This window comes from Zalophus californianus, chromosome 10 (assembly GCF_009762305.2).
Source record: "Zalophus californianus isolate mZalCal1 chromosome 10, mZalCal1.pri.v2, whole genome shotgun sequence".
In the NCBI taxonomy this organism is placed as follows: Eukaryota; Metazoa; Chordata; class Mammalia; order Carnivora; family Otariidae; genus Zalophus; species Zalophus californianus.
In genome coordinates, this window is record NC_045604.1 from 62,410,034 (window position 1) to 63,563,466 (window position 1,153,433).

The 1,153,433-nt window shown below is 40.8% G+C and overlaps 4 protein-coding genes, 2 long non-coding RNA genes and 1 pseudogene across 29 annotated transcripts; 5 read left to right on the top strand and 2 right to left on the bottom strand.

Annotated features, from left to right (window-relative positions):
* Nucleotides 1-152,076: 152,076 nt before the first annotated feature.
* On the bottom strand, nt 152,077-289,391 carry CEP170 (centrosomal protein 170). 11 transcript variants are annotated; one of them, XM_027610392.2, is made up of 20 exons: nt 289,109-289,388; nt 248,076-248,221; nt 234,577-234,666; nt 221,200-221,278; nt 211,982-212,040; nt 211,723-211,885; nt 210,744-210,878; nt 204,390-204,866; nt 199,932-200,095; nt 199,452-199,745; nt 188,404-188,553; nt 185,818-185,941; nt 180,570-182,402; nt 173,303-173,429; nt 168,911-169,088; nt 166,745-166,915; nt 162,605-162,693; nt 156,887-156,980; nt 156,100-156,151; nt 152,077-154,408 (listed from the first exon to the last, which is right to left on the bottom strand). In XM_027610392.2, the coding sequence occupies exons 2-20, from the start codon at nt 248,178-248,180 to the stop codon at nt 154,119-154,121; spliced, it is 4,674 nt and encodes a 1,557-aa protein (XP_027466193.1). In that variant the 5' UTR covers nt 248,181-248,221; nt 289,109-289,388; the 3' UTR covers nt 152,077-154,118. The 11 variants fall into 11 exon arrangements, 10 of the variants coding, with proteins under 10 accessions (XP_027466193.1, XP_027466192.1, XP_027466191.1 ...); XM_027610391.2 differs by having other exon boundaries at nt 168,992-169,088; nt 173,303-173,537; XM_027610390.2 differs by having other exon boundaries at nt 168,941-169,088; nt 173,303-173,537.
* Nucleotides 289,392-289,452: 61 nt separating this feature from the next.
* SDCCAG8 (SHH signaling and ciliogenesis regulator SDCCAG8) lies at nt 289,453-522,018 on the top strand. Of its 8 annotated transcripts, none has more exons than XM_027610401.2 (18): nt 289,502-290,285; nt 302,848-303,000; nt 303,713-303,798; nt 306,940-307,053; nt 322,568-322,693; nt 330,516-330,656; nt 336,903-336,967; nt 340,264-340,452; nt 349,575-349,713; nt 361,159-361,311; nt 369,102-369,236; nt 372,112-372,228; nt 405,569-405,711; nt 437,689-437,816; nt 439,894-440,002; nt 449,610-449,741; nt 488,363-488,497; nt 489,856-489,887. In XM_027610401.2, the coding sequence occupies exons 1-17, from the start codon at nt 290,039-290,041 to the stop codon at nt 488,490-488,492; spliced, it is 2,307 nt and encodes a 768-aa protein (XP_027466202.1). In that variant the 5' UTR covers nt 289,502-290,038; the 3' UTR covers nt 488,493-488,497; nt 489,856-489,887. The 8 variants fall into 8 exon arrangements, with proteins under 8 accessions (XP_027466208.1, XP_027466202.1, XP_027466203.1 ...); XM_027610402.2 differs by lacking the exons at nt 488,363-488,497; nt 489,856-489,887 and adding exons at nt 458,500-458,633; nt 512,560-512,582 and having other exon boundaries at nt 289,505-290,285; XM_027610400.2 differs by lacking the exons at nt 488,363-488,497; nt 489,856-489,887 and adding exons at nt 512,560-512,686; nt 521,675-522,018 and having other exon boundaries at nt 289,518-290,285.
* A 1,644-nt stretch (nt 522,019-523,662) lies between these two features.
* On the bottom strand, nt 523,663-840,580 carry AKT3 (AKT serine/threonine kinase 3). Of its 6 annotated transcripts, none has more exons than XM_027610408.2 (14): nt 840,518-840,580; nt 829,675-829,832; nt 706,885-707,010; nt 679,343-679,454; nt 665,237-665,381; nt 657,485-657,616; nt 631,416-631,481; nt 630,025-630,093; nt 599,953-600,075; nt 591,592-591,720; nt 580,111-580,325; nt 573,644-573,731; nt 532,333-532,435; nt 523,663-527,265 (listed from the first exon to the last, which is right to left on the bottom strand). In XM_027610408.2, the coding sequence occupies exons 2-14, from the start codon at nt 829,718-829,720 to the stop codon at nt 527,180-527,182; spliced, it is 1,440 nt and encodes a 479-aa protein (XP_027466209.1). In that variant the 5' UTR covers nt 829,721-829,832; nt 840,518-840,580; the 3' UTR covers nt 523,663-527,179. The 6 variants fall into 6 exon arrangements, with proteins under 6 accessions (XP_027466209.1, XP_027466210.1, XP_027466213.1 ...); XM_027610411.2 differs by lacking the exon at nt 523,663-527,265 and adding an exon at nt 527,335-527,816; XM_027610409.2 differs by lacking the exon at nt 630,025-630,093.
* On the top strand, nt 534,136-535,679 carry LOC113932036. Its single transcript, XR_003522946.1, has 3 exons — nt 534,136-534,405; nt 534,570-534,918; nt 535,572-535,679. It is a non-coding gene; the product is annotated as an uncharacterized LOC113932036 (long non-coding RNA).
* LOC113931989 lies at nt 564,355-566,785 on the top strand (annotated as a pseudogene).
* Nucleotides 840,581-1,026,371: 185,791 nt separating the features above from the next.
* Nucleotides 1,026,372-1,035,321, top strand: ZBTB18 (zinc finger and BTB domain containing 18). Of its 2 annotated transcripts, none has more exons than XM_027612873.2 (2): nt 1,026,372-1,026,506; nt 1,031,429-1,035,321. In XM_027612873.2, the coding sequence occupies exon 2, from the start codon at nt 1,031,443-1,031,445 to the stop codon at nt 1,033,009-1,033,011; it is 1,569 nt and encodes a 522-aa protein (XP_027468674.1). In that variant the 5' UTR covers nt 1,026,372-1,026,506; nt 1,031,429-1,031,442; the 3' UTR covers nt 1,033,012-1,035,321. The 2 variants fall into 2 exon arrangements, with proteins under 2 accessions (XP_027468674.1, XP_027468673.1); XM_027612872.2 differs by lacking the exon at nt 1,026,372-1,026,506 and adding an exon at nt 1,027,139-1,028,998.
* Nucleotides 1,035,322-1,102,330: 67,009 nt separating this feature from the next.
* Nucleotides 1,102,331-1,107,428, top strand: LOC113933651. The gene is made up of 3 exons (XR_003523413.1): nt 1,102,331-1,102,388; nt 1,103,779-1,103,866; nt 1,107,289-1,107,428. It is a non-coding gene; the product is annotated as an uncharacterized LOC113933651 (long non-coding RNA).
* Nucleotides 1,107,429-1,153,433: the final 46,005 nt, after the last annotated feature.

A 1,153,433-nucleotide genomic window follows, 5' to 3' on the forward strand; every position in this document is an offset into this window, starting at 1 on the left:
TCACCAGGTCCCACCCTATCAACTCCACTGATTCTAAGTGTATGTGGTTGTACTACAGTCGCCTAGTACAACAGAAACAGGGATCAGTGTGACTAGGAAGAGACGCTTCAAAGGAAGATTTGTGGAGGGAGGGACAGAAACAGGAAGAAAGGAGGGAAGTGAGAAATAAAAGCAGGATGCAAAACACTAAAACGATGATTACTGCTTTAAAAGAAACAAAACAAAGCCAAACAAACCCCACCCCGTCACTTCCCCTTTGTTCTTCTGCTCAAACGCTGTGGATTTCATTCTCTATTTCTACACCGCAAATTACCACAAGCGGCAGCTTAGAACAATTCTCGTTGATTCTCTCTCTATTCCGTAGGTTGGGAGTCCCAGCAGGGCTCAGCCAGCCTTTCAGCTCAGGTGTCAGGGCCATAACCTTGTGTCTCTCTATCATTTGGATTGTGTTCTTAATTGGAACTAGGGGTCCTTTTCCAGGCTCACTCAGATTGTTGGGAGAATTCAGTTCACCGTGTTGTGGAACTCAGCAGTTTGTCTCTTCAAGGTCTGCAAGAAAGTGTCCGTTTTGCTTTGACTGTCTCTGGCTTCAGGAAATTCCCAAGACCACCCTTTTTAAGGATTCACCTGATTAGGTCAGGCCCACCCAGAATAATCTTTTGAAATTAATCCAGTCAACTGAACAGTAACCCAATCATGTGAGTCATATGCCATCATATTCACTAGATCCACTACACTCAAGGAGAGAGGACTATACAGGCTGTTCACACCGGGAGGCAGGAGTTTGAGGGGCCCCAGGAAAATTCTGCCTAAGCCAGTCCACCCTCTGGCCCAATTATTTTTCTTTCTACCAAGTACAAAATACATTCACCTGCTCCCAGGGTTCCCAAGACTCTCCTCCCACTCTAGCATCTGTTCAAAGCCTAAAAAGTTTTTCCACTTACTGATTTTCAAAAAATGAAAGTGACAATTCTAACCACCTGTAAGTGAAACAAAAGTAGATTTGTTACTTTTTTTAAAAAAGATTTTATTTATTTATCCAGAAAGAGAGAGAGAGCACGGGGAGGAGCAAAGGGAAAGGGACAAGCAGACTCCACACTGAGCACAGAGCCCAACTCGGGGCTCCATCTCAGGACCCTGAGATCATGACCTGAGCCAAAACCAAGAGTCAGATGCTTAACTGTGCCACCCATGTGCCCTGATTCATTACTTTTAATAAAAAGATATTTGTTACCCAGGAATACCACACCTGTCTTCAAAGATTGCTTCTGGTTTACACCCCGGAAGTGCTTTATTAATTCTTCCCAGTCATTAGAGACTTGGGCTCCCCAGAGTCCCAGAACAACAAGGACTTCAAAGGCTGCTCTCTGTGTGACACACACGTCCAGTCCCTGGCCACAGGACACCACCAGCTGCCTTAGGTCAGCTTCATAACCTGTGGAACTAAAAGGATGTCACTACAGATTGTCTCTGCCCCTTATTCACTGTCAAAAACAAGTTCCTCCAATTCCTGTGATGCAAGGAAGTGAGTTGGCCAATGGACCACACCTGAGGCAGCAGGGAAAGCCTAGACAAGCGGCTACCATTTGCAACCAGTGTTTAGATTCAAAGCAGGCACAGGAAGGAAAGTGGAGTCAGTGATAAAACACCTCCTGGTTTCTATCTTTTCCAGACACCTTTCCCTTATATCTGTCTGGGCTTCACCAGCGCTCTTTTCTTTTTTTTAACATCTTTCATAGCATACCTGACATATAACATTATATTAGTTCCAGGTGTGTAACAGGATGTTTCGGGATTTGTACACATTGCCAAACAATTGTCACAATAAATCTAGTTATCATCTGCCACCATACACAGTTACAAAATTCTTTTCTTTAATGAGAACTTTTAAGATTTCCTCTCTTAGCAACTTTCAAATATGCCACAGAGTATAATGACCTCTAATCACCAGGCCATACATTACATCCCCAAGACTTACTTAATTTTATGATTGGAAGTTTGTGCCTTTTGACTCCCTTCACCCATTTGCCCCCACCCCCCACCAATGGCAACCACCATTCTGTTCTCTGTGTGTTCTCGGTATGTTCTGTTCTCTATGAGCATGTAGTTTTTTCATTTGCTTGTTTTCTTTAGGAGCCACATATAAGGGAAATCATATGATATGACTTTCTCTGACTTATTTCACTTGGCATAATACCCTCTAGGTCCATCCATGTTGTTGCAAATGGCAAGATTCCATTATTTTAATGGTTACATAAAGTTCCATTATCTATCTATCTATCTATCACCTCACATCTTCTTTATCTAGTTACCCATGACGGGCACTTCAGTTGTTCTGTTATCTTGACTATTGCCAATTTACATTCCCACCAACAGTGCGCAAGGGTTCCCTTTTCTCCACATCTTTGCCAACACTTGTTATTTCTTGTCTTTTTCTTTTTCTTTCTTTTCTTTTTTTTAGATTTTACTTATTTATTTGAGAGAGAGAGAGAGAGTATGAGTGGGGGGAAGGGTAAAGGGAGAGAAAGAGAATTTCAAACAGTCTCCCCGCTGAGCACAGAGCCGGATGCATGGCTCTATCCCAGGACCCCGAGATCATAATGTGAGCAGAAGTCAGACACTTAGCTGACTGAGCTACCCAGGTGCCCCTCTTGTCTTTTTGATAATAGCCATTCTAATAGCTTCATGACCATTACCCTGAACTCTTTGTTAGGTAAATTACTGAAGTCTTTCTCATTAAAGGTTTTTCTCTGAGGTTTTATCTTGTTCTTTTGTTTGGAACATATTCCTCTTTTTACTCATTTTGCTTGCCTCTGTGTGTGTGTTTCTACATACTAGGTGAAAGAGCTACCTCTCCCAATCTTGACAGAGTGGCCTCACATAGGAGATGAACCTTATTGTTCAACCTTGCCCTAGCTCTTGGTTGTCTCTAGAACCTCTGTGATTATCTAAGTGACCTGATTTCTTTTTATTAGCTTCAGTTTTTGAGGGTGTGCCAAAACACACTGGTGTTCCCAAGGGAGGGATCTCAGCCAGCACCTAGATTGAGGCTGATTGGAAACCAGACGCATAGGCAGCAGTTTTTAATTTTTTTAATTATTTTATTTATTTATTTATTTATTTATTTATTTGAGAGAGAGTGAGAGAGAGAGAGAGAGAGCATGAGCGGGGGAAGAGGCAGAGTGAGAGGGAGAAGCAGACTCCCCACTGATCAGGGAGCCCAACATGGGATTCAATCCCAGGACCCCAGGATCATGACCTGAGCCGAAGACAGATGCTTCACCGACTGAGCCACCCAGGTGCCCCTCAGGCAGCAGCTTTTAAAGTAGGCAAATATATACAGTGGGCTGAGATTGTAAAGTCTGCTGGCCTCCAGACCAGAAGATCTGGAGGTATCACCTGTGCAACTGTTGCAAAGATCTGGGCTCAAGACATGCAGAATCTCTGTTCTGCGAGGTACCAGTGAGCTGTAGTGAGGCAGAGGGATGGCACAAAGAGGCATCCCCTAGCTTACATTCCCTGAGAGCACCATTGTAGCTCCTAGATGTGGGGCAAACCTGAAGCCTGCCCCCTTGCCTGAAGGTCCAGGACAAGAAGGTAGGACTTCTTCCCAGAAAGGCTGGGAATATGTTTCAGTCTGCTATCTGTGCAATGTCCTGGGGGTGGGAGCCTGCCAAAAACTCTCTCTCTAACTAACCATCACAGTTTCATTGGACCCAGGAACATGAGGCTCCCTGCCCCCCCTGGCCACCAGAGCCAGAGGTTCAAGGGGTGTCCTCTGGGCTGCTGTTGTAAAAACTGGGGCACCAGACATGAAGAAAAGCTCCCCGCCATCGGATACAAGCACTGTGGGGCATGGCAGAGAAAGAGAATAAGGACAGCACCCCCAGGGCTTCGAGAGAGAGAGGCTCCAGCTGCTGAGTCCCTCCCAACTGTGTGTCACACAGCTTGAGTGGGGTTTTAGGTGAGACCGTGTCTCAGCCTCTTGGCATCTGGACGTGGGCTTCTTCTCATTTGAGGTGAAGCAGCTGCTCGGCTAGTTTTCAGGTCTTTTTCAGACAGGATTGTTCCATATGTAGACTGGGTGTGTCCGTGGAGGGCGTGAATCGGGATCTCCTTATGCCACATCTCCCAGTGCTCCTTCCCAGTGCTTCCCTCTTCAATATTATAGTGCCCAGGGAGGTATGCAAGTCTCTAGCTAATTTCTTTTCAACCAGTAACATTCTGATATTTTGGTTGTTTAAATATTCATGGTTGCTATTATATATTTACTCTTTAAGATGAATGTTACAACCATTTTTTTGAAAGTGGCAAAAGAGATACCATTAGAGTTGACATCAGGATTGAATGAGATTATCAAGATTTATTAGATTCATTTGTGAAAACTAGGCACCATGAAAGTGTAGAGTCTTGCTCTTCAAATAAAGATATGTCTCTCTATTTATTCAAATCTTTGTTTATATTCCTGGAAGGAGTTTGTTTTCTTCATATAGATCTCTTCTCTTATTTAAGTTTATTCACAGATATTTTTTGATTTAGTTATTATTTCAAATGGAGTCATTTCTTAAATTTCTAACTAGTTATTGTTGCTGGAAACCAGAAACACTGACTTTTTTGTACCCATTTTTAGCCAATTACATTATTGACCTCTCTTATAGTTGATACTAAAAGTCTAGTGGCTCCCTTAGTTCTGCCTCGCATATAATCATACCATCTGTCAAATAACAATGTTAAAATTTATTGTGTTTCTTTCATCTAATTATACTAGCCAGTATTTCCAGAATCAGTGAAAGAGTAGCTAAATGAAAGTCAGACAGTGATTGGTCTTGTCTCAATAATCTGAGATGCACATTTTTAACTGAGTTGAGAAAATACTTTCTTACTTTATTTTGAAATCATAAGTAAATAAAGAACCTTATCAAATATTATTTTGTCATTGGGATAATACATTTTTTTCCTTCCATTGAACTATTAATAGAGTGATGTACAGTGATTCATTTCTTTTTTTTTAAGATTTATTTATTTATTTTAATGAGAAAGAGGGAGAGAGAATCTCAAGCAGACTCTATGCTAAGGGCAGAGTCCAACTCAGGGCTCAATCTCATGACCCCAAGATCATGACCTGAGCTGAAATCAAGAGTCAGACACTTAACCAACTGTGCCACCCAGGTACTCCATGATTCATTTCTAAATATTGAACCATTCTTGCATTCCTGGAATGAATTCCATGTGTCACACTGTATTAATCTTTTAATCTACCACTAGATTCTACTGACCAACATTTTGTTTAGGGGTTTTTACATCAATATCCAAAAGTGTGATTCATTTGTAATTATCTGCGCTATCCTTTGTTTTTGGTAGTAGGTTTCTATACTGGAATTATGCAAATAATAAGGAGAATTTTTTCCCTATAAACTCTGGAAAGGACTGAATCACTGCAATGATCTGTTCTTTTAAAGTTTGAAGGAATTTAGAGGCAACTGGGTGGCTCAGTGCGTTAAGCATCTGACTCTTGATTTTGGCTCAGGTCATGATCTCAGGGTCGTGGGATTGAGCCCCATGTCAGGATCTATACTCAGCACGGAGTCTGCTTGTCCCTCTCCCTACCCACCCCTTGCTCTCTCTTTCCCTCCGACTCTCTCTCTAAAATAAATAAACAAAATCTTTTTAAAAATTAAAGTAAGTTTGAAGGAATTTATTTATGAAGTTATAGAAGCCTCGTGCGTTCTGGAATGGTAGATCGTTTTTTTTTTTTTTTTTTTGGTTTAAAGATTTTATTTATTTACTTGAGAGAGAGAGAGAGCAAGGTGGGGAAGCAGAGGGAAAGAGACAAGCAGACTACACGCTGAGTACAGAGCCTGACTCAGGGCTCGATCCCAGGACACTGCGATCATGACCTGAGTAGGATGCTCAACTGACTGAGCCACGCAGGTGCCCCTCTGGCATGATAGAGCTTGACAATTTCAAAATGTTTTTCACAATAACTGGTTTATTTGTGTGCAGTAAAGAATGTACTCGGCAGGCATAAATTATCTAAACCCTGCACATTCCAAAGGTCTTCAGGACTAACGCTTGACCAGCTCCTGGGACATAACCTCTAAGCCCTTTGGATATTCTGCCTAAAAAGAGTGTGTCTGGACATCTGAACTCTCAGGCCATGCTACAGAGTTTATGCTAGCAATGCGATTTAAGGTGAATGCCTATTTTGTCCTGGACCATGCTGTGTCAGTTTGACCTCCGAAGGGTCTGAAAACTAAATATGAAGGTCAGTCCCAGGGGCACTCCAGGCCTGCATGACTGAGTCTCGATGAAAACTCTCGACACCAAGGTTCAGGTGAACATCCCTAGTTGGCAACACTCTGCCTGCCTGTGCCATCCCACACAGCTGTTGTCCACGGGAGTCCCTGGGAGAGGACAAGCTGACAAGTGGTTTCTCTTAGACTCCATCTCATTCACCTTCTTCCTGCGCTGATTTTAATCTGTGTCTTTTCATTGCAATAAACAGTGTTTCTGAGTTCTGTGAATTCTTTCAGCAAAATCATCAATCTGAAGCTGGTCTTAGAGACACCTGACACATTTGGTTTTGAATTTCTTCTTGAGCCAATTTTGCTTATTTCTAATTTCCTCAAAAATCTTCCTTTTCATTCAGTTACAAACTTAAGAGCAGAACATTTCTTAAAATTATTGTAATTTCTTTTGTGACGACTACAATACTTCTTCCCTTAATCCTACTTGTGTATATTTGTGTTTTTTTCTCTCTGTTTTATTTTTAAGATTAAGGTCAGTGTTTTAACTACTTTTATGGTTGCTTTATATTGTTCTTGAGATTACTTCTTAAATCTGTGGGCTGGTTTATTTTATAATTCATTAATTTCTGCATTTATCTATATTATTTTCTTCTACTAATGTTTGTTAGTCTCTTTCTTAATTTGTGAATTCAATGCTTAATAAACTGACTTCTTTTTTTTCAAACAAGTGTTCAAGGCTCTGCATCTATAGGTTTTGATATTCAGCATTCCCATTCTCATTATTTTCTAGTTCTCTGGGAATTGCAACTTTTATGTCTTCTTTGATCCAAGAGTTATTTAGGAAAGGGTGTTTAAATTTGTGACGGGAGGTGTGAACTCTACTTTCACTGTTTCTTTCTAATTCTAATTAATTCAGTTCAGGGTGTATAGCCTGTACTGTTTTATTCTGAAGAACTTATTAACTTGTTTTATGTCATATCTGGTAAATGTTTGTAAACATTTCATCAGTGTAGAAAAGAATTTGTATTTTCTGTTTGCAATACATGAGGTTTGACATAAAGCTTTAAAGTCGGCATCAAGACTCCTACCACTCATATGTCATATTTCCCTTTATGTGATCCACCAAGTCTGGCGGTGGGGCAGGGGGCGGAGTGGAGTGTTAAGAACAACCACAACTATTGTGCTGCTACCAGTTTTCACTTATATTTCCAAAGACATTTGCTTTTTGTATTTCAAAACCGTATTTATTTTTTAGAATTGTGTTATTTTAATAGCCTCACTGAGGACTGAACCCTCATTGTCAATGACCCTCCAACTATTTAATATCCTCATATTTTTCTGGCAAACTTTTGTTCACTGTTTCCTTCCAAAGTTTCTGAGTCACTTCATTTTAGCTATGTCTCTTTTAGACAACAGATTGCTGAATGACCATTTTTAAATCCATTCTCAGAGCCTTTTTCTTTCGACAGCTAAATTCCCTCCTTCTGCCATTAAAGGAAGTAAGTTTAGTTTCACTATTCATTTCATGTTATATTTTTTAACTCTTTTCTATTTCTAATTCTTCTTTGTTGTTTTCTTTATATTTTATTTTTGTTCCTATTATTTTATGTTTTATTTCTTTTCTTGATATTTTGAAAGGTCTATAGTCTGGGTTGGGTTCTACATGGGTTTAGCTTTAAGTTATATGCCCAAAGCTATGCTACTGCATACCTCAGTTTTTTTTTAAGATTTATTTATTTATTTGAGAGAGAGAGAGAGATGGAGCATGCGAGTGGGAGGAGGGGCAGCAGGAGAGGAAGAGAATCTCAAGTAGACACCCTGCTGAGCACAGAGCCCTTCGTGGGGCTCAACCCCACGACCCTGAGATCATGACCTGAGGTGAAATCAAGATTTGGAAGCTTAACTGACTGAGCCACCCAAGTACCCCCTGAGAACCTCGACTTTTAACACAGGAGTAAAAGCAAGGGAATAATTCACACAGAATCCAGGAGAATAATTGTTTTTGCGGGGCTAGGCAGCTGGATGGGATAGAGTAGAACACACAGGAAGATGCAAATGATGGCTACTTGTTCGAGATTCTATGTTGGGTGGTGGGCTCCCAGCACTCATTGTACTCTTATACTTTATAGCTTACATATATAGTATATTTATAGTCATGCACATAGCAACTGTTATTTAAAACCTAAAAGTAGGGGTGCCTGGATGGCTCAGTTGGTTAGATGTCTGCCTTGGGCTCAGGTCATGATCCCAGAGTCAGTCTCCCTGCTCAGCAGGGAGCAAGCATGCTTCTCCTTCTGCCTCTGCCCTTCCCTCCGCTCATGCTCTGTCTCTGTCTCTGTCTCTCAGATAAAGAAATAAAATTTAAAAAAAAAAAAGAAAAGATTTAAAAAAACCTAAAAGTCTAATTTTAAGTATTGACCTCCTCCACTCTCTTCCCAGTTTTTTCTATTAGCCCTGCCCTGCCCCCAATTCTCAGCATACCATTTTCTATTTTTTTTTTAAGATTTTATTTATTTATTTGAGAGAGAGAATGAGAGAGAGAGAGAGCATATGAGAGGGGGGAGGGTCAGAGGGAGAAGCAGACTCCCTGCTGATCAGGGAGCCTGATACGAGACTCGATCCTGGGACTCCACGATCATGACCTGAGCCGATAACCATTTTCTATTGTTATCCTCTTGACTTCATATCCTGTTTGTTTTAGGTGAACTACTACTTTGCAACTACGTAACTTGTGGCACACATACAATGATTTCAACATTACTAAAAAATACTTAGAAATCATATAAAACAATTCCAAAGAATAAACCACAAAAATGAGACAATTTTATGTTAGTGTTGTGGGATTACGTAAGACAAATTTCCCTGAAATTGTTCTTTGCTACCTTGTCATTTGACTTAAAATGTCAGAAAGAAACAATAAGTGTAAGTATAGGCTTCTTATAAAAGCAGTGATGAAAGTATCATACTACCTTTTTTTTTTTTTACATTTTGTATATTGTGTTATACTCGGAGATGTTTTAAATTTTCAGAAGAAAATAGTCAACAGTCTCTTTAGATGAATGGCTCTAGCAGATTACAAAAGCCTAAAGTTGTTGGCAAACTTGCACCTACAAAGGTAATTTGAGGCTAATTAGCTACTTAAATATGCAAAAACAGGTGAAGTGAGAGAGAGGTACAGAAGAGAAAGTCAGACCTGTACAAATAATAACAACATACAGGAATGCAGATATTGCAGAGCTGCAGGGTTAAAATATCTCCTAACAGAACAAAGGGGAAGAAACACTTTGAAGTCTTTGTTCTTATAAGTATGGAAAACCCACAAATTTGAAAGAGCCTATCTAGCAAAACATTGCATTTTTAAAAACTAGTTCACGTTTTACCAATCAATTTCAAATTAGCATACGAGTGTTCCTACCTAGAGTGGAAATAATTCCAGTCAAAAGTAGGAACACTTGACATTTTAGTTGGCCAGAGGAGCCCGTCATGGGTAAACATGTAGGCTCCTTTGGGATTTTTGAGGTTATGAAAAACAGCCCCGGACCCTCCAGTCCAAGGCTGGAACCAGAGATGACAGCAGACTTGGCAAATCACACTTCTATCAGCAACAGCAAATGTTACACAGACCCAGACCACTGGGAGAGCTGAGTGCAGGTGGCTGGCATTATTTTTACCTGAACCCACTATTCAAATACCGGTGGCTCTCTGAGGGTTGCCAAAATAACCTAAAGGCTCCTTATGGAGAAAGCTTAGGTCATTTTGTCAATGTGTTCAATGTAAGAAACCTAAAACTGTCTGCTGGGCTTCTTCACCTTCCTTGAGACTCAGTCACATTCTTTTTCTTCCCAAAATAATTCTGTTCCAGAACAGGGCAGAAGAGAGCAGGACATCAGGACTTCAGTTGGGCTCTTTCTCCCATCTTCCTTCCCCTCCCAAAGGGCAGGAATGCATCAAAGCTCTGAAGTTTCTAATGCAGCTTTTGACTCAGCACCTGTTCTTCCATGCCTCGGTTGTGGAAACGCTGCCCCCTTTCTGACATCCCTCACACCTCTGTGCACCCCCTTGGTTCCCAGCTGTCTGCCCTACACCAAGTATCTCCTGGTGCTCTCCATGGCATCTGCACAGCACTGAATCTCGGAGTAGCTATCAGACACAAGGCAGGCGCTGGGCACAGACAGGGGGTTGTAAGGTGCATAATATACAAAATTAAATCACCTCAACATAAACTAGATAACAAGGAGGGGATTGAAGACAGTGCCTTTGGGCTCAGAGAAGGAGGAAGAGATTATTTTGTGGGAATCTAGCAAAGCTCCATGTAGCAAGCTGTATTCTAGAATGGGAAGGACCGACTCAGAGAAATAGGACACTAATGGATGTTTGCCAAGGAGAGGGAACCAAGGAGAGGCTCTAAAAGCACAGAGATGCTCGGGAGATGACTGGGAAGGAATGTGTGGCCCAACTTAGCTAACGTGTAGTGAGCTCAATGGGAAAAACTGAGGAGGGTTGTAGCATAGAGTCTGTCGCGGCCCATAGTTTCTGTATCTTCCAAGGAATACATGTAGGCAGTTGGTCCCATGGAAATTCCAAACTACTTTCCCCCTTTATCTAAACAGTGCCACTTCTCTAGGGCCCAATTTGGGTTGTCCTCTCCAAATGAAACAATTATAGAAATGACTAGTCATCTTGTAGGGGTACTGCATGCCTCTCTCTCTCAAAGGACTTGATTTAATCTGACCTAGCACTCTTTCCTCTGGTTTTTCTCCAGCTCTGTTGGCTTACATCGGCCTCTTTAATGCAATATGCAGGGCTGTCCTCCAGAATGATTATATTATGAACTGCCACCAAAACCAAAATCAAAAGACAGCCCAGTCATAAGGAAGAGCAATGGCGCAAGTTGACCTGTAGAAACGTTCAACAAACACAAGCACAGAATGTCATTCGATGTGATGGAAAATTGTGTCCTGGAAGAGCCACCAGTTTGGCGTCAAAGTCAAGCTTCCCTCAGTAAAGGGAAAAATAACTTCTACTCTGGGGTCTACATTTGACGGCAGGGGGCTGGGAAGGAGATATGAATGGATAACAATAAAAGTAGGTGCTTGAGCCATGACAGGAAGGAAGGGATAATTTAATGAGAAGCATGTGAATGGGCACAAGTGTACAAGCATCTGATCGGCTGAGAGAAAAATATGATTTGTGTTTATTGTCCTATAAACAGTTGGTTAAGCATCTGACTCTTGATTTTGGCTAGGATCATGATCTCAGGGTCATGAGATCAAACTCTACATCAGGCTCTGTGCTCAGTGAAGAGTCTGCTTGAGATTCTCTCTGCCTCTCCCTCTACCCCTCCCTTTCTCATGGGCTCACGCTCTCTTTTTCTCTCAAAAAAAAAGAAATCAAAGAATAAATTTTTTACATCACAAAAAGTCTCGAAAGAACCTACTTGTAGAACATTAATTCCATTTCTTTCTCTTGAAAGACACAGAAACTAGCCAGACTCTTCCCATGTATTCATCTATTGGATAAAGTATTAATAATAGGGCAACTTTTTAAAATTTTCTCTAAAGAATGATAAGAGGGATGCTGACAGCTTTTTAAAAACACTTTCCTACAGTAAGAATGGTGGTGACTCATTCATTTATCCATTCCACAAGGATTTATAGAGCCTACATTTTGCTAGGCATTAAATACGTAAAATTAAATAAAAAATGTCACTTCTGAACTGTAGAGTGGGAAAGTGCTTCCACAGTCAGAAGGCTGTGTGAGCCAGAGAGCTCAGCAGGGTGATGAGAGCATGTATATAGATGCTCTGGGAGCATGAAAAATATTTCATCTGTGCTGGAGAGAAAATGGTGTGATGAGGCTTCCAGATGTGGTACATCCTAGGCCAAGGGTTAAATGGTGAGTGGAAATGATCCAAGCAAAGAGCAAAAGAAAGTACTTTCTGGGCAAATGCTTACACCATCATGAAACTGCCTGTGGTTGAGTGAGAAAATGGGGCAAAGACAGAGGGAACTGGTGGGCTGGAGTCCCCTCCGCCAACAGGCCTTACATGTGACCGCCAGGAGTCCAGACTTGGCTAAAGGCAACAAGGAACCAACAAACAACTTCAAAAAGGTGAACCTCACATTCATAATTGCCTCTCATCCATCAGATTTGTGAAACATGGAGACTGTGATCAGGGAAAGGCAAAAGCATATTTGGAAAAACATGGTAGGAAGCAAATTGTAATCCTAACAAGAGCTGAACCAAAGTCTTGGCAGTGAAGATACAGAGGAGGATACATTTGAGAACTGGGGGAGCACAGCTGGAGGACTTGGTCTGAATATGGAGGGTAGAGGAAAGGGTTTGGGATTGAGGAAATTGGGATGGTGGTGTGACTTGTCACACGCAAGGTTCTCCATACAATTACTGGTGGATTTCTCAGCAGAAGTTTTTCAGGCCACGGGCAGTGGGGATGATCCACTTAAAGTGCCGAAAGAAGAGAACTGTCCAGCAAGAACTCCATATCTGCAAAACTGTCTGTCAAAATGAAGACAGAATTAAAACATTCCCAGTCAAACAAAAGCCAAGGGAGTCTGTTATCATGAAACCCGCCCTACAAGAAAGTCCTTCAGGTTGGGGTGAATGGCAAATTATTATTTAATGGGTACAGTTTCTACTTCAGATGATGAACAAGTTCTGGAAATGGACAACAGTGATGGTTGCACAACACTGTGACTATATTTAACACCACTGACTTGTACACCTAGAGACAGTTACAACAGCAAATTTTAATGTATGTGTATTTTACCACAATAAAACAAAGAAAAGGAAAAAAACACAGAATGGTGCTTATTTATTAAAAGATTTATTTATTTAGGGGCGCCTGGGTGGCTCAGTCGTTAAGCATCTGCCTTCAGCTCAGGTCATGATTTTGGGGTCCTGGGATCAAGCCCCGCATCGGGCTCCCTGCTCAGCGGGAAGCCTGCTTCTCCCTCTCCTACTCCCCCTGCTTGTGTTCCCTCTCTCGCTGTCACTTTCTCTGTCAAATAAATAAATCAAATCTTTTTTTAAAAGATTTATTTATCTTAGAGGGGAAGGGACAAAGAGAGAGGGAGAGAATCTCCATGCAGACTCCCCACTGAGCAAGGAGCCCAACATGGGGCTCAATCCCAGTACCCCAAAATCATGACCTGAGCTGAAATCAAGAGTCAGATGCTTAACCAACTGAGCAACCCAGGTGCCCCAAAAATGGTGCTTATTACCTTCACTTAAACCATGACTGGCATACAAGTCAACCAGCTGCCTTTCTTAATTCAATCAAATTAGCCATCATTCATTTTTTTTTTAATCTATAAATGGGCTGAATCATCAGCTAAGTCAAAATACCCCACCCGGTATTTCTGTGTATACAAAGTCTGCAGGTGTCAATAAGGTGCCCACCAATATCGAGGAACAAAAGTCTTCCAATAACATTACTCTCAAGAATCCAAGGTGCTGTATGGGATTTACATCTTCAAATCAGCCACATCTTACTTTTATTCATTTATTTATTTATTTATTTATTTATTTGACAGAGACACAGCAAGAGAGGGAACACAAGCAGGGGGCGTGGGAGAGGGAGAAGCAGGCTTCCCACCAAGCAGGGAGCCCGAAGTGGGGCTCAATCCCAGGACCTTGGGACCACGACCCAAGCCGAAGGCAGACGCCTGACTGACTGAGCCACCCAGGTGCCCCCACATCTTACTTTTAATCACTTTCTACAGCACTACTGACAAATTGTAGCCCACTGTGAGAGCTACAAATGTCAGTTCTTTGTGACTTGACTTTAGGAGTCTCCTGTAGGGCTGTTCCTTCTTGTTCACCTCACTGTCAATACTTTGGAGGTAATCTGAGATCAGGGGCATCTCTAGTTCTTTAGGGCCTCATGCTCCCTCAGTGGATATAACTTGTTTTATGAAGCCATGGTTATCAACTATCACACAGCACCAAGAAGGCAGCTAAGGACTCAAGCAAGTGAAATGTGTTTCCCAGGGGAAGGAGCTGGAGAGAAAATGGTGTGATGAGGCTTCCAGATGTGGTACATCCTAGGCCAAGGGTTAAATGGTGAGTGGAAATGATCCAAGCAAAAAGCAAAAGAAAGTACTTTCTGGGCAAATGATTACAAAAGATGCCCACAGCACCATCATGAAACCCCAATGGAGGGCCCACTGAGAAAGACATCGGTGAGGAAGTACCTGAGGTATCAAATACCTAACCAGGACTCAAATGCTGGTTCTACCACCTACTGCTGTGAACATGAGAATATCTTCAACTTTGGGGCCAAAAATAACCCTAGAGTTATTTTTGGTTCAAAAATAACTCGGTTCAAACTCAGCTTCACTGCAGATGTCCCCTCCCAGCATTCCCAACAGGAATGAACCCGTTCTCAAACATTGGGTGCCTACTGGAACCACACACTGGTCCAGGGGCTGAGGATTCAATGATGATCAAAAGAAAGTTCCTGCTCACATGGAGCTTATATTCTAGGGGGGACAATGGAAACTAGCAAATAAATACATACCACATCAGGTGGTGACGAGCACAGGGAGGTAAAGAAGGATAAATTCACAGAGGATGATAGGAAGCAGTAAGCAGAGCAGACAGAGGAAAATGCACTGAGCTACACAGACACATTGGAACGGTTACTGAGGAGTCTAGCTAAAGCAGGTACACTTCTAAATTCTCAACACAGATTAACTCTTTTAATCCTCATCAAAATCATATTCTGTGGGTGCTGTGATTAGCCTCATTTTGCAGATGGGGAAGCTGCAAGCACATAAGAGCTAAATGATTTGCCTAGCAAGTGGCAGGGGTGAGACTTGAACCCAGGCACGCTGGCCTGAGACGGTGTGTTTACCCCTCACACCACACCAACCTGAGGATGGAGCGTCTCAGCTGGAGGGAAAGTCTGGTAAAGGCCCTGCAGTGAGGAGAGGGCTTACCATGTCTCAGGAGCAGCCACAAAGTGAGACAGGAAAGACTTATCCAGGAGGCAGCAGGGTCCAATCCTGTAGGATCTTGAGGACCATCACTGGACTTGGGAGTACTGACAGCAAGCCCAATACCACTGGAGGTCTTCAGCAGAAAAGAAACATGATCTGTCCAAGGTTCTTAAAAGTTCCCTCTGGTTTTTGGGTGGAGAGTAATTCTTAAGGTGAGTGTATTACTTTTGCACTGCTGTATAACAAAGTACCAAAAATTTAGTGGCTTAAGACAACACAAATTTGTTATCTTACAATTCTGTAGGTTAGAAGTTTGACACTGGTCTCACTAGGCTAAAATCAGAGTGTGGGCAGTGCTGCATTCCTTTATGGAAAGCTCTAGGGGGCAATCAATTTTCTTGCCTCTTCTGGCTTCTAGAGGCCACCCAAATTTCTGAGTTCCTGGTGCCCTTCCTCCATCTTCAGAGACAATAATAGTGGGTGTAGTCCCCATATCTCATCATTCCCACCCTTCTGCGTCCCTCTTTCACTTTTTTTTCTAAGAGAGAGAGTGTGCATACATATGTGAGCAGGTGGGAAGGGGCAGAGGGAGAGAGCGAATCTCCAAGTGGCTTGATCTCACGACCCTGGGATCATGACCTGAGCCGAAATCAAGGGTCGGATGCTCAACCGACTGAGCCACCCAGGCACCCCTCCCTCTTCGACTTTTAAGGACCCATGTGATTACAATGGACCCACCCAAAAAGTCCAGGATGATCTTCTCATCTCACGGTCCTCAACTTAATCACATCTGCAAGATCCATTTTGCCATGTAGGGTAACGTCGCCACAACTTTCAGAGATTGCAAGCTATTGCAATAGTGCAAGTAACTAATGTTGGAATAATTATCTTGGACATTTATCCTTAAACAATGCACATTCTGCATTTTACATATACTATTTCACTGAAATCTTATAACAATAGTCCAAATAGATATTGTCATCATCCCTGCTTTACAGCTGGAGAAATTAAGAGTTGCGCCTTGTCCAGAAATGCACGGCATTGGAGAACGCTAGATTTCACACACAGGCCTGCTTGATTCTATAGCCCTGCGCCTTTCCTACCACATTATTCCACTGCAGTAACAGAAGCAAGGACAAAATAAGACTATAAACAATCATTTTAAAGTGTTTTTGAAACCTATTACGGGATGGGAAGTAGGAGAGCACGCATAGTGAGAAGGAGGAGAGCCAACAGTCTTCACGAAGGAGTCATTTTCTGAGCAAGGATTTGAAGGGCAATATAAGGATCCACACAAGGAAATCAACCTGGTTCCCAGCACCCTACACTTCCAGATGATTCTACCGTCATGTTGAAAACATTACATACAGGTATCGTTATTGGTGTTAACACTCTAATGGTAATAGACCACAGAGCAAAAGCTTTCTGGACAGCAAGTTGGACACAAGGGATAGAGGGAGAGTGAATATATAAATATACATTTTCCCTTGACCTATTTCTAACAAGCCATTCATCAGTTATTTCAATAGAAAACTCATTAAGGATTTTCTTTCCCAATAGACTTTTTATAAATCTTTCTCTCTGCCTGGCCTGCCCGTTCCTCTAATTCATAGCTGCTTAATGTGTTCGGGCTTCAGACTACAGTGATGCGCAAATCAGATCCAATAATGCCTCAGTCACTCATTTTCGAAGCCTTCCTAATTAGGACACTTATTTCCTCTCCACAGAAATGCACCATTTGCTCAAGGAAGCAACACAGGTGAGTCAGCCACGGCCCCCTAGGCGCATGGCAAAGCAGCCGTGTGTGTGTGCGTGTGTGTGTGTGTGTGTGTGTGTGTGTGTGTGGTGGTGGTGTTGTGGAGGAGGCCTGGGGGCCGGGGTCAGGGGCATTTTGCTTTGTTTTGCTTTGTTTCCTTGTGTGGCACTGCTCACACTGGGGGCACAGAGCAGAGTACATGGGAAGCCCCCACCTGATGCTGTTCTTCATTGACGTCTTTTCACTCGGCAGGAGAAGAATGAGGTACCTATCTGACTCGCAGGGGCAAGGGTTCTGGAGTTTGAAAACTCACGACGAATGATCTTGAAACCGCTCTGTTCCTGCCTAGAGTAATTATTATTCTTGAAAATTAGAAGCCAAGCCCACCGAATTCAAGAGGATTCATTTCAATTCATTCCTTGGAGCGGGTGGGGTCACAACTCCGTGTCCTCCCTTGTGCTCTCTTAGGAGGACTACTTGTGCAGTCTCCGGGTCACAGCCAGAGAGGGAACTAAGTGCTCCCAGGGCCAGCACCCAGCTAGCACTATGGGCGGCCTCCTTTCTTGGGTGGGAAGCTCAGGGTGGGTGGGAACGTGGAAATTCACCACCTTCTCCCCACGGTAACCTCAGTGTTGGGAGCCAGTTCCGTCTTCCAAGCTTGACTCAAACCCAAGTATAAACAAACCTTCCAGAAGATGTCTGCTCTCAGCTCTAAGAATACCGAACTAACAGAAAGCTGGGAGCCACGCAACTCAGTTGTGTGTCTTCAGAGAAGCCGAAGCTCACGCTCACTGGGGATACAATGGACTGGTCTGGTGTTGTCTTGTTGGCTGGCCTGAAAGAGCGAAAGGACAGGTGATCACTTCATGGAAGGCTGTGCTGGAGAGGACAGAGCCCTGTCACCTTAGGAGGGCAGGAGCCAGCAGCCTAAGGCATCAATTCACATAATTCAGTTACAGGAGATTCCTTCCTTGAGGCAGAGCAGCGGAAAGGTGTTTTAAATCTACATTGTTACTACTCTCCCAGTTTCCATGGAGACCAAGGTAAAGCTGCGGCACAGATTTTCCTTGTGAAAGGCAGAGTGACGCCATGGCTCCCGAGGAGACACTCAGGCCTACGTCCCCCCTCCTCAGTGCACTGCCCGTCCTGCCCCTCCCGGGAAATCCAGTGCAGGAAGCTGCATCTAGAAAGTTCTATCCTTCCTTCCACGGCCCCTCCCACCTTGCAAGTGAATGTTGCTCTAAGTAAAGCAAAATTAAAAATTTTATATTAACTGGATCAATTTTACTGCTCCCCTTTATGTTGTCCGTTTTTGGAATGCCCCTCTGAAATGCAAACATAAGGAACAACAGGAAGAAAGGAAATAATAGGGTTCCCTCGGCACCTGGGGTTTCTTAAATGCCGTTTCCTTTCTTTGTTGGAAGCAAATTGTGGTTCGAGTGGCAAGCATGGCCTTTGGGGCTCTCGGTGCCCTGTTCACTCAGCCTTGGGCCTCAAACTCACGAACCCCCGTGCACCTGTGACACGGGACCCCCTAGGCTCTTCGGCTCAGGGCATGACAGGGAGCGTGGGGCACAGAACGGCCGGCCACCAATCATGTATCTCCGCTCCGCCCCTGCGCATGCTCCCTGGCCCCAGCACCCTTCACTCACGAAACACAAGTTCAAGGATGAAATTACTCCGCTATTCAAACTGAGGGCAGTAGAGCATTACACCCTGCGTGTAGAGCCCTTTAGCACCCAGGGGTGCGTGGGAGGGTGCTAGCCAGTGAAAGCGGCGTGAGTTGGCGATCTGGGCTCTCCCTCTGATGCCTCACATGGGCAAGGCAAGTTTCCATGGAAGCTTCTGTCTCCTCCGTAAATTGAGCGCAGAGCATTAGGTCCTAGGCGGGTGCTTCTGGCCTTAGGACCAACCCCGGCCCTGAACGCTGGTTTAGAGGGCCCAATGCAGAGGACTGGAGACTGCCACTGCCCAGAAATAGCCTTGAGCAGCTTTACCAGCTAGATGTGGAAGCACCTCGTAATATCTGGGCCTCCCCTCCCCTCCATAGATGACCCTCCCTGCCATCCACCTCCCACTGCAGCTCAGCTGGACAGACTTGCCTGCCTTAGGACCCCTGGGGAAGAGGCGGAGCAAGATGGTGGAGGAGTAGGAGACCTGGATTTCGTCTGGTCTCAAGAATTCAGCTGAATAGGGATCAAACCATTCTGAACACCTATGAACTCAACAGGAGATCGAAGAGGAGAGTAGCAACAACTCTCTGAACAGAGAAGCGACCACTCTCTGGAAGGTAGGACGTGCGGAGAAGTGAATCCGAGGCAATATTCAGGAGGATAGACGGCGGGGGAGGGGGCCTCCGTCGGCTGCTTCTGGTGGGTGGTGGAGCCGCGGAGCACAAAATCGGAACTTTTAGAGGTCGGTTCCACTGAGGGACGTCACTCCAGTGGCTAAGCGGGGGGTGGAACCCTCACAGGACAGTGTGGTCTCAGAACCCTCGGGGTCACAGAAAAACCGGGGGTGCCTGAGTGTGGCAGAGCTCTCAGGTATCGGAGCGGGGAAGCCAGCTGCAGAGACGGAGCCGAGGCGCGGGCTCTCAGCTCGGTGTTGCTATAAACCATGACCGGTGACAGTGGGGCCACTGCTCCTCCAGCAGGGACCCAACAAGCGGCAGAGCCGGGGAGACTCCCCTTCCTCCCCTGGGAGGAGCGGCACGGGAGCGCACTGCAGGGATCTGCTGGGTTTGGAGACTCCACCACGGGGTCGGATGCCAGAGATAGAAACGCTTGGTCACAGGCCGGGTGAGCACGGAGTGTGGCCGGAGACCGGGGAGACGGGAGTGACTGCTTTTCTCTGGGGGCACACTGAGGAGCGGGGCCGTGAGTTCTCAGCTCCTCCGGGCAGAGATTGGGAGGCCACCATTTTCACCCTGGTTCTCCAAAGCTGTACCGAGAGCTTGCAGGGAACAAAAGCTCCTGAGAGCAAACCGGAGCATCTTGCTTAGCCCGGACTCACAAGGGCGGGGCAATTCCGCCTTCGGCAAAGACATTTGGGAACCACGGCAACAGGCCCCTCCCCCAGAAGATCAGCACGAATAGCCAGCAAGCCAAGACCAAGTTTACCGATCAAGGAGAACGGGAGAACTCCAGTGCTTCGGGAATATTGCACATAGAATTCATGGCTTTTTTACCCTACCTCATTAGTTTTTCAAAGTTAATTTTTTTAACTGTTTTTTTTGAATTTTTCTTTTTACCTTTTTCAAACAACATCTTATCAATCCCTTTTTTAAAAAACATTTTTTATTTTTCATTTTTAGAGTCATATTTTTATCCCTTCATAGTAGTTACCCTTATTTTTGGCATATATACATAAGTTGTTCTCTCTTTAAAATTTTGAGATACAATTTCTTCTAACAGATCAAAATATACCCTAAATCACTAGTATATGGCTTTGTTCTATTCTCCTACCTGATCACATTCTCTCCTTTTTTTTTTCTTTTTTTTCTTTTTTCTTTTTTTTAAATCTTCTTTCTTTTTAAAAAACAACTTCTTATCTTATCAATTCCTTTTATAAAATCTTTTATAATTTTCATCTTTACAGTCATCTGAAATCCCTTCATTGTATCAACCCTTATTTTGTACATATATAAGTCTTTCTTCCTTTAAAATTTTAGCAGGCACTTTCTTCTAACAGACTAAAATATGCCCAAAAACTAGTGTGTGGCACTGATCTATGCACTAGCCTGATCATATTTGATCATATTCTGTTTTTTTGTTTTGTTCTGTTTTTGTTTGTTTTTATCTTTTTCTTTTTCCTTTTTTTTTTCTCTCTTCTTTCTTTCCCTTTCTTGTCCCCTGGTTTCAGGTCTTTTCTGATTTGTATAGAGTATATTTGCTGGAGACATTGTTAACCTGTTAGCATTCTGTTCTCTCATTCATCTGTTCTCCTCTGGACAAAATGACAAGACGAAAAAAATCACCTCAGCAAAAAGAACAAGAGGTAGTACCATCTGCCAGGTACCTACTCAATATGGACATTAGTATGATGTCGGACATAGAGTTCAGAATCATGACTTTAAAGATACTAGCTGGGCTTGAAAAAAGCATGGAAGTTATTAGAGAAACCCTTTCTGGAGAAATAAAAGAACTAAAATCTAACCAAGTCGAAATCAAAAAGGCTATTAATGAGGTGCAATCAAAAATGGGGGCACTAACTGCTAGGATAAATGAGGCAGAAGAGAGAATCAGCGATATAGAAGACCAAATGATGGAAATAAAGAGGCTGAGAAAAAGAGAGATAAACAACTACAGGATCACGAGGGCAGAATTCGAGAGATAAGCGATACGATAAGATGAAACAACATTAGAATAATTGGGATCCCAGAAAAGAAGAAAGAGAGGGGCAGAAGGTATATTGGAACAAATTATAGCAGAGAACTTCCCTAATGTGGGGAAGGAAAAGGCATCAAAATCCAGGAGGCACAGAGAACCCCTCTCAAAATCAATAAAAATAGGTCAACACCCCAACATCTAATAGTAAAACTTACGAGTCTCAGAGACAAAGAGAAAATCCTGAAAGCAGCTCAGGAGAAGAGATATGTAACCTACAATGGTAGAAACCTTAGATTGGCAACAGACCTATCCACAGAGACCTGGCAGGCCAGAAAGGACTGGCATGATATCTTCAGAGCAGTAAACGAGAAAAATATGCAGCCAAGAATACTATATCCAGCTAGACTATCATTGAAAATAGAAGGAGAGATAAAAAGCTTCCAGGAACAAACAAAAACTAAAGGAATTTGCAAACACAAAACGAGCCCTACAAGAAATATTGAAAGAGGTCCTCTAAGCAAAAAGAGAGCCTAAAAGCAGCATAGATCAGAAAGGAACAGAGACAATATAGAGTAACAGTCACCTTACAGGTAATACAATTACACTGAATTCATACCTTTCAATAGTTACGCTGAATGTAAATGGGCTAAATGCCCCAATCAAAAGACGCAGGCTATCAGATTGGATTAAAAAACGAGACCAATCGATATGCTGTCTGCAAGAGACTCATTTTAGACCCAAAGACACCCCCAGATTGAAAGTGAGGGGGTGGAAAATGATTTACCATGCTAATGGACACCAAAAGAAAGCTGGGGTGGCAATCCTTATATCAGACAAATTAGATTTTAAAACAAAGACTGTAATAAGAAATGAAGAAGGACACTATATCCTACTTAAAGGGTTTATCCAACAAGAAGATCTAACAGTTGTAAATATCTATGCCCCGAACATGGGAGCAGCCAATTATATAAGGCAATTAATAACAAAAGCAAAGAAACACATTGACAACAATACAATAATAGTGGGGGACTTTAACACCCCCCTGACTGAAATGGACAGATCATCTAAGCAAAAGATCAACAAGGAAATAAAGACTTTAAATGGCACACTGGACCAAATGGACTTCACAGACATATTCAGAACATTCCATCCCAAAGCAATGGAATACACATTCTTCTCTAGTGCCCATGGAACATTCTCCAGAATTGATCACATCCTAGGTCACCAATCAGGTCTCAACCGGTACCAAAAGATTGGGATTATTCCCTGCATATTTTCAGACCACAATGCTTGGAAACTAGAACTCAATCACAAGAGAAAGTTAGAAAGAACTCAAATACATGGAGGCTAAAGAGCATCCTACTAAAGAATGAATGGGTCAACCAGGAAATAAAAGAAGAATTTAAAAAATTCGTGGAAACCAATGAAAATGAAAACACAACTGTTCAAAATCTTTGGAATGCAGCAAAGGCAGTCCTGAGAGGAAAGTATATAGCAATACAAGCCTTTCTCAAGAAACAAGAATGGTCTCAATTACACAACCTAACCCTACACCTAAAGGAGTTAGAGAAAAAACAGCAAATAAAGCCTAAACCCAGCAGGAGAAGAGAAATAATAAAGATCAGAGCAGAAATCAATGAAATATAAACCAAAAGAACAGTAGAACAGATCAACAAAACTAGGAGCTGGTTTGTTGAAAGAATTAACAAGACTGATAACCCCCTGGCCAGACTTATCAAAAAGAAAAGAGAAATGACCCAAATCAATAAAATCATGAATGAAAGAGGAGAGCTCACAACCAACACCAAAGAAATACAAACAATTCTAAGAACATATTATGAGCAACTCAATGCCAGCAAATTAGATAACCTGGAAGAAATGGGTGCATTCCTAGAGATGTATCAACTACCAAAACTGAACCAGGAAGAAATAGAAAACCTGAACAGACCTATAACCACTAAGGAAATTGAAGCAGTCATCAAAAATCTCCCAAGAAACAAAAGCCCAGGGCCAGATGGCTTCCCAGGGGAATTCTATCAGACATTTAAACAAGAATTAATACCTATTCTCCTGAAACTGTTCCAAAAAATAGAAATGGAAGGAAAACTTCCAAACCCATTTTATGAGGCCACCATTACCTTGATCCCAAACCAGACAAAGACCCCATCAAAAAGGAGAATTACAGACCAATATCCTTGATGAACATGGATGCAAAAATTCTCACCAAAATACTAGCCAATAGGATCTAACAGTACATTAAAAGGATTATTCACCATGACCAAGTGGGATTTATCCCTGGGCTGCAAGGCTAGTTCAACATCTGCAGATCAATCAACGTGATACAATACATTAACAAAAGAAAGAACAAGAATCGTAGGATCCTCTCAATAGATGCAGAAAAAGCATTTGACAAAGTACAGCATCCTTTCTTGATCAAAATTCTTCAGAGTATAGGGATAGAGGGTACAAACCTCAATATCATAAAAGCCATCTATGAAAAACCTACAGCGAATATCATTCTCAATGGGGAAAAGCAGAGAGCTTTTCCCCCAAGTTCAGGAACGCGGCAGCGATGTCCACTATCACCACTGCTATTCAACATAGTATTAGAAGTCCTAGCCACAGCAATCAGACAACAAAAAGAAATCAAAGGCATCCAAATCGGCAAAGAGGAAGTCAAACTCTCACTCTTTGCAGATGATATGATACTGTATGTGGAAAACCCAAAAGACTCCACCCCAAAACTGCTAGAACTCATACAGGAATTCAGTCAAGTAGCAGGCTATAAAATCAATGCACAGAAATCAGTGGCATTCCTATTCACCAGCAACAAGACAGAAGAGAGACAAATCAAGGAGTCGATCCCATTTACAATTGCACCCAAAACCATAAGATACCTAGGAATAAATTTAACCAAAGAGGCAAAGGATCTGTACTCAGAAAACTATAAAATACTCATGCAAGAAATTGAAGAAGACACAAAGAAATGGAAAAACGTTCCATGCTCATGGATTGGCAGAACAAACATTGTGAAGATGTCAGTGCTACCTAGAGCAATCTACACATTCAATGCAATCCCCATCAAAATACCATCCACCTTTTTCAAAGAAATGGAACAAATAATCCTAAAATTTGTATGGAACCAGAAGAGACCCCGAATAGCCAGAGGAATCTTGAAAAAGAAAAGCAAAGCTGGTGGCATCACAATTCCAGACTTCCAGCTCTATTACAAAGCTGTCATCATCAAGACAGTATGGTACTGGCACAAAAACAGACACATAGATCAATGGAACAGAATCGAGTGCCCAGAAATGGACCCTCAACTCTATGGTCAACGCATCTTTGACAAAGCAGGAAAGAATGTCCAATGGAAAAAAGACAGTCTCTTCAACAAATGGTGTTGGGAAAATTGGACAGCCACATGCAGAAGAATGAGACTGGACCATTTCCTTACACCACACAGAAAAATTGACTCAAAATGGTTGAAAGATCTAAACGTGAGACAGGAGTCCATCAAAATCCTAAAGGAGAACACAGGCAGCAACCTCTTCGACCTCAGCCACAGCAGCTTCTTCCTAGAAACATCACCAAAGGCAAGGGAAGCAAGGGCAAAAATGAACTATTGGGATTTCATCAAGATAAAAAGCTTTTGCACAGCAAAAGAAACAGTCCACAAAACCAAAAGACAACCGACAGAATGGGAGAAGATGTTTGCAAATGACATATCAGATAAAGGGCTAGTATCCAAAATATATAAAGAACTTATCAAACTGAACACCCAAAGAACAAATAATCCAATCAAGAAATGGGCAGAAGACATGAACAGACATTTTTCCAAAGAAGACATCCAAATTGCCAACAGACACATGAAAAAGTGCTCAACATCACTCGGCATCAGGGAAATCCAAATCAAAACCTCAATGAGATACCACTTCACACCCGTCAGAATGGCTAAAATTAACAAGTCAGGAAAGACCGATGTTGGCGGGGATGTGGAGAAAGGGGAACCCTCCTACACTGTTGGTGGGAATGCAAGCTTGTGCAGCCACTCTGGAAAACAGTATGGAGTTTCCTCAAACAGTTGAAAATAGAGCTACCATACGATCCAGCAATTGCACTACTGGGTATTTACCCCAAAGATACAAATGAAGGGATCCGAAGGGGTACGTGCACCCCAATGTTTATAGCAGCAATGTCCACAATAACCAAACTGTGGAAAGAGCCAAGATGTCCATCGACAGATGAATGGATAAAGAAGAAGTGGTATATATACACAATGGAATATTATGCAGCCATCAAAAGGAATGAGATCTTGTCATTTGCAACGACGTGGATGGAACTGGAGTGTGTTATGCTGAGTGAAATAAGTCAATCAGAGAAAGACATGTATTATATGACCTCACTGATATGAGGAATTCTTAATCTCAGGAAACAAACTGAGGGTTGCTGGAGTCGTGGGGGGTGGGAGTGATTGGGTGGCTGGGTGATAGACATTGGGGAGGGTATGTGCTATGGTGAGCACTGTGAATTATACAAGACTGATGAATCACGGATCTATACTTCTGAAACAAATAATGCAATATATGTTAAGAAAGAAAAAAGAAGAGGAAGATAGCAGGAGGGGAAGAATGAAGGGGAGTAAGTCGGACGGGGAGACGAACCATTAGAGACGATGGACTCTGAAAAACAAACTGAGGGTTCTAGAGAGGAGGGGGTTGGGGGGATGGGTTAGCCTGGTGATGGGTATTAGAGAGGGCACGTTCTGCGTGGAGCACTGGGTGTTATGCACAAACAATGAATCATGGAACACTACATCAAAAACTAATGATGTATGGTGATTAACATAACAATAAAAATTATTAAAAAAATAAAAGACCCCTGGGGGACATGTGTTGAAATGCGATCCTGAGCCCCCCCCCGTACGGAACAGCAGGAGGCGGCTCTGAGTAGGCAAAGGCTCAGTAGCAGAGATGAGGCTAGCCTATATCAGCGGGACAGTAAGGGGACTCCCTGCCTAAGGAGGAAGTCAAGTGACCTCACTCTGGGTCACAAAGAAAACAACAAACCACACCATCCCCCACACAAGCCTGAAGCAGCATCAGAGTCTGAAAGGGGTTTTACTTTCAATTAATACAAAACTCCAGTGAAGTTTCTTCCAGGTAAGCCTGCTACATGATCTAATTGCTGGATTTCTTTTCCCCCTGGTTGATCTGTAATGTAGGCGAAAGGTGCTCTGGCTTAAATGGACTAGTGGATGTGGGCAAAATCTTACCTCCTTCAGTGGAGCAGAACCAGTAAAGTGGGTCCTTTGGTTTCTTCGTCTAAAGACAAAGGCTGATGGACCGAGTGTTTCACTTTGAAACCAACTGGAGAGACCTCATGTAGACACAGCTTAAGACTGTTCTTTGCTAATGTCCCTTCTCGACTGGTAATGCCTCTAGAGGACTGACTGAAACCTCTTTCCAAGAAATCAATACCAAAAAATGAAAGAACGGGGACAGAGTAGAATGCACCCCCCGATCCCTGCACAGCTCCAGATCAAGTACAGATGGAGGTGAACCTGCCCAGCGCCTTCCCCAGGATCGGGGACACCCCACATTCCCCAGATAATGACTTTTACTAAACTCATGTAGCAGAAACCCCGGTCAGAATACATACCAATTTGTCAATATTGTGTTTGTCCCTTAAATTGAAAAAGAGCTCTGCCCACGTGTGCTATATGAGTTAAGGAAGGGGGTGGGTAAGTTATAGAAATTTTGTAGGTAGGGGGAAAAACAAACCCCCAGGGAGACTTCTTTGTAAGCATTTTGATGACAAAACTCTTAGAGGAGACTGAAGGTAAAACTCATCCATGAAACCCTATTTATGCTATTACTAGCACAAATTTACCTTTTGCATGGAATGGTAACTCCCTTTTGCACCCCTGTGCTTTCTCTTGGAGAAGAGAAAATCAGTAGTTAGCTGTTACAATTACAGCTGTAATTTTGCTCATTCGCGCTACCAGGTTTGACCTTCATTCACCTAGTTACTGACTTAGAGCTGAAATTTATTGGAAGCAGAAACTCATAATAAAAAGAGAAGCTTGTTTTTATAGCCCAATTTTATCATATTCCCCAAAGAATGAAAGTTATTATCTCAGTAAATTTCTGCACTTTGCTTTCAGTATTAAATATTAAATAAATATTATAAATTAACAAATACTGACCATGGCAGAAACCTCCACAGCATCATACTAAGCATGTATTCAAATCTGCTAATTTTGCTATGAATTTGTTCTTTTGGAGAGTTATGTTACATAACCACATTTTCTCTGTTCCTGGGTTTACAGTAGCAGCTTACGTCCTTAAAATAATTCAGGTTTAAGATACTGTGCCAACAGCTGTTGGATTATTTCACCCCAAATCTTAACCCAGTTTCCTATTCTTGCATTGCTTTCTAAGTGATAAAGAGGGCCCATTCTTCCAATAAGTAAGTATTGAGCACTTACTATGTGGCAGGTGCAATTTTAAGCATTGTAGGATACACAGGGATGAACAAAACAGATTAAAGTCTGTTACAGTCTAGTGAGGAAAGGTGAAATAAACAAGTAAATGAAGTTGTTAATTTCAGATAGTCATAAACGTTTTGAAGAAAATAATACAGGGTGATCCCAGCTTTGATTCTCAAATGTGTTTACATGATGATATGCATAAAACTGGGTACCATCATAGGAGAAGAGCATTCCAGGCAAAGGAAACAGCCCATACCAGAGCCCTGAGGCAGAAAAGCCATTGGCAAGTTTAGGAAACAAAGACTTGTGAGCTGGGGGATGGTGAGCAAGAGAAAGAATGGAAGGCAAAGAGGGGAGAAGTAGCCAGAGGCCAGCTCACCCAGGAGCCTGTAAATCATTGCAAGGACTTTAGATTGAGGGGTTGCAATGGGGAGCTGCTAGAGGGTTTTCAGCAAGAGTGACATGATCTGACGCACACTTTCATTTTTTTCTTTTTTTTTTAAGATTTTATTTATTTCTTTAGAGAGAGAGAGCCAAAATGAGTGAGGAGAAGGACAGAGGGAGAGAGAGAATCCCAAGCAGGCTCCACAGCCAGCACAGAGCCCAACTCCGGGCTCAGTCTCACGACTCAGATCATGGCCTGAGCTGAAATCAAGAGTCAGAGATTAACTGACAGATACACCCAGGCACTGCCCCCTTCCTCCCCTTTTTTGAGTATAGTTGAAACACAATGTTACATTAGTTTCAGGTATACAACTTAGTGATTTAACAAGTTTACGCATTATGCTGTGTTCAGCAGAAACATTGCAACCAGCGGTCCTGTTACATCACGATTACATATCATTGACTGTATTCCTTATGCTACACCTTTTATTCCAGTGACTTATTCATCCCATGTCTGAAGGCTGTGTCTCCCTCCCCTGCACACAATTTTGTCCAACCCCCACCCCCGACACCTCCCCTCTGGCAACCATTCATTTGTTCTCTGTATTTATGGTTCTGATTCTGCTTTTTGTTTGTTTATCCATGTGTTTTGTTTAGATTCTACCTATGAATGAAATCATATGGTATTTGTCGTTCCCTGTCTAACTTATTTCACTTAACATAATATCCTCTAGGTCCATCCATGTCATCTCAAATGGCATGATCTCATCCTTTTTTATGGCTGAGTAATACTCAACACCTTTTTAAAAAATTTTTTATTGTTGTTAATCACCATACATGACATCATTAGTTTTTGATGTAGGGTTCCATGATTCATTGTTTGTGTATAACACCCAGTGCCCCAAGCAGAACGTGCCCTCTTTAATACCCATCACCAGGCTAACACATCCCCCCACCCCCTCCCCTCTAGAACCCTCAGTTTGTTTTTCAGAGTCCATCGTCTCTCATGGTTCGTCTCCCCCTCCAATTTCTCCCCCTTCATTCTTCCCCTCCTGCTATCTTCTTCTTTTTTTTTTTTAACATATATTGTATTATGTGTTTCAGAGGTACAGATCTATGATTCAACAGTCTTGCACAATTCACAGCACTCACCATAGCACATACCCTCCCCAATGTCTATCACCCCACCACCCCATCCCTCCCACCCCGCAGCACTCTAACAACCCTCAGTTTGTTTCCTGGGATTAAGAATTCCTCATGTCAGTGAGGTCATATGATACATGTCTTTCTCTGATTGACTTATTGAATGACGTGGATGGAACTGGAGGGTGTTATGCTGACTCACACTTTCAAAGGTCATTCTTGCTGCTGTGTGGAGACTAGGCTGTAGAAGGACAAAAAGGGAAACTGGGAGACCAGCTAGTGAAAAAGAATACTCCAGTCAGAGTATGAGAATTTTAATCCCAGTCTCCTCTACAAAATTTGCCCAAGACTACTAGGTGTATGTTTTACAATCTATAAAATGGAGATACAATAAACTTATGTATCTGCAAGAGGTATTGTTAGAACCAAATGAGATCTTGTGAGAGGACTTGAAAAGTACAAAGCATTTCATGCATCTAAGGATTAAACCACCCATTTCCAGTCTCCATAAACTCCCTGAAACACCACATTGGATGCTACTTTTTATAGTATAAAGTATTGTGCTAGAAATGCATAATCATGGGACGTGGTCTTCATTTGCATTGCTTGAAAAATACATCTTTATCAGGAAGGATAGTGTGTTTGGCTCACCACACAGAAACTGGATGACACCAAAACACCATTCTCCACCATAAGATATGGGAAACATACACACACACACATACATCATACATTCACCCACCAAAGATGCAGAAATTTCTTAGAGATCCATAAAAGTAAGCATTTCAATTAAGAACTCAGATGACTGGTGTCCTAACATCCAAAATTCAAATGTGTAAAGAAACAATCCAGCAATCAGAAAAAAATCCACAATGACTTGTCTTAATTCTGTCCTTAAGCCAAGCTCAAGGCTCACTCATCCACAAATTTATGTATGCCACCAACACTTCCCTTGGTGCCATTTCCTGCACTGTCTTCTCTCTTTTAACTTACACATAACCCTGTTGTGTGTGACATGATGGCCATTTTCCCCATTTAACAGGTGACAACACACTAAGGCTTTGAAGAGACAGCTGACTTGCCAAAAGTACCCTTCTAGTTAGTATACCACTAGTTCATGGTAGCGTGAGATTCAGTCTCAGGTACTCACAACACCCAGCTCCTGTGTTTGATCCTCTGTGTGGTCTAGACCATTGCGGCTTCTAACTGCTGCTGGTCCAGGGAAGGAGCCAGTGGAAAGAAACTCAAAAATCAATTGCAACAGGAAAGAATGTCCAATGGAAAAAAGACAGTGTCTTCAACAAATGGCGTTGGGAAAATTGGACAGCCACATGCAGAAGAATAAAACTGGACCATTTCCTTATACCACACACAAAAAATAAACTCAAAATGGATGAAAGACCTAAATGTGAGACAGGAATCCATCAAAATCATAAAGGAGAACACAGGCGGCAACCTCTTCGACCTCAGCCACAGCAACTTCTTCCTAGAAACATCGCCAAAGGCAAGAGAAGCAAGGGCAAAAATGAACTATTGGGACCTCATCAAGATAAAAAGCTTTTGTATAGCCAAGGAAACAGTCAACAAAACCAAAAGACAACCGACAGAATGGGAGAAGATATTTGCAAATGACATATCAGATAAAGGGCTAGTATCCAAAATCTATAAAGAACTTACCAAACTCAATACCCAAAGAACAAATAATCCAATCAAGAAACGAGCAGAAGACCTGAACAAACATTTTTCCAAAGAAGACATCCAAATGGCCAACAGACACATGAAAAAGTGCTCAACATCTCTCAGCATCAGGGAAATCCAAATCAAAACCTCAATGAGATACCACCTCACACCCGTCAGAATGGCTAAAATTAACAAGTCAGGAAAGACCGATGTTGGCGGGGATGTGGAGAAAGGGGAACCCTCCTACACTGTTGGTGGGAATGCAAGCTGGTGCAGTCACTCTGGAAAACAGTGTGGAGGTTCCTCAGAAAGTTGAAAATAGAGCTACCCTATGACCCAGCAATTACACTACTGGGTATTTACCCCAAAGATAGAAATGCAGTGATCCAAAGTGGTACATGCACCCCAATGTTTATAGCAGCAATGTCCACAATAGCCAAACTATGGAAAGAGCCAAAATGTCCGTCAACAGATGAATGGATAAAGAAGATGTGGTATATATATATACAATGGAATATTATGCAGCCATCAAAAAAACCCCCGAAATCTTGCCATTTGTGACATGTGGCTGGAACTAGAGGGTATTATGCTGAGCGAAATAAGTCTATCAGAGAAAGACATGTATCATATAACCTCACTGATATGAGGAATTCTTAATCTCAGGAAACAAACGAGGTTCTGGAGTGGTGGGAGGTGGGAGGGACGGGGTGGCTGGGTGATAGACATTGGGGAGGGTATGTGCTATGGTGAGTGCTGTGAATTGTGTAAGACTGTTGAATCACAGACCTGTACCTCTGAAACAAATAATACATTATATGTTAAAAAAAAAAAAAGAAGAAGATAGTAGGAAGGGAAAAATGGGGGGGGGGGATCAGAGGGGGAGACGAACCATGGGAGACTATGGACTCTGAAAAACAAACTGAGGGTTCTAGAGGGGAGGGGGTGGGGGTATGGGTTAGCCTGGTGATGGGTATTAAAGAGGGCACGTTCTGCATGGAGCACCGGGTGTTATGCTCAAACAATGAATCATGGAACACTACATCAAAAACTAATGATGTACTATATGGTGATTAACATAACATAATAAAATAAAATTTAAAAAAATCAATTGCAACAAAGGAAGACTGCAGACCAGAGGACAGCTAAGAGAAAAGAGATTCTCTCCAAAAAACTTTGGTGTCTGTTTCTCTTGCAATGCGCAGAGGTAACTGTAAGAATCTGAAAATGAGTCCAACATATTTCCTGTTTTCTCCTTTCTGAGTGAGTGGACACCGACTGAGCAAACCAATCCGTATGCTTCTGGTTGAGATTGTGGGTGGATATTGATACAGCCTCGGAGGACAGAGGACACTCTGCCAACACAACCCGCTCCTCCCAGCCTGGCCACTGCTCACACGGGCACTGCTTCCTCTTCTTTGAACACCCGGGGTGAGAAGCCCCAGGCGCAGAGCCAAATCAGGAAGTGCCGTTCAACTTCCACACCCCCGCTGTCCTTGCGCATCCCTCCCCCGGGGTCCAGTGGGACGGAAAGAGAGGACTAGAAACTCATTCAAACGAAACTTCAGGGACGCATTAACGCTTAAAACGTGACCTTGGCAAAGCTCCTTTCTTAATGTGTTCTGCTGTCTCAGGAATCGGAATCTAAAGGAAATGTCCTGCTTGGCTGGTGAAAGGGAGAGAGATTGCTCTGCAAGGCTGAACGCTGAGAAGAGCCTGGAAGGGTGTGTTAAGCAGCTGCTCTGGACGGTATGGTGGCTCCTCCCTTCTCCGTGGGGGATGCGCTCCAAGACCCCTAGTGGATGCTGGAAGCCCGGGATAAGGGAGGGACTGCCATACTCCATAAACCCACCCACTGGAGATACCCGTCTGGGGAGGCAGCACCGGGACCACTCAACTCCTAACACCTGCCTCCGTTGGCCTGCAGAGTTCCCTCCCTGGTCCTGTGGGGAAACCCAGAAATGCAGCTCCCTTCCCTTTGCTTCTCTGTCCTCGTCTCACTTTCTGGCATTCTCTCTCTCCACCCGCACCCCCACAAAACCAGCGATACCAGATGTGTTTCAAGACCCTCAGTCTGTCTTTCTCCAAGTCCGACACAGCTAATTGAAAATCTCCAAAGAAGGGGACAAACAGCCATCCTCACTTGGTTTCCCTACCCCGGATCACACGCGGATTCCTCCTTCCCACACGCCCCGGCAGACATTGGTCATCACTCTGGGGCTGCCAGTGGGTGATTTTGGTCTTTTAGGAGGCTAGCTCAAAGCTCTCTTCCAAAATTCGCTGCTCTAAGTTCTCATTTCTAACCCACTCTTTCACACTAGCACTTAAAAAAGGCAATAAAAAGTAAAAATAACTCCAAAGACCCGAGAGATTGATAGCTTGGCTATTTTGTGGCAAACGCGTTGGCCCGAACTAGATTTCCGTGTCTCCTGTCCGAGGTGTTTAGAAAGGCACATCTTTCAGTGAGATAATTATGTGAGGGCAGTTGGTGTCTGGATAATGGATTTGAGGCCTGGTATCCCTTCCCGCCCTCTCGCATTCTTCTATTCGAGCATTAAACAAGGTCACGTCCAACACATCCACAGAAGAGCTCTTATGTTCAATACGTTTTAAAGTTGCTGCCAGTCACTTCCATTGGCATACAAGATCTCATTTTGGCTGTAGATGCTTTCCCCTCTTCTCTCAATCCAAAGACATCATTTTTCAAGATGAAGTTTTAACCAGAATGATACACCCCTAGTTTGTTGGGTTCCTTCAAGGCCTCCTAATGCCTACACTTTCCACCCTGCCCGACTGACCCTTCCTCTCATTAGCCAGTTGTTCCAAGAAGCATCTCCTGGGCACCCCCTGTGTGGTAGACACTGGATAGTCCCTGGGTCATGAAGATGAATCCTCTTCATGACCTGAAAGCAAAAAGCACCCAAATATCAAAGATTTGTCAGAAGCAATAGAATGTGTGCAAGCCACTGCTAACTCTGTAGCTATAATAACACCGGCACAGGCGGAAGTAAGTTGAAGTTAAATGTAATAAATATGATGCTTTGGGTGGTTCAGAATCACAAGGGCATCTTTCATAGCCAACTAATTATCATTTAGAAGATCACACATAGAAACCTGATGGTTTACAAAATTGTTGTCTGCATCATGGGAGGTAGCATGGGGAGAAATGCTTTATAAACCATCAAGAATCCTTTACAGAAAACGGAACACATAAATTGTTAACAACCCCTTTAGTCTGTTTGGGGTTCAGAGGATGTGAACGGGTAGGTTGCTGTTTCTAGTAGTTGTTTACTTCAAACATCTCGGAGGGAAATGTTTCGCTAATGAAGTGATGGGCGCAGAGGAGCATTTTTGTGGGGGAGAGTCACTGACTTCGGTGTTCACCTGTTAATGCGGAGGTGCAGGTAGGGAAACTAAGCCAGGAAGCTGGACAGACGGACTGCAGCTTGAGAAAGATTAAGGCCAGCTATAGATTGGGGCAATATCTGTGTGCAACTGGGATAGACTGCTGCTTATAACCCACAGTCTGCCCCCCAAATGTCTTTGAAGGTTGCCCATGGTAGTTAGGAAAGGTGCTTCGAGTTTCCATCTCATGTGCTGTGGGAAACCCGGGGAGCTCACTGCTTTGGTAGATTCCCAAGACAGGGGATGTACATGCCATATGCCATATAGTCATATGCCATCTTGACTACAACTTTTCCTTTCATTGAATTTTCTAAGATCCTCATAATTGGTTTATTTTGACTCCCCAAAGCACCCCTAACACGATGTTCCACAATTCTGTGTGTGGTGGGGGAGGAAAATAAAGCCTAGCCCAGAACTAGCTTCACCTTGAAAGCTGGACGTCCCACCCTCCCCCATCACAGAGCATTTCACCCCGAGGGGTTGCTCTCAAGTGCTTGGCTGGTTCCTGGCTGGCTGCACCTGCACCCCACCCCCCCTCCCCCGCAACCCCGCTGGCCACACCTCCACCCCCATCCCTACCCCCGCCCCCATCCTACCCCCACCGCCACCCCCACCCTGCGGGCCACACCTCCACCCCCACCCCCACCCCACCCCACAAGGTTCTTCCAATCCTGCTGGCTCTTCGCTCCTCCTTTCTAGACTGCAATCAAATCGAAAAATTCCTCTCCCTTTACTGTGCAGGTGAATTCGGTTCATGTTGCCCAACAGGCTGTGTCAAGGGGGCTTCGCTTGTCCACCCACACAAGGCCCCTCAGGTTCCACCAAGGTGTGTTCTTAACCTCTGGGAAAACCCACCCCTGAGACAAAAGATCATTCCTTCTATAGATGACAAAAGCGGTAGCACACAGCAGGTATTTCTGGAAAGACATGTTGTCTTCCTACTAGCAGAGAAGCCTGGAATTGTTTAAGGATTATATTATTGCCAGCATTTCTAGAGCCCATTGCACAGGCTGAGCTAAGAATTGTGATGTGTCTTCTATGCACTGCACTGATTGAACCTTGCAACAATCCCACTCTACAGAGGGGGATACTAAAGCTCAGAGAGATTAGGCATCGCACCCAAGGTGACACAGTTACGTCAGAATGAGCTACATCATTCTCCGGGGGCTATACCCTCACGCTGTACTCAGTGGTATGCTGGTAACTGTTAACAACCCGCCCCACGGAAGAAAAATCCCTCCTTTGTTCAGTTTGCCAATTTCCATGGTGAAAATGCTCCCACTAAAGCCTATTTCAGGCTACCAACATGACATCACAGAACACAGATTGGGGAAGGAATGAACAGTAAGTACCGTGATATACTAATTCCACCAATGGACCAACAACCCCAAGAGCATACAGAATAGCAAAATGTAGTAAGATAATTAGAAAGTAACACATTTTATGTATTTATTACCTGTTTTTTAATGTTACTTAATTGTAAGCTTAAGTAATTTTTTAAAAATGTTTTATTTATTTGAGAGAGACTGAGCATGAGCTGGGGGGAGGGGTAGAGGGAGAGGGAAAAGGAGACTCCCCGCTGAGCAGGGAGCTGGCCCGCGGTCTGGATCCCAGGACCCTGAGATCATGACCTGAGCCAAAGGCAGCCACTTAACCATCTGAGCCACCCAGGTGCCCCTAAGCTTAAGTAACTTTAAGTTTTCATAATAGCTGTGGTGAATGATCAGCTTGCAAAATTCCTGAAAATTTACCAGTTAGGTCTAGCAAGCCAATATGAGCGGCTTCTAGAACACACAACTACTTCTTCAGTGTACCCTAAATATAATGCAGACTTGGAGGAACTAGAGAAGGAAATAACATCAGGATGGAAAGAAAATCAGAAATGTGTTCTATAATGAAAGTAGAAAATTTCAGGAACCTAGACTAGAATTGGGGAGGGCAAACATTTGCTGTTAAATAAGACGACAACGCTTGGAGTTTGGGTACATTTGCCAGAGTTTCAGAATTTGGCTCAGTAGACAAAATGATTGGGAGAACCATGTGGTTGCTTGTTTACTGATCACAGCGAAGTTACAAACAAATTAGGAGCCTGTTGACTTCTCATAAAGGAAAGAAAACAGAAAAGATAATAAATGTCATCACTGTGGATTTAGGAAATGTTTGGCTTGTTTGGGGAAATAAAATATTGAATCAACTCCAAATCTCTATTAGTTGATTATCAATTTTGAAACGTTTTCATATGGGAACATTTATACAAGGATTTTATAGCAGCTAAAGACGGTAATTCTCCAAAACTTTTCACATTCATTCCCTTAGGTGTGCAGATTAGGAACAGTGCCATATATGCAACTCCCACTGTCCTAGCTGGGGAAACAGACCTCAGGCTCATGCAGACAGGCTCACACAGGAGCCCAGGACCAGCCTCTGCTTTAACTTTGGGACAGGTAACTTGACATTTTCCTGCCTCAGTTTACATGCCCCCAAGATATTGATAATCCCATCTGCTCTATCTGGCTACTCCTTTGTATGTAGTGATTATAATGGTAATAGGAGCCAAAGTTCTTAGAATCCAGCTCCCCTTGAGAAAGATGGATTGGGTGCACAACTTCTGCCAGGCACTGGGACCACAGTAATGGGCAAGCCAGACAAGGTCCCAGCCCATGAGGAACATTCGGTCCACTGGTAAAGGGTGCTTAGAGAAGGAAAATCTACATGCGGTGTTATGCATTCCTGTTGTCATTTCTTGTTTGAGAACATACATTGGCAAAGTTGAGATGTTTAAAAAGAATCCACGAACCCCCAGAACTTGCAGAATATTCTACATAGCCTCCTGAAATTCATTCAGTGTTACACCACCAGGCTGGATGGGCTATCTTGGTGTAATTAAAAGAAAGGGACAGGGTTTCACTGAGCTAGTGATTTTTGTAATAAGAAGGCACACCGTCAGTACCAGCTCCAAAACCAAGATAAGTTCTATCTCTTTCTTGACAATGGTTTTCTTTGTCATTTTAAGAAAATCCATTCATTGCAAATAGAAAGCATTTAGAAGATAAGTATGTGGTGAAAACAAGTCAAGATAAAAAGCCTTTTTCCTACTCTCTTACAAAGCCAATTGTTGGTGACAAGGTTAGTTTTAAGCTGGAATCAAGGTATTTAACCTTGAATGGCTGGTTTTCATTTGCATTACAATAAGTTCTGGCTGTTGTGCACTCTGTCCAAATATCTAAAAATCTATTATTACTTGGCTTAATGGCCTGTGTAACATAATTTAAAATGGAAGGGTGAACTTCAGGTTCTCTCTCGTCAGTTTGCTGTGAAGTTGGTATTAGCATATTATTGTGTTCTTGTATTTATCCCAGATGGTTCCTTCAGTGGGAAGAACCTGCCCCATCATGGTGTTTGGTTCAAAGGTAGGTGGTTCCACCTGCCCAGACGGGCACAGGGGTAGGGGTGGAGGCAGGTAAGGTGACATAGTAAACAGTACATGGAGAGACTGTAGGCTTTAAAAGGCATAGAAATGTACATTTTATTTTATTTTATTTGAGAGCAAGAGAGAGAGCATGAGTGGGAGGGGCAGAGGGAGAGAGAGAGAATCTAAGCAGGCTTCACGCTCAGTGCGGAGACCAATGTGGGGCTCCATGCGGGGCTCGATCTCATGACCCTGACATCACGACCTGAGCTGAAATCAAGAGTTGGACACTTAACCAACTGACAACCCAGGTGCCCCAGAAATTTACATTTCAATCTAAGTTCTACATCTCACCGATGACGATGTGCCCTCGAGCATGTAATGTGACCTATCTGAATTTAGGTTGCCTCCTCTGTACAATGGGAACAGTGACTAGTAAACAGCTCCAGGGAGAGGGGTCTTCCCTGCATACACAGTGCTATGAGTCCCTGAGAGCCACGTCTGTAGCAAGCCATATTTCCACATGTGCCTCAACTGACTCATCCCAAGGTGACACCTGACTCCATAGAAAGCAACTCCATTCTCTTTTCTGGAAGTTTTTATTTGCATAAAGACACAGACACATGGAGTCTCTGGTGCCAACAAAAACAACACCAATAATAATAATAAAAAACAATAAAGCAAACACAGATAGGGTTTACTGGGTACCAGACACCATTCTAAGCTCTATTACTGTTTGCATCTTCAGAACCCATCCATGTAGATGTACTATTACCATTGTCATCTCCATTTAACAGATAAGGAAACAGACCCAGTGATGGGTCTGTGGGTAGAAGACACAAGAAGTGCTGCCTCTCAGACCCCTGGAGACGCCCAGCTCTGACCTCTTCCACGTCTTCATGGTTCAACAGTTTGGAATCCATGGGGAATGTCCACGCACCTTCCTCTTTTTGCTACAATTGCCCAGTAAGTGGTTGTTTGCAAACAAAAAAACTAAAATCTTGATGAACGCAATATTTACCATCAGGATTGCTAGAAATAGCGTAACTAGAGCAGCTAACAAAGAGCCTAGCCTAGTTATGAGAGGGATTCTAGAAGAATTTATCACTGAAGGATCTCAACTCACCAAGGCCCTCTGGACCCCAGGAGATAGCTACAACAGTACCACTAGTAACGGTTGCTGAAAGGTTGTTTCTGTGTTTGGCACCACGCTGTGCTTTTTGCTTGCATTATCGCCATTTGAATTTGGGGAGTTGCCTGTGAGGCAAGGACCTTACTTCTCTTTGGTCCATGGTAGAATACAGTTCTGGTTCCTTTCATCCCACCCGCCCCCCACTCCGTCCTTCCTCCACTGGGTGGAAAGAAGTTTTGACTTAGTATAAAGAGCCAGAGAGTTTGTGCTTGTTAATGTCTCTGAGGATCTGACCAACATCAGCGAGAAAAAAGTTGGCTTGTTTTACAGATACTATGATTTACAGCATGTGACAGCCCTAAGGCCGCCCGTATCTAGAGTAACCTGAGCCAAAAACATGCTCTCGGAGACTGGAGGCACCCACCAGAGGGAGCTGGGACCTTGAAGTGGATAGAGTGGAGTGAACAGGAGAGGAGATGAGAGGCAGAACCGGGGAGAGAAGAGGCTCCCAACACTGCCCACGGCCAGCCCTGAGACTTGATGGGGAAGGAAGGGCCATCATCTGGGTGCTAGAGTACCCACCATCAAAGCCAAGATGGCATCCTAGCTGGTCATGAACACCAGAACCCACAAGACACTGGGGGCATGGCTGAGAGTTTTCATATAAATGAGGGCACTTCAGCTGAGATAGGTGAGGTAATTTGCTTGAAGTCACAGAACCAGAGTAGTAGAAGCAGATGTGCCACCAGCTGGCTGATTCTGGAGTCCATGCCCTTAACCCACCTCAAAAAGCTATTGTTCTAGATTTTACACCTTGGAGCTTTTCTTAGCTTATGCTCACATAAATGCCCCAAACCTCTTCCAAATCTTCCTCAGCCTTCAAAGCCAGGCTCAGATGCCACCTCTTTCCCTGCCAAGCCTTTCCCAGTCCCTCAGGCTTCAGCACCCCCTCTTCCTGACCCTCCATGGCACTTGACCTCTAAACATACAATATGGATTCTGCTTGGCACAGAGTTGGGTGGGCATGTCCAGTCTGCCCTGCTAACTGAGGTTCTCAAATGCAGAGGTATTTTATACATCTTGGGCTTTCCCCCACCCAACCCCAATGCCCAAGGACACTGCCTTGCAGCTGGTATGCAAGAAATACATATTATAAATAAGTCCTGGGGATCTAATGTACGGCATGGCGACTGTAGGTGACAATACAATACAATATCATGCACTTGAAATTTGCTAAACATCAATGTTAAGTATGCTCACCACAAAAAAAAATAGGCGGTGATAACTGTGTGGGTGATGGATACGTGAATTAACTCAACTGTGGTGGTCATTTCACAACGTAGATGCAGATCAGATCATCATGCTGTACGCCTGAAATGTACATGATTTTTATTTGTTAATTATACCTCAATAAAGCTGGGCAAGAAAGAAATGCACATTGAAGGAGGCAGGCATTCAGAGGCTTCAAACAACGTGCACACCACAGCCTCAGAGAAAATGTCAGAAGCAAGTCTCTGCTCCAGCTCCCTTGGTCAGGCTGGAAGGGCAGCATGAGTCCCCCGAATCAACCAGTTGCAGGAAGCTTCTTCCAAAGACAGGGTTATGGCATCTTATGAATAAGTCATCGGCTGACTCACTACATGGGAATAATTTGTTATCTCATTTAAATGCACCAAAGAGAAACCTGGGGGCACCTGGGTGGCTCAGTCAGTTAAGCATCTGCCTTTGGCTCAGGTTATGATCTCAGGGTCCTGGGATCAAGCCCCACATTGTTGACCCTTGACATTGGGCTCCCTGCTCAGTGGGGAGTCTGCTTCTCGCCCTCCCTCTGCTCCCCCATGCACACTCTCTCTCTCTCAAATAAATAAATAAATAAATAAATAAATAAATAAATAATATTAAGAAAAAAATAAAAGGAAAGAAAAGAAACCCGAAGAAAGACAGGATCTGTGTTCCCCTAGTGGAATCGATGGGATTTATCACATTACTCTGGTAATTTCCCCTGGTACCAATTTGGTCCAGGAATTGCTTTCCCAACCCCATTGGCCTCCAGCTCCCCACCTTCAGGAAGCATCCCTGGGCTCCAGGTTCTTCAGATGGACTGCATGATTGCACTTTCCTTGTCGCACCTACCTTCCGTCTGGTAGAGACGCAGGCTGACTGCAGATGCACCTGTCCCGTCCTTCCGCATGCCTGCAGATTCTTTCAGGATGCAAACTGCCCTCCTCACTCGCACGAGTGTTCCTTGATGGCTAACCCCCAGGTTCCCAAAACCCAACTCTCCATTTCCTATCTCTTTTGAGCTCTGTCAAAAAAAAAAAATCACCCCAAAGCCCAAATGGAGCTGGACCTCCATTTCCGTGAAAGAGCATTTTTTTATAGCCCACGTCCAGCAACACCCAGCAACCAACCCCCAAACCCAGGATTGGCTGTTCACCACAGTCCTGAGTAATCACTCTAAAGTATAAGTATAACAAGCATAACGCCTACCTACCTCGCGTCTAGTCCTCTGGGAAGGAGAAAGAAGGCAAACCAGATGCAATGATGGAGGGCGGTTAAGCCAGCTACAGGCCGTGGGGACTGCAGAATTCAGACAAGAAAAGGAAGGGAGTGAAGCTGGGAGTCAGGAACATGTGGACCACAGACTGGACTTGAGCTAGAACTAGAAGAACGGAGAGGCTGCACAGTTGGGGGAAGAGCATTCTAGAAGAAAGGAAAGCATGAAGATGGGAGCAAGACCAGTGAGCGCGTGAGGCTGTGAGGAACAGCTCTGAGAGCTGAGATGGACGGAATGTCACCCCTTCCTGGGAACAGGTTCTAGAAAAGGAGCGAGAACTCAGAGGGGCTTGACAAGCATCCTTGGTGATTTAAAGGTGCCAGACAGGCTTTTCCAAGATTCCTTGCCTCTTTGCCTAAGGGGACCAGCTCCTTTTTACATTTTTAGATGTATTTTTCACTTAAATACGTGACACCTCACTAAAGCATCAATAAACACTTGTCGAGTGTTGGCTGTGCCAGGCACCCTGCCTGGGACTGGAGAGTCGTGGATGAAAATCCTGGTCACGTGGAGCAGACACCATGGGGTAGAAGAATGACCGGTGGCTTTTCTTTTCTTACTTGTAATTAAAATGTTTTTTCCAATTTCCTGCAAAGAGAAAAGATTACATTATGATTAAAATAGCAATAATGTATCTAGAATATCTGATGTGATAGGTGATACGATGGGGATAAGAAACAGAGTGTTTGGGGGAAAAGGGATGAAATTTCCTTCATGCCCAAAAAATAAAAATAAATGAATAAAAGCTGAAGAGCCTGAGCCAAGTACTTTGGGAGTAAGATTATGCTCAGATGTGTTCTTGCAGAGACACTGCCGAGAAAAGTTCTGAAGTTAGCCAGGAGGAAATGACTAGGGTAGGTATTCTAGATGTACAAGCCTTCCCGGGTTGAGACAGAGCCCAGGGGTCTGCTGTCTGAGATGAGCCAGGCTCTGGGCCACCAAGCCTAGGAGGCAGCAGTGGAAGCCAGCGACCCAGTCCCACCTTCTCTTAGTAGCTCTGTGAGTGGCTCCTGCCTTCTACCCTCTGCCAGCACCTGCAAGGGGTGGAGAGATTTTTAACTCACACCGCCAGTGTCCCTGGGGACGCTGTGACCTGCAGCCACTTCCCCAGAGGACATTTCGTCCCCCCATGTCCGTTCCACTCCCTTCTCTCTTTCCCCTCACTTGCTCTTCTAGAAGCAGCAGAAGAAGCTGATGGGGATTTAGGCTGGGCTTTTAGAACTGGACTGCTTTCCAGCTCCTCCACCTGCTGCTTCTGTGGCCTCGAGCTACTTATTAACCACTCTAAGCCTCTGGAGCTCATTTTTACCATCTGTAAAATGGGTATGTGGGTGGGTGGCAAGACAGATGGACAGAGATATTCCAAACTTATTCCTTTTCTTTTTTTTTTAGATTTTATTTATTTATTTCAGAGAGCACACAAGCATAAGCAGGGGGAGGAGGTGGGGCAGAGGGAGAAGCAGACTTGCCGCTGAGCAGAGAGCCTGACTTGGGGCTCGATCCCAGGACCTTGAGATCATGACCTGAGCCAAAGGCAGACGCTTAATGACTGAGCCACCCAAGCGCTCCTCCAAACTTATTCCTAACCAGTCTCCATGATTCCCCCACTACCCCCAATGTCATTTTCTATTTAATCACAGTTACACTTGCACATACTTAAAAACAACAACAGACAAATCTGCAAGTCTTCTTACCAAAAAATGGCATTCCCCAAGCATCTCTTTACCTTCCATTTCCTCCTGTCTGAAAGAAGCCACCTGCAACTCTTTGAATCTGTGGTATTTACTTGCATATCTCTAAATAGATTGGTGAGCTTTAGGCATTCACTTGATCTTCCAAGGTGAAGAATAAGGCTGTGGCTCTTGTATGTGCCCCCGCCCTTGTCCATGAATGCTTAGTCACGCTGTCTTCCCAACCTACTAATTCTGATGTGATTAATAATTAGGATTTCCCTTATGATGACTCAGTAAAGGAGTGACTTTCAACATGGCTCAGTCACAGCTCTTACAAGGGAATTTGAATGTGGAGCGGCGTTTGGTTTATCAGCATTGGGGGGCAAGGGGCTCGCTCAGTGGCAGGGAGTGGGTGAGGGCCAGGGATGCTATAAGTCCTGTGACATGAGCACTTTGCTGTACAACAGTGTCCAGATGTCAGCAAGTCCCTCCTGGGAAGTGGTATGTTCTAAGATGCCCAGCGGTTGAACTGCGGACTGTACTGAACACTATATGTACTATGTTTTTTACCCTGTATGTACATAACATAATTTATAAATGAGGCACAGTAAGAGATTGACAACAAGCAATAATAAAATAGAACAATTATCACAATATACAGTAATAAAAGTTATGTGACTATGGTCTCTCTCTCTCTCAAAATGTCTTACTGTGGTGAACTCACCCTTCTTCTTGTGGTGATGCGAGATGATAAAATACCTATGTAATAAGATGAAGAGGTGAAAGACTCAGGTGCTAGGACATAGCCTTGGGCTACTATTGCCCTTCTGATGAGGTGTCAGCAGGAGGATCATCATTTCCAGACTGTGGTTGACCCCTGGTCACAGAAACCAGGAAAAGCAAAACCACAGATAAGGGGAGCTACTGTGTAGAATCAAACTCTTTCTCTGGCTTACCACTTACAAAATCCTTTATTACCTGAGCTCTGATAAATCTTTGGCTTCATCTTCTACTCCCTTACGTCTTATCCACTAGGTCCCAGTCATGTTGGCCTTCTGGTTATACATCATGCTTGCTTCCACCTCAGGGCCTTTGCACTTACTATGCTCTCTGTTGGGAAGACTGTTCTCCTACGTCTTCTGTCACCTCCTGAGAAAGACCTTCCCTGACCACCAATCTAGAAGAGCCATCCAGCCACTTACCATCACACCACCTTGTTTGAATTCTTCCATGGGGATCACAGCCTTGATCATTTTGATATCTTTCATGTGCACTTGATTGTTTGCTTTGTGTTTTATCTGTCTTACTCAACAAGAATGTAAGATCTGTGAGATCTTACAATCGAGGACTTATTTTCTTGTTTACCACTTTATCTCGACACCTAGAACAAGGTTGTATTAGTCGGTGTTCTCCAGAGAAACGGAACCAATAAGAAGTGTTTATTATAAGGAATCGCTCACACCATTACAGAGGCTGAGAAGTCCTGACCCAGGAGAGACTATGGTATAGTTCCAGTCCAAACCCAAAGACCCAAGAAGCAGGAGAGCTGATGGTGTAAATTCTGTTCCATATCCGAATCCAAAAGCAAGAGAAGACCAATGTCCCAACTTGAAGACAATCAGGCAAAAAGAATTCCCTCTGCCTTTTATTCTATTCAGGACTTCAGGGGACAAGGCCACATTGGGGAGGGCAATCTGCTTTACTCAGTCTACCTATGCAAATGTTAATCTCATCCAGAAGCACCCTTACAGACACTCTCAGAAACAAAGTTCAACCCACCCACAGCCTGGTCAAGCCGACACATAAAATTAACCATCACAATGCCTGACATTGTTCAATAAATATTTGTTAAAGGAACAGATAAATCAATTCTCTGATCCTAACAGGGTCAGACCCTGTTCAGATGTACTTGAAAGTGAGTGGAGACTGTCCCTTTGTGTTACCCCAACCCTACCCACTGACAGGATGCTTCTACCCAGTGGGGAAGCCACTGCTTACAAAATTCGTTCCAGGCCTCTGCTTGGAATCAATCTGAGACTGCTCTTCTTCCAGGCTCCTAGTCTCTGCTTTGGCACTGCCATCATGGTAAGCTCTTGAGAACGTTCACTAGAGCCTGACGTTGAGCCTGCCAGTTTCAATTCAGTGATTCCCCTGCCCATACCCATGCCCCTGCCCACAGCACTAGAGAGGAACATACGGCAAGAGAGTTTGGTACCTCTGAGTTTCAGATGGAGCCTTCTGCAGGGATGGAAGGAAAGTTTTGGAGCATGGCAGATTTAGAATGGCTGAAAATACTCTGGACCAGAGTGTGACCTTGGACAGTGCACCCCCACTGCCCTTCCCAAAACTACCACCAAATGGTCTCCCCTCCATAATCGACAGGTAAGAGTACTTCAAGAGAAGCCTCTGACTGACAGGGCAACTCTCCACCATCATGCCTTCCAACTGATGTGCCACACATCAGTTCCCTTCTTCCGGCTGTTTATGGAACTCTGACTCCTCAGGCTGCCTGATCACTGATCAAAGTGGTGCCATTTAGTTACAGTGCTACTGGGGAAGAAATAAAACATCCCCTCCAGTTGCAAGATCAAAACTCTTCTGTTTGCAGGATACAATCCATCACTAAGGCCGTGGTAGATTATGCTCCTAGTATTTAACCTAGCTCACTGTTGCTGGGCTGGAGAGGATGGAAGATCCTGGAGTAGGGCGAGAACTTCTTGCATGTGACTAATATACCTAAGAGACAGGTATCTACATAATCGGTGACTTCAGTAATCCTCCAGGGCCTGAAACCTGAGCCCTTCAGGTAGCCCTTTGTTTTTGTTTTGTTTTGTTTGTTTTATTCAAATTTAATTAGTCAACTTACAGTACATCATGAGGTTCAGATGTAGTGTTCAATAAATCATCAGTTGCGTGTAACACCCAGTGTAGTCCTTTGTGATGAAGCTAGTGTTCTAGCATTACTTTCCATGCTATGGAAATGTTCTTCCTAATGACCCGGGGTTTCCCGCATGGCTGTTATCTGCAAAGGACACCAGTCCTTTAAGTCTAGGGAAAAAGGTTTCAAGGAAGCATCTCCTTTGGGCTTTTTACCTTTACTAGACCTTCATCCCCACCCCAGCACAGCATTTACTCCAGTGGTTTATGATGGGTTGTCTATTTCTTTGCCTCCTTCACTAGAACTTGGGAGAGGACACAGGCTGTGCTTATTCATGGTAATATCCCAAATCCATGTTTATGATTTCATTAGTAATCAATTGTGACGGTGAATCCAGGCAATAACCATAATAAAACTGCGGATAATAAAATTTGGGGCAGTCTATAAATAAAATAACATACAAACTCAACTATTTTTTTTCATTGATAAGTGGCTATTAAGCAGCCTTAGCAATCATGTACTAGGCACAGAATGGAAAATTGAAATAGCATCTGTAGAAACAGTACATTTTATTAAAATTTGCTTTAGAACAGGAAGGAAGTGCTGGTGGTTGTGGGAATGGAAATGTTCTGGGGACGGGGGGGTGTCATGATGATGGTGAGGTTTTGGTCAGTGGTTTCAGACTCCCCAGTGGCAACTCCACACACATTTGAACCACAATAAACAGCCACACATTTGGAAGGCCACCAATCATTTCATTACTCCTCCTCCCTCCCCCATCTCCCAAGGCACACACTAACTGGAAGGGGTACCCCTTGCCTGCCCAACGCCTGATATCACCACTTACTTCACAATTACTGTGTTGCTGACATTGCATCTATGCAGAAGGGATCCGAGTGCAACCTCTCTCAGACAACCCTAATTCACAGCACCCTGAGTTCAGTGACCAGAAGTCAAAGTGCTTTTTCTTTTTAAAATTTAAGAATCCTCTTCTTTCTGACTCTACATTTCACAGGAAAATTATGGGTAGCCATTCAAAAAGAATGACCCGGCAACTTATTTCCTAGGGCATCTACTTGTTCAGACCGTAAGACTCCACGCCTTTCCTTCATTAGCTGCATATCCGATCAAGCTCTCCATTGAAGTCAGTCTTGCTGTTTGTTACTGCTCTTCATTGTCCACACACATAAAGGGCAGAAGTCGTGGATACTTTTGCAAAACCCTGGCACCTGTTTCAAATCACACCTCCCAGCACTGTTTCACCTGAGTATGACTAAGAGAGATTTGCTCTTCTTTCCCTCTCCCTTAACCTGTTATCTAACTAGTGGTTATTTATTGAAAAATAACTGAAAGGCAGGCTGGTAGAAGAAAATGAAGGAAGAAAGAGCTCAAATGAAAGAAGCTGGTTCCTTGCCCCTCTAAAGAGTTACTCCCTCAATGCGTGTGAATGGCAATGGTCTTTTGACTCATTCGCTGACTGCACCTTACCTGACATCTCCTGTCAGAGAACTCGTGCTTTAAACAGTGATACCCACAGATCTGTGCAAGATTCCTGTTGTCGCCCCTTCTCAGAGAAAGATGCCAAGATGGACAGATTTCAGCCTAAGTCGAGACATAGAAGCTCAGAAAATCATCTTCTATCAAGTGTACCTTCTAAAGTCAGCCAAGGCTGTGCGGGCATGGATTTCAACTCTGAAATGTTCTTATGCTTTGTAGAACATGCAAGGGAGCCAGGGAGAAGTCAGCCTCCTCTATTTCTGTGAAATTAGAGCACAGACCTCGCACTCCTGGGCAGAGCCATCAGAATGCCAGGGAACTCCCAGCAGGAGTTCATTTGCAGAGAAAGATACACTTCCCTCGGCCAAGGGGTGAGGTTCTCTTTGCAGGCTAAGGTGGTGCTGGATACACAGAGGACAATCACCCAGGGAGTGCTATTGACTAGCAAATAACTTGAAAAGCGGTCTAAATGCTCCTGGAATTGGTGATTTCTTAACCCCTGTCTTCAGATTGGCATTTGAAATGTCCCCCTTGGGACCTCTGTTTTAAAGGATTGGATCATTGTGGATTCTTTTAGATTCTTAAGATGAGAATGTGGATGTCTTGCTTTTCAAATACTGTTGCTGGCTATCCACTGGGCACTCCTGTGAATGCCACACTGGGCTGACCCTGGGTCACTAGGGAGCTCAACTTAGCCGTTAGAGGCTGTCACACTTTTGTCCAAGTCTACGGTGCCCGTTGGAAATGTCTTCAAATGCATCGTGTTGTTCTATTTATCTCAATGTTGGTGAATAAGAGGCTCCTCCTCAAAATTTATTTCTTGTCTGAATGTTGGGCAGGAAGCCTAATCCAACCCTCAAAGATTGATTTTTTTTTAAGATTTTATTTATTTATTTGAAAGAGAGAGAACATAAGCGGGGTGAGGGGCAGAGGGAGAAGCAGACTCCCCACTAAGCAGGGAGCCCGATGTGGGCTTGATCCCAGAATCCTGGAATCATGACCTGAGCTGAAGGCAGATGCTCAACCAACTGAGCCAACCAGGCACCCCAAAGACTGATTTCTTTTTTTTAATGTAGGAGAAAACTTCTGTGATTTCCAAAGGTTTTGCTGATTAATTTTAGAACCTGGGAATGTACTTCATATATTTATTTCTTTATATAATAGGCTATAATCAGATCTCAAAACTCTCAACTTATTAACTCATTCTCTTTTTTTGATAACAGCTTTATAGAGATACAATTCACTTATCATATAATTCACCAATTAGAAGGGTACAGTGAAATGATGTTTAGTGTATTCACAGAGCTGTGCAAACATGACCACAATCAACTTTAGAATATTTTTATCACAGGCAACAACTATCTACTTTCTGTCTCTTATAGATTTACCTGTTCTAGACATTTCATATAAATAGAATCATCATTTGTGGTTCTTGTGACTGACATCTTTCACTTAGCATAATGTTTCACGTTGTAGCATCAGTAATTGTGAAACTTTCTTGGCCAGATAATATTCCATTGTATGAATATACCACATTTTGTCTATTCATTTGTCAACTGATGGACATTCAGGTTGTTCTTACTTTTGGTTATTTCAGCTATTGTGGGTAATGATGCTATGAACATCCATGTATGTGTTTTTATGTAGATATATGTCTCCTTTCTCATGGATATATACCTAGAACTAGAATTGCAGGGTCATATGGTAGCTCTAGGTTTAACTCTTTGAGGACTGGTCATAATGTTTTCCAAAGTGTCTGCAGCATTTCACCTTCCTACCAGCAGTGTATGAGAGTTCAATTTATCCACATCCTCACCAACACTTGTTTTTACCTGACATTTTTATTATAACCACCCTTGTTAGTATGAAGTGCTATCTCATTGTGACTTTGATTTGTATCTCCAGGATAACAAATGGTGTCAAGCATCTTTTCATGCACTATTGGATATTTGTATGTCTTCTTTGGAGAAATGTCTATACAAATTCTTTGCCCATCTTTTAATTGGGATATTTGTTTTCTTATTCTTAAGTTATGAGAGTTTTTTTTACATATTCTAGATATATATTACATATGTAGATATTTAGATATTTTATTTATAGATACTTAGACATTTAGATTATGATTTACAAAATCTTTTTCCCATTTTATAGATTTTCTTTTCAGTTTCTTAATAGCATTCTTCGGAGCACCAAAGTTTTTAATTTTGATGAAGTTCAATTTGTCTATTTTTTCCTTGGTTGCTTGTGCTTTTGATCTATCTAAGAAATTTTGCCAAATCCAAGACTGTGAAGATTTACCTCTGTTTTTTTCTAAGAATTTCAGAGGATTAGCTCTTATATTTAGGTTGATTCATTCTGAATTAATGTTATATATGGTGTGAGGCAGGGGTCCAACTTCAGTTTTTGGCATGTGGATATCCAGTTGTCCCAGCAATGAAGACTATTCTTTCCTCATTTAATGGTCTTGACATTCTTGTTGAAAATGGATTGACTGTAGATGCATGGGTTCATTTCTGTATACTCAGTTCTATTTCATTGATCCATATGCCCATAATTATGCCACATACCCTTGGTTACCATTAGTTTGGAGTACGCTTTGAAATCAAAAAGTGAATTCTGCTACTTTGTTCTTTTCAAGACTATTTTGGCTATTGGGTCCCTTGCAACTCCATATGAAGGCTAGAATCAGCTTGTCTGTTTCTACCAAGAAACCAGCTGGGATACTGATAAGGATTGCATTGAATCTGTAGATCAATTTGCCATCTTAATAATATTCCAGTCAATGGAAATGGACTATCTTTCAATTTGTGATCATCTTTCATTTCTTTCAACGTTTTGCAGTTTCCAGAACATAAGCTTTGCACTTTTTTGTTTAATTTATTCCTAAGTGTTTTATTCTATTGTAAATATAATTGTTTTCATTTTATTTCATTTTCAGATTGTTCATTGCAAATATATAAGAATACAATTGTTATTTACATGTTGGTCTTATATTCGGAAACATTGCTGAACTCATTTGTTATTTCTAATAAGTTTTTGGTGGATTCCTTCAAATTTTCTACATACAAGGTCAGATTGTTTGTGAATAGAGATAGTTTTACTTCTTTTCCAATCTGAATGCCCTTTTTTCATTTTCTTGCCAAATTGTCATGTCCAGAACCTCTAGTACAATATCAAATAGAAATGGTGAGAACAGATACCCTTGACATTTTTTTCCTAGGGGAAACTCATCCAGTCTTTCATCATTAAATATGATGTAGGTTTTTATAGATGCCTTTTATTAGGTTGAGGAAGTTCCTTTTATTCCTTGTTTGTTGAGAGATTTTACCATGAAAGAGTAGTGGTTTCTCTATAGAGATGATCATGTGCATTTTGTTCTTTATTTTATTGATATAATATATTACAGAAATTAATTTCAAATTTTAAACCAACCTTGTATTCCCAAGACAAATATCACTTCTTCATGGTATATCATCCTTGTATGTGTTGCTGGATTTGGTTTACTAGTATTTTGTTGAAGATTCTTGCATCTATATTCATAAGAGATATTGGTCTATAGTTTTCTTTGGATGTCTGTAGTTTGGCATCAGGATGATACCAGCCTCACCAAATGAGTTGGGAAATGTACCCGCCCCCCATTCAATTTAATGGAAGAGTTTGTAAGGACTTGGTTTTTAATTCTTCTGGAAATGTTGGATAGTCTTCAATTCATTTTTTTACTCACAAATATTTGTTCGGGGACTACTAGGTTCAAGGCACTGGTGATACAATGATAAATTAATTCCTGCCAATTTTTTGTTTAGCTAACTAAAACATGAATATTTGGTTTAGTTGTGCCCTTCTCCATATTAACAAGATTTTTAAAATGTTTTTAAAGATTTTATTTATTTATTTGAGAGAGAGAGAGCACAAACAGGGGGAGCTGCAGAGGGAGAGGGAGAAGCAGGCTTCCCGCTGAGCAGGGAGCCCAACGCAGGGCTCAATCCCAGGACCCTGGGATCATGACCTGAGCCAAAGGTAGACACTTAACAGACTGAGCCACCCAGGCACCCCTCATATTAACAAGATTTAACAACAAAAAAGTATGAAGTAAGGACATAATTAAATTTTGTATTCCAATTCCTGTGGCCTCCATTTACTCTCTCTCTCTCTCACACACACACACACACTCCTTTTCTTCTTCCCTCTCTTTCTTTCTTCCTTTCCCTCTCTTTCTTAATACTAAGCTCTGCCCTGATCCCTACCCTACCTCTCTATTGACACCTACCCTCTCAGTCTAATACAGGATTCTAACAAGTATGAGTACATTACCTAAAATAATTTCTGCTACTCTGAAAACCAGCAAATGTGTCATCTTAGACTTCTCAGTCTTTGAGAAGTGTGCTCTGTGGCACAGGGGAGATAAATTTGGGTGTGTGGGGAGTGTCAATGGCTTTCTTTATCACTCTATTCACAGCATTTTGACAATTTCTACTACAAATATGACTTGTTCTGGCCTTGCCTATAAAGATTTCCCCTAGGGGTTGCAGGAACTTATTTGTATTCAAAGCCAGACGACTGGGTCCCTGCTAAGATTCTGGGGATGGCCAGGGCTACCCAAAATCACTGAGGCAGTGAGGGACCTTTCAGACTGTATGCCCCACGAAAGAACATGACTTGTCCCCATCCAAGAAAGAGAAGGGAGTTCAACAACCCCAAGCAGACACATGACCGCCTATGGCAGATTGATTTATTTAATGCTCTAAGTCAATACTCTTCTGGACAATATCATCATCGGTGGCCTACAACAGTACTGGTAAGTGAATCTTTAGAAGTTGACCCAGAGTGGGAAGCAAATCTCTACAGAGGTGACCATTCACTGCTCTAGTGATCACAGCCATGGAGCCAGTAATGTATTACTTTTCTGCTACCTACAAACATGTTGATCACTTACTATGTGCCAGGGACTGTGCTGAGTAATTATGAAGATTATTAAGAAGAGACTCTGTGCTCCAAGTGTCCAGACTTAGTAAGGAACTCCAGCCCAGTGGAAAGCACAGAACAGAGTTCTCTTCATGCCACCAGAGATCTAGACAAGACCTTATCATGGCCTGAAGTAATGAGATGCATTTAAAGCTTCAATACAATGTAGCCAGCATAAAGATAGAAATATTTCCAGGAAGCAGTTACATGACCTAGAGTCCCATAATAATGTAAATAAATATCTGTGAGTGTCTCTATGTTCCAGGCACTCTGCCAAGTGTTGGAACACAATGTTGAATAAGACAATCCTGTTCCTTAGAATGGACTAAATGTAATTCACTAACTCGAAAAAGACAACAACTCTGTCAAAAGTGATGAATTTCTAAAAAAGCCAAAGAAAACTATAACCCAAAGCATTTACTGTTACAAAACATGCTAAACCCCATGCTAGGCACAACTTACTAATTAACAACATTCTATAAAGACTAATGGTCTCTATCATTCCCCAACCAAGTGTCATATTACTCCCTGAATTGATCTGTTTCTTTTTAAACCCAAAGCATGACTGGAAAGACATCTTCCCCAGATCCTTGTAGCACAAGCCATTCAATATCTTATAATGCAGAAGATAATGTAAAAAAAAGCCCCTCACAGCCAAAATATGTGGTAAACACAGTTGAGGTGTGTTTTTTGGGGGGGTGGGGGGTTAACTTAGACGACTTGTCCCAACTACTCACCTTATGCCCAGTCCAGCAATTGTACAAAAGTGCTGAGTGCTTGGAAAGAGCAAGAGAAACAGGTTAAGTGATGAGGTCCCAGTTTTGGGGGGGGCGGGGGTGTCTGTGCTGGGGGTACAGAATGATTCAGCCCTGGATCCTGCCCCTAGGAGGTTCCAATCTGGGATGAGCATGAAGGTATAGCCATGAATATTATTTCGGGTAGAAAGCAAGTCTTGGTTAAACTCTGTTAGGGCAAGGAACTAATAAAGGAAAATAAACGTTGTAGTCAAAACCATAAAATTGATTTTCGCATGGTTGTAAATGTACTCTTATTAGTTGAGAATCCCAGCTCATGTGTGAGAAGGCTACACACACACACACACACACACACACACACACACACACACACACAAAAGATATTAAAACACACACGATTAGCTACACAGGGATATATATATATATATATATATATATATATATATATATATATACACGTAACTTCATAGGGTGACTGGAAGATTGCCCCATTTGAGCTCAAGCCAGGCAAAAGCTTGACAGGAGAGGGGGCCAGAGAAGTCTCCTGGACCAGAAACCACATCCTCTCACAAGGAATAACTAGAATTAGAGGAATTAACCCGACGGGAGAAAAAAAAAGTCTACAATGCTAGTGATCATTTCAAATGTATAAACACCCATGGCTCATCACCAGCCTTGACCAATCCCACACACTCCCCTCCCCCAGCCACATAGGCCTTCTGGTTCCCAGATGTGACCAGCTTCCTCCCCAAGGGCTGCTCCCTTTGATGGAATATTCTTTTCCCTTCTCCCCCTCTGGCTAATGGTTTCTCAGTTTAAATGTCACCTTTTCTAAACTCTTTTCTTGGAGTCTTCATTCTAAACAGAATGCCTCTGCTGGCCTTTCTTGGAAGAAGGAATATAGATTTGCTTCCTGACATTTATCACAGTCTTTGGTTACATATTTATAAAAATATGTCATATATATATATTTGTATATCATCTATCCTCACTTCCAAATTACCTAAATGAGGGCAGGAAGGACATCTGTTCACCACTATGTACCACCACCCAAAGATGAGTGATAACCAAATAATAAGTGAACATATAAAAGAGATTAAGTCACTTTTAGAGGTCAGGGCACCTGGGTGTCTCAGTCCATTAAGTGTCTGTTTTTGGCTTAGGCCGTGATCCCAGGGTCTTAGGATCCAGCCCTGTGTCGGGGTCCCCACTCAGTGGGGAGTGTGTTTCTCCCTCTCCTTCTGCCCCACCCCTCTGTTCATGCTCACGTGCTCTCTCGCTCTCTCTCTCTTTCAAATAAATAAATAAATAAAATATTTTTTTTTAAAAAGCTATTTTTATAGGTCAGAACGAAGACCAATAGAAAGGAGATGGTTCCAAGACGATAAATAAAGACTTTTTATTTCTTTCTCATAATTTTAACCTATATTGTATTCATAAGTTAATTAAAATATTTATGTCCTAAATTATATGGCCTAGTCATTATGCTGAGTAAGGAAATTGCCATGTCAATCAGCAATGAGCTGTCAGTCACCAGAAGTGTCTGGGTGAAAACAAAGTTGGCCGTGCATGTCCTATGTGCCAGGCTCTTTGCTAAATGTTGAGGACCCAGAATAAAGAAGATTCCTGATTTCAAGGAGTGCCTAGTTGAAGAGAGCTCTTAGAGAAGGACTTTAGACCACAAGGCTGTAATAATTCAGATGGGAATTGGTTGATCAGCTCCTGGTTGTCACCTAGCAGACTCCAAGGGGATGGGCCAAGAGAGAGGGCAGCCAAGAGGGGGCTGTGGGAAACTTGAAACAGCATCTTCCCCACGTCCTCAAGCTGGTGACAGCCTCTCTTACCTGGGTTGGAGTCAACAGATGACCTCTGCATTGAATCAAAGACGTGCATCTAGACCTTGGGGTCCTGCCGGGTAGAGATGCCCTCAGAGGAGGCAGTTCTGCTGGGAGGCCTGGAGGCCAGAGAGAGTCAGATGCCCCTGGTTGGGGAAGATGAGGAATGTGTGTTAGTTTGCTAGGGCTGCTGTAACAAATTATTGCACACTGGGTGGCTTAAATGACAGAAATTTATTTTCTCATGATCCTGGAGGTTAAAATTCCAAGATCAAGGTGTTGGCTGGTTGGTCTCTCCCAAAGCCCTGACTTGTGGATGGCCACCTCCTCTCTGTGTTCTCAACTGGACTTCTCTTTGAGTGTGTGCATGTCCTAATATCCTCTTCTTATTAGGTCACCAGTGAGATTGAGTTAAGACCCAGCCTAATGACCTCATGTTACCTCTTTAAAGACCCTATTCCCCCCTACAGTTATGTGCTGAGAGACTGGGTATTGGGACTTCAGCATATGAATTGGGGGCAGGGAGGTTGGGGGGAGAAACACCGTTCAGCTCATAACACAGAGAATGCAGAATATTGGATCCAAACCTCACTTATTTCCCAATTTTTACTCTAAAATCAACGTCCGTCCCTTATCCTTAGTCCTATCCATACCAAAATGGTGCCACTGCCCAGAACAAGCACAGAAATCAGAAGCAGTTCTGAGATCATACCCACATCATTAAGAAGGTAGAACATGGTGGCCCAGTACTTCCCAACACCTAGCTCATCAACAGAATATATTAGATATTTTTAATCCAGATAATTAAGACCCATCGTAAACCAATGAATTAGGAATATCTACAAGTTGGGCTTTTTTTTTTTTAAGATTTTATTTATTTATTTGAGAGAGAGCAGGGAGAGGGGTAGAGGGAAAGGGAGAAGCAGACTCCCCTCTGAACACAGAGCCCGATGCAGGGCTCGATCCCAGGACCCTGAGATCATGACCTGAGCCAAAATCTAGAGTCAGATGCTTAACCAACCAAGCCACTCAGATGCTCTAGGAATGTCTCTAAGTTTTAAGTAATTTAGTATTTTAAATCTCCCTAGCTGTTTCTAGTGATTAGTTAAGTCTGACAACCACTGCTTTTGACCGTCTGACAAAACTATGGCCTGATTTCATAGAAAAAGGGTGTCATGTCCTTCCCATCTTAGGCCTCATTTTTGTCTTTATTCTCAAGGAAACCCTTCAGATAAGTATAAATAATATAATGATGTGGATTGAACTTTATCATTAAGCTTACAAATTAGCTTTAGGTTAAAATTCAAAGAATTTACATGGATTCATCCAATCATTTCTTAGAGTCATGTTATATTTTTATCTATATTTTATATATATATTTCAACTTATTGATAAATAAATTGTTGTAGAGTGCTGACTATATGTCGGGCTTGGAGCTAGATGCTGGGAATGGAGTGGTGAACACATCATGGTCCTTGCTTTCCATCCTGCCCCCTATATATTTCTGTGAACAGAGTCTCACAGGCTGAGAGAAGGCACTGGAACTCTTTAGCTTCCAGGTGCTACCTTATGATGAAGCTGGTTTTAGAATCCTTAAGGCAAAGAATGTATTTATTGCCAGGGTAAGTGGGGACTTCTCTTCAAGGTTACAGCCCAGCTGGAAAGCCAGTCACAAATCATGTTCAGGTTGATAGCACCCTTAAGAAATAAATTCTATCCCAGTCTTATTGGCTGGTTGGTGTTGTCAAAAGGACATTAATTCTATCCTCCCTTTAATCACATACCAGGACCATATATAAGCCAACTGGAACAATAAAGCTAGCTCTGCAGCTGGACATACCAAATTGTCTAAATGACAGCTTTTCTGGGATTTTTCCAATGCTCACTGGCATCTATGAATCCATTTCCAAGTCAGGTCTCCAGGGAGCCACCAGGCCAGACCTGCTGGCCACGGGTCAGAAACAGTGGTGTGGCGTTTCACCAAGCTCTGTTCCCCTGCTGATTGCTGCCTCCGGTGTCCACACTGCAACTCTCTTGCTCCTTCCCTAGTGATGGGAAGTTAAGGTTAAGTACAGTCCTACCAACAACCAAGGACTCTAAGATACTCCAGATCTTTAGAGACACCAAGCAAGGGGGCACCTGAGTGGTACAGTGGGTTAAACACCCAACTCTTGATTTCAGCTCAGGTCGTGATCTCAGGGTTGTGGGATCAAGCCCTGCATCAGGCTCAGTGAGGAGTCTGCTAGAGATCCTTTCTCTCTCTCCCCTTCCCCTGCTTGCATATGTGCTCTCCCTAAGTAAATAAATAAAATCTTAAAAAAAAAATAATAATGAAGACACCCAGAAAGTACTGAAAGAATGATGAAAGCAAAGTAGCCTCATCTGGGATATTGCTTTGTAGACAAGCCTTCATATTAATGGGATGCAGATTGCCTCACGGTTTGAGACTTTTTATCCCAGTCTCGCTAGTGCCCACAAATGAGGAGATTTTTCAGCACTAAACAAACAGGATCCCCTCTTATCTGGGCCCCGTGTTTATCACACAGCTCTCCCCTTGCCTTATGAAGTAGATCCTAGGACTGTATCCCAACCTGCCTCTGCTTTGGAACTTGCTAAGAGTCTACTCTCTCCCCCTCCACTCTGAAACATTGGCTCTCTCTCTCTCTTTCTCTCTCTTATGTACATATCCTTTCCATTATATGACAGGTTAAAAAACAAAACTAAACAAACCTATTTAACTTTAAGCCAATGACTCTAGAGGAAGCTAACTAAGCTTTGTCCTTGCCTTGGCCAAGAACTCTTTATTTTGGGACCCTCAATGGGCCAGAGGAAAATGGATTTCCAGTAGAGCCTGGAAAAATATGAGTATGATTGTATCATCGATGATACAATCCCACTGTTTTATCAATGACAGGTTCAGTCTCTCTCTGACTCTAACTTGATGCAAATACTTTCATACTCTTGTTCAGCTAGTCGAATGCATGCTAGTCCCTCACACCTGGGGAGAGCATTGTGTCCTTGAGAGAAGCTGGGACGTTCACTCTCTACTTGTCCCCATGAGCGCTGACAATCGTAACCATCAGATGTAAACCCGTTTAAAGTCCCACTTACACTCTGCAGATCCTGACTCTCAACAGTGAATTATAAGAATAAAGAGCTGTCCTTTTAAGAGCACAATTACTAGTTAAACGTATTTATTTCTAATCTCAATGCTCCTCTCGTTATCAGTGTTTGAGCTCAGAATACTGAAGTCAAAGAGGTAAAAATACATGTAGCTGAGATTATATAATACCATTCTAATAAAGTAATAAACCAGTGTAATAAACTCCCTGGCATTTAATATTCAGAAGGACAACTAGCAATCTCCAGGATTTAAAACTCAGACATTTCCTTTGGCGATGATGAGCACGTCTGTGGACTTGGATACCTATTTACATTTCACTGTGATGTGGGAGGGTTTGCTTATAAATTGAGAACATGAACTATATCCAGGTGGGCCAGCTGCAGGAGACAACGGGAAAACAAACCTACTTACATTTGTTTTTTTGAGTGGAATGGAAGGTTTCAGTAGAGTGGCTGATTCATTCCGGGTTTTGTTTTGTGCTTCTTTGTTTTAATTGCAAAGAAAAGAGAAGGGGGAAGAAAGGGAGAGAAGTAAAGCCCACTGCTCTTAGATCACAAAACCCTCAGGACAATCTTTTTCTTGGACACATCCATTTTTATACAACTAAGCACCCAAACTGGGTTTGGGCTTTACTAGGAAATGTGTCCAACAACCTGCTCACTAACCAGAAAGCATAGACTGAATGGGTCAGAATCTGACCCATATATTTCATTTTTTTCTTATTTTTTTTAAAGATTTGATTTATTTGTTTGAGAGAGAGAGAGCGAGAGAGCACAAGCAGGGGGAGGGGCAGAGGGAGAGAGAGAAGCAGACTCCCCGAAGAGCAGGGAGCCCATGGTGGGCATCGATCCCAGGACTCAGGGATCATGATCTGAGCCGAAGGCAGATGCTTAACCAACTGAGCCACCCAGTTGCCCCTGACCCATACATTTTAAAGGTATCTTTCAAAGAATCTCTTTAAAGATACTCAGTTCTCATGGCGATTCAGCTCAGAGGACAATGGTCCAATTCAGCTGTCTACTATCTTCTTCCATAAACCATGTCTCAGCAGTGGTAGGCGGGGTAGCATCACTGGTGTTAAAGGAGCCCCACGGGGACTTCCTCTCTGGCTTAGGATGTAAAAAGTCATGAGAGAATGTCACTCCCACCCCAACAAGCCACAGTCTACAAAAGAATAACGTTTCTCAGCCTCTCGGGGAGCAGACGTTGTAAAGTAACCTAACGAATCCCGCTGTCCCAAGGAGAAAGGGCCATACAACTCGGTCACTTCCACCGGCAGGCCAACAATGGACACAACCGTCAAAGAACAAGGGAGGAAGAAACATCAGCAGGTTTAGTCAACGTTTCCAAACTTCCCATCAAGCTAATACCTTTTAAAAAGCCTATTGCTTATGTGACAGTTGTGCACTGATAATAATAGTAGCTAGTGTTTAGCATGTGATGTGTCAAACTTTGCATACTGTGCACCTTTCAGGTCTGAGTCAACCACTGCAGTAAGTAAAACTGTTTTATAGCTAAGGAAGGCAAAGCTTGGCAAAGGGAAATGATTTCCTCAGTGGAATCTGGGTCTACTAGTCCACAAAGCCTTTAGTCTTTGGATCATATCATTCTTTCTTGAAGCTTGTAAGGTGAGAGTAAAAATCAAGGGGTGTTTATATTGCTACAACTTTCTGAATATCTGGGGCAAACTTTTTTTTTTTTTAAGAGAGAGAGAGGGTGTATGAGGTGAGGGGTGGAGAGGTGCAGAGACAGAGGGAGAAGCAGACTCCATGCTGAGCTGGGAGCCTGATACTGGGCTCAATCCCAGGACCCTGAGATCCTGACCTGAGCCAAAATCAAGAGTCAGACACTCAACCAACTAAGCCACCCAGGTGCCCCACTCCCATTTTTTTTTTTTTAGAGAGGATTTTCTTTTAAATCCTAAGAAGTTACTCTGTCTATTCCAGGGGAATGTAAAACACAACTCTTTTAAACATATGCCCGTGTCAATTGTCCAAAATCGTCTTAACTGGTTATTTGAATTCTTGACGAGGTTGTGCAGGGAATTAGAGACACAGGAAGACCACATGTGCCTTGAGAGGAACACGGGGATGCCTAAGCCCCTGGTGACATCACGTTGGATTGCTTTTCCTGAGATGATATATTTCTAAAATCATGAAAGTTATTACTACAGGTAGTAGAATTCAAAATGTGAATATTCATTTCACATAGGCCTTTTCTAGGACTGTTACAAACATTTAAGACAAGAATAATCTATATTAGCAATGATGTAACATGCCACTGATCAACTTTTATATTTCAAATGTAACCCAATTTCTATGTCAATAAATTAGTTCAGGATGTTATTGTCTGCCCTCCTCACCTGGACAGTGAAGACTGCTCAAAAGGAGAAAACATATTTCCTAAAGTAGGTACAAAAGTAAGCATTTTGTGCCTTTTAAAAAAGATCGTGCTTGGGGCACCGGGGTGGCTCAGTCGGTTGGGCATCTGCCTTCAGCTCGGGTTGTGATCCTGGGGTCCTGGGATCAAGGCCCACGTTAGGCTCCCTGCTCATCAGGGAGTCTGCTTCTCCCTCTCCCTCTATCCCCACTCATGTGCTCTCTCTTGCTCACTCTCTCTCTCAAATAAATAAAATCTTTAAAAGAAAAGTTATCATGCTTATTTGGCAGGTACATGTTTCCATTGCTTTCATAACGGCTTCCCATTCTTTACCAGGGCACAGGGCTCAAGGGACCTTGCTGAGCTACCCGGCTGCTGACCAGCCAGCAGGATGATGTCCATGGGGATGATGATGATGGATCATTGCAAAACCTTTACCCAATGCTTCATATCAGATCCTCTGATTTAAATGTCACAATAAGATAGTATTGTTATTGTGGTTCAGAGCAGCATCCATATGCCACCGAGCCTCGAAGCCTCTGGTGAACACCATAATGAAGACAGTCTCCGGAACTCCTGGTGGGAACTTGTTAAGAGAGATCTTTGGCGTACTAGCTTGAGACTTTGGGATCCTAGCAAGTCCCACTCATGGAAATCAACGGTGTGGATAAGCGAAATGCATTGTGGTGGGGATACTGGTTCCCCTGGCTCAGCTACCAAGTCAATGCATTGATGAGCAGGTGCTTATTGCAGGATGCACCTGGAGCCGGGTGCTAGGGAGCACTCCTAGGTCAGGTCTTTAGCATCTGCTTAGAAAGAATCATTTTAGGGTCACCTGGGTGGCTCAGCTGGTGAAGCATCTGCCTTTGGCTCAGGCCACGATCCCAGGGTCCTGGAATCTAGCCCCCATCGGGCTCCCTGCACGGCGGAGAGCCTGCTTCTCCCTCTCCTCTGCTGCTCCTCCTGCTTGTTCTCTTTCTTTCTCTCTCTCTGTTAAATAAATTTAAAAAAAAAAGAATCATTTTATAACTGGTTTGTAAGTTAGAAATTCCTTGGAGACATTTTCTGAAGCAAGCTCATGCCATCAAAACAACAACCGGGCACTCAGGTCTCCAATGTTAAAAAAGAATTTTTTTAAGATTTATTTATTCAATTTAGAGAGAGAGAGAGAGTGATAGCACAAGTGGGGGGAAGGGCAGAGGGCTAGAACATTCGAGCAGGCTTCCCGATGAGTGTGGAACCCAAGGTGGGGCTCTATCCCATGACCCATGAGATCATGATCTGAGCTGAAAGCAAGAGCCAGATGCTCAACTAACTGAGCCACCCAGGCGCCCCTGGAAAAGAATTTTTAAGAACATGATCGTGTCCTTTTTTTAAAAGACATTTAAAAAAATGCTTGAAATGCTGTCGGTTCATGAAGCCCCTATTACAAGCTGCTCCACTCTAGATCATTTTGAAGCAAATCTCAGATACCAAGTCATTCATCTGTAAATTTTTCAGCATGTGATAAAGAAGTCAAGAAAAAAACAACAACCCAGAACTGAATCTCATTATTACACTTAAAAATTAATAATGACTCATTAATATCAAGTATTCAATCAGTGCGCAAATTGCTCTGATTGTCTCCTAATTGTTCTTATAGTTTGTCTGGATACTATGTTCTTCTTTATCTTCTTTATGGTTACAACGGGTCATCATTTTCCAAAATGTCTTCCCTGAGATGTTAACTGATGTTATGCAATTTAAAAATAAACCTCATAGGTCAATAAATCTAGCACTGAATTAAAGTGAAACAGATTTCTTTACTGTGGGGCTTTCCTAAACCTTCAATATGTTAGTGTGCATTGAAACCCTCTAAAAAAGGGATCTGGAGTGCAGTTTTACCAAATCTGTGGGAACATGGGTTTCTTTCTCTGATACAAGCCCAAACCTTAGGAAATACAACTGGAGGCAAGTCACTTACTTTTTGAGTCTGTTTTCTTTCCCCTGTGTAACATGTAATGGGATTGGTTTTGTCTAGAAGTCTTAATGATGATCAATATGGTCTCTCCAAAGCCTGCATTCTGTTACTAACTGAAATCCAGGACTGTAGTTACTAATAAAGGTAACATGTGGGCAGACCAATGACCACCACGTGGCTGTAAACAGAAGTTTAATATATGTGCGACCCATACAGGGTCTAAATACATGGCTACAGAGATGCAGAATATTGAAACCAGCACTGCCCTTGGAGCTCAGAGCATGAGGTCAGATTTTCTGAGCAAACGAAGCTGTCATCTATCAGGGAAACAGTCCCAGTGTTTCAACATCTGTGGTGACACACTTCCCCAAAGCCAATAAGACAAGTGTATTAAAAAGGAACTTTGTATCACAAGGGGTTGGGGATAAGCCACCTGAGAAATATAGATTCAATTTCAAAACAAAGGAATATCCAGGACGTCTTATCAGTTTATAGGAATAACAGGGCAGAACAGAAATCTCCAAAAGATTTGCGATGTGCTATGGCCACGTGGAATTATCTAGTTCAAGCACTTACTTTTTCATTTCTCCTGAAGTACGTGCTAGCATTCACTCATAATCCTAAAAACAATACTGTAGGGAAAAAGTGATCCAACTTGTGTTTTGAAATGAAGAAAGATGCACTCTTTTCCATCGCCTGACAGTGGAAGTTAGGGAAAGAATGGAAGGCTGACAAAAATATTAGCTTAGGATTACTCTTATTTGGTCCAAGTGACCCTGATGTTTTGTAAAATCCCCCAGAAACCCAACCTCCACCAGGGCTAGTTATGAAAATGCCCTCTATGTAATGGAATGGTACATATCTGCCAAGAACCTTTCCAAAAATCTCTAGCTTTTAGGACAAATAGAGTTCAGTACCCCAGGGGTTATATTTTATTTCAAGATCTTACTTTGCTGACTTGCTTCACCTTGAGCAGAAGCAGCAATCAACATGAATGATGCTAATTGGGATGCTGGTTGATTTCTGTTTCCTTTTGCATTAACTGGGAGCAAAGTTAGAAAAGTTTGTTTTTGCTGACAGGCATTGGGAACACGACTCCAATTACCACCCACTCATCTTCCAAGCTAGGGCTATAAAGAGTGAGAATGTCCGTGTCTCCTTTCATTCCAGTAACACTTGGAATTGCTAGTCTGTGCCCGTTTCTCTCTTGCCTCCTGATTAATGACTAGACATCTGTATTGAGGCATGATGGGCACTGGGCTTGTTACAGGGGCTGGGCAGGTTCAAAGTGGACCCCAGACCTCCAGGGTTTGCAGTCTAATTGAGAGATAAAGCTAAAAATTCATGGCACTTGTAATCTCCTTTCTTTCCAACTTTTTGTAATGAAAAATGTCAGCAGTCTCAAAAGCTGAAAGATAGTGTATACCAAGCACTCGTATTCATCACCTCTATTAAAAATCTAACATCCGCTGTTACTTGCTTTATCACTGTGTGTGTGTGAGAGAGAGAGAGAGAGAGAGTGAGAGGGAGATTGTTGAACAACTTGAAAGTAAGCTACAGATATCATGACACTAGAAGCCCCTAAATAGTTCAGCTACCTTTCTTAGAAGAACATTCTCCTCCCATTTAACCACAATAGTAATATCATATTTAAGATATTTTATAATAATTCTATAATACCATCTAAAATCCAGTGTATATTCAAATATCCCAACTTGTCCCAAAATATGTTTTTTCTGGAGCTGTTTTGTTTTGTTCTCACCAGGATCCAGTTGAAATTGACACATTAGACTTGGAGGTTACATTTTTTTGGGGGGGGAACTTCTAACCACCACCCCTCTTTTCTTCAGAACATTGACTTACTGACTTTTTAAAGAGGTCAGGCCAGTTATAGGTTATCTCACTTTCTGATTATCTGATTTTTCTGATTGCTTCCTCATGGTGTCCATTAACATTTTTCTCTGTCAGTGTTTCCTGTAAACTGAAAGGTTTGATTAAACATGTTTGACAAGAAAACTTCACACTTTCATACATTGCTAGTGGGAATAGAGGATGGTACAGCCACTTTGGAAAACAGTCTGGCAGTTCCTCAAAATAGTAAACATATTGGGAATGAGGCAAGATGTTCCCTCTCACCACTCCTTTTCAACACCAGACTAGAAGTACTAGACATTGCAGTAAGACAAGAAAAGGAAATAAAAAAAAACTCAGATTGGGAAGAAATAAATAAAACTGTCTTTGCAGATGACATGAACATCTATGTAGAAAAGGCAAAAGAATTGACAAAAACTGCTGGAACTGATAAGTAAGGTTGTGGGACACAAAGTTAATATACAGAAATCAATCTTTTTCCTATATACCGTCAGTGAACAAGTGGAATTTGAAAATAAAAACACAATGCCATTAACATTAGTACCCTCCCAAAATGAAATACTCAGGTATAAATTTAACAAAATATGTATAAGACCTATATGAGGAAAACTACAAAACTCTGATAAACGCCATCAGAGAAAAACCAAATAATGGAGAAATATTTTGCATTCATGGATAGGAAGATTCAATATTGTCAAGATGTCAATTCTTCCTAACTTGATCTATAGATTCAGTGCAATCCCAATTAAAATATCAGCAAGTTATTTTGTGGATATCAACAAACTGATTCTAGAATTTATATGGAGAGGCAAAAGACCCAGAATAGCCAACACAATATTGAGAGAGAAGAACAGATTTGGAGGACTGATGCTACTCAACTCAAGACCCACTATAAAGCTACAATAACCAAGGCAGTGTGGTATTGGTGAAAGAATAGACAAATAGATGAATGGAGCAGAAGAGAGATCTCAGAAATAGATCTGCATAAATCCATCACAATGGAGAAAAGATAATTTTTTCAACAAGAGGTACTGGAACAACTGGACATATGCTCACCAAAAAAAAAAAAAAAAAAAAAAGATTCTAGACACAGACCTTACACCCTTCACAAAAATTAACTCAAAGTGGATCACAGACTTGAATGTAAAATGCAAAACTATAAAACTCCTGGAAGATAACATAAGAGAACACCTAGATGACCTTGGGTCTGGTGATAACACTGAAGACATAAAATCCATGAAAGAAATAATTGATAAACTAAATTTCATTAAAATTTAAGACTTTTTTTCTACAAAAGACAACTCAAAAGAATGAGAAGATAAGCCATAGACTAGGAGAAAATATTTGCAAAAGACATTGGATAAGGCTGTTATCCAAAATATATAAAGAACTCCTATGACTCAACAATAAGAAAAAAACAACCCAATTTAAAAATGGGCCAAAATCTTTAATAGACACCTCACCAAAGAAGAGATACAGAGGACAAATAAGCATATGAAAAGATGCTCCACATCATATATCACCAGGGAAATGCTAATTAAAACACTGAGATACTACTGCACGCCTATTAGAATGACCACAATCCAGAACACTGACAACACCAAATGCTGGTGAGGATGTGGAAGAACAGGGACTTTCATTCATTGGTGCTGCGAATACAAAGTTGTACAGCTACTCTGGGAGATGGCTTGGTGGTTTTTTACAAAGATATTTGTAAATTAAAAAAAAAAAGATATTTTTACAAAAGATATTCTTTTACAAACATATTCTTGATATATAGTTGAGCAATTGTGCTTTTTGGTAACTATGCAAAGGAATTGAAAACTTACGTCCACACAAAAACCTGCAAACGGATGTTTGTGGGCAATTTATTCATAATTGCCAAAACTTGGACACAACCAAGATGTCCTTCAGTAAGTGAATGGATAACTGTGGTACATCCAGACAATGGAATATTATTCAGCACAGAAAGAAATGAGCTATGAAGTCATGAAAAGACATAGAGGAACTTTAACACACATTACTAAGTGAAAGAAGCCAATCTGAAAGGGGCATATGCTATAGGACATTCTGGAAAAGGCAAAACCATGAAGATAGTAAAAAGATCTGTGGTTTAAGGGGTTGGAGCGGGAGGGAAGGATGAATAAGATGAACAGAGAGGATTTTTAGGGCAGTAAAAATACTCTGTATGAGAGGTGCCTGGGTGGCTCAGTCGGTTAAGCATCTGACTCTTGATTTCATCTCAAGTCATGATCTCAGGGTCCTGAGACCAAGGCCTGCATCGGAGCTCCGTACTCAGCAGGGAGTCTGCTTGAGATTCTCTCTCCCTCTGCCCCTCCCCCACCACACTTGTGCATTTGTGCACAGCCCCGCCCCATAAATAAATAAAAACCTTTAAAAACCACTAAATTGTACACTTTTTAAGTGGGTGAATTGTACAGGGTGTGACTTGACCTCCGTAAAACTGTCAGAGATGGTGTCATGCATTTTGTATCACATCACATCAAGAGACCCATAATTTCAGGTTGTCCCTCCACGAATGATGCTCATTTTGACCTCCCAGTTAGAATGGTGACCCCAGATCTCTCCAGAGTACAGGTATGGTTTCCCTTTGCAAATAGTGAGCAAACCGTGGCATGATGGATTAAGAACACACAAACACCTGCTCCCCGACACCTTCTCTCCTAATGTTCAAGGGTATACTGATGAGCCTTGCCTGCATCAACCATTTCACTGAGGACTGCAGAATAACCAGCACCAATTTTGCAGATTCAAAATCTCGGATGCCTTGACAGAGTTTCCAGGGTCACTAGGTATGTCGGTGGCACAAAGGAGACTCATACCCCAGCCTTCTTGTTCTAGCCCCCTGCTCATGCCATTGTTTATCTACAGCTGTCATTCTCCTGCAGGGAAAGACAGCTTCTGACACAGTGTGGGCCAGAAAAGTGTTGCAAGGATCCAGGAGCAAAGTTATTGCCTTACCACCAGGAAGGAATTCCTGAAAGAGGCCAAACTTGCTGTTGGTTGTAAAGGAGTGAATTAGGAGTACACAGGAGGACTCCAGGCTGGGGCACAGCACAAGCAAAGACCACCCCCACCCAGGAACAGCGTAAGCACTGAAAGGAAAGCATTGTTGGTGAGCAGAATTACCATTGGTACCAGGCTGGTGCCAACAGTCATGAGCTCTAGAGCCAGATTGCTGGGATTTGAACACCAGCTCCGCTACTTACGATCCATGCAACCTTGAGCAAGTTACATAACCTCTCTGTGTCTGGATTCCTTGGCTGTAAAAAGAGGATCGAAGTAATAACCTCAAAGGGGTTTTGTAAAAATTAAATGAATTTGGGAACAGTTCCTGGCAACAAGAGTCCTCAAAAACATTGGCTATCATCACATCTCACAAAATTTTGGATTGCAATTTGCAAAGAATAGGATTCGCAGAGGCCAGCAACAGCCAACTGCCTTTTCCTCTGAAAACATGGCATTGTCCCTGCTCCGTGGGCCTCCACTGGAGGTGGATGCTCCCGCAAGAGGTAAGAGGCAAGAGGCAGAGTAGACTCTGGAGAGAGAATTCAGCATCGGAACCAGGAAATCTGGGTTGTCATCTCACGTCTGCCACCAACCACCACAGGATCCGGAGTGAGTCCCTCTCTTCTGTAAGTCTCAGTCTCTACAATGGCAAATGGAGAAGTTGGACTAGTTCATGTCCCAGTGCACTTTCCACCTCTGACTGCGTGATTCTGGGAGTCTCGAGTGGGGGCCACGGCCAGTCCATTCTGCACAGGGCTGTGAGGGTGTAGAGGGCCGGATAGAGAGCTGCCTCTTGGGGTGGTCAGGCATTGTTCCTCTGAAGCCAGAGCTGGCACACATCAGAGCACCCGGGGTTACCTAAGGTCACCTCCATTTACTCATTTCTCAGAGGTATAAAGGGAGCCATGCGAGTTCATTAATCTCACAGGCAAGTATGTAATTGTTTAGCACTTAATATTATTGTGAGCCATTTATGGCTCACTGTCATGATGTCACAAAATTTTTGGTAATTTTCTTTGGTTTAGTTTCTACTTCTTACTTTGTCTGCAACGTCTCAGCAAGAACGTCTGGCCAGAAAACAGAATTTGTGGGGAAGGACTGTCAATCTTTGGCTGCGTGAAGGTCTCTTTGGTGTTCATCAGTACATAATATGAAGCATATCTAAATATGTCCATTTATGATTGAGAAATACCAGGTAGAAACAATAAATTCGGTGTGTACTCAACTAGACATTCCATATATAAAATGTTCCTTCTTTGTGCTGTCCAAGACATGGTAGGCACTCAATCAACAAAGACCACTGGTCAACTGACTGAGATATTATAGCATATCATGGGAAAAGTGACTAGAAAAAATGTCTCCAAGCTGATTCATTGACATCGATTGCTAAAACTTATGAGCCATATGCTGTTTAAATATTCATTATTTCCATTACTCCTGGATCTTCAGGGCCTTGACCGGTGCCTGGTACAAAGAAGGTAATATATCAATATTGGGTGCTGTAGTAGTTTTAAAATACACCCACAAATTCTCTGATGCTCTTCCTTGCAAGAGGTGGGATTTAATTCCTCTCCCTTTGAGTGCGGGCTGGATTTAGTGACTCACTTTTAAGGAAAAGAACAAAGCAGACGGGCTGATGTATGGTTTCAGGGACTAGATCATAAAAGGCACTGTGGCCTCCTCACTCACTCATTCTCTCTGAAATTGCTCGCTCTGGGTGGAGTGAACTGACATGTCATGAGCAGCCCTATGGTAAGGCCCACCTACTGAAGATCTGAATAATGAAAAAGCAAGGCCTCCAGCCAACAGCCATAACAGTGAACCATCTGGAATGGAGTTCTCCAGTCCCTGCAACCCCATGAGAGACTCCAAGCCCAGAATCAGCTAGCTACGCTGTCCCCAGATTCCTGACCTCCAGAAACTTTGTGAGATAATGAATGACATATCATAAGCCACCAAGTTCTGGAATACTTTTTTCAGTTAGCAATAAGTAACTAATACAGATGCACAAACAAATAAATAGAAAGTGTGTTACCTATGTAAGTACCAGAGGAATGTCAATAACTAGACACCCTTCTTTTTTTCTTATAAATTCTCTAATTTATTCCTTACTTGATTGTGTCCTTATTTGATTGAAGCCCATGATTATTCTGTGGCAGAACTGTCAAAAGTGATGATCAAACTATAATGAAATATGATGTGATCCGACAGAGGTCAAGTTAAAGAGGTGGAAACCCTGGCTAACTGGAGGAAAAGCCCAGGAAGATCCCACTGACAAGAAGCAAAATACTCTTCCTTCTTTGTCTTTTCCACGCTCATACATGAGCTGCCAGGCCTCTTTCCCTTCCCGTTGTAGGGAGTAATGTTGCTTCCTGCTCCTTCCTTTTTGCTTATAGGGGGAATAAAAAAAAGCAAGCTGTAGATTTTTCACAGCAGCAACCAGCTCTAGAGTAAGCTATGTTATCTATGAGAAACAGAAACATTTCAATCAGGGCTAAGATGATTTCTTTAGGGATAAGGGCCCAAATACATCTCAACCGGAATTTTCCAGGAGAGCACGTTGTGAGTCCAGCTTCCTAGACTCAGAAGCCAGGATTACTGCCACCTCTCTTTTGGACTGGCTTAGCTAGTTTAGTTGGTCTCAACATGGCATAAATAAATCCCAGCTTCGGGTTTACTAAGTGCAGTAAGTCAAGGTGACACTCACTGCTTCAACAACAACAAATTCACCCCAAAAGTGTAAGGATTCAAACAGAAGAGAAGGTTGTTTCTCACAGCCACAAAGTCCGACAGACATGTTCTTGGTGAGCAGGAGGCTCTCTCTTCTAAGCCGGTCCTTTTTTTCCATCTTGTGGCTCCATCTTCAGCAGGATGTGGCTCCCAGTTCACCATCTTTGTCTGCATCCAGCCCATAGATGCAGAGAGCACACAAAGAATCACACGCTAGGTAACCTGTGGGCTCTGTGAGGAGGCAGCCCTCGTGGCTTCTGCTCACATTTTATTGGCTGCAACGCTGTCGTGTGGCCTCCTGACCATAAGGGGAGCTGTTATGCCCAGGAAGAAGGGGAGACGGAGTTCTGAACAACTAGCAGTGTCTGTCACATTAACAGCACCACTTACCTCCTTATGGCTGCAGGTCACCTCCTCGCCTGGCACCTCCTTTCCCTGTGCTTCTAGAGAATGCCACGCACCTGTCCCCACTGTATTAACTCTCACCCAGTTTATTGATCCGTCCTTCCACTTCTCCATTAGCATCTGGGGAGCAGACAGCGTCTTTCTGCGTGTGTATATCCACAGTATGTGGCAAAGAGTAGGGGCTCACTGAAGGATGACTAGTATTTACTCATAGTAGACCAGGGACGAGAAAATGGGTGGTCATGTGTGGCGAGCACTCTTTGACAGAATGTGAACAGGGAATATAGGAGAGAGCTCAATCACGCCATGTCAGAAAGGGCCGTGTTTCTGGCTCTGTAACCTATCCGTGGAGTACTTACAAGTGCCAAGAAAAAGTCAAGAATTCAAGCATTTATTAAAGTCCGATCATGGATAATGTGAAATCTCCCTTTAAATTCACGTTTTAAAAGGATCCAGTATTGGGATGCCTGGGTGGCTCAGTCGGGTAAGTGTCTCCCTTCAGTTCAGGTCATGATCCCAGGGCTCCGGTTGGGGAGACTGCTTGTTCCCCCTGCTTGTGCTTGTGTGCTCTCTCTCTCTCTTTCTTTCTCAAATAAATAAATAAAATCTTTAAAAATATATATATTACAGGGAGACTGGCTTTGAACAACAGGGAAAGGACACTGGAGTCCATGTCAGGAGCTCCAAAGTTCTCATGTTGATTCTGCCCTTGACTGGTGGTATTTCCTTGGATAAAGCATTTGATCTTTCTGTGCCTTCGATTCAGTTGGTAGAGCATGTGACTCTTGACCTAGGGGTTGTGAGTTTGAGTCCCACATTGGGTGTAGAGATTAGTCAAAAATAAAAAAGAATCTTAAAAAAAAAAAAAAAACAGTGAGAGGTAGTTACTAATACTATCCATGCTTTATAGATGAGGAAACGGATGCTTACAGGAACAAAATCACTACCTGAACGTCATCCTGCTGCCCAGTGGTGGTGTCAGGATTTGGGCCAGGTGTGCTCTCTTGCTCCATGAACTGAATTAGAAATCTTGCTTGAGTCAGAAATCTGTGTGGACTGCCTTGTGGGGTTGCTTCCTCCTTAAAGATTTTATACAGTAAGAATTCGAGTGCGTGACCTGGGAAGGAGAAAAGGGGAAACCCCTTACCAATCTCACCCCTCATGTTTTTTAGGATCTTATCATTACATTTCAGTTACCCAGAAGGGCTATGATGGGTCTAGGAAAGCTTTCTGAGCTGGGAGTTGACCAAAGTAAACTGCAAGGGCTTTGGAAAGTCCTCTGCTTAGCGACAGTGTGTGGAGCAACCAAAGCTCCGTGTAACTGATGGGAAACAAGACTTGAAATGGCTCTATTTTGGTGGTTTACTTCTTCATTTTTTTGCTTCTTTTTTAATGAATGAAATTGCCTTTTGAGGCTGCCATTGCCTCCAAAGGTCCCAGGCACAGATCAGCAACCGCTCCAGAGGGGGCATTGACACCCTTCCTTGTGCGGAGCCCCAGTTCCGGGAGACTGCCTGCGCTCATCTTGACCATGCACATGGGGACAAGGACCCCACCCCCTCAACAGCCCATTCCCTTCCCCGAAGAGCAGGAAGAGCAATAGGCCCTGCCTTGATAGGGTTGCCAGAAAGAGGGCATGAAGGAAAACATGCCAGGTGCCAACAATGTGGCTGGCACATAATGGATACTTAATACAACCATTCCCTTCAGTTTCAAGGTGGCAATGGGTATCTTATTTTTTCACCATTTGGGACCAAGGATTTGGGAAAAAGAGTCATCTCAAAGTCATAAAGTAAAAGCGTGGCAGAAGTGGATGGGCAAGACCTCACTCAGCAGCCAGGACCATTCCAGAGTCACCTGAGCTGGGTTTCATAGGTGCCACCAGCCCAGCCAGTCCATCCCTGACCTGCCCTGATGCCACAGAGGCCCTTCCAAATAGCCTCTACCTCAGAAAACAGTTTACGATTCAGCAGAGAGTATGCTGTGGTTTTTTTTTTTTTTTTTTTTTTTTTGAGATATGTCCAAATGGATTAGCATCATTGTTGAAACTGTTTTCATCACGTTATGGAACTTAAGAAAGCCTAGGGCTGTATTAATAAATTCAGTGTTGATAGGCACATATCTATAAAGTAATGTCAGGCATCATTCCTATATATTAATGGAAGCTGGATTCCAGGAACAGAGAACATTCCCAGAGGGAGCTGGCCCACTTCAATATTTTTATGTAGGTTCAGAAGTTATTTATTTCTCAGGTATGACATGAAATGATGCTTTATGCCATCAACCATAATGCAGGCACACACAGTCATCCCATTTCCCAGAGCAATACAAGCAAGTAAACCTGTAGGCAACAAATGGAAATACGTTCCCTCTTCTCTTGCAGCCTTCCTTCGTGGAGCAGAATTAGCAGATTTTCCCAAGAGGAGGCTCTGCTCTCTCGGACTACATCCTCAGTCCCAAAGGGATCAAGTCCCCCAGATATTTCAAAGTCACAGGGCTTTGAATTCATTAAGATTCAATAAGAGGACTCAGTAAAGGTTGTGCTGACATGACATCAAACATGAAGACTCCCTGCAGATGACTATTTTGCATGATGGAAGCCAGATGTCTTAATGGCTGAGTTAATGACTTCAATGTCCATCTGTGTGCATACTTTTGGTGCTGTTGGCCACTTACATTCCAGCTGAAGCACTCCTCATTTCTGAGCAACACTGTTGGAGCAAGCAAGGGCTCCCGGGGGTTGCCTGCACGTTTTGCACCTTAATTGAAGGGACACAGCAGCAATGACCTGACATTTATGAAAACTTCCTTGGGTTCTGGTCTCCCTGGAATTCTTTCAGTTTGTTTTATAAAATCCATTTGATCCTATTGATTAAAAAGGAAGTCATATAATGGATTCAAGAAAACAGACTTATTCCCAAGCAGGTGGTGTCGATCAGGCCTGGGAGCAAACACAGAACATCAATCCCTTGCTCATCTCATTGTCCACCCAAAAGTAAAAGCAAGCAGACACAAACCCTGATGGCCACATTGCGCACGGTACTCACACGAGGATGCAAAGGTTCGCCTATGCTCCCTACATGTGCTCTTTCCCCTGGATGTCTGAGTCTGATATGCATCCTCTGCTGAAGCCCTTGCAGTGATTGAATCAATAATTTGATGTGCTGCTTTCTGTAAGATGCCAAGACACTCCTGGAAACACTATTTTAAAAAATCTTATTTCTGTACACTGGATGTGCCCCTTTTGTTCACAACCAATATTGGTTCTTTGGCCAGAGGACCAAAGACAGCCCCGTAGGATACTGAGAATGTTCTTACGTGTTTCAGCAGCTTTAGACCCGAACCCAAGACCTAGGTGCTATGAAAGGCCACTGCTGGTGGTCCCTTGGGCACCATGTGGGACCAGCCCCACTGTGGGATCAAGGGGGGCTAGCCAGAACCGTGGGCCTCTAGGCCTGCACCTCCTCTCTCATCACCCATACTTCTTTCTCTGCTGAATTGGGCTTTCAAATGGGGCTGGGTGCTCCCACCCAGAGAAAACTGGGGACCTCCCAGAATCCAGAGCTGAAAGTCCCATTCGCCCACTGTTCCTCCTGCTGTCTTTCCAGAAGTCCCTGGGCAACATCGGTGGGGCCTCGAGAGAGTCCCATCGAGCCCCGATCACCTCCCCACGTCCTCCATCCTGGAGTGAGGGTAGAACTCCGGTCAACCGTTGGTAATAGTCCCTTTAGATCTTAAAGTTTAGGGGAAGCATCCATATTTTGTCCTCTTCCCGTCATTCTGACACATGGGTTACTTGATATAATCCCATTTCAAGCATCCACAGATGTTCCTCCTTGGACACATGGAAAGCAAATTCCAGAGCGCAGGCTCCACAGCTGCGGAATGGAAGGAGTTCAGGGCCAAACTGTGGGGTCTGTGGTGCAGCTCCCACTCCTGGTATGAGCTTTGCCCAGGCCCCCGCAAGGGAGACTCGGCAGGACAACCTCAGCCCCGGCTCCTGGTTGTTCAAATGTATACACCTGATCACCAATCAGGGCTTGGCATCTAATTAGGGTTTCAGAGCTTTTTGGGGGGTACAGTCTCATTACATTTGCCCTGTTGGGAATATCCATCCTCATCCCATGGGTATGTTCTCAGTGGAAATGTGTCTCCACGCAAATAGAGGTGAGAGAAGGTAAGCAGCTCATCTCCCCTCACACGGTGAAAGGCAGACAATAGGACTACTGCCAAATTGCCTCCTGAACCCAAAGCAGCACTGGCTGCCCAGAGCACAAAGGCAGCCCCTGACCAAGGCTCCTTCTTTGCTTGCCCCCTTTTCATTACATCTAACCAGAAGGGTGGGGAATGGACTCTCAACCTGGCTTCTCCCCGGGAGAACAAAGTACAGTCTCTTATCTTGCAATCAACTCAGGCCCACCAGCCATTCCCTTTGAGTGCGGCGTGGTGGGGAGTGAATTAACCTGAGCTTTTAAGAGTTTGAGTGAAATCACCTCTGATAGAAAGGAAAGGTTTTTAATAAAAGAGGTTTCTTCACCCTTCGTTGTGTCTGAATTCAGCTGCTCATCGACCACTCTGGATCTCAAAAGAAATGTGTTGTGCTTCTGGGCTTGGATATGGGTAATAATGAAAGGCAGTCGGTGAAGGGTCCAGACAACGTGCACAAAAGGGATAAATGGATATTTGCTCCCTAGGATCACTTGGCACTCGTGTCCTCTACTTCTGGGAAAAGCCTGCAACTTTCATCTGGGAATGTAACCACAAACACCTCGGTCTATATGTAGACCACCACCACACTCTGGTCAATCAGAACTACTCATCTTTCTGAGCTCTGTTGACAGGCTCAGGGATGCACAGGTAACCTCATCAAAGCCAGAGAGAGTCTATAAGACTTTGATGGGAATTCTGGACTTGAATTTTCTACCAGACATGAATCTGAGAAGGTATAATAAGATCGAGAGTCCTTGCAGCCATTCCGTTACCACGGGGTCCATCCTTTTGAAGAGTGGAGCCAACATGAAAAGTGCAGACAAGTGAAGAAGCAGAGGAAGATGGCCTCCTGATAATAGAGTGTGTGCCTGGATCAAGCCATACCTGAAAGCAGTATTTTCCTGAACTTTTACAATAAACTGTCTCTTTGCTTAAATCATTTTGGATTGCATTTTGTTCACCTCTAAGTAAAAGTATACTAATAATACAAGGGAGGGCATGATAAGTGTTTAAGACCTAGAAATGAGCAGTGTCCAGCAACTGAGTGTAAGCCAGCTAGAGAATCAAAGAGGCAGGCAGCATCTGAGAGGCCTATGCTCAGTATCCAAGCTCCATATTGGTGGTGGTCAAACCTTAAGGTGGAGAAAAACCCATGGAGAACATAATGACAGCATGGATTCCTAGCCAACCCCTGGCCAATGCTCAGCTTTCCAGTCCGGAGGTGGGGCAGTGGCAAGAGCCACACAGGAGAGAAGTCTAGGCCAGCACTTAGCACAGGACCGCAGGGAGACACGCAGAGCCCCAGCAGCTCAGCTGGTGATTTGTGCGCATGGCGAGGAGCCTGCAGGTCATGAGCAATGATTCCAGAGTTGGAACATCACCCATTAGTTCAGAGACGCAGAAAACATGGTCTGGTCAGAAGTGCCATAGGAAGGGGTGCCTGGGTGGCTCAGTCCTTGCTAAGCGTCTGCCTTCAGCTCAGATCATGATCTTGGGGTCCTGGGATCAAGCCCCGCATCGGGCTCCCTGCTCGGCGGGAAGCCTGCTTCTCCCTCTGCCCCTGCCTCTGCCCCTCCCCACTGCCTGCTCTCTCTCTCTCTCAAATAAATAAATAAAATCTTTTTAAATAAATGAAAATTATGTTTAAAATTAATATAGATTCAACATAAGAAAAAAATATTTTCAAAAATTTCATCACCTATAATTAACTACCATCACTATTTTGGTGCAAGTCCATCTAGGTGTCTTTAAAAATAAGTCCAGGGGTGTCCAGATGGCTCAATTAAGTGTCTAACTCTTGATTTTGGCTCAGGTTATGATCTCAGGTTTGTGAGATGGAGCCCCGGGTCAGGCTCTGTGCTGGGCATGGAGCCTGCTTAAGATTATAAAGATTCCCTCTCTCCCTCTCCCTCTGACTCTCCCCCACACTCACGTACTCTGTCTCTCTCTAAAAAATAAGTAAACAAAATAAAATAAAAGTAAGTGTAAACATATTATACATACCATTTTTATAAGCTGCCTTTTATTGTATTTACTGTAAGTCTCCTTCCATGTCAAATATTTAAATGCAAAAGAAGGTTAATGTTTAAATAATATCTCATTTATCATGAAACAATCCCTTAGTGTTACAAATTTAGATTGTTTCCATTTTGTACTATGATAATCTTAGTACATGTTCTTAATTAAATTCTTTTTTTTAAGATTTTATTTATTTATTTGAGAGAGAACGAGAGTGAGAGAGAGAGCATGAGTGGGTGATGGGCAGAGAGAGAAGCAGGCTCCCCGCTGAGCAGGGAGCCCGAAGCGGGACTGGATCCTGGGACTCCAGGATCATGACCTGAACCAAAGGCAGACCCTTAACCAACTGAGCCTCCCAGGTGCCCCTCTTAATTAAATCCTTAAGAGAAATCCCTAGAAATGTTATCTTGGGGTCAAACAGCCTGGCTATTTTTTACACACCTTATATACATTGGGAAATTGCCTTTCAGAAAGGTTAGGACAGTTTACTTGGTCCCAGCAGCAGCAGACCTGCAAAGTACACAGTACCTAATGTTGAACTCTTACAGATGTGAATTTCTACCTTCTTTTTCACTCAGAATATTTCTCCCACTCCCTTGTCAGTGTCTCTTCACATGGATAAAACAGTTGGCAAATGCCAATAGTTCACAGTTTGCAAAGCACTTTTACGCACTTTTAATCCCTTAACAACTGTGAAAGGATTTACCACTATTATCCCCCTCAGCACTCGCGGCGTAGAGTGATTTCTCTAAGGTCCCGTAGCCAAGAGAAGAAAAAGAAGGTCACGTACATTCCAAGTCCAGAGTTTTCTTCCACAAAGGTGGCTCTCCATCCAGGCTGCGCAGGAGAATTTACCATCCCCAGGGCTTCTGATTTAATTCACCTGGTGTGAACGTCTGATGGGTGAACCCCCTTCTGAGAATCCAATGAAAATGATGGATCTTCTTCCCAGAAAAAAGGATATGCATGCATGCACAAAAATTGTATATATAATTTCAGGAGGGAATCCAAAAGACCGGCACCCATAAACAGACCCAGGATCCAATGACCCAAAGAGAAGATTTAGTTAGCACATTATTGATTAACACTGTATGGTAGGCAGAATTCTAAGATGACTCCAAAAACCTTCACCCTTATATAACCTCCTCCTTTTTGAGTATGGGTAGACTTGTGCATCAATCCCAGGACTATGTTATGGCCAAAGAGAGATCATCTTGGGTGGGTCTGACCTAATCATGGGTCCTTTAAATCCGGCCCTGCAAGTCAGAGATGCAAAGTAGGAGAGAAATCCCACGCAAGAGAAATTCTCCTCCTGGCCTTGAAGGTAGGTCAGACTCTGTGGCAAGAACCTCAAGAGTAAGTGGCCTTTAGAGCTCCAAGTCACCCCTGATGGACTGCCAGTAAGAACACAGGGACCTCAGTCCTACAACCACAGATGAATTCTACCACCACCACTACAGGAAATGAGCTCAGAAGTCAGCCTGAAGCCCCAGGTTAGAATGTAGCCCCCCCCAACCCCTGATTCTAGCCCTGTGAGGTCCTGAGCAGAACATCGAGCCACACCCGGCCCAAGCTTCTGACCTACAGAAACCGTGAGATAATAAGTAGATCTTGTTTATGCCACTACCTTTGTGATAATTTGTTGCACAGTGATAGAAAACTCATTCAACCTAATACATCTGAGCACCGGCTAGCTTATTAAGATCCCTCTTGTAAGCGATAAAAGGAATCTTTTTATTTCTGTCCTTCCGTCTATGAGCATCTACCTATGAACACACACATACACACACACAGACGGACGCTAGCCTTAAAAAGGAGCCTGCTATGTGGGGCGCTATAACAAGGCTCAAACCCTGATTTGGGAAGCCACGAAGAGGGGCCCCACTGGAGACCACTGACCAGCAGCCAGATGACTGTGAACTGGGCTTGCAGGGGGTGGGGGACAGGGACCTGGGCAGCTGTGGGGCAGGGGTGTTCTGGGATGGAGACCACAGGCGCCATCTCCCCAGAGACAGAGGCCTGGCAGAGGAACACCTCAGAGCATTTTCAGGAAACAGAAATTAACTCAACCTTTGGAAGCCCCAGGTAGGTGGTGGGTAAGTGGAAATAATACTAGAGAGATTGAACTGGGGAGAGGTTTGGACCTTTGAGCAAGAGGTCTGAACATCACCTTGTCCAGTGGGAAGTCATGGAAGGTTCACTGCTGGAGTGGTTTTTGCAGAGGTGGGATTTAGGAAGACTGCAGTGATGTGGGGGGTAGGAGAGGCCATTCCAGAGTCAAGGCACATGGGAGATCAACACATGAATGGCCTTCTTGTTGGTTTGTCCTTGTGGTTTTCTTTGCCTGAGGAAGTGGGGACGTGCAGAGTAAGACAGCCATGTGGAGCTCTTCTCCTTCCCCACCTAAATCCCCACTGTCACATCCATGTTCACTCATCCATAGGGGGGTCCCTAGAAGAAACACCCTGTCTGTCCCAAAGTCACTCCTCAGCAGGGCTGGTGCCTCCTCCCTCCGGCTGGTGGAGCCATGCCCTAGTCCAGCACTCTGGAATCACTGCGTTTCAGCATGAGGGGGTCTCAGTGAAGAGCGCCACACTGTCCCACCCCCGCCAGCCCGAAACACATCCCACTCCCCCACACACACAACCCATGTGACACCCCCTGTTTTCCCTTTCCTCTCTGTCCATCTTGGCTAAATGAGAAGAGCACTTTCTCAAGGCTCAGCAGATGATTTAATCTTCACAACTGCTCAATGAGAGCTGGGCTCAGCTGAAACCCAGGTGGAAACTTTGTAAAGCATTGCCATTGCTTGCCCCATTCCATCTGTCTTGCGCCAGACCATGGAAAACAATAATAGCACATCAGAGTTGACAGGTAAAGGGGAAGGTTCTGCCCACCAGCACCGAGGACTTGTAACTAACAGGGGTCAGTTCCAGAGCTGTGGGAACCAATGTAACTGGACTTAGGGTTGGGAGTTGGCTCTTTGAAATGAAATTGGATGCAAAAGCTCTAATTTGTTCACCCTAAGGGCTATCTTTGGCCAGCTGCCCACTTACAAAGCCAGAGTCAAATTTGCACTGATCTCCCCTCTGCTCTAAGGATGGAGTAGACTCCTCAGTACTCGTACACACAATTAATACCCTTTCCAGTCGGGTGCCCTGGGGGATTTTGCCCATCCTCTGTGCCTCAGTTTCCTTCTCTGTGAAATGGGCATGAAAGCATGGTTCATAACATGGCTGCCTCATGCTATGCCACAAAGGCAGGTAGTCTCTCCCCCGACAACACCATGCTGTTGTCTGTAGAGAAACAGAGGCGAGCACGCATTGTGCCTCTGCAACCCTTCGGGCTGTGTTTTCGTCTGTGTTTGTGGATTTGGGAGACCAGCTCACTCTTATGACTCTCAGGATAGTGGTTCCCCAAATTTGTCTGAGCATTGGAATCATGCGGGGAGACTTTTAAAATTATTGATGCCACGGGGCGCCTGGGTGGCTCAGTTGGTTAAGCAACTGCCTTCGGCTCAGGTCATGATCCTGGAGTCCCTGGATCGAGCCCTGCATCGGGCTCCCTGGGGAGTCTGCTTCTCCCTCTGACCCTCCCCCCTCTCATGTGCTCTCTCTCTCTCTCTCTCTCTCTCTCTCTCTCTCTCTCTCTCTCTCTCTCACTCAAATAAATAAATAAAATCTTTAAAAAAAAATTACTGATGCCTGGCACCCTGAGATTCTGAGTTCCCTGGTCTGGGATGCAGCCTGGTCATCCGGGTCTTTTAGACCTTTCCGGGTGATTCTGATATGTAGGCAAGCTTGAGGATCCACAGAGACAGGGTTAGCAGTGCTGCTCTGGGCTGTGAGCCCGGTGGTAACCGGCCTCACTGAATCCGCGACCGTGGTCTCATCAGCACCCACTGGACCCCACCGCACACGAGGAGGAGGAGCTGGGTTAGGTGATGTCCCTGGGGACCTGAGGCAATGGAGAAACAGGACCCCCACCTGGAGGCTATCTTCACACAGCCTTCCACCTGAAGGCACCAGGCCGTGGGTTAGCAGTCCCTGGCCTCTCCTTCACACTCAAAATCAGGGAGGATTCTTCCCACTGGTTAAAATACAGAGTTGCTATTTAGAGGCCCCATTAAAGTAACAGTAAACCAAAAAATTTTTAAGAAGTCCTCAACAACTTTAAAAAGAAAAAAGCAGTGTTTTCCAGGCACGGCGTGCAGTGTCCCAAAAGATTCTGGAAACCTATCTTTTCTGAGATGTTATCGTCTCCTTGTTGTTTTTGATGATGCATTGCAACCGGAAGTTCTATAAACAGGTGTAGCAGCTCTGCGGAGTGGGCTAATTATTCAGGTTTGACGCCTGTTTTTATCACTGTCATGCTCTCTCCACTGAGATCCTGAATTAATAGAAATGCTTTCTTAGCATGAATTTTAACTCAGCTACTGATCATGCAAGGATCGCTCCCGACCGCTCAGAGTGCGTGAAACTTCCGAGAATCTGCGATTGCTGCTCCCAGGCTGCGTGTGTATGTGTGTGTGTTTGTGTGTGTGTGTGGGGGGGTTGTTCCTGTCAGGTGAACGCGACTCTGACCCCCAGGAGCTGCCCACCGCTTCCCTTCACAGGCGCACACACTGCCTTCCAAAGGAGCGGTTAAGCTTTTCGCTGCCGGCATCACCGAGGCTTCCAGCAGCTTTGTCTGCCACTGTGTCCCCTTCTCTCCAACAAAGCCCCCCCCAGACAAAGAGACTGCACGTGTTTCTATGAAGTGCTCGAGATTCTCCAGGCCAGAGTACAGCTGCGCGCGAGGGTGGGGATGTAGCGGGAGGAAAATGCACAGCTGATGGGCATAAAACAAGAAACAAGGAAATATGCTGTCACAGATTTTACTACTACTACTATTACGCTCTGTGTTGTAAAATCCCTGAGAGCGAGGACTTTGTTTCTTGCTGTCTTCCAAGAGCCTAGCACGATGCCTGGCACATGGTAGGTCCTCATTAATGTTTGAGATAGGGAGGGAGGGAAAGAGAGAGGGAGGGAAGGTGAGAGGGAGGGCTGAGTACATGGACTGTGGAATTAGATAAATTTAGGTTTAAGTCCTTTCTGTAACAATTCTAACTGTGCAAAAACACAGATGTGTTATTCACTTTCTTCAAGTCCCTTTCTCATATTACCAATTACCAGGGCTAGTGTGAAGATCTGCAATATTATCTTCTGATAATATTGTATTGTACATATGTAAAGCTACTAGCGCTATTAGGCCATCAAAACATAGGCGCTCCTAACTGTAGAGCAAACTGCTGGTTACCAGAGGGGAGGTGGGTGCGGGAATGTGTGTAAGAGGTGATGGGGATTAGGAGTGCAGTTGTCATGGGGCAACTGGGTGACTCAGGCCGTTGGACGTCCAACTCTTGATTTTTGGCTCAGGTCATGATCTTAGGGTGGTGAGACTGAGCATTGCGTGGAACCTGCTTAAGAGTCTCTCTCTCCCTCTCCCTCTGCCCCTCCCTCAGGTGCATGAGTGTGTGTGTGTGCACGCGCGTGTGTGCACGCGCATGTGCACATGCGCATGGGAGCTCTCTTTCTCTCTCAAAAAAAGAAGAGTGCACTTGTCATGATGAGCACCAGGTGTTGTATGGAAGTGCTGAATCACTATATTGTACACATGAAATATTACACTATATGTTAACTAGAATTTAAATAAAAACTTATTTAAAAGTGGGAGCTAATTATAGACTTAGATTACATGTAATAATATTACTACTAATAAGTAAAGTTCTGAACACTAATAAAGATATGAGTATTGGCACCTAATCAGAGCTTCCCGGATGAGGGACATTCCCAGTTTGTCTCTGCTCATTGGGTGAAGGTTCTGTCTTTATCCAGCAATACATTTGTCTGTTTTCCCAGTTTAATGAAAAGCTTAATCTCTCCCCTTTACTATTATCCTTCCTGCTTTGTCTCGCCTACTATGGGCCCCATCCTTCCTCATCACATGCGTATCCCAGCAATGGAGCTCACCCCACTCCTGATCTGACCCCAGTCCAGGATACTCAGATCTGGGAATAAACCTCAAGTCAGCCATGATGAAGAATAGCCTGGTTCTGCCCTTGCTACCTCTGACCAGGTGGCTGGATCTGACAAGTCTCAGAAGATTTTCCCCAGTCTATTTTGTTGAGTTGTCAAAGCTTACATTATTATATAAGCACATAGAGAATGTGTGTCAAAAATTTATTTACTTCATAAACTAGAGAAGCAGAAAATGGTAAAGCTATTTTCATGTAGAATATGAAGGCCAAAGACTTAGATTGACTTTATTTATCCATATATAAAATCTTCATCCATTCATCAGTTGATGGACACTTGGGGTTTCCATAATTTAGCTATTATAGACAATGCTGCTATAAACACCAGGGTGCAGGTATTCCTTTAAATTAATATTTTTTTATTCTTTGGGTAAATACCTAGAAGTTCAATTGCTGGATTGTAGGGCAGTTCTATTTTTAACTTTTTGCAGAAACTCCACACTGTTTTCCAGAGTGGCTGCACCAGTTTGCATTCCCACCAACAGTGCAAGAGGATTCCCCTTTCCCCACATTATCACCAACACCTGTTGTTTCTGATGTCATTGATTTTAGCCATTCTGCAAGGTATGAGGTGAATTCTCATTGTAGTTTTGATTTACATTTCCCTGATAAGTGCTGTTGAGCATCTTTTCATGTGTCTGTTGGCCATCTATATGTCTTCTTTGGGAAAATGTCTATTCATGTCTTCTGCCCATTTCTTAATTGGATTACTCATTTTTTAGGTGTTGAGTTTTATAAGTTCTTCATATATTTTGGATACTAACCCTTTATCTGATGTGTCACTTGCAAATATCTTCTCCTATTTTGTAGGTTGCCTTCTGGTTCTGTTGATTGTTTCTTTCTCTGTGCAGAAGTTTTTTTTATTTTGATGTAATCCCAATAGTTTATTTTTGCTTTGGTTTCCCTTGCCTCAGGAGACATATCTAGAAAGAAGTTGCTATGGCTGATATGTTCTCTTCTTGGATTTTCATGGTTTCAGGTCTTACATTTAGGTCTTTAATCCATTTTGAATTTATTTTTGTGTATGGTGTAAGAAAGTGTCCAGTTTTATTCTTTTGCATGTTGCTGTCCAGTTTTTCCCGCACCATTTGTTGAGGAGACTATGATATGCCTTCCTTCTTTGTCAAAGATTAATTGACCATATAATTGTGGGTTCATTTCTGAGTTTTCTATTCTGTTCCATTGATCTATGTGTCTGTTTTTGTGCAAGTACCATACTGTTCTGATTACTGGAACTTTGTTGTATAATTGAAGTCCCGAATTGTGATACCTCTAGCTTTGCTTTTCTTTCTCAAGATTGCTTTTGCCATTCGGGGTCTTTTTGGTTCCATATAAATGTTAGGATTGTTTGTCTAGCTCTGTGAAAAATGCTGTTGGTATTTTGATAGGGATTGCATTAAATGTGTAGATTGCTTTGGGTAGTATAGACATTTTATAGATATTTGTTCTTCCAATCCATGAATATGGATTGTCTTTCCATTCTTTGTGTCTTCAATTTTTTTCATTAGTGTTTTAGAGTTTTCAGAGTCCTGGTCTTTCACCTCTTTGGTTAGGTTTATTCCTAGGTATTTTATTGTTTTTCGTGCAATAGTAAATGGGATTGATTCTTTAAGTTCTCTTTCTGCTGCTTCATCATGTATAGAAATGCAACAGATTTCTGTACATCGATTTTGTATCCTGTGACTTTCCTGAATTTGCTTGTCAGTTCTAGCAGTTTTGGGGTAGAGTCTTTCAGGTTTTCTATATAGGTATCATGTCATCCGCAAATAATGAGAGTTTGACTTCTTCCTTGCCAATTTGGATGTCTTTTATTTCTTTGTGTTGTCTGATTGCTGTGGCTAGGACTTCTAGTACTATGGTTGAATAAAAGTGTTGAGAGTGGACATCCCTGTCTTGTTCCTGACAATAGAGGAAAAGCTCTCAGTTTTTCCCCATTGAGGATGATATTGGCTGTGGGTCTTTTGTTTATGGCCTTTATTATATTGAGACCCACTTTGTTCCCTCTAAACCTACTTTGTTCAGGGTTTTTATCATGAATGGATGTTATACTTTGTCAAATGTTTTTTTGTGGATTTGACAAAGTTCTGCAATAAAAGAAAAGTTCTTGCCCTTTCTTTTATTAATGGGATGTATCATGTTGATTGGCTTATGAATATTGAACTGGCCTTGCAACCCAGGAATAAATCCCACTTGATTGTGGTGAATGATTTTTTTAATGTGTTGTTGGACTTGGTTTGCTAGTATTTTGTTGAAGATTTTTGCATCTATGTTCAGCAGAAATACTATAGTTTTTTTTTTGTGGTGTCTTTATCTGGTTTTGGTAACAAGGTAATGCTGGCCTTATAGAATGAATTTGGGTTTTCCTTCCTTCTCTATTTTTTGTAATAGTTTGAGAAGAAGAGGCATTAACTCTCCTTTAAATTTTGGTAGAATTCACCTTGGAAGCCATCTGGTCCTGGACTTTTGTTTGCTGGGAGATTTTTTTGTTTGTTGGGAGGTTTTTTTGATTGCTGATTCCACTTCTTTGCTTGTTATTGGTCTGTTCAAGTTTTATTTCTTCCTATTTCAGTTTTGGCAATTTACGTGTTTCTAGGAATGTATCCATTTCCTCTATGTTGTACAATTTGTTGGTGTATAGTTTTTCATAATAGTCTCTTTTGGCTGTTGGTATTTCTGTGGTGTTAGTTGTTATTTCTCTCATTTGTGATTTTATTTATTTGGGTGTCTTCTCTTTTCTTCTTGATAAGTCTGGCTAGAGGTTGATCAATCTTATTCTTTTTTTTTTTTCCCAAAGAACCAGCTCCTGCTTTCATGAGTCTGTTCTATTGTTTTTTTGGTTTTTATTTTCTATATCATTTATTTCTGCACTAATCTTTATTATTCCCTTCCTTTTGCTGCTTTAGTTTGTATATGTTGTTCTTTTTCTATCTCTTTTAGGTGTATGGTTAGGTTGTCTGAGATTTTTCTTCCTTGTCTGTATTGCTATACACTTCCCTTTTAGGACCACTTTTGCTGCATCCCAAAAGTTTTGCACTGTTGTGTTTTCATTTGCATTTGTTTCCGTGTACTTTTTAATTTCTTCTTTTATATCCTGGTTAACCGATTCATTCTTTAGTAGGATGCTGTTTAGCCTCCATGTATTTGTGGTCTTTCCAGGTTTTTTTCTTGTGATTGACTTCTAATTTCATAGTGCTGTGGTCAGAAAAGGTGCATGGTATGACTTCAATCTTCTTGTATTTGTTGAGGCCTGTTTTGTGGCCTACTATGTGATCTATCTGGAGAATGTTCCATGTGCACTTGGAAAGAATTGTGCATTCTGTTGTGTTAGGATGGAATGTTCTGAATGCGTTAAGTCCTTCTGGCCCAGTATCATTCAAAGCCATTGTTTCCTTGTTGATTTTCTGTTTAAATGCTCTGTCCATTGATGTAAGTGGGGTGTTAAAGTCCCCCATTATTATTGTATTACTATCAATTACTTCGTTTATGTTTGTTTTTAATTATTTTATGTACTTGGGTGCTTCCATGTTGGGTGCATAAATATTTACAATTGTATGTCTTCTTGCTGGATTGTCCCCTTTATTATTATATGGTGTCCTTCTTTGTCTCTTGTTACAATCTTTGTTTTAAAGTCGAGTTTGTATGATGTAAGTATTGCTATTCTGACTTTCTTTTGACATCTATTTGCATGATAAATATTTCTCCAGTCTCTGACTTTCAATTTGCAAGTGTCTTTAGGTATAAAATGGATCTCTGGTAGGCAGCATATAAATGGGTCTTGTTTTTTTTCTTTTTTCTTTTTTTTTCTTTTTTATCCATTCTGTCACGCTATGTCTTTTGATTGGAGCATTTAGTGCATTCACATTCAAAGTAATTATTGATAGATATGTATTTATTGTCTTTTTATTATTTGTTTTGTGGTTGTTTCTGGAGATTTTCCCTATCCTTTCTTGTCTTTCTCTCTTTCACGTTCTGTTGATTTTCTTTAATGATATGTTTAGATTTCTTTCTCTTCATTCTGTGCAGGTTTATTAGTGGTTTTTGACATATGGTTACCATTAGGTTTGTATATAACCTCTTCTGCATATAGCAGTCTATATTAAGTTGATGGTCATTTAAGTTTGAACCCATTTTTTCCCCTTTCCTCCCCATGTTTTAGGTATATGTTATTATATTTTAATCCTTTTTTGTGAGTTATTTGACTTATTTTTTACAGAAATACTCATTTCTACTGCTTTTATATGGTCACTTTTGGTCTCTCTTTTCTATTCCAAGAATCTCCTTTAATATTTCTTGCAGGGCTGCTACAGTGGTCATGAACTCCTTTAGGTTTTGTTTGTCTGGAAAACACTTTATCTCTCCTTCTCTTCTGAATTACAGCCTTGCTGGATAGAATATTCTTGGCTGCAGATTTTCCCATTCAGCACTTTGACTATATCATGCCACTCTCTTCTGGCTTGCCAAGTTTCTGTTGAAAAATCTCCTGCCAGTCTATGGGTTTGCCCTTGCACATTACATTCTTTTATCTTGCCTTTTTTTTTTTTTTTTTTTTTTTGACTGCTGGAGAAAAGTTTTAAAAGATGAAAACTTTATACCACCTTTGTTACATTATACTTCCATTTAAAATCTGTAATCAAATATCATCAAAGATTACCAGCCGTATTATGTGCCATGATTAGCTTTCTATAAAAAACTTTGCTTTCTATGAACAAATCAATGTCAGTGAAATAAAAAACAAAACTGTATACTAGACAAAGAACTTTATTAACCTTGTTTCAAACTTTATTCCCAGGCTTCTTCAGCTTAATTAGCTGCAAAGAATGAATTGTATCTAAGCAAAAACAGAAAAGAGTTGTAGTGTCCAAGAGGCATACACTTAACAATGTTTAAGATCTAGATTTTATCAGATCCATGAACAAAAATTTAAAAAGCAATCATAATACAAAATAGCAGCTGCCAGTAACTTCTTCAAGTTTTATCATCTTCAGAAGTTGACTCAATTCAGTTTGCTTCATTCTTGGAAGCTTCATCAAAATTCTCCACAAGATCTGAAACTTCATCATCATCATCCTTTCTGGTAGCAAAGGGGTGCTTTTCCAACCACAGATTGTGTAGGCAAAGCTTCAGCCAGTCTTCTAGAACTAGTCAGACTATTTGTACCAAGTCGGTTTAAGATACTGGGTAGGATTTCTGTCAGCTGCTTTGTCTCAGCATGGCCTGGAATGGTGAAAGTATTTGCTACCAGCGATGCCTGAACTTTAGGGTTGTTAAAGTAGATCATAGTTCCTTGGTTTGTGAACATATTTACTTCTTCAATACCAGAGATATTGTTTACCCCTAACTTCTTTAAGGAGAACTGAAGTTTTGTTTTTATCATCTGCTGTAGCTGTTCTATGAGTCACCTTCTTCTTTTGGTGAGCAGTTCTTTTCCCACCAATGCACACTTGTGCTTGCAGCTTGGTGAGTTTCTCCTGGTTTGTAATGGTTTCTTTAATCTTGTAAGAGCAGAAGTGGGAATGCCCAGGGGACTGGGGCTGGCACTCAGGGTCTCAGGTGGACCAGTGGGATTGTCTTGCTGCTTTTAAGATTTTTTTCTTTATCACTATATTTTGCTAATTTAAGTACAATACATTTTGATGTTGGTCTGCTTTTATTGATTTTGATGGGAGTTCTCTGTGTCTCCTGGATCTGGATATCTGTTTCCTTCTCCAGATTAGGGAAGTTCTCAGTTATGATTTCTTCAGAGAGATTTTCTGGCCCCTTTCTCTCTTCTTCTTCTGGGACTCCTATAATATGAATGTTATTATAGTTGATGGAGTCTCTAAGTTCCCTAAATTTATTCTTGCTTTGCATAATTCTTCTTTCTCTCTTTTATTCGGCTTTATTGCTTCCCACTACTTTGTCTTCTAGGTCATTAATTCATTCCTCTGCTTCTTCCAGCCTGCTGTTCATTGCATTAAGGATGTTTCTAATCTCATTTTTCTGCACTCTTCATCTTTCGTTGATTCTTTTTTAGCTCTTTTTCTTTGTGGTAAATGTCTCACTGATGTCTTCCATTCTTTTCTCAAGTACAGTGAGTGTCCTTATGATCATTGCTTTAAATTATCCATCAGGCATGTTACTTATATCTGTTGCACTTAGATTTTTGGCCATGGCCTTATCTTGTTCTTTCATTTGGGATAAATTCCTGTCTTCTCATTTTGTCTAAGTCTCTACCTTCACCTCTGTGTTAGGAAAGCCAGTTATGTCTCCTGCTACTGAAAGTAATGGCCTTATGAAGAAGACATCTTGTAGTTCCCAGGGCCTCGTGCTTCAGGGAGTATCTCCAATGTGTGCTGCATACACTTTGTTGTTGTGTTCTGACTTCTCTATCCTTTAGGCGAGCCATCTGCTAAGACTCTGCTTGCCTGCTTGCCTGCAGTTTCATCTCTGGCCTGAATGTGGTGAGTTCTAACTAGGTGTGCTCTGATCGGCTTGTGAGATGAGATGTGTTACCACTTCCACTGGAACTGAGGCCCTGCAAAACTCTTGGTTGGGAGACATAGTGTGGGCAGGGGTTTGCGTGGTTTTCTGGAGGGCCAGCCACACTGGGACTGCAGCGTGACTGAGAAGCACAGTTCCACCAGAATGCAGGGGGTGGGCTTGGTGTAAGCAAGTTAGGCAGCCAGTGTGGGCACTGGGCTGCTTCCTCAGGTGACTCTATATTTATGCTGAGGAACAGGGGACAGAAATGGTTCTGGCCAATTCCTTTGTTCCCAAAGAGATCTTTCATGAATGCTGCCTCTCAGGGACATGCTCTGAGAAGAGCAAATAATCTCCCCACTCTGTGCACCAGGCACTCCTCAAATCGCTGTTTCCATGACATCTGACCTCTGGGTTGTTTGCCTGCTGTCTTTCCCGGAGTATAGGTCAGTGCCCTTGGGGCTCTATCTCAGCCAAGCCCTCTGACCTTTAAAATTCCAGGCTTTAGGGTCACCTAGGTGGCTCAGTCAGTTAAGCATCTGCCTTTGGCTCAGGTTATGATCCTGGGGTCCTGGGATCAAGCCCCACATTGGGGTTCCTGATCAGCAGGGAACCTACTTCTCCCTCTCCCTCTGCCCTTCCCCCTTTCTTGTGCTTGCTCTCTCTCTCTCTCTCTCTCTCTCTCACATTCTCTGTCTCTCTCTCTGAAATAAATAAATAAAAATCTTTAATTAAAAAAAATTCCAGGCTTTAAGTCCCATTCTCTCCTTGCAAGAACTCACAAAATTCAGCCCCTCTTATTTTCCAAGCCAGTGACTATGGGGAAACGTTCTCATGCATTCTCCTGTGTGCTCCTCTCTCTCACCCTTCTCCACAACCATGGCTCCCTCCCCTCTGTAGTAATCAGGATCTCTTTCTCCCCTAATCCATGTCTCCACATTCCCTCTTTTTCAGTGTGTCTTCTTCTTTCCCTTTCCTTGTGGAGTTTGTTCTGTCAGCCTTCAGGTCAATTTCTGGGTATTTAGGATGGTGGGACAAGCAAGCCTAGGGTCCTCCTACTCTGCCACCCATCATCTTCCTCCATCCTTTTCTTTCTGCAGATTGATTTCTCTGTCCAGTCATCCATTTCTGGGCCTGTCAAAGTTCCTCCAAAATGGCAGTCTGATCACTGAAGTCAACAGAACCTTGCAGCTCAATTCCCACCATCTCCCAATCCCCAGTTGTCAGTCAAGGGCATCTGCCCCAGATGTTCATCCCTGGTCCCAACAGCTGTGCCCAGGCACATATTCTCTGGTGTTGGTAGGACGGTTTCTCTGAGAAGAGTGTGAAGAAGGGGAAAAAAACTACAATTGAAAGAGAATCATGAACGCCAATATCCAAGGGCAGGAAAAGATAGATGTCCCAGCTCAAGAGGAAAGAGAGAATTTGTTCCTCCTTCATCTTTCTGTTCTATTGAGGGCCCTCAGTGGTGCCCACCTACATTGGTTAGGGTGGCTCTCTTTACACAGCCTACTTAATCAAATGCTAATATTTTCCAGAAATATGACAGACACACCCAGAAATAATGTGTGATCAGCTATCTGAGCAACCCTTAGTCCAGTTGAGTTGACACATAAAACTAATTATCACAAGACCTAAGACTTGGGGTCTGGCAAACCTGAGCTCACATCCAAATTCTACCTTTTATTACCTGTGTGAAAAAAAGTCTCTTGATTACTTTAAGTCTCCCTTTCCTTATTCATAAAAAGTGTCTTTGTTGTGGTGTTATTATGAAGATGCAAAGAAATTAAATGACATAATACACCTATAGGACTTAGCAAGAGCCCAGTGGGTAATAAGCAGTCAATAAATAGTAGCAAGCACTATAATCAGCCTCCACGAGGAAAGCAAATGCTCTCAAGAAAAATTTTGCAGAAAGGTTCATTTTCAGTCTACCTCCTTCCCAAATTCCAGGATCATAATCTGAGAGAAGGTGGATATAACGGACAAGAAAAAAAAGAAGAGTGAGCATGAAATACCACAGATGTGCTAACAATAACGTCTCTGGGTCTGTGTTTGCCCATATCAAAAGTTTAGCCTTGGACCAGTTATTCTCTCTACACTCACTCTACACCCATCACTCTGCACATGCCATTTGCAGCATTCATGAGATGCACTGTGTTTATTATGATGCACCTTTGTTGTCCTGATAGTCTGAGAGCCCCTGGAGACCAGGGACAGTGTCTCATTCATCTTAACTCCTCAGCTCCTAGATTGGTATCTGATAATACTTATTACTGGGTAATAAGTATCTGTTGAATAAATGGATGATGAAAGATATGAAAGGTATGAAGGAGATGGGGTTCAGACTGGAAGCAATCGCAGCCACTCTGCTTGGGCCCCAAGTCATCACTCTGGGGGCAGGCCTACCATTGTGTAAACTCAATCTCCTAGAGAGTGCTAGGCTTCCCCTGGGCTCTGCAGACCAGACACAATGGAAGGCTGGGCAGCTTCTCTGGACCCTCCAGGAGCCAGCTCCAGGCAAGGCAGGATTGAGTTCTGAGTGAGCAGGCCCAGGAGCTGCTGGCTCAGCTGTCAGAGCTTCCTTACTTCCAGGAATGGTCAGCTTCTGACCCCAAAATATCCTTTAATTTTCAGACATGAGTTGCTAGAGCTACTGTTCCAAAGAGATTTAAGTGCCTCTGAGGGTCAGTGCAGGTTGGGATCAGATTCCTCCCCCCCACCACGTCCCCCCACCTCTTCAGGCCCAGCAGCTCCCACACTGGGCATTACAAACTCTGGTCATCCACCTATGATTTCATTGGGAAAAGAGTGCTGATATCTTCACTGTGTTTGGAACTGCTGCACTAGAAGAATGTCACCTCACGTTCTCTCCGGGAGACAGAAAGACAGAGCTTCAGGGATGCTCAGAGGGATGGCAGAGCCACTAACAGCACTCTCTGCCCCTCTGTCTTCACGGCCCTCTGAGGCAGACATAAATAGCCCCCCATTTTCAGGAGAGAAAGCCAAGGCTAAAATTTCACACTCAAGGGTGCTTTGGAGAGATTGAGGTCCAGAGAGCCAGCATTCGAACCCAGGTCTGAAACAAATAGAACGAAGGCAAGAGGCAAGAGGAACAGAAATTCTAGTCCAAAAAATAACAGTTGTTTCTTCAGCTGGCACTTATTGAAAATCCACTTTGTGCCTACCCACATAATCTTTGAATTCGCTTCATTTCTCCGTGAATGACTGGGAAGCCATTCTCATAAAGGAAGACCTCAAACGAAAACCAGGAGCTGATCTTTGACTAACTGTGTACGTCCTTTCTGAGCCAAATGGATTTGCAAATAAGAACATTAGTGAGACTTCAGCTCATGGAGAGTGACAGGCATTCAAACCTCGCCTGCTGGCTGATGACCCCTATGCAATTTCAACCATGGTTTCCAATATTTCACTTAAAGTCAGTGTGGCTTAGGTATGAAATTGCTTCTCCCTTAAAGCAACCGCAAGGCCTAAACAGTAACTGTGACCATAACCATGACAGGGAGGCTCTTGAATTTAAAATATATTGACTGTTCACAGCACACCTTCCAATTTCATCTCAGGATTTCTTAGCGATGGAAGTGCACCTCGTCGTATATTCCCTTCAGTGCTGACCCCCCGGACAGGACTCTGAGCCGCCCCGCTGGCTCCGGGTGGATCCTTCAAAATGGCCGTTTTCCCTTTGGCACCGCCACCTGACCTAAAGTCTGCGAGCAGTGAGATTATCTTCTTGGATGGGACTGGATGGTTTAATATAAGAAGATGCCAGGTATTTCCCCTGAAGCAGAACTTAGTCCTTTTCTTTTCTCAGCAGTATTTCTCAAAATGCTTTCCATGCAACATGAGTTCTATCAAGCGCTCCACTGAAGGAAGAGCGTGCTGTGCAAATAAGTAAGAAACCCTCATTTGACAGAGTCGGCAAGCCCTGAAGGGGGAGCTCTCCCACACGGACTACAGGCCGGAAGAAGGAAGACAGAGCCATTTGCACAAGGGAGGGCGCTGTTCCATAGGACTTCACTCTCTGCATTTAAGAGAAGGAAGGAAGATCCCTTCCGGCCCCCGCAACAACGCACTAGCCACGGCTTGCAGCCAATGAGGGACCACCACAACCTCAGAGTCTCCTTCTCAGATAAACTCCGGTCCAGAACAACCCTCCGTAGGCTCTGCCTAACACCAAAAAGCTGGCCTTCCCTTTGTCTCTTTGGACCCTCTGCCTGTGGGTCATCACAGCTTGCTTGGCCCAAAGTGCCATTCCTCTGCTATTCCTGAATACACTCTTTTTTTTTTTTTTTTTAACTTAAATAAAATTGCTCTTTGCTCTGTTGAAAGTTGACGGTGATCTAATGAATTTGGCAAGCTGGGAAATGCCCCTCTTGGATATTTGCTGCAGCCACTGGGTTTCTACTAAATACACAGAAGTGTATTTGGCCTACTTTTGAGTGATATCTATTACCAATCCCTCCTGTGAGTGTTCTATGGGATGCACTTTGGAAATCCCATTGTTTAAGAAAATGCTGGAGCATGGGGGCACCTGGGTAGCACGGTTGGCTGAGCATCTGACTCTTGGTTTTAGCTCAGGTCGTGATCTCAGGGTGGTGAGATCAAGCCCATGTGTGGGGCTCTGTGCTCAGCCCTGAGTGTGCTATAGATTCTCTCTCCCTCTCCCTCTCATGCTCATGCTCTCTCTCTCTCAAATAAATAAGTAAATCTTTTTTAAAAAAAGAAAAGAAAATGCTGGAGCATGAAAATTATTTACAATAAACCCACTCACAAAATCCCACCAAATATCTGAAACCATACCAAAAAGCTCCTGGAAAAAGGTCAAGTTGCCCACTTCAGAAATAAGGTGATTCTTTTTGTAATAATAACTATTGTTTAGAGCACCTGTTGTCTCATTGAATCCAAAGAACTATCTCACAAAAGAAGTATAGTTCTTTTCGCTAAACTGGTAAGAAAAAAGGCTCAGAGAAGTTAAGTAACTCACAGGACTGGGAAGAGACAGAACCAGACTTCTTCAGGTAATCTCAAAACATAAGCTCTTAAACACTCTATTGTTGTTGAACTTTCCCTGTTGGAGCAGACCCTCCCTGACACCAGAGAATGTCCCCTCCTCGGACAGCCAGTCAGGCTTTCGCCCCAGAAAAGCTGGTGGGACATACACATCAGACTGCCGCCCTCATGGGTGTCCAGGCCAAACGGAGCTTACAGGAACTACAGCCTCCCTCCCTCGGCCAAGACCCACGCTCAGCAGCTTCCCAACGAGAAGCCAACAATGAAAGCTTCAAGCCGGTCCCCACCATATGATGGAGATCAACTCCACAAACCCAAGGAATCGGGTCTCAGGCTAGGACTGGGACCTCAGGACCCCACAACCCAGCCTGGCTCGGGGCCCTGCTTAGAGTGGCTGAATTCTTTTACGGGCACCACATTTACGCTAAAATTCCTTTTCCCCAGTCCTCCTGGCCTTGACCAAGCCGAGCCCAGCACACTTCATCAGGCACCAGATGTTTAATGAGCCCCTACTATGTGTCAGTCAGTACGGAAGGTGCTGGAGCTCCTAAGGGCAGATGACAGCAGAGATCCCCTCCCTCACGGAGCTTCTTTTCAAGGAGGGGGACGGTTTGTATAATATGATGTCAGGTAGCAATAAAGACTTTGAGGGAAAAAAAAAGCAGGGTGTGAGGGTGGGGGTTGCTGTCGGAAGCTCAGGGCAGGACTTCACGAGAAGCCACGCGCTTGGGCTGAGACCTGAACAGGGCAAAGGAAGGTCTGGGGGAAGGCCAGCCCCCTGGACTTGGCCTGCGCTGCCTACCAGGGGCAGGGGGTTGACTGGGTGCAGCCCTGCAGGGGCTGGCACACACTAGGGCCCCGCCTGGGGAGGGGGACAGCCTGGAGGGCCGAGGGGAGGACCCGACTGTGACTGCTTCCTAATCCGCACTCATTTGTTTGGGAGCGGGGCTGGGAACATGGCAGGAATTCAGTGGCTGAGACTTAGTTCCACTTGGCCCTTTGCAACTTCCTACAGGGTTGCCAACACCCAGTGCCGGGTGGGTTGGTCTGGGAACCACCTTGCCTCCATGGAGTCCCGGCTGCACTGATCCCAGCTTGGCAAACTTGAGCAGGTTACTTACCCTCTCTGTACCCCAGTCCCTCGTTAACAAGATAAAAGGGAAGAGTAATAGTATTGACTTATGGGGTTTTGAGGATTAAATAAGCTATTATATATGAAATATTTAGAAGCAGTGCCCACTACATAAGAAGTTCTTAACACATAGTAGCTTTTATTAATATCCTTTGTGTCTGCGTCAGAGGGAGTGTGTGTGTGTGTGTGTGTGTGTGTGTGTGTGTGTCAGAGAGAGTGTGAGTCAGAGGGAAGGGGCTAGGTGAACAATCTCTAAAGTTCCTTCTGGCACTAAAAAGAAATATGTACATATATATAAATATATAATAATATAATTAATATTATATAAAATATGTAATTAATATTATGTAGCATTAAAATACATAGTATTACATAATATTAATAGTACATTAAATATTACATATTGTCTGATACTTCATGTTTGTAGCTGTCCCAGAGGCTATCAATAAGACCTGTTAGCAGGTCTTACTCCCGTTTCCCTCTCCAATCTCACAGGAGAGAAACTGAGGCAAAGTATGGACTTATACTAAGGAAATTGATAACCAGGTTGCTAATTGCACTGATCGTTGGTTGGGACAGCAGCATCAGGACAAATTTGAAGTCACTTGATGTACAGAAGAGTGATTTCCCACAGTTAAAATGAAGCTCTCTTTATTTGCTTCTGCTAATTAAAAAATCAGAGCTAAAGATAAATACTACAGTTAAAATGGCATGGCTCTCTATCGGCTTAATGAATTCCCTCATGAAATCAACTCAAAAATGTTACCCCTTGTACATAAATCACAAAACGCAATCTTCCTTGTTTGCTTATGAGCTTCACGGTTAATTTTTAAGATCAGCGTTTACATTTTTTTTCCTCTAGGTTATTACAATAAACTTCTGGCAGAAGAAAATAAAATTCTGGCTTTCTGACTTACACAGGTACTTCTTTTAACCAGAAAGAAAAAATACTTTTTATTTTAAATTGACAATTATTGGGGTGCTTGGGTGGCTCAGTTGGTTAAGCATCTGCTTTGGGCTCAGGTCATGATCCCTGGGTCCTGGGATCGAGTCCCGGGGCGGGCTCCCTGCTCAGCGGGGCGTCTGCTTCTCCCTCTCCCTCTGCCCCTCCGCCTGTTTGTGCTCTCCCCCTCTCTCTCTCTCAAATAAATAAAATCTTTAAAAATAAATAAAAATACATAAAATTGACAATTATTGGTGGCTTCAATTTTATAAGTTCACCTCCACCTCTTTAGAAGCAGGCCTCAGTATAAAGCTCGTCATCATTCTTTGGCAGAATGCCTCCTCCACAAACCGCGCTTACATAAGCACTGAACTCCTCACCTGTCCCTCCCAGCATCCTCCCCAGCCAGGAGCCTCTGCCTCCGCGGTGACGTCACCCTCCACCCGGCTTCCTCGTCCAATCAGCAAGCCCCACCAATTTCCCACTTTTAATACCTCTCAAATCTTCAAATCTGCTGGCTTTCTTCCGACACCTGCCCCGATCCTCAGCCCACATCAGTTCTTAAATAGATTGCAACAGCTTCGCCATGGCCTTCCTGTCTCCAGCCTTCATAACTGCAGATCGATTCTCCGTGTGGATGAGTTTGCAGCCGTGATGTTCCACAGTGAAAATCTGACCGTGTTACTCTCTTGCCTAGACTGCTATGGCTGCTTTTAACATTAAGTTTAAAGGATGGATTGCAGGTCAGGTACACAAGCAGTGGTCAGAACACAAGGCCTTGTGTACCTAACCTGCAATCCACGCCACTCCCACAACCATATTGTGCTAACCGTGTGAGCCATTGCGCGGCTCAATTATCTGTTGCTGTGTAATCATCCCCAAACTAACCACACGATTTACTTTTTGCGTGGGCTCCTTCATTTGCCTGTGTTCGGTGGAAAGGTCTACTGGGCTGGTGGGTCTAAGGGGGCCTCACTCATGTGACTGGCAGTCGATTGGGAGCCTTGCTGCTCTTCCATTGACCTCCCATTCTCTGGTAGGCTAGACTCTCTTACTTACAGTGGTCACAGGGCAGCATTTGAAGACAGCAAGTAAATGCAGAAGATCCACAGCCTCTTACAGCCTAGCCTTGAAAGTCACCCAACATTGCTTCCTCTATATTTTATTGGCAAAACAAGTTCCAAGGCCTGCCCAGATTCTGTTAAATAGGCTCCTGCTCTTGATGGGAAAAGTGACAAAGTCACATGTGCATGCCCATGCAAAGGGACATGCAGACCAGGTTAGGAATATGGGACTGCATTTGGCAATCTGTGGCATGGGCATAAACTAAATGCTTTCCGAAGGTGATGGGGAGAGACCAAAGGGACGTGACCAGTCTGTTGACCCTGATGATAACCGGGAAGCTGAGGAGTGGGCTAGCCTGAGGCAGAGAGAGGGTCTGACACTAGAGAAGATGGACCTAAATGCTCTTCTTACAAGAAGGCACCATGGTTTTCTTTTATAGTCACAATTCTCCACGTGCTGTGAGCCAGGGCAGCCACCAGGAGGGGTAGAAAGGATGTAACCAGGATACATTTCTACTCTCTGAACCTGTTAATCGCATGGAACACTTCTGTGTTGAAAATTTCTAGGGCTGAAGAAGTAAAACACCTATCAGAGTAAATACCAGTTGCATTGCCCAGAATGTCCAGCCTGGATTTCTACCTATCAGAAACAACCCAGGGGCACCTGGGTAGCTCAGTAGCTTAAGCGTCCAACTCTTGACTTTGGTTCAGGTAATGATCTCAGGGTTGTGAGATCGAGCCCGCATCGGGCTCTGAGCTCAGCACAGAGTCGCTTAAGATTCTCTCTCTCCCTCTCCCTGTTTCCCTCCCCCAACCCCTGAATGTGTGCTCTCTTTCTTTCTCTCTAAAAGGAAAGAAAGAAAGGAAGGAGGGAGGGAGGGAGGGAGGGAGGGAAGGAAGGAAGGAAGGAAGGAAGGAAGGAAGGAAGGCAGGCAGGCAGGTGGGCAGCACCATAACATGGGGCAGTTTCTGAACAGCATCTTGTATTTACTGACGCACACCCTCCACAGAAAGTGCAGGCAAATCTAAGGGAAAAAGCAAATGTCTCCCATAATCCCACAGCCCAGAGCTAACCACTGTAAAGAGCTGGGCATGTAGTCCAAGTTCGCTTAGAGGTTCCCTCCTTCCCGAGTCCCAGCGTGAAACGTCAGCATCCCAGGTTTTGCCAAGGCTGCAGGTTTCTCAGCCTCTGGCATCTGCTTAAGTCAGGGTCAGAGTCAACTTGGGAGCCAAGGCCAAGAGTCAGGACGCCCAAGCCACACTGGGCGCGAGAGAGCAATCCCATCCAAGGACATTCAAGGACAAGTCAAGCAAATGAATTCAGGGGAGACATGAACACCAGTCACCAGTGCTGCCGTGGGGCTCGGTGTGACTGGGAAGAGCAGCAGGACACCATCCAAATTGCCGGAGGGCCTCCTCCTCCCCAGAACCTGAGAACTTCCTGCTGCTCAAAAGCTAGGGGGAGAGACAGCTCGAATTAGCCACACCTCCTGGCTGGACTGTGGGGCGCCACAGCCTTGGGCATGATGACAGGCAGCTTCACAAATAAGCCGACATCAAACCAGAAAGTTTAATAAATGCTGGAAGATTTCTAAGCCCCAGAAAAATGTAAACTGTCAATGAGGGGAAAGAGCCCTGACAACGATCTTATCTTTTGTATGAATCCTTTGCTGCCTGGAAACTGAGATTTCCTGGGGAATGATATGGTCACAGGATGGATGAAGGGCAAAGGGAAGCGGCCTCTGAAGGCAGCCCTCGGCACACCCTGAGACAGAGAGGACGCGAAGCAGGTGTCTGTGTGTGCCAGCAGGTGGGCGCTGGGCTTCAGATGTCTGTGTGTGCTGGCAGGTGGGCGCTGGGCTTCAGAATGTTTCCATTTTGCCCTCATTAGATAACAATGAAAGTGTGATTTCCCTCCTCACTTAGAGTACGAGAAATCTACAAAGGTAATTTCTCCATACCCTTTGCAGGAGAGTTGGAGAAACACAGGAGGTACAACTGCAGTGAGTTATAAAAAACGGCTTTTCGGTTTGAGCCATAAATTAGTTCGGGCAGACATTCTGAAGGGCGAATAGGGACTCTGTACTTTAGAGCTGAAGCCAACACGTCTGTTGCCACTGGGCTGAGAAGAACGCACCAAAGCCTCTGGTAGTTGCCAAAATTGGCTCCGAGCCTACTTTTCAGAAGATTAGCACTAAACTTCTTCAGGAGTAAAAGAGCTTGTTCGATTTGTTACTTCTCTTATTAAAATGTTTAACATTACATAAACAGTTATAGGTTTCATCAGGCTAAGTGGGTGAAATGAGTTTGGGTTTTTTGGGTTTTTTGTTTGTTTGTTTGTTTGTTTGTTTTTTGCAGTCTCCCTAAAGAGAAAGTAGTTTGGAAGACTAATTCCTGAAAAAAGCCAAGTTGCCAACATGAATGAAATTGCATGAGCTGTGTGTGTGTGTGCTTGCACGCATGGTTTCAGGCCCAGGAGGTAAGACAATGTGAAATGAAGAATGGGAATGTTCAGTCGAAGGTCTTCCATGTAACAGACGATAAGCCATAAGAAATACTAGTGCCATCTTGATCCCCAACTATATTTCAGCCCAAGGTTATACTTTTTTTTTTAAGATTGATTTATTTATTTGAGGGAGGGTGGGGGAGGGGCAGAGGGAGAGAGAGTTTCAAGTAGACTCAACGCTGAGCGCAGAGCCTGATGTGGGACTCGATGTCATGAACCCAAGATCACGACCTGAGCCAAAACCAAGAGTCAGACCAGCTAGGCAGCACCCAAAGATTACACTTTCATAATCACACCCTGTGCTTGTTTTTTGTCACTTTTTAGGTACTTCCTAGACAGCCTGAGAACCCACAAGAGCTATGTACATGTCCCAGTTTTCAGTAATAATGCTACCAGCAAATTGTTTTCTGAAGGAACATTGGCTATGTTTATGTGATACTTGAACTATTTATTACACTTTAACATAGCAATATAGCCAAAATCAGATCAATTCTGGTTTAGTGATGGCTATCAACTTGTTTTCACTGTTTTACAATTTATTTAATACATAGTTGAATTGAATTGTATTGATACCACAATTGTTTTTGTCTCAATTATCTTAAAATGTCATTTAAATTTCTCCATTGCTCTATGTTATTAAAATTTGAACCTCATTTCTCAATAATTCATTTTATTGAGGAGATTTGGTCCATCAGTAAGAATGTGTAATAGATAAGCCTATCAGTGCTGAGAGAAGGCACATTAGTCGGGGTCCTAGGTTGAAAGTCTCAAAATCTATTCTGAGAGGTCTGGATAGATTTAAAAATAAGGGATTGAGGGGTCCCTGGCTGGTTCAGTCAGTAGAGCATGCGACTCTTGATCTCAGAGTCATGAGTTCGAGCCCCACATTGGGTGTAGAGATTACTGAAATAAAGAAATCTTTAAAAAATAAATAAAAATGAAAATAAAGGGTTTATTTGAAAGTGTAGGTGGAGAGACTCACAGAAATGATGGAGAACAAGGCTTGAAGAACAGGTCAGGACAAAGGGATGCCCCGACAGGGCTGGGCAGCGGAAAATACCGGTCGCCACGCGAACGTTTGAGTCTACTTGCCTCTGTGTAGCAAGACTGCCCTCTCTCATTCACTGTTCAGAATCCCACTGAGAATGTCCAGGCAGCTAAAACCACATCACCTGCCCTCACCCACACCAACAAAACTGCCCACGGTGCAGAATTCCCGATGAAAGGAGATCACTGTGCTGACAGGAAATGTGTGGATGCCTCAGGGCCAAACAGAGGCCGAAATGACAGAAGGAGAAATCCTCAAAAGGAAGTTCATCATTTGCACTAGAACTGAGGCAAGAAGTTAGCCAGCTAACCCTCAGAATTCCCAGCCTCCTGCCATCCCACCCTAATGCAAGAGAAGCATCTCCTGAGCTGCTTCTTCAACCAGGGATTTCCCACAGAACCCCGAGCTGCCAGATGGCTCCGTGGAAAGACCACACTCGCGTTTCTCCTTCTGCTATTGCTGCTGACTCACTACAGCTTTTAAAATACCTCATTATCCAAGAACCTCCTTTCTAGAAAGGTCATACAAGTAATCTCAGGAGGCTACCTGTATTCCTCCAGCCACCTCAGGAGACCGACTGCAACAGAGAAAAGCAGCCTCAGAACTACGACCTGGCAGGTTAGGCTGCTGAGGTGAAGGTCTTTGTAAATGCAATTTTCTGTCGGTAGTCACTTCTTCTCTAAGTGGCATTTAGTAAATATCATTGACTGAAATTGACTAAACATAGCCATTTAACTTCATAAAGAAAGAGTCTCCTTAAAACTAAGGAGTGCCCTTTTCCTGGCATTTAATATGTAAGAAAAATGACTTAAAAATAAAGCAGAGCTGCTTTAATTACTATTAACATAGGAGGGATGCATTGATGGGCCTTCCTAGTAATGGGTTTCTCTTTTTTTTTTAAGTCAAATATAAATGAACTTCAGCGTATACATGTGTGTGTGATACATAAGAACGAAGTCTATTGTACTATATTTAGGAAAAATGCTCCCAAGGCCCAAACAAAAAAGTGTCACTGTGACGGCCTTGGAAGGCTTGGGATTGCTTTTATAGCCCATTGTGGGCACAGTGTCATGTGGTCCTGGGGAGTATTCTACGCAAAATCTGGAAAATAATGACAAATATTCAACACTGATGTTCTCAGAATAGCAATTAACAAATTCAGAAATTCCTTGCTGGCTTGCTTTTCTTTAGTCAAATATAAACATTTGTTAAAAGATACTTTTCTTTAACATTTTTGCCCCAAGAAATAAACAGGTGTTTGAAATCCATATTACTGTTTGAACCTCATACCATTTCATCAGTCCAGGCACCCAGATTCGGTTACAGAGTTTCACGTGAGGGTGAGTGTTGGTTAATAAGTCAATGTGAACTTGGAGGGGGGCAGGGGTTGTTGGTGGAGTGTCCCAGGGCTCTCCATCTGATCACATATGGTCCATGCTTTTATTGGAAAGTGAAGAGTGGTGTCAAAGTGCCCCCAAAAGGGGGCCAGTTGGCAGATCACCATCACAGGCAATGTCTAGAGAATTCATAAAGTTTTAAGTTCTGACCCTCAGCCTTGTAGATGCAAAAGCTGATTTATCCACATCTAAGAAAGGGTGAATATTTCTGGAAGTGAAATTATCACACTAAGAACATAGAGAATATTGTATAGAACTAAGATATCAAGTTATCAAATTATACTGAGATTTTTGCAGTACATGGGCTGAAATGTTAGCATTGTCAAGCCTAGCACATTCTTTCCCTGTAGCTGGAATTATATGAAATGCTGAATTATAATCAGAATAGTGTTTGGTGAGCAAAGAATCACAACACGGGAAGTTAATTGGATAAATTTTTAAGAAACGTGCCTCAGCCAAAACAGCTCAATACAGTACCCCTCACAATAGGGACAATCTTTTCCAAGGGGGATATTAATGTTGAAGATACTAAGAATGGCCCTGGACTTTGGACAGTTTCTGGGCTTGAACAGTCTATTGGCCTTCTTATAAATCTTATGTAAGACCAGAAATCAATTTGTCATCCTAAGGGAACTCTTCATATCTATTCTCTAATTCTGTGATTCACAGAGTTCAAGATTCAGTGTTCAACAAGTAAGGAAACCAAAAATCTAGTTCCTGGAGCAGGGAGCTGTCCCTGGTTCTGAACAACTATTAGCAACCCTGGGGTCCCGCGGAATCTTAACTAAATTTCTCCCTGGAATTTAAAAGCTTTGCTGTTAACAACACCCAGCCGGATTCAAGGGAGGGGGGTGGACAAAAATTCTATAAAAGGGTAAAATCCAAATGTTATGCACAAAAACTGTATGCATGATTTTTTATGCATAAAAGTTTCATGAAGGTGAAACTTTTGGAAATGCAAAGAGATATAGAAAGAAAAATAATGCTAAGTGAGGCTTTTGCTTACCCTCTAATTTCATGATAGAGAAAAAAGGCTGCAAAGATAATATACAGAGGCCCTAATACACATACATAATATTATAGAGCAAAGCTTATAATCAGAAAACAGAAACACTGGATTTTTACATGTACACGATATATTTATAAAATTGAACACATTAGACATTTCCCCCACCAAAAAAAAAAATCTGAGCAAAGTAGAGAAGGTAGAAATGCTTCAGATGACATTATTTGATCATAATGCAGTAAAGCTAGAAATTACAACACAGAGATTTAAAATCTCTCTCAAATAACTCTTATGTCAAAAAGAAATCAAAATAACATTTGCAGAATATCTAGAAAATGGTGACAGTAAAATACTACCTATGAAAAATAGCTATAGTAGAATGAAAATAAATATATTCAGTGTTGAATTAAAAAATAGTAAAAGATAACTAATTACTCCTAGGGAAGCAGAAATAATGCATTAATAAACATGAAGCAGAAATCAATACATAAAGAACAAAAACATAAAACTAATTAATAAATTAAAGTACTATATCTTGTCAGGAGGGAGGAAAATTTTGAATTAGGGGAGGGAAGAGATGATTGGGGCAGAGGAGAAAGAAGACAAATAACTCAATGAACAAAGAGAGTTGGAGAAGCAAAGCCAGAGGTCAAAAAATATATATGTATTCAAATTGCCATCTTTTCAAATGACAGCAGGTCCTTGTAAAATTATTTTGCTCACCATGGAAGTTTGAGGGGCAGTTCTCTTTTCTACTCCCCTTCCCTCACACACATACAACACACACTCACACACACTCAGACACACACACTCAGACTCACATTCACACACACACACACACACACACACACACAGAGGCAGAGAGAGAGGGAGAATTCATATCCCTCTCATTCTATATTTACATCTCAACTGTTTCTTATTTCCTTTATTTCTTTGTAGGATAGTTCACATTTCTCTGCTGTATACAAAGCTACAAATTACCAGATGCTTATTGTGGGCCAAGTGGGATATGACAGCTTTTCAGACATTTTTGCTAAACTCACACCAGAATTTTCAGGCATTACGCCTATCTTATAGATGAAGAAATTGAAGTTCGTGAAGTTTAAGTAATTTTTCCAAAGTCACATAGTAATTCAAATCTAACTCTATCTACACCAAAGTCAATTTTTCGTGATGATACTATACTGCCTCTCCATGGATAGACGTAGAGATCACATATCACATACTAATAAAATTTGTACACAGAAAATTGTTGGGAAGGAAGGCTAAGATAATTAATAAAATCAATATCCAAATGATCTCAGCGATCTGAAATGACTAACTGACCCTAACATGAAGATCTCCCTCAGGGCTAGGTTCAAAGTACTGTATTTGGGGAGTTAAAAAAATAGTTTTACACATACAGGATCCAGAAGATCTGGTCTGGTGCAGTTCACTTGAAAAATTCCTTAGCATTTTAGTGCCTGTATGCTTCTTATACCAGTCCATGTCCCAGCAGGAAATGGTGGTACTGTCAAAGAGTTTAACTAAGAAGAGTTTAATGGAGGAAGTGTCATGGCAGCTAACTAGTAATGGTGAATCACCCAGGGACTGGCACCATGGCTTCCCAACAGGAGCTGAGGCCATAGGTAGAAGGACACACCCTTTTCTTTTTTTTTTTAAATGGTTCAATACCTTTATGCTCTTACCTTCAAGACTCATGCTGGGGCCTCCCATTGTCCAAACCCAACCAGAAGCTAGAGAGCAAGGCAACCTGAGGGAGAGATACATTCCTTAGAGATTAGTCTCCTAATCTTTCAGGGAGGACAAGGCTGGGGAACCAATCTGGCAGGGAAGCAAACAGAAAATAATCAGCACATTCATGCTCATCCAACAGAGTGACGCAGATGCTAAAAAAAACAAAGCTAGTCCAGTCTCAGGTCTATTAATATATATTCTAGGTCTTGAGCATCAAAGATCTCAGCCCTACAAAGCCCAGTACTTACCTGGAGATCATGCTCAATCTGAGTGCCTCAGAGAGAAGGAAATATATGCAAGAGGTGATCTCAAGAAAGCCAACTGGGAGATCAACCCTTCCAAAACCTAGGGCATTTATTCTACTGTAGAAAGGCTCCAGAATGACAAGCCAACATCAGGCACATGCAAGAGAGTTATCAGGAAGCAGGAATTAGCTCAACATAAGCAATACATTCCTTACCTTTAGACCTATATCCTTCAGTGACTTGGGTTGCTGCTTAGAGTAACCCTCCTCCCCCATCACTTATGGAACTCAATCATAGGCTAGGCTGCCACCTGCTGTCGGGGCTGCTACAGAAGATATTTCTGTGCTTCGCAGAACATTTCCTCACACCTCTAAGACTCACACTCAGCAACCTGATGCTGGTAACTGAGCCCACTACTTAGTCCTACTTAAACAAATGATTGTCCTTCCCTCAAAAGACCGTGTAAGCAAAACCCAAGATCCTGAATTTATTCAGATGTCTTCCCTGCTACTGACAGAGACATTAAAATCTTAATCTCTCCATAAGCAATCTGAATTGTGCCACTTCTGAAAGAGGCTAATGGGTGATGACCGAATATCCTGAAGCCCAGAATGCTTCTACGTCCTATGCAAACAACAAAACATTCATCAAAAAAGAGCAGTTCTGCACTTAATTTTAGGCCTCATCTTACACTTCCTTTCTTGGCCATAATGACAGCCAGAATAGCTCTTTCTTTGTTTTTCTTTTTTTTTTTTTTTAAGATTTATTTATTTATTTATTTATTTATTTATTTGTAGGAGAGAGAGAGAGAGAGGCAGAGAGAGTGAGCGCAGCACAAGCAGGTGGGAGCGGCAGAGGGAGAAGCAGGCTCCCTGCTGAGCAAAGAGCCCCATGTGGGTCTCGGTCCCAGGACCCTGGGACCATGACCTGAGCCGAACGCTTCACCGATGGAGCCACCCAGGCGCCCCCATAACAGCTCTTTCTAACAGACAGAATAAAAGTCTGTTAAAAGTATGGGGGTCTCCAGATAGAGGAGCAAATGCCTGATTCTGGAAGGCCTTCAAGAAAAAATGCTATCGTAATAAATGTGCATAATGTATTCAGTGAGAAAAGATTGTGAAACAGTATATATATATATATATAAGTGTGTGTATATATATTATATATGTATATTAATATACACACACACACACTCTCTGTGCATATATGGTCTAGAGACTTCTGAGTATACATATACCCAAAGAAATTGTACTTATCTCTAAGTAGTGGAATTAGAGTTGCCTTCTGTTTTCTTCTTTTTGCTTACTATGTTCTCTATAATAAGTGTGGATTTTTAACCAGGAAAAAACATTTATGTTGTGTTATTTTTTTCCTTTCAGAGCGAGAAGGGCTACAAAACTGTGTGGCTAGGTAGATTTCTTAAGCTTGACTATTTTGGAAGGTTGATATAGCCATATTTCTGCCATCATTTGGCTTCTGACCTAAAGGGGACATAAAAATCGGCTTTGAACCCTGGCTTGGGTGTGCCATTTCACTGTGAAAGCAGTTTCATGGATCATGAACCACAGAAGTGACTTCAGCCATACAGAGCCTGAAACCCAGAAAGCACACACGCAATCCAAACAGATGATGGAAAAGAAAGAGCAGGTCACAAAAAGCAGTGGCTTTTGAAAAACACCGAATTAATTACCTTTTGAGATTAAACTGAACTCCACTCTGCTCCCCAAACTCCCTTATGTAATTGTAACTTAAAAGGACTTGTTTTATAAAGCCCAAAGGTCCTCCAGTAATGTACCAAGGGCAGGGTGGAGGGTATGGTCAGCTCCCATGGAGGCAAGAGGGCAGTGTCTGTGGAGAATTTAAAAACAGTAATAAAACTGAGTAAAACTGTGTCTGCGTTTTAAAAATCACTATGCATCAGCAATGCCACCCTGTCCTTGGCACGTCGCTGAGGACTTTGTAAGTGTCCCAATGAAGGATTCATGGATGGGACAGGGAATTTTCTTCTCCTGCCTTGAAGAAAATAACCTTTTAGGATCTTTGGTATGTACCTCCCTTCCCCGCTTTCTTCCTTTCTTAACTCCTTTTCCTTCTTTATGTTTATTATTTTGGCAGGGGGAGGGTGGCCCAGAGAGGATGGGGGAAGAGCAGATAGGAATTCCTTTAAATAGAAATGGTGTCAATGAGTCACCTGTGTCCCAAAACCCTGGCAAGGGACAGATGTCAAGATTGGATGATTTCTGTTGATTTGCTATTCTCATTAGATAAACATTCCATCTTTTTTTTAAAGATTTTATTTATTTAACTGAGAGACAGAGGGAGAGAGCTTCCGCCAGAGAGAGAACGAGCAGTGGCGGTGGTGGGGGAAGTTGGCAGGGCAGAGGGAGAAGGAGAAGCAGACTCCCTGCTGAGCAGGGAGCCTCATGTGGGGCTCCATCCCAGGACCCTGAGATCATGACCTGAGGGTGTCAAAGGCAGATGCTCAAGCAACTGAGGCCCCAGGTGCCCCTAGAACAACATTCCATCTTAACTGGATTGTAGGGTCGTACTGTCTTTTCTCCATTTAGTGGCAACCTTTGCCCTCAAAGTTCCTTAGTTCTTTGAAGAACTAATTTTTTTTCTTCTTTTATTCACTCCTACAATTATATGGAACTTTTCTGCAAGTGTTAGGGCTTGTTCACACAAGGACAAACACTTTTTAGATGAATTTTCTTATATGCTGTATATTACTTCCCAGGTGTGTTATAATGTTTTTATGCCATGTGCTGTTAGAATTACTACCTTGGTCTGTGCAATACCAAGTACTTTTTGTATGACATCTCTGATTGTGTATGGTTAATATGCCTACAAATTTCACGAGGATTGAAATACCTTAAAAAAATATGCACTCTCTATTTTTAGTCATATGGTATTTTTAGTTTTGAAATTCCTTTTAGGTAACGTCGAATCCCAAGTACTGAGGAAACGCCCAAAAGAGCAATTCTATTCTTATAATCTTATTGTTCTAGTTCAACTGGATTTATCTCATTTGAACCACAACGCAATTGAGACAGAAAGGATTAATTTTGATTTATAGACTTGTATCAACTCCAGAATTCTGACAGTATACAAATAGCAGTGGGAAAGACCAAAGCATTGAAAAATGCTAGAACATGAGGTCCATTTTTATCTGGTTTTAACTCATTTTAAAAATCACCTTTTATAGCATCATTTCTCCCAGTATTCCTTGTAGATAATAAACGAGGGTCTCCCCAGGATCAAATGTATAATCAAGTAATCAAGGAAAGTGCCCTAGAGAGGTACAGTCACATCGGCTCCAAGGCCTCTTTCAACTGAACTGACTTATGAAAACCAGCAGTACAGTGGGACCATATGTTTTCAACAAAGTTATTTAGTACAGTTTTGTTTTTGTGAATTTTTATCGGAGTAGTGAATGATGATGTAAATAGCCAAAGCCTCAAAGTTATCACAGAAACCAAGAGAGTTTCAAAAATAATCTCCCTTTTAACACCACTCTATTCCTTGACAGACACATGTACAAGTACCCTCTAATCATAAAATATTATTATAAAATTAATAAATACCACTTATCGGTCACATATTACATGCCAGGCATTGTATTGAGCACATTTTATATGCTGTCACATTGAATTCCCACACAAATTCTGGGAAGTAAGTATTATTGAGCGATGTAATGGATGAGGAAAATGAGCTATTTTTATCCATGGAAACATATTTCAATAATGACAGGAGTTCTCTTATTCACTTTCTACACTTAATAATACCTCCTTATAGAGAAGATATTATTCTTTCATTATCAAGAGACAACCACGCAGACATTTCAAGTGACTTTCCCAAATGTTACAAAGCAGATCAATTACACAGCCCTACCTCTTACCCAGTACTACAAGTACTCACAGGAGTACTGTTTATCTGTAAAATATATAACTATTAAAACAAAAAAAAAAAGCTTTGGATATAGTGCCTTATAGTTGTGATTGATATACATATCTCCTATTTGCATGAATGTTACTGAGAAATCATGTTCCACGATACACCGAGAAATCCACGTGTGAATTTTTCTGTTTTAAGACGCAGCGGCAAAGGCTGCCATTTGCTTCCAATATCCACTCTCTCCATGTTTCTTACTAACAGAACCCTGATCTTGGGGCTGGGCACAGTGACACCTGGAATAAAAGGTTAATTTTCTAGGATCCCTTGCAGTTAGACAAGGCCATTTGAGTAAGTTCTGCCTAATGGTATATAAGTACTGTAAGGGACTCCTGTGAAGTTTCCTTTAGGGATCTGGCTCACCCAGGGGGTCATTGTTAGTGGCAGTAACAGATTATGATCCATTGAATAAAGTGTGGGTTTGTTACACTATACTAATATAAATAATAACTGAAAATATTGAAATTTTGAGGGGAATGAGATATTAATATAGCCCTAAAATAGCTGCCCACAAATTACATATTAATTACAAAAGGGAGAAGCACAGCTTAATAGGTCAGAAATCTGGAAGAACTACTTCATTCCAAACTGCTCTAATCATCCCAAAGACAGAAAGTCAAAATCATGAGCCAACCAACAGGATACAATGAGAAAATAAAGCATCACTTCTGTGATATACCTGCCAAAGGTGCATAAAGTGAGTCTAATGATGAGGAAACATTAGGCAAATCCAAACTGAGGGACATTCTACAAAACAATGCCTGTAATCAAAGTATCAAAGTCATGAAATCCAAAAAAACTGAATGTACAGAAAGTTGCCCTAGACTAAAGGAGACTAAAGAGACATGGAAATTAAATGCATAATTCCTCATCTTTCTTTATGGAGGACATTGTTGGGACTGTTGATAAAACTTGAATGGAATCTGAAGATTAGATGGTAGGTAGTAAGCTAAAGCTTTTTCCCTGGTTTTGATGGTTGCACTATGGTTTTGCAGAATGTCCTTTTTTGTGGGTAATGCATACCAAACTCTTCAAGGGTTATAGGACATCATGTCAGCAGTTACCCTGAATGGTTCCGAAAAAAGTTCTTTGTATTGTTATTGCAACTTTCTGTAAATTTGTGACCGTTTCTCAAAAAAGGAATTTTCCAAAATAAATGAAAGATACCAAGCCACAGATTCGAAAAAGTGCTATAGCACTCAAGCATGACGAGGACATAAAAAACTGTACTCAGGTACTTTCTACTAAAACCTGACCTCACGGTTCCATTCTAGCTCCCAGCAGCAGGTCCCACCCCCATTAACAGGAACTTCTAAACATCTTTTCACCTTGGAGGTATAAATCCATTGAGACATTTCACTCTATTGAGAGGAAAAGATCCTTCCCCTTTCCTTCCCAAGCTTTCCTCCTTTGCTGCTCCCAGAACTTTGATGAACAGGACATCTATATTATTCAGTGTACTTCCAAGTCCACAGCCCAGACGCCCAGATAACTCAATCACAAAAATGCACGGTAGATGTCCAAAGGCTGGAGAGTTCAGTCTGCCATATTCCTACCTTTAGAACTTCCAATAATATAGAGCTGCACCAAATCCAACACCATTCCTCATCAAGGACTTTTTCCTTCACCTTGAGTTAAAGAAAATATCAGACCTTTACAACCCTGTTGCTATATTTCAGCATGTTGTTGCACCCAGGAGCAAATTCTTAGGTGAGACAAAGACACAGCCCTCAAAGGCAAGTCATAATTTTTCAGATATATGTAGAGGAATCACTTATCTCCATTTGCCCAGGACAGTCCTCATTTACACCTGTTGTCCCAGCACCAGCTTTCGCTCTCAAGGTGGCCACAGCTTGGATTATAAATTACATGGTCACTAGGGATGGTGTAGATTAAAACAAAACTTGGAGGGAAAATTCTGTATTTGGTAGATACTTAATATTTGAAGTTCTTTGTTTAGGTGGTTGACTAGTTGTTATTATCTTGATTTCCCAGGATCAGAAACCCATTCTATGTTTGGAAAATCCACCATTGTGTGGGTCTTAGAGCAAGACAGGGCATAGGCAGGCATTTGTTCTCATGCTCTAAGCTTGGTACGTTACAGAGTCTTTGCCAGAACTTGAAATCAGAAGCAAACGACAAGGCAACATCATTAGACCTTACTCTGGTGGTAAGAGGGACAACTTCCAGGGACTACTGTCCAGAGCAATAGGGGCAGCTGGCAGTAGCCAGGCCCTCTGGTGGCCGTGGCTTCTTAAGCAGGGTGTTCTTGTGTTATGACCTGTCTGTCAAAGTACCTGTCAACTACCTGAATTTCCTTAGTTCGTAGATATTCATTTTTCAACCTTGATTCTCCAACTTTTCCATTAATTCCATGAGCTAGTTCTTGAGCTAGCTAGCTTTTTCTAATTCATTTTCTCCTGCTGCTCACAAGACTTGGCTTCTACTATGTGTAACCAAGAAAGTGAATAGACTCAGCTTACAATGCTAAACAGAATTCATACCTTTTTTTTAAGGAAGTCTGTCTCAAAGGTGAATCAAATTCCCCTGTTCTGGTTCAGAACACTGGTGGAAACTTTTAAATGGTAGTCACCTGGATTTTTTTTCTCTTTTTCTTTTTTTTAGAGAGGGAGTGGTGGGCAGAGGGAGAGGGAGAGAGAGAATCTTAGGAAGGCTCCATGCCCAGCGCAGAGTCTGATGCGGGGCTTGATCTCATGACTCTGAGATCATGACCTGAGCCAAATTCAAGAGTCAGACGCTTAACCAACCAAGCCACCCAGGTGCCCCTGCAGTCACCTGGATTTTAAAAAATATCTCATTCTCAATGAAGCACCTGATTTCATAAACAGCATTCTGAGAACTGCTAGTGGTTGTAATGTATCAGCCACAGAAGGGTGTCTGTATCAAGATAGAATCAACTTGCTTTGCTTTGTCATCTGATTTCATAAATTTCATGTTGTATGCTTGAGTCTTTCCTAAAACATCCATAGAAAAAGGGAACAAACATTTCCCTTTGAGGGAATAAAAATTACAACCCTCCTCCCCAGCTTACATACATACACACACACATGCACACACAAGCACATGCACAAGACATTTTTTTTAGGAGATATTTTGACTTAAGTCAATTAGTTCATTTGCTTCGGCAGATTTTATTATTTCTTTGAGCTGAAGTTATTTTCCTAGGCAACTCTACACTGTCTCCATGGAACATAGAAGTGTCAAAAGGGCAAAGGGCTTTGCTTCAAATCAAAAGTTGACACCACTCTACCAAGAAATTCTGAGTCCAGCAAAAATAGGGCAGGCATTCTTTCTGAGCTGACATTGCTTCCCTGCCAAAGACTTACCCTGATAACTCCTTCTAGATGAATGTTCTAAGACTGGCCAACATAACCCACTTGGTTAATCAAATTCATCTCACACTTTGCACCTGTTCTGGGCCTACTGAAGGCACTCTAAGCATTTCTCACTTGCCAATTACTGAGGAAATCTAAGTTCACTTGGAAATAGGGAACCCAGCCATGTTTAGATGTTGATGACATTCTGGGAATTCTGAAGACCGTGCCCTTTCTCCACATTTTATTTAGGTTTATTCCCCTGCCCCTGTCCTCGGGTCATCCCCATTGGCAGCCCATTAGGCCCCACTTGCAGGGCTCAGTCTCAATGCCTGTCAGACAACCCAGTGGGCTTGCACTGTCTCCTGCCCATCCCACTGACAGCTAATCTACGAGGTCGTTTCATCTTGAATCTGGATTCCAGAATGCATATGGGACATTTTTCTTCCTCCCTTTCACTCTTCTATCCCCTCCTGTCTAATGAAAATAGATCAAACTGAGAAGGGGGAAGACAACGGAATACAATCCATAACCTTCAGGCTTCAGTAGGTGTCAAATTTCTTATGGCTGTATTATCGTTTATAACAATATTACATTTATTGAGCAACTAGTCCATGCCAAGCACTTTATAAAGTTATTTGTGGGTGTTGTGAGATGTAATTCAGTCCTTGTAACCACTCTATAAAATAGATATCATTTCATAAATATCATTTTTATCAGCCCCATTTCACAAACGGGGAAACTGATGCAAAAGGAAGTTCAATCATTTTTACATTTTCATAACAGACGGTTAAGTCCCTGAAATTCTTGTGCTAACGATCCCCAGATTCCTCTGCAGGACTACCATAGCATGTGATGAGCCCTGTAAGTGGGTTGGTACAAAGGGCCATGGAGCGTCAAGGACCCTGAGATACACAGAAAAGTGTCCCCCCCCCCACATCCATGTGCTAATCCCCAGAACCTGTGAATATGTTAGGTTACATGGTGAAAGAAAATTAAGGTCCCAGATGGAATTAAATTTGCTAGTCAGCTGACCTTCAAGTAGGGAGATGATCCTGGGTTATCTGAGCAGGTCTGATCTAAGCACACTGGTCCTCTAAAGAGGGAGAAAGGAAGAAGTTCAGAGTCAGAGAAAGATTTTGAGTTGCTCCCTGACCGGCTTTGCAGATGGAGCAGGGGAACCACGAGGCAAGGGGTATAGGCAGCCTCTAGAAGCTGACAGAGTCAAGAAACAGATCCCTCCAGAAGGGATCCAGCCTGCCAACAAATTTCTTTTAGCTCAGTGAGACTTAACTTTGACTTGTGACCTCCAGCACCATAAGATAATACATTTGTATTGTTTTAAGCCACTAAGTTTGTGAAAATTTATTATGGTCATGATAGAAAACCAATACAGATGCCCTGTCCTGGATGGTCAGGGGCAGATAGGAGATGGTGTCTGAGCAAAGTTGGTAAAATGTGTAGCAGCTCTCTGGGCAAGAAAGAAGCATGGAGAAAGGGATTCTCAGCAGAGAGAAGGACAAACACCAAGGCTCAGAGCATGACAGCATGTGGGCAGGAGGCAGTGGGTGTCCTAGTGAGGCTGGCATAGGGCATGAGCTCAGAACAGCAGAGAGGACTCCAGATGGACCTGATACACCAAATAAAGAGCGAAGATATTATCTTGCAGAAAAGGATAACTGTTACGGCATTTCTAATAAAGACAAATTTTCATTTCATTTCAGAAAGAACATTATTTAACAATAACACTCATCAGATATTTGATGAATATGGAGAATGAGCTAGATGAGGGGTGGCCTGGACACTAGGAGAAAAACTCACTATCTACGCAAGAGATGATAAAGGCCAGAGACAGCAAGGTTGGAGGATGTAACAGATTTGAAAGATACTTAGAAGGTACAATTCATAAGATCTGGTGACTTGTTTGATGTCAACAAGCTTCATAGCTTCGGAGATTAAGAGGATGCTGCTGTTCACCAAGAACAACAACAACAAAAAAAATGGACAGCTACATTGGAAAGATGGAAGCCATTTTGTTTTCAAACAATAATGACAATTACAATTTATTAAGTGCCTATTATGTGCCAGTTCTGTATGTATATCACCTCTTGTAATACTCATACTAACACTGTTCTTATTATTTTCATTTGTCAGATGGAGAAAATGAGGCTCAGGCTGGTTAGAAAGAACTTTTCCATGGTCACAGAGTTAACTGTCTGAACCATGACTCTGCTCTGGTATAAGAACAAAGATTTTCTTACAATAAACCAAAAATTTCTCCCTCCATTCCACCACTCTGCCATGTGGTGTGGGACATGCTAATGAGCAAAGGGGCTTTATGATGATGTCCAATAAACAATTCAAAATTCAAGTCTAAAAGACCTGGACTAGGCATTTAAAGAAATTGGCTCTCATCTGCACACAGGCTGAGGATGGCTGAAATCACTTAGATTAAGAAGAAACTAGAACTCGGGCAGGAAACTGGAAGGACACATTGTTGAAGGGATGGGCTGAGGAAGGTATTATGCCACATAAAATGAACTGTAAGTAAGTCTCATCTAAGATGAGACTCTGAAATGATGTGACTATCCCAGAGTTGTAGCTAGTGTGAGAGGGCCAGGATTCAAACACAGATATGAATCCAGAATTCGTGATATTTTCACCACTTCAGGCCCACAAAGCTTCTTATGTAGTGTCTCTCTGAGGGCAAAAAATCAGTTACTCACAAGGTCAATCTAGGGCCAGTAGGTGACACTAAAAGGTTGGGAAATACCTGTAATAGGGTAGTGCTTATAACATATTATGCTGTTAGAAAAAAATTATTGAGAAGGACTTTGAAATTTCATGAGTATCCTTAGTCCATCCATCTGGGTTATCTTCAACTTTCATGGTGTTTGACCAGGTTAAATTACAACTTTGTGGAAATGGATATTGGCTGTAGAAACCCAACAGTAATCAAATAATTCCTGCTATAGAAATGCAAATTCTGTCCCAAAGAGGTTCAGCTGGCTTCCCTCCCCATTGTGGAGGAAGCCAGTTCACTTTGCTTTTAATTTGCTTAATGCAAATACATTTCTACATTCTTAATGGCTTATAATTGTGTCTGCTCTTTGGATTCCTCCTTTGAATCATTTGTAACAAATTCTTGGCTCCCTCATTAATTAATGAGTTAAGTAAAATCTTTGATGTGTGTTCATTTTATATTTGTGTGAAAGTCATGATTTATCCTCCTTTAAACATGTATTTTTACCCGTGGCTGTCCCTAGTTGCAAATTATAGTTGCAAATTACTCCACAATAAAAGCTACATCCAGCCTACCCAGGTCATTGTTCCTTTCCAGCATCATGGAAAGTAGCCATGAAGATTTAGGCTGTGTGTCTGAAGCTTGTGTCCCTGGGAAGAAGATGGAAGAGAGAAAGTAAGCCTGGCCCTTTTCCCTTGGGGAAGGAAAAGGGAGGTGGATTGAGCCTAATATGGTGATGGGGCTGAGGAAGAAGTGAAGTATGAAAGCACCCAAGAAAACCAGTCAGTTTCCCTGGTTGCAGGATGGAGGGAGACTACAAGCCCTTCCTGGAAATCCCAGGTTCAGCTTCACACAGGTGCTAAGGAATGATGCCGGGAAGGGGAGAGTAGCTTTATCTGTGCATGTTGAGGAGAGGATCTGGAAGTTCCCTTGGGAAGGGATAGAGCAGTGCTGTGGGGTTGCCACATAATATACAGGATGTCTAGTTAATTAATCTTAAATTTCAGAAAAACAATAAATAATTTAAAAAATATTTTTAGTTCCATCCTTATACTAAACATTATTTGTTGTTTATGTGAAATTCAAATTGAACAGGGTGTCCCATATTTTTATTTACTGAGTCTCACAATCTCAGCTGAGAGATCACACTCAATCTTCAGAAAGCCAGAGAATACAACAGAGCAGCTTCTCAAGGCAGAGGACAGTGGCTTTCCAGAGCCTCCAGACCCAGAGGCTCCTTCCACTCAACCATCATGGATGTCCCAGAAATATACACCCAGACACCCAACTGGGTAGGGACAATTGGGAGCAGATGTCTGAGAGCCAGTGTGATCCAAACAGGATCATCTAAAAGGGATGAGGTTTTATTACCTTCAATTTCCAGGTTTAAAGTTGTTTCCATCCTCGCAGATAAGAACTTGTAGGGGAGGAAAACTTTTCCCTCTATGTTTATAGGTTCTTTTGGCTGGTCAATTAATCAAATTGACATAAGACAGATTAACAGGGGAAAATCAAATTTAGTTATGTATGTATGGGACCCCATAAAAAATATGAGACCAAACAAGTTGGTCATATGAGGCTTATATGCCATCCTGAGCTAAGGATGGAATAAAGGTCTGGGCTTCAAAAAGGAGAGGATAATTTACAGGACAATAAAAAGCAGCTGTTTGGTAATTAGATATTTGCCCTGCCATACAAATAGTTCTTTCAAATAAAAAGTTATCTCTGGTAATAGCTCTCTTTCTAGGGCAGGCCCCTGTTAACAAACAAAAACTCAATGAATAAATTTGAAGATCTAATTATTCTTTATTAAGTAATTTAAGAATCAGGCAGCATCCTACTTAGCAAGAGAGAGATGCTCTGAGGAGTTGTACAAAACAGAAGGTTTTTATAGATTGGAGGGTGGGACAAGGAAGTTATTAGCAAAAGGAAAGATTGTTTCAGGCAAAGTCACTTTCCTTTAGGGGGAAGAGCATGGGCTCTTACCATGCAGAGGACCTCATCTTCCTTTAGGGGATGGAAAGGGCCCATGCAAGTGATTACCTCATTGCTGCTGACCAGAAAATTCCTGACTGACCAGTGAAGACCACATATCTGGGGGAGGTTGAAACTGCAAGTAAGCCTCATTTTGGTGATGTGGCCTAGCATAAGGGACTCCATTTTGGCATGGGGTTTTCTTTTTAATGATCAGTAACTAAATTTTTTTAGGTAGTTAAGGAAGAGGAGAAAGTTTTCTTGAGTCTCCTGTGTCTTGATTGCCTTCAGCTCAAAATAATTCACATGCCAAAGTGACATATTTAGGGATCATATATTTTGCTTCCTCTCAGATTCCTAGAAAAGATTAATTACATTAGTTATAAAGAAATAAAGAAATGTGGGGGAGGAAAAATAATTTTCCCTCTACCTTTCTAGGTTCTTGGCTGAGACACTCCAACACTGCCCCCCCCCCCCCAACTGAAAGACAGGTTAACAGGAGAAAAACAAGCAGAAGCTTAATAACATATATTCCTCCAGTATACATGGGAGAGACCCAGGAAAACTGTGCAACTCCCTGAAATGGCCCAAGCCACCACCTGAAATACTGTGTCCAACTAAAGACAAAAGATGTTGGGGGTGGGGAGGATTGTGGAGCCAGTTATGGGAAGTTTCCAGGCAAAGCACAGTAAGTGAGGTTGTGGTTGTAATGTGGATTTAAGTCTCTGTTTTCTTCATTGATAAGAGTTCTAGAGATTTAGAGTCATCCTTCTCTTTCTGGTGTAAAGACATCTTTGCAAATGGAGATTTTCCTTCTAAATGTAAATGTCTCTTATGAGAAAGTGTAACTTTTACTGTTTTCAGAGTTTCTCTTGTGTCTGCAGTTTCTTAAAAATAACCACCTTAAAATAATCCTAATGCCTACGAGGCATGTTTTGGGGTGACCAATTCCACTCCCCTTTCAGAAGCTATGTTTTCCTTGCACATACATCTAAACAGTGTGGGTGTTAAAGTTTGATTCCACTATGCTGACTGAACAGATGTTGGGCATAGGAATATGGACAATTCCTAACAACAAAGGCCAAGAAGAGCACCTAGTCCCCTACTGAGAGTAGTGCTCAAAATTCCAGTTACACCCCAAGATGAGGGGCAAATGCCTCATGTGCATCCCTACTTATATCTGTTAGGATACCCAGAAAACATTGGCTTCCTATCATGAAATGGTGAGGATTTGGTCCCTGGTTTTGTATATCTTTTGCTTTTGCATATGGCACATTCAGAGGACCACAGAAAGTTTTGACAAATGACTAATTGAGCAATTAAGTCAAATCCAGCAACTGAAATTTCCCTTAAATGAAAACACCTGAGATCCTCTCTCCAGGAAGGAATTATGCTTAGTACTTCACAAAGATTTTATGAAGATTAGTAAATTGCTGTTTTCAAAGGTGTTTGAGAACTCTGGATAATAGTGTCTGCATTGCATGTTTTAGAAATTTATGAAGATTTGCATTAATAAGGTATTTATTTTGTACCTAAAAAAAAAACAAACTAGAGCAGCCCTTTCTTATGGCAGCTACCTGCCACATGTGGCTTTTGAGCACTTAAAATATGACCAGTGTGACTGAGGAACTGAATTTTAAATTGTATTTCTTTTTAATTAATTTAAATTTAAATAGCCACATGTGGCTAACCATGTCTTACAGGAAGCAACATTAGAACAATGACAAAATAGGAAAATTTAAGATTTAAAGTAAACTCCTAATGGGAATGACAATTATAATGGCATTATTATTATAAAAAATTCTAACATCTACATCAGAGCTTCCCAAATTAGTTTTGCAAATAACATTTTCCCCCCATAGGGAATAAAATGGTCGATTAAACAAAGTGGAACAGAACTTGTCAGATCTTTAATGTTAACATGCATTGTGCATACCCAGGTATAAGACATTGTATTCAGGCTTCTTCAATGTTTCTCCCAAACTTATTTACTTCCAGAACCACTTTTACCCACAAAGTACCTATTCATATCTGCAACTTGTGTTTGAGAAATCTCCTGGAACATGGTTTGAGAAATCCTGGTGTGGAGACAAGGGACACAACAAAATTAAGACCTTGAATGTACACAGACTGCATTTGAAACAAGCCTATATCCAGACACAGCATTAGGACCCGATGCTATTCACCTTTTTGGGTTGATGCCCTTTTTCTACCACTATGCATACCTCATTCCTGAGTCTCAACTGCCCCATCTGACATTCTTTCACGACTGCAGCTACAAAACGGTTTACATTTTGTAAACAGTTGTTTTTTAACTTTTTTAAAGCATAGGAACATGCTCTAAAAATGAATTCTTACAGAAGATGCTACAATCTCTATATATAACAGATAAAAATAGTGTCTCGTTACTATAAATGTGTTTTAGACATTCATCTTTACGTTAATTTGTCAATAGTAAATAAAATAATATAATAATATAAATAGTAATAAATAAATAAAATAATAAATAAATATATTTAAATAAATAATAAAAATAAAAAAATAAATTTCTTGTTTGGGGGCTATGGACATTAATAGGCATCTTACATCATTCTCAGCATGTAATTGATTTTTGTGTTTTGTTTTTGTTCTAAACAAATATATTTTAAAAGCATGACTTACACATATAAGTAATTGTATGTGGAACAGAGCTTTTTCTGTATTTTGTTTTATTCTTTTAGTAGCTGATTTGCAATTACAGGATACTCTTAAGCAGACTTAGCAGGAAAAACTTCCTCTCAAAATGCATTTACATAAATTGAGATTTCCACTTCCAGTCAAGATGCAGTGAAAAGGACCAGATTTATTCTTCCTACACACCTAAAAACACAGATAAAATACAAGAAACAAAGGTATTCAGTCATTGGATGTCAGGCAGCACAAGAGAGGGAAGGATACAATTTGAATCCTACAGATGCCACAGCTTACTGGCCCAAGAGAGTTTCTAGGCTGCAGCTCAGAGAGAGGGATCCCCGGTGGGCCCTAGCAGCCTCCCAGACACAAGGAGACGTACCTAGGAGTCCAGGAAGACCAAGGTAGGTGAAGTTCACAGAGCAGAGTACCAAGAAAGAGAGAGCCGAACAGAGGAAGAGTAGAAGAAATCTGGGGAGGGTCCCCTTGATTCTTTAGGGGAGTACTGACCAACACATATGTAGGAGACGCTACCCTAGGAGCTCATGGAAGGCTGGAAATGGAGGCGTATCTCAATTTACTGCACTTTGCTTTATTGTGTTTTTTACAAATTGAGTATTTGTGGCACCCCTGTGATGAGCACATCTATCAGCGCTATTTTTCCAACAACATGTGCTCACTTTGTGTCTCTTGTGTCACATTCTGTTAATTCTCACAGTATTTCAAAAGTTTTCATTAATATTGTATTTGTTATGGTGATCTGTGATCAATGATTATGACTTATTGAAAGCTCAAGTGATGGTTGGCATTTTTTTTAGCAATAAAGTCTTTTAAAATTAAAGTATGTACATTGCTTTTATAGACATAAGGCTATTGCCACTTAACTGACCACAGTATAGTGTAAACATAACTTTTATATGTTTGCTTGACTTGCTTTATTGTGGTTTTCACTTTATTGCAGTGCTCTGGAACTGAACCTTCAATATCTCCAAGGTATGTCTATAGTTTGTGTTTCCCCCAGCCAGAGTAGAAAAACCTCTTAACTCATAGGACATTGGGTAGATGAATAAAAGGACCTTTTCCTAAATAAAAAAAGAGCAAAATTGGTCCTAACCTAACGACTGTTTCTGATTCCACCTAACAAAACTGATTCCACCTAACAAAAGCAAGCCTCAAAAGAATCAATTTTTTCAAGTAACTAACTACATCCCAGGGCCAAGATCAAGAATACTTAGAGGGATACAAAAATACCCAGCAGTATCCAGTCAAACGTTACCAGGCATGCAAAGAAGCAGGCAAGTATGAGCCATGATGAGGAGAAAAATTAATCAATAAAAACAGACCCCAAGATGACAATGATTATAGAATTTATAGACAAAGGGCATAAAGCTGTTATTAAAACTATGTTGCATATGTTCCAGGCAGTAGAGGAAAGATGGAGTATGTTAAGTTGTCATGAAAAAAATAAAAAGATATATTTTTTAAAAGACCCTTATTTTATTTCTTTTTTAAAAAGATTTTATGTATTTATTTTTCAGAGAAAGAGAGAGAGTACAAGCAGGGATAGCAGCAGGCAGAGGGAGAAGCAGGATCCCTGCTGAGCAAAGAGCTCAATGTGGGACTTGATCCCAAGATCCTGACCTGATCATGACCTGAGCCAAAGCAGACGCTTAACCAACTGAGCTACCCAGGTGTCCCAAAAAGACCCAGATTATATTTCTAAAGATGAAAACTATAAAATCTGAGATGAAAAATAGAAGGATTAATGGCAGATTAGATGTTGCAGAAAAAAAGATTAGTCAACCCAAAAACAGAAATAGAAACTAGCTAAAATGAAACAAAAAAAGACCAAAGAAATGTACATAGCATTAGGACAATTTTAATCAGCCTAATGTCCATGTAATTAGAATACCAGAATAAGAAATGAGAGAGCTGGAGTAACAGAATTGCCATTTGAAGAAATAATAATCAAAATTTAGCTAGTTTGGTGGAAACCCTAAACCCACAGATCCAAGATCAAAACCTCCAAATACTAGAAACATGAAGACTACACTAAAGCACATCAAAATCAAATTGCTTAAATCCATTTTTTTATTCATTTCTATTTTTTTTTAAGATTTTATTTACTTATTTGAGAGACAGAGCATGAGACAAAGGGCAGAGGGAGAGGGACAAACAGACTCCCCACTGAGCAGGGGGCCAATGCGGAGTTCCATCCCGGGATCCTGAGATAATAACCTAAGCCAAAGTCACACACTTAACTGACTGAGCCACTGAGGCACCTCTTAAGTCCAGTTTTGAAGAGAAAAATCCTAAAAGCGACCCGAGAAACAGGAAGTGGAAGAAGATCCAGCCCAAACTTGGGAAAATGCAGTCAGCATCACAACACCTGCCAAGGCTCCTTGCCCTTATCCAGACTTTAATATGCTCCAAAATATGACCCTTTGCCTTTCCTCTTCAATACTTTTCTTCTCTTCAACTGCTGCTTTCGTTGGGAGACATTTGACCAAAGTCACTGTATCAGTCAAGGGTCAATCAGAGAAGCAGAACCACTAGATTTTATAGAAGATATCATTCCTTCGGGCAGGCAGCCGGGAAGGGAAGACAAACATGGAGTGCGGGAGAGCAAGAACAAGGAAAAACGCAATCTCATCAGCTCAAACCCACAGAAATGGATGGGAGTCTTTGTCAGTTCTTGTTGCATATGATCCTGATGATGTGGATGTCCTTCAGGAGCCAACACCCTTCAACACTGAGCTAAACACACCCCCAGGCATGGAAGAAGCTGAAGGAGAATCCTGGGGATGGTGGAGCAATTTTAGGCCTGACCCCTTCCTCAGGCTAACAAGGTGAACCAGAAGACAGTCAAGAAGGTGTGTGAGCTACAAAGTGGCTGCCACTTCACATGCTCCCCCCAAAAATCTCCTATAAGAATCTGTCTAGTGGTCCATCTTAATCAGAACCCAATAGGAAAGAGATTTCTAGGAAATGTAATCCAACCACATTGACACATTAAAAACCACCGCAGCAACTAAAATAGCATTTGTGGGATAGCAGAGAATTTAAATGATCCATGCTCTTTCTGGTCCTAGTTAAAACTGATCATCAAAAATGTGTCTATGGATGGTCAATCCTAGCTTAGTACCTAATGAATTGTTCTATAGTCTCCTTTCTTTGTATTTAGAAAACCTGCCAGAACACTGTGAAGAATACAAACCTGCTAGGTAATGCTAAAGGAAACCTCCATCTTGAGAAACTCCCCCTCAGTACTTGAGGTCACAGAAAAGAGGCGAGGGTATCTGCTCTCAGAAAGGAAGATGTTGGCAAACTAGAGAAAAAGCCAGAATGAAATTCGGTAGTTAATGAACTTAAACCTTGGCTGCCTCTAAAGGATGATTTTCCAAGCATGAGCTCTTGAGGTTAATTTCGTGTAATGCTGAAAAGAGCTCAATGGTGACAAAATAAGAGGCAACAAAATCTTTCCTGAGGGTACTCAGAGATCATTTTCCCTGGTGAAGGGAAAATCTGGAAACAGCTTATTTAAAACCTCAGAGTGTTTCCATGGTACTAAAAACTGATAGGAATGGCAGCCAGAGTTCTGCACAGACACAGAGGGAAAGGGGCTTCATTTGTGAGAGCCAGACAAACTCCAAATAGTCTCCAGTGAGTACCAGTGGAGAGCGATCCTTAGTGGTCTGAGAGGAACAATACAGAATCTGGTAAAGGAAAACCTGAGGGAAATAGGACCAGAGTGGAGAGCAGCTGGCAACAGAGGGGGGTTGGGGAATTCTTTTTAGAAACAGGACTTCTGGAAGCCCATATACACACCATCATCACCACCATATAACCACCACCACCACCACCATCACCACCATCACCACCACCATCACCATCACAACCATCAACATTATGATCAGCATCACCACCACCACCACCATCACCACCATCACTATCATCCACAACACCACCACCATCACCACCACCACCATCACTATCACTACCACCATCACCATCACCACCACCATCATCACCACCATCACCACCACCACAATCACCATCACCACTACCATCACCACCACAATCACCATCACCGTCACCAACACCACCATTACTTCCATTCAAGGGAGAAAGGACACTATAACAACAAGGGCTTCCAAGTTCTAAGTATTGACAATACTGAGTACTGCTCTTTCTACTTTGATTCCCCTCATTAAAAAGATTTAAGAAACCATAAAGATGAAAAAAACCTATATTAGTTCATTCAAAGTTCATTGAGTTTACAAGAGATCCAAGGACCTTTAGGGGTTTTTTGAGCTAATGGAGCTAAAGTGGAATTCTACCTTCCGAATCCTGAACTCCAAATATTTCTGCACTTTCAATTTCTTCTCTCTGGGAGGTTTAAGGTTTCTGCCCCAACTTCTTGTTCTCTGTAATAATGATGGACATACCATTTTCATCCTGGCAACACTCCTGTGGAGTAATCAGGGAGTGAGATTTTCAGAATTCTCAAGCTGATAAAAGCAGCCATGGAGAGGTGCTGAGAATTCCTGCATGATGGAGTAGCCCCAGGTCAACAACCAGCATCAATCAAGAAGAACAGGCAGCCTGCCTCTTAAACACCATTATGGATTGGAGACCCGCACTTCAAGATGTGCAATGAGTTCTGTCTGTTGACATAATTGCCTTTGCCCAGAAAGCAATAATGGTTTCTCAGGATGAGAAAACTGTAGTAAGATATGAGATGCCTGTTTATGGATAATTGAAGATTAATGAGACTTTCATCAAGTGTCAAATCACAGACAGGTCATTTGCAGGCATAACTACATCAATGCTTGGATTTCACATCAATTCTCCAGAAGAAAGGTGTGAGTATGGACAGCCATTGTTTTTCACTTCTCAGGCAAATCCCAGAGAGCGGCAAAATATGTGAACTAAGAGTACTCTTTTTCTGTCCTCTGCACTTAAAACTATGATTGGCTCTTGACATTCTTACATTTAGCTTGTTAGAGAATGTCAACTGTTATGAATTACCTAATAGTCTTCATCAAGCCAACAGAGGTTGTAATTAGTCTTACATCAGGTTTCTTAATGGATCTGTAATGTCAGTAATTCACTGCCATATTGAAACTGTCTTGCTTCCCCATTTCCCCAACTATACACTCCAGCAAATATAAAAATGTGCTTTGTTCATGTTCACTAACTGGTAGATTTAATTATTGCCCCCAATTGTCCATCCTTCCCTGGACCTATACTTTTTGCCATGTAAATATGCAGTTCTTTTCACTAAAGATATAAACTTTCCCCAATCCATAACTTTGAGTTTGCTCATGTAATTTCCTTTGCCTAATTGAATGGGGGCAAAGTAATAGTCTGCTAATTCTATATATAGATTTTAAGAGATTACATGTGTTTTCCTTTTCCCTGTTGGGCTTCTACCATTGCCATGAGCAGAAGATGCCCCAGGTCACCTGCTAGTCCAAGGACGATGAGAGACATGTGGAGCAGAGCTGAACCCCACCTGCAGCTTGATAGCCAAACTCAGCTGAGCCAAGAGTAGATTAGCCCCCCCACCCCAAGCTGGCCCAGGGATTCCAAGCAAGATATTTGTTTTAAACCATTGACTTTGGGGATGGTTTGTTAAGCAACAAAAGCTAACTGATCAATCACTTACTGAGCCCCTACAGTATTCCAGAGATGGGTTAAGAACAGGGCAGTCAGAGATATGCAAAATGTAAGTCCTTGCCCTCAAGGGAAGTCTAGTCACTTTGCATCAAGATACTGCTCTGACTGGGAGGAGGTTACAGAGCCCCAGGCTCTCTGACTCCAGCTTCAAGTCCTGCCTTATTTTATGCACCCAGAAGTATTAATGTAAACAGTAACAGCAACAGTGCCAATACAGAAATCTAGTAAAAGAGTTGAGGGAATTCTTATTGAAGTGTGGGCTTTAGTTCAAACTTTAGCAGCCACTTTTCAAAGAATGTTCACAGATAGATTAGATAGAGTTAGATAGTTTTTTTTTATTTACAAAAAATGTTCACTAAAAGATCTCTTTAAAAGAGATATGCATAGGATTTATGATTAGGGGTGGTTCAGTTGGTTAATCGTCAGACTCTTTGTTTGGCTCAGGTCATGATCTCAGGGTTGTGAGATTGAGCCTCAGGCTCTGCTTTGAGCATGGCAGCCTGCTTGGGATTCTCTCTTTTCCTCTGCCCCCCAGCCCCGCCAAAAAAGACATGATTAGAAGTGAGTCTTTTTATTTTCTTTGTGAATTCAGAATCCTCAGGGACTCCAATTCAGTAGGTCTGGGATGGGGCAGCTGAGTCTGAATTTTTCATGCCCCTCCCCACCTTTTGCCCCTCCAATTATGATGCTGTAAGTCTACAGACCACTCACTATGTGAGAATTTCTGTTCAAAATTACAAGCTTCTTGGGACATTCAAAACATACTTTGACATGAATTCACATGGACCCTGTGTCAGGTTTCTTATTGGCAGAGCTCCGGCCAGTTCCTAAACTTCTGGAAGCCTTCTTGCTCCATTCTTCCCATCATCTCACCTTATTTCCTGATCCATACCTCTTGATTTGGTCAGCCTGGGTTCTGGATATTGCTCTGCACTTAGTAGGTGTGCAACTAACATTTTATGAATGAGCCATATGCTTGTCGCTTGCCTGGACCCAGGCTCCTGTCAGCCCTTCCTTGCCCAGCTGACTCCTAGAGATCTATCACTGCTCTGATGATGGGAGTTGTCCTGTCCCTTATCGTGGTTCTGAATCCTACCCATTCCTTCATGAAGGACCCCAACAATTTGTTTTCTTGGACACCAATGCTCGGGGCTGACAATCTCTGAGCTTTATGGGGTTTTTTGGGGGGGGTTTAAGATTTTATTTATTTATTTATTTATTTATTTATTTATTTATTTATTTAGAGTGTGCAAGTGGGGAAGGGCAGAGGGAGAGGAAGAGAGAATCTCAGGCACTCTCCATGTAAGTGCATGGAGCCTGATGTGGGGCTCGATCTCACGACCCTGAGATCATGACTGACCCTGAGATCATGACCCAAGCTGAAATCAAGAATCTGACACTTAACCAACTGAGCCACCCAGGCGCCCCTGAGCTTTATGTTTATTGGGACCTAGTGCAGTTGGGAGATCAGACCCCAGACAAGACCTTTTATTATCATTAAGACTGGCCTGAACTCCCCCAGCTTCAGTACATCTTAGAGAGGAAGAAAGATGGAGGAAGCAGAAAACAGGTTTATGTCTATAAATAATGGCCTCCTGGGAACAGGCCAAGGCAAAACAGAATCAAATGCCATTCCAGAAATGTCAACAGTCCCAGGGAAGCAAGCAGGTTTACAATGCAGATCTAAGTCATTTAGAATCGCTGAAGTACAGTCCAGAATATGGAGCTGCTGGTTGTTTAATAGGTATCAATAAATAATCCCAGCACACAGCAAAATTACAACTCTGCACTTCCATCTGGAACTTGATGTTCATGGGCTGATTAGAAACCAGCCACCTGGTGTCATTATATTTCTCCCTTGCCTATTTTAAAAGAATTTCACAATATCTCAGAGCATAAAAGAAATGACAAAACACACAAGAAAGAATGAGGTTCCAGTTTGGTCTGCATGTTTAAGAGTTGCTCTCAGACATAGAACAGGAATTTCATTTGGTTTAGTTTGGTTTGGTTTGGTTTGGTTTGGTAAATGGAATTCTTCATTTAATAGCCCTGCAACCCTGGGATTCTGCCTGGTAAGATGCTGCTTACATTAACTATGAAATTCAATGCAATTTGAGAGCAAATATAAGGAGCTTATGGAGTGACATCTTTCACCCAGTAAATATGTGGCCAGAGAATTGCATGTAAATTCCATTGTGACCGATCAAATGACAGTTTGAGTTCAACCAGGAATGCTACCGTTTAGGGGAATCCTATGGCAAATTTTCTTGTGAAACCAAAGATTCTCTTAAAGTATTAAATGATAATTACCCTTTGTATTTTTTTTTTTTTTGATAAATACGAATTTCACATGAGTGCACAGAACACTTTTCCATACCTCTCTGTAGGCACATGTTGCTTTCGATCTGCTCTGGCCCTTGTACTAGCTTTCTTATACCCTGGCTAGTCTATTCACTCTCTGATCATGGGCCTTCCTGATATTTGAGTTCTGTGAACACCTATTTCATGCACTGAGCAAGGCAGGCGCCTGTATTTGTCACCTGAGTGAATATCTGGAGAGTACAATTTATGTTGTTTATTACAGCAGCCAGCACAAATTCCTCTCTTTGCTACCAAGAGGCAACAAGACTGAAAACATGAATCAACCTTGAAAAGGTTTTACTGGATCCAAAGATGGTATTATCAAAATGACATTGCCCTGAATTTTAGAGGTTAGTTAACGTTTTCTGTCGTAAAATCTCCCTGTGTCATTGTCAGAGAAGGAATCTGTCATTATGCAGAAAAAGTGTTTAAACATTGGGTGTTCTTTGCCTTATTAGGTCCTCAAAGTCATTTACCATTTCATTAGCTATAAGCACAAATAAACTGTAACTATTTCCCGCAATCTGGTAAGCCTGCGTTTCCTCACAAACATTTATTGTCCTATCACTGATAGCATATCACTGCAAGAGGTGAAATGAAATGGGGTCATTTATGTCAAGGATTTTTAAAACGGAGCTGGGAGGCCATTAAGGAGATGGGCCTTATGCACATCCTCACGGGCAAAGCCATGAATTTTGACCTGAGCCAACCATGAATATTCCAAGGACTCAGCCCGAAAACCTGCAATTTGCTATAATAAGGCTTTGCTTAGTGACAGCCTTAACAACCAATGATCCTCAGCCAAGATTACTGTTCTGCCACCAACACCAATTGAAATCTTTTGTAAACAACATATGCAAGCATCCCCTTTTGTTTTTAAAAACTCCTGGCTTTTGTTCCCTGGGGCAGGGAGGGAGCACAAATTGGGATCCTGTCCAAATCTCTGTTCCACAGATTGCAGTTCTGAGACCCAGATAAATGCTTTTGTTTTTTATTTAACTCAGCCTCTTTTCTGCATTAACATCACCAATTGTGGCAACTCTTTTATGGAATCAGAATTGTTTTTAACTTCTTGAAGTTAGGGACTATCGTAGGGTTTCTGTTTTTTAGGAATTTTGTTTTTTATTACATGGACAATCATGGTTCTGTGTGAAAAATAACCACTCAAGATGTATGCAGGGAAGATGGCGGAGGATTGGAGACCTGGATTTCGTCTGGTCTCAGGAATTCAGCTGAATAGGGATCAAACCATTCTGAACACCTACGAACTCAACAGGAGATGGAAGAAGAGAGTAGCAACAACTCTCTGAACAGAGAAGCGACCCCTTACTGGAAGGTAGGATGTGTGGAGAAGTGAATCCGAGGTGATAGTCGGGAGGACAGATGGTGGGGGAGGGGGCCTCCGTCAGCCGCTTCTGGCAAGTGATAGAGCAGCAGAGCACAAAATCGGAACTTTTAGAAGTTGGCTCTGCTGAGGGACGTCGCTCCAGTGGCTAAGCGGGGGTGGAACCCTCGCGGGATAGTGTGGTCTCAGGACCCTCGGGATCACAGAAAGACCGGGGGGTGCCTGAGTGCAGCAGAGCTCCCAGGTATCGGAGCAGGGAAGCTGGCTGCAGAGACAGAGAAGAGGCGCGGGCTCTCAGCTCAGGGTTGCCATAAACTGTGATCCGCGGCCCAGTCGGGCCACTGCTCCTCCAGCAGGGACCCAACAAGCGGCAGAGCGGGGAGGCTCCCCTTCCTCCCCTGGGGTGGAGCAGCACCGGAGCTCACCGCAGGGATCTGCTGGGTTTGGAGACTCCACACGGCGTCGGGTGCCAGAGATAGAAATGCTTGGTCACAGGCCGGGTGAGCACGGAGTGTGGCCAGAGACCAGGGAGACGGGAGTGACTGCTTTTCTCTGGGGGCGCACTGAGGAGCGGGGCCGTGAGTTCTCGGCTCCTCCGGGTGGAGATTGGGAGGCCACCATTTTCACCCTGGTCCTCCAAAGCTGTACCGAGAGCTTGCAGGGAACAAAAGCTCCCGAGAGCAAAGCTGAGCAGCTTGCTTAGCACGGAACAACAAGGGCGGGGCAATTCCGCCTCCGGCAAAGACATTTGGGAACCACGGCAACAGGCCCCTCCCCCAGAAGATCAGCACGAACAGCCAGCAAGCCAAGACCAACTTTACCGATCAAGGAGAACGGGAGATCTCCAGCGCTAGGGGAATACTGCACATAGAATTCATGGCTTTTTTTTACCATGATTCATTAGTTTTTCAAAGTTAATTTTTTTAACTGTTTTTTTAAAATTTTTCTTTTTCCCTTTTTCAACCAACATCTTATCAATCCCTTTTTTAAAAAAACATTTTTTATTTTTCATTTTTAGAGTCATATTTTATCCCTTCATAGTAGTTACCCTTATTTTTGGCATATATATATAAGTTGTTCTCTCTTTAAAATTTTGAGATACAGTTTCTTCTAACAGATCAAAATATACCCTAAATCACTAGTGTATGCCTTTGTTCTAGTCTCCTACCTGATCACATTCTCTCCCTTTTTTTTTAAATCTTCTTCCTTTTTTCAAACAACTTCTTATCAATTCCTTTTATAAAATCTTTGATAATTTTCATCTTCACAGTTGTCTTCCATCCCTTCATTGTATCAACCCTTATTTTGTACATATATAAGTCTTTCTTCCTTTAAAATTTTAGGAGGCACTTTTTTCTAACAGACCAAAATATGCCCAAAAACTAGTGTGTGACACTGATCTATGCACTAGCCTGATAATATTTGATCATATTCTGGTTTGTTTGTATTGTTCTGTCTTTGTTTTTATTGTTTTCTTTTTCTTTCTTTTTTTTTCTTTCATTTTTCTTTCTTTCCTTTTCTTTTCCCCTGGTTTCAGGTCTTTTCTGATTTGTATAGAGTATATTTGCTGGGGACGTTGTTAACCTGTTAGCATTTTGTTCTCTCATTCATCTATTCTCAGGACAAAATGACAAGATGAAAAAAATCACCTCAGCCAAAAGAACAAGAGGTAGTACCGTCTGCCAGGGACCTACTCAATACGGACATTAGTACGATGTCGGACCTAGAGTTCAGAATCATGACTTTAAAGATACTAGCTGGGCTTGAAAAAAGCATGGAAGTTATTAGAGAAACGCTTCCTGGAGAAATAAAAGAACTAAAATCTAACCAAGTCGAAATCAAAAAGGCTATTAATGAGGTGCAATCAAAAATGGGAGCACTAACTGCTAGAATAAATGAGGCAGAAGAGAGAATCAGCGATATAGAAGACCAAATGATGGAAAATAAAGGGGCTGAGAGAAAGAGAGTTAAACAACTACAGGATCACGAGGGCAGAATTCGAGAGATAAAAGATACGATAAGATGAAACAACATTAGAATAATTGGGATCCCAGAAGAAGAAGAAAGGGAGAGAGGGGCAGAAGGTATATTGGAGCAAATAATAGCAGAGAACTTCCCTAATGTGAGGAAGGAAACAGGCATCAAAATCCAGGAGGCACAGAGAACCCCTCTCAAAATCAATAAAAATAGGTCAACACCCCAACATCTAATAGTAAAACTGACAAGGCTCAGAGACAAAGAGAACATCCTGAAAGCAGCTCGGGAGAAGAGATATGTAACCTACAATGGTAGAAACATTAGACTGGCAACAGACCTATCCACAGAGACCTGGCAGGCCAGAAAGGACTGGCGAGATATCTTCAGAGCACTAAACGAGAAAAATATACAGCCAAGAACACTATAGCCAGCTAGGCTGTCACTGAAAATAGAATGAGAGAAAAAGGCTTCCAGGACAAACAAAAACTAAAGGAATTTGCAAACACAAAACCAGCCCTCCAAGAAATATTGAAAGGGGTCCTCTAAGCAAAGAGAGAGCCTAAAAGCAGCATAGATCAAAAAGGAACACAGACAATATACAGTAACAGTCACCTTACAGGCAATACAATGGCATTAACTTCATACCTTTCAATAGTTACCCTGAATGTAAATGGGCTAAATGCCCCAATCAAAAGACACAGGCTATCAGATTAGATTAAAAAACAAGACCCATTGATATGCTGTCTGCAAGAGACTCATTTTAGACCTAAAGACACCCCCAGATTGAAAGTGAGGGGGTGGAAAACCATTTACCATGCCAGTGGACACCAAAAGAAAGCTGGGGTGGCAATCCTTATATCAGACAAATTAGATTTTAAAACACAGACTGTAATAAGAGATGAAGAAGGACACTATATCCTACTTAAAGGGTCTATCCAACAAGAAGTTCTAACAATTGTAAATATCTATGCCCCTAACGTGGGAGCAGCCAATTATATAAGGCAATTAATAACAAAAGCAAAGAAACACATTGACAACAATACAATAATAGTAGGGGACTTTAACACCCCCCTGACTGAAATGGACAGATCATCTAAGCAAAAGATCAACAAGGAAATAAAGACTTTAAATGGCACACTGGACCAAATGGACTTCACAGACATATTCAGAACATTCCATCCCAAAGCAATGGAATACACATTCTTCTCTAGTGCCCATGGAACATTCTCCAGAATTGATCACATCCTAGGTCACAAATCAGGTCTCAGTCAGTACCAAAAGATTGGGATCATTCCCTGCATATTTTCAGACCACAATGCTTTGAAACTAGAACTCAATCAGAAGAGGAAAGTCGGAAAGAACTCAAATACATGGAGGCTAAAGAGCATCCTACTAAAGAATGAATGGGTCAACGAGGAAATTAAAGAAGAATTTAAAAAATTCATGGAAACCAATGAAAATGAAAACACAACTGTTCAAAATCTTTGGGATACAACAAAGGCAGTCCTGAGAGGAAAGTATATAGCAATCCAAGCCTTTCTCAAGAAACAAGAAAGGTCTCAAATACACAACCTAACCCTACACCTAAAGGAGCTGGAGAAAGAACAGCAAATAAAGCCTAAAGCCAGCAGGAGAAGAGAAATCATAAAGATCAGAGCAGAAATCAATGAAATAGAAACCAAAAGAACAGTAGAACAGATGAACGAAACTAGGAGCTGGTTTTTTGAAAGAATTAACAAGATTGATAAACCCCTGGCCAGACTTATCAAAAAGAAAAAAGAAATGACCCAAATCAATAAAATCATGAATGAAAGAGGAGAGATCACAACCAACACCAAAGAAATACGACAATTATAAGCACATATTATGAGCAACTCTATGCCAGCAAATTAGATAACCTGGAAGAAATGGGTGCATTCCTAGAGATGTATCAACTACCAAAATTGAACCAGGAAGAAATAGAAAACCTGAACAGACCTATAACCACTAAGGAAATTGAAGCAGTCATCAAAAATCTCTCAACAAACAAAAGCCCAGGGCCAGATGGCTTCCCAGGGGAATTCTATCAGACATTTAAACAAGAATTAATACCTATTCTCCTGAAACTGTTCCAGAAAATAGAAATGGAAGGAAAACTTCCAAACTTATTTTATGAGGCCACCATTACCTTGATCCCAAAACCAGACAAAGACCCCATCAAAAAGGAGAATTACAGACCAATATCCTTGATGAACATGGATGCAAAAATTCTCACCAAAATACTAGCCAATAGGATCTAACAGTACATTAAAAGGATTATTCACCATGACCAAGTGGGATTTATCCCTGGGCTGCAAGGCTGGTTCAACTTCCACAAATCAATCAACATGATACAATACATTAACAAAAGAAAGAACAAGAATCACAGAATCCTCTCAATAGATGCAGAAAAAGCATTTGACAAAGTACAGCATCCTTTCTTGATCAAAACTCTTCAGAGTATAGGGATAGAGGGTACATACCTCAATATCATAAAAGCCATCTATGAAAAACCTACAGCGAATATCATTCTCAATGGGGAAAAGCAGAGAGCTTTTCCCCTAAGGTCAGGAACGCGGCAGCGATGTCCACTATCACCACTGCTCTTCAACATAGTATTAGAAGTCCTAGCCACAGCAATCAGACAACAAAAAGAAATCAAAGGCATCCAAATTGGCAAAGAGGAAGTCAAACTCTCACTCTTTGCAGATGATATGATACCGTGTGTGGAAAACCCAAAAGACTCCACCCCAAAGCTGCTAGAACTCATACAGGAATTCAGTAAAGTGGCAGGATATAAAATCAATGCATAGAAATCAGTGGCATTCCTATACACCAGCAACAAGACAGAAGAGAGACAAATCAAGGAGTCGATCCCATTTACAATTGCACCCAAAACCATAAGATACCTAGGAATAAATTTAACCAAAGAGACAAAGGATTTGTACTCAGAAAACTATAAAATACTCATGAAAGAAATTGAAGAAGACACAAAGAAATGGAAAAACGTTCCATGCTCATGGATTGGCAGAACAAACATTGTGAAGATGTCAGTGCTACCTAGAGCAATCTACACATTCAATGCAATCCCCATCAAAATACCATCCACCTTTTTCAAAGAAATGGAACAAATAATCCTAAAATTTGTATGGAACCAGAAGAGACCCCGAATAGCCAGAGGAATCTTGAAAAAGAAAAGCAAAGCTGGCGGCATCATAATTCCGGACTTCCAGCTCTATTACAAAGCTGTCATCATGAAGACAGTATGGTACTGGCACAAAAACAGAGACAGAGATCAATGGAACAGAATAGAGAGCCCAGATATGGACCCTCAACTCTATGGTCAACTCATCTTTGACAAAGCAGGGAAGAATGTCCAATGGAAAAAAGACAGTCTCTTCAACAAATGGTGTTGGGAAAATTGGACAGCCACATGCAGAAGAATGAAACTGGACCATTTCCTTACACCACACACAAAAATAGACTCCAAATGGTTGAAAGACCTAAACGTGAGACAGGAGTCCATCAAAATCCTAAAGGAGAACACAGGTAGCAACCTCTTCGACCTCAGCCACAGCAACTTCTTCCTAGAAACATCGCCAAAGGCAAGGGAAGCAAGGGCAAAAATGAACTATTGGGATTTCGTCAAGATAAAAAGCTTTTGCACAGCAAAAGAAACAGTCCACAAAACCAAAAGACAACCCACAGAATGGGAGAAAATATTTGCAAATGACATATCAGATAAAGGGCTAGTATCCAAAATCTATAAAGAACTTATCAAACTCAACACCCAAAGAACAAATAATCCAATCAAGAAATGGGCAGAAGACATGAACAGACATTTTTCCAAAGACATCCAGATGGCCAACAGACACATGAAAAAGTGCTCAACATCGCTCGGCATCAGGGAAATCCAAATCAAAACCTCAATGAGATACCACCTCACACCAGTCAGAATGGCTAAAATTAACAAGTCAGGAATTGACAGATGTTGGCGGGGATGCGGAGAAAGGGGACCCTCCTACACTGTTGGTGGGAATGCAAGCTGGTGCAGCCACTCTGGAAAACAGTATGGAGGTTCCTCAAACAGTTGAAAATAGAGCTACCATACGATCCAGCAATTGCACTACTGGGTATTTACCCCAAACATACAAATGTAGGGATCTGAAGGGGTATGTGCACCCCAATGTTTATAGCAGCAATGTCCACAATGGCCAAACTGTGGAAAGAGCCAAGATGTCCATCAACAGATGAATGGATAAAGAAGAGGTGGTATATATACACGATGGAATATTATGCAGCCATAAAAAGGAATGAGATCTTGCCATTTGCAATGACGTGGATGGAACTGGAGGGTGTTATGCTTAGTGAAATAAGTCAATCAGAGAAAGACATGTATCATATGACCTCACTGATCTGAGGAATTCTTAATCTCAGGAAACAAACTGAGGGTTGCTGGAGTGGTGGGAGGTAGGAGGGATGGGGTGGCTGGGTGGTAGACATTGGGGCGGGTATGTGCTATGGTGAGCGCTGTGAATATTGCAAGACTGTTGGATCACAGATCTGTACTTCTGAAACAAATAATGCAACATATGTTAAGAAAAAAGAAAAAGAAGAAGATAGCAGGAAGGGAAGAACGAAGGGGAGTAAGTCGGAGGGGGAGATGAACCATGAGAGACGATGGACTCTGAAAAAGAAACTGAGGGTTCTAGAGGGGAGGAGGGTGGGGGGTGGGTTAGCCTGGTGATGGGTATTAAAGAGGGCACGTTCTGCGTGGAGCGCTGGGTGTTATGCACAAACAATGAATCATGGAACCCTACATCAAAAACTAATGATGTAATGTATGGTGATTAACATAACAATAAAAATTAAAAAACAAAAACAAAAAAAAATAGCCACTCAAGGAATATACATCTATGGGTTTCGTTGAAAACAGACTCTGAAGAAAACACACCATGGATGAGATTTATTTTTTTAATTTAATTGTTGCAAGCCATCTGGATGACTTTTCATCACCACAGATAGCAGACACATGTTCTAGTTCTTGGTCATGTAACACTCCTCTAAAATATTTTTGCATAGTAAGGAAGCTATATTAAGGAGCACTCCATAAATGGCATTGTCGGAAAGCTAATGTTGGAGCAAACATGTCTGTGGTGATAATAGTGAGGCAGTTAGTGCTGGAAGACAATTCTCCCTGCGTCTTTCACATTTCCACATGTGTTGAGAGCAGAGGCCTTTCTTCTGGAGTTCGTGTGGGGCAAACAGCCTTAGGAAAGAAATACTGTCTCCTCGAAAAAAGGGCAGATTTTCTCACAGCCTTGGAAGATAGAGATGAACAACATTAATTGTTGTTAAGACAATAAAATGTTTCTATTAGTTGGCATTTGTCACAAACATTGAAAGCCATGACAGAGGTCCCCAAGAGCCATCAGGCATATTCCTGGGGGTCTCAAGGTTTTCACATTTCCATAGGTAGGAGAGCAGGTAAGGAAGAGGGGCACATGTGACACAGCTGACGGTCTGGTCACGGTCACATGGAATTCTCACTCATCTTTGAGTCCTCAAAACTGTGACAGTGTCGGTCCTCAGCAGACCTTCAGTAAATGGTCTATTCCTTCTCTCCCTCCTTCAAAACACCGTTTTCCTTCATAATGTCTTTCATTTCATCAAACTCATTTCATTCTCTTTCCCCTTCAATTTCTCTTTTTTCCTCTTCAATTTCTTTAACAAAAAACATAGATTTTCATTCTCAATTATTTTTAGGATTTAAAATAATTTTGAAAGAGGTAACACTTAACCTAAATTTACTGTAAGAAATGAAAGATTGATGGGGCGCCTGGGTGGCTCAGTCAGTTTGGCATTCAACTCTCGATCTCAGCTCGGGTCTTGACCTCAGGGACAACAAAAGTTCCTAACTTTATATCCATTCCAGAGTTTGTTTTAAAATTTAACTGCACATTAAATAATTCTCAGAATCAGTAGTTATCAGGGAAATGCAAGTTAAAACCACATGAACTCTTCTAAAAAACCAAAGTCCCACAATGATATATGTCTACCCAGCTACTAGAATGTCTCACGCTAGAAGACTGACAAAACCTAGTGTTGCTGAGGATGTGGACCAATTGGAACTCTCACACATTGCTTGTGGGAATGAAAAATGATGCAGCCACTTTAGGAAGCAGTATGATAATACTTTGTGAAATTAAACATACACTTTCCATGTGATCCACCAATCCAGCTCTTAGGTCTCTCCCAAGAGAAATGAAATATGTCCATGTAAATATTTGAACATGTAGGTTCATATTGACATTATTCAAAACCAAAACAATCAAAAGCTATAAGCAAAACCAAAGATGCCTGCTTTCACTACTTCTATTCAACATAATATTAGAGATTCTAGCCAGAGAAATTAGGTAAGAAAAAGAAATAAAATCATTCAAATTGGAAAAGAAGAAATAAATTATCTCTGATCACAGATGATATGATATGTAGGAAAACCTAAAGATTACACACACACACACACACACACACACAAATCTATTAGAACTAATAAATGAATTCAGTAAAGTTGCAGGATACAGAATTAACACACAATAATCAGTTGCATCTCTATACACTGACAATGAACAACCCCCTCCAAAATTAAGAAAACAATCTCATTTACAACAATATCTAAAAGAATAAAATAGGAATAAATATAATAAAGGAGGCAAAAGATTTGTGTACCAAAACTACAAAGCATTGCTGAAAGACATTAAAGAAGACATAAATAAGCAGAAAAACTTCCCATGTTCATGGATTGGAAGGCTTAATATTATTAAGGTCACAAGACTACCCAAAATGATCTACATAGTTTTCCTAGGATTCCCATGCAATCCCTATCAAAATCTCAATGGTGTTTTGTTTTGTTTTGTTTTCAGAAATAGTAAAAGCTATCCTAAAATTCATATGGAACTTCAAGGGACCCTGAAGTGCTAAGACATTCTTGACAAAGAACAAAGTTAGAGGACTCACTTCCTGGTTTCAAAATTTACTATAAAACTACTGTAATTAAAACAGTGTGGTACTTATATAAGGACACATATAAACCAATGGAATACAGTCAAGCAATAAACCCAAATATATGGTCAACTGGTTTTTGAAAAGGTGCCAAGACTATTCAGTGGGGGAAGGACAGTCTTTTCAACAAATGGTGCTAGGAAAACTGGATATCCATGTGCAAAAGAATGTAGTTGGACTCTATATCAGATAAAAAATTAACTCAAAATGGATTAAAGACTTAAATATAAGACCCGAGGGGCACCTGGGTGGCTCAGTCATTAAGTGTCTGCCTTCAGCTCAGGTCATGATCCTTGGGTCCTGGGATCGAGCCCCTCATCAGTCTCCCTGCTCTATGGGAAGCCTGCTTCTCCCTCTCCCACTCCCCCTGCTTGTATTTCCTCTCTCTCTGTGTCTCTGTCAAATAAATAGATTAAAAACTCTTTAAAATAAATAAATAAAGACCCGAAACTGTAAAACTCCTAGAAGAAAACATAAATCTTCATAACATTAGATTTGTCATGATTCTTGGATATGACACCTGAGCACAGGTGACCAAAGAAAAAATAGATAAATTGGACCTTATCAAAATTAAAAACTTTTGTGCATCAAAGGGCACTATCAAGGAAGTAGAAAGACACCCCAAAGAATGGGAAAAAATATTTGCAAATCACATATCCACCACTTATCCACCACTTAATATCCAGAAAGAACTCTTACAAGAAAAAGATAAATAATCCACCTTAAAAATAGGCAAAAGACTTGAATAGACTTTTGTCCAAAGAAGACAGGCAAATGGCCAATAAGCACATGAAAAGATACTCAACATCACTAGCCTTTAAGGAAATGCAAATCAAATAACAAGCACAAACTTCACACCCACTAGAATGCTAATATAAAAAAGTAAAAAAGTAAAAAAAAAAATAAATAAATAAATAAAAATTGTTGGTGAAGATGTGGAGAAATTGGAGCCCTTAGGAGTGTTGGTGAGAATGTAGAATGGTGCAGTCCCTGTGGGAACCGGTTTGGCAGTTCCTCAGGAAGTTAAATATAGAATTACCACATGATCCAACAACTCCATTCCAACTTCTATACCAAATAGAATTGAAAGCAGGGGGTCAAAGAGATCCTCATATACCAGCCAAGAGGTGGAAATAATCCAATGTCAATCAATAGATAAATGGGTAAATAAAATATGATGGATACAATCAATGGAATAGTATTCAGCCTTAAAAAGTGAGAATCTGAGACATGATACCATGTGGGTGAACACTGAATACATTATGGCAACATGAAATAAATCAGTCACAAACGGTCAAATACTGTGTAATTCCACTTATTTGAGATACAGAGAGTAGTAACATTCATACAAACAAGCTCAGGGGAGGGAAGAATGGAGAATTAGCATCTTTTGGGTAAAAGTTTCTTTTGGGGGAGGATGGGAAACATTCTAGAAATGGATTGTGGTGATGGTGGCACCACATTGTGAATCTACTTGTCACCACATAATTGTAGACTTAAAAAGAGTTAAAATGGTAGATATTATGTTATGTATATTTTAACACAATAAGATAATTAAGCAAAAACTATCTACAACCCAAATGTTTATCAGCCTGTGAACAGATAAACAAATTGTGGCTCTCTGTTCTTTGGAAAACTATTCAGCAATGATAGTACAAAACATTACTTACTCAAAAAAACAGGATACTAAAAGAAAGAAGTGAAACACAAAAAAACAGTGGGATTCCATTCATATGAACTTCTAGAAAAGGCAAAAGTATAGAGACAGAAGGATGATCAGTGGTGGTGGCCCTTGGCTGGGGGCTGGGGAAGAGGATTGATGGTGTAGTCAAGGCAAACTTGATGGAGGGATGGAACTCTTCTATATCTTGACTGTGGTAGAGGTCTGTCACTGAAGACATATATCAAAAATCACCAAACTAAACATTTAAAATTAGTGGATTTTTAATGCAAATATACCTCCGTAAAACTAAAAGGTATGATCCTAAAAAAATAGTGTTAGTGATGACAGAAGTTCAATGGTCAAAGATAGATCACTTGTGTCATAATGATTTTAGAAACATATGTCCAATTCTTCCATGATCCAGCTTCTAGAACAAGGGTTAATTAATAACATGGGTTATTGGCCAGTGGATGGCTGACTCTTTAGTCCTTTTTCCAATTATTCTAGAGGTGTGGGATACACCAGTGAGCAAGAAAAACATAGGTATCTGTTAGTATAGACAAACTATTCCAAAATCTCAGTCGCTTCTACCACAAAGGTTCATTGATGACTCACACTACCTGGATATTGCTAGTTAGCTCACGTGTCATCAATCAGAGCAAGTCATACAGCAATGTTGGATGTCAGTGGAGTGGAGGAGGTCTAATCCTCTGCCAGGGAGTGTCAGAGAATATATCTGAATAATGATAGAGTTTCTCTGTTACCTACTATAAGATTATATAATAATAATAAGGCAGAAGGAAGAAAAGAAAAAAAAATAGAACAGAGTTAAGGACGTCAGATGCAACAGTATGGAGCAGAACGTAGTATCAAAGAGTTCCCAGGGCAGCCCTTGGTGGGAAGCAAAATGGTGGTGGAGGAGAGGGAGCTGGCCACACAGATGCTGGGAAATAGCACTACCAGGAGAGACATCATCTAGAGTAAAGGCCCTGAAGTCAGAACGTGCCTGGAATTCCAGAACAGTAAGGAAGCCAGAGTGGCTGGAGTGGAACAGGAGAGCATAGTTGGAATGGAGGTGATCAAGGCAATGGGGTGGGAGCAAAGAGACAGAACTTTGTAGTCACTGCAAGAACTTCAGCCTTTATTCTGGGTGAAACAGAGAGACAGTGCAGGGTTTTAAGCAGAGAAACTGTTGACCTGACTTATGACCTATGTTCTATCTTAAAAGGATCGCTGTGGTTGTTATATGGGGACAAAGGCAAGAAGCAGGGAGACCAACTGCTAGAATTGCAAGAATCCATGCAGGTGATGAGGGTGACTCAGACCAGCAGGACAGCTGTGGAGGGAGTGAGAAGTGGTCAGATTCTGGATATTTTTCAAGGTAAAGTCAGGAGGGTTTTGTGGGTGTGAGAGAAAGAGGAGGGCGAGAATGCCTCCAAGGATTTTGCTCGTTTGTTTGTTTGCCTGGGCTGGAAGAATGTGGTCCCCCTAATCGAGGTGGGGAAGGCTCTAGGTTTAGCAGTTGCCGTGTAAAACGAGAGATCAGATGTTTAACTTAAAACATGTCAAATCTGAATAGTCTGTGGGCAGAGAGGCAAATTTCCACTTCACCCTTGGTGAAAGTGACACAGGTGTCGCTTTTCCATTGTCTGGTGTCTTGGAAACCCCACCGGAGACAGAGCCAAGAGAAGCAGATGGCAATGCTGGCCGTACCACTCGGAAGATCTTTGACCTTGGGAAGGTCACTCGCACACTTATCTCTCCTCATCTAAGCACTGAGGCAATAAAACATGCCCACGGGGATATTATGAGCATTCAAGGACCTGTGAGTATGGCCATAAACTCAAACATGGAATTGAAAATGGCCTCAGTGTCGCTGCAGCTGCTGATTCACTGGGGTGGTCTCATCAAAGGGGTCGGCTGGCTGCTTTGGGATGAAACACAGTGCATGAAGTAAACCAGAGTCTCAAGATCCCAGGTATCTAAAACCACAGTTTGGAGACACTAAAGTCACTGAATCTTTTTCTTCCTTTCATAGGCCGATTTTTCGTTCCAGCCTAGTCCATTCTGGGATAAATCCTTGAAAAATTCCTTGAGAAACGTAAGCTCTTTTGGTGCGTCATAAAATCAGAAATTATATAAAGCTCCATGACTGCGCCTGGAAGCCGTCCCACACCAGCTGGCTGTTGGGGCTGGGTCCCGGGCCCTCAGGATCAGGCAACACCGAGGCTCAGCTACCGCTGAACTCCCTGCTCCATGCTCTGGAAAGCAGTGGAGCACAGATGGGGGCCAGCCCCAGTGTGGTCTGGAGGAACGGGAAGACACTTTGAGACAGACGGGCCTGGAAGTGAGGAACAGCTTTCCACTTAGCCACATGACCTGGGCAAGCTAAGGCTCAGCTTCCGCCCCTGCAAAATGACAGCGATGACCTCACCTGACCGAGGTTGTGAAGGAAGGATGCCATGAAACATGGTGCACAAGCGCCTGCCACAGGTGGGGCATTCCGCAGTTTAGTCCCACCCCCAGCTCAGGCACATGGTCGGTCTACCCAGTGTTGCTCTGTCTTTGGGATCATGGGAGTACACCATGGGGACAGCATCCAGTCACCTTCCAGTTGTCAACTCAACATATCCTAAAGCATTATCTTTACCTCGAAAATCCATTATGACTTGCTCATCCATGGATAATCTGAACTCTTTTTTTTCTTTTTTAACGATTAAACAGGTTATAGCTCCATTCCATATATCCCCTTTAGTGCAATGAGGCCCTTACATTTCCTGCTTAAGCATGAAATAATTCCCCCAGTTTTTGTGTTTGAAAACTACCTCTCTCAAGCCTCCAAGAGTTTCTCTTCATACTGCTAATCTGGAGTTTGGTGAACTTGCTCAGGCTCCCCGCACTTTGGAAGATGCACTTTGGGAAATGTTCTTCCGTGGTCTTTTCCGGGACCCAACAGCTATAACAAGCAGACAGGTGCACACATGCCTAGGGACTGACATTTCAGGTAGGTTATCTCAGCTATTTGTAAGACAGGCTTAATTATAAATTAAGCCTTAATTATTCATTAGGATATTGGGTCTAGGAGAAAAAAAAAATCTTCAGATATTTTGTTTCTTTCTCCAAACCCAGCAAGAGTGAATCTTTGCTACTCAGAGAACCCAAAGATGAATATTGAGATAAATAATGCAGTTTAAGCAATACACTGCTCTGAGGGAGCCCTGTGACATTATTATCCTTATAACACACCCTTATAAAATAAAATGTGAAGGAGAAAAATAGTTTCTTTTTTGCTTATTACTTTAAGAATGAGAAAACCTTAATGGCCTTTAGTGAACAGCATCTTCTCCAAATGCACTATCAGAGGACTTCTGAGGGATTCTGGAATGGATTCACTGGTTTCTCTGAAAACCAGGGCATGACCTATTTCTAAACAATCTTGTTTTGATTCAAATGCATAGCAATGAAACAGTAATTTCCAATGCTCAAAGCCAGCGACCTTGATGTACAATTTTGCTCCCTGAGTGTTAAGATGGAACAACACATGGATTTGCCCAGTATTGTCTCTTGTGTGGTTGGAAAAGGGTAGGTAAGTGGGTTTGTAGTTCTCCCAGCCCAGGAGATTACCATTTTTGCAGTGACCACCTGCATGGGATAATCCTCTTTGACCTTCTCTTGCTCCAGCCACTGCTGCGGCAACCACAGCATCGAACGGATGTCACGTGGCGACACCTGCCGTCTGCCAACAGCCCAGCATGGAGCACCTGCAGGAGCAGGCCAGCACTCCCACAGGCCTTGCCTGCATGCACAAGGGACGCTTGTACAGCGGGAGGTGGGAGCTGGTGAGCAAAGGCTCCTCCCACCCTTCAAGTGCCCGGTCTATTCTGAAGCATGGTCTACACAGCTCATTAGGTGGCCTTGGTGGGATCAAGCCTAGGTGGCCTGGAAGAGATGACCTGAGAAGGCATCACTGACCTCCCTGTTTCACTCTCCCCAATTCCTCACTCCTGTTTTCTAGGAATACTTTCCCAAAGGAGAAAATTCTGGAAGCCAACTAAGACAATGAGCTAGACACATATATTAAGGAGCTCGTGATGGATTATCAAGGGACTCTTGGAGGGGTGCAACCCCCCATCCTTCCCCCCTCCCCGGGATCTCGCTGAGACCACAGCTAAGTCACCTACCAAAGAACCAGTGTATTTTAAAAAAAGCCACAATTCTCTGAAAAAAGAAATTCTGAAATCTTCTTTAGTAATTCCATTAGGGATTCATATCTTCATTGCATATAAGTTTTCCTAAATAGGAGGTGGAGTAACAGAGGCCTGGATGTTGGATGTCAGCTCAGTGTCTATAATTTCATGAGCCAGTAAATGAGTTCAGTGGCCTTTGTTCTTTTCAGGAATGCTGGTTCAGGTTCCGAAGAGAAGTTCACTGCCAGTTTAGGTCTCTTTACGTTTCGTCTCCTTCAAATGTGTGACAAGTCGATCTGAGGAATGACTGTCCTTGTTAGACACGCTGGGAATTCAGCATCGGTTTTACTCTTTTAACTGATTGATGTTCTGTGAGCACATGTCAAATAAAGGAGGGAAAGGAAATATATCTCAAAACATTGTTTGTTGAACTTGACACAACTCGGGCATGCAAACAAGCACAAAAAGTAACAAGTTTCTAGAGCATACCATCAAAATGAGACAGTTGTTAATACTTTATTTTATTTGCCTTAAACCCACCATTTCAGTAAACAAGAATGATATTTTTAAATAAACAAAACACAACAACCCAGCTAAAGACTCACCCAGTGTTCATCTCCCTCTTCTCTTCATCCTCAGGGATAACTCCATTCAGGTATTGGTCTGAGTCATTCCTATCTATGCTTTTGTTCTTCTGCAAGCATATGCACCCAGAAATAATTAGGTAGTCCCCCGCATTCTAGCTCTTGCTGTTGTTGGGAAGTCTAGTTGCCGTTCTTGGTGAAAAGAGTCTCTTCTCTCTTTGATTACTTTTAAGATTTTATCTTTGACTTTGGTGTTCTACAATTTCACTACAAGGTAACCAGGTATTTAAGAAAAATGTATCAGGCTTGACACTGACTGCAATTTATAAATCCAAGGATCCGTGTCATTTCTGGATAAAAGATCCTCTATTCTCTCCTCGGACAATGCCTTTCTCATGCCCGGTCACCCTCTCCTTGAGCTGGCTCTTGTGAAAATCTCCATTCTGACTGCCTAGCATGCACAATCGTTAAGTGACACTCATGTCCTTCCCTTGCACCCAAGCCCCTGGTCACCAAATACCAGTGACCAGCAATCTCTCTGCAAGACACAGAATCAGCTCTGTATTTCGGCTTCTTTTTTAATCCTTGGCCCTGGGAAATTTTGAATTAAGTTATGCTACTAAAACCATGTTTGTTATACTTTATCCAGTCTTTTTAGGTGTTATGAGGGAGAGAGATTTTACGTCTGGTTGATATTAATTAGAAGGACAGGACGACACATCTCAAAATACATCTTCTTGCAGATTCCTCTCTCCCTCATGGTAGACTGATAACTCTACGAGGGTCTTAATAGAATGCAATAGCTCGAAAGTCCGAAGTTAAGTTTGGGAGTACCTTGTTGACCCACTGCCTTATAGCTTTTGAATATAAAATGCTGTCATTTCAAGTCCAGGCATCTATCACTCACCTCCTGAAGAGTTTCAAAAAGGACCTTTCTTCCTGCCTGCAGTAAACTTAAGATAGTGCCTTGAGGTGATCATGAGGTTTGATTCCAGAAATTGCTAAGTGATTGGGTAGGGGTAGATTGGGAGGAGGAGGAGGAGGAGGGGCACCAAGGGGCCTCTGACAGGCAGAAGCTTCTCTCCAGCTCACAGTCCGTCCCCCCACCCAAGCTGCTTTGTGAGTCCCAGGGCTTTGTATCAGGGCTGATGCCAGGTTAGGAAACGAGCTTCAGAAAGTTCCAGGTCAGCAAGTTTTCTGACACCCTCATTGTACTCCAGTGCTAGTCACAGTGCCTAGGATAAGTAGATGTTCAATAAGTACTTCCTGAATGAATAAATCATCTAGGACATTTCCAGAGGGCTGAAGCGCTCTGGCTGGAGAGGCAAGGGGAAGGGGGAAGATAAGGGCAAGTTCCAGACAGGTTTACATTTGGCAATTGTTAAAGCTACTGTCTCTTCCATTCCGAACTTCCCTCCCACACACACTTCCCCGGTGTCAGGTGACATCAGAAACGGCCATGGCTGGGGCGCCTGGGTGGCTTACTCGGTTGAGTATTGGACTCTTGATTTCGGCTCAGGTCATGATCTCAGGGTGGTGAGATCGAGCCCCGGGTTGGGCTCCATGCTACGTGTGGAGTCCACTTGAGATTCTCTCTCTCCCTCTGCTTCTGCCACCAAGAATATATATATATATGGTTGGTGAAAACTAAGAGCACAAGCGGGAGGCAGGGAGGCAGGGAGGCAGGGAGGCAGGGAGGGAGGCAGGGAGGCCAAGCCCCCACTGCGCATGCCCACCTCCTCACTACCACCTGTGCTCTGGGCTCCCTGAGAGTGAGGCTGTGCATGGAAGGGGCTACTGTTAATAACTTGCCAGGTATGTGGCAGGCCGAGTGACCCCGGCGTAAACCCCACCTGTGCTGCTACTACATACATAAATATAAAAGAAACGGTCATGGCATGGATAAGGGGGGTTTGAGTTGAGGATATATTTTGTTTGGGTTTAGGATATAATTACTTGGTTCCTAGTCTCTTCTCAGTGTAGTTAACCTGTTGTTGCTACCTGTTCCCGTGTAAGAATGGTCTCCAGAAACTCTACCAGCCGCTGGTACCAACTCCACCTGCGGGGCGCGACAGGACGCGGCAGACACAGTGGGAACGTGCTCAACAGCGCCCCATACAGGCAACATGTGGGTAGTGGGAAAAAATCCGGGGGGCCACGTGTGGAGCTAGACGCTGGTCTGTGGAACATTCTTTCCGTCATCCGATGTTTAACAGTATAGGCAGAGGAGGGTCATCACAGGGAATGCATCCCCAAAATGCAGGCAAAAAATATGGTAGGGGTTTCTTTTTCTGGGTTTGGCGATGTTGTGATAGGGTTGAAACTTGGAGTTAGTTGTGATTTCTCGTCTCAGTCTAAATAAATCTTCACTTCAGTGCCACATTTTGTATTCATAATTTTCTATTCCTTGTCTTTAAAATGGCTCTCTCAGCAGAACAGGCTTGGGGTGCACAACCTGGCTGGGCCGCCAGGACTGGCCCCCCCACCCCCAGCGCAGCGGGGAGACAGGGAGGCCAAGCGTGCCCACCTCCTCACTGCCACCTGCGCTCAGGGACCCCGAGGGCGGGGCTGCACACAGGCTACTGGAATGTCCCAGGCGATGTGACCTGGGCGCAAACCCCACCTGTGCTGCTTCCAGATGAGTGTTTTAAAATTAAGGTATGTACTTTATGTCTTTAGACATAATGCTAATAATGCACACTTAACAGACTACAGTAGAGTGTAAGCATAACTTTTAGATGCCCTGGGAACCCAAACAATTCATTTGACTCACTTTGTTGTGATATTCACTTTATAAAGCAGTCGTCTGGAACCCCAACTGTCATATCTCTGAGGTATGCCTGGACACCCATAAATACTATATACCTATGAAGAGAGAGAGTGTGCTATATAGACAGAGCTATATCTCTAGATAACTACATAGATGTGGATGTATAGAGATATATTTATGTAGAGATCCGTCCACAATCCTCACACTTGGATATGGACATAATATGTTTTCTCTAAACCAGCTTAATTTTCATTTCAAGCACCCCATCACTGCAGCTGGGAGGATACCTGACTTCTGTCCTTTTGAGATATCCCACCGCCCCCAGAACAGGCTATAGAATTCCACACTGTGTCAAGCGTTCCCCACAAGTTACCTCGGAGAGGCCCACGTCCTGGAGGCGGAGCCTTTGGTGCTAAGGCTCTCTTGCTTCCTGGGGGAGATCAAGTCACGGGAATTTTCCACGCTGCCCACAGTCCACTTGCCAGATACACTGTGCCACAGTTGTCCCCGGTTATGTTGCCCGTCTCCCGGTTGGCACTGCGGTGACGCTAGAGCGACTGCTCCCCCCTCCCCGCCCCTCCCTGCTCCCAGGATGTGGGGGTCCTCATTTTCTGCTAGAGAAGACATTCTTCTCTCTTTAAATTCCAGCTAAGGCATTCTGTCAAAGCCTGAGAATCTGCTTTCATTTCTCTGAAAGCCATATGAATTCCCCCAAGGACTGTGGTCGTAAAAAGCTCAAAACCAGAGAGAATTAATTACATGTGAGTTTTGCTTTCTATCCTGCCACAGGCCTCCTCTGAGGCTAGGAGCAATTGGTTGTCCAAAGGGAGAAATATGAGGGAAAACAAATTCTCCAAATACAGCCCTGGCCGAGCAGGGCCCGCCATATAGAAGGGGTTCGGGAGGTGCTTGGCCCTTTCTCCTGGAAGTGGGGTCATCATCACTAGGCCATCCTGGTTCAGCCCAAACCACTGACAGTCTTCATGTGGCCAAAAGGGACATGAGCAGACTATTATGGTGGAGACACAGAGCTGGAGGATTTCTGGGAGAAGCGGCTTAAGAAAGAATGACAATGAACGAAAGGGTGAGTGGCGAGTAGTTTGCTAAAGGAGACGAGAAGAGAGGCAGAATTACTATAAAGGTAACGAGGTATGTTTCTGCCACAAATCTGGGGAAGAGAGCAAAGAGTACACTATCTGAAGGTCAGAGAAGAAAAACTAATGTAGCAGGAAGATACCTCAGAGAACAGCCAGCTCTTTACAGATCGGGAAACAGGCTGGGGTTGAAAAAACTTGCCCGAAGCCAACAATATGTTAGGCTTAGTTGCAGGATTTCTAACACACCGAATGGCTTTCTGCTGCCTCTATACTCTACCGTCTCTTCACAACCGTGAAGAAAGAAGATAGAAGTCAGACCCTGGTTCAGAGCTTGACTCCCAGAGCCTCTTATTTGACTCAAGCCTCTACTCTTTCGTAAAATGGGACTCATAATTCTTGTCTATTATAATTCTGGGTTGTTGTGAAATTTAAATGAGGTGCTAAAGAGCCCAGCACAGTGTCAGCACACAGCAGTTGCTCATTTTAGATTGCTCTTCAAAGTCTTTGGTAGGAACACAGTCTCGACTCTCAAATTGCCTTCCAGTTCTCCCAGTACAACACATTTTGATAACAAAAATCTTCACAAGAAAGATCTTATTTTCTGTTTAAGAAAGAACATATGGTGAAGATTTTATTTAACTCATCAGCTAATGGTTTCCCCATCACAATAAGATGTGAAAACCAATACAAAGCAAACTGCAGAGGACAGACACATATATGAGCCCAGGTAGAGTGCTAACAGGTGCAAAGCTGGTCACTTTCGGGCACAGTGATGAGCTGCCATCCCCACCTGACACACTTCTCCTCCCCGCCTTCTACTACTTATTTTTTTTTGGAAATGGCCTTATTGAGATCATATTCACATACCTATTTTATATAGATCTACAGGTGTTATAACTATAATGCACAATTAACAATTTTTAGTATATTTACAGAGTTGTGCAATTACAATTTTAAACATTTTCATCACCCCAAAAGCAACCCCGTACCCCTGAACTATAAACCCCTAATCTTCCCATCCCCTACCCTCCCCCCCCTCCAGCCATTGCCAACCCTTAGTCTACTTTCCGTGTGTATTTATCCATTCTGGACCTTTCATATAGATGAGATCATACAAGTGGCATTTTGTGATTGGCTACTTTCATTTGTCAGAATGTTTCCAAGGTTCATCTACATTGTAGCATGCATCAGTACTTCCTTTCCTTTAATGGCCAAGTAATATTCCATTGCATGGCCCATTTTTATCTTACACTGACTGTGCTATTTCTCTTAAGATGTAAAATGCGGAAAACCCATGAGGTCTAATGGGTTCCATTTCTTTCCAGAATGGATCCCTGAAACTAAGGTCAATTTCCCCATCCAAGCCACAGGCTCCCAACAATGTTGGATTCTGGTTGTTTTCCTGAAATTTGTTTTATCTGCTTCCAAACAGGCGAGCACAACCTGGTGAGAAGCATTTTCCACTCACTCAGCCTCTGGCCGAGTTACCACTACAGCAGCCACGGTGAACACTTCCGTGAACACCAGCTCTAGAAAAACATAAAAGAGTACCCAGGCCTACCAGCCAAATGTTATGGTCTGATGTGGTAGCCGGATGGGTCTGGTCTGGGAGTATGTGCTTAGATGTGAAGAGAAAAGAAGGCGGTCTTCACCTCCGCTAACCCTCCTGGCCACGCTGGGCGAGCTGTGCGAGTGAAGTCTGGCTGACCCCTTCCCGCCCTTTCCTCTTGCCCGCCAGCACCAGGTGCTCTGCAGGGGTGTTGTTCCTCCTTCGGATGAAGAAGAATCCTAGCAGATCACTTCCTTCCTGAGAAATGAGGGGTTCCCAGCAAATTTGCATTTCTAGGGAGGAGGCTACAGAATGGATCTTTTCGGAGCCAGCTGTGTAAACTCACTGGGGAGAAATGGCAGAACGTCACTTCTCCACCTGACATGATCTGTGGACTTAATTTTTAGTTTCTCTTTTTTGTGACTCTATTCTAGCATAGAAGGTCTGCGAGGGCGATAGTTGATGCTGGTCACTGCCAGTAACCTGGTGCCCACGGGCGTCAGGCACTCAGTACATGTTTGTTGAATAGAAGTAGGATCTGGGCTATAACGGAGGACAAGGGGTTTGGAGAACACGGTGAAAGGAACGTTTTCTAGAACAAATCATCAGAGACAAGTCTTTCTGGAGAAAAAGAGGAAGGGGAGCCATTTCACAGCCACAGAGCCCTTCGACTGGACTCCACTTGGCACATGGAAAATGACAACGATGCTCTCGTTCTGCAGATCAGAATGTGGAGAGGCACATTTCAGCTCATGAGGGATGTGTCTGGATCCCAGGCTTCCAAGTCTAGCTTCCTTTAAAAAATTAGGGTCCTAACAGACAGATATGGCAAGCAAAGCCAAGATGAGGGAAGCCAAATGGCACAGATGTTTGAATGTACAGGGTCTGTTCAGGAAATAAGATTATCTTAGTGACTTAGAAGGAAGAAACGTGTGTGTGTGTGGCGGGGGAGGGAGGAGGGAAATGCCAGTGCATGGCACAGCCCTGTTCTGTGGCCCAGTCAAGCGAGGGAAGCTTCACAAAGAGGCTGGTGGGCCTCTGAAGAAGGGAGGGGAGCTGGGTCAGCAGGAAGGAAGGAGAAAGAGAGGCAAGTGCACAGAGCAGCGAAGAATTGCCCAGGACTGTCAGGAACCCATGGGAGAGGCTGTATCAGGTACGCGCAGATACACAGACACTAAGAAAAGGACCAGATAGGGAAAGCCTCCAAAGGTCAAGCTGAGAAACAGAATGTTGAACAGTATTCAAGATTCTCGGGTATGGACGGTACAGTGAAAGAAAATGAATCCGAATGGATAGTTCTCAAGTTTAGGATGTCCAAGATACTTTAAATTTCTTTGTTCCCCAAATATATCATGATCATAAAGCCTTCTGATTCCAGGACAGGAAGAAATAAAGGCCTTGTGTGTGCACATTACAGTTAAGAGTATTAAGCTAAGAGAATGAGATTTATAAAAATTTGCTAAGAAATCTTTTCTTCTTTAGTCAAAATACTATGAAGTCTCATAATTATCACATATAAGTTAGAACTGAAGGATTCCTTGTTTTGTTAAGCCTTGGACAATGGTGTATAGTTATTTGGTAAACTGATGAAGCATTAGCAAACCGGATGGTAGAATAAAATGTACAATCAATGTATAAAGTTCCAGAAACACTTTATTTAAAAATGGGAGTTGTAAATGCATAACAAAATAACATAAGTAATAAATGTAACAAAAATAAATAAGGAGGATAATGTATTCATACAAAATAAAAATAACATAGTAAAAGGCCAAATGTTTATAATTGAACAAAACCGTGTAAACACTTAAAGGATAATGTAAGTTGAGTAGATGCTAATATTTTCCTAAACAACTCCTTACCTTCTACTTCCATGGGGATATAATCAGTACCCATACATTAAATAAAAGAGGGAGCAGTGGTGATTATTTTGTTTGACTTTTTCTTCAAATGGATTGACCCTGTTTTAATGTTTCACTTATTCCTTCAAAGCATTTGTATCATTCCATTCATGTTCTTTAAAACCTTTTTTTTCAGTCTTCCTTTATTAGACAGAATGGAGAAGTTAGCTTTACAAGGAGAATAGTTCATTTACCATTTTTTTTTTAATTTAAAGAAAAATATGAGATTCATTATACAACAGACTTTTGTTTTTACATCTCTACAAAAAGGGTTTTTTTTTGCATCTTTATTAACTGGCCCAACAGTACAGGAGTTTTTAAATCTTGTAAAGTTTTGAAGCATACAGAGTTAGGTTGTCTCTTGAAACCAATGTAGTATAGGATTATTGCTGAAATACTAAAGACCATTCATAAAAGTTGCAAAAGCTGCAGTTTTAACCTTTATAGACTGATGGGGTCAAGGTAGAAATCGAAGTCTACTAAGTAATATTTAAAGGAATTAAGATTCACCCAAATTATAGTGTTCTGGAAACACAAAGATAATCACTTTCTTTTAAAACTTATCCAAATGTGAAGTTACTGGAGAGAGAAAAAACAAGTTTACAGAAGGTATTTTTCCACGGGCTTCCTGTTTAGTAGCACAGGCCTGAGCCTTCATCGTTGCCGTGTTGCAGGGTCCTTATAAATGTGTAAGACGGACAGGATTTACTACTGGGTCCTACAGGGAAACACACAGAAGCAATTCATTGCTTGGGAGTGAAACTATCAGCTAATCTTACGACTACTGGTTCTCCAAGTCTCCTAATGAAGAAAATTTTAACTTCATGATCATCTCAAGGGAACTTTTTTTTTTCAACAGTCACACATAAACTTGGTAACACAGGACCAATATATGTGTTCTCAGTTTAAAAAATATACTCCACCTAAGTCATCTAGTTCAATATTTCTAGTTATCATTTGCCCTAAAATGAGACAAAATCTTAACTTCCGTTAAAAAAAAATTGAAAAAAAGTGCCAAATTGAGCTTTTTGAAAGTGGAGTAAAACACGGAGGGGTTAAAACAAATACAGTATTATCAATCTCCTATGTACAAAAAAGATGGTTAGTCCTTACTGATACAGAGCTATGTCCACCTACCACTCCCGGCAAATCTTAGTGCAAACATAATAGTTCATCTCCATAAACCCCAAGACAATTTACGTAGCAACAAAGTTATATAAATCACATATATGCTGGAAAATTTCAGAACACAGGAACGACTGTTTTGAAAGGTCAGTTGGACTGTGGAGAGGAATATGTCATTGTATCCAATGGTAATGAATACTAATATAAATCCTATTATTAAGAAGCAAATATAAGTGTTTAACAAATCTGTACAGATGAAGAGGAAGTCCATTTCGGGGAGCAGCTTGGCACAGAAGACATGGGGGTCAGAAATGTTGGGTATTTAATTTGCTTGTAGGTCACAGCATGGCTTAAAGAAAAAAAACAAAGATCCATGAAGGGAAAGGATGCACTTATAGAATTCAATTTGAAAATCATAAAACCACAAAAAGCAAAACTGCCACAATCTGCTTTTTCCTACATGGGCATACGCGTGGTTTTCTAATGGCCTGAAAGGATTAATAGGATACCACATCATAGGTAAAAAATAAATAAATAAAATTAAGAAGACAGAGAGAACAAGACAGTAGCTGACCAAGCTGTCTTGTTTTGTATAAGTCAACACTATGCTGCTTCCAATATTCCTAGTCATTCCACGGGTACTCATTTTTAACGATGGAGAAAAAGTCATTCATGTACTGTAACGTCTTCCTCTTCCCCATCAGGGTTGAACCTATTGAAATGGATACTGAAATCAGCCTCAGACTCGGCATTCTCAAATTCAGCCGACACTGCGAGAGCGGCAGGATGGGGAGCCCTAGCTTCTGGCTGGCCAAGTGTCGGTGTCTGACCCGGGCTGCTGTGGTTATTCACGGGACTGGACTTCTGTTTTGGTGGAGATGGCAAGATAGAGCTGGGGAATCCCAGGTTGTTCAGAGCCTCCAGAGTTCCATCCGGGTCAATCATAGCATTGATTGCTGAAGGAAAAAAAAAGGAATACGGGGGAAAAAGACAATTGTAGATGCAGTTACATTCGGATGTGAACACTGCTTATCACTTGGACAACGTTTCAACTAAGGATGCTTGTATGAGCTTAAATTTGGCCAATCCTTTTGATACTGTATTTAAAACCCCATTTTTAATAATTTGGGGGCTGACCTCTATTGTAGACGATACGGACCTAAATGCTTTCTCTGGTGCCATGAACAGGCTCACATATGGGCCCTTTTGGAGTCTGTTGGAAGACTGAGATTGGAGAGAAAGATCTTTTTGAAATTTGCTTTCATCACTGTAGGGAAAACGCTGGTTGTGATTTCAATAAGCATTCCTAGCTGTATTACCACTCAGATAACTGGGGGTTCATTGCTAAGACGGGGTTCCAAGGAACTGGAAGGCTGGGGAGGCCGGGAGAACATCATCCCACTCTGAATGCTACCACAGCATGCTGTCGTTCATCCTGGTAAGAGTGTAGGGCCATCAGTGTGTGCCCCTGAGCCACGGGGACGCCCTCAGAACCCGATGGCAGCTCCAGCAGGCCGTACAGACCTTGCTACTCCATGGGAGGGACCAGTGAAAGAGCAGCTTTCCATCCAAAAGATCCCGGAGTGATTTTCAACTTGGCATTGGGGAGAGTGGGGAGCTGGCAGAAGGAAGCACCTCTGATGTAAAAATTAAGAGGTCCTTTTCAAAGTATACTCCCCTTCCATCAGCTAACACTTTTCCCCATTGGGGTAAAACATAACCCTTCGGGGTGTGGAGACTGACCAGACGTTAAGATCATTTAGCGAGGACCAACATATTCTGCCTATGATAATTCAAGAAACAAAGACTGAGTAGAATCAGCAGTTGACTCTGGAAGCTACTTGTGCCATTGCAGACTTCTAGTTCAAGACACACACGGACATTCATGCCTGAGTAAGATCTGGTGCACACGGGGAAATAATGGCTGTCAAACTTCAGGAGGCAAACACAGTCTCTTTCTTCTCTCCCTCCTTTTCTGGTCCCTTTGGCCAATATGTGCTCTTTCCTTGTGGTTCACCCAAACAACTGTTATTTGTATCAGAATACAAGTTCACTTGGGTTACATCACAAATGTCAAACCAAATAAATAATGCCAATCGTCAATAAGCATTCTGAGCTGCATATTTTATTATTTTACATATTTTTCATATATTAGTATTTATGTACATATAAAATAGATAATATATATCATACTGTGAGTCTACAACAGCTAGCCTATATGCCCAAGATTTAACTTTACCTTTTTATTTATATTGGGTTTTGTTTTGTTTCTTTTTTTAAAGATTTATTTTGCGAGAGAAAGAGAGCGCATGTGCATGTGCGCACAAGCGTATGAGTGGGGGGAGGGGTAGAGGGACAGGGTCCCAAGCAGACTCCACACTGAGCTGGGGCCCCATAAGGGGCTCAACTCCATGACCTGAGCCGAAATCAAGCGTCAGACAACCTGCTGAGCCACCTGGGCGCCCCTATTTATATTGGGTTTTAAAGCTTCCTTTTTAGGAATAATGTGGATATGCAGAACTATATTTTTATCCATATGTTATTATATTTAACCAAATCACATAATAGAATATTTTAAGAGATATCACTTAGAATGTACTTGTCTGAAATTGTTAGCTCTTCCTACTTAATTCAGTAATAAATGTACCTTGTAGCTGCTTTTCAACTCTTTTCAACTCCTGTAATATAGAAGAAATTTCCTGTAGGGAAAGCAATGACAAAAATTAGCTTACTGTAAGTAAAGCATTTTTATTTGATAAGCAATGAATCTCACACTCCTCTTATTTGCAACATTTAACGTTATCCACACAGCACTCTATCTGCAGCAACAAGATAGGAAATAATTATGATATCCAAAAAAGATTCAAATTTTAAAATCTTTAATGTTTAACTACAATTATTTTTTCAACAAGATAATAAAAGATGAAAAGTTCAAGATGATACTACTGTATAAGCAGATTTTGAAAAACTTGCATCGATCAACCTTGCAATAACTTTGTAAAAGTGCATAAGGATTTTCTTTGAAAAATGTATCAACTGCAACTTAGTTTTAGGATGACTCCCTAAACCATGAACACCTGTACAGATTCTTGAGGAGGAGACGAGCAATCTCCTTAGGAAAAGGAAATGATTCATGTCCACTTCTACTTGAGTTCGGCTCTTATTTCAAATTGCCTATTTATAATGTATAATCATTACAAGAACAAGAATGTATTAGTGAGAAACGTAAAGTCAGTTCCTTCTTCATACCATTTGTAACTTTGAAACAATCAACATTTTAAACCCCTGTGAGAGATAGTGGAAGGCATAAAACTTCCCAAATCTGTGTATTTTATCTTTTTAACAATGTAACAACACTTTAAAAATAAGAATATCATTTCTTCAAGATAAACCTATCTCTTAAATGTTTTAATATTCAAGAAAAATTACCATACCATGCTTGAGGTTTTCACGATAGGGACTTCACTCTCAGCTCTTAACTTGCTTTCTATTTCATCCCAGTTCCGATCCTTGTCTTTAAATAATATTCTAAAAATCAAAAAAACATAAGCATTTTACTTTCCATGTTTTAAAAACCCATCATATGTTTAACAATAATATAAAAGCAATGTATCTTTTCAAAGCTCCACAAGGATAAATAAACCATTAAACATTACATAAACTATAAATAAAATACTGAACCAATATTACCAATAAACTTATTTAATTTATATTAAAGAGTAGTTATGAATACACATGTAGGATTTACACACATAAATCCTTTCATAGTTATCTTATTTATTGAAAACCAAATATAAATAAATATAGATGATATAACCCCCAAATTTTATCTAATATCTGTAATCAACCATAAGATGACCACTTATTAAAACACAATTTTGTTCAGATGGAACATATGCAGTATAAATGTAAGATGAAAACAGACTGAATTAGATATGAAAAATTATTGATTGATTAAAGTGTGAACATTATTTTAAAGGCTGAAAATTGGGAGTACTTACTGTGTTTGTCTTTAAAAATCTTAATTTATGTTAGTATATTTGTATACAATAACCAATTAGGAGTTTAACACTATCCTTTTGATAAAAACAATTGCCAATAAAGATAATTATCCTGATGTTAGAAACTAAACTCTAATATCTTAACTTATAAAAAAAGTATCACAGAGTTTTGATTTGTCTTTCAGAAGTAGTATCCTTCTCTCCCAATACTTTGGAATCTCTGAGACATGACTCAGCAATTTTAGAGTGATGGAAATAGTAGGCACCTTTCTGGTTTCTTTTAAAATTTCTCTATTGAGCCTGGAAATCTAATTTAACTGTCTTATATAAACATCAACACTGTACAAGTAAGTAAATTATTACTACTGGAAGTTGATCAGTATTTAAGTAGCACACTAATTTAAATTATTTGTATTTCTTCAAAGATCAATATGCCAAGTTCAACTTACTTTTGAAAAACATGAAATTCATCAACATCAAATCAAGTCTGGAACATCTAAAATTATACATCCCATGCTTAAAAGGGCAATAATGGTTCTAGAAACTGATATAAGAATATTCTTCTGTTAAATTTTCTAAACCCAAAAGACTAATAAACCTCCTGGCCAGCCATCTAAGAGCTGATACTGTAATGACCAAGACATTAAGACAGGTAAGCAAATCATGTGATTTGTAAAAGAGTCACTTGTAGCATTAGGACTGGTGGGAAGAAAACAAAGACTGTTTCAGGGACCAACTGAGAACTACAATGGACTGGTATAATATAGCAAGTCTGCGCTTAGCCACACCGTGCTAAAAGTCCAGTGAATTCTGCCAGAATATGGTTGCTGGGTAAAATGCTTGGGCTTCTCAAACTGTTTTTGGTTTTTTTTTTAAGATTTTATTTATTTATTTAACAGAGAGAGACGCAGCGAGAGAGGGAACACAAGCAGGGGGAGTGGGAGAGGGAGAAGCAGGCTTCCCGCTGAGCAGGGAGCCTGATGCGGGGCTCGATCCCAGGACCCTGGGATCATGACCTGAGCCGAAGGCAGACGCTTAACTGACTGAGCCACCCAGGCACTCCAAGGGCTTCTCAAACCGTTAAAGGATACATGTATCACCTTTGCTGGAAATGGCTCAGAATGGTCACCTGAGGTTCCTGACTCACACACACAAAAAGCCCCCCAGAGCTCTAAGCCACTGAAGGGATAAAAAACTTACTTTAAGATAATGCGTAAATACTGTGGTATGGATTTAAGAAGCCAAACTTGGCATTTGGACTTTAGAAAGCGTACTCAAATACACTATTTAAATACTAAGGAAGCAGAAAACTAGATCAAGACATGACTTTAGCCTGGGCCACAATGGTTAGAACTTAACTGTCTTTGTTTAAAGGTCATTATAGATCTTTCAGGAAAAAAAAAAAAAAAAAAAAAAAAAAAAATTCACAGCTTTCGAATGATCTTCATGTATTACATTATGGATTCAAAATAGTAATCAGACTAAATGTCAGCATGGAAAACACAGTAAATGCCAAGGATAATTTCATTCAGTAATTTTTAACTATTAAGCTAAAAACCCTTTTTCCTAAAGCAGTTGGTTTTAGAATAAAAAGTCTCTGGTTCATATTCTAAGCCCTTCACTATCTATTCTCTGGCGCATCCCTCAATACCTGCAAATCAGGGTTACGAACTGGTAGTTTGCAAACAGGACCGTGCTCACAGCTTGAGGGTGTCACTTTCACACGGAATAGCATGAGAATGCTGTAAAACAGTTCTTGTATAAATATTTTCAGTTGTGTCCATAGAAAGTATTGGGGCAATTTAAACAGGCATATATTTAGGCCCAGGTAGGCATTTGAGTTTCTAACTCCTGGCATAAAACTTAAGGACCAGTCACTTCCCAAACTACCCTGGTATTCCACACAAAAGGCCCAGGCTCTCTCCCCTAGATTTGGTTATTAAAAACGATACCGATCTTTGAATACTACCTTCCATAAAGCCTCCCCTCATTGTCCTAGGTGAAAGTGACCCTTCTTCTGCCTTTACCTCTAACTGGGCACCAATCTATCACATGCCACCTTCTACAACAATTAACAGTAGATATGCTTTGCGCCTTGCTGGCCAGATTGTAAACTTCTTAAGAGTAGGGATGATGTTAGATTTTCCTGATTATCTTCCATAGAGCCTGCCATAGTGCTTTACACATTGTAAAAGTCAATGTTTACACTGAAGGCGACAAAATAACATCAAATTAACTCTACTGAGGCATTTTTACTTATTTTGTTTTCTTTTTTCACCTTTCTAAATTCTGTTAAATTTCTGAGACAGTTAGATTAATCCATCAACCAATGAATGAATGCGTTCTTTGATCTCAATTTTAATTAAATGTCAAAGCTACATGAAGTATTTTTCTCTGGAGAAAACTAGGGATGAGTTCAGAGTGGACTGAGGAACAGTCAATGGGAAGAAAGAATGGTACCAGTCAGGTGCACTATGAAAATCTACTGAATGAATAAAAGAGTGGATGGGGACCCAGTTAGTGTGGAAAGAGGACTTGTATTTCAGGAGGTGGGATGAAATGACAAGGGATTCCCCATTTATAGATGAGGAGAATTCAAAGTTTTCCAGTTGGCAGGTCACATGACCACACGAAGAGACTTACATGGCATTTCTACGGATAACACAGCGTATCAAGAGGACCCATATTTAACATTTTAGCCTTTCACAGCTTTTTATGATAAAGTCCAAACTCTTTAATAAACTCAACTTTAAGGGATCTTTCCTTAACCTTTCCAGGGTTGACTGTCTCTCATCACCCCCAGTTCTCTTACTTTACCCAGCTTTTGACTATCTAACGCCATGCAAAATTTAGCTATATGGGTCATCCTTCCAAATTTACTGGAAGATAAAGCAAACCATTTTTATATTTTTTTAATAGTAGTTTAACACATACTTTAAATTGCCTGTTGTTTTTAAAAGAACACCTTAAACACAATATTTTAAAAAGACTTTTGAAATAGTTTTGGAAAAAAATTATCTAAATGATTTCTTTCAAATATAACTATTTGATTCAATAACATGATGTTCAATGCGTTTTTACCATGACTGGGTACTCATCAAACACTGATGAAATGTATTACTTCATCATATAAGCAATATAAAATTGTATTTGTGTGGAATATTATAATTCACAAACCATATTCAGATATGGTTTCATTACATCTTAAAATTTTAATGATAGGAATTAGAAATTAAGTCATAGCATCAATGAATTTCTGAAGTATTTTTACATAGATTTTACACCTTGAGCCTTCTTTTATACCTTGAGCCCTTATCTTGATATCTCTTAAAAATGTACCAGTTTATCTCTTCACTTTATTGCCTTCTATGTCTTACCCTATTTTTTACATTTTAGATTTTTTTTGACAATACAGAACGTGGTTAAAAATATAAATCTTTCAGAAAAAACATACATATTATATAGAATAACTACTATGTGCATATGTGTACGTATATACATGTAATTCTTCCCTCCAGGTTCATTTCTTAAAAGTTTATACAAAGAACCTCATAATATATTTACTCTTATACACCTTGATGTCTTCACATAAGGATATCTTTACCTTTTCAAGACTATCAGTGAAGTGTATCAACAGCCCCTCCAAATACAGTTGAAATCTGAAGCATATTACCTTAACAGTGAAAAAGTGACTGCATGTTTGCCTTTTCTTAAGGAGTACCTTGTACATACAATTAATTTAAACAGTTATTTTAATGACTACCATTATGTTGACATCCAGTTTTTTCAATTTACCCTTATCAATTTTCACACGTCCCTATGAGTTTTAAGTAAACTTAACTTCCTACAAAATAATTTAATATTCACTCATTAACCAATAGTTACATAGTATATTCTAGGTACTTTATCATTAAAGACACTGCTCTCATGGAATTTATATTTTAGCTCATGTATTTGAGTACATCCACCTGGATGAAGTTAGCGGTTTCTGCTATCTCCATGTGATTTGTCTTCATTATTTTGCTTTAATTATCTGATTTTATTATTCACAACTTCTATTCCAACCAAGCCCAATCACCCCTCTTTCCTTTTTATTATTAAAATCACTAGTTACACAGGATAAAAAGCATAACAATGCAATTTCACTGGATCCTTTCTAAATTAATGTGTACATTTTAAGGTTTGCATTTGGTTTTAAGGAAATTAAATTAGTTGCATGCTATTTATGAATAACATATTCTATAATTTCTGACTGGGCTTATAAGTGAGCCTACTGTTTTTATCTTCATCATATGCAGTGATTAAACAATCAGCACTCTAATATCATCTTAGGTGAGGTCTGTCTATGCGTTCCCCAGCAACTATGTCACTTCCGAGGCTGCTGATCCCATCATCTTCTACCACGGTCACCAAGCTCCCCTTCGCCATGACAACCCATCCTCCTAGGAGCTGCCAATACAGCAGGCAGCCAGACAGATCAAGTCCATCCAGTGAAATTTGTAGGGTCTAATCACATGCTTACTTACTAATGCCAGGAGTCAGGCATGCCTCAAGTTTGGCTCAAGTACGCAATGCAGTTGAAGGTGATGAAATTGTTATTTTGAATTTAATTCCACTAACATTATATTCTAAAACTAGGACATACTGGAAGGATTATTAACCAAAGGAATAAATAAATGAAATAAACACTGATTAAAAGCACCTTATATGGGAATGAAGTCTCCAAATTTAATCAGATGGAACGATTTTTGACTGTGTATTATTTGTCCAGCACAGTTCTGAGGCCCTCATGACTGAGCGCACAAGGCAGGCAAGTATGCAGGTATTCTGAGTCATACGGGATTATGCACACTGTCCTCTTTACTGATGAAGAAGAGGAAACTAGCCTCAAGTTTCAGGCCTTATAAAAGAAACCCCAAAGGTCTGTTAATTTAAAATACTTACTGTTATTTTGTGAAGGAGTAAACTGTATCTGGTTATTAATAAAATTAAGTAATTGTAGCTGTTAACTCTCCATTATAAAGGGCTGACTATTGAGTCTTTTGTTTCCCTTTTTGCCCCCTTCACGTGGCCTAGCTTCTGGCAATTACTTAAATCTAAAGAAGAGATGGAACGTGACGGGGGCAGCAGGTTTGAGTAACTGAACAGTACCTGATCTTTCCAGCTGTTTTATCTATAGACTGTCTTATCTTCTTGGAAAACTGAAAGACGGACGATAGCAGCAGATTATCTCCCATGACCTGAAACATACAAAGAAACTAAATTAAAATATTATCACTGTATGGTATAACCACCAAGAACACTAGTCACAGCTCACTATGGTTAGGGGCATTTAGTATTTATGCTAATTTTAATTAAAAAAATCAATGAGGAATGTCATTAGAGTTATGTATAACTAAACTGAGAAAGAGAAATAAATATCAATAAAGGGGTTCCTTTTCTTTAACGTGTCCAGTTTCCATACTATTTTGGTCATATCACTTTTAAAAAACAACCCATATTATCCTATGTTCAATTACTATCATGATCCCATCTCTCATGCCTCCAACTCAAATGACCAAAAAAAAGGAAAATACGAATAATTTCGAACACTAAGTTTATTATCTAATCTTTCACCAAATAATATGAACATAGAGATCAAGAAGATTACAATCCTTACTTTTTGGGGCAGAGACTAGTGGGAGAGATACTTTTTAAAAATTTACTCCAAAAATGAATTTTTATGATGGACATTCGTACCACCCTAGTTGAAATTTATGGGCAAAACTAGGGTTGGCAAACTTCTTCCGTAAAGGGCCAGAGAGTGAAGACTTTAGGCTATCTGGTGTCACAACTACTAACCTCATTCTTGTGAAAGCAGCTATGGATAACACGCAAACAAGTGGGCTTGGCTGTGCTGAGATAAAGCTTTATTTACAAAAACAAGTGGCAGGCTGGATTTGGTCTGCAGAAGCTAGAAAAGGGACTGAACCTGGGGCTGGATGTGAGCTCCCAAATCACCTCCTTGTATTTCAGAACTGTATCTAGACTCTGCAAGACCATCCAGAAAATAAGATACGGCCTTGGAGGTTAAGAAGCGTTCAAGACCAGTGCAGGAGTTAAAAGTATATAGGAAAAAGAACATTAGTAAGTGCTAAATTTTGTTTCAGTGCCACACAAATTCTAATGAAAGGGAGTTCAGTGAACGGTGGCATAAATATGGAAGGCACCATGGAAAACGAGAACCTAAGAATGACAAGGGTTTGAAGTTAGTGTGGGATAAAAAGTTACTTAGGATGTGATCAGCAACAAACAGGCAACGAAAGGCTAAATAAACATAATGGTATTTTGTGGGCCTTGAGGAAACAAGCCAAAGCAAGAGGGGAGAACATCAATTACTTAGGCCAGGACAAGAGTGTGTTTTAAAACCATCCAGGATATTGCAGTGGCAACTATGGAGCTGGCTACATGCTCTCCCTTTGGACATCTTTTTCTACTCCGTATTACTGCAAAGATACACATTCTTACATACTAACTTTTAGCTCCTGTTCCTTAAATCCAGGAATTCACAGGATGCCAACCTATGATCACACCCTTCCTGTCCACTGCTACTTTCTATATTCTCCTTCTACCCATGCCCTAAGCCTTTACCTGTACCACTGCCGCGTGGCATTCCTCAATTAGCTCTTTCCACGGTGCTATTTGAAATAACCATTCTTTGGTGAATAAACTCCTCTATATCCCTGAATTTTTCCCACACTCATTTCATCTAATTTCCATTATCATAAACCTTTTCAATAAGCCTCTCTATACCTGACTTGTCATGGCCACTTTTATTTTTTTAAATTTTTTATTGTTATGTTAATCACCATACATTACATCATTAGTTCTTGATGTAGTGTTCCATGATTCATTGTTTGTGCATAACACCCAGTGCTCCACGCAGAATGTGCCCTCTTTAATACCCATCACCAGGCTAACCCATTCCCCCACCCTCCTCCCCTCTAGAACCCTCAGTTTCTTTTTCAGAGTCCATTGTCTCTCATGGTTCGTCTCCCCCTCCGACTTACTCCCCCCTTCAGTCTTCCCCTCCTATCTTCTTCTTTTTCTTTTTTAACATATGTTGCATTATTTGTTTCAGAAGTACAGATCTGTGCTTCAACAGTCTTGCACAATTCACAGCACTCACCATAGCACATACCGTCCCCAATGTCTATCACCCAGCCACCCCATCCCTCCCACCCCCCACCACTCCAGCAACCCTGTTTGTTTCCTGAGATTAAGAATTCCTCATATCAGTGAGGTCATATGATACATGTCTTTCTCTGATTGACTTATTTCACTCAGCGTAACATCCTCCAGTTCTATCCACGTCGTTGCAAATGGCAAGATCCCATTCCTTTTTATGGCTGCATAATATTCCATTGTGTATATATACCACATCTTCTTTATCCATTCATCTGTCGATGGACATCTTGGCTCTTTCCACAGTTTGGCTATTGTGGACATTGCTGCTATAAACATTGGGGTGCATGTACCCCTTCGGATCCCTACATTTGTATCTTTGGGTCACATTTATTTTTAAGAGAGTTTAACAATTTTTATCTGCACTGGTTCACAGGTACACAATTAATCATAATTCTTAATTCGTGATATAAATCACTAGTCCAATTTGGACCACTTTTTCTTTCTCTTTAATAATGATAAATTATAAATTATAAACTTATGATAATCTAACAGCCAAAACAAAAGCTAGAATGCAGCAATAACCATGGAACAGAATAGATGGCCAAAAATACGCATTCCCTCCCAAAGAAAGAGGATACTTGCCTTTGACCTCCACTATGTGACTTGGTTTCACCAATGGGATATTAGCAGACACGATATGAAGATGAAATATGCCTGCATGGTGGGGCTTGCTCTCTTGTGCTTCTGATATAGCCATGACAAGCAGCAGCCTTGGCTAGCCAACTTGTCCAAGCAATATGAGAGACACATGGACAGAGCTGGATCCGACCTACAACTTTTAATTGTCCAGCTGGGCTGGACCAGTTAACTCACAGGTGTGTAATAAATACACGCTTACCACTCTACGCCACTGAGATTTTTGTGGTTTGTTATGCAGAAATAGCTGACTGATGTAATCTACCACTAGTCATATGGTTTCCTCCATTCTATCTCCCTGCCACCCTCCACCCAGATTAAACAGTATCCTGAAGCCCATTTATCATTCCCTTGCCTTCCTCTCCATATCATTTTGGTACATCTATTTCTGTCCTAAGTATATATTTTCATTTTTAAAAAATGTATGACAAAGAATCACATTATATATACTCTTTTGAGAATTACTTTTCTCATTTAATGTTATATGGCTAAAATTCATCCCTATTGTGGCATATTGCTGTAGTTCATTTGTTTTGATTACTCTGTAATTATTCAATTTGTAAACATACCAGTTTATATGTTCACTTTTCTGCTGATAAAACCTGTTAGATTGTTTCCAAGTTTTTGTTATTGTCCACAGCGGTGCTGTAATATTCGTTCGCATGACTACTTCTGTCAAATAGGAATGGGTGTCTCCTGAGTATGTACTAGCAGTAAAACCATGTGGTATGATCATGGGATATGTTTATGTTCAACTTTAGGAAATAATGTCAACCGTTTTTCCAAAGTGACTGCAGCAAATTTAACCTCCACTGCCACACATGAAGAGTCTATGTATCTACATTCTCAAACACTTAATATTTTAAAAGACTTTTAATTTGTTCTCAATTGAACAAGAATCACACTGTAGTCTTCAAATGTATTTCTCTGAATACTCAGGAAGTTGAACATCTCTGTATTTTGAAGATCTGAGGTAATTTCTCTTCAGTGAAATGCTGTTCATGTCTTTTGGAGATTTTTCTGTTGGGCTGTTTTTGCCTTTTTAAGTTGATTGGTAGGACTTCTTTATGTATTCTGTATACTAATCCTTTGTTGACTGTATGTTTCACAAAAGTCCTTTAATGCACTCTTAATTTATCAATCTTTTAAAGTCACAGCTTTTTGTGTCTTTTAAGAAATCACCCCTGACTATAATGTGAAAGACCTGTATTTTTTACTAAAAGTTTTAAAATTCTGCTTTTGTGCCCTTTAGAAACGTAATTCATTTGTAGTTAATTATTTGTACATGATGTGATGTCAGGATGAAATTTCATTCTACTCATAAGGATAAGTGCTTTTTTCCCCCAGCCCCATTTATCAAACAGTTCCTCCTTTTCCCACAACAGGACATGCCTCCTCTGACATTTGTTAAAGTTTATGGTTACTTACTTCATCCCTACTCCAGGTTCTCCGCCTTGTAATTGTTAAATGATCAGGGGGCTCTGTTGGCTGAGGTCTTGGATCACCAGACCGACAGTTGTTTCCTTCTGGTGTTTTAGAATGAACTAATGGAGGGATCTTTCGGAAGTTGAGGCTTTCATCAAAAACACGATCAACCAACTAATAGGACAAAAGCAGATCCTTATGAGAATAATTTGGAAAAGTACCGATACTGGCAACATAATTTTCTTTTTTAGACAGAAGTTATTCCATTATCAGGTAGTAACAGAAGCATGATATCTTCAATAAACCAATTACTCTTTCTTTTTATAAGTACTTTAAAGGTACCTGTTTTAATAAAATAGATGTACATCTACATAGATTTTATTTTTTAAAATCCAAAATACAGAACTATGCTAAATTCAATTCTTCAATGGATAAGATTTTCCCCAGATGGAAAACAGATGGTAAGCAGAAAAAGCTGAGCCATGTAGATGGACAAGTTTATTTTATTCACATTGCCTTACCAATGTAAAATAATGTTTCTTTTCCTTTTAGTTTCCTATCTTGTTTTTTTCCTCCCCAAATCCAGGTGCCAAATTTCTTCACAGATACATAAATTGTAAATTCCAATTAAGTTTACAAAAGGAAAAAAAATTTAAATCCACAGAATAAGTATTTTGGTCTTAGGTAAACTTTGAACAATGCTACAGAAATGACATATTCTAGTAAAAATGACATACTGCCATCTACAGTGCAAATTATACAAATACAATACAAAGTAACTCAGGTTTACTGAAGAAGGAATAAACTTTAGTACAATATTCAGAGATAAAAAGGAAAAAATGAAAGTCTATTCAATGAAATGTCTGAATAATTTTACTGGGTCTGAGTGAATGTATAATCATGTTAGGTAAAATTTAGTTAGATAGCTGAGAAAGTAATAGCTTATAATTTTAAATGTACCAGAAGAATTGTGTATGTCTTGCCACCAAGAAGATCCTTTTGTTTTTCACCAATGAGGATGATTTTATATACATTTACAATTGATCAATGTGGTAACAAAACTCTACACAGATTCATGAAAGCTCATTTACCAAATCAGACAATACATGAAGGGAAAAAAAAATGACCATTAAAGAACTAGATTATAAAAGGAAATGTAACAAAAAGCAAAGGAAGAAAATATTATTAACATAGTTTATCAGAATCAAATTTGTCAAAAAGGCTAGCCATTTTGGGCTACTATTGAGGACGTTATTTCATAAAATTAAGGAAGCTCATTAGAGGCTGGCATTTTTTTTTCTGTAAAAGGCTAGATAATAAATATTTTAGGCTTTGCAGTCATATAGTGTCTAACTACTCATTTCTGATACTGTGGCACAAAACAGCCAGATAATTAAACAAAAGAATGTGGCTTTGTCCTAACAAAACTTTTAATTCATTCTCTCAAATGCCAATCTTTTGCTTGCACCAGATCAAGAGAGCCAACGTGGCAGAGTACCATTCATTTTATATTATCCGTTAAAGGCACCTTCTGGAGCAAGGTTATGCAGATACTGGCCCCTGGAGCTGGAGGGCAGGAGGCCCTGGTTTGGGAAGGGCAGTAGTCCACACATGCTACCTTCCATTCCAGAATTTACAAGAATGTTTCAAAACTGAATATACATGTATTTTTGTCTGTGTGTATAAATACCTATATTTCAACTTTCAAGTATCCTTGAGTCTATATGTGTATTTTTCAACAGAATTATTTAAAGTAGTGAAAACTGTGTAATTTTCTCTGCATTTGCTAGTAGAGATATCTACTGGCTAACTGGGCATAAAGATACCTTTTTTAATTGAAGTATTTTCATAGCCAAACTTTACAGAAACACTATACAATCATTTATCAAGTTTTAGTTTGCTTTTTGGATGCCATTTATAGTCACACTTTAAAGTGAAACCATACGCCAATAATTGGCTGACAAAAGTGCTTGTTTTAAATAATTTTACAGCTTCCTGTTAATAGTAGACCAAATGTTAGCCCTTGCTGGTTTTGTTACAAAAACAAAAAAAAATTTTTTTAAACCAAAGTTGGAAAATGCAGAGCTTCATGCAAACAGGAAGGGTGGATGTAACTAAAATAAACTAAGCAAAAAGCTAAAAGCAAAAGAAATAAAGAAAAGAAAGAACCTTATGCATTTCTCCATGAAGATCTCCTACCTCTTCTCTAGTGTCTATGGCAGAGCCAGGGGTGGTGGCGGCAGTGCTTACTGTGGTACTAGGGGCAGTGCCTGACGAAGTCACTGAGTCTATCTCTCCCGCTACATCGTTGATCTCCCGAGCAATGAGAGCAAGATCCTGGCTGATCCTGGTAGTAATTGTAGAAAGGAGGTTTAATCCCTTTTAAATAACAGCTCCACAAACAATCATTTGTGACAGAATCAGTTACGTAAGTTGTGTATCCAAGTAAAGATTTGTACCAAAAACTTAAGATTTTTGGGAAATCCTTTTAACTATTTGGATACTAAAAGTCCTACACTTTAATTCTAAAAGTTAATAAAACTAAATTCACATAAACTGTCACTTTGAAAAATATGTTAAACACCCAGAAGTAGTGATATGTCTTTTAAAATACACCCATTAGTGTTAATGACCAGCTTTAATAGAAGGCAAGCGTAAAGAGAACCCAAGAAGTCGCTGACCCTGGATAAGAAAGCAATTACAACTTCATTTTCACTAACCTTCAAATGAAGCTTAGCATTTCTTTCAGTTATAAATACAAGTAACAAACAATAGTGGTATTTTTTGTGGTATTTCCACCAAGAGAAATCACATTATAGTTGCTATAGGTATCTCAAAACAATCAGTCATTACTACTTCAAAATTAAACCCACGGCAGTCATGAAACCCACAGCAATAATGTTCCAGTTAGTATGTTAACAAAGAACCATATATTGCTCTGTCACTTTAAAAATATTTTGATAACATTACAAACAAAGGCAGTCATATTGAAACACAACTAAGAATTTTATGTTGATGCATTCAGGAGCGCTATCCTGAGAGGAGCTCCATAAGCTTCCCCAGATGGCCGAAGAGGTCAGTAACTCCGACTCAGCCCGTCACGCTACGCACGGCACGTCACAGTAACACTGGGTCATCTGAGAGTCACAAAGTTCTTGTGAGGTAGGACTTCTCTAACTGAATGTGAATCAGGACACATTCTCAGAGAAAGTGAGGGGCTTGATCATGACAACACAACTTACAAATAGCTAAGGCAGGGCCAGATCCCAGGTGCAGAACTCATTTCCAAAGAGCCATTTATTTGTGCTATCAAGCCACACGGACTGAAGAACTAAATAAATATTATCAGTGATAAGCAAAAGAAAAAATTGAATTTTTTTCCTTTACTGTTATTTTTAAGAGGAGAAACTTAATAATCTACCACTGATATTCCTGCTTTTCTCAAGAGAGATCTCAATTCAATGAGATATGAAAGTTTTCCAAGTTATGCATCTACTGAACTCAATTTGGCTACTTCCACAGGGAAGGTTTTGGAATGGCAGAACATTCTTAAAACAACACGTGAAAGCTTCTGCAACTTTAAAATCGAAAGCAGGTACAAAGTAACATTTTTTTTAACTTGGGCAAAATGTAAGCTTGAAAGACTTTCAAGGAATTCAGTCGTTGCATCAACAATTTAACTACAGATTTAAAAAGAAGCTAAATGGAAGCTTATGGCCTAATAGACACAATCTGTGGTCAATTCCTTTATTTACCAATACAAAAAGGTAGGAAGAACACCAATAAATATGTTCTGATCTCTTATAAGCTTAGAATTAATATAAGGAGCACATTATATTATATATGATTATGTAATGTATATTACAATAGAGTCAAAAACACTACATGATAATGAGCACCCCTAGAAAGAAGCTTTATACTCGTCAACTCACTTCATTCTCACAGCCACCCTGTAGGAGAGGTATTCACCATCTTGTTTTACATCTTGTTTTACAGATGAGGAAAATAAGGCTTAGGAGAGGTTATATGAGCGTTTTTTGGTTAAAGTCACCAATAAGTGGCGTTAACTAGATCTTTTTATTATGTCATGCTACATCTCACATTATCATTCCACATGTAATTTTTAAAAACTTGTTAACTGTTGATATAATTCTTCTGGAAAGAGTTTAAAGTGTTCTCTTACATACTATGCTCAACTCTTGCATTTCTGAAATAAATGAACTAGGATGAAGAACAGAATAACCAAATTTAAAAGAGACAAAAAATAGATAAGCATGAGTTTATCCAAAAATCCACTTTTGGTTTCAAGTTTTTTTAATGCAGACCCTTGTACAGTGAAGCTTCTGATATTTGTAGACAGCAGTGTGAGCTAATTAGAAAAAAACAAGTTAAATAAAGAGACAATAGCAATCTCAACAGGTTATACAGTAAAAACTATACTAACACGAATAACTAATGTACACACGCTGTAAACTGTTCAGTAGTAAGCACCCCAAAGCCTTCTTTTAATTTGCAAGTTTATCTTGTACATGCCAGTTGTTTCTTTATGTGACAATTTCTATCTTAAAGTTGGCTCAATAATACAGACCATTAAATTGGTTTAAATCCACACTGCTTAAAAGTCTCAGCACCTACTAAAAACCAGCATTAGGAATTCTAAAGAGCAAAATTATGAAGAAAACCAAAGTAATGAGTATCTTCAAGTAGAAATGACAGATTTATATAATTCAATAAATAGTATGGACCTCTTCATACAGCTCTTAAATCTAAGCTTACTAATTCCATAATGATGCTTCTAGGTTACGCTCACTGGAATATTTCATAATCTTGTATCTGTATACTTTTTTTTTTTAACTGCAAGCTTATAATCCTTGTTCTTATTCTTAGTCTCCACCCCCATCAAATCTGCTAGAGGAGGAAATTCTAAAATGATACAAACATTTTATTTGGAGCTTTGCAATCCATCTGTTTTCCTTGCTTTCAGATATATGGCTGAAAAATACACCTTAAAAAATTAAAATCCCAAAGGCAAGTTGTATAAGTGTAGTGCTGCTAACAAACTAGAGGGGAAAAGGCATAAAGCCATTAGAGATTAAATGGCCTGGCCATTTAGCAGTCCTGCTACAGATAACGAGGTACAGAGACAGTGGTGATAGAATGCATGTGGTAACAAGATGGAAGCAAGTGAAAAGGTCACCTCGAGTTCCTGGGCACTGTCCCCTCTGCAGTATCTCTTTTCTGCATGGGGGCAGGGAAGTGGGTCCAGGTGTTTTGGTCTGGGGCCCAGGGCTTCAAGGGGGTGGGCCCTCGAAGGGGAAGCAGACACACCCTCTAGCTCCCTCAGGTACCTCCTGAGCAGGTGCAGTGAGATCTCTCCTCCACAGGAAGGGGAAAGGATGGGAGGAAGAGAGCTGTCGCCAGCCATGCCCACAAGAATAACAAATGGGTTGAAATTCACCGCAGGCATCCTGCAGGCTCATAATAATTCACGGATCCTGAAGGACATACAGGCCTGTCCCCTAACTGGCTTGCAATACCTCAATAATTAGTCTCACAGAAAGCTATCTGTATGGCAAAATAAAATGTTTAAACAGCACAATGAGAATAAAAGGGCATGTTGTCAAAGAATTATAAGCAATTACAAGTAAATGGTCATTAAAGACCAAAAAACATAAACATTAAAGAAATGAGCCAGGAAAAAACGTAATTCACAGAAGTCAACAAAGAAAAAAAAAAGATAAATACCATTAAATTATGGTAAGAATTTATTTTTTTAAAGCACCTATGGACTATTCTATATTATGTTCTTCAATAATGTTGCCAAATGTAAAACTTGAAGATCAGGGTCTTAAACTGAAGGCAGAAATAACTATAGCATGTAAACGGTGAAAATGTTTAGGTAACTTATGGTATAAAACATCACAGTAAAATTTAATATCTTACAAACTTAAAAAAACATATTTTAACTACAAGAGCATCTGTTTGAGTGTAGCCTCTCTTCAATGTTCAGCCATGACAAGGTACTAATTAAAAATCACATCTGCAGCATGAATTTTTATTACATAACCTAAAGGTTACACTAAACAAATGTATTTAATATTCAAATTAATTAATAAAGGATTGAATTAAATTGTGCCTAATGAACTCATACAAGTGTGAGTAAAAATCCACCTCCTCTAATTCTCCCCAGAGAACATGAGCAATATATTACCTCTTTGGAAGATAAAAGGGAAGTAATCAAAAATTCAGCTGCACAATTCTTAATTATGTAAGAATTAAGGTAGCTGACACTACCTTTCAAAAATGGTATCTAGAAACAAGAAAGGGGGGCTGCAACCAAAATAAATTCGTTCTACAATGTTAGTAGCATTGGCATTAAAAACATGAACCGAGAGAAATTGAATGGCGAGCAATACTTTGGAGGAAGACTAAGTTCATAGCTACCTGCAGATTTCATTTCTTGGACTATTTGTACAAATCCCACAAAAGCTAAAATATGTTATCAAGTTGAAACACTGACAAAAAATTTCAACTCTTAAAGATGATCCATTAAAAACCAACCTGGCTATCTCTTCTCGATGAGCAGTCCAATCTCGGATGTAGTCTTCCTGTTCTTTGATCCGGTGCTTGAACGAAGAACTAGTAGGCATTGTTGACCCAGAGCTCTGCAACCGAGTAGTTTTCAGGGCTGGAGAAGTACGTAGACGAGTATGTTTAGGGGAATTACGGTTTGATCCAAATTCATCTTCTGAGGTGGAAGCATAATCAGTAGGAAAGCGCCTCCATCTTGAATTTACTAAATTAGTTTAATTATTAAAAAAAGAATTATTATGTTACCTTTTAAAGGAGAAAAAAATCATGATTTCAAAAACACCATGAGACACACACAGCACAATTTTCAATAACTGACATACACATACCTCACAAAAATCATAAGTCTACCACTTCTTAAAGATAGAAACAATACATTTTGGTGAATTAAAAACAATGAGTAATCAAAAACAACTGAAAGAACATGTTTTCTGTAGTATGGTGAATAAAACACTCAGATGACAAATTCACTAATGATAAACAACTAAGCAAGCTCTATTCATAAATGTTTAACTTGAGTACTTTTTAGTTGCAAATATTTCTCATTTGAGTGAAGATATGGATTTTTTTTAAAAGACAGTAACATCAACAACAACAAAAATAAAAAAAAGGGAAAAGATTTCCTCATGCCACATAGACTTTCAACATGGAGATGGTAAAAACCTCTTTTCCCAACATACAAATGTGCATAATTCCTGCTGTGGAAATTATGCTTTTATGGCAGAAAAAAAACATTACCTCTGTCATTCAACATCCTGTTATGCTATGATTGGAAAAAATCTTTTTACATGGTAAAAACACAACAAAGCATCTTCAGTACAACTCTCTGCCACTTTGACACCGAAAGCATATGGTGAAAATAGACAATGACATAAGACCTACAAAGGAGCAAAGCTCTGTAGAGCTATTCTCCCAACCACTGACACTGAAAGCACAGGAGGTACTGTCAATAGTCACATTAAAGAAAGTGGCAATCACTTTCTTATTTAAGGTTAGTAAAGACACTTAAGAGATGGCATTGCTGACACATCTGAAAAATCAGAAGACAAATTAATTTCACTACTACTGTTAATGGGAGAACCAAACATACAAATAATTTGTGAGGCACAGGATAGAGGTCAAAAACAGGGCAATGATGGCTGATTCATGGTAAACTTCACAAGGGCCGGAGCCATGCCTGTTTAATCTACTCCAGCACACCTAGCACTTGGCAGACTGTCTGGCTAGCAAATGTTTAATAACTACTTTTGAATAAATGAATGAATTCCTAGATACTGACCATTTGCTTTTCTCAGGTTAGGAAAAACCTACTGAAAAACATGAGATGTTTTTGGTGGCTAAAGTGACAAAAACTTTGTACCCGCTAGTAGTTCCAACTGCTATTAATATTAGAGAAGTTTTCTTTTTCTTTCCCTTTCTCCCTCTCTCCCTCTCTCGCCACTTCTTTTAAAACAGGAACTGACCCTAGGCTGCACAGGTTGGTAGAGTCTAAAATTCCTTCATCCTACTTCACTGGAATTTTATACTTCTCCTATCTTTTCCTCCCCAAATCACATTTTTGCCTCTGGGACTCTGGTAAGGCTCAGGTGGCTGTCAGATAAACTGATGATCATTGCCACCAGAATTGTTTTAAGAAGCAGAGAAATCTATAATTGGGAATATGCCCTGTATCAGAGCCTACCCATTTGTCCTGATTCACACTCCCATTTGAAGCTCGTGGAGCTTGGAACAAGATTTATGCATATAAGAAGATAGAAGAAACTTCATGGCTTTCTGAAGAAGTGTATGCAAACACATACACAGAACTGCAGGTAATTACTCATAGTGTCTTTTGAAGGCGGTAGTCAATATATTTTCTGGTTTTACCATTATAAGATAATTCATTAATATAAAAATACTTTTACCACAGTGGAAAATTACTATTTTAGACATCTAAAAAACCCTACAAATTGAACTGACCCTAATACTTGAAAACAATTTCAGAAAAGGAATAAGAGCAAAAAGGCTTTAGGAAAAAAAATTAGAAATATTGCAATGTTTATACCTCTTAATAAAGGCATTTCATTAAACATTAAATGTTTATTCATTTTGCTACCTTAGAATATTATTCATAGAAAACAAGTTCACAAGTAAGAAAAAGATGATTTGTTAGATTAAATTTCCCGATTTTTTGATTTGGAAACTATGGAAACCATACTTATAACAACTGAAAGTTGTTTGGGGTGAAAACAAAACCAATAGTAAAGAGTTGTAATAAACTGCAGGAGATGTGAAAACATAGGTAGGCATGACGGAGCTAAGCTCGTTCACTTGGGCATAACTCAGAAAGCATGGCTGCTTTATTTCATGGTGGCACAACACATGAAAGCAGGAGGAGAAACTGAGAAGCCAGTGCTAGGTGTTAGGTGACAATATGTAAGTAGAGCCACATGAGAATCAACTTTTAATAGTGTGAATCTCAAGATCACAAAATAATTACATTTTGGAGGGAAAAAAAGAGAAAAACTCCTTTTTCAAATGACATTCATAAAGTTCCCATTTATTTTTACAGGTCTATCTAGAGGCCAGTAAGATTGGTGAAACTTGATAATATCTTCACAAAGAAAAGCAACCATAAGAATAAAGCATAGCTTAGAAACTGAAAAGTAACATTTTTAGGCTTGTTCTCTTAAAATTGAGAGCAAAATGAGAGATAAAATAAGTAGGGTATAGCTGAGGGATGAAATTCTCAAGTAAGGGTTGTCCTTACAATGGCACACCAATCACCCACAGGGTGTGCTAGGAAGCAGAGCTTCCGTCCCGTCCAGACACCGCCTGGCCTGCAGAACAGCCGAGATGAGAGCAGACACCAGCAGAACGATCACTGCCCGTGGAGAGAGACCAGGGCCTGTGATTTCCCAAACACCTTCTTTCAGCACCTTTTGCTTTCTTAATCTTTGCTTCTAAACTATAGCAGCAACAGTTTATCTGAAGAAAAAATATCCCTACAATCTGCTAGTTACTGCAGAATAAACTTCAAGTTAGAATGTTTTCAACTTTCCCTATTGCCTACTTATTTCATAGAATTTTAGAGAATTAGGACCTTAGACATTAGCATAAGTTCTTCAATTTATGGAGAAAAAAAGAGGCCTGGAAAGGTGTTGCCTTACTTAAATCAAAGTTTAAGCCAGGTCTACCGACTCCCAGAGTTCAAAGCTCTTTCGCTGTTATTCCAAGGACTTCATGATTACATGGTAGGAAATCCTTATTTAAAAAATTTATTTTTACAATTCCAGTTAGGCTAACTCTTCTTTGAAAAGACATCCTCAATTTCTCATGGAATGATGGTTTTTGTGATTTCTAACCATGAAGAGAAATTTTACTTCTTCCTCTTGAATTTTATTCTGTTCAGGTAAAACCCTGCATAGAATTAAATTTAATTTTATAGCATTAGGCTTATTTGATATATTATTGGTACTAGTAAGACATTTCAGATAAATCATTAAATTGAAAATTTATGTCAAAGGTATTTGAAATCCCAATCCCTAGGGAGGTTTTCTTGGTTGGTGAGGTGCTAGACAGCAGATATAGTAAAATCAAAGTTCTAAGATCAGCTTAATTAATTTTATAGCTAACCTGAAAATTATTTGTTACATTAATTATAAAACTTGTTTTAGTTATAAAATTATGCAACACTCCTTCTTATGGGAGTAATAAACTATTCACTATGAAGACATACTGTCAAGAATTGAAAAAGGAAGAGTTACTAGGATTATTTATTTGTGAATGCTCTGGCTTCTTTTACTGCTAACCAAAACTTTGTTGGCCTTAAAACACATCCACATCTATAGATGTAACAAACACATTTCAGGAAACAAACACTACATTTCACACTTTATATCAGAATATTTTGGTGGGAAACAAAACAACAAACATATTTTACATGTGTATCTATAAGCAGGTAGCAATAAGATCATTTGGGGGAAAAGATCCCTGGCGATGTTCTGTATTGATCTTTGACCTGGAGGAAGAAATAACTGAAGCCATGCATGCCCAATACCTAATTCCTACCATCTATAAAATTTGAGGTTTAGAATAAAAAGGAGAAAGCAAACAGCCTAAAAAAAATTCTAAGGATGTTAACGTTTTTTTTTTTTTAAATGTGCATCTAAAACATAATGAAAACCAATTGCTTTATTTTGATAATTCAGCACACTTGGTTTTAAATGTATCTTATCAAAGTAAATCTGGATATTTTAACATAACTTGATATTGAAGAATCACTGAAGGAAAGTGGGGGGGTGGAGTGGGGACTAAACCTTCCTAAAAGCATATTACATCAGAATGAAAGAAGCATAAAAGAACTTTTAATGCTTCTAAGTCAGAGATTCCATTCTTCTATTTTTATCATACACATTTCTTTGAAAAGCTTTTTTTAGACATGGCCTAAATTATGAAATTTGAAACATTACAGAATTATTTTCACATATGCCAATCTGGACATATCACAGGCTCTAGGTTCAGAGATCTCCTGTAAAGTTTACCGTTTGTACAGCAACCCTGACCAGTATGGTTTTACATTCTTTTAAATCATATATATTTTTTTAAGATTTTATTTATTTATTTTGAGAGAGAGGGAGCACAGGGGAAAGGGGCTGAGGTAGAAGGAGAAGCAGACTACCCGCTGAGAAGGAAGTCTGACCCGGGGCCCAGGATCATGACCTGAGCCGAAGGCAGACGCTCAACTGACTAAGCCACCCAGGCGCCCCTTAAATCATAATTCAAAAGCTAAATCTAAGAATTTTTATTTGCTTTTTCCATTCAAGGTATTATAATTATCTTAAGTAGAAATATCACAGCATCAAAGACACCCCAATTAGCAACTAGATCAAAAAGGTGTCTGTTTTTCTTTTTTTTTTTTTATTACCTACCCATATAACTACTTTAGTACATTACCACTGACTACGAGATCCTAGCCATTATCCTTCTAGATGGTATAGAATACTATAAACGGGTATCTTGAGAGAATCTGAACATACAATCCTGGATCATGATATGGCTTCATGAATTTAGTAAAACATGAGAATTACATAGATTATAGTGGACAATATACCGAATATATTGTATTTTGGCCTTGTATACACTCCTGAGAGAATCCAGTAAATTCCAGCCATCCTCTAGAAGCCTGCAAGCAAGTAGATACAGACTGTTTCCGAGAGCCAGACCGGATATGGCAGAAGCAGCAAGAGGCTGGGAATGAAAAGGCCTTGGGGCTTCTCATCCTGTCCCTGCCACGGCTATGTGACCAGGGCGGGTCACTGAATCTCTTGGCCCGAGTTACCTAAACAGAATGACCCTTCCAGCTTTTCAATTCTATGGTTCTAATTATTTAATATGCCGCGAGTAAGTATGAAGAAGGCCCATATCACGTGCCTCAATTTACCCTGGAGAATAATTCAAGGTACTTTTTGGATAAAGAAAACTGCATGTTTATCAAGTTCTGTATTCAAAGCAGAAAACACAATTTATCTTTAAAGACATAACGTAGCATCTCATAGCGGTTTCTTAGACTTGCTTAAGTAGTCCTATTTGGCTTGCTGCTCACAGAAGCCCTTCGTGTTCAACCCCGAGGAATAAGACCAGCTCACTCATGTGTTCCGGGCCAGACGACTGGTACAGAAGGAACCGTCCCATGCTACTTGGTGACATACGCTTGCGTTACAGCTTACGGTGAGACAGGAGAAAACTGTAACATTTCTGCGTACTGAAGCGGAGGTGAGGTGATCGAACACGCCACGTGGCAGAAGAAACTCTATCACAGTACACACCAGAGAATGTAGCACAAAGGAAATGTGAACTGAAGAGGTAGAGCCATAAGAAGGACAGAAAACCAACACTGGGTAAACATCAACCAACAGAGAGCAGTGAGTTCTAAAACGCTTGCGGTAACTGCATGAACCAGCACTGAAAGCTTCGAGTGCAGAAGCAGGGAGGGTGGCGGCATGAGGGAAAATGCCAGCTCTTCTTCCGGAGTTAGGATTCTAGGTCACCTATGTCCCGCCTACATGCACTCCCACCATGGATCTGCCCGTCACCACCACAGCCCCTGAGCCGGAGAGAGGGAGATGTGAGCGTGGCAGTGAGGGCAGAGAAGGGGAATACAGAGTGAAAACAGAACACGAGGAGCACCGTTAGGCTTGGGGCCCATGGCTACACTGTGGCAGACATCGAACTCGGAACACCAGATTGCGTACCAACCGTCCCTCACTCTTCCCTCGAGCCTTCGCACGTGCTCAGATGCTCGTGCTGGTAAGAGAGGCTAAATCTCTGAGCAGCTGTTTCCCCCCACTGGCCTCTGCAGCCCCACCCAGGAGTGAGGCTGATTATGAAGTAAGGGTTGACGCTCACAGGTACACACAGAAATGTGGGTGAGGACTCTGGTCACACACGTACTCTCCCTGGCTATAGCTGTGAGTATGAAGTACACCAGCACAGAGTATCCCAGGAGCCGTTAGATTCTGGAGTGGGTAAGTAACCTTTGGAAGTACACTCAATGACAGCTAATGACTAGAGTTAAGGGACAGAAGAGCGTTTATGAGATGCACTCGTGACCAGTTACATTTCTGTAGCCGGTTAGACCCATATGTGCTTAGGGATTATCACGAATCCACTTCTTCCGCTGAAGTATATTAAGAATTAGTTTTCACCTGCCCCAACTGTAAACAGATTGAACTTTAAAAAGCATATGAGACATTTCTACATAAATGGGAAAGGCAAGGGTAAAACAGCAATTATTTCACTTAGCTCTCAAGGAATAATAAAGGGTATCCTGCTCTTCTTCAGATTAAGGGCCTTGAATTATGTGAGGATATTTAAAAATCAAACACATGCTTTTAGCAGTACAATGTTAATTCCTATTATTTAATCCAGGTATTATTCATCTAATTTAACACATGAATCCAGACACTAACATTCTGAAATAGGTTCTAATTTTGAAATCACTACTTTACCCCAGAGCATTCATTGGAAGTGTGTGTAACTTCTGAATTTTCCATTTACTAATGAGCTAACTAAAATAATTTTTATAGGAGAAAATACCCTCTTATAGCATAACCTTTCTGCTGAACCTCTTATAGCATAACCTTTCTGCCGAATATTTTTAGAAGTCACACTAGACATCTAATTTCTTTTAAAAAGGAGTCCCAAAACATGAAAGAAATATTATGCTAATATTGTAAAAAGTCTGGACCCAATTTACCTGAAGGAGAGCCATGTGCTGAGCTCATACTTTTGACCTTGGAGTCTGACAGTCGAGAGATACTATTAGCTCTAATTCTAGGAGAAAATTTGTCTGAAGGTACTAATCTGGCTCCACTTCGAATGATGGCTTCTGCAGTCCGCGAAGAGGCACTACTTCTAGAGATTGTTGCCTCAGAGTCACTGCGAGCTGACAAGGAGCCGAGCCTTGTTCGACGAGGCTGAGCCAGTAAATCAATCCTAGAGATGTTACGCCTCCCTGTGGGCGGCTTTGACGTGGAACTGGTTGTGGACACTTCAGAAGCAACGGATGCTTTGTCAGCATCAGCCAGTTCGCTGTCGGACACTTCACCAAGTCGTGCTCTGCGCAAGAGGGAAGTCCTGGTAGGCCGTGGCCTGGGAAGAGTCGTTGATTTACTGGAAAATCCAGGTGCTACGGGAGAAGTCTTAGATTTAGTTACTTTACTTCCTTCCAGTTTGGAATGTGCATGCTCATCAGTTGAGGTAAGTGGAGTCCTGGCATGAGATTTACAAGAGTAAGTTTCCTGATCTGATGACATAATGTCAGAGATGGCAGAATGAGGTACACTGGAGGTCTGGTCATCGTCTGTTAAATCCACTGAAGGTTGTCTTATTCTTCCACTGGACTGTACAAATTTGCGACCATCCGCTCTTGAGCCTACATCTGAGGAACGACTTTTTGTTTTCTTCTCAATTTTCTCCCTAGCACCTGAAGATGATGATTTTGTAACATCTTTAGAAGGAGAACTCGTGGAACACCTATCTTTATAGAGACTCGTGAAACTCTTTCGCTTTTGGGTTGACTTTCTTTCAGTCTCTCCCGTGACCAGACTGATTGTACTCGCTGTGTCCACATCAGATTCTGGGGAGATAGAGTTGTCTCTATTATAACTGGGAGTATCTGGGCCTTCATCAGTTTTATTATCTTCACGCAGCTTGGCTTCTAGAAAAGCCATTACCGCTTCTGTGTCCTTTAGAATAAGGGTGGTGTCCATACTAGAATCAGTATCCACAGAGTCACTTCTTTCTCGTATTCTGCTGGCAGCTGTCAAAGCCAGAGAAGGCGGTGTAGACGAAGTCTGCTTATTTATATGGGGAATAAGTTCTATGGGTATGTTGGGGCTAGGTTTTTCTATGGTGAAGCTTCCTTGCCGAACCAAGGACTTGGAGGATTCCTTCTTATCGCTGCCCTTTGAAGTCTGACCTTTGAGAACGTCCTCAGCTTTTCTTCGCTTGCCCTCGTTTTGTGTCACCCTTTCTCCTTTGCTTGTAGAGTGGCCTGGAATTTTTTCTTGAGGCTGTGACTCTTGTTTGAAAGATTCCTCCCAGCACCTATCTATCTGACCTGAAACATTCTTAGAACCTAACAACTTGGTAGGTGTCCACTGTGCCTGCTCCTTTTGTTCTTGTTGCTGAATTTTAGCTAATGTCTGCTTTACCAAAGAAGCTTCCTTTTCAGTTTCACTTTTGTCCTTTCCAGAAGAGCTGCCCAAGTGAAGCAGGGTTTTATTATCTCCGCCAGGTTTCGCGGCCTCGCCGTTCACTGCCCTGCTCATCTTATTCAAGGCTCTGTCGGCATCCTGTTTATCTTTCTGGTATACCTGTGCGGGTGCTTCTTTTTCCTGAAGTTCTGTGTCTTGTTTTTCTCCGATCTCTGACCTCTGTGTTATACCCTTGGCTCTGGAGCTCTCAAGGGACTTTTCTTCATTTGGAAGCTGGGGGAGGGTGCGTCGCCTTCTCTCTCCCTGACTAGCCAAGGAAGTTGCTGACCCAGTACTTCTCACTGAAATGCCAGACTCACTGATATCTGCATCTATAAAATAAAACCACAAAGACCTGTATGAGACCAAAAAAGTACAAACAAAAAGAATATCGTATTATATTAGATTTTGCAATGTAAGTTAAGGAATGGCTTAGTATATAAGAAAACTTTGAATAACACACCAGTATTGTGACATAATAGTTTCAAAAGCAAGTACAACGCCACGATGTACAAATAGGCAGATTACTAATAGGGGGAATCAAGAAAGGCAGTTTTAGGAGATGAAAATTAGGGTCATCTGTTCTTAACCCTCCATCTATTGCTTTTTCTTTCAATGTATTTTATGGCAGGGAAGGTCACTGTGTTCATTCTTGCTTCTCTAAGGTCCATGAAATTTTGCTCAAGAAAATGTTTTGCAGAACTGCACAGAGAATGCCTAATAAACACTTTCAATTACATAGTACAGAAGAATATTTCTAGGGGCGCCTAGGTTGCTCAGTGGGTTAAGCATCTGACTTTTGATCTCAGCTCAGGTCTTGATCTCAGGGTCATGAGTTCAAGCTCCATGCTGAACTTAAAAAAAGAAAAAAAAGAATAATACATCTAGTTTTTAATGAGCATTGTTACCTATCTGAAAGAATGACAAGTTTGGATTTCCTAAGTAAAACAGAAAATGCAAAACTTTAGAAGGCTTTCTAAAAAAAATTTAACACTGATGAAAAGAACTTAAAGAAAATTTTTATTTTTTTTTATTTTTTTTATTTTTAAGATTTTTTAAATTTATTTATTTGAGAGAGAGAATGAGAGCCAGAGAGCACGAGAGGGAAGAGGGTCAGAGGGAGAAGCAGACTCCCTGCTGAGCAGGGAGCCCGATGTGGGACTCGATCCTGGGACTCCAGGATCATGACCTGAGCCGAAGGCAGTTACTTAACCAACTGAGCCACCCAGGCGCCCTTAAAGAAAATTTTTAAAGATTTTATTTATTTATTAGAGAGAGAGAGAGACAAAAAGAGAGCATGAGTGGGGGGAGGGGCAGAGGGACAAGCAGCCTCCCCGGTGAGCGCAGAGTCCAAGGTGGGGCTCCATCCCAGGACCCTGAGATCATGACCTGAGTCAAAATCAAGAGTCAGACGTTTAACCGACTGAGCCACCCAGGCACCCCAAGAAATTTAAAAAATTTTAAGTGTGAAACAAGAGAACAGGACTTACCATACTTTTACAAACTGAGGGATTTTTAAATTATGGTCTTTTGGTATATTAACGGCTCATATAGAAACACATGATCACTTTCTCTTTTCACAATTAAGTAGAAGACAATGAGAAAATATATACTTTGATGTTTCCATGTGAGAGAATTTGAGAATACCTGAGGATTTTCCTCACTGCAACACATGGAGTGCATTTTGAGAAAAGGGACACATCCATTTAGGGAAAAAAAAGTTAACATATAAAGCATTCTCATCTCTGGGTGATAAGTGGAGCAAGATACCAAGACATAGTTTCTGTGGGTCTTTTCTCCCTTTATAATTCTGAAAGTTGAACATTTAAATTTCACAGCAATATAAAGTTTACGATGCAGGAAAAGAGCTACTAAACTTCCTGATTCAACTTTAGCGATTAGTCCTGGCATGGTATTGTATCTCATCTCTGTAGTGCTACCAGGAGCACTACTACATAGCACGACTACTCGCTATTTTATCTTTCTGTATTTTTCTAGCATTTCTCACACTGTCCTGCTCCTAACATGCATGCAATGAATGTTTAACAAGAATATTTTAGGATTTAAGTCGATTCATAATTTAGAAGATGATGAAACACGTTGAAACGAGGTAACGAAGGGTCGTGGTTTGTTATATTTTTAACAAGGTAGAATTTTGCTTTCTACAACTAAACTGACTAATTTCATAATGGATTCTTGTTAAGTTTACCTAGCCTCTTTGACCCCTCTATTTGGGTTCTTTGTTTTCCAACTGGTGACCAGTTTATGTTAAATCAATCTGCAAATCATTCAGTCTTTTCCAAAGATTTTTGGTAATACTATCGATTACTTCTAATTTCTATAGTAAATCAGTGATATAGCTTTTCTAGTATGTTGCTATGTACCTTGCTCAAATGCTTGCTGAGTAATGTTTACAAAATTCCTAAACCATATTTTTGGGGTGCCATAAGCCAGAGACAAAATAAATTTCCATTTCCATTTTCAACAATAACAAAATTTAGAATACACATAAAAATCCACATGCAAATTCTCCTTGAGGGTTTTATTTCTCATTAAGAATGTAATTAACTGAACATAATCAAAATCATTAGAGACATAAAATTTCATTTTTTTTTTAAAGAAACTTTTTCAGTTCACAGAAATATTAGAAGGCAATAAAAATCACACTACACAGGGCGCCTGGGTGGCTCAGGTCATGATCCCAGGGTCCTGGGATCAAGTCCCGCTTCGGGCTCCCTGCTCCTTGGGAGCCTGCTTCTCCCTCTGCCTCTCTCTCTCTGTCTCTCATGAATAAAAAAAAAAAAAAAAAAAAAAAATCTTAAAAAAAAAAATCACACTACACAGACTTGCAAAAGATATTAAGTAAATTAAGTGTGTAATAGTTCTTTTTTATTGAATTGTATTGAATGCTTTTTAAATGCACAAAGTAGCATTAAAATATTTATTAATGATATTAATGAATGTTATAATTTGGAACTATTGTTAGTCTTATTTTAAAATTTTCATTTTTATATATATGTCATATACATAAATTTGTATATATGTTATGTGTTTCCCCTACAAATTATCTCCTATCTTCAGTTAGGTTATATTTTAATGATATCTGCATTATTAGTGCAAATAAAATCATATATATCTAGTATAAGCATGAGAATATGTGACTATGTTTATTTAGATTTAATTTACTTCTCACTATACAGATTTAGTTTGTTTTTAAAAAAAAACTGTGGAAAGAGCCGAGATGCCCTTCAACAGATGAATGGATAAAGAAGATGTGGTCCATATATACAATGGAATATTACTCAGCCATCAGAAAGGATGAATACCCAACTTTCACATCAACATGGATGGGACTGGAGGAGATTATGCTAAGTGAAATGAGTCAAGCAGAGAAAGTCCATTATCATATGGTTTCACTTATTTGTGGAACATAAGGAATAACATGGAGGACATTAGGAGAAGGAAGGGAAAAATGAAGGGGGAGAGATGAACCATGAGAGACTATGGACTCTGAGAAACAAACAGGGTTTTAGAGAGGAGGGGGGTGGGGGGATGGGTTAGCCGGGTGATGGGTATTAAGGAGGGCACGTACTGCAAGGAGCACTGGGTGTTATACGAAAACAATGGCTCGTGGATCACCACATCAAAAACTAATGGTGTATTGTATGGTAACTAACATAACAATAAAATTAAAAAAAAAAACTGATGTATGATTCACAAAAAAGAAAGAGAGAGAGAGAAAAATACCATTCTCTAAAGGAACAGGGACAGACAATTCCATTATCCTTTCTTCTTGATCATGTCTTGTATGATTTGCAGCCAAACTAGCCCATTGTGAAACCCAGCGTTTGTTTCCAGATGATGTGCCTTCCTAAAGGAGAAAAAGAAGGGAGTGAAATCAGTCTATTTAGTCAGAGAGTTCTATGTAGTCACGTTATCCTGTCATCCGAAGCCATATTTAAACCTCACATTGCCATATTATCATTAATTAAATTTCCTCATATATAGAATGAAGATTCTCTAGGTACCCCTTTTAACTACATCTTATTATTACTGTAAATGCAGTATAATTTTCTCTACTTATTAAATACTAATGATGGCACTAAGATAAACACTTAGAGCTTAAATTTCCTGTGGCTGAACAAACGTGGGTCTATTACCGCAGCCTTATGGCTAACCAGTGGAGCTGGCTCTACTTCATTCTCTGGAACAGGAGTCTAAAGCTTCTCTAGCCCTCTAGGTGCTTCTAGGAATCAGACTGGTTCCAGAGTCCCAAGAAGTACTCCATCTGCCACATCATGTCTTTAGGGATTTCAAAAACTAACCCACAGCTTAAGACTTCTTTTATAACACTTTACTGTTTCCAGAAGAAGCCAGAGATCACTTAACCTTTAAAAATTTTTCTATAACTAGTCTGAATCTAGACCTGTGCACATCTAGATCTGGCCTTAAGGCGAGTGCTCTTTGAATCATTATAGTCAAGTGTGAAATGGAATTTAATTCATGATATGGTTCCACAGACTTACGGACACATACTGGTAATTTTTAACACCAGGGCAATTTGGCATTTAATATGGATGATCTAGGGAATATAGAAAAAAATTGTGTTCCCTCATGAAAAATCTAAGTCAAGGCTTAATTTTGAGACTGGAATGACAACTAAAGTTTGGAAGGTTATTTAACCAAAATTGTATTATGAAAACAATACCTTAAGTATCAGATTTATTGTACTAAGGATGATAGGCTAAAAACTGATGAAGTATTTCATACACACTACATATATGATTTCAAGAATAGGTTAAAATAATAAGTATACATAGTGACATAAATACAATGAAGCCTAAGGATTCCTCCAAAGCCTGCTGAATCCTTGAATTCCCTTTCAAGATTCTGTGCTAACTGCCCACAGTTCTCAGCATGAAGAAGTACCAGGGCTGCTCACACCCTCACTGATAGTAGAACTATTCCTGGAAGAGTTTCTCGTGGCTTGTTTAGGTGATTCCCATATTGGGGCTATATATAAAGTCCACTTGAAATGGGTTGAAGGGATAAAGAAGGAAAGAAGGAGCCTTACAAAGTTCATGTTCATCAGAATTGTTGCTAGAGCAATTAGAATACCAAAACACTGCCTCAGATAAGTATCACTTGCTTTCAATAAGGAAATTAAGCATCTTATGAAACAGAAACTAGAATTAAAATTCTCTAAGATTAAGGAAGAAAAAACAACACTAAAATACATACTTGCTTTCAGGAAAAAGCAGACCATTAAGGAACATTTTAACATAAATAAAAAAACAGGTGGATTTACCTATTGAAATATTTTATTTATATCCCATACAAATATCAACATTTTATTTATTATTGTTTTATTTATATTTTAAGTTACCTCATTTCCTGAGAGGTAGTAGTAAGGCCTCTTACGGTTCAAATTCTGGTAGTAGTAAGGCCTCTTACGGTTCAAAACGTACTAGGCTTTTCGACTGTGTCAACTTAATTTCTCTATATTTCAGTTTCCTTATTCATAAAATGGCACAAGAAAGGTCCTATTGGATGTAAGCTCTTATTGTATGAATAAATTATAATCAATTAATACTTCTCAGTTATACACATCTTTCACATTTCGCTTTGACATAACAATGTGGAATGACATTCTAGTATCATTCCCAATATGGGAATAACTATTTGTTGAGGGCATAAATCTCAGGCTGTTACTCTGCTGAGTGCTTCAGACTTCACTAACTCCCTGTAAATAGGCTTTATCAACAATCCCGTTTGTAGATGAGAAAACTGCAGCTAAAAGGGGAAGTGTCCAACACAAAGGCGCTCTGTTAAACGTGGCCGCTCAGGGATTTGCACTCAGGTCTTCCCGGCTCTACTGTACCAGACTGACTCCCTAACTTTGTTGGCCAAGCCATCCGTGATTAACTTCATGTTAATCCGAATCACATCCGGGACTGCACCGTACCCGCACTTATTGAGGTATGCAAGTTCTATCTGTCTGGCATGATATTCAGACCTGTCCATGCTAAATACATGCCCTCCTAGGAAGTTTAAACAGTCAGCATGTAGCCCATCAGCTGCTTTCTGAAATTAACATTGTCCCTTCACTAATGAACATAGTAACATAATTTAAAAGAACGTAACAACAAAAACTGAAACAGAATTACTGCAAAATTGCTTTAGGCTTTTATTAGAAACTAATTTGTGAGAATTTAGTTTTTAGAAGAACTTCCCAGGTGGATATATCAATTACTTAAAATAATATAATTACAAAAATGATAAAAATTTACATTTTGTGTGTGTAAAAGTTACATATGAGGAAGGGATGTATACCTCTGAGTTGTGAAATCCAGGTGTACTCAGCGGCTTTCTTTCTTCCATTACTACTGCAGCAGAGCTGAGAGCCCAATCTTTTATCAGATCTTTATGCTTTTCATTGATAATAGGCCTATTATAATCCTGATTGTCATCTACTCCAAATACCTAGGAGGAGAAATTATTTTATAAATGAAAAGTCTGAGCACCAGATTACTAGGGATAGTATCAGTAACTTCAGAGGCAAGTAAAAATACTCTGAATTAATTTCGATGGGTAATTCACTAGTGAAGGAAACATGTTTAAGGACAGGGTAACATCCAACTGAAGCAAGAGTTGGAAAGAAAAACGGGGCTGTGGCAGCTTACTTCATAGTAAATGAGACTATCCTTTTTAATATTTAGCCAAGTACTGTTTGATAATAAAATAAATATCCAGGACATTACATCTGATTTGTTAAAAGATGTTAATAATTTTAACTATTATAATAATGCAGAGTTAGGAAAGAATACTACTTCAGCTTGTTTCCAGCTTGTCTCTTTGCTCTATTATTTTTGAGAATCATGCTGCAAGGTTATAAGCATACAGCTGATTTCACTGGCATACAGCTGATTTCACTGGTTCCTTCCCTAACAAATGTGTAACATTTACATGCATGAATTTAAATTATACTTGGAATTTTCTAAGGTCCCAAATATCAGATTTTGTTGTATGATCTCTGTATGGAGTACAGCATGATCTTCAAATTTTATTTGCCTAAAAATTCATCGAAAGGCCTTTAAAAGGCAGATCCTGGGTCTCCCCCAACAGACCAGCATTTTCAATAAGCAAGTCGACGATGGTTAACACTTGTGGAATATTTAAACACAGAGAACAATAATCATGTGCTCAATCAAGGGCAGGATCTGAGTCTTACTGATTTCCTGGCACATAACAGGCTGGAGAATGGGGTAACCTAACAGACTAGAAAAAGGTTATAACTACGTAAACTTTAACATTCCATTTTACTAATAAGTTTCTTTGTTCCTGATGCTTATTATTTATAGATTTTATTTGTGGCTCTAATTACTACAATAAAGAAAAATATTGTGTTTGAATTGGTACTTTGTAGAAAGGATCTTTAGAACATAATCAAAGGGCCTTCTTTGGTATACAACGGAAAAGATACCTTAAGGTAAACTATTTTCTAGAAAGCTTTTTAACAATCATACAGTATACCTGATAAATTCTGAAGCCCACATTTAATAAAGGAGACATCAGATTTTCAAATTTTTAACTTTTAAAACTTGGAAATTTTACCACTAGGTGGCCTTATTACTTAATATTTTATTCAAATATAACTACAGTTTTCAAGAATTGTGATTTAATATCTGTTGAACCACTCAATATTTGAATTATCTCTGCTTTAAAAGTAAATTGTATATTGCTAATTTTAAATCAAATATGGATTTTAATAACACATGGAAGCACAGTTTACAGAAGGGAAAAAACAGCCCTGTTTCATTTTGTTAAACACAGAATTGGTAAGTTTAACAACAACAGTAAAAAAATGCTGTGTATACCGTTCCATGGGTTCTGCCTCCAGTCCCACTTGTAAAAGAGCACAAATCAGAGCTACTCGAGTTACTTGTGACTGTCTTAAAATAAAAACTTAAAATTATTTCTAACTTAAGTCACTGACCTCCAAATTTACTGGAATCCTTATTTTTATAATCACGGAGTGAAAATCTAACTCCAGTTTGCAAGTAAAATAAAAGCACGCACATGTGAGTACTTGCATGTGCTATTTGGCATGTTAATAAACGATCTCAGGTGATTTTCTGATTTGGTAGTATTTACTTCTACTTCATACTCAAAATGCACTTCCAAAACTTGTTTTCCTCAAACATTTAAGCACCACCAGTTTGAAGTAAAACATAATAAATCTCTCCCAATCACTGACACTACTTTGACATGATAACAAAATACATGCAGACAAAGAAGCGATGCTTCCAGGGAAGAGAAGCTGAAATTGTACAGAAAGAATACTCAGGGGGCGCCTGGGGGGCTCAGTCGTTGGGCGTCTGCCTTCGGCTCAGGTCATGATCCCAGGGTCCTGGGATCAAGCCCCGCATCGGCCTCCCTGCTCGGCGGGAAGCCTGCTTCTCCCTCTCCCACTCCCCCTGCTTGTGGTCCCTCTCTCGCTGTGTCTCTGTCAAATAAATAAATAAAATCTTAAAAAGAAAAAAAAAAAAGAACACTCAGGGGACTTTTACAGATTCCTTGTAAAGCACCAGAGACAGCTACGTATATACCTGTCAAGAGTAGTTAAATCATCACCTGTTTCCCAAACAAGTGACAGGGCCTGAAGCACAACTGTGGGGGGAAAGAAGTCTCCAAAGTTCCTACCTATATTTTTTTGAGTGCTTTGAAAAATTAATGACAGCAATGACTACCCAGCTTGAAATCCCTATCCTCTTTGTGTCTTGCTACAAAAACATCCACTTGTGAGAACTTTCATGTGAAAACAAAGAGGACGTAAACATCTTATACTGTGTCCGTGTGCTTTAAAGCTATCAGAGTTTTCACATTTCAAAAAGCACATATAATCTGACATATGATCCAATAGTTGGACAAGACTTGAGACCTAAGTTTGCTAGATCTTGCCATATTTTCATTGTAGGCTTTGTCCCTAGGTGATTTCTTCCACATCCGAGGCATCCCTCCATCCACAGGCAGCTGCTCACTTATCATCTCTCCTCATAGACGGCTCAAAGATATTTCAAATGCAATGTATGTCAACCCGGGCTTATGCTTCTCTTCCCTTTCCTGGGCTCAGGGACAGCCCCCAACTTGATATAGTACAAAATCAGGTTCTCTCATTCAGCTAGGGACTTTTTTTTAGGCTAAAAGTCTAGACTGAGGAAGGGAGAGAGATCAGATACCTGTCTAATTATTATGCTTCCTCTCTAATAGAGGCCACCCCCCATCCCAAGTTTGTCAGTCAGTTTCTAATTCTTCCAGGTGGGAACAAAAGAAAGGAGGAGGGGATGGGAATAGAAAATTTCCTTTTGAACTTGCACTATCTGAGCTCTTTGGGCCTGGCAAATGCTTAAAGATAACTCATTCATCTTAGGGGTGGAGAATGTTCATGCCTCTAGGTCCCTTGATTGAGGCAGATGCATCTCTATTTTGGGCAGTGACCCATGACTCCCTCCTGTGGCCTCCAGGTTTAGGGTAAGAAGACAGCACTTCCCTCACCATCCTACTCCAAGAATTATGGAACATGTCCTCTCTCTTTTCCTCTGGATGTGTGCATATGCTATTTGGCATCTCACTTTGGGATTTCACATCTGTATCTCAGCGGCTACTCTAAACAATTTTAACAACCTGTTCCTGAGGTACGGTACTTACTACTTTTGCAGGCTACTGGGCTAGCCACCAGAGGTGCTTCAAAAATATGTGTAACTTAGTCCTTGTTCTCGGAAGGCTGAGGTCTAATACAGGAGGCTTATAAAGAAAAGAGAATGTCACCTGAACCATGCAGGGGCACTCTGTAGTTAAAACAACATTTCTTTAAGACCCAGACTATATTTTTAGATTTTAGTTTTAAATTTAAAGAAATGAAATACTCTCCAGATGATAAAGGTCTAGTACGTGCAGTACAAACCAAGGCTTTGAAAAGTATGACCTTGGTTTTTTCACCAGTGTATTATCATCATTGTCACTGTTGTTTATTAATTCAACAGTAATCTAACTTTCCATAGAAATGAGAAACATAATGGTAGGTTAAACATAAAGCTTTTGTGGGCTTATTTTAAATTAGCTGAAGAACAGTACTGAAGAACTGAAGAACAGTATTGCATTCGTATATCAATCAGATCGAAGTGTCCAAGTAAATGTGCACTCAAGTTTCAACCTCAGATGACTGGAACAACTCTTTCCTCAATGAGCAAGGACCGCCTGGGTAGAGAGAGCAGGGTCTCTACCAGTTCAAGCCAACAGCAAAGGTTCCCATGGCCTATGAAAATCACTTGACGCATACTTTAAGAACTATGCAGAATCCTAGCTTCTAACATCAGGGAACAAAATCAGGAAGACTTAATAGAGGAGAATTTCTTTAAACATATAATTTTCCATAAAAAATCTAATTTCATTTTTAAAAAGAAAAATCCCTTAAAAGTCAGTGGAATAGGTGGTTCTAAGAATTTAACACTGTGATTTTTATAACATTTGTAATCAACTTTTAAAATTTAAAATTCAGATAAAACTATTAGAAAAAAGAATGGGGTTAAGAGAGACATTTTATAATTTATCATGGTATGTACATATATGTACACGCATGTTCACAGCAACATTAGTTACAAAAGCCAAAAGATGGAAAGCGCCCAAATGTCCATCAGCAGATGAACAGATAAATAAAATGTGGTTTATCTGACACACAATGGTGTACTAGTCATAAAAAGGAATGAAGTACTGACAAATTCTACATCATGGATGAACCCTGAAAATAGGCTACGTGAAAGCAGCTGGTCACAAGAGGCCACACAGTGTATGATTCCATTTATGTGAAAAGCCCAGAAGCAGCAAATCCATAGGCACGGGAAGTAGATTAGTGGTTGCCATGGGCTGGGAGAAATGGAGCGGGGAGGGTATCTCTTTTTGGGGTGAAGAAAATGCCGTGGAATTAGAGCTGATGGTTGCACAATGTGAATGTACTAAAAGCCAATACACTTTAAACGGCTAAAATGGTGAATGTCCTGTGAATGACATCACCCCAATTTTTTAAAAAAAGGCACCATCTAGTTTGATCTTCTCCCTTTTTACTTCTGCCTATGTAAAAACATGCTCAGATCTCTGCCCTCTCCCTGAACCTACCCTGTGGTCCTTGATTCTTCCCACTCCTGAGGAGTATTATACCCATGCCTCTTCTCTTTCCAGCACTGCTTAGCATTCTTTTTCTATTAGCTCCTCCTTTTCTATCTTTGAATTATGCTCAGGTCTAATCTCACGCATCTACAGTTAAAATGTCCAATTTCTCGCCTCTTTATGGCTCATTTCCTTGACATGCATTCCCTCCTTTCATGCCTAAAATCTGGGTGCTCATCAATGACCATCGTACCTTTTCCTTGATAAGCAGATTTTTAAGTGCTAAGCTGTTAGCTGGGTATTGCTAGAAACTCAAAGGCACATCTGGTCTTCTGCTAGTTGAGGCAATTCCCCTGAAACTTATATGTGTATTTCTTCTGATATAACCTCTACTCTTTTGCAGCCTTCATACTGACAAAGTGAAGCTTGTAACACATACAAGGTTTTAAACTATGCATTTTATCAAGTTATGTTAGGATCAAGATACAAACTAGTTTCAGCAAATAAAAAATATAGGAAAACTTGTTTGTGGAGGCCTGGCTGAATCTGACCAATCTATAAATTCATTAATTAAATTAGCTAATCTATAGCTAACCACACACAGATACTGACAAAAATCAAAGAGCATGTCACAAAGTCTTCTTTCTCATTATTCATTAAAAAGAGACTGTCTACTACATGCCAGGCACTGTTCTAAGCACAAGAAATACAGAAGTGATCAAGACAAGTAAGGTCATTCTAGAAAGAACCGGCAGAAAGTAAACTAGCTAGAGGCAAGTTCTATAAGGGAAATAAGACATGGTAATGTGACAGAGAGAAAGAAGAGGTGAAGAGCAGGTCTACTTGAGACAGGAAGGGGGGAGAGAAAGCCTCTGAGAGTGAACAAAGAGAAGGAAGGAGCAAGGCATGCGAAAACACAAGGAAGAGCTTATGCGCTGAGGGCATGGTAGTTGGCAAGTCCTATAAGCAGGAAAATAAATAAGATTTCATATAATAACACAGGAAAGAAAGGGGGGAGCCTAGTAAATGTTATTAAGCTTCTGACTGAAGAGAGGTGAGGGTTCGGATGTGAAGCTTTGAGGACGAGCAGAGCAGGAGAGGTTTCCTGTACCTGAGACGTGCTAAGAGCAGCTGAGAAGGGGAGAGGAGCAGGAATCAGAGTGACCAAAAGTCAATCCTCCTGATAAAGATTTTTCTTTAAAAAATTGCTTAGTGAAGAGAGGGCAAGAAAGATTAGTAGAAGAGGAAGAAAAATGAAGCCCTCAGAATTCGCCAGCTAGGAACTGCTATTTGCTTTGGCCCATTAACTCAGATTGTTTCTGGACTGGCAAGAAGTTGAAGAAAATGTTAAGTCCAAATGAAAATGCTGCCCATTATCAAGGTCCCCTCTCACTGCTCGAGGCTCTTCGTTGATCTCCTACTCTGTAGTTCCCACACAAATCTGATTCTGTAGCCGAGTGGACACGGAACATGCTGCCGTTCTGTGTTCTGTCTGGCACTAGCACCTAGATTTTGACTCTGGTTTATCAGGGTTCCCCTGGCTCCGACTTGGATCTAATCTAAACTCTTGCTGTGAACTTCCAAACTGCTTACAGCTGGATCCAAGTTCTCAGCACTGGCTTTCTTCCTTCTGTGTTTCCAGTCTTGTTAGAGCTTTCCTGGTTCTGGATTCCTCCCCTACCACCCGTTGCCTGTAGAGGAGCACAGGTAGATACAAGGCCCGTGAGAGAAGGGAATATACTCCTAAGAGGCATTTGGGAGGGACATATGTTGGCATGGACATGTGGACAGGAATCCAAACTCAGAGCAGGGAAAGTATCTGGCAGAATTGGTCTATGGAATGACATTTATGGAAAATACTTTTTTCAAGATAGAGCCTCAAGCCCTCTACAATGACCAAATTTTTTTGTTACATTAATATTTAACTTTCTGTTCTCACTACAAGTTTTTCTCCCTTAGCCTGGAAGGCTAGGAAATAGCCCTGATTCAAGTCCCCCCCTTCCCTCAGCGGTGTCTGTTTTGATGGAGGAGTGGGAAGAATAAGCCGGCACTATGATGGGTTCTCTAGATACCACAGGAGGCCAAAGGAGGGAGGGCTGGGGAGGCTATTACTACTATGGAAGACAGTTACCTTTAATCCAAGCAGTCAGCAGCACTTTCTTATCATAGCACAGCTCCATGTCAGCTTAGACATAAAACTCAAGAGGTCTTTATAAATAACAAGCATTTGTGTTAATGCCATATAAGAAGTGAATCTGGGGACAATGCATAAAATAAGGCTACCTACTGACAAACACACAGCACAAAAACATGAGCCAAATGCTGTAATCCCATAACTTGGGGTCTGGTGAGGGGGCATTTCAGTACCCTTTCACTACAACCAGCAGAGAAAAACAAAGATATGGTATTTCAGCTTGATAATTTTTTTAGAGAGATCCTATTTTATGTGCATGCAACTTTTCCCAAGAAGCAAATACCTGTTCTAATTATCTTCTTTAGGCCCAGGAGTACAATGTTATTTTGGGGAAAAACTGAAAAGGCATCCAGTGCTGTATCATGTGATACTGTGGCTTACTCACTTCCTTTTGATTCTGTTTTGATTCCAACATGCTATTTTCTCTTGGTTTCCTCTATCTCCTCTGTGTGATTCTTTTCAGCCTCCTTTGCCCACTCTTTGTCCACCATTGTCCATGTTGCTAAGAACTTCCACTCTTTGTCTCCTCTCCCTCTACACATTCTTTCTAAGTAATCTCATCTATTATTTTGCATTGAGCTACTCTCTATTATTTCCCAAATGAGGATGTTAGCCCAGATCTCTCACCCAAGACCCAGATATTTCTATACCTTTCTATCCAGCCGACTACTGGACACATCGGCAGCTCCTTAATTGCCTTCTCTGCTTCTGGCCTGTCCAATTTTCAATCCATTCTTCACACTTCTGACAGTGATTAGATGTCACTGCCCTATTTAAAAGTTGTAAGGGATTCCCACCAGCATTAAAAACTCTAGAGTCCTTCGTATGATACACAAGGGCCTTCCATATGTAGTCAGATCTCATCTCTCTAAAATAACTGTGGTCCTCTGAACAAGCCCTCCATACTCCCATGCTCCATATCTGAAACAGGTGGCTCCATATTTCTGGAAAACCCTACTTTACCACCCCTGTTACAGGATTGATTCCACCTGCTTAAGAATGAGCTCAGCTGACAATTAAATTCAGTATTTACTGAGGACATATAAAATACCAGGCCCTAGGTTCCCACAGTTACGGAATTTACATTCGTGTGTGTGCACGCGTGTGCATGTTTTGGGGGAGTGGGGCAGTGAATAAACAAATAGGAAACTATCTTCTCTTGGGAACTACTGACCCTTTCTCCGATAGCTTATGTCTATCAAAGCATTCATCATACTATCTGTAATTCATATGTTTTTACTTGTGTATTTCCATTCCTCTGCAGACTCATGTCCTGAGGGGAAGAACTGTCTTTTCAATTTGAATCTCTCTCTTCTATCACAAAGGGTGGCATACAGTTGATACTGAATAAAGGTTGCTAAGTGAATAAATCAATGAAACAAGCCAGCTCTCAAATGATGGGGTAAAAAAGGAAAGAGACCACACACAAGTTTTCAGGGCCAAACAACAATTAAATTTAGATGGAAAGGAGCCAAAGGCCCCAACTTCTGTCCACACACCTAACTCATCCAAGCAATTTGAAAGGACACTAGTATTGCTCCTACCCTCCCAGAGTGCTGCTTATGCCTTGATTCTGGCTAGTCTCAGTCTGTTTTCTCTGTGCCCACAGTTACCTCATCTCCTTCAGACACTGGACTCCTGCTTCCCTGTTTTTTTCCCAGAGCCTGATTTTAGCCTGAACTTGGCTTCTGGCTTTAACCACAACTAGTAGAGTCTCAGTTCTTTTTCTCTGTATTCACAAGATAATGCAGTGACTCTTTCCTATAGTTATGGGCAGCTTTGTTTTCTGGTTTACAAAAAGTAGGAATAACTCTGAATTAGCCACTCATTCACACACTGCCATTACTCCCCTAAACGAATCCTGCTTTAAAATCTTAGTTTTCTCTATCCAGGGTGGTACTGTATAATTTGCCATTGAAAAAAAGCTACTTATGATAATTACAGACAGCAGGTAGGCCCCAGGTTTTGGGGTCCCCCTCTCTATCCAGCAGTTTCCTGAGTCTCGTGTGTAACAGTGACTTCTTTCTTGGCTTTCTGCTGTTCTGGATGGGCCTCTCCCTTGCACTGTCACTTCCCCTTGGGCTTCAGATCTGACTCAGGCTGAAAGAACTTTCCAGGATTTATCAGTACCTTGTGCAGAGACCCACATGTGGAGACTCCTAGTAAGGGTCCTAACACCGCTAACATTTTTAGAAGTCTTATTACAAAACAAGCATTGTGATACGCATTTTATTTTTTATAAGGCCTGGTGAACTTTCTTCCATTTTAGAGAAAAAAGAAAGAGAGGTTTAAAGATGTTAGTTTACTCAAGGGCAAGGGCACCCATCTAGTGCATGCAAAGTTTATACTTAATCCCAGATCTGTCTGCCTTCAAGTGCTGATGTTCTTCAATCCCGTAACAGAATCCCTCAGTGTAAAATAACCTCATGGAGAAAACACCGATCACTATGAATACAATATCCATAAATCAAGCAAAGGCATAATAGGATAAAATTAATATTAATCTGAATTTTAAAACTTCTTACTATTCTCCTTTTCAAAACCTATTTTTATTTTGTATTTTACAGTATTTTCGATAGCAATATTCTTGTTCTCAGTAACCAAAGGGAAAATTTGGAACTTTAAAATAACCTGAAGGAAATATTATCAATTCCCAATGATGAAAATAATTCAGAATCACCAAGAGTCATTTTCTGTGCTAAAACTGTTGTCTTTAGACTTCTTTTAATATAATCAGGAAACTCACTTTATTCATCTGTTTCTTACTTGCTTTATTTTTCTTATTAACAACTGTCATAACATTGCTCACACAGCATCTATTTCGTAGGGTAATGGAAGTTTGACGTTGTATGCTCCAACAGTAAAGAATTTTGAGCATGTGCTCAATATAAATGCATGTTTTGAAATTGTATACATATGCCAATATAATAATAGATTGCATACACAGGAGAACATACCCCAAAATGGAAATAAAAGCTAAAAATTTAAAAGTAAACATAAATCCTAATAATTTTCCCAGATCCCAAAGGTTTATTTTGTTTCCCTCCTGAAAGCCCTGCCTGTAAGCTCATCATCTAAACTAGGGCACCTCAAACGTTAAGATACATACGAATCACGTGGAGATTTAGCTTTTAAAGCAGATTCTGATTCAGTGTATTTAGATCAGGGCTGATATTTTTTGATATTTCTAATAAGCTCCTAAGTTGATGCTAATGCTGTTCACACTCTGAGTAACAAGAACTTAAACAAGAGGTTGTTGTTTAGCCAAACTTAAGCTGCTGTTTTCTAGGGGGTAAAATAAACAGCTGATTCTAAAGTCAACTTTCCATTACTATGGGCAAAATTGATAAAAACTGCTTTTAAAACCATTCAACAATCATTATACGCATTAACCAATAACATCAAAGAACAAATCTAAAATGTAAATCATCATCATGGCTGGGCATACACTTAAAGTGGCTGAATTCGAGTATCATAATGAAACTGATTCTGTTTTCATATACTTCTTTTCTATCTCCAAAGGCAGCAGTGAACAGAAAGGAAAGAAAATAAGGACAAAGAACAAAATTGACTAAAACATAAACACTTTCATCTGTTTGTGACATGAAATTAGTAAGCAGGAAACCTGTGGTTAACTATTATCAGCTGACATTTATGTTTATGTCAGAGGCACAGCAGCCTGGCTTTGTTTTATAGTTTTTATATAAATGCAAAGTGAGGACGGTCACAAAAGTACATGGTTTTAAAATCCTATCTTAAACTTATACAACTTTAAAAGGTCCAAAGAGCTTAAATGTATCGGACTTTACATACATAAGAAACTCAGGCAAAAGTTCAGAATATAAGCAGAATAAAATCGGAAGGCACTTTGGTGTTATTGTTAATCTTGTAGTCCCCTCACAAAATCCTAACATTCCAGTACCACTGACTGCATGAGAACACTTCATGCTGACTCTCCAATAATTTCCAACAGTCAAATACACCAAAAGAAAACTTCCACCATCCCCAAATTTCAGTTATTTACCTTGTCAATCATTTTTCTTGCTTCCACTTCCTCACTGTTGGGATTCTCTAACTCAATGGTATAAGTACCCTTGTCACTTTGGTCATCATCATTATCCTTTTCAGAAGTGGCAGAAGTAGGTTGATTTTTTAACATTTTATCCATCTCCTGGCTTGGTTTGTGCCCAAGACTCCCTGAACTTCTTAACAATGCAGTCTGTAGGAAGGGAATGGACACCGATGGCTCCTCGGATTTCTGTTTTAACAATTTCCCATGTGGAACACCATGCCCCCCTCTGTGATGCGCAGAGCTAGTCTGTAAAGACAAAGAAACCACTTTGGCATCTGCTGTTGGAGATTTTGTTTTTTCAAGTTTTGTATGTGGTGTTGAATAAGTAGTTTCCTGACACAAGATTCCCGCACTCTGAGTAAAAGAATATGACCTTCTTTTTCTGGGATTGTCTTCATCAAAGAATGCAATCATAAAAGCAGTTTGACTTACAACGGCTTGGTCTTGAAGCTTTTCAGTAGCCTGGGCCTTCTGGAGCTTTTTCTGTTCGGAATGGTGGCGCCTTAAGTGTTCCTCAAGAGCTGCACGTTTGCTGCAGCGCCTGTGAGCCCCAGCATTTTCTGAATCGCTTTGTGTACCATCGTCATGTTTATTTCCTGGACACAAAAAAGAAACCACATAATAGAGAAGGAAAAAAATCCCATGTAGAAAATTAGACGCATATACAAAAGTGCTATTTGTTTTTTGCCCCCTCCCCCTTTTCAAGCTAAGTCATATGTTCTTTTCAGTAACAGGCTCTGCAAACTTCCCTCAATTGCAATGCTCACATTCAAATTATATCAACCAACAATGAGGGCCTTTATAAACAATTGAATGGGATTGCTTTTCTTTCTCCAAATTTTAACTTTATAATGATTCATCAATGCCTTAACAGATAAGCAATGTTGTATCATCTGTGATAGTCTGTACTTATAACAGTAATAAATATTAATCCTGCCTCCAAACCTTATACTTTAAGCAATCAAAAATCTGCTTCAGCATGAGAGGCAAAGAGAAAAAAGGGTGATCCCAGAGGCACTTATCACAACACAGTAAAAGAGAATACAAATGCCATAAAAATGTGATGAATTTTAACTTTCAACAATGTTCAATACTTCTAAAAGTACAGCATACTTTCAATTAAAGTATGCAAAATGTTAACAGGAAGATACAAATCTGTAGTTTCCACCAATTAACTACACACTTTTTTACAAGTGTCTTTCTAGCTGTGGGAATTTTTGCAAACTTAACAATTGTGCTCTAAACTCTGGTGGCTTCAAAAGTTAAATAAAGCATGCTAAAGGCCTATCACAAAAAAGCATAGTCTATGAAATCCTATATAAATGTAACCACCTTCTGGGCAAATGGCAGAGTGCTAAATATAACCAGCTAAAAATCTGTCTTCTCTATAAAGCATGTAGAGTCAAGTTAGAATACATCTGAATTTTGAAACATCAGATTCCTAACAGAGGTTTTCTGTTACCCTTAGTTCTACTAGGAATTCGATGCAAAACTTTATGGAAATTATTTTTCAATGATTTAGAATTCTCAGTATTTAAATAAATACATTAGAAGAAATAATCAAATGATAATTTTATTATTACAGCATACATTTACTGAAAAGTGAAGAATTACTCTACACATGTTTTAGACTGAATCACAAATGAGGGCTTCAATGCTCAGGCTTCTGCAGAAGTGTAAATGTGTCTAGTCAACTACGTGCAGTCAGTCCCTGGATCCCAGGACTGAGATTAAGCTTTTCCTGGGCTACAGATCTGAGTCTGAATACCTGCTGACTAACATAGTAACAAAAAAGACAATAATCAGAGCTGAAGGCCTGTTGGGTAGGAGGGGCAAAGGGCATAGGTCCAAAGGAAAAACCTGAGTTTTAATACTCATGGGTTTGTTTCTAATGAATTTCGAGGTTACCAATTGGGGTTAATGATTTACCACAAGAGGACTGGCTGTCAAAATGTGGTACATAAAAGGTGTGAGAAGACTCAGAAGACAGAAAGAGCACACATGAAAAGGGTAATGTTCTGAAGAAATAATAGGCTAGGGAAACAAAGGGAGAGAATGAAACCAACATGAAGGGGTTTTGGGAAGCACTCCCAGCAGAGTAAAACTGATGTTATAAACATCAGATATGACAACAGATCTGAAAATCTTTCTTCAAATTAGCAACTATTCAAAATGCAATCTGAAAAGAAAAAACAAAACAAAACAAAACAGGTGTTCATTTAATGGAATCCCTACCCTCAGGTAATTAAGCTAGGAACCAGGAGTAGTGGATGGAAAGCAAAACCAAACTAAACCACTAATTCAAATACAAAAGTCATTAAAAACATGCTATTTTACAACCTATTTCATTGTTGCACTGGATAAACTGAAAAGGAATCCAGTTTGTAAGAGCCAGAAATAACTAAACTCTGATATTTCCTGTATAGTAAGACCAAATAACCCGTCCTGTACATACATACAACGTGAAAACACCATCTTTACAGAATTCAATTCTTCTACCAACATGTAAAATTTGGCACTTAAGTGGTGTCAGATCCTTTCAGTATCTTTTAAGTTATAGTTTAAAAACTCCTCTTTATGGGTTAGCCATTTTCTTTTCTGGAAAATTATTGTTCCTGCTTGTATTTCTCTTACACCAGGCGAGACATCTGATCAGAACTGCAATTTCTCTTTGTACTCAACAACAAACAAATCACTAGGAAACTCTCCTAAGTTTCTGTCTGTCTATCATTAACCATGCCTAAACATGCTCAAGTCTGTTAGGTATTTTCTAGGGTAGGTTAGCTGTACCAAGTCAGAAGCTGTGGTCAAAGAAGCTGCAACTCTCCTAAAGGGTAAAAGTGTATGGGCTTTGTGAACATTATTTTCTTCACTGTCCCAAAGCGCGTGCACTTTACTCTTGTAGGAGCAAAATTTTTTGCTTTTATTTTACTTACATTCAAGTTTTTGAGACTGATTCAAATAACTGCTGAAAGTCTAATTAATGTAAAATTTTTACTATTTGCCATAAATACCTTTATTTAAAATCTCTGTATACACTTTCAACATCCTACATTGTGGAAAATCTTTATCTAATGATGGCATATCTCACTTTGGGGAAAAGTCAAATGTCATTTATAAATATGTCTGGAGAAAGAAAATGGATCTTGAACGAAAAATGAATTATATTCATAAAGACATTTTCTCAGACGGCTTGTAGAATGGTCTGAAGGTAAATCCAAAAGAAGGGTTCTGAGCAACAGCAATATCCTAGGATATATATCTACCTATAAATCAATTTTGAGGGACCATAGTAACTTGATTGTATAGTTTCTGGTAAAGCTTAAAAATATCTAATCATTAATGCACACGTAGATACAGTGTGAATATGGGCATTAATGCCCCTGTTTGGAGTCAGGCTTACAATGGGCCTTTTTCAAGAAGAGAATGTCTAAAACTGATGGCTTAAAAATAATAGCTAATACAGAAAATATTTATGGATGACTAAAAAAACAGCTATAATAATAAAGAGGTAAAGGTGCTTTGAAATGGTAGCTTTTTAAAGAATCTTTTAGCTCATTTTTGACATTTATTAAGAGTAGTTTAAGAAAGACCATGTCATTTCTAAATTTTCAAGGTTATGCTACCTTTTATATTACACTAAGATATCAGTACTATTTATAAATTCATAAAAATGGTCAGTTTCCAAATGGGTAGCTTCTGTTTCTGAGCTTTAACCTATACATACATACATAGTTCTCAGTTATATATTTAGTATTATCTGGTAGAAGAAAAGATAACAATCACATGTGAAAAGTATATATGACAGGTAACTGCTTATGATTATTAGATATAGTAATAGGTCCCAACAAAGAATTAGATAATCACATGACATTACTATCTTGAAATGTCTTAGAAGCAAATCAGAACAGCTATTTCTTCATTACTTGACCAAACAAAATCCCAGGGCATAAAGTACTGGTTAGGCCAGGGTTAGTCTTATCATTGATAGTGAAGTCATTCATTATATATTCAAATTACTGAGTACCTGCCACATAATAAAGTCCCCAGGTGAAGTGTTAGGGATACAATGACCCCAATGAGCATTTTTTTTTTAAAAGCTCATTAACTCCTTGTATAGAAACAGAATGGCCAGATTAGCATGTAATCATTTCTCTTAAAGATAGCTTATTAAATAAAATTAAGATAGGGTAATTAAAATATATTTAATTAGCAAAACAATGGAAAAAATTACTCAGTTGATACCCTGGTACATAGGTATAGATATTTGACTAATTTTGGCCAAGTCTAACAGAGCAAATATTTCACAAACATTCAATTGTGGTTTCCTAAATTTTAATATTAAAAACATTTTAAATTCAACTGATCCTCAGTATCTCTAGACCAAAACTTTTTGTTTCATGAGTTAACTGCTGAGAAAAGCTGGAAGCACACTATCAACAATGTCATTATATTACTAATGTAGAACTTTTGGCCCATTATCAAATAGCTTAAAATTTCTTTCAAAATCTAGACACTGACATTTTATTGGAAGCATCACAGTAGAGAAGAACAGAATTGAATATAGGTTTTCCTTAAGTCAAGAAAACGATGAGAATTATCTTCTAGGGAATTCCACTGGTGGAAAAAGAAAGATTTTTAAAGGCATAAATATAAATTCACAAAACCAATCTGGTTTTGGCAGGAAAATGAAGGCAGACTATTTTTAATGAGTAAGGTGGACATGGGTAGTATGGCTTGCTTTTGAGCTTCAAAATCAAATATAGAGCTTTGAAAAAGCTGAAGTTTCCTACCATATAATTATTTATCTAGGAGTACTCTGGTTAACTGTGAAGACTGAATTTTCTTTATCAAAAAACAGGAAGTTCTGAAATGATCAATTCACTTTACCTTTCAACCTTTTCAAGTAAACTGGAACATCACTTTTAATACTTTTGGAATCCTCTTCTGTTCTTTCCCATACCATTTGAGGAGGGTTGTTCTGTGCTAGCCAGTCAGCTACTTTATTTTCTGGTGCCATCATTCCTGTCTGAATCCCCGGCAGGTCTTGAGTTCCAGGAGAAGACTTCTTGGACTTGTGGCGCTGGTCAGAAGTGAATTTTGTCACATGGTCTCTAATAGTTACCTTCCCTGGAGTACTGTCATCAAATTCAATGGTAAATGAAGCATGCCCTGCACCTGTTGTATGGGAACTTGGTGTGTCTTTTGTTGGGATTTCATGAATAGTGCTCTCTGTTATTTGTGATGGCTGCTGAAATTCTTTTGTAGGGATTTCAAAGTAACTTGGTTCCCTACAGAAAGGAAAAAGTACTTCTTCATTTGCAGCTGAAGACTGTTCCTCAACTTGCTTGGCATCTATGCTGCACCCTAATGAAAAAAATAAGAGAAAATTCAAAATATTTGGGACTTCTAGCACTTAAAGGAGAATAATTATGGCCATTTGTATTGTGCCATGAGAGTCAGAAGGCAGATCACAGCCTGGATGAAAACCTGGCAAATATCACAGAGAAGAAATAATTCTGATTATAAGCACAGCATTCAGTAGCAGAAGATGCAGGATAAGTAGCAGCAATGACAAAGAACAAAGCAGTTTTAAGAGATGGACCCTGAATGGCTAGATACATATTTTTTCCAGCTTGGATCTAGAAATCATCAAGGTGCAAAAGAACTGAAATCAAATGCAGATGGAGATGCACATTAGACATATACATCTAGAGACATAGAAAAAATGTGAATTTCCTTATCAAGTCAGGAGGATGAAATATCTATGAACACAAAGTAGAGCTCTGAAGGAGAACAGGTACTTAAATGAAGAAATAAACATGAAGTCAATACCCAAGTGATGTTCTAGAAGTAATGATTCCACTTACCATTCTTTACCATGACATTTAGAGACATCACTTTTAGAATTATAAAAATAACATTTACTGATGTGCGCTCACTGCAAGAAGATGGATACATTTTAAAAAAGAATAAAAGAACGACTAAAGATAAACACGTGGTTTGCTTGCAGCATTGCAATCTGAGCAGCAGTGTGAAAGAAATAAGGTAAAAATAGAAATTTCAGTTGCCAGCCAAAAATTCCAGAAGAAAATTCATGTGCATGTCTATACAGCAGAATATGTACCAGTGTCAAAAATTCTTGGGAGGAAAGCTGAATTATAAATCTCAGATCAAAACAACCAGAGTTGGCAGAAGGAGTGAGCAACTCTGGAACACTATCACTATTGTTCTGCTATCTCAGAAATGAAGATAAAGGTATAAAAATATATGCATTTGTACACAGTATATGTAAGTGAAATTGGCAAATAAAATATATAAATGAAAATGATTATTGAAATGTCTTCTTGTAAGTATGTGTTATTAGTGCAAACGCAAAAAATTATTAGATAAATAAGATTAAACTGCCCTGTTTTTCAGGAAGCAAAGAACCATGTCCATTATTAAGATGGTAAAGAGTTCAAATGAAAAATATTTCCCTAAAGCTCATAGAAGCATTCTATTTTTAAATAGATTGATGGGAAAACCATACTCAGGTAATTTATTAGGAGGAAAGGCAGTACAGGGAGACTAGGTTGTTTCCAATCATTCCCTAATTAAGTGAAGTAGTATTTGGTCTCTTGAGCTACCTTTTCAAATCTTAAATCTTGATGGGATTCTTCAGGTACTGTAACTGATTTCTTGGCAGTACTCTCTGAACATAAAACTGTTTGCTTTTAGGTTATAAGAATGGGACATTGCTATAATCAAATGTATGGAACAGGGTATAGAAAACATCAAGCTCCAGTTCCAAAAAAAAAAAAAAAAACAAACCCCAAAAACCCACTACACAGAAGGTAAACAGAGTAACAAAAACAATTTTCCATGTAAAAATTATTCTTTTCAAAATACAGTTTTTATTATGAAAATGTGAAATGTGTATCAGCAAACACTCTACCTCACTGAAGCAAAAATTTTACATGCTTTTTGGAAGAAGAGATTATACAATAAGACTAAGTAACCTAAAGTCATGTTTTAAAATTTCTTTATGTAAGAGTTAATTCATCTTAATAATAAAATGTCCACTTGCACTGTTTCCTCTGAAGGCCTGTCCTTTAAAATTTCCATGAGAGTAAATTGCATTAGTCACTCCCCATATATTAGTAAACTCATTAATAAGTGTTATTTTTATTTTTCATACACTGACTTATTTACTATTACAATGTACTGTACTTGATCAATTCCTTATAGTACAATTGGCTTACAAACCTAGCCTATCTGTGTACATACCCATCAGATACATACATACATTCACTGAGTCATTTATTCGGCTTTGCTCATCCTTCTGGTAACAGGATAATGCTGGCTGGGGACAAGGGGTGGTATAGGTTCCTTTTACCACTACTTGGATACCCAAATAAAATGATGTGGCTGAACTAACAAAGCAAAAACCACAAAAAGCTGCTCCAAGGATATAGCATTTATCATCTACTTGTCATTCATAATTTAAAGGAATATTTTCCTAATTTTCCTTCTTTGTGAAGGAAAAGTTCACAGTACTGATATACTTTCAACATTTTTTTCACATTATCACACATAAAAACAGATCAACAACTGCACATCACTGTTTTTAAGGTTATCATCCATTAGTCCTACTTCAAAGTCACCTTTACTCCAAGGACTAGAAACCCAAGACTTACACAATTTTCCCAGAAATCAGTTATCTAACAATGTCAGGTAGCACAATAGAGGGTAAAGGAAGCATATTAGGACCTGATGACTGTAACTAGGCAGGAAAGTAGCGAAGAGACCTGCTATCAGATAAATCCTGTCTCCGTCAATCTTTAATTCTCATTTTCTTCATCCGAAATAATGGTATCTATCCATGAGATCACTGTGATGATCCAGTGAGGTTAAGTATTAAGTGAGATAATCTGAGATACCCAGAACAAAGCCTGGGACAAAAAAGGCACAAAAATAAATGTCCCTCTCTTTTTCCCAATTCTGTAGCATAGCTGAGAATCAGGGAAATGAAAACTAAACCAAAAATCTAAGTCCAAAAAACCTAAGATTCAACAGTGCCTATATTCCCATATTCATGATCTTCACTAACTGGGAAGTCACTCATTGAGAGCCTTTTTACGATTTGCTTAGATACATGTAGCAAATCTGAAGTGAGGATTAAGGTAAGACACACTGCACTGAGAAGTAAGAAACAGATGGCAGGGTTAAGACAAAACACAAGAGCTCAGAACGTGGCTCAGGACCACAGCGGTCCAGAACCATTCAGTACGTAGGGCCAGCAGTCCTACATCCTTCAATGTCCCCGAAGGACCTCACTGTAACGTCACACAGTTCAGGAACTGATATTCATCATGCCGACTTAGAGTCATCAACCAAAAACTTAAATTATAGTCAGCCTTCTCCACTTAAGAAGGCAGTGATATGGGTAATTCATTTAATAGAAACTTAGAAATGGTTAAACTTTTAAAAAGAAATTGTCAGTTGTAAAAGTAAAATTCAGTCATCTGAAGGAATTCATTTCTCTGAAGATGATAAAAACAGATCACGTGTGGGCCTACTTTACTTGGGAAGTTTAGGCCCACTAGAAAAATCACTGGGGGCGTGGGGGGGGGTGTCTTCTAAATTAATACATAAAATAACTCTCAGAACACTGACAGAACAGATTCTGGAAATTTGTGAATTTAACATCCATTTATCTTCAAACTCTGTTCATACTAAATTAATATACTAAATATCCTAAAATTTGTATATAATAATATTTTGTTGTAATCTCAACTGCTAGTTATTTAAAACTATTTAACAACTGATTATGCTAGAATTGATTATGTTTATCTAAATCAGAACAGCAACTGGTGATAATATCCTCAAGTTCTTAGGGTACTTTATGATTATGCAACCTTTTGGGAAACTTGTAATACACATAACTCAAAAAACCGTTCCCTTGATTCTTCTGTACTAAATTAAGTGAAATATTCAGTTAAATCAAGATGACAAAGGTTATAATGATGAGAGCACATTTGTTCAGCTTAGAACATATATCCAACCTTGCATATTCAAGTATCTCAAATAACAAAGACTAGGAAACATCTTTTGCTAAAAAGGAGTCACAACTGGAAAGTTTCCAAATTTAGTGTGATTAGATTGAAATCAATGTAAAAGAGCCACAAATCTATTCCTCACAGTTGCAACACTTAAAAGACCTTTAAATGTAACCTAAGTAATTGTTCGCACCCTGTCGGCAGGTCGAAGCGCACACCCATAGCTCAAATAGGACTAAAAATATTCATACAGTTTCAGGAGAATTTGGTTGCTCTGGCATACATATTTGCTTCTAGGGTTTTTTAGGCTATGTGCTTAAGTCTGTAGGAGATTCTGGATACATGTGGACCCACTGAGAGGGACATAAATCAGTAGGTAGCACATACTCTATTACCCTTTCTGAAATGTTGACCTCTCACAATAATTATTAAGATTTTAAATTCTAAAACTTGGGAGCCAAGAAGCAAATCACTTTTTGTGTTACAAAACAGCATGCTTAGAGCATAAACTGATTACTTATATGTCATAATTTAAAACATTTAATAAAAACAATTTTGAAATGATCAAATTAAATAAGATTTAGTGTACATCTTCAAACTGATTCTACAATCTCTGTTAGTATCATAAGTTATTTCAGGTCAGTAAATTGTTCCCTTCATCCCATATTTTAAGAAACTACAAATAATAAATGTGAAACAAGAACCTCCTCACACTAATAATAGAAAGCCAATGAGACCCTCACAAGGCCCTTAATTGGCTGAATCTGGCTGGGTTCTTTTAAGCCACTTAACACAAGACATAAATCACTTAATTCCTTCTTACTCAAAAATAATCCCAAGATTATGAGACAGCTTTTGACATGTGGCAAAAATGACACTGAATAAGACAGACCACACAAGCTGATAATCATTTAAGAATTCAGTTTCATCACAGAGATGACGATGAGGACAGATGCCCTCATATGCAGCCACTGAGGACAGAGAGCTGAGAAAGGGGTAGAACCAGGCTCCCCCATGACACTGCAGAGAGGCCGGGACCAGCCCTGAAGAGCTACAGTTATTTAAGCCAGTAAATTCCCCTCCCCCTTATCTCAGGTCCCATTTGTGTTATTTGCATCTGACCTATGCTAAATGATACTAAGTATCAATACTCAGTATTTCTAAGCTTGGACATGAAGAAAACCATGCTGGTGGACAGAAACAAGGAAGCAATGATGGGAATTTATTTGCAAAGTTGACAACTTCAGGCTGAGGCACTTGTAAAATCGAGTCCATACAGCCAGGTCTCTTATTAGACTTGTATCCTGGCAAAATCAGCATATTTAAAGAACAGTGCTCTTACTCTCCAGCTAAGAAAAATGTCTTATTTATCTTGTACAACTAGGGTCAAAGTAGGCAATTGAGAAGGGTGCTGATGGAATCTATCTTTGACTCAGAGTCAGACTTGGTTTTCCATACTGCCGGGTTTCCTGGTACCTGTATCTAATCCCTCCAGTTCTGGATCCTTATCTGCCATTAATGTGGAAACTGGCCATTTGACCCTTTGGTGTTGATGTCTTTGCCAAGTCCTTATGTGACAAATGATACCTCTGTTTCCTGGAAATCTTGATTTTCTGGCTTATGGGACACTTAGCTCATTACGAAATCCCTCTAGCAACAAAAGAGTATGTTTCCTTGACTATGAATGTGGTCCAGAACTATTTTTTCATTCTGGCTGCTTAACTTGGCTAATCTTGTTGCTACCACACCCCAACAAATAAAGCACACTGAGGTTTTAAAGAAGTTTTAATTTCATATATCACATTTCTGAACATAACATAAACTGTTCATTTAAAAATATTATATGCCTGTGAATCTAATGAAATACACAAAATTAGTTTGTGCCTACTATTTTGGTCTAACTGAAATATTTTAATAATTATTTTAAAATACTTTAAATGCCTGATTATATTATTAATCTATTTTTCAAGATTTAATATCATTAGTTGGAACAATATTTTATATAAAAATGATTCTGGAATGAATACTTTATGTGAGAATCATGCATAATAAACTTACAATGACAAGATCATTAAGACATTCACAACATTTTTTATTAAAAAGTCACAGATATGTATCTCTTTTCAGGGCTGCCACTTTTTGCTTAGATTATAAATTCTTCCCAAAATATCCATTGAATGTCATAGTCTGAGCTTTTCCTTACCTGCTGTCCCAGTTTCATGACTTTTTTCTTCAGGTTTGCCATTTGACTTGAGAGCCCTTTTCTCCTCCACTTCACCATCCCCCCACCATGATGGCTGCCCATATAAGGGAGTGCCACGGGGCATGGCAGAAATATCTGGAAAGAGGCAAAAAAAAAAATCTGTCTAGAGCAGATGAAACAGAAAAAATATATACTTTTGCAGAATGCTAGAATTGCCTGGTTAATTTATTAAATGAAAAAAATACAGTCTAGGTAGTTAAAAAGTACTCTAAGTTGAAAAACTTGTTATTTGTGTAAGACATTCAATGTTGGACATGACTAAATAAACGAAATTTTGCTCTGGCTAATATCTAAGTAATGCAAACTGCGTTAGCCTAATAGCTTTTTGTTAAGGTGTAATCAGTCTTTTGGTATATAGAAATGGCTCATCAAGTAAGTCTAAATAAAAAAAAACAAAACTAAAGTAAATTTTGGTATGAGTGACCATTAAAAATATTTTTAAAGCCTAAGGGCACTGCAGAGTAACAAAATTTAAACTAGCTGTTAACATGACTAGATTTTTTATTTGAGCAAATTTGGTAATGCCTACTAATTTAAAAAAATTGTTTTTGCATGAATGGGATTATTCATGTAGAGCAGTTCCTGGAACATGATAAATATAATAATAATGATGATGTAACCTCACTGGATATCCTTTTAATTCATTTCAGTTATTATAATTCAAAAAAAGCAAACATGAAATACAATATTATAAACCATATTTACTTCCCTCAAATATCTAAACACACCTACATATAACTGCCATATATAATTATGTGTTATATAATGCTTTCTAATGAAAGGATTGGCTGCATTAAATCCCACTCTAAAACTGTCATTATTATAAATTGATATGGACATGGCCAAGTTTTGTAGAACAAAGCCTGTACTTTCTTCATTATCAAGTATAAATATAGTATTTTCAAAGAGATTAACTTACCCATGGCTTTTTCCTCAGATTTTAGTGCTTCTGTGGTTTTGTGCTGCACCTCTGTTGAAGTATCTGCCACCTTTGAATCTAGGCTTTTGGCACATGCAGATTTTGATAATTCTGATTCTGAAGATTTTTGGGACAACTGAAGCTGAATGGTAAACTTCTCGTGCTATAAAACATTTAAAAATGAAAATGAAGCATCCAGGAGTAAAAATCAACCCTAGCAAATGACAGGTTTACAAAAGAAATAAGTAATAATTTTTACCTTTAGTGCTTCTTCAGGGACCCTCATTTCTCCTCGTACGACAGTGAAAAGATTTGTATGTGAACAGAGCTAAGGAAGAATATAATTTCAAAATTCTGATAATCAAGCTTAAAATGATCAAAGATAATTTTGAAATTGTCCTATTTTCACCAGGTAATTACAACAGAAGCATTATATTCCCCTTAAGAATTTATGTTACAATATGCTCAAAACTATGAAGACTTTAATTTTTAAATACCAGAGAAAAATCTAAAATCTAGCAAGTAATTCTAAACTTAACCAATAATGGCCTTCAAGAAGCAAATAACTGGGTAATTAGAGCATAACAGACATTTTCAGCTCTCACAAACAGTATGACTGCAAAGAAAAAGCACCTGGATCAAATTATATTGACAGTTAATCACAACAATGTGAAAGGAAGTATCTCATCAGTGATTACCCAACAGTAAATCCTGAAAAAATTGGATTACTCAGACTTCATAAGCATTGATAAAAATGAAGTTCATTTTGAAAGTGCAGAAGAAATGCTATAATTAGGGTCCTTACAGCATCCACAATTGCCCCTTTCCTCAGGCGTTGCAATCAAGGTCATATTATCAAACAACTGCTTCCATACAGATTAGAACTAAGTGCCGGATATAATGAATGCTTTCATTATTACGCCAAAAAGAACAATGCCTCCGTATATTAAAGAACATCTTACACTACACAGCAGAGGTCACATTTCCCACCATTACTTAACCCTGTACTGAAAGGACTTTTATAACCATGCACTAAATTCTATTATCCTTTATCAATTCACAGCACCCTATGACTTCAAGGGTAGAAAGCTGTAATTATCACAACCAGTGGGGGTAAAAATAGTCTCCATGCCTAAGGAGCAGTAAACTTGCAGACGAGTATTTAACTTGTATTTCTACTCATTAAAACAATAAAAACTCAGAATTTTTTGGAGTTTCAAAGAGCTCTGGGGAATATCCTATTTAATTCCATGAACTGGTCCTCCTATTCTGTATACAGGGAACCTGAGGACTGGAGAGGCAAAACCTAAGACAACAATCTAGTCAGCTAAATCCCAGTCCAGGGTTCCTGTAGCTGTGACATATTAGAATTTTCCTTTTTTTTGTTTTGTACACATGCTGATATGTATTTCCTGATATAGGTGAAAATATATATTTTGTAATAATTTCCTACTTAATGAAAAATAAGTCTAGTAACTTTGTTTTACCCCCAGGGAACTCATTAATAGTTGGAGAAGATTCATAGCATTCCTACATTTCCAATGGAAAACAGTGTCTCAAACAAATGGAAAGCCATTTCCATTTTTCCAGTGGGAAACACAAATGACTGTAGCCTGCTATGAGGGTTTTCCTGGGGCTTCAAATTTATTCCTGAGAGTGTTCCAGGCTATTCCCCAAGGCTAGTCTGGGGTACTATCTTTAGACTTAAGACTCCTTTAAGATCAGGAAAACTTTAGAGAGGCCCCACTTCTTGGAGTCGAACTCCTTACCTTCCAAAATGGTTTGTGTGTGTGGACCAAAGATCTCAAGGATCCTCGTCTGGGTCATGAATTTACTTGAGAACCCTGGTATCACTCTGAGATTTTGAGAATGCCCTAGTCTTAGCATTTACCTCCAAAGCTACCACTTCCTAATGGTACAGACCCTAGGTTAACTGTTTTTAAGTTGCTAATTTTAAAAAATGACAATCTAAGATACAATTAAATTACTCATGTTGTAAGTTAAAAATATACAATATAGTATAAACTACAGTCATGCTGATTATATCTGAATAGAAAAGTTACAGTTTAAATTCTTGCTCATTAAAAATCGTATTTGTGGGGTGCCTGGGTGGCTCAATTGTTTGCATCCGACTCTTGATTTCAGGTCAGGTCATGATCTCAGGGTCATGGGATCGAGCCCTGCTTTGGGCTCTATGCTGATCATAGAGCCTGCTTAGGATTCTCTGTCTCCCTCTGCCCCTTCCCCTGCTTGCATGGTCTCTCTCTTGAAATAAATAAAATCTTAAAAAAAATTCACATTTGTATGTTATTTCCCTATTCCTTTACATAAGGCTGTGTGATTGTTATTCTAAGTCATCCCTATGCTCAATTTATTCAAGAAATGTTTATCTAAGAGTGGGGTCAAAGAAACTCATCTATATACTAGTAATGCTCTCTTAGACCCTCTCCTTTATCTAAATGATAATTAAAGCTAACTAAAAGGAGAGCAAAATTTTAAAGTTTTAGTTATTCCTAGAGCCTTAAAAACACCAGGTGTCAGGTATCACTGTGAACACATCTTTCAAAAATCATTTTTAAAAATTCAGTCACTAAGTTGTTTCATTGCGGAGATACCAAGCACCTACAGAAGAAATCCAGTATTACATATGAGCTTTTGCTGCTTGGGACAAGATTTCCAGTGTTTTAAGGTTTCAAGAAGTGCTGTAGTCTCAAACAACTGAATGGGCATTAATACAATATTCTCTGAAAAACTATATACTGAAAAGAATGTGACTCTCTCTCATGGTGCTGAAGACATTGGATGTCAAAATATATGAGAATACTTGAATACTACTATTTTATACAGTGGAAGAATGGAAAAAAGCATTCTTTTTCTAAATTTGGATATTTTATCTGATTTAAAATATATATTAAGACTATCCTTAAAAAGTCTCCTTAAAGTTGGCCAAAAACTTATCTTTCTGGATCCTCTCCTTAGAAATATGGGAAATTTTACTATATTCAATACTGAAATACACAATAAAGCTAAAATAGATTGCACACTGTATTAACAAGGCAGGTCCTAGGAGATGCCAAAGTTTTAAAAAAAAGTTCATGACAGAAAAACTTCTAAAGGGATAATTTTATTTCTCTAAGCAATTTTCTACTAGCTTACGTTTGTCTCTACCTTCAGAAAGATGTATCATTTTATTCTGGTAGATGAATATCCTAACTTTTAAAAAACCTTTTAAACAACTGCTTTTAACTTTTCTTCTATGACATTACTCCTTATTTAACTGCTCATCTCCATTTCTTAAATTTGGTTCTTTCAAAAAGCTTTGAATGTCCCCCATTTTTGAAATCTGGGAAGTGTGTTCATGTTTTGTTGTGGATATCAATCACATTAATCAGGATTCAACTCCGCTAAAAGAAGAATGCTTGATTTTTAGTTATGTTTATCCCCCTCTTGACCATTTTAGCAGCCATGATCTGGACCCAAGGACAGAACGCCACATGTAATGTTCCAAGTACAGATAAATCATAATCTTGAAAGTTATGAAAATGATTTTTACCTTGCTTCTAATATGATTAATCCAATCATTTTGTGGGCCATTTTTATAGGAATAGATAACTTCTTTGGGAAAAAGAACCTCATTAAAAAAATCAAGGTACTAGATTCTTATACTGACTCATATGACTGGGATGGTAAGGATTTTGAGATTTATGTATTTAAGTAATGTTTAATCATTTTCCATTCAACATGGAAACCACACCATATTCTGATTTTCCTCCTAGTTCACCAGCAATTCGATCTTAATCTTTTTTCAACTGGTTCCTTATCTCTCCTGCCTCTTCATAGTGGAATGTATCAGGTTTCAGTCCTTGGACCTCTCTCTTATCAATCTGTATTCTCTCCCATGAGTGGTATCATTTAGTCTTAAGGAATTAAATATTATTTAGACAATGGAAATTCCCAAATTTTTGTCTCTAGCCTACACCTCCTCCCCTGGATTCCATCTGTATATCCAGAATGGCCAGAATCAACTTCTCAGATTCCTGCTTCTGGCCAAGACGGAAAAAAGGAACCAGAGTTACTCTCCCATCTGAAGCAACCAAAAAATGGACAAAATATATAAAACAATGGTTTTCAAGACAATCAACATCAGGGAACAAAAGACAGTGACTCCTGAGTGAAGAGAAACAAATTGAGGTGAATCTAATCCCTGTCCCCAGACCACTGCCCTAACAGAGCTTCCAGGTCACTGGGCAAGGAGGGCTCTCTGAGCTGTGAAGGCAACCTGTGAAGGTCCGGGAGACCAAGATGACCAGAGGTCATGGGACTGAGCACTGAAGAGAAGAGAGCTGCACAGAAGAGAGAATTCCACATGTCTGAGGATCTTGCTCAAGCATTCAGCTGCGTACTGATTGGGAATGCATGTGAGAAAATTCCTACCTAGGTCTGGGGCAAGAACCATCTAAAAGTACTACAGGTAACAGTGCTCACATATGGCCAGGATGGAAAACATCATGAATCATGAGTCACTGGATAAAGCAGAGGTGACACATTTCTTCTGTAAAGTGCCAGATAGTAAATATTTTAGGCTTTGGGACCATATGATCTCTGTTACAACTACTCAACTCTGCCGTGGTAGTCCAAAAGCAGCCACAGAAATATGTAAATGGGTGGGTATGGCTGTGTTCCAATAAAACGTTATTTACAAACATGGGCTGAAAGCCAGATTTGCCACTGGGTTTGCTGACCCCTATGGTATACAGAAAGGTCTTGCCTTCATAGTGGGGAATATCAGTCTCAGACTAAACTTAGAAGCCTAACAAATCTTAAAAGCAAGACCCAAAGTGCTAAAACGGTTTCCAAGGAACCTGTGTCCCAGAACAAAGCTCAAAAATATGTAGAGGAATACAAAAATATGCATGCAATACTCAACAAACTCACAATGTCCGCCATCCAATCAAAAATTACTCTACATGCAAATTAAATGAATTAAAACTGATGCAGAACTGACCCAGATGTCAACAAAGGTGTTAAAAGTTATAACCATATTCTATATGTTCAAAAAGCTAAGTAGTAGCTTGGGAGATATCAAATACAAAATCCAAATTGAACTTCAAGTGTTCTATACCGCATGGATTAGTGGTAGATTAGACACTGCCCAAAAGAAGATCAGTAAACTTAAAGACACAGCAATAATAATCCAAACTGGAACACAGAACCAATGATTAAAAAATAATAAATAAATAAATAAATAAATAGAGTACCAGTAAGTTGAGAGACAATGTCAAGTAACCTAACAACATTTAATTGAAGTCCTTTAAGGAAGTGAGGAAGGCAAAATAATATCTGGAAAAATAATGGCTGAAACATTTTCTAAATTTGATTAAAACTATAAACCCACAGATCCAAGAAGCTTAACAAACCCCAAGCAGGGGAAACATGAAAAAAATTACACCAAGGCAAATCATAATCAAATTGCTCAAAACCAGGGATAAAGGGAAATAATCCAAGTGAGAATACAGTAGAGCAACAGCTTTAACACACGGAAAGAAAAGAAATGCCACCTACAATAAACACCCAGCAGTAATAACTTTCAATAACTAAGGTGAAATACTTTTCCAGACATATGAAAATGGGAAGAATTCATCACCAGGGAAACCATACTACAAGAAATATTAAAGGAAGCCCTGAGCAGAAAGAAAATGATACCAGATGAAAAGATAGACCTATAAAGAGGAATGTGAAGAGCATGAGAAATGATATCTACGTTGGTTTAAGATAAAAGAATACAATGAGCATAAAGATAGGAGATATTTTTCTTATTTAAATCTCTAAAAGATAATTGACCTTTTACTCACAACGATGTAATATGCAGTTTGTAACATAACTAAAAATAAAAAGTTGACAATCAGCACAAAGGTCAGGACAGAAGTACAGGATAGAAGTACACTGCTATAAGGTTCTTACACTATATGTGAATTGGTATAACATCACTTGAAGATAAAACTTAAAATTAAAGGTGTAATTATAAATCTTGAAGCAACCACTAAAATAAAAAAAAGTTATAGTTAATAAGCCAACAAAAGAGATTAATGGAGTCATATAAAATGTTCAAATAACCCAAAAGAAATTATGGGAAAAAGACAAAAAACTGATGGCACAAAGAGAACACAAATATCAAGATGACAGATTTAAATCTAACTACATCAGGTGGCTCAGTTGGTTAAGTGTCCAACTGTTAGTTTTGGCTCAGGTCATGATCTCAAGAGTTGTGAGATCAAGCCCTGCACCAGGCTCCATGCTCAGTGGGGAGTCTGCTTGAGATTCTTTCCTCCTCCCTCACCCTCCTGCTCTGCTTCTCCCCCACTCACACACTCTCTCTCTCTCTAATAAATAAAATCTTAAAAATGTAAAATAAAATAATAAATCTAACTACATCAATAATCACACTAAATGTGAATGATCTAAATTCAAGAATGAAGGCAGAAATGATCAGATTGAATAAAAAAAGTAATGCCAACTATATGATGCCTACTTCAAATGTAAAGACACAAACAGCTTAAAAGTAAAAGACTGTAAAAGATGTTCCATGCTAACACTAATCTAAATAAATAAATAAAGGTGGAAAAACTATAGCAATGTCCAAACAAACCATATTTTGGAGCAAAGAACATTATCTTGAATAAAGCAGGTCATTTTATAATAACAAATGATGCCAATTCATCAAGAGGATATTTTAATCCTAAATGTTTATATACCTAATAACCAGGTTTAAAATTACATGAAGCAAAAACTTCTGCAAGGAGAAATGGACAAATCCACAATTATAGCCTGAGATTTAACACCTCTCTCTGAATAACTGATAGAACAAGTAGACAATCAATCAGGAAAATAGTGAAGATGGGAACCAAGTTGGCATAATGACCAATAGAAAACTCCAAAACAACAGAATGCACATTCTTTTCAACAATATATGGAACACTTATCAAGATAGATAGACCAGGTACATTCTGGGCCACAGGACAAGTCTCAATAAATTTGAAAGGATTTGAGACATACAAAATATGTCCTCTGAGCTCTATGGAATTAAATGAGAAGTCAATTACAGAAAGTCTCTGGAAAACCTCCAAATTATTTTAACAAGCTTACAGATAACCTGCACTCAAAAAATCAAGAGAAATTAAAAGTATTTTGAATGTTAAAGTAGTACTTAGGAGAAAATTTACAGAACTAGAAAGACTATATAAAAACAGAAGGTCTCAAATGAATAAGTAGAAAAAAGAAACTAATAAGAGCAGAAATCAAAGAGAAAACAATAATAGATGAAATTCAGTTCTTTCTATTGCTATGACATTTTAATAAATAGGACAGTTTTCCACTCCAAGGTATAGCAGTTTGTAGACTGGCTAACTATTAAGCTTAATTTTAATATGAATAAAGCACAATAACTACACTTCAGTCTGGTACAGCCAAATATAAAACAATAGAACATAAAATTTGTTTTAAGAATTTCATCCTATATAATAAAATTTCTGCCATTGTAACAGCCCAATGTTCATTTATGTATGTATAGTGCTCAAAATCATAAGCAATATGAGATGCTATTTTAAAATAATTAACTGAGCCTACCCTGAGGATTTGGAATAGCAGCTCTGGTTCAACACAGATTTAAAACCCTAAAACAGTCCTCTGGAACAAAACATTTGTCCCAGCAATTTCAGGAAAAAAAAAAAAAATATATATATATATATATATTTTATAAAGGAAATACTAGTTCCCTATTAAATCACTAAACAAACTGTAAAAGCAGGAGTTATTTCTCAGTTTCTTCTTGATTTAAAATTCAAAGTAAATAGAGTTTTATTGAAACAGATTTCCTATTATTTTCTCATGTTTTGAAACAGCTAAAGTCAAATGGATTAAGGACATACTTAAATTCAAAATATATTTGTATTTATTGTTTGATGAAACTTCTTATGCAGGTGGAAAACGGCCCATGAATCAAGGCTTTAACGTTAATTCTTTTTTTTTTTTTAAAGATTTTATTTATTTGACAGAGAGATAGAGAGAGAACAAGTAGGCAGAGAGGCAGGCAGAGGGAGAATTAGGCCCCCTGCTGAGCAGGGAGCCCGACGCAGAGCTCAATCCCAGGACCCCGGGATCATGACCCGAGCCAAAGGCAGCTGCCCAACTGACTGAACCACCCAGGCACCCTGTGGGCTTTAATATTAATTCTTAATCATTTTATGTGATCTGTATTTTTTAAAGGATTTAAAACATACAACTTACAAGTATTAATATTTAAACGGCTTCATTTTTCACATGTTTCTTTGTTCCACAAGTATAAGGTTTATATATGTGCTACAAAAACAGTTTTCAAAAATTTTAAGTCTAAAAAAAAACCTAGTTATACTTTAATAACAATTTTAAAGTGTTAGTACATTTATTTCAGCTAAGCATCAATTCCAGATAGCTGAGACTACATTTTCTATGCTAGAGTGATAAAGGCCATCTGAGTTGCCAATACGTTTAACACATTCTTACATACTGAAGTCACAGTGAAAACACAAGAAAACCATTCAGTATAATGTAGAATATCTGTATTTTAATTAAAGAAAAGTCCTTTGCTACAAAGTTTTTTGCCTTGTATGAACAGAAATGTCTTCTGCTTTTTCAAACTTGTCCCGTCTCTTCACTAGTGGTCCTTTACCCTACCCTAAGAAGGACAAAGTTATGTCCCTGTTCAGTTCTTAGAATCCTATTTTTATTTACTTTTTTTAAAAACATTTTTAAGTAATCTCTACACCCAACCTGGTGCTCGAACTCACAACTCCAAAATCAAGAATCGCATGCTCTAACCAACTAAGCCAGCCAGACGCCCCTAGGATCCTATTTTTAAGCAAAAGAATCTTAAATACACACTAACTGCTTAATTAACTTAACCAGGGAGCACAGGTCTCAGAAGATACAGGATACTGGAAAATCTGAATTAAATAGGCAATAGAGACAGAATTCATAAAATAGAGTAAAAGTATGAATGGGAAAAAAGGTAGGGATAAATTCTTACACTCCTCCTAGGATGTTGATCTGTGCCATGATCATCCAAACAACAACAAAAAAATCCCTGGGCTGGGCTAATATTAAACACTCCCCTGTCCTCTCCTTGTTACATTCCCCCATACCAAAATTATATATATAATACCATTAAAGGGAAATCTCTACTGAAATTATATATGGGGGGGAAGGTGAGTCCAACTTTTCTAGGATTACTTCTAGGAACAGGCATACTGAACAACAACAACAACAACAACCAAAAAAAAAATATATATATATATTATTTTTAAACATGTATTTTAGTTTGGGAGGGCAAAGAGACTTCTAGTATGCCTCCACTGCAAATTCTTACATCTCAAGAAATGTCATTTTACACCAGAAAAGATTTTTGAATCAATTTGATAAATGTACAAAATCATATAAGGATATCATATCCAAATCTCAGCTTATCTTCAAGTTTCAAGGTGATATAAGTCTGTTCTGGAATCCTTACATCATTCACAAAAGTCTACAAAGAGAGAAAAAGATGTTAGGTTATATATTGAGTATTAATTGTTACATTTCAGATAAACACTCAAACCTTATACTTAAAAATACATTAGATATAATGGTTAACATGGGTTGTGTATCATAAAACGTGCCATGCATCTTATAGACTGATAAATGATTTCCTACCAAGCCCTGAATTGATATCATAACACACAAAGAACCAGGCTGCAGTGCCTCTAAGTCCACCGTGCACTGCCAAGACAAATTTAGGCACCTAAATATGATGCTAAGAAAAGTTCCTAATTTGAAGCTGGCAAATTGTAAAGGGAAATACTTAACTCTTGATATATCATCAGGGTTCACTGGACTCAATTTTAGCTTTTTTGGACAATTCTAACTATTTGTGAGGTTTGATATTTCATTACTTTCATTATTACAATTCTTCCAAAGAACAAAAAGAAACTGTATTTTTAAAAAAATGGAATAAAACTCATATTCTCCCATCCAAGTACTAACCAGACCCTGCTTAGCCTCTGAGATGAGACGAGATCGGGCGCATTCAGGGTGGTATGGCCGTAGACAAAACTCATATTCTCTATTTTACAAATGCCATATGAGTCCTTTAGACCTTTTTATGACTCTAAGATATATTATGGGATTTTACTGACCTTATTTTTCCTGTTTCTTGAAACACTCTGCTATTTCATCAACCCATCACCATTTTATCACTACTCATCAGTGATTTCCAACTGTGCCGAAAAATGACCAAAATAATAAGAAAACAGAAGAATGGAATTGCCTAGAACACTGCTATCTAAGAAATATATTGCAAGCCCCAAATGCAAGCTACACATATACTCTTAAGTTTTCTACTAGGCACATTAAAAAGGTAAATAGAAAAGGTGAAATTAATTTTAATACTATATTTGAAACCAACCCTTATATCCAAAATAGTAACATTTCAACAAATTACTATAAAAAGCAACAAAATATTTCACCTTTTTTTCTTTTTCTTCCGATGGGTCACTTTCAAGTGCTTTCGTGGGAAGCACTGGACTAGAAGGATGATGCAGTAAACCATGACTGCTGCTGCGACCTTCACTTTCTGCACCATCTCTCCAAGAAGACGTTGCCCACAACCCTGCACCATCTCTCCAAGAAGACGAGACATACATCTGGAGACACTATCTTTGTCCTTCTCTTTTACAAGCTATTAAAGAGCACCACTGAGGATTCTGAATTTCTCGCTTACCATCCACAAAGGCAAAGCGAAGAAAACAGACAGGAAGATATTTCACAATTGTAAGAGGAACACAAAGAGGTGGCAGAGCTCTAGGCTACAGTAACAGTGATAAAACTGATAATAATGTAGCAAAATATCAGACCACGAGTCTTCAGATAAAGATAATCCTAGATGAATTTTCTCTAATGCAAAAAGTGGTAAGAGAAGGCTGTTTTCAAGGACAAAAAGGAAATAGGGTATTTTTCATCCTTTCAGTAAGAAGAATCATGCACATTTCTCAATAAGAAAATGAACAATTCTGTATTTTAAATTTTCATAGCATTCGTTCATTCTTTTCTTTAAATTTTTTATTGTTATGTTGATCACCATATATTACATCATTAGTTTTTGATGTGGTGTTCCATGATTCATTGTTTGTGCATAACACCCAGCGCTCCATACAGAACATGCCCTCTTTAATACCCATCACCAGGCTAACCCATCCCTCCACCCCCCTCACCTCTAGAACCCTCAGTTTCTTTTTCAGAGTCCATTGTCTCTCATGGTTCATCTCCCCCTCCGATTTACTCCCCTTCATTCTTCCCCTCCTGCTATCTTCTTCATTTTTTTTCTTAACATATATTGCATTATTTGTTTCAGAGGTACAGATCTGTGATTCAACAGTCTTGCACGATTCACAGTATTCACCATACCACATAACCTCCCCAATGTCTATCACCCAGCCACCCCATCCCTCCGACCCCCCACCACTCCAGCAACACTCAGTTTGTTTCCTGAGATTAAGAATTCCTCCTATCAGTGAGGTCATATGATACATGTCTTTCTCTGATTGACTTATTTCAATCAGAATTAACACCCAACAGTTCCATCCACATCGTTGCAAATGGCAAGATCGCATTCCTTTTAATGGCTGCATAATACTCCATTGTATATATATACCACTTCCTCTTTATCCATTCATCTGTAGATGGACATCTTGGCTCTTTCCACAGTTTGGCTATTGTGGACACTGTTGCTATAAACATCGGGGTGCAAGTACCCCTTCCGATCCCTACATTGGTATCTTTGGGGTAAATACCCAGTAGTGCAATTGCTGGATCGTATGGTAGCTCTATTTTCAACTGTTTGAGGAACCTCCATACTGTTTTCCAGAGTGGCTGCACCAGCTTGCATTCCCACCAACAGTGTAGGAGGGTTCCCCTTTCTCCGCATCCCCGCCAACATCTGTCGTTTCCTGACTTCTTAATTTTAGCCATTCTGATTGGTGTGAGGTGGTATCTCATTGAGGTTTTGATTTGGATTTCCCTGATGCCGAGTGATGTTGAGCACTTTTTCATGTGTCTGTTGACCATTTGGATGTCTTCTTTGGAAAAATGTCTGCTCGTGTCTTCTACCCATTTCTTGATTGGATTATTTGTTCTTTGGGTGTTGAGTTTGAGAAGTTCTTTATAGATTTTGGATACTAGCCCTTTATCTGATATGTCATTTGTAAATATTTTCTCCCATTCTGTGGGTTGTCTTTTGGTTTTGTGGACTGTTTCTTTTGCTGTGCAAAAGCTTTTTATCTTGATGAAGTCCCAATAGTTCATTTTTGGCCCTTGCTTCCCTTCCCTTTGGCGATGTTTCTAGGAAGAAGTTGCTATGGCTGAGTTCGAAGAGCTGGCTGCCTGTGTTCTCCCTTAGGATTCTGATGGACTCCTGTCTCACACTGAGGTCTTTCAACCATTTGGAGTCTATTTTTGTGTGTGGTGTAAGGAAATGGTCCAGTTACATTCTTCTGCATGTGGTTGTCCAATTTTCCCAACACCATTTGTTGAAGAGACTGTCTTTTTTCCATCGGACATTCTTTTCTGCTTTAGTTGACAATAGAGTTGAGGGTCCATTTCTGGGCTCTCTATTCTGTTCCATTGATCTATGTGTCTGTTTTAGTGCCAGTACGACACTGTCTTGATGATGACAGCTTTGTAATAGAGCTGGAAGTCCAGAATTGTGATGCTGCCAGCTTTGCTTTTTTTCAACATTCCTCTGGCTATTCGGGGTGTCTTCTGGTTCCATACAAATTTTAGAATTATTTGTTCCATTTCTTTGAAAAAAGTGGATGGTATTTTGAGGGGGATTGCAGTGAATGTGTAGCTTGCTCTAGGTAGCATTTACATCTTCACAATGTTTGTTCTGCCAATCCATGAGCATGGAATGTTTTTCCATTTCTTCGTGTCTTCCTCAATTTCTTTCATGAGTATTTTATAGTTTTCTGAGTACAGATCCTTTGCCTCTTTGGTTAGATTTATTCCTAGGTATCTTATGGTTTTGGGTGTAATTGTAAATGGGATCGACTCCTTAATTAGTCTCTCTTCTGTCTTGTTGTTGGTGTATATGAATGCCACTGATTTCTGTGCATTGATTTTATAGCCTGCTACTTGACTGAATTCCTGTATGAGTTCTAGCAGTTTTGGGTGGAGTCTTTTGGGTTTTCCACATAAAGTATCATATCATCTGCAAAGAGTGAGAGTTTGACTTCCTCTTTGCCAATTTGGATGCCTTTGATTTCTTTTTGTTGTCTGATTGCTGTGGCTAGGACTTCTAATACTATGTTGAAGAGCAGTGGTGATAGTGGACATCCCTGCCATGTTCCTGACCTTAGGGGGAAACCTTTCAGCTTTTCCCCATTGAGAATGATATTCGCTGTAGGTTTTTCATAGATGGCTTTTATGATATTGAGGTATGTACCCTCTATCCCTATACTCTGAAGAGTTTTGATCAAGAAAGGATGCTGTACTTTGCGAAATGCTTTTTCTGCATCTATTGAGAGGATCCTATAATTCTTGTTCCTTCTTTTGTTAATGTATTGTATCACGTTGATTGATTTGTGGAAGTTGAAACAGCCTTGCAGCCCAGGGATAAATCCCACTTGGTCATGGTGAATAATCCTTTTAATGTACTGTTGGATCCTATTGGCTAGTATTTTGGTGAGAATTTTTGCATCCATGTTCATCAAGGATATTGGTCTGTAATTCTCCTTTTTGATGGGGTCTTTGTCTGGTTTTGGGATCAAGGCAATGGTGGCCTCATAAAATGAGTTTGGAAGTTTTCCTTCCATTTCTATTTTCTGGAACAGTTTCAGGAGAATAGGTATTAATTCTTCTTTAAATGCTTGGTAGAATTCTCCTGGGAAGCCATCTGGCCCTGGGCTTTTATTTGTTGGGAGATTTTTAAAGGCTGCTTCAATTTCCTTAGTGGTTATAGGTCTGTTCAGGTTTTCTATTTCTTCCTGGTTCAATTTTGGTACTTGATACATGTCTAGGAATGTATCCATTTCTTCCAGGTTATCTAATTTGCTGGCATACACTTGCTCCTAATATATTCTTATAATTGTTCGTATGCCTTTGGTGTTGGTTCTGATCTCTCCTCTTTCATTCATGATTTGATGGTTGGGTCATTTTTCTTTTCTTTTTGATAAGTCTGGCCAGGGGTTTATCAATCGTGTTAATTCTTTCAAAAATCCAGCTCCTAGTTTCGTTCATCTGTTCTACTGTTCTTTTCGTTTCTATTTCATTGACTTCTGCTCTGATCTTCATTATTTCTCTTCTCCTGCTGGGTTTAGGCTTATTTGATGATTTTCTCCAGCTCCTTCAGGTGCAGGGTTAGGTTGTATATTTGAGACCTTTCTTGTTTCTTGAGAAAGGCTTGTATTGCTATCTACTTTCCTCTCAGGACTGCCTTTGCTGTATCCCAAAGATTTTGAACAATTGTGTTTTCATTTTCATTGGTTTCCATGAAGTTTTTAAATTCTTCTTTAATTTCCTCGTTGACCCATTCATTCTTTAGTAGGATGCTCTTTAGCCTCCATGCATTTGAGTTCTTTCTGACTTTCCTCTTGTGATTGAGTTCTAGTTTCAAAGCATTGTGGTGTGAAAATATGCAGGGAATAATCCCAATCTTTTTGTACCAGTTGAGACCTTATTTGTTACCTAGGATGTGATCTATTCTGGAGAATGTTCCATAGGCACTAGAGAAGACTGTGTATTCCGTTGCTTTGGGATGGAATGTTCTCAATATGTCTGTGAAGTCCATTTGGTCCAGTATGTCATTTAAAGTGTTTATTTCTTTGTTGATCTTTTGCTTAGATGATCTGTCCATTTCAGTCAGGGGGTGTTAAAGTCCCCCACTGTTATTGTATTGTTGTCAATGTGTTTCTTTGCTTTTGTTATTAATTGCCTTATATAATTGGCTGCTCCCATGTTAGGGGCACAGATATTTACAATTGCTAGATCTTCTTGTTGGATAGACCCTTTAAGTAGGATATAGTGTCCTTCATCTCTTACTACAGTCTGTGTTTTAAAATCTAATTTGTCTGATATAAGGATTGCCACCCCAGCTTTCTTTCGGTGTCCACTGGCATGGTAAATGGTTTTCCACCCCCTCACTTTCAATCTGGGGGTGTCTTTGGTTCTAAAATGAGTCTCTTGCAGACGGCATATCGATGGGTCTTGTTTTTTTATCCAATATGATAGCCTGTGTCTTTTGATTGGGGCATTTAGCCCATTTACATTCAGGATAACTATTGAAAGATATCAATTCAGTGCCATTGTATTGCCTGTAAGGTGATTGTGACTGTATATTGTCTGTTCCTTTCTTGTCTATGCTGCTTTTAGGCTCTCTCTTTGCTTAGAGGACCCCTTTCAATATTTCTTGGAGGGCTGGTTTCGTGTTTGCAAATTCCTTTAGTTTTTGTTTGTCCTGGAAGCTTTTTATCTTTCCTTCCGTTTTCAATGACAGCCTAGCTGGATATACTATTCTTGGCTGCATACTTTTCTCGTTTAGTGCTCTGAAGATATCATGCCAGTCCTTTCTGGCCTGCCAGGTCTCTGTGGATAGGTCTGTTGCCAATCTAATCTTTCTACCATTGTAGGTTACATATCTCTTCTCCCGAGCTGCTTTCAAGATTTTCTCTTTGTCTCTGAGCCTCGTAAGTTTTACTATTAGATGTCGGGGTGTTGACCTATTTTTATTGATTTTGAGAGGGGTTCTCTGTGCCTCCTGGATTTTGATGCCTGTTTCCTTCCCCACATTAGGGAAGTTCTCTGTTATAATTTGCTCCAATATACCTTCTGCCCCTCTCTCTTTTTTCTTCTTCTGGGATCGCAATTATTCTAATGTTTTTTTGTCTTATCTTATCGCTTATCTCTTGAATTCTGCTCTTTTGATCCAGTAGTTGTTTATCTCTCTTTTTCTCAGCTTCCATATTTTTCATCATTTGGTCTTCTGTATCACTAATTCTCTCTTCTGCCTCATTTATCCTAGCAGTTAGTGCCCCCATTTTTTATTGCACCTCATTAATAGCCTTTTTGATTTCGACTTGGTTAGATTTTTGTTCTTTTATTTCTCCAGGACAGGTTTGCATAACTTCCATGCTTTTTTCAAGCGCAGCTAGTATCTTTAAAGTCATGATTCTGAACTCTAGGTCCGACATCACACTAATGTCTGTATTGAGTAGTTCCCTGGCAAACGGTAGTACCTCTTGTTCTTTTTGTTGAGGTGATTTTTTTCATCTTGTCATTTTGTCCAGAGGAGAACAGAGGAATGAGAGAACAAAATGCTAACAGGTTAACAACGTCCCCAGCAAATATACTCTAAACAAATCAGAAAAGACCTGAAACCAGGGGAAAAGAAAAGGAAAGAAAGAAAAAAGGAGAAAAAAAAGATAAAAACAAACAAAAACAGAACAAACAAACAAAAACAGAATATGATCAAATATGATCAGGTTAGTGCATAGATCAGTGCCACACACTAGATTTTTGGTGTATTTTGGTCTGTTAGAAGAAAGTGCTTCCTAAAATTTTAAAGAAAGAAAGACTTATATATGTACAAAATAAGGGTTGATACAATGAAGGGATGGAATATGACTGTAGAGATGAAAATTATAAAAGATTTTATAAAAGGAATTGATACCATAAGAAGTTGTTTGAAAAAAGAAGATTTAAAAAAAAATGGAGAGAATGTGATCAGGCAGGAGACTAGAACAAAGCCATATACTAGTGATTTAGGGTATATTTGATCTGTTAGAAGAAACTGTATCTCAAAGTTTTAAAGAGAAAACAACTTATATATATATGCCAAAAATAGGGGTGACTACTATGAAGGGATAGAATATGACTCTAAAAATGAAAAATAAAAATGTTTTTTAAAAAAGGGATTGATAAGATGTTGGTTCAAAAAGGGAAAAAGAAAAATTCAAGAAAACAAAACAGTTAAAAAAAAATTAACTTTGAAAGACTAATGAATCATGGTAAGAAAGCCATGAATACCATGTGCAGTATTCCCCTAGCGCTGGAGTTCTGCCATTCTCATTGATCGGTAAACTTGGTCTTGGCTGGCTGTTCGCGCTGATCTTCTGGGGGAGGGTCTGAGGGAGGAACCTGGGCGAGGTTCCCAAATGTCTTTGCGGAGGCAGAATTGCCCCGCCCTTGCCAGTCCGGGCTAAGCAATCTGCTCGGGTTTGCTCTTGTTCCCTGCAAGCTCTCCGCACAGCTTTGGGATGATGAGAGTGAAAATGGCCTCCCAATCTCCGCCCGGAGGAGCCGAGAACTCAGGGCCCCGGTCCTTGGTGCGCCCCCAGAGAAAAGTAGTCAATCAGTCCCGTCTCCCTGGTCTCTGGCCGCACTCCGTGATCACCCGGCCTGTGACCAAGCGTTTCTATCTCTGGCATGGTCCCCGTGTGGAGTCTCCAAACCCAGCAGATCCCTGCGGTGCCCTCCCACGCCGCTCCACCTGGGGGAGGAAGGGGAGTCTCCCTGGCTATGCCGCTTGCTGGGTCCCTGCTGGAGGAGCATTGGCCCAACTGTGCCCTGGATCACAGTTTACGGCAACCCCCAGCTGAGCGCCCGCGCCTCGGCTCCATCTCTGCAGCCGGCTTCCCCGCTCCGATACCTGGGAGCTCTGCCGCACTCAGGCACCCCCAGTCTTTCTGTGACCCCAGGGGTCCTGAGATCACACTGTTGCGAGAGGGTTTCACCCCCAGCTTAGCCACTGGAGCAACGTCCCTCAGCGGAGCCGACTTCTAAAAGTTCCGATTTTGTGCTCCGTGGCTCTATCACTTGCCAGAAGCCGCGGACGGAGGCCCTCTCCCCCGCCGTCTATCCTCCCGAATATTGCCTCAGATTCACGTCCTACATTCCAGTAAGTGGTCGCTCTTCTGTTCAGAGAGTTGTTGCTATTCTTTTCTTTGATCTCCTGTTGAGTTCGTAGGTGTTCAGAATGGTTTGATCCCTATCCAGCTGAATTCCTGAGACCAGACGAAATCCAGGTCTCCTACTCCTCTGCCATCTTGCTCCGCCCCCCCGCATTCTTTCATTTTTTGATGTTTATTTTCCAACACTTACTTGATTTAGTTTCTAAGTAGACAAATGCCCAAGGCAGGTATCTATACAAAGCTAACTAGAAAGAAAGATGATGTATAAAGAAATAAAATTACTAATCTTCCATTAATAGATCTAAAACTAAGAAAAGTTTTCAAATTATGGAAGATAGCTATCTTAATAAAATTTTAAGCTGTCAAAGTCTTTAAAATAACGCATTCTGATAATACAATGCAAGAAGAACTAGAAATAATAAGCTAGTGTAGCTAGAAATAGACTTGAAATCTGAAACCAACACTTATAAAATGGATATATATCCCAGGTATCCCTGGACAACTGATGAACAATACCCATTTTGAATATTATGTACCTTTCAAAACCAGGAAAATATGAAATAAAAATTTGAGTTTGTCAGAATTAATTTTTTATTAAAATTGCAATTGTTTTTCATTGTCCTTTTATCCTAACTTCTGCAAATTATTTGTAAAAAGACTTACAGATTCGACAAGACACAGATGGTAAATGGTGATTATTTTTCCTGGCACATTAGAACTTAAAGACTTGAAATTTGCTAGATTCACAGAACACTGTCATATTAATTGCCCAGAATGAAGATACTATATAAATATCCAAGTTTTCCTCTGATTAGCTGAAACTTTAAAAGCTTTTTTTTCCTTTTGAATTCCATTTTTTCAATCTTCTATTTTATTGGATTTGAGACAGCCATGATACCCTATTTGGGAAAGCTTCCTCCATGGTGAGGAATTTTAGAAGGGTCCTGAATGACGTATTGTAAAATATATAAGGAAATTATGTTATTGTGGTCATATACTCAAATTCCTATGCATAACCAGCACCGTGTAATATGTCATGGAGTATCAGTTTTAAGTCTACAGAAAAAAGTCAGAAGAAGTTATGATCGTAATTCCAAGTGCAGATATAAGGAGACAGTGAGATACTGCTAAAACTTGGGATCACACCTTAGTATGATTTATGAGTAATCCTAAAACACAAGCTTCCAACGTCCCTCACAGAAAGGCTGAAATGTTAATACAAATAAAATTCAAAGGCTTCAGGCATTTGTAAACTAATTTCATATTCATTTCCAAAATGAATATTTTAGAGTGTTTTAAAAGTTACACCTTGAGTTTACCTAAATCTTCTAAGTATAATCACAAAACAGAAGAGCTGAGGAAAATGATGGAAAAGCAAAGAGAAGAATAAAAGGAAACATTAATTCACTGATGTCTGGTATGCAGAAGACAAGCAATTATGTCCACTGTGTCAGAGGACTGCCACCATAGCTCTAAGCCAATTTTACTTAAAAATGTCTTAACCAAAAATACTATTTTTACTCAAAAGGCCTAAGATGACCAATCAGATCCATGTAAAGCTTAAGACTGCTCAAATCTCTTAATGAAGCACCTACTGTGTGTTTGATATATATACATATATATTAGGAAGGTACTTGCAAAAATCAAGAAACATAATTTTAACATGCTGGCATTTATGGCAGAAATATTCCCTGAGATCTAAAAAGGCTTAGGAAATATGAGCCAGACACAAAGTTTCAGCACACAAAAATGCAAGTGAAAACATCTGAAGAGAAAAAGTCTCCTGAAAGGCTAAGATTATATAAGGAAGAGAGAAAATTTCAAAGAGCAACAGGCAAAAAAAACCCAAAAAAACAAAAAAAATTCATTTAAATAAATCAATTATGAAACATTTTAATAAGTTAAACATGGGGAAAGCAGGTTTTGTTTCTTATGTCAACATCATTTGATCACACCTCTGCCTTGCAGGTAGAACAGGTAAGGACAACGAGGCATGGATAATGAAGTAACAAACAAGATCTCAGAGTTCAGAAGTAGAATACCTGGGATTCAAATTCAGGTCTTTCTCAACTACAAATCCCATGTTCTCTCCATCTCAACGAAGCCCGGGTGCCCAAGCCAGGCCAGCTATTCAAACTCCCTCTTCCAAACTACTAACTTACAGAAGCAAAACAAACTAGATAAACATCTCTTTAATTTACATACAACTAAACTGCATAATTATACTGTATAAAACCATATAACCACTCTGTATTATATTAATGCTCTGGGAAATCTGAACAGAGTGACTGGCCAGGGGTGCAACCCCCTCAATCACATTGCCTGTGAGAAAAGTCACCTCTTTTTCCCTACAGCTTCTCCACTCTATGCCACCCTGGTCTGAAGCTAACGGAAACGCCAGTGTGAAAAGGGGATACAGCAGAAGCTAGACACAGCGAGCTGAGGGACAGCCTAGTGACAGAAGCCAGACACGGAATGGGATGGGAGTGGTACGGCACAGGCCACAGTGGCTCTCGAGGGGCAAGTGCTCCAGTGGAGGAAGGAGGCAGGAAGAAGTGAAGGCAAACAAGGGTTTTCATAGAAAGAGAAGCTTCAAGGGGCTTGCAGGGAAATGGGCCACGATAACATCAACTACAAAACCCGTTCCAGCTTCCTCAGGCAGAGCAATCTCATTCCTGGTAACAGTAACACCAAGTGTAGATCTAGGTCCCTTGGGAGTGTACTTAAGGGTAGGATGAAAGGGAGTAAAAGTGATCAGAGCTAGAGTTATTTATAAGTTGGGTTTAGCTGGTAAGTGCTTTTAAAAATATATAGCAGTGGATTCAGGTATGTAGGCGAGAGGGTGCTAAACTTGTTTTAACTGCTATTCTTCCCATTAACACCACAGCCACCATAGCTACCACTTACTGAAGGCTAACGAGATGCTGTTCTAATCATTTACAATTACGAACTCATTAGAGCTTCACAACAACCTGAGAGGAGTACTGTTTTGCTGTGAACATTTAAAAATATTGAGGAACAGAAAAATTAAATGCCCTGTCTACAGTTACATCACTGGTAGGAATTCAGTGTGGGCTCATAATCACCACATTGTGTCCCCTTACTTCTAAAATTACTACTTTTAACCTGATGCTCAAATTTCTAGAATTATAAGAATTTTAAGAGTAAACAGGCTGTGAGTAATAGTCTACTCCAGGATAAAGTGCATGACAGGTGGGAGTCCACAGTTTTGTTCCGGCATATGTCCCAGGCCGTCATGTGGGTAACAGCAAAGCTAGCCGTCATTCGTGTGAGGCTCTCCAGCTCCACACTGGGTACACGCGTACATGTACTGTCACATGCCATCCCCGGAACAACACTACAGAGCAGGGACTATCATTTCATTATTTTAAAGCTAAAAGCAAGGTAACTGAATTTTTCAGAGTCTTCAGACTCACAAACTCATTACATTTTCCCACAACTCTGGGAACTAAAAGGAAGATGTACAAGGAAACTAAATTGCAGAGAGAGTATGTGATTTTCCCCAGATTTACCACTGGTAAATTACGACTAAAATTCAAATCCAGGTCCTGACTTCGAGTTCAAAATGCAAATGCTGCTCTCCAGGAGTTACTATCTTTCACAGAACTATTGAGTATAATCAAATTAAGAGAAAGGTCAACCCAGGGAAACTTGTAAGTTAGTATTTCACCTGATCTTTTTTATAACCTATGCCAAATAATTTTTATACTTGATCACAGTCTTTTAAAAGAATAAAACACTGTGATGTAATTCTTACTTATTATTTTCCAAGATAATAACATAAAGACACCTACGAATGCACTGTGGTGGAGACGAAAATTTCTAGGCTTAAAACCAGAACGTAACATTTTAGTTAAAATAGTCCACATATGCAAGTAGATTAAAATTTTTCTCTATAAATTCCTACATATAGAAAATAAAATTAAATTCCATTCAAAAAAGATTTATCGTGTTCATGCACCATGCAGAGCTCTGAGCAAAGGCTCATGAACCGTTCTGGAGCTCATGATCCAGCACAGTGACAAGTAAGTAAAAGTAAATGTAATACAAGGCTGATAAAACATCCCCAAACAGAGTAAAACAAAGGTTTACAGGTGTGGAGAAGCAAGAAAGTAATTCTGCAAATAGGAGCTGGGACTCAAAATAGCGTACTTACCTGTCTCATGTTAAAATGGTTTCTACCCAGTCCGCCTCCCTTTCTGCTTTAAATTCGTTCAACAGGTTAATAACATCAGCAAGTTAATATTCCTAAATGCCTCTCCTTTAGGAAGCAGTGGAATTTGGGTTTGAGTACAACTTGTGTAAATGACCAGGCAGAAGAGAGAACTACTAGGCTGAAGAGAATCTAACAAATTATTTTGAGAAGGAGATAGCAGGAGAACTACAATTTTGGTGGTATGGCAAAGGAAACTGTAATAGAGCAGGAATCTGGAAAAGTGGGTGATGCCAAATTTGAGCCATTTCAGTTCAAACCTGAAGACTTAATTCTGCTTGCCATGAGAAACAGACAGTCTTGGAAAAAAACTAACAGAGAAACAAAGTATCTCAATGCACCTTTCAAGCCATCCAGTGAGGTCAACTTTCATCTCACCTCCTTAAAGAAGTCTTTTTCAACCATTATGGATAAAAACAACCAACAACCTTCTGAATTTCTGTATTTACTGCCTATACAGTTTCTTGAGAACATGGGTTAGTTTCATATTCTTCTATATGGTCCCCAAAGTGCTATGTACCTAGGTAAGCCTTTAAGAGTAAGATGCAAACAAAAAGGAACAGAACACAAACAGGAAATGTCACCTGATTTGTCTTCTTATAATATTAAAAAAAATACTCAAGTAAAACAAAAAATAAAATCTTAACTTACCCCATTTAGGCTGCCCAAATCTTTCACCAAATGTTCATCCGTAGAGGCATCATAATTGATTACAGCATGTTGCTTATCCACACTACGAGACTGAAAGGAATTTTTCTGAGTTAGGAAATACAAGAAAATACTAGGATAAATAACAAACACAAAGATTTTTGGCTAGATACTTTATATTAATAGGACAGTAGATAAATACAGAGAAATATCAAAGTGGATTAAATGAGATTTAAACTGTTACTATGCAACACAAACTTGGCATCACTCCCCAAAGAAGAAAGCAGCCAAAATTTGAAGACATTCTTTTCTACTAAATTCACACATTCTACTTTTGAAAGAATTTAAATCAGGTGACTTTGTTGAATACACCAAATGACAATTATTTTTATAATTTGAAACTGTTACATGGAAGTCATGTGAATTATAATTCGTAATGTTTTATGTATCCTATTGTAAAAAAAAAAAACTATCCTATAGGATTTTCTTTATTGAAAATTACAGTGTAAATTATATAAGGAGTCCAAAGATTTAGAGAAAAGGAACACGATGTGATACATTCTCGAACAAAATTATCCTCACTTAACACATGGGTTTTAGGGGCGTCTGGGTGGCTCAATCATTAAGCGTCTGCCTTCGGCTCAGGTCATGATGCCAGGGTCCTGGGATCGAGTCCCACATCGGGCTCCCTGCTCAGCAGGGAAGCCTGCTTCTCCTCCTACTCCCACTGCTTGTGTTCCCTCTCTTGCTGTATCTCTCTCTGCCAAATAAATAAAATCTTTAAAAACAAACAAACAAAACATGGGTTTTAAAACTAGAATTCACGGGGGAGCTCTAAGAGGGAAAGAGAAAGTCAAAAAAAGGAATTAAGATAGCAAAGTGATTACTGAAAATCATTTTTCAGTCTCTCTTAAAGTACACAGCACACACACATGTATGCACGCTGCTCCGGAGCTTAGGGAGTTGTCTGTAGGTAAAAGCACCTCAGAGATGAACTATATAAAAGCCTGTAGAAACTTTTATTGAAAAAAAATATCCGTATAGTGACAAGAACAAACAGTCTGAGAACCACACTGAATCTGAACTCAGTAACACTGAGGGCTACTTCAGGAACCTGGGTAAATGAAAAGCAAAGAAAGTATCCCAAATGGGAAGAGATGTGACTTCCAGTTTCCAATCCAACATGTAAAGAGCTTGCAAGTCATCAGTCCCATCCTTACAACAAGAAAAAAGACACACAAGTGGAAAATCAAAACTAGCCTTTGTTTTATCAGAGAATTGAGGTCATAAGGTCAACTGACACCCTGAAAAACTGGAGAGAGAGGTGAATACAGAGAATCATAGCTTCCTGAAAACAGAAACCATGGCTGCAGCCAGCAAGGCAGGAAAACTCAAGGGTAAGGTGAGTAACTGAAACATGAATGCCAACTAGCTTGCAAGATAAAAGCTCCTAGGGGCACAGCCTTGGGGAACACCACTCTTTGATGAGTTTTTGAGTTTTACCTCCAGAAACCCCACAAGGATGTCAGGGTGAAGACTGGAGAAAGTCTTCTTGTGTCCCCTTAGCCTGAGGGTGAAAAGTAACCATTCTGAAAGAGACCCAGAGCATTCTGCTGTCACCAATGGCCTATCCTCAAGGAAGACTCTCTTACCAGCACTGTACCGCTGTGGGTTTTATCAGAGCCTAGCTGACATGCAAGAATGGAAATACCAAACTCCAGAGTCCTCTAGCCTTCCTGGCTCATCTAAAGAGGGGGACAAAAAAAGAGCTGAGATGCACTTGTGAAGGTCATGACCCTACAAAAAGACTGAGAACTAATCAAAGCATTACAGAATGCCTCCTCTCCCTCCCAATCTTACCACACACCCACAGGGGAGATTACAATGGGAAAAACTGCTAAATTCAGCTTATTTAATAAAAGGTCTCTAAGGAAACTCAAAAACCACTGGAGAGATGAAAACAAGGACGCTAGAGGAAATGTTAACCTCTGATACTTTCAGCTACAGCCATCAGTGAACATGGCCTGACTCCTAGCCCCACTGAAAAAACGAGAAGGTCAGCAACTAGTGAACAAAAATACAGATGTAAATCTTAGTTGAAATTATTCTTTCCAAATAAATATCACTGAAATGAAAAGTTCCTTCCTCAGTTAGCTTCAATTCCATATTGAAAAAGTTTTGGTCTTTCTAACATTAGGAAGAAACAGTATGACTTCAAATAATCTTCCAACAAAACCTACACATTCATCATACATATGCTTTTGTTCTTCTTCAAAGTTTTAAAAGTTGCTTTTTGGTTTGGTTTTCTCTGAAACCTCCATTTCCCTAGGACAGACTTAAGAGCACATTTCTGTGTTGTAGGATTAGTGCCACTTCTCTAAGGTTCACTTGAGAAACCAATTACAATGGTAACCACTACAAAACATCTGCATTCAATCTAAAAGTCACTTAAACTTCATGCTGTCGTGTTTTAAATTATTGCTCTGTTTAAACTAATGAAGTACGAAATTCACTTATTCCGGTGACAAAAAACACATGTAGCTCCATTAGGAAAATAATTCCCCCTTATTGTGGATTTATCAAGTTGAATTAGTCTATGGGATAAAAATGTCTGCATGCTGTGAGACAAGTGAGACTGCAGGTGTATGTAGGCTAATAAACTTGAAAGAATCATCATAAATAATCTCTCTGTGACAAAGGAAACAGAGAAAGAGCTCAAGTCCTTAGAATGGAGAACTGAAATCCAAGGGGAAAAATCTAAGTGAGAGCTGAGAGAAGAAAAATCTCACAGGAAAGGGAGTTACTGTTAGCTTTGGAAAATAAGCCAAGCAGCTGCTTCTGGAGCCAGGGAACCGCAGCTTTTGAGGGAATGGTCAACACGCACCAGAGATGAGAAAAAAATGGTTTAAGGAGGAAACAATTAGGAGGCCACCTAACTTAGTTAACAACTTGCTAGAACCCGGAAAATCCTGAACCTGATATACACCTTGCCTTCAAATTGTGTATGGGGGTAGCTAAGTACAAGAACACCTCCCATGGAATGTACAGAAAACCCAAGACAGCAGAAAACGACAGAGTCCACTGAGCTGAGACGCCATTCCAACTCTGGGGACTGGGGAGTGGAGTGAAGGTGTTACCTGGGGTCAGAAAAAGCATCTTGTTTGTTGAAGATTTATTTATTTGAGACAGAGAGTGCATGCACATGCGTGAGCAGGGCAAGGGACAGAGAGAATCTTCAATCAGACTCCAGGCTGAGCATGGAGCCCAAAGTGCGGCTTGATCTCAGGGTTAACTAATTAAGCTACCCGGGCGCCCCTGTTTGTTGTGAAATAAAGAGGGAAATAACTTTTTGAGAAGATCAGGCTTATGAACTCAGGGCAAGAGCTATCATCAGTTTAAAACTCACAGAACAAGTCATTCCCATTTGAGTAACTCTTTAACAGCCAATGAAAGAAAGCAAGTAAAAATTCCTGTCTTTAGTTATCTGCTGTTTTCAAGGTAGCAGGATGTTTCAGCACCCATCAAAGAAATTCAGCAGAAAACCAAGATTATAGAGCATACTACATCTAGAGAGTGGTCAAGAAAACTGAAGGAATAAGGAAGATTCGTTACTTATATCTAACCATATAAGCATTGATTAATCCATTTTCATTTCCAGATAATCAAATTCACATTTTCTCTAGATTAAACTAGCCAGGAGAAGGTGTATTACAACTTAATTTTCACAATCCATTTGGACATTTCAATGCAAATCTAATAATTTCTCAAACATATAATTTACACCCTGACAAAGACTGCTAACTTCATCAAGTTTCTGGTTCTAACGGGAAAACCTTAGCTGATCAGGTGTAAACTATGAAGATTGTCATTTTTTACCACTTATCTTATTCTTGTCACTTTAAGCCTCCAGTAAGAATGCAAAACTCCTAAAGTCCTTCCTCATCACAAGAAAAAAAAATTTTCTGCGGCTTTGTATGGGAACAGATATTAACTACACTTATTATGGTGATCACTTCTCAATATATACAAATAGTCAATCATTGTTGTCCACTTGAAATTAATATAATGTTGTAAGTCACTTATATCTCAATTAAAAAAACATGTAAGACTCTCTAGTCACTGTCTTCTTTCAGAAAACACCCAGAAGAGTGTGCCTCCTTCCTCGTGATTTTTATTTTCTAGAAAGACTCTTCCTAAGGCTTTGCATTGCACTCTCGAGAATCTACCTTACCCGAAACTCCTCTTCATTCTCAAGCTCTCACAGATGGTTACCTCCTACTTCCTTCCTTTAACTGAAATCTGGCTTTCCCCCTGAGAACACTATTTCCACTGCATTCCTTTAAAGTGGATGCCATCCTCTTAAATCTGACATTCTGTTGAGTTCAGAGATACAGAATGAATTCATATGGTTTATTATCATGGCTTTTGGACCATTACCTTCCCCGTTCAACGAAAAGCCCTTTACTTTTTTGAAGTTCTTGTTATCCACCTATACATAAATACAAGTATAAATAAATATATATACACACTATATATTTCTTTACACACACACCCCTCCCAGATTGCTGCAATCATCTATCGTCATTTTAATTTTTTTTTTTTTTTTTGAGTAAACTCTACCTCCAACATGGGCCTTGACCTCATGCCCCAAAATCAAAGTTACATGCTTTCCCAACTAAACCAGCCAGGCGGCCCTCATTCTAATTTTCTGACTGTGGAGTTATGGTTCAGTCTTCCTTTCCATTCAAATTCCTACTTTGCCAAGATTGATTTTAAACATCTATGTAGAGAGGAGCCTGGGTGGCTCAGTTGGTTGAGGCTCTGACTGTTGGTTTCAGCTCTGGTCATGATCTCAGGGTCCTGAGATAGAGCCCTGCACTGGGGGCGGGAGGGGGGGGTGTCTGTGCTCAGCAGGCAGTCTGCTTGAAGATTCTCTCCCTCTACCACTCCCTCCACTCACACATTTTCTCTCTTTCAAATAAATAAAATCTTAAAAAAAAAATCTATGTGGACAGCCCATATAAAAATCTAGCCATCCCAACTCCCACAATCAAAGTCCATACTCTATCGTGGCATACCCCTCCCACTGCTAGATCTTATGTGAAACAGATTCTACACCTGGAATCTAAACTGTAGTATTTTTCTCTATGACTATATTCTCTCCTATTCTTCCAGTTCTCTCTCTTATTTATAATAATTTACTAGTATGCAACCTCAGTGCCCTGACTGCAACAGGTCATCTCATACTCTGACCCCCTTCCTTTTCTCCCAAGCAATCATTCCCTATTGTCCTGACTATCTCCTTCTCTATAATCCAGCTTCCCCTGGCTTCCCCTATCCATGTTCACGACTCCCAAACCTCTACCTTCTGCTCAAAGTACTTTGCTCAGCTTTACATATTTATTTCCTGCTTTCTACTAAATATCTCAATCTGGACATCCCTTCAGAACCTCAAACTCACTACTTTATTCCCGAAAAGTACACCTCCTGAAACTCTATTTTATTCATTTCTATGCCAAAAACGCTAGGTCCGAGGCTCTTTTTGTCTCCATCCCTCATTATATAACTAGAAAGCATATCCTAACTCTTCAATCCCTCTCATACTCTTCCTTTCTTCATTTCAAAGGGTTCTTTTTCTTTAGAATGTTACCTCACTTTCTAGACTATTATCACCTCCTAACTGCTTATACCAATTCTGAGCTCCAACTTCTGAGCAGCAATATAGATTAACAGTTTAAAGTGCAAGTGCTGGAGTCCAAAAGAACTGGTCAAGACATCTGGCAACTGTGTGGCCTTGGTAAAATGACTAATCTTTGTTTAATCATCTATAAAAAAGACAGACTGAACATATCTCAGAGGGTGGTTTGTGAGGATTAAATGACATTAGGCTTGGGAAGCATTTAAAAAGGCAATATTCCCCTGTGTAAAAACTCCTCAGTGTACTTACTGGCTAAGGTATAATATATAGTCTTTCATCTAGCACACAAGGCCTTCTAAGATCTGGTCTCTTCTAACTTCCAAGTCTTTAATCTCTCAAAATGTTTGCCTTCATGTCCTGTATATAAATCACAAGGGGCTATTTTAATTACCTAAATACACACTGAATGCCATGCACTCAATCACACTCGAAACCTTCCAGAATCCATTTATTCATCTTTTACGATTATTCAGCTCAAGCTATCTCCTCCATGAAGTCTTCCCAGATTTCTTATCTCTACATTTCCTTGCAGGTAGGACTGATCAATCTGTCTGTTGTGCACCCCACATCACACATATCACTGTTCTGTGCTCTAGTATCTAGGCTGGTTAACATGTGTATCTCCTTTTACTAGACAATAAGCCCTCAAGGACAGGGTGACCCTACCTGTATATGCATTGATCCCTCGGTAGCCAGCATGGGGCCTAGTACATTGTGGATGCTTAGGAAAGGTTTGTTGGAAAGAAAATACATGTCATTTAGCCCATCTCATTTCATGAAGCACGAAGATAGAAAAATTTTCTTAGAGAATAAAATATCAAAAGTACTGAACTTACAAAGTTCAGACCAAATTTTAAGAGACCTACAAACTGAGTGGCTTAAAACAATAGAACCAAAACAAAACAAAAAAATTTTGGACCTCAGAAAAGATAATTATAAAACCAGAAAATTCTGGAAAATGAGTATTAAAATGAAGCAATAATACTGCTATATTTAAGAAATACTTCCTTTTCTCCCCCCGCCCCAACCATGAGACTATGGACTCTGAGAAACAAACTGAGGGTTCTAGAGGGGAGGGAGATAGGGGGATGGGTTAGCCCGGTGATGGGTATTAAAGAGGGCACGTACTGAATGGAGCACTGGGTGTTATATGCAAACAATGAGTCATGGAACACTACATCAAAAACTAATGATGTAATATATGGTGATTAACATAACATAATAAAATAAAAAAAAAACTTCCTTTTCTACAAAACAAAAAAAAACTACACGCACAAAAAAACCTGATATCAAATAAGTCAAAACATAAAAAAACAATTCTAGGCCAGGCACAATGAAAAGCTAATTTTAACAAAAAGCTAACACATGAATAATACAAATGACTACCTGCTATGTGTCACATATGCTTTGGGTATGAAATGGCTACTTTTTAACATTATTATTACTTCTTATTATTACTTCTTTTTCCTATTAAAACACAGACATACATGGACACATAGGCTAAAAAAACCTGAAGAGAAAAAGAAAGATTGCCACTGTGTGTCATCACTGTTTTAAAATCTTTTTTAAAGACCCTATGGCTGACTCTTTAAAAGCTCAATTGCATTTTTACAATCAGAGTAATACACAGTGACTTATTCTTTGCTACGGGTTCCCAAAAGACAGATGAAAATAAGTTACCTATGATCTTTAAAACATATTCCATTATCCTCCTGGGACTGTTCTTACACCATGTGAAAGTTAAAATAGTAAAATAATAAGTCAAATATAATTTTGTTACAATTTCTATTATGCATCGGGGAAAAAATCATGTTTCAGTTAGTATGATGGTGTTTCTCAAAACAGAGCAAAATTCAATTATTTGGTGCAATTAAAATTGTTATGAAGATAAAATTAGAATTTAGATAGTGAACTTTTCAAAATGCAACTCCATTTGTATTTAGAAGTATCCCATATATTGCAACAGAAGTTTGAACATGTTTACTAGCAGAAGTAAGTTAGTAAGCCAGTTTTAGGTTACATACATCAGTAGCAGCTTAGTGGTAGAAGAGAAAGGTCATTTGATTTTGAGCCAATATTACCAAGACTCTAATACCAGCTTCCATGACTTAATGGTTACATGATGCTGGCCCTGTGACTAAGTCTTTCTGAATCTTAATTTCACCGTCTGTAAAATGGGGATGACTGTATCTTTCAGGAAACTGTTGAGAGGAACAACTAAAATGACATAAGTGAATACTGAGAAATAGAAAGTACTATTTAAATACAAGGTACTTTTAATAGTAATATTAATGTGTGTTACTCCAGACAAAATGTAATTTCCACCTAATAATTATACTTTATAGCTTTCATCTATGGCTAAGATTTATTTTGCATAGTATGTCTTATGAAACATAGCACAGTCATCTTTCTACAGCAAGACAAACAGGCATAGCAAGTCTAAATACTTTGCTGGAGGCTTCCAGGCTAAGTGCAAGAACTAATTTCAGAATCCTTTATTTAATCACCTACTCTTTAATATCCAGGCACATTTTCTTCTTGATGATCACATTCTTTAGACCTTTTTTGGAATGAGATGAAATAACAAAAAAATTTTAATTGTAATCAAACAGGTCATATAACCTTATGGATCATTTACTTCCCTTTTGCTTTGGGTTTAAGCCATATTATCACCAAAGACCAGCAAATCTACTTGTGGTTGAAATCTTTACAGGTAAGAAACTACTTAAAATTATTCAGAGGCAGAGATTCTAAAACCTAACAACCAGTTTCCCGTACATTAAAAAATGGAGGGTTTTAAGTCATAAATGCAGACTTAGATCAAATTTTTAAAGATCTTTTATTTACTCATTAGAAAGCAATCAAATATTAGCTATTTGAGCTTCTAACAATTTTAATTATCACACTGACTGACCTAACCAATGCAGAACCACTGAAACTGTGTAAAGCCTTTAAAAGGAAAACACAATATCATCAAGTCTAGAGCACTAATCTTTCAAAACAAATATATTTTGCATTTATAAACACAAAATTCTTCACTCTTCAAACACTAATCCATACCTAAACTTCGTTCATTTTTCAGAAATGATATAAAAAAGAGTAAGTTTTAAATATCCATTTATTTTACTATACTTGGAAAGATTAAACATTAAACCACTTAAAAACTAAATACAATTTGCAAATATTTATTCTTACTTCCATATACAAGATGTCTTTCAGTGCTACGAAGACTACTACTAATTTGTAGCACTGATTCAGACTACCAGATGACCAGCATGCCAATCTATTCATGGACCTCTTTCAGAGAATCCACTGTGTCTAGGACAGGGCTAAGAACAACGTGCTATCAGATAAAGGGCAGAAGTATCTTTAAGGGTGGAGACCAAGGAACAGGTCAAAACTGTTTTTTCCCCTTGCCTGATCATGGAGTTCCCTTATCTCCTTTATATTCTATTTAAAAAATAAAGCATAAATAAACCAGTCATAGATGGGATAGATACCCATATCATAAACATTTATGAAATTTAAGTAAAAAGGTTATTTTAACTTTTTGACTTTTTACAGCGCTGTAATATTGGTTTCTGCTCATTAAACTAATACTAATTTTTGCTTTAAGTTTGTTATAAAGGCAGTATGAATCAACAGAATCAATTCAAAGATATTTTAAAATTCTATGGCCATTGGGGCGCCTGGGTGGCTCAGTCGTTAAGCCTCTGCCTTTGGCTCAGGTCATGGTCCCAGGGTCCTGGGATCGAGCCCCACATCGAGCTCCCTGCTCTGCGGGGGGCCTGCTTCTCCCTCTCCCACTCCCCCTGCTTGTGTTCCCTCTCTTGCTGTGTCTCTCTCTGTCAAATAAATAAATAAAACCTTAAAAAAATAAATAAAAAAATAAAATTCTATTGCCATTGATTTCCTTTTTGTTTCATCGTGGTGATATGTATATCAATATATATATAGCATATTTGCCATTTTAAGTATTTGTAAGTGTACTGTTCAGTGGCATTAAAATCACAATGTTGTACACCACCATCTATTTCCAAAGTTTTTTATCACCCCAAACAGAAACTTTGTAACTCTTAAGCAACAACTCCTCAAACTTCTTTTCCAGCCACTGGAACTGCTAACCCTCTTTTATGCCTATGAATTTGCCTATTCTAGCTATTTTCAAAAGAATCATTTTGTCTTTTGTGTCTAGTTTATTTCACTTAGCATAATGTTTTCAAATTTCATTTATGTTGCAGCATGTATGAGAACTTCATTCCTTTTTGTAACTGAATAATAATCCATTATATATGCATATACATTGCATTTTGTTTAGCCATTCATTTGTGACTGGACACTGGGGTTGTTTTCACCGTTTGGCTATAGTGAATAACGAATACTATAATCAACACTGACACCCAAGTATCTGTTTGAGACCTTGCACACAATTACTGTGGGTATATATCTAAAAGTGGAACTGCTGGTCATATGGTAATTCTACGTTTAGCTTTTTGAGGAACCACTAAAAGCTATTTTCTAGAGCAGTGACCCCATTTTACAATTCCACCAGCAATATAAAAGAATTTCAATTTCTCCACATCTTCACTGGCCTTTATTTTCCTTTTTTAAAAAAAATTACAGCCATCTTAGTAGATGTGAAGTGCTATTTCATTGTGGTTTTGATTGACATTTCTTAGTGACAAACGATGTTGAGCATCTTCTTTTCATGTGTTTATTGAGCATTTTTAGATCTTCTTTGGAGAAAAGTGTAGTCAAGTCTCTACCCCATTTTTTAAGTGGGCTGCTTGTCTTTTTGTTGTTGAGTTGTAGGAATTCTTCATATACTCTGGATATTAAACTGTTATAAGATACATATAATTTTGCAAATATTTTCTCCCACTCTTCACTCTGTTGGTAGTGTCCTTAGATACACAAGTTTTTAATTTTAATGAAGTCTCATTTATCTACTTTTTCTTTTGTGGTTGGTGCTATTGGTGTCATATCTAAGAATCCACTGTCAAATCCAAGGTTATGATGACTTAGCCCTATGTTTTCTTCTATGAGTTTTATGGCTTTAGCTCTTAAATTTAGGTCATTGATCCATTTTGGTTAATTTTTATATCTGATGTGTGGCAGGGGTCCAACTTCATTCTTTTGTAGTGGAAATCCAGTTGTCCCAAGCCTCATCTGCCAAAGAGATTATTCCTTCCTCCACTAAATGAACATAACACCCTTCTAAAAACTCAGCCTGCCATTGTAATAGTTTCCTGGGGTACCATAGGAAAGGTGGCTTTAAACAACACAAGTTTATTTTCTCATAGTCTGGACTCTCAAAATCCAAAATCAAGGTGCTGGTAGGGCCATATTTCCTCCAACACTTCTTGGAAAGGATGTCTTCTTTCTTTGCCTCTTCTGGCTTCTGGTGGACTCAGGTGTTCCTTGGTTTCTGGCAGCCTAACTGTAATCTCTGCTTCTGCCTTCACATTGTCCCTCCGTGTCTGTCTTTTCCTTTCCTTATGAGGACATCGACTCACACTGGATTAGAGTCCATCCTAATGACTTTACCTTAACTTGATTACATCGTCAAAGACTTTATTTCCATCTAAGGTCACATTCACAGGTATGGAAGATTAGGACTTCAATATACGTTTTTGTGGGGGACTCAATTCAAACCAAAGATACATAGGGGTTTATTTCTGGACTCTATTCTATTCCACTTGTCTGTAAGTCTACCTTTAAATAAGCCAGCGTCACTAGTTTGTATTAAGTTTTGAAATCTTTTTCAAAATTGTTTTACTTTTTTTTTTTTTTATTTTGCCAGACCGTGCCAAACTTTTACTTTGCCAAACTTAGCCAAACTCTTCAGAAACAAAACATCTTTTAGTATCAGCCTTTATTACGGGTCACATTTTCCTGCTTCTTTACGAGATGGGTACTTTTTTATTGTATACAATATTTTATTTATATTGTAAATTTTGGGGGTGTTGGATATTTCTGTACTCTTATAAATATTCTTGGACTTTGTTATGGGACATAGTTAAGTTACTTGAAGAGTATGACTCTTTTGGGTACTGCTTTTCAGATTTAGATGAGGGTAGAACTCAGTCTATGGTAAATTATTCCCCACTATTGAGGGGGTAGAGACCAATGCCTTGTGAATCATGAGGTTTTCCAGTCTGGCTGTTAAGACAAGCACCGTTCCTGACCATGTTACTGCCCAGCACTGTCAACTCTAATTCTTTGGGAGTGTTTTCTCCACATATATGTGCTGATCAGTACCCAACAGCATACTGGAGGATTACCTCTGCAAAGTTCCTTCTCTGTGTACCTCTTTCCTCTCTGATACTGTGTCCTGTGAACTGGAACCCACTTTGGTCTCCCTGGACTCACAGCTTTCACCCTCCACCTCACAAACTGTCAGACAACTTCCATCTGTACACATAGTCCAGGAACAGACACCATATCAGTCATGTCTCTTACTATTCCTTATCTCCATGTAAGAAGAAGCCTAACCTGCAAGCTCAACAACCATTCCCACATTTCTTGGCTGGTTGATACAAATGCCACATGGAAAGCACCTCTTCTACTCTCTGATAATGAGCTCCTACTATCTGTGCCTAGGATAGGGTCCAGTTCCAAGAGGCCTTTATCCAAACTGAATCATTATTGCCTTTTTCTCAGTTGCCACTCTCAACACTCCCATCTCACTAAGAACCGCAGAAAATCTCTGTACTATTCTATTTCTCGCATTGAATTTGTTGAATTAAGGTGTCATTGTATACATAACTTATTCGTATACTATACTTACTACATTCATATACTGCACTCACATAGCTGAGGGTGGCTTTACTTTCACTGCCCCAGAACTACAGAATAAGTTCCCTAATTTTAAAGTAAACATGTGTAACAAACAGATGCAAATTTGATTTTTCTAGGGATAATGCAGGGTTTCTCAATCTCAGTACTATAGATATTTGGGGCCAGATACTTCTTTGCTGTGTGTTTTCAGGGTGGGAGGGAGAAAGGTGCTGTACACTGTAGGATGCTTAGCAGCACACTTGGCTTCTTGGCCTCTACCTACTAAATGTCAGTAGTGACCATCTCCAACCTCCCACCACTGTAACAATCAGCTACCGCCAAATGTCCTTTGGGCAGGGGGAGACAGGATCGCTCCAGTTAAGAACCACTGGGCTAAGAGAATAAACAGTTCTACTCTTAAGTATTTGTTTACCATTTTTCACACAAAAAAGGGAGAAGAATAAGGGGATAAGACTTTTTCTAAACTGTGAGGGATCTGTTCAAATAACTAAATTCTCAAAAATCTGGAGATCCATTTTTCTGCTAATTACCTTACTCAAACACATCTTAAAAGTATGCTTTAAAAGCAACTCCTTTATACATAATGCAGTAAATACCATCAATCTTTAATTATGCTCAAACTACTGAAAGGTATCATACTGAACATCTCGAAAAGAAGCAAAGAAACTAATTTTGGTATCACTGAAGCATCCACGATTAAAATTCAGTTTTACTTCATGCTATGCTAATTTTATGAATTATTTACAAGTCTTATTTTTAAAGTATATAATGTGAAACTTCTTACTTAAAAATAAATTTCTCTACTCTGAGCTCTCATTTTTCAAAACTGATTTTCCAAGACTTAGAACGTATTTTTAGATGATTCAAGAGGGAGAAAATTAATTAAACTGGTAGCTAGAGTTAAAACAGGGAGAGCCAGAAAGTTCAACTCCAAAGGAGCAGAAGAATATTTTCTACCAGTTCAGGCTTTGAGTAGACACATCCAGAAGTTTGATGCATTTACCTGCAACATGAGCTCACAGTCATCTCTTCCAACAAAAATCATTTCTCGTGGCAGCCTGTGGCGAGTGCCTCCACTGCTCACCAAAAACCAGGATGTTAAGCTCATTTTCTGCTTAGCTTCTAAGTCTTTGGCAAAGCTACGTCATCCTGCAGAGATATTGAAGAAAAACATACATTCAGATATTTTTAGCTTTAGTATCTATTCACCAAACCCTTCATAAAGTAGGCCTAAGAATAGAACTGCACTCATCATCCACTCCTAGCTAAGTAAACAGACAGTCCAGAGGTCCTCCCAAACGACAGACTTACCAAATTCTCATTTGTAAAGTACACAGACTTCATTAAGAGTTCAATTAAAAAGGAAGACATTAAGCAATTAAGTAGTCAACTAATTCACATTTATTATACTTCTGAAAGGCTTTGAGCATAGCTTATAAAGGTCTATAATTCTCAAGTAAATGATCACATTATTATAATGTTAACCTGAGTAAATACTAGCAATATTTATACAAATACATGACTTATAAATGATTTGAGAAAGACTAAGTTCAAATGAATATATGTGATATCTGAAACCAAAGAAATTGCTTGTCAACCAAGTGCAGACCACTGACAGAACTTTCAAAAACCTGCAATTTCAATTTCTCTGTCCTCATATGTACTTCACTTCCTTCGTACATTCCTCTAGAGCAGCAATTCTTAGGCTTTTTGTTCTTAGGACCCACTTCACTCTTTATTTATTTTTTTAATTTATTTACTTGACAGAGAGAGAGCTCAAGCAGGGGGAGCAGCAGAGGGAGAAGGAGGAACAGACTCCTCAACGAGCAGGGAGCCCGACTCGGAACTCGATCCCAGGATCCCGGGATCATGACCTGAGCTGAAGGCAGATGCTTAACCGACTGAGCCACCCACGTGCCCCCCATTACACTCTTAAAAAAAAGAACCCTGAAGAGCATTTTGTTTACATGGGCTATATATATTAACATTTACCATAAACAAGAAATGAAACTGAGAAACTAGGATTTATTAATTCATTTAAAATAAACTAACATTTTATTGAAAAATATATATACTTCCAAAACAAAAATAATTAGTGCAAAGAATAGCACTATTTTACATTTTTAAAAATCTCTTTAATGTCTAGCTTAATTGAAATTTCTGTATTGCTTGGCATTCAATTTGTTGCTGTATATTGTTGAACGTGAAATATCTGAAGGCCTGCCTTCATTCAAATAGAAAAGGGAAATTCATTTTAATAGTTTTTTCAAACAACTGTAGTTTCTTTGATACTACATCAAAACTTTGAAAGTTTCTTGAAACTTATTTACAATAAGAAATCTGAAACTTTTTATACTATGTTACATGAAAATCCATCTTCAACTTTGAAGGGATCTTGTAACATTATAAACTGGTCATTTGGAAAATACTGGTTCCCTGAGTAACACAGATCTTCCAAATGATGACATATTCATTTCATTATATTATGTAAAAACATCATAGTCGTTAATTTCATGACCCACCTCCTCAGCAAAGTCTTTAAGTATGAGGTAGTTGTGAGGATCATGGTGGCAGAATCAAGTTTTCTAAAATTCTAATTTTCTCTTGAAAGCTCAAATTTTATTGGCAAAAGAATACCGGCAATTCTTTTCTTTGAGGTGACAGGCTTACTCTGGCAAACACTCAAGTCTACAAAACCATTCAATTTGTCTGTCAGTCACTGTGTGAAGGAACAAGGCGCTCTACAAAACAAGTGGGTAGTGCAGTTCACAACTCAAAGATGACACCAATGCTTCTCCTTGAGACAACCAGGGTACTTTGGTATACAACATAAGTGCTTTATGTGTCCTTCCAATTACTTGTACAGAATATTAAAAAGATGGGACTCCCATTTTTACCACTTTATCAAAGACATTCTTAAATGAAACCGGCTTTTTTTTCTTAACTGCAAAAGTGCATGGCAATTACTATTAGTATAGTTCAGCCTGGATCTATGCTTAGGAACCAGCAGCTTTACCCACCACTCTTTTTATACTGTCAATTCAAATGACAATACAATAAAAAAGGCAAATAATGTTTTGATGTTATTATGAAAACAGTTTTGACCCCCTGACCTTTGAAGTGGTTTTGGGGACTCCCAGAGCCCTGTGGATTGAGCTTTGAGAACCACTGTGCTAGACAATGTAGCTATGTCATTTAGAACATAAACCTTAGAGTCAGACAGACTGACAGATGAAGAATCTGACTCCTGGTTCTAACACTTTTTATTCTACATGACCTGAGGCAAGTTATTTATCTCCTGCCCCTTAGTTTACTTTTCTCTAAAATGGGGATAATGATAGTATCTACTCAACAGTTTTTTCTTAGGAATCAAAAACTGCCACTTGTAAATATTTTTTTCCATGAAATGGCACATTCTGTTACAATTTAATTAGAAGCAAACTATACTAAGTGAACTGAAACATTCTGCAGTAAGGACTATATCCATACATTAAAGCAAAATCCTATAAAATGTAAAATTTTATGTTAAGGTAAAAACCTATACATTATAAATTTATCAACACATACAAGAAACAATGGGTTTCACCAAAACAGGCAAATAGTCTTCTGTAAAGCCAAAACAATCAAGTCTTACTCAACTCTGAGCTTATCAATTGATACGGTCAATTTATGTGGATTTTTCAATCTTTATCCACCTAACTCCATGTTGGAGATGTTAGTCTTTCATGTGTCTATTCTCTGTCAGATTGGCTTTTAGCATTTCATGTGTACATCCTGGCCAAGTCAATGAGAATCAAAAAAATTTTATCCAAGAAAAACCCTCCAATCTAAATATAGCATATAAGTTGCATACTGCATTTGAAAACAAACAAAAGGACAATTTTAAAACATGATATTAATAAGTAAGCCAATAGTTACGTATTTATTTAAAGGAACTAAAAAAAAAAAAAAAAACTACAGTAAGACATGTTAAAAGGAAATGAAATTAGCCTAAACACAATAAACTAGAACAGTAGAGCCAAACATAGGGAACAGGAACAATATAACATTTTCAAAATCAAAGAAGTTTTATGTAAGCATTATTCACATGCTACAAAAACACTTCTAAGTATTTAGACAATATCAAACAGAATTATATTAATATGTAGCCATAATTCTATAATATAAACATACAGATAGTAATTACATTTGACCCTTGAACAACATGAGTTTGAACTGCATGGATCTGCTTATATGTGGATTTTTTATAAATACAGTACTGTAATTATACTTTCTCTTCCTTGTAATTTTCTTAGTAACATTTTTCTTTTCTCTAGATTAACTGTAAGAATACAACATATAATACATGTAACATAAAAATATGTTAACAGTTTATGTTATTGGAAAAGCTTCTGGTCAACAGTAGGCTATTAGGAGTTACATTTTGGAGAAGTCCAAAGTTATACAATGGATTTTCAACTGTGCAGGGGTTGGCACTCCTAACCTCTGCATTGTTCAGGGGTCAGCTGCATGTAACTACATAAAATAATATGAAAATAGTGGCTTTTCATATATCTTGTTTTGACTTACAATGACACTTAAAAGGTAACTAAAAGAGTGCATACTTTCTGAAAAACAGAAATAAAAACCATAATCCTCAAGATGAGGGGTACTTATTTATTTATTGGAGGGGTGCAATGTCCTTGATTCCTCTTCTAGCTTCTCAACAATGGATGGGAATGAGATCTAACAAAAAAGCTGCTGCGTTTCAATTTTTACATAGGGCTCTCTCCTTATCTAAGACAGCTTTCTCACTGGTCCTTCAATTCCAATGATCTCTTTGTACTCACTGAGTAATACTGACAACTCACACATGATAAAACTGAAACCTGGTTGAGAGTTTCCTCAATGACCAAGACATGTTTCAGCTCAGATTCCTCTAACGGGATGGAGAAAAGAAGCCTTTGGGTTCGACAGTTGGACAGAACATGCCCAAGGTCTTGACCAGATGTGACAACAGTTACATTTCCTCGTAGAGTTTCTGGATGAGCCAGGAAAACATGTGTTTTGGAGTAGACTCTCTGAAATAAAACCCTAGTCTCTCATGCTTTCTAAGTGACTCAAAACACAAAAACAACAAAATAACAACAAATTTTTCTGGATTTCAGATATCTTATCTGTACAAAGAAAAAAAAACAAAAAAACCCAAAAAAAACCTGGGTGCCTGGGTGGCTCAGATGGTTAAGCGTCTGCCTTCGGCTCAGGTCATGATCCCAGAGTCCTGGGATCGAGTCCCACATCGGGCTCCCTGCTCCTTGGGAGCCTGCTTCTCCCTCTGCCTCTCTCTCTCTCTCATGAATAAATAAATAAAATCTTAAAAAAAAAAACCCAAAGGGAGAATATCTAAAGATAAAATGAGACACAGATACGGTATCTTATAATACCTGGCATACGGGATTATGTTCATTTCCTTTTCTCCCTCTCCTAATCTTTTCTGCCAAATAATACCCTAAAGTCATAATTTGAGACTGCAACAGTACCAACCAACCAATCAACATTATTGAGTATCTTCTATGTTAATGTTGTAGAAGTATTCACTTAAAGAAATACTTTAGGACAAAAATTATGACAATATAATGTAGCTTATGGCTTACTCAAAAAACTAAAAATACTATATAGTCTTTATTTCATACATATTTCAATTCTAGAAGAGTAAATTTAATGGATCAATGATTAAAATTCCTACAACACTTTCTCAAAGCATGACCAGATTTCATTGGGATCTAAAGTCTGAATAGTATACAGGATCACTGAGTTTTTTTGAAGACTAGAGCCCAAGGCCTTCTAACATACTCAAATTCTACCACAAACTATAACCTTTGCCCTGTGACTCTGCAATTCTTCCAATTAGAGGTGGGGTATAATCTCCCACTCCATAACTCTGGGCTCTGCCTCATGACTTGTTTTGGCTAACAGGATGATGTTAGTAGATGTGATGCAAGTAGAGTCTAAAACATGCGTGGGCAATTGGCTTTCCCTCCTGCACCTCTGCCATCACCAAAAAAAGAACATGCCCTGTCCAGCCTACTTGTTCAAGATGAATGAGAGACATGTGGAACAGACATGAAGCTAACATACAGTTTCAAGCTGGGTGGTCCGTATATCATCTAACCCCCAGGTGAACAACAGATATATGAGCAAAAAATAAAAACGATTGTTGTTCAAAGCCATTGAGAGATGTGGGCTGATTTGCTTCACTACTGACTATAATGTACATTGAGTATAATTTACTAAAGCACAGTATCTTTTCATAAGTATATTCACAGTCCAATACACTCGAGTATCTTTAGAATATACAAATGAAATTTTTGTTTTCATTGTCTCTTTTCCCAATTTACTCTTTTTTTGATGGTAACATTATTTGTATAATTAAACATAAGACTGCTATGTATTACAGAACTAAAAATTACAGGTAAAGCTCTCAGCTTATTGCAACAAAGAACCAACAACTGGAAAATCCAGCAATGGAAGAAAATGCAAGCCCCCTTTTTTGGGGAGGTGGGGGAGGTCAACATCTTTAGTTTACTTTTTTCCTCTCTGGAACAATTCAGTTTACCACAGGAGACTCCTCCCATATCCCCCAATAATGCACATAAACACACTGCTGATACTGTAGGAGCTAAACCAAGAAGTGGTTTAGGGGGTTTCACTGTTCTAGTTGCAGTTTCTATATATTAATCTCCTTGGTTAAGCAGAGCACTTCAACCCTGGTAAACAATTCAATTCCTAAGCTATTTAGGAATATCACAAAAAATGGAGGAACAGGATGCTCCAGGAATCCATCCCTCCACCTAAATGAGTACTGAACTCCTAAGATCTGAAGTAACTATTTTGGGGCTCTGGTGTCTAGCCAAAGAGGCTGCTAAACTTCAGTACTTTACATGGTAGCAGGGACCATTGCCATTCCCCATTCCAGAAGCTCCAAAAAGTAGCCCATAGATAGCCTCTTGCATTTCTGGTGAGGCTCACTGGAGCGAGGATACATAATAAAGACCTATATATAGAGAGCAAGCAACAGGAAAACTCACTTGCAGGGGAAAAAAAATGGACGGAAACCATCCCTGAGGAAGCCCAGACATTTTAATTATTAGTGAAAGATGTTAAATCAACTGTGTTACATGACAAAGAACTAATGGGAATCAGCAAAATGATCTATGAGAAAGCCAAGAGCATAATAGGGAGACAGAAGTTATATAAAATGAAAAAGTCACTACAGAAATTCAACAGATTTCACCAGGAATAAGAAATGATCAACAAATCTGAAGATAAGGCAATTGGAAGTAACCAGTGTGACACTTAGAAAGAAAAAAAAAATGAATAACATAAACAGAGCCTGAGGGATCTGTAGGATATCATCAAATGTAGTGACACATACATTAAAGGAGTCCCAGAAGGAGAAGAGACAGAGAAAGGGGAAGAAATAACGGCAAAAAAACTTCCCAAATCTGAGGAAAAATATAGATATACACACCCAAGAATTTCAACAAACTCCAAGCAGAATAAATTCACACATATTCACACTCTGCCATATTATACTCAAAACTGAAAGAAAAAGACAATTTTGAAAACATAAAGAGAAGACACTTGTCATGGACAAGGGGACTAACAAGATTAACAGCTGATTTCTCCTCATAAACCATGGAAGCAAGAAAGCAGCAGGATGGCATATTTATAGTCTGGGGGTAAAAACTGTCAACCAAGAATTCTGTATCTGATAAAACTATCTTTTAAAAATGAATCACAACTGGGGCACCTGGGTGGCTCAGTTGGTTAAGCGACTGCCTTTGGCTCAGGTCATGATCCCAGGGTCCTGGGATCCAGCCCTGCATCGGGCTCCCTGCTGGGCAGGGGGCCTGCTTCTCCCTCTCCCTCTGCCACTCCCACTGCTTGTGTTTTCCTGCTGTCAAATAAATAAAATCCTTAAAAAAAAAAGAGAGAATGAATCACAATTAAGACACTTCCAGTTAAACAAAAGCTGATGGGAGTTCATTACCAGCGGACTGGCCTACAAGAAATGCAAAAGAGAGACTTTTAGGCTGAAATGAAAAGACACTGGACAGTAACTAGAAACCATGAGAAAAATTAAAGATAACACAGGTAAAATAACTATGTAGGTAAATATAAATCTAGCATAATTGCACTTTTTAAAAAAAAAGGATTTTATTTATTTGAGAGAGAGAGAAAGAGAGCACAAGCAAGGGGGAGCAGCAGCGGTAAAGGGAGAAACAGGCTCCCTGCTCATGTGGGGCTTGATTCCAGGACCCCGGGATCATGACTTGAGTCAAAGTCAGACAGCTAACCAACTGAGCCACCCAGGTGCCCCAAGATGATTGTACTTTCAATACGATTTGTAACTTTTCTCTTTTTCCAATATGATTTAATAGGCAAATACATAAAACAATTATAAAGCTATGTCAATATGAATACAATATATAAAAATGTAATCGGTGACAAATATAAAAAGGGAGGGATGGAGATGTAGATTCCTGTATATTCTTGCATTGTATCTTGAATTGTATATTCTTGAGATTAAGTTGGTATTATTGAAATTAAGTTATTATAAATTTAAGCTGTTATTTGTAATCCTAAAGGTAATCACCAAGAAAATAACTAAATAAACATGTAGAAAAGGAAAGAAGTAAATCAAAATGGCACATTAGCCAAAAATCAACTAAATACAAAAAATATTCAGTAGTGGAGAAATTGAGGAACAACAAAAAACCATATAGAATGCAAAAAAATAAATAGGTAAGTGACAAATTAATCCTTCAGAAATCACATTAAATGTAAAGTATTAAACTCTCCTATAAAAAGGCAGAAAAAGACAGATCACATAAAATAACAGGATCTGTTGGGGTGCCTGGGTGGAATAGTCAGTTGGGTGTCTGACTTTTGGTTTTGGTTCAGGTCATGATCTCAGGGTCATGAAGCTGAGCTCCCAGTTGGGCTCTGCCCTCAGTGGGGAGTCTGCTTGAGATTCTATCTCTTCCCTCTGCAACCCCCCCCCCCCGCCCCAGCTTACACACTCTCTCTCTAAAATAAATAAATGAATCTTTTTTAAATTTTATTTTGTTATGTTAATCACCATACACTATATCATTAATTTTTTTTTAAAGATTTTATTTATTTATTTGACAGAGAAAGACAGTGAGAGAAGGAACACAAGTAGGGAGAGTGGGAGAGGGAGAAGCAGGCTTCCTGCGGAGCAGGGAGCCCAATGCGGGGCTCGATCCCAGGACCCTGGGATCGTGACCTGAGCCGAAGGCAGACGCTTAACGACTGAGCCACCTAGGCCCCCCACATCATTAATTTTTGATGTACTGTTCCATGATTCATTGCTTGCATGTAACACCCAGTGCTCCATTCAATACGTACCCTCTTTAATACCCATCACCAGGCTAACCCATCCCCCCACCTCCCCGCCAGAAACCTGTTTGCTTCTCAGAGTCCATAGTCTCTCATGGTTCGTCTCCCCCTCTGATTTACCCCCCTTCATTTTCCCCTTCCTACTCTCTCTTTTTTTTTTTTTAACATATAATGTATTATTTCTTTCAGAGGTACAGAATCTTAAAAGAAAAAAAACTAGGATCTGTCTATATACTGTCTACAAGAGGTTCTGTAGATATAAGGACACAAAGAAGTTAAAAGGTTTAAAAAGACATTCCATGCAAATAGTAAGCCCCCAAAAGTGGAAGTGGCTATATTAGTGTCAGAAAAAAATAGACTTTAAATCAAAGAAAGATTACAAGAGACAAAAGAGGACATTATATATTGGTAAAAGCTTCAATGTAGCAAGACATAAAAATGTAAACATACGTAGCTAACAACAGAGCCCCAAAAGATATGAAGCAAAAATGAACTGAATTTTAAAAAATAGACAGTTAAAAAATAATAGTAAGAAACTTTAATACCCAACTTTCAACAATGAAACAAAAACAACTAAATAGGAGATCAATAAATAAGAGGACTTGACAACACTATAACCAATATACCTAACAGACATACATAAAATGCTCAATTCAACTACAGTAGAATCACATTCTTTTCAAGCGCACAAAGCACATTCTCTAGGATAGCCCATTACATTATGTGTGAAACAAAACTTAAAAATTTTAAAAGAGCAAAACTGCAAAACATCTTTTCCAATCACAATGGAAGGAAATTAGAAATCAGTAACAGAATGAAAACAGGAATATTCTCAATAGGTGGGATTTAAACACCACATTCTATACAACCAATGGGTAAAAGCAGCAATCGTAAGAGAATGAAAAAATCCATTGAGAGATGTGAAGACAAAAACACAACATACCAAAACTTACAGGATAGAGCAAAAGCAGTGCTAAGAGGAAAATTTACAGCTGTGAATGTATATATTAAAAAAGAAATATCTCAAGCTAATCCCCTGTTATTAACTTAATAACCTGCTATTCTTAATACCTTAAGGAATGAGAAAAGAGCAAACTAGACACAAAAGCTGAAAAAAGAAAATAATAAAGAATAAAGATAAAATAAGAGCATTAAAAAAACAAGAAAAAAATCAATACACACAAGCTGAAAACAGAAAATAGTAAAGAAGATAAAATAAGAGCATTAAAAAACAAGAAAAAAATCAATAAAAACAAAAGTTGTTTCTCTGAAAGAGCACCAAATGAAAAGTCATTAGCTAGACTGACTAAACAGAAGACTCAAATCACTAAAATAAAAATGGTGACATTACTGATTTTAGAGAAATGAAAAAGGATTTTAAGAGAGTATTATAAACTGGTGTAAGCTAAAAAACTGCATAACCTAAATGAAATTGAAAAATTCTTAGAAACACACAACGAAAACAAATTAAATCATTAAGACACAGAAAAACAGAATAGATTTATTTACAGTAAGGAGACTGAATCTAATCAAAACATTCCAACAAAGAACAGTCAAGGACCAGATGTATTCACTGTTGAATTGTATCTAGTATTTTAAAAGGAATTAACACCAATCTTTGTCAAAGTCTTCCAAAAACTTGAAAAGGAAGAAAGATATCCTAATTTATTCTATGAAATCAGCATTACCTGATACCATAGACATAAAAACTACCAAAAAATCACAGACTTAAATTATCTTATATTGATGCAACAATCTTTAACAAAATACTAGCAAACTCAATTCAGTAGCATATTAAAAGGAATATATACAACAGCCATGTGGAACTTATTCCTGGAATAAAAGGATGGTTCAACATAGGAAAATCAATGTGATAGGCCATATTAATGAAGAAAAAAATGAATGAAGAATGAAGAAATGAAGAAAAAGAAGAAGAAAAAAACACCACATGATCATCTCAACTGGTGCACAAAAGAACATTTGACAAAAATCAAAACCCTTTTCTGATTAAAAAAAAAAAGCACCTAATAAACTAGGAATAAAAGGGAACATGATAAAGGTCAAATATGAAAGTCCCATGGCTAACATCAGACTCAACAATGAGAGACTGAAACCTGACCCCTAAAATCAGGAACAAGACAAGAATGTCTGCTTCCATCATTTCTACGCTATATGGTACTGGAAATCCTAGCCATAGTAATAAGAGAAATTAAAGGTATTAAAATTGGAATGAAAGAAGTAAAATCATCTTTCATTGGAATGAAAGAAGTAAAATCACCTTTCTCCAAAGATGACATGATTTTATATGTAAAAAAAAAAAAAGGCCCTAATAACTATTTACAGCAAAAAAGGAATCAGAAAAAGTGCAGGATATAAAATCCAGTCAAAAATCACTTGCACTTCTACTTATTATCAATGAACAATCTGAAAAGGAAATTTTTTTACAATCCATTTATAACAGCAGCAATAATAACAAAAATTTAGAATTAAATATAACTGAGATGGCTCAGGACTCATACACTGAAAAATATAAAACATTGCTGAAAGAAATTTTAGAAGACCTACATAAATGAAAAGACACTGCATCGTCAAGAACTTGAAGATGTAACCTTGTTAAGATGACAAAGACTAGGGGCGCCTGGGTGGCTCAATTATTAAGTGTCTGCCTTCGGCTCAGGTCATGATCTCAGGATCCTGGGATCGAGCCCCGCATAGGGCTCCCTGCTCAGTGGGAAGCCTGCTTCTCCCTCTCCCTCTCCCCCTGCTTGTGTTCCTGCTCTCACTGTCTCTCTCTGTCAAATAAATAAAATCTTTAAAAAAAAAAAAAAAGGATGACAAGACTACCCAATGCAAACTACAGATTTGATGCAATCCTTATCAAAATCTCAAGAGCACTGTTTGAAGAAATAGAGAAATCCATCCTAAAATTCATATGGAATCTCAAGGGACCCTGAAGAGTCAAAACAACCATGAAAAAGCAAAGCAAAGTTAAAATGCTCACAATGTTTCCTGATTTCAAAACTTCCTACAAAGCTACAGTAATTAGAACATTGCCATAAAGACAGATATATACACCAATGGAACACAACAGACAGCCCAGGAATAAACCATCACATATATGGACTACTGATTTTCAACAAGGCTGACAATATCACTTTTTGGGGAAAAGTCTGTCTTTTTAACAAATAGTCCTGGCAAAACTGGATATTCACATGCAAAACAATGAAGCTGGCCTCTTACCTAACCACATGCAAAAGTTAACTCAAAATGGATCAAAGACCTAAACATAAGAGCTAAAACTATATAAAATTCTAACAAGAAAAAGGGGGGGTGTTGCATGACCCTTTTATTTGGTAATGGCTTCTTACAAATGACACCAAAGCACAGGGAACAAAAGAAAAAACAGATAAATTGAACTTTGTAAAAATTTACAACTTTTGTACATCAATGGACACTATCAAAACAGTGAAAGGAATGGAAGAAAATATTTGAGAATTGTTTTTCTGAAAAGGGATTAATATCCAGAGTATTAATCATTAGAAAAATACAAATCAAAACCACAATGACACATACCATTTCACACCCATTAGGATGTACGGGATCTATTTTCAAAAAATGAAAACAAGTGTTGAGGAGGATGCGGAGAAACTGGAACACTTGTGCAGTTTGGGGATATAACAAAGTGCAGTTGCTGTGAGTTTCTCAAAAAGCCAAACAGAGAGGCGCGTGGGTGTTAGTTAAGTGTCTGACTCTTGGTTTCGGCTCAGGTCATGATCTCTGGGTCATGGGATGGAGCCCCCATCTGTCTCCCCACTCAGCGTGGAGTCTGCTTGTTCCTCTCCCTCTGACCCTCCCCCTGGCTCTCTCTCTCATTAAAAAAAAAAAAAAAAAAAAAAGTCAAACAAAATTTCCATATCATCCAGCAGTTCCATTCCTAGATAGGTATACACTCAAAAGAATGGAAAAGTATGGAGTAACCAATACCCGTATACCAGTGTTCACTGCAGAATTGTTCACAATAGCTAAAAAATGGAAACAATCCGTGTCCATCAGCAGATGAGCAAACAAAATGATCTGCACAATGAAATATTATTCCATCATTAAAAGAAATGAAATTCTAACATGTAACAACATGGATGAACTCTGTCACATTATGCTAAGTGAAATAAGCCAGACACAAAAGGGCAAATATTGTATGATCCGCTTTCATAAGGTACCTAAAATAGGCAAATTCATACCAACAGAAAGTAGAATGGAGGTTACAAGAGGATGGGCAGAGAGGGAGTTACTATTTAACAGGTACAAAGTTTCTGTTTAGAATGATGAAAAAGTTCTAGGAACAGACAGTGGTATCAGTTTACACATTGTGAATGCAATTAATGTCACTGATTGTACCCCTAAAAATGGTAAATTTTACACTGTCTATATTTTACCAGAATTTTTAAAAAATGTAATTGGGGGAAATAGTCACTCAAGCACTCTCTCTGCCTTGATTGCTCTGTTTTTAAATTAGAGACATAGTGAATTCTTATTTTGTTTAGTTTTGTATTTGTTTCTGTCTTAGAACAAGTTGTTTTGGACATTCAAGTTTTCCCTTAAAGGAAGGATTGGCTAACTCTGGCCTTCTGTTATTTTTGTGAATAAAGTTTTTTTTTTTTAAGACTTTAAATTTATTGTGAGCAAGCATACATGTGCACGTCAGCGAGGGATGGGGCAGAGGGAGAAGGAAAGAATCTCAAGCACATTCCACACTGAGGGCGGAGTCTGATGCGGGACTTGATCTCACAACCCAGAGATCATGACCTGCGCCAAAATCAAGAGTGGGATGCTTAACGGACTGAGACACCCAGACACCCTTGTGAATAAAGTTTTATAGGAACACAGACGTTTGCATTAAAACAGCTGAGCTGAGATGTGACAGAGATGATATGGCCCACAAAGCCTAAAATATTTACCTTTTGGCCCTTTACAGGAAAAGTTTGCCACCCCCACCTTAAAGGATTAATACCAGTTTTTAGTTTTACCATTTTGGATGAAAATATTTTATTTCATGTTATTTTTATTTTTATTTTATTTATTTTCTTAAGTAGGCTCCTCTGGGTGTGGACCCACTGCAGGGCTTGAACTAACAACTCTGAGATCCAAGACTTGAGCTGAAATCGAGAGTCATACACTTAACTGATAGCCACCCAGGTACCCCAAAAATATTTTAAATTATATTTCAGATGTAATCTGCCTCTCACAACTTAAAATTGAACATTGTATTTAGTGGGTCATGATTATTACTATTATCAACAGTTATCAAACTATGCTGCAAAATAGTGAGTTTTTCAGAATTTATTAATATGCATCTATCTGTCCTAATACTATATAGTTCTACTTTTCTGAGACTCTGTACTCACATTATTTGTTTTTTCTGTTTTCTCCCTTTTTGTCAGTCATCATTTTTCATTGTACTGGCCCTATTCCTTCCTGCAAAGCCTCAGAAATAATACAAGTATATTGCAAATATGCTCAAACAAATAGAATATAAACAAGAGCTCCTGTGAATAAAGTAGGAGGCTTTGGAACATAAATTTTGTCACTCTGGAGGCTTTAGTTAGTTAATGTTTAGATTTTTGGTTGGTAAGCAGAAGACCTCTATATGCAGGATGCTATTATAAAAGTATCACCCTTCCATATTAAAGATCAAATTAAACAAAAATCCTGGGGATCTTTGAATTCAAATAAGGGAATGTGATACTACCAGAGTACTACTATTTACTATCTAGTATAATACAAGAATTCTACATAATGAGAAATTTAAAAAACCACAAGATTAGCCCAAAAACTTACTAGTAAAGTTCAGGGATTAGACCATATGGTGTATGCTGACCCATCAATCATGAAACATAATTAACATAGGTATGGCTTAGGTTTAGATTAAAAAACTAAACAGATTCAGGGCCTAAGAGTTTTATACATAATTACGAAAAATCATTAAACTCTAAATATGTGAGTATGTGTTGGATATGAGAAACAGGTAAGAGCTTTAATTACAAACTAGAAATTCCAGGAAATTTCACTTAAGAATTACAAATCCAGGGGCACCTGGGTGGCTTAGTTGGTTAAACTTCTGCCTTCGGCTCAGGTCATGATCCCATGGTCTGGGGATCGAGCCCTACATCGGGCTCCTTGCTTAGTGGGGAGTCAGCTTCTCCCTCTCTCTCTCTGCCTCTCTCCCCACTCATGCTCTCTCTTACTTTCTGAAAGAAAGAAATAAAATCTTAAAAAAAAAAAGAATTACAAATCCAAAAGCTAACTATTAATGAAAAATATACAATTTTCTCTGCCTCATTTAAAATGATTAACAATAAAACTAAAACGCAACTCAAAACTCTTCCATTTCCCATACCAGCAATTCTCACTGACTTTTCTCACACTGTAACAACTTAATTTTAAAAGCCTACAGCCTTAGAAATACAGACTAGACTTGATACAAAATTATATTAGCCTCTATCTCCTGTGCTTAATTTTGGCACTTAAGAAATCTCAGAGCATGACAATGTACAAAACTAACATATGCCTTTCTGTAAATCTATTCCCATGGCAGAGTAAACCAATCTTTTTTTCCGTAGCCCAACAATACTTTTTCAAACATCTCTCATACTATAATTTAAACTGTAATTTATAGCATTAATGATGCTGCACTATTATATGATAACGTGTCTAGGTGATGACCTCTTTGAAAGCAAGAAAAACCTATCCTCTTCCGTCCCCAGTTCTTTCAGTAAATTTATTGAGAAACCTACCAAATCTGAACAGTCTGGGCAGACAGGGTGTACAAAGACAAACAAAAAAAGCTTTCCACGAGGAACTTAGTCCTTGGGCAATGCTAGTCAGTAGATGCCATGACACAGATAAGCCTAAAGTGATACCTGAACAAACAGGAGGCTGTCATTACCCCAGCCTGGGACGGTGACACTGGGGGTAGTATCCTTCCAAGTCAGTGCAGAGCTGAACGACAGATGTTTATCTCTGTATTCCCAGAGCCTAATGCAGTGTTTCACCTTTAGTGAGTGTCTGACAAGCTATTTTAATGAATGAATGAGTAGTTCTGGAGCTGTGGCAAATCTTTGAAGTGGATAATCTGGAAATCTCCAGGGACAGAAGGTGAGAAATGTATCATTTCACCTTTGATACAATTAAAGCCCTTAAATTCTGGTTTCCATCCCTGCCTTCAGTTGCCTCCCCCATATTCTTCATCTCCTTGTCACATGGTTTTCAACAGCTACCTGACAAACGTTTAAAACTCTGACCTTTGAAGGTCAGAGGGAAGTAAACACTGACCCAGAATCACAGTCCAGTTTCCATGTTCCCCATAGCTATAACTGGCTTTAAAAATGGCATTTCCTGTTAGATCTTAGCTCCTTTCAGAATTAAATGTACTAAAAATTAATATTTAAGGTTTAAACTAAAAAATAAAACAAAAACTGCAGATGTTCAGCAGAGCACACAGCTTCAACTACATTTGTAAGTTTCAACCTTACATATATTTTACTGGTTTTGTTTATTTATATTAAAAAAAAACGTTGCTTCCCGGGCACCTGGGTGGCTCAGTCGTTAAGCATCTGCCTTCAGCTCAGGTCATGATCCTGGGGTCCTGGGATCGAGCCCCGTAGCAGGCTCCCGGCTCCGTGGGAAGCCTGCTTCTCCCTCTCCCACTCCCCCTGCTTGTGTTCCCTCTCTCGCTGTGTCTCTCTCTGTCAAATAAATAAAAAATCTTAAAAAAAAAAAAACGTTGCTTCCAGTCACTTAAAATTAAAATTAAGGACAAGAATCTAAGTGATATTAATTACTAGAAAGCTGTGAGGTAGACAATAGTGTACTCGATATGTAGTAACACTACAACAAAACTTGAAATAACGGATAACATAACCAACAGCAAAGACCAGTTTACCTCACATTATTAGGTTTGAGGATGAAAAACTATTCTATAAATGATCGTCAGTGTGTGCAATTACTTGAGCTAAAACACATGTTAAGGGCAGTATATCCTTATGCTTCTGGCAATCAGCTGGCTGATTCATCACCAGATGGTTTTACAGAGAATGAACCTCCTCCTATCCCACAAGTCCTGCTATGCAGAGTAAGAAATAACCAGTGTAGCATTAGGACTATCAATCTACACAGCTAAAAATGTTTTCCTCTAATGTATGCAATTCTTATTTTAATAAAGTATTATCTATTGATGAATCCAAATGACAACATATCTTCTGGTACCAGGAGGCATGAAAGGGTGAAAATGATCTTCATGGGCTTGGCCCAGTACCTACCTAGCTCTGTTTCCTGAATGAATCAGTAACAGTAGTAAGAGAAAGAAAATGTGATTTTCATAACAAAATAAATGAAAACTTAAAGGGAAAAAGTGATAAATTTCACTTCCTGAAATTGTTGTTTAAACCAGCAGTAAAACTACCCAAAGTATACAAAAATACTGATTCGAAGGGACACATGCACTTCAATGTTTATAGCAGCATTATCAACAATAGCCAAATTATGGAAGCAGCTCAAGTGTCCACTGTGATTAGATAAAGGAGATGTGGTGAGTACACACATTCATACATACACATATTATACACACACACACTCACAATGGAACTCAGCCATCAAAAAAATGAAATCTTGACATTTGCAGTGATATCGATGGAGCTAGAGAACATTATGCTAAATGAAGTAAGTCAGAGAAAGACAAATACCATATGATTTCACTCATAAGGGGAATTTAAGAAACCAAACAAATGAACATGGGGTGGGGGAGAGGCAAACCAGGAAACCGTGCCAGGACTCTTTGAATTCCCCACCCATTCTTTTTTTTAATTTTTTATTGTTATGTTAATCACCATACATCATTAGTTTTGGATGTAGTGTTCCATGCTTCATTGTTTGTGTATAACACCCAGTGCTCCATGCAGAACGTGCCCTCTTTAATACCCATCACCAGGCTAACCCATCCTCCCACCCCCCTCCCCTCTAGAACCCTCAGTTTGTGTTTCAGAGTCCATCGTCTCTCACGGTTCGTCTCCCCCTCCGATTTCGCCCCCTTCATTCTTCCCCCCCTTTTTTTTTAACATATACTGTATTATTTGTTTCAGAGGTACAGATCTGTGATTCAACAGTCTTGCACAATTCACAGCGCTCAGCATAGCACATACCCTCCCCAGTGTCTATCACCCAGCCACCCCATCCCTCCCACCCACCACCACTGCAGCAACCCTCAGTTTGTTTACTGAGATTAATTCCTCACATCAGTGAGGTCATATGATACATGTCTTTCTCTGATTGACTTATTTTGCTCAGCATAACAGCCTCCAGTTCCATCTACGTCATTGCAAATGGCAAGATCTCATTCCTTTTGATGGCTGCATAATATTCCATTGCATATATGTACCACTTCTTCTTTATCCATTCATCTGTCGATGGACATCTTGGCTCTTTCCACAGTTTGGCTATTGTGGACACTGTTGCTATAAACACTGGGGTGCACGTACCCCTTCGGATCCCTACATTTGTATCTTTGGGGTAAATACCCAGTAATGCAATTGCTGGATCATAGGGTAGCTCTATTTCTAACTTTTTGAAGAACCTCCATACTGTTTTCCAGAGTGGCTGCACCAGCTTGCCTTCCCACCAACAGTGTAGGAGGGTTCCCCTTTCTCCGCATCCCCGCCAACATCTGTCGTTTCCTGACTTGTTAATTTTAGCCGTTCTGACTGGTGTGAGGTGATATCTCACTGAGGTTTTGATTTGGATTTCCTTGATGCCAAGTGATGTTGAGCACATTTTCATGTGTCTGTTGGCCGTTTGGATGTCTTCTTTAGAAAAATGTCTGTTTGTGTCTTCTGCCCATTTCTTGATTGGATCATCTGTTCTTTGTGTGTTGTTTGATAAGTTCTTTAGATTTTGGATACTAGCCCTTTATCTGATATGTCATTTGCAAATATCTTCTCCCATTCTGTCAGTTGTCTTTTGGTTTTGTTAACTGTTTCTCTTGCTGTGCAAAAGCTTTTTATCTTGATGAAGTCCCAACAGTTCATTTTTGCCCTTGCTTCCCTTGCCTTTGGCGATGTTTCTAGGAAGAAGCTGCTGCGGCTGAGGTCGAAGAGGTGGCTGCCTGTGTTCTCCTTGAGGATTTTGGTGGACTCCTGTCTCACATTGAGGTCTTTCAACCATTTGGAGTCTATTTTTGTGTGTGGTGTAAGGAAATGGTCCAGTTTCATTCTTCTGCATGTGGCTGTCCAATTTTCCCAACACCATTTGTTGAAGAGACTGTCTGTTTTCCATTGGACATTCTTTCCTGCTTTGTCAAAGATGAGTTGACCATAGAGTGGAGGGTCCATTTCTGGGCTCTCGATTCTGTTCCATTGATCTATGTGTCTGTTTTTGTGCCAGTCCCATACTGTCTTGATGATGACAGCTTTGTAATAGAGCTGGAAGTGCGGAATTGTGATGCCGCCAGCTTTGCTTTTCTTTTTCAACATTCCTCTGGCGATTCGGGGTCTTTTCTGGTTCCATACAAATTTTAGGATTATTTGTTCCATTTCTTTGAAAAAAGTGGACGGTATTTTGATGGGGATTGCATTGAATGTGTAGATTGCTCTAGGTAGCATTTACATCTTCACAATGTTTGTTCTTCCGATCCATGAGCATGATGTTTTTCCATTTCTTTGTGTCTTCCTCAATTTCTTTCATGAGTATTTTATAGTTTTCTGAGTACAGAGCCTTTGCCTCTTTGGTTAGATTTATTCCTAGGTATCTTATGGTTTTGGGTGTAATTGTAAATGGGATCGACTCCTTAATTAGTCTCTCTTCTGTCTTGTTGTTGGTGTATATGAATGCCACTGATTTCTGTGCACTGATTTTATATCCTGCCACTTTACTGAATTCCTGTATGAGTTCTAGCAGTTTTGGGGTGGAGTCTTTTGGGTTTTCCACATAAAGTATCATATCATCTGCAAAGAGTGAGAGTTTGACTTCTTCTTTGCCGATTTGGATGCCTTTGATTTCTTTTTGTTGTCTGACTGCTGTGGCTAGGACTTCTAATACTATGTTGAAGAGCAGTGGTGATAGTGGACATTCCTGCCGCATTCCTGACCTTAGGGGGAAAGCTCTCAGTTTTTCCCCATTGAGAATGATATTCGCTGTGGGTTTTTCATAGATGGCTTTTATGATATTGAGGTATGTACCCCCTACCCCTATACTCTGAAGAGTTTTGATCAAGAAAAGGATGCTGTACTTTGTCAAATGCTTTTTCTGCATCTATTGAGAGGATCCTATGATTCTTGTTCTTTCTTTTATTAATGTATCACGTTGATTGATTTGCAGATGTTGAACCAACCTTGCAGCCCATGGATAAATCCCACTTGGTCGTGCTGAATAATCCTTTTAATGTACTGTTGTATCCTATTAGCTGGTATTTTGGTGAGAATTTTTGCACAGGAAACAGATTCTTAACTATGGAGAGCAAACTGAGAGTTACTGGAGGGAGGTGCATGGGGGGATGGGTTAGATGGGTGACAGGCATTAAGGAAGGCACTTGTGATGAGCACTCAGTGTTGTATGTAAGTGATGAATCACTAAATTCTACACCTGAAACTAATTATTACACTGTATGTTCACTAACTGGAATTTAAAAGCTTGGAAAAACAACAACAACAACAGTACAGCTAATTCATTAAAGTGAACTAAACCGCCGCATCAACTGCCATACAGGCTTTTAGAACTTGTACCGTGACTTTGAGAAAAAAAATTTTTTTTAAGATTTTATTTATTTATTTGACAGAGAGAGTGTGCAAGAGAGTGCAAGCAGGGGGAGCTGCGGAGGGAGAGGGAGAAGCAGACTCTCTGCTGAGCAGGGAGCCTGATGTGAGGCTTGATCTCAGGACCCTGGGATCATGACCTGAGCTGAAGGCAGAGGCTTAACAGACTGAGCCATCCAGGCGCCGCCCCCCAAAATTTTTTTAATTAAGATTTTATTTGTTTAAAGGAGTTTAAGGCTCATAGCACAATTCAGGGAGAAGGTACAGAGATTTCCCAATACCCCATCCCTTACACAGGCACAGCCTCCCTCAGTGTCAACATCCCTGACCACAGTGCTGTTATTTTTTACAACTGAGGAACTTACACTGAAGCATCATTATCATCCCAAGTCCACAGTTTACATTATGGCTCACTCTTGGTGTTGTACCTTCTATGGATCTAGACAAATGTTAAGATGACATGTATCCATCACTAAGGTATCACAGAGTACTTTCACTGCCCTAAAAATCCTGTGCTCTGCATATTCACTGCTCCCCTGCAACCCCTGAACTTTTTATTGTCACCAGTTTTGCCTTTCCCAGATTGTCATATAATTAGAATCATATAGTTCATGTGTAGCCTTTTCAGATTGGCTTCTTTCCCTTACTAATATACATCCTAGGTTCCTCCATGTCTTTTCTTGACTTCATAGCTTGTTTCTTTTTAGTGCCAAATTCCATTGTATGGCTCTACCACAGTTCATGTATCCATTCCCTTGCTGAAGGGCATCTTGGTTGCTTCCAAGTTTCAGCAATTAGAAATCAAGCTGCTATTAATACCGTGTCTTTTTATTCCACCATACCAAGTACCCAAAAGATAACTGACGAAATTTTTTAAAAATGTCTAAATTCAAAATTCTTATTTCACATTTTCCCCCTAATAAAATCCCTGTGGAAAATATTAACATTAAAGCCTCTGCCTTTTGGGAAAAAAAAAAAATTAGGGTTGCATTTTAGCTAAAGACTCGGGATCAAATAAGGTATAGATATGATTGATCATATGTTATAAAAGCAAACAGACATAATTATCTGTAATCTTTTTTTTGTAATAGGTAGCATTTGCTGACCATGTACCATATATCATTCTAAGAACTTCTTTCATATACTTATGCTCACAAAATTGATTTTAAGTACAAAAATTATGTAAGTTCTAGGAAATGGATATAAACATTATGTGCCAATTATACATGAGGACCCCATTTATAGAGCACTTTAAGATGAATTACTCTATTTTTTTTTATTCACAAGTATTTAAGTACTAAGCACTACAGGTAAGAGAGTGATGATCAAGACAGAAAAAGTTCCTTATCCCATAGAAGCAAAAATAGACGAAGAGCTGCTAAGTAAATGAATTAAGACAACTTGAATGACAATGGGAAGGCAGGAACGTGAAAACACAAAGAGAACAGCATATGTTTTAGGTAAAACTGTAACAGTTTTAGGGTGTTGGTGTTTAGGCTGCTGGGTGTTCTGGGGAAACCTCTCTGACAAAGTGACATACGTTTAAAACATATTCAAAAATTCAGCTCTGCTGTACAATTAACTTGACCTGGGACAGATAATGAAAAATATACTCTTGGGAAAAATTTTCTTTTAAAGCCCCACCCCCACTTGAAATGTACAGTTAATCCAAAACAATAAATCCACAGCTGTGCTTTTTTTGGATACTTACCAAGATGCTTGTTCCATGCTCATGTGAACAACTCGGTACTGGGAAAATTTTTGTTTTCATATACTCCTGATTATTTTGAAATGAGTTCTTTAAATTTTACCTTTATTATCTGCCATATACATTGTTAATTAAATGTTTTTAGAGAACAATTAAAGCAAATATTGAGAAAAAAAGTATTGAGACAAAATGTAATTTACAACTTTCACCTAAAATAGCCTTATTAAAGTGTGAAAATTTTTTTCACAGAAAATAAATGAAGATGACATTCCAATATCAATAGCCATATATTCTATATCTGAGTTCATTACATATTTTCAAAAGAAGACTTAGCTTGGATAGGAAAAGCCAGTGATTTAATAAGACATTTCTTCATAAAAATCATTTTATAAAGTGCTTAAAGAAAATGCTTGAGAAAACAAGTTATATATGTCCACAAATTATCTAGGCATTAAAAGTTCCTGCCAAGTTTTCTCTGCCAATTTATGAAAAATGTAAAGTCTGACTTGCTATCTTTTGTAGAACTGCACAACTTTGTTAGAACACACTTGCTGTTTTACAAGAAATCAATTAAGACTTAGATTCAGGGGCGCCTGGGTGGCTAGGTCAGTTAAGCCTTTGGCTCAGTTCATGATCTCAGGGTCCTGGGATTGAGTCCCGGGTCAGGCTCTCTGCTCAGCGGGGAGTCTGCTTCTCCCTCTCCCTCTACCTGACTCCCTCTCTCTCTGTGTCAAATAAATAAATAAAATCTTAAAAAAAAAAAGACTTAGATTAGTACCTCCTTTGTCTCAGTAACTGTGCTAAATGCTTACACTCTCAGTCTTCATTTAACTCCCAAAACAAGCACATGAGAATCATTTTTTCCTTCAAGAAAGCTGAAGTTAAATGACTTACCCAAGGTCACAAATCTAGTAGTAAACAGGAGCCATCTGGATTTAAACCCGGGCTTTCACGTAATAAGTTCTGGGCTGCTCCCTCAACCACAGTCTCCTTCGTATTTTTCTCAAGCGCACCTTAAAATGATGCTGGTGATACCAATTCCTACAAACTCAGATTTGGCTTAAGAATTTGGATATGACCGAAAAGAAATATATTTTACCTGGTAACATATTCTCTGACACTATCTTTCTGAGCTATAAACACTGAAGGTTCATGCAAGACTCAATCTATTTTTAATCTATCTCTTATCTTTCTGCTTGACCACCAACAGGCTCCAAGATTGCCTCCCTGATATGTCCGTAGACAAGAATCAATCAGTTTATGCTAAAGTCAGGTCAAAAATCAGCTGACTCATCTGGAGGAGTGAGGCAAATTTTGTAAATAGGGTACAGCATGAATCAGAAACCTAGAATCTGAAAGAAAAGTAAACTATCTCTAGGCTCACTGAACAACAACGATCTGAAAAACCTTGTCAGGTCATGTATCACTAGGAGCAGGAAAAGGTGCACAAAGCTGTCTCAAAGGACTGAAAAGAGACTCTACAGGAGAGGCTGACAGTGGGAAGAAGGCAGTATGAGCCAGGGGTCTGTAAGACCATGAAAGCCAAATGTTTTTTTTTTTTAATTTTTTTATTGTTATGTTAATCACCATATATTACATAATTTGTTTTCGTGTAGTGTTCCATGATTCATTGTTTGTTCATAACACCCAGTGCTCCATGCAGAATGTGCCCTCTGTAATACCCATCACCAGGCTAACCCATCCCCCTACCCTCCTCCCCTCTAGAAACCTCAGTTTGTTTTTCAGAGTCCATCATCTCTCCTGGTTCGTCTCCCCCTCTGACTTACTCCCCTTCATTCTTCCTCTCCTGCTATCTTCTTCTTTTTCTTTTTTTTTCTTAAAATGTTGCGTTATTTGTTTCAGAAGTACAGATCTGTGATTCAACAGTCTTACACAATTCACAGCGCTCACCATAGCACATATCTTCCCCAATGTCTATCACCCAGCCACCCCATCCCTCCCACCCCCGACCACTCCAGCAACCCTCAGTTTGTTCCTGAGATTAAGAATTCCTCGTATCAGTGAGGTCATATGATACATCTCTTTCTCTGATTGACTTATTTCACTCAGCATAACACCCTCCAGTTCCATACACGTTGTTGCAAACGGCAAGATCTCATTCCTTTTGATGGCTGCATAATATTCCATTGTGTATATATACCACTTCTTCTTTATCCATTCATCTGTCGATGGACATCTTGGCTCTTTCCACAGTTTGGCTATTGTGGACATTGCTGCTATAAACATTGGGGTGCACGTACCCCTTCGGGTCCCTACATTTGTATCTTTGGGGTAAATACCCAGTAGTGCAATTGCTGGATCGAATGGTAGCTCTAATTTCAACTGTTTGAGGAAACTCCATACTGTTTTCCAGAGGGGTTGCACCAGCTTGCATTCCCACCAACAGTGTAGGAGGGTTCTCCTTTCTCCACATCCCCACCAACATCTGTCGTTCCCTGACTTGTTAATTTTAGATATTCTGACGGGTGTGAGGTGGCATCTCATTGAGGTTTTGATTTGGATTTCCCTGATGCCGAGCGATGTTGAGCACTTTTTCATGTGCCTGTTGACCATTTGGATGTCTTCTTTGGAAAAATGTCTGTTCATGTCTTCTGCACATTTCTTGATTGGATTATTTGTTCTTTGGGTGTTGAGTTTGATAAGTTGAAAGCCAAATGTTTATGATTCACCTTTCCTGGTTCAACAATTTCTTAGCTGACAACAGTTTCTCTTCTTTCTGTCATCTGTCTATAATGCATTTCAGCATATCACTGCCTAATGTGCCCCTTAAAAATGGTTCCTACTCATGATTACTACCTTCCTCCTTGAACTAGCCATACATCAACTGTTTGGGAGGTGGGTATAAATTAATTCAACCACAGTATCAGCACAACACATGAAAACCAAAATCAAACTTCAAATAACTGAAGAATCTTAGAGCATGTTTAAAGCAAGGGTATATTTTATATCACAAACGTGCTTATTTATTGCCTAACAACTTAATAGCCTAAATTATGCAATATTCTTTTCACCTTCATGAAAAATTATAATGCCTATAAATAACTATAACAGTACTATGTAGTAAAACTGTGATTATGGATGGGTTTTAGATCTATGCTGTCCAACAAATTAGCCACTAGCCACATGTGAACTAATGAATGCTTGAAACACGAACAGCAAATGCATCTGAGAAAACTTTTTATTTAATTTTCATTAATTTAAATTGAAATATTCACATATTGCTAGTGGCCACTCTAGTTTGCTCAGCTCTACACAAAGAGAATCACATGATTATTTACATTAATTTAGAAAGGCTTTATATACTTTCAACCTATAGAATATAAACACACAAATTGGGACATTTATGTTGGGAAGAAAAATTTTGATCTGATCACAACAGCATAAAGAGCTTTATGTTTTCATTTATAAAGCTATATAGCATGCATATAAATTAGTAAGTTACATAAGCAAGAAAGCCTATCTTCTGGCTGAAAATTTGCAACCATCATTTCAACTGTTACTATAGGTCTATTCTTTCATATATTATAATTCATTAGACTACAGATGCGTGATTAGGTTCATTATTACCAGGGTATATGCCATTAGGTATGTAATAATTTGCTGGAAATATTTTATAGTGTGACGATTTCTGAGAAAGCCATTCTTTTAAGGGACGGAATCTCCAGACACAGCTAAAGAGCAATGCTTACTGACATTTATTTCATTTGGAGAAGAGCTTCTCTAAGTTTGAGGAAAAAAGCAGCTACAATAAGATTAAAAGCTTATTGGTGTTTTTAAGAACAATTATTAGTAGGAGATAAGTCAAATATCAGGATATGCCAAAAAAAAAAAAAAAAAAGGGTTCACCTTCCAAATGCCTTGTCTCTCTTCACTCCTACCTTCTTCCCCTTTTCTTTCCATCTCTGTGTACCACTGCATACCACAAATGTCCTCCCAATCCTCTGACTCTCTCTTCTTTGTGACTAAAAGGCCATAAGCACAAAACTGAAGAGTATTCTGAATTTTTCACACACACAATAGTGCTTTAAAAGTTGGGAGTAACCTTAGAAATAATATAGTTTAAGCCTTTTATTTTTACGAGTGAGCAAAATGAAACAGTGAAAGACTTGTTCAATGTTACAGCTATAGCGCCAAAACTAAAATGGAGATCTAAACTCCTTGTGCAAAGTACTCTTTTATTTACACCTCATTGACAAAGCATGCGCGCACGCGAGCACGTGTGTGTATTTATCCTAAAATCAGGAAACACCCTCAAAAGTCATGTGTGACAGAACATAAGCCATCTGGTTTTTCTGGAGCAGATATCTGATAACACTATTAAATAAAATGATATATGTGCTTTAGTTTGTAAAACAAATTTAGGCCTATACAAATGACTGTCTCAAAAGAAAATAATTTGGTTCCCGCCTTCCTGTGACCCCCATTTTTTCCTTGCAGTTTTGCAACTTTTGACAGAAAAATGGTTTCCTATAACTGTACTAAACGATAAAATCATGTCACACTACTAAAGACCAATCTATGGGGTAAATGCTAGCAAAAGGAAAAATAAATATTAAATTAATTAATGAAAATAAATATTAAATTAATTAATATTAAATTAATTAATAAAATCATGTCACACTACTAAAGACCAATCTATGGGGTAAATGCTAGCAAAAGGAAAAATAAATATTAAATTAATTAATGAAAATTAATAAATGCTAGCAAAAGGAAAAATAAATATTAAATTAATTAATGAAAATTGATATTTCTATGGTTAATTTTTTATTTGAACTAGTTTAACATCCATTAGATGTTTGAGAATCCTATGAAAGATAGGACAATCTTGCATTTCACAGATACATATTAATTTTATATTCATTTCCTGGGGACTTGGATCAGACATTTTCACATGATCAAATAAAAATACTCAAAATAAAAAGAGAAGTAAATAATTTTTGTTCCCAGTAAGTGCCCAGTAACTCAGATTTATAAATTTCTTAGTTATTCTTCCCTACTCTGGACATTAGCCCTATTTCTGTCCTTATTTTTGACACTGATATATGATAAAAATTTACTTTTCCTTCTTCACTTATGCTGGATCAACACAGGTTTACCCAAATCCTTATACATTTTTAAGAAGTGATTTTATTATGTTTGAATTTTGTCAAATAGTAAACTTATTTTTTAGAGTCATAAGGTATACATACATATCAAATAACTCAAATCCGTGAAGTAGAAAGTAATTTTTGTAACAGAACTCAGTACCCATATTAGTAAATCTGAATTTCCAGGGCCAACATAACTTTTGTATTTTGAACATGATACCTTTAGATAGCAACTCATTTTGGCAAGATGCTTTACTATTTTTAAGAAATGCTATTTCTTGTTAAGAAAACTTCTAAAATCCAGCTCTTAAAAGTGGAGCTGCCTGTACATGCAGCAAAGTTGGAATATAAAAATACGAATGCCTACTGGAATCTAAGGGTATCTTAGCCTTTCAGAATGCTGTGACCTAAAATTAATGAACTTTCCTCAAAAGGGGTTATTGTATTCTTATATGTTGTAAGAACTTAATGTTTTAAATGTAAGTTTTGGCATTTGCAATTTTGTTTCACAATACAATTGTTTATAATGTGCTTTAAAATGAATTATTAGAAAGCATGAAATTTTTTTTTAAACCTTGAGAAAGAAAATTAAGTACAGACAGCATACAGTTCATTTAAAGGAGCTTTCTCTCCTTCCCTTTAGGGCCAGGCTTTAAAAACTGGTCTTTTTTTGCTAATTCTACTTCCTTACCTTTCAACTACTTTTTTTTTTTTTTTAAATTAAGGATTTATTTGAGAGAGAGAGAGAGAGAAGGGGAAGAGGGGCAGAGGGAGAAAGAATCCTGAAGCAGACTCCTAGGTGAGTGTGGAGCCAGATGCGGGGCTCAATCCCAGGACCCTGAGATCATGACCTGAGCAGAAAAAATCAAGAGCCACTGCTTAACCAACTGAGCCTCCCAGGTGTATCCCACCCCCCAACTGTTTTTTTAAGTAGGCTCCTCATGCCCAGCATGGAGTCTACATGGGGCTTGAACTCACAACTCTGAGATCAAGATTTGACCCCAGATTAAGAGTTGGACACTTGGGACGCCTGGGTGGCTCAGTCAGTTAAGCATCTGCCTTCGGCTCACATCATGATCCCAGGGTCCTGGGATCCTGTTCTGCATCAGGCTTCTTCCTCACTGGGGAGCCTGATTCTCCCCTTGCGTGTGCTGCCTCTCTCTCTGACAAATAAAATCTTTAAAAAAAAAAAAAGTCAGATGCTTAAACGACTAAGCCACCCAGGTGCCCCTTCAACTATTCTTGAATTAACCTATGTACTTAAGTTTTACTGAGTTTCTGTCCTCTCTCTTCCTCTCAACCACCTTTGTCTACTGTGGTTAAAAATGTTCTCCTAAATCCAATGATCTTTAATATTCCCATCTTACTTCACCTGCCAATATCTTTGATCATTCTTACCTTCTAGAACATCACTTTGGTTTCCTCTCACTTCAGTGGCTACTACTTAATGTCTTTGAAAGTCTCTACTTTTTCTTTAAATCCTTGTTTTTTAGGGGGTTACTGCTCAATACAAGATCCCTTTGAGACTTATTTGAAGCCACCAGAGTTCAAAAACTGCTCACTATGTCGTCACAGATCTAAATTTCAAGGCAAAACCTCATGCAGACCTTATCTCTAATTGCTTATAATTTTCAGTTCCATGTCCCCACTGGCTCCTCAGAATTAATTTTAAAAAATTGAATCCTTCCATTTTCTGAACAAAATCTGCCTTTCCTCTTGTTTTCCCTATCTTGGTGAATGGCATTACCAGTCACCCAGGTACTCTCTTTCCCAATCTCCCTTTACTTAGAGAAGTCACTGATGTTTATCATGAAAATTGTATTTTCCAATTCCTCAAAAAGACCCCTTCAGTTTGGACTGACTGGTGTGACAACAGGGGAGAGCAGGGAGAGGAGGAATGGCCTGTAATTGTGAAGACTAAGGAACAAGAAATTTAAAAAAGATACTAGAGCAAAGGAAATACAGAATGTGCTGACTGAGAATGCCAAGACTGGAGGGAAAAGTACAAACTGGGCCCAAGAAAAAGAGAAAAGAATGAGTAAGTCAGACAACAGAAATCCTAGTGATGAAAACAGACACCTGAGAAGCAGATGAAAGAAATGGTTGTCAAGACAGCATTCTCTGATGAAATATTCATCTTATTATATACCTCATTTTGTATCTTTGGGGAGCAGGGGGATATTACTTTGCAATTAGTCTAAAATCCATTAGCAAAAAGGTGCAAGATTCTATTAACGAATTAGGTTCTGAATGTTATTCACAATAATTACTAGACATTCTTCTGCTGGAGACCAAAGAAGCCCATCATCCCCTTGTCCTCACCCTCCCCAAACAAATCTCTACATTTTACTTCTTTTACTCTTCATTTAATCGCATTCTATTTATTCCCACCTCTCCACTTTAGAAATTTAAAATTGATTCTGTACAGTAGATCCTTCACATTCTGGAATTTGTTACTCACCACTTAGAATCATAGGTTTAAACCATGCTGTTTCACCTCAAGCAAAAGCTCTTATTTTTATTGAATAGCACAACACCAAATTCTTTAACAGAGTGGAAGCAGAAGGTAGTGAGATGTAGAACTGACAGTAATTACTTCATTCCTGAATTTGCTACTGAAGGAAGTAGTAGGATCACTAAGTTAGAGAAACAGTGTATGCTTCCTTCAACAGCTCTTCAGATTAAACACAAACAAAAAACTCTTTTACCATTCCTCTTTAAAAAGTACACACACACCGTGCCCCTCAAGAGGGATAGCTCAGTGTCAGTGTTAATTTTGTCAGCTAGCTATTTACAGAAAAATTGAGTTCAGTAACACTACTGGAATAGAAAACAATATATTTCATATTTCAACTGCTGTTTGCCAGTACTTGTTAGAAAATAATTCAGTAGCATATTCAGAAAACTTAAAAGTGAAACAATTTCAAATGATTTAAGAGCCTTTTCTTAAAAACACACATTACCGTCTGTAGTTTACTTTGAAATTCATCAAAATGTAAGACGCACTGATGAACAGACAATGGATATATGGCCAGATGTGTGATAAAAACTAATATAATGTTGGGGCACCTCGGTGGCTCAGTTGGTTAAGCATCTGCCTTTGGTTCAGGTCATGATCTTGGGGTCCTGGGATCAAGTCCTGCATCGGGCTCCCTGCTCAGCAGGGAATCTGCTTCTTCCTCTCCCTTTGCCCCTCCCCCTGCTCATGCTCTCTCTCAAATAAATAAAATCTTTAAAAAACAAAAACCCAAATATAATGTTAATAGTACAATCAAATGGTGGGTAGATGAGTACTCACTATGAAATTCTTTCAATTTCTCTGTATATTTGAGATAAACCACATACACACAGACCTTTGTATTAAAACAACCCATCTCATAAATTAACCCGAGTGAAAGAGAGAATAAAATAGTTTAAAAAGTCAAACCTCTGAGAATACTTTTTTTTTTTTAAAGATTTTATTTATTTGTTAGAGAGAGAGAGCGTGGGCGAGAGAGAGAGTGAGCAAGGGTACAAGCAGGGGGAGCTGCAGGCAGAGGGAGAAGCAGGCTCCCTGCTGAGCAAGGAGCCTGATGCGGGACTCGATCCCAGGGTACTGGGATCATGACCTCAGCCGAAGACAGACACTTAACCGACTGAGCCACCCAGGCGTCCTGAGAATACTCTTTATATAAAATCTAAGGAATGTCCACAAAGCTGAAGTGAGAAAAAACTTTAAAGCCTTACAAGTGTTTTCTACTAAACTAGAAAAAATAAAAAACTTATCCAACAAACTAGTAGAGATGAAGGATTAAAGATCTTAAAAGTAGCTAATGAATTAAAAACACAAAAATAAAAATGATAAATCAGAAGTTCATTCTTTAAAAGAAAAAAAAAAGTACTAAAATCCCTGGCAGATTTTTTTCTTTATCCATCATAACATTTGGCTTTGTAATAAAAAGATATAGCCACAGACATGATTTTTTAAATTTATTAAAATAACTACAACTTTATGCTTCTAAATTTGAAAATCTCAAGTGAATAAACTTCTAGGAAAATGAGAATGACATAACTGACTAAAAAAAACAGGAACTTGAATAGATCTGAAAACATTATCAAAAACTAAGACCCCAAATATACAATGGACTATTACTCAGCCATAAACAAGAATGAAATCTTGCCATCTGCAAGAAAATGGATGGATGTAGAAGGTATAATGCTAAGTGAAATCAGTCAGAGAAAAACAAATGCCATACGTGGAATTTAAGAAACAAAGGGGAAAAAAAGACAAACCAAAAATCGTACTCTTTTTTTTAAAATTTAATTTATTTATTTGTCATGGAGAGAGAGAGAGAGAGAGTGAGCGAGCACAAGCAGGGGGAATGAGCAGAGGGAGAGGGAGAAGCAGACTCCCCACTGAGCAGGGAGCCTGATGTGGGACTCGATCCCAGCACCCTGGGATCATGACCTGAGCTGAAGGTGGACGCCCAACCGACTGAGCCACCCAGGCGCCCCCAAAAATCGGACTCTTAACTACAGACAAGAAACAGGTGGTTATCAGAGGGGAGGTTGGTGGGGGATGGGTGAAATAGGTGAAGGGGATTAAGAGTACACTACTTGTAATGAACACCGAGCAATATATAGAATTGTTGAATCACTATATTGTACACCTGAAATAAAGTAATAGATGTTAACTAGACTAGAATTAAAAGAAACAAATAAAAATAAGGCCCCCCAACCTACCCCAGAGTCTCCTTGTCATGTTTCAGATCATAAAAAAATTAATAAACTGGGCTTCATCTCAATCAAAACCCCAAAAGGACTTTTTCAAATGAGGCTGACAAAATAGTTCTAAAACACATCTGGAAAAAATAAGCATATGAGGAAAACTAAGTAAATTCTGTTAAAACCAGTGTAGTGTCGGAAGAACAGTCTGTCCATTTACAAATGGATATTATAAACCTATGTTATAAAACGTGGTAATAATACAGCAGTGCAGGGGCGCCTGGGTGGCTCAGTCGTTAAGCGTCTGCCTTCGGCTCAGGTCATAATCCCAGGGTGCTGGGATCGAGCCCCACATCGGGTTCCCTGCTCCGCGGGGAGTGTGCTTCTCCCTCTCCCACTCCCCGTGCTTGTGTTCCCTCTCTCGCTGTCTCTCTGTCAAATACATAAATAAAAAACCTTTAAAAAAAATAACATAGCAGTGCAGAAATAGGTAGATGGAATAAAAGATCCAGAAATAAACCTAAGCATATTAACAGGACATTTCAAATTGTATAGGATAATGAAGAGTTATGCAATAAATGGTACTGAGACAGAAGGCTATAATATATATAGGCCTAAACATATTTCATAAAAATTAACACATTTGCACATATTCACATCATAAATTCTATGAGAATAAATATAGGTATGTATCTAATAAAACTTTGTGCAGTGGTATTACTTCATAAAGGAAAAGGAAAAGAAAAATTGGACTATACACAAGTTAAAAATCTTTGTTGGGTAAAAATGAATTTAAAAAGGAAAATGACAATCTGGGAAAAAATTTTACAATGTACAAGACAAAGGAATTGTTACAAGTATATACAATAATGAACATTCCTTCAGAAAAGGGTATACACAAGCAATTCAGATTAGAAATACAATGGCCAATAAACATATTTTTTTTGCCAACATATTTTTAAAAAACTCTTCAGATATATTACTGATAAGAGAAAGCTAAATAAGGTTTTCAGTTTATCATGTTGGCAAAATTTTTAAAAAGATATGTAATATCCAGCACTGGTGTAGGGTTGAGGCAACAATCTCATATACCAATGACGGAAGCATATACTGGAAAAGACCAGGGCAGAGGGGTGGATTTCATCAGAAAATGAGAAAAGGCTTTAGAATTCTGAACAGCAGGGAACCTACTTCTCCCACTCCCTCTGGCCCTCCCCCCTCGTGTTCTCTCTCACTTGCTCTGCTCTCTCTCTCAAATAAATAAATAAATAAAAATCTTTCCTTTGGCAAAGAAAAATATTAATTTGCACAGAAATTCACAGTTGTTTGCAATTTTAGAAATACCCTTAATTTCCATAAATTGTAAGTAAATTACAAGTTTGATAACATGGACTCCTATACCCTCGAGAAAAATTAGAAAGTTTAATTTCATGATAAAATGTTACCAGATTCAACCCAAATAGACAAGAATATAGAACAGTGGCATCACTGGCTGGGGGATTGCGAGAAAGTGTTCTTCCTGATGTAATGGTATTTTCTAAGTATTCTGCAATAGACAAAGATTAGTTTTATAATATGAAAAAAAAGCATGAAAAAATAAGGTGGCCTTCAATTTGCAATGCATTGATTACCCATGAGAAGTGTTTATTGAGCAACTCAGCAAATAATAATACATGGGGTCCTCAAGATAGATATTTTGAAGTTACAGTCCCACTGCCTCAAAAAAGTCTTTACTGCTTAAGAATTATTGCTCAAAGTCCTCTATTTGCAATGTTCCTTTTTTCACCAAAATAAATATTTTATACTTTACCTCTATATCAAGTATGCCCTTGTCCTCTGTTTCCTCAAATCAGTTTCTAGCTGGCTGCCTTGAGTACAAGACCCTTAACAAACCCTATGCTTTGAATTTGTACTTTACTATTCCACATAAGATGTGACAAACCCTTATCTGGTAAAACACCTTTCAGGAAAAAAAGCCAGTTAAAAAGGGAAGATTTTCCTGGTTGGCCTGGAAAAAAGTAAGCTGGCCTGCTTAGAAAAATTTTTCTGACTTCATTCTCATTTAGACACTGCTTGGAATTAAAGGATGAGTTTAGGATTGGAGAAAGTTATTATCTCAAAGCCTCTTTCCCACATCATGTCTTTTTTTCCACTCCCAAGAACACTAAAATAATGTGCAAAACTGCCCTATGGGGATGAAATGCAGGAGAAGCAGAAAACTATTCCTACAGTGTCAAACTGAAAAAATATTTCTATTCATCACCCCAAACAAAACATTTCTTCACACGTAACCCTAGCAAGGGGCACCACATCTGGGGCGATGGGAGATCTGTACCTGCAATCATACCCTTCACTTGTCTTTTACATCATTTGCTTTTCAAAAAAACCTCTGAGGTAAATGGACTATCACTAGATTTACTTTATAGATGAAGAAACTGAACTTCTGAAATGAAGTGACATGTTTAAGATCACACAAGTCATGACTGAATCAATCCCTGACAGCAAATTCTCTTCACTGAGGAGCACTGTCTCTCCTGTTCAGTCCTGGGCACCAGCAGCAAACAGAGCCGTCCACCCAAGAAACAGCAGGCGCGGTTTACAAATCAAACTTTGTTCAGGACTTTAGATTTAGCAGTTTCTGGGGGAGAATAAATGTAAACATCCCCATCAAAAAAACTAGAATAAAGAGATGTCTAACAAAAGGTTCTCATCCAGTTTATAAGGAGTGTTCAGGTGATTAAAGGTGGTATAGTCTGACTCAACATCCCTTATCTCTAAAAATTACTTGGCTTCTGGGACAGCATACTCTTACTACTTCTTTTCAATCCTTCTCGATAACTCTTCTCTCTTGCTAAGCCTTTCACTGTTGAACAGTATCAGGTCTCAACTCTTGGACCTCTTCTCAACCTAATTAACCAACTCCCAAACTAAGTGATGTCTTCCAGTCCTATGGCTTTAAATACGTTCTACTGGTGATGCTTAAGATTTAAGTATGTTCAGGCCTGAACCTCTCTGAATTGCGGACTTGTATATTCCACTGCCTACTTGATAGTTCCACTCAGATGTGTGACAGACATTTCAAACTTCACATATCCAAAACTCCTGATTTTTTAAAACCAGACCTTGTAACTTTACCTCCACCATTATCACTCTAGTCGAAACCATTAACAACTTAGTACAGATCACTCTTAGCTCATCTCCCTGTTCCCCTTTTCCCGTCCAGTCTGTTCTCCACAAAAGTCAGAACTATATTTTACAAAATATAATACAATTCTTTTGTCATTCCCCTCAAAACCCTCCAATGAACTCTCAAAACACAGAATTAACCCTCCAATTTCTATCCAACCTCATCTCCTTCTACTCTTTCTTCTTGCTCTCTCATCTCCAGCCAGTGCTCTCCTTATTCTCCGAATTCACACATCCCATTCCTGTCTCAGGACCACTGCACAGTCCAACCACACACCTACATGGCTTACTTCCTCACCTAACACAAGTCTCTGCTAAACATCACCTCTTCACAGAGCAGTATTCCCTAACTGTTCCTAAAACGGTAACTCTCAAGGTGCAGCATATTGTCTTAAGAGGTTATCTTTTGGGGTGCCTGGGTGGCTCAGTCATTAAGCGTCTGCCTTCGGCTCGGGTCATGATCCCAGGGTCCTGGGATTGAGCCCCGCCTTGGGCTCCCTGCTCAGTGGGAAGCCTGCTTCTCCCTCTCCCACTCCCCCTGCTTGTGTTCCCTCTCTTGCTGTGTCTTTCTCTGTCAAATAAATAAAATCTTAAAAAAAAAAAAGAGGTTATCTTTTGTGTAAAAGAGGGGCAGTGGGCTAAGTATATATATCTGCTTAACTTGAAAAAAAATTCACTGGAATGATACAGAAGAAATAATAAAACGTTACCTATTGGATTAGGGAAAGTGCTAACTTGGCAAACAAGGTGAGGGGTAGGAGGATTTTTCACAATAGTTGTTTTTAAAATAGTTTGATTTTTTTGAACCGTTTGAATATTCTGAGGGACTACTTAAAAACAAATGAAAAATAGCAGTCCTCCATCACAGTCTATCCCATTACTCCACATTTTCTTCATAGCGCTTATGCTTACTTGACTCATTATTGTGTAATTATCCGTATCACCCAACAGACTGTAAACTTTAACCAACTCCTTCAATACTGGAGATTATAATGGTTTTCTCCTTAATTAAAAACAAAAAAACATTCAAATGGTTTTCATTCTCTTTGTGTCCCCTCTCTTCTCAAGCATATTTTATTTATGTTACATTTACTCTATTTATAAATCTGCATGGCTTTGTCCTTGGCTATATCCAGTACATGGCCAGGATGAAGACATAAGAGGGCTGGCTTGTTAAATTTATAAATGTCTAAAAGCCAGGAAGGGAAGCTAATCCCTTGGATGACAGAATCATGATTCGAGAAGATCTCAACAAGTTTTAACTATAGCTATATTCAAGGAGATGGTATCTGAAAGGGTTAAAGCTTAACACTGTTTCAAAAAATCATCTATGTATGCATACAGAATGGGAAAAATCTTAAAATAAAAAAAACACTGGCTTATGTTGACTACATCAGTGGTTTCCAAATTTTCAGAAAACAAAATGAAAAACAACATATGCTTGCCAACTTTTTGTTCATTTAAGAACCAAACCAATACAAAAAAACCCAAGGCAAATATTGAAAGAAACTTACCACAGACTAAAACTATCATTTCATAAAGAGAGGTCATTTTAACATTAGAAAAGTAGAAATACAGAAACTCAAATCCCTTAAATTGCATGACAATAACTTGAAAAGCCATATAACATTGTTCTCGCATTTCCAAGATATTACTATTATTAAAGAGTTAACAAAATTTTAGACTGTAAACACAAATGTATAGCTTGAATTAAGGAAACAGTAATTTCACTACACTACATTCAGGCCATAATTACAGAATTAAATATAAAAACTAGATCAGAACAAAAAGAACAGCACTGACAAAACTGAATCTAGTTGACAAGAGATGAGAAAGGTAAAGGGAACAACATCAATATCATATGAAGTTGTAAGGGTTATAATATTTAATTTAGAAAAGAGAGAACCGAGCAAAGAAATACCTTACTGTATCTTACTCTTACAACAGAACTACAACCAATGGGGAGAAGTTATATAGTAAAGCAAATACCAGCCCCATTTAATTAAAATCTTCCTATTATACTTTCCAAAAGCTAAATGAGACATCCTATGCCTCTGTTCATGAAAGTGTTGGACTCAGTAAGATCTCAAGGATATGAGTAGTAGAAGGCACACTATACCAGATGACTCTAAAGTCTCCTCTAATTCTAAAATTTTGTGAATCAGAAAAGAGTACAGTTTGCTTTCTCAATTTACCAAAAAGGATGAATGGAAAGAATTTGGGCCTCTGTCAAAAAGACAAAGGTTCAGTTACAGACTCTACCACTTAGAGCCATGACACAGAGGCAAAATTATTCACTAACTCTAGGCTTCAAATATTCTCAAATTTAAATGTGTAAACTTATATCTTATATACAAGACTGTTGCATGAATTACACACACACAGACACACACAAGCTGCCTGATACATAGTAGGTTTCAATACGTGGTAGATATTATTTATTCAATAAATATCATGTCCCAAAGGGTAATATGTTCTATATTACCTACTGCTTATTGATATACTCAAATAATGATTTATTCTCTGCTATGTCTCATATTGTTTCTCAAACCTAAGCAATGCATACTTGAGATTCTTTTCCACTTCCATGTTTTGTATAATCCCTATTTGTATGTAAGTAATTTTTGTAAGTAAATTTTGTAAATTTTGTAATTTTAACCTTGCTTTTGTTCGTTTCCTTTCTACCTTTGTTTGACATAAAAGAGGCCTTTACCTTCAGTATATATTGACGATGTCATTCATTCTGGCCAAAAAAAAGGTATAATATAGATATACTGTTGCATAATCATTCAATTAAACCAGACTCTACTACCAGACAGATGTCTTATTCTTTTGTATTGCCCACACTGGCTAACTCATTGCTGAGCACTTCCCTCAAAAAATATTTAAGTAAATAAATTAAATCCCATTTCACCAAGTGTAGTTGATTATTGGAAATCTTGGTTATTAACAAAAGTTTATGAAATAAAGATGGTCTGAGATTTCTCCCCATAAGAATTCATTTCTTACTGAAATATAGCAACACTCAATGTTCTCCTCCATTATTATATAACCATCAAGGATTTTTCAGATGGTATCTAATTGCTCTTTTGTTATACTTCTGTAATAATTTGCATATGTACAGATATTTTAGTTGGCAATTTAGTACACTGCTGTCTGTTAGATATTTATTAGACTAGGACACTGCTTAAAACCCCAATGTTCATGATAGAGAACAAAATCAATCATTACAAATTAAAATACTAAAAATTATTTTATGGGAGTATAATTTTGTTGAATAAAAAATGTTAAGTTTAAACACAGGCAGTATTTAGTACTAGATGAGTGATATCTGATTACTATCAGATGCAACAATAAAACTAGTTCTTTTTATCAAAAAGAAAAAACTGATACTAGGAACAAATAAAACAAATCACTAAAAGCATAGAATTTTTAAAAACACTGATATCTGCATTAATGGGCATAATGTATGATAAGTTTACAGCCTAAATTTCATTATTCTAATGCTAAGACAGAAAACATGAAGATGGTTATTTCCAAATTGAGAACAATGAAATTTACCGATGAAATACATTTAAAGTTTGATTTAATATAATTCCACATGTTGAATTTAACTAGATTATCTCTAAGTAAGCTAAAATTTAAAAGGGCATGCTAATAAATTCTTTTAAAAACGTCTACTAAAATGCATTGTAGAATTAAAGGGTAAGATTATAAAGAAAAAACAGCACTTTGTCAAAAGCAACTCAATGAAAAAACATACATTTAATTTTGATAAAAAGTTCGATATTTTTCTCAAGGTGAGTTAAGTTGAAAATAATATAACTCATTAATTGAAAAAAATGAACTTCATACTGAATTAAGGAAAGGGATAATTTCACTACACTACATTCAGGCCATAATTACAGAATTAAATATAAAATGGAGACAATCTTCTCCACATTCTTGTTACATGGCAATTTTATTTTTAACAGAGCTTATAGAGTTCATCATACCATAAAATACTACTGAGTATCAGGAAATAATATTAAAATATGGTTACTAAGAAGTAGTAGGGAAAAACTTCCAAGAGTTTTTTTTTTTTTTTGTGTGAAAAGCCCGTGTTAGAGCATCTTTCCTTATATTGTAAGGTAATTTATAAAACTAAAGCTCCACTTCAGTAGAATTATTTTTGCATCACAAGGAAAAGGACTAGATTAATACAACAAGGGTATCAATGAACTTGATTGTTAAAAACAACTCAAGGAGCATGTGGAGAAGCTTTCCATAAATTTTCACAGGGTAGGGGGAATAAGGGACACACCAAAAGAGCCCACTGCAGGAACATATCTTGGTTTTATTTGGCTCTGCCTTTCATTAGCAGTGACACTTGTACAGACAATTCAGTTAACTTTCCAAGTTTCAGTGTCTTCCTCTATGTCAAGTGCACTTAGATTCTTGAGTTTTAAAACACCAAAATCCTACGATATCTACAAAGTTAGGAAGGACGAAAAACAAACTTGGGTTTCACTTTTTAAAAAATAATGGTAGAAAGGGGCACCGGGTAGCTCAGCCGGTTAAGCATCTGCCTTCAGCTCAGGTCATGGTCCCAGGGTCCTAGGATCGAGACCCGCATTGGGCTCCCTGCTCCGCGGGAAGCCTGCTTCTCCCTCTCCCACTCCCCCTGCTTGTGTTCCCTCTCTTGCTGTGTCTCTCTCTGTCAAATAAATAAAATCGTAAAAAAAATAACGGTAGAAAAATACAAAATTATTTGTACCTTGCAATGTAGTATTTCCAGAACTGAATTACTAAATTTTTGAAGCCTATCCAGCTAGGGTTGTTATCAGTGAAGATCTAGATACAGTATTTACAACGTAACTCTCTCCTCTCCCATTATCCCTCCACCTGCTCCTCCCCATCCTGCTTCATTCTTTCTTCCGCTTGTTTTAACGCCAGCAAACGGTTGTAACCACTGAAAGCTTAAGATGAAATCATTTTAAAAGATGCATTTTGAATCAACGATCGTCTGCCCCACCACATTTCTCCCAAATGAGTGAATTTTCATTAAGAGAATGGAAGTATGAATAAACAAAATCAGAAACAGAAATGTACTGGGCCTGTTTTTTGTTTTGACTGCTCAAAAAACAAAACGGAAAGATGTGGCCTCATCTATTCCCTTAGGAACGCGAATGCCTTACCCACCCAATGAAAAAACAATTCTGCTGGTTCATTTCCCTGCTACACAACAGCCTCGTCGTCGGGCTCTTTCTAAGTCCAGTCTTCATCGCCATCTAGTAATTTCATATCGATGATCACCTTGGCAATGCTTGGACAGACACCGTCCCTGTCTTCCAGGGGCTTACATTCTTCAAATAAATCCCCAAAGCCCTACTAAACACGACCACCCCCCCCAAAAAAAACCCAGAGATTCCATAACTTAGGACACGATTCCCACGTCTTCCCGCCCTGTGTCAGGCATAAAACGAAGGGAAGCATACCAAAACCCCACATTTGAATCTTAGGACAATGAAGCCGACAGGAAGCCGCTGTCTCCTCCCCCGGGTTTACTACGGAGCCAGAGCGAGCGCGGGTGCAGTCGCCTGGCAGGGTGCGTGACACCACGTCTTCCACGCCCTCCAACCGCGTCCAGAGGGCCTCACCTCCTCCAAACCGCCCCACATCCCCAACCAACCTCACAAAAAGGCCCCATACTGTTAGCTGCTCGGATGGGGGAAAAAAATCCCTTTCCCAGTGGCAACGCAGCCATTCCCTCCAGTGCTCCGCCCGCACCCCTAACAAGCTGCTACGGCGCAGGGGGGAGGGCTGCACAAAGCCGAGAGAAGGCTGAAATGATTCAAGACCTTCTCGGGAAAAGGCGGCGGCCACCCGCCCGGAGGGACGGCGGGTGGGGCTGGGGGTAGGGTGGGGGAGGGGAGGGGCGGCCCCGACGAAGCCCCGGGTCCGGTGCCGGGGGGTGGGGGGAGGTGGTGGCGGCGCCGCGCGGAGCAGCGGGGAAGCGCCCCCTTCGCCGCCCGGCCCAGCACCCCCGGCCGCGCCCCGAGCCCCCGCTGCAAACCCAGAAGGATGTGGGGAAGTAGCGGCGGCGGCAGAGACAGCGCCTACCCGAGCAGCTGAGCGCATCACTTACCCCTCACCGCTGAGAGAGGGACCGGACGGGGGAGGCGGGGCGCGTCGCGTCCCGTGAGTCTCTCGCACGCCGTCCTCCCCCCACCCCGTCGTCCTCGTCGGCGCTGTTGTCGTCGTCGCTGCCGCTACGGTCGAGCTCCCGGCCCCGAGCTCCGCTGGGCAATAACGTTATTCCACACACGCCCCGCACATAGCGGTAACGGCAAAGAGCGGCCGCCCAGTGCGCAGGCGCCTGAAGAAAGGGCGAGGAACCCGGCCCTATCCGCTCCGCCGGCCCAGTCCCAACGATCTCTTACTGCGCAGGCGCCAAACGCAAACAATGAAAAGGGGCTGTGCCGAGGGTCTCACCCAAAGGCTTCTCCAGCTGCCTATTGCGCAGGCGTGCTCCAAAGACCGGCTTGAACAATGAGGAGGACTCTGGCGTTAGCTGGGACCGCAACTAAAAAGGACTACAGTTCCCAGAGGGCAGTGCGCCAACTCCAAGTGGCGGTCTGGTTGCTGGGCATGCTAGGATTTGTAGTGTCGGATGCCTTCAAAACCTTGGCTGTTTGGGAGATTTAGAGCTTCTTTTTCTTGAGAATTTATTTGGTCGTTTTGGCAAATGTTGCGGCTGAAGGGTGAAGAACTTGTTATTTGTGTCCCTGAGAAGACTCAACTAGCAAACTTAGGAGAGTCAAGGCCTTCAGTGAGCTCTTTATGTCGGTTGGGTGGTCCAAACAGCAGGATGGGATAAAGGCAGGACTGAGCCAGCCTGGGCTACAGAAAAAGGGCGGAGCCTCCAAGCAGTCTCTTGGCAACCGGATCTGGCCGCCAAACCGCCAAAGCTTGTAGCGCGATGTCCTCTGGGAATTGTAGTATAGTTGGAAGGGCCTTTTAGGAGTTTCGTGACTGCAGGCCCGCAGCCTGCGGACTACAACTCCCGACGTCCAGCATGAGGGCCCCTGGGTGGGAAGGGCCCCATGCGAGCTCCGTCCGGGGTTCCATGCTCCCCAATGACAGCAGCGGCTGGAAGCAGGCGGGCCCTTCTCCGGCGCCAAGGCCTCCTGTTCCCCAAAGGGCGACACTGGACACTTCCCCACGTGACTCCCATCTCTGGGCCCCGGCTCTGTGCATGGCGAAGTCCCCGGAGAACTCTACCCTGGAGGAGATTCTGGGGCAGTATCAACGGAGTCTCCGGGGTGAGTTGCACCGAAGCTCTGCGCCCTAGCCCCTGTGTACCAGGGCCTAGTGGGCGGGAGCTGACCAGGTGCGTTTCCTTGGTTCGGCCCCAGCCAGGACACAGAGGAGGAAGATGGATGGTGCTGTGATCCTTGAGCAAGATGAAATAGTTTGTGTTTGTATTTACGGTTAAGCAGAGTTGTTTCCCTTGATTCCCGTAGTTACCTGAACCAACTCCCTGAGCTTGACTTAGGCATCTTGCTCACCCACGGCCAGCAGAAACTCTTGGGTGGCTCTAGTCCACTCTTGCCCACTTCCCATAATTTGCTCTTTAATCCAGTAGGTTCCTGATTCACGCTTTTTACACATTCAGATAGTGGTGTGATGGGCTGAAGATTTATCGGACCAGGAAAAAGAAAATACTAATTATTTTAATCACAAAAGCTTCCATTTAGTCACCTAGCCTATTTACATACATCAAATCATTTAAAACTTATAGCAACGTTATGAATATTCCTCTTTTACACATGGAGAAATAAAGTTGCAAAGAGGTTGAGTCCACACAGCAGGTTAGTGGCAGAACCAGGTATTAAATTTAGTTAGGACTGACTGCCTTAAAAGCCTATTTTCTTCTTCACTAACCATGTCACAATTACTATTACTGAAACCTTATTTGGTTAATTCAGATTTTTTTAGTGTGGTTCCCTATCAGTGAGACTTTATAGAAGTGATGTTTGTACTTATAGATAGCTCTGTCATCTTGGACATCATACATACTATCTGGAAACCTCAGTACTGTTATTTTAAAGAGGAAGTTGTGGTATTGTCTACAGGGTTATTGTGAGGAGCAAATGAAATAATCCACGTAAAGCAGTGATTTTAAGCCTTTTTTTTTTTTTTTTTTTTTTACTGTTACCCATTGGTAAATACATTTTATATGGGACATAGAAAAGTTTCATTGGAGAATATTCTACTGAATAATATGCTCTATTCTTTTGCATTTTCTTAACCCTCTAGATCATGACCAACAGTTTTATTTTTTTTTTTTTAAGGATTTTGTTTATTTATTTGAGAGAGAGAGCGTGCAAGCATGAGCAGGGGTAGGGGCAGAGGGAGAGGGAGAAGCAGACTCTCCGCTGAGCAAGGAGCCTGACATGGAACTCGATCCCAGTACCCTGGGATCATGACCTGAGCCACCCAGGCACCCATGACCAACAGTTTTAAAAGATTATTTAAAGTGTTTAGAACAGGGGCGCCGGGGTGGCTCAGACAGTTAAGCGTCAGTCTTCGGCTCAGGTCATGATCCTGGGGTCCTGGGATCGAGCCCCACATGGGGCTCTCTGCTCAGTGGGGAGCCTGCTTCTTTCTCTCCCTCTGCCTGCCACTCCCCCTGCTGTGCTTTCTCTCTCTCTAATAAATAAATAAAATCTTTTAAAAAAATAAATGTTTAGAACAATGAGTCCTTTAAAAATGTCGCCTACTATGTGTAAGGCGTGCTAGGTGCTGGGAATACAATAAAGAAGTAGACAGAGTCCCTGTGACCATGGAGCCTCTGGATTAGGGGGGAGAAAGAAAATAAACAAAATAATTACAGATTACTATGATAGAGAATAAGGGTAAAGATCAGTGCTTGGCACATAAGAAGCACTCCTTAAATGTTAGCTGCTGTTTATAATTGGTACTTGCAGCAAGGTGAAGATTTTCGAGGAGATTAGAAAGTTTATCTTCTAGTGACTCTAGATTTTGTAAGCGTTACTGTGTATTGTTTCCATCTGTCAACAGTGTTATAAACTGTCAACATTCTCAATACTCAAACTGCAAGAGTAAAATAATTGGTCTTGATGAATACTTTCATCAACCTACTGATGTTTCAAGAGCTGTTAGATACAGAAATAACCACTTCTGACTTTTTTTTTTTTTTTTTTACTTCTGACTTTTCATTTGAAAGCAAGACGTGCACTGTGCACAATGATAATGAGTGATTTTTGGAGGCTGGTAAAATTTTGTTTTCCGTTATAAGTTTCTGCTAATACTTCGCCTCCTTTTATCTTATTTTGAACCTTATGTAAGCAGTGGGAGCTTAATATTGGGCTTTTTAATGCAGTAAGGTGGTTAGTTTCAAACAACTGCTGCTTTCAGTAATTTGTGTATAGAGTGGAGAGTTTTCATTCACAGATACATTTTAAAATAAATTTTAAGTTTAGTGTGACAACAATATAAGATAGTAAAAACATAATCAAAAGCAAACATGAAGCAGAGAAAAAAGTTAATTTTTTTTTTAAGTGATGGCTTTAACAATGAATCAGGAAATGGAACCTGACATTTTTCGTGGGTTTTCAGGACTTATTTTATTATTTATTTAGTAGCATTTTAACTTTTATGTTTACTTAGTTTATATAACAGCTTATGGAAGGAAACAGCTAATCCTGAGTTAAAGCACAATCAGAAGTTCTTTGCTTCACACATATACATTAGCCCTTTTGAATAGGGTAATTCCCTTTGAAGTCAAAATTTGTGTTTCTGAATAAACAAAGTATGGTGGCATTATTTTACATGTGGAACTTCATTATTTTAAGTGTTTGTGCCTAATGTCTTGAAAATTGTGTAACTGTACAATCAGATAAAATGTAATTTGAAGTTCTTTTGTTTTATCTTGTTTTGGTTTTGTTGCTTTGTTTGGTTTTGTCTATCCTCCATTACTTCCCCAAAATGTTTTGCCTAGTTCATGTTTCAACAAAGGCTAATAAGTATTCTTGGTCTTTCCTCACATGTTATTCCTCTGGTTCCTAAATAACTGTATGTGTAATTATTATTAATATCCCTTCATTTATATTCAGCCAGGAAGGAGCCACATAAAAATGCAAAATGCTTTCACAGTTTTCTAAGCTAATTCCTCATTTTTATAGCTTTTCCTCGTTACTTTAAATGTAATTTTAAGTACTGTTATAGTATATTAAGAATTTGAAGGGGTTTTTTTCTTATTTTTATTTATTTTATTTTATTTTATTTTACTTTTTATTTATTTGTGAAAGAGAGAGAGAGTGAGCGCACAAGCAGGGGGAGCGCCAAGGAGCAAGGATCCTGATGTGGGACTAAATCCCAGGATCTCAGGATCAGGGCCTGAGCTGAAGCAGACACTTAACCAACAGAGCCATCCAGGTGTCCCAAGAATTTGAAGTTCTGATTTGAAAGGCAGAGTCAGAGGTGCTTTCTTTTATTTTTATTTTTTAAAGATTTATTTATTTGAGAGGTTGAGGAGGGGCAGAGGGAGAGGGGCAGAGAGAATCTCAAGCAGACTGTGCTGAGTGCAGAGCCCAACAAGGGGCTCGATCTCACCACCCTGAGATCATGACCTGAGCTGAAACCAAGAGGTGGAGGCTTAACCAACTGCACCATCCAGGCACCCATGCTTTCTTTCTTTTAAAACCTGAGTGGAATTCTTGTCTCTCCTTGACTCATGATCCTAGAGCAGCCATGGAAAGAGGGAGCTCATTGGCAGACTTCACACTCCCCTCTTTTCCTTTCCTTCCTTACACTTTCCAGATGTATTCACTCTTTATCCCCTCTAAGGGTATCTCTTGTTTTGAATTGTTTGTGCCCTCATTCTAAGAAATTAGAGCGATTTAGTGACTCTCCTTCAGAGTAAGCATTCTGACAGAAAAATAAGAAGGCTTCATTGCCCCACAAATCTATAATATTATTGCTTCACAGTAGATGATCTGAAAGATTCCAGTGTGGGGAAAACAGGTACCCTGGGAATCACGGAGTTGAATCTAGAAGTGGAAGAGACTTGGGAGGTCTCCTGGCAGGATGGCTAGGTGTTCGTTCTCTTTATAGTGAATGTAGGCAGCTGGCATTCAAGACCCACAAAATGGTTGAGAACTATATTGGGAACTGGGGAGAGTAGCACATACCCCTCCTCTCATTTAAATCCAACACATCATTGTACAAAGGCCACAAGGTATAAAATGAACTAGTATGTAGCCAAGAAAGGGCCAGAAAAACCAATGTAACAGGGAATCCAGGCTGTTTTAAGTTCTGTGCCCTGAATGTAGGAATATGATAATAGAAAGGAGAGAACCTGTTAGAAAAGCAGTGTCCCATTCTTAGTAACAGAATCATGTCTAGTTTATTGCTGCAGTGTTAGCAATAGGTACAGTTGCATCAACAACACTGTGTATGTGACTCGCCTGTTCACCTAGGTCCTAACCACCTTTGGGGGCGGCATAAAGAAAGATGGAACAAACATAGACTATGACAAGAATACATCATTATTTTCCATATGCATTTTGAACGCTAGTTCCTCTTTTTCTTTCAACATTTTGGTATTCTGGGCTCTCTCTAGAGCATAAGAGTATGGTGGAGTCAGAGCGGAGAATGTAGAACTAGGAGCCAGGCCACTAAAATCTGACTGTAGCTTTACTGATAACCATCCGTGTCACCTTAGGCAAGTCAGTAAACTATTCTTAGATTCTTGTTCCCTTGTCTGTAAAAGGAAAAGTTTGGGGGAGGTGACAGAATTACTGCCTTTAGGACCCAAGCAGGTGACAAAATCTGTGATGGAGTCTATGGAAGACACTAGGGAATGGTGAGGCTTATGGCCAAACTGAGCAGTTTATGCTTTCTTTAAAAACATTCCAATTTCTCGGGTACCTGGGTGGCTCAGTCAGTTAAGTGTCCAACTGTTGGTTTCGACTCAGGTCATGATCTCAGGGGTATGAGATTGAGCCCTGTGTTGGGCTCCACGCTCAGCTCAGAGTCGGCTTGAGATCCTCTCTCTCCCTCTCCCTGTGCCCCCCCCACGCACGTGTTCTCTCTCTCTCTCTCAAATAAACAAATAAAATAAATCTTTAAAAAAATAAAAAAATAAAAACATTCCAATTTCTTTCTTTTTCTTCTCCCTTTCTCACACACTTTGTTAGCAAAATACACCTGAGAACGTGGTTCCCCCTGCAGGCATTTCTCTCAGACTCCTGTGTCTCTAATATCCCTTCCACCAGCGCTGATTGGACCATGTGAATGCTAAAAGTTATGTTTCTATCTTATAAAAATGAGAGAAAAGAGTGGAACTAGGTCCATAGAAAGTGAAAGCTTGAATATGAGGGAAAAAAACATATACTTTGAGGGGTGATTGTTTCTTTGTAAATTGACCTAGTTTGAGAAAACCAAAGATAATATTGATATATTTTACTTATATGTGATTGACACATCTACCCAAATCCTACAGAGTGTTTTTGTTTTTTGGTTTTTGTTTTTTTTCCCTTCCAGGGAAGGGCTCACATCTGTAGAAGGCCTGCGTTAATCTTCCTTGCCAATACTTTAGTCACTGAGCTAGCCAGCAGTGATATCATCTGGACCTTTCATAAACAAGAGAACATGTGTGCATTTAAGTAAAGTTCTTTTTCTCAGTTTTACTTATCAAACTTCTATTTCTTCTTTTTGTTTTTGCTTTTCTTGTGTGTTTTCTGAATGTTTTTATATTCTTTGCCATGTACACTATATGTGCATAAACACATGCATGTGTGTGCACACACATACTCCACAGCTAGTGTTTGCTTATTGGTTGGTTTTACTATCAGCCTTACTGTGACCAAGACAGGCAACAATGTAATAAAGCCCCTGGAAGCATTCATTATGAAATGAGAAAATTATTTTGGTATCTCAGTGCAGACTGCAACAACTATATTCTCAGAATTAAAGAAATGGAATGGTTTGGCTATTAATAAATAAGGATTGGGAATGCAAATGAAATTTGTAAACAGCTGAGTTTTATTTTTTTGTTAATAAAATTTAGATTACATATATTCATTTTTTTTGTTTTATCCGCTGAAATGGCTTTTTTTAGTAGTTTTAACTATTATGACCATTTTTTAACCAGAATAACAAACGCTAGTAGATTCCCATTTTTCCTTCCCCACTACTGATGAGGTAAAATAGGCAAAGGACCAGACTTAGCAGCCAGAAAAGAAAAGCCAGTAAAAACTGATTTTATAAGTAAATAGTCATCCTTAGAATAATTTAGAACCAAAACAGTGGTTCAGTGTTATGAAACTGTAAGGGCATTTTCACATGTTCTTGGGCAGAAAAAGGGATTAGTTAATTCCAAGCTATTGAGATACTGAGAATAATTATATTTTCTCTTGGGATGTTTATAAATGTATGCTCTGATCACTTCCCCAGTACATGCTGAGGTTTTCCACCTTTTCACTTAGTGATACTCCTCTCAGGGTCAAAAGGTACAGAAAGTAGCTTGAAATGGGCTCATGCACTTGGCCAAAGCAATTTTGATGGGCGGGGTGGGGGAGCAGGGGGTGTTCTTCATCAAGACCCACTAGAATATTTATAGGGACGATCACCTAAGGTGGCTCTGAAAGATGGGCTTTGAAGGGTAACTATTGCTTCATGTGTTCGGCCTTGAAACAAGATGAAGCTAAATATGAATTTCAAGTTCTTGATTATAGCAGGTAAGAACACTTTCTCCTAACACCTGGATCAGAAGTGCCCCCTCATGGCAGTGATGGTCTTGGTTTGTGTGCTGTGGCTGACCAGCTCCCTGTCCTGCCCATTTTTCATTAAAAGGTGGCTGTAGTTAACAGTGTAGTAATGCGGGAAACCTCTCCTCAATTCTGAACATGGTTGATAATGCTGCTGTAAACATCGGGGAGCATGTACCCCTTCAAATCTGTATTTTTGTATCCTCTGGGTAAATACCAAGTAGTGCAATTGCCATAATTAAAGGTAGAGAACAAACTGAGGGTTGATGGAGGGAGGTGGGTGGGGGATGGACTAGAGAGGTGATGAGTATTAGGGAGGACACTCTGTCATGATGAGCACTGGATGGTGTATGTAAGTGATGAATCACTGAATTGTACTCCTGAAACCAGTATTGCACTGTATGTTAACTAACTAGAAATTAAATAAAAATTTGGAAAAAAACAAAACAAAAACATCCAGACCTGAACACTAGATAGAGGTGATGAGTATTAAGGAGGACACTCTGTCATGATGAGCACTGGATGTTGTATGTAAGTGATGAATCACTGAATTGTACTCCTGAAACCAGTATTGCACTGTACGTTAACTAACTAGAAATTAAATAAAAATTTGGAAAAAAAAAAAAAAAAAACATCCAAACCTGAACACTAGATATCCTGTTTTATTTATCTAAATCACTGGTTCTCAACCAGGGTTGATTTTTCCACCCAGGGGACATTTGGTAATGTACAGAGACATTTTCAGTTGTCACAACTGGTGGTGGGCGGGGGGGGTTGGTTTCTCCTGGCATCTAGCGAGGAAAGCTGCTAAACATGCACAACACAGCTCCTTACAATAAAGAACTCTTGGGTGCAAATGTCAAGAGTGCTAGGTTGGGAAACCGCGATCTAGAAGTAGCAAGGCCTTGCTCATCACCTTTGTTCTACAAGAATCATACTTGAGAGTAATTACAGTTACGGATACTGATTGTCCTGACTGGTGATTTTACCCATGTTCTGCCAGTCTGGCTAGGATTACTTCTTTATCAGTGGAAAGTGACGGGTGCATAAAGCCTTCCAGTTGGTGCCCAAAACATACCTGGTGTATCCTTCATAATGTATATAGCCCATCTCTTTGATTTGCCAGCATCCACACATCCTCAATGACCTTCCGGCCACTGCTTTCTTAAGAGGTTGACATTCTTGTTCAGATTATCTTTCACTCCTGGCGCCAACCTCTTTAGCACATTTTTTGGCTATTAGAGTCTTTTCTTTTATGATAGAATTTTTGTTTAGATTTTTTCGTTTCTGCACATTACTTTTAATCCCTTTTGCTGTTGTAGTTGTCATTTCCAAGGCTGGCTTTGTCTGACTTCAGATTAGACTGTTTTTATCTTGGTCGTCCTGGCTGTCAGTCCCCTAGTAAACAGCGACAGCAATCTTCTGAACTAGCTGAGGCCCAGTCAAGTGTGGACAGACATATCTCTTATCTTGCTGTGGTTTCATTTTCCTGCTTGTTTGCCCGGGTCTCAGCTTGTTTTAAGAACTGCAGTGCCTCTCTCGTCTCAGCCTAGCGTGGTATTGCATGGTTTCTCAGAGACAGCTGGGCGCTGCCTGGGGAGTGTTTCCCCCGCCCAGACACCGGGGTAATTCTTGTTCACATCTCCCATGCAGATGGAGAATGGAGACATGAATAATTCACGGTCCGTATATAAGTGATGATCCTACCTAGACTGGGACATATTTGTCTTTTGTTCAAAAACCCTTGGTGAAGAGAGGCCTGATGGTGACCTGGGAGAGAGAATGGGGAAGGGGGAGAACTGGACTACAAAAATGATTAAGACAGACTGAAATGGGCCAACAGTCAGCAGCTTGCTCACTTTTCGTGCTCATTGTACTGATTGATGTTCGGATAGTGGACCTCCAGAAATATTATTTACTTACCTTTATGTTCCTGTGATGCTTTGGGACTCAGAGGTCCTATTTGGGTTTGTAATGATAATTAAGTTTATTTTTAGGCCGTGGTTGGTGCTGGGGAGAAGAAATCAGGATGCATTGTGAACTACTCTTAGTGTGCTCTCTGGAGAGATAGGGGAAATGAGTATTCTTTCCGTCTCTTGGCTATGGATAGATAAAAGTTTGCCCACTCGCAGTGGGATAGGAAGTGATAACTAGAAACCTCCTGTCTAATCCGGTTTGTAGCAGATAATGGCATGTGGGGTGTAGTGTTCTCTGTAAGGACTGTAAGGCCTTCAGTTACAGTGGTTCCAGCTGAAGAGCAATAAGGTTTCATATGTTTTGAACCACCTAAGTTATTATTCCTCAGGATTAACTGTTTGTTACAGTGTATAATTATGTTGCTATGTATACACCTGAAGAGCATTTAGAGTGTTTTGAAATATACTATTGAAATGACTTAAAAATACCACTTACCTCCTTAGTTTTAGTTTTAGGACACAGTTCTTGCAAATTCCCTGTCTTCCTTTCTGATCCTAGTTAACTGAAGTCAGTGATTGCAAAAAACGCCCATATCTTGGGTATCACTTTTCCTCGGGATAGTTGTTGGTTTCAGTATCTCACTATTTCACATAACTGTTTTCATAGTGTAATTTTAACACGTAGTCTTTGAATGTCATAAATTCTAAAAGAGTAAAGAAGAATACTGAAAAAGGGGTTAAATGGGCTCATGAAACTCTACCATCATTGTAATCTGATAAAAGAACTCTACATATAGAGATCTTCAACTGTGAATTTTTTCCAGATTTCCTTTCTTTTTCCTAATATAGCTTATTAGCTTTTAGTCAAATTGGGTTTTAAATAAATAATTATCCTTTATCTTAGAAGTAAAATCATTTTGTAGCTCCACAGAGCATACTTTTAATGTTAGTCAAGCCCTCTATTTCCTTTTTAATGGATGTAATAAAGATAAGTGCTTTATTCGTAGATTTATGGGTGTAAATCTAAAGCTCTGTGAACTAAATTTCTTACCATGTAACACTTTGATTTTCCTTTTCCATTAACAAATCTCTTTAGAAAATACTAAGTTGTTGGAAAACTACTGCTACTTCTTATTTTGCTAAAACCCGGAATGTGTCTTATCTGGGTTTTTCTTAAACTCATGATGAGTAAAAACAAAACAAAACAAAAAAACACCAAACCACCCGAAAAAACAAAACTCATGATGAGTAAGAGGAGGCCACGCCTGGTTAGTACCCAGCTCCAAATGCCTGTCAGATAAAGGTCTGTGTGGAAATAGGGGTGTTGTGTAGAAAGAAATGTAGCGATAAAAATTCAGTGAGTCTCTTGTGTAGTTAGTAAAACAATTTCACTGTTGAACCCTGACCTGAAAGACTTGTTTTCTTTAGTTTAATCAAGAAATAAAAGGAGTTGCTCTAAGTGAACAACCTATGTCAGATATTTTGTAGCATAGAGTAGTATATTTTTTTCTACTGAGTTACAGTTACTTTTTCTGTTCTAAACTTTGAAATTAATGAGCTTGGAGAAAATAAAATCTGTTTCTCAAGGTCCTGTAGAATATATGTTTGTAAATATATTTTCATCCATGACTGGTAATGAAAAGATCATTCTTTTGTAGCTTTCTTAGGGTTCCCATATAGGTAGCAAAGATGAGGAGCTTTTCTCCTGAGGACACAAGAAGAAATAGACCTAAGTTGTCAAAGAAGAGCAAGAAGAGCAAGAATGTCATTGGCCATCATTGTTTTGAATTGTTCTTCTTAGGGAAAGTACCATTTCCTCCCCTCGAAGATCTTAAGTATTGTTTCAGTGGAGTCCATTTTGAAATAGATAATAGGGCACCTGGGTGTCTCAGTCACTTAGGTGTCTGCCTTCGGCTTAGGTAGTGATCTCAGGGTTCTGGGATCTAGCCCTGTGTCAGACTCCCTGCTCAGTGGGGAGTCTGCTTCTCCCTCTACCCCTGTACCCCCCTCCACTTGTGCGTGTGCACATTCTCTCTCTCTCAAATATGTAAATAAAATCTTGAAAAGGAAAAGAAATAGGGGCACCTGGGTGACTCATTCGGTTAAGCATCTGCCTTCAGCTCAGGTCATGATACCAGGGTCCTGGGATCTAGTCCTGCATGGGGCTCCCTGCCCAGCAGGGAGTCTGCTTCTCCCTCTGCCCCTCCCCCTGCTCAAGCACTCTGTCTCTCTCTCTCTCTGTCTCTCAGATAAATATATAAAATCTTTAAAAAAAAAGAAATTAAAAAAATAAATAGATAATAGATGTAGATGAATTTGCATGGGAATTCATCTTTTTCTAACATATATTTCCATCTTAGATATATGTAGGTGCTTGGTAAATTAATGAGTGAATTAAAAAATAACTTTCAAATACAGATGTCAAAATTTGAACAGCATGACTGAAATCTGGGCCCCCGCTCTAACGTGCAAGGAACAGTTTTTGTTATAGTTAGTTAATGTTTTCTAAATCGGAACCAGTAAATTTAATCCTAAGAGATTAGCAGAAACAACAAGTTTAAATGGAAAAAAATAAATGGACCTTAATTAATGAAATTACTGATTGATTGCCGGGCTCTCCGATTGTTAGACATGTAAAAATATCCATAAAGTAGGATAGAATTCTCAGTAATGCTATCACCAGTGTCATTAGTATAGTTCTGTTTTTAATGTAAGACTTGGATCCTTTGCTGAAAACGTTTTTGGGTATTTCACTGGATAATTATTTCAGTTCTCTGTTGCTGCATAACAAACCACTGTAAAGCCTGGTGGCTGACAGCAACAGCTAAAGGCATTTGGGTTGACTGGACGCAGCAGGACAGTTCTTCCTGTCTCTTTCATGCCTTTGTGGTGAGATGGCCTCGGGCCATCTGGACGCTCCTCTGGGCTGTCAGCGATGCTGGGCTTCTCTCCTTCCCCATGTGCTCTCAGGGCCTCTCCTTGCCACATGGCCCCTCCATGATCTCCCCAGCAGTGTAGGCAGGCTTCCTACTTAGTGGCTTAGGGATCATAAAAACAAGCATTCCAGGAGGGAGGAAGCAGAAGCTACCAGACATTTAAAAAATGAAGCCTGGGGGCGCCTGGGTGGTCAGTCAGTTAAGCTCCCTACTCTTGGTTTCCTCAGGTCATGATCTGGGGTCATGGAATTGAGCCCCGGGTGGGCTCCACACTCAGCGGGAAGTCTGCTTGTTCCTCTCCTTCCCCTGCTGCCCCTCCCCCTTCACGTGTGCACGGTGGGCACTTATGAGCACGTGTCCTCGCGCGCACGCTTGCGCTCTCTCTCTAGATAAATAAATAAATGTAAAAAAAAAAAAAAGAAACCTGGTCTGGCATGGTGTAACTTCTCCTGCATTCTCTTTGCAAGTTACCCAACTTAGTTTCAACTTAGGAGGGGACAAGGGTAGAGGCCGGGGGGGTTTTGGGGGGGCACTATTTGGAGACATGAACTACTATAGTATAATATACCTTAAGATACTTCATTTTAGGCTGTAGTGTTAAGTATGTACTAGTGAGTTTAAGCTTCAATTCTAGGGGTGGTGAGGTCCCCTAACCAAGAATCTCTACAAGTGTGTAGTCAGCCGGCAGGACATAGGAAGGACTACACTGCAGAGGCAGGCGCTATAAGCACTTCATTCAGCCCTTCCAGTCTTGATCAAAACTAGGCCAGGCGGTCGGCTGTCTCTCAGTTGAGGAGGGACATCTGGCTCACAGGGGCAAGTAGGCTTCCCTGGGCAGGAACTTGGTGTGGTGGAGTCCCTCTTGCTAGTTCTGCGCACCACCCCAGGATCTCAAGGAGGGGAAAGGGAGCCCTTTCTGGGGTGGGGTTAGTGTTTGGAGGGTGGGGTGGGGAGGAGCTATCCTATTCTATCCTCCTTGGCAGGAGAGCTGTAGATGATGAATATCCCCCACTGACGTGTCAGGGAACTTAGAGATCATCAGGTCTCACCTCTGACCCACGAACTTCATCTCTCTCTTCCTCGCACTGTCCTCAGCAAGCTAGAAACAAATCTCTGCTTTTTTCCATAAAGTATAAGACACATTTGGTTCTCCTTTAGGCACTGCCCTTTGGAGTAAGTGTCCACGTAGCCGTTCAGACTTCACAGGCCCTGATTTTCATCACATTGTTGTTGCAGAACGTGCGAATAGAAGCATTCACCAACTGCAGTGTGCACTGAGAGACGGTGATGTCAGAGTTGGAGAAGGTGCCCCGGATGCCACGTGTAGTACCGGTGTAGAAAATGAGGACTCTGGGATGGCTTGGCATGAACTGCAACACAGCCATGCTGGTGAGTGTGAATGGATGTCAGTCTGAATGACACACTGTGACTATTTTAAGCTCCTCCGTAGAGTAAGGACTCCAGGCTGGCCGCTGCTCTGCAGGTGGGATTTTCTTCCTGAAACAAATCAGCTGGTACAGTTCCCTTGCTGAATATTTTTCCTTTGACTTCGTGGTGCCTACAGGCTGAAGTCCAAAATCCTCTGTATGTCATAGCAATATTTTCTTCTTAAGATGGCTCCAAGCTACCTCTCCAGCCTCATCTTTCTGTCTTCCTCCCCACTATCCATCTTGCAAGCCACATTCTAGTCATAGCAACCTACTCGCCCGGCTTCTATGCTTATGCCATCCCTTCTAACTGGGATTTTTCTCATCCTTTTTTTTGCTTGGTAATCTTCTGTTCATCCTTCCCAGTGTTAACTCCTCTGTAATGTAAAAACAGCATGATTAGGTGCTTCCTCTTCTTATAGCACCGTGGATACCTGTAGATCTAGATGGGAACTTACTACATAGTTTTATATCTGTTAGTGTATCTCTCTTGGCTTTTAAGTGGTAGAGCTGAAAAGCTCTTGTTTGCCTTTGGATCCCCAGTCCATTGCACAGTTGTTGATGCATAAAACATGTTTACACTATGTTTGTTAGATGGATAGAAGCATGGATGGGTGATGATAAGCCATGGATCCATGGGAAGGCTAATGAAACCCATTGTGTTTGCTCTGCAGTCAATCAACTCGAAGCTTTGTTGCGCCAACAGGCAACTAAGGAAAGTGAGGTGTCTCCATCAAGAAGACGAAATGTGTCCCCTCTGGTGTGTATCAACATTTGCAACCTGAAAAGAGCATTGTCTTTCTATGTTTTTTTTTTTAAAGATTTTATTTAGAGAGAAAAAGCATGAATGGGCGGAGGGGGAAAGGGAGAAGGAGAGAGAATCTCAAGCAGACTCCACGCTCAGTGCAGAGTCTGACACGGGACTTGATCTCACAACCCTGAGATCATGACCTGAGCTGAAATCAAGAGTTGGACCCTTAACTGACTGAGCCACCCAGGCACCCCTCTAAGTATGGTTTAACTCTACAGTGTCATTTTAGTAGTATGTGTTCTCGACAGATTCTGAGCAGGACATTCTAATAGCATAAAGCGTTAAAAGAAATGATCTCCCGTCTGATTATTTTGGCTGAAGAAGACAGACTTCCATGGCAGAGGGAATCCTGAGTTTTAAATTTATCGTTCACTTGAAAAATGCAAGTGAGGAAACAGTTTGGAGAATTTACTTTGCAACTGTTAGCAAATAGAAAAGGAGCATTTCATGGAAAAGAATAGCTGTTTCTTTTTTTACGGAGGGTCACATCGATATCCTATCATTTTAGAATTCTACTTAATTATATTTCTAGCTGTCCTTTGTAATATTTATTTTGAATATCAAAGCCAAAGTATATAATCTTGTTCTGCATTTTAAAATACATGGTTACAAAAATGAACAATGTGGGAAGCTATACTTTATTTTCTTCTGAAGTTGTTTTTTATTGCCATTGCTTTGACAGAGTGAATTTGCCCAATTGAAGCGATGTGGTATGCTAAAGCCTGAGATAGATGTGAGGGGGGATAGGTATGAGGGAAGGATTTGGCCAGTTTAAATGATCAAAATAATGGTCTAGGCCTGAGGTCTATCTGGGCCTGTTACTTACTTTCTAGAAGGATATTATGCCTCACAATGTTTCTGTAATAATAAGATAAGAGTATATACTTAAAATTCTTTAGAAACTATGCAATCTGACACAAATCTAATGTGTCAGAGTAGCAGTAACTACCTTGCATTTTCAATGTGTGCGACAGTTGGATGCCAAGGCTCCATTGTAGAAACTGTGGAGACATGTCACTTTACTCACAGCTGAAATGTCGTAACTGTAACCCCCATATTAACACTTCACTCCAGCCTGACGCATACCTTCATGCTTAATTCCCACTTTAGAGACATGTACTGCAAACCCATATTCAATATTTATGGCTATCAATTATAATTTTAATACAACATTTCACCATTCAGTGAATATATTCCTGTTGAGACCTGGTTTCTAGAATGCTTTTTGGCACACAGTGGGTAGAGTACTTTCAAGACTAGTAGATGAAGTTGCTGTATCTGTTGAACGCTCAGACATGCTCATTAGCATTTTAAAGATACAACCAAGCAGTGATACTACAGAGGTGGTTGAATCTGGGTAGCAGGAGGAGGCTTACCAAGAGCATCAGTTCAGTATATGCAGTACATACCTTTACAAATCCCCCTCTACAGGTCTGTTTTATATGGAGCTATATGGAGGGATGCAACTTAGACTCTGAATGTATATAGCCCACATGAATGATTACCAGCCATATGATAATAAGCAGTGTTTCACAGTTTGAAACACTTTAGATGCACTTTCTTCTCTTTTTTTTTTAAGATTTTATATACTTACTTGAGAGAGAGAGAGTGAGCATGTGAGCAGGAGGAAGAGCAGTTGGGGATGGAGAGGGGAGGGGGAAAGAATCTGAAGCAGGCTCTGCATTCAGCATAGAGCCAGCCTTGGGGGCTTGATCTCACAACCCTGAGATCATGACTGAGCTGGAAACCAAGAGTCAGACGCTCAATGACTGAACCCACCCAGACCGCCCCTTGTTTGCACTTTCATAGCCATATGACATACCAGAAGCATGTGGCTCTATTGACAGTGAAACTGAGGCACTGTTGAGATGTAGAATATATCCACATCTTATTACTTATGTTTTTGAAATGTGGCTATCCGGACTATAATAAACCCTTCAAAATATATACAGGTGATTTCATTTTCCACTCAGTATTAGCTTGTGTTTTTTTTTTTTTTTTTACATAGACTGTCCTGTATATACCCACAGTAATATTTTATTCTTATTTGCCTATATTCTGGACCCATTTCTATTAATATAAAATTATTATAATTAATTGCTTTCTATTCACTGGAGAAAATCCATTGTATTTAAAGTTACTTTGGTTTTTAAATTTCTTAAATATGCCAAAAAACAAAACTCTACTTAATTATTCTGCCACGATCGCTGGTCCTTTGTTAGGAATTTCTAGCAGACTGAGAAACAGTGATCAGGTGTCTCATCTCGAGCTTTCTCTGGGTTTATTTCACTGGTTGACACTCATTCTCCCTTCCTGATTTCCTCTTTTCCTTAAAAAATATCATGGAATGATAAATGATTCTAGAAAGCACGTTATAATCATTTGAGGAGAAAGTAGGGTATACATTAGAGTCAATGCAGGAATGCTGCAGAGGTATCGAGAATTAACACTTTTTCTGAGGTCTATTCACCGACTCCTGGTGCAGGATAGCAGCCAGTTTCCTGAGGGGCCTGCTTTAGCACCCTAGGCTTGGCGGTTCCGTGCTCCAGACAAGCATAGTCTCAAATTGCCTAGGGTCAAAAATCAAAAACCACACTTTGCTAACGTACTCCTTTGTGGATAGAATTTTACCTCATGGACACACCTGGCAGCAAACCCTTGTCTAAATAAACCCTTCAGTAGGCAGCTGTTCTGCAATTTTAGCTAGCAGTGCTCCTGCATGATGGTTTCTTGAAGAGAGTTGTCCATTTATCTCCCCATTGCTGACTGGGGTGTCACATTTCCAGATGGCTCTGATAGGCAGTTCATCCCAAGCCAGTGAGACTACCCCAGCATTTTTCCATTAGCCACAAACTTTATAACCACTTTCACTTTCCATCTTTAAAAAAAAGATACTCATATCCCTGAATCTTATCTATCTGTGGAACTTATAGGATAGAGAAATAAACACTGTTGGCCACAATGTGATCTACCCTATGTTTATATGACATCAGTACTAAATTAAGTATGGAGGTGGTATGGTAGTATTACCTGATTCTTTGCTAAATCCAAACATGCTTAATTTGTTTTTGTTTTTGTTTTTTGCCCTAGAGGTCATCAGAGTATGAGGAAGCCAATATGCCTACTGTATACAATCTCGTTCCTATCATCAATGACCAGTCTCAATACATTCATCATTTAGAGGCAGAAGTCAAGTTCTGCAAAGTAAGTTTCTCATTAAAAATTTAACCGTAACTAAATTAAAGTTTCTATTAATGATACCTTATATGAAAACTTACTATTATTAGTCTTCATGTGTATTGCGATACATTGACAATTGTCATGTTTACATCTTTGAAAAGACTGATATGTTACAGGGGCTTCCCAGGCTGGGGAATGATATACTCCTGACCTTGCCATGTCTGATTGCTTCATTTCCCAGTGGACCATAACTGTGTCTATTTCGATAATATGCTCTCTTGTTTCAGAGTTTTTGCTTTCCACCACATGTTCTTTAGCCCTGCTGATGGGGAATGCTTTGGAATAGTAATACCAGTCACTCTCCCACACTTGTCAACCTAGTGAAGCTCTCCTATAGCAACCAGCGATTCTAAACTGCTGATGAAATCCACTCCATTGTCAGCGAAGGTTCTTACCTTAGCTTTGAATGAGAATGGCGCATGGGGGTACTGATAACAATGATCAAGAAACCAAATGTGTCTTCTGCAGCTTGTAACACCAGAGGCTCATAATGTTCAACTGTATGCAGTTTAGTAAGGTCCTTAATGCCATTGGGGCCTTTATGCCTCTCCCAACTATGTGCTTTAGTTTTCCTTCCTTTTTTTATCCAATATCAATGTATCATATTTTTTACATTTTGGTTCCTCTTTGAAGGTGCAAGACTTCAGAAACTTTTAGACATTTCATGGTTTTGATGTTTCCAAGAAGTTCCCGATCTTAGCATGTCGCTTTGTCTTTGTTCTTGGAGGATACAATCATTATTGCACAAGTTTTCTTGGATTACCAAAAAGGCTGAAATAATATCCTAGGATTGATTTCCTTAACAAGCTCCTGTTAATCTCTAAGATGCTATGGCTAAAACTTAAAAGACCTTGTAGGGGAGTTTTACCTCTACCCTCTTAGGGTTTTTGGCTGTGACTTGTAATTAAATTAACATAAAACAGGGGCGCCTGGGTGGCTCAGTCGTTGAGCGTCTCTGCCTTCGGTTCAGGTCATGGTCCCAGGGTCCTGGGATCGAGCCCCGCGTCGGGCTCCCTGCTCCGCGGGGAGCCTGCTTCTCCCTCCCCCTCTGCCTGCCGCTGTGCCTGCTTGTGCTCTCTCTCTATCTCTCCGTCAAATAAATAAATAAAATCTTTAAAAAAAATTAACATAACACAGATGAACAGGATGAAAATATACACATTTATTTGGTTATGTTATTACTGAAGTATAATTGATAATATTATATTAATTTTAGGTGTACAACATATTGATTGAACAATTCTATATATTATTCAGTGTTCACCACCATAAGTGTAGTTACCATCTGTCAGAATACATGTTATTGCAATATTATTGACTATATTACCTGTCTGTACTTTTCATCTTTGTGATTTATTCACTTTATAACTGAAAGTTTGTACCCCTTAATCCCCTTTATCTAGTCCACCCATCTCCCTCCCCACCTCCCCTCTGACAACCACTAGTTCTCCATATTTGAGTCCTTGTTCTTTTATTTTGTTTGTTTAGACTCCACATATAAGTGAAATCGTATGGTGTTTGTCTCCCTCTATCTGATTTGTTTCACTTAGCATGGTACCCTTTAGGTCCACCCATGTTGTCACAAATGCAAGATCTCATTCTTTTTTATGGGTGAGTAATACTCTATTCCATATATATATGTATATATGTATATGTACACACACACACACACACACACACACACACACATCTTCTTTATCCATTCAAATAGTGCATATTTGGTTGCTTCCATATCTGTAAATCCGTAAATACTGCTGCAGTAAACGGAGAGGTGCATAGATCTTTTTGGATTTGTGTCAGTTTGGAGGGTAGATACCCAATAGTGAAATTACTGGATCATATGGTATTTCTGTTTTTAAATTTTTTGAGGAATCTCCATACTGTTTTCCACAGTAGCTGCACCAATTTATATTCCCACCAACAGTGCATGAGGATTGCCTTTTTACCCCATCCCCATCAACACTTGTTAATGCTTATCTTTTTGATACTAGCCATTCTAACTGGTATGAGGTGATATCTCATTGTAGTTTTTATTTTTTTCCCCCTGATGGTTACTAATGTTGAGCATCATTTCATGTGTCTGTTGGCCATGTGTATGTCTTCTTTGGAAAAATGTCTGTTCAGGTCCTCTGCCTATTTTTTTTTAATTTTATTATGTTAATCACCATACATTACATCATTAGTTTTTGATGTAGTGTTCCATGATTCACTGTTTGCGTATAACACCCAGTGCTCCATTCAACACGTATCTTCTTTAATACCCATCACCAGACTAACCCATCCCCCCACCCTCCTCCCCTCTAGAACCCCCAGTTTGTTTCTCAGAGTCCATAGTCTCTCATGGTTTGTCTCCCCTCCGATTTCCCCCTTCACTTTTCCCTTCCTACTATTTCCTTTTTTTTTTAAACATATAATGTATTATTTGTTTCAGAGGTACAGGTCTGTGATTCAACAGTCTTACACAATTCACAGCACTCACCATTGCACATACCCTCCCTGGTGTCTATCACCCAGCCACCCCATCCCTCCCACCCCGCAGCACTCCAGCAACCCTCAGTTTGTTTCCTGAGATTAAGAATTCCTCTTATCAGTGAGATCATATGATACATGTCTTTCTCTGATTGACTTATTTTGCTTAGCCTAATACCCTCTACTTCCATCCATGTCATTGCAAATGGCAAGATTTCATTTTTTTGATGGCTACATAATATTCCATTGTGTGTATATATATATATATATATATATATATATACCATATCTTCTTTTTCCATTCATCCGTTGTTGGACATCTTGGCTCTTTCCACAGTTTGGCTGTTGTGGATATTGCTGCTATAAACATTGGGGTGCACGTACCCCTTCGGATCCCTACATTTGTATCTTTGGGGTAAATACCCAGTAGTGCAATTGCTGTGTTGTACAGTAGCTCTATTTTCAACTTTTTGAGGAACCTCCATACTGTTTTCCAGAGTGGCCGTACCCGCTTGCATTCCCACCAACAGTGTAGGAGGGTTCCCCTTTCTCCGCATCCTCACCAACATCTGTCGTTTCCTGACTTAATTTTAGTCATTCTGACTGGTGTGAGGTGGTATTTCATTGAGGTTTTGATTTGGATTTCCCTGATGCCGAGTGATGTTGAGCACTTTTTTATGTGTCTGTTGGCCATTTGGATGTCTTCTCTGGAAAAATGTCTGTTCGTGTCTTCTGCCCATTTCTTGATTGGATTATTTGTTCTTTGAGTGTTGAGTTTGATAAGTTCTTTCCTCTGCCTATTTTTAAATCAGATTATTTACTTTTTTTTGGTGTTGAGTAGTACAAGTTTTTTATATACTTTGGATATTAACCCCTTATCAGATATATCATATGCAAATCTCTTCTCCCATTCATGAGGTTGCCTTTTTTTTTGTTGGTGATTTCCTTTGCTGTGCAAAAACTTTCTATTTTGGTTTCCCTTGCCTGAAGAGACATATCCATAAACATGTTGCTGATCCAAGAGATTACTGCCTATGTTTTTTTCTTTTAGAAGTTTTATGGTCTCACATTTAGCTGTTTAATCCATTTGGAGTATATTTTTGTGTATGGTGTGAGAAAGTGGTCCAGTTTCATTCTTTTACATGTTGCTGTCCAGTTTTCCCAGCACCATTTTTTATTGAAAAGACTGTCTTTTCCCTATTGGATATTCTTGCCTCCTTTTCATAGATTAACTGACCATTATAGGTGTATCTATTCTGGGCTTCCTATTCTGTTCCACTGATCTGTGTCTGTTTTTGAGCCAGCACCGCACTGTCTTGATTACTACAGCTGTATAGTACATCTTAAAATCTGGGGTTGTGATACCCCTAGCTTTGTTCTTTAATATTACTTCGACTATTTAGGGTCTTTTGTGGTTCTATACAAATACTAAGATTATTTATTCTAGTTCTGTGGAAAATGCTATTAGTATTTTGATAGAGATTGCATTGAATTTGTGTCTTTTTCTTTCATCAGTGTTCTATAGTTTTCAGACTATAGGTCTTTCACCTCCTTGTTTAGGTTTATTCCTAGGTATTTTATTGCTTTTGGTGCATTGTAAATGGAATTGTTTTAATACAAGTTTTATGTAACATAGGAACTCTCATAAGGAAATAATGACTCAAAGAAATGGCAAAACTGAAATGCTTTTATACTATGTTGAGCAAAGAGAGGCGATGTGGAAACATAACTAAAATATATGGGGAGGCTAAAGGAAAATGAGTTATTTTAATGAGGTCTGTTTGCACAGATTCCTCTCAGCCTCACTTCCTATCTCTGGTGATAAGAATGTTTTCTTTCCTCCTCATATGGGGAGGACATCTTTCACATGGGAGTTTTATTTCCTGCTTCCAGGAAGAAAGGGAAGGTCACTCTTTTTGTATCTGCTGTTTTTTAAGTGCTTTTAGCTCAAAATAATTCTTATTCAAAGTGGCATATTTTGGGGTGGCAGATTCTACCACAATATAAATTGTAATAAACTTACTTTTTAGTTGTGGATGGCTGGGTGGCTCAGTCGGTTAAGCGTCTGCCTTTGGCTCAGGTCGTGATCCCAGGGTCCTGGGATCCAGTCCCACATCGAGCTCCTTGCTCAGCAGGGAGCCTGCTTCTCCCTCTTCCTGTTGCTCCCCTGCCTGTGTTCTCTCTCTCTCTCTCTGAGACAAATAAATAAATAAAATCTTTTAAAAAAATAAAATAAACTTACCATCTAGTTGAGCAGAGAGTATTAATGCCTATGAGCACCACAGTAACACTATAGAGAATATGATGTAGTCTGCGTTCTGTAGTATTAACTAAAATTTTATAATAAGAGTAGAAGGGTACTAAATGCTGGAGTTTTGGGGGATGTTTTTCTGGGAGAGGAAAATCTTAAAGGAGCAGGATTGTTTAGATCAGCAGAAGGAGATTGAAAGAGTTACATAGAGAAAACAGCAACACTGAAAGGACATATTCAGGATGAATGTTTTATTTATGGGAGCCACGGGGCATCTATTCTAAATTCCTGCAGTAGAGGATGTCTGTTAGAAATTATTAAGGGCACCTGGGTGGCTCAGCTGGTTAAGCGTCTGCCTTCGGCTCAGGTCATGGTCTCAGGGTCCTGGGATCAAGCCCTGCATCGGGCTTCTTGCTCAGCGGGAAGCCTGCTTCTCCCTTTCCCTCTGCCTGCCACTCTGCCTCTTTGGGCTCTCTCTCTCTCTATCAAATAAATAAATAAAATCTTTAAAAAAATTATTAAAAGGATGCTGAACTAGGAAAATGGAAGATTATAAAAGCCTTGAAAGATAGACAGAATATGTATTTGATACATTTTAACAAGGGAATAATAGGGCGCCTGGGTGGCTCAGTCGTTAAGCGTCTGTCTTCGGCTCAGGTCATGATCCCAGGGTCCTGGGATCGAGCCCCGCATCAGGCTCCCTGCTTGGCGGGAAACCTCCTTCTCCTTCTCCCACTTCCCCTGCTTCTGTTCCCTCTCTCACTGTGTCTCTCTCTGTCAAATAAATAAATAAAATCTTAAAAAAATAAAAAATAAAAAAATAAGGGAATAATAGAATAAAAGTAACATTTAAGGGTTTAGAAAGAGCTTATTAGTTTTTTAAAAATTTATTTAATTTTAAAAACTTTTTAATTTTTTATATCCTTTTTAAATTTATTTTTTATTTTTAAAAGTTTTTGTTTATTTTCTTATTAAATTTTTATTTATTTATTTTTTGAGATTTTATTTATTCAAGAGAGAGAGAAAGCGAGCAAGTGAGGGGAGGGGCAGAGGGAAAAACAGACTCCCCGCTGAGCAGGGAGCCTGATGCAGGGACCCATGATCCTGAGATCCTAGGACCCTGAGATCGTGACCTGAGCCAAAGGCAGACGCTTAACCTACTGAGCCACCCAGGCACCCCCAATTTTATTTTATTTTTTTATTTTAAGTAAACTCCCTGCCACATGTGGGTTCGAACTCACAACCTGGAGATCAAGAGTCACATGCTCTACCAACTGACCCAGCCAGGCGCCCCTAAGTTTTTATTTAAATTCCAGTTCGTTAACATACAGTGTGTTAGTTTCAGGAATACAACATAGTGATTCAGCGCTTCCGTACAACACCCAGTGCTCATCATTAACAGGTGCACTCCTTAATCCCCATCACCTATTTCACCCATCCTCCCACCAACCTCCTGTCTGGTAACCATCGTTTGTTCACTATAGTTAAGAGTCTGTTTCTTGGTTTGCCTCTCTCTCTCTCTCTTTTTTTTCCCTTTGCTCATTTGTTTTGTTTCTTAAATTCCACATATGAGTGAACTCATATGGTATTTGTCTTTCTCAGCCTGACTTATTTCCCTTAGCATGTCTTTGCAAATGACAAGATTTCTTTCTCTTTTATGGCTGAGTAATATTCCATTGTATATATATATACCACTTCTTTTTTACCTATTCATGCTTTGATGGACACTTGGGGTCTTTCCATAATTTGATTATTGTAGATAATGTTGCTATAAACATTGGAGTACATGTGTCCCTTTGAATTAGTATTTTTTGGGGTGCCTGGGTGGCTGTCATTAAGCGTCTGCCTTCGGCTCAGGTCATGATCCCTGGGTCCTGGGATCCAGCCCCGCATCGGGCTCCCTGCTCAGTGGGAAACCTGCTTCTCCATCTCCCACTCCCCCTGCTTGTGTTCCCTCTCTTGCTGTCTCTCTCTCTCTCTGTCAAATAAATAAATAAAATCTTAAAAAGAAAAACAAACCACCAGCCACTCCCAGTTCACACACGTGGCCCCACCGCTCCAGGTTTCAGTCCGGGGTGGGGCTGCCCTAAAGTCCTTTACCCACCGCTACCAGTCTGCGAGTCCATGCCCCATCCCCAGGGCGGGAGGCTTTCACGCTCTGTCAGTGCAGGATCCCCATGGCTCCCTCCTCCTTCCGTTTATCTTCCGATATCTGCCCGCGAAATCACTTCATACCTTGAAACCAACCGCCTGCAATATTCTGTTTGTAGAGATCCAGACATATCTTCTTACATCTCAGGCTGATTTCGTGGGTGTTCAGAGTGATCTGGTAGATACCCAGCTCAATTCTGAGACCGGTTGGAATAGGATCCCTGCTCCTCCGCCATCGTTTCCTCCCCCTCCAGCTTTGCTTTTCTTTTTCAAGGATGCTTTGGATATTTGGGGGTCCTCTGTGGTTCCATACAAATTATAGAATTGTTTGTTCTAGCTCTGTGAAAAATGCTGTTGGTATTTTGATAGGGATTGCATTAAATGTGTAGATTGCTTTGGGTAGTATGGACATTTTGACAATGTTCTTCTAATCCATGGGCATGGAATGTCTTTCCATTTCTTTGTGTCATCTTCAATTTCTTTCATCAGTGTTTTATAGTTTTCAGAGTACAGGTCTTTCAGCTCTTTGGTTAGGTTTAGTCCTAGGTATCTTACTGTTTTTGGTGCAGTTGTAAATGGGATAGATTCCTTAATTTCTCTTTCTGCTGCTTCATTCCTGGTGCATAGAAATGCAACAGGTTTCTATATGTTGATTTTGTATTCTGTGACCTTACTGAATTCATGTATAAGTTCTAGCAGTTTTTTGGTGGTTTTTCAGGTTTTCCATATAGAGTATCATATCATCTGCAAATAGTGAAGGTTTTACTTCTTCCTTGCCAATTGGGATGTTCTTTATTTCTTTTTGTTGTCTGATTGCTGTGGCTAGGACTTCCAGTATTATGTTGCATAAAAGTGGCAAAAGTGGACATCCCCGTCTTGTTCTTGACCGTAGAGGAAAAGCTCTCAGTTTTTCCCCATTGAGGATATTAGTTGTGGGCTTTTGACCTATGGCCTTTATTATGTTGAGTCATGTTCCCTCTGAACCTACTTTGTTGAGGGTTTTTGTCATGAATGGATGTTGTACTTTGTCAAATGCTTTTTCTACATCTATTGAAGTGATCGTATGGTTCTTATTCTCTCTTGTATTAATGTGGTGTATCATGTTGACTGATTTGCAAATGTTGAACTACCCTTGCAACCCAGGAATAAATCCCACTTGATTGTGGTGAATGATTTTTTTAATGTATTGTTGGATTTAGTTTGCAAGTATGTTATTGAGAATTTTTGCATCTATGTTTATCAAGGATATTGGCCTATAGTTCTCTTTTCTAATGGTCTCTTTATCTGGTTTTGGCATCAGGGTAATGCTGGCCTCATAGAGTGAATTTGGAAGTTTTCCTTCCTTTTCTATTTTTTGGGAATCATTTATAGGTATTAACTCTTCTTTAAATGTTTGGTAGAAATATTTTATTAGTTTTTTTTTAAATTTATAGACTTTATTTTTTAGATCAGTTTCAGGTTTACAGAAACATTGAGTGGAAAGTACCTAGAGTTCCCATGTACTTCCCTTCTATGCCTCCTCAGCAGTTTCTGCTGTTATTAACAGCATGTATCAATGTGGCACATTTGTTTCAATTGATGAGCCAATATTACCACAATTATTTGCTAAATTCCACATTTATGTTAGTGCTCACTCGTTGTGTCATACATTCTATAGCTTTTGAAAAATGTATAATGATGTGTATCTATCGTTACAGTAGCAAAGAGAATAGTTCCACTGCGGTAAAGATCATCTGTGCTCCATTTACTCATCCCTCCTTTCTTAGCCTCCAAATCCCGGCAATTACTGATCTCTTTACTGTCTGCACAGTTTTGCTTTTTCAGAATGTCATGTAGTTGGAATCATATAGTTTGTAGCCTTTTCAGACTGGCTTCACTGACTTAGGAATAGGCATTTAAGTTTCCTCCATGTCTTTTCATGGCTCAATAGCCTTTTTTTAATCACTGGGCAATATTCTATTGTATGGGTATAACATAGTTTGTTTATCCATTCATCCTTGAAGGACATCTTGCTTGCTTCCAAGTTTTGGCAACTATGAACAATACTGCTATAAATATTCATGTTCAGGTTTTTGTGGATATAAATTTTTAACTCATTTGAGTAAATACCAAGAAGCTCAATTGCTGGCTCACTTGATAAGAGTATTTTTAGTTTTGTAAGAAGCTGTCAAACTGTCTTCCTAAGTGGCTATACCATTTTGCTTTTTCACCAGCAATGAATGAGAGTTCTTGATGCTCCACATCCTTGCCAGCATTTGGTGTCATTGGTGTTTTGGATTTTAATGTACTTGAGGTGTGTTTTAATTTAAATTCCCTAATGACATATATTGGATATGATTTTCCTGTACTTATTTTCCACTTATAGACTTTCTTTTTTTAAATTGGGTTGTTTGTTTTCTTATTATTGAGTTTTAAGAGTTCCCTGTATATTTTGAATACTGGTCATTTATCAGCTCTGTCTTTTGCAGTTCTTTTCTCCTAGTGTGTGGCTAGTCTTTGATTCTCTTACCAGTGTCTTTCATAGAGCAGAAGGTTTTAATTTCAGTAAAGTCTAACTTACCAATTTTTTCTTTCATAGATTTTGCTTTTGGTATTCTATCTAAAGATCATTGCCAAACCCAAGGTCATCAGTATTTTCCCCATTCTTCTATAATTTTGTGTTTTACATTTAGATCTATGCTCCATTTTGAGTTAATTTTTGTGTAAGGTGTAAGATCTCTGTCTAGATTGTTTTTTTTTTCTTTTCTTTTCTTTTTTTTTCTGCATGTGGATATCCAGTTGTTTCAGCACCATTTGTTGAAAAGACTGTTTTCATTGAATTGCCTTTGCTTCTTTATAAAGATCAGTTGACTATATCTGTTTGAATCTACTTCTGGGCTCACTTTTCTGTTCCATTGATCTATTGGTCTGTTCTTTTGCAAATACCATACTGTCTTGATTATTGGAACTTTATAGTAAATCTTGAAGTTGGGTAGTGTCAATCTTCTGATATTGTTCTTCTCCTCGTTATGGTGTTAGCTATTTGGGTCTTTTGCCCCTTTATATGAATTAAAATCAGTTGGTAAATATCCACAAAATAACATGCTGGGAATTTGATTGGGATTTTGTTGAATCTATAGAGAAGGTTGGGAACTGACATGTCAACATTACTGAATCTTCCTATGCATGTACATGGAATGTCTTTCCATTTATTTAGGTATTCCTTGATTTCTTTTTCAGAGTTTTGCAGTTTTACTCATATAGATCTAGTACATATTTTGTGAGATTTGTATGTCAGTATTTCATTTTTTTAGTGTTAATGTAACTGGTAATGTGTTCTTATTTCAAATTCCAATTATTTATTGCTAATATAGAAGAAAACAATCAATTTCAGTATATTAATCTTGTAATCTGCAACCTTGCTAGAATCACTTATTCTAGCTGTTTTTTGATTCTTTGAGATTTTCTTTGTAGAGAATCATGCCAACTTTAAACAAAACCAGATGTCTTTTTAAAAAATTATTTCTTCCTTTCCAGTATATATGGTTTTTATTTCTTTTTCCTATCTTGTTGCATTAGCTAGGATTTTTTGTATGATGTTGAATAGGAGTGATGAGAAGGGACATCCTGGCCTTGTTCTTATTCTTAATGGGAAACTATCTATAGTCTCACCATTGAGTATGACATTAGCTATATGTTACTTATAGATGCTGTTTATGAATTTGAGGATGTTTTCCTCTATTTCTCATCTGCTGAGAATTTTTATCTTGAATGGCTACTGGAATTTGTCACTTGCTTTTTCTATCTATTGGTATGAACATAAATTATTTTTCTAGCTTGTTGGTGTGATGGATTACATTAATGCCTTTTCAAATATTGAACCAACCTTGTATACCTAAAATAAATTCCATTTGGTCCTGTTGTATAGTTCTTTTTATACATCATTGCGTTTAACTTGCTGGTATTTCGATGAGGACTTTTGTATTTATCTTCATGAGATATATTATTGGTCTCTAGTTTTCCATTTCTGTAGTGTCTTCACCTCGTTTGGGTATTAGGGTGATGCTGGTCTCAAAAATGAGTTAGGAAGTATTCCCTTGGATATTTTATGGAAGACGTTGTAAAAAAAATGGTATAATTTGTTACTTAAATTTTTGGTGTAATTCACAAGTGAACTAATGGCAGGCCTGGTGCTTTCTGTTTTAAAGGTTATTAACAATTGATTCAATTCCTTTTATAGATGTAGGCCTTGTTGAGACTATTTCTCCTTCTGTGAGTTTTGATAGATTGTGTCTTTCAAGGAATTGGTCCGTTTTATCTAAATTACAAAATTTATGGGCATAGAGTTGTTCATGGTATTCCTTTGTTATCCTTTTAATGTCCATGGGATCTGTAATGATGACTCTGGTTTGATTTCTGATGTTAGTAATTTGTGTCTTCTCCCGTTTTTTCTTAGTTAGCCAGGCTAGAGTCTAGAGTCTTACAGTTTTATTGATCATTTCAAGGACCCAGCTTTTGGTTTTGTTGCTTTTCTCTATTGATTTTCTATTTTTAATTTCTTTGATCTCTACTCTAATTTTTATTGTATCTTCTGCTTACTTTGGATTTAACTTATTCCCCATTTTTTTTTAAGTTTCCTAAGACAAGCTTAGATTATTGATTTGGAATCTTTCCTCTTTTCTGATGTTTTTCCTAATTTTGTGTATCTCACAAATGTTGGTAAGTTGTATTTTCATTTTTATTTAGTTCAAAATATTTTCAAATTTTTCTTGAGACTTTGTCCTTGACCTGTATGTTATTTAGAACTGTTGTTTAATCACCAAGTATATTGGGAGTGTTCCAGCCATCTTTCTGTTATTGATCTCTAGTTTAATTCTACTGTGGTCTGAGAACATACTTTTTATGATTTCTATTCTTTTTGATTTGTTAAGGTGTGTTTTTAGGCCCAGGATGTGGTATGTTTTGGTGAATGTTCTGTTTTAGCTTAAGAAGAATGTGTATTCTCTTGTTGGATAAAATATTCTATAAATGCCATTTAGTTCCAGTCGATGGCTGATGCTGTTCAGTTCAACTATGTACCTACCAATGTTTTGCCAATCTGTAAGATCTGTTGGATCTGTCAATTACTGACAGGGGTTTTGAAATCTCCAGCTGAAATAGTGGATTCATCTGTTTCTTTGTACAGTTCTGTCAGTTTTTGTATCATGTATTTTGATCTTCTGTGGTTAGGCACATACACATTAAGGATCATTATGTGCCAGGAGAATTGACCCCTTTATCATTATGTGATGCGTCTTTTTATCCTGTATATTTTTGTTTGGTATGAAGTCTGCTTTGTCTGAAATTAATATAGCTACACCAGCTTTCTTTTGATTTATGTTAGCATGGTATGTCTCTCTATCCATTTACCTTTCATTTATCTGTCTTTATATTTAAAGTGGGCTTCTTATAGACAACATATATTTGTGTCATGTTTGTCATTCACTTTTATAGTCTCTTTCTTTTTATTGGTGTATTCAGACCATGGACACTTAAAGTTATTATTGATATGCTTGGATATCAATATAGTTGGATAATACTTACCATGTTTGTTACTGTTTTCTATTCATTGCCCTTGTTCGTTTGTTTCTTTCTTTCTTTCTTTCTTTCTCTCTCTCTCTCTCTCTCCAGTCTTCTACTCTTTTTCTGGCTTTAAGTGATCCTGTTATTTGATTGCAGTTTTTCTCCTCTCTTAGCATAGCAGTTGAACTTTTTTTTTACTTTTGTAAGTGATTGTCCTTGAGTTTCAATTATATTGATCAGTAATCTAAGTCTGCATTCAAATAGCTCTATACCACCACATGGGTAGGGCAAGTCCCTTATGAGAGAGTGTTTCCAATCCCTCCCTCCTGTCCTCTATAACATTGCTGTCATTCATTTCAATTATTCATAAGCTATACTCACTATATATAGTGCTGCTACAGTGATCTTGAACAAACTGTTATATGTTAGATCAGTTAAGATTAAAAAGAAAAACAAAGTATTTTGTTTTATCACCATATATTCCTTTTCTAATGCTCTTTCTTTTTTGTGTACTTCTGAGCTTATAACCTGTATCATTTTCCTCCTTTCTGAAGAACATTTAACATTTCTTGCAAGGCAGGTCTACAGGAGACAAACTTCCTCAACTTTTTTTTTTTTATCTGAGAAAGTCTTTATTTTCCCCTTACCTTTGAAAGTTAATTTGCCTGAATACAGAATTCTAGGTTGGTGAGTTTTTTTTCTTTTCAATACTTTAAATATTTCATTCCATTGTCTTCTTGCTTGCAGGGTTTCTGAAGAAAACCCTGATTTCTGATTTCCTTAAAGATTTGTCTTTGATTTTCTGCAGTTTGAATATGATATGCCTAGGTATAGATTTTTTTTGTTTATTTTATACTGCTTGATGTTCTCTGAGCTTCCTGGATCTGTGGTGTTTGGTGGTTATCATTTTGGAAAATTCTTGGTCATTATTGCTTCAAATATTTCTTCTTGTCCTTTCTCTCTTTGTCACCTTTTATAATTGTCCCACATTTCTTGGATATTCTGTTCTTTTTCATTCTTTTTTCTCCTTGCATTTTAGTTTGGGAAATTTCTATTGGCAGTTCTTCAAGTTCCCCGATTCTTTTCTTGGTTGTGTCCAATCTATTAATGAGTCCATCAAAGGCATTCATCATTTCTAGTATGGTGTTTTTGATTTCCAGCACTGAATCTTTCTTGGAGTTTCCATCTCTGTTTATATTTCCCATCTGTCCTTTCATGTGGTCCACTTTTTCCATTAGATACTTTAACATATTAATCATAATTATTTTAAACTCCCAATCTGATAATTCTAACATTGCTGCCATATTCAAGTCTGGTTCTGTGCTTTCTTCATCTCTTTAAACTGTACTTTAAGTCTTTTAGTGTGCTTTCTAATTTTTTGTTGAGTGCTGGCCACAAGGTAGTGGGTAAAAACTGTTTAGAGTGAGACATTATGTTTATTGTGGTAGGAGTTAGGCTGTGTTTACTGTTTGGTGTTACTACAGTTGTCGGAGGCTAAAATTTCCACTAGTGTCCTGCTTTATGTCCCCCCTGCTGTCTTTGGGCTTCCCTTGAAAATTCTTCTTAACTATAGTCTGAGATATGCAGTCATTTTAGTGTATTCCCTTGTTATTTTTTAGGCGCCCTTTTGATGTGGTGGTGGGTGTGAGAGCAGGGGAAGCATTTTATAGTCCTATGATTAGGTCTCAGTCTTTTAGCGAGTCTGTGCCCCTTAGCTTTTACCTTCACAAGTGCTTCTCAGTCACCCTGTCACCGTAAGTGAGGTGGGAAGCCTAGAGGGAGCTAGAGTTGAATATTTCGCTTGAGGGCAGGGCAGTTAGGTTGTGGAAAACCCCAGCTATTTAGGCTCTGGTAAAATACTTTCTCTTGAGGTAGGCCTTTTTAAGAACAGAAATGCTTTGGGCGTATTTCAAAGTGGCCACCTTTCCTCTTGTACTAGAGGAAGCTGGAAGGAATTTTTCTGTAGTCTTTGCTCTAAGAACCTGGTAGTGTCCTAGAGATAAAATTCACAAAATATAGGAATCTCTTTAAGATGGTTCTTCTGGAGTTTTTTTAACCCTCAAACTTGTCTGCCGTGAGCTGCCAATTGTACTTTACCTTTTCCTTCCCAGGACTGGTTCCCCTGGAAGTTTCTGCTCAGGTAGGTTGTGATTCTCAGGAACACCTCTCTGTCTGTCCAATTTGAGGGATGACAGTTTTCCTGTGACCTCAGTTCTCTTTTGGATTTAAGAAGAGTGGTTGGTTTTTTGGTGTGTCCAGGTTTCTCTTGTTGTGAAGTTGTCTTCCAAGCTCATTATATTCCAGACCAAAAATTGGAAGCCTGCAATATTTTTTTTAGTTAAAGTTTTCAATTATAGACTTGGGTTTTGGCTTTTCTTTGAATGAAATAATTGAAATGGAACTTGCATGTATTGCTTAATAGTTTTTTATTACACCGGTAATGAAGTATTGTGCTGTCAATGTATTGATATTTTTTACCTTTTTTCAGAGAGTGAGACACCACCCAATAGCTATTTATTGTAATCCCTTATCTTACGCCTGCAAGGACAGACAAGCACTCTTTGAGAACTCTCCACCAAACTATCTCACTCATAATTTCCCTCCATCTGGCTACCAGTCAGTGGATAACTATTCTAACTTTCCATGCCTATCTCAGAGTCCTCTATTATCCCTTTAATCCTCTGTTAGGTTCAACAAGTTGTCAGCATTTGAGCAGGAGTAATAATATATCTCACCTTATTGTTTAAAAGTCTACCTTATTCTTAAAAGTTTTTTAGATAACCCCTTTAATTAAAGTCTTTCTGGAAGCCTACAAAAAAACTGACAGAAACCATACATTTCTGTGATGTGGCCATCAGTAGGCTCTTTACTATATTCCCCATGCTTCTTTTTGTTAGCTAATGTTTGAGTTGCTTTATTTGTCTAGGTAAAATTACAATATTTCAAAAAATGAATAGAGACCATGTTTTCCATGCTTTGTATCATGTTAGGTCATCTAGTAATCAGTGATTAGCACTGCTTAAAAATGCTTAATGTAGTTGGTATTTTTGTTTCTGCTTTTTACAGGAGGAACTCTCTGGAATGAAAAATAGGGTACAAGTAGTTGTACTTGAAAATGAAAGGCTCCAGCAAGAGCTGAAATCTCAGAGACAAGAGGAAGCAATGAGGGAACAAACACTTCTGAATGCATCTGTGAGCATTTTTTCAAACCATAAATTATATTTTAGTTTGAATGTTTCTTCCTACCCTCTCCCCCAGCCTTCTGAACTGCTGAAATTCTTGATTTGAAGTTTGGCAAATGTACTGTGCTGTTACTCACTTGGGGCCTCAAAACTTAAGATTCACCGTGGTGGAATGAATCCTCAAATTCATTTGAGGATTCATTCATACATCAATGATGTAGCGTTGCCGAATATCTGTGCTAATTTCCTCTCTGAGCATACATACCATTTATGTTTTTTCCATATGGAAAGAGCCCGTCCAAAGCAGGAAGCAGATCAAATAGGAAACCCTTGATAAATCCAGAAACTTTCTAACTGTAGCTTAGATTTCTGTTGTCTTCCTCTAAATTGTCCTTGCACTCTGAATCCTAATAAGTCTAATCAGCAGCATGGGGAGGCATAGAGAGCACTGGCCTGAGGGTACGAGGATCAGCATGTTAGTTTCCCATCGTCCCTAACAAGTGGGGTGTTTCACGAGTAATGTTATGGGCCTTGCAAAAGTAGCTTAACCTCACGTGTCCTCTGTTTATTGGCAATTTGAGAAGATTCACCCATATTAACTGTTCTTACTCTTTAGCATGAGTAACAATCACTTGGGATACTTGTTGATAGTGCAGATTCCTGAGCTCCCTTCCCTGAGAGTCTGATTCAGTGGGTTTGGGTTAAGTCCTTGAGTTAAAAATATGAATTTTTAACAAGTTACCTAAGTGATTCTAGTATCAATGCACTACATTTTGAAGAACAGTGGATTCGATGATGTCTTTAAATTGTACAACACAAAATTCTTGTGATGATATTTAAGTAGTGTTTAAACTTAATGTCTCCTTATGACTTGTCAGAGATACTGTTGCCTTAAAAATGTTATTTACTCCTTTGCTATAGGACACAGTTAATCACAGCTTGTTCTGCTTTTTGAAACAAATTCAGATTTCCATGGGGAAGTGTTAATATTTGCCTGTTGCAGCTTTACTTTACAATGGATTTTGGTGATTTTGACTTAGTTGTCGTTGGTAAATCCATTCTGATGAAGAAAAAATATGAGTGTCTTAATGTTTTACCTAGGTGTCCTCTAATTTTTTATTTTGAAGTGTTTTTTTGTTGACCTGACCTGATATCTCATTTGTAATCCTTGAGTTCTGTGTTAGAATTTCCTATTTAGAAGTAGCTGATTGTGTTAAATCTGAATGGCAAAGTGGGCTGATCAGTATTTCAGTTTATTTTTCTGAAGTTTGTTTCAGTTTGTGTCCAGCTGTTTTCCCTTCACCAGAAGAGGTTTTTGAATATTTATATTATGATGTTATTTATTATCAATGTTAGTACAAGTTAAAAATTCCATTTTAGTTGCTTATTATTTTAATGTCAATTTGAAGATGATAGAGCCATATAAAAAGTACTTCGAAGTAGCTCGTTTTAAAAATATATTCTTTTGCTTTTCTTCCAAATATGTAGTCACTTAGCAGTGACTCGATTATTCATAGACTTCGGTATTTGTACAATGACAAAGAAGTGGAAGAAGGGGAAGTGAAGTGAGAAAGGAAATTAGGCAGACAAGTGAACCAGAGGGCAAGAGAAGTGAGTAATACAGAAGGGGAAGGAAACAATGTACCAACACACATGCTTTGCTATAGGAACAAAGGAAACTTGCTGAAGAAAATTACAGCCATAGTTATGGAAAAAACAAAGTTGTAGAGTGTTTCTTTTTTAAAAAAACATTCACGTGAACTAAAATATAATGCAAACAATGATTGTTGCACGTGTCAGGAGACCTTGATACCTATTTTAATGTCAGTCTTTGTTATTTTGTTGCTATAGAATTACTAACCCTGCCACATTACTGAATTGCTGTATGAGATCTAGTAATTTGGGAGTGGAGTCTTTTGGGTTTTCCACATTAAGTATCATGTCGTCTATGAAAAGAGTTTGACTTCTTTGCCAATTTGAATACCTTTTATTTCTTTTTGTTGTCCGATTGCTGTTCCTAGGACTTCTAGTACTATGTTGAACAATAGTGGTGAGAGTGGGCATCCTTTACGTGTTCCTGATCTTAAGGAAAACGTTCTCAGCTTTTCCCCATTGAGGATGATATTTGCTGTGGGTTTTTCATAGATGGATTTTATGAACTTGAGGAATGTTCCCTCTATCCCTATACTCTGAAGAGTTTTAATCAGGAAAGGATGTTGTATTTTGTCAAATGCTTTTTCGGCATCAATTGAGAGGACCATATGGTTCTTCTCTCTCCTCTTATTAATGTGTTCTATCACATTGATTGATTTGCGAATGTTGAACCAGCCTTGCATCCCAGGGATAAATCCCACTTAGTCATGGTAGATGATCCTTTTAATGTATTGTTGGATCCTACTAGCTACGATTTTGTTGAGGATTTTGGAATCCATATTCATCAGGGATATCGGTCTGAAATTCTCCTTTTTGATGGGTCTTTGCCTGGTTTGGGGATTAAGGTAATGCTGGCCTCATAGAATGAATCTGGAAGTTTTCCTTCTGTTTCTATTTTTTGAAACAGCTTCAGGATACAAAATCAATGCACAGAAATCAGTTGCTTTCTTATACACTAACAATGCAATTGTACAAAGAGAAATTAGAGAAATGATTCCATTTAGAATAGCACCAAAAACCATAAAATACCTCGGAATAAACCTAACCAAAGAGGTAAAGGATCTATACTCTAGGAACTACAGAACACTCATGAAAGAAATTGAAGAAGACACAAAAAGATGGAAAAACATTCCATGCTCATGGATCAGAAGAATAAACATTGTTAAAATGTCTATGCTACCCAGAGCAATCTATACCTTCAATGCCATCCCGATCAAAATTCCAATGACATTTTTGAAAGTACTGGAACAAACAATCCTAAAATTTGTATGGAATCAGAAAAGACCCCGAATCGCCAAGGAAATGTTGAAAAAGAAAAACAAAGCTGGGGGCATCCTGTTGCCCAATTTCAATCTATATTACAAAACAGTGATCACCAAGACAGCATGGTACTGGCACAAAAACAGACATATAGACCAATAGAACAGAATAGAGAGCCCAGACATGGACCCTCAACTCTATGGTCAAATAATCTTCGACAAAGCAGGAAAAAATATGCAATGGAAAAAAGTCTCTTCAATAAATGGTGCTGGGAAAATTGGACAGCCACATGCAGAAGAATGAAACTCGACCATTCTCTAACACCACACACAAAGATAAATTCAAAATGGATGAAAGACCTCAATGTGAGACAGGAATCCATCAAAATCCTAGAGGAGAACATAGGCAATAACCTCTTTGACATCGGCCACAGCAACTTCTTTCAAGATACATCTCCAAAAGCTAGTGAAACAAAAGTAAAAATGAACTTTTGGGACTTCATCAAGATAAAAAGCTTCTGCACAGCAAAGGAAACAGTCAACAAAACAAGGAGGCAACCCACAGAATGGGAGAAGATATTTGCAAATGACACTACAGATAAAGGGCTGGTATCCAAGATCTATAAAGAACTTATCAAACTCAACACCCAAAAAACAAATAATCAAGTCAAAAAATGGGCAGAAGACATGAACAGACACTTCTCCAAAGAAGACATACAAATGGCTAATAGACACATGAAAAAATGTTCATCATCATTAGCCATCAGGGAAATTCAAATCAAAACCACATTGAGATACCACCTTACACCAGTTAGAATGGCAAAAATGGACAGGGCAAGAAACAACAAATGTTGGAGAGGTTGTGGGGAAAGGGGAACCCTCTTACACTGTTGGTGGGAATGCAAGTTGGTACAGCCACTTTGGAAAACAGTGTGGAGGTGCCTCAAAAAATTAAAAATAGAGCTACCCTATGACCCAGCAATTGCACTCCTGGGTATTTACCCCAAAGACACAGATGTAGTGAAAAGAAGGGCCATACGCACCCCAATGTTCAAAGCAGCAATGTCCGCAATAGCCAAACTATGGAAAGAGCCGAGATGCCCTTCAACAGATGAATGGATAAAGATGTGGTCCATATATACAATGGAATATTACTCAGCCATCAGAAAGAATGAATACCCAACTTTTACATCAACATGGATGGGACTGGAGGAGAATATGCTAAGTGAAACAAGTCAAGCAGAGGAAGTCAATTATCATATGGTTTCACTTATTTGTGGAACATAAGGAATAACATGGAGGACATTAGGAGAAGGAAGGGAAAAATGAAGTGGGGAAAATTGGAGGGAGAAATGAACCATGAGAGACTATGGACTCTGAGAAACAAACTGAGGGTTTTAGAGGGGATGGGGGTGGGGGGATGGGTTAGCCCAGTGATGGGTATTAAGGAGGGCACGTACTGCATGGAGCACTGGGTGTTATACGAAAATAATGAATCGTGGAACACCACATCAAAAACTAATGATGTATTGTATGGTGACTAACATAACATAATAAAATAAAATTTAAAAAAAATTACTAACCCTACTGCTTTTTGCTTGTGTAGGTGAATTGAGGCATTTCAGCAGTGTATGCTCAGTGCTGTGTTCAGTTTTAATGTAAATGAAACTTTTTAGAGTATCTTAAATATAAACACATCAAGAGATATTCTTTTTTTTTTTTTCTGAACTCTTTTTACTGAGTCTGTTACCATGCTGATGGTAGATCTTGCCAAAACTATTGGCGGATTTGAGTATAGATTTTTCAGTATTTCTTAATGCCTTCTTTTGAAAAATAATTAAAATAATTATACAGTAATGACTAATACTTATTGATGACTACATGTTACGGTGTGGCAGGCACTATATCAAGCACTTTATTTACATTCAATTATTTTAGGTTTATAGTAGCAAAGGAAGGCGAGTGTTATGCCTGTTTTCAGATGAGTAAATTAAGGTACAGGGCAGTTAAGTAAACAAAGCAACACTACTACTGTCACAAAGCTAGGAAATGGCAAAGCTAGGACTCAAACATGGGACTGTCTGACTCCCCATATCCATCCGCCTAGCCTTGAGTTAGACTTTCTGCACAAGTTAGGAATAGCTTGTCAGTATTTAACCAAACTACCTTTGTTTGCCATGGGGTAGACGATTCTCCCCACAAGAGAGGAACATCCTCTTTATTGTTCCTGAGTTTTAGCCTTGGACTTGGATGGTAGCCTACAGGATGTTTAGTGCTTTAACTACTTTATGACCCAGTGGTTGAAGAAACAAGCAGGTTATTTTTTCAAAACTACAACCATTTCCATCTTCATTTTTCAACATTTTTTAAGTGAAATTTCTCTTCATGGAGAGCTTTTCTCCGGAGTTCAAAAAATTATAATAATATTAAAATATGCTATTTATTAGAAATTTTGGGGGCAACTGGGTGGTGCAGTCAGCTGAGCGAAACTCGGTTTTGGCTCAGGTCATAATCTCGGGGTTGTGAGATCCAGCTCTGAGTCGGGCTCTGTGTTCTGCATGGAGTCTGCATGGGACTCACTCTGCCCCTCCCTGCCCTCAGATAAATAAATACATCTTAAAAAAAAAGAAAAAAAATTTTTGGCCTATGTTCTCATTCAAAGATCTCAGAGATTTTTCTAAAAGCAGAATGTTTCTGAGTCATATCTTTCATGTCTACTTTCATCCTCTCACTACCACCCCTCCCCTCAATTAAGAAATCAAAGGTTTTCAGTGATCTCCAGGGATGTAAATGTAGTTAGATTTTTTAAATTTTGGTCAAATACCATTGAAGTTCTTAAATGTTATCTGTGAAACACAAAGTGTCAATTAGACTAGCACTTCTTTCCAAAGAATGACAATATTTTATTTCATAAGTCAGCGATGTATGGTGTATGTACTTTTTCCAATTTCTCTATAGGAAATAAGTGCTGCCATTCTTCACAATTCTCTAAGGCAACTTTGACTGCACTAAGATCTTGAGACATTTGTCTTTAGTAGAAAATCAAGTTCAAGCTTGTTATACCATATTTTCGAGATCCTTATTTGACTCTCTAGCTTGACATTTTGATGTCTGTTGTTTTGTGCTTCAATCTCTAGTAATTCTGAATTGCATGAGTCCCCTGTAGGCACCAGACTTTTTCACACCTCTGTGACTTTCCCCATAATGTTTTCTTCTTGGCATGCTCTTCTCATCTAGCTTGCTCTTTCTCATCCAAGATATCACACCAATGTCAACACTTCCCCAGAAAATCTTCCTTGAATCTCTAGTTGTTCTTAGTGCCCCTCCTTTGTTTTCCTATAGTTCCCCATGCACACCTCTGGCCTAACACTTACCTTATTAAATTGAAATTATCTGCTTAGGAGTTTGTCTTGAGGATAAGATTGGTCTTGTTCGTTTTTACCCCCCAAGCTCTTAGCACAGTGCCTGAACATAGGAGCTATCATACACAAATGTTGGCATTAAACTGAACTTCCAGAGGAATATGGAATAGGCCCTCAGAATACTACTTGGGATGAATGAGCAGTTTAGTTCATTCTAGCATGATATGGCGCTGCGGTGTAGTTCTGTGTTTGGGACCTGTCCTCTCTTGTGAGTACTACCATATCCTTTAGCCCTTAGCAAGAGTTCAGTAACTATTTGTTGAATTAAATTAATATTTCAGCCCTTGTACACACCAATTACCCAGATCTTCGGGCTGCATATTTCGCTGAATGTTGAGAGGGTACCGGAGGTGCAAACACAATGGGTATACACCAGATGTGGTCTATAGGCATGTTTTGTTTGATGAACAATGAACCAGTATTTAACAGTGTTTCAGATGAAAAGCCAGATATCTGGCTTATCTTCTAAAAAAATGAGAAGATTTTTTTTGTAACATGAGTTTGCATTCACACATGGCAGCAAGTGCCTGGAACTGAGTAATGGCTGCAACTTTCAGATCATTTGTCATGGTCCCTACCACTCCTTTGTGAGTCCTTGACGTGCAGGCTATATGTCAGTTCTGTTTATCTCCATGCACTGTTTTTCTTATTGAAGATAAATATTTTTCTGGAAAGACAGGAGAGCATAGTGGTTTGGGGCATGGCCTGGGGAACTAGATTGCCAGCGTTCAGATCCTAGCTCTGCTGCTTATTAGCTACTTCCTACCTCTGTGACTCTTACAAGTTACTCAGTGTGACTCAGTTTCCTCTTCTTTTTTTAAGATTTATTTATTTATTTGAGAGAGAGAGAGTGAACAAGGATGGTGTGGGGGGACAGAGGGACAAGGAGAGAGAATCTCAAACTCCCCGCTGAGTGCAGAGCCCAGGGGCTTGATCTCATGACCCTGAGATCATAACCTGAATCAAAATCAAGAGTCAGACACTTAACTGACTGAGCCACCCAGGCACCCCAATTTCCTCTTCTATAAAATGGAGATAACAATGAAACTTATCTCATAGTATTCTTATAGTGATTAAATAAGTTAATATATGTGAAGCACATAAACAGTGTCTGGCACATAGTAAACACCATATGTATTAACATTATTATTAGTCATGCCTTTATGAAAGGTAGAAAATGAAACTAAGAGAGTGTTGTGTGGTTTAAGAATATATGTCTCCAGAGAAGTAAGAGAGAAGTTCATTTGTTGAAACACTGTCAGCCAGCCCTCTTTGCTCATTTACATTATTACCTGTGCCTGTAGGAATCTGACTTTGTAACACTTGGGGAATAGGACCCATTAGCATGAAAATGTAAAATCATTCTTGATGTGTAGTTTAGAAGCATCTGCTCTTGTCTTCCTTTCATCACAGATGAGAATCAGTGTTCCATTTGTAAAGCATGTATGTTGATTTAAAGTTAAATGCCAGTTATAATTACTCGTACATTTTATTTTAGGGAAACCTGCAGAATTCTTGGATTACAACAGGTGAAGACTCTGGGGTGGATGAAGCTGCCAAGAGGCAATTCTCCCAGGACAATGCAGATACTGTCAAAGGTCCATCGGCTGGTGAGGCTGAGAAATGGAAGCTAGAACTGGTGAGAGTTTGGCTGCTTTTCTCTTATGCATCTACTTTTTTTGTACTTTTTCTATTGTGGTAGATATACGTACTATTAAATTTAGCGTTTTTGCCATTTTAAAATTTACCATTTAACCATTGTAAGTGTACAGCTCAATTGCATTAAATACAATCACAGTGCACAACACTATCCATTTCCAGAATTTTTATCATCCCAAACAGCAACTCCATAGCCATGAAATAATAACTTCCATTCCCCTCTCTCCCAACCCCTGACAACCTCTTCTACTTTCCGTCTCTATAAATTTGCCTAGTCTAGGTACCTGACACACGTGGAAACAAATAATATTTTTCCTTTTGTGTCTGGCATGTTTCATCTAGCATAATGTTTTCAAGGTACATCTGTGGTGTAGTACATGTCAAAATATCATGCCTTTTTAAGGGTGAGTAATATTCCATTTACATATATATCACACTCTGTTTATCCATTCATTTGCTCATGAACTTTTAGTTTGTTACCACCCTTTGGCTCTTGTGAATAAAGCTACCATGAACATCAATGCACAAGTATCTGTTTTCATCCCTACTTTCACTTCCCTTGGGCATATAACCAGAAAGGGAATGGTTGGATCATATGGTAATTCATTCTTTTCTTTTTCTGCTCCTCAGACTCAGTTATTTTAACTGTCCTATCTTCAAGTCTGCTGATCCTTTGTTCTGCTGCTCACATCTGCTCTTCTGTGCCTTTAGGAATTTTTCATCTCAGTTGTACTTTTCAGCTCCAGATTTGTGTTTAGTTCCTTTTATAATTTATTTTCTTTATTTAAGTTTTTATTTTAATTCTAGTTAGCATAGATTATATTAGTTTCAGGTGTACAGTTGTTTTCCTTATTTCTTTTAGTTCTTTGGCCATGTTTTCTCTTAGCTCTTTGAGCATATTTAAGACTATTGTTTTAAACTGTTTGTCTAGTAGGCCTGGGTCTATAGATTTTTTACAAAAAGATTTTTATTTACTTATTTGACAGAGAGACAGCGAGAGAGGGAACACAAGCAGGGGGAGTGGGAGAGGGAGAAGTAGGCTTCCCGCTGAGCAGGGAGCCTGATGCAGGGCTCGATCCCAGGACCCTGGGACCATGACCTGAGCTGAAGGCAGACACTTAACAACTGAGCTAGGCGCCCCATGTGTCTATAGATTTTTTAAGGGTGGTTTCTGGATTTATTCTGTACCTCTAAATGGCCATATTTTCCTGGTTCTTTGTAGGTTTTGTGATTTTCTTTTTTCTTTTTTCTTTTTTTTGGTTGAAAAGTAGGCATTGAAATGAACTATTATACTGTGGTAACTCTGGAAATCCAATAGCCCAGTTCCCCATGGGTTTTATCTCTTGTATTGTTGAAGGCTATGTTGTCCTTTCATTTTGAGACTTTTCCCAATTATTTTTGTAGATTATTCCTTATTGTGTGTGATCACTGAAGTCTCTGTTTCATTAGCTCATGTTCAGCTAATTTTGACAGAATTTCCTTGAATGCCAGGAGCTAAAATAAGTAAACAACCACCAAAAAAACACCTTCACAAAAAAGAATAGCCATCTCTGCCAGTCTTTGCTGATTGCCTCTGTGCTGGGGCATTCCTTCACCATGTAGTTGGGCTTGCTCTGAGCCTAGAGATCAGCTTGAGGTGAAAGCTTAAGGTCCTCTTGGAACTGAGCATGTGTCTTCCCTGGGCATGCTTGTGGCTTTCTGAATTCCCTCATATACACAGCTGGTCTTGAATGTCTTACTTCCCAAAGTTGAAAATTAATGTATTTTCCGCTCAAATGATACTTTCCAATCCTTTGATCTCTGTAACAGGCCTTTCTTCTTCCTCTGGTTTGAAGTTTTCGTTGCATTAAATTTGACATGGCAGAATTGATCAACATTGATGGAAATGTAAAAATGACACTGTAGATGGAGGGTGCCATGGGAAAATAGGATGCATTATAATTCAGTTTCATTATCATCTCTAGGTGTTATAGTTTTTTTCTGTTTTCTGTCAGTCTTTCAAGTATTACTGCAGGCACACAGACCACTCACTCCTTAGTTATTTCATAAACTTATTACCCACCTCTGTTTCTTTTTGCATTCCTGGCTGTGGTTTATGCAGACCTCCTGACCTAAAATGTTTCCTTATCTTCTACCTACCAAAATGTTTCCAGCCTGCAAGGCTTCATTCAGACACCCCCTCCCATTCCACCTTCCCCAATTACATGTTTCCACTTCTCCTTTACCCACATTAGAATTAATTTCTCTCTTATGTCTCCTCTCAATGTTGTGTTTATAACTGTTAGAGATTCATTTGTATGCAGTTTGTGTCAAAGGTCAGTCCCTGCATCTGTGTGCCCTGTGTCCCAGATCTTCCCCACTGTTTCCAAGGGTTTCACTCTTGGACTTACCTCCTCTTGCTCTTATGTCTTTCCTCCCTCTTGACTGGGTTATTCTCACCAGAATATGAGCTTTACTATCTCCCATCTTTTTTTTTTTTTTTAAGAGAGAGAAAAATAGAGTGCTCGAGTGGGGAATGGGGAGGGGCAGAGAAAGAGGGAGAGAGAATCTTAAGCAGGCTCCATGCTCAGCGCAGAGCCCAACACGGGGTTCAGTCTCACGATCCTGAGATTATGATCTATAGTTCCCATCTTAAAGCAAACAAGTACAAAATATATTCTTTTGACTGTACATTCCCTTTAAACTATCACCCAACCGTATTGCTCCCCTTTATACCAAAACCTTCCCAAACAGTTGTCCACATTCACAATTGCATTTCTCACCTCCCCTTCTCTCTTTAACATACTTCAGTTGAGCTTAGACCTTATATTGACCTACACTTGTTCTTTTCAGGGTCATTAATGACCTCCACATATCAGTCCTCATCCTCCTGAACCTTGTGGCAGCATTCTATAATACGTTGGTTAGTTGCTCATGCTCTCCTCCTTTACTTGTCTAATGACCCAATTTAACATACATTCAGAAGAGTATGCAAAACAAAAATGTGCAGCTTAATGATTTATCTTCGAATTATTTATCTTCAAATGTAATTGTCACCTGTAAGACGTGTAGCACTGCCCTGTCCCAGAAGCCCTCTTTGTGACCCCTCCCAATCACTGCCCCTCATTCCCTTAGAGCTAATCACTTGACTTTCATGAAAATTTCCTAAGCAGGATCTCTAGCCACTAGTTGATACCTGCCTATTTTTTTAAACATTGTATAAATGCTACCACACACTATGTATTTTTTGTGTGTCTGGCTTATTTTGTTCAACCTTACCTTTGTTAGAATCATACACATTGTTGCATGTGGCAGAACTTTGTTCATTTTCACTGGTGGATCTACTGTATAAATATACTACAATTCACTTATCTATTCTACCATTGATGGATTTTTGTATTGTTTCCTGTTTGGCGCTATTGTGAATATTGCTGCTATGGACATTCTTTAATATGTCTTTGGTGTGCATGACACACATTTATGTTGGCTGTGTACCTTGGAGTGGAATTGTTGATCTTGAGGTATGTGTATGTTCACATTGAATGGTTAGGGTGAGCATTTGGGGTGGATTTTATCAGTTTACACTCCTATAGCAGCGTAGGAGTGATACGATTGCTCCATATTCCTGCCAACACATTATATTGTCAGTTTTTCTGGTGGGCTTGTAGTCCTATCTCATTGTGATTTTCATTTGAATTTCTCTGATGATTCAATTGTGAGATTGAATATCTTTTCACGTATTTATCGGTGTCCTCCTTTGTGAGGTACGTGTTCAAACATCCTACTCATTATTTTGAGTTATTTGACATTTTTTTAAAAATTCTTTATGTATTCTGGGTATAAACCCTTAGAATATATCTATTGTAAATATATTTTCCCATTCTGTAGCTTGCCTTATAATTGTCCTGATAGTTTTCTTTCTGTCTCTTTTTCTTTCTTCTTTCTTCATGACTAAAATTTCTTAATTTTAATGTAATCTCAGTTTTCCCCCTTTATTGTTTAGTGCTTTCTGTATCCTTTATCAAAAATGTTTCCCTGCCCTGGGTCATAAAAATATTCTTTTATATTATCTTCCAGAAACTTTATAGTCTTGCTCTTAACATTTAAATCTACAATCTACCAGTCTTTATTTTGTATATGATGTGTTGTGTAGGGGGTCATAATTTGTTCTTTTCCTGTATGGTTATTTATCTATATCCCAGTACCATTTGTCAAAAAGACAGTCCTTTGTCTCGTATCTTTGTCATAAATCAGGTGTACATATATGTCTGGGCTCTGTGTTTTATTTCTTTGGTCTTTGTGCTACTATCATCCTCTCTTGATTGTTACAGCTCTATACCTGGTAGACTACATACCACATCTTCCAACATTGTACTTTATCTTCAAGAGTGTCATTTCTGGAGGCACCTGGGTGGTGCAGTTGGTTGAACATCTGACTTTTGGTTTCGGCTCAGGTTGTGATCTCAGGGTTGTGAGATTGAGCCCCATGTTGGGCTCCACACTCAGCCTGGAGTCTCCTTGAGATTTTCTCTCCCTCTCCTTCTGCCTCTCCCACTCATGCTCGCTCTCTATCTAAAATAAATAAATAAATCTTAAAAAAAAAGTGTCTTATGTCTGGCCTTTTGTATTTCCAAATACATTTTAGAATTAATTTGTTGGGCCACCTGGGTGGCTCAGTGGTTAAGTGACTGCCTTCAGCTCAGGTCATGATCCCAGAGTCCTGGGATCAAGTCCCACATTGGGCTCCCTGCTTGGCAGGGAGTCTGCTTCTCTCTCTGACCCTCTTCACTCTCTCTCTCTCAAATAAATAAATAAAATCTTTTAAAAGAATAATTAATTTGTCAAGTTCCAGAAAGCTATTATGAGGCTTTGATTGAGATTGTCTTTTGATGGAGATTGATTGCTAGAAGTCACTTGGGGGAGAAGATATCGTTATTTATTTATTTTTAAAGATTTTATTTATTTATTTATCAGAGAGAGAGAGCACAAGCAGGGGGAGCGGCAGGGAGAGGGAGAAACAGGCTCCATGCTGAGCAAGGAGCCCGATGTGGGACTCTTTCCCTGGACCCTGGGATCATGACCTGAGCCAAAGGCAGGCAGACGCTTAACCGATGAGCCACCCAGGCATCCCGAAGATAGCTTTATGATATTATATCATCTAATCCTTTATTTTTTAAAGATTTTATTTGTTTATTTGAGAGAGAGAGAGAGCACAAGCAGGGGTGGGTAGGGGCATATCTCTTCCCTATGTAGATGCAATGTACTTCATTGGTCTCCTCTTTTCCACACTTCATAGTGACTTAAGATTCAAATCTGATCGAGTTTTCAATGTCCACCCAATGCCTCTACTACATGGAGATTACATGAGTTGTCTGGGTAAAGGTCTTGTATATTTTTTCTTCTCATGGCCCATTCTCACCTGTTCACCCATCTCTATCCATTCTTCCATCTAGCATTGTATTTGTAAGTGGATACAGAGCCACTCACTGGTCAAACATGCAACATGTTTTCTCCAGCCTCTGTGCCTTTTGCTGTGTTGGAAGTTAATCCTTTAAGTATTAGTGCTTCCTCCAGGAAGCCTTCTTTATTTCTCTTAAGCTGAATTACAAGTTCCTGCCTCTCTGATTTCAGTTTACCTTCTATATACCTCCCTGGAGTGAAATATATAATTGAAATTGTCTCTGTTTTTCTATTCCTTCTGAGAATATAAGCTCCTGGAGGTTAAAGGTATCTTCATCTTAGATACCCAATAAATATTTGTTGAATGAAAGAATAGTGGGATGCCAGCATTGTAGCTAGTACATCCGTTTGGTCTGTCATTTATTGTGATTTATAACTTTCCTTTTATCATTGATCCAGCACTCCTTTATTGTATGTCAATACACAGCAATCACAGTGGGGGATTCCAGTAAGATTTGATCCTTGCCCTCATGAACCTTATAGGTGAAAATTGGTTCTTCTCAGAGTCATACTTTTAAAAGTAAGATCTAATGTATGCATTTTTGAAAAAAATTGGCAGGGGGGCAGTAATAACCATTTTATGACTCAGTCCACAAAAAGTGGGTGGGTATACACTCAATAAAAGTACAAAAGTTTGGGTGAACTAGGGAAAGTGTTTCTTGAGAGGACACATTATATTTCTTCTTGGGTAAAAGGACAAAAATTGAGTTTACTATTAATAATTAAAACTTACTGATAAAGCACAGGGCATGGAGAAAATGTACACCTTTTGTTTTCTTTTCTAAAGGAGAGGCTAAAACTTACTTATGAAGAAAAGGGTGAGATCCTGGAATCTCAATTGAAGTTTTTGAGGTAAAGTATCATTGTCCGTTTAAAAATTATAGCAAAAGCATAATGATCTTAAAATGTATTTGAATGTTTGCTGACATGCCAGTTTTACTCAACTTAAGAATTACTTGATGACATTTTATGTTCAATATGAGAAATATCCTCAGGTTATTAAAGGAACAGGGGCATAAAATTGTGAAGTCCCATTTCAAAGAACTATGGCTAAATTATAAATTTTATCCCTTCATCAGTTATGAAATATTCATGTTTTCTCATAGAAGTAAGAATCACTAGCTGCTCTGAGAGAAATTATGCTTTTGAAATAAAATACTGAAAATTTCTAGTTTTCAAATTAACAAGCATTTTTTTTCTCTATAGGTATTTTTATCTAAAATTGTAACAATAATAGTTTGAGTATTTTTCTATATACGATGAATATGAGTATACTGTCTCCTCTTCTCCATGGGGGATACGTTCCAGGACCCTCAGTGGATGCCTGAAACTGTGGATAGTATTGAACCTTATATATAGTTTTTTCATGTACGTACATACCTATGGTAAAGTTTAATTTAGTAAGAGATTAACAGTGGTAACTAATAATAGAATAGTCATAACAAAATACTGTAATAAGAGTTATGGGAATGTGGTCTCTCAAAATATCTTATTGTCCTGGCTGATCCTCCTGTTTGAGATGATGGGAGATCTAAAATCCCCAGGGGGTGAGATGAAGTGGGGGGAATGATACTCACATTGTGACGTATTGTTAGGCTACCACTGACCTTCTGATGATCTGTCAGAAGGAGGATCATCTACTGCTGGACCTTGGTTGACCCTGCATAACTCAAATCATGGAAAGTGAAACTGTGGATTGGGGGGGACTTCTGTACACAGAATAAGTTTTTGTGTACTTTTTGACATGTTTTTTTAGAAGTGCCAATAAAATCTATATATTACAGATTAACCTTTAGTGATTTATTATATACTATGGGCAGAAAAAGATACCAGGAATTGAATTTTTTGGGGTGTTGAAGCTTATTTTAAATAATGGCAGTGAAATATTTTTCAATCAAACAAACTTTGAAATACTTTTTATAATTTTATTAAGTCTAATTTGCAATAAACTTTAAAATCTTCAGGCCACATATTGTTTAGAGACATAAGCGGAGTAATAATATCCAGAACCAGAGCTCGTGGCCTTCATGCACATCATCATTCATTTTTTATTATGTTCTTACTCACTTTATACCTTAGCCTGATTAGTTTTAGGATTTCTGTAGAGACTTTTATTTTTTCATGAAGAAACCTAACGTTTAAAAAGTGGCCTAATTTTTGCTTTCTTGCTTTTTTTATCTAAGTCTTTATTTTGATTTCTGTTGTGTTTTGATTCTTCAGTTTTTGTTTTTGTTTTTTAGAGAGAGCGAGCATGAGTGAGCACAAGTAGGGGAGGGGCAGAGGGAGAGAGAGGATGTTAAGTAGACTCCACGCTGAGCATGGAGCTGGACGTGGGACTCAGTCCCACAACCCTGGGATCATGACCTGAGCAAAGTCAAGAGTCAGTTGCTTAACTGGCTGAACCACCCAGAGACCTGAGCCAAAGTCAAGAGTCAGTTGCTTAACTGGCTGAACCACCCAGACGCCCTGATTCATTTTTTAAACTAATGGCAATGTGATTATTTTGTCTTATTCATAAGTCAAATGTGCCATCTTTAATTACATTGAAATACCGCTTTGCAATGAACTAGACTTTGTTCCCTGCACCTTCTACATCTTTCTTTCCCTTTAGTATACCTTAAGATTATTTAAAGAGGCATTTTCTTTAAGAAAGAGAGAAAACCACCATTCTCAGAAGCTCTGGCTTTCTGGTATCTATTTCTTTTTTATTTTTTTGCCATTTAGAGTAATCTACCTAACTGTTTTGAATTTGAAACTGACAGAAATAGTAATGGAGACCCTTTGATTTTGGAATGTGCTTCCAAAGTTCTTTTTACAAAGCCTTTGAAAGTCAGACTTTTTCTATATGATATTTAAAAAGAAAACTTATTACATTGGAGATATTATCTCAGGCATAGGGAAAAAACAGCTCCTTTTTTTTTTTTTACTTCAGACTATTGTTAGCTTAGCTTTTTTAACCCTTAGATTACCTGCAGATCTTTCTCACCTCCTCAAGGCTGCCTGAGGTAGTGTGTGATAGCCAGGCGTCTTATTATTGGAGGTAGTGTGTGATAGCCAGGCGTCTTATTATTGGCCTCTCTTCTGTGATAGCGAGTTAGGATAGCTGTAGCTCCCTGAGTATAATTGAAATTGACAGCAGAGTTGACTGAGCTGGAGATAAAGTGCCTGCTTTCAGGAGTCCAGGTATTTAAGGGCTATTTTCTCTTTTGAAAGCTAGGAAGTTTTATATATATATATATATGATATACAGTAGGAAAGGAAGTGTGCAAGGAAGCTCACTTGTCCCAGTTGACTTTACCAAAGCTTTACTGGGAAGGGGTGGGGGCAAGAATACAACCCATACACTGGTCATTTTATCCTTAAAAAGTCAGCATGGAGAACCTCATCCAGGGACTATCACATATGGTAAAACAAAGTAAATACACACACGCGCGCGCGCGCACACACACACACACACACACACACACACTTCCTCAGCACTTTCTTTTAGCAGACTGCATATTTCCCACTAATAGCTGCTACTTATGAATCTTTATGACTGGTAAATTCTATATAACTTCTTTCTAAAAGAAGAGAGCCCACTTTCTTTTGAAATAGCTCTTTATAGAACTTTGTGATTAGATGATTTTTTAGTTTTTTTTCTTCCTAAAGAATGGGCAACAATAAATGACTCGCAGATGAAATCCATGAGCTTCTAAGGTACTCTACACATTTTAAGGGTTAACACTTGGAATAGGGTATTTCCCTCAATTCAAGGATGTTGTGTTATGTTGCCTCACCTTTTTATTAGGAGAAATGACTTAGGATTTGTATGTGGAGTTTTATTTTTTGATCAGTGGATGATATAACATAATGGAGATGGATCCTTTGAAAAGAGAGCTGGTATCAAGAGGCAGACTAATCTGTGTTAAAATCTTACAAGAACTTGGGCTAATTATTTAATATATTCAAGTCTCATTTTATTCAAAGTGTCAATTAGGGTAATCACACTTACGTTTCAGGGTTGCAGGAAGAATTAATCAGGTATTGTATACAGAGCACCTCATAAGCTAAGCACTCGTAAGTAATAGTAGCAGTTATCTGTGGGATGATACAGGTGCCATAGTGTACGTGGTCATTCGCTAGAACTTTCTTTCCCTTCTTTTCAGGAAAGACCTAGCTGAATATCAGAAAAATTGTGAAGATCTTAAGGAGCGACTAAAGCATAAAGAGTCTCTTCTCGCTGCTAATATATCTAACTGTGTTGGTGGCCTTTGTTTGAAATGTGCTCAGCACGAAGCTGTTCTCTCCCAAACCCACAATAATGTTCACGTGCAGACCATTGAAAGACTGACTAAGTAAGTAGCTTCTCCACACGGAGGCTCCATAACATGGAAAACTGCGTCTTTAAAGGAGCATTGTGTTCTTTCATCCCCATGCTGCCTCATGTGGGGTTGATGCTGAGCTTCAAATAAAATGGATTTTATTTTATTTCACTGGAGCTTTCTTGAAGACGGAACAGGTGGGTTCTGCCAGCTGTGTGTGACCAGGTCACTGGGACAGGTAATTTTACTTCTCTCAGCCTGTCTCATCTTGAAGGAGAGAATCGAAGTAGATAATCATTACAATTCTGTTCATGTCTATGAGTCTATAATTGCAAATCCAGCACTGTTTGTAAAAAAATGAGTTTGAGAGGAATTCTCTTTTAAATATTTATTTATTTGAGAGAGAGAGGACATGAGTTGGGGGTGTTGGGAGAAGCGGCAGAGGCAGAGGGAAAAGCAGGCTCCCGCTGAGCAAGAGCCGGATGTGGGGCTTGATCCCAGGACCCCAAGATCACGGCCTGAGCCGAAGGCAGATGCTTAACCGATTGAGCCACCCAGGCGCCCCTGAGAGGAATTCTCTTGATTTTGCCAAGTCCTGGATTTCCCAGCTGAAGTTTAGGTAGAGTGAATTTTTATCATGTCTTCATCACGTGCCTGCTGTGAGGAATATTGGGAGTGCATCTGAGGAAGGACCCTTAGATCCACTATCAATATTTGAAGATGGACTAAGGACAAGTTCCAAATGAGCTTTCATGCAGTCGAAGTTTTCATCTAGGCTGAAATACTACAGTTCTCTATATACATCCTTTTTGTCCCATCTTCACTCTTCCAGGGAAGCCTTTTCCTGTGAAAAGGTTATCCTGTGGAATTCGAGAATTGTTATTTAATACACCATCCAATGGTGATTTATACTGTGTGTTCTTCTGTGCCCCCTACTCTTCTGTATGCTGAAGATCACCCCTCTCTGTTTGGACTTATTTAAATAGCCCAGACATTAAATAGCCTACCGCCTCCAAGAAGTATTCTCTCGCCAACCTCACCCCATCTTGCCCTCAACTGACTTAGGCTCCTTTCTTCTCTGTTTTTATAGTAGATTGTGTATACTTGGAGGTGGTACCTGTGATGTGTTTATTTCTGTGTCCCTGGCTTCCGGCAGAGGACCTGGCCTGCGGTAGACACTCAGAGAAGGTTTGCTGTTCATAGGACAAGGCATTTTGGCAGTCAGAGTTCCTCCAGTTGGAGCTGGTGTAGAGAATGGAAAGACTTAGTCGTTAAAGTCAGACTAATTTTATCCCAGTGTTTTGACCTTTGCACAAATTACTTTACCTCTCTGAGTCTGGACTTTTCTTGTTTGAGGGAATAATACCTACATGTTGGGATTTTACTGGGGCACTTAGCCTTGTGGCTAGAGCACAAACTGCCTAGACTCATATTCTGGTTCTACTAGTAACTGCCCGCGTAACCTCACGAAAGTTATTTAACCTCTCATGCCTCAATTTCCCCATTTGTAAAACGGAGATAAAATACCTTAATAGCATTATTTTGAAGGTTCTTTGAAAGAATACCTATATGGTGCTTAAAACAGTTCCTGCCAAATAATAAATGCTCTATAAATATTAAAACTCCTCTGTACCTCTTCTACTCCAAAAGCAATCAAAATGTCTGGTAACCATGGTTTCCATACATAACTAACCTATTGGTTGTTATATAGAAAGTGAACTTCTCCAGTATGGACTGACTGGTAGTTTTTATGATCTGAGCTGATGGTCCTGCTTTTTGTTAAATACTATATTAATTAAATATATTATTAAATTATTCTTATATATTTCACATAGCTGTAAAACTTATTTATATATTAAATATATTTCCAGATCCAACTACCATGTGGCAAACGTTTATTATATACCAAGGACTCTGCCAGGCAGTTTAAAAACATAATCTTTTTTGGGCGCCTGGGTGGCTCAGTCGGTTAAGCGACTGCCTTCGGCTCAGGTCATGATCCTGGAGTCCCAGGATCGAGTCCCGCATCGGGCTCCCTGCTCAGCAGGGAGTCTGCTTCTCCCTCTGACCTTCTTCCCTCTCATGCTTTCTCTCTACCATTCTCTCTCTCTCTCCATAAATAAATAAAAAAAAAATAAAAAAAATAAAAACATAATCTTTTTTAACCTTAGTAAAGCATGTATGAGGTAAATATTACACCCATTTTGCAGCTAGGGAAGCTGAGACTCAGAGGAATTAAAAATTTGCCTGTTTACATTTGAAAAAAAAAAGAATAGAACTATACTTCACAGAAAAAAATTCAAGATGGTTTAAAGACCCAGATATAATTCAGCCTATAAAAGCATTAGAAGAAAATATAGAAAATTTTCTTTATGGCTTTTGGCTAGGTCAAGTCCTGAACATGGTATGGAAAATGAATGCCATAAAGGAAAAAAATATATACATTTAAATTCATTAAAAAGAAACCTTTTATGATATGATACAAATTGAAATTAAAAGACTGGGGGAAATATTTGCATGTTACATAACAAAAAATTTGTGCACTATCTCAAGAACATCCTTTGAAACAGACATAAAGGACAAACTGCCCAGTTTGCAATGTGGATAAAGAAATAAGAAGTGGTGAGCAATCAAATAGGAAAATGTCAATGTATGAGAGGGTATTCACTCTGTTATTATTCAGGGAAATACAGATTTTTCAAAAAACCGACCCTTCAAGTTGGTGAAAATTAAGGAGATTGATAGTGAAAAGAATTGGAGAGGCCATGAGTGAGTGAATATTTTCACACACTGCTGGTGGGAACTGTAAGTCCATATTACTTTGTAGGGTAATTTAGCATTATCCATTAATAGTTGAACTGTGTATTACATGTTTCAAAATCTACCCCAGAGAACAATGTGGCATAACATAATTTAATCTAAACCTTTGAAGGGTATTTAGGTTGTTCACACCTAAAAGAAACACTTCTTTTCCTCCAGTTTCTGTACTCACAACACTTCTGACACCTTATGTGTGCATTTTCCACACCAAGCAATTTTCTAATTTTCAGTTGATACTAACTCAGTTGGGACATTAATTTTCCTGGAGTCAGCACAGACCCCACAGGTTAGTGCTCAGTCCCATAAGACTGTCCCCCTAAACGTTTTGTGCACAATGGGGGCCGTTCTAGGGAATGCTTTCGCAGCATTACTTGTAATTGGTGTTGTGACACTGTGATAGGATAAGAATACATATTTTGGTCTTTTATCTCTAGTTCCTGGCACAGAGCTCCTAAAACCCCTGTAATGTCTTAAATGATAAGAACAATAGGAACATCCTTTGTTAAATTTGGTTTCTGTCCCCTGCTCCTGAAATAGATCTAGAACATCAAGGTGAAAGCAACATCCTTTTGTTATTCTTACAAGCTCCTTTCAGCCACACCTGAGTTTATGTTAATGAGATGACTTTTGGAAACCCACTAAGGATGGGGGAGGCTAGTCACCAGAGGAACATCCATGTGATTAGAGGATTGGAACTTTCAGCCCTATTCCCCAATCTCTGGGGAGTAGGCAGGGACTAGAGATTGAGTTCAATCACCAATGGCTAATGATTTTATCAATCATGCCTAAAGAACCTCCCTAAAAACCCTAACTATGGAATTTTGAAGGGCTTCTGGCTTGGTGAACATATCAAGGTGCTGAGAGGGTGGCACACCCAGAGAGGGCATGGAAGCTCCACTCTGCTTCCCACACACTTTGCTCTGTGCATCTCTTCCATTTAGCCCTTTGTGACTTGTATCCTTTATAGTAAATGGGAAATAGTAAGTAAGGCACTTTCCTGAGTTCTGTGAGCTGTCGTAGCAAATTATCAAGGCTGTGGAAGGGGTCATGAGAACCCCTGACTTATGGCCAGTTGCTCAGAAGTACACGTGACCATCTGGGACTTGCAGTTGGCACGTAAGGGGGGGGGGGGACAGTCTTATGGGACTGAGCACTAACCTGTGGGGTCTGCGCTGACTCCAGGAAATTAATGTCCCAATTGAGTTAGTATCAACTGAGAATTAGAAAATTGCTTGGTGTGGAAAATGCACACATAGGTGTCAGAAGTGTTGTGAGTACAGAAACTGGAGGAAAAGAAGTGTTTCTTTTAGGTGCGAACAACCTAAATACCCTTCAAAGGTTTAGATAAATTATGTTATGCACAGTAAAAGAAAAAGAGTGAGGTAGATCTCTATGTACTAATGTGGGACTAAGCTCCACAATATGTTGTTGAGGGGAAAAACTAAAGATGAAAAAAACACATCTGAAATGAAACCCATTTGTATTTTTATTTTTTAAAAAAAGCCCATGCACAACCATACTATGTATTTTCTCCAGGTTCATACACAGGCACAGAGAACGGTTTGAAAGAATAAGCACCCAATATTTAACAGGGATTACCCCTGGAGAGGGGGGAGGAAGGCACCAAAATCGAAAGTAGGTGTCAAGTGGGTCTTTACCCATGTTGGTAATTACATTTACAGGGAAAATATAATGAAAAATTCATTTAAAAAGGGCAAAAAGCATATTCAAAGTCACACAGATGAAGAGAAACAGAGTTTAACTAAGTGATCTAGCATAGCCAAACCAATAAATAAAAGACAGCGTTTTTTTTCCCCTATTGCCTTTCATATTATCCTTGTAGGTCATGAGAAAAATATTTTAAGAGGAAGCTACAATGTTTACATTGATTTCAAGGCTGGCAGTCATTTAGAAATCAGATTCTTCCTTGGTTATGTATTCCTTTGTGACTATTCTACATTTTCGCTCTTAGCCTTTTAAAATAAATGTCAGCCTTCTCTGTTCGATTTTCTGCTTTGTCAGCATATCATGAGCTCATGTTCTGCTTTCCTAACAGAGTACAGTGGAAGGCTCCTGCTTTTATTGTCAATGAAACCTTTGTCTATAGGATTCCTTTGGCCTCAGCTGGTGTTCAGCTTCTTTCAACTTATTAATGCAGAAGGCTGAATATTGAGAGTTATGCTGCCTTTGAAGAGTGGCCAGCACTTTTTAGGTCTGGATTTCTAGTTTTCTGCATAATTAGAAGCCTGGACCCTCAGTAAGCTGTATCATAGAATTTCCTGCAGGACTCTAAGATGGAATTTTAAAAAATTATATCCCAAATATGATGAATCAAAAGAATCTTCTGGCCTCTACTTGAAATGTGGCATTGTGACACGAGCTGTAAGTTCCTCTGTTGAACCTTTAGCACAGAATGTATTGGCTATATGACAGGAGTGCCTCGAGCACTTGAAAGGGACAGGATCAGGCATGACCTCGAGATCAGACAACCAGTATGTTTGTGGCATTGTGTTAGGACCATAAGGACTTTTTGGAGAGTATACTTAGCAACTGTTGATGACATTGGATACATTTTAAAAGTTGCTTTGAAGTCCTCCTAGTGTTTCTGAACTTCTGCCTTTCACTCAGGCCTCATTATGCCTTGAGGTAAGTAAGAGCAATGACAGTAAACTCTCTTTCTTGAGTAGTGATCAAAACACCTTCAAATGATAATCAGAATGGAACTGCTTTGTAATTTGATCCTTTTCTATAGCTCCTAGTGTCTTGGAGAAGTTTCAGAGTACCGTTTAGAAAGGAGAAGTGATTACTACTGTACTATCCTGGGACATTAGCCCAGCTTGTGAATTTTGAGTGGGTCTTGGCAATGTGGTGTATAGTTGGCTTTGAAAGACTATGGCAGGAACTTCCCAGAAATGAGGAACAAGGAAATGTTGTAGTCAGCCTTCTAGACTTGCTTTTAAAAGACAGGGATAATACTAATGATGCTTAATGATGCTTGAAACTGGTACTCACTGTGGAATAACTGAGAAATTTCAGGCATTTCTTAGACACCTTATCTTTCAAGATGAAGCTCATGCTCATATATCAGACCAACTCTCCCTTTTCCTTATTTTAAACATCTGACCCAGATTATTCAGGGACTTTCTCAGCCCTTGTTGCTCTGATTGTTGCACTAAATTCCTTAAATACTCCACGCTCATTAGCTGGTTCATCCCAGAACTCGCACCCACTCCTTGCCTCGACTTGTGCCTTGGCTGCTCTTTCAGGGGTCTTTTGATCGTGGAATGTGGCAATGTTGATGCCGTGTTGCTTGCTCTGCTTCGAAAAACTCCTTGATGACACTTAGGTGGTGCTCTTGAAGCACTCACAGACCTTTGGCCATTGCAGATGGTGATTTGGCGAACCGCCACCTCACACACTGGTAGGTCATGTGCATTTGTACAGCTTCCCACTGGGAGAGGCGCACTCGGGCCAGGCTCTGGGCTGGGTTTGTGGACTGGGAGCTCTGGAGCAGGCCTGCAGCGGCCCGGGTAGTTCTCCAGCGTGGCCAGGATTGACTGCTCCTGAAGGCCAGATAAGGCGGAGTAGGGTTGGGCCTGGAGCTAAAAAAGGAGCTAAATCAAGAAGGTGACCTAGGAATGGGACTGGAAGCAAGGCCTCGTGTTGAAGACAGGGTTAACATGCCCAGAGTTGTGTCTGTTTCAAGTGCTTGCTATTTGGTTATGGGCTGACTGAGTTGAAACAAAGCAAAACAAAAAATGTAGGGACTGAGTGGATAATCCTAAATTATCAAGATGGTTCCTGCACCTATAAGTGTGTGTGCAATTTAAGCATCTCTCTGGAGCTTCCCAGCTGATCTGAGGGTCGCCTTAAAGCATGGGTACATTTCTCTTCCAGAAAATTGGAGTGTGGCCATACAGATGTTTAGTATCATCATTTCATGGGTTCACTGTTGAATGATGAGGTTAACAAGACATCAGTATTTGGGGGTGTTTATCTTGATGATTGTCTGTCATCTGAACTTGATGAGCTGATAGTCTGAAAAGTTTTTGAACCAGAACACCTAAACTCTTTAGTCTCCAATTCTAAACAGCCTGGTGACTTTTTAAATCTAGATCCTAAGATATTAGAACTGGGAGGAGTTTTACTTTACCTCTTTTGATGCCCTCCTATGGCAGAGTCACTACTTGTTCGTTTGGTCTTTTATCCTTTATTCCACTGAGTATGTGCTAATGTGGCAAACACCTCTCAGCAAGAGGACATACTGAAAAGAGATTAAATGTATTAAGTGTTAAGTCTCCTGTAAGAAACAGATTTGTTCAATTTTGATCCTGTTGTGATCTGTCAGCATACTATCTACACAGAGCTTTTCTGTTAATACTTTTAGTTGGAACCTTGGCTTCAGTGAGGGCATGGCATCACAAAGAGATCAGAGCATCACTGAATGCTTTCTCAGTCCGACTTACAACTGTAAGAAAGGTGACGATCTGATGCCCATTTTGACTTGTTGTCCTTAAAGAGCGAATTATTTTCTAGAGTCATACGTTCTAGTTGGACTGCATATTCTCAATGAAGCTAGTACTCTTTTATGTTAGAGCTTTTTTGAAATGCAAATAAATATAAATTCACTTTGCCTTCAAGTAATCTGTGTTTGACTTAACGAGAATGATTTAACCTTAGTTTGATTCTTCTACTCTTTCACATAATCATTGTGTTTGATTATATTTGATCAAAATAATTAACTCCTATTTTCATTTCCTTTAGAACAAAAGAAAGAGTAAATTATTTTTCTCAATTCAAAACACACCAGGAAATTCTAAAATGAAGATCACTATGCTCTTATGAATTTTACGATAGTTGAAGCCATTCTTTTTTTTTTTAAACAAAACGGGCTTTTATGAAACTGCTAATAATTGTAACTTTGTTCAGTATTACATATTTCTTAAAATATGAGTGCTTTCCAAATACCACAAATAGTTTGAATTATTTTATCTTTAAGAGATTTTTTTAGGGGTGCCTAGGGGCTCAGTCAATTAAGCGTCTGCCTTCGGCTCAGGCCATGATCCCGGGGTCCTGGGATTGAGCCCCACATCAGGCTCCCTGCTCAGTGGGGTGTCTGCTTCTCCCTCTCCCTCTGCCGCTCCCCCTGCTTTTGCTCTCTCTGTCAAATAAATAAGATCTAAAAAAAAAAAAATTTTTTTTAAATCGTGTCACTGGTTCATTCTGAAAGCAACTCAAACTCAGATTATAACCTTTGAAATTATTTCTCCTTCAAGTTGCTAAACTTAAAAAAAAATCAGAGTTGGCTCTTTCCTGGTAGTTTAGGACTTGGCAAAAAAAAAGGAAACTGCAAGCAGTTACTTGAACTGAATTTGAAACCACAGTTTAGAACTTGAGCTCTTTAACAAAGAGTGGAATAGCAGACAGAGACGTCCAACTTACTTTTTTTTTTTTTTTTTTTTTGCTTTGTATGTGTATAGAAAGTTTCCCACTTCATTTTCTCTTTGGTCTAGTGATCATTTTTATCCAATGGATAAGTTCCAAATATTCTAAAATCTTCTATGGGATTTATTTAACCCATGAGATTGGATCTTTGCTAGTTTACATGCCAAAGTTTTTTGGCTTCTGGTCGCATCTATCCCCAAGAAATAGTTAGCTTAGAGGACTTCTGAGAATTGCTGATGAGGGTGTGGGGCCAGGCAGCGATCAAAGCCAGCGGGATGAGATTTTGTTAAATCCTGAGTGTTCTCTGCGTGACCAGGGCAGTTAAGGGATTCAGCAGTCCTCCCCATTGAAAGAAGAAACGTGTTCATAAGTAGGTGAAAGAATTTCATTGAAAGAGAAGGGCAGAAAAGGGGGTTGTGGAGGAAGACCAACAGGCAAAGACCTATTTGTTCAGACAAACGAGAGGGGTGTCAGCAGTGTAGACAAGACCTTAGTAGCCCCTGAACATGTTAACTTCCACTTTGAGGTAGAGTCCTTGCCTTCTCTGTCTTATTCCTTTTTTCTCCCAGCCCCCCACCCTTCTAATTTTTAAACGAACTTCCTCTTTTCTGGGCTTTACTCTGCAGCCCACGGTGGGGTGGTCCTCCCCACAATAGGTTATTGTCCCATGCAGATGCAGCCCTGCCATGAATGCCCAGCCTTCCTGGCTGCTCTGCCTGGCCCTCACCAAGGGAGGGCAAAAGGTCTCTCTCTTGGCATGCTCTACCATGTGCCGAGCCGGCCCCCCCCGGCTCTTCTTCCACCACATGCTAATGCCTTTCTCTTCCTCACTTATGAATACATGATCATTTGACCATGTCTTGTTTCAAATGTTCTTTCTGTGCTGACAGGGAAAGGGATGACTTAATGTCTGCGCTGGTCTCCGTCAGGAGCAGCTTGACAGACGGACAGCAAAGAGAAGCCAGTGCTTATGAGCAGGTGAAACAGGCTATGCAGATGACCGAAGAGGCCAACTTCGAGAAAACCAAGGCAAGTCTCGGAAGACCAAAATAAAGGCGCACCGTAACTGCCGTTTTCTTTTCCAAAGTATTTCTGTGGTTACTCTTCCATGACTAAACTCTTTCTTCCGAACATGCAAAGTGAATGCCAATCTGTTAATGTTGACTTTGTGAAATGAAACAGTTACTGGTAGAATTCTTCTTCCTCTGCAAATCTTTCTGTTATATCACTAGTCAGAGAATGTAGTACCACGTGGGAAAGTGCGTGGAGAGATTTGCACACTTCATCTCTTCATTTGCTGATAATTTTGAACACTGTGAAAACCTTAACACCATTCGTATGAGTTCATGTATGATGGCTGACAAATGTTTCTCCCCTCTGCCTGGGAAAATGTTGAGAACGTCCAGACATGCCACAGATAATAAATAATATATGTGTATTGAATAGCATATTTGGCTATGAATGGGTCTGGATCCATGGATGCTAAGTCATACACACTGAATGACAGTGACAATAATCGTTAGCACTTCATAATCAGGTGGTGTTGCAGGCAACTTTGAATCATAGGAGGTTCTTGTTGATTGATTGCTGTGTTTGGGTGCTGCACCTCAGCATCAGTATTTTATTAAGGTATGGGGCTCTTCACCCCTATAGTCAGCTCCTCAGTCACTTCCTTGTTGCTTGGTCTCTACCCAGTTCATCCCTGGCTCTTCCCAGACCACTGACCCTCATTGCTTCCGTGACTAATGCCCCTATGCCTCTGAAACTTATGTCCATTCTGACCAAACTCCCTAATAGGCTTTGTCTTCCTCAAACACTCCTGGTTGTTCATTTGTACTGAACTCTTGTCCCTCGATGATACCGTGACCCTCAAGCCCTCCAGTGAAGGCCCTTTGCTGCTCATATCATCTCATCTGGCTGTAATGGAGGAATGAGCATGCACTCCACTCCTTATTGCCAGTTCCAGGCCTTTCTTTTATCCTCTTCGTTAGTGACCAGTCCTCTTTGAAATCATCATGGTCTCTCTTCTCCCTAATTTTAATCCATATAAACTCTCAATCACTATTTGTCACAGTGTCACTATTTGACACTGTTTTTCAAAGAAACTCATCCATGTTATCACTTGGGTTTATAAAGTAGTTGTTGGCTATTTGACTCCTTTTAAGAGCATTAGCATCTGACCCTTTTCCCCCTCGTCTTCGTCTGCTCAGACTGCTAGAACAAAAATACCATAGCCTGACCGGCTTCAACAGCAAACATTTATTTCTCACAGTTCTGAGGGCTGGGGAGTCCAAGATGAAGGCACCAGCAGAGCTGGTGACTGGGGAGGGCATGCTTCCTGGTTCATAGTTGGCTGTCTTCTTGCTCTGTGGCCTCACATGGCCAAGGGGGTGAGGGAGCTCTCTGGGACCTCTTTTATAAGGGCACTAATCCTATTCATGAGGGCTCCATCCTAAGGACCTAATCACCTCCCAAAGGCCAAACATCCTAATACCATCGCATTGGGGTTTAGGTTTCAACACATGAATTTGGGGGGGCACATTCAGTCCACAGAACCCTCCGCCTACCTCCTTTGATCATCCTGAAAGCTTTCTACATCCATGTTGTTAATACATGCAACACCATGGTCCCAACACACTTGGGCTTGCTCACCTCTAACATCTCCCCTCTCCTACAGTAACTGTCACCTGAACCGACGTGTCCATGGTGTCTCGAACTCTGCATCTGCTACCTCTGCCCAGTGCTTCCCTCTGCCTCCCTATCACCATTAAACCTCCTCAGTGTCCTCATTCCTGCCTCTGCTTCTTCAGTCTCCTCTCCTGTCTTGTTTTATCTATTGTGTCCAGGTTGGTCTTCTTCTTCTCCCGTTCCATTCCATTTCCTTCCTTCCTCCGTTCCTTCCTTCCTTCATTTATAAACATTTATTTATTTGAGAAAGAGCACGTGCGCAAGCGCCGGGGGTGGGCAGAAGGAGGGGGAGAGAGAGAGAGAATCTCAAGCAGACTCCCTGCTGAGCACAGAGCCTGACTCAGGGCTTGATCCCATGATCCTGAGATCACGACCCAAGCCGAAATCAAGAGTCAGACGCTTAACTGACCGCACCACCCAGGCGCCCCCCCCCCCTTCCATTTAAATATGAACTTTACATCCCCAACTGAACTCACGACATTTGCTCCCCAGTGCTGCTGCGCTCTCTTTGGGACAGCACCTCTGTCCACCACCGTCCCTGACCTGAAAGCTGGTTGCCATTCTCTCCTTCATGCTGACCTCCCTCCAATCACTAAGTACAAATCTTAGTTTCTGAACTCTTCTTGAATTCTTTCCTCACTGTCACCTTTCTTGTTCAGGACACCGTTATCTCTGGGTTTATGAATTACAACATCCTTTTCCTTTGCTGCGTTCCCTACACTGCACTGCAGCCAGAAGGGACCTTTCTTCGAGGCAGATTTGATCCTGTGATTCTTCGATTTCCAATCTGTCTCAGATTGCCCACTGCCTCAGGACAGTCTCTAAGCCCTTTGGCATACTTCTGCGGTCTGGCATGGGCTTCGTTAGTACTGTCCTCCAACAGACTCGGCCCCTGTCAGCTTGGAAAGGCAGTCGACTTTAGGGGTTGGGTGAGGTCTTTGTTAGAGTTAGCAGACCTCAGTTCAACTCTCAGCTGCACCATTTCCCCAGCTGGGTGACCTAGGACAGCTTACTTAATTCCCCAGGCTGCAGTTTTTCCTCATCTGTCAAATGGAAGTAATATCTGACTTAGAGGATTGTTAGTGAGGACTGCATTTTATTTTATTTATACTTTTAAAGATTTTATTTATCAGAGAGAGAGAGAGAAAGCAAGTGAGCAGAGCTGGGTGGTGGGGGTGGGGAGTGGGCAGAGAGAGAAGCAGGCTCCCCGCCAAGCAGGGAGCCCGATGTGGGACTCCATCCCAAGACCCTGGGATCATGACCTGAGCCGAAGGCAGACTCTTCACCGACTGAGCCACCCAGGCGCCCCAAGGACTCCATTTTAAAATGTGTATCCATTATGTTGTAGAAACTCTGGCACAAAGTATTTCCTCAAGAGCTAGCGCCTCTGATGGTGACGGCTACTACTGCCCTGGTTTTGCGCTTCTGTTACAGCCCCTGGGTGTTTGGACCTGCCATGCAAATTCCTCACTCCCCACCTAGGTATTTTCTCCATCTTTCAGGTCTGCTGCTCTCTCTAGAAAATCTCTGATCTCCCATGCCTAGACTTGATATACCTCTTATGTGTCTTCATAGCAAGGCTTCTCAACCGTGGCACTATTGACATTTTGGACTACATAATTCTTTGTTTTAGAGCTTGTATGGCCTGCACATCATAGGATTTTTAGCAGCCTCTCTGGCCTCTATTCACTAGATGCCGGTAGCATACTTCCCCTTCCCCAAGTTCTGGCAACCAGAGATGTCTCCATATATTGTGAGGGGTTCCCACGGGTGTGTGTGCATGTTTGTGTGCATGTGCATGTGTGTGTGCATGTGCGTGCATGTGTGTGTGCATGTGCACGTGTGCATGTGTGTGCACGTGTGCCTATGTGTGTATATGTGCACGTGTGCGTCTGTGCATGTGCACGTGTGCGTGCATGTATGTATATGTGCGCGCGTGTGTGTGCATGTGCGTGCCTATGTCCGTGTGCATGCGTAGTGTATATGTGCGCATGCCTGTGTGTGTGCATGTGCGTGCATGTCTATGTGCATGTGTGTGTATGTGTGCATGTGCATGCATGTCTATTTGCATGTGTGTATGTGTATTGTGTGCCTATGTGTGTATATGTGCGTGTGCATGTGCGTGCATGTGTGTGTGCCTATGTATGTGCGTGTGTGTGCATGTGCATGTGCACGTGTGCGTATGTGCATGTGCGTGCATATGTCTATGTGCATGCATTTGTATATGTGTGCGTGTGCCTATGTGTGTATATGAGTGTGTGCATGTGTGCATGTGCGTGCATATGTCTATATTCATGCATGTGTATATGGGCACGTGTGCATGTGTGTATATGTGAGCGTGCATATGTGTGTATACGTGTGTGCATGTGTGTGCATGTGTGCGTGTGTATGTGCGTTCGTATGTCCATGTGCATGCGTGTGTGTGCATGTGCACATGTGCATGTGTGCACGTGTGCATGCGTGTGCGTGTGCGTGCACGTGCGTGCATATGTCCATGTGCATGTGTGTGTATATGTGTGCATGCATGCTGAATTGCCCCCAGGTAAGAACTACTCCCCATTACATACAGCATTCATCAGTATTATTCTTCCTTATGTCTTTATCTTTCATTAAACTTTTTATTTATTTATTTAGAGTGTGCATGCACATGTGTGCATGGCGGGGGAGAGGCAGAGGGAGAGAGAGAGAACCCCAAGCAGGCTCCACACTCACTGGGGAGCCCAACATGGGACTCTATCTCATGACCCTGAGATCATGACCTGAGCCAAAATCAAGACTTAGACGCTTAACTGACTGAACCACCTAGTTGCCCCTTTCATTAGACTTTAAAATCTCTGATAGGAAGGAACTTACCCATCTTGATCACCAGTAAATCTTTAGCATCTAGCATAGTGCATGGCATGTAATAGGTTCTCAGAAAATATCCCCTAAGGGAATTATAATCTGTTTTCAGTAACACTCTAGAATTCTTTTATTCTTATCTTTCCAGTTTACCCCCATGGCCAGTGCCCAGCGGAGCCTCAATCACACATTTTTTTTTTCCTATTGCTACTTTCAGCCTTTCAAGTGATGCTGAAGAAAGCCACAGAATGAATTCCACAGGAGACTGATACTGGTCATCCTCAGTGGTTAGAAGTACTATTTAGCAGTTCTTTTCTTTGCAGTTGGCCACTTTCTGTACCATAGGCAGGAATTCCACTTTCTGTACGTCCCCAACTCCGCTGTTAGCTCCTCACTCGGTAGCTGACCTGCATTACTGATATCACAGCCAACTGACAAGAGCCTCTTCAACATCTTCTCATCTCTCAGACGTGTCTTCTACTCATTTTTCCTTGCTTATCTGGCCCTCTTACTTCCCAAGATGAAATCTCTTTCTCTAAGTTACTGAAGTCTCCTACCCATTTGTCTTCACATCTTCTTGTATCTTCAGTCCCTCCCTCCCCTGTTTCCCTCTTCATCCATCTCCAGCTGTTATTCTTGTTTAAACAAACAACAGGCAGCCTTCACATGATCAGCTTCCACTTCATCCACTAACTTCTTGCCACCATTTCACCGGCAGACCTTTCAAAATGAGTGTCCACTGTTGCAGCATTCCATTCACTTCTGAGCACACTGCAGTCAGGCTTGCAATAAATTGCAGTCTGACTTCATGCTGCTGAATTGCTCACTTAATTAATGGTCACCAGTCACTTCCTGATTACTAAGCCCAGTGACGTCATCTCCATCTTCATTCGACTCCCGACTCTGCTGTCTTGGAAGCCATTGGCTGTTCTATCATAACAAGTCATCTTTTCCCCTCGATTTATCTGACATTTACTCCCATGGGTTCTTTTTGTATTGCTCTTATCTACTCTTCTCCATCTCTTTTCACTTGTTTTCCACAAGTCTTAGACATAATTAGTAGTTCATAGCCTTCCACCTGCGTTGTCCTCATTTCCAGGAATTTGTCTCCCCTGTCATATCCAGAACATTCCCTGCATTTGAACACCCCTGCTTTGTGCCTTTAGCTCTAACAGCTTTCTTGAGCACCAGACCTACATTTCTTGCTGCTGCTAGACCTCTGATTATGTATGACATTCTGTTAGCATCTGAAAATCTACCAAGTTACTGCTCCTCTCCATCTTCTTGTCCACCACTCCTTCTCCTTCTCCCATTGTCTGTGTTCTTTTTCTCAGATGATGGCATCCTCATTTTAGCAGCAACCCTGGCTCGCAGCCTTTAAAATATCTTGGCCCCTCCCCATCCCACACTCTCAACATCCAATCAGCTGCCAAGCTATCCCTCTGTCTTTGGGGCTTTGGGGTCCCTTCTTAAACTCTGCCCACCCTTTGCATCCCAGTTAGGCCTGCATAGATGATCACAATAGACTTCTGTTGGTCTTGCTCAGGCCTCTTCCAGTTCCAGCATATCTTTCCCATTGCTGCCAAAGTCCCCCTCAATTGTAACTCTGCCTGTTCGAGTATCTCCCCTCTTGCAGTAGAATGAAAGCATGACCTTCCAGATCTTTCACAGTATGGCCCCACCCTAACTTTTCTATCCTTATTTTTCACTACACTCTTTCCTATGACCTGTGCTGTTTCCTGAATGTGACTTACAAGGTCAGGAATGTGACCTTCCTGAATGTGACCATGAATTTGCTGACACTATACTTTACAGCAATGTACTGATCTATCTATTCAACCTTGGGGCTCAACCCAGACAGCAGTCTTCCCCAAAGTTTGCCCCAGCCCTTTCTTGCTTGAATTAATCTCTTCCTCCTCCGTATTCTGACTGAGCTGATATCATTTTGGTAGCTGTTTACATAGCTCTCACCAACAAAATACCTTATTTTTTTTAAAGATTTTTTAAAAATTTATTTATTTGATGGGGGGTTAGAGAGAGAGAGCACAAGAAGCAGGAGAGAGAGAGGGAGAAGCAGACCACTGAGAAGGGAGCCTGATGCAGGGCTCTATCCTAGGACCCTGGGATCATGACCTGAGCTGAAGGCAGACGCTTAACTGAGCCACCCAGGTGCCCCACTACCAAAAGACCTTAAAAGGCAGGTAATAAGTGCAATTAGTGCTTTTAAAAATTTAACAGTTAAGAACAAAAGAAGCTATTGTGTATTGTGAATCTAAAGCATTTTTCCTTGAATTAATAATAACGCAAGAACTGATTTCTGTGCAGTTTACGAAATACAGTGCACATCTACTAGCATTTATCTCAAGTATGTTAAAACATAATAGGAATTTTGCTTTCTGAGAGTAAAAAAGTAAAATGGCATCCATATTTTAATTTTGAAACCAACTACTTGATCTTTGAGCTCATGAAATGGGTACTTTGTTCTTATAGTTCCTTGACATTTGTTGCCATCTAGTGTTCACATTTGCACATTGCATGCTAAGTAAATGCACATGGGGAATTATTTTATATTCTATACTTACATTGACTATGGCAGTAAAAACACCTGAGGATTTTATAAGGTAATAGATCTATAACACGAGAAAGCTATAATACCATTCAGCTGTAGAACCACCCTGGCTCAGATCTCTACTCTGCCACTTTTTAGGTCTGTGATCCTGGGCAAGTTACTTAATGTCTCAGAGCTGCTCAGTTTCTTCACTCAGCTGAGTGATAAGAACTATTAAAATTTAGTGAGAGTGTTAAATAAATTCATGTAAGCCATTTAGCAAAGTATCTGGCACATGGTGAGTGATCAATAAATGGTTTTGATTTTCTCTGAAAATTGTAAGCCATTCCAACCAGGGATCATTTTAAAAGAGGAAAAAAATATCCTCAATATAAATGAGGCTGGAAAAGCAGAGGTTTTGCAGTGATGCCTTGGTAAAGCTACAACATGAAAAGGTTAACCAGCCCTCAGACCTGCTTGCTTCTATTTTAAGGGAAATTGTTGGCTTTAGCATGAAGTTATCATGACTGTATTTATGAGATAACCCTCCAAGGGAAGATTTAAAAAAAAAAAAAAAAAAAACCCGGGAGGTTGAATAAATGTCCCCAAAACTTTCATTTTCCTTTCTAAATTATTCTTTTTCTTAGACTATAGAAGAATCAGAAAGGCAAAAATTAGAAACCTAAAGTAAAAAGATCAAGACATTTGGTCATTTGACTGCAAGTACAGGCAGAGAATATAATGCTTTTTATTTTTTCTTTTTGAGAGAGAGAGAGAAATTGAGCAAGTAGGGTGTGGGGCAGGAAGGAGCAGAAGGCGAGGGAGAGAATCTTAGGCAAGCTCCACGCTCAATGGGGAGCCTTTCATGGGATTCGAGCTCAGGACCCTGAGATCATGACCTGAGCCAAAATCAAGAGCCAGACGCTTAACCAACTGAGCCACCCAGGTGCCCCATCGCTTCTTGATATGTACATTGTCTGCCACAAAACAAATTACAAGCATCTTGAAAATGGGAGATAGGGCCAGACTGACTGATAGGTTTCTAGCAAGCAAGAGTTTATAAATTAAAAATCAATAGTTATCATTATTTATAAGTTACCTGCTTAAAACATATTGACAGCATTTTAGTTTTGTGGGCTATAGTTCATAAAAATGAAAACATTTTCATAAGTTTTTATGTGAATTTTAAATTTAAATTTTTAAGTGTGAATTTTGTTATTTCTCCTAAGGTCTTTAATTCTAGAATTGTGAATTCTTTGATCACAAGGATTTCTAGAAACCTAGCCCTAGCACTTGGGAAGGACTTTCATATGTCCTAAAATAGGTTTCCTATTTTAAAAAATTGAGTTGACTAGATATAAATTTGTTACAGAAAATGTTTTGGCCCCATTAAGACAGCAACCCATACTTGTTGGTTTAATAAAACTAGGGCTGGGAATATCAAGTCCAGTAAATTATGTTTTGAATAATGTATTAATGTGGCCAGCATAGAATAACCACAATTAAAGAAATTTCTCAGAAGAGAAAAGGTCCCTTGAGGATTGAATCAGTTGGGTGGGGGAATAGTCTAATTCCCTCAACTTCTCAAGAGCAACAACCACTTCCACCAAAAAGGGGCTGTGCTCAGGGAAAGAAAGAAGCTACCCCCTTGGGAACCACTGGGAGAAATGGCAGATGCAGGCCCCCAGATCAACTTGGGCCTCTCTGAAGCTGTAACTGACCATTTACTGACGTCGCTTGTGAGAATTCAATTATGCTTTTATGGAATGGTTAGACAAGCAGAATCAGGTAGTACTGGATCAGCTGGGATTCTGGAAACTGGGAGAGGGAGACCTGGAATGAAAAGGTAAAGCTTTGGGGTGCCTGGGTGGCTCAGTGGGTTAAGCATCTGCCTTCTGCTCATGTTGTGATCCCAGGGTCCTGGGATTGAGCCCCCAGTCCTCCTTGGGCTCCCTGCTCAGCGGGGAGTCTGCTTCTTTCTCTCCCTCTGCCACTCCCCCTGCTTGTGCTCTCTCTCTCTCTCTCTAATAAATAAATAAATTCTTTTTTTTTTTGTAAGGTAAAGCTTTAATGGAAAGAGTGTATAAATATTTGTTTATTTCCCCTTGACCTTCTAGTGCGTGAGGTCCACAGTAAGAAAGCTATCTTTAGAAAGATTAAATCGCTTCTCTAAATCCAAGTGTTACTGATCCTTCATATTTTCTTCATTGGGATCAGGCGTATATATTAAAATCAAGACAAATAAAAGTCCTTACTTTTACTCATACCTCCTCATCATTACCTCTCCATGGTGGCCAGTCCTAAGAGGGAGAAGGCTTCAGCAATGGTTTTAAGTGATTTACAAGTTCTTGCCTTGTACTTTATACTTTTCGTTTATATCATCTTACGCTGGCGTTAGGCCTCTTTTCCCGTCAGGATCATTTACTGTTCCTTGTTTCCGAACTAACTGAATTCTTGAGATTGGTTCTTTGGTTGTTCTTCATGTCAGCCTGCGCTTTGATCTTCAGCAGTCCCTTCCACTGTCCTGTGCTCAATAATGTTGACTCCTGAGTTTTTGTTCAATGAAAAAGCTTCTGATTGGAAATATTGGTTTATAGTCAATAATCATTTTATTCTTTCGTGCCATGGGTATAAGATCTTTGAAAGTTATGAAGATTTTTATTAGGTTCATATAAAGTATTTTTCATGGGGTGCCTGGGTGGCTCACGCTCAGGTCGTGATCCCAGGGTCCTGGGATCGAGCCCCACCTCGGGCTCCCTGCTCGGCAGAGAGCCTGCTTCTCCCTCTCTCTCTGCCTGCCGCTCTGCCTACTTGTGCTCTCTCTCTTTCTCTATCATATAAATTAATAAGGTCTTAAAAAAAAAAAGATTCTCTCCCTCTGCCCCTCCCCACCCCCCACTCATGCTCTCTCTCAAAAAATATATAATAATAATGAAATAAAATGTTTAAAATATTTTTCACAACAGCAACTGTGTTATGAAGCACAAAAATCTCAAATTCATAATGTTTCACGTTACAAGGGCTTAAATTATAGAAAAACTATGCTTTTTCAATTCTTTTAAAATCTAATAGAAGATTTTATTTTACAGACATTCTCACCTAGAATTGGACTTGGTACCAAGTCCCTAGGAGAATAATTTCTCAGTCACTGGATGTGCTTGTCAGTTAATCTGAGACAGTTGAGTTTTACCCTCATATTTTATATCTAGGAGTGCAGAAACTTTCCAGAAGAATTTGAAAGAAATTAGGGTTTAATGGTTTCCAGATGAGGAGAAGCAGATTCACATACCCTAGATTATTTGTCTGTATTTATTATAGCTTTCACCAGAGGGAAGCAAAGCTATGCATAGAACTTGCAATGCTTACTGAGACCACTTCCCTCACCATTAACAAGTGTGACTATCAAATATATAACTTGATTCATACTTATAAGGTTGTAGGTCATATGAGACTTGGGTTTCTTGGTTGATAATTCGGAGGAACATAGTGGTTTTGAATGAGGTGAAGGCTGGATATTGGATAAAAGCCACTGGGAGAAGACTAATACAGCATAGAATGACTCAGACTTTCTGTGTCAAGCACCTTACCTTTATTGGGGTTTTTTAAAATTGGGATTTTGAGATTAGTTTATTATTGGGTATTTTGCATAAAGATACTGTGGATGTAGTTAAAAGGAAGTTAGAAGGATTTTACTTCTAGAAATTCAGAGTGGAAATCGAGACTAAAGAATAATTATGGACTTAACAAATTACCAGCAGTGAGAGATGGCACTTTCCATTTCGTGAAACTAGGGAGTAAATATTGTTTTGAGTCTTTTTTTATCTAAACTTTTTATTATTATGTAATTTTTACTTTTGTTATGTTTGGAAGGAGAGTGAACTAAATCTTATCTTAGTTATATTTAAGGGAACTTGATTATTTGATAATGTTAAAAATAGATGCCTGTATATCATAACAGGTACATTTCATTTTAAATTTTGAAGCATTTCACTAATTTTTAACCATAAGCAAATGAAAAGTCAGTTAAATTGGATACTTATATATTTCATTTAGTATAGACATGCTATATAATTGAAAAATATTAGAACACTTGATTTCTCTGGTGCCGTTTTTCAAAATTTGGATTCATCTGTGGTCTTCATCGGGGTCCATTTACCTGAGTTTTCTTAGTTGCTTCGTTAATATAGTCTTAATTGTGAAAATTGAAGTGTGTTAATAAATGTACCATTTGAATAGTATTTTAGTTCTATAAGTGGTATTGACAAATATAAAATTATTCTAATGGGCTTTACAGTGACTTGTGATGATTTTAAAGAAAATTAAAGCTTAATTGTCTCATTTTCCTCTCATTTTTGCAAATTCTGAGGCCCCATTTCACTCCGTCTTAACTCTGGCAGGCTTTAATCCAGTGTGAGCAGTTGAAGAATCAACTGGAGAGACAGACAGAGCGTCTTGAAAAAGAACTCGCGTCTCAGCAAGAGAAAAGGGCCCTTGAGAAAGAGGCAATGAGAAAGGAAATAACAAAAGAAAGGGAAGACGTGAGGTCAAAGGTACTTTCGGATTCACTTTGTTACCCGCTGCGGCAGAAATGTTTGTGGTGATGTGACTGATGATGCTGTAGGCTGCCATTCTTGAATGAACACTCAATTTTAAAAACCTTGTAAATAGTCAGTTGCTTATAATTTAGAGTTCATAAAAATTTTCCATTTTTCCATGTATTTCTCAAGAAAAGTTATATTCTTGGACCTCTCTGAGTAAAATAATCAATTGATTCCATGATAGGAAACTGTAAAATTATACTTTGATCCCACCATTCTGTTTGATTCCTTCTCTCATGTTTGTTAGAGAAAAGCAGGTGCTCTGCAGATATCCAGATTTTATTTCAACCTGGGCTAAATCCAGGAGAGATGACTCCCCCACCATATTCCCACACTCTCAAATTAGACCTGTAGAAGATGAAACATGTGTAAGAAACCAAGTAACCGAGAAAAAATAATTATATACACTGTAACAAGTAGGTTCTGACAAATTGCATGATGAATAATGAACAAAACCAGATGAACACATGGAAGGAAGAGATGAAAGGCAAAAGGAACAGCTAACATGAAATGGGCAGTGTTTGGAAAACAGTAATAAACTGGAATACAGAATTGAAACCTAGCTTTAAAGTTGCTGCAATGCAGGCGCCTGTGCTTCAGTCAGTTAAGTGTCTGACTCTTGGTTTTGGTCAGGTCACGATCTCAGGGTCCTGAGATGGAGGCCCAAGTTGGGCTCCGCGCTCAGTGTGGAGTCTGCTTGGGATTCTCTCTCCCTCTCCCTCCCCCTCCCCCCAGCTCACACGCTATCTCACTCTCTCTCTAAAATAAATAAATAAATCTTTAAAGTTGCTACAATAGAGTAAACACTGAGCAAGATGGGGTCCATAAAATAACCAAGGCAGCTGTTACATGTTTTGTTTTGTTTTTAAAGTGACTCGCAGCTTATACCCTGAATGCTTTGTTATTATAATATTCCAGTGTGTGATAATTACATTATTCAGCACGTATCTACTGAGTATCTTCTATGTGCAAGACAATGTGAATCCTGAGGATATATAAAGAGAAAAATCACAAGTTCTGTCGAGGGGATTTTAAGGCTTATGGGTGTCTGAGGCATTTACTGTAAACTCCCTTGTCTTAGTCTTTAGAAAAATGGCGCCTGTCAGAACCTCACTCTATGTCAGTTGAACCATCTGCCTTCTCTGGCCTGGATGGGCAATCTGAGCCTTGCAGACGGCACCCCTGTGCATCATGACCCTAGTGTCCCTGGTGCTCCTGCTGCTTCAGCAGTCCCGCCGTGCATTCCTCTGCCCCGTTCATTCCGCATTCAACAGAAAGTAACTGGAGGGCCTGGGAGTGTGCAGTCCTGCTTCCAGAGGAGGGAAGAGGAAGACATTGGACACAGACTTCCCTGAGTGAGTTTGTAGTTACTGTGATAAAGGCAAGGAAGTACAGCATAGGGTACCATGGGAGTATGTAACAGGCACTCTGACCAAGTCCAGGTGGTCGTGAAAGACTGTCCTATGAAAGAGATTTTGAAAACGAGACTCAGCAGGGTTGAGTAGGAGCAGTCAGGTGAAGAGTTGAGGGGAAGAGATCCAAACCCAGGGAAACGACACCCCCCAGACACTGAAGCTAAAGAGCATCATACTTTTTAGGAATTTAAAGAAGGCCCAGGTGACTGGAGCATAGGAAGTGGGGACAGTAGCGGGAGATGAGTTTGGAGTAGTATGTAGAGACCAAAGCATGAATGGCCTTAAAATGCATGTGAAAGATTTTAAATTTTATCCAGAAACTAATGGAAAACCATCGAACGACTTTAAATTGGGCAGCGTCATGATGCCATTTATATTTGAGAAGTACCATCTGTCAAGAGATTGGAAGGAAAATCAGAATAAATGCCTGGAGATCAGGTGGGAGGTAATTATCCTAGTCCAGGTGGCAATGATGGTATCTTGGGCCCATTTTCAAGGACTATTTTAAATCACTTTTATTCTGCTCAAATTCTCTACTATACCATCGTTCCCCTCATTATCAGCAGAGAGCCTTACTTACCTAACGAAGAAAACTGAAAACTTCAACTATTTATCATCCCCCTTACCTGAGACTTCAAGTAAAATTTCACCAGCACCCCAACCGTGTCAGAACAGGAGAAGCCTCACGCTAATTCATTCCCCTTGCTCTGGGTTCCATTCTCTTCCTCCACCTCAGGGAGGTCCTTTCTTTCTTTCTTTTTTTTAATTTAAAGATTTTATTTATTTATTTGAGAGGGGGGTGGGGCTGAGGGGGAGGGAGAAGGACAAGCAGATTCTGAGCTGAGTGCAGAGCCCATCGTGGGGCTTGATCCCAAGACCCTGAGATCATGACCTGAGCTGAAAGCAAGAGTCGGGTGCTCAACTGACTGAGCCAGCCAGGCGCCCCGCAGGGATGTCATTTCCATTCTCCTCCCCCGCTGAATCCTCTTCCTTATGAGGAGAATCTGCACAAGTTTCTGTCATCCATTGAAAGAAACAATCTTCCAATCCAGTGGTTCTCAATCTTGGCTCCACAGAGGCTCCAAAAACCTTCCTGCCCAATCTGCATCCCCAACCGAGATGTGTAAATAGCTGTGGGTAGGATTCAGGTGTCAGTATTTTTAAAGTTGTCCAGGTGATTCCAATGTGCAGCCAAGGTTGGAAGCCACCTCAGTAATTCCATGGCCCTCCTTGCTTTTCCCCATAATGGGCACATTTCTTGAAAGGTTTGTCTGTACGTGTTGTCTCATTATGTACACTGGAGCCCTCCTAGTGCTATTTTTTAGGGAATATTTTTTAGTTCTTACTCCCTTTAAAAGATTCTCTTTCCTTGATTCCTTTGGATCTATATTCTTGATTTGACAGAATGATGATGTGTGCCTTTTAGTTTGCTCTGAGTTTAAAGTGCCTTTGAGACAAGGAAACACATCCAGAAAACAGCTTGATGGAAAGTTCTAGAGTTTAGCAGAGAGCTTTAGATTTCGGGGTCTTTGGCATTACTGCGGCTCCCAGTTTCATGTATATGGAATCGATTCCTAAATCCTCAGCTCTCTAGTGAGCTCCCAAACCAGCTTCACTTCCCATCTTCCCTCTCCCAGGGGGTTGCCCAACCCCCAAATTTTGCTGGCATTCTTGGGTCTTTTCTCTCCCTCACCCTACTCATCGTTATGTCACCAAAATCTAGAGATTCAGGTGCCTAGGAATTTTCCATTGCCCTGTCTCTCCAGCCCACTGCTATCCATACCTCACCCCTGGATGATTTCTAGCCCCAAGCCCTCTCCTTGCTTCTGGTCTCACCTCCTTCTCGTCTAAGCCACAGCCGGGATGATCTTTCTCAAATGAATACGTCAATATGTCAGTCTCTTGCTTTAAAATCCTTTCATGTCTCCTTACAGCCCCTTGGATAAAATTTAGGATCCTTTAGCATCACATGAAAATTCTACATTTCTCTTCCTCTCTTTGGCTCTCCAGTCTCATCTCCCTCCACTTTTCTTCCTGGTTTTGACACCATGCTGACCTACTGCACTAGCTCCAACACAGACATGCCAATCTGCCATACTGTGTTTTCATTTTAGGATTTTGCACATGCCTTGCCCCTTGCCTAGAGGAATCCTCTGCTCCATGCCCTCTCTAAGTGATCCTTCAGAGTTCTTCTGGTTACCACCTACTCCCAGAGATGAGTTGCGAGCCTCTTCTGTGGGCTCCTATAACTAAATTAACTGCAAATTCTTACTGAATTGTTTGTCTCCCCCAATTTACTATGAGTCCTTTGAATGTGTGGTTGGTTAACATCGTCATTGCTTGGCACATCCCACTCTCATAAAATGTTCTTCACATATATTTGTTGAATGAATGAATGAATGAATGAATGTAGTACAAGGGAAAGGTATGACGAAGATGTTTATTCAGAGGATCAGACAGTCTGTGTCTGCAAGAGATCATGGAAGATTTTGTGAGGAAGGTGGCGTTTTAACTGAGTTTCAAAGTGTAGGTAGGATTCAGAAATGCAGAGCATGGGGGGAGGAATGCTGGCTATAACCAACGAGAGTGAGGCGTGGAGTGGGGGTAACTTTGTGAATTGTGTATTGTGTGTGTGACAGAGAATGAGATCCACAGCAAAGACCAGCTATGTTTTGCCCACAGTAACCCTTGGCTGGCATTGAATCTCAAGGTCCTGCCCTAAATAAAGTGACTGAATGAAGAGCTGAGAGTGGTCCTAGCTCTCGGGCAGGTGCTTTCACCAGGAAATGGTAGTAAGTGGCTTTGGAGTCAAAAGATTTAGAGTTGAATCCAGGTTGACCTTTCTGTGACCTTGAATAATTTGTTTAACCTCTCCCATGTCAGAGGAGTAAGAAATGGAGTTGATCTACTCAAGAAATTGGTAGGATTAAATCAGAATGTTTCAAAAGGGCCTAATATACCTGGCCTAGAGTGGACACTTAATAACTTTGAAACTAAAGGCTATTATCATTCTTATTCCAGAGAAAGAGAAGCTGCCTGATGGGATAGATTTCTCTGTATGAGTAAAGCAGACAGATTTGAATATAAAGCCTGGCTTTACTTTTTATTCATTAGCTTCAGTGAACTTAGGCACATGCCTTAATTTTCTGAATCTCATTTTTTTCAACTGAAAATTAATTGAGTGTAATATGTCCTTCAAGGGGGGATGCAAAGTGAGAATATGTATCAACTGCCTGGCAGATGATGTTAGTCTAAGAGTGAGACTGAGCAATTCCTCCTAACGTTGTGAGAGCTCTGTAGTTAGGGCTAAAGCAAGCACCCCCCACCCCCTTTCCGAGCAGTCAGGAAAGCTTGTGAGACTTTTAAACTTTCTTCCTCTCTTTTTATTAGTTTTCTTCTTTCCTCTCTCCTGACTCGTTCTCATTAAATTTCGTGTGTGTGGGAAGTTCTAGGAGAGCAGATGTCTTCTACCTAGACAGATTTTGAATCATCCCCCCATGAACAGTACTTGCTGTGAGTTTGTTTGTTGTCTTCAGTTATGGTCCTTGGCTGCTCTGAGCCCCTGAGTTTGTTAGTTCAATCAGTCATTTATCATATTTAGTGAGCACCCCCTATGTGGTCCGCACTTTATTTTCAGTTGGTTCCCTTGATAATAGTCCATGGCTAGAATCCTTCATTCTTGCACCTGTTCTATGGCGAGTACCACTTTATACCATGTTCAGACCACTAGGGACTGCTTCAGCCGAGAGATTTCCATCAAGCTCTCCCAGCCTGGGTGTCCTTGTCTCTTGCTTGCCCCTGTCAAAGTTTAAAGGACTTACCTGATGTCGACGCCCTGGACATCCAGCAGTGTTGCAGCTGTCTGTGCTACTTCTGTCTCCGCAACAGATGTGGATGGAGAAGCTCCTGCAGTGTAATGCTGACTTCCAGATGGTGGGCGAGGGGAAAAAGAAGGTGTGACAACAGGAGTGGAGGCCTCAGGAAGTGGGTGACAGGAGGGAGCAGACAGGTAGTGGGCAGAGGAAAGAAGTGATGGGTGGCAGAGGGAGGGAATCAGATGGAAGGAGTGTGATTCGGTACATGCTTATAATAGAAACCGAGTTGGAATTTACAATTAGCAAGTGAATGTCTGTCTGCATATTTACTTCAGAAACCACCGATGTTAATATGTTTACCATAAGATATAGCTTCACATAAGTATGATTTTTAGTAGCTGGTAATTGAAGTTCGCTGCTGTTGTTTCCGGAAAAGCTTCATAATATGGATACTCATGAACTTGAATTTTTAAAATTAAGTATATAAATTAATCTCATTATTGGTTGCATTTAATTTCTTTTGACTTTCAATTTGGGGGTCAGATTACAATATGCATTAGGATAGTTTGTAGCCTGGTGTTAGCAAAAGTAATTTTATGTGCAAATTAAAATTTTTAGTCAGTCTTTTAATGATAAGAAGGACATGTAAACAACCATAAGTCAAATGTACAATTCTCTACAATCCCCGGAAAAGTTAATTAATACATCTACCATTTAATTAGAAAATCGCTACCAGGGCTCATTATTTTCATATGTGTCAACTTGAGCTAGTTACATAACTCAAAGGCAGTCTTGATTTTTATCACAAACTTTGCCTTATTGATTTTAGTTGTAAAACTGAATTCACACCCATGTCCATGTACAACAGTAAATTTAAAATATTCTTTCAGTTTTGTTACAAGCTCTTGTGTAACAGATTAAACACTGATAGATATCTCTCTGTGTTTCCCTCTCTAGAAAGGTAGCATTTCTTTTTCACTTTAAAGCTGCCAATACAAATAAGAAATTAAGAGTCTAGGAAGTTTTGACTTCCTGAAGCAGAGTAAAATGTAATTGCAAATAAAGAACTGTAAAGGTTAAACCTGAGATCTAGAAAGCATTTCTCGCCCTGGGAAGAAAAAGTAAGAAGCTGACACTCATAGAGTGGATGGTTCCTCCGAAAAGCCGTTCATTCCAGTGATCTGTTCATTCATCAAACCTTCGGTGCCTCTTGAGGAACATGCCCTCGAGGAACTTGTAGTCTGTGGGAGCAAACAGACAACGAAACAATGGGATAAGTGCCAGGCTGGAAGTGGGCAGACGTCGCAGGCTACAGTGTGATGGAGACATAGAGAGGTGGTTGGGGCAGCGATCTGTGCCCATGGGTGCCCGCTGCCAACAGCAGGCATGGCTGTCCCAGGGCATAGCAACCTTGGGTGTGGGAAGGGCTCCTATTTTGTGCTGGGAGCCAGCGGTCATAGAAACCTTCCTGAGGAGAAGGGGTGACGGCTGAGAGGAAGAAGGAGGGTAGCTAGGGAATGGGGGCTCTCCAGCTCTCCCACCATGTCCTTTTATCCTTCCATGTGGGAGAAGGGTCTAAGACTTCCCTTTTTTAAAGATTCAATCATTTTTAAAAAGATTTATTTATTTGAGAGAGAGCGCATTGGGGGAAGGGCAGATGGAGAGGGAGAGGAGAGAATCTCAAGCAGACTCCCTGCTGAGCGGGGAACCCAACATGGGACTCAACCCCAGGACGCTGAGATCATCACCTGAGCCAAAGTCAAGAGTCTGATGCCCAACTGACTGAGTCACCCAGGTTCCCCAGACTTCTCTGATTTCTTGACATCACCTTTGAAATTTATTCCTGTCAGTCCCTTGCACAACTTACATGATTATCACCTTAAGGTTTCAACCCAAACTTTGATTTTTATCACCTTGTACGTGTTTCCCAAAATGAGGGTAGAGACCAGAGAACGAATCAGAAGGAAGTATATATTTAAGTCATGGGGGATGGGTGAGTTGAGGAAGTAGAAAAACGGACATACCCAATTCACAGAGAAATGACTTAAGAGTGAACCCAGGAGCCATGCAGAGACTCCCATTAATTCCAGATTTTTTTTTTACATAGTATTATATTAGTCTCAGGTGTACAATATAATGATTCAGCAGTTCTATACATTGCTCAGTGCTCATCAGGATAAGTGTACCCTGAATCCCCTTCATCTATTTCACCCACCCTCCCCAGCCACCTCCCTTCTGGGAACCACCTGTTTGTTCTCTGTAGTTAAGAGTCTGTGTCTTTTTGTTTCTTTGTCTCTTTTTTCCCTTTTTTTCTTAAATTCCAGAAATGAGTGAAATCATATGGTATTTTGTCTTTCTCTGATTTCTTTCACTTAGCATTACACTCTCTAGGTCCATCCATGTTGTTGCATGTGGCAAATTCTCATTCTTTTTTATGGCTGAGTAATCAATGTTCTTAATATTTACTTGGTCAAATGGCATTATTGTTTAGGACTTTTATTTCCTCTTATAGATGTTGTCCCTGTCTCAAAATATTGCCCAACTGGAGGCCCAGGTTGAAAAGGTTACAAGAGAGAAGACTTCAGCTATTAATCAACTCGAGGAAGTTCAAAACCAGCTTACTTCCAAGGAAATGGATGTCACAAAGGTACAATGTGAGATTTTAGTTTAAAATTTTTTCCCAATGTACAAAGCCCAGAAAGCAGTTTGGAATGGAAAAGTTTTGTTATTTAAGATAGTAAAGATCCACATAATGGTCATTAAGCCAGCATTTACTTATTATTGGCAGGCCCTCTGATGGGTGCTGCAAATACAAAAGATGAATTTGTCACAAATAATGTCCTGGAAGAACTGAAGGTTAAGTGGCTGAGACAGACTTATCAATAAGCAAGTTTCATTATTTTAATCATTGAATATTTGGTCAAATTTATATTTCTAAATTAGATGGGAGAAATGTTTGCCAGAGAAAGCATGGCTTTGGTCTCCACAATGATAGCAAAAGAGATTTATTTACCACATGAAGAGTGTGCTTAACATAAAAAATTCTCCACCTCCCATTCCTTTTCGGACCTGGTCTCTAAGATCAAGGCTCAAATACTAAGTGTCTTATTTTATTGGTCCCTAAATTTATACTTTAAAATATCACAGTGTCAAATAAATAAAATCTTAAAAAAAATAAAATACCACAGTGTCTGTGCTATGGGCCTTACAAACTTGTAAACCAAAACTAAATTGTTTATAGTCTTCGCTCGTCACTGTAAGGCACGTATTTATGAAACACTAAAGTCCATGTGGATTTCGGCAATAAGTTGCTTTAAAACTAAGCAACTAAATATAGGCATGCATGATGTAATAAATTAAATCGATTGTTTTCTTTTTACCAATTTACACAGATGATTTTGTTTGAAATGCATACCTTTTCATGCTGCATTTTACTTATCCACATATTTCCCTAAATGTTGACACATTTGTAATGCCGTTGTTACTTATAATTTAGTAATTAACATTACCTTTAGTATATGGAAGAAACAAAACCTATTTTCTTCTTGTTTTTCCCTTCAATTCCTGTAATTCTCCATTTGTTTTCTAAAATTCAAGCTAGCTAACGTTAAAGTTTTAAAATACCATATTTGCCAATACCATCAATGCGTTTGTGTGGAGGGTAGGGGTAGCAGTAAGGGAACGGATATAGAGGGCTGGCCCTGCTTAATCCAGATTTATGGGGGAAAGCTGGTGGTGAGAGTGTCCAGTCCATTGCGGGAAGAGAACTTTCTGTTGGAATGTGTACAGGAAAGATACCGCCTCTGTCTTTAGAACCGTCCAGAAAGACTCAAGCATCAGAAGCATGCCTCGCGGTGGCTCCAACCCTGAGATATCATTCCACTTCAATTTAATTTTGCCCGTTTATGTTAGATAACCTTAAGGGTTATGGATAAACTTAGCAGATGCTAAAGTGAAAGTAGTAAGGCAAGGGAACTTTAAAAATAAAATTAAGAGATGAAATAATTCTAAATAAAACAATGCTTAGACATATAATAATAAACAATAATTTTGTATTGGTATTGAGTTTGAAACACCATGGCTGGGTAATTATAATTTTTTGCTATTTTCAATTTGGGTTTTCTTTTCATTTCATTCATGTATATAAATCAAATAGGTTGGAATAAGAATAAGAAAGCAAGCAAATTTGGGCCCCTCTAATTTTTTTCTATCATTCTTAATTTTAAACTTTATTTAGCCTTAGAATTAATAACTTTTTGTAAATTACTAGTTTTTTTTTAATGAGAGGGGTCAGCTCTGACACATTCAAGGCATTTGAATTTCAAATCAAATTTTTTGTAATTTTATTCTTTTTCTAGCATTTTGAGGGCCATTGGGGAGAAACTTACTGACTTTCCTCTGTCTTGTCACTATAACCTTTAGACACAGATTTCTTTATTTTTCAAAGTATTTTTTATTTGATCATGGGAGATAGATATAGGTTTTATGAGATTCTAATACCTCAATAATGATGAAAACTAATTTCTGAAGTTCTAATCATCAGTTTTGGAGAAATACCAAAATTGGAAAAAGTTTCAAGCAACTATATAACCTTTAGATGATACATGATTTTTAAAAAGTTGTATTTGTATATCAGAGACTGAATTAGCAGACTTGTGTGTTAATTAATCTCTCTGCAGGTTCTCAGTTATCTCAAAAGCTCATAATTTCTTTGTTTAAATTTATCTACTGATTGCATTTTCCAAATTTCTTTACCTGTCTGTAGAGGCCCTGGATTGAAAAAAAAAAATTGTATAAAGAATGATACACAACACTCTTAAGATGCTATGTATACTCATTATTTAATGATATGTTAAAATCATTTCACTTATATGTATATTTTCCTTTTAAGTTGAATGCTACAGTTATAAATGGTTCCAGTCTGTGCCTTTTACCAATGTTTATCAACTTAAATACATCACACTGTGCTTAAGATTGACATTATCTACAAAGATTACAGTAAATACTGGGTTCTACTGTACACCTAAATACTATATAGTCTCTTAGCAGAGAGAAAAATTCCTTTATAAATTTCCTTAAATAAAAGCCTAACTGATCAAATCTTTAAAGGAAAACTTTACTGTATAGAATGTCTATTTAAACCACAACAATTTGAATGAATATTCACATAGCTTAATATTTTAATTAATGATTTTATCTATATAAAATAGAGATGATAATGCATTTTGAATGATAATGTGCCATTGAAACTGTTATTTTACACAAAAAAATTTGGGCACATTACTTAAATTTCTTAGTTATACATTTCTTTACCATAATTTGAAATTGTTAAACTCAGTAGTACCTGATATTGCCTTCATATCTTAACAGAATACGTTGAATATTCTAACAGAAAATGCCGTTCTTAGGAAAGTTCTATTGTATTTTATTTATACGACCTCTAGGGGGCACCAAAAGATCTAATTGCAGGCATTGCCTGGTAGATTCCCGCAGCTATTGATCTGGTTTTTACTATCTAACAGGTGTGCGGGGAAATGCGCTATCAGTTGAATAAAACCAAAATGGAGAAGGATGAGGCAGAGAAGGAACACAGAGGGTACAGAACCAAAACTAAAAGGGATCTTGAAATTAAAGATGAGGTAAGAGATGACAAGTGTAACTACAACGATTAAAGACATAATTAAAGATGTAAGTTATTTATTTCTATTATATTGCTTCTAACTAATGGAACAATCCAGTTTATACTATTACAAGAATTTCATTTGTAGTTGCCTAAAATTATCACCTTTCACATGAAATGGTGAGAATACAACTGCATGCATATAAAATCTCAATCTGACAGGTCATAAATATACATTTGGATATGTGTATCTATTACTTACAAAAGTAAAAAAAAAAAATGTCCTAATGCACAGTTTGAACCTAAAATATACGTACATAAAGTTCTTGAAAGATGCCAACTTGAATCCAATTTTAAGTGAAAAAGTTTAAAATTTGTAAGATGAGATGAGTTGATATGTAAATATGTCAATCAAATTGATTGTTGGCAGAGCGAAACCAGTTTTAACTAAGATAACCATGAATACGTTTGCTCAAGAAGCCTTAAATACAGGGAAATTAGAAATGTTAGGGGAAAATGCTGCTTACTCCCATTTCAGTTGAACAGATGTTTTATGTTATATCTTTGTTGAGATCATGTAGATACTCCAATTTTAATTGACGACATGGATAAAGTTTTGAGAGAGGCAGTTCTAATAGACTCATTTTGGGTTTTCTATATTTGTGTTACAGTACAGAACATCAAAGGCTTTCATTCTTTATATTCAATGGAAGTAGATTGATAAATCTATTCAATTAAAATGAGTTCTCAGTGTCAGTATTTTTAAAAACTCAGCACAATTGAAAAGTAGGTAAACTTAAAAGTAATTTTTTTCAAATATATTTCTAGTTCATAGCTTTATATCGTACTTTCCAGCATCTTTTCCCTTTCAACCCAGTCAACTTTCTATGCAGATGATGTAAATAGATGATAGGGGAGTATTAAAAATGAAAGTGATAATGAAATTTAGTACTTGAAAAAGTTTTCCAAGTCATGGCTGAAATCCCTGGCACTAAATTAACATCTGAACAACCAGAATCAGATTCTGCTTTTGTACCACTATATTCAGAGTGTTAATGAGTTTTAATTTTCAGAATTTTCATTATTAATGTGTACAGATAATGAAACTATTTTATTGCATCCAGTTGGGGGCGTGCCTGATAGTGGAATTGAAAATCTTCCATCAGCAGCCCAAGGTCTAGCACTACCAAACTAAACAGAACTTTCCTTTCCTTTCCTGATATATTATGACTTTTTTTTTTTTAAGGGTATCATCTTGGTATGCTTGCTAGCATTGTTAAATACTTTTGTATTATTCTATAGCACCTGCCCAATATAACAACTTGGACTAATTAGAAAAAAAATAAGAAGAGTGTCTGAGTTATTTAAAATTATAGGATAATGTTCTAGGGAGACAAAACACTGTCGGAATAGTAAGATTACCATATCACTTGTAAATGAATGACGTGCAGAAGTATTTGTAATATTTGTCTTTCAGAGCTCTAGCTTGTTGCAATTAACCAGCAATGATGCGGACGCCAAAGTGGCAGGATTTTAAAAGGAGCCATTTTCATTTGTAAACATTTCCTGCTTACTAGTCAAACAGCAGTTTTCATAATGATTTCTAGTGTTGTTTTTAGATAAAGATGTGCCTTCTTAGGAGGTCGGAGGGTTAGGAATAAAACCTCGGAATGGTTACAAGGTGTTTGCGATGGGATGTGCTTGTTACCATTTTCTCTTGGACAGAATGTGAGGACATCTTATAGGTACTCTTTGTAACCATTTTGTATTGAGCAGACAGTTTCAGAAAGGAAAGTGGTGGTGTCTCATTCCGTGGATCTGGAGGAGCAAAGCAGCAATTGTTCTTTGGTCTTTCAGCCATGACCTGACCTTCTGTCTGGAAGACCAAAGAGCTACTTTGCTTGGCCACCATCTGCACTCAAGAGAGAAATTTACATTCAACTTTTTAAAAGCTGTGCATGTTGAGCATTTATCGGAAATACTTATAATAACAGAAAGTGTATGTAACTTTTTAAAGTGTCCCACATCATGCAATTCAGCATAACAAGAAGGCCATCTCCCGGTTTACAGACAAAGCGTTCCTTGTAATATAGTCATTTTGTTCATATTTTTGTTAATCTGGCCTCGATACATTTTTAAAGTAGGTGGGAAACTGTGAGATTGGAATGTGGTCAGAACAAGAGCTTTTTTGATGTATATAAAACAGGGCAAATGGTTGACCACCAAAATCATTTTCTTTGTGACCCGAGCCTTGACTCTGGCATAATTAGAAGGAAGGGTTAGGGGAGGAACAATAGCGATCTCTTCCTCCCACTTTCTCCTTTTCTTTTTTATATTGTGTCAGGAGCCCATGGGCGGATTATCCTTCCCATCAACTCCTTTGTATCTCTTCAGCGTAGAGCGCTCCTGCCAGCCTGAGGGGAAAAAAAAGACATTTGGTATGGAGGAGAATGAAAAATCTGTGCCCTAGTTTTTATTTGAAATTTTTTTGTAGGCAACAGGTACACACACAGACGCACGCGCGCGCGCAGAGTCCATTATGGGAATTGAAAAACATAAAAAGAATGCTATAATGAATTCCCACACGTGCATCACCTAGGTTCATCATTTTGCCAGTCCTGTTCTAGCTGACGTTTTTTCTCTCCTCCTTCATCATCTTTGTCACTGTTTCTTCATCTTCTCTTCCACATCCTCTGTGTCTGTCTCCCTCTTCTGTTGCTCCTTTTGCTGAAGTATTTGAGGCAGATCTCAGACACGATGTTATTTCATATTTCACCAATGAATCCCTCAGCCTGCGTCTATGAAGGATTTTTTTTTTGTACTCACTATGTCATCATCACACCTGACAGTATTAACAGATTAATATCTTGTAGTGCCCAGCCCATAGCCACACTTCTTTGACCGTCTCCACAATGTCTGTTTCACAGTTGGTTTATTCAAACCAGACACACGGTGTGTTTTTGTATGTCCGAATGTTAAGGCTTTATCTTCTTTAATAGGGAATAAAGGGTTATCTTAGCAAAATTTTGACTTTATCTGTTGTCTTATTAAATGTCATACATATGTTTCAACTCTGCTTTATATAAGGTGTCTCATCATCATTCTAAGGAAATATGAATTCATGCTACAGCAACTACGTGAGGGAAGTGACCCCCATGCAGCAACCCCAATCATCATATCCCTTTAGAGTCTGAAACCTACAATTCGTAATTAATTTCAGAGCCTTACATTTAAGGTCGGGGAATGCTGCAGGAAGCCCTGTTATTACCCTGGCATCAAGGTTAGCTTACAAAGGATGCATAAGTGGAATTTACCTTGCCACCTTCCATTCTAGTAGATGAATCTCAGAAGGTGATTCTTTAGAGCTCAGAGGGTTGATCGGGGCATTGTGTAAAAGGAAAATGCAGGGGCCTGTGTCCAAAGTGCAGGAAAAAAGTGATGCAGAGTATTACAATATAAAATATTGTCCTTTCTTTTATAGTCTCTCTTCCCCCCCTTCTCCCCCTCCCCCTTCTCCCTCTCTCCCTCTTGTGCAGTTATGATGTCCTGTATTTGCCATTTCACTTCGGCCTCTGTCCCGCGCAGGCATACTCATGGGGGGGGGGGGGGTGCAGGCATAGTGGTACCTGGATCAGGGTGAGCAGAGACTCCACATTGGGTCTACTGAGTGTGCAGCAGTGATAGCAGTTGGAGACAGGGATGGTCCCCTCCGTGTCCTGGGATGTCAGGGGTGACACACTCCACCTAATCTTCCCCAGGCTCACATCCCGGCTCCTGCCAGAGGCAGAGAGCCATAGCAGAACACAGCCCCGCTCCCACCCTCCCCCTGCCATGACCTGGTTCCACCCAAGGCAGAGGGCAGCCAGATCCCCAAGTGTGGGCCAGAGAGGAAACTGCAGGGGACAGGTGTCTGAGTCCCACCTCGGGGCTGCTGGGGGGCAGTGAAGAGAAGACCACAGATATGAGCGGGGGTTCCACCGTCCCATCAGACTTCTCTGACGAAACACCAGTGCCAATGTATAATCAGTCATTACAGACTTCAAGATGTCGAGCACAGAGCGTTAAACAGCGAAGCTCAGCACCCTTCTAAACATGGGGCCCTGTAGGACTGCCCCGGCCACACGCCCACAACACTGCCAAGGCCGTGGGGGAAGGCAGGTGGAGGTTTGGTGTACAGCTGCAAGGAGATACACACCCACTTAAGCCCGCAGATGTGCTCAAGTGTCTAACACGCCATGTGCCCCGCACCCGTAACAGAGGGCTGACCAACTGCCCCTCATGGGCCGTTCTGACCCACTGCCTCTTCTTACAGATGGAGTTGTGTCAGAACCCAGCCGCGTCTGTTCGTTCACGGATTGTCAATGGCTGCTTTCCGTGGCACAGGCAGAGTCGAGGTGTGGCAGAGACCCCATCCCCATAGCCCACAAAGACTACAAGATTTATTCTCTGAGCCTTTGTACAAGAAGTTTGCCACCCCCTGCCCTGGGTATAGAGATAGAAGTGGATGGCTTAAGTTTCTCGTGCCTTACTAAAAGGTGGAGCTCTTTGAGTTTGAAGACTCATCAATCTTAGGTGATAACTTAATGGTTTTGGAGTATTTTGCAGTATGGCACATGGCCTCATCCCTGGTCTGTTAGTCATCACTCATTGCCAAGTGAGTGTGGAACTGGTTAGAATGTCATTATCTTAGTAGTGGCCTGTGGCTTAATAATGGCTTAGATGAAAGAGGTGCCTGGGGGTCTCAGTTGGCTAAGCATCTGCCTTCAGCTCAGGTCATGATCCCAGGATCCTGGGATCGAGCCCCACGTTGGGCTCCCTGCTCGGTGGGGAGTCTGCTCTTCCCCCCCCCCCCCTCATGCTCCCTTGCTGTCTCTGTCTCTCTCTCAAATAAATAAATAAATAATCTTTAAAAAAATAATGGCTTAGATGAGAGTGTAAATATAAATATAAAACTTATTTTGCAGTAGTTTCTTTTAGGTTGGTAAATTTTTTTTCAAGAGACAAGAAGACTTTTTTTTTTTTAAACCAGCACTGCATGTGTTATAACTTTGGAATTGTGGCTACAATTGAGCAGGAAGCATTGAGGTTCAAAATTCCTTGATCAAAGCAAATATTTTAGGGTAGGGCACGTATGAGAAAAGAAGAAGATCAGAAGATTTTGGCTAGAAAAATTAGGGCAAGAAAGAATCGGAGCTTCTGTCTACAGCAGTGGGAGTCAACACTTTGGTACTGATGTTACACGTGGACTGTATCAACACAGGAATTATTTCTGAAGTTCAGTTGAATTAATGAGATTGTTGGAAGAAGCACATCTGTTTTGTTCGGGTTTGTGTAAAGATGAGAGGAAGCCTTGCAAGTCCTAAAAGGAGGGCCTACTTAAGGCCAGAGAAACTAAAGCAGTAAAGAAAAGTTGAAGAGTTTTAACTTTTAAACACCTGCTCTTGATCCTCAGTACGGAAGGAATAAGAACAAAGCAGTTTAATCACAGCCACTGGAAATCACAATAGCCTGAAAGAACTTTCTGACAGTGAGAAGATTGAAGGAGATCGCAGCAACAGGCCATGGAACTTTCTTCCCTGAAATTGCTAGTTTCAAACAAAAACGGCAGGATGCCAAAGGCCCAGCTCACGGACTTCCAAGGTCCACCGTCTCTCCTGGACTGTGGAGGCATCCTCAGACTATCTCGCTCTGTTAAAGTGGCTAGTAGTGGCATTCGTCTTTTCTACTTGTAATTTAGCCCCTACACATTAAAGCAAAGTCCTCCTCAGCTCTGTTCTCTGCTTTGTGTCTGTAATTCCATGTACCCCTGTCAGAAGGCTTTGGGGGAATCGACTGAGATAATGGATAGCTTCTGGAGAGCCAGACTTGAGAGACTTTTCAACTACCACCTGCAGTCTCACTTCTGCCACTAAAAACTGACTGGGAGAGGGGCCGCTTGGGCATGCCGTTAGCACGTGTAATCACTCGGTCCTGGTGATGACAGAGTGGCTCTCCATTGTTCTTCACACCCTCCTCCACTGCTGGAGGCTTAGCACATCCTGCTCCCTGCTCCTTGCTCAGGGAGCAGCCGTGCGTGCGCGTGGGCCCGGCCTACCCAGACTGGTGGAGGAGGCCCCGTGGCGGGAGGGGGGATAGCTGGAAGGCCCAGGTCCTGCCCTGAGGGAGTTTATATTCTAGCCGAGGAGACAGGGTACACATTTGAACATGCCTACAAAATACTTACAAAGCAGCATATCGACAAGTGCAAATTAATGTAGTGTGAAGTTCATGCTGGCTCCAGCCCATGAGAGTCGGAATCTGGTTCCATGTGTGTGATGCAATAAAGCTTTTTTTTTTTTTTTAATAGCATCTTCCCTAAGTACGCCCTGAAGCATTGTTCAGATAAATTTGTGTTCTTATCACAGCCTAACCAAGAATTCTGAGCAAATTCTTCAGCCTGGCGTGTGTCTAATAAATCAGCCTCTTTTGTTCTTGCACTGCACGATGCTTGAATGGGACAAATGGGATTATGTAAATAAAAATATCTGGTTTAATAAAAGATTATTGAACTTCTCATTTTTCTCAAACACCAGGCAAAGTTAATTTCTTCATTTTAAACCATAATCATGTCAATAAAGTCACAAAATTAGCAGTAAAAAAGTTTTTCTTTCTTTCTTTCTTTCTTTCTTTCTTTCTTTCTTTCTTTCTTTCTTTCTTTCTTTCTTTCTTCTTTCTTTCTTTCTTTCTTTTCCTTCCTTCCTTCCTTCCTCCCTCCCTCTTTCTTTCTTTCTTTCTTTCTTTCTTTCTTAAAGGAGCAGTTTCAAATCGACCCAGTGAATAATACCAAGTTGGACATTGTTGGGGCATTTAGCATTTAGTAACTTAATGATTTGGGCAGAGGTTTTAGGTAGCAATTCATGTATCATCATTCATGAAAGCACAGTAGAAATTCAGATTCTCAAAAAAGAGTCATTCAAGTCTCCAAGAAAGATGGTAATGCTATTCACCATAATGATGTATTTTTAAAAAATCAAATGTGTAAGCAGAAACAATATATCTGAAGATAGCAATTTAGGGCGATTTAGAGAGAAGGGCACAAATAGGATATGAAGCAAGCCCACTCAGAAAGCATATACCTTATGGGGTAAACATTTAGAAAGAAATGTTTGTCTTTGGATAGGAATATAGAATTGTAAACTGAACTCAAGCAATTTTTGCTATATTCAGTTTCACTGGATCCATGTTTTGGTCCTTAAAAAAAGTTTTTGCATACTTCCTTTGACTTTTTTTTTTTTTTAAGATTTTATTTATTTATTTGACAGAGAGAGACACAGCGAGAGAGGGAACACAAGCAGGGGGAGTGGGAGAGGGAGAAGCAGGCTTCCCGCGGAGCAAGGAGCCTGATGCGGGGCTCGATCCCAGGACGCTGGGATCATGACCTGAGCCGAAGGCAGATGCTTCACGACTGAGCCACCCAGGCGCCCTTCCTTTGACTTTAAACGTTGGACTCACAGACCTACCTGCCACTCTGCCAGAGCATCTTCTTGGGTACCAACTTTGTGATTGTGGTAGCTACCAGGTGGTCCATGGCTCCTTGTGTGTCCACGTGTGCCAGCAAGCTGGAAAGCACCAGACAGAGGACAGCTCCATGTGCTTTTTTTTTTTACATTCCAGAAATATTAGTACTGATATCCAGTATAAATATTACTAATTACTACAGATGTATACATTTTAAAACAATATTTATTATATGAACATAAACACACGCACAGAAGCCAATAATTCCATCACCCAATAGAGCAAATTGTTTTCATTTTTCTGTTTTACCTTCTACTTTTTGTCCATATGCATATATGATATTTGCAAGTAGTAAACATAGCCTAGGTATAATTTTGGTTTTTGCTTATTTCACATAGTGGTATCTCCTGCATGTTTATGTGTTGCTGCCTATTCTTCATAGTGATCACTTTAATAGGGCCACTTACATGTACTTTTAAAGGAAAGAATAATAAGTCAGATTTGGAATAGAACAGACACTGTTACAAATTCAGAATTTTTTGCCCTAAGCTCCACCTGTTGCTTTAATTCAACAATCATATATTGCATGCACCATGTTGACCTAGAATGGGCTTGTTTTCTGTTCTTAAAGAAGGGAAAGGTGTAAGACGGGTAAGCAAATAAATACATGTCCCAGAGGTCCCAGTAACAATAATTAGCAAACTCTACAAGGTTATAGGGGTTTCAAAGAGAGACAGCTGGCTTCCTTGAAGGATGGGTAGGATGTTGCCCAGCATGGATGAGAGGAAGACATTCTGGTTAGGAGGTCCAATGTGGCAGCTTGAGCAAAGGAATGGGGATGGCGCAGGGGTGGGGGTGGGGTTGGGATATGGGAAAGGAGATTGCATTCAAGGAACACATGTGTCTTTTGATTCCATAGCACACTAGTATAACTGACCTCTGTATCGCCAGTGCCACGGCTCCGTTATTAAAGCTTGCCCATAGAAAATGGGCTTCTTTCTATTAGGTTCAGAATCCCAGTGTGATTGCCTATTATATAACATACTGCACACCCTGCAGTCAGGCACCAAAATCATTCTGTATTTGGGGAAAGTTTGCATAAGTTTTTCATTTCCTTTGTAGTATTTTCTATGTAATGGAATAATTTTAAGGTGTTCAAATTTCAGATGATAACAATAAAATATCACTTTGTAAGTAACATTAGAATCAAGTGGGATTAGTGTTTAGAAATAAAGAATTCACAGTTACCTTAATGATTTGTAGATTTCTATGTGACTAATGATGGAGGGTAAAATACAGGGTACAGGGTCTTACTTTACCTATGGACTGTGAGTCCAAAGACTCGACTTCTTGATTTGGCTTTTTGGCTAACTTCCTGAGTAAACATCTCAGAGTCTTACCTTCTTTCCCAGGGAAGTGAAAAGCTTGGAGAAGTGATAGCTAAGATTTTCTTTAGCTTGAAATTCCTATGTTTCCAGAAACATAGGAAATACTTCTCTGCCCCTCTTAATTATGAATTAAGTATTAATAAAATCTATATAAATTGCATGGAGTCTCAAATGTCATTTCAAATTTTCCAGTTATTCACCTGATTTGATAAAGATGACATTTTACTGTCATCGAATTTAGATCATATTCTTTTCATTATGATTAATAATAGAACAATAAAATGTCTAGCCTTTTAAACAGTTGAATTTAATTACAAGATAGACTCTAATTTGCAATAAGGATTAAAGCCCTACTCTGAATTAAGAATGAAGTTCTATTGGGGCGCCTGGGTGGCTCAGTCATTAAGCATCTGCCTTCGGCTCAGGTCATGATCCCAGGGTCCTGGGATCAAGCCCCGCATCGGGCTCCCTGCTCGGCGGGAAGCCTGCTTCTCCCTCTCCTACTCCCCCTGCTTGTGTTCCCTCTCTTTACTGTGTCTCTGTCAAATAAATAAAATCTTTAAAAAAAAAAAAAGTTCTATTGGAAATATTTCAGGCTACAGCAAACTGTCTTAAGGAAGTATTTTAGAGGAGTAGCCAACTTTCCCCAAACCCGTGGAATTAAATATCCCCAGCCAGAGTTTCCGTGTGAACCCATGAACTGCAGGATAACAAGGGTGTTCTCCTGTTAGAGACCTGTGATTTTAATAGTTAATCCTTCCCCTTAACACTTCCACTTGGTGCTCTCAGAAGTGCGGTGATGGAATGAAATCCTGTGGTGAGAACAAGATCATGTTCAGTTTCTGTATTTTGATTTTGTTTAGTCATCAGAATGAAAACAATTTTTTAAAAATTCTCTTAGAGGTTTCACATACCCCTGGACTATTTCCCTGGCCCTCATTGGAGTTGGTGTCAAAGACTGCCCTAGACAGAGATTCTAGATACTGCTGACTGTTAATAAATTGCAAGGTGTCTAGATTTTCCTATTGTTCTTGTTAACGGGTTGTCAAAGTAATTTAACCCTTTTTGGTGTTGACATCTGTTTTTAAGTGGATCAGCTGCAGTAACATTCCATTTTGGGGGAAAAGACAAGAAAGCAGCAGTGTCCTTACTTCTGGCCTGCCTTCTGCCTGCCCAGTGAGGAATGGAAAATTGTTTTTTGTACCAAATCTCTCTACTCACAACTGAAGTTCTGATATTCAGTCTGTCTCTGTCTCTCTCTTCATGGTAATAACTCATGCAACCAATAACATTAGCCTGGCTTTGGAAATCATAAGTCAAGATGTGGTTGAAAGTTCCCACTGAAGTGCAAGGGAGTGCTCCTGTCTCCTTAGAATGGCAGCTAAGGAAAAGGGGGAGGTAAAAATTTCTACAGGTATGTTAAGAAGATGGACTAGAAAGAACTGTTCTACTTGAAAGATTGTCCCATCATTGCAAGTACCACCTTTTCTTTTGGACCTCTCTTTCATTTGCTCAGAATTTCATGCACAGAAACCTGAATTCCCTCAGGAGTACCTGTGTGGCTTGGTCGGTTGAGCATCTGACACTTGGTTTTGGCTCAAGTCATGATCTCATGGGTCATGGGATCGAGCCCCGTGTTGGGCTCTGCGCTCAGTGGGGAGTCTGCTTGGGATTCTCTCTCTCCCTCTGCCCCTCCTCCCCACTTGTGCTCTCTCTCTCTAAAATAAATTTTTAAAATTTTTAAAAAAGAAAGCAATCTGAATTCACTCATACTGCGAGATAATTGTCAGATCCTAATTTGAGTTAGAAACCTTAGGGTATTGTGTTCCAGTTGTCTCTACACTTACGTTTATTATAGAATCATAGGGCTGGGTCATCGTTTCTTTCCTAACTCACTGAAGGTCCACTCTATGTACAGTGATTGAAGCCATAGAAGGGTTTCTATAACAAGAACCAGATATGTTTTCATCTGAAGGGGGAATTAAGACAATGGCTAAGATATCTATTTATGCCTATATTTTAAAATATAGGATATTTATCTTTGTGTGTATCTTCGTAATATGTAATACAAGAAGTATGACTAGCTGACGATTTTTCTTGAGCGGAGCCTGAAGTCTTAAGTCTCTAAATGCTGAATTCAGGATACCTTAGACTTACCTCATCAGCCAAAAGAGAAGGGAGGAACCTAGAGCTGTCTCAGTCATATAAACAGGAAGATAAAAGACGAGTGGAGGGCAAAGGGGGGGGGGAAGTGGAGGAGAAAATGAGAAAGACTGTAGAAAGCATTCTAAAGACGTTTACACAGAGAACAACTGGGCTTTTGCCTCTATAGAGTCTGCTTTCCATTAGACTCTAACTCAGAGAAGGCAAACGTGACCACAAATCCATCATTGTGTCCCATCAGTATTTTTAGGAGGGATCCATGATAATAAGATTTTTTAAAACTGTAATTGCTATTATAACCTCCTTCTCCCCACACCCCTGCCCCAAACCATTACTGGTCGTTGAGAATAATTTGATATAGCTTGGCATTTTTCAGAAGATGCTTTCTAATCACATAGCAATGCAATTCATGGAGGTGATTGTTTTCTTCAGTCTCTCTCCTTTCATTGGCCATGTATGAAGAATCAAAGGGAGGGCCTCAGGTCATAAGGAGCAACGATCTGGTGGGCACTGAGAACCAGAAAGTTTGTAATGACTTGCTCTGTCCCCTTCATGTTGTAGATAATTAGACAGCAGGTGAGGAGAGAATGATCGCCTCATTTTTAGACATTAAATTGCTTAATTAATAGTTATTGGTAAACTATCATATGTCACTTACAAATAGGTACTGGGGTTGCAATGAGATATGTTTACAATAAAATATGTGTGTTGCTCATACAACTCTTACAGTCTGGCGAGGAGGTAAAATGTGACAAGAGGGCTCAGTGTGCAAGGGGTGGCTTACTATGGTGGGACAGAGTTGGATCCTACTCAACAGCCAATTTTCCACAAGGATAATAAGAAAATTCAATAGGGGAAAGAACAGTTTTTCAACAAATGGTGCTGGGCCCTGGATACCCACGCATGAAAGAATGAACTTGGACCACTACCTGGCACCATACACAAAAATTAACTCAAAGTGAAGACTTAAATTTAAGAGCCAAACCTCTAAAATTCTTGGAAGACAGCAGAGCCGTAAATCACTGTGAGCTTGGTCTAGACAGTGGTTTCTTAGACATGACACCAAAAGCACAAGCAACAGAAGGAAAAATAGATAAATTGGGCATCATCAAAGTTGGAAACTTTTGTGCTTCAAAGCACACCGTCAAGAAAATGGAAAGACAACCCCTACAATGAGAGAACATGTTTACAAATAGTGTAACCGATCAGAGATTTGTAACTGGGACTTCTAAAGCATGCTTACAATATAATAAAAAAGGCAACCCAATTTAAAAACAGGCGAAGAATTTTTCTTTAAAGATTTTATTTATTTGAGTGAGAGAGAGTTCACAGGTGGGAGGGAGAGGCAGAGGGAGAGGGAAAAGCAGACTGAGCAGGGAGCCCAACATGGGGCTCAATCTCAGGACCCCGAGATCATGACCTAAGCTGAAGGCAGACACTTTAACCGACTGAGCCACCCAGGTGCCCCCAGGAAAATAATCTTAATAGACATTTCTCCAAAGAAGATACACAGATGGCAGAAAAAGCATGTGAAAAGTTGCTCAAAATGGATGAAAGACCTAAATGTGAGACAGGAATCCATCAACGTCCTTGAGGAGAAGACAGGCAGCAACCTCTTCAACCTCAGACATAGCAACTTCTTCCTAGACACATCGCCAAAGGCAAGGGAAGCAAGGGCAAAAACAAACTATTGGGACTTCATCAAGATAAAAAGCTTTTGCACAGCAAAGGAAACAGTCAACAAAACCAAAAGACAACCGACAGAATGGGAGAAGATATTTGCAAATGACATATCAGATAAAGGGTTAGTATCCAAAATCTATAAGGAACTTATCAAACTCAGCACCCAAAGAACAAATAATCCAATCAAGAAATGGGCAGAAGACATGAACAGACGTTTCTGCAAAGACATCCAAATGGCCAACAGACACATGAAAAAGGGCTCAACATCGCTCGGCATCAAGGAAATCCAAATCAAAACCTCAATGAGATACCACCTCACACCAGTCAGATTGGCTAAAATTAACAAGTCAGGAAACGACAGATGTTGGCGAGGGTTCGGAGAAAGGGGAACCCTCCTACACTGTTGGTGGGAATGTAAGCTGGTACAGCCACTCTGGAAAACAGTATGGAGGTTCCTCAAAAAGTTGAAAATGGAGCTGCCAAACGATCCAGCAATTGCTGGATGGACATCAACTAATAAATGGATGAATAAAATGTGATTATAACTCTATCTTTATATGTTGACAATGAAAACAAAAGACATACTGGTACATTCCATAAAATGGTTCAACCATGAAAAGAGTCAGCTGAGTGAAAGAAGCCTGTCATGAAAGACAACAATTGTATGATTCCATTTGTGGGAAGTGTCCAGAATAGGCAAATCTATAGAGATGGAAAGATTAGTGGTTGCTTTGGGCTGAGGAGGTTGGGGGGCTCGTGGGGGGGTGGATACTGTCAGTGGGCATGGGGTTTCTTTGCTGTTCTAAAATTGACCAATGTCATAGTTGCACAACTCTGTGAATAAACTAAAACACATTCAGTTGTATACTTTAATGAGAGAATTGTGTGTGAATTATGTCAGTAAAGCTGTTGCTTAAAAAAACTCCTATCATAAAAGTCATATTTCAGCCTAGTCTGGAGCAAAGCAGAGAGATAGGAAGGGAAGGCCATTCAGGAAAAGGGACAGAATACGCAGAGGCATTCTTCCATATATACCTGGAGGACAACAGGAGGCTCAAGAGATGCAGGTGGAAGACTGAGCCCCAGAAAACTGAAATCACTTGCCAGAAATAGTGGTAAACCACTTGAAGTCAGAGGGTGCCTGGGTGGCTCAGTTGGTTAAGCGACTGCCTTCGGCTCAGGTCATGATCCTGGAGTCCCGGGATCGAGTCCCACATCGGGCTCCCTGCTCAGCGGGGAGTCTGCTTCTCCCTCTCACCCTCTTCCCTCTCGTGCTCTCTATCTCTCATCTCTCTTTCTCTGAAATAAATAAATAAAATCTTTAAAAAAAAAAAAAAACCACTTGAAGTCAGAGTCTATATCTTATTCAACCTTGTGTCCCCAGCACCCAGCACAGAGAAGGCTTACCACAAGTTTTATCTGTCAGGTGAATGAACGAGTAAATGAATGCATAGGTGAGCTGAAGAATGAACTTTCAATAATAAGTAATAATGCCTCAACTAGATTACACATCCTATAACTCCTAGTTCATCTTGGTTGTGCTATGGCAGGCAAAAAGTTTTAGTCAGAATCAAGATGAAAGTAACTTCTTTTGGGGCGCCTGGGTGGCTCAGTCAGTTAAGCGTCCGACTCTTGATTTCAGCTCAGGTGATGATCTCTAGGTCGTGAGATCAAGCCCCGTGTCAGGCTCTGCACTGGGCATGGAACCCGCTTAAGTTTCTCTCTCTCCCTCTGCCTCTGCCCCTCCCCCTGCTCACACTCCCTCTCTCAGGAAAAAAAAAAAAAGAGAGAGAGAAAAGAAACTTCTTTTATAATAATGTTTCTTCTTTTAGCAGTTAATTAATTAAAAATGTTCGATCAGTCTTTTTGTATTTTCCCACTCTAATAAGTGTGAAATGGTATCCCATTGTGGTTTTAATTTGCATTTCCCTAATGATTAATGATATTAAACCTCTTTCTGGGTGCTTTCATGCCATCCATATACTTTTATCAGTTATATGCACTCCCAGACTGTAGTTCAAGATACTGTCATCTTCACTGGTGTTATTGCAAGGATGTCCTAACTGATTTCCCTTCCCCCTGTGTCTCCCCATTTTAGTCCCTTTGCAGCCAGAGGGACCCTGTTAAAACCCGTGTCAGATCTTGTCACTCTTCTGATTACAACTGTCTGGTGGTTCCCTCTCTCAGTCCTGGGAAAAGGCAAAGTCCTTCCAGTAATGTACAAGGTGAAGGTGCTACACAGTTTGACCCTCCTGTTCCTCTCTGTCTTCATCCCCTACTTTTCTTCCACATCACTCTGCTCTAGCTACACTAACTTCCTTGATGTTCCACAAACACATCAGATACACTCCTACTTCAGGGCCTTGGTACTTGCTGTTCCCTTTGTCTGAATACTGTTCCCCATGATATCCACGTGGATCACCAGCCTTCACGTTGTTGCTCTAATATCTTCAGGGCTTCAGTGTCTCGCGGGCAGTTAGGGTCCCAGTAACTGGAAGGATGGGTGGGTAGAGAGGTTGCCAAGAGGTTAGACCTGAAGTCAGATTCTCACTTCACTACCTACTACATGGTGAACTTGGGCAAATTACTTCAGATGTCAAAGCCTCAGTTTTCTTATCTGTAAAATGAGGATAGATAAAATTACCACTTTTTAAAAAAAATTTTTTAAAAGGGTGCCTGGGTGGTTCAGTGGGTCAAGCATCTGCCTTCGCCTCAGGCTGTGATCCCAGCTGGGATCGAGCCCTGAGTGGGGCTCCCTGCTCAGTGGAGAGCCTGCTTCTCCCTTCCCTCTGCCTGCCGCTTTGCCTACTTGTGTTCTCTATCTCTCTGTCAAAAAAAATTTTTTTTAAGATTTACTTATTTATTTTAGAGAGAGAGCACACATGAGCAGGAGGGGGGGCAGAGAGAGGGCGAGTGAGAGAGAATCTCAAGCAGACTCCCTGCTGAATGTGGAGCCTGACACGAGGCCCAATCCCATGACCCCAAGATCATGACCGGAGTTGAAATCAAGAGTCAGTCACTCAACTGACTGAGCCACCCAGGTTCCCCTAAAATGATTTTACAGGGTTTTGTAAAATTTGAGATAATCTATGTTAACCCCGTGGTACAGTACATGACATATAATAACTTGTCTATTAATGTTAATAACTGTTATTTTTACTAACGTCTTGATGATTGCTCTTCACATTCTCCACCCTCACCTCTTTCTCCTGACTATGTTCTATTTTATCTAGTTGCTTTCTGGAGTCATAATAACTGAATATGATGTTTTTGGTATGACCTGGCCAGTCATCTGAGCTTACAGTAATCTAGCTTCAGAGCTAGATTATTTTGCATTATCATTTTGCGTTACATGTTTAGCAAATGTGTCTCGCTGCGAACTCTTACTGAGCTTTAGTTCAGTTAAAACCCCAAATGACATAGGTCTGCTCTCCTACATTGGACTGTAAATATAGGTATTTGCATTTGTCTCTCTGAAAGTTGATTAGTTTGTTTGGACCTATTGTGTCAGCTGGTCTGAACCTCTTTGGATTCTGTTTTGACATCTCACCATAATAAATTAGTCCTCTCTAGTCTGTGTTACAGGCACATTTGATCAGCACATCATCAGTTTCCTTAGTAAAGTCAGTGGTTTAAACAGTTTGGCACACATAGCAGGGCAGAACCCAGTGGCCTGTAGCTGGAAACCACCACCGCCGCCCCCCCGTGATAGCTGGATATTTTCATTCTGTCTTCCATATGTTTGCTTAAACTCATGGTTTATTTTCTTGTTTGAGAACCAGACCATTTCCTTCTTCAAATCAAAGCACGTTGACTTTTGTTCTTGTACCACTATGTACAAGTAGTGCACGTGGGCCTAACAGAGCCATATGACAGATTCGATTGATGGCAAATACTCAGGAAATTAGGCATAGATTGCTAAGAAATCAAAGCGCCTTCGTAAATGGGGATCATATTTATGGCTGGCAGGATTTAAACTTGTGTTGGGAAGCTCCCAGTGGACGGGGGATGGACCTGCGTAAATTCCAGTTTCTTTATCTAAATAATCCGAATAGACTAAACTGGAAATTTGAGGAATTTGACTCTGTAAAACCATTTTTTCAGATTTCTTCTGTTCAACTATTGACCTACTGTCCTTTTAAAAGCATGTTTGTATACGTAGGTCAAATCATTATGCTGTACAGTTGACCCTGAAACAACATGGGCTTGAACTCCTAGGGCCCACTTATGCATGGATTTTTTTTTTTGATAAATACAGTACAGTCCTATAAATGTATTTTATCTTCCTTATGATTTTCTTAATAACATTTTTTTCTCTAGCTTACTTTATTGTAAGAACAGTATATAATACATAGAACATACAAAATATGTGTTAATCAGCTGTTTGATTTGGTAAGACTTCTGGTCAGCAGTAGGCTTTTAATAGTGAAGTTTTGGGGAAATCAAAAGTTATATGTGGATTTTCAACTTTGTCAGGGGCTGGCACCCCTGACTCCCACATTGTTCAAGATCAACAGTAATACCATGTCATATGTCAATTTTATCTCAATAAAAAAATGTTCCATCCTAATCATTACCCTATATTTATCTGTTCAATGCCTACTTCATTTTTCATAATAAAAATGAGTGAGGGCAAGAATTATGTTACTTTTCTAATCATCACAGCATCTAAATTATGAAAAGCTGTATATATACATAGAGCTGTGGTGATTGAATAGATGGTCAATAAGTTGGATAGATGAATTTACTCCTTTGTATGTGGATGTTGTTAATGAAAAGAATCATACTCAAAATATTTATTAATTAAAGCATCTACTTTACATTGGAAGCTTCTTGCCAAGTTAATAGAAAATATAGGTTATTTTTGAGTTAAAGTGAAGTACAATAAATTCTTAAGTTCCCCAAATAGAATTTTACAGAAATATTTCTATAACTCACAGCTAAAGTGAATTTTCTAAAAACTCCCCATAAGGTGAGATCACGTACGCCATGTCTCAGTACAGAAGGATTTTTTTTTTCAATCAGTTATGTCTCTAAAAATAAACCCAGTTTTGTTGTTAAAATTTGCTGTTTCCTCTTCACATAAGAATGTCTCATTAATTTCGGTGAAAACCGTCCAACAAGATAAGGTTAAATTGGCCGGTTTTCCAGTGGAGGAGAATCCATTTTGTGTCCTGAGCAGAGTAGCAGCTAAGAGGTGAGTTGAAGACAGACATGCTGTTTCAGTGGTCAGAGTATTTTGAATCCAAGCATTAACTGTTCAGGGAAGAGGTTTGGATGCTCTAGGTGTGTTTTCAGTAAAACTCTACCTGTCTTACTGTCTTTAGAGTTTTATAGCCAGAGCATTGATGTGGATGTTCTCTGTCATCAGGTACACCCAGGAGTAACAGAAAGTGGGGAGGTGGTAAAAGGGGGTGACCTCTCAGAGGTCCAGTATATTTGGATGGGACGGAAAAGGTGCTGTATTCCCTCATCTGTACTGTTAAGTGGTCTAGACTCCTTAGGTGGGGGTTTCCTCTTCTCAATCATTTCAAACTGATGTCGTGAAAAATTAAAATATGATTTCCTATAAAATGAAATCATTCAGTTTCAAGTGAAAGGCTGGGAGATCTTGAATAGGTCTAAATGTTTGAGAAAAGAAATATGTTCTTTTGCCCTAGCACCTATACTAAACAGTAATACTGATAAAAATAAAATCTAATAAAATACATTTTTTAATTAAGAACTGATATATATGGTCTTATGAAATTAGTTTTACAAAGGGGGATCTGAGTCTTAAATTTGTTCTGATTGTCAGAGATTGACAGAATTTAACTAATAGGAGAATATACAGAGCACAAAGAAAAACTTCTTGTTGAATAACAGTTCTCAGAAAAGAAACAGATGATGTGTTTTCTTTATTGCATTTAAAAAATTAATTATTGCCAATAGAAGCTTGTTGATGCTTTTTAACTGAGTTAGCATTGTGATTTGGCATAATTCCACGTTTGAATGGAAATGGGATTCGGTGAAGAATGCAAAGCCTGGGTTCTAGTCCAGCTGAGTGAACTTCAGTGGGTTGTTTGATTTGATCCCACTGGCCCCCAGTGTTCCCATTTGTAAAGTGACAGGAAAGCTGGGCGTCTTCTATCTCTCACTGTACCGTTTTTTTAAGGCCTGTATTTTTATTAAAATCTTGATGTGAACAGGGGAGTTAACACCCAAATGTTTTAGGATCCTCCCAAATGTTTTAGGTTCCTTTTGGTAGGAGCACATTTTAGAAATATAATCAGTGCAGTATTTAAGGAAGAAGAATTTTATTTGATAAATTAAAGAATGCACATCGAGGTCCTGAAAGTTAGGTGCAAAATAACCCTGAAGCTTTCTTGTGTTTTCCCTTTAGGAATCAGAGTATTTTTTAACTGATGCTTTTCTGACAACTCCTAAAAAAGTAACATCGAGTATAAGAGTTTTAATTTGTGCTTGCTGAACAATAGTAAAAATGTGTGCCTTATCTAAGAGACCATAATATAAGTTTTGCCACAATTGCCTGCTTTTCTACTAAGAATAAATGGGCTGGTTTATTTTCACACAATTTTTAATAGCTGACACAATAACTGAAAAACCATGCTTACTGCTGGGATAGCAGCAGATTTGTTAACTCGTTTTCTTTGGAAATTATAATTTGATAGTTGTCTGTACTTCTACATCTACTCAAAACAATTTTTGGCTTTAGAAAAGCATACTTGAATATTGGTATTCCTGCATTTATGGTTGAAAAAAATTACATTTGAAGCATAAATAGAAAATATAGAAAACTGTTGGAATTCTGTGTTGCTTTATGCCAATAGAAGCCAATAGAATGGAAGCCTTTATGCTGCAATTCATGTAAGGTAATAGTGTCAACCATGAAAAGATTTTCAGAAATTCACTATTTAACTTAGGATGATAAATTATATCCTTGATGTCTTTTAAGTATTTTTAATCTCATAATGGGAACTGAAGGCATTGTAAATACATTTAATAATAAAAAGATGTTTTCTAAACTATAAATACATAATAAACTTCACACATTTAAAAATTTAGTTATAATTTTTCCTACAGCAAAACCAGATAAAACTTTTAGAATAGCAATATTTTCAGTTCATTTCAATTTATTTATCTTTATAGATAGTGAAATCATCTTATCTTACTTGAAAATGCCTTTCATTCTCTCATTTATTAAAATTGTTTTAGTGTGGTTTTATATTTAGCCTTATTTTTTATTAGTGTTTAGTTCCGTTTCTAGCCATGGGGAATGCTGCAGTAGCAACGACACTGTAATTAGTAGTGGGCAATATGACCAAAGTTATTTTAATCTTGTATTTCAGTGTATTTTCAATTGAATTATTTTATCAGAAAATATTAATAGCACTAGTATTCAGAGATACACAGAACAAGATGTCCCAAAATATAGAAATGTAATGTGAAAATTATAGTTAGATTTCATTTAACATGAATCCTGGAGCCTTAATATTAATACTTAAGAGATTTTCTGGCTATAAATTTTTACAAGAACTAAACGAGAGTATTGCAGTAATTTCTGTTATTTACTATAGCACAGATGCTTGTAAATTTGAGGAGGTAATGATATGAAAAACTAGATGTATCATTGGGTTTGTTTTTTTATCAAAATGATAGGAAATTAGTTTATATTTTAATAGTTATAAAGGACAAGAAAGTGTGAAATTAAGAGTGGACAGATTGGAGATGTATATGTGTATGTAATCGTCTGGCCATCTGGATTATATACATGCATATATAAAATATGTAATATACATACAATACAATGTCCAGCACATAGTAGGGACTCAAAAGTACTTACTGTGTTGAATTGAGGGCTTGGGAAGAAATTATTTACAAGAATTAACTAACAGTTTGTTTTCCTAAATTGGAATTATTTTATTTTTGCTTTGGGTGATTTTCTCAATTGGTGTTAAAATAGTTCTCAAACAGTGATAAAAGTCAACAATTGTAATGAACATTTGAGTTTAGAGTAGCTATTTATAGATGTTTTCTTGAGTAATTCTTTTATCTCCCAGCATTTGTACTTGTTGGATAGTTCCTCTTTCATAAGAAAGAAAAACATATGAAATAATTTTAAGACTAATCTTTTTATATGAGGATGTCCCATCAGAGAAGGGATCTTCCTGTTTTTATTACAGCTCATTTTGAGAGAAACAACTCCAGGCTTATTTTTCTTTTGGATGTATTGACTGTAACAAGGAAAATACTTTTAAAGTGCCTTAAAGAGGGAACCCTGGGTGGCTCAGTCGGTTAAGTATCTGCCTTCGGCTCAGGTCATGATCCTGGGGTCCCAGGATCGAGTCCCGCATCGGGCTCCCTGCTCAGTGGGGAGTCTGCTTCTCCCTCTGCCTTGCTGCTCCCCCTGCTCATGCGCTCTCTCTCTCTCTCTCTCTCTGACAAATAAATAAAGCCTTTAAAAAAGGTAATAAAGTGCCTTAAGGAGAATTGGCTTACAGTTAGTCTAACATTTTTTAATATGAATCACATAGAGAGTTACATGAAAAAGATTTACATTAATTTGTTAGGAAGTACCGGCCAAAGACTCCTTTGTGTTGGTGACTCACACCTCAGAAACTGGGGTTGTCTTCACCTGCGATCCTCTCCTGCCTCTTGGCCAAAGGCCCATGGCCCCCTTTCAGGGAAGAATGGGAGGAGCCACAGTTTCTTCTTGGCCATTTTATTTTACTAATTTCCCCTGTTATTCTATTAAATTAGCATTTGAAATTAATTTGAATATATTACATATATTTAAAACATGCATATTCATATAATAGATTACAATGTATAATACACATTTTAAATATATGTGTATATAAATATATGTAAATGCGTGTAAATAATACACACATGTAATACATACATGTTCTTCCTCATTTTATTGAGATACAGTTAATGTTTAACATTATATTAGTTTTAGGTGTACAATATGATTATCTGATATATGCATATGTTGTGAAATGATGACCACAGGTAGTTTAGTTAACGTCCATCACTTCACATAGTTAGGCATTTTCTTGTAATGAGCACTCCTAAGATCTATTCTCTTAGTAACCTTCAAATATGTAGTACAGTAATGTTAACTTTAGTCATCATAGTGTACACTGCATCCCCAGTATCTTATAACTGGAAATTTGTACCTTTTCAACCCCTTCAACAATTCGGCCGCCCCCACCTCTGGCAACCACCCATCTGTTCTCTGTATCTATGAGTTCAGTTCTTTTTTTTTTTTTTTAAGATTCCACATATAAAGTGACATCATATGGTATTTGTCTCTCTGGCTTGTTTTACTTAGCATAATGCCCTCAAAGTCTATCCATTTTGTCACAAATGTCAGGATTTCCATCTTTTTTTATGGCTAAGTATTTAAAATCACTTTTTCTTGATCCATTCATTCATCCACAGACTCAAAGGTCGTGTCCCTGTCTTAACTACTGTGAATAAAGCTGTGATGAACATGTTTTTGTGTGTGTGTGTGTGTGTGTGTGTGTGTGTGTCAGCTGTGATGAACACGGAGGTACAGATATATTTTCGAGATAGTGATTTTGTTTCCTTCAGATAAATACCCAGAGGTGGAATTGCTGGATCATCTGCTTGTTCTATTTTTAATTTTTTGAGGACTTTCCATACTGTTTTCCATAGTGGTTGCACCAATTTACATTCCCATGAAGTTAATTTTATATATTCACATTTTAAATGTAAAGTGGTTTCTCCTTTTATTAAATTGGGAAGTTAAGTACATTGCTGACATAAATTTCCTCCTAGAAAATAAGAAGCCAACCTGTTACCTTTTGAAGCCTTTCTTTTTTTTTTTAAAGTTATAACAGGGGATGGTTACAAGATACTAAAGGATTTCCTTTTTATCTACAGAGGAATATAGACGTGCACCAGTCTTTTTAGTTATAGTCTCTCCACAGACAACATTACAAGGCCTGTCATATTTAAATGTCCCAATATAGCATGTTATGGTATGTGCAGTAGAATAGATGCCATAGGATTACCAGCTTTGTAAAGCAGGGGACTACCAAAGATCTGAAGTGTTTTGAGTTTATTAAAATAACTCCATTAACATAGCTCTCATGACATAGCTATGAACAAAACAGAAATATTCTCTTGGATGATAATTCAATTAGGTGGATTTGTAAGAGATCAAGCAACCATTCCTAGGAGGTTTTTACTTATAGATACATTGAAACCTAGTAGTTCTCCAGTGATTCACTCAACTCACCATCGAGGGGAGGGGGGAGTCTCAGGGGGGCAGTGTTAGGAAGCTGTTTTCAAATCTTTGTTTGACGTTAGAGCAGACCCTTGAGTATTTGTAGGGACAAATCCCAAAGTCTTCACCAGTGACAGCAAAAGCAATTAATTCCTCCGATTAAAAATAGTAAAATATAAATGACCCCTTCAACTTCCAGAATATTTATAAATATAGAACTAAAATTATTTGTGAAGCTATTTTAATAAATTCTACTGCTAAAATAAACTCAGTATATTTCATTACAGTGAAGTGACATTTCAGGAGAGATGGTTATGTCTAAATTCAGTTTGAAAGGGAAATACTATATGGTCAAAAAGACTTTTGAAAATCTCATAAATTGCTCATAATTTGCATAGTCTACATAGATTTGTATGTATTAATTTTGTATGTATTTAGAACATTATATTCCTACCACATTGGAGACATTCATACCCTTTCTCAGAAATTCTAATTCATATTATTTTACTTCCATTGTTGGGATGGATTGCCTTTTATTCAGACAAGGACCAGGTATAAACAAGTTGGCTTGTATTTGGGGGCCCATCTGTATGAAAAATACATCTCTTTCTTTGATGAAATTGCACTTACTATGGCAGGATGCTCATACTGTAAGAGGTACACGTATACTGTGACTGACCAAAAGCTCAGTATATTCATGTCTCAATCTTCATATTTATTCCAAGACATTCACTTACTTAGTTAAATGGTGGACAGTTATGTACACTTCTTACATTTCTCTCTTGCTGTGACGCATTGCAACTCTACTGTGTATTTCTGTTGTGGTTAACATTAACTCTGAACCCTCTGAGTCTGTGATCATGATGAATGAAGACAAGAATGAAATGTACCACACAGCAGGGTTGATGTAGATTGTATACACCAAGGGCCCTTGGCATCAAACTATAGAGTAGAAGAAACAGGGGACCTTCAAAGTAGAAAATGAAGGATTCAGCCCCCAGCAGGAGGCAGGTGTGTCTCAGAAGTGATAGGTTTTTTTCTTAACATCACAATTGATGGCTCTCTTTTTTTAGTGCAGCTCTTGATACATTTTCTGGTATTGAACCAAATGCAAAATTTATTCTCAGATAATTTTCAAACTTCACATCACTGATACATCTGTCAGTAACTGGTATGGTCAACAATGAGCAGATTTATATATTTGACTACTTCATTAATTTAAGAATCTGACATTAATGTTAACATTGTGTTCTTTGCCTCTTTCTTACTCACCGTGTGGGGTCTTCTTTACCCATTATATCTGTGATCTGCAGCTAGCTCACCCAGTCATTCTTACCCATGTTCTTGCATCTTAACAACTCTTTTGCAGTGGGTCATTAGAAAAAAATTATCACCTCTTTTTTTTTAATGGCTTTCCAACAATTGCATCTTATTTCAGATTTCACCTCACCCAGGGTCATCTTAATGCCCTTTTATCTAAGGTCAGTAGACGTGAAAGGTCAAGATCTCTCTCTCCATGGTGTTTATAATGTGAATGTGTAAGCATATGAGTATTTGAACAATGTTAATATTTTACCCTTTTATTTTTTTAAAAAGATTTTATTCATTTTTAGAGAGAGAGTGAGCAAGCAGGGGGGAGGGGCAGAAGCAGAGGGAGACAAGAGTCTCAAGCAGGTTCCACACGGAGCGTGGAGCCCAACACAGGGCATGATCTCACGACCCTGAGATCATGATCGGACCTGACATCAAGAGTTGGATGCTTAACTGACTGAGCCACCCATGCACCCCAATATTTTACCCTTTTAGCACACTGAAAGAGCATGAGAGAATTTGGGGCAAAACAAGGCACCTCAGTATTTTAAAGAAAAAAATTAGACTTTAGGAATGGCTTAATTTTTTTTTTGTCCGTGATAAGTAGAAATTTGCAATCATGAGATTACAAAGCAAGCCCTTTCTCTACTTCTAGCAAGCATAAAGCATTTACTAAAGCAGTCCAAAAGAGTAGAGCTATCACTGGCCTCTTTTTGGTAAACTGACTCCAGAGCTGAAATGATTCTTGTTTTTGCCTTTGAATCTCCTAGCATCACAGAAAAGTGGTCTAAGCTTGGCTTCACCAAAAAATCTGCTGTATTGTCACAGTATAACAGAATCAGTTTTATTTTAAATGTCTTAAATTTTTCTTTTCTTTGGATACATGCTTTTAGAAAGGTACTTCTTTTCTGCCATAGCCCCTTCTCATCTGTTTTGAACACTTGTTTGGCCTGAGAGTTACTTTAGCTCTGAGGAAATATCTCTGAATATAAATGATCAGTTGATACCACTTCCTTTAACATTCAGGAAAGGAAAAAAAAATAACTTTTGTTAAAATTCCTTAAAGAACATTTGCTTAGAATAAGGATCGATTTAGTAGTCACATTAGAAACAATTAGAAAACTGAAAAGTTTTGTGGTGCCTGGGTGGCTCAGTCAGTTAGGTGACTGCGTTCAGCTCAGGTCATGATCTCAGGGTCCTGGGATCAAGCCCCGCGTTGGGCTCCCTGCTCAGTGGGGAGTCTGCCTCTCCCTATCCCTCTGCCCCTCCCCCCACTCGTTCCCTCTCTCTCTCTCAAATAAATGAATAAAATCTTTAAAAAAAAAAAGAAAGAAAAAATGGAAAAGTTTCATGAAAATGTTACATATTATATCGGGAAGGCTAAAAGGTCAGTGCCATATTGGTTCTTATGCTGGTGTGGAGTCACTATGTTGTAAGTGATAGGAACTGTGACCTGAGACCAAGCGAACCCCACTCCCCTTCTTGAGATCAGCACTGCTTAAGTCTCAAGGAGAAATGCATCTTCAAAGTGAACTTTGGCCAAGGCTTTGCCAATCACCATCGTTGTGTTTGCTGGTGTGATGTTTGATCTAGGCCATCTGAGTTATGTCTTATTTCAGTGTCTTTCCTATTCATCCCAAATTGTAGGCCAAGAAGTTTCAGAAAGCACATTGCATCATTTCCTCTTTGTCTTCTGTTAACATCTAACAGGTTTGCATAGGGACACCAGATGTGATATAGTGGAGAGACTGGAGAACTTGAAATCAGATTAATCCAGTTTTGAATTCCAGCTCTGCCACTATATAGTCTTGTGTAAGTTACTAAACGTTTGAGAGCTTCAGCTTTCTCATCTATAAAACAGGAATTGGTTGCTGATTTTGACAAGGTTGTCACAAACACAAAATGAGATTAAAAATACAAAATTTAAAAATACAAAATGCTAACTAAGGTAATGCCTGGCACATGGTAAGCACTCAAAAATGATGACTGCTATCATGGTTACTATTAGGCCCACAATAAAAACATAGTAAATCAAAATCGTATGCCCTTAACAATGATAACCATGAACAGAACTTCTAGAATGGTAGCAGCAAACTTCCACATCTACCCTAAAAAGGACAACCATTTTTGTCCATTTCTAAAATGACTTTTTTACCTCCTATAATATCATTTTATTCACACAGGCTGCTTTTCTAAGAGTCCAGTTTGGAGAGTGAGTCTTAGAAATGTATGTTGCTATATTCTAGAGCAGCGCTATCTAATAGAATTTTCTGTGTTGATGAAAATATTTTATACCTGCACTGTCCAGTATGGCAGACTCAATCCATATTGAGCACTTAACGCAAATGAGGAACTAAACTTTTTATTTTAATTAACTTAAATTTAAATAGCCACAGGTAGCTAGTGTAGCCCCAGACAAAATCTTATTAGTGGTTTGGTAAAATCATCCTTAACATCTGTAAGTTAATAGAAGTGTCAGCTGGCAGATACTAAATTTCCAGTAAGTCCATTCTTTTTACCCATACAGAACTTGACAGAAACTATTCCTTCTCTCCCAAGTTATACATTATTGTGTTTCATTTGTCAGTATCATATACTACTTTATTTTCTAAATATAGTCTATGAATTCATCCGTTGGTTTCTGAGTGATAAGTTCATACTGTCAAATTTTGTCAGCTTCAAAACCACAAGTTCTTCTCACTTTGCAAGAACTTTGGGTTCTGGTCTTACTTTTCTGTTTTGTTGTTTTTTTCTCTTCTCTCCCCATTCTCTTCCTCACAGATACAACTAAGTTATCCTATATTTAAAATTATTAAATGATTTTTAAGTCACATAATATTTAGTAGCAGGGATAAATCATGACCATTGGATTAAAATCATTCATGTATGCTACTTTGTTTTTCCAGGTAAAGTTATCCTCTAGGATTAAGATGACATATAATTTTTCAGATGGGTTTTATGTTCATTTCTTTGGATATTTTTTCTTAGGAAATCAAGAGAAATGTGTATAGAGCTTCTCTTAATGAAACTCTATTTGATTCTACTTAATTTATGTAAAAAGTGTTTCTTATTTATCAGACATACACAATGCTTTTCAAATTGCAAGACTGTGAAAACAATATTATAGGTTGCAACCAAAAGTTTTTTTAAGGAAGTGTATAGAACAAGAAGCAATAGGACATAGCTGAGCACTTCACACAAAGTAAGGACTAATACTGTTTTATGAAATGCTAGTTACATTTAAATGTGTGTGCGTGAGATCGTGCATGTTTCTGAATTGTGATGTAAAATGGATTTCTTACCATGGCCTGGTTTGAAAAGAAAAGAAAACAAAAAAGATTGAAAGCCAATGTTTAACTTATAGTATGGTGTGGAGGCAGTAATATCAGAAGATCTGGGCCAAGGCTTAGATTTACTTCTTTGGACAATCATTCAATGTCTTGGACCCTCAATTTCTTTTTTGTATAAACAGGGATACCTGCCCTATGTGCTTCATGCAGTTGTTTTAAGGATCAAATAAAATTCTAAGGAAATAGACAGTTGTCACACACCATATTCCTTTAGAGTGGTTTGTCAATCATTTTCTACTGAAAACACTCATGGCTTATGATAGCAATCATTTATGCTCATTTTATGAATCTTCAGGTCAACTGAGATTTGGCTGATCTAGGCTTCATTTGACTAGGGAACTCTGCTTTGGGTTATGGGTGGTAGGTTGTCTGGGCTGTGGTTTGGGTTGGGTTCTGCTCCACAGGTATTTATTCTTCAGTCCAAGCAAAAGCAGTAGCAGCTGTCAAGGGCATGCTTTTCTAGCAGAGAATCACCAGAATACAAAAGCAAAGCCAAACCACATAAACATATTTATGACTTCTGCTTACATTATAGCCACAAAAATTCATTGGCCAAGTGAAATCACATGGCCAAGTCCAAAGTCATTAGGAAGAGACAGTGTATTCCATTCCTAATGGAAGGGAGATAGAAGTGAAAATTTTCTGAACAATAATGTAAACTATCCCATTACCCAAAAAGCATTTTTTGTTCACTATTTCATTTAAAATGTGAAATGACAGCCAAGTACCAACATGTATTTGAAGAAAGCCTCTAACATAAGGGATTGTCTAAAAATAGACAAACAGAAAAAAAGGAAATTGGGCAATATATAATAGAGTAGAGGAGAACACTTAAAATACTATAATATTCTAATAAATAAGATAATATATCGATAAGATAAAAATAGCATGCTATGTAAAACAGTGAAAAGAAGAAATATCTTCTGGGAATGAAAATTGTGGCAGAAATCTTTTCTTAAATTCAGTAGAAGCTTTGGAAGATGAAGTCAAGAGAATCTCCCAGAAGTTAGAATCAAAAGATAATGAAACAGAAAATAGAAGAAAGTTAGATGATAAATCCAATGGAGACAAAAACCAATGTCCAGGAGTTCCAAGAAGAGGAAATACTAAAATGTATGACATCAAAATATTTTAAAATAATAATACAAGAAAAATTCCCCAAACTGAAGAAAACAAGCCTCCAGATTGAAAAGGGCCCACTGAAAACCAAGCACAAAGCATGAAAAAAGGCCCATTCCAAGGTCTAACATTGTAAAATTTCAAAATGCCAGGGAAAAAATAAATGATTATTAAAGCTTTCAGAAACAAAAAAAGCAAATCACAGACCAAGTATTAGGAATCAGAATGGCATAGGGCTTTTCAATTACAATATTACAATTTTTAAGACAATGGAGTAGCCCCTTAAAAATCCTGAGTAAAAATTAATTTCAACATAGATTTTTATACCCAGCCAAAATGTCAAGTGTATACATAGAAAAATGGTATTTTCAGGCATACAGATACTTTTAAAAATGTATTATTCATATATTCTTTCTTATGAAAGTTACCCGGAGAACATACTTTAACTAAAAAAGGGAGTAAACTGAAAGGATGACTTACCAGCCAGAAAACAGGAAACTCTAATAGGATCATGTCTAAGGCTTGACCCAAGACAGAAATCAATGTGGCCAGACATAGACACCAAGAAGGATATATCTAGGGGGAAAATTTAAAAGGAACTGATCATTTGTCTGATATGTTTTATTATTTGAAAAAAAATTTTTTGATGTGTATTTGACAGATCTGTTTGAACACTGGGGAAGAAATGTCAGTTACCTAAAAAAATAATCTGTTAAAAAGTAGGCAATTCCAGAAATAATAAAATTTTGTATAAAAAATTGAATCAAAATAATATGTGTCTCAGGAGTGAACAATAATTCTGTAATTATAATGTAAATGAACTACTGACTAATGATATAACCAGAATTGTTAGATCGGAGGATGAGATAGGTTCTGTTGAGTGACCTAAATTGTTACTTTTTTACTATAGAAAGTCAGTAGATAATGTCTAATATTGCAAAATCAAGAAATAGCATTATAAGTATGTCATATAAAATATGAAGATAAATATCAAAAGAGTGGATAGTGTGGGCCATTGAGGATAGGGCTTGGAGATGGGTGCGGGGTAGAGCATGGGCACTGCCCTTCTTCGTTATGAACAGTTGAGTACTATTTGACTTAAATTAGGTGAATTACCCTGATACAAAAAACTAATAAATAATAATAAAATTACATATGTCCATGATTAAGAAAAAAAAACTTCCTATGGTATAGAAGACTGTAAATGAACAGTGAAAACTCTGCCTTTCTCCATATCCCATCCTTGCTATGATTCTCCTGAGAAAGCCACTTTTAACAGTTTCTCCTTTTAGTGCTTACATTCATGACTTGAAGTATATCTTTTGGTAAAATATAACACTATGTGGACTTATGTTTGCCTAGTTAGCCAAAAGATGGCCGCATCAAACTGCATTGTAGACACTGCAGGTTAATAGAGTACTTAGGGAGTCATGTACCACGGGTCTCTGACTGTTGTTGGTCCTTCATCCCAGAACCACTATATACAGCCAAGGAAGCAGTGCTGACCTAGTTGGGTGAGGCAAAGGGTTATCCTGCCAGTGGGAGCATGGCATTTCTGGCAAGAGATTCCTCTTCTAACTGTTGGAGTTGGTGCCATGGCAGATTTTCCTGACTCAGGGAGTAAGTGTTGAGCCCTGGTCCAGCTGGTTAGACTATTTGTTGATTTTGATGATCTGCACCAATAAGCTCTTTTTCTGGCACAGACAATCAGAAGCAGGCAGTAATTTTCCATCTTCCTAAGAAAAATGCTTTTTGCAACTATAATAAAGTTTTATTCAGTTTTCATCAAAATTCTGGGGGAAAATTTATTGAATTAAGTCAAGAACTCTTTAATCCTCAGTGTTAGCCATATATCCTTCAGCAGGTCAATTTTTCTACTTACCGCTTTGCTGTTCTTGAAATATCAATAGAGAAAACAATCAGCAATAATAGCACTAGCTGTGTTTTACTCAGCTCTTACTATGTGCTGGACACTCTGATAAGTACTCAGCATCTCATTTAATCTTCCTGATAGCTTTGGGAGCTTGCTACAGCCATCTTCCTGTGTTAGACTGAAGAATCTGATTAACAGTCGAGTGACTTGTCCAGGGTCACAGGGCTGGAAAGTGCCAGAGCTGTGTCTGAAACCCTGATTTGTGTTGACTCTGGGGCCCATGTGTGTTTTGTTTTGCTTTGTTTTTCAAGTTTTTATTTAAATTCCAGCTAGTTAACATATATGGTAAAATTGGTTTCAGGTGTAGAATTTAGTGATTCATCACTTATGTGTAACACCCAGTGCTCATCATCATAAGTGGGGCCCATGTTTTTCTTTCTGTGTTTGGCTTTCAGTGCAACCTCTGACTTTTTGTTACATGAGAACAAGAAAGCAGCTGATTTATATTCAAAACCTAATTACCAATGGAAGTGTGCATGTCTTGTTATTGTCACATAGTGCTTATAAAAATTGTCACCTCTTTTCTCTTTAAAAATTTGGGATTTTTATACATTTTCTGTCATTTTTTTGTATCCTCTCAATTCAGAATTCTGGAGTTGTCTTTGATGTCTCCTTTTATTTCTTTGTATTCACCAACTTTATGTTCGTTTGAAGTGTCTCTATTCTCACGTCTGGAACATTGCAACTCTCTTCATGGTCTCCCTTCCGCCAGTCTCTGCCACCTTAGACTGCTCATAAACAGGGCTCCAGTTGTTTTAAAGAAGAACTTCTCTCATATTGAATTGTTTAAACCATTAATGTCTCTCTGTTATCTATAAGCAAAATACAGCTTTATTCATCTGGAAGTCAAGACCTTTCACAGTGCAGTCCCATCTGTCATTCGATAAGTTAATGTGCCCTAACCTCTTTCCACTTTTCTTGTCCATGCTAATACATCCCTAGTCTGACCTATCGAAGCAGAGATTTTCTCTAATACTCACTTGTGTCTTATGTGCTTTGTAGTTTGATAGTTGTGTGTGTGTGTGTGTGTGTGTGTGTGTGTGTGTGTGCGTCTCATTTACCTACCTGAATTGTTAACTCCTGAGTGTAGGGATGGAGGCTCTCTGAACCCATCATAATACTCAGGACGGTTTCTTGCATATAGCATCGTGTACAAAATAAATGAGTGAATTTTTGAAGTTTTAAAGTCAACATATATTTCCAATTCTATACACATTTGCTTTTGTTAATTTCATGTTAGGTGAATAAAACTTAACAGACTTTGATGTTTTTCATATCTTTAATTGTATTAAATTATGAGAATAGAAATAAAATGGTATAACTTTATCAGTTTGAAATGTTTTACAGAAAGAGATCAGTTGCATTTAGTATTCTGATCTGAAAGATACAGAAAATCTACTCTGAATGAGAGTGATAGACTCGTTATTATATAGGTTTTTGAAGCTAAAAATATTTGAGAACTTGTTATAAGTTGTTTTATTAAACTGTAGATAATATACGATTTTGATGGGGCATAAACAATATTTATAATGTAATAAATGTCAAAAAAAACCCCGAATCATTTAGTTTATCTTGCCTGATGTATTAAATATAGTTAGAGAGTGCTTAGCATACTGAGTAATGACGTGAGGAAATTTGAAATGTTTTTAAATACTAAGTTTAAAACACTTTACTTAGACATGATTTTGTTTTCCAAAAGGAGATTGCGTTTTTGTGAATTAAAACTGCTTCTTGCTTTGTGTTGAATCTGAAAATGTTTCTACCTTTTGCTTTCCCTTTTGCTTTTCTGGTTTTAACAGTCTGAGTATTTATCTCTTTTATTTTTTAAAAAAATTATAGATGTTCCATGATAAATATTTCTACTTTAGTGTATATATTATTTAAAACTGTGTTCTATATAAGGTATTTTTGCTTTGAAATATTTGAGTTGCAGTAAGAGAAGGATAATTTATCCTGAGACCAAAGAATAAACTATCATAAATTTTCATATATTTTAGATGTTCATATTTATTAATCTTAGACTGCTTTTGTTACCTTTTTTAGTGACATTTTAGTGTTATATTATTTTAGCTGAGAAATCTCATGTACTCTAAAGGCTTAAAGGTTCTCATGCCATATTTTTTCCTAAAGTATCTTTTTCCCAAATAATGTTGAGCAGCAATAATGATGCCTTCTTTTATACCTCACATTTTTTTAAAAGATATATTATTTTACCCTTTAACCTGGCTTTCAAAACATCCAAATGAAACCATAAATATACCTTTCAGAATATTCACATATTTGATGTAAATCACTGCATGGATCTGATCTAATCTCACAAATGAAAATGTTATATTTTTAAAGTAGTGGCATTTTTAAGTTCATATTCTTTAAAGGGACTGAGCCTTAAGAATGAGAGTGCCGATTATCCATTTTGACTCCTCTCATTTAATCATTTCATTTCTGAAATTAGACTTCATCTTACGATCCAAAAAAACCTCACTAATGTGCATTTTTGGCTGTGTTCATTCCCTTTGTCATCAAATGGAAGCTAGCCTAAATTTTCTAATAATTTCTCATCACATTAAAATTCACGGCAAACATAAAAATGAGAGCATTTTGAACTCAAGTGCATATAGCTTATATGGATGCTTTTCCCCCTCTCCCCTCCACCTAAGGAAATAGAGAAATTGAAATTAGAAGTGAGGGAAAGCAAGCAGCACTTGGAACAGGAACAGCAGAAGGCAGCCCGGGCCAGAGAGGAGTGCCTGAAACTGACAGAGCTGCTGAGCGAATCTGAGCACCAACTGCACCTCACCAGGTACTCCCTAATCCCATTACGCGCCAGAGCCCCAGTGCCATCCCACTGATTTTTGCCACCGGCTTCCAAACAGTTGTTAGAGTTAGTCTTAGTCACTCAATTCACACACAGCTTTCAGGCATATTAAGAAAAGTGGAGATGTGGTAAGCAAAACACCCAGACATGTGAATGATAAGTGTGGCAGGGAATTACTGATATTTTACAAACCCTTTCATCTACAATGCTCAAATATTTAGGTGGTTCTCTACCAATAGGCGCAACATGACATATTTCTCCTACCACCACCACTACCTCTCCTGTTAATTCTGCGTCTAATAAAAATGTTGAACTGAAAGATCTGAGGAATATATTTAGGAAAAGAACCAGATACTGTCAGTGGAGAATGAGACAAAGTAAAAGGCATCCTCAGATGCAAACTGAGACAGGACAGAGAGAAAATAAGGAAGCTGAGTCCTAAGGTATAGAAGTGAGAGATGAAATTGACTGACACTGTTCACGTTCAAACTGTTCTTATAACCGTGCTCTTGTGGTTTCGAATTACATGGTTTCTGTCACAAGATAATGCGATGTGATTATCAGTGTCCTACAACTTTAGGGAACATGTAGCTCAGCTCTAGGTGACAAGGAGACATTTTAGGTAGCAAGCACTGTATAATTTGCTGTGTGGAAAAGACACACACGCACACACACACGTACACACGCACATACACAAATGCACATACACAGAAAATTCAAATAGAGGTTGCAGATATTTCATGTTACCATATAAGTGGTTTTTCTCACTTCGGGTTTTAGTACAATTTTTCATGTTTCAGATCAAGTGTTTGGGTTTGTTCAGTTCTTAAGAGTTTTTTGTTTTTTATGGAGAACTTTCTCTAAATACACGTGTAAGTTTATGAGCCTTGGTTTGGTTCATAAATTAGAAAAACGCTGGTTGTCTAATCATAGTAATATGTTGAATTTAAACTATGAAAGGGGACTGATCCCTTTTACATTAAATATGACAATGTAATTCTGAGCACGGTATGATAACAGATGGAGAAAAGCACCACTTGAACAGCCTGCGTTTGGAGAAAAAAATATTCTAGAGGTTGGTGAACCTCCCAAAGTTTTGGGTTAGTGTTAAGATGCCTCTATTTCTGTTAAAATCAAACTTTGTTGAAAACATTTTGTTATGATAATATTCCAAATGGTTTGCCAACTTCCCTTTTTAAACCGTGAAAGAGAAAACGAGAAGAAAGAAAAAGGGAAAAAGCAAGTAAGAAAAGAAATCCTTTATACACGTGTGATATCTGGAAAAATCCCAAGAGATAAAACACTTTTATGAGAAAAAATTGCTTAATACTGTAGAATACTAACCGTTCTTTTAATACTCATTCAAGGTATTGTCTTGTAGAACCGAGAATGTAATGCTAACACAGTTCCAATGGATTATTTAATCTCAGAAGTTTCGAAATTTAGCTTTACCATGATAGTTAATAGTTTTTCTTCTGTCAGGCTTCTGTTGGGAAACAATCATTTGTGTGCTAAGCACTACTAAACCACAGAAATAGGACAGCTTTCAAAGTCTCAGTGTGGCTGAGCTTCGGTAAATAAATATTAATGCTGGTTTTGTCCCCTTTGCCATTCTGTCTTATTCAGAGAGTTAATTTCTGAAGTCAGGGTCCTACAGGGAGTTTTCCTGTGCAGTATCAATTTGTACTGTCTGACAAGACCAGTTTCTTGCAAATAGAGCGTATTTGAGGTACAGCAACTGCTGAAAATGGACCAGTGGTAACTAATTCCTTTGTTCTTGAGAAAAACGGGTTTGCTTGGTTCCATAGAAAGCTTTTTCTGTTGAGCTTTATTTACAGCAAGTCTACAAAAATTGAAAACTAGTTTTAGGGAAAATAAAACTTAATTACACATTTTCTAAGCACAGTACTCTTTTGTAAGCATTTTACATTTAGTCTCTGTTCGTGTTTTATAAAATCCACATTCATAAATTTAAAGATGACAATTAAAAATGCAGAGAACTGTGTGTAGCTCTCTTTTGCACTGAAAATGTGTCTTGGTTGTTGGGCTAAATATTTCTGATATACTCTTTTGGGTTTTTTTTAGAGTTTGCTTTTCCTTGACAGTCTTTATTGATTCAGTATACTCAAGTGTGTGGCTGAGAAACATTATGTCTTTCTTTCCCTGTGTAGACCAGCCGAAATAAATAAATCACACACAGGTAGCTTAGTGTTAACGTAAATATTTCGAATGACATTGTCTGCACAAAGTTTAAAATTGAATATGAAAACCATGTTATAAGTAATGATGAAGTAGGAATACAGATCTCCCAGGGCAAAGAAAATTTAAAAACTGGAGTATTGATCTGCAGATCAGTCTGAAAGAAAAATAAGTTATCGTTTGTCTGTTACTTCCCTTTACTGTCTAATTAGACTTAAAAATGGAAAATATAGTGGTGCCTAAGTTGGTGGAGCATGTGATTCTTGATATTGGGGTTCTGAGTTCGAGCCCCACATGTGGGCATAGAGATAACTTTAAAAAAATGGAAAATAGAAATTCAACATTTATTGAAAGACCCAACTGGTAAGTATAACATTTACCCACTCAACAAATATTTATTGAGCACCTACTATCTTTCAAGTACATTGCTTGGTCTTGGGTAGGGAGAAAAATATCAGATTCAGTTCTTCCCCGTAGGCTGTTCGCGCTGTGCTGTTGAGCCAGCTCCATGTATGCAGTTATAATCAAGTGTGAGAATACTGCAGTGATAGAAATAAAGTTACCACAGGAGCACAGAGGAAGGAGAATTGGCGTACTGTGCATTGGAGGTGAAGATGATGGGGAAAGCTTTCTGGAGGAGGAGATGTTTGGTAGCTATTTGGATTAACGAGCTCTTGAATAGCAATTCTCAATGTGGAAGAAGGTGGGGTGGGTACCCCGGGTGGATGGAGCAATATCTACAGAGACATAAAGATGGGACGGAACATAAACTCTACAATCAGGTTAGGTGTTTGGCAGGGGATAAGCCTGGAAAAGGCAAACAGGGACCAGAGGAAGGGCCTTGTGGTCCATATTCTGGAGTTTTGACCATTCTGAGAGTCATAGGTTACTCTTGATATATTTTAAGCAAGGCTGTCAACACGATCACATCTTTGGGGGTCAGTATTCTGATTCAGCAGCATGGAGAGTAAACTTGGAGAGCTGATGTAGGAAACAGGAAGACCAGTTAGGGCAGAGTCAGCAACTACAGCCTATAAATATGGCCTGTTGTCTCTTTTTGTCCATGGGCTAAAAATAGTTTTTATATTTTTTAAATAGCTGGGAAAAAAAAAACAAAAGAAAAATAATGTTTTGTGACATATAAAAATTATATACCTATAAATAAAGTTTTATTGGACACAGCCATGAATATCCTTTATGCATTATGTATTGGGACTATCATGGCAGAATTGAGTATGGTCCTCAAAGCCTTCAAATATTTATCAATCCCTCAGTTAGGAGGCTGTGTAATTCAAGTAAGTCAAGAGAGCTTGAACTTTAAGGGATTCAAATATGTATTTAAAGAAGGTAAATGAAGGGTAATTGAAGGCAGATTGCCTGAGGAAAAGATGATTGACAGGGCCCCTGACTAGAATATAAGCCCCAGTCCAGGGGGTGGTAATGAAGTCCTGGACTATGGCTTTGCCGGTAAAATGGAAGGGAAATTTTAAGAGGCATTTAGGTAGCAAAAGAGAGAGGCCAGAATTAAAGTTGACTCCAGTGTTTCTAGCCTACGTTAACTGGATGAACCATTAATTCCAGTAGGAGACTTAAAAGGAGTAAGAGAGGGAAATAATATACTGTATTTTGGGACTTGGGTGGAGATGTGCAGTGTAGGTCCAGTTTGAGGAAAAAGGTCAAGACCTGAGGCTCTTCACTGGATGCTTTCACATAAAGCTACTAGTTGTAGCCAAGGAAATGGGTGAAAGCATGAGAGGGCCATGCTCTTTGAGTAGGGGGTTGGAGAGCCACCAGCCAGGGAGACCAAAGGAGTCATCAGTGCCTAAGAAAAGAATATGGAATGATGTAACAAAGGCACATGCTTTTCTTAGGGGAGTCCCCAGGCTTCTGGGTGTTGAGGAAGCCGAGTTTTAGAATCTTCTCCTGGGCATTCACCATCTTTGCAATTTTGACACGTTACTTAATTCTTTGAACCTGCTTGCTTACCTATAAAATGAGGCTACAACCTGATTTCTAAGTTTCCTTCTAGCTCTGATCATCAATGATCCTAATGGTGATTGAAGACATCCCATGATGAAGAGCCCATTTCCTGATATTAGGCATTTAATTTGCCTGGAGTATTCTTTGTTTAAGATGTTTTCTTAGGGGGCCTCTGGGTGGCTGAGTTGGTTGAGCGTCTGACTCTTGATTTTGGCTCAGGTCATGATGTCCGGGTCCTAAGATTGTGCTCCGTGTCAGGCTCTGCGCTCAGCAGGGCGTCTGCTTGAGATTCTCTCTCCTTCTCCCTCTACCCCTCCCCCACCCTTCTCTCTCTAAAATATATAAATTAATCTTAAAAAAAAAAAGATGTTTTCTTAGTTTGAACTTCAGAGAGATTTTGTGGAGACATCCTTCAGACCTACCATTTGCATTCACCCTAACTTAGGCTCTGCTGACCATTCACAAGGGTCATGGACCCTTCCAGCCTTTTTCACCAGGTATTGCCAATTGAATATTCCTAAGCACTGCCTTGACTCTGTCACCTGCTCCTGAAACCTTCCCTGGCATTGCACTATTACAAAAGGTCCAGTCCACTTGCAGGTAACCTTTTGGGACAGGGTCCCAGCCTTCTAGTTTTATCATCATTCTCACCAGCTCACATCACAAGCCAAATTGCACTTTGGGGCTTTTCTCTCCTTTGTTATTCTCTACATCTAGAATACCCCTTTGACCCTCTCCAGCCGTATTATAATCCTACCTCCTTTTCCAGGTCTCTCTGAACTTCTGATTTTTTTCCACTGTAACCCTCCCAGATGGCCCTGCCGCCCCAGGGGAGCATGTCTCCCTCTGAATCCTCCTTCCCACTCAGAGCTGAAGGCTCTACATCCTGAGTGAATTCCTCAAAACAGGGACAGTGAAAATATGAGAAAAAGGAGTTAGTACTCTGAAGGGTTTTTGTACTTGCTTTTCTTCCCTTCTGGAATGTGTTATTCTTCAAATGAAGGATGAGAGGTCTTATTAATGTTCTATTTCTCAGAGCATCTGGTTCAGCCCTTTGCAAAAGAGTTGGAGCTCAATAAGTCATTATAGGGATGGCCAATGTATTGCAAGTTTATGATTGTTCTTTCAAAGCACAGTATTTTTTTTAAGATTTTATTTATTTATTTGAGAGAGAGAGAGAGAGCATGAGCAAGGGACAGGGAGAGAGAGAAGCAGGCTCCCCTCTGAGCAGAGAGCCCAACTCGGGACTCCATCCCAGGACCCTGGGATCATGATCTCAGCCAAAGGCAGACACTTAGCCGACTGAGCCACCCAGGTGCCCTCAAAGCCAAATATTAATAAATAAATAAATATATATGTATATATATATACACACACACACACATATATATACATATATTTTTTCAAGTATATCAGTGTAAAAAGTGTAAGATGGAGATAAGACAGAAGTAGCTTTTTTCATTTTTAACTTTGTATGCACATACATATTTAAGTATAAGAGAATCAAATGATAGTCATTCTAACAATTCAAGTAGGGTTGGTAAAATATACCATGCTCTCACTGAAATATGCTCCCTTAAAAACCACACACACACACACACACACAGTTCCAAATTAGGATTCTCTATAATTAAAAGGTGGCCCCTCTGACAGAAACTTACAGTCTGGTAGGGTAGAAAAGAAGATACACAAAGAGCTGGCAAGATAAAAAAGATCCAGAAGAGAGATTCCAGATAAAGTATTACAGGGACAGAGAGACAGATAGCCTCTTACTGATCTGAGGCATGTGGAAGCAGGAAAACAGGAGGCAAGGTCTTTCTCCGTAGGGGAGACAATGGCATTGGCAGGTTGCACCTGTAGACATGAGAGTACATTAAACACACACAACCTGTCTTTAAAATATCTAAGAGCATCAGTCTCTGAGATTAAGAATATATCCATCTTCAGATCTGCCTGGTACCATGCTGCATGCAGTAGCTCTTTAAAACATAAGGACAGAGGTCGTGGCTAAGGACAATGGCCGTCACTTACCCAACCCCTTCTGTGTTCCAGGATCTGAGCCTGGTGCTTTTCATTTAGTGCCCCCAGCCCTGCCCAGAGCTCTAGAAGGTGCAGACTGTTATCTTCCCTGTTTCACAGCTGAAGGAACCAAGGTACAGAGGAGTAACAGGACCCATCTAAGGTCACACAGCTGTCATGTTATAGAAGCAGGTCTTCAACCCCAGCGGTTTGTCCACCACGCCTCTGCCATCATCCATCACGCTGGAACTCTGTGTAAATTCCTAGGAAAATGTTTAATGCAGTTGTTCCCGAAAATACACCGGGAGGAACCAGTACCATAAATTTATAATAAAAATAAGTATCAGCTGCCCCCTCCTTCACTGATAGAAGTCATGTCAGTGTGTTTTCATCCTGGCTTGGGTTTTTCTTAAAAAACAGTGTTTTGGGATCAGTTGCCTTAGTCACTTAACGTATTATCATACAACTGTCATTCTCCTTTGCCTTCTTCGCTTCATTTTTACCCAAGAGGAAAGAGGGGCCTTTCCGAGAAGGTGGAAATTCCTTTGCATACTTGTTTGTGACACGTCCAGACATTTTTAAAGATTTTAATCCCTCTCACGAGACTACCACTTACATCCATGTGGGTAGGTTACTTTATGATGCAACATATTAAAACACCATATTTCAGAGTGTTTCTATGATTGTCATTGACTATTGAGGCGAACACTCTTGTCCATACCTGCTGTACCTATATTGAAGCCTGTTCTTCTGACTCCTGCATCTTTTTCTCAGGTCTGATCTGGAGGGGAATTACTGCAGGAAGCCCTCTGTTTACTTTCGAGAGGATTTAGAACTGGAGTGACTCTCAGTGCAAAACAGAAGGGAGACCAACCTGCCATTAAACCTTCAGGTTCCAGCTTTACTTCAGCAGTGCTGCCTTCCAAATATGTATTTTCTCTCTTCCATAAACGATGTTTTCAGTGATAGGTACTTCAGAGAATTTCTCAGAGCGGGAATCTCAGCGAGCCCCATAAAAGTGGGCACTCTGTTCTTCCCTGCTCTTGCCATCCAAACGGGAAAGTCTGCCCTCTGCGATCCAAATGGGAAGGTCTGCCCTCTGACCTGGAGAGATAATAACTTGAATGGCAGTATTTGTATCTTTTTGGAAGTGAGAAAGGGTGTGCCAGAGGGGTCACCAGCTTATCCTGTTAGGATCGGTGATTTACTTGGGGAAAAGTGATGAAGCCTTTCTTTGCAGAGCATTGCAGAGCGTTTAGCTTCCGCATAGTTAAGGACTGCAAATGCTTTCTTGAATGGAGTTGTTTGACCTCTCCTGTTACCAGGAGGAGTAACAGAAACCCAGAAAGGGGGAACTGATTAGCCCCATAACCAGACCACATAAAATCCAGATGCAGATGGCCTCAGGCTCTCTTGCAGCAGGGACTCGGGGCCGCCTCAGTATGCTGCCCATTTCTGTCCATCCCAGGGCTTGACTTCTGTCTCAATGTTGGCTCATTCCTTCAGGTTCTGCCACACCATGGAGTCACCTCCTTCAGTCCAAACTGAAGGTAAAGGAGATGCCCTTGATTTCAGATTGTAAGTGTGACTTCCTGGCTCCCCCATTTCTGATCACACAGCCACCCCTTGGATACACATGCTGGAAACCTCAGTAGCAGCACTGGAGTGAGGGAGGGGAGGTGCACTGAGCAAGAGAAAGTGCTCTCATTAGGGGGAAGGGGGTCAGGGACCCTGGGGAAGTCAAACAACAGGTGTCCCCTTCTATTGTCTTTTTAAAAAATACATAATCCCTGATTTTTCCTTTGAGGGATTCAGTGCGAAGAGGGGAAAGAAGAGTACATCTCTGTTCACGTCGGTTTGTGAGTGATAGTCTCCATTGTCAGCATGTTATAAGGCCGAGGAGGCAGGGTTAGTTCTTCACAGGGTCACTTTGTGGTTTTATTTAGAGAACTCTCAGAATGCAAAAAGAAAGGTGTATAAAGGTTGCATAAATGAGCCCCTGGCACTAGCCAAGCACTGTGTCTGATTCCCAGCAGCAGTGCGACAGGAAATGTGGCCTGGGGATGGGCTGTAAATGATGAGTCCACGATAAATACAAAAATTGGGTATTTGGAAGCTTTTATTTTAAATTGCACAATATCCAACCAAGTGCATGATCAGTGGGCTCGCTCTTTCTTTCTTTCTTTCTTTCTTTCTTTCTTTCTTTCTTTCTTTCTCTTTCTTTCTTTCTTTCTTTCTTTTCTTGTATCTTTTAAAATTAAAACATTTTTCTAGTAATTCATTTTTATTGCATTTTACAAACTCATGCTTTGCAAAGAAAATTTTAAGAAAATAAGCTTGTACACAAGAAGGTTGAACGCCCTGCCTTCTCAGTCCTTACAGCAAGCCTGGGGAAGCTGAGGCATGAAATCAGGCAGCCAGGAAGGAGGGAGAGGGTGCCAAGCAGAAGAGGCAGGCTTTGAACCAGGTCCATCAGACTCCAGATCCTGTGCTCTGAAGCTCCTGTTCACGAATAAATGCAAAAATGTATTTCAAAGCTAAGTAGAATTACCCTTTGGATTGCAGAATCTCAGTTCAGAGGCCAGGAAGCAGGTCTCTGGTGTCAGGCTATGTCTAGCAGATCCTCCGTGAACATTGCATAACTTTACCTCTGCTCTTTATCCTTAGGGGCAAATTAAGGACCTGCCCTCATTTTTAGGTGACAACTGGCTTAGGTCAAAAACCCAAACTTCCAACCTCTCTTCATTTGGAAAGGGGACTCTAGCCTCGACACGTAATCTTGCTATTCCTTGGTGAACTTTATTTTTTTTCCCCTCCTGAGTTTTATTGAAGAATTTTTAGCCTCAAGTTTCCATTTAAAAGTTAAGCTTATTTTTTTTCCTTGTACTCCTTTCATGAATAAATTAAGCAGAGAACGTGTCAAAAATACTTTTAAATGGATATATGTGCAACCAACATCTTCAAGTCTTGAAATAGATGGCCTTGGTACTGTTTTAAACTGCGTCCTCTTCTCCTTCCCCCACCCGGTCCCTGAGAGAACAGGCTGTCGGAGAGCCAGGAAGGCAAAGTCGTTTTCTTTTGCTCTGGTGGACACCGGGTTGCCCGAGTGCCCTTGGCTCCGCCTGTTGGATGGTCCAGGAACCCGGGTCTCCGTGCGGCCTGAGGCGGGAGAGGTTAGCGTTGCAGGCTGCCAGAGAATGTGTCTCTGCGGGTGGGTTCTGCCTAACTTTCCCTGGCTCGCTCCCCTCAGTTCTGTGAAGCCCAAATGTGTGTGCAATGAAAATCGACACCAGGGATGTCTCCTCTCCCCTGCCACACAGGCCCGCAGCCTGGAGCATGGCGGTGGTGGCAGCCAACTCATTTTCTGAAGAAGCCCAGAGGAAACCGAGAAAGGATTGCCCACAGCACTTGCCCGACTCAACAACAATGAACATCAAGTTCAATATAAATAGAAGGAGAAAAAAGGCAAAAACCTAGAACTGTTGTTTTCGTGGCCCTAAGTAAGAATATTTTTTCTAAAAGAAAGCTCTGATCTCCAGTATTAATTTAAGGTAAATTTTAAAAAAACTTGATGTTTAATTTCTTCTTAAACACTTCTTCTTAATTGGAAGTGTTGGCTAGACCAATTATTGGGCATGAATCACTTGTTATTTAATGTTTCCCTGATACCCACAAGTAGACTATACAGTGACTCATTGATGTTAAATGTTGGAATCAAAGCTCATTTTAGGATCCCGAGAAAGGAGGAGGTTTGGAGAATATCCAGTTTCCTCAGTGCCCTCCTCGGGGCCATTATCTCCTGGGGCACCAGGGCCCAGTGCAAGTAAACACATTTTTATTAAGCTACTACTCTATTAGATTGGCTTAGCAGACAGTACAGTTCCCTGAATTCAAGAACTCAGAGTGGGCACCAAATGGATCAGGGAACATTTGGAAACAGCCTGTGATGCTGATGTCCAGCTGAGGGGAAAGACTGCTCTGCCTTGGCTCTGTGTGACCTCCACGCAGCAGGCACTGGTCACCTGAGGGAGGGCTGAGCATCTCCTGCCCTGGCCAAGGTGGGGGGGGGGGGAGAACCAGGCGGAGTATGAAGCGATCCCTTTATCCAAAGAATCCACCCCGTGTTGAGAATAATTATTCTAAATGTAGCTATACCAACAAAAGAAGCACATAAAATAGAGTAAGAAGTCACTATTGGAATATGTGCTGGGGTGGAAGTGAGGGGGTGTTCGAGATGAGGCATTAAAAGTGGGTTTCAGCAGGTTCAAGGTTTGCTGGTTTTCCAGTAGCTGATCTGAAGTGTGGTTCACCAGGCTGGGCATAGCTTGATTTTGACACCAGTCCTGGTTCTGTTTCTGAGGACCTTCTGTCACCTTGGGAAAAGTCTCCTACTGCACTTTACTTCCTACAGATCTTAACTGTAATTTTGTGAGGATGTATGTGAGTATGAAAATCACTGAAATTCATTCAGGGTTCTTTAAATCTGAGGTGTTACTCATCTGTTCAGGGATGATGCTACTAATGAATTTGTGTAAAATAAATTCACTAGCAATCACAGTGCTTTGCTCAAGCTAGAAAACTTTAGGGCAGTTGAAGCAAGATCAAGTTACTCAAGTCCTTTTTGGCAAGGCGGCAGTGGTGACAAATCAGGGACACGAAGAGAGGATATCGTTAAATATAAGACTTCCCATTTTCTAACTCTCACACGGCCCTCTTTGTCTTTGGAGGAATACCACCTTGCCCCTCCTGATATTAGCCGTTTGTCACATGAGAAATAATGGAAGCAGCTCTGCGACCTGGGGGCTCATAAGCTCTGCCTTGTTGCACGGATGGCAGTTCTGGATTCTTCCCCTCTTTCTGAAATCAGGCGTCTATTCAGGATCAGGCACTACTGAATGAGTCAACAATGTTCGGGCGGAGGAAAGATGATAATTGTATTAAGGAATTAGATAAAATTCATCCACGGTGAAAACAGAGCCCGTGTCAGAACTGTGAGGGGAGCCCAAATTCAGATCCTGCGCTCGGGTTGATTTGCACAAAGGCTTATCTGTTAAAAAGTGGAAGAGGGGAAGACAGCATGAGACAACTCATGGAGCTAATAAACTTTTGAGATGCTGTTTCATATGTTTGCTTTTCATTAAATTCAGGAATGGTTGCGACTATGTTGTTGTGATTCAGTCAACATTTATTCCTATCTGTTTTTCATATACAAAGGCGTAGGGATGCCAGAAAATAAACTGTTAACGGAGAATTAACTTCTTTGGCATGCTTTCATACTTGTCTTCCAAATTAAAGAAAATGAAATGGGCAGAAACAGAGTGTAGATTACCTCCTTTTTGTCAAAAATGGTGGGAATTTGAAAATTAATAATAAAAAAGGGAACAGATGCAGTAACATGCCAGAGGGAGATTAATGTGGAGAGTAAAATCTGTGAGCAACAAAACTGAAGCAAACTGAATCAGTGGGAGGTGGTTGTACAATCAAAATCAGGATAAAAGAGAAATTACAAACAACCCTGCACTTGTCAAAGTAGTAGTAATGAAATTCTAAGTCTGCCAGCAGTGAGAACCTGTGTTAGCACTTTGGGGTAAGGCTGGTAGCCGGGTGCCAGGTAGGAGGGCAGTGTGAGCTTGCTGGGCGGGAGCCATCTTGTGTCGAACAGATGGCACCGAAAGCTGGCAGGGGAGGGGCTCCTTAGCAGAACTAATCAGACAGGAACAGATAGGGCAGCTGGGGAGACTGACCACAGACAGGGAGTCTGCGGGGTAGCCGAGTGCCATGATGTTTGCAGTGGTGTGCCCATTGGTCTGAGATAAGACCTTGCAATGTCTTTCCCATCTACAGAAGAACGGAAACTTTTGTTCCAAAAGAAAAATTGAGTTGAATTGTAGCACAGTTGGGGGTGGCAGTGGGCATCAGGGTAGAGACTGAGGAAGGAAGAACTGTCCATCTCGAAATGTGTGGAGTGAATTTTCAGTCCCGGCTTCCGTGGAACTTTGATTTTTGCTGTTGGGTGGGGGTGGGGGGTTCCTGCCATTCCTAATGTGTACGGTGCGGCACATGGAATGATCACTTTATATATTTTATGCATCAGAGAGCTTCTGGTATCAAGGCTGGAGTTAAAATTAGAAGAGGGTTTTCGATATGATTTCTACCACATATGTCTTTAACAAATGAAAACCCAAACCCACAGACAATCCACGCATTTACACTCAATAATTTCTCAGAACCTAATTGGAGCCACATTGATCCAGAGCCACTTGACCTTCTTTTCTCTCCCGTGAAACTGCGATGGAACATCAAAAAGCTAAGCATAATTCAGAGCCCCAAACCTTAAGATAAAAATAAGATTAAGTCATTCTGAAAGAAATGAAAGAGAAAATGATCTGTTAAATTTAATAACTCATGAGGGAATCATGTATTTTAAATATAGAGTTGGGACATTCATGCTAAAACTATTACTTTAACAAAGAAATCCAGATCTCCTACATCTGTTTTTGAACTAGTATATTTCTCTCTCTCTCTCTCACTCTCTCTCTTTTTTTTTTTTTTTTTTTTTGCAGAAGCTTTATAGCTTGGCTCAATTTATTCATTTTGAAGGGGGAGGGGAAACATTACCAGGATTTGAAATAGGTGGTATAACATAGCCATATGCTATTTATGCAGCAGTTTCTGCAATAAATCTAATTTGGTGCTGTCAAAAAATTAGACTTATTTGATATAGCAGCACATTAGTAAATGATTGTGGCAGATTTAAAGTTGTCATTTAGTCTCTCCTTACTCTTAACAGAATCTCGCAAATTTGTCTTATCCCCCTTGCTCAAATCTGTGGAAAGTTCTCAGTTCTTTGTCCTGCAGTCCTGCAAATATTTTCACATCTGAAAGAAAGTCTTGCCTTAAGGTAATGGAGGAAGAGGGTGGAAGAAGGAGTACCCTCTGTGGCTAAAAGGCTACGTGGATCGATAGGCAGAAAAATCCATACACCAGGGAAAAATCATTGTATTCTCATCCTTTTCAGTTCTTAGAAAAGCAAAACCGTTAGTCTCATTCAGAAGGTAGACAAATTAAGGAAGGTCAGTTCTCTATTAAGGAGCTGAAATATTTTTACCTTCCAGCCTACATCCATATGCTGCTTCGGGGAAAATTGGTATGAATGAATGTGAGTGACATCAGCTCCTCGTCCACACCTAGCAGGCCCTTAGAAGCGGCTTCACTGTTCTCTAGTAAACCTGGCGACATTGCTTCAATGCTGTTTTGTTTTTGCTGCAAAATTTGTCTTTCAGGTGCTGGTATCAAAGTACCTAAAACTTTTTCCTAGTTTTTCTGTTTCAAAGATAAAACAAGCGTCTTACACCTGAGGCAGATAACTGTTAACAGGATTCTCTGAATTCCTTAAATCGGTCCCTTTGAAAGAGGCATCGTGATGCTATTTCCCCTTTTCTTTTTCTTACGTACTTGAGGGGAACAGTGGATGTGTGTACACACTCATGCATCCCTGTGTGAGTGTAAGTGCTGTTTAACTGAGTGGCTTTTCATTTGTTTATGTTCTTGTCAAATACATTTTCTAAAACAAGCCTACTAGTGGGTTTCTGAAACGAAACGCAATTTGCCAAGAATGCAGCATTCCTTCACGGTGATTTAAGCAGCCCCTGTGAAACTAGCATTTTGCTAATACTTCTTTCTTTTATATAGCAAATCAGACCACGGAAGTGATCAGATTACCAGTACCCTTTCCATGCTATTCAGAAGCAGGCATCCAGGTAACCAAACTACCGTCAGGCACAGAATACACTAAAGGGAAAAAAAAATACCCGGAAAAATATTAAACAAACTTGCTGGGTAAATTAGATACTAGCTCTGAAAGGTTCTCCACATAAAAAGAAATTATTTAGAAATCATGTTTTGGGAAGATGGGAGAGGAAGCACCTCTTAGAATTCATATTTGGTGTTCAAAAGCCACACCTTCAATTACACTGTATATATTACATAAGAATGATTTATAGGACAGGGAATTTTGGAGATGAGGAATAGAATTGAAATTCGAGCTAAAAAAGAGTGTCTCTGCACTTGGATTTGAAGCTTTGTCGGGTTTTATTTTTGCTTTTATATTTAGCATCACAATAATTTTCTTCAATACATCTGAAGAATTGTTCTGAAAAAGTCCTTTTTTGGGTAAATTATAAATATTTAATCAATCAAACCCTTAAGATTCAAATTTTAGATTGCATGTTTTTAGGCTGCTTTTATTAATAAAACCTGCCTGCAATTTTATGTCCATGAAAAAAACTTTAATTATTGCCTTTTCTACAAAGGATTTAGAAAATGTTTCCTGGCCTGACTAATTGTGCTTAATAAAAGCATATGCAATAGGACAAAATCTTGGGGTAATTCTTCCAAATCTAAAAGCAGCATTATGAATGAAGTAGCGCTTAGGTTTACATTTGGCTTCACATTTATTTGTAACAGTGCTTTGGTTAAAAATCCGTGTCATCTCTTTTCTCCTAAAAAAGTGATCGCCCTTTTTCTTATAAGAAGACTGAATCGAGTCATTGGTTTGCCTTTTTCCTAGAGAATACAGTTGTCTAAAATGCTGGGAAGTAATTCAGCATTTCATGTCCGATTTATGAAGGGAGGGTAAATAGTTGATAGCAGTGGATGACAGAGAATAAATTTACTTGAGAGTATAATTTTCACCTAATTTTTATGAGTTAATTTTTTTCACAGAACTGGCCTATTGGTACCACTTCTATTTCTTTAGCTAGATGATGGTGTGCTTGTTGGGCAACATATATTTGAATATTATTGAAGCAGAACTGTTTATTTTTTAAATGACGAAATTTAAAATATACTCAATTTGTGTATTATGGGTTCAGTCTTTCAAAGCAGTAATGGAGCTGTGTGTTAATATATAGCTCATAATTGAAATGGTACATCTTTGTACATTTTAAGCATTTCAGTGTAAAATTTCTTAATTGGAATACTCTTTCCCTTGGCTAATTCATTAGTGAAAATATTTATTCCTCAAGTTAATGCTGTACAGTACGAAGCAATTTTTACATAGTGTAAACTTGTTTATGATATTTTGATTTCACTTTAAAACTTTTATTTTCCTTCTTATACATATAGTTCATACTTGATATAATAAGAAGTGCAGACACACATGAAGGAAATACATATCAGCTGTCTGGTTTTTACAAATGATCATTAAAATGCCATGTCTTACTACTTTGACTCCAAATTATTGTCTTCCCGAACCCAAAAGTAATTTTCACAAGTACATTACACAACAGAACTTCATCTTCTGCTGGTTAGCAGGAGAGGATTTAAATCCATGCCGACAGTTCATTTGACAATGACCTTGAGGGGCTTTGCTTCTTGAAGAAGAAAGCAGAAGCTTGCGGTAAACAAAGTTCACTTCTGACAGATGGATTGAATGACAGAAAGGTTGCGAGTGCCAGAATAGCCCTGGCAGAGGAGGAAATGTTCAGTGGAATCCAACAGGAGAGGAGGTGTGAACAGGTGCAGGGTTGCTGACGGAAGGGGAACCAGATGGAAGGAGCCAGAGCCAGTTTATTTAAAGGAAAAGGCAGAAAACATTGAAAGGCTGTGCGATCAGTGGCTAAAAGTGTTCATAGAGGAAGGTAAAAATTCACAAAGCAAAACTGCACAGTGGGGTAGCTAACACTTAGCATAATGGTAGTAATTTGTGAGTTTAGTTTGGAAGTTGCAATTGAAATACATTCATCTTGGCTCTTGACACCATCAAGTATAGATATTTGAAAGTTGTTTATTTTTTTAAGTTTCTAAGCTTTTTTTATCCATCCATTAATTTAATTTCTTTCCAGCCAGAAGCTCCGTTGTGATAATACTAAAATTGTGTCGTCAGCTAGGAAAAGAAAAAAAAAATTTAAAGTGAAGGTTAACATTCCATTCAAATTTATCTTGTGATGCCTCAGTTTTGTTCACATATGGGAAGCAAATGCACGCACTGTTGGGTGACATCTGTAATATCTAAGAATTTTGCAGTGTTGGAATAGATGCTCTTGGTTGCTTTTGTTGTTTTGAGTCTCTGTTCATTTCGTGAAGTCCAGTTTGATTGTTCCAGGAAGATTAATGCTCTCTAAAATATATACTTGCCTGCCTGATCTTCAAGTTAATTTCTGTTGCTGAGGGTGCCCTGATTTTCACTGACTTCCCGTGACCTGCCTTCAGGCGGACACCTGCAAACTCAAGAGGCATCTACAATAGGAACAGTATACAGTGGGGCAAGGAAGGGAGGACTTTCTTGTTTTCTTAGACCTACTAAAATTAAACTTTCTGCAAACCAAAGACATCCTTGCTAATCATCCGCCTGGTCACATCACCCATGCCATTTATATGGGCCCTCGTCTACCACTGCTGTCCTTGAAATTTTCCGACATTACATTACTGATAAAGAGCTGCCAATTGAGGAGGAGCTGCTATGAAGCAATCCCCAAGAGAAATGATGAAAAGGCACAATTATTTTGAGATGTTAAAGACCTAGTAATTTATTCACAAGAGTTTCTGCACACTGTTCACAAAGATTAAATACCCAGGGTGTACCCAGTGAGCGCTGCATTCACGTTACCCATCTCAGAGTAGCCTGGATCAGATAGCTTTGGTTAGGGCTAGTGTTCGGAACGTTCTGATTTTAGAGATCACGTCTATGATCCATGGCTTGCTTTTGTCAGTGAAAAGAGAGAACTGCAATTTGATTAGCAGTTATAGAAGATGTTTATTCACGCCTGTGTTGTTCATGGAGAGCCGTGTGCTCTTGGTCATTTCTTTTTAAGAAATGTACACAACTGTATATTTGGAGGAAAACGAGTAAATGATTTCTTCTAACAAAAGGAAATTGATCATCTGTATTTACAACCAGCTTCAAAATGTGCCTCTTTTCCCCCACTTGTTAAGACGCTTTCATTTAATAGATATTCTTATTAACCTAAAATTTTACATAAAGTTGATTGCGCATACTTGCTTTAATTGTAAGGTACTGAGTTTGCCATCTCTTCCATCAGAGTTCCTGAATACCTTTATAAAATCCCTCTTATAGCAATATAGAGCCTTTTTATAATAATATAGAAAACTAGTGTGGTGCTGCTGTGTAAAATAATGCCACAAAATTCACCTGAATTGTGGGATACAAACTGAAAGGTTGGAAAAAGGAATTAACAATTAGTCCTCATTTGCTACATCACAGATTAAACTGCAGGCTCTTTATGGGTGGAACTCATAGCTTTCCAGAAACATGTAAACTTAGCTGTGCTCAGCATCATGTCTTATGTCATAGGGGTTTTGTAATTTTTTTTGAATGAAGGGATAACGGGTTGATTGCTATTAAATAGGCATTCATTCAACATTAGCTATACCAGGCGCTGTATAAAATGGATGTAATAACTTACCTACATGTGTGTGCGTAAAATCTGGAAAACAGCATTTGTATTTATAAATATTCCTTAGCTTAGCTCAGATCATTGGGAGTGAACGAATTAGTGAAACAAGCCTAGTCCAACCCTCATTATCATATGTGAGGACTGCAGTGAGGGACGCTAAGTGACTTGCCCAAGGTCAGCAGTTCTGCAGTGGAAGCTAAGAGTACAATCTCCATCTCCTCACTCTTAGTCTAGCGCTGTTTGGTATTCCACATTATACACCCCTGGTATTCAGTGATAACACGACTTGTCGGAAGAAACCTGTTAAAATCTTTCTGTAGGAGTCTTGCACAACCTGTTGCTGAAAGGAAAAACAATTTTCTTTTTGGACTTTTCCACCAGTTACTAGTTCTTGAAACAAACAAAAGAGCTGTAACTTACAAACAATGACCACTTCTTGGAACACTCCTCCTGGGGGTAATGGTCAAGATAGCTCCCAGGACACATTGCTTACTGTGTGATGAGCACGTTACTCATATTAACTCACTTAGTCTCCGTGTGACCCTTTCAGGTAGATTCTGCCATGAGCCCATTTTACAGATATGAAAACTGAGGTGTATGGAGGTTACTACCTTGACCAAGTTCACAGCACTAGCAATGAGGTGGAGTTGGGATTCAAGCCTCAGCAATTAGGCTCCAGAATAGGCTTATTTATTACACTTAGTATGTTGCCTCTGATGGTGGCTGTCATGAGAAAATCGATTCTGTGATCAGTTCCTTTTGGAAAGTTGAATTAAGTAGGGTTCTTGCCAGTCGGGCTTCTCAGAGCCTTGGAAATGCTAACTAGTGCGCATTGTGACTCTCTTGGAAAGGGATTTAGTTTTCAACATTTTCCAAATTTATACGACTTATGGAATCTCTTCTACCAAATCTCCACATCTCTCCCAGGAATCAGGTTTTTAGGAATATACACTTTGGGAAAAATTAATCTAAATTCATTTGTGGTAGGGTAATTGCGAATTGTCACGTGGGAGGTTTTTGTTTTCTTGTCGGCACCTCTGGAACTTCTCTCCCCAGCTGTTCCGTTCATGCTGAGAGCAGGCGTGTGGGTACCTTTCAATTTAGGTTGAGTCTGTCCTCTAAAGCACAGGGGAACATCTCTGACCATTCCTTGAATGGTCAGCTGGGCCAGAGTTAAGGTTAAAATGGGTTCTCCAGCTCCACCATTCTAACTTGGACTTTATATATAGTTCTTGAAAAACAACTTGGCACATAACTGGACGCCAGTCAGTTGATAAGATTTAGGTACCTCTCTCAAAGCTTGACTCTTAGAATAAGATTTCGTAGAGTAAAATACCATGGATGCTTTGGGATGTAAGTCCTTTCAGAAAACCTTCTGCCAGGAGTTACTGGCACAGAGTCGAAGTCTGGGCCCCTAAATCAGACTCTGCAATAGACCTTTCTCTCCTTCAGCTCTTGCTAGCCCAGTATTCTCCCTTCTAAGTATATCCCTTGCAGTGTCCTGAAGAAATGGAGCAACTCATGGAGAGTAAGCTCTAGAAGTCGAGAAGTTGAGCACTCCTAATGTGTTAATTTTTCTGTAAATACACTCGGAGGTGCCTATAATTTATCATTATTTCCAGCAGCTCCTATTGGTAAGATTTTCTGTAAATAATGATGTGGCAGTGATAATGATGGCTGGAACAGTGACTCTCGCAAGAGCTTGCTGTGTGCGGTCCTGGCTCCCCATCCACCCCTCCCCTTGCTGGGTTTTAAATTCTGTTTCTTCCAACAAACAAACTCCAGCAATTTTTGTAGAGGGTTGAAACCATTCATTGGTTTATCTGAATTCCACAAAGTGCAGATTATGTTTTGCAGTAAGTGAGAATTACGAAGGCAACAGATTAGCTCACCAGGCGGTGGGATAGTTTATACTGGCTGACACACTGATTGACTAATACAACTACGTGGTCCTCTTGATCAGCTTTGAAAGTGCTAGTTTTTTACTAGAAACAAGTAATGAGTGATACAAGGTTGATTACTGGGGATTCAAAAGTCTGTGGGGGAAAAGAAAAGAAATCTGTGGGGGAAAATCTCTTAGGGAAACTGTTATTGCCATTTAATAATTACAGAGAGACTATTAAGATTTTCCAACTATATGCATATTTACTTATTAGGAGTCTTAATGCATGTTCATAACTGGATATTTTTCTATAATTTGCCAGCTTGGCTGTGTGGAATAATTTTTAATATGCTTTATAATTTAATTTTAATTATGCATATGTATTTTGGAAGATGCTTCAAACCAGATCTGATTTCTTTTAAAAAAAGATTTTATTGCTTACATTTGTGTAATATGGTAACTGCTTCAGCCTTAGCTATTCTTCGTTTTCTATCAGAATTCTTATTTCTCCTTTCAAGCAATGGTGACTGGACGACTTAAATGAGAAGTTTGTCAAGGTAAAAAAAAAAAAATGTTATTTTAATAGCTTTTGCTTTTTATAAAAAATGATGAGATTTGATATCTTCATGAGGCATTTAAAGTTAGCAAGTTTTGGCAACATGGTTATTTTGATTTGTAGCCCATCGGGATTAAAAATGATTCTTTGCTCTGGGGAAATAGACAAAGGAGTTATGCTCAAACCCACACTGTCCAGTGGAAATACAAGGAGAGCCACAACATGCAAGCTGCATATTTAATGAAAAGTTTCCAAATAGCCTTATTTTAAAAGGTGAAAAGAAACAGGTGAAATTAATTCTAATAGTTTTGTTAACCCAATATAGAAAATGGTATCATTTCAACATGTAATCAAGATAAATTAATGAGATTTTTTTTTTTTTTGCTTTTTTTTTCTAATTCTCCCCAGCCAGGTGCATTATTATTTACACCTACAGTGTCTCTCACTTTAGCCTAGCCACGCATCAGGTAGTGACAGCCACGTGTGGCCAGTGGCTGCTGTATAAAACCATGGCAGCCCCAGGCTCTTGTGTTCACTTTCCCCAGCTTCTTCTCAACACCCCGTGTAGATGCAGTTGGTTTCTCCTGAGCATAAACCCTGAATTCTATTTCTACAAGAACTGGAATCATTCTATAAAAACAAGAAAATCATGTCAGCTTTTTCTGTAATTTTGGAGCCAGTAGCCAGGCCTGTCTTTGATTAGTCCTTTTCTAAAGAACTGCCACTTTGGGCAGGAGGGGGAGGAGGAGGAGGAAGCTGCCATTTACTGGTCATTCTTTGAAGAGCAGCCGAACTCCTCACTGTCCCAGCCGCCCCTGAGAGTAACCCTATCTTAGGGTCCCGGCTTTGCCTTTACACCTTACAGCTGTTGCAAATAAATTCGACAATGAAATAACTAGATGCCAGGCCATTAGTTGAATTTAGACGTTTGTCAAATGGTGGTCTGGGCCGGATGTTGCTGGTTGCTTTAAATAGATTGTCTCACGTATCCAGATAACATCATTTCACTAAATGAGAAAATGACCTTAGACTGCTCCCATCCAAGGGCTCATGGCAAGGGCCTCTCAGGGCCAGGGCCCCAGTCTAGTCTGGGAGTGTCCAAAGCCCCAACTCACGCCCACGGTAGAATACCACTCCTTCCATATCAGGGAGCTTTTATCAGGAAATTGAGGACATTTTTTATTCTTTCTTTGGGCTTGTGGGTCTTTGAGATAATTGTATGGATCATTACACTTTGAATAGTCATCTTCTAGGAAATAATAATGAGAATAATAGTGGTACCGACTAATATTTTTGAACACAGGATATGCCCATGCTGTACTAAGTATATTTTACATACAATGTCCTGGTATTCCGAAGGAGAGACACATCATTAGCCCCATTTCACATTTGAGAAAACGGAGTCATAGGGTAAGTGAGGGAATAAAGCCGGCGGACACCAAGGTCTGAGCTCTTAACCTCTGGCTCGTGTGTGCAAATGCGTGACCCAGCTGTGCTGGCGGGGGGGCTCACGTGCTGAGGCCTCAAGGCCAAGAGCACAATGTTGCTTTTAGAGGCCCTTTAGGATTTTAGTTGCTTCTATTCCTTTCCTCAGGGCATGAATTCCCCTGTTTTGGGTGCACTCAGAACAGGCTACCCTGTAGAAATGAGTTTCAGTATAGATTTAGAATAAAGGTAGAAGCAGGTCTTTGGGAACAGAAAGAACAGCTGTGCAGCCATAGGAATGGGGAGTAGAAAACCCAACACACACTTACATTACTGCGGAAAAGGAACCTTTCAGAAGGTAGGTAAGAATTGTTGTAAGCACATGTTCCGAGCCAGATAGAAATCGGGTTAAACAAATCATAAAATGACTGCAAGGGAAAATGTTTTCATGAGGAAAATGACCCCAGGCCTGTGGCAGGAACATGCTTCTCTAATTTGGAAGAGTGAGGATAACACTGGGATGGGAATCTGAACACTTGGGCCCTGGTCAGTTTTCTCTTCTGTAAAATGTAATTGTGCTTTTCAGCTCCAGAATCCCATGCAAAATTATGGAAAGTTTACAGAGATCTCAATCAAGTTTTAAAAATGAACGAACTGTATTTCTGTTATCAAGCCAAGGTTAGTCAGTAATACACAATCCTAACTTGTAAGTACAAACATACTGAGTGTTTGACCAAAAACACACCACTTCAGCAACAGTGAAAACTCTCCTATCTTTATTACGTCATTTCCCCATTTGCTCAGACTCAGACTTCTGGTAAATTCAGCCATTTGACCCATAGCTATAAACTAAGATATAAATTAAAAAGTACTTTTAAGAAACAAAACAAAACAAAAAGCATGGCAGCAAGTCATACCCAAAACAACCAATGCAAAAAATTAGAAGAAGCCGCTCATACTTCCATTTGCTTTCTGGATCTTTAGAACAGCGTCTGAGACTTTCCATGCAGCAGCTGTTACAAAGCACCTTCTCTTTCCAGTCACTCACTGGTGGTGGGCACCTGGAGGTACAAGGGGGAGCAGTGACCCCCAAGAGCTTCATAGCAGGGGCAACAGTAGCAGCAAGAGGGCCTTCCTCACTTGACACTATGACCTTGACTATCAAGTGGAGTCGATTATATTCGTTATAGTTTGCTCAAGGAAGCAGAGCCATAATTAATATATATTTGAGACATATTTCTACTGTAAATGGTCAGATTTCTTGGGGCCCGATGCCTGGAAAAGTTCTCTCATGTGGAACTTCTCACCTCCCAACATCCCAGGTAATTGAAGCATGACTCTATAGCGCTTAAGAAATAAGATGCGATAAAGTGTATTTGATAATTGCAATTCTTGCTATTATAGCCTGTTTCTTAATAAATTTAGTAGCCACAAAGCAACCAACACATTCCCCATTTAATAGTGGATCTGAGAAGTAATTTCAAGAACACTTTAATAATAAAGTAGAAACGTATTTCAATCAGTGGTATCACAACTTGACAATGACGCATATCCATTGACAGTTTACAGAAATGCCATTATAACATATATGTTGATCCTACTGATGTCCGATCTGAAGTTACTCATCAGAAGGAGGAATTGTGGGGACTATGTAGATAAACTGACATTTTTCAGAGAGGAAAGTCAGGAATGGACTAACGTGATCCGTTTATATAGAAGGGTCAGAGATGGAAAATACGCATATTTTGACAATAGGAAGATACAAAGGCAAAATCATGATCTAGTTTATTTTATGCAGTAGCATATTTGTTCTTATTCTTTGGTCTGGTGAACTGGGCCCACGGTGTCACAAAATGGAATAGACTTACAGTTACTTACGCATCAGAGACCTCTGAGCTCTTGAAATGTTTTAAGGGTGAAAATTGCTGAAATGTGCGTTTGGAGGTTGTTCAGTGTCAGTATCTACCTATGGTAGCTACCACATCTAGGAAACAATTTCAGAAATTGCTCTTGCTATTGCTGTAGTAATAAGTGCTCTCCCTGCTTCTAATGTTGTCCCTTCCCCATCTGTTCCCCACACTGCAGCCAGAGTGATCTTTCTGAAGTATGAGTGTGATCACAACACTCCCCTGCTTAAAACCCTACATTGGCTCCCTATTTCCCTTAGGATGAAGTCCTTAAAAATAGCTTCATGTTCTGGCTCCTGCCTACATCTTCAGTCTTTTCTTTCTCCAATCTCCCTCTACCAGCAGCTCGCTTCTACCCTGCAACATGTATATGCCACCCTTTGGTCATGCCAAGGCTGTTTGCAATGTTCCAAAGGCACCTGGGTTATCTCTCCACCCTGAATCTTGCACACACTGTCCACTTCACTTGTCTCAAGATTCTTCTCAGGGGCACCTGGGTGGCTCAGTCATTAAGCGTCTACCTTCAGCTTGGGTCATGGTCCCGGGGTCCTGGGATTGAGCCCCGCATCGGGCACCCTGGTCCGCGGGAGGCCTGCTTCTCCCTCTCCCACTCCCCCGCTTGTGTTCCCTCTCTCACTGTGTCTCTCTCTATCAAATAAATAATATTAAAAAAAAAAAGATTCTTCTCATGCTTTGGATGGCTAATTACAACTCCTTTTCAGCCTCTAATTTTTTTAAGCTTCCTAAAATCCTCCCTGACTGTACCTCGCCACTCTCCAACTCCTATCCCATCTTCCCATAGGATAGCAGGACGTTAGCCCTATTTTCATATTTTTTTCCCATTCTGTTTCAGTTGTTCTTTCTTGTCTGTTTTCTTCACCATGAATTCTGAAGGCACGGTCGCGGTCTGTGTCTTGAACTCTGATGCATCCCCACACTTTCGTGCTTGGCACAAAGTAGGTGTTTAAGTATTTGTGGAATGGATGAGCAGTAGGAGTCTGACAAAGCCACTCATGTGAGGCAATGCCATGGAATGGAAGTACACTGGACTTGAAGTGAGAAGACAGGTGTCGGTTCTAGATCTGCCACTTATTACGAGCTGTGCACCGTGGAGCAAATCTCTTAATTCTCTGGGCTTGAGGTGTCTCTTCGTGTCAAGCAGGGCTAACTGTTCCATCTCCCTGCCTTCCAGAATTGTTAGGAAGAGTAGAGAGGTCAATGTGTTTGAATGTTCTTTGCAAAACAGAAAGCACAGATGTGGGAAGGACACTGAGTTGGTAAGAGTCCGTGGTTTTGTCTGAAGTCAATGTGAGTCGCGCGCACCATGTAACAGAAGCGGGCAGTATCTCGTCAAGCATGGCCTCCTTTGCTTGATGGTTAGAGCTTTCAAGTTATTTTGGAGATACTGTAAGAACACTTTGGGAGAGAAAATTATTTTTAGGGCTGGTTTTGTTAATTATTTCCTTTCTTTTGTGTTTATTCCTTTGAAAGACGTTGATCTCCTTTCTGTTTCTGCTTCCTTTCCTAGAAGTGACTCATGTTCTAATCTGATAACTCATCTTTCAACATTGTACTTAAAATTCTGACACACTTTGCAGTGAAGAAAATAGAAATAATTTACTCTAGGAAATATGTATGATGCCATTAGGGTTTTTTTGCATACTTGAGGAAGTAGGGGTTACTGAAAGCTACTCCTCTTGTATTTTTTTATCCCAGTTTGTTCTATTCTAGTATTTCTATGTTTGCTCAACTATGAGACCATAGCCCCTGTTAGCAGTAAACAAGTACAGGATTTTGTGTTCTTGTCAAACATGAAAGATACCATGTTGCCTACTAATTTTACTGTTGTTTTTACTTTGTTATTGTTGCCCATAACAATATAAAACTAAATTGTTGGCCAAAATAGGGATTATCTGATCCTGTTCTCTTCCAATCAGTAGACAAGAGGATCCTTAAACCTGTGTGGAGACATAGTACTTTCCATCTCTTAACAGTCATTCATTCATTCATTCTTTCATTCATCCGTTCATCAAATATTTGTTGACCGCACAGGTATGTCCCAGGCACCATTCCACGCTCTTGGGATAAATTAGTGAGCAAAACCAAGGTCTCTAGTTTTTAGGTACTTACAGTCCAGATAAGATGTGCTTGTCTTATCTTCTCTAGAACTCTGTGACCAGCTTGAGGCCAGAGACATAGTTGTGTGGCTTTCAATGTTTTTGTAAAAGTCAATGTATTTCTTTAAGAAAGATACAACTGATTGATAATGTCACTGTGGGAAGAAGTGATCCAATAACATATGGGACAAATGGAAAAGGAGAAGGCGAACTGTCTTGGAATTCAGCTGTCAAGATGGATAATACAGGTTTTAAAAGACACACACTTAGGGATAATTTAATTATTTCAATGATGTTGTTATGCTTTTAACCTTTTCTCATTTCTCTTCATCCCTGATAAACTAAGAGATTGAAGCATCGGGATTCATACTGTTGGATTTTAGAGTCAGGTAGGCCTGGATTTCCTGGCCATGCCCCTTAATAACTAGGAGATTTTGAACAAGTAATATGACCTTTCTAGGCCTCAGTTTCCTCAATTATAAAGTAAGGATAGTAAGAGACTCTACCTCAGAGGGTTAGTATGAGAATTAAATAAAAGGATAAATGTGAAGAGCTTAACTTATGGTAAACATTAATAAATAATAGCTTATTAAAATTATTAATCCTTCAAGGTAGGATTTTTTTCTGCCCTATTTGAAGAACCCCAAGATTAAAAGAATTAAGTTACTTGTCTATGGCCACACAAGAAATAAGAAAGTGAATGCCATACTTTGACACTGTAGCTCTGTGAGTTTTCTAGTGTATTCTGTTGCCTCTCAAGATGTAATTTTCCCAGAACACAAAGGAAATCAACTGAAAATGGTGTATGCATTTGTGTAAAAAAGAATAAATAAGTAAAAATAAAAATTAAAAAAACCACAAAGCAAATGAAACTGTAAGCAAATGTTTAATTCCAGTTCACAGAAGATGCACTTTCTGTAGTAGATCAGCAATTTTGAAAGTGCTTTCTGTGTATACTGTGTAAGTTTGAACAAATGAGTAAATATGTTGAAGATAATGGGAGCCAAGTTTCTCACTGTTGAGGAGGAAAGTTATAGTGATGGAAAGAGGGTAGACTAGGTTCTATCTATGTTGTTGGATCAGAATTGGAAAGATCAGTCTGAATGTACATGTATTATTAATATAAACATACATGGAAAAATACTTATATATTTATACATTTATATGTATATTCCTATCCTGGTTCTGTCTACCAAGGTGACCTAGAAGCAGAATTCTCAGTAGCAATGTGCACCACCTGATGATATTGGTTTCTAAATACCATTCTCTATTAAAAGGCAGAAGAGTTCCTTGGAGAAATGCTGATTGCAAGACTGGTACAAGGATAGTACCAGATGAGCCTGGAACATCTTGGTGGGGGTAGAAAGCCAGGAAGTTCATAGGAATAATAGAGATATATAACATAGGAAACAGCTTGGATGAGTTGAACAAAAAAATAAATAGTGGCCATAATCGATTATAGCCCACTGAGTAAAATAAGAATCCATAACTCCATGCTGATATCAGTGAATTAATAATGGGAGAGAAAGGAAAGCCCTTTCTTACAGCACATTAACCAAGTGATCAAAGATAATGTCGCCAATGTTAGGAACAAGGACGTCATGTGTCTTAACTCACAGTGACACCCATACCTCCCTGCTTTTTTTCTCTATAATTCCATCAGGAATGGCTTTCGGCTAGTCAGCATGTTATAAAGGGTCTCATAACTTTGTCATACCAATATTCTACTGTCACAAAGCTCTCTGTATTGTACTTTAGAAGGGAAATGCCATTTAACCACAGGGTTGTATGTTTAATACCACAGCTTCAGCCCTCAATGAACAGGTGACAGGATTGGTGCCTCAAATCACTGCCACTACAGGCCCCATGCTCAGGTTAGACTTGAAGCTTTCATCATTTCTGTCTCAGACTCATCAGTGAACTTTAGGACCATCAGAAACTTTTACTCCTTCAATGTTGCTATAAAATTTAGAATGTCCTTAAAAAAAAATCTAATAAATCATTTTTGCTCTGTGACATATTTTTAAAATAGCAGGATTTAAAATAATAAATGATATAGAAAAGTTGAGGATGAAAAACATAAAGTGAATTCTTCAGTCCATTTCTTTAATGGGATGGTAAGTATCATTGCAGACATTTTTAGAGAATATAATCAACTGTAATTGGAAAAAAGGAGTGACAAAACCTCTATGTGTGCTTGGTCCATGTTTGAGGACTATCCAGTGCTTGTGTACTTCCTTTAACTCTTAATTATCATCAAGAAAACATGGACATGCCCACATGTGGCCACCGGTGATTGTGAATAACTTGGAGAAGAAGGTAGATGTTCCTATTCTAGTGCAGTTTCTCCCTTTTAAAATCAGCTCTATGGAGGTAAATTTAAATATAATAAAAATCACCAATTTTAGATGTGCAATGAAAAATATTTTGACAAATATATACAGAGGTGGAACCATTATAATCCTGATAGAGAACACTTCTGTCAACCCCAAATGTCCCTCATGCCCCTTTGTTCCCTCACACACACCCCCTGTTCTTAGGTCCTGGTGGCACTCACGTGTCACTCTAGTGTTTACTTTTCTAGAACGTCATGTAAATGAAAGCATACAATATGTTTGTAGCGTCTGGCTTCTTTAACTAAGCATACTGCTTTTGAGGCTCATCCATGTGTTTTACTTACAGTAGCTTGTTCCTTTTTATTCTTACTATTCCTAGTATCCCTGTAAGGTGACACCACAGTTTCTTTAGCCATTTAGCAGTTAATGGGCATTTAGATTGTTTCCAGCTTTTTTTTCTTTAAGATTTTATTTATTTATTTGACAGAGAGAGAGAGAGGGAGAGCACAAGCAGGGGGAGTGGGGGAGAGAGAAGCAGGCTTCCTGCTGAGCAGGGAGCCCTATGCGGAGCTCGATCCCAGGACTCCGGGATCATGACCTGAGCCGAAGGCGGACGCTTAACCGACTGAGCCACCCAGGCGCCCCTTGACTGTTTCCAGTTTTTAGCAATTATGTCTAAATCTTTCAGCCTCATTTTAATCACAACCAAGAAATTCTTCTTTACTGCCATTTCTTTTATTCCAGTTTATAAAATATGGCTAACTAAAAGTTTGATTAAATGAAATCATCAGTGTTCTGAGTGAGAACTGAAAGAAACCCAGTTGGGGAAGACTAGCTCAGCCACCCTTCATGACACTCTCACACCCAGCTGGGACGGACCTCTCATTTTTCTTTGCTTTGGTAGTTTTCCCAAATTTGGTAGATTTCTTTTGGTGTATTCCACCTTCTACTTCTTACTTTAGCCGTTTTGAAGTCCCTGTTGGGAGCAAGGACTATGCCACATTTATCTCTATTTGACTCAGTGCCTAGCAGAGTGTCTTTTACATAATAGAGTTATAGAGTTATGATAAATATTAAATGAATTGATTTGGATTCTTCTCTAATCCCTCCCTTGGACACATAAGTGGTTTTTATTAATTCTTTCAATCCATGATTGCATTACCTCTAGAGTGCCATAAAATAGGTTTCCCTAAATCAGAATATTTCAAGTCCCACCTCTGCCTTCACATCACTTACAATGTAACCTTCAAGCCTATTTCTTTTTTCGGCTATAATGTGAGAGGATTTGATTAAGCAGATTTGAGATTCCCTTTCAGTTCCAACATTCTAAGGTTTTATAAAAAGCCTACTAAGTCAGAAAGAACCTGCAAAGGGAGAAGGCAACACGGGAGGAAAGGGGGCTGGAGGGAGGAAATAGGAAAGTAAAGATAAGCTGTGTTTTTATGCAATGGAAAAAAAACGTTAACTAGACTTGTGGCGATCATTTCGTACTTCGTACAGATACCGAACCATTATGTTGTACACCTGAAACTAATATGTTATATGTCAATTATACCTCAATTAAAAATTATAAAATAACATGTAGTTTCTAAAATAGAGTAAAAATTGGAGAAGGATTCAAGAAACAAAACTTGTTTAAGTCAACATTTGTTGGTAGAGCATTGTTTTTTTTTTTTTTAGATTTTATTTATTTATTTGAGAGAGTGAGAGAGCTTGTGCACAAGTGGGGGGGAGGAGCAGAAGGACAGGGAGAAGCAGGCTCCCTGGTGAGCAGGGACCCCAGTGAGGGGCCTGATCTCAGGACCCCGGGATAGCCGAAGACAGACGCTTAACCTACCGAACCACCCAGGTGCCTCAGTAGCGCATTCTTTTAAATTGTCTTATTTTTTAAGGAGAACTACTAACAGTAGTTATTTTTTCCATAGTAAATTTAGAATATCCGTTATTAGGCAGCTTCTCGTGCTAAAAATTGATGTTGAGCCTGGCAACCCCTTTATGTAGGAGAACCATAGCCCGGGTTGGCCAAGGGTAGCCCCAGTCATGGCTGTGGTCCTGGTATGACTATCAGCACTCCTTTTCACTCTCAAGTGGATATTGGTTTTGAGCAGTGTGTTGTAAGGCTACCCAGTTATTAGTGATCTCAGAGCCTCACATCTCTGTGCCTGTAACCAGGGGCCTGACATTGGGGTGGTTCCTCAGTGGAAGAGTCCACAGTCTCTTTAGGCTGATTCCTTCAGCAGCACGGTTTCTAGCTGGTGAAGTCACTGCAGCTTCTCTCTTCCAGACACTCTTCCTTTTGAAATGTCTGAAAACTTTTTGCCTCCTCAAACTAGCTTTGAGCAGATTCTCCAGCCTCACTGAAGACTGCATCCTCCCTTGCCCCATGGCGAGGGTCTAAGAACATCTATTCATTAAGCATTCACTGCCTGCTTCTTATGTACCAATCCTGAGCCGGGCTCCGGATTTAGAGAGACAAAGATGACAAGAAGCAGTAAGTCAAGTGTGATAAATGCCATCTTAGTGGGACGTATCCATTTACAACCTATATTAAGGAAAGAATACTTAATTTAGGAGAGAATGGAAGAAGAGGGGAGAATTTTGAGCAGACCTTAAAGGAGAAGTACACGCTGAGCAGAGGGAGAGGGGTGGGGGTGAGTGTGGGGGGGTGTGGAACAGGATGCAGAGGGGGAGCCATCCCAGGAAAACAAAAGAGACATATGCAGTGATCCATGGGCAGAAGATGCATGGTGTGACTGGGGAGGCAAAAAGTGGCCTAGTGTATCTATTTGTTGCAATATACCAGTTTGGAACTTAGTGTGAGGGAAGACCTTGGAGCAGGTCCAAGGGGGTGTTGTTATTAGAAGCACCAGAAGGGACCTTATTTCACATTTATCGTGGACTCCTGATGATTCCATTTGAGTGAGGTATAGGTATAGTTTCCTCCTGAAATTTTACACGGCAGCATTACCACATGCATTGACCAATTTCAATACAGACTTTCCTTATGTTGCTTTATGATTAGAAGCCAATGAATCGAAGCTCCACAGCGGTATGTAGACTACTAGTGATAGCTTTATGGAATTGTTTATTTTTGGTTTGGCAAAGGCAAGGCAGTAAATATCTCAATTAGTAAACTAAAACAGCACGGATGAGAAATGCCCACAAGGAGATTAGGAGTTAGACATAACTAAGTCAGTTAATTAAAGGAAACCCTCATTCCACTTACCTATATTCAGAGTATGAGGAACCAACCTGATGTGTGTCTGCAGTATCAGTATCGCTGCCTCGGCTTCTAATTGTTGAGGCAGTTTCTTTCTTTAGGAGCCACTGTGATGGGATATCGACCCAGCGGGATGACCCATCTCACTGGGTCAATATCCCATCACCACGGGCTGCGACGTTGTCTTGGACGACGGAATATTCTGATCGTGCAACTTCTCTCAGCATGACGCAAAAGAGATCTTATTCTGACGTGCTGGGGAAATTTTTCATTTTCATATTCATATTTATATTCCCATTACGTGGCCTAATGTGCAGAAAGGTTTAACGAAAACATGCAGAATCATTTCCTTGCTTCTAGATAGGATCTCCTACATTCTATCTGAGGTTCCATTTTAAGTTGGGGAGGAAAAGCAGAGGTGGTCTACAAAGCTGAGTTTCAAGAATTTAAGTTTCGGTGTATTGAATCATGCCATTCGTAGGACCGCAAGATTTGTAGGAAATATTGACCATTCAAAAGATAAAACACGAAATGGTGGCCCAGAACGTTGACAGCCTTACCGGAAAGGAGGTTTGTGTTTTCAGGTTACAAAATATCAATATTCAGCTGTCATGATTTTTTGATTTTTAAAGTTGTATACTTTAGTCCATTTCGATTTATGACATGTATTAAACACAGCATGAAAGGCCCCTTGGCTCTGCCCCCCAGGGGGCCAGGGTGGGAGGGGGAGGAGGGGAGGGGGGGGCCGGGAAGGGGGAGGGGGAAGGGAGGAGGGGGTCTGACAGGCTGTCCTCTTCTGCTTCACAATTTACTAGGTATCAGCCCTCTCTGGTCTGTAGGGGAAATGGTGGGGCTTGGTGCATCTGTAGATTACATTTCTGTCCGTCTCCTCTCTGCTTTGTAGACTGGAAAAAGATAGCATTCAGCAGAGCTTTAGCAACGAAGCAAAGGCCCAAGCCCTTCAGGCCCAGCAAAGAGAACAGGAGCTGACACAGAAGATACAGCAAATGGAGGCCCAGCATGACAAAACTGGTAGGTGGTAGGGAAAGATTAGAGCCTGGGCCCTGGCTCACAAGCCAGGCCCACGCCTTACTGTGAAATGACATCAGGAACACCTGTAACCTTTGGCTGGCCGAAGGGAGCAGATGCTAACTACACCGGAGATTCCGAATTACATATTAGTTAGCGTTTAAAAGAGAAAATGGGAAGTATTGCCCACTGTCTGTTGATTTCAGGAACTGCTCTCACATCTGTTGCACCATCTGGATTATGAGTTTATTTACCTGTGTTCAAGAAACGTAAAGCTGAGAGAGACCACAACAAAGTAGAAAAACAAAGGGCTTGTTTTTGGCTGGGTTTTCAGGCACACATGTTATATAAAAAAATAGCATCAGAAGCTCTGCGGGAAATGCTCTGAGCTTACAGTTAGAGTCTCCTGAATAGCACTGAACAGTTCCCACAGTACACACATTATAGCTACTCTAAAAGCCTAATGAGTTTGCTTCAGCATCCAAACTGGAGAAAAGCTTTAGCCATTAATCGGTTCTTAATTCACTGTCGCAGCTGGATGTAATTCAGTGGCTCCAAATTGATATGTTCCTTTATTTAATCTTTGCAGCTTCGAACATTTTTAGCATTTGTATGATTTCGCCACCTCCCCCAGCCCAATCTAGAGTGATGTTTAATCCTTTGCATTCTTCAAGTTCTCAAACTGCTGTGAAAATTCCCTAATACAAGGCACTGGCCACAGCTGTCAGTGTGGCTAAAAACTGCCATCTTTCATCACATCGGTGCCGTTTTGCAGACAGAGTTGGCCAGTAACTCTTTACCTTTAATTTGAAAGTAAAATGCACTTTTGTTCAAAGCAGGCAGTTTGATGCTGAACTCAGCCTGAGCATTCTGTAGCTCCTTTCACTTGTGAGTTGTGTGTTCACAGACAGTGTTAGTCAAAACAAGACCATGTCAGTCATTATAATTCCACACCACATACTCTGAGCTGATTGGACTATTAAAACAAAAGTTTAATTGATCCTGTCTCTTCCAGAAAAGTGTTGCTTAATTTTTGGTGCCTTGATTTATTTCGCTTTGTATGCTATGTGCTTTTTGCCAGTCAGTGGCTAAAATCGGGAAGAAATAGAGGGATTATTAAGCCTGACACTTAAAGATAATTTTCACATGATCTTGTGTACACTCTGTTTGATGACAGGGTAAAAAATGATTGTTCATCCTATAGGTGAAAAATGGAAACGTAAAATTCATTAAATCATCTATTTGCTTATGAAGAGGCAAATATCATATTGACCCACATGATACCCTCCAGCATTTTTCCAGACTCAGTAGATGTTTTTCCACTAAAAATAAAAGGAGGCAATTCCAGGAAAAATTAGTGTTTGCCCCTCCTGCTTGCAGGATCCTAGTGATCAAGGAGTCTTGGACAGAATCTCTGAGTGCTACGTGAGGGGATTTAATGGTTAAGACCATCTTAAGAACACTTCCTTTTATTTTGTGCAAAAATACCATACTGTCTTCAATTCCTTTGACCAGATCTTTAGTGAAACTCATACTGTTGACAATGAAATCCAGATTCTAGGGAAAATTATGTACTTTACCTTCATAATGAAAGAAGTGTACACAAGGGGTAGGGATAGTGAGATATGTGGGCAAATACAAAACATAAAGCATGAATTACAGTATAGAAGAGAGTTCCTCCGTTATTTTAGTTGTGAATTATCTAGTTGTGATCATTCTCGACTCTGTTTATAGTGAAATTGTCAAAATAAAAATGTAATATCTTGCATATTACAAAGATATAAGCATCCATGGCTCCCCTTGAGATAATCTGACAGTTTATCAACACGTTAAACCATTACGCCAAGCTGGTATGATCAAAACTGTTTCTGGGGTGTAATTATTAGAAAAATTAATGCCTCCCAAGATTTAGTATCTTGCCAGGTGAGTAGTACTTTGACTTTGGACACTGAAATTGACCTGGTGGCTTATAGGAAGGGGGTAGTGGTTTTAGCACTTTTACCGGTCTACATATGGAAGCCCTGAAGAGTTACAACCATAAACATCTTATATTGGTGGGGGGGGTTATTGTTATTTCTAGAAAATGAACAGAATTCATTGCTGACCTCCCAGAATACATTTTTGACAAAGTTAAAGGAAGAGTGCTGTGCATTAGCCAAGAAGCTGGAGCAAATCTCTAAAAAAAGCAGGTAGGTAATATTATATGATACTTTCAGAGCACTGTTTGTGTGAATACTGTCATTTTTTTCTTAAAAAACAGCGTTTCCACTATTTGAGGCTAATGTCAAAATTAGGTATGTGTTGACCCATTTCCTGTGAAAATATTTCCTCTGTATGGACAATTTCTTAATATGTATGTTTTCTAAATTGTCCATACAGACCCCTTGGTGTTTTTTTTTTCTTGATTATGTATACGTACTATTATTTGACCTTTGTAACGTTCAGAACAGACAGTTATGAAACTTCAGAACACAAAGATCAAGATGGCAAGTATTTTAATAAAGGATTCAGATAAATCAAGCAGTTTTAAAGTCTTCCGTCGATAGAGTTAACATTTTAATCTGTCATCACAGTTCTCCACGAACACCCAGAAACTATCTTTAAGTCAAATGATAATAGATGAAATGTGTATCTATAAAAATGAAAGTAGGTGGTACTTGAAAATAAATAAACCCAAACCATCCTTTTGTTCTCCTAAAATTGATTTGTTTTGTTAGAACAGCTATCCTTCATTTTGTAGGTACAGAGCTCTTTTATAAAATATATTGATTGGGATCTTCGTGAATTATTTTCTGCACATTTTCTAATCAGATTATTCCCATGAATGAGTGATTTTACACTCTAAATGACAAGAAGCCTGAGTTCTCATCTCAGCTCTGAGAGTGACTGTCTAATCTCAGACAAATTTACTTGACTTGCTTGAACTGTGCTTTCCTCTTATAAATGAATGGTATTGGACAGAATCACTTTGAATCGAACTATAAAAGGCATTATTCACATACATTAACTAGATATCAGATGTCTCACTAAAATACAGCCCGATGGAAAAATAACCTGTAGATCTCGTCTGTATTTTTCTGAAGTTCGCTTAGATTTACACAGAGCAAGCAGTGGGGCTCAGCAAACAAACTTCTGACTTAGGTATCTCGTTCAGAAAGAATTTGCTAGAGAATCAGAGCGTATCTGATCACCCTGAGCCCTATCTCGTGTTCCTGCGTCAGTGAGGCGGCTTGGTCGTTGGAATCCCTATCCCTGAACCCTTTGGGGAATCAGAGGGCTGATGAATCCAGTTCTTTCTGCTCACAGGAAGACGGAGGCTCCTATAAAGCTCCCAGAATGTGCTCTGACATGTGCACCTTCTTAGCAAATACTCATTAAAGATCTAGTTTGAGCAGAGGAAAGCTCAGGGTGCCAAAATACCAGATATTTTCAAGAAGTTTGACAAGGAAACCCAAATGATTTTGTTGCAGGAGAGACCCTCATAATACATCAACAGTAGCTACTGCTAACTAGAAATACTTGATTTGCCTCACATAAACCCAGAACTAAGTAATTTGTTAGAAACAAACAAAAAAAAACTGGATCATATAATTTAAGGAAAAAATTACATTGATCTGGGACTTAAAAGATTGTGTTATCTTAAGATTGCTTTGTGATTGATTATTAATTATCTGGCTCTCTAAGGAGACAATTCTGGAAATTGTGGCATATAAAAGAGAAGGAGGTACTCTATGCTTGGTATATATTATTTAATTCTTATAACTTGAGACAGGAATTATTTTTTTTAAATATTTTATTTATTTATTTATTTAACAGAGAGAGACAGAGTAAGAGAGGGAACACAAGCAGGGGGAGTGGGAGAGGGAGAAGCAGGCTTCCCCCCGAGCACGGATCCCGATGCGGGGCTCGATCCCAGGACCCTGAGATCATGACCTGAGCCGAAGGCAGACACTTAACGACTGAGCCACCCAGGCGCCCCAAGACAGGAATTATTATCTTCTTTTACATGTGGGGAAACCAATACTCAAGAGTGTTTAAATAGCTGGGAAGTAAGAGAGCTAGAGTTCTACTGTACATATTTCTAGTTCCAAGGCCTGTGATCTTTCTTGTACATCTACTACCAAAGAAAATCAGGCCAAAGCAGCTATGATGAGAAAGTTTGGGAAAGAAAAAAATATTCTTTAAATTGCCATGGAGAAGTAGACATGCTTGTCATGTGAGGGTAAGCCTGGGAACCTGGGTCAGCCTGTGCCCTGTGTCCTGGGCCCTCTTTCTTCTGCTCTGGATCTATCCATGTACCCTGTACTGATCTAGGGAAACTGAGCCTCAGCCCCTCTCCACCTCCCCTTGTTTCGGGTTCCTCCAGTTTCTGACCACTGCTTTGTCAACTGAGCGTGCTCCTGTCTGTCTGATACATACTTGGCACTCAGTACACACTTACTGACTAAATGAATGAAACAAGTATGGTTTTACCCCTCGTATCCTGACCTGACTCTGGTCCCAACCTATTCCTGTGTTGATGACAGGCAGGGTGCAGTGAAAACCACTTTGGAATTCAGAAAGAACTAGGTTCGAATCTCGCTGTGCCACTTGGCTACGTGACCTTGGGTACATTGCCTAATCCCTCCAAACCTCAGCTTCTCCATCTATAAAATATGTGTATTTTTAAATGTATTCTTTTTATTTATTTATTTATTTATTTATTTATTTATTTATTATTTATTTATTTAGAGAGAAAATGTGAAGGCGGGGCAGGAGGGGCCGAGAAATAGGGAGAATCTCAAGCAGGCTCCACACTCCGCACAGAGCCCGACCCTGAGATCATGACCTGAGCTGAAACAAGAGTCCGGTGCTTAACCGACTGTACCACCCAGGCGCCCCTCAAACGTTTCTAAAACCATGTTGCAGTATTGTTGTGGGGATGAGAAACACCGAGAGATATACGGTGCACATATATACATACACACGTATGTAAAGTGCCTCGCATGGTGCTTGACACATGGAAGTAGAACCGTAGCTGATGGCGTTGTTTTCAGGGTCTTGACCGGGGCAGTTTGGATTTGACTTCGATCTAGCTATTATCGTCTTTTACAGGGAGGGTCTGAGTGCTATTCTGACAGACATAAAGTCTATACCACAAGAAAAACTTTTGTAAAGGCAAACAAAGCAGGATCGGGAAACTGTGGGGCTGGTTGTGTTTCGAGTCCTGCTCTGAGATGGCCTGTTTCGTAAATCTGAAGAATTAAAATAGTCATCTACTGTAACTTTGCAAGTTTATCCAAAACCAAGGCCTGGCAATCGTAAACACTCAAAAAATTTTTACGTATTATGGTTAAAACTTTTAAGAGCCCCCAAAGCTTACAAAATATTCATTTTGTGTGTCTCACACTCATACAATAAACTGTGATTTTAAGGTTGGTTGGTTGTTGACTCTTAATTTCTTCTCCACGGAGTCTCTTTTCCCTCTGGCTCCCTCTATGACGAGGATGACATTTTCAAAATTCGTACAAAATGTATCATTTGATTTTGACATTACCGTTTGCTTTGAATTCACCTGTATAACTTGAAGGGCTCCGGGTGTTTCTTTTTAAATAAAGATTATAAATTTATGAAGCCCTATAGAAGCCTTTGGGAGCTCTGCACACCCTGTACTAAACTTCGGGGATAAATGATTTTTCCTGCACTTTGAGGTGAGGAAAATCTTGGAGTTTTCTGAGCTTTCTAAAGTGTTGTCATTGTGGAAGTTCAGTCTCCACAATAATGAAACCACATGGTAATTTTGAGGCAGATTGTCCTCAGAGTGCTACGGGTAAAATTTTTCTTAAAAGTGGGTATTATATTTATTTTGTATTGCTCAACAATCGAGAACAATGTCTGTGGTTCCCCTTTTCTTACTCGGGACATTTTCTCGAAGAGTTCCACATTATTTATAATCCCGTACTAACCAAATGGCTTCACACCATTTATAATAAGCTTTATTTTTTACTCAGAGATCTAGCCATTTGACCAGAGCCCATGCCGTCCCTAGGAGCGCTGACAGTCCGGGCTCACCGTGCTGGAGGCTCCGACTCATTACCCCAGCCTCAGGCTAGGCTAGGCTGCCCTGCGCAAGTGTTTAGAAATGGTTCCTCCGAGTGTGCCTATTGCATGTGTTTTCTCCCCAAGTAACGTGTGTGGTATTACGGCAGCTCCTTGAGCTCCTGTTGTCTGTAAGCCCTCCCCAGTGATCAGCGCGGTACTTTCTGCACGGCGCATTCCACACTGCTTGGGTGGTGTCTGTAACTTCAGGGTTTGTGAATGGCACATCCCATTTTCAGACGAAAAATGAACTGCCGATTCTGTGCATTTGATATAGCTGGTTTCTGACCACGAGACGGGAGAATTAATTCCATTTTGCTTTTAATTGGCACCAGGCAAGCAAGCTGGCTGATTGTAGTTGAGGCTCTCATAAACTTTAGCTTCCCTTTCGTCTTTATTCCCCGGGACCCCGGGAGCTTACTACAAGTCCTAGGGTTGTTTTTGAGGGTGGTAAGTGGAGCTCTTGAAATATCTTTGGTGCAACTGTGATTTCTCTTTATCAAAGTGAGGGAAGTGTTCCCTCTCCGCAGGTGCTTGGATGAATCAGGAGTAAAATGTTTGCAGTGCAGTTTGCAGGGCTCGGACCGTGGCCTGGAAAGAGCTTAGAAGTGTTGGGCACTGGGAGGAGGGAGCCTCTACCAGCTGCAGGGGGGCGATCAAGCCCGGGCTGGGTTGCAGCCCCTCGGCGCTCGCATGTTGGAGAGCCAGGCTAGCAGCGAGCACAGAACCCCGGTCTACGTGGTGGTTTTGGTTTTGCGTCTCTTCTTTCTTTCCCCGTCATTGTCACTTTCTGGGTTGCTAGGCTTGTGGATTGATGTCTAACACTGCCCATTGTGTATTTGTGATTTGCGTTTTGTAATTAAGAGGAACAATGGGAGTCCATTGGGTCTCGTTATATATAATGGTTGGTTTAATTTGTTTCACTTCTATCTTGTTAATTGTAAATTGATCATTAAGATTTGAATTCTAATCTGTCACCAGGGTTGTGGGTATTGAGGCTAGAGCAATGATCCTGGTTTTAATCACTGATGATGAGAAACAAATTTTATAATTTTGGTACATATTGCAGTTCATATATTTTAACACTGTATTTTATGGTGTTATAAATATTGTTAAATGACTTTTAGTGTAGTTTTACTATGTGGACTATAATGTATAAATTATATTACTGTTTTGGCAACAGTCAGTATCCAACTGTGTGAGTTTAATTGAAGTAAAGAACACACACCCGGTTAAACTATTTTTTTCACCCTCATGTTTAGACAATGTTACGTTGGGATGCTACAAAAATTATATTCTACAAGGAGAGACTCATACTGGCCTCTGCTAATTGTCACCAAAAGTCAAGTGAGAATCGAAAAGAATAAAAAATTAAGGCATCAGGTTTTTCCCTTAAAAAAGCAATTATCACTGTAATCCTAATTGTAGTAGTAAAATATTATACTTCGTGCAAATGCCATTACACAATATAACTGGTATATAAAAATGCAGGGAAAAGTCCATGCTTCTGTGAAGCCAGAAATTACCTAAATTTTCTATAAAAATGGATTAGAGTCAGTTATTCTTTTATATGACACTGGAATAATCATGCCACAAACGTAATCTGGAACCAACACAGAGACTGGTGCTCAAGTTTACTCTCTAAACTTTGCAAACCACTAGTTCTTTCAATATATCGTGGGCCCTGGACAGACAAATGATGATGTTCATGGACATTTGCCAAATTTTTATCAAACACTGCAAGTTGGAAGGCAAATTACCATTATGTTTATAAACCCCAAAATATGCAAAACAGAAATAAATATCATAGCAATAAAATACCTGATAGTAATGTACACTTTACAAAATAACATTTATCTTTTTGTGGTCATGTAAGACATCCCCAATATAGGGCATTTGGCCATAACTACAAAGAAAAATTAAGAAAAAAATTTCCTATGACATTACCATCCAGCGAAGTATTGTTCGTCTGCAGTGCATCTCCTGGCAGTGAGTTTGCGTGTGGATGTAAGTGTGTTTGTACACACACATTCACCTGGTGGGTGACTGGCACTGTATGTACAATCTGTACCCTGCTTTCACTTACTGTTGCTGGTGAACATTTTGTCTACGTCACTACTCTGGAAACCATTTTAATTGAATCATTCGTATGCATAATAATTCATTAGACATTTAAGATGTTTCCAGTTTTTCACTGTTATGAATAATATAATAATAATTTTGTCCATTATTCTGAATTTTTGATGATTCCCTTAGTCGAGATGCCTAAAAGAGGATTGCGGGTCCAAAGACTCTGACCTGTCTTTTTTCTGTTTCAATAATAATAAACCCTTTTAAGGCTATTGATGTGGATGACTTCGCTCAAGTACTACGCTAGATTCTCAGTATACCCACATCAGTATGTGACACGAAGAGTTGAGATTTACAAAAGAAGTGAGAGGCAGTATGGCATAGTGGGTGGGACAACCCTTTTAGAGTTGGGCAGGTGAGTGTTTGTATCAGGGCTGGGCTAATCACCCTTGGGTGACCTCAGGCAAGTCATTAAACCTCCTATTTACCTCACAGAGAAAAGGAAATAAACACTTACTTTGAAGATTTAATTTCGATCATTAATATAAAGGATGGATTACGCTATCTGGCAGAAAGTAGGCATGCGTCACTAAATACTCAACCGGAATCTGGTTTTGTTGTGCATTTTTTTGAATAATAGTAGAAATTGAATATTTTATAAATGTCAATTGACCATTTCTATTTCTTCCTCTGTGAATATTTTTCATATTCCTCATATGTTTTAGTTTAGATTTTGGTGGAGAGTGGGATAGCACTTTGTTAAAGGATGTTTCTCTTCTTCATTTGTCTCATTTTTCCTGTGTTCTCAGTTCTTTTTTTAATTTTGGAAAATTTTGTTCCCAGTCCCTTTTGTTTTTCATGAATTTTTTTCAAAATCAAAGTGACTTTCAAAATTTTTTTTCCGGGTTTGTTGAGAAATTATTGAAATGCATCACCATCTAAGTTTAAGAAGTACAGCATAATGGTGTGATTTACATGTATTATGACATGATGACCACAGTAGGTTCAGCTTCAGTGACTTTATTTTTTTGTCTTAAATATATGTCTATTGTAAAAATTCAAAAAAAATGGAAAAGGAAAATATATTTAAAAAAATTCCTAATTCTGACACCTAGAGATAATCCATATTAATATGTAATATACACATCAAAGTATTTTTAAGGGAGGAGGGGAAAGTATTTTTTAATTATAAAACGGTGTTACTATATGCTGATTTTGAAATATTTTCCTTTCTTACCAATATATCATATTTTTAGGTCAATAAATAATGCCACCAATAGATAGCCCTCACTGTCAGAATAGCCTCTTTATATACCTTTGTATAAGTAATGTAACCAGTCTTCTGTTGACACATTTCTCGATTCGGTTTCCAGATATTGGGTTGCAGAGCAAGGTTGCTTCTAGAAAGAATGCTGCTGTGAGCATTACAACTTTTTGTGTGTAAAGGTTTCATATTCTTATATTGTAAAAATCTATGTTTCCTTTGTGATTGTTCTTTTAAAAAGTGACTTTTTTTCTGGGGAAGTACCTGAGAACAGATAAATATTCTTCTGCGTGTTTTCCTAATCTGGTTTAAGGATACTTGTTGTCTTTTGGGAATTTATTTTAGTGCATAGTGCATGTTGTGATAGGAGATACTAATCTTGGAAGACCACTCAATTAACAATTTCTTATAACTGCCTTAAATTCTTGTATATTGTATGTGATTTTGAAAGGAGAAACACAAATCATTACTAACTGATTTAGACTATTTTAAATATAGGTAAATTCTTATTAGGAGAAGCAAATGTAGACTGAGTGCTTGATATGAGCTTAAAAATGAGATAATCCCTGCCCTCATGCATAATCTAGTAAGAAAGATGAGGCATAGAGCCACAGTTCAGAGGAATAAATTATAAGCTAATATATGGAGAAAAGCTGGGGGTAGTTTCATAAAATGTGCTGACATATTGAGAACTGCAAAGTATTAATCAGGGCAAGCTTCCTTTGAGGTGACACTGGAACCAAGATGAAAACAAAACGAGGAATGAGGGGGATGGAAAGTGAGAAATTGCTTCATACGGTGACACCGTCACTTGGGATGAGTTCCTTGGGATGAGTTCCCTGAGCAAATCCACATCTCTCCTTGACCAGGAAGAAAACTCTCACCTAATGGAGGAATCCTTTCTTTGGAGGGACATAATTCTGCATCAAGTGTCTTACTTAACCTTCAAGAAGCAAACCAGTTGTTAACTGCTCGCATTTTCATATGCAAGAGCCTTAAACTTTCGGTACCTGTGAGGAGCATGAGGAGGCCGTGGCCACAGGATCCATGCTGAATGAAAGCGAGGACAGGGCTATGGTTTTTCTTGGAGAGGTCTCTTTCTGATCTTTGGATTTCGAGACTTGAGGTGATCCTCCAAGATACTGAAGAGGTAGCATATTTACCGAGGGACACGAATCATCATCACCAAAGTAGCTACCAGTGATCCCACATGAGATGTGTGAAGGCAGGAAAAAGATTGGGTAAATAGTACCTGAGGTGGCAAAGTGGGAGAAGGTGAATCTTATGGGTCTCCAGAGGGGACCCCCGCATGGGAAGCAAGCTCGTCTGCTCTCGGGATGCCAGGAAAACTCGGAAGGCAGAAGTGAAGCATAGGACCGAAACCAAAACTAACAGTTCTGCCCCCTGCCCCATGGAGCCAGTGACTGTCCCTCCTCCACCCAGCGGATTAGGGGCTTCCTCTCTGAAGACATTGAACCAGCAGGCTCTGGTTAAAATAGGGGCACTGAGAATAGCAACGAAATTAACAGGAAGAAGTCTGCATTCTGAAAGGTGAGATCCCCACCTCTCTACTTCCCACCAGCTCCTAAACCACTGCTAGTTAGGGTCAGACCCAACAAGCAGGGAGCTGGAGAATTCTTCTCTTGAGAAGCAGAATGGCCACAGAAGGAAGAATGATAGATACGGGTATTAGAAATCTCCCACTGGAAAAGATGGCTTGACGTTCCGTCACTCTACACCAAAGCCCTCACTGGGGGACGATAAATGTACACCAGTGCGCATGTGATCATGATAAGCTACTGAGCCAGCAAGGACCAATATTTAGGTAGTCACATGACATAAATATGGCTATTGCTTTAACTACACGCTGGAATATTAGTAATTACATTAACAAACTGGAGATGGGGTGGGAGGGTGGGTAGAGGTACACCATTTTTCATTATTATGCCTTTTGGAACTATATGATTTTAATCATGTGCCATTACATTAGCTATGTTAATTAAAAGAAACAACGCTCTGTCATAGAGATTAGGCCTGGGATTGCTCCTTTAACAGCATGGTGGCTGGCCTGCAATAGGCACTCAATAAATATTGGGTATGAATAGGAATCATTATCATTTTTTTGTCGGTCCTGGAAGAAGCCATCTCTTTCAGAGTAAGTCACTCTTCCTTTCTCTGTCTGCCACTTAAGTCCCTGCAATGCATATATTCCTCCACTAAACATTTTGCAATTTCTGAATTATTCCATTTTACATAAAATAACCTTTATTTACACTGTTATTTTTAAGTATGGGGTTTAAGACAATGCTAATGTTAAATGGTAAAAACGTGCTCCAGTAATAAGAACTTTAACATCTTTCATTTCTGTGTTTTCACCTCTCTAGGTCTGAAATAGCTCAACTCAGTCAAGAGAAAAGGTATACGCATGACAAACTGGAAAAGTTAGAGAGGAGAAATGTGGAATTGGAGGAGCAGTGTGTCCAACACGGGAGACTACATGAGATAATGAAGCAGAGGTAATACAGCTTCAGTAATCAACTGACATGCTGTATATTGAAAGTGCTTGGTTCAAAATCAGAGTGGGAATTGGTGTGGAATAAATAGAATTCATGGCCACTGTGGCATGCGAGGGATGTGCTCAAAATCTAATACTCTTGAGTATTTATGCTTTCTCCACTTAGGTTGTCCTTATACTACACAGAGGGGAGAGTATATCTCCTCTTTACTGTAGACACAGAGTTAGATTTAATAGCATTATAGGAAATCCATCTACCTTTAAGGTGTAAGTTGGTGATGTAATATGGAGGACTGTCATAGAAATTAGGTTTCGTGTGTTTTTTGTAAGATAAAACATATAAGAGGCTAAGAAGGTTAAATATCTTTTTAAAATATATGTATTCATTTACTTAGAGAGAGAGAGCACGCACGCTTGAGTGGGGAGAGGGAGAGAGAATCCCCAAGCAGACTCCCCACTGAGCACAGAGCCCGACGCTGGGCTGGATCCCACAACCCATGAGATTATGACCTAAACCGAAACCAAGAGTCAGATGCTTAACTGACTGATCCACCCAGGTGCCCCGAAAGTTGAATATCTTCATCAGATATGCACTGATGGTGTTGCTGGAGACAGAATTTAACTCCAAACCTTTTGGTTCTTCCTAGTGGTGTCACTGGGAGCAACTTACGTGACCTCCCTGAGCATCAGTTTCTTTATCTAATATTGGGACTAATAATGGCCACTTTGCGGTTTGATATAAAGATCAAATATACATCAAGTGCTTGGCTCCTACTAGCCACCTACTAAATGGCGCCAATGATATTTGCTCCCTTTTTCTAGATGAAGAAACGCAAGCTCAGAGAGCCTAATGGATTTGCTCAGAGGGACAGGTTGAGGAAGTGGTAGAGTTCAAACTTGAATCTTGACCTTTTGACTCCAAATTCCTTTTCTTTTTAAGTGCAGTTCTTTTGTAACAAACCCAGACCCTTCTCATTTCCTATAAATGTGTCACTTAAAATTTCTGTATAATGATGGATTCCCCAGGGGGAAAAGAAACGTATTTACAACATACAATGAATGGATTGCTGTAGGTTTGGACTCCAGTGATGGTCACATGTACAACATCGCCGCAAGCTTGAAGGGGTTCTCTTGGCTCCCAGCCCCCCCATTCCTATCCAGCTCCCCAGACACCCCACACCTTCTCTGTTTCAAAAGCAATTGTTGACATAATTGAGAGGAAAATGAAAATGCTTATAGACTCCTTTTATTTTGTTTTTTAAATTTAAAGTCAACATAGAGTCTTTAGGGAGGGGGTAAATACTTTATATTTCAATCACTTGCTCTATTGAAGGGAAGAAAGGTAGTCGGAAAATGGCACTGCTTTTCAGCCACCAAAATATTAAAATATGGGTGTATTGGGAGGTAATTAATCATTCATTTATTTACTCATTAAAATATTTACTTAGAGGGCACCTGGGTGGCTCAGTCGGTTAAGCAACTGCCTTCGGCTCAGGTCATGGTCCCAGGGTCCTGGGATCAAGCCCCGCATCGGGCTCCCTGCTCAGCGGGAAGCCTGCTTCTCCTTCTCCCACTCCCCCTACTTGTGTTCCCTCTCTCACTCTCTCTCTCTCTCTCTCTGTCAATTAAATAAATTAATTAAATTAAATTAAAAAAATAAAATAAAATATTTACTTAGACTCAGACACTGTTCTAGGCCAGACTAAAATACCTTAGGTTTTGTGGGCCACGTGTGGTTTCTGTCACAAGGTCTTCTTTGTTTTGCTTTTACATTTCACAGTCTTCTAAGAAAACAAAACCATTCATGGCTAGAGGGCCAACAAAACAAGCCAGAGAATTTGGCCTGGTTTGGGCTGCAATTTTTCCCATAGTGGGCAACCAAGTCATTTTGCTAATATTTTTTTTCCTTAAATTTGTATTAGAGTCCACAAAATGCACTCAGCCATGTTATCTTACCTTGAAACAAAGGGGAAATAGCTGTTACTATCATCCATTTCCAGATGAATAACTGAGGCTCTCAGAAAGCTACAGTTGCCGACTCAAGGCCAGGCAGCAAATTAATCATTCATTCATTCAACAGATATTTATTGATTGCTGTGTTCTCCACCACATGCTGGGAATAAAATAGCAAAGTAAACATAGTCCCCAGTGTCATGAAATTTACAGCCTTATAGGGAAGGTGGATATAGACAAAATAATGTCATAAATATCTACTTAATTACAGTAACAATTGGTTCTATAAAGAGATATATACTTTGTGGTAAAAGCACCTTTAATAAGGGGACTTACCTGCTCAGGAAAAGTTTCAATGAGAAAAATGATACTCAAAGTGAATCCGTAAGCATCGGAATATGGACGCCTAGCTTTCTAGAGCGGGAGATGGCCGACCGTGCCCCAGCCCACAGCCCACGGTACGAGGCTCAGGAGGGCAGTGGTGCTCATTTGTCCACGTACTGTTTGTGGCTCGTCTTGCGTTGTAGTGCCATAGCTCAGCGCTGGAGTCAGAGACTGTGACCCATTGGCCCACGAAGCCTGAAATACTTAATGTCTGGCCTTCTCCTAAAAAAGTTCACCAGCTCCTGTTCTGGAGAAAAGAAGACTGTAAAATTGAAGAAAGGACTTTTGAGGAAGGAAAGAAACTTGTGTGTTTAACATAAAGAATAAGGGAAAGAATGACACATGATGAGGTTGGAGAGGTAGGTGAGGGCCAGACCTTTAAGTTTTTCTTACAGACCTTTTACTTAGGAATTTTTATTTTTTTAAAGAATGAGGTGATCAAATATCCATTTAAAAAATAGCATTCCAGGGGTGCCTGGGTGGCACAGTGTCTGACTCTTGGTTTTGGCTCAGGTCGTGATCTCACGGTCGTGGGATTGAGCCCCGTGTCGGGCTCCACACTCAGCACAGAGTCTGCTAGAGATTCTTTCTCCTTCTCCCTCTGCCCCTCCTGCTCATGCTCTCTCTCTCAAATAAAGAAATAAATATTTTTAAAAATTAGCATTCCAGTTCCAGAGTAGATCATGTGTTAGAGCAGAGCCACAGTGTTTGTGCAAGATCCATTGGGAGCTCCTGGAGTAGTTAGGTGATGATGATGATGCTTGAACTCCAAGTGATGATAATGATGATAGAGAGAGGTAAACAGATTGGGGAAATATGTAGGAGGCGAAATCAATAGGACTTAGTAATTGATTGAGTCTGTTGGGTAGGGGGGCATATCAAGGATAATACCCATATTTCTGACTCGAGCAATGGGGACATAGTGGCGCCACTTAGAGAGCTAGAGGATGCACAAAGAAGCAAGTTTGTGGGCAAGATGGCTTGGGTTTGGGATAAGACCAAGTGTTCAATTTGGCCCTGTCGAGTTTAATATGCCAATGCTTTATACAGATGGAAATGTCAAATAAGCAGGGAGACATAGGGACTCCGCCTAGGAGACAGGTCTGGGCTGGAGATAGAAATCTATCAATAGAGCCTGTAGAGGATATTTGAAACCTTGTGAGTAAATGAGGTAAATAACCAGAGGGAAAGTACAATAAGAAGGAAAAAGGGCTTCAACATTTAAAGAACATAAACATTTTTTAAAGGATGTATTTATTTATTTGAGAGAGAGTGTGTTTATGAGCAGCAAAAGGAAAGGGAGAGAGAGTCTGAAGCAGACTCCCCACTGAGTGAGGAGCCTGACACGGGGCTCGATCTCATGACCCTGAGATGATAACTGAGCCAAAACCAAGATTTGGATGCCTAACTGACTGAGCCACCCAGGTGCACCAAGAACACCAACCTTTTTAAAGGTAAGGTAGAGGTTGGCAAAAGACACTAAGACAAGGAACCCGGGAAACAAGTGGAAACCAGAAGAGCACACTGTCGTGCATGCTTCAGCAAAGAGGAAGGGACCAACCAGACGCTGCTGAGTGATTAATTGACTGAAAGTATCCACTGAACTTAGTGACATAGACAGCACTGGTTATGTTAACAAAAATATTGTTAGTAGAAGAGTACGGCAACCATGTTAGGGCATATTGAAAAGTTAGCATGAGTAGAAAAACTGACATAGCACATTTAAAATACTTTTTCATGAGATTCGGTGGCCAAGGAAAGCAGAAAGCATTTAGCAAGAATCCAACAATATTTAAAAAGACCAAGCAACCGGTGGTGGGGGAATGTATTAGGAGGGGTAGATGTGAATGTACTAAATTCTGATTGTCCAGATCATTAAACTATGGAGTCAGGAAAGGCCCATTTTCCAGCTGGTGATTTGGAATCTCTGGTATCCACAAAGGCAGTCCAGGGGATTCCTGTTCAAGATAGCAATGGCATATTTTCTGGTAATGTTTTAAGACAGGTATGGATTCATATATTTTGTCATCGAAAATAGAACCATGTGAGAACTCCGCAGTGTTTGCAGAGGGAACAAGCCTTAGCGCCCTCACGTGCTGTCGTGAGGTCAAATATTGGGTCACCAGCCCCCAGGAATCCACATCGTTTTGTCAATTATGCAGTCTTACATAGTTTTGTTTTCTTTTTGTGGCAATGTATGGCTTAAATTACACACATAAAAACCATTGATGAAGACATGCAGCTGCTGATTGTTATGTAACGAGTGAATAATGAGTTTAACATTGGCAATTCTTCTATAAACTACCTCAGAATGATCTTTACCAAATCTATGAAGTTGTATTTTTCTAATAGAAAGTTTATTCCTTGAAAACCAGTGTTAAGAATAGGAAATAGGAGCACCTGGCTGGCTCAATTGATAGAGCATGTGACTCTTGATCTTGCGGTCATGAGTTCAAGCCCCACGTTGGGCCTAGAGCTTATTCAGGAAAAATAAAAGGGAAATAAGGTATTGATTTTTATCTAATTTAGGCATTCCATTTTGGGGGAATTAAGACTATTCACTGTTTTTAGAGAAGTCCCTGAAGATAGAAGCCTGAAATCTTAACCTTTATTTCACCATTTAAAAACAAAATAAGACAAAATATTGGCAGAGAGAATCCAACAATATTTTAAAAGAATTACACACTACAACCAAGTATGATTTATTTCAGGTATGTAAGACTGGTTCAACATTTAAAAATCAATTAATGTAACCCATCACATCAGTAGGCTAAGCAAGAAAAATCACATGATCATATCAATAGATGCAGAAAAAGCATTTGACAAAAATCCAACACCTATTCATGGTAAAAACTCTTAGTAAACTAGAAGTAGAGGAGAACTTCATCAACTTGATATAGAACATCTACAAAAACCTAGTGCTAGTATCATACTTGGTGGTGAGAAGTTCAAAGCTTTCCCAAAAAGATCAGATATAAGGCAAGGATGTTCCCTCTCACCACTCCTTTTCAACATCATACTGGAAGTTTTAGCTAATGCAGTAAGACAAAAAAGGAAATAAAGGGTCTAAAGATTGGGAAGGGTGATATGAAATTGTCTTTGTTTGTAGATGACATGATCATCTATGCAGGAAAAAACTGTTGGAACCAATAAGCAGTTATAGCAAGGTTACAGGATACAAGGTTAATATATGAAAATTAATCACTTTCCTACATACTAGCAATGAACAACTGGAATTTGAAATTAAAAACACACCACCATTTACATTAGCACCCCAGAAATTAAATGCTTAAGTATAACTCTAACAAAATATGTACAAGGTTTATATGAGGAAAACTACAAAACTCTGATGAATGAAGCCAAAGAATTAATAAATGGAGAGATATTCCTTGTTCATAGATAAGAAGACTGAATATTATCAAGAGGTCAGTTCTTCCCAGCTTGACCTATAGATTTAATGTAATCCCAACTAAAATCCCAGTAAGTTATTTTATGGATAGTGATGAACTGCTTCTGAAGTTTATATGGAGAGGCAAAAGACCCAGAATAGCCAACATAGTTTCAATATAATAAAGGAGGAGAATGAAGTTGGAGGATTGGTCCTACCTGATTTCCAACTTACTATGAAGCTGGAGTAATCCAGACAATGCAGTATTTGAGTAAGAATCGACAAAGGGATCAGTGGGATGGAACAGAGAACGCAGAAATAAGCCCAAATTAATATAGTCAAATGATTTTTGATGAAAGAGCGAAGACAATACAATGGAGCAAAGATAGTCTTTTCAACAAATGGTTCTGGAATAACTGGACATCTACATGCAAAAAAAAAAAAAAACTAGGCACAGATCATATAGTTGACACAAAAATTAACTCAAAATGGACCACAAACCAAAATATAAAATATGAAACTTTCAAACTCCTAGAAGATAACCTAGATGACCTTGAGAATGGTGATGACTTTTTAGACACAACACAAAAGGCAAGGTCCAGGAAGGAAATAATTGATACGATAGACTTTATTGAAATGTAAAACTTCTGCTTTGAGAAAGGCAATGTGAAGAGAATGAGAAGACAAGCCACAGACTGGAAGAAAATATTGTCCAAAATCCTCAAAGAACTCTTAATGCTCAACAATAAGAAAAGAAACAACCCAATTAAAAAATGGGTCAAAGGGGCGCCTGGGTGGCTCAATCATTAAGAGTCTGCCTTCGGCTCAGGTCATGATCCCAGAGTCCTGGGATCAAGCCCCGCATCGGGCTCCCTGCTCAGCGGGAAGTCTGCTTCTCCCTCTCCTACTCCCCCTGCTTGTGTTCCCTTTCTCACTGTGTCTCTCTGTCAAATAAATAAAATCTTAAAAAAAAAAAAAAATGGGTCAAAGACCTTAACAGACACCTCACCAAAGAAGAGATACAGATGACAAATGAGCATATGAAAAATGCTCCACATCATATGTCATCAGGAAAATGCAAACTAAAACTACAATGAGATACCACTACACACCTGTTAGAGTTGTCAAAATCCAGAACACTGACACCATCAAGTGCCAGCAAGGATGTGGAGCAACAGGAACTCTCATTCACTGCTGGTGGGAATGCAAAATGGTACAGTCACTTTGGAAGACAGTTTGGCAGTTTCTTAGAAAACTAAACGTATGACCCAACAATCATGTTCCTTGGTATTTACCCAAAGGAGTTGAAAACTTATATCCACCCAAGAACCTGTACAGAGATATCTATAGTGACTTTATGCATAATTGCCAAAACTTGGAAACAACCAGATACCCTTCAGTAGGTGAATGGATAAACTGTGATACCACCAGACAGTGGAATAGTATCTAGCGTTAAAGAGAAATGAGCTATCAGGCCTTGAAAAGACACGGAGGAACCTTAAATGTTTATTACGAAGTGAAAGAAGCCAGTCTGAAAAGGCTACAAACTATGATTCCAAGTATATGACATTTTGGAAAAGACAAAACAATGGAGGCTGTAAAAAAGTCAGTGGTTGCCAAGGGTACGGGGGGAGGAGAACAGAGGATTTCTAGGGCAGTGAAAATACTCTATATGATACCATAATAGTGTCTACAAGTCATTATACATTTCTAAACCCATAAAATGAACAACACCAAGAATGAAGCGTAATGTAACTATGGACTTGGGGGTGATTGTGATGTGTCCCTGTAGGTTCATCACTTGTAACAGATGTACCACTCTAGAGGAGGATGCTGATGATGGGGGGTGGTCTGTGCATGTGTGAGGACAGGGGGTATATGAGAAGTTTCTGTGCCTTCCCCTCAGTTTTGCTGGGAGTCTTAAAGTGCTCTAAAAAAAAATCAATTAAAAAAATGAAGCAATAAGTTGAATTTTACATTAAAAAAACCCAATTCCAAAAAATATCATGAAGCTATTTTTGTTTTTTATTCTTACACATCAATTTAATTTCAAATCTACATTATAGAGCACATTTTGTTCCTGAACCATATTATGTTATTGGCCAATTGTGCCTTTTTTCCTATATAATTAATTCGTTAAGGATTTAATTTATGTTAGTGAAGTTGCTGGCATTATTTGGTTACATAGGAAAATTACTTTTATTAAGCTTTTTATTTTGAAATAATTTGACTTATAGACAAGTTACAAAAATAATTGAGAGTTCCCATTTGCCCTTCACCCAGCCATGCTCCTGTGAGCAAGCATCTTACGTAACCACGATACAGTGATCTGACCTAGGAAATTAGCATCGATGCAATACTAGGAACTCATCTCTAGACCTCATTAGGATTTCACTAGTTTTCCCCTAATATTCTAGTTCTGGTTCAAGATTCTATGTTGCATTTAGTTCTCATTTCTCTTTAGTTGTCTTTAGACACTTAAGAATTTCTCTCGGAGAGAAACCTGACCTGTGACTGTTCCTCACTTTTGATGAGAACTGCTCCATTGTTTGTAGAGTGGCTCAGTGTCAGTTTGTCTGAGGCATCCTCATGGTTAGGCTGAGGTTGGGCATTTAGGGCAGGAATCCCACAGTGTTGTGTCCCTCTCTTGCAGCGTGTTGACACACTGTGTCCTGTTACTGGTGATGTTGATTTTGATCACTTGGTCAAGGTGGTGTCTGCTGGATCTCTGCTCAAGAGAAGTTATTAAGTGCCTCGTGGGGAGACAGTTGGAGACCATGCAAATACCCTGTTTCTCATAAGTTTTTTTAAGAGATTTATTAATTGGGGCGCCTGGGTGGCTCAGTCGGTTGAGCGTCTGCCTTCAGCTCCGGTCATGATCCCAGGTTCCTGGGATAGAGCCCTGCATCGGGCTTCGTGCTCGGCGGGAAGCCTGCTTCTCCCTCTGCCCCTCCCCCTGCTTGTACTCTCTCTCTCTCTCTCTCTCAAATAAATAAATGAATAATTTTTTTAAAAATTTATTTATTTTAGAGAGGGGTGGAGAGGGAGAGAATCTCAAGCAGACTCGTGCTGAGCTCAGAACCTGGCATGGGTCTCAATCTCACAACCCTGAGATCACGACCTGAGCTAAAGCCACAATTCAGACGCCCAACTGACTGAGCCACCCAGGTACCCCCTCTCATCATATTTTTTCATAGACTTTATCTTTTAGAATAGTTTTAGGTTCAGGAAAATTGCTTTAAAAATAAACTTTATATTAAAAAATTTAAAGATATACCTCAAATAAAATTTGTTACTTTAAAAATCCCTCTTAATCATATCGTGTAAAAACTATGAAATAATTTAACTGATTCCCTAAGGGGATTCATAAAGGTATGTATTTCTGTGAAAGGCTTTGAGAATCAGATGAATTTGGAGATGCTGAGGTAGACAGAGCAGAGGAGAGACCAAGCTTGAGCCAGGAGGAATCCTGGTCTAGAAGAGGGTCACCTCCTGCAGCTCAGCAGTGGCTTGAGAGGAGGATATGAGCTGATAAATGTGACTTTCTGAATAGAGCACTGGTAAAGTGAGCTGAGGCCAGAATTGGTTTGTTCTCTGTTTATCGGGCATCCATTTGTTGCCAGTCACAGTACTAGGCTGGGGGGTACAAAGACGGAAAGGGTCTACCCCTCGGCCTCTCTCCCCTGGTTGCAGGCTCCCTCTCTGTTTGGGCTGATGGGGCTCCCGAGCAGCTGAGACATCACCCACCATCTCCTGGTAGGTTCCTCCTGCCACTCTTGTACCTCCAGAAACCCCACAGGCAAGAAGGAGGGGTGCTCTGGGAGACTCGCCTCCATTGGCAGCCTGGACAAGAGATGGTTGCCCTGGAGGGTGTGTTTGATCTCTTGTTCTCTCTGATTTGTATAAACCAGAAGTCTGTTGATGTTAGATTTGGGTGCATAGTCATAAAACTTCCCCTGTCCCTGAGGAAATGTTTTGAGTGGATCTTTCCTCATTTAGAAGAGTAGTCAAAGTATAAACCAAAGTGCCCTGGGTGGTGATTTACGGAGAATCAGTAAATCAGTAATTTACTGAGAATGCTAGTGCAGCATTCCACTGGCTTCTACCCCTTGCCAGTCTCCCCAGATCCTGCATGAGCTCCAGCAGTTTGACTTCCCATGATTTGGGGGGGCGAAGGACATTTAGTTATTACTGCATCATCAGTGTCATGCTGAGGTCATCTGGGTTTTTAATGCTGCTATTCTTGCTTTTAATTATAAAATGCTCTTTTTTTTTAAAGATTTTATTTATTTGAGAGATAGAATGAGATAGAGAGAGAGCATGAGAGGGGGGAGGGTCAGAGTGGGAAGCGGACTCCCCGCTGAGCAGGGAGCCCGATATGGGACTCAATCCCGGGACTCCAGGATCATGACCTGAGCCGAAGGCAGTCGCCTAACCAACTGAGCCACCCAGGCACCCCTAAAATGCTCTTAACTTAGCTTCATGGTAATTAATTTCATTTGTCCTACATTGTTTTGTTAACCTCTGAGGAGTGCGATATTATATACTTGGTTCAGCAATGTATCAGTTTCTCAGTAACTATGTTGCAAGTCCTATGTGAATTGTAATTCACGAGTGAATCATTTGCATCTCTTTTGCTAAACCAAATGTATATATGATCCCCACCTCTGGTCTCCCCTGGCCCTGCTTTAGAGAGTCACTCCTTTGGTGATGTGCTGCTTGTGAATTTGGTGTTTTGTTGTTGTTGTTGTTGTTGTTGAGAGAGAGAGAGTGTGGACACGCACCCATGTGTGGGAAGGTTCAAGGGAGGGGCAAGGGGAGAGGGAGAGAGAGAATCTTAAGCAGGCTCCACACCCGCCCAGCGCAGAGCCGAACATGGGGCTCCATCTCACAACCTTGAGATCCTGACCTGATCTGAAATCAAGAGTCGGAGGCTCAACAAACTGAGCCACCCAGGCGCCCTGGGAATCTGTATTTTTGGGTAACTGACAACATACTAGTAAAAGTAAATTAACATAATTGCTATGTTATTTTAGATTTATGTGCCATTATTTTGTAATATAAAATTATAGATGATAAGTAATCCATATGTTGCTAGGAACCAAGCTCATTGCAACTTATCTTGAAATGCTTCTTGGTTATCTCTAGCTTTCATGTTACTGGACCGTGGAAGTGTAGGGATTAGGTAGGCTGCCTCCCCTAAGGACTCTAAGGACAAACCATCTGAGAGTATTGTGTAGAGGAAAGGAGGAAGCTACAAAAACCAGGAACAGCTTAGAAAGTTTCACCCTTTCCCCCAAAATTATACCAAAATTATAAGCCAAGGGGGGTTAACAAACAATCTCTTTAAAATCCAATTATTCCATGTATTATTGACAAGTCCCTAAGAGGACTAGAAGCTAGGTTCGAGTATATTTTAATGGGAAGACCTGAAGTCAGATTTCTTTCCTCCCAACAACGGGGGAGGTTCTAACTGTGGGAACTAGAATTTTGATCTGGGAGTGGATAATAAGCTATGAAAGCAGCCTGTCCAGACACTATAGTGGGAACAAGGCAAACACTATCATAAATGATCACCTGAGAGTAGATTAAATGGAAAGATACCCGATGAAAGAGAGTATGGAAAATGCCAAAGACATTTTAATATATAATTCACACTTCTTTCTAAAATAGTCCCGATGTCCAAGAAAAGGAAGAAGACTCCCTTTCACTTATTCATCAAATATTTATTCACTGTTGATTATGTAGCATGTGCTGGATGAGCAGACAGACATCCCTGCCCTTATGCTTTAAGCTGCCTTCAGGTTCTAGTTCTCTGCTAGTAAGACGTAGAACTTTAGTAAAGAGACCATGTATAGTCATTAGGAGCATGCACCCTAGAACCAGGCTCTCTGGGTTTTCCTAGTTTACCACTTCCTAGCCATGTGGTCTTAAGCAAATTCCTTAAATCTTACATTTCTCTATCTGAAAAATGCAACCTTAGAGCGATGTGATAATTGCCTAAAATAATCCATGAAAACTCTTTAAAACAGTGCCTGGCACAGACTTAGTGCTCGACAAAAGTTTCATACTATTATTCACTCAGTATCCTTCATTCAATGTATTTATCAGCCCATTAACACACGCCAGGCTCTGTTCCAGATTCTGAGGGTGCAACGGGAACTTCAGAGGCTAACATTCTAGAAGGTGGTTTATTTACATCATGGGTTAAATGGGATCTCGTGAGCTAGTCTGTGAAACAAAACACCGTGTTTACATAAGGTTATTTCTGTGGGAACACCCCTTCTGAATTTTCTACCCCTGATTTATGGAACAACATTTTGGACCATACTTGGGAAAGGCCTAAGGTAATCTTAAGTGTCTGCGAGTATGTGAATATGTGTGTTTATGTGTATATGTCCTCTGTTCAGTGGTGAAAGTTTTTAATACGAGCCCCAAATCAGATTTCAAGAGGGATACATTTACCTACTTGGTTAAAAACGTCATATTTTCAGCATAGTTGGGAGTGAGGAGCACAAAGACAAACAAACAAAAGCTAACAGATTTTAACTTCTATTCCTGGGTGGGAAGTTGTTATAAAAAAATTTTTTTTAAAGAAAAAACTCTAAGAACATAAAGTAGTAGGAAATGGCTAATGCTTTTTTGGAGACAAATAGTTTAGCAAACCAACTATTACCAGCCAGTCTTAATATTCTTATAATGTTTATTATTTTTTATTTTTCCACAATTAAGTCTGGAAATAAAAAATATTCAATTAAAAATAAGTATCAAACATATGTTCAAATCGTACCAAGAACCACTAGAGGTGATGAGCATTGAACACGCCTTGGACAGAGCTTTTGCTAAAAAGGGCAGGCAAATTTCTGTTCTTATGTTAGAGGACAGAAAGTATATTTCCATGCTTAAAATCCCTAAACATTTCTTCCATAAATCCGACGTGAATCACTCTGAGTGAGTTCACTCTTTAAAGCCAAATTTCTCTCTCTGGTTTTATTGTTTAGGTAGATTAAGAACTTCTGATTAACATTTTCATTATCTTAACCCTTATGATTTAAAATTTAATTTAGCGCTTTTAAGTTAAATAGGATTTTTCATTTCTGCAGTCATGTTTGTTGCTGTGGCGTAAACTGTAATTTTAAAACATTGAATGTTAAATGTGAAAACCTATACTAGATTGCCTGGCTTGAGCTCTGTGTGGTATCTTCTAGCTTATTAATATATCCTCATATTTATTAACATTTATTATGCACTGAGCATACAAAAGTAAAAAGCCATGATCTCTACCCTTAAGGAGCTTCCAGACCCACAAGGGAAGCACGTAGTGATCACAGTCGATAATCTGCTCTGGTGGGATTCACCGAGGATGCTCTGGGAGCACATCAGACTGACACCTTACCCAGGTTTAAAGGGACAGGGCACCATTCCTTAGGGAAATAATTCCTGACTGAATCCTGACAAGGAGTAGAAGTGATCTTCACAGAGAGAAAGAAGTACATGTTTAAAGGTCCCGGGGATCAAGGAGAACATGGTCTCTTCAAGAACGACACCATGGCTTTAAAATCAAATGGGAGATTGATGAGTAGATGAGGAGGCTGTAAGCAGGGTCAGATCTTCCCGTTCACTTCCTGTCTCTCCTTCCGGGCCCCCACTTACACGTTGGTCCGACCATCTGAGGTTGTCCCTCAGCTCTTCGGAGCACTGTTCCAGGCACTCCCCCACAACTCTTTTCTCTCTTCTTTGTAGTTCACTTTGGATCTTTTCTATTAGCCAGTCTTCAAATTTAATGATTTCCCCACTCTGTTGAGTTCATTCTGCCAATGGGCCCATCAGATGTATTCTGTGTGCTTGTTTGTTTGTTTGACTGTCATCATGGCTTATGATGGGGATGGGGACGGGACCCCCTGCTGCTTCCTCAGGGTCAGATGCAGTTGTGTGCTGGAGCTGACTTATTACATTTTTAGAAACGTATGGGGCATTCGACATCATGTTGGTAGTTTTAAATTGACCATGACAGAAGGTTTCACATCAGAGAAATTGGCAGACATCATGAAACAGGACCTCTTTGCCCCAAGAGAGCTTCATTTCAAACATTTGCCATCACACCACTGAGGGATTTTACTCAGTAAAAATGTATCTATTCCTCGGGCCAGGTGCACAAAGTTTCCACCCATCTTCCAGGAGAAGGTAGCTTTTGCTTTTCACCTTCCCCTAGGACATTTATCTGGTTATCTTGCAACCTCAGCTCTGATTGGCTCAAGAAAAAGTATGGTTTCGTTGATTAACTTCTTTCTCCTTGTTAAAGTAAGAGTTATGTTCATTTGTGGCACCCTACATCCTAAGAGGAAGTAGAACCCTTAGCAATTAGGGCTAGAAGAGTCTTTCTCTTGAGTCATGTAAAACATAAGTCTGGAGTTTATTCTGAGCACTGTGAGAGGGGGGTCTTTGAAGGCTTTCCAGCAGGGAGACACAGTTCTGTGATGTTAACCTTTTAAACATGGTGACGTCTACCTCCTACTTGCTCAGCCAGAGCGGCCCCCTGATCGCTTTCTGCTCAGCATTGCCCATTTTCATGTGGTAGCTTGTTTCTAGGTCCTGAGCTCATTGATTCCTTTCACTAGTCATTTCTTTGCATTATCAGACTACTTCCATTCCTATAACTTATTCCTCTGGTGTATATCTTTCTCTGTCCGTTTTTAGATATGTTAATTACCCAAGTGGGTGATATCTGTGAAGATTTGGCCAATCCCTTCATTTCCATTGTTTTAGAACCTGAGCAAGAATTAAGGGAGAAAGTTTGTTTGGCTTCAGTCCCCGGGCAGTGAGAGTGAGGGAAAGGAAGGTGAGGCATGGAAGAATGGAGAACAGTATAGGACAGTGTGTTATCCTACTGCTGACTGGTTCATGATAAGCCACAGAGACACAACCACAGAGATGTTTCTGGATAAGCCTGTTACAAAGAAACTGCCTCCACATGGCCCACTGGAGGGAGGAAAAGAGAAGGGATTTTATCTGCCCAGGTTCCAGAATTTTCCCCATGGGAGAAATTCACCTGACTTTTAGACTTAATTAACCCATCCTTTCAGCAGCCGCTTCAGAAGCCGAATCCTGAATTCTAGGGTTGGGCGTGGCATTTGACTCCAAGTGGCAGGAAGAACCTATCACTTGAGGTGTGGGCAGTGTGACTCAGGTGGCAGACTGATTTCTATCTTTCACTTTCTCCATTAATTTGTAAGCTTATTGCCAAAAGGCGTCATGTCTTCTGTGGAAACAACAAATTATAGTAAGGAAAGAACAGTGCTAAGGAGCAAAAGTTCACGGTTGATGTCACCTGCCAACATAGGATTTTGGACAGGCCAAATAAACTCTTTTGGGCTCAACTTCCTTATCCATGGAATGGGGATTAAAGACCACGCAGAATAGTTATGAGGATCAAATCAGATCGTAGGTATAAAAATTGGCGGGGCTGGGGGGAAATGCACTATGTAAATATAGTATAGCTTTATTATTCAGTCGACCGTCTTACCATCATGGCATCATGGAATCACAGTGTTTGTTAGGGAGCTGGGCCTTGGTGATCTCTGATGCAAGACTGCAGTTTTATAATTAAAGAATCTGCAGCAGAGAGGCCATATGGAATGTGACTATTAGATCAATACAATTAAGATAGTATTCTTGTCTTCTGTTTTTTAGAGGGGCAAACAGGCTCTAAGAGGTTACGTGACTTACCATGGTCACCATTTGCACTCAGCTGATACATGGCAGCAGGGCCAGTCTGGGGAATGCAGGACCATCTGATGCCAGAGCCCACACCTTCACTGGGTACACCGCAGCATCTCCCCAAGTGGCCCCAGCCAGCCGGCATCCGAGCTGGGCCTGGACTCCAGGACCCCCCCGAGTCCCGAGCTCTGAAGCTCCGCGGCACATTTTCCCATTCCAAACCCAGGAGTGATAGTGTGGCATCTAAGAGTCAAATTCTCTGTTAGGGGCTCCTTGGGCTAATGTGCCTTAGAGACCTCCCACCACCCCCCCACCCGTTACAGCCAGACTAAATGAGCTTTTGAAAAGATTTTTAATTACCAATACAGCATATGGTGCCTAGTGGTTAAGAACATGCAGTTTCTGGAGCCTTCTGCCCGGGTTCTAATCCCAGCCCCAGTGCTGAAACAGGCTGTCACTCCTCTCCTGGGCAAGTCACTCCTCTCTCAGTGACTCAGCCTCCTCATCCACAACAGGAGGGAAGAAAGGTTCCCACCTCCTCGGGTTGTTGGGAGACTGAAAGGAGCTTCGAGTCCGCTGCTAAGATATATGTTTTCGTTAAATAAAATAACTCATTCCTGGGTCTTATTTTGCAATTCAAATGAAATAGTGTATCATCATTCAATGAAAAATAAAGGAAAAGAAAAACACAAAATAGCAGGTCTCCCTTTGAAACTAAATAGGATCTGCTGGTAGGATGGCCAGACCTCACTTCTTTTCGGGAAATACTCCACTTGAGGCTGCTTCTGTGGGGTTTTGTTCGATGGCAGACCTTTTCCGCTGACTTGGGAAGGGCAGTTCAGTTTGGGGGTCGGAGAGCCCGCCAGGCAGTCCCAGGAGAGTGGGGGCTCTCAGCCTGGCAGGTGGGACTCGTGCAGCCAAGCCTTGTGTGTGGCCCTTTGGGCATGATGCTTCTGTGCTCTTGACGTGGCACAAAAGACTGAACTCTAGAATCAGTCAAACATATGATTGGACCCCTTTGTCGAATTCCATGTTGTTTTTAGCATTTCTTTGGTAATTTTCAGCACAATAACTTTTGAGGTGATTCCACCAGGAACAAGGCCTTTAGACCTTTTAAAGTGTTTTCCTCTGTTTAGTTGAACTTGTACATTGAGGAGGCAGAAGGGAAGCAGTTTGATGCATTGTTCTCACCACGGATAACATGCAGACTGCCGGCCGTGGCAGTTTAACAGATTAAAGAGAAGGGTCTGGGGATGATATCCTGATGATACACCGTGATATTTTCTGGACTTTCATTTCCTAGAAACTAATTCGTTTAAAAAATTGCTGCTGTCCTTGAAATATTTGTGTTTGTGTGAACATGAGCAAAGCTATTTTCTCCTTATCATCCATGAAAAGCATGCAAGAGTTTAAAGAGGAGGTATTTTAAAGATTTATTTATTTATTTATTTATTTATTTATTTATTTATTTATTTATTTACTTGAGAGCGAGAGAGCACGAGCTGGGGGGAGGGGGAGTGGGAGAGGGAGAAGCAGGCTTCCTGATGAGCAGGGAACCCGATGCGGGGCTCGATCCCAGGACCCCGGGATCACGACCTGAGCCAAAGGCAGGTGCTTCACTGACTGAACCACCCAGGTGCCCCAAAAGAGCAGGTATTTTAAAGGCATTTTGTAGAAATATAGAAAAGCAGCCTTAAAGTGACTTTGGAGTCTCTCTTTCCCACGAAATGCAAATTTGAATGTTTAGATGCCAGACAAAGGAGAAAGCAGACATCCCTCTAGCCGATGCTGACTCTAGCTGCTGAGTTAGGCTCAGCCAGGCCTCTGCGAGTGCGGGACTCAGAGAAGATGCCAAACCCGAGGCTGCTTTCCAGCCAGCCAGGGCTACTCACCTGCCACTTCCCCTCCTTCCCCATCTTTGCCTGGTTCTCCCCTCACCCTTTACATTATTTCCCCTCTCTCCTGTGATGTTCTCTTGCTTTGCTTTGGCTCTTTATTTCTAGATGCCCACTTGTGGCCAGATTTCATACTCCTACAGTGAAATGATGTGCCTTGGGTGTGGCATTCTATTAAAATTCATCCTGTTGGCGTGTACTATCCAAAATCTGAGGCTTAGTAATTATGAATCATGGAATTTTTTTTAAAGCAGGCTCCCTGCCCGCCGTGGAGCCCAAGGTGGGGCTTGAACTCACAACTCTGAGATCAAGACCCAAGCTGAGATTGAGAGTCAGGCACTTAACCGACAGAGCCACCCAGGCGCCCCTGAAACATGGAATTTTAGTCAAACATCTAGTTGCCCAGAAACTCTATGTACATAAAAAAAAGAAAAGTTATAGGACATGTAAACAGTGAACTATCTTAATGAGGTTGCTTTTTACAAGCCAGATCAGCTTTTAGGGAGAAGTCAGTCAGAACTGTAGTTGGCCATAATTTATTGCTCTTTCTGGACTCAGTTATGAAAAGAAAGGCCTTATATTCTGCTTGATTCTTGAGCATCATAGACATTCATTCAGGAAAGTTTAATGACTAGGAGAAGAAAATTGTATTCACTGGTCCAAATCATAATCTCTGCTCTGCACATAACATCTATATGTATGTCTAGATTAATACTGCCAGTTTTTCATTGCAAAAAGAGGCTCTTTTGAGAGTGAAATGATTAAAACGTCGTATTTTCAGTGCCTAAAATATCTCAGATAGCAGTTAAAATAAATTCCTGATGGTTTATAGCTGAGGTGTAAATTTGGCTGTGTAGTTCATCCTACTCTGACCAGAGGTGATTTTTACACCTCTATCAGCCATGCTTCTAGAGGCTGAGGCTTTGAGAAAAAGATCGTAGGAGACTGGCAGTTTTGGGCAGATGTGGATCTATACCTCGGGCACCACTGGTTGTAATTTAACCGGAGCAGCATTGCAACCACCTGGGTAGCCAAACGGCTGAGGTCTGCTCTTGCCCATGATCGTTAAGCGTGGAGGAGATTTGCTTGACTTCATAGACACTGGATTTATAAAAAAAAAAAAAAGGGGGGGGGAGATGTGTCAGGCAGGAACTACGGTGGCATGCTGCTGGGACCTGGCTGCAGCCAACTTCCTGGGGTGACTACCCTCAGACACTCGAGTGTGTCTCAGTGTCTGGGGGACACGGGGCTACTGGGTTTTATGTCAGTTCCACCTTCAGGGAAAAGCCTTGCTTTTCACAGATAACCTAATCTGTAGAAAGAAGGAACGGTAAGGAAAAAAAGAAAAAAGTATAGCCACAAAAGTCCTTTTTACTAATAGGTGGAGCTTACCATTTTTTCAGAGTGAGAAACCAAATTATAGGCTCACTGTCACAGACTCTTCCAACATCAAGAGTTAATGGCTGATTTCTTGTGCGTGGAGAAAAGCTTCCTAACTCTTCCGGACCACTTTAGGATCGATTCTGGAACCCACCGTCTTTCCTGATTTATCTAACTGTTCGGCTGTGTACCTCCACAGTGAGAGCTATTAGAGTTTTTGCTGATTTGCCTGGCACATCTCCAGCAAAATAGCCCATTAAAATTCAGATCCTTTCCCAATAATTGAGACAATCAATTTACATTAAACAAGGCACAATTATACTTTCATGTACAATTTAAATTCTATAGAAAATAATGAGTGTGCAATAAAGAGGGACACTTATTTTGATGCAAAGGGATGTTTTTCTAGTCTGCATAAACAAATCTTTCATATTTTCAAAATAGTCCCCTCATTATCGTTGGTGTAGGAGAACCCTATTGTGTGTTATTTTGACATAGGGACAAGTGTGTGTCCGTGGCTGCCTGTTTAATCAGCAGTGTGACTCTCTCTCAATGGCATTTAGATTGCAAGGGCTGAGATAGCCTAAGGTAAGTCCTTGCTTGCTGTTTGACATGAACTCAGGCTTATAAAAAGGGCAAACAAAGAGGATGCAAGTTGAGTGGGTGTGTTACCTTTGTGACTGCCTTAGTGAAATAGGCACTGGGCATCCGTCTCTGCCACTGCTCAATAGACCAGGGATCATGTGCTCAAGCCCCAGAAAATCATTCGGAGGGATTTGGGAAGGATGCACGGGGACCGGACCAGGGATGCAGTTGCGGGGGCCCTGAGCCTTTGTGCTGAGGGGTTCCTGGGAGAGCCGCAAACCGCAGGGAGTGAGCTCACCAGGCAGCAGGGCTCGGGGAGCGCACCCAGCCCACTGCAGCTCTCGCGTGTGCAAGCTCTGAGTAAGACGGGTATGGTCGGTCAGGAAGTCTAAAGCACTGGAGAAACAGTATTAGGAAGCATATAGTACAAATAATGACAAGATAGAAAACAAATCCTGTCAGAGCCCGAGAATATATTTCGCTTCCGCGTGCTGTGTCTGTCTGTTTCTATAAACGGTCCAGAATAGAAACCGGATGTTTAAAATCTCTCTCCCTTTCACATGCTCGCCTCCCCCTCCTGTCTTCCTTCCTCTTCAGTATTAGTAGACTTACTATTTTTATTAGTTTGTATTTATATTCCCATTTTTCAATATTTGCCATTTGTGTGGATAACACATTAATTTTTAATGAAGTATTTTCAGACTCTTAGAATAGCTGAATCATAAAAGAAAACTTGAAATTGATATAGACTCTAAGGCAGCATTTAAACTGAATATTACAATTACTTTTCCCACTCACAGGTGGCAAATAGTCATTTTAAAAGATGGTGGGTGCTTCATTTAAATCTCTCCTATCTTTGTCTAGCAGTCTAGTTTTTGTGTCTAATTTTCGTGGCACCAAGAGTGACTCAGGTACCATTCTAATGAAAATGAAAGAAATATCAAAACAATATTAGTGCTTTCTAAAAATTTCATCTTATCTGCAAGCACGGATTTTTGACAGGCCTCGCTGGTGTTAAAGAAAGTCAGTCGTGACTTAACTTGAACCTTGATTGTAATTTCTCACTGTAGCTCTGTTGCAGAACTCTGATTTTAATGAAGGCGGCATTTGTGTCTTTGAGTAGTTAATCTTCTCCAGTCAGGAATTGTTTGTAGTTTCGTACTTGTAAAATTACAATTAATCCTGGAAGATATATGAACAATTTTATATCACATGCTATTCCCAGAACTAAAGCTTTACAGTCCACTTTAGAACCGTAAATTAGTAAGTATAGCTTCTTCCAAAAGTTGATTATAAGAAGCATGGACATGGGAGATGTGGCATCTTAGCGACTTTTTTCCCATTCGCAAGTCATAAGGAAACAAATGATCAGTTTTACGTGGGTAACTTAAATCGTATTTGAATTATTATATAAATTTGCACACACACGCATGCACACATATGGTATGCTTATATATCTAGGCTTGTGTTTTTGTATTAGAAGAATATAATCATTTCACATTTTATTCTCTGTGGTAAAAATTCTAAATAATAATATGGGGCGCCTGGGTGGCTCAGTCGTTAAGCGGCTACCTTCAGCTCAGGTCATGATCCCAGGGTCCTGGGATCGAGTCCCGCATCGGGGTCCCTGCTCAGCTTGTGTTCCTGCTGTCACTGTCTCTGTCTCTGTCAAATAAATAAATAAAATCTTAAAAAAAAATTCTAAATAATATTACCTTTCTCAAGGACATTCTCAAGGACATTGACAGCAAATTTATATATATTTTCCAAATATTTGCATTTTATATTCTAAATAAAGATGACTGAATGTTTTGGGGAACACTGTGTGTCTTCTATGAGCTGAACTGCACAGAATGGCATTTTAAAGAAGCAGAGACACCTGAAAGATCAGTGGGGCCCCCTTGTCTTAGCGTCTCCCTGTCACCCTCCAGCCCTCCCCCCAGCAGACGCTTTCTAGGTAAGGAAACAGGCCCGAAGATGTAAGGCTCAGGGAGTGACTAGAATCTGTGATTTCTGACTGCTTCTCTTGTGTTTTCTGCTGAATTCACTCGACAATTTATCTGTTTCCAGAAGGAGGGAGGTGGGCTAGAACTGATAATCCAAGGCAAAATAGTATGTGCAGGTAAACAGATGTTTAGCAAAGCCGGCTGATCCAAAAAGCTCGAGACCAGAAGTTGGATGGTTAATTGAAAGGTCAGGAAATCATAACAAGTGATCCAGATGTTGGGCTGAGACATTTTCTTTGTGTACAGATCACCCGATTTGGAGTGCTATGTCATTTTTTCTGGGTACACCACTCCAAAGTTGCATCTTTTGACACATCCAATTTTGGTTTCTGTAAACCAGCTGAGGACATAAGACACATGGGTAGCAGCCTCACTGCAGAATTTGCTGTTTCAGTGACCCTCTTCCGCCAAGTCTCTTATGATTATCTCACGCACACTTAATTTGACAGACTGTAAAAAAAAAAAAAAAAAACCCTCTGCTTTGTTGTTTCTTTCTAAATCATTCCACTTAGTTTTCATTGAATCAGCAACCTCTTTTTTTAGCAATCATATTTCTGAGTTCACCGAAGGTTAAGTCACGCTTGTGCAAGCAGTAGAACCGGGCTTGGGAATACTGGTGATTAGCGGTCAGCGACCGAAAGTACTGAGTGTGCCCTGTTCTTCTTTCAGTCCTTCAGTGGAGATCAAAGGACGGTGTTGGTTCATTAGATGATCAGGTGGCCATCACTTCAGAGAGCTTCTGCTCTACTTTGGAGGGAACCACTAGAGTCAGACAAATGAAAATGTGCAAAATATGAACTCATTTTAGAAGACGACTCTGCAGTGCACTCCCCATGCACAATTTCCCTTTGCACCGGAGAGGGGGCAGCCAACCTGGAGGCAGAGGAAAAGGAGCTTTCTCTGTTCCCTTTTTGCTCTCTCTTCCCCTCGGTTAAGAAGAGCAGCTTCACACCACCCAGAAGCTGGGCCAGTGGAACATTCTTATACCAAGTGAACTTTAAAGCAGTGGCCACTTCAGCCCAGAGAGTCACCATTTGCGCACAGATTTGCGAGTGACCTGCTACTCAGGTGGGGATGGCAGGGGCTGCAGCCGTACTTTCTTTAGGGAGCTGATCTCTTCCTTGCATGAAGTCCTAGAAGGAGTGCTTTCTTAGGAGGTCAGGCTGCTGAAAATGCAAATGGTTTCCAAATGGGTTGAGATAGAGTCTTGGATTGAGAACCTGTGCCTGCTTTTCAAAGGGTACTATGAATGCATTAAGTCCCATTCCTAGAATGATAATGAATGAAGAAATCGACAAGTAATGAACAACTAACCTCTGTCTCAATCCCGGGAATGTAATCTTTCCACTTCTCTTTGTATCTTTTTTTTTTTTTTTTTTGGCCAAGCGTCCATCCATTTTCCTTTCTTAATTAGGTCATAGTGTTCACCAAGATGATGATTAGAACACACAACTGCTTCACACACACACACAAAATAAGGCAGTATAGCTGCCTCTTCACCCGCTTGCTACATCCGTTGTGGCCCAAAGGGGCGGGGCAGCATTTTTCCCTATGGATTTCATGAACAATCAGTTCCACAAAATGGTCTTTAAAAAAAGCAATACAGGATTTACTTTGGGACATAATGCATAAACTCGACCCTCTCTTTGGAGGGGCAAAACATACATTAGTATATGAAAAGCCTTGATACAGCTTAGCAATGATTGATCCTTTGTAAAGTTTAAGTGGGCTCTCCTTAAAATAATAATGAAGAACATCGGTAAAAATTGAAAACTTTACAGCTAAGGGTGTAAGGACATGGCACTAAGGGTTCCAAGCCGCCCCACGGAGCTGGGTTTGGAGACAGATCAGATCACCCGTCTAGGTGTGGAAGTGACCCTATGGCACCTCCCAGAGGACCACATGGTTTCTCGTGGCTCTGTGATCATCTTTCATCCCTTCACCATGCTGGTCCAGCCCTGGTCTTTATTGTCACTGTAGTTTGTACCCTACAGTGTTGTGTGATGGCCAGGTCCATGCTCTCTAACTCACAGGCAGGACGAGCTGCTCACAGCTGGGGCACACGCAGGCCCTGCCCAATGGCGGGTCTGTTAGCTGCCCGTGAGCTCTGAGCTGTGCTTACTCCAGGCACCTGAGACTGTGTCATGGGATGGATTTCAGGAGAAACAGGTCCGCTTTGACAGGAGGGCTGGGGTGTCTCCATTATGGCCCAGGTGGCTATGGATGAGCAAGGAGAGTAAACATCTGCTTTTTGCTCAATTCACAGGCTCTCCAAAGGGATTTTTGGTTTATGTTCTTCCTCTTCTTGGGGATCTAGAATCATTGCTGAGTATATACAGAAAGAAGATGTGTGTTCATGTCATTATTAATTTGTTAATTCGATGTTTATACATACGCTCTTGAGGTAATTCCTGACTGCCGACTGTGGTAGCAGGGACCTGTGGTGGGCTTCGGAATGAACCCCGGGCTTGGAGAACACACAGGCTGGATGCTCTTGCCTATGTTGCCTGAAGTCTGGACGACCCTTTCCTTCTCGGCCTCGAGACCTCTTGTTCCTCAGGAGTCAGGTCAGCTGTCTTCTCTTCAGGGAATCCTTCCTCAACCCACAGTCTGCATTTCTCAACGCTTTGTTCAAACCACACTTTGATGAAGGGCCCAGGACGTCCTAATTATTATTTGAACGTCCGACTTGTTAGACGCTGCGTTCCTTGAGAACAGGACCCATATCCCGGTCATTTTTGTGCCTCGAGCATGTAGCCCAGTGCCAGGCACTTAGGCGACACTCACTTCATGAATTTGCAATGATTTGTATCTTCAAGTTCGCCTTTTTCAGTCTCCTAAAACTGTAGAAGGGGAAAAAAATAAATGAGCCAAAAGCAGAGTTTGATGTGTGTGTGCAACTTTTAAAAGAATATTTTATAACCTCTTATCTATATCCTCACATTTGGAAAAAAATCTTCAATATATGTGTATCTAATTACCATCATTGTAATGCAAATCTTAATTTTTATTGGGTAATGGTGTGTATCCAGTGAGCACGTGATAAATATTAATCACAACCATTAATGCTTTGATTTCACTGAAACTAGAACAGCTCCCTCACTCTATTCAGGCCATTTGACTACTCATTGTGTTATTAGTTGGTCCTTAAGGTTTGTAGGTCATGGTTAATGGAGTTGCTTGTTCATGTTTTTAGCAGTTACGTAAACGCCTTCGACTTTACAAATTTTATGGCAGTCATTTGGAATGAGTTATGTATTTTCCAAGCTTTTGGTTTCCCCAGTGGCCTGATATATTAAAGATTGATTGTTAACTTGCAAATCTGGTGAGAGGTTTTTTTTTTTTAATCATCCAAATTTGACATTTTACATAATGCTCATGATTTCTGTGTCACAGGCCAAGGAGATGGTGTAGAATTGAGGAAGGAAACATTTTTCTTGTTTTCCATGGCCAGGCAGAACAGCCCTTGGAGGATGATCCTTGTAAAGAGAGCATCATTTCTTGCTCCAACCAAATATACTTAACTTCTGTTATGTCTCCCACTTTAAAAATAATCATTTCTGTGACCTGTGTCTGAAAGTGCTCCGGTTTTTCCACATGGCCCTTAAAACATAGGGCTGTTAACGTTGCATTTGTATTTCTTCTTTTGAATGATGCCACCCTGTTCAGCTGCAGGCTTATCTCCTGTGGGACCTGGCTGGATCGGAGAGTCCTGGACTCCTCGGGCTTTTTGCCAGAACAGGAAGGCCTGAACGAGTGTGGGTGAACAGCCCAGGCAGCCCCCCACCCCCGCCTCGGGGGTCCACGCTCCCATCTTGGTTCCAGATCTCCCCCTCTTGAGCGTAGAGAGCAAAGGGCCCCAAGGAAAGGCTGCAAAATGTGTTTGGGCCCGCTCTCTAGGTATCTCACATGAGAACTGCTTTCAGGGTAGGATTTGCAGGATTAGGTAGGGCGGGGCTAAGCAAAAATCTGAGCTCTCCCTGGGACCATCCCTGCCTAATCCTCTGTACTTAGTCACTCCCTCTTGTTGCCAATGCTTCTGTTTTCCAGCACTTGGAGCACTGCATTCATGGCATTTTATGTCCTTTCCTGTTGTTATATTGTGAACCACGTGTTCCCAGTCTCCGAGGTCCCAGTGTATAAAACTCCGTTGAATTAATGAATAATTCTCTAGGAACTGAAGTTGTTTTCATTTAAAAGCTGTTAGCTAATGGTTAGTATTACTATATACTGATTCCGTAAGTGCCCCCATTTCTTTCCACCAGTCTGTTAGGATTTGAACTCACCTGGCTTTAGTAGCAGTTTTTCGATCCTTTAAGCTATAATATGGTTTGGTCCATCCAAAGTAACAATAGCAACAACTACAACAAAAACCAGACAAAGGAAAGTGAATACCTGTTACATGATAGGAACCACAGGCCATGGAGAAATGAAACAATCACTGACCTCTGTTGTCTGGAGAAAGAGATATAAAGCCCTCGCCCTAGCCCCACAGGTCCCATGTGGTAAAGACTTTGGTAGAGATGTGCCTGTATCTGCAGAGAGTCACTGAGGAGAGACACAAACCCGGCCTGGGAGATGTTGGAGGGCTTTCTGGAGGAAGGAACACCAAAACTTAACTTTATTTATTTATTTTAAAATAAATTTATTTATTAGAGAGAGAGCAGAGTGGCGGGGCAGAGGGAGAGAGAGAGAGAAAGTCCTCAGCAGACTCCACAGTGAGCGCAGAGCCCCATGTGGGACTTGATCTCATGACCCTGAGATCACGAACTGAGCCAAAACCAAGAGTTGGACACTCAACAGACTGTATCACTTAGGCACCCCCAAAACTTAACTTTAGGGGCAAGGCTCATGCCAGGCAGAGAGGAAACCTGGAGAGAGAAGTGATGTCACATGGGAAAGGAACAACAGGGCAGTGGTGGAAGATGGGAAGCAGGAATACCCTGGAGATCCGTGCCAGGGACCTACCTGTCTCTGTGTCCTGTAGGTATTGGGAAACCAATGAAGAGTGTGAAACGGGGCCCAGTAGCAGATTTGCATTTCCAATAGCTCACGCTGGTGGCACCCTGAAGAGTGGATTTCAGGGGGCCAGGCAGGGAAACCAGACAGGAAATGATTGGGGCCTGCAATAGAGATGAAGGGCAGGGGATGGATTGGAGGAATATTTAGGAGGTAAAGTTGGCTAGCGTTGATGGGATATGAGAAGTGAAGAGAAGAAAGGAATCAAGTAATTTTCCTCCTAGCTATTACTGTTAGTACCTGTTTCTTTGGTCTAAATACCAGTGACTTTTTAAATTAGAGGGAGAGCGTGCACACTCAGGTGTGTGCAAGTGTGGGAGGGGCAGAGGGAGAGAGAAAGAATCCTAAGCAGGTTCCACACATAGCGCGGAGCCTGACCCGGGGCTCGATCTCAGGACCCTGAGATCGTGACCTGAGCTGAAATCAAGAGTCAGATGCTTAACCAACTGAGCCACCCAGGTGCCCCTCCAGTGACATTTTTATATCTCTGGGAATGAACCTGCAGGATGCCTTATGACTGAAGCCAATGACTTAAAATGACAACTGTTGGTCATATTTCTGTTTGGCTTTAATTTTCCTTAAAGCAAGTCTAATTTTTATTTTCAGATTTACATATATTCTATGTGTTGTTCAAACTAGATTTGTAGCTTTTACAAGAAGGACTTTAAATCCCAAGAAATGGGTGTCAAGAATTGTCTCAGAAGAGAGATTAGAGCTGATTTACTGATTCCCAGCATTGCCAGTGTATAGCCTTCCTTTCTCTCCCAGCAGGCTGCCCCCTGCTCCCTGCAGTTCACCCACCATACACCTGCCTCTGTCCTTGGTGCTGGTGAAGGCATCCTCCTTTACAGATACTACAGTAGAGTGTAATAAGTAGATACCTCTCTTTGGCCAGTCCTACTAATTGTGGCTCGAAGCGGTAGTCTTATTCCTAAGAGAAGAGCATGGAAAATAATCAAATCAAAATATTAAATCAAATAGTCAAAATGTCCAACATTAGAAGACTCGTTACATAAACAGCTTACGTAAATTCCCCACAATGGAATTCTAAAATGCCAATAACGTTGCTTGTTCGTAGAAAAGCGTTTATTAACATGACAGATGTTCAAAATATCTCCATATCTCCAAGGGGAAATAGGATAAAAGTAGTATATCTTATATGATTCCATTTTTGCCAAAAAAATAGATACAGATATATACCCAAAATATCTTCTTCACACTCTAGCTTTTATATCCCACACATGTGGACTCAATTTTTGCTCTGTGCCAACTCGTATATGGAACTCGGCAGCTCTCTTGAGTTCTCCAGAAGACTTCATATGCACAAAGCACTGCGGATCAGCATGGACGCTGCTGTAGAGGATATTATAAGAAAGAAGATGATGAGCATTTACACCACATGTCCCTTAGAAGAAACGCAACAATCTCCGTTGATATGTGGTTCTCTCTTTCAAAGTCCCTTCTAGGCTGTATTTCCACTCAGGAACCTTTGTCTTCTCTCTGGCTTCCCCTTTCCTCGTCATTTTCAGAGTCTTTGTCATGTTCTGGGGACACTAATTCCTTACCCTCTATCATGGAGAATAATCCAAGTCTGCCCCAGCTCTTGCCTCAAATGCACATACATTCAAACTAGCCTAGATCCCGAGTAAAAGGGAAAGTTAACATTACAGCCTTGTACACACACACACACACACACACACACACACACACACACACACACACACACACGGAGCAAAAGGAAGTTTAGTAAAACAGTACTTACCTTTACTGTAGACTGCAATCCATATTTTTTTATTTTATGACCTGCTAGTGGCTCAAGACCCAGAGTTTGGGAAACTGCCCCAGGAGGCCAGCTAATGAGCCCAGAACTTCAGCAGTCCCTCTGGGATCTTCTCAGATTATCAAATTATTTCTTCCATACACCTAGTGGAGAGACCGTTCTCCACCCTGTTACACACCCATGTAGGAGGTGGAGGAATGTCATAGTTCACATTCGTTATTTCTAAGCAGTGGGGTTATTGGTGTGTTTTCTTCACGTTTTCCAAGAATTTCTAAGTTTTCTGCACTGAGCATGTGTTACTTTTGTAAAAGGAAATGTAAACAGTAAAAAAAAATTTTGAAGAAAAGGCTTAGCTCAGGTTCTTCCCTCTTCTCAGAAACCTTCCCTGACCAAGCCCTTCCGTCTGTCTGTCCATTTTGCCCTTTTGATTTCTTGTCCCAGTGCTTACATCTTTGCCTTATAATGATCTGTTTTCATCATATTTTCCTCCTGGTTCTCAGGCCCTTGCCCTCCCCTGGTTTCATCACCATCATAGACCTCTTCTCCTTTCCCTCTGCAATGAGATTCTTTTTTTTTCTTTTTAAGATTTCGTTTATTTATTTGAGAGAGTGAGCATGAGCGGGTGGGGAGGGGGAGAGGGAGAAGCAGACTCTCCACTGAGCAGGGAGCCCGATGTGGGGCTCCATCCCAGGACCCCAGGACCATGACCTGAGCTGAAGGCAGATGCCCAGACGCATCTGCAATGACATTCTTAATCTGAAATCCATAGATGGGCTGTGAATCTTCCAAAAATGGATGGAAAATTTAATGTTGATTCATTTCTGGGAAGCAGATCCAGTTAGTTCTTGAGTACCTACATTATGGCAGGCTAAGTTCTAGGTCCAATCCTTGGCCAGACCCTCAAAACGTTGAAGAATTCCTGAACCACCATTCTCCATACTTACCCTGTTTCCTTTTCTTGCCCAGAATGTAGGGGCCACGAGGGTGAGGACTTGTCTGTCTTGCTTACCACCAGTGTCCTGCTGCCTAGAACAGTGCCTGAAACATAGTGGGGCACTCCCAAGTCAGACATGTCCAATGATGAAGCATTATGAGGTAGAAAAGACATTTATTTTACTATCCCCATTTTTCAGAGTTGAATAAATGTCCTGATGTTACTTGAGGAAGAAGGAAGGAATCACAGGCGTCGTGAGACACTGGGAAGTCAGACTAGGCTGTCTGCTCAGTCATGTCGCCTAACTGGCTGTGGAGAGGCATTCGATCTGCACCCATGTGGCAGTCTGTCTCCTTGTCCCTCAGGCTGGACCCTGTGGTTGCCTCAGCCCTTTCTGTCTCTAAATTCCACTTGTGTTGGCAGACTCAGGGCCCCAGGCCAAGTCTGCAGGATTAGCTTAGCATGAACACCCGGGCCTCCTGACTCCTCACCCTTGGGTTACAGAATGTACAGCACTCTTTCCCTTTGGCTTCATGTCATATGGTTCATTTTGGCTTTGAAGGTAGTTTGTTCCATAAAAACCAGACAGGGTATTGTTTAAACAGTGGACTGATGTCTCAAGGTAACATATCGACCCACCAAGATCTACAAGAGCATGCATCACAAAACTGCCTCTGTGCCCCGATACGGTGTGAATATCTGATACAGCGTAGATGTTCTGAACCTAAGAAACTCCTCTGAGTAACGATCAGATTATCTCATTTTGCCATCAATTGTATTTTAAGATGTTAAGTGGGCAGAAAAACTGCTGTTTCCAGAGAAGCAGATTCTCCCAACTACTGCAAAATATCTTAAAAATCAGGTCATTCCGTCTCTAATCCCAGTTGTATTCCGTTCCCTTTTCTTCAGACTTTTGTTTGTGACTAGGACTGTGTGTTTAAAGTTCAGCTTTGTGTGTGGTATTCCTGTGATAATTTCAGTACATAAAATAAGATGTTTACAAAAGCCAACCTGAGACCGATACTATACAGCAGTTTAGCAGCAAATTTCTACTCTGGGTATTTAACAATAATTGGGATCTTTCTATTGGCTTTACATACACTCAGATTAGTAGTAAAATCTAAGCACCAGCCCATTTGGCAAACTCCTGCACTTCAGGCTCACAAATTTGCTTCTGATTGTGCTTTTCATTCGCACCTAGCTCAGATTTTTGCTTGGTGCTTTTTTAAATCCTCTCATTTACATACTGTGGTAAATTTAAAATGAGAACAGATGAATGCTGCTAAACTTTCCTATTTCACTGATGAATATGGTATTTTGCTTCAACTATCTAGCTGTTATATATTCAATGACCTTTAAAACATGAAATAGATCCTTCTTTTCATATACGCTGTGCAAGATGGATTATTAGTATTGTCTTCCCTTTGAGATGATGAGTCTGAGATGCCGAGGCTGAGCAGAGCACCAGAGAACTGATGGTCACGGGGTGAAAATTCTGTTTCCTACTGACGGGCTCCCACTGTCGTCGGGGCAGAGAGACCTCTTTCACGTGGGGTCATCTTGGGCCACGCAGGTGATGCATCCGTTCCGAGTGCATTTCTCCCTGCCCTGCAGTCCAGGGCACTACGGTCTATGGCACTGGGCCCCTATGGGGTGTTAGGATGCATAGTTGAAGTATGAATAAGAAAAGAGGTAGCATTTTGGGGGGTGGCTAATACAGATTTGGCTCTAGCTAAGCCTAGTATGTTCTTACGTCATTTATTACTATTGATAGTCATGAGCTTGTTCTCCGGAGGAACAGTGTGAGGCTTGGGAGGTGTCAAGGAAAAACCGGAACCCAACAGGAGTTAAGGCGGTAAGAACAATTGTGTTCAGGAAGTCTTGCAAATAGGAGGAGAGAGACCTCAGTCTAGAACTGGCCTCGATGTCAAATATAGCAAGGAAAAGTGGGGGTTTGCAGGCAAGGAGCAGGATGGAGTGGGGGCGGGAAAATCAGTGGATGGAAAATGACAAAAGGGCATTCTGGCTAAACCAACCTAACAGGATTCTTCCTGAAGGCAGGCAGGGTGAGCACATACCACCTGGGGAATGGTGAAAAGAAGAGGAATTCTGATCAGATATCAAGGTTGATCAGATATCAAGGGCCAGGGGATTCTCTCTCAACTGACAAGATTTTGGGCAATGCAGGCCTGACCAGGGCGGACAATGAAGCCCAAGATCAAAGCCGAGTTCCGAAGAGGGTTCAGAGAAACCCTATTAGGTTTGGTCGAGAGTCTTTGTTGGACGTTACATTACGGAATCATTAAGATTTCTAAAATCATGCTCCATCTGGAACCTGGTCTCCTGGGCATGTAGGCCTGTGGCCCCACTGGATGGCGGGCACAGCTGGAGGGGAGAGCTTTCTATTCGTTCCTGCATCTCGCATAGTGAGCGACAAAGCACTTTGCAGCCAATGGGGCCATTTACATGGTCAGGATTTCAATAAACCCACCAGGTGTGCCATTCATAGTGCAGGTGTCTGATGGTCAGAAAACTTCCTGGGGAAGGTAGAATAGAATAAGTTTGTAACGGTGTCCATTTGAGTTTCAATAACAAAAATCAATATTAATTTTAAAGTGATATATACTGCTTATAATAAAAATGCCATGATGCATAAGACAAGAAAAATCTAGGGCACAATTTTAAAGAAAAGTACAACAATATTAAAAGAAGGGAATCTTTCTATTTCAGAATGAAGGAATAAAAAGTTTTAAAAGTTATAACGGGGATGCCTGGGTGGCTCAATTGGTTAAGCGTCTGCCTTCAGCTCGGGTCATGATCCCAGAGTTCCAGGATCAAGCCCCGCGTTGGGCTCCCTGCTTCTCCCTCTCCCTCTGCTCCTCCCCCCACTCATGCGCTCTCGCTCTCTCGCTCACTCTCAAATAAATAAATAAAATCTTTAAAAAAATCCATAATGAAAAAATTCCTAGGCGATTTTGAGGTCTTTTTCTCTCCTAACATGGAAAAGTAGGCCAACTGCTAAACATTTAATTGCTTTACTTCAGTCTACCTTGATCACACTCAATTGTGCTAAGAAACTGGAGGCTCTGAAATTTAATAAATGACCCTAAATCAAAATGTCTTACTCCAAATTCAGCTTGATAGAAAGCCAAGCTGGGGTCACTATATCTCGCTTTAGGCAAACCTGATATATTAAATCCAAATTTCCAAAATGGATTGGTTAAGTGGTCATTCTTCACTTAGCAACATGATCGTTGTAGTAAATTTCCCTTGTAATGCTTGTGAAGCATGATTCTGTATATTAGAACCCCCTGTGCCACATTTCAAGGGCAGAGTACATTTGAAAATATTACCCAACAAACCAGCAGTTTCATATCTCTCCCAGGATTTGGTTGTGCACTCTCCTGGGCCCTAAGGAAACAAAAAAATGGGTCAGAATGGTCTCTGTACCCAAGGCAGGTATATTCAGGGAGCAAGGACCGAGGACCGGTAGAGTCCAGTGATTACTCTCCCTGAGGTGGGAGAGGCAGAGGGAGCTGGGAGCACTGACCCCCTTCTTTGGTCTTCATCCAGCTTTTGTGTGTCCTCCAACTCCTTACCCCTGGCATGCACCAGGAGCATATAGAGTTTGTCTTGATGGAAAGTCCTGCTCCTCCGCTTCCTCTCCTTATGTTGATTCACTGAAAGGGAAAGCCTGACATAATTAGGTCTGAGAAGAGTGATCAGGTTCTGTTTTCATCCTTGATCCTGCCCTGGCCGGTGGGGAGATTCCCTTACAGTTCTGTAGCTGGTCTGGGGCATGCAGGTGATCCGAGTTCACTGGGCCGTTTCAGTTATTGCAAGCTAAAAGATGTGGGTGCATTTCAGGGCTAGAGTTAGATGACAAATTTGGGCAGAGAGTGGCAAAATAAATAGTGTTTTTTTTAAAAATGGATGCCTCAGTTATAATGAGGCCAGTGTGGGAGAATCTGCTTCGGAAAATGATTTCTTAGAAGACATTGGAGTGAGCTGTTAGCTCTATCTGTGATTCTTCTCATGCAAACACATAAGGAAAGCTAGTCTTTTCGCCTTTATTTTTATTCTAATATACCTAGGTCAAAGTGGGTCATTCCCAGCATTAAAAGAGGGGGGTGGGGCCAGGGAAAGTAGTTTACTTTTTGTTTTTGGTGAGAGGGAGGTTCTTTCTTTCTTTTCTTTTTATTTTGAGGGGCAGTCTTCCATCTTTATCCCCTCTTTCTCATTGTGCTTTTCCTGGACCTTTTATTATGTTTTTATTTAACTTCCTGTTGTGGAATTGGGCTGGGGCTGGGGGGCAGAGTTCAGCCTGAAGGTCTTTTGGTGTAGATGCTATATTTTTAATAAATGTGAAATACGCTCATCGCGCTGTCTTCTAAAGAACGTTTGTTTTTTAAGGGTCTTTGTGCATTCATCTGGGGAAAAAAAAGCAACCAAATCTGCTCTGTTCAAATTCCAAATTCTAGGGGAGCAGATTGTCACAGAATATACAGAGATGAACTTCCAAAAATGAAAACGGATGGGGGAATCATAGGTATTCATCACACATGCTAAAAACATTAGTGCTTGGGAGTAATAAATGGGCGTCCTGCTTTATCACAATTAGTTTATCGATTATTTCCTTAATTTTCTTTATGGAAAGAATCCTACGAATATTCAAGTTCAGCCTGTGCCTCCTGTGTTGATCCTGGAGACACAAAGGAAGTTTCATTCTCCGTGTCCAATCAACAGTGAAAATGAGCACAAAACTAGAGATAAGTCACGTAAAGGTCCTCATTGTTTCATAGTTGGTTTTGCATCCAAGGCACGGTTCTTTCTTTTTAAATCTAATATAGCAGCCGTGCAGAAGATATAGAGAGAGAATCTACCCTTCAAGTAAAAACGCCTTGGCTTTGCCTGGTCTCCATATTTATAATGGCTTCCCCCCGTTGACGGGCATCGTGCGTTGAGAAATGGTGTTTTAAATGCAGTGTATTTATTTCTGAACTTTCTGCTGGTGGCAGTCTTTGTACAAACATGACATTTGTAATGCTGGTGGTTGATGTCAAAGTACAGTCTCTAAGTTTGCTGTTGGCATTAGTTTTAGAAAGCTTCTGTACTTAACATATTGATCGAAGTCACTCAAAATTGATTCTTAAAAGAGAGATCATTTCTGTGTTTGTGTAATTGCAACCTCATGCATGCTTTATGAATTTCGCTTGGCCCTCTCCATCCCCTCGGTTAAGTGGTTATCAGAGGTGGTTATCATCACTTACAACATGAGCAAAGCAAGAGACAGAGGCTCTGTTGACTTGCACTGACTGAGCCCGCATTTGCCGCTGGACTGGCATGCGTTTTCTTCTCTTTTTGACTACAATACCCAACGGATCTCTCTCTGTCAGAAATAACAGCATCAAGTATCCTGGTAGGGATGGAGATCTCTCTGTAGGAAGCTTCAGGATTGATCCTGCAGTGAGGTCTCAAGAGGTACAAGACACAGCTTGATTTGATTTTGACTTTTGTGTGGGTCTGACCAAGTCACTAATTTTAGGAGCATACTTCTCATGAAGAAGTCTGGCTATTCAAGATGAAGATCTTAAGATCTTTGCTATAAGAGAAATTCATCCACACCTTCAGCCTCACAGACCCTGTCTCTATTCTCATTTTGTGCCTTAAGGGTTCTTGGTTCCAGACTTGCTGACCTCCAGTTTCCATGATTTGACAGCCATTACACATTGTGCTAAACCTCTCCCTACCGTATACGAATTTTCTGGCACACCTTATGATAATGATGATTATTACAGACTACATAATTACACAACGTAATAAATATGTAATAACTTATCATTATAATTATCATTATTATAGCAGTAGCTAACCTTAGATAGTACTTACTATGTACCGGCCATTGTTCTTGTTAACACGTCTAATTCTTATATCAGTCCTGTGAAGCAAGTACTACTCAAGAAACTGAGGCACAGGGGGGTCACGCAGGTACTACCTGATGGAGGTGGAACCCAAATCCCCACAGCGTTGCTTCCACATCTATGAAGAAGGGATGCTGATGTGAAGAACCTTAGGAATATGTTAGCTCCCATGATAGTAATTTTTATTTATTTATTTACTTATTTATTTATTATTTTTGAAGATTTATTTATTTATTTTAGAGAGAGAGCGAGCGAGTGTGGGGCAGGGGGAGGGGCAGAGGAAGAGAGAGAATCCTAAGCAGACTCCCCTCTGAGCACGGGGCTCGATCTCAAGACCCTGAGAGTATGACCTGAGCACAAATGAAGAGTCAGACACATTCTCTGTGTTCTCTGAGCTGCTGTCCTGCCCCGAAACCACAACTGTGGTCCCACAAGGAGCATCTGGTCAGTTTCTGAATTGAGCCCCAACATGCGTGATGTCAGTGTTGCGTACATATCTTACACCTGAGTACCCCATGTCTCCGTGTGAAAATCTGACGTACTGATCGATGGGAAAAATGTGGTAGAGAGCCTAAAATAGTCACACTCTCAGATATGTTTCTGTGACCTTAAATTCAAGGCAGGTTGATGAATAATGAGAGGGAAAAGAAGAGTAGCAATAATTTGAAATAAGGGAATGGCAGGAAGGGCAATTCAGTGAAATCCTTTTTCCCCATAATAAAAAAAGTCGTTGCTAAGTATTGACAGTTTACTGTGACGTCACACTCGGTGCCCTACAACAGGTCTGCCTGACTGCGGAGCCTGCGCGTTCTCTACAGCTTTCTGCCTCTGACAGGGATGATGGTCCTAGTGGACCCAGTGGCCATCAGGGGCTTGTCAAAATGCAGTCAGGTAGGGTCCCGAGAAGTGTTGCCAGGAACAAAAGTCACTGGAAGTATGGAGGAGCCTCACAAAAAGGCTACTGGGGGACAATGGGTGTGCATGAAAGAAAAAAATACATGTGCTCGCACAAGCACCAAGAGAAGGTGATGGTGATACACTCAGGAAGGCAGTGAGTTTCTCGTCTGTTCACATGGGCTGTTGAGCAAGTTTACTGCTTCCCAGGTCTTACCACTCAGGGGCGGTGGGGTAAGCCTTGTGCCACCACGTATCGCTGTCACACCAGGCTTTATAGCCTGTTTGTCACAGTACGTTGCTCCTTTTATAGGCTCTGTCTCCTTTCTGTCACTGTGGTAATGTTCACGTTCTGGATCTGGGTAGAGCCACGGGGCTGTTCTTCATCAGCGTGGCACAAATCAGACTTATGAAAAAATCTATTTCACAGAGCAATGTATCAGGTATTAATAATGTGCATATATCATATATAAGCATATATATATTTTTTTTCTTTTTTGGTCACCCAATACAGAGGCCTCTACCTAAGGCACAATAAAGAGACACATTTTTTTTCTTTTTCACAAGATGCATGGTTTCTTATTTTAAACCAAGTTTGTGCCCTGAGCACTCCTTTGTCTCGGAGGGTCTCGAGCACAATTGTCAGCGTTCCTGAGGCTGCAGGTGAGGATGGAACCAGTGTCAGCCCGGAATGATCCATCCAGGCATGCTTAACTGGCAAAGTGACTCATCACCACCTTAATACCACAAAGCCCAGAAATGTCCTCTCCTCCGAAAGTTGACGCAGCTCAGTCTTGGGGAACATCTAATTGGACATTTTAACCCAGACAAAGATGTTTTGGAGGATTAGCAGCCCAAACCTCCATTCCCAGGAGCTGGAGGAATTGTAGGTCCCGTTGGGGCAGTGGGGAGGTGTGCAAAATGCCAAGGGCGCACGTCGGTCGTTAAGAGTCCGGTGACAAGGCTCGGGGTGAGCGCGGGACTTTCTTTCAGTGATGTCACGGTCACTCAGAGAAGCTCCCAATGCCCAGTCTTGCCGGGGGGGGGGGGGGTCCTTTCTCCTGTGTCCTATTTGTGTGCACTGCCCCGGCCCACTTGGCGGGCTCGCTGCATCTCTCAGGGGGTTGAAGTCAGCGGCCCTTGGCCTGTGCCTTCCAGCTCACCTGAGGGGAACCGGGATTCCCAGTGAGGCACTGCCTGTTGTATCTTAGTGCTTAATTATTATACCTATTTAATGCCACTTAGAACATTGTCAGCTGTTGGGAAAGGGTAATTATCACTAGTCAAATGAAAAACACTTTTTTGGCTGCCTTACGGATACACATTTTACTGGTACCTTGATACATAATGAAGCCTGATAGCAAAACTTTTGCTTGTCTCTTCTTCGAGCCACAGCTGCTTCCCTGCTAAATTCATCCCATCTGTCTTCCCTTCCGTGAAGCTGTAGGCAGTAGAACATAAGTACAGAAGCAGTTCAGTGCTATTTTGGATAAACATAGCTGAAATTTGAATCTTTGCCATTTGCGATGCACACATTTTGTTTTACTGCTGTAAAGAGAGCTGTCAAAATACAACTACATGGATAATTTACTAAAATACAGTCAAATATAAGGTTGATCAAAGAGAAAGTAGAGTGGGTCAGCCCGACTGTTCCCATGTGTGCTCTGAAAGGTGCCCTAGCCTCGCCATCCCGTGCGCGCAGCTTGGGGAAGGCTGCAGCTCTGCTCTCTTTGTTTTAATCCCGCAGGGTGGCTCCAGGAGCTAGAGTTCCTTCTAAGTGTCTGTGGCTTGACTCGCAGAGTCCTTGAGAGGCTTTAGAAGTCCATTTTCTTAGTCTCCAAAAAATGTGCTTCGATGGGAAACATTTTCTCTTGGCACATCCAGTCACATTGGAACTACATTACCATTCTGCTGTGTTTTGAAACTGATTGCATTGAAACCTTTGTTACCAGCGAGACAGTCCATTTTATTTCCATCCTACTCTATTTCAGGGTTATTGGTGCATATAAACGGACCGTTGTGCCTTTTTTTTTTTTTTTTTTTTGGTCATCAGTAGTACACGATGCTGTGGCACCAGTGGATCTTTCTTGAATGAATTCATCTTAAGTCAAAGACCGCTCGCCTGCACCTGGGCCCTCCACTGGCACACCTGTTTGCTGCCTTCCTTACCCATGTGCAAGGGTCTTTCTAGAGGCGCTGTAACCTCGGTGAGGGGAGGGGCCGTTAGACACTGTGGCCAGCGCTCAAAAACTGTGATCGGAATGCTGTTTGCACAAAGCTGAGTCATGTCATTGAGATGACATGACTAAGTGACCCCTCAGTCTCAATCAGAGTAGCTTAGATTTAACTTGCCTCCTTGCCACAGCGAAGTTTTGCTTCTAGCACTTTCCCAGAAGCATCTTTGCAAAATTCCCGCAAATCCGGATCCTGTTAACAACTACACGACCTCCTTGGAGTGAAATCCTATCGGTCTTGTTCTCCCCCATTTCTCAGTACCCACGAGAGAGGACATTGTAGGTGTTGGGTAAATGTTTGCTGAGCAAATGAATGTTGTGGTCTTTTCTTCACATTGTGCTAAAGTCCCTGCCTCTTGGTCAGCTAGAAAACACAGGCATCTATAGTGCGTATGGTATTTAAACAGCTTTAGCGAAATCGTAGTGCTGCTGGGTCTCCAGCTGCTGCCAATGAAATTGTTTTCCTAGAAAGTTCCCCAAGGCCTTCTCTGCACCAAGGCATTGCCCTTTCTCTCATCTGGTTTTCTTTTAGGGGGATAAAAAAAAGCCCACGTTCTTCAGAAGACAAAAGCAGCATGACTTCGACAAATGCAACTAACTCTCTACTTCAGCTAAAGGTGGAAATGGCAGCTTTTGCCAGTGGTTCTTTAAAAGAGTTATAAAGAGGGTGAGCAAATCTTTAAATTCACACTGTGGTGCCATCTGATTTCAGGCCAGTAGGTGCTTTCTAAGTGCAATCTGTGATGGCCGGCATTAACAATTCCTTCTTTGATTTAACACCTACCCATGGCACGCTGTGCACTGGACACTGTGGGTACCAGTAAGAACCAGCCGCTGCTCACAAGGGACTGACCTTTTAGTGCTGGACACAGTTCTGCTGCACGGCCGTAAGAGCCATAATGTGGAACACAGAAGAAGGAACAGGTAGGGGGAGATTAGATCAGGCTTTGCAAGAGGAGTGATTTTTGACCCCTAAGGAGAGCAGTGTGTATGTAGAGAGTTAAAAACAAAAACAAAAACAAAGACAAAACAAAACAAAAAATGCACTTTTTCTAATAAGATTCTATGAATTCCCCACTTTGGAAGATCGTTTTAGACTTAAGACCCAAGATGAGAAGTAGCATGTGACTTCCGTCTGACCTCCCTTATATTCCCAATGTCCAGGCATGGTTCTATGCCTCGTTGGACCTCCTGGTGGCTCAGTCCACTAGCCTGGAGTGTCCCTGGGGCCGTCTAGCCAAGGCCGTCCTGACTCACACACTCCTTATAATGCCTGTAGAGCACAACCCAATCACAGTGTGGGTCTCTGAGCAGATTTTTAACTTGGGAGGGAGAAAATAATATACATAACAAACAATGTTCTCTGTGGTAACATTACTCATTTAACTCAGCAGATGATGAGTTTTGTGAGTTCTTCAGTAATTCATTGACACCTTCTCCCCATCTTTATGATAATTCTAGAGCCTGTGCTTTTGACTCCATTTGCATGGGAGGTACTCTCTGCCATCCTTGATGGGGAAGATAACGAGACCATTCTGCCACATGGGCACATGCCCACACAGGATATTTAAAAAGCCATATATCCTGGAAATACCTGTCCGTGCAATCAGTGTGAACTCTCAGTGTTCCTATGAGAGCCAGCAGGTGTCGGGGATTATTGTCTAGAGAGAAGGCTGGAAATAACCCTTTGTTCAGAACCTTGTAAAGAAAGTTGGGTTGCCATGGTCAGAGTCCCTTGACCCAACATTGCTGACAGGATTGGACAAAATGGTATTCATAGAGGGAAACAAAAGTGGCTAGCAAGAGTTAACATGACCCTGATGAACACCTGACCTTCAGCGTAATATTGATTTTTGGAGATTTCCATTTAAAGCACGTGGTGGTATCAGTGGTACTTAAACTATTTTTTATTCCTGAATATCGCACACTTTGGCTTTTCGGTCATACCAGCTTGCACGCATATTCCCCTTCTCCGGGTTCGGCTAGTTGCTATGTGGTGAACCCGCCTCTTTGTTTTCCTGATAGGTCACCACTTAGGGATTCCGTCTTGTCTTCAAGTACATGACCACAAGCACTGAGTGGATTCACCTCACTACCAGTTGATTTGAATCAAGTGTCAAAGACCGGTGCATAGTTGTCTGAGACTAAACTTAATAGTTCATTGTACAAGTAAGCCTGCTCCCCCTTAGCTAACTGGGATGCCAGGGAATTACTAAAAAAATCTAATTAATACACATTATTAAACATATTTACACACACTGAACTATTTCAAACCAATAATGCTGGAATAAAGACAAAATAATACTGTGTATTTACATAACACCATAACACCTCTCATTCGAGAAATCTCAAGCCTTCGCTAACTTACTAAGCTGAACAACACCCCACAAGGTGTGTCGGAAGTAAGGTAGAACAAAACAAGAAGCTGAAGAAAGGAGAGAAGCAAGTGTGCTTGCAGAGGGTGGTTAAGACTGTTGGGGAGCCCCTTGGCATTTGAGTTCAAGTCCCCCCCCAGGTACGAGAGCATGGACCAATTGTGGATTTTGCCTCCTCATCTGGCCATGTGGCCCATTGCATAACTTTCCCTAGACCCAACTAAATATAATTTCTTATTTTTTCCCCCTTAGCCAGAATTTTTTTTACCAGAGTGTGCCAGTCTACTTTCCAGAAATGCCCCGAGGTGGTCAGACATGGCTAAGTCAGCGGGAAGGGTGTTGGTGAGCCCTGGTCTCCCCTGGCAGGGTCAGAGTTGATGGGAAGGTCAGGGTTGATGCCACGTCCAGCACCTCCCAAAACAGGACTGGCCCAGCACAGTGAGCACAGAGAACGTTCCAGGACTTCTGTGGAGCACCTGAGGCAGCCCTGGAGCTCGGTGCGGTCGAGTGCCAGAACCCGTGTGAACACAAGAATATAAACAGGCCAATGGGAATAGTGAACTACACACTTAGATTTTTAAATAGCATACATTAGCATCTTGGAATGAATTTTGAATCTGATATTCTACTGGATTTCCAGAAAGTTTGGTGCTGGGATTTAGTACTCATTTGGTTATGCTCCACACTGAATTTATTCACCTGCTCCTTTGAGGAGAAAGAGGAACTTTCTCTCTGTAAGTCTTTCCCACAGTAATGCCTTGATTGTGGCTTAACCTTTCAGATTTGGGGATAATTTAGGTGTCACAGATACCCACGATAGGATAGCTTTCAGACACTATAATTTACGTGTCTCTGAAATGTAATAAATAGAGCTTTGTCTGGGTTTGGGAAATAATGTTTTCTTCCCAAACAGCTGTTCATTTGTATTAACAATTTCCTCTCTCTGGCAAGACAGTGTGTCTGTTTTATATCTAATCTTGTCTCCCATCACGTTAGCTGCGTTCACCCCCTTTTTGTGGTAGTGGTTTTCGTATCCCTGAGCACCGTGGGCAGATGACAGAACTGACCTCCGGGGCTTCGAGAAGAGAAGCTACCACTTGGCGTTTCCCTAGCTTATCCCAGGTCAGGCCGGCCCTGCATACTTCGTGGGGCTGCTGATCTCACTGCCTTCTCATTCCATCTGAGACCAAATGGCTGGTGAACAAATCTATTAACCCCTTCTTCAACTGGCAAAGCAAGAGATCCTTGGTTTTTAACTTGGAGGGCCCTAGGGAGCCCCCAAAGAGGCAGTTTCTGAGGCTGTGATAAGGTAGTCACAGCCAACTGTGGGCTCTGGCCACGAGGGCTCCCCAAATATATCAGATACTGGCCCTCTCCTCAAAGAGCTCACAACCCATCCAGGCCTACCCAAGACTTTTGCACGTGGGGAAAAGGAAGCAGGGGATCACGGGCGTGAGAATAGGAGTATCAGATAAAATCTCCCAACAATCTTGCGAGATGGACTGGTGGGACGAGTTTGGTAACAATTACACTTTACTTTGAAGACATTTGGGCACAGAGAGGCTAAGGAGCACCCAATTCCCATGGCTGGTAGGCTGAGAAGCGTACCCTTTGCTGCTCAATGTCTCTGAGGGTCATCGGAGGGAAGGGTAGTTAAGAGTGTGCCTTCTGAACCCAGATGGCTGGGCTTCAAATACCGGCTCCGCCCACTTCTGGGCTGTGTGTTTGGGGCAAGCTACTTAACGGGGGGGGTGGCCTCAACGTCTCCATCTATACACTTATGGCAATGGTGTTAGGTATCTCTCGGGGTTCTTAAGAGGATTGAGTGAATTAATACCCAGAAATGTTCAGAACAGTGCCTGGCACGTAGTAAGTACTCAACCAACATCAGCTGTGTGAGTTGCTTAAGTGCTCAGCATGGAGAACAACGTAATCAGAGCTCATACGTGCCCCACGAGGTGGGTGTGTGTTAAATAGGTCCTCCACACACCTTCAGCTAAGTTAGAATAAAACAGTGTTTTTGTTCTCGTGCTATAATATAATCCAGGACTCCTCCAGCCATTGAAATTAATGAAGGACAAACAGTTCACAGCGTCTGCCTCTGGGGAACGTGGTCTCGCTCTCAGGGGGAACGCTTAATATGCCGGGCTCCACTCCTGACAGATCAGGGTGCTGCCTCACGAAGGATGCATTCCAGAATACTCTTGAGAGACTTCCATCCTTTACGTTTGAAACCCGTGGGGCACTTTGTGTTTCTACAGCGCTCAGTTCCAAGTATCACACCTCCCTTCACAATGTCTTATGCTCAGACCCTCCTGGAAGAGGCTATTGACTGCTGACTGAACACGTGACCAAAGATTGCTGCATTTGGAAGCATCACAGTGATAGCAAAGGTGGGTGGGTGGTTAAAATCCTATTCCATTTTGAACTGGGTTGAAGTCCACCATGAAACAGTGCCTTTGGAAATCAGTCCGGGTCCAGTCAGATGAGGGAGAGAGCAGAGGCTGGGGGTTACAGCTCCTGGGGTCCCCCTGCCCCAGAAGCCAAAGGAGAGATGCAGGAAGAGCTCGGGGCTTTGTTTGGGGAGCACTGTCTTCTTAGGCACATATGTGCGCCACAGCTCCCATGGCCCCACGTCAGCATCTGATCAGCAGCCTCCAAATGTTCTAGCATCCCTAGCAGAGGATTTGGATTTGGAAGCCTTCTACTGATAGTTAATTTGTACTGAAAGACTATTCTCTTGATAAGAAATTTCTGACAATCTCGGTGATGTTACGCTAGATCCCAAGCATATAATGAGAGCGCTGTCGGTGTGTGTTTCTGTGTGCAGTGCATTCAAATGCACGTGTCGCGTCCTGCTGTAATTTTTCACTGTGCTATCGGGAGCACCCAGCATTCGGGCTCTGGAAGAGTGCACATAAACACACAGGAGTCTGGACACACCGCGGACCCTGTAGAATTTCCCAGCAGACGTGGACATTTGGTGGAGACAAGGAATTTTATGCTAGGAAACTTCGTTGTCTAACATCCAGTAGTTTTAGTTAAGTTGCACACAAGGACAACGTGGTAGAGACAAAGGAGCGCCAGATTTTAAACAGAGAGATTTGGCTTTTAGTCCTGCCTTTTAGCCATTTTACAGCTATTGTTAGGATCATGGGTTCAGAAGACAGACCTGGGATTGCCTTCTAGCTCTGCACTTACTGTGTGAGTTAGGCAAGATATTGGTGGCATCTCCGATAAAATGAGGATCACAATAGTAGCAATAATACCTTATTTTAAAAGGTTGCTATTAATGATTTAAAAATGGCTGGAAAGGCACTTAGCACAGTAACTGTACAGAGGAAAGGATTAATAAATAATAATAGCTCATATTGTTGATTGCTTTAGTTATTATTTTTTTAAAGATTTTACTTATTTATTTGAGAGAGAGAGAGAGAGAGCACAAGCAGGGGGAGGGGCAGAAGGAGAGGGAGAAGCAGGCTCCCCGCTGAGCAGGGAGCCCGACCTCGACCCCAGGATCATGACCTGAGCTGAAGGCAGACACTTAACTGACTGAGCCACCCAGGCGCCCCAATGTTATTTTATTATTGAATCTTCATTCATTTGATAGAAGAAACACTTACTACATTCCAGGGCTGTTTTCAGAGTTAGGTAAGCACATGTATGTGGAAGCACCTTGCATATGCTCTAAAGCACTTTATTGAAAATATTAATAATAATGATCGTATTTTCACTTATTGAGAATCTACTAAGTGCCAGGCACTTTACACACTGTCTCTAATTCTCCAAATAGGCCTGGGAGGTAGTAGAATATTGGAAATGAAACAAGCTGTAAATGGGATCCTGCTCAGATTTCAACCTAGATTTTTTTTTTAAATTCAGAGTCATCACTCTACATAGCTGCATCTCAATGGTAACAACAGAATTGTCAATAATAGTTTATTGTTCCTGTTGATAATAGAATAGTGCTCCCGGCATCTAGTCTGAGCCATGGTGCCATCATCAAATGGTATAACATACGCTGCGTGTATTTTACATTAAAACGTATGATTTTGATGAAAGGCATTCACTACACACTCACAGACTTGCGTCTGTGTCCACCCATGAAGCCCGGGGCTAGGAAGTGAGTTCCAGAAAGCAGGAATGTGTCCCGGAGACCTAGGCAGCAGCTGTGTGGTCGGGAAGACTCACGCTGTCCCCAAGGGGGATGATCTGAAGGGCATACTTTTTGGATGGCTGCACTCTGAAACTTTCATCATAACATTCAATGCTTTTTTAGTCGCTCCTCATGTTTTTACATTTCACTTACATGAATTTTCATTCATGGTGTAGATTACAAGTAAACGGAATTTACAACTTGGTGCCCCCGCTTGCGTACCAGTGTGAACTAGCTTGTTGCTCGCCAGCTGACAGTGGTCTGTCAGGTGGCCACCCCAGAGCCGGGGCAGACCCCCCAGGAGGGTGGGGGCATCTGGGCAGCAGTGTCCCTGCACACCTGGAGCCTACTGGACTTGGGGAGACCGGCAGTCCTACCTACACAGCCTTGCTGAAGTTCTGCTGCTTTTTTAATCCTCCCTAAGCCTCAGCCTCCACATCTATGAAATCCAAAGACTAATATGCATCCCTTAGAGTTTCCAAGCAGGTAACGCGCTCAGCACTTAAACTGCGGAGCTTCCTTTGCCACCCTTCTTTGACTTATGAATAAAAAAGGTCAACTTTGCAACAGTGGGATATTTGGTGTGCTTTTTTACCAGCTCTCGTTTCCACGGACTTGGAAAACCACGCGTGGTCCACCAACACACGGTTCAAACACATTTACAAGAAGGTCGGAAACTTAGCTTTTCCGCTGTGGCTGAGTGGTGGCCCCGGTCGGGCTGCCCCATCTGCAGAGGGCTCTCTGTCCGGGTGCGGAGGGAAGGTCCCAGCTGTCCCTGTCACCGAGGCTGTAGTGACTGCTCCTCACCCCCACTCTTCAGCGTCCTGGTCCTGATCACTCACATGCGTCCACCAGGTTTAACTTTTTAGTTTGGAAGAAACCCATCATTTTCACCTATGTCTTTCTGATTCCTGGCCTGATAAAATATTTTAGAATATTCTCCCAACCCTTCCCCCCTCCCCCAACTGCTCTAAGTTACAAATGGCCAGATTTCAGTCATCAGGAGAGTAGAATGTATTATTTTTTTGCAGCCTGTCTTTCTGGGGGCCGGATTCCAAGGAGGCAGCCCATGCGCTCACAGGCCAGGAGAGCCAGGATTTCAACAGTGTCGACAATCTTTGCTCATCACACCGAAAAGCAGTGTGTCGGTGCCGGCTCATTAGCATACAGCCGCGCCGTGCTTGCTAACAAAGCAGGCTCTGGGTATCTGCTAGTTTCGCAGCTTGTCTGTCTTCCTTGACCGAAAAGGAGAGGAGAAATATCTTCAGGCAAGGGTGCTGTCCCTCTCCGGGGGGGCAAGTAAGCATCACAAGGATTCCCAGAGGGAGAGCTTTGAAGTGGTTTGCAAGTCATCATGCTTTGGAAAAGGGGAGACCAGCCATCCTTTGTTTTTCTAATCTTGTTTTAAGATCAGGACGAGCAAACAGATCGCCATGTTGTCAAGTGAAAAACCGAGAGAGTCCTGAATAATTCCCGATCATCCCTTTAATAGTTTTGTTTCGTTAGGCAGCTTCCAAAGAAATAACTCTCTGTGGGCAGAGGTACACAGGCATGCCCTCCTCTCGGTCTGTCTCTCTACCCCTCTTTTGTTAGGGGGATGGAGGGGAAGAAGAAACGTACAAGCAGATGTGCTGCTAGATCTACAGGCTTCTGCCAACCATATGGCATCTTAAAGAAAGATGGTTGGAGCGTCTGGATTAGCAAAGAGTCGGGATGGGAAGCCATGTGTCGTGTTGGTACAGGCAGTTGCTTGAGCTCTCTCTAAATGGCTTCAGGAGATTGTGTAATGGAACAAATGGTCCTGCGAGCCCAGGAACAGCCTTGCCGCTGCTGGAGAGGCAATCGGCCCTCGGGCGGGTACTGCTTCCCTTTTTTCTCCCCCCGTGTTCTGTAGTCTTCTTTTAGGGTTCTTCGAACTCCCAGAACTGACTCAGAACTTTGCAACTTCGAATGATGCCCCCGGCTCTTCCCGCCTGGATGTCTGCCTGAACGCTCGTCTCTCTCCGACCTGGGAATTAATGAGGCTCGGGTCCTGCTCCCTCTGTGGGGGGCTCCCGGTGCAGCACCCCCAGCCTCCCGCACCTCCTGACAGAGGCCTTTCCCCCAGAAGTGGCCGGACTATGAGGATTTGTGTCCTCCCCACCAGAATTTCCAGAAACCCCAAGAGATGGAAACTCTCTCGTTCCTTAGTGGGGTCAGCTCAGAGTTTTATGTGGTCCCAGGGGCTGAGCACCTAAGAGATTGTCCCTTCGCTATTTTGGATCTCGCATGTGACATTTTAAAAAAATTATACAAATTCCATAGCAGTGGATTCTTTGGACTTTTCGGTGACACATGCCATTTACTGAGCACTCTCACTGACCTCAGGACTCTACTCCCCGATACAAAGTGTAAATGTAAGTTTAAGAGTTGACACACTGTGATTCTACAGGATTTTATCTGTGGTCAAGTTCTCTGTCCCTTCTTGTTTTGAGAGATGGAGGCAGAAGGAGCCCAGAGACCTCCCAGAGAGAGCACATCTTTGGACTTGTTCTCTTGGCCAAGCCCTTTGGACATTCCAGCTGCATTCTAGGGCCAACAGATCTTATTTTGTTGTCATTTCAGAGCCTCTGCATATACAATGCAACATCTCTAACTGCTGGGAAGTTGGGTCTGCCCCCTCAGGGGAATGGATGACCGACTCCAGGCGCCATGCTGTATCATACATTGTGGTTCCCGGGAGGTGCAAAGAGTAGCTGATTCAGTAAAAGAACTGGTCGATTTTTCTGGCCAGATGATCAAACCAGTTTGACGACCTAGCCGGATGGGTCGGTGGGAGTCCCCGGTCGGTGCTTGGTTTGCGCTGCACACCTAGGGAGCCGAGAGCACTGGACCAGAACACCTCCTTCGTGGTTTGAGCTGCCACCTCCCTGATGAGAGGTGGGGAGCCCAACTGGACAGGCCCCAGAGAATGGGAGCAAGTAAGAGGTTACAAAAGTGTAAGCTCTGGTCAACTGTAGGAAATAGGAAGCTACCTTGTTTACTGCAACTTCTATCAAAGGTACTTTGGGCAGTGAAAATACAGTGTAGTTTATTTTGCTTCGTAATGATGCAAAGGCTTCCCACCCCCCCACAAAAGAAAGGCAACCTAGAGCATGTGGGACTGGGCTCCAGTGGGAGGAAAGGGCACAGCGTCTAGAAAATCTGAACATGTCTTCACCCTGTCATCGTTTTTGTGTACTTGCGGCTGAGGCAGATGATTTTCACTGTCTGACACGGGGTCATCTGAGAATCACTTGGGGATCGTTACCAATTTCTTTCATAAATATTTTCTGCAAGGATACCCATGTCGCCCAGAAATTTCGGATAAAGTGCTATTTCATTTCTGTGAATTCTTTGTATTAAAAAATCATTCCTATCTCATGTATACAGGTTAAAAAACACATTCCTTTGTGTGCCCCCCCCCCCCCCGCTCCACCCCCAGGGCTCATTTCACGCTGGACACCTTAAGTGTTAGGCTGTTCTTACTTTGTTTTCTTAATGTAGGATCTGGGGCAAGGAAGGAGGGGCGCAGAGGGGGAAGTGTAATTTTAATTGTTATCTACCAATTGGAAGAAATTACCACTTTAATCCCTTTCACCATCCAAGTGTACATGGGCCCAAATTTGTCAGCATTAGAATTTCTTGAAACAATGCAATTAAACTGCAACATATTTCCTAACATTCTTAATTAAGACAGTAGCTGAAAAATGTAGATTAACAGAAGTTACTGTTTTTATCAACACATTTTCTTTCCCGCCACCGTCACACCCCCTCCCCCATCCCGTTTTGCTTTAAATGTCTGATGTCAGTTTCGTCCACATGTACATTATGCACATGGCACCGAAGAAACAAAGTAAAAAATTCTCTTTTAATTCTGAGCTGCATGCCCAGCGCCACATGCACTGTCTGTTACATGTCGCTTCTTATGAGGTTCATGCTGGGAGTTTCTTTTTAAAGGCAAAGTGTTTCTGAAGGAAAGAGTTCAGGTTGCGCAGATTGTGTTAGAAAAACCCCACTCTCTCCGAGTGGAATTAATATACTGATTATTCTGTGCAGGCTCAAACTGGCAGCGTGTGCAAAAGTTCAAGAGTATCTGGGAATTGAAATATGGACAAGAATCCGAGAGAGTGAGTGCAGACAAAGCAATGGGAAGTACTATTTAGAAGTGAAACTGAGGTAACCTTAAAAGGATGCAGAGGGAATTTAAGTAAGAACAACTGTGTCATAGAGCAGCACTCGCTTAAATTATTTCTACGGAATCAGAAAGTCCTGTTTCTCAGGGCACATTTTAGGACAGATCGTAAAAAACAGTTGGGTCATTGGACAATAACGGGAGGCGGATAAAGCAGTGTCATTCCCAGCACCTTTTAACTTTCATTTCCTTGAGTTCTTCAGATGTGTGTGGCACTTTAAATTAAGTGACAGGAGCAGCTTAATCACTAATAGAAATTAAAGCGGGCTCTAGTATTTCTTCGGCCTATGGGCCAAGATGTTTTTCCTGTTCAAATCTGAGTCCTCCACGAACACCAACAAACGATTCGTGTTTGGTTTATGAATAAGGACATGTAAGAAAAGCAAAGACAGTCACGGAGCACCTTTCCCGTCCCAAGGAAACCAAACTTTGTTCACATTGCTGCTCACGGGAAAGAAATGGGGACGTGAGCTTGCAGTTAATGAGGCTTTCGCCCATCTCTGTTCTCGAACGCCACGTCGGCTTAATCCTCTCCTTCCGCCAAAGAGCAGAGCCCCGCGCGCCCCGCGGAGCCGCCCGGGCCCCGCAGCAGGTGCGGACGCCGCCCCGCCCCCGCCCTCCCGCCGGCCGCAGCCCGGAGGGCGGGGGCAGGCGGGGAGCCGGCGGCGGCGCGGCCCCGAGAGCCGGGCGCCGCCCCCCGCCCCCCTGCAGCAGGGGCGGCCCCCGGCCCCGGGCGCGCTCGGAGGCGGCCCGAGAGCAGGTGCAGGTGCGCGGCGGGCGCGCGAGGAAGTGGCCAGCGCGCGGTGGGAGGCGGGCTGCGAGCTCCCGGGCGCTCCCGACGCGGTCCAGGGGATTTCGCTACAACTCTCAGTTGAAGCCTCTCTTTGGCAACCTCTAAGATTTGGAGGGGGGAGGGGTGTACATATGACAACTACTACCTTCTGTTTGGCCGTTGCTCTTTTCTAAAGCAGGAAATTATCCCTGGGGATGATTTAGTTGCAGGGTCCTCCCATTCCTTGAGAGTCAGGGGTCGGGAGGATGTCCATATTCCACACCTACACCTCTTAAAATGCCGGTTTGCAGCCCGTGGGGAGAGGCACTGGCAGGGTAAGGCTGTCCCCAACCTCCCACCACCGTCCCTCAACACAGGCCCTGCTGCCTGTCCTCTACCCCCTTACCTCCCGCAGCAATTGGTGGTTCCCTCTGTTACCGGCTCACCACCACCAGGGAACAGGCCTATAGAGATTGAATGCTGTACGGAAGATTTAGCATACCTGGGGTTTCTTCTTCTTAAAGCCTGGGCACTGCTGCCCACAGAGGATTCCTAGTCTAGCCAGCAGGAGCTCACTAGGGGGCCATTACAGAGGGTGGCTGTGGGGTCAGGGCCTGAGCTCCCAGGAAGGCTCCACCTTCCCTTTCTTCTTTTCTGTTTGTCTCATTCAGGAAATCTTAATTTAGGAAGGCTATTTATTTTGCTGGTTAGGAACACCCACCCAACTGCCATACAAAGAAAACTCCTGACCCTCTCTGTGACCACCCCGTGGGGATTCTCCCAGGACCCTGATTTGAACCCTGTCTCCCCTGCTATCTCAAGGACTGCACGCTTTGGACACATAGCTGGCTTCTGGTTGGAGCACCTAAGAGTTGATTGATGACAGGGAGGCGGGTGGTAGCCTTTCTTATTCCAGAGCAATCTTAATATTCGTTCTCCCTGCCCCCTTTCTCAGGGCCACAGCGGTTTCCTGAGCAACTTGGGGCATTTTCTCTACTGGTCCCCTTTTTAAAAAAATAGAGGAAGGAGTGTTGGAAGCCTAGACTGGTTCTCTTGCCACTTTTAAAATTCATCATTTCATAGCCCAAACATTAAACCGTGTATGGAATTGGTTCTTTCTCCCCCACCATGGCATGCAACCGGCAGGATTGGACTCTTCCTTCTGCTGCCCAAGCCCACCGGAAAGCAGACGAGTTCTCCAGCAGGCCTCCGCACTCTGCTCCGCCGGCCCTTCGAGCTGGAAGACTTCTGCCACCACATTATCCCAACACTCATCACTGTGTGGAGGACCCCCTTTTACTAAATGATTTATTACTCTTAGCAGAATTCCTTTGGCTGCAGATTTTATTTCTGAGCCACTCTGTTCAGCTCAATTGGTCGCCTTCAGTTACCGTGGCAACCAGCAGATGGGGTTCTTTGACAAGGGTCAGCGGGGAGGCTGCCTGGGTATAGACTCTAGACGGAAGAGGAGCTAAATAAAAAGCTTTCAGCATTGACAGTTCCGTAGTGGATGGCCAGGAGTACTTATCAAATTACTTGCTTTAAAACGTAATTAAGATGTGTGCCAATCAGCGTACCCTAATGATCTGGTTACTTAGGGGCCGTGGGCTCGCTCTTACTCGATCACACCTCTGTGATCAATTCGCCCCCAAGGATGGTCAAATGTGAAGGAAACAGAGACAAGCTCAGGACAGTGTGAACCTGCTAAGTCCAGGACCACTCCCAGAGGGTTGAGCGTCTGGAAGCACCAGGGGGACCTCGCTGGAATCCTCAGGCAAACACCACACTGCTGCGGAAACTCCAGAGGGTTGGGGGCGCCTGGGTGGCACAGTCGGTTAAGCGTCTGACTCTTGGTTTCGGCTCAGGTCATGATCTCGCGGTCGTGGGATTGAGGCCTGCACTGGGCTCCGTGCTCAGCACAGCATCTGCTTGAGCTTCTCATTCCCTCCCCCTCTGCTCCTCCCCCTCCTCAAATAAATAAAATCTTTAAAAAAAAAAAAAACTCAAGAGGGCAACTGGGCAGGAACCTCATGCATTCCGATAGTTCCATGCCTGCTTTTAAGACACTTTGATTGCGGGCGCCTGGGTGGCTCAGTTGCTTAAGCGACTGCCTTCGGCTCAGGTCATGATCCTGGAGTCCCGGGATCGAGTCCCGCATCAGGCTCCCTGCTCAGCAGGGAGTCTGCTTCTCCCTCTAACCCTCCCCCCCTCTCATGTACTCTCTTTCTCTCATTCTCGCTCTCTCAAATAAATAAATCTTAAAAAAAAGACACTTTGCCTTACAAATCATATTCATCAAAATAAAACTGATCTTTTAATTGTGCCAGATAGAGGGTACTAAATAGACATTGTATCTAAGTGCAAAGGATCTTTTCGGTGAAAGAGGAAAAGGCACATTTTGGGATCAGTTGACAAAATTGGAAATCAATAGGTTAGATAAAGGTATTATATCCTTGTTGTGGTTACTGCAGTTGATAATATACTATGGTCTACAAGAGTGTCTTTATCATTAGGATGTACACTGAGGTCTAGGTTCAAGGGATTTGCTGTCAGATGGCTCCGAAAGCAATCAAAAATATATGTGTGTCGGGGGGGGAGAGGGAGGGGGAGAGCAGAATAATAAATGAGTTTAAATGATAACAGTAGGTGAATTTGGGTAAAGGGTATGTGGGATTCTTTGTACTATTGTTGCAACTTTTCATAAGCATGATATTATTTCCAAATAAACAGTTTTTAAAAAGTTTAGGTTTAGGTAAGGAATGATATGAGAGGCAGTCTGGCTTTTTCTGCTAGGACTTCTAAATGGCCATGAGCCAGATGCAGCCTGGATTCTACTCCACAAACATTGGGATTTTCAACCGTTTTCAGTCCTCTGTCTCATTTCATTTTGCCCAGTGGAGCTGGGCTCTCCCTCACTGCTTCTGCTTTGAAAAGAGCCGGCCAGGGACGCCTGGGTGGCTCAGTCGGTTAAGTGACTGCCTTCGGCTCGGGTCGTGATCCCGGCGTCCTGGGATTGGGTCCCGCACTGGGCTCCTTGCTCGGTGGGGAGCCTGCTTCTCCCTCTGCCTGCCTCTCCCCCTGCTTGTGTTCTGTCTCTCTCTCTCTGACAAATAAATAAATAAATAAATAAATAAATAAATAAATAAAATCTTAAAAAAAAAAAAAAAGAGCCGGCGAAAGGTGTCTGAGGCTTAAAGCAAGGAATCCCCTGGGTTCTTTAGAGGCTAAGATTCTTGACGCATCAGCTCTGGCCCCTGCTGTTTCGTGGTGCAGGATCCCTTCTTCCTGCCAGGCCCTCCAAGGAGATCACAAGCTTGGCCCGTGTCACATAGCACTTGCTCTTTGGGATGACAAGGCAGTGATGCAGCAGATGTTCTCAGTGTTCTGTGGGGAAGCTGAGGCTCATTTCCAGGGAAAGCTCTGTTTTCAGCAGTTGTTGGTCTGTGAGAGAGCCAGGGTGACAGTGTCCGAGGCTGCAGGGACATGGGGAGCCGGCTGGCAGCAAGCTTCCCACGTGGGTCTCCGGAGCTCTGGGCCTCCTGTTTGTGCATCCTTCATGCCCACACCAGTCTGGACTAGTCAGTGTGGTGTCCAGGCTGAAGAGTCCACAAACTGGTTGGTGACAAGATAAAAACAGAAACAGTGTTTAGAAATTATTTTTTTAAGATTTTATTTGAGAGAGAGCGTGAGCACAAGCAAGGCAGAGGGGCAGAGGGAGAGGGAGAAGCAGGCTTCCCGCTGAGCAAGGAGCCCGATGCGGGGCTCGATCCGAGGACCCTGGGATCACGACCTGAGCCGGAGGCAGACGCCTAACCGGCTGAGCCCCCCGGCGCAGCATGTTTAGAAATTCTTATAGCCGTCAGTGCAGCAGTGTCTCATGGTCCCAAAACTCTACGTCAGCAATAGTGTTGAAGTATAAAAAGGAACAAAAAGCAAAGCCCAAACTGGCTCCCTCCCCCGAGCCAGGTGGCAGAGTGCTGGCCGAGGGGCTCCCCCACCCCCAGGCCTCAGAGAGTGAGTCACCCTTTTCAAGGTCCTTACCTAAAATCTGTATTTTTTGTAATATGGAATAGAAGTCAGGCCTTTTTCAAAAGGATTCAGAAATGCTTCCAAGGGCACTGGGTTTGGAGTCAAGAGACATGGGTTTCGGTCCCAGATTTACTACACACAGGCTGTGTGACCGCGGGTTCACCGTCAGGGGCTGGACTGAATGACCACTAAGTGCCTCTCAGCTCTCACATGGCCTGATCCTTCTGAAGAGAAGAGCAGGGCCTTTCCCCCACTGGCTGCCCTACGTGGCCCCTGGTTCCACTTCCACAAGGAGCCAAGGCTGACTGCAAATTTGAGGGAGTGAAAAACTAAAGGGACGCCACAGGAGCATAAATTCCCTTGGCTGGGAATGTAAACTCTCCCCAGAATTGCAGGACATTTAGAATGAATGACTCTGTTATAATCACTGTAGAACAGGGTGGATTTGAGCAAAGGAAGTTTGAATGGCAAAGCAACCATCGAAACTGCCTTCATGTTCTAAGTGAGGGTGACCAGCAGCTAGAATATGTTCCAGACTCCTCACCACTTGGCTTCTTCTTGCTGACTCTGTGCAGCCACGTTAATGAGATGGAATTATGGAAATTGTGGCAAGCGATTTTCAAGTATTGGAACCAAGTGTACAGCTTTGCATGAAGATGGCTTTATTCACCACAGTTCATTACCTAGAGCACTTAGGAGGGTGATTGGATTTTCAAACTTGAACTTGGGCAATGGGTGTTGTTAGGACCAGAGCTGGCTGCAGGGTTTGAAGATGGGGACACAGCAAGGCTGTGTAGAGTCCCGGCACTGTGGGATCATGACTCTGTCATCCCCGAGCCCAGCGGCTGGCAAACTTTCTCTTTAAAGGGTCAAGTCGTCAACATTCCATGGAATGTTCGCATCGCAAAACATTATTTTTCCTGCAATTCTTTAAATTAGTCATTTAAAAATGTAAAAACCAACCTTAACTGGCAGACTGTACAAAAACAGGCAGCGGATGGGCCCTGGGGTGTGATGTTTGCTGACCCCTGTTCTAGCTTATTCTCTCATTTCACGTGGGAGGAAACTCAACATGATCACGTGCTTTGCTTAACTTCTCATGACTCACATCCAAGCTTGGGAGTAGACTGTGACAGTTTTCATTTGCACAGTTGGCCGTTCAAGGATCAAAGTTGGAGCCACAGAAAAAACAATTATTCTCCATGAGAACTCACTTTGCATGTGGGAATAATACTGGGAATTACCGCCTGCCAGTAGTTCCTGCACGTGAGAAGGTACGAGAATCACCCAGGGGTCCTCTGAAAACTTTTACTGCTGGGCCCCACCCCAGAGCTGCTGATTCAGGAGGTCTGGAGGTATTCTCTTCTCAGTTCCAGAAATGGAGAATGTGAGGTTGACGAAGATCTAGCCTCCTGCCTGAGGAGAATAGGTAGTTCGTGGTGGGAGTTTGAAGTCATGTCTCCACATCCAAGTGCAGCGGTCACTCGTCTGTTGGAGGATTCTTTTAAGTTAGTGGTGAATTTCAGTAGCATATTTCAAGTTTATTAATGTGTATGTTATGCTCTTTCGAAGTTATCACATATGAAAGCATAGTGATACTATAGATGAAATCACAGGTCTTCTCTTTTGTATAAACAGTATCCATTGGTAAGTAGTTCATTCATTCTGATGCGTTTATCCAGCACCTCGCTAAGTGCTGCGGATGGAGAGCTGAACGAAACCCCATTCCTGTCCTTGGGGAACCCGAGTGAGTTCGGTGGGAGTGGCAGACAAACCACGACGATAGTAAGTGGATGGGAGCACAGTGGGTTGGCTGGGATGGTGGGCTGCGGAAAGATCGGGAGAGTTGAGGGGCCAGTCTTCAGAGCCAGGAGTCTGAGCCCTATGGATCGGAAGGGCGAGGGAGGAGGTGACTGGAGGTGGTCCCACCCATGACAGAGAGACACAGAGTGAGGAGCATGTCCTCCGTGCCATGGTCATCCTGGAGTTGTCTGAGCCTAGTTCTGTGCCTGGCTTTTCTCAAGCAAGAAGGGATACCTACCTTTTGCTATTGTTAGGAGGGTTAAATGAGTTAGCGAATGTAAAATGTTTACTACTCGCTGGGAATAGTAGAGAAGTGAGTGCATCTTTTATGGTCAGATATTTGCACCCTTTAAATCCGTATGTTGTTTGAAAACCATTCTTCATTTCCATGAGGAGGCCCCCTGTTCCAGTGAAATCGTGGGTCGGATCATTTGAGAACACTTATCTAAGAAGGGGAGGGCAAATCTTTACTATAGCCAGAGTGACCAAAGGAAGGGGCGCTGGTCTGAAAACATTTTAGGAGGAAGGACATTTGACCACCACCCGAACCCAAACCAAAACAACACAAAAAAAGGAAGAAAGAGAAAAAAAGAAAGACCCCACAGTAGTCGGTAGGAAGCTGCCGGGTGAAATTATTGCGGGAAACGTAAACCTCTTATCTAAAAAACCTGTATTTATGGGGATACTGGCCACCTCTGGAGGAAGAAGGGGGAGGGCCTGGGGATGATCACATGGGCGGTGGCCCCTGGGTGCTGGTACCAGCCTCACGAGTGTTCATTTGATTAGTATAGCCATAACTTATTTACACACTGCATATATTTTGTATGTATCACATACAACATAAAAAATTTAAATATATGTACTCACTTGCTTTCACAGTATTCACAGCAAATGAGTGTCTGAAGCATAGGACCAGAGCCGGCAGCTCACAGGGCTTCTGTTTTGCATAAGATATTTTACCCAGCACACTCAGCTCTACAAAGTTGTTTTCTATTGCACCACTTGCTCCATCTTATCCTGAAGTCTTGCATATTTAAAAAAAAAAAAAAGTTGGTTGTGATCATGCCGGCAGGGTGCGGCGGGGAGGATCGCTGTTGGATCAATAGAGCAGTGTCCAGGCCCAGCGCACAGAGCAGCCCCCTCACATCTGATCTGGGGGCTTCGGAAACCCACGCTTGTTCCCATGGTAACCGTGGCCCCCCACCCGGCCCCCCTGCCCGGAGCCTTTGCCCCGGCCAGCCCGTGCTGACCCCTCTGCTCTGCCCCAGCCTAGCTGCAGCTGCTCTCCCTCACCCCAGGCCCCCGACTCCTGCCCGGTGGTGGCGGTTACACACCCACAGGTCCTTAAGGAAATGGGCCCTGCCCCTGCAGTCAGGGTGGCAAGCCCAGCCTGGGGTAGACAGTGGCCCGCAGGGGCCCTTCCTCACAGACTGGCTGAGCCCTCGGTGCCCTCAAGGGCAAGGGCGCACCAGCTGCCTCCTGGGGAGGGCTGGCTGCCTGCCCCGGGCCGGCCTGGCCGTGGCTCTGCTGGGTGCCGCGAGTGCACAGGGCAGATGCCAAGTATGTCCCGGGGGCATCTGGGAGGGACGGAATAGCTGCCCGGTCCAGAGATGAGCTGCGCGCAGGCCTTGGGTAAGAAGGTCCGAGTTAGAGATTGAGCTCTGGAATCGGACGCTTACCCCCTCTCTCCCCTGCCGTGTGTGGTTCGCAGGCTGTCAGGGGCTCCTTTTCGCAGGAGAGCCTGCTGCCCAGACAGACTCCAAAGTAGGCCCAGGGAGGGCGGCCCCAGTCTCTCCTCTAATTCCTCCGTGCCATGGGGAAGAAATGGCTCAAAACAAGGGACCCAAACAGAACAAGAAATTGCAAGCTCTCAGAATGACACTTACACTGAGAGCTGAACCTTGAAAATAGGAGGGGTCCCACTCCAGGTGGAGGGACCCCCCCAGTGCCGAGAACATACGCGGGAGAGCAGAGGGGCATCTGGGTGGCTGGAGAGCAGGAGTCCTTGCAGGGCCAAGATGGGGTGAGATCGTCCAAAGGGTCATTCAGGGTGCCTGTGTCCATGTGAGAAGGCTCTCCCTCAGCTTGGCCTTCATGCCCCTGCCCCTGGCCAGTGCGCCCACCCTTCCTAGCAGCTCCATGGCCACCACCCCATCACCTTGCTTCTTTTCTCAGCAAACACCTGTGCCCTCCGAACCAGGGCAGAACGGGAAGGCTGCGGAGCAGGGGTTTCCCCTTGCTCGCCCGGCTGGCCTACCCCCTTGCCTCAGGGCGGGGGGGGGGGTTGGTGAGGGCCCCAGTCTCTGCTGCGGGTGCCCCCCCCCCCCGCTTGGGGGAGCCTGGCGCCTTTGCCTCAAGGAGTTTCCCTCCTTCCTGCCCACCGGCTCAAGCCCCTTCCATCCTCGGCACCCCTCCGGCTCCCTTGCCCTCAGCCAAGCCTCTCTCCCCCTCTCCAGAAGGGTCTCCCCTCTTCCCTCCCTATAAGCGGGCTTCCACCCACCTCCCTACTGACGGGGCGGGCAGCTGGGGCCAGCCGGCCCACGATCTGTTCCAGTACCAAGTGGCATCTCACGCAAAGGCCCCCTCTTCCTCCTGGAAAGCGTCTCCTCCCTTAAGCTCCAGGTCCTTCTCTCCTGGCTGTCCTCCCTCCTCTCGGTCAGTCGTTGGTCTCCGTGGCTTGATGGCTCCCGGGCCCCTGCTAGCCTGTAAATGTGGCCGATCCCCAAGGCCCTGCCCTGGCCCACTGCAGCAGATGTGCAAAGCTGGTAGCCTCCAGGGGGCTTGGATGCCTATATAGAGATTTTTAAATATTTTATTTATTTATTTGAGAGAGAGAGAGAGAGAGAGAGAGCACCCAAGCAGTGGGAGGAGCAGAGGAAGAGGGACAGACAGGCTCCCCGCTGAGCATGGAGTCCAACTGGGGGCTCGATCCCAGGACCCCAACATCACAACATGAGCAGAAACAAAGAGTTGGACGCTCAACCTACTGAGCCACCCAGGCACCCCAAGGACACCTGTATTTTGAACAAACTTGAAAACCTCTGCCAGGCTTTCCTGGGTGAATCTTGCCCCGCATTCACGGCCACACCTCTCAGCAGGTGTAGCCCACATAGCTGGACATCCAGCCAGACCTGTCCCAGGCCCCAGGCCGCCTACCTGCTCGGTGGGTGCGCGGCTCACAGGTACCTCCCCCTGACTCCAGAACTTCTACCCCAGGCCTGTCCCTCCTCCCATCCTCTCTTTCCTGGTGCAGGGACCACTACTGCCCTGAGGACCAGGTCCACGTCTGTTGGCTTGGCTGCAGAGCTTGCTGGGGCCAGCATCACTAACACTGTGAGCAGCCTGTGGACTCTGGTCCAGCCACACCACCCACTCTCGGTTCTTGGACAGCAGGCCTTTGCAGCACCCCTTCTCCTGTGGGGAGCCCCCACCCCCCCCAAAGACAATACCCATTCCTCTTTCGCATCCTGACTTACCGGCCGTGTGGCCTGAACCAGCCCTTATCCTGTCTGTGCCTGGGTTTCCTCATCCTTAAAGTGGGGATAAGACTAGTTCCTGCCTTGTGGGGTGGTCGTGAGCACTTAGTGCGGGGCCTGGCATGTGGTCAGCACTCTGGAGATGGTCTGTTTCCTGGGTAGGTGCCAGCACCCTGGACCCCACGCTTGCCCAGTGCCCACTGGTTTCCCTGCTTTTACCTGGTCTAGTTCAAGTGCCGAAACTTTTCCTTTTCCACAGCTGGTCTCTCCTTAATTGGCTGGGAGCCCCACCCCCCCCACCTCCCACCTACCCCCACCTCCAACAACCGCCCTCCCGCCCCGCTGCCTCCAGGGACCAGTTGTAATTCCTGATGTATTTCCAGCATCTACCCTATAGTACTTGACCCATGAGAGGTGCTTACCAAGGAAGGGTTGACCGGTTGATTTGTTGAATTAACTCAATGAACGAACCATTCCTTAACAGTAGTTAAGAACACCTCCGAGTTCGAGTGCTTCGTGTATGGTTTTGTGCAAGTTCACTGAACCTCTCAGCATCAGTTTCTCATCTGTAAAATGGGACGTTAGCACCTACCTTTTAATTCAATAATCCGTGCGGGGGGACTAAGCTCAGGGCTCAGTAAATGTTAGCCGTGGCCGGCGGTGGGAGCTGCAGCTGTGGTTGGCTGAGCGCGCGCACTTAGAAGGACAAACGTGAGGGCCATAAGCAGCATGGAAAATAAAAGACGACTTTTATGTCCCAGGACACCCCAGGATATCTCTTCTAACCCATGGTAGTGAAACCTCCAAGAACAGAGTAGAGGTAGGGTTGTGCGGTGTTTGGGGCCGGCTGTTCCAAGAAATAACTTGTTAATTAAAAAAAAAAAAGTCTTCCCGATATTCATAAAACACCTCGAGAGGGCTGCTACTGAAATTTATTTCCTTAACCGAGTCCCTTTTATCTAAAATCTGGGTTTCTTCTTTGTTTCTTTGTTTCTGTCCTTTAACAAATGTGGGTTTGGGTTGTTGTTTTTTACCTTTTCTGAGCTTGTGACTGACTTCGTTGCAGCACGTGAGTGACATAATAGAGGCTGACCTTGAACAAGGAGGGAGCATGTCTTTTAAAGGGGGAAAAGTCCCCCAAGATGGCCCTGGGGTGTGCAAGCTGGCTCCCACTGTGAAGCTGGGGGGGCTTCTGCCTCGGGGAAGGAAGGCTTTCCGGAGGCCCTTACGCCTCACGTCGTCGGTGGTACTTCTGCAGGATGACACCCAGCTTGATTCAGCCGCTCCGGGTGGGGCCTGGGTGCTCTCAGGTAATCGCCGCAGGCATCTGAAGCCTACGGTTTGCAAAACGTTGCCAACAGAGCCTGGCCTAAGTCCTGGGGGCTCCAAGGGAGGAGGGTCCAGGCAGGAACTGGCCCCCTTTCTGGCTGTAAGCCAGTGTGGCCAGCCCAGGGCCGGCATTTTGTGCTGTGAGGAGAGCAGGGTTTGGCTCAGCCCATAGCTCTGGATCAGGCAGCCTCCTCTTTCCAGGAGCCCAGAAACACACACTCAAGCCATCAGTCCATAGGACTGTTACTCCATTTGATCAAAGCACAGGGCAAGGGACCACATGGAGAAAGTCCACTCCTGGCGCCTTGCTGCTGTTAAGCCTTAATGGTGTCATCCATTTATCGCATGTTTCTCTTGCATTTGTTTCCAGCCAGCATGAAACCAGTGGGCTACTACCTGGCTAGTGCTTAGCCTGGGGCTGTCTCCACACCCAGGACTTGGGGGGAGGTGGGGGGAGCCACCCAAGGGTTTAGATAGCTCAGCTGCTAATGATGATGCTTGTCCTCTGATTCAAATATCCAAGCAGCAGGTTGTCTGCTTCTCAAAGAAAAAGCCTCTTCTCCTCACCTCTGCATCTTCTACGGGACCCACTCCAGTGCTGGGCAGCAGAGCAGATGCTCAGATGAGCGGTGGCTGCCTGCATCTGTCGGTGGGTCAGCCCGGGCAGAGTGCCCCTGCCCCGCAACCCCGCAGCCCGCTGGCGGGGCTTCTGGGCCGCCCTGGGATGTCCTCGCCCCTCCAGGAGACGGTGCAGGAAAACTCCTTTGATCTGACGTCCAGGGGTGGTTTTGAGGCTGCTCTCAGGAAACCTTGTCCCCATGTGACAGTGTGATGGGTGGCCGTGGGGACAGAGGGGGCTTCCCACAGCTGCAGTGCCCTGGCTTCCCCAGGATCGGAGGCAGGGTCACAGGGGCCAGGGGGAATGACTACCGTGTATACAGTGTCGAAAGCAGGAAACCGCTCACACTTGGCTGGAAGATCTTGGTATTCGGTTCTGCCCCAGCCTGATCCGGGACACTGGGAAGCCAGTCAGGGCCGGAGCAGCTGACCCTGCCCTGAACAGCCACACACACACAGGTGGGAAGAACTAAGTCCTGCCCTGGCTCCTTCCTTGCTCTTTTTCCAGAACCCGCAGGAGGCTTGAGGCTAGGAGGCGGGGCTTGCGCCTGTGGGCGGGGCCAGATGCCGGCCCCCCGCGCAGGGGGCAGGGCTGGCTGTGTAAGCATGCGTCCTGCCGCCCGGGCGCCTGCCGCTGGCTCTCGGTTTCCTGCTCTTCGCACTTGCCGCTGTAGGAAGTAGCAAAAGGCCCGGGCGTGCTTGAAAAGGGGGAGCCCTCAGTGCGAGAGGAGGAGGAGGAGACCGGGGTGGGGACCCAAGTGTGCCTTCGGGGACAGCTTGAACAAAGATGCCTACAAAAATCCTTCCGAAGTTGAGAAGGGCGGGCAGGGCCCGCGGTCGATGCAGTCTCGGAAATGGACAGGCTTGCAGGTGGCACAAGAATCTGGGAAAGCGTGAGCAATACTAGAGTGTCATTAGGTTTCCCAGAATGTAGTTTTACCCGCCGCCTCCCTGTTGGGTTAGGAAAGGAGTTCGCCCACCCCCAGGCCCGGGTCTCTGCCCTCGTCAATGCTTCATTGTGCTGGGAGCGCGCAAGAAGCTTGGCCGGCCGCAGGAAGGCTTAACTGTGGGGCAGCCTGACGGCAGTGTCTGCACATCACCTCATGGCCTTTGACTCAGTGAGTGTTGGACATGTAGCCTGGAGTTTGAAATGCATCTTGAGCTTTTAAAATCCTTTCCCTGTGAAAATACAAGTTAATTTCACCATTAGTGCTTTTGGTTGGCCAGGAAGGGTGCAGGACACAGCCAACTTTTTTCCAGAACAGTTCTGGGTAGTTGTGCAACTCTAAATTTAATCCAAAGCCTACATTTCCAGGGGTGAGTGTGCTGTAGGAAGCCGTCTGTGGACAAATGAGGATAATAGTTTGAGTGAATTAGCAAGTCTGGAGAGGAGGACCCATCAGCAGAATGACAAATTTAGGATCTTTAAAGACATCTGGTCAGCGATGCCGGAGCTCATGATTGACTGAGTGATTAATAATGGAAAACCCTTAGTTCAGTGTTTCTGCTGTCCCTCGCCCACTTCCCCAGCCAGGGCGGGCCGTCTGCTCCAGCCTCCCAGATACGTTTCCAGCTGAACAATGGAGGCATTTAGGCCCCTCGTCCTCGACCTCTGTGAGTTTAAGGTTTTGGTTTTTCTTCTCCTTATCCAACTTCTCTGTGTGTTTCCTCATTGACAACTCCCGGAGAAGGCTCCTGATTCCCTTTCACATTTGATAACGATTCCATTCAGCTTAATCAGTGCTGCGTTCCAAGAGCCTGCTGCTGGCCAGCGCCTCTCCCCTCAGGGTCGCCTGGATTTACAGCTCCGGGCTCACCAACCAGGGCTTCCCTCGGACATGCACAGCAGCGGGACACACTGAAGGGCTGAAGTTGGCCATTGCCCCTCTTGCTCGCTGCAGCTGGTTGCCCCCGCGTCTCGGGACCCATCCCTAACTCTGCGGTGGATCTCTCTGCAGGCTAAAGCAGCTGGACAAGCACAGCCAGGCCACGGCCCAGCAGCTGGTGCAGCTTCTCAACAAGCAGAACCAGCTTCTGCTGGAGAGACAGAGCCTGTCAGAAGAGGTGGGACGTCTGAGATCCCAGGTACTGTGCAAACCCAGCACAGGGGTGGGGCGCTGGGGGAGTCCTCTGGGCCGGCTCACCCACCAGAGAACACAGCAGCGTCTGTGTGTGGGGCTTTTTCTCATTCCTTGTTTCAGAGCTGCGTCGGAACAGGTGAAATCCCCAGTGATCCCATTGGGCAGCTGGTAAGCTGGCAGGGGGATCCTGAAGACTATGCTGGGCACAGTGGGGGACACGGATGTGAGGGCCATGGGCCTGCCCTCTTGAGGGAGCTAAAGTTCATGCACAACAACCCTCGATTCAACAGGCCACACTGAGGGGCACAGTCCGTGGAAGGACATGGAAGGCTACGGTGGTGAGCAGGCTTCTTGCAGGAGGTAGACTCTGAACCGCCCCTGGGGGATGTGTACAGTTTGAATTGGTTGAGGAGAGAGGGGCTGCCAACTGGGGGAGCCACGGTGAGTGGACTGCAGGAGTCTTGTCCGAAGTCAGCTGCCGGATAATTGAGCCCAGCAGCGCTACCCTTAGAGTGCACACTAACTCTTGTTACCCTTGAACGAGCTTGCAAGATCGCTTCCTGTCTCCACTTTGCAGATAGGGAAACCGAGGCACCAACAGCCTGCACAGCTAGCAAGTAGGGACACTATGCATGGCACCTAAGGCTGACGCCACAGCCCTGGCCTTCTGTTGAGGGTAGACCTGGGGCCACCAGAAGGGACAGTGGAGGGAGGAGAATATCCAGGAGAGTCTGCAGTGTGGCGTGAGACCTTTTTCCCCTAAGTGGCTTCTCTTCCTGTCAGAGGAGCTGTACTTTTTGCCCCATCAAGCAATGTGTTAGGATAATGAGGCGGTCCAGGGGCTGGCCACGGTCTCCTCCTTGTCTTAGGACCTTGTATTAGGATGGCCCCCAGGTGCCCACACAGTGAGTGCTGGGAATGATTAATGGAAAGAATGCCTCTGGAAATGAGAAGAGGGGGAAACTGTCTCTCATTCTTCTTTCAAAATGTGCTGAATGGGTATCAGGGAGCCGCTCTCCTCTGAGTGAATTTTCCCACTCAGCGCACCAAAACCCTCAACAGGAACTACTCATTTTTCCACGTAGAGAAAGAGAACACTCCCAGTGCCAGGCGCTGAACTACGGCCTGGGGTTGGGGGCCCACCTGTACACCATGCCCCTGGTGCCACTGACCCTCTCATACGATGCACCATGGTCGTCCGGGAAGGCTTGCTAACAGGTAACTGCGAGGAACACGGATTCAGGGCCTCTGTTCACACATGCCAGGAATCGACATTTTTAACAAGCTGGTTGGGTAATTCTGAGGGACTCGGAGCTCTAGAGCCTCCGAAGGGCTTGGGCGCAACCTGGGCCACAGCCCAACTGTCTGCGCGGGTCCTGCAGGAGGCAGGGCGAGCGAGCTGTGAAGCCAGCCGAGGGTTGGGGCCACCGGCTCTCCAGGCAGGTGACTAGGCTCCTGTCACACGCAGTGGAGGGACAGGGGCTCCTAGCATGAGTGAATCCTTTGGCTCCAGGAGCCAAGAACCACTTCAGAATAAGACTGGTGGGGCGGGTGCCTGGGTGGCTCAGATGGTTAAGCGTCTGCCTTCGGCTCAGGTCATGATCCCAGAGTCCTGGGATCGAGTCCCACATCGGGCTCCCTGCTCCTTGGGAGCCTGCTTCTCCCTCTGCCCCCCCCCCGTCTCTCATGAATAAATAAATAAAATCTTAAAAAAAAAAAAGACTTGTGGGGCATCTTCTGTACAAGCTCTGAGCACATGGCTGTTTCCTGTTGATTCTGGACCAGAGCATTGTCATGTAGGGTTTCCCTTTTAACTCCCCATCTGCCTACCTCGCAGCCATTCAGATCTTAACATGGGCCATCGGTGCTTAGACAACTCTTCCAGGGCTTTAAAAAACTTGATAATTGCCAAATGGATTGCAAAATTTTCATAAAATGCATTTAAAAAAAAGAAAACCCAAAACCTCAAAACATCCTCAGAAAAATGAGCAGGTCTTTTTTCTCTTGCCTGAAGCCACAGAGATGCTTTGACCATCCTGAGTTATCTGATACCAGCCCATCTGGCTCATCTCTAAAGGGATCTTTCAGATTCAAATAGTACATTTGGAGTTATTTTAATATGAACAGGACAAAAGACATTTCATAGAGGGACTGTTGGCTTTCAGTAGCAAATACTAGCATTCAAAGAAGAGGCAGGGATCCAGTTTTGCAAGCTCGCTGCGGAATATCTAAACCGAAGGCCTGCTCTTTCTACCCAAGTGTGGCATTAGACCTACTTCGGCCATGGAATAAGCTGGAATTGTGAGTTTAGCTTCCAACCGCTGAGGGGAACAAGGCCGCTGTGTGCTCCCAGCAGGGATCTCGGAGGACACAGCCCGCTGCGAGCTCCTGAGTGACCGACCCCGCTCCCTGTTTTCCTGGAGAGACACTGGTTCATCTCTCGTTTAGGGATGAACCGTTTAACTAAAGGCTTCCGTTTTCTCAGCTTGGATGGATTAAGCATAAGGACTTAATTGCTTATGTCAGACTCTCAAACTCGGTCCACCTGACACCCAGCAGGGAGTGGAGAGCTCCTGGCCTGGGCCGCTGCTCCGTAGCTGAGTCCCAGGCCTCTGGTTTGCTCCTAGGCCCCGAGCCCTGGGCCCTGGAGCAGATGACGGACCTCAGGTCGGCCTGCCGCCTCTGACGGGAAACAGCGACGTCTGTTCAGAAGGCTTTCTTATTCTCAATCGTTTCTGCTTACATCCTGAAACCCGCACAACAGTCTGGCAGAGCCAGCCGGTCGTAGTCGTAACTAGGCCGCGGTGATGGTTTTAACCGTGACGATTCCAGTCTTCCCCTGCAACACTGCTGGCCGCCAGTGGGCCTGGCTCAGGGCTTCAGGGCCGCCTTGTTCTTCATGTGACTAAAAGCGGTGGCTTTGTTACTCTCCTGCCTCATGCTGCGGGTGGGGAACTTCTAGAAAATGGCTTTTAAAATGTCCTAAAATGGCTATGCTGGTCATCCCGAAGACCTCCACCCAGCCTGCCTGCAGACACGGCCCCACGGCCCCTCCCTGAGCACGGGCCCTGTGGCCTCCTCTTGGTGGGGACAGAGACTCTGGCTGGGTCTCGGGAGTGGTGGCGGGGCCTGGTGGCTGGGAGCAGGGGATCAGTGGTCTGGGACCCAGCGCCCGGGGCTCTAACATCTGGCCAAGGAGGGTGGCACCAGCTGCTGCTGGTGAGGAGGTCAGTCTCTTCTTGGGGAGAATGGCACCTGAGCGATGGGAAAGAACAGAAGTTGTCCGTTTAGAGGATGGTTTTATACCCCGAGAGTTTGTGGAGGAACTACTCATTGGGCAACAATTCGGGGTTCCGATTTGCGTCTTCTGATAGCTGCCTTCCCCCCGGGCCCTAGGGCTCCGTCCTCAATGCTCGGTCTGGGGAGGGGCGCCCTTCCAGTCCCTGCAGACGAAGCATCTCTACAGTCGGGACGCTCTCCTGAGACTGACTTATCAGTGATTAATCAGTTGGCCTGTGACTTTTGCGCATTCTTGGCAGTGAACTGACTTTCTAATTTGATTCAAACTTGTGCTTGGATCCAACAGCCACATGTGATTATAATGAAAATCATGGATATTGTCTCATTACATGGAAGGATCTGGCCAGAGAGCCGAAAGGAGCAAAGAACCGGGCACAGGGGAGGAGGGGAGGCAGGGCCCATTTGTGACCTGAAGCCAGGGGCAGGGCACCTTCAGAAATGGCCGCTCGAGGGAGGGTCACTGGGCAGGGACTGAGGAGTGGGGGGTGCCTGCCGCTCACCCCGGATGGGACCTGGAGATGTACGCAGGTTTGCGGGGGTCCTTCCTGAGCCCTGGGGGCCTCGCTGGCCTCACGTGGGTGCTTCCCCGAAGTTAGCTACCTGCAGGACAGATGGTGCTTGAATAGAACAGCAAATACACTGAATAAAATAAATTAGAAAGCCTCCTCCTGAACCAAGAGTTTTTGGAAAGAATTCTAAATAGATGAAAACAAACAATTTGATTTCAACCAAATTGTTGTTTTTTTGTTTTTATCCTGATTTTCACCCGAATTGTCAGTCTCAAAAATAAACACTGATACATTCCCAGAAAATATTTTTCAAATAAAAACTGACTCTGTTAAAGTTTGCCCTGATTCTTTCAAAACTGTGTACAAGACACTGTCAACCAAAGTGACTTGCATATTTTTTTAAATACACTTGAACATATGCAGCTAAAATGTCATTAACTCCCTGCTGCCTGAGTGTTTCTCAAGAGTGACACAAGACCCCTGGTGCTGTGTTGCCAACATAAGGGTCTCGCGACCCTCAGAGAAACTTCCCGAGCAACTCGAATAACACAGTTTAACTTTTGTGGGTTGGTTGTTTTTTTGTTTTTTTGTTTTTTTTCCCACGGAAGGCCCTGTGTGTAATTAATATTGAAAAGCACATACGGCTTCATTGAAGCCAAACTTGTTCTTCCGTTTAACAGTTCACTTTGTCCAAGAGTGAATAATTTCAGAATGAGACTCATGGAAGAAAAATAAATCGAATTTTCTGTTGCTTCAGACACACTTGCTCCAGTTATTGCTTCCTGAGTCAGACGTTACATTTTGCAATATAAATTCACAATCAAGATTTTAAAGGGAGCTAAATATTTTAATCCAATTAGACAAGTTAACAAAACACTGAATATTGCATGGAGTGTGGAGAAGTGGTTCTTGCCTTTAAAAGACTGTGATTCCGTCACATTACAACCCCAAATGTCAGTGTTGTCTTTATTCTTAACGCTTTCAAACATGAGGCAGCCAGAGGCTCCTCTCTGTGCTGTTGGTGACACTGTCTGTCCTTTGGGAATTCTTAAAAATCTATTTACCATGGAAACATGGTCCCTATAAAACACAGACACCTGCCCATGTGCAGAGGAAGTTCGCAGGACTCGCGGGATTCCAGAAAGCTGGAAGATGACATCGTTGGATCCCACGAGTTGTGGGACCCTGGTGTCGGCAGAGCTCCGGGGAGGAGCGGGGCGCAGGAGCTGCCAGATCCAGGGATGCCTGGGCACTCTGACCCCAGCTGTGCGCACCCAGGGCTCCCGGCTTCCCCCGCCCCCCTGCCGGGCCGCGGGTCCAAGGCCAGCTCCAGCTGCTGTTTTCCAGAAAGCCAAGGAAGCATCGCCCCGCCTTCGTTCTGCAAGGAAGGCTTTCCCGCCTCTGCCTTTTCCTTTCTCTGGTTTCTCCCGACTCTTCCCGCTTTGGGAGCCCAGATGCAGGGAGCCAGGCCTGCGGTCCCCGTGGTCTAGGGACCCCGGGGCTTTGACCTCTGTCTGCACAGACCAGTGGTCGTCAGAGGCCCGAGGGGAGAAGGACTGCTGGGTGTGCCGGTGACCTCATCATGAACTCTGGGCCCGCTTTGCACCTGCCCACAGCTGGATGGATTCCTGGGAAGGTCAGTGAGCGTGTGGGCCACTTAGCAGGGCGTGAGGCGGGACTCTGCTGACCTGGAGGCAGCCCGCCGTGTGCCCTGCGGCTTCTGCCACGTCGTGGTGCCCCCCTGAAGGCCACATTCCACAAAGTTCTGCAGAGGGCTGGTGAGGGCACCTTCCTCCGAGCGACCCGGTGACCACCTGGAGGAGTCCACATGGCCTGTGTGTGCCGGCCAGCCTTCCCCATGACTCCTGCTCAGCTCCACAAAGATCACACTTGGTGGCTTATGTGCTCTTGCTGAGTGGGTCAGAAGAGCACGAGAGAGCCTGGACTTCGAGGTCACACCACTGGGGGCTCAGATCTCAACTCTGTACCACTTTGGGGAAGTGGTTTAGCTTTCCTATCACTCAGCTCCTGGTCAAAACCAAAACCGAAACCAAAAGCCAAACAAAACCCTTCAAAAGAAAACCTGCTTCCCCTTAGGAGGGAGCCCCCGCATGACTCCGGCGAAGGTGACCGTGAAGCTGGGGTTGGCAGGCATGAAGGGGCCACTGGATAACTCATTCAGTGTCCTTTCTGTACAGGTAGGAGAAAGAAGGCCCAGAGATGAAGTGAACAGAACTGAGAAGCGACTGGCAGGGAACTGAACTTCTCAAGAAGGTGTTCAGTCCCTGGGCCGCGGGCTGCGGGGACGGGTGGGCATCCATCCGCCTCTCTCCCCGGGCGGGGCCTGCAGCCGGCTCTGGCCCCCCAAGCAGTAGCTACTGGTGGCTTCCCTGGAGCTCTGTTCACTGGGGACAAGCTTGAGAATGCCCCAGCTGGAGGTGGGGGGCGGGACGCTTTTCTCTGGTTAAAAATAGATGCTTTCTTGCCCAAGGCACAAGGAACCGGGCCATTTTTTGACCTGGCTGCACAGAGAAGGAAAATGTGCAAATGAGCGAGATGGGTGGGGATGTGCATTTGGGGGTAACTAGTGAGAGACTGGGTGGAGGTTCGCCGATGGAAGCACGGGTCAGGCTGGGGCTGAGCATGCGCGGTCTGTGAGCAGGGGTGAGGCAGGCCGGGCATTCCCCGGGGTGGGGGGTGGGGGGCCCGGGGGCTTGGGAACAAAGCGGCAGAAAAGGCTCCGCTGGACCCCACAGCGTGGTTGCCTGGGGAACAATTCAGGTCACCCAGAGAGACTCATTTTTTAAACTCTGAATTTCAAGTTAAACTTCAGAAATAAACACAAAAGTCAGGGTTTGTGGAGAGAAGGCTCTATTAGGTTTTAAAACCAGAACAAAGAAAATGGGGTTGCAGCAGCAGGCGTGCAGACGGGGGCACGTCTGTCATCTGTGGACAGTATTTCAGAAGAGCAGCTGCCAGGGTGCCCCATCAGCCCTCCCCTCGCTGGGAGGGCAGCCCCAGACCACGGCAGATGTGGCCACACCAGCTAAGCAGGCCGCAGCAAGGGCCATGGTGACAGGTTGGAAGGCAGAGGATGGGGAGGCGGTGGCCGAGGGCTCCAGTTCCAGTTCAGACCAGCTAATGTCCCACTGGCACACGCGTCCTCACCCCCCCTTCACAGCCAGACCGTGATCACTGTGGTGTGGATGGTGGACCCAACTTTCTGGAAATAAGCATGGCTAATAGCCCTAAGAAGTGATGGCAGAGGAGTGAGATTTGGGCAGTAACTAAAGGTTCTCTGTCTCTGGACATGCCGTGGGATTGGGGGGAGCACTGAGAAATGTTCTCTACTAAACCTCCAGCAAATGGAGGGCAACACTGGGTGCTGCATTTATTGACCAGTGACATGGGCACGGGGTGAATTACTCAGATGTCTACAGGATGGGGTGGGCAGCCGTAGGTACTGGGGATCCCGGACCAGTGAATGGTAATATTGGGGCTGTAATCCTAAAGTCAGGACAGGCTTTGCATCAAAACCAAATAAAATATCAAACCAGCGAAGAGACAGTGACAGGGAATTTGCTCCAGGGAGAGAGATTTGGGCTGGCTCCTGTCTGCTTGCTCACAATGGGGACCTCACATCTGCCCTGCTCCCAAGGGGTCGCATAGGGGCAGGAGGTCGAGGGTTCTGGGGAGCCGTCTGAGGACCACCAGGGGACGGGTCGGGTGATGATCAGTTACTAGATGGACCCGGAGCCCACAGGCACTATGAACTCATTATAAGGAGAGATGCCAGTTTCGAGTTTGGATTAAAAGAATTCCTGTGACATTTTCTTTCTACTGCAGGTCTTTACCATTACTCTGTGCACACGTCATGGGGGTGTGTGTCTTCTACCCGAAGTTCAGTTACATTTTTCTTTTTCGATACGCCTGTCATGGTTTATGCTTATCCTTGTGCTCAGAGACACACATCCCACTCACTCAGTGCACAGCCCCCGCCTGCGTGCCAAGCATGGCGGCTGCACATGTGACATTCTAATGACCCTTCTACTTAAAGACTTGCACACTAAAGAGGCACGATCAGCGTCACACACGCTGAGAAGCCTACCTGAGATGGAAACAATTCCTTTTTGCATCTTTCAAGAGAGGCAACAAATTGATTTTCCTATTTCTCTTGCGTGAATTCTGATCTTTTGCTCACTATTCTGTCTTGGAAATCCTCAAGTAATCGTGGCTGAAACTGGGTTCTCACAGGAGCCCCCCTCCCTCCGCCGATTCTAGCTCAGGAAATCTGCGTTGGGGAGGGCAAAGGCCCACATGTCTTTCTGGAAGGTGGTTGCCAGCCAGCCAGACCAAACCAGACCTCCCGCTCCTCAAGGTCAAGGACTGTGTCTTATTCATCTTCCCACGTGGTACTGGGTAGGTACACAGGAGGTGCCCTGTTTTGTGCAATGAAACTGTCTGCAGTGGTTTCTGGCACCACTTCTGGCCATGGGTTAAACTAATCTGAGCAGCCCGGTGCGCCAGGGCCGTCAACGGTGTACTCAGAACTCCACTTACCTGTGATTCCCTCAACCCAGTTTTCAGGAGCTGGTTTTGAAACCTTTATTCCTGTTTAAAGCCAAGAGGCCAGATACACCAAATCCCTCTTCCAGCATGTGGGAGGTGGTTTCCATGTGAAAAAAATGCCTTTATATATGTTATAATAACATGTCTGCCACTAAAACTTGGGAGGTTTTAGCTCGTTTTGATTTCACTAGGAATGTCTCAGGGACACTTGGCCTGCATCCTGTTTTTGTTCTAGCTTCCCCAGCTGTAATGTCTGAGCAGTTTTCAGTAAACAGATCCTGGTGCGGATCGGGGTCTCCTTCCCGACAGGGAGGTGGTGGCTCTCTGGCCACACCCTGTCATCGGCCTGCCCTTCCTCCAGAGACAGACACACCTCTGGGGTACAAATGGTTTTCAGAGTTCAAGCCTTAAAACAAAGTCATTCACCTCATGTTCCGTGGTCAAGTAGGAGCACAAGCTTTTCATGCGTCTGGTTACATACAGTCTCTGCATTTTTAGCAAAAGAGTTGATTTTTCTCTGTAAACGTAGAAGGGGCACCTCAGCCAGCGAGAAGACAAATCACAGGGAAGAACAAGATCTATTTAAACTTACTTTTTATTATCATTTTTTCCAGTTACCCAGCATGCGACAATCTGATTGCTGACCTGGACGAAACAGAGTGAAATAAATGGTTTACAAAGAGATATTTACATTCATCTGATTTGTTCGTGAGATGCCACAGCACACCACGACCTTCCGGAACAGTGGCCAGCGCCCGGGATGGCAGCGGGCCGCTCGCTCGACACCCCGTCTGCTGCTCGGCGGCACCTGTGTGCGGGCGGCCCGCGGCTCAGCTCTGGCACCCGACGAGGAGCCCTCCTGCTATGTTTCCAGAAATGGCTTGAAGTGATGATGTTTTTAAGATCTGCTCATTTGTATGCTGTTACACACGACTTTCAATAAATGAACTTTTTAAAGACCTGAATTGTAATGTTTCCTTTTTACCTTGTAGTGATGAACGAAACACACCAAAAAGGCACATATTTCAACTAGGCCAGAGGGTATTAAGGACCAGACTTTCTTCCTGCCATTCACGTTTCCTTCCCTCTTCGTGAGCTAGAGAGCATCCTTTAACTTCTGATGCTTTTAATCCACATCTCGTAAGACTCCACTAACTTATCATCCTGCTACTCTGGGCACAGTCGGGAGACACCAGGAAGCACTGTTTATCCCGTCCGCTCTGCTCACAAGGAAAAAGACAAGAAAGCATCTTTGGCTTGGTGGTGTCAGGTTTCTTCTCGAATGTTCGGAGTTTGAGAGGAGCCTACGAATGTACTTCGTGGAATTACAAAGTTGACTTCGAGGTCTATCAGATATCTGTACACAGATCGTTATTTTAGTTTAAGAGAATATTTCTACTACACACAGTTAAGCCCTCAGATGCTTGAAAGTAATAAAAACCGGGCACTGAAAGTGTTGTATTGTCCTTTTGAGGACAATGAAGCGCTAAAGGCAAGGCAAGGCCGCGGGCGGGAGGAGGCCCTGACCTCAGGCCCTTCTCCTGGCTAGCGATCCCAAACCCTTGCTCTCACCGGGCCCCCGGGGCCTCTCCGGATGGACGGGGATTAGGCTTTGGAGGCGGTGGGATGATACACGCGCAAAGACCTTTCAAAAGTCTCTCGAGCATGGAAAAGGTTCAAGCCTGAAAGAGTAGAACTTCTACTATTTGGATTCAGTTTTTTATTTAATCCAATGTGCGAGACATCAAGGTTGTCACCTAAGATATGTTAATCGTCCCTAATTCTGTTTGAGGACTACAGTAAATAAATTACACAATATTCTACAAATAGCACCCTTAAAGAATTGTAGAGGTCACTTTATTTTAGCCTCATGGATCTGTCCATCCCAGTGTTTTCGAGAGAAAAGCACACGGAAGAATGCCCTCAGATCTGGCTGTGTGACACACACGTGCCTGACTAACTCTGGTCCCAAAGCCATTCCTCTACTTAGCTTAGTCAGGAGCAAAGCCAAGTTTGTACAACTGTAGGTTTATGAGGTAAAATCAGAAAAAGGCCCCATCCAAAATAAGTCTAGATAAATCAGACTGGAGTACAACCACCCTACCCGTCCCTCACCCACGACTAAGTTTGTTAATTTGCCAACGTACATCCTAAGAAAGGAAGTATGCAGAGCAACACGTGTAAGGTTATCAGGAAGACATTACTGAGGAGTGACACTCCTGAAGAGTTCTGGGCCCAAACCGTCGGGTGTGAAGCTTGTTAGGTCCCTAATGCATCTCCAAGGAGCCCCCTTCTTCCATCTCTGACTTCATGGGAGATGCGCCTGAGACCCATCACTGAGGGGTCGGCAACTCCCCTTCAGATGCGGCCCCTCGTCCAAGTTCGCACAACTGCACTATTGCCATTTTACTGAAGTAATAACAAAGCAGTCTTGCGTGTGTCTGGGGCTACAAGAGACGGACAATAGTTATTCTCCTCTCACATTTATACAGGGTAGGTTAATACCAGCTGGAGCTATTAAAAATCTTTTTTTTTTCCAGAAAAGAATAATTGATTTTCTGAGACTACAGAACCACGTCCAACAACAATAAACAGAGAAATAGCAGATTGACATAGTGCTTTATTTAAGCCGTCTGTACGAAGGAAAATAATGTGCATCCCTATCATATACGTGTAAAAATACTAAGGATGTACAGTGTACAAAAACAGTTTCTTGTAGTTATTTCACATCCTTGTGGGTCATATACTTAAGGAAATGAACAGTTTTAGTATGACCGACAGTAATAGTAATACAGTTTTTCTTGGGTTCATAGTTGCGTCTGCTTAAAATCCTTAACCAGATGACTAGATCTTGCGCGGATCTAATGAAAGAACTAGCAAGGTCAAGAAATGTCACAAACTATAAAGCTACAGGGAGGTAATTCAATTACCAATTTAGAGGTTTTCTTTTTATTTAAATAAATACTTTACATTTCATGCTTGCCTGTAATGCACTACCAGGAGCAAGATAAGGAAATTCTACTGTAGACAGTACGAACAGTAGCAGCAAAGTGTGTACGTTGAGGTGTAATACAGAGACCCTGCAGTTAGTAAGGAAGGCCCTTACTTTTGTCCTCTAGGAGAAGCAAGGGGCCCCTGCAAGAACAGTCAGCTTTAAGAAGCCGGAAATCAGGTAAGGGAAATGGAAAACAATACTGGAATAATGCTATGTCATTAGTGTAGAAAGCAAAGCTGTGAGCAACCTGCCAAAAAATCCAAGCAGAAATGGCCAATTTCCTCCCAGATGGCTGCATTAAGACAAGAGGGCAGACTTCATGGAAGTTAGTGCGGGATGGAGTCCGCAGCATCTGACCCGTGTTCTGATGGAGTGATGCTGGGTTCCGGGCCTCGCCTTCTGCCAGCAGCCCCTACCCCAATCACGGCAGCCCCCACCCCCGCCACGGGCAGCCCCTAGGGCAGGTGCGGACACCTCCCTCTACACACGCACGCACGCACACTTGTTTTCCTGTCGTTCCTCCGCACCAGCTGATGGACACCTGGGAGTGAGGGCGAGGGGCGCTGGATGTGAAAGCCAAGCCAAGGCCCCGCGGGCCCCTGGCGCATCTCGAGGCCCAGCGTGAGCGAGCTCTGCACGCGCGTGGGCTGCAGAACCAAGCCAGCTGTGAGGAGTGGCCAGTCCGGGGCACTGTCAGCGCGGTCATTCATCCTCAGGAAGTGTCCTTGGCCAAGGTTACAGGAAATCACCTCAAGGTTGCGGGGGGGGAGGAGGGGGAAGCTATCCAAGTCCTTAGTGTACGGGGTCACCCTCCTCGAGACAGAGGGCCACTCCGCAGAAACATCAGCCAGCCTCAGCCGCCTTCTCTGCCTCTATCTGCTCCTCTTGGATAAAAATGGATGTGAGACAACTTACAGGACATACCTTCTAGTCTACTTTCTGGTCAAAGTGAAACATTCAACAGAATTCCAAGGAGGGAGAAAAAGTGAAGCGACATGTGTAAGTAAGAATGAACTACCATTTCCTGTAACTTCCTACTCAATGCTAAGGATGAACTTCACTCAGGTAGGAACATGAAAAATTAGGATAAAACCTATGTCTGAATATGTCTTAGCTGCCTTAGTAAAATGCCCTTTGACCCCCGTCAGTCCCAGTGGCCCGCCCACCGCCAGCAGTGGTGTCTCATCTACAGATCCACACTTCCAGCGCCACGAGGCTAAGACATCTGCGTATGAATGATTCATCCTACTTAGAAAGTTACTTGCTTTTCCACACAATGCATCTGAGTCGTCATACCACGTCATGCCGCAGTGTTCCACGGGGAGCTGTCAGAACGTGTGACTACACACATCTCCACGATCGCTCCATGGGGCCGGCTGGCCTCCCGCGGCCGCGGCGAGCACCCCCAGCCCCTGGACTTCATAGGCTGCTTTGGAAAATGTCAGCTCCTAGCACCAAAGGGTTTAATCTGAAGATCATCATTAATGAAGGAGAAAGATGAGGTTTGCATACATGTCCCCTTTCGTGAGAAATGTTGGAATTTGGGGACATGAATATATACAGAAAAAGAAAAGTTGGAGGTGTTTTTTTTGTGTGTGTGTTGTTTTGTTTTCTCCCTGATGGCTTAATTCAGTGATAAATGTACCATGATCGGAATAAACACACCAGGTTCTTACCCCTTACTGCCTACTTTGTGAACACTCGAGATGTGTGCATTTTGCCAAGTACGGTGCATTTGTCACGGTCATGCCGGTCGCAGTTCCTTTCATGGTGAGACGTCGCTGGGCCGTCAGAGCGTTTCCTTTCTCAAACGGTCGACAGCAACATCCTTCTGTCTCAACCCCTCGGCATGGAGAGCTGGGGATTTTCTCCCTTTGAGCACCAAGGGGTTCAGTGCCAGCATCTCTTCTCCCAAAGCCCAATTCTAACCAATGTGTACAATTTCAGAGCCTCATCAAATTTTGTTACAAAGGAGAAAAAGTGCATGATTCTCATTGCTGTGTACATTCCTTGCACATGGGTCAAAATAAACTGCAGTGAGTCTAGTTCATGTAAGTTGGAGCTGCATTTGCTAACATGACACACAATTTTCTTCACTAAGAAATAAATACTACTGCAATATAAACAAAATCATAAAAGGACATTCAAAGTTTTAACATCCGAGAAAAAGCTAATTCACATAGAACTGAAAGTCAAAACTTAAAACAAATAAGGCAAACACCTGTTTACCTTGGTGTACAAATTTTGGTGAAAAGCAGGATCATTATACCTGTCTACATTCTTCAGCCATCAGAGGTGATAAATATCAAGAAGGGAAAAAGGTTTCCAAGCACAGGGGGAAAAAAAAAAAAGCTCTCTGGTGCAAATCGTGTCATCGAGCCTGTAAGCGACCTTGCCTCTGCTGTGCATATGCCTCCTTCCTTGGAAGAGCAGTGTCCGTCTTGCCAACGACCGCCCGTGAAATGTGGACGTCCGGGTGGCACAGCGGGCTTCCTGTGCAGTGTCCATCAGGGACTACGTGTGCATCTAGCGCTCTACCTCAACGGTCGTTCGGTCCTTCTCTCAGATGCTTCCCTACGGATTCCGGCCAGGTCTGGGTGCGCGATCCCCACTGTACGCACTGACCTCTTACGCCTTCCTACAATTCTGCATATGCACATCACCACCCTGCCACAATTGCTTGTTCTGAATTATAAACTAAATCTTCTTAGTCTAATTAGTTTTCGATGTATCTTCTAGAAAGTTAAAAAATGTACCTAGAATCAGTGTATCTCATTTAGCCTTCACTGTTAGGGAAAAACAAAAACGAAAAGACCAAAAGATGACAACTGGTGCACAAATGAACAATGGTGGGCTCATGACTTCCAAAGATTGTAAAATTACCTCTTAAAGTTGCTAGAATAGTAAGACAGTAGCAGCAGCGGCATGAGACCGTAGACGGAGATACAATTTCATGCAAAAACAAACAAGTGTGTTTGCGTCCATGTGTGTTCTCGTGGGGGTGAGAGTGGGCTGGGTGTCTGGAGGCGCTCTCCTGCTTTGTAAGAGCTACGACTGGTGTGATGTCCGGGAATCGTCTTGAGGAGGAAATCTGGGACGACAGTGAAGGGGCAGGATGGGGGCCTTACTCGCGGCCGCTGGCGGAGTAGGAGAACTGAGGGAAGTGCGGCCGCCGCTCGTTGTCCACGCAGTCCATGCCGTCCTCGTCATCTGCGGGCACAAAGCGGCCACTTAACGTCACGGTTACTGTTGGCAACGGTATCTCTGGTCTACGCGGTTCGAACGTCTAGCACGGGGAAGGTCAGCGGCAACAAGCTCCGAGACACTTGTGACCGTCAACAAAACACAGAATAACGACACTCACTCCCCAAACAATCTCCCTTTCACACGCACGATCTATGAAGAAAGAACACCCTCACGTCGACTCCCTCGAGCCATGAACAACTCAAGACCCAACATGCTGTGAAAAAATATTATTGAACAAAACCAGATTTTTTAAAATAAGAAAGTGCAAACGATCTTCAGGAACCTCCAATTCCACGAAACTACGCCTGTCCAAATTGCGGCGGGCAGTCAGGCCTAAGGCACCAGAAGTGTCTGGTACCAACGCCTTCAAATGCGTGTATTTTTTCTTCTTGGTGCTTTAGGTGTGACTGCAAAATAAAGCTTTGTAGGAGTCCTTGATTTGACATTGTTTACGTTATTTACTCTCCATCTCATATCTGCCTTCCGTCACCATTCCCGGTTTCCCTAAGAGGCACCTTTAAACGAGAGTGAAGAAAGGAAGACAAAGGAAGAGAGAGAGATGTCAGCATCTAACACTAGCCCCGCTGGAAACCAGCAGCAAGCAGAGACACGAAGGCATGGAGCAAGGCGCTTTCACTTGGGCTGCCCCCTTTCACCTTCCCCGCCTTCTTGTATTCAAAAGATCTCGAATGATCCCCCAAGCCCTTCTCCTAACTGTCCTGGTGATTAAAGTCCCACATGGCCAGGAAGCTCTTCCTTCTGTGTGGTCACATGTTCAGTCTCCCTGGCCACACCATCCCCTGTGCACCTGCTCCAGGCTCTGGGCCAAGTCCAGCCGCCCTTGGGGCTCCCTGTCTATGCAGGAGGTGCCCACAAAGCCTCTCCTGCTCTCCCCAAGTGCACAGGGTCAGATGCTGTCCCACAGAGGCGGCTTTCCAACACCCAAGCTTCTTTTCTTCAAGCAAAATAATTCCACTTTTCTCCAATACCCACAGGGAGTACAGCGTCAATTCTTTACATTTTCCAGACTCCCCAGGAGCACCAAGAGAAAACACACAGGCCTCTCTGCGGTGGGCACTGACCCTGTCACACAACAAGGATGATGCTCCGTCCTCCTCCATGACACACATTCCTCTGGCGAGCAAACATTTCTTTTCTTTTCTCACTGTGCTTCCGTTGGGTATACTATTCTGAATACGAAAGATTCTAGAAATGGGAGCAAGCGGCTAACCAAAATTTGTGACCTCGGATGTACCAGAAAAAAAATCACTGGATGAGGTAGCAATCAATCCATGAAGAGGATTTGGGGCTCCCTGCTCCATGTAGACCATGGACCTCCATGGGCTTCTGTCCTTCTACAGAGAGGCCTTTCTACTACATCAGCTTTTCTAGAGAGGACTGTGACTTGGGGAAATCTCTGCCTCCTTATCAAATACTGGTTAGGCAGCAAGCAAACCACACGCATCGTTCAGATCAAACACCTTCCACAGTACTTCTGGCTTCAGGAAAGGCGCTGGGAATGATGGCCTATCTGTTGTTGAGTCACAAAATACAAAAACTAGAGAAAAAGCAGCTGCAAGCTTAGTGTTCAGATTCGGGCACGTGCCAATCACATTTCAAGGAAACAGTGTTCCCCACTAACAGCTTTGTTTGGCTGAGTGTTTCTGTGCACTGAATGTGCAGAGAGCCCATATGGGAGGCTGCAGGTCAGTTGAGAATTAAGAGAGTCTTCATTCTGCCACTTCAGATAAAGAAATCTCAACCTCACAGATGGGCAAGCAAGAGCCCCACACCTTGAGATTCTTTAAAGCCCATTACACCACTCCCTCACTGCGGCTCCCTCCTGCTCGGCCACAGTGAGGGGCCGGTATCTGATCCTGCCCCAGGACAGAGGAAGGAGGAGCCCTGGGCCCACAGGTGGGGGGCTGGGGAGGGAGGGGGCAGCAGCCTGCCCAAGCCAGAGTCCAGCACACCAACCAACGTCTGTAACCCTGTTCCTGCTCTGAACGGAGCGTCATAGTGACAGTTGCTGGTGACACACATGAACCATCCTGCAAACACGAGACACATCTGGAACAAGAAAGCAGGGATCAACTCCCTATCCCACATCAGAATCCATGGCCCAAGGAGGCTCATTTCCTTACAGCATTCAACAAATGTAATTACATGGCATTAAAAGCTACTCGATCTCAAAGAAATCCTCTCTTCCTGTAAGAGGAAGGCAGAGGACCATTAACGGATAGAATGCAAGACGACACATTCCAAAATCTGTTCAGTTAATTAACACCAATGAGAACAATCTGGCATGTGACCGCAGCTGTTTGTCGGCAAGGAACACTCTGCCTGTCGAACTGCTGATTTGTTCTAAAAAGTAACTCCATTCTGTGTCCTAAAAGCCAGGTGGCGAGTGGGAAGGAGGCCGTCGCTAACTGAGGGTACCACGGAGGGCTTCCGTGAACAAAAGCTCCGTGCTTTAGCGGCTGCAGGGCCACTCACCAGCAACACCCCTCAAAGCTGCAAGACAATTATGTTACATGTAATCACAGTCCAAGGTTTCACTGAATCTCCTTCGATCCACCTCTTAAGGGGATCTAGGATGTTTCCAGAGACCATCCCTTTAAAGACCTGGCCCTGTGCTCCCCAGCCCTCCCTCCAGCGGGGGCCTCAGGCCTCAGCCCAGCCTGCTGAATGCCATCATCTGCTTCCTCTGCCGAGGCCCTGACAGACACAGGATGCTGCTGCTGGACTCAGGTTTCTGGGTTCGGATGCCCGCAGAGCCACACATTCCCAGGCCTCCATGGTAGGTGGATTCTGGAACCCACCTTGGAAAGGACTACAATGTGTGAGCTTCCTGCTGATCCCTGTCTCAATCTAGAAACAGACTCCTTATCCTTTCAAGACCCCAAGTCACTGGGCATGGACAGCACTCCTCGCATCTAAAATGACATAGATTCTTTCAAGAATGGGGTTGCTGTGAGTGCGGAAACATTTTGTATTACTGATCGAGAAGCAGAGACACCAGGTTCAGATGATATTCTAGAAACCACGCTGGGTGATTTAAAATGTCTTTGAACATTTCCGTCTCATTTTATAAAGTTCTAGAAATGAAGCCACAGGGTGCCTGTTAATGACATATTCTCAGGGTGGCAAGTGCCCAGTGAGTCTGGAGTTAGGGGTAAGGCAGGCAAGGTGAATCTTGAAGAGATCTGGACCTCGTCAGCCAGGGCTTTGTTTTTGTTTATGTTTCTGGGTTTTTTTTTAAATATTTATTTGTCAGAGAGAGAGCGTGCACAAGCAGAGGGAGCGGCAGGCAGAGGGAGAAGCAGACTCCCTGCTAAGCAGGGAGCCTGACGTGGGGCTCGATCCCAGGACCTGGGGATCACGACCCAAGCCAAAGGCAGATGCCCAACCGACTGAGCCACCCAGGCACCCCTGGGCTTTGAAATCAAGTCCGTGGTGAAGAAGGACCACTGGCCGGAGCAGCGCCTACTACAGAGATTTAGATTTCACTGATTCACAGTCATGGACATGAGAGCTGCTCAGCTGTGTCCTTCCAGGCTCCTGCTCCCTGGCTGCCTCCTTAGGTGGGTCCCCCCACCCCAGACTGGTGCCCACTCTCCTCTGCAGGGTGTTCGTTGTACTGGGCCCAGCCTCACGCTTTAGGCGGTGCGTCCCAGAACAAAGAACATGACAGACTTAAACAGAATCAAAGCTAGGGCTCTTCAAAGCTGTCCAACTCCGGGTGCTTTTCCCACCAGGACAGCTTCTCAGGCACGACAGGGGAATACCAAGGCTCGGGGGCACTACCCAGCCTGGCATCCCCTTTCCTGGAGGACGAAGTGACCTGCACCTTTCCGGGGAGGGAGTGGCAGAGCCAAGGGTGACACGGTCACCCCACCAGGCTCTCCTCATCCTCCTCAGCCGTTTCTTTGAGACTCAGCCTCACAGGTCTCTCCCATCCGAAGCAAGCTCTGTGCTCACAGCTTTGAATTCGCAGAGCCTGCCTGTTTCTGTGACATCCACGACCACGTATTTAGTTGTCTTAAAAGAGTCCATAAATGCCAAAGCTCCATTTACAAAAGAGAACTGTCTCCAAGAGGCTGAGGCTGAGACAGAGACAGGTTGGGACCTCGCCCTCTCAGTGCTCGCTGTGGGTGTCACGCGGGGAGGGAGGCTGAAGCACACAGTCCTGGGCACGGATGGCCAACAGCACCATCTGTAAAGAGCTGGGCCTCCTTCCGGCTGCGAAACGACCGGGCCCTCGCCATAACGTGTTTATGCCTTCACTTCATACATATTTACTGAATGCCGACACCGGGCCAGATACCCAGCCCGGAGCTGGGGCTAGCTGTGAATAGGAACCAAGCCCTTTTTCTCAGGGTTACTGGATTCTAGTTGGAAAGACAGTAAACAGAGAAATGAACAAATTAACCAGAAGAGTATCAGCAAGTTGCCGATGTAAGAATCAAGGGGTGGGGTAGGTGGTGCCCAAGGGGCTGCACTGTTCCTTGGATTGGGAGGTGAAAGCAAGCTCTCTGGGGAAGTGACATTTAAGCTGAGATCTGAGGGAGTAGGAGCTGTTGATGGAAATGTCGCGGAAAAGAGCATGGCAGGCAGCGACAACTGTGAGCACCCAAGTCCCCAGGCACGGTGAGGCATGGCGTGTTCAGGTGAGACTGAACACGGGGACATGAGTGAGCCATAAAGGGTAAGGCAAACATGGGAAGGGTCCCTTTCAGAGTCCTTCCAGCTGATGGCGAAAGAATTAGAACAGTAAGGAAAGGCAAAGTTGTTTACAAGTTAGTCTGTAATTCTCAGGCTACAATTTTTCTTTATGTAATTTTTCCTACTTCCCAAAACTTTTCTCTCAGCTACCTGTCTTTGAAACTTCCACATGGAACTCCATATTCTTAAGCGGGATGAAATAAGTCACCATGGAATCAGATCTTGAAAATAAATATCCAATCAAGAGAGTGGCTGTTGCCTTCCATTATATTAGAATGTTATCAAGTGCCTGTCAGATGTACTTACATTTTTCAGGTGGGGTTATTGTAATAGTCTGAGCTGTAAATTCTTCATCAAAATATCTGGTATCTGTCTCAGATGTTACTTGAGGCTTAAAAGGAGGTACAAGCTGCAAGAAAGAAGAAGGGTACTATTAAGGGATTTCGGTTTAGAAAAATTCATTTCTAGGATAAAATTAGAGAGCAAATAATTAACGGAACAGTGCCAGAGACCAGATCGCTGAGTCACTGTGTGCAGGAGATGTGGCATTTGGCTTCCCAGTCAACAGTCTGAGCACAGAACAGGAGGTACTTGGTTGTTCTGTATAAAATTTGACAGATTATGTGAAACAGAACAAATGAGAACCAGAGAATAGGGTGGAAAGAGGATACTGAAAAGTCCTCATTTCCCCGCCAATCACAAACATACACACAAACCATATGGATGCAAACCCTGCCACCAAAATGCATGCTCTCCCCCAAGCAGCGAAAGCATGACTCGTCCCCTAGTCTCTTCCTGGCGCCTGGTCCAACAGCTTATTAGTAATCCTGAACACAACTTAACGATGTGGTTACCCCCCAGGTCACAGAGTGCTCCCCTGTCCTTGGCAAAGAACTATACCCACTTACTTGAGATAAGCATGAACACCTGACCCTGCTCCGAGACAGGGGCCTGGGGAGCCCCTGAAGTTACATGCCAATGTTTCATCCCTTGGTTGCAGCCGATCCCCAAAAGGGACGGGGACCCAAAAGACAGTACAGGGACTGCTCTAGGACTAACAGGGCTGGACGCCTCTGCCTCACAGCTGCAGCAGGCTCGGTGCGGGCCAAGTCTGGGGCTGCTGAAAGCCTCTGGGACCTCCGCTGGGGAGGGAGGAGCCGGAGCTGGGGTGGGACTCCTGCTCCTCAGGGCTCCAGCCTCACAGGAGAACACTGGGAGCCCTGTCCCAGGGCCTAGAGTCCCAGCATCCACTCTCATGAGTTCCCTGCACAACAGGAGATGCTGCTTTTAGGACAAAATTCCCAAGTGGACAGAAATACGGAGAAGCGAGGGACAGAAATCAGTACGTTTTATAAAGAGTTTACAGAAACCAACAGAAACACACAACTGGCTTTAGCTCAATGCATTTTCCCACTCTTGTCACCAAATTTATGTTAAATAATAAGGCAAAAATCTTTACATTACTCTCTAGGCAGACTATGTTTCCAAAAACCCGAGGGTAAGCAGAATGAAAAGCATGTTTTCGGAATAAAGGACCACACATCTCCGTTTATGCCACATGTAACAGAGCATTTTTTAAAATCTTATTTATTTGACAGAGAGAGCGCACAAGCAGGGGGAGGGGCAGAGAGAGACGCAGGCTCCCCGCGGGGCAGGGAGCCCGATGCGGGGCTCGATCCCAGGACCCCGGGATCATGACCTGAGCTGAAGGCAGCTGCTTCACTGCTGGAGCCACCCAGGCGCCCCAGTAACAGAGCATTTTTAATCCCTTTGCCTCATCATTCTTTCTCTCTGTCCCAGGACACAGCCAGTCTAAAGTCGGCTACAAGCAGGCACTTTTTGGGGGATGAACATAGATCCGGTTCCACTTGTGACCCACCGCGGCGTCGACAGAACAGTATGGCTCTCCTCCCAGCCCCGACCTCCCCGGGGCAAGCTCCTCGGCCGTGTGCGCGCTGCTCGGGGACGCTGCCGGGCCGTGCAAACATTCGCTCCACCGCCGGAGATCTCCCCTCCTCCCCTCCGACACAAGGGCCTGCCTTTCCCGGGCGCCACACTCACGGCCCCCAGAACAGCAAAGGTGAGGGGGACCGGACAACTTGCCGTTTTCCTCGTTGGGAACCGAGGGGTCACGGCCTCTACCTGCAGGAGACCGGAGGCTGCGGCTCTGGTTGGGGTCACCGTTCTACAAATGCCTCCAAAAGGTTCTTCCTCATCCTTCCAATCAAAACTTCACAAGACACGCCTTTCGACAGAGGTGGGCTTCTGGGCATGTGCAGTAGGCTGTGCTTACCTCGGCCCACCCTTCCCAGCTGCTGCCTTCTGAGGCGAAAACGGCAATCGGCCTTCGCGTTCCGGGGAAAGCTGCTCTCCTTTTAGGTGAGAGAGCGCGGGGCCCCTTGAAACTCAACAGAAACTGGGACGATCTTAAAACAGCTTCCAAAGGTGACGGGGGGGCCTCGAGCCAGCCTCTGTTCACAAGCCTTCTGACCTCCTCGCACCGACCGCCGCCTCTCCTCACGTGGCTTCCTTGTCCTTCACAGGCCTTTCAACAGCCGACTCAACGCCCTTACGCATGCGCACAAAATATACGTGCATTCGTCTCCTGCCGCCACCATTACACCTCCTCCTAACAAAACGTAAGCTCGGTGACAGTGAGGACGTTCAAGAACAGTTTTATTGAGGTATGAGTGACCTACAATAAACCGTACGTGTTACAATTTGAGCGGTTTTGCCATACGTACAAAACCATGAAGCCCTCACCCCAATCAAGATGTGCCGCAGTGTCTGTTTCCTCATGAGCCTGTTGTGAGCCGTCCTCCCTCGTGCTTTCTGCCACCATGGCCTTGTCTGTACTTTCCGGACTTCTATGTAAATGGAACCGCATAGCATGTATCCTTTGTCTGATTTTTGGCACTTAGCACGGTTATTTCGACGTCCATCCCCATCACTTCGAGTGTCACCAGCTCCCCCTCCCACCCACCCCCGAGTGCTGGGTAACAACACTCCACACAGGTGTGCCCGCATCCATCTCTCCATGACCTGTCATTGGACACGGCATTGCTTCTAGTTTGGGGCTACTGCAAATAAAGCTGCGAGGACTCCTAGGTGTCCAAGTCTTTGTATAGAGATGAGCGTTCATTTATTTTGGACAAATACCAAAGAGTGGAATGGCTGGGTCACATGCTAGACATTAAGAACCTGCCAGACTGTTTCCCAAGGCAGTCGCTTCATTTTACGTGACTATCCCCCATGTACGAAAGTTCCAGTCGCTCCCCGTTCTTGCCAGCACTGGTTTGGTGGGTTTTTTCAACAGCAGACATTCCAGCGTGTGGTGGTGTTTCACTACGGGCTTAATTTACATTTCCCTAATGAACAATCACCTTTTTTGTGAATTTACTTTGGTGAATTTACTTCTTTGCCCCGCCCCTTTTTGGACAATAAGTTTCAAGAGTTCTTCACATAATCTGCATGCAGGTCTTTTAATCAATTTGTGATTTGTAACTTTTTCCCGTTTGTGACTTTTCCTTTAATTCTCTTAACAGCGCCTTCTGAAGAACACACATTCTTAATTACACTATCGTCTGGTTTATCAGTTTTTCTTTATGGGTCACGCACTGCCCTCATCTACTGAATCTCTGCATAACCTACCACCACAAAGGTTTTCTCCTATGTCTTCTTCTAGAAGGCTCTACACTTAGGACTATGTTTTGAGTTTTGTATATGCTGCAAATTAAAAAAAAAATATGGATGTCTAATTGTTTCATCACAATTTGTTGAACTGAACTATCTTTGCACTTCTATTTTTTTTTTAAGATTTTATTTATTCATGAAAGACAGAGAGAGAGAGGCAGAGGGAGAAGCAGGCTCCCAAGGAGCAGGGAGCCTGACGCAGGACTCGATCCCAGGAGCCTGGGATCATGACCCAAGCAGAAGGCAGACGCTTAACCATCTGAGCCACCCAGGCGCCCTGCACTACTATTTTAAGTCACTTAACCATATTATGTGTGGGTCTAGATTTCTAGGTTCTCTGTGGGCAAATAAAAAATGTTATCTGTCCAGGGACACCTGGGTGACTCAGTCGGTTAAGTGTCCCACTCGATTTTGGCTCAGGTCATGATCTCAGGGGTCATGAGATTGAGCCCTGAATCGGGCTCCACACTCAGCGGGGAGTCTGCTTAAGATTCTCTCACTCTGCCTTTGCCCCTCCCCCCACGGACACATGCACTCTCTCTCAAATAAATCTTAAAAAAAATATATGTTATCTGTCTATAACAACTGTCCTGATTACTGTAACTGAGTAAGTCTTGAAGTTGGGTAGTTGTAGGCTCTCCAACTTTGTTTTCTGTCAAAGCTGTTTTGGCTACCCTTATGTCCGTCCTTGGCATTCCGTATGAATTCTATAATCAACCTAACAATTTTTACAAAATAGTCTACTAAGCTAACCTTGATTAGGATTGTGTTGAATTTATGTATCCATTTTGAGAGAACTATCATCTTAAAAATATTGAGCCTTCTAAATCATGAACACATTAGACCTCTCCATTGCTTTAGGCTGTCTTTCTCTACAATATCTTTTAGTTTACAGTATGAAGGGCTTTCACATCTTTTGTCAAAAGTATTCCTAAGTACTTCATATTTCTGTTGCTATCATAAGTGATATTCTTGTTAGTCTCCATTTTGGATTGTCTGTTGCTACTGTATACATTTAGTTATTTTTGTATTGTACAATCTTTTATATATTTACTTTGTATCAAGTAACTAATGGGTTAAACTTTCATAGCTTTTTTTGTAGATTCCAGCTGATTTTCTATATAGATAATCATGTTGTCCATAAATAAGACAGATTTACTTCTTTCCAATCTGAATGCATTTAATTTCTTTTTCTTGCCTTACTGCACTGGCCAGAACCTCCAGTACAATGCTAACAGAGCAGACATCTTCACCTTGTAAAATCACTCAGACTTCCCCCGGTAGGATATTAGTGATAAGTTTTTCCTAGATGTCCTTTATCAGGGTGGGGAAGTTTCTCATTCATAGTTTACTGGGGGTTATTTTTTTTTGTTTGCTTTTTGTTTAAATCAGATGGACGTTGGATTTTCTTGGGGTTTTTTTTGCATCCAATGAGATAGCCATGTGTATTTCTTTCTTAGTTATTATTAATATGGTAAATTATAATGACTTTTTAAAAAATTTAAAAAAAAATTTTTTTATAATGTTATGTTAATCACCATACATTACATCATTAGTTTTTGATGTAGTGTTCCATGATTCATTGTTTGCGTATAACACCCAGTGCTCCATGCAGAACGTGCCCTCAATTAATATGTATCACCAGGCTAACCCATCCCCCCACGCCCCTCCCCCTAGAGCCCTCAGTTTGTTTTTCAGAGTCCATCGTCTCTCATGGTTCGTCTCCCCCTCCGACTTCCCCCCTTTCATTCTTCCCCTCCTGCTATCTTCTTCCCTTTTTTTTTTAACATATAATGTATTATTTGTTGCAGAGGTACATGTCTGTGATTCAACAGTCTTACACAATTCACATTGCTCACCATAGCACATACCCTCCCCAATGTCTATCACCCAGGCACCCCATCCCTCCCACCCCCCACCACTCCAGCAACCCTCATAATGACTGACTTTTAAATATTAAACCAACTTGTATTTCTAGAATAAACCCCACTTGGTAATGATGTGCTATTCTTGTATTTATTGTTGGATCTGATTTGCTAAAATAATGTGAAGTATTTTTACACGTATGTTAATTAAGGAAATTGGTCTATAGTTTTCTTTTCTTGTATTATCTTTGCCTGCTTTTGGTACCAGGTTAAGCTAGCCTCACAGAATGAACTGGGAAATACTGCCTTTTTCTTCAGTTCTCTGCAGGAATCTTTGTAGAACTGATACTATTACTCACTTAAAAGTTTGGGAATTCACTAGTGAAGCCATATGGGTTGGGAGTCTTTTTTGTGAGAAGCATTTTAACTACAAATAAAATTTCTTTAACACATACCAAGTTATTCATGATATCTATTTCTTCATGGTAATTTGCATCTTTCAAGGGATTTGTCCATTTCAGCAAAACTGTTGATTTTATGGACATGAAGATTTTCATGCTATTTCCTATTATCCATTTAATACCCATAAAATCTGTAGTGATGTCACCCCTCTCATTTGTGGTATTAATAGCTTGTTTTCTTGCTTTTCTGTTCACTTTGGTTAGAAATTTATCAATTTTCTTAATCTTCTCAACCACCTTTCATCAATTTTCTCTATTATTTTTTCATTTTTATTTCACCGAATGCTGCCCCAATCTTTATTAATTCCTTTCTTCTGCTTACATTGTTGAGTTTAATTTGTTCTTTTTCTAGTTTCTCAAGATGGAAGATAAGGCCACTGATCTCAGACCTTGCTTCTTTCTGAGTCTTGCCCTCTGGTACTACTCTCTTGAGGCATTACATTAGTGGTAGCCCACAGCAAAACATGTTTTTTCATTTTTAGTCAGTTCAAAATACTTCATACTTTCCCTTTTGGTTTCTACTTCCACCCAGGGATTATTTAAAATTACACTTAGTTTCCAAGTAATTGAGGATTTTCTACATATCTTTGTTTTGATTTCTAATTTTATTCTTTTCATTCAAAGAGACCATGATTTAAGTTACCCGCATCCTTTAAAATCTATAGAATTGTTTTGCTCAAAATATGGTATATCATGGCAAATGTTCTGTGTGATCTTGAGAAGAAGGAATGTTCTTCTGTTGTCAGGTGGTGTTCCATAAATGTCAATTAGATTAAACTGGTTGATGGTATTGCTAGTGTCTTCTATAACTTTAATGACTTTCTGCTTCTATCAATTATTTAGAGATAGTATTGACATGTCAAATTATAATGTGTATTTGTCTATTTTGTCTTATGGTCCTATTAGTTTTTATGTACTTTAAGATTTGTTATTAGATGTAAAAATAATGAAGATTTTTATGTGTTATAGTTGAGATGAAATAAGTCTACCACTTGCTAGTTGTTTCATACTTGTCTCACCTGAGACTTTGTTTTACAGCAATGCTACAGCCCTGATTCGGTGCTTGCCACTTAGGGGCAAAATAAATGAATCATTATTCAATCTTGGAGCTCAAGTGAGATGTCAGAGAGCATGTAGTCTGCCCTTTTAGAAATGAGGAGACTGAAGCTAAACTTGGTAAAACGACAAGTAGCACCTAGAGCAGCAAACCCTCCATCTCTGGATCCCAAGCTCTCTCTACTATGGCGCCTGCAAAGACATGCCATGAAAATGCTTTTGCTTTTGACTGCTTCTCTGGACGTTAGTCAAAGTCAAGCCAAGCCTACTGGGGGCATATTTCCTCCCCTCAGCTCACACACAGAAGGAGAAGATGACACAGTAAAGTATGAACATCCACACAGGGAAGCGAGAACCTAATTTCTGTACATGGGGAAAGGTGTGAGAGAGAACGTGCAAAGAACCGCCAAAGACCCCAACAGAGGCACCACCACACACATTCTGGGTACGCCCAGCTGCGGGTTTCCTCCGACTCCCAGTGCATACATTCACTTTGAACAACTGAACACATTTCAAATATTTCATTCTTACAGGCTGCATTGGGCCCCCTCCCCCCAAAACCGTATGTTGGGAGTCCTAACTCCCAGGGACTGTATTGGGAGAGAGGGCCTTTTAAGAGGTGGTTACATTAAAATGAGGTGTTAGAGTGGGCCTTAGTCCAACCTGACAGGTGTCCTTGTAAGAAGAGGAAATGGGGACACACAAAGGGACTCCAGAGGCACGCACACGGAGGAAAGACCATGTGAGGAGGAACAGGTAAGGCATCTATCTACAAGCCAAGGGAAGAGGCTTCAGAAGAAACCAACCCTGCCAGTATCTTGATCTGGAACGTCCGGTTCCCAGAACCGTAGGAAAACAAATTTCTGTTAAGTCACCCAGGCTGTGGTACTTGGTTATGGCAGCCCCAGCAGACTAACACATTAATTTTCTATTTTGCCCCTAAACCAATATCATCTTAATTTTCCCTCCCCAGTTCTGGACACAGCTCTCAAAACACTCCTCTATCAACTGACACACTGCAGACTCTCACTGAGGAATGCAGAGGTGCTGGCAGAGGCAGAAACACTCAACTGTAAATCTCAGCTACCTTTAGATGTTAACTCAGTGGATGGCATTAACTGCAAACCTGACATATTTTCCCAACAGATGCATTAAACCTCGAATGTATCTGTCTTTGAAAGCTCATTGGTTTTTGGGAAATGTCACTCCAGATGATGTAAATAGGAAGACCACAGTGCTGAGCTGAGGGCTGTGCTTCCCGTTTACCAACAAGGCGTTCTCAGAGCTGCGTGTCCTTGCAGTCTCAAGACCACAGTGTGGCGGCAAGACGGCAGCCCCCCAAATCCTTCCATGCTGACCCTCTCCCAGATTTTACATGGTATCAAGTCACTCTGTCATTTGCTATCATTCTAAAGCACTGTGTTTCTTTCCAGTGTAAGTGAAAGAATAGCGAGAAAACATGCCCCTGAACTTGTTAGAGTAAGTCGTAGTCCTGGTGTAGCTGGAGGTACAGCAGGGGAATACAGATGCCAAGGTTGCTGAGGGTCAGTCTCCCCTGACCTTCCTCAGCAACAAATCAATTGCTACCTCCCGGTCTCTATGTTCTTTCTTCTGTTTTTAGTGTTGGCGCCCTAGAAATAGACAGCAGGGCTTGAAACTTGCAGGGAAAGCTCATACAGACGGTTTCTATGGAACCGCAACTGTCACCCTATTTGAATATTATGTTTATGTCCACGACTCTGATATAGATCAAAAAGCCCAGGAACACAGACACTGGCAATAAAAATTGCCAAAACTACTGAAGGCTTAGATTTGCAACAGACAATAATCTAATGCTGTAATTCTACCTCTTTAAAACATCAAGAAAGTAAGCTTACATGAGGATTCTGGTTTAATTAATCTCTGTTCTCCTGAAAAACTGTTCTTGTTTTTTGTGTTTTTCTGAGGGAGACAGCATGTAAGTGGGAGGTGGGGTTACAGAGGGAGAGGGAGAGAGAACCTCAAGCAGGCTCCATGCCCAGCATGGAGACTGACATGCGGGGCTCAATCTCATGACTCCGAGACCATGACCTGAGCCGAAATCAAGAGTCAGATGCTCAAATGACTGAGCCACGCAGGCGCCCCTCCTCAAAAACTGGTTTTATGCTTTGTGTGTGTGTGTATATGTATATGCACACACACACACACACACACACACAGGGAAAGTGGGAATATGGAAAGAGGATTTATTTCTAACAAAACTAATAAATCTATGGCAAACATTGCTTAATTATATTATCTGCTAAGACTTATAATACCAGTTAACATTTTTGGACAGATTACCAGAAACTCCAATACCTATCCTTCATTTTCACAAAACCACACAGTAGTAATTCATGTCCACAATGTTCACTTGATCCTATAAAAAAAAATGCACCAAGGTTCCCAAGGTATGTATCACAATAATATGCAAATATTATATCCTAACTTGAGCCCAGCAAAGTCAATATTTTAGCTATAACAAACATTAAATGTTTAATTAATACATCTGTTTTCCCTGCTGGAATTTAGAAGGGCTTTTTAACACACAGAATGCATGGTTTGCACTGCTTTGAAAGTAACCCCCAGAAATTTGAACCTCTACTTTCTTTTCCTTGATCAATGTCCTCATTTAAAAAGAGCTTCACAATGAGGCAAGATGGCAGAGGAGTAGGAAACCTGGATTTTGTCCGGTCTCAGGAATTCAACTGGATAGGGCTCAAACCATTCTAAACACCTACGACCTCAACAGGAGATCGAAGAAAAGAATAGCAACAACTCTCTGAACAGAAAAGCGACCACTTTCTGGAAGGGAGGACGTGCAGAGAGAAGTGAATCCAAGGCGATATTCGGGAGGAGAGACAGTGGGGGCGGGGGGAGGGCCTCTGTCGGCCGCTTCTGGCAAGTGATAGAGCTGCGGAGCACAAAACCAGAACTTGTAGAAGTTGGCTCCACTGAGGGACGTCGCTCCAGTGGCTAAGCGGGGGCTGGAACCCTCACAGGACAGTATGGTCTCAGGACCCTCGGGGCCACAAGAAGACCGGGGGTGCCTGAGTGCGGCAGAGCTCCAGGGTATCGGAGTGGGGAAGCCGGCTGCAGAGATGCAACCGAGGCGCAGGCTCTCAGCTCGGGGTTGCCATAAACTGTGATCCGTGGCGCAGTCGGGCCACTGCTCCTCCAGCAAGGACCCAACAAACGGCAGATTCAGGGAGACTCCCCTGCCTCCCCCGGGAGGAGCGGCGTGGGATCTGCTGGGTTTGGAGACTCCACACTGAGTCAGGTGCCAGACATAGAAACGCTCGGTCACAAGCCGGGTGAGCATGGAGTGCGGCCGGAGACCAGGGAGACGGGAGTGATTGACTGCTTTTCTCTGGGGGCGCACTGAGGAGCGGGGCCCTGAGTTCTCAGCGCCTCCCCGGGGAGATTGGGAGGCTGCCATTTTCACTCTCGTGCTCCAAAGATGTACCGAGAGCTTGCAGGGAACAAAAGCTCCCGAGAGCAAATCCGAGCAGATTACTTAGCCCAGACCGACAAGGGCGGGGCAATTCCGCCTCCCACAAAAACATTTGGGAACCACGGCAACAGGCCCCTCCCCCAGAAGATCAGCACGAACAGCCAGCCAAGACTAAGTATACTGATCAATGAGAACAGCAGAACTCCAGCGCTAGGGGAATACTGCACATAGAATCCATGGCTTTTTTACCATGATTCTTTATTCTTTCAAAGTTAATTTTTTTAACTTTTTAAAAAAATTTTTCTTTTTCCCTTTTTCAACCAACATCTTATCAATCCTTTTTTTAAAAACATTTTTATTTTTCATTTTTAGAGTCATATTCTATCCCTTCATAGTAGTTACCCTTTTTTTTTTGGCATATATATATGTTATTCTCTCCTTAAAATTTTGAGATACAGTTTCTTCTAACATCAAAATATACCCTAAATCTCTAGTGTATGGCTTTGTTCTAGTCTCCTGCCTGATCGCATTCTCTCCCTTTTTTTTTCTTTTTTCTTTTTAAATCCTCTTTTTTCTTTTTTCGAACAACTTCTTATCAATTCCTTTTATAAAATTTTTTATAATTTTCATCTTTACAGTCATATTCCATCCCTTCATCATATCAACCCTTATTTTTCTACATATATACATTTTTCTTTCTTTCAATTTTGGGAGGCACTTTCTTCTAACAGACCAAAATACACCCAAAATCTAGTGTGTGGCACTGATCTATGCACCACCTGATCATATTTGATCATATTGTTTTTTTTGTTTTGTTCTGTTTTTGTTTGCTTTTATCTTTTTCTTTTCTTTTTTTTCTTTTTCTTTTTTCTTTCTTACCCTTTCTTATCCCCCGGCTTCAGGTCTTTTCTGATTTGTTTCGAGTATATTTTCTGGGGACGTTGTTACCCTGTTAGCATTTTGTTCTCTCATTCATCTATTCTCTGGACAAAATGACAAGACAGAAAAAAATCACCTCAACAAAAAGAATAACTGTTAGTACCGACTGCCAGGGACCTACTCAATACAAACATTAGTATGATTTCGGACCTAGAGTTCAGAATCATGATTTTAAAGATACTAGGTGGGCTTGAAAAAAGCATGGAAGTTATTAGAGAAACCCTTTCTGGACAAATAAAAGAACTAAAATCTAACCAAGTCGAAATCAAAAAGGCTATTAATGAGGTGCATTCAAAAATAGGGGCACTAACTGCTAGGATAAATGAGGCAGAAGAGAGAATCAGTGACATACAAGACAAAATGATGGAAAATAAAGAAGCTGAGAAAAAGAGAGATAAAAAATTACTGTATCACGAGGGCAGAATTCGAGAGATAAGCGATACCATAAGATGAAACATTACAATAATTGGGATCCCAGAAGAAGAAGAAAGAGGGGGCAGAAGGTATATTGGAGCAAATTATAGCACAGAACTTCCCTAATTTGGGGAAGGAAACAGGCATCAAAATCCAGGAGGCACAGAGAATCCCTCTCAAAATAAAAATAGGTCAACACCCCAACATCTAATAGTAAAACTTACGAGTCTCAGAGACAAAGAGAAAATCTTGAAAGCAGCTCGGGAGAAGAGATATGTAACCTACAATGGTAGAAACATTAGATTGGCAACAGACCTATCCACAGAGACCTGGCAGGCCAGAAAGGACTGGCATGATATCTTCAGAGCACTAAACGAGAAAAATATGCAGCCAAGAATACTATATCCAGCTAGGCTGTCATTGAAAATAGAAGGAGAGATAAAAAGCTTCCAGGACAAACAAACACTAAAGGAATTTGCAAACACGAAACCAGCCCTACAAGAAATATTGAAAGGGGTCCTCTAAGCAAAGAGAGCCTAAGAGCAGCATAGACCAGAAAGGAACACAGACAATGTACAGTAACAGTCACCTTACAGGCAATACTTGGCACTAAACATATCTTTCTTTTTTTTTTTTTTTTTAAAGATTTTATTTATTTATTTGAGAGAGAGAGAATGAGAGATAGAGAGCACGAGAGGGAGGAGGGTCAGAGGGAGAAGCAGACTCCCCGCCGAGCAGGGAGCCCGACGTGGGACTCGATCCCGGGACTCCAGGATCATGACCTGAGCTGAAGGCAGTCGCTTAACCGACTGAGCCACCCAGGCGCCCCTAAACATATCTTTCAATAGTTACCCTGAATGTAAATCGGCTAAATGCCCCAATCAAAAGACACAGGCTATCAGATTGGATAAAAAAACAAGACCCATCAATATGCTGTCTGCAAGAGACTCATTTTAGACCCAAAGACACCTCCAGATTGAAAGTGAGGGGGTGGAAAACCATTTACCATGCTAATGGACACCAAAAGAAAGCTGGGGTGGCAATCCCTACATCAGACAAATTAGATTTTAAACCAAAGACTGTAATAAGAGATGAGGAAGGACACTGTATCCTACTTAAAGGGTCTATCCAACAAGAAGATCTAACAATTGTAAATATCTATGCCTCTAACATGGGAGCAGCCAATGATATAAGGCAATTAATAACAAAAGCAAAGAAACACATTGACAACAATACAATAATAGTGGGGGACTTTAACACCCCCCTCCCTGAAATGGACAGATCATCTAAGCAAAAGATCAACAAGGAAATAAAGACTTTAAATGACACACTGGACCAAATGCACTTCACAGACATATTCAGAACATTCCATCCAAAAGCAAGGGAATACACATTCTTCTTAAGTGCCCATGGAACATTCTCCAGAATAGATCCCATCCTAGGTCACCAATCAGGTCTCAACCAGTACCAAAAGACTGGGATCATTCCCTGCATATTTTCAGACCACAATGCTTTGAACCTAGAACTCAATCAGAAGAGGAAAGTTGGAAAGAGCTCAAATACATGGAGGCTGAAGAGCATCCTACTAAAGAATGAATGGGTCCACCAGGAAATTAAAGAAGAATTTTAAAAAATTCCTGGAAACCAATGAAAATGAAAACACAACGGTTCAAAATCTTTGGGATGCAGCAAAGGCTGTCCTAAGAGGAAAGTATATAGCAATACAAGCCTTTCTCAAGAAACAAGAAAGGTCTCAAATACACAACTTAACCCTACACCTAAAGGAGGTAGAGAAAAAAGAGCAAATAAAGCCTAAACCCAGGAGGAGAAGAGAAATAATAAAGATCTGAGCAGAAATCAATGAAATAAAAACCAAAAGAACAGTTGAACAAATCAACAAAACAAGAAGCTGATTCTTTGAAAGAAATAACAAGATTGATAAACCCCTGGCCAGACCCATCAAAAAGAAAAGAGAAAGGACCCAAATCAACAAAATCATGAATGAAAGAGAAGAGATAACACCAACACCAAAGAAATACAAACAATTATAAGAACATATTCTGAGCAACTATATGCCAGCAAATTATATGATCTGGAAAAATGGATGCATTCCTAGGGATGTATCAACTACCAAAACTGAACCAGGAAGAAATAGAAAACCTGAACAGACCTATAACCACTAAGGAAATTGAAGCAGTCATCAAAAATCTCCCAACAAACAAAAGCCCAGGGCCCGATGGCTTCCCAGGGGAATTCTACCAAACATTTAAAGAAGAATTAATACCCATTCTCCTCAAACTGTTTCAAAAAATGGAAATGGAAGGAAAACTTCCAGACTTGTTTTATGAGGCCAGCATTATCTTGATCCCAAAACCAGACAAAGACCCCATCAAAAAGGAGAATTACAGACCAATATCCTTGATGAACATGGATGCAAAAATTCTCACCAAAATACTAGCCAATAGGATCCAACAGTACATTAAAAGGATTATTCACCACGACCGAGTGGGATTTATCCCTAGGCTGCAAGGCTGGTTCAACATCTGCAAATCAATCAACGTGATACAATACATTAACAAAAGAAAGAAAAAGAATCATAGGATCCTCTCAATGGACGCAGAAAAACCATCTGACAAAGTACAGCATCCTTTCTTGATCAAAACTCTTCAGAGTATAGGGATAGAGGGCATACCTCAATATCATAAAAGCCATCTATGAAAAACCTACAGCGAATATCATTCTCAATGGGGAAAAACTGAGAGCTTTTCCCCTAAGGTCAGGAACGCGGCAGGGATGTCCACTATCACCACTGCTATTCAACATAATATTAGAAGTCCTAGCCACAGCAATCAGACAACAAAATGAAATCAAAGGCATCCAAATCGGCAAAGAAAAAGTCAAACTCTCACTGTTTGCAGATGATATGATACTTTATGTGGAAAACCCAAAAGACAGCACCACAAAACTGCTAGAACTCATACAGGAATTTAGTCAAGTGGCAGGATAAAAAAATCAATGCACAGAAATCAGTGGCATTCCTAAAATCAGATGCTTAACCGACTGAGCCACCCAGGCGCCCCCATGTGTGTTTGGAGCCCTCAAGTATCAGCGGTCTAGGGGACCCAGCTGATGAGCTCCTCTCCCGGGGGAAAAAAAAAAAAATCAGTGGCATTCCTATACACCAACAACAAGACAAAAGAAAGAGAAATTAAGGAGTCGATCCCATTTACAATTGCACCCAAAACTGTAAGATACCTAGGAATAAATCTAAGCAAAGAGGCAAAGAATCTGTACTCAGAAAACTATAAAATACTCATGAAAGAAATTGAGGAAGACACAAAGAAATGGAAAAATGTTCCATGCTCATGGACTGGAAGAACAAATATTGTGAAGATGTCAATGCTATGTAGAGCAATCTACACATTCAATGCAATCCCCATCAAAATACCATCCACTTTTTTCAAAGAAATGGAACAAATAATCCTACAATTTGTATGGAACCAGAAAAGACCCTGAATAGCCAGAGGAATGTTGAAAAAGAAAAGCAAAGCTGGCAGCATCACAATTCCGGACTTCCAGCTCTATTACAAAGCTGTCATCAAGAGAGTATGGTACTGGCACAAAAACAGACACATAGATCAATGGAACAGAATAGAGAGCCCAGAAATGGACCCTCAACTCTATGGTCAACTCATCTTTGACAAAGCAGGAAAGAATGTCCAATGGAAAAAAGACCGTCTCTTTAACAAATGGTGTTGGGAAAATTGGACAGCCACATGCAGAAGAAAGAAACTGGGCCATTTCCTTACACCACACACAAAAATAGACTCAAAATGGTTGAAAGACCTAAAAGTGAGACGGGAGTCCATCAAAATCCTAAAGGAGAACACAGGCAGCAACCTCTTTGACCTCAGCTGCAGCAACTTCTTCCTAGAAACATCGCCAAAGGCAAGGGAAGCAAGGGCAAAAATAAACTATTGGATTTCATCAAGATAAAAAGCTTTTGCACAGCAAAAGAAACAGTCAACAAGACCAAAAGACAACCGACAGAATGGGAGAAGATATTTGCAAATGACGTATCAGATAAAGTGCTAGTATCCAAAATCTATAAAGAACTTATCAAACCCAACACCCAAAGAACAAATAATCCAATCAAGAAATGGACAGAAAACATGAACAGCCATTTTTCCAAAGAAGACATCCAAATGGCCAATAGACACATGAAAAAGTGCTCAACATCACTGGGCATCAGGGAAATCCAAATCAAAACCTCAATGAGATACCACCTCACACCAGTCAGATTGGCTAAAATTAACAAGTCAGGAAACGACAGATGTTGGCAGGGATGCAGAGAAAGGGGAACCCTCCTACACTCTTGGTGGGAATGCAAGCTGGTGCAGCCACTCTGGAAAACAGTATGGAGGTTCCTCAGAAAGTTGAAAATGGAGCTGCCAAACGATCCAGCAATTGCACTACTAGGTATTTACCCCAAAGATACAAATGTAGGGACCCGAAGGGGTATGTGCACCCCAATGTTTATAGCAGCAATGTCCACAATAGCCAAACTGTGGAAAGAGACAAGATGTCCATCAACAGATGAATGGATAAAGAAGATGTGGTGTATGTACGTACACACACACACACACACACACACACACACACACACACACACACACAATGGAATATTATGCAGCCATCAAAAGGAATGAGATCTTGCCATTTGCAACAATGTGGATGGAACTGGAGGTGTTATGCTGAGTGAAATAAGTCAATCAGAGAAAGACATGTATCATATGACCTCACTGATATGAGGAATTCTTAATCTCAGGAAACAAACTGAGGGTTGCTGGAGGGGGAGGTGGGAGAGATGGGGTGGTTGTGTGATAGACATTGGGGAGGGTATGTGCTATGGTGAGTGCTGTGAATTGTGCAAGGCTGTTGAATCAGATCTGTACCTTCAAACAAAGAATGCAATATATGTTAAGAAAAAAAAAAGAAGATAGCAGGAGGGGAAGAATGAAGGGGGGGAAATTGGAGGGCGAGACGAACCATGAGAGACAATGGACTCTGAAAAAGAAACTGAGGGTTCTAGAGGGGGGTGGGGGGGTGGGTTAGCCTGGTGACTGGTATTAAAGAGGGCACGTTCTGCATGGAGCACTGGGTGTTATGCACAAACAATGAATCATGGAACACTACATCACAAACTAATGATGTAATGTATGGTGATTAACATAATAATAAAAATTTAAAAAAATAAAAAGAGCTTCACAAACATTCCGCTGGTTGTGAGTCTGTGGACAGGTGGTGCTGCTCACGAACATCAATGGGCACATTACATCATTGGAGGACCTCAGGTATACTTGGAGAAGAGTTGCTTATGGAGGTAAAACAACTCTTGTTAGTGAAACAGAGCCCTCTCTGAAAGGCGAGGGTCAGTAGTAAAAAGACTTTGCTGCTACGCAGGTGAGGATAGGCAAGCAGAGTCCATTACAGACCTCAAGAACTTCCTGCAACAGTCTACTCTTCATCCCCCTCCAGCTGACCGCACAGGCACGGCCCCCCACCAGGATCATGGCAGCCACAAATCACTATCTCTGATTAGAAATGTTCATGAACATGGGCAAAAGTTAAATGAGTATGTAAACTGGGGAGAAATGGTATAAGATGAAGAAAACTTAGGACCTATTTCAACAGACAAAAACCAAACCAACCAAACAAAAACCCTATAAAATGTGGGTAGGCTCCCAGGTAGTCACATTAAAGTCTATTAAACCTATAATACAGAAAAAGATGGATATTAATAATAAAGCTCCCAACCAAGATTTAGTAATATTTTTACAAGGAAATCCATATTATATTTCTGTGAAGATGACCAAGATCCTATCCCCATGCCCACCTTTCCACCAAGACAGCCACTCTCTCATTATCACACCAGACCAACCCCTACAGAGGACCTAGTGATCCAAGACCCTCTGGGTTTGGGGATAAGATTTTGTGGGAAGGGAAGAAGGAAAAGTAGAGGACTTGAAAGCAGAGTAGAAGAATGTGGAGGTTCAATTTGAGGGCAGAGAGGCAGAGAGTTTCTGTGAGAGGTGAGGGAGCTACTGGCAGAGAGAATCTGGGTTTGTGGGGAGCCCCTGTGGCCCGGCACTGTGTTAGTTCACGGATCTGCAGAAACTAACCAGAATCAGGTGAAGAATCCCAAAGGCGGGAGCTCAGTTGTGCAGGCCCCCAAAGGAGGGAGAGGAGCAACAAGAGGTTCTAAACGCACAAGTATTTTTCCTAATTTGACTATGCATCCAAGGACCCCTGCAGGCGCACACGGACCAGCCAGACACAGAATCATAAGATGGGAAGCTAGAACAAGCAGCACTACCTTTAGCCGGGCACCTCGAAGTTCAACAGGGCCTAAGTGATCCAATGTACTCAAGTCCTTAGGAAGAACAAAGAAGTGGGTGTTTGAGTACCTCTTCTTTTCAATGCATTTTCAACCGAATTATAAAATATGTGCATTGAAAGGAATCTTGTAGATCTAATCCAATCCCCTCATTTTAAAATGAAAAAACTGAGGCCCCAAATTTTCATACTAGTTGAAGTTATCCAAAAGCATAATATAAATAAAATTCCAATTAGTTTTTTAAAACAGATTTTTATTTATTTGAGTGAAAAAGAGACAGCATGGGGGGTAGGGGAGCAGAGGGAGAGGGAGAGGCAGGCTCCCCGCTGAGCAGGGAGCTGGATGTGGGGCTCATGTGGGGCTTGATCCCAGAACTCTGGGATCATGACCTGAGCCGCAGGCAGACACTTAACCAACTGAGCCACCCAGGCGCCCCTAATTCCAATTACTTTTAATTCAACCGGGAGGTCACACAGAAATGCAAATAGTTTGCTTATTTGTGTCTCCTCCACTAAACTGTGAGCAACTTGAGGACAGGGATCTTCCCTTTAGACGCTCAGTGCATTCCTAACCGTTGGTACAAAGTAGATGAGCAGTAAATGGTGAGTAAACACTATAAAATATTGATATGAGGTACTTTGGTCTTGCAGTGTTTGAGGCCTACTCAGGACAAAAGGTGATGCAAATTGCACATTTTCTAGGAGAGTTGAGTTTGTCAGTAAGAGCTGGGACAAGCAGGGAAGGGAAGAGCCTAGAGTTATCTCCTGGAGGTGCACAGAACTAACCACACATTCACTGCTAATTCACAACATTGAAATAAGCTCTTTCACCTACACAGACTCTTCGGAATGCTGCACAAATGTGAATTTGTGGGATACTTCTTTGCATGAATACAAAATGTTCCTGTGTCACCAGAAGCAAGGCTGTGTTTGACATGCTATGATGCATAATTAAAAATAAATACTAAGTTTTGCTTCTGTTAATGGCCAAGCAGCTCCTGTTGGATCAACCCTCCTGTAGATAATTATAAACTCTGGAGAAAATCCAAAGGTTCTGGGAAGCAACTAGAAACAGGTATGTACCAGAGGGGAGTTGGACACTATGAAGAAGGAAACAGGACTGGGTGAATTCCCCATGTTTGTGGCTCTTAGCTCCAGTCTATACCATGCAGGGTTAAAACTTGGATGAGAAATCTATAGTCTTACATTCTTATAGTCTTATCTTGGGATAAGCACAGCAGCTTAAAGTAGGGAGAGCAGAAGAGGGGGGACCCCACATTCTGAATATAGTCTTGCCCAAATCTCCGGCCGACTCCTGAACTATGCATGCACAGGGCAGACTCCAAGCTACCTAGGGAAGTCTAAATAAACTGACCTAAAATTTTAACTGATTCTCACTGGGGAGGCACAGGGGTTGCTGTTTGAGTTCAGCCATGATAAATTGCTTACAAATACAAAAAAAAAAAAAAAAAAAATCAATATTCTTTGTTGTAATCTAATAGAATTCAGAGGCCCTACTGTGTATCAGTCACAATGCCCAGGACATATTCCAGAATGACTCAACATAAAAAGAAAGAGGAGAAGATGGACCACACACCACAAAGAGACGGTCAGGGAGACTGATGTGAACAAGCCTGGACTTTGGGATTAGCAGACAAGAATTTTAAAGCAGATTTTATAACTATGCTCAATGCTGTGAAGTAAAATATGTTCCTAATGATCAAAGAAGTGGAGAAATAGAAACTTAAAAAAAGAGAAACATAAAATCTAAAATTTTAAGAAAAACACAACATTTGAAATAAATTCACTGTATGGGCTTACAGCAGTTTAAAGATTACAGCAGAGTCAGTTAACTGGGAGATTTGTCAATAGAAATTACTGAACTGAAGAGCACAGGCAAAAAATTAGAAAAAATGAACAGAACTTCAAAGACCTGTGGGACAGTGTCGAAAGGTCGAAGGTATATGGAATTGGAATTACAAAGACAGTAAGACAAAAAATGTATTTCCAGAAATAATGGTTAGAATCCTTCTGAAGTTAGTGAAAGGTAAGAGATTCAAAAAGCTCAGAGAACTCCAAGTAGGATAAATACAAAGAAAATCTCACCTACACACAGTATAGTCTGAAAATCAAAGTCTATCAGTCTGGGTTCAAGCAGAAAAGCAGAAACACTGTGTGTGTGTGTGTGTGTGAGAGAGAGAGAGAGAGAGAGAGAGAGAGAGAGAGAGAGAGGAAGAGAGAAAGACTGAGGGAGAGAGGAAGAGGAGGGCAGAAAAGAAGGAAGGAGTGAGGGAGGGATGGAGGGGGGTAGGGAGGGAGAGGGAAGGGATTAGGTGATCTGAACTCACTCAGCTGAAGGAGGTGGCTGGCCGTGCAGCATGTGTAAGGCTGTCACCCATGAGTAAGGACATGTGCAGCCTGGCGTCCACAGGGCAGGAGGTGGGAGGGGAGGATGCGTGTCAAGCAGGGAGAAGAACAATGTGAAACCCAGAAGCATGAACAGGAGCCCACGGGACAGACTGAAGCCCATGTCATTTCTTACTGCCTCTGACCTCGATGGTGTGACTCTGCTGCACAAACTGGGGACCTGCATCATGTAGCTGAATACACATGCCAGCCCGCAGTGGGGACAGCTACCCAGGCTGGCAGGGGGGCCGGGAGCAGACAGGCCTGACCACTGCCTCAGGCCCATGAGGTATCTTGCGAGAATCTCACAGGAGAATTCTGGAAAATGTAGCTTAGCCTAGTCAGAGTGATTTATTCTAAAGCCATCACACAGACGAAAATATCTTGGAAGCAGCCGGTGAAACAGGACACATAATTTACAAGGGAACACATGACTGAGTAAGCACTCACTAAACTATCAGCTTACAATTTTACATTCAGTGAAAATCTCCTTCAAGAATGAAAGCAAAATAAAGACGCCATCAGATAGAAGAAAACAAGTTCCTTGCCAGCCGACGTGCACTACACAAAGTGAGGGAAGTTCCTGGGGCTGAAGGGGAATGTACCAGAAAGGAACTGGGTCTCCAACGAGTGAAGAGATGGGAGTGCTCGCTCTGCTTCAGACAGCGGCGACAGTGACCTGGTGACCTTATGAACACCCACCCCCATGTACACTTGATAGGGTGAACTGGAACTCAGCAAAACAATTTTATTTTTATTTTTTTAAAAGATTTATTTATTTATTTGACAGAGAGTACAAGCAGATGGAGCGGCAGGCAAAGGGAGAAGCAGGCTTCCCGCTGAGCAGGGAGCCCGATGAGGGGCTAGATCCCAGGACTCTGGGATCATGACCTGAGCTGAAGGCAGATGTTTCACTGACCGAGCCACCCAGGGGCCCCAAAACAATTTTTTTTTTAATTATAAAAAAAAAGAATGAAGAGTTGAAAGGGTAAACATGGAAAAAAATAATAAGTACTAAAAGTTCTAACTTAGCATCTGGACAGAGGTGAAGGCTGATATTCAAATAGGAACACAGAAGTTTAAGGAAGGAACCAAAGACTTAAAATTAAGACAGCAAGGTGTGGAAGATCCCCATGGGCCCTTTCCCCTGAGGCAACATCTCATTTAGGCCTCTCTCTGCTCCTCCCACTCGTACTAAAATAAAATTACTCATTTAAACATTTGCCATTTCACTGAAACAAATACCAAACCAGTGGCCAAAGTAAACTATGAAGTACCTAAATTACTCTCTAAAAGCAAGTTTTCTCTTCTTTTCTGAAGGAAACCTCTGGAAAATAAGTACGAATGTGATAAGTAGAAGGTAGATCAAAATGGGGTAAAATCTTAATAAGATCAAAATGAGCTACAGATTCCAAATCAATCTTCCCTAAAAGCCTCTTTCTTGGTCTTCGCTGTTTTGTAGTATTATTTTTTCCTTACAAAGAATAAAGCTTCATCAGTCTGCATAAACTTCTGGAATCTTCTGCCTCAGCAGGGCCCCTACCCACTGGCTGGCACTCCTGCCCTGTCCCCTCTAAGAAGGCAGGACTCCTGCGATAAAACTGGGGCCTTCAGGCAGGAACTAACTCAGCTTTCTGGACCAAATATTTACAAAAACATTTGCTTCAGTGGGCATTCTCATTTCTCTCCCATCAGTGACACTACAACGGTGTCCCACGGCTTCCTCTTCTGTAAAGACTAATCCCTTCGGCTAGCCTTCACAGATCTTGCTTTTTGCTTATGTCTTACTTTTCCCTGTATTTATCATCATCTCACATCTCACAATCTCTATATTGTACATCTTACTATCTGTATATAAACTTACTTTTTGGCTATGGATCTCCACTTCCAGAGCCCTGATTGGATTTTTCCCCAGGTACATGAGCAACATGAAAGCAAACACACATCTAATCCATTCTGTGGGCTGTTTCCCATTTTGCTCTCACTCCCTCCTTCCATTTTCTCGAGGAGCCTACGCTTAGTGCTTCCATTTCTTTCCCCTCCCACTTCACTTACAAAATTTAAAAAAGAACTATTTTGAGCATAAAGGAAAGAGTGGAAAATAAGATAAATGACAACCAGATCTACCTAACAGATGTTAACATTTTGTCATATGTACTTTGAAACTTTTTTTTTTTTAAGATATAAAACATGGAGATGCAGCTAATACCTATTGCTTTCTCCTCACTAATACTCACCCATTTTTAATCCCCCAAATTATCATTATATATGATTCAAGCAAATATTGTGGTGCTGTTCCTCTGTATCATTTGCATACAAGTGCTTTTACTTCTTGCCCATAGATAGGCTATTACAGACATAATTTTCTTTAGTTCATTTTCAGCTGTAATAATGGTATCATTCCCTAAGTATCTTATGTAACTTGATTTTTTATGTTCATGTATTTTTGAGATTTACCAATAAATACTTATAAATAAATTTACCAATTGATATTTATAAATCCATATTCATTTTTTATTCAGTATAGTAGTCCACTGTAAGAATAAGACAAAATGTAATTACTACATATTCCATCATCAAAGATCTGTTAAGTTTTTTTTCCTTTAAAAATCACACACGACTTATTTCTTTTTCTTATCTTATTTTTATTACCTTATCTTACTAGCACCTGGGTGGCTCAGTTGGTTAAGCGTCTGACTTGGTTTCGGCTCAGGGTTGTGGGATCGAGCCCAGCATCGGGTCACCTGCTCAGTTGGGAATCTGCTTGAAGATTCTCCCTCTCCTTCTGCCCCTTCTCTCTCTCTCTCTCAAATAAAGTAAATAAAATCTTTAAAAAACAATTTCAAAAAACTGCCACAAATGTGATATTGATAGGTATCATTTTCCTTACATTTAAAGAAAATATTTGTAATATCCAACCATTAAGTATAATGTTTGTAGAAAAAATTTTGATAAAAACTTATTTAAAGAAGGTCATTTTACTTCGAGGTTACTGAAAGTGTTTTAAATATATCTTTAAAAATCACGAATGGGGGCGCCTGGTTGACTCAGTCGTTAAGCATCTGCCTTCAGCTCAGGTCATGATCCCGGGGTCCTGGGTTCGAGCCCCGCATCGGGCTCCCTGCTCAGTGGGAAGCCTGCTTCTCCCTCTCCCACTCCCCCTGCTTGTGTTCCTTCTCTCACTATCACTCTCTCTCTCTAATAAATAAATAAAATCTTTAAAAAGAAATCACGAATGGTTTCTACTTTCATTTTCATGAAAAGATTTTCATTTTTTTTTTTAATTCTCTACAAAGATTGAGATGGTCATGTGGATTTCTTCCTTAATCTCTAAATGTGATGAATGACATTAAATTTTTCTAATCTAATCATATTTCTAGAACAAATCTAACATGGATAAATCTAACATGGATATAAGAACATAAATATTGTTATGCATTGTTAGAAATAACTGCTCAATATTTTACTTAGAAGATTTAAATCTATGTTCACAAGTGGCCTATAAATTTTTTTCTTGTAAGAGTCTTCTCAAGGTTACCAAAGGTTATAAAGTAAGTTTGAGAAGTACATAACCCTCTTTCTTTCTTAGGAGCAGCTTGTATAATATCTTTTTAATGATAGGGATTATCTTCTCTTTGGGTGTTTGATGGAGATTACCTGAAAAACTCATCTGGACTTGTACTGGTGTTTTTGTATTGGGGTGAAAACACTGGAACTGGAGAGGTGACAGATTTTATACTAATTTAACAATGAAATGTTTTCACATTTTTCTTGAGTCAGCTAATAATTTATAGTTTGCTTAAAATTATCCATTACCTCTCTTTTTTAATAAACAGTATAAAAATTATTTGTGGTAGTTGCATTACATTTTCATTTCTATATTCTGCATCTCATTTTAATTCCTAATATTTTTCTTGATTAATTTTGAGATTTGTCTACTTCACTAGTCTCTTTCTTATATAACTGCATTTTCTTGATCCTTTCAAACGTTTGCTTTCTATTTCATTCATTTGTACTTTTACATTTACTTGGTGCTTCTACTCTCTCTCACCATAATTATTCTGTTGTTGAATTTCCTCCCCTAATTTGATTTGGAAACTTGGCTAATGTTGGATCTTTCCGTTTTGTTTGCCCGCCCCCACCCCCATACAAATATTTAGGAACTGCCTTGACTGCGTCTCACAAATTTCACTGCCATTCAACTCCAATATTTTCTGATTTCCAATGCAGCTACTTCGTAATCCGTGACTTATATTCAAGTTTATCTTAAAGATGTCAAACATTTGTGGTTTAGAGAAGTCTTTCTTTGTTGATTACTCCTAGTTTTATTGCAATTTTATTGATCACAGAAAATGGTCTGAGTTATATGGCTCCTTTGTTTTCTATTGAGGTTTGACTTGATGCCTTAAAAGACATGCATGTTCTAAGCTACAGACCAATATCCCCATGAGCACTGGTGCAAAAATTCTTAACGAAATATAAGCAAGATGAATCTGGGAGCATATTACACAGGTTGCACACATGACCGTGTTCATAAGGATTGCATGGACTCTGTATCACCGTGATGGGGACTGTCGTCTTAATAGTAAGTCACCAAGCCACAAACACAGGGTATCTCTCCCTTTACTCATGTCTTCTTTCATCTATTTCAGCAATGTTGTATACTTGGCAGCATGTAACTTGCACCCCTGTGATTCTACTTACTCTTAAGTATTTTATTCTTTTTGATGCTACTGTGAATGGAATTTTCTTAATTTGCTTTCCAGATTGTTCATAGCATAATATATACAAATATAAAGTATTTTTTGTGTTGATTTCATATCCTGCAACTTTGCTGAATATGTTTATTAGCTTTAGAGGTTGTGTGTGTGTGTGTGTGTGTGTGCGCGCGCGTGTGTGCACGTGTGTGCTCCTTGGGGTTTTCTGTATCTGTGAAGAGAGGTAGTTGTACTACTTCCTTCCAATTTGATTGCTTTTAATTTCTGTTCTAATTGCCCTGACTACAACTTCCAGTATTAATGTTGAACAGAAGTGTCACAAGTAGACATCCTTGTTCTCTTTCTTACCTCAGGTGAAAAGCTTTCAGTCCTTCCACACCAAGTGTGGTATCAGCTGTGGGTTTATCTATGGCCTTTATCATGTTGAACAAGTTTCCTTCTATTCCTAGTTTTCTGAGTTTTTTTGTTTGTTTTTATAAATCAGCAAAGGGTGTGGAATTTTGTCAAATGCTTTTTCTGCAGCAATTGAGATGATTATGTGGGTTTCTTTTCTTTATTAATGTGGGGTATTTCATTGATTAATTTTAGTCTGTTGAACTGTCTTTGCATTCCTGGGATAAAACTCACTTGATCATGGTATACAATCCTTTTAATATGCTACTAATTGGTCTGTTAAGAGCTTATTGAGGAATTTTGTATCTATGTTAGTTACAGATGTTGGTCTGTAGTCTTCTTTTCTTGTAATGTCTTTGTGTGGCTTTGGAATTGGGGTAATGCTGGCCTCATAGAAAGAGTTAAAGAGTATTTACTCCCTTGATTTCTTGCAAGAGTTTGGGAAGAAGTGGTGGTATTTCTTCTCTAAATATTTGATAGAATTCTCCAGTGAAGCCATCTGGGACTTTTTTGATTACTGATTTAATTGCCTTATTAGTTACAGCCAATTTCTTCTTGAGTCATTTTGGTAGTTTGTACATTTTTAGGAATTTTTCCATTTCATATAGGTTATCCATTTTTACATGTACATCTGTTCAGAGTATTCTTTTATAATCCTTTTTTATTTCTATAAAGTCAGTAGTAATGTCCCTATTTCATTTGTGATTTTAGTAGTTGATTTTTTCCTTAGTGACTCTTACTGAAAGTTTGTTAATTTTGCAGATATTTGTAAACAATCTTTTTAAAAAATTTTCCCTATTGTTTTTCTAGTCTCTTTTTCATTCATCTCTAATCTTTATGCCAAAAATTGGCTAACCTAGATGAAATGATGAGGAGGTAAATTCATTAAGAAGATATAAAATCTTAAATTTTGGAGCACCTACAAGCAGAACTTTAAGATTAAAATAAAGCAAAGGTGATAGAACTAAAAGAGCAATAGTCAAAGCCACAATTACCATTGAGGATTTTCTTCTTTCTTTCTTAGTAACTGATAAAAAGTGAGCCCTTAAACATTCAGTAAGGATGTAGTAGGCTTAACACTATTGATTCACCTGACTTAACTGACATTTACAGAACACTGTATATAACAAGAGAATACATATTCTTTGCAAATGTACATGAAACATTCATCAATATAACCCATATTTCATAAAACAAATCTCAAAAAATTTAGAAGATTAAAATATAAAAAGTATGTTCTTTAAGAACAGAATTAAACTAGAGATTAAAACAGAAAGATAGGTGAAAAATCTCCAAATATTGTCAAACAATACACTTCAATAACCCATGTGGTCAAAAAAGAAATCAGAGGGAAAATTAGAAAGCATTTTGAAACAAATAGTAAGTCACAATATGACATGACAAAACTTATAGGCTGTGCTCAGAGCTAGAGTTGCTTAGAAGTAAACATATAGCACTACAAGGACATATTAGAAAAGAAGAAAAGATTCAAATCTAAGTTTTCAACTTAATAAACCAGAAAAAGAAGAACTAATTTAAAAAGTAAGCTTTTTAGCTTACTAAGAAATAGAAAAAAAATCAAGACAATAAATGATCAACTGAATGTCAACTAATTCAAGTTAGATAAAAATTTTAGATTCCTAAAAACACATACAAGCTACCAAATTTCAGTCAAAAGAAAGAGATAACCACAAGTGTCCTATATCCATTAGAGATAGAATTTCTTTACTCTGGGTTCAGATGGATTTACAGGACATTCTATCAAACATTTAAAGGAGAAACATATCAATTCTATGCAAAAACTTTCATAAAATAAAAGAGAAGGAAATACCACTCATTTTTGGTGTCTAGCATTATCCTGATTCTAAAACCAGATGGCTAATATGTTAAAAAAAAGTATAGCCTACTATTTCTTATTATATGCAAAATTCTTGACAAAATACTAACAAAAGAAATTAAGCAGTATATAAAAAATATATACCACGATTGGAGTTAATTTGAGGTATGCAGCATAGACGTAATATTAAAAAATCAATGTGATTCACCATATTTACAAACTAAAACAGAAATACCATGACTGTGTCAATGAATGCAGAAATTCTGACAAAATCCAGCATCCATTCATAATAAAAAATGTTCAGAAAACAGGAATACTGGAAAGTGTTGTCAATCTAAGAGATGGTGTACATGAAAAAACCTACAGCTTAATATCATAGTAACTGGGGGATATGTGAATGCTATAATAATTAAATGTCTGCTCTCACCATTTCTATATGACATTGTTCTGGTGATCCTAATCAAGTGCAATAATGTAAGAAAAATAAATAAAAGGCATACAAATTGAAATATCTCCTAAAAAAACGGTATTAGCATTAGCAAGTAAGTTTAGCCTGATAAACACATAAAATCTCTACTAAAAATCTATTTACCTCCATTTCTTCAGTTTCTTTTACCCAGTACATAATGTCTGACTTTCAACAGAAAATTACAAGGCATACTAAAAGATCAAAAACATAGTTTCACAATAAAGAGCAAGCACCAGAACCAGCCTCAGATATGGCAGAAATTATCAGACCGGGAATTTAATTCATCTATGAAAATATAGTAAGGGGTTTTTAATGGAAAAACTGCACTACATGCAAGAACATATGGGTAGTATAAGTAAAGAAATGGAATTCTGTAAGAAAGAATAGAAAGGAAATGCTAGAAATGAAAAAACACCATCACAGAAATTAAGAATGCCTTTGATGAGCTCATTAATCATCAGGGCATGGCCAAGGAAAGAATCAGTAAGCTTGAAGAAATGTTAACAGGAACTGCCAGAACTGAGATGGAAAGAGAAAGAAGAATTGTAAAACAATGATAAAAGGTATATGTAATGGGAATATAAGAAGGAAGACAGAGAAAGCAGAAGAAATATGTGAAGCAATAATGACTGAGCCATTTTCCAAAATTAGTGCTAGCCACCAAAACATAGCTCCTAATTTCAGAGAATATGACTCAACATAAAGAGTCCAAAATCTACACCTAACCATATCATATTCAAATTGCAGAAAATCAAAGACAAGAATAAAATTTTAAGAAGCCACACACACACACACACACACACACACACACACACACACAATCAAAAACCTTATCTATAGACGTTCAAAGACAAGAATTAGATTTGGATTTCTCTTCAGTAACCATGCAAATAAGGAAAAAAAAATGGAATAAAATACTTAGTGTTGAAAGACAAACCACTGACCTAGAATTCTGTATCCAGCAAGGTTATCTTTCAAAAATAAGGAATAATAAAGACTTTCCTAGACAAACAAAAATTGAGGCAATCTGTCACCAGTAAGCCCACCTTGCAAAAAGTGTAAAAAAAAAAAAAGTTCAGGGGCGCCTGGTGGCTCAGTTAGTTAAGCACCTGACTTCAGCTCAGGTCATGATCTCAGGATCCTGGGATAGAGCCCCGCATCCACTCCACGCTCAGCAGGGAGTCAGCCTGTCCCTCTCCCACTGCCCCTCCCCCTGCTCATGCTCTCCCAGTCTCTCCCTCAAATAAATAAAATCTTTTAAAAAAAAGTTCATCAGAAAGAAAATGATAAAAACTTAGTTCTACAGGAAAGAAAGGAGGAACGCTAGAAAAGGAACCAACAAAGGTAAAATAAAATCTTTTTTTTCTCATCCTTAACTGATCTAAGATGGAACAGTTTGTTCAAAACAATAATGCAACAATATGTACAATAATTATAGCTTACGGATGAGTGAAATTAATGAGCAATATTACTTGGGACAGGAAGGAGGAATTAGGAATACTGCTTTAAGGTACTTGTACCATCTGTGAAATGGTGGAGTATTATGTGAAAAAGGACTTGACTTAGTTGTAAATATATACTGCAAACTTAAAGGAAAGCACCAAGACAGTTTAAAAAGTATAAATGATATGCTAAGAGAGGAGGAAAAAATGCAGCCTTAGAAAATGCTCAGTTAAAACCAGGGATGTCAGAAAAAGAGTGGAACGCACAAAAATATACAAAGAACAGGACAATTAATAGACAGCAGTAACAGATATGGCAGATATTACTCCAACTATGGCAATAATCACTTTAAATTTCAACGGCCTAAAAATACCAACGAAAAGACAATGACTGGCAGAGTGTGTAAAAAAACAAGAACCAACCATGAATTACTTAGAAGAAATCCACTTTAAATGTAAAGACACCGAGAGATTAAAAGAAAGGGGATGGAGGAAGACATACCATGCTAACACTTAGCAAAAGAAAGCTGGAGTAGTTATACTAATTTCAAACAGAGCAGATTTCAGAGTAAGGAAAATTATCACAGATAAAGAGGGACATTACATAATGATAAGGTAGCAAAATCTCCAATAAGATATAAGAATCATTAATGTGTATGCATCCTAACAACAGAGTATCAAAATACAATAGACAAAAACTGATAGAGCTGCAAGGAGAAGCAGATTAACTTCCTATTCCACTTGGAGACTTCAACATCCCTCTGTCAGTAACTGATACATCTGGTAGGCAGAAAATTAGTAAGGACATCAATGAACTGAAAAGCACCATTCGTCAACTGGATCCAACTGACATTTACAGACTACTTTATCCCAAGACAGCAGAATACACATTCTTCTCAAGCTCACAGGCCATTCACCAAGACAGACCACATTCTATGCCTTAAAACACACCTTAACAAATTTAAAAGAACAGACATTCAAGGGAACGTTCTCAGACCACAGTGGAATTAAATTGGAAATCAGTAAGAGAAAGATAGCTCAAAACCCCCAAATACTTATTATTTAAATAATAATACATATAAATAACACAAGTCAAAAAGGAAGTCTCAGGAAAAAATTTTAAATATTTTGAACTAAATGAAAATGAAAATACAACTTATCAAAGATTTGTGGGATGCAGTGAAAACAGAAAATTAAGGGAAAATTTATTGCACTGATTGCATTCATTAGAAAGGAAAGATCTGAAGTTATAATCTAAGCTTCCAGCTTAGAAAACTAGAAATAGAAGAGCAAATAAAATCTGTGATAAGGGAAAGAAATAAAAATCAGAGCAGAAATCAATGAAACTGAAAACAAAATTGAAGAAGAAAAATCAACAAAACCACAAGCTGCCTCCTGCCAGTAAACCTCTGCCACACTGAGCAAGAAATTGTATTTCTAAGAAGTCCCCTGGCATTTCTCATAGCGTTTTGTGCTTGTGGATGCTGCTATTTGGTGCAGGTTGTTCATTATGCCAAAAATGACCTTTCACATTTCATATTTATGTACTGAAATCAACTTAGCCCAAAATTATTGTTATCATTGTTGTCTGTTTACTTTTTATAACATTTGACTGCTAAATCTCTGTTCATACTCATTTTTTCCACTTTTCTGTACAATTTTCAGGTGAGATTCCTGTAAGGAACATCTCGTTATATTTTGTTCTTAACCCAATTTGAGGGATTTTAAAACTGGCCATTTGCATTCCATGCCATAACTAACATCTGGACAGCTGTCTTCTTTTATATCCTCAGTACAAAGCCTCATGATCAATGGAAGACAGTAATTTTAATGTGAAACCATAAGAGTGTTTGGTAGATATTTGGAGCTCATCTTTCTTTGATCCAAACTTTAAAAATGGGCCATCTTTTGAGCAGGGAAGGAGCATTATCACTGTGAAACTCCTAGAGGCATACTGTTGCCAACGATCTGTCTTCTCTGTTAGCGTCCATGTTATACTTGACCTTGCTTCACTGACGAACATCACAGAGATCACTAACATCTGCGTAACTGCCACAGTCACCAAACTCATCAAGAGGAATTTTTCAGGCAGAAAATAAGAGTCAGATTCAGTCAGAAAAGTGTCCCTGTAACTTTTACATGATTCTTCACAAGGGACTCTGATACACCTTATAAAAATGTGTCCTCAAACCAACTTCCATTCCTGACTGTGGGTATTTTCCAACACTCAGGCCTGGCTCTCAGTGTCCTCACACCCCCCTCTGTCCTGGATATATATATATATATATATTTTTTTTTTTTTTTTTTTTTTTTTTTGACAGAGAGAGAGGTAGAGAGAGAGAGCACAAATAGTCAGAGTGGTAGGCAGAGGGAGAGGGAGAAGCAGACTCCCTGCTGAGCAGGGAGCCCGACACGGGGCCCGATCCCAGGACCCCGGGATCACGACCTGAGCCGAAGGCAGACACTTAACTGACAGAGCCACCCAGGCGCCCTGTCCCAACTCTCTTTTTCTTTCTCATTGATTTTCTCATCCTTCCCCTGCTCACAGGGGAAATCCACTCCCACAACCCTCGTTTAACTGAGTTCCCAGATAGCCATATCCATTTCTGTTCTCACTTCCAGTGCTAGTCCTGTATTTCTAGTGCACGGGTAACTGCATTTGGAATTAAATGTTATCATCACCACACAGTCTCTCCATGAGGTTCTTTTCCGAGCTCTCCTGCCTAAAACTTTATACCAACAAAAGCTGAAAGGGTCCGATCGTGTTATGTCAGTTCCCTACTTGAGGAGCTCTTGTTCTGGTAAGGAGGTACATCAAGCAAACAGGAACTAACCTTGCGGGAAACTACACCAAATCAACAGGTGCCCTGCTCCATTTTTCGCATCCAGTTTCAATCCACCCTGAGCTGTGGGTCCTTCCCATTCAGCAGATCTTCATTAATTTATCCCTATTTGATTTATTCTCACATTGGCCTCCGCTTCTGAAATGTCACATTCCCATCATTTCCTTATCTTGTGTTTCCTTCAAACCCATTCTTTTTCCGTGAATCTTTCCAAGCCCAGGAATCATGTCTGAGAAGTGGAGCTAAGTAAACAAGTCTTAGAATAAAGGCTGAAGAGAAGCAACAAACCAAAAAACTAGATACCAGATGGAAGCAAGGATCTACATAAAGGAATGGAGAATGCTAAAAGTGTAAATACATAATTTTAGTCACATTAAAATATAACTGCCAAGAGCAAAATATAGTTCTCACGTGCTAGGACGCTGATACCATGTGAAAGTAAAATGACAGCATAAAGAGCGGAAGAGGAAACAACTGGGCTGTGAATGTGGCGTGGATCTAATATTAATTAAAGGCAATCTGTGAGAAGTTAAACATGTATATGGCAAACTCTAGAAACAACTTCAAAACGATAAAAAGATGTATAGCTAATAAAACAAGAGACAAAATAAAACAGAATCATAAAATATTCAATAAACCCCAAAGCAGGTAGACAAAGTTAAAGAAAGTAACAGATAAAAAAAAAATCGAGCCAAAACAAATCCCAAGATGGTAGATTTAAACCCAACTATGTCAATACTTGCATTAAATGAAACTGGGCTTCGGAGTCCATTTAAAAATCATATATTATCTAATGAATAAGAAAAAAGGAGGCACAGTATGGTGGCCAGGGCTGCCCATGTCTTCCTGCTCCTGCTCCTGCTGTGGGGCTAGATCACCTGACACTGTCCAGCTGGGATTAAGTCTGCCTGTCTCTACAACGCCCTCCAAGAAACCAGAGTCAGGGTGTGGGCAGCAAAAAGATGAAGCAGAAAAAGAAAGAGAAAATTATTGAACATAAATTATTTTTTTGAGAGAGAGTGTGCAAGCAGTGGGGGAGGGGGCAGAGAGAGAGGGAATGAGAATCTCAGCAGACTCCATGCTCAGCGTGGAGCCCAATGTGGGGCTCAATCTCATGACCATGAGATCATGACCTGAGTCAAAATCAAGAGTCCGACACTTAACCAACTGAGCGACCCGGGCGCCCCTAAAATTTTTGATCTAAAGAATAATAAAGGGGCAAAACAACATAAGTTTATCAAAGCTGTCAGTCATCAAGTTCAATTTAGTCAACAAAATCTATGTCACATAGCATAAAGTGAAGCTGAAAAGAAACTGAAGGAAGATGACAAGAAGAAAGAATTGCAAGAGCTAAATGAGCTATTCAAACCTGTACTTTTGCTCCAAAAGTAAGTAAAGGTGCAGACCTGAATCCATGGTATGTGTGCTCTTCAAGAAAGGGCAGTGAACTAGGGGAGGTAATTGTTAAGTTGTCTCATGACTTGACTCTGGGGAGAAAATGTGATGCAAGAGGTAAAGAACTTGAAAAAGATACTGTGGATAATTGAGATGAGAGGAAACTGGAAACAGTGAACATAAAGCATGGTGCTGTAGAAAAGAGAAACCCTCAAACAGTGTGCAAACATTTTCTTAAAGCTTTTGCAAACAACAAATATGGCTGGTTTTGGGTATGCCCTGGAGGGGATGATACTTGTATGCATCATTGTGCATTTCCTCCTGGATTTGTGTTGAAGAAAGATATAAAGAAGAGAAAGAAAACGAAATTTCATAAGGTCTAATTGCAAGAGAGCGTTCTGCCCTAGGTTCAAATGATACCAAAATCACCCTAGAATCTTTGTGTGCATGAGAGGAAAGGAAAAGACAAGAAAACACTGAACAAACTTGAGCAAGATAAGGAAGGAAGGAAAGCAGCCTTTAAAGCAGAGAAAGCACTGGTGATCAGTGGTCATGAGGTGTTGGAATTTCGTCCTACTCTGGTTGATGAGCATGAGGAAGCAGATGGTACCTGTGACACCCAGGCAACAGGTGAAGAGGGGATGATTCAGTGCACACAAACCAAGCAGATTTAAGTCCGTACATCCCAAGAGGTGTAGATGAGAGAGGCGGTACTGTAGCCAGTCCTGAAAGCTTCAGCACACGTATTTCAAGAAAACAATAAAGCGAAGCTTCCAGAGGTAGGGGGCTGAAGTGGTGAAGGAAGTTATCTGGAAACAGCACAACGAAGGGGAGGGACAGGAAAATGGAGCTAGGGGTGCTGTTCCCATTGATGAAAATCTCTGTACTGCTGAAGATTCAGATAAACTAGAAGAGTTAAACACAGTGGAGTCAGAAGAACGACACGAAACATGTCAATGAAAACAGTAAGCCAGTTCAGCAGGAGTTGAAATTGACTACATTTTTCCCACGCAGAATTCTTCAACAGGGTGCTTCTTCCCCATGCTTGTTCTGAAAGGCTTAACCTCCCTCCAAAAAGGAGCACATTCCCTAAGTCTTGTCTCCTGACTTTGTCTACATCTCATGGTAAGTTCAGAGTAGTTGATGGTAAATTGAAAATACAATGGTCATCGCATAAAATGATTGTTGTAACTGTCCACTCACATAGGAAGTACAACTGCTTTTCCAGTTTTTTATTTTCATTGGGCATGTGTGATTACAAGGACAATATAAATTTAAAACACCCTGAATTTATGCCATTTTTAAGGAATGATTTCACTTCCTTAGAATTTTTATGTTTAACACATGTCTAAAATATGAACGCTATACTTCATAAAAGAAACTGCACATGCAATTCGGTATTGTTTACCTTTGGGCGATGAGATGGACATTTAAAATGGAACTTCTCTAATCTGACAAGATCAGCTGGAATGCTCTGTTTTAAACTTTTCCCTCTTCTTTTTTTGCCACGAAGTTGTAAATAAAGACTGTTATACACATGAAAATACACACACACACACACACAAATCAACTACATGATGCCTAAAAGAAAACCCACTTAAATGTAATGACATAGGTTAAAAGTAACACAATGGAAATGATAAATACAATTTAAAAAAAAAAGCTGGAGGACTTATATTAATACCAGACAAAGCAGATTTTAAAACAAAGATTACTGCTATGGGTATAGGGGAACACTCATGATGATAAATGAGTAAATTCACCAAGAAGCTATCACAAACCTAAATGTGTATACAGCTAACAATGAAGCTTCAAAATACATGAAACAAGACAAAAAAAAGAGAAACAAATCCACAATTATGGCTCTAGATTTCAACAATCTTTTCCCAGTAACTGACAGAACAAGTAGCCAGAAAATGAGTAAGAATACAGGAAAGATAAGCACCATCAACCATCTTCATGTATGGCTACTGACAGAACACCTTGTGCAATAAAAGCAGAATATACACTCTTTTCAAGTGTACACAGAACATACACGAAAAGAAACCATTTTCTGGGCCATAAAACAAGTCTCAATAAATTTAAAAGGATTAATATCATATAAAGTACATTTTCCAAATACAAGAGAGTTTAGTTGGGAATCAGTAACAGAAAACTCTGAAAAATCCATATATTTGGAAATCAAGCAACACATTTCTAAATAATCTGAGTTAAGAAGGAATCACAAGAGGAATTTAAACTATTTTGAAATGAAAACACAACAAATCAAAACTTGCAAAACAAAGCTAACAGTCCTTCTATGGAAACTCATAGCATTCACTGAGTGCTATGCTATGAAAAGAGAACAATCCCCCAACAATAACCTTAGCTTCCCTCCAAAGAAAATACGGAAAGAAGAGCAAAGTAAATTCAAAAGAAGCAGAATAAAGAAATAACAAGGTGCAGAATTAACCAATGAATAATGAGCAGAAATACAATACAGAAAATCAATGAAACCAAAGCTGGTTCTTTGAAAAAATTCAATAGCACTGATGGGCCTCTCACTGGATTGATCAAGAAAAAGAAGACAGAACACATAAATTACCAATATCAGGATTAAAAGAGAGGTCATCATTACATACGTTACAACAAACACTGTAAAGACAATAAGGGAATATTACAAATATCTTTAAGCCAATAAATTAGAAAGCTTAGAAGACAAAAGATCCCCGAAACATTCAAGAAGCAACAGAGAAGCAGAACAGCCCCCACAAGCATGAAAGAAAATGAGCTCAGAGCTAAAAACCTCCCAACAAATACAAAACCCCAGGCTCAAGTAGCTTCACTGGTAAATTCTAGCAAAGATTTTAGGAACAGATAATACAAATTCTACATGAACAATCCCATATAATTAAAGAAGAGGAAAAACTTGTCTCTTCATTTTAAAAGATCAAACATATTTCTGAAATGAAAATCATACAAAAACATTTTAGGAAAAGAAGATGACGCCCCAGTGCCACTCGTGACTTAAAGATGCAAAAATCTTTTAAAAATCCATTGTATCAAATCTAGCAATACATAATAAGGACATCAGGAATAGGTGGGTTTTCCCCCAGGAATGTAAGGTTCATTGAACATTAGAAAGCCAATCAGTGTAATTCACCATCTTAATAGAATATAAAGGAGAAAAACCATAGGGTCATTACAACAAATGCAGAAAAACTTTTAATGAAATTCAACACCTCTTCGGGATAAAAACTATCAGCATACTAGGAACAGACAGGAACTTCCTCAACCTAATAAAGGAGGTATAGAAAGCTTACACTAACATCACAGTTTTATAACTTGTTATCCTGAAATAATTTTAGGCTTAGAGAAGACTTACAAAAATAGTACAAAAAGTTCCCCTATCCTGTTTACACACCTGCCCCTAAGGCTAATATCTTATATAGCCAAAGCACAATGCTCAAAACTAAGAAATTAACGCTGGTATAAAACTGTTACCTACAACCTTATCTGGACTTCACCACCTTCCCACTATACCCTCTGCTGTCCCAGGACCCCGTCCGGGACCCCGTGCTGCCTTCAGTCAGCATGCCCTCTGTCCCCTCCAGCCTGCCCAGTTCCACGGTCAAGACTTGCCTTTCGTGAAGTTGACACTTTTGGGGCTACCTGGCCAGTTATTTCGAGGAATGCCCCCTCCATTTGGGTGCCTCAGGTTTTCTCACGATTATGTTGAGATTATGCATTCTGAGAAAGAATACCACAAAAGTGATCTAGTCTTCCCACAGCCTCGTATCATGGGCTACACGACAGCAGTCTGTCCTATCACTGGTGATGCTCATCTTGATCAGCTGGCTTAAGACACAGTCTGCCAGGCTTTTCTACTGAAAAGTTACTCTTTAAAACTTTGTAAATAATAAATGTTTGAGGAGAGATACATTGAGACTATGCAAATATTCTCTTTCTTAAACTTTTGCCCAACGATTTTAACATTCATTGGTAGATCCTATATGCAGTAAGTTCCCCTCTGGGGGTCTGATGGCGATTTTCTAGTTCCCTCATTCCTTCTACATTTATTTTGTTTTATTTGTTTTGTTTCATTTTATTCTGACATTCAGGGGATTCTTTACTTAAATATTTACATATTTTTAATTTTATTGTCTTCTTAAAGTTTTAATGCTACTTATGACTATATAATATATCCACTTAGTTGAAAATTCAAAAGTTGCAAAAGTACACGTAATGAAAAGCTGAACACACACCACAGGTCTCATTCACTTAGTTCCCTCTCCTAAGGCAACCAATGTTACCAGTATCTGGATATGTTTCCAGCAATATAATGCATAGGAAGTATATACACACACATATTTTTTCCTTTATGAAACTTCATTCTACATTTATTAATTGTAATTCATCTATAAGGAGGACATGTCCCCTCTCAACATTTTATTTATTTGTTCAATCATTTATTTTTGTAGTGTGGACTTACAGATATTTATTTTGTTATTGAAATTGTTCCAGCTTTCACCACAGGGACTTATTTAAGGTTAGCCCCTGCATCCTATTAATGTTCCCTCTATCTATCTATCTATCTATCTATCTTTTTTACTTTTTGGCACCACAAAATTCCTTGGGCTTATCTTTTATTTTCCTCATCTCAGCTCTGAAATCACCTACTTTTCCAAGTAACTTTGGTTCTTTTTATTGAAGAATGATATTTAAAAACTAAGATCTCAGTACTATCTGTGATAATGAACATCATGTTTAATGATAAAAGATGTTTCCTCCATAAGATCAAGAACAAAACCAGGATGTTCATGCCTTCATTTCTATTCAACATTACAACGAGGTCCTAGCCAATATACTGAGGCAAAAAACAAAAAGAGAAAGAATACATACCAATTAAAAATGAAGTAAAACTTTTTATTTACATAAGATATAATCACCTATGCAGAGAATATGGACTAATCTACAAAGAAAAGCTACTAACACTGAGTTTTGCAAGTTTGCAGGACATAAGGTAAATATACAATATCAACTGTATTTCTATATATTGGTAGCAAACAAACTGAAAGTAAAATGTTAAATACCATTTATATCAGAAGACATGAATACTTAAGGACAAAACTAACAAAACACGGATAGGACGTGAACATGGAAAATTATGAAACATTACGGAGAGACATTAAAGAAGACCTAAATAAATGGAGAGGTATATGATGTTCATGGATCTGAAGCTTCGATCCTGTTCAAAGGTCTATTCTGTCCCAAAATTATCCACAGATTCAACACAATATTACACAAAATCCCAGATTTTTGTAGGAAATGACAAACTGAGCGTAAAGTCTATACAGAAATTTATCTAGATAAATTCCTCTTATAAAACATCCTCCGGAGAATCTTAAAGCTTGAAGGCATTTCAGAGATCCTAATTTTGTGTGAGTAAAATGGCTTGTCCATTTCCCCACAGGAAGGAAGAAGCAAATTTAGGACATGGATTTCCACACTTCAATCTTGAGCTCTTCATGGATATTCACAATTAAGATTAATTCACTTTTCTTACTTAACCTAGGAAGAGATCCAGATTTCCCTTAAAGATACTAGTGTCCCTATATGAATTCATCTCTAGTTTTGCCACAATATATACAAAAGTGGCCAATAATTATGTAATAATAGATCTACAAAATAGTAAAGCTCCCCAAGAGTATTACAGCATCCCCATAATTAATTCCCTGTTCCTTAGTGATACAAACCTAGACAGGCCCAACTGCGTGTTCACAGCCTTTCAGAGACAGACTCAGAATGTGCGAGTGCCGCTATCATGCTGCTCTTGTATCCCTCAAGCACGCAAGATGCCTGGAAACACCAACGCCTCATCTGACATCCACCCGAGTAAACCTGCAGCAGCCTTTCGTCCCGATGATTTCTGTTTATGGACACTTTGTAATTTTTGTGGTTGTGCTTCTTTATGGAAGACACTTAAGACCCTTGCTCAGAATAACTGGCATCAATTATAACAATTTAAACTCCTGCCTCCACAATACATCACCTAAAGCTATGTTTTGGCAGCTCCTTCTTCCTGCTGGCTGCCCCCCTCCAATCCCATTCACCTCAAGGGAGCTGGCGGGTGTCTTGCTGTCACCTTGGCTCTGGGCATGTCTAGCCCCACGGAGCAGAGACAGGATGTGTGTCTCTCAGAGCTTTCCCCAGTTGATGCCAAACTCCCACTTAACACGGAGAGCCGAGCCCTGATGAGGAAATCTTTGTGGCATATCTTAGTCTCCTGATATGGAGACTAAGACAGACCTTGTCTGAGACAGACTATAGGACAGAAGAAAGCCCATGTTTTGCCTCTTCTTTAAGTTAGCAGTGACACAACGGTGCCTCACAATTGTCTCTTCAAGAAATGTTTTCTCTCCTTCCTTCTTTCTCTCCCCCCCCCCTTTTTTTTACTGAGTTCTCCTTGGTGAGGGTACAGAAAAGGGATCTTTGTTTGTGGCTTACAGCTTTGTACGCCAAAGAAAACCTCTGACCATGTATTATTTCTGGGAGACATAGGAAGACTTTGATCCTTCTCTTTGACAAGGGTCTTCTGTAGTGAACTGATTTGATAAAAACAGTACATAGCCACAGTTAGGGTCTAAACAGGAATACAACCCATAAAGAACATCATCAGTGTTAGAAAGTGGATGTCTACCTGTCTACATGGAGTTAATAAATATTTAAGAACGGTCATGTGCTTCTCAGAAGGGTCAGGAAGGATCCAACATCTACCCCCGTGCTTTGTACATGGTGGAGGTCTAAAGTTTGAGTAGAGGTGTTTGATACCACACAACTATTTCACAACAAATGCTTAGAAAATCACCACACTCCCTATTCCCATAACATAATGCAGAAATTCAGTACTTGTCTTCTTCCTCGTAAGTCATTTGGTATCATTCTATCTTTACCTTAGGGATTAATAGAAAAGAATATTTGGCACAAAATAGACATTTCCTAAGTGTTGTTGATTATATATCTTTCAGGGGGGAACTGGAGTAAATTGAAACAGAAGGATTAACTACACAAAAGAACTAGATAAAGATTCTAAGCAAATACGGAATTACATAAAAATTTGATAGTAAAATTTTTATAAAAATTTTACACAAGCGTTTGAAAATCAAAAAATCAAAATCAGTGCCTGTACTAACAATGCCTGAGACAGTACAAATAAAATAAACAAAGATTAAAAAGAAGGACTAGACACAATGATTTCCTGTCCTAAGCAAAAATTACAGTATTAAAAATAATAAGCAGATTACAATAAAAATAAAGTTATAAAATTAGTAGCATCCATTTTGTGGGCATTAAAATTCAGTTTCAAATTATAGAGAAGCCCCAAATAAGAAAAATATTTATTCCTTTGTTAAATATTGAAAACTAAAGGGCTTTTAATTGTTTCAAATAAGATTTGTATGAATAAATTTGTAGAGTTCACTTTAAAATTAAAGACATAAAGACAAGGAAAAACATTCTGATTTTGTTTTGCTAGTTTTCTTAAAGAATAACGTAACATTGGGGTCTTTATTTTTTCTCTTAATATTAAGGAAACAATGAGAAGCAAACCAACATTACTGTGATAAAAGAAAAATCAATTACCATACTGAATAACATTTCAAGATGCATTTGGGGAGTCAGAATCAATAAATTTTGGGGCTAAGAAGTTCAATATTATATTCAATTATATGTAGAGTAAAAATGAAAACTATCATTACATCATTGAACTTAAAAATTTTTTTTGGCCGTAAATTCATTTTAGCCAAAATATATAAAGATTATTCCAAGAAAATAACCTACCTTTTTATCATAAACATCTTGCCAGTTGACTCCAGAGAAGAAACTGTGCCTCATAATTTCTTTTGCATCATCTGGGCCCCCGCCAAGGCTAAGAGACAGAAACAAGAGTGAGAGAGCATTAAGACATTTACATAAGCCCAACAGGAAACACAAAAAGTGTTCACGAAATGTAATTCTCCGTGGTTTACATAGTTCTTGAGATCAAGAGCTGTACCAATAAAAAGCTTTTGCTGTCAGATCTGATTTCCCTAACGTGCTATTAATAAGAAGTCGGTTGAGCACCCAACTCTTGATTTTGGCTCAGGTCACGTCACGATCTCAGGGCCAAGGGATTGAGCCCCATGTTGGGAGTCTGCTTGAGATTCTCTCTCCCTCTCCCTCTGCCTTGTCCCCGCAACTCCCTCACACACTCTCTCTCTCAAATAAATAAATCTTAAAAAAAAAAGAAGAAGAAGAAGAAGAAGAGGTAGTCTCAGGACAATGTCATACCTGAAAAGAGTGCAGGCTTTGGGGACAAAACCGAAATAGGCAACGAGCACTGGAACTTAAAAGATATGTGACAAGGAACAAGCTGCTTAGTCCCAGTGTCCCCACTGTAGACGGGGGACAATGATACCAGCCTGGTGGATCACCGCATGGGTTAGAAATAACAGAGGTAAGCACTTAGCACAACAAATGGTAGCAACTGCCATAGTCAATTCTATAAACCAAATTTCTTTTGGTTAAGACTCAGGTCAAACTGTATCCTTGTCACCATAAATTCTAAAATGACTAAATAATTAGTTAGAAAAAGCAACTTGTACAGTATTGCTAATAGATAGAAACTCAGTGGCTATTTTCATACCTCAAGTTAATTTCCACAGAAATGACGTTGCTAATCTACGAAATATCACTGTAACCTAATTTATTATGCAAGCTCCAATACATGTTACCAATTTAAAGATGCCCCCCCCCCATCTTTGCAGGTACTCTTACTTAAACAGAGAGCTGGCACAGTATGAAATTCAGGTATTTTCCAGCTTTCTCAGTCTCGTACAGTGCATACTAGTCACTATGAAGAAGGAATGACAAAAGCAAAAAAAAACAAAAACAAAAACAAAACACCAGATGGAAGCAAGAGGGGAGTGAAAGAGTGAAAGGGAAGAAAAAAAGAAAGAATGGGGAAAGAGCAGGAAAAAAAAAAGGAAAGGCAATCTGTTTAAATCTGGATTGACAGAGCAAGCTTTCTCTGGTCTTGTTCACGGCTAGGAACGGTGTACTTAACAGCCAGCTCTCAGGGGAAAATGATGCATGTGTAATACTACATATGCAGATTATACATACACATTTGTTATGAATTTTACAGACAAAGGATCCGAGGCACAAAATTCATAAAGAATAATAAAATACAGAATGCCCTTTACTCTAAAATAGCCAAGTGATGCTCACAGAAAACATTTGTTAATTTTTGCTGAACTCGAAAGCCACGCTAATTGGGTTAGGAGTAGCTCCAACGTGAATACTGGCTGATCTTTTTGTTTATGGTGAAGACTAATTTGAAAGTGATACAACAAAGACACACATCAGACCTTCGCTTGCTTGTCAGTTATTTGAGTGATTTGCTTGACGAATGGTGGAAGAATACTTCCTCATTTTTGTGTGCTATTCACAACGTAATGGATAAAGACAGAACAAACGTTAAAATGTAATCGGTAGGGGGCGCCTGGGTGGCTCAGTCGGTTAAGTGTCTGACTCGATTTCGGCTCAGGTCATGATCTCAGGGTTGTGAGATCGAGCCCTGTGTCCGGCTCCACACCCAGCACGGAGACTGCTTAAGATTCTCTCTCTGCCCCTCCTTATTGCTCTCTCTCTAAAAAAAATGAAATAAAAATAAAATGTAATCTGCATTATTAACATCTTCTCTATTAGTTCTTAAATCTAAACAATCAATAAAACAATAAAGCAAGCCCTGACTTACAAAGTTTGCCAATTTTGGTGATGTAAATACTCCCCCCATGGCCAATTTCAAGTTAGGAACCTGATGTCAATCAACACAGAAGTGGGAAGACGTGCACAGAAGCAAACTGTTCTTCAGTATTTCTATACAGACACCGCAGATAAAAGCAACCTCAAAAGCACCAAGAAGAGTAAAACATAACAAAATTATTAAGGAGTGATGAATTATGAGTATTTATTACCTATGTTTTCAATGTACTGATTTGATTTGTAAGTTCATGTAATTTGATTTGTAACTGTGACCGTATTAAACAACCAGCTCACAAAATCCTTGAAACGTAACAACTGGCTCTTATGAGTCGGTACATGCCAACTCCCACACACCACTGGGTAGGAAGAAACAAACAGGTCATAATAAACAAATGAGAATACAATCTAACGGTGCTGGTTATTATTACACATAAGGAACACACGACTGGGGAAGAATCCAGGATTCCCTGATACATGGTCAGAATGGAGCCGACATCTGAGTATCTGTGGTGATGATCCGTGGTTCCCACAGTCTAGGTCTCCTGTCCCAGATTGTACGGAATGAACCACAAGGCTGACAGGGAACTTCTAGACTAGACCAGATGGTATGAGCGGTGTTCGTAGGCAGGGCTTTCTGACTGGTGGGTCTGTATTCAGCGAATGCCAGAACTCCACCCCCTGGCCACGCTCTTTCTTCGTCTACTCCAAGTGGTGTATGTCCCTCCCTGGCTGGGCTGCAAAGTCTTTTGAGGGCAGAGATCAGGACTGGATGATCCAAAAAGCATTCTGAGCTCATACTTAGGGAGCCAGAAAAGCAGACACACCAAAATACGTGTTTCTGAAGAGAATTTAACATCTCAAAGTAGGCATCAAAGGAGTCTGCACGAGGAAACTCAGAAGCTTGCTGTACTTTCTTATCCTTACGCTATTGTTTTTATTTTGAATGACACAGGAGATGGTGGGGGAGGTGGGAATTGGGAGTAGAAAACCATCATCATTTTGTAAATAGAAGGTTTTAATCCAGCTTCAGTTATTCATTTTATGTCACCCCTCTGTTCTCTAGCAATAGCTTGGCTTTGGACATTGCCAGCATTTAATCTATATTTGTCAAATACATAAAAAACTAAAGTATCAGCCATGAGTACTATGTGAAGTCTAAGAATATAATCTTAGACTGCCATTTTAGAAGCTGGGAGAGATTCTTTAACACGCGCTTTCTCCAAGTGTGAAACTGTCAAAAATTTCAATGTCAATGACTCCCTAATATACAATTTAAGACTTCAAAATAATATCAAAATATGATTTGCACTAGGATATTTATGTCTAAGAATAGTAAACTCCGATATCAGAATGCCAAACTAAATCCTCAGCTACATGGATTCTTCATTAGTAGGAACATCGTGGAATGCGTATTTTCCTGGTGCTACTGAATGCAGCGTGAGGTCATGCTTTTCTTAGAAACTGTGCATAGGAGGCTAGAGGAGATACTAATAGAATGAGCATAAAGTGATGGAGAATAAGAAATAAAGGCAAAATGGTAGTTGACCCTTTGGTAGAACTGACAGAAATTCAGTAAAGAGTATCAGAAAAATTCATCAGTATTTAAAATTGTTGAATAGGAAGAATAACGAGGTCTATCGTAATGTTATCTTATGTTTCCAAAGACTTTTCAGGGTCCTTGAGTGGCTCTTTCTCTTTCTTTCTACCTCTTAAATTCTGATGTTTCTCAGCATTCTGTCCTAGGCCTTCTTCCCTTTGTCCTAGACTCTCTCCACTATTCTCATGGCTCCAGCAGCCTCCGAGACAGCGATGGGGCCCCAAAGACACTGTGTGTCTACTAAGCACTGATACGATTTTCAGCTGCTGGCTTCACATTTCCATCTAGGTTTTCTTACAGACCTGACTCGGTTCAGTCAAAGTGAGTATCAGCATCATTCCCACAAGCCTCCTTTGTCTGTGCTCCCTGTCCTGTTAATAACACCCCATTCTCCAAAGGAGTCACCAAGCTGGAAACCACAGAGGCACCCCCAACTCCTTCCACTTCTTCACTATTTCTTCTCAATTATTCACAAAGTCCGATTGACTGCTCCTTTACCACTGCCTCTGGAAGGACCCCATCTCTTCTGTGGACAATCCCATATGCATTCTCAGTGGCTCTCCTACCTGCCCCTAGCCCTTCCCTGTTCTAATGCATCCATGATGAAGCTGCCAGAGCTACCTTTCATAACACAAATCCGATTACACCATCTTTTACTTTTCATAATTCAGTGGCTTTTCATCCTCTTCTGAATAAAGGATAAATATTTTCTAAGAAGCATAAGGTCTACCATTTCAGCTTTAGCTCCCAACATTACCCAACTCATACTCAACACACTCTAGTCACTGAACTTCTCAAATGCCATGTTCATTTGCAATTCTACATTCCTTTCCATGTCAATTTCTCTGCATGAACCCCCCACCCCCCCGTGGACTCCAACCTTTCTGGCCCTCTAGACAGAGCTAATAATTTCAACAGGCACTTGTAGGTAGACCTGAGCAACTGTGAAGACACGTTCTGTGTCCCGCATTATTCTATGAACATCGACAGCAGAGCATCTTTGTCTCGCTCATCCTCACATTCCTGATATTTTAATGCAACAGTGGAGGGGCTTGACACATCCACCTTAAATGAAAACAGCAAATCGCTGAAAATACCCTATCTTCCCTTTAGATAATACCAAACTCTGGACGGACAAACCTTCAGGAGTTGTCCTACACATCAGCCCACTAACATTCTAGAAATTTACCTCACATTTACTCAACAATTATTAAGTTATCTACTACGTGTTATTCCCCCCTCGGCCCCAGGGAGGGCAGATAGGAAAATGAATGAGACACAGACATGAGAACCACAAATACCAGTTTGTTCTACCAGCCACTTACAGAGGGGGCCATAAGGGAAAGGGCTGTCAGAGCTACCTGGAGGAGTCATGAAAGGATGGGCTAAAAATTCACTGCCCTTGAAATCCAAGCCAAATATTAGATCCCGAAATCAAGTAGATAAAATGGAAATCCTAGCTCTCTGTTTAAAGATCACCTATCACCAAGTGCTGTCTGTTACATTAATTATGAAATAATCACACTAAAAATGGAACACATTTCAAAACCTGAACCAACTGAGAAGTGGGTGCACTGCAAATCAGATACAGGAGAAATACCAAGTAGGCACCAAGAAAGTTGATTACTCTTATTCCACAGGAATTTTCTGTAGGATAAATTACTTAACCCTCTCCGGGCCTCGTTTCTGTCCTCACTCAAATATAAATGAGAATAATATCTACCTATCAACTCTACAAGGCCACAGAAACAGCAAAGGGGAAAACAGATATGCAAACACCCTGAAAAAGAACACTTGAAATCACTCTACAAATCCAAGGTAAGCTCCCCATTACCAGGATCATAAAACACATTTCTGAAAGGTTCTTCAAGAAGCAAAAGGATGGTGTCTCTTTTATTATGTTTGCTTATTTCTGCTGAAGGTAAAATCATGCTTCTTATAAATTCAGAAGCTACAAGTGTGTGGTGGAAACCATCTCTAAGGTAAACAAAACCCACATTTTAGGATTCATTTATTCCTTCCTGCATTAATTCAGTCTGTCAACAAATACATAACGAGCAGCAACCCAAAACAGAACTTTGCAAAACATTAGGGAAGACTTGACAATAAAATCTTGAAATCTATCCTCAAGATACTTAATATCTAAGTGATTTTTTAGAGCAAGGCTGGCTCGCCTATACATCTACAGGAAAGGTTAGCTATATACACGTATACACAAACAAGAGATGCGGAGACATTTTTACATTAATAGTCATTTATTACATGGCTTACAAACTGTATGTGTACATGAATATAGAAACATGAACAAAGAATACTACAGCTCACTGATTAATTAAGCAAAGGACTGCAGGATTCTTCAGGTCACAGTTGTAGCTACAAAAGAAATACAAAGTGTGTAAAGGTATTTTGCCATTAATCCTCTCAGCCACACAAGGAAAAGCGTTATCTTCAAACGGCAAACTAAAAAAAGGAGTCGTATTTGTTAACACAAGTTGGGATGGGAGGATAGTACAGAGCCCGGTCTATCTTTTTTATTATGTAAATTAGCATAAATAATAAAGACCCAGAGACTGAAAGGGAAAAAAAAAGGGGGGGGGGATACTTCTATCCCCACAATAGCAAGTACCAGGGCAATTAAGAAACTGTTCACTCACAATATGGATATGAAAACCCTCAAAATCCTTATTTGGTAAAATCTGTATAAGATTTCCAAGTCAGGAAAGAGTTGAAGAAATTTTTACAATGTTCTGTATTATGCAGTTAAAAATAAGTCAGTTTTTCAGTGGGAAGATGTCTACACCAAATACACTGCTCCTTGGAGTTAGTTATATTTGAATTAATCTCCATATCACTCACAATCTACCCACACTCGTCCGTAGCCCGTCGAGTGTTATTTGTGGCTTACCGTTTATTTGGATCCTTTATCAAGAGCCCTGAAAGCAGTGATTTTGCATCTGAAGAAAGTGTTCGAGGAAATTTAATGTCTTCCATTAGTATTAGTTCAAAAAGTTTCTCATGATCCTGGTTGTAGAAAGGTAGCCTCCCACACATCATCTCATACATGACGACCCCCAGGCCCCACCAATCCACGGCTCGGCCATAGTCGTTGTCTTCTAACACCTAAGAGGTAAACCAGTGAAAAGATTTGTTATTACACATGAACTTTTAGAGCAATCTCTACCAGATGTACAATTCTTACATCAAAGTGAATCCTAACTTGCAAAGCCTAGGTAGGCTACTCTCACATCTTGACATTTAAACTAGTAAGCATCCCACAAAAGATAGGAATCACACCAGATATGTGAAATGTTCAATCCATGCCCCAAAGTGGCCAGTATACCATAAAGGGCCACGTGGCACATTCCAAGTGAGTGATGACTAAGGCTCAAGTGAAAATGGTTTGTGTATCTGTACATTTTCTCATAGGCCTACTTAATTTTTAACTCTGGTTTCACTAATGTGGACTTCAAGTAACTTGGAGGGAAGTCGTGCTGACTGAGCATCAGGAACCGTGGAGAAGGAACTGAGGAACTTGAGTCAAACTGTGAGGACAGGAGTCATGTACACAGAATCATACAGACGGGTTCAAGGCATGGCGAGCATGACAATCAAGCTGGAAACTTCTGGAGGCCCCTGCATGTTTAAACTCTTTTAAGGAAATAGTCAACAAAGTGAATATAAAGATTTACTGTTTGGGGTGTGTCCAAAGCTTTAGTACCTCACAATAAAATTTCTGTTAAACACAAACACCAAAAATCACAGCACAGTCTCTCTCTGGTATATGCCCTTACATTTATTTCCCAAAATACATTCCGTGGAAAATAAATTTTGAAAGACATGATAGGACAGTATCAGTGAAGCTATGTTAGAGCCACCTATTCAAATCGGGGCATAATAATTCAGCATTTGTCTCAGGAAAATGTTGATGTGTACCTTTTTATTAGGTATGTTCCTCATCCAATGCAATTTTCTTCACTTATTTGGATCTTCCAGCATTTTTTTAAAGATTTTATTTATTTGAATGGTGATTAACATAACAATAAAAAATTTTTTTAAAAGGTAGACTTTTACAAGAAAAAAAAAGATTTTATCTATTTGAGAGACAGAGAGACAAAGAGAGCACAAGCAGGGGTTGGGGCAGAAGGAGAAGGAGAGAGAATCTCAAAAGCAGACTCCCAGCTGCGTGTGGAGCCTGACACAGGACTCGATCCCAGGACCCTGAGATCACAACCCGAGGCGAAGGCAGATGCTTAACTAACTGAGCCACCCAGGCGCCCCAGGATCTTTCAGTATTGTAGTTTAAATTACTGTATCTGAATAATCTTAAAGCCTACTTTATCTGATTCTCTTAGCTTTGGGATAAATAAAGAAAACCAATTAAAAAAATCTTATAACTGATTACATAAGAATTTGATACAGAAAAAAGTAGTGCACATGTTCCAAACTTTCTTAGTTTGAGTTAAGTAAATAAGTTGTTGAAGATTACTCCTATGTGACTTTTATTTAAAATTTACCAATAACTTCATAGAATTGACATGGTATGTCTGACAGACTATGATTACCAATCAGTGCTATGAAAGGCACTTGGTAGACAGGGTATTTATACACATGGAGAATGTAATTTTGAGAAAAAACTATGTTACTTAAAGATTATCTCAGCAGTTTTTTTCAAATGTTATGAGAAGATTTTTACTTCGGTTGTATCCAGTCCCAAGATGACATAGGAACTGCATTAGCAAGATATGAACACAAGTCCAGTTCCTATGTTTTTCCAAAACATCTTTTGTAGAGTAACAAACTAAGCAAAATATTTTGGGGAAGAACAACAAATTCTAGTTTTCGTCTTCGGCTAAAAATATTTCAGATTTCTACTTGTTCGAAATGAGTAATGTAAGAACACACAGAAAACAAGAAATAACCTAAAGAAGCAGAAAGAATTCGGCTTGTGTACTTATTACTTCAGTGAAAGAAAATGCTGTACGTATGATTTTTAAATACCAGTGACTTTTGATTGTTCAAGAATCTAACTCCTGTCCAATTAGTAGAATGGACTTGTTTGTGGGCCTGAATCTGAGAGATCCAGGATTTCACCTAATGACAAACAATTTTAAAATCTAAGTAACCTTTTACTCAATTCCTACAGCACCAACAAAATAGTGGCACACGCGAAAAAGAGCCAAATGCGGTTTTTAACCTCTTTTTTCATAAAACCATAAAAAGCATAAAAGCTGGATTAACTGCTTCCCGAACCCACATTTCACCAGCCGGGTTCTCATCCCCAGCTGGTAAAACTGGCAATCCTTTATTTTTGTTTAAATACCTGGTTTGCAGCCAGAAGGGAAAGTGAGTACATAAAAAAAAGGGTTTTATTTTTGAAAAGAAATAAGCAACTGAAAAATAAAACTGCATTGTAAAAATATCTGTTTGATAAAATAAAAAATATTTTTTATTTCGCTTTGTAAAATGAACACTGATTCTCAAAATAAGTGGTTTTGCTTCTGAACATATGCCCTTTAATGAATACATAGATACACTGCAATTAGAACTGTTTGCTGTATTACTTTGAACCGAAGGAATCTGACTTGATATATTGTATCTTATCAACACCTGAAGTCCAGCAATGTTGAGGAGAAAAAAACCCTAAAAACCCAGCCAGCCCTCTTAATCTAAGAGTCTTTGTTCTCAATTAAAAAGAAAGATTTCTGTTCAACTCCCACCTCCAAACAGCTGGAAGATGAAATATACAAAAAATAAAAAGAAAAGTGATTATAATATTTTACATGTGGATACAGAATATAAAACATGTTGCCACTGTTCAGACAATATCCCTTCTCTCTCCCTAAATCTAAATTATTTCAAAACACAATACTTCCAAAGGCTCTAGAAATTCCAGAGTGAAATTAAAATCCACAGCCTCTTTTATATTATTTTCTAAAGATAATTTTCCTCCCTTACTCAAAGCACATATTTTCCCCCAAATTACAGTAACATACAAAATTTACATTCCTTAACCTAAGAGTTGCAATTCCTTCTGACTACCTCTGGTGACTTTTTTTTTTTCCCTAGAAAAAGGCTAATTTACTTGCTGGTTATCAGGAGGGCTGATCCAAAAGGTGCGATCATTGGTAACGCAGAGGCACAACATGGCAAAGTGCATTTCAACTCCATTACCACCCGCCTCATCATATAATTTGGATATAAATGCAGATCAAAATCTGCTCCTAGGGAAATAATCCACTAAAAGACTTCTGAAGGATTAAAGAAAGTGTCTCTTTTCCACAAGATCGCGGTTACTAACGTTTACAACAACTGAACTCAAGGTTTCAATATGAATGCAGACATTTGGTATTTCCTTTGCACCCTACTGTCTCTGTCACCACAGATGTAGCTTTACTTTGTAACTACATTGAATGCAAAAGAGAGACATAAAGGACAGGAGGTGATCTGGAACACCAGAAGTAACGTAAATACTCAACAATGACAGGAGGTCACAGTAGCTCAATATCCAAACAGAACACAAACACTGGGAAACAAGGCTTAGTTTCCATTTTTCAACCAGGAGCCAGAGAGTGCTTCACTTTCTGATATAATAAAACCGGTTTCAAGGAGGTCACAGCAGGTATCCATTACCATTAAATATTCTGGTAACATTTGGTTAATATTTGGTAATAGTTGATGTAGATGCTTCTGTTTATAAAAGAGCCAGGGGAGTTAAATAAAAATCAGCATGAGTAGCTCTTGAATGGTTACTAATTTCAAGGATGATATTAAATAATAAACTATGAATTTTAAAATGGTATCATCAGTTAAAGTTCCCAATGTAAATATTTATTTGGCGAATGGGCACTTTCAAAAACCATATTCACTCCAACGTTCTCTTACCAACTGGCATTTACTGGAAGGTTGAAGGAACACCTCTCTCGGCTTGGCCGCCAGGCCACACAATGCACCCAAGGCAAGCAATTATAAGGAGGGGATGCATGCCCCGGAGTGGCTTGCTGCTCAATCAATAATCCAGACAGAACAGATGGGGGAAAAAATTAAACATCCAAACAAACTGTCTGCACACCTATGTTGTGAAAGTAAACTGCGAACTTGGATGAACCAATTTACCATTAATTCAAAAAAGAATTTTTTTTCCTGGTAACCTTGTATTTCAGGTAATGGATATGTGTGTGTTTTCTATGTAAACATACGTTTCTATACTTTATCATTTATGGAAATCCTTTACATATTCTCCACATCCTAGGAATCTGCTTAAAAAAAAAAAAAAGACCTGTTAAGTCTTCCAATCCAGATTCTAAAATATATTGTAGCTTTAGAAGTCTGTATTTCATGGGAATTACAAATTCCACGGTTTCTTGGTATTTTCTTCACGGATGTTTATTTTATACCCGGTTGTCAAGCGCTCCGTTAATTCTTAAGAGACTGAGGGTAAAGGCCATTTGCTCTGAAGGAGCAGGGCTGTAGGCTTTACGGTTACTTGCTCGCATGTCCACACAAGGACAGCTCACAGCGTCCTCTCGAAAGCAGCCCCTGGCTGCAGCAGGCAGCATGCCTGAGCGAGAGAAGTGCTACACGGGTGCAACGCACTTACGCACATCTGCCCAGGGAGTTCCCTACTTCCCTCCGATCCCAGAGCAACAGCCATCGAGGGGTTTCAGAAAACTGGGCCTTTCTCACCCAAAAGGTGACAGCCATCGTGAAATACTACAGGTAATCAGTAGCGCGCGCCCACCGGGCACTGAGTTTTGTCTCTGTTCTCATACTTCAGAGAATTTCAAATTAAATTCTGGGCTTAACCTAGAATTGTTCCAAAGCACGGAACGCAACTATTCCTGCTGTTAAAGCCAAAAGACCACACAACACTGAAAAGAACTTTAGGTGAGAACTAGCTGCTGCAGGAACGGACAGGCCTCTAAGGCAGTAGGAGCCGCAATTTAGCGACGCCCAGAGACAGTGAAGATTGAACTAGAAATATTATTTTCATTCATATTTAAGTAATATCCAATTTGGGGAGAAAGTGGGATGATTTTTACTATTACCCAGAAACAGTATAAATAGCAAGCCAACTCATGACAGTTACAGGCCCTGAAGTCTCCTTATACATGAGCGGACAACCTCTACCCAAACTAATCACTGTGCTCCTTCACTTAATTTCCTCCTTAATACTGATGGATCCTCCTTTTTGGAGCCATTCAGGAGGATAAAGGTTTTCAAAAAGGCCTTAAGAGGATGAGTGTTACATGAATTATTAATAAATTTATTAATAAATAAAATAATTATTAATAAATTTATTAACAAATAAAATATGAGGGATGCACGCAGTTTTAGAAGGGCTACTAAAACTTTTTATTTTTACAAAATGCCTAGGCATTTGAAGACTTAGTTTCACAATCTGTTAGAAGCGGTAGAATTTTGTCCGAGGGCTAAGCGAACTATAACTGTGTGCTCCTATTTTTACCTGCAGAGTAAATGTGCAAACACATGCTAACCTTGGACTCATTCATTTGTCTTAAGATCTAACGACAATATTGACAGAGCCCAGGAAATGAGGTCTTTTACATCTCTTCTTTGTTGTCTTGAAGATAAATACATACAATTCCATGTCATACATTTAAATCGAGTTGGGTTCTAAATGCCCCCCCACCCCATCTGCACTACTCGTTGTTAGCAACTACATTTACCCTGAATCATGGATGCTCCCAGCTCATTCTGAAGAAGTAACTGTATATCTCTGGCTTTAAATTTACATGAAATTTAATGTCCATTTGTGCTACTCCCTCTATAGCACCATGAGAACTTCGAGCAAATCTTTTTCTCAAAGTCGTTGGCAAAATATCTGGTCTCTCTCAGATATTTTCAAATTATACGTTATATGAAAGATAATAAAGGTAGCAGGCTTCAAAAGACAAGTGAATAAAATGACAGTGAGTGAATGTTTTCTAAGAATGAGGCTCTGAAAACGAAGAACACACCAAACAATGCATCTTTAGCCACTGGGAAAAAAAAACCTTTTACACTTTGACATGAAATCAAATTATGTATATATATTTTTTCTGAATAGCAACCACAACTCAGTACGATGCATTTTCCAACAGCCAAGCCATTTTTCTGCAATCTTTTTGTTAGTTCTAACTTGATTATCAAATAATTTTTATTTTTACACTATTACAGAAGTGCATTTCTCTAGGTTTCCAAAACCACCTTATTCAACCTTCCCCATCTGTCACCATCTGCTTCTTTTTAGCATGTACTTTTTGTGTGATCACATAAGCATGTGAAAAATAACTAACATTCAGATGATTATCTGCTGGTACATTTGAGGACTGGGCATAATAAAAGTGAACTGCCAAAACGTACTTAACACTTTTAATTTTGTTGGGTCTTGCATGTAAGCTACATTTGATTTTCAAACTGTTTTACAGTTGGAAAGTTGATCAGGTACTGCTAACTCAAGAGCAAAGCTGAGGCTAAATAATTAGCACTGCATAAAATAGTCTGGATTCAATGAGAGCCAAATCAAATAATAAAATTTAACAGTAAGATTTTATATGTGATTTCCAATTTCTTTTTGAATTTCTAGGTGGAAAATACGGTATCGATTTAAAAAACAAAATCCCCTTGAAATATCTTACCGTCCATAATGTATGGCAGGTAAGGTTTCTTTCTAATATAAGAGCAAAAACACGTTCATTTAAAACCACAGATACAAATGCATTTTTAGAGATGTAGGACACTAAATGCGTACTTTATATGCCTGCTAGCACTGCGTCTCTCCAACCTCTTAAAAAAAAGACATGACTTTTTTTCCCTTTACCAATAAATATCTCTAATTCTTCACCAAAAGAGGTAAGAGAACAAATACTTGTAAATTCTCTTTTTCCAAGAAATGGCATTTTTATACTGTAAGGGTCATCTTTCTCGGTGTCCTATGCTACAAGAAGAAACTTAAGCTTACTGAAAATTTGTCTTTAACACCAGCTATGAGTCTGACATGTCGGACAGTTAACAATCGGTTTTGACCTGATCTCTAAGTCTTTTTTGAAGTATCTTTTCATAGTCTTCGTGGATCTTTAAGGAGCAGAGCATTTCTGCCAGATGAAGGCAAAGTAAAAGGCAGAGGAGGGTGACCATTGCTAGATGAGGGACAGGAGGCCTGAGCTCTCTCCACAATGTGTAAACAAGTCTTTTGTAGGAAGAGACAACACTGACAACGAGCCACTCACAAGAGAAGCAGTAATCGGGAATGTATTGCAGGTCTGATAAGCAACTATGACTTACATACCATGGAGAAAAGTCTGGCATTAATGATGGAATGTACTAGAAATTTCAAGGTTCAAGGAAAGTGAGAGACACCATCTGAAGGGCTCTTGCCCACCCCTCTGACTCTGCTCATGTTCATCTGATCACATTATTGCCTTGTTCTCAATTCCAAAGTGACTTTCCTTTATCCAGAGATCAAAGCTAAACTCCTTTGCATTTCAGTCCCCATCTCTGTGTCCAGCCCCCGGTCTTCCTGCTCCCTGTTCACTGCCACTGGGCCCTCCCAGCAGACTGACACACCCTTCCTTCTCCTCCCGCGACCCTGGCACAACTCCAGGAAAGCAATTATTTTCTTGCACAGTAATGATTGTTTTCTGTCTCTTATCACCCTAGTGAACAGCAAGCTACTTGAGGACGAAAACCATTTCTTACTATCTTTGTACTCCCAGCCCCTGACACAACGCATGATCCCTAATAAATACTCTGTAAGTATCTCCTGAGCAAACGAGAGTGTTCTTCAGTGAAATGGTCTGTATCGGAGACCGGAGAAAGGGACTTAAAATTCTTGTTCCTAAAAGTAAGAGTAAACACATTCAAAGTTACCCCTATTTAACAAAAATTCCATGATTGACACAAATACTTAAGATGAAAGAATTTAAATTGCATGAGAAGTTAGCTGTCTCAGGAATTGTCATCCCCAAATGGTAACAACAGTGATAGAAAAAGAGGGGTTGGGACCGTAATTATGGATCAACACTCATCAGCTATGGGTACAGAAACTGCTGTTAAAGACCAGACGTCTGCAATATTAAAAAAAAAAAAAAAAGAAAGAAAGGTACACAGAAATGTTTCTTACTTCTTTTTAAAAAGAAATCGATAGTTTCTTGGGAACTGTAAAGTTTCACTTTAGAAATAACTCTTCTTGCATGAAATTCTTGGTTTTATTCTTCAGCTGATGATATAAACATGTAAAACAGTATCTTTGTCTCTTAGATCATCTGCTTCTGAATGGAATGAGATGTGTTTATCTTCTTCAGAAATAATTTCCCTAATTGTGATACAACTAATTTTGTTATTCTCAATACAGGATGGCATTTTCCGTGGCCCAAGGATCACAGGGGTTATCTGAACTCCAGAGAAACAAAGGATTTGTTTTTCATGACATTCACAAATACAACCTATTCTAGAAAATATCTCATATTTGGATAAATAAGGAAGTGTTCCGAAAATTTTACTTAATTCGCTGCAAAAATGGGAGGATCTTAAACTCCAGATTTTATAACAGAGAAAATAATATTGTTGGCAGCCTTCAAGAAAATACTATTTGGAAATGTACTGTATTTCAAATTATTAGCACTTACTTATGATAACGCAACATTCTTGGAATGTAAATTTACTAATTGAAAAAAAAAATTATAATAACAAACCAGCATGAGTTACTACATGTATAGGGAATGCTAGGGTTCTCAATGTATTCCTACTTCTTAATGACCTTTTCCTTTTGAGCATTTATAAAGCATTCACCTTAAAAATGGCAATTATTTACATCTATAAGTGGTCTTGAAATTGTGGTTTTGGGGGCCATGATACATGTAGTTAAAAAAGGAAGAGTGGCCTGTATAAGATGGACCTAGTTAGACTCCTGATCCTCTCTCTGGCAAATCCCTGTGGTGTACAGACTCCATTAAAAAGAAGTTCTGATCCTTAGTCCCCTCACCTTTAAAAAAACCATCAGGGATGCTATCGCAAAAGGTCATTCCAAACATGCAGTGCACATACACAGCAGATGTTCAATAAGCTAATACCCATCCATCAAAGATCAACGCCCCCCTATTTGGCTCCAGCCACACCAACCTTCTCAGAGTCTGAGGGTGGAACTGGGCTCATTCCTGCCTCAGGGTTTTACACTAACTGCTCTCCGTGTCTGGAAAGTTCGTCCCCTCCACTTCCACAATAGCTGCCTCCTTCTTAGCATTCAGCTGTCGGGTCGACCATCACTTCCCCGCACATCCTGTCCGTAGAAGACCATATCTTCAAAGGTAGCTGCAACAGTATCTCCTGTCTCCCATGGTCTTGACTACAACGGGGAAGGGGGACTCGACGTCACTACCTCTTCAACCGGTGCTGGCTCGGAATGCCTAACCAGGAAGCCTATGACAGAGACGATGTGTGGTTCCTGGAACCAGGCCATAAAAGGAGACGCATGCACGAGCGATCGCAGCAGCATTACAGCCCCAAACTGGAAGCAAACCAAATGTCCGTCGACTGCTGAATGGATAAACAAAATGTGGCATATCCATACAATGGAATATTATTTGGCCATTAAAAGGAATGAAGTACCAAGAAAATGCTAAAAACATGGATGAATCTTGAAAACCTACAACGTGAAAGAAGCCAGACACAATCGGCCCCCTATCACAGGACTCCATTGATAGGAAATGTCCAGGAGAGGCACATGTGTAGAGACAGAAAGTGGATTGTGGCTGCCTGGGGGGAGAGGAGCTAATGGGTATGGGTTTTGTTGTCGGAGTGATGAAAATACTCTGGAATTAGACGGTGCTGACAGTCGCACAACTCTGTGAGCATAATAAAAACCACCGCTGAATGTTATGGTAGGTGGCCTGAACTCTAATAAAATTATTAAAAATATACTTTGAAAAGGACTTCGCAAAAAACTAATAAAACATTTCTTAATGGTTTACTATGTGAACAACAACAAAAAACCCTAACAAAACAAAACAAAACAAAATGAAACAAGGGGAAACAGCCTGTGACTCGTTCCCCAGGACATTCCCTTGTGGAACCCAAGGCCGAAGAGGTCTGGACCACCTAGCGAGGCTGAGGCTCTCGGTCAAGGCTACAGGTGACGGCCAGTCAGGGTAGCAGCGGGCAGGAGCACTGACCGTCAGACAGATGAGTGAGGATGCTTCCTCGTGCCAGCCTCCAGCCACAGTCACCCGCTGCTGGCAAGTCCTTCTGGTTGAGGCCCCACAGGCTGTGGGGCAGAGATAAGGCATCCCTGCTGTCCCCAGACTACTCTTGACTCTGAGCCAGAGGGCACATGAAATGCTTTTTTCACCATTAGGATTTGGAGTGCTTTGTTACAAGGCCATAGTAATTTGAACTCTATCTAAAATAGCCACCACACCACACCCTTCCCTTTATTCAGCTTTATTTTTCTCCTTGGCCCTCCTAGTCATTAGGTGACATTAGGGTATTTACTTCTTTTTATTGTTTTGCTCCAGAGAGCGGGGTCTTTTGTGTCTTGCTCCTGTAACCACATCACTCAGACAAATACCCAATACATAGGAGATATGTAATATATATTTGTTGAATAAACAAATTAACGAATTATGGGGAGGTCACTGGTTGGGACTTGCTTTGGCATGAATTCCAAGATGTAGCTACTGTCCTTTCATTATCTTTCCCTATAAAATACTTTCCAATAATGAAGTATGGAAATCCACAACACTGCGAATGTCAATTATCATTGTTTCTTTGTTTCGAAGGAAAATCCAAGATGGCTTATAAAACTGCAAACATTCCTGCTGATGCTATTCAATTACTTGAGTTAAATAAATGAATCAAAATGGGCGTAATCAAGAAATAAAATGTATGTGGCCAAAACATAAAAATTGACTTACTCTACTGAAGTTAGGACCTTTGTGCTCATAAAATTTAATTGCTACATATTTTTGCTCTATAATCCCATGCTAAACAAGTGAGAGCAAAATAGATGTGATTTGTGTTGGTGGAATTTAAGAAACAAGACAAACGAGCAAAGGGAAAAAAAGAGGGAGAAAAACCAAGAAACAAACTCTTAACTCTAGAGAACACATTGATGATCACCAGAGGGGAGGTGGGGGGGGGGGGGGGACAGGTGAAATAGGTGATGGGGATTAGTAAGAGTCCACTTATCATGATAAGCACTGAATTATGTACGGAAATGTTGAATCATTATATTATATACCTGAAATTGACATAACACTGCATGTTAACTATACTGGAATTAATAATAAGACACAGTAGACACCGCAATGTTTTTTAATGCTAAATGGTTTACTTTTTGCAAAACATATGGCCATATTAGATTTTTCCTCCGAATGAAAGCATAGCGTACCTCTGGTGCCAGATATTCTGGTGTGCCACAGAATGTCTTCATGGTGGCTGCATCTGTGATCCCTTCTTTGCAAAGTCCAAAATCTGTAATTTTTATGTGGCCATCTTTATCCAGCATTAAATTCTCCAACTGTGTAGTAAGAAAAATGACATAATTTGTTTTATAGTTTTCAAAAATAGGAAAATACTGTTTTGAAAAATTATTGAATGCTGAGTAAGATATTTTGGAAAGAGGACATAGCTGTAGTTAATAGAACTTGCAGCACTTACAAACCCTATAGCTTCCTAACTCATGTGTAAAAAGAAATATGTTTTATCAAATACTTCACGATGATAAAATTATTGATTTTTAAACCAACAGGAGTAAGAGCCACTATTGTGTAAGCTCTGAGAACTAAAACCTAAATAACTTTCCAAAGCAAACAGCAATCCTTCTTTTTTTTTTCTTAATAAATGGTGATCTAAACAATCCCAAAGAGACGAGCATCTTCTTCTAGATATATACAGATGGTTTTCAACAATTGCTCTTGGGAATCTATTGCTATTATAAAATATTCACTTACAGAAATGTTTTTTGGTGGTTGTTGTAAATCAAACCTAAATCTTATTTTGTAAGGTAAGGCGATATCCTCTTTTGAAGATCTTTGTAATAAAGAAATACCAACCCTTTTAAACATAAAAAGAAAAAGAATATCAAAGTCAAACACTCAACAGTTAATGAAAATATATAGCACAAATATTATAAAACTGGAATCTCTTTGAACCCATTAATTCAAAAACACCGAAGAGAATTTTAAAGATTTAACCAAGTAGCAAGATCAATTGCCTCAAGTGAAAATTATAAAATGTAAGAGGGAAAGGAGTTTGTGCAAAATCAATGCAATTAAAAATAGCAACAATAACTGATCTTTTCCTCCCAATGTGAACCCAACCTTATGATTATCATCACACAAAGATACATATGAGGTCTAGCTTGTGATCCTATAGCCTTATATAGACAAGGCTCCTAAGCTTGCTCAGTCATCTAGATGTAACCTAAAGGTACATACAAGAAACACATACACAAGAAACACAGGTGAAAAATGTATTAGCAGGAAAAATGACAATCAGCTTATTTAAGGAGTGAAGACTTACTCTCCTTCATGTGATGACATATGACAGTGCTTACCTGAACTCTGAAGTCAATATCAATTTCAAAACAGAACTCCATATAAGAATATAAACAGATATCAATCATAGAAAATGGGATATGTCACAGTATCCAAAGTCTTATACGCGAGAAACCAAATACAGTTAAGGAGGTAATGCTCACTGAAGGAAAGAGAACAGACCTGTCTTTGGGTACAGTACTAGCTGAACTAAATGCTCAGTACACGTCTCATGAACTGTACAGACTTCGGTGAAGTGAGTTTTTCACTGGTCTACAGGAAGGTGAACGAACCCTAAATATATTTTGAACCTTTCAAAAATACAAGTTCTTTTATTTTATCTAAATTCAGATATCATGCATCTTCCTTACGCTCCTCTACTAACTGGAACCTAAAAATCAAGCCTAATTTACACAGATGGCAACCGGGCCTGAATACTGAAGCCAGTCAGAAACATCAAGAAAGACTCTCTCTGTCTACTTCCCTTTCTTCCGACCACCACTCCCTGCTTTGTTCTTTCTTTTCTTTATGCTTCTGGTTGTCTATCCTTTCGCCTTCTCTTTCAGAAACACCCTCCTCTTCTCTCTCTACTGAGAAGTATATACCGGGAGAGTCTATTATTTTGCTGAATGAAAATATAAATGCTCTGCTCTCTTCATTTTAAAGAATGTGCATATTGTTTCAATATATGAATATTATATAAAAACAAAACCAAATTAAATTCTTCAAATGCTGAAAGGTCTTTTAAAAATATTTAGTAAATCTCTTTTATTAACGTAATACATAAAAATTCTTATAAAAACTTCAAATAATACATAATAGTACTGAAGAGAACGTGAATGTGCCGTCTATAGTCCATTCCATTCCCACTCCTCTCTATATGCTTTATATGCACTGGAAAGTATTCACGGAAACATGATGGCATGCACCATTTCTCTACATTTTGACAAGGCTATCAGGAAGCGAATGGAGACAGAAGTTTTTTAAAAAACACTGTTTTTTAATACCAAAAAGTGTGTATATTTTTTAAAATCCCGATTTGCACCTTGTTCTCTAGCCTCCTATCTCGGCTCTAAGATGCCAGGGATGGAGGGATGAGGAAGGAACTGAGACGCAGGAGAGAGTTGGAAAAAGGAACAGGGTGAACATGACCAAGAGTCTCAGTCTGCCCAGAACTGAGGGGGTTTCCCAGGATGCAGGACTTACAAGTTCTGTAACTGGGGAAGTCTGGGGCAAACCAGGACAGTTGGTCTTCCTACTTGTTTTATAAATATGGAGTCAAGTCAGAGAATGCATATGTCAACTCAAGCTTTCCCTTACTCACTGTGAGACTTTGGGCATGTTGTTGATTTCTATGTCTCTCAACTTCGTCTATGAAACAGAGGTAAATAACAGTAGCATCCAACGTGGCTGCTTTGAGAATTAGAGATACTGAATGCGGAACTTTACACACCGCACACATTCAATAAATGTACTGATCTTTATTAAACATGGAGAGCTTAATGGCTGAATTATAAGTTATCACAATGGTGTGTGCTCTTCGAGACAACACAGGAAAGTTCAGGAATGGAACTTCCTGAGAACTAAAACCTAAATAACTTTTCAAAGCAAACAGCAATCCTTTTTTTTCTTAATAAATTGTGATCTAAACAATCCCAAAGAGATGAGCATCTTTGAGCAGCTCAGTGACTTTGTTAAAAATACTGTCAATATGCAATAACTTCTATTGAATAAAACAACAAAACACAAATACTTCCTAATTTTTGAGCCAGTTTTTTCATGGTGTCCACCTTCTCCCATCATTTATTTTTGCTCTCTGGACATCCTGAAATGTCATTTTACCGAGCGCAACTGACAAAAACAACTTATTCATCAAAAAGAATCAACAAAAGTCAGAGCTGTATCACTTTACAGAAAGGATATCCCCAAACGTACTCTTGTATAAGGATAAATTGGGGGTAACTAAACATCCAGTCTTGTTTAAAAATAAGTAATAATTCAACACAGATGCATAACAAAGTTTCTGTAAAATATTAAGAACCATCAGCGTTGTGATTAACGAATGTGGAAGATGCACAGAATCACCTGGAAGTCTTTTCACAGCAGATCAATGGCTTAGATCGGATCAAAATCACCTGGAAATCACTTCCTCTGTGCATTTAACACTAAAGGAGATTTAGTCACACATTCTGTGTCAAGAAGAAATTAAAACATTTACACATGATCTCTCCTTGGTTCTCTTTCCTCAATTTCATGTCTGTCCTTCTTGCTTGGGTTGGCTGCAAAGTGCACAATGCACAGTGTCACTGACTGCTCAGGTACTCTCCATTTATAAATTCCAAATCCATCTGTTTTTACCTCCAATCAATCTTAGTTTCCAAGACTGAGAGCAGGCATTATGTTTATTCTCCATGGATGCATCCACTGGCAAAAGCCATGGAAGTCAAATAGGAGGTTTGAGAGAAAAGATTATATATTAAAAATTCGAGTGATGCTTACTCTTTATCCAGTTAGAGGGAGTTGCTTTCTAACAGTTCATTCTTTGAGAAGAGAGAAAATATTAGACCTATACCTCACAGAATTCCCATAAAAAAAGGCAACATTTTTCCCCAATAGAAGCGGACAGCCATTACCTGATAGACAGTCTTGATTCAGTGTATATACAAAAAAAAAATATAGTAGATTTTGACATCTTTTTTCCCTCTGTGCTTTGTGGACAACAAATCAGAGCAAGAAAGTACTATGCTCCTTCTTGTTCTTGCTGGTGCCCCATAGAATTAAACTCTAAAAATCCTTGCTGCCTTTAATACAGTGCTTCTCAGCACTTCACAGTACAATAAAAAATGAAATGTGTAGGGCGTAAGCAGGATCAGCAGACGGGCTGCTTGAAGCCAGAACTGACTGGCCCAGAGGCGCCATGGCTCGGGCTCACCTGTAACCCATTTATGGTGCGCAGGCTGGGAAGCTTTGCTCTGATGTACGCCAGGCTGGGTAGGCTGGCTAAGTTTTGAATACTCTCTAATAGTCTAATATAGACACACATTCTAGTGTCTCGCTACCATACATATCTCTTAGTTATCATTTCATTTAAATGGCTGACACCGTGATTCACCAAAGGAACGAAATCAGCAGTTCCTAAGGGCTCTGATGGCTGTCAGAGCAGGTATGAACAATCCCCTTCACTCACTCTTACGCCCCATTTTGGCTCAGTTACATCAAACCCAATGTTCGATACCCAGACTGCCTCCGGCCCGAGAATGAAGTCAGGAATCTGTCCTCTGCATATTGCATTCTCAGGTTTAGGGCTACCAAAGTGCCAACATGTCATACAAGTTAACCTGCAGGACCTTAATGCCCCTGAAGTTAAGAGTGTGGAAATACTGAAGGAAAACACGTCTCCACTTTCAACCTGCCTAAGCTAGAAAAGGATTCATAATGTACAATGGCAGAGACCCCACTAAGGTGGCCAAGCTGCTTAAGAACTAGACTACACATAAGGAATGCAGCCCAATAGTACAATGTAATTTTAGAGGGTGAAGGGGTTCTTAATAGCAGTGGCTTAAAATTTTTATAGAAGAGGGAATCCAGGGTGATTGGTTAGAAGTTGTAGCTGGGGGATGAGTCTTGAGACTTGGTAGGTAAAGCAACAAGAACCCTGCTCTTGGTTAGACTGCAGGCTTATCTGGGGCAAGCGCTAGGGAGCTGATGAAGGCTGAGAAGATTCTCAGCCCATCCTTTTGTGCTGGCACAGAGACCTGGAAATTACCTAAATCTAGCTGTTGGTTTCTCGTGTTAATAACGTAAATGGTTACATTAACCATTAAACTCTCTAATTAGGCAGAAAACAAGATTAGATGAATCACCAATAGAATGTAGTAGCGATTTATGTACGATTTTCTGCCCCTTGCCCTGTTATAATCTCTTGGAGAAGTTAATTCTTCAAGAATTCCAGAATCCTTATATGCACTTTTGCATATGTCCCTATTCAGCCTAATCTGTACTTGGATGGCATGGCCTTTGAAAAGAAAGCTTTCACTTGCAAAGTAAGAACTAAGCAGAAAGGAAGATTTTAATATAGTTTGCATTACTGACGAAATCTTAAAAGAGATTTCTTCAAATTTTGACGCTATCATGAAGATATACCAGTTTTTCCTAAGAAATCACAAGGAATCTGGGTCCTTCCTAAAACAGAATTTCGTATTATGACATATATTGATAAACCAAGCAAACTTACTTTTAGAAGTGTAACAAAGTGTAATAATTTATCTGCTGCTATGAACACCAACTTTTTAGGAACTATGAATTGATAAAATATCTTAAATTAACTTGCACATGAAGTAAGGCTTTCCCTCCAAAGATAAATCGATTTGCGTTTGAATAAACATAAGGTCATTAGTAAGGAGATGATCAAGACAAATCTGAGCCTGATCAATTAAAGTGGGCACCTAAATCAGTTTCTGATGATGACGTTTTTAATGTATCTGGTATAAATATATTTAAAACATCCATTCTTTATCTTTGGCAGCTTTATCCGAGTTTTAGATTTACAAAGATCTCCCGGAGTTACTCCAGTGCATTCCTTCCCCCATGAGACTTCATTACAACGCCACAAAGGCAGAAGGTGTAAGGAGCAGGACACTGGGCCTGGAGCTAGGATTCAGGGTTTCCATAATCTTGAGCATATCACCAACTTAGTCCTGGACTTCAAGTAAGTCACCTGCTAGGCTTCCAGGTTTCCATGACCTACCTGTCAAGTACAGACCAACTTGAAATATCAACGATCCCACCTACAGGATCCTACAGGATTGCATTCTATTACGCAAAATCCTGGGCGCTACAGATACAAATAACACGTATAAATTTGAATGCTTGCCTTTTAACATTACATGTATTCTTCTTGGTGTATATTCGTGTGGCTTCTGTCCTGTGTTATATATTTACTTAGGCCTTAAGCTAATTCTACATTAAAAAAAAATAAACTTAAGAGAGCAGAGACCACCTAACTGTCTAGTAAAGTGCATATGGTAACTACATGGACTGGTATTTATACATACTGCTGTTTAAGAATTTTGGTCATCAGAAAGGACAGGGCAATGAAACTCCTACCACTTTGATATACCAACATCCAACATGTTGATTCATTTAAGAAGAAATGATTAACAAAGACTACTGACTGACCAAGACCATCCCCATTATATCATTCTCTAATCAGGGCTGGCAATCAAATGGGCATTCTTTCCCTTGTTTCTTTAGGTTAATAGTTCCTACTTTCAGCCTAAGCATTTTGAATGTGTTACTGAGTACCTCCAAATTATTCTCATTTCCTTAAATCAAAGAAACCCTCCCCTTTTTTTCACCACAAGTAGGATCCATAAAACGTAACACTTCATGCTTGGGGAGAGCAGCCTCCGAGAAGAGCTAACTATTTCTTTCTTTTTTTTTTTTAAAGATTTTTATTTATTTATTTAACAGAGATAGAGAGCACAAGTAGGCAGAGCGGCAGACAGAGGGAGAGGGAGAAGCAGGCTCTCCGCCGAGCAGGGAGCCCGATGTGGGGCTCGATCCCAGGACCCTGGGATCATGACCTGAGCCGAAGGCAACCGCTTAACTGACTGAGCCACTCAGGCACCCCGAAGAGCTATTTCTAAGTAAGTTTGGAAATGCCATGTAACTTACTAAGCTTCATCATGCCAAATAACTATTTTCTTTAAAAAACATCTAGATTCAAGACATGTAAACATCATCGGATTATTTGGCCACACAGACATCAACTACAGAGGCTTAATTCTTTCACATGCCTGGTTATAAAGACTTCAGGCTAAATATAATCATACTGTTGATCTGGATTCATCTCTGGTGCACTTTGGCATTTGGACGGCTGCTCATCCCTGATCTAGGTGGTTCAGAGTTGCACAGTTCATTTTTCCTATAGTATTTATAGCTTCTTTTAAACTTTAATGCAAATATGCTATACAAACATACATACTATAAATTTCATTGTCAGCGTAGAGAATACTACTTTGCGAGGAGGTTATGCCTTAAGGTCATTCACAGCATAAAGGTACATGATAAGAACACCCTAGAGAGAACCTAGACAAGTACTTAGATGGATAGCTTAGGAACCACAGGCATTTAAAAGGAGGTGGGAGTGCGGAGATAAGTGTGATCTCTTTTACAGTATGTAGATATGTTTCGTACAGACGGGATTTCATACAAGACTTCTAGTTCTCCAAATCAAATCATACTTTAAATGAACTAATATTTAATAAATTCAGCAACTCTGTATCAAATCTTAGTAAGTCAAGATTACTATATGATTTACTTTTTTACAAAAGTAAGATAGTCACATTTAGAATGTGTTCAAAATGTGTCAGGGTACACATTTCCTTAACGTGGTCAATCTCATTCAAAACAGGGTCATGAGCATTACCACTACCTTTTATGAGCTACTCCAGGGCTAAGCAAACTATGGTCCATGAGTGAAATCTAGCCTACTGCTCATTTTTGTAAATAAGGTTTTATCAGAACATAGCCAGCCGCGCTCAAGCACCTACCGCCCTGCAGGAGCGGAATGGAGCAGTTGCAGAAGCGACAATGGGCAACGAAGCCCATTGAAGTATGTCAGTCCCTGAGCTGTTCCAAGGGTCTCATCAGGAAGGAACTCAGAGAAGTCAAGTCACTACTGCCCATAAAACAATATGGCACTTTTTGAAATGGAAACTAAATGAATTAATAAAAGGCTATATTAAAATGCTCCAGGTATTTAAACCCACCACAAAGTGAAGACAAAAATCAAATTAAATATTTCCCCCCAATAAATATCTTACATATGATAAGTTTCTCCATAACACATCACAGCGTCGATGGTAGGATGTAATAATGAAACCTACTTTAGAATGTCCCTGGCAAAGTCACTTGGCTCTTAATTGAATGTTTAACATTACTCATAAATTTCCAGAAAAATAAAACTATTATTGGTAAGTCAGAGCAGTCAAGCAGAAATTATGGCGCACGTCAAAAACTCAGACATAAAGGAACTATGTACGTATCAGTGAATGGAATTCCTGTCAAATGCGATGAACTACATTCTTAAACAGAGTGCTTTTTTCCCAACTAAATCTGCTTTTCTCCAAACTGTGTAACTTTGTAATTACTTTGTGTTTGTCCCTATAGTCTCTGCAAAAACAAATTTTGATTACTTTTTTTTTTTTTACCTTGAGATCACGGTACACAATCTTTCCGGAATGTAGATAGTCCAGAGCAGAGACAATTTCTGCACCATAGAAACGTGTGCGGTCCTCGGAGAACACCCGCTCTCTCGACAAATGGAAAAACAGCTGCAGGGTAAACAGCAGGGACAGGATTGTAATAATTACTGATTTAGTGGGGGAAATTAACACAAACATGCAACACCTCCCATCACCATATTGTGATGATAGATGGTGCGCTCTCAGTGGGCACCGAGCACTTTTACACAGCTGCTGCTTATCTTCTCCAGGTTTCCAAGGGGAGACTGCGAGCTGTTAAATCAGCGTTTTAATCAATATACCAATCTTGTTGAAGGCATTCTGCTTGCTACCCATTTAACCTTCACTTACCAGAGGAAAAAAGTATGCATCATCAGATTGCATTTCCCCCTTGCTATACTGTTGCTTCACTCTTTCAAGGATGAGGCATTGAGACATGATTAAAATAAATGTACACAACAGAGATGTAGTATTTCTACTTAATTATTTGATTTACATTTGATTTCAAAGAAAGGACTGCTGATTTGCTAAAACTGATGGATGTGAACTTGTTATATTCTACAACCGTCCTTGCTTCCTCAGATCCCTAGAAATGTTTTCAAAGTTTCAATCAATGTTTTCTACAATGACAAACCGTAATGCTTCAAGTTTTCACTTTAGTAATGGCCAAAAGGGACTGAGAAGCTCCTGTTATTTCCCCTTATAGTTCTACTTCAGTAATAACCACAACACCAACCTCCCCTCATATAATCATTTAAACCACACGCTCTTTCACTTCTATTCATCACCTATAGGACAGACCACTCCGCAGTCAACAGGCATTTCCTGGGAGCTCACTGTGTCCACACACTCAACTCTTCATTTAGGCCAGCTCCTCATTTACGGAACTGCCCATCTCATCTCAGTTCAACAACACATATGGGGAAGCAGCAGGTTCCAGGCAGTATGATTTGACTTCCAATGTACTATCTCACTGTATTAAGAAATCCACCAAGAACAATGAAAGACTGTTGACAGTGCTGATACACTGCTAGGTATCACAGTAGGTACCCAATACACGTCTGTGGATAAAGAAATGAACCAATCAATCGGTGTATCCTTGACTACAAGACCACAATTAACTACACCTTCACATGGATTATGGACTCTTAGCACTCCGACAAGTGTGTAAGAATGACGGTTAACCAAGATTTGTTCCTCACACACCAAATCATAATTTAGGCAACATAAAATAGATTTCTTCTGACAGATTTCTTCCCTTTTTCCACCTCCACTGAAGAGTCTATCATTATTTCAAGATCTATTTTATGCATAACCCATTTTATGCATAACCCATCACAATAAAGAGCAGGAAGGAATATAACTTAACAATTGCCAAAAAAGACTGGCTTAACACTAGTTAGAGTAAAACTAAAATACTTGGCAGATAGTCTCTAAACTCTAATGCTCTCTACTATCTTGTCATATTTTATCAAATCTAAGATGTTCTTGATTGGAACTCCATCATCATTTTAAGTTAATAGTAAGAAACAAAAAAAGTAGTCAATTAAAGCTATAATAAACCATCAAATATCAAAGGCATTCCGACTGCAGAAATGTTAAATATGTCTTACAAATGATCCAATATAGTATGCCAAAAATCAAACTAATGCATACAATTACTCAGAGATATTTCTTAAAATTTACTCATTTTATACAGGCAGATATAATATTCTTAATGCATTACCATTCAAATGAGGATGAGAAGTAGAAATAAGCATAGATCATCAGTAAAGCCATTCTGAAAAATTTCTGGGTCAGAATAATCTCTGCCATGCTTTATTCAAAATATCACTAACTTGGATGAAGGAACCCCTATGATCTCTATGTAGATTTATAGCAATCTTCTAATGGGGTGAAAATATAAACAATATTTCTAAATTTTATAAAAATAATGTCAAGCCTACTACTTACTCATCTACTCTATAAAAGACATAGATAGAGCCTCCCTAAATCAATATAATACATGCAGGCTTCTAGATCTTTATTTAGACCATATTCTTCAATTTGTCTCCCAGCCAATTTCTATAAAAATATCAGCTAAAAAAATGATACTTAAGAAGAACTCTATTTCTCAATCTGCTGTCCTCTGATGTCTACCCTTATTACCTTACAGAACTGATTCTTGCTAAGATAACCAAGAATCTCTTAGTTGCCAAATCCAATGATCTATTTATACTCCACTTCTTCCTGGTCTGCACCTGAGGACATTGGCTCTTGGCCTCCTCCTTGAACATATTCCTTGGCTTTGGTGATTCAGCTCTCTCCTGATTTTCTCCCTAAATCTCTGGATATTCCTTCTCAGTTTCTACTTTGGCTTTGAACCAGCTTTCCATTTAGTGAGCATTAATTATTTTAAAGTCACTGTATTGGGCACTAGGAAGAGAAAAAGATGGCATACAGATTAGAGAGATCATATAAAAAATAAAAGACTAAAACACAAGGGAAAAGGGGGAAGGACACAGACAATTAAAATGAGAGGAATACAAATGAATACAGTTCATGAAAATATGCCACCTTATAATAATCAATGAAGGCAAGATAAAAACATAAATGAGACAATTTAGCATATCCAGAAATAGCATTTCAGTGGAAGTGTCGGGAGATGAGTATCTTTATACACTGGTAGCTGGGATGTAAGCAGACAGCAGAAACTCTTCACAGGGCAAATGGCAATAGATACTAAAAGGACCATAGTTCTTCTTCTAGAAATGTCCTTTTAAAAAAAGGAAATGCAGAAGTCTTCTACGAAAGGATATTCTCTGTAGCAGTATATATGAAAAAAATGCAAAAGACAGCCTTCATACTATGTTGAAAAATAAAGTTAGATTTTCATCTAATACTGTATCAAAATAAATTTCTGATATAACTCATAGCTAAATATAAAATATTCAACTAATTGAAAAACTAGAAAATAAGGATAAAAAGTTCATGGGACCAGGCTTACCCTCTTGCCCTACACAACTGGGCAAAAACATATAAAACAAAAAAATGGTAACTGGGAAAAGTATATAACAGAATTCTCTTCAGATATTGGACAACAAGCAGTGCAGGACCAAGATCTTTGTGAAGAGAGAAACTAATGAGTGAGCCCTAAAACCACCAGACTTCTGTCCAAGGGCACTTTGTGGAACACATTACCAGCAGGAAAGGATTGATCTCAAGCATAACTCAGAGGTCTCACTGCTGGAGAGTGAAAAGCAGATTTTGAGGAGGATGAGGCAGATGGCATTTGCAGGACAGAACAAACACCAGTGAGGAAGAAGCTACACAAAATCCGCACAGTCCAGTCTGCTGCGGAGTACGAGAAATGCGTGCGTAAAGTTAAACTCTACGAGAACAAAGCAGAGAAGGAATGGAGGTCTGTATGCCAAACAATTCCCGGAGCTCACTCAGAGTTGAGAGACATTCAATTTCTAACCAGTCAGAACAGTGTCATTACCGAATAACCAGGCATTCAGCAGACATTTCAAAACAGTCAAAGTTAAACCCACAAAAGCTAACAAATACGAAGAAGACAACAAAATCCAGGCATTCATGTAAAATTCCGATGATCTGGTATCCATCAACAATTACTACACATAAGGAGATGCAGGAAATATGACGTATAACCAAGAGAAAAATCAGTCTTTAGAAAGACCTTAAGAACAGCAGGGATGATGGAGTTAATAGACTGACTTAAAAACAGCATATGAACAGAAAGAAGAGATAAAGGAAAATAGAAGTAGAAATAAATGGGAAGTCTAGAGAAAAAAGATAATAAATGCAGAGATCTGCGTATCTCTATGAACCTCAACATGATGAAAACTCATAAACATGCATGAACAATCAGAACATAAGAAGTCAGAGCACATTCAAATCGCAGAAAAAACAGTGACAGAAAATCTTTTAAAAACTCTGAGGGGGGCGAAAAACATTACCTACAGAGGAACAATAATACAAGAATAATCCTAGACCTCTCAGAGGCCATAAGAGCAAAAAGGCAATGCCACAATACATCCAAACAGCTAAATGGAAAACAAAATGGTATCTTAAAATTCTGCATCCAGTGGGAATATCCATCAAATAGGAAGCATATGTATGTGAGAAAAATGTTGAGGCCAGGAAAAGAGACACTGGAAGAGGTGAGGTGAAATGATCACAGGCTCGCACACAGAGCCCAAAGTCTTGGCACCCTCGCCCGGCAGGATGGAAAGGCTTCCTAAGAGACGTGGCACCCAGGACAGCCCGTGAGGTTACTGCCTCCGTAGTGCAAATACATTAGTGTCAGAGCAAAGGTCAGTGGCCAGTCTCAGCATAAAAGCAAGCCTGGGAAAGATCACTGTTCATGAGTAAGAACAACTTCATCTGATAAAAAAATTATCTGGCACAAAAAGAACCAGGAAAATAAAACCCATTACTAGGAGAAAAATGAATAGACATAGACTCAGAAAGTGACACAGATGACAGAACAGAATACTGTGATAAAACAGCTATTAAGATATAGTCTAAAAGTTCAAAAGGTAGAGAGAGGAGCATAATAAGGAAATAAATGGGAGACATATAAAAAAAAAAGTCCCAAATTAAACTCCAAGAGATAAAGTCTGATGTCCTAGATGAAAAATGAAAAACTGGATTGAATTATCACCATGCTAGACATTGTAGGAAAAAAATGATAAAAACAGACTTCAAGACACAGGAAAAAAAAATCTAAAATTAAAGATAGGAAAACAATAATGAAAATGATGAACCGAGCATTAATAAATCATGGGACAGTATCCTGCAGGCTAAGAGATGCATAAATGCACTCTCAGGATAAGACACGAGAAATGAAAGAATGGAAAAAAATACTTAAATAATGTCCAAAAAGTTTTCAAATTTGATGAAAAGTATAAGCCTACAGATTCACAAAGGCTTTAAAAAAACCAACTGAAAGAAATGTGAAGAAAATCCTACAAGGCACATCATAATTAAATAGCTGAGAGTAAGTGCTAAAAGGAAAGTGTAACAGGACGGGGGGTGGTGGTAAAGAGACTCAGTAAGGACAAGGAACAAAGAATGAGAGCAGACGTCTTGTCAGAAACGTGTAAACTGGGAGAAAGAAGAGAGGCATCTTTATAGTAATTAAATATAGAACTGGCAAAGTACAATTTTATACACAGCTAAAATAGCTTTCCAAAAATGACAGCAAAATAAAGCCTTTTGGGGACATGCAAAAGGTTAGGGAAATCATCAGAAACATTGCACTATATATGTTCGAGGTAATGCTTCAGGCTGATGCAAAATGGTACCAGATGAAAAACTGTGTCTACACAAGGTAAAGAAGAGACTGCAGATCATAACTTTGTGGGTAAATACATGTTCACTTTTCTTATGATTTTAATATCTTCAAAAGATAGTGCTGGTTTAAAACAAAAATAACAATGCACTGTGGCATTCATAGTATATGTAAAGGTAAAATGTATTAACAATAGCACAAAAGCTTAAAGGGGGAAAATGAAGGTGTGCTGGTGGAAGGGTCTTACAATATGTAAAATGGCATAGCCTAACCTGAATATAAAATGGGGTAAGTTAGGGGCGTCTGGGTGGCTCCATCGGTTGAGTGTCTGACCCTGTTTTTGGCTCAGGTCATGATCTCCAGATCATGAGATTGAACCATGTCCAGCTCCACTCTCAGTGGGGAGTCTGCTTGAGATTCTCTCTCTCTCCCTCTCCCCCTTCCTACAATCAGGCCACTCTCTCTCTCTCTAAATAAATAAATCTTTAAAATCTTTTTAAAAAATGTGTTAAATATGAGTTGTATTTAAGTTAAATATGAGTTTGTATTTAAAAACCAACTCAAAAAATCCCCCCCCCAAATTTGGTAGAGAATTCTACCAAACTCCTGAAAAAGAAATAATAACAATTTCAGGCAAATACTTGCAGAAAACAGGGGGAAATACCTCCCAAACATCACCTGAGGCCAGCATTACCTTAATACAAAACCAGACAAGGACATTACATGAAACAGTATCAATAACCCTCATAACCATAGATGTAAAAAGACTTTAACAAAACTTGACCAAATCATATCTGACAAAAGATGATAATACTATATCATGACTAGTGATGGTTAATCCCAAGAATGAAAGACTGGATTAACATTTGAAACCAATGTAATTTGCCATATTAACAGACTAAAAAAGGCAAGACCATATGATCATCTCAAATGATGCAGAAGCAGCTTTTAAGACAACTCAATGGCCGCTGATACTAAAATCTAAAAAACCTGGAACAAGAGAGAATTTTCTCAACCTGATAAAAGGCATTTAAAAATGTATAGCCAACATCACATTTAATAATGACGGACTGAATCTCTTTTCTCCCCAGGAGTGGGAACAAGGATCTTCACTCCTTTCATTCGGCATGTGCAGGAGTTCCTAGCCAAGTGAAATATGGCACAGACAGACAAATATATATACGTCATACAGATTGGAATAGGAGTTAACTGCCTTTATTCACAGATAGCAAGCCTGTCTACATAGAAATTCCGAAGAAATTTACAAAAAGAAATTATAAAACTAGTGATATTCGGAAGGCCATGGGATACAATGGCAGTACACAAAAAATCCATTGTTTTATATGCTAGCAACAAACAACTCGTAATGAAAAACACAACAGAAATATGTAAGGAAAAACTGAAAAAACATATGCAAGACCTATATACTGAAAACTATAAAAAGTTTCAATAGAAACTAGAGAAGACATAAGTAAACAGACTGAGTGCATGGGTCAGAACACTAATATTATCGACACGTCCATTCTCCCCAAACTGATCTATGGACTCAAAGCAATCCCATCACAGTCCCAGCAGGCTTTTCTGTAAAGATTAAGAAGCCGACACTAAACTTATATGGAAATGCATAGGATCTAGAAGGGTCACAACAATTCTGAGAAACAACAGTATATTTCCTGATTTTAAGATATACTTTAAAGCTATAATAATCAAGTCAGTATGGTATTGGTGTAAGGAAAGACACATCAATTGATGGAACGTCAACAGGGAGTCCAGAAACAAATATATGGCTTCAATTTTTGACAAAGGTGTCAAAGTCATTCAGAATATAGCCTTGCCAACAAAAGATGCTGGAGTAACTGGATATTCATATGGGAAAAAAATGAACCTCAATCCTTACCTTACTGTATACATAAAAATCAAATTAAAATAGGTCATAGAACTAAATGTTGTAGGTACAACTATAAAAGTTCCTAGAAGAAAATATTTGTGACTTAGGGTAGACAGAGATTTCTTAGGTAGTAGACCAAAAAAATAAAAGCCAGAAACGACAAGAATTGATAAATTGGGACTTTAAAATTAAAAGCTACTATTGTCAATATATATCAGGGAGACGATGAAAAGACAAGGTACAGTAGGGGAGAAATTATTTGTGATATATTTCACAAACTACTTATAACTCTTATAATACAATAAGAAAACAACCCAATAAATAAATAGGCAAAATATTGGTAGAGGTCACAAAAAATGTATTTGAACAGCCAAGAAGTGTGTGAAAAGATATTTAATATCATTAATCATCAGACAAATGGAACTTAAACAGCAATATTACACTTCTATATGCTGACTAGAATAACTAAATTAAAAAGACTGACCCCACCAGGTGTTGGTAAGAATGTGGAATAACCAGAATTCTCATAACATCAATATTGGAATTATCAAATGACACCACTACTTTAGGAAACAGTTTTGGAATTTTTTAAAAAAACATAAACATGCTTACTATAAACTCTGCAATGATACTGCTCAGCATTTACCCAAGAGGAAAGAAAACTGGTACATGAATGTGCATATCCCCTTTATTATTAGGCAATAACTGGAATTAATCCAAATGTACACCAAGAGCAGGGTAGATTAATACACCTTCCTATAGCCATGCAATGCATCAAGACGCAGCAAGAAAAGGAACAAGCTAGGGAGAAATGCAACAGAAAGGAAAAACTCATAAATATTGGGCTGAGGAAAAGACACAAACAGAACACCATATATTTTATGACTCCATTTCAAAGAAATTTCAGAAATGGTAAATCAAATCTTCAGTGTCAGAAGGGAGGTCAGTGGTTGCCTCGGGCCAGGTGTGGGTGGGGGATGGGGAGACAGATGGCATGGTAGAACTTTTCCAGGCTATGGAAATGGTCCACATCTTTATTATAATGGGGACTCCATGCATATATATGTTTGTCAAAATACATGTAACTGTATATTTAAAGTGAGCACATTTTATTGTATGTAGATTATACCTAATCAGAGTTGATTAAGTAATGGACAAAATCTAAATGTTGAAAAATTTGGTCAGGATTTAATAAATTAGAGTATATCTAAATAATTAATCACTAGACAATGAGTATTTATTTTATAACATTAAATAAAATGGAAAATATGTGTACATGATAAAAACAGGAAATATATTAATGTGGTGATAGCAATTATTGCTAGGTGGTAAGATTTAGAGTGGTTTTTCTTTTCTGTTTTATACCTTGAAAATTACTTGTAATTATTTATTTAATATTAATTCCCCAAAACACTAAGCTTTCCTTAAATACAGAGACCATCTGTCTCGTTCATGTCATATACCAAGTACATAAGACTGACTAGCTTGTAGCAAGAAGTCAATAAATTTTTCAACTGAACTGAAATAACTTTTTGGCTTTTTGATGTTTGCAATGAATGCAAGTTGTTACATTTATAATAGGAGAAAGCCTTACAAAGCTTTCAAATACACATACTGTTAACCCTTGTGACAAATTTAATACTCTATTAATCTTGTTTTCTTGGCAGAGGCACAAGGAAAACAGAAAGACTATGCAAGTAACCTATAGCTCTGCTTCCTAAGCACCAAACCTAATATGCAGTGTTATGTGCTTAATAAACATGTAAAGAATACAGGAAAATTCAAAAATACTTTCCAAGTAATTATTTATAGGGAAAATAAGGCTTACAGTTTTAAAGATAAAGTCCTTTTATTAGAAGCATAATAAACTCATATAAAATAACTGAATATCCTTTTGTTCAAAAACAATAATGGGTTATTTGCTACTCAAGCAAAAATCATATGTTTAGAAATTTTAAGTTCCTTTCAGGGAAAGACTACATGATTTTTTGTGTGTTCTACTTAGTCATGCTATAGGAAGACACTAATGTAAATAGATCCTCTTAACCTACTAAATACAGAACTCTATATTTCATCACAAAACCCATAATGTTTATTTTGAAAATAAACTACTATATTTTGAAAAAGTTATGCTCGTTTTTTTAACAGAAGAAGAACTGACATAGAACGTCCTACTAGTTTCAGGAGTACATCATAGTGATAGTGACTTGATATTTTTATATATAATGAAATGATGCTCACAATAATTCTAGCTATGATCTGTAACCATACACCATATATGCCCTATGCTATATATCAGATTCCCATGACTTATTTCTTTAATAACCAGAAATTTGTATCTCTTAGTCCCCTTCATCTATTTCACCACCCCCCCGGTAGCCAACACTTTATTTCCTGCATTTATAAATTTATTTCTGTTTTGTTTATTTGTTTCCTTTGTCTTTTAGATTCCACATTGAAGTGGAATCTTATGGTATTTGCCTTTCTCTGTCTGACTCATTTCACTTAGCATAATGCCATCCAGATCCATCCATGTTGTTTTGAATGGCAAGATGTATTTCTTTTTTATGGCTGAGTAATATTCCATTGTATATGTGTTTGAGTATATATACGTATATATACACATATATATATACATATATACAAAGTTGCAAAAGCACAAGTAATATATATATATGTGATATATATCATATATATATATCACATCTTCTTATCCATTCATCAGTCATATATATTCTGGCTCTTTCCATAGTTTGGCTATTGTGGACTTTGCTGCTATAAACATCAGGGTACACGTACCCGTTCGGATCACTGCATTTGTATCTTTGGGGTAAATACCGAGTACTGCAATTGCTGGGTCATAGGGTGGCTCTATTTTCAACTTTTTGAGGAACCTCCATATTGTTGTCCAGAGCGGCTGCACAAGTTTGCGTTCCCACCAACAGTGTAGGAGGGTTCCCCTTTCTCCGCATCCCCGCCAACATCTGTTGTTTCCCGACTTGTTAATTTTAGCCATTCTGACTGCTGTGAGGTGGTATCTCACTGAGGTTTTGATTTGGAATTCCCTGATGCCGAGTGATGTTGAGCACTTTTTCATGTGTCTATTGGCCCTTTGAATGTCTTCTTTGGAAAAATGGCTGTTCATGTCTTCTGCCCATTTCTTGATTGGATCATCTGTTCTTTGGGTGTCATGTTTGGTAAGTTCTTTATAGATTTTGGATACTAGCCCTTTATTTGATATGTCATTTGCAAATATCTTCTCCCATTCTGTAGGTTGTCTTTCGGTTTTGTTGACTGTTTCTTTTGCTGTGCAAAACCTTTTTATCTTGATGAAGTCCCAATAGTTCATTTTTTCCCTTGCTTCCCTTGCCTTTGGCGTTGTGTCTAGGAAGAAGTTGCTGCGGCTGAGGTCAAAGAGGTTGCTGTGTTCTCCTTTAGGATTTTGATGGACTCCTGTCTCACATTTAGGTCTTTCAACCATTTTGAGTCTATTTTTGTGTGTGGTGTATGGAAATGATCCAGTTTCATTCTTCTGCATGTGGTTGTCCAATTTTCCCAACACAATTTGTTGAAGAGACGGTCTTTTTTCCATTGGACGTTCTTTCCTGCTTTGTCGAAGATTAGTTGACCATAGAGTTGACGGTCCATTTCTGGGCTCTCGATTCTGTTCCATTGATCTATGTGTCTGTTTTTGTGCCAGTACCATACTGTCTTGATGATGACAGCTTTCTAATAGAGCTGGAAGTCCGGAATTGTGATGCTGCCAGCTCTGCTTTTCTTTTTCAACATTCCTCTGGCTATTCGGGGTCTTTTCTGGTTCCATACAAATTTTAGGATTATTTGTTCCATTTCTTTGAAAAAAGTGGATGGTATTTTGAAGGGATTGCATTAAATGTGTAGATTGCTCTAGTTAGCATTGACATCTTCACAATACTTGTTCTTCCAAACCATGAGCAGGGAATGTTTTTCCATTTCTTCATATCTTCCTCAATTTCTTTCATGAGTATTTTATAGTTTTCTGAGTACAGATCCTTTGTCTCTTTGGTTAGATTTACTCCTAGGTATCTTATGGTTTTGGGTGCACTTGTAAATAGGATCGATCCCTTAATTTCTCTTTTTTCTGTCTTGTTGTTGGTGTATAGGAATGCACTGATTTCTGTGCATTGATTTTATATCCTGCCACTTTAGTGAATTCCTGTATGAGTTCTAGCAGTTTTGGGGTGGTGTCTTTTGGGTTTTCCACATAAAGTATATCACCTGCAAACAGTGAGTTTGACTTCTTTGCTGATTTGGATGCCTTTTATTTCTTTTTGTTGTCTGATTGCTGTGGCTAGGACTTCTAATACTATGTTGAAGAGCAGGGGTGATAGTGGACATCCCTGCCGTGTTCCTGACCATAGGGGGTAAGCTCTCAGTATTTCCCCATTGAGAATGATACTCACTGTGGGTTTTTCATAGATGACTTTTATGATATTGAGGTATGTACCCTCTATCCCTATACTCTGAGGAGTTATGATCAAGAAAGGATGCTGTATTTTGTCAAATGCTTTTTATGCATCTATTGAGAGGATCATATGGTTCTTCTTCTTTCTTTTATTAATGTATTGTATCACGTTGATTGATTTGCAGATGTTGAACCAGCCTTGCAGCCCAGGGATAAATCCCACTTGGTCGTGGTGAATAATCCTTTTAATGTACTGTTGGATCCTATTGGCTAGTACTTTGGTGAGAATTTTTGCATCCATGTTCATCAAGGATATTGGTCTGTAATTCTCTTTTTTGATGAGGTCTTTGCCTGGTTTTGGGATCAAGGTAATAGTGGCCTCACAAAACGAGTTTGGAAGTTTTCCTTCCATTTCTATTTTTTGGAAGTTTCCGAAGCATAGGTATTAATTCTTCTTTAAATGTTTGGTAGAACTCCCCTAGGAAGCCATCCGGCCCTGAGCTCTTGTTTGTTGGGAGATTTTTGATGACTGCTTCAATTTCCTTAGTGGTTATAGGTCTGTTCAGGTTTTCTATTTCTTCCTGGTTCAGTTTTGGTAGTTGATACATCTCTAGGAATGCATCCATTTCTTCCAGGTTATCTAATTTGCTGGCATATAGTTGCTCATAATATGTTTTTATAACTGTTTCTTTTTCTTTGGTGTTGGTTGTGATTTCTCCTCTTTCATTCATGATTTTATTTATTTGGGTCCTTTCTCTTTTCTTTTTGGTAAGTCTGGCCAGGGGTTTATCAATCCTGTTAATTCTTTCAAAGAACAAACTCCTAGTTTTGTTGATCTGTCCTACTGTTCTTTTGGTTTTTATTTCATTGATTTCTACTTGAATCTTTATTACTTCTCTTCTCCTGCTGGGTTTAGGCTTTATTTGCTGTACTTTCTCTATCTGCTTTAGGTGTAGGGTTAGGTTGTGTATTTGAGACCTTTCTTGTTTCTTGAGAAAAGCTTGGATTGCTATATACTTTCCTCTTAGGACTGCCTTGGCATGCATCCCAAATATTTTGAACAGTTGTGTTTTCATTTTCATTTGTTTCCATGAATTTTTTTTAACTCTTCTTTAATTTCCTGTTTGACACATTCATTCTTTAGAAGGATGCTCTTTAGCCTCCATGTATTGGAGTTGTTTCCGACTTTACTATTGTGATTGAGTTCTAGGTTCAAAGCATTGTGGTCTGAAAATATGCAGGGAATGATCCCAGTCTTTTGGTACTGGTTGAGACCTGATTGGTGACCTAGGATGTGATCTATTCTGGAGAATGTTCCATGGGCACTAGAGAAGAATGTGTATTCCGTTGCTTTGGGATGGAATGTTCTGAATATGTCTGTGAAGTCCATTTGGTCCAGTGTGTCATTTAAATTCTTTATTTCCTTGTTGATCTTTTGCTTAGATGATCTGTCCATGTCAGTAAGGGGGGTGTTAAAGTCCCTCACTATTATTGCTATTGTTGTCGATGTGTTTCTTTGCTTTTGTTATTAACTGCCTTATAGAATTGGCTGCTCCCATGTTAGGGACATGGATATTTACAATTGTTAGATCTTGTTGAATTGACCCTTTAAGTAGGATATAGTGTCCTTCCTCATCTATTACAGTCTTTGGTTTAAAATCTAATTTGTCTGATAAAAGGATCGCCACCCCAGCTTTCTTTTGGTGTCCATTAGCATGGTAAATGGTTTTCCACCCCCTCACTTTCAATCTGGGGGTGTCTTTGGGTCTAAAATGAGTCTCTTGCAGACAGCATATCGATGGGTCTTGTTTTTTTATCCAATCTGATAGCCTGGGTCTTTTGATTGGGGGCGTTTAGCCCATTTACATTCAGGGTAACTACTGAAAGATATGAATTTAGTGCCATTGTATTGCTTGTAAGGTGACTGTTACTGTACATTGTCTGTGTTCCTTTCTGGTCTATATTACTTTTAGGCTCTCTCTTTGCTTAGAGGACCCCTTTCAATATTTCTTGTAGGGCTGGTTTCATGTTTGCAAATTCCTTTAGTGTTTGTTTGTCCTGGAAGCTTTTTATCTCTCCTTCTATTTTCAATGACAGCCTAGCTGGATATAGTATTCTTGGCTGCATATTTTTCTCGTTTAGTGCTCTGAAGATATCATGCCAGTCCTTTCCGGCCTGCCAGGTCTCTGTGGATAGGTCTGTTGCCAATCTAATGTTTCTACAATTAAGGTTACATATCTCTTCTCCCGAGCTGCTTTCAAGATTTTCTCTTTGTCTTTGAGACTCGTAAGTTTTACTATTAGATGTCAGGGTGTTGACCTATCTTTATTGACTTTTTGGGGGGGGTTCTCTGAGCCTTCTGGATTTTGATGCCTGTTTCCTTCCTCAAATTAGGGAAGTTCTCTGCTATAATTTCCTCCAATATACCTTCTGCCCCTCTCTCTCTTTCTTCTTCTGGGATCCCAATTATTCTAATATTGTTTTGTCTAATGGTATCACTTATCTCGTGAATTCTGCCCTTGTGATCCAGTAGTTGTTTATCTTTTTCTCAGCCTCTTTATTTTCCATCATTTGGTCTTCTATATCAGTGATTCTCTCTTCTGCCTCATTTATCCTAGCAGTTAGAGCCCCCATTTTTTATTGCACCTCATTAACAGTCTTTTTGATTTTCACTTGGTTAGATTTTAGTTCTTTTATTTCTCCAGAAAGGGTTTCTCTAGTATCTTCCATGCTTTTTTCAAGGCCAGCTAGTATCTTTAAAATGGTCATTCTGAACTCTAGTTCTGACGTCTTACTAATGGTCCATATGGATTAGGTCCCTGGCAGTCGGTACTGCCTCTTGTTCTTTTTTTTGAGGTGAGTTTTTCTGTCTTGTCATTTTGTCCAGAGAAGAATAGATGAATGAGAGAACAAAATGCTAACAGGGTAACAACGACCCCAGAAAAATATACACTAAACAAATCAGAAGAGACCTGAGACCAGGGCAAAAGAAAGGGAAAGAAAGAAAAAAGGAAAAAAAAAAAAAAAAAAAAAGATAAAAAATAAAAAAAAGAATATGATCAAATTTGATCAGGCTGGTGCATAGGTCAGTGCCACACACTAGATTTTGGGCGTATCTTGTCTGTTAGAAGAAAGTGCCTCCCAAAATTCTAAAGAATGAAAAACATATGTACAAGAACAAGGGTAAATACGATGAAGGGATGGAATATGACTGCACAGATGAAAATTATAAAAGATTTTATAAAAGGAATTGTTAAGAAGTTGGTTGAAAAAAGAAAAAAGAGGAATTAAGAAAAAAAAACGGAGAGAATGTAATCAGGCAGGAGACTAGAACAAAGCCATACACTAGAGATTTAGGGTATATTTTGGTCTCTTAGAACAAAGTATATCCCATAATTTTAAAGAGAGAACTATATATATATATATATATATACCAAAAATAAAGTTAACTAGTAAGAAGGGATAGAATAGGACTCTAAAAATGAAAAATAAAAAAGATTTTTTAAAAAAGGGATTGATAAGATGTTGGCTGAAAAAGGGAAAAAGAAAAATTCAAAAAAAAAGAAAAATTAAAAAAATTAAGTTTGAAAGACTAAAGAATCATGAGAAAAATGCGATGAATTCTATGTGCTGTATTCCCCTAGTGCTGGCGTCATTGATCAGTAAACTTGGTCTTGGCTGGATGGTCCTGCTGTTCTTTGGTGGGAGGGGCCTGTTGCCGTGGTTCCCAGATGTCTTTGCGGAGGTGGATGTGCCCCGGCCTTGTCGTCCGGGCTAAGTAATCTGCTCGGATTTGCTCTTGGGAGCTTTTGTTCCCTACAAGCTTTCCCTATGGCTTTGGAGGGTGAGAGTGAAAATGGCAGCCTCCAATCTCCGCCCTGGAGGACCTGAGAACTCAGGGCCCACTCCTCAGTGAGCCCCCAGAGAAAAGCAGTCAATCACTCCCGTCTCCGGCCGCACTCTGTGCTCACCCAGCCTGTGACTGAGGGTTTTTATCTCCGGCACCCAACCCATGTGGAGTCTCCAAACCCAGGGGATCCCTACGGTGCGCTCCTGTGGTGCACTCCCGTGCCACTCCTCCCGGGGAAGGAAGAGGAGTCTCCCCAGATCTGCCACTTGTTGGGTCCCTGCTGGAAGAGCAGTGGCCCGACCGGGCCACGGATCACGTTTTATGGCAACCCTGAGCTGAGAGCCCACTCCTCAGCTCCGTCTCTGCAGCCAGCTTCCCCGCCCCGATACCTGGGAGTTCTGCTGCACTCAGGCACCCCTGGTCTTCCGGTGACCCCGAGGGTCCCGCGACCACACTGTCCCAGCGAGGGTTCCACCCCCTGCTTAGCCACTGGAGCGTTGTCCCTCATCAGAGCAAACTTCTAAAAGTTCTGATTTTGTGCTCCGCTATCACTTGCTGGTAGCGGCTGACGGAGGCTCCCTCCCCGGCTGTCCATCTTCCCGAATATCGCCTTGAATTCACTATCATCCTACCTTCCAGAAAGTGGTCGCTTTTCTGTTCAGAGAGTTGTTGCTATTCTTTTCTTTGCTCTCCTGTTGAGTTCATAGGTGTTCAGAATGATCTGATCTCTATCTAGCTGAATTTCTGGGACTGGACGAAATTTAGGTCTCCCACTCCTCCGCCATCTTGCTTCTCCTAGTGTTTGCATTTTCTTTGAGTAAATATCCCAGAAGTGGAATTGCTGGATCATATGATAGTTCTACTTTTAATTTTTTGAGAAACTTCCATGCTGTTCTCCATGGTGGCTGCACCAATTTGAATTCCCACCAACAGTGCACAAGGGTTCCCTTCTCTCAACATCGTCGTCAACACTTGTGATTTTTTGCTTTTGTTAACAGCCAATCCAATGGTTGTGAGGTGATACCCCCTCATCATTGTGAGTTGCATTTTCTGATGATGAGTGATGTTGAGCATCTTTTCATGTGTCTGATGGCTATTTGTATTTCTTCTTTGAAAAATGTTTATTCAAGTCCTTTGCCCATCTTTAATAGAGTTTTTTAATATTAAATTGCATAGGTTTTTGATATATTTTAGATATTGACTCCTGATCGGATGTATTATTTACAAATATCTTCTTCCATTCAGTAGGTTGCTTTTTCATTTTGTTGATGGTTTCCTTGAATGTGCAAGTTTAGTCTTTAATGCAACAAACTTTTCAAAAAAGAAAAAGATCTGGACATAAAAAATTTCCTAAGAATTATCAGTGCAATCTAAGATTTTAATCTCAATTTTTTTTCCTGCAAATACCACTTTTAAAACTTTCAGTCATTCCTTGGTAATGGTAAAAAGAAAATGGTTAACTAGAGAGTAACAAAATATGCTCATTTTCAATGATGACATTCATTATTATAATATCCACTGAGGTTGAAACCTGAATATCCTGAAGACAACTAATTGCTTAAGCAACAAGACAAGTCAGTCTGCACTATGTGCAGATCAACACATCCCTTGGATTTGCAAAAAACGCTTAATATTAAAAGAATGGCTCTGGCTCACCCACAGAAAAATGAATCAATGACAGTGTCTTAGTCTGTTTAGGCTGCTATAACAAAACACCCAAGATTGGGGGCAGCTTATAAACAACAGAACTTTACTTTGTACAGTTCTGGGAAGTCCAAGATCAAGGCACCGGCAGACTGGGTGTCAGGTGAGAACTTCCTCCTCAGTTCACCAATGGCTGTCTTTTTGCTGTATCCCTATGTGGTGGAAGGATGAGTAAACTCTTTGGGGTCTCTTTTATAAGGGGACTAATCCCTCCCACAAGGGCTCCACCCTCATGACTGATCACCTCCCAAAGACCTCATCTCCTAGGACCATCACACTGGGGATTGGGTTTCAACACACAAGCTTTGTGGTGAGGGGGACACAAATAATCCATAGCAAATACTATACTACACAATTGGGATAGTATTAAATACATTATGAAATAAACACCCAAATACTTAATTTTATAGGATCAAATGGAAGTATTCTTACACTTAACAGGCAATTCTTCATATAATTACCTCAGATAATGTCTATCGTTTTCACAAGCTAAGCTCATAGTTTGCATATATTTCACACAGAAAAATTAATGCAAAGTAATCTATGTTTGCATTTAGTTTTTAAGGTTCTTTCAAAAACAACTGTGATACAGACCTAAGTATAAAAATGCCATATTTTAATAATATAGATCAATATATATTTCTTTTTTTTTAAGATTTTATTTATTCATTTGTCAGAGGAGGAGAGAGAGAGAGAGAGAGCACGAGGAGGGGGAGGGGCAGTGGGAAGCAGACTTCCTGCTGAACAGGGAGCCCGATGCAGGACTCGATCCCCAGGACCCCAAGATCATGACCTGAGTCGAAGGCAGACGCTTAACTGTCCGAGCCACCCATGCATTCCCAATTTATATTTCCTGAAATACAAATTAAACCTTTAGGATACCACAGAAGAACTGACAAGGATCTAAGGTCAGAGTTGCTGGACACTGAAACTGTTAGCTACAAATTATCAGCTAAATGCCTCAAGCCCTATTCGTCTACTTCCTGGCCTCTTCCTATAAGTCTGAAAATGTAAAAAGAATTCTAGATCACCAATCGGAACGAGTAGCCTGTAAACTGGCAATTTTTAAAAAAGTGATGCAATACAAGCTAAGAAAATTTTCTGGCATTAGAAGTGGCCTACTGAAAATACTTAATAATATGAAAAGACAAAAAAAGAGCTTCCTTTAAAAAATCATTTTAAATTCCCAATCATTATTATCAAAATAATGTATATTAAAATATTTTATTAAAACTAAATTATCAAGATTAAAGAAGAGACTGCTCAGGTCTACCACATTAAATATTAACTGATTTTTCATTTGGAAAATAAAATATACTTTTAAAAAGGTAAAAGTTCTCAAGGTAATTGCTTTGAAATATGTACATTTATTAGGATATATGTGAAATACCTGGGCTGTTTGTGAAATATAGCCAATACCAACACAATAAAAATAATAAATATTACCATTTTGGGGCATTAAGAGCAGTACATTCTAACTACAATCATAAAAGCTACATGTTATCTCCATATTACAGATGATTAAATATAATAAATGATTAAATATAAGTGATTATTCCCATTACTATCACAATAGGCACTATTTTTTTAAAAGATTTATTGGGAGAGAGAGCGAGTGCAGGGGGGTTTGGGGTGGGGGGAGGAAGGGCAGAGGAAGCGAATCCTAAACAGACTCCCCTCTGAGTCCACTCCACGACCCTGAGATCATGACCTGAGCTTAAACCAAAAGTCGGACACTTAACTGACTATGCCACCCAGGTGCCCCACAATAGGCAATATTTTTGAGCACTTCTACTTGTTGGGCATTGTACCCCAAGTGACTTACATGAATTATCCTCAAAACACCCTTATAAAATAGAATTATCATCTGCATCACAGAAATGAAAAAAACAAGGCTTAGAGATGTTATAAAATTTGCCTAGCATCACACAGTTATTGAGTGGTAAAGATTCAAACTTAGGTTGTCTATCTCTAAGACATATCATCTATTTATTACACTAAAACTACAGTTTCTATTAATTTGAGACAATAAATGTATAAATTATTCCATTAAGAAGAAGCTTCTTAAGTCTCCTTCATAATAGCATAATATGAACTGCATAAGAGAAAGGACTTATTAGAGAACACAGCTTCTCAAAGTGTAGAACAAGAATATGAATACAACATACCTTTTTTGAAAGATCAGTGCATCTAGAGCTGGGAGCTACATACGGTCTCATTTTCAAGAAGCCGCTCTCACCACAGCCTCTGTGCATGCAGCTCCTTCCCCAGAACCCGCTTCCCCATATGTTTTGCTACCAAGTCTCAAACTAAGTGCTACTTCCTCAAGCAGGTAACTCAATTTAGAGTAAATAGGTTCTCCATTATTCTCTCTCATACCATAGCATTCTGTTCATTGTTATTATAATATTTATTGGGTTTATTTTCTAATATGACTGTTTTATTCACCCCAGTGCACTCTAAGACCAGAACACAGTAAGCACTCAATAAACATTTCTGAATGATAAACGTTATTTGGAAAATATACATCTTAAAATAGTCCATTTGCCAAAAAGATAGGACATGAGAAATTAGTAAATTTGGGAAAAGAATAGATATAAAAAAATGTGAAAACATATATATTAAAAATATGTTATAAATATTTATATGTAAATACAACATAAAATTGGTTTCTACAGGTTAGTTTATATATTACTTATATTAGAAAAAAAAGGTTTAAATAAATGCTTTAAGTTTCCACATTATGAAGCAGGGTAAGGAAAGCAAATTAAACCCAAAGTAGCCAGGAGGAAGGAAATAATAAAGATAAGAGCAAAAATCAATGAAATAGATAACCCCAAAATAATAGAAGAAAATCAGTAGAACCTAAAGCTGAAAATATCCATAAAAATTACTAACCTTTAGGAAGAATGATCAGAAATAAAAAGAGAGAAGAAACAAATTGCAATATTAAAAGAGAGACGTTAACCACTGCTCCCTACAGACACTAATGCAATAACGTGAGAACGTTATTAACAATATTAAGCAAATACACTTAAAAATTTAGATGAAATGAACAAATTCTTAGAAACACACAAACTACCAAAGTTTACTAAAAAAAATGCATGTATATATATATATATATATATATATATATATATATATGTATTTATGTATATTTTTTTCAATTCATTGTTAAAAACCTTCCTACAAAGAAAACTCTTGGTCCAAAAATTTCACTGATGAAATATACCAGAAAACAGAAGAGGAAGCAATGCTTCCCAACTCATTTCAAGAGGTCAACATTATCTTGAATCCAAACCCAGAGACATTACTTGAGGTTGGGAAGAGGAGGGACCTAAAGAATATTATGAAGGAACAAATACTTAAAATTCTTAACAAAATTTCATCAACACATCGGGAGGATACTATCTCATAACCAAGTTGGGTTTATCTAAGAAAGGCAAAATTGGTTTAACATTAAAAAATCAAACAAAATTCAAGGTATTAGCAGAATAAAGAAGAAACAAAAATGCACGAGATTAGAAAGAAGTAAAATTGTGTCTGTTTTCACATGATATGATCATCTACACAGAGAATCTCAACATACTCACAAAAAAATTTTTTAGCAAGAATGTGAAATTCAAGGGTAATAAGTATCAATTGCATTTCTATATATTATCAATCAACAATTCAAATTTGGAAGACCAAGCACTTACAATAACATCAAAAACAAAATAGTTCAGGATAAATTTAACAAAAAATGTTCAAGACCTGTACACTAAAAACTATATAATATTGTTGAATTAAAGAAAATCTAAATAATCAGAAAGCTATACCATGTTCATGGATCAGAATGCAATACTGTTAATATGTCAACTCTCTAAATTGATCAACAGATTTAATATAAGCCCAGTTAAAGTGCAGGAGACCTTTATGTAGAAATCAACAAGCTTATTCCCTAATTTATATGGAAATGTTAAGGAAATAAAGTTGTCAAAACAATATTTTTAAAAGAAAAGCAAAAGTAGAAGACCCAAACTGCCCATTTTTAACACTTACTGTAACGTAAGTGTTAAAGACAGTGTGGCAGGCATAAGAATGGATAGATAGAGATTAATGCAACCAAAGAGAGGGTCCAGGTATCAACCCCATGTATATGGTCAATTCATCTTCTGACAAAGGTGTCAGGGTAATTTAATGGGAAACAGATTATATTCTCAAAAAATATGCTGGAACAATTAGATATCCAAATGCAAAAAAAAAAAAAAGAAAGAAAAGAAAAAAGAATGCTGACTCTTATATAGCACCATATACAAAAATTAACTTGCAATGGATCATAGACCTAAATGTAAGTGCTAAAACTATTCACCCCTTTAGAAGAAAACATGGGAGAAAAAAATCTTAAACTTGGGTGAGGAAAAGATGTTTTAAATTCGATACAAAATGTACAAACCACACACACACACACACACACACACACACACACACCCCGATGAAATGTACTTCATCTACTTTAAAACAGTTGTCCTTCAAAAGACACTTTTAAGAAAGCCTATCAAAAGAAGATATCCAAATGGCAAATCAACACAGGAAGATGCTCAATATCATTAGTTGTTCAGGAAGTTCAAATTAAAACTACAAAATACCACTACACACTCACCAAAGTGGGTAAAATTTAAAGATTAACCATGCCAAGTGTGGTGATGATGTTAAATAACATCCTAGAAATGTAAAATTCAATTTGGCAGTTTCTTATGAAGTTGAACATACCAAATGACACAGAAATTGCACTCCTAGATATCTAGCCAAGATAACTGAAAATGTATGTCCATACAAAGTTTTGTACTGGAATATTCACAAGTTTTTTTCATAATAGCCCAAACTGCAAAGAACCCAAATGCCTATCTACTAGTGATTGTATAAGCCTATTATGATGCTACCATGTAATGGGAGTAAATCCATGAAAAGAAACAAGCTACTGATATATGCAACAATTTTAATGAGTTTTTAAAGTAATAAGCTAAGTGAAAGATGCAGAACACAAATGACTAGATACTGTTTGGAGATAATTCTTGGAGCGATTATACTTTTTAATATTTAGGTATTGTGTTGCGATGCCTTGTGTTTTTTTGTCAAGGTCTCCAATCGTACATATATTGTGTCTTTGGTTTTCACTCTTTCCATATGCTCACTCTGAGTATTCCAACCTTTGTGTGAAAAGTTTAATTACCCTAAAAATGTGGTGCTTTGCCATAACCACACAAAGGAGAAGAATCGTGGAAATAGGCAAAGCCTGGCCAGCTCCTACAGTCCCAGTCACCTCATCTGAGATTCTAGGTATGAAAGTAAGCCTCTCAGATACTGAGGCTAGTCAAGGCTTTGAATTATTACCTTAGATGCAGTGATATATTGGCTTAATGATTTATCTTAGAAAACTAGCCTTGAAATACTATAAAAGTATACTAAAATACAGTATATACTAAAGTATATACTAAAAATCTTCCCAAACTTATTTTGCCTTCAATTTTATGTGCTAAAATGAATATTACAATGCATCGTTCTTGGCTTGGGAATTTTTGAAAAAGCTTTGGATGAAAGCAATAGAATTCTGATATAACCTATATATTAATAACTACAACAATTAGCAAAGAAATTAACTTGTCAGACTCCTGAACAATAAAGATATTTATATACATATAAATTTAGTAAAATTTTCAAAATCATCACTATGAATATAAAATGATACTTTTAATTTAAAAATCACCCAAATCACACCTCCATAAATTAGTAAGTAGAACTAGAGAGCTGACTCCCGGGACTTCTGCCTCATGTGAATTTAAAATGAGATGATTCTGGTTCACTGAAGACAAAAATGCCAGCCAAATAATGAAAATCTGAAGCAAGTATGAGAGGATCTCAAGACTGGCATGAAACTCAAAGTCATATGCAAAAAATAAAGTGAATTTTATCAAGGTAATTAATATAGTGTACAATGAGCTAAGTACAGACAAGAATAATGAATAAGTGAGTGTTAGTTCACCCATATCCACATAAATAGAGGAATGTGAAGAATTTATCAGGTGAATAAACATTTCTACACAGTGACTTTCCTTTATCCTCTAATGGGTATCTTAACTTCCAATTTCAGCTTGAAGACTGGTTTACAGAGGTCCAGAAAGAAATACAGCTGAGTAAGATTTCTGGGGAAGAATCCGAAGTAGAGGCATACGAGTTTTATTTTTTTATTATTATATTCAAGAATTTTATTTTTAAGTCATCTCTACCCCCCAATGTGGGGCTCGAACTCACAACCCCAAGATCAAGAGTCGAACACTCCACCAACTGAGCTAGCTAGGCGTCCCCTAAGTAGAGGCATTCTAAACCGACCAGCACCATCTTAGTTTTCACTTTACTTTTTCTTTTTGTTCTCAGAATATTTTTCTCCTTCTTATGTAAATTTGGTAATACCTAAGCTACAAAAAGAGGGTTGATTTGGATATGTTAGCAGCAGTGTCACTGGTTACATTACTAGAGTGCTTTTATAATTTGCTCTCCAGATGCCGAATGACTGTTTATCCAAGGCTGCCCTGAATTCACTTTCACAACTTTGAGCTCCAAACCCACCCCTGTACATTCCATTCTATCGCCAAGGTTCGTGCTTTGCATCAACCCAAGAAAAAGGAAGAATCCATGCACCTGCTTAGGAACTAGTCTTTGTCAAATCCAATGCACATTTTTCAACTGTTATCTTGCAGGATTTACTGTTCTCTGTTCTACTTAATACACAGAACTTAGCTTCGTAGGCTTCTCTTGCCTGGCTCCTTCTGCCCAGAATGCTCTTTAGGCTTCTCTCATCAACAACACGTCTACTGTTGGTGTCTCCAGGTGCCATTCTTGGTCACTAATGTTCTAACTTTACATACTTCTCTCACCCTCGACCTTTCTTCCCTTCTTTGGTTTTAGCCCTGCTGATGAAGCCTATTTGTATCTCTGACCTAATTCTACTTCCCTGTAAGCCACACTAGGTACCCCAAATATAAGATGATCACACCAGAACTTATTCCTCATCTTGTGTCTCCTGACTTTTGGAACAGCCTATCCATGCAGTTCCCCCCCAGCAGCAAACAGGAAACTGTGTGACATTTTTCTATTTCCATTTAGTCATTAAATCCTGGAAATACTAGGGGCACCTAGGCGGCTCAGCTGGTTAAGCAGTCTGACTCCTGGTTTCAGCTCAGGTCATGATCTCATGGGTTGTGGGATCAAGCCCCAGGTCAGGTTCCGCACTCAGCACAGAGTCTGCTTGGGATTCTCTCTGTCCCTCTTCCTCTGCCCCTCCCCCTGCACCTGCTCTCTGTCTTTTCTAAAATAAATAAATAAATCTTTAAAAGTCAATCAATCAATCCTGGAAATTCTGGTACCTAAACATGATTAGAATTTTATTCCTTCTAATATTACCTCAATTAATGACTCTATCAGTTTATGACTAAATTAGTAAAAACCTAAATGCAGTATCCTCTCAAGTAGTTTCCCTGTTTCCAGTTCTGTCTTCGACCCAAGCTTGCTATTGCTACAACGGATTCTTTCTGAAACATTTTCTTACAGAAATCCTTCCATGATGCTCCACTGTCTTCAGGATAAAATCTAAATTGGTTGGGAGAGAAGATCTGTCCTAATATGATGCTGACTACTTGTTCAGACTCTTTTGGCTTTTCTCTGCAGGACTTTATGCATCACCCCATACACTGTGTTATATCTGGGCAGGTGGGGGAGAACTGGCAAATTCCTGTACATTCTACATATTTTATTTCCTCTGTATAGGAATATTCTCCTTCTCATTCTCAGTGATCGAAGTTATAGTTAAACTAAAGTCTTAGCTTAGCAACTACTTGAGGAAGTGTTTCATTTCCTACCCTGACATTCTCCCCCCTTCTCTTCTCTCTTCCTTCTGGATTGATTCAAGTGCCCATTCTCTATATCCCACAGCAACTAGTGTTTTATAGCAATAATGACACTATAAAGCATATGCATATTCTCTTCTCTATAACCCCAACTACCACAGTCATCTTTTAAAAGAAAGTACGTTTTCCTTATTTCTGTATCTGCTGAGGTCCAGTCGATAGTAGTTGCTCATTAAATATTTAATAGGCAAGTGGACTATAATGGGATAGGTTCTAAAGTTCAAACATAAATTATGAAGTATAATCAAAATCATTCTTGAAAATTCCTAAGGAAGGTACTACACTGCAGACCCAACATACTGTCTCAATATAGTTAAGCCCAGCAGTTCTTCCTTCAGTACTGAAATACTGCAGTTTCTTTAGACGAACATCTGTAGTTAAAGGCACTTAATGACAATGATTTATGAAAACTATGTATTTTTAAGCACCAGAGCTTATATCCCATGAAACTCTATGGATGCCAAGTAGAAACTGACATGGCATAAAAGAAGAGCAAATTTATTTCTCATCTTACCATAACTCTGTGAACACACTTATCGAGAAAAATGGCAGAATCACCATATCCTTCCTTCCTTTCTTTCTATCTATCTCTATGCTGTCTCCTTTTGACCCCATTTCTTGAATTCATGTAGTTAACCGCAATTATGATGTGATCCCCATTGTACTGATATGCCTATGAGCAGCCACTGTTGACTTCTTACACCAATATCCTCTCATAATCCACTTCCATCAAGATATGTATTTAGTGCTTTAAGCAATACAGGCAAACACAGAGATAGTAAGAAGCATGGCCACGAGCACACTAAATTCCTGTGCAATCTATTAGGCTGAAACAAGTTCATATATTCACAAAAATGAGAAGGTCAGAAAAAGAATATCTCAACTGCTGTTTTATACTTCATGATAAAACATTCCAGAACACAGGCTAAAAGGATGCTATTGCTAATTAAAAATCAAGACAAGTATGAATTAAGTAAAAATTGGGCTACTTATAATTACTTCAATAGGCCCATTAAAGAAGCTCATCTTGAGGTACAGCTTGGACATAAAGAGATTTGAGGATGCTGCCCTTTGGGTGAGCACTGTTTACCAGAGTTACCTTTCTTTCTTTCTTTTAAAAAGATTTTATTTATTTATTTGAGAGAGAGAGTGAATAGGGGAGGAGCAGAGGGAGAAGGACAAGGAGACTCTGCGATGAGCACAGAGCCCGACACAGGGCTCGATCCCACGACCCTGAGATCATGATCTGAGCCAAAAATCAAGAGTTGGAGGCTTAACTGACTCTGCCACCCAGGCGCCCCCAAAGCTTCCTTTTCAATAGGCTGGTCTCTTAGATGCCACCCAGAGGTTCCTAATAGGGTAATGCCCCCCATGCATCTGTGAGTGCTGGTATGGACTGCCTGGGTGAGTTTATAGCTTCCCTTACTTTACCTCTATTTCAACCTTACTGCCAAACATAAGGACCATGTTTAATATTTTTTCTACAGCAATGGAGTTTTCTACATTTCTAGGAAGAATCCCTGGGCAGAATAAATGTCATGGTGAACCTAAAGCAAAATCAAAATTAAGTAAGTCACAATAAAGACACATTGAACATAGATTTCCTTTGCAGAAATGATAAAGAATAGAAATAATCACATCAAGTTCCAAGAACTAGATAACTATTTGTATTTATAAAGTACATTCAAAAGTGCACCTAAAATGTATTTAAAAATATGTGATAACTTTAAAGAGAGAAAAATTGGGAAATTATATACACAAAACTTTCATTTTTACTGAAACTGCATAAGTATAATCAAAATTTCCTTTTATATATATATATATAATTACTATCCATGCATGTGAAAATTATATACCACATACAGAATCAGTTCACCTGCCTCAATCCATGAAATTATTTAGTCTTTATCTATAACACATTCTCAAAACAGAAATTTTGAAAAAAGAGAGAAATAATGTAGGAGTTTCAGTGCTAAAGAAAACCATCTGGCTAGTCTGAAAATCTGTTTTCGTGTGTAAAATTGTTTCAACAATCATCAATTAATTAATCTCATAAGTACTCTAGGTTTAGAATGACAGTGTGGGTGCAGCCCCCGCCCCCCGGGGGGGCTCCAAAGCTTCCCTCACCACACCACATAGAACCCTCTTCCCTCCCGCGGAGTCCCGCGGTTCTTCATCTGTAGTTCCGAAAAAAGCAGTAATTATCACTTTACACCTAGTGTGGGTATTGTACCTTACCTTCCCCACTCGACTGTAAACTCTTTGAGGGTAAGATCTATGTTTGGTTCAGATTTTATGTCCCACAACATCTACCAGGGTGCCTTGCACAAAGCCTCAAAAAATACATATTTTATAACTACACTCAAAGATACTCCCTTCTTGAAAAAAGATTTTCAAGTTTTGTCCCCAAAATAAACTATGTAGTACATTACTTTCTATTTTTCTTCCTACTTCTCAGCAGTTTCCAGTTTAAAAATCCCTGTTGATCCGTGCTCCTGGAGAGAGTTTATTCATCCATTCACTTAACTTTATTCATTCAAACCACCCAATAAATATTTGTCAAGTTCCTACTTTGCCAGGTAGTGTGTAAGGTGCTGGGGGGGGGGCGGTTACACCAGCAAAAAAGCACTTAGGGAGCTAGAGTCTAGTAGGAAAGACATACAAATCAACAGGTAATTATAAAACAACATGAGAACTGTTATAACAGATGTAAAGACATGATACTCTGTAAGAGTATTTCTCTAATTTAAGAGTGCTTTCCAAGTTTTTGTTTGTAATTTATCATTTTCCCGATATTATGGTCTTCCCTGGTCATCTATCTATCCATCCGTCCACCTAACTTCCTTCCTTCATTTTTTAAATACATAATATCTATCCGTGGTAAAAATACAAAAACTGCTCAAGAATACATAATCGAGAAAGAAGCCTTCCTCCTACCTTGTCCCCAGCCACTCGGTTTATCTTCCCAAAGGTAGGCACCAATGCCCAATGCATAAGCACAGGAACGGTCAACGCACATACAGAGCCACATATCACGAGCACGTGGTCCTACTTTCTTTTAACCATGACAATGGTAGCATGCTTTAGACTCTCCACCTTGTTTCTTTCACTTCATAGTATCTTAGAAATTGCTCTCTGCCTTCATTCTTTTCAATGGATATAAAGTATACCACTGCATGGATACAGCACGGTTTATTTAAGCAGTCTCCTTAGCAAGCGCTCATCTAAGGTTCTACAAATTCTGCCATGAATATATTTACCCACATGTCATTCTGTGCTGGGTCTGTGAGTATGTCCGCACGGTAATTCCTGGAAGTGAAATTGCTGGCTCCGAGAATATGAGCACTTTTTACTCTGATAGATACGAACACAGAGGATTCGCCAGTTTAATTTCCCACAGAAAAGGAAATCCCCACCTTCATAATGTAAATTATAACCTTTACTGAAATGGCTCCCAAATCTATACCCACAGTTCTGACCCCTGACTTATTTTCTGTGATATCTCTGTGATACGTCCACAATCTTTCCACATACCCATTTCCTTGGATCCTTAGGAAAACCCTTTTTGAAACCAAATTTATAGTCTTACCCTCGACACATTCTTTGTAAATTCACTCTATTAGTTCTCCCTGATTCCAAACCAAAGCCACTTTTGGTCCCTCTCTCTTTCTACCCACACCCGATTCACTGGTCATTAAGGTGGACTGGTCCTGTGCAATTCCACAAAGTTCGTTGTCTTTGTATTTCCTCAGACAACCTCTGACTGCAATGCCTGCGCTAGTCTCATCCAGCTGCTCAGGTTCTTTTTGCCCTGTGCTCGCCCCAGTGAGTCTGTTCACATGATCCCCTCTGCCTGAAGAATCTTCTCAAGTCAGTCCCCTGCTGAAATCTCAGTAAGCACTGAAGGACTACCCTTAATGCCAAATCACCCAGAAAGCATTTTCCATTTTTTTAATCTTTTTTTCATAAAGAATTTTCTAATAGGAATTTATGAACATTTAGGTCCTTCACTAACATTCTAATTTATAATACACTTACAAGGTAAATTACAAATGTCATAGAAAGATGATGTCTTAGCACATTCTGGTAAACCCACACTGCCTTGGCATTTAAAATGTGATTACCAAATGAATGGATGAATGTTTGCAATTCCTACAAGTCAGATAATTCTATAGGAGAAAATACTCTATAGAGGATATTTAATCCATTTATTTTGAAAAACAAAACTACTTTAAGGTCTGTGAGATACAATCCTCTATTTAATAATTAAATTTCAGAAAACCCACAATGAAAAGTATTTCCAGTTAACTATTCTAGTAAATTAAAAATTTCCCTCATGTTGATTTTGATCCAAAACAGGGAGGAAAAAGGACCGGGGAACAAAGGAATAGGTGAGATGTACCACTACGCTGATTGCATTTCTCTTCAAAACTACAAGATCCTTTCAAAATCTCTCACATATAGTCAAGGTTACTCTAACTACTGTGTAAAAGAAAAGGGAACTCAGCACGATGTGCCTACAGACTACGGCTCATGTGAGTTTAAAATGGGCTAAATAATTTTTTACGTTTCACAAACACTTGAAAAGAACTTTGCAAAGCATCATAAATCCTGTATTTCCGGCTTTCAAAATTAAACCACATGATTTCCAAAAGCATATTTGTGCTAAGATATTTTACATTTAAAAAATATAGGGAGAAAAAGAATATGATTATGCTTTCCAATATGTAAAAGCAGTCATAAAAAAAACAAGCGACCATTACGTTTCATTAGAAATGATTCAGCTCCCATCTACCCAAATCCTTGCCAGGAAGTAGACAACTGTTACATTATAACTTATATTTTCAGTAATTACGAAAAAGGATGACAGTACTACCATGCATATTCAAGGGCTGGATTAACTTCTTGACTCACCTCTCCCCCATTTACATATTCCATCACAAAACACAAACGGTCTTTTGTCTGGAAGGAATATTTCAAGGACTTGAAATGAAAAAGAAAAAATGTTACATTATAATCCAGTATTCTTATAAGGATACCAAAATAGAATACTTAGAAACAGTAAGCTTGAGGGATGAAATGAATCATTCTTGTCCTAAAGAGTCTACTTACTCCTTAAGAGTGTTGAAGAGTTTTGAAGAACATAAAACAAATTTTGTTTAGATCAGCATTGGCTACTGTTAGGAGAAAGGTTAAAATTAAAATTTTAAGTAAAAATACACTTAGTAATTGTGATGGGCACCTCTCAATCTATCATGCTGTCTATCTGAAACTGTATTAGTCCCCGAAGTTCCCATCCGCACGACCTTCACGTGAGGAAGTCTCAGGAATACAGCTAGAGCAGTTATGTTCGGGCTTCTAATATAGTTTCAACACTGCTTTTTGCATACTGGGTGGGTGCATAACATGACTGAATTCAACAGAGTTGGTTCATATAACTGTGTAAGTTACAATGATATCAGAACTTTAGAGCTATCTTATTACACTGGACAATATACACACAGCAACGTAACAAAGTAAGTCTAGGTATCTGATTATACCTTTGAAAACATTCCTACTTTACATAATCCTAAATCTTTGAAAGGTTCCCCCTTTGGAAAGTCTACCGGTTGTTTTTTCTCTTTCTTTTCTACCTGTTATTTTTAATCTTAATACGCTGAGAACCAGGAGCAAATTGTCTCTATTATAAGCAATCTAAGTACAAGACTATAAAAAAATTCAATTTCTTTCAAAACAAGTAATACGCATGGAAGTCAAGAAAACATATCATAACTTAGCCTACTTTTAATTTAATGTATTCAGTATTCCTGGATTTCTTAAAGTACTCTATACCTATGGGTGGTCTCAATTTCTACAAAAAATATTCAGTAAAGATTTTTTGCCTTTCATATCTGGAGACAAGGCTGCTTGATCATTTAAATATTTATCAGAAGCCAATAAACAAAGGAAACACAAAACCCTCACATTTAATACTAAGAATTTCTTGTAAGTCTACCATTTTCTCAGTGGTCTCCGTATATTTGCTCTATGGTTTTTTGTTTTTGTTTTTGAAGGCAGTGAAATCCGTGAAGGAAAAAAAAGTCTCAAAAAAGGAATGGCTGTATAAGAGGAGGGGAGACAAATGCATGCATATTGTAAACTTAGGCCCTACACTGCAATAAGGTCAAAGGAATAAGACTTACAGTCTTTCCACAAAGAAAATGGCATACCTAAGTAAATGTTACTTTTCATGGCTTAGTTGTTGCAATAAAACTCCCTTAAATTTAAAATGTTATGATTATCACATCTGCCCTTGAGTCACTTACTGTTAAAAAGGGGTGTCTGGTGTTCTTTAATACTCTGCTCTCAGTCAGAGTATGCGCCACTTCATCCTACAAAAGAAAAAGGGAAACCTTTAATATATGTACTAAGCAGCAGTAAAATCAAATTTTCACTCTTTCTCTAAGACCAGAAGAGGTTCTGTCTCCGGAGACAGAAAAAGATGTGAAGAGACGAGGACATGTTTCCTTTATTGCTATGCTTTTCCTCCACATCCCCTCCAAAAAAAGATCAAATTAATAATTTAAATCAGATGGCTGTAAGGTATAATAGACTCATATACACTCAGTCGTACTTAATCAGATTATATTGATAATGATACAAAAATCACCAAAAAGTTATCAGGGACACAGATGACTAAATAGTTAACCTTTCCCCTTGAAGGCAATGCCTTAGCGGCTAATATTTAGGCATGGAGTACTTAATATTTCAATGTTTGTAGTATATTCTATTCAGGAGGATATAAAGGATATATTTCAGTCAAGATCATAGAATTTGTAAGTCTCCTACTTAAGAGAAAAATCAGTTCCTGAAAATAGGAACATAAAATATACAGATAAGATTTAATTGTCAACTATACATTTTAGAAATAGAAACACAGAATATAAAAATTGTATTTTTCTGCTTGTGGCTTTTTAACGTGCTTCTTAAAAAAAAAAAGTCACAACCTACTTTAGGTGACAACCTAAAAAATCTGGGTGTATTTCAAACCAAAAGTAAGTGTATTTCCCCAATCTTGTACATAAATCTCATCTTGACATCAAAAATGAACTAGGAGAGATTTTCTTCAACATATGGAGAACTGGAAAAATGTTTCATATTTCAAAAATAACACCATCTTCAAGAAGAAAGGAAAGGAAGACACTGCTGAAACTAACACAGCATCTCCGGTCTTTGCCTCTAGCAAGATCCTAAACAAAGCTCTTGCTGGATTAATGTCTCCACACTGTCAGCAAATCACAATTAGATTGTTAAGTAAGATGTGGAGAGCAAAACACTGGGTCACTGCATTATATTTATCATCTGACCTCAGTCAGACCTAGAAGATAAATGAGAAATAGATTGATCAAAGATGCTAAGGCCTGGAAGACATTCCAAGAGGGCAGGGCCAGCCCTGTCTGAACAAGGCAACTGTAATTAACAACACAGTGTTTAAAACTGGGAGTGAAACAAAGCGTGGGTATGAAACCACTCCTGAATTATCTGTTTAATAAGAATCAGGCTTAAGTGCTCAAACAGTTCAAAAGCCTCTGTCACATCATACTATAGTTTCCAAATGAATTAGAATAATAGCATCTTAATGCCAACTAAATCGCAAGCAGAAATGATAGCATAACTTACTGATTTCTGCACCCACAGTGCCTAGCATAATGATTAGCACCCAGTAGAGACTTAATAAATGTTTGTTGAACTGAACTGTTTATCATAGGAATAAATTCCAGATGTCAGGGGTGTGGGGCTTCATTAATTCACTCAACCCTTCCATAAATATGCACCAAATCTACTCTGGCCTTGCTCTACACACTGCAGACGTGGACTCAAACAAGAGACAAGGATCCCTGCCCTCAGGGAACTTTCCATCTCCCTACACAGATGGCGATCAATGTCAATGGGCAAAAAAGGCAGAGACCTACTGCAGTTTAGGAGCATTCATGTGATGCACATGAAACACATCAGGAAGCATTGTGCAGGCGGCTACTCTGTGACAAACACAACCAAATCCAATCATTAAAAACCAAAACTCTTGATGTGCCCTCAACTAAATGCTAACGACAGTGCAGGCATAAAGTGGTTTTTAAAAAAAAGACATGATCCCTCTGCTCATGTAGTCACAGGCCAGTGGAGAAGACGTAACAGATGGGTAAATATCCAACTTAATAAATAATTACTAATGCTGATGAGTGACATGAAGAAAAAATGGGGGTATCTACTATCCTAAATGGGGTAATGAAGAAAAACTAACATTATTCGAAGAGTGTAAGGTTGGTAATGTGATGATGGGGGAGGCAGGGGGTGACATAGTCTGATTTCTATTTTTAAAGGTTTACTCAGGCTCCTCTGAGTAGAAGGACAGCAAAAATAGCAAAGATGAAGCAGAGGGGCAACAAGGAAACCGACAGAGAAATGAGGATGGCTCAGACCACTGTGGGAGCAGTGGGAGCAGGAAAAGAGGGGGCCATTTTGAAATCTTTTTGAGATATAAAATTAACAGTCATAATTCAGAGTAACCTGCCTCAGCATGAGGGTGTCTCAAAAGAAACATCTCTTTACAGGCAGTCAGAAGGGGATTCACAGAAGAGATACCGTTTTTGCAGGTTATGCTTGAGGACGCTACGGGGCTGGAGGTAGCCAGCCAGGTATGAAACCCACTTGAAATCAGAAAAGATATTCTAGGCTTCAGAAAATATTTCCAGAGGGTAGTTGATGCTGCTTTTTATTTATTTATTTTTATTTTTAAAGGTTTATTTACTTATTTATTTGAGTCAGAGAGAGAGTATGAGCAGGGGGAGGGGCAGAAGGAGAGGGAGACAAGCAGACTCCCCACCGAGCGCGGAGCCCAACACGGGGCTTGATCCCACAACCCTGAGATCACGATCTAAGCCGAAAGCAAGAATCCAGTGCTCAACCAACTAAGCCACCCAGGCGTCCCCATTCTACTTTTTAAAACAGGCCCACCACATAAAATAGTTATTTTCCTAAATCACTTTGTAAGTTTCAGGAGTGAAGATTAGTTTTTTTTCTAAGTTCTGCAATCTGCCTAACCACAGGGAAGGAGCCAAGGCAAGATGTATGGAAACAAATGCTAAAACAGTATTTCTTTATCATAAGAATGCGAGCAGAATTAATACTGTGTACGTATCTTTCAAATATTAAAATGTATTTTCTACCATATTTTGCATATGATCAGATTAGAATTCTTCCCCCTTAATGCAGATTTAATGGTACTGTACTTCACATACTAATTAGTTTCTGCTATGAAGATAAGGTATGCACAAGCTAAAAAGTAAACACAGATGCCAATAATTTTTAATTACAGTTAAAAGCAACATGTCAAAACAAAAAGTTAAAAATAACAGTGATAAAACTCAGTGGCTAAAACAATGTGATGCCTTTTAAAAAATCCACTCGATCAGGACTTTAAATGAAGAGAGCTAAAAATGCTTGGGTGTGCAATAGAAGTGTAACGATTTCATGAAAAAGCTTCTGAAATTCAGTTTCATGTATATTCATCCACGGCAAAATACTAACTGATGAATTTTTAAATCCAATTTCTCTCATAGGAATGGGATTTTATTTCTTGAGGACATGAGGCAAAGAAGAGTCCTCCTCACATTTATTTTCCCCATCGTCTCCAATTTATCACTCCCTTCTACTACACGTGGTCTAAAATTCCGCTTTCATTTGCCACCCCCCTTCCTGTAGTGTTGCGTGGTCGTTGGGTATTTCGTGGGGGGTGAGGAGTAGGGTATGGCAAGGAAGTAGAGGAAGAGATCCCTAACCCACTGTCAGGGACAACAAGGCTTTCATGTCCTTTAAGCCCTATAGCAACTCAGCAAGGTAGGCTTTATTATTCCTATTTTGCATCAAGAAACTGAGGCTCCCAGAAGTTAACCTGCTCAAGCTGCAGGTCAAACAGTACCGAACCCACGTTAGGGTAACTTCCACTCCACACCACTCCCTCTCATTCAAACACTCAGCTTCTCCCTAACTGGGCACTTTCCACTATTTTCTTGGTCTTGAATGCAAGACCCTACTGACCCTCTCTATCAGAAGTCCATTGAAATCACGACAGAGCACACTGGAAGCACTTCCTTCCTCCGTCAGAACAATAACAAAGACCCAGAGGAGAGAGGGAGTGGGCAGGAAAAAGCGAGAACAGGGCAGAGAGGTCTGTGACATGGCTCCCTTACTCTCAATTAAACCACAAGCACTCCCAGTGATCCTTACGTTCTTCCGTCTTGACCCCACAGGTTAGCAATCTATACACTTTCCCCCCCATAGGAAAGATGTCACACTTCTCATGCTCTAAATCTAGGCTCCTAACTTCCCCTCTTTTAAAAACGTGGGCCTGCCCCACTCCCTTCCTGCCCCCCTCTCCCGCTTCTCCCCCCACCCCCCACCCCCCACCCCCGCCACCGCTCTCTCCCCCGCTTCCCCACTCCCCCACTCTCCGGGAGCTGCCAGCCTGTCTTCGAGCTGGGCCCTGACTGCTATTTCTCTTCTCTTTCTTTACCATTTTTTTTACCCTGATGCAGAAAAAGAAAGCACAGTTGTTCTCTATTACCTATGAACACTGCATCACCTTTCTCAAGCGCTGTCATTTGATACTTTGTTCTTGATCCTCCCGTTCCAAATATTGCTTGACTTTGATCACGATGCAATCAGTTTGGAACCTAGTCTTTCTTAAATTGTAGAGTATGTTGTTTGTTCCTCCTGCCCTTCACTGCACTGCCTTCTTTCCTTCTGCCCCTTCTAATTCCCAACATTTTAATAAATCAGTCTCTATTTTCTCACCTTTCTATCCCACATCTGAAGGGCAAAGAAATCACTTAAACATACTGACTAAAATGATTACAGTTCCCTCTCCAATCTCAGCTGAATCTTCTGAGGATTCTTTCACCCCTCTCCTGAGGTTACTCTTCCAGTCCTCATTACGGTTGTCCTAGAACCTTCCCAGGCCTCCTACCAAGCCTGGTAGGTGTGCTACCTTACACCTGTCAAGCTACTGAGCTGGGACCAGGGCCCAGGTCTGTCTCTTTCAAGTCCAAGAGCTTTTCATTAAGTTCCTCTCTTTTTATCTCAACTTTGCTCCCTCATCCTTTCAAAATGTGATCTACGTCATTCGCAGAAGTCATGAATGACATTTGACACGTTTGATGACACTCTCTCCTGAAGACTTCTCTTGGTTTCTAGATCAGAATCTCTTACTTCCCTCCTCATCAGTAGTTCCATTTTCTCAATTTTTTGCTGGTTTCTTATCTCTGAACCCTTATTCTAGGAGTGCCCCCAGGACTCAGTCCTCAGACCTCTTGTCTCTATGGTGATGGCTCCAAATAGTCTCTATGGCTCCAAATAGTCTCTATGGTGATGGACTTCCAAACAGGTCCCCCAGGCCCAGAAACACCTATCTGACATGGATGTCTAGTAGGGGACTTAAACTTGGAAGTGAAACAGAAACATCATATTTGGCATGTCCAAAACCTAGTTTCTAGGGGCGCCTGGGTGGCTCAGCTGTTAAGCATCTGCCTTCAACTCAGGTCATGATCCCGGGGTCCTGGGATGGAGCCCCATGTTGGGCTCCCTGCTCAGCAGGGAGCCTGCTTCTCCCTCTGACCCTCTCCTGCTCATGTTCTCAATCTCCCCCTCTCTCTCTTCCTCTCAAAATAAATAATCTTTAAAAAAACCCACAAAAATGTAGTTTCTAATCTGCCATCAAAAAGCTTGTTTCTCCCCCCCCAAAAAAAAAAACCCACAAAACAAAACAAAGCAAATGAACAAAAATCCCCATTGCAGAGAATGGCAACACCATCCCTGCCATTGCTCAGGCCAAAGACCAGGCAGTGATCCTCAACCCCTTTCTTTCTCTCACGCCCTACTTCAATCTGTCAGGAATCCTGTTGGCTCAGCAAAAACATACAACCAGAATCTGACTGTGTCTTTCCACTTCCATTGCTACTATTCTGATGTAAGTCATGATCATCAATTATCTGGATTATTGCCATTAACTCCTAAGAAGCTCCCTGCCTCCTACCCATGCCCTATTCTCAACACTGCAGCCAACGAGATGCTCTTAAAATGAAAACCAGGTGATATTATTACACTGCTTAAAAATTTCCAATGGCTTCCCACTTCATCTAGGGTAAAAACTAATATTCTTATGACACCTACAAGTACCTGCACGATCCTAAGCTCTTCTTCCTCCATGTGAGCCATGCTAGACTCCTAGCTAGTCTAAGAGTGTGCTATGTTTGCTGCTTGCTCAGGGTCTTTTCAACTGTGATGCCCTCTGTCTGCAACATCCTCTCCTCCAAAATATCTCAAGGGCTTGCTTCCTCATCCCCTTCAAATGTTCCCTGAACTTTCACCTTCACAGTGAGGCCTTCTGTGATCACTCTATTTAAAATTGCAAAACCCACAAACGTCATTCCTGCCACTCTTCCTTAATTCCCTACCCTATTTTATTTTTCTCCATTAGTATGTATTAGCTTCTTACATACAATGTGATTTACTCATTTATTATGTGTATTGTTTATTGTCTATGTCCTGACTAGAGTGTAATTTCCAATGGGGGGTGGAGTTTGGTCAGGTTTATTCATTCACATAGTCCCAGTGCCTAGAGCATGCACCTTAAGTAATTAGGTATTCAATTTACATTTATTCAAAGAACAAGTGAATGAATCAATAGTGATTCTTTAGCATATGTTGCTGAAGAATGACAAGCTTTCATAAATTGCAAGCAGCAAAACAGAACACAAACAAATGAACTCGGACCTCCGAGAGCACAATGAGCAGATGAAGGTACAGCAGATCAAAGCAAACCCACTCTCTATCGGTCTCCCACAGCAAACCACAGTCATTGGCACAATGTTTAATACAGAGGTTCACGAGAATCTGGAAGAATGGACCAGATAAGTTGGCAGATGATGTTAAGAAGTTCTGGCTCAGGTCCACCAGCAATAACTGAAGATCCAAGGAGACAGAGATGTCAGTGGTCAAGCCAAAGCACCGGTTGGTATTTCAGTGGGTACATGTGCAGGAAAAGGGTTGACGGAGCAGGCAACTCTGTGCATTCACAAGAACAGGCAATCTTCAGGACTGGCCCTTGGCCAGCTCCCAGGAAATAAACTCGGATCCCTTGGAATATTCTGGTGATAAGGAGTTTTTGTATGCCAGAGATCTGGGGCCCCATGGTACCAGTTTGACTAGATAGTTTATAAAAACAGCTGTAAGCATGGTGAGTGCTATACAGCTGAGTTTGCTCAGGATGGCTAGAATCTGAGCAGCTAAGGGAAGTCAAGCCGTGCTACTGGACTACGTGACTGACCTACAAAAAGATCCTGGATGTCAAGGCTTAGGTGAGCTTCCTTGGTTGACAACACTTTGTACGTGCTGTCCCACACTGGTGCTGGGAGGATGAAGCATGCCCATGTGAGACCACTGGGACAGAGCACCTGGGAGCTGATAATCTGGTTTCTCCTGGACTCTGCCCCATGTGCCTTTCCGTTTGCTGATTTTAATCTATACTTTTCAGCTATAATGAACCATAACCATAAGTATATCAGCTTTTCTGCATCCCGTGGTCCTAACGAAATACGGGGCCTGAGACTGCTCTTTGAGACCACTGACACAGTTAGCGTCTGCAGGGGGATTTACCAGGGGTGACACCAGCAAGATGGAGGGCTAGAAGTCCCAGTGCTAAGCTCCCCCACAAAAACAAAGAAACAATGAACAACTACAAACTGAAGAACACAGCTTTGGAAAAGCTCTGGACTACCAAGAAATCAGCAGAAAGCAAGAAAGCAGCAGAAAACCTACAGAGTTAAAGACAAACAAACAAATGTGGATAGCTGATGGGAAGGTGTAGGAAGCATCTTGCAACACCCCATCCCAGAGTCCAGAGGAGCCAGGCACCAAGAGGGATCCGCTTGGTAGGACTTTATCCCACGAGGAAAATGAGAACAAGAGAAGCCTGGCAAAGCCTCATCACAGCCATGTGTGTTTGTAGCCTTGCCTACCAAGGCTGCCCACTGTCTTCACGAACATTGAACTGAGCCAACAGAGCTGCCCGAAGTCCCCACCATGTCTCCTCCCTGGGACCGGAATGTCGTTGCAGTGAGACCTACCCCTGGAGGCCCCAGGTGCCGCTGTGCCCACTCTCTGGATGCCACAAAACTTTGCCATCCACAGGACAGAGCTGCAATTGCTCTATGCACCTGCTGCCCAGCCCAAGTCCTAAGTCAGGGTTCTGACCTGCCAGACGGGGGTCGCACTGCTGGGACTCTAACTTGCTCTAATCAGGCTGTGCTGCTGCTGGGCACCACCACCCCGCCCTGCCCCCAGCACCCAGCTTTGATTTGCCATCAGCGGGGCTGTGCTGATAATGCTCTGGGTCCCAAGCTGTAGGTCCCACCAGTCATAACTGGGGCTGAACCGCCCCTGATCCTAAGTTGGGGCTCTGACCTGCAATCATCAGGGCCACACCACTGTTGCTCTGCACCCTGCCCCTGGGGTCCCAAGCTGGGGGCTCGAGTGGCGCTGGGACTGCTCTGAACACTGCCACTGGGTCCTAAAGCACCACCACACTGTCATCCTGCCACTGCTGCATCCCTCCACCCTGGATCCTGAGTCACTGTGGAGATCCCCATAGACCCAGACAGGTTCTACAGGAAAACCTGCACATCCTCGCATCTCAGACACCAGCACCACCCCCCACAAATACACTTGTGCTCCGGGACCCAAGCACCGTGACAGCTCTCTCTGTATGCACCAGATGCCAGGACACCAACTCTGACATCTACAAAGGTACACAATAACTTTCCAGTAACTGACACCAACGAAATGGACTTGAGAGTTATCTGACCAAGAAATCAAAATAAAGAAGTTCAGCAAGATTCAAGGAAATACAGAGAAATAATTCAATGAACTCAGAAAGACAATACATGAACAAAACTGGAAGTTCAACGAAGATATAGAAATCATACAAAAGAACCAAACAGAAATTCTAGAGCTGAAGAATACAAGGAACAAAATGAAAAAAATGCAATAGAGAGTTTCAAATCAGGCTCAATCAAGCAGAAGAATGTACAAACTTGAAGACAGACCTCTTGACATTATCCAGTTAGAGGAGAAAAAAAGACATAAGAATGAAAAAGAGTGAAGAAAGCCTACGTGAATTATGGGATATTGCCAAGTGAAACAATATTCACATATGGGAGTCCCAGCAGGAGAAGAGAGAGAGGAAAGGGCAGAAAATTAAAGAAATAACAGTTGAAAATGTCCCAAATCTGGGGAGAGATAAGGCCATTCAGGTACACAAAGCTCAAAGATATCCAAGGAGATTCTATCTAAAGAGAACTTTATAGAGATAATTTATAATCAAGCTCTCAAAAATCGAAGGCAAAGAGAATTTTGAAAGCAGCAAGAAAAAAATATATCCACCAAATACAAGGGAGCCCCAGTAAGGTTGTTAGTGAATTTCTCAGCAGAAACTTTGCAAGCCAGGAGAGTAGGATGATAATATTCAAAGTGATGAAAGAAAGAAAAAAAAACTGCCAACCAGGAATATTTTGCCCAGCAAAGTGGTCCTTCAAAAATGAAGGACTGAATGTAATGTATGGTGATTAACATAACAATAAAAAAATTTAAAGAAAAAAAATGAAGGAGTGATAAAGACTTCCCCAGAAAAACAAAAGTTGAGGAAATTTATCACAACGAGAACTGCCTTACATGAAATGATAAGTGAAGTTCTTCAAGCTGAAATGAAAGGATGCTAATTAGTAACATGAAAACATAGAAAAGTAGAGAATTCACTGGAAAAAGTAAATATGTAGTCAAATTCAAAACAATCTAATGCTGCAAAAATAGGGTGTAAATCACTTTGACCTCCAGCATACAGGTTTAAAGACAAATGTGTTAAAAATAACTATAGCTAGCATATTTTGCTACAATATAATACACAAGTAAATTTGGACATCAATAACATACAAGGTTGGGGGAGCAAGTAAATGTGTAGAATTTTTTCAATCAATTGAAGTTGTTATCAGCTTGAAACAGACTTATTATAGTAAGACGTATTATGGACCTCACAGTAATCACAAAGTAAAAGATTATAATAGATTCACAGATAAAAAGAGAAAAGAATCAAAGTATACCATTACAAAAAATCATTAATCCACAAAAAAGCAAGAAAAGCAGAGAAAACAAAGGAACTACAAAACAATTAGAAAGTAATAAACAAAAAGGTGGTGGCAAGTCATTATTAATAATTACTTTAAATGCAAGTGGCTTAAATTCTCCAATTAAAAGACACAAAGTGGCTAAGTAAATAAAAAAGCAAGATCCAACCATATGGTGCCTGAAAGAGACTCACTTAAGCTTTAAGGACACTCATGGGCTGAAAGTGAAGGGACGAAAAAAAAATGTTCCAGGTAAAAAAAAGCAGGGGTACCTATACTTATCTCAGACGAAATAAACTTTAAATCAAAAGCTATACTGAGAAACAAAGAAGGTCATTGTATAATGATATGAGGGTCTCCTCACCAAGAGGCTATAACAATAGTAAATATAGTTATTAACAAATCTGAAGACTGAAACAGACAGCAATATGATAGTAGTAGGGAACTCAAATATCCCATTTTCAACAATGGATAGATCATCCTGATACAAAGTGAATAAGGAAATAACGGACTTGAACTACACATTAGCCAAATGGAGCTAACAAAAAGATACAGATCATTCCATCCAACAGCATGATAATACACATTTTTCTCAAGCACACATGGAACATTCTCCCAGATAAATCATATATTAGGTCACAACTCTTAATAAACTTAAGATTTATCCATATCAAGTACCTTTTCCAACCAATATAGTATGAAATGAAAAATGAATTACAGGAGGAAAGGTGGAAAATTCACAAATATATGGAAATCAAACAAAATACTGCAGAATAGATAAGCAATGGGCCAAAGAAGAAACCAAAAGACAAATTTTAAAAATCTTGAGACAAATAAAATGGAAACACAACATATCGAAACTTATGGAACACAGTAAAAGCACTCCTAAGAGAGAAGTTTACAGTCATAAGAAGGAAGTTTCTTGCATTAAGAATAAAGATCTCAAATAAACAACCTAAATTTACACCTTAAGGAACTAAAAAAAGAACACTCTAAGTTAGTAGGAAGAAGGAAATAATTAAGATTAGAGAAGAAATAAATGAAATAGAGACTAGAAAGACAATGGGAAAAAAAATGAAACTAAGAACTGGTTCTTTGAAAAGATAAAATTGACAAACTTTTAGTGACACTAAGATAAAAAAAGATGATTCAAATTAATAAAATTATAAATGAAAGAGGAGATATTACAACTGATACCACAAAAATACAAGAATCCTAAGAGACCACTGTAAGGAATTATCACCAAAATTTTAGATAACTCAGAAGAAATGGATAAATCCCAGAAACATACAATTTCTCAAGACTGCATATCACGAAGTAACAGAAAATCTGAACAGAGCAATAATGAGCAAGAGTTTAAATTAGTAATCAAAAATCTCCCTACAAATAAAAACTCAAAAGCAGATGGCTTCATTGGCGAATTCTATCAAGCATTTAAAGAATACCAATCTTTCTCAAACTCTTCCGAAACTGAAAAGGAAGGAACATGCTCCAACTTGCTAGCATTTCCCATACCCAAACCAGACCAAAACCCTACAATGAAAGAAAATTACAGGCCAACATCTCTGATGAATATAGATGTAAAAACCCTCAACAAAATACCAACAAACCTAATGCAAGAGCACATTAAAAGGATCACACACCATGATCAAGTGGGATTTATCCCTGAGATGCAAAGATGATTCAACACAATACAGTAAAGTGTGATGTGCCACATTACTAGATTAAAGGATTAAAAGCATATGCTCATTTCCACAGATGCCGAAACACATTTGACAAAAATAAACACCCTTTCATGATAAAAATTCTCAATAAACTAGGTATAGAAGGAATGTACCTGAACATAGCAAAGGCCATGTATGACAAGCCCACAGCTAGTATCACACACGGTGGTGAAAAGTTAAAACCCTTTCCTCTAACATCAGGAACAAGAGAGATGCCCATTGTCAGCACTTCTATTCAACATAGTACTGGAGTTACTAGCCACAACAATTAGGAAGAGAAAGGGAGAGGGAGAGGAAGAGAGAGAGAGAAAAAAGGCATAGAAGTGGGCAAAGAAAAAGCGAAATTATCTTTTGCGGATGACATGATTATATATATATAGAAAATCCTAAACACTCCACCAAAAAACTGTTAGAATCAATACATGAATTCAGTAATGTTACAGGATACCAAACCAACACACAAAAATCAGTTGCATTTCTATACACTGTCAATAAAAATACCTGAAAGAGAAATGAAGAAAGGAATGCTATTTACAATGCATCAAAAAGAATAAAATACTCTGGAATAGATTTAACCAAGAAGGTGAAAGACTTATGCACTAAACACTACTGGAACTGATGAAAGAAAGAACACACAGACAAATGGAAATATGCCCCCATGTTCTTGGATAGGAAACATTAATATTGTGAAAATGTCAGTGATATATACAGATTCAATGCAATCCCTATCAAAATTCCAATGGCTTTTCGTGTAAATAGAAATAACTACCCCAAAATTTGTATGTAACCAAAAAAGACCCCAAACCCCAAAAGCCAAAGTAAGCTGCGATGAGGCAGAGTTAGGTTGACCATCAACATATTCCTCTGCACCCCCTGAGACACAAAATGCTAGTAAGAACCATTGTATACAATGGAATATTATGCAGCCATCAAAAGGAATGAGATTTTGCCATTTGCAACGACATGGATGGAACTGGAGGGTGTTATGCTGAGTGAAATAAGTCAATCAGAGAAAGACATGTATCATATGACCTCACTGATATGAGGAATTCTTAATCTCAGGAACCAAACTGAGGGTTGCTGGAGTGGGGGTGGGGTGGGAGGGATGGGGTGGCTGGGTGATAGACATTGGGGAGGGTATGTGCTACGGTGAGTGCTGTGAATTGTGCAAGACTGTTCAATCACAGATCTGTACCTCTGAAACAAATAATGCAATATAGGTGAAGAAAAAAAAAAAGAAGATAGCAGGAGGGGAAGAATGGAGGGAGGGAAATCGGAGGGGGAGATGAACCATGAGACACGATGGACTCTGAAAAACAAACTGAGGGTTCTAGAGGGGAGGGGGGTGGGGGGATGGGTTAGCCTGGTGATGGGTATTAAAGAGGGCACGTTCTGCGTGGAGCACTGGGTGTTATGCACAAACAGTGAATCATGGAACACTACATCAAAAACTAATGATGTAATGTATGGTGATTAACAACAATAAAAAAATTTAAAGGGAAAAAATAAATAAAATAAATCGTGAAGTCATGTATGGGTGAGATGGCAAGTGTGGTCCATCCTGGGGCAAAATTCATCTATATCTGTGGCTCTCTTAAACCAGAAAATGAGATAATCTGTTTCCAAAATAGAACAGTGTGACAGGCATAGGCCAGACATTCCCATTCCGAAAGGGAGAAATGAGAAAGAATATAGGGATCACCCATCCAAACAAGTTCAGCAGAGGAGATTCCTTTAGATCCCAAGGTTTGAGAAATCCTCTGTATTTGCATTTCTACTCTCCAGGCCCCTGGTGGCCCCTGCATCCCCTGCCTCTGTGCCCATCTGTGGCTCTGGGCCTCAGAACCACACTTCCTGCCTATCAGTAGCGTGTTTTCAGCTGTCCATCAACTGTACCACTTCTTTCACCCTGCCTGGGCTTAGAACAATTTCAGTCTATACCATCACTGTAATTAAGTCTTGTGTGCTTTGTCTATTAATGAATTCTGAAAACCAAACACCAGTGTAGTGTTTGCAGTATTATAAAAGTAAGCAAATATCATTTATAGCAGAATCAAATAGTATGGTTAATGAGTAAAAATGGAAAGATTACTCATCATCAATAATCCTGAGCCCCTCCAGGGACAATGCTTCGTGTGTCTGGGCCAACTCTCTAATACTTTGATACTACATCCATTGCTCATGATGATTCCATATTTCACGCTGCTTCACATTTGGACTATGCCTTGCTTGAACAAATATTTGTTTTTTTCTTGAAGGTCCTACATCCTTTGTCTTCCTCCTCCTTTATTCTACCATTAGGATCGACCTTAGTCAAATAATCTACTGTGAACTGACTGGCTATTTCTACATATGTCATCTTGAGAGTTCTCATCACTCACACTGAGTGTTAACTCTATTGCTTCATGGACTCTATCTCTATTAGATTTCCTTCTAAATTTTGCTACAATAAGTACAACACAATTTTATTTTCATTCCTTTATTGGGAGGTAGTCTGTTCCTTGCTTTCTGAAAGCTTTTAAGACAATCTTTTTAGCCTTAAGATTCAAAACCTTCCTGAAGAGGTAGAAGGGTGTCTAGGGTCCATTTTCTTTTCTTTTTTATTTTTTTCCAGATTTTATTTTTAAGTAATCTCTACACCCAATGTGGGGCTCAAATTCACAACCCTGAGATCAAGAGTCACACACTCCACTGACTGAGCCAACCAGGGGCTCCAGTTTTCTTTTCTTTGGCTCAGTGTTCAGGAGACACTTTCAATCTGAAGACTTCTTCAGCTATAATGTATTTTATTTTCTTTGATTAGTTCTGATCCCCCCCTTCTCCCTTAAATTCTTAAACATCTGAGAACCCTTGATTAAGCCTTCATGTCCTAACTATTCTTCTAGTATTTTCCATTGCTGTATTTTTGGCTCTTCATTCTCAGATATTCCCCCAAATTTGCTTACAATCCTTGTATTAAATGTTTTATTTTAGCAATCACACATTAAATTTATAATTACTCTTTCTTGTGCTCTATTTCTTTTTCAGCATATTTTTGTTTTGTAATACAACATTTTTTTCCTACTTGTCTACAAATACTAATTAGAGATTGTGAATGTATCTTCAGTTCTCTGTTTTGTCTCTGCTTTCACTAGGATCAACTATTCTTTTGTTCTTCTTTGTTCACTTTTATTCTGTCTTTAGATTTTTCTCATCTGTGTGGTGATCCTCAGTACTCAGGACTCTGTTCATATTCTTCAATGACTAATGAGGTAGATTAATAGAACATGGATTCTCTTGTTGAATGGGAAAGCTGAAAATAGATTCTACTATGTGCATTAGGAAACAGGCTGGCACACTTTAAGAGTCTGAGGTAGAGAACGGAAAAGCAATTTGACCACTCCATTCTGACCCCAGAAATGTCCAAGAAAAGAGGGTGCCGGCTGTCACAACTGGGAACCTAGCCTACCTAGGTCAGATGACTCAGTAACATTGTAAGGGCAGTTCTATTTTTATCCTGATGACATAAACACTATAACCAATCACTCTGTATGGCCGAGAATATGAGCAGGATTAGACTGGCTCAGCCGATCTAATCAAAGTGAGTTTAAAATGCTATACAGCATACCTCATTTTTTTGCTTCACTTTATTGCACTTTGCAGATAATGCATTTTTTACAAATTGAAGGTGACAACCCTGCATCAAGCAAGTCTATCACAGCCATTTTCACCAACAGCATTTGCTGCTTACTTTATGTCTCTGTGTCACATTTTGGCAATTCTTATAATATTTCAAACTTTTTCATTACTATTAGATCTTTTTTATGGTGATCTCTGATCGGTGATCTTTGATGTTATTATTGTAATTATTTTGCAGTGCCACGAACCACATCCATAAAAGAAAGTGAACTTAATCAATGAATGTTGTGTTTGTTCTGAATGCTCTCCTCACTGGCTCGTCTCCAGTCTCCCTCCCTTTGGGTCTCCCTGTCCCTTGAGACGCACAATATTGAAATTAATATCCTCTAAGTGTTCAAGAGAAGATGTGTAATCTCTCCCTTTAAATCAAAAGCTAGATGTGATTAAGCTGAGTGAGGAAGGCATGTCGAAGCTTAGAGGCTGGAAGCTAGGCCTCTTGCACCAAGCAGTGAGCCATGCTGTGAAAGCAAAGGGATAGTTCTTGAAGGAAATGACAAGTGCTACTCCAGTGAACACATGGATGATAAGAAAGCGAAGCAGCCTTACTGCTCATATGGAGAACATTTCAGTGGTCTGCATAGAAGATCAAACAGCCATGACATTCCCTTAAGCCAAAGCCTAGCCCAGAGCAAGGCCCTGAGTGTCTTTAACTCTGGGAAGGCTCAGAGAGGTGAGGGAGCCACGGAAGAAAAGTCTGAAGCTGGCAGGGGTTGGTTCACGAGGTTTAAGAAAAGAAGTCGTCTCTATAACATAAAAGCTCTGACAGAGATGGGCAACGGGATTAGTGTTGTTTTCATGCCTGCTAACACAACGTCCCTTCTGCAGCCCATGGATCAAGGGGTAATTTTGACTTTCAAGTCGTATTTATTTATTTATTTTTGTTTATTTGACAGAGACACAGCGAGAGAGGGAACACAAGAAGGGGGAGTCGGAGAGGGAGAAGAAGGCTTCCTGTGGAGCAGGGAGCCCCATGTGGGGCTCGATCCCAGGACCCCAGGATCATGACCTGAGCCGAAGGCAGACACTTAACGACTGAGCCACCCAGGCGCCCCTCAAGTCCTATTTAGAAGCACATTTCAGGGGGTGGTCAGGAAGATGGCAAAACAGGAGGATCCTGAGCTCACCTGAACAGACATACCTAGACAACACCTACGTTTGTGCAACTAACTGAAAACAATGGCAGACCACTAGAGCAGATTTTCCATAGTTACCTGTAGAGAGAAAGCCACATGGAAAAGGGTAGGAGGGGTAGAGATACAGTTGGGAACCAAACTCCTGGCAGTACTCACGGCAAACGGGAGGGACAGCACAAGCACAGAGAAATGAGAGGATCAGACACAGGGTACCTGCACCTGGAATTCTGAGAGCATCTGGCTTTGAAAACCAATGGGGCTTAACTTTAGCAGCTTTAGTCAGTGGAGCTGAACTCTAGGTACATTAAAAATCAGTGGGTTTACACACCCTTCAAGAGCCAGCCTCACAAATAACTCCGTGGAGACAAAGCACAGAAGCAGCAGTTTGAAAAGCAGCTGGGGGAGACGGTAGATTTAGTTACTAACCTCAGAACACGTGCTGGAGGGGCTGGGATCTTTAGGATGCTTCTCCAAGAACCACAGTGCTGTGGGCACCATTTCTCTTCCCCTCCCCCTAGCCTAGAGAGCTGGACACCTGGGGGAGCCAGCACGAGCACTTTCCATCTACCTGGCTAACCATGGTGCCCTGCCCTGCCATTCCCTTGAGGACCAGTCCCATTCGACCCTCCGAAGTGACTCCTGCCCTGCCATACCCCACAAGCAGCCCCAACAGGGACCAACACCACTCCAAAGTGACTCCCATCGTAGCAGGGGGGAGATAACCCCTACACTAGCATGCCCACAGTTTGAGCAGCAGAGCTTCTTAGCTGGCTACGCAGAAAGGCCCCGCCATTTGGTGCACCTGCAACTGTAGCAGAGAAACTAAGTGAAGGCAGCTGGCCGAACCGCTGGCCCCTCCCACCAAGGAGATTCCACTGGCCTCTGGCAGGCACCGCAACCACACAGGAACCAAATGCTGCCCGGTGCTCCCACAGCAGGCAAAGCAGGTCACTGCAGCCAACGGGACTGAAGGCAAACATGGCTCAGCCACAGTAGTAGGGCATGCACAGCCCACACAGAAGACACCCCTGGAGCACCTTGTTCTAGTGACCAGGGGCATCGTGCTACAGGGCACCCCAGGACCTCTTCTACATGAGGCCACCATTTTCAAAACCAGGAGATGTAGCTGACCTCCTAATACACAGAAACAAACACAGAAAGTTAGACAAAATAAGGAGACAGAGGAGTATGTTCCAAATGAAAGAACAAGACAAAAATCACAACAAAAGGGATAAATAAAATGGATATAAGCAATATGCCTGATAAAGAATTCAAAGTGGTAGTCATAAAGATATTCACTGGACTTGAGGAAAGAGTGGAGGACCTCAGTGAGAACCTCAACAAAGACAGAAAACATAAGAACCAGTCAGAGATTAAAAATTCAATAATGGAAATAAAAAAATACACTATAGGGAATCAACAGCAGATTAGAAAATGCAGAATAGATCAGCAATCTGGAAGATGGTAATGGAAAGCAACCAGCCAAGCAGCAAGGAGAAAAAATAATAATGAAAAATGAGAACAGGCTAAGGGAACTCAGCAACTCCATCAAGCATAATAATATTTACATTATAGGGATCCCAGAAAGACAAGAGGGAGAAAAGGAGGCAGAAAACTTATTTGAAGAAATAAGAGCTGAAAAGTTCCCTAATCTGGGGAAGGAAACAGACATAGAGATCTCCAAAGCACAGACAGCCTCTAACAAAATCAACCCAAAGAGGTCCACACCAGGACAAATAGTAATTAAAATGTCAAAAGTAATGACAAAGAGAGAATTTTAAAAGCAGCAAGAAAAAAGAAAAACAGTTATATACAAGGGAAACCCCATTAGGCTATCAGCTGATTTTTCAGCAGAAACTTTGTAGGCCAGAAGAAAGTGGCATGATATCTTCCAAGTGTTCAAAGGTAAAAATCTGCAACCAAGAATACTCTACCCAGCAAGGTTATCATTCAGAATAGAATGAGAAATAAAAGAGTTTCCCAGACAAAAGTTAAAGGAGTTCATTACCACTAAACAAGTATTACAAGGAATGTTAAAAGGAATTGAGTGGAAAGGCCATAATCAGGAGTAAGAAAATTATGAAAGGAAAAAAATTTCACAGTTACAAGCAAACATATCATAAAAGCCAGAATGGAAGTTAAAACACAAAAGTAGTAAAATAAATTATATCAAAAAAAAAAATTATACCAGTCAAGAGATACACAAAATAAAAGATGTAAAATATAACATCATATAAATAAAACACGGAAGAGGGATAAAAATTTAGTGCTTTTAAAGTGTGTTTCAACTTAAGTAATAATCAACTCAATATAGACTGCTATAAACACGTTATACACAAACCTAATAGTAACCACAAATTAAAAGTCTATAACAGATACACAAAACATAAAGAGCAAGGACTCCAAGCATAACACTAAAGAAAGCCATCAAACCATAAGGGACAAGATCAAGAGAAAAAGAAAGGAACAGAGAAGAACTACAAAAACAACCAGAAAATAAATTTCAAAAAATTGTAATACATATACACCAATCGATAATTACTTTAAATGTGAATGGATTAAATGCCCCCAAGCAAAAGACATAGGGTAACCGAATGGATAAAGAGCAAGACCCATCTATATGCTGCCCATAAGAAACACACTTCAGACCTAAAGACATGTACAGACTGAAAGTGAAGGACTGGAAAAACATATACTATGCAAATGGAAGTGAAAAAAATAAGTCAGGTTAGGAATACTTATATCAGACAAACTAGACTTAAAAACAAAGACTATAGCAAGAGACAAAAAAGGGCATTGCACAATGATAAAGGGATTAATCCAACAAGAGGATATCATAATTGTAAACTATAGAAATTGTAAGTGTAAATTACAAAAAGCAATTATTAACAGATATAAAGGCAGAAATTGACAGTAATACAATAGGAGGGGACTTTAACACCCCACTTACATCAATGGAGAGATCATGCAGACGGAAAATCAACCAGAAAACAGTGGCTTTCAATAACACATTAGACCAGACGGACCTAATGGACATATATAGAACATTTCAGCCAAAAGCAACAGAATACACATTCTATTCATGTGCTCATGGAACATTCCCCAGTATAGATCACATGTTAGGCCACAAAACAAGTCTCAATAAACATAAGAAGACAAATCATATCACGCATCTTTTCTGACCATAGTGATATAAAACTAGAAATCAACCATAAAAAAAAAAATCTGGAAACAACCCAAACAGGTGAAGGCTAAACAACATGCTACTAAACAATGAATGGGCAAGCCAAGAAACCAAAGTGCAAATTAAAAAATACATGGAGACAAATTAAAACATATGGTCCAGAATTTAGGGACATAGCAAAAGAAAGTCTAGGAGGGAATTTTATAGTAATACAGGCCTACCACAAGAAACAAGAAAAATCTTGGGGCATCTGGGTGACTCAGTTGGTTAAATGCCTGCTCAGGTCATGATCCCAGGGTCCTGGGATTGAGCCCCGCATTGGGCTCCCTGCTCAGCGGGGAGTATGCTTCTCCCTCTTGCTCTGCCCCTTTTCTCCCCCCGCCCCCCCCACCCCACCCCCGCCCTGGCTCGTCCACATCCACGGCGTTCTCAAGCTTTCAAATAAATAAAAAAAAATCCTGGAAAAAAAAAAAAGGGAACAAGAAAAATCTCTAATTAACAACCTAACTTTATACCTATAAGAGCTAGAAAAAGAAAAACAAATTCCAAAGCTAGTAGAAGGGATGAAGTAATATTACAGCAGAAATAAATGAAATAGAGACTAAAAAAAAAAAAAAAAATACAAAAGCTCAATTAGGCCAGGAGCTGGTTTTCTGAAAACATCAATAAAAATGATCAACCTTTATCTAGACTCATCAAAAAAAAGAAAGACAGGCTTTGAATAAATAAAATCAGAAGTAAAGGAGGAGAAATACAATCAACACCACAGAAATATGAAGGATTATAAAAGAATTTTATAAAAAACTATATGCCAACAAATTGGACAACCTAAGAGAAATGAATAAATTCCTAGAAACATAATCTTCCAACTGAATCAGGAAGAAACAGAGAATCTGAACTGATCAATTACGAGAAATGAAATTGAATCAGTAATTAAAAACTCCCAACAAACAAAAGTCCAGGACTTTTGGCTGGACTTCACACGTGACTTCACAGGTGACTCCTACCAAACATTTAAAGAAGAATTAATACCTATTATTCCAAGCTATTCCAGAAAATAGAAGAGGAAGGAAAACTTCCAAATTAATTCTACAAGGCCAGCATTACCCTGATACCAAAAGCAGATAAAGACACTACAAAAAAAAAAAAAAAAAAGATTACAGACCAATATCTCTGATGAACATGGATGCAAAAATCCTTAACAAAATATCAGCAAACCAAATTCAACAATACATTAAAAAAAATCATTCACCACAACCAAGTAAGATTTATTCCAGGGATGCAAGGGTGGTTCGATATTCACGTATCGATCAATATGATACATCACATTTACAAGAGATAGGATAAAAACTATATGATCATATCAATAGATGCAGAAAAAGCATTTCACAAAATACAACATCCATTCATGACAGAAACTCTCAACAAAGTAGGTTTAGAGGGAACATACCTCAACATAATAAAGGCCATATATGAAAAACCCACAGCTAATATCATAATGGTAAAAAACTGACAGCCTTTCTTCTAAGATCAGGAACAAGACGAGGGTGTCTTACCCGCACCATTTTTAATCAACATAGTACTGGAAGTCTGGGCCATAGTAATAAAACAAGAAAAAGAAATAGAAGGCATTCAAATTGGTAAGAAAGAAGTAAAACTGTCACTATTTGCAGTGACATGGTACTATATATAGAAAACCCCAAACACTCCACCAAAAAAACACCAGAATGGATAAATTAATTCAATGAAGTTGCAAGATACAAAATTAATATACAGAAATCTCTTGGATTTCTACACACCAATAAAAAAGAAGAAAAAGAAATTAAGAAAACAATCCCATTTACATCAAAAAGAATAAAGATGTAATTTATAACATCAATAACTTTTTTTTAAAGATTTTATTTATTTATTCATGAGAGACAGAGGGAGAGAGAGAGAGAGAGAGAAGCAGAGGGAGAAGCAGGCTCCCAAGGAGCAGGGAGCCCGATGCAGGGCTCGATCCCAGGACCCTGGGATCATGACCTGAGCCGAAGGCAGACGCTTAACCATCTAAGCCACCCAGGCGCCTATAACATCAATAACTTAAAAGGGTTGAGTAGAGTAGCATAGCAGCAGAGGGTTTTTATATCTTACTGAAGTTCAGGTGGTTTAAATTCAAATCAGAGTGCTGTAATTTTAGGATGTTAAATGTAATCCCCATGGCAACCACACAGAAAATAGCTATAGAATATACAGAGAAGGAAATGAGAAGGGAATTAAAATGTTTCACTAAAAAAAAAAAAAAAACAACAAAACAACTAAACATAAGACAGTAATGCAGACAATGAGGGACAAAGAAAGTATAAAGCACATTGAAAAAAAGAGCAAAGGGACACAACTCTCTCTTTATAAGTATTTATTTTAATGTAAATGGATTAATCCCTCCAATCAGAAGATAAGAGATGGCAGAATGGATTTAACAACAAAATGATCAAAATATGCACTGTCTACAAAAGACTTACTTTAGAGCCAAAGACACAAATATGTTGAAACTGAAAGGATGGAATATTCATACATACATAACCAAAAGAGAGCAGAGGTGGCTATTTCGTTATCAGACAAAAAAATATATTTTTTAAGTTACCAAAGACGAAAATATGACATTATGTATTTAATAAAAGGCTCAATCCAGCAACAAATAACAATTATAAACATTTATGTACCTAATAACCAACCATCAAAATGTACGAAGCAAACATAAGACAGAATTAAAATGAGAAATAGATAGTTCTACACTAACAGTTGGAGACTTCAATACCCTACTCACAATAATGAGACAGAACAGCCAGACAGAAGAAGGAAATAGAGGACTTAACACAATAAACGAACTAGATCCAGCAGACACACGACACACACAGAACACTTTACCCAACAACAGATTACACATTTTTTTCAAGTGCACGTGGAAAATTCTCCAGGATACACCATATGTTAGGCTACAAATTAAGTCTCAGTAGATTTAAAAAGATAGATATCATACCAAGTATCTTCTCTACCAGCAATGGGATGAAGTTTGAAATCAGAAACAGAAAGAAAACTGGAAAATTGGGGCGCCTGGGTGGCTCAGTCGGTGAAGCAGCTGCCTTCAGCTCAGGTCATGATCCCAGGGTCCTGGGATCGAGTCCCGCATCGGGCTCTCTGTTCAGTGGGGAGCCTGCTTCTCCCTCTCCCTCTGCCTGCTGCTTCCCCTGCTTGTGCTCCCTCACTCTCTGTCAAATAAATAAATAAAATCTTAAAAAAAAAAAAGAAAACTGGAAAATTTACAAATTTATAGTAATTAAAATAGAGTCTTAATGGATCAAAGGCAAAATCACAAGGAAAATTAAATTAGAAAACACTGAGAGAAGAATGAAAAGAAAAATCTAATATACCAAAATTTATGGGATACATCAAAAGCAGTGCTAAGTGGGAAATTATAGTCTTAGATGCTTACATTTAAAAAGAAGAAAGATCTTGGGGTGCCTAGGTGGCTCGTTCAGTTGGTTAAGCAACTGACTCTTGATTTCATCTCAGGTCATGATCTCAGGGTCCTGGGATCAAGCTCCCTGTCAGGCTCGTGCTGAGCATGGAGCCTGCTTAAGAAAGATTCTCTCCCTCTCCCTCTGCCCGCCCCTCCGCCCCAAGTCGCAATGCTTTCTCTCTCTGTCTCTCTCTCTCTCTCTCAGAAGAAGAAAGAAGGAGGAGGAGGAGGGGGAGGAGGAGGGGGAAGACAGATCTCAAATCCACAACCTAACTTTACAACTTCAGGACGAAAAGAATAAGCTAAAGCTAAAGCTAGAAGGAAGAAAATAATAAGGAAGGAAATAATAATGATTAGAGCAGAGATAAAAGAGAAAATAGAAAAACAGAGAAAACTCAATGAAAGTAAAAGCTGGTTCTTTGAAAAGATAAAATTATCAAACCTTTAGTTAGACCGAATAGAATAAATGCATAAAGAATGAGGGAAATAGAAAATACCATTAGTACACCACGGGATAACTGTTGTAGACTAGATCCACTGATGGAAATTAAAATGAGTGGGCAAAAGTTTAAGAAAAAAAAAAAAAACCTGCAAGTGTCAGAGTATTGCCCCTAAAAGAGTCATTAATTACAATGGGAAAAATGCTAACTCTACAGTGGAAAAACCTGGTGGACAATGCTTTAATCAACCGATCAGTGTTAACGTCAACAGTATTAAAGTACGTGGACACCATCTGGTCCCCGATATGAGGCTCTGTGATGGGCACATCAGGACTCAAACCCCAGGTCTTGTTAGACTCTAAAACATTATACCGTTAATCATTTTAATATGAGCAGACATATTTTCTTTCAAGAAACAGATAAATGGACTTGTTGGTGAAAATCAAGGGTAGTACACCAAGCCGGATATGCTATCACTTGTAAAATATACCCAGTTCTGTAGAGTTACTCATTAAAGTATAATTAACTAGTAAGGGAAGACAGGCTCCAAGTGAGCTAATGTAGAAGAGAAAAAGCAGAATAGAAATGGTATTTACTGATGCTTGACACATGGTAGATGGGAAGAGTAATAATAATAACAAATATAGCGATAATATATTTTTCATTTAATACTAGTTTAATCTTAATTCAATTTTATTTATGGCAAATGCTATTACACTTATTCATTCACTTAATCCTGACGACAGTTTTATGAGATAGGCACTACATTATTCCCCATTTTGCAAAAGAGGAAACAAAGGCCTAAAAAGTGGAGTGGTTTGTTTGGGATCATCTAGGAAGTGGCGCTATGTGTCAGGTACTATGCCAAATACTTTACGAATCCTAACCCTCAATATTCCCGTCCAGAAATACCTTTTCTTAAAAAAATTTTAATTTAAATTTGATTTAGTTAAAATACACTGTATTAACAGTTTCAGAGGTAGAATTCAGTGATTCATCAGTTGCATACAACATCCAGGGCTCATTCTTTCAAGTGATTGTTTTTCATTTTAACAAGTGAAATTTTGCAAACGAAAAATGCAAGGCTCTGTTGGGCTACTTGACATGTTGCAGGACACTGAGCATGCATGGCCTCCACCTGGTGACAGCAGTTTCTCTTCACTGTGAATAAGCAAATATGCTCCCCCAAAACATTGCACATGTCTCTAAGGGAGCAGTACTCCCCCCAAAACTGGTTGTTAAAGGTCATGAGATGGTAAGATGCAAAGCTGGGACGTGAATCCAGGCCTGTGTGACTCCAAGGTCAGAGTTATTTCCAATACCAGACACGGATTTGTGTAAGGATTGAAATAAAAGCAAATGTACAAAGACAGAGGGAGGACGGCTTCACAAAGTGTGTGGAGCAATACACTCCAGATGAGGAAACTATACAGTTGACCCTGGAACATGTGTTTGAATGGCACGGGTCCACTTATACATGGATTTTTTTCAATAAATACAGTACAGTCCTATAAATGTATTTTCTGTTCTTTATGATTTTCTTAATTATATTTTCTTTTCTCTAACTTACTTCATTGTAAAAATACAGTATATAATAAGACATATGACATACAAAATATGTATTAGTTGACCGTTCATGATATCACGAAGGCTTCCAGTCAATGTTAGACTGTTAGTTAAATTTGGGGGGAGTCAAAAGTTACATGTGGACTTTCGACTGAGCAGGGAGTCACCCTTAACCCCCATGTTGTACAAGGGTCAATGTGGTTTGAAAGTTAAAGTAGTCCATAAAGTATACCAATAATATCACGTATCATTTGTTGAAATAAACGAAACATAAAGCGTGGACCAATTTGTAAAGTATATCAAATTTGTCTATTGAGGGAATTAGGATTCTGTTCAGAACTCTGAGTGAGAACTGGCATCATTAACATGTTAGTTATCTGTGTATGTCTAAGCTGAACAAAGTTACGGAGGTGGGAGTTAAGAGTTCCTGAAAGAATTTCAGAGACTACTATTTCTTTTAGTTTCATCATTCTTGTATTTTCAAATCTATTAAGGATGCTTTCCCATTCATCGTTATGTAAGCTGTATAATTTATGGGTGCAAATCATCTGTTATTTGAATTAGTTTTTTATTTAATAATAAAAAATTCAGAATGTTGGGGGAAATATCGAAAGGCAATACTAGTATAATTAGTGCTACAGGCCACAAAAACAGACAGTCAAAACATTCCTCCAAATACATATACATAGAATAAATATTTTTATCTCCTCAAGGGAACAAAATAGCTTTGGTATACAATGTTCAGATAATATTATAAACTTTTGAAATTTTTAACATTATAAATATTGATATACAGATACTGCTGCAACAGTAGCCTATAATCAACATTTTGGTTATTTAATGGAATTTCTACACTTCAGTCATGTGTATGCATGAACACACATGAGTGCATAACCATAAGCAAAAATTTAGTAATCAACTCTAGTAATCAATTACCTTTGCAATAATTACTTCTTTCTTCAGAATCTTCATAGCATAGTATTTCCCACTTGCCTTCTCTCGAACCAAAATAACTTTCCCAAAAGTGCCTTTACCTAGTAGTTTCAAATAGTCAAAATCATTCATTGTCTGAAAAATACAAATTAAAAAAATACAGTATGAAGTATTTGATGCAATTTATTTATAAAAAAATATAGGTATATGTTTGCAGTATCTACTCAAAAGCAAATTTTACCAATTTCTAAACACACTTAAATGACTAAGAATCAGACTGGCAACGGCTGCCTCACTAGCAATCATGGATACGAGAAATAATTTAAGCAATTCTCAGATACTGGAGACAATAATTCTGAACCTCAAATTCCTCAACTAGTCAAACTATCAGTCAAGTGTAGGGGCAAAAGGAAAACAATCATTTTCATTCACTTTCAAGGACTCAGGGTTTTTTTGGTTTTTTGTTTGTTTGTTTTACTGAAGTACAGTTGACATACAATGTTATATTAGTTTCAGGCGTACAGAATGATTCAACAGTTCCGTACACTGCTCAGTGCTCATCAAGATAAGCGTACTCTGAATCCCCTTCATCTATTTCACCCATCCGTCCCACCTGCCTTCTCTCTGCAACCACCAATTTGTTCTCTGTATTTAAGAGTCTGGTTTCTTTGGTCTCCTTTTTTCTTTGTTCATTTGTTCTGTTTCTTAAATTCCACATATGAGTGAAATCATACAGTGTTTCTCTTTCTCTGACTGATATTTCATTTAGTATTATGCTCTCTAGCTCCATCTATGTCATCGCAAATGGCAACGGCTTGTTCTTTTTTATGGCTGAGTAATAGTCCATTGTGTACATATACCACCTCTTCCTTACCCATTCACCTATCAGTGAACACTTGGGTTGCCTTCATACCCTAGTTATTATAAATAATGCTGCAATAAACATAGGGGTGTGCATATATATTTTCAAATCGTTGTTTTGTTTTCTTTAGGTTAAGTACCTATTAGTGGAATTACTGGATCAAATGGTAACTCTATTTTTAATTTTTTGAGGAACTTCCACATTGTTTTCCAAGGACTTAAGTTTTTCAGGGTTTAGTAGTGCCACTATCCCCAAACAACATGGTCATCAAAAATGTCCCCCACAAACATTTCCAAATACATCTAAGGGAGCAGTACCTTTCAGGGAAGCTATTTGAGAATGGACTCTAACAAAATTAGGATGAAATCCTACGAAGTGAAATATCGGTGTGTAAGAAATGTTGAAAATAACCCTGGAGCCCAGTAAGACGAAGTCTAAAAAGAAGCAGTACAACATCTGAGAAAGCAATTGCTGCAGTTCAGAATAGAAAGTCAGGGACGTCTAAGAATGCCTCTAATTATTCTGCCTGTTTTCAAGTTTCATTTCTCACTCCTAAGTCAGCTGATTTCCAGGATGTCGCCAAGCAGACCTGCTACTTGCTCTCTACAGCCCCCTTTATGCATGCTTTTCCTGTTCTATGAATGTCCTTCCACAAATTTCCACAATTTTGGTATTTGTTGTCCACAAATATAATGCCTTTTCCCCACTCAGCTTTTCATTTGTGTGGACTTGTCTCTCTTTTAATGCCTTTACTACCATTTTAATGGGCTTTTAAACAGAAGGGGAGATAACTGGGTATGCTCAGTTTATCATCTTAAATTTAAATTCAGTTCCGAGGGCTTTATGAATAACAAGTTAAGCATCTGGGTTTTTTCCTACAGATGATCAGAAGTTAGTAGAGACTTTTCTGCCATTTTATAACTGTATTTTTTCCTGTTTACCACCCATCCAAAGTAAATGTCAAGAATGTCTCAAATCAATGATCTCAGCTTCCACATTAAGAAATTGAACAAGAGCAAATTAAACTCAAGAGAAAGAGAAGAAAGGAAATAAAGGTCAGAGTAGAAATCAATTTAAAATTTTTTAAAAGAAAAAAAAGTAGAGGATATCATACTGGCTATGGACCAGGATAGCTGGTTCTTTGAGAAGATCAATAAGATTGATAAACCTCTAGCCAGACTGCTCAGGAAAATAAAGAAAGACACAAATGACCAACGTCAGGAATGAAAGAGCTGACATTACTACAGACTCTACAGACACTTTAAAAGGATCACATGGGAATACTATAAACAGCTTTATGCCCATAAAATCAACAATATACAAATATACATGAAATAAATAAATTCCCTGAAAGCCTCACATTATCAAAGCTTACTCAAACAGAAACAGGTAACTTGAAGAGCCCTATGACTACTATGAAAATTGAATTTGTGGTTAAAAAAAAAAAAAAAAAACTCTCAACAAAGAAAACTCTAGAGTGAGATGGTTTCACTGTTGAATTCTTTAAACATTTAAGGAAGAAATGATACCAATTCTATATAAACTCCTACAGAAAGTTGAGAAAAAAAGAATACTTCCCAATTCATCCTATGAGGCCATGATTACCCTGATTATCAAAACCAGACAAAAATATTACAAGAAAACTACAGACCAATATTCTTCGTATTTTGTAAAAATTCTAAAAATTTTAGAAACAGATGCCTATATTCACTTTCAACATTATCTGCTGCCTATAATTTTGAAAAATATTCCAAATGTCAAGTTATAATATCTTAACCATTCAATAATATCTCCAGTTCAAAAGACAAGGAGCAAACAGTATTAGGGAAAATGAAAAAGTACATTTATTAATTCAACTAAAAATCAAACATATGGCACTAAATATACAGAATAGAGTTAACAAGGTTAGTGTCATTTGAATAGCTGGTAGAATTAAAAAATTCTGTTTTCACTAATAGATTTTTAAAAACCAAGGAATACTGTATAACCCCAAAGCTATCTGTGCTAGGCAGTCTCCAACGATGGCTGCCACTAGTCCCTTAACTCCCTGTATGCACATGCCATTCTTCCCATGAAGAGGTGGACTCAACTTTCCCCCTCCCTGGGCTAGCCTTGTGTCCTGCTTTGAACACAGAATATGATCAAAGTGATACTATGCCAGTTCCAGATCCAGCCTTTAAATCTAGCAGCTTATGCTTTCACCCTCTTGGAAATGTCATAATTGAAAGCCAGCCTTCATGCTATAAGGAAAGATACCATGTACAAAGGGCCTGGATGATGAGACACCATATGCCAAGAGATCACATGGAGGAGAACCAAGAATCCAGAAACGTGAGAAAGGCTTTCTTGGATCTTCCAGATCAGCCTGCCTGCTAACTGAATGCAACTGCGTGAGAGATCCATGTGAGACCAGTGGAAGTGCCTACACAAACCACAGAATCATGAAAAGTAATATACTGTTACTCTTTTAAGACATGAAACCTGGGTAGTTTATTCCATGGCAATAATGAACTGAGAGACATTATTCTTATAATTAGGCTACAATGTTACTTTTTGCTCAAAGCTTCATTTAAACAGTACCCTCCTCAATTTGTATCTAAATGCACTGAAAAATGATACTTGCTGTGTCCTATTATTAAATATCATAGAAATGGAAACTGAATTCTTAGAGATAAAAGAAAGGAATTTATAAATTACTTTACGACATTTTCAGATGAAAAGCAATATGTAATTATAAAATATTGCTATATTCCTTAAGGACTGCAATTCTTAGAGAAAAGGAGGTTTAAAAAATATAATAGCCTTATCGTTAAATTTCACAGCTTCTATCAGTTTGACTGCCAACCTTAAAAGGGAATTTGCATGGAAACTAATATTAGTAAAAGCATCCTATGTGAAAATATCAGAAACAGATTTCATATCTATTTTGACAAAAACTTCAGCAAATTTAAAAAGTATCTTTGATACCAAATGCTCCTGTTCAGCATGGTACACAGAGTAATTATCTAGTCTTTACAAATGAAATGTAACCCATTACAAAATGTTTCCCTCTTTTAGATGGTATTAAGGGAAAAAATACAGTAAGATTTTAATAAAAGATGAGAGCACGGATCCTCTGCAGAAAAATCAATCCTCTAAAACCCAATCCCCCAAATTTATTAAGTAAATATTTTACATAGTTATATTCTTTCCTTCGCATAATCTCCAGCATGTCAACGCAGCTGTTTTAGGTTAAGAGATGCATGGGCATACATAACAAATGACACTATAGTATAAGAAGAAGGCTGATTATATAGTCCAAAATTTAGGTTAAAGAATATGAATATATAATTGAAGATGAATAAATTAGGCAGAACTTTGACTCCCATTTGGCTGTTGATCCTTTTATGCTGTGCTCCTTCACATACCTGACCCTATAGAGAATGGCCGCTTGGCAGACCAAGATTACGCACTTCTGGGTCCTTTGAAAGATCATCTTTTAGTTGAAACACAGAACAGCACATAAATCTGGTTATGAGGCTTCTGCCCTCTTTTCCACCACCCAGTGTCGTTCCTTAAGAGATTTTTCACCCTGTGCAGCAGATACTGGGTAATACTCTACCACTAAGAGAAGTAACCATGTGTCTGCTTGAGGCAAGAGAAAACAGCTCAGACAATTCTCAGCAGAGCTGACACAAGTAGTAGCCATTCCCCTCATTTTTGCTCATTTTTCCAAAAGTGAACAAAGAAGAAAATGTACGCTGTAAATTATGAGAAAGGCATTCTTATTTCAGAGTATCTGTGTTTACAGTCTGATATTAAAAATAATCTGACTTCTGCAATTCTTTCTATGATACCTGATACACATATACTACTAAAGGATGTAGTACTAGGGAACTAGGGAAGTGATAGCACTATTTTACCCTTTTTAACCAAGTTGTTAGGGCCATCACAAAAAGAGTGGTACTGAGGTTCTGCCTTTTTCTACACTCTTTGTCATTTTAAAAAGGGTTTTATACTATCTCACTTAAAATGAAACAAAAGAGGGGTGCCTGGATGGCCCAACTAGTTGAGTGTACGACTCTGGATTCCAGCTCAGGTCATGACCTCTGGGTCGTGAGATCGAGCCCCTAGTCGGGCTCCATGCTCAGTGAGGAGTCTGCTTGAGATTGTCCCTCTCCCTCTGCCCCTGCCCCTGCTCACCCGCTCCCTCTCTCCCTCCCTCTCAATCAATCAATCAATAAAATCTTTTTAAAATCTTTTTAAAAAATGAAATAAAAAAGAAAAATGGAAATCAGGTATAGGTCAAATAAGACAATGAATCCTCCTCTTTTCAAAATACTTCTGACCATATCAATTTTTAATTTTTGAGACCCAGTTTCAGTGAGAGATTTCTTAAAGAATCTGCTTTAAAAACCTCACCTTCTATCACTATTCTGTAAATTAAAATTTTACTGATTTTCCCAAGAGTATACCAATATAAAATGAAATTAACTGAAACACAAAGTACAACATCTTGACATAAATATTTTGAGAAACAAGGACAATCATAAGAGAATATCTGTATAATTTTGTTCTCTAATATAACTTGGTCATGTAATGAGTATAATAATTATAGTGATTATAAAGGTTCACGTTATATCAATCAATAATAAGAAATAAGTTGCACACTGAAGTAATACAGTGTATAATTAAAAGTCCTTACATGTTTGAACAAGATTATTTAACTTATCTGAATGTCAGATGAATCACCTGCAAAATGGGGTAATAATGGTACCTACACCTCATATGGTTTTTGTGAGGATTAAATGAGATAATACGTATTGCTCAGAGCATAGCACAGAATAAACTTAAAATAAATGTTTACAAGTGATAATTAGTGAAGGTGATGAATTCTAAAATAATCCACACTGGTAACGATGAAGAGAAGAAACTGCACTGTGCTTTTATAATGATTGATGACCAGCCTTAACAGAAAAAAAAAAAAAATCCTCCATACTTTTGCATTTTTATATCTTTGAAAATGTTTGTCTCTCTTCATTCAAAATTTTTTCTGGTAAATAATTTCCATATTCATTTCTAAATTCTCTCATCCATCAGTAAGAATATTTCTACTTAGGATATTATAAACTCCCCACTTTCAACATGTAACTGCCTCAACAGCAGCTTATGACTCTCAGTTATTAAGCAGAGTTCTAGGAATTTCAGTTAAAAAGAGTATAACTGGGGCGCCTGGGTGGCTCAGTCATTAAGCGTCTGCCTTCGGCACGGGTCATGGTCCCAGGGTCCTGGGATAGAGCCCTGCATCGGGCTCCCTGCTCCGCGGGAAGCCCACTTCTCCCTCTCCTGCTCCCCCTGCTTGTGTTCCTGCTCTCGCTGTGTCTCTCTCTGTGTCAAATAAATAAATAAAATCTTAAAAAAAAAAAAAAAGAGAGAGTATAACTGGCATACCTTGCTACTGGATGGGGTAGTGGAGAATCAAAAGGACAAGATTCATTGGGACCTGATTTTAAATCTAAGAGCTCAGTCACATGTTACATTCATTGTGTACATGTGCACACAGACATCCAAAAGCAGCTTTCTTATCTCTGAGTAGGTGAGTAAAGCTGGACTGTTTCTCTGTTTTTGTTTTTTGCAATGACTGAAGAACAAGGGGGTGTTAAGTTGGCTTAAAGGAGGGATTTGTTTCAACTAACAAATAGAGGATTAGTCTCTAATGAAGGCACAGAATTCTCAGACAGCTGACCAAGATCAAACAAAGAATATTATTATAATTAGAACAGAGATTTCAGATAAGGAGAGAGTAATTAACAAACTCTAGGTTGTGATGGTATGACTTCATCAAGCTCACGTGTTTAGCACTTGGAAAAAGGAGGATTTGAACTCAAGCAGTCTAACTCCAACGAGCTCTTAATCATTATGCTAAGACCAAATTACATGGGTAATCACATAAAGACTAGTGTTTTCCTACATGAAGATTAAATTTATAATTCATTATAACAAGTACATTCTAACATAATAAATGGCATGTTCATTTACTTTGACCACTTAGATCTTTAGATTAATCTTAAAATACCATTTTCATACAAAGAAGTTGTTTTTTAATTTTCTTTTTTTTAAGAAGATTTATTTACTTATTTGAGAGAGAGAACAAGCAGGAGGAGAGGGAGAGAGAGAATCTAAAGCAGACTCCCCGCTGAGCACAGAGCCCAATGAGGGGCTCGATCCCAGGACCCTGAGACCATGACCTGAGCCAAAATCAAGAGTCGGACGCTTAAGTGACTAAGCCACCCAGGCACCCAGCTTTTTAATTTTCTATAGCAATGAAAACGTAATTTGTAATTCCATCAATATGTAAATTGGCATTTATTAATCTGGAGCACTCAGGGAAGGAAAACACTCTTCCCTCACTGGCTCGGGAGCAAGCCATTAAAATAAAAAGCTATTATTTCGCAGACTATTCACTTTCCTGCTGATATTAGTGAGGCTGGGGCATCAGGTAGGAAGCACATCAGAACCATTTCTGCTTCTGCTTTGAGCACACAAAATACCAAATGGAAAATGACCAAATCATTAGGGAAAACATTATTCCCAAGCTCTAAAATGGTATTAAAAACAGTAAGAAAAAAATGCAAATTATAAATCAGCACAATGGCACTTCAGTTAACAAATACCCCCGAAGGCCTATCGGCTGTCAATGTTAAGTGCCGAACCATGAAAATGAGGTGACGTTTAAATTACTTGGTCTTAACAATGACAGGTATTTCAGATTTACCAGGATAAACACCACCCACACCTATATATTTGCATAACGTAAGATCATCAGCCAACACTTCCTGCAAATGGCAATTTTTAGCATATTTCTTCCACACACATACACCGTGTTGAGTAGGGAATAAATTACTATTTGCTACCTTTCTTTTATGATGGGTTGTGGAAGCATCCATCTCCTCCTCCCCTATATTATCAATTTGTGAAGTTGGACTACAATTCATTCTCTCCTCTTCTTGTCTCTGAAGTCTGTCTGCTACAGCCTGAATAGCTTCTGTCCACTCTTCCCTATAAAAACAAGTACAGTTTCCCATTAATAAAGAATGGTAAATGATTCAATTATTTCCCTTTCATAAAATATGACATCAACACAACTAAAGTCTATTCCAGGATAATATACACACACATATGTAAATATAACCTCCCACCCTTACTCAAAGGTGAAATTAATCCCAAAAGCATTTAACATTACAGACCTTACAATTGTAGGAGCATTTATTTAAGAGTAGAAGAAAAAAGAAGGAAAGGATTATAAGAAAATTCAGTTAAAACCCTTTAAAAGTACAGTTCAATTTTATTACCTATCCACATCTTACCTATAAAGTAAATTGACCCCCCAAAGCTTGCTGTCCCTTACAAAACTTTTTTTGTCTAGCCATTGTTAAATTCATCATTGACATAGTCAAGATCTTTACTGTGGTCCAAAAGAAGTTCCAAGAAAAGGTTTTCAAAGCCAAGGCCTTTCACTGTTCCCAAATCACAGATAAGTTAAAAAAATGTCATAGTTTGTAGGTAAAATAGTTAAGTCTCAGGAGCACTGGGTGAAATGTGTATTATCAGATCAAGAATCATTCATTTCCATATAAATTTTTAAATCAGCGTGTGTTAAAGTCTGTTAGAATTTTGAGTGGAATTGTATTAAATCTATGGATCAATTTGGGGTAGATTACTATCTGAAAGACTTAAATTTTCCACTCCCTAAAGATAGTATAGTCTTCATTTACTTAGGTCTTTAATCTCCCAATACAACCTTTGGGATTTTCTGTGAAAATGTCTTGCATATTTTACATTTATTCAGAAGTATTTTATTTTTTAAAAATTATTTTTTCATTGAAGTACAGTTGACATACAGTATTACATTAATTTCAGGTGTACAACATAGTTATTCAACCCTTACATGCACTATGAAATGCTCACCACATAAATGTAATTACCCTCTGTCATCATACAAAGTTATTACAATATTATTGACTATATGTGCTATGCTGTATTTTACACCCCTGTGACTTACTTACTTTCTTTAAATCTTCTTTGGAAAAATGTCTGTTCAAGCCCTCTCTGCCCATTTTTTAACCAGATTATTTGGGAGTTTTCGGTTTGAGTTATAGGAATTATTTGTATATCTTGGGCACTAACCCTTTATCAGATATGTCATTTGCAAATATCTTCTCTCATTCAGTAGGTTGCCTTTTTGTTTTGTTGACTGTTTCCTTTGTAAAGCCATTTTAGTTTGATGCAGTTTCAACTGTTTATTTTTGCTTTTGTTGCCCATGCCTTAGAAGACAGATCCAAAAAATACTGCTGAAACCATTGTCCAAAGGTTACCACTTATGTATTCTTTTAGGGGTTTTTATCATTTCAGGTCTTATATTTTGGTATTTATTCCAGTTTGAGTTTATTTTTGTATATGATGTAAAAAAAAAAAAAAAGTGGTCCAGTTTCATTCTTTTGCATTAGTTGTTCAGTTTTCCCAACACAATTTACTGAAAAACTGTCTTTCCCTATTGTATATTCTAGCATACTCTGTTATAGATAAAATGACAAAATAAGTGTGGGTTTATTTCTGGGCTGTCCACTGTGTTCCCATTGATCTGTGTGTCTATTTTTGTGCCAGCACCATACTGTTTTGATTACCATAGCTTTGCACTATATCTTGAAATCTGGGATTCTGATACTATCAGCTTTGTTCTTCTTTCTCAAGGTTGCTTTTGCTATTCAGGGTCTTCAGTGGTTCCATATAAATTTTAGTTCTATGAAAAAATTATTGATATTTTGATAGGGTTTGCAATGAATCTGTAGATTGCTTCAGGTAGTATGGGCATTTTAACCATATTAATTCTTCTAATCCATGAACATGGTATGTCTTTCCAATCATTTGTATCACCTTCCACTTCTTTCCTCAGTGTCTTATAGTTCTTAGAGTGCAGGTTTTCACCTCCTAGGTTAAATTTATTCTTTTTGAACCAATTGCAAATGGTACTGTTTTCTTAAGTTCTCTTTCTGATAGTTCCTTGTAAGTGCATAGAAATGCAACAAATTTCTACATGTTACTTTTGTATCCTGCAACTTTACTGAATTCATTTATTATTTCTAATATTTTTTTTGGTCAAGTTTTAGGGTTTTCTTTTTTTTTTAATTTTTATTTATTTGACAGAGAGAGACACAGCGAGAAAGGGAACACAAGCAGGGGGAGCAGGGAAAGGGAGAAGCAGGCTTCCCGCTGAGCAGGGAGCCCAATGTGGGGCTCGATCCCAGGACCCTGAGATCGTAATCTGAGCTGAAGGCAGACACTCAATAACTGAGCCACCCAGGTACCCCAAGTTTTAGGCTTTTCTATATTTAGTATCATTCACCTACAGAAAGTGACAGTTTTACTGCCTCCTTGCCAGTTTGGACGCCTTTTATTTCTTTTTCTTGTCTGACTGATGGGGCTAACACTTCCAGTATTGTGTTGATTAAAAGGGGTGAGAGTAGACATCCTTGTCTTGCTCCTGATCTTAGAATTTTCCTAAGAAAACTTGGAAATTTTCACCATTAAGTATGATGTTAGCTGTGGGTTTATGGACTTTATTATGTTGAGCTACATTCTCTATACCTCTATACCCATTTTCTTGAAAGTGAATGGATGTTGTATTTTGTCAAATGCTTTTTCTGCACCTACGGAGATAATCATATGATTTTCATCCTGCATTTTGTTAATGTGCTGTATCACACTCACTGTTTTGTGGATATGAAACCATCCTTGCACCCATGGAATAAATCCTATTTGATCATGGGGAATGATCCTTTCAATGTACTTTGAATCTGGTTTGTTCATGTTTTGTGCCAATTTTGCATCTGTGTCCATCAGATACTGGCCTATAATTTTCTTTTTATAGTATATTTGTCTGGTTTTGGAATCACAGTAATGCTGGCCTCACAGAATGAATTTAGAAGCAATCCTTGCTCTTTAATTTTCTAGAATAGTTTGAGAAGAATCGGTATTAAGTCTTCTTTAAATGTTTGGTAGAATTTACCTATGAAGCCATCTGGTCATGGACTTTTTTTACTTACTGGGAGTTATTTGATTACTGATTTGATTCCATTACTACTAATTGATGTCTGTTTAGATTTTCTATTTCCTCCTCTCTCAATCCTGGAAGATTCTAGTTTCTAGGAATTTATCCATTTCTTCTAGGTTGCCTAATTTGTTGGCATATAATTTTTCATAGCAGTCATCCCCTTTGTATTTCTGTGGTGTCAGCTATAATTTTTGTTTCATTTCTGATTTTGAGTCCTGTCTTTTTTTGTTCTTTAAGAGCCTGGCTAAAGGTTTATCAATTTTGTTTTGCTTTTCAATAAACTAGCTCTTAGTTTCACTGATCTTTTGTATTATTCTTTTTTATTTATTTATAAAAAGTCTCCATTTTATTTATTTCCACTCTGGTGTGATTATTTCCTTCCCTCTACTAACCTTGGGCTTTGTTTGTTCTTCTTTTTCTAGATCCTTAGGAGTAAGGTTAGATTGTTTGAGATTTTCCTTGTTTTAGTTGTTTTTTGGTAGGCCTGTATCATTGGAAATTTGCCTCTTATTACGGCCTTTGCTGAGTAGTGAAGATTCTGAACTGTTGTGTTTCCATTTTCATTTGTCTGCATCTATTTTTTTTTAGTTTTCTCTGTGTCTTCTTCATTGACCCACTGGTTGTTTAGTTGCATATTGTTAAAACACCATGTTTGTGGGGGTTTTTTTTCAGTTTTTTCTTGTAACTGATTTCTAGCTTCATATTGTTGTGGCTGGGAAAGATGGCTGATATGATTTCAATCTTTTCAAACTTATTAAACTTATCTTCTTAAATTTATTTTGTGGCTTACTATGTAATCTGTCCTGGAGAATGTTCCATGAGTACTTGAAAATAATGTGTATTCTGTTGTTTTTAGATGGAATGTTCTGTATATATCTTTTAGGTCTGTCTGGTCTAATGTGTCATTCAAGCCACTGTTTCCTTCTTTATTAATTTTTTTTTCTGGATAATTTCTCCATTGATGTAAATGGGGTGCCAAAATCCCCTCCTATTATGTTAATTTCTCCTTTTATGTCTGTTAATTTGCCTTATATATTTAGGTGCTCCTATGTTGGGTGCATAGAAATTTATAACCATTATATCCTCTCGTTGGCTTGATCCCTTCATCATTATATTATGCCCATCCAGGTTTCTTGTTACAGTCTTTGCTTGAAAGTCAATTTTGTCTGATATGAGTATTGTTACTCCGGTTTTTTTTTTTCCACTTCCATTTGCACAGTATATGTTTTTCCAGCCCTTCACTTTCAGTCTGTATGTGTCTTAAGGTCTGAAGTAAGTCTCTTGTAGACAGCATATATTTGGGTCTTATTTTGTTTTTTCTTCATTCAGTCACCCTTTATCTTTTGATTGGAACTTTAAGTCCATTTACATTAAAAGTAATTATTGATAGGGATGTACTTATTGCCATTTGTTGGCATATCACAACTGGCATGTAACCGTTTTCTGGTTGTTTTGTAGTTTTTCTTGGTACCTTTCTTCTTCTCTTACTCTCCTCCCTTGTGATTTTATGATTTTGAGTGCTAAGCTTGGATTCTTTTCTCTTTAGGTTTTGTATCTATTAAAGATTTCTGGTTTGTGGTTCATATAAGGTTCACATATAACACCCTATGTATATAGGAGTCTATTAAAGTTAATGTTCAATTAACTTTCACACATTCTAAAAGCACATTTTTATTACCACTCTCCACATTTTATGTATTTGACTTCACATTTTACATCTTTATTTTGTATATCCATTAACTAATTATTGTAGATATAACTGATTTTATTACTTTAATCTCTTAATCTTCATACAAGTTTTATAAGTGATTGATCTACTACCTTTACCATATGTTTGCTTTTACCAGTGAAATTTTTAATAATTTTCTTAGTTCTCATTATGGCTTTTCTTTTCTTCTTAAAAAAGTCCCTTTAACATTTCTTACAAGGCTAGTTGAGTTGTGATGAACTTTACTTTTATTTGTCTGGGAAACTCTTTCCTCTTTCCCTCTACTGTGAATGACAACCTTGCTGGGTAGAGTATTCTTGGTTGTAGTTTTCGCTGGGTAGAGTATTCTTGGTTGTAGTTTTCTTCCTTTCATCACTTAGATTAGAGCATGCCACGTCCTTCTGGCCTGGAAAGTTTCTGCTGAAAAATCAGCCTTATGCCATTTTCCTTTTATATAACTTGCTGCCTTTAAGATTATTTTTTCATCTTTAATTTTTGACATTTTAATTATTATGTGTCTTGATGTGGATCTCTTTGGGTTTATCTTGTTTAGGACTCTCTCTGGTTCCTGGACCTGGCTGTCCCTTTCCTTCTCCAGGTTAGAAACCTTTCAACTATTAGTTCTTCAAAGAAGTTTTCTTCCCCCTTTCTCTCTCTTCCCCTTTGAGAACCCTATAATGCACATGTTACTAAGTTGATGTTGTCCCTTACATATCTTCATATTTTTAGATTCTTTTTACTCTTTGCTGTTCAGCTGGAGTGTCTTTCACTACTTTCAGATTGCTGATCTGTTCTTCTGCATCCTTTGGTCTGCTGTTATTTCCTCTAAATGTCCTGCTGGGTGTGGAGCGGCAGAAGCGGCTTTGGAGGGACATCTGCCAGCACAGGTCCACAGAGCAGGTGTCTGCAGTGCTAGCAAGGTAGAAGGAGAGTGTCAGAACTGGTGCCTGCCAGCATGGGGCCAACTATGCTGAAAGAAAAATGGCACCTGCCAACTCTTCCGCTATCAGAGAAAGTTCCTACAGATTCTTGATCCTCCAGCACAACCCTACAATTGGTCAATAAATCTCCTTCATATATAGCCCAGAAGCTTTCATACTACTGCCTCTCTACTGGGTCTCAAAGTGAGTGATACTGTGCAGAGACCCTTTAAGAGCCTTGTCAGTTATATATAGCTCTCCACCTTTCCTGGAGTTAAGACCCACCAATTTTCAAAGCTCTTGAGTTAAGCCCCACTGCTTTTCAAAGCCAGAGGCTATGGAGGCTTGCCTTCCCAGGGCAAATCCCCAGGGCTGGAGTGCCCAATAGAGGTCCTCACAGAAGACGTCTGCACCTGAGATAGCCCTCCTGCTTGTGGGTCAATGTGTCTGGGGTTTGGTTCCCAAGTTTGTCTCTATACCTCCCACTCTTTTTGATGTGGTTTTTAAAATATGGAAGAGCTGTTCAGTAGTCTTCAGGCTTTTCTCAAAGTGAGTTATACTATATATAGTTGCAGCAATGGTGTGTCCATGAGAGGAAGTGATCTCAGGATCTTCCTACTCTACCATCTCCCTTGAACAAAATCAGTTGATTGTTTTCTTAGGATGTTTCTTTCTTTGGCAGCATTCTTCACTTTTTAGAGATCCCTTCCTGAGTTACCTATTCCCAACTATTTTTTATGCTATTGTGGAGGCTTTTAAAATTTTTTTTTTAATTTTCTAATTTTTCTTGGTAGTATTTACAAATAAAGTTGGTTTTGTATGTTGACCTTGTACCTTGAAGCCTCACTAACTTGACATATCAGTTCTAATACCTTTTATTTTTCTGGATTTTCTACACATGCAAACATGTCTACAAATAAGAGCAACTTTGCTTCTTCCTTTCCAATCTATTTGCCTTTTACTTATTTTTCTTGCCTTATAATGCCCTATAGCAGACCGTTAGTACAATGTTACATGAAAGTGGTGAGAAAAGACATTCTTACTCTGTTCTAGATCTTAGAGAGAAAGCACTGAAGCTTTTACCTTTAATAATCACATAAGCTGTAGGTTTTTTATAGATAGAAGTTGAGTAAGTTCCCTTCTCTTCCTTGTCAGCTGAGTGTTTTAGTCAGAAAGGGTTTTGAATTTTGGCAAATGCTTTTTCTGCATCTGTTGAGATGACCATGTAGTTTTTCTACTTTATCCTCTGAATATAGTGAATTTAGTTTAATGATTTCAGATGATAATGCAACTGAACTCTTGGATGTACTCCATTTTGTCATGATGTATTATTGTTTTTCCACATTTTTTGAATTTGTCAAAATTGTGTTAAGAAATTTTGCACTGATGGTCACAAGTATATTAGACTACAGTTCTATCTTCTTATGATAGTTTTGCCTGGTTTTTGAAACAGGAGTGCCCTTATAAAGTAAGCTGGAAAGTGTTCTCTTCTCTATTGTTTTCTGAAATAAGACTGTGTAGGACTGGTAATATTTCTTTAAATATTTGACAGAACTCATCAGTGAGGCCATCTGGACTTGGGAGTTTTCTTTGAGGAAAGGTTTTTAAATTATTAACTCAATTCTGTTCATTGGCATTGGCTGTTCAAGTTTTCTGATGTTTTCTTGGGTTGATATATTTGTAATTTGTGTCCTCCCTTTTTTTTTTTCCTTTAACAATCTTCTAAGATGTTTTCCATTCTTCTAGTTTTTTTCAAAGAATTAGCTTTGGTTTATTGATTACTATTTTTGTTTCCTATTTCACTGATTTTTAGCTCGAATGTTCCCACTTGATGTTTGCTTTGGGTTTACTTTATTTTTCTAGTTTCTTAAAAAGAAAGCCTAGGTTATTGACTTAACTTTCTTCTTTCCAAGTACAGGCACTTATCGTTATAAATTTCCCTCTAAGCATTCACAAATTTTAATATGCTTTATTTTCATTATCCTTCAATAAAAATGATTTTCTAATGGCTCCTGTGAATTGTTTTTGACCCAATGATTTTTAAGAGGTATGCTGTTTAATTTCCAAATAGTTGAGAGTTTTTCAGGTTCTTATTCTTACTGATTTCTAAGCAATTCTACTGAAGCCAAAAACCATATTATATATAATATCAATCATGCTAAATATACTAAGAATTGCTTATGATCCAGAATATGAGCTATCCTGGTGAATGTACCATGTGTATTTGAAAACAATGTATTTTCTCACTTTTGGGTGTAGTATTCTGTAAATATCAACTACATCAAGGTGGTTGACAGTATTATTCTATAACTTTCCTGATTTTTTTGTCTAGCTGCTCTATCACTTGCTGGAAAGAATTTAAAAATCTTTTTTAAGATTTTTGAGATTGGGATTGTCTACTTTACTCTGTTTAATTCCGTTATGCATGCATACATATTCATGATTGTTACAGCATCCATATCAAATGACAATATTATCATTATAAAGTGTCCTGGAACTCTCTAGAATATTATTTTATTTTGAAATCTGATATAGCAAATCTCTTCCTGTAGTTACTATTTGCATGATATATTTTTACTAATCTGTATTTTCAAGTTAGCTATGCCTTTATACTTAAAGTGCATTTCTTATAGACAGCACATAAGTGGGCCTCGTATTTTTAATTCTGAAACTCTCTGCCTTTTAACTGCAGTGTTTAATCCATTAACATTTAATGCAATTATTTATATGGTTGCACATAAGTCTACTATTTTACTTTTTTTAATTTCTCTCTTCTTTCTTTTTTCCTGTTTTTGTTTCATTATTTTAAATTTTCAGAATTCCATTTCATTTTTCCTGTTGGCTTCTCAGCCTTTTTTTTTTTTTTTTTTGCATATTTTTATATATAGCATTAACTTCACACAGACAACCTACATAATGTACTCTGGATTAATTTTTTATGATTCTATTTCTCCTCATATCAGCATTATAGTCATCATGTGCTTGCTTTCCTTTTAGCAATTATCCTTGAAGTCATAACATTCATCCTCAATTTAGCAAAGTCTTATATGTCCATACTTTTAAGTCTTCTAAGAAAATGCAGTGATGTCATAAGACATTAACTCCCATTTTTCCCTCAACCTCAATTTATATATTATTAGATTTTTAATTCTTCATATAATTAAACCACAAAATGTTATTTTTATTCATAAGATCAATATTCCTTTGGTTTTATCAATTTATTTACCATTTTGTTTTTCATTCCTTCCTGTATCTCTTCTCCCTGTCTGAAGCATGCTGTTACTATTTCCTTTTCTGTAAGTCTGCTGGTGAGAAATTCTATCAATTCTGAACTGAAGTTATTGAAATATTTGACTGAAATATTTTCATCTTACTTTCACTCTTGGAAAGTATTTTTGCTCATTAGCACTTATATTCTTTCAGCACTTTGAGAATATCATTCCATTATCTCTAATTATCATTCCATCCCATATATTCCATGTCAATTATTTCTATTGATATCACCTTTTGGTCTAATTGATGCTCCTTTAAAGGCAACTTATCTTTTTTCTCTGCTTTGAGAATTTTCCCATTGTCTTTGCTTTCAAAAGTCTAATGAGACTAAGTGGGTTTTCTTTGTATTTTTCCTGCATGGGATTTACAGGACTTCTTGAATATGTGGTTTGGTTATCTTTAACCATTTTAGAAATTTCTCAGCCATTATCACTACAAATACCTTCTGACCCATTCTTTCACTCTTCCATTTTGAGACTCCAATTATGTATATGTAATAAGACCTTCTTACTACATTCTTTTCATCTTACGTTGCCTTCTTATTCATTTTTACTTTCCATCCTTATCTCCATGTTTCATTCTGCATATTCTGTTATAACCTATGTTTAAATTCCTAATTTTCCCCAATGTTAGGCCTAGTTTACTGTTAAAACCATCCACCAGCACTCATGATTTTAAATATCTTGTTTTTCAATTTTAGAATTCCCATTTTATTCTTTTTTATAATTTCTAGCTCTGATGAATTTCCTAGCCTTAACTGTAATTTCCTTGAATATACTCACACAGAGTTCTTTTAAATTCTGTCTGATAACTCCATTATCTAGAGAGCCCATGAATCTGACTCAGTTGCCTGATTTTGTCTCTGTGGTTTCTAAATCTTTGAATCTTTGTGTACTTGTTTATTTTTTAATCCATATCAAACAATGTACATTAAAATGTAAACAGACAGTTTGAGATTATTTATATTTGCCTTTTTTTTTTAAAGATTTTATTTATTTATTTGAGAGAGAGAGAGACAGAAACAGCATGAGAGGGGAAAGGGTCAGAGGGAGAAGCAGGCTCCCCGCCGAGCCGGGAGCCTGATGTGGGACTCGATCCCACGACTCCGGGATCATGACCTGAGCCGAAAGCAGTCGCTTAACCAACTGAGCCACCCAGGCGCCCTATATTTGCTTTTAACAAGTTCCAGGGAGACTAGCAAAAGTGGATCACATTAACCAAATTTAAGACCTGAAATAATTTAAAGCTAGACTTCAATCCTTAAAAGGTAAGTCTAAATCCGAGTTTATCCTTTCTTCTAGTGCCAACATAAAATGTATTGATGTACCATGACCCCTCTTTGGTAGGCCCTGGATTCCAGAACATGATTCCTAGGTCTGACAGTTACTCCAAATGTCAACATCTCAGACACTTCTAGAATTGGCAGGAACCCCTAGTAAAATAGTGAGCTCTTCTCTCTGGGTTTCACCCATCTATAAAGTTTTGGTCCCATAATTCTTCACAGCCAAATTGCCTCGTGTATGTCTTTTTTTTGTTTTTGTTTTGTGTGTGTGTGTGTGTGTGTGTGTGTGTATGTGTGTGTTTTTAAACATTTTGTCCATCTTTCTGGAGAGTTCTTAGGTGGACTACTGACCTAAATTACCTCATTCACCACAATTAAAATATATATGTATGCTCTGCAAAAAAAGTATTGGGCCCAAATAGCTCACTAATCAAAGAATTCATGCAATCTTCTAATTGCTAAGTAATGTTGGAAAATGTACTCAACTTGGAAAACAGAATGGAGACCCCCCCCCAGGAAGCAAGTAAATTTTCCTATTTAAAGTATATATACTACTTATATGAAAATGAATCAATTTTCTTAAGCTGATCATTTATTTAAAAATAAACATTTAATTAAGATGTCTAATATAAAATGTCTAAAATATATTTAGTATGCTACTAAAGCTCAATAAGCCATACTGTAATATGAACTTATAGTAGTAATAAGGGAAACCCTGATATTGTAAATACATATAAGGAAGTGTTATAGGTAAAATGATAACAAGTTTGCACTGAGACAGTGGTGCTCTAAGAAAAACAATGTTAAGTTTGGAATGGGGACCAAAGGAGAGGAATGAGTTGTAAGTGGGGAAGTATAAGATGAGCTGGTACAGGAAGAAATGAGCAAGGGAAGGTATTTCTAGCATAGGGGCAAAAGAGCCAAAAAGAGCCACAAGCGATGTGAGAGTCACTAAAGAATTAGGACTTGGGAAACTCTAAGTAGTTCATCGTAGTTGTAACATAAGGGGGTATAAGCGTGCACAAGAACATGGGTGTGTGAGTGCAGCAGGGCCATCGTGGTGACAATGAAAATGATTAGCTCTAAGAAAGGAAAATAATCTGGGTCTATAAAGTGGATGTTCCAGTATAACAAAATAAACTAGACATGAAAAATCGTATTTCATAGTTGACAGTGAATAATTTGAAGTGCATTCATTAAAACCAGGGAAAAATGTGTGTACGCTATTACAAAAAGCATTACATATTATTTAAAAACAAAAAAATAATAGACCATCCTACCTGAAAGGAAGAAACAAAGTTACTATTATCTGCAGATGCTATGCCTGCAAAAGCTAAGAACATTTTAGAAAAAACACACAAACAAACAGCAGTAACTGGAGTTTTGCTTTACTATATGTTTGCTTTTACCTGAAATTTTTTTCCTTTCTTAATTTTCTTATTTCTAGTTAAGGCCTTTTCTCTCCCTTAGAAGTTAAAAGCTTTATAAACCTTCTTTAATTAAAACCATGTGGACTCAGTGCTAGAATGATGGAGAAGTCAAAGGGGAAAAAAAAAGAAAAAAAACCCTAAAAATACAAATATTTACGTATATGTGCCATCCATAATCAGGGAGGACAGAATGGATTATTCAATGAAAAGAAATGAAGAACGGAGCTGATACAATGGTCTCATCCTTTGGAAAAAGTAGATTCCAAACTTCTATCATCCAATAAAACAAATAGATGATTTTTTTTTTAGTGAGAGTAGAGATATATATTACATTTACAAAAAGAACGGATTTTAGACTGGCAGACATAGCATAGAAAATACACAGCTTTTCCAGTTCTCACTACATTTTTCTAAGTCTTCATTAACATTAAAGTCATATAAATTCTCCAAGCACCAGATTCTAGATGAATGTAGAAAAACACACCCCATGGTAAATATAAAGATGCTGTTTTTTCATTTTTACTAAAACTGCTTTCTCCTAGTCATAAATGCAAATAAAAACTGATTGTTCAGGGGCGCCTGGGTGGCTCAGTCGTTAAACGTCTGCCTTCAGCTCAGGTCAGAATACCAGGGTCCTGGGATCAAGCCCCGCGTCGGGCTCCCTGCCCCATGGGAAGCCTGCTTCTCCCTCTCCCACTCCCCCTGCTTGTGTTCCCCCTCTCGCTGTCTCTGTCAAATAAATGAATAAAATCTTAAAAAAAAAAAAAAAACTGTTCAGAAAAGTGGTGTGATATATATAAGTGCAGGAACTATTTTAAAGTCTTAAGATATGGCATAAATCCAGCTTTGCAAACATAAATGGCAAAATTAATCATGCTTCAATGTAAATCCACTAAGAATAATATTTTCAAAGACTATATAGTGACATGGGAAAAGTTCCATTCATTCAGCCAGTCAACAAATACGACGCTGGATCCTGGACTATGCTGTAAAGATAGAATAGAATATCGAGCAAGGAAGCTACGATCCTTGCTAGTCAAGAATCTCACGGTCTAGCAAGAAAGGCAAACAAAGACTACAGTGCTGATATACTTGATATAAAAGGTGCAGGGAGATACGCAGTCTATAGCAGGGGCACCTCTCTCATCTACAAGAGTCAGAGAAGGTTTTGTAGGAAATGTGGTATTGGAAGCTCAGATCTGACAGATGAATAGTAATTAGCCCAGTCATGGTTATGGGTGGAACTATAAGCAAACTGAGGACTTAGCAGATAGAAATGCCCACGGAAGACAGGAGTGGACAGGGAGAAAAAGACATACAGAATTGTATATATGCTCAAGACCTAAATACATCTGCAGAGAATAAGACTGGGAGTGTATAAAAGAAAATAAGATCTGCCCTTAACTCTGGTTATAAAATTATAACTAATTTCTAGTTCTTTTCTATTTTTCTTTCCTTTCTAAAGTAATCGCACATTGCCATTTACTGTTTACTGATTGAAAAGCATTATTACAATAATATTTTACTATTTACTATACCTTATGGGAGGTTATTTTTGTTTTAAATCTTAGACAAGTCTCCTAAGACCTGCTTTATTCATTTGGAACATAAGGCTAGTAACATTTAACTTCACAAAGTTGCTGATTTGGATCAACCATGATAACATCTGTGCAGGAAAATGGTTTTGTGGTTGTGGTTGTTGGACTTAACTCAGTCACCACCAGATCAGAGGGTATTAAAACAGAACCGGGGGGTTGGGGCAGGGGTTGCAGGAATGCATAGATCAGGAGGGTGACAATATGGCCAAATGAAGTTGCCACTCCCCTCTTTAGCAATGAGGACAGTCGATGGCAATCAATCCTGGTACTGTTTTTCTCATGGAGCTTAGCCCCAATCTCAGAATCCTTCCCAAGCCCAATACTTCAGGCAGTCCCTTGCATAATGGCAATGCTACTTGAAACCTTTTGCTATTACTAACCTTAAGATTCCAAATATAAACACAATCAATTCAACCATTTTAAAGGTAGTTTATGTTATAAAAATGTCCCAATTTATATTTCAATTTTTAAATGTCCTGGTTTTTGTTAAGAAGACTATCTTATAGCAGTTCTAGAGGTTTTGATTTAATATGTTCCAAGCCTCTGTTATTCACCTATTATACCAGACACAATTATTAAGGGACTATAGGATTTTACAAATATGTTCACATATATTTACAAATGGTGAAGTCAGATACACATATATCTTTATACCGAATGTTGCTTTTTCATGAAATAGGAAAAACAAATTTCTTACCTTTCCTCTGGAGTATCTACATGAAATGTTCTCTCTATAACAGTGGTCCACTGGAGACATCTGATAATAAATGTGTTTGGCTTTGGTCGTTCTGTTTTCATTAACTGGCATTCTAGAAATAACATAAAATGTCTCTTTGAATATACTTATATTTAAACCACGAACTAAACAGTCAAGAACGACAGAGTTCTGTTCTAGGCGAAACTACTGTAACCTCACAGCTTTCCATGGACCTCCACCCAGGGTTTTCCCAACTGACCTCAGTCTTCTTTTCCAATCCAACACCCATTCTGACCACATGCTCTATTAACCAACCAAACTGGATGACTTAAGTTTCCCCAAATACATATTACTCTGCCCTAGCTTTTGCCCCAGCTGCTGGGGCCCCTTTGCCCTAGCTGCTCTTACTGTCTGGAATGGTGTCCACTGATTTCACCCCTACCTGCATGTAAGCACCTACACTCAAAGCCACACCTATCCTTTAAGGCCCAGAGCCAATCCTACACTTTCCATGAAGCCTTTCCTATCAGCCTGGTCCTAAACCAAACATTCCCCTCTCCATATTCACATTACTTGTTATTGTATCCCTCACCTGCACTATCTTATACTATTATGTATCATTTAAGAAGGTATCCGTATCCCTCACCTAGATTATATAGAGGATAGGCCTTTTGACCGTATATACCACCTAAACTCTTAGCGATCACAGCCCGTGGAGCCAGTTGGTCAAAAGGGATAAATTATGTCAGGGAATACCTCAGAAGACTTCAAAGAAAAGTAGCATTTTGTAGTGGCTGAGAGTGTGGATTCTAACACCAGTATTCCTGGATTCAACTTCTTTTCCTACCATGTAACCTTGGACAAGTTAATTAATCTCTCCAGTCTTCAAGTATTAAAGGGGGAACAAGCACCTACAACATAAACTTGGTGCAGGAATTAATAATAAATCAGCACAAGACTCAGCAGAGCATATGACATATAATGAGTTTTCAATAGACGTTAGCTATTATCATCAGGTGTATACCTGAGCTGGTCTTTAAGGATGCATGGTATTGGACAACAAGACAAAGTAGGGTAGGGTTGTTTACTGACACTGCTCTTTGGAAGAAACAATTTCCCCGCAGCTGACAAGTCAGCTGTGTTTTCTCAGTGTCTGCCTGTTCTGTTCTACTCCATCACTAGCGACCATCAACTACCATCTCTAAGTCTCTACAGGACCCAGGCATTAGCCACATTGGACTAGCTCATAGACTCCTTGCACCCCAAAAGATCATTCACCTAGGATCTCTGCTTAGTTTTTTTCTCTTTTCTAACAAGGTTTCATGGTTTCAGCTATCATCATCTCTTGGTTGACCAATATAAAAATCTGAACTTCTTTCCATCTTGGATCTGTATTTTGTGATACCCGTGATTAACTATACAGTGGATGTATCTACCTGGTTGAATTACTGGTTCCTAAAACCTACTATCTTTCCTCCCGATTCTGTTCCTTCTCCTGGCTTTCCTAACTTTCCTATCATCCAGACTGAAAACATGGGGGGTGCTCTTGTTTGATACCGGTAATATATGCCATTACCTGGCTTTCACCAGGGATGCAGTTCTACTTCAGACTTTCACTGCCGAATGCCTCAACCTCCCCAGGTGCCATAAAGCTCTTCCTACACAGAAACATGGGAGGGCTGGATCCATTACTTAAAGCTAGGAAGTGTATCCTAAAAGACGTTGGAACTCGGGACTTGTCATGATGAGCACAGGGGGAGGTATAGAAGTGTTGAATCACTATACTGTGGCTCCTGAAACGAATATTACACTGTATATTAGCTAACTGGAATTTAAATAAAAACTTAAAAAAAAAAAGACATTGAACTCGTCCAAAAGCAAATGGATCTCTCCTACCCTTGGTCTCCTGCCCACCTCGGCTTCCACTCCCTCCATCTCAGCCAGCAGCGCCTCCATCCTCTCAAGTGCGCAGGTCAAAAGCCCTGGGCTCACCTTAAGTCCTCCTCTCTCTTCTCCTATCTCATTCTGGAAATCCTGTTGGCTCCGCTTTCAAAAGATATCCAGCATCACTTCTCACCTCTTCCATTATTATCGAAACAAATCACCTCTCTCTCACGTAAGCACTCTGAAAACTCTAGAGCAGCTCTCCTTGCCCCTCACTACAGTCTGTTCTCAACACATGCAGAAACCTTCTTAACATGATCAACTGTGGAAAAAAACATATATACATCCTGCAGCGTTTCCAATTCACCAAGAATAGAAAACAAAGGCCTTTCAATGATCAACAGGGCCCCTATGTGATCTGGGGCTCCCACCCACCCCACTTAAGTTCCTGACCTCCTCACCTAGTTAGTATTCTCTCTCAGGCCCCTCTGCAGCCCGCCCACTTCCTTGCACTTCCTCGAATGTGTACTGCACCTCCTCCCCCAGCACTCTGTCCCCTCACACAGCCCACAGCTAACGCCTCACCACCTTCAAGTGTCAGACCAGACCTCACCTTTTCACGGACACCTACCTTGACCGTGCTGCTAGCACTGTGACCTGCACCCCTCATTGACCGTGCTACTAGCACTGTGACCTGCACCCCTCACTGACCATGCTACTAGCACTGTGACCTACATCCCTCATTGACCGTGCTACTAGCACTGTGATCTGCACCCCTCATTGACCGTGCTACTAGCACTGTGACCTGCATCCCTCACTGACCGTGCTACTAGCACTGTGATCTGCACCCCTCATTGACCATGCTACTAGCACTGTGACCTGCACCCCTCATCCAGGACGCCCCCACCCCTCTTACCTGCTCTACTTTTTATTTCATACCATGTTATCTTCAAACATACGAAATGACTAACTTAGTATCTTTTTTGCTTCCTATCTCCTCAACAAGAACGTAAGCTCCACTGATATATTCTTAGCCCAAGAACTGTGCCCATCTGTGCCTAAACAGTGTCTAATTTTTAAAAAAGATTTATTTATTTGACAGAGAGAGACAGAGTACAAGCAGGGGGAGCGGCAGAGGGAGAGGGAGAAGCAGGCTTCCCGCTGAGCGGGGAGCCCGATGCAGGACTCGATCCCAGGACCCTGGGATCATGACCTGGGCCGAAGGCAGACGCTTCACCGACCGAGCCACCCAGGCGCCCCAACGGTGTCTATTTTTCCTGATAGCAGACACTTAATGAACGCTGTCCAAATGGATGAATTCTGATAGCACTAATCCAACAAGAAGGTAATTTTGATGACATAAGAAAGAGGAGTAAACTTTTGGAGCAACTTATGCAGTCAAGAAAGGATGGGATCTGCGGGACAAGTAGAGGGCTGGCTCTAGTCAGGAGTACAGGCAGTTTAGTGACAGAACAAGACATGGAGACAAAAGGGCCCAAATGCAGTCAAGGGTATACAGGGCAAGCAGGAGCTGATAGAAATGATTTTCTTGTTGCTCCTATTGTTTTCAGTGAATTAGTGTGTAAAGCCATCTTTAAGAATCAGGTTGGAAGAAGATGCGCCAGTGCTCTGCGAAGAGAGGAAGTCTCCAATAGCCTTCTGGGAGAATGAAAGAGCAAACAGACTAGGGAAATATAACATGACAGCTGGGCAGCATCAGGAACCCACTGGAATGGAATGATCAAGAATTCAAGCTAGTGCCAAGGATCACGGTTGTGTATTTTCCCCAGATACATTCAGCTACATGGGTGCAGGTGGGGCACAGAGGCCTGGATTTCAGCAAAGCTGTAATTTAACCAAGTAAGTCTGGCAAAGCAAGAAAGAGAAGAGAGGATGTAAGACATCTTGGTTGAGAGAATCCACTGATGAATTTAAACTGGGTAAGGAGGAAAGTGAGAACCTGGTGGTGTGTAAGATAATGAAAAGGTGGTAGATTCGACAGGTCATAAAATCTATTGTTTCACAGTGAGATATTGTACAGCAATGTTACACACCTTTTGAGGCCTGAATGTTAAAAAATACCAAATACGGAATGCCAATTCATATTCTTGTTTGAAATCTGAAAGTTTTAAAATATCAACACTATAAGTAGGCATAGCTTACATCTATCCCTATAAAGCACAGACCCAATCCGATTCTCTTTGAAGACCACTGTTCTTCCAATATAGTTCCTTCTTCACAAAACTCCTATTAAGTTTCTGGCCAGGGTTTAATCCAGGTTAACGTGATGTCCTAGTAGAAATTAGGAATTACGGGCCCCACACTCCCCCACAGCGCGTGTGACGTGACAGCACGTGAGGGGACACCATCAATACTTCATGAGAAGTGACTGAGTGGCATTTAATGTGAAGAATGGAGGACAGACACTTCAAAGATGAGCAGGTTTCAATCAGGTCCTTCTGAAGCCTAGTTGAACAAAAATGTTACTATGAACAAGCAGTAAAATAGAAATAAGCCTATATTTTATATTTTTTATATACTCTATAAATGAATCCTATTTCTAAATACTAAATTGAGACGGTAAAAGAGACAAGCAGCTACCAAAACTGACTCAACATATTCAAGCGGTATTTGGGTCAGTACCAAGAGAAGAGGACACTCCACCACCAAGTCCCAGGGTTTATTGCTGTACAGAAAACAGAAACAAATGTGGTTAAAGAGCTGAATCTGAATTCCGAACAGTTGACACTTGAAATCACCATGTTTGAACAAGTGGGCCAGGAAACAGAAAAACTTTGGGTTCTTTTATGCTAGCCATAATACAAAATCATGAACACATCCTATAGCTCGCCCTAAAATGAAGAAAAATATGGAAGTTTTCAGAACATAGTTCATGTCTGAACTCTCATTCTTAAAGGGGACTCTTACTTTTTCCCCAATATTGCGTTTTTTTAATTTAAATTCAATTAGCCAACATATAGTACATCAGTAGTTTCAGATGTAGTGTTCAATAATTCATCAGTTGCATATAACATCCAGTGCTCATCACATCACATGCCCTCCTGAATGCCCATCACCCAGTTACCCATCCCCCACCCACCTCCCCTCCAGCAACTCTCAGTTTGTTTCCTAGAGTCAAGAGTCTCTCACGGTTTGTCTCCCTCTCTGATGACTTCCCATTCAGTTTTCCCTCCCTTCCCCTACGATCCTCTGTGCTGTTTCTTATTTTCCACGTATGAGTGAAACCATATGATAATTGTCTTTCTCTGACCTACTTCGCTCAGCATTAATACCCTCCAGTTCCATCCACTCTTATTCTTAAAGGGAATGGTGGCTAATAAACAGATTAGCCAATACTTCTTTAGAAGAATATTTTCCTTTTAATTATGTAAAGGTCCCCAATTCAAGCTGGGCCACATTAAAATTTTAAAACCCAAAGCAGAAGCTTCAAATAACAATTCTGAAAAGCTATTACTCAAATAACTAGCTAGAATTTCTGGAACTACTTAACACACAAGAAAAAAGCATGTGTTCTTATATAAAATGCCAGGTAGCTAACTTTTATTATATCACAGTCCATAATACTTTCCAGCAAAGTATTTGTTGTTACACTGGTACTTGAGTTAGTTATACTAAACTCACCTGAGCAAATTAAACTACAAGCTAAATTTCAAGTGTTCTGCTTATTTTTAGACACTCTGAACCACAGGCGACCAAGTTTATTTGAAGCTGTAATTACTCTGTAAACTGGAGGCCAATTAGAGGGACAGTAACACGCCAGATCAAAAAAATATATGCCAAAAAGAATTTTTATATCACCTGTTCAGAATTTATTAAAAATATTAGATTTTACTTCAACCTCTAGAACCCGTGAAATGCTAATTTCTTTCTTTTAAAAATAAGTTCTACTAATATCCAACGTGAAAAACAAAGGCATAAGAGACTCTTTATAGTTAAATCACATAATGAAATAATGCTGTCACTTATAATGATGATACTGAGATTGTATTTTTGAGCCCCCCGATATAATACCATTGTGGATTTCTTTAAAGGGGCCAGAAAGCATTTCTTCCTTTTGTTTAAAGTTTTTACTATCTGGGAGCACAAAAGCATAGGGTGTCATTAAGACTCAACACATGCGTCCTGAAGAGATTCATTCAGTCCAGAGAGAGCGAGGAGTGTGGCAGGTGCGCCGGTAAAGAGCGGGTCCCATGGAGGATATCTGCTCTGTGATCACTATGTGCCAGGCCCCACAGGCACTGATGGGCCCTCAGTGTCCCCCATTTCATCCAGAGGACAAGCCTACGAGGTGTTCTTGTCCTCTGTCCCATAAATGAATGAACTGAGACTAGCCAAATAACTTGCCCCAAAACATACAGTTTGCAAGAAACTATATAGGGATCTACCCTCAGGTCTACCTAAATCCAAATTCCATGCTCTTCTGGAGGGAATAAACTGCTAGGAAAGTGTCTTAAAGGCTCAGCAGCCAACTGTCCAAGGGATGGGACAGTCCGCTCCATCTTCTACACCTCCCCATACCCTCCCTACAAAGAAATCCAGGACATTTTTCACCTGAGAGGGCCCCAATGTGTTTACCCCTGGCTCTGAACACAGCCTAAGGATGGACAGGTATGAGGATTATCCCCTAGCAGGATCCAGACCCGGGTACTTCCTGCTTCTCCAAGTAGGCATGTAGAGGGAAGGTGACCGAGAATGAAGAGCAGAAGGGACAGAAGTAGGTAGTAAGAAGGCAACAAAACCTCTGGGTGCTCTTGCTGCTGGGTCTCACACCCTGCAATACCAACAAAGCTAGTAAGATTTTTCAATTATTGATGATGGAAAAGTAATTGCCAAACTTGCACTGATCCAGCTCCATGTTTCTAGCGGTTTCTGTCTGAAATATCTCCCTATTAACCTGGAGTCAACATAGCCTTCTCCACCTAAGGAGACAGGACAGAAATCCAAGACGTTCTTACATTATATTTCATAACACAACAAATTCTATAAATGAGGGGAGTAAGATTGGCTTACTAACACTATACTGTACTCTAGAAGATGTTTTTCACTTTATGATACACATTTCAATTCTAACATTTTAATTACCATAAACTTCATTACTCTGGTTTTAACATGGGATACTATTTGTGGACTGAAATCATGACATGTTAAAGTGAACCTCTCCTGATACATTTTTCTTTAATGAATATGATCACCACAGATACCACCATTTACCGGAAGTAGACTTTCAGAGCCAACATGTTTCCCATCAGCATTTCTCCATCTTGTCTTGTCCACCAAATCCTGCCTCTAATTAAACAAACAAAGGAAACACCTCCAGAGTCCTCTGGAATAACTGCTTTCTGCCCACACTCTGCACACTTGATTTCAAGTAAAAATATACTATGGTCACTGTGGGACAATAATTAAGATACGAAACGACATAAGCATTTACTAACAAGAGTTACAAGAGGCACGCAACATCTAGGGAACTCAAAACATATGACCAGGCAAGCTGCTTTTTGGTTTTGTTTTCTGCAGTATAATAGCCACGGATTCTTTTTTCTTTTTTTTAATTGTGGTAAACAACAACAACAAACCACAAAGCATAAAATTTATTTTAACCCTTTTCAAATGTACAATTCTATGGCATTACGTACATTCACAATGTTCTGCAGCCAAGCTGGTTTTTGAACTCTTTGCTTTATTTATTCTCACTGTATAAATCATCTATGCTTACTGTAGAAAAAGTCATAAACAAGGAGAGCTAAAACTGAAAGAAAATTAACCATCATCCTACCACACAGGCAGAAACATTGTTAATGTTTTAATGTACATTCTTTCTGATCTTTCCTAAGCTTTTTTTTTAAATAACAATGAGACCAGGGGTGCCTGGGTGGCTCCGTCAGTTAAGCATCTGACTCTTGGTTTCGGCTCAGGTCATGATTTCGAGGTCCTAGGATCTAGCCCTGCATCCGGCTCTGTGCTCAGTGGGGAGTCTGTTTGAGACTTTCTCTCCCTCTGTACCTCCCACTCATGCTCTTTCTCTTTCCAAAATAAATAAATAAATCTGAAAAAAAAAGAGAGAGAGAGACCATAACATATGGGACATATTAGGTAAGTGCTCTGCTCATTTCATATGTTGTGAATTCTTCATTTCAGTAAATGAAGGTCTACATCATCCTATTGAACAGTGGCACAGAGCCCTACTATATTCAGATATCACAGTAGGTAGTTTATTATAATAACCTATGAAACAAATAGAAGTGGATTATCAGATGTAAGCAGGATGACATCTAACCATTTTAACATAGTTTGCTATTGGGTACTGTGTTAAAATCTGAAAAATAATCATAAGCACCAGTTTTGTTTTAACTAAACAAGAAAAACTAATTTAGACTTGCAATATGATGAAAGTGGGATTTAATAGCAGAATTTTAAAAGAATTTGACAAGAATGTATATTCCAACTTCTCTAAGGACAAAGTCCATGCTCTTTGATTACCTAGTCCTGTGCCAAACACAACCAGTCTCAAATGAATAAACATAACGAGAGAATATAGGACAAATTTAGTCATGTAACTAGTGAGATGACACTTCATTGAAGCAATCAGCAGAGCTTTCCAGAAGAGGGGCCTTTCCACAGGTCACACAGCCTTGTCTCCTTATGAAGTGAATGTAACCGAAGTGGGGGTGTTGGTAGAGGACATAGAACTCTTCCAGACCAGTAGAGGCTTAAGGGACATGCCCATCAAATACACCGTGTGGTCCTTAATGTATTCTGCTTTAAACAAGCCAGCTGCTGACGATATTTTAGGTGACAACCGGGGAAACCTGAATACGAATTTTTTTGTTAGATAATATTAAAGATTTCTAAGTTTTATTAGGTGGATAGTGGTACTATAATTATGTGGGGGAAATTCCTTATTGTTTACAGAGATCTGTACTCAAGGATTCAGGGATAAATGTCATCATATCTTAATTTACATTAAATATCTTAATGAAATGGTAATGTAAGTCTGGTAAAATGATAACTTTTAAGTACAGGTAATGGACATAGGAGAGTCCAAGCACCTATTCTATTGATCTGTATGTCTGACATTTCCCATCACAAAAAGTCAAAAATAGAAACCCCCTCCCGGATAATATTAGATTCTTTCCTCAAAGTATGTACCAAAATAAACTACCAAAGGCTTAAATGGCTGACAGTGGAAAAGGAAATTATTTTTTAAAATATAAAATATACAGGAGAATGCTGAAAATGAAACCACTTCTAGTTAATTAAACTTATTTAATGCAACTGAAACTTCAGAATATCTCACTGGGCATTTCAAAGTTTATAGGAATCACTGCTGGAATAATCAGCTTCTTTAGTATCGGACTCTCACTTACAACCTAAATGCCTTGCACCTCTCTCTGTATCAATGGGACAATCTCTAGTCACACCCCCTCATCAGCACTTACCAGCACACACCAAGGTGAGGGAACCATAAACATACACACAGACCAAGAGGCATGCTTTCCCTCCCCTAACTGCCCCTGCTAATCAAAACCACACACTACAGTCGTGGCCTTTGTCTGTCACCTCTCCCTAACCATCATCAAGGCTGTGGTTAGGGTCTCTCCTAAAATCCCCTCATCAGATATCTTCTCCTTGTTCTTGTTTTCATTTCTTTGCTGCACCTGATGTTCTTGGCCCCCTTCCTTCAGGTCTCCCCCGCCCCCGTGGCCCCAGGACACCGACCTGCCCAGCTTTGTGTCCATCTCTCTGACCACTTCCGAGTATTCTTTCTTAGGATCTCTTCTCCCAACTGAGCTGCTCCCTTAGGCTCAGGGCTTTGTGTTAAACGTTTCTTTTCTGATAATTTTGTCCTTAATAAATTCAGACACTCATTAAGTAAATATTTATTGTGTGCCCGCAGCATGCCAGGCAAACAAGCTAGGCCCTGGGTGTAGAGGGGTGAACAAAATGAAGTCCCGATTTTTCACACTTGGATTTTATGGAGAAGAGGAGTGGTCAAGTAATAACCAAGCAAAACAACTAATTTATAACAGAGCAGGTGCTTGTAAGGATTACAAAGAGAAACGAAGCAGGGCAACAAGCTGAAATGACAGGGAGGTGGTACTACTTTAGAAGAAGTGTTAGAAAGGGCTTCCTTTAGTAAATGGAGGCACCAGGCAGCCATCTGTGGGAAGAGTGATCCAGCTGGAAGGAACAAGAAGTGCAAAGACCCATGGCTGGAAGGAACAGGAAGTGCAAAGACCCACGGCTGGAAGGAGCCCACAGATGTGTCTGAGAAACAGCAAGGAGTCCAGGGTGGCTGGAAGAAAAGGTAAGTTTAGGACACGGTAGGAAATGAGGTTGGGAAGATCTTTAATGACCTGGTAAGGGCTGTGGATGTAATGCTGGGGAGGCTCTCATGGGGCTTTGCCTCAAACGTCGCCCAGTGTCTGATGATTCTCAAACCTGAACCGTCCATGTGGCAAAGCTGACATCTCACTCCTGAGGCCCTACTATTACCTGATTCTCAACATACCTAAACGGGTTTCATTTTTTGTTTCTGTCTTTTATCCTTCAAACTGAAAATTATCACATCGACAGTGTTTCTACTCAATTTATTTCTGTATCATTTTCCTAATCACCCAAGAAACACATCGTCAGTCATCCTTGACTCTCTTCCAACCCATAGCTAAGCCAGCAACATTCATCTGAACAATTCTTTCATAAACGTCTCTTTCCACTGGTGACAGCCAACCAGGCACTAATTACCAAAATCTGGATCCCTGAAATGGCCTCCCAGACTGTCTCCCTTTGCCCACCCTCCTCCCTGTCCAGTGTGTCCCACCTATTACTGGCCTGATTAGTCGTACTCAAGCTCTTATTCCACAGGTCATTCTCCTTCTCAAAAATCTACTAATCTACTAGTCTCTGCAAGAGAAAGCTCAACCCCATTAGTCTGACTTTTTAAAGCTACTCATAAGCCGGAATCTTTTTAAAACTTTATTCCTTGCCATAAAAACAATGAGTAGCCCACCAAAAAAACTACTAGAGTTGATAAATGAATTCAATAAAGTCACAGAATATAAAATATGCGGAAATCTGTTGCATTTCTGCACACCAATAATGAAGTAGCAGGGGCACCTGCATCTGGGTGGTGCAGTCGGTTAAGTGTCAATTCTTGGTTTTGTCTCAGGGTCTCAGGTCATCATCTCAGGGTCATGAGATTGAGCCCCATGTTGGGCTCCACGCTGTGGAGTCTGCTTCAGATTCTCTCTCCCTCTCCCTCTGCCCCTCCCGCTCATGCTCTCTCTCTCTCAAATAAATAAATAAATCTTTTTTAAAAAATGAAGTAGCAGAGAGAGAAATCACCAAAAAAATCCCCTTTACAACTGCACCAAAAGAGTGAAATATCTAGGAATAAACTTAACTAACCAAGAGGTGAAAGATCTGTACTCCAAAAACTACAAAAGCACTGAAGAAAGAAATTGGAGACATAAATAAATGAAAAAAGATTCCCTGATCGTGGATTGGAAAAACAAATATTGTTAAAATGTCCATACTACCCAAAGCAATCTACAGATTTAACACAATCCCTATCAAAATATCAATAGCAGTTTTCACAGAACTAGAACAAATAATCCTAAAATTTATATGGACCCACAAAAGACCCCAAGTAGCCAAAGCAATCTTGAGAAAGAACAAAGCTGTAGTCATCCAAACAGTATAGTATCAGCAAAAAAACAGACACATAAATCAATGGAACGGAGGCCCCAGAAATAAACCCACACTTATTTTGTCATTTTATCCATAACAAAGGATGCTAGAATAACCAGTGGGGGAAAAGACAGTCTCTTCAACAATGGTGGTGGGAAAACCGGACAGCTACATGCAAAAGGATGAAACTGGACCACTTTCTTACACCATACACAAAAATAAAATGGATTAAAGACCTAAATGTGAGACTTGAAACCATAAAAATCCTAGAAAAGAGCACAGGCAGGAATTTCCCTGACATCAGCAGTAGAAACATTTTTCTAGATAGGTCTCCTGAGGCAAGGGAAACAAAAGCCAAATTAACCTATTGGGACTACACCAAAATTAAAAGCTTCTGCACAGCAAAGTAAATCATCCACAAAACAAAAAGGCAACCTACTGAATGGGAGAAAATATTTCAACACAAACAAACAAACAATCTGATTTAAAAAATGGGCAGAAGAGGTGAATAAACATTTTTCCAAAGAAGACATCCAGATGGCCAACAGAGACGTAAGAAGATGCTCAACATCACTCATCATCAGGGGAATGCAAACCAAAACCACAATGCGATATCACCTCACACCTGTCAGAATGACTAGAATCAAAAAGACAAGAAATAACAAATGTTGCTGAGATTGTGAAGAAAAGTGAACCTTTATACACTACTGGTGGGAAGAGAAACTGGTACAGCCATTATGGACAACTGTATGATGTTTCCTAAAAAAATTAAAAACTGAACTACCATATGAACCAGCAATCCCATTCCTGGTTATATAGCCAAAAAATTTAAATCTGTTCGTTACAGCATGATTTACAGCAGCCAACTTATGGAAACAACCCAACTTCCCTATGATGGATGAATGGATAATGAAAATGTGATATATTAAAAAAAAATCCGCAATTTCATGGATGAACATGGATGACATCCGAGGGCATTACACTAAGTGAAATAAACCAGAGGGAGAGAGAGACAAATCCTGTATGGCATCACGTGTGGAGTCTAAAAACAACAGTGAGTACTTTCTCCTGATTCTTTCTCTTTCTTTCTTTTCTTTCTTTCTCTCTTCTTTCTTTCTTTCTCTTTCTTTCTTTCTCTCTCTCTCTCTCTCTTTCTTTCCTTTCTTTCTATCTATCTATCTATCTATCTATCTGTCTATCTATCTTCACTGTCCCTTAAACATTCCCTGATTCTTCTTTTCATTTCAGGGTACAACACAGTGATTCAACAACTCTGTACGTTACGCTGGGCTCCCCAAAGGTGCAGCTTCCATCCGTCACCGCACAAGGCTATTACAATACCACTGACTATATGCCCTACGCTGTACCCTGTAGTCTGTGACTTAATCATTCTGCAGCTAGAAGCCTGTACCTCCCACTCCCCTTCTCCCATTTTGTCCATTCCCCCCACCCGTCCCCTCTGGCAACCATCAGTTTGTGCTCTGTATTTACAGGTTTGCTTCTGCTTTTGTTTGATTTTTAAAAATCTCCCTGAGTATTCTTAACTTCAGGATTTAATTCATACTGCTTCCCTCACCTGAAACACTGCTCTTCCCTTCTACCTAGATTCTGGTCCCTGAAACTCTCTAATGATCCCAGTCCTTACTCTCTACTCCTGAAGACCTAGTGCACTTAACATCTATACTCCATATGCTGGTACCCGATCACACACTGTTATGTACAGACTGCTTCATGTGCATCTCCTTAACTATACTGTAAGCTTCAGGGGATAAGGTACTTCTAATTGTTCTGTTTTATTCATCACAGCCAGAATTCAAACAAACAAAGCTTCAGAAAACATTTCTGATGCAATGGAGTTTATCACAACTAATCCTTTTTCTCTTGTAAAAGAATCTCAATATTTTCAAGTTCACATGCCTTTAGAAACACAATTTACTTTATGATCCCTCCCCAGACCCAATCTTACTTATTTTTTCAAAATCTAATTGTACAGTTTACTTTACCTGTATGTATAAACAAATCCTGATAACTTCATTTGAAAAAAAGTATTTAAAGCCTACTCAATCCCTTGATTGTAGAGCTATAGAGCTCTAACACTTAAGAGACAGCTTTCTTTCCCTAGTAGAAAGGATTACATTTAGATTACAGAATAGTTAAAAAGGATTTTTCCCTTGGAGAAAAATTAAAAGGTAGGCCTATCTATTCAGAGTAAAGCACAGAACTGTCCAAAAAACAACTCAGTGAATTTCGGAAGATTATAAACCAACAATCCTATTAATTTCATTAAAAACACATACAGAGATAACCAAAGAGTCATTATTACATCTGACCTATCTGGAAAACCCTCTAACTTCTTGTAACTTTAAGGAGAAGACCGATATCCCTCCATTTGCATTCGGGAATTCTGACTCCAAATAAGTTATCCTGACTTTAAAAAGTTTCAATCACTACCATAAAAATCTTGGCCTCTGTAGCACAAAAACACTTCATTTCAAACTCGGGCATAAGTGGTGGGTGCATCGCACTGCAAATGAAGAGCATACTTTGGAATAATCAGTTCATTCATCTCCAGCAGAATTAAGAAAAAAAAATCTCATCTTCAGTCTCCTCCCACTTTAGGTCAGTAGGGAAACTTTGCTTTCCACTACACATTTCTCCAAAATTTATTATTTTTAAAGGATTAAGTACTAAGTCATTATTTTGGCCTATTATCAGCTGCTTCACCACAACATTAAGATTTTACATGCATTATTTTCTCACTTAATATTCCCAATAACGTTTCAGAGTATTTTTGTCATTTCCATTCCACAAATAAGAAAATGGAGTCTGTCTGGTTTTTAAGTCGCTTGTTCAAAACCATCAAGTCATGAAGACTGTAAAACGGAGTCTCTAATCTACATTGTCTAGCCCTAAATCCTTGGCTCTTTGGAGTATGTCACACAGTTTTAGGACGGTTAGCTACTTACAAAACAGGAAGTGAGGTTTTATTTCTTTATAACAAGCTTTGGACACTACACTTGTTTTCTGCAACTGAATTGACAGAAACAGGTGACATACAGAGAGTACCGAAATCATTTACCCTCAAAGAAAACTGACCAAACTTCTTGGTTAGTGTTTGTGCCCTCAAAATACCTGCCATCGATTGTGAGAAAATTACATGGAAAAGCACCAATCAACTCTGACCACACCATCTATGACAGGGGAAGTTCTAGGTGATAGATCAACTGTCAAGGAGCAACATTGTTTCAGAACTTCTTTATAGAAATTACATCTGAAAGATGTCTCTCTGTCAGTATTAAATTATTGGTACCAGGCTGAGAGCACATTTGGAATATTTATTGGCCAAAACCGAATAGGAATTAACATGTAACACGTGCCTAGAGTCTGATATCGGAATTTGTCCGGGCTTGTCAATATTAAGCCAACCCTGCAGATTTCTTAAAATAATCTATAAGAAGCAAGAGCCATTGCTGGAAAAACAATAAAAATGTAAGTTCCTACAGGCACAGAAACTACAAAGAATCTGTGAATTCCGTCAATAATACCATTTAACAAAATGCCCAATGTCCGCAGGACGATGGTGAAGCCCAAAGGACACGAGGCGCATGAAATAACGCTATAAAGAGAGTACTGCATGTTAATTTTCAATTACTTTATAAGAATATCCTATAGAGACAGAAACTTTAAACTTCATCAGTGAGCTTTTGGAAGCAATAACTGTTGCTGGTTGGATGATTCAATTATCATAAACTATTCTGGCATGTTTCAAAAGCATTGCCATTTTAAAACATAAAAAATGTCTAAAAATGCAACCATAGTAATAGATTCTGAGAGCATGGGTTGGGGGGTGAGGGAGAAAGACAATGACAAATTGGTCCAAAAGGACACTGAGACTTCATAGTTGGAAGACTATTGTGCTGACAATTAGTAACAGGAAGCAGAGCACAAAACAAGTGAATGAAAAAAGCTGAACCAGCAATGAAAGACCTTATTATAGGGCAGAAACATTATTGTAATAAAGGGGCAATGTCCTCTCCTCCATGAAACTCTCACACAGCCACCCTAGCCTCTTTTCTCTCTCCCTGCATTTCATTTTTCCATTAGCATCTGCTCGATTGTGTATTATTTCCAACCCAAAAGAACGCCTCCATAGCGGTCCTAAATTCCAAGGCTTCCAGGTCCTTCCCTGCACCCTGGCCCTGGGCCTCAGTGAACGCTGTTCAAATAAATAAATAAATGTGTTTAAAAAATTAACATAAAGATGGGGCAGAAAAAAACAGAAAGGCAGTGATTTAGCATGTAACTGCCGAGAGATCAAAAAACACATGTCCTTCAAGTCCAATTTGTTGTAAAGGCAATGATCATATGAGTCATACTAAATGTCCAGATGATTCTGCCTCTAAAAATTAGTGTTTCTCCTATGACCTCTCTGGCATGATGAGAGCAAGGCTGAAATGTTCACACTAGTGAATCCTCTTCCTGGAGCTTCAGTTTCCTTAAGGAGAAGGAGCCAAAAGCTCTGAAACACAGTCACAAGATCTGATCCCCCGATACTGAGACAGAAAACTTGTCTAGAGGCATGGAAAGCCCACACCTTCCGAACTGCTGGAAACCCTCATACCTCACGACCCCAAGGTGGCCCGAGATGCCTTAGGTGAGCAGTGAGGTGGAAAAAATCACTGGCCTCGAAACCTCAAAGCCATGGGGTTTCCAGCTCTACCCGCTTCATAGGTGCATGACCAGTGGCAAACCCCAAGGGCTGAATTTCCCTGGCCATCAAGAAGACACATTATGGAGCCTGAAAACCTGTTAGCAGGATTAACAGCACGTAGGTAAAGGGCAAAGCACACAGGTGCTCAACAAGTGGTAATTACTATTACTGTGACTTCTCAGTAGACTGAATGTCTCAAGGAGTCTCTGTGTGTTGCTGAGAGGCAAATCACTGAATGTTACAAGAAAAGACTGAGAGATCCTTCATCGCACTAACCTCACACCACGCAAGACGTAACTCTGTGGAGTCCTGGGGGTGGTTGTGGGACCTACCAATGTTACATAATAAACTCCGATCAAATGATCAGCCACCTAGCTATCACCTGCATGCCTGTCCCCTTGCTACAGCATAAATAAGAATTGCTGTGACTTAAAATACACCTCTGGAGAACACTGAGAGCCTGCTATTAACTGAGTGTGTATAATACTAGGCATAGCACAGAGTTTCGGGGGGGGTGGGCGCTGACTAGACATTACCTGAAGAGAGCTGTCGTCTCTGAGCCCCACGTATGATTCAATGCACTCCGGCCAGGTGTCGGACAGACCAGGGTCCAAATCATAGCTCTGCTCTGTATTTGCTCTGAGGCTCTGGGAAAGTTTCTTAATCTCTCTAGGTCTTGGTTTCATCATCTCGTTTGTTTGGGGTTTTGTTGTTGTTGTTGTTGTTGTTTTTTAGGTGATTTTATTTCATGTCGTGCTTGTCACGAAAAAATGTGATCACATAAAAAAAGCACCTTGTACAGAGCAGGCTCTTAAAAAATGTCAATTCTCTTCCCTTGCTTCCTTAATTCCCTCTTAATTTCCTATGTATTAATTATAAAATGACCTAAAGCACCAAATATGATGGGCATATAATCAGTTTTTACTCTACAATTTAAAAAACTAATTACACATGAATAGCTCCTTTCTAGAAACTAAAAAAAAGTTAAAAATAAATATTAAATACATACATCAGTTAGGTATCCACATTCAACTTAACCAAAAATGGTCTATAAACGTAAGCAGGTCGTAATGAGTAAAGTCAGAACAGGAGTCAAAACGGTGTGCACGAAGAATTATTTTTACCCTTCAGAGATGGAAGGGTGTCATGGAGGAAAACGCTGGGATTAGTAATAAAACAGTGCAGGGGTCCTTAGCCTCACAGGCTGGCTCATGCTGTGAGGTGGCACACGCTCAGTAAATTTTTACCTGAAAGACTGAGCTAGATGGACCCGTTAATAATTAACTCCATGTAAAAGAGCACCCAAGTGTGTGGATAAACCCACACAGCTGCTTCTCACACGCAGGCTGCAGGCGGAGAGGCTCCCCCGGCGCCCATCAGCCCCCCCCCTCCACGCCACCATACCTTACCTCTCCTTTATAAAGAAGTCAGGGTTTTGTGTTTTTTTAATAAACAGATGAAGAGATAATGTACCCTTCCCAAGCGAAAAGCTATCATTTAAAACCTTTCTAGCTGAAGAAAAAACACTGCCTTCAGGATGGGATTTTAAAATGGAGTATTTCTTTGCATCAGTAAAATTCTCTGATACTCTAGTGGGAAAGACGATGAACAGCAATGTTACTTCAAGAGCGGCACACACAAGGCCAGGTAAGCTAATGGGGGGCCTAGTGCCTGACTCTGACCCTGAGAAAACACTGTCTGGCACGATCACAGCATTCTGCTACAGGTTTCAAGTGCCGTATTTATTCCCATCATTTATCCTTCTTCCTCCTCTGATATTTTTCACTCTATACAGGGATAAAAAAATAACATACCATCTGGAGCTTTCATTCATATCTGAGGATTTCATACTCATTTAAATCAACAATAAGAGATTCAGCCGAAGTTTCTCAGAAATAACATTTCAAATTAATGCTATTCCTGTTACCTGGAATGTACTTCATCTTTTGAAATCTTACTATTTCTCTAAACAATCTCAATTTCCAAGAAGGTCTCCTCGATGATCCTCTCTCTCTCAAGCTCTTCTCAGTACGTTAATTGTAAAACTTACTTCAGGACTGAATCCAGACCTGAGTGTTATGAAATGAACACAGGCTTCGAGGTTGGCACTCTGTGAGACAGGGGCTAAAATCCTGGCCCTGCCATTTATCAGATAAGCAACTTCAACCAAGTCACAGAACCTCCTTCAGTCTCAAAAGTAGAGAACGTGATACTCACCTCAGAGCACTGTGAGGAGTAAATGGGAGAACATGTGTGAAAGGGCCTGGCACATAGCAGCGTTCAAAGGAAGCTTGGTTTCCTTCCTTATTTTGTTCTTTTTTCCCTCAGTGCCTGGTACAATGTTGAGAACACAACAGACCCTTGATAAAAACTTTCTAAATACCCATTAGAACTTAGGTTTCCTAAAAACAGGTTTAAATATTCATTGTGATAACTCCCATGTTTCCAAGTTGTTTTCCTTTAAATCATATGCACACAAGGTAGGAAATTTCAAAAAACAGAATTCAGTGTGTGAGGCTGTTAGTTGGGGCGTCTAGAAAACAGAGTTCAGGAAGGGGTCCGAGGCAAAGTGTTTAAGAATAATCCAGTGAAAATAACTACATGTAGGGTGTTCTTTTATGTAAGTATCTTTGGAGAAATGGTAGTTAATTGTTGAACTTACGACAAGTTGAGAGAGAGTGGGAGGGAGGGAGGGGAAGAGAAAGGAGAGGGGGGAGGGCAAAGGGGAGGGGGGAAGGGGAGGGGGAGGGGAAGAGAAAGGGGAGGAGGAGGAGGGCGAAGGGGAGGGGGGAGGGCGAAGGGGAGGGGGAGGGCGAAGGGGAGGGGGGAGGGCGAAGGGGAGGGGTAGGGCAAAGGGGGGGGAAGAGAAAGGGGAGGAGAAGGAGGGCGAAGGGGGGGAGGGCGAAGGGGAGGGGGGAGGGGAAGAGAAAGGGGAGGAGGAGGAGGGTGAAGGGGAGGGGGGAGGGTGAAGGGGAGGGGGCAGGGCAAAGGGGAGGGGGAGGGGAAGAGAAAGGGGAGGAGGAGGAGGGCAAAGGGGAGGGGGGAGGGCGAAGCGGGGGAGGGAGGAAGGCTGGCTCTGTCAGGGCCCCTGTTTTCTCCTCACATCATTTAATGTAAGCTACTGAAGCTGATCAGTCCTTGCCTCCTTCCCCTAAGAACAAGCCCCACTGCATTCTCCATCTTACAAAAAAGTCATCATCTAACGGAGGACCCAAATTAATTTAAAAATTTCCCCCAATGGCTGGTAACCAAGGGATCCTCTTAGGACAGCCAGAAAGATATTGGAGGATTTTATTACTTTTACTAAAAAGCAAAAACAACTTCTGACTAAAATAAGGGGTAACAATAGTCACAGGGACCAACCCCTTGTGGAAGCTTCGACTTCCCAAGGCTTGAAGGTTTGAAGAATTTGGTCTGCACCCAGCGCCTCGGAGGCCAGAGCAACAGAGCTGCCCCCACAGCTTCAGTGATCCTTCCTTCCTTGGCCAGAGGTGGCCACGGGCATGGCTTGGGGGTCTAGCTCATGTGGTTTAGTCACAAGAGCTAGCCCTTACAGATCAAAGTCCTTGGTATTACGTGAAATTGGGATTTTGCCCCTAGCCAAGCAATAGTGACTGTCCTCAACTGCAAGAAAGTGCTGCAAACAGTTTCTACCTCAAGCTTGTAATGATCTTTGAAGAAGACCCAACCAAGTAGCTGCCTTCCCAGTCCAATGTAATTTAGCTGGAGAGAGAAGAATGGCTGCCCTTTAACTCCACGGAGCAAAATCACTGAGCATCTCCCACCCTACATGAATAGTGTTATTTGCATAGCATTTCACAATTTACAAAGTGGGTTTACATACAGCATCTCACTTATTTTTTTAATTTATTTTTTTTTACGGCATCTCATTTAATCCTCACCATAATCCCGAGAAGTAGGCATTATTAATCTCCATGTTTAAAGATGACAAAAATGAAGATCAGAGAAGTTATGTGATTTGCCCAGGGTCACACACTAGTAAAGAAGCAGAATCAAGACTCAAAGTCAGGTCTTTTGCCTCCAAGTCGGATGACCTTCTGGCATATAGATCTCGTAACAAATGCTGTAGGAAATGTTTTAAATGCGTATACACAGTCATTGAGCTCTAGGAATTTATCGCTAAGCCCCACGCCCCCCCACCCCTGCCACCAATTTATACTCCGACAAATGAGGCTTCGAAGGTAAAGACCCAACTACAGATTAGCTTCATATCAGTCAGGAAAGGGGGTGAGAGAGAGCTCAGGGAAGCTGCTAGGGAAGCTATGGGCTCTAACAGATATCTGACCAGGTCACAGACAATATGCTAATGAAGGAAGTACTACAACAGTGATATTAGCTAATAGGAACCTCACATGGAACATGCATACATGTATGTTTATAAAGGACATGGAATGGGTGAAATCTTTCAGAGATGTAGAGGGTTGCTCTCACACCTAGGAGCTGGATTTAAAACTCTGGACTCCACAGCCTGGTCCATGAAAGCAGGATTCTACTTTTTCTTTTTGCACACTTGCTGTATAATACAGAAATAAGGAGGCAAGAAGAGAAATTTTGTGGAAATTTTTTGTCTTGTGGTATTACGGTGTGATCTGAATGAAAGGAAGAAAATATGTGACTAATTATGGCATTATTACTCTTTGTAATGGTCTAAAAATGATCTCCCTTTAAAGTGATTTTTAAAAAGGTTTTCTCCATTCCCCATTCTAAACTTGGTTTATGGGTTAACATTTGCAAATAAATGAATACAGTACCACCCATAAAAATGACAGATAGGAGGAAAATCTGACTGCAGTTATACTAATTCACTGTATGATCAATTTTTAAGTAAGGCATCCGTCCCATACAGTGAGATGCTGCTATTACCAGATATAACTTTGTTTGCCTAAAAATCTGATCACACTTAGGAGAGGAAAAAAGCACCAAATCTTCGAACAGTCAAGTACATAAAATTGTCTAAAAATCACTGAAAACAAAACCGAGGTTAAGAACTTCATATGTAACTCAACCAAACAGAACGTAGCAATATATGTCAAAAAGAAAACATATGGAACATTACAGAATAAGAGAAGAAAAAAAGAATACTGAAAACATATAGAGTATAAACATAGTTATGATTTGGGCAAGTGCTTAATTGTTGGTACATAATACATCAAAAAATAGGGGCGCCTGGGTGGCTCAGTCAGTTAAGACTCCGACTCTTGATTCAGGCTCAGGTCATGATGTCAGGGTCATGGGATTGAGCCCCGAGTCGGACCCTGTGCCCAGTGAGAAGTCTGCTTTTAAGCAGACTTCTCTCTCCCCCTTTCCCTCTGCTCACGCATGCTCTCTCTCTCTCTGAATAAAATCTTAAAACACACACACACATTAAAAAATAACAATTCATCTTCCTTTTGTGAAAAAGGGAGAAATTTGGGATTTTCCTGAGTAAGGAGAGGATACTTGCAAAAGAACTTTTCTTGGGAAGATGAATCTATCCTAAGATTGTTTCCAAATGCTTCAGAGAGGAGAATATGTGAAGGCAAGAGATCAATTAGGAGACTATCAAAATAGTCCAGGCAGGAACTGATGAAGAACTGAACTAGGATGATAGCAGCGAAACCGCACAGTAAGGGAAACAAGACAATACCTTGCTGACCGACAGACTCACGGAGGGAAAAGCACGGTCTGCCTGCGGATGCACCCCTCTATTATGACCAGGTAGGTTCCTTTTTTTATCAAATACTAATTGGGACACCCAATGCTTAAAAGCCTCCAATGGTTTCCAACTGGTGTCCATTAAAAACACCAGACTGGTATTCAAGACCTTCTAGGAGCTGATTACAATGTATCTAATCTTGTTTTTTCTCCAACACAAATTCTCTATCTACTTAGGATATGGCCTCTTCTATTCACAAAATAAGCTACTCATTAATTCTGGACTTCATACCCTTGCTTATGTTGTTAACCTCACTGTGAATGTCCCCCTTCTTCCAAAAACTTAAATATCACCCATCATTCAGAGCTCCTGTTAAAATTCTCCCCTAGTCACCCTAGCTTACTTTTACCTATTCTCTCAACTTACACAGCCATTTATTTCTATAAAATTCATTCTGGCAACCGATCTCATCTCTCCTCCCATTGCCGTGTGTTCTTTGTGTATGTCTCCCAGAGTCAATGACAAAGTCCTACATTCGAAAACTGTATCTTATACTCCTTTTAGTGTTTAGTATGGTTCCAGTGGTCGATAAACCCTTTAAAAGTAAGCTATTCTGATCTCTTGTAATCCTTCTATCTTTACATAGTATAGAGTTAGTCTAGATTTATAGGGTTGTCATTCTAGGTTGTATTATATGTGATGTAAGACTATGAACCAAGCCACAAGCAATTTCTCTATCCCCATGAGCAGCCACAGTGGAGACATTAGTAGAAACCAAGTCATTTTTCTACATATTTAAAGTGTCTGTGTCTAATATTTATTCAGAGGTAAAAATGGTTTTTTGGTAGGTTTAAGCCCCCAAATTTCCTTACTTTCTTACAAAGAGAAGAAAAATAGGTTAGTGCATAAACATTTCACTTCATTTTTAAAATTGGCCTAAGAAATGTAGACTGACCTATTTTTTGAAAAAAGGACTGCAGAAAGGCTTCAGAGAGGAAAGAGATATCGTCAGAGTTGGCCAAAATTTGCAACATGGAATAAGGAAGAATCTAGGAAGCGATGCTAGGGACCCAGGCTGGACCTCTCCCTTCCTCCCACTGAGAGTAAAAGGAAGTAGATCAAAAGTAGGATGAGCCCCAAGACATATGGACAGATGTTCAAATTCTTCGCTGAGGAACTGTTTTACTTTGGAGTTGGGCTGGTCACTGTCAGAATGTTGGAGACCGTGACTCTTGAGAAGACCAGCTATTGCGCTTAAAGCACGTGTGAGCGCAGCTTTGCATCAGTGCTGGTGTATATGGACCCTGTGTTACTTTTCAGTCATGAGGTAATGTTTGCCATGCAAAGATCATCTCAGTCTATAATGAGCAACTGACCAAATCATAATTCTGATCAGAGACGCACTTTGCTTGAAAACAATTACTATTTTACTTACATGGCCACAGTACTATCTTTAGAAGGTACCTTCACATACAGTTCATATTTGATCCACCCAAAGGATGAAGATCAAAGATTTTTATCTACATTTCAGGGGGCCTGGAGAGTTTACATTCTGCATGCCAAAGGCTATCTAGCAATTTAAAGTATTGGAACTCTGACCTCAAATCAGATCTTTAATCTAGGGAAAACGGCACCGAATGGATACGGGGGAGGGAAATAAAATGTAAATGACAAGAGAGAAATTTGAATTCTAACCTTGATTCTTGGCTAACACTACCTAGTATAGCAACCTTAAACAGATCACTGAATTTCTAAAGGCCTCCTTTTTCTCATCAAAAACAGGAAAAATCTGGACTAGATGTTTTCAGACATTCATTCAAAAATGGTTATTAAGCCCTAATATGAAGGCACTAGGAGATATAAGGTAAAGAACACTAGGCTCTTTACCCTAAAATAACTTGCAGATTGGTAGATGAAACATAACACATGAACAAATAACCCAAAAACAATGTGATAACAACAAAAGAGAACAGCTTTGTGAGGGGCAGGGAGGACTGATTTAGCAAGGACTGAGACTGGGAATTTAAATCTGAATTCTTAAAGGATGCAAAAAAAACCATCCAGACAAATAGAGGACAGAAGGTCGGTCCAGTCAGAGAGAACAGCATAAACAAAGTCTCAGAGCAGAAGAGCCGTGGAGTTTGCCGAAGTGTGACCGGCCGGCAGAAGACACAGGAGGCAGGAGTTGAAAGCAGAGGTCAGACTGAGGAGGTCCCCACAGGACACACTGAGGAGGTTGGGCTTCTTCCAGAAGGCAGTGAGAAACCAGGGCAAATGGCACAGTCAGAACTTAACTGTACAAGGGCCACTGTGTCAGTCACGAGAAGTAAGGGTGGACGGGGCAGAACCTAGAGGCAGGGCGTCTAGTTAAGAATCTCTAGTAGAGATGGTGAGTGCTTGCTCTAGGGTGATTACAGGCAAGAATGGACAGAAGTTCAGAAAATAAGAACTCAGTAGACACTCAGTAAAAACAAACTCAGTAGAAACAAATGCACTGGGAATGGGGTGACGATGTAGAGGAGGGGGCAAGGCATGGAATGAATGGGTCCAGGCTTCTGCTCAAGACAGAACTGACTGTACCCAATACAGGGGGGAGGACCGACAAGATTATCCTGAATTCCACTTAGGACAGGTTGGGGCCCAGAAATACCCGGGGAGAGATGTCCAGGAGCCGGCTGAGTACCGCAGGAGAGAGGCCTGCCCTGAAGATACGTCTTATGGGAATAAGCTGCCCATGGGTGGGAACTGAAGCTTTCCAAGTGAATGTGACACACACACACCCCTCCTCCCCCAGGGAGAGAGTACAGAATGAGAGGCGTCCTTGGCCAGAACCCACTGAGATACCACAATCCACATAACAGGCAAAGGAAGAACAGCAGGAGAGAGAGACATCCCAGAACAGTCATGCCAAGAGAGAAGCGGGGACCAACAGTATGAAATGCAGCCTGAGGTGTCGACCCAGGAAAAGAACAACTGAAAAATGTCTGCTCGTCTGAGCAGGTAAGTGGTCCCTGGAGAACTTCCGGAGATTGGTTTCAATCAAGTGACTGAGAGAGAAAGCGAGACGGCAGTGGATTAAGAGAAACAAGGAACATACACCATCTTTGGGGGAACTTTAGATCAGAAAGGAAGAAAGGTGAAAGTTAGTGAAGACTGGAAAGAGGGATTCCAAGTCCCTACCGGTTCTCCTACTTCCCCTTTTCACATGGATAAAAAGCCTATTTTGGTCAAATTCCAGTAAAACCCCCATTAAATTTGAAGTCACATTTTTAATTACCAGGAAAAACAGGGGACTCATGTAGCTCTCAGTGGAATATACATATGTAACGTTTCCCAACATACCTTAGAAATATGTGGTAAAATCATCTCTTTTTTCGCTTACTCAAGGGGGCCAGGGCCAGAGGGGAACTGTTGGCCAAGTAACCCTTCCTTGCTCCAACTCTTCCTTTTCTTAATGTCTCATAAAAACATTCTTTGTCCCCCTCAGCCTGGAATATCCTTCTCCCCTACTTTACTTAACTCCTATTCACTCTGCAAGGGTCTGCTCAAACTGCCCCTCACAGAACCACAGCATGTAGGAGACAAAAGGGCCTTGAAGTTCGTTACATCCGAGTGTTCCCACAATGCTGAGAGCTTCAGAGAATGACCCATCCATGGTCATACTTCTGCCTTGTGGCAAAGCTGAACTTGGAACGACTTCTTCAACCAGCGTCCATTTCACCACGCCTCATCTCTGCACAGCAGCTTAAGATCGTGGTAAGTCAAGTTTTAAGAACCATCAGTCTTAAACAGTTTATTTGGTCTAAGACCCAGGTTAACACACTTCTGAAAATGAAGGAGCGGTCTACAACTTCACTTGTTTGTTTGAGTCAATTACCTACAACTACTTGATTATACGAGTGAAGATTACAGATGTCGACTAATATTTATATCGCGGATAGGCTGACTGTCAGTCACTAAATAGGATCTGTCCCCCAGAGTGTAGCCTTGATTCCAGCCTCTGCCAGTGGAAGTGTTGGAGCAGATGTGGGCAGACTGTGACATACAGTATGTCTTTAAAACTTGCTGGGGTGTGAAATTTCATAAGGTCAAAAAATGCTGCATTTTGATCAGCAGACACAGGAGTTCTGTACTTCTGTAAATTATTTCAGACAAACCAATACCATTTGCTAGTAAAACAGAGAAACTAAGAACTGTACTGGCTTTATGTAGGAGATAATGTGTGCTGCTAGTGTTTTAAAGGCCAATTTCTATCACTTTAAAGCAAATGCTCATCCAAAAGTCTCTAGAATGAAAATGTGCTCTTAAATCAACGCAAAATACAAGATACTATTTCAATTAACAACAGGGTTTTAAAAATCATTTTCTACTAAAAGAAAGCCATAAATATCTAATGAGCATTCTGGTGGGGGGAAAAATGGTTTCCTTAACTAATACATACATATTAACAGTGTTCTCACTTCTTAAAAAATGAAATCCCTACCTAACAATCCATTTATAGAAACAGAGAGGTGTCTGGGTTGGTTGGTTTGTTTTTTAAGTTAGTATTCTTGCCACTCAACTGATTTCAGAAACCCTTTGGTTTACTGCTTTATCTTATTCTTTAAAAAAATTAAAAGATAGTATCCATAAAAAAGGCTGGGGCTCTATCCAATTTTAAAACGACTTTTCTAACATTCAAGGACTTTTGTTATCTTGCATTTTTTTCTGCTCCTATTTGATATTATTCATTTTAATTTTTTTGCTTCAATCTTTACCTCCTATCTGTTTCAGATGTAGCTAACAGAAAACAACATATAACCAAAATCAAAATTAAGAATGGTGTCTGGCTAAAGATTTTATCTCAATGGTACAGACTTTAGCTCTTATTCAAGTTTATTTTAACCTAACATTACTTTTTCAAATGCTTTATTTCTGACTTAACACCAGACAACCCTTTCGTTGATTAATGAGTACTACAGCCAGCCTGAAGAGCCTGGTCATAACACAGCAAGGATAACTGTTGCCAGAATCACCAGCAGCAGCATCTTTCAGTTTATTCTTGGCTATGGTCAAGAAAATATATAATTCCTAAATAAATTTTCATTACAAACATTTTTCTTAGATACTTGTAAGGAAGAAAAATTTAACTTCAAACATGAAATCTCCCCAGAAAACAGTTTCTGAAATAAATCACTTGTTTCTCCTCCTATGATCAACGAAAAGAGCTAAGATCATGACAGTAAACTGATTAGAAATGTACCAGGTCCTGCAACAACCTTAACAACCAAGTTCACTTGGCAACCGAGTTCAAAGGTCCCTGTTTACATTTTATAAAGAAAAAACTTGAGGTACATATTTGAGAAATCGTATTTATCACAGTTAAGTTCTATATTCAACTAGACTGTATTATATAAGACCATATATCATCGATAATCCCTATGCTAAGAAATTGAAATTGTATCAAAGCTGAAAACTTCCCTGCACTTAAATACAAGCCTAAACTTTTTCATAGGCTTCTCCTATACTGTAAGATAGCTGACACATGAGGTCATACAAATAAATAAATACAAGGTGAATCAACAATTATAATGAACTTACTTGCCACTGAAAAGTTGTTGAGGGGATAAGGTAAATCCACATCTTGAGGTTTCTCTTTATATCCTATGAATGAGCCATCTGTCTTCAAAAGGAAATATCTTGGCCTCCAGTTTTTTATATATTCTCCTACATGAGGAAAGCATGCATGTTAATGCTGGGGAAAAAAATGAACAGCAGCTTTTATGTGAAAAATAAATTATGGTACAATATATGTCCCACAACACTGGCCTCTAAAAATTTAGTTAGGCAATTTTCTTTTAACTTAGCTTACAAAAGAAAATACATAAGCCTGCAATTAAGATTCAATAAAAACTCAAACATGTTTTGTTTTTAATGATTTCACACTTTGATAATTCATTTGCACCATTATTTCTTCAGAGAATCATTCATCTGAGTACCCATTTTGTTCAGTTTTTCATTTTATCAGATGGTTGTTAGAGCATATTTCAACCATTTTAAAAAGCCTTGGTAAATCATCCACACACAGTATCAAGGAATTTCGATGAAAAACACTTATCATAAGGAGGAACATGAAATAGATGTTTATCTTCCATGTACTACTGACTAATTGTGTCATTTTTTAAGAAGAAAGGGGGAAAAGTCTTTTCATTGTTAAATCTCGATCATAACTTGTTTAAACAACATTTTATTGTTCTGAATAGGGAAATTATCTTCTGTAAAATGCTGTAAATAAGTCAAGGAAATGAAAGAACATGGGTTAACAGAGCTTAAAAACCACACACACACTCACACAAACAGTAATAACTGTAAGAACACATGGTACTAGGCCAAGCACATAGTAGTCAATAAATGCATATGTATCAAATTTTGATACAAACTATCACCTAGCTATCAAAATACACATTTTTAGCAACCAGATCACAAGCTGCTTACCTAAGAAGCGACTTTACTGAATTTTAAGAAACAGAGGTGCTCCATAACACCATAAGAGATGGAAGGCTATCTGGTCTCAAAACTGTCAGTTCTCTACTGGATATTTCTAGTTCTTCGATCTCAAATGCTGAATCAGAGTCCTGCAAGAAACTGAACCCAGTTCCAAGTTCCCTACAAGTCAGCTTCTTCCCTGGACCCCAGTTGCCCAACTCAGGCTAACATGGGGCTGGTTCCCTCTCCTTCGGCTAGGCCAGTGCTGCCTTCACAAGTCTCTCATTTAGCCCAACCCAAAGGGGGCCCCTCACGCCTTGCCTTTCTGCTGTTGTGCTGTGCCGGCCCCCTGCCGTGCTGTCCCCCCTTCCATCCTCATGCATCTATCCCTCCAGATTAATCCTCTGTCTGTGTGTACCACTTTGATCTACATCGTTTTCTGCTCAAAAATATTCTGACTCTTTCTGTTTAGTACAACCCTCTTAGCATAAAACGTAAGCAACTCCATAGTCTCACCCCAACGTACATTTCAGATATGGGGTATGCCTCTGGATCAGCAATTCTCAAGCTCTTTACCTCACCCCTCTTTACACCCTTAACCTTCACTGACAACTCCAACAATCTATTTAGGTAGATTATGTCTATGTTTACTATATTAGGAACTGAAAAGAAAATTTAAATGCCTTTATTACTTCCTTTAAAAATAACAATAAACTCATTATGTGTAATATAACTAACATATTTTTATGAAAATCATTGTATTTTCTAAAACAAAATAAAATCAGCAAAAGAGAACTTCTTTCCATTAAAAAAAAAAAAATCTCTTTTGATGTTTGGCTTCACAGAAGATAGCCAGGTTCTCGTACCTGCTTCTGTATTCAAGCTACTGTGGTATGTTGTTTTGGTTTAAAATACAGGAAAGAGATCTGGCTCAACAGGTACGCAGCCAGAAAGGGCAGGAGCACTGGGGTAGTTACGGCTCTCTTTCTGAAAGGTTAACTGCAGTGTGGAGTCTGAAACCATGTCAAGAAAACTACTGTTACGTGAAAATCCATTGGCCTCTATTACACATTGAATGAATCTTTTACACACTGTGCATGATTTTGCAACATCAGACATGGATCCTTTAGAAAACACTGCTTCACTGAGTTATACTGATCTTCCAAGCGTTGACACATTTGGTTAGGCAAGTATCATCAGAGAAGCAAGCACTGGGAAGCCATCAAGCTCACAACGGCAGAGATGTTCTAATTTTTGCTTCGAAACTTGATTTTCCCCATTGGTCCTAATTACTGTCAGTTCTTTTTCCCTGAAGTGATACTTCTACTGCCCACCCTAGTGCTTACCACTTGGTAGATGCTGAATAATAATCTATCAAATGAACTAAGACATGAAGGAGATGCATACAAATATCACTCCAGCACATAAAAAGCACTTAAAGGGAAAGAAAAAGAAAACCTGACTCCTCTCCTCACTTCGCTTTAGTGAAAATATATGGCCCTAAGGTTAATAAACACATGCCAAATTTACAAAACCAGAATGTTAAATTCACACTTCCCATTACAAAGATGAAGTAAGTTCCTTTTTTGATTGTACTTAATTTTTCCATTTTTACTTATGGACTCCAACATAAAATTTAAAATCATTAGATATTAAATATCTAATTAGTAATATCATATTTGGATTTCAAATGCTCCTGCAAAACAATAACAGATTCATATTGGTATCAGATGCTCTAAGTCTATCAAGCTAAAAAATAAGCAATAGTTTAGTAAGTATACAAAACAAATTCATCTAAAAAATTTAAAAGAAGCAAAATGGGATAGCACTATTTCTTACTGTATGAAAGTACTGAAAACACATATTCAAGAAATATGAAATTAAAAGAAATAAACATCAAATTTTCATTTCTAAGAATAATTTCCTGCCAGTCACTAATGCTGTCATGCTCAGTTGAAAGACACAAGACACCATCACATGAATCTTCTATCTTTTTTGTTAAACAAATCTTAGGAAATTTAGAATATTTTATGTGGTCTGCAGCAAGAATTCTGGCTGCCAGAAAGTTCTTTTAAAAAAAAATCTATTGGCGCGCCTGGGTGGCTCAGTCGTTTAAGCGTCTGCCTTCAGCTCAGGTCATGATCCCAGGGTCCTGGGATCAAGGCCCGCATCGGGCTCCCTGCTCGGCAGGAAGCCTGCTTCTCCCTCCCCCACTCACCCTGCTTGTGTTCCCTCTCTTGCTGTCAAATATATAAATAAAATCTTTAAAAAATAAATAAATAAATATAAATAAAAATCTATTATGTGTCCTTGACATATAATACATTACACCAAGACAGTGCAGGAGTCATTCGCAGTCAGGAATAAAATTGAAAAGTCAAAATTTACATTGTTGATAAAATAAAAAGTATTATTTCTCACAAATTTTGATCAATAATTTTGAATTGATTCAGTTAAATCAGTCAAAAATTGTGCTGTCACAGAAAGCTAACAGTGGATCTCCAACTTTAAGACTCTTGATTTTTGATCATTGTTTATAATATGAATGGACTTCCTAAGAAGATGTTCAGAACGGAGTACATTTACTTATTTATTTGCTCTGGGTCCTAGAGACACAGTAGCGGACCAAAAAAATAAGAAACACAAGGACTCGAACTCTTGGACTTTCTATTCTGGTACTACACCACGTTTCAGGCACCCCCTAAAATTCAGAGAAGGCTTCTAAAAACTTCCTGAAAGCAGATCCTTTTTTATAGGTTCCCAGGAATGTTCTCAAGTTCATATAATAGCATGATGTGTTGGCCTAATTAAATATTTATTTTCTAGTTCCAAAAGTAGAACGAAGAAGGGATTCTTTTTCTGCCAAAGAACTGGGCCTTACCGAGGACACAAATTCACAAGGTAGGGAATAAAGCAAAAAAGCAAGCTTTACCACCCCCTACTAGACCCAGAAGAGAAGAAGAAGACTTCTAGCTCCAGAAAGTATAAAAAGTCATAGCTTTCCACGATACCACGACAGGCCACCGGGCACACTGATGGCAAAGCAGAATTGTTCCTGCTGCGTTGGGGACCTTGTCCAGCTGGTCACAAAAAGGGACCTGAACACTCTCCTCACTGACTCGGTAGTTGAGGCAGTGAGAGTCTGGATGAGGAACATGTTCTCAAGCCGTTCTAAAAATATGGCCAAAAAGTCCTTGCTTTTATGGGGCGAAGTGCCCGGAACAAAGGTGCCCTCTCTGCCACCCAGCCTTTTAAGAGAGACTGCTAAAAGTCAATCACATCTTGTATTTTAAACATAGCATTTACACCTAAATTTACACATGCTGTATTAAAACCAAGCTGTACCATACTTTGGTATTTATAGCCCATAGGTTTCAACTAATTTAAGAGACAGCTTGGTTGTAACGGGGAGAAAGTCTTGTTTAAAAAAACAGCAGCATTTATGGGGTACCGATTCAACATTTCTATGTGCTGTCACAATAAATCTTCAGCAAGCGCCACAGCCACACCTGGATGGAATTTCCAGCACAAACTCTTCCCGACCTTCTATCTCCCTTCAGGAAGGGTGCTTTCAATTCTTTCTCACACTCCTTGGCTGAAGGCTTTATGCTTTTTGAAGTACATGTGTTTTGATATTGGAAACAGCATATTTCCCAACAGGGATCCTGATATTTTGGCTTCTGTAGTGAGCTGAATGGTGACCCCTCAAAAGATACGTACCCACCCTAATCCCCGGGACCTGGGAAAATTGCCTAAGATGGCAAAAGGGGTGATGAAGTGAAGGATTTTGAGAAGAGGGGCTTATCCTGGATAAGGTGGGTGAGCCCCAAATCCAATCACAGACATCCCCGAAAGTGTGAGGCAGAGGGGGCTTGGACACACTGGAAGGAGAAGGCCCCGTGACCCAGCGCCACACCCCCAGCCAACGAATACCTGGAGACACCAGGAGCTGGAAAGGCAAGGAACGGATTCTCCTCTGAAGCCTCTCGAGGGAGTCCGACCCCTCCTGACACCCGGATCTCTAACTTCTGGTGTCCAGAACGGTGAGAGAATTTGTTACTGTCTTTTGTTTTGAACCACCCAATTTGTTGTAATTTGTTACGATGGCCCTAGAAAACTTACTGCAGTTTCTTAGCACTCTAACCAAAGGCTTGTTTATAGAACCAAAACAAAACAAAACCCTACTGATCAATTAAGTTCTTGGCATCAGTGGTATAGAGACACATAGTTAATACCTTATGAATGCAAAGGACAAAATCCACCTACTCTCAACAACAGGACAGAATCCTGTTTGTCAAATGTGGGGTTGGAAAAGGCTATTTACTAGAGGTCACAGTTTTACTTGGTTATAACCAACTGACTTCAGATTCTGGACTTTTGCCAACTTTCTTACTTTACTTAATAATTTATTTCCTGTAAGCTCTTAAAACAAATAAATAAAAAACCTCAGTGTTTTTGAGTGAATGTTGGCCACAGAGAACATTCTTGATTTTTCCAGCAGAGTACAAATAATAGTTTGGCTCTCAGGCTTAATCTTTAATAACAACCTTAGATGGGAGATGGTATGAGCTTAAATTCATACTCACTTTGCACCTAAATATTTTGATAGAGTATTCAAGTGGATCATCGTTATTAGCGATATGCATTCAACTCAGGGTTATCCAACAAAGTTGACAGTGCTCCTTTCCTACTGTTCACCTAATTTCAAATTATATTGGTATTTGACAATCCTCACATACTACAGATTATTCCATTAATACTTCACTGAGAATCAGGTTTCTGGCTCCTGCTTTGGCACTTTTTGATGACTTCAACTTTGAAAAAGTGCAAATGTATACCTTCGGACTAAAAGCAGACTGATGAAAACATTCAAATGGTCTTACATCTAGAATAACCAGGAAATGCCTAGATTTGTTTAGACATACCAGTGGGGAAAAAGACCCTTAGAAATAATTCAGCTGGTATCCCTATAAGTGAATTATGTTGATAAATATTTGATTCATGCATTCATGCATTTGTACAGCAAGGCTGTGTTCCAGAACCTGGTCCCAACTCTAACTTCGCAAGTAGTAGACAATTAGCTGTGCAGTCAAGTACGTACAGGCTGAGAACAGTGCAGAAAGACTCATTCATCTACTGGAGGCCTAGCCTCCACCGGCATGGGCTATACTAAAAACACAATTTAGGTGGATGAACTAAGATGTCATTAAAATAGATAGAGATAGAACCCAATTGAAAAGAAGTCTGTAGACGTGTAGTACTGTTTTTCACAAATCCTACACACACGATCATTTAGAATTTAATTAGACAAAACACTTAAGCATCATTTTTAAGATAAGCTACTTCCCTAGGATAAAATACAAAGAAAATGAATGACGCTGGTTACCAACAACCGTACTGCAAACAAACTGAAATTCTGATTTCTCTAAGAGATTCAGGGGACACAGCTTTTGAAAGTACCAACAGCCTCTCACACGTGCTGGTGCTGTCACACAGGCTTCCCAAGCTAATCGCTCCCATAGGAGGAGGGCGAGGGCATGCCGGGAAGGAGGCACCACTGTCTCATCATAAAGCCGAAATCACTATCAGCCCAGCTTTCCTGAGACTATATATTCTCTGTATTTTATATCCATGTTTAATCACAATCCACATTTTTAAAACATTACTATTTGTCTTCGTCATCTCAGAGGGGGAAAATGAATAATATCCACACTCGCTGTGTCTGTTAATAACAAATAACCTTACACCTTCATTCTTTACAGAGGGGGAGAGCCAACAGTATTTATACAAACAAGCAACTGGCCATATTACCACCAGGTAAGGCATGCAGGTCACATTTTCAGAACAAAAGAAACCCTACTTAAGACAAACGCTGTGTAATAAAAGTCACAACAAATAGTCGTGGTCAATACAGGATCAAGAAACTGCTCCAATGGGGCCTCAGTTCTTTTCCCGCTCTGCCTCATCCTTCAAGTGCTCTAGGAAGGACAACATTATGCTTTGGAGCGAGCATTATGCTGCAGCTTCCCAGCGTGGGTGGGTCTGAATCCTGGCTCTTCCACTTCTCAGCCATGGGAACTTTAAGCTCTCTACTCCTAGCCTCCTGATCTGAAACCCAAGAAGCATAATAGCAGCAAACTGAAAGACAGGACAAGAAAGCACTCACCTGAGTGCAGCGTGAGTTAGATTTTGTTTTTATTAAATAATGGAACCACTGTCATTTATGGCAATATCATTTACAACTCAGCTCCAAGCTTGCATTAAATATTCCACTAATCAGTAGTACACTCACGCTGGAATATGGTCATAAATAAATGAGGCAACAGGCAACCATCAGTAATAAGTTTACTCTAAAACCCCCAAAACCAGTCTCTTTAGCTAGTGTCAGGTATATAAAACTTGAATCCTTTCCAAAGAAATGAAAAGGCTATCCCACATCAAAATTAATTAATTAATTAATTAATACTTCCTTTTTCAAGGCAGGGTTACGTAAGAATATCAGAGTAACTAGTCTTCCAAAAAAAAAAAAAAAAGAGCTAAAGTCTCAGATCTCTCTGAATCATTTTTATTAAATGATATACACAGGGTACAGGACCATGAAAATCAAATAATTTAAAATTTCCCAAGAAGAGCTTTTAAACCCAAAAATGGCAGCTTTCAGTCAAAATAGATTTATATGACTTTAAGAAAGCTTTAGTCTTAAGTAAAAGTCTTCATGGGACAAATTTTACCTAAGACAAAAAGAAGCTTAATGTTGATAGCAGTATAAAATCGATTAATTTCATGGTTTACAATATAGTTACCCATTTAGTTACTTGTTGACAGATGCCAACCAAATTTACACATGAACCACCTAAGAGAAAATATAGCAGAGTCTTTTTTCCACTAGTCAATTTTCATAAGTAAATATTAGCACCACAAATACTGAATATATAATTCACAATAGTGTGCTATGTCTTAAATATCTTAAAAATCATACAGCCAAATATAGTTACTGCGGAAATGCATGATGATAAACATAACATTTGCAATCTTTGAAATTGTCTGTTCCACTTTTATGTAGTGCATTGCAAGTGTTCTAGTCCAATTAGATCTAAGTAAAAGCCCTATGAATGTGTCTGAGGGAATAAAACAAGTAGAATTTCTCACTGAAATTATCATTGTCCTCTCTTAACAAGTGTCTTGAAAATAATCCTAAGGATTTTTTTTTTGTATTATCTACATTGCAATGAGCTAGCATAGTAACAATTTTTCAACTCACAGGGACAATCTGAAACGTAAGTACTTTGGCATATTCTACGAGCTTACTAGATCTATGTTGATTAGGTGTTTCAGCTCCTACAAACACAGAGGTTTGGGTTGTTATTCCCCTTTTATTAGTCCTTTCAAGCATAGTCTTCCCTTGCGGGTCACACTCTGCGGTGTCATCTGTGCAATCTCCTTGACCATCATTGACCAGCTCTGGCTGTGTCTCCACCGTCTCTGAAAACTGGGTGGGGTCTACCACACACGCCCAAAGCACTACACACTTCTGCCCCGCTCCCTCATCTTCAGGTACCGTTCATAGCTCAAAGCGTCACAGCTCAGAGAACAAGGTTCTTGAAACACTTTTATTTAGAGCCGGGGAAAACGGGCTTCTGATAGATTCATTCATTCAAAAATACATCGTTTGAGTGTCAAAATGCGCACGCGCACGGAGAACTCAGGCGTGGCGGATCCAGGCACAGGCCCTGCCCTCGTGGTGCTCTAAGCCTAGCGGGCAGCTGTGAGAAATGCAGAAAAGTGGATGCTTTGGGCAATTAAAATGCAAAACGAAAAGTTCTTCGTGATCTAGGAAGTCATACTGAGGGGTGGCAGCATCTCCCACACGGGGCATTTCCCGGGGCACCCCACGTGCCTTGTGGAATGGTGCTCAGTAACATCTGTGGTCTGATGCATTCCTGTGGGGAAAGGGCTTGGCAGGAATATCGGCATAGGATCCCTCAACAAAGAACTGGTTTGCTGCTGTGCTGGTTCCAAGATCGGGCCCTGCACCCATTCCTCTTGGAAGCCTCATGACAATACAAGCCGGAGGCCTGGTAATCGTTCACGATGCTTCTTTCACCTCGCGTAACATGTAACACACCTGAGCCTTTCAAGTTTCAAGATCCTGCCCGAGCAGTCTTTTTCTCTCATGGTTTTCTGCACAGTATTGATTAATGAGGTCATATTGCAAAACACTCAAATGTTTATGATGATTTCACCCTGCTTGTCTGGTTGTCACATAAGGTCACTGAGAGATTTGTCTGCTCTTGTACTGGTCAATGTTCCCATTGCAACTGACCAGATGGAAGGTGTTTACAATTTTGGTGAATTTGCGTTGCGCTTCCAAGATGCCTTAAAAGCTTTCCAGATGTACCCACATTCCTCTGCTTTCCCACATATGCTCCTTCATGATTATTTTGAAAAGTATATTATAGTCAAGAGATTGTGCTTCCACTGCATAATGCATGAACTTGTCATTTTTATATTAGGTATAGTTTTCATATCTCCTTCCTAAAGAAGGCTGGGGCCCATGTTTTGCTTTGAAGCTGAAGCAGTGACGAGAAAAGGACCCACGCGCTGAATACCACAGATGTTCCAGAGTGACCTTCTCTAAGGTCAGAACGGTGGCCTGCCGGTACTTCACCTACTTTATCATTTTCCTCTCTTTTCCAGAAAACTGCACAATGATCACCTATCTTTTAGCATTCCGGTATTTGTTTCCAGGTATTCTATAAACTAGTTAATCAAATCCCGGTTTCCTTTGTTTTTCGAAAACACTACAACTTCAAAACTGTGACACTTAACTAATTATCCTTTTAAATTTAAGAACATCTTAAAAGAATTACAGTGTTCAGTTTTACTTTGAGAGAAAAGCAAGGTGAATGGAAAGACAGAGAAGAAAGAGAGAGAGAGAACAAAAAGCATCCACACAAACTAGCCAACAGAAAAACAGCATCTTGGCAATTTAATGAAGAACAAACCGTGAGATTAGTTTACATAGCAGTAGATATGTTGTGGAGAATTACTCAATCTGCACTCAGCTTCCTGCTGGGTTAAATGTGAGCTAAATTATTATTTTGCTTACATTTACGCCCTTGTAGATTGTGAAAGCAGAGTCTTCTTTTTAATTTGCTTTCTGCATGATAGCAAAAAGTCTCCAAGTCCACACACTGCATTAAACACCCGGTCATTCCCGTAGTATTTTAACAAAGTAGCTAGGGCCACAGAAATTTAAACAATTTCGAAGAAATGGACGAATTTTAAAAGATGACATTTTACAACTTCTTTATTAGAAATATTTTCCATTTCGCCACACCATATTCCCTAAATGTTTAAATTAATGTAATCTCCTACATTATATATTCACTGCAGTAAATAGCCTTAATGAATATCAAACACGGAGGCAGGGAGTCCATAACGCCAGCCTACTCACTATGCACCTCTAGCACCTACCACAGAGCCGGCTGGTATTTATCCATTAATTGAATAAATAAGCCTACCACTACGTAAACCACACTCATGTCAGCAAAGCTCTCTCAAACAGAAATCTCACTCTAACACAACGCTGCATAGCTTACCCCATGTTTCTGTTAGAACACATCCGATGGATAGCATATATAACCATCAGTGTCTCCCTAGGGCAGATGGTGGGAGTTGGCAGCAGCACCTGGTCATCAGGAGAAGGCCGGTGCCATTTGAAAAACCCCTCAGGTGATTCAACCCTTCCATCCCTATATTCAAGTCACTGCCTTGTAGAATAAAACCCAACAAAGCAGAATGGGGTTTTATCTCACACCTACTGAGTGTCCCCTATAATAAATCTCCAGGAGCACAAGACCCGAAAATAACACCACATCAAACCACCAACTCTATCCCTCTGGGGCCAAATCCCTGGCCTTCCCAACCCCATCCTCCTCCCCCTTCATTTTTTCCGAGGCCGTATACTGACCGAGACTTGTCTCACAGCAGGTAAGTGGTGAACAGAAGAAGTGCTAAAAGGCAGGATGAAGGGGACACTTAAGTGCACAGAGCCATGCACAGTGCTCAGGCATCACCCCCATGACCTCCCCACAGTGGCACGGAGAGACAGGTGCCAGGGTAGCCTTACTCTGCACAGCCATGCTGAGGCAAGCCAAGGACAAATTTGAGATCTGAATAAAGATCTGCTGAAGTAAACAAAATCCTGCCCTGCCACACTGCTCAAGCCCTCAAAAGGAGGAAGTATATTACACCAGTGGTGAGAAGCACATACTCTGAAGTTCACATGCCAACTCTACCACCAACTAGCTGTGTGCCTTTGGGCATACTGCTTCCTATCTCTGTGACTCAGCTGCTTCTTCTGGAAAATGGGGACAACAGTTTAGAAAAACTGAATTAATATTTATGAGGGGGGCACCTGGGTGGCTCAATGGGTTAAGCATCTGCCTTCAGCTCAGGTCATGATCCTGGGGTCCTGGGACTGAGCCCTACATCGGGCTCCCGCTCAGTGGGGAGCCCGCTTCTCTCTCTCCCTCTGCTCCTGCCCTCTGCTCATGCTCTCTCTGTCTCTCAAATAAATAAAATCTTTTAAAAATACATTTATGAAGTACACAGAACAACATCTGGCTAATACTGAGCATTACACAGCATTTGTTAAATGAATAAAGAAAGTGTGGCTAACCAAAAAAGATGTAGTAAGTGCTTAACATACATAAGCATATTAAACTAAACAAAAGTGGAGTATTTAAAATAAAGTGTAATTTGTTAATCTCATTTGGCCCGACTATCACTGTTTCACATTAGCTGAGCAGAGTAGATGCTGGTTTTTTGTGGAAAAATTTTCAATTTTTGTTATTCACTTTGCTTATATCCTATTTTCATCCCCCATTGTTATTACCAATAACAATGAGTTAACGTATCATTTATACTCAACCAATTGAACTCTTTTGTTAAAAACAGATAATGCTGTCACAGAAACAGTCTCTCTTGATTCAATATCAAGTAAATCTATGGGGAAAAAAAAAATCAAGCACTCCACTGGATCTACTACTAAACATCTCCATGTTTCTTTCAAATTATCTCATAAAAGGTTAGCACATACAAGAAGCAAACACAAGAGTATACAACTCACTACTTTTATGCCAGGCCTTTCTTACTCTTCCTTTTTTATTGTGCAAGTTAATTATTTAACCTCAACCACTCTGAATTTGGGTATGTGGTAAACCATACATTAATGTTAGGCTTTCATAAATACTTAGAAATGATACCATATTTCAACTGGTAGTACATTTTATATTTACATGTAACAACTATATATCCAGTGAAGCAAATTAATCCTGATTTGTACTGTAAAGCTGTGATCATGCTTAAGTTTATAAAACTGAAGGGAATGTAAGGTTTTCATTTCAATGAATTGGGCTAGATATTCAAAAGTGTGGTTCAAATAATACTGAATATCAGAGTATCTGTTATCCAAGAAACAAAAAGCTAAAAGACACCCAAGTGAAATCATTTAACTTTCCTAGGTAATTTTCTTATCCTCTTTGTTAACTGATCTAACGCAGCAGTCTGTGGCCTGTCATCCGACTTCATGTTCTCAGAAAAAGGCTGAATGGGCTTGATGTGGTCAGCACACGCCAAGTGCAGGGACGGCGAACATATTCAAAAGAACAGAACAAATCAAACACTATTCACTATTCAGTTATTCAAAGAAGTCCACTCCTCCTCCGCAAAGCAAGCTTATCGATCAGATAAAAAGCAGAAAAGCTGCTTCTCAATGTTAAAAATGAATTTACTTACCTTGGCCCTCTGAGGGCAGTATTACCTAACACATAGACAGGAAATTTCAGGAAACAATCTACCTACCCTTCCATAAAAACCATCTTTTAAGAAAACCTGAAATGGGCATATTTCTCATCGATACATAAGTATTTCTTTCCTCATCATTATCTGTACCTCTACAAGCTTAAGAGTGTTTGTTTCCCAGAGTTCCAATAAGTTTGAAAGGAAAGATTTTCTTGAAATGAAGACATCATGAAGGAAAGTGGTTTGAGGCATCAGTCACAAAAGTCATTCAAAATCCAATGAAATGGAAAGTTACATAAATGATTCTGCACTGTATAAATACTCTCTTAAGTTCTATTAAGTTTCTATCATAATGGTGTCTGTAGAGTAATTTGTTATTTAAAAACACCAGAACATTCAAATCTTTGAGTAAAGATAAAGTAATTCAAAGAGATTAACATTCAGCACCAAACTACCCCTCACTTATTAATAAAATATAAGACAAATGACAAATGCGTAGGGTAGGGTCAAAGCACTGACCTAATTTTCATACTGCTTCTAAAACTGTAAAAATCTTCACAGAGCATGAGGATGATCAATTTCCTTTCCTGGATCTAATGCAATGTGCACTGGGTGTTTTATTCCTTTTCCTCAGAAAGCACCTATTGCACGCAAAGTAGGAAAAAAGTTTTCTGGCATTTGCTCGTCAAAGAATTTTTTTAGGATGTACAAAACACTCGATACGCAACGCTGAATAACCAGCCCTGTATACTACAGCGACATGGCAAACTTTTAATTAAAGAGTATAAAAAGCGCTAATCTTCAGGTCAGAGTCTTACATGTAAGTTACTCAGTGACCATCCAACCGCACGCCACCAACGCCCCCCAATTAACCCAGCCCAAACCAAAGAGCAGTCTTACAGTGAGTGAGCTCCTGAAGGGAGATAAAAATTATGATAAGCAGGTAAATAACAAACTTTACTTTCACATATGGTTTTTCCATTGAGTGGAAATACACCCTCATATAGAATTTGTATTTATGTTTAAGAAAAGCCCTTGCTTCCCCAAGTTAAGGGATGATGAATTCTCCCCTCAGGGACTATACCAATACCTGGCGTGACTTTGACTAAACAGGGTTCCTAAAATATGTGCTATGGGCACTAAACAGTAGTGTACTATGGAAAATTTAAGGTCAAAGAAAAAAAATTCTTACATTCCAAATCCTATTTAACTAAAACAAAAAGTACCCAGAGTTGGCTTAAGAGTCAGTGAAACATAATGTAAATGCAGAAAAGGGAAAGAAGGTCATTGCATAAAACTCTTTTCTGTAATAAATATATATACTTAAGTTTAAATATCTCCTCAGAGAGATGCCAGGAAACAACAGCTGCTGTTCTCTGTGCTTTCACTTAAAAGTATAAAATTATGAACTTTAATGCTGTGTTCCAGTCTCAAGCAAATAAGTGACTTGCCCAGCCAAAAACTACACGAACTTCACGGTTTCTGCCTTTCTGCCTTTGTATCTTAATCATCTTCTGTTCTAAAAAGTGCTACCAAGTTTACCAACATCTTTAATCAGATTTTCTTAAACTAAAACACATTAAAAATTTTAAGCCAAAACATTTAGCAAGATGCCTTAAAGAATATGTCAGACAGAGAAATACTCTTCTGTTTTCAACATACTGGCCAATATTTTTCAAAAATTACTATTCATGCAGGATTTTTCTGAGGCACAATTCAAATGCATTTATATACCATTAACGCTAGAAGTTCCTCAAGGCTTTTTGGATTATTCTGAAAATACACCAAGCACCAGTTTCACTCCTATGTCTTCACAGCGGGAGAGTCTCCTCCTCATCTGTGGCGCTACATTTCATGGGCTCTGGGATATTTCCACTTCTTCGGTATTGGAAGTTGTTTTGGGGATGCCATTATTAAAAAGAAAATTAAACGATGACACTTAACTATCTGTACATGAACACTGGCATTTATCACCATGTGCTGTTAGATATTAAAATCTCCTTCTGAGAAGCCAGCATCGTGTTCTACAGCATTCAGATTGACGGTTTTTTGGTTTTTGTTTTTGTTTTTTTTTAAGTGTAACCAATTTATTCTTCAAAACCAAAACAGAAGTCCTTAGTCACTATACCCAGTCCCATTAACCACTTCAGCAGCCAGATGGGGCAGCTCTCCCGGGTGCAGCCTTCCTTGACTCTTCACCCAAAATCAGGGAGGAGAGGAAAAACCTTGAGGAACCACCTGCACACTCGTGGGCACTAACCAGCCTATGCTGACGGGAGGGACTCTGTTGCCGGCCACAGCCGCCCCCTCTCCCCTCCAGGAAACGCTGTGCCACCCCCTCACTCAGTACTGTATGAGCCTCATCAGTGTCTTCGTCTGCAAAATCAAGAGCCGGGACAATCACATCATATTTTAAAACTCCACGAGGAGATAAAACACTATTTTTAGGATTGTTTGTTCACTATGATCATTAAACTCAGTCACTGTGATAGGTCTGAAAATCTAGTTTTTATTTTTAAAATATTTGTATTTATAACCCAAATACAGCTTAAGTGTTGGCCATAGCAGAGAAAAATGTAGTTCTAAGATAATGAGATTAATATTGAATTAAAGGAATAAATACAGTTTTCAGCAATCTCAGGCTGAATTTTTTAGGTAGAAAATGATTTTATAAGATACAATATGAAATCATGCCTGAGTAACCACTCATGCCACACCCCAAAAACAGCTACATTTAACAGTTTTCTTATATTCTCTTTCAACAATCAACTTCCCTTCAGATTTATGAAACAATCATAAATCACTAAACAGACATAAGGTTCTAAGAAAGCACCTTACATCTCTTCCATGACCTCAAGAACAGTGCCTGCTCACCGTGCAACACTCCCAGCATTGGGAGGTGCCCCACTCACAACAGTTACAGACCTGCAGACCTACATACACACCACACCTCCCAAAACCAAAATACTCCTAACAGCTACCATGGCACAGGGTCCAGATGTTCTAAATATATCAGCATCTCATTTAGTCCTCACAAGATCTCTGCCTAAGGCAGTTCTCATGGCCTTCTTTTAGCACGGGAAGAAATTGACCCTTAAGTAGGTAAAGGACTTCTGTAAAGTCACTCATATAAGGGACGTGATATTTAAATCTGGTCCATGTTAAGTTCAAAGACACTCTGCCTTTAATATTTTAATCCCCTTAGCATGTATACTTGCCTGCACTAGTCAGATTCTGTAAACGGCTCTGAAAAAAGGAAAAGTAATATGACATGATGAATAAAGGCCAGGACTGCAAGTCTGCTCTTATACAAGCTTGCTTTTGTTTAGCCACTTTGTCACACCACACTCACTCGGTTTAATAATGCCCCTACCTGGAAAACAGCATGCTGCTTGCTCCCAAACTTAGCAGGGATATCAGCCCTGACTGTGAAACTACAAATATTTGTGCATAATTCCACATACAAAAATAGGGGCATAAACGTGGCCTCTAAATAAAAGAAAAAACTAAATACAACAACAGGACAAAGGCAAGGTCCAGTGTGGCTGATGAGTCTAAGCCTTTGCAGCAAACACAGATTAGAGTCACTTGAAGAGAAATTGACAGTGAGCTCGAAAGTTTTTCTAAACAGACCTGATCTCTATTTCTTTAGGAAGAATGGAAAATAAAAGATCATCTTCCTTCGGTCCTTTCAGAAAGACATTACTCTGGTCACAAAGCTCTGTCAGTTATGTTTGCCTTTCAGCCACACGTTAGGCATTTCTGCTTCATAATTATGTAACAAAACCCTAAATGTTTTAGGAAAACAGGAGTTTACCAAAAATTAAAAACTCTTTAATTACACCATACATTTTTTTTTTTTGTAACAAATCCAAATAGGGGGAAAAGGGGGGAAAGAGAGGTCAAGGCTTCTCTTTTTGTTTTCCAGCAATTTCATTCACATCGTGCTTGATTTTAAGATTTGACAAACATTTTAAAAAATATGTAAAATAAAATTTCACAAAAATTTGGTGTCCTAGAACAGAAACACCTTTGAGAAACTGGACCTCACATCACTGTTTCTTCTCGATTATTTAAAGTCAAAGTGATCAAACAGGTATTTAATAAACATTCCCTCTGAGTATTATCATAGCCTTTTAAAAAACTGCAGAGATACCATATCTCTAATACCTAACGACAAGGGATCAGAAGGAAACCTACAGCCAAACCCATACTCCGCGATGACAATGCATGCCTGTCATTTACAAAATCAAAGACGACCGAGAGAAAAAAAGAGTATTAACCGAGAAGGCCTGGTTCCCATACAACTTTGCTTCACAACTAGTCACATCTGAGTTCAAAGTAGGACGGAATTACTTGGTAACATAAATTCGGGACTCTCTATCTCACCCCTAGTGGTCGGCTAGAAAACAAATCAATTCAGTCTCAAGTAATAGTTGACAATACTGACTAGTGTTAAACTGCTCGTGTGCCCATGAAAAGCGTGGCCATTTACCTGCCTGACTTCTGAGCTCAAATCTCCTGTTCTCTCTCAGTTAACAATTCACAGCCCATATGAACCTACTAGATGAGCTGCCGTCTCTATGGGCAAAGGAGAAAGTTTGTGTTGCCATTTAGAGGAGAAGCTGCTTTCTGCAACTATACGTGAATAAGAGAAGGAAGAGGAAGGATTAAGCCCCTAAACTAATTAACAAAATCAGGGGGAGGGGGGGCGGGCAGGAAAACAATGATAATTAGTATGTACCCTTGGTTAACCAAATCCACACATACATTCATTCTGTATATGCACAAACATCAGCAGCATCATAAACCGTCTCAAGTTCTAGCCATTATTCAGTTCGACATCTGCACATGTTTATGCGTCTCTCCAAACAACCTCTTGAACACCCTGCTGGAGCTGTCATTTTTTTTCTTCTCCCTATCTGGCAGATGGCAAGTCAACAATCGGCATCAACAGCAGCCGAGTATCTCCCCCTCCGTCCTACCCCCCTAAACAGACACAATAATAACTTCTTTGTGCTTCCCTACAATGCAGCTGCTTAAACCATTTCGCTACAAGGCTGCTTTGCCTTAATAATAATAAAAAAAAAAAAGCCCACCCTTCTGTCAAGTCTAAAAAGCAGCATAATGTGAAGCAAGCTAAAGCCACAGCACAGCTGCAAACAGGCAGACACACTGTCAGCCCCTCCCCTGACAAAGCCCTGTGAATCGAGGGGGTTCATCTGAGGCTCACACAGTAATTAGTATAAAAAAGTCCGACAGCCTCTATTATGCTGCGGGAAACTGGACAGAACTGGGTTGCTGTTCTGCGTCAGGAGTTCTGCTGCAGAGCAGATAAATCATGTTGGGTTTTTTCCTCTCTTTTTAAAGACAGTAATAAGGAGGATGAGAGAAGCTAATTTGAAAACTTGGACACAGTAATTGTACCATATGGTGAGCATTCATCCTTTCTGAAATGCACGCTAACAGTCACTTACATGCACACTGCTTTGTTTTACAGTTGTTATTCTCCCTACCATATTCATAAAATGGATGTGAATATCTGATACTCAAGAGAAGTTGGTGTAATTAGCAACAGAACTGCCTGAGTTTAATTTATTGGCCTTGCACTGCAATCTAGTAAATGCAAAACAAAATTAAACAATGTATCCACTTGGTAAAATGTTTTTTCTGTAAATAAAAAAGCATGAGGACAACGACAGGTTCATTGGCGGATTGTTAAGTTAAGGTACAATATTTTGAAAATTCCAAAACAATAAGCTATGGCTGTTGGAAAGATTTCTACAGACCCATTTCAAAGATAGCAGATCACTAGGAGAATGACCTTTCATTAAGACCATCTGGTTCAATTCTGTATTTCACTGAAGCAGGTGTAACTCTTCTCCATACATATCGGTAAGTCTAGACGTAAAAGAATTCCCTTGTATGTGTTCTAAAAATTTTTTCAAGAAAATCTGTCAGTTATTAAATACTCAGTACTATGTGCCAAGCACCAGGCTAGGCACAGGGAGAAGGATATAATGTCAAAAAGTCCTGGGTACCTGGGTGGCTCAGTTGGTGAAGCGTCTGCCTTCAGCTCAGGTCAGGATCCCAGGGTCCTGGGATCGGGTCCCTCATCTGGCTCCCTGCTCAGCGGAGAGCCTGCTTCTCCCTCTGCCCCTTCCCCTCACTCGTGTATTTTCTCTCTTTCAAAAATAAATAAGAAATACTAAAAAAAACAAGTCCTCACATTTCTAAAATAAAATCAGAACATAAACTGACTTAATATTTCTGTCTACTTCAAAATTCTATAAAAATCCACCTATTTGAAAAAAAAGTCTTCAATAACATCAGGGCATTGCTTATCAAGGTCCAATGTATATCAAAGAGACATTTTTCTGACAAAATATCGTGTAAAAAATAATTGTCAGATGTTTGTCTCTAATCAGAATTCATTCCAATCCAGCTGTGTGCCTTAAGATCAAAATATAAAGTGTTTACCTACCTTCAATAAATTATACTCTAAAACACCGAACTACTCGACTGGAACGCGTATGATCACTGAAACTTCAAGGGGAATGAAACCATAGGTCTGATTTTCTACAAATGACATGTATCCACGAGTATTGCCCTGCTATTTTGGGGATATTGAAAAAGTAAAATATTTTAATGAATTATTAGTTCAACACAGGACCTAAGAGTCCCCACTCAAGCTTTTGAAGTAATCTGTGACTTTAAAAATACACGTGTCAATGTAATAATATTCCAGCACCATCCTAGAAGACTGTGATCCCACTGAAGAAGGTACGTATAATTACATAGAGAAGGAGCGGCCCCATTCAACAAGTTCCCCAACTTCCTAGGATCTCTATCTTGGCTTAGAAGATATAAACTTTAGCATCCATTACTGGTATAGTGGCTTCTCTTTATGCTACCAATGTCAGGCCAGAGGACCAGTTTACCTTAAGATAAAAATATCTCATTTTTGTATTCGGCTTTACAGTTTATTAGATATTAAACTGGATCTTAAAATGGATCTTAAAAACTCATTCTGATAGATCAGAATTTGGTTTGACATATACAGTGATGCTTCGTTTGGGAACTATCTGGCCAGTAATACATGTCTGAGTCTGTACACTTACAAAGCAGGGGAATCCTATTATGTGAACAAGGTCATCACATTGGTGTTAAGAAAAAAAGGGGGGGCTCAATCTACAGAACGGAAAGAATAAATCTTTTTCTAAAACTGTGCAGTATTAGATATAGTAGAGTAACTATCCTGGTTAACTGAATGAGCAAAAGATATAAGAAAATAAAATCGTTTGGAAAATAGGGTCAAAGACATGGCCATCAAATGACTGGCCCCTTCATCACATGCCAGTAAAAAGTCATTCTTTGTGGAGAAACAGGAACTTGGTTCCATTTGGGAAAATCAAGTCGAGGAAGTGTTTGTAAGCTGAAAGCTCCATTCGGTTCCAACACTTAGGATGCTGGATGTGAATATAAGATCTGAAAACCTAAGGGAACGATGAGCTTGACTTCCACATCTGATTATTAGTGCTTCCTAGCAAAATCCATCAACAGTTTCTAAACTACCTGAAACCATTTCTCATTATCTCAATAACAGGGCAAAAAATCCAATTGTCCACAGGGACAAATTAAGACTATTTTAAAAGTCCTTTCTAATAAGAAGCATTTGTCAAGAGTACAGATAGTAGTTAGGAGAGAATGCTTTCTTTGTGTAATCACAATTCTGAAGACTATCCTTTTCCTAAGCGGAGGATGGTGAGGGAGAAAAGGAAACTCAGGCAGAATAAGCAGTTAAGAAAATGTGCATAGAATAGACGTGCACAACCAAAGGTACCAGTATGTCAGGTAAGCATTATCAGTTTGATTTACCCACCATGTATCTCCTTAAGAGCTCACACTGGACACAGAAGTACAAAAGTTGAGGTCCTCTTGTTAAATGTGAAATGCTAAAGTCCTCCTAACAGGTTTAACAGGTACCAAACACAATTTATAATGGATGGCATACTCTTCAATACTTGCAAATGGCATGTCAAAGGTTGTGACACAGAGAACAGCGCAGTGGTGTACGGACGCCCTCACAGTGATGGCGAACCTGATCCAAGACTTCAAGATTCGAGACTAACCTACGGGTCTACGGACACCCTCACAGTGATGGCGAACCTGATCCAAGACTTCAAGATTCGAGACTAACCTACAGGTCTACAGACGCCCTCACAGTGATGGCGAACCTGATCCAAGACTTCAAGATTTGAGACTAACCTACGCACATGGACTTCCTCCGTAGAAATAAAACCAACGCCATCAGTTTACAACACACTTCTCATTTCTATAACAAAAGGAAAGCAAGTAATAATAATCCCGATCACAGAATTTAAGAGGGCCTAGAAGTTAAAAACAAATGCTTACTTAATATATTATTATGACGATATAGAAATGGAAGAAGAATAGTATTTCCAGAATAGTTAGTGTTCAGTAGCAGGCTTCAGCCAAAGATGTAGCTTTGATATTTCGTCTTTACCCTTAGTGCTCTTTCAAGGCTCTTCCAGATGCCAGGGGAAAAACCCCCCTAAAGCTAATGCAAGCAGAGCACTATTTATTAGAAGAGTACAAACACCTCATCCAGAGGAAAGAGCTGTGCAGGTAGAACTTCAGCAGATTACATCTGGAAAATCACCAGCATCACTTCCTTTGTCTTGTTCAGGGACTGCGTAAGGTCTGGTCTGGGTTTCTGGTCTTTCTCCCTCTCTCTCTCTCTCCTATTCCCTCCTCTTCCCCCCAAAATGTCTGCTGCATTTGCGGCATTCTCTCTACCTGCTAGCTCCTCAGCTTGCTCACAAGGGCCGGTCCGCCCAGAACTCAGACTGCAGGCAGCCCCTCACGACCACTGGAACCCCAACACGAGCTCAGGTTTCACCTCTCCGTCTCTTAGCTGCTTCAGTATTTGGCCTCTCCGATCCCTTGAGGAAGCTCTTGGGTCAGATGCCCACTTATCAACCTGACTGGGACAGGTGTGTCTACCCCCAAAACAAGAGGGGGTGAGGGTGAACTACCCCTCAGAAAGGGCTGTGGACAGAGCAACAAATCACTGGCATCTCCAACACACTTAGCCATGCTAAGCCATGCTAAGTGTGTGTGTGTGTTTCAAGAAACAGATTTCTAGTTTAGTGGATTAGTTTTAACAACTGGAAAAATATTAATAATTAAAGGCCTTGTAGAATAAGTCACTGAATATGTTAAAAAACAAAACAAAACAAAACTTACCCCAAAACGGCTTTGTGTTTTGTGTGACCACCAAACAGAACTATTAAGGTATGCAAGCAGAAGTCACTCAAATCTGTCATTCAGTGTTAGCACATGAAACAGGCATGTTTTTATCCCAGTGAATAGTTTTATGCACTATATTCAAGAATAACATGAACTGTGGGGGAGAAGCATACAGTAGTTGCCCGTTATCTGCAGGAGATACATTCCAAGACCCCCAGTCGGGGCCTGAAACTGCAGACAGTACCGAATCCTGTATGTACTATGATTTTCCTAATATCCCTAATACACCTAGTATACCTACATACCTATGATAAAGTTTACTTTATAAATGAGGCACAGTAAGAGACTGAAAACAAGAAGTAATAACCTGGCACGGCAGGTAAGGGGGAGGTGGGCACTTCTGTGTAACTGTGAGTCAAGGTGAGCATGTGTCAGTCTGTCAGTTATGATAGGAACTGTACACTAAGGATCTAAATGTCTTCCTAAGAAGAGTCTTGTCCAGTAGTTTTTAAACTGTGGGTCAAGATCTTTAACTTTCAGAGACTAGGCCGTATCAAAAATCCTAGAAGCACTGGCCGACCATCTGACAAACAAGCAAGGCTCCAAAGGTTATTTGCCAGAGATTTAAAGCTGTTTATCACAGGAAACATTTTACTAATATAAATGGTAGTCAACTCCTACATAGAGCCCTTAGTTGAAAAAGCACTACCCAGTAGTAATCATGAGACTTAATATTTTTACAATACATCACTTTGTTTTCACTCTCATTTCACCTGATCCTCCCCTCAACTTGGGAGACAGGTCAGGTATTAATATTCCCATCAGTATTCTCTGCTCCAGTAGATGGCACACAAAGAATGGGGAGATGTTTTTTGTTTGAGAGTTTCAAAACTATGTACCTGACAGAAGAGAATGAGATATTGAGCTTCCTATCACTGGACGGCCGGGTATCAAAGATCTAGACGAAATCTGAGTGTAAGCTTGTGCCAAACTGCCCTGTAGGTCCCTGATAACACTCAGATTCTAGGATATTATGATTTTACAGATTAGGAAACCAAGATTTAGAGCTGGCAAGGGACATGTGCATGGACTAGTTCTTTTGACTTCACATCCAGTGCAGTTCTGGCTAACCTAGACATCATAGACCATACATTCTCCATTACACCTGTAAGAAATCCTGGAAACCCAAATCCCTTTTAATAGCACTTCTATTTTTAATATGCATTATAATGAGTCTAGGACATTGAATATACAACATATCTATGGTCTTCTACATGCACAGGAGAAGTGTAGGGTAAAAGAAAAGAGCTGTATTTTTTTTAAAGACTTATTTTAGAGAGACAGAGAATGCAGGGGGAGGGGAAGAGGGAGAGAGAATCCCGAGCAGACTTCACTTGGGTGTGGAGCCCCACACGGGGCTCAATTCCAGGACCCTGAGATCATGGCCTGAGCCGAAGCCAAGAGTCGGAGACTTAACCGACTGCGCCACCCAGGTACCCTGAGAGCCATATTGTTTTTATGACGCATGCTATGCACGGGGAGACAGACAGGCAGCCACTGTTTTCAGAGCAATGATGCCCAAGGCCCAGGTCAGACAGTCTCTTAGCACTGAGCACATCTGCAGCTGAAGCAGCTGCGAACAGTGGTTAAAACCCTCACACCTTAGAGCCACTGCCACCATTGGCAAGACCGCAGATGTGGCTATCCCTAAGTCAAGGACTGTACGTATTCTCTTTGATATCATTTCCACAAGATCCGAAAACTGGAAATATCAGGTCAGTCATGTAGTATATTTCTAACTAACACATATTAACTCTTCATTTTTAAAGCTTTTTTAAAAAGCTGTCTAAGCCACGAATATTTTACCCATTTGCTTTTTTTATTGGCTGATAAAAGTCAGGTGTGAGGCACAAAAGGTTAAAAGCCAGCCCCTGAAAATATAAAGAGCAAATGTTAGTAAAATGAATTGCTGAAAGTTTTCCTTTTTAAGTATTCTAATCAATATTTTAAAGTCTGAAACACGAGGTAAATTTCACCTATATTTAAGCACTGTAAAAATATGATACACTGTATTTAACATACACAAAAACATGGCCATAATTACTTTCATGTACCTAAGAGAATGACTCACTCAGGAAATAATTCAAGTAATGAATCTAAATCACAGCACACAGACGTGTAGGTTTGCAACTCCTCTGGTCATTTAAACATGCCATTTTCTGAATATCATGTTTTGTCAAGATATTCATTAACTAAACCTACAGTAAGCAACAACAACAAAAAAAGCATACAGCATAAGGCAATTTTTTTTATAACCAATTGTGGGGTTTTGTTTTTTTTTAATTTATTTTATTATGTTATGTTAGTCACCATAGAATACATCATTAGTTTTTGATGTGGTGATCCACGATTCATTGTTTGCGTATAACACCCAGTGCTCCACGCAGAACGTGTCCTCCTTAATACCCATCACCAGGCTAACCCATCCCCCCACCCCCTCCCCTCTAGAAACCTCAGTTTGTTTCTCAGAGTCCATCGTCTCTCATAGTTCATCTCTCCCTCTGAGTCCCCCCGCTTCATTTTTCCCTTCCTTTTCCTAATATCCTCCATGTTATTCCTTATGTTCCACAAATAAGTGAAACCACATGATAATTGACTTTCTCTGCTTGACTTATCTCACTTAGCATAATCTTCAGTTCCATCCACCTTGATGCAAAAGTTGGGTATTCATCCTTTCTGATGGCTGAGTAATATTCCATTGTATATATGGACCACATCTTCTTTACCTGTTTGTCTGTTGAAGGGCATCTCGGCTCTTTCCACAGTTTGGCTATTGTGGACAAATGAACTGCTATGTGCTGCTATGAACATTGGGATACAACCAAATGTGTTTTAAAATCCCTCCAAGGGGTGCCTGGGTGCCTCAGTCAGTTAAATGTCAGACTCTGGTTTTGGCTCAGGTCATGATCTCACAGCTGTGAGACTGAGCGCTGCAGCCAGCTCCGCACTGAGTGTAGAACCTGCTTGAGATTTTCTCTCTCCCTCTGCCCCTCCCCCCACTCACGCACGCATGCTCTCTCTCAAAATAAATAAATAAATAAATCTTTTAAAGAAATCCTCTCCAACTCTCAGAGTTGATTTTCTTATTTCACAATGTCCCCTACTCCTCCAACTCTCAAGGATGTCCTCCTAATACTACAACTCCGGGCTCTCAATTGTTCCTGCCAACTCCCACACAGAATCCCAAATTTTCCTCAATGTCTTCACTCCCTTCCCCTTCCTGAGTTCCACACTGACTCCTCCCTCCAACTGGAGTCACACTCAACTTCTCACTCCTCAGTTCCACTTTCTTGTCTTGACTCCCACCTCCAATGACTAACAGATGAGAATTAAATTTTAAATAAATGAAATTATTCACTCTAACCAGTGCTGAGTGTATCAGTGAGCTACTGAAAGAGATAAACCATGAGATCTTAGTGGCAAACACAACCAAAATGTATTTGGGGCTCATGTCAAGTCAAACAAATGCTCCTTACCCGTGGGTGGCTCTTTTCCAGGCAGTGATTCAGGGACCCAGACTCCTTCCTTTTAGAGGCTCAACCACCTCCTTGGCTTCATGATTGCCATTAGAGAGGACCCAACACAGGCGATCTTTATGAGGCATGGCTGGAAGTGGCATATCTTAATGCTGCTCATATTTCAGGGGCAAAAGTGGGCTTATGGCTACACCTAACATCAAGTCAGCTGGGCAATACAGTCTTGTATCCTGGGGTGGGTGTAAAGGGGTGAGGGCGTGCAAATGGATTTAGTGAATAAGTAGCCAATCTCTGCTATACTGAACATCTACTGTATATTCTAATTAATTCTTACTTAACTACCTTGGATTACGAGGGACACATGAGAAACAAAAGCAACTGCTCAACTAAAAATGATTAACGTGCTAAATTTTATATATATTCACCACAAGGAAGGAAGAGAGAAAGGAAGGAAGGGGGAAGGAGAGAAGGAAGGCAGGAAGGCAGGCAGGAAGTATCTACCACTAAGGAACTTTTTTAAAAATGTTTTTTGGTAAGACACACACACACACCAGGCCAAAAATCATATTTCATTAATAAAAAGTACTAAATCAAAGATGAGCAAGTGTCAGATATCACTGAAAGAGAGTAAGTGCAACTTCATGTGCTTGACTACATTACAGAGAGTTCTAAGGTTTTCATCCTCAATAGGGTCTCAACCTGACATGGCCTACTTGCGCTGGTCTAAAAGATGTGAGGAGAAAAAAAACAGACCTGGTAATATCACAATATTGCCTTAAAACAGGAGTTTAACCAGTTAAAGAGATACTCTCCTCAAATACACGTATCTTTTAAAATTATACACTAATAACAGTCATTGAGTGTTAATGCAATTTGGGACAAATCAAAATACAGTCATCACTTGTCTTTTTTTCTTTTTTAACATCTTCCTAGCTCACAGTATATCTCTCAGAAAAAATAAGCATACAAACCATTCTTTCAAAGTATGTGCTATAACACATTCCATTGGCAAACCGGGCTACCAAGGATAAATAATACTTTCACAATTCCTTTCTCACTGTTTCTTACATCATGGAGAGAAAAAGAAATTAATAACCCTATAAAATTTATTATTTCACTGTAATCCAATCCTACCCTAGCCTACCTTCTTAAAGAAGGTATCTATATAAAATACGCATAGAATCAAAGGCTGGGTCAGTGCTACTGGATAATGCTTGCTTTCTGTGGCTCCTGAACAAGAAACATCAGAGGTGAGATTACCCTACAAATAACTGTTTTCTTAAAGATAGAACAAACACGGGCATTATGATATGCTTCCGTTTTTATACCAGATTTGAATCTCTTCATATTACATAATAAAAATCTCTAAAAGAGCCAAGCATAAAATATTCCAAATAATTTCCAAAGACATTTTGGAAATGAATATATTTTTATTATGTTTTGGAAGTGAATACATTTTAATTTTACAGTCACTGAAATTTACACAGCTTCAAAGGTCACAGCAGGTGTTATGTTATTCTCATGAACAAAATGTTTAACATTGAGAACAATGCATATATTTTGACACATCTGCTGAACTCATGTTGCAAGTGTGCTTACACTTGAACTTATAAAAGAAACACACTATAATACAAAACTTTAGAAAAAGATATATAAATGGAAGTAGAAAAGAACTTAAATTTACTTTATAATTCCATCAAAGCAGTTCCATCTAATTTTTTTATATTCCTAAAATATATTCTATGCATGCTTTTGAGTTCATGCATATGAATAAAATGCTACAGAGAAAACAATATATTACCAAAATTTGTTTTGCAAAAGGCAATCCCCAATCACAAGACATCTTTTCCAGTGACCAAAGCCTTTAAATAAAGTCAGAGGACCCTCACGTCACACAGAGAGAGTCAACACATTCTTTCATTGAACAAGATGAGCAGATTCCAAACTGGAGCAGGCTGGATGAGAATTCCTTGTCCAATCCCCACCGGAAAAGGAAAAATCCTTCCTAAATGCAGAAAACTGAAGCAAAGATTCGTGTTTTCAAGAAAGTATCAATTAACTCAGAAAAAGAAATTTCATGACAAATCCTACCTCAAATATGTAACACAAAAACAAATCACTATAGATACTTTGTCTAAGAAGTAATTAATTAATCTTTCTCCAGAAATGGATGAAAGAAAGCCAGGTACTCTCTTAAAATTATCAAAGCTACTTTTCATTTAACATTTCCCATTTTTACTTAAAATATTCAAAGTGAAATCGTTGATGTGTATCTGTTGTCCTTTTTTATAAATACATCAGTTTACAAGTGGTGATAAGGTCTGAAAGACAATTTATAAAAATGACTAGATGTTGTTATAGTCAAAATAAACAAATCATAAATATCTGACCCAGCTCTTACCAGGTCCTTTAATTAAGAAGCATTATTGCAAAGCAGCTAAAAACTCAATCCTGATATAAGGAAAATAAAGTTGGCTGGCATCGGAGAGTATTTTGAAGTGCTTTCTGAATACCTCAGTCTCACACTCAAATCAGAAGCATCTGTCCGCCAACTGTCAAGATAATGTCTAGCCTAGGAGTTTTCCTGAATTCATCACTATTCATAGATGCCTGTCACTATTCAAAAAAAAAGGGGGGGGGTTAAAAAAAAGCCATACTTTCAAAGCTATTTCCTTTTTCTATATGTCACAGTCAAGGTATAAATACAGAATTTATCACTTTGAACCTAGCTGACTTTGACTCAACTGACCCTCCACCTCGTTATCTGAGAATGCAAGTTAAATGTTCTCAGAATTCTCGACAAGTCACTGGATCACGTTAATACTGCCCACTTTACGTAATTACTGAATTCAAGGATCTGAGCCCTACACTCAAAGCCTCCACCTCACCATTACTTTCACAACCAGATACGAGACAAAAGCACAGTCCGGCTACCAGCCCCTAAGGAAAATGGCGCAACAGCACACGGCACAATAAAGTACTTGTACTGGCTGCTTCTTCGATGATACTACAAAGTTCAAGTTAAATGCAGCTGTCTCTCTCAAGAACCTTCATTTAAAATTGATTCCTATAAAATGTACACCCTTTTTTCCCAAGTCAGATACAACGAATCATACACATAAAGAGTCCTCAAATTATAAAGAAATGCTTTTCTGGGCCATTGTCCCAGTGCTGTGTGAGACGGGAGGTCCTGAAATGAAAAAGTCTACATACACCCAAGAAATAACGGAGACAATACAAGGCAGGCAAAATCAAGGAAAATTTAGGGGGGGAAAAACCAGTAGAAATGAGAACGGTTAAGACTACTCCTCACTGACTGCTCGGTTGTCCTATTTTCCACTTCACATGGTAACAGAATCAGTTGGCTATATCTCTATTTTTAGTTATATATAAACCCACATACATCAGTGAACTATTATATGAACAAATAAGTAATCAAGATCAAAAACTGAGAATCAATAAAGAAGTCAGTTTCCTTCCAAAGACATAATTTCTTAAGCACAAAAATGAGGAAAAATTTTTACATTATAAAACTTACTGTATCCCAAACTTAGTTATATTTTGACATAATTATGTATTAAGAAACATCTTAAACTGAGCTACATTTTCTTACTGTTTTCCATCATAATTTAAGCGAATAAGGCCTACATTTTAGTGTAAATATGAATTACCAGAGTACTTAATGCAAATGTAGCCATCTTGCAGGATACCAAACCTAGAAATCTTAATTCCCATTTCTGAAAAACTACATTTTTTATAAGTATCCCACAGGATTCGAAAGCAGGTGGAGGGGCACCTAGATGGCTCAGTCTATTGGGCATCTGACTCTTGGTTTCTGCTCAGGTCATGATCTCAAGGTTGTGAGATGGAGCCCCGCCTCAGACTCTGCACTCAATGGGGAGACTGCTTGAGATTCCCTCTCTCCTTCTCCCTTTGCCCCTCCCCCCTCATATATACAAATCTTTAAAAAATAAATAGAAAGCACGTGGATTATAAATTACCCTTTAAGAAATATTAAGTGCTAAATTTCTAATGGGAGATGACAGATATTTAAATTTTAAATTAAAATCCATCCTTCATTCATCAAATCACTGGTCAACAAAAACTTACAAGGTGATGGAGGGAGAAAAATAACTAAAAGGCAACTAACTATCCTAAACTGCCCTCGGATATGGACAGGGAAAGCAGGTACACAAGGAACAAAACCATGATCGTTACAATTACATAAGAAAAGTCCTGACAAGGGGCTGGCGGAGTTCCAGGAAGGAGAATTCACTTTCACTGGGGCACAGGGGAAACTGGGCAAAGTGATGACAGCAGAGCTAACCCTGAAGGACTACTGGGCGGGATCTTACCACCTGACCAAGAGTGAGGAAAGTACAGGAGCCCCCTGTCTCAGGGGGTATGTGCTAACACTTGAACCTCAGGAGGTGCCGAACCCTCTACATACGATGTTTTTCCCCTACACACACACCTGTGATAAAGTTTAATTTACAAACGAGGCACAGTAAGAGATTAAAACAATAATAATGAAATAGAACAACTGTGCCAATAACTGTAGTAAAAGTCCTACAAATGGGGTCTCTCCCTTGCTCTCCAACTCTCTTACTTCTCCCTGTGATGATGTGAGATGTGATGTGAGATGACAAAACGCCTATGGGATCAGAGGAAGTGAGCCAAATGACGTCTGATGCGGCGGGAGGCTACTGCTGACCTTCCAGTTCAGGAGGAGGACCATTGGCTTCACAACTGCGGGAAACCGAAACCGTGACAAGCAAACCACCGATAAGGGGGCACTGCTGTACCCCGGGAGGGGAAGGAGCTATCTGCGAAGGGGTAGGGAAAAGAAATTACATGCGCTCTCCCGGCTGGACAAAGTGCAGCGATCTCAGCTGTTCTTCTGTCTCTACTTCAAAGATGAGAATAGTACAATCCAGCAAGGACAATGCCTGCTGCACACAGCGACTGGCGAGGGCTTGGGAGCAGGGATGTGAAGCACAGAAATTAGGGCCTCAGTGGCACTGAGTCAAAGAAAAGAACACGTGTCTTTCGTTCTAAAGGCTACTTTGCCTCTTTCAATATACAGCTCAAATATATGTAATTCTTCCAAAACATCAGTGCCAAGAAAAATCAGTGAAAATGGTAATGTCTTATGAGATTTGAGTATATTAATGAAGAGGATACATATGCCACATATATGTGGCTGTAAGATGTCACACTGGTTCAAAACGAATAAGCAACACGCCAGTACACTTTTCACAAGGAGTAGCTAAAAGTACACATGGAAATGTGATTATGAGCATTCCACTCATTTACCAAGCACTTAGTGGAAGACGGGAAGGCTACTGTCTTTTTTAAAAGGTTATACTGCTCATAAAGGCTTAAACATAGGGCAGATTTGGAGCTTAACACCTCTACCATTTACGCTGGTGGGTACTAATGGTCCTTTCAAGTCTATTCTGATGATTCTGTTACTGAGCGCTATAACGGATCTTAAGTTTGATCCATCTAGAGTTCCAACCATGAGATAACCTTCTCCCCAGTGTGAAGACCAAATCCACTTAATCTTATGAAAGGTAGATAATAAAAGAACAAGACTGATTAGATATGTGCTCGAGGACACTTAACTAAATCCCAGCGATAACATGAGAAAAATTCCCTGGATAAAGTCAGTTTTTTTTTTTTTTTCATCTACCGAACAAAGCATGGTCAGTACCATTTGACCTACCTACCAGATGTAAAACTGTTTTAACATATAAGTGAACTCAACTAAAGGAGAGAATAACCTAAAAACATAGTAAATATTTAATATGGTCTTTGAGCAATACCTAAGCTTGGCTTTTATGATAACGTGTAACAGTAATTTCTTAAAATAACAGACAATTCTCATGAAAAACTTCAGTTACTCAACTTATCAACCAACATTCTCTCAACAAAGAGAAAGTTCTTTATCTAAGGACAAGTGCTCAGTCCCACGGCCATATGAGAGTTGTCAAAACAACATAAAAAAAAAATGGACCAAGGGTATAAGATGTGAAATTCTAAATGGATCAAAATGCGCAAATTCAAAGTCAAAGGTGTCTTCTTTTATGGTCTGCACAGCCCTTAGAAACCAAAGCAACTTCATGAAAGAGCAGGTGATTTGGTAGAGCTGGGGACAGAGTGCAAAAAGGAATTTATTTTATCCAAACACCTGGCATCCTTCAACAAATCTATCCATACAAAATCAAAATAAGGAGGATAAACTTCTGCCAATCCCATGCTCTCTAAGCAGGTGCACAGGTGACCCAGCCACGGCTCCCTGCCTGAGCCGAGGGAAGAGATGTCAGCCCTGCAGGAAAACCTGCCTCCTGCCATGGGGGCCCCACTCAGTCCTTCAACAGATTCCTTCCACACCCCTAGGTTAGGATAGAAAATGAGCAACCCACACAAGTTTAAGTGTTTCTGGTGAATGTGAACACATTAACATTTAAAAGGAGCCCAACCTACATAATATGCACTGAGGCTGAATACACACTACCGGTCACACTCAGGACAAGGCAGCTCAACCTGACATCTGTTATGGAAGGAAAAACTATGGGCAGACAACAGACAACATTTCATCCTGGGGTTAGTCTTCATAAATCAGCCTACAATATCAAGGTTTATTATTGTAAGGATTTGTCCTTATTTGTAGTCTATAGGTTGAAACATACAAAGCTGAAAACTCTAGTCTTCTTGAAACAATACGTGAAGGATTAGGACTCATGACACCAAGTTTCACATCCTCTTGGTCTACAGAAAAGGAACCTCTACCCTCCCATTTCAAAGAATTTCTAGTTAAAAAAAAAAAAGTAGACCCAAGACAATGAAACATCATAAAGATTCTATCAGTATCAACTCTCAAATATTTAGATCTGAACCTGACCTGAGTTAAAATAATACTAATAAAAATAAGAGCATTGTCATGCTGATTTGATGGTTACTTGTAAGGGAATACTGACATTTTGTAAGAATCGACCTGTGCGGCACTCACGGTATCTCTGTAAACTAAGTGAAACATCACCAGTACAAGAGCTTAAAGCAAAATGTAATCCTAATGACATGAGTGGCCTAACAGAAACCACATCCAACTTAGATACTGAAGACTGCAACTATCGACTCCCTAGACAACTTACTATCTACATGAATAGGATGTGCCTGACTATTGCAGGACAGCTTGGCCCAGGCACAGGGTCGGGCTGTTCATTACAGCCACTTCCTGAAACACCCATCAACTATTCCATGGAAAGTATCAAGGGTCTGGTCTCTGAGGTTTTTTCAATCCTTTATTGTTGTATAATGATCTTTATATAATACACACACACACACACACACACACACACACACACACACACCTATATCAACCTACCTTAAACAAAACTTTGGTCCTCAATACACACCAACCTTGCCTTCTTCCTTCCAAGACACGCCAAAGCTCTGTCCAGGTGGTGCTCTCCCTCACTGCAGTAAGCAATAAACTCAGTTTTGTCTTATCAATGCATTGTGAGGCAGATAGTTGGAAAGTCAGCATTTGATACTATGCCAATTACATATTTTAATTATTTCAGATAAAAAATGTAAAGAGTTTTTGAGAACTTTTAGCTTGCTAATGCAGCCCAGGAGCCATTGTGAATTTGGATTATAAAACTTTTTTTACCTAAAACTTGACAAGAATGGTGAGGACTAGACAGGCAATCACAATGTTCTTTTAGAAACTGTTCTGGTCATATGTTGTCAGTTCTTCAAGGTGCCAAAGGGTAACCAGTTGAAAGAAAACTCAAATCGTAAAGCTTTCTGAGATTAATGAGTTTAAAGCACATATCCTTAAAATTACAAACCCATTTACAGTCCACAGACTTTAAGGCAGGAGTCAAATGCCAGACTTTCCGGGAGAGGAAGGGAGTTCTTGGGGAGAAAAGCACCTAAGGAGTCTAGCTTTCTCTGGAGAAAGAGCCGTAGGTGGAGGCAGGAGGCCTTCTGATACCTAGGCCTCAGGCAGAGTTTCAAAAGCCAATGAAAAAGGGAATGGCCAATGAGTTAGAAGAAGCAAAGATGAGAAAGTGTTTCAAGAAGGACCAGTTGCTAACTGTGCTGAATGATATTAAGAAGCAGAAGAGGAGCCGAAAAAATGTCCACTGGATTGGGAAAGACCAACATCATTCCGTGATTCTGATGAGGGCCTTTTTAGGAAAGTAGTAAGAAACGTACGTAGCCTGGAGTAGTCTAGAAGTAGAACGGTAACCGCGAGGCGAGAGTCCAGATTGGCGGTACAGACAAAGTATTCAAGAAAGTGTATTAAAAAGGGAAGCAGGAATAGAGGTGGGAGCTGGGATGGGTAGCAGGTGTCAAAGGAGGGCTTTTCTTTTTCAGATGGAAGGTACAGGATCATGTGGATGACGAGAGAGGGGGGGTCCTGTGATGCAAGAGAGGGGTGAGAGAATTGAGAAGTCTCAAGAGAAGATGAAGAGGGACAGAACTCAAAGAACGAGGGAAAAAAACAGCACACGCGCTGAGCTTAAACCTCAGAATATGGCAGGAATACACACCAGTACGACCTTTCCAGGTCAAGCACTTTATACATTACAATGAGCCATGAAAATAACTATCTTTGAACCAGTGATTTCACTTGTAAAATTCTATTTAAAAAAAAATCCAGGAATGAATGATCTTAACTATGTAATGAGGAAGGAGAACTATTACATTATGATATAAAATGCTTAGGAAAAGCCCTTAACAACATGGGAAAATGTTTATAGTGTTAAAAGAAAAAAGGATATAAAATTCCAAATGTTGGATTTCAAATACATACAAATATGTGTATAGACAAAAGATGAAAGAAACATAAAATATGAATAACTTAACTCTGGGGATGTAAAGATTATAAAAGATTTTAATTTTCTTCTTTACAGATATTTTTAAAAATTTTCCCCCAATGAATGGGTCATTTCATTTATTTTTATTTTACTTTTTAAAAGATTTTATTTATTTATTTGGGGGGGGAGAGAGAACACAAGCATGGGGAGGGGCAGAGGGAGAAGCAGGCTTCCCGCTGAGCAGGGAGCCTGATGTGGGGCTCGATCCCAGGACCCTGGGACCATGACCTGAGCTGAAGGCAGAACTTTAACCTACTGAGCCACCCAGGCACCCCTGAATGGGTCATTTTAAATACTAGAATTAATCATTTTGTTTTCACCTTGTCTATATTTTCAGTGTCTTCCCTTCTACTTACTCTTTCCTAACATCATTGCATACTTATGTTCAAAACCATCCTGGGGTTATATTTATATAACGTCACAACTTGTACGTCACTGTCTGGGCATTAAAAGCAATCCAGCACAAGCCGGAATGAAAGCAGAGGAGCGCACTGCCCACTGCAGCTGCACACGGGGCTGGAGGGGCTGTTGGTGTTCCCCAAAGCCCACACCTTCAAGTTCAACATCGTGACAGTATCAGCAATGGTAAAGGCCAAAGAGAACAGTCTCCAAGGATGTAGAGACCATTTGCTCTGATATAACAGCAAGAACTGAGGGGGCAAGAGAAGGGGGAAGGGGCAAGACCCACGTGACCCTTCTTGAATGATCCATCTCAGTAGGGCAGTGGTGACATCTGTGAGCCAAAGCTTCCTCCACGCACGCCGCCAAGGAAGCAGGCAGCCCCAGACTTGGGAGACTCGCAGCCACAGATATTCACAAGTCAGGATAGAGAAATTATTATTTACCCCCACACACACTTCAGGCAAAGAGTGTTCTGTGAAGAAAAAGAGAAAAAAGAAGGCACCAGAAGTAGAACACTGAAAGATAATTTTGACACAGCCAGAGTCTCAGCTCATGGAATGATGACATTTTAAACCCAGGGCTCCTTCCTCTTTTTAGAGTAAGGTCTCTCAAGTCTATAATTTTAGCCCCTTTGTTTACTATCTGTGCAACCTCGGACCATCTACCTCACGTTTTACTTCGTATTTCAGGATTCTTCTATTTCATTTCAAGAGTGTAATACTTGACCTGTGGAGTAATTAAGAGGATGAAATGAAATAAAATGTGGAAAACATTTAGTGAAAAGCTTGATACATAATTACAGTTTTCAGATTTTTAGTTTTCTTCTCCAATTTCATTTACCACCTTCACAATTTTTGCCATCTCAATATGCCAATTGTATTATCTATTTAATATGCTCCACTATGTACGTGCACATATATTTTTCCTAAATAGATTTAGCTTCCCCTTAACAATACTACCTACTAGTAGGCTGACTATGGAAAAAGACAATGGCCAGATTATATGTGACAACAGAACTCTGCTCCCCAACCTCTGCAACCAGCCTGGGGAGACAATATCACAAGCTCTGCAGCAATCTGCCCGGAACAGTCAAGACTTGGCCGATTCCCAAATTTCTGCCCCTGCATCCAGCTGCAACCAACTAGAAAAGGCTAAATATGCTCCCCCAACCAATCACGTAAGATGCCCACCTCCCCACACCAACAACCGCCCATCAGGGCACACCTGCAGCCTTCCCTGTTCTTACTATGGAACTTTCCTATTTCCTACTCTTTGACCGGCCTTTGAGTCCCGGGTAAGCTAAGGTGGCTGACTCCCTATGCTATGCAAATTCTGAGTAAATGGTCTCTGTTTGTTTTCATCTGGGGGTAGACTGTTGAGTTCCACACCAGAAAAGGACAGGTCTGATAAACTAGTCCTATTCTAATATATAAAAATAAATATTTATAAAATGTAAAACTCCCCCTACACACCACCTAAATAATCAACTGTTATACTTTGGGAAATGCTGCACTTGGATTATATAGACAGGACTGTCAACCACCTGTAGGAGGTCAACTAACTATAACCTCCAGGGGACATAAAGTTAACAAGCTTCCTTTCTAATCTACATAAAAAGTGTCTTCTTGATTAATAACTTCTAAATCAGAATCTCTGGAGTCTCGTGGTGCTACCAGAATATTCTGTGCTGGGAAGAAAGCCTCTGTTAGACCGCTAGAAGGCTAGGTTAGTGAGTGAGCACCTGTCCACTCTTTACAGGGCTCAGGCAGGGGAGCCCGCATGCAGTCAGGTGTGGCAGGGAGCAGGAAAAGAAAATGATTACCACAGACTAACAACTTCCACGGAAGGCCATCTGCAAGGCCGGAGACCCCTGTCTGCACCCGTAGCTCAGTGCAAAGTTTGAGGTCTAAATATTCCTACAACAATGGGATGCTAAGCTAGAACATTAGAAAATGAGAGAACATCTTCTGTTTCTCTGCTTACAGGGAAGATTTGTTCGTCTTAAACTTGTCTTTTTTCTAATTGGTCTAAAATGCTCCAGTGTGGACTGAGCTTGGCTGTCCAATAAGCTTAAATATTTCTCAATCTCTGGGTTTACATAATATGCCAAATATGTTTTTAAGTAACGACCCCAAACTCTAGTTGGTCTAGAAATTTGCTACACAACTCCTCGGGGGTGACTCTAAAGAACTGTTGTATAACTGACACTGGTTCGTTTCAAAAGAACAAGATGAGCCTGTGTACTGAGAAATAAAAACTCAAGTTCAGAAAAATCAAAAATACCAATGAATGAACAAGTACCCTCAAAGCTAGATGGTAACGCAACTATTGTTATGTGCTCTTGCCAATCAGCATTGTTATGGTTTGACAAAGAATCCAGTGCACCAGACTGTAGCTAATTATGTATATTCAAGTGATTAGCAAGCACTTGTTGCCTCTTTCACACCACCCTCCAAACAGCAGTCTTTGAGAGGAGAATAGACTGCAAATGTATTGAGAGAACACTGTTAATCCTTTGGGGAGAACATAAATGTAAACAGGACGACTCTACATCAAGGTGCTTTGACAACAACAATCATCTGCATAAACACATGCTCAACAACAAACAGGTGTTCTATTTCACAACTCGCACCCATTTGATGCTTTCAAGTAAGCATTATGCACAAACTGTTAGAAGTACTTTGAAACCAGCTGCAATTACTATAATTAGCTGCTTTCCTATACTTTGTTTCCTTTTACCTGTTCCTCCCAAGCTATGCCAGCTCACACACCCTAAGTAAAGTGAGGAACGTTTCAGGGCTTTCACTCTGAAGGTATAGAAAGGGGAGAGACCAGGGTCAACTTCCACTAATTTAACCGGAACCCTCTGTAGAACACCCCAACCAAAAATACTAAAGCAAAACTCAAACTTTTGTTTTAAAGCTACATTAATGAGACAAGAGATCATTCTTTTTCAAAAGCTGTTCATATTTTTGACTCAGAAGAGGCCCAAATTACTGTAGTAAGGGGAAGTATTCTACAGTCCATCAATTAAAGAATAAATAATACGTCAAGCCATGACACAGCAGTTAAAAGGCATGACCTAGGACGGCCACAGTGATAACTATGTAGTATGAATAGAGCACGCAAACACAACACTGAGTGAAAAGAAGGAAATTTCGGAATGCCAAGAAGTAAAGGCTAATCATCACAAAATGTATGGAGTAACCAAATCATTATCTACATACTGAACTATAAACATCCTTCTAAAATCAGGATATCTGGGCGCCTGGGTGACTCAGTCATTTAAGCATCTGCCTTCGGCTCAGGTCATGATCCCACGGTCCTGGAATGGGGTCCTGAGTCGGGCTCCCTGCTCAGCAGGGAGTCTGCTTCTCCCTCTCCCTCTGCCCTGCTTGTGTGCTCACTCTCTCTCTCAAATAAAGAAAATCTTTAAAAAATATATATATATCAGGATTTCCAAACATGAATAAAAAAAACATAGAAGTCACACGTGGCAGGGCTTCTCGATAGGAAAAACTGGGGAGGGCTGATGCTCCTAAACTTCAAACCAGTAAAAGATATGCTGTCAAGTCAATGTGGGTAGAGACCGTGTCAGCCCTGCATTGTCAGTGTGTCTCCTGTGCCTACCCAGCATTTCCAGCAAACGGTAAGTACTGACCAATAAAGAACTCATGAATGAATGAATGTGAGTGAGTGAATGAGTGCATAACTGAAGCTTACAAATAAACTGAAGTGCTAGAATAGTGACTGTTTAAAAAAATGTGAACCACAAAAAGGAAAAAATATAAAAAGGAACAGTAGATCATAGTATTACATTATTTTGAAATATCTGTTAAGGTGAAACTTGAAAAGCAAGCTACTCATACTGAAAAATAATTAGTAATATTATTCTATAGCCACAAAAAAGTATTTTGTTCTATTTCTCCTCATAACAATTTCCACCGTTTTTCTTCCTTATTAGAGATTACTGTGCCAGATCCAGCAACAGACTTCGGCATCTGAGTGGCTAAGTCTTATCCTCATGGTCATCATCATCACTGTTGTCCTTATTACTAGTTTTCCTAGCTACTTCCTTCCTTTTTAACTAGACTGAGTTGCAGAAGTAGATGCATGTTTGACACAACTATGTATAGAAAACAAAATCTAAATCTAATAAAAAGGGTCCAATTCTAGAAGTATCGGGAAGATGAAGAAAATAACGGTGTCTGAGATGGTGCCATGGAAAAATAAGTAGAATGACAGAATTAATCTGTGGCTGAAAATAAGTAATTCAAATACTATTTTTTTTAATTTATTTATTTGAGAGAGAGAGAAAGAGAGAGCATAAGGCGGGGAGGGGCAGAGGGGGAGAGAGAATCTCAAGCAGACTCTGTGCTGAGTGAGGAGCCTGATGCAGGGCTCGATCTTGATCTCACGACCCTGAGACTATGACCTGAGCCAAAATCAGGGACCCCAGTGATTCAAATATTAGTAAAAAGTGAATTACTTCCTTTTGCTAATGCTAAACACAAAGTATGTCCTATGTCAACAGTAAGAGCAGGGATAGGTAATTTAGAGGGGGATACATTTAATTTGGGTTATATTTAGTCTGAACTATCTGATACATATTTGTTTAAAATATACAAATGTGTAAACATACAAAAATGCAGGTACCAGACAGAAGGTTTAATGAGGGTGAAAAGTGTGTGCTGTGTCCTCAGATACCTGGGTTCAAATCCTGACTCTCCAACCTATTACCAGTGTAACCCAGATAAAGTTAATCATTCTGAAGAGATTTCTTTCACCATATAATTGGATAATAATACAATATGCCCACCACAGAAAGGTCAGAGGCTTACATGCTATCATCTGTAGAAAGCAAGCAGCACAGTGCCCAGCATGTACTGTAGTGAGTGACCAATGTGCGTTAGAAATGACAACACCAATCATCATCAGCTGTAATGGTAAACATCCAAGTTCCTAAGAACTGAGGTCAAGGAAAATGCAAAAGGCCTGGAACGTCTGCACTTGGTGCCCAGTGCAAACGAAAATGCACCAGCAAAGAATGGTACTAGAGGAGGATGAAGGAAGCACAGTCCCAGAAGAAAACGGGACGCGAGAACGAGGAAGGGGGGCACAGCTCTCCAGGTCAGAGTGTGAGTCAGGAAAACACCGGCCAGAGCAGTTGAGGTCTGAAGATACTTCCAAGGCAAAGCAAAACAAGCATGATGGAGACAGTAACAGGACAATTCTTAAAGAAATGAGGACCCTTGGAAAGTGCTCAGAGCTAAGAGAAAGAAGTGGAAGCCTGACGCCATATTGAGACCATCGAGGCATATGCCAGCTAAGAACAAAACAAAACAGAGAGAGGTACAAAGACTGCTCAAAATCCACCTCCTGTAGAAAACCTCAAAACCCACCGGATTCCATTCAGACCGGCACTTGCCACATTCTGCTACTTTCTTCCCGCCTTCCCAAAGAACACGGCCCGGGGGACCAGCAGCTCACGGCCACGTGCAGACATCTGCAGACGACATGATCAATGGCACCTTTCGAGGGCATTTGTAAGATACGATGTGAACACAGAGCAGTTGTCTCTCCGGTACCGTCTCTCATCTGTCCCTTCCACACAGACTCTCCCCAGCCCTACAGATTGCCCTTCCCTTCCAGAAAGGTCTGGATTCCATTCTGTCACACACTGGCGGGACCCCTTCCTCTAACCTGTTTTGCTTCAAAAGTCACTCTTCCTCTTCCTTCAGTCTGGGCTCTTCCTTCTTCACAGACTCCAGAAGGCCTTTCTTAACTCTGTTGTGCACAAGCTCAAGGAGCTTGGACAAGTCACTTTCTTCCTCTGTGCCTCGGCATACCCACCTGCAAGATGAGGCTACTAACGGAGCTCACCTCACGAGACTGTCGAGAACATTCAAGGACACCAGTCCCGCGAGGTGCGGGACACAGTGCTTGCCAAGTAGTCACTGCCTTAAAAAGCGCAGCTCTCTTCATTATCCCCTGACCCCAACTCTATGTGGAGAGCCCTTCCTGTACTATTATCATCATGCCTCTTTCCCTCCCACAGCATTCCCCAAGTGTGGACTCCACTGTATCTGCTAAGTGAGATGAGAAGTCGACAGAGAAAAACAGAACAGGAGAAAGAAAGGCAGGAGAAAAAAGTGGGCACTCAAGACAGGGATGAAGGGAGCAAGAGAGACACAGGGAAAGGGTACATTTCCTCAATGAGACCGTATACAATAAAGTTGAACTCCTGTTCTCAGAGCTTCCACAGTTTTCTCTTGAGCCCACAGAGGACGACTGTGTCCACTGGGGCAACTAACTGGGTGTCAGTCATGAGAGTAAGACTTTGCTTCATTTCACTTCAAAAGAAATGAAATCAAGGGTCAAAATGATTCCTCGTCCAAATCTGGGAATCAAAGTCACACACAAACACGGATCTAGGCTAAAGTAGGACACACTTGTAAATTACAAGAAGATTCTAAAACACTGAAGTACTTTGATCCCTTCAAACAAATTAGCTGTTCATTTGAAAACAACATAGAGTAGCGTTAGGACCAGAGATGAAGATAAACACGCCCAAATTGCATCAACTACATCTGCAGCCCAGAGAAGTTAAACAGCAGAAAGCAACAAAGAATAGACTCTTCACCAAAAAAGAAATGTTTGTTTTTGCAGGTTAGCTCCACCATTTTTTTCACATTTGCATCCTACTAGTTCTACTTGGTCTCCCCATTATGCAACAGTTCTTTACAATACAGCCAGCTACCCTGACAACTGGGTTCCTTTGCCAGAGTGGCTTTGTCTAAATCCTAAAGCTGCGCTTGGCTTTGCACTGAGCCCAGTGGCTGCCTGTGATCTGAATGCCAATGAAGAGTCAGACCCTGTTGTCTAACAAGCCAGAGACTAAAAGGTCTCTTTGGGGTCAACAAACTGTCTCGACTACTTTCATAAGCTTAAGAGACTGGAAAATGAAGCTAGAAATGCATCCTATTTCTTAGGAGGACAATAGGAAAAAGTATTAAGGGTCTAACATCCATCAGATACTTTTTAGAGCTTCAACTTCAAATTAGAGGGGGCCAGTAAACCTTCACATGTAAATAAAGTGCTTCTTCTTCTAATGGGAAGAAAAAGTGTAAATAAATTTCAGTTATCATATCAAATTGGAGGGCGTTTAGAGAATTTATATACTCAAAACTCTATTAAAAAAAAGAAAGAAAAAAAAAAACCTGTGTCCCAGTCCCCACTTGTCACTGATGGAGGGAGACGAATGACAAACATAAAGACGGCAAACCAGTCTTCGGCTACAATCTAAGAAATGCAAAATTACATAACTCTAAAGAACCAACTCCTAGCTAGTATCTACTTAATGGCAAATATTAAAAATGCTTTTAAAAAAATCAACAGTAGAACCAGAAAAAGTTTCAACTACATCGTTTTAGTTCAACTGTCAATGAAAAATAACACACGTTGTCTGCTTAACTTGCCATTCAGCTACTAGTCTACGTTGCCTTATATTTTAGTACTTGGAGGCTCCCTTTTTCTTCCTTACAACTAATCTTATTTAACCGGTGCCAAATTCTGTCTTTTACTTCCTGGATAGCTCTCAAATTTCTGCCTCTTACCCTGCTGCCACAAGCCTAACTCAGATCACGACGATGGCTCACCTGCATTCCTGCAAGAGCCTCCTAACTGATCCCTGGCCAGAGCCACCCAACAGATACATGACACAACCCACACGCATAACTTCCCATTTTCTCAGAGCCACTTTTAAAAATGTAGAAACAAACAGGTGACATTATTTTAAATAATATATCTTTACTTAACCAAATATATCCAAGATAGTATCACTTCAATAAATAATCAATAAAAAGAATTGAGATATTTCACATTGTTTTTTTCCAAAGCACGAATTCAATCAAAATCCAGCATGTATTTCACACCTATGGTACGTCTCAATTTAGATGTTACGTTTTCAACAGCGTAAGTGAAATGTAATCCTACCAAAACAATAAAGCGAAAGAGAAAAGATTTTATACGCTTCTGTTTTTAATTAAAGTTAAATAAAATTTCAAATCCAGTTCCTCGGCCACACCGGCCACATTTCAAGTGCTGAACAGCCACCTGCGGCTCACAGCTCCCAGGCTGGACAGCTCAGCTATGGGTCTTCAATCTGGCTCTTCCAATCCAGGCTCAGCAAGGTCAAATATGCAAACCGTTCCCATCATCTACAGCGTAAAGCCCTTTGTCCACATCTCAGTGATCTTCTGACAAACTCCACCCTGACGGCCTGCCTAGGACATGGGGTTCCCTTGTCTTTCCAGCCTCCCTGTTCCCACGTTCCCACACCGCACAGCAGGAACACTGCTCTGGCACAGAACACGCTGAGCGTCCCCCTCTGGCCTGTGCCCTTAGTTCTCCTGGACACTCTTCGTCTTCCCCACCCCTGTCGACTGGCCACCTCCAGCTTATCCTTCAGGGTGCAACTCAGGGATCACCATCTCTTCTCGGATCCCTTCCTATATGACACAAGCTCTTGGGAGGCAGGAATCATGTCACTCTTCTTCACTGCTGTACGCCTGGCACTTTGTAGGCACCCAATAAACACGGTTAATCAACAGGGAGATCGGAGCTACCTTAAGCATTCCCTCATTCAACACACGTGGCAGGAAGATAAGCATCCTCCTGCGAGTTCACTGACATGGTTTTACTCTCACTAACCAGAAATAGACTAACCACGAGAATCTATGTCAAATGAACTCTGAAACACCAAGACTCTCCAAGTCGGAATCTTCAGTACAAACTAACACTCTGTGCCTAACAGATTCTTGTGTGTCTACTGGAAGGGCAGTGAAGGTCAGAGGAAAACTTTCCCCCCCACTTCTTATGGGGGGGGTGGTTCATGAGCATAATCCCAGGTTTCTTTCCCTCCCTTTACTCACTCTATTCTGGTAAGATGGAGTCATTTTTCTGGTGGAGAGATGTGGGGAGAAACCCTTGCAATGCAGAATTCAGTCCAGTCCTTTTTCTTCCTTTTGAGGCTAAGTCGGCTGCAAAAAATGCAAGTTTGTCTTTGTTCCTACATGTGAGGGACCAGCAAACTACACAAGGCCTGCAGCCTGTTTCTCTCAATAAAGTTTTATTGGAACACAGCCCCACCCCTTACTTTACAGATTGTCTAGGGCTGCTTTCTTGCACTACAGTCACAGAGTTGAGGAGCTACAGTGCTAAAGGAAACCATAGGGCCTACAAACATAGTTTAGTATCTGGTCCTTTGCAGAAATAGACTCATGCTCTATGGCACCGTCTTACTTGTATTATCTGAAATGCACTTGGAAAAGTGTGCTTAATTCTGCAATTAAATCAGCAAGTCCTTTCGCTCTCATACTAAGGCCTCCAATTTAATCTTTATTGGTGATCTGCTTTGACCTCCATCTTTACTCTTTATTTCAAATATCGGACACAAGGCCAGATGATTAGTAATTCTTTATACTGTGGCCCCTAGAAACCCCAGCACTTCATCTTTGTAAATTTTCTAGGCATAGTTTTTAAGTTCCAGGGTACAAAAGTACTAGGGGAGGGGTCTCAGTCAAGTACCTGTTTAAGCTACGAAGTACTTGGAAATGTGTCTTCTGTAGGAAATGTTGGCCCCACATCTGAGAAGCATATCCCATTAATGTTAACTTCATCACACACATAACTGTTTATTGTTCTATTTTCAGTGAATAGTACTGGCACTTTAAACTCCAGCCCAGCCCTTGGAAGACTGAGAGTTGCAGGCCACGCACCCGGCTCCCACCCTCACGGCCACCGCCAGACCCGGAGCTCCACGGAGACCGTGCTGGACACCGGGTGATGCTGAGCCCGCTGAGGAAAATAATGAAACACGGGCCAAGGAGAGCCTAAGAAGCGAAAGGCAAAATGTCATCCTGTGCATTCTCTGTGCAAACTTGCTGGGAGGGGCACAGGAAGAAGCATCCAGAAGCGCCCAGAGACGTGCAACACCAGGTCTGCCAAAGAAAAGGGACAATGTAAAGACATGCCAAAGGCTGCCAAGGCCCATCACAAAAGATAAATGAAGACCTCTCCGTCCCAAAGGGGAAACCAAACAAGTTGAAGGATCCCAACGCATGCAGGAGGCCTCCTTCGTGCTGAGTATGGTCCCAAGTCCAAGGAGAGCATCCGGCCTACGCAGCGGGGAGGCTGCAAAGAAACGGGGAGAGGTGCGGAATGACTGTGCGGTACACTAACGAGCAGCCTCATGAAGAGACGGTTGCCAAGCTGAAGGGGCAATACGAGGCAGATGTTGCTGCGTGCCAAGCTGAAGGAGGGCTCGATGAGGCAAAAACAGGGGTCGCCACCAGGGCTGAAGAAGCAAAAAAAAAAAGGTGAGAAGGGAGACGGAGAAGAGGACAACGAATAAGCTGATTCTAGCGCAGCTTCTGCCCTCGTTCGTAAAGCATCTAAACCCCCTGCAGCCAACTCTCTACTTTTAAAGAAAAAACTTGCAAGGCAAGGCCGTGCAGGATTTGTTTTTAAACTGCACAGCGTCTTGTTCAGCAAAGTTTACACACTACCTACTGTGCCTTTAGACAGGCCTGGCCTGGTGGCATTTCCGACGCCGCAGCCGCGCCTGCTTCAGTTGGCAGCAGGCTCCAGCTCGTTTCTGGGGACCAGGGTTTTCTCGTCTTCAGCTGCCTCTGACGCACTTTGTATGAAGTAACTGTCATTCTGGTAACTGAATACCCCTCTGTAAACTGCACGCACATGCACACAAGTTGCCCCTGTTTTGTTGACATTCCGAATGCTTCTAAGTAAATACAGTTTTTTGTATTAAAAATAAAAAGACTTATAGTGTTAAGTCTTCATGTCATGCCCTTTGTTTTAGGAAAACATGTGCAGTACCTGTACTTTTTCTGCAACAGAACAGTCTTTGGACATTACTGATCTTTGTTTCCTTGAATGTTTCTCTTACTATTGAAACAAATCAGTATTTCACAAAAAGTGACTTCAGATCACCTATTTCCAGGAACACCAGTCAAAAACTATTCTAATAATTTATTAAAGAGCATTTATCTTTTTACTCCTCATACTGATGTTGTTTAACTAAAACCCTTCAGTCAGAGACAATTCTATCACACATACTGGTGAAAATTTCTATGCAAAAATATTAATCTTGACAATAACTATAAGGAGGTTAAACAGAGGGAATGAAAGTTTTCCTTTTACAAGTTTCTAGAACACAGTCCAACAATAATCCTTCACAAAATACTTAAATAGGCCAATCAGAGTGTTGCATATTTTTATCACGTGCTTTTTATTCATTTCAATTTTGTCCTATCATCCCCCTGGTGCTACACATCTCACATTTCCAAAGTTTTCTACTAATGTTGCCTAAGTCGTTTCATACAAGAAGGTTAATAGACACATGATGATACATAACATACTTCGGACCTTAGTACTAACTCAGGTTTATATTTGGTTGCTGGGAATTCTTTCTAAAACAAAACGAAGAGTAAGAAATAAACAAATGAGAGCTTTCCAAAGAACTTGCTTTTGTGCCAAAAAAATTAAAATGATAGCTGAAGATGAAAGGACCTTCTTTTTTAAAAAAAAAATAAAGTATTTTTCATCTCAATTAGGCCCTGAGTTCTTTATATTCACAATATTCAGTATATACTCAGGGACTACAATCCTTTCTTCATAATCCTTCTATATATTCTGTGACATGTGTCTCCTAGGACAGTTGTCACCTTCCTAAGTTTAAATTAAAAAATTTAAAAGAAAAACGAACCAGTTAAAATCACACAAAAATGATGGGATTCCATGTAAATGATAAATACGTCTCTTGGGGAATCCGAAACACACATTTGTTTTTATGTGTTCTTCTCTTTTGGTAGTATAGCAAAACAAACTTCCTGGTCTTCCTTACTTTCTCATCAGGAACCTACCTCCCCTTATAGACATAACCTCTGAACTCTAGTCTTTAAGCAAGACAGCACCCTGCTCATGAAAACACTGTACATAAAAGTATTTCAGGGGTTTCAGAGTATCTTTTTCAAAAAGTGTGTAGACCATCCACTGAAACAAAACTGTATTAGGTTAGTGAACACAGACAAGTACTGGTCGGCTCAGTGCATGAACCAGGGAGTGCAGAGCCTCCAAGGTCACCATGACAAGGGAGAAGATCAGGGAAGTACATTGCCTCAGTCCAAAGTGACACATAATATTTTCACTCACAGTCCACTGGCCAGAAATTAGTCACTTGGATCCAACATAACTGCATGGAAAGCTGGAAAATGTAGGAACACAGGGAAAAGTTAGTCTCTACCTCTGAAATACAGCTTTTAAAATACTGCTCAAGGAAATCTCAAATTCCATGTTAAAAGGTAAGGGTATAATTGACCTTCAATAAAACTAAAGTTAGATCAACTTTAAGTTACATCCTCTACAATGTCTAATGTTTTTATCCTGGTGGGGGAAAAAACATATGCTGGTTCTTTAAACTACTTCATTTTGATAGTTTTCATTCTTAAATATATCAATAGTCTTAAGAATATTTAAAAGATAAGCATTTAAAATTAATTTTATGGTTTGAAATATAGAAAGCAGTTTCATTAAGTTAGAAAACAGTTTTCAAAGAACCTCACAATTTACCAAATACATGTTAGAGCAAATGATCACACCAAATGTTTTAGATAATATCTTATTTACAATGTCCCTTCCCTAAGATAAGGAAGTTTAATTACTTTTAAATGCAGTGTCATAAAATTATGTTAGGACTGCAAATGAATAGCAAGCATATTTTTAAAAAGTGCTCAACTTCAGCAGTCATCAGGGAAATAAAAACTGAAACCACAATGACTAAAATAAGAAAGACAATCTCAAGTGCTGATGAAGAAACAGAACCAATGGAACTCCCGTAAACTGCTATTGGGAATATAAAGAATCAACATTTCAATGTCAACTATACTTCAAGTGAAAAAAAAAAAAAAAACATTTCAGGAAAGTGTTTAGCAGTATCTACAAAATAAGCTGAACGTATGCATATTCTGTGATGCTGCAGTCCTATTTGTAGGTATATACCAAACAAAAATCTGCACATAACACACCAAAAGACATATGGCCAAAAAGTACAAACAACCCAGGAGTGCGTGGGTGTCTCAGTCGGTTGGGCATCTAACTCTGGGGTCCTGGGATCGAGTCCCACATCAGGCTCCCTGCTCTGCAGGGGGCTTGCTTCTCCCTCTCCCTGCTTCCCACTCCCCCTGCTTGTGCTCCCTCTCTCTCTCTTGCTGTCAAATAAATAAATAAAATCTTTAAAAAAAAAAAAAAGTAGCAACAACTCAAATATCCAACAGAATAAATAAATTGTGGCATAGTCACACAACGGAAACATGTAACAACAGTCAGGAATGAACTACTGTTACGTGGAACAACTTGGATGAATCTCATGAATATGGCATTGGGAAAAAAAAGCCAATAGATTCCATATTCAAAAGCAGGCAAAACTAATTTATGGTGCCGAAGCCACCCTCTTAGCTTGGTGGAGGACAGTGACTTGGAGAGGTGGCAGGGAAAGGTTTAGAAGGTAGTAATGCTCTGCCTCTTTATATGGCATCAGTTACCTGGTGTGTTCACTTGGTGAAAATTCACACATCTTATGACTTTTTACTTTCTGTATGTATCTCATACTTTAAAAAAAAGTTTACCTTAAAAATTATTACTGGTAACAGTAACAGAATCTCTTCATTTGGTTGTGTTTTGCAACACCTATTAGTTCCAATATTCTTTCCTATGGCCAATGGTAATTTTTCGAAATGACTCTTCTAGTCACCATGTAGGAATCACATTTGTGATAATTATTACTCATTAAAGTCCTTACTCATTAAAAGTATTTTTTATTACATGTTTTTTGAGAGAGAGAGAATGCGCATGTGCATGCAAATGGGGGGGAGGGGAGGGTAGAGGGAGAGAAAGAGAATCTTAAGCAGGCTCCACACATAGCAGGGAGCCCGATGTGGGGCTTGACCTCAAGACCCTGAGATCATGACCTGAGCCAAAATCAAGGGTCAGACACTTAATCGACTGAGCCGCCTAGGCGCCCCTAAAAATATTTTTATTAACTTTTCAAAAAGATGTTTTCTTACTGCAAGTAATGCAGATTTTTAAATTTTTTGTAATGAACGTGTTGAAGATCTCAGTTCTAAAATAAAAGTATGGGGTATATGTATATAGGAAAATAAAATAAGACACCAAAGACATGGCTAAAACATGTAGGGATTTTAGAGATAATTTAGTTCAATCCTCTTATTTTACAAAAACAGGTAAAGTGACTTACCCAAGGTCACAAATATAAGTGCTAATAGATGATATTAGTACTCAGCTCTCCAGAACGAGAGTTTGTTATTCTTACCTCTACTCCCGCCCATTTAATCGCTGGTACTAGGAACAAAAATTTTACTACACAAAGGGTTTTCCTATAGGATGTCTTTGAAGTTAGTTTAGTGAATTCAATACATATAATAACTATCTAAACCGAGCATCTGCAAAAGTATTCTTCATGAAAACAGCTTTTAAGACACAGTGCTTCATGAAATAACTCAATCAGAGAAAGACATGTATCATATGACCTCGTTGATATGAGGAATTCTTAATCTCAGGAAACAAACTGAGGGTTGCTGGAGTGGTGGGGGGTGGGAGGGATGGGGTGGCTGGGTGATAGACATTGGGGAGGGTACGTGCTATGGTGAGCGCTGTGAATTGTGCAAGACTGTTGAATCACAGATCTGTACCTCTGAAACAAATAATACAGTATATGTTAAAAAAAAAAAGAAGAGGAAGATAGCAGGAGGGGAAGAATGAAGGGGGGTAAGTTGGAGGGGGAGACGAACCATGAGAGACGATGGACTCTGAAAAACAAACTGAGGGTTCTGCAGGGGGTGGGGGGATGGGTTAGCCTGGTGATGGGTATTAAAGAGGGCACGTTCTGCGTGGAGCACTGGGTGTTATGCACAAACAATGAGTCATGGAACACTACATCAAGAACTAATGATGTAATGTATGGTGATTAACATAACAATAAAAAATTTTTAAAAAGACAGTGCTTCACACTTACATGAGGATCATTTCACAATATATACAAATATCCAATTAGTATGATGTACACTGGAAACTAATGTTATAGGTCAATTAAATATCTCAATAAAAATGTGTTAGGTAGACCCTCAAAAAAAATTGAGCAAAATCTGCACTGACTCTAGAACATAACTTTAATACAAGTTATCAACACACTGCAGAAACAAAAATTCCCAACGTGGATCAAAAGAAAAGATCTTCCAGGTTCACCGGATGATTTTTTGCTCTGCTTTGTTTCTATTTCCAGTTAGCCCTAGTTGGACACTTTTTTCACTAAATTCAAAATACAGGTAGTACTTCTAGTCAAACATGTTTCTCTGTGTATTTTGTAACAGTTTATCATCTATCCCTAACTTGGCCTTTGAGTTCTGTGTCTTCTCAGATCTTCTCAGTGAGGGCTGCGTTATATATTTTCATAATATGGAAATCATATCCTATTTAATTATTCAGTTAAAATGTATTGCATCTTTACATTCCAATAGAGTAAACCTGGTTTGTCTTGAGTAATATTTTTTCCTCTAAATAATACCAATATAAGCCTGTATTTGATAAAGCTAGTTAAAACAAAACAAAACAACTTTAGAGACTTTTTTGCTAACCAGTATGTCACTGAGTTAATAAGTCATTAATTGCCACTTGCTTGGGTTATTTGTACCCCATTGTTTTAGAGAACCTAGGGAGAGAATGAAGACACTTCAAAGTTTGATAACTAGGCCATAATCAGAAATGCAGATTGAACATCTGATCCCGGGTCTGTCTCAAATTAACACTCTATAGAGAACAAGAGTCGTCCCATTACCTCTGAATATTTACTGCTGTTGGTACTTTAATTTATCAAAGAAATGAGTTTATTAAAGGCAGTGAGGCATCAGAGAAGACACAAAGTAGAGATACAGAGACAGGGATAGAGGAGAGAAGAGAGAGAGAAGTAGCGAGAACTTCCCCTTGAAAATCTCCAGTAAAAACGATTAATACACTTATGGAAAAGAATCAGGACGAACAGAGAATAAAGATGGCATAAGAGATTTTCACCCTGTGTTTTACCTCTGGAGAAGGCTTATTGTCTTGAAGAATATGAACATGGGGGTGAGGCGCGGGGGGGGGGGGGGGGCGGCAGGAGAGGAAAGAAACAACCGCAAGCTGCCATGCTGAGCTTATAAACAATCACCAAAAGGGGCTTTGGGAGCTCACCAGCTGCAAAGGTTTTGTATTAGGCCGTGGCTCCACTGGGAGGATGGGCACCCCTAAATAATGATGTCAAAAGAGTTTTTACATGCCCAGGAAGCTATTCCAAGCAAACAAAAATCTACAGTTGTCCCTAATGGAGGTTAAGACCTTGGGGGATTAGAGATAGAGAGTATAGATGGCTATTATCTAAATAAATGTATTGTTCATAGCGCAACAAAAGAATATATTCCTCAAAAAGAATATGTAATATTTTCACTCTGAAACGCAAAACAACAAAATGAAACGAACACTCACTCTTTCCCTCACTCTTTCCACGTCCTCACTCTTTCCACGTACCAACAAAAATGTCAAAAGTTTCATTTTGAAAGTTACATGGCAAAGTGAATTTAAGAATGAAAAAGTAATTACAGAATAACTTCCCAGGGAATTTCATTCATGGAGCATTTTTGCATCCCACTTCAATGCTTTTGCATCACAGAGGCAGTAATTCATAATGACTGGCTCAACATAATTTTGAGGAAGCAGAATTCTGATGGTGTTGCTGGGAAGTTCTCACTGGCCTCTTCTCTCGCTAGCATTCCACCCATTATACCTCAGTAAATGCAACATTTTCGTGGTCCTTTGATCAAAAAAGCAAAAAAAAAAAAAAAATTTTTTTTTTTTTTGCAAGAGACATGAAAAGATTAAAGGGAGGCATCCTCAATTCATAGACCAAAATATCACCTGACAAAATCTGGTCCTAAGAAACTATGAAAAAGTACGTTTTTTTTCCCCCAGCCGAATGTACAATTCTCAAAGCAAGTTGCAATGGCATCTTCTGCCTATTTCTAGTTATTCCAGATATGTATTTGTTTTCTTCTTTGGAGTTTACCAAGTTTGTGCCACTTGATGCAAAGGGCTTTCCTGATTAGTATTTGCTCATTATACAATGTTAGCAAACTGGTACCTTTCCAAATGAAAGGGTCAATATTACATAGGAAGTACTTTGGAAAATCACCTTAAAATGTAAACGGTGTCCGCAGACACAATAAAGTTCAAAAAGGGATAAATTTAAAACAGTTTACTCAAGACAGTGTATAAGCTCTTCGCAAAATGATTTAAGGTCATAAGGAATCACAACCTAACTAAGGGTCACCAGTGAAATGGGGTATGTCAAAAGCACAGGGATAAATGGTCAGACAAATCACAAGAAAAAAATGTGATACGATGTTTTTTCTACCATAATGATCTTCAAATTGTTTTATATTGAGACCCAACAGTTCTAGCAGAATCTCTTCTCAGTCAAATGAAGAAAAAATTAACATAAATCCTAACCTTACCCCTAACATACACAGATTAAAAAAACAGAGCTTATAAAATATATAATGTGCCAGGGTACTGTTTATCTGTGTTTTTAAGGAAGTCAACATGGTTGTTAGTTTGTCTGTTTTCACAGACTTGTTTAACAATTATATTGCACAGCTGTCCAAAATAGTTCAGAGGTTTTAAAAGAACCAAGCTGGAAAACCTTGTCGGCAGGCAGGGAATCAGACAAGTTCCCTAAACATAGCTCCCTTATCTGAGCATGAAGATAAAGAAGCAAAACTATATACTTGGTGATCCTATCTGGTTGAGATAGAAAACAAGAATGGGATAAAAAAAAAAATTTTTTTTTTTTAAGAGCTGGATAGATATACCATGTTCTTCCTTATAGCTGAGAACAGAAAGGTCATATAAAGTAAAACTTTACACTTATAGCTATGGTGTAGACAGGGACAATCGTGACAACTTAGAAATAAGCGACTTCTTCGGTGCTTATAAAAATTTGTTAGTCCCTATAAAAAGCCAAACCAATATACGAATAACTAAAGCAGTGACGGATAATTAAAACAGTATTAAAAGGAAAGAAAACGATTTCACAAACTTTGATGTAAGAATTTCAGAAAATGTTAAAGTTCACTGGAGGAATACTTACTATTTAGTGTGATTAAGTTAGTAAAAATAAGGGTGCCTGGGTGGCTCAGTTGGTCAAGCATCTGCCTTCGGCTCAGGTCCCTGTCCTCCCTGCTCATGCTTCTCTCACTAACTCTTCTATAACAAATAAATAAAATCTTTTTTTTTTAAAGTTTAGTAAAAATCAGTCAATGATGCAAAGCAGTATTAATCACATAAACTTTTCAGGGCTTGCTTTTGTTCAAAGGAGGTATTCTCTCAAGATGTGGTTTTACAGAGAAGACAACCACATAATAAAGAATCAATCTACAAAAACTCCTTAAGATTTCCTGTTTATATACATCCGAATTTCAAAGCCTTGCATTTTGAAGAGCAGTGTGTCCAGGCTAGCCTCGCCATATGAGTCAGAGTGACATCTAGTGGCAACTCCGTTGAACAGTACATGTTTGGTACTCTGGTCTCCTGTAACTACAAATGAATGGGACCCAGCACATGGTAGGCACTCAAACACTACGGCCTGAATCAGCTACTCTACCATTAATACTTTAGCTAATATCCCAATTTCCCCATTCCTACTGAACCTCCTCCTTCCTTTCCCACCATTTCCAGGCCTTCATTCTCCCTGTTTTCCCAGTCTACAAGTTCCCCTCCACACCTGCTCACTTGTCTCATTCTCTATGGACTCTTTGATCAGTCTGTATTTTTCTCATCTACTTTTTCTTTCACTGTACACATTTTTTAAAGATTATATTTATTTATTTGAGAGAGAGAGAGAAAGAACACAGGCCGGGCAGGGAGAAGCTGAGGGAAAGGGAGAAGCAAGGCTTCCCGCTGAGCAAGGAGCTCGACCCGGGGCTCAATCCCAGGACCCCAGGATCCTCAGATGCTTAACCGACTGAACCACCTAGGGGCCCTCATTGTACACATTTTATCAATCTCCACCCTACGCCTTTTGTAAAATCCATTTTCTGTGGAACTGTTCTGAGTATGGCAATATTAAATCATGAAACTAAGCCAAAGGCATCAACCATAATTCATCTGGGAATGCTGGGAAATTACTTAATTCATCTCCAGTTGACTTGACCATCTATCAAGTCAAACTGATAGATGATTATTTACCAAAAGCAATCATATCACATCTTCTTTGCCCTTATTCAAACCCCTCTCCCCCAACTCCATCTCTCTCATCCTCTAATAAGCTCACTTCCTAGAAAACATGGAAACCATTAAATGTAAATAACCTCAACTCCCCAGCTCTGCATTCGAAGCAGACACTTTATTTGGAACACCCTCTTTTTCTCTCCCTCAAAGGAGGATATATACAGGCTCCTTGTCAAGTGCTAGCCCTTAGTCTTGTGTCCCATTTTTATTGTTATCTGTAAGATTTGGTTACATCAATGATTATATCTCTCTTGAATCTTCAAAATTTCCCTCTGTATTTGACTCCTTCCCTATAACCTATGAACATGCCCACCCCATCCAAACATCATCTTTCTTTGACCTGTTGCAATCTATTTTCTTTCTCTTCATCAAAAAATAAGCCAAAAGAATCATCTCTGGTGACTTTCTTCATTTCTTTGGTGTCTATTCACAACCCAACCAAAACTCCACTGGCTCCAGGGAAAGGTGGGAGAACCTACCTACAGAAGTCCAGCCGGCTAATCCCAGCCAGCTGCTGAGCCAGGGCTAATGCTGTGTGCAGAGTCCTAATCAGCGCTGGTTGGCAGGTGTCGGTTTTATTATTTAACATAATTCAAGGTTTATTTACTTTTGGTATAAAATCAAAAATCACTGAACAAGAGAACATTTTTAACTAAGAAAAAAATCTACTCAATACTGGAAAGTACAAAAAAAAAAAAAAGGTACTTATCCAAAACAGAGCATATAAGCACCTGAAAGGTACATATAGTAAAGTGACATGGCATAGCATCTCAAGTAGCCCTGAAATGTTGACTTAATTATAGTAACCACGAGCAGTGCTTTCTGAACAGCTCTGATTCTGAAATGAACATTCTTTGTATTTGATGATACTAATTCAGCCTTTTTTGTGTCCGATGCTATAAATGTTACGGAAATTATGTACTGCCCATGTTCATTACCTAAATTTCACATAATAATAGGTTTGTTAAATTAATTTTTCCCTAAAATAGATAAAACAATTATTCTTTATTAAGGATTAATCACTTGCCAAAATTAATTGTCTAAAACAACCTCATTTCAATTACACACTAGCCTCAGATCTGGTGTTTTCAACTTTTTATTTTTTCAAACTTAACTACACTTTACATTTTTAAATAACAGAAACCCATTGCAGGTAGTCTCTGGGTTTATAAGTGGTCTGCACCCTTTTAGTTCATTGGTAGCTTCTGAGTACTTGGAGTGTTTCGTTCCAGAGAATAATGTTATAAATACTAGATGCTATAAATTTGAGGATGTCATCCAAGGTCTATTTAACTCAGTTAAATAGTACTAATCAGTACCAGCTAACCCAACCTTAAATGTAGGTCCTTGGAATGGAGGGTGGGGAAAAGGAAGTTAAGTTTTTATCACTCCTTCCAGGCACAGAATTTGCCGTAATCAAGTATTTGAAATGGGCAAGTGTACCTTTGGCATAATTCCTACATCCTTCCCTGATACAAACTTTTCTCCCACACCCTGCTGTTATTTCTACCAGTTTCAAGGTCTTCAGCCCTCTTCCATCATGCCATACATACCATCTTGATCTACCTTCACTTCCCCAAATGCCCCAGATTTCAAAATGTACTTCCTTCCTTCTACCAACCTCTGATCTCACCAGGCAACAATGCAATCTGATTCAAAGGAATGGGTAAAAAAGACAGGTCTAAAACTTTTAAAAGATAATTTTACAAAATAGTAAATAACAAAAGGAGAAAGAGTACTGTTACGGTATGGAAAACTAGCAGTTACTACTTTAATCAAGTGATCAAAACTAACATCACTAGTAATGGGATAAATCGAAATTGACCACCACCCCAGAGGATACAACAAGGACACAGCATCTCTTCTGTGATAGCGCCAAAAATGTACAACCTCAATCTAACAGTGAAGAAAAACATCAGACAACCCCAAATTGAGGGATGTTCTACAAAATAAATGGTGTGTAATCTTCAAAAGCATCAAGACCATAAAAGTAAAGACTGTGGAGTGATTCTGGGCTAAACGAGGCTAAAGGCAACCTAAGAATGCAACACAAGATCTCGGATTAGAATTTTTCAATAAAAACACATTATTGAAAGAACTGGCAAAATCTGAAGAGGACCTGATGATTAGATAGTAGTGACTGATGTATCAATGTCAATTTCTTGACTTGATAGTTATACTCTCCTCATATAGGAGGACGTCCTCCTTTTGTAAGAAAAATCCACCAAAGTATCCAAGAGTAATAGAGCACCTTAGACTCAAATGGATCAGGAAAGAAAAGCTTCTGAGTTACTCTTACAACTTCTCTGTAAGTTTGAAATTATTTCAAAACATAAACTAAAAATAAATAAAATGTAAAAGGTTTTTACACTTGTGTTCCCTATTTGCATTTTGATGTAACTTTATCTAACAATGAAAGCTCTCAACTAACTGGTTCTAGAAATACATTTCATTCATTCCTTCATTCTTCACTCAACAAAAACTGAGTCCCTTACTTTATGACAGGCATGGGGAGCACAACAGGAAAAAATGGAGAAAAATCACTGCTTTCATGGAGTTCATATTTGATGGGAGAGAAACAAGTAGAGGGTTGAGTATGTTAAATACTGGTAAGTGCCAAGGAGAAAAACACCAAATGGGGAGAGAACTGAAGTTTTAGATGAGGTAGCCAAGAATGACATCGAGAAGTAACTTTTAAGAAAAACTGAAGAGATGTGAAGAAGCTAGGCACAGGTATCTGGGGGCGGGGGAGAGGGAAGGTAGGGGAGAGATTTCTTGACCGAGAACAGCAAGGCTTTGAGATTGGAACATGCCTGGCATGCTCCTGGAACAGTGAGGGCATGAAGAACAAGGGAGGAACCAGGAGGAAAAAGTCAGAGGGGTAATGAGGAGCCCCATGTCATCTACAGCCTTGTAGATCACACCAAGGACTCTGACTTTTACTCTGAGTGAGGTGGGAAGCTACGGGACGTCTCTGAGCAGAGGCCAGGTCATCTGACTCAAGTTTTAATAAGATCATGGAGACTACTGCTGGAAAACAGAATAAAGGGGGACAAGGACAGTTTGGATAAGGGTTAACAATCAAATCTAACTTCTCCACAATAGCTAGCCCCATCGTATAAAATAAAGCAGGATGAAAGATTACCAAGCGAACTTGCGTCTGGTCAGCATGCAGGTGAGCAGAACACTGCCAGCACCTGAGGAGCCATCCACACGTCCCTTCTTGCTCGCATCCTCTTATCCTTCCCCTGGAGTATAAACATTCTGCCAACTTTTTTGGTGTTAACTTACCTGGTTTTTATTGTCGTGTTAGCACCTAGCTATGTCTCCCTAAACAATCCAGAATGTTTCCTGCGTCTGAAGTTCAAATGCATCATCTGTACCTTACTTCTTTCACTCAATACTAGGCTTGTGCGATCCATCCGCGTTTAGTGTAGCTTTGTCCAGAATGCCACTGTGTGAACCACAACTTACTTGTCTATTCTCCCGTGCAGGGACATTTCTTCCCAGTTTCGTGTCATGGCAAGAGATGCTACTCTCAACACTCCTACACGGGTCTCCTGGTGAAAATATGCACACATCTCTCTGAGTAGAGTTCAGGTACTGAATCAGAGGGTATATGTATCCTCAGCTTCACTAGATCATGCCAAACTGTCCTGGGTGTTCTGTTCGTTTTTGCCAACATCTCCAACCTGTGATATTATCAAGGCTTCTCATTTTTGCCAAAATGGTGTGACTGCAGAGACTGTCTCATGGTGATTTTTATTTGCAAATCTCTGATTGCTAATGAGGTTGCACATTTTTTTTACATTTGTCATTCTTTCATCTCTTCTTGTATCTTAGATCTTTCATCTGGGACCGTGACATCGAGTGCGTTCACATTCTGCAAACCACCACCCCCAACCCTCTCCAGAGCTCCTTTCATCTTGCAAAACTGAAACTCTGTGCCCATTAAATGGTAACTCCCCATCTCTCCCTCCCCGAGTTCCTGGCAACCACTACTCTACTTCCTATCTTTATGAATTTGACTACTCTAAGTACTTCACAGAAGTGGGATGGGATCATCCAGTATTTGTCCTCTGAGGCCAATTCTATGCTATGCTCCTTGCCTAACCACCCAAACTTCAGGTACTGAACAACTCGATTTGGTTCACTGATAAGACCACCATCACAGCAGGTGCACCTCACCAAATGGAACCAGCCTTGCCCCTTGCCTAAGTACTCAATCAGAACCGAAGGATAGCCGGCCGAGGCCAGACTCTGCTCCCATTCAGGTAAGCCCGTTCACTTTACCCTGGCTCCAAGTACTCACTGAATCCCAAATATTAAGTCTAAAGCTGAGGAGTTGATAGAACATCTTCCCTGGCTCCTGAAAATTCAATCAAGGAACAAAAATTTAGAAAGATTTCTCAAATCCCTGGGATCATCTGACAAGTCAGCTATGGCATCGATACGCACCAATGAAGGGCCTGTTCCAGTTACCTAGTTGTCTGGGCCCAAATAAGACAATGACCAACACCCCAGGACCGTAGTAAGAGATCTAATGATCTTTCTCTGCTTTATCCTCAGCCACTTAAACACATGAAGTGATACACTAAGGCAAAGCACAAAGTACTCTGCCTGATAAGGATTTAATGTTAGCTAGAAAGAAACACCAGTTAACTTCAAGACATAATTTTTTCAAAGACAATTATATGAATGTATTTCAAGGAATATAATATATAAGCATTTTAAGAAATGTATGAAATATTTATTTTATTGTTAAAGCCAAAATGTCCAGAATTTTGGGTCTTTCATCCAGGAATCTTTGTTGACTGAACTCCCGATACTCAAATCCATTATCTCATAAGAAATTACGATGTGGGGTGCCTGGATGGCTCAGTCGGCTCAGGTCATGATCACAGGGTTGTGAGATCAAGCCCTGCGTCAGACTCTGCACTGGGGGTGGAACCTGCTGAAGAGTCTCTCCCCCTCTGCTCCTCCCTCCCCGCACTCCTGGCGCTTGCCCACACGCATACTCTCTCTCTCTCTCTCAAATAAAGAAATCTTTAAAAAAGAAAAAAAGAAATTACAACGCTAGGCCAATTTCGTAAAGTCAAAATTACAGTTTTTTGTCAGCATACCCAGTAATTGTAAATGAAGAAAGCATCTATAGTTCCCCCCAAACTTCTGAAAAAGAAGTTTAATATCTTCACAGTAACTCTTGAGTCTCTGAGAAGTTCTGGCACATATTTAGTGACTCAACAATGTGAAATGGATAGATTTAAAATATGTTTATTAAAATTAATTTTTCATTCCTAGAGGCAAAAAAATAACCATTTATTCTCAGGCTAGATTGCTGATCATCTGTTCTCAAAATTTTTCATGTCAACAGAAATTACTAAAAAAAATCATAAACAATGAATTTACCATATATTTTTTAATTGCCAAATTTGAGACTCCTATGTAATGATTTGCTCAACCTAACACATCATTTTCCAGAAACAAGGTTTTTAGGGAAAGAAAGATTGTGTCAAAATTATCTTTTTTATATGACTTCTGTAAAATCAATGATCCATCCTCTACAGATGGCTATGAAAGCATCCAAAAAAATGTTTCTATGTGACAGAGTGCATCATGCTCCACAAAATGGACTGTTTTCCATACTATTAATAAGACTATTAACAGATTTTCTCTCAAACCCTTCTTTTCAAGACTAACAAGTCTTGAAGGGACTTAGGACTTGTCATTTCAGAAAAAAAGTAAGATATATGAATGGTTAGCACTGACCTGAGCTCACCTGAGAGGCAAATTATACAAGGCAAGGTAAGGACTGTTGACATTGTATTTAAAATGTAAATCCCCTAATCTTCCAAAATCATTCACTCACTGTTCCAGAAACATTGCTAGAACTAAACCCAGCTTTCCAGACCGGGGCCAAGTATTTTATAGTGAATTTTAATGTTGGCTTATAGATCTGATAACTTTCATTTACCTTCTTTAGGACCTAAAGACAGACTTATCTGAACAAAAAATATTTTAACAACTTATGAAAGAAAAAAAATGCTATTTCTAAGTGTAATTACTCAACTATGAAATCAAATCAAATACCAGATTTTCCTACTGAATGAAAAATCATCATCCTTCTATTCTTCATTAAATACTGCCTACTAGTTGCATAGAATTATATGGATTATTACTTGCATAAAGAAAAATGATCCAATTTGAAGTTCATTACTGCTGATAATTAATAAAACCAATCACTTAATTTATAAATCATCATTTATTCTACTAAAACTCCTATAAGTTTTAAATAGTAAATAAATAGCCTATCCACTAGCATTTTGTTTCCGGAGATTTTAATCATTGTAACAATCGTACCAATTAAAGTCTTTAAAGTTTATGTGCCCAGAATAAATCCCTGGTCATTTTTCATATTGGTAAGCTGTATTTCAGGGAATTCTGCTATCTTCAAAACTGAGTGTTCATAAATTTTACGAATTTTATTAAATGAATGAAAAGCTAGTGCTTTCCCGTGAATTACGTGAAAGTTCACCTTCATTATCTAGCTTAAGGCTTGAGGTCAGAGCCCCCCTGGGACAAAATATTCTAGCAGTCCCCTCAGGGATATTTGTCTTTATTCCCATTGGCTAAAAGCATGCCAATTAACAAGAAAAATTTTACAACAGATTTAGAACAAGAAAGAATTCATAGAACAGATGTCCATACCAAAATTCTTCATAGGATACTTAAATTTAAATGAAGACAATTATGGTGATATCAAAAAAGTTTAGTAAATCAATTTGGAAGGTTTCTAGACAAGCTAGACCCACTAACTGCATGCAGATTTTTAAAGTAAGTATATCCAAAACTACAGTAATACTCCAGAATAGCATCTGGAGTAGAGGCTGAAGGAGTGTTAAAAGTTATCTCCCTAATAATTCTAGAATTTACATATCCTCTCTCCTTGAAGGTTTAAAATCAATTCCCTTTCAGTTTATCTCCTTTTAGATGTAAATACGGCTTTTGCTTTAATGTCAGAAGATCTGGAAAGCTCAGCCTTTCACTAACTTTTCCACTCCATCTAGGTCCTCAGCACACCGTTAAGAGGGGGAGACTTTCCTTGAACACCCTCCCCTCCCTGAGTCACTGTCAGCCTGAGCTCTCCTTTCAGTGTGGACTGCTCTGAAGGACAGTTATAAAACGGTAGATTTACACACTCGATTACAAGCCTGTAAATTGTGGTAAAAACCCAACTTTTAAAAAATGAAAACTACGTCATGACCAAAAATTGCCTCTATTTGCAAAATTCTTAACTCGAGATTTCCTCTAACAATATGTTAGATACTATTTTAATAACAGAATGGTTAATTCCTTTTTTAATCTGTTGTCATAAATAAGCAATATTCAGAAAGTAAAAGTGGAAGGAAGGAAGGAAATTAGTCAAAATGCAAATAGTGAATCCTTCTGAGAGAAAAGTACAGCTAAATGTTGAAAATAAGTGCCTGTATGTGCTACGCGGTGGCAAAGGTAACCACCTAACATTCCTTCCTGGCCCTCATTCAAGGGCAACTGGAGTTTAATGTTATAATGTATATACTGAAACTATACTTCCCCAAACACAGGGTTTACCTAGTCAGAGAATCACGCAGGTGCACGTTGAGGGAAAAAATGAATGGCTACAGTTTTAAGAAAACCTTTCACTAAAATTTATGCCAACTTAGAAGAGAATTACATGTTCATGTTAACATTTAAATATAAATCATTAAATCCTGAGCAATGATCTCTAGAAAAGAAGACTGGTTTAAAAATACACTGTAACAAAGAATGGTAATGAAAGAAAAACACCAAAAAAGTCTATATTTAACTGGCTGCCCTGTCACTAGAAAGGTGCCCCATTACTACCATATGTTACTCAAATATGTTATCACACCTACAATTCATCATATGTCTCCCAAGAAATTAATTAGTTCTAACTTTTTCAACTTTGACAAAAACGTCTGCATCAGATTACTAGCTATTGCAAACATTTCAAAATTCAAAGCTTTCTTCAGCTTGTATTTAACCTTTTAATTACTATTAATGATTTAGCAACATTTAGAACAGCATTCATTAGACAGATGTCTAATTCTAGAATTCTGAATAATATAAAGTCATTTACACACACATTTACTTTTGGTACACATTTACTAAGTTAATTTTTCAAAATAAAATTAATCAAAGGTCCAAAACCATTTGCCATGATTTCACAGCTGCATTTAGGTTAAAGAACACTGAAAATTTTCATTTTCTCTAAATATCTAAAAAGTCATAAGAAGTTGAGATCAGAGAACTTAACAGTAATAAATACATTCTATAACTGTAAAATTTATAAAAATTACAAGAAGGATACTTAAAGAGGACATGTTCATTTAAAAAGAGATTTAACAAGCTACCATCAGTAAAAAGGAAACAGAAGTGACTAAGCAGAGAATTTTCATAAATAATCTCTTTACCAAACTTTTCTTAAGATTTTTTTATTTATTCATTTGAGAGAGAGAGCAGAGCGAGCGAGAGAACATGAGTGGAGGGGAGGGGCAGAGGGACGAGCAGACTCCCTGCTGAGCAGGAAGCTGGATGTGGGGCCGGATCGCAGAACCCTGAGATCATGACCTGAGTCCAAGGCAGACGCTTAACTGACTGAGCCACCCAGGTGCCCCTTTACCAAACATTTTAAAAGAGGGGAAAGAGAAGAGTTCTGTTCGATTTGAAATCACCAGCTGAGGCGATCCTCAACCATGCAAACCAAGTTCCATCCCCACTATTTTACTTAAACTACTCTGTGAAGGCTACCAATCACTTCCTAAGCATTCATTCAACAAACATCTGTTAAGCGATGAACTAAACAGACAAAATCCTGCTCTCACAGAGCTTACATTCTAATGGGAATGAAAGGGAAGGCAAATAGAGTAAATGAGTAAATGAGCAGTAGAAATAAGTCTAAGTGAGTAAGCAGGACTTTAGTGGTGCTAAGTACTAATGTCTCCTGATTCCCTGTTAACCAAACAAAAATCCACCAAACCACAAACAACAAAAGCTCTCAGTGGCTTCAGTAAAGCCATTAGAACACTAGTGGCTTCTCCTTCAGTTATCTAAACTAACAAAACAAGGGACGATCTAAAAATCATCTCCATCTAGGAAGGAATTAGATTTCCATTCCGAAGTTACTGCTCAGGTTGAAGGAAGTGTTTGGGTTAGTCAGAATGAGGGCGGCCGCTGGAACCCGCTGGAACAGCCAGGCTGTGGGCAGCTTTCACTCCTCTCTCTGCACAGATCCAGGCTCCTGCCTCCTGCAGAGGAAAATGGCACCTGCGGACTATGTCTTTGTGGAGCTGGAGAAAAACCTCAGAGCTAGCAGAGGTCCTCTAGGGAGCTTTCCTTGACCTCCTCAAGGAGGCGTAAGCACTTCTACCTCTTCACACCTAGATTCCATAAAAAGCAGGAATGATGTTCTTATTTATGTTTGTATTCTCAGAACCTCTCTGAAGTCTGGCCCAGGAGTTTAACTGGATTTTCATTGATAAAAGCACTGTTTTAGAAAGATTATTCTGTAATACAGTGTATGTTAACCAAATTGAATTTAAATAAAATCTTTAAAAAGATTATTCTGATACAAAAGAAAGATTCCAAGTCTGAGGTTTATAACTGCTGTGAAATCATTTGTATTAGGTATAAGCGCACTGCTCTCTACTGGGGCACAGGGGAGAGTACCCATTCATATTCGAGTATCTATTAGGGTCTTACTATGTGGAAGGTTATATTAGAGGACACAAAAATGTAAATGACTGAAATGGCTCTGTACCATCACAGAGGGTTTTTCCAGGCGGGGAAACCCATAATAAAAAAGAAAATAAATAATAATTTTAGGCAGTAAGTTCTATGATGGAAATTTACAGGGTTGATTTACATTGACATTCTATTGTTTTCCTTAGACACTCAAAGGCTTCAGACTACTCTACAGAGGACATATTGCAAGGGAAAGACAGGACCTTAGGTAGATATTGCGGGAATACAGGTAAAGGGATTGGAAGTTCAATTCAAATCAATTAGCTTTTAATAAATATCACAATGCCTCATGTGCCGCGAGGCGAGCATGAATAAAATCCCATCTTAGTCCCGAAGAAATTGAGTTCTTTTTTTTTTTTTTTTAAAGATTTTATTTATCTGACACAGAGAGAGAGACACAGCAAGAGCAGGAACACAAGCAGGGGGAGTGGCAGAGGGAGAAGCACGCTCCCCGCTGAGCAGGGAGCCCGATGTGGGGCTCAATCCCAGGACCCCGGGATCACGACCTGAGCCGAAGGCAGACGCCTAAACAACTGAGCCCCTCAGGCGCCCCAAGAGCTTGAGTTCTAAAGAGAGAAAGACGTGTACATAGATCATCCGGACAAGACAATGCAAGAGGTTTATGGAATCACAGAGAAGAGCCGTGAGCTGACCTAAAAGGACTTAGGAAGTTTCCTAAATGGAAGGAAAGAAAAAGCCTACAACAATAATAATAAAACGCAAATAACTTACGTATTTTGAAGAAAGAACTACCAGGACAAGATAACAGCACGTGCAGAGGAGACCAAAGGAAGAGGAAGAGAGGGGCATCTCCAGCCTAGCGAGCTGAAGAAACCTGGCGATCTGTCAGTGAAGGAAAGCTGAAGGGGAATCAGAGGTGACAAAAAAGAAGATGGGCTCGGTCTTGAAGATCCAAATTCATGAAGACACGAGATATCCACGGAAACTTTCAACTAGGGCACCTGAGTGGCTAGGCTGGTTAGGCAGCTGACTCTTGGTTTCGGCTCAGGTCATGATCCCTGGGTCCTGGGATCGAGCCCCACACATCGGGCTCCCGTCTCGGTGCGAAACCTGCTTCTCCCTCTGCCTCTGTTCTTCTCCACGCTCGCGCGCGCATGCTCCCTCTCTCTCTCTCAAATAAGTAAATAAAATCTTTTAAAAAAATAAATATTCAACTAGAACATGAAAAAGAGGTTCTTTCATTCACTAGTAACAAATACTAGGGGTTCGCTAACACACAGCTAACCCATCACACAGCTGAGACAGCAGAACTAAGAGTGTGCAGAGGTCAGAAGAGGCTGGAGGACAGAGTGAGGATGGGGCACAGTAACATTCGGGGGCTATCAAAAGAAAATGTGTCCGTGAAAGAGGCTCTGTCACAGGGATGAACCAAGAAGGTCAGATGTCAAGGAAGCCAAGAGAGATGGTGTCCAATAAGGAAAGGGTAGTAAACAGTATTACATGATACAGACTCTCAGAAGGCCAAACAGTAAAGGCCACTGAATATGGTAAAGAGGTAATGACTAGCTGTAGAGAAGAGTTTTATCGTGCGTTAAGTCCTCGTTAGTCACAATGAGGAGCATAAAGACTAATATACGAACCATATTCTTGTAACATAAATTTGTTAGTTTATAAACATACGTAATACTTATTAGAAGAACTGAATATGTAAGCAAATTTTTAAAATGTAAGAGTAACAGTAACAATTTCCAGTAATAGATAACTTTTTAAATAATTTGTTTTCCTAAGAAAAAAATTTCCAAGTTAAAAAATACTCAATATGTTTTTTTAAAAAAATTCTTGTCATTTAGAGATAACTGAAGCATAGGTATGACACAATGTGACATCTGAGATTTGCTTCCATATAATCCCAGAGGTAAGAGAGTAAGTGGATATACAGTTGGCCATGAGTTGAAAATTTCTGAAGCTGGTATTATTACATGGGTGTTGATTATGCTGTTCTCTCTACTTTTGTACATGTTTGAAATTTCCTAACAAAACATCTTATTACCTAAGAGAAAACAAAAATAAATATCTGTATTTATCCTAACTCTACAGTAAATCATGCTTACAAGGATCTGAAATTAACCTCAAACTGTCAAAAGGAATGAAAACAGTAGAATTTCTACAAACTGAACTTATAAAACATAAATAGAAAAAAAAAAACCAGCATAAACAAATTCTAGAAGCTAGCTTTGGTTTCATGACAATTTTAAATTATAAAATGCCATGGACTAAAATCTTACAATCAAATCATGAAATATAAATGCTAGGTTTTTCCCAAGAAGGTAACATACATATATGTATCTCATAATAAACATAAGGTAATTAAATTACTTAAGGCAAAGGTCTCTGACAGTCTCGAACACAAAAGAGGGAGGAGCTTAGACCTGTTACAGCTGACACTGGCTGGAAGCTGTTAATTCTCACGTATTCTTCTTCATTTCTGTTACCAGATGTCTTTCCACCTAAATAATTCCAATTCATTCTGCAGGTCCCCGTGTTACTCATTCCAGGAGTTTGACCCCAACTTCCACACACTAGGAGAAAATGTCATTCCGTAACCTCCCACGGAACCCTAGCCTCATCACATAAACTGTTCACTGCAGCACCATGAAGGGCCATGTCTTCTTAAAAATCTTATGGAGATAAAAATCACATATCACAGAAATCACCATTTTCAAGTGTACAATCTGTGGGTTTCAGGTTATTCACAAGGCTGTGTACCCATCACCACTGTCTTAATTCCAGAACTTCTCATTACCCCAGAAAGAAATGCTAAACCCATCAGCGGTCCCTCCCCAACCCCTCCTCCTCTCTGCCCCTGGCAACCACTACCCTGCTTTCTGCCTATGGATTTGCCTATTCCGCACATTTCATACAAATGGAATCGTACAATATGTGACCGCTGTGTCTGACTTTCTCCACTTAGCATGTTTTCAAGGTACACCCATTTTGGAACATGTATCAGTATTTCATTCCTTTTCTGGAGGAGTGATATTCCATTTTCTGAATTACACCATATTTTGTTTCTCCACACAACAGTTATTGGACATTTGGGTGATTTTCAGTTTGGGGCTATTATGAATAATGCTACTATGAACATTCATATGCAAGTTTTATGGAAACACAGGATTTCAATTCTCTTGGGTCTATTTCTCTAGGTGTGGAACTGCTGGGTCATATGGTAACTCTGTGTTTAAGTTTTTTAGGAACTACTGAACTGCTTTCCAAAGCAACTTCACTGTGTTACAATTCCAGCAGCCTGTGTGAGGGCCCCCCATCTCTGTGATCTCGCCACGCTTCCTATGATCTCTTTGATTACAGCCATCTTAGAGGGTATGAAGTGATATCTCATGTCATTGTGATTTCCATTTCTCTGATGGCTAATAATGTTGAGCATTTTTTCATGTATTATTGGTCCTTTGTGTATCTTCTCTGGAGAAATGTCAATTCGGATTCTTCACCATTTTTTATTTGTCTTTTATCATCGTCTTTTATAGTTGAGTTATAAAAATTCTGTGATATGTTCTGGGTACTACACCTTTATTAGATCTCTGTTACAGATATCTTCTCCCATTCTATGGGTCATCTTTTCACTTTCTTAACAGTGTCCTTTGACCCAGAAAAGTTTTTAATTTTGATGAAGTCCAATTTATCAGCTTTTCATTTCAAAAGCATGTGCTTTTGATGTCAAATCTAAAAAACTATTACCCAATTGAAGGTCACAAAGATTTACCCATTTTCTCCTAAGAGATTTACAGTTTTAGTTTTCATGTTTAAGTCCCCTTTGAGTTACTTTTTATACATAATGTGAGGTAGGGGTTCAAATTCATTCTGCTGCATGTGGAAATCCAGTTGTCCCAGTACCATTTGTTGAAGACTATTCTTCCCCACTGAATAGTCTTGCCACCCTTGTCAAACATCAACTGGTTTGTTGACCAGATGTATGGATTTTTCTGGACTCTCAATTTTCTTCCATCGCCTATAGGTCTATATACTCCACGTCTTTTATTCCCTGCATGAAATGTGGGAAGCACTCAACAAAGGTTTTATAGTTAAATAATGAAAGGATGAAAGTTTTGAGCCAACCAATACCTCAGAGAGCATTATCACATCCCATCATTTAAAAGGCAAAAAACCGAGACCTAAAAGAAGTTAACTGATGAACACAAAGGAAAAGAACAAGAGACTGAGGTAGGTCCAGAATTCCTCTCTCCTAACTTCTGGTGCAGGGCTCTTTCCATAATGTCATACGGCTTCTCAAGTAAACCAAGTTGCTTTCACATCTGGCAATGTGCCTGTGAAAACCACATGTACATGAGAGACCAGCATGTATGAGAAGACTTAATCAAAGGGGAACCTTCCTAAGTGTAACTCACCAAACAGCCTTACAATCAAACTGGGCCAGAAAATAATATACCACTGAATATAATGTTTCCCTCCAGCCAACTGTCCTCTTACTGTATTTTCAGCTCAAGAACACAGCTAGTCTGTCCTGAGACAGACAATTTCAGTCCTGAGATTATTCTAAATGGAAGAAAACCATCTGTGCCACAGTAAAGATGATAAAGCGATCAGGTGCCTAGTTCCATTACCCTCCTCTCTTCATTTCCCACCAACATCGTGACCCCTCACACATTACTAAGTGTTGTGAAGAAGGCAGAAATCAACAATCAGCGCTTATTGTAAAGATTTATTTTTTATTTATTTGATCAACCATCAACATTAATCTGACTTTGCTTGACCGACCAGAAATTTATCTGCCTGCTTCCAAAAACCAGAGAAATTTAAGAACAGAGAGCAGAAACATAAAGGGAAACAAATGAACAGCTAGCTAGACCACTTTTCTAAAAGATATATGGGGAGGAAAAGAAGATACATGACCACGTAAAACCTAGGGGAAAAGGGAAGAGGCAAAGCATTCGAGCTTAAATGCTGCAGTTACGTGTCCATGTGAGGGAACCGCTGTTGGTACAGATGCTCCACACACAGTACGTATAAGACAGCTTCTTATAGTCGAGGACATAGTCCAACTTCAGTGGAACGACACTCTCTTCCCCGAACCTCTCCATGAGCCCCCCAAGCACAGCTAGCTGCTCCTTCCAGAGTGTACTCTCCTCCTGCACACCTGCATTACTCTACAAGAACAGGGTATCCTAGTAGGAACCTCCCTTGTCTGTCTCCCTTCCAAACTACCCCCTCCCTGAGGGTCGGAACCATGTGTTTTCAGTGTCGCGTTCAGGGGAGAATCTAGCATTCCCTGGTACACAGTACACACCTGAGAGCTCTTCGTTGAACGAACATTCTCAAACTGTTTGTAATACTGAACACATCTGTTCAAAAGGTCAAGAGCAAAAAACTTATCAGTTCTCACTGTGATCATTCCCAGACATGGCGGTCCACACGGAACTCATCCACACTTCCTTACTCTAAGTACAAGCAAAAGGGCTGGCCAATCTGCTAAAAAACAAACCAACCTGAGTATGATTAGAACTGAACGTTGCAGTTGTTGGCCATCTCTGCTAATAAGGCCTTTCTCGGTTCCTAGCCAAAAGCCCAACGGGAGGTCCCAGTAAAGAGACTTAAGGGATCAACAAGCAGCAGGTCTATGTGGTGATGGACAAGGGAGCTGGGGAACCATCGCTAGAGAACCAGGTAAAGGAATTCTTGAGGGCAAGAAACTGTATGTTCAGCACAAAGAGGTCTGGGTAAAACAGAAGAATGCAGACTGGTCTGGAGGTGGAGGTAAAAGCTTTGGAGTCTGGAAGTCCTGATTTTAAGATGTGCCTCCACTGTAACCTCTTTAGAAAGGTCACTTGGTCTCTGCCTTTTTCAAGTCCTCTTTTGTGAAATGTGCTTGAGAATGCTGATCTCACTGTAAGGATCAAATGGTAGATGCTGGGTCGATCGAGGGCCCAGTCCAGATCCCCACACACTAGCAGGTCACGGGCCTCTTGCTGTGCTCATTCTTTCCCACCCAGCAACAGGCTGGGTTTTGGGGGCAGAGTCAAAAAACCCTCTTCCCTAAAAATTTTTCCTGCAACAGATGTCAATGTTTGAGGTTTTACCATAAGGAAATTCTGTTTGGATTTTCAAGAGCCCCAATTAAATGTAAAATAATCTGCCATCAAGTGTGTCTGTTCATCTTTCAGAGATAACCTGTCAAGGCCCAAAGGGTCTCCCCTGATCGCGATAAAACAGGGCAAGGCCTATGGAGGGTGACCCCAAATGAGGAGGTTGAAGGAATAAGAAAAAAAAAAAGCAGTAAAAGAGTCCCAGAGACAAAGTTTTTCTAGTATTTATCCTATTATGCTCAGGTTCATCTAACTGTACCACACATACATTGTTAGAAAACTCATAAATTCACCAGTAAACGAATACAACCAATTTAAGGTTATTTTTACATTGCAAAATAGAAACCCCTGCCATAGATCCAGACCCACAGATTTTCCCTTTCTTTAATGGCTCCACTTTCACAGGCTCCGTTCCTTTTTTGATGTCAATTTACTGCCCTTTTCCCTTTGTTTGTATCACTGCTGCAATATTATGTTGTATAAAATCGTAACTCCGAGTTTATATAATATATAGTAATAAAGTTAGGAGCGCCTGGGTGGCTCAGTCCTTAAGCGTCTGCCTTCGGCTCAGGTCATGATCCCGGGGTCCTGGGATCGAGCCCCGCATCAGGCTCCCTGCTCAGTGGGAAGCCTGCTTCTCCCTCTTCCACTCCCCCTGCATGTGTTCCCTCTCTTGCTGTCTCTCTGTCAAATAAATACATAAAATCTTAAAAAAAAAAGTAATAAAGTTAATCTTGGGCACACATCATTTTTCTTCTGAATGAAAATGTGTCACTTGATAATTATTTTAAGTTAATATTCATTACATATCACCTCGCTCTAAGTTTTCTTTACTTTCTCTCAAGTTTGACTTCTGTGGCTCCAGAAGCATATTTGTCTGCCAATTACAACTAAAATGGTATCTATTATTAAGAGTTGTGATTTTTATTATTAAAACAAAAAAGAAAAGTCCCAAACTGCATTTTAATGATGTGCTTTTGACCACTACCGCCAAAGAAAAGCTCAGCCCTGGGATCAACTGTTTGCCTTTTCCCCAAACTGTCAACTGTGTGCTGAGTCACTGTGTGAATTTTGACAAAATCTTAGTACAGACGGCATGATAACCATGCCACCCAAATTATTAATACAACTGACGTAAGACAAAAACCAGCACATTGTCCCTCTAGTTTTATTTCTGTTATTAAGGAGAAACCGCTACCACTCTTCCCCAAGTTCCAACCCAAATTCTCAGTCACTCACCCGCCCTCCATCTTACGAATCCTGTGCTTCCTCTCCGCCTGTGGGCTCCACCAAAGGGGACTCTATAAAGTAAATGTGGAGACAATTATTGCCAAAAGTGAAAGAATTAGAGAGTCTTAATAGTTCTAGAAAGGCTCATAAATTAAGTCCTCGATTGATTAAGTTAGAGAGGAGAAAGTCAAAATCCAAACGCTAGTGAGTAGGAATAGATGATACTCCAATTTTAAAATATCAGAACAAGTCTAATATTTGAAATACAACTTTTCAAAATCCAGCAAAACAAAACTAGTAGTATTTGTGGAGAAAGATCTCCAAGGCACTTCTGTTTTCCTGGACTAACAGAAAAATTCAACCTATCAATGAAACCAGAGAAAAGAAAAGAAAGATTTGAATAAAAACAAATTAAGAAGTACATTTTAAAGGTCACATACATGTAGAGAATATTAAAGTTCTCTTTTCTTCTACTGTGAGCATAGTTAGGCTCCATCTCTAAGCCGGACAATAGCATCTACCTTCTCCTCCCCTGTGGATAGAGCAAAGTGGCGTCTCCCGCTCTTCTCCCTTCTTAATTAATATTAATATATTAATATTACACATTAATATTATATTAATATTATCACACATTCCCCATCAATGAAGAGCAAAATCACCAGATCATTTCGAATTTTCCTCCATTACCCCATCTGTAAAATTTATGCCAAGTCAAAATAATAATAGGAGGTTAAATAAACACAACACTTGTTATGTTAGAGGCTCAGTGCTAAATGCTTTCCATAAATTACTTAATTGGCACAACCACTGTATAAGACAGTGTTATGGATGGAATGTTTATGTCCCCCTCACCACCACCACCCAAGTCATATGTGGGAGCCCTAACTCCCCACCTGACGGTGCTTGGAGATGGGCCCTTTGGTAGGTAATTATATTTAGATGAGGTAGTAAGGGGGGACTCACATGATGGGATCAGCATCCTTATAAAGGAATATACCAGAGAGCTTGTTCTGTCTTTCCCCACCACGTGAGGATACAAGGAGGTGCTGCCCACGAGCCAAGAAGACAGTGCTCACCAGAACCCAATCATGCTGGCACCCCGTGTTCAGACTCTCCCCACTCTCTAGAACTGTGAGAAAAAGCTCTCTGCCGTTTAAGCTGCTCAGCCTCTGGTATTTTGTAATGGCAGCCCAAGCTCACGAATTCCCCACTTTACAGACGAGACAATTATGGCTTAGACAGGCTTAAATAACTTCTCTACAGTGGACCCCAGTTACAGCAGCAGAGCCAGGATTTAAACCTGGTTTTTAACCAACCTCACTCCACTGATGTCTCTAAATATTGAGGGTCTAACATGTATCACCAACTGTGCTTAGTGTAAGAGATCAAAATAAGGTCCCCTTAAGGAACTCACGCGTCTAATCATACATTATAGATAAACATATGGATTGCCAAGGTTTCCTTGAGGTTTGATACTGAAGAAATATTTACTGCAATAAACAGAAAAACCATCAAACAATGATACATCGTGGTAAGTGTTACATGAGTGGGTCACATAAAGCAACACAGGTCTGCAGGAGAATGCAGTTAACTCTGGGGGTGATTAAGACGATGACTGTAAGATACAGAGAGTATGAAAAAGGTTCTAAAAGAAATAAACGAAACACAGTCAGAACAGGGCATGATTAATTACTTTTGGAGGGAATTTACCAGGGATTACGAGCAGAAGTAACACATAAGCTGTCTCTTCAAAGATGAATAGACTCTCATCACTGGAATAACATGATTCCAGATTGAACAGACTGTATGGAAAAAGCACGGAGTTTGAAAATGTGACTGGCTACTCTTTCCGATCCTGTATTCAACACTGTAGCTTAAGGTATAAAATATCTTCACAGATGCCCCATTGTCGCATCTCCTCGTTTTTCAAACTACCCTACACAAAGCATAAAAGTCATCATCCTAAAACACAGATCAGATTGACTCCCCGTTCAGAAACATTCCATAGTCCTACTCTGCCTACAAGATGCTATTTAAATTCCTGAGACTAGAATGTTCGACCTCTCACAATCTGTGCCTGTTTTTCCTTTCCTTCCCCATTCACCTTGAGTCATGATTCCTCTCTGCTGAAGCTCCACCAGACTATGTACTGCTCCCCCACAGGGCCTGTGGAAATGTCTCCATCTGGACTCGGGCCCAGCTTCCAGACCCATGCCAAAGACCTCCTGTGGAAGTATAACTTTGCCTACGATCTCACTTATGAGACCTGCCTCACGTTCGCTACATCCCTGTGTGTCTGTCTCCAGGAAAGACTGTAGTAGCTGCTTGAAGGATGGCCCAGACCCTACAGGCAAAGATCTTAAAAAAACAAAACAAAAAAAGCCCCACAGCAAATCTTTGAGCGTCTGCATCAGGGCACTAGAAAGAGGCCGATCGTTACAATGCAGGATGATAAGAGCGATAATAGACAAATACACAGGGCATGTGAGAGAGTCCCCTAACTCAGCCTGCAGAGAAGATGACCAACGGATTCTTCAAAGGTGAATATGAAGAAAACATAAGTAAATCAGGCACAGATACGAAACAGCACCATGTGTGAGAAGGACCGGAAGGAATTCAGTGTCACTGGAATGTGAAACACAGAGCCAGAAACGGCAAAGTAAAAACCTAAAGAGAGGAAGGGCTTTATATAGTGTGTTAACGAACATTATGCTGTGGGTCAGCGGCTCAGAACTACAAAGTCTAAGTTTGTGCTGTGTCAACACTAACTTGAAGCTATACCAGAAACGTTTTAGAGTAATTAGACAGGTAGTATCTTCACATGTCACAAATCAAACAGATTTGTTTTAATATTTATTTATTTGAGACAGAGAGAAAGAACATGAGCAAGGGGGAGGAACAGAGGGAGAGGGAGAACCCACAGCAGACTCCCCGCAGAGCAGGGAGCCCGACACAGGGCTCAATCCCAGGAAAGCAGATGCTTAACCCACTGAGCCACCCAGGCGCCCCATCACAAATCAAACAGATTAAACGGGTCTATCACACCCCTGTCTGTCATCTGCCCAGTTCATACCCTGCTTTCTGGCTAAAGCGTTAAGTTTCTTGTTTTTCCTTCCAGACTTCCTTTACACCAATTTAAGCAAATACAACTACATAATCTTATTTCCTCCCCTTTACGGAGAAAGTAATACATAATATGTTCTGCAGTTGGCTCTTTTCCTCTTTAATTGCAGTAATTTTTCCATAATTTTCCATATAAATACTATTCTTCCTACTCCTTTTCAAATGTATAATATCCATTGCATTGCTGCATGAAAATTTACTCAACCAATCCACTATTAATAGACATTTTTCCCATTCTGCTGCACTAATTTATTTTGGTTCACACATATAAAGAAAATCTAGCCTCATGCAGATATGGGGAGAAAAAGCTAATAAACTTTTCGGGTTAGTGTGGATAATCTCCAGATCTTTTACTATTAACATACGGTATTTGTATGAATAATCCTGTACATACGTCATTATGAAATATGCAAACGTTACCTGTAGGACACATTCCCAGAAGTAGGAATATACATTTGTAATTTTGATATATATTATCAAATTGTCCCAGAGAGATGGAACCAGTGCAGACTGAGCAATGACAGTATCTAGTTCCCCACAGAAAGGACAGAATCTTAGGAAACTCTACCCTTTAAAAACCTAAGAACAATCCAGAAGAAGAATAAGAAAAGCAGTCAAAGAAGTTAACAAAAGAGGAACTATGGGTTTCTAGAAGTCAAGCAAGAAAAGATGGCTTTTCATTAGTGTCAAATATATAAGCAAAGAGATCTACTAAAATAATAATTAACTAAAATATAAAATATAAATAATTAAAACAGCCTGGTACTCATGCAAAAATAGAATGGATCAACATAGCATAAAAAATACAGTAATGAAGAATAAAGGTAATTAAAAATAAAAGAATTGAGAATAAAAGAAAGATAATACTGTTATCCACTGGAAGGAACCAGAACTCTGTGGAGAAATGGCTGATTCTAAAGCCGGAAAAGGGAAAGGACAGGATAAGCCTGGAGGATCTTACTGTGTCAGAATGTCTGAAAGTCTCCACAAATTGATGGGGACATGTCAAAAGAATACAGGAGCTTACTTAAAGGGGCTTCCATGGGACAAATCTGGGGTAATTTGAGCATTTAAAAATTAATAATGAGGGGTGCCTGGGTGGCTCAGTCGGTTAAGCATCTGACTCTTGATCTCAGCTCAGAGTTGTGAGATCAAGCCCCACATCAGGCTCCACACTGGGCATGGAGCCTGCTTGGGATTCTCTCCCTCTCCCTCTGCTCCTTCTCTACGTCTAACAAAAAAATTAATTAATTAATTAATTAATAATGAGAATACCACCTCACACCTGTCAGAATGGCTAAAATCAAAAACACAAAATACAACAAGGATTAATGAGAATGTGGAGATAAAGGAACCCTAGTGACAGCTGGTGGCAATACAAACTGGTGCAGCCACTGTGGAGAACAGTATGGAAGTTCCTTAGAAAATGAAAAATAGAACTAGTATTATCAATCCAGTAATTCCACTACTGGGTACTTATCCAAAGAACACAAAAATACTAATTCGAGAAGATATATGCACCTTATGTTTATTGCAGTATTATTTACTGTAGCCAAGATATGGAAGCAACCCAAATGTCCACTGATACATGAAGAGATCAAGAAGATGCAATGTGTATATGAAACAGAATATTATTCAGCCACAAAAAAAAGAATGAAATCTTGCCATTTGCAGCAACATAGATGGATCTAGAGAGTATCATGCTAAGTGAAACAAGTCAAAGAAAAAAATACCGTATGATTTCACTTAAACCTAGAATTCAAGAAATAAAGAAAAAAATGAGACAAAAAAACAGATTCTTAAATACAAAGAACAAACTGGTGGTTGCCAGAGAGGAGGTGGGAAGATGGGTGAAATAGGTACACTTACCACAATGAGCACTGAGTAATGTACAGAATTGCTGAATCAGTATATTGTACACCTGACACTAATATGATAATTATAAGGGAATATTAAAAATAAATATTTTAGGAATTCTTAATCTCAGGAAACAACCTGAGGGTTGCTGGAGTGGGGGTGGAGTGGGAGGGATGGGGTGGCTGGGTGATAGACATTGGGGAGGGTATGTGCTATGGTGAACACTGTGAATTGTGTAAGACTAATGAATCACAGATCTACACCTCTGAAACAAATAATACATTATATGTTAAAAAAAAAAAAAGAAGAAGATGATAGCAGGAGGGGAAGAATGAAGGGGGGGATCGGAGGGGGAGATGAACCATGAGAGACTATGGACTCTGAAAAACTGAGGGTTCTAGAGGGGAGGGGGATGGGAGATGGGGTTAGCCTGGTGATGGGTATTAAGAAGGGCACGTTCTGCATGGAGCACTGGGTGTTATGCACAAACAATGAATCATGGAACACTACATCAAAAACTAATGATGTAATGTATGGTGATTAATATAACACAATTAAATAAATAAATAAATAAATATTTTAGGGATGTCTAGGTGGCTCAGTCAGTTAAGTGTCTGCCTTTGGCTCAGGTCATGATCCCAAGGTCCCGGGGGAGAGTCCCGTGTCAGGCTCCCTGCTCAGCGGGGAATCTGCTTCTCCCTCTGCCTGCCGCTCCCCCACTTGCATTCTCTCTCTGACAAATAAATAAATAAAATCTTTTAAAATAAATAAATAAAGTAAATATTTTAAGGAAAAATGAATTTTTAAAAAGTTAATAGTGATAGTAAAAAATTATTAGCCATTGAATAAAACAGAATTCACAAGGGAAAATGAAATGTCTTCTTTCTATTAAAAGCCAATTAAAACGAGAAAGGAACAAGAGAATTAGAAAAACCACCATGAATCCTTAATAACTGATTCAAACAAGAACCATAAATAGATGTTAAAACTGGTGGGTCAAAGACTGAGGAGTAACCAGACATTACACAGTCATAAAGCATCACACCACAAGATTCTTATTACTTACAAAATACCACTGCAACCGGTGACCAAAGTTACCATCACCAGAATTGGGACAAATCAACATCATGTGCCTCCCGATTAAAGGAAACTGAAGAGACAGAACAACTGATATTTCTGTTGTATGACGAAACATCATGATGTCACATACTGAGACTTGCAAGATGACCTAAGGTGTTTTTTGGGGGGGCGGAATAAGGGTTATTATTGGCAATATCAAAATTATAGTATTGCACTGATATTAATTTCTTGATTTTGATAACTACACATTATGTGACATAAAGTCCTCATTTTAGGAAACACAGACTGAAGTGTATAAGGGCACAAGGGGCATTATATCTCAAATTTATTTCAAATGGTTCAGAAAGAAATCTATATATTTGAAGCTAAATATATTTAACCATCTAAATATATTTTTTAAAAATCTCTATAAATATATTTAAAATATCATATATAAAGAGGGACAAAGAAGGGCACAGAGAGAAAAGGAGGGGAGAGAAGAAAAGAGAAAACAAAATGTAGAAAAATGCTACCATTTGAGGAATGGGTATATGCACTTCTTTGTACATCCTCCTCTGTCAAATGCCTGTTCATGTTCTTTGCCCATTTTTCTATCGGGTCATTTATCTTTTTCTTAATAATTTATGGAAGCACACTATATAATAAGAATGTTAGGGGCGCCTGGGTGGTGCAGTCAGTTAAGCGTCCAACTCTTGATCTCAGCTCAGTCTTGACCTCAGGGTCATGAGTCTGAGCCCCACATTGGGCCTACTTTAAAAAAAAAAAAAAGGAAACAAAGAAAGAAAAGAAAAATGTTAATCCTCATTTTTTCCCAACACATCATGCCCTTTGTTATAGAGCAAATTTAATTTTTACAAAATCAAATCTTTAGGACTTTCTAATGAGTATTCCTAATCACAATAATGGTGATGTTTGGGTGATGGAGCTATGGATGTTTTCTTCTTTTATGTTTCTTTTATCTATATTTCACAAATCTTTATGAAGCACTATTACTTTTTTAATGACAAAAAAAAGTTGTATCTTAAAATGAGAAAAATCCAATCAGGACCTTACATGGAACCTAGAAAACTGATCCTAAAACTCAAATAGATTTATCTAACAAATTCTCTCTTAATGGCCCTTGGGAGACAAGAAGAGCTAAGCCAACCACAAAGAACAAAGGGAGTTTGGGACTTGGTTTAGAAAGATCAGTACTTGTTGTAAAGTGGTATTGGCAGAGGAAGAGAAAAAGAAGCTAAAGGAGAAGTACAGAGAGTCCAGAAACAAACCCACATATAAACAGAACAATGATGACAGATTATTCAATAAATGGGATTAGGACAAATTATACCTGTAGAAGAACACTGAGGCTAGATCCCCTTCCAACACCACATGCAACACAATATAAAATCCTCAAAGTGGAGTGGAGGAGACCTAAATGTGAAAGAACTTTTATTTATTTTATTAAGAAAACAGAAGGCACTCTGGTAGCTAGCCTCCAGGTCAGCCTGCAGTGATCCACACACCCTGCTATGGCAGTCCCCATGCCATCTCCTCCCCAGCGAGTAGGGCTGTGACGTCCAACACACGTGATCCTAAGACAACGAGTTTCTATCTTACTCTGCTGCCTCCCTCACTCACTCAGAGGAAGCCAACCTCCATCTTATGAGGTCACTCATGTGGCTCTGGTAAAGGACCTAAGACCAAGTGAGGCCTCCTACAATAGCCTGCACCCACGACCAGCCGTGTGAGTGGACTATCTTTTAAAAGCAGGTCCTCCAGCTCTAGTCAAACCTTCCAATGACAGCAGCCTAAGTGACATCTCACCTGCAAACCAACGACAGAGGCGAGAACCACCCAGCCACACTGCTCCCATGGACAGGGAGTAGGTAATAAATGTTTATAGTTTGTTTTACACTAAGTAGGTTTGGGTAGTAATCTGCTAGCAGTAATACATCATTAATAAACAGACTTCCGTTATTACCTCAACGTAAGCAAAGAGGTTCTTCATGATGATACCGGAAGCCAAAACTATAAAGCAAAGATTGATACATGTACCAGTGTCAAGATGGAAAAGTCTGGCACAACAACAAAAATTAGTACACAGGCAGAAAATAGTAGGAAGGGAAAAATGAAGGGGGGGAAATCAGAGGGGGAGACGAACCATGGGAGTCTATGGACTCTGAGAAACAAACTGAGGGTTCTAGAGAGGAGAGGTGTGGGGGACGGGTTAGCCTGGTGATTCTTTTTAAATAGGGCACATATAGAATGGAGCACTGGGTGTTATATGCAAACAATCATGAAACACTACATCAAAAACTAATGATGTAATGTATGGTGATTAACATAACATAATAAAATAAAATTAAAAAAGAAAAAAATTAGTACAAATGCAACTAAGAGAACAAGCCACAAACTGAAAGAAGGTATTTGTGATTTGGATAAATTATTACTATCAATACCTGAATAATTCCTACTAATCAACAGGAAAAGGACAAATCATCCAGTACAAAAAACTCTGAGTGGGGACAAAGGACAGAAAAAGCAATTCACAAAAGAAATTAAATAGCTGGGGCGCCTGGGTGGCCCAGTTGTTAAGCGTCTGCCTTCGGCTCAGGTCATGATCCCAGGGTCCTGGGATCGAGCCCCACATCGGGTGCCCTGCTCAGCGGGAAGCCTGCTTCTCCCTCTCCCACTGCTTGTGTTCCCTCTCTCGCTGTGTTTCTCTGTCAAATAAATAAATACAATCTTTAAAAAAAAAATTAAATAGCAATAAACACATGAAAAAATTCAAAACCCCGCCGGTAACTGGAGAAATGCAAATTTTAAACACGCAATACCATTGTCACATGCCGGAATGACAAACGTTATGTTTGACAAAACAAAGCGATGGCAAGGAGAGGACACCTCTCCGGAACCGCTGGTGGAGTCACCTGGTGACAAGCACTTTAGGAAACAAAATACACAATCTAGTAAAGGTGAAGGATGAGCATCCCCAATGACTTGGTGATTTCTACTTGCAATAATATATCCTAGAAAATAATTTCACATATACATTACAGAAACACTTATCACACCATGGTTTGTGATAGGGAAAAAAATTAGCAACCACTTAAAAGCCCTTCAACAGAACAGTTTGGTAAACTGTGATTTATTCATGCAAAACCACACAGCAATGCAAATGAAGAAATTAGGGTTCTGTGTATCAATATAAATACATCTTAAAAACATAATGTTTAAAAAAAGGTGAGGATAATGTGCAATATGGTATCATTTGTATAAAGCTTGAAAACATACTAGTTCTACTGTTAAACATTTATATTGTTTATATAGGCATTTACACGTAAGAAAAAACTTAAAATACAAATGGGTGAGAATGCTAAGCACTGACTCAGCGTACCTCTGGGTTACGTAGGGTAGGAGGAGAGGCAGCAATGTGAGGGAGGGATGCACAAATTGTATCTGTCCAATAACACACAAAAAAACAATTAACATAAGAAACGGAACTAGCGAATACACAGCAAAATGAACGAGCGCAAGCTTCTTCGTAACTCTTCTTTCAACAAATACCCACTGAGGGCCTAACAGTAAGGTCCAGGCACTGTTCGAGGCTCTGGCAAACACGGGAGTGAACACAGCTCTCCTACGCTCGCTGAGCTTCTGTCCGGGAAGGTAAAGGCGGCCCATAAAAACAACAACAGAAGGGCCAATGTTGGCGCACGCTATGAAAATCAAGCAGGTGGTGTGCCAGAGATGAGGAAGGAAGAAAAGGATACTGCAGACCGGGTGGTCAAAGACTCTCTGAGAAGGCACCTGTCCCGAGAAGAAAACGAAAAGCTCTTTGAAAAGCCAAGGCAAGAGTGTGACGGGCAGGGGCGGCCAGTGTGTGGCAGGGACGCCACCAATCCACCTGAGGAACAACTCCATGAATCTGCCTGCACTGTAGTGGGCAAGGACACGAGGGCAGGCCAGGAGGTGGGCAGAGGCAGACGGGAGGAAACCCAGGGGTAAACCAGGTTTCCATGGAGCTGGACGCTTCTGCAGTGGGGGGAAGGGCTCGCTCAAGAAAAGGAATACACAATTATGAAAACAAAATCAGGTCCTAACTGAATTATTTCTTTGGAATAAGAAAGGAAACTCCAGCAAATTATAAATCTTGAAGAGTTGTCAACCACATCAAAACATCTTAATTGATAACATGATTATTTTTAATAATTAACTCCCTGCCACACTTTTGCATTAATTTGAGAGACAACAGTTTAGTCTTTCATCTGAAATAAAGGGTAAAACTTTGTTTTTTATTACTGATTGTTTGGAAAGGTTTCTTTCAGCTTCCCAGCTCTTGGGGATGCCATGTAAATATGTCAAATTATTGAATGGGTGAAAACCTCTTTTATGTTTCTTTCACATAGGAGCTATAAGATTAGGAGAATATTCAGTAAATTTGCAAATGGTCCATCTTGGCTTCTCCTCCATTGCCCACAATTCTTCCAGTGTGGGCTAAGTGCCACAGGACAAGTTCCTACGCCCACTCAGCCCCAGGCCCTGCACCATCGTGGGCAGATGCCAGCCAGGAGGTGTCCTTACACTTGGTCAGCTTGCAACCACTAAACTATCCATGAAAGTGACTGTAAATAACATCAGTGTATCCCACGCCCTTCTCCTTGGGGTTCCCCAACTGCTGGTGTCCACCTCAGCATAGTCTGAAAGGATGGGGAGTGTGACAGGAAGAAAGTCACAGTGGAAAACTATAGCGGCCTCTACCGATTTTGGTCCAGCCTAGGAAACGGCTTGCACAACCAAGAGGCTGTAAACTTTAGTTAGCTCTGTGGTAGACCCACCTCTGTCCACGTCATTCTGAGCCTTAAAGACTATCAAAAAGCAGTTTCAATTCTTTCTTCTACATAAGACAAGAAACCAGGGGAGGGTTCTGATCAAGGGATCTGAATTCCATTATAACCAGAATACACCAAGAAATGCACTGAACCTAAGGCTAGCCTCTAAACCTCCTCAAAAAGAGGTATCCAGTACAAAATAGACCAAAAGTATGCTTTCATATCCTGAAAAATTTTTGTTACCTCTTTCTCGCATTTCTGGATTTAAAATCCCAGGAACTGGGGCACCCAGGTGGCTCAGTCAGTTAAGTGTCTGCCTTCGCCACAGGTCATGATCCCAGAGTCCTGCGATCAAGCCCCACATTGGGCTCTTTGCTCAGCGGAGAGTCTGCTTCTCCCTCTCCCTCTATACACCCACCCCCAATTTTTGCATGTGCACTTTCTCTCTCAAATAAATAAAATCTTTTAAAAAATAAAAATAAACAAATAAAATAAAATCCTAGGAACTACAAATCCAGTCACCCCATTGCTTCCCCCACTATGACCTGTACTTGGAGTAATTTCTCAGTTTACAAGTTTCTCATTACAGAATGTAAGAGCTATATAAATGTGATAAAGAATGGCAACCTTCAAAAGCAGGATATTCATTTACTGGGGGTCCTTCCACAGCTATTTTAGGAAGAGAGGCACTGCTCCCAGCTGTGTGGCCCCCATCTTGAGAGCCCAATGCTGGCCTTTCCATTGGTTCAGGGAGACCAACAATAGTGCTAATAAATCCCCTTGATACTTGTATTGGCAAAATTTAACCAGTAACTTAGTTTTTACAAACAATTAAGAACTCTGAATTGAAGAGGTAAGTATGCAAGAAGCAAATAATAGTAAACCAGTCAATCATGAACGCTGAAGTTGCAGAAAGCATCTGGGATGGAGAGGGCAAAATGATTAGAAGCTGCTGGACCAGAAATGGTGCAGGGTGATACATTCCTCTTCCGGTGCTACTCACCCCAGACCTCCTGTTCCACCTCCCATCCATCCGAGCTTTGGGGAAAGGGGTCAAAGAGGAGCACAGAGCTTCTCACCACACAAGCACTCATGCTACTGAAATACTACAAAGAAATAGGAAATCAGGGAAGGCCCCAAAAGAGGTGGTGGCTGAGGGGGGAATCTATGTATGAACTGAGTGAGAACACAGCTTAATGTAACACACAGAAGAGCCTAACAGAGATGGAATAGTTAATTTAGGTGTGGGAGACTGAGGAGAACCACTGCAGGAAGAGGGAATGTGGGAAACATTGGTCCTAGAGTGGCCGATGTGGATGAATCCCAGCTAGCACCTTAGCCATAAGTAAAATCTAAATAATGAAGACAATGACAAGATGGATTTTTATGTTTCAAATCCAACATACACCACAGAAACTTTAACTTAAGATAACATTTAAGTGAGAAGCTGAAGCACTTGAAAAACCTCTGATCTAGAAAAAATCCACTGAAGTTAATGGATTCTCCAAAATCTAGAGTTTCAGATTAAGTGTTGCATAACCCAGAGAGTTTTTTAAAAATCAACTAGATCTACAAGGTTTGTAAAGAAAAACTAGTCTCCAGCCCCCCTCACCAACACTTTCTTTCCCCACAGGTTTTCTCTAGTTAGCTGTTTTGGAATTTCCCTTCACATCTCTAAGTAATGCAGCATGTTTGTATCACTGTTTCGTGAATGGCCAGGGTAGGGGATTCTCCAGCGACTGCCTGATGATGATGTTTAAGATTCAGCTCTGTTTCCTAGTCTTGCCACCCTCCTCACTTCCCACCCCCACGGTCTCAATACTTTGGTTATTAGATCAATAATGGAGGCTTTTATCATTATGACTACACAGGATATTCAGAACTGAGCCAAGTAGCAAACACTAATTACCTTTCTTTTCCTGCATAACATTTTGTCTTACTTGGAATTAATAATTGCCTGGCTCCTCATTTACTTAGTTTTCTGTATACTTATCCCTATGTATTTACCTACTACGTAGTTATCCCTAATTAACCTCAGACTCTCCAGTCTGACAAATCCCCTTTGAATATATTCATTCACATCAGGTTTCTATCAATTTCATCTCCTTGAAGAAGTCTCTCTCTGCCTTCCAACTTGCTCCAGTCTGGAGGGGTCAACCTGGGCTGGCTGCACAGCCACCACCCTGGGTCTGAACTCCTCTCTCCACTCACCTGGGTTCTCCTCTTCCTTAACACACTCCCTCCTTCTGGGGGAGTACATTCCGCAGCTTCCTGAGGGTTTGTGGGAGGGATCTGTCTCTCTGAAAATATCTTTATTTTACTCTCAATCTTAAGTCAGACTACTTAGACTAGTTTGGGTATCATTTGTCTTCAAATTTTAAAGGTACTGCTGCTCCATTATCTTCCTACTTCTGCTTTTTTTTTTTAAGATTTTATTTGAGAGAGAGAGAGAAAAAAAGAGAGCACAAGCAGGGGGACGAGCATAAGGAGAGGGAGAGGCAGACCCCGCTGAGCAGGGAGCCCAATGCGGGGCTCCATCCCAGGACCCAGGGGATCATGACCTAAGCCGAAGGCAGATGCTTAACCAACTGAGCCACCCAGGCGCCCCCAAACCAGGATTTTAGCTCTGGCTGCATCACTTAACCAGTTCTGTGATTTTGGACAAGTTACTTCTCTTTTCATCTGTGAGATTTAAGTATAAACGCAAATGAAGTACTTGGCATATATTAATTACTCAATACATCTGACCTGTTCTTGCCGTCCTCAGTGATCTATCTTGGACCTTTGCTGCATAGGTGCTTACTAAATAAATGTTAAATGACTTCAAGCAGGGCTAGTTTTAGGTGTTACCTGTGTCATCTCTCCTGTTCTTTCATTAGTAGCATTTTGGTGAGATCTATCAAAAGCTCTGTCTACACCAAAACTTAGAAATTATGCTACACAGGCATACCTTGTTTTATTACACTTCGCAGGTACTGCGTTTTTTTTACAAATTGAAGGCTTGTGGCAGCTTTGCATAGAGCACTTGTGTTGGTGCCATTTTTCCAATAATATTAGCTCACTTTGTGAGTCTGTGTCACATTTTGGTAATTTTTGCAATATTTCAAACTTTATCATTATTATATTTGTTGTGGTGATCTGTGAGCAGTGATTACGACTTGCTTGAGAACTCATGTGATGGTTAGCATTTTTTTGTTTGTTTTTTTAGCAATAAGGTATTTTTAAATAGGACCCCCGCATCGGGCTCCCTGCTCGGCAGGCAGTCTGCTTCTCCCTCTCCCTCTCCCTGCTCATGCTTTCTCTCTTGTTATCTTTCTCTCTCTCAAATAAAAAAAAAAAAAAATTAAAATCCTGGTCTGACTTCAGAACACAGGCGTGCTAACAAACTGCCTCGTATTAACAAAAACCTCTTCTTCCCAGGCACATGCTTCCCAGAAGTATCCCTCACAGTCAAATGTGGCCTCTTGACTGGGTTCTAGCTAATGAACTATGAGGAAGGAAGAGTGCTACTTCCAGGCTTGGCCCACCAAAAACCTCCCCAGGGGGGATCTTTCGGTGTTCTTTCCCTCTCTGGCTTCGTGCAGATGAGCACACGTGGAACCATTTGCTGATGACAGAGGAGTCACAAGACAGAAGGAGCAAGAATCAGGAACAGCGTACTGTTTTTGGATTTGGCCAAGCAAGACACAAAATTCAAATGCTATTAATCCACGGAGATTTGAGGTTTATCTGTTTCAGCAGTTAAACTCAACACCATATTGCCTGAAGGAACTTAAACCTTTAGAGGAAATACTCCGGGTATATTAATATCTATCACAATATATACACACAGCACCAAGAAGAGGACAAACGTAGATTTACAGAGAAAAGTATGTGCAGATAAACAACAGCACTCACAGCTGGAGAGGTCGTAGAAGTAAGTATCAGTCTGTGCTGATGGGTAAGATTTACGTAATTATATATGTGGCACCCCCAAAAAGGTATTCCAAGAAGAAAACATGGCACACGCCACCAGGTGAAAACTGGAAAGGTAAGAACTTCACGGCCAATGGTGAGCAGTAGTATCAGGGGAAAGAACGGCAGCCGGACGCCAGACAAGAGCACCCGGTGATGACATGTGGGCCACTTTCCAACCAACAGTGAGCTCCTGGGGGCGCAGAGCAGAAACCCAGCGTAAGTCCAACTGCACCATCAACAGTGGTTCAGGACTGAAAAAGCAAGGAGGGTCTGAGACCCATCCGTTACCGGTAGACATTACAGCGGTCCAGATTCCATCATTTGACAAATTATTTACTGATTACTTACTTCGTGTGCACCGCGGCCGTGGGAATGGGAAAAAAACAGATGAACGCTAAGGAAAAATCAGGCAGTATTTGGTTGGAGGCAGTGGGGCTATGTTAAGACAAAGGGAAGAGTCAATAATGACTGTGGTCTCATGTGTGACTGCCTAGAAAAGGGGGCAAAACAGCATAATCAAACAGAAAAGGTGGGAGATGTCATTGTTTTGGAAGAAATGGTTAGTCTGCTTCAAGACAGGCTGAATTTAAGGAAACAGGCGCCATTTTTCAGGTTAATTACTAATCCCCACTTCCAGCTTACGTATTCAATCAAAAGACCCTAGCCCCTCATCCGACCTAATTAAAAAGCATAAACAGGCCCCTGCAGCAAATGTGAGCCCTGTTAAGGCAGCATTTAGAGGAAGTGGCCTCGGGGTGAATACGACTTCAGTCCACTGTTTCCCAAAGAGTGTGCCATGACTCATCAGTCATCCTCTTCCTACGCAAATCACTGCCACCAGCCCCCATCCCGCCCCCCCCCCCCCCCCCCCCCCCCCCCGGTCCCTTCCCCTCAGATCCCACTGCAGAAGGCGTGAGAAAAAGAAACTGCATCTAAGAATTTGGGACAATCTTACCAAGCATAAGCACTTTTCGGAGTTCCGCATTGTACACTTACCCTATACTAAAGAAACCTTTTATTTTCTTTAGTCCAGGGGCATCTCCAAAACTTAGTGACCCAAATCTATTTCTGAGGACTACCCACCTACTAATGACATACGCTTTGGGAAATGGGACACCGATGATAAGCCTCTGGAAGGCAGAGAGAACCTCTTATTAATCTTTGCATACTGATGGCCCCTAACATGGTATGAAACACACAGGACACAAGGTATGCTGAAAAAAACAAACACTTTACAGGGTTCCTAAAACAGTAAAAGCCACGTATTTTGGTCATTTCCTAAATACCATGGCTCATTCTCAGTGTCTTATACAAGTTCTTTACATGCTTGATAAAAGCTCTGCATCAGTTTACTGCACGTGAGTGTATCTGTGATCCCAGCACCACTGCAGACGGCGTACTTGCCTTTGCTTTCCAAATGAAGCCCATCTTCAAAATCAATCACATCTGACTCACACTAAATTAATTACTCAAAACTGAGCATTCAGGAACCGGCCTCTGTAAAAACTGTCAAGTCACATGTCACGGTAAGTGACCCACGACATGGCCACTGCGGTCTGATCAGGGGATGAGCAGTAAAGGCCCGTGCTCTGTAAAAACTGTCAAGTCACACGTCACAGGAAGTGACCCCACGACATGGCCACCGTGGTCTGAGCAGGGGATGAACAGCACAGGCTGTAAGTTAAGGAGCAGAAAGCAAAGGAAAGGAGACCTGAATGGCAAACCAACTTTTTTCCCTTCCCCCCACCTAGACAATTCAGGTAAAGGAGGGTCACTTATTCCAGTCTCCTGCCCTCCCCAGGGCAGAGAGGAAGAAAAACATGGTGCGGCTGGGCGGGGGCAAGAACAATCTGTACCCCCTCCAGGCTTTATTCAGTAGCTCTGGGCCAAATGAATCAACATGTTTATCTGCTAATACAGCTGAGCTCATTTGAACGTGTTATGCACTTGAAAGGAAACAAACTTTTTTCAAATGGAACCAGTAAAATTCAAAAAGTGTTTGTTTTCCGTTTCAGCAACTTCAGTTAAGGTCTTTGTTTGCAAGGACCAAAAATTATATGAAATAAATCTTTCATTGTGTCAAAATGTTTATTCCAAACTGAAGAAGAGTTAAGGAAACTCAGGCTCGAATGCATTTGATCTAAGGGTCAAGGACGGTCTGACTTCGCGTTCTGCCAGCAGTTTTTCCAAAAGTTGCTTCCTGTACTCGGGAATGTTCCCTGTTCTCGCACAAACAATAATAAGAGTCATTTTATACAACCACCTTCATTATTCTTTCTTTTAAATTCACTGTTTGGTAACAGCAAAGGCTACAGTCATTAATTCTAATCAGTACTTTGAGCTCTTAATTACCATTATATTTCTACTCGCTTAATATTTGTCAGGCAACAATTTTACTTTATTAGTTTATTCAAAAAATATGTCCTGACTGTCAATTACATGCCAAAACGTTATAGACGGAGGTCAGCAAAAGAGATGTGGTCGCGGCCCTCCAAGAGCTTTCAATCCAGCTGGGAAGAAAGCTATTATGAAAGCAGACATGTATACAATCCAAACAACGAAAAGGGGGGAAAAAAAAAAACATGTAAACATACAACATATCTAGCCCAGGGGTCAGAGAAGGATTCCTTTGGGTAGTGAGGAGAGCGCTGAGATTAGCATAACAAACATTCAAACACACACACACACACACACACACACACACACACACACACCCCAAATCACCCTAGGAATAAGAATGTCCATAACTCTTGAGAACAAAAAGGTTTGTAAGAGCAATGGTAAAATCCACAGGACTCTGGCGATAGCTTCATGCAAGCAGCACCAAACAGCACTTATCTCTGTAGGAAGAAAAGCAATGGCCACTTCTGGTGTATTTCCACTCAAACCTAGGTTTCACAGCTAGAATTATTTTCCAATGAAAAAGCCAAACATCAGCTATTAGTCTAGTAACGTTCAAGCACCTCAAGTCCTCCAAACACATAAACTGAGTTTATAATAATAAATGTATCCCAAGCCTCAACACCCCATAAAACCCAGGTCGCAAAAAGGAGACTTTTTCACGGGTCTCGGGATCACGTTAGAGCAGAAGCAAACTTTCATAAATCATCTTGCAGTAGAACACTTTCACTTTGCCAATCGGGAAGAAGACCAAAAGTGGAGAAGTGACACATTCAGTGACCTCACTCATCTAGTTAGTAGTAGGAAAGGAGGCTAACCAGACCCTGAATCTCCCGAGCCCCATTCCCATGCCCTTCCTTACAAGAGCAAATCAAACGACAGCAAGGAACACAGGTACTGCAAATAAATAACGCAAAATTTTAAAACACAGGAATCCCATTTCAAAAATGTTACACACCTCCAACTGATCTGCACTTCCCTTAAGTCCTAGAAAAATAATGTTCCCTCTTATCACATTCCACAGAAAAGCGAAATGAAGGAAACTTAACATTTATTGACCCTACAGCATCCAGGAACCAGGCTGAGTGCTTTATTTACTTTAATGCCACTTTATCCTCACAGCTACCCTCTGAGTTAGACATTATTCATCTCATTCTACTGAGACTCAGAAACATTAAATAATTTACCAAAGGTTACACATACACAGCAGAAAATGGCAGAGACAGGGTTTGGATTCAAGTCTGTGTGACTCCAAATCCAGAGTCACTTTACCACAAAAAAGTATCTCTTCATAGGAAGATTTTACACAAAGCATTGAGGTCTCCCAGAGAACCCACCAGTGCCCGTTTAACTGCTGATGGAAAGTTTTTTTCAAGTTTAGTCTGGGAATCCAATAATCATTTTTTACAGCATTCTAAAAGGAAGTACCAAGTTTTAAACAACTACTTTACAAACAAAAGGTAGAATACACTCATAGGTTAAATACTTTTTCTATTTTCTTTTTGGCATCACTTTCAAGCCCACCATCACTGGCACCCAGAAAAGCGTTTCAGCTATGCACTTCTGCGAAACGCTGGCTCACAAGCAATACTGAGAAGGATGCAATAATGCGTGATCACTTCAGTGAACTGTTTAAGAAAACAGGAGCTACATTTAATAATTCTGGTTTCTCCACCGGTGGATAGCTCATTCACAGCTTCAAGTGGGAAAGGGCATCCACTCTCAAAACCTAAGAACCAGTAGTCCAAATAGAGCAAAGCACGTTAAGATTTAAAGGAAGACGGATTCTGGATTGCGCAACCACCACCCACCTCCCCGGACTCTGTTTCCACTTTCTGGGCTCCGCTAAGTCAGTTACCACTCATGGGCAGGTTCTCAGCTTCCCATATTTAGCTGGTACCTTCTGTCTGCTGTCAGCTCCCCTCCAGTTCTCTTTACCCTCATGGAAATATGCTTTTGTTTTTGCCATCACTTTAGAGGGAAGAGAAGAATGTATTTTCTCTGATACTACCACTTGAGGGTTGGATTTTTTTTAAGGTTTCTCTTGATCCCTACAGTGTCCGTTTTCTCCCCATACTCCCAAGTATCATTCCATCCTCCACCTCTTTGCTTCTTCTGACCTCTCTTTTTTCATGGAGGCTTTCCCCAAATGTTCAATGGTTTTTCAATGTTGAGTCGTATTTAAGAATGAGGCTCTGAAAAAAACCGAAAAGGTCTGTGTGGGGAAACGGGGCTCGTCAAGTGGCAGAATTCATTTCCGGGCGCTCGGGCAGCGAGCCCCTCCCCATCTGAAGCCGCTTCCGTCTTCTGCAGGGCCGAGCAGGACAGGATTCCTGTGGACTTCCGGGAGGAGAGCCGAGAAGACGGGAGGAGTTCCACAATTCAGATGTAGAGTTCCCTTACCTTCCTGTTTTGAGTCAATCAGCCACCCACTGCCCGGGTTCAGAATAGAGGCACTTCTTCAATTTTCTATTTCATAATTTTAATTTTATAAAGAATAAATCTTGGGGGGGGGGCCCGGGTGGCTCAGTCAGTTAAGCATCTGACTCTTGGTTTCAGCTCAGGTCCTGCAGGATCTCATGGGTCATGAGACTGAGACCCTCGTGGGCTCTGCACTCAGTGGGGAGTCTGCTTAAAGATCTCTCCCTTTGCCCCCAGCTCGCACACATGCGCGGGTTCTCTCTCGGAAATAAATCTTTTTTAAAAAAGGCGGGGGGGGGGGGTAAATCTTGGCCTCCCGAAGCCAGGAGTTGCTGGTGGACAGTCACCTATCTACACAGAGTGTACAGAGAGAGAACTCAAGGATTCCACCTGTAAGTGGAATCCATTTTCTGGCCAATCCCTGTTTTCCGCTCCCCTTCTGACCCCTGCCTTCCTTAGTGTCTGGTGCCTCCCAAAGCCGAGCCTCTTGGGAGCTTCAGGACACAATATTGGACTTGCTGCAAGTATTATGCACTTAACAGACCTTTCCTCTCTGCGGAATCTGATGCCACCTATCCATCTGCTGCCTTATTTCAAAAAAAGTTTAGCAATTTCCATCTCCTGTTGTAATCTCATTCAGAGGGGAATAGAGAGAGATTTTTTAAAGGGCTACAGATTTTCTGTTTTGCAAGATGAAAAACGTTCTGGGGCTGGATGGCTGTACAACACTGCGAACAGACCTAATACCACCAAACTCTATGCTTTTAAAAGTGGTTAAAATGGTATATTTTCTGATGTATATTTTATTATGTGTATGTTACCACGATTAAAAAGAACTTTTTTTAAAGCAAGGTTGATAAAAGTTACCTCTTCAAAAACTCCTTCCAAGATCACCCTATGCAGTTATCTTTCTCCCTGGATAGGGTAACTATCTGACAGTAGTATATCTGACAGTTCACTTTCTTTGCAGCACTTACTATTATATGAAATTATCCTATTTATTTCATTGCTTATTTATCTCTGTCCTCCAATTAGAGAGTAGGCACCTGGGCCACCTTCTAACCTCACTTATGTATTATGGTAATAAGAATATGGTAGGAAAGCATTCAATAAACATTTGGTAGATAAATGAATTAATTGGTTTCTGGGTCCCACCTAGACCTAATGAACGAGATCCTGGAATTCTCAAACACTGATTTATAAAAACAGAAAATTTGCTATTTATGACCCAATTAGCACCCCTCCTTCCAGCCAGTCAAAACAATTTGACACATTTGACCCTTAAAACAGATATTCTCTTCTCGGCCAAGACCCATTTGCTTTTGATTGGAGGACTGAGCAACAGGGAAAGTGGGGTAAAAGAGGAGTTTGTCATTATTTCCAAACAGGAATTCCTGACAACATGGCAATATCGTTCCTTTAATATAATTCTTTTAAAAGGTTAGCACATATGCCTTACCAGAAGAGCTTCCACATCATAAAGATGTTTAACGACCTATTTTATCATGTAATTCAAATGTTGAGTTAGAAAAAAAAAACAAAATCTGTTTTTCCTTTATGTTCTTGAGAGTATGTAACTTCCTACAGGATTCTGTTCTATTATCTTCCCTCTCCTGTCTTTAAATCTCACTTGCCATTTCTATAGCTCTCTCCTAGACAGCAAATGTATGTACCGCTCATTATAAAAAATATTCACTTGATCGTACTACAGGCTCAACCTACAATCTTATCTATTCCCCCCTTACCACATCAAGCTCTTGGAAAAGTGCTTTCTCATTTCCCGTTGATTCCTCACCCCTCCACTCATGGTAACATGGCTGCCAACCCCTTCACCACGAGCTCCTCTGAAACTCACCATGGATTTCCCCATCTGTTCAAGTTACCCTCCTCCTTCCGCATGACTAGATTCTGGTCATCGTTAAAGGACAGCAGACAGGTCCAGGTGTGAACCTGGCTCCAACATTTACCACCCTTTGCTGAGCTGACTCAGGGGCTGATCTGACTCCCTAAGGCACGAGTTACTTGAAGGGAGTCACTACTTACTCATCTTGATATGCCTGAGTCCACACACTCCAGCACAGAGCAGACACGCAGTAAAGGTTTGAGGGAGGTTGAGAAGAAAGACCAAGGCGTGGAGGAGGGAAGCAGGGAGCAGAAGATACAGGAAACAGGTTTATCATCTTTTTTAACCCTAAGTACAAAGCGGAAAAGTTAACCATAAAAGAACCTCAATTAATGTTTGCTGAATCTAAACTGAATGAGTATATACCACCTATTTAATGGTTTGGTTTGGTTCAGTTTCGCTGAACATTCACATTTAGAATTCTGAAAACTACACATTTATATTAAAGGTTTGGTTATAAAAATCACACTGTTAACTACTGTTGTAGACTTATTAAGCAAATTCAGTTTTAGAAATTACCAGTCAAGGAAGTAATAATACACTTTAGCATTCTTCAACTTCCAGGTGGTATGGAGGAGGGGCACAGTTAAATCGGAGTCCACCTGAAATGAGGCGGAAGTCAAAGGCCAACAATGAAGTCTGGCGATTGGGTAGTAAAAAAACTCCACACGTTTCCTAAAATTAACTTTTGGATCTCTGAAGAATCTGTCATAAATAAGTTGGGGTAAGTTTAAAAGGGCTTTTCCAAAAGTCTGATTTGTTACTAAAGGAAAAAGAAGATATCCCTAAACTTAAAAACAAAATACACATAAACAAATTGCTTTAAATAAACGCTCTTTTATGTTTCAAGGGAAAACTAGTACTTCTGGACACTAATTAAAAGTGAAAAGGGGCGGCGCCTGGGTGGCTGAGATGGTTGAGCGTCTGCCTTCGGCTCAGGTCGTGGTCCCAGGGTCGTGGGATCAGGCCCCGCACCGAGCTCCTGGCTTGGCGGGGAGCCTGCTTCGCCCTCTGCCTCTCCTCCTGCTCGTGCTTTCTCTCTCTCTGTCTCTGTGTCTCAAATGAATAAATAAAATCTTAAAAAAAAAAGTGAAAAGAAAAACATCTCTTCGCAGTTAAAAGAGGATGAGGGCAATTCCTGGAGGAAAAAAGAAAATCAAATTCCCCAAATTCTACTTTATGTAACCTAAAGTGCACCCTTCATGGCTCCTGCTCTCCGGCCTTGTTTCCAAGTTTGTATTCCCTTTCGGGGCTGTTCACGGTCACGGTTCCCCTGGGCTCCACCCCAGCCAGCCCTGGGGCGCGCTCACTGAGCATGCGCGGCTGCACCTGCAGGCTTGGCGGTTACGAGGACCCCCTTCAGGACTAGATGCTCCTGCCTGAGCTTGGCGTCGGACCCCACTACCTACTAGGTGTGTAATCAGAAGACTTAACCTCTCTGGGCCTCAGTTTACTCCCATACTAAAAAAAAAAAAGAAAAGGCCAAAACAGTACCAACCTCACAGGGGTGTTGTGAGAAGCGAGTTAGTTACTAGATACCTCACGCTGAGGATGCTGCCCGGCACATACGTGATCCCAAAGTAGTGGCTCCAGGACGGACCGCCTCATTTATCATCCAAACCGGGGCACTTTGGAGATGTAAAGAGGAGGAGACTATCAATCACCACACCAGAGCAACAGGCATCAACCAGAACTGTCCTTGGCAAACCAGGACAGAGTCACCCAATAAAATACCGTTGGTAGGCAACAGCTTCTGTCCTACAAATATCAGAGTTAACCTAATATTGTTCACTTCCAGTTAAACAAGCTACTTTAGACTACTATTTCTGAAGGTGGGTTCAGTGCGGAGGAAAGGGTAGAACAGGTCAAAAAAAGTTTCAGAAACACCAAATTAAATAAAATGAAACAAGTTTACCATCTAGTTTCTACCCAAAAGTCACTGGTATACTAGTGTGCCTCATTTGATTTTATAGCTTCAATTACTTTTATTTTGCAACTACAAAGTTCTTATGAAATGAAATTTAAATGAACAGCTGGCTTTTTACTAATATAAAAGGTTACCTATCTGTGGTCACTGCTCTTTTCCTTAGTACCTATCCCTTAATGAGTACTACATATTCGCTGAATGAATGAATGAATACCAAAAAAATTTCTCATGAAAAATGATTTCAGGAACTAAAGCTAGATCAGAAAGAAAGTAAATTCTAGTTGGGGGTTTTAGTTGAGATTCTTTGTTTTTTTCTAATACACAATTCCAGTACAGCCCATAGGTAAGAATGGCATTGGGTGTCGCACTGGATTTCCCCTTGACTAAATATGGCTTGGTGACTCAAGAGGAAAAATATTCCTAAAAGACAAAAATAACAATAGTAGTAGCCAATGTATATGGAAAATACTATGCTCGAGGGCTTACACATACATTATTTCCTTTGATCTTCACAATAATCTTTAAGTGATACCTGGGGCTTGGTCATTGGGAATCTTAGCAGATCCCATGTCCACAACTTATTCCAAATGCCTGACCAAGATTTTCTTTTTTGTAATTTTGTACACCTCTTTTTTGCTGGCACAATTTTATGGGATAAATTTCAACACAATCCACCACCAAGCCACTGGTAAGGTAGCTAACCAATACATGCTCAAATCCAGTTATGAAATGGTCCATATGAACTCTCTACCCCAGGTGGTCTCAAAGGGCAGCATGTCGTAGGCACAATGCAGCTGTGACAAAGGTCAACTATGTAACTGTACATTTATAACTATACCCTCGTGACTTACAATAATCCTCCTAGCTGGAATTTATCAGAAAAGATGGAATAAATAAATATTCACAGAACACAAATAATTCTACATATCAAATTTTGGAACTGGAAGGAACTTTACAGACACTAATCAAAGTAAAATGTTATTGAAGAAAAATCAAACGCATTTCTGCACTTCATCCTTAAACTAGAGAGCAAGTATTTATTACTAATTATTGCCATTCTTTACACAAGGAGACGGGGTTTAGCAATTTGTCCAAGTTTGCACAGCTGGTGAGCAGAGGACTTGAAATTCAAACCTAAATGTATCTAACACCAAAACTAAGATCATCAATTTTCTTTACAGTATACGAAGATTCTTTCCACTCCACATTTTTCCGTAACCCAAATTCGTCTATTAAAAATAGAAGAATTTTAGAGCAAGATAAGATCTCTAACCCACCTCTGTCTTACAGACCCAGTGATGTCAAGTAGTTTGATTTGGTGGGTGCACACAGTTGGTCACTGAAAGAGCTGACGTAACCCAGGACCTTGGCTAGAGTCACACTGAGCTCTTTTCAGCATCACAAAAGATCAAGGCTTATCAGTAAGAATTATACTCATAGCTATCACTTGTCAAGCACCTACTAGAAGCCTCGCCCTGTACAGGGTATTCTACACCATTGTCTTGAATACCCCCCAACCATCTCTCTAAAAGCCCCGAACTGCTGACTCCAAAGCCAGCTACGCTCCATGTTTCCATCATAAATTGTTTCATAATCCCAACGAGAAACCCAGGTTGTGTGCGTGTTGCGATGGTGGTTTTGTTTCTGTGTGTTTGTGTTTGCTGCTACTAAAACCGACCCACGTACAGCTGCTCCATTTTTGTGAAGACATAAAAATATTGTGATACGTGGCACGGAAAACACTTTTACTTATAAAAAAGGAAAGGCTTCTACAGTATCTTTATGAAATCATAAACTAAAGAAAATGTTAAGGCTCGTTTACATAAGCAATCAAAGGGTGATTCTCTCCTCAGGAATTTGATTTCAACACAAGGCTTTCATAAGACAACCTGGTTTGTTATAGAACAAATATATACACACACGTACATACATGTGTACATAAGACTGGAAGGAAACGTGCCACAATTTTCGAGCCCCCACTCGTCCCACAATCATGGTGCCCTCCTTCAACCCAGGCTCTCCTCTACCGGCTTATGCCAAACTCCTAGGTCCGGTGATAATCGGGGACGGCAACATGCCACAAACAGAATCTATTCTGATATCTACCAAATGGCTGGTGGGTAAAAGTCGATCGTCCTTTCGGATAGTGGGCCATGCTGCTGCTACCCTGGGGCTGCCACAGAAAATGAGACCATCAGAGATGGAAACAGAATAGAATGGAACGGACTAGAGAATGTTTGACATCATCACCAGGATTCCTGGACTCAGTCATACCTGAAATCAGTCTGTCTTGGATTCCCCCTTTAAAATCTATTAAGTCCATCTGCTCTTTTCATTTTTCTTCCATTGCTCAAGCTTATGTTGGGTTCTTGTTGCTTAAAATGTTTAAAGTCTTAACAAATTATCCTCAGAGAGAAAAGTCCTCAGTTCAAAAGAAAAAATAACATGCTACAAAATTTTAAACATTTGAAAATTTGATCAATAATTTTTTCTACCTAAGACACACTTTTAAATGTATATACTAACAAAACTTTTAAAAATTAAATCCAGTAATGCTTTTTGTTCCTAAATAAGGTGATTTGAAATCTTTATGTATTAATAATAATCACATTTTAAGATAATATTAGAGGATCTGGTGTTCAATTTGTTGTTTTTTTTTTTTGGTATGAATATTTCTCTAAGGGTAGAAAATACCACGTGACTACAGTCTTGCCCATTAGCCTTCCGCCACGCTACTCTCCACCTTCAGAGAACACTGGGCAGGTAGGGACTTCCTCCGTGCATGCTCCTGGGGTACGTGAACAGAGAAGGAAGTGCTAAACCAAGGCGATTTTGCATTCTCCAAATTCACAGAGCACATACTGGCCATCACCTGTAAGTTCCTTCTTTTCTTCTTCTCTTCCTTAATAATCCTTTCTCTCTGCTCTTCCCGCATACTCCCTTCCTCCCCTCTGGACTGAGGGGTTCGCCTCTCCTCCTTTCCAAGTTCTCATCTCTTCCCACCCTTGATAGGACCTCCACACCCACTCCCACGTTCCCCTCCTGCCATCGTGGGCCTACAAGGTGTTCTCTTTGAAAATAAACTTCCCTTGACCAAGCGGTCTCATTTTATTTACTCCTTCTCTACTTTCACTGCAAACTTTTACAAACAAATGGTTTCAATCTGATGTTGCAGCATCAATAGGCCCTCCTTACTCCCCAGAAATCTGGCTTCCACACCACCCTCCCCCCAAAATCACTGAAACTGAATTCAGAGCATCCTTCCAATGTTGAATCCAATGGCCTTCCTCAGTTTTCATTCCCTCTGTATATTCTGTTGTCTGTGGCATTAACTAGCCTCTTGTAAAATCTCTTGTCCGGTGGCTCTGACCTTACTATTTTAGCGCTCTTCCCAATAAATAACTCCCTCTGTGTTTGCCTGAGAGTCTCTTTTTCCTCCCACTCCCCACTTGGTACCAGAGTGTTTCCTGAGTTCCTTCTTCAGTCCCCTGCTCATCTTTCCATACACTTTTTCTGAAAAATTGTGCCTACCATTAAAATCTCAACTGCAGTGTTCTCCCGTCGGGAGAAAAAAATTTACAGACGCACATGCGGACACACTCCTGTCACACCCTCTCAAATCAGGACCACTCCCGAATCGTCTGCAAACGGAATCACTAGCCTCTCGAAAACCACGGCACGCACAGTCACACCCCTGGGCATGTGGGCCCACCTTCCATTGCCTTGGGTAGTCTTCCGTTCTCAGTCTAAACACTTCCTCTCAGACTCAGATGCCACTTCCCTCAGGAAGCCGTTCCAGTCACATGCCCACAACCCACCTCCGAAGCAACGTCAAGTCCTTGTTCTCTCCTCCACACAGCCACGGCACTCATGAGATAACTGCATTAGAGAGTTTTTATGATCGCAGGTAGTATACATTCCTGTGTTTTTCCTCTCACTCAGTAATTGTTTCAGGGGCAAGGGACACGTTTTGTTGCTGGAACACAGTAAGCACGTGATATTTATTGGAAAGCATGCTTAAAAGGCCCAGGTTCAGAATGTCAGTGACATCTTCATAGACCGACACTGCTTTGCACACATCAAAGTTCAAAGCGACCGCTCTCTGAACACTGAAAGCATTTACTGACTACACCAGTAACTTGGCATTTATGATTTTCTGCTCTATTATTCTATTTTTATATGCACATGTGTCTTATCTTCTCAAATGGATAAGTACTTAAGGAGCTACGATTTTTAACGTTAAGCATATTATACTATCTGGTGTGATTCCTTGCACCCTACCAGGCATTCAAGAAGTATTACATGACTGTTCGATGAGCCTCACTGTTAGCAATTCTAGGAACCATGCGACTGATCTGTTATTAACTTATTGTTTTAAATTAAACCAAGGCTTCTCCAAATCCATCATTAAGGAAAATAAACATATGTGGAACTCAGACAATAAATATCTTTAAATCTTAGCCCAATTAATATACTTATTTTTATTTATTTTTTTAAGATTTTATTCATTTATTTGAGAGAGAGAGAATGAGAGATAGAGAGCACGAGAGGGAAGAGGGTCACAGGGAGAAGCAGACTCCCCGCCGAGCAGGGAGCCTGATGCGGGACTCGATCCCGGGACTCCAGGATCATGACCTGAGCTGAAGGCAGTCGCTTAACCAACTGAGCCACCCAGGCGCCCTAATATACTTATTTTTAAAAGGAAAAGCAACAGTGGGTTCTTTCCTTGCAAATATCAATCTATTAACACATAAACATTAAAAAGCAATTTCTCTACAGTTCACAATGTTAAAATTTGATCCAGGCAAGTATCATCAATGGAAGTTTAAACCAAAGTGAAGGGTTGTTGGGAACTATGACCCCACAGATTTATAAATGGGGAAAATACATCTTTATAGTGAAGAGACCCAGAAGTCACCTTCTTGATCAAGTACACATCATCTATGCAGCTTTCTCACCAAAAAAGGATCAATGTGACTCTAATAGTGAGGAAAAATTAGACAAATCCAGAATGTGGGACATTCTACAAGACAACTCGAGGCATAAAAATCAGCCCAAAAATTAGAATCCACTTCTTAGAAAGAATTATGTCCGAATTTTTATTATTCCAGAATAAAAGGGGCCAGAGAAACAACCAAATAAACAGTATGGACCCTGGATTTTTAAAAATTTGTAAGTTCATTTGGACTACCATATTAGATGGGATTACTGAATGTATCAATTTTCTTAGCTGGGTTGATGATATTGTGGTTGTGACTACCTCATTCCTGGGAGTCGGGCTAAAAGGACTTACAGACAGAGCAAAACCTGCAACTCCTTCTAATAGTTCAACCAAAAAAAAAAAGGTAGAAGGAAACCTGTGATCATGCAAGGAGTTAGGTATGTTAACCAGCTTGATATGGTGGCCATTTCACAGCATGTAAGCATGTAAGCAAATGTCACACTGCACACCTTAAACATACAATTTTTGTCAAGTGTACCTCAATAAAGCTGGGAAAAAATAAATGAGGCAAAACATTAAGGCTGTTTACGTGCTCACTAAAACGATATACTTTTAGCTTTTCTATATATTTAATATTTCTAAAATAAAAAGTTAGGAGTGAAGGTAATCCCCTCTTCTTTCCAATCACTTTATAGATAAATGGAGGTAAGAGCTGAGTATAGAGCCCTACTGTATCTAACATTTATTCATTTTAACGGAGCTCCTGGGTGGCTCAATCAGTTGAGGAACCGACTCTTGAACTCGGCTCAGGTGATGCTCTCAGGGTTGTGAGATCGAGCCCTGTGTGGAGCTCTATGCTCAGCGCAGAGTCTGCTTAAGATTCTCTCTCTCCCTCTCCCTGTGCCCCTCCTCCTGCTTGTGTGTGTGTTCTCTCTCTCTCCAATAAATAAAACCTTTAAAATAAATTAAAAAGTAACCATTAAGTTAATCTCTGAGACGATATGCTACACAGACACAACTTTACTTACTAACAAACAACTAAATGATTACATGTCAAAGAAGCAGGAAAATGTTTTCCTCATTTCACACATAAAACTCTGTAGTTCTTAGTAATAATCATTGGTCAGATAATTCCTTTCTCCAATATGTAATAAAAAATTACATTTGAGAATATTCCTGAGTTTGCACGCTTTGCCAGTGAGTCCAGCAGCTCCTGGCCCCTGCATGGGAGGTCTTCCTCATCCCTGCGTTAGTGCCCCCTGCCCCACCGCCTGCCACCCATGCACAGCGGCCTTCCCATCCTTGCAATTTCAACCTAAGCGTCACTGTATTTGTCTTCTATCACCACATGGCAAATCGCCACAAGACTCAGTACCCGGACAATCTTTATTATCTCACAGTTTCTAGCAGTCAGGAACTCAGGACCAATCGTGCAGGAGGCAAGGAGAAATCACCGTAGCACTGCTGCTCCAAAAGGGGTAAGGAATATACAGTAATACTGGGGCGCCTGGGTGGCTCAGTCAGATAAGTGGCTGCCTTTGGCTCAGGTCATGATCCCGGGGTCCTGAGATTGAGCCCCACGTCGGGCTCCCTGCTCAGTGGGGAGTCTGCTTCTCCCTCTCCCTCTGCTGCTCCCCCTGCTTGTACTCTCTCACTCTCTCTCTCTCAAATAAATAAATAAAATCTTTAAAAAAGGGGGGTGGATAAGGAAGGTGGATGGCCATCAGTGGCTCATAGCAATTCTGAAATCCAGTGGGGCTGGATGAGGGTCTGCCCTTCAGGAGCTCGGTTCTGCTTTTGGAGTCATTCTTTCCTTCCCAAGAGGGGAGCCCAGGTTTGAAGCCATGTGGTTTTCTCAGTGTGCTTCCTGCCCACAGAGGCTCAGGGATTCAAATACCGCCTCCCTGTGCATGGTCTCCGGCCCTTTCAGTCCAAGCCAACAGTGTTTCTGCCAATTCAACTGTCCTTAAAAGAGAGAGGGAGACGGAAAAGGAAACACTCTGTGGGTCACGTTTTACTCCATTAGGAGACAAAAGGCCACATGAACAACTCTCCTCAAGATAAGCCCCTCTGCAGGGACCACGGAGGCCGGCTCTCTCCACGTTCTCACAACCCCTACTGCTGGACTGCACAGTTCCCTGAGGGAACACCTGGGATCTTTCTGAGGTCCCAAAGATTTTCAAGTCACATCCTCAGCTTCATTGGGAGACCACGTTTTCCTGAAAGTGTCCCATATTTGATCTTCCCCAGAATCTACTACTTAATTTCAGCAATACTGGTCATGTGAAGAGGCCAGGAATTTTCAAACTCAACAGTTCCTTGCTCCTTTTTGTTAACAGTACTTCCCTTAGGTTATTTCTCTCCTTCTACATTTTAGCAACTGAACTGCTAAGCTTTCTGCCACTACAGAACAAGGATTTCCTTCCTCAAATTTCCACTAACATTTTTCTCACTGTTCTTTAAGCTCTCACCCACAGCCTTCCCAAAGGCCATCAAACTTACACCAAGTCTATTCAGAGCTCTTCAGGCTTTCGCTAAATGCCTCCAAAACTTTCCAGTTTGTATCCACCACTGAGTTCCAAAAACAATCCTCCATTTTAAGTTTTTGTTTTGGCAAAACAAAACCACTGGCACAAAATCTGTATTATCATTCGCTCTGTAACAAACTACCCCAAAAGTCAGCACCTTAAATACAATGAACTCTTACTGCACAGTTTCAATGGAGCAAGACTGGCTTAGCCTGAAACAGGATCTCTCCTGAGACTACAGGCATTATGGGGTCATCAAAAGGCTCTACTTGAACTGGGTTTTCTTCTAAGACAGCTTACTCAAGTGGCTGACAAGTTCATAATACCTTGTGGTTTATAATTCCATATTCTTTTTTTAAAAAGATTTTATTTGAGAGAGAGTGCCAGGTTGGGGGGGAGGAGCAGAGGGAGAGGGACAAGCAGACTCCCCACTGAGTGCACAACCCAATATGGGACTCAATCTCATGACCGAGATCATGACCTGAGGTGAAACCAAGAATTGGACACAACTGACTGCGCCATCCAGGTGCCCCTTCCATATTCTTGGAATTCAGCGGCCACTCCACCTTTACATGGCTCTGGAAATGCTTTTCCAAGTTAAGCACCAAGGCTGAATTCTAAACTAGCCTAACAACAGCTTCTCTTACATGTTTTAAAACACAAAATTTGAGCAATTCATAATTTCATTGCAGTTTTATGGTTAACCTGATGAAATCATTTTTACAACCACACGTATGTAAAAGCTCAGTAGTGACTAGCAAAAGCTCAGGACTGTCTCAATGCAAAGGGGCAGTCTAGTCATGTTCCACTAGATCCCTAAACCAAAGACTCAGGCTCCTCATGTCAATAACTCAGCATGGTAGACACCACCCCAGTGTTTCTGACACTACCTCTAGTCCTACTACCACACCTATCCATGATTTATGTTATGACTAAAAATTTTTAACAGACTGCACAAAATTAGAGTTAAAAGAGGCAAAGCAAAGGGAGATAGCTAAAATACAGAATACATTAACATAAAACAAGAAAAACATACAGCCCAAGCAAAACCAGCAGGGCAGAACTAGGATCCACACTGTGGAAAAGTAAATTTGTATCCAAAAGAACAGAAACTTGAATTACTGAAACAGTTTGAAGACAAACTATGAAAATTCACTGGGAATCAAAGAAAAGAGGAAAAGAGATAAAACATAAGGGGAAGAAGTGATAAATATGGAGGATAAATATCCAGTCAAAAATAGTAAGGCACCATGCTTCTATTGCAGATTAAAAAGGGCCACAAATCCTTTGCCATTCTTTCCATCAAGAAATGGACTCTATTTCTCCTCCCCTTGAATCCAGGCTGTCCGACCAACAAACTAGGATTCAAACAAATGCTGTACCAGCTCTGGAACTGGCCTTGAAGGGCTGGTGTCTTCCAGACTCAGAGGGAGGCAGTCACATGCTCTCAAACAGCGCAGGATGTTCTGCGGAGGAAGGGTGTCTTGGGGAATGAAGGCACTCCCAGTCAACACTGAACCCAGGACCCGGATTTGCGGGCAAGGCTTTCTTGGATCTCCCAGTTCAGCCTTCCAATGCCACCACAGGAGTAACCCCAAGTGAGACCACCAGAACTTCCAACTCAAACCATAAAATCATGAAAACTAATAAACCATTGTTGGCTTAAGCCACGAAGTGTTGGGTGGTCTGTTCTGCAACAGTAGATAACTGATATCACTAAACAGATCTAAAACAACACAAAACTGCCAAAATCTACAGAGCCATGGTCTGCCATATACTTGTATCCCAAGTCCTTGCTGGAAAATAATATATCTTAAACTGTTTGAAAACCCAGCTTGTTTCAAAAATCTAGTTGAAAGTAATAGCTCTTCTATTCCTTAAATTACTTTCTATTATTTACTTACTTGGAAAAAAATATTCCAAATTCTATCCTAGGATTAAGTCAGCCATGTAAGATCAATAAATTTTAATATTACATCTTCAAATTTTACAAATTTTACAGCTACTTTAAGATGCTTTAAGAAAATTCCACTGGTGTTAAGTATAGTCTCATTCTCTAATTCATTCATCAACAGTTTTGGGGGGCTTACTAGGTAGTAGGCATTAGAGTGGCAAAGATAAATACAGAATTAAGGGCAGGTAAAAATTTAACACTCCCCTAGCTTTTCCAGAAAGTCAATCCCTGCCTCGTCTGTGTTCACAAAGCATTCTGTGCAAATTTCTGTTTTGTGATATTAGTGACAGAGGCTATCGCTTATGGAACACTTACTATGTGCCTGGACTAATTTTAAGCCTTTCACAGAATTTCACTCACTCAGTCCTCACGACAACCACCTCAAGGTAAGTAAGAACTATCATTATCCCCACTTCACAGATGGGGAAATTGACTCAGGCAGAGTCTCTTCCCCCACTTAAGACTCTAGACTCCATGAGAGCAGGTGATCTCTTTCTTCATCTTCACATCCTCCCCAGTCTCCAGCATGGTATTTCTCTATAATTAAATAAAGAAATTAGTTTATCTGGGGCACCTGGGTGGCTCAGTTGGTTAAGCGACTGCCTTCGGCTCAGGTCATGATCCCGGAGTCTCGGGATCGAGTCCCACATCGGGCTCCCTGCTCAGCAGGGAGTCTGCTTCTCCCTCTGACCCTCCCCCCTCTCATGTGCTCTCTCTCTCTCTTTCAAATAAATAAATCTTTAGAAAAAAAGAAATTAGTTTATCTGATCATTGAAATGAATACAATCATTTCCTTCCCTTTTCTTTTTTTTTTTTAATCATTTCCTTTACAAGGACAATTTTTCACTCCTCAAAAGCAAAAGGTAATAATACCTTTTTGGACTAAGGAAAAACGGGCTAGGACTAAATAAATATCTCTGGTTTTCTGTTAAGACAAACATAAAATTTGTCAATTCATTGATAAACACAACTATTAAGTACTAAACTTTTATAAACAAGTCTTAATTTGATAGTTACATATTTTACTCAGTGCCATTTTAATCCAGAAACCCATAAATATCACAATGGCAACTGTACATATCTGTATTTTTAAGTTTTTTTTTTTAAAGAAGTCTATGACAAAGGAATAAGAAAATAAGGGGTAATGCCCATTAAAATACATGCATGAAAAAATCCAAGTAAATATACGACTGAATACTTTGAACAATGTAATGCGGGTATTTTTGGCTGACCCAGTATTATTTGGGTTGGCAACGTTGGAATCATCCTGTGACTAACATTTTCATTGCATACTCTGGCTTAAAAATGAAAATCTTTACATAGTTTATCTGATAACTTAAAAACTCACAATCCTTCAAATACTGGATACAAACTGAAATTTGGATTCTATAAGAAAAATAAGGTCAAGTTAGAGAGCATTTTACAGACACACCTCCTAACTCGCTATCACCTCAAAATACAAAAGGGAGCGCACGCCTAGTACTCCTACAACCAGACAAAATGGTGACATCTTGAAATAATCTCCACAGGGGCGAATTTTAGGGAATACCCGCATGCCAAATTTTAAATCTAACCTCTGGAAAGGCTGTTGTCTCTCCTGGAAATGTGATGTATATATCAGAACTTTTCTGGAGGACACTGTTGCTTGGCTACCACAGTGTTAACGCCCAGTCCCCTTTGCCCCTGCCACCTCCCGCTACAGAGACAGATACTCGCTTTCTCACAGCTATGGGGACACGTAACCCAGTTCCGAGTAACACAACATAAAAGGAAGTCTGATAGTGAGCTCTGAGAAAGCTGCTAGTTTCCCAATAAAAAGGACAGTGTTGCCGACAACCAGCCATCTCCCATCCATCTGCCTTGAACAGAAATGTAACACTCCTTAGTACAGCCATCTTGAAACCTTAAAGCAACAAGTGTAGAATGAAAAGCCAACAAGCTAAGGGTGAAGCCGCAGAGAGAGCTTGAATCTCTTATGATTTTATCTTTATTTGCTAAACAGCTAGCAGTTGCTCACCTTTACCCTTCTTAAGTGAAAAAAATAAACCAGTCTTTGTTTTGTTACTGTTGGCTGGGTTTTCTGTTATTTTTAGCAGAATGCCTGCCTTACTAATACATTTACAAACATTTAGAGAATATGGTGTACAATTCCTTTAATTAAAAAAAAAGTTATAGTACTTGTATAAATAAAAAACAGTCCTACTGATGCCAAATAAGCGTGACAAATTAAATCCAGGAGGTCCTAGATATTTTTCCTTTAATAACAGTTCTTGTAAGTATAAAAGCAATATATTCTCTTTAGAAATTACACAAAATACAGAAAAATATAATGACGGAAAAAAACTCACTACCCAGAAATAATCACTTTTCATATTTGGCATATTTCCTTCCAAACAATTTTTAAACATACATCAATATACAAAACTGTACTTTTTTATTTTCATAAACTGGCATCATGCTGGATAAGATTTATTATTATTAACTGATACATGCACCAATAACAATAATTCAATAGCATATGAAAGAACAGAAAACTTAAAAACAAAAGCATCTCTTCCACCATTCCCTGCCCTGCGCACACGCACGCTCTCACACACACAACACATGTAGCCTCCCTCTCTTCTCCACTCTCAAAAACAGCCACTTTTAATCTTTTTGGTATTACGCCTCTGTCTCTTGATTTATCACCTGTAACCACATCAACTGACTTCCCACTCTGAGTGAAAACCTGGGTTCCCCTTCACCCTTCTTCCCAATTCTTTTTTTTTAATATTTTATTTATTTGAAAGAGAGGCAGCAAGAGCGAGAGACAGAACACAAGCAGGGGAGTGGGAGAGGGAGAAGCAGACTCCCAGCTGAGCAGGGTACCCAATGCCAGGCTCGATCCCAGGAACGACCTGAGCCAAAGGCAGACGCTTAATGACTAAGCCACCTAGGCGTCCCCTTCTTCCCAATTCTTACTACTTTTATTTTCATTTTTAGTTTTTCTACTGCTTAATATTATAAAGTCAAAAAAAAAAAGTACACTGAAGCTCTACTTCTTGGCCAATGAATTTTGGATAGAATGTATTTGCTTCCAACTATGCAAGATAAGGAAATTAGTGTTCTTGTAGGGCAAACAGTTTTAGTAAAATTTAACCACAGGATTAAAATGTGACTATCATTTGACCTTACCCAACCCAGAGTGAGGAAGAAAAAAATACATACACTTGTTGCTTGAAGCACTAGTTCATTTAACACAGGAAAAAATGTTCGGAAAGATAGAAGTGTAACGAAGAACAGATACACAGAACAACTGAAAGAATTTTAAGTCCTCAATGAATTGGAAAAAATAGTTACAGACCAACATGAATTTCAAAATTACAAAAGATGAAGCCAGAGGAAGAGAGTGCAGCATTCAGGCCTGGACAACAGGAAAGGAATACTGATTAACTCCTCTTTTACACTTATCTTCTCAAAAGAGAAATATCATAATGTCAACATTGATGGCCAGAGGTGCTGAGAAGACAGTAAGAGACTTATGGCTGAGCTCCAGTTAGCATCAATAATCTCTGAGAAATGCAAAGCATCAGAAGGGATTTAAAAAAAAAAAAACAGAAAAGGGCAAGTATGCTTATTGTTTTTACAGAGGAAAATAATGGAAGAGCCTAAACATTAAATATTAGTAAAGCTGATGGGAAATTTAGCAATATCCTATAACAGATTATTAAATAATAGCTATTATTTGCTAACCTTTTGGTATGTCCCATGCACTGTGCTAAGGGCTAACCAGGAGTCTTACAACCACTTGTTATCATTACCATTTTCCAGATGAGAAATGTAAGGCATATTAAGTATTTTGCCCAGTCACTAATAAATGGCAAAGCCAAGATCTGAAGTTAAAGTCCATCCTCTTAACCATGGACTAAACTGACAGTACATGAGTACTTAAAAGTGAAAAAAGTAGATGGATGAGAAGAATAGATTATCTAAAAGCAACTTATATCAAGTTAGACACTTTTTTCAAAATGTCTGAGTAACCACGTTGCAATGGCATAGACAAATCTCTAAGATACACTGTTAAGTGCTTATGATGTCATTTACGCAAAATGAGATAAAACAAAGATCCAAATGTGTAAACAGAATAAAGTGTAAAAGTCTGGTTTCTTTAATTATCCCTCTTCCTGTCCCCCACCTAATCTCTTGTATTCCAATCTCTTGACAAGAGACAAATATTACCTATTGTTTGGTATGTATCCTTCTGTTTCTTACCTATTTTAAGAAAAATGTTGGCTTTAAGGTAGCACATCCCACTTGACAGTGGTTATTTCTGAGAAGGAAACTGGGAGTGGAGGAATCATATCACACTCTGCTTATTTATATACTGCTTGGATCTTTTACAAAAGGAATTAATATATTATGTAGATAATACAAATGGTTTTAATCACAACGATGCTCAAAGAAAACAAGGCAAAAGTTTCTAAGTGTGACCTCATTGGCCTCCTTGGAAGGGAAAAGTCTGATATATTAAATTGCAGAACAATTAACAAAACTTTCACGTGACAAAAACATAAAGTTAAAAGATACATATTCAAGCCAGGAAAATATCTGTAACAACAAAATGATTAATAAAATAATGGTATCCTGGTCCCTTCAATAGCTCAGCTGGTAGAGCGGAGGACTGTAGTTGACCTCTTGGCAAAATAATGGTATCCTGAATATACAAAAAGTTCTTACAAATAAATAACATATAAAATGTATAAAAACTGACTAAAGACCACATATATAAAAGTTGACTAAGGACAGAAACCAGCAATTCATTTGAAGAAAAAATGGCTAAAAGCACTAACAACAAAGTTAAACCTCAGTAACAAATAAATGTAAAATAAAGCAGCAATATGATGGCAAGAACTAAAAAGAATAACACCCAGTGATAATTATGGCACGAGAGAGCAGAAACCTTTACATACTAGTGATAGGAATGTAAACTGGTAACATGCGGACAACAAATTGGCATATGCAAATGATCTGCATAAACAACACATAATAAAAGTTCCTTTGAAAGTTAAAACTGAGAAAAGGACTATAGCCTTGGATTGCAGTGATGGCCCTCCTATGATACATACTGTGGGAACGAACAGTCCTGTTGTGCTCTTCTCTGCACTGACCACACCTACAGGATTATGTTCACTTCTGGGCACTGCATTTTTAAGAGAAACATTGACAAACTGAGATATTTAAACAGTAGGACACCAAAATTATGTGTGAGGGCTAGAAACCATGTCATACAATGAACAAATGAAAAAAAAGAGAACATTTTGCTTAAAAAGATTTTAGGGAAAATATCACAGCAATCCTGAAATACCTGAAGGCCTATCCTATGGAAAACAGAACTTGTTTTATATTGCTCAGGAGGGCAAAAGAAAGCCCACTGGTACTCAGAGCTGTTAAATAATGAAACAGTTATGCCTTACATAGTGAGATTTTAGTTATCCACAATATCAGAGATAAACGATCCATCAGAAACATGGTAGAAAAGATTCTTCTAGGCTGTCTTGAACTCAGAAGTACTTTGCAGTTCTAAGAGTAAAATGTGGATAAATATTCCAGAACTATGACCATTACTCTATTCTCACTCTAGTGTCCAGAGTGCACCTACCTGCTTTGGATACCTTATATATTATAATCCTTTCTGGGACAAGCAGAATCCTGTGCAGCCACCTCGGCCAGGAAGAACCATTTGGTCATTTCTACCAATTCCTACCATTAGTTCTGTTTTCCCTCACACAAAAGCTTGACAGATAAACATGATCTAGAATCCCAGCATAGCCCTTACCAAACCCTATCCTATATACAGGCTGCTTTTATAATTGTGATCTATTTTGCGTTCCCTGCCTTGCCCCTGCTGTCCCAATTCTAGTTCCTTGCCCTGAAATCCGTGACATACTGCTACTTGACCTTCTAAAACTGTTTTCTTCCTCATTCACTCAAAGACTAAGAGCCTACTATGTTCAAATTACTGGTAGACCGTAGATGCAAAATACAGTTGTATTAGACACAGTTCCTGCCCTCAGGAAGCTGACAATGGACAAAGAGAAATAATGGAACTGTGTAAGAGCCCATATAATGCCACAAGGAAGCAAAGTGATATAATACTACAGACTAGAGAAATCATTCTTTGTATGACTGTGTGATCTGGGAAAAAACAGAGATTATATTAGAATTTATATCTGAAGGACACAGAAGATTTTCATTGACAAAGACACAGGAAAAAAAAATATGCCAAGTAAAAAAACAGGCGTAACAACAACATACATAAAAGAAAACATGGTGGTAGGTACACAGTTAATCACATCAGTAAGATAAGAGATTGATTACAGAATGTGAACATATAACTAAAGAAATGTTTCTCTATGTCAAAGGAAATAAAAATAGTTTCTCCAAGGGAGGTAAGGCAATAAGCTCCAGAGGAATGGCTTCCCTGCATTCCCCACTGGACACAGAATGATAAGTGATACCACTCAGGTAGCGTAAGGACTCCACCAGATGGAAGATACTCCCTTTTCTATTCTCACAGGGTTTTAAACTCTCCTCCTGTCCAACAGTTCTATGCCCCTCCCTCACCAGGTACTAATAAGAGACTTTTTAAAAAAGAATTAAAAAAAAAAAGAACTCCAATACCTGCCTGAGTGTCAGAAAGAAACAAAATATAAAGTGTCATAAAACTGGCAATAAAGAAATCTCAACTACTGGTCCAAGCTAAGCCCCTAACTCAAAAACTGACCTGTTTTCTAATCTGGAAGATAAATGGGTATAAAACGAGATTACTTCTAAAGTCTCTTCTAGCCTATAATTCTATAAATTCAACTCGAAAAAAAAAAGGGTCAGCTATGTTTCCAGGTGACAGGAACTCAACTAGTTGAAACCATCAGTTTCCTCAAATATAAATGGAGATGAAATTTCGACTTCACATAACTTGTTATGAGCAATTCCATGACAAAATTAAGTGAATTATAAAACTTAAACAAGTTTTTATATCCATACATTAAAGCATATACATATCAGAATATAAGTCGGGTGACTTCTACTAATCAATCTTCCCCCACATAAAATTATAAACTCTGTATAAAATATAAATAACAAATAGTTGAAGGCAGTGGAAAGCATCAAAAGCAAGCAAAACCTGGAGGGAAGTTGGCACCTGAAACAAGGAACTGCATTGCGTGAGATCTGCATTTATATGGCTTTCTGCTTGAGGGGCTCCCCCATTCCCTGCAATTAAGGTGGATACAATTCAGGCAGAAAACTATAGTCTTGCTGGCTTAAGGAGTCAGATGCTGGAGTCAGAGATGCCAAAATGGCTGGAAAGTAAGAGAGATATCCCACAAATAAGGGAGACACATGGGGCAGCCCAAAAACCTACCTGTAAACTCAACCCAAATTCTGGCTAAACCTTGAGCTGTGCATGAATAGAAAAGACTCCAGTGAGCCTGAAAGCAAAAATCAAAAAGTGGAGAGAAGAGCTTTCAGCATGCTCTTCACAATAGGTAAAATAAAGTGTTGAGTCTGAATAGAAGGACAGTACCAATTATCACAAAAAGTCTCTGGAGAAAACAACAGATCACAAATCTGTTAAGTATATCATCACAATGAACTGAATGCAGCTGAAAATTACTAGACATATGAAGAAATGAGAAAGTACGCAAAGAAAGAAAGCAGTCAACAGAAACCAACTCTGAGAAAATCCTAATGCTGGAGTCAGCAGACAAGGACGTTAAAGCAACTATTATAAAAATATCCAAGGAATTAACAGAAAATATAGTCATAGTAAATGGAGACAAATGGCAGAGGAGTCAGTGAACTAAATAGCTTAACAGATTATTCTACCTCTAGAGCTGAAAGAATACTGAAAAAAATTAACACAGCCTAATTGACCTATGAGACATTGTCAAGTAGTCTTCACGGGTATAACCAGAGTCCCAAAAGCAGAGGAGAGAACAGGGTAGAAAAGCTTCTTTAGAAATAATGGCCAACAGAACTTCCCAAGTTTGGTGAAAAATGTAAACTTATATATCAAAAAACAAACAAAAAAAATCCAGTAAATCCAAAATGGGATACATAAAAGAAAACAACACGTAGGCACATCATATTCAAACTGCTGAAATCAAAGCTAGAAAAATCTTGAAAGCAGTCAAGGAAAATGACATGTTATATATAGGTAACAACACAAAATAACAGCTGACTTCTCATCAAAAACAAGGGAAAGCAGAAGAAAATGAAATGACATCTTTAAAGTGATGAAGGAAACAAATTAACAAATCAGAATTCTATATACAATAAAAAAATCCTTCAAAAATGAAGGTGAAAACATTTTAAGACAGACAAAAATATGAGTGTACTATTCACCAACAGATCTGCTCTTAAAGAAAGCTCTTCAGACTGAAGGAAAACATTATCAGATAGAAACTCAAGCCTACAGGAAGAAATAAATAGAAACACTGCAGGTAAGTATACATAATAGACTGTATTTGTCCTGCTCTTCTTTAAAAGACACAAAAAAAGGCATAAAAAAACAAAAATTAAAATATTGTATCATAGTTTATAACATATTCATATCTAATATATATTAGAACAAGGCACTCAGGAGGAGTAAATATAACTATGGTAGCTCAAGGATGTTATATTTTACATGAAGTAGTAAAATATTAACCCAGTAAAGAATATGATAAATTAGAGATGCATATTATAATCTCAACCTCAACCTCAGCACAAGTGACATTTTGGAGTAGAAAATTTTTTGTTAGGGGAGAACTGTCCTGTACATGGTAGAATATTTAGCAGCATCCCTGGCCTCCACCCACTAGATGCCAATAGCACACCCACTCCAAGTCATGACAACCAAAAATGTCCCCAGACATTGCCACATGTTCCCTAGGGAGAAAAATAATCCTGGGTGAAAACCACTGCCCTCCAACAACCATTAAATAAATAATGCAAGATTACAGAGCAGTTCAGTTTTTTCTATTATGGCCCATCTAACAAGACTAGGCTTTTTTTTTTTTTCTAACCACTCTACCCTCCCATATGAAATTTTAATACCACAGACATATGTATATGTTAACATGTTTATATAATGTGTCCCATTGGAAAGGCACAAACAACTGTAATATCTACATTTTTTGCACCCTCCCCCAGAACCAACTTTGCCCCCCTGGGGGAAATATCCTCCTTTCCACTGAGAATGCACACTGACAGAGGCATTAGATGAAATACTAAAAAAATTTCAATTAACCCAAGGGAAGGTCAAAAAGAAAAAAAAAAAAAATATATATATATATATATATACACACACACACACATACATACATATTTATATGTATATATACATACACCTATTTATACAGATATTATAGAGCCTATATATACACGAGCAGAGAAATTTTTTTAAATAGGACAAATAGAAAATAAATAACAAAATGGAAGACCTAAATTCAATCAAATCAACATCATAGATTTGTTTTATATTTTAATAAGAGGTATAACTAACAAGCCAATAGCAGAGATAAAACGAGAAAGTAAAAAAATTCTAAACCCAAAAATTGCAGGAATATGGGAAGAAGGAAACTCAACCATATTAATAATTACCTTAATAAATATGAATGTTCTAAATATAAATGGTCTAAATTAAAGGGTAAAGACAGTCAAATGAGATTAAGAAAAAAAACAGAACCAGACCCAAAAATATGCTGTGTACAAGAGAGGCATTTTAAATATAAAACACAGATAAGCTAAATGTAAAATAACAAATAATAAGTAAATAAATAAATGTAAAATAACATTTTAAGAAGATATAAGATGTAAACATTAATCAGAAAAAGTCTGGAGTGGTTATAATATTAATAACAGACACACTGAATTTCAAAACAAAGAGTATTACACCAAAGAAAAAGATGGATTTTTCATAAGCATTAAGATATAATCATTATAAATGTGAATGCATCTAGTAACTGAGCTTCAAAATATATAAAGCAAAATAGACAGAAAAAAGAAACAGGTAAATTCACAATCATAGTTGGAGATTTTACCTCTCTCTCAGTAATTGATAGAACTAAAGAAAAAAAAATCAGTAAAGTTAGAGAAGATATGACTCACTATAACCCATGCTGACCAGACATTTATAAAAAACTACACCCACAACAGCAGAAAAATCAAGAGAGACCATATGGTGGACCATAAAAAAAATTTTTTTTAAATAACAAAAAATTCCAAATGACTGAAATTTTACATAGTATCTTCTGTAATTACAATCAAATAGAAAGCTGAAATCAAAACACTAAGATATCTAAAAACTCCTATATCTTTTCAAATTAAGCAACATTCTTCTAAATAACCCATGGTTCAAAGAGGAAATCACAAAGCAAGTTAGGAAACATTTTACCCTAAATAATAATGAAAACACATTTCATCAAAACTTGTGGGACATACTTAGGTAGTCAAGTAAGATAAATCCACAGATTTAAGTGCTTATATTTAAAAAAAAAAAAAAGGTTTAAAATCCATGATGTAACATTTTACCCTAAGCCAGAAAAAAAGACAAGCAAAATAAAACAGTAACAAGCAAATGCAGTGAAATAGAAAAAAAAGGACAAAGGAAACAAAGCAAAAATTTGGCTCCTTGAAAAGATTAGTGAAATGTATAAACTCCTAGTAAAACTGATCAAAGAAAAAAACAAGAGGGAGAGAGAATTTAATAAAGGGATTATCATTACAGATCCTGCAAACAAAGAATAAGGAAATATTAAGAGCAACTTTATGCCAAATATGTCAACAGCTTAGATGAAATGGACAAATTCCTAAAAAAAAAAAAAAAAATCACAATTTGCCCAAACTGACACAAGATGAAACAAAAAATCTGAATAGTCCTATATCTAGCTATTAATGAAATTGGATTTATCAGAAATCTCACCAAAAATGCTCCAACCCAAATGGTTTCACTGATGCATTTTACCAAACATGTTAAATTAGAGATAAACCCCATCTTATGTAAATTCCTTCAAAAATTAAGGAGAAGGGAATATTTCCCAACATATATACTTTAGGAGTTCCACATAGTCATTATACCAAAACCTGAAATGAAAATGACAGACCAATGGAAATGCAAAAAAAGATCCTTAACAAAATATTAGTATATCAAAACTGGTAAATTAAATATAATACATCATGACCAAATGGGATTTATTCTAGCCATGAAACTAATACACCATATTAACAGAATAATAGGAAAAATCAAATAGCCTGAAATTTCAGTAGGTATGGGAAACTTTTTGAAAAAAGTGAACACCCACTCATGATAAAAACACTCAGCAAACCAGAATAGAAGGGAACGTTCTCAACCTGACTAAAGGCAGCAATAGAAAACCCACAACTAACAAAACAGTGATTATTACATAATATTATGATGATAATGGTAAAAAAATGCTTTCCCAATAACATGAGAAATAAGGCCGAAAGTCTACCCTCACCACTTTTACTCAAAACTGCACCCGAATTTGTAACCAGCGAAACAAGACCAGAAAAGTTAATTAAAGGCATTAGAATTGCAAAGGAAGCAGCAGAACTGTGGCTCTTTGCAGATGACTTGACCATCTATGCAGAAAATTAGTAAAAAATTCATGTTAGTAAAAGTAACTAACATGAATAAGTGAATTTAACAAGGCTGCAGGATACAAGGTCAATACACAAAACTCACTGCTTATTGGGAAGGGGAGTGTGTATGAGTGTGAGCGTGCATAACAGCAGCTCCAGTTCTTTTTTTTTTATGTATTTATTTTGAGAAAGAGAGTATGTGAGAACATGCAAGAAGGGGAGGGGCAGAGCAAAAGGTAAGAGAGAATCTCAAGCAGACTCCCCGCCGCACACAGAGCCCAACTGGGAGCTCAATCTCATGATCCTGAGATCATGACCTGAAGGGAAACCAAGAGTCTGAGACAACAAAATGCACCACAAGGCACCCCTAGCAGCTCTCAATTCTGTAACTCTAGAATGCATATGAAAGCTTATCATTTGATGGTTCTCTCCATTTGGTTTACTTGGTTAAAATTTCCAAAGTAAATGTATCCAAATTATAAGAAAAATAAATTTCACAGTTTTTAAGGGTTGGGGGCAGAGGGAAAGGGAGAGAATCTTAAGCAGTCTCCACACCCAGCATGGAGGCCACCTGGGACTTGATCTCACAACCCTGAGATCACGACCTGAGCCAAAATCAAGAGTCAGATGCTTAACCAACTAAATCACCCAGGCACCCCAAATTTCACATTATTGTAAATACATTAAATCTCAGAGTTCCAATGCCATTAGAAAATAAATTTGATTTTTTCAGGTTTATGCTCCATTTGTAACATCAATAGTCAAAATGAGCTTCTCTAATCTATCGTGATTTATTCAGTCACTATCACAGCTCTTTACTTTCTATGGAAAATGCTTGCTGCTGAGTAGTAAACAGAAATCATACTGTCATTTTCTATTTCCATAATCACTTGATAATTTATTTCAAAACTCACTTTGTGAATAAAACATGAACAAAAGGTACACAAGTATGTACAGAGTAAAGGAGAAGGTCCCTGGACTTGGATGAGCACCCAACAAATTGTGTATTTTGCTTTCTGTAACAGCTTAAAACTGACTAGGTCACAACAATCACACATTAAAATATAGCCCAGCTTACAATCTTCACATTACTAAAATATTCTGCATAGTGGCATTAAGATATTTTTAGAGAAAACTCATAGACTCATGAAGTTTTAGCTTGGAATTACCAAACACTAACATTCCAGTTCCTCTAAACAAATCATTTCAAAGGATAAAAAACAAATATTATTCCAAGGTCACAGTTTATGGATATCCTTGAACTGGAAACTATTAAGTACAAGGCAAACTAAGGGAACAAGTTCTTTGAAAGCACAAACTGGTTACATACACAGGACACATGGAAGTTCAATTTGTTAGATATTGAGGCAACAAAAAGTATAAAGAATCTGCAGCATTTTCATCAATTCAAATGTTTTTAATGATAAAACCTTACCTCTTAGATTTGTTACCAATTTCAAAACAGTAAGATTTTGAGTTGACTAACAATACATTACAGATTTTAACTTTTTTTTTAAGATTTTATTTATTTATTTGACAGAGAGAGACACAGTGAGAGAAGAAACACAAGCAGGGGCAGAGGGAGAGAGAGAAGCAGGCTCCGCCGAGCAGGGACCCTGATGCGGGGCTCGATCCCAGGACCCTGGGATCATGAACCATGCCGAAGGCAGACACTTAACAACTGAGCCACCCAGGCACCCCAGATTTTAACTTGTCAAAAAACTGGCTCTCCACATTTATAAGACACTATGAGTCTTATAAGAAACAGTACTTTTAAGAAACAGTACTATTAAGCAAACAGATTTTTATAAAGTACAATCAGCCCTTGTTAATAGTATTTCAGTCTACTTAATTCTATAATTCAGACCTTTTTTTTTTTTCCTAAGATTGTATTTATTTATTTGAGAGAGAGACACAGTGAGAGAGGGAACACAAGCAGGGGGAGTGGGAGAGGGAGAAGCAGGCTTCCCGCAGAGCAGGGAGCCCGATGTGGGGCTCAATCCCAGGACCCCGGGATCATGACTTGAGCCAAAGGCAGATGCCCAATGACTGAGCCACCCAGGCGCCCCTAATTTAGACCTTTTAAGCTGGCTAAACTTCCCACTTTATTAATGGGGTAAGTTTCTTCACAGCAAATATCACCATTAGCTGTAATGGGATAAAAAACTAAGAGAGCAAAACTTTTGACATCAACTTTAGAGATCTGCAGTCACTGAGAGTATACCCAGGGCTGGTCTGTGGGAAGGAGATCATCTAACGGGCATTTAATATGTATGCAGATATCTCCTATGCTGATGTACAACCAAACTGTGAGGTTCTGTCCCAGGACCATTAAAGAGGAAAATGCAGGTGGCATTTGATTCCATGTGTGCTACATGATGTTTTCTTTACTGTCATCTCTAACACCAACAATCCTATGTTAATGTGTTATCTCAATTAATACTTACATTTTGTAATTGCTCCAGAAAAGTACAGAAAAAAAAAAGGTTTCAGTATTGATATATATCACCAATCACCAAAGTTAGGAAAGCATTTGTCCCACACAGTACTATTAATTATCTTTAAGTCTGTTTTTTTTTCCTTTTCCAGGATGATATTTACTGAAGAACAACTTATTTACATTGAAAGTACAAATAAAATAAGATTCAATCTGGACAGGAGCTAATAAGAACTGATTTATAAATATAAGTTTGAGGAAAAGGACTGATATGCAAAGTAAGGGCTAATATAACTTTTCTACTAATACTTTTATTAATAGTTTAAAAATACTCTATACATATTAGCTCGTATTGCTTACCACAGCACTGTGAGGTAAAGAAAGCAGATGTTATCATATTTATTTTCAAACAAGGACACCCAAGCTCAGGCGATGAAAATCTATCTGCCCAGGGTAAATAGGCAGCAAACAATAATGCTCTTTTAGAAGAAATTCTTTGAACCAAAATATGGTCAAACAACAACAGACTACCTAATGAAATTTGCTTGACTAAAACACAAAGTTATTTTTAAAATCATACTGAAAATCTCTAAAGGAATAAATTAAGAATGGTGGAGAGAAAAAATGCCCAGTTTGGTTTCCCCTAATATTTCAACTAATGCTTTCAAGAGTCCAGTTAAAACTGCCATCACAAATCCTCAGTCAGTGAATCTAACTTGTCTTAAGCATAGGGAAAATACACAAATTGTACAAATAGGAGACACGACCAGCAACCTCAGTCTTTCATTCACAAGTATAAACACACCCACAGAACCACCAGATACCTGAGGAATACTAACACCACCAAAAAAGAACCAAAATAAACAAACTGAAAAAATTACTCAGAGGGGACAAAAAACTTAAAAACAAAGGCTAGTTAGTGTCCTAAGATTAAAATTGTATTATATCTGTAAAATAAGAGCTGGTGGCTATGAACCAGAAAGAATTCCCAGAAATATAAAGTAATAGCTGAAACAGATAACTGTAAAGGGCTCAAAGAAAAAGTCAAGGAAATCTTCCGAACAAGGCAGGTAAACAGACATGGAAGTGAAAGAAAAATCGTAACACCAGAACATTGATATAGACGCTCTAGGGGTCAAAGCCATAAAAGAATACAGAGAACACAGAAGGGAAGAAATAATGAAAGAAATACAGAAGATTCCCCAGAACTGAAGACACATGCCTGCGTATCCAAAGGGTCACAAATGCTTTAAAGGATGAGTTAAAAAGAACTACATCTCATCCTCCCTAAATTTCATAACGTCAAGGATAAAGAGGCATGGACACAACAAGCTTCCAGAGAACAAAAACAAGTTACCCAGAAAGAAATTACTCCTATTAGCATTAAACCTCTAATCAGTGAAACTGGTTACCAAAAGGTAATGGAATGCAACCTTCAAAATTCCAAAGGAAAACTGCTGCACAACTGAATTCTATACCCAGCTAAGGCATGTACTGGGTGTGAAAGTGAAAAGCACATTTTTTAATACTCTGTTGACAAGCAAGCCCCCACATATTCTTTCTGAAAAAAAGTATTCCAGGACATTAAAAAAAAAAAAAGTTACTTCTAGAACATTGTAAAATAAATCCAAAACAAATCTGTAAAATAAATCCAAAACAAATAGGGGAAAGACACAAGATCTAAGAAAGCAGAGAACGTGTCCAAGAATGCAATTAAATAACATGCTATTAGCTGAGCATCATACCCAGAAAAAAGTCGGTTCACAATAGAATGTCAACATGATTAAAAAGCTGCATAACCAAGTGGTATGATAAAGAAAGCAGACACTCTTTAACAGGGGGGCAATGTGGCAACTGGAAAATCCAAGAAAAACTGGTACAGCGCAGACTAGAAGCCAAACTAAAGTGCATCCTGATCTTGAATACCAGCATTTGTTCTCCATGGCTCCCACCATGCCCATCATACTACTTTCTTAGCAGCAGGAAGTATTTAGTTATCACAATATTGATTACTGCTTCTCCAAATCAACAAGTTAAACTATGACAAACCTTGACAACATTAAATAAATGTTACAGTTGACACAACCTGGGAGGGGACCATGAGGTATTCAGGGGAAAGAGTGTGAGGGGTACTAATTTGTCTCAACTCATAAAGTAGCAAGTTTAGAGATGATGCCTAAGTACTTTCTAGAATTAAGAGTGCAAGTGCTGGAAGTGTAACCACAAAGCCCTCTCCCCTCCTTCAGGGAAGGAAGGAAGAGAATAGGTATTACAAGTTAAATTCTTCATTTTTCACAATGGTGATAGATATATACTCGATTATGTAAGATTACTCAAATATAAAGTTTAGTGTATTATACATAAAATTGAGATAATAATCACCAAAAAATTTAAAATAGAAAAGGTCTAAAATGGCTATATGCGAGAAACCAGTTTGAAGAAGTAGAGGGTAGAAAAGACTTTTATTTATCATTTCATACCTTTGTGTACTATTAATCAATGCAGGAAAAACACAGAGAAACCTTTGTCCATTTTTTCTTGTTTCTGTATCCCATGCATTATATACCAACCTTCTCTTACGGTATTTCAGACAAGACACAATTAATTAAACAAACTCAAGAACCACCCTAAATCTCTGGCAAAATTTGGTGACAGCATCAGTTTACACTGGTTTTAAAACTCTCAAAACATATCCACATCCATTATCTTACTTAATCCTCGCAATGGTGCAGGATTTTGAGAGCAGATTTTAGAGCTTAATAAAGTATTACTCCAAAAGGTTTAAGTAATTTGCCATCCCAAAGAAAGTAAGAAAGGTAGAATAAATGTAATAGACAAGTTAAAAAATAAAGAAAAAAATGCCTTCATATAGCAATGAAATCTGAAAAAGCCCTCTAAACTTATAACAGAATATACAATAAATGAAACAACAGTACAATAGTTGGCTGAAACAGTTTTTATCATGAAACACACACTTACCATATGACCAGCAATCTCATTCCTAGGTTATCACCCAAGAAAAAATGAAAACACATCACACCAAGATACGTACTCCCTTGCTCATAGCAGTTTTATTCACAATAGCCAGAAACTAGAAACTACAAATATCCATCAGCTGGTTAACAGATAAATTGTGTTATGGCCAAACTACAGAATACACCTCAACAGTAAAGAAACAACCTAATGATATGCAAAACAACACGGATGAATCCTTAAAGTATTACGCTATGTGAAAGTAACCAAACACAAAGGGCCATATGACTCTACTTATAAGACATATTAGAAAAGGAAGATTCCAGTGGTATCACATCAGTGGTTGTCAGCATTAAGGAAAGAGGACTGATCACATCGGAGAGTGAGGGCACTTTTTGGGTGACGGACATGTTTCAGATGTCTTAACTGCAGTGCTTGTTACACTACTGCATGAAAGTAGCAAAATTCATCAAAGTGTATACTTAAAATTGGTGAATTTTATTGTTCTGAAAATTATAACTCAATAAGGCTGATTTTTTAAAACTCAGTCATACATAATCCCACTTAACTTCTGACAACAGCTTTTCAAGCACAGGAATTAACTACAGACCCACAAGGAACAGTGAAATTACTATTTAAAATGCAACTTTTAATCACAAAATAGATACAGTACACAGGAACTTAAAAGTCCTGACAATGAAACAGTCCTCATTCTACTCAATTCAGCCACGTGGATAAACACTAGTTGCCTGGCAACTAGTCTACACTCCAGATTTCTTAATAAACATATTAACCACATTAGCAGGTGATCTCATAGAGGATAAACTAAGTTTTACATTGAAGAGTTCTTCCTTTAGTATTAAAAAAATAATGCATTTGAATTATTTATCTAAAGTAGTAGGTGTGAACAAGTGAACAAGAAATACTAAAGCTAGATCATGAAAAATAAAAATATGAAACACACACACACACACACACACACACACACACACACACACACACACAACACAAAAACCCTTTCTTCATGTGGTCTTTTACTTTCAGACTCTCCTTAACTAACTTACAGGACAGCTGAAGCCATGAGATTGTGGGTGAACTCTTTCCCTTTAAGCCTTAACCCCTCCTCTGCTACCACCCAAACTGGCTTAATATAAATTTACATGTCTTTAAATGCAGACAAGTCATACACTTGTCTAGATATCAAATATCCGAAAGACATCTCTGTGAATTGTAGACTCTGTGGACACGGAAAAATACAACACGAACTTTCTGTAACATGCAAGCACACAACATACCAGGAGGCCAAGTCTTCGTAACGGTGATGATAAACTATCAAAATCAAGAATTACAAAGAATCCCTAAAAAACAAGCAAATTCCTAACACATAAGTTAGATATCATTTCTCTCTCACTGGACATGGTCTGTCCGTTGACTCTGTAACAGCTTCGGAACAGATGTCAACTTCCAGGACATCGCTGACCACAAGCACACTTACCACGCATGCGACTTTCAGCTTTGGTGAGTACTTACCCCTCTTCTGAACCCAGCCTTCTTTCACCACGGTAACATCGCTCATGATGGCTCCCCTCTGAGCCCCCAACGTGGAGAAATGCTACTTTGTGGTATCAGCTTTGGGGTTTGGATTCTCTGCTGCTGCTGCCCTTCCCACTCTCTAGTGATGACTCAGCCTGGAAGGAAGTATTGAAGAAAGAATTTCTTTTTTTTCCATTCTTGCAACTCACATAGCAATAACAAACAACTAATTCTTTGTAAATGTCTTCAACTGGCCTGACCTCACATAAAACTCTAACTCCTCAAACTGGGGAACTTATTTATTCAACAGTTCTATAATGAACGGGCTTCCCTGGTCTTGTGACAGCTTTCAAATGATAGTGAAACTTTTAACCTAAGAGCCTGTAACAAAAAATGTCTTAAGAAAACCCCTGTCACACCTATACAAATAATACAGAAAATCTGTTCGGTGCTGTGTCAGAGGTGAAAAGAGAAGAGAATGAAAGTTAGGTGAACTAAAAGTAAACTTTCATGTATGTCTAGTTCCAAAATCTCTGTGCATTTAGGAATATTTATGGCAAAGCAATTGTGAATGTTTTTAATAGCTGTATTTTATGGAAAACACAATGTGCTAAGAAACCAGCACTTATGTATGTTTACTCTGCCCTGCTCCAAGAAATATTTTAGACAATCAATGAATTAGATGACAATGAATTTTTAGATTACAATAAATAAAATAGTACAAATAATACAAAGTCAATGATTTTTTAAAATACACAAAGTGACACAAAAAGAATATGATAGTGGAAAAAAATATGGGGTATCAAAGATGTGTCCAGAACAAGTGCTTATAACTATTATTCTCAGGTAATCCTCACAGTAAACCCAGGAGGGTACCATTAACTTCATTTCACAGATGAGTAAACTGAGGCTCACAGAGATTAAGCAGCATGCCTGATTTCAACACAACTACTGAATGATGGAGCCCACATCTGAACCAGGCCATCTGACTCCAGAGCCTGCAGTTCTAACTCCAAAACTATACTGCCTTAAGATAAAAAGAAGCCAGAGTAAAAGTCTACATATTCGCAAAAGATGGGCCACATATTTAGCAGGAAAGCTTTCAGGAAGCAGTGCAAATAAGGAAATGCAATCGGTTTCAATATTTACAGTATCCATAAATATTTTCTAAAAGAAAAAAAGAAGTTGCTTCAGAAGGAATACAATTTTTCCTGGAATAAAAATCTGAAATTTATCCCATGGGTCTTTGTAAGATACCTTGTAGTGTAATAAACAAAGTCCTCAAAAATATCCTTATATATACACTAACGAGTTTTACAGGGCTATTTCTCATTGTCCCTCTCAACCTAAAAAGGAAAATGCCAAGATAAAACAGAGTTAAAAATATTTCCACAGAAAGGGACTAAAACATGTAGTCCAGGGTGCACTGGCATTATATGGTCCAAAAACACAGGCATAAATTTTAGATAACCAGAAAAATGGACGGATGGACGATGTAACTATACTATTTTCTCAAACTGGGTTTTGATAAATAGTGCATAGCAGCAAGTTCAAGGTTAGACTCCCCAGCTATTATTGGAGCTGAATTATGGCTCATTTTCCAATGCAAATTAAGTAGAAAGCCTAATCATTTAGCAGTGAGGAATCACGACTAACATTGTCTTAAGAAAGCCTGACAAAGTTTGTGTGACTGAACAGAAAACCATCCCTACACGGGCCCTCAGCACCTACAGGTAAGGCCAATACTATCCTCAGAAGCAATGGGGTCTGCTACTGCAGAGTCTCTAAAGGGATACTAGAATCCAGATGTATTTTCCCAAAATATGTTTGAAAGAATACCAAGAGGAATTCCAGGGGGAAAAAAAAAAAGATGAAAAAAGAAAAAAAATTCTTTGGTCAAATAAGTTTGGAAAAATTTTACAAACCATGTCTTTCCCTTAAAACATCACTATTAACCTATTAAAGATACAAAATATATATAACCTTTTTTATCTCAGCAAATCCTCAACTTACTGAACCCACAGGGCTCTTTTTTTTTTCTTTAGCAATATGTACTGATATCAGGCCTTGGTGAAATGGCCACATAACTCAAGGCAACACTCATTTCACCACTAAAAATGGGCAAAAACAAAAACAAAAAACCTTCAGTAAAGAATCCAAACATTATTTTAATTTGATTTACATAACTTCCTGAAAACTGGCTCCATAATACAGAACTAGGTAACTAAAAGGGTTAGCTCCTTATGCTACATAAATAATTATAAGGACATTAAATATTGGGAGCCCTAGCGCAAACCAATGACTTTAGAAGAGCTGCAAGTAGTCCTTCTCTTTGGTGGGACCCGTAGCAAGGGGTCTTATCTCATTCAAGCCCTTCTTGGTTTCTGACTGTAAAGTTATATGATTTGGATTAAAAAAATTCCTATCTTAATATTCTTGAGATTGGAAATGGAACAGCTCAGGGGTCAACATTTAGTAATAACCAAAAAATAATACAAATCCAATAAACATATATAAAATATATTCCTTTCTATTAAAATAATCTGCATTACAACACACCTATAAAGAACACTAAAAAAAAGTATTTTCAAAATTCCTTCCATTTTTTTAAGCCAACATTTCACTGTTGGGATCTCAAAGCAGGAAAGGACCTTCATTTTACAGCTGAGGAAACAGAGTCTAGATGGATGAAGCCACTTGCCCAAGGTCACATCGCTGCTTTGTGAGGGAACCAAGACCAGAGAACCAGGCACATGTTTATTTCCACTACCACCACCCCTTCAGTACAAAACAACATACTGAGATATCCACATCAACCCAAATCAATGAATTTTGTTTTAAAATGAAACTGTTTCGGGGCACCTAGGTGACACAGTCTCTTGAGTGTCGACTCTTGGTTTCCACTCAGGTCCTGATCTCAGGGTCTTGAGATCAGCTCCGTGCTCAGCACAGAGTCTGCTTGAGATTCTCTCTCTCCCTCTCCCACTGCCCCTCCCCACTCTCAAATAAATAAATTTAAAAATAAAGTGAAACTTTCAAAAAACTTTTTAGATAAAAATATTTATCAGTGCTTATATATTTAAAGTGCTGAAATGTATGTTAAATCAACAGGACAAAATTTATAATCGTCATCAGGACCAGTAAAAGCCCACTCATTATAGAAATGGCTTTATCCATCTGCATCTTAAACTGTTACTAAATTCTACCCATAATCATAATATTGAGCTTTAAAGTTGCTCCTGGGACTCTCAGCTAAAATGATACATTCTCTGAAAATAGCTTAAAAGACATTCAAAGTATACTACTCCAGACTTATGACCAATAGGCTAGAAAAAAATGCTGTCTTGTGTGCATAAACACAATGCTAATGAGTCTTAAGCAATCCACCATATTCTTTGATTTAATTTCCCTACAGTGGCAACCCTCTTGTACCAAGTCATCTACGCTTTCCCACTCAGTGTTCCACGTTGCTAAAAACACTAATCTGCAAAATGATGAGCTGGTCATGAACTTCACCTCCTCCTACAATCCCAATTTCTCCAAAAATATGTTCTATCCAATGAGCTCAGACAAAATTTAGTTTCTTTTTCTTTTAAGCCTATTGCATTAAATATTTCATTGCTGAATAATCTAATTTTGTCTATTCTTTAAAAAATGTCATACAAAATTCTTGGCAGATTCAATTTAGAATTTACACAAAGCAGTTACACTAAAGGTACTTTCATTCAAAACTATTTGAGAATTTGATGATAACAGCATGTGAATATCACTTCACAATTTACAAAACATTTTCACTTCTTGCACCTCAATCAATAGCATTACTATTTAGTAAAGCAATTTGACAGTGCCTGGCACATAAGATATGCCCAACAAACACAGAATAAATGAATGAGCGGACAGATGAAAGAGCAATGATGTAGCTTCACATACCTAATGAAGGACACACTGATACTGTAAGTCAACAGAGAGCACTATCAAGTCACCTTAGAGGCAAACCTAAACTCAGATGTTATGCAAGCACCTACACAGAAGTAATTTAAATCACAGTAACGATTCTTCCTTATTCATTAAAGTACGTTTACAATAGACCTCCACTAATTGTGAGGTCTATTGTTATCCTCCTTTTCTCCACGTTTTTTTTAAACTTTAAAATTATCCTCCTTTTCTCCACGTTTTTTGACACTTTTTGTTGAGAGGAGGTCAAGTTTCAACTCCCAAACAATTAAGCATCGACACTGCCCAAAATTATCTTTGTGGGAGGAAGGCAGAGAAAGAATGGCATATTTTCTTAATGATAGTTTTAACAATATTTAAAAGATATTTGTTTACATAAGGCAACAAGCCAGTTTTAAGCAATAATCAAAGTTTTTCAAACATCTTTCTAAAATATCATTTCAAGAAACATGTAACATAGGGCGCCTGGGTGGCTCAGTTGGTTAAGCGACTGCCTTCGGCTCAGGTCATGATCCTGGAGTCCCGGGATGGAGTCCCGCATAGGGCTCCCTGCTCAGCAGGGAGTCTGCTTCTCCCTCTGACCCTCTTCCCTCTCATGCTCTCTATCTCTCATTCTCTCTCTCTCAAATAAATAAATAAAATCTTAAAAAAAAAAGAAACATGTAACATATGTATATGTAGTCAGTAAACAGGTATTGATTGCCTACTCTGTAACAAGGACCGCACTGAGTATACAGGGAGGCAAGCAAAACCAAGTTTTTAAAAATCTTTTCCATGCAATAATTGATTATCAAAGTGCTTTCACATATTTGTGAATTTGACTCCAGAAACAAATCTGTATAGTAGCTACAGCATCTACAATTCTGAACCCAGGCAAACTGTGACCAACCAAAAACGCCATTATTCCCTCATCATTACCATAACCAGATAGTGACAAGTAGCAAGTGTGACCACCTGCAATTCAAGTCTTCTATCAGTTTGGTATGCTTTCTACCAAATAACCCAATAGGAACTCTCAGAAGTATGTATAACATTTGTGAATCGCGGCGAACATTTTTTTTCTGTATGGAGTTATTTTTCAAAAGTCCAGTAAACACAATGTTTTCAAATAAAAATCAAATATAACTGCGGCATCACAAAGGAAATGACACCAACAGAAGACCAGAAGGTTGACAAAGTTAAAAGGCATGCCAGCAATTTTCTTTTTTACAAATTAGAACAAGATTCACAGGTTAGTAATTTCCTACATGTTAATTTCTAAGTTTAAAGCCACAATACTGTCCGTAATACAACTCCCTCTAAACTATATCCTTGGCTGTAATTAATACTATGTAAAATATACTTGCCCTGAACCACAATTTTTTATATTCTTTAGCTATGCTTGGCCAAACTGAATTAATGAAGGCCAACTAAGGTGCAAAGACAAGAGACTATTGCTACTTTGAAATACAAATGATTGTCAAGGGTCACCATAATACATTGATTTCAAGAAATAGGTGAAACTAACATATACCATAATAAATGCATAAGGTCATATAAAACTCTTTAAAGGATTTGAGGGAAAGGAAAAATACTGAAATGAAAGGGAAACTCAAGGCAACTTGCTCTGCACTTCAAATAACTCTCAGCCAGTCTGTCCCTCTTAATAGTTGTTCTCCTGTTCATAAACCTGTCATATGGGGAAAGTGAGCCACACAAACTATGTATTTTGGATACCTTTCCTTTCTTCAGAGTACAGTAACTGTGGATTTTCTTAAAACTAATAAATATCTTCACTGTTTCACCCTACAGGAAAATACTTGAATAGGCATAAGCAAGATGTCCAACTTTCACAAAAAATTTCAGTTCTTTCAACTTGGCAAACTTTGAAATATACATACAAAAATGGAGAGCATTTCCCCTTCTTCTCTACCTCAGCTTAGGGCATTTGAATGCCATTTCAACCAACACATCCATGAGTAACCAAAAAAACAAAAACAAAAACAAACAACTTGTGCTGGGTGCTGTATTTAATACTCTAAATTGAAACAACTAGGAAAATGCCTATTGGATTCCTCTGGTTCACCTAAACCACTGAACAAGCTATAGACAAATGATCCCCTACCCTACCTTTCTTATATTTAGTGTGGTTTCTCTCTACGTGAAGGCATCTGTAATATAACAGGAACAGGTTGAAGGTTGCCACTGAAAGAATTTCGGTTGCACAGCTGGCCAAACTTTTCCAACACACATGTAAAATCCTTCTAAAATCTGCCCTGGGGACCTCCCTGACAATAAAATGAAAAAAAAAAAAATCCGCACATATACACTAAATACAATCGATATATGGTCCATTAAATGTCAAGATCAGCTTGACAGATTTTACCCCGGATTAAACTGAGAGTTACCCCACAGGTATGGAATCCTATGACAAAGCTCATCACAATGGTGCATCAGAAAGAGCACAGCGGGGGGGGGGGGGGGGGGTGCAGTGCTTGGGTGGTTCAGTTAAGTGTCTGCCTTCCCCTCAGATCATGATCCCAGGGACCAGCCCCTCATGGGGCTCCCTGCTCAGAGGGCAGTCTGCTTCTCCCTCTGCCTCTCCCATCCCCTGCCCCCCTACCCACTGCTTGTGCTCTCTCTCTCTCACTCATTCTCTCAAATAAATTCTTAAAAAAAAAAAAAGAAAAGAAAAAGAAAGAGCACTGGGCAGGCCCAGAAACTGGGGTCCCTATTCCCAACTCTGCCCCATCCAGAGTGACACTACATAAGGTCCTTTAATTAATTCTCTGTGCTTCACTTTCCTTAGCCATAAAAATAAAAGTGTAGTATTAGACAAACTTAAATAGCTTCACAGCTCTTCCAGAGTTGATATTTATGATTCTTCAAGTTAAAATCCACCGAGTACCTACTTCGCTTATAGATGGCATCTTCAGTGACACCATCATGATTATACACAGTTCCTGTCCTCAAAAGTTTAATACATAGTTGGGAAGATGAGACATTCAAACACCAATCCCACTTAGACAAAATTTGAACTGAACTCCAATACTGGCAAAATACCATTTCCTCCCCTTCCCATCCCCTAGACTCCCAAACAGAGTCAGAGGCTTTCTTAATTAATATGAAAGAAAATTTCTCACTTGAAAGTCTTCTGGAGATTTCTTCTGGTAAATCATTTTACTTTTCCCTCTGAATATTAGCAAAATACACCCATTTCACATTTCACAAAATGTGAAATCTCTGCAGTTGGTGATAAATATAGAGTACTGAAAAGACTACTAAAAAGCAAATCTACAGGTCAAGAGACATATATTATCTATTAACTACTATTTGAAGGCTACCTGGCAAAGGAAACCTGTTTACATCTAAATGCCAAAAGACTTAGGCACTACAATAACATATGTGAACAACTGAGGCATTGAACTTGGCCTCTGAAACAACTGAAATGAAAAAAAATGTTATGGATCTGATGATATACTTTTTTTACTCTATTAACGTGATTTCTATGGAAATTATTGTACTAAATTACTGAAACTGAGTATGTCACTGGGAAGTCTAATGAGAAGTACAAACAACTCAGGAGAAACGCTAAGGAAAAAAGTGTTTCAGAACGAGGACAAACAGAAATGGATTTTTATAATGCCGCGTTAATAAGTGTTTTCTCTTGTGAAAACCACTTTCAAAAGTAGCAGGGGCTGTTGTGAAGATTAAACCAATTGACACACGTTAAGCACCTAGAACAGCGCCTGGCACGTGGCAAGTGCTCACCAGGCACTGGCTGACATTGACCCTAAACCTGACCTAGCACTGTCATATGTGAAAGACCATGATAAAATTTTCAGTTAACATCAGATGATTCAGGGCTATCCTTCCAGGTGACTACAGAAGAGTGCGTGCTGTAGAAAACAAGGATTCAGGATACCAGTGCACGTTCCTGAAAGCTGGAATTAAAAACAGAGCAGCTCAAATGATTTAAATATTCTAACACATATCTACAAAAATTCATTACGCGCATTAAAATGTATGTTAAGAAAAACAAAAATGCCAGTCAAATTTTAAGACTGATTTGGTCAAAACAAAAGAAATGGTTTATTTCTGTCTTGTATCTTATGGTAGTCAAATATAAATTATTGTAACAAGTATTTTTTAATGCTTAAAACTTAATCACATTATAAAGACAAGATCCTATCAAATCATGCTAAAAATCCAATTAACATGAGTTAACAATAGTTGCCTTATCTTCTCAAGGGTGAATTCCTGAACTAAAAAAGTTTAACAACAAAGTGTAGCTATCTTTTCACAAAAATATGCAAAGTTCAAGTAAACTCTAAACTTCCACAAAAATCAATTTATAAAAGAGGTTCCTCTTTTTAAAGAAAACCAAATAGCTGGAAATTTCCATCAAATTTTTAAGAAATAAAATCTCTTATATGTTTAAATCAAAAGCCAGAGTTTAAAAAAATCTTAAATCCCTACTTTGCACAAGATTCTATTATGCTAAGTACATTTGTCCTAGGATGTTTAACCAAAACATGTTTAGATTTGCAATGATGCTGAAAACAAATTCTCTAATGGTAGTAATCTTCTGAATGAAATGTAAATAAAGTTTTTAATCAAACTAGCTCCTGGCACACAGTTCACACTCAAATATTTGTTGGAAGGATGAATGAAATCTTATTTAAAATATTTTACAGGTATAAAATTACATAAACCAAAAAGTCTAAAGCTGAACCCTTAAGTACTTTCACATACACAACTTAAACTAAAAATCAGTGTCAAACTAAAAATGAATTTTCAGTTGGAAAACAACTCACTAAAGTAATCCTTACAGAAAGACTAAGTGTAGGGGACAAAATGGATATAAATAATAGTTTCCTAAATTTTTTTGTAGAATTACTTTAGATACTTTTTAAATGCTGTGGGAAAACCTACTACCGCAAACACCTACCACAAACATAACAACTGAAAACTATAGCTCTCCAGTCATCTAAATTCCAATGGTGTCTCACTCATGTGATACACGCACTCCCTCACTTTAAAATTAGAAGCTCAAGCCAATCAAAGATATCGGGGTCAACCCTACTGAGACAAACAAAAAGCAGATCTTCAAATACAGTCTCCTTGGTAAACTTTCAAAGTCAAGATTATGTGTTGGCAAAAGAAAAAAAAAATAACTACAGTTCTGATATATATCTTCCAAAGTATTGCACATTCACCTCAGAAAGCTAATAATTTACTAAGAATTAGATTTCTTAATAAAAAATACATTCCTGTCTCAGACAACCATTTCCTGAATGCTGTGTGTTGGTTTTAGACGACCATCTCCTGGAATACTCGTTTTCATTTGTACTATTCTGCAATGATAATTTAAGTTCTGAAAACAAACTTTCCTAAACCATGTTTATGGGACTCTTCCAACTTTGGCTTTTTCAACTATTTCCTAACAACGTATAACCTAATTTAATGTCTCCACCAAAACCAAAACCTGGGGGGTTGTGTAGTAATTTATAGCCTACTAGAAGATATAAAATGACCATGCCTTACCAAATATGGAACATATACCTAACATGATGATTTGAAGAAGTTGGCAAGGTATTAAACTGCAAAAAGTCATCATTTCACATGTTTTAGCTACAGGATGAACTAAAGTGTGAACATTTTCTTAATAGTACTACTTAATACAGATACATAGGTTTCGCTGTGAATTTCTATTTGAAAATGTAATCCATTACAAACTACTGGGCTCTCGACCAATTACCACACTGGTGAAATGAGTTGGTTTTATTTTCACAAGGTTCTCTTGACGCAAGAAATGGGAGCATCCTACCCTTGGCTTATGGGTAAGCCTTTCCTCTGCCTTCAGAAGATAAACAGTCAATATCGGTATTGAAGACCCGGCCCCAAAGAGACTCAATCCAGCCTAAAGTCAAGATCCCCGGGTAATCCCAAACAAGGAGTGACCCCCGCCTGGGAGTCAGGGTGAACGGGGCGACCAGCCAGGCTTCAACTTCGGGCTCTGAGGGCCCAGTCAGCATCATGGCTGATGCAGACCGATGCGCAGGAGGAGGAGGTGGACGAGAAGAGGCCGGTTTGTTTACTTGCAGCCCGAGCCGCCGCCGCCGCCAGCAGCGACAGCATCACTGGATCCGCCAAACCCAGCATCTTCCGCACATTTCTATTCTTAGCACACAACTCCCAAGCGGATTAAAACCCCACTACTATTAAAAACACAGACGAGCACGTTACCCACCTCCCCCACACACCCCCACCCTCCCTCGAGGGCCGTCTTTTCCTGCGCGCCGACAGCCGGGGAGGGTGGGGAGGAAGGAGACCCCGGGGGACGCCGGTGCATCCTCGCCTGCACCCCACCCCGCGCGCGCAGACAGCCCCCGCGGCGGGGAGCGCGGCAGACGGCCCCCTCCCCCCAACCCAAACACGCCCGCACGGGCGCTCCCCGCGTTATATAAGCCCGCCGCCGCCCCCGCCCGGCCGGCGCCCCCCTCCCCACGCCGCGCGGCCCGGGCCGGCGGGGAGCTGGAGCTGCGCAGGGACCGGAGGCGCCAGGGCCGGGGCAGCGCAGACGCGGCCGGTACCGCTAGGCCGGGAACACCCTCCCCGGCCCCCCGCGCGCCGCCGCCCCCCAGCTTCCCCCGGAAAGTGAAGGGGTGCCGGTGTCAGCGGCGCCGGGCATCCCCCGGCCTCCCCACCCACACCCACACCGGAGCCTCCGGTGACCCGGCCCCCGCCCACGCCCCCGGCGCGGTGACAACCCAGACGCCCCCGCCTCCCCCCCCACCCCGCTGCCGCCTCCCCCCCCCCCCGCCCGAGGGAGGCCCGGGGCCGGGGGCCCAGAGGGAGCGGAGGCCAGGAGGGGAGGGGGCGAGCGGGGGGCGGTGGCTGTTACCTGCAAAGGCGGCGGCGGCGGCGGCGGCCCCGCAGCTGCTCGGGCGGCGGCGGAGGATGGAGCCGGGGGGGCGGGGGGAGGAGAGGGGGCGACTCGGGGGTCCCCCCTCCCTCCTCCTCCCCTCCTGTCCTCCCCCCACCCCGCAATGCCTCTGGCCCCCCTGGAGCCCGGTGCGGCCGGCGGGAGGGCAGACGAAGGCTGCAGGGGTGGGAGGAGGGAGCCGGCCGGGCCGGGCCGCGGAGCTGGAGCGGGAGGCGGCGGCGGCGGCGGCGGCGGCGGCGGCGGCGGGAGGGGAGGGCGGAGGGAGGGCGGCGGCGGGGGGAGGAGGAGGCGGAGACTCTACATGGGAATCGGATATCGGCTACAAATTCAATTCATCACCAGAAAACACCGCTCGGGCGGGGGCCGGGTCACGCCGGCGAGGCGGCGGCGGGCGGAGGCTCGGGGCCCCGGGGCGCGCCCAGCGAGGGTCGGGGGTCTGCGGCCTCCTCTGGGGGTCCGCGCTTCGCCGGGGGGGACCCCGCCGCCGCCTCCCCGCCCCCTCCTTCCTCCCTCCCGGGCCGCCGCCGCCGATCGCTTCTCGCCGCCGCCGCCGCCGCCGCCGCCGCCGCGGGGCTTGTTGTTGACTTTGAGGAAAACTCCTGACGTCAGGGGCTGGCTCTCGGCGACTGGCGGGAGCGGCTTCCCCGCGTCCCCGGCCCTGCCCGCCGCCTCTGCTCCCCTCCCTGCCGCGCCCTCGTCCGCAGGTTTCCCCGCGCCCCCCAAACCCGCGGCGCCCCGCGCCCCCTCTCCTCTCGCGAGAACATCCCCCCAGCCCGCCGGAGCCGACAGCGGGGGCAGGCGCTCCTGGGCGGGAAGTTCTGGTTCTCCCCGCGCCCTCGTGGCCCGCGGCTGCCACCGAGGCCCGCCGCCGCCGCCCCGCGGAGGTGGGCGGTGCCCCGGGGGGAGCTGAGCCCGAGGGCCGGGAGCCGGCCGCGAGGGGACCCCACCCTCCGCGCCCCAGGTCTCGGTCCCGAGCGCGAAGCCTTCCCCGACAGTCCCCGGAGACCTGGCCGCGCGGCCCGAGCACACCTCTCGGAAGAGCCCCCCCCAGCGCACTGGCCGCTGTCGCGACCGCACGGGGCAGACGGATTGCCCGAGCATCGGAATTCACTCTTCAAATGACACCCTTTTTAGGGATATTAATTTTCCTTGACTTTGGGGAAGCCATGATGTATTCCATTCACTACTAAGAAGATAACCATTTCTTTCTTTTGAAGTTCATGGCTCCTGAGAATATTTGCAGTGGAGACACTACTTGTGCAAAATGGCCACACTCTCCTCTACATCACAGTCCATAAAGTTATAAAAGTTTATTTTTTTCTGACACCATGGTTTGTCGCTTCTGGAGCACTTTGAAAAAACCCGTATTGTTTCACCACGTGGCTCTAGCCTTGTTGAGGTACCTGTTATTTCGCCCAATGCAAGATTCTTGATAATGCTCCTGGCTTCCTTCTGTAGAATTCCTCCTGACATGCACTTCCTTCTCTGCTTTTCCATGTCCTGACAACACTGACGGTAGTCATTCTCTTATACTGTGTGTGGACAACAGTATGACACCTGAGAAGAAGAAAAAAGGGGTGAAAGGGCTATATCGATTTCCCCCCATTCGTAAGGGATGATTCTAGAATAAAATTTGCCTTTTTAAGATACACAAGCCATCCCGGAGTAAAAGTCCTCAATGGCTGCTTTTCTCCTTTCCCCATAGTTCCCAACACATCAAGAACTGGTTAATAAACATAGACGGCATCCTTATAGCGTTTATCAGTGCATAAAATGTACACAATTTATTTCCATAATTATCAGACCTCTAACAGTCCCTATTGGCAAAATGACTCGCTTACAGGTTCCTTGCTGTAAAACACAATAATGGGTCACATTTTTATTCTATAGGAACCCAACCCACTTCTTATTTTTAAGAAAGTAGTCCCTATGACGCCAGGGCTAAACAGAGTGTCTCCAAAGCTCTTGTAAATATTTAACTCTGAGAGTTGTGGCATTCTGAATTACTTATATCTCTTATCAATTTTAATTTTCATTTGTTTCCGAATTTAACATCAACATATTTGTGAGAACCAAATTTGTCCTGTAAGCCATAATGCCCCAAAATATTTCTCCAAGTCTCACCATATTGTATTATATCTTTGCGGGACTAAACCATAAAATTAAGTATTGTGCAAACTACAGTGGATTATATACTCTGGGCTTCATGCATTTGAAAAATTATAAACTTTTATTTCTACTCTACTTTGCTCTTCTATAGTTTTTTTCATAAATTTCTATAATAAAATCATGTCAGCTTTTACTATAGAATTATTATTTATTATAGAACTATTATTTATTTAAATAGCATTGTTCTTTCCCTTAGACTGTGCCATCTTGAATTTGGCAGAATCTGACCTTTATGGTATGATGGTACTCCATAGAGAGTGTATGCTAGATTTCTCCTCCTCTTCCTTGTCAACATATCACAGTCATAAAGGGAGCAGAGCACGTTTATCCATGAGAATGTCCCTCCCTAAATTTCAGGGAGAAAGCCCTCATTCTTTCTTAAGCCGGATATTCTTGGCTAACATCTCCAGTTGTAGTAATTTATGCATCTTAAGAAAAGTCTTCACTCTTCTTGACTACCAATGACTAAATCAGATACTGAGAGCTATTTCTTAGTACTTCTCCCACTTGAGGGGAGTTACTTAAACTGGAAGGTACATTTAAAATTTCAGGACCATGCTACTTCTCTGCCTTAATAAAAAGGGTATCTTGTCCCAAGGGTCTAAGATAGGATGTGGCACAAAGTACACACAGAGTGTTGAATGAATGAATGAAAAAATAAATCTGTACCCTGGGTACAGTTTATACAATACTTTCCTCTTGGGATGGCTTATTGGCAAGATCATGGATGCACTTGGGAGACTTGCAGACCTGAGTTCAAATCCTCTCTCAGCAGAATTTATGTCAGACAAGTTGCTTAACTTCTCTAAGCCTTAATTTCCTCCTTTGTGAACTGACAGTTACAACTACTTCAACAGCTTATGAGAATTAAATGTGATGAAATCTTAGACAGTATCTAAAACATAGTGGGTGCACAGCGAACTAAAATTCCTTTATCCTAAACATGAATATATTCATTATTATAACACTAGCTGCTACAATAAATAAACACAAAAATCCTGACACAAAACAGCAGAGGTGTATTTTTCATCCATGTAAAGTCCTGAATGCAGGCAAGGCTCCTCTAAACATTTATTCTTACAAATGCTTAGGGTCCGGGAAGCCTGAGTGGCTCAGTCAGTTGGGCATCTGCCTTGGGCTCAGGTCATGATCCTGGGGTCCTGGGATCAATTCTGCTTCTGCCTCCACCTGTCGCTCCTCCTACTTGGGCTCTCTCTCTCTGACAAATAAATAAATAAAATCTTTAAAAACAAACAAATGCTTAGGGTCCGTGTTTCTTCCATGTCACAGCTCTGACATGTTCAACGCATAATCATGACATCAAGCAGGCAGAAGGCGGGAAAGCATGGGCGGTTTTCGACACCTCACTTCCACTCACATTCCGTTGGCCAGAACTCTCCTCTGGAGCCACCTAAGTACAAGGCAGGCCATGAAATGGAGTTAGTCTAGGCCAGGAAAGAAAAGAAATAGTTTTGATGAGCAGCCAGCCAGTTTCTGCCACAGTTGGCTTCTGAAATAACCACGTGAAAGCCACGGCTGTAATTAATGAATATTCTGATGATTAATAGAGCAATTTTCAAAAGAGCATAGTTTAAACCTAGGTGTATGTAGCAATAGTTATTAGTACAGATTGTCTTTTTCACAGACGTCCTTGTTCAGGTGTAGGTCAAATATCTGTGTTAGTAACACATGAGAATAGCTGAGAACACCTATGCCACCAATCTGATGCCACGAAACTGGGATGCTTAAAGCCCTCTGGAGACCTCCCTCTTATTTCATTGTCGGATTTTCTCTCCCTCATTCATATTGTCCTTCTAAATCTGACAGCAAGGGAAACAATCTCTAGATGTTACATGTAATCTTTCAGGACACCTGAGTCACAGAAATTACTGACCACAGGTAAACAACTGCTCAGAACTAGAATTCATGATCTAATTCCAAAGCCACCAGCATGCATAATTATTATACCTGGCTGTGTGGTAGAATCAGGGTAAGCAGTAAGATTAATATATATATATTGTATTCCCAGAACCCCATTTGAGGATAGAATTTTTAACTTCCTGAGGAGGTGTGCACGTCTAGCTGTTTCAGAATCTGCTCTGTGGGGACTGAACTTTTCAACAGTACAGCTCACAGTGAACCCACGACAGTGAATTTCCAACCCTCACCTAGATAATTACCCCAACCCTTCCTCAGTTGTCTCGGTAAGTACTGTTCTGTTCCAGGAAGTGTTCCCATTCACTTAAAAAACAATGTCTTCTGCTAATGAAAATACCTTCAGAATCAACTGGAATGTTTCAAATCTACACCTGACTTCTGCCCCCCCGGCCCCCGCCCCCACGACGAAGGCTTTCAATTGTTGAGTTTGTAATATGTCATTAAATAATCCTGGTTTGCTGTTTTATAGTAGGAGGAAATTCAGTCTGAGAAGTTTTCTCTTGGCCTTCACTTACGAGATGGAACTATGGCCACTTTAAGTTGCAAACACCATCTCAATTCAGAAATTAGATTTTAATCAAAACACTGCATTTGATTTAGAATTCAAGCCTTCTTTAGGCTGGAAGCCTGTAGTGGGAAAGCAGGCAAGCTCAGCTTCTCGGTTTCTCCATCTTGTCTTCCTCGTCCAGCCCACTGGGTGAAGGGGAACAGTCCTCCTCCAGCGGGTTCGGTTGTAAGTCAGTTTTGCATCTTTCTGCCGAATACGCAGAACCAAGCAATGGGCTTTGCAGGGCACAGCGCACCATGAACATGCTGGGCCCCTTGTTGGAAAAGAATTACGAATTTCAAGATGGCGACAGGCGAACGTTGAACCAAGTGTCGCTCCCTGTGTGCAGGTGGGCTCAGGTCGCGCACCCATGATGCTGCCGGCGTGTGTTTCAGGCCAGATCTACAGCGGCTCTTTGGAGTCATTTCTGGGCTCCTCTAACTGCAGCCCCTATGACAACGGTGCCACCCCTCGCTCGTGATCCCTGTGACCTCTCAGCTTGTTTCCTCAGCACTGTTGGAGTCTCCCTACTGGAGTCCTCCACCCTCGGGCAGAAGGTCTCCTAGAAGGGACTCAAGATAGCCCCAGGCCAGCTCGCTCTCTCTCTCTCTCTCTCTCTCTCTCTCTCTCTCTCTCTCTCCCCAGAGACTTTATCTGGGCCAAGGGAGATACTTACGCATTCTTCGCTCTGTAAGCCACTCTGTCTTGGTTCTGCCACAGAGGCACTTGGGGCGGCCTGCTTCCCAGTTTCCACAGAATCCCGTCATTGGAGGGAACGCATTGCAAACTCTCCAGTGAGCCCATGGAAGCCCATGGAATCCCACAGGAGCCCCTGGCATGAGCTGAAGAAGTATCCCCCACCCCACCCTCCCCAGTGGAGATGGTGACCTCGACCTTCCCCAGTGTAATCCCTTCAAATCTCTCTGTCGAATTTTCTCCGCTATTTTATATTCTTAAAGTGAATGAGCGTGTTTCAGTCATAGAATAGACTTTGAGCTAGTTCCTTCATAATAGTTACCTGACGTGAAATTCCCTGCTTTTTGTATCTTGGGATCTCAGTTAAAACTTCAGTTTTAAAATCTTATTAAAAAGCATATTCTTTCTGTGGTATAAGTATTTTGTTGTTTCTTATTTAGGTATGTGCTCACATGTATAAAAATAATTATCAGCTATTACCAAAAATTTATACAAGGTTAACACGTGTTCAAGGCACAGTTGATTGAAATAGTATCTTCTTCACATTTGTTTATATTTCTTTTGTTTGTTTATATTTGTTTGACAAAATATGTGACAAACAACACATTAGCTTTTTCATATATTGTTACCTACATTGATGTTTAAATAATTAGACTCTTGCCTTGGTTAATTTCACAAAATTTAACTTAAAGAATTTTAAGTTGAACGCTATGAAAGTTTCTCTCCAAAGAGCCTACAACATATAAATATGCCACAAAATCAAAATCAAAATATGCAAGGACAGTTTGTACTGAGAGTTGGTCACTTGGATGAAGGTGACACTGAGTCAGGAAAACTTCTGAATATGGACATGAAGCTCAGATAGATTGTTTTTTAAATAGCATAAGCCTGCCTTGAGTTTTCTTTAATGTCTGTGATTGCCAAAGAGGAGTTGTCTTCCTTTGTTTTATATCGAAGTATAAACAATCTAGAAAATGATGGACTTTGCAATCAAGTATCCAAAATATATAAAGAACCGATGCAACTCAACACCCAGAAAACAAATAATCCAATTTAAAAAATGGACAGAAGACATGAGCAGATATTTCTCCAAAGAAGACATACAGGTGGCTAACAGATGCACAAAAAGACAGTCAACATCACTAATTGTCAGGGAAATGCAAATCAAAACTACAATGAGATATCACCTCACACCTGTAGGAATGGCTAAAATCAACAACACAAGAACAACAGGTGTTGGTGAGGATGTGGAGAAAAGAGAACACTTGGGCACTCTTGGTGGGAATGCAAACTGGTGCAGCCACTGTGGAAAATAGCATGGAGTTTCCTCAGAAAGTTAAAAATAGAACTACCCTACAATCCAGTAATCACACTACTGGGTATTTACCCCAAAAATACAAAAACACTAATTCAAAGGGATACATGCACCCCTGTGTATATAGCAGAAGTATTTACAAAAGCCAAAATATGGAAACAGCCCAAGTGTCCAATGACTAATGAATAGATAAAGAAGATGTGGTGGATGGAATATAATGGAATATTAGCCACTAAGAAGAATAAAATCTTGCCATTTGCAATGACATGGATGGAGCTAGAGAGCATAATGCTAAGCGAAATCAGTCAGAGAAAGACAAATACCATATGATTTTACTCATACATGGAATTTAAGAAACAAAACAAATGAGCAAAGGGAAAAAAAGAAACAGACTCTTAACTGTAGAGAGCAAACTGATGGGAGGTGGGAAGGGGAATGGGTGAGATAGGTGATGGGGATTAGGAGTCCACTTAACCATGACCAGCAGTGAGTAATGTAGGGAAGTGTTGAATCGCTATATTGTGCACCTGAAACTAATATAAGCTGTATGTTAACTAGACTGGAATTAAAATTATAAACTTAATTTTAAAAAAAGAAGATGATAGACTTTGGAATGGATTTTGGTATCTAGTGTAAACTTCTTAACTTTATCTTGCTCCATTGAAAGTGTTACTGTGTGGGCGCCTGGGTGGCTCAATCGGTGGAGCGGCTGACTCCTGGTTTTGGCTCATGTCGTGGTCTTGGGGTCCTCAGATTGAGCCCCATGTTGGGCTCCACAGTGGGTACAGTCTGCTTGGGATTCTCTGCCTCTCTCTCTCCCTCTGCTCCTCTCCCCCACTCTCAAAATCTCTCTCTCTCTCTCAAATAAACAAATAAATAAGATCTTAAAAAAGAAGAAAGTGCTACCATGAGTCTTAGAGAGTAACAATTTATAAGAACGTCATGCTTGCCTATAGCAGGACTCCTTCCACCTCTCATCTTCTGAAAAGTTCCTTCCTTGTAGATGTCTTTCTCCAAAAACCTGAGAAAAGTCCTTGAGCTGCATGACATCTAGATGTCTTATTTATGAGCCAAAGCTTTTTTAGACGATTCATAAGAAAAAACATATAGAGTGAGGATAAAGACAAAGTCCCCACTTTTGTTACTCTTCATGCCCTTCCTCCTTCAGGTGAAGGATGGGTTATCATAACCTCTTTTTCTTACATCTCCAGAGTTTCAGAAAGCTTATTTGCATAAGTGCTTGTCCAGTTGTCTTCCCTGATAAAATGTTTTACACCTCAGGTCAGGACTGTTCACATTTAAACATTCCCTTCAACTTAGTTCTGTAAAAACCTGATAACTCTAAAAAGACGAAGATCTAGAGTCAGCTATGAGTACAACCCAGTGCCTACTTTCAAGAGGCTCCATCTACTGGGAGACCAAACATAAATAAGCAATGATACACCAAATATGTGTGACAATAGAAATATGTGTAAAGGGATAAAAGAGCACACATGGGAGCATTAACAATTAATGAGAGGGATTAAGTCTGGCAACCTAAAGAGAAGCTAATGACATCTTAGCTGAGCTTTAAAATGAGGTCAGAAGTTGATGGGACAGGAGGAGACATTCCAGGCAGTGAAAGGAACACAAAGAAAAGCAAGAAAGAATAACATCAGGGACTCCGGGGGAAAAAAAGGGGTGCAGACAAGGTTTTAGGGACATAAAGAAATCTGAGCTGGTCCTGAAGAATAATCATGAGAGGAAATAAGAGTGTACATTTTGGCCAGAGCAGTGGAGAAGGAGAAGAAGGAAGAATCTCCAGAGCAACTATTGATGCAGAGTCAGGAGGACCAAGTGACCAGATGGTGGACAGGATGATGCCCAGAATTCTGTCCTCCTAACGCTGGGAGGAGGGATGGTGTGTGCACACATGGTGTGTGTGTGTGTATGTGTGTGTGTGTGTGTGTGTGAGAGAGAGAGAGAGAGAGAGAGAGAGAAAGAGAGAGAGAGAGAGAGAGAGAGCATGCATACACTGTGGTTGTTATTGCCTAGTTTGGGGGAGGAGGGTTGTCAAGAGGCAGGGTTATGAGGGAGAAAAGAGGGAATGAGCCATTTTGGACATGTTAAAATTGACATACACCTGTGAGACATTCAGGTAGATACAGTAATAAACACAGTCACCAATGTGATTGAGTTCTTACTCTGTGCCAAGCACTGTGCTAAGCACTCTACAGGAATTAACTGACTTAGCATTTTTGGCATTGGGAGATATGAAACTATGGAGATTAAAAGACATGGTCTGAAATTATAGGTCTGCACCAGAGTATGGGGTGAGTGGCACCAGGCAGCCATGTGACGTTAAGAACTGAGCTTTCGGAAGTACTCACACTTGAGGGCAGAAGGAGATGGAGAAAAAAATAGCCAAATGAGTAAGTAGAGAAACAGGAGAAGTTATAAAAGCCAAGGTAGGACAGAGTTTCAAAAAGGAGGCTGTATTCTCCAGCGGAAATCCTGTAGGGAAGGTCAGGTAAAGGAGAAAATCTGGTAAGTCCCTCCTGACTTTTACAACTGGGAAGTCACTGGTTGGCTTGGTGGAAGTGATCTCATGGTGGGATGGGGCTGAAAGTTTCACCCGACAGAGTTCAAGAGGACCCGGCTGCTTGAGGAGGAGGGGGTAGTGCAGTGGTGGGAGTAGGAACAAATATTTATTGAGACCTAGTATGGGGTCAGGTTGGTGCTGGCACTTTGCTTAAGGGTGACAGGATGAGATTTTGAAGTATTGACTGTTGTTTTCTTGTTTCCAATTCCCCTAACTCTTCCTCACCCTTGAGAGAGCCATAAGCTTGCTGCCTCAGGAGAGAGAGAGCAGAGTAGATTGATAAGGAAATGCGTCTCCTCCTGGCTTTTTAGTTTCAAAAGTCTAACCCGGGGAGAAGAGAAACGATTCTAGAACATTGGTTTGGGAGAATTTTGAGGCCAAGGACAAGGCTTCACACACCCTTATGCCCTTCACACCCTAAGGCTTCACACCACCACAGTCCTCTGGCCAGAACAGTCCTCCAGCCAGCTGGAGGAAGAGAATGCAGGGGTGGAGGGGAGGGTCCCTGGGGAAGGGCTGACCCCGTACCCTGGCCTGTGGGGCCAGCCTGAGTGGGAAAAATGAGTAAATAACCTGACAGCCTCCACAATTTCAAGATGAGGGGAGTTGTGTTTCTTTCCTTGTGAGAACCTGGGTGGAAGAAGAAAGAACCAGAGGTTGAGCTGTCCCTGTGGTTCATGTAGGCATTCGGAGAGCTTCCCGGGGCCCAGCAGGATAAGAGCAGCAACTGGATTCCTGTGTGACTAAGATTTCTGAGGCTGCGTGACACTCTAGGCAGACATCGGAGAGCCCCACACTCAACTGTTATGCGGGTTCAGCAGTACAGTTCTAGCACACCAGCAAATGACAGTGAAGGGACCAAAAGACAGCTCAGCAGTAACTCTGAAGGACCAATGACCAAGGGGCAATTGAGGTGACCAATGTCTCAGAGGATCCAGTGTGCACAGACAACCAAGACCAACAGCCCTTTCTCTCCATGAATGGGTACCATGGAAGCCGTTCTCCCCACTGCCTTCCCTCCAGAACTTCCTCATGACCCCAGGCTTTCTGGAAGCTTCTAACCACCCAGCAAAATAGAGACTCAAAAAAAGAAAGAAAGTTGAGTTCTAGAAATAAAGTTACATTTCCCAAACACTTGAATTGAGGAAATTAAATTCATGCCTACCATATGTATCCTGATACCTCCTCCTCATTACAACACCACTAAATAGGAAATGCCCCTCCCACATTACAGGTGATGGACTAGGTTCAGAGATATTAAGGAATTTTCTAGGCTTGCAAGAGACAAAGCCAGGACTCACCCCAAGGTCTCTCTTACCCCACAGCCAATGTTCTTTCCACCAGACCACTTTCCTTTTTCAAAAAGTTCGGCAGAGAAGAGGAGTAGTAGCCAAAAGGGGACTCGGGGTGTTGGAACTTTCTTTTAAAGAATGAGAGAATTTAGACAATATAAATGGGGAAAGGGAAAAGAGCCAGTGGAGGGAAAAAGATTGAAAATGAAGGAAAAAGGAAGATCATGTCTTAAGAAAGGATTCTATAGGATATGAGCAGAGAAGAAAGATAAAGGGCTAAACCTTGAATGGAAGGTGGGTGCTTCCCAAAGATAGGAGAGAACATGGAGAGGCTTTGCTTGGATAGAGTTTTGTAGACAGGAGGGAGAAATTTGGCAATGCTTGTAGGATGTGTGTAGGATGAAGGCTGGACCATAACTGCTTGCATTCGGTGCCTTAAATGTCAGGTGCTATGTGTCGTGAATGTGATTGAGTTCCTTCAACACTGCAGTAGCGTCATGCCCAGATATGCAGTCCCCTCCTTGCAGGACCCAAGCAGACATTTCTCCAGCTAGGAATGTTGGTCACTGACCCTTCTTAATGGTGTCCCCTGAGGAACTGCCCACCACTGAGAAAGCCACTTGACCCCAGATGACATCCCCTTCCCAGTGACTCTTCAGTCCCAGGGCCTGAGGTCCAGCCCCTTGCCTCAGGTCAGGGCCACATACCCCCCGTCCCCACGACTCCCCCAGTGCCATAGCACTCTGCCCTGGGATCAGCTGAGGTCCTTGCTGCAACCTGCTGACATCCCCCTCTGCCCAATCCTGCTTCCTTCGTTCCCGCACAGGCTTCTATCCAGACAGTGCTCCCCCAAAACTTCCTGCCGCCCAATCTCTGTTGCCATCTGTGTCACTGGGAACCGAACCTGGGGGTGGGGGGCGGAAATGCCAGCACGACTTGGGGAAATCAAGGTTTTATGAATGAACATCTCTGTGGAAAGCAGCCATGCAGATGGAAGTGACACCCCTAACTTCTCTCATCCCTTCCTCCCTTGTTCCCAGAGATTTATCTGATAGGGGAATCTGGGAGGAAGTAACCAGGCCCTTAGCCCATTCTGGGGTGCCTCTGGGAGATAAGTCAGCTCCCCCTGCCCATGCCAAAAGAGACCTGCTCCGCAGGCATAGCCCGTGGTGTTCTGGTTCTGGGACGAGGTGTTAGTGATCTCACCTGCCTGCAGGCCTAGATTCACATTCTCCAGCCCAACCTGTACTGATTCGAAGGGGCTTTCTGGTCCAGTGCCTATCTTTTGTATTGTGTTTCTCCGCTGGGATCCAAACTCACAAAGAGGAGGGGAGCTCAGCTGTTTTACTCTCTGAAAACAGTCACCCCCACGGCACTTTTGGAAGGGGGACAAAAGAAAACACTACTTAGTGTTTGGGTGGCTTTGGGGGGCAAGAGATGGCCAGAGTGACAAGGAATGTGAAAAATAAACATGATGGGGAATAGAAGATAAAAATATAATGGTTGCAACATTTGGAAAATGTCCCTGATCTCTAGTCCTCCAGGCAAAGCGGTTCCCGCCTAAGAGGAGTGAGCCACAAACAGGAGGTACCCAGGCTCCCGGCCGTTAGATTTAAATCATTGTTCTTTGATTCTCCAAATTTTGGGCTTAATTCAAAAGATTCATAAAGAACCAAGAATGTTTGGCTCTGTTACAGGGAAGAACTGCATCAGCTTTTTGCTGAAATCAGTTTTACCATTAACTTAATTACATTTTATTACCAAAAGGTAAGTATGCTAAATGGATCCACATATCAAAACATCTATTTTGATTTGCAGAAGTGATGGTAAGGGTGACGCTATTTTTATTAATGCCTATTTTTAAATTATTTTAATGTGACCTCATTTTACCCCAAGTTACCCTCCAAATTAATTTTTTTAGGCTTAGTCCCAAGTTAAGGATGATTCTGAAACGTTGTCCATAGCCAGAAATTAGGTAAGATTTCATTTGTTTTGAGAATAAAAACAGTTAAGGAACATTTACATTTTAGATCAGTTGGGTGTTTCAGGTGTCATATTTTGCAGATTCCACATTTAATGTAATTCTACTTCTGATGTCCATTTCTGGCATCCCATAAATGAACCAGAAAGAACCAGGTTACAACAGCTGGAAAGCATGTATTTTGCCCTTTTCATCTGTTTGGGTCAATGTTAGGATTTCTAAGGTACCATTAAGTATTGATGAAATGAATCCATAAATCATTTGTTACTTGCCGGTTGTATTGCTTATCAATAATGGTATTCTCAGGGGCACCTGGGTGGCTCAGTTTCTTGAGCTCCCGACTCTTGGTTTCGGCTCAGGTCATGATCTCACAGGTCATGAGATCGAGCCCCACCTGAGGCTCCACACTCAGCCGAGAGTCTGCTTGAGGATTCTCTCCGTCTGCACATCCCCCCACTCGCTCTCTAAATAAATAAATCAATCCTAAAAAAATAATGGTACTATCAGTTTCTTCGAAGGCATTCAGATTTCCTATAAGAATGAAAGTGATGCAAGTGTAATTTTCCACCACTTATTGTAAGATTACAAGGTGCAGGAAATGGGGAGGGGAGGGTCTTCAACTTCCCATCTTACTGTAATATTCCTAGCGCTCTAGGAGAGGAGGAAAGTTATGAGCTACCGGAATGACTCTGCTCTCAGAGATGATGACGGGTTTGCTCTGAGCTATCGACACTCATACCTGGGCCTCTTGTGATCAATGACACACAATTTGGAGACGGCTGACTGGGGTTAATGGTGCAATCTGTGGCTTTGGAACAGAGTTCTTCTCTATGTGAAACTAATTGGCCCATATGGGGATTAAACTGGTAACAGTGTCCTCATTTGTCAGCCCTTCTATTCAGTGTTTGAATCTGGTTGCTCTTGAGCATTGCCCCCAGTTCAGCCAGTGCACTTTCAAATCATAATATCCTAACTTGAGAATGAGGAAGAGGTAATTTTTTAAATATACAAGCAATTTATCAACCCAAACCAGTGTAAGAAAATCATTAAAAACAAAATAATAATTATCCAATTGCCGATTATTCTTCAGTGAATATCCTCGAGCCATGGGAAACAGAACAGGAGGCAAGTCTGTTTCCCATTAGGAAGCTTATTCCATTGCAAATTCCAGAATTACTTCCAAAATTGTCAAGACATGCCTTCAGAGCCCCCTCCTGCCTGCCCAGTGACTGCTGAGAGTTACCACCCCAACAATCTCGGCTCCCCCAAACCATCGGGTTTCAAAAGGACCTGACCTTCTTTCCTCACTTTATTTTTCTTTGTCTCGATGCTCATCAGAAGGCTTTCTTTACTCCTGACCCCAGAGTATTTTTTAAATACATTTACCAATTACACAATTAATATCCTGACTTTGAAAAAACAAAACCCCACACTCCTTGCCACAAGATAAAAGTCCATCCTTCAACCGACGCTTGAATTCAGACTTCAATTCAACTGAGGACATACTTCAACAATACAGCATATTTAAATTCAAAGCTTCTTTCTAAAATTTTCTCTCATTTTCTTCTTGATTAACCTGATGACTTCCCCCAATTCAACTGATTTTTAACTAATGCACATAAAAACAAGCCCCAGGTTGTCGATTGAGTGTGCTATGTTTGAGCCTACAGCATAGTAGAAATGAAAAAGCCAAAGTTGTAAAAACACTGGGTACCAGGGTGGGGGGATAAGACTGATGTTGTTGAAGGCTTTGAACTTGCAATGAGTTGTAAATTAAGCCAGGGATTTTTTTTTTTAAGATTTATTTATTTATTTTAGAGGGAGGGAGAGAGAGAGAGCCCTCGTGCACAAGTGGGGGGAGGGGCAGAGGGAGAAGAAGAGAATATCTCAAGCTGACTCCCCGCTGAGGGGAGCCCAATAGGGTGGGGGAGGGGGCTGGGGCTGGATCTCATGACTTGAACCCAAATCAAGAGTCTGGTGCTTAACCCACTGAGCCACCCAGGTGCCCCAAGCCATAGAGTTCTAATGCACAGTATAATGAATGTAGACAACAATATTATATTATAATCATGTAATATGATAAATATTGCTATAACAGCAATCTTATCACAGCATGTAAGTGTATCAAAGTACACACTGTTCACCTTAAATCTAGACAGGGCTGTATGTCAAATTTATTCAATTAAAAAAATAAAAGGGGAAAGAAACTAGAAATTGGGGCAGGGTGGGGAGGGAGTTAAATAGGAAGCCCAAAGGGGACAGATAATGAGAAGGGAGGGTTTCAAGGTGACCACGTGTATATGCAATGGGAAAGCATTTTCTTTACTCTCAGAGCCTGTTTTTTCCTGCCAAAAAGATTTTTTAAATAAGTGAACTTTATGCAGTTACAGAAACAGCCAGCATTTCCCACAAGTAGTGATAAAGACCCACACTTGGGGTGACTGCGTGGCTCAGTTGGTTAAGCGTTTGCCTTCAGCTCAGGTAATGAGCCTGGGGTGCTGGGATTGAGCCCCATTTCAGGCTCCCTGCTCAGTAGGGAGCCTGCTTCTCCCTCTCCCTCTGCCTGCTGCTCCCCCTTCTAGTCGCTCTCTCTCTGTTTCAGATAAATAAAATGTTAAAAAAAAAAGACCCCCACACAAGAAAGTGACAGAATGGTGTGGACCAATAGGCGTGTGCGACATGGAAGAAACTTGACAAGGCAGAAAGTTACGTGGACTGACTCTGAAAAAAGGTCTCATCTTAGTCCTACTGGCAGAGTTTTCACAACTACTTAGTGAATAGAAATTGGAATTTAACCTCAAAACTCTAACGTTTGTAATTTGTAGGAATATTTATATCTGCCTAAACCAACATTTGATTCTCTTGTCTTCATAAGTTCTTTATTAAAAGGACTACTTTCGAGAAATATGTATAGGATATACACCACCTTATTATAGTAATCAAAGTTCTAATTCCAAGATGACTTAAAATCAGCTCGACTGCTTTCCTGAGAAACAAATGCTTTATTTAGTTAGAGTATGCCCTATATTATATTTGTGAGAGGGAGAGAGAGACACATTGAACCAATATGTGTGAAATAAAGAATGCACATAGACTCTAAGTCCTCTATTGATTTATCTTCCATTTCTAATTGAGAAATATAATATTGACACAGGAAGCGCATAAAATATGTATATAGGTTGGCCAATAATGTTAAAGTAAACACCTATATAACTACCATCCAGGTGCAGACACCAGAACATAAGCAGTACCCTTGAATCCAGTATGCTCTCCCCCAACCATAGCCCCCTTCCTTCAAGAGTAACCACTGCCCTGTCTTCCGGAATAGTAATTTCCTTGGTTTTCATTATAGCATTTCCTCCAATTTGTCAGTGCATAAGTTCTAAGTTTGTTTTTGTTTGACTTTCTCCTTTGTTCTCAATATTACAGATTTAAGATTCATCCATATTGTTGTAACTGCAGTTTTTCCCCCATTTTTTGTGCTATATAATATTCCACTGTGTAAATATATCATGATTTTTGAAGGAGTTTCTCTCTCTCATCTACACTCTCAAATTTAATGACAAAGTTTAAAAAAATAACGTCTCTTTATTTTGTTCTTAATATCTGAAGAATCGGTGATGTCCTCTTTGTCATTCTTGATACTGGTTATGTATGCGTTCTTTCCACTTCTCTCCCTTCCCCCTTTCCCCACCCCCTCTCTTTTTCCCTCCCTGTCCATCTCCCTCTCTCTCTCCTGCTTGATCCTCACTAGGGGTTTGTCAATTTCAACAATGTTTGAAAAAATACAACTTTTGCGTTTACTTATTTTATACTTGTTTTGTAAATCATTAGTTGCTGCTATCTTTATTCCTTTCTATCTTTTAACTTTCTTTGGCTTTATTTGGCTGTTCTTTTTCTAACTTCTTGAGATGGATGATGAGCTCATTCGTTTTCAGTCTTTCTCCTTTTCCAGTATCTGTATGTAAGGCTATACATTCTTCTCTAATACTTCTTTAGCAATGTCTCATATGCTTGAGATGTCACATTTTTATTATCTTAGTGCAAACTAATTTTTATTTGTGTTCTGATTTTTTTCTTAGACTTATGCAGTATTTCTTAATTCCCCCAAAGATTACTTTGTATGGCTTCAATCCTTTCAAATTTATCGAGACTTGTTTTGTGGTCCAGCTTTTGCTCAATTTTTGTAAATATTCCACATGTGCACTTGAAAAAAAAATGTATTCTGCAGTTGTTAGGTGTTGTGTGCTATATATCTATATATGCCCAAATGTAAGTCTTTAAAAATCATATTGTTAAAATCTTTTATATCTTTACTGATTCCTTTGTCTCCACAGTCTCAATCCTGAGAGAGGTATATTAAAATCTCTCATTACGGTGTGGATTCATCTCCTTTTTTTGAAGTTTTGTCAATTTTTCATTTATATGTTTTAAGGAAACATACAAGTTTAGAATTCTTATATCTTCTTGGTGAATTGTACCTTTTTATCATTGTGAGGAGACCCTTTGATCTCTAACTGTGCTTTTGACCATTTGATACATAATGAGAGAGAGAAAGAGGGCTATAGCGCTATATACACACACACATTCGAATGGGTATACACGTATGTGTATGTATGTGTATTTTTACATACATACCCACACATACATATAGTATGTATACCTGTGTGTATAGAGCTATATCAGCCTTCTTTTGGTTAGTATTTACATGATGTTTTTTCATCCTTTTACTTTGAATCTTTATTTAAACCTTTCTGTATACTTATGCTTTGCAAGGATTTAAGAAAACGGAATCTGACATTTTTCTCCTTTGACCAGAGCATTTAGTTCATTTACCTTTCGTGTAACCATCAACAAAATTCGGTTTTAAAGAAATCTGTTATCCTATTTGATGGTTTCTATTTGGTCTGCTACTTTCTGGAGCTTAATAAGAAGCTCGCTCAGCAGCTCCCAGCTCAATGCAAGGGCATAAGGCACTAAGACTCCCTTATAATAAAGCCGGTTTCTTGCCCAGGAGGGTCCCACTCTTACAGAGCCGAATTGGGGCCCCTGCCTTCCCCCAAGTCCCTCAAAAAGACAAAGGATCGCATAGGACAGGGTCCTTCGACTGGAGCTCTGCTCCTCAAGTTTGCCTCTGTCTGGGATAATGAGCAGTGGAGGCCTGGGTGGTATTTTCAGCTGCTCTGTGCCTTCAAGTTTCCCTAATAAACTTACACTTACATTTATGTCCTGTCATGCCCATGGTACATGTGTGTATGCCCCTTTGCCCTATACCTTTTTTGGCTTCTTTCTATCTATATATATTTTTGGTTCTGTATCGATTTGGCGATCACTTTTTGTCTATTATTTTAGTAATTACAATCTGGAAAATCAACATACCTATGTCTAAAGTTAATCAATACCTTTATCCTCTTCCTGAAGTGATGGCAGGGCACAAAAAAGACAATGAAACAATGCTTGAACTTTATTCCCTCCATACATATCAAATTAATATATTTTTGCAGTTGTGCATTTTCATCAAATATCTTTTTTTAAAAAATCCCTATCAGGGATCAGGGCACCTGGGTGGCTTAGTCGGCTAAGCGTCTGCCTTCAGCTCAGGTCATGATCTCAGGGTCCCAGGATGGAGCCCTGGGTCAGGCTCCCTGCTCAGGGGGGAGTCAGCTTCTCCCTCTCCCTCTGCCCCTCCCCCCTGCTTGTACTCTCTCTCTCTCTCTCCCGCTCTCGCTCTCCCTCTTGCAAATAAATAAAATCTTAAAAATAAATTAAAAAAATGAAAATCCATATGATGCATTATTATTAATGCTTATACCATTGGTGATTGTTTTCTTTATCCAAGTATTTACCATTTCTTTTCTTTCCATTCTTTTTTGCATCTTGAATTGTCCTTCTTCTTTCCAGAACCACATCCTTTAGCATAGTGCTTCCTAAACTCTCTTTGGCAAAGGACGTGTTTTTTTTTTTTTTTCCTTTTAGTTGTCATAGACTAATGTTTTTTTTTTAAGTACAATAACATGAATTACCGGAAAAATTAAATGAAAAAATGAAAGGTGGCTCAGTCAGTTGAGCATCTGGTTCTTGATTTCAGCTCAGGTCATGATCTCAGGGTCGTGAGATCCAGCCCCATGTCAGATTCTGGGCTCAGAGTGGAGTCTGCTTGGGATTCTTTCCCTTTTCTTCTCCTTCCCACTCTGTTCCTTCCCCTGCCCACATGCTCGCTCTCTCTCTTTCTTAAAAGTAAACAAATAAATAAAATCTTAAAAAAAGGTACAAAATATAAGCCCCACATTTTTATTATTAGATTCAATAGACATCAAAGTACTTTGTCAAATTGCTGAACGTTTTCTGAATGCACATTCCTAGTTCCTGGACTCCTCCCACAGGCTGGCATTAGTCCATGGACCTCCCTCTGGGTAGTACTGCTTTAACATTCTCCTGAGTACCTACCTGCCAGCAAAGTGCTCTCAATTTTTATGCGTCTGAAAATGTCTTTTAAACCCCATTTTAAAAAATGAACTTTTTACTGTAGTGCAATATACACATATACAAATCTGCACATATCATGACTATACTGCTCAATAAATTATCACAAAGCAGATCTACCCAGGGAATCGCCAACTAGGTCAAGACATACAACATTACCACACTCTTGGAGCATCCTCCTACCCCTCCCAGTCATCACCCCTACCTCTCTCCCAAACGTAACCACTATCCTCACTCCTAATATCATACATTAATTTTGCCTGGTTTTAGATTTATATAAGAGGAATCATATTATATGTATTTTTATTAATTTGGCTTATTTCTTGTTAATATTTTGTTTGTGAGATATGCATGTTGTCACCCGTAGCAATATTTTGTACATTGTCATTGCTGTATAGTATTCCATTGTGGGAATAGGTTACCTTGAGAAATAAAATCCATTCCACCATCGATAGGCATTTAGACTGTTTTCAGTTTACTGCTGTCAGCGAGAATGCTTCCCTGAACATTCTTGCACGTCCCTCGGTACGTGTATGTTTGCATTTCATTTAGGTGGATACCTAGGAATGGAGATGTTGAATCATAATATGTATGCTAGGCTTTGCTGTCAAAAGAAATTCCTCATGTGGAAACTCACCTTTGCCAGAAACTAGCACTTCTGTTACTGCATGTATATTTTGTAGCAAGAGGGTATTTCTCTTTTTCTAGGTTGGTTAATAATTCTTGCTTAGAAATATATTCAGAACTTCAATATAAATTTTATTAAGTTCCAAATTTGTTTTGAGTACAGTAACTGCAGCACATATGTGTGTGTGTATTTATGAGCCTAACGATTTACAGATAAATTGTTATATTTGTCTTACATCTTACTAATGAATGTTATTTTGCATTATTTTGCCATTTGATAAGTAACTCCTTTTCCAGTGACCTGCCTTCATTGGTATAGTATGGAGAAGATCTTGCAGCTAAAATTATTATATAACATTTTATGCTTCTTTAGTTAGATCATGGAGGTGAGAACCTTGGCTGCCATATTATATTGTTTATAGGATGTGAGATAAAAGGGTAAAAGCACAAAATGAAGAAAATCACTAAGAAATTCCTAAAGTCAGAAACTTGGATTGGGAAGAGGTTAATGGGAGGAACTATTGCAAATTTTGTAAATATTAAGAAGTCAAGGGAAGCATGCTGATACCAAGTACAATTTTAAGACTGTTTCTGTCAAACAAAAGGAAAAAAAGGAAATAAGTATAGCTTGAGGTCATTTGCTCATTAATTTCTTCAGAACATTAAGAAAGAAGAGGCTTAGGATTATTAATTTGTTTTCAAGAAAAGACTGTGAATAAAAATATAATAGAGAGAGCAGATAAAGGATTAAAGACTTGGGATTTTGGTTTGAGTCCCAGCTTTGTTATGTGCCAGCTGTGGGAAATTAGGCAAATACATAACAAGACTTCAGTTTTGTCATCTGTAAAATGGAGATACTATTGGTACTTAGATCGACAGTCGTTTCTAGTTAACATGAGAGACTTGTAAACTATCGAGCAGAATTCTGGGTCACAGGTGCATTGCCTTAGTCTGTGGGTATTTTTCTAAAAGTTTTAGTTATCGGTCACATTTTTAAAATTTGGATTTCAAACTTTTTCCCCCTTAAATCGACTTTATCAGACATTACTTACATAAAATACAAGTGCCTATTTTAAGTGTAGAATTCTAAACTTGTGCAAATGTATAGATCTCTGGAACCACCACCACAGTCAAAATAGAACATTTCCATCACTGTTCAAGTTCCCCTTGTGCCTCTTGGCATCAACCTCCCCACCTCACTTCCACAGTCCCAGATAACCACTTACTAGCTTTCAGTAATTACTGCTTTGTTTTGCCCTTTCTAGAATTTCATATAAAATGAATCATCCAATACGTACTCTTTTGTATCTGGCTACTTTCACTCACCATACTGTTTTCCAGCCACCTATGTTGTGTGTGCCTGTTATTCATTCTCTAACACTGCTGGGTACTTACCCCTTCTATGGATATAGCACGATTTGTTTATTCATCCACTGAAGGACATTGTGATTGTTTCTAGCTTTTGGCTATTATGAACAAAACTACTCTGTGCACTCCTGTATAGGACTTCGGGTAGACACATGTTTTCATTTCTCTCTGGTAAATACCAAGGAGTGTAGTAGTTGGGTCATATGTATCATATGCTTAACTCTATAAGAAACTCCAGGGCCACCTGAGTGGCTCAGTCCATTGAGTGTCCAACTCTTGGTTTCGGCTCAGGTCATGATCTCAGGGTAGTGAGATCGAGCCCTGCTTCAGGCTCCAGGCTCAGCACAGAGTCTGCTTGGGTTTCTCTCTCTCCCTCTCCCTCTGCCCCTCCCCTCGGTGCTCTCTCTCTCTAAAATAAATAATAATTTAAAAAAAGAAACTCTAAATTTTTTTCCAAAGTGGCTGTACCATTTCATGTTTCCACCAGCAATGCATGAGAGTTCCAGTGGCTCCCCATACTCACCAACACTTATGTCATCAGTCATACTAGTTTTCATCATTCTAGTGGGTGTGTTGTGTTATTTCATTGAGGTTATCATTTAATTTTAATGACATTGAGCATTTTTTCATGGAAATGTCTTCTTAAATCATTTGTCTGTTTTTTATAAGAATGTTTGTCTTGTTATTAAGCTGTCAGTCATATTACATGTTCTGGATTCAAATCCTTTGTTATTTATATGAATTGCTAATATTGTCCCCCAGTTGGCAAAGATGTTTTATTTTGGTAATGATGTTTTTTGATGTGCAGTTCTTAATTTTAATGAGATTCAACTTATCAATATTTCCGTTATGCTTTTTTGTACCATACGTAAGAAATCTTTGCATGAAGATTTGCTCCTATGTTTTCTTCTGAACATTTTGTAATTTTACCTATTGCAATTAGGCCTATGAGCCATTTTAGGCTTTTCTTTGTATATAGCGTGAGGTAAGGATTGAGGTTCATTTATTTCCCTCACTAAAAAAAGTATTCATGTGAGTCTATTTCTGAATTCTTTGTTCTATTCTGTTGATTTATATGTGTGTGCTTATACTAAGACCACATGCTATGATTATAATAGTTTAATAGTAAGTTTCAAAATCAGGTAGTTTAAAGTCCTCCAACATTGCTTCTTTTTTAAGCAATTGCTTTGTCTATTCTAGGTTATTACACTTTCCATAAAAATTTAAGTGTCAGCTTGTTCATTCTTGCCAAAAAAAATCATTTTGGGATCTTAATAGGAATTGCACAGAATCTCTAGATCAATGTGTGAGGAATTAACATCCTAAAATTATTGAATTTTCCAGTTCATGAACATGGCATAGCTCAACACTTATTTAGGTGTTTAAAAGTTTGAGCCTGGAGCCTGAATCAGTTAAGCAACCGATTCTTGGTTTTGGCTCAGGTCATGATCTCAAAGTCCTGAGATGGAGCCCTTGTCGGGCTCCGTGATTCACGTAGAGTCTGCTTAAGACTCTCCCTCTTCCTCTGCCCCTCCCCCCGTGCTTGCTCTCTCTCAAATAAATAAATCTTTAAAAAGAATTTTTTTCCCAATGTTTTTTAGTTTCAATGTACAGACCTTACATACATTTGTTAATTTTATCCTTAAATATTTTATGGTCTTTGAAGCTATTGTAAATGGTACTTTTTCATAAAGTTGCTTTTCTGATCATCTGTTGCTAGCATATAGAAATACAATTGATAGAAATACAATTGATATTTGTATTTTGACCTTGTATTACAAGACTTTGCCAAATTAGTTTGTTGACTTCTAGTAACATTTTTGTAAATTCGATATGTATATGATCATCTTCAAATAAAGATAGTTTTTTTCTTTCAAATCTGTTTACTTTTTATTTCTTTCCTTTGCTTTATTATACCGGTTAGGACTTCCAATATAACACTGAATAGAAGTGGGGGAAGTGTGGGGAAGCATTCAGGAAAATGTTATGTTATAGCTTTTTAATTGCTGCCCTTTATAAGATTGACAGAATTTCCTTTTATTCTTTGTTTGCTAAGAATTTTTGTCATAAGCTTATATTAACTTTGTTAAAAGTTTTTTCTGCATCTATTAGAATACTTATTTGGTTTTTTTTTCCTTTGTTTTGTTAATATGGTGAATTATATTAGTTGATTTTTGAATGTTAAACCAACCTTGCATTCCTTGGATAAATTCCAGTAGGTTGTGATGTATTATCCTTTTCATACATTGCTGAATTTGATTTGCTAATATTCAAAAAGATTTTGTATCTCTTCATAAAGGATATTGGTCTGTAAGCATTCTTTTTTTTTTTTTTTTAAGTAAGCTCCACACCCAGTGTGGAGCTTGAACTCACACTGCTGGAACTCACAGCCCTGAGATCAATATCTGAGCTGAAATCAACAGACACTTAACCGATTGAGCCACCCAGGCACCCTGCTCTTTAAGTATTCTTGTAACATCTTATCTTGTTTTGGTCTCAAGGTTATGTGTTCCACCTAAAATGAATTAGGAATTTCTGTGCAATATTTTCTTTACCTCTATTTGCTGAAAGAGCTTCTGTAGAATTAGCATTCTTTCTACCTTGCTTGATCAAATTCAACAGTAAAGCTATATGGCCTGGAGTGTTCTGTGTGAGAAGGTATTTTTTAAAAATTCAATTTATGTAATGGATATGGAAATATTCATATTTTCAGTTTCATCTTGCGTCAGTTTTGGCATTTCATGTCTTTTAATGAATTTTTCCATTTCATGTAAGTTGTTGATTAATTGGCATAATAGTTTACTCTATAGCTTTATCGTGATAGCCTGTCTTTCATTCCTGATACTGGTAATTTAAGTCTTACTTATTTTTTTTATCAGTCAAGCTGGAGGTTTATTAATATAACTAAACTTTTCATAAAACTAGCTTTTGATTTCATTTTCTCTATTGCATATATGTTTCTATTTTATTGATTTCTGATCTTATCTTTATGATTTCCTTCCTTATAATTGATTTGAGTTTAATTTATTTTAGTTTAAGCTTAAGATGTAGCTTAAGTCATTGACTTGGACTGTCCTTATTTCTAAAATAAGCATTGAAATTTTTCTGTAATTACTGTGTTGGTGGCACCATACACATTTTGGTGTATTATGTCTTCATTATCAGCCAATCAGGATATTTTATAATTTGTTATATATTCTTTGTGTGTTGTTTCATTTCCATCTGTTTCGGTAGTTTCCAGATATCTTGTAATTGATTTGTGATTTAAACTCATTGTGAGTAGAGATCATACTCTATGATTTCAATTCTTTTAAATGTCTGGACAATTGTTTTATGATTCGGTATACAATGTATCTTGTCGAATGTTCCATATTTACTTGAAAAGAATGTAATTTTGCTGTTGTTGGATATAGTGTTTTGTAAATGTCAACTAGGTCATGTTTGTTGCTAAGGTTTAAGTCTTCTAAATCCTTAAAGATTTTCTGTCTACTTGTTTTATTGACATGTTCTCAAGCTCAGGGATTTTTTTCTCAGTCACGTCTACTCTACTGATAAGCCCACCAAAAGCATTACTCATTTTTATTACAGTGATTTTTATTTTTTTTATCTCCAGTGTTCCTTTTTGGTTCTTACTTAGAATTTCCAACTTGCTGTTTATATTGCCCAACTGTTCTTGCATGCTATATACTTTATCCATTTGAGCCCTCAACATATTATTTGTCATTGTTTAAAATTCCTGGTCTGATAATTTCAAGATCCCTGCCATGTCTTCCAAGGGTTTTACAGTTCTACATTTTATATTTAAGCCTATGATTTATTTTGAGTTAATTTTTGTATAAGGTATGAGGTTTAACTTCAGGTTCCTTTTATTTTTCTTCTGCATATGGATATCTAATTGCTCCAGGGATTTGTTGAAAGACTGTCCTTCATTCTTTGAATTGTCTTTTCACCCTTATCAAAAATCAGTTATTTGTACTTGTATGGGGTTATTTCTGGCTTCTTTATTCTCTTCCATTAATCTCTGTGTCTGTATCTCCATACAGTCTTCTTGAAATTGGGTATAGTCATTTCTCCCTGCTTATTCTTCTGTTTCAAAATTATTTTTAGTTATTCTATTTCCTTTGTTTTTCCATGAAAATTTTGAAAAAATCTTGTCTGTAGCTTTAAAAAATCTCACATCTTGATAAGAATTGCATTAAATTCATATATCAGTTTGGAGGGGGCACCTGGGTGGCTCAGCTAGTTAAGCATCTGACTTTTGATTTCAGCTCAGGTCTTCATCTCAGGGTTGTGAATTCAAGCCTACTTAAAAAACAAACAAACAAACAAACAAAAAAACCCTTTATGTATCAATTTGGAGAGAAGTGATCTCTTTACCAGATGTTAAGTCTTCTAGTCCATGAGTACAGTCTGTATCGCTATTTATTTAGATCTTCTATTTCTTTCATCAGTTTGTTGTGTTTTTTTGTTTGTTTCTTTGGGTTTTTTTGTTTGTTTTAGTTCTTGGCATAGAAGTCTTGTACATGTTTTGTCAGGCTTGCAACATTCATATTTTTGGAGAGTTTGTAAATGGTATTAAATTTTTAATTTCAGTGCTACATGTTCATTGCTAATACCTAGAAATACAATTGATGTTTGTATGTTGATCTTGTATCCTGCAACCTTGCTGAACTCACTTAAGAGTTCTATAAGTTTTTTTAAAATTGAGATATAATTGACATATAACATATTATTTTTACATTTTTACACCATACTGTTTTCCATAGTGGCTACACTACACTAATTTACATTCCCACAACAGTGAACGAGAGAGTTCCCGTTGCTCCACATCTTCACCAACACTTGTAATTTCCTGTTTTTTTATTTTTATAATAGTCAGTGTTTTGTAAGTTTTATTTATTTTTTGTTGATTCCTTGGGAATTTCTACATATACTACCATCTCATTTGCAAATAGGGACAGTTTTCCTTTCTTTCCAATCAGTATGCCTTTTATTTGCTTTCTTGCCTTATTATGCCTCCTAGAACTTCTAGTGCTAATTATGTTGAAAGGCAATAGCAAAGTGGACATCTTTACTTTATTTCTGATCTCAGGGGGAAAGATTCAAGCTTTCACCATTAAGTATGATGTTAGCTGTGAGTTTCTTGTAGATATCAAGTTGAGAAATTACCCTCTATTCTTAACTTTCTGGGAGCTTTTTTTATCATGAATGGCTGTTCAATTTTGTCAAGTGCCTTTTTCTTCATCGATTTATATAATGTCATGTTTTTTCTTCTTTAATCTTAACATAGATTACATTTAATGATTTAACATATTGAACCAGTTTTAAATATCTGGAATAAACCTTCCTTGGTCATGGTATATAATTCTTTCTATATCTTGTTGAATTCTATTTGACAGGTTTTTTTTTGGTTGTTGTTAAGGATTTTTACATCTGTTTATGTGAGAGATACTGGTTTGTAGTTCTCTCTCTCTCTCTCTTTTGTACCATTCTTGTCTGGTTTTGGTATCAGTGTTATACTGACTTTACAGAAGATCTGACAAGTGTTCACTTCTTTTCAGTTTTCTGGAAGAGATTATATAAAATAAATGTTAATAGGTGTTAAACATTTGGTAGACTTCACCAGTGAAATAATTTACAGATTCTTTCATCAAAGTTTTAAAATTACAAATTAAATTTCCTTAATAGTTATAGGGCTATTCAAAATACCTATCTTACATTGGGTGAGTAATGATAGTATGTACTTTTCAAAAAATCGATCCATTCCATCTTAAGTTGTCAAAGTTATGTGTGTAAACTTATTATCCTTTTGATATCTGCAGGGTCTCTAGTTATATTCAGTGTTTCACTCCTGATATTGGTAAGTTGTAGCTTCTCTCCTTTTTTCTCAGTCAATCTTGCTAGAAGTTTTTGACTTTATTGATTTTTTAAAAATGGCTTTTTATTTCCTTGATTTTTTCTACTGTTTTTCTGCCCTGAGTATCATTGATATCTGCTGCTATATTTATAATCTCCTTCCTTCTGCCTGTTTTGGGTCTATTTTGCTGTTCTTTTCCTACTTTCTTAAGATGGAAACCTAGATTATTGATTTGAGATTTCCTCCCTTGTCTAAGATAAGCATTTTGCGTTATAAATTTTCCTCTCAACACTGTTCTGGCTGCATCCATCCCAAATTTTGATGTTATATTTTCATTTTCATTCAGTCATGTATCTTTTAAAAATTAAAGATTATTTAGATGTGTGTTGTTTAGCTTCCAGGTATTTGGCAATTTTCCTGTTATCTTTCTGTTAGTGATTTCTACTTTGATTCCACTGTAGTCGAAGAACATATAGTGTATGATTTCAATTCTTTAAAAAATTTCAGGCTTGTTTTATAACCCAGGATAGGGCCTGTTTTTGAATTTGTTTTGTGGGTGCTTGGAAAGAATGTATTTTACTATTGTTGAGTGGAATGTTCTATAGATGGCCAACAGACACATGAAAAGATGCTCAACATCATTCATTATCAGGAAGTACAAATAAAAACTACAGTGAGATATCACCTCACACCTGTCAGAATGGCTAAAATTAAAAACACAAGAAACAACAGGTGTTGGCAAGGATGTGGAGAAAAGGGAACCCTCTTGCACTGTTGGTGGGAATGCAAACTGGTGCAGCCACTGTGGAAAATGGTATGGAAGTTTCTCAAAATTTAAAAATAGAACTACCCTATGATCCAGGAATCACACTACTGGCTATTTTCCCAAAGATTATGAAAACATGAATTCAAAGGGATACATGCACACCGGTGTTTATGGCAGCATGATCTACAATAGCCAAATTATGGAAAGAGCCCAAATGTCCATTGACTGATGAATGTATAAAGATGTTGTGGTATATATATACAATGGAATATTATTCAGCCATAAAGAGAATGAAATCTTGCCATTTGCAACGACATGGATGGAGCTAGAGAGTATAAGCAAAATAATTCAGTCAGAGAAGTACAAATATGTGATGTCACTCATATGTGGAATTTAAGAAACAACAAATGAGCAGAGGAAAAAGAGAGAGAGAGAGAGAGAAACCAAGAAATAGACTCTTAACTATAGAGAATAAACTGATAGTTACCAGAGGGGAAGTGGATGGGGGGATTGGTGAAACAGCTGATGGAGATTAAGGAGGGCACCTGTCGTGATGGGCACTGGGTGTTGTATGGAAGTGTTGGATCATTATATTGTACACCTGAAACTAATATTATACCATATGTTCACTAACTGGAACTTAAATAAAAACTTAAAAATAAATACATAAAATATACGTGTTTGTAAAAAAAAAAAGTCAACTAGATCCTATTGGTTGATGGTGTTGCTGAGTTATTTTATATTCCTGATTTTCTGTCTAGTTATTTTATCAGTTTTTACAAGAAGTGTGTTAATGTCTCCAGCTACAATTGTGGATTTGTCTATACATTATTTAAGTTTTATGAAATATATATTTTGCAGTTCTGTTTCGGGTTGCTACATCTTCTTGAATTCACTCTTTTGTCATTATATAATGTCCCTCTCTATTCCTGGTAATTTTCTTTGCTCTGAAGTCTACTTTAATAGACTTCATAAGTAATTTTTTCTGAAGTCCACTTTACCTGATATTAATGTAGCCATTCTTGCCTTCTTTTAATTAATGTTTGCATGGTATATCTTTTCCTATCATTTTACTTTCTACCTACCTACATTATTATATTTGAGGTGTTTTACTTATAGACAGCATTTAGTTTTTTATGCTTTTTCATCCACTTGGCCAATCTCTGTCTTTAATTCGTATGTTTAGACAATTTACATTTAAGGTAATTATTGGTATTTTAGGGCTTAGGCCTACAATTTAATTTTTTGGTCCATGTTCTCTTGTCTTGTTTTCCCATTTTCTTCTTCTTGACTTCATGTGGTTACATGAACATTTTAGAATTCCATTTTGATTTATCTATGGTATTTTTTGAGTGTACCTCTTTGTATAGCTTTTGTAGTAGTTGCTCATGCATTATATTATATACACATGTAATTATATATAGTATAAATATATTGTATACATATGCATATACATTATATATATAATTAATCACAGCCTATTGGTCTTGATATTTTACTAGTTTGAGTGAAATGTAGAAATTTTACCTCCCTTTACATCCCTTACAAAATAACCGTGTTAAATATTTCCTCCACATACACTGAGAGCCAAGTCAGGTAGCATTATCATTTTTCAACCATGAAATACCATTTAGAAAACTCAAAAGGAGAAGGAAAACCTATTGAACTTACCATATTTTTACTCTTCCTATTGGTCTTCCTTTCCAATGTTTTCAAGATTCTTGTATCATTTGTTTTCTTTTTTTTTTTTTAATTTTATTTATTTGACAGAGAGAGACACAGTGAGAGAGGCAACACAAGCAGGGGGAGTGGGAGAGGGAGAAGCAGGCTTCCCGCAGAGCAGAGAGCCTGATGTGGGGCTTGATCCCAGGACTCTGGGATCATGACCTGAGCTGAAGGCAGATGCTTAATGACTGAGCCACCCAGGCACTCCTGTTTTCTATTTAAAGAACTTACCTCAACCATTTCCTTAGGGCAGGACTTTAGGTGACATTTCTTTTATTTACCCTATTCTGAAAATGCCTTGATTTTACCTTCATTCCTGAAGGATATTTTTGCTGAATATAGGATTTGGGGTTGACAGTTCTTTTCTTTTAGTGCTTGAAAAATGTGCCACTTTCTTATAGCCTCCATGGTTTCTGAAGAAAAATCTCTGTCCTTTGAAATGTTTTTCTCCCATGTATAAGGTGATGTTTCTCTCTTGCAGCTGTTTTTCTTTCCTTTTAGTTTTCAGAAGCTTGACTATGATGTGTCTTGGCAATGATTTTTTGGGTTTCTTTTGCTTGGGGCTTGCTCAGCTTCTTGAATCTGTAGGTTTATGTTTATGCCAAATTTTGGAAGTTTTCCATACAGTGTTATTGCTTTGAATATTTTTCAGCTTCATTTCCTTTTTCTTTCTTTCTTTCTTTCTTTCTTTCTTTCTTTCTTTCTTTCTTTCTTTCTTTCTTTCTTCTTTTTTAAGATTTTATTTATTTATTTGAGAGAGCAAGAGTGAGAACATGAGCAGAGGGAAGGACAGAAGAAGAGGGAGAAGCTCAGCAAGGAGCCCAACACAGGGCTTGATCCCTGTACCCCAGGACCATGACCGGAGCCGAAGGCAAATGCTTAACCGACTGAGCCACCCAGGCACCAGCCTCATTTTCTTTCTCTTCTTCAGAATGCCAATGACATGACTACTAAGTCTTTTGTTATAATCTCACAGATCTCTGAGGCTGTTTTCTTTTCTTTTCTTTTTTTTATTTTCAGTATATTTTCTTTTCATTGTTCTGATTGATCCATTATATTTTTCTACATTCAAGTTCACTAAGTCTTTCCTCTGTCCTTTCTATTTTATTATTGAGTGCCTCACTTGAGTCTTTTATTTTAATCATTGTATTTTTTAGTTTGGAACTCTCCATTTGTTTCTTCTTTGTATTTTTTATTTCTTTACTGAGATTTTCCATTTCTTTACTGAAACTATTTTATTTTATTTATGGGGGCAGCATTCCTCATTGCTGTTGAGTAGGGGTGGGGGTCCTGGCACCACACTGACCTCCACTGATACAGCAGGGCTAGATGGGGCAGGGGTGTCCACTTATTGTTGCCCACATGGCCTGCACTGACACCAATGTGTCTTAGTCTACTCGGGTGGCCATAATAAAATACCATAGACTGGGTGGCTTAAATAACAGGTATTTCTTTTCTCACAGTTCTGGAGCCTAGAAGTTCAAGTTCAAGATTCCAGCAGGGTTTGATTCCCAGTGAGAGCTCTCTTCCTGGTTGCAGATGGCTGGCTACCTTCTTGCCGGGTCCTCACATGGGAGACTGAGGGAGGTTGAGAGAGAGAGAGAGAGAGAGAACAGTCTCTGGGTCCCTTCTTGTAAAGACACTAATTTTATCATATCAGGACCCCACCCTTATGATCTCATTTAACCTTAATTACCTCCTTATAAACCCTACCTCTAAATACAATCACATCTGGGGGTTAGGGCTTCAATGCCCTAATTTGAGGGGAATGCAATCCAGTCCATAATATGATGGGTGGTTGTGGAACTCCTGAATCTTGTAGGCCTCCTTTGACCCAAACCCAGAGGGGAAAAAGAGGACTGGCTCATTTCTACTAGGTGGTACAGCATCACAAATAGTTACTCTTGTGATTACCTTAGGTTACATAAAGCTCTGCCTTATCAGAATGGCGTGAGGCTCTCTTGCTGAAAGAGGTGGGTTGTCATGTGAGGGGGACCATGAAGGGACACATGGCCTCTAGGAGTCAGGAGAACCCTGCTGACAGTTCACAGAGAATGGGGACCTCAGTCCTATAGCTGCCAGCACCTCACGAGCTTGGAGGAGCACCCTGCGCTCCAGAAAGGAAGTGGCCCAGCTGACACCCTGACTGCAGCCTTGTGAGACCCAGGAAGGCTCGGCTAAGCTGAGCTCAGACCCTTAACCTGCAGAAACTGTGAAGTAAGGAATGTATGTCCTTGTCATCTCAAGCTGTTGATTTTGTGGCGGTTTGTTACAGCACAAGAGTTACCTAGTACAGCACTCCAATTTCTGAGTCTTTCCTTTATATGTGTGATCTCTTCTCCCTGAACCCTACACACTGCATCCATGACATAAACAAGTGGAAGTTATAAACATCTGGGGGCATGCTTAATGACTTGTCTGTGGCAAATACTGATAAAAACCTAGATACGTTTGTCGTCATATGAAGTAAGTGGGCTTAGCGGAGAATAGTCTCTTCTGCCAGAAGTCGGAGGAAACAACAAAGGGTAATAAAATTTAATATCAGAGGAGCTAGTAACAGATGGGCTGTAGGCTTAACAAAAATGAATGTTGGAATCTCTAAGGTGAATGAATCCTTTATGACTAAAAATGGAAGACAGGTTTTATAAGTGTACAGCGAAAAGAATAAGCAAAGTTGAACTATCATGAAAAAGATTGAAAATAAAAAGTTAAGAGGAAGAAATCTATGATTAGCATCAAAAAGTACATCCGTGACAAGAAGTTAATCAAAGAATAAAACAAAACAACTTTAATAAGGAAGATACCAGGAGCAAAATGTCACATGTTAAGGAACACGAAAGTCAAGACAAAACTGCTGTAGAGCAAATGATGATGATACTGGCATGGGTGCTCAATTTTCATCAAAGAAACAAGTTTTCAGTCCCGAAGCACAAATATGTCAGTCATTTCTTGCCCATTTCAAAATTCCAAAGGAAGTTGGGTCCAAGATACAGCATGAGTCTCAAGCTAGCCAAACATCATCTGATTTTCTCCTCAATTAAATCTCCTTGGTGAGCTACAAATGTTTCCTTTGTTGCTAACCGCTCCAGGTGGGCCTTGTTAGCTCCCGGTTTATTGCCAGATTGTCAAGCCCACTGCTCAAGTGAGCGCTGTCATTTCCTTCTCTTCCCACAGTTGCTACCTCCACCCTCTGAAATCACAACTGCTTACCACTCCCACTCTCCCCTTACACTTGCATCTCCTCGTGCACTTCCACATGGCCCTAGACAGCGGAAACAGAGCTCTCTGATCCGTCTGACATCACCTCTCTCCTACATACACCTCCAACGAAGCTCACCTCTTCCGGGAAGGCAGCTCTGAGATGATCCTCATGACAAATTTAAGTAGCACAGAATCTACTCAGGGAAATAATCTACCTTTGATCTGAAGAAGGTCCATACTTCCCTTCCCCTCCCCAAACACAACCCCCTCCTTTCCGTACGTCCCTGAGTCTTGATTGCTGAGCAAATATGAATTACCAGCTCAAGAGGCAGAGACGAAGTCCATGAGAGTATGTTGTGGGTATTGTCTCTCCTGTTAGAGAAGAGCAGACATCATTCTTAGCTGATTGGTAGAAAAGGTTTGTGGGAGCTTAGCCTCGGTTCTGAAAATAATATAATTTCATTGCTGATTTAATTATTAATTCAAGAAATGCTTCTTGCCCATTAGGTGCTAGGCGGTGCTCTGCACGGTGTGCACTTTGGGGGAAAGGCAGACTTTTAGTGTGTGCAGGTAGTCAGGACTAAACGTAAAGGGGAAATGCCGATTGTGCGAGGGTTTTGGAGGAAATGGCAGAGAGTTTGGTGAGAGAGGAGGAGTGAGGTCAGTGACGCCATTTTTGCTCTGTTCCTTTTCTGGGTCTCTGCTCTTTGTCTCTTTCTGTTCTTCACGTGCTCCATTTCTGTTTCGCTTTCCTTCCCCTACCTGTCTTTTTTACTCGGAAGCCAGTACCCTCTGCTGCTTCTACCTCAACAAAGGACCCGAGTTTGCGCTGTGTGGGCTCTGGAGTCAGAGTATGTCTGGCCTGGAATCCTGGCTTCTCCACCTGCTAACTGTGCAACCTGGTGCAAATTTCTTCTCAGTTTCCTCGTGTATAAGGTGGTGGTAACTATGGTTCCTGGATTCCAAGGAAGTTGAGAAAATTAATTAAAATACAACATGCAAACTAATTAATACGGTGCCTGGCATACAGCACAAGTCAGCAGATGTTGGCTGTTCCTGTTTTCTCATCCTGCCTGCATTTAAGATAAGCTGCCTTTACAGGGACGTGCATACTGAGGGGGTGCTGATTTACAGATTGATGGCCCCCCAAGATCCAAGCATCCCCTAAACATAATTACCTTGGAAAAGTTGAGTTGAAAAGATTATTATTTTCAGTCACATGTATTTTTAAACGAGTCTAGTTCTTTATTGCAGTCGCTTTGCACACATATCAAGGAGCAGGGCAGACAGTGAGATCACACTTGAGCAAAATTTAAAGGAATAGAAATACCTAGCTACTGTTGCACCTCCATAGCGAGTCTCTTGGCGATCACTCTCTACCCCCGCCCCAATTTTCCTTGAGAATGCAACAGTAACCCAGAGATGGAAGGAGGTCAAACTCACCCTGCATCTGTTGGAGTGAGGGCGCTTCTAGGAGGCTCTGAGATTTGAAGCCCGCTTGGCATTAAAAGGTTTCTGGGCTACAATACTCAGCTGCCCTAATTAAAAGGCGACTCTGCGATTCTCTCTGACTCCATTCTGCTCGTTTCCTCACGTTTGTGTTAAATATACTGGGGCTTCTCTGCAGCTCCTGAACGTTGGTGTCAAGGTCCCTGACACTTGTTCTCTGCTCTCATTGTCTGCTTCATTTAGTTACGAAAGTGAGTCCCTGAGCATCATTAGCATCTTTCCCTTTGGAACTCAACTTCTCAAGAAAAGATCGCGGCCACACCACTGATCTCCATATGTGAGTCACAAGAATCTTTTTTTTTTTCCTTAAAGGACATTCATCATTGGACCAATTGCTTCACTCCCTCTTTTTAAAAAAGATTTATTTATTTATTCAAGAGAGAGCACAAGTGAGCAGGGGGAGAGGGAGAGGGAGAGAGAGAGAGAGAATCTCAAGCAGACTCCTCACTGAGCTCGGAGCCCAACGTGGAGCTTGATCTCACGACCCTAAGATCATGACCTGAGCTGAAACCAAGTCAGCCAATTAAGTGATGTGCTACGCAGGGGCCCCCCAACTGCTTCTCTTAATCTTGACTCTGACCTGTGAAATGACAGCCTTATAATTTCCAATCTGTGCACTATTTACTCAGTGGTCCTTGTCCTTATAATTTTGGAAAGCATACCCTGATGCTCCTATATTACATCCTTTTACACGGCCTCCCTTACACTGGGTGTGCCTCCTTGAACACAGAGCCTGTGACCCTTTTTTTGGTACCACACTCCTAGAACAGTGCCAGGCACAGAGTCGGTGCTCGAGAATGTTCGCTGACTGTTCAATGCTTACATATGTTCATACACTTACTGCAGTCTACAATAAGACTATTTCTTTTCCACACAGCAAGACCTGCTACACAAGTCTAATGACATGTAAAATTTGACAAGATGTAAAAAAAATAGGCACATCAATGACTTCAGCACTGTTTTTAGAGTTTAGTAGGTGGTATTTAGCTTAGCGTGTGCAGAACTGTTTTCCTGCCATAAAGGTGTGTTAAATATTGAGATGGTTCCCAATATGGCGACAGGATGTGGTGACCGGCCTGTGCTTGCAGGCAAACTGGAATATTCGGTACGATTTGTACCTCTGTATCAGGTGCCAGGCTCCACCCCATGTTTGACTTGGTATTAGATTTCACAGGTACAAACACCATAACACGCCCAAGGCTTGAAACGCACTTGGGGAGAAACTACTCACAAAATTTCGGCACAAAGCTAATAAGCCTTAATAAATATTTAAAAAATAAAATACAGTCCATCTGGGAGAAGCATACATTTTATTTTCATTCATTAGGGTGAGCCACTCACTGACTCATAGTTCTAACTTCCTTGACTAATTTGAAAAATTAGTCATTCTATGTGGTGATGTGAACATTGCAACTAAAGGTCTATTATATTTTTGATTTGCATAATTAGTGAAGACTATGTATAAATACTAGTATTTTCCTCAAAATTAGAAATTATATAATGACAAAACTCAAACCGACTATTGTGACGTGTATAAATTGGCTCTCAAAGATCTCATACGCAGAGCTTTAGTTGCAAGGACTACAGGAAGCAGCAGCAACTTTTTGACCAAGCAATATTTTTCTTTTTTCTTTTTAAAGATTGTATTTATTTATTTGACAGAGAGAGACACGGCGAGAGAGGGAACACAAGCAGGGGGAATGGGAGAGGGAGAAGCAGGCTTCCCATGGAGCAGGGAGCCTGATGCGGGGCTCGATCCCAGGACCCTGGGATCATGACCTGAGCCTAAGGCAGACGCTTAAGGACTGAGCCACCCAGGCATCCCTAAAGAGTTTTTCCTAAACTTTCTATCACGGAGTTCCCAGAATTCTCTTCTTGAAAAATGCACTACTGTGGTTCAGTGCTATCACCTCTCAGAAGCACACATGCTATCCAGAATGTCACCGTGGAAGGGAACAGTGGGAGAAATGACAGGGGGCAAGTCTCGCTGTGTAACTGGGGACCAAGAGATCGGATTTCCTGCAGAAAAAAAGAACAGATGGAAATCATAGGCTCAGCGTGGCCTTGTGTCTGAAGATTTGGTTCAACATCTAAGAGGCTGCCTGATGCCTGCTCCGTTCTCCCCATCGGGCCTGACAGAATCACGCTTTATTTATTTATTTATTTTTTACTCTTTGCATGTGCAGTCATGGTATTGTGGTATCCACAGCAAAGGGCTTATTGGCAAATCTTCTCTTGATGACTCGCTGGGTTTGCAGCGCGCTGCACTGTAATTTTCCTCTGGGGGACTTGAAGGACGTGGAACTGAAGGGAGCTAATTCTTTAATGCGAACTTCCTTCCTCTGTGAGGAGAGAAAATGTGTTGTGGAGCTACGGCATGAGTTACAGTAGCTGAAAAGTCAATTGCCGAACGGCAACCTGCTCCAGATCAGATTTTAGGATACAGAGGAATGCTTGAGAACATGAGTCATGACGTGCTCTTAGCAATTTCGCGAGAACATCAGGGACCAGGTGCTTGGTGTTACTGCTTGCATCTGGGTGGAATTAAAGCTCTCGGTGTTTCCTCAAGAAGGCTTATTAATAGCAGAGGACTAAAGTGATAAGTGTGTGCCACGGATAGCATTTGAGGAAATGAGCAATGCCAGCGAAGGTTTATCAGGACTTGCGTTTGTTCTTCCTCTCGCCCTGGGGAAACAGATGTATTGATCAGATTTTTAGAGAAAAACAGCCTGCAGTGGGTTTACTGTGCTGAGATATGATAGCCCAGGAACCAGGCTGCCAGAAAGACTCAAAGGTTGGCTACTCTGCGCTGCGAAGGAAAGGCTGTGACACAGAGGGAAGGGAAAAGATGTCAGCATTGATTTCTGGTCTGACTTCTCTTAGCCTCTTAAGGTAACATTGCTGACTTTGAATATATCATACCCAGAATCATTATATTCCAAACTTAAGGAGTCGCGGATGAAAATAGTCTTAAAGATTAAGCACTTTCTCCTTCCTACTCCCGACACTAAATCTTCAGCTCTGTCAAACAGACCAGAATTTTTTTTAAAGATTTTATTTATTTGACAGAAAAAGGGAGCACACGCAGGGGGAGGGGCAGAGGGAGAAGCAGGCTATGATCGAGGAGCCCAATGTGGGACTCGATCCCAAGGACCCTGGGATCATGACCTGAGCTGAAGGCAGACGTTTAACGGACTGAGCCACCCAGGCGCCCCTAAAACAGACCAGAAATTAAAAGCACTTTGTGTAGCTATGAAATTGAAAAAATGAAATATACATGACCAAAGATGTCAAACTAAAACTTAATGACAAGATAAATGGGCACAACAACGTAAGCCACAGTACATTTGTCTGTGTGTACTGTGACACTTCCTGTTGTTTTTTCCCTTGCCTGAACCATTATGTAGGGAACACACTGAAGTGGGAGTAAATTTTTAAAAAGGAATTTTTTGACTCTTATAACTGAAAGGGTCAGGGAGTTAGCTTCAGACAGAGCTGTATCTAGCTACTCAAATGATGTCATCAAAGTTCTTTTTCTCCATCTTTCAGCCCTGCCTTACTCTACATTGGCTTCATCCTCAGGATGAATTCCTGTCCCCGCCTCCACTTTATTTAAGCTTTGTAACCTCCAAAGAAAGCAAGTTTCTCTTCCCAGTTTCAGCCAAAGTCATGGAATGGACTCTCAGGCTTGGGTGTGGGGCCCATCCTTGAACCAATTACTGTAGCCATAGTGATGGGATGCACCCAAATTGGTCTGGTCTCTGTTGTCCATCCTCCCCAGGAGCTAACTGGACTGAAAGTGGGTGAGGTGCTCATTCCCAAAGGAAACCCGTGTCTTGTCTTTGGAAGAGGGAAGGGTAGGTGCTGAGCAGACAAAGTAGCAGGTTTATGCTTCAACTGGTAAATATGCTGAATTTATTTAAGGATGCAAGACTTTTTTTTTCTAAACAAGTCTATCAGTCCTTTCTACCCAAGCACGAGCAGCCCCTTCAGGAAGCTATCTGCTTGTTCAAATCATGTCACCTTTTACTCAGCATGGTTTTGTTTTTGTCTCAAAATTCCGTTTCTGAGCTGCCTCCTGAATCAGTTCACAAACTGTAGAATAAAATTTGTCTCATTAGTTTATAATTACAAAACATTTTTACATGAAGTAGCTAACCATATTAAATGGATTCAGCTTCTTTCCCACAGTTTGAGAATGAATATGCAAAAAAAATTCCAGAAATGAAATTTAAAAAATGATCGGAGTACAGGAATGATCGGATTTAGACTGAAACCTCCTGGTACCTACTCTGAAAAGGACAAAACTCGCTGGGGTATTTAAATCATTTTTGACTGGGTCCTTGCCCTTAAAGAAAGCTTGGCCTCACTGTGGTTCTGACCACAAGTGCAAATGGAGGTAGAAAGTTCCTGAGCTTATTCCTAAAACTGAGTCTTTTGATGAGCACTTGGAAGACAGAATGTTAAATACTAAGGACCAACTCTACCAGCACAAGCATCGAAAAAGTGCTGTGTTCCCCCATCCTCAATAATGCCAAGATTGGAGAAGGGTGCTCCTGAGCAGATGGTTGGACAGACTAAAGCATTAGTTTGCTGAGCCTCCGTGCTTGCTAATTAATTCTTCAGTTTACTAGGATTTAAAATGATTGTTCAAAACAAGACATCCCTTAAAATAAATGCTAGGTGAAAGTCTCAACACGGTATTGATTACTAAGGTGGTTATTTCAAACAGCTGAGGGGTTGTCATTCAATAACAGAATTGCCTTACCTGCCCTGTTGGTTTAATTAAGTTGTTTTCAATTTGTAGAAAGATTATCTACAGTTTTAATTTTCGTGTTCTCCTGGATGGTGTTTTCCAATTTTCTTGTTAAAATGGTAAATGGGAGTCTATGGCAGACTTCATTTTATAATTCAGATATATAATAGAGTTGGCGTTTATTACTAGGAAAGCAGAATGTGCAGGACTGTGGCTTGCATACCCTGGGTATTGAGAATTAAAAGTTGTAAATTCTAGTTTTGACACAGCTGCTTACTATGTTATCCCATGTCATATAACTTCTGGGTATTCCTTCTTCCCTGGGAAATATGAAAGCTGAACACCGACCTATCTCATGCAGAGCAGTGAGTGTGAACCAAGTATCTATTATGAAGGATATTGAGAGGATGTACTATTCTCACTCTATAAAAGATTATAGGGAAAAAAAAACCTAAGCCCTAAGATTTTTATTGTATGGAACTCTTCAAATTTATCAAAACAGTTTTGGGTTGATTATTTTTTTAAAGATTTTATTTATTTATTTTAGAGAGAGAGCACGCACATGGGTGCGCACAAGATGGGGGAGTGGCAGAGGGAGAGGGATAAGCAGAGCACAGAGCCTGATCCCAAGACCCTGAGATCATGAGCTGAGCTGAAGTCAGATGCTTGACCAACTGAGCCACCCAGGCACCCCTTGGGCTGATGCTTTTTATATTGGAATTCTGATACTGACAGCGCGTATATGCAAATGCAAACCAGGCAACTATTTATTTAGAGCTGTAAAGGAAACCTCAAGAGCATTTTTGTAATGAGACAGGCTCTCCAAGTGTATATTATTCCCTCAGAATAACAAGCACATTTTGAAAGATGTAATAACTTGAACGGGTTGCTAGGCTATTGTTGTCATTTGAAAAAGGAGCACTATAATCCAAAGACCTGAAATCTAAATTAATTCAAGGCACAATCGTTTTTTAAATCAGACACTTTTGATAAAAATAGGTTAGTGGGTATAAATGAAGCAAGACATAAAGTCTTCTTTTCTTAGTCCATTTGCCTATTATCATGAGCATCTCTTTTTGGGAGGGACCTTTAGAGGACATCTGTAAAAGCAAATTCTTGTGTTTTCTAAATCTGGTGAAGTGGGAAGGAGAATATCAAAAGTCTAATTGGGACTAGAGAGGAGGATATTATATTTATTAAATATGAATGTTAATATAATTTTTGTAGGCTCAGTAAAATGTGTAAGTTATGAAAATTATCAGAAAGTTGGGTTATCAATAAGCAACTAGCAAACTAAGTGCTCTTACCATGATCTAAAACACTAAATTAGCTTCTCAACTATTAAACATTTTAAAATGATCACTATATACTAGGTAAGAGGAAAAATTATTTAAGATTATGAAAGATTAAGATACCTAGGAATAAACCTAACCAAAGAGGTGAAAGACCTGTCCTCTGAAAACTATAAAACATTGATGAAAGAGACTGAAGATGACACAAAGAAATGGAAAGACATTCTATGCTCATGGATTGGAAGAACAAATTTGTTAAACTTTCTATACTACACAAAGCAATCTACATTATAGTATTCAATGCAATCCCTATCAAAATAACATTTTTTCACAGAACTAGAACAAACATCCTAAAATTTGTATGGAACCACAAAAGACCTTGAATAGCCAAAGCAACTTTGAAAAGCAAAGCAGGAGGCATCACAACTCCAGACTTCCAGTTATACTAGAAAGCTGTAGTGATCAAAACAGTATGGTACTGGCACAAAATAGACACAGATCAATGGAACAGAATAGAAAATACAGAAATAAACCCACAAATTATATGGTCAATTAATCTTCAACAAAGCAGGAAAGAATATTCAATGGGAAAAAGACAGTCTCTTCAACAAATGGTGTTAAGAAAACTGGACAGCAACATTCAAAAGAATGAAACTGGACCACTGTCTTACATCATACACAGAAATAAATTCAAAATGGATGAAAGACCTTAATGTGAGACCTGAAACCATAAAAATCTTGGAGGAGAACACAGGGAGTAACCTCTTCAACATCAACCGTAGCAACTTCTTTGTACATATGTCTCCAGAGGCAAGGGAAACAAAAGCAAAAATGAACTATTGGGACTTCATCAAAATAAAAACTTTTGCACAGTGAAGGAAACAAAGCAAACTAAAAGGCAACCTACAGAATGGGAAAAAGTATTTGCAAATGACATATCTGATAAAGGGTATCCAAAAATGACAAATCTGATAAAATGATAAAATGATCTGATAAAATGATAAAACAAAAAATGACATATCTGATAAAGGACATCCAAAATATATAAAGAACTGATAAAACCAAAACCCTACCTGATATAACTCAACACTCTAAAATCAAATAATCCAACTAAAAAATGGGTAAAAAACATGAACAGACATTTCTCCAAAGACATCCAGATGGCCAACAGACACATGAAAAGATGCTCAACATCACTCATCATCAGGGAAATGCAAATCGAAATTACAATGAAATATCACCCCATGCCTTCAGAATGGCTAAAATCAAAAACACAAGAAACAACAGGTTGCTGGTGAGGATGTGGAGAAAAAGGAACCCTCCTGAACTGTTGGTGGGATTGTAAACTGGTGCAGCCACTGTGGAGAAAAGTATGGAGGTTCTTCAAAACTTTAAAAATAGAACTGACCTATGATCCAATAATTGCACTACTGGGTATTTACCCCCAAAATATGAAAACACTAATTCAAAGGGATACATGCATCCCTATATTTATTGCAGCATTATTTACAATAGCCAAGATATGGAGGCAGCCGAAGTGGCCAAAGATTGAATAATGGGTAAAGAAGATGTGACATGTATATACAATCAAAATTATCCAGCCATAAAAAAGAATGAAATCTTGGCATTTGCAACGACATGGATGGAGATAGAGAGCACAATGTCAAGAGAAATAAGTCAGTCAGAGAAGAACAAATACCATGTGATTTCCTCTTATATGTGGAATTTAAGAAAGAACAAATGAGCAAAGGAAAAAAAAAGAGAGAGAGACAAACCAAGAAACAGACTCTTAACGATGGAGAACACACTTCTGGTTGCCAGAAGGGAGGTGGGTGGGGGTGAGTGAAACAGGTGTTGGGGATTAAGGAGTGCACTTGTTGTGATGAGCACTGGGTGATGTATGGAAGTGTTGAATCAGTATATTGTACAATATATTGTACTATATATATTGAAACTTATATAACACTGCATGCTAAACTATAATGGAATTAAAATTTTAAAAATCACAACAAACTTTAAAATAAAAGACTGAGACTTTTGTTGTATAGAATTCTTAAAATTTATTAAAGGTGTTTTGGTGGACCTCTTTTTATTTTGAAATTTTGTTATTGCAACTGACTGCTTGATGCTGTTTGCCCAAGTCACAAGCTCTGAGCTTCTTTGTTTGATTATCTGTTGAACTGAATGTTTGCAAGTTCCTTAAACTCACTATGTCCGAAACAGAATTCTTCACCTTCTCCTCAAACTTGTTCTTTGCCCAGGGATCCTATCTATAAATAACATTCCATCCATCCAGTAGCCCACGTCTGAAGCCGAGAAATTATTCTGGATTCCCACCTCTCCTTCAACCCCTCCAGTGTCAAGCAGAACTCAATCAAAGAAAAGAGCCACCAGAAGGTATTTGTACACTACACGTTTTTTTTTTTTTTTTTTTTTTTTTTAAGATTTTACTTGTTCATTTGAGAAAGAGAGCTAGCACCAGGGAGCACAAGCCAGGGGGAGGGGCAGTGGAAGAGGGAGAATCAGACTCCCCCTGAGCAGGGAGCCTGATGCTGGGCTCAATCCCAGGACCCTGGGATCATGACCTGAGCGGGAAAAGGTGGGACCCAACTAGTATGCTCAGACTTGAGATTTTTCCTCCTGTTGGGAAGAAGAAGTCTTGAAGAACCGTGGGGTGGGGGGGATTTGTGTATTTTGGGGAATCCACATGTGTATTTTGGGGAATCATTTGCAGCCGTCTTGCAGGTGGATTGGAAAGGTGAACAGTGTTAGGCTCTTTCATGTTTTCAGGGATAGAGACTTGCTTGTTTCATGGGCTGCTATTGAAAGGATTCTAGGGAAAGTGGGGAAGACATGTAGCCACGTCATCCACTGCACAGCCTGGCCTCAGGAAGACCAGGACGATGTTGTTACTGGCTCTACACAGCTCAGGTGCCTGTGCTGTCTTGCGGCCCATTCTGCTTTAGGCAATCCCTGTTTCTTCCCCGAACAGAGGTGCACCTGTTCTCTGCAGATTCTCTGCTTGGCTCAGCTCCCCAAGAGGGAGGATTTGGTTGGCAGCCGGTTTTAATCCAGGGTGGAGCATCCTCCCCCCCTCCCCCCATTTGAGCAGGTCTCTGATGCTGGACCTCCTCCCAGGCCTGGGATTAGCTGCCTTTCGGTGAGAGTGTTTCATCAGCTGTGGTTGGTGGTTGTGGGGCTGGTGGTAGTATAACACATGATCTAATTGACTTAAGAAACCCCTGGATAGGGGACTGGGAGCTAAGGCTTCTCGGGAAGGCGGGGGAGTAGAAAGAGCCCTCCCTGGGCCTGGGCACTGCCGGGGCTTGGCCAGAGGCAGCACCTCAGCTGAGAGGCTTCTGCACCAGTGAGCCATGGTGAGGGCTGGAGCAAGGACAGGGACAATGTGGTGAATGAAAACACAGAGCAAGGACGTAAAATTGGCAGAACTTGGTGACTTGGTTGATTGGCTTTGGGACATGAGACAGCATGACTCCTACCTAGAAACGGGCTGGTTCTATCTGGTAATATTTAGTGTGTTAGGAAGCATAGGGAAAGAAGCTGATTTATCATGGGGGAGGGGAGTTTGACTTTGGCTGTGTTTGCTCTTTAGACGTCTCTAGGCACCCCAGACTGATGGGCCCAATAGGCAGCCAATTAATGAAGGTGTCTGGTCCTCCTTGCACATTCTGGGTTGGCCATGTAATCAGCGCATTTGGGAGAAAGTTCGAGAGAGGGGATGGATCACATAAGGAGAATGTGCAAATGAAGGAAAAGCAGGCTGGGGTTGGGGGGCACGGCGGGCAGCCAAGGCAGACAATCCAGTAGAGGCTGAGGTGACATAAAATGTGATGTGACCCAAGCACTAGTATTTTGAGCACTTGTAACTTATCAGTTAGTCTCAAATGTCTTTGATAATTATTATATTTTGCCTCCGGTTTCTCCCTACTGTTTCTTGCAAGATTTGGATGTATGTCTGAAAACTAACTATATTGGATGTTCGCATCACTTTCATCTTCTCTTTAGACTATAAAAGATGTTGGTGCCAATGCGTTGAATGGATGTAGTATAGGAGATTAAATTGGGGTAATTTTTAGCTTCATTTCCTCTATAGTTGCCCCGACTTGCAATATAACCAAGTCCCCAAATTGTCTACCTTTGGTTAGTGCCCTTTGGGAAGCTGTACTCAGTGTATTGGGTCCAAGCTTATCACGTTCTTGCCAAAGAATGGAAGTTAATATCCTTCTTATCTGTGGTTAATATCAGCTGAAATACTCTAATATTATTTAGCAATGTCTTTTGTCTCTATTTCCAATATGCTTCTTGACAATTTTTTTGATGTTTTTACCCGCAAACTGACCTACCCAGACTGCGTGTTATGACAGTGGGCTCTGAAATCACTTTAGACAGTCATGTCCGCCTTTTAAAGAATTAAATGAGTAGGACAGGAAATACTGCAGTGTATCACATACGGAAAGGGTAAATCTGATTTGTGAAAATTGTGTTTCAGTAGAGCATTGGTTGCACGTTTGCATGTTTGTGCACGAGGTGTGTGTGTGTACTTTATAGGTACTGAATTGAAATATAAAGTTTATTTCTTACTGTGAATTATAGTAAAAAAATTGGGGGCGCCTGGGTGACTCAGTCAGTTAAGCATCTGCCTTCAGCTCAGGTCATGAACCCAGGACCCAGGGTCCTCGGATCGAGCCCATTGTGCTCCCTGCTCAGCGGGGAGCCTGCTTCTCCCTCTGCCCCTCCCCCCACTGAGAGGTGCACCCCTGCTCTCCCTCTCTTTCCCTCTCTCAAATAAATAAATAAAATCTTTCAAAAAATAAAAGAGTTTTTTTTGATTTTGAGAAATACCGTCCTGACCACTTTGGGGTTGATGCATGCTAACCCAGATTCCATCAATCCCAGAAATTAGTACAAGTGCCTCGCATGGAGTGGACATTAAGCAAATAGTTGTAGAATAAATGAGCGAGTGAATGAATGTGTGAGCATTAGTGCAGTATGGGTTAATTTCCCCTGAACTCATTATCCTACATTTGCTGACGTTCAAGATAGGCTGTGATAGGGGCGCCTGGGTGGCTCAGTTGGTTAAGCGACGGCCTTCGGCTCAGGTCATGATCCTGGAGTCCGGGATCGAGTCCCACATCGGGCTCCCTGCTCAGCGGGGAGTCTGCTTCTCCCTCTGACCCTCTTCCCTCTCGTGCTCTCTATCTCTCTTTCTCTCTCTCTCAAATAAATAAATAAAATCTTAAAAAAAAAAGGATAGGCTGTGATACAGGTTGAAAATAAGGACAAGAAAGCAACTCAGTCCCTTCAGGAGCTTTAAAAAAGGAAACCTGATTTTGACAGAAACAATTATTATGCATTGCAGCCACTCCGCTGGGCAGAGGATGCCTGAAACATTAAATGGAAGTGCTATGTATAGCACATTTATAAAGTTTTGAAATATTATCACATGGCCACAATCTTGTTCATTCTATTTATAGGAAAGACATCACTTGTTTTAAAAAATTCTTTGTTCTGTTAAGAACCAACTCATCCAGATTCTTGAGCTTCCATATAAAATGGTCCACCGTAGTGAATATCTGGATATGGCTAGGAAAAACAAGGACAGATATTTTAATATATTTGTGTCTCCTTTGTGATGAACAAAATCAAGGAGGTTTGGCTTTCTCCGGTGCCCCAGGTCATGAGACTTGATCCAGTGACACCTTCCCAATGGGAGCTGTTCTTGCTGGGATGAGCTAAGTATAGTCGGGTTCTCAGATGGAACTTGAAGGCAGAGAAACTCACAGCTAATAGAAACAGAAAACAGCAGGTGAATCCCACACTGTTGGCAAAGAGCAACTGGAATCAGTGGTGCGACGTCCTGAGAAACTGAACCTTGTACCTCCTTCCACCTGGGCAAAATGTCGAACGTCCTCTTTGGCAATATCTGAACAGCTCGTGCAATTTTGCCAATAGGGAAAAATCTGCAATCGATTTTTTTCCTAGTTTATTTTTCTCTTCCTATTTTTCTGTTAGCTGTTTAAGTGAATTCATTGTATGATAGGCATGACTAGAGTTCCTTGATGAAAATATGAAACACTTTTCATCAAAACTCTGAATGATGGCAGGGGCTCTCAAAATCTGAAATTATTCATAGCCTTACAGATAGCTGCTCACACACGCTACCTGAAAGGTATTCTTTTGTGCTGCAAAAATAATAAATCATTTTGTTTTAACCCATTTTTGTGATCATAGTATCTCAGAGTTGGAAGGAGTCGTAGACAAATATTGGCCACATGTTGGCCCAGCAACTGGTGCCGGCATCAGAGGAAGCCTTTCTGGTTTGCACAAAAAGGAGAATCTAAGGACAATGTAGTGATTTTTTTCCCAATAAACGAAATGATCATATTTGCAGGACTGTTCTTTATTTTGTGATTTTGTAACTACCCACTTTCTTCATGTGAAGATAACCCTTTAAAAAATGACACGATCACGATAGTTAATTTTTTACAAGATTTTATTTACTTATTTGTCAGAGAGAGAGAGAGTGCGCACAAACAGGGGGAACAGGAGACAGAGGAAGAATCAGGCTCAGCGTGGTGCAGGACTTGATCCCAGGACCCCGGGATCATGATCTGAGCTGAAGGCAGACTCTTAACCGACTGAGCCACCCAGGTGTCCCGATAGTTAATTTTTTTTAACTTGGGAGGAAAGGCTGGTGACCCTACACTGGGAAGGTCCAAACCTCCACCCAGTAATTGAATTCCCTCCTCAGTTCTTCTGTGATAACTTCAGTTAGCCTTTGCTAAATCACTGCCAGAAACAGCGGAAGGTACCTTCTCCCAGGGAACATGCATCTGAAGAGGATGTCCCCGAGAATGCTCTCTAAAACCTCATAGAACTCTCTTCATGGAATGTGTACCTCTCTGGAAATCCTGCTCATTGTCCCATGCTATACTTGATGGCTGGGAGGAGATAACTAATCAGAAAATGTGTATAGAGCTGTTTCATTTTTTTGGTGAGATACTTTAAGATATATTCTAGTTTATTTTAATGAGGCCCTCTACAGTATGTGCATTGCAAAGAATATTGTTAAGATGAAAAGAGCCTTGCTGAACCAAATTACTTCCAGCTCTTACTAATGATTTCTTAGCTTTAATTCATCCAATGGAATGAGACCCCAGAAGGAGAAAATTCAAAATCATATTTTGAATTGATTATAATAGTGTTAACTTGCACTTGGGGAAAATGGGTTGACAATTTAGAGTGGCCGTCCTCTGAACCATGATCCTTCATCCTGACAGTTTGTGCAACTTATAGTCACTGTGTCACATTATTATCACAATTTCTAACCTCTTTCTGACTGTATTTTCCAGTTTGCAAAGCTGGTTCACATTCTAGTTGCACTTAATCCTTATGATGATCCCGTGATAGTCAGGGGAGGGCTTCTGCTTTTCTTTTAGAGGAGGTAAACCAGAGCTCAAAAACAGTAAGTTGCTTGCGTAAGCCCAGGTAACAGGGCCAGGGTTTAATCCTGGGTATCCTGACTCCAGATCCATAGGTCTCCCACCAAACCAGGAAAATTTCTATCTGGGTATAAGGATTAATACTTCTCCTCTTACCTTTGAGTTTGCTGACATCTGATGTTAAATCCACTAAGAGAACATCAAAGAATACATGATCAATGGTGAATCTCTGGTAAACAGACTTTTAGATCAATTTGTTCTATCTAAATAGAGTCAAACAAGCAATAAGATCAGCCTTCTACTGTTCTGTGTACACATGAGTGCTCGGTAAATATTGTTGACAGACCACTGTGACAAAGTGAGCACACGAAACGTAAGTGATACCTCGAGAGTCATGATACTTCTCACTGGATGCAAACCCAAAGGCATTTCAGCAACAAAATCTGGAGAGATATATATTTGGTGCAAAGATTTTTCTCCCAAGTCAGTTTATGATTTGGAGTGTCCAACCCCCAAATAAGCTTTTCTCTCATATTTTTTCTTTCACAAGACAGACCAGTTCAGAATAGTAATTGCAATTAGTATTCTGTAAGCAGCAAACCCATCTTCAGCTGCAATGGCAGGGTCCAAAGAGTCTAAGCCAGAATCCATATGACAGGAGCTCAGTTCTTTTTATTTATTTATTCTAAACACATGTGGTCTCTGTAACTCATGGCTGGGGATTGTGATTATAAGGGCAGGATGACAATTTTTGCAAAGGAAAATGGTTATTTGCTTAGCTCAAGTTGAAGGCTGCCAAACAGACTACTATGAAATACAGAATTAGCTTATACTTTTACCTGCTGGTTCCAGCAAGTCAGCTACATTCTACAGTTTCCCAAGGACAGGGGAGAATTCGTGCTGGCTTCATATCAAGAAGCTAACTCCAAACAGACAAGAGAAACAAAAGCAAGAACAGGACCAATAGATAAAAGAGCCCTTGTTAGTGGACTAAAGCTACAAATAGGACAGCGGAAGGAGGGTTGGGAGGGGGAAGAGTAAAGCAAGGTCAAAGAAGGATGATATCAATAGAATATCTCCAAATAGCACAGAATGCAGCAAGAAGTAGCAGCAGATGTCAGTCCAGCCCAATGTCAACCCCCGTGGAGCTATGTAGAAAGACTTGGAAAGAAACAGCATCACTGCAGTTGGTATTAGGAGTAAAGAGAGAGCAGATGATACCTTTCTCCCCATGAATTGAAAGCCACGACTTGCCACTGGCCACAGCCTCCTCTCCTTTCGGACTGGCCCCATTCAAGCTTTTAGGTTTTTTTTTTTTTCCTCTCTATTTCAGATCTTTACTCCCCTCCTTTCCTTTTGATTTCCTTTCTTCTTCCAGGCTCTTGCTGCCAATTCTAACTCTGATCCTCACCCCACTGGCTGTTTCTTGCCTATGCCACCAGGTACTCTGGTTCCAGATGCTTACTCTGGCCTCAGCAACGTTCCAGGAGTGATGATGCATAACCAGGAGAATGGATTTACTGCAGCACTCAGAAAATTCCCATCGTGATTTTAGACATTACTGGCATGGATTGACTTTCATAACTGTGGAGGAAAGCCAAAAATGTATAAAGGAAGTCTGTTTTCAGAGTTCATATTCCTTAATTTTAGTGAATGGATGTGGGTGTTTTGAAAACTTAGTTTCTTAAGAACTGCCTAAATTTCATAATTATTTCATTTTCATCCGCTCACAGATGGCTTTGCCCTGGGTGTAAAAATTGAAGAGCCAATATAAAATGATGCTACCTTTACTCTGGCAGTTAAATTTTAAATTTCAAACATTGGTTTTCAGAACCTTGGAGAGCATCAAACTCAGCCCTCCATTTCCCTCACTGGAGCCAGCTCAAGTGTAGGCTGATTTCTTCTGTAAAAATGTGAAATGAGAAATAATGGGATAAGTTGACAGTGAAACTAGATTTTGTAAAAGAAATGCCTTTACAATAACCTATTTTTATAGTTTAAGTTGCTGTTGTATAGTGTTGCATAGCTCTTAAGAGGTGGATTGGGAGTCAATAAGATTTGGATTCAAAGCCAGGGTCTGCCAATTCCTAGTTATGTAACCTTCAGCAATCTCCCGAGGCTTTAGCTCTTCTCTTCCATAAAATAGAGCTACAAATAGTAGCTACTTCGCGGGGTTTTTCTGATGGTTATGTGAGCTAATCCATGTAAAACCTTTAGCACATAACAAGCACTCATTGCTGTCTGCATGCTTTCAAATGGGTTGTTTCTGACCTAGTTGACAACAGTGACCAGTACTGAGGATTTGGGGCTCCTTGGGGGGGCATTCTCTTTCAGGGGAAGGACAGTAAGGAAGTAAGAAAGCAACCGACTTGCAGCCTTGTCAGTTTCAGCTTTCTGTTCTGGAATAGAGGCTCCAGTTCCATGCATTCACTACTCAGAACTTTCAGTTGAGTAGGGTTTACCTGTTTGCCCATTTCAATAATGTTATCAGCTACGGATACTATTTTCTTGCCTTTCTTTGTGTGCCTCCCAGAGACAATTGGATTCATCAATTTGTTCATTTCACATACCTTTATTGAACATCTAGGTCATGTCGGTATTGTGCTAAATGCTTGAGATATGGTGATGAGCAAAAGGAAATGATCTTTTCTGTCTTCAGGGGAAATTTCTTACAATGGGACTCTTGATACAAGTTAGAGCTCACCTCTCACTGTTGAAGTTAAAGGGGCCAGACTCCTTCTTTCTCAGTCTTCCTTGCAGCTGGGGCCCAGGCACAGTCTAGATTACACTCAGTCGGTTAAACTCACCTGCCCTAGACCTCTGATCAGGATCTGGTGATCCAAAAATGCAGGTAGAGTGAAAGATTCTTTCTGCTGGCAGTCATGGTCGCCACAACACCCAGTTTCTGGGGCTCCAGGAATGATGGTGCTGGCATCAATGTCCAGTGCCTAGCACTGGCATTCTTGGGGTTGTAATTCATTACTGTGACAGGTGTGTAACAAGACTGACCACACAGTGGAATCAGCCAGACTAGTGCAGTGGCATGATTTGGGCTGTGGTTCTGCCTTCCTAGCCTCTCTTTGCTCCTGGCCATTTTTCTGTGGGTGTTAGCGTAGCCCTCCTGGAAATTCTATGAACAGTCGATGATCCTTTTAATAATTTCTCCCTTCTTGCTAAAACCAGCTGGTCCATTTCCATCTTTGCAGTGAAGAATCTTGACTGCCTCAACAGAGACTCAAATCCCAGATTCGTACTTGAAAGCTGGGTGATCTTGTGCAAGTGATGTATTCTCTCTAAACCCCAAGCTGCTTCTTTATAAAATGGAAACTACAGCAGGTGAAAGAATATACATACAGTGCTTATTATATCATATCTAGGACATAGTAGATGTATAATATATGTTACCTCATATATAATATATGAACATATTTGTTAATAAATGAGGACATGAGAAAGGTGGCAAAACTTGTAAGTGAAGCTCTTGGCTGTAACATATGCTCCTCAAACATGAAAGAAAAAGACCAAATTTATTTCAAATTATTTTGAGAATAATTTCAATGAGTCATTGAGACTATGTCTCAATGAATATGAGAATATGATTGAACTGAAGGAGGCAGGCAAGCTTTAAGTCAGCCAACTTCAATTTCTTTCAGCATCAGAGCATTAAATAAGATTTCCAGATGCCTATATTTTTAAAAACACTCAAATAGAGAATATATCAGCATTATTGAATTTTAAATTTTACCTGGATAGTTAAGCAACACATATATACAGATAGAAAATCCTTGGGTATAAGGGCCCTCAGATACACCATTACAGGTTCTCACCTGTAATGAGCTTCGTCACTTCAACGAAGCTCACCTCTTACAGGTTCCTTTCTTGTGAATGCCTCCATTTATGACCCTCAAACCTTTCCTCAAAGAATGCAGTGCCCAACTTTGGATCCTTACTGTTCCAGTGGCTGCTGCAGCCATCTTTCTCATTATTATTAAGAACTTGTGTCACGTCCAACAACTAACGGGACCAATGTGCTTTTTAATGCTCATGGTCAAAATCAGCTTGGACCAATAAATTTTAGTTTTTTGGAATATTTCTTCATGGGAACCATGACACAGAGATAGAAATAGAGATAGAATTAGTATGATAATCTTCTACCTGAAACCAGATCTTTCAGTACTCTTTTTAAAAAAATTCAAAATTTCATTGCAAATTTATTGCTTTATGGTTTGACATGGCTGTTATTTGTTCTATGTTATTGGATGCTACAATGTGTATGGCAGTCATAAATTGTGCATAAGTATTCATTATATAAGTAGTTCTGCTAAGGCATTTTGTGGTTTTATAAAGGCCTTGACTTTAGACAAAATAACTGAAGTAAGTGTTCATCACCCTGAAACACCCAGAAAGACTGCATTCTTCGTGGGTACCCACTAGTCTTTGTTCCTTTATCCTCCTTCCCATAAGTAGCCACCAAACCAAAAGAACTTAACTAGAAAAAGCCCTAATATATATAAACAAACTCAGAGCGTGAAGATTTACACAGCTACAGGAATGGGTGGCTTAGACTGAAAGTCCTAGCTTATTGTCATGTGAAGGTGTTTCTAATAGGAAAGATAATTTATACTTTAGGACAAGGAGATGGAATGTGGAACAGTATTAACAAACCAACATTAAGGAATGGAATGGCAAGTGATTTAAAAAAAAGAAAGTTAAGGATAGATTTACATAAATTATGAAGCGTTGCTAAGAAATAAATTCTTGGGGAAAAGAGTTTTCAACTTAATTAAGAAGCTGGTTTTGCAGGCTTTGGTCAATAAGAAACTCCCTTCTAAAGTCAACATCTGGTTTGGATTCTTTTTTAAAAATGCTTCTCTCATGAAAACAAACAAGCAAACAAAACAGAGGCTGCAGGTCAAAATTGTGTAGGAATAATTGTGGTGGGGCTTAGAGATTTTACCTTTGAGCACTAGCAAATTATTTGGTACTTAACTGAGCAGAATGTCATAGTGATTCACATTTTAGCATAGTTAGGGGTTAGATTGTAATTTAATTTCTTATCTCTATGTGAAGTTTTAATTTTTATTAAAATTACTAATGGAAAATCACCTACGATGAAGGACTTATGTCTGTATACTAACTTCAGCAGTTGGGTCTCATTATCCTGAAATTCTTAAAAAAAAAAAAAGAGGCAAGTTTTCAAAGGATGAGGCTATTGGTTTGAAATAGCACTTTTCCTGTTTCATTATGTTGTCATGTCATTTAAAACTCTCACAGCTGGATAAGAATGCAGCTACACTTTCATTTCCCACCTCCAATACACGTTTAGATTCCTATTTTCCTTTTGTGCTATCTCTTGATCTTTTTCTATTCTTTTTATTTTGAGATTTCTTTTATTTAAGAGCTGTCTCTTTTACTCCAGAGCTCATTTTTTCCTTTATTCCCATTATTTGACATTTTTTGGAAGTGTGGTTTGAAAATACCCTCTTTCTTTAGACAAATTACTTTCCTTAAACATAAAAACTTCTTCAGGGTGGTGATCTGTCAAAATAGTACGCAGGGAGTAAAAGCACCGAGGCTGTTATTTATCAATGGGAACTGCGTGTCAACTGGTGTAGAAAGATTTGAAAATTACCCCTAAAGAACAGTGGGAGTCTACGCGGAATAAGATATGAGTCCATGTCAGCATGATTACGGGGAAAGGATTCATTAAAATACAATGCTGGCAAAAAAGAAAAAGTTTTTTAGAGCATAAAGAAATACTTGGTAAATTTTTGTTTGCAACAGCCAGTTACCGTGTAGCGTGTGGATTTAAAAAATCTTATTATGTTTGACATTAAATATCAAAACTGAGACAAAACAGGAGCTCTGTCAGTTCCCTTGCAACTCTTAGTGCTTGCTTTTCAAAGAGGACTTGATATCGTGGCAAAAAGAAATGATGCTATAGGGAGGGTCTACTTTGTGTTGAGTACTCTTGGTCTGTTTTGCCACTTGGCTCTCACAACCCCTAAGTAGATATTATCATCCTTGTGTAAAGCTAAGGACACTGAGGCCCAGAGACCTTGAAGAATTGCCAATGTGCAAACTGGGGAAGGAAATGAACAGGGACTTGAATGCAAGACCACATCCCTCCAAAATTTATACTCTTTCTGGCCTGCATTTATTTGAATAAATTGACCCTGCATTTATGTTACTTTGCCTAAAGGTATTCTTATCTGTATGCTGTCTTCTCTTCTGGGGTTTAAATTGAATTCCAGCTTTATGTTTGTGTCATCAGGGGAACTAATTTGTCAGACTACCCTTAGGTCATCCCCACCATGGTGTCATGGGGAGAAAGTGAACACTTGGTGGGGAAAAGTGATTGAGCACTCCCCATGCAGTGGGGCTGGACTGAAGGATGAACTTGCACTATTTTAATTAATCTGCAAAATAGCAACATACTAATTAGTTGCTTAAGCATTTATTCATGCCATTTATTTTTATTGATCTGCTATGTGGTTCATATCCAGGCTCTGGGGACACAGCAGTGAGCAGGACTGATAAGATCACTGCCCTCATAGAGTTCACGTTCAAGAGGAGAGACAGGAAACAAGCAACATACACAGAAGCACACTTACAGTTGTGAAATATACTGTCAATAATGTTTCAACTGAGGCCTGAAGGATAAGGAACTGAAAACCATGTGAGGATCTGGAGATGAAAATGGAGGCAATCGTGAGTACAAACGGAATGCACACCTGAAGTGTTCAGAGACAGAGAGTTCTATGAGGCTGAGTGTAGTGATGAGGAGAGCAGGATGCAGGGGTGAACGAACAGGCAGGTGTAATTTATAAAGCTTGATAATGGGAACTGAGAGTAAGAGGGGAATGAAGAAGGACTCCTAGGGTTTAGTGTAAACAGAGGAGTGGATGGAAAAGCCATCTATGGAGTTGTGGGTGACTAAGGGGAGCAACAAGTTTGGGAAGGAAAATCAAGAGCTCTGTTTTGGGCATATTAACTTTGAGATATTTATTATATGCTCAACTAGAGATGACAGGAGGCAATTGGCTCTGAGTCTGCAGCATGGGAGAGGGGTTTGATAGTAACTATAGTTTAAAAAAGACAAGTCTATTATGTAGTAATATGTGTGTTTATGTTAATGTATTACAAGATCTAGCTGTGGGTCTAATAATGACTGTAATTTTGAGTCGTGATGAAGCAGAAATGCTATTTGGAGATGTCTGCAAAACTGTAGTGTAATATCAAAACATCTCTGATTTTGGGGTGCCTGGGTGGCTCAGGTGGTTAAATATCTGCCTTTGGCTCAAGTCATGATCCCAGGGTCCTGGGATCAAGCCCTGCATCGGGCTCCCTGCTCTGCGGGGAGTCTGCTTCTCCCTCTCCCCTCTGCCCCTCCCCTGCTTGTGCTCTCTCTCTCTCTCTCTCTCCGTTAAATAAATAAATAAAATCTTTAAAAAAAATCTGTGATTTCTACTGCTGATAAAGACAAAAAGTCTTGCTAATACAACTGTGGCTTGTTCCATTAATGAAAATAGAGATGGAATGTTTTTTTCCCATCTAAGCTCACAAAATTGAATTTTCTCCATGGACTCCTTGTGGGTCTTCTGGACACTTCTTCCATTAAAACCAAGAAGATAGCAAAGATGAGTATTGATGAATTCTGGTTTGTGGATTTGGTGGCTTCTATTTTTGAAGGAAGGCGAGGTGATCAGCTGAGAGTGGGGAGGTAGGAAAGGGGTAAAAAGTTACGGGGAATAAAATACTCAGCTCTGATGGAGGAGGCAAACTTTTAGGGAAGAGCAGGAGGCTGCCTGGGCTGTATAGTGCTGCCATTATTAAGCACGTGGGCTCAGAAGGCAGTCTTCTGTAGTTTGAATCCAACCTGGGACACTTTCCTACTGTGTGACCTTGAGGTGTGACCTTACCTCATCTCTGTGTGCCTCATTTCCTCATCTGCAAAATCAGGATATTAATTGTACCTACTACACAGTGTTGGAGTCAGAATTAGAACAGTTAATACAAATAAAAAGGTTAAATTATGCCCGAGATAAATTAGGTGTTCAAAAAATGCTAATCTTTATTTTTAATACTAGGGTTATAGCAGCGGTTATGGAAATGAATGCATGGATTCAGAAGTTACTTGTGAGGTAGAATTGCCAAATCTTGGAGATTAATCTGAGAGGAGTGATGGAGAGAGAGGAGTCAAGACTGACTTGTGTGTTTGAGTAACCTGGTAGATGGCAGTGCCACTTTCTGTCAAGGAGAAGAGTGGAAGAGCAGGTCTGTGGTAGAGGATGGGGAAGAAGAAGAAAAAAATAATCACTTTGCCCAGCGAGTGGTCATATGGATGCACCATGGACTCTGGACCCAGAATGATAAAGCTACTAATCCTGGGGTTTGCTCGACCCCTATGTTCATAGTCATGGCTTCGATGTTGGTTTTAATGGATTGGTTGGAAGCATACTCTTTTTGTCGTTTCTATTTCTAGTCCATCTTTGTTCACCTTAGATATGAGAAGCTGACCACTGATTTCCAAAAATCAACAGTTCTACAATGCCAAGTGTTGTTCACCAACAATCCCTCATCGAATTGTCCTTTCTTTTATAATCCCTTATGTTTCTCTCTTATCATCCCCTTATGTGTTAATTTATACACTTCTAAAGATAATTAAAGGCAATTCTCCATATAAATAATGGAGACTAAATAGGAGCAGAAACCATGTCTGTTTAATTCACTGCTCTTTTCCCTATGTCTAGCAAGTAGTTTTGTATATATAAGAGGCATCCATAAATAGGGTTCCAAAAAAAAAAATAAAAGATTAAGAAGTAAAAATCAGGTAGAATGGGAAGAAACTCTATACTAAGATTCTAAGGCAAGTGTCCAGGATTATTCTTACACTTAAAAAAAAATTGGCATCCTTTTTCAAGTGAAATACCACCTGGCAACTCAATGTATTTTATATATTAAGGGATCTTAAGTATGTAAAACAGAATATTAATTTAGAACATGTGCTTTTTCAACTGTAAAATATTAAGAAGTAATTTTATTCAAACTTTTTAGATGAATTTTTAACATTGGTGTGTACTAGTCAGGGTTCTCCAGAGAACAGAACCAATAAGATATATATATAGCGATTTATATGATGTATATATTTATATTATATATATATGTTTATAAATGTATATATAAAAGGAGATTTATTATGAGGAACTGGCTCACGATTATGGGGGCTGAGAAGTCCCACCACCTGCTGTGTGCAAGCTGGAGACCTGGGAAAGCCAGTGGTAAAATCCAGTCTGAGTCTGAAGGCTTGAAAACTGGGTTCCAATGGTGGAAATCCCAGTCTGAGGGTAGAAGATGAGATGGCTCGGCTCCAGCAGGGTGAGGCAGAAAAATGGGGCAAATCCTTTCCTATGCCTTTTATTCTCCTTGGGCCCTCAGGGGCTTGAATGGTGCCCACTCCCCTTGGGAAGGACAGTCTACTTTTTGAGTCTACCGATTCAAATGCTAATCTCACCCAGAACCACTCCCATAGACACACCCAGAATTCATGTTTAATCTGGGTATCCCACAGCCAGTCAAGCTGACCCATAAAATTAACTATTGCACAGTGTCGTCATTAAAAAGAGCTGCCTTGGGAGTTATTGACAACATTTTTTGGGGGGGGAGAATATTATCTTTTCATGTAATTTATTTGGGAGATAGCAGCTTTCAAATCCATGTATGATGCAGTCACTGAATTTTATCTCAAGACACAAATATCATTTACACGAGACCAGAGAGTTGGTTTAAAACCTTTTGTTCTGTAGATGTATGTAATAGGTTGAATTGTGTCCTCCAAGAAGACATGTTGAGGTCGTAACGGCTGGGGCCTCAGAATGTGACCTTATTTGAAAATAGGATCCTCAAAGGTAGATGTATCTAGTTAGGATGAGGTCATACTGGAAGAGCAGATACCCAGCAAGAAGAGCAGAGGGACAGGCAGGGAAAGATGGACATGTCATGATTCAGGCAGAGATCAGAAAGAGGCACCTACAAGCCAAGGAATGCCAAGGATTGCCAGCAAGCACCAGGCGCTAGGAGAGACAAGGAAGGATTTTCCCCTACAGGTTTCAGGAGGAGCCTGTGCCTTGCCGACACCTTAATTTTAGATTTCCAGCTTCCAGAATTGTGAGACAGGAAATTTCTGTTGTTTACTCCATTTCTCATACATTGTTACGACATTCCTAGCAAACAAACACAGTATATATTTGTGATCTTTACTACATAATGACTTATTTTAGTGCTTTTTAAAAAATGATGTTTATGGAATAAGTCCTGGAGACCTAATACATATTGCAGTGATTATAGACAATAAAACTGTATTATAAACACTACACTTGCTAAGTGACTAGATCTTAATTGTTCTCCAAACTGGAAAAAATGATAATTATGTGACACTGTAGAGATATTGGCCAACACTACAATAGCAATCATATTGCAATATAAATGTATCAGATGCGATATGTTGTACACCTTAAACTTACACATAATGTTCTAGGTCAAATATGTATGAATTTAAAAAATTTGCTCATATCTCTCAGTAGGAGCCCCCCCACCCAATCGTAAGGTCAGAGGTCCAGAAATAGCCACTTCAATCTGTGATAAATTTCTTTGCCAAGCATTGGAAACAACACTCTCCAGTTAAATTCCCTGCTGAGAGCCTAAGACCTGTGTCTGTCCTCCATGCTGCTGATTGAAGGACATTCTTAGGCTCCCGTACCAGACACCAGTGTGACAAGAATCGCATTGGGTATTCTTGCCCCGGTGGAGGGCTGTCCCAGCTTTGACTTGGAGGCTGCTCTCACTGTACCATTATGGGGAGAAACAAATGTATTTTTTCCTTGAAAGTAAATGCCTTGTTTTTCTTTATTACTCATATAATTCTTTTTCGGTTGAAGATAAAGTAGAAGATACAGAAAAACATAAAGAAGAAAGTAAAACAATCATTGAACAGTAACATTTTGTATGCCCTTCCAGACATATTTCTGTAGACTTTTTTTTTCTAAAAAAGGTACTGTGAGCATACGTACTCTTTTAAAATGTGCTTTTTTCCCCTGTTATCCACATATGGTGAGTAGTTTCCTTTGAATGGATTGCTATAACTTACTTAAGCAGTCCCTATTGGTGGATGTCTAGATCTGTTTCCATTCTACTGGTGTTATTGACTCTTCTTCTAACCAAAGGAAGTAGAACTGCTGGGCCAAAAATGTACACATTTTAAGGCTTTTGGTAAGTGTTTCCCAATCATCTCTTAAAGGTTTGCTCCAACTGGCACTCCCACCAGCGGTATGTAAGATGGCAAACTCTTCCTCGTTCCATTTTGTTTTTATTGTTTAGCCAAAGTAAAATTTGGTATCTCTTTGCTGTTTCCTTTCATTGCTTTAATCACTAATGACGGTGAAACTCCGCCCCTCCAAACTCCCCACTTCCCTTCCCCCTACACAAATTCAGCCGTTTTCTGATTCATATGTTCCAAACCTCAACAAATCTGCCTGGACTTTCTGGATTTTGTTCACCACCTTGTTGTTTTCTGAATTATCAACATATTCCCAGGTACAGAGCATAGGATTTCGAGCATTTTCCAGATACCAAGGAGATCACTTGTCACCAGTTAGGAAACCCCTGCAGACCACCCTCGTTTCAGCCATCTTCCTGGAAGTGTCTAGGGCACACCGTTCATGGTTTTACAGGTTGGTTTTTAAACCCCCTTCTCTGTAGCAGAGGCTCTGCTTTAAACCCCTGCAATGGGGGAAAACGAGCTGGTGGAGGGTGGCTGTTCATTGAACCCAAGCCCTTCCAGAAGAAGCAAGGGAACTTTCTGGGGGCCAGTCTTTGCTGCTGACAGACTGTGAACCACCGCCCGCCTCTTCCCTGGGTCTTCTCCATTTGCCTGGCGTGTGACCTCCAAAGTGTCAGTTGAGACGGAAACATAGATGTTTTTTCTTTCAGAACTCCCAGGTTGGGTTATGGAAAAGTTGTGTCAGTGACAGGTGCAGCTTAGTGGTGAAGAAGGTACACTTCTGGAAGCCCGGTTCCACGTGCGGTGCCCCAGGGCCGGTTTGTGCCTCGGTTTCCTCCCCTGTAAAGCGCACCTACCTCACAGGGTTGTGGTGCCCATGAGATCACTCCCTCCCTGCGAGGCTCTCAGGACAGAGCCTGGAGCATTCAAAGTGCCCCTGAACCAAGAGAACGTAAAAGGAGAGGGGAACAGGGCGGAGGGTTTAAAAAGTGGGGTGAACCCCAGGGAGGATAGAAGAACTGGTTTGAGGCAGAAGGCCAGCCTGCGGTCTTGCTTTTCCCCCTTCCGCAGAAGCCTGGAAGTAGGGAGACGGGAGTCGCCACCAGTCCGGTGTCCCCGCGGCGGGGCGGCGCCCACACGTGGAGGCACAGCAGAGAGCGGCCGGGCGGGGTCGAGGGGCCGGGGCTGGGGGCTGGGGGCCGGGGCGGGGAGTGGGGCTGAGGTCGGGACCAGGAGTTGGGGGCTGGCGGTCAGGGGTAGGGGCCCGGGTGTGGGGGGGGAGCAGGCCTGGGGCCAGGGCGGGGGGGGGCCGGGGGGGCCGGGGGACCAGGGGGTCGGGGAGCCAGTGGGGGCGGAGAGCGGGCGCCCTGGCCCCACGCGGGGAGCCAGCCAGCGCTTTGTTGCGACGCTGCTGAATGGAGCTGGTCTGTGTGCGCGCGGGCTTGCACGGATTAGTCGTGCTTTCCCATGAACTACAAAAGAACGCCCGAATCTGGGACATTTGTCATCAAGGGGCAGGCTGCTCAGGATGCAAGGTAACCGGAGCTTTTCCCGGACTGCTTCAGTCTTTTGGGACGTGGGGTCACTCTAATCCTTCCTGTTTATATTGTGAACGCGTATGCAGCGAGGCTTAAGCCCCGCAACGGTAAATAAGAATCGCGAGGCAGGCATTCCTAAACAGCTACGTCCTCTGGCTGCTTTCTGCATTTTGTTTGGAAGGGGCACTGTTCCCTCCCATTTATTCAGTCCGGTCACAGACAGCAGTGCGGCTGAGGGCGCGACCAACTCGATTTAGCTCTTGGATAGTTTAATACTCTTGTTTACACATTATTTCTGTTTTATTTCTTTTCTTGGTGCCACCACTCTGCCTTCCTGTTACTGTGAGGGTTTCAGAAGATGGTAGTAGATAACTATCCAAGCACATCTCATTTAACAGCTGATTCTCAGAAAATCACAACTGTATGATGATTTGTGGAGGCCAGGAGATAAATCCTCAACGGTAGGACCCTCTACCAGTTACTCACAATTCTCCCCCAAATGACACGTGTTTCTCTTTTATTCAAATGTGATCTATTTCAGTACCTGGAATCCCAAGTCTGCAGTTTTCTGCAATTACACATCCGTGTTTGGTGAACTTTAAATCTTGCCACCTCACTCTTGGTCAGGAGGTGGGGAAACGGTCCTGATAGTGGAGCCTGAAGTCAGGGCTTCCAGAAGAAGGGATCTGCTGCTGAAGCTGAGAGCCCACTGAAAGGGGGAGTGCTGAGGGTCTCAGCAGACACCCCTGAGTGCCCACGGACCAGACCCCATCTTAATCTCTCCATCTTCAAAGATAGTGAGACATTTTTCCTGATTCCTTCTTTTATTGATTCATTCCACAAAGATGTACAGAATTACAATAGTCCAAGCCTTGGGCTAAGACCAGGAAGAGTAATATGGTGGAGATCCTGCTTTATTTATAATATAGCATTATATAATAATAGGATATATTTTCTATGTATGTATTACTTGGGAGAAGAGTGGAGAATTGAGAGGATTAGCAAGGCTTCCAAGAGAAAGGGGTACTTGAGGAGGGTGTTAGCCATGGTTCCCCAATTTGGCCATTCTTTGGATGACTTAAGGAGGTGACCAAAAGTCATATTTCCTGGCTTCATCCCCCACCTACTGAGTTGGGATTTGTGAGGCAGGGCAGGGAACCTGAATTTAACAGGTGGATGAGCTGACCATGGGCAGGCAGCTGAGCCATTGGGTCCCTTTGAAAACAGAGGGACAGTGGGGTGGAGGGACACAGATTGGGGCTAATGGAGCAGAGGTGACAAAGACCTGATGTGGTCAATGGTGAGTAGCTACCCCATTTATTCCAAAAGCATATAGTTGGTATTTCTGCAACAACTATGTAGAAGACTTTACCTCTAGAATTTATTTGTTCCTTTAGCTTGACATTTTATTACACTAGTAGAAATCAGTGGGGGAAAACATATATTATATAGTACTTGATTTAGGGCTCCTCTCTCTCCAACCACACACACACACACACACACACACACACACACACAACACTCACTGCTGGAATGCATCTAGTTAATATAATGAGAGAGATCTATTTTTCTGGAAATTGTGAAATATCTGAGGGCAAGTCTTAGGTAAAAAGTAAATTCTTAAAAAACAAAACAAAACAAAAACAAACTAGGCTAGGGCGCCTGGGTGGCTCAGTCGGTTGGGCTCTGCCTTCAGCTCAGGGCTCAAGTCATGATCCCAGGGCCCTGGCATCAAGCCTTGCATTGCATCGGGCTCCCTGCTCAATGGGGGGTCTGCTTCTCCCTCTCCCTCTACCTCTCCTCCCTGCTTGTGTTCTCTCTCTCTCAAATAAATAAATAAATCTTAAAAAAAAAAACTAGACTAACACATGAATGTTTATTTTATAAGTAAAGGTCTTTATTTTGCAGATACATTATAAATACATGTAGCCATAAAGGCTTTTTGTATAATCATCGGTGACAGAAAAAGCCTTCAAGGTGTTTGTGGGGACAAGTTACAGTACAGGGGTGAATGGTAAGCAACTGACCCTTTCTATTTTATTTTATTTTATTTTTTAAATTTTATTTTATTTTTTGAGAGAGAGAGAGTGTGTGCCAGTGAGGGGTGAGGGGCAGAAGGAGAGAATCTCAAGCAGACTCTGAACTAAGCCCGACGTGGGGCTTGATCTCAGGACTCATGAGATCACAACCTGAGCCGAAACCAAGAGTCCAACACTCAACCAACTGCACCACCCAGGCGTCCTGAATTTTCATAAATTAAAAATACCATCTTTTCATTGACCAGTAACTTTCAGCATTAAAAATTATAGATTTTTTCCATGTGAGTGGATACAGAAGGTGATCTGATCATCCTATTATTTCCTGTGATAGATCACCTCCTTTCAAGAAGCCAGGAGACATGCTTTCGCGTGTTCTCCCCACAGGGCATCCAGGAAGCTTGGTGGCCATTTGCTATCTGAGACAAGCAAGCAGGGATATGTCTGTGCTTTTTCCATCTTTTATGCCAGAGTCTGTTGTTTTTTTTATCCTTCATGTGGCTATTTCAACTGAGCAGTTGTCTATTGAGCGTATATTAAGTGCTCAGTGCTCTGTGAGGCGACAAGAAAATGCAGCATTAGACTAGGTTCCTGCCAGCAAGGAACTTAAGACTTACCTGAAAAAGTGATGTGGATGTCGGAAACAAGGCAGTGGAAGACTGAATAATAAAGTGCACAGGACCTGGTCAGTGGGCAGAAAGGAATGGTATAGAAAAGCGTAGCATGGGGAATGATGGTTGGGATGGGGACACCGGTGGGGCTGCCATTTGCTCAGCTAGAGAGCCCAGGAAGAGGGTATGAACTCTGGGTGGGGTGCGTTGCCTGCGGATATTTGGCTTCAAGAAGGGCCTGAAAGAAGAAGGCAAGGGACGCTTGCTCAAAACAGCTGGCCCAGAATTACGGTTACCCAAAAAGAGTGCGAATATCACAAAACATCAATAAAATAAAATATCATCATCAATAGAAATTTGGGAGTAGAGATGGGAGGAGGCTAATTGCCTCACCTATCGATCCTTACTATCTAAAATGCAACCTCTAGGAAAAGGTAAAGATACTCTAACTTCTTAAACATCAGATTTGCTTCTTTTAAAAATACTTAGATATTTTAGGAAAATAATATATCTTATGGCCAAGAAATACATGTCTAAAAATTCCATGATACTTTTCAGTTTCACTTCAAGGTATTTTTCCTGCTGATTAAAATCAAGCCACATTTGGGGCACCTGAGTGGCTCAGTCGTTAAGCGTCTGCCCTTCGGCTCAGGTCATGGATCCCAGGCTCCTGGGATCGAGCCCCACATCGGGCTCTCTGCTCAGTGGGAGTCTGCTTCTGGCTCTGCCTCTCTCTCCAGGATGTGTTCCCTCTCTCAATAAATAAATAAAATCTTAAAAAAAAAAAGAAAAGAAAATTCTTTTAAAAAATAAAATAAAATCAAGCCACATTAAAATGAATACTTTTAATTAGTAAGAGAATACATAGTACGCTATCCTTATAAATTATTTCTTTCTAAAGTTCTCTTTTCCTGGATCTGTCTCACGTGCAGAGTAACGTCTGCAATAATGCTCATCAGTATTAACATTAGTTAGTTCTCCGGCAGTGGGATTTGGGTGATTTGTTGCTTTCTTCCCCCCTTTGTACTTTTTAGGTATTGCTCATTAAAAAAATGAGTGTATATCATTTTGATAAAAACAGTGAGGGTCATTATTTTTAAAAAATGAGTATCTGCCCAAAGGAGGGAGAAACTTCGGGAGAATGGCTATCCAAAAAGAGTCAAAGGAAACTAACTTTCCTAATGGCCAGTTTGCTGGTAGAAACTCCAAGCCTCCTGTCTTTCCACCGCATTGTTATATATCATTATGCTAGATATTTATTTTCCAAGCATGGGGGAATAGAATTGATGGGGCTCTCGCAATGTCTGAGCCTGGAGATATTTTGAGTGGTTTAACAACCACAATTATTTGTTTACTCATTCTTCATTATTCTTGTGCTCTGGGAGGAGGTCCCAGTCACTCCTGGGGTGAATCTCGATTTGTCCAAACCATTCCTAGTGGTTTCATTTCCCATTGCCAGTGATTGGTGAAACATGAGCATCTGATACATTCAGGCCAATTAGATGTGAAAGGAAGATTCTTGGGTAGGAATTTTCTGTGAAAAGTTTGGGAATGTCCTCATTTTCCTACCTCTTTGTGCTATTGCAGAAGGATAAAATGCTTGGAGCTACAGTCGCCATCTTAAGACTCCAAGACAGGACAAAGGCCACAACACTGAAATAAGAGAACAGAAAGACAGCTTCTTTTTCTTTTTCTTTTTTTTTAAAGATTTTATTTATTTATTTGACAGAGAGAGACACAGTGAGAGAGGGGAAAACAAACAGGGGAGTGGGAGAGGAGAAGCAGGCCTCCCATGGAGCAGGGAGCCTGATGTGGGGCTCGATCCCAGGACCTTGGGATCCCGACTTGAGCTGAAGGCAGATGCTTAACGACTGAGCCACCCAGGCACTGCATGAAAGACAGTTTCTTGATGACATAGATTTGGTTGCCAATTAAACCCTAGAACTGTTCCTCTTATAGTCTTGTTATGTAAGATAATAAATGCTCTATTACTTTAAGGTACATTAAGTTTGGTTCTCTGTTCTTGTAACTGAAAGCATCCTAGCAGGTGCATATAACCATGGGAAGCACTGTGACATGTGCATTTAGTCTGGCAATAGGAGCAGAAAGAGTCTCATAGTTTTTTTCTTCAGTAAAAGCCCAGGCAGAATCAGAGAAAGGTTCTGTGTTGCAAATGCATGGGTACCAGTTCAGGCCACGCCCACATGCATGGAAGGCAGCCATTTCTTGAAATCTTACTCTGTGCTAAGGTGCTTTATCTTCATAATCTGCAAAACAACTGTAAACCTACTTTACAGATAAAAAAAAAAATCTTGAAGCACAGGGACTAGTTTCCGTCAGGATTTGAATCCGGGTCAAAGCTCTCTTTCAATAACTGGCATTAACTCTCAGTCATCAGATTGTTAATATTTGGGGGGAGGTGTGTTCACAAGTAATTACTGATAACCAAGCACCAAATTAAAAAGAATATACAGGGGCAGATTCAAAGCTACCCCGACGTAAAGCACTGTCAGGATTCTGCATTTTAGTGCAGGCACTTTCTGCTGTGGGAGGGAAGATGGTGGCACTCTTGTCAGCCCCCAGGGAGCTGTGCCCATCCTACAGCCTACCTTATCTCTGCATTATCCCCTGGGATTTTAGCAATCCACTCCTGTGCTGGGGTATGTCTGTTACTCCAAAGAATGCTTGTAAGTAGGGGTCTTTTTTTTTTAAGATTTTATTTATTTATTGAAAGAGAGAGAGAGAGGGTGCGAGCTGGGAGAGGAGCAGAGAGGGAGGAAGAGGGAGGGGAAAGAATCTCAAGCAGACTCCGCACTGGGTGAGAGCCCCATATGAGGCTCCATCTCAGGACCCTGAGATCATGGCCTGAGGCAAAACCAAGAGTCGGAGGCTTGCCCGACTGAGCCCCACCCCCTTCTTAAGACCATCCCAGGCCAGGCCTTTCTCTGCTGTTGGTAGAGGTGTAGTTTTGCCCCCAGCACAGCTCTTCTTCTCTTAGCTCTGCCAGCTTGAGAGAGCCTCTTATGTTGAGACTGTTTGCTTGAGAAAAGCCAGACGCCAGGTCTCATTTCCCCTAAATCCCAGAGGACCAGTGTCAAGCTGGTGGGGTGGGTTTCTTGAAGTCTCCTCTTGCTCAGGCTTAAAGTGAGGAGGAGGCCCTCTCTGCCGCTCCCACAGACCACAGAGATCACCAATGATGACCAGTTAGAAAATACAGCCTTTTGCCCCTCTTTACCCCCCTTTATGCCTCCAGGTAGGTGATGCGCTAATGTGGCAGAACCAGAGCCACGGCCTCCAGTTCTTACTGCCAAGGTTGGCTGATGCCCAGAGGCAAGGGTAGTTGTCTCAATCATAGGACTACTGCCATTTTGGACCAGATGAATGCTTTGCTGTGAGGCCTATCCTGTATCACGGACTTCTCAGCAGTGTCCTGGCCCTCTACTCATTACAGGTCAGTAGCATCACCCAAGCTGTGACCACCAAACACGTCTCCAGACATTGCCAAGAGTCTCTGAGTCTTGCGCTGCTGTCAGCCCTTGGCCGGTCGGGGAGCCCCCACTTTGTCATTCCTGCTGCCCATGGCTTCTGATGTAAGAAGGCGAGCCTAGAGCCTCGCCGGCAGCAGGCCCCAAGAAGACAACCAAGAAACCACATCGGTAGGAAGCTAAATGCTCTAGTTGTAATCCTGTGTCTCTCCTTTCTCTTGCCTCTCTAGAAAAGCCACATTTTTGTGTTGTAACCTGGTCCCCATGGTAGCACAGGCATCGGGAGGAAATCTGAAGGGGCAACACGGGGGTCAGGAAGAGCAGGAGTGCAGCTCCCCGCCCCCACCCTGCTCCAGCAAGGCCAGCTTGGATCTCGGGGAGGTGGATCATCAGAGAGCCGCCCTCTGGGCTCCAGATCCCCCTGCTCTTCCTGCAGGGAGACTTTCCCTTGGTGCCAACCCACCCAGGCAAATCAGATTTCCTTCTTTCTTTTTCCTTTTATTAGGAGACCAACAGTTTTCTGTTAGTGTCCTATTAGGATTGGACAAGCAATAAGAGCCCGAGAGTGTGGCAGTAGTACTGATTGAGTGTCCCCCCCATCCTTAGGTTGGGGGGGCTTGATCTGGAAACCCCATGTGGAGCAGGGGCCTCCCCAGGGGAGGGGCAGGAAGTGGCTGCCAGGAACTGGACCCTTCTTTCAAAGAAGATTGCTTTTTCCAACCAAGTGCATCTAATAGATGCTTACAGAAGGTCAATGATCGAGGAACACTCGTGGCCACATGGGCTACAGTGGGGAGTCCCCACATCTGCCCTGTCTGTTGCCATGGAGGGAACCTGTCTTGCTCTGATCCCAGAGACCAAAGTCACAGCTTCAACAAGCACACAGGCCTGCATTTTGTTTTTTTTTCCTTAGTGAAATGGAAGATGCAGAAGGGTAAGTTTGCTCCAACATGGGAGGCAACAGGAAAGGAAGCTCGGCACACCTAAGAGCCACCTGCTGCGAGAAGAAAAGTTATATGGCCCATAGGAGCATGGAAAACAGTATGAAAATGCCTGAGAAGCCAGAAAGGAAAGAGATTCTGAATATCATATCCTATCTGGTGGGCAGCTGTTTTACATGGGCCGGTCTTGAGAAGGCCCCAGGAAACTGATGGTAGAGTGTTTGGAGAATGGGGAGTGGGCTGGGATGTGGCCTCTTGGGGGTAGACTGTGGTCCTTGCCTTTCCCAGCCGCCATTTGTCCACATCTTCCCCCCTGACTAGTATCAGGAGGAGATTCCTCCCAGGAGGGAACCATGCCTGGTTGAAGCCCGTTTTCGTTGGCACTAGGGATTGGCCTACCGAAAGGCAAGAGATCCAGCTCTGCCAATGAGACCCAAGGGGAAATCTACACAGGCTGCCCTTCCTGAATAAAGAGAGAGCCCAGTCAGGCTAAAACTTGTGTCTCTGCCCTTTCTTCCTTGCCGCGATGCCAGGGCGCAAATCCGATACCTAGAGCTTTGTCAGCCAATTTCGGACCGTGAGCTGACAGATACTAGAATGAAAAGCCTACACACAAAGGATGGAGGAACACAAGAATGGAGAATTGGGGCCCTTTGAGCTGCTGAACTCCTGGATTGCCACCCAATCCCCCCAGACTCTCCCGGGGAAAACAATAAACAATGTTTACAGCTTAAGCCGCGGCCAATTGTTTTTTCCTCTTTGTCTCATTCATGCAAAAGGATACACCAATAACTCTTTATGTTTCCTATTTCTTTAAATGAACTATTGAAGTCATTTCTTAGGAAATGACTGACATTTTTTTAAAACTTTTTTCCCCCCTTAAATCCCGAGGCTAAGCCAAAGGTTATGGAAAAATGGAATTCTTTTACAAAAATAACACACTGCATACATATTTGCTTCATATTGTGAGAACCACTCAGGCTTAAAGAAACATTTTATAATGTCTGGTTTTGTTGATCTTGGACATGGTTATTTTACTCTCTGTCAAATGATGGATTCCCACTGAGAAGCAGGCCCTTACTTTCCACCTCCCCCTTTTTTGTTCTGAGATTGCTAACAATCCCTTGTATGACAGACACAGAAAAGAATGCAGGAGACAAATGGGGGAATGCATTCAATTCACATAAGGATTTAATGAGTCAATCTAGATTACAAACCCCTCACTGGCAAGGTTGTATCTTAGCGGTGACTTGCTCTCACCTTCTCTATCATTGTTTACTTTCTCTCTCCAACAGCAGTAGTTACAGAGTTCAGAGTGACTCGCTGTTTGTCGGGAGAAATTTAGTGGCCGGAGGTTTTGAGCTGTGCCTTTGTTCCAGCTAGATGTTTCCATGTAGTTTAGATTAATAAAACATGAAGGAATTTCCGGTATAATGCATGAGCTCTGCTTTGCTCTTTGATTGCATATTAATTATATGCATACATCTTCCTTCTAAGAAAATAGGATCACACATCTCTAAGCTTTAACTTGTTATCCAGGTTCCAGTTGATTCTTCCTGTTTGTTTTGTGTGTGTGTGTGTTTGTTTTAGGAGAAAATATGTAACAAAAAGAGAGACAAACGCTTTGGTTTTGGTTGTTGCTAATAACAGAAAAGTCTTAGAGCAGCTTTATCTCTCATCCTTCATCATGGGCAAGAGCCATGCTAGCAATGCCTGGGACTGAAGGTCACACTGCCTGGCTTTGTGGGGACAGATGGCCATTGCTCATCATGTTAACAAGAAGTTTGATGCTGACTTCTGGACATCAGCTCCTCACTGTGTATATTAAGTGATAATTTAGCTTCAGGTGGTATCAGGCCTTGTGCTGTCTGATCTCCTGCCACCTTAACAGAAAATATTTGGACAGCAGCAGTACCTTACTGCTCTGTATTCCATGATGAGACAAAAGCAGGTTCATAATGCAACTAATAATGATCATAATAAACACCATTGCCTCTGATTATTTGGAGTTTGCTTCGCCAACTAGGTGTTCTGAATTTAGGATCCCAAGGGGTAATTTTGGTAAGTTGGGGGTGGGGGTGGGGAACAGACACTCATCCCCAAAATCCTTGTGAAAATAATACAGCAGAAGCAGGTGAGGGAGGGGAGAGTGGGGCAGGTTTGGGGAGGCATCAAGAGCTGCAGTGTTATTTGGTGTCAGAATATTAACTTCCTTGCTGGTTGTGGCTTTATTGACAAATGCTCTGCTTCTGAAGTAACTTAAAGTTCTCTGGAGCAGCTCTATCATGAATTCTCATCGAATTCCTATAAGTCACTGTCTCCAGAGGTAAATAGAAAAGCCAGACACATAACACAGGCTACTCTTCCTTAGGTGCTATTATTACTGGTCTCGGTTAGAGAGTTGTAGAATTTATTCATTTATTGTCCTTACCATGTTCCACAGCAGGAACATGGTAGTAGTATCCAGAATATATTTTGTCTAATAATAGAGAAAGTATAAATATAGAAGCAGGGCTAGAGAGAATATGGATAGGATTGGAAGACCATAATCCAGCCTGGCATGGAGATCCACAGGTCGTAAAATCTTATATGGCCACCAAGACTTACTGACAAATTTGGATCTGAGTTTCCCAGTTACCGGAGCCAAAAAAGAAATACAATACATCACAAAACAGTCTTGATTTCGGAATTCATGTTTTCGTGGAGAAAAGCCTGCCACCTTAATAGGCAACAGGCAACAACCTTCTCTAATAATGGGTACAATCTTTATGTGCTGGTTCTAGGGACGCATTTGCTCTCAGCTGTGTTGCAGAGGATCTACTCCATTTGCCCACCAGGTGTTGTGAGCTGAAAAGTGTCCCCCCAAAATCCATGCGTTGAGGTCCTAACCCCCAGTACCTCGGAATGTGACTATAACTGGGGATAAGGTCTTTAAAGAGGTAATTAAGTTAAAATGAGGTCATAGGGTGGGCCCTAAGCCAGTATCACTGTTGTCCTTATAAGAAGAAGTGGTGAGGTCACAGAGAGGTAGAGAGGGATGACCATGGGAAGACACAGGGAGAAGATGCCATCTAACACGCCGAAGAGAGAGGCCTGGAACAGGCCCTTCTTTCACGGCTTTTAGAAGGAACCAGCCCCACTTGATCTTAGATGTCTAGCTTCCAGAACTAGGAGAAGATAAAATTCTGTTGTTTGAGTGGCTCAGTCTCTGGTCCGTTGGTACGCCAGCTCTAGCAAACTGATACTCCAGCCACGTGCAGAATCTCGCATGTTCCTTCTCCCTCTCCTGAAGGATCACCACTGAGCTTTCCTGACTGATTTTCCCAGACACTCCCCCACACTGCATTGAAGAAGCAAGGGGTGGGCCTGAGAACCATGCCCACCCTCCAGTGGAGTCATGACCTAGCAGCCAGGAAGGAGGCAGTTGGTGGTTTCCCAAGCTCAGCCCCCAGGCTTAAAAAAGAAACGGGACTTTATTCCCGCCAGGCTGGGGTATTAACCATAGAGCCAACACGATGTCTAGTCATTTGTTTCTAAGTTACAAGGAAATACCTGGGGGAAGCAACCTAAATTCAGGAGTACATTTGGCATACTGAACAAAGAATTCTGTTAAAGGGGAAGGAGGCCTACTTGCAACAGGGGCTTTTTCAATATCTGTATCACAAATAGCGCAGGCGGAAATGGAAGTTTCTCTGAGGGCTAATGAGTGTACATGGATGCCCTTCTCAGGAGATCTTTTTGAGGGTCCCACTCCAGGGAAGAACCAGGACAATATGAAATTATTTTATATTTGGTAACAGCTTTCTACTTTGCAAACTGCGTGCAGGTCCATTATCGCATTCGATTTTCATAGCATTCCTGAAAAGTCAACAGTTATCGCCCTCATTCCTGAGAAACTGGGACTCAGAGATTAAGTGGCTCATCTAAACAGTGGAGCTAGAATTTACCTAAAACCAGGTAAGTTCCCAAAGGCCTGCCACCTAGCCTGGTTTTACCAGATGGAAAAGGAGCAGTACCAAGGGGAGCACCTCCCAGCTCCACCCTGCGTTCAATGGCAAGTTGGTTTAATACCTGTGTTTTGGTGTCCTCATCTGCAAAATGGGTATAATAACTTCGTCTACCTTGGACTCCTAGAATTGCCCTGAGAGTAAAGGATATATTGCCTTTGAGCAGTTTAGAACATTCCCTGGCTTATTGATGGTGTTCCTGACGGTTTATCATTTTCACTACTGGCTGCATTTCTCCACCCTCCTCTGAAACTCTTTTTCCTTCTCTGTTACAGTATAAGCCCCCCTTTTCCTTAATAAAGATTTTCCTTATTTATTTATTAGAGAGAGAGAGAGAGCAGGGGGAGGGAGAGGGGGAGAGAGAGAAAGAATCTCAAGCAGACTCTGCGCTAAGTGCAGCATGCGATGTGGGGCTCAATCTCACGACCCTGAGATCATGACCTGAGCCAAACCAAGAGTCCTTCCTTCAGCGGACGGAGCTACCCAGGCGCCCCACAGCACAGGCCCTTCTTAGTCTCCGTTTTGCCCTGCAGCATCCTGTAGCAAGCACAGCCAGCAGTCATCTCAGGGCAGAAAATTCAATCCCAGCTCCCTGTCCCACTCCTATCCCTGGAATTTTGGTCCAATTCTTGACCTGCTGCGCCATAAGTAAGTCTGAAAAAGCAGCTAACCCGAACCCTTTCCCCTGGGACCTCTTAGCACGGATTCTGTTTTTTGCTGTTGTTGTTCTGTTCTGTTTAAGCACAGCCACTTTCCCTTTCAAGGAGCCCAAAAGTGTTTTCCCGGGAGGGGTCAGGGTGGCAGGCGCCAGGCCCCCTCTCGCGGCAGAAGCCCCGCCGCCCCCAGGGTCAGGGAGTGTGGGAGAGCTGCCGGGGTGGGGTCGGGGCCGGGCTGGGGTTGCTAGCTGGAATCGGTGCCCCTGGACCAACGGCCTCCTCGTGCGCTCCAGGGAGAGGCTCGGGAGCCGGGCATGTCTCGGAGCAGCGTCGCTGGACCTGGAAAGGAGGGGAATGACATTTGACTCAAGAGCACCAAGGGATTAGTGCCCGGGCGGTGAAAGCGGCGTGGCTGGGGGGGGGGGGGGGGCGGTTCGGGGTGGAGGGAGGGGGCGTCCAGAATGCGCGGCTGCAGCCTCGAGTCATTCTTCTCGTTCCTTCGAAGACTCCCGAGGTGCGCTCAGCGCAGGGGCGCGGCCGGGTCCCGGGCTCCTGCCGCCGCCGCCGCGGCCCCGCAGCCCTCGCCGCGCGCCCGCGGGTCCCGGCGAGGCCAGCGACGGGCTCGGGTCCCGTTTCATTTTGAATTCTCAGGCTCGGGTGGCACAGCAGCCGGGCTCAGCCGCCGCGCGTTTAAGGGGAGGCCGTATCTGGAAAAGGTGGAGGAAGACGTGCAACGAGAAAGCTCCAGGCAGATGTCCGAGTGTTCTGAAAACACAGGTTCGGATGTGACGGGACAGTGGCTTCCTGCTCCGGCAGACCTGTGGATGACGCACTCATCTTTGCAGGAAAGCAACGTCTGGGGCTGGGCCCTGTCTGTATCTTGCCACTCCACAGAGAAAGGGAGAGAGGGTGAGAACATAGTTCTAAGCACGACTAGGACCACAGTGGGGTCTCTGGCTTTCTGTGCTACCTACAGAAACCCTGAATGGATGTGGGCTGCTGGGGGCCACAGGAGCTCAGGCCACATGTGACCTTTGGTTATCCAGAATGCTGGAATTAGCTATTGTACCGGGGTGGGTGGGAGAGAGAGGAGGTATGCGTGCGTGTGTATGTGTGTGTGCGCGTGTGCAAGGAATGAGGTGTTAGCTTAACAATTTCAATGTCTGCGAGTGGTAGGAGGAGAGAGATGAATTGGTAATTTGGTAACTTCCAACCATTGCTGCATTCCAGCGGGTCCTCTGAATTTCAATTTAGCACAGGGGACCACAGACTGTGGGCAGTAGGGAGCGGGCTGGGCAGTGGGGCGTGGCTCCAAGGCGTGGCCGGGAGGGGCCTACGTGCACCGGGCAGCCTCTTGCTGGGCATGTGACCTCCTCCCTCCGCCGCGGGATGTTCACAACCCCTCCCACTTGTCCCTCCTCACCCCAGACATCTCGGTTCCCAGCGTGAAGATAAGGAGTAAAGCACTCTTACGAAAGGTGTGGTGGTGGTGTGTGTGGGGGGGAGGCAAATTCTGTGATTTGACTTCTAACAAATCAGGTGAACGAGAAGGTGTCCGATTGCTTACTGTGGCTGCACGTGACTTACAAAAGTACCCTGGGAAGGTAAATCAGCTAAGTTGGTTGTTTCTATTTAATTCCTTTCAATTCAGACATGTATGGATTGCCTAGAATGTGTCAGGCAATTTCTCCTTGTAGTCCCTTCATGGAAGGCTTCTTGGAGGAGTTGAACTTGGCTGTGTGCTTTGAGATTAGAGGGGCAAAACTCCAAGCGGCAGGTCATGTTCCTGTTTCTATCCTGATTGTAATCTCTAGCTTTATTTATTGAATGTCTTTTTAGGGTTACACCTGTTTAAGAATGAGTTGACAACATCTCAGTCTTTGGAGCTGCTCGAGGGTATTTTGCTTTATGCTGAGATCAGTACGTAAAAAATTCAGCCCTCCAGGGGGAAGATTTATGGTCTTACCACACACTGCCTTGGGGGGTACTGCGAAAAAACAGGAAGCACAAGAATGTTCCAGAGCAGGAGGAGAGAGTGGTGATGCTTTTTCTCACGCACTCCTTCTATTTTGTCAGGAGTTTCTCTTAACACTTGTTTTACATTTGACAATAACATTATCATCACCTTACCATCACCTTACGGTAACTTCTATAGGTTGCTTCCCTCTTTCTAGAACTTTTTGTTGCGATTTAATTTTTGTTTTGCTCAAGTACCTCCTTGAGTGAGCTTTTCAGAAAGAACAAAATGGGATCCATTTAGAATCCTTGCATAACAAAAAATATTTTTGGTTTGCTCTTACATATCAATAATTTGTTGTCAGGTATGGAAATCTTGGATCAGACAACTTTTTCTCTGGGAAGTCTGAAAACATCACTCATTGTCTTCTGATTTTAGGGTTGACTACGAGATGGTGCCAGAATGATTTTATTTGTTTTAAAAGCAATTAAAGCAAAGAGAGTTGCTTCGGTTTTGCAGAGAGTTGTAAGATTTTCCTTAGAAAGGAAAAATTGTCCCAAACCTGGTCTGGGATAGAATTCTTTGCATGATGTATTTCTCAACTTCCTTCTGGGAAGAAATTAATATTCCTGATAAAATGCTTAAGTAATTTAAAAATAAACTTTAATGAGCTTAAAGAGAGCCTGCCTCTGGGAGATTAGCTTCCCACTCAGTGGACTGTCAGTCAAGAATCTAATGATCTTTAACCAGAGTTTCCTACGAAAGTGTCCACCAAGAGAGACATTTTTATGTTGGTTTGTTTCTGGACTTTTCTTTTGAAGCAAGTGCTCATAACTCAATTTTCTGAACTTTTTTTTTTTTAATCTTCATTTGGAGTTCAGAAATCCCTCAAGGTCATGTCTAAGTGTCAAGTATGACATTGTTTTTGAAGAATCACAAGAAAGGAAGTCATACCAAGGCCACGAACTTGTTCCAGGGTTTTTAACCTGCCAGTGATGCACCATTTTGGTTATGGAGGAGAGGGCTTTGGGAAGACCATTCTGGTGGTGATGTGCAGAGACAAGAACATAGACCTGCTTCTACCTGGAAAAACACCCTGCTGGCCGCTTGTCAAAACTCAGTGGGCTTGAAGAGCCAGTAGTTAGAGCTGATCAGAACAGTGCTTTCACCCCACCCCACCCCACCCCACCCCATGGTTCCAAACTTTAACTCTGCTCCAGACCAGCCAAATCAAAATTTCTTGGGGAGGGGGAACCTCAAGGCTCATGACTGTTATTTTTAATCTTCCTTGGTGATCGAGCCTAAGTTACAACTAGGGTTGAGAACCACTAGTATAAATATTCTCCCGCTGCCCTGGATCCCTATCCATTATTCTTCTTAGGCATGGTCCTAACAACTCCTACTTTTGTTCAGTTTCCCTGATATCTTGATGCCACAAAGCATCTTCATTGGCTTTAGATGTATTTTTACCCACCTTAGTCATCAAAGCAACAACTATTTGTAGAACTTACTTTTGTGCCAGGACGATGGGAATCCTAGAAAGTATTAATAAACATCCTCCTCCCTTCCTGACTTGGGTCCCAAAGGCACTGCTCCAAGCTCTCACTGCGGCCATCACCTGGAACAGAGAAGATCTTTTTCTCCTGCATCCTCAAGCATCATACTCTCCTGCTCTCACCCCCAGATCGTCTGCCACCCAGACACTTGCATTCTAAATCCCGTCACTGTATCCCTGTCTTATTGGAGGACAGCAAGCCTCCCCCAACCAGCCCTTTGTTGGGGCAAAACTACTCTGACCTGAGATAGTCTTCAGTCCTTGCGTCCACTGGAGACTCACTAGGAACAAAATGTCCACAGAAAGTAGAAGGAAACAAAATGCCGCTGAGGCCTCTTGCCTCAAACGACACCCCTTCTTTCTCCCATCGTTTGAGTGCTTTCCGCTATTCTTTGCTCATGAATAAGGCATTGGGTCGTTTTTTTCCTTATCTTTTTAGTGTTGTCAGAGCCAAGAGGGACTGGGAAGAGTGTCTGTTTGGCTGAGTGTAAAAGGGAACATACGATTTTTTGGTCAATTTATTTTCACCTCATTCATTCTCAGGGGTACATGGTTTTCGCCTCATTGATTTTCTGTGTTCATTGACTTGAAGCCTGCTGTGTATGGGAGTTTGCTTCATGTCTTCTCAAACCTTCTTTTTTTTATTGCCTTGGCAACTCTTTGCCCTAAGCTTGCTTGAACTAGTTTGAACTAATCTCAGTGGTTTACCTACTTAATATGACACTTGTCTTTTGAGCAGAAGTATTATACTATTTAATCTTTGTACCACAAATGTTACAGTTTGAAGGGTTCTTACACATCATCCTAGTCCAGCGCCTTCATTAAATACGATGACACTGGAGACCAGGGAGGTGGAAGGATTTGCCTAAGTTCACCCAGCTAGAAATGCAGCAGAGCCGCCTCCTTAGGAAGGAAGGAAGGAAAAGGAAAGATTGGAAGGAGAGAGAAATAAAGAACTTTGCCTCAGATCTACCAGTGAAAGTACTTCTGGTTGTAAGTCACAGAACATTTGACTGGCTTAGGAAAATAAGGGCATCTCTCGGCTCTCAGATCAAGAAGTCTTGAGGTAAGGTGGGCTCCGGGTGTAGCCCAGATGAGGAGAGACAAAGGGAGAGGGAGCAAGGGAGGCAGGGAGAGAGAAAGCATGGATCAGAAGTCTTTCCCTTCAGGCCGGTTGGCCCACTTAGGTCACACACCCCTAAACAGATGCCGGAGGAAAGCCATGAACTTATCTGCATTCCTGAGCCAGTCTCTGGCAAGGAGAATGAGCTCATGATGATTCACTCAGACCCATCAGCATCTACCTTTAGAGATGGGGATGGGGTCAATTTGTCATGTGTCTCTTGGGCTTCATGGGGGAGAGTTTGATTGGGGAGAAGGGGAGGGGTAGTTAACTTGTATATGAATAGCATGCGGCATAGAGCCCACATTTGGTAGACAGTAAATGACCAGCTCTTAGTGCTGTTCTTATTACTATGTATTCAAGCCTGGTGACTTGGGTGATGAACTATACCTTTTGAACATTACCTGCGTTGGTAAGGGAGATGATAAAGTCAGGAGAGGACTGGCCATGATTCTTCCTGCCCATGGAAAACTCTGTCCTGTGATTCAAGTGGCTGGAAAAAAAGAAAATAGGCTTTCCTTCATGCTTTAGGAGGCTACCCCATCTGATTTATAGGGGGTGTGCCTGAATATATAAAGGGGGTGTGACTTCTTTAGCGCGGGGGACCATGGGGAAACATCAGTCTGAGTAAGGATCCTACTGCCTCAAAAGGATTTGAGCACTGAACAGGAAGAAGATTGGGGCTACACCTGAACATTTTCTCTAGAATTAACTATAATCCTCTCTTGACAAAATGTGATCCTTTTCAGGTGGGGTGGGTAGAGTGTGTCACCCATCAGACTCATAATGAGGCTCCTGACCAGCCATGTGCTTGCCCTATTCCTGGCGCGGGCTCTTTCCTTCTTTCTGAAGTTTTTATTTATTGCCATCCATGAATGCGAGTCTCGGGGCAGAACTCCCTCCCCACTCAGAGGCATTGTTTCGACTTTTGGCCATTCCTAGAACTTTTTACTATTCTGAACACTACTCATCTCAATTTATTGTCCTGGCCTTTCACGGCTGCTCCCTTGGGTGTGTTTGATGAAGAGTGCTTTGAGGTTTGTGAAAGGCATTTTTTGAGACACTTGCAGTTAGATAACATCCCTGGGTCTCAGAGATCCCTTTTTAAGCATCACCACCATCGACATTAATCATCCTGTTTTTGATGCAGAGACAAAGAATGTGGAACTGTTTCTGTAGTGGGGGGGAGCGAGGGGGCTGTTTCTAGGAGCTGTTTCTTCCAGTGTGGAGAGGCAGCTTCAGCCTGAGCTGTGGGGGCGGTGTGGAAAAGCTTTTGGCTCCTGAATTACAATAAGGATCTGAATCAAGGAAGCCCACAAAGATTCTGCCCATAAAACTGTTGCACTCTTACTTTCTGTTTTGGAAGTGAGGCCCTAAGTATTAATGTTTTCCCACTGAATACAATTATGCACGAAGAGTGCAAACAGAGGGGAGACTCAGGAATGATTCCCCGTCTCTCTGTCCTTCTGTCCTAAATAACGTCCCTGAGTTCTCAGAATCTTGGGGAGTGTGTGCCGGTGTGTTCTGGGTCTGGGGGAGGGGGTTTCATGAGGCTGGGCTGTTCTGTCCTTCCCTCAGGCTGGTTGGCAGAGGCTTGTTGCCTCTGAAACTGCTGTCATCAGTTCCTCGCACAGAATGTTCTGACGAACCCACTGGCCAGTTCAGTCTGGCCCCAGGTCCTGGAGCAATCCTGAGGATAGAAAGATGCCTGCAGTCCCTGCCCTACCACCCAGCAACTCTGAGAAGTAAACCAAGTGCCCCACAGACTCCGGATACCACTGCTGTTAAGTCTCCACACATGCCAGTGTCCTTGGCTGTCAACCAGCCCCAGGGGTGAGAGCTCATCTCTTGTATGCCCCTGGAGTATGGCGTCCCACCACACCCTCTGCTGCTCCACCCATCCCCCCCCCCGCCTTGTTCTAGCACTTCTACCTCTGACAGCCTCTACTGAGCAGAGTCCTGCTCTGAGCCCCAGCCTGCTGGATGGACTCCTTTATACCATATGTGGCTTTTGCTAGCCGTCTTCCCTGGAGTTGACCCTTGCTCTATGCCTCCCCACCCTGGGTCAGTAGTCTCAGTGTCCACCTAGCTTCTGATTCCTGAGGGCATGACTACTACCTGGGTTTGTTACCCCATTGAGCAAACCCAATGATACCCATATGTGTCAGGCCCGTGGGGCTTGTCCCTATGACACTGTATCTTAGAGTGATGGTTAGAACAGGAGGGCTATGATGCCTGGACAGGGTCGAGACATTTCCAGGGGTCCAGGCACACATATGTCCGCCAGAGGCTGAATGTACATTGGATGTGGAATATCTTAGGTAAATAGAAGCATTCTCTTTTGAAAATGTGTGTCAAAGCTTCTGTCTCTAAGTAGATACCAATCCACTTAAAGGTATTGAATTCATAGCACCTTTTTTGTCATCAAATAGCTTCTCAATCAGTGGAAACCAAAAATACAAGTACAACACAATACAATGTTGAGGTCCCAAAAGGCTCTTTTGCAGTCACTCTCTGAACCCACCTGCTCTCACCGATACACCAGCTCCCTTGGGTAGCAGTATTCTGATGGCTGTGCAGAATTCCTGAGAAGCACTTTGTTCTGCATCAAATGAGAACTTTGCTGGTGGTTTTCCGTGACAGCTACTACAGGTGGGGGCATCAGAGTGGCCGCCTTCTGAGCCACCTCCACACCTGTCTCCAGGCACATTGGCTGCAGAGTTATGTCACCTCCCACACCACCATACGTGCTGCACATGCCCCCGGGGTGAATGTTTTGGGGAACGTATTTCTGAGCCTCATTTGAACTCCCAACTCTCTAAGGATGTCCATATCCTTAAAGGCTAATGGAAGACTCGAGTCCCAGAAATTCCCAGTACATTGGAAGACCCAACTTTGTTCCCATTAATCACAGAGGCGAGCTCAAGCTTCTAAGATCTTCTAAGCCAGCATCCATATAAACATCCCATTCTGTAGGAATTAACAGAAAGAAAAGGCATCCAGAATCGATAAGTTCCAAGTTAATGTTTTGCCGAGACTAACTCTGACTTGACCTGACTGTAAATTCCTGATGGAAGAAGCTGCACATGCTTCCCACTCCCAGCTACATTCCCAATACACCAAGGTGTAGCTCAGAGATATTGGATTCGGAAGTTAGGTCTCTGAGCTCTGGGGCTGAGTGACGCCTGACCCTGAACCCAGCATACCCTTCTACTGGCTCTCTGAACGTCCAAGCTTATCGAGTGGCTCAAAGGTGTAACAGAGGAGTGGGTGGGCAGAGGGCACAAGAAGTCCTCGCCTCCTCGGCCCCCAGGAGCTGTCCATGGTGTTGAAGCGGACCATTGCCCCGTTTCTGCTCTGGGGGAGAGCTATGTAAGTAATGCTTTGCCTCCTGAAACTCCAGTGTCCCAAGTGGAGGGGCGCCCTGGCTGAAACTTGGTAAGACCAGTCAGTCCCTCCCGTGTGGTGTCCATTGCCCTAGGCCCACCCTTTCTGAGTCAGTCAGTGAGCACAGGAGAGCCAGCCTGTTGGGGAAATCATGGGCAGAGAGAAGATGGAGGCCCTGGAGAAGCCACGCTATTACCAGTAACACCTCGAAGGAAAACTCCTGAACTCTGAAAGAGACGAGGTTAATGACAAAGTTCCTTCATTCTCACCCATTTAGGAAGAGCTCTCCCAGGGGCCTGGGACACCATTCTATGCCTCCCTTGTCAGGACTGTGAGAAGAGCCAAGGCAAGTAAGGTGATTTGGCCTTTTGTCATTGCAATGACAGTGTTAACTCAGACCATGCCTTGTGCTGTGGGGATAACGGCCTTGACCTTCATGGAGCTTATGTTTTGAAGAAAGGCACAGGGAAAAAAAAGTTAAAAAAATATACATTTACATATTATGATAAGGAAACAAAATGAGCAAAGAAAGAATGACAGTGGACTTCCTTTATTTTTTTAAAAAAGACGTATTTATTTATTTATTTTGGAGAAAGAGAGAGAGCGTGCATGAGCAGGGGGAGGGGTGGAGGGGAAGGGAAACAAGCAGACCCCTCACTGAGCACGGAGCCCGATGTGTGGCCCGATTCCAGGATCCTGAGATCATGACCTGAGCTGAAATCAAGAGTCAGACACTTAACCGACTGAGCCTCCCAGGTGCCCCAAGAATGATAGTGAACTTCCTTTAGATAGGCAGGGAAGATATCTTAAAAAGCGATGTTTGTTTTTGGGTTATGAAGGGTGAGGAGGAGTCAGCCGACTCATGAGTTAGGGTGAGAGTGGCTTGGTCTGAAGGAAAGGTGAGTTCAAACGTCCTGGGACAGGGAAGAGCTCGATCTTTCTTTGAGATGAGGTCATAAAAGCTGCTGCCCTGCCATCACTTAAAGGTAGGGAGAAACGTCTGAGTGAAGATGAAGTAACTGAATAACTGAAGTTAACTAGTAATCCAGAATTTAATTGAAGTTATCTCAAAGGGAGGTAAAAAAAAGAATGCTCAGAATCTGCCTTATCAGATTGACCTTGAATTCTGCTGTCTAGTTGTATATTAAGACTTCAGTAGCGCTGTGATTTTTCCTACCAAATAGAATTCTATTTTGTACCATGACATGTGCCCTTAAAAGCAGGAGAGAACTGTATTCTCAGTTGGGGGGAAATGACTAGAAAGAGAAATCTTAGCGAAAACAAAGAAGCAAGCCAAGGCAAAGACAAAGCTCTTATCTGCACAAGCCCAGATTCTGGTCAAGAAACGCCCAGAGAGATCGGAGACAAGTGGTAATCTGTGTGATAAACAGATGGGGAGATATTAATGGCCGTTGTTGGTAGAGGGGCCCGGGAAGGGCCTAAAGGATGGGATTTGGGGAATGGAGTTTTCTAGGCCAGGTCAGGCTGCCTATGGCGGAGTTAGTCCGAGGACAGTGGTGTGGAGGGCTTATATGGGAGACCAGGGACAGATCCTGGTGCGCCTGCCAAAGTTTATAGTGGGAAGCCCATGCATCCGTGTGTATTTGTGCACACACGTGAAGAACATTTCACAAGGACAAATGCCAGAGTGCCAAGGACCCTCCCTGAGCCTCAGAAGCATCCTCAGCAAGAGAAGGGCCTGCATCTCATGCTTCATTCACTTCGTGGCACCTCTGACTGTGTCCAAGACCCCCTCGTACAAGTTATGAGTTAACTTTACTCAACATAGGAAAGAGGCACCAAACTTGGATTACATGTTGGGTCCTTGTTGTAGTGGAGGGACAGTAGGGAGAAAGAACCAGGCAGGTCAGGGCTGGTTGGTGGAGAGGCCACCAGGGCAAAACTGGAATAAGGCTGCAGCGACCACATGAGAAAGTGTGAAGATAGAACAAAGCCAGACAAGCGGTGGGTCTTCTGTCTCCTCTGCTGAATGGCCACAGGGATGCTTTCTTGACTCAGAGCCTTTGCTCATCTTCCCCCAAGAGAGGGGATTGTCCTCACTGTTGGTAGCTAGCCTGTTACAGGTAAACCTTTGGTGACACAAAGTGCCGTGTGCTTTAAATCCCTTCACGCTGGAGCCAGCCCCATCTGCTGAGAAGAGCAGGAGTAGAAACAGCCTGAAGTCACTTTGGAGAGTGGAGACATGCTGGTTTCCAGGCTCTTCGCCATCTTCATCTGGAAATTCCTGCCGACTTTCCAGGCCCCCAGCACCCTCACCGATCCTTAGTGGTCAGACACCCCCTCCCAACATGGACTCTGCCCCTTTGTTGATTGGAAGCTGCTGACAAACCTATACTTTTCCTAAATAGATTCCCTACCTCCCAGCTCCGTTCTTCCTGCTGTCCCTATGGAAACACATGCACCCACATCACACCTCACTCCCCGAATAGCTTGTGAGATAAACTCAGTGGGATGAATTTATACTCAGATTGTAAAGGCAGGCCTTATGTACCGTCCTTTCTAGAAATATTTTTTCATTGAACAAAAACTCTGGGCACTGACCATGCATTAGACACTGAGTTAGGGCCTGGGGGGTGTTGTCCATCACCCAGGGGGAAAAGCAGACACGCAGCGTGGCCAGTGCCTCTGCAGAGCACAGTCAGGGCTTTTGGAAAGAGGATCTGAGAAAAAGCAAGGGGTGACTGTCAAAAGTCCAGAATCTCAACTGCTGGTTGCAGCCGGCAAAGGAAACACTACAGGACAGAGGAATCTTAGCATGTCCCTCACGGGACAGCCCAAGAAAAGTGTCCTGTCCACCTGACCAATCGAGGTGATTACCAGTACTTGGAAGGCGTGGCTCACAAGTCCTGAGTGTTTTCTGCCCTGGGACCAGGTGATCTCTGAAGTGTCTGCTGGCTCTCAGTTGGGTAGAACCTAAGCTGGAACTGTTTCACACGAGCCCAGATGAATGGCAGAAAAACCGACTGCTAATTCTTGAGTTCTACCTTGGTGGAGAGCAGTGCCCAGGGAGGCTGACTTTGAGAAAGCTGAATATAGAGTGATTTAATATTGTCTAGGTTTCACTTTCTGACAATCCTATTGCCCTCTATATCTGCAATGATTTGTAGGTATTAGCTGGACTACTAGCGTGTACCTGCAATTTTAGAGCGGCTATAAATCCATTTGTTCAAGATTCCAGTATCCTGGGGCTAATCCTTACCTTTTAGCTCCATGAGAGAATGATGAGTGTCCAAGCGACTGTCCAGGCAGGGTGTGGTCCCAAGAAGCACAAGGCTGCAAACTGCTTTGAAAACACTTGGCTGCGATAGCCTGAATTGAAAGGTGATAGAGCAATTTGGTTTTGCTGAAAGAGATGATTGTATAAAAGCATAACAGGTACGGTAAGTCCCAAGCGGTGGGGAGCGCTGCCCTCGCTGATGCAAGCCTGGGCTGTGCATCCACGCCTGGTGTTAGGTCATGTGAGGTGCCTACTACATTTCTCACACTTGACACGGGGGTGGTTACTAAATTGCAAGTGTGTGTCTACCCTCTGTCTTCTGACTCTGTGTGCCATGTGTCTGCATTGGGAATTTTAAATGTTGGAAATGGCCAGTAGTCTCTAGAGGTGCTAAAGACATATATCTAGTCTTTGGGGTCCCAAAGAATTCTTTTCATTTCCGCTTTCCTGTTTGCACAGTGATCCACCCAGCTGCCCCCAGACACTGCCTCTGTCTCTGTAAGTGTCCATCAATCCTATTAGTGTGTTTGACTCCCATGTTAATAGTTCAAAATCAAATCAAATCAAATCATGCTAATAGCATTTTCAGATTTTTATATCTTTTAATTTTTAGGATAGATTTTAATTTTTATATATTTTTAGAAGATTTTATTTATTTATTTATTTATTTATTTATTTATTTATTTATTTATTGAGAGAGAACACATGTGCGTGCATTAGCAGGGGTGGGGGGAGGGGCAGAGGAAGAGAGAGAAGCATCTCCAGCAGACTCCCTGTTGAATGTGGAGCCTGACATGGGGCTTGATCTCATGACCTGAGATCCTGACCCGAACCAAAATCAAGAGTTGGATGCTCAACCGATTGAGCCACCCAACGCCCCTAGGATATATTTTTCAAATTATAATAAAAATCTATTTCATATAACTTTAAAACTTGTAAACTTTGTAGCATCCTGACTTTATTAAAAACTATTTCTGTCCCTCCTTTTATTACAAAGAACAAACAAAGGCCAAAAACCTGCAGGTTTTTTTTTTTTTTCTGTTATGGGTGGAATGGTGTCCTCCCAAAAGATGTGTTCAAGCTCTCATCCCTGCTACCTGTGAATGTGACCTTATTGTGAAAGTGGGGCTTTGCAAATGTCTTCAAGTTCATACTAGGTTGGGCTAGGTTCTAACCCAGTGATGGTGTCCTTATGAGAGAGAGACGTTTGGACATAGACACAGACATGCAAGGAGATCCTGCCCTAGAGCCTTAAGAGTGGGCATGGCACTCTTGGACTTCAAGCTTCCAAAACTGTGAGGGAATGTTTCTGTTGTCTCCCCCCGCCATTTCTGTTGTCTTAGGCCACATCTTGGGGTCATTTATTGTGGCAGCCCTGGGAAACCAACAAGCTTCCTTTCCCTAAACTTGGATTATCAGATGTTGGGTCTCTAATAGTGTTTGCCCTGTGAAGGGTTTACGAACACCTGTGCTTATGTCTGAGATCATACAAATGACTTTTCCTCTCACGGGATGCACAGAATTCCAGAGGAACGTCAGCCCCCAAAGCCAAGGCCCTGCTCCACTGGGCTGTTAGTGCAACAGCCTCGGGGGGTGGGTCAGAAAGGCTTGCACTGTCATCTGCTACCACAGGTGCGAACTCAGTCTCCCCAGGTTGTGCTGCTGTGCTGGTAATAACTCGGGGATCCCATTACCAAGGATCTGATCATCTTGGGGTACCCATCTAGGATGTGAGTTCAACTAGGTGACGTCAACAAAAGTAGCCTGGTGTATCTTCCTCAAATGTGTCTCCTTGGTTTGGCCATTGGTTTCACGAGTTCTATCAAGGAGACAGTGATATCTGATATAATTTTACTGTTTGATGATTTGTGGTTTGCTAGTTTTATCAGGCAGGAAGTTAGGATAAACTATCACAACAGGGCTGGTTGTGCCTGGTCTCACAGATGAACTCATGAACCATGGTTTTGTCCATGGTCTAGATTACAAACACACTTTATTGTATTGTATTGTATTGTTTTTGTTTTGTTTGCAAAATTAGCCATTATTAAAACAGAGGAACATTTTGGCCGTAACATGGCAGATGGATAATCTTATAGCAAGAGATTAGAAAAGTAACTCCTTTATACAGTTTGATCTTTTTGTTTGAAAGATTCCTAAGCATGGTACATTTATTTAGGTCTCAGTCTTGTACCCGGACTCTATTTTTGATTTTTCACCTGTGATGAATTACTGGCTTGGACACTCTAGGCCGGGATAGTAGGAAACCTCTAGAACTCAGAACGTAATTCAATCACCCATAATAGAAAGATGCAGGGTTTCTCCCAGCCCAGGGAATGGGGCAGCTAGACAATTCCTAAATATGCTAAATAAATATAGTATAACCCAGCTGAAGAGCCAACGTGTCCATAGAAAGGATCCAGTCAAAAGGAAATAGGCTTTGAAGAAGAGGAAAGGAACACGGATGATTTCGGAGTGGAGATCTCTGTCCTCCGTGCTCTTCTGAGCTTGATTCACGCTTAAACTCAGTTAAAGCAACATCTCCTCTGGACAGTTTAATGGCACCTGACAATCAACACGTCCAAGACTAGCACAGGTCCCAGCACACAGTAGGTGCTAAAGAAAAGTATTTTGGAAAGATAAATGAGTAAATGGCTCATCTGCCCCACCCCAAACCTAGTCTCCCAGAAGTTCTCTTCCTAGCGAATGGCACTGCTTAGATTACGTGGTCGAGCTAGAAACCTGTCAGCTGACTCTCCTCTGACTCGCCCTATGTCACTGATCCCCGTCTCCAGCCTGCCTACCGTGTCCACCTGCGTTCCCTGAAGCACACACACGTCCGCTGCTCTGCCTCCAGCGTGAAGGCTCTGTGGTTTCTACCCACGTGGCCTGGCCTACTGCCGGCAGCTTGAATCCCTCGCTTGGGCAAGACTCCGACGGCCTTCTGCGTCACTGTGGTTCTCTATCCCTATTCCCTCCCCGCGGACCGCTGATCACCTCCCCGCCCGAAGCCCCTTCTCACGCCTCTCTGCATCCTCACCGCGCAGCCTCCGCGGAGGTACAGTGCGGATGAGAAATTGGCGCCTGTAGGCCCGGAAGCCCCGGTGCCGGGCCCAGGCGAGTGCTGTGCACTCACAAAGTGCGGGCTCTGCGGGCTCTGTTGGGGCAGCAGCCCCCCCCCCCCCCCCCCCGCCCCGAGGCCGACGAGAAGCGCCGGGTTCAGGAATGGCCCAGAGCGGCCGCTGGAAGTAGAGGTACCAAGGTGAGAAGTGTCTGGTGTTGTAAGCCTCGGGCACATCCCTTTTCGGAAGCAGACGAGTGTCCGTGTGAAATACACTGGCGTCGGACGTGACAGTCGGGCGCACTCGGCCCTGTGCTGTGCTCTGTAGTGCAGACGCGTCAGCAGCGTGGCGGGCGCCGTCGGGTGCTGTGGAGCCACAAGCCTTTCTCCGGGAGGCAGCCCTTCCTTCTTCCCTCGCTGCTCATGCGCCTTGGGAGGGTGGAGGGAAAGCACCTGATGGAGTGGTACCCCCCTCCCGCTCCCCGCTGAGGGCCACAGTCCTTCCTCCCCACCGGGGGAGAACTGTTGGCACCCCACAAAGACTGCTAGCTGGATCTGGAGACCCTCTCCCCCAGAGAGGAAACCGTGGTCCCACCTGGAGTCTGACCCTGGCCTGGTCTCCGTGGTCACGGACTATAATCCGAATCAGCATAACTAAGGAAGCCCCTTGGTGAAAGTCAGGGTACCGTGATAGAGCTTTTGCTCACGCTCGAGTGTGTTCCTGTTTTATTGTCTACTACGGAAATGCTCTGCGATAAATAGGGCACGTGGTCATTAGGACATCACTGGCACCGAGCAGGTTCTGGAAGCAGGCAGGGGGTTGATGTAGCATCATGAGCCTCTCCAGCCCGCCTTCTGTGCAAGCCTTCTCCAGCCCTCCAGGGACCATGGGCACTTGCAACAGCTGTAAGCATGGGGCTCCCGGCAAGTCAGCATGGGTCTAACTCTATTTCTAAAATGTGGCCCTACCACATTTTACTTTGATCTTAGACAATCTCCAGGGTAAGAGAAGGCTGTGTTAGTCTAACAAATTTATTGAAATGAGTAACTGCCCTCGAGCCTGTAAGTGAACCTTGGCAGAAGTTAGGTCAGTCTTTTGAAGACCGGGCATCTTTTTCCAGTGCTATGGTTTGTCCACAGATGGTCTATGGTGGAATCATTTTTTTAAAAAGGTTTATTTATTTATTTATTTATTTATTTGAGAGAGAGAGAGCACGAACAAGCAAGGGGAGGAGCAGAGGGAGAGGGAGAGCAGACTCCACTCTAAGTGCGGCAGAGCTGGATGCAGGGCTCCATCCCAGGACCCTGAGATCATGACCTAAGCCGGAATCAAGAGTCGCGCCCTTAATTGACTGAGACACCCAGGGGCCCTGGAATCATTTTTATTCTATAGAATGGTGAGTACCTAATGCTGGCCCATGGAAAAGGGCCATTTTGTGATTAAGTTATTGATGCTCCATAGGGAGTAAAATCAAAACTGGGGAGAGAATCTCTCCATTAAGTTCAGTGTACTCATTTAGTCTCGATTATATCTTTGCTATATATTCAGGAGTTTGAAAATGCCCTTTCTACCTGAATCAAAGCATGAGTCAACAGACAAGTCTATAATGTAGAACATTCTACAAGACAGCTTGCCTAGATTGTTCAAAAGTCAGTGTCATGAAAAACAAATGATTTTTTAAAAACACATGGGGGTACTATTTTAGATCAAAAGATACTGAAGAGATAGAATAACCAAACACAGTGTATGGTACTGGATTAAATCTCAAATGGGAAAAAAAGTCTATAAAGGAGATTTTTGAAACAAATGACAAAATTTAAATATGAACAGTTTATTAGGTGACCTTGATTTCATATTACCTTTCATGGAATAACAGTACTGTGGTTGTTTTGGAGAACTTTTTTTCTTAGGGATGCAGGACAAAGTGTATAGGCGTGAAGTGGCATGATGTCATACCTTTCAGATGGTTCCATAGAAAAGAAAGTTAGAGATAAAGCAAATGTGGACAAATGTCTAGAATTTAGGGGATGGATATTCGTTGTGATGTTATTTCAGCTTCTCAATGAGAATGAAAAATTACAAAATAAAAAGGAAGAAAAGATTCAATACTTTTGATAAAATATTTTATCAGCACTAGGCATCTGGACAGTATTCTCTTGCATGATGTGAGCTACTTTACGATGAAAGCGTTTTGGAAATAAACAGCTCCACAGTCCCCTTTCTTTTATAAAATGGTAGCTACAGATACAAGTTGCTTTGTATTAACATCCAAAATAAAAACTTGGCAACTCCACATCGGTTCTTCCACTTTTTTTTCTTCTTGATCTTACTAGGCCATGGAGTCTAGATGTCTAAAGAGTGCCGCACCGGTGCTAGGCTTGTGCTGTTCTGTTCTACAACGTTCTTCACGTTGTGGCACACACAGAAAGTGGTAATGTGTGTATGGCCAATGGGGCAAGGCTGCTAATGTCTGAAGGTGACTAGCCCAGAGCCCTGGCTGCTCCTGGGATGAAGGGATCACCATCTTGGCACACCCATGAGCCATCTGGGCCACACAAGTGTGCCATTGTCAGAGGTTGGGAAACTCCGCTTCCATGCATAACCGTGATGTGAACTGCTTTACACACAGTTGGAAATGTTTGCTTGAAAAACCCCATCTAGTATATGTCCAACCCACCGTGGATTCAGACTTCAGATACAATGAAGGCATTTAGGTATCATCACGTGTCTGCAGTCTTACTGAACACCAGCGCGGTGTCCTGTCTCCCTGACACGTTTCTGTCTGCATCATCACTCATCCCAACACTTGTTATGATGGGTCTTGAGTTGTAACGAGGTTAACTACGAGGCAAACTCCTACAGGAGCATATGGAGCAAACTCGGGAGCTAATGTTCTATCTCTGGCTTTTGTGATTCAGTCCAACTTGAATGTATTGAGATGAGGCAAGAAATGACTGAAGACAGAAGCCAAGAAAGGACAAGTTAACCCAGGTTGAGCCAAACCTTTTTCACAAAGTACCATTTAGTGTTTAAAGCTCAGCATTCTGAAGTTCTAAATAATTAATTTAAATGTATTTAAATTCTCTGTTAGGAGGCTACTCTAATGAAGAGAAAAGAGCACTGATTGGGCTTACAAAGTGGTTTCTTAACTCCCTCGGTGCATCCGGATAGCCTGGTGAGCCTCTTAGAAACATACACTCCTGGTCTTTATTCCTGAGAGATTCTGATTTAATCAGTCCAGCATCTCTCACCCTGGCGATTCTAATGTGCCATCCAGTACTGAAGCCTAGAATCAGAGGCTGAGAGTAAAAACTGGAAGTCTAAAGTGCTTTACAAATAGGAGAGATTCATTTCATTATGTAGCTACTATAATTTCCGTCCTGCCTTCGCCTCCTAATTTCCCAACATGGTTGACTGATTCCATTTGGAATGGAGTTTTTCTTCTGGAATCCTGTGGTCTTATTGTTTCTATTGCTTGGCGAGGACCTGCATAGCTGTGGTTAGCACCAAAGAGGTAACTGGAAGGTACCTGCATGGAAGTGTGAGTGTGCTACCAGCTGAGAGTGCTTTCTTTCTGGAGCCAAATACCGCTGCTGCTCTGGCCTTTATTGGTCTAGATTGATCATGCCTTCACTTTCTTCCATTAAGGTGGGCACCTTAGTGTTCTATGCTCTGACTCGCTGTCTTCATTGTGTGCCAGGTAGGATAATGAAAACAGTTGGGTCGTTTCTTAATTTCACACCCCTATTCTAACTTCCTTTTTTGTAGTATAAATTTGATGGTCCAGCTACAAACATGGCAATAAGATGATTTATAGCTGTGGATAAGAGTATGACTTTAAATTGATGCTGCAATTTGCCAGATGTAGTTCGTACGGTCCAAGGAAAGTAAAAATCCCACAGGTTCAAGTGTCCTAATGATGATGATGGTGAGAGCCAACCCACAGTGTTTACTATGTGTCAGACCCTGTTCTCAATGCTTGCTGCCCATTGACACACAACTCTACCCGTGCCGTACTGTTATTATAGTCTTTATTTTACAGAAGAACCTGAGGATAGGTTGGTTCTATACTTGAGTTTGCCATTAATAAGCTATGTGAGCTTGGATATGTCACTTAACCTCCGAGGACCTGCTTTCTGATTGGACTAGTGGATCTCTGCTAATGATCTCTGTCCTCCTTGTTTCTAACCAAGGCAACCCACTTCTTTCTGCTTCTCTTATCGATCTGGTGCAGTGATTTATTATTTTCTACCCTTGCCCTACTTTGTTTTCTATTAACCTCTTTTCCTACTTCCTCAGATTCTTCTACATTTTGACAGACTTCACTTCTAGATGCAAACAGCTCATCTACATACTTTGACCCTGGGGCTTGGGGACTATTTAGGAGCCGAGTTTACCGGTCAAAACATTAATGAGTCAAGCAATGTCATTTCCCTGAAAATCAGTCACCAAAAGGTGAAAATGGCAGCAATAGTAATGGTAGAGGCATGGCCCCTCGGGGCATTATTGCCATCTTGTAGAGCATTTTCCTAAATATTGATCACATAACTGCTGGCATACTTGTGATTTAAAGAACCAGATTATACTAATGCACCTAATAATGAGGCAACCACATATTAAGATTTGTTGTCCTTCCAAAATTGAAAATGTGGACTGTGAGATTGAGGAAGTAGTAGAAAAATACTCAAGAAACTGAAGAGGACTGAGGTACTCTGTTTACTCCACATGGCTCGGAGATCAATGGACAGTATTGTTCTCCATGGTGACTTACTCATTCCGGAGAAACAACTTTCTAATGGGGAAGCTGAATGTCATGAGAGCAGATTTCAAAATCATTTGGATCTTTTGATCCACCATATCATTGGAACCTCGAAACAGGTGGTTTTCTATCCCTTACCTGCAGATCTGAGTGTCCTTGTGGTCACTGTCTTAAAAACTTATATATATATATATATGGCATGAGAGGTGATGAAAAGTATTTTCAGCTGTGTATGCCTACCTGGCACTTGTAGCACTCAATTCTGTATTTTACATGAGACCATGGAGTTTATGGATTCCTCCAAGTATTCAAATGACTCACATCAATGAAGGTGGTAAATATGTTGGGCCCAAACACCATCAGAAACTCTTTGTCAGCAGGGAGCAGAAGTTATATTAATTAAAATGTTCTGAGAAGGTACAGGGTGCACTCCCAGCAAGTCATCAAGCTATTTTAATCCTAGTTAAGGATGTTCCCTCTTGGCATCTTGGAACGTAGGGAATTAGAATTTAAAAAGTCTGTGGCAGCAGACTTTTGTTGGGTCAGCAGACTCAGACTGGATCCCTCAAGCTAGGAACTGGGCGTATTTTGATAGAAAGCCACCATTTTAGGTAATCGATATTTATTCAGTCTCCTGTCCATGTTCAGAGATTATGGAAAGATAAGGGGTGAAAAGAGCAGAAAAAGCTAAATTTTGGGTATCAGAGTGAAGGACTTGGGACAGTGAAAAATAATCACTGACACTGTAAGGCAAAAGTGTGATTGAATGGAGGGTCTTCTACCTGTACGGGAATACTGGCATGTCCTGAGACCATAGCCTACATGGGACTGGGGCCTCAGCATACATACCCTTGTCTGGAAAGAAATGTCACCAGGATTTTTAGCCTAAAACCGAAACAAATTCATTTTTTTTAATGGTAATCTGATGATTCACTGTGGAAGCTTGTTGTTTTCTGTGTGGATTTTGAAACCCCATAAAGCTGTAAGACATTTCCTCACTGTACCTCATCATGTGTATAGACTGAGTACAGATCTTTGGGTGTGATCATGAGCCATTTTATTTGTTGTCAAGAACTCCATTATTAATGCTTTGAAGCACAGTGAATAGATGCAACTTTCGTCATTGGAAAGCACTGGTTCAATAATCCAAGCAAAATAAATAGGAGGTAGATGCTGTCCTCTGGACCTCACATTCCTGGTAGAGCATCAGTTTTCAAATGACAGACTCTGGGCTCATCCTCTCCACCTCTAAAAACGATTTAAGAGGAAAGAATCTGGTTTAACGTTTGGAGATTCAGTGTTAGTTCGTGTTCCTTAAAAAAAAAAAAAAAGCTTTCCTACATGAGAAAAGAAAAAAGAAAAACACTATTTTTTTGTGTTGTAATGGTGTCGAATATTGAGGTTGTGAGGATGAAAATATTGTTTTTTTCAATTTTAAAGATGAGAGTGCATTCTTACCCAAAGAATGGTTTGTGTTGGCGTGGGTAGAATTGACATTTGAGAGAGGAGAGAGAGTTAGGTTCTGGCTGGAGGGCAAGCTCCCGACCTTGCTTAGTTCTTCTGGGAGACGGTCAGGGCTATCGGCATGGCCCTACCACCCGTGTGCACCCTTGGTTAATACTCTGCAGAGCAGAACCCAGAAAATGAGAGTGTATGGCACACACATCAATCCACATGTGGTAACTCTGTCAATTAAAAGACCAATAAACTGGTAGCTTAATAGAACATTACACCATAGTTTACTCTAATCGGCTTGACATATTGATTGTCGAGCATTTCAAATTTGTTTATCAGAACAAAGTTATTCTTTTTAATTACTTTGCCAATTTATTGTTGTGTTTGGTGGCTTCTGCAATATTTTCTTCTATATAGTTTCACGTTGTGGAAATGCCCGACCACAATTCATGCTGGACTGGTTGTGGAGCGTGGGTTTAATACAATCAGGATGACGTTGACCAACTTCATGCTGTTAGATAAAGTTGGAGCAGCCAAAAGATGGGTAGGGAGACATCAAATTGTTGTAAGGGGGATTTTTTGCCTGGATCCAATCTAAATACATCTCAAAAAATTGTAAAATAGAATCTACCAGCTAAAACTAATGAGCACAAAGCTGCATTGATTTGGCCCAGGGTGGACAAATCGAACATCTGGCATATTTGGCACCACGGACACAGCTGGCATTGTTGGAAACGCTTCTGCAGAAGGTGCAGATGCAGAAAGGGGAGAATTGGTGCAAACGGTGCAGATGGAACAGTTGGAACAGATGACAGTGGGCAGAGCCGGCGATGTTGGCGCAGGTGTCGTAACCTCAACAGCTGGCCCAAGTTGTGACAATCCTGGGATTTCTGAGTACAAGGCACATGTTCATTTTGGCTTTGGCTGCAAAGAGATAAGAGCATTTTATAATTAGTAAATGTGCCATTTAAAAAAGAACTTTTCCCCCCCTTCCATCCTTAAGGACATCTACCTCCAACTGTGAAAGCTTGGAATATGAACATTTTTGCAAATTAGAATTTCCCCGAGAAAGCCATAATTGATCAATACAGATTTCATAGAAGCGGCAATTAGATATTTTTGTTCTGACGTAGATGAAATTCATGAATGGGATTTCTTTTTGGGGTGGGAAATAAAGGTCAGATTTTGGAAATATAGTAATGCTTTGTATTTAAACCAGAGTTGGTCATCAAATTAGCTGCTGTGTGTTTCTGAAATGTAGGGACTATCCCCCAATTATATGAAATTTCCTGTAGAATCACGCTTGAAGACATGGTACAGAATTGGAAACCGATCTACAGAACAGGTTGGGAAAACAGAAAAAAATGCTGGAATACATAATATGGAGAAATCATGAATTGCCACTTTCAAATACCAATGGGACTTGGCTCTAATTTCATTTAAAATGCTATAATTTGGACTTGAATTAAAAATACAATATAGTATAATCTTTTGGGCAATGACATTTAATACCAGATGAAAAGTTGAGAGAATAAAGCAACTTGTTTGTCAGTGGCTAGAAATATCACCATTTTCTTCTTATATTTTTGTTGTAACAAAAGCCTGTTCATATTATGGGAAAGCCAAAAAAGTCTTATCTAATTATAAAATAATAAAAACATAAGAAAGGATTAGCTAATGGATCCTTAAATTTATATGCACATTCTCTTGAACACAGTAGGTGCTCCATACATTCCTGATGAGTAAATGAACCTAGAGTCTAAGAAATACCAATATTCAGAATTTTAAAAAATCACTAATTACCCTCTGTATTAATGACAAATCTTCCATTAGAAAGAAACAAAGTGAGCTAGGTCTCAGTCCTCCTTAAAGCCTCAAACTCAACACATACATGTTACCCAACTTCCTTCCCCCGAGGGAAATCATAGATGCGAAGATGAGTTGGATGTTATGTACTCCCTATCCTCAAGTAAACCCAAAATTCTTTAGGTTTTCCAGTTTATATTGAACTAAAACCAGCATAATAAATCGTCTTCTCGTCATTATCAATGCAACACCATGAATGTTTTATATGTGTTTTGAGATGTTTGTGAAACTACTACAGTAAGAGTGAATTATTTCAAACTGGATATCAAGTTCTTGACCATTAAAAACATACTGTCTTTGTGTCCAGATGACCCTTGCATATTGTTACCTATAGTTCATAAAAACAAACAAACCCACAACTGTTGAAAGTCATTTAAGCATATTTGATTTCAATTTCTCCATTCTCTCTACTTAGTTATATATAACCTCATGTTGAACCCAACTAAACTATTCTTATTATTCAGAACTTTAATTCTATCACTTAACATTAGTTCATTTCTTGACTGAGATGACAAAAAATGTTTCTGCTTCAAACAGATAAAATACCTTAATTTGTTAACTGTACTTTGGTGACATAGAGCAACTAAAGAGGAGGAGGTAAGAGTGCTCACTGTTCCCTCTGGGTACAGAGATGATGACAGATGAATCATTAGCCGAACAGGATGGAAATGTCCATCTTGTACCTCCTCACCTGGTTTGAAACACTGCGTCGTGGCTGAACCTCAGATGAACATGGCTTCAATCAATAAATGCTGTATGAAAAATGATCAATTCAGGAGCGTAACAAATAGGGGTATTTCCAGGATTTGGCGTCTTTCGGGTCGGCAGGCGTGTTTCTGAAGGAAGAAGATGAGGGTGAGTCATTCCTCTGAGCCTCTGCCTTTCTCAGGAATTAAACGAAAATTAAACATGAAAGATGCAATCTGCTGCAGCAATGTGATTCCTTTATCATTGTCCCAGCCACTTCTATTTCCAAGCACGTTGAACTTTCCGAATTATTGGCGTCTCATCTTATATAAATACCCTTTTCCTTCTCTTAGCTCTAAGACATCAGGATGTGCTTTCATTCATTCCACCCTTCAAACAGTTGCTCCACTGTATGCCTTTCCACCGTCCCCGGGGGAGCTTCCCTTTTCTGCACATGGCAACCTGGGAGGCAGTTTTTGCCTAGACTTATGTTAGAGAGGTGGTAAACAAAAATTAAGCTTATCCGTTTAAGACAAAACTTACAAACGTGAACAAAAATCCAAGGGAAATTTACATATTAATTTCAAGCACTGAGGAAATGTTATATTCAGACAGGATCTCCTTCCACCTTCCCTGCATTGTCCCAATGGTCCCTAAGTACATGCCAGCCCCAGCTCCTCTTTGGGGTCCTGAGCATCCACTCCCGCATCGGGTGGGGCACCAAGCTCGTGTGTATGAAGGCAGAGCTTTCCCGTCCCAGACCCGCTGCAGAAGGCTGTGGTCTGATTGTCCAGATGCATCAACACGCTGTGAAATGACCCATTCTTGTTAGTCTGTTGGAAGCGGGGAAGGAGAGACAGGTAAGAATCAGGTGGGGTGGGACGCCTGGGTGGCTCAGTCGTTAAGCGTCTGCCTTCAGCTCAGATCATGGTCCCAGGGTCCTGGGATCGAGCCCTGCATCAGGCTACCTTCCAGGCGGGAAGTCTGCTTCTCCCTCTCTCACTCCCCATGCTTGTGTTCCATCTTTCACTGTGTCTCTCTCTGTCCAAAAAAAAAAAAAAAAATCAGGTGGAGTGATTTTTTTTTTTTTCTCATGGAAACCAGAGTAGTCCTTATGGACCTTAGTGGGCTATTGTTGGTGACTTGTCATGTAGAAACTACCAGATTTAAGCTATGGTCGATTCTCCAAAACTGTTATGCTGGTAACTGTCATTGTGTTATGTAAATAAACAACTAATTGAAGTGTAGGTATATTTACTCATGTTTTAAATATGTTTTAGTACAAGAAAATTGAAAGCTTACAAAATAAGTAGATAGAATAGGATAACGAGCTCTCGGGTGTCCTAGACTTACCAATTATTACTATTTTGCCAATTTTGTTTCTTCTTCCTCCCTGGCATCCGCTCACACTTTCCCCCTCTCTTTCCTGGAGTATTTTCAAGCAAATTCAAACGTCGTTTCACCCTGAAATACTTTTCTATTCATCCCTAAGAGACAAGGGCAACTTTTTGAAACCCAGTGACCAAAAATAACAATATTTCTTTGATATCATCTTACCCAGTCCATCTTCAGAGTTCCCTGCTTATCTCAGAGGAGTGTTGATACTGTTAGCTTGTTCAAAGTAGGTCCCAGAGTCCTGATTATATCTCTTATGTTTATTTTAATCCCTCTTTTTTAATTTCATTGATAGTTGGATAAACCAGTTTATTTGTCCTTAGGATGTCCTACACTCTGATTAGTTGCTTTCCTGTAAAGACATTTAACCTGGCTCTCTATCCCTGTGTTTCCTGTATGCCGGTATTTGGAGCTGTGGGCTTGATTAGATTCAGGGTCAAGCTTTAGGCAGGAACGTTTCATCATTGGTGCTGTGTCATTACTTCCTATTGCATCATGGAGCATACAGTATCCAGTTGTCCACTTTCAGTGATGCTAAGACTGGTCCGTGAGCTCAGGTACATACAGTCTTGATCTAAGGCTATATTCATCAGTTTTCAAGCTTCTTTTTGTATACAAATGTCTCAGTGTCTTTGTATCATCACCAGGGAGTCCTTCAATTGTTAACAAAAAATCTTTGATATTAATTTTATTAGAGAACTGCCAACGGGCAACACTAGGTTTCCACACACATGCATGCACACATGCACACACACACACACATGCACGCACCTGGAATTTTTCCGTAGCATACATATACATTGTGGGAGTCTAAATCTAAATTATAACATACTTTGTATGTCCAAATTCACAGGCCATTTGCAGGTTGATCAATGAATAATGGTAGATCAGATCACTGATCACTTAGCAGTTGTAGTAATTAGAGTAAATATCTGTAGTCTGGTTAATTTCAGCCATATTTGCAACCAACTTGGGTTAACTGTTCATTGATATGTAACCAGTCTAGTGGTTTCAGGAATGCTGATGGCTAAATGAATATAACCTATTCTATTCATTATTTGGAAATTCATCATTAAGATTGTCAAATATTTGATAATTTCAATGTGGTATGATTTGTTTTTTATTGTATATCATTGATAAAGAACAAATGGAAATATAGCAAAATGTGTAGAGACACATAATTCCAAAATATAAACATTCAGATTGAAAGCCTATGATAAACCACATACTAAACTTGATTGTTTTAAATAGATTATTGCAGAATAAATACAATTAGAAATATATGCAATTACACATTTAATAGACATTTCAAATGTTTTAAGATTTTTAATTCTTATGTTTCTTGATCTGCTTGAAAACAGAAGTGTTAATGTCACTGGTCTAGGATTCATGAATATAAAATTCAGTGTTTTTCCAGTGGTGATTCATAGTAACTATAAACACTCTTGGTAGCAATGAAACATTTCAAGTCCTTCTGAAAACTTAATTATGAAAAATGCCTTAATTCTGTGTGAAGTTTAAGGTTTATTTGATCATGGCTACTGCCCTGTAGTAGAGGGCATTTGAGCAGATTAGAGAGCTGAGCTGGGGGAGGTCACGTGTCGTAGGCGAGGCCATGCTAGCGATAAAGGACAAAGCCTTTCATCAGGATCATGGCTAAATCCAGTTTGAACTTGCATTCTGTTCTAGAAAGAAAGTATTGAACGTACTCCTGCCCACGGAGCTTCAGTTATTTTGAAGTGTAGTGCTGAAGAAACTTCCAATTAGAATGTGCTCCGCCTGCTTCTGGGTTCCAGTGAGCTTTAGTCAAAAGCTTTCCACAATCCGTGTTCTGTTTACCTGGCAGAAGATGTTTGATTGCCTCCATAATTCTCTCCTGGGCATCTCTCAGCTAAAAACCTCTTCTTCCTTTTAATGCTTGCAGGGAAGCTGGACTTTTATGTGGTTTTTCCCTTCCTTTCCTTTCTTTTATGAAAACAGGGAAAAGTTAGAGAAAAATGAGGTACAGGCTTTTATAAAATATTCATAAGATCCTCAATTTCTCTAAGATTTTTTCCCCCTCAAATATGAAAAAGTTTTCCTTAGCAACCACCCCTTTAGTCTATGTTCTCTCTCCTTCCTGATAAATGTCCAATCTGTGTTGGGAGGAATTTCTTCATTAAGCTCCACTAGTTTTCAACATGACTTCTGCTGTTGACCCAATTTTTTAGAAGAATTGCCTTTCTTGTTTTCCGGCTCCCATACTTTAAAAAAAAAAATTGAATTAGAAATCATCCTAACTAAATATATGCTTAAATAGAGAATCATATTGCTTTTATTAGGATGTTTTTCTAATCTTCTAATAAGACTATCACCACTAAAATTTCTTTTACAATTTTATTTATTTACTAGAGAGCACGCACACATGGGGGAGGGGCAGAGGAAGAGAGAGAAATCCCAAGCAGACTCTGCACTGAGTGTGGAACCCACACAGGGCTCACTCGACCCTGGTATCATGACCTGAGCGGAAATCAAGAGTCAGTGGCTTAGCCTACTGAGGCACCCAGTGTGACCATTAAAATTGAGAAATAATGTTTTCTCTCTGATTAGGACCCCATCTTTTGGTCTTTCCACTGGATATGGAGAAAAGCATACTGTGCTTTTGAGACAATTGCTTAAGTGAATTTAGGGAACGATCAAGAACTTGAAATTCCTGAGCCCAAAGGGGAAAACAGTGATGGGACATGTCTTCAAAGCTCTATGGTTTGCAGCCATTGTCAAAAAGATCTCGCCAGTCATTATATTCACTTTAAAAAACAAAGTGAAATATATTTAAATTATAACCAAAAAATAGAAAGACATGAGGATAACCTTAAGAGCAATTGTTTTATTATCAGAGCAGGATTCTAAGACACTCTTGGAATTTTTAAGAACAACAAGAACAAAAGCAGTCATTGATCTTTGATTACTGAGAGGCTGGATGCCGAACCAGAGGCTCCCTGGAGAACCAGTGTTTTCACCTACCTGAACCCAGGATTCCCTTTGCCTTGCAGAGGCCCCCTTTTCAGTAGGGCTGAGATCTTTTTTTTTTATCATCTGACTCTAAACTTGGGCCATTTCTTCTTTCCTCTTCCTCTTCAACCCCCATCTTCACAATGACAGACTGCATTCGGTAATTGCTGTCTTTTGTAATTGTTCTATCTCCAAATTGGCTGATTAGGGGAGACCCAGCTGTCCATCAAAATGGTGTAAAGTGGCTGAAGCAGCCATCCCCTGAGCTGGAGAAAGTTAATTGCACTTTCTGAGCCTGTCCCAGTAGGAGAGGTGCTGAGAAGAGCCCTGGGAATCCCTGTTAGTGTTATTTTTTTCTGAGCGTGTCCATTTGTAACCTGGAAAAAATGTAGTAAACAGCATGTTAATTAGATTTACGATGAAATTAAATCAAGAAGAGTTGGAAACACACCAGTGAATAAAGAAAAACTCTACACGGGGTTTCTGAGGTTAAAAATGGAAAGGATCAAACAGAATGAGAATTAAGGTAGACAGGAGTAACCCCAATGCTTGGGAGGGAAAAAAAAAAAACAAGCTATGAAAGTAAGCAGCAAGAGGGAAACATCCAGAAAGCGGTAATGCTGGAGAGACTGAGGGAGAGTGGACAACAAATTTGACGTGTTTGCAATATGCCATGGAAGCCAATGTGATTTGGGGCTGTATGTGTAGAGACATCACATCATGAGGGAGAGGTAGAGTAATTTAGTGCATTTGGCAGAAACACACCTGGAATATTGCGTTCAGGTTTGTGCATCTTGAGAACACACAGATATAGAAGAGCTAGAGGGAAATCAGCATAAAGCAACAAAAGTGATTAACAGGAGATGGGCTGATTTTTAGAATAATGGAACTGTGTGATTTGGCTTAAAAGAGTCATAAGAATGGAGCACTGAAGTTTCAGGGTGTTTTCCTGATATTTTACCCATGAGTCAGGAATTATTAAAGCGTAATTGGCATAAAAGTATATACCCTAGTTTAACAGGACTGAAACTGACAAGAAGGAAAACAGGAAAACTTCTTGTGAATAAAAACTATGAGATTATCTCTTTAGGGGAGTCAGAGGAGGGCTAGGCTGGAAAAATATGAGTTTACATTGTTATCATACTTTCCATTCCAAAGCCATTCGATTTACCCTGGCCTTGATCCTTCAACACTGAAGAATTCAGTGGAACTGCTCATCTTTCAGGACCAGAGAAACTTCCCTGGATGCCCATTCCTCAGCAAAGTTCCACCCAGAGGTGACCATTTAAAAATTTCCCCATCCAAGTACTTGTGGCATACGGCTTATCTTTCCCTTCCTTTCGGATGCTCCTGATATCTGCAAAGGCAGTGACCAAAAGCAACAATTGATCGCCAAGTTATCTCTGTGTGTGGCTGGAGGCTGTCATTTAATCTGAGGGTTGGCTTCTGATGGCAAAGGAAAGATGAATCTAATTTTAAGAAAATCTCAAAATGATAGCTAGAGGAACAGCATTTTGTACCAGCTAATGAGGCTAATTTGTTCTTAAAATACAAGTCGCTGTGTTTCCTAAATTAAAATTCCCTTCTGATGTAAATACAGAAGATATAAATACAGAGAAGAGATGTATGCTGTATTTTTTTTTTCATTTTGCAATTTGGAGCCCATGCTAAAAGGGTCTGTCAGAAAAGTGATTTTGCTCTCTAAGTTCAGGGAGACCTTTACTTCCTGGCTTCAAACACATGGAGAGATGATATTAGCATGAGTTTTACAAGAAAGAGAAGGTGGGATGATTTCGTCCCAGCTAAAGATTGTAAAATGCATTGTCTTAGAGATTATTTCCTAAATCGATGTGATTCTCAATTTCCTAATCTGGAAAATGAACATGGGGGAGTGTATTGCTTTCAAAGTAATTAAATAGTCCACTGAAAAATGCTTTATTAACATTTAGATATTTAATTAAATCTGCCAGAGAGAAAGTTCTTATTCCTTTTTTTTTAAAGATTATTTATTTATTTATTTTTGAGAGAGAGAGAGAGAAAGCACATGGGGGGGAGGGTCAGAGGGAGAAGCAGACTCCCTGCTGAGCAGGGAGCCTGATGCGGGACTCGATTCAGGAACTCCAGGATCATGACCTGAGCCGAAGGCAGTCGCTTAACCAACTGAGCCACCCAGGCGCCCAGAAAGTTCTTATTCCTAAATCAGGAGGTTTCTCTGCTTTCTATTCAGTGTGTGGGGAAAGTAATTCTCGGTGGTCTTGCTATAGGAGGTTGCCTTTTTCTTTTCATTTTGAATGATACAAAGAACAGAGCAGAGTCTTGGGATAAATTCAAGCAAACAATAAAATGAAAGACCTTAAAAATAAATGGCATTAATTTTCCAAAGACTGATCAGCTATTTAAAATAATAGTTCAGACCGTATTCTAGAAGAAATAGATACTCTCTTAATGGGGCAATAGCATTTAATGCACAAACTAACACATTATACAGGGCAAGTATCTAAAGTGTCTTTTCATAAGTAGTTTATCTAAAGGATACTCTAGATTTTGCTTCTGAACACTGGCCTCTGATTTTTTTTGCATGTAAAAGAGAAATGAGTTGCCCCAGCCTTATCTCATTTTAAGTTCAGATCTAGGAACTGGAAAAAGTTATGTTATATATGAATTAATTGATGAATTATATCTGGGATTTTGGATGCATCTCCAACAGATAAACTTTGCCCTTTCTGACACCTGTAATTCACTTTAAAGCAATTAAAACTGTTATTCAAAGGAGCCTAAATTGCTCCTCACTGACCCATCTATGTCTTCATAAGAGACCATATGAGAGCTACCTCAGCTTTAAAAACCTGAGCACTCAGACTAAAGCTTCCTTTTTTCCCCTTTCCATCTGGATTTGGCAAAGTTTCTCTAAAACTTGCTCCTCCTTCTGTGTTTTCTTCTTTACTCTAGTCCTGTTGGAAAATGTGATATAGCAAATGGTTAGTAAAGTTGGAGGAAGATTATGCCAGATCAAAGGGAGGAGAGATCTCTGTGTGGAGCCTGGATGCCTCGATGCAAGTCACTAACACCCTAGACGTGTTTTCGCCATCCAATGCGAACTCCCTCCCGTGGTCGCAAGGTCCGGCCTGATCCTGCTGCTGTCCGCATCTCCAGCCTTGCGCTGAGCCGCTCCCCTAGCTTCGGCCACACGCACATGCGTTCTCTGGCTTTTCTGCCTCTGGGCCTTTGTACTTACGGTTCTTTCTTGCAGAAGGCTCTTCCCCTGATTCTATGTGTCTGGCTTTCTCCTCTTTTGGGTCTCAACCGAAACGTCACTGCTTTCGAAAGGGCTCCCTGGTGCTGCTACCTTTTCTGTAACTTACTCTCAATCATACCACTTTGTCTCTGCACCCCCCCCCCCCGCTCCCTCCTCCTCTGCCTCTTGCTGCTTTTCCTCCCTGTATGTAACACAAATTGTCCCGCCTTCTTGCCTGTGTATTGACTGTTTCCTTCCCTAAAATTCATGTTTCAGAGACCCAGGGACGCGTCTGCTTGTTCTTTGCGTTTTCTTCAGTGCCGATAATATTGGAGCCATAAAGGGGAGCCAATATCTGTTAAGTGTTGAACGAGGTTTTATAGAAATATCGCATTACACATTTTTTTACATTTTTATGCATTTTTTTTACATTTTTACTTGTAGAAATGGAGGAGGAAAGAAACATTAAAAATAATTGTCTTAGAATACATTCAAGCATGTTTCTTAAGTACAGCTATATCAAGCTATCAGGGTATAATAAACGTTGCCAACTTCAGCAAACTCAGCTGAATATATACATGGATGCCAGGGTAGCATCATCAGAAAAACAACAAATCAATAAGTCGGATTCTTGTAGATGCAAAGGAAATTGGAGAACTAACAAAAGGATGCAGGCTGCAAGGTCCTTGAGGTCGAGAGCCTTCATTTCCAGAATTCTTTTGGCTCCTCTAAAACAATTATAGGACACAGAATGCATCCACAGCCTACAGAAGGGGCTGCAATAGAAGAGGATGTTGTCATGATAGACGCTGGGGAAAAGCCAACAGGGAGGATGTGAAGTAGGCTCCATTCTTGATCGAAGAGCATTACCAGTACGAGGCATCTAGCTCTGTCCCTTTGCCTTTCCCAAATCACAGAGGCCTGAAATGAGGAATAAATCCATGGGTACAAAGGAAGGCACCCAGGCCTGCTTCCAGGGCACATGACCCAGAAAACAAAAATTGCATTTCCCAAGCACTTGTAAATCTAAGTCCTCATAAAGACTCCTGGTCAGCCATGCCGTGGATCTAGGGGGAGCAAGGAGATCCCTGCCAGGCTCACTGCTGCAAATGCAAAGGGAAAATCTGCCCACAGGCGGCAGTCGCCAAAAACCCCTTCTAAGGGTCAGGGGCAGGTATCCTGTAAGTGCTCTGCCTACTCAGTAAATCCTCACCACGACCCTGTGAAATACATACTGTTATCATTAACGTTTTTAAGGATGAAGAGACCGGGACACAGAAAAGGGAAGTGATTTGCCCAAGATCAGTTGGCTAGCAAGTGGCAGAGCCATACTTGAACCTGGACAGTCTGGGTCCAGACCCAGCAGAGATTGAGAACGCTCATGCTTTTAACTGTGAGATCTCAGTGTTGAGCATATCCTCAGTATCTCAGTGTCTCTTATCTCTGGAAGCAGGAAAACCAGAGTTGGATATTAGGTGGTAATTTCAGGCCAACAGTGCCTTCCCCTGCCTGAGCAACATGGTGGAAAGAGTGTGTGGTGATCCAGCTGTCATCAGCTTCCTCCAAAGGGGTCGATGGGAGGAGGCCTGCTTCTTTCTGCAAGCATCATGCAGGGGGCAGAAAGGAAAGCATTTATGACTTCCTGAATGGGGTCCACCTGGTCTCTGTCTGCTTGTACTCCAAATGGCGCTTGGTGGCCACACTTGTCCCACAGGTCCCACATGCCCTAGGAGAGGCAGCACAGCAGAGAGAAAGGGACCGATGGGGACCCTGGAGACAAACAGTCCAGGATTTAAATCCTGGTTCTGCTGTTTCATGAGCAGCATGGCTGTTGGCAAATTATTTAACCCCTTTATGCCTCAGTTTTTTCTTCCACAAGATGAGGTTGGTCATGTTCACTTTCCAGAGTTCTTGTTGGCATAAGTAATGAAATAAGACCTGTGGAAATGTCTAGCACATGGAAGGCACTCAGTAAATGTTAGCTTGGTCTCCTGAAGTCAGACCAAATCCTTACCTAGTGATGGTTGAAATTATGTTCGAGGTCTTGCATGGTGTCACAGTCAGTTCCTCAGCGGGGGACATGGAACACACAAAATTGGGTTAGCAGTTTGCCTTTGTGTGATGTAAATGGAGACCACTGAGCACTGTGTCAAGTCTAAGTCACTGAAATCCACACCGGTTTTATTGTTGAGGGTGTAGATCCAGGTTTGGTGATGCAGGCATTTGATGAAGGGTGATGGAGAGCAGTGTTTACCCTGATGGCAACAAAGGAGTTAAGGCAATTAAACTAGATTTTACCCTCCAAAGTCCAACCCTGTTTCTCCAAGTACAGTGAGTTACAGAGATAGCACATCATGTACCAATAATGAAAATAACTCTGTGAACAGCACAGAAGTAAGTAAGTTGGGGCTACTTCCACCCACACAGAGATGAATTTTATGTGCAGAAGCCCAGTGGAATATAAATGAATTGCTGTATATGAGAAATAAGGAACAAAAGCCTGTGACTCTGGGATATATCTCAAGAAGAAACCTGCATACGATTTCCCCAGTTTCCCCAAAGTAAGATCATGGACTTCCTTCTTGCGGGGCTGTAGCTGGTTGTAATAAAATGTCATGCACAGTGTAAGTGAAAGCCTGCATTTGGAGGCACTTGGTCTCAAGAGCCCATGGTTCTCATTACCAACTCTCTAGATGCTCTTCTATGTGCTCTTATTCAGGGCATGCATCACTGGCAGCAGGTGTTTGTTCATTTTGATAAATGTCAGCTTCTTAACATTAACTTTAGAGAGGGAAGGGTGACAGACACCGTCCTGCCATTGCTGAACTGATGGCCCTTCCACAGTGTGTGTGGGAGGGCAGAAGCATATCCATGTTAGAGCCACATGGCTGGAGCTGGCCCTGCCTCCCCTCCCCTTGTCAATGTAAGGCAACTCAGCATCTGCAGACATGCTCCAGATGTCCTGCCATCATCTGACTGATGGAGACTCTGGGGAGCCCCCAGCCTCCCATGATATACAAGGAGACAGGAAGCCTGAGGCTTCCAAGTGGCGCCCTAGGGGTTTCTGAAGTGCACTAATGCACTAATTGAATATCAGTGTTTTGCTGTCTGTCCTGGTGCTTCTGTCCCTGCCCATTCCTATTTTCTTAGTTTGCTTTCTGAAGGCTCATTTAATCAAATATGCCACTCAGTCCATTGATGCCAAGGTGCTGTCCAAGGTACCAACCCTAGAGTTAGTTACGGCAAATGCAGTTTACTACCATAGGTTATGCTCCATTTCTGCCTCTGTGAGATCTCCTTCCTCTTTACATATATAAAGGGTAATTATGGACAAAGAACAAAGGAACTAAGTAATATTAATTGAGAGTTTTGAGATAAAAGGCGTTGAGGTGTAACTTTCCAAGTGGCTTTCTAATATTTAAAATTTTAAGGAAAGCATCAACTGAGGTGTGTCCAACTAAACCCTTCTTTATTGATCAATAATTATTGATTCATTAACTGCTGTGTCACAGCACTGTTATAAGTCTTGGGAAGGACTTAGAAAGGTTTAGACATTGTTCAAGCTTTCAGGAAGCTTACAATCAATCTAGTTAGGAAGATATAATAAATAATGTACACATCTGAAATAGTGCAAGCAATATGCAATTAAACAGTAAAATTTTTAAGGGAACAATTACATAAATGCTTTATTTTAAGCTCTTTAGATTTATACATGGCCGTGGTTAGCATAAACTCATATTTTTCCTAAAATTTTTAAAGATTTATGTATTTGAGAGAGAGCATACAAGTGCATGTTGTGGGGGTGGGCAGAGGGTGAGGGAGAGAGAATCTTAAGCAGACTCTGCACTGAACATGGAGCTCAGTGTAGGGCTCAATCCTATGACTCTGAGATCACGACCTGAGCTGAAATCAAGAGTTGGACACTTAACCAACTGTGCCATCCAGGTGCCCCCCAATTTTTTGTTGTAGTAAATGCACATTTAATATTTACCATAAAATTTACCATTTTTATATGACAGTTCTGTGACACAGTGGTAAATTTTATACCATGAACTCAACTGGATGGAAAAATTGAAAAAAGTGGAATAGAGAAACCTGACGCTCTCAAAGGAGGTGTGACTTGAGCTCTTGCTTAAAGAAGACGGCCAACACTGGGACAGATAGCAGGGAAGAGTGAAGATGTGTCTGCAGCACACCAATGAGATTTACCTGAATCTCCACATCTAGGTTGGAATTTATGCAAAGTATTTACTCACTTTTTCTGGCTGCTTAAATAATAAGCTCTACCATAATAATTCTGATAAATGTAGATTTTTAGAATCAAACATCCTCTTTTAAACAAATTAAGAACTTGAGGGTCATTTTGCAATCTGGTTACAGCTTTTGTTTGAATACATTCAATATAAAAATTTCCCCAGAGGCTAAGTCTCAAAGAATAGCTCATTAAACATTGCTTTAATCAAAAATGGCTTCAATCTTTCTGTTTTTCTGTGTAATAAATGGCTTACTTCTATAAGGGTGACAGTTGCTATATCATCTGTTTGCAATTGGCATGGCTATTGCAAACTTACGATTTTTTCCAAAACTAAAATTTTCTATAGGGGTTGTCTTTCTAACAACAAAGATGACCGGCTGAAGATGCTGCAACACTTCAAAGGATACACAGGTTTCATGTATGTAAGAAAATGTAAAACAGAATGAATTAGAACAGAAATAAAAACAAATTCCATGAAACATAAGGAATGTCTGGTTGGAATTTATTATAAAGAGTCCCAGAGTAAAGCACAAACAAGGAGTCATGCACCTGGGTTCAGCCGAGGTTCTGGAACCTTGATCACCTTGTCAAAGAAACACTAGTGAGCTTCAATGTCCTTCTCTGAGCCAGCTGTTAGAGCAACACCTTCTTCTGATGAGGGGGGAGGAGCAAGATGGCGGAGGAGTAAGGAGACCTAAATTTCGTCTGGTCCCAGGAATTCAGCTAGATAGGGATCAAACCATTCTGAACACCTATGAACTCAACAGGAGATCAAAGAAAAGAATAGCAGCAACTCTCTGAACAGAAAAACGACCACTTTCTGAAAGGTCCCTTCGGATTTGTTTAGTGTATATTTTTCTGGGGTCGTTGTTACCCTGTTAGAATTTTGTTCTCTCATTCATCTAGTCTCCTCCAGAAAAAATGACAAGATGGAAAAAATCACTTAAAAAAAAAAAAAGAACAAGAGGCAGTACCGACTGCCAGGGACCTAACCTATACAAACATTAGTAAGATGTCAGAACTAGAGTTCAGAATGACGATTTTAAAGATACTAGCTGGGGGCGCCTGGGCAGCTCAGTTGCTTAAGCGACTGCCTTCGACTCAGGTCATGATCCTGGAGTCCCAGGATCGAGTCCCACATTGGGTTCCCTGCTCGGTGGAGAGTCTGCTTCTCTCTCTGACCCTCTTCCCTCTCGTGTTCTCTGTCTCTCATTAAAAAAAAAAAAAGATACTAGCTGGGCTTGAAAAGAGCATGGGAGATATTAGAGAAACCATTTCTGGAGAAATAAAAGAACTAAAATCTAACCAAGTCGAAATCAAAAAGGTTATTAATGAGGTGCAATCAAAAATGGAGGCTCTACTGCTAGGATAAATGAGGCAGAAGAGAGAATCAGTGATATAGAAGACCAAATGATGGAAAATAAAGAAGCTGAGAAAAAGAGAGAGAAACAACTACTGGATCACGAGGGCAGAATTCGAGAGATAAGCGATACCATAAGACAAAACAACATTAGAATAATTGGGATCCCAGAAGAAGAAGAAAGAGAGAGAGGGGCAGAAGGTATATTGGAGCAAACTATAGCAGAGAACTTCCCTAATTTGGGGAAGAAACAGGCATCAAACCCCAGGAGGCACAGAGAACCCCTCTCAAAATCAATAAAAATAGGTCAACACCCCAACATCTAATAGTAAAACTTACGAGTCTCAGAGACAAAGAGAAAATCCTGAAAGCAACTTGGGAGAAGAGATATGTAACCTTAATGGTAGAAACATTAGATTGGCAACAGACCTATCCACAGAGACCTGGCAGGCCAGAAAGGACTGGCATGATATATTCAGACCACTAAACGAGAAAAATATGCAGCCAAGAATACTATATCCAGCTAGGCTGTCATTGAAAAGAGAAGGAGAGATAAAAAGCTTTCAGGACAAACAAACACTAAAGGAATTGGCAAACACGAAACCAGCCCTACAAGAAATATTGAAAGGGGTCCTCTGAGCAAAGAGAGAGCCTAAAAGCAACATAGACCAGAAAGGAACACAAACAATATACAGTAACAGTCATCTTACAGGCAATACAATGGCACTAAATTCATATCTTTCAATTAGTACCCTGAATGTAAATGGGCTAAATGCCCCAATCGAAAGACCCAGGCTATCAGATTGGATAAAAAAACAAGACCCATCGATATGCTGTCTGCAAGAGACTCATCTTAGACCCAAAGACACCCCCACATTGAAAGTGAGGGGGTGGAAAACCATTTACCATGCTAATGGACACCAAAAGAAAGCTGGGGTGGCAATCCTTATATCAGACAAATTAGATTTTAAACCAAAGACTGTAATAAGAGATGAGGAAGGACACTATATCCTACTTAAAGGGTCTATCCAACAAGAAGATCTAACAGTTGTAAATATCTATGCCCCTAACATGGGAGCAGCCAATTAATAACAAAAGCAAAGAAACACATCAGCAACAATACAATAATAGTGGGGGACTTTAACACCCCCCCCTCACTGAAATGGACAGATCATCTAAGCAAAAGATCAACAAGGAAATAAAGACTTTAAATGACACACTGGACCAAATGGACTTCACAGACATATTCAGAACATTCCATCCCAAAGCAACAGAATACACATTCTTCTCTAGTGCCCATAGAACATTCTCCAGAATAGATCACATCCTAGGTCACAAATCAGGTCTCAACCAGTACCAAAAGATTGGGATCATTCCCTGCATATTTTCAGACCACAGTGCTTTGAAACTAGAACTCAATCACAAGAGGAAAGTAGGGAAGAAATCAAATACCTGGAGGCTAAAGAGCATCGTCCTAAAGAATGAATGGGCCAACCAGGAAATTAAAGAAGAATTTAAAAAATTCATGGAAACCAATGAAAATGAAAACACAACTGTTCAAAATCTTTGGGATGCAGCAAAGGCAGTCCTAAGAAAGGTATATAGCAATACAAGCCTTTCTCAAGAAACAAGAAAGGCCTCAAATACACAACCTAACCCTACACCTAAAGCAGCTGGAGAGAGAACAGCAAATAAAGCCTAAACCCAGCAAGAGAAGGGAAATAAAAAAGATCAGAGCAGAAATCAATGAAATAGAAACCAAAAGAACAGTAGAACAGATCAACGAAACTAGGAGCTGGTTCTTTGAAGGAATTAACAAGATTGATAAACCCCTGGCCAGACTTATCAAAGAGAAAAGAGAAAGGACCCAAATCAACAAAATCATGAATGAAAGAGGAGAGATCACAACCAACACCAAAGAAATACAAACAATTATAAGAACATATTATGAGCAACTCTATGCCAGCAAATTAGATAACCTGGAAGAAATGGGTGCATTCCTAGAGATGTATCAACTACCAAAACTGAACCAGGAAGAAATAGAAAACCTGAACAGGCCTATAACCACTAAGGAAATTGAAGCAGTCATCAAAAATCTCCCAACAAAAAAACGCCCAGGGCCAGATGGCTTCCCAGGGAAATTCTACCAACACTTAAAGAAGAATTAATACCTATTCTTCTGAAACTGTTCCAAAAAATAGAAATGGAAGGAAAACTTCCAAACTCGTTTTATGGGGCCAGCATTACCTTGATCCCAAAACCAGACAAAGACCCCATCAAAAAGGAGAATTACAGACCAATATCCTTGATGAACATGGATGCAAAAATTCTCACCAAAATACTAGCCAATAGGACCCAACAGCACATTGAAAGGATTATTCACCACGACCAAGTGGGATTTATCCCTGGGCTGCAAGGTTGGTTCAACATCCGCAAATCGGTCAATGTGATACAATACATTAACAAAAGAAAGAAAAAGAATCATAGGATCCTCTCAATAGATGCAGAAAAAGCATTTGACAACGTACAGCATCCTTTCTTGATCATAACTCCTCAGAGTATAGGGATAGAGGGTACATACCTCAATATCATAAAAGCCATCTATGAAAAGCCTACAGCGAAAAACTGAGAGCTTTCCCCCTAAGGTCCGGAACGCGGCAGGGATGTCCACTATCACCACTGCTATTCAACATAGTATTAGAAGTCCTAGCCACAGCAATCAGACAACAAAAAGAAATCAAAGGCATCCAAATCAGCAAAGAAGAAGTCAAACTCTCACTGTTTGCAGATGATATGATACTTTATGTGGAAAACCCAGAAGACTCCATCCCAAAACTGCTAGAACTCATACAGGAATTCAGTCAAGTGGCAGGATATAAAATCAATGCACAGAAATCAGTGGCATTCCTATACACCAACAACAAGACAGAAGAAAGAGAAATTAAGGAGTCAATCCCATTTACAATTGCAACCCAAACCATAAGATACATAGGAATAAATCTAACCAAAGAGGAAAAGGATCTGTACTCAGAAAACTATAAAATACTCATGAAGGAAATTGAGGAAGACACAAAGAAATGGAAAAACGTTCCATGCTCATGGATTGGAAGAACAAATATTGTGAAGATGTCAATGCTACCTAGAGCAATCTACACATTCAATGCAATCCCCATCAAAATACCATCCACTTTTTTCAAAGAAATGGAACAAATAATCCTAAAATTTGTATGGAACCGGAAAAGACCCCGAATAGCCAGAGGAATGTTGAACAAGAAAAGCAAAGCTGGCGGCATCACAATTCCGGACTTCAAGCTCTATTACAAAGCTGTCATCATCAAGACAGTATGGTACTGGCACAAAAACAGACACATAGATCAATGGAACAGAATAGAGAGCCCAGAAATGGACCGTCAACTCTATGGTCAACTAATCTTCGACAAAGCAGGAAAGAATGTCCAGTGGAAAAAAGACAGTCTCTTCAACAAATGGTGTTGGGAAAATTGGACAGCCATATGCAGAAGAATGAAACTGGACCATTTCCTTACACCATACACAAAAATAGATTCAAATGGTTGAAAGACCTAAATGTGAGACAGGAGCCCATCGAAATCCTAAAGGAGAACACAGGCAGCAACCTTTTCGACCTCAGCTGCAGCAACTTCTTCTTAGAAACATCACCAAAGGCAAGGGAAGCAAGGGCAAAAATGAACGATTGGGACTTCATCAAGATAAAAAGCTTTTGCACAGCGAGAAACAGATAACAAAACCAAAAGACAACCGACAGAATGGGAGAAGATATTTGCAAATGACATATCAGATAAAGGGCTAGTATTCAAAATCTATAAGGAACTTGTCAAACTCAACACCCAAAGAACAGATGATCCAATCAAGAAATGGGCAAAAGACATGAACAGACATTTTTCCAAAGAAGACATCCACATGGCCAACAGACACATAAAAAAGTGCTCAACATCACTCGGCATCAGGGAAATCCAAATCAAAACCTCAATGAGGTACCACCTCACACCCGTCAGAATGGCTAAAATTAACAAGTCAGGAAACGACAGATGTTGGCGGGGATGTGGAGAAAGGAGAACGTCCTACACTGTTCGTGGGAATGCAAGCTGGTGCAACCACTCTGGAAAACAGTATGGAGGTTCCTCAAAAAGTTGAAAATAGAGCTACCATACTATCCAGCAATTGCACTACTGGGTATTTACCCCAAAGATACAAATGTAGGGATCCGAAGGGGTACGTGCACCCCGATGTTTATAGCAGCAATGTCCACCATAGCCAAATTGTGGAAAGAGCCAAGATGTCCATCAACAGATAAATGGATAAAGAAGAAGTGGCATATATATACAGTGGAATATTATGCAGCCACCAAAAGGAATGAGATCTTGCCATTTGCAACGACATGGATGGAACTGGAGGGTGTTATGCTGAGTGAAATAAGTCAATCAGAGAAAGACATGTATCATATAACCTCACTGATATGAGGAATTCTTAATCTCAGGAAAGAAAATGAGGGTTGCTGGAGTGGGGGTAGGATGGGAGGGATGGGGTGATAGACAGTGGGGAGGGTATGTGCTATGGTGAGCACTGTGAATTGTGCAAGACTGTTCAGTCACAGATCTGTACCTCTGAAACAAATAATGCAATATATGTTAAGGAAAAAAAAAGAAGATAGCAGGAGGGGGAGAATGAAGGGGGAGGAAATCAGAGGGGGAGACGAACCATGAGAGACAATGGACTCTGAGAAACAAACTGAGGGTTCTAGAGCGGAGGGGGGTGGGGGGATGGGTTAGCCTGGTGATGGGTATTAAAGAGGGCACGTTCTGCATGGAGAACTGGGTGTTATGCACAAACGATGAATCATGGAGCACTACATCAAAAACTAATGATGTAATGTATGGTGATTAACATAACAATAAAAAATTAAAAAAAAAAATGGGGGGGGATTCATGGAGCCCTGGCACGGTGGCCAGAGACCTTCCACCAACTATAACAAGGAAGGGGCAGGCCACCTCTAAACATTTACCAATGTGGAGGAAACTGCAGGATCTGTGGGCTTCACCAGCTTTGCACTCTGGATGTGATTCCCATATAGCCTCTGCTAGGAGGCGTTGTCCCTCTGCAGAGAAGGCACACAGAGATTCCCCAACTCTCACCTCATCCTAGCCACAAAAATCCTGTCAAAACCTTTCTGAGAACGGTAGAGCCTTGGAGACAAATAGACCAGGAGAGTGAAGAGGGAGACTCTGAAGGTTGTCTGCAGTACTTTCTCAGCAGCCCAAGCCATAAAGAAGACCACCCTGGTTACACCAGATGATAACTCCTTCCTAGTGCTTGCTCTAGGGATGGGTAAAAAACATATTTCAGGTACCTAAAGGTTACACTGTCAGCCATCAATAAACACCTGATACATGGTTGAAGAATGAATGCCTACTCCAGCACCTGACTCATGGCTGTCATTCAATTATACACAGCTCTTAGGGAGACTGAGAAACAGAAGGTCCAGATCTGAAGGATGAGGGTCAAGAATAGCAAGGAACCTTTGGAGAGTTCTCTACAATATCTATGAGAATAAATCTGTGTAAAATAATTTCATTTGAGGAAATGTCTTCATATGATATAGTGGTTCCTTGCTTGATAAAACGTTCACCATACATTGGCTTTAAAAACCAAGCCTTTTTCAAAATAGCATCTCATGTATCACAAATTTATTTACACACCACTTTCCTGGGCAAATTTTTTGCTTTGATTGAATCACATCTGTATTAATATTTTAATAATATAGAATATGGTGATTAAATGCTTACTACTTCAGTGGGGCAAATGAAATGCTTAATTACAGCAGGAAGGGCTTAGTGTAGGCATGAGGAAAAACACATAGATATTAAGGGCAACCATGAAAACAAAGAAATTCTCTATTAAATTTGTTATGTGAGCACCTTCACATAAATTATTAAAGACACTGAGTAACCCTCTGACTTTAGTGGGCTATTCTGGAATCCAGAGAGCCAATTAGGGGAGATCCCTTGATATCCACAATTTCTAGATTTTGCAAATGCACTTCCAATCTCAGTATTGCAAATTTTTAGATCAGAAAGGAATCCGAATGGCCATTTGATTGAATCTTAGCAATTCACAAGTGGAATCTGAGACCCCAGGAGGTTGAACTGATTTGCCAAAGGTTGTGTAACCAGTTAACTGTTCACTCAGGACTGGACACAATTCTCCCAAAATACCATTTCAATGCTGTTTCTACCACATGATATTGTTACCACCCTTTTATGCTCTGGCACTGCTGTTATCTAAAGTCTTAACTCATTCAGCTATTCTCTATATTAAATCCAAACTGAACCCCAGACCCCTTCCCTTTACAAGCTTTCTCGCTCAGTGTCCACGGCCCACAATCGCTCAGTACCCTTTTCATTTTACTTTGTTGAAAACATAGTCTTACTTGGTATGAGCTGTATCTCCTCCAATATTACATCCAGCAGAAAATATATTCAACATGTTTAATAACAATATGCCCGATATTTGATTATAGCAATGAGGTTTTATAGGTGTAAATTATGACTTTTACCATCAAAACCATAATTTTTAAAAATGGAAGAATAGTGTGGGAAAATAGTCTCACCACTGGTGAAAAATCACGTTTTCACAGGGTTTGCAAACAGGGAAATATTTGTGGTTTTGTCTCATATGTTTTGCTTTTTTTTGGCAATAGCAAAAGGCAGTTTTCTTTGCAATAAAAACGGCCTTTCGTTTTCGCCAATGCTTCACATCCATTTTTGCCAAGCAAAAAGCTGTTTTCCCAGGAGAAAACAGCTCAAGCTGAAATAAAAGTGAAGCACAATTTGTAAAATTTCCCTCTTTGAAAACAAAAATCACACCCTCAATGCAAATGCCACCTAAGGGGCCTTGCACAGAGAAAGATAATGGGAGAGCCATGGTGAAAACATACATATAAACAAGCTTTCTAGTAGATACAAAAATAAGCCCCAAGTCAGAGCCATGGTGAAAACATATATATAAACAAGCTTTCTAGTAGACACAAAAGTAAGTCCAAAGTCATGTGGGTGGAAGTTTTTAGATCCTGCTCAGAATTAATGCTAAGGGTCCAATCTTCACCTCTGTGATCCAAATGTGCCTCCGGAATAACTCTTAAAATGGAGCTTATTGGGTTCACCTGTGCCAGTTACTCTGGATGGGTTCTGTATTGGTAACAGCATCTTACATCTTTTTAGTATACCATGATCCATTTTGATACTTAATAAAACCATGAAAATTAGTAAGAATGGGCATTACCTCCAGCTTATATAAGCTCATCAGACATTTAATTTTTTTAAATTTTATTATGTTATATTAATCACCATACATTACATCATTAGTTTTTGATGTAGTGTTCCATGATTCATCGTTTGCGTATAGCACCCAGTGCTCCATTCAATACGTGCTCTCTTTAATACCCATCGCCAGGCTAACCCATCCCCCCACCCCCCTCCGCTCTAGAACCCTCAGTTTGTTTCTCAGAGTCCATTGTCTCTCATGGTTCGTCTCCCCCTCTGATTTCCTCCCCCTTCATTCTCCCCCTCCTGCTATCTTCTTTTTTTTTCCTTAACATATATTGCATTATTTGTTTCAGAGGTACAGATCTGTGACTGAACAGTCTTGCACAATTCACAGTGCTCACCATAGCACATACCCTCCCCAATGTCTATCACCCCATCCCTCCCATCCTACCCCCACTCCAGCAACCCTCATTTTCTTTCCTGAGATTAAGAATTCCTCATATCAGTGAGGTTATATGATACATGTCTTTCTCTGATTGACTTATTTCACTCAGCATAACACCCTCCAGTTCCATCCATGTCGTTGCAAATGGCAAGATCTCATTCCTTTTGGTGGCTGCATAATATTCCACTGTATATATATGCCACTTCTTCTTTATCCATTTATCTGTTGATGGACATCTTGGCTCTTTCCACAATTTGGCTATGGTGGACATTGCTGCTATAAACATCGGGGTGCACGTACCCCTTCGGATCCCTACATTTGTATCTTTGGGGTAAATACCCAGTAGTGCAATTGCTGGATAGTATGGTAGCTCTATTTTCAACTTTTTGAGGAACCTCCATACTGTTTTCCAGAGTGGTTGCACCAGCTTGCATTCCCACGAACAGTGTAGGACGTTCTCCTTTCTCCACATCCCCGCCAACATCTGTCGTTTCCTGACTTGTTAATTTTAGCCATTCTGACGGGTGTGAGGTGGTACCTCATTGAGGTTTTGATTTGGATTTCCCTGATGCCGAGTGATGTTGAGCACTTTTTTATGTGTCTGTTGGCCATGTGGATGTCTTCTTTGGAAAAATGTCTGTTCATGTCTTTTGCCCATTTCTTGATTGGATCATCTGTTCTTTGGGTGTTGAGTTTGACAAGTTCCTTATAGATTTTGGATACTAGCCCTTTATCTGATATGTCATTTGCAAATATCTTCTCCCATTCTGTCGGTTGTCTTTTGGTTTTGTTATCTGTTTCTCGCTGTGCAAAAGCTTTTTATCTTGATGAAGTCCCAATCGTTCATTTTTGCCCTTGCTTCCCTTGCCTTTGGTGATGTTTCTAAGAAGAAGTTGCTGCAGCTGAGGTCGAAAAGGTTGCTGCCTGTGTTCTCCTTTAGGATTTCGATGGGCTCCTGTCTCACATTTAGGTCTTTCAACCATTTGAATCTATTTTTGTGTATGGTGTAAGGAAATGGTCCAGTTTCATTCTTCTGCATATGGCTGTCCAATTTTCCCAACACCATTTGTTGAAGAGACTGTCTTTTTTCCACTGGACATTCTTTCCTGCTTTGTCGAAGATTAGTTGACCATAGAGTTGACGGTCCATTTCTGGGCTCTCTATTCTGTTCCATTGATCTATGTGTCTGTTTTTGTGCCAGTACCATACTGTCTTGATGATGACAGCTTTGTAATAGAGCTTGAAGTCCGGAATTGTGATGCCGCCAGCTTTGCTTTTCTTGTTCAACATTCCTCTGGCTATTCGGGGTCTTTTCCGGTTCCATACAAATTTTAGGATTATTTGTTCCATTTCTTTGAAAAAAGTGGATGGTATTTTGATGGGGATTGCATTGAATGTGTAGATTGCTCTAGGTAGCATTGACATCTTCACAATATTTGTTCTTCCAATCCATGAGCATGGAACGTTTTTCCATTTCTTTGTGTCTTCCTCAATTTCCTTCATGAGTATTTTATAGTTTTCTGAGTACAGATCCTTTTCCTCTTTGGTTAGATTTATTCCTATGTATCTTATGGTTTGGGTTGCAATTGTAAATGGGATTGACTCCTTAATTTCTCTTTCTTCTGTCTTGTTGTTGGTGTATAGGAATGCCACTGATTTCTGTGCATTGATTTTATATCCTGCCACTTGACTGAATTCCTGTATGAGTTCTAGCAGTTTTGGGATGGAGTCTTCTGGGTTTTCCACATAAAGTATCATATCATCTGCAAACAGTGAGAGTTTGACTTCTTCTTTGCTGATTTGGATGCCTTTGATTTCTTTTTGTTGTCTGATTGCTGTGGCTAGGACTTCTAATACTATGTTGAATAGCAGTGGTGATAGTGGACATCCCTGCCGCGTTCCGGACCTTAGGGGGAAAGCTCTCAGTTTTTCGCTGTAGGCTTTTCATAGATGGCTTTTATGATATTGAGGTATGTACCCTCTATCCCTATACTCTGAGGAGTTATGATCAAGAAAGGATGCTGTACGTTGTCAAATGCTTTTTCTGCATCTATTGAGAGGATCCTATGATTCTTTTTCTTTCTTTTGTTAATGTATTGTATCACATTGACCGATTTGCGGATGTTGAACCAACCTTGCAGCCCAGGGATAAATCCCACTTGGTCGTGGTGAATAATCCTTTCAATGTGCTGTTGGGTCCTATTGGCTAGTATTTTGGTGAGAATTTTTGCATCCATGTTCATCAAGGATATTGGTCTGTAATTCTCCTTTTTGATGGGGTCTTTGTCTGGTTTTGGGATCAAGGTAATGCTGGCCCCATAAAACGAGTTTGGAAGTTTTCCTTCCATTTCTATTTTTTGGAACAGTTTCAGAAGAATAGGTATTAATTCTTCTTTAAGTGTTGGTAGAATTTCCCTGGGAAGCCATCTGGCCCTGGGCGTTTTTTTGTTGGGAGATTTTTGATGACTGCTTCAATTTCCTTAGTGGTTATAGGCCTGTTCAGGTTTTCTATTTCTTCCTGGTTCAGTTTTGGTAGTTGATACATCTCTAGGAATGCACCCATTTCTTCCAGGTTATCTAATTTGCTGGCATAGAGTTGCTCATAATATGTTCTTATAATTGTTTGTATTTCTTTGGTGTTGGTTGTGATCTCTCCTCTTTTATTCATGATTTTGTTGATTTGGGTCCTTTCTCTTTTTCTTTGATAAGTCTGGCCAGGGGTTTATCAATCTTGTTAATTCCTTCAAAGAACCAGCTCCTAGTTTCGTTGATCTGTTCTACTGTTCTTTTGGTTTCTATTTCATTGATTTCTGCTCTGATCTTTTTTATTTCCCTTCTCTTGCTGGGTTTAGGCTTTATTTGCTGTTCTCTCTCCAGCTGCTTTAGGTGTAGGGTTAGGTTGTGTATTTGAGGCCTTTCTTGTTTCTTGAGAAAGGCTTGTATTGCTATATACCTTCCTCTTAGGACTGCCTTTGCTGCATCCCAAAGTTTGAACAGTTGTGTTTTCATTTTCATTGGTTTCCATGAATTTTTTAAATTCTTCTTTAATTTCCTGGTTGACCCATTCATTCTTTAGGACGATGCTCTTTAGCCTCCAGGTATTTGATTTCTTCCCTACTTTCCTCTTGTGATTGAGTTCTAGTTTCAAAGCACTGTGGTCTGAAAATATGCAGGGAATGATCCCAATCTTTTGGTACTGGTTGAGACCTGATTTGTGACCTAGGATGTGATCTATTCTGGAGAATGTTCTATGGGCACTAGAGAAGAATGTGTATTCTGTTGCTTTGGGATGGAATGTTCTGAATATGTCTGTGAAGTCCATTTGGTCCAGTGTGTCATTTAAAGTCTTTATTTCCTTGTTGATCTTTTGCTTAGATGATCTGTCCATTTCAGTGAGGGGGGGGTGTTAAAGTCCCCCACTATTATTGTATTGTTGCTGATGTGTTTCTTTGCTTTTGTTAATAATTGGCTGCTCCATGTTAGTGGCATAGATATTTACAACTGTTAGATCTTCTTGTTGGATAGACCCTTTAAGTAGGATACAGTGTCCTTCCTTGTCTCTTATTACAGTCTTTGGTTTAAAATCTAATTTGTCTGATATAAAGATTGCCACCCCAGCTTTCTTTTGGTGTCCATTAGCATGGTAAATGGTTTTCCACCCCCTCACTTTCAATGTGGGGGTGTCTTTGGGTCTAAGATGAGTCTCTTGCAGACAGCATATCGATGGGTCTTGTTTTTTTATCCAATCTGATAGCCTGGGTCTTTCGATTGGGGCATTTAGCCCATTTACATTCAGGGTAACTATTGAAAGATATGAATTTAGTGCCATTGTATTGCCTGTAAGATGACTGTTACTGTATATTGTTTGTGTTCCTTTCTGGTCTATGTTGCTTTTAGGCTCTCTCTTTGCTCAGAGGACCCCTTTCAATATTTCTTGTAGGGCTGGTTTCGTGTTTGCCAATTCCTTTAGTGTTTGTTTGTCCTGAAAGCTTTTTATCTCTCCTTCTCTTTTCAATGACAGCCTAGCTGGATATAGTATTCTTGGCTGCATATTTTTCTCGTTTAGTGGTCTGAATATATCATGCCAGTCCTTTCTGGCCTGCCAGGTCTCTGTGGATAGGTCTGTTGCCAATCTAATGTTTCTACCATTAAGGTTACATATCTCTTCTCCCAAGTTGCTTTCAGGATTTTCTCTTTGTCTCTGAGACTCGTAAGTTTTACTATTAGATGTTGGGGTGTTGACCTATTTTTATTGATTTTGAGAGGGGTTCTCTGTGCCTCCTGGGGTTTGATGCCTGTTTCTTCCCCAAATTAGGGAAGTTCTCTGCTATAGTTTGCTCCAATATACCTTCTGCCCCTCTCTCTCTTTCTTCTTCTTCTGGGATCCCAATTATTCTAATGTTGTTTTGTCTTATGGTATCGCTTATCTCTCGAATTCTGCCCTCGTGATCCAGTAGTTGTTTCTCTCTCTTTTTCTCAGCTTCTTTATTTTCCATCATTTGGTCTTCTATATCACTGATTCTCTCTTCTGCCTCATTTATCCTAGCAGTAGAGCCTCCATTTTTGATTGCACCTCATTAATAACCTTTTTGATTTCGACTTGGTTAGATTTTAGTTCTTTTATTTCTCCAGAAATGGTTTCTCTAATATCTCCCATGCTCTTTTCAAGCCCAGCTAGTATCTTTTTTTTTTTTAATGAGAGACAGAGAACACGAGAGGGAAGAGGGTCAGAGAGAGAAGCAGACTCTCCACCGAGCAGGGAACCCAATGTGGGACTCGATCCTGGGACTCCAGGATCATGACCTGAGTCGAAGGCAGTCGCTTAAGCAACTGAGCTGCCCAGGCGCCCCCAGCTAGTATCTTTAAAATCGTCATTCTGAACTCTAGTTCTGACATCTTACTAATGTTTGTATAGGTTAGGTCCCTGGCAGTCGGTACTCCCTCTTGTTCTTTTTGTTGAGGTGATTTTTTCCATCTTGTCATTTTGTCCAGAGGGGAATAGATGAATGAGAGAACAAAATGGTAAGAGGTTAACAACGTCCCCAGAAAATATACTCTGAACAAATCAGAAAAGTCCTGAAACCAGGGGAAAAGAAAGGGAAAGAAAGAAAAAAGAAAGAGGAAAAAAAAAGAAAAAAATAAAAACAAAAACAGAAGAAAACAAAAAAACTAGAATATGATCAACTATGATTAGGCTCTTGCATAGATCAGTGCCACACCCTAGATTTTGGGTGTATTTTGGTCTGTTAGAAGAAAGTGCCTCCCTAAATTTTCAAGAAAGAAAGACTTATATATGTACAAAAATAAGGGTTGATACAATGAAAGGATGGAATATGAATGTAAAGATGAAAATTATAAAAAATTTTGTTAAAGGAATTATAAGAGAAGAAGTTGTTTGAAAAAAGAAAGAGGAGGATTTAAAAAAAAAGAAAAAAGGGGAGAGAATGTGATCAGGCAGGAGACTAGAACAAAGTCATACACTAGAGATTTAGGGTATATTTTGATCTGTTAGAAGAAACTGTATCTCAAAATTTTAAAGAGAGAACAACATATCTATGCCAAAAATAAGGGTAACTACTATGAAGGGATAGTAGTTTTTTAAAAAAGGGATTGATAAGATGTTGGTTGAAAAGTGAAAAAGAAAAATTCAAAAAAAAAAAACAGTTAAAAAAAATTAACGTTGAAAGACTAAAGAATCATGGTAAAAAAAAAGCCATGGATTCTATGTGCAGTATTCCCCTAGCACTGGAGTTCTGCGGTTCTCATTGATCAGTAAACTTAGTCTTGTCTGGCTGCTCTTCCTGATCTTCTGGAGGACGGGCCTGCTGCCATGGTTCCCAAATATCTTTGCCATAGGCGGAATTGCCCTGCCCTTGTCAGACTGGGCTAAGTAATCTGCTTGGGTTTGCTCTCGGGAGCTTTTGTTCCCTGCAAGCTCTCGGTACAGCTTTGGAGAAGGAGAATGAAAATGGTGGCCTCCCAATCTCCGCTCCAGAGGAGCCGAGAACTCGGGACCACTCCTCAGTGCGCCCCCAGAGAAAAGCAGTCAATCACTCCCGTCTCCCCAGTTTCTGGCCGCACTCCATGCTCACCCAGCCTGTGACTGAGCATTTCTATCTCTGGCACCGGACCCCGTGTAGAGTCTCCAAACCCAGCAGATCCCTGCAGTGTTCTCCTGCACCGCTCCTCCCGGGGGAGGAAGGGGAGTCTCCCCGGATCTGCCACTTGTTGGGTCCTTGCTGGAGGAGCAGTGGCTCGACTGTGTCGCCGATCACCGTTCATGGCAACCCCGAGCTGAGAGCCTGCTCCTCGGCTCTGTCTCTGCAGCTGGCTTCCCCACTCTGATCCCTGGGAGCTCTGCCACACTCAGGCACCCCCAGTCTTTCTGTGACCCTGAGGGTCCTGAGACCACACTGTCCCCGCAAGGGTTCCACCCCCGCTTAGCCCCACCCCCTGCTTAGCCACTGGAGGATGTCCCTCAGCGGAGCCGACTTCTAAAAGTTCCGATTTTGTGCTCCGCTGCTCTCTTTCCAGAAGCAGCCGTAGGAGTCTATCCTCCCGAGTCTATATCGCCTGGATTCACTTCTCCGCATGTCTTACTTTCCAGAAAGTGGTTGCTTTTCTGTTCAGAGAGTTTCTGCTATTCTTTTCTTTGATCTCCTGTTGAGTTCGTAGGTGTTCAGGATGGTTTGATCCCTATCCAACTGAATTCCTGAGACCAGACGAAATCCAGGTCTCCTAATCCTCCACCATCTTGCTCCCCCCCGAGCCAGCCTTTTTCTCCCCCCCCATTCTTATTTAATGGGGGCTCAGAGCTGAACTGGCCTGGCTCTTTGGGAGAAGCCACTTCAGGCTGGCCCCGCATGGGCCAGTAATGTGGACAGACAGATGTGATTCATGAGTGTCCCACGTGCCTGGCTGTTCTGGGCACCTGGGATAGGGCTGGTCACAGGCAGGCTGTGACCTAGCTCTCATGGAGCCCACACTCCAGTGGTGGGAAACAAACAAATAAACAAGCAACAGAGAAGTAAATGAGAAAAATACCAAGCAGTGGGGTGATACGCCAGGATGGTTTAAAGCAGATGCTCCTCAGCCCCATTAAACACAGAGCTCTTCAAAGAAGTTTCTAATGCCCCGTTTACTACCTTGATGTGAACGTCATGGTTAATATAACATATCTGCAGGTGTTATTTTAAAAATATACAATATAGGGGTGCCTGGGTGGCTCAGTCATTAAGTGTCTGCCTTTGGCTCAGGTCATGATCCCAGGGTCCTGGGATCAAGCCCCACATCAGGCTCCCTGCTCAGCGGGAAGCCTGCTTCTCCCTCTCCCTCTCCCCCTGCTTGTGTTCCCTCTCTTGCTGTGTCTATCTCTGTGAAATAAATAAATAAAATCTTTTAAAAAATAAAAAAATAAAAATATACAATATAATGCACTTTAAATATAAATGTAGTGCATTTATAAATATATTTTATGCAAATTTATACAAAGAAAATAGAGAATATTTTAGTTTTTGATAAATATGAAATAGATTTTTATTTATATATAACATGTATATTTACCAAATATAAAAAGGAAATAAGAGGAAAGCAATTTGTCAAAAAATAATATGTATTGCTATATATATATATGCTTGAACTCAGCCACGCTTGATATTGCTATTTCTCTGGTGGTTATTCCCAGCTTTATTTAGATTTTTACTTACGTTTATTTTTCACTATCAATGCTTAAAGATTATGCATATTTATGTCTTCCTCTTGAATGAGAAAAGCCCTTAGCATGTTTTCTGTTTTCTTCCTCCACCCTCTCCTCTTGGCACGTAGTTATTGTCTGGAGTTTTAAGTCTAAAATGTTATAGATGTTTTTTGGCAGGGAAGAGGGGTAGATTACTGCTTTTATTTTTTAAACTGACTTTCCTAATATCTTTTTTGAGTTTATTTAAAATTTATTTTTAAAGAGTACAATTTGGTGGGTTTTAGTATAGTCATAAAGTCGTCCACCCATCACCACTGTCTAATTCCAGAACATTTTTATCACCCCCTCAAAAGAAACCGTGTACCCATTAGCAGTCACTACTCACCTTCCCTGCTTAGCCCCTGGCCATCACTAATCTACTTTCTGTCTCTGGATTTCCTATTCTGGACATTTCATATAAATAGAATCATATATGTGGCCTTTTAGACTAGATTCTTTTAGTTTAGTATAATGTTTTCAAGGTTCATTCATGTTATATCATATATCCGTACTTTATTTCTTTTTATTTCCTAATATCCTGTGGCTCCTTTATGGATTAAATTCCCTTCTTAAAGTGTATCCCAAAGAAGTCTTGCAAAGAGGCATAAATCTGTGACACAAATTTTCCTTAGATCCAGGATGCTTCATAATATTTTCATTTTGTCCTCACATTTTTTTTATTTTTTGAGAGAGAGAGAGCAAGCACTCAAGCTAGTGAGCAGGGGGAAGGGCAAAGGAAGGAGAGAAAGAATCCCAAGCAGGTTCCATGCCCAGCACAGAGCCCAACACGGGGCTAGATCCCATGACCCTGAGCTGAAATCAAGAGTCCAACACTCAAATGACTGAGCCACCCAGGCACCCAGTGTCCTCACATTTAAATAAAGGATTGGCTGGATAGAAATATTTAGGCTCAAATTTCCTTATCTTGAATACTTGGAAGATATTTCTTTACTACTATCAAGAATCCTGATTCCAGTCTGGTTCCTGTTCCTTTTAAGGTGATCTGCTTTTTCCCTCTGTAAGCTTTTAGAACGTTCTCTTAGCTTCAACGTCCCTCAATTTCACTGTGATGATAAAACACACAATTATGGTTTTTCCCCCCTCTTTGATCTTGTTTAGCACTGGATGAGACCTTTCGATGTAAACATTCTTTCTCTAATCCTGGGAAATTATTCCTTCAATTTTTTTTCTCCTATTTATTTTTTTGCTCCTTGGCGACCCTACTGTGCAGAGAGTGATGGTTTTACTTCTGCTTTCTATGCCTCTTTACTCTCATTCTTTCCTTTCCTCAATGATCTTCCAGATCATTAAATCTTTCTTCAGCTGTATCAGTTCTGATATTTAATCTACCCATGGAATCCTTTACTTGGAAAATTATATTTTTCTATATACAGTATTTCTAATAACTTTACTTGCATAGCTACTTGGTTTTTTTTTTTTAAAGATTTTATTTATTTATTTATTTGACAAAGAGAGAGAGAGAGAGAGACGGAGAGCACAAGTAGGCAGAGAGGCAAGCAGAGGGTGAGGGAGAAGCAGGCTCCCCGCAGAACAGGGAGCCCAATGCAGGGCTCGATCCCAGGACCCTGGAATCATGACCTGAGCCAAAGGCAGACGCTTAACGACTGAGCCACCCAGGCACCCCGCATAGCTACTTGTTGATTCTCCTTTATGTTAGGGGCTACTAATTATGTCCGTATGACAGTATTGTTCTTTCTTTCCTATTACTTTTGCTCCCTCTGGAACAGTTTTGTTATTTTCTCTATGACTTCATCTTTTTTTTTTCCATTGGGACTCCCAGCTGCGTTGACTACCGATGTTTGCCAAGGCAAGTGGAGAAAACCTTGCTTGTGCTTTCCAGGCTAATGTGGGTTTGGAAAGTGGGGCTGCTCCTCAAAGTATACAGACCCTCGTGTTGCTGACTTGCTCAACTGCTGCCTGTGTTCCCTCCTGTAGACATCATCTGTTCCCCAGGGAACCAGCCCCCCAGTACTTCTGTCCCAGGAGAGGTGGTTGCAGGTGAGCGGCAGGGAGAAGATGCTGGGGCTCCTGCCAGCCTGCCTGCCTCTCTGCCATATTTCCTATTCTGACAGGCATTGATACTGCCCTCACATGGCCTTTTCAACTCCACCTTCCCAAAGTGGTGGGCTGACGTTGCTGCATAGAATGATTTCCACAAGTAAATGCAATGGAGGGAGATCTAGAGGGAGGAAGGAAGCCAGTGGCTCAGGCCCTCTCTGACTCCAGACCACACTGCTCCCATGCTAGTTGTTGAGCTCAGCTCTGGAGACCTCCAGCTTCGGCCTCTTGATCACTTCTGTGGTGTCTCCACCACAGAAGTTAGATTCAGCGGAGGAAGTCAGCTTCCTGTGCTACTTTGTTATTATTATTCAGTCTTAACGTATCATCATTTGTCTTTTCCAATATGAAAGAAGAATTAATTTTACTTCAACCAAGGCTATTCCAGTATTTGATTGGTAGGGCATTCAGAGTAAAATGTGCAAGCAGTTGGATTTTAAGTGCACTTTAATAGCTATATATATGAAAAGAGATCTTTTCCAAACTCAGTCAATGGTTTGATTAATATCTCATCTCAGAAGCCCAGACGTGAGCCCAACCAGTAACTGCACTTTCAGGCAGATAGAATTCAGTTGGTTGGGGCTTGGTTCTCAACTTCCAAATTCAGAAAATGGGGACATGCTTGTGAGGACATCTGTCTGGACAACTGCCAGCTCTGATTTCAAAAGATAATCCAGTAATCACCTTTTGGAGAGGGTGGTTTTTGGTAGGGGGTAGTGCATTTGAATTATTTTTTCACTCAAAAAATATTTATTGAGCACCCATATTGTGCCAGGCTCATATATATTCATAAGACATTCTTTTGTGTGAGTGATAACTAGAGTTTTAAAGTATAAACTGATCATGGGGCACCTGGGTGGCTCAGTCAGTTAAGTGTCTGACTCTTGGTTTTCAGCTCAGTCATGATCTCAGGGCCATGGGATTGAGTCCCACGTTAGGCTCTGTGCTCAGTGTGGAGTCTGCTTAAGGTCTCTCCCTCCCCCCGTCCCCCCCCCCCGCTCTCTCTCTTTCAAATAAATAAAATCTTAAAAAAAAATAAAGTATAAACTGACCGTGTATTTCATGACAATGACCATATGGCCTGAAGAATGAGTCCTATTGTCTATTTGTTCTATTAAAATTCTGGCCTTTGCTAAAATTTAGGCTATGTTATCCATGAAACTTTGCTCAACAACACTTTGATGGCTCAAGAAATACTGTATCAGACAGATGGCTATTTCCTTAGACTATCTAATTAGACTCTGGTGTAGAAAAAGTTAGCATCCTGGCCTGCAGACAGAGCTGAAAGCAGGGAACCAGCAGAGGGACTCTGGGCAGAAATGGGGGTATCACAATACATTATCTGGAGAGCTAGTGAAATTACCAAGTTTGGGATCTTTCCAAGAGATATTGAACTAGTGTCTGTCGGGTTGGTGGGGCCTCGGCTGTATGTGGGTCTGTCCTGTGGTTCTAGGGCAGACTGGATGGGAGTCACCCACTTGGGGAGAAGGACAGGAGGCCTGGGGAATTCTCTACATCAGAGGGCATCAGGACCATAAAAGAGTGAAAATGGTATTCAGAAAGCAGCTCGATTATTAAGTCCTGAGAAATAAGATTGTGTGTCAAGATAAATGCATGAGATGATAGCATCGTTGCTGGGATGGCTGTGAAAAGGAAGCCAAGAGTTAGGTGTGAATGAGAGAAGCAAACTGAGATCCAGAATACTGAACCACAGTAAAACCTAACTTTTCATTAGAGCCTTGTGTCTGTGGACACGGCATGAAGACCCTTGCAAGAGTCCATTTGGTGGATAGAGATTCTTCCTTCAAAGTCCTAAAGGAAGGTAGCTACTCATTTATCTATTCATTCATTAATTTATTCATGTAATCAGCAGGTAGATGTGGCGTATTCATTCCTCAACAAATATGGAGGGTCTCCTACATAGCAGGCACTGTGTGAGTGGTGAGGGCAGGAGAGGTAGTCAGAGATCAGACTGTCCAGGGTCACATGAAGTTCTGTCTTTATCCTAAAAGTAAATGGAAGTCATTGAACATTTTTTTTTTAAGATTTTATTTATTTATTTGAGAAAGCATGCACTCACATGAGAGAGCAAGCACGGGGGGGTGGGGGGGCTGTGGGGAGGGGCAGAGGAGAGGGGCAGGGAGCCCAACACGGGACTCGATCCCAGGATCCTGGGATCATGACCTGAGCCGAAGGCAGACGCTTAACCAGCTGAGCCACCCCAGGCGCCCCTCATTGAACAATTCTAAGAAATGTAACACAATCAGATCACACATGTTGTGAGGCCACTCTGCCGCAGTGAGGAGGGGAGACTGGAGGTCACGGGCGTGGCTGCAGGGCAAGTCCGATGGGAGACTGTTGCAACTGGTGCTAGAATGAATTTGGGCAGGGTCTGAGGAGAGGGACGTGCCAGAAGTCACTGCTGGATTTCTGGCTTGAATAGACAAACAGAGATGGTGTTATTCACTGAGAGGAAATGCTGGAAGGAGGTAAGCTGTGAATTCCAGTGGACAGAGCAATGCTTCAAAGTCAGAGGACAGAGCTACTCTTGTTGCCCCTAAAGGGCCACTTGGGTTACCTGCAGAGAGCATTGACTCACTGAACTGGAGAAAAATGTTTTACTAAACTCGTTGGTGACCAGTGGGGAAGCTATGAGCTGAAGTAACTGGGCGGGGATGTAAAAGTCCCGGTCCCACCCCAGCGACCGAGGGGAGGGAAGAACCTGGATGGTTTGGTCTGGAAATTCTTCACTATGGTTATGAAGGTGCTGGCATCCACCCTTCTGGCTTTTCTAAGCCCGTCTGCCCCAACATTTATCAGAGTTGGCTACCAAGTCCTACCTGTCTGAGTGTCCTTTCCTTTAGTTTTCTCTGCCTCCTCTGGAGCTTACAAAACAGAAACATGTCAAAAGGGCAGGCAGAAGATATCATTCAGCCAGACAATATTTATGGAGCTCCCTGGGGACAAAGCACGCTACTGGTTTTTCTAAGAGTTGGAAAAAATTGGCTCCCAAGAAAAAGTAGAAGCAAAACATCAGGGTCGTTTACAAGTTGTACAATCAGCTCTTAAGAAACCGGGGAGGGTGAGTTTTGGTTTTCGGGAGGTTCCATGGACAGAAGCTGGGAGCTCAGTAGAGTCAGGTGACTGAGCCTCTGATGTTACCAGTTTTACAAGGGGGGCTGGCAGGCAGCGTGGAGCTACTGGATCAAATTGAGGCTGGAGCCACAGACTTTGGCCTCTTCTTTTCCTCTCACTTTTCCCCTGGAAGACGACCCCTAAACAGTCTGCTGGTGTAAACCACAAAAGTCGTAAGGCCATCATCCCGGAAACATACCCTCTGTGTGTGATTTTAGAGAAAAGGGAATTGATTCCCTCTGTCTAGTGGGTGAGCTGATCACAGAAACTACTAAAGTAGGAAAATAATATCTGATAGAATGTTCCAGTGTAAGCTCAGAAAGGAGGCACTTTCCTCACTTTGAGACTCAGAAATAAGAAAGATGTCAATCCACATATGGAGTCCAGTGCCTGAAGATTTTTCTGAATGTCATAAAACCGTAAGGGGAAAATTGTGGGAAACTGAGGCCGGGGCTTTAAATATTAATATATTTAATATTTAAATATCAAACTTCTTGGCTACCTACTGTACACCTGAGTCAGGTTCTGCAGGAGTTCCCTAGACATTCCACACCAAATCTTTCCAGCAATCCTATTCCATGGTTCTCGTAGTCCCATTTTTAGAGAAAAGGAGACAAAGGTTCAGAGACATTGATCACACAGCCAGTATAGGGCAGAACCTGACCCAGAAGAGTTCTGTCGGACTCCACAGTCTGGGATATTGTGTTGTTACCTGTTCCTGGTTCCCTTCCCCACCTTGACTCTTTTTCCTTTTAACCTTTTTACTCAGCCCAGACCACCTCCTGATGCAGGAGGTTCCCGCGCAGACCCTCTCCCCAAGGCGTCAGACATTTGGAAACAGTGGTTCTGCGGGGGGGTCTTGACACCAGCAGCCTTGGTGTCACCTGGAAGCTCTTAGTCACCCACAGTCTCAGCTACACCCCAGAACTACTGAGTATGAAACTCTGGGGGAGGGCAGCAGCCTGTGTTGTAACAAGCCCTCCAGGGATTCCGAGGGAACTAGTGACTTAGAGGGATTCCTGGGGATCTTTGCTAGGGCATCCCCAAGAAGTACCCTGGAGTAAGCCAAGGAGGCCAGCAAGAACTCTCCAGGGCTCCGTGGGTGGCCAATCATCTCCTGGGGGCCTGCATGGGGTCTCTGCTTCTGGAGTTTCTACATGAACAGAGGAGGCTACACCTGTGGTCTTTGGCTGGCAACCTCGGAAAGCCTCTAGGGGTGTTCACTTCACAGACCATCTGGGGGCTCCCACCCCTGTGGGCCTGGTGGCCGCTCACCATGGCAGGAGGCAGCCCAGGCGGGGCCCTCTTCGGGACATTCTGTGTGTTCCAGTTCCCTCTCTGGCAGGGAGGCTGGCAACCGTGGAGGGGATGCTTTGGAGAGAGCTCCTCCAGGCCACCACTGGGAGGGGATGAAGGTGCTGTGACCCCCACATCCGGGGAGGCTGTGCACTTGGTGAGAAACAGGGAGGGAGCCCAAGATGGCAAGCCAGAGAAGAGACTTGGAGCAGACACCAGTGCAGATGTACGTGTGAAATGGGAGCCTGAGGGCCTGGGACCAGAGGGGGGCAATCACCAAGGAGGAGTATTCTGCTCAGAAGCCATGCCACAGAATTATCTGGATAAAATGACAGATGTTAAAGTCCTTCCAAGTTCTTTAAAAGCTTCTTGGCTGGCTGATTCTGACAGAGCCGATCCGTAGACCTTTATTTGGAAACTATTGCTGACTTTCACCATATGAAGGGAGCCCACTCTGTATAATGGCCAGAAATAGGGTGGGCCGCTTGGGATCTGTGGACACTTCCATCATGCTTATAGCCTGAGCTTTGCTTTTATTAGTGAGTATATTGGCTTGGCTGTTTTCATAAAGATGAAAAACAGAGGTGTAAACCAAATAGAAGATGTCTTTCTCTTTTCTAGAAAAGTCTGGGCTGGCAGGGCATCCCAGGTGGTATGTTGGCTCTCCTCCACAGTGTTATCCAGAGCCCCAGACGCCTTCCTTCTTGTTGCCTGCCTTCCTGGGGGTGCTTTCCCCATCCACATGATCAAAACCTGCTCACAGGCACCACATCAGTGTCCCAGCGCCCCGGGAAGAGAAGAAAAGGAGGCAGAGTGCATTCGTGCGTGTGGGCTACTATCACAGAATATGTTAGGCTGAAGTCTGAGATCAGGGGGCCAGCAGGATCCAGTGCCGACGAGAACCCTCTTTTTTGGCCATAGATAACCAGCTTCTGGCTGAGTCTTCACGCGGCAGGGAGCTCGGATTTCCTCCTCTGTTTATAAAAGCCTTAATTCCATTGTGGGGTCTCCACCAATAAGATCTCATCTAAACCTAATTCCCTCCCAAAGGCCCCATCTCTAAAACCATCACGTGGGGTTAGACCTTCCACATATGAATTTCAGGGGGACACAAACATTGAGTCCACAACCTGGGGCAAATGGCTCCCTCTTAACAATGTAACCCCAAAGGTGCAGATGTCAATTTCATTCACAGCCCATTGGCCAGCATCTGTTCATGGGGCCTTATCTGTGGCTGGGAGGGTGGTGAAAGAAAATCTTTAACTGGGTAACGATTGCCCAGCTAAGATGTTGGGAATTTGGTTGTTAGAAGGCAAAGGGGAGAATGGGTACTAAGAGTTAATCAGATGTCCTTCCAATGGCTTGGAGTCACTATACCTCTCTTCCCCGAGCTAATACTTTCTATCATTACATTCTGTCTCCTATCTTTCCCTGTTATGCCACCCTCCTTTGCTTAGGGGCCATGGCCTTAGCTGCTATGGAGGTCCCTTGAAGGCTGTGACCAGGTCTGTATCTGCTACATGGGTTGTTGTATTTTAAGCTGCCTGGATTTTCCTTTCTAAGGTGGGGGTGGAAGCAGGAGGGGGATAGGGCTCAATAAATGGCACGGCCTGGTGGTCCTGAACTCCCTCCTAGCAACTGCTCACACATTCATTTAAGACACTTCTTTCAATGCTTAAAATGGGGATTCCCAGTTTTGCTTGCTTATCAGATCTCATTGGATCAGTGCACATTAACCTGTACTTTCTATATCATACACATTTTTGTCACTACATAATAAAATCTACTATTTGCCCTACAGCACCTTACCCATCAGATATCCTTTACCCATCAAAAATTCTCAAATTTAATGGGCAGCACATTTTTTTAAAATGTATATGTTGTGGGCTATGAAGCACGCAATATTTATGTTTGAGTGTTAGGCATCTAACACAAAATGGGCTTGCAATAAGTATTTTTGAATGAACAGATGATTCATTGTGGGGATCTGGAGGTGAAGTAAACTGTCCTAAAAGAGTTCATCGTTCAGCGGGGAAAATGAATGCAAATGAATGCATAACACCGCTCTGAGAGTCTTCTGGTCTCTGACTCCAACTTCTTATCCCACCATGCCATCCCAGCATCCCAGTGTTGAAGGGGACTTCGTCCATCCACTGGATCAGTCCACTCCCCGGCCTGCAGACACTGTCAGATGTCCTCCCCTAGAAGGCAAAATCACCTGATATTTCTGTGTGAAATTAGATAATCAGAAAGAAAACCTCTCATATCCTATTATCTCAGCCCCCTTAAGGAATGCCTCCAATAAGTCACAACTTAATGTTCTATGTTCAGACTTTATAAAGTTGATCTAAAAAATTTTTTTAGTGCTTGTTTTTATTCAAAACTCTATCCATGGTGTCCATAAGGACATACAAGATGAATTTCTTCCAGGGTTTAATTAAAAAGTATTTTCTCTACAAAAGGTATGTGTGTGTGTGTGCATGTGTGTGCACGCACATATCTGTTTATATTTTTATATTTTGGTTGGGGATCGCATCAGGGAATACAACTAAAAGCTTATAATCTAACATGTGTCCCTTTTTGCTTGAGTGTCTATCAGCCTCTTGGTATTATGTGTGGTCCAGGTGAGACTTGCTCCCAGATGCTCTGCTGTGCCCAAATCTAGAAACCTGGAATCCCACCTTGGCAGGATATTGGAAACTACTCCAATATCACAAAACCCAGGGGAGCTGAGCATGGGGAGAAGGGTCAATACAGGGCAGGAAAGGCTACAAATGTCCACATGAGCACCGAAGGGGGGCCGAGGTGGCCGCCTTTCAAAGGTCAAGCCTGAGAAGATGTCACGATGGGTCCACTCAGTGCTGTGTTTGCCAGAGCTCACCTGAACGCTTAGGAAACACCTGGTTTGGGCGCCTGGGTGGCTCAGTTGGTTAGGCGACTGCCTTCAGCTCAGGTCATGATCGTGGAGTCCCGGGATCGAGTCCCACATCAGGCTCCCTGCTCAGCAGGGAGTCTGCTTCTCCCTCTGACCCTCTTTCCTCTCGTGCTCTCTATCTCTCATTCTCTCTCTCTCAAATAAATAAATAAAATCTTAAAAAAAATAAAAGGAAACACCTGGTTTGGCCTCCTGGCTCCAGACCTTTGGTTTTGATAGTGCTCTTGCATTTGCCCCCTTGCTGTGGCCCCCGGGTGCCCTCCTGCTCTCCTTTCCATCTGTGGCTCCAGGAGCCAACCCCACCGTTCACTTGACATCCTTCAAGTTTTTCATACACTGTCCCCAACCTGGGTACCTACAGTTTCAAAGGTAGCCACCCAACACTTGTGCTGACCGTGTGGAATGTGTGAGATCTGGACACAACTCTGCTGGATCCACTGGATCCATTCAATGCTGCCCCACATCTACATGTAGAGAACACAGAAACAAGGCAGAGACTTGGAGATTCCAGGAGAAACTTACTGACCCCGCCCCTTTCTATTTGGGCTCAGTGTGGGCACATCCTGCCTTTGGCGGGCCATAATGGGAACTGTTGTCTCCGTGGCCATGACCTTCCATTATTTTTAAATGGCTGTAGCCAAACAAAGACAAATGAAAACTTTCTCTGCTTGACATTGAAAAAATTACCGGCATGTCATATGGTAATTCATTAAAGAATTCTCATTCATCAGAACAATTCATTTTTGTTTGAAGAGGCTGAATAAGCAGTTTCTTGCTGATTTTCACTGTCAGCCTCTCTGGCCACATGTGGCTCTGGTTCATTTGTAGTAATTTTATTCTTAATATTAAGAGCTTTGGGGGCACATGTGGAATATTTTAAAACAAACTGGGCTATTTTACTCAGATACCTCCATATAAGCTTATTTCTCCCTTTTATATTCTTTCTTTTACAATTCTAATACCCGGGACTTGAATGAAATCAAGTTTTTGGTTTGTTTGTTTTTTTTTTTTTAAGATGGAGAGATTCACACTAAATAGATTCTTTCTCTTTTCAGCAATTGAAATACACCTGATTGATTTGAATCCACTTCTGAACTGAGCACAGGAAACTGGTCTCAGGGTAATTTGAAAAGATTTGTTATCATAGTATTCCAAATCAGGGGTTTGGTTTAGTGGTTCTCAGAGTCCTGAGCCCTAACTAAATTTTGTGCATGTGTGCCTCACAAAATCCTTCATGATAAAGCACAGCTGGTTCATATGTTAGCCATGTTTATGCACCACAGAAAGATAGCGGCTGGATTCCCCCTAAACTTTTCTCAAAAATCTTTGAGTATTTCCCAATATTGAATGCATATTATTCGTTCTATGGATTTTATCTTTGAAAACACGCTGTTTCCCTTTCTTTAGCCTTTCAGCTGATTCTGGTTCCCTTCACCACTCTCCTTGACTTTCTCTTACCTCTCCTCCTGGCTTCTTCCCATCCTGCAAATAACAGGGTTGTAAGCTCAAAATGCTGATCGAGGTCACACAGGTATTTTAAATGAGTGAATAGGTTGGGAACAATAAAAGGTGGGTGGGGACTCTGGGACACCAGACTCTCTGGCTAAGGACAAGGCTGCCACCATTCAGCTCCAGCTGAGTCCCCAGGAGAGAATTCAGTACCAGATTTGCCAGATTGCACACTTTTCACGAGAAGCCAGAAATGTAGGTTTTATGTGAAATGTTCCAATTTTAGAAATAGTCCATTTTTCAAAAACTTTAAAACCACTCATCCCCAAAGCCTGTAAATGTCCCACAGACCACTAGAAATTTTTTTTTCATGCTTTAACCACATTTACTTCCATCGTCATCTGATTATGCCAGACTGATCTTGCCCCTCCCCCACGCCCTGGTACTTGGAGTTTTGCCATAACTTGGCAAATACCTTCTACCTAATGGCCATTTCAGGCATTGCAGCCAGCGCTCCTCCCAACAGTGAGTTACTTCTTCTTGGCCCCACACTTGCTGCCAGTCTAGATGGGGATTGGGGAATGTGATTGGTGAGGGAAGAGGTGGATGCTGGAAAAGAACAGAGCAGCTGAATTTTATTCTCCACCCGCCCACTTCCTTCTTATCCCTTGTCATCATCCCCTCAGCAGCTAGTAGTCTACACCTCCCTGCCGGTCCACACCAGGCAAGGCTGGATACGGGTTCCTCCCCATTCCACACCCACACACACTACACAGCCATACATACTGCTGCCATTTTGTGACTCGCTTTTCCCCTTCTCACCTGCTCTGGATGTTTATTTACTTCATTTCATGCAGAGCGTCTGAGACTTGCAGGCCTTTGCAGGTCTAAGGAAGTGGTCTGTGCTCAATGATACCAACACCCCACTTAGCCCACAAGTTTGGATAATTAGGAGTTCACTTTATTGTAATAATTATACCTTAGATTTATATAGTACTTACATTTTTAAAAGCATTTTCATGGTTATTTCATTTTTATCTTTACAAACAAACCCTGTGGCTCTCCAAAGAAATTCTCAAGGCAAATATTGAAATAGAATATTAGCTGACACGTATTTTCAGTGAATTGTATATCTTTTCCTGTGATTTCACTCTTTTTAGCAAAAGTAATTTATTACCAATGGGATCTATACATATGAGTGAATACTTATAGAGTAGTTGACTATAGTGTCCCAATTTTTGGTCTGGTTAATATGATCGATATACATGCGAGCCACCCAGCCAGTCAGTAGGAGGTCAAGGATCAGTATTCATTTCCTGAGTAGGATGATTTGCTTATTTCTTCTAATTAGAACAGGCCAAACAATACAGAAAGAAGGGCAAATGTGAGGTTTTCAGGCAATGTGCCTGTTTCTATGTACCTTGCTAGAATTTTTAAAAGCACTACACAGCTAACTCATTGCTAACTTAGGCTCTAGCAAGATCTTTGGGGAAGACTTATCAAGTAGGATTTTTTGGTGACTAAAAGAAAACAAAATGGAAAACCCAACTGATTACAGCTTTAAAAAACATATTCTCTTCCCCAACGGCCACAGTTGGAATGATTGAGCAACAAAATAAATAAAGTAGTATTGGGTCATAACATGAAGTATAAAATAAATATCCATGAGTCCATCCTGATATAAATAAATGATTGAATAAAAAAATAGTTCAATAAATGAGGTTGTAAAGATAAATGTGTGGAGGAATTCTAAATTGATATACCTGCTCCAGCCTCAAGAAGAGGGAGTGTACCTCCCCACTCCTTAAGTGTAGGCTGCTTTATGATGTCCTCCAAAGAGGATAGTGTGGAAAGGGGGAAAAAGTCCATCTACAGTGGAAACACTTGACAAACACGACGTCAGGCAGGTGGTCAAGTTTAGTATGAACTGGCCATGATGCTTTACAAGCAAAAGCAAAGCTAATGACCTTCCTATTTGGATTATGTGAAGTCTGCTTTCCCAGCTTGAATACACCACTCTGTTCCCTATTAAACTCCACCCCTTTGTGTGTCCATTTCTCCAACTTGTGTGAGTCATTTTGAAAGTTAATCCTTAAAGATTCTACATTAAGTGGCAGGCATTTACTTTTCTCTTCTCTTTGCAGTGGCTGCTGGCTGGCTTGACCATTCATTGTAACTAGTCATAACTGACCAGAGAAAGCTGCTTGGCTCTGTTCTCTGCATCGAGCTAGTTTGGAGGCATTTACTGGCAGTGTTTCCTGATAAGCTCTGATAAACCAAAAATATTCCCCCCCTGCTTTTTGTCAGAAAAATATAGATGACGTGTACGTGTAACAGATGCTCCACTGGAATCCCTGAACATCTCTCCAATGCCTCAATCCTATTATACTACTGCATCCTGTCAATTTCAGCTTCTCCAAATGGTGTAAATTATTAAGAGAAGATGTTAGATTTTTCTGCTTGGTTTTTAGTAGGTTCTAGTAGGTCATGCAATAATTATTTGTAAATAATTACCACCAGCAAATGGGGTCCCACAGTCTTTCTTCAGATGTGAGGTGGGAGGAAATCCTTAAAAATAAAATAGGTAAAGTTTTTACATATCCAAGTGAAGACAAATGTTGACAGAAATCAGTTACCATCTCTCCTGAAACCAAGAAAAACCAAGAAATCAGAGTAAGAATAGGAGTTTGAAGATCAAGATCTAAAAGTGAAGGTTGTTCAAGAGGCACAAACAGAGGAAGACATTGAAAATCACCTATTTTCTAGCAAAGAGTGTAAGCTGAATATGGTGAATGAATGTGAACCACTGGGGTAAAATTTCTGCTTCCTCTGCCCCCACCCTCTCTTACTTCTCTCCTGCATCTGTCAATGTAAATGATAGCAGAGAATAAAACCAATAACAAGCAATTCTCTAATGATCATTTCTGAACCTTCTATGCCCCTCTCTCTTACCAAAATCCCCAAGAGGCAATGGTGTGGGCGCGAGTCTTGTGATAGCTGAGGGCCTGAATAGAACAAAAAAGGCAGAGGAACAGCAAATTTGCTCTCTTTGCTGGAACTGAGACAACCATCTCCTCCCGCCCCTGGACTGTGGTGCTCCTGATTCTCGGCTTCTGGATTCAGACACATAACTATTGGCTCCTCTGATTCTCAGACCCTGAGACTCAGACTGAATTACACTGCCAGCTTTCTTGGTTCTCCGGTTGGCAGACTGTGGGACTTGTGAGCCTCCACAATTGTATAAACCAATCCCTATAATAAATCTCACATATATGTTTGTGTACATATACACTATTGGTTGTAATTCTCTGGAGAACTCTGAGTAATACAGATTTTGGTACTGAGAATGGTTTTAGAGAAACAGAATTTTAAGGATGAGCTTGTTTCTGGAATTGGCACTCTAGTCTGATTAAAGATGCTCTATCTCCAATAGTAAAGAGAGCACAGAACTGTTTATAAAAATATGCAAAATGTTTGCATTGGATACTCCTAATCAGCCACGTATAAGAAACAGGTGGCTAAGTAACTCTGTATATGATCCTTTGGAACATTTCTGGAAAACTAAGGAATGACTTCATTTGGTTGCTTTTAATGTTGCTGGACAGAATAGTGAAAGAAGAGGATGAACTCAAGCATTGAGATTCCAGCTCAAGGAGCAGCACAGCGGTGACCCAAGGCCTTGTCTGTGTCCTGAAGGAGAGCCTTATGTCCTGTAGCAGCAGGGCTCAAGTTGCTGAAAGTCAAATGCAAGACCTCATCCCATAACCACTGCATTTCTAATGCAAGATGAACTCTCAGCCTTGCCGCGTTCCTACTGCTAAAGTGAGGGCATTGGTTGGGAAAGAATGGGATCCTACAAGTTGGCATGGGGATGTGTGGGAGGACTCTGGAGAAGCTGGGGACACTGAGCCCCTAAATCCTGATGCGTCTCCTTCCCAGTGAAAGAGGTGTCCCCAACCACAGAGGAAGTGGCTTTCCCACAATGAGCCTCTTGATCAGAAGCAATGCTTTGTGCGTGATCGGAAGTAATGGGAAAAAAATGTGAAGATATTTGTGTGCCATGTGAATGCTCACCAAAGGGTGACCTCAGCAGAGGAGGATTTTCATAATCAAGTAGATGATTTGACCCATTCTGTGGATACTGCTCAACCTTTTCCCTAGCCACACCTATCATTGCCCAATAAGATCATGAACAAAATGGCCACCATGGTATTAGGGATGGAGGCTATGCTTGGGCTCAGCACAATGGACTACCACTCACCAAGGATGACCTGGCTTTGGCCACTGCTGAGCGCCCAATCTGTCTGCAGCAGAAGCCAATACTGAGCCTTCAATATGACATCAATCCCTGGGGTGATTAACCAGCTACCTTGTGGCAGGTTGATTACACTGACTGCCTCTATCATGAAAGGGCCAGTGTTTTCTTTTTACTGGAATAGACACTTATTCTGGATACACGTTTACCTTCCCTGCACACAGTGTTTCTGCCAAAACTATCACTTGTATGTTTATTGAATGCCTTACCCTCTATCATGGTATACCACGCAGCATTGCTTCTGATCAAGGATGGGTGTATGATACTATATACCTAAAACATGGAAAGGAGTAAAGAATGGGTTCAAACTTAAGCAACCATCAACTTAATATAGACTTATATATGCAGACGATGTTATGCATAAATTTAATAGTAACCACAAATCAAAAACCACTAATAAATTTAGAAAGAATAAAGAAAAAGAAATCTAAATATATCACTGAAGAAAACCAGCAAAACATGAAAGAAAGACAAAAAAAGATCAGAGAAAAATCTTCAGAAACAATAACAAAATAACTATTAAAATGACAATAAATACATACCTATCAATAATTAATTTGAATGTAAATGAACTAAATGTTCCAATCAAAAGGCAGAGGATGACAGAATGGATAAAAAAAAACAAGACCCATCTATATGCTGCCTACAAGAGACCCATTTTAGACCTAAAGACACCTGCAGATTGAAAGTGAGTGGATGGAGAACCATTTATCATGTAAATGGATGTCAAAAGAAAGCCAGAGTAACAATACTTGTATCAGACAAAATAGACCTTAAAACAAAGACTGTAACAACAGACAAAGGATGCTGTATAGTAATAAAGGGGTCAATCCAACAAGAAGATTCAGTGTAAATATTCATGCACCCAACATAGAAGCACCCAAATACACACAACAGTAATAAACATAAAGGAACTAATTGATAATAATACAATAATAGTAGAGGACTTTAACACCCCACTTACATTAATGGAGAGATCATCTAAACAAAAAATCAACAAGGAAATAGTGGCTTTGAAGGACACACGGGACCACATGGACTTACCAGATATATTCAGAATATTCATCCTGAAACAGCAGAATACACATTCTTCTTCAAGTACACATATAACATTCCCCAGAATAGATCACATGTTAGATCACAAAACAAATCTCATCAAATTCAAGAAGATCCAAGTCATACCACACATCTTTTCTGACCACAGTGCTATGAAACTAGAAATCAACCACAAGAAAAAAATCTGGAAAGAACACACATACATGGAGGTTAAACAACATGTTACCAAACAATGAATGGGTCAACCAGAAAATCAAAGAAGAAATAAAAAATTACATGGAAATAAATGAAAATGAAAACACATTGGCCCAAAACCTTTAGGTTGCAGCAAAAGTGGTTCTAAGAGGGAAGTTTATAGCAATATAGGCCTACCTCAAGAAGCAAGAAAAATCTCAAATAAATGACCTAAACTTATACCGAAAGGAGCTAGAAAAAGAGCAAACAAAACCCAAATCCAGCAGAAGGAAGGAAATAATAAAGCAGAAACAAATGATACAAACAAGCCAAGCCAAACAAACAAACAAAAACAACAACAATAGATCAATGAAACCAGGAGTTGGTTCTTTGAAAAGTTGAACAAAACCGATAAATCTCTAGCCAGACTCTTCAAATAAACACAATCAGACATGAAAGCAGAGAAATAACAACTGAAACTACAGAAATACAAATAATTATAAGAGATTATGAAAAATTATATGCCAACAAATTGGATAACCTAGAAGAAAGGGATAAATTCCTAGAAACATATAAACTACCAAAACTGAAGCAGAAAGAAATAGAAAATTTGAACAGACCAATGACCAGCAATGAAATTGAATCGGTGATCAAAATCTCCCAATGAAAAAAGTCCAGGACCAAATGGTTTCATAGGTGAATTCTATGAAACATTTAAAGAAGAGTCAATACCTACTCTTCTCAAGCTATTAGAAAAAATAAAAAAGGTAGGAAAACTTCCAAATTCATTCTATGAGGCCAACATTACCTTGATACCAAAACCAGATAAAGACACCACAAAAAAAAGAGAACTACAGGCCAGTAGCTCTGATGAACATAGATGCAAAAATCCTCAACAAAATACTAGCAAACCAAATCCAACAATACATTAAAAAAAATCATTCACCACGATCAAGTGGAATTTATTCCAGGGTTGCAAGGGTGGTTCAATATTCACAAATCAATCAATGTGATACATCACATCAATAAGAGAAAGGATAAGAACCATATGATCATTTCAATAGATGCAGAAAAAGCATTTGACAAGGTTCAATATCCATTCATGATAAAAACCCTCAGCAAAGTAGGTTTAGAGAGAACAGACCTCAACATAATAAAGGCCAAATATGAAAAATCCACAGCTAACATCACCTTCAATGGGGAAAAACTGAGAGTTTATTCCTTAAGTTCAGGAACAAGACAAGGACATCTTTTATTCAACATAGTACTGGAAGTCCTAGCCACAGCAATCAGACAACAAAAAGAATTAAAAGGAAGCACCTGGGTGGCTCAGTTGGTTAAGTGTCAACTCTTGGTTTTGGCTCAGATCATGATCTCAGAGTCCAGGGATCAAGCCCCTGTGTCAGGCTCTGTGCTCAGAGGGCAGTCTGCTTGAGGATTCTTTCCCTCTCCCTCTGCCCCTCCCTCTGCTCTCTCTCTCTCAAGTAAATAAATAAATTGATTTTAAAAATAAAAGGCACTCAAATCAGTAAGGAAGAAGTCAAACTTTCACTATTAGTGGATGACATGACCCATCTGTCTCATCATGCTCCTTCTATTAGAATAGGGCATATGGGGGCCAGGTGATAAATGGAGGCCCTGACCTGGACTGATTCACTGTGGGTCCACTGGGTCAATGAACTCACCAAATGGTCATTTCCTCAGTCTCTGAATGTGTAATTGGAATGGGCATACTTGGTCATTGACGGAACTTCATGTTCTCTTGGGTTTGTGAGTTTCTGGAACAGTAGCTACTATAATAGAGAAATCCAAGCAGGGAGCCTCTGCAACTGGCTCCATCTTCCCATTGAAAATACTAAATGAAAACCATATTGTATCCTAGGGAGAATAGTAGACATTAGTGCTCCCCATAAAGACCTAAAGTATCTGGGGAGTAGTGCTTCTAATCATAGTCCCCATTTAATCCATCAGTCTGGGTCCTGTGAAAACCCACCGATTCTGGAGGCTGTAAACTACTGCAGACCCAACCAGGGAACAGTACCAATTCCTCCTGCCAGTCTGGATTTGTCGTTGTCATTGTTGCTGTTAGTAACAAGCAGCGAAACACAAGGGTAATGGTATGTGCCCTTGATCTCGTCTGGATTCTCTTCCATTCCTATCAGAAGAGACTTTTAGATGCAGTTACATTCACATGGAGTGGACAACAGTATATACATACAGTCTTGCCCCCGACTTGTTAACTCCAATGCTCTCAGCAATAATTTAATCCAAAGGGAACATGGACTGTCTGGACATTTAAAGACCATCACACTGGCCTGCTAATCTGATGACACCAAGTTAATACGTCCACACAAGCAGGACACGGCAAGTAACTGGAGACCTTGATGACATATGTGCTCCAGAAGCTAGGCAATAAACCCTACAAGGATTCGAGAGCTCATCATATCTGTGGACATTTAGTAAAGGACAAGATAGCAGACCCTCTGTTATTAGAGGTATCTGTGGTGAGAAAACATGCCATGTGGAGTTTATGGCAAGCCTAGTAGGAGATTCACAATGTGGACCCCTAGGGTTCTAGACTAAGGCCATGCCATCTGCAGCAGAGAATTATATACCATTGAAAAAATAGCTCCTGGCATGCTAATGGGCCCTGGTTGAGATGGAGTGCCTAACCATGGGACATTGAGTGACCATGTGGCTAGAACTGCCCATGGTAATCTGGGTTCTGTCTGACCCACCAAGTCATAAGGTCAGGCAGGCCTAGGAGCAATCCATCATAAGATAGAAGCAGTACTTCCAGGATGAGGCATGAACAGGGAAAGTGGACGCAAGGAAACTCCATGACCAGGTGGCCCAGACATTCATGCCACCCACTACTGTCACACTAGCTCCTCTCCCTCAGCTGACATCTATTAGGATCAATTGTATGCTCATGGAGTCCCTTACTGATCAACTGACAGAGGAAGAAAAAAACTAAGCTTAGCTTATGGAAGAGTTAGATTAGCTTTGGGTGCAAGCCAAAAATAGGCCATGACTGCGTTGTAGCCCCTCCTAGGAGTGGCCTTGAAAGACAGAAGTAAGGGGAAATCCTCCTCCATTGAGGATCTTTGGACTATGCACTTGATCACCTACTTCTGAGGAAAAAGAAGTGGCCCATGCAAAGACTCATGAGCAAACACAAAGCCTAGGCCAGGGGCCAAGAAGGAGAAATATCAGGGACGAGCACTCTGGGGAAGAGGCACATCGGTGAAGGTCTTTGCGTCACCTGTTAAATGCCCACCAAAGAGCAGCTACTACAGAAGAGGCACCTACCCACCCAAATACAAAATGATTCACCAGTCGATGTCACTTTACCACTGGCCACCCAAGGGCTGGTACCACTGGTGCATAAACCTCAGGACCCAGGCTACCTATGGGCTCACCAGGATGTGCTCCTGTTCACCAAAGCTTGTGAAGGCGGTACCACCCTGGTGGGTGGGAGTAATCAGGCATCAGGAGGGTGGGTAGGGCTGTTGTCACACAGCAGGGCAGGGGAGAATTTGCTGGCCTCCAGGTGATCTATGCTGGCATCTATTGGGGTTCCCCTGGCAAATTGTGATGATACACAAGCGCAGCATGGGCAGCCTGAGAAGCCCAGGGTGGCTAGGAGCTGAGGGATAGGCTCGGGTTTACCCCACCAGGTAAGCCATCTGTGTCGGCAGAGGTGCTGAGAGTGAGGGAAATAGAGAATGAGTGAAGAGGGCAGGGGGAGATGAGTAGCAGTTGTGGTCATGGCCACCTACAGCTGCAGGGGCCGTCATTCGTCCTGCTACCCTTCCTCTTGAACACGGTTCCCTGGTGGTGTGAAGTTATCATACAAAGTAAGTGGACTCGAGGGTGCAGGATGGGCCTGGAGTGAGTGTGGTGCACCGCCAAGATCTCCCATCGGGACCCAGGTGCTCATTGCCCCAGCCTCCAGCAGCGCTGGCCGCAGACACCATCCCCCTCCCCCGGGGTCAAAGGGAGCTGCCCTCTGAGGCTGACGCCCCGCTCAAGGTGGCCCCTACCTCTAATGCTCCCTTGATGTGAGGCTGTAAAGGCCTGGAGGCTTTGCCTCAATCCCATCCAGCTCTGAAAGTGGACTCCAGCTCTGGAGCACCTGTGCGATTGGCTGAGGCCTCCTTGTGGTAACAGAACCAAGGGTGCCCAGTCCTGGTCCCCCTCTCTCCTTCATGGGCGGGTCCGCGGCACCCCCATCCCTAGCTGCCCCTGCACCTTCCCCTCTACAATCTCCCTCCTACCCCCATAAACTTCCTGCGAGCATAGCTCTGCCTCCCAATCTGTTTCCCGGAAACCTTAACCCAAGACAGTTGGAGACTGGATCTGTGATAGAGAACCAACAGAAACCACATGCACTTGTTCAGTCGGAACATGGACTCACACTTTCGAGGGTGTTTTAGCCTAAATTGGATAATTCAGGTGAATGATGGGAAAATGATATTTGCAGTTCATTGTTTTACAAAATTCTTCGACTCCGGGACAAACATCTCCATCCGGTCCTCAAGCCCTGCCACCCCTCACCACCCCCATATGCACTGGAGGCATTTACTAGAACAAACAGCTTTGGTTCGGAGGTGCATTTATTTGTGCTGCACCAAAAAAAAAAAAAAAAAAAAAAGGCAGAAGGCAACACAGAAAAACAAAAACCAAAAGCAAACACTGAGAAAGTGTTGTTACCTTTCCAGCCAATCATGTAAATATCCATGACTAACTCATCTCTTTTTGGAGAAGTGATGAATGTTTATATTGAAACACTGATCACAAGAAGTGACTAGTAAAAAGCCTGAACCTAAAGGAAAAGCTCAAGTTCCATTTCATTCAAACTTACGTCCAATTCAATTTTCTGCGATTTTGACAGAAATGAAATGTTGGGGTGAACCAAGAAAAAGGACGTTATCAGGTTTATGTCATGGGCTCAACGAGAACAGGTGCTTAAAATTCACTGCTAGATAAACTAGACTCAGATTCCCAAAACTTCACTTTTGTTGGGTAATGCATATTTTAAACTTTTACTTTTTTTTGCTGACAGAACCTTGTTTTTCGTCCCCCTTATTTATTTATTTATTTTCCAGCAGGAAGGCACAATCATTCTACAATACTGCCAAATATAACAAACATCTACAGATGGGCTGGTCTGCAGCTGGAGGCTTTAACTTTGTAGTATTTATTTGAAATATCCAAGCCAGCAGCACACGGCTAACACAGAGTGGGCACAATTCACAATGTTTTGGCTCTGGAGCAAATAGCAGTTGAACTTAGTTTTTCCAGCTAAAATGGAATTTATGCAGATGTGCTTTGCACTAAATTCATTAAACAATTACATCCTGGTGCAGTTTTCACATTTTTGTAAAGGATCTGCATAAGCACTAATTAGATCTAAAACAATGTTACTGAGCAAATTACAGTGCCGATTGTTTGCCTCGTCTTTGCGTTCCGCATCTGCTTTGCAATGATGATGATAATTTAGGTGCAAGCAATACAAATGCTGGTTTTTGTTACATTTAATAGAAATATTTATTTAAAACATACTATAGATTAATTGATAATGTAACCGGCTTTAAAGAGCCTCCAAATGTTTTCTCATGGACATTGAGTGGTAGAAGATGGAATATATGGAAATACAGTAGCCGAAACTTCTCACGCTTGTGAACTGGCATTTCCTCCTCGAGCTTTGCTATTGAAAGGCAACTTTGCATTTCATTTGGCTGCAAGTACAAGCTGGGTTAGCTGAATTGCGGCAGTGCCTTTCAGAGTGTGGCATTGGACGCAGAGGCATAAAGACTGTCTCGTAAAACGGCTCCCAACCGCCGCTCCCCACCCCACCCCAGCCCCTTCCTCTTCGGGCACTGGTTTAAAAGGATAACTTGGTATTGGAAAAGTCCTCAATTCTCTAGTATTTCAGACATCAGCGTCTGTTTTCTTTCTCCCATGTTTCTCGGCTTTCTAGTTCACATATCATTAAATGTAAGAAGGCGTTAATACACATCAACCCTGGAAAAGGGAGGACATTCAGAGAGGGTTTCTATGGCAACTTTGGATGTATCAACTTCATGCAGGGTTTGCTGCAGCCCAGAGAGTTACCTCCATTCCTGGTCTGGTCCTAGACATTCTTTAACTCGCCTCCCCAGCCATGCAGTCAGGAATCCTGAGTGTGACCATTCTGCTCTCACCGGGGATAATGGTTACAACAACTACCTAGCAGTATTTTTATTCCCGGGAAAGGGGCCAGCTTGGTGAAGCAGTTTGGCTGCTAGTCTCCTAAAAAGCAACTCCTGTTATTTGACTTTTCAAACGGTTACTTTTATTGTTCGGTGAAGGCAGCCATAAAAAAGAGCAAACTCCTTGCCAGCCCCGACAAAGATTAAGAGGCAAAATGACACTCCAGATTTAATCAAGGCAAAGTCCAAGTTTGGAAATATCTCCTCCCCAAGCAGGAATACTAATCATTAATGCAAAGCACAGCAAGTATTCGTGGTGCTTTCAAAATTTAGCATCCTCTGGTTTCCTTCACTTTGCTGGATTGCCTCCCCAACCTTGATATGGGCCCTTCCAGTTCATTCTGCAGCTCCTGCGAGGCAAGAAGGATCATAACTAGAAGAATGATAATTCCTTCTACAGACCTAATTGGTAAGCCTCAAACTGCTGTGCTGGTGGAATGTGAAATTATATCCTCCTTGAAGGAAAACATAATTTAGCCCTGGAGCTTTGGGTTGCATTAAGGTAAAATGTCATTATGCCTATGTAAAAAGGCAAAGTAAAACTTGTATCAAAAACGTTATTTTGGGGGGTGCCTGGGTGACTCAGTTGGTTAAGCATCCAACTCTTGATTTCAGCTCCGGTCATGATCTCAGGGTCATGAGGTCAAGCTCCATGTGGGGCCCAGCGCTCAGCTGGTGTCTGCTTGAGGTTCTCTCTCTCTCCCTTTCCCCTTTGCTTGGGCACGCTTTCTCTCTCAAATAAATAATAAACAAATATTTTTTAAAATGTTATTTTTGATTAGAAGAAGAGACTAATCAGTGTTTCATAACTTGAACTCCAAATTCTTATTGTTTTACCCTGGGAAGATATTTGGTTCTGTATTTTATTCTTATTTTGTGTGTTATCATAAGGGGGAAATGAAGAGGATTTAATTTCTACCAAATTAGAAATAATGTGAGAGGTTTTTTTTTTTTAAGATTTTATTTATTTGAGAGAGAGAGAGCACAAGCAGGGGGAGCGGCAGGCAGAGAGAGAGGGAGAAGCAGGCTCCCCGCTCAGTAATGAACCTGACTCTGGGATCATGACCTGAGCCAAAGGCAGCTGCTTAACCGACTGAGCCACCCAGGCACCCGAGAGGTTTTTTTTTTTTTTTTTTCCCAAATTCCAAAAGTTACCTTTGGACTGATAGCAAATGGAGAAAGCACCAGCCAAAACACTGAAATTTTAGAAAGTTGTGAACAACTGGGAAGGGTTATTATGATAGCATTCAAGATTATTACAGGGCTACTTGCTCCTGTAGCTGTTAAAATATACCCTAGTCTGCATAACTGCTGAAGAGATCGTCGAATGAAACAACAGAGCTCTTGGTAAAACTGATTTAATTCAACTGCTGTGCTTTTGGCCACAGGGGATTCCATTTATAGTTGGTTGGCATGGATGAGACCATTTACTATTCCTAAGTGTCCCCGGAAGTCCCCAGGTAGTGGCCGTCTCTGGCCCTATGGGGCCTGAGATCATTCTTGGTTTTATCCCTCTCCTTTTTTCTTGGCCTTCTTCCTTCTCCCACTCAACAAGAAGCTCTTCTTGGGTTCTTTCTCTGGGCCCAGCACCATATTAGGCATTATAGGTCCAGAGCTGAGTGAGCCTGAGGCTCTGTCTTCATGGAATTCGCAGTGTGGTGGGGAACAGTCATGCATCTTTATCCAACATGGTGCATGTTTGTCGTTCTGATTATCTTAAGCTGTGTATTGAGAAAACCCCAGAGGTTGGGTGTCATGTATCTATAGTTACTCTCAAGTAACCTTAACTATCTGTGGAACGAACTCCTGAATTGTCTTCATCAGAATAGATTATCCAATATAATATTAGATATTACTTATCTGATATAATGTTACATATATAAATGGACCCACTGATGCCCATCCAGGAAAAATATGATTTGCTGTAATCAGAGGATGGTAAAGTTTCCACAGGCCCCCAGAATGTCTCTCCATACAGCCTTGTCTTTCCGTATGGCTGGCAATTTCCATGTCCAGAATTAAAATGTCCTCTTAAATGAATCTTCTCTAAGAAGCTTATCTCTTTAGCCCGTTTCACTTTATATTACCCAGATTAACTGCAAATCACCAGGACAGTGAAGTACTTCTGGTAGAAATTTGCATGTCTAGATTGTGTTCCTGCATTGGACAGGGGGCTAACTCTCCGCTTGTGGTCATGTCCTCTGTGTGCCCCACACAGGACCACAAGAACTCCTGGTTCTGTAGGTGAGAGGAGACTTTTGCATTTGGACTTCTGTATCAGAAAAGCTGATGCTATAGAAAAAGGAGCGTAGGCTAAACTTTAGGCAATCAGCTGTTAAATGAGTTTTTGTTTAATCTGAAAGGAATTAATTTAATCAAACCTCTTCTCTCCATTGCTTCACAACAAGAAAGAGCAAATAGTGTGGTGGAGAGGGAACCAGGAGACCATGGGTAGCTGGGACAATGCCGGGTGTCTGAGGGCTGGTGTCCTCACAAAGAATGGTGGGGGGGGTGGGGGGGTGGTTCTTAAAGTGTGGAGGTGGGCCTGAGACACATGCATCATCTGGAATTTACTCTGCTCATTAGCTGATTAGCTGCAATTCCTCCTTTTTTTTTTTTTTAAAGATTTTATTTATTTATTTGAATTTTAAATTTTTTTTATTTTTAGATTTTATTTATTTATTTGCCAGAGAGAGACAGTGAGAGACAGAACACAAGCAGGGGGAGTGGGAGAGAGAGAAGCAAGCTTCCTGCCAAGCAAGGAGCCCGATGTGGGGCTCGATCCCAGGACCCTGGGATCATGACCTGAGCTGAAGGCAGACGCTTAATGACTGCGCCACCCAGGTGCCCCTATTTGTTTATTTGAAAGAGAGAGAGAGAGAGCACGAGTGGGGGGACGGACAGAGGGACAAGCAGACTCCCTGCTGAGCAGGGAGCCAGGCCCTTGAGGCTGGATCCAAGGACTCTGAGATCATAACCTGAGCCGAAGACAGGCGCTTAACCAACTGAGCCAACCAACTGATTCCTCCTTTAAAACACTCAATGCAACACATATTAGGGGGAAGTCAGGTGCTGAGCTAGGCGGTCCTTTCGTTACACATCAGATTCTGGCTGGTTTGACTATATTTTTAAGTACCTACTGTGTGCCACGCATGGGCTATGCTTTGAGGATATAAAGAGGCACTAGAGATATGGTCCATCTCTGTTTTCAAACTCTGCTTAGTGGGGGCAAGAACATGTTTGTTATTCCTCCTTCTACACTCAAAGCACAACACAGTAGCTGGCCCTTAGTGTTTTCTACTTACTGGTGGAGACAGACACCTAACCAGATAATTTCAATATAAAACAGTAGGTGGGGAAGCAATGAGTCCACCAGAGTCTCCTAAGCCACTGCCCTTGAGTCCTAAAGGATTGGCACATGTTAACTGGGCCAAGAAGACTACAGAGGTCTTCCAGGCAGAAGGAATGGCATGAGTAGGTCGTGGAAATCTAAAATGGCATGGTTTCTGGAAAAACCACAGGCTGCATGGTGTCAATGAACCCGAGGGTCCCAGGTGGATGTCTGAGCGACAAAACTTGAGTGGTAACTACAGACCAGACTTGTGCCCTGTGGGCCACCCTGAGAACCTTGGCTTTTACTCTGCAGGCAATGAGAAGTCATTTCAAGGGTTTTAAGTACAAATCAATCTCCTCTACGATATTATCCCACTCTCTAGTAATAATAATAACTAATATGTATTTAATGCCAACTATTTGCTAAATGCACGTCTAAGTGCTTTCCATGCTTTTCCTCATTTTACAGAAGAGAGAAACTCAACACAGATAAGTAACTTGCCCAAGGTCACACCTATAAGTGTAGAATTTGAACTTGAACGCAGATCTGTCACTGTAGCCAGAGGCAGGGAGAGTCTGCAGGATTTCACAGAGAAGTGTTATAACACCATGGTTTTTGACTTGAAACTGTTTTTTCTTTAAAACTAGCGCTAGATTTGCAAAATCATGATTCTCTGGAATGTACAACTCTTTTTTTTTCCTCCCTCGTTCACATTTCTGCCTTTCTTAAAGAGCACAGGGAGAGCATTAATTGTGAATTCCTTTTTCTTATAATATCTCTGTAAGAGTCATAGATACAAGCATTAATTGGATCACCTAATATACTGAATTTGCTCTTTTTGTGAATCACTTGAGAATGGAAATACCATTTCCTCCTCTCTTATGTCCCTCTAACCCAGTGGTTGCTTTCCTGGAGACTCGAGAGCAGCACTATCTAACAGAACTATGTGTGATGATGGAAATATTCTAGATCTATGCCATCCAATACCATATGTATGGCCGGCCGGTGAGCACTTGAAATGTGGCCAGTATGACTGAAGAACAGAAATTTAAATTTTATTTTAGTTATTATTTTTAAATTATTATTTAAATTATTATTTTAAATTCAAATTTTATTTAATCCTAATTATTTTAAATTTAAATATCCACATGTGGTCAGGGGCTACCGTTTTGGACAATACAGACATAATACATATCCATCACAGAAAACAGTATTGGATAGTCTTGTTCTGAAGCATTTTCCTTTGCTAACCAACAATTGGCACCTGTAATCCTAATATACTAAAAATGAGAGACTCCACCATAATGGCCTATTAAGTTCTATCTTAGAGTTCTTGTTGATGGTTTTCAGATTTTTTTCACCTTCTCGGTTAGATTTTGGATCTTGTCTATGGTCTATTGAGGTAGTAAATTGTCCTCTGAAAGCAAATCTCATGAGATCAGTGATTCTTCCACAAAATCAAGAAGTTTTAAAGTTCTCATCCTGAAGAATCCACTAAAAAATACCTTTTAGGACTAGTGAATGAGTTCAGCAGGGTTGCAGTATACGAGCTCAATGCACAAAAAGCAATTATATACATATGCTTTTGTAATAAATAAAAATGTCCAAAAATGCAATTAAGAAAACAATTTGATTCATAATGGTGTTAAAAAGAATAAAATACTTAGGGATAAGTTTAACAGAAATGAAAAACTCATTCTCCAACAGTTACAAAACATTATTGAAAGAAAATAAAGATCTAAATAAATGGAAAACATCACATGTCCATGGATGGGAGGGCTTACTGTGGATGAAGATGACAATACTCCTCAAGCTAATCTGCAGATGCAAAGCCATCCTTCTCCCAATCCCAGCTGGTGTCTTTGTAAAAATTGATAAGCTGATTCTAAAATTTTATATGGAATTCCAAGAGACCCACCATAGTCAAAACAGTCCTGAAAAAGAAGAACAAAGTAAAAAGACTCATACCTTCTGATTTTAAAACTTATTACAAAGCAACAATAATCAGAGGCACCAAGATAGACATATGGATCAACAGAATAGAATCAAGAATCTAGAGACAGTCTGTGTATCTCTGGTCAGCTGATCTTAAACAAGGGTGTCAAGACCATTAAATGGGAAAAGAACAATCTTTTCAACAAACGGTGCTGGGACAAGTGGATAGCCAAATGCAAAAGAATGAAGTTGGACTTTTACTTCAAACCATATACAAAAATTAAATTGAACTGGATCAAAGACCTATAAGAGCTAAACTATAAAATTCTTAATGGAAGTCTTTCTGACCTTGGAGTTGGCAACGAATTCTTATTTATAACACCAAAAGCATGAACATCAAGAGAAAAAAAATAGGTAAGTTGGACTTCATCAAAATTAAAAACTTATGCTTCAAAGGACACCATCAAGAAATGAAAAGACAATCCACAGAATGAAAGAAGGTACATGAAAATTATATATCTGATAGGGGATTTGTATCTAGAATATGTAAATAACTGAGGACTCAATAATAAAAAGGCAGATAACTTAATCTAAAAATGGGCAAAGGCTCTGAATAGACATTTCTCTAAGAAGATCCACAAATTGTTAACTAGCATAAGACAAGATGTTCAACATCATTAGTCAACAGAGAAATGCAAATCATCACCATGAAATACTGCTTCTGACCCCCTAGGCTGGCTAGAATTAAAAAGTCAGATAACAACAAGTGCTGGCAAGAATGTGGAAAAAACAGAACCCTCATATCTTGCTAGTGGGAATATAAAATGTTTCAGCTGCTTTGGAAAACAGTCTGGCAGTTCTCCAAGGGATTAAATATAGGGTTACCATATGACCCAGCAATTATACTCCTAGGTATACACCCAAGAGAAATGAAAAAAATGTGTCTGCACAAAAATCTGTACACAAATGTTTATGGCAACATTATTTGTAATAGCCAAAATGTGGGTGTAAATCAATGAACAAATGGATAAACAAAATATGGTGTATTCATAAATGGAATTTTATTTGGCCACAAAAAAATGAAACATTGCTACATGAACCTTGAAAACTTTAGGCTTATGTGCAAGCAACCAGTCACAGAAGACCTTATAGTATATGGTCTTATTCATTTGTAAATCCAGAATAGGAAAATAGAAACAGAAGGTAGAATAGTGAGTGGTTGCTTAGGGCTGGGCCAGAAAGAAGGGGTGGAGATCAGGGATAAGGGGTGATGGCTAAAGTGTATAAAGGGTTTTTTTCTTCTTAAATTCAGATAAAACTGACATAAAATGTCTTATTAGTTTCAGGTGGACATCACAGTGATTCGATACTTTTATACATTGTGAAATGATCCCCACAATAAAGTCTAGTTATCATATGTCACCATTCAAAGATTACAATGTTATTGACTATATATTTCCCATGCTGTACATCAGATCCCCATGATTTATTTATTTTATACCTGGAAGTTTGTACTTCTTAATCCCCTTCACCTATTTCAATCACCACCCCCCACCCGTCCCCCTCTGGTCACCAACAGTTTGGTTCTTGTATCTATGAATTTATTTCTGTTTTGTGTTATTTTTTGCTTTGTTTTTTATTTTTATTTCTTTATTTTTAGAGAGACAGAACACATGGGAGCAGGGATAGGGGAGGGGCAGAAGGAGAGGGAGAGAGAGAAGCTTAAGCAGGTTCCACACCCAGCACAGAGCCTGAGCAGGGCTCCATCTCACAACCGAGATCATGACCTGAGCCAAAATCGAGAGTCAGACCCTTAACAAACTGAGCCACCCAGGCACCCCTGTTTTGTTTTTTAGATTACACATGTAAGTGAAATCATCTGGTATTCATCTTTCTCTGTCTGACTTATTTCACTTTGCATAATACCCTCTAGGTCCATCCATGTTGTCACAAATGGAAAATTTCATTCTTTTTTATGGCTGATTAATATTATATATAATATAAATATAAATATATGTATATGAACACATATATATACATCTTCTTTATCCATACATCTATTGATGGACACTTAGGTTGCTTCCGTATCTTGGCTCTTATAAAAAATTCTGCAATGAACATAAGGGTGCATGTATCTCCTCAAATTGGTGTTTTTGTTTTCCTCAGATACATACCCAGAAGTGGGATTGCTGGATCATCTGATAGTTCTATTTTTAATTTTTTGAGGAACCTCCATGCTGTTTTCCACAGTGGATGCACCAATTTATATTCCCCCCAAGTGCACAGGGTCCCCTTTTCTCCACATCCTCACTAACACTTGTTATTTTTTTGTCTTATTGATAATAGCTGATCTGACAGGTGTGAGGTGATATCTCATTATGGTTTTGATTTGTATTTCAGTGATATTGAGCGTCTTTTCTCGTGTTTGTTGGCCATCTGCATGTCTTCTTTGGAAAAACCGTCTGTTCAAGTGCTCTGCCCATTTTTTAATCAGGTTGTTTGTTTTTTCAATATTAAGTTATATACATTCTTTATATATTTTGAATATTAACCACTTATCAATGTGTGATTTGTCTTCTCCCATTCTGTAGGTTGCCTTTTTGTTTTATTGAAGGTTTCCTTCGCTGTGCAAAAGTTTGTTAGTTTGTTGTAATCCCATTTGTTTATTTTAGCTTTTGTTGCCCTTGCCCAGAGAAGACCTGTCAAAAAAATATTGCTGAGACTGATATCAAAGAGTGTACTACTTATGTTTTCTTCTAGGAGTTTTATGGATTTAATTCTTACATTCAAGTCTTGAATCATCTTGAATTTATTTTTGTAAAGGGTGTAAGATAGTGGCCCAGTTTCATTCTTTTGCATCCAAGTGCCTAGTTTCCCCAGCACCATTTTTCTAGTTCCTTTAGGTGTAAAGTTAAAGTTAGATTGTTTATTTGGGATTTTTCTTGTTTCTTGAGGTAGACCTGTATTGCTATGAACTTTCCTCTTAGAAATGCTTTGGCCAGGGGCACTTGGACGGCACAGTTAAATGTCTGACTCTTTGTTTTGGCTCAGGTCATGACCTCGGGGATGTGGGATGGGGCCCCGCGTCAGGCTCCATGCTGAGCACAGAGTCTGCTTGAGACTCTCTCCTTCTCCCTCTGCCATGCCCCCATGCACAGCCTCTCTAGGATAAATAAAATAAATGTTAAAAAAAAAAAAGAAATGCTTTGGCTGTTTCCCATAGATTTTGGAAAATTGTGTTTCTATTTTCATTTGTCTTGAGTTTTTTTTTATTTCTTCTTTGATTTCTTTATTGATGTATTGGTTATTTACTGGCATCTTGTTTAGTCTACATGTGCTTGTGTTTTTTCCAGTTTTCTTCTTGTAATTGATTTCTATTTTCATACCATTGTGGTCAGAAAAGATGCTTAATATGATTGCAATCTTCTTGAATTTATTGAGACTTCTTTTGTGGTCTAACGTGATCTGTCCTGGAGAATGTTCCATGTGCACTTGAAAAGAATGTGCATTTGGCAGTTTTTGGACGGAATGTTCTGTATGTATCTGTGAAGTCCATCTGGTCTAATGTGTCATTCAAAACCATTGTTTCCTTGTTGATTTTCTGTCTGGATGATCCATCTATTGATGTAAGTGGGATATTTAAATCCCCTACTATTGTTGTATCATTGTCCATTTCTCCCTTCATATCTGTTAATATTTGCTTTATTTATTTAGGTGCACTTTTGTTGGTATTCAGATACTCACAGATGTTATATCTCTTCTTGGATTGACCCCTTTATCATTGTGCAGTGTCTTTTGTCTTTTGTTAAGTCTTTGTTTTAAAGTCTATTTTGTCTGATATGAATATTCCTACTCCAGTTTTCATTTCCATTTGCATGGAAATCTTTTTCCATACCTCCACTTTCAGTCTGTGTGCATCTTTTTTTTTAAAGAGTATTTATTTATTTATTTGAGTGAGAGAGGCAGTCGCTTAACCGACTGAGCCACCCAGGCATCCCTGTGTGTCTTTAGGTCAGAAATGAATCTCCTATAGGCAGCATATAAATGGGTCTTGTTTTTTTTTTAATCCATTCAGCTGACTTAAAACTTTTTATTGGAGCATTTAGTCCATTTACATTTGAAGTAATTACTGATAGGTATATACTTATTATTATTTTGTTAAATGTGTTCTGGTTGTCTTATAGTTCTTTGTTTCTTTCTTCTTCTCTCGGTCTTTTCCCTTGTGGTTTGATGGTTTTCTTTGGTGTCATGTTTGGGTTCCTCTCTGTTTTTGTGTACCTATTGTAAGTTTTTGATTTGTGGTTAACATTACATTCATATATACTGACTTATATGTACATAGCAATCTATTTTAAGCTGATAGTAACTTAAGTCTGAATGCATTCTAAGAGCACTATATTATTACTCTACCCCACTCCCACATTTTGTTTTCAATGTCATATTTTACATCTTTTTATTTTATGTATCCCTTAATTACTTATCATTGATAAAGTTAATTTTATTATGTTTGTCTTTTAACCTTCATACTAACTGTCTAAGTGACAGACCCACTGCCTTTAGTATACGTTTACCTTTACCAGTGAGATTTTTTTTCTTTCACATATTTTCTTATTTCTAGTTGTGACTTTTTTCCATTTAAAGAAGACACTTTAACATTTCTTGTAAGGCCAGTTTAGTGGTGATGAACTCCTTTAGTTTTTGCTTGTCTGGGGAAATCTTTATTTCTCCTTCAATTCTGAATGATAACTTTGTCAAGTAGAGTATTCTTGGTTGTAAGCTTTTCCCTCTTGGCAATGTAAATATATCTTTGCCACTCCCTCCTGGCCGGCAAAGTTTCTACTGAAGTCAGCTGATAGTTCTAGGGGGTTTCTCTTGTTTGTGACTATTTGAGATTCTATTTGTGACTATGTAAGTTTCTCTCTTTATCTTTAATTTTTCCCATTTTAATTATAATATGTCTAAATATAATATGTCTCTTTGGATTAATCTTGTTTGTGACTCTGGATTCCTGCACCTGGATGTCTGTTTCCTTTCCCAGATTAGGGAAATTTTCAGCCAGTATTTCTTCAAATAAAGTTTCCTGCACCTTTCTCTTTCCCTTCTCCTCTGGGACCCCTAAAATGTAAATGTTAGTACACTTGATGTCCCAGAGGTCCCGTAAACCATTCTCACTTTTTACACTCTTTTTCCTTTTTGATGTTCTATTTGGATGATTTTTACTCTTCTGTCTTCCAAAATGCTGATCCACTCTTTTGTATCATCTAATCTTCTGTTGATTCCCTCCAGTGTATTTTTTATGTCAATATTGTATTCTTCAGCTCTAACTGGCTCTTTCTTATGTTTTATAACTCTCTGTTGAAGTTCTTACTGTGTTTTTCCATTCTTCTCCTAAATTTAGTGAATGTCCGTATAATTGTTATTTTGAACTTTGTCAGGTAAATTACTTATATCCATTTCATTAGAGTTTTTTTCTCGGTTTTATCTTGTTCTTTCATTTGGAGTGTATTCCTCTGTCTCCTCTCCTCCTCCTCTTCCTCCTTCTTTTTTTTCTTCAGCTTTCTGTACTTATTTCTATGAGTTAGATGGAACATCGACTCTCCGGGTCTTGAAGGAGTGCCCTTGTGTAGGAGGACCCCCTGTGCAGACTGCATGTGCCTGGCAGCTTTGGCAGGCCATCTGAAGCTAGAGCAGGTGTGCGCTAGAAGGTCCCTGGGCATGTTGTGCCAGGGCTGCATTGGCAGGATGACTGGGGCTAGAGCAAGCACAAGCCAGGGGCTCCCAAGGCCACCTTGGCAATTTGGCTGGAGCTGGCATGAGCATGGTCTAGGGAGTCTAGTGGTGTGCTGTGCTGGGGCTGCCCTGGTGGGATGGTTAGAGCTGGTGCAGGCATGGGCCAAGCAGTCTCAGGGCATGCCACACTGGGACCACATTAGTAGGTTGGCTGGAACTGGGGCAGGTGTGGGTGATGGGATCCTGGGGCAGGGAATGCCTCATTGAGGCCACCTTAGAGAGATGGCTGGAGGTGGTATGAGCAGGAGTCTGGAGCATGGTGGGGCAGCCTTAGCAGCCTGGCAAGGGCTTCTGGACCCTGCTCCTACCTTGTGCTATCAAAATGGAGGGGAAACGTAAAAAATGGCACTCATGGGCACTTCCCACCCTGGAGAGAGTCCCAGCAGTTCCCAACCTATTTGATTGACATTCTAGGGTTCATAAATAGATTTCCTTCACTTATACTCTGGTGGCCTTTTAACTGTTGTATTTTTGTTATGTCTGGTGAGGGGGTGCTGAGTCTGTGTGTGATCCCCTCAATGACATCCATCCTTATTGCAGATTGCCATGTTGGGGGTGGGCTTTCCTTAGTTAGCATGTCTCCCTGTCTTCTATCCTTCTCTATGTGGTTTTGCTGTCATTTGTTGTGCAGAAGCTGTTCAATCATTTTTTCTTTAGTAGGGATTGCTCTAGATGTGGGTGTACATTGAGTGTTTCCATGGAAGGAGGTGAGTTCAGGATATTCCTATGCTGCCATTTTGCACCGCCTCCCCCAGAGTTTCTTCTTGAGGTGATAAAAATGTTCTAAAATTGACTGTGATGATGGTTCCCTAAATATGTAAACATACTAAAAGCCTTTGAGTTGTATACTTTAAATGGATGAATTTTATGGTAGGTGAATTATACCTCAATAAATCTGTTTTTTTTTTTTAAATAAGCTTTAAAGTACTTTGAAAAGAGTCATATTTAAAAGACCCATGATTCAGGAAATTTTTTAAGGATTTTATTTATTTATCCAAGAGAATGTGTGTGTGCATGCGCGCACACACACACACAGGCGTGCGCGTAAGTGGGGGGTGCGGCAAAGGGGGAGGGAGAAGGACAAGTAGACTCTGAGCTGAGCTCCATGTGGGGCTCAATCTCATGACCCTGAGGTCATGACCTGAGCCCAAACTAAGAGTCAGTCCCTCAACCAACTGAGCTACCCAGGCACCCCAATTTTTTAATTTCCCTTCAGATGTGTCAATTTGACTTGGAAGATGTTTTTCTTCTCAAGATCCATCAAAAGATAGGGGCATAAGTAGGGGCATCAGATTACCTGAATTTGTGAGCTTTGTAACAGCTTTGTAAGCTTTGTAACATTGGACAAGATACTTAACCTTTCTCTAAGCATCTTTTTCTCACTTGTTAGATGGGAACAATACAGTAAGTATCCACTTTGCAGTGTTGTTGTGAGGTCTACAGAGTGGTTGTGTAGCACTCAGCTAATCCTTGCTTCCCGTAGCTGCTCAGTGCACACCGGTCATTATTATCAATAAATAACTGACGTTAGCATTAATTATAGTAGCAAAGAGAATAACTTGGCAAAACAGTCTGCAGATTTCAACAAAATAGTTAAATCAGTGAAAAAAAACTATAATGGTTTTTATTTGATTTTATCATGGAGACAAAAAAAATGATTCTTCGAATTCATTATAACGGCTACTACCCAAAACAAACAAACGAATAAACTCCAGAAAATAAGTGACATTGAGGATGTGGAAACACTGTGACTCTTGCGCACTATTGGTGGGAATGTAGAATGGTGTGGCAGCTGTGAAAAACACTATGGCAGTTCCTCAAAATATTAAAATAGAACCACCATATGATTCAGCAGTTTCACTTCTGAGTATATACCACAAAGAATTGAAAACAAGGACTCAAACAGCTATTTGTCCACACCCATGTTAACAAAAGCTTTAGATGGAAGCAATCCACGTGTCCCCTGACAAATGAAAAAATAAACAAAATGTCGTATACATGTACAATTAGATCTTATACAGTCTTGAAGAGGGCACAGATTCTGACACCTGCTACAGCATGGATGAAGTCTGGGAGCATGAAGCTAGGTGAAAGAAGCCGGTCATAAAAAGATAAATACAGCATGACTCTGCTTATATGAGGGAACTAGAATAGTGATCTTCATAGAGACGGAAAGTGGACTGGTGGCTGCCGGGGGCTGGGGTTGGGGTGGGGTATGGAGAGTTTAATGGGGACAGAGTTTTAGTTTTGCAAGATAAGAAGAATTCTGAAATTCGGTTGCACAACAATATGAACGAACTCAACACTACCAAATTGCACCCTTGAAAGTAGCTAAGATGATAAATTTTATGTTATGTGTATTTTACCAAGATACCAGTAAGAATAAAAACGATGGTTACCTGTGTTATCAACTCTGTGTCTGAGAGGTGATGCGGGCTCATGGCTAAGAGCAGGCTCTGGGCTCCCACAGACCTGGGTCTGGATCTGGATCCTAGCTCTGCTGTGTATTAATGGGGTGACCCTGGGCAAGTTCCTCCATTTCTCTAGGATAAAAACTCTGAGGTTAGGAAAGTTCTCTTTATCCAAGTGTGAAATTGTAGCTAGAGAAGTCTGTGCCTATGAAACGTGTTTGTTATTTTTTTCTATTAATGCTAATTCAAAAAATATATATATTAGGCATACATATAAGCCCAGTGACCATACAGCTAGTTAACAAAACTTTCATTCGGGAATTCCCCTCCCATCCTTGAGTGTCTATGATCTTATGAGGTCTACTGTGATTTAAATACTGTTGGCCCTACTTGCACTCACCAGACAGTCTCCTGCTAGGGACAGGGCTGTGTCATTAAAATGGAATCCACTGAGAGAGACAATAGTCACATTCACTGAATAGAAGCACTAAAGCCATGACGAGTATGTTCTGGGCCTGATCTCAGGATATCCATGGACTATATGCTTATGGATTTGTTCAGTTAGCTGGGTGGGACCTTTCTGCTTCTCCATAAAAGTTTGTATTTACCCGAGCTGGGTTGGATTTCTACTGACGGTGGAGCGTGTAGGCATTAGAACTGGGAGCAGGAGATACAGATTTCAGTTTGTCACCCTTGTCCTGGGACTTGAGTGCGCCTTAGAGACTGAATGGGTATGTCCCCTCAAAATTCATATGTTGAAACCTAATCCCCAGTGTGATGGTAGAAGACAGTGGGGCCTTTCCGAGGTCATGAGTCCTGAGGGTGGAGCCCTCATGAGTGGGATTGGTGCCCTTGTGAAAGGGACCCCAGAGAGTTCCTTTGCCCCCTCTCCTATGTGACACAGAAGAAGTCTATGAACCAGAAAGCAGCCCTCACTAGACATCAACTCTGCTGGCGCCATGATCTTGCCCTTCCCAACCTCCAGGACTGTGGGAAATAAGTGTTTGTTGTTTAAGCCCCCCAGGCTATCATATTTTTGTTATGGCAGCTCAAACGGGCTAAGAGAGTGTGTCACTGAGCCTCACAGAGCTTTGGTTGGCGCTGCTGTACAATGGGACCTAATGCATGTCCTCGAGAGCCGAGGGGAAGGACCCACTAAAGAGTTCTGAGGACAAATGTCAAGACTTGGCGTGTGTGGAAAGGGCACTTTTGATGAAAGCCTCTCTCCATTCTCTGCACTCCAGCCCCCCTCAAGGCTGAGAGGGTCAGGTTGGGTATCCAATCTTCTTGTGCTCCACCCCCAACTCTCTGCCCACTGGCCCCACTCCTTGACTTCCTGAGCCATCACCAAGCCACTGTTCACGCTGGCAAATTCCTGACCCTGGCCTTCTTGGCGAGGCCCCGTGGGGGACCATTGCAGATGTTTTGCAGTATGGAGAAGCTGCCCCCTCCCCTTCGAGGAACACAACACCCCTGGGGTTTTCATTAATATTCGGTTTATTAAAATTACACATTTAAAAGCTCAGGTTCCTAAAGCCTCCATGTTTGTGTTGCGATTCTAGTTATTCTCTTTATAAATTTAGGACATTTTATAGAAAATAAGAGGAAACACCTTTGATTAGTTTTTGATGGACTCAACTTGAAAGGACTCAATACCCCTTGAACCATTGGTGTCATTTACATTAATTATTTGTTTCTCTTAAACCGCAGGGATAAATTTAACACACTTCATTTTCTTCCTAAGCAACTTCAAATGCCTGATCCGGCAAACTGATGACTCTGGCACACACGACCTTCCAATGAATGATCTTAAAGTTTTGTAAATCTAGTAAATTGGAAATCATAAATATTGCGACTCTTCAAGTTCTCTCAGACATTCGAACTGTGTTTACAAACTTAGGAGAATTATCTTATAACACCTGACTTCTGATTGTTAAGTCTTGAAATTGCACTTTTAAGCTTGGACTCAGGCAAGCGTGGTGACTGGCTGGATGTGGGTCCGGGAGGTCCAGGACCAACGGTGCCCGGGGTTAGTAGAGACGATGGCTTCAGAGGAGCTGGAAGAAAGGTTCAAACACCAGGGAACGTGTAGGGAAAGAGAAGAGAAAAGGTGTGACAGAGCCCAGGACTTCGGTGGCCTGGTAGAAGCTGATGATAGACCCAGAGAAGGATGCAGGAGACTAAATCAGCCGTCTGAGGCTCTGGGTTCTATGCTCCTAACTTTCAGAGCTGAAAGGAGACCCTTCAGGAGTTGTGCGCTCACCCTGTGCCCTGCGAATGTGATAAATCCTTAACTTTTTGAGCTAAGTCTCCCTACCTGTCAGATCGTAAAGGCAATAATAATTTCTGATGTATGTGGAGAAACAAAAAAGAAAATGGTTAATGAATGCCCAATTTCTAAGTCAATAGGCTCTTTTAAAATAGAAATTGACGAAGGAGAAATAGGCTGTGATCCAGGAGCAGAATGAGGGAAGGGTTTCCTACAGACAAGAGGAATGAAGAGTCCCCTGGGGCTACTGGGGGCGGTGAGGAGGGGGCTGGGAAGAGAGGTGGGCCTGTAGGGAGCACCAGGGTCACAGGGCGGTCACAGCTGTGTGCAGCCACAAAGCACTTGAAATGTGGCGAGTCCCGATGGAGATGTGCTTGTAAGTGTAAAATGCACGCTGTGTGGAAGAACTTATGGAAGAAAGGATGTCAAAGATTTCATTAACACTTTAAAGATATGGATTACATCACTTTCTATACTCTAGATCTTGAATCTATAATCTAGGGATTCTAATATTCTCAATGATAATATTGGGTTAAATAAAATTTATTAAAATCAACAAAATACTATTTATTTATTTATTTATTTATTATTTATTTATTTATTTATTGAAAAGAGAGAGCATGTGTCAGCAGGGAGGAAAGGGGAGAAGCCGAGGGAGAGGGAGAGAATCATAAGCAGGCTCTCCGTTCAGCACAGAGCCCGACACAGGACTCAATCTCATGGCCCTGAGCCGAAATCAAGAGTTGGACGCTTCACCGGCTGAGTCCCCCAGGTACGCCCAACAAACTACTTTTTAAATGTGGCCATTAGAAAATATTCAGTTGTGTATGTGGATTATTCTCCTGTTTGGACTGTGCTGGGTTAGAGTCCTTAGCAGGATGAAGAGGATCAGCTCAGTATGTCCCTACAGTAGGGTGGATTTTTTTCTTTTTCTTTTTTTTTAATGCACTGTGGTGTTGAATCTTCAGTTGAACCTGTTTGAATTGCTGCGATTCCCCTTGCCTCCCTCCAGGTCTTTATAGACTGGAGTCTGCTGCGTACTTAACTTTCTCTATGTGAGTGTATTTTCTGTGAGTAGAAATCATGTTGCTCAGGTGGGTCGCTGGAACCGTGCAGACACAGCTCTAGGGGAAGAGGTTATCACGAGAAAGACCAGCCTGCTCCACCAGAAATACTTAGATGCCATGGGGAGGGGTTTTGACTTCTACAGGGTGTGGCTTCTGGGCTGAGTCTCAATGATGCAGGTCTCAACAGGTAGCAGTGCCCCTAGGGTTACTGGGGTTACATCGTTTTGTAGGGATTGTGAGTTTATAGGTAGAAAGCTTTGAGGTCCAACCCTTAAACATGGTCAGTGATGACAGGGTGCACATCCCCATGAGGAGCAGGAGGAATGGACTGCCCACTGCTTTACCTATCTGGCTGCTTTCTGGAATGTTCCAAGTAAGCGAGGTGGATGAGGTTGGAGGAGAACCTAGTGACCAGGTGCAAACACAAACGTGGGTTGGGTGGTGGCAGACCCTTTCTGTTAGACCTCCCTGTGGCCCTGTCTAGCCAGGGTTCTCACACTTCCCCTGATGGCTCTCTTACTCCTGAGGGCTAACTCACAGCCCTGGCTCCCTGAGGCGGGAATATTCCTGCTGCTGAGCCTCTTGGGTTTATCACCCATGCCTTCTGAGTCCTGGTCCCCATCCAGCCACCCCTTGTGAATCTTCGCAGCAGCCTTCCTGGCACCAGTTCCTGGGAGAAAAGGCTTTCTAGAACCACTCAGGAATTTTGTCAAAGACTCTCCCTCTCCCTGGGGGCTCCGTTGTTGCCCCCCCCTTCTGGCCTTAAGGAGGCAGAGAAAGAATCCATGGAGCTCACATCTCAACACAGGAGCCAGCAAAGAGTAGTCAGTGACCTCTCCATGTCCAACCAGAAAGCATGACACAGAAGAAAGTCGGGGTCCATAATCCCCAATCCGAAATCCTTCAGGCCAGATGGGATTTCGAATTCAGGCTTTTTCAGCTTTTAGGAAGGTAACATGGTACATAAAGCATATCACATCCTGGCAGGTTCTGAGGAAGCACCCACAAACAGAGGCATTATTGTTTTTGTAGTGAAACATGAGGAGATTCACACTAAGAGAAATAAACAAAAAGCCCAAATCGCCTCATCTCTGCTCGGGACAAGCTTTGATGCCACGTGAGTTTGCTCTTCACTTACTAAAGACAAACAAACAAACTTTTGGTTTTCTGAGCTTTCCGGATGCTGTAGCCCCAACACGCGAGTACAGAGTGGGACGCTCAGTGAGCACCTGTGTGGGCTTGCTGGTGTGGGCTTCACCACCACCCTCAGCGCCCCAGGAGACCCAGCTAGCCCTTGAAAACCTGGTGCAACTTTGGCCTAGTTGAGGGAATAAGTCCCCAGTTGTGTTTACCCAAAGTCTGAGAGTTCCCTGAATTTGAGTTCCCCAAATAGCCAGTTTCTGTTCCTTTTGGGGGGCTGTAATGAGGGGTGGCATGGGAAATTTTTCTTTTCTACATTCAACTCTGGAGTATTCTGGAGAATCAAAGATGGATTTTTTTTTTTTTTTGCCATTTTTCTACTTCACATCTAGTTTATAAGTTCATTTTGAATCAACAAGCATTTTAATTGCATGTACTATGTCAGGTACTGCTGTAAGGTAGGGACTATTAGAATCTTCATTTTACAGGTAGGTTGAGGCCCAGGAGGACCAAAGAACGTGGTCAAGATCACAAAGCTAGCAAAATGGCTGAGGAAGAATTAAAACCCACAAGTCCAACTTCAAAGTCCATGCTCTTAAACACTATACCACACCCCTTATGAAACATTGGGTTTATGGGAGGTTAAAACATAGTACACACAAGAAGAAAGGCAACTAATTTTTTTAACAAGAAATAAATGTGATTTACTTCTTCCAGGGAGTTAAACCATGCCCTGAAAGCATAAACTTTCCATCTGTGGTCACTTATCTCTCGCCCAAAGTAAGATTCAACATGGTTTTATTTTGGAAGACTTGACAGTTAAATATGGAGCTTGTTGCCCCAACAATTATATATTTTAATAGAAGAATTTAAAATTAAGTAATGTTTGTAAGTGTAAACTGAATTTCTAGAGCCTAGGAATAATTTACATTATAAAGAACTTCCTTACTCTCTTCTGTGCATGAATAGGCTTAAAATATGATGATGACTATTATTGTTCACAATACTACAGTTATGACTTTGAACATGCAAATTGCTTTAAAAATCACAAATTAATTATTAATGAGAATATTGCTCTTGACGGTTTATATTGTTTATAAGGAATATGATTGTTCTAGAGAAAGAAATGTGTTTCCTACGTTGTCATAATTTGGGGTGAATAAACAAAACTAGCATCTGGCCACATCATTAGGCATTTCAGATCTCACCTTTCTGTCTTGGTTATTCCTTCCCTGAATGGATTCAGGATACAGGGATCAAAAATATCCTGCCAATGTTTTGGAAGATGAGGATCAAATACGCTTTGATTAGAAATCTATACCCAGCAAATCCATCTGTTTCTATACATTTGTACTTACTTTACCTTCATTTCTTCGTAAGAGATTTCACTTGGCAAAATCCCCATATTGCCTCTACTAGACTGAGAAGAAAAGGTCTACGGATACACTGAGGTGGGAATACCTGGAGGTCTCTGGGTTCCCCAAGAAGCCAGGCATGAGGGAGGTGGCAGCTATCATAGCCCAGCATCCTGGGAAGAGTTGGTGTGGCTGGGGTTGATTGGGAGGAAAAAACAGAGGGGAGAAGTTGATTTTTTCTATTGGGAGATTTATTGGCATTGGGTGAGTCTATTATTAATCCGTAAAAGTTCCTTCCATCTCTACCAAGGCAGTGATTTCTCATCTCCTCTAAAAGTCCTAGGGAAAACAAACATTTATTAATGGTATTGGCAGAATAAGTTATGTTGTAGAGCAGTAATGTCTTGGGGACTTCACACCACAAAGGTCTAGTTCTCACTCAAGAAGTCCACTGTGGGCTGGGTCACCTCCCAGGCGTCTGTCCGCCATGCTGTAACTCAACAATCAAGGCCGATCTTGCAGCTCTGCCCTGTGGCCATGAACCCTCCCTGACTGTCGAGGCAAGGGAAGACAGAGCTGGAGGGTTGAGCATTGTCTCTTCTGAGTTTCAATCTATAAGATTCACCAGTTCACAGCCCGCCAGACAGAAGTAGTCCCATGGCTCTACCCAAGGGAGTGCGGCCAGCAGCCCGGTTTCTGTTGCACTGATTGAAATGAGAATCTTTATCCAAAACTGAGTATCAATGACAAGTACAAATAGACATCTCAGCCCCTTTCTCTTAAGGAAAACTCAGGGGACTGTATTTGTAGTGCAGAGTATTTGCTGACATGATGATGATGATGATGATGGGGATGGGGATGATGATGATGATGATGATGACAATGGTATGAATGAAGGCACCCAAGAAGGCAGGGACGGTGTGGTGCATCCTGGTATCCCTCACCCCAGGCCATATACATGCCTCTTGAAAAGGCTTCAACAAAGCCTGATAGGGGAAATAAATGAAGGAATGAGGCATCCTGCATTCATAACTTCACGAGGCATTTCTTATTGCTATTCTTTCCCCGGTTATATCACATCCAGAAGGCATTTTACAAGCCAGAAATAGCTTCCTACTTGCCATCATTCATCTTGATGAGAACTGGAAGCCAGGGTCTCGGGGCTCTGGTAACAGTTAGGAAACGATAGGAAGAAGGTAAACTGCATTTCAGTCGTAGACTATTGTTTGCCCCTTACCTAAATCTCTTTCCAAAGACGCATATTAGCCTTCAGATACGTTTGCATGTGAGACCCCTCGGCCAAGTCTTTATCCAAACCAATCCATAAGCCGTTCTTCCACTATGAAGTGCTCTGACCACCATCAGGATTCATGCTCGTGGTTGTTTTTCTCATAACAGTAATGGGTCCGTATTAACCACACGTTGTCTCTCATCTCGTTTCCTGTGTGGTCGATGGCACTCCCCTTATGAGGCGGTTTGGCCCTGCAGCCACTGCCCAGATAATGGCCTGTCTTGACATTTTGGCTTTGACCTTCTTAGAACCCACTCATGAATGAGCAAATGGCCCTTGGCTGGACTCCTAAAAATAACTTGTTTTGCTTGCTGCCTTGATATCTGACTGCAAAGTTGGTGATATGTATTATTAAGTAAATGGGAATTTTTTAAAAAATGTGCTGTGGTTTCTGCCCTGCTGATCTTATGCTGTGGTTTGAAACAATGTCAGGATTTCTGCAGACTCTTTGGCATTTGCTTATAAATTTGGGTACTCCCGAGTACTCAGTTCTCTTACTTCTTGGAGTGAAATCTTTTCTGCAGGCTTCGGTTTTCTCCTCTAGGCCCGGTGTCAGGCAACAGAACTGTGTATGTGCACGGTCATATTTTCATCTGTGTGCAGGCTGCCCCCTTGGGGTTTGAATATTAGCATTTGCTGATTTTTCCTGCCATATACATTTAAGTGCAGAGTTTCATTTAGATACAGAAAGGCCTGGATGTTTGAGGGGGCGTGAGTTTTCAAAAACGAGCTTAGTATGTTCAAAAAGGTAATGGGCAGTTTTATATGGACTATTTATAAACTATCGAAGGGGAAAAAAAGCACACTCCATTCTGGTTATGAGGATAAGGCACACTGGACAAGAAGACTGTGTTCATTCAAGTTTAACCCCTCGCTATCAAAAGATTTGGAATGGGTGGAGATCGGTTTCAAAGAGACAGCAGGCCAACTAAAAAGCACCATACGATATTAATCCCAAGTAGTCCTATTTTTCTTTCTCTCTGCAATTTATTAAGGAGCTGGCAATAATCAGAGAATCCTGAAAAACGAGGAAGGGAATGATCCCATTTTTTAGTTCTTTGGTTGTCTCATAATTACAATCCAATATTTTGACTTTGGCCTCTTGTTCGCACATGTCTTTGGTTGTAGACCAGATTATTCTTAACTGGTTATAATCTACTTCTGGATTTTCTAATTGAAGAAAACACATTAATCATATATCCTCGTGCTCTAGCCTCTTATTTACTAAGAGATGCATTAATTCTTTAAATGGTATGAAATGAGTGTCCAGACTGTCGTTTATGATTTTCTAATTGCTAACAGTCCACCTGCACTTATTCACTCTTTCTTTTTTCTAGTGCTTGTATATTCACAGGAACGCAGTCCAGATGGTTCAGATTTATAGATAAGCTGCAGGTGTTTGACACAGGGAGGATTATAAAGATGCCCAGACTGTACTCTGCCTCCTAGAGGTGGGGACAGAGACTGCAGGGATCAAGCAATCATTTTTGTGCGAGGACATGATCCTCCAGCCGGTGACCCACAGCTGTGATAACTGCCTTCGAAGCCCCAGTTAATGCTGTGTTTCATCCACCTGCAGAGGTGAGGTGTTTCTCAATCTCTGACAAGTAACAAATTCAACAGGAAGGCTTTTAAGATACACATCCCCAGATTCCATGCCCCAAGCCTCCCCTTGGAGATTTGGCTTCAGTAAGGCTGAAGTGGGATCCTGGCAACAGTAGTTTGTGAAAAGTCCCCAGGCGATTCAAATGAGCACTTGAAGTTCTTGAAGTCCCGACCAATGCCTGTGGTCAGACCCCCAAGCCTGAATACGTGGAGAAAGATTCGAGGGAACCAAGGGATTAACCCAGTTCTGGCTCCACCCCAAAAGGCACTGGAACCCTGGAGAATTCCTGATAGTTTTCCCAAACCTCAGAGCCATGGTCAGAGAGCTAAAAAAATCTCCCCTTCTCTAAGCCACAAAGCTCTGGCAGGTGCTTGGTGATTTCTTTGTAGCAGATAAGAGTGGAAGAGTCACTGCATACAGATTGGGAACCTTATTCATTACATTGTCGTTAGAGATGCTGGGGTCCCATTTGTCCAGGTCTGTTTTCCTGCTGGGATTGCAGGACCTGGCCCCCTTGGGCATCCTCTGGTTTCTCACTGAAGGTGAAGACCATTTCAACTCTTGTCTCCCCATTCACCTTCCTCTTCTCCCACTCTTCTTGGGTCCTGGTCACTCACATTCCTTCGTTCAAAAACTATTTGAGTGCTCACTGTGTGCTAGACTTGTTAGACATGTAATGAGTGATCCTAACATGTGGCCCAAGTAACCCTAAACCCAATCATCCTAACTTGGGGCTTCCTTAAGACCTACAGGAACCAACTGTTTGTCGTTCCATTCTCAACTTCAAATTCGTCCTGGTTTTACAATTTCCCCTTTTATTCTATGTGAACATCAATACTTCAAGTTTCTTTTGTTAATACAGTAATTTTTAAATTCACCCTTACATTTCAACTGAACAGTCCAAAACATTAAAACTTACTTTGAATTTCACGTGAGAAATAGACAAATACTCTAAAATTTACCTTCTGCCTTATCCGATGCCTCAAAATCTCAGGAAGACAGCTGAACTTCAATACCAAACCATGAAAGGAAATAATAGTTAATAGTAACAACATCTTCTAGACAGTTCTGAAAATGGAGGTTGCAAACTTTTTATACAAATGAAGGAAGGATTCTCAAGATAGAAGCTGATGGACAATAACGTATCCTATTTGCAGGGTACAAACTCGTAATTCAGTTGAAATGGAATCTCAGACTTGAGTCCTCTTGACTCTGTTATTCTTTATCTCAATCATGTTTCCTCAAATGGATTGTTTTTGATAGTTGCCTAAAATTCAAGGGAAATGCTGGTTCAATAAAACCGTCATGATTGATTTTCTAAGGAAAAATAGAGTTTATCTATCTATCCATCCATCCATCCACCCACCTATCTATCTACATTTATCTACATCTATCTTTTATCTCTGTCATCTCTTGCTCTCTCTTACCCCTACCCCATTTGTTTTTGGAGGGTCTAAAACTTAAAAATATCCTAAATGATCTTCTCTCTCGCAAGTATCAACACATAATCACAAAGCCTACAAAATATACAACGGAAGTGTGGGGAAAAAATGGAAAACCTCTACTGCCTTGATGACCAATTGTTACCTTCTATGGTACCTTCCAAGACCACTGCCTAAACACGTTTTAAACTGTTTTTCTCAGCAGTATAAGTCTTATGGAAACTTTTCTTAATGTCATCCATAGATGTTAAAGAATAACCCCTCATCATGGAAAAAGCACAAGGACAAGGAGAAAGAATAATAGTAGGAATGAAAAGAAAAGTAGTTGGCCAAAAAAAGAAGAAAATCCTGCCATTTACCACAACATGGATGGACCTCAAGGACATTGTGCTAAATGAAAAAAGTCAGACAGAAAAAGACAAATAGTGTATGATTTCATTTTCATGTGGAAGCTAAAAAACAAAACAAACCCCCAACCAACCAAGGAACAAACAAACAAGCTCACAGCTACAGAGAACAGAATGGTGGTTGCCAGAGGTGAGGGGTGGGGTGCAGGAGAAATGGGTGAAGGGAGTCAAAAGGTAAAAAGAAAACACAAAAATGAAAACATCATGTTGCATACCCTAAATATATACAATTTTTGTTTGTCAAGTAGACCTCGATAAACGGAAAAAAGAAACTAAAAAAAAAAAAATCTTCATGTTGGAGGAATATTCTGTCTTACCTATCAAAAAAATCTAGCTATAAAATTATTTTGGAATTCATTAAAAATCATCGATAATAAATGTAAAGCACATTGAACTAAGTCTATTACAGGAAAATTTTGTGTGTAGTGCTTACAAAAGTAAAGTGTAAAAAAAAAACCAGTTGGACTTGGTCCTTTTTAACCATAACCAGTCTATAATGCTTTGCTACAAACACTATATAAAATAATTTAAGGTTGTTCAGTATCTCAATATATAGACACAAAACATTATGGAAAAGAAGAAGGGGAGTTGGCCAGAGCTTGTGACTAAAGTCACGCTGTTTAGGGAACTCATCTTCCACGATCAGAAACATTCAGAGTCTTAGATGTTTCCCTAGAAAATGACTTAAAAAGACCATTTTGCCACACAATGTGCTGTCTCCTTGAGCATGTAGTGCTTCTTTAATTTTGCTGTTGGAACAGGAGGTAGAAACACGGATATCGGAAGCTATACCTTCTGTTTATTTCTTAGGGAAGGGAGAGCTAGTGCTCCTATTCCTTCTCTTCTTCCTGGAACACAGCGAAACTACATTTCCCAGGATCTCTCGCAATTGTTTTGGGGTCATGTGGCTGAGTTCTGCCTGACAGAACATGGACAGAAGTGTCAAAAGCCACTCGAGGCCTGGACCATGAAAAATCTCCCATGGATGATCCTACGCACTCTCCCTATTCTGTTGAGGTGTGGGTGGCCATAGATGGAAAATGGCCCAGGTCTCTGATGGCTGAGATAGAGTGGTCTCTGAATAGCTGCATGGCTATTTTTGCCTTTTGCCTTTTGCCTTCTTCCTCCATCCCAAGCAGTCCACATCAGAATCTTACATCAGAAATACACCTTTCATTAAGCCACTAGGGGAGGGGGTGGTTGTTCTAACAGCTAGCATTAATTACTTCCCCGACCTAATATTTTTTACATATGCTAAATATGTATATTAGAATCTAATATTTAAATCTAGCCTTTGTCATGTTGGCATATTTACATGATATTGTACTTCATTTAAAGGTGCAAACTTTGGTGGCAACATAAACCCTACTGTCCACCGTGCTTTAGGGAAAGCAGGACTTAGGATTTGGTTCAGCCATACGTGAAGAAACTCTAAATGACCAGGCGTTAAACAAGATAGACAGGATTCTCTTGTATGGAAACAAAGTCGAGAAGCAGTCGAGAAGCAGTCGAGAAGCAGGCTGGGCTGGTATGGTTACTTTAGGAAGTCATTAAATTCAGAAGCTTCTTCTAAGTCACCTCTCCAGCCTCCCTACTGTGTGGCTCTCATTCTCGTGGTCCATGATGTCAGCCCAAACTCTGGCCATCACATCCATATTCCAGACAGTAGAAAAGGACAAAGAAGAAAGGGATCACAGGGCATTTTAACGATTTTTTTTTTAAGGGAGGCTTCCTATAAGCTGCCACAGGACACTTCCACTCACCGTTCATTGTCCAAAACTTATCATCTAGGTATACCTAGCTGCAAAGGAAGCCAGGAAATGTAGTTTTTATTTTGAGTGGCGATGTACCTCATAAAAATGGAGAGTTTTATTACTGACAAAGAAAGGGGTAGACTTCCAGGACCCTCGCCCACATTTGATAAGAACTAACTTCTTACTGTGAGGGAAACTTTGACTTGTACAAATGCAATTTTAAACATACATCTGTGTACATACATATAAATATTTGCTTATATTAAAAATATGTAACGCATCTAGCTTCCCATTTCCGTTCTAGTCTCAGCCCATTCGAATTCCTTTGGAGTCAGTGAATTAACTATTCTCAGGGTTTGGGGCATAAATAGAACTATGTCAGACAGCAACTGAGGGGTAAAGATACTTTCAGTGTTATGTAGCAAGATGCACAGAAATAAGTAGTCATAGGCACATCTGAGTATAAACAACAGGCCCTACAATTGTTTCAGTGTAAGTAGGGCTAGCATCGTGATTGTGGTATTGATTTATGAATGTTTAGTCTCTATTCTGAGTCTGCTTATGTACCGGTGTGTTTGAGTGAACGGTAAGAACTCTCTGTACTCCATCTCTATAAGGCATACTACCATGTGGAATCATGGTGAAACTGGTAGAACAAATAAATACTTTCAATTAGATATGTGGGAGACACCTGTCTTTATCCCGTTTCCTGTGGTTACCGTATTTTCCAGGCATATAACCCAGACACCGATTCCCCTCTAATTCCTATGACATCAGTAATGCCCTCCTCCCATGTAATATGGTATATTTGGTTTTAAAATTGTATATATCCTTCTCCTTCACTCTTTATCCATGCTTGTACATTCTAACACTGTATTTGCCCTTGTGGTCCCTATGAAACAGATGAAATGTTTCATACCAAAGATTTCGGGTTTTGAGGGCCTTTGGGCATCAAGTGTTGGCAAAGTCCAAGAAACAAGGGCTTAATTAGCTACCTGCCAGGGACCACTTTCCAAAGGACTATGCTCTCCAAGGGCTACTCTTCAATTCCCCAACAATTCTGTAATGAAGATACACGCTGCCCTTGTCGTTCCTGTCTTTGAAGAGGTGGTGACTAAGGTCATGACACGTTACAGTAACTTGGGTCCAGCTACACAGCTAGTGGCAGCCTGAGGCCCCACGCAAACTGCCTGCCACCAAAACCCACGCCTACCACTGCCGGGTGCCACCCGATGCCTCCACGATGACCCGTCACTAGATCTGTGATCCCCTGGTGCTAGTGTCCACGCGTTGCGCTCGCGGAACCCTGCCTTATATGGAGCAATCCCTCTCTGGGAGAGCCTACAGTCTAATTGGAAAATAACACAGTAATATGGAATGACTTGAACACCAAATACCCTGTCCACCAGGAGACCCTGATCTCAAGGCTGACGTGGCCTCAGGACTGACTGTTCTGACTCGGTGTTAGACTCTGTGGCCGCTCACATCCTTTTGTGGGCTGTCTTGCCTTCCGATGACAAGAAGCACTCATTGGAGGTAAAGGTTTGGTGGAGATTTTTCGTCAGGCCTCTCCGTCTTGCCGTGAATCCGCCACCAACCATTCTCACATGCTCCCTTATTTACTCTGTCTCCTCCTCCCAAAGCGTTTATGTGCAATCACGTTCACATATTCTGGGCACTGCGAGTCGGTTCAGTTAACAAGGAAGAAGGAAACTGATAAAGATATTGTTAATGGATCTCTTTGTGCATAAAAAGAACTCGAATCTTCCCTCCCACATGCTGTCCTGAATTCCCCTTTTCCTCCTTCTCAAAGTTTTACTTTTTCTCAAATGTCTGTGTGTGCCATATGACAGTGATTTTCTCTGGTAATTGCTTTATTCTTCGCTAAGAACCTTTACAATGGTGAACTCCTACAGTACTTATGTGTAAACGAGGGCTGTTCCAAGGCAAAAATTGAACCTTGGAATATAAACCCGCACCGTTTCTCCCTCCCCTTGATTGTGAGTAGAATTTCTTACTGGTGCACAACCCCCCAAAATCCCTCCCTTTAAAAAAAATCATTCTGTTTTGCATCTATAGTTTCATGCCTTGGGGTTTTCAAGACAGGATCTCAGAGAGGACAGATCATAAATTCATTTGAAAATAGTCAGCCTACCAAGAAAGAGTATATTCCATTCTGTTGTATACAAAAGTTGGGTGGAATTCTATGTAAATGCCATTTTAAAATTCAAGTGCTCTCAGGCTAACAACGCTGGTGAGCGGGCCTGCCGTGGGGCAGGGGGTGGCTGTGTCCCCAGGCAGCAGGGGCCAACGTAAAGAAAAGCTGCACACCTTATCTGAGGGGCCCCCAAAGAGAGGATCATGCTAGCATAGCTTTATTTTGCTCACTTGCAACAGCAACAACAAAATGATGCCGCAGACGAAAACTGCCATGTCCCACCCACGCCATCTGTCCTGCGCTGTGCACCCACAGCCCCCTCATTCTACAAATTAATCTTTCACACATTTTTTAACAAAAAAAGTGTTAATGTTATAAAAGAAAAAAAAACAAGGAAAACAGAAAGGGCTGTGTAGAAAATAAATTAAATTTAAATTTGATGGCAGTTATGACTTTTTTTATTGACTATAAGAGCAAACAGTCACATCAAATTGGTACCACTGGCATATCATTAAAACTACAGGGCACCCTTAATGATCTCTGACAATGATCGCGTGTGTGTTTTTTTTTAAATATAGCATGCACATTTTGTCCAATTTGGGCTCTTTTTTCCTGTTGCTTTTGTCCTCTTTCTGAGTGGATATTATTCATGAACTGAGCCTTTATTATCTATTTGGCCATCTGCATAGCATTGGCCATAGTCCCCTGTATTGTAATTTTGAGTGAAAAGGACTATAGGAGATCGCAATACTAATACCACTACTCCTAATAATGTGCTTTAAGAACCCAAAACTAAAAAAAAAGAAAAAAAAAAACCTAAAAATTATTTGTGATGGAGGTGAGGTTTGAAGGCACATAGCAAGGAGGTAGGGGAAACACAGAAATTGCTCCATTTGCTCATTTAGGATTATATCATAGGATCTGGATATTCACTCTGGCCAAACTAGCAACTACTTGCCTTGGTAACAGGCAGTTCAGAAAGTGATGCTCCTTCATGGTAGAATGTCTTTGAAAAAGAAAAAAAAAAATTTTTTTTTTTTGTTTCTTTTCTTGCTTCTCTCTGGTTTCTGAAGTCCACACATCTATTAGTGGAGTGGCAGCCCCAAACAGTAGCACGGCCTGAAGCTATTAAGATTCTAAAATTTGAATATTCATGTTTACAAGGGATTAGGTGCCTTGTTTTTAGTCTAGCGAAGGGAGATTTTAAATTAAAATATAAGGACAAACTATTTCCAATTACAAAAATTCTATACTGGGAAAAAATGAATTGACTGAAAACTTGTATACTTTTATTCCTAAAACTTTGCCTAGTTTTATTTGGTTTTCATCCATTCTTCTTCCCCCTCCCCCCGCTTTTTGATCTTTTCTTCCCTTTCTTTCTGAAAGTCTCTTAATCAGTATTAGTTTATCATTTTTTTTTCTTTCCACTTGCCAGATTTTCCCTGTGGCCACCAGAAGGCCATCAAAATCAGCCGACTCAAAGATGTATGTGGCCAAGCCTGGAAACATCTTCCTGAGAAGAGCAAACACACAAGGCTGGAATGATTCATGACAGTAACATTTTTGTTTGAAATGAAAATGTATGATATTTTATTTGTTTTTTAATGTTCCTTGGGTTTCCGCCCCCCCCCCCCCCGGTAATTGTTTCCTATTAAACTTGAGGACTATGCAATGAAAGTGATGCATGCACACACACACACACACACACACACACACACACTTGCGCACGCACGCACGCACACACATGCCCACACGCATGCACACGCACTCACACACACACACATGCCCACATGCCCACATGCATGCACGCACACGCGCGCAGCAGGTTTACTACCAAAGCAAGATGAAGTCTGTCAGTTATCTCGCAATTTGGAAAATGAATTATTTACTTGCATTTACAAGTTGCTTAAAATAACTTAAAAAATTGTCTTCTCTCTCCAAATTAGTTCATGTATGTATATAGTAGCAACCTCCATGGCATAAAACTTTCAAATTTGGAAATTTGAATCACTTTAATATGCATATTGATTTACCTAAAAATAACGAAGAGTTTCTAAGACCAGGAGGGATAACCCAGTTTCAAAATTAACTACTTGCTCTTGGTTGGTAAAACTTAGGCCATATGTTTTTGTTTATTTTCATATCCATTTAACTAGTATGTTGACGGTCTGTTGGTCATTTAAAAAATGACTGAGTTAATTTATTCTTTCATTCTTAAGACTACTTTAATTACAAATATTACAATAGCCCAGACATCTGAAACACTTCTATCTCATTGAATGGTATGGAATTTTCATTAACATTATAAAAATATATGTTTACATATCAATATTATATGTTATATATTATCTGCAGAAAATAAAACTAGAATGTTATTTTATACACCTGTCATATGGTTCCATTCCCACTAAATTGGTGTGATAGTCACTGATATTTTTAAACTCTATCCAGATGTACATTTGATAAAATGGTACAGACTTCTCTGTAACAAACTATACTTCCAGTCTGAATCTTAAAAAAAAAAATAGAAATCTACCCCTAACACCACAAAATACACAGCCTTGAGCATTTCCATTTGAGAGCCAATGTTTTTACTCTTGCAACATAACAAGAATAAAGTGATTAAAAATCATGAATTTAAATACCATTGTTTAGATATATGCCACAAAATAAATACTTTTAATAATATTAAAAGACACCATACTTAGATGGTTTGGGCCAATATCACATGCTTCGGCTCTGCTTTCGTATTACCCCTTCCCAGCGCCCGCGCCCCCACACAAGTATTATTTCTATGGAACGTCATCTGAATGCTAAACATTAGCTCTTAACCAGGGCTGAGGAATGTTCTAAGGAGGAATCCCGAGTCAGAACAAGGAACAGGGCTGGGAGTGCTCACTCCCGCTCACTTTGCAGGCGTTATAGGGTTGTTTCGAGAATCAGGATTGGAGAAATGAAGCACAAGTGTGCTTAGGTAAAGTTGCATATTCTAGGATATTTCTGTAGCTGTTTTAAGTGTTACAGATTGCTAATCTCAGAAGCTGTGTGAGAAGAAAGGATCTCAATCAAATTTCGGACCAGATCCCTCCTTATGGCCGTGAGAGTTTGATTTTCATTTAAACAACAATAAATGTAGGCATAAGGGTTTGAGATAAATTATGGAAGCCCTTTAGCCATAACCAGTACATTCTGCCACCAAATGAGCTGCTGTTCTCACTTTGTTTTATGGGCTCTGCGTAGCCTGTGTTATTGTAGCTGCCAAATAAAACCCAGCAAACCATGCAAATGAAAATCTAATCTTTTATATTTCACAGTGACAGGATGCACCCATATATACAGTTTTATAGATTCCTCTCCACCAGATTTACTGCTGTTAGGACCCCACTGTCTTAGTAGGATCTCCAGGAGGGGAAAACATCTCTTGCTGTGAGGCTCCTTCATTTATATCCACCAATGGCATATGTCTTCAGTTGAAGCTACACTTGAAAAGTCAGGAATGATTCCTTTCATTCTATCTAGCTTGTCTCTGTGGTTCAGTTGAGATCATGGGCTTTGCCCTTAAGAATAAAGACCTGATAGGTTGTACTTTTTTTCAAGGCACAGCATATTTTAATTTGTTGAAAAACAATGGGGGTTTTGCTTATAGTTTCAGAGTGGCCTAAATATCCGAAGAACAATGACTTAATGAATCGATGACTAACTCGTTCTGCAACTCACTGATCGCAATCTTGGGCCTTGAACAAGCCACTTAGCCATTCATATAAATGTTCTTCTCCCATTCGCAAAAATAACAACAAATCTTCTGCCTAGAAGAGGTTTTGTGCAATAACTCATTTCTAAAATGCTCCAAAGATGAAATACTCTTTTCATATGCTAGGGAATTGCTATGATTCTACCAGAAGTCAAGTCTCTACCACATCCATCTGGGTTATTCCTCTACTGGGTCAGAGTACTCCCGAGAAAGTAAATGGACAGCCTTCTGGTAGTGCATAGAATCACCTGTACTTCTTTGTCCTGAGTTTGAAGGGAGCTGTTGTACACGTACAGCACTGCTATTCCCTCCAGCCAGAAAAGCATAAACGGGTAAGTTACTTCTTTCCATCTTTCCCTTCCTCCCTGCCCTTTCTCCCTCCCTCCCTCTCGGCTTACAGATCTTTCTTGAATGCTTATTCTGTGTCTAGCACCATTCTGGGTGCTAAGGGTACAGTTGTTAATGTCATAAAAAAAGTTTCCCAAATGAGGGAGCTTATATCCTATCAAGTAGGATCATAAACAAAACATAGAGTCACTATCTTAGATCATGGGAATTTTCTGGGTTCATTTGGTTCCAGCAGTTTAGTCTTCTATCTCCACGATGGTAATTCATGCATCTGGTCAGGATCCTAGGGGGGATGTTTTGTGTGGAGGCTGATGTGCCTAGTGCCTGGCCCTATGCGTGCTAGATGTTTCGTGACTCTTGAATGAGTGAATTTCTAAAATGTGATTAGTTAGGTTGATAAATAGTTCAAATTCCTCAACGAAATGTCAATACATCCCCACAATTTCTTCATAAGGTCAACCTAAAACCATGTAATGAGTGTGCTATGAAGCTCTGACTCTATGTTAAGAAGGTTCCTATCAAGCAGGTCTTATCAGAAAACCAACCAAACTAATGACCTAGGCATGCATGCATGCGTGCACGCACACATACCCGCCTAGGCGGTTGCCCCAACGGTGACAACTTAATGTTTAGGGAGGGTTAAATACCAAGTATATTTTCATTCTCTTTACCTCGGGCTAGCTATTTCTTAAAGCATTTTTAAGGACAAAGAGCAAGATATGAGTTGACAAAATATAGTGGCATAGGATCAGCAGAGCCAGGAAGGGATCTCAACCTCTCTGTGTAGTTACCTTGTTGCTGCTGCGGCCATCTCCACCAGCAACACATCCACAAACCAAGGCCTCTAACCACAGACCACTTCCCTCCGGGAGCTTTCCTCCCCTCCACCTCTCTTCAGTTATCTTTCTAGACTGTCACCGTCTTCTTTCTCACTGTTCTTTACAGCCCTACCAGGCTACCCTATGAAGCTCTTCTCCCCTGTGTTGCTCTTCTCTGTCACCTGTTTCTGTCTAAAATCCTCTACTGTGTACATGTCTTTGTTAGGAAGATTCTTGTTGCTGTTCTTAGTGAGCCTGTGTTCCCGCACCTGTCCCATATTCCAAGTGCTAAGGCATGGCTTGGCAATGTGGACCGGTTGTCAGTTTCTTGTCTTTTGGGGTTTTTTGACTCACAATCCCCTCCCCCTTATATTTTTTTTGCTATGACCTTGTTGAACAGCCTCAATTTTGTAAAACAACTTCAGTGCAACGGGTTCTCAATTAAACATGTGCCAATATGTTAAGGTACAGAGCCAGGGAGCAAAGAAAGCTTCGAGTCACATAGAAGAAATTTGAAATCTGTTTTCTCTGAGTTCACATTCAAGAACCACTTTTCCTATTGTCTCCCATAAAGTCATTACTGCAGCTTCAATTTAAAATGCTTATTTTTACTGAGTTTAATTTAGATACACATTTGCATTGTAAAATGAGTACTTTAAAAATAATCATTTTAGTCTTAAGCATAAATGCTAGTTCTTTGTGAGGGAAGTAACTTCCTGAGTTGCATGTTATCGCTAAGGGCGAAGTAAATTTCTGGAGTGAGATTTTACCTTCTGTCTGCTCTTATTACCAGGAATAGTTTGAATTTGGTATGTATCAAGACTTTTGCATTAAATGTATAGAATTTCTGTATAAGAAAAGATTTTGATTAAGATGATGATTTTATATTATTACAATAGTTAGGATTGGTATGCATTTATTAGCCACTGAACGAAAACTGAAATGCTGTCTTTGTCCACTGTGTTCACAATGACATTTATACATAATGAAGACCCGAAGGGAGGGATGAGCTTATCTCATGTACCTCTGGCACCTAGCACATGGTGGAAATTTTACAAGAACCAGGAAATGCAGTTCTGTATTTCTCTAATGTATTGTAAGTTCTCAGTCAATAATTTGGGGATGCGTCATTTTCCTTTCTGCCCATTTAAGTCCAAGAAAGTACTGCATTGGAGGTTGGAATGAGCATAAAAGGAAGGAAAATCTTCTTCCTGCATTGAAATGTAGACAGGCAGATGTTTCTTTTGGTCGGAGGCGCAACACGTGACACATAGTAGGTGCACAGCGTTGGTACCTACTGGAAACCTCTCTGATTCTCTTCAGTTTTTCTAGCTAAGTCCATTTGCACCGAATTTCTACAAGCCCCAATTTAAGCAACGGAATATAATTAAGAATATCAGTATTCACAGATTTAGAAGTTTTATTCTTTCATTTTGAACAAAACAAACTACCCCTCCTGACTATATATTTTACCAAATTTTAGAACAAACAAAACCCCAAGATTTACATTATTAAAAAATGGGGCATAAATATCATAGGTTCGTATAAAATCTTTCTGTTATAGAGTCTGTTCATCTGGAAAAGTTATAGGTTTCATCAGATTAGTTTTTAAAAATTAAGCCGGAAAGACTCCACAGATAAAATGAATGCATCTTTTACTTATCCAGATTAAGGCAGCCTCCACATTCCAACATCTGGATGTTGGAGTTTTTGTGTGATTTTTCAAGGGTGGTAGACTTCTCTATACCAATTGATTTTGTTTAGGAAAAGGGTCGGGGCGGTGGGGGGGAGAGAGAGACAGGAGAGAACAGAGGTGTGGGTGGCCAGTCTTGGTGTTAACCAAGCCTAAACTATCAGCCTCCTTCACCCATTATGCTGTCTCTGGATTTATGATGGTCATGTCAACGCACTGATTTACAGCAAGCAACTGAAAACTGGCTCCACAGGAAAAACAGTTCTGGGAAGACTGTATCTTTTGCTTCTCTTCTCCCCTTAACCCTCAAACAGGTTTGAATTACTGGTGGAGTCTCTTTCTGCTTTCAGTATAGGGGGTGTAGTGTATCCCCAGTGCCCCGTATAAATCTGCTAAGGATCTTTCCTCAAGAGTTTATGATAACATTATTTCTGTCTTCAGGGCTGAGAATCAGGATGAATTATCTCTTATTTATGGCTTATCATAGTTGAGGAATTTAATAAATAGATTCAAGTATTACAGGATTTATAACCCAGGGAATGATTTGTTATATAACATATTTTGCAGAATTATGAACATATATTTTTTTAAAAACTGTGCTTTGGGGAATATGCTCCCTGTTCATGTCATTATTGTACTGTGTGTTCCAGTTTGTTCATTTATTTATTTATTTTTTTAACTATTGTCTCAGCTGTGTTTCTGTGTCTCCTACCTTTAGGCCATTTCAACCTGTTCATTTCTAAAAGCCAGAGAGAATGAGAGAGAAAGAATCTAAACAAGTTAATAGAATTTCATGTGTGCTATGACATTGAAAGAGTCTGGGCTTAATAGAAGCTTTAACACGTTTCATTTTAGTATATTTTTTCTCTCTAGATTCAAAATCAGGTTAACCTCTACCCACATTTTGTTACATTTTATAGTTATTATATGTAAAATATGGCACTTTGGAATATCTGATCTTTTATTATTAATGCTTGCTTCCTGACTTTTTAAGACAAAAAGACCCCAGTTATACATGAAGTTTATAAAAGTCAATATTCAAAAATTAATTGCATAGATAACTTTTTCAACATGATCTATGCACAAAGTATAACAAAGGCACCGATTTTTTTTCAGAGATTTGACCTGTGGTTCACATTTAAAAGTCAGACATTCATTTTATGGAGTTGCCCATCAAATTAAATTTTATTTGGTCCGTCAACATTTTATAGTGTTAAATTGTTACTGTTTGAAATCCATGTGTCATTAAAACATAAAACTTGATCTCTGGCAAGAAATCTAACCATGAACGGTTAGATTGACTTGTGTCATTTTTAATTTCAGGACTCCCAGAAAAGTGTGAATTGTTAAACTGTACAGGATTGGGATTTTTTTTTTTTTCAGAGGAAAGCAATAGTACATTTTTCTAATAGTTTAGAGACTGTACTTTCTGCACTTTTTTTTTCCCTCCCTGTGGGAGAGGGAAAAAAATTATTGGCTTTCGAACTCTACCAAGTAGCTTTTTATCTTGGTAATTTGCTAAGCCTGTTGGGTAGAGGTAAACAGACCCTACTTTGAGGAGCTTACCTGAGGAGCTTACCTTATCTGGGTCTGACTTACTACTTTCCATGGTTCCAATGGGCACTCAGTAAAAATAGTAATCATTCTGTGTCATGACATCTCTGACATCAGTCTTTTTTTATTTACAATTTGTATGCTGATTTTTCAAAGATGATTAAAAGTATCATTTTTATAGTAAGTTTATGACACTTTCAAATAAAGTCAGGGAGTAAAAAAAATTTTTTTAATGTAAAAAACGGGGCAGAGAAAATACCACCTCACCAGGGACCAGGGATAAGGCAGTTGTAACAACTGAACATTACATTTAGCTCTGACACTCATATCCTATTATACTGTTATTTAGTCTCTCTGTTGTTTCAGAGTTTTGTATATTCGCACCATTTCTTTCCCAGCTACATTTAAACCCCAGGAAGGAGAGAACCTGTCTCTTGCTTTTTTGTTGTCTTCCATATCCCATCAGAGTGGCTTTCTTGAACGCAATACTCCAGAAATGTTTTTGTTGATTCTGACAACGTATGAATATTCCATGCATTTTCATAAATTTATAAAATCTTTTACATAATTGAGGGACGACATACTTGCTTCCTTAAATATCCATTTAATCTATATTTTCTGGCTACACTACTTAGCTCTCAATATGAATTCTAGTAATGACTGCTAGATCTAGGAAACAATGCTCAGAACTTCTGAGGCATCAACATGTCAGACTCCTGGCTCATCTCTGGGGCTGTTATTCTCCTTGTAGGTTCATTCTGTAAAACGTTTTGTTACAGCTGTGATTTTGCTCTATATGCCACAGAGCTGAGTTTCCAAGCTTTTTGTGGAGAATCTGTTCTAATTTTCTCATGAATTTATTATTTAATATCCTGACACTATTACTTTATGTCTATTCATCCAGAGATGTTACTTTCCTTAACTTTTTATAGGTGAGGAACAGCTTTAAGAATGCAAACATTTCTTTTTCCTTTTTTCTTCCTAAACTTGTTGGCAAAGCATGCGCTCCTTTTCACGTTTTTTTTTTTTTTTAATAGAATGTTGCATCCATCAAGAACACTTACAAATTTCCCTAACTGGAAACAGGTCAAACTGAAATTGGGCCTTCTACCAATAGACTAAAAGATCTAGAATTCACCAAAAGCATACATACAACAGTATGTTTCATGGGCTAAAAAACTAGTTATCACAGGATGGCCATGACCTCAGGGATCAATCCTGAAGGCACATGAAAAAGTCGAGGAAAGAGTAGAGAACATCAGCACTGGTTTAACAGGACAGCCCAACTGTACTTCAGTTCCAGGAATGTTATGTGCTCCTGTTTTTACTTCATTAGCAATTCAACATGCCTGATTTGCCCACACAATACCTCCAACTTAGTTTACCCATTTGACCTGGAACAAAGTGAAAGCACATTTTGCGCAGTTGAAAGTTCTTCTGGCAAGTTGGTTAGCAACAGGCTTGTCAGTCCCGGTTCAGTTAGCAAAGAATAAACACATTTCATTTGACAATTACTGGTGTACTGACTTCCTCACTGTGCAATTTTCTATTTCACATTCTTGAGCCTTTTTTTTTTTTTTTACTTGCTATTCAACTTTGTACTAGTAATCCCTGCCTCAACAAGATTTCCAATTTTTTGAGAATAAAAGTTTCCACATTTCTTCGTGGCCGTGATTAACCCAATTTAATTGCAAAGAGGAGGGATCGAATGGAAGTTCATTCGGACGGAGGGAACAGCGATACTGCAGTCTTAACATCATCCCCCTCGGTAGTTGAACGTTGTGGCTTGATACGTACCAATTAAGGAATCCGGCTACGGCTTCCACAACTATCAATTTTACTGTAGTTCTCTAACATTTGGTCACTTGGGAGTGTGTACTTGTAACAGTGCGAGTCCACAGGGGACGCGACGGTGCTGCGAGAAACGCAGGCGCGCCGCCCGAAACCAGGCGACGTCGGAGAGCGACGCCCAGAGCCGGCCTTTCCGAGCCGGCCGCGGCCGCGGCTCCCCGACGTGCACCTGGGGACGCGGGCGCGGCAGGACGGAGCCCGGGCACTGCTCGGTCCTACTCCCTGCGCTCGGGCGGGCGACGACTGCGCGGCATCGCTCGCGGCCCGGGTAACAGAGGGGGCCGCCTCAGGCCGGTTCCAGTCCTCCGTGTCCCCACGCGCCCTGCCTCCCGAGGGTACCTGCGTAACTCGGCGCACACCAGCCCCACTACGTTTAAAAGTGTATTTCTGGTGGTCACGGTGCACACCGAAAAGCTCGCTCCGCACCCCCAGGGCGCGCGAGGCCTCGGAGCCCGGAGAAAGGCCCCTCCCAGCGCAGCTGTCGCCGCCGCCTGCGGGCTCCTTTCACTTTCTCACGGCCAAGTCACCCAGAGGGGCGCCGCTGCCGCCACCGCCGCTGCGCCCGAGGACTCCGCCCCGCGCCGCTTCGCTACCGGCCCCCCGCCCCCCCGGACCCCGCCCACCCCGATAGTTTCTGCTCGCGATTGGCTCGCGCGAGCGGCAGCTCCGGATCGCCTCTCCCATTGGCTGCACCTTCCCGTCAGTCCAACGATTGCCCGCCACTCCCTCCGCCCTCTTGCAAAGCCGTCCTGCCATTGGAGGAGACTGCGCGCTGGGGGCGGGCGGGGAGCGCCGGTCCAGCCGCTTACGGTCAATCGCAGAGGCCCAACGCCGGGAGGGAGGGAGGCAGGGGGAGGAGAGGGGCGGACCGAGGCTGGGCAAGGGGGGGAACATCTGGCCGGCGCCGCCGCGTGCGTGCGTGGTGCGTCCTCCCGCCCCCTCCCCTCCCCCTCCCCCGCCCGCCCCCCCGTCCCCCCACCCCCCCCTCCCCGGCCGGCGGCTCCGCGCTCGCTCCCTCGCTCGCTCCCTCGCTGTGTCTGGCAGGCTGCGGCCGCCGCTGGGCTGCTGCCATGGGGAGCCGTTGAGAGTGGGGCCCTCTTCGCTCCGCCGCGCTCCTCCGGCTGCCAGCGGGGGTGGGTGGGAGGGAGGGAGGGGGCAGGGGGGAGCGGGCGACGGAGCCGGGATTGGGGGGCGGGGGGGCCGGGAGGGAGGGGGGCAAGAGGAGGAGGAAGCCCACCAAGTCCGGCGGCGGCGGCGGCGGCGGCGGCGGCGGCGGCCGGGAGGAGGAGGAGGAGGAGGCGGAGGACGCGGCGGCGGCGGCGGCGGCGGGGACGCGGTGACTTAGGGCCGCTCCGTGTGAGTCTCGGCCCCGGCCCCTGACCCGGCGTCCCCTCCGCGCCCGGCCCCCCTGGCGGGCGGGGGGCGCCAGCTGTGCGGCCCTGGCCGGCGGGCCAGGACGGGCGGAGGGCGGGCCGGGCCGGGGGCGCCCCCGCGAGTGGAGTTAGTTTGTGTGCTTGGAGCGGTTGGGGCGGCGGGGGGCGGCGCAGCTGCGGGAGGCCGGGCGCGGGGACGGGGCCGCCGCAGCTGCGGGGTCGGGCGGGGTGCGGGCTCGCCGGCTCCGCGCCGCGCCCCCCCAACCCTCTTCCCCCCGCCTCCCCCCGCGGCCGGTGCAGCTGCGGCGCGGGGCGGGCTCCCGGCCGGTGCAGCTGCGGCGGCGCCTCCCGGGTGCGGAGGGCGGCGGGCTGGGGGAGGGGGCTTGGGAGCCGCCGCAGCTGCAGCGGCGCCCGGGACGGCCGCGGCTCCGGGGACCGGTGCAGCTGCAGTGGCGCCCGGGGTGGGGGGGGAGGGGGCCGGCGGGGGGAGGGGCCCCTCCCGGGCTGGTGCAGTTGCCGGGAGGCCCCGGGGGCTCGTGCGCCGCGGCGTTGGGTAGGCGGTAGCAGCCACCCTCCTCCCGCGGGCTTCTTCTTACGACTTTTCTTTTGTTGTTGCCGTGACCCGAGTCTGTTTTCTCGTCTGCTGTTTAAGGTGTTTTCCTGCTGCACCGGCTCTCCCCGCCCTCCACCTCCTTCCCTGTGGTTTAACCTTCCTCTTTCCCCGTGTGTTTTATGCACGGTGAACTAGGTGGAGATTTGCATTTCTTCTCTTCCCTCCCCCCCCCACTCCGCACCCTCGCCCCCACCCTTTGGAAAAAATAAAAACCCAATCTCGCAAACCCTCTCTGGACCCCGCGGTAGCAAGACTGTGAAGGGGTTGATTTGTGGGATGGGAGTCGCTGGCCCATTGCGGTGCTTGGGAATCATTAAACTGTCACTCACCCCCCACCCCACTGGGTAAATGGGGTGATTAATGTCTGATATATTGGAATGGGGCGAGGGCATTTGTGGAGAATAGGTTGTGTGGCTGAGAAGGAATGTAGCTCCGAAGAGTGCCTCCTAGAATAGGCGTTCGTTATTATGTCATTCACCGCGAAGTTAGAGAAAGTTAGGTTTGTGACTTTGGCAAAGCGAGGACAGGACAGAGACGTTGGTTTTTGTTACTCTTTAACTCTGCCGCGGTTTCCTGATGAGGACGGAGTGGTGATCACCAGGGCTGCAACACTCGCGCCTCAGGCCTTTTCTACGCCTCACCCTCCCCAGAGTCTGTGGAGATGTATTTGACATTCACAGATGTCGCAGCACCTTGCAGGGCACTGGTCACCCCAGCCCGGGTTACTGGACGATTTCATCAGCCATTAGGAAAGACCCACAAAGTCGAGCTAAAAAGTTCTCAAACTTACCAGACATGCCCCCCCCCCCTTACTGAAAGCCGAAAGGTTTTCCTGTGATCATCAAACATTACAGAGTGACCCAAAAAGATTGTTATGGGACACAGATCAAGGGGAAGACAGAGTTCTGCTTTTTCTGAGCGGAGAGTCAGATCAGATATGCAGGTGCAGCGTTCATTGTAAGTGGCTGTAGCAGGTTGTATCAGTTTATTAATTCGTTTCATTGAACTGAAGTACTTTCCAGGATTTCAGAAAGTGCAGTTTCACCTTGTTGATACTGAGAGTTGAAATTTGCATTAACTGGCAATGTGAGAAATTTTATTGAGAAGGTAGTAGGAGATGAGCAGTTAACACAAGAGCAAAATCATAAGGTGAATTGGGCTGGAGTAATAGTTCTGCTTCGTCTTCCAGCATTCTGAGACACGTATGCCATTATCTCGGCAGGAAAAAAAAAATGAAAGTACCATGAAAATGTTGAAATGGGCCTGGAGATGTCAATTGGGTTGGTTTAAAAATATCCCTAAGCTGCCTTTGAAACTGAACGCTGGAGTTGAATAAAAGTGAATGTGGATTTCCTGAATAGCGCCGTGGCTTGAGTGTGCTGTCAGTGTGTAAGCCAGTCCACCAACTTGAGACAGAAGTGTTGCTATTCCATAAATACAGTAGAACTCCATATGCTGAGTTTTTCCATTTCTTTCTGTTAGAAAGTTTGGAAAAAAAGAGAGACTTTGAAGTATTTTGTTTATACTAACAGAAGAGAAAAGTTCTCCTAAGAAAGAGCTGGTGGCAGGAGTGTAGAGGAGTAGCATATGGCATTAAAGGGAGCACAGCTGGAGGTAGCATTTCCATCTGAACATGATGTCAGAGCAGCTGACAGCCTGCCATCCCTCAGCCTTTTATTCTAACACACAGACAGGGAGTTAGTGTGTGCGGATCTGTGCTGGAGAAGGTATCTTATTCCTCTCTAACATCATCTCCACTTTGCATCTGTCTCTCTTAGTCTGCTTTTTTTCCACCGATGTAACAGACCTGGAGCCAGCGAGACTCAGAGGAAAGGACTTAATCAGGTTTATGTGTCCTAAAGGTAGGAGTAGCAAGAGATTAGATTGAGCCTATTTCTGTTGTGGTGTTTTGTTTATTTAATTAAAAAAAAATCACATTACTTTTCTAACCCAGTTTAGGAATAATATATGAAACTGAGTATGAAATGAACATCTTATTGGAGTTGAAAGTCTTGAGCTTGTTTAGTTTTAATTTTTATCCCTTTTGCTCAGGCAAGTAAATAACTTTAATACACAGAAATATTTCAAGTTTTGAAATGTTAAGAAAGGCTTTGAAATGTTGCTTTTTGAGATCACTTTGGATTAAAATGCTTCTTGTGGTTGTTCACTGCTATTTAGATTCCTTTTGCTTTTGGGGTGGAGGGGGGAGAGAAACAGTAAACTGTCTGGAACCCAGCATTCAAACTTATATGAGAAGATTATTCTGGTTAAGAAGCTAGATTGTTGTGTAATTAATTCCACTGTGAAACTTTATTCTTCAAAACAGCAGCAGCACTGCTGAAACATACAGCTGTCGTGCTTTTGAAACCGAAGGTTTTTTAAAATGGGGGAAAAAAAAAACACTTTTGTCCCCAGGAGAATAGTTTGACTGGTTTCCTCATTTCTCTTTCAAATATATATTTAAGAGAGCTTTTATTTCAGCATAACAATAATTATTTGCAGGAGTTTTTGTGTTAGCGACTAATTTAGAACTTGTAGATTTGAGCTGCCTGAATTGGCCAGACAGCTGTAATCGCACTCCTCTGTTCTTAATCTCTTTATCTGGGCAGCAGCTGCCATATGGCCACAGTCCGCTGGATCAGATGTTTATAAGCTTCCTTCTCCGTCCCTCTCTGTCCTCTCAGCCTCCTAATTTGATCACGGCTACCTTGTGAGCTGCCCTCCAATCTTTATTTTTAGCCCTCTCAAGGATTAGGATTGATGTTAGCTGTGGGGCACTTAAAGTGATTGTATTGTAAATCTTGGTTTATTCTAGCGGTGGCATCGTGCGGAAGGTATTTTGGGGCTAGGATGAAAGTTTTAGTCCATCTTGGGCAAAGTGGGGAAAAAGGGAGGTAATTTCTGGAATATTAAATCGCTATGTGTCCGTTCCCCAGTGCACTCTCTGAGCTGCTTGGTGTGGAACCTTGCTTCTGGTCACAGGAAAGGGGAAGTGGGGTTTTCTTGATTTTTTTTTTTTTTTAAGGAGTTGAATTTTGCAGTTGAATTTTGACCCTTTGTACATCTTCGCCTTTCCTCTCCGTCCCTCTCACCCTCCTTCACCAGAAAACAAGGGCAGCGATGCATATTTGAAAGAATAGAAGCTAGTGGGAAAACAAAATATATCAAGTTTTATTGAAACAAAGTATTTTCTGTTGCATGAGGTAAGGCAGAGTCAGAAAAAAAAATAGTTTCTCTTTTTCTAGCAAGGCTTTGGGTGGGGGGGGCGGATGTTGAACCTGTAAAGCTTTTGAATACGATATGCCTTCGTTTAAAAGTTTGAAATAATTTTGGTATGGAATTCATTTGCTTTTCAACGGATCAAAGTTTAGATGAGAATTTTCAGAGTTAAGTGAAGCCCTTCTGGTTCTTGATTTTCTGGATGTACAGATTTTACAAAGAAATATTAGTTTTTTTCTCAATTCATTTAAAAAATATTTGGATTTGTTCATAGTAAAGATGATCTTTTCCATCTGTTGGTGTAGTTCTTTCTGATCTCGTACATGTGTGCCATACCTGCAAATCCTAAGGCATTAACATCTGTTTTTATACACAGGGCTTTTGTTGTTGTAACACTCTGACTTTAAAAGTGAGTTGTTTGCTAATTTCTGGGCTAATTATGCGATTTCATTTTTCCCCCCCTCTCGATTCAGCCCGTGTGTGTGTGTGTGTGTGTGTGCGCGCGCGTGCGTGTGTGTGTGCGCGCGCGCTAAAATTGTGCTTTCTAAGTGCAGTCATGTATCAAAAGTAATAAAATAAAAAGGACGGTTGAACAAGTTTTCTGAATCTTCCAGAATGTGTTTGGGACTTTCCTTTGTTCATTCTATGAGCTGTTCCCTTTGAAATTAAAGCTGTTTTGTAGGTTTTATAGGACATAATTTGATGAGTAGGTTCACTTCTTCTGAAAGGGAGCTAAATTCTTCTTCTCAGGAAGAGACTGCATGAAGTGAAGGCTTTTGAAACTTCACTAAAAGTTCCAGGAAGGTGGAGATGCATCAGGGACCGTTTGGCTGGGGGCGAGGAAGTTTGGAGAGGGCACTTTTTTTTCTTGTCGCATTTAGGTTTTGTGCGAGTGATCTGGTAGTCCTTGGGTCATACGCCTGATTAAAATGCAGGGACGGGTACCTCGGCGACCTGAGCCGAATCACTGTCACTGTCTTTTGTGTGTGTGTGTGCGCGCGGGGGCTAGAGGACTAGAGCGCTGGAAAAGTTGTTCCTGAGCGGGCTCTCACGAGAAGTGTCTCTCTCCGCAGGTTATGAAGACAGTATGGAGTTTCCAGACCACAGTAGGCATTTGCTGCAGTGTCTGAGCGAGCAGAGGCATCAAGGCTTCCTTTGTGACTGCACTGTTCTGGTGGGAGATGCCCAGTTCCGCGCGCACCGAGCTGTACTGGCTTCGTGCAGCATGTATTTCCACCTCTTTTACAAGGACCAGCTGGACAAAAGAGACATTGTTCATCTGAACAGCGACATTGTTACAGCCCCAGCTTTCGCTCTCCTGCTTGAATTCATGTATGAAGGGAAACTCCAGTTCAAAGACTTGCCCATTGAGGACGTGCTAGCAGCTGCCAGTTATCTCCACATGTATGACATTGTCAAAGTCTGCAAAAAGAAGCTGAAAGAGAAAGCCACCACGGAGGCAGACAGCACCAAGAAGGAGGAAGACGCCTCGAGCTGCTCGGACAAAGTCGAGAGCCTCTCCGACGGCAGCAGCCGCATGGCAGGCGATCTGCCCAGTGACGAAGACGAGGGCGAAGACGAGAAGCTGAACCTCCTGCCCAGCAAAAGGGACCTGGCGGCCGAGCCTGGGAACATGTGGATGCGCCTGCCCTCCGACTCCGCGGGCCTCCCCCCGGCTGGCGGGGAGGCTGAGCCACACGCCACAGCAGCTGGAAAAACAGTAGCCAGCCCCTGCAGCTCGACAGAGTCTTTGTCCCAGAGGTCTGTCACCTCCGTGAGGGATTCGGCAGATGTTGACTGTGTGCTGGACCTGTCTGTCAAGTCCAGCCTTTCGGGAGTTGAAAATCTGAACAGCTCTTATTTCTCTTCACAGGACGTGCTGAGAAGCAACCTGGTGCAGGTGAAGGTGGAGAAAGAGGCTTCCTGTGAGGAGAGCGATGTTGGCACTAATGACTATGACATGGAACATAGCGCTGTGAAAGAGAGTGTGAGCACTAACACCAGGGTACAGTATGAGCCGGCGCACCTGGCTCCGCTGAGGGAGGACTCGGTGTTGAGGGAGCTCGAGCGCGAGGACAAAGCCAGCGACGACGAAATGATGACCCCGGACGCCGAGCGCGGCCCGGTGGAGGGCGGCATGGAGAGCAGCCTGCTGCCCTACGTGTCCAACATCCTGAGCCCGGCCGGCCAGATTTTCATGTGCCCGCTGTGCAACAAGGTCTTCCCCAGCCCGCACATCCTGCAGATCCACCTGAGCACGCACTTCCGCGAGCAGGACGGGCTGCGCAGCAAGCCGGCCGCCGACGTCAACGTGCCCACCTGCTCGCTGTGCGGCAAGACTTTCTCGTGCATGTACACGCTCAAGCGTCACGAGAGGACCCACTCGGGCGAGAAGCCCTACACGTGCACGCAGTGCGGCAAGAGCTTCCAGTACTCGCACAACCTGAGCCGCCACGCCGTGGTGCACACCCGCGAGAAGCCGCACGCCTGCAAGTGGTGTGAGCGCAGGTTCACGCAGTCGGGGGACCTGTACAGACACATCCGCAAGTTCCACTGTGAGTTGGTGAACTCCTTGTCTGTCAAAAGCGAAGCCCTGAGCTTGCCCACTGTCAGAGACTGGACCTTAGAAGATAGCTCGCAAGAACTCTGGAAATAATTTTATAGATATATATATATATATATAAATAATATATATATATACATAGATATACATAGATCTCTATCTAGTTGTGGTACGGTCTAAAAGCAGCCTTGTTTCCTGGAACTAAATCGTCGGGGTGTTAACTCGGTTTTGCACTTTAGAGTAGCATGAGACTCTCACTAATTTAGCATTCTGGTAAAAGAGACTTTGGAGCAAGTCGGAGACTAGAGAGGGCTTTTTCTTTCGAGGGGGTAGGGGAAGTAAGCCAATAAGAACCTTTGAAACAACTCGTCCTATCACAAGATGCTTTCACAGGGCTTAATTCTGTCGACACTGCATTGTCTTCTGAGCGCGCTCTCTCCTCTCTCTCTCTCTCTCTCTCTCTCTCTCTCTCTCTCTCTCTCTCCCTCTCTCTCCCTCTCTCTCCCCCTCTCCCCCTCTCTCTCTCTCTCTCTCTCCCACTTTGTTTTGGTTTTGTGTTTCTGTTTTGTGTTTTGTTTTGTTTTTTTTTTGTTTTTGTTTCTTTTCCTTTTTCAGAGTAGAAATTCCCTCCAGTTTTATTAGCCTCTTTATATGTCACAAAATTGCATGAATCTTTTCTGGCTGTTGGAAACCTGAATGCTTTTAGACCCAAATGGAAAATTTCTGAAATGCTGGATTATCTATTTTTAAACAAGCAGTTGACTTAAAACTTTCTGTGGCAACTTCTGGTTTTCTGACGGTTCCCAATGCGAGAGATTCTGAAAGTACACTGGGATCGCTGGGGCGCTGTCTTTGTGAAGGTTTGCTTGGGATGAAAAAGGATATTGCAGCGTCAGCAGTGTTGGACTGTGTGTTGAAAAATGTGAATTACTGTTCTTGTATACTGTAACTGATTACACGGGCTGGGGGGGTGTCAAAGAACTTGACAGGTTGTGTTGATGCTCTTAGTTGAGTCTTGAAAAGTAAATATTAACGCTACAGAAATGCATGAGTTTCAATATATTTTTTGTCTTTGTTTGCATTGTATAACTTTAACGAGTGAGTTTAAAATTATTTAATTTCCTTAGAAAAAAAATAGCACCGTTTGGGGAAAAAACTGGTGTTATGAAGAACGTAAATGCACTGTTTTTATTTTTATTTTATATAATTTAAATTGACTTTCCCACTGTCTTTAAGTTGAAACTGTTAAGCTGAATAAAAACTTAAGCTGCAAATTGATAACTTCGCTACATAACAAGGAAAATATAAATGTTTACAAACGGCTTAAAGATTTGCATGTGCAGTGTGCATTTATAACAAACTTCTAATTGCACAAAACCCATGCCGGCTCAAAAGTTTAGGTGTACACATTTGCCCAGTTGAGCATTTTTAGAATAACTACTGCACAAATTGACAATAGGTCATTCTCTCTCTTCTTTCTTTCTTTCTTTCTTTTTTTTGGGGGGGCTCCCCTTCTCTTTTTCATCCCTTCTCCCTTACCCTCCCCTCCCTGTCTCCCTTCCCCCCCCTTCCTTCATCCTTCCCCCACTCCCCCCACCCCCAACTCATGAAAAGATTCTATGGACTGAAAAAGCCCCGGGCTGAAAGGACTGGACTGCCTTGATTGACGTGGGGAAGGTGGGGAAGGGGGTTAGTAGACTATGTGTATGGGGCAGCGGAGGCTGCAGCCCAGTGTGGTTTTAATGACCAGCACGCAGGGCAAAAGCATTTTGCACAGTGTTTGTTTTCCTGTCTTGCACTTACAAATAAGGTCTATGGGAGTAGCATGGAAAACGTTTGCTGTTTTTCCCTTTTTTTTTTTAATTGCTTTTGTTTAAAATTTGATCGCCTTAACTACTGTAAACATAGCCTATTTTTGTGCTTAAGATACTGAATGGAAAACTCCATTGTGTGTTGCTGGACTGTTTTGGAAATATTTGGTCAAATGTGTGTTAATTTGGCTGTAATGGCATTTAAAGCAAACAAACAAACAAAAAAAAAAAAGCTGTGAAAATGGCCTTGGAGCATTATCTTTAGTTACTTGAAGAGTTTCTAGTTTTTTTAAATACAGTTTATGTTAAAATAATTTTTATTAATTTAGAGGAGACAATCAATGTCTGAGAAAACGGACTTTCTTTTGGATTTTCTTTTTGTGGTCATTGTGAGTGATTGCTTTTTCCTTTTATTAGTTTCACATTCTTCCTTTGTTCTAAAACTTAGACTGACATCTAGCTTTGACAATCATAGTATGTTTTATTTTCCTGAGGGGGGAATAACTTATAATGCTGTTTAGTTTTGTACTATTGGTGTGTTGGTGAATTTTTAAACTGTGTGCTAACTGCAATAAATTATATGAACTGAGAACCTTGTGTGCGTTATTTTAATTATGATTACATACTACGTAGATCCTAAGTATGTATTGTAAGTGGCATCTTTATTTTTAATATCAGTTCTGTCCGGAGCTTGTGAGATTATTAGGATGCCTCAACTCACTCAAATGGAAATGTGCAAACATTTTGGCTTTCAGTCCTTTGAGGTACTAATGCACATTTCTAAAATGTGACCCATTTTCTACAACCTAGATCAAGAATGTTAAGGTAATTCCCTAGCAATCCGTGAATCTACAGAACTTCCAAGTGGCAGCCTGGGTTCTTCCGAATAATGCTGTATGACTAGCTACTCATCCATACACCCCAAGCCATTTTCATGGGTAATTTTATCCTAAGTTGATGGGTCAGATCTGTTCTTCTGTGTTCTGGTGTAAGTGGAAGATTGAAGGAGACCGGATGTCTTAATTTGGAAGATTGCTTGGCTAATGACTAGAATTCTAGGCAATCAAATTAGCAGGCATTCGATTGTTCAAGATTGGCTATATGCATCCTTTTTTTGCTGGGAGAGCTCAGAAGTTCCCAACTTTTAATTCTCAAAGTTTGATTCGTAATCACGAGGACTCAACCCTAATTTTTGCAATCATCCAACTTCACAATGGTCTCCTTGGGTGTGTCAGGATGAGAAAACACTGCTGGTTGATGGAAGGAATTCACAGAAGAACACACATACGCGCTGGACAGGACAGCCTGCAGGGTCCAGGGAGGGCACAGACCTGAGAGAGTGTCTGTAGATCCTCAGATCGGTATTTGCTCATAACTTCCAGCCTTAAAAGATACATACGAAGATAGAGTTTTACATTACTACCATCAAATAAAACACGTTTATATATTACATGGCCTAGGGGGATGTGAATATTCTTAACTTCTATAGAAGAAGTGGAATGTAAGGTCCAGAGCTTGAAAATATACTCATGAGCTCCCGGGTGGCTTTGGATGGGAATCCAAAAAGATTTTTTTTTTTCTTTAATCATAGAGCACAATCAATAATTTGCTATTTGGAATCCCTGCATTTCCTTTTTTTTTCTTTTTGTTGTTGAAGCAGGATTTCTATCACATGCAACTCACACTTGGTTTTAACCAACCAAACATTGTTTCATGTGAAAGGGGAATGTATATATGAGCTCCACAAAATTATTTCTTCAGCAGTTACAAGCTTATTTTTAAAAAAGTGCTGGAGGTGGGGCAGGGGTTGAGCAGTGTGCATCTTGTGTTCTCATTTCCTGTAGTAACTGGTCATAGTACCTCAAAACTTTCTGAAGATGTTGAGAGTTATAATTTAGTTTCACTGACTAGCATCTAGTTTAAAATGAGGAGCATTATCCTAAACTTAGCTGGATATACTTACAAGGACAATATTTTGACATGTGATTTGGAAGAAATAACTTCTTAAAACACTCCTTGCAAAACTAGAACAGAATATTAAGTCCATAAATTGCCACGTTTGTTAAGAGAAGTGAAGGAAGCACTTGTTCATTTGCTACATTTCAAAAAAAAATTAATTTGTCATGTAATCATGTTGGAAACCATTCAAATTGATTCCCCCTTTGACATCTGGCTGATGTCTAAAGTGTATTTTAACTATGTGATTTCATTTACTTCTGAAACCATCTGTTTTTTTAGATAATCAGTTATGCCCTAGATCATTGTGGGCCCAGCACTGTGTGCTAGTCATTCCCTGGGGCATAAGCAAGAAGTATATAAAATGGTTAAGGATCTTGGTTTTGGATTTCCTTTCCAGTTAACTATGCTATCAGATTAATAGGTGAATCAAGCAGAGATTTTTCTTTAACAGACTTGCCATGATTACCTATAAATGGGTTATTGGAAGCCTAGAAAAAGGTGAGCACTATATTAAAAGTACACGCTAGTGCACATTACAATGGTCGAAATACTAATTTTCCAAGTAAATCTCTTGTTTTTCACTCTTCACCAAAGAAAAACAGTTGAGTTTTTTACCCAAGAAGTAACGCTGCTTAAAAAACCTTGACTCTCACAAGTTTCATCAATGAAACACAAGTATACAAAAATTAGACTTTACAAGCCTCATTGTGTCAGGTAAGGATTCAAAAAAACAAAAAATAGTCCTAAGATCTCAAGATTTCCTGTATTGCATTTTAGTCCTGTAAAACTTCAAACATTCTTGGATTTCTAATATAATCAGGGAAACTTTTATATACCTCTGGTTAGGAAACTCAGATAATTTTAGTTGTAATTTATAGATACTGGTCTAAGTTTTTGTTTAATTCTTTGGTACAATGTTTGAAATTGCTGATAAAGTACAGTGAATCAAGTAAGTGAATTTTGAAATCCAAGACAGGAGAGCTCAGTCGTTTTCACTACACTCATTTGCCATTAAAATGTTAGAGATTATACCATTTGAGAAATAAAGCAATAGTTTTATTATTGTCTTTTTAAAGCAAATAGCTTTTAGGAGTTTCATTTTGGCTATGGTCCAAGTTTATTACACTGACAAGATTTTGTCCCTTATGTTAACATTTTTCTACCTTTTGCCTGTAGAAACATGGCAAAATATCTTTGCATGTGATCCTTTGGTCTACAGTGTAGAACTACCTATCTGTTAAATGAGAAAGAAACATGTTTGCAGCCTCCCCACTCCTTCTTAGATTTTCTTAATATCGTGAAGGTTTAGCTAAAGCAATCAGAGCTTATTGATGTCCCTGGAGGTTTTTAGAAATAGTAATTTACTTTCAGAGACATTTTAGAAATTAGACTTCTAGTATTTTTGCAAGCTGACCCTTTTAAAACTTATTACTAATTTTTGTAATTTCTCCGAAACGAAGCTGAACTCTTTAAGTTTAAAACATTGTAACGAGACAGGGTGAGGTCAGAGAAATGAAACAGTAGCTCGAAAAGTTTCTCTTTTAAGCCCAAATGCCTTATTACATGAAATTGTTCAATTAGTTATCTAGATAACTCAGGCTCCCAGAGTAGCCTTTTCCTAAAATATTCAAGCACTTGAAAGAAACGGGATTTTTTTTTGGAAAGAGATGAATTTACCAGTTAACTTTTCTGATTCTATTGTAACATTTGCCAGTTTAGCGTTGATCATAATCGCTAGGTTTATATGAGCCTGGCACTTCCCTTCGCTGCAGGGTACTTTACAAAACAATTTTTTGAAGACAAATTTTTCTTGCCTTTTCAGGCACTTTTCCCCTCTTTCTGATCTTGAGTGGCTTTGCATTGGAGCTTGCAGTTTGCTATAGGAAGCATTCTCTCTAGTTCGTTTGGCAAGAGAAGAGTGAAAACCCAATTTGGCTTTAAAATGTAGCACATTAGTGAGTAACAGTTTCAGTGAGGATATTTAGAGTGGCTTTGAGAGGCCGTGTGACACCCATAGAGAGTCCATTCACGGAAATGACTTATTTACGATTTGTCATAATCTCTGTAATTAATCATTAAATCAAGTCGTTTTTATTAAATGTCAGTCTGCATGCTTAATATTAGCTATACAGGAATTTTAAGAAGTCATATTGGCCTAAATATTGAAGTTTGTAAGAAGTATATTTGTAGTTAATATGAAGTGGTGAATGGAAAATGTATTCGAAAATTAGTAAACACTTATAGGGTAGATTAAATCTGTCGTTTCCAAACATAATGCATATAGAACTGTACTGAACTTGAAAGAATGACATACCCTTATTTATGTGTGCTATGCCAGGCCAGTGCTAACTTTGATATGTGATAGGGCTTAAAAGAATGCATCTTAACCATATGTCATTAAAAAATATATATTACTTAAAACATTTGTAAATAAGGGCATGTTTACTTCATTTAAAGAATCATCCTCAATGCAGTGTGTACTTTACCTTTGAGAGGATTAGTAAAGACACTAACATTTTTGTATGTCTAGTGCTCCGAAATAATCTTTGATCAAAGTAAAAACATGTAGGTTTTTCATGTGAGTCTCTTACATTTGTTTTTAAAAGCAGACGAAAAATATACATGTATCTTTTCTGCGGACCATTTCTTTGGAAACGTATCATGTAGACAAGCTGGTTGCTAATATTGAGGTGTGACTATTTCAGGTTTACTAGACACCACAATGCTTCCTAAGGATGTCTATTTGGACAATTTTCAAAAAAGCACAATGGTATAATAATGGATAATTAAAACATTTAAGGAAAGTATTTATTGCTTGTGAGCCATAGCCATAGACGTTAGTGACATTTATTTGTCTATAGTGTAAAAAAAAAAAATCCATTTCTTCTGTCTTATAACGGTTTCTCGGTGTCACTTAAAGTCCTCATTGAATAGAAGAAATTTGAGCCCAGAACCGTATCCCAAGAAGAGCAAATTTATAAATTTTTTTCTATAACTAACTGCCTTTGAGAGAGAGAGAGCCTCTTGAGGATGGGCCAGGAGGGGAAAATGGTGCAGGTGTACATTGAAAGCCTAGACATTATACACATGCCCTTGGCGTAGCATTTGTTTAAGACTTCAAAATCCCCAAGATTCTGCAACTGAATAAACCAAAAGAAACTGAAGGGGGGGGGGAGGTTCTTATTTCTGTTGAGACTCAAACTAAAATTCATACTTCACCCAGTCCGCTCTGTTTCCCTCCATGTCTTTTATCAACCATCGGAGGGTATATTTGATGCAAGGGGTGATTTTGACACCACTGCACCAATAAATTTTCCAACCAAGTTGCTTTTGTGTCTGAATTTCTACCATTTTGAAATAATGGGAACAATTTTGAAATGAAAATGACATTTGGGATTGGCCCTCCTTGATAGTCTGCACCAGCATACTATACATCTCCAGGGGGGTGGGGTGGCAGAACACGTGGACTAAGGAGCCCCCCACTTCATATTTCCAGGGGCTTATTACAACAAATAACATCGAACAGGGTGAAATCCTTAGGTGAAGAGGAAACAAAATCAGAGGGTATGTTGGGGCACAGGGAAGTTTTGTTTTTCATACTGAGTGTGGAGTCTAGAAAATGTGGTGATTTCTCACATTCTATTTATATGTTATTTTACTTGAGGGATGCCTCAAAGCAGTACTAGAATCACTTATGTGCAAAAGGAAGAGGGAGGGAGGGTTTGTCATCATTTGTTCAACTTGCTTTGTAAAGGTGCTTATCTTGCAGTAAAAATAATTCTTTAGTCAAAATACAGGTGGTCTGTAGGTTTGACCAGCATGGAAGGATTTTAATGATTGAAGTGTTTCTGTTTAAAAGTCAGTCAAGTAACGCCCTCGAAGGCAATCAGTCCTCATATTGTTATTCTTATTTAATAATACATATATAATTTTTTTCTCTCTCCAAAAATAATGGAACTTTTAGGCATTATAAACCAAAACAATCCCAAGCTTACATCTGTATCCTGAATTTTAAAATTTGCATTCTGGACTGGCTGCTCTTGAAATAACGAATAAATTTTGTTATTCAAACTGCAAAAATCTAACGGCCAGAATTTGAAAATAATCTCATGGTCCAATTATTCTCCATTATTTGAAGACCTATATTGTGTGTCTGATCCTCTCCCCTTACAGATTGCTGTATCACACGTGCTTTCACCGAGACCAATCTCGAATCAGACAAAAAAACTTAGAGCTGGAAGGAACAAAAGTGATTTCCAGTTTATTTATCCTGGAAGTGGATGAGCAGGTGCAGGGCCAGGCATAAGGGATGGGAAAGAGCTCCCAGGACTTTGCAAACATTTCCTACGTTCCCCAAACCATTGGCTATCTATCATCTCAGACACAAGCTTTTCCTCTCTTTAGAAGCACGCGAAGGTTGAATCCCTTGCTCTGGGCACATCTTTGATTGAGTCTGAATCCGAAGTCAACATTCTGGTTATGCCCAAGGGATCAAATCTGCATTCTGTAATTATATATTTACCGTCGTTGCGCTTACCATTGTCTGCTATATGTATTTACAAACTGAACCCAAGATTGGAATTCTACTATTTCCTTTCCTGACTCGGATCCTATCGACTGTTTTAAAAATACTGCAGCAGAATGCTGTCTCCTGCTGTCAGTGGAGGACATGTTTCGGGCCCTCTGCTTTAGGCTCCCCAAGAGCTGAAGCCCTGGCAGGACTCTACTGACTGACACGCTCTCCCTCTCTGCTCCCAGCCACAAAAAGGGTTGCTTGGGTTTCCAAAACATGTTATTTGTTCAACCACAACGAGGCACCGCTCCTTGCAGGCTACTGACTGCAGGGCTGACAGAGCTGTTGCTGGCCATGCGAGAGGGAGAGAAGAAACATGACGGCATGACCGGGTGGCAGCCAGACAGGAGCCTCCGAACTCATTTGCTGCCCAAGTGGGAGAATTGAATAGTTTTCCACTTAATCTGAAAATTGGCCTCGGTTCTTGGAATGTTTCTCACCTCCTTCTCTCAGCATCAGCTGCTGAAAAGAAGCCTGAAGAGAAAGTTGGGGAAGGTCTCCCAATGACACGGGAGGAACCGTGCCCTGACACCTTTGTTTCTCCGTCCGTGCAAGACCACAGTGGTAACACCCGCCTCACCCTCACCTTTGGAATAAGAAAGCAGGCGCGCAGAGCATCACGCTCAGAAACAAGGCACCTGTACACCTGAGGTGACCTTGCTATTATGATCATTATTATTTGTTGCGCCAAGATGAAGCTTCTCCTTCTCAGAAAGCCTTCTGACCAATGTGGATTTTTCTTCAATGTGGCTTTTTATGATTTTAATCCACTGAGTGCTTACCATGTCAACTTTATTTCAGTTTTCAGCAGGCCCCCGAGGAAAGCAATCGCCACGTGAAGCACGAAAGTTAGGGCACCACGGTAAAGGAGATGATTGCACCTTCCCAGGTGGGTTCACAGGTGGACACACGTTTACGCACACGGACCTCATATAACTCACGTCCCGCTTTTGCCAGACCTCTCAGAGCCTTTTCAACTCTCTGATTATCTCATCCAAAAACCTAAGTTGCATACAGATATTTTTTCCCTTCGTGTCGAAGAGACCAAGACCGAAGCTTCGGGTCACGTTTACACTTGTGTCCTAATATGAACCACAGCATGATTAATATATATCATGGTAACGAACAGCCCCGGCTCCCCGGGGAGGCGCACAGATGGAAAGTGATTTACCCAGAGACTTAAATGAGTTACTCTGATCGCACCAGGAGAAGGTGGCACAGGCCGGATCAGAGCTCCCAGCATCTCAGTCTCCGGCCTCACATCACCGACGTGCTCTGTTATGTGTTGTTAGAGACATGTTGTGGTACGATGACACTCTCTGGTCATATTGTATCATAGCGACTAGATCCCTTTAGAGGAAGATGCACCTGATCAAAGTCTGTTCCTTATAAGGAAACCCTGAGCCGCTATTGCCTGGAAAACACTTACGGTCCATCCTGTCCACGTAAATGGGCGTCGTAAAGCCTTTTCAGAGTGTCCACTTTGCGCTTTGATGCAATGCCACTTCACAAAAGGATTCGTGCCACACTCATCTCTTTCTATTTTCCTCTCTCCCCTCGATGTAATGACACAAATCTTCCTTTTCGTTTTATAATATTCATAGATATTTTAAAAGGCAATGACTTTAACAAGACATGTTTGGTGAAATAGTCCCTTGGGTTGATATATTTAAGAGTTTGGTTTCGAAAAAAAGTTGAAAAACAACAAGAACCAAAAACAAACAAGGCCCCCTCCACCGCCAACCTCCCCCCCCCCCCCCCCCGCTCGGTGCCATAGACAAGAGTCCAAAGGACATTAGCTGCTCCATTGCACACATTGGAAAGGAGAGTTTGCTGTGAGCTCAGTCCTTCTAATAGACTGGCAATTTTGTAAAAGGTTTAGAGGATTTTGTTTAACCATTTCTGGATGTGTTTTTAATGAGCTCATGATGGTTTATAACAAAGGCCAGGTTGTGCGTTTTGCAGCATTTTCTTCCCTGCTCCCTCCCTGCTGACCCAAGGAATGGGCACCTGGGCTCCTCTCCTGGCTCACCTATGGGGGTCAAGGTGGTGGGGCCATCTCCGGGCCTGTCTTCGTGCCAGGGATGAATCATGCAGTAGGCAGAGCGGAAGGAGTCCCTTTGTTGACAGCTTTCCATCTGGACTTTGGATACGGCTGACCGTTCACGTAGAGCGTTGGTTAGCTGGAAGGGGCTACAGGAGTCAGCTCCTCCATAAGGGATCAAGAGCATGTAAAGCATCAGCAAAGAATGGCCCAGGATTTCATCTGCAAAGCTTAGAGAAGCATCTCACTCCCCGAGTTTCAGAGACCTAGGTCTGTGAATGTGTATGACTGCAGCTTTGACATGCTGGCATTTAATATTCAATAGGATCGTTTACAGCCCTGTTCAGATAATCTGACTGGAGTACACCTGAATAAATACATCGAGCTCAGGTGGCTAGAAGTGAACCCCTTTCGAGTTTAATCATTAAAATAAACAGGGCTATTAAGATGAATTTCAGTTCGTCATGTATAAATGTAAAAGGCTCCATAAGGGATGGTGTTTTGTGATTCATATAGGAATATGATGGATGTATGATACGTTTTCCACAGCTATTTAAGAAAAAAAAAAGATTATCTTAGTCATGGGGTAAAGTTATGTGATGCATTGCACCACCCAGGCTGTGTCTGGGCCAGTACAGATTTTTTTTTTTTTTTTTGTGAAAGATTACTTCTTGGCAAACTAGATATGCAAACGCCAAAATACAGTAAAACCACATTTAATTGGACCTACTTGCCAACTTCTTGAACACAGCTTGGATTATTCCACTGGAGGCTGCTTCTGTTAAAAGCTGGGGGAGGAGGAAGTGGCATATTGACAAGGCTTCAGATAATTTTTTTTTCACTCGAAGTACAATTATGCAATGAGCCAAGTTTGGAAGTATTTTACTATGTTTAATAATTATTATTAAAGATATTGTAAAACATATGCATTTGTTAAGTGGAATGTAATGGGAGTAAAATCCTGTCATAAATTTTACTTCGGATTTATTTTCCTATTTTGTTTTTTATTTGACAGCCTTCCAGATCGGTTCTAGCCAAAACCATGCACTCTAATACATACCGTACTTGATATCAAAGTGAGAATATGAGTAATTTATAGAACCCGAGTGAGAAGAGTTCTCTGCTCTTAGCCAGCTCCTATGGATCTGCCACCTCTGTTCAGGTAGCAGCTGACACATACAGCACACGCCGGGAGTGAGAGAACAGTGATCGAGAAGTCCTCCACCTGGAGAAAGCTGCCACATCCTTCTCGACGGATGGCAAGCCCCCAATCCCCTTGGCCTGGCCACGTCTATTGTTCAAGTGTCTACCCTTCCAGGAGAAGGATAACTCTTTCTTGAGGTGTGGGTGGGTCTAGGAGCATCAGACTCAGCTCCAGAGGGGTGCGTGAGGATTCACTGGCTATCCGTGATGCTGCTCAGGTGAGTCTTCTCTTCAGGTGATACCATCGTCCCTCACTCAGAAAGCTGAGATGGCATGACATCAGTTTGCTGATGCTGTGTTTAAGCACATCTTGAGCTTAAACAAATTTATATTGTTTTTACAGTCTCTTTTCCAAGGGAGAAAAAAAAAAATGCCCCCGAAACTGCACTTCTTGAAACTGAACAAAGGTGCCATCTCTAAAGATTAGCAAGCCGCTCTGGATTTATGCTGAACTCCACCTGCTCTGTGAAAACCCCATGGTTTTCTCACAATCCCACTCAAGCTGCTTAGCAATTGGGCCCTCTCTTCTGAGTGTGGGTATTCGTCAGTTTGACTTCTGTTTGCCCTGTCGTCCCGTCGTTTTCTTGTGCCATGCCACAGCCAGCGACCAGGGAAGGAAGACAGCAGGGAGAGAAGAAGGCAGAGCCTCGGGGCCCCTGCAGCTAGCGGGGCAGGCTCCCCCACCCCCGCCCCCGGCGTGCAGGTGGGCAGCGACCCTAGGTGTGTTTTGAACGCGTGCCCGGGGACCAGGGAGCTGAAAGCAGCTCTGCGGCTGTGTGGGGTGGACTGCAGCAGTGTGAGCCCTGTGTCTGCACAGGGGACATGAGGACATCTGGACCGTGTCCCTGTGAGCAGGGCTCCTGCTGCAGGCCTTTGAAAATCCTGCCACAGCGGCCCCCCAGCGCCTTGGAACTTTTTCCTGGAGAATTTAGAAGAGCCAGTGTCCTTGATTTCCTGGACATCTGCAGCCTCCCCACGTGCGGGGGCCCAGGGAGCATCCTGCGCAGGCCCTCATTCTAAGAGCCTAGAGCTAGGAGAGGGGGTCATGCCTACGACTCTCCAGTCCTCACTACCTGGCTGTGCACTCTTGAATGAGTGACTTCATTATCTCTGGGCTTTCCTCACCCGCTTCATCTTTAAAACAAACTTCATGGGCTATGAGACTCTGAGGTTTTTTTCAGTTCTAAATTCTTGGGTTTTTTGTTTGTTTGTTTTACCTGTTCATAATGCTGATGGAACTTGGGCTGATTAACAAGAAAATATTTTCCAATTAGAGTAGAAGTGGTGACTAACTCACCACTTCGGCTTCTATAGCTCGTTGCCACGAAAGGCAGTCTCTCTCGGATGAGGGAGGGCCACGGGCAGGGCAGGTGAGCCTTTCCACTGGCCTTTGGATTCTTAATATCTTACTGTATTGACAAGCGGACATCCTTCCATGTCTCCCTTTGAGCCCAGCAGGTCTGGGTCCATTTCTGTTTTCTGATAGGAGGCAGCTGAGAGGTCCTAAATAGATGTTAGGCAAGAGCCCATCTAGGTCCATGCTTTGTTTACACTGCACCGCTTTTGGGAAAGTGAGGGGGACGTTACCACCCTCACTGCTGTCGCTCATCATCTTAACTAGTGGCGCACATGTGCAAGGGCCACCTGGCCGAGCAGTCTTCCCCGTTAGTCCTGCAAAGTGGTTTTCTGCTTGTTTAGCTCCTCACAGAGCCTTGGTTGGACAGCTCCCCGCCACCTTCCCGCACAGGACAGGGCCTCGCATATGGAAAGGCTAACTCTGGTAGCGTCCATGGGAAAGGGCACACCAAAGCCCATTGCTGTGGGTGTGGTTCATGGAATTTGGAGTGTCCTGGGAGGATTGCTGATAGGTCTATGGATCAAAGATCATTTCAGTTATCATCAAGAGAACACCCCACACTCACAGACGGACTCTGAAATTACAGAAAACCAAATTCTTAGCGACTGTCATAAAAATCCCATGTTCCACCATTTGCAGCCAGACCACCGACCTAGTCGTTCCCCATGTTTCTAGCATGTATCTAATCCAGCTCAGCATGGGGGAAAACCCTCCCAGAGTGTTGTGTGAGAAAAAACAATCCAAGAGAACGATTGAGGACTAATTTGTACAGGAGTCTCACTCAAATATTTTCCCTTTTATTTTTTTTCATTCCGAAGTCACAAAGTAAAATGGTTGCTGAATTAAAGATTAGCATGTAAGACTGAAATAGGACTACATTCTTATATTAGTTAAAATTCTTTTGGTTGCAAGGAATAGAAATCCATCTTAAGCTAGTTAAGCCAAAAAAGAATTTTATTATAAGGCTCCTTGGATTCAATGGAATCCGAAAAAGCGATACGGGAGGCCTTGGGAGCGGCCAGAATTAGGAGCACAGAGGCTGTCAGGGTCTGCTCTCCTCTCCCTGCCTCCCATTCCCGTTCTGCTGATTGGCATTTTCCATCCCTCAGTCCACATGGTGGGACGGGCTGCCAACTGTTTCGGCATTTCCATGTCTTCATCTTCAGACTCCTTTTGTCAGTTACAGTTCCCAAATCCTGGGGCAGGATTCTGGTCGGCCTGTTTGGACTGGGGGTGCCCACCTCTCAACCAATAGGCTGTGCCAAAAGCAAGGCCCATGGTCCCCGTGGTGGGACCCCACCCTCACCCCCGTGGGAGAGGGTCAGGGGCATGGTTCCCAGGGGGTGGGGATGAGGTGGGCACTGAGCAGACGGAACAGTAGGGCCCCACTGAGTTTCTCTACCAAAATCAAAGGGAAACTATGAAAAAATACTATTTATCTGGAAGTGAGAATAATATATTGTCCTTTGTGGTCCAACAGTGGTTATTAATCTCTAATCCGTGGCCAAATAGTTAAGTGGAATAACGTAGGTTTTCTAAAGTATAAACTATTAATTAGTTTTCATTTAACTTAGTTCATCTGATCTCCCTCAAATTCCCTATTGTTGTATAATCTCGGAGCAAGTTCATGTACTTTTTTGTGGAATCCTTACCTGGTGAGCCCACGGAATTCAGTGGCCGACCTTACCTTTCAACTATTTGATGGTGATCAGACAACGGAGCACAGTGAGCAGAGAAGACAACGGCTTTCCCCTCGTGTAGGGCACAGGAAGGACAGTCTGTGAAATGGAGAACTCTGCATTCACAGCAGGCAAGGCATGTGTGTTCTCTATCTGGGGACATGAGGGCCGTGAGTCTAGAAGAGGGCGGGGCCAGGAAGGCCAGTGCTGCTTAGTGTGAGTGAGGTCCTCTGAGCCAGGGCGTCGGCTATCAGCAGTACTAACCCTCCCAAGTGCCTCCAGGGTCCCAGCTGGGAAATTCGCCTGCCTGGTGGAAAGAGAGACTGGCACCCATGCGCTGAGGTGAAGAGACATACTCTTGCCGTTTGCACGTATGGCTCATCACTCCTTAGCTACTTACTGTCCCTTTGCTAACGACACAAAATACTCAGTTTGAAGGAGGCTCCTGGTTAGAGTTAGGTCTTCAAGGCCAAGGTGGAGAAGCATGAGGCTCCTTGACTCAGTGTGTCTCCAATTGTCTAGAAAGCATATACAAGTGTTTTAGGTACCATGGATTTCATTGTTACTTCAGCCCCCCCAATTATTGTGATCTGCATTTGGGGGACTTTGGAGGCTGACAAAGGATGTTGCCTCTTTTCCAGCCTTTGTCGGTCTTGGCCCCCTCCTGTGTGCCTCATGAGAGGCAACTAGGAAGCCAGGAGAGAAGAGTCTGTGCTTCGAAGCAGGCAGCCCAGGGTTCAGATCGAGCCTTGGGTCGACGTTTCCTCTCTACAGCAGAGATCCCACAACCGCCCCTCAGAAAGGCCTTGAGGACCAGACCGGCCAGATGGCACCTCTCAGGCAATGGAAGCATTGCACCTGCCAGGACCCTTCCAGTCACAGGTGACAGAAAATGGACTCAGACTAGCTGGAAAACACAAAGGAAATGATTAAGTCATGTGTCGGAGAGTCTGGGGGTGGCCGCGGCCTCAGGGGTGACTGGGCACAAGAACTCAGATGACAGCCTTAGGTTCTGTCATTCTCTCTTTCCCCTCCCCATCCCCTTTCTTGGGTTCACTTCTGTCTTTACAGCCAAAGATGGGCTTTCCTCACATGGTGGGGGACCTGGGCCTGGACAAAGATGGTGCCAGCTGGCCTCATCCTGGAAGTGACCCCCGAGGGAAGAGGATGGCTTCCTCTGAACACCCGCATTTAAACCCCAAGGGAAGAATTCTAACCTGACCTAGATGGTGTGCTTGTTCCCAAGCCATGGAATAGCTTCTTACAGCCACTGTGAGTAGAAGCCTTGAGTCAGGCCACCCAGAGGAGGAAGTCGGGCTGTAGGAAGTTTGCAGGGCCCTGAACACAGATGGGAGGATTTCACCAGGGAGCCAAGGGCAGGAGGAGTTTCTGTTCATGGGTTCCTTAGGAAAGACAAATTTGATTTGGGTGTGGGATGGTAGGAAAAAAGTGATATGGCAGAAGGCGACTATTTATTAAGTGACTGTTGTACACTTGGCCCTAGCGGTACAGCAATGCCCTACCCTCATAGAACTTATGGGTTAGTGAAACAATTAAACAGAACATTTTAGTAAAGCATCATAAGCGTTATGAAAAGAGTAAATAGCAAGGGGAGTCCAGGGAAGACTTTCTAGCAAAAGTGACAGGGGGTATGAGTTGGTTATACAATAAGGGGGTGCAGAGTGCTGGGGGCAGAGGGATCAGCATGTGCAAAGGCCCCAAAGAGAACCAAGTGGCTTTGACGGGCCTGGTAGTTCCTTCCCTGGCCAGTCTGAATGGTTGGAGCACTGTTGGGGAAAGGTGTCTTCATTTTCTGGGGCAGCCATAACAGATTACCACACACTTGGTGGCTCAAAACAATAGAAATGTCCTCTCTCTCGTGGTTCTGAAGGCTGGAAATCTGAAATTGAGATGTGAGCAGAGCCACCCTAAGGGAGAATCTTTCCCAGCCTCTTATGTCCCAGCCTCTGGCCGCTCCTGGCCCTCCTGTGGCTGCACCCTCCCAACCCTGCCTCTACCTCCACGTGGCCTTCTCCTGCATGTTCCTGTCCTTGCCTCTCTTGGGTAATGCAGATGATCGCCTCATCTCAGGATCCTTAACTGAGTGCCACCTGCAAAGACCCTTTCTCCAAGTAAGGCTACATTCCCAAGGTCTGGGTGTGAGGAAGTGGACATACCTTTTGGGGGCCACCATCCAGTACAGGACAGAGGGTGGAGTAACGACAAATGCTCTGGACTGAGTATCAAGGCCAGGTCCTAAGGAATCAGGATCTCATCCTACAGCAGGCCAGGGATGTTTCAGATTGCATTCTAGCAAGAACACTGTGGTGGTTTTGTGGAAGCAGGGCTGTGGTCTGTCAGGGGGCCATTGCCGTGGCTCAGGAGGGAGGGAGAGGGGCTGCCCAAAGGAAGCAGCTGAGCCAGGGATGGAAAGAAGGGGATCGTGGATCTGCATAGGAAAGCAGGTCAGCGGGACTTGGGGATGGGTTGGTGGCAGGTGGCAGGACGCAGGCAGAGGGATCTTCATGGCAAATGTATATCATTATGCTATATATTCTGCATATTAATTTTTTCCCAGGGGACAGCCTGGAAGAAGGAAAGAATGCTGGCTTTGGAATGGGCTAACCCTGGGTTCAAATCCCAGTGCTTTCACTTCCCAGCTTCTTGACCTTGATTGTTTCTCATTTTCTCTGGACCTCCATTTCCTCCTCAAGAAAATGAAGATACAATACTGACTTCCGAGGGCTCTAGGAAGAATGAAGAGACAGCTTGCAAAGGGTGCCTGGCACAGAGCCCAGCACCACGTGGGTACCCCAAACCTGCTGGTTACCCCCCCTTCCTAGCTGGACCAGCCCCCTTTCCTTCTGGGGCTTCTCCCACCCCCCCCCCACCCCCAGGTTCAGCTGCTCCCACCTCCTACCTCGCTCTCATTGCTTCCTGGCCAGCTGGCGCCTCACCTGCAGACCTCTCCTGGGACCTGCCTATAAGTCCCCCTCTCCCCTGTCCCTGGCCCTTCAACAAATGTTCTCTAGCTGGTTACTCTGAAGTAGCACAAACTGTGAACGCCGATAAGCTGTGAAACGGGTGGTCTTAGGCCCTGAAGCACTTGTTTCATTCAGTTCCTGCTGCAATTCATCCGTTCAATCACTTCTTCCTGCATTCCCACAACCCCTCACTCAACACACGTGCAGAGCGGGCCAGGCCTGGCACAAACACGAAGCACAATGTAACTCATTCCACCTCCTGCACTTTGCGGATTGCACTGGGCCACCAATCTTCCCTCGCGCCCCTGGATTCTCCTGATAGGCTGCCTTCATGGCTTCCCTCTGGCTCTGAAATCTCTGTAGGTAAAGTGAGGAGTAGCTTGAGTTAGATGCCCCAGGAGGCAGAAGGTGTCCCCTCAGAGAGCCTATCCCCCCAACATACCTCTCAGGCAGATTTCCAATCTCATTGGCCACGTTGTCCCCAGCCCATCTTCTGCCACCTCCTTCCCACTCCCTCTCATGGCCCTGTCTGGTTAGCTGAGAGGGCAGGGCCAGCCTCTTTTTTTTTTTTTTTTTAGATTTTATTTATTTATTTGACAAAGAGAGACACAACGAGAGAGGGAACGCAAGCAGAGGGAGTGGGAGAGGGAGAAGCAGGCTTCCCGCTGAGCAGGGAGCCTGGTGTGGGCCTCGATCCCAGGACCCTGGGACCATGACCTGAGCCGAAGGCAGACACTTAACGACTGAGCCACCCAGGCACCCAGAGCCAGCCTCTTATTTACTTAGAGTCATGTTTTAGGAACAAGAGCACAAAAACCTGTGTGGTTTTCTGGGACTGGCCTTGCACAAAGTGGAGAGGGTCTACCACACTCTGCCCCACTGGGGGCTTGGCTTGCTGTTTTGGGCAATGGGGAGGCCTCTGTTTTCCCCCTTTATGCTGCCGGAAGCCTCATGGTGCTCAGGGTTATGTGTATGCAAGTAAATGTGTCCTGATGGGATTTGCATATGTCAGGAGCCCTCTCCATAAAAGGACGTTCTCAAAGACTTTCAGCAGAGGTTCTGAGACACTGATTCAACCCACCACCTCAGACATGCTGTCATGAGGAAGGGGGAGATAGTGTGAACTCCAGGAAGGCAGAAACTTCAGGAAGAACAAACAGTCATTCCATGAATCAATGCATTCATTTTTCCATTAGCATCATTCAAGGCCCTGTGGGGCTTACCACAAAGAATCAGAAACCATCCCTGTCCTGCAGGACCTCAGAAAGTCTAGAGAGAAGGAGGTGAGTACGCAAGTCCACGTGTCTTGCTTTAAGACTATCACAAAAAACGCTGATGTCCAGCTGGAACCTCATGTTGAATGCACTCTGGGTCACTTGATTTATAAATTCCTGCTAATCTCTCCAACAATGTTTCAAGATAGGTATAAACACCCATTTCACAGACGAGGAAACAGAAAGGCGGAGTGTAACTTCTCCAGGAACCAGGCTTTCCAACCCAGTTCTGCTGACCCCAACTATTAAATCTGCTTGTCAAAATTTAAATTAAAAAAAAAAAACAAATGAAGGAGAATTTGACGCATTAGAGAAGTATTCTTCCTTTTGCAAAAGAATTTGGTTCTTTAATCCTTTAACTTTTGAGTGATTATAGAAACTTCCTGATAGAATTTTCACTCACCTGACTTTTCTCCACAATTTCAGGAACACTTCCACAGGCAGCATGAGGCTTCACTGGTGGAGGTGTCTGTTGCTCTATCTAGAATAGTACGCAGCCATGGCAGCTTTGGTGATTCCAAAATTTGATATGAGAAGGCTCCAAAAAGGAATTTCGAGCCAGAAGGGAATTTAGATTCTCTGAGCCAAATCTCTCATTATCAAGCATGTGAATTGAGATCAGAGAGGTTAAGTAACTGGCCTAAGGCCACACAGCTAGATCGTGGTGGGGAGATGAGACTCGGTTTTGCCCAGTGCTCCTCAGCAGGGTGAGGGAGGTGGCTCTGCCCTCAGGTTCTGTGGCCCACAGAAGTGCTAGGAATGAGCACAGTCACCTCTACTTGATGGAGTGACCCACAGTGCAATCATTCCCAACAGTTTACACGCCCAGGAGCCAGACGTCTCTGGTGCCGTGTGGGTGAAACCCTGTGAGCAGCCTCGCCCTGTTCAGTCCCACTGCTGTGCATTAAGGGATCAGTTTTCATTTAATTGAAGTTTGACGTATTCTAAGCTGAGGTGGCCTTGCTTTGGCGTTCGGAAGAAAGAATGCAGCGTTAGCCCGAGTTTGAGTTTCACATAGCAGCTTCCAATACCTGAGGGAGACTGCCCTACTACTTTCTAGAGTCTTTCTGAACTGAACTTAAAGGTCTGTGCATTTGCCTTCTTCTTTGCTGTTCCTTTCTCAGCCGGGCCTCACATCTCAGACTGCAAGGAGGTGTGACTGGCGGAGCTGAGGCCCGTGGAAAACAGGCTGCCTCCCCTTCAGCACTTGGGTCATTCGCGGGGGCGTTCTCTTGGAGTAGAGGATGAAGCCAGGGAAGGCTCTGGAAATGCTTGCTTGGCTTTGCTATTGTCGCTGTTGTTTACCCAGGCTTCCGTTTGTGTACCACCCACGGGCAGGGTCCTGGAGGCCAGCACACGGGATCCTGGGAGGGAGGCCACAGAGTGTGAAGGTTAGCGAGGGACATAAATCAGCCCACAGTCCCGCCAGGCTTGTCAGCTTCTCCCGGCCTGCAGAGTCCTTCCCGCTCTCTGACTCTGGAAACTCCAGCTGCCTCTCAGGCCCTGCCTTCTCCTTGGCTCTGCACAATCGCGGTGCGCACATGCTGTGTCTATCCTGTGTCCACGCTCACGTGCTGCCTCCGCCGGGCCTGCTCTTGCCCACAGCTGGTCAGACCCCACTCTGAGTCACACTTGACATTCAACATCCCTTTGGAGTCTCACACCGGCCTCAGGCAGTAGATGTTTTCCCATCGTGATACATGAGGAAACAGGGTTCACAGGATGTAAGGGACTTGTCCAAGGTCACCCGTGGAGTGAAGTGCAGAGGCAGGCTCAGCTCCTCGTCCTCAACACCTGCTAAGGGCCGATGCTGGCGCTGGGGTAGGACATGGTCTCTGACCTTCAGCCAGCAATGGGCCTGGGGGACAGGAGTGGTTTTCTTTTCTGATGTATACATTTCTGTTTTCCAAATCTTTTTCAACAAGCCCACGTCACTTGTGTCATTGAAAATGACATTAATGACCGTGGACTGCAGACAGGTGCTTACCGAGCACCGGACCTGTGTCATCTTATTTATTAACCCTATCCCGTGACTGCCATCCTGGCTTTCTAGAGGAGGAAACCAAGTTGGAGAAATGTGAAATAACCAGCAGAGTCGAACAGTCAAGAACAGCAGAGTCAGGCTCAGGCCCAGGGAGGCCTAACGGAGCTTTCCAAGGGGAGATGAAGCTTTGTCTTAGGAATAAAAGGAGCAATCCGCTTCATGAGAAATGTCCAGAATAGGCAAATCCACAGAGATGGAAGCAGATGAATGGTTGCCGGGGGCAGGGGTGGATGGGGACAGGGTTTCCTTCCAGCTGATGCCACGTTCTAGAATAAGACAATGGTGAGGGTGGTACAATGCTGTGAATGTACTAACAGTCACTAATGGTAGCATCTATATTTGCATTTTCTCACCATTTTAAAAGTGAAAAAAAAGTGCAAGAGACGGAAAAGCTGCTGCTGACCATTTCCAGGGTCAGTTACGTTCTGGAAACTCTTTTCAAGGAGGAATACAGTTTCTTCGAAAAACAATAAAAGAATACTAAGAAGAGGCCCATGGGGATGGGGAACCTGAAGACTTGAAACAGGAATCAGATGGCAGTTAGAATTATTTCCTTTGCCAAAGGCGTCTGACACTCGTTAAAATCCTGGGCATCATTGCCTTTGTCATACCCATTTCAGGGTTGGGAAAATTGAGATGTGGAGAGGTTCAGTGACCTGCTCCGGGTCATGATGCTGGTAAGTGGCCAAGCTGGGTTCTGATTCCAGGTGCTCTGACCTCCAGGTCCACACCGGGAACTGCAACCATCACAGAACTGTGTGCAGTCTTATTACCTTATGAGTGCAACACGGTGCAATTTAACTCAGTGAAAACATTGCCGTCTTTACCCTTCCTGCTTTCATCAGTAATAGTTTGTCCAACAAGGAGAAGTGCTTCAGAGGTAAGGGGCTTAGTGAAACTGCTGAACATGGGATCCCTGGCCAGGCTGTGCCGGGTGATGACAAATCATGTTCAAATTAATCTTGCACCCTAAAGGTGGCATTTGGTGGCAGGTGGGGGAGAAGACGTGAGCTCCTGGCCACCTGCACACGGGGACGAGCCTGCGGGCCTCCCCCCGCCAGGACCCCTGCCACTGGTGGGCATGGTGGCTGCCGCTCAGCCCGCGGCTTGGGGGCCCATACTGCAGTGGCCGCAGCCACTGCCCAGGAACGCTGAGCCAGGGGACAGTTGCACCGAGGCGGCATGAGAGAGCATTTGAAGTTTGAAAAACAAAATAAAAAGCCAAATCCACAATCTTCTGCTGCAGATATTCATTTAGTCCTGGTGGGGTGGGAGTTAGGCTGTCTCTCTGTGAAGACATCCCCCTGCAAACCACAGTGGAGTCCATCCTTCAGGTTCTGTTTGGCTAAATAGCAACAAAAACACCAGTAATAACCCAATGCCGGGCAAGGGTCTGCTCTCTGCATGAGGGTTTGGGGCAGAAGCCCCAAGTCTCAGATCCTGGACCGTTGGAGGACAGAGAGCAGGTCCCTGTCATCCTGCTGCCGAGCCCAGCACCAGGCTTGGTCGTCTCATGCCTGGACCTTTGCAAGAGCCAGCTAACCAGGTTTCCTGCTCGGACTCGTCCATCTTGAGTGACGCACCCCAGAGTGAACTTTCCAGAGCCAGGTGGAGTCAGCTCCCTCCCTTGTTCCATATCTGGTAGTGGTCTCACATCCTTCACAGAATAACATACAGATTTGAGAGAGATTGGAGATGTTGAGTGAGCAGGTCTGGGCAATTATCTGAGGTTTCACAGGTTTCTGGCCTGGCCAGCTGTGTGGACGATGGTCCATTTCCTGGGCGGAAGACAAGCCAGTGTTGGGACTGGGTGGGTGGGTGGGGTTTGTTGGACAATGGCTCGGCTTTGGACACAATGACATCCGTGCCTGGCACACACACAAGGAGAAATACTCACCGTGATGGAGAAAAAGCAGAGGACTTACGACAGGACCTGCGCAACACCAATGTTTAAGGATGGCCACTGAAGGGGGTCTGCATGGAGACACAGCGGGAGGCGGCCGGGCTGGAGGCAAAGCTGGGGAAGTGGGTACTCAAAGTCAGGATGCCAAGGCACACGGGGAGGGAAGAGCTCACGCCACCTTGGGCAGGGGGAGTTTCCGCGTGGTTGGCGCTGGTAGGGGGAGAAGCCAGATTGCAGTGGTGGGTCGCGAAGGTGAGTCAATGCAGACAGTAAGCGAAGGACGACTTCTGTCAACAACTTCAGCCAAGAATGTGGGAGAAGAAGAATGGACTGAGTCTGGAGAGGAAAAATCTTCAAAAAGAGGTTTTCTTTCTTCCCTCCCTTCCTCCCTCCCTCCATCCCTCCCTCCATCCTTCCCGCCATTGGGGACCCTGGCCAGTCCCACGGGGAAGGGGCTGGTGGAGCAGCAGCAGGGGAAGACCCAGGAGGGACAGAATGATCCACAGGGAAGGTGGGGCCGGGAAGGGGATCAGAGTCTGGGCAGGGGAGGTCCCACTTTCACCGCTGCCAAGAGGAGGACAGGAGGGGACAGGTGCAGATTAGCCTGGGGTTTGGGGCCAGGAGTTGGGGAAGTCATCTCTCCATCCTTTCCAGCCTTGCCTCCAAGTGCTGCTGTACAAAAAGGACTGCACACACTCGTTCCCCTGCGTGCTTGGCTTTTCTCCACGTCACTGCATCTGCTTTCCCCGTGCCCTTCATTCTGTCTTTCAGCGCAGAGGGGTATCCGGATTTCATGGGACCTGAAGTGTGCACAACGCAGGATGGCTTCACTATCAAAAAGAATGCTCACATCCATGCCTTTGGCAAGTTTTACAAAAATACATGAAAATGTGAACACATTTCTTAGCTCCTCCTAAGACCTTGAAAGGGACCCATGTAAGCTCGTGTCCTCAAAGGTCAAGCTTTCTAAATCTTCCTCAACTCAAATGTTAAAATCCTATGTGATCTTCAAACCTGAGCAGCAGGAACCACAAACCAACCAAAACAAAGAAACCCCCAAAGGAACAAAAAAGCTTCCTCCACGAAGCCCTTTAGAATGGAAGGAGGGAGGTAGAGCCTCGGTGTCCTCATCTGTAAAATGGAATTGAGAGCATCTACCCCCTTGCTCGAAGATTAAGTAAGGTGACATATGGAACAGAATCTGGATAGTTCCTTCCCCATAATTGGCACTTCCTAAACCATTGCTAAGGAAATAAAATGCTTTCCTTTCTCACCCATCTCTCTGACCTGCATGTTAGTTATTTGCATGCTCACCTTCTTCTCCTTCCCAGTGGACCCCACACACCTTGCACGTGTCTTGCTATTTTAAATCCTAGATCTTTGCGTCTTGCAGATGGTGGGGTGTTTGATGCATGGATCAAATGAATGGATCGATGGATGAACTGCACATGAACCACTTCTTTAGGAAGATGTTAGGAGACTTGCTTAGAACTCCACCTGAATGAGTTTTCCAGTGGAAGCTGCGGATTCTCTGTGCCCACACCGGGGATTGGGAAGAACAGGGAAGTGTCATGGTGTGTAGCCCTCATTTGGCAGAGGAAGCAGAATGTGGTGAAGTCAGGGCCTTGCTTCAACCAACTTTCAGGGTTTAGCTGGCAGAATTAGGAATCGTTAAGACAGGATGGTGAGCCGTGCTGCTTGGACTAAACATGGCAAAGCCCCCCCCCCCCGCCCCCCAAATGAGGCAGAAGCTGTCAGACGCAATTCACAAGTCTAATGAATATGTAGTATAATATGGGTGGATTTCTTACTTTATTCATTTTGAATACATTGCTGCTTCGGGAAATCTCATTTCCCAGAGCTACCTGTGTGGGGAGAAAGTGCTTTATGGTTTACTTTTCAAAGGACTTTCGTGAGGTTAAGTGAAAAAAAATATATAAAAGTGTTTGAGAAACTAAATGCTACACAAATATATTTTGTTATTGCTATTAATATGCCTCCCTGGCCTGATCTCTCTTCCTCCCCTCTTGGCCCCACCTTGTCCTTCCCCTCTCTTCCCGCAGACTCTGTGTCCCACGAATTTCTCCTCATTTCCCAAACACTTCTGGGGCTCGTTGGTCCACATGGCCAGGGGAGCCTGCCCATGCACGTGTCTGCCTATCCCCAGATCCCGAAGTCCTTGAGAAGAGTCCTGGCACACAGTAGGAGCTCTGCAAATGTTCGCTGGATGGATGATACTCTAAGATGACGGGAAAATAGCATTTGTATAATTTCACCTGGATCATTCGGTTGTACAGCCTCTTAAGGAAGGCACATTTAGTTCACAAGACACTGGCCCCCTTCATTATTCCTAGGAAAGAAAGGCCATTCAACATTCTACAAATGTTGAAAAAAATATGTCCCCTTTCCTCCCAGAAATCATAATATGCCTATTCTGAAGTAACTTCTAAACCACCCTTAGTATCACGTTGAGGAAGTCAGCTCTCTGCTGGGGAAAAAGCCCCAGTGAGATACCCAAGGATATGGGTTTAAATCCACATGATCTTGTCTAAAACCTTTGACTTCTTGGAGTCTCAGTTTCTTCTTGTGTAAAGTGAAGGTAATCATCCTGTCCTGCCTTCCTGGGGGGACTGTTTTTGAGGTCAATAGAATAATGCACGCGTCTACACAAACCCTGCACCCTTACACTCCCTCCTCCCAGCACAATCTTTTTAGACAGGACCTTGGTAGACACAAAAGATATTTACTGATAAACATTGGGAAGGGGTCAGCAATGAAAGGGAAATACTAGAAAACTGAAGCAACAGCTCTCCCTGGGGGCAGAGCGGTTGGTGGTTTTACCAGGTGGATTATTCTAAACCTGGCAAATGAGACCACTTGGTGGGAAGAATGAGGGCATAAAGCATAGGGGAGATAATCCCAGGGTTTCCACTCCTCCTTTCCTGCTCTCACAACACAAGGAATCCATTCTCTGGTTCCCTCAGGACCCTACGCTATGCTGGTCACATCCATATTCCATACCTCCCTCAAAACGGGGTCCTTCCCACTGAGATGCTCAGTATCTGCCATCTTAAAAATAGCCTCCCTCAATCCGATAAACCCCTGGCTCTGTTTCTTCCCTTTCACTGCCCAGCATCCTCAGTGCTCACTCTCTTCACTTCCTTGTCTCTTATTCACCACTGTATTCTTCCATTTCTCCACAGAATCGGCTCTTGGCGAGAACCCCAATGTCCATGGTTCTAAATCCAGTGAACGTCTTGGAATCCAATGAACTCCAGTCTTCATCGTATTTGTGATGATCCTTCCCTCTTCCACAAGGTGCTGCTTTCCTGTGGGGGTGTCCACAGCATGATGCTGTCCAGGCTTTCCTCCTGCCCATGGCTGCTCATTCTCAGTCTCTGGTGTGGGTTGAATCATTTCCCCCCAAAAGATGCTTAAGTCCTGACTCCCAGTACCTAGGAATGTACCTCATTTGGAAATAGGATCTTTGCACATGGAATCAAGTTAACATGAGGTCATTAGGTGTGGGCCCTAATCCAAAGACTGGTGGAAATTTGGACACAGACACAGAGGCAAGGTGGCCATGTGACAAGAGAGGCAGAGAGGGGCATGATGCATCCATAAAATAAGGAGTGCCACGGGTTGCCACCAGTCACCAGGAGCTAGGAAGAAGCAAGGAAGGACACTCCCCGTGAACCTTCAGAGAAAGCATGCCCTGCTGACACCTTGACTTTGGATTCTGGCCTCCAGAACCATGAGGTAACAAATTTCTGTTGTTTTAAGCCATCGAATTTGGGGTACTTGGTTATGACAGCCCTAGAAATGAATACAGTCTCTTTTTAGGCTCATCCTACATTAGATGTCGATTTTCCTAAACACTTAGACTTTTCTTCATTTCTCTACATATCCTCCTCCCTAAGTGACCTCCTCCACATCCCCACGTCAGCCATGGCTTCTCCGCCTGTAAATCCCCCCATCTCAGTGCTCAACTCAGACCTGACTCCCACGGGGAAGCTTTTGCAGTAGATGCTGTCAGTGCCCGCCCACATGCCTGGCTCTCCTCACTACCAGTTCAGCTTCTTACTGGGAGCTGCTACTCTCTGCCTGAGCACTTTTCCTGGTTGCAGGGGGATGCGGGCAGGCCAGAACACCAGAGAATGAACACCTCCAGGAGCCACCTGCCAACGATGGCAGGCAGGAGCTGGAGAATATCCAACCCAGCTTCCTCACTGCTCAGTGACCTAGAACATCTCTGAGAGACCCCAGCAGACTCAGCCTTACTGGCCCATGGGGTAACCTACTCACTAACTTGGTCCATATGGGCCTTCTTCTTGGTCACTACTCCCCTCTCACGCTTCCTGAGGTCACCTCCCAAACACACTGCTTACACTCAAATCCTCATCTCAGGGTTCACCTCTGGGGGAATCTAACCAAGAGGCTGTATCTGTATTACCAGCTTGGGCCAGGCTCTTCAATTACTCTAACAGCATGATGCACCTTGGCTGCGTAGCAGCTCTTACAGTTTATGTGTACATATTTCTCTTTGTGATTATTTGAATAGTGTCTGTTTCTTGTGCTAGAGCGGGGGTCAGCAAGCAACAGCCCTCAGGCCAAACCAGACACAACTCTTCATTTCCATATCGTCTATGGCTCCTTTCAGCTACAACAGCAGAGCTGGCTGGTTTCAATGAAGACCTCATGTCTTCCAGAGCCAAAATATTTGCCACCTGATCCTCTGCAGAAAAAGTTTATTGACCCCGTGCTAGGCTGTAAGCTTGTATCAGTTAGCTTTGGCTATGTAAGGAACCATCCCCAAACTTGTTCAAAACAAACACCATTTATTTAGCCACAGTTCTTTGAGCTGGCTAGGGAGCTTTTCCAGTCTAGGCAAGATCAGCTGATTTCGGCTAAGCTCCCTAATGTGTTTGTGGTCAGTTGGTGGGTCCACCGGAGGCAACGACCCCAGCATGGCTTTACCTGCACTTTAGGTGTTGGCAGCTGTCTGCCAGGGAGAGAGTAGCAATTGGGCCTTTGTGTCTCTCACTATGCATCAGGTTACCTGAGGCTTCATCACGTGGTGATGATGGCAGGGGTTCTAAGAGCAACCAGACAGGACCAAGCACAAGCATTTTTGAAGCCTCTGTTGGGAGCATGTTGGTTAATAGCCCATTGGTTGGAGCAAGTCCCATGGCCAAGTTCAAAGTGGGAAGGCACTCAAAGGGCATGGCGGGGGTGTGGGTACAGGGAGGGGAAGAGACTGTGGCTCCTCTCCACAATTCACCCTGAAGCTCTATGAGGGCACAGGCCCCGTCTGCATTTGCTCATTATTTGTTGATAGTGCCTGGAATGCAGTAGGTGTTGAATAAATATTTATTAAATAAGTGAATAAACCTTAACTGTTTGATAACAGCTGTCTTTTATTGAGCCTTATCTATATAGTAGGTGCTACTGGAAATATTTCACATGCATTAGCTAATGCCTACCTTATAAGGTAGACATTATCAGTACCATTTTACAGACAAGAAAACTGAGGTTTAGAACTGTTAACTTGCCCTGTGAAACACAGTTGAGAGGAATCAGAATCTGAAACAAATCTGTTTAACTGCAAAGCTTTGCTGTTAACACTCTTCTAGAATCCTCTTATGATTATTGCCTCTTTTTTTCTTTTTTACTAAAAGCTTTTTTTATAGTTGAAAATTTCTTCCATTATTTTAATTTTAAAGTTGGGAACTGGGTGTTCCTTGCCTCTCCTGGCCTCCCCAGCATCACCTCCTTGGAGGTCCAAAAGTCCTATTAACACCTCACAACAGATCTCTCATTTTCGTGCCAGGTGGTACTTTCGAGTTAAAAAAGTAAGCTTGTGGGGCAATCAATAGCCCCACATCTAAAGTCACTGCTCTTGATGGCTCAGCAGAGGGGAGGGCCATTATTTCACCCAAGAAGGCAATAAATCCAGCCCGAAAGGTAACTGAGAGGTGCTGAAACAGCCTTATTTATCTTACCTGTCAGACCTTTCAGTCCCGACATGAGGGAATCCATGGATCAAAATCAGAATGGTCTCCCACAGTCTTCTAAATGATCATCATTATTCAGAAGTCAATAACTAATCAGGTCCACCAACATTTATTTAACATTTACTCTCTTCCAGGCATTATGCTATTTACGATAGGGGAACATAAGCGAACAACAGTCCCTGTGGTCCAGACGCTCATCTAGACATACTTATTTGACAATGTATTGAGTGTACCGGTGGGGACACACCCAGAAAATACATAAGAGGGGCTCTGAACTCAATGTGAGTGGTGGGGGTGGAAGGGAAAGATAGGGAATTCTATCCAACTTTTAGAATCCAATTCAGGGTCAAACAAGGCTGGGCTTCCAAAACAGTATAACTGAGCCATCAAGTTCATGGACTGAGGGGTCAGACAGACTGGGGTACTATGTTGTTTCTGCCACTTGTTAGGTATGCAATTTTGTGAAAGATAGCTTCTCTTAACTTTAATTTCTTTATTTATAAAATGGGCTAAGAAGAGCATCTGCCTTACATACATGCCAAGTGCTTAGCACAGTTACGGGCACACGGTAAATGTCCAAAAGTGATAGGTGTTATGAGTGGTTGAGGTAGTAGTTGTCCTGATATTGGCCTTCTCAACCAGTTGCAATTCCTTTGTTCACTCAAGAAATATTTGCTAAGGGTCTGTCATGACAGCTTCAGTTAGAGAGAAAAATGACAAGGTACACATCATGCTCTTCAGAGGCTTATGGTTCGGTGTAGAGAGCACACACGTATAAACAGCCACCTTCTTGTCCAGACCCAGAAGCATCCAGTAAGCATGGGCCTGGAATTCTCCTGCATGGAAGGAATGGTTTCCCCTTTACAGCCCCAGCTGTCTCTCTCTTGAACCATTCTGAATCTTTTTGATTTCAGATTTATCCCCCAATTTTCCATGTGTATTCTCTCTGTCTTGGTGGTTTTTACAACTGGTTTTGTACTGACCTCTGGCTTTCAGTTTTAGCTAGGGTTGATGTTCTCCCTTTGGATTATGAGATGTTCTCTGTGTGGATTATGTGGATTATTTGAGGGCCACTCCAGGCAAACATCTTACCTGACCTGGCTTAAGCAAGAGCTTGATCCAAGCTTAGTCCTTAGAGGTTGACCAGATTAAAAAGGATCTTAAGGGAGGAATGTGAAAGCGCTATGGAGAGCCCTGGGGGAAAGTCAGCCTGGCCTAGACTTCTGCACATGAGCTCGGTGGGCGGGAATCAGCCAACCCTTATAATGTGCTGTGCGCAACACCGAGCACATCCTTGCAAACTCCTAACTGACCTCATGTGTGTTTGTGTCTATATATTCTTTGTTAACATTCATGCAAAGTCTTCACATGCTTGACTATGACTTGACATCTAAAACTCCATCAGTTTATTTATTAATGTTAACAAACTGGTTTCAGCCATAGGACATTAGAAGATAATTTTTCAATAAAGCCGCATCTCCGGGGATGCTTCGCGAAACTAAAGAGGAAAATACCTGGCCCATCTAATTCATTATCACAATCAAATCAGGTTAAAAGGTTATTTGTGGAATAAGATTAATTTAGGAAATTATATTAGCAGCTCTCATCATTATTGATTATTTAATTATCAATCTTTAAAAATTCTCTCCAGTTTTGAGATTTTAAGATCAGACTGAGATTTGTAATATTGTTCTCTACTTCCACTCACCCTGTAGCACCATGTGTTGCAATATCGTTGAATGAGCACTGGGCTCGCCTGGATTCACAACCTGAATCCTGCATTTAGCGGCAACCTGGGGAAGTCAGCTATTCTCCCTGAGTCTTGAGGTCCTCACTCATGAATGGGGAAAATGATACTAATTTTGCAGAACTAACACAAGGATTAAATGAAACTGTACTTATGAAGGCACTATTTAACAGCAACAGCTAACAGTGATGAGTGTTTATCATGTGCTAGGAGCATGTGTAAGTTCCTAACACATGATGGCTGATAGTATTTATTGACCTATTTAAGTTTTTAAAAGATTTTATTTATTTATTTATTTATTTATTTATTTATTTATTTATTTATTTGAGCTGGGAGGGAACAGGGGGAGGAGCAGAGGGAAAGGGACAAGCAGACTCTGCACTGATCATGAAACCTGGCATGAGGCTCGATCCCACAACCCCGAGATCATGACATGAGCCAAAATCAAGAGTCAGACACTTAACCGACGGAGCCACCCAGGTGCCCTTGACCTATTTAATTTTTATAAAACTCTCTGAAGTACTTATTATTACTTCCATTTTACAGGTAGGAAAACTGAGGTCCCAGAACCCTTAGTAATTTGGTTGAAGTTCTCACAATGAATAAGCAGTAGAGCAAGACTTTGAGTCTAGCTAATCTGGCTCCAGGGTCTACACATTAACCACGTGTCTAATCACTAAGGAGCATTCCCTCTCAGTGCCTCCTAAATCAGTGTTCAGTGTATAGTGGGTGCTCAATAAGCATAAATGTAGCCAACAATTGGAGTCCTCACCAGATTGTAACCTCTTATTTTTTAAGATTTATTTATTTATTATTTATTTATTTTTATTTATTTTTTTTTAGAGAGAGAGCGAGTGAGCACGTGTGAGCCAGGTGTGGGACAGAGGGAGAGGGAGAGAGAGAATCTCAAGCAGACTCCTTGCTGAGCCTGGAGCCCGACGCAGGGCTCGATCTCACGACCCTGAGATCAGGACCTGAACCGAAATCAAGAGTCGGTTGCTTGGTTGAGCCATCCAGGCATCCCTGTAACTTTTCTTGAAGAGAGCACAGTGTCTTATTTACCTTTGCATCTATCCTTCACAGATGCTAGCGCTGTAGTAATAGAAACTCAATATTGTGTGTGTGGAACTCAGTATTGTGCGTGTGCATGTGTGTGTAGTTGAAGGATCGAGATTGGGGGAGGAGGAGAGGGGCAAAAAAGATAAGATAAAGATTTTACTAATTCCATAGGTAACTTGAAATCTAAAGATGTTACAATCTCCACTCGGAGTCTTTTGGACAAACATCCTCTCTGACACTTCCCAGTGTAACATTGCCAGGCTACACTCTGCCTAGACTACCCCAGGTCTGAGAAATCAAGTCTGGACATACTTTTTGGAGAAATATTGGTATGTAACAAAGAAACAAAGTTGGAACAGTTGGTGCATTAATATCTGAAATATAATTCAGATGAAGTCATATCTAGAGTCTGCCAATTTTCAATTGCTTCCAGCATCTTAAACACCAAGTGCCAAAACCTATCCACCTCACTCACCAAACACCTCTGCTTCCCAGTCACTGGGGTTTAAGATCCCCATCTTTGAATCCCCCTTCTTCCTGGGCACCCCCTCCCCCCAAGTCAGTTTCCAGGGCCCTGGTGTCAGCCTTCCCCATGCCATTCACACTGGCTCTGTGCTCCTGGCTCTTCCCAGCTGTCTACTGCCACCAAAGCCTCCTCACTGGCCTCTCGCCCTGTTCTTGTCTTTCTCCGACCATCGATGCACCACTGTTCATTCATAGTTTTAAGTACATCATCACCCTGCCTTTCTGACCACGCTTCTCTTCAGCTGGACCCTCGTCTTTCTCACCACCTTTCAATTCAAATAACCATCTTGCCATTTACGAGCCAAAGCCAAAGAGACATGTCATCAAGGGGGGTGAGGGTCTTTTAATTTCTCTTCTCAAAAGACACATTGTCTAACACCGTCTACTCACCAACTGTCAGGACACATCAACAGTTTCTTCATTACCTGATATGCGTTGATGCTGGTCTCATCAATGTGTTGTCCATCAAATCTGAACCTCACCTTTCTTGTAGACAGGACTGCCTCAGTCTTACTTGATTGCTTTGTGGGTCTGTGCCAATTACTTTTGAAGGAAGCCACTTTAGAGGACCCCATCTAGCTATGGACATGCCTCCACGGAAGGAAAGGCAGAGTGAAGAGCAGAGGGCCAGAGCAGGCAGCCAGGGGCCAAGAGCCGAAAGTATGGAGGTGGATGGTGGTGGGGGTGGAGGGGCGGGAGCGGTGATCGTGTCCTGGGGCCCCATGCTTACTCCTTTTGACCCCTTCAGATACACATTATTCCTCAAATGCCATGCATGAAGTGACTAAGTTGATTTCTTTTTCTCCCCAGGAGGATCATGATGGATCTCAGTAGAAGGTTTTGGACTCAGCCAATAGAAAATCCATGTTCTTCAGATTTGGAGACAGGCTCATCTATGATAGAATGGACATTAGCATCATCCTATTGACAATTGGACAAATTATTTCATCCACTCCTGCATTTTACAGGTTCTAGGTCACTCCCAGCCTGGGATCCAGTACTCTCACTTGCTTTAAACAGGTGATAAGTAAGTTGCTGATTCTAGAAATTTTTCACACTTCTCACCAAGCTCTCTCTTTTTTTAAGATTTTTTATTTATTTGAAAGAGAAAGACATAGCGAGAGAGGGAGCACAAGCAGGGGGAGTAGGAGAGGGAGAAGCAGGCTTCCCGCGGAGCAGGGAGCCCGATGTGGGGCTCGATCCCAGGACCCTGGGACCATGACCTGAGCCGAAGGCAGACACTTAACGACTGAGCCACCCAGGCGCCCCTCACCAAGCTCTTTATTCCAGCTAATCTCTTATACATGGGTCACTTGTGAAGGACTTAACATAGAAATTTTGGGGTGCCTAGGTGGCTCTGTCGGTTAAGCATCTGATTCTTGATTTGGGCTTAGGTCATGATCTTGGGGTCCTGGGATCGAGCCCCATATTGGGCTCAGCACAGAGTCTGCTTGTCCCTCTCCCTCTGCTCTTCCCACCGCGTGCTCTCTCTCTCTCAAAATAAAATAAATAAACATAGAAATATCTCTCCTATATCCAAATGGTTTACCTGGAAATACAGACCCCTCAGTTTGCTATGCATCCCTTAAGAACTCTGTGATATCTTTCTTCTTAACAAATGTCACATCTAGGTCTTCAATATTTTGTCAGAGACTCATGAAGGATTTGGGCATATTGGTCCATGACCATTTGTTCCTGTACTCTTTTCCTCATTTCACCTAGGAAAAACTTGACAGTAACCTACAACTTTTGCGTGTGGAACAGTTTTTCATATCACCACAATATCACAAGGGGACTCGGATTCTGTAGGGAACAAGCAGTAAAGTCTCAGAATCAACAAACGTTTGTTAATGTTTCTTCAAAGTCAGAAACTTGACTTCATGCAGTTAATTTCTTTCTTTCTTTTTTTTTATTTTTGCATACCAACATGTTCTTGGCACTTTACTGGGCACTGGGCGGTGGGGCAGACATGATGTTAAGGAGAACGAGGAAACACGTATAAGACAGGGACATTGCCCTTAAAGGAACTACAGGCAAGTTTGTTATTAGTGGTGGTTATGTTCTGTCACTATCACACGAACATTGAACTCAGTGACTAGTGAGCTGTGCTTCCTAGAAACTTAGCGTTAGGTTCCTGTGAGCCTCTGGTCACTGCATTTTCATTAGTCGATCAATACATAACCTTGTTTTATGTGTGTTTCTCCTTAAAGATGCCTTACTTGATATATATTATTGATTCATTACCATTGAACTCCCAGACAAGCGCACTATAACTCATCCTGCACCAAGCTTGTCTAACATGTACTTTCTCTGGATGGCGTCATTAAAATGGGGCTATCTTAAACAGTAAAGGGACCAACACAAAGCACAATGCAGAACTGGTGATAATGAGGATTGACTGTGTGTTCCAAAGGGCATGTTAACAACAAATTATAAAATTTACAAGGCAGGAATGCCTGGGTGGCTCAGTTGTGAAGCGTCTGCCTTTGGCTCAGTTCATGATCCCAGGGTCCTGGGATCGAGCCCCGCATCGGGGTCCCTGCTCAGTGGGAAGTCTGCTTCTCCCTCTGCCCCTCCCCCTGCTGTGCTCTCTCTCTGACAAATAGATAAATTAATTAAATCTTTAAAAAAATTTACAAGGCAGAATTGAGGCAAAACCAAAGTATTAGAGCCAGAACCAGCTGCATAATTGGCAGGGCCCCATACAAAGTGAAAACGCAGGGTCCCTTGTTCAAAGACAGCACTGAAGCAGGTGTGGGCCTTCATGAGCATGCGCCCTTTCGCCTGCTCAGTTCTAGATTAGTACAGCCTGGGGAGTGGGGCCAGCCCTGTGTCAGCAAAGGTTTATGGTGGGAGTAGCATTCGAATTAAACCTTGGATGGCTTGAAAAAGTGGCTCCAGTGAGTGGCTGAATACCACCAATTCACACAACGCCGACAGTGCTCACAAACGGAACAGCTGGGCATTGTGTTCCAGACCCCACAGTACAAAGCCTGAGCATGTATTGACCCTGACTGTGCGCAACGTCGTGGGGCAAACCCTTAACAAGCATCCTGTCACTTAACATCACCTCAACCCAGTGAAGGACAAGCCGTTATCTGGTTGAGGGAAGGGAGGCTTGGTGAAGCTGGATCACTTGCCCAGTGATGCACACTGGCCAGAGGAAGGTTCTGAACCGGGCTCTGTGATCCCAAAACGACATACAATCTTGACCATATGGTAGTTGCCTATACAATAGGAAGCACACAGTACCCTATTTTCATGGAGTTGGCTTTGGTGGTCTCACAGCCGATGGGCCAGGGATGCAGATGTGGGTCACAGAGGGGATAGCCTGAGCCTGAGGGGTGCCTCCCAGTCCTTGCTCAGTCCTCAGTCCTATCGGCTCCTGTCAAGGAGACACAGTCATGCATTCTAGGCCTAGACCAAGGCCTTGCGCTTGTATAGCCCATTAGAGTTTACAGAGTGCTTTTGCTGGTGTATCTGGTGCATTCTTACAACAGACTTGCGAATTCCTTAACTCAAATTTCACAGCCAGAAAACGGTGAGGCAGGGTGAGTGACTAGTGCAAGGTCATGCAGACCCGATCTTCCAGCCCCTGGTTCCGCCCCTCTGTCTTCACCCAGGACCCTTCCAGGGACCAGTAGTTGAAAACTTAACAGTATAGAAACTCAGGGACTCTCCACGTGCCCCTGTCTAAAGCCTCTCACTGATAGGGTTTGTGTGTTCAGTTTTGTTTAGCAAATGCCTTCTCCTCTTGATTCCGGTTCTTTAGTAGTGGGGCAGGAGCACTGAGAGTTCAGCAGGATCATTAATACTCTGACTAGTACAGGAATCTGCTGGCACTTCAGGTCAGTCTGTGGGCTGCTCAGCAGAAGGGGGTTTTCTAGCTCCTCTGAAGAACAGGGCAATTAAGCAAAGTTGCTGGAGGGGGCTTGCCTTGGTAGGGGAAAGGGAGAGCAGAGCAGTGTGTAAAGACTCAGGCACCAACTGGCATCCTCACGCAGCACTGGAAGGCTCTTTGGATCCAGAAGCTGAGCCTTTCCTTGCTTCTCTGCGGCCTTGGCACCTGCCACCTCCCTGTCGCGCGGCCAGTCAGACCTCCCGGGCTCTCTGTCTTACAGCACATGTCAGGGGACAGGGTGCCCCTTCTTCCAACAGCCACGGAAGGAGGAGGGCAAGACTCTTTCTGTTGCATGCTGAGCTGGGCCTCGAGGGGAGGGAGGGAATAAAAAGAGACGCTGGCTCTGTTTTCCAGAATTAATGGGTAGTGTCTGCCGAGGCTATTTGCACTGTAAACGAAATTAAACAACAAAAAGCAGGGAGGAAGCAAACCCCCCCCCCCAATGATCAAAAAACATTCTGATGGTGGGTGTAAAGCTCACTATCCCTTGGCTGCAGAGGTCCAAGTATGTGTACCTGCTGTAAAGATGATCTGGCGAAGACAGTACCTATGCAAGTCACTTTTTCTCAGGGACACATGCACAGGCATACATTTTGAGAGGAAGGTGCACTTTGCCGCCCCCGAGCAATATCACACGTCCGCGTCATAAGCCGTACGTTTCATATGTCACTGAGGGGTCCGAATCTCAACTGTAAGGCACTGGAAATTTGTGAAAATTATCCAAAGGGGAGGGTAGAAATTCAGCAACTTTATTCTGTTAAGTAAGGAATAATTCTGTGGTAGCTAAGCATCCTTCTGTCTCATCAAGAAATCTTGTGGTAGACTTATTCCATGGAAAGTTTTGTCTACAGTTTTCCATCTGTTGTGATAATCGTTATTAATCAAGCTGCTGTCATGCCATCTTGGGCTGTGATTTTTGTCAACTCCTCACTTCTAAGTCGGGTCCGTCCTGGGGAAGGAAGATGTACCTGAAGGGCTCAGATGGTGCATGGTGCCCTATACCACGTGAGAGGTTTCTGGGCTGTTCAGTACCAATTTCTAAAAGAAACCTAAACTGGAGTCTGTAAACATCTATGTTTTCTAAGACACACCCAGGGGATTTTCCCCCAGAAAATCTGGGAAGCCAGTTTCCTCACCCACAAGTGCTTACATGGAGTTTATCCATGTCTCTGATTCTATCAGAAAACTCCCTGGTTCCTGTCTACCCCCGAGTCTGGGTTTCTTGGCCCCTGGAGTCCACACATACTAACCCCCATTCACAGGTGGTCAGGCTCGGTGGCCAGAGGGGAGTCCTGGGTCCTTGGAAAACCAGCTTCTCTGCAGTAGCCCCAGATCAGTGGTCCACAAAAATTATACTGAGTGCTTTAGAGTCTGTTTGTTTGTTTATTTACTTTGTATTATCTTCAGAAAGCAGCTTAGGCTCAACAGTGTTTTAAAATTAATTTGAGAATCTCATGCTCTGCTTGAGGTAACTGGCTACAAGTAGAGGTATTTCAAAAACTAGAACCCCAGGGTTGGGACATAAAACAAAGTGGTAGTGGATTTCCATGTTATGAATTAGGACAATGGCAAAAAATTTACAAGTAGAACTTTGTGCTTAAAGACACTAGAATTCATCTTGTTGGACATATCAACAAAGCCTCCTTCTCTGTAGTCCTCCATTGATCAAATTTTCCCTCCTCTCCTGGTCTTCCCATATATTTCACTTGAAAGGCAGACACAACTGAGCCTTCCAGGAAAACAAGTTCATAATAGCAGTAAATGATGTAGTAAACGTATTGGGGCTAATGGATAGATCTTTTCTATCTCCTCAAAAGAGTAGAAATCCTAATAATACCAAAACAACCACAACGAAGATTTATTGCTTGCCAGACATGGTGCTCAGTGATTTGCGTGGATCATCTCATTTCTTGGCCATGACAATCCTAGGATGATGACATTACTGTTATTATCCCCATTGTACAGATGCGTTTTTAAAGCCACTTTCCAAAACTAGAACTGGTTATATGACTCGTTCTACAACTAGTAAGGAGCAGAGTAAGCAAATTGAACTCAGGTTTGTGTCACTCCAGAGCCCATGCTCTTAAACACTGCACTCAACTGGAGAAAATGAGCTTCGAGCAGGAACTGGGAATTGGGAGTTCACAAGAATTCCTCCACCTTGAAGGAAAGAGTCAACTGTGTTCATTCATCTGCACTTACCAGGACAGTTAAGGGTTATCAGGTTAGCCCAAAGTTCAGGTAACTGGAATATGCCATCGTCAAGTAATTTAGATTAATTAAGAATTAACCTTTTGTTGCTGTTTCTGTTGTTCCTTGGTTTTTATGTTTCTGCATTTAGATATCTAGCTTACCTTTCCTATGGTAATAGGAATAAATTCCTTGTTATACATAAAATTTCCTGACTTTCATGTACTTCTCATTTTATCTTCATGCCATCGTCACTTTTTTTTCTGTGCTCAGAGGATATTTTCTTTGTATATCTTGATTTCTCTTTCCCACAGTTTTTCTGAGCAAGTCAAGAAGCTCTCCTGCAAAAAAAAACAGGTATGATTCTTAATGCCTGTCGTTAATGCCTTTTGCTCTGCACTAGATTAACTTAAACTTTTTAATTTTTTTTCTCTCTTTGCATCCCCTCAGCCTTTATTTACTTTATTCTTTTTTTCATTTTCCTCTCCTTTTCTGTACTAAGTGTTAAACGCAGCTCTTCTCACTGAGGAAAGCAGCCCCTCCAGGAAAGAGGAGATCGGGCTTTCCAAGCCGCCAATTCAGCATGGCAGGGGACTAGGCCATGGAGAAGCATACATTTAAAATTGCTGATAGGCATAGAAAAACCTTGTAAGGTCGTTGAAAACTGTGGAATCCATGAATTTTCTGGGACTGCGTTCATTACTCACGAACTTTGGCAGGTGGAAGTCTGCTCACCTCTCCCGGAGGATGAGTGCTCCAGCTAATGGAATGCTTCTGTTTTCCTATGGTTCTGTTTTGTTATCTTTAGGCACTGAGTCAAGTGGCATGTGCCAGTGGGGGTGGCAGTGCCCCCGCTGCTACTGTCCTGGCATGGCTATGACCCTTCTTTCTGTATCAGCATCAAGAGGATGGCATCAGCCTGTGGCGCCCAGCGAGCGAAGCCTTCCACCCACCTCCTAGAGCACCACGTTGTCTCCATATCCTTCTCTTTCGCCATTAACTGTGACATACCCAGCACGGGAAACGAAAGTGGAGAGATCAGTAAATGGACGCCCTTCTGCATCCTGATGGCGATATTTTCCTTGGGATTTCTCTTCTGCTGACTATAGTTTCAAATTCTAATGTTACTGTAACTAATTCCTGGCAGATGATGGGTTTTTTTTTTTTTTTAAGCACAATTAAATTAAAGCAGACTTTGCTTTTGGTAAACTATTTTTAGTAAAATGTATAGGATGAAAAAAAAAAGCCCAACCCAACACTAACAACATGCTCAATCTGGATGTGAAAGCACGTTGTTCACTCAAAACCCTTATACATATTTTGTTACTGTTTAAGAAATGAACTGGTTTATTCGTCTAAAAGAAATTTAACCTTGTATAACTAAGTACAAATACATGGCAAGACATCTGAAAAATCTATATACACTCAAATGAAAGATTTTAAACTATTAAAAATGTTAATATGCCTGTAGATACACTATTATTTGCATAGAATAGTAAAGAGGGGGTTGTTGTACGAAAGATGCTAGGATGTGGGATCTGAAGTATCTAGGCTCAGAAAACACCTAAGGACCCATAGAGTGAGCATCTTCCCATCTTAAAGTCAATTTCAAGTCCCATAAACAAGGCCCATTGCGTGGCATATATAGTGTGATGAGGAATTCCAGTGCCTAATTACATGCTTAGTAAAGAGGAAAAGGCAGAAGGTCCTTCATTAGAGGTTGGCTTTAAAATGGGCAGTGTTTAATTCCATGTGACCCCCAGTTGGCTCATGATATAAATGGCCCTAAAGTTTCTCTCTCTTTTTTCTCTTTTCCACCGAAGAGAATAATGAGTGAGAAAATGCAGCCCACTGAGAAGCAAATCCTCGCCGCAAACCCAATGGTTGGAATTCCTGACTTGATTTATTGCCCTGATGTACTCCCTTCTCCCTGGCAGGAGCATCCTCGCCCCTGCCCAGGACCACAGAGCCACCTCCTCTGCACTGCTCACCGGGCCAGCCATCCATTATCCCTTCCACTTAACAGCTGTTTCCTGCTTGCACTCCATGCAATACGAGGCTTTTCAAAATCTCCCTTCCTCCCTCCCTCCCCTCCCTCCCTTCTTTCCTTCCTTCCTTCCTTCCTTCTTTCTTTCTTTCTTTTCTTTCTTTCTTTCTTTCTTTCTTTCTTTCTTTCTTTCTTTCTTTCTTTCTTTCTTTCTTTCTTTCTTTCTTTCTTTTTCTTTCTTTCTTTCTTTCTCTTTCTTTCTTTCTTTCTTTCTCTTTCTTTCTTTCTTTCTTTTTCTTTCTTTCTTTCTTCTTTCCTTTGTTTCCCTCTTTCTTTCTTTCTTTCTTTCTTTCTTTCTTTCTTTCTTTCTTTCTTTCTTTCTTTCTTTCTTTCTTTCTTTCTTTCTTTCTTTTTCTTCCCTTTGTATCCCTCCCTCTCTCCCTCCTTCTCTTCCTTCCTTTTGAAGATGTCTATATAGCTTCCATGATTTCCTTTTGGGATCTAACTAAGACTGTTATTCTTCCCTCCTCCCCAGTTGCCATATTTGACACCACAAAACCAAGAGTCTGGTCATGGCAGGTTTCCATGAATTGGACAGGTAAAACTGAGCCACAGGGGGCAGGAATCCCTTCAGCACTTCCCTGGGGGGCCAGCTCACGGTGGGGTGGGAGTTACAAAGCCTGCCTGGTTCCCTGTGTTGAGTACCTGAGAACCACACAGATAGCATCAGGCTCCAACTGGAAAACAGACTGCTGTCTTCTTCTCCTTCCAGGCAATAACATAATGAAGGATTCTTAAAAGGAAAGTGAACAGCAGAAAGGTTGGTGCCTTTGCTATATCCAGCAGACCGGACAGCCTACACAGAGAATTGTCAGGATGTGCAAACTTACAGAGCCCAAATGTAAAATTTTCCACATCAACAGTGAAGTTTCCCTTATAAATAAAAGCAATTCCCATGATCTGGTAGCTCGATCTTTCTATTCATAAAGAGGCTTTTCAGTTTTTTTTTATTGCTCTTTCCACAGTTTACCGAAAGGGTAAATAAGTGATGCTTGTTATTCCCATCTTATTTCTGGAAAAATTAGGAGACAGAGGAGTAAAATGACTTCTATCAGACTCGCAGTAAGTCAGTGGCCAAATCTAAGTTAGAACTCAATGTCTTCTGAGTTCTCAACTTTCATTTTGTTCATCGAGCCACACAATAATGTTCAGTAGACTGGGAAGCATACACCGCTACATTGTAAATTCTACAATCTTATATATCTTTCAGGAAGTTCTTGAAACATCATCAACCATAGAGTCATATTTTGAGTGGTTTGTCACCAGATCTGCCAGGTGAGATATTTTCTGCATTTTCTTGTGGCCTATTTGTCATATTTTATGACCCAAAATTATTATTTTGGTACTTTGGGAAATGATTATTAATTTGTATTTGACAAAAAAAAAAAAAAACCCACGAGAATTACAACATATGCCATACGTATGGCTCTGGGACGGCGTACCTTTTGTATTTGGATGGGACTTGTCAAAAATCAAATCCTGACGCTGCCTCGTTGACAAATAAATTTTATAGCTGTCAAAAGGTTTAAAGCAATACAGATTGTCTGAGCCGATAAGTTGATTTGGGGAGAGCAGGATGCTAATGAGCCTTTGATCCGTGCAGAGGCCAGTGAGCTCTAGCTCAGTCTCAGTCTGTACCCCTCCGATGCCTGCCACTGGTCACAGGGGGACCAGTCAAGCTGAGAGCAGAGGTGGATCAGTGCAAATCCATCACCTCTCTGAACGTATCACTTAAGTGTCGGTCCTCTGCAAGGCAAACCAGCAGTGTTCTCTTGCTGCACAGGGATGGGCAAGTTGCAATAAAGAACCGTTCTTTAACAATATCAGTATCATTTTTTAAGGGAGACTTTTTTTTCCCCTTGTGCTGAAAATAAATACAGACTGGTGTCTACTTCATGACTGGGGCTCTTTAAAGATATCGTGCCTGGTGATACTGGGGGTGGGGAGGAGTCAGTTTCAAGTCCTCAGGAAAACTTGCCGGGGCTTAGAGCCTGGCCATTCGGGTGAGTGATGTCAGGCACGCGAGGGCAGCATGGAGCAGCTGGGCTCCGGCGGGGAGGCTGAAACAACCCGCAGCAGCTGGACAAACGCAGGAGGTCAAGCAGTGTTTGTGCACACTGACTTCTCCCCGAGCGTCCCTGGATGGCAGGAGACATCAAAGCCCATCACCCAGGAATAACACCCAGTGGGTTTTCTGTGTCTAACCCCCCTCCCAAGATGCTGACCCAGGACAGACAGGTCTTCTGTTGGCTCCATGCCCTTTGAGAATGGAGTCACGTTCCTCCTGCACGTGCTATTTCTGGAATAGGTTGTGGGATGCAGGAGGAAATAACCCACATTATCCTATCAGGAAGGGAAAATTTAAAACAATTTTTCCCTTTGCTATGCACTTTCTTTTTCTGATGCAAAAGCCTTTTAATATTCAACAGATTTTTACTAAGCACCTAAAAAACCCAGGCATTGAAGAGAAGGGGTAACAACACAGATCCTCGCTTGGGTTGGGCTAGTAAGGATTTCCATGTGGATTTCATCATTTACCCTTTTTCTGATTACTTTTAAGGTTTGGATATATTTGAGGTGGTGGAAGATTGTAAGAAATTATTTCACTAGCCAAAGTCCTTGTATGAGAATACAATTAAAAAACAGACCAGAAAACATAGTCTCTGAGGTTTAGGGGCTGGGATTATTATTAGTTTTTAACATTGTTCATGTTGAAATGGATGGAAGTGAGTAGGAAACACACTCTTACTGGCTAGAGGAGGAGGCATGATACACGGGGGTGGAAATCATGGCAAAAGCTAAAGGTAACTGTTTTTTGCAGGACAATGTTCCAGTTTTGTACTCAGGGTGCTTGAACCTAAGACTGGGCAGTGCCATTTCTAGCCCCTTTTGTATTCACGGGCAGGTTCCCAGTTTTAAATGAGTTGGGCTCCAAAAGCTCCCCCAGAAGACTATCATGTGGAGTTTGGAATTCTCTCTCCCATAGGAATATAAGGACTTTTCACAATAGCGAGGTTCCCATGACAGCCCCTGAAGAAGTTTTCTGTCTCTACAATGGCCTCAAGACCCCCTCCCCTCCCAGCATCTTTTGGGCAGCCGTGCACCTTTCTCCCAATCTGGTGCTGTTCCAGGGCGTGCTCATGATGTTCCAGCCGTACCGAGTCCTTGCTGTTCTGGGATCTCGAGGGAACAGCTCCCACCTCCGCACCTGGTCACGGTTCCCCCCTCCCCCACCCCCACCCCCACCCCCAGCCCCACCCCCACCTAGAAGGTGGGCTTGCTTCCTCCAGGGCGCCCTCCCTGCCTTCCCCCCGACTCCACAGTCACCCTGTGGGCTCCATGTTTCTCCAGAGCCCTTTCACTGTCTTAAACCGGACGCTCCTCCTACCTCGAGGTGGGCAGGCTCCCGTGGGCAGGGGTTTTGTCGGTTTTTTGGTTGCTTATTCTCAGCACCTGGACAAGTGCCCGGCCCAGCGAGCACTGGCTGCACGAGCGTTACTGGGACCCACCACCAGCTCATCCCCGTCTGTCTTCTCACCGGCGGGCCTGTGTTGCCCGCTCTGCTCGCGGCACCGCCGGCAAGAGCCACGGACCACCGCTTGTAAGGGTGTGACACGTTCCCTCTCTTAGCCACAGCGCCTGATCTTTAAAATCGGGGTGTCCTATTAGCTACTCTTTACGATCCTTAGAGCTCTTAACGTCAGCGATGGCGATGGAGACAAAATCCAGCCTCCTGCGCGCTGCTGGGCACTGGTGGCTGGCTCCTCACTCACGACGTGGACGCGTGGGCCCCCACTTCCCACCCCAAGCCTCCACCTGTGCGCCGAGGGTGGCGGAATTCTGCCCGGTGATTCTGGGGGCTTCCTGCCTCTTTCGATCCCTGGTGTCCCCTCCGGAGCCGCGTGGGGAGGCAGTGGGACTGCCCTGTGCACCTGCTGTTCTCAGATTCTGAGGTCCTCCTTCTGAGCCTGGGGCATGTGATGGAGGCGCTTCTGGGGGCCCACCGGCCAGGGGCTGAGGCTTCCTTGCATCTACAAGCGCGGTAGGGCTCGTCCATTGGCACAGGTGTGGCTGCTTTTTAGGGGGGACGGGTTCTGCGAGAACTGGGGCAGAGGAAGCACTGGGCAGTGGCAGAGCCATCCTCCTCCCCTACCATAGCCTGGAAGCAAAATTGCCCCCACAGGGCCAGGGCACGATTGTCACTTCACCCCCCGGAAGTCCTCCTGTGCCCGGGCTGACCCAACCTTGGAAAGAAAGTCTCCTCTCTGCCCCACCCCAGCTCTCCCTGCAGGGACCTGTCCCTGCCATCCAGGCTGCTCTCTAACTTTTGGGCATCACTCTGACTTCAAGTCGGGATCCTAGCCTTAAGCATATACCGAAATGTAAATTTCGAAGATTTATTTTAAATTTCCTTTTCATATGTCAAGCAGGCTTCCCTTTATAAATCCTGAGATCACCTTTGAAATTTTAGACAAGGGCAGATGTCACTTAATGTGACTGGCAAGAGTTCTGCACGCCATTTGCTGCGTGTGGTCGTTGTTTTCCCTTTGGCTTCCTTTTTATTTTTTCTCCTTTTAAAAAATCACCATCACACTGTAAAACCAATTAAAACAAACTTTTCGAAGACTGTTATTTCCTGGCTGAGATATTCCAACCTCTGACTTTTTCTGAAGCACGAGATAAGACTTTCTGATTAACTGGGGGTGGGATGTTTATTCAATCTGTTCGTTTTATACATTATGGGTACTGGTTTTTAATTTTTATGCCATGTCAGTGGCATATACTTTCTGAAATTAATAAATACAATACATACCATCAATGTGTGAAATTAAAAAAAAACACAGATTTCCATAGTTTGACATACAAAAATGTACTCACACACTTTTGAAATCTACTGTCAAATCATTTCACATCTGTACCTAAAGCAAACAGACATAATGCTAACAGCTTGTTAGAATTCAGAAATGCCACCCGCTAATCAGCCCACCTGTGGCATTCTCGGTCCATCTTGCAAGCTGCAGAGCCTGCTGCCAAGAAACTTGACAAGAAAATGTATATTAAATTATTGAATAAGATTGGAAATATTGTACAGCATGGGATAAAGAGAATGCACAACGTGTGGCCAATGACATACTGTACTTTTTCATTCTAATGTCTATCTGGAGGTGACCTAGCCTCATTCCCATTTGCCATAAATTATGAAGTCTCAGGGTGAAAAATCGGTAGCAAGATTTTCATTGTTTCTATCGGGTTTTGTTATGTGTAGCTGGCATTGGCTGAAACAGAAATCAAGGAAGAAAAAAAAAGCAGAGAACAGAATTTGAACCGAGTTTGACAGATACAACCCCATTTTTTTACAATTCCATCATCCTGGGGTTCAGAGGAAAACAAAGGAGATTTTCTGACATTCCTGATACACTTTTGGTAACCACAGTAGCGACGATGTTAACCAAATCCAGTCTTTATCTAAAAGCCTAAGGAAATGATCCTTTGATCTTAGCAAAAAGTCAAATAAAATGCACAAGTGACATAAAGCTCTCAAGATCCTAGAACAAAGTGGGGCAGCGGCTCATGGAATAAACTCTGGGTGCACTCTGCCTACACCTAGAAGCTTGTGAAATCGGGGGTACGCGTGACATTGCACAACACGATTACATTTCTACCAATCATTAATTTCTATAGAATAGAAACTAACATGCTCATGGAAGTATCTTCTCTGGGGGTCTGTGAGTAAGAAATGTGATTTTAGCATCTGTTCTTTTAAGGCTATTTGCTCTGGGAGGGCAGTGTGTTTTGCCATAAATCTAGGTCATTAATTTGTATCTGTTCTTTGTTTATTTAAGACACAGGACAAAAGGGCAGCTGCTGAAACATTTGGCTGTGCCGAGGGGTAGTGGGCTCAACATGCTGGAGTTCTCTGCACATGACCAGCTTGAGTTTGTATCCGCAGCTACAGGACAGGACTTTATGGAAACACTTTGCCAAGCCATGTGGTGTTCGGCTTCCCTTTGCATCAATACCCTTTTAATTACCTGATCCTGAGGGGGAGAAAGTTAAAGAAAAGTGTCAGTGCAAAAACCTAATAACCTGCCGAGAAATCAGACTTAAAAAAAAAAAAATCATCGCGGTACAATCTTTGGCAATTATTCTACAGAATATCAATGTGAACACTGCAACTGGCCTGCAAAGGTAACACTCTGACCTATCTGACTTGATAGGTATAAACTGCAGCACAATAATATCCAGGAAATTGATTGTTAACAACATTGAATGCTCTGAAATTGGCCATTAAGGGCAGAATCCTTTGAAAGCATTATTGTTAGTATGAAGCATTGCAGAGGTTTTATTTACTATCATAAACTTAATGGACTCAGTAAATTTGGTGTATTTAAAAAGGTCATTTGCTGCTGGTTGAGACGGAATCCTAAGCACTTTAATTCAGATGGATCACAAAACAACGCAGTGTTTTTAAAGATGATCCACTGTAAGCGCTTCCAAATAAACAACACGGGAGTACAGTTCCTTGGATTTGTGTATAATAACAATAATAATAATAATGTCACAAGAACTTTTTGGATTGCTTAAGAGGCCATAGTAGAAAATTACCGGTTTCCTCTTCAGAACTAGTTATTAGAAATAAAAGGGGAAAAAAAGTAAAATTTGTCAAAAGTGAGTTTTAAGTCACAGACTTAACATTTTTGCCTAAAATCATATTTCTTTTGGATGAAATATAACATCACCTTTGCATTTTTCTAAAAATCTCTCGCCGTGAGAGGGTGTGGCCACTTTACAAATCTCAGGAGTTTGCTGGTGTCAGCTGGGCATCACAGGATGAGACACACACTGCCCAAGGGTCCCAACAGGCTGCCGTGGTGTAGAGAGTTTGTGGAACGTGTAATGGAAATTTAATACTTATGTGGATGGAGATTAACATTTTTTTTCCTGTTGAATGTAGAAATGGTTTTGTTTTTCCAGATGCTCTCTTTTGAGGAAGTCATAGCTGAAAACTTGGTTGGAACTAGGGACTGCTCTTTCAGTGCAAAATCATACTCAAGGCCCTTGCCTGGAACACTCTGGAAACGGGAGGAATACGCAGGCCCTTGTGTCTGCAGAGCAGTCCCCTCTCGGCAGAAGGCAGCAACAGCGTCTGAGCAGGACCCGGACAGTCTGCTTTCAGAAACAAGGATGGAAGGTCTTTAGCAAGACACTTAACACACAGCCTGTCTTTGTGCTCATCCCTGGAGTCTTGCTCTCAGAATAAATGTGAACTTGGCCTAAAGAATGTGCTCTTTCCCATCATTGCCTTGTTTTGTGGTCAAGGGGTGCAGAGAAAAATTTAAGAAGTGTCAAACCATGTCATTCCTAGACTCCCTGAAAGACTCTTTTCTCAACATCAGTGAAAAAAAGAAAAAAAAAACCACCAAATCAATTTAAGATGAGACCTCAAAAGATTTCTGATACTCTGAGACTCTGTTCAGAGAAGGAAACACAATGAAGGATGTTTCCTGAATACACACAGGCCAGTAACTTGCTATTACAGACCCGCTACTATCTTCAGTCCGTTAGCAAACCAGTGGACAGCTCCTAAACCAGCATCTATTCAGCAACTGCTACAGGGGAAGAAATATGCTACATATTTTAATATCTCATACTTTTGGAAAAATAAACTTAACTTTAAAAGATCTGATCTGGAACTTTGGTGTGTTCCAAGTAGAATACCTAGACTTAGTCCGTAGGGGCTTAGGTTAAGTGAAAGCTACCTTTTTGGTAAAACAAAGGAAAATGACTTGTGATTATTCTCAAACAAAGGTGGGGGGGGGATCCTCAGAATTTATCTGTCTGCAGGAAACTGATCTCGAGTTTGTCTTGGTGCTTGTCTCCAAGCACTTGGTGCTTATCTCGTCTGGCCACTGTTTCAGTTCTAGCCATCTCTTGGTGCTTTTCTGGACTCTTCTATTCTCCCACATTGTCCCCTACTCCCCAAGGGTTTAATGGATGAAACACACACACACGCATAATAAAATGCTGCATTCCTGCCCCCCTAGGAGAACCAAAAGGTATCTACTTAGTCCTTTAATGGGCTCTCAGTGAATATAAAGAACAGCTCTTTTATAGATATATAAAGATGCAGTTATGTTTACATGAGCTAGAATGATCTGAGCTTCTCTTCACCTACCTAAAGCTCTTTCATTCTCTAGTCTTGCTCACTTTTCAATTCTTCTCCAACATCTCTTGGCTGCTAAGCTCCTCAACTCTTCCCTGGGTCTCTTTCTCCCAAACCCAATTCAGATGCTCTCCATCTGATCATCTTCCCCAGGGTGGTTGTGGCCTTTGGGATGCAGTCTAGGTGTTAAATGGATGATTATTCATTGCTATCTCCAAGCATGAAAGCCCTCCTCTCCTTATAGAGGCTCCATTCCCTAGAGAACACTTTGGCAGCGTTTTTCTCAAAGTAGAATAAAAAATGCATCACACTTAAAAAAAAAAAATGCATGGCATCTCTCAGGAGACTTCTGATGCAGGTTTTGTTTCTGTCAAGAGAAGATGCATGTTGTTGTCGAAAAAGCATTGAACTGGGACTCAAGAGACCTCCCTCCAGGCTGGCCCTGCTAATTACTAATTGGGAGATCTTGGACAAGTTACCTACTTCTCTGAGGGTCTTAGGTCTCCAGGGTAAAACTAGAAAATGGGACCAGGGGGCATCCAAGGTCCTTCCAGCTCTAACACTTCTTGAGTCTAGAAAATGAGATCCTAAAACATCAAAAAGAGACTTATGTCAAAACTAGGATTTGATGCCCAATGAGTAGGTAAACCAGGCTTCTACTCTTTTGCTGTTTCACCTTCAAACCACAGAAATTTTGCACCCTTTGTCAAGGCTTCTATAGGAAGAACATTTCATAATCATTTAAAGTACGATTTACCTTTGGAAATGGCATTTTTGAAAGTTTAAAACCAAAATTTTTCCTTTTTTGGGCAATGTCTGTAGAGTGAGATACCATAGATTTTAAAAATGGTCAACCTTGTATTTTGTCTGCTTTATTGGTGACTACAATAAAGCTTGTTTTGATAAATCCCTTTTTTAAAAAAGATTTTATTTATTTATTTGAGAGAGAGAGAGGGTGTGCCCAACTGGGGGGCAGAGGCAGAGGGAGAAGCAGGCTCCCCGCTGAACAGGGAGCCCGATGCAGGGCTTGATCCCAGGACCCTGAGATCACGACCTGAGCTGAAGGCAGACACTTAACCAACTGAGCCACCCAGGCGCCCTGATAAATCACTTTTTAAAAGAAAAATTTTCTTTCTGATTCTGTAGCTACATTAGATCAACCCACTATTCATTCTTCCTTCTTCTTTCTTTCTTTCTTCTTTTCTTTCTTTCTCTTTCTTTCTTTCTTTCTTTCTTTCTTTCTTTCTTTCTTTCTTTCTTTCTTTCTTTCTTTCTTTCTTTCTTTCTTTCCTTCCTTCCTTCCTTCCTTCCTTCTTTCTTTCTTTCTTTCTTCTTTCTTTCTTTCATTTATCTATTAATCATTGGCTATCTATCCATATACACACATATACTATTTTTAAAAATAAAATTAGGAAACCTTCCTCTCCTCTTTTCTCAATAAATGCTCCTTGTTAAGTACTCAGCACTGAGAAGATTTTCATCATTGGGATGCATTTCAGATACACTCAAAAAACCATAGAGAATTCAGAACTAAACAAGCATAGTTGATTGCTCTTAGCTCCATTTGTGCAGATATGAGCAAGATCTGTGGTCCCTGTGTTGGGGACAGATTCCATTACTACCCCTGAGCTTGGAAACTACAAGGACAATGTGGGGAAGTAAGGTGCTTTCCTAGTACACTAGAAGTATCGTGCTTGATTATATGTAGCAGCCTAGAGAGTCTTTAAAAAATATCATTTGATAGTTGATGCTTTGGGAAGCAGAAGTGTAATTTTGCCAGTGTTTTGCTCATCCCTAGCTCAGCACACATTAGCACACCATCAAGCCTGCTCTGAGATGTGGGTATAAGCCAAGCTTTCTCCAACCCAAATGATGCCTGTGACTGTGTTCTTGAGGCTCTCCCTTCTTCCATTCCCTGGTCAGCCCACATTTCACACCAGCACCCCACACAGGACCCAACTCAAAATCAGGCTGCTTGCGACAGTCAGTCTCATCTTCCTCCTGGACATCATCTGATTGTGACCACACTCCCTCAGTTTCCCTTCTCTCTCATCTTACCCTTCCCTAAATGTGATAAAGAACATGTTAGTATTTTTTGGGAGGGGTAACAGGCACCTGCAAAGCACCGGACAAGCCTGGAGAGCCCGAGCCCACCTGAGAGTATGGTTCATCCTGGGTGGGCAGGCTCTGAAGTCCTGTATCCTGTTCTCCCAAAACTCTCCAAGGTACTAAGGCACTTCTGGTGCTGATCATGCTATCATGGTTCCATTAGGGAGTGATTTAGAATCCCTGGATGTGAACCAATATTAAATCTCAACCTGGGTATCATTTAGAGCTTTTTAAAAAGATTTTTTATTTATTCATTTGAGAGATAGAGAGAGAGCGAGGGCACAAGCAGGGGGGAGATTCAGAGGGATAGGGAGAAGCAGACTCCCCACTGAGCAGAAAGCCAGATGTGGGGCTTGATCCCAGGACTCCGAGATCATGCCTGAGCCGAAGGCAGATGCTTAACCAACTGAGCCACCCAGGTGCCCCTCATTCAGTTTTGAACTTACATAAGAAAGCTAAAGTTCCAGCCCATGGTAATTCTGTATACTTATTACAACCCAACAACTAAATCTATAGATTTGATAAGCTTATAAATTATTGAAGTGATTCTGAGTACTATTTATTGAGGACTTAGGCAGTGTGCTAAGCACTTTCTGTGCTTTATTTCCCTGCCTTTTCTGAACAAACTTCTGTAGAAGGTGTTAGTCCCACTCAGTAAGCAATTTGCCCAAGATCATACAGCTAATAAGATCATGGTCAGAGTAGACACCAAGGCCTGACATCTAAAACATGCTCACCATGAAAATATGTAGTTTAGATTTCTTAAAGTCATTAACCATGGAGTATAGACTTTTGAAGAATATCATTCCTAGTGAGAACGCTTGAGCAGGACTTTGGGGGAAACATCCCACTGAAAGCTGCAGGATTGTTCATTCTAGTCTTTTTGGGCATAATGGTCTCACACAAAGAATGGGACCATGCCATTCTTAAATGGAATCAATGGGTATTAGCTGAAATATGAAGAGTTTAGGTTAAATATGTAAAACATATTTCCATAATAGAAAATTGGGAGATGCAGGAATGTGACTCGAAGGAAAACGACAGAATCTGTTTCCCTAGCCTTTTAAACTATGGGATGGATTTTCTTTTGGGCAAAAGTGGACAAGATTGAGAATGACGGGTCCGGACCTCTTTTGCGATAGGATTCTGTAATCATTCTACAATTCTCAATAGTGTCCTGGCGTTATGTTCCTTTAGTAACAAGTCATTTGAGATCATGGGAGCCAAATGTATGGAGGCTCCAATAAGAGAAGCCTGAGATCCCATTATCCTGGATAAGATCCCATTATCCTGAACTTTAAAATGACAGTTTAGACAAGAAACGGGTCATTGCCAAAGGTAGGGCATGAATCAAGCAGGAGGATTTTATCCTGATTTGATATTGGTTAATTAAATACAATTTGACCAGTTTCTTTCCTAGTCTGGAGGTACAAGAGTCAATCCTCTAAAGTCACTGAAAAGAGAGAGAAAAAATCCTCCCCCTCTTCTTTGCTGCTGTGGGGGAAGGAAATTTTTGATCATTGATCAGCCCTTAAATCTATGGCATGCCTCTCTCCAGAGAGGTTCAGAAATAAAATAATAGCTTTTTTGAAACAATGAAGGCTTTTAATTTTTACTTCTTAAAGTAATTAATCATTGATCAAAGAACAAAATACCCAGGCATGCAGCAACTGGAGCAGGAATTTGGGATCTACTCAACGCATGTCTGTGGAAGGTGTTAGCTGTCCACTGCAGTGAACAATCTGATTAGTGAACATCATAGGTTTGGGTCCTTTGGGGGGGAGTAGGGGTTTCGGAGATCATGTCCGAGATAAATCAATCAGCAAGAATTTTAATACAATTTGGAACTTTGATCCATTAAACTGTTCTCTGGTGATTTCTTAAGGCTCTGTATACTTACCACTGCTAGATGCATCATTCTTTTGACACTAATAAATATGGGAAGGCCTGGAAAAGTCTGGGGGACTGGAAATTGCTTGTGAACCAGGAGGTCTAGCTTTTTAAACTAATTTACTGGAAAATATAATCATGGTCTTTTTTTCTTTCAATCGTAGAAAATATTATTCTCTATGTGCCATTAAGTGCAGTAGTCTGGTTTGTTTTGTTTTGTTTTTTTTTTCAGAAGCAACAATTTCCTAACACCCCAAATGCACCTCAATGTGCTATTTTAAGAAAAATATACATGAGTTATGGATTTGAGCAAAATCCATATTTAATCCAGATTATAAATTCCATAGTGGTTTAAGAGAGTGTTTGCTTTTATCTCATTATTCAGCTCTCCATTTTGTCCCTTGGACTCTCTTCAGAGGTTCTGATTTGAATGTACCTTTTCAATTGTTTTCTTTATTGATTTAATCTTATAATTTGAGGTTTCAGACTGATTATCCAGCTTTTTAGACAGCAGTACAATTTTTTTCCTCTCTGCTTAACACATCGCAGGAAACTGAGTGTCAGGTTTCTGTCTCATATGTTCCATAATTCTGCGTTCTGGTGTGTGATGCCGGCGTAACTGGTATAATTTGAGACAAATAGCGATCTTTCCAAGTTTCATAAAATAAATGCTTATAATTTATAGCATTTATAGGAATTAGAAATGCAAATATTGAAATGCTTTAGAATAGCACATGGTTACAGTTTTTCCCTTTCAGAGGGGTGGAGAGTGAAGGTGACCTGCCCTCCGTACCAACTGCAGCTAGCTTTCGAGATTGTCCGAGAATCAGTGGGATGAGTCCCTCAGAAGGAGGGTGTGGAAAGACAAAGCCAACACCACCCTGTCACGTTGTCGGTGCTAGTTTAGAGAGATGAACGGGACGTTCACGTGGCCAGGCGGGCTTGTTCATAGGTCCGTTCAATATTGAAAATACAGCAACATTTAGGTGGATATAAGCGTCCCTGTCAGTTGTTGAAGTCTCCACTGTTGATGCCAATCGTGTCGTCCAAATGTCTTAAAAATCTGTTTAAATAAAAATGTCAAACACTCATATGATTTCTAAAGCTGTGGGGGGCATTTGAGGCGATCTACATGGTTGGGGACAATGGCTTAATTATCTCTTTATTTCCCACAATGCCTAGCATGGGTTTTTGGGGGGTTTTTTGCTCAAAAATTATGTATTTAACAACAGAATAAAGGATTGGATCTAGTACAACTGCTATCCCAATGCAGACATCACTGCTTTGCATCCCTGAATAGCTCACTAGTCAACCTGAGTCTACTGTCCCCCTGGAGTTGAGCCAATGCTTGAATGGTGGTGATCTCCACTCATTGATCTGGTCTGTACTTGAGCATGTGATCTATTCCCTTTACCACAGGACAATCTTTCACATATTTTAAGGCAGTTGTCATGTCTTCCCTTAGATATCTCCAGAATATGCCCCAGTTCCTTGTACCATTTCTTATAGGGGACACAGTGTAAAAGAAAGGAAATTGCTAGGTGAATGCTCAGTAAACTTGCATTTGTGCTCCGCCTTGGTTATTTATGAATGATGTGACATTTGGTGGGCCCTTAATCTCTCTAGGCATTTATAGAGTCATGTATAAAATGTCATATTAATATTTTTCTGCTTACGTGATAGTATTGTCTCCAGTATCAAACCTTCTGAAAATTAGAAGATGTTAGAGAAACACAAGATACTATTATTATAATAAGACGTAGTTTCCAACTGCTTCCCCAATCTGGTATCTTTCCTCCAGCTGTATTTGTTGTTTGTCATTGTGTTCCTTAAAATGTAGTGACTGGAATGAAATTTAGGGTTCCATCCATGACTGGCCTGGTACAAAGTACAATAAAGACCAAAGGAGGGGAAAGGAAGAACTGAACTCACTTTATTTAAAGCTTACCATGTGCCAAGCCCTTCATTCTGTATTTTAATCTTCATAATAACTCTTGCAGGCATGTATACACAGGTAAGTCAAGAAAACCTCAGAAATTCTAAGTAACTTGCTCAAAGTCACCAGGTCAACTTGATTCATGTTCTTTCTAAGACTCTGCCATGTTGCCCATAACTCTGTTATCCCTACACTCCCTCTTGGCTGGAGCATAACACTAACTCACATACCAAGATTGCTTGGGGTACTTGGGTGGCTCAGTCGGTTGAGTGTCGGACTCTTGATTTCCACTCAGGTCATGATCTCAGGGTAGGGGGATCGAGCCCCATGTCAGGCTCCATGCTCAGTGGGGAGTCTGCTTGAGATTCTCTCCCTCTGTCCCACCCATGCTCTCTCTCTCAAATAAATAAATAAATCTAAAAAAAAAAAAAGATTGCAGCAGGCTAAGTGTTTCAGGTTTTCATTTTTATTTGGTTTCACATATATTTCTATACACCCTGTACGTGTGCAACAGATCTGGGAAAACCTAAATTTAGGCCTTTTTATAGATTCTTCTATGCTTGTGTTCACAACGTCTCTGTTTAAGAATTCACTCTGGATTTGTTTCGGGGATAAACGTCGGGCTTCCCAATTTTTAGTTCTTCCATTTCTTGGAAGATTGATTTTGAAAATGGAGACATCTGTCAATCTATCTTCTCTTTTCTTATTCTCCCTTTTTCCTCCCTCCCTTTGTCGCTTCCTCCCTAAGTGACTTAACACATATAAAGCACTCAGAAGAGTGCTTGTCACCTACAAAGTGCTCAAAAATGTTAGCTATTACTACTCACTTAACAAGTAGTGATGGAGCATTTCCTATGTACTGACGACTGTGCCAGGTGCTGGGCATACACTGGGGACGAAAAAGGAAATGATCTCTGTCCTGTGGAGTTCACAGGCCAGTGAGGGGATGGACAAATCCTTAGGGTAGTCAGGAACCACCCTTTGAAGAATTGACACTGAAGCCACCACCTGAATAATGAGAAATCAGGCAATGCAAGAAGTTTCTTGGCAGCAGAATCCTGAGCCCACAGGGACCACTGCTTCTAGACCTTGACCTGTTGGGTCTGAATTCACCCAAAATGACTCAACACACACTTAGTAATTCCTTACTCAGCTTGGTCTTCGTCTGGTGATGTGTTCAACCATTTTCAATGTGAAGACCATACTCTTTTGGAAAAACTAGAAGCAATATGAAAAGGGATAAATAGGCCCAGTCTTTGTTCTTCATCTCTCTCTGAATGTGGCCCAATGAGCCATTGCTGTCATCCTTGGTGTTTTCACAAGCTTGTGCTGGGCTTCCGCCTCCTGTAGCCAGCTGAATAGAGGCCCACAAAAATATCAGGTCCTCAGCCATGGAATCTAAACATTACTTTATATGGGGAAAGGGACTTTCTAAATGGGATGAATTTGAGGATCTTAAAATGAGGACCTCATCCTCCATAGAATCACATGTCCTTATAAGACGGAGCAGAGGGGGATTTGACACAGATGGAAGAGGGAGAGGCAATGTGACCTGGCAGAGATTGGAGTGATGTGGTCTTAGACTGGAGGGCCGCAGTCACCCCAGATTGGAAGAGGCAAGGGATTGGCTTCTTCCCTACAGCCCCCAGAGTGAGCACAGCTGCCCACCTGGATTTCAGCTTCCTGATTCTGAGTTTGGACTTCTGACCTCCGCAACTGTGAGGGGTTACATTTCTGTGGTTTTCAGCCACCAAATTGGTGGTGATTTGTTATAGCAGCCACAGGAAACCAATACACCCTCTTACATTATTCTTTGATGTTTCCAAAAACTCGAAACTCTTTTGTAATCTCCTGGGGTTGTATGCTCCTCCTTCCTTTTTTGGGTGGTATACATGTTATTTATGTTTCCATAAAACACATTCCAGGACTTTAAGGAGGGCATGTGATGTAACGAGCACTGGGTGTCAGATGAGACTGATGAATCACTGACCTCTACTTCTGAAACTAATAATATGCTATATGTTAATTAATTGAATTTAAATAAAAAATAAACATAAACACCCAAAAAAACAAAACAAAGAAAACCACATTCCATATGTTTTGTTTTAACATCTGAGCTCGCCAAACTGCTAACCATCGTGAAATTTTTTTTTTTAATCGCATCGTTTAGAGGTCAGAAAACATAAAACATTGTTTGGACAGATACGTAATAATTTTCAAATGTCTTTCTTCTTGGCTTTTCAAATATTGACGGTATAAGAATGCTTACCAGTTGTTTTTAAAGTAAGAGAACCGTTGTTCAGTAGATTCAAAATTTTGGTTAGAAGCGCTGTGGATGCCGATAGACCTGGGAAGCTAACGCCTGGCGGGGAGAGGCTGTGCTGGAAAGGGAGGGGGTTGGCACAGAGACCCAGAGCGAGCCCCCTCCGCAGCACAGCCCCTGTCTCCAACAGCCTACACCTCCCGATGAACCTGCCTCCTTTTTGTGGGGCAATTTAATGCCCCCTTTGAAAAACTCTGTCAGAATTGTGCAGGTAGGTGGGTCCCAATGTAAGAGCAACAGAGCACTTGTGTTCACTAATATCCTCTTTGCTGTTCCTTTTTAGTTGAAAGAGGTTTTTATTGCCGCCTGCCTAATGTTCAAAATAATCAAATCTTAGAGAAGTGACTGCAGTTTACAAGGACCTGGAACAGCCCCATAGATAATTTCTGTGTTCGCTCTGCATAACAAAGTATCATTCCTTGACACTATTTGGAAAGGTGTATACACGGAGGAATAATTCACTGCCGTCAGGTTGGCTCGGCTTTCGCTCTGGCGCTGGTGGGGCCCATCAGGCCTCTCTGGGAACGTGGAAGGGGTTCGGTGGGAGAGGTGAGGAAGTAGCTGGAAGGGAGCGAGTGAGGATTTGGTAGAGAGACGAAGGAGGCGCAGAGGAGAAAGCAAGCAGGTTTGACCTACATTCCCAGCTGCCCGGTCTGTGAACGTCAGAACTCAGGTCAGTGCCACGGGGGAGGGCGGCCAGGAGCACTTGCGTAAGAGCTTCGAGTTGGCGCCCAAAGATGGGACCCTGTGCATTTGCCAAACAGTGTCACCAGAGGCGGGTTCAGTGCCTAGAGCCCTGCTTCCGGATACACCTGTGTTAATCTGCAAATAGGGCACGTCTTCTTTCTTAGCGAGATGAAACTAATTTATTCTGCCACATGCCTCAGAAATACTTAACCTTGTTATCTGATCGCCGCACGCTTTCACGCCAAGGTGGGTGGAGCTGTGCGGACTCCTGTTCCCAGAGGAACAGGTGGGCTGTCTGAATGAGAGGGTCTGTGGGGCCGGGAGACTTTGCAAGCGACCCCTGGGACAGGCCCGGGGGGCTCAGGCATGCCTCCAAGTCACCCTGACACTGTGATGTGCCCACGACCGGTTTACTTCTCTAGGTATGGACCTCCTGGATTCCTGATGCACGAAACCTACCCTATACACAGCTAATAGTCAAAGCAAAATAGCAGTGGAATAACGAGAAGACTTTGGGTCTGTCTCTTTCTCTTCTGTTCTCTAAGCCAGCATTCCTATTATTGCATCTCGATATCTGACCTGAGGTTCCCATCACTGTCCAACTCTTGTATTCTGGGCTCAAAGCTCCTTCCGGAGCATGCACTGAGTGGAGGGCAGGGAAGAGCACAGCACAGGAGCCTTGGTCCTAGAGGGGGACCAAATGCCCCAAACCTGCAGATGACAGGAGCTCTCCCATGGCAACAGACGCCCACAGTGTACTTGCCAGCAGGCAGCCAAGGGTGGGATCCAGGCAGGTCCCGGCACTGAAAGCTTCCATCGCGGACGCCTTGCAGGAGGAGCAGAGTGGGAGGAGAGGGGGCCGCACTACAGGGCTGGGCCCAGGGTGAGGCAATCGAGGCATTTGCCTCTAATGCGAAATGGGAGGGGCTGCCAGAAACTCAGTAATCAAGATAAATAATATTTTAATGCAGTATTTTTTTAAAAAAATCACAAGGAATACAAAATAATTACTAATGAATAAAATGTCAGGATTTTGAAGAACAAGACTGATATTACTGATTTTTTTTTTCCTTTTTTCTCAGACTCTGGTGTGGCTCCACATGGTCCCGTCACTGGAGCTTAGAAGCAGGGAGGGAGCGGAGGTGGGGTGAGCATGAGTGATGGGTACACAGGTACTGAGAAAGGAAGGGGAAATGTGCGCGCGCACTGTCAGGCAGACAAGCATGGCTGGGACAGGGTTCTACCAAGGGGACAGGAAAGATGAAGTGTGAAATGGGGGAAGAGGTGTGAGAACCCTTGGGGGTAGGATGACAGTCACAGTGAGAACAGGCAGGATTCGTCACAGTGGATTTTCAGAAATGCTGGGGAATGTTCCATAGAAACAATTGTAGCAACAGTGTGTAGGATGGCCAGTAAAGGGCATGGATTTCCTTTGGGAAGTTGGTCGGGATCGATACAGGGTCAACAGAGGCATCTACTGAGGGTAGCTGTGGCACTGGAGGTAAAACATTTCCAAAAGGCATTGTAGAGAAAGAGAACTGGCAGAACCCAATCATTTGGACATGGGGCTAAAGGACAAAGAAGCAAAGCCGACTAGACATCTGCCCCGCCTCTGGGTGGATCTAAGTCTGACCTGCCCGCCAGGTAATCTCTGGCTGCAACTGGCAGGAGGGATGTGGAGTGATGCTTTTAAAGGACAAGGTGGGAGAAGAGCACTGGGGCATCTTGTGTGTGGAGGAGAGGCCTGAGCCCTGTTGAAGCAAAGTGCTCAAGAGTAGGGGGTCAGAAATAATGAATGAGAGGTCAAGAATTTGATTTCCCTACTCGGTGTTTCTCAAAGGTGTGATGCTGTTTGCATTTTGGCAAAACAAACCTTTGTCACGTGGAACTGTCTTGTGTGGCTCAGAAAATTAGTGTTCTTGCTCCTCTCCGCCCCCCCATCTGAGCCCCATTAAATGCTGGTGGCACTTCACAGCCACTGGGACAGTTGGAAAGGTTCTATGCATACCCAAATTCTTCCCAGTGGTGGCTGACCCTCCCACACAGGACCACTGAGCACTCCTCTGGGGAGGAAGAAAATCTGGATTCAGGGGAAGAGTTATCCAAGAGCTGCCAAGAGATAGAGTGTGGCAGAAGATCCAAAGGCAGATAGGTTCCCCAAAGGAAGGTAAGAAGTGGTGCCAAATGGAGCAGAAAGATCAACGAGTAAGGACACCCCCCCAAAACCAAAGACAACTGGGGAAGTGTTTCTCACCACACCTTTTGTTATTCCAAAACAGTTAGGTGTTGTCCTATGTGGGAACCTGGACGGACGGCCGTCTTTTTTCAAACAGGGCTCAATTTTGATGTTTCATTGTTACGGTCACATTTGGACAGTTAGGTGATCTGAGAATCCAGTTGTTTTAAAAATGCCAAGTATCTAATCTATGAATCCTTTGTATACATGTTTGCATATATACATGTAATGTGGACTGATTCATAGGGAGAATGTGGTTTTTATAATCGAGGTGTTGTCTCCTGGCTGTGAGGTAGCCATTAAGCCATTAAGTGGATACACTGTATCCACATGTAAGACATGTGGAGCCCTCTGTAGGATGACAATATGCAAATATCAGGAAGCGTAGCTAAAATTTGCCTTTTACTTCTTTCTAAATGTAAAAAATATTTTTGTGGGTGTGTGTGGAAATGAAAGGGCATACCATCATTTTAAAATGAACTTGCCCAACTATAAATGGTAACTTTTTATAATTAAATGGAGTCGAGAAGTTGATAATGGTTTTTGCCTTATCAGTCCAGCACCTTCAACGATGCACAACCCGTCTTCCTTTGTATATATGGTTTACCTTTGAACTTGCATAAAGGTTTTGTTATGATTTCACCTTCTGGAATATTCTGTCGTGGAAGTAAAATGGAGAAGGTGACTTTTAGGTATTATTTTTCCATTCTGTTTCATATGTTCTTGTGCTTGGACATTAATTTGGCCTGTGGTCTTTGGAATGATCGTGGTTGTCCATTTCCATTAGGTTCTGTTCATTGTACTGAATCAAATCAGACACCGTTTTGTGAATCCCTACTCGGCGTTCCAGCAAAGTCTTCTCTAAGTTTTTGGTTTTGGAGTGTCCTGCCATCCCAGCCACCGTGTTCTCCCCAGATCAGAAAAGGAACCATGGAGTATTATTTCTAAATATACAATACTACCTTTAAAAGTTCTTCATTTCCCTTTGCAAATCTTATACTGTCAACAGAGGTCTTTTCTTCTTGTCGTGCTCAAAATGAACTGCCCTTTTATGGATGCCTTGAGACTCCCACAAAGCTAACGGTGAGGGAGCAGATGCCTCGTTCAATTTCAAATAGAAGGAAATCTGTTGTCTCAAATAATCCCTAAATTCAGACACTTTCAGACAGCTATTATCAAGAGACCACATTCTAAGAGCAGATGTGTTATTAAGGCTGAGAAATGTTATGAGGACTTCGTGATCTGACAAATGATTTCAATCTATCCAACATTCCAACATTTCATCTTTTAATAAGTTAGAGATTTAAAATACCCATCCTAGGGAGACAAGTTGTGTAAGGTGGTTGGGTACTGGATTTGTAACTGATACTTCATTTCCATGCAAAACCTGCCCTAAATTATGCCTACAGGTCCCTTTTATATACAAAATCTGTTCATTTGACTAAAGCAATTATGAAGTATTTTAATCTCTGTATTCAATCCTCTGGCTCCTTCCTACATCTACAAAACACGGCTTCTGCCTTTCAGTGAGGAACGAAAAACAAATGCATCCAGCCTTCAGTTGTCCCACCTAAATGTGTTCAATCGTTTCTTTATACCATTACGTTTACCTTTATGTGATTACTCTATTTAGAGCCTTTTCAGGGAGGCAATTACTGAAGATTCTGCTGAGGGGCTAATACTCTCCCTTTCTTGTCTGCAGCTAAAACTCTCTTTTTTTAAAGTGCAGTAGCATTCTTACACTCTTTGGATAATAGACTCTTCTTTTGGGTTCAAGTGACCGTTTTCACCAGCCCTATTCAGAATCACAAAGTGTACCATCCATAACAAAGTGTACATTCCTCAGCACTCGCAAACTGCTTATTATCTAGGGGTTGTGCTTTGATGTCCTGAAAATACCTGCAGTGCCAGGAGATTTTTACATAATCCTATCATTGTCAAATATAATAAAACTTAGATCCTGGTGAACATCAATTACTGTAAATAACCGGAAGATCAACGAAGACTTCTAGCTTCTCTTTAGCAGAGAGGTCGCCAACTGTACCTATATTTAAAATTTTCACTCCACCTGGTCTTACAGAAGGTGGACTGTAAAACGGCCTGGCCTGGTTTTCTTTAATCATCTGGAATGGCTCTCCTGACTCAACATTTGGAGCTGTTTCTTTGGTAGGCAATGCGGGAGGGGAAATAGATCATCTCCTACCATTCTCCTTATGACTGTTGAGGCTTTTATCTCAGACCCTAAGGATCAGAATTGGACAACTTGATTTGGAAAACAGATAACAATTACACTGTAATTTTTTAAATATGGTAAATTCCCTACCAGTGAAAATGTTGTATCACAGGAAGAATGGAATCCCTGGCCGGGCTGAGGGGCAGGGGGACTGGCTGCCTTCCGGGGTGGAGCCAGCGCTTGGCCTCAGTGTGCGTGCATTACAGGCAGGGGACAGCGTGACCCGCCCGTGGGGCTCCCCCAACCCTGCCCCCCACCGGCCAGAAGGCTTCTGATCTCCACTGTTAATGAACTTAACCAATCTTAGATCCTGGTGAACATCAATTACTGTAAATAACCGCAAGATCAACGAAGGCTTCTAGCTTCTATTTCTGGATATCATCAGCTAAAACCTATTCACTTATTCATCCGGTCAACATTTTTTAGCTCCTACTACGTGCAACATGAAACAAACGTGTGTGGAAAGCCTTTGGAAAGTGGACATTTAAAGAAACTTGCTCCAGACCACAGAAATGAGATGATGGGGACCTAGTTCCAGGAAGTTGTTTAAGAATAGGGAACTTGCACGAGGGGTTGAAAGAACACTAACATTCGTGGCAACTTTGGTGTTTACATAAGCTTTGTGATTTAGGGCATGGGGCTAAAGATTCCTAATCTCTCTAAAATGGGGGTGACTAAATAAGCACCTGTTGTATACAAGACATGTTGGGCACTTTGAGGAATACAAAATGCATGAGAGAGGGATTCTGGCCTTGCTGAATTTCCAGGAGCTATGGGAGCAGAAGTGCCCGTGATTATGACATAAGAAAGCTGGGGAGAGGGGCACAGGTGCTTTGAAATTCATGCAGGCAAGTGGCTCTTCATATGTGCGGAGATCGGGAAGGAAATGCAAGGGGGTTTGCATCTGAAGGAGTGGGCAGGATTTGGAGGTACAGGAATAGGTAGGATTTTACCTCAGGCAGAAGCAGCATGGGAGAAAGCACTCGGCGGTGGGATGGAGCTCAAGTGTCAGGCTCTGGGTCAAAGAAAGGGCTCTGCTTTGCTTGCTCTCTTGCTTGTTTATTTGTGGTGAGGAACACTCTTGATCTCATTCGTAGGCTCAGAGGAATTTGTCCAAGAAAAGATTTTAAAGGTGTGTTGAGGGAGTGGCGGGCAAACAATGGCAGAGCGTCCTGGATCAGGTGAGGGGCACAGGGCCAGGGGGGAGGGATGGACATTGTGCAGAGAGAGGAGGAGAGGCCAAGCCAAGAATGAGTTCATGCAGAGGTTCAGGCAGAGCTCACATGGCCTGGGGAGCCCCTACCTAATGGTGTCTGTGTTCTCCATGACAGGTTGGCATCTGTTGAGTCAACGGAGCCAGGGGGTGGAGACCGAGAAGGCTGATGAAGATTTAGAAGCTCTGATGAAACGGAGAGGGAAAGGGGCCAACTGTGGTTCTGTAGAATCGCTAAGCAGTCCCGAGGGCCTGGCTGAAATGGGGAATCTGCGCTTGCAACGGAGCCAGATGGGAGAGTGATTTCCTCTAAAAATCTGAGCAGGGGAAATGCAGGAAAAGGAAGTATGATGGGGGCCAGGTGAAGTGGCAAGCAGGGGACGAGACTGGTGGCGAACCCCAGTAAGTAAAAAGATGGAGCCAGTTTTGGGTTAGTGGGGGTTCTTGGGGAAGTGGGTAGATATTTTCTTCCTTGAGGAGGAGAGAGGCAGGGTTTTCAGCAAATTTCCTGTCTCTGAAGATTAATGGATTGAGAATTCCATTGTGCTGGGTCCAATGATAAAACTGACAAATATGCACATTTTTAAGGATATATATATATTTTTTAAGATTTTATTTATTTATTTGAGAGGAAGAGAGATAGCGAGAGAGAGCACAAGTTGGGGGCAGGGAGGAGAGGGAGAAGCAGGTTCCCTGATGAGCAGGGAGCCTGATGCAGGGCTTGATCCCAGGAACCCAGGATCATGACCTGAGCCGAAGGCAGACGCTTAACCGACTGAGCCACCCAGGCGCTCGTTTAAGGATATATTTTAATGAATATTTAAAAATACTGGAAAGGAAGCATGCAAAAAAACTCTGAGCTCCTTCATGTGACTTTGCTCCTAATGTAGACAACACTTGGAAAATAACCCACTCAAGGAAGGCAGATGGATTTAAACTGATAAACCCACTCCGCCTACCTCCTGGATGCTGCTTGGGGTGTCGTGCTGAAGGATGTGTGTGGGGACCCACGTACGATGGTCAACCTGTGACAGCAGCGAGGTCACAGAGGAGGGGTGGGGAGTACGTGGTGCCTGCTGCCACTCGTGAAGTGTAGATAGAATATGGAAGTTGGGTATTTGCTCCGGGATGTCACCAAAGTAGTATCAAATCTTGTGCACATTTCTTCCTTTGTTATTATCAGTTTACCTTATCAACGAAACATAATATTTACCTATATCTTTATAGATTGCAAGCATTTTGTATTTGTAATGCCCTTTGAGCTCTTGAACAGAAAGTGACACGTAGCACAAATTATAGTAATGTGAGCAATCTTATTTTGTCAAATAAGTGTTGATCTAAAGTACCAATGGGAGAACTGTTTGCTTTAAGCGAACTATGTCCATGGAAACGTGATTCTTACAATCTTTCACCTTCTGGAAGCCTTAAAAATATTTGCACTTTAGCAGGCTGAAAACAAGAAAGAGAAATGGAATGGTTATTTTATATTATCAGGGAAAAGAAGAGAATTAAATGTTTAGTAAGACCTGTTTTAGGATCTTTAGGTGTGTTCTATTTCGGGTGATCCACTAAGTTATGGAACTGAGCGAGGCTGAGGGAGGTAGGAATTTGCTCCAGGGCAAATAGCTCACAGGTGGCAACCAGAGAGCGCAAACCTTGGTCTGGCTGGCTTCAAGTCTATGTTCTTTCCATCACTAGGAAAGAAGGGGGGGTGTCGCCACCTCTGCCCAGGGATAACTTGACTAAACTAAAAGTAAATGCTGCAATGCTGTCAATTTTGCATGAAATGCAAGGTAGAAATTATGATCACTATAATGTTGGAATTGTGGTTCTCAGCGAATTGCTCTCAATTTTTATTTTTATCAGCAGGAAGAGAGTTTTTTTTTTTAAATGAATCCATCTAGTTTTGCTTTAAAAATGGATCTGTAAGGAAGGCAAAATTGTACAAGAGGATATTATCAATTGGCACTTACTGAACTTGCACGTGTGTGCTAGAGTCGAGGGACCCCTTTGCTAACACTCCTTGGATCTTCTTTGGTTCTTTTTCTCTTGTGCTATTGGAGCCTAGGCTGGGTTTATGCTTTCTCTCAGCAACTTTCCGTTAAAATGCGATGCTAGTCCTGGAAAGCTAGGGTCATATTATTCAGCTGAGCATTACAGAGGTATTGATGGTCATAAACAAAACTAATGAGTGGGGTCAGTCCTTTGAAAATCCAAACACAGGGACAGCTTATAACCCTGCAGAGGGTTTTTCTGGGGCTCCAATATAAATAGTTTTTCTAACTCAAAAACAAATCTGACATATTAAGTGTTTTATTGAAAGCCCCAGTTATGTCTAGAGTTTTGTGCTGAGTTTATTTTAAAATGTATCTTGAAAAGCCGGTGGTCCAAATTTTCCTGTAGACTTACACATGATGAGAATCTGTCCCTTTATATTTAGCTGCGGGCCACCTAACAAGTTCTTAGGCGAAACACATTATTTGCTAGTACAAGAAGAATAAATACTGTATTTGGAAAGTTCCAGCGTTCTTCTTTAAAATATCGCTGTTTCCATAGCAATAACATAATGTACTAAAGAGTAGAATAGTGTTTCTTTAGAAACCACGTGTATGGGTGCACGTTTCCAGGAAGGGCTTTGAAGCATCCTACCTGCTTGTGGCCCCAAAATGGAACAATGGTGATGGATCATCTTATGAGATGGAACTTGACCCCATATTTTACTGCCTGGTTAGATGTCAGCTTTCTGCTTTTGGTCATGTGTGTGATACTTTCTTAGGCTCTGTGCTCTGAGAGGGTAGAGAATAGATTTATATTCATTCATTCATTCGTGTAGTCAACAAATATTTATCAAACACCTATATGGCAGATGCAGTTGTAGGCACTGGGGAATCGGTGACATCATGGAGCTTATAGTCCTAATGGGAAGAGGGGATTTGGAATAATAGTGACTGATACTGTCATTCCCGGGTTGTTCTAGCATGAGCCTCGCATTACAGGCAGGAAAGGGTGTTTCAGGGGGTTGTATAATTAGGGATTACAGATAAACATAAAGGTTTGGGGCAGTGGTGAGTTCTGTGCGAGCGAATGCTCTTTGGGAAGATGCGGGATGTCACTTAGGATGTGCCTGTGATCTTTAAAACTGGTATTCGGTTGAAAGACTCTCTTTGAACACCTCCCTCTTCTTTATTTTGATTTGAGTCAGGTGGCTTTGCCTTCCTGTAATCCTCTGCATTTGTTCCGTGTGCCGATTTTGCCCCGATGAGCCCCACCTTGCTCCGTTCCCCCCACCCCCCAGACTCCTAAAGCCAGGAGTGTGAATGCGTGGCAGGCGTGTCCCTGGAAGGGCCGTTCCTCTAGTTCCCTAATGGTTGTCTAGCATCTGGCAGAGGGGATGCAGGTCACGAATGTCTCCATGCTGGGTCATCACTATTCAGAGAGAGAACAGTAAAAGGAGCATAGTGTCCCCCACCCCCTCCTGGAGGCCACACATCTTTGTCTGTTACACAAGGCTCCACTTGTGCTTTCAGGAGCGAGACCTTGAAATATTTAATGTCTTGAGAAACCCGTGTCTATCTGCCAAGTGCGAGGGCCTTTTGTGCCGCCACCTTGCTGATGCCCTGGTCATGAGCAGGCAGCAACCTCTTGACTCTCTCAGGCTTTGAAAGGTTTAGCTAACTGTCCACGTTGCTCCAAAGAGCTTGTGGTTGCAGACACTCTTCAAGCCGCTCTGGGAGCAGAAGGAGCTCCGGGGGCCAGATGTGGGGTCACAGAGTCACAAATGCTCCCAGGGTGGCCACCCTCTGCTTCAGAATCAGACAAGTTGACCAGCTACCCCAGATGCCTTCTTAGACCCCGCTAATAAATCAGTTGGCAGCAAGGTCACAGACAGACTGCTGAAATGTAAGCCCATATTTTCAAGTAAGCATTTCAAACTTCTGCTTTTGTCCCCCCGTAGGGCCAGAAGTCCCAGACGGGAGGGAAAATCGAACTCCATCAAGGAGGTGCAACCACTGTGATTCCACCCAGATGTTCTTTCTTAAATGCAAAAGGCATCATTTTCTTGCCAAGAAATGGAATGATTGATCAAGCCTTCTTTAAATCATTCCATCTTATCCATTCCCATCTGAAGGGGTAGCTAGTGCATTAATATTAATATTCTTATTGTCTCCCTCGAGAGAGGAATGCCCTGGTAACCCCCCTCCCAATTACTGCCAACACCATGGGGATATGAAGTTAGAGGAGGAAGCGACCGATGCAGGGGCTGCATTTGTTTTATTAGCAACAGCTGGTGGCGGTCCCCTGCCCGCCCCCCCCCCCCCGCCTTTTTAATGCTATGCTTGTCAGATCCAGGATCTTAAGACTGGATGGCAAAGGGTAAGACAAGAACACAGCACATTTCAGCTTTTGCAGGCAAGAAAAGGGAATTTATGTTAAAGATGGTGCAGGCAACATTCAGAAGCTAATGAAGAAACTTTGCAAAAGAGTACCTGCTCTCAATATTGTGTAGGTAACATTTGAGCAATTAGACAAACATATTGAGTAACTGAAACCACCTGTAGGATTTGTGGGGGGAAACCCACTTTGTCTTTCCTTCTCATTTGTCCAGGATACTTTTATAGAAATAAAAATGTGGACTGCACATGTCTCCCATTTATCCTTAGTGTAACTTTAAGAATGTTTATGATGAAGGGCGGAGTTTGCAACACCAGGGCTCACTCTAACTGTGTTGGAAACACTTGACCATCAAAAGGAAATCTGTGCCATTTGCCCAACAAAGAAATAAATCTTCCTTTACTCACTTTTGCCCTGATTTCTATCTGAGAAGCCCAAATGGACACCATTTCATCTTATTGCACATGTGGAATCTCAGGTAGCATTTTCAGGATATTACATTCACATATGGACTCTATATCAGACAGAAACTTACAGCTGGTTCAACATGTGTCCTTCGTAATTGTAGTTATTCTGTTTTCTTATATATTTTTTTAATCTGATCAAAATTGAATAAATTTCATATATGCACTAAATTACCAAGCATATACCATACTGTCAGAGTTATGAAACTGTTCCAGTTATATATCATGCAAATAAGAACACTTATGAATTTGCATATGAAGCCACATTATAAGTATTAGTAGAAAAAGGGCATGGCAAAGTAGTGTGCTGTTTGCTCAAGTCCATAATCAGTAACTATTGGGAAAAGTGGTTAATATCATCTCCAAAACATGGATCCATGATATGCCTGCCTCTTGGGGAGAGAGACTAGAACAATGCCAAATGGAAGGAATTCTTGGCTGCCCTCCCTCTTTCTCTCATATGTGACAAATTTAAGACATAAATTTCTTCCTTTTGGATCAAGTATTTTAAAAAATAAAAATCTCTCAAGATAACAGTAATGCTCACAAGACTGATGCTTGGTACTGGGATGGAATCTGAAGAACAGCAACAAACATACGACGGGAAGGCATGGGCCCTCTCTAGAGTATGCCGTTTTGTGGACTGTGCACTCCCTGCTCGTCTTTCCTTCAGAGGGAATTTCACTGCAAAGGAAGCAGATGCCCCCGCAACATGCTGGCTGCCATTGTCTGCCTAGATGATAGTTTTATGGGTGCAGAACTGGGGGATTCATTTCCTTCGTGTAACTGATAAAACACAATTTTTTTAGGAGGGAGAAGGCACTGCATCCTAAATGAATGTTGGAATGTTATTTTTAGACACTCTAAAAATTATTGTGGGAGGCAGAATAATGGCCCCCCCAAAGATGCCCACCTCCCAATCCCGGAAACTGTGAATATGTCACCGTACACAACAAAGACGACTTTGCAGATATGACTAAGTTAAGGGTTTTGAGATGGGGAGATCAGTCTGGATGATCTGGGTGGCCTGATGTAATCACAAGAATCTTTCACCATGGAGGAGGGAGGTAGAAGAAGATTCAGAGGAAGATGTACCTATGGAAGAAGGTCAGAGCAATGCAGTACGAGAAGGGTGTTACTTGCCATTGATGGCTTTGAAAATGGAGAAAGAGGGTCTCGAGTCAAGGAAACTGGAAGAGACAAGGAAATGGACAGGACACTGTGGATGCCATGATTTTAGCCCAGTAAGACCTGGGTCAGACATCGGTGAGCCAGAACCATGAGACAACACATTTACATTGTTTTAAAGCCTGGAGTTTGGAGTAACTTGCTACAGCAGCAATAGAAAACTAATACACTTGTGATACATGCTTCTTTTTGTTTCTGAGGATTCTATTCTGAATTCATGAGCTGACTGCTTCTAGAATGTTGTGTTGGAAAACTCACTGACACTCAAACCCAGACAGGGAAGAAAATGGATGTGGAAGAATAAGGATGCGCCCTAAATGAGTAAGTGTAACAAGACTACTTATGATTTCAATTGTATTTTCTGAGACCCCTCAGAGGAAGCTGTGATTTTAGTTTCAAGAAATGATATGACTTGGGGTGGTATTGCTGACATCGGTTTTATTTAGAAGTTAAAGGGAATGGCAAAATACTTTCACGTTAATGATTGAGCAAGTAGTCATACAAAATCCGAGTCCTAGTGCCTCTATTTTTGGTTAATATGTTTGTTTCACAGAAAACTAGGTAGACAACAGTGAAATCAATATCTTTAATGTTATTCAGGGGCCAGATTTTAAATCTGTGGGAGAAGTCTTGATCAAACACTTCCTTTTTGTTTCATTCTCTTTCATCAGGGAAGTTAGAGGTGGAAAAGACTCACTAGATCATAAATTAATGATCCCGTGTTAATGCAGATGTCCCCACTAATTAATAAAGGAAAGTAAAATGCGAAGCCTGAACATATCTGAATACCCTTCAGTCTGGGAGAAAGATTAAAAATTATTTTCCTCATACCTACATGAAATATGTTTGTGTTTTGCACAAAAAGTAGAGCTATCAAATCCTGACCCTAATGAAGTCTTTTTTTAAATTCTATTTTATTATGTTATGTTAATCATTATCCATTAAATGATTAGTTTTTGATGTAGTGTTCCATGATTCATTGTTTGCATATAACACCCAGTGCTCCATTCAGTAAGTGCCCTCTTTAATACCCATCACCAGGCTAACCCATCCCCCACCCCCATCCCTTCTAGAACCCTCAGTTTGTTTCTCAGAGTTATTAAGTCTTAACCTCAGTGATCCTTTTTAAACAGATTTTCTCCCCAACCAAGGGCCAGACAGAATTAGGCAACATCAAAGAAGTCGGAAGAGGTTCCCATGGTGTCAGGTCACTAGGCAGCATCCCCACATAGAGCCAGACACTGAAGTTACATCTAGTTTCCCAGTCCCCTTTGCTGGTACTCTGATTTCCTCCTCGGAGGCTCTGATACCCAGTGCATGGGAGCTGTAAGCCTAAGAAGAAATGCACCACTGGGAGGAGAGTATGATTTTACAAAATAGTACACTTAGAAATGGAAGCTAATAAGAATCGACACAAATGAATATGGAAACTGAATGCCTTGTGTGACCTAGTCCCAGAAATGATACACCATCATTTCTGTAATATATTGTTGGTTACCAACACCCCTACTTGTAAGAGGGGCCTATACAAGAGCGTGATACTAGGACGTGGGACTCATGGGGGGCCATTTTGGAGGCGGATTACCACATAGTAGATGGTTTTCCTTCAAAGACATTGATAAGGTTGGCCCTTTTAAATTCAAGTGACAGAAACACTTCCTTCAGAACTGGAAAGTTGACATAACTGTCTGCCCACATTCTCTTCTTCCAGAGCAGCAACACCCATAATGAAAGTATGAATCTCGAATGGAAAGACTGATATCATTAGTATGGAAAAAACGATCTGCCAAGTAAATCAGGTCTGTGAATAATCACCTCTATGTTCTGAGAGAGAGCCTTTCTTCTCTTTGCAAACAAGCGAACAGCAACAAAACAACTTCTGCCTGGGGTCCAACCAAATACTTCAAGACGTGATTTTTGGGAAGTCACTGCATTTGCATGGCTTAAGGCAGAATGTCAAATTCTCTTTCGCTTCCTTGACAGAGTCTCTTGGATTGTCTCTCTTCTTCATTACACAGGGTTAATGGATAATTCAAGGCTCTGACGCTGATAGAATTAACAATGTTATGTAGTAGTGGACACGATTGCAAAATCTTTGGCCAAGTCTTTGATATGAGCACATGCCAATGTCAAAAGCAGCAAGACACAATGGATATGTTGTGCCTCTTCATTTACCAAAGAAGTAAAACCAGGTGCGTTGTTGCCAAGCATAGCATGTGCTTCATCAGCTCAACAAATACCAAGATGTTGTGTCCAAGTCAGACCCTTGTTTGGCAAAAAACAAATAAATAAACAAATACTTCTAACAGTTTTGAAGATGTCAATGCTCTGTGAGGTTTCCAAAAGGCCCTCTCAAAATAGGAATTCTCTGATAGTATCAGAGCACATCTCCTGGACAAAAACCACAGACCAGATACATTGAAAGATGTCAATGACGGTCTTTAAGGGAAAAGGCTTTATGGCAATTCTTCCATGACCTTTTTCAAATGGTTAAAAGAAATGCTGATGATTCTGGAATGGACGAGTTTATCTGACAGAGATACTCTTTCAATATTCCTTCTCTGATCCAAATTAGAAGTCTCCTGAATGTTTTCCAGGACATGTGGCTTCACAGTTGTATATGGATTCTTTTCCTTAGGACTATTATAAGCAGCTTTGAGAGATGCATGAAAACAAAGTTTTTGTGTGGAAGCACAGTCACATTTTGGTAAGGTTCCAACCAGAAATATCTACCTTGCCTGATGTGTTGAGAGGATAGACAGTTTAATTGGATTTATATTTCCACGGGGCGGGTCTGTGTCACACAAGAACACTGCAGCTTTTGTATCCCCTGATGTTCAGAAGTAAAAGTAGAAACAAAGATACAGAGGACTTATCAATTGTTTCTTTTCTCTGACATTTTCTCCAGTTTAACCTGGGCCTATGTAAAAAGGCAGAGATACTGGGTTGTATTTATTTTCATTAATATCTATAAGAAACAGATCTTGGGGCCATATCGTGATGGTGATGATTTCGGCCTTACCTGACCTGTTATGATATCATCCCTTGCCACCCTGCACTCGTTAGAAGCAAAATGATACCATAATACCATGGTGGATATTAAAACTATTTTTTAAATGATAGCAATTATCAATACAACAGAAAGGCAAAACAAAGAAAAATAATATTCCCATAAGGCTCATCTGCAAATTCCATTATGGACCGAATGTTTGTGTCCCTCTAAAATTTATATGTTGAAACTCATCCCTTGATGTGATGTTGACTGGAGGGCCTTCGGGAGGTAAGTAAGAAATGGTTGAGGTCTCAAGGGTGAGGCCCTTGTAGATGACATCAGTGCCCTTGTAAGAGTCACAAGAGAGCTTCCGTCCTTCTCTGCCCTCCGCCCTGTGAGGACAAGAAGTTGACACTCTGCAACCCAGAAGCGGGCTCTCAACAAAACCCGACCACACTGAAACCCTGATCTCAGGCTTCTAGTCACCAGAACTGTGATAAATAACTCTCTGCTGTTTATAAGACCCCCAGTCTTGTAATAGCAGTCTAAATGACTGAGACAAATTCCCTAGGAAATCTTGCCATATTCACTTGGCTTCTTTTCCCTACTAGACTAAGCTGCTTGTGGGCAGGAGCTGTTCTTTAATTTCTTTGTCCCCAAAATGTAACAATATCACAAAATATAAACAAAATAGTTATTTCTTATGAAAGAGTTTACAGTAGGAATTACTATGCTTTGCATACTATCTATCTAAATCTCAGCGTGATTAATTAACAGTGCTGGCCCCATAGTGGGTGTTCATGAAAACTTTCTTGAAGAAATGAATGAACACATGCATGAGAAAAATAATGCATCCACATATCTCCACAATTAGCTGGGGAAGAGAGTGGCTTGCTAGAGATACTCCAACTTAACTGGCAGGCGATGTCCATGAGCACATCAAGCTCTCCTATCTCAAGAGTGATGGCCTTGGGATCAGGACCAGGGTTCAAATTCCATCTCTGCCACTTACTTGCTGGGAAATGGGTTTCCACTCATTAATTTACTCATTCATTCTATAAGCACTTGTTGCTTGTCTATTTATGTTCGGTCATGATGCTAGGAATGCTGCTAGGAACTCCTGTATACCATGACATGAATTTTACAAGATTACTATGAGAATTCAGTAAGGTTGAATGAAATAACACATGAAAGTACCTAGAACCTATCACAGTGCTTGAGTTGTAATAGGTGCTCAGTAAAATTTAAATGCGTGTTGAACAAGATCAGCCTGCTCCCTGTACCCTGAGCATGTTCACCAAGCAAACTCCTTCTTTTTTTAAAAACAATTTTATTTATTTATTTGAGAGAAAGAGAGAGAGCACAAGCAGGGGGGAATGGCAGAGGGAGAGGGAGAAGCAGACTCCCCGCTGAGCAGGGAGCCGGACACAGGACTTGATCCCAGGATGCTGAGATCACGACCTGAGCTGAAGGCAGACACTTAACTGACTGAGCCACCCAGGGGCCCCACCAAACAACCTTCTCATGCTAATTTAATTTCTCAAGAAAACTCCTGGACTCAAAATAAGAAGTTCTAATGAAGTACATGTTCTCATCTTTGGTGTAAATATGTGTCCATATAATTGGCTAGTGTTTCTCCCTGTCCTTCACTCTCCACCCCCCCAAACTTTAAAAATATATATATTAGCATTTGACTGTCCTCATCGAGCCCACATTGGAGGTGGACAAGGCCCTGTGATAGAATCAGTCTGGCCCATGAACTCAGGCTCTTTCATTCATTCAGCAGGAATGCTCTGAGCATCACCTGTGTGCCAACCTCTGGATGAGCTCTCAATAACTAGAGATGGAAAAAGCAGGGTCATGCCACCAGGGGCTCACGCTCTAAGAAGTACTTGCGTGGCAGCTTGGGGAGTCTGGCAGGTGCCTGCCTACTCACATCCTGCACGAACCCAACAAACAAAACTTGGCTCAGTGTGGGAGAGTGTGTGTATCTGCATGTGTTTTGACATCCATCCATCCATTAGCACGTCATGGAAGGTCCTAAACTTTATAAAAATTGCATTGTGGCAGGAAGTTGACTTGCCACAATGCAGTCACTGAGAAGTGGGTTTAGAACATGACACGTTGGAAGCTCCATCTGGTTGTCTGAGCTATAAAACTGTGTCATTGACTCTTTTGTTTAGCAAATGTGTTTCATTCATTCATCTGTTCATTCATTCACTTATTCAGCAACCGTTTGCTGAGAGCCTGCTGTATGCTGGAGATGGTTCTGGGTTCCAAGATTTCCCATCACTCCAATCCTTGCCTCAAACGTGCCACCTTCCATAATGAAGGCCAGCCCCTGGCCTGCGATTCCTCGCAACTTCTGTACTAAGGTCAGTATTAGCTTTGGGTAATTAAATTAAATGTAATCAAAGCTTAACATAGATGCAAAAAAGTGTACATAAAATTACATTATTACAACTGAATATACTCATGTAACCAGCCCCCAGATAAAAACTGAATGCCATCAGGCCCCCTCCCCGGAAACCCCATCCTCCAAACCTTGTCACACCCACCCTCCAAACATTGATAACTCCTATCCTGACCTGTAACAGTATACATTAGCTTTAGCTTTGACTGTTTTGTACTTTATATAAACAAGATCCTACAGTTTTTATCTTTAGGCATTTGTAAACTTCTGCCTGGATCGCTATATTTTATAAATTTTATGGGTTTTTTTTTTATTTTCAATGATGAGAATGTAACTTATGTAACTTCCTGGTAGAAAAAGCCAGAATCTAGAACAATATCTTGGACAGAATATATGAAACTGGGTGCTCCTCAGCCCCTCCAGTTCACGCAGGCTCATGGAGAAGTAGACTCAGGGCCTTAACCAGGAACTTGTCTGAGGATGGGGATCTAGATTTTTATTCTAGTCATCATTCCAGGTTGCTACTCTGTGTGTGTGTGTGTGTGTGTGTGTGTGTGTGTGTGTGTGTGTGTGTGAAATTTATCACAGCCTAATTTAAGCACTTCTGAAAGTGTGCATGAGAATAAAAAATAAGGTTTATTTTTTTTCCATCCTAATAGTATTAATGGACAGTTTTCTAGACTGGAGTTAACTTAATGCTGACATTTTGGGTTTATCTGAAACACTGTTCTGAGCCCTGGAGCTTCCTTCCAGTGACTTCCCTGATTGGCAAGAGAAGAGTGTCACAAGGTCCCATTAGTGATGGTATGGCAGGTGGTTTGTCTTCCCCTCCAACTTAGAAAACACCCAGCTGCCATAACCCTACTGATACTTACACCCACTGCCTATTCTTGTCTTCCTTTTTCTTTTCTTGTTTGTTTTTTGTGTTTTTGTTGTTGTTGTTGTTTTCTTCTTGACAGATTATCAGCATTAACTCTTACTAAAAGCCAAGAAGGTGCTTGGTCAAAAACCAATGTGCAACCCTACTGAAAATACCTTTCTATACAAGTCACTTTCATTGACAGCCTTCCCCGCCCTACTGTTTCGGGTCAGCACTGACCTCAGGACCCTAGCTAGCAAGGGAGTTGTTCTGAGAGATAAGGAAATACACCACTGAAATGTAGTTTTGTCATAGAGCCATTCGGGGAAACACTGACCTAGCAAATGGCCCCAGTGTATTCACTGTGGATGTCCATCTCCAAATAGCCCCAAACAAATTCTGTAAAGTCACAGCATGGCAAGCTGCTCAAAGGGCATCTGGGGAGTAGGAAGGCAGTGGTTGAAAAGTAAGAGAAGCCCAGCTGGCAGACGCCTGCGGCACAGGAAGCAAGCTCCAGGTTGTGGTGGGCAGAGCTCGGAGCTGTTGAGCTGGAAAGTCATATCCAAGATTTTCCGCTCCCTGCTTCAATACTGTTATTTTTACTGCTGCCAACTCAGTGTTAGACGCCGTACCTACCTTGGGACTGGCACCTCGTATTCTCGGTCATTAATCCATCTGCTGGCTCCCCATCGTCACACTAGCCTCCTAGAGGCGAGGCTTTGAGCCCGTCACTTCAAGGATCACAGGCTGCTTCAGACGCTCCCCTCCCCTCCTCCTACACACCGATCCTCTTTCTGTTATTTCCAAGGAGATACATCATAAGAAATGCTATTAAGCTCAACTGCCCCTCCCGCGTGCTGGTTCCTATTTTGCTGGCTGGTTCCTATTTGGATCTGGCCGTGGCTTTTCCACTCTCCCAGTGAGGTGGATGGAAGGGAGTGGGACACAGGGAGCCCAGGGACACATTCAGAAACACCTTGTCTTCTCATTTGCTTTTGTTGTGAGGGTGGAGGTCAGTGCCAAAGAGTGACCTGCCCATCTTCCTTAGTTGCCATGGCAGTGACGAACAGAGTCTCCAGTTGGACACAAGGGTTTTCTACAGTTTAAACAAAGACAATGGGGAAATATGTTTTCTTGACCCTTTGCAGGAAATCCTGCCCAACGCACACAAGAATGAAGCATTTCCTGGACCGTCATTGCTCAGATCTAGCACTCAGGGTGGGCTTTGTCTCTCTACATTGTCTCTGACTAAGAAAACCTGAAAGTCATTGCCCATGTCTGAAGGGGCTAGTGTTCAACAAAAACCCCAACATAAACTAGCTGGGTCTTTGGGATCTAAAAAAAAGTGACAGGTATGTTTCAAAATAGACTAAAAGAAGAGAGAGCTATACATTTGACCCTAGCACTGCCCATTTTCCCTGCTTAGTTTTTGGCTTCTTACAAAGTCTCTATCTTCAAGAGCAACAGAGTAAGAGACTGGTCGGAAAGAGAAGAAAGATCTCGTGGCATTACAAATGATTGCTTAATATCTTTCTCCTAAAAGCCATGGTCTCTAAAGCCAAAATGCAAGCTACAGTTTCCTTTCCTGGGTGCTAGTGGAAGTCACAAGAATAGGTAACACACAGGTGTCCTGCTCTGCTCTGGTCCTCTCGCACGGTGACCTATCAGAGCAGCGCTGGTCTCTTTTCATAAAAATAATGAGAGAAACATCTGTCTCTCTGCTACTCTCTTTTCCAGGCAAATGACACTTTAAGATTCTCACTTTGGACTTGTAAGTGCTCCCCACCCCCACCAGCCAAAGCAGCTTCTGTGTGAACCACTTCTCCCTCTTTCTTTGAATCTGTTGCTCGCTTTTCTTGACTGCTACTTTTAGATAGTTGAAAATCAAAGACCACAACAAAACACACGCACGTCTCTGACACTGTAGGATTAAAAACAACGACAACAACAACAGGTGAAAAATACAGGGGAATCAATTGTTACACGTGTGCCGATAATCCTTCCTTCCTTTTTAAAAAATAAAGTAGGAGAGACAGTGTTTTAGAAATGTTTGTTCCCTAAAATACTGCAGAAGTTTGAAAATTATGGAGTGAAGTAGATCACCAATGGAATAATGTTAAGACTGGTGCTCTCTTGAAAAATGTTTCTACAGCTGATGTCAAAGAAATTACTGCCTATGATTTCTTCCAGGCGTTTTATGGGTTTGGGCCTCACATTTAGATCTTTAATCCATTTTTAGTTTATTTTGTGTACAGCGTAAGAAAGTGATCCAGCTTCAGTTTTTTGCATGTTGCTGTCCAGTTTTCCCAACACTATTTGTTGAAGAGACTGTCTTTTTCTCCGGCGTATATTCTTGCCTCCTTTGTCATAGATTAATTGACTATAAATGCATGGGTGTATTTCTGGGCTTTCTATTCTGTTCTACTGATCCATGTGTCTATTTTGTGCCAGCACCATACTGTTTTGATTACTACAGCTTTGTAGTGGATCTTGAAATCTGGGATTGTGATACCTCCAGCTTTGTTCTTCTTTTTCAAGAATGCTTTGGCTATTCATATAAATTTTAGGATTATTTGTTCTGGCAAGGAAACAAAAGCAAAATGAAAGTGTTGGGACTCCACCAAAATAAAAAGCTTCTGCACAGCGAAGGAAACCATGAACAGAACAAAAAGGCAACTTACCAAATGGGAGAAGATATTTGCAAATGATATATCTGATAAAGGATTAGTATCCAAAATATATAAAGAACTTAGTCAGCACTAAGAAAAGAAATAATCCAATTGAAAAATGGGCAGAGGACATGGGTGGACATTTTTCCAAAAAAGACAGCCAGATGGCCAACAGAGACGTGAAAAGATGCTCAACATCACTCATTATCAGGGAAGTGCAAATCAAAACCACAATGAAATATCACCTCACACCTGTCAGAATGGCTAAAATCAACAACACAAGAAACAAGTGTTGGTGAGCATATGGAGAAAAAGGAACCCTTGTTCATGGTTGGTGGGAATGCAAACTGGTGCAGCCATGGTGGAAAACAGTACCATGGTTCCTCAAAAAATTAAAAATAGAAATACTTCATGATCCAATCATCTCACTTCTGGGTATTTACCCCCCCATAAATATATCTAAAAACACCTAGTTTGAAAAGATATATGCACCCTATATTTATTGCAGCATTATTTATAATAGCCAAGATATGGAAGCAACCCAAGTGTCCATCCATAGATGAATGGATAAAGAAGGTGTATATATATATATATATATATATATATATATATATATATATATATACACAATGGAATATTATAATCCCACCATGATCTGGGGCCCACCTGCTTCCCTTTGGCTCTCTCTTCTGGGATGCAAATGCTTGCAACAAAGCTGCCATAATGGGAGGAAGCCCAAGCCACACGGAGATGCCACGTGGAGATGACACGGCCAGTGGCTGAGGTCCCAGCTCTTTTCAAATGGACCCAAGATTTACTCAGATATGGTAAGATCTGCAGACACAAAAATGAGTCATAAAGGAAGAGGTTTTTATATTCACAGATCCCTATAAACAAGAGGCATGACATACCACACAGAACAACGTGAAGAAGCACCAGGGTCAGTCAGGAGGCAGAAGGATGGAGAACATGCAGACAAGAGTCTTTATGGTAGTTTCCATAGGGAGGAACAGGTGAGGCAGGGCAAGCAAGCGTAGGATTGGCTAGCTGGAACAATTTCAGCGGGCTCTGGGGCCTAGGGACTGTCCCTAGTTGTCTGGTACCTGGCCCTGGGTGATGAAGGAGGAGGAATAGTGGCCTGAGTGTGGGAGCCCAAAAAGGAGATAGTTGACGTGTGGGCTCTGGAAAGTCATTTGCTATCTTTTGAAATTAGCTAGTCCTGGGAGGGCCAGTCCAGGGTCAGCAAGGCCCGGATGTCAAAGCCCCAGATTACAAAGGCATGTTCAGGGGTGGCTCAGTTGTTTGAACATCTGACGCTTGCTTTCAGCTCAGGTCCTGATCTCAGGGTTGTGGGATTGAGCCCCGCATCAGGCTCCATGCTCAGCACACAGTCTGCTTGGGTTTCTCTCTCTCCCTCTGCCTCTCCTCCAAGAGCTCTCTCACCCTCTCTAAAATAAATAAATAAATCTTTGGGCGGGGGGAAAGACATGTTTAATATACCAGTTGACAGCCAGCATCAACCACCAGACACGTGTGGAGGCCTTTGAGGTGTCTCCCACCCATGTCACTGTTGTCTGGTTATATCAGCCCGGGAGACGCTGAGTGAGAGTGTCTACCAGACCCCCAGTCAGCCCCCTGACACATGGAAGACCATCATCATCATGATAATCATCACCATTGATTGTTGTGGATGTTTTATGCCCCTAATGAGTGTTCAATGACCAGAACACCCTCTGTTTAAGGAATTGACATTATTTTTTAAAAGATTGTATTTATTTATTTATTTATTTATTTATTTATTTAAGAGAGAGAGAATAGGGGAAGGAGCAGAGGGAGAGGGAAAAACAGACTCCTTGTTGAGCAGGGAGCCTGATGCGGAGCTCAATCTCACACCCTGAGATCACGACCTGGATCAAAACCAAGAGTCAGACACTTTAACCAACTGAGCCACCCAAGTGCCCTCATGGAATTGACATTATTGCATAAATCATTTTTACGTATCATGCTTATTCGTTAAACATTGAAGAGAATCATAGGTACATGGCTAATGTTATACATTCTCGCATGTAAGACATTCTCTCATATAAGAAGTTCTTTGAGGGGCGCCTGGGTGGCTCAGTCATTAAGCATCTGCCTTCGGCTCAGCTCATGATCCCAGGGTCCTGGGATCAAGCCCCGCATCGAGCTCTGCATCGGGCTCCCTGCTCAGCGGGAAGCCTGCTTCTCCCTTTGCCCCTGCTAGTGTTCCCTCTCTCGCTGTGTCTCTCTCTGTCAAATAAATAAATAAAATCTTGAAGAAAAAAAAGAAGTTCTTTGAAAAGCATAATTACGACATTTCCCAAGTGGCTTAAACACATAGATTGTCTTTCAGCCATAGCTTCTATTTTGAAGCAAATTACTCTCATCAGTTACTATGTATATACAAATAAAGATGTTCATTTTAATTATGTTCATCTTAGCTAAGGACCATTGAATATGAGAACATGTCTGCTTGACAACCCTAAAATTATGGAGCAAAAGCTTTGCTTGGGCTGCTACCTGTAGGCATTAATTCCCAGATGCCCAAGAGGCTACTCTAGCCTCTTTGGGAAAGCAGCACAGGAGTGCAAGATTTCTACCTGGTCTCGCTGAGGGATTGGTGAGGCTGCACTCTATACCTAATCAAATACTGATGCATTATCACAAAGAGCAGTCTCTGTGGCTCTGGGACCCACCCATCAGGCTGTTTCTGCTACTGGTGAAGCCGCTAGTTGCACAGAGACCTGAGCCTGGAAGCAAGATGGCTCAGCTCACCACCCAAGAAGAAGGTTCATTCCTTGGACTCATGCTCATATGTACCATGGCTATGACCTAGCAGGTCTTCGGAGGGTATCCACGCAAGGGGTGCTAATGACCCTCAAACATTTCTCCCGAAGCAGGAAGTGAAGCCCCTCCTTGAAAAGGGGGAAGGGGAAACCACATATTTCCTTCTGTCCTCCTCTAAACATCTCCGGATAAAAGGATGTTAGACCAGATGTGGAGCTGTAGAGGACCCTGGGCCCCCTTCCTGTTCCTCTGTCTCCCCTCTTTCCAGGTTTCTGCCCCTCACCCCCGGTGCCCCTATCCTAATCTTGTTGTCAATCAGATTTCTCATTTAAAAGGGAACTCTCGATTTCACCTTAGCCTCCGAGACCCGAAGTTGAGATGCTGAAAGATTGGGAAAAGGACAAGTGAGAGATGGGGACTTGGGGGTTCAGGAACTGTGCCTAGAACCTCTTCAAACCAGATTAGACTGGCTCTTGCCAGTTCAGGGTGCTGTGAAGCCAACCTGCTCTGTGGGATGACCTCCACGAGAAGTCCCAATTCCACCTGCAACATGTTAGAAGACAATCTGGGGAAATGGAACATGAAGAAATTTCAGGAAACAATTTTGAAATCAGAGGGTAAAACAATGATTTTTTAAATCCTAGGATTCTGACATTAGCATTTTAATAAGTTCTTATGCACACATTTTCAAAACAAAACCTGAAATTATCAGTGAAGCCATAAAAGAAAGTTCTCTGGAGGCAAAGTAAGATTTCTTTCAAGTGGATCTAAATGGCTTTGAAAGACATTTTGAGGTTCTGCATCGTCTTGTATTCCCAGTTCCTAGCTACATACATAGTGGGTGCTCATCATTGAGCCAGAGGGAGAAAAAGACATGGGATCTTTGAAGAGCAGAGAAGTAACTTACACACTCAATCAAACAGACCAAGGATGGTTGATACTGCTTTTAACACCAAATACTGGGATGAAGAACGATTTGAGACAAGATCTATACTACTAATTAAATTGACAGCAGCAACCAATTGTGCCTGAATATGGCTGCGCTGTGATCAACAATGCCCCCCTCCCACACACACACACATACACACAACATCCTGCCAAGTGAATAATCTTCTCTTTAATTCAATTAAGCTGTTTAGAAATTGCTGTTGTTAGATACAGGGGCTGGTTCTAGAAGGCTCCATGGCTCAATTAGATATACTCTGTGCTGATATAGGTTAGGATTTGGGTTGCAGGCAAGCAAAGAGTTTTGATGACTACTTAAGTTGCTTCTTGTCTTTTAATTTATGATTTCAGCATTTGCTACCTGTACATAAATTTAGGAATTTTTCTTTCATGCTATTACTGCTATTCATTATGAGTCTATAACTCACCACAGGCTAAAATGCAATCTTTGGAGCCATGATTTGCATCTATATTAAATGCAAATATAAGCATATCTAAATGTATTCACAAAGAATTCATTTAAATAGTCAATAGCACTATTGAAAAACCTGGTCTATAAATGCAGGCAAAAGTCACTGAATATAAATGTGTCCAGTCAGCTAAATGAATGCATAGTGAAACATGGTCCAGCATAAGTGTCCTAAAACCCAACACTTTCAAAAAAAGGAAAAAAGGGAATGAATAAATACAAAGACCTGAACCATACAATGTCTCCCAGGCTCATCTATATTAGGATTTGAAATTGCCATTTAATTACTTATATACCATGAGCATCTTTAAAAGAGGGAAGGGTATTTCAGAAACTTTTAATAAAAGCATAGGTACAACAATGCCCCAAACCACCAACAAAGGGTTGAAGGGAAAAAAAAAAAAAACCACATAACAATAGCTGAGAGGAGGGGGAAGATTAGGTCAAGACATCCTGTCAAGGAAAAATACACCAACCAAGGACAGAGCTTGGCTCTCAGTTTCCTGGCAGGCGGGGCATACATGGTATTTAATGATGTTGAGCTATTTCAAGTGACCAAAAGAAAAATAGCAGTACACCATTCTTTCACCAAGTATTTATTGAGCACCCAAAACAATGGTGAACAAGTCAAAGTGTTCCTCCTCACTGCTATACAATTTCAAAGCTTCCATCGGACTTGCCAATCAAGTATGGCAAAGAGTCCTTCCAAGGCGGCTGAAATACACAAATAATGTAACAAAATGCTTCGTGGGTCCTCAGATGGTAAGAGCTCGTTTCCTCCTTTGAAGGGTAGAAAATCCACAGCTGAGGAACTTAAGATCTTGTAGGAAAAATAGGTTTATTGGGACAAGGGTCACAGATTAAGTGTAGGAAAGCTTTGTACATATTTTTCTATCCCCTGAAAAAAAATAACATAGCAATGAATGATAGATATTAATGATGTTGCTAGTAATAATGAAGACTATGAAATTAATTTTTTTGAGATTTTATTTATTTGAGAAAGAGAGTGAGTGGGAGAAAGTACACGAGCAGGGGCAGAGGGAGATGGAGAAGTAGATTCCCTGCTGAGCAGGGAGCCCCACTCAGGGCTCGATCCCAGGACTCTGGAATCATGACCTGAGCCAAAGGCAGACGCTTAACTGACTTAGTCACCCAGGTGCCCCTATGAAATTTATTTTTTTCTACAGTGCAATGTTTGCTAGGATTTCCTTTTCAAACATTTTAATCAGATGGTATACCTCCTTCTTGCAAATAATAATGATACTGTATCTGTAATTCTGTATTGATTCTCCATTCAAACACCCAAATATTTTAAATTGTACCATTTTGATTCTCACATTCCCCATTTTGTGATGTTTATAGAAATTGGGATTATTAAATTGGAAAAGGCTTTATGCCACTTGCTACAATGTACCTGGTTATATAGGTCACGATGGCCATCAAAATCTCACAGCTTCACTGACACAGCTCAATTTTCTCCTTTCCAACAAAAAAGCCTAATTTTAAGAACCTAGTTTCCTCTCCCTTAGCTGCCTATCTTTCCCTAAGACTTTTTTGCAAAAACTCTACTCTTGCATCTTTGTTTTCAATTTCTAAACTTTATTTCCTTATTTTCTAATTAACCCGTGAACAAATGATTCACAATTTTAATGTATTGGAATCAAATTCTTACAATTGTTGAAAAGATATTCAGAGAAAAAACATCATGTGGTAGAATTATGAGCAAGAGGAATTTTCTTTGAGCATGGTGGACTCTACTAGCCAATCTAGAGAGCTCTGGAAGTTTGTGGGGGATGGAATGAACATGTGTTAATCACATACCATGAGCCAGACACTGTTCTAGGCACTGTGCCTGTGTTATTTCCTATCACGAGTACAACTCAAAGCTAAGTGTTATTACATCCAGTGCACAGAAGAAAAATGGAGGCTCGGGAAGGTCAACTACATTCTCCAAGGTCCTACAGCTGATAAGCAGTAAAGCTGCAATTCAACGATACTTTTCTCTGGTACCTAGCTTCCTTAGATTTCTTTTGGAATCTTTTTCGCTAATACATGTACCACACCAAAATGGGCACACATGCCAACAAAACCATTTCCAAACATCTGAATCTTTTCTCAGTGATTTGCGTCAATACGTTAAGTTATATGGAATAGATTGAATAAGCTGGGTAGTCATTCCAATTTTTCTGACCATTTAGAAAATGTAAAAGTATGGACTTGATGATTTTTGATAGACATGAAAATTTCGGTATTAGCCCACCGTGTGTTTCATTGGTCGTTGGTCATGATGTTAGCGGCCATCCTCGGTGTGAAGGGAGATACAGCAGTGAGAAGTATATATATAGCTTGCCTCTGTTACTTCATAGTTGTGTGAACTTGGGCAAGTTTTTTTCACCTCTCTATGCCTCAGTTCCCTCTTTTGTAAACCTTGATAATAATAGTAATTATCTTGGGGCACCTGGGTGGCTCAGTTGGTTGAGTGGCCAACCCTTGATTTTGGCTCAGGTCATGATCTCAGGTCCTGGGATTGAGCCCTGAGTCAGTCTCCATGCTTAGCGGGAGGTCTGCTTGTCCCTCTGCCTCTGCCCCTCCATCCACTCATGCATGTACACTCTCTCTCTCAAATAAATAAATAAATCTTAAAAAAATAGTAACTATCTCAGAGTTAAGAGAATAAATGAATTAATATGTATAAAGTGCTTAGAGCAGTGCCTGGCAAGTAGTAAGTTCCGTCTGGGTCTCTATTAAATTTAAAAAAAAAAAATTTTTGTTGTTCAGTGATAATATAATTTCCACAGTGAGCCTTAGGGAAAAAAATGAATCACAAAACTAAGACAAAAATCTTTTTAAACATGTATACAGGCTGATGTTAAGAAAGAGAAAATGTAGATCATTTTGGTCATGACTTTGTGAATGTGAGGTGGGAACTGCTGGCCTCTTGTGACGTTCTCATTTGACAAAATGGACATTGAAACCCATCTGTGTTAATCAGTTTCTTCATTTATTTCCATGCAGTAAATGTTTGTGAAAGTCACCTCTATTACTATGATGCCAATCTTTGACCTACGACAAAATGGGAGGTTGAAATGACTCCACATAATATGAATGGATATGAAAGAACAATGTTCATTGGAAACCAAAACAACTTTTCAACTTCCACTTTGCTGAGAATGAATGCATCTGGATGTTTGTGACACCGGGTGGCTTAGGGGAGGCTGTGAGAATTTCCTCTGTGTTTGCCTTCATTTGTGAATGATGGGAAACCATCCCCCTAGATTTAACCACAACATTTCCTGGAGTTTCAGACAAAATAGAATTTTTTCCATTATTCTTTACTTTGTAGGCGCAAGAATGTCAAACCACTTAGGCAGTACAGGAATAGACTCTGTAAATGATCACCACAGACCTAAAAAAAAGTCTGACAAACATTTCTTGAGTGCCTCCTAAATGCCGAACCCTAAGAATATAAACATCGTAAATGTCATAAACATCAAAATCAGCAGCAGTGTGTACAGGTACTGGGTTGTGAGAATTACGTGCCGGTCGCTGTGGTCAGTACTTTACATACACACCTCTTTCAAACTCCTGGGAAGTAAGGTCCCTGCCCTTAGAAGTGGACAACTCAGAGAAGGCACCTGACAAGCGACCATAACGTCATGCAATGTGTGGTCGCTCCCCTGGAAGTCTCCTCCAGGCACACGTCCTCCATAGCACATATGAACCTGTGCCCAGCTGCTTTTCCAGGCCCTCTGGCTACACCCAGGGCCTCTTCTCCAGAGGAAATCAGCTCCCACAGAAGACCAAGAGCTGATGTTTTATTGTGACTGGGCCACACTGAATCACTGGGAAGGTAGGTGAATTTGCAAGGTGCCTAAAGAATGTACAAGAAATAAATCGAGATTTCCTTTTCCCAGCTAGATCTCAGTTCCCACTTTGGGCCGCGAGATGTCTACAGAAAAAGGTATTTAAGAAATAGGAATTCCGGGGCACCTGGGTGGTTCAGTCGGTTAAGCATCTGCCTTCAGCTTAGGTCATGATCTCGGGGTCCTGGGATCGAGTCCTGGGTGGAGTTCTCTGCTCATCGGGGAGTCTGCTTCTCCCTTTGCCCCTCCCCCCACTTGTGCTCGCTCTCTCTCTCTCTCTCAAATAAATAAATAAAATCTTAAAAAAAGAAGAAGAAATAAAAACCCTTCACATTTAGCTGCAGCTTTGGGTGAGCACAGTAATAATCCTAATTGGTTACTGTTTATGGAATGCCAACCACCAGGGATGGGCTTCGTCTTCCCAGCAATGCTCTGATGTAGGCACCACTGTCACTTCCATTTCATTGTTGGGAAACGACCCAGTGTAGGGCAGTAAGTCACGGCCGCATGGGACATCTGAACCCGAGTCTGTCTCCTGTAAGGCGCGTCATGCCCCTCAGACATGGAGCCCATCCAGCCCTGGGCATGGCTTAATTTTCTGCCTCTGTCTGTCTCCATCACCCCATCTCCACCTCTTCAGCCTTCTCCCTGGCGGGGATGTCAGCCTAGTCCTGGCAGTGGGGGGCCAGTGCCATAAGGGCAGGGATGCCCAAGAATGGAGGAGAAAAATGAGGTTGTTTCAGAAATGGGATGAGGCATTTCTGTGGAGGATCTAAGAGGACGCTAGGAGGGTTCCTGTCCTGGATTGCTCCACATCCTCTAAGGAGCAGGTGCGGCTCCGAGGGCCTCCCATCCATCAGTTCAACAGCAACATGTTACTAATCTTTACCAACCACTGCCCTTCCTCCCGTTTTACAGATGCGGGCACTGACGCAGAAGGAATGGTAAGAGGCTGACCTAGGGCCACACACAGCACAGTGGGGAGGAAATGCCACAGACTGAATTTCTGGCCTTAGCCATCAATCTACCTGACATGCCAACAGGAGCGGACGCCCGGGGGCCTTGGTCGATGGAACATGAATATACTCGACATGCTGCTGATCCACCCTTCCTTCCCAGAGGCAACGGTGGAGTGAGTGAGGTCTGTGCATTTACCTCCAAGGCAATGGGGAAGCTGCCCAGGAGGACACAGACTCCAGAGGCTGAATGTGAGATCAGGAGTCACACCTCCCTTAAAGACACAGCAGGGTGGGTGGGCTCTCATGTTTGCTGAATTATCAAAGTATCCACAGACGCACTGATTTCCTCAGGAGAGGTACAGACCCCAGGGAAGGATTCCAGCTGACCACATGCATCTCATCCATAGCCCTGTTCCCGAAATGCAGTGCCCTACACACAGGAACCATGCCCACCTCACTGAGGCCCGTGTTCTGACCTTTGAAAACCCAACTCCTCTTTAGTAGAACATTGAAACAAAGACCCTTGCACGACAGTGAATCCACAGCCTTATCTTTGGAAATCCCACACTTCTGAGCGAATGGCGGATAGGCCCCTTTCTTCTTTGACTGCTGATGCAGTGGGTGAGGCACCATCAGGAACTCTGAGCTCTGGTTGCCCTTCCACTGGGCAGGTGGATTGGGTCACAGGTTTTCACTGGCATCTTGGCCTGAGAAAGTGTGTCCTCTGTGCAGAGTACATGCAAGCCAGAACTTTCACACTGGGGAGGGGCTTCCCTGGTAAGCAGTCCCCCCACCCCGAAACTGTTCTCATACAGACAGTTCCAGAATGGGAATAGCCTTCAACAAGCACCACATTTAGGGGGACACTGGGCACTCTGGCCCCTCCTGGTAACTCTCTTGCTTCCTGCTGCTTAAAAGGAGGCTCTAAGGGACGCCTGGGTGGCTCAGTCAGTTAAGTGTCCGACTCTTGATTTTGCCTCGGGTCATGATCTCAGGGTCATGAGATCGAGCTCCACGCTCAACATGGAGTCTACTTATGATTCTCTCTCTCCCTCTGCCCCTCCCCCTGCTCTCTCTCTCTCTCAAAAATAGAAATTAAATTAAAAAAGTAAATAAACAAAAGGAGGCTCTAAGATACCAGGAGTCTCAAGGTGTGATCTGTGGGTGGCTACATTTGGCCGTTGATTTCAGATTCTGATCTCTTAATATTTGTAATGACGTCCGAAAGTGTTTGATGGAATTAGTCATTTGTTTATATCTACTTAATTAAAAAAATATAGCCCCTCATTACTGCCTTATGCAACGTCATGGTACCACGTCAATAAATTTGGATGAGATCAGTTGCTTTAGAAAGCCAGGGATTATTGGCAGAGCAGATGTCCCGTGGATTCCTTTCTGCAGGCCATGAAATGTTCTGAGGCACAAAAATACTAAAGTACAATATTAATGTGATTGTAAATAAACATTCAAAGATGATTATGATAAATAAAACAAAACAGAATGCCGTATAGTAACTTTGCCAGTTGCTGTCAATCAGAGGGCCATAAAATCTAAACCTGGCAGTAAACTTGAGAGACCACACTCAGTCTCAGGTAGGAGTCAGAAGTCCCTGGTGATAGCAGACATGTCTACAATTTGTATTTTTAAAAATGTTACTATAAATCAGGTATCATAAACCTGGCAATAAACTCAAGAAGCCACCTTTCATGTAAGGCTTGGCATCAAAACTCCCCAGTGATAAAAATTTTTTCTACAATTGTTATTTTTTAAACATAATACCCAAAGTAATTATAATGCTGGATGCATGTGACAAATGTTTACATGAGAGATTGGGGTTAAATTACTCATAGACCCTCTCTTATAATATTACTTAAATGTGTCCAATGTAGTATTACTTTTCATCATTTTGTTAACGTAATTAATGAGGGAATTATTTTTCTTCTGATTGTGTTTGAGAGCTGCACATCATGCTCTAAGGGTCTCAGGTGTAAAGGCTCCTCTCCCCAGTCTCCTTCCTCCTATTTGCAGCCCTTAAACTGACACCCTTGCCTACATTCTAGAAGGTTCTATGCATTTACATATAAGGCAAAGTAAAATAGAGGTGAATACTAAATGGCTGATTCTGAGGCATTGGTTTTGCTTAAAAATATTTTATATACAATCCTCTACTATGTGAAATAAGCCAAATACCCACACCCCATATCATAATCATTCCCATTTTACAAATGAGAAAACTGAAGTATTGAGGGGTTAAGTGAATTGTTTGAGATCACCCAGCTCAGGGTAAAGGCCCTGCGTGTTTGGTTTGCCTGACACAACCCAGTGATTTTAATTGCTCTGACACTCGTCTTTCCAAGCACCACACGTGCCTGAAAAAAATCCAGAGCACCATTGTAAGGAACATGTTGGATTGCTCTATCTTCAGGGGCCTGTGTTGTCTATCACTTTCATTCATTCATTCATTCATTCATTCATTCATTCATTCATTCAACAAATAGTTGTTGATATGCTAGACATCATGCTAGGTGCTGGGGATTTATCAGAGAACAAAACAGACAGATAGGGTCCCAGTTCTCATCCAGTGGGAGAGACATTGTCCAAGCAATATATTTGGAAATATGATTCAAGGAAGGCAGAAAGAGGGTTGTGAGCCTGTGAAGGAGCTGCTTTATTGAGTCCGAGAATAGGGAAGCCCCTCCTGAGGAAGGGACCGTTAGGCTAAAGGATAAAACCTTCAGAAAGAGTGATAGTACGAGTTGGGCTCTTGAATGTTCATGACAAAATAACGGCTTGGTCCTCCAGCTTAATACAGCAGTCATTCAGAAATTCCTCTTCTCACTTCAAGCAACCACATGGAATATCTACCTATAGATACTTGTTTAAAAATTAAGAATTCAGCCCAAACTCAACTGTTTTGGAAGCTTGCTTAAGACTTTGGATTTTGGAAAACATTCGTTCCTCTTCCTTACCCTCCCATCTATCAGCATCTTGCTAATTTTACCTCTTAAATGTGTGTATTTGTCTCCCACATTTGTGTATAGTTCTCACTGCCTAATATCATCGCTTCCCGGGATATTTGCAACCACCTCCCTGCCTTCAGTCTTGTCAGATAAATTATCCCTGTTGGTACCTGTTGGTATCCCTGTTGATGTTCTCTCTTGAACACAGATTTAACCAGAGTATTTTCTATCCTTACTTCGCTAGCTCCTCTGTATCAGGCTGGGTTAGGTATATCATCTCTACATATTTCTGTCATTGCCTTTAATGTGACACGTTGCTGCCATTAGCATGGTTTTGGTTGTATGCAGAATTGGGCAGGCAAAGACTTGGGAGAAACTCAGGATCCATTAAGATAATATTCAGTTACTTCAAAAGAGTCCAAGAAACACAAATCCAATTGAGGCAGTGGAGAAAATTCATTACATCTTGGTGGGGATTGCAAATTTCAGGAACAGAACAGAAAATTAAATCATGATAGAATTTAAGTCTTGGGACATGGACAAGAGCACAGTCCTTTTATTAAGTTTAGGAGCACTTTTTATAGTGACGACAAAGGGATCTTATTGGTCTTGTCATGATGGTGGCAAGAATCAAGTCCCATGATCTGATGAGGGGTAACTCTAAGTCTTTAGGAAACCTCAATATATTTGCTTGGGTTGGGATGACATAGTTTCTTTAGTGGGTAAGTTTTTTGTTTGTTTGTTTGTTTTCACCCTGGGAAGATACAGAATTAAGTTAGTTAAATGTTGAAATAAATCAAACAAATATGTTAAGGTTTTAGTTACATTTGGAAAATACATGTGTACATTTGTTCTAGCAAATATTTAGAATGTTTAAGAGAAATAACCACATTTCAATATGTAAAAGAATGTCATTTTAATTTCACATTTCAATTTAAAATATGACATTAATTAGGTTGACTTAATGATTCTAAGTTAAAAAGCATAAGAGACTATTACCAAGGTTGTAAACAATATGAAAACAGTTCAAAGAACTTATGATTCATCGTGTGTGGAAGTTTCCTTTTATAAGATTCAAAGGAGCAATGCAGGTACTTGAAAAAAATGTTGCTTATTAATCAGACAATTGAAGCATTTAATGAAGAAATTGAGTATATTATTTTTACAAATACAGTTTAAATTATTTAAGAGAATTCAATTAAGTGTAGTGAAAATTTTCTTAAAAGTGGTTGTAAAAATGTATCAAACGTATAAATAGAATAAAAAGATTTGTAAGTCGAACTTAAAAGCTTAAGGTTCAACCTTAAAATGAGGTTTTTTAACTTGTGAATTTTTAATTTTAATAAATCAGCTATTAATTTTTAAACCTCTGAAGTCTCTGCAAGGACAGGAACATTCAAACTGAGGAGGCAATAATCAGTGATTTATCAACTCATTCCTTTTTGTGGTGAGTACCATGAAGATGAGGGTCAAGTCTCACTGAGATGCTCATTTTCTTATTAATGTGACTTTTTTTCTCAGCTACTTCACCTTTTTATTAACTGGATGACCTCTTGTTTTGGTCTGTGTTTATATAGACCATGATTGAATATTAATACCAATTACTTAATTCAGTTTTTAAGACACAGATAGTCTTGAAGCTAGATTGTTTTAAAATTTTAGTTCAGAAATTCTAGGGAAATATATTTTTTCCAGCTTTATTGGGATGCAACTGACATTGTGTAAATTTTCCTATATTTGAAGATCTAACTGACTTTATTAAACATGTAAATTTAAGGTGTACAATGTAATGCTTTCATATGTGTACATATTGTGAAATGATTACTACAATAGGTTAGTTAACACACCCATCACCTCACATACTTACAGTTTGTTTTTCTTGGTGTGGTGAGAACTTTTAAGATCTACTCTCTTAAGAGAACAACTTTTAAATATACAATACAGTATTGTTAACTATAGTCACTGTGCTGTATATTACAGCTCCAGAACTTATTCATCTTAAAACTGAAAGTTTATACCGTTTGACCATCTTCAGCCTGACCCTAATCCACCCCTGGCGAAACCCGCCAATGTACAGTCTGGTTTGTGGTTGTTGCTGTTTTAGATTCTTATTTCAGTTAGCATAATGTCCTCAAGTTTCATCCCTGTTGTCAAAAATGGCAGAATTTCCTTTTCTTTTCTTTTTTTTAAAGATTTTATTTATTTATTTGAGAGAGAGAGAGAGAGAGAGAGAGAGAGAAACAGCATGAGAGGGGAGAAGGTCAAAGGGAGAAGCAGGCTCCCCACTGAGCCGGGAGCCCGGTACGGGACTCGATCCCAGGACTCTGGGATCACGACCTGAGCTGAAGGCAGTCGCTTAACCAACTGAGCCACCCAGGTGCCCATTTCCTTTTCTTTTTTATGGCTGTATAATATTCCATTATGTATATATGCCACATTTCTTGATCCATTCATCCACTGATGGACACTTAGGTTGTTTCCATGCCTTGGCTACTGTAAACAAAGCTTATGAACATGGAGATGCCAATATCTCTATTTTATTTATTTATTTACTTATTTAGAGCAAGTGGGGAGAGGCAGAGAGAGAAGGGGAGAAAGAATCTTAAGCAGGCTCCACGCTCAGCATGGAGCCCAACATGGAGCTCGATCTCAGGACCCTAAGATTGTGACCTGAGCCAAAACCAAGAGTCAGACACTCAACTATCTAAGCCACCCAGCACCCCCAGATATTTCTTACAGATAATGATGTGATTTCCTTTAGATATACCCAGAAGTGGAATTATTGAGTCATATGGTAGTTCTATTTTTAATGTTTTGAGGAACCTCCATACTATTTTCCACAGTGGCTGCACCAATCTACAATCCCACCAACAGTTGTACAAGTGCTCCCTTCTTTCCATATCTTCACCAGCTTTTTTATCCCTTGTCTTTTCGGTAATAGCCATTCTAATAGGTATGAGGTGATATCACGGTTTTGATGTGCATCTCCCTGATAATTAGTGATGCTGAGCACCTTTTCATGTACTTGTGGCCATTTGAACATCTTCTTTGGAACTATGTCTACTCAGTTCCTTTATCCATTTTTAATTGGATTATTTGGTTTTTGCCAAATATTGAGTTGTATGAGTTCTATGTATATTTTGAATATTAACCTCTTACCAGATATATGATTTATAAATATTTTCTCCCATTCTCTAGGCTACCTTTTCATTTTGTTGATCTTACTCATTTGTTAGTTTGTTTGTTTATTTATTTTATTTTGCTGTGCAGAAGCTTTTTTGTTTGGGGTGGTCTATTTTTGCTTTTATTGTTTATGTGTTGGGTGTCATATACATAAAATCAATGGCAAGACTGATGTGAAGGAGATTTCCCCCTATGTTTCTTCTAGAAGTTTTATGGTTTCAGTTCTTACATTTAAGTCTTTAAGCCATTTTGAGTTAATTTTTGTAAGGGGTGTAAGTTAGGAGTCTCGTTTCATTCTTTTGCCTGTGAACATTCAGTTTTGCAACATCATTTATTGAGAAGACTTTTTTCTAATTCAGTATTCTTGGCTCCCTAGTCAAATATCAGTTGACCAGGTATGCATGGATTTCTTTCTGGACTCTCTACTCTGTTCCTTTGAGCTATGGGTCTGTTTTTATGTCCCTACTATTCTATTTTGATTACTATAGCTTTGTAATCAAGTTACTTAATTACTTTGTAATCAGTTACTATAGTTTGAAATCAAGAAGTGATGCCTTGAGGTTTTCTCTTCTTTCTCAGGATTGCTCTGTTTGGTCTTTTGCAGTTCCATACAAATTTTTAGATTGTTTTTTTCTGTTCTTTTTATATGTTATTAGAATCTTGATAGGTATTGCATTGAGATGGCTTAGATAGATGTCTTTGGGTGGCACATTTCTACAATATTAATTCTTCTACTCCATGAACACATATCTTTCCATTTATTTGTTTTCAAGTCCTGCCCTCAAAGTCTTATAGATTTCAGTATACAGATCTTTCATCTCCTTTGTTAAATTTATTCCTAAGTATTTTCTTGTTTTCAATGTTATTATGAATGAGATTGTTTTCTTCATTTCCTTATCAAGTGTTTCGTGGTTAGTGTATGGAGACACAACTGGTTTCTGCATGTTGATTTTGTATCCTGCAACTTGACTGAATTTGTTGATTAGTTTTAGCAGTTTTTGTTTTTTGGGTTTTTGTTGTTTTTTTGTTTGTTTGTTTGTTTGTTTACAAACTCCCTCAGCTTTTGCTTATTTGAGAAAGTCTTTATCTCTCCTTTTCTTCTGAGAGACAGTTTTGCCCGGTATAGTATACTTGATTGACAAGGTTTTTTATTTTCTTTCAATATTTTGAATATATCATCCCACTCTCTGCCTGCAAAATTTCTGTTGAGAAACCCACTAATAGTCTTATAGGGGCACCCTTGCTTGTGGTGAGTTGTTTTTCTCTTGCTGATTTCAAACTACTCTTTGTGTCTTTGACTTTTGACAATTTAATTATAATATGTCTAAGTGTAGGCCTTTTCAGGTTCTATTTGGGATCCTTTGGACTTCATGAATCTGGGTGTCCATTTATGTCCCCAAGTCTGGGAAATTTTCAGCTATAATTAGACTTTCTGTCCCTTTCTCTTTTTCTTCTCCTTCTGGGATTTCCATAATGTGTATATTGTTTCTTTCTATGATGTCCCATAAGTCCCAAAGGCTTTTGTCACTCTTTACATTCTTTTTGCTTTGTTACTTCCCTGACTGGATGGATAATTTCAAATGGCCTATCCTGTAGTTCACTGATTCCTTCTTCTGTTTAGTTGAGCCTGCTGTTGACGCTCCCCATTTAAATCTTCAGTACAGTCATTGTATTCTTCAGCTCCAGGATTTCTATATGGGATTTTTTTCTTTTTTCTTTTTTTTTTTTTTTTATGATTTCCATTACCTGTTGAACTTCTCATTTTGTTCATGCATTGTTTTCCTAGTTTTGTTAATTGCCTGTCTGTGTTCCTGAAGTTTACTGAACTTCCTTAAGGGGATTATTCAGAATTGTTTGTCAAATGTTTCATAGATCTCCATTTCTTTAGGGTCAGTTATTGGAGCTTATTCATTTCTTTTGGTGCAGTCACGTTTACCTGATTCTTCATGATAGTTGATTCCTTGTGTCAGTATCTGTACATTTGTGTAAGTGGTCTCCACTTTTTCAGACTTTACATGTTTACTTTGGCATGGAAAGACCCTCACCAGTCAGCTCAGCTTGAGTTACTGGATGGGTCAGCTAGTGGCATCCATGGGCTGACTGGATTTGCCACTTGTGTCTTTAGTTGAGAGAGGCCACGGCTTGTGATCTGAGGTTGGAGGTTTTTTTGGGGGGGTGGTGTGCCACTGACTGGGCTTTGTGGTTGTGTGGGCCTGCTGGTTGGGCTTCACATTCAAACAGGGCCACTGGGTGGTCTGCCTGACTGGGCAGGGCTGTTGGCTGTGTTCTGCAATCATGCTGGGCCTCTAGATGGGCTCTGCAATCCCCTCTAGTTGAGTGAGGTTGCAAGCTATGTCTGTGGGAAGGGTGGTGCTACTGGATAGATTCTGTGATGAATTAGGGTTGTGAGCTGGGCTCTGCAATCACTCCTGGTTGGGTGGGGTCTCAGGCTGTGCTCCCAGACCACTTGGTGCCACTGGCTGGATTCTGTGTTTAGGCTGGGCCACAAGCAGGGCTTCACAGTAAGATGTGTCCTCAGACTTTGCTGTGTTATCAGATGGGGCTTTAAGCTGTACCTTGAAGTTGGGCAGGGCTGCAGACTGGACTCTGTGGTTGAGAAGGGCCTCCAGCTGTGTCCCACAAGTGGATGGAGCTAAAGACTCTGCTCCACAGTTGGGTGTGGTCACTGTGTGGGCTCCCTGCTTGGGTGAGGCCACAGGTTGTGTTCAGGAATCAGGAAGGGCTCTAGGCTGGGCTCTGTGGCTGGGCACTACCATAGGTTGGGCTCCAAGGCTTCCCAGGGTAAATTTTCAGGCACCTTGATTATATGGGGCCAGACCAGAGGCCTTGTTAAGAGTTGTGCATGGCTGCTGGCTTAATTCCCTGCCTAAGTGGGGCTATAGAATGAGCTCTGCAGCTCCCTGGGTTCTCTGGCAAAGCTTCCTGGTCAGGTGGGACTGGAAGCTATACTCAGCAGTGGGCCTGAGAATTTCCTTTCCTGCCTGGGCAGAGCAATAAAACGTCTCCATAAAACAGTATGGCTCATTGGCTGGGGACCCAAATCAGGCAGAAATGACAACCAGGTTCCCTGGCCATATGAGGCCACTAGCTTGGCTCTATAAATGGCCAAAGCTGCTGGGTGGGACCTCTGCTTGGGGGCCACTCCAGCAAGAATGTGGTCCTCATGATCTGAGTGCTGGTCTTGCAAGTCTGCCCCCTTCTCATCTCTATTGGACTCCCAGTGGCAGAGCCCTGCAGATTTCCCTGTGATCCCTATGAGGTGAGACCCAAGCAGGCCTCCCAGAAAGCATCCTGCAATGTTTGGGGAACTGGTATCCACTGTGGGCTCTGTTTTTCCCACTGGAGAAAATGTAGGCCCAGGGGGACGTTCTTGGTGCAGCGCTGGGCTGGCCCGAGGGAGAGACGATGTGGTCAGACTGTAGTTGTTGATATTACTCTTCTAATGCGGTCCTTCTTGGTCTCTCTGGCCCAGGGGGTGCTTCTGCCTCACTCCCTAGTACTAGGGTTTTCATAATGGTGTGTTGTCTGTGGACAGTGGAGAGCTGATCTTTTTGTGAGGGGGACTAAAGTTGGTAATGACCTATAGTTGTCATCTTGATAATGTCACCCCCTCTGGGAAAATATCTTCAATTAAATATGCTATAAATATAATTCTTCATCCCTGAGACAATCGTGTAGGAACCGTGTATATGCCTGAAGTCTACAATGGACATAGAGTCCACAGAGATTATTTTTATCTAATTTATAAATTCAGCCCATTATTCTGGATTGGGCAAAAACTGAATTCATTTTTCAGCTCTCTTCAATGAAATGTCCCACATAGCCAGTGATTTGCACAAATCATATGAGATTTTAAATTGCTAATACATTTTATTGTGCCATCAAAAAGTTTCTAAGAGGCAGAACTTTTAATGAAGCCAAGATTGCACTTAAAGACTGACACCTTTCTGAAAGTCAGGAGTGAGGTGGTGGGGCCCAGATGCTCCCTAGGAAATAGTGAGGCTCCTCCCAGCCCATGGAGAGCAAATTCCATGTTGTTTTTGCAGTAGGAGAGACACCTTTTCCATCGGTTCTACCGTGTTTTGACCAGTCTACCTTGCAATCAGAGGCTCATATTTATGAGGTTCCTGGCTGATTGAGCTTTCTGGAGTCACAGGACAAATGTGGGCAACTAACCTGGCCACATGGACATCAGACTTGTGACCTGGGCCCAGGCAGTGCTGGACAAGTGGCAGAAAGGTAACCACCAGTGCTGAGTGCTGGACACACAACTCAGTCACCATAGAGAGCACGGCATGGGCTTGGGGCCGAAGGTACTGGGCCCATGCTGGGCTCTGTGGGCAGGATGTGTGCAGGGGCCTGGCGGCTGCTCTGTGCCCGCACAGGTGGGACAGCTGCAATGAATGGGCCCAAGAGCCACCTCAAAGGCACACTGTGCCCAGCTCCAAACACATGGCCTTGCTGTGGACAGCTGAGGGGCAGCGGCGGTGGTGGCGACCACATTAGCAACAAACGGCCCGCCCACCAAGCCATGGTAGGGAGGGACAGAATGACTCCCTGTTGTGCAAAGCAGGCCGGCAGGCAGGGCTGCCCAAAGCTCTGTCAGCGGCAGCTGCAACCGCCAGCCACAAGTTATCTTTACACGTGAGGCATTCGGACCAGGACTTCCGGTCACACGGGACTTCTTTCTCAGCTCAGTCAGCCTAAGGGACACCCCTAAACTCCCATCAGAGTGTGTCTGTAATGGGCATACAGGCAACTCTGCGGTGCTCCTCTCCTACCTGACTCCGCTAGGATATTTTTCACATCCACATGGCCCTGTTTCACTGGTAACAACCGCCCAGTGGACTTTAGCCTGGTAGTTGTCAACTTAAGTGTAGAGAGGCTAGTTGTCTAGCCTCACGGAGCTGCCCCAAGGTGTAACTCCACCCAACTGCATTCTTGGATCTTTCTCCAAAGCCAGCATCTCCAAGATGAGTGGATGTCATGGGTAGATTCCTGTTCATTGCCCCTGTTCTTATCTTATGTGGGATGGTGGGAGGTTGCCGAACAGGGGACATGAGCACCCACCATGGAAAACTTTACTTTGGTTGAATTTTATTAGTTCCCTCTAAATGGGTGCCCCCCCACATCCTGGTTGTTGCCATGTTATTTATATTAACACTCAAATTCTGTCCCTTGATCTGGAACTGGCTGGTGTTAGCTAGAAGGCTCACTATTATTCTCAAAGCCCATCAGACAATTTTCTTAGTCCTCCATACTGTGCTCTTCCCTGGTGCCATCTCCAAGGCCACCACCACCAACTGTAGTTTGGAACCTATTTTTCAGACTGAAGAATTGTTTTTTTCCTTTTTTAAAGATTTTATTTATTTATTTGAGAGAGATAGAGAGAAAGAGAGAGTGCATGAGTAGGGGGAGAAGCAGAGAGAGAGGGAAAAGCAGACTCCTTGCTGAGCAGGGAACTCGATGCAGAGCTCGATCCCAGGACCCCAGGATCATGAACTGAGTCAAAGGCAGACGCTTAAGCAACTGAGCCACCCAGGCGCCCCTGAACAATTGTTTTTCTAAATAATTCCAATTTTGTTCAAGCAAGCTGGTGGTTTTGAGAAGTTCAGTAGCAATGTCTCCCAAGTTTAGAGGGTTCATCCATGAGGCACTTTCAGGGGAAATGGGTTTGGTGCCCTTTATATGGGATCTGAATCACTACAAGTAAATGTTTAAGATAGGCTAACATCTTAAATAGACTTAATGGTACTTTAAAAAAAAAAATAACATCAATGTTTCAAAAAGGAAAAAAAAAATTCAACCTCTCCCCAGTGCATTAAGAAAAAAAACGTATGAGCAAGAAGTTTCTAGTACTACCTACAGGGCTTTTAATATTATTCCTCAGCTAGTTTCCGGTTCATATTTTGTCACTGTTTTCTCATTACTGGTCCTTTACTCTTTTAAAACTCTGATCTTTTATACTGTCTTTATTTTAAACTTTCCCATCCCCCCCTTTTTTTCCTCAGCCACAAATATACAACAATCTGAATGTTTCGGGAACATCTTTCTTTAACTCTGTGTCTGTGACTCGTTCGGTCTCTGGGAACCCTGATCCCATTTTGTGAGGAGTAGCTTAGAGGTGTCTTGTTAGAACACAAAGATACAAAACGAACTTCTGTTCTTCACAGATGCAAAGAACAGGTCCAAAATAGTGAGAGCAAAGCAATACTTTTCTGGGTTTTGTGTCAGTTGGTTTCTTTTGAATTGTGGCCAACCACACGTAACATAAAATTTACCATTTTTACCACTTTTAAGTGTAGCATCAAGTACTTTCATAATGTGTGGCCATCACTACTATTTCTAGAACGTTCTCATCATCTGAAACAGAGACTCTGCAGCCATGAAACAATAACTCCCCTCCCCCCAGTCCTAGTAATCTCTACTCTTTCTGTCTCTATAAATTCACCTATTCTAGGTATCTCGTATCAGTGGGATTTCACAATATTTGTCTCTTTGTGACATGTCTATTTCACTTAGCGTAATATTTTCCAAGTTCATCCAAGTTCATCATCAGTTGAGGCATGTACCAGAATTTCATTCCTTTTAATGGCTGAATAATATTCCACTGTGTATATACACCACATTCTATTTATCCATTCATCTGTCAATGGACACTTGGGTTATTTCTGCCTTTTGGCTCTCGTGAATAATGCTGCTACGTCTGCTTGCCTTTTTTTTTTTTTAAGATTTTATTTATTTATTTATTGAGAGAGAGAGAGAGAGCACATGAGGAGGGGGAGAGGCAGAGGAAGAGGGAGAATCTCCAGCAGACTCCGTGCTGAGTGCGGAGCCCGACAGGAGGCTCGATCTCATGACCCAGAGATCATGACCTGATCCGAAATCAAGAGTCGGACACTCAATCATTAGCCACCCAGGTGCCCCTGTCTGGTTGCTTTTTGAGGATAAACAGCTTAGATCTAACTGGAAACAAAGATATCTGTTTAGGATACTGTAGATTTTCTGAGAAATTTTTAACCTGACTCAAAGTATTCAGAGGCCTTGGGTGATGCAAGAGCGTATTAACTCAGTTCTGTAAGAACTTAAATTTCAAAAGCTAGTAAAAAAAATCAGAGAACATTATAAAATTTATATCAAGAATTATTAGTTACAATCTCACAATCCCATGACCTTTAAATGCTCCTGATGTTGTAACAAGTAACTCTCAGACATTACACATAGGCCCTGGGTGCAGCATGACAGTGAGTAAGAGGGAACCATCGTTTTGGTACAAAGAGTGACAGTTAGTCACACTGTATCTTCAATTTTGCATTGTGCAATAGCTATAATGTGCCACCGATGTGAAATGCATATTCATCTTTGGAAATTATAGGAGTCAAAAATAACCAAATTTACCAATAAAAATTATTCCTCTTTCAGTTAGAGTCAGTGGGTAAGAAAAGTTGATAGTTCTGAATTCAGGGATTTCCTCCTCTGAAGCCACATCAGATTCCATCTGAAATAAACATACAGGTGATTTGGTCGTGTTCCCATCTGTCTTCCGTATCTGTCTCCTTCCCTGCCTCCCTCCCACCTTCCCCCACTGCCCTGCACTCCTAGCAAATGAGGAGCCCTGTCAGGATTGTCAGGATTCTCTTACCTGTAGTTCTCTTTGTCTATGAGAGGTAGACACATCTGAGGCTCATTCATAGCCAGCACTATGATCTGGGGAGCTTTTTGCTGGGCTCCAGCTGAAGAAAAGTTCCTCTTAGTAAGAAAATGGAGATTTCTTAGCAGTCTACGACCTCAGGCCCTTTGTCTCTCGCCGGGAGTGCAGCAAAATTTGTGCCACACACCACGTACACATTTGCTGAAAGTGGTGAAATCAGGGGGAGTTGGTTCTCAGGCTTCTCCTGTTCGTTTAAGGGCCTGAAGACAAAACCTGTTACAGATTGTCTCCCTGCTGGTGACCAGGGCCTGATGCCACCCTGGGAACGCTTACGTGCTGGGATCAGCAGTGAAACGGGCGGGCAGAGTGTGCGGCTCGGGGTGGGGGTGGGAGATGAACAAAACCAGGATATCCAGAATAGGTGCCTTATTCCAAAGCTATGCCTAGTATGGAAGTCACAGTTCTGATAAAGATTCAGGGTCAGAAGGCATGTATTCCCCGCTCTGCGCCTAAACCCAGACCACCACCTGCCCATACTCTTGGCTGTGGCCCCGTGGAGTATCGTTGTATATATGCCAGTAGCTAGTGGACTCTGATGTGCCAGGCATGGCTTCACGTCACGTCACAATAACTCCAGGAGAGCATGTTATTTTCATAACCAAATGTACTAATGAGAACACCGAGGCTGGTTCAGACTGACATACCTGTGGTGACACAGCTCCCAAGAAGCACAGGTAAATCCCAGCCAGGTGTGGCTCACTCCAGCGCCCGTTCTCTCAACTGGCGCGCATCACTGTGGTTGACTCCCAGTCCCTGAGATGTTAGAGTTCAAGGACCATTAGCAAGGGCTCCAGGGGCATCTTCCAAACTGCAGAACATCCATCGGGGGCAAGCTTCGGGTTTCCCTGTGCCTTTTCCTGATGTCTTCGTCCCTCGTGCACCATCCCCGAGTCCTGATGAAGCCTCTAACCCACCCTGGCCAAGATTGCCAAGTTTTCTTTTACCCCGTCACACTTCTGGCCTCAGTTCTTGTCAGGTGGCTGTCTGTCTTTGCAAGCTTCCCTCATCCTTGAGACTTCCTCTTGGCCTGCCAGCCTCACAGGGGCTGTGAAGGATCCATGCCATCAGGCCTCACTCACTCCAGTGCCTGGCACGTACCTCACGTTTTAAATGAATGAATCCCTCACTCTAGAAGTCACTAGGGGGGCAAAAGTAAAAGAGCCGGATGTGTAGCTGAATGGGACACTTGGAATGAGAGAAACCACACTTCTTAGAGAAGAAAATGCATTCGCTTCCTTGACCCCAGGGTCCTTTTCCTTGGCCTGCCCCCAAGACTGCTAAAACCCCAACTGACCACTTCCTTCCCACCACTGTCTGCCTTCCTGCCCGTCTATCCAGACCACTGATTTGAGAAACCAGTAGGAAGACCTTGAAGAAAAATGGCCTGGCCTCGCCACCAGCCAGGACACTCATGCACCGAGGAATAGAGACAAGAACCGTTTCCCTGCGCTCCCGCTCTAGAACATAGATGGCGGGAGCTCCCTGGGCAGGCACACATGCACATGCGTGCATGCATGCGTGCGTACTCACACGTGTGTGTTTCTAAGCAGGGATCATGAAATCACTATTACCCAGTATTTGCATTCCACACACTAAAGCAATGATTTGTCTCTTCTCCGAGTTAGAGAAGGAGCCTGGCCTGAGGTTTCCTTTGACCTGTAGCTTTGTGGGTGGCCTGAGACGGGCTGTGACCCAAGCTCTGCCAGAAGACAAGGGAACAAGCAGGAAGGTAGAGGGCCCTGTGCTGAACTGAAGCTCGGGGCCTTCCAAAAAGGGGCCCCTGATGCATAGTTCTTCCTCAGCTAATTAAACATGGACAGGGAATAGGTGGAAAAAATGTGTGGCAACCAAGCACACGTTTCCCACTTTCACTCACCTATGGTCATGGCACAAGAATGTGGTGGGAACAGGGATGTCCGTAAATAGTCTGGCTCCAGCCTAACAGAGACAGTTCCTGTTACAAGCACAGCGTTAGCATGTGCTAGAAATGACAATGCCATCCAGTGTCGATAGTTCCAGGGAGACCCTTCACTCCTCATTACAGCAATGAAACCGCTGGTAGGTGGTCCCTGCCGCTGGTTGTCTTCATTATCATGTCATTGTGCTTTGGGGAGACCCGCTGCACTCTGCAACTCTCCGGCATTCTAATGCCTTTCATGCATTGGAGTGGCTTGACATTCATATTTATATACCTCGCTTGCATGGTCGCAGAATCTCTGTTCGTGGGAGCCTCGTCCTTTGTGCATTCAAGGTCACACCCCATTTAAGTGGGAATTGTAATATACCCTGAGAACATCAAGCCATCATAACTCAACTCTGCTATCCAGATTCCTCTCGGGTGCTTCAAGCTCTCTGCCTCTTGATTCAAAGTCAAAGGGAAGCCTAGAATAAACGTGTCAAATTAAGATATTTGAGTCTACCTCGGAAACTTTGGAATGTTTACCTTGGAAACTCGCTAAGTTTCGGCTCCTTTAAAAAATATCCCTTCAGGGTGCCTGGGTGGCTCAGTTGGTTGAGCAACTGCCTTCGGCTCGGGTCATGATCCTGGGGTCCCGGGATCGAGTCCCACATCGGGCTCCCTGCTCAGCGGGGAGTCTGCTTCTCCCTCTGACCTTCCTCCATCTCATGCTCTCTCTCTACCATTCTCTCTCTCTCTCAATAAATAAATAAAAATCTTTAAAAAAAAATATCCCTTCAACATTGCAGCTATAAGCTAAGTGGGGTTGTGTGAGTCAGAGACCTGGGCACCATTCCCAGCTCCTCTCCCTCTTCATGCAGTGGGTAATCACTTCTGGTCGATTCTATTTATGGAGTACCTTTCAGTCCTGCACCTCCCTCTTCATCCTAAACCTCGAGAGTCCCTCCTCTCTATTCTGTGCTTATATGGCCACCAGGAGAATTTTCTAAATTACAAGCCTGATCATATCAGGTTCCCACAGCTTTCAGAGTAAATGTCGGCATCCTTGGTATAGCCTAGAAGGATCTTTGTTGCTTGGTCCCCACCTACCTGGCTTCGCAGGTGCCCACAGCCAGCCTCCCATCCAGCCAGTCTCGGGGGGTCTTGCCCCCTCACACAGCCAAACCCCAGTGCCAGTTCTTCCTGGTCTGGGGGTGCATTTTCTCCTCCCCCTCTTGTATTTCTGACTTGTGTTTCCCCTTGAACACTCAGTTTAAGCATCTTTACCTTTACCCTGATGGCACACTCTGCCCTCACAGTCATCATGGATTTGTTGGTCTACTTTTCTCACTGACCATGACGAGCTTCTCTGGAACAGGCCCCAGATCATTTTTCCCCTCTGGATCCCCAGGGATTCCATGGGGCTGACCCATGGAGAATGGGCAGGTGATCAAATCAATATCAGATAAATTTTGCTAAATCCCACCTGAAATAATCTTTCAAGGTGATATCGTACGAGGAGAGCCTGCATCCCTCAAGGTAATAAGTACCTTCTTGTCATCCCTTGACATTTCGTGTGGAACACCTGACATCCTAAGCAGGAGGCTGTGGGCGACAGGCGTGGGAGAACCCTTGGAAGGCCATGGTGATGTGAGGCAGAGCGGCGCCTTGCTACGTCTCATCTATGGCCCATCAGATGCTGTTTGCCCAGGCACATGTCAGTTTGTTTGCTTACTGTTATAGTTAGTTTGCGGTTTCCTCATAAGGAGATGAGCGGGGGCCTCAGGATCCCTCTCTCTTCCAAGGCCACCAACGGTTCACACAAGAATTTCATACCCAATGGCAGAATGAGTCACAATGAGACCCTCCACGGCCAGGAGGAAATGGGAAATGGGAAATTCAGGGTTTATCCTTGAAATAGAACTCCCCAGCATTCACGGAGGTATTTTAGTTAGTTACATTGTGAAAATGAAAAGGGGCTCTTCCTCAGTTTCTGAGGGGCAGTTTGAGATTGGCTTGGATAAAATATTCTGAGAAAAGGGAATGGAACCGATGGAGTCTGTGGTAAACCCAGCTCAGCATCTCCCCCTACATGTCCCTCACACCTCCCTAGAGCCTCCCAGGTAAGCTGCACGGTTTCTTGGCAGCCTCTTCCTCATCTTTAGGTGACCTTTGTTTAGGCATTAGATGGATGTTTGCAAGATTATTTAAGTGATTTTCCACAATTTATTTCAAGCATTTATTGTGGCTTCAGGAATTTTAAGTATAAGTAAACTACAGATCACCTCCCTAAATGTACTATATCCAGCGTGAGTTTTATACACTATTCTAAAAGATGGGACAAAGCCCAGTTCTCGAGCGGCTTCTAACTCCGTGGAAGGGCCCTGGGTACACCGGAAATGCCTTCGAGGGACCCCTCCCGGTGCTGTTCAGTGTGCTGTCCTTCCAAGTGTGGCCCCAGACCCTCCCCAGACAGATTCTTCTAAAGACCCTCCCCCAAGACACCTTTTCTACGATTCAAAAATGGAACATGAAGAAATCTGAGAATTTAAAGCCCAGGGATATAAACTAAGTCTCTTAAAAATATGATTGTCCTTCTCCAGTGTTATAAGCAAGCTCTGACTCACTTGCCCTGCTCGATAAGATTTCCTCCTGTGTGTACTTTCAGCGCAAAGGGGTTCTTGGAATGCCTTTGCCATTACCCCCGTGTCTTCAGTGTGTCTCTCTTTATATTCTTATGCCTTGATGAAGGCATTTCTAGCCATCGCCATGGCTTTTGCTCTTACCCATACTGGCCTCGCCCCTGGGGTGGTTCCTGGGGATTCGTCACCCAGCACCTTCCATAGGCTTCACTGGGGTTAGAAGGGTTGTCTCATGCCTTAAGGAAGCTCCATGTCAGAGCTCCCCTTTGCCCTCCCACGTCCTAGATAGGCAGGCCTAGAGCAACCCCAAAACACACCAAAAGTTCTTATGTCTTCAGGAGGTGTCGATTTGAACAAAAGCTGAACTTGTCAGCCTGAACAAAAGCTATACTATGAAAAGTGAGCAAATCAAACTTCCAAGAGTTCACAGGAACAGACCTGTCCTAACCTTGTACTCTAAGTATGCTCATGTTATCGACGCTCAACCATAGGCCCTACTAAAGTCTCTCAAAGAGGTGGTCACTACTGTCCAAACACCTGTTCTTGCCAGTTAGTCATCATGAGATACAAGATATCAATTACACATCTACAGATATGACTATGATCATTCACATTTCACCCCGAGCATCGTAGGGCAGCACCCTGGGTGTTGTTTTTTTTTTTTTTTTTTTTTTTTTTTTCTGATGTTTTCATGGGGGTGAACACTGCTGGTGAGAATGATCACATTAGCGAGAGACAGTCATTTTATTAAACCTTACACTTTTCTGTGATGGACAGAAAGAAACAGGACCTTAGCTTTCAGTCTGTCAGATATCTTATGGTCTGATTAAGGACAATGGGGAGTACAATAAACGCAAACAAATTGGATCATTTCAGGTACTTTCAAGTGCCCTGATGTAAAATAGGGCCTATATGCGAGAGGGCCTGGGGACTGGAGTTGGAAGTTAGGGTGCTGCTGGAGCGAGGGCACATGGAAGGTCCGTTGGAGGAGGGGCCCTTTGAGCCCGGGTCTGAATGAGAGGAGGTCGGCTTACAAAAGTCCCAGGGAAAAGTGTCCAGACTGTCATGGGAGCAGGTGCAATGGTGTCAGGATGAGTGAGGTGGCCCTAAAGACAGCAAGGCTGGAGTACAGAAAGCACCAGGGAGAGGGACTTGGGGTGGGGGGCATTAGAGTGGGACATGGACCCAGGTTGTACTGGCCACTTTGAATTTCATTTTAAACAGAATTGCAAGGCATGAGAGAGCTTTACTTCAGCAGGGGGTGACATAGATCTGATTTATGCTTTAGGGAAATTACTGTGTCTGCCCTGCACAAAATGGGCAATGGGGAGCAAGAAGGGAGGCGGTTCAGATGGGAGACGATGGGGCCTTGGGCCATGGCTGTAACCACTGAGATGGTGAGATACTGTCAGTCTGAAGACGTATTTTAGAAGTAGCACCAGTGGGATTTAGCTCATGGATTGGATGCGAAGTTGGAGGGGGAGAAGAAGCAATGACCCCAGGGTGTCTATTCTGAGCCACTGGGTGGACAGTGATGCATATGCTGAAAGGGAGAGAGCTCAGTTGATGGGGAGGGAGTGATCCGAGGGGAGAAAAAAAGTCAAGAGTTCAGTGTTGACTCTGTTGGTTGTGAGGTGCCTGTTAGTCATCTGAATAAGGATGTTGAGTAGGCAGATGAGTATTTGAATCTAGAGCTCAAAGGAAAGTCAAAGCTGGATGAATAATGTAATGATCAATGGCACAAAGTCAGGTCTTAAATCTGTGAGACTGAATAGGGTCACCTTACCTTGACAGAACATAGATAAATTAGAAAGTCAAGAAGAGAGTCCTGGGGCACGCCAATGCTGAGAGAGAAGTGAAGAGTAGGAGCCATCAGGGGAGCTTAACATGGAGTCTGTCAGACAGGAGGCCGAGTCGGGGATGTGGTGTCCTGGAGGCCCAGGGAAGAAAGTCTTTCCAGGAGGAGGGGTAGTGACCCATACCAAACACTGCCGAGAGTCTAGCCGGAGGAGGGCAGAGAACCGATTCCTGGCTTTGGTGTCGATAGTCTTGGTCAAAGTGCAATGGAGGGGACAGAAGTGTGAGTGGACTGGCCTCAGGAGTGGTGAGAGGTGAAGGACTGGAAATGATGAGTAGCAACAATCATTTCAAAGATTACCCAGTGAAGGGAAGCCCAGAAAGGAAGCGGGGCTGAGAATAGGGCCAGAGGTCAAGAAACTGTTTTTAACGTGGATGTCATTGGTTCTTGTTTGTTTGTTGATGGAAATGAAGGCAAGACCTAGAGAGAAATTAAGGAAGATGGAGGGAGAGCAAGTAATGGCAGAAGCAGAGTCCTTGAGAAGAGCACAGGAACTGAGATTCACCATAAATGGGTAAGTCGGCCTTCAAAAGAAGCAGGTGTCCTTCCATTTCGAGGGAGACAAAGTGATTTCAGCAACTTTGAGCTTGTGAATCCCTGCAAAGAGTGAGTGGACAAGTAGGTGTGCAAGTATTGGACTTTTAATAAGCATGCATGATTGAGGAAGACAGAGGCACAGTTGTTAGGGGCATTTGCAAAGGAGCCTTTATGGTGCCAGGTCAGGAATCAAAGCTAAGAAAGGAAGTGAGAATATATGTGTGTGTGTGGAGGGGGGAGGGTGGTGAAGAGTGAAAAAGCGGAGGTGGGCCAATGGATTGTCAGTCATGCCCGCACACAGTTCTACTGGAGGGAGGGAAGGATGCTAGAACATTACCAAGAAAGGTAGGAGGCAGTGGTCAAAGAATCACACGTCTAAGCTTGAGATCTTAGAAGTTGTGCAGTTATTGTTAATGACAAGGTCTAGGTAAGCCATAGGAGTGTGTCGCTGAGCTCTAGAGGAAAAGATCTTTGGAGCAAAAGAGATCAAGGAAGTAAGAGAGCAGGATGTTGGCTGGATCATCGGCATGGAGGATGAAGTCATCACGAATGATGAAGTGGGAGAGGGGTCGGTGAGGTGCCAAAGTCATCTCCCAGAAACCATGAGGTCATCAGGCTCAAGAAATGAGCTGTGAAGTGATGCTCTTTATTCCAAAGAAGGGTTTTAAAGAGGGAAAGAGAAAGAGCAAAGGGAGCACAGACACCCATCACACATCCAGGACTTGTAATTCGTAGGGCGTAGAAGGAAAAGAGCTTACCCCATGAGAACTTTGAGGAAAACAAGGTGCTCAGCACAGCAACAGGTGTCAATGAAGGCAGGATGTTGGTGGGAACTTCCAGATGGGGAAAGAGGAGAGGGAACTTAAGGTTTACTAAGGCCATTTCGGCAGGATAGCTAGGATGTCTTCCAACCTTCTGCACCAGTCTCACCAGGGCGGCTTGCCTGGGAGACCCAAACCTTCCCAGCATTCCGGGGACCCTCCCTTGTTTGTGTGTCCTGGGTCCCAATACAATCCCCTCACCACACCAGAGAGGTGGTATAGCCAGGAGATCCAATGGCTCTGAAAGATTTATCATTGTAAGCTGTGCACAAGGCTGCCTACAAAGAAGGGAAATGCCCAATGGTGTTTGGCGTCTCTGACAGTCCCCTCTCTGACCAGACCCCTCTCCTAATCACCTTAACTCAACTATCATGTTTTGGGAGAACTCTATATGTGTAAGAAGAAACCCAGAATCTATTGGCTTTGAGACCTGGAAAGTTGAATATTCTAGGAAGGTTCTGAGCCATTTAATAAAGATACATTTGGTCTTCACGACCATCCCCCTTTTTTGTTTTGTAGGTATTTTTATTAGAGTCATGGTTCATGCCTGAATGAGGAATCTCAAGGTCATGACACCCAGATCCTACTGGCTGTGATAATAAGGCTGTGGAACCAGGTTCCATAGTAAGTTGTAGTGAAGATTTCATAGTATTTGAAACTGACATAATATTTTCTACTAACAGAAAGCAAGTGGCAGAATTCTGTGGAAGTATCTGCTCTTAGTTGGAGCAGACAGAGTTTTCATATAGAGGAAAATATTTTGTCCAAGTAAAAAAAGGAGGCTTCAAATGAAGGTGATTTCAGTATTGTGAATGAGCATAACCGCACAACTGGTTCTATTTTCTTAATTAAATTAACTTATACATTTGGGCAAATGATCAGTCAATTCAGTCAAGTATTTGACAAAAAAAGAAAAGAAATTTCTGATTGTTTGGGTCACAGGACTTGATCGAATCCAAATGAATGCATCCTTTTGATGGGGCATCTGCTTGCTCAATAGGGATAAAAATTACAGTTTATGTTAATTAGATTTGACTAATTTTTTTAAGTAGGCTCCACACTGGGAGCCCAACATGGGACTTGAACTCCCAACACCAAGATCAAGACCTGAGCTGAGATCAAGAGTCGGATGCTTAACTGACTGAGCCACTCAGGTGCCCCAGATTTGACTTATATAGACTAATTGAGGGGTTTTGATGATGTTTAATATAAGTTCACAAGAAAACTTCTGCTATTTCTGCTATTATAGAAAGTGATAAGGTACTAGAAGTGGGAACCAATACAAAAGTAATTGGCAATTGACATTTGTAATGATTTAAAAAAGAAAAAAAAAGAAAGGGCTGGTGACGTTAATGGAGTTAATGGATGATCTGAGAACAGTATTCTTTTGTGCAAGGGTACCATAGATCTGGAATGTGGTAGAGAATTCTGCTGCACGGTGCACTAAGGCAGTGTTGCACCTGCCCCATTAGTCAGTCATGTCTTTGTGGTGGTGATGCTCTTACAGCTTTTTCGTGGGTTTTGTTACATGTACAACAATAGACCAGAGTAAATACAAGCATGCCTCACTTTATCACATTTTGCAAATACTGCGTTTTTTCCAAATTGAAAGTTCAAGATTTCAGGGGAGAAAGTCACGGCAGATGAGGTAGAAAGAGCAGGAGAACGAGAATCAGGAGTGGAGCCTGACGATGGGACTGAAATTGCTGCAATCTCATGACAAAACCTCAACAGATGACCAAAAACATGGTTTCTTGAGATGGAATCTACTCTTGGTGAGGATGCTGTGAAGAAAGGTCGTTGAGAGGACAACAAAGGATTTAGAATATTCCATAACCGGAGTTGATAAAGCAGCAGTCGGGCTTGAGAGGACTGACTCCAATTCTGAAAGAAGTTCTCCTGTGGGTGAAATGCTATCGAATAACATCACATGCTACAGAGAAATCCTTCATGAAAGGAAGAGTCCATCAATGCAACAAACTTCAGTGTTGTCTTATTTTAATAAAGTGGGGCATCCACCCCAGCCTTCAGTGCCCACCACCCTGACCAGTCAGCAGCCACCAACATGGAGGCAAGACCCTCCAGTAGCAAAAAGATTATGACTCACTGATAGTTAAGATGATGGTTAGCATGTTTTTAACAACAAAGTATTTTCAAACTGAGGTGTGTACATTTTTTTAGACATAATGCTGCTGTACAACTAACAGATTACAGTATTGTGCAAACATAACTTTTATATACCCTGGGATGTCAAATAATTCATGGGACTCTCTTTATTGCGATATTCGTGTTATTGCAGTGGTCCAGAACTGTACTTGTCATTTCTGAGGGGTGCCGTACCCATATTTGCTGACAGAGCCCCTTCCTCCTTCTTGGTGTATTAAAACAATTTTCTCAATATCTCCAGAAGCTTGTGACTCAAGTAGATGACGCTGGTGGCTGAAAGAGATGTGAAATCTACCACCTGATAAATTCCAGGGAAGGAATTTTTCCCCAAGCCCCATGGGCATGCTCAGAGACACTCAAGGAGCCATGGGAATTTAGGGGTGAAGGGAAAGTCTATGTGAGGTCCTCTAGGGAAACCCAGTTTTTCTGCATTAGAAACACCATTTCATTGACAATTTATAAATTGCACAAAAAGGTATTCTAAGCCTTGATTAGCTCCTCTGTGTGCATTCTTCATGTTTTCTAAGAGCAATGTAAGGCTTTGATATCAGAACATATCCTTTTTAACTTCATATTTTATTTGAAGGCACACAGGGAAAAAAATAAAGCAATGGTTTCTTGGTCAGGTTCAGTTTCATAGCATGAGCAGGCAGCATGCCTACCTGAAATAGACCTACACAGGTTGAAATCCTATGGTTTTTTCACCTAGTAAATGGGGAAGGTAACCCCTAAGTCAGGAGTTCTTGCGAGGATCATCTAATACAGAGCATGCCCAGTCCCTAAAACACAGCAAGCACTCAGTAAACGTAGGTATTGATGGCATTACGATCTGAGACCGTCTGTTTCAACAACCTTCCACTGGTTCACTGCCTAACTCTTACTCTTTAACTGAATAGCCAGAGTGACTTTTCTTAAACATACAAATGAGATCCTGTCATTCCCCTATTGCAAACGACCAGCAGTTTCCCTGTGCTTAGAATGAACACCAAGCGTTTCACCAGGACCCCCAGTTGAGGCTCCCAGCCCTCTGCTCCCTACTCGATGACACAACATCCGGTGTCTTCCTGCTCCTCGGAGGTGCCCAGATGATCCCCACGGGAGCGCCTCTGCCTCTGGTGTTTCCCCTTCCAGGGGCGCTGCTCTCCCACATCAGCAGTCTCCTTTTCATCATTTGGGTCTTAGATGAGATGTTACTTCCTTGAATAACCCGTGCTAGTCAATCCTAAGTATCCTCCCTCTCACCCTCCAACACTTCACCAAATGACTCGGATTTGTGTTACGCCGTAGTGCTAGCTCTATCTGAAATCTTCTTGTTAATTGATCTGATACTTCCTTCCCATCTTCTCCAGGGGAAGGTAAACCCCATGAGAGCAGGACTTCCTGTTTGGCAAATGCTAGGTGCTCGATACAGAGCTGCTAAGAAATGAATCGACGAGGGAGTGAATGCACTCAAGAAATAACATGAAGCTTTTATAATAATCCTTAAAACAAAAATAAACTACATTTTCATTAAAGTACGTGTGTGTGTGTGTGTGTGTGTGTGTGTGTGTGTGTGTGTGTGTGTGTGTGTGGAGTTTTTTAGCGGATCTGAGTAATAAAAAAAAAAATCCACAGTGACAGGGTTTCACAATGCTGGAAAATCGGCTCGCCTTTCCCTAGGGACCAGAGTCTCAGGGAGCCCCGATGGACGTGATCTGGCTCCGACAGGTGTGCTGAGTTCAGATTGAATGAAGACTTGCTCTTTGCCCTTCTCTAGAAGCAGTCAGGGTACAATCCCCTGCTCCCCTGGGGCAATCACATTGGAGAGGAGAGAAGACGAGAGGGCCTCCTCCTTCGTGTTCGTTCCCTCAGGGTCTGAATCACTGAGAAGACAAAAGAAAGGGGAGGGGTCACTGATCTGAGGAAGTCCGAACCACCACCACCCCCCCACCCCCCCACCCCCCCACCCCGTGTTTCCGTCCTTCCAGGTAACCATACACGCTCATCGTGGGGGAAGGAGAGGTGGCAACACATAACTGGCCTCTCTCCAAGCTCCTTAGAACAGAAGTTACGGAAAGACGCGTGGACACATGTGGACCAACTTTCCGAAAGCCATTACCCCTGTCCAAAGACGCAACTGACCTCTGCCTTTTCAAAGGCAAAATTTGATCCATTAATGTTCTCCGGTGTTGGTTTCATAAAGCATTTGGATGGGCCTTTCTTCACAAATGAATAAAAATGAGTAAAGTCCTCAGAATCAAAGGAAAGCCAGGACTGGCTTCCAGAAGCACGAGGCAACCCAGAGAGTCCATCTGCAGCCAAACCATGCAACAGACCCAGACACAGCTTAGAGGCTGGCAACAAGTCTGCCTGCAGGATCTGCCAAGGAGCCAGATGCTGTTGCTTCCAAAGCTTGGCATCAGGGCCCCTGACTGCCATCCAACAAAGAGGAAAAATAGGAATGATATAATGTGGTGGGATAAAACACATCCCACCTCAACCTTTTTTATTACTCACTGAAAAAAAATATGGAAGATATTTATGGGAAAGTACCAATGTTTTTGGAAATATTGTACATACATTAGCTACAACACCATTTTTGCCAAATGGGAAATATATTTAAAATATGCAGTCTGCGTCTGTCTAAAAATAAATTGTCATCTTTTCTGATCAATGTATATGTCCAGGATATGGAAATGACTCTGCTAATTGAGGATGCTGTCAACCAGTGCACTTGGAAGTTACCAAGAAGTAAACTTGTGAAGAAGTCTGTGTCTGTGCATAAAATAGCAATTAATGTTGTTGTCATGTGAAGGGAGTTGAAGAAAGATCGGGCTTTGACAAAGAACTACCCAATGAAGGTGGTGTGTTGAATTTCATGGTTATATAAAGTATTAGGAGTTATGCTAGGCTGGATGAGATAAGATGTTTATGAGAAAGTAGAATGTGGCGGAGCATGGTATTGGCAAAGGCTCCGGGGTGGTATTAATAACCCACTATATATGACAAAGTACTGGTATGTAGTGAAAATTCATTGTCATTCTGCTTCATCTGGGTTTTAAATTAGCAAATTAATGTCACTCTTGATAACGCTTGTGAAATTTCTATTGTTTTGAGTGACTCAGAATTCTACATCTAAAAATTAGAAAAAGAAGGCAGAGAAGAGACGGTATGTTCTTTGTTGGGTGAGACGGGGGGTGTCACCGACACCAGTGTGCTTCCTTCCACTTTCGCCTGGACTCGCATCCCCCAGAAGTCCCACCCCCCGAAGTCAGGCTCCGGCCGCTTAGGGGGAGTCGGTTCCAGGAGCCTTCAGATAAAATGCCTATTGCCTCAGCATATTAGCACAGGCAAATCTGTCATGTCAGCTCCTGACAGGCATTTGAAAACAGGGGACGATCGGGGGGGGGGGGGGGGGGGAGGGAGGGAGCAAGGACACTGTGAGGGCATCAGGTAAGGCAAGCCTGGAGCCCCATACCCCCCAGGTGGAGGGGCCAGTGGTGTTCTAACCCAGGGGGAGCCCTGGGGGCAACTCACCCTCTTCACTGCTTGGCCAGGTTGGAGCATTATTTCATTTTCTTTCTCAAGAGTGAGAATCTAGGACAAATACCTAAAAAAGGAAAAAGTTTTGGGTCTAAAATGCAGCTGTTTCCTTTCTAAGTTATCCATTTAAATGGGAATAATTGCATCTTAAATTTTAAAATATTATTTCTTAACCCAAGACCCTTGGGTTCCTCATATGAATGAAAAAAAAAATAAGGCAGTCAAGTCAAATAAAATCTGAGAGATCATTCCAGACAAGAAAGATGAGATTTTCTTTCTTTCTCTTTCTTTCTTTCTTTTTTTCTTTCTTTCTTTCTTTCTCTTTCTTTCTTCTTTCTTTCTTTTTCTTTTTCTTTCTTTATTTCTTTCTTTCTTTCTTTCTTTCTTTCTTTCTTTCTTTCTTTCTTTCTTTCTTTCTTTCTTTCTTTCTTTCTTTATTTCTTTCTTTTTCTTCTTTCTTTCCTTTTTTTCATTTCATACCGCTCCCACACTTCAAAGAAAAGAATGCAATCCAAAGAAATATACCATTTTCATGTAGAACTTCCCGACGACCTCCTCGGGTCTCTGGACCCTGTTGCAGAGAAAATTGCTGCAGGAAAGGGCACCCCAAAAAAGCCTGGGTTCAACTGCCTGCCCCACTCGTGGGACTAATGTGTATATATACACACAGACGCAAACACTTGTCCACAGAAGCCCACACATACTTCAAATAAAGACCCAGGGAGACATTAGTAGACTCTTCTTGGTTTTTAGATTTTGAAAGATCTAACTGCCAGTGCTCTCTCCCCCTTAATAAGGATGCTGATTGCTGGAACAAGGCGAGTCTGTACTGATCTCTTACTCACTACACCATTTATGCAAAAAGAATAACAGGTAAGAAAAAAATTGAGAAAATGTTTTTATCTCTGTTTTGACCTTCTCATGATCTGCAGTGACTTCTCATTGCCCCTCACCCCCAGCAAGTGGAAAAGAGAGTCTTACTAGAATGCTGGCAAAACCAAAGAGATTTTTCAAAAATTTATGTTCAATACATCTCCAAATTGGAGCAAGAGGTCAGGCTTAGCTCAGGTGAAAAATGTGATGATAGAAACATAAATTCATCACTGTTGCAGTCTGCAGATCATATGTACATTCCAGAGTGTCAGGCGAGGACCATGATTTGTGTCACAGCAGAGAAAGATAAATCTCTGTAGAAGACATAACAACCAGAATCACGGCCACCATGTAATAGATCATGATGCACCCCGATCTTTTCCAAACGTTATTTACAGTTATCAGGGCTTGAGGATGGCAAAGCACAAATGGATATTAATCTTTACTCTCCCAGGCCTCGGCCGACTCAGGGCTTCTGCCTCTTAGAGTCAGCCCATGATTTCCAGCAATGTGATAAGTTCTGGCTATGCGCAGTCTGTCCAAAAGGGATCAAATATAAATATTTCCGAAAAGAAAGAGTGTTTCCAATCCCATCAATCAAAGCCTTTGAGAACTCTGTCACTGGAGCATTCTGGAAAGGATTGCTATGTGAGAATTTGTTCCAGAAAGGAGCTACTGAAGTAAATGAATGAGGCCATGTTATGGAAAGAAGAGGGGGGTAGAGGTGAGCATGAGGGGCTGGGCAGAGAGCACAGGAAGTGGCAGCAAAAAGGCTTTTCTAGAGCAGAACACTGGGGCCGGAACTGGAAACCTGTTCTCTAACGCTTATAATGTAATTGCTATTTTATCTTTATACACCTTGGCTTCCCAACTGCAGATGAAATGGGTGCTTGTCCCCTGCCATCCACCATATGATCTCAGGTCAAGGCTATGTTCACACATTCTTAGCTCCTAGCCTTACTTTTGGAGGTCCCAGCCCCACTCCACATCACACGTATTAAAATGCACCCTCATCCCCCAGGTGCCTGGGTGGTGCAGTTGGATGAGCGTCCGATTCTTGATTTTTGGCTCAAGTCGTGATCTCAGGGTTGTGAGATTGAGCCCTGTGTCAGCAGGGAGTCTGCTTGAGATTCTCTCTCTCCCTCTCCCTCTGACCCTCCCCCAGCTGCCCTGCTTGCTCTCTCTCTCTCTCAGATACATAAATCTTAAAAAAAAAAACTCCCCACATCCTTCATCAGAGGGTCTTCCTTCTTTCCTCCCTTCCTTCCTTTCTTTCTTTCACTATAAACTTTAAAATTGTATTGTTGCTTTTGAAATTATTAGGCTACATGTAATTTAAATAGCCAGTGGTTTCCTGGCAGCTCCTGTGTCTATGTAGGAATTCTTGTAAAGAGAAAATATACATCTATACATTGTATTCAAGTACAGTGTAATTTTTATTAATACTAAATTAAGCAATGAAAGAAGTAGTCATCATGTCATGTTCTGCAAATTAAATATTAATTTTAATTTTATAGCTTTCTTTTGGGTCAATACATTTTTCAATTCTCAAATACTTTGCGGGGCGGGAGGAGCCCTAGATTTCTTGTGTAAGTGCCCGATAGGTGGGATGAGCTGTCCCAGGCCCTTAAGAGTAAAAGCATGGGTGGGGGGATTCCATTCATTAAACTCTGTATTCCTATGACCTAAATTCCCCCAACTCTGTGGTATCTCAGGTTCTTCCCCACAAGAGCACATAAAACTCATTTAGGTGTTAAAGGAAGCTGTCGTGTGGTAGAACCACCATAGAGAAATGTCACAAGTATGGACCGAAACACTCAAAGAATAAGACAAAGAACTCAACGCAAAGAACAAAGCAGTCCCTTTTGTGCTCCCTATTGTTTGATCTCCTTTTCAATAGACCTTTAACCCTTGAGGTAATGGTTTCTTCTGACACAGTCTCCGTCCTTTGTCTTTCTAGACCCAAGGCATGCTGTTGAATTCACATCCTGTCTTTTGGCTCAGCAGTGAGTTTCTTTAGGATTTAGGCCCTGGGCACAGGATTTCTCACATGTCCAATTTTGATAGAAACTAAGAGAATGTGCAAACACCTCCTTCTCAGAGCAGTCTGGGGGAGTGTCCCTGATTTCTCACCCTGACTTACTCTGCTTTCAGAATGCTGCAGATAAATACTGCCTGAGATATATATTTTACCCAATTTCTACACTTGATCTGAGCCAAAAGGCTGAGAAGCAATTTATTCATTTTATGTATTTACCCTTCAGTAAAAATAGGTGGAACTAGGAGTTCTTTCTTCCATCTTTTTCTCGTGGTTACACGGTGGCCCTGCTCTCCTCTTCTGTACTGTGGAGGCCCCATCTTGGATAGGGTCCAACCTTCTTGCCTTAGGCTGTCCACCTGAGTAGACTCTGACCACACAGATTCACCTGTCAGGTTTTCCAGAGTTTTACAAAAAAAAAAAAACCATTTGGCTTTATCAGATATCTCACTTTTCCCACCTGGGCAAGCAGACCTACACACACACACCCAAGATGAGACCTCCTTTCTTAGCTACTGGTCACAAGGACCAAATCACAGCAGCATTCTAAGAGCAACCCATGACTTTTAAATACTCGAGTCAACATTTTTATATTTTACTTTCTCTATGTTTTCTTCCTACTTCCCTGGTTATCCCAGTAAGTGTCCTTGTCTATCTGTCACATCTCAGGAGCTCCACCCTGATACCCTACCTACAAATGCCACCTTCACCGTTGCCCTCCCAGTGTTCCTGCCCTTAACCTCATTCTGCTCTTTATTGTTTGAAGCACCTGCCCCCTTGAACCTACTATGTAATTTACTTGTCTATTTGGATGACTTATTGCTCGTTTTTAAATCCCCTCCCCATTAAGTAAGCCTTATAAGGCCAAGAATTGTTGTCTGTTTGTTCTCTAATGTAACACAAACATCTAGAACATTGCCTGGTGCATAATAGATACTCAAATATTTGTTGAATAAATAAATGAATAATACTTCCTCCATTTCCCAAAGGGTGGGGGTGGGGGAGCTTTGATAAAAATTTCTCCTAACTGGTACTATAATCTCTTGATGTTAAGTGCTAACGTCTATAAATATATCTGAGGTATCTCATCCGAAAGTCTTATAGGACAGAGAGGTCCTTTACTTTCTGGTCAGACTGAAAATGCAACCATCTCATTATCTGTGTAAACATTACAGATGGGAGAGAAGTCACCATCCAGGCAAGATTTAGTGATGTGTGGCACAGAAATGGGGTTACCCGTGTCTCAGAAGCCTAACATATTGTACCCAAAAGTTTTCTCACTTCTTTGGAACATGTTTCATCTATTTGTTTAACTGAGAGCTCACTGATAACTGCAATGACCACACAGCAAATGTAACCACATTTTCATTTTTCTCAAAGTGCTCTTCCATGGAGTGCCTCAAAGAACTTACACATGTGCCCAAAGACAGAAGCTGGACAAAAGGGTTGAAATTCCATCTGTTTTGCTTTGCTTCAAAAGGCAGAACTAAAACCAACAGGTAGGTATCGTAGGAATGTGTCTGAGTAGAAGGAAGGAGGTTCTAACAATTAGACCCATTCAGAAATGAAATGGTTGTCTTGAAAATGGACGGCTCCAGTCCCTAGAGAATTGTGTCATGGACGATGTGAAGAGCATTCCTGCAGTGAGTGAAGGGTTGGACAGAGTGACCTTCCTGGGCTGAGATTCTGGGAGACCATGGGTTATAATGATCAGTTCCACAACTCACACTTCTTAGTTGACAAGGAATGTTACCTTAGCTGGTCGGTAAGTAAATTGAAAAAAACTGAACAGATGACCCACATTTTCAGAGTGAAAATTCATGAAAAGAACACCCATTTCTGAATTCCATTTTTCCTTCACATCAGATATAATTAGCTTTCAAAGTGAAAAGTATCAATCAAATGTGAAGGGCAAGGCAGAAATGTTTCCATATTCTTTCTTCTTGGATAAAAAGGAATCAGCTCCCAGCAATCAAAATTCACTTCACAGAACCCAAAAGTAAGTTGAGATCACCTAATGGAGAAGATCAGCATTTTTTTTTAAGATTTTATTTTTTTTAATTTATTTGAAAGAAAGAGAAAGAGAGAGCATGAGCGGGGGACGGAGGGACAGAGGGAGAGAAGGAGATTCCCCACCGAGCTGGGAGCCTGACTTGGGGCTCTATCCCAGGACCCTAAGGTCATGACCTGAGCCAAAGACAGATGCTTAACTGACTGAGCCACCCAGGCCCCTAAGATCAGCAATTTTTTTTCTTTTTTTATTGTTATGTTAATCACCATATATTACATAATTTGTTTTGGTGTACTGTTCCATGATTCATTGTTTGTTCATAACACCCAGTGCTCCATGCAGAATGTGAAGATCAGCAATTTTTAATTGCCTTTCAGAGTCGTCAAAAGCACCTCGATTGGAGAAGACAGGGAACCAATGGAGTGAATGTCAGAGAGGTACTCACATGAGCAGTGTAGACTTGTAGACTTAAAGCCCAAGAGATCACTAACTTTGGGCATAAAAAGAGTTGGTTGAGAAACTTGAAGATTTAGCCAATACCACTAGCATGATCTTTCCCGGGTGCTTGTAATAGTAGTTATCATCTGAACTTGTCCTTTAAGCTCCTGAAAGGGTCACGCAAAATTATTTGTTTTAAACCAGTGTTTAAGTTATACTTGTTTCCCATTAAATTGTGCATCTAAGAAATCTTGTAATCGACTTTAAAATTCCCAGTGCCACAGTTGCTGCCACCATTCGCCTCCTTGCCCCTGGATGTGATGACCAAGGTTGGAAGGTTCAAGGGGAGCTGGAAGTTTCTTCCAAGCTGCAAGAACTCTTATTAACTTCCACAATGGGAAAATAGGCAGCTGGGAGAGGCTGCAATTACATAGACTTTACTCTTGGGACTGGACGAGGCCAATAAAATGTTATCTCTATGACTCCTTACATTCGAGATATTTTTTCAAGTGAGCCAAACGCCACAGGACCATGAGCCCCTTTGGAGTATTTTCTTTACAAAATCCTGAATCTTGGGGCGCCTGGGTGGCTCAGTCGTTAAGCATCTGCCTTCGGCTCAGGTCGTGACCCCAGGGTCCTGGGATCGAGCCCCACATCGGGCTCCCTGCTCAGCGGGAAGCCTGCTTCTCCCTCTCCCACTCCCCCTGCTTGTGT

What these genes read in the sequence shown, in the direction of transcription:
- AKT3 (XM_027610408.2), bottom strand. Translation starts at nt 829,720, where the DNA reads ATGAGCGATGTTACCGTGGTGAAAGAAGGCTGGGTTCAGAAGAGGG. An exon ending in AATATGTAAATGGGGGAGAG is followed by an intron (nt 600,076 to 630,024) that starts GTGAGTCAAGAA and finishes TTTACCCTGCAG; the next exon opens with CTGTTTTTCCATTTGTCGAG. An exon ending in TTGTGTACCGTGATCTCAAG is followed by an intron (nt 591,721 to 599,952) that starts GTAAAAAAAAAA and finishes CTTACTACACAG; the next exon opens with TTGGAGAATTTAATGCTGGA.
- SDCCAG8 (XM_027610400.2), top strand. Translation starts at nt 290,039, where the DNA reads ATGAGGGCCCCTGGGTGGGAAGGGCCCCATGCGAGCTCCGTCCGGGGT. An exon ending in CCAACTTCGAGAAAACCAAG is followed by an intron (nt 349,714 to 361,158) that starts GCAAGTCTCGGA and finishes TAACTCTGGCAG; the next exon opens with GCTTTAATCCAGTGTGAGCA. An exon ending in GGGAAGACGTGAGGTCAAAG is followed by an intron (nt 361,312 to 369,101) that starts GTACTTTCGGAT and finishes TTCCTCTTATAG; the next exon opens with ATGTTGTCCCTGTCTCAAAA.
- CEP170 (XM_027610389.1), bottom strand. Translation starts at nt 248,180, where the DNA reads ATGAGCTTAACATCCTGGTTTTTGGTGAGCAGTGGAGGCACTCGCCAC. An exon ending in CCCTGTTCCTTTAGAGAATG is followed by an intron (nt 182,403 to 185,817) that starts GTATTTTTCTCT and finishes TTTATTTTATAG; the next exon opens with ATGCAGATATCAGTGAGTCT. An exon ending in TCGTGAAAACCTCAAGCATG is followed by an intron (nt 156,152 to 156,886) that starts GTATGGTAATTT and finishes CTTTCCCTACAG; the next exon opens with GAAATTTCTTCTATATTACA.